Raw genomic sequence first — 1,153,433 nt, 5'->3', positions numbered from 1 at the left:
ACTTGCTATGTGTTCCCAGCCCAGCTGGTCTCGAACACCTGGGCTCAAACAATCCTCTCAAAGTGCTGAGATTACAGGCGTGAGCCACCATGCCGAGTCCCAGTTCCCCCTTTCCATCTGGTGAACATGAACAAATTACTTAACCTCTCCTTGCCTCACTTGACTCATGTATAAGATAGGAATACTGTTTAGTAGTGTTTGACTCATTGGGTCATTGTGAGTTTTAAAGGTGATTACACATAAAAAGGTCTTAGTACAGTGTCTGGCACATAATACACATTAAATGTTTGCAGTTATTAATACAGTGACATTATTTTTTCCTGGAAAACATGGTCTGTGAATTCACAACTAAAAACCAATCCTCTGGCTCTTTTTATTTGACCCTAAGTGGAGCTTGGTGGACTTGGGATCCAGCCTCCCTAGACATAGCAACTACCCAGCTGTCTGCTCAATCAGTAGGTTGTGGGAAGTATTTTACATGGGGGAGGAGAAGGGTTAGGGAAGGGGATGGATGTTGGCCACTGCGTGGTTGAGGGCTTGAACACTTTAATGCAGGCCATAAAGTAAGTGTGATCTCATTTTAGAGTCACAGGTAGTAAGACCAGAATAATTCAGACAGGCAGGTTTTTTGTAGAGGTGCAGATGTTGATAACACCTATGTATTTAGATTATGTAAGAAGGTATCCCATAAGGGGGAACTTAACATTTTTCTCTCTCTTTAAAAGAATATGTTGCCGGGCGCGGTGGCTCACGCCTGTAATCCCAGCACTTTGGAAGGCCGAGGCGGGCGGATCACAAGGTCAGGAGATCGAGACCACGGTGAAACCCCGTCTCTACTAAAAATACAAAAATTAGCCGGGTAGTAGTGGTGCACACCTGTAATCCCAACTATTCAGGAGGCTGAGGCAGGAGAATCACTTGATCCTGGGAGGCAGAGGTTGTGGTAAGCTGAGATCACACCAGTGTACTTCAGTCTGGGTGACAGAGTGAGACCCTGTTAAAAAAAAAAAAAAAAGAAGAAGAAGAATGAAACAGCAACTGGGTGACAAGGACAGAGGTAGGAAGTGACTCTAGTTTTTGTTTGTTTGTTTGTTTTGTTTTGTTTTGTCATTTGTTTGTTTTTCCAGACAGGTTCATTCTCCGTCGCCCAGGCTGGAGTAGAGTGGCATGATGACCTCGGGTCACTGCGACCTCTTCACCTCCCAGGCTCAAGCAGTCCTTCCCACCTCAGCCTCCAGAGCAGGTAGGACTACAGGCACATTGCCCAGCTAATTTTTCTTTCTTTTTTTTTTTTTTGTAGTGATGGGATTTCACCATGTTGCCCAGGCTTCACTCTGTTCTGTTGTACCTTTCTAATTTTGTGCCTTCTGAAGGTCTTGCCAATTTTTTTTTTTTTTTAAATCAATACCTGGGCAACATGGCAAAACCCCATCTCTACAAAAAATAAAAAAATTAGCTGGGCGTCATGGCACACATCTGTGGTCCCAGCTACTCAGGAGGCTGACGTGGGAGGAACACTTGAGCCCAGAAGGTTGAGGATGCAGTGAATCAAGATCACACCACTGCATTCCAGCCTGGGCAACAGAGTGAGACCCTGTCTCAAAAAAATAAATCAACAGCTGATGGTAAAGAAATCCAGTCACCTTGGAGCAAACCCTGTCCCGGAAAGTACTTGAGTGTTCTGAAGGTAGTTGAGTGGTCCCTTCCAGTGATAGCGAGGTAAAGCTGGTAGGCACTAGTCACCAGTTAGGACAAGGTGACCAAAAAATGCAAGTCGACAAGCCTTAAATACATAGGATTTTCTTTTCTGACATAAAAAGTCCACAGTAGGCATTCCAAGGCTGATAGAACAGTTCACCAAGTTGTCGGGGAGGGACCCAGGCCCCTCCCAGCCTTCCACTACACCACCCCTCCACCATTCCTCATGGTTCAATGTGGCTGCTGAGGTTCCAGGCATTCCAGCCAGGAGAAGGGGAAAGAGACATAGCACTTCCCTTTAAGGAAAGTTCCCAAAAGTTACTTGACACTTCTGTTTACATCCCATGAGCCAGAACTTACATAGCCAAACCCAGCTCCAGAGAGGCTGGAAAATGTTTGGACTCTGGGTGGCCATGTGCCTAGCTAAAAATAGATTCCTCTGTTAGCAAAGAAAGAGGGGGAGGGCCACAGGAAGTGGAGAATGATCGTGTCTCTGCCTCTAATGGGCAGGACCTTTCTTTTTTCCTTTTTTGGCTTGACAAAGGTCAGAATATCCCCCTAATCCCTCAGAAAAAAGGGACTGAGACCCTGATCCCTTCATTCTCCCTTTTAGTTTCCCCTTCTTGCAAATTTCATGCTTGAGTTATGGTGGGGTTTTTTTGTGTTTTTTTTTTTTTTTAATATATAAACTGACATTTAAATTAGATCACATTCCCTTCACAGGCTGTTTAAAATGTTTCAGGGCTGATGGAAAATGTGACTGTCAAACATTCATTCAACAAATAACACTTTTTTGACCCCCTACTATATCCTGGCCCCAATACCAGGTCCTGGGTTTAGAGTGATGAACAGTATTGCTATGGCTCTTTTCCTTGTGGAATTAATCTAGTCACAGCACTGTCCAGCAGTACTGTAGTATATAGTAATATAGATGACAATAATTATGTAAGTCATATGTAATTTTTTTTTTTTTTTTTTTTTTTTTTGAGATGGAGTCTTGCTCTGTTGCCCATGCTGGAGTGCAGTGGCACAATCTCAGCTCACTGCAACCTCTACCTCCTGGGTTCAAGCAATTTTCCCGTCTCAGCCTCCCGAGTAGCTGGCAGTACACGCACACGCCACTACACCCAGCTAATTTTTTTGTATTTTTAGTGGAGATAGGGTTTCACCATATTGGCTAGGCTGGTCTTGAACTCCTGACCTCACGTAATCCACCCCCCTCAGCCTCCCAAAGTGCCGGGATTACAGGTGTGAGCCACCATTCCCGGCCCATATGTAATTTTAAATCTAGTATTGCCCAGGCATGGTAGCTCACGTCTGTAATCCCAGCACTTTGGGAGGGTGAGGCAGGAGTACTGCTTGAATCCAGGCATTTGAGACCATCCTGAGCAACATGTAAAAACCCTGTCTCTACAAAGAATACAAAACATCATCCAGGCATGGGGGCACGCACTTGTAATCCCAGCTACTTGGGAGGCCGAGGTGGGAGGATCACCTGAGCCTAGGGAGAAGAAACGAGAAATTAATTTTAACAATACATTTTATTTAACCCAACATGCCCAAAATGTCATTTCAACGTGTAATCAATATAAAAATGACTGAGATATTTTACACTTATTTTCATACTAAGTTTTCCAAATCCAGTGTCTATTTTGCGCTTAGCACATAGCAAGTTTCACGTGCTCAGTAGCCACATAGCCCAAGGGTTGGCCATTCAGCTCCCCCACTCACTCTCCAAGAACTTTCCAGTAAATGCTTCCTAGGGCTTACATTAACCAGAAATGATTTTCTGTTGCCTGCTAGCCTGGCCCCAAACCTGAGACCTGTATGAAGGTGGATAGTCCACACTCAGAAAAGAGAACCAGAATAGTAGTCATGGAAGTTGGAATCTGCCAAGGAGTATGGAACAACTCACCAGCCAGATGAACTCATCCTAAAAATACAGATCTAATTTTTTTAAAAAAGAAAAGGCCAAGTGCAGTGGCTCACACCTGTAATCCCAGCATCCCAGCACTTTGGGAAGCCAAGACGGGTGGATCACTTGAGGTCTGGAGTTCAAGATCAGCCTGGCCAACATGGTGAAACTCCATCTCTACTAAAGATACAAAAATTAGCCAGGCATGGTGGCGTGTGCCTGTAGTCCCAGCTACTCAGGAGGCATGAGAATCGCTTGAACCCAGGAGGCAGAGGCTGCAGTGAGCCAAAACCGCGTCACTGTACTCCAGCCTGAGCGACAGAGCAAGACCCTGTCTCGGGGGAAAAAAAGGAAGGGAAAAATGGTGAAGAGAGCCCTGTGTAGACAGACCCGAGTCTCATCATCTTCTCAGGAAGCTTTTTGGGTTGCCCAGGCCTTAAGTAGGCCTGTGCTTCCAAATTTCATTTGCTGGAGGAGTGCCAGTGTGCTGGGGAAGTCAGAGGCTAGAAGAAGCATGTTCTTGCACCTTGCAGTCTGTTCCACCACCGAGGAGCGGGCCTGACCCGAGTGGCCTGCAGTAAAGCTCCGAGTCAGGGAGCATGGTAAAATCACCTAACGCTGGTGTTTCAGGTAAATCACAATCTCTCCCCATAGACAACTTGATCTTCCTCATGTACAAGATAAGCTACTTATTCAGTAAGACAGCACTCAGGGAAGTATGAATTTTCAGACCTCGTGATAAATCCACTGGTCTGGCACAAATGGACCTGGACTGGGATAGCCATGACTCCAGTTCTAGCCACCTTTCTGCCTGCCATTAGTAGCATTGCCTGCGGCAGGCTGCCTCCCTTCTGTGTCTGTTTCCCAGTCTGTATAATGGAGATTAAACTCTCAGCCATGCATGTCTGCTTCCAAGCATCCGTGAGGCATCTAGAAGCCAGAAAGCTTTGTACATCGGTTAGGCAGAACATGCAGAAGGAGCTGGTCACTGCTGATGGAGTCTCAAGTCTTGGCTAGCTCCTTCCATACCTCACCCTCTTGCCTTTCAGGAATTGTCCTGAGACCTGAAGCTGAGCCCTGAGAGGGTGCCTGGGACCGCCCCCGGCCCTGGTGTCAGTGTGTGCCACAGCTTACCCTGATGTTCTCTAGGCCCCTTCACTAACACTGAAACTACTCTCTAACCTGGGTGGGTTTTTTTTTCTTTCTTGGGGGGGTAGGGAGAGGGGGGACAGTTTTGCTCTTGTTGCCCAGGCTGGAGTGCAATGGCATGATCTCAGCTCACTGCAACCTCTGCCTCCTGGATTCAAATGATTCTCCTGCCTCAGCCTCCCAAGTAGCTGAGATTACAGGCATGCACGACCATGCCCGGCTAATTTTTGTATTTTTAGTAGAAATAGGGTTTCACCATGTTGGCCAGGCTGGTCTCGAACTCCTGACCTCAGGTGATCCACCCGCCTTGGCATCCCAAAGTGCTAGAATTACAGGCGTGAGCCACTGCGCCCAGCCATGGATGTTTTGTTTTGCTAATTGTCTGCCTTTCCCTGGTCAAATGTAAGCTCCATGAGGACAGGGGTTTTGTTTTTTAATTCACTGCTGTATCCCCAGTGCTTAGCACACAGTGCCTGGCACGTAGTAGCCACTTTAAACACATCAGTCAAATGAATATATGAAGGAGTGGATTCCATCTTAAATTCACTTTTAGAATTTGACGTCAAGGAGGAGTGAGGGCCTTGGAGCCCAGCAGGCCTGGAGTGGAATCTGTGCTTGGTTACTGCATAGCTCCAAGTTGCCCCCATCCTGATCAGGGTTAAGATGTCCTCCTGGCTGCAGGGTCTCCCTATTTAAGGACTGCACAAGCGTAACTGCCTCTTGTCCTCTCACCCCTTCACAAAAGGCTCAATTCCAATTTTGCCCAAAGAGGGCCCCTCACAGGGCCAGACCAAGGGCATCAGGCTCTGACCACCATCTCCCGCCTCCCCACATTTTCTGCCTTCAGGCCTGGGCCCCAACCCTGGCCCCAAACACAAGAGCCAGAGCCAAATGCTTCTAGCATATACCACCACGGGTGATTTATTTAAGGGTCTCCGAATAATCGCTTAAGTGTCACCATGACAACCTGAAGAGTTGCCATGGAGATTGGAGCAGGAAACGTCCCCATGGAGACCCCTGGGAGACGCTCTAGGAAATCATTACCAGGTGGAGGGGGCTTGGGAAGGGGGAGCTGGACAAATAAGGGAGCCCCACGGTTTGTGTGCTGCCACAAGAAGGGGGGTTGAAGGAGCAAAGTGGGAAAGACCAGCCTAGAAAAGCAGGCAAGTTAATGATCTCCAACTCTAGGGTCCCTTGTGATAAATAACTTCCATTATGTCCATAGAAGAGATCTGACAGAAAAGACAGAATCTGGTGGTAATGGTGGCCCCCAGGACGGGGTTGGAGGAAGGAGGTTTCTTTTTCACTTTATACTCCTTTGTACTATTTGACTTTCTGTTATCGTAGGCATGTAAATAGTAATTATTCCAAAATTAAGTAAGTTATTTACTATGTTAAATATTTTATATGCTCAAAACAACCCCATAGGGTAGGTATCATCTCCATTATATGGATGAGGAAACTGCCGTTCAGAAAGGTTCAGAAAGTGGCCCACAAGGCCAGGAGTGGCGGCTCATGCCTGTAATCCCAGCACTTTGGAAGGCCAAGGTGGAAGGATCACTTGAACCCAAGAGTTCAAGATGAGCCTGAGCAACAGAGTGAAACCCTGTCTCTACAAAAATATTTTAAAATTATCTGGAGGTGGTGCACACCTATAATCCCGGCTACTCAGGAAGCTGAGCTGGGAAGATTGCTTGAGCCCAGGAGGTCAAGGCTGCAGTGAACCATAATCTCAACACTGCACTTCAGCCTGGGCGACAGAGTGTGACCCTGTCTCGAAAGAAGAAAGGGAGGAAAGGCAAGAAAGGGAAGAGAGGGAGGGCGGGAAGAGAGGGAGGGCAGGGAGAGAGGGAGGGCAGGCAGGGAGGGAGGGCGGGCACAGTCATGATGACAGTCGAGAATCAAACCCAGAGCTCCTCGTCCCCTATGCAAGCCTGGATTCTCTGATCTCAACCCAGCTCTGCCACTAACATGTCAGGCACCTTTAGGTAACCCGCATCCCTCTGGGCCTCAGTTTCCTTACCTGTCAGATAGTTTAGCAGTCAGGACTGGATGAAGACGAAGGACTCTCTAGCTTGACATCCTAAGTTCACGAAGAGTTCCCCTCAGCACCATGGAGAATCACAGCTGTGGGTGGGGGGTGGGGAGTAGGGAGTGTGGTGACAGGGAGGAAAGGGGCATAACAACAACCCTCAGGGACCTTGAGAAACCTCTGGATTCTCCCTTTGCAGAGAGTGTAAGAGAAGCAGGGAAGGTGAGCCACCAGGAAAGTGTGCATCAAAACCGCAGTGGAGCCAGACGAGGTGGCTCCTGCCTGTTATCCCAGCACTTTCGGAGGCTGAGGCAGGAGGATCCCTTGAGCCCAGGAGTTTGAGGTTACAGTGAGCTAAGATTGTGCCACTGCACTCCAGCCTGGGCAACAGAGAGCCAGTCTCAAAAAACAGAATAGAAAAAAAAAAAAAAGTTTTTGAAAAGCACATGGCTGATGCCAGGAGCGGTGACTCACACCTGTAATCCCAGCACTTTGGGAGGCTGAGGCGGGTGGATCAGTTGAGGTCAGGAGTTCGAGATCAACCTGGCCAACATGATGAAACCCTGTCTCTACTAAAAATACAAAAATTAGCCGGACATGCTTGCTTGAGCCCAGGAGACAGAGGTTGCAGTGAGCTGAGATCGCATCACTGTACATCAGCCTGGGTGACAAAGTGAGACTTTATCTCAAAACAAAAAACAAAACAAAACAAAAAAACACAGCTGGGTGCAGTGGCTCTCACACCTGTAATTCCAGCACTTCAGGAGGCTGAAGTGGGCAGATCACTTAAACCCAGGAGTTTGAGACCAGCTTGTGTGACAGAGGGAGACCCTGTCTCAGGAAAAAAAAAAAAAAAAAAAAAAAAAAGGCCGGTCTTGGTGGCACGCCTGTAACCCCAGCAGTTTGGGATGCTGACACGGGTGTATCACCTGACATCAGGAGTTCAAGACCAGCCTGGCTAACATGGAGAAACCCTGTCTCTACTAAAAATATAGAAGTTAGCTGGGTGTGATGGTGGACGCCTGTAATCCCAGCTATTCAGGAGGCTGAACCGGGAGAATCACTTGAACCCAGGAAGCAGAGGTTGCAGTGAGTCGAGATTGCATCATTGCACTCCATCCTGGGTGACAAGAGTGAAACTCCGTCTCAACAACAACCACCAAAAAAAAAAAAAAAAAAAAAAAAACCACCCACACACAATGAGACACCTCCTCACGGCCACTGGGATGGCTGGAATAAAACATATAAACAATTACAAGTATTTGCAAGGACGTGGAGAAATCAGAACCCTCCTACGCTGCTGGTGGGAATGTCAAATGGGGCAGCCACTTTGAGGCACAGTTTGGCAGTTCGTCAAAAAATTAAACATATGGACATCACATGACCCGGCCATTCCTCTCTTGGGTAGTAGACACCCAAGACAAATGAAAATACACCTCCACATGAAAACTGGCATGAAATGTCCAGAGCAGCATTATCCGTGGTACCCAAAAGCGGAATCTCCCCAAAAGTCTATCAACTGATGAATGGATAAACAAAATGTGATATGTCCATACAATGAAATATTATTCAATCATAGAAAGGAATGAAGTTCTGATACACACTACAACATGGGTGAACCCTGAAAACATGCTATGTGAAAGAAGCCAGTCACAGAAGACCACACAGGATCACATAGTAAATGATTCCATTTATATGGAATGTCCAGAATAGGAAAATCAAAAGCAACAGAGAGTAGATTATTGGTTGCCTAGGGTTGGGGGAGAGGAGAAATGGGGGTGAGAGAACAGCTAAGGCAGTGGTCTCCAACCTTTTTGGCACCAGGGACTGGTTTCATGGAAGACAGTTTTTCCACAGACTGCTGGAGGGTGGGAGATAGTTTCGGGATGATTCAAGTGCATAACATTTTATTGTGCAGTTTGTTTCTATTATTATTACATTGTAATATTTAATGAAATAATTATACAACTCACCATAATGTAGAATCAGTGGGAGCCCTGAGCTTGTTTTCCTGCAACTAGACGGTCCCATCTAGGGGGTTTGGGAAACAGGGATACCCTAAGTGTGTTGCTTATGCCCAGTCTACTCCATAATCTCATTTTGGTTCACTGCGGAAAACCCTGCTTCACAAGGATAGGATGTTGGAAACAGAAGCAGGCTTTTCATTGCTTTTCTGGCAATCTCAGGACATTCTGCCTTGACTTTAATCAGAACATACAGAGACCTGAAGTTGTCTCAAACATACGTTCAAGGCAGCTGTGCAACTGAAGTATATCGACTCACTTGCCACCATAAAGCCTGCCACTAGATGCAGCTTAATTTTCCCTTGCCACTCACTGATGGGGTTTTGATATGAGTCTGCAAGCAATTGATTTATGATGGTCTCTGTGCAGGCAACCCTCTCTGCTAACATTCATCTGTATTTGCAGCCACTCCCCAGGGCAAGCATCACCACCTCAGCTTCACCTCAGATCATCAGGCATTAGATTTTCATAAGGGGCACAACCTAGATCCCTCACATGTGCAGTTCACAATAGGATTCACGCTTCTGTGAGACTCGAATGCCGCTGCTGACCTGACAGAAGGTGGAGCTCAGGTGGTAATGTGAGCAATGGGGAGTGGCTGTAAACACAGATGAAGCTTCACTTGCTTGCCCACTGCTCACCTTCTGCTGTGCGGCAGGTTCCTAACAGGCTGGGCTGTGGACCATTACTCTTACCAGTCTGTGGCCCAGGGGTTGGGGACCCCTGAGCTAAGGAGTTTCTTTTTAGGGTGATTAAAATGTTCTAAATTGACTGTGGTGATAGGGATACAATTATGCAAATATACTAAAAGCCAGTGAATTGTACAATTTAAATGGGTGAATTGTATACTATGTGAATTATGTCTCAATAAAGATGTTTAAAAAGGAGAGAGGGACGGCACTGACCCAAGGTCACATAACCACTGAGTGGCCACCCCAAGTGCCCTGCCCCTGCCTATCCTTTTACTTTTCTGCTCTTGTTAAGGAGGACCAGAAGACTCTCCATGGGGCAGCCTTGAAGACTGATTCTAAAATGAACAAGGGCTGGGCGTAGGGTGGCTCACACCTGTAATCCCAACACTTTGGGAAGCTGAGGCAGGCAGATCATGGGCCAGGAGCTCAAGATCAGTCTAGCCAATATGGTTGAAACTGCGTCTCTACTAAAAATACACAAAAATTAGCCAGGTGTGATGGCGCGCACCTGTAGTCCGAGCTACTCGGGAGGCTGAGGCAGGAGAATCACTTGAACCCGGGAGGCAGAGGTTGCAGTGAGCTGAGATCGCACCACTGCACTCCAGCCTGGGTGACAGAGCAAGACTCCACCTCAAAAAATAAAAATAAAATAAAATAAAATAAAATAAATAAAATAAAATGAACGGGTAGTCAGGCATGGTGGTGTGCACATGTAATCCCAGCTACTCGAGAGGCTGGGGCGGGAGCATTGTTCAAGCCCAGGAGTTCAAGGCCGCAGAGAGCCACGATCACACCACTGCACTTTAGCCTGGGCAACAGAGTGAGACCCTGTCTCTCAAAAAAAAAATTAAAAATAAAAATGAACAGGTGCCAGGTGGTAGGGGCCCTCCCATGACTCCCCTCTGCCAGAGCAGAGTTCTTTTAACAGACGGGGCTGCCTTAAGATTTAACTTAGGGAAAGGGTTGCCCTGCCAGAGGAAAAGAAAAGCAAAGGTTTGAAAGCCACTGACAGAGAAAAGGTTAAAAAATGATGGCAAAGGGATTCAGAACCTGGGCTTTGTCTTTGTATTAAGCATGTCTTTATTCTGATGCTTTGACATCTTGGGGTTTTGCTGACCCTGGAGAAACTGCCCCTCCCATGGCTAGAGATGGTGAGGGACTCACTTGTGAGGGTGCCTTTTGTATACAAACCAACCAATCCAGAGTCCATTTCCCAACTATTCCCTTTACAGGGCCCTTCCAGGGTTCTCACACTCCAGGCCACTATTCCCCAGCCCCTACACCCCACTGACAAGCCCGCTGAAATTATTCACAGTAGCCAATTCTAGGCCTGCCTCCTACTCTGCCTCGACCGTTCCTTCCCTCAGAAACACAGCGAATGCTCCTGCCTACATTTCCCCCTCCCTGACTCCGCCTTCTGACCACCTTGGGGCCTCTGCTCCTGGACCTGCCTGATATGGCCTGCCCTCCCTGCTTGGGAACTGTGAGTAACAACTATTCTTTCTTTCTTTTTTTTTTTTTTTTTTGAGACGGAGTCTCGCTCTCTCGCCCAGGCTGGAGTGCAGTGGCCGGATCTCAGCTCACTGCAAGCTCCGCCTCCCGGGTTCACGCCATTCTCCGGCCTCAGCCTCCCGAGTAGCTGGGACTACAGGCGCCCGCCACCTCGCCCGGCTAGTTTTTTGTATTTCTTAATAGAGACGGGGTTTCACCGTGTTAGCCCGGGATGGTCTCGATCTCCTGACCTCGTGATCCGCCCGTCTCGGCCTCCCAAAGTGCTGGGATTACAGGCTTGAGCCACCGCACCCGGCCAACAACTATTCTTTCAATAGCAATCAGATCCTGAACTCTTGGCCTCACCACATGTGAATATAAATAAGATCTACTTTTGAAAGCTGGCTTCATGCTCCCTGGGCATCAAACTTGCAAACTCTAGGCCTAGAGCAGCAGCTCATGCCTGTCATCCTGGCAGTTTGGCAGGCCCAGGTGGGAGGATAACTTGAGCCTAGGAGTTTGAGACCAGCCTGGGCAACCCAAGAAGACCTCATCTCTACAGAAAAATTTCTTAAAAAATTAACAGGGTGTGAGACCAGGTGCGATGGCTCACACCTGTAATCCCAGCACTTTGGAAGGCTGAGGCAGATGGATCATTTGAGGTCAGGAGTTCAAGACCAGCCTGGCCAATATGGTGAAACCCTGTCTCTACTAAAAATACAAAAAAAAATAGCTGGGCGTGGTGGCACGTGCCTGTAATCCCAGCCGCTCAGGAGGCTGAGGCAGGAGAATTGCTTGAACCTGGGAAACAGAAGCTGCAGTGAGCCGAGATCATACCACTGCACTCCAGCCTGAACAACAGAGTGAGACTCTGCCTCAAAAAAAAGAAAAACAATTAACAGGTTGTGGTGGTGCGTGCCTATGGTCCCAGCTACTTAGAAGGCTGAGGTGGGAGGATGTCTTAAGTCTGGGAGGCCGAGGCTGCAGCAATTCATGATGGTGCCACCGTACTCCAGCCTGAGCAACAGGCAAGAAGACCCTGTCTCAAAAAAAAAAAAAAAAAAAATGCAAACTCCTCACCTCTGTGCTTCGCTTTTCTCACCAGTAAGCCTAGGTTGCCAGCCATGCCTGCCTCAGGGCTGTCATGTATAATAGTGTAGGCTGTACCTTGTGCAAGGGAGCCATGCCAAGGAGCTGAGTGGAGCCTCTAGTGTGCTCCCTGCTCTGCTCTCCAAGCTGGAGTTTTCCCAGGGAGAACAGGTGTCTTTTCCTCATTTGTAAAGAGGCCCAAATGGGCCAGCAGTGGCCTTGCCCACCTTGTGAGGCTGCTGTCAGGACAAAAGCAGTAGAGTCCTGGTGCAGCACTTGGCACTCCAGAAATGGTGTTATCAGGGTCTCCATGGGGAGCAGGGAGCACCTTGAGATACTGCAACAACTTCTAGGAAGGCTTCCATTCTCTTTTCTTTGGGGTAGTGGGCGGCTGTATGTATATTTCAAGTCAATTTTATTGAAATCTCAAAAGAAGGTGACCCGAGCTGGTACCCAGGCTACAAATGTATAGATAGTTGCACACTCATGTCCATAGCCACATTGTTCACAATAGCCAAAAAGCAGAAGCAGCGCAAGTGTCCACTGAAACGAAATGTAGCCTATACACATAGTGGAATATGATTCAGCCCTGAAAAGGAAGGAAATTCTGACACATGCTACATCATGGATGGGCCTTGAAGACATTATGCTAAGTGAAATAAGCCAATCAAAAAAGGACACCTACTGTGTGATTCCACTTATATGACATACCTAGGGCAGTCATATTTGTAAAAACAAAATAGAATGGTGGTTGCCGTGGGTAGCAGGTGGGGGAAAAGGGGAGTTAGTGTTTAAAGGTGCGCAGTTTCAGTTTCGTAAGATGAAAACAGTTCTGGAGATTGTTTGTATAACAATGTGAATGTACTTAATTTCACTGAAATATACACTTAAAAACAGTGAAGATAGTACATTTTATTTTACATATATTTTACCACACTTTTTTGTAAAGGCACAGCCAAGTCATACTTCCCAGAAAAACCACCCATATGGGAGTAATTACTGTCCCTGCTCTTGTCCTACAGAAAAACGGCTCAGAGACCGAGCACGGTGGCTCACTCCTGTAATCCGGGAGGCTGGGAGGCTGAGGCTGGTGGATCACTTGAGGTCAGGAGTTCAAGACCAGCCTGGCCAACATGGTGAAACCCTGTCTCTACTAAAAATACAAAAATTAGCAGGTGTGGTGGTGAGTGCCTGTAATCCCAGCTACTCCGGAGCCTGAGGCAGGAAAATCAGTTGAACCCAGGAGGCAGAGGTTGCAGTCAGTTGAGATTGTGCCACTGCACGCCACCCTGGGCGACATAGAGAGACTCCATCTCCAAAAAAGAAAAACGGCTCAGACAACAGTAAGCCATCTTTAAAGTGTCTCTCAATTAGTAAGTTTCCATCACTCCGCTAGACTTCCTTGGGACTGGCCCAGGCTGTGCACTCTCTCTGTCGCCTTGTGGGACACTTGCTCCCTTGCCAACAGCAGCTATTATCACTTTGTTATATGCACGCATATATATCTATGTATGGGCATTTATCGATTTGACAAGAGAAAATGTTATCTATTTTATTTTCTTTATTTATTAATTTACTTTGAGAGAGGGCCTTGCTCTGTCACCCAGGCTGAAGTGCAGTGATGCAATCTCAACTCACTGCCATCCTCCACCTCTGGGGCTCAAGCCATCCTCCCACTTCAGCCTCCCGAGTAGCTGGTACTACAGGCACGTGCCACCATGCCTGGCTAATTTTCGAATTTTTAGCAGAGGTGGGTTTTGCCATGTTGCCCAGGCTGGTGTTGAATTCTTGGGCTCAAGTGATCTACCCACCTCAACCTCCCAAAGTGCTGGGATTACAGACTTGAGCCACTGTGTCTGGCCCTATCTATTTTAATTTTTACTTCTTTGTTTACATCTGAGGTTTCAAATTTTGTTGGCTATTTTTCTTTTTTCATGAGTTGCCTGTCTTTAAGGCTAAGAGAGCAACCAGGAGAACAAGTGTGTTCACTTGGCGTTCTCAGTCCCACAGGTGTGTCAGACCTCATTGCCCTGTTTTTAATGACTTGCATTGTTTTTGGCACAAAGTGTATTAATCAGAGTTCCTGGTAACAAGAAATAGAAACCAAATCTGGTTAATGAAGTGGAAAAGCTTTGTTTTGTCATGTTTTTGGAAACATATCAGGCAGCTCACAGAATCTTCGTGAAGGCTGGAAACCCAGGATGAGAAAATGAACAAAAACCAAGGGTTACTGGCAGCAGAGTCCAGCTGGATCCCACCCAAGCCTTGGTCTGGTTAGAACACTGGGTTCCATGCCAAGGGACCCAGTGCTGCCTCTGCCCCCACTGCCCAAAGAACATTCTCCCGTTTTCCTTAGCAGGAGCATCCAGTGAGCCACACTGGCCACCACAGAGAGGGAACGGGGAAAGTGAATATCTATCATTCCTGTCCTGGGGAACAAGAAGCAAGGGGAGGCCTTCACACAGTGGAGTAAGGGGGATATAGATGCTGGGCTGTCCCAAAGATGCTGACCACCAAGTTTATGAACTACTTAACAGGGTACAAAGCATCTTCCTGTCCATAAATAGAGCTATCAGTGGCCACCACATGCTGGTGTTGCTACGTAGAAGGCACTAAGCTGAGCATATGACATGCTACATCATTAGCTCTTCTTTTTTTTTTTTTGAGACAGAGTCTCGCTCTGTTGCCCAGGCTGGAGTGCAGTGGCGCGATGATCTCCGCTCACTGCAAGCTCTGCCTCCTGGATTCACGCCATTCTCCTGCCTCAGACTCCCGAGCAGCTGGGACTACAGGCACCCACCCCAACGCCCGGCTAATTTTTTTTTTTTTTTTTTTTTTTTTTTTAAGTAGAGACGGGGTTTCACCGTGTTAGCCAGGATGGTCTCAATCTCCTGACCTCGTGATCCGCCCGCCTTGGCCTCCCAAAGGAGCGTGTAATTTCACGCTGAGATTACAGGCGTGAGCCATGGCGCCTGGCCTACATCATTAGCTCTTCTAATGATCCTCCAAGGTTGGTATTACTCTCTCTGTTTTGTAAGTAAGAAAACCAAGCTTGGAGTGATTCTATCACTTTCCCCAGGCACACAGTAAATGTCAGAGCCAAAATGCAAACCCTGCTCCATCTGACTCTAAAATCACACCACAGCCAGGCGCAGTGGCTCACGCCTGTAATCCCAGCACTTTGGGAGGCCAAGGCAGGTGGATCACAAGGTCAGGAGTTTGAGACCAGCCTGGCCAACATGGTGAACCCCGTCTCTACTAAAACTACAAAAATTAGCCAGGCGCGGTGGCGGGCGCCTGCAATCCCAGCTACTTGGGAGACTGAGGCAGGAGAATCGCTTGAACTTGGGAAGTGGAGGTTGCAGTGAACTGAGATCGCACCAGTGCACTCTAGCCTGGGTGACAGAGCAAGACTTCATCTCAAAAAATAAATAAATAAATAAATAAATAAATAAATAAATAAATAAAATAAAATCATATGCCACAGGGCCTCCCAGGTGGTTGGTTTGACAATCACAATACCCCACCACCACCCACCCCCAGGAGGGGCCAGAGGCTTCCCAGTGAGTGAGTGGCAGAATACAGCCCCGCTAGATTCATTCTCTTTGGATTATCTTCAAGATGCCAGGAGAGCTCCAAATATAAGGGCTCTCCTGATTGCCATAAGGAAGAGACTTCGGTGATGTGTTTTCCGCATGTTCCCCGTTTTAGCCAGCATGTCAAGAAAATGCATAACATGTGTATTTAAAAATATATTTTAGGGCCGGGCGCGGTGGCTCAAGCCTGTAATCCCAGCACTTTGGGAGGCCGAGACGGGTGGATCACGAGGTCAGGAGATCGAGACCATCCTGGCTAACACCGTGAAACCCCGTCTCTACTAAAAATACAAAAAACTAGCCGGGCGAGGTGGCGGGCGCCTGTAGTCCCAGCTACTCCGGAGGCTGAGGCAGGAGAATGGCGTGAACCCAGGAGGCGGAGCTTGCAGTGAGCTGAGATCCGGCCACTGCACTCCAGCCTGGGCAGCAGAGCGAGACTCCGTCTCAAAAAAAAAAAAATATATATATATATATATATTTTTTAGGCCAGGAGAGGTGGCTGATGCCTGTAATCCCAGCACTTTGGGTAGATCACTTGAGGTCAGGAGTTTGAAACCAGCCTGGTCAACATGGTGAAACCCCGTCTCTACTGAAAAAATACAAAAATTAGCTGGGCGTGGTGGCATACACCTATAGTCCTAGCTACTCGGGAGGCTGAGGCAGGAGGATAGCTTGAACCTGGGAGGTGGCAGTTTCAGTGAGTCAAGATTGCACCACTGCATTCCAGTGTGATCGACAGAGCAAAACTCCCTTTCAAAAAAAAAAAAAAAAAAAAGGCTGGGCGCGGTGGCTCACACCTGTAATCCCAGCACTTTGGGAGGCCAAGGCAGGCGGATCACGAGGTCAGGAGATCGAGACCGTCCTGGCTAACATGGTGGAACCCTGTCTCTACTAAAAATACAAAAGAATTAGCTGGGCATGGTGGCAGGCACCTATAGTCCCAGCTACTTGGGAGGCTGAGGCAGGAGAATGGCGTGAACACAGGAGGCAGAGCTTGCAGTGAGCCGAGATCTAGCCACTGCACTCCAGCCTGGGCAACAGAGTGGACCCTGTCTCAATTTAAAAAAAAAAAAAAAGAAGTATTTTAAAGCCTCTGGTTCTAGGTCTGATGGAGGTGGCTGACGGAGTAGCGGGTATCATATTTATCTTTCCCTGGCCTCTGCTGTGAATGAATATAAAGCCCGGACAAAATATAGTAAACAACTCTTTGCAGATATGCTACATCAACCGGTACAGGGATATGGTCACTAAGAGAGTTCACCCCTGCTTTCACGCTGAAGACATTTTCTTGACGACGGGAAACAGTGTCCAAGGAGAGACTAGCAGTGTTACTAGTTGGGGAAAACAGATGGGAGTGCAAGGCTGCTGAGGCAATGGGGATTTCGGGGAGAGGAAGGAGACACAGAGCAGAAACCCAAAAATTCTGCTTAAAAATTCTTGAGGACACAAGGAAGTTTTTGAGGGATAAAAATATTCTATATTTTGATTGTGGTAATGGTTACACATGTGTTTACAGTCATCAAAAGCCATTAAACTGTGCTCCTAAAATGAGTGAGTTTTATTGTAAGTATATCAATATATTAATTGCATTTTGTATTTATTTATTTTGAAACAGGGTCTCGCTCTGTCACCCAGGCTGGAGCACAGTGGAGTGATCACAGCTCACTGCAGCCTTGTCCCCTGGGGCTCAAGTGATCCTCCCACCTCAACCTTCCAAGGAGCTGGGACTACAGGTGCACACCACCATGCCCGGCTATGGGGCCTCCCAATGTTGCCCAGATTGGCCTCAAATTCCTGGGCTCAAGTGATCCTCCCACCTCAGCCTCCCAAAGTGCTGAGATTATAGGTGTGAGCCACCACACCTGGCTAGTTTTTATTTTTGAAGAATGCCTTTGTCAAGCTCACCCATCCTCACTAACACTGTGAATGAACATTAAAAAAATATTGTCCTAGACTGTTTCCTAATAATTTTACTAAGGCAGTGAGAGTTATAATAAGCTAAAATACGATGAGATTAGCATCGCCCATCCTAAATCCCAACGTACTGTATTTTAAATCAATAAAATTATTGTATTTTATTTTGTTTACTGAGTTGGGGTCTCCCTCTATTGCCCAGGCTGGAAAATAGTGGTGCGATCACATCTCACTGCAACCTCGACCTCCTAGACTCATGCAATCCTCCCATCTCTGCATCCCAAGTAGCTGGGACCACAGGTATGCATCACCAAGCCCCGCTAATTTGTTAATTTTTTAACAGAAATCCAGTCTCACTATGTTGCCCAGGCTGGTCTCAAACTCCTGGGCTCAAGTGATCCTCCCTCCTCGGCCTCCCAAAGTGCTGGGATTACAAACATGAGCTCCCACACCTAGCCAAAGTTGATTATTTTATTTTTTTTGAGTCAGAATCTCGCTCTGTCGCCCAGGCTGGAGTGCAGTGGCATGCTATCGACTCACTGCAACCTCTGCCTCCCGGGTTCAAGTGATTCTCCTGCCTCAACCTCCCAAATAACTGGGATTACAGGAGCAGACCAATATGCCCAGCTAATTTTTGTATTTTTGTGGAGACAGGGTTTTCACCGTGTTGGTCAGGCTGGTCTCGAACTCCTGGCCTCAAGTGATCCACCCGCTTCAGTCTTCCAAAGTGCTGGCATTATAGGTGTGGGCCACCACGCCCAGCCAGAAGTTGATTATTTTAAAATTCTCCTTCTTGAGGCTTCACTGACTCCTAAACTCCCACACACAGGGCAAGACTCCGGCAGATGGAGTAGAGAATAGCCTCTGCAGCTAGATCGCTGAGTTGAAGTTTCAGAGGCTTTTCAGGGCTGGGACAGTTGGAGTTTGGCCCCAGCCAGAGTAGAGAGACTTTGGCGAAGACCTGAGGTTTTCACTTGAGATCCTAGAAAGATCATACACACGCAGAGTGGGCCATGAGTTAGCAATGAGAATGGAGACAACTATGCCCTCTTGGAGGCTGGAAAACAAATGAATGAGTGGCAACTACTTTAGCCCATCCAAGAGAGCTGAGTCCTAAACTGAATAGGAGAAGAAGCTAAAAGCAACCAGATTTACTCTGTGGAATTTCCAAAAGGCTCAGGAATTGGCACCAGAATTAGACGTGAAAGTGGGGCTTAAGAACAATAGAGGCCGGGCGCAGTGGCTCACGCCTGTAATCCCAGCACTTTGGGAGGCCGAGGCGGGCGGATCACAAGGTCAGGAGATCGAGACCACGGTGAAACCCCGTCTCTACTAAAAATACAAAAAATTAGCCGGGCGCGGTGGCGGGCACCTGTAGTCCCAGCTACTCAGGAGGCTGAGGCAGGAGAATGGCGTAAACCCAGGAGGCGGAGCTTGCAGTGAGCCGAGATCGCGCCACTGCACTCCAGCCTGGGCGACAGAGCGAGACTCCGTCTCAAAAAACAAAACAAAAAAACAACAAAAAAAAAAAAAAAAAAAAAGAACAAGAGAACTGTTTGAAAATTAAAAAAAAAAATTATATACCCCAAATGCCCTCCTCATATCCTGCCATCCAGAAAATTGGTGGGAGACTAAAGTTTATTCCCAGGAGATGGCTGGGCACGGTGGCTCACACCTGTAATCCCAGCACTTTGGGAGGCCAGGAGTTCGAGACCAACCTGGCCAACACGAAGAAGCCACCTCTAAAAAAATACAAAAATTAGCATGGTATGGTGGCATGTGCCTGTAGTCCCAGCTACTCAGGGAGCTGAAGCACAAGAATCTCTTGAACCTGGGAGGTGGAAGTTGCAGTGAGCCAAGATCATTCCCCTGTACTCCAGCCTGGGTGATAGAGCGAGACTCCATCTCTAAATAAATAAATAAAGTTTATTCCCAGAAGAAAGTAAATTGCATGGTCTCTAGATTAGAGGACTCTGGACTCAGCTAGTAAGAGGGATCTGTACTTACAGCAGGGGATTAAGCAAACATTTACAGCTGTAGTGTGAAACCCCGGCCTGCTTCATTCACTGAGCTCCTGGGGCTTCATGACTCCAGGTGATCAGTTGAAGAATGTATTTTGGAGAATCTGACTACCTAAAAAAAAAAAGATCTAAAGATACTCATAACAATGAATGGCTCAGCCAGATCACCCTGCAATGAAGTTCATAGTCAAAAAGTTCTCCCCATGTGCTCAGACTTTTCAATCAGCTTTTTAGTGCCCCTACTCAGATAACCAACAGTCATCAGACATCTGACCAAAGTCTCTAACATGAAAGGCAGAGATGAAAATAAATGGAAAAACCTACTTGGAGAAAATTATTTTATGCAAGGAAAAGAGAACTTTTAAAAATACAACAAAAAACCTATCATTATTATTTCTTAGCGAGATCTTAAAAACATGTGTCAGGCTGAGCATGGTGGTTCACATCTATGATCTCAGCACTTTGGAAGGCCGAGGTGGGTGGATCCTTTGAGGTCAGGAGTTCGAGACCAGCCTGGCCAACATGGTGAAACCCCGCCTCTACTAAAAATACAAAAATTAGCTGGGCGTGGTGGCGGGTGCCTGTTGTCCCAGCACATGGGAGGCTGAGGCAGGAGAATCTCTCGAACCCAGGAGGCAGAGGTTGCAATGAGCAGAGATTGTACAACTGCACTCCAGCCTGGGTGACAGAGCAAGACTCCGTCTCAAAAAAAAAAAAAAAAAAAAAAAAAAAACAAATCATGCATTTCTGAAACAAGAACACAATACTATCAAAAATAGACATAATACTTATATGGATATTTTTCCCCCTTTCTGATATAGAGTCTTGCTGTGTTGCCCAGACTAGAGTGCAATGGTTATTGATAGGCATAATCCCACTACTGATCAACTGATCAGCATGGGAGTTTTGACCTGCTCCATCTCTCTCTCTTTTTTTTTTTAGTTTGGGATATTACCTTTATTAAGCTTATGCACCAGAGTGGAAATAATGCCTGTACAAAACCAAATGTTTGTTACTATAATTTCTGCATCACTGTTAAAATCCACTTTTTAAAAAACTCTATCAAAACCCACTACTTTGGAATCAATAGCTTCTTTGAAGCCATAGTAACACTTAAACATGGTTAAGACCAGAATGCAGAAATTGGTCGGTTGGAAAGCTAATTAAACTTCCAGCTTGCTCAGATACAATTACAAAAAGACAAACTTGGGCTGGGAGCGGTGGCCCACGCCTATAATCCCAGCACTTTGGGAGGCCAAGGCAGGTGGATCACCTGATGTCAGGAGTTCGAGGCCAGCCTGGCCAACATGATGAAACCCCATCTCTACTAAAAATACAAAAGCTGGCCGGGCGTGGTGGCGTGCACCTGTAATCCCAGCTACTTAGGAGGCTGAGCCAGGAGAATTGCTTGAACCTGGGAGGTGGAGGTTGCAGTGAGCTGAGATCACACCATTGCACTCTAGCCTGGGCAACAAGAGCAAAACTCCATCTACAAAAAAAAAAGATGAAATTGTGTTTTTCACAGAGATACAGTCCACTGGAATCACCATGCTGGACAGTTGGTAGAGTACTTAGAGTCCCGGGATAATAAGGAATCCAGGCAGCCTTTAGACAGTCTACTGTTGTCCTTTCTTCCCCATCAGAGATCTGTGAGTGTGTGGAACGACACTGCCACTAGCAATTGTAGCCTTGATGAGAGAAGATGAAGATGAAGAGAATTCTTCATCTTCACAAACAGCAAGTTCCAAGTGACAAGGGGTAATACGCTTTACCTTGAAGTCTTTTGATGCTTTTGCTGCCAGTTCAGGTAGCTCTGCGGTGAGTTACTCTAGGATGGCTATGCTATGCACTGCGGCAGTTGCACCCACATGCCCATGACTGGTTGTCCTAGATCTCAGGTGTCGATGAATATGTCCCACTGGGAACTGCAGGTCGGCTCTCTACGAGCCTTTGTCTTGGTTTTTCCAGAGTCCTTCCCAGCCTTATTGCCAGTTGTTTCGAATTCTGCTGAAGCTCAAACAAGCAAGACAGAGAAAGGGCTAATCAAACACCCAGCAAGATCCCACCACCTATTTCTTCAGTGCAATGCAATTTAAACTACCAACCTGCTCCTTTTCTGATCTGGGCCAGTTCACCCCTCCTTAGGCAACCTGATGGTCCTCCGCTCCCAGGAGGTCATCATATTGATGCCAAACTTAGTACGGATACCCGATCGGCATAGCATGCTACAGCCCAGAACTCCTGGGCTCAAGCGATCTTCCTGCCCCTGCCTCCCCAGGAACTAGCACTAAAGGTGCAAACCACTATGCCCAGCAAGAGTATAATGTATATAGACATTCAATTTGCAAATATATAAACCTGAGACAAAAACACAATACTGTTGGGGTTTTGGTGGTTTTTGAGACCATGTCTCACTCTGTCACCTAGACTAGAGTACAGTGGTGCGAACATGGCTTACTGCAGTCTTGACCTCCTGGAATCAAGCAGCCCTCCTGCTTCAGCCTCCCACGTAGCTGGGACTACAGGCACATGCCATCACACTCAACTAATCTTTTTATTTTTTTGTAGAGATGGGGTCTCACTTTGCTGCCAGGCGGGTTTTGAACTCCTGATCTCTGTCCTCCACCTCAGCCTCCCAAAGTGCTGGGATTACAGGTATGGGCCACCATGCCTGGCCACTTTTTTTTTTTTTTTTTTTTTTTAGGGGAACATTCAAAGGACAAAAAGGAGCTCTTTAAACTTAAAAATATAATGTGAGAAATCAAAAACTCAGTAGAAGGATTGGAATATAAAATTGAGGAAAGCTTACAAAAACATAGTCACAGAAAATAGGAGAGAAGAGATAAGAAAATTAGAGGCCTAATACAGGAATTCCACTTTCTGAATAATAGGAATTCCAGAAAAATAAATAAATAAACAAATAAATAAATAAACAAAAAACAACAGAGAAGAAGGAGTGGAGGAAATGCTCAAAGAAACACCCGGGCTGGGCATGATGCCTCACACCTGTAATTCCAGCACTTTGGGAGGCCAAGGCGGGTGGATCATGAGGTCAGGAGTTTGAGACCAGCCTGGCCAACATATGAAACCTCATCTGTACTAAAAATACAAAAAATTAGCCAGGTGTGGTGATAGGCGCCTGCAATTCCAGCTACTCAGGAAGCTGAGGCAGGAGAATCACTTGAACTCGGGAGGGGGAGGTTCCAGTGAGCTGAGATTGCGCCACTGCACTCTAGCTGGGTGACAGAGCAAGCCTCCATCTCAAAAAAAAAAAAAAAAAAAAAAAATACCCAAAGAAAATTTTCAGGCTGGGCGCGGTGGCTCAAGCCTGTAATCCCAGCACTTTGGGAGGCCGAGACGGGCGGATCACGAGGTCAGGAGATCGAGACCATCCTGGGTAACACAGTGAAACCCCGTCTCTACTAAAAATACAAAAACTTAGCCGGGCGAGGTGGCAGGCGCCTGTAGTCCCAGCTACTCGGGAGGCTGAGGCAGGAGAATGGCGTGAACCCGGGAGGCGGAGCTTGCAGTGAGCTGAGATCCGGCCACTGCACTCCAGCCTGGGTGACAGAGCGAGACTCCGTCTCAAAAAAAAAAAAAAAAAAAAAGAAAATTTTCAAAAACGGAGACATATATTTCCCATTTAAAAGGGCCCAAGATGTTCTTTGCCCAGTGGATGAAAAGAGACCAACATCAAGACAAATCATTGTAATTTAGAACACTGAAGACAAAGAGAAGATCCTGCAAGTTTCTGAAGGGAAAGGGGAGCAGGTCAGGAATTAAGAATGGCTTGAATGTCTCAATAGATGCACTGGAAGTTAGAAGACAAGCAATGCTTTCAAATTTCCAAAGGAAAATCATCTCCAACGTAATTCTTTTTTTTTTTTTTTTTTGAGACAAAGTCTCACTCTCACCCAGGCTGAAGTGTAGTGGTGCAATCTCAGCTTGCTGCAACCTCTGTCTTCTGACTTCAAGCAATTCTCCTGCCTCAGTCTCCCATGTAGCTGGGATTATAGGCATTGGCCACCAGACCTGACTAATTTTTTGTATTTTTAGTAGAGACAGGGTTTCACCAAGTTGGCCAGGCTGGTCTCAAACTCCTGACCTCAAGTGATCTGCCTACCTCGTATTCCCATAGTGCTGGGATTACAGGTGTGAGCCATGGTAACCAGCCATACAACTTAAAATTTTATACCCAACCAAACTATCAATCAAGGTTGAAGATAGAAAAAGACATTTGAGTCATTTAAGGTTCAGTAAAAAATGTTTATATACTCAGGAGGCTCCTGAAGGATGTGTTTCATCAAAATAAGGTAGTAAACCAAGAAAAAGACAAGGGGAAACAGGAATCTGACATGTGATAGACAAAGAGAATCCCCCAGGATGTTGGTAAAAAGAGACTGCAAGATGACAACAATGCAACAGTCCTGTAGGACAACCAGCCTAGACCAGATAAGGTCAGAAATGTCTAAGAGAGATTTCTTCTTTTCTTTCTTTTGAGACGGAGTTTTGCTCTTGTCACCCAGGCTGGAATACAATGGTGTGATCTCGGCTCACTGCAACCTCTGCCTCCCGGGTTGAAGCAATTCTCCTGCCACAGCCTCCCGAGTAGCCGGGATTACAGGCACCTGCCACAATGCCCGGCTAATTTTTTGTATTTTTAGTAGAGACAGGGTTTTATCATGCTGGCCAGGCTGGTCTCAAACTCCTGACCTCAGGCGATCCACCCATGTTGTCCTCCCAAAGTCCTGGGATTACAGGTGTGAGCCACTGTGCCCAGCCATGTCTAAGAGAGGTTTCTTCAAGAAAATAAAATTGGTAGAATATCATCTGAAAGTATTGAGGGAAGATTTCAACAACTGAAAGAGCTTAGCATTAAATACATAGGAAACTAAGTAAATGAAGTGGGGGTGGAGATAATTATTAGCTCCAGGGAAAATAAAAAATTGTGCATAGTCCATCACATGGTAATAGTGTTTACATAGTGGTAATAATGTAAACACTGGCTATTGCTCTAACCAAATTATTGTATGACTATAGTGGAAAGATGGAGGCCAGGAAGGGCGCATGAGTTGTTCGAGTACGGAAGACAATAAATAGTGCCTAAAACTGAAAAAAGTATGATGTAGTAATAAAGTAATATTATTGAGGGAAATGGAGATAAATGCCAAAAGAATGAGCTATAAAAATTGAAGATGGCCAGGTGTACTGGCTCATGCCTGTATTCCCAGCACTTTGAGAGGCCAAGGCGGGTGGATCACTTGAAGTCAGGAGCTCAAGACCAGCCTGGCCAACATGGTGAAACCCCGTCTCTACTAAAAATACAAAAATTAGCCAGGTATGGTGGCATACACCTATAGTCCCAGCTACTCAGGAGGCTGGGGCAAGAGGAGAATCGCTTGAATCTGGGAGGTGGAGGTTGCAGTGAGCTGAGATCACGTCACTGCACCCCAGCCTGGGTGACAGAGCGACACCCTGTCTCAAAAAAAAGAAGAAAAAATGGGCTGGACGCGGTGGCTCACGCCTGTAATCCCAGCACTTTGGGAGGCCGAGGCGGGTGGATCACGAGGTCAGGAGATCGAGACCATCCTGGCTAACACGGTGAAACCCCATCTCTACTAAAAATACAAAAAAATTAGCCGGGCGTGGTGGCAGGCGCCTGTAGTCACAGCTACTCAGGAGGCTGAGGCAGGAGAATGGCGTGAACGTGGGAGGCAGAGCTTGCAGTAAGCCGAGATCACACCACTGCACTCCAGCCTGGGTGACAGAGCGAGACTCCGCCTGAAAAAAAAAAAAAAAAAAAAAATGAAGGTGATTATCTCTGCTAAGGGGAAGGGAGAGGGCTCTTTTTCATAAGTCTTGCACCATCCTTTGACTTTTTAAGCTATGTAAATGAATAACTTAAATAAAAATTAAAACTTTGACCCAATTTCTATATCCGAACTTACAGCCTGAGGCAGGCAAACACACAAAGCAATGTAAAGACAAAGCATCCAAAACCTGAAAAGGAAAGTTAAGTTGTACCCAGGGAAGGACAGCATACACGTAGGTAAGAGGAACAGCAGGACTTCCGGAAATAGGCTGAAAATATTAATGATGCCTCCTTAGACTCATCCAGGAAACCATCATATTTAACATGACCTGGAACTTGACCTTTCAGGATGCAGTCTGTTCTCCCAGGGATGGGAGGTGGGAGCTTCCCTAGGGAAAGTAACGTGGGATGGAAGTTTCTAAAAGCCAAAGCAGCCATCACTGTCCCCACTACTTCCTGTTCCTCTTCATCCATCCTCTCCTCCATCCTCCACCAGCCCCTCAGGATCCCTGCTTAGAGATATTGACCTGTGCTCATGTTTGCAAAGATCAAACTGACTGAGGGGATTAGGACGCGCTTAAGAGCCAGCAGACAAATCTGGCTTTACTTTTACCCCTGCATCCTCTCTCCCCAGCCATGTTTGTGGTATCTGGGCAGACAGCTCAGCCAACCCACCTGCACAGCTTCCCCAGACATTCCACACCCAGACAGTGGTGCCAGGAGTAAAGCGGTAGAGAAAGGGAAGGTATTAGGGGAGAATTAAGGTGAGGAAGTGACTCAGCCCCGCATAAGCCTGCAGGCATCCGGAGGAGTTCTCAGGAGGCAGTGGCGGCTGGGCCGCATTTCAAGCTGGCCTGTGAGTGAGGCTGAAATGTGACTCGCTCTGCCCCACCAGGCACTCGGTGTTGCAGGGGAGGGCTGGCTGTGCTCCTGTCCCCAGCCCAGACTCCCAGAACATCCCTGGTGGTCTGGTTGGGTTTGGGGTCACTGGATTTTGCATGGCAATGGGTTTCTTTCTTCTGGGTTTGTTTGCCTTGCATAGGGTGGAACCAGGTAGAGAGGTGACTACGGCAGGAGCGGCCTCTCCTGTGAAAGAAGCCGCTCCCCTCGAGGACAGAGGGCGGTGGGCTTTGGGGGCCTGGCAAGGGAAAGCAAGCCCGTAGGCAGGACCACTGCTTCATACAGAATATGCTGCCTTTCAGTTAGACAATTCAAATTCAGGCTCTTGACACTTGGACAAGATACCAGCCTCTCAGAGACTGTTTATTCATGGAACAAACCCTGGAAAACAAAATTACCTCGATTGTCAGATGCGTTCACTCTGTAACCACCTCTGATATGCCAGGGTCTGGGTTCAGTTTAGAAATAATTTTTAAAAGTAAGCCATCTCACTCCATTAAGATGGCTACTATCCGGCTGGGTGCGGTGGCTCACTTCTGGAATCCCAGCACTTTGGGAGGCCAAGGCAGGAGGATCGCTTGAGCTCAGGGGTTCAAGACCAGCCTGGGCAACACAGCTAAACCCTGCTTCTACAAAAAAATATTTAAAATTAGGCAGGTGGTGCCATGCACCTGTAGTCCCAGCTACTTGGGGGTGCTAAGGCAAGAGGGTTGCTTGAACTCAGGAGGTAGAGGCTGTAGTGAGCCAAGATTGTGCCATTGCACTCCAACCTATGGGACAAAATGACACCCTGTCTCAAAAAAAAAAAAAAAAAAAAGGATGGTTACAATGAAAAAATTTAAAATATGTTTAAAAACAGGCTGGGCACAGTGGCTCGCACCTATAATCTTAGCACTTTGGGAGACCAAACTGGGAGGATCATCTGAGGCCAGGAGTTGGAGACCAGCCTGGTCAACACAGCCAGACCCTGTCTCTACACAAAATTTAAAAATTAGCCAGGCATGGTCACACATGCCTATAGTCCCAGCTACTGGGGAGGCTGAGATAGTAGGATCCTTGAGCCCAGGAGTCCAATCCTATAGTAAGCTATGATCATGCCACTGCACTGCACTCCAGCCTGGGCAACAGAACAAGACTCTGTGTCTGTAAATAAGTAAGTAAGTAAATAAATAAATAAGTAAATATTTTAAACATAAATAAAAACCAGAAAATAACAAGCCTTAGCAAGGATATGGAGAAACTGAAATTCTTGTGCACTATGGGTGGAAATATACAATCATGCAGCTGCTGTGGAAAAGAGTATGGCAGTCCCTCAGAAAATTAAACGTAGACCAGGCATGGTGGCTCACACCTATAGTCTCAGCCCTTTGGAAGGCCAAAGCAAGAGGATCACAAGAGATCAGGAGTTTAAGACCAGCTTGGGCAACACAGAGAGGCCCCCATCTCTACAAAAAAAAAATTAATTAGCTGGGCATGGTGGTGTGCACCTGCGGGGCCAGCTACTTGGGAAACTGAGGCGGGAGGATCACTTGAGCCAGGTGAAGGCTGCAGTGAGCACTGATCACACCACTGCACTCCAGTCTGGGTGACAGAGCGAGACCCTGTCTCAAAAAAAAAACAAAATAATGATAATAATAATAATAAATAAATAAACATAGGCTGAGTGTGGTGGCTCATGCCTGTAATCTCAGCACTTTGGGAGGCAGAGGTAGAAGGATACCTTGAGCCCAGGAGTTCAAGGTTGCAGTGAACTGTGATCACATCACTGCACTACAGCCTGGGTGACAGAGTGAGACCTTGTCTCGTAGATAAATAAAACATAGAATTACCATATAATCCAGGTCGGGCACAGTGGCTCACACCGCTCAGGTGGATCACCTGAGGTCAGGAGTTCAAGACCAGTCTGGCCAACATAGTGAAACCCCGTCTCTACTAAAAATACAAAAATTAGCCAAGTGTGGTGGTGCGTGCCTGTAGTCCCAACTACTCGGGAGGCTGATGCAGAATTGCTTGAACCCAGGAGGCGGAGGTTGCAGTGAACTGAGATGGCACCACTTCACTCCACCCTGGGTGACAGAGTGAGACTCTGTCTCAAAAAAAAAAATTGCCATATGATTCAGCAGAGTATTTGCCTAAAATAACTAACTATTTTGATAATAAAATCCATCAGCCTCAGCCTCTCAAAGTACTGGGATTACAGACGTGAGCCACCACGCCCGGCCTGGTGTCTTTTTAAAAGAAATTTAGGTCGGGTGTGGTGGCTCACGCCTGTAATCCCAGCACTTTGGGAGGCTGGGACGGGTGGATCACAAGGTTAGGAGCTTGAGACCAGCGTGGCCAAGATGGTGAATCCCCGTCTCTACTAAAAATACAAAAAAATTAAGCACTCGCAGTGACAGATGCCTGTAATCCCAGCTACTCGGGAGGCTGAGGCAGGAAAATTGCTTGAACCCGGGAGACGGAGGTTGCAGTGAGCTGAGATCACGCCACCATTGCACTCTAGCCTGGGTGACAGAGCAAGACTCCTTCTCAAACAAAAAAAAAAAAAAAAAAAGAAGTTTACAAAGTATTATTATTTTAATTATGGTAAAATAGACATAACATGAAATTAACCATCTTAATCATTTCAAGGGCACAGTTCACTAGTATTAATTACATTCACATTGCTGTGCAACCAATTTCCAGAACTCTTTTCATCTTGCAAAACTGAAACTCTGTACCCTGCCTGTTAAGCAACAATTCCCCGTTCTCCCCTCTCCCAGCCCCTGGCAGCCCCTCTTCTATTTTCTCTCTCTGGGACTTGGACTATTCTAGGTACCACAAGTAAATGGAATCGCATAGTATTTGTCTTTTTGTGACTGGCATATTCCACTTAGCATGATGTCCTCAAGGTTTATCCATTGTAGGATGTAAGAATTTCCTTTCTTCTTAAGGCTGAATATCTTACTGCATGTACAGATCACATTTTGCTGCTCCCTTCATCTGTCGACGGACATTTGGGTTGCTTCCACCTTTTGACTTTTGTGAACAATCCTGCTATGAAGGTGGGTGTCCAAATAACTCTATGATACCCTGCTTTTAATTCCTTTTTTTTTTTTTTTTTTTTTTTTGAGACAGAGTTTTGCTCTTGTTGCCCGGGCTGGAGTGCAATGGCCCGATCTCAGCTCGCTGCAACCTCTGCCTCCAGGCTTCAGGTGATTCTCCTGCCTCAGCCTCCCGAGTAGCTGGAATTAGACGCATGTGCCACATGAGCACAGTGGCTCACGTCTGTAATCTCAGCACTTTGGGAGACCTAGGCAGGTGGGTCGCTTGAGGTCAGGAGTTCAAGACCAGCCTGGCCCACATGGTAAAACCCCATCTCTACTAAAAATACAAACATTAGCCGGGTGTAATGGTGGGCACCTGTAATCTCAGTTACTCAGGAGGCTGAGGCAGAATAGCTTGAACCCAGGAGGTGGAGTTTGCAGTGAGCCAAGATTGTGCCCTTGCACTCCAGCCTGGGTGACAGAGAGAGACTCCATCTCAAAAAATAAAATAAAAATTAAAAAACTAAAATAAAGTAAATGGGTTTCCTCACAGTTCAGTTTACATATATACTGGGCTTGACATGTGGTTCCCAGGTCATCTCGCCTGGGTTTCAGGGCAGTGTTTAGGTATCAAAGGGGATGTAAGTACCAGTTCCTTAGGAAAGGCCCAGGAGAAAGGCTGTAGCCTTAACAAATGAGAAGTAGGGGACTCAGAGAAGAAGATGACAAGCCTACAACAAGAGGGGAAGAAACTTACTGTTTTGTTGGTGATGGTGGGTTTTTTTATCTTCTTTTTTTTTTTTGAGACGGAGTCTTGCTCTGTTGCCAGGCTGGAGTGCAGTGGTGTGATCTCAGCTCACTTCAACCTCTGCCTCCTGGGTTCAAGCGATTCCCCTGCCTCAGCCTCCCAAATAGCTGGGACTATAGGTGTGTGCCACCACGCCCAGCTAATTTTTTGTATTTTAAAAGACGGGGTTTCACCATGTTGGCCAGGGTGGTCTCAATCTCCTGACCTCATGATCCACCTGCCTCGGCCTCCCAAAGTGCTAGGATTACAGGCATGAGCCACTGCGCCCCGCTGAAACTTACTTTACTACTCACCATTTGGGCACCATAGTTTCCTAGATGAACAGAGAGTATATCTTGTAATATTTAAAGACATGGCATTGCCAGGTGTGGTGGCTCACGCCTGTAATTCTAGCACTTTGGGAGGCTGAGGCGGGTGGATCACCTGAGGTCAGAAGTTTGAGACCAGCCTGGCCAACCTGGTGAAACCCCGTCTCTACCAGTAATACAAAATTATCTGGGCATGGTGACACATGCCTGTAATTCCAGCTACTTGGGAGGCTGAAGCAGGAGAATTGCTTGAACCGGGAAGCAGAGGTTGCAATGAGCCGAGATCGTGCCATTACACTCCAGCCTGGGCAACAAGAGCAAAACTCTGTTCAAAAAATAAAATAAAATAAAGACGTGACATTGCTAAATACCTATTTTACTCTCCATTTTGACTTGTGAGATGTGTATCTGTAAGTGTGTGTAGTAAGGGCATTAGGCAGACCTACCCAGAAGTGCTTTCCTGAGCAAGGACATCCATAGCAGAGATTGTTCGTTGTCCTGCAAATCCATTCTCCCTCCTTCCTTAATCATGAAACTCCCAGCTTTTAGCTGGGCACACAGCCACCAAGAACGAGGACTACATTTCCCAGTATCACTTGCAGTTCGTTCTTTCTGAGAGATTAAGCTCTGGCCACTGGAATATATGCAGTGCCTGTATGACTTTCTGAAAGTGTATTCAAAGGAAAGGGACAAAAAATTCTTTTTGTCTTTCCTCCTTCTTGTTGGCTAGGATATAGACGTGATGGCTGGAGCTCAAGCAGCTCAAGCCATTTGCAGAGACAGTGGAACAAGAGCAATGGAACCTACCTCATGGAGCCCTGTATCAGTCTGGATAGCTGACTTCAGACCTTCATTGATGTGGGACAGAAATGTATTTCTGTTTTGCTTAATTTGCTGTTATTTGGGGATTTCTGTTACTCACAGAAAAAAATAAATTTTTTGTTTTGGGGTTTTGTTTTGTTTGTTTGTTTTTGTTTTTTTGAGATGGAGTCTTGCTCTGTCACCCAGGCTGAAGTGCAGTGGTGTGACCTTGGCTCACTGCAACCTCCGCCTCCTGGGTTCAAGTGATTCTCCTGCCTCAGTCTCCCTAGTAGCTGGGATTACAGGCGCCTGCCACCACACCTAGCTAATTTTTGTATTTTTGTAGAGACAGGATTTTGCAATGTTGGTCAGGCTTGTCTCGAACTCCTGACCTCAGGTGATCTGCCCACCTTGGGATTACAGGCAGGATTACAGGCATGAGCCACTGCAGCCAGCCAGAAAAAAATAATTTTAACTGACTTTCACAGTAGCCAATAAACCTTGGGCTTACTCCCATCGGGGGTCTATGCACCATTTTTCTTTTCTTTTCTTTTTTTTTTTTTTTTTTGAGATAGGGACTCACTCTGTTGCCCACAGGCTGGCATACAGGGGTATGATCATAGCTCACTACAGCCTCTAATTCCTGGACTCAAGTGATCCTCCTTCCTTAGCCTCCCAAAGTGCTAGTGTGTGAGCCACCACACCTGACTTTTTTTTTTTCCTTTTTTTTTTTTTTTTTGAGATGGAGTCTCGCTCTGTCACCCAGGCTGGAGTGCAGTGCAGTGGTGTGATCTCGGCTCACTGTAAGCTCTGCCTCGTGGGTTCACGCCATTCTCCTGCCTCAACCTCCTGAGTAGCTGGGACTACAGGTGCCCACCACCACATCTGGCTAATTTTTTTGTAGTTTTAGTAGAGACGGGGTTTCACCATGTTAGCCAGGATGGTCTCAATCTCCTGACCTTGTGATCTACCTGCCTTGGCCTCCCAAAGTGCTGGGATTACAGGCGTGAGCTACCGCACCCAGCCACACCTGACTGTTTTTTTCCTCCCCTTTCCCCAAACTCTTACCCTGATGAAACCAAGAGAGCTCAATTGGTGTTACCTGTGAGGAGAGAGGACCCTAGTGCTACTGAGTAAGTTGAACTGCAGATGAGACAGTCTAGAAGCAGATGCATTTCAGAAAACAGTTAGGCATTACCTGGGAAAGTTGAAAATCACATACCCCATGACCCAGCACTTCCTCTTAAATGTATTAAATAGATGTGTGCATTAGGAGTCACATACAGCAGCATTGTTAGTAATTGCCAAAGACTGGACACAATCCAAATGACCATCAACAGAAGAATGGCTAAGTAAATTGTGGTATGTTTATACAATAGAATCAGCCATGCAGCAGTGAGAATGTATAGCTATAGCCACAAGCATCGACCCAGGCAAAAGTCCAAAAAATGTTGCATAAAGAAGCAAGCCACAGAAGAAAACGTGTGGTCATAAATTCAAAACAAGGCAACGTCTTGTCTTGTGACATAGACATTCACAGTCAAACCATAAAGAAAGGTAAGAAAATGGCCAGATGCAGTGGTAACGCCTGTAATGCCAACACTTTGGGAGGCCAAGGTAGGCAGATCACTTGAGGTCAGGAGTTCGAGACCAGAGGCAGTCTGGCCAACATGGTGAAACTCCATCTCTACAAAAAAGACAAAAATTAGCTGGGTGTGGTGGTGGATGCCTGTAATCCCAGCTACTCAGGAGGCTGAAGCAGGAGGATCGCTTGAGCCCAGGAGGTGGAGGTTGCAGTGAGCCGAGATTATGCCACTGCACTCCAGCCTGGGCAACAGAGTGAGACTCTGTCTCAAAAAAAAAAAAAAAAAAAAATTAAGAAAAGTAAAAAAGTGAGCCAGGCACGGTGGCTCACTCCTGTAATCCCAGCACTTTGGGAGGCCGAGGCAGGTGGATCACCTGAGGTCGAGAGTTCAAGACCAGTCTGACCAACATGGAGAAACCCAATCTCTACTAAAAATACAAAATTAGCCGAGTGTGGTGGCACATGCCTGTAATCCCAGCTACTCGGGAGGCTGAGGCAGGAGAATCCCTTGAACCCGGGAGGCAGAGGTTGCGGGGAGCCGAGATGGTGCCACTGCACTCCAGCCTGGGCGACACAGTGAGAGACTCTGTCTCAAAAAAAAAAAAAAAGTAAGAAAATGATTCCCCTCAGAATCAGATTAGAAGTTAGATGAAGGCAAGAGGCAGGGAATAATAATGTCATGGAGGGGTCCAGGAAAGGAGGAAAGCCTTCTGAGGTTCTGGTAAGGTTCTATTTCTTATCCTGGGGGCCAGCACATGGGGGTGACTATATGGGTGTTTGCTTTGGAACTGTTTTGAAACTATACACATACATTTTCTGCTGTCTTGTGCCTGTAAGAGAGAAGGAGGGAGGAAGAGTGAAGACACTGTTTTGACAGTGGAGGGGGAAAGAATGAATGCCTTTTTCCCTCTTCCTTCCCTGTCAGCATTCATGACTCATTCCACCACTATTTAGCACTTACTCCATTCTGCTTGAATTACTGTTAGCTGTTAACACGTCTGTCTCCCTCTGTCATTAATTTATTCATTCAGCTGACAATTACTGAAAGTCCCCAAGGTGTCTGCAGGAAAAAGGGGCGACTGAAGAGAGTTAACCAATAAAAGGGAAAAAACCTAGGCCCTCTCCTCCAGCAGCTCAGTCTTGGGGTGGGGGATGGGAGAGACAGATTCCTCTGGAGCTCTGTGGCAATTTGGCCCTGTGCCCTCGGGGCTTGGGTTCTAACAGAGGTGCAAGTTCGAGATCCACCTGAGAACCGGGACTGGTTTCCTGCTGCCCTGTATCCTTTACCACCTGGCACAACCATGGAGACAGCTGGTGTGTGTTAGGGCCTGGGTAAGTCAGTGTGAGTCTCTTCAAGCTTCAAATGCAAGTTTAAATCGAAAGCCTAGTTGACTATCCCGGGAAAGGGATTTCAGAGAGTCCTGGTTCACTGTCCTGATAAAATTCACGTAGGGTGCTAGTTAAAAATTCAGGTTTTGCCGGGCACGGTGGCTCATGCCTGTAATCCCAGCACTTTGGGAGGCCGAGGTCGGTGGATCACCTGAGGTCAGGAGTTCAAGACCAGCCTGGCCAACATGGTGAAACCCTGTTTCTACTAAAAACACAAAAATTATGGCCGGGCACGGTGTGAGCCACTGCACCAGGCCAAACCTAAACCTAATTTTTTTTTTTTTGGAGACAGAGTTTGACTTCATGCCTATAATCCCAGCACTTTGGGAGGCCGAGGCAAGCGGATCACAAGGTTAGGAGTTCCAGACCAGTCTGGCCAACATGGCGAAACCCCATCTCTACTAAAAATATAAAAATTAGCCAGTGTGGTGGCGTGCGCCTGTAATCCCAGCTACTTGGAAGGCCAAAGCAGAAGAATTGCTTGAACTTGAGAGACAGAGGTTGCAGTGAGCCAAGTTTGCACCACTGCAGTCCAGCCTGGGCAACATAGCAAGACTCCATCTCAAAAAACTGAAAATAAATTTAAAAATACAAAAATTAGCGGGGCGTGGTGGCAGCTGCCTGTAATCCCAGCTACTCAGGAGGCTGAGGCAGAATTGCTTGAACCTGGGGTGGGGATGGGTGGGGCAGAGGTTGCAGTGAGCCGAGATCTTGCCATTGCGCTCCAGCCTGGACAAGAACGAATCTCTGTTTCAAAAAAAAAAAGAAAAAAAAGAAAATTAGATTTGGCGTGGTGCAGTGGCTCACACCTGTAATCCCAGCATTTTGGGAGGCCGAGGCAAGAGGATCACTTGAGCCCAGGGGTTTGAGACCAACCTGGAAAACAAAGCGAGATCCTGCCTCTACAAACATTTCTTAAAATGAGCCCTATTTGGTGGTGCGTGCCTGTAATCCTAGCTACTCAGGAGGGTAAGGTGGGAGGATTCCTTGAACCCAGGCATTTGAGGCTGCAGTGAGCCATTACTGCACCACTGCACTCCAGCCTGAGTGACAGAAAAAAAAAAAAAAAAAAAAGTGTCTCAGACTCTTGTCCTACGTTGAAGCCCAGGAATTTGGATGTAAAACTAGCCCTTACAGTGTTATGTGTGTTGTCTGGTGATATGTGTGTCCTGCTCTTTTCTGAGTGTAAACTCTATTTCACCATCTGGGAAGCCCTGAAGTGACTGGGTTGGGGGTTAGCAGAGTGGCCTCCTTATTCCCAGGAAAGTGCTAGGTCTGAGGTGGAGAAGGCTTTATTCATATCTCTCAATATCTCTCTTGGGGGTCAGTGAATGTTTGTGGAAGTCAAATGAACTAAGAATAAATGAGAAATAACCCAACATTTCTCTGAAATGGAAATGAATCCTGCTGCCAACTCTGGAACATGCAAAATACTGTTCTATTAGTATTTGATTTTTTCATATTGTTTAGAGACAGGACCTGGCTGTGTCACCCAGGCTGGAGTGCAGTGGCACAATCACAGCACACTGCAGCCTCAAACTCCCAGGCTCAAGTGATCCTTGCGCCTCAGCCTCTCTGTAGGATTACAGGTGTGTGCCGCCATGCCTAGCTAATTTTATTCTATTTTATTTTTTTGAAGAGACAGGGTCTAACTATGTTGCCCAGCCTTGTCTCCAACTCCTGGCTTCAAGTGATCCTCCTACCTCGGCCTCCCAAAGTGCTGGGATTATAAGCATGAGCCACTACGCTTGACCATGTCCTATTACTCATATTTGTGTTCATTTGAAAACATTCTGAAGTGGTACCATAAGGTGTTTGAGAGTTCATCTCTGGACGTGGGTTTTAATCCCTGTTCTTCGACTTGCTATTTGTGTGACTTTGGGCACATCATCTGATGCTCCCTTGACTCAGTTTCCCCATTGTTAAATGGACACGCTAATAATGGTACCTATATGTATCAGAGGGCTGTTCTGAAGACTGAAAGAGTCTATATATGAAAAGTAGTTAATATCGTGTATGGCACACTACTACTAGAATGGTGAGTACTGTGATTTGTGATCCCCTTTGCTTTTGTCTTGCAGCGAGAAGGTGGAGCCAGGCTTGGGTGGAGACAACCTCAGGAAGGGAGAAGGGACTCTTCTAGAGCCAGTCAGCCTCCCTGAATAAAAGAGGCTCAGAAAACCTGGGTGGGGCTTATGCTCCCTGAAACCAAGGAAGAAAAACCTCCCTATGGAGGGCAGAGCTCTGTATGCAGGCCACAACTGGCCTTTCCTGGTTGGGAAGCTTCTGTGGTGCCTAGTAACTCACTCCTGTGTGCATTTTTCCTCCTTTAGCCTCTTCAGTTTTACCATAGATTGAAGTCAGACCCTGCGGAGTTGCTGAAAAGGCTCATGTGCTTGCTTTCCTGGGCAGTCAGGAGGGAGGAAACCAGGGAGCAAGACTGGGTCATTAAAAACCTCTGGAGGAGAAGACCTCGGGTAAGTCAGCATTTTCCTGCTTGGATTCAGGGTCCTCCCCTGAAAAAATGAAGGAACTGGACATGTAGATGTGCCCAGTTATGCTCAGAAAAAGAGGGAGGTGGGTTATGTGGCAGCTGAACTGAGATCAGAAGTGACCCAGGGAGTGGGGATGTATCGGGGGCTCCCCTGCAATTCAAGGCATTTTCCTCCCAAAAGACTTATGTCCAGAATTATCATCCCATTTCACAGATAAGAAAATCAAGTCATAAAACAGGCAACGGGGAGGTATGGAAACAAACGAAGCCCACTCAAATGAAAATGAGCAAAGGCTATTTATTCAGAGCTTGCTATAGCAAGGGAGTCAGCTACCATCACTTGCCTTTGTCAGAGGACTCAAAGGCGGGCAGGGGAGTGAGGAAGCTTTATGGTGGGAAAAGGGGAGGCTTTGGGTGTGCCGTGATTGGAGGCTGTTGACATCGGGGAGCTGTAGGTGGGCTTATTAGAAGCAGGACATCCTATGTAACTGGTTAGGGGAGCATATCTGGCTTCCTTCAGTTGGTCCTATGTTGCACACTGGGGCAAAAATTAGGATGTTGTTGGTCAAGTTCTGGCCATTTTGGGCTGATTGCTGCAGGGGTTGTTTGGCTTCCTGGACTTGGTTGCCAGTGGTGGGTTGGCTTTCTGAATTGGTTGCTACAGGTTGTGGGTTGGAGTCTATTTTTAAATATAGTCTGGCCATTGCCTATTTGTATGTTCAGTCTCAGAGGTCTTCATGGCCCTGCACCCAAGCAACTATCTCTGCGGTGGCCTGCTGCTGCTGCAACACCTCGTGTGACCATGTTTGCTTAAACGAGGCCTCCCATGGAGGAGCTTTTCCTCCAAGGAACTCCTCCAGTAAAGCTGCATAGAGCTGGATGGCTCCCAGCTGGAAACTGAAGACCAGTGTTCCATCTGGCAGTTGTTTCTCCAGCTGCTGCTTCGACACAAAGGAGGTTTGCTTAAAGGGGCTCAGCCTTACCCACACCTGTGGGGAGTTGTTTTAAGGTGGTTGATTTCATCACTTTCCAGCTTCATGATCCTGAGCAGGCTGACTTGCTTCTCTGAGCCTCAGTGTGGAATGGTGGTACTGCTATGGCTACACAGAGAAGAGGAGGAACAATAGAGAAGGTGTGGGTGAAAGGAACTCTGAATGCTGTGGAATGCTTCAGGGCATTCTCGTCACGTCCAAGAGTCTGATTGGGCCCATGGGCCCCCTTTGCATCTGGTTTCCACGTGCCTGCACCCACCAGCAGGGCAGGCAGGGCCACTGTTGATTTCTGGCTTATTCCCCAGGAGCTGGTTTTCCTTTCTTGGAAGGTAGGGGCAGTTTTTGTTTGTTGGTTTTGTTTTGAGGTGGAGTTTCACTCTTGTTGCCCAGGCTGGAGTACAATGGCACGATCTCGGCTCACTGCAACCTCCGCCTCCTGGGTTCAAGTGATTATCCTGTCTCAGCCTCCCGAGTGGCTGGGATTACAGGCATGCACCACCACACCTGGCTAATTTTGTATTTTTAGTGGGGACGGGGTTTTACCATGTTGGTCAGGCTGGTCTGGAACTCCTGACCTCAGGTGATCTGCCCCCCTCCCAAAGTGCTGGGATTACAGGCGTGAGCCACTGCACCCAGCCTGGCAGGGGCAGTTTTGATGCATGTACAAAAAGTTCTTCTGGGACTTCTCAGCCACTCCTGAGATTTTCTTCCCCTGCAAGATGGGAACCACACACAACTAGAAAGGCTGGGAGGGGTGGCAATGCACAGCTTCAGATCCCTCATCTGTATGATGGAGCTAATGCTTACTGCCTATGGATGTGATGAAGATTAACTGGGGCCTGTGGGCAAAGCACTCAGTACAGTGCCTGGAACATACTTAGTGCTCAGGAAAGGGGGACTGCTTCGATTTGCTTTGTGGCTGGGGTTGTATTTACTCTAGATATACTGGTCCTCTCAGATCTGACTCCCTGGTCTAGACTGAAAAATGGAAGTGTTCTTATGGAGAGTTCCTGAGGACAATTACAAGTACCCAAAACAAGTAATCTCCTCTCCCTCCCTAATTCATTCTTCCAACAAGTAGGTGAGGTTTTTGTTTGTTTGTTTTTATTTTTTGAGACAGGGTCTTGCTCTGTCACCCAGGCTGGAGTGCAGTGGCACAATCATAGCTCACTGCAACCTCGACCTCCTGGGCTCAAGTGATTCTCCGATCTCGGCCTCCCAAGTAGCTGGGACCACGCCCAGCATAATTTCTTTTTACTTTTTGTAGAGACAGGGTCTCTCTATGTTGCCCAGGCTGGTCTCAAACTCCTGGGGTCAAGTGATCGTCGCTCCTTGGCCTCCCAAAGTGTTGCGATTACAGGCATGAGCCACCACGCCCTGCCTCTACCAATAGTTTTGAGCCCCTATTGTGTATCAAGCTAGATACTGGGGATATAGAGGTGAACTGAACAAGTGTTCTGTGGAGCTTAGAGTCTAGCAGGAAGCAGTCAGCAAACACAGAGTAACATAAAAGTAGTATAAAATGTGGCCAGGCGCCGTGGCTCATGCCTCTAATCCCAGCACTTCAGGAGGCTGAGGCAGGCAGATCACTTGAGGTCAGGAGTTTGAGACCAGACTGGCCAATGTGGTGAAACCCCATCTCTACTAAAAAAAATACAAAAAAATTAGCTGGGTGCACCTGTAATCCCAGCTACTCAGGAGGCTGAGGCAGGAGAATCACTTGAACCCAGGAGGCGGAGGTTGCAGTGAGTCAAGATCGTGCCATTGCACTCCAGCCTGGGCAACAAGAGCGAAACTCCGTCTCGGAAAAAAAAAAAAAAAAAAAAGTATAAAACGTGATGAATGCCGGGAAGAAAAATGACTGCTCATAGAATCCAATTTTGGTCATTTGTAGGGGAGGTGGGAACAAAGTGGGGATATGCAGAAATAACCTTTAAACTGAGACCTAAAGGACAGAAAGATGTGAGCTCCCCTTGGCACACTTTCCCTTGCCTTGGGTTTTTCAATTTTCAGGTATTTCTGAAGCATCTACTCCAGGCCTTCCTCTGTCATATGCACTGTGAAGGATATGAGAAAAATAACAGCATAAGGTCCCTGTCCCTAGTATGTTTGTGAGGCAAAGACATCCCAGGCCAAACTTATGAATGATGCAAGGCAATAGATAATGGCAAAAGAGGAAGAGGCATCAGGACTTCGGGGAGGGAAAGGCAAGGTCAGCAGGAGATTCCTGCCCTAGAGAATGAGAGGAGTTTGGACAGGCAAAGAGGAGGCAGAAGTGGGCCCTGGGGGAGAAGGTGCACATTGTATTGGTGGAGGACGGAGAGGGTCAGTAGCTGGAGTATTGGGCGAAGCGATAGGAGATGAGTTAGAAGACAGCAAGTTTTGGATGCCCTGCAGGCAATGGGGAGCTAGTGGAGACTTTTGAGGAGTTGAGGGAGTGGTATGTTGTTCTGAAGAGGTGACTCCCACAATGCATGAGGCATTGTGCACTGGAAGACTAGGCTGACCGGGAGATAATCTGCTTGGCCCACTGGGGTTCACCGAGACGGCTGTTCAGGCCTCAGGTTAAATTGTCAATCCTTTGGGAGAAGTAACCAGGATGATGTTATCACAGAGTGTCAGATCCTTTCCAGCTGTGACTTCAAACTGGTTCCTGTAAAAGAGACACACCATAGGAGTGTTTTAACAGGGAAGGAGGATGACGGGTGAGGAGCTAGGGCATAGGCCTTGCAGGGTTTCTGCAAAGAATTTAGGCGATAAACTTGAATTCCCACTCTAGTTTTGACAATAAATGATGTGTGGTTTTGGGCAAGCAACTTCTTAGCTCTTCATTTGCAAAGTGAGGTTAGTTAGCCCTAGGGCTTAGCCAAGAACTTGGCACACAGTACGCACTTAATAAATAGTATTTTTATTTATTTCATCATTAATAATTCATTAGTCCTTTCTAAGGATTAATCTGAGGTTCTCAAATGCTTTGAATCTCTCATCTCAGAATCTTGCCTTGTCCTCGGTATCTGGGCAAGATTCATGACTAGGTCTGGGCCTCACTCAGATTCCCTGTCTTGCTCTGTCCCCAGGCTAGAGTGCTGTGGCCCGATCTTGGCTCACTGCAACCTCCAACTTCCTGATTCAAATGATTCTCCTGCCTCAGCCTCCCGAGTAGCTGGTGGGATTATAGGCATGCGCCACCACGCCCGGCTAATTTTTGTATTTTTGGTAGAAATGGGGTTTCACTATGTTGGCCAGGGTGGTCTCGATCTCCTGACCTCGTGATCCGACCGCCTCGGACTCCCAAAGTGCTGGGATTACAGGCGTGAGCCACCACGCCTGGTCAGATTCCCTGTTTTAAAATCCTAGGATATTTGCCTCTGGGCCATTACTGAACTAAGAACAAAAGCAGTCTGGAAGAAAAATGTCTTCCTGATTTGAGAAGCTACCAAGAGCCAAGTTGGAGGTAATTTTTAACAAACAGGCATAGTTCATTTCATAGATATAGCATTCCTAAAAAGGTGTGTACAATATGGCATTTTCCTAAATAGAATTCCATTTTCAGCATCCTGGGGGAGTTAATTCTTTTAAGAAACTCTGCAAGGAAATCCTTTTAAATGTTGCATCTCGGATGTTGGGCCACGTGCAATTTCCCATGTGGGACAGGAAACCCGTCCTAGAAAGTACTGCTCCTCTGCTCACACACATCCATGTGTTCAGACTCATACTTGTGCAGTTTGCACTCACAGACACCCACAGGCACCTGGAAATGGTTCCTCCCCTGCTCACAGTGCCCTCACACTCTTGTCAATGTGAGTGCATGGACACTCAGGTGTGCACATGCATGCACTAACAGGCACACACAAGTACACATGCTCTTGTTGGCAGCCTTGTGTACTTCCAAAGGAGCTGCACACTCAGAGCAGAGCGCCAGGATCTGTTTCTCCAGGGAACAGCTGTCGCTTATCCATTAGAACATAAAATCCAAGGCCAGAGGCCCCTGGGGCCTCTGCTCACTTAGCCTGCAGAGAAAGCCCTGTATCCAGTGTCTTTATTTGAAAATGTTCCTGTTCCCTCCAGTCACTGGTGGAATAATGGATTCTGCCATAGATAACTTCTCCAAAAGCAAAGCCTGGTGGAAGGGTAGATTTCCATTCTTCCTATCACAGGGTGTTTTTGAGTGCCTAGGGCAGTGTCCTAGGCAGTATCTAGGCAGGTAGGTACAGAGGGTACAATAATAAGTCGATGTCCCTTCTGCTCCCACAGAGCTCTTAGCTCACTGGGGATTGTTAGTCTTCTAATGCCATAACAAAATCCCACCAACTTAGAGCCTTAGAACAGCACCCATTTAAGGCCAGGTGTGGTGGCTCACGCCTGTAATCCCAGCACTTTGGGAGGCCGAGGCCAGTGGATCAGGAGGTCAGGAGATCAAGACCATCCTGGCTAACACGGTGAAACCCTGTCTCTACTAAAAATACAAAAAATTAGCCAGGCATGGTAGTGGCCGCCTATACTCCTAGCTACTTGGAAGCCTGAGGCAGGAGAATGGCATGAACCCGGGAGGCAGAGCTTGCAGTGAGCCTAGATCAGGCCACTGCACTCCAGCCTGGGCGACAGAGTGAGACTCCGTCTCAAAACACAAACAAACAAAAAACCAGAACATTTAGTATTTCACAGCTCTGTAGATCACAGGTCCAGGTCAGCTTGGCAGGTTTCTCTGCTCAGGCTTTCATAGGGCTGATATCAAGGTAGTAGCTGCTGGGATCTTACCCAGGGCTCTGGGAAGAATCCACTTCCAAGCTCATTCAGTTGTTGCCAGAATCCAGTTCCTTGTGATTGTAAGAGTGAGGTTCCTGGCTCCTTGCTGGCTGTCAGCTGGGGACCACTCTTAGCTCCTTGCACGTGGGCCCCTCCATCTCAGAGCCAAGAGTGACCAGTCAGATCCTTCTCATGCTTGGAATCTCTCACTTCCCTTTCTACTGCCTCCAGGTGGAGGAAATTCTCTGCTTTTAAGAGCTCACATGATCAGATTAGATTGTGCCTGCCTGGATACTTGAGGATACTCTCCCTATTTTATTTTATTTATTTTTTCTTTTTTTTTCTTTCTTTTTTTGAGATGGAGTTTCACTCTTATTGCCCAGGCTGGAGAACAATGGCGTGATCTTGGCTCACTGCAACCTCCACCTCCCAGGTTCAAGTGATTCTCCTGCCTCAGCCTCCCAAGTAGCTGGGATTACAGGCATGCACCACCATACTCGGATAATTTTGTAATTTTAGTAGAGACGGGGGTTTCTCCATGTTGCCCAGGCTGGTCTCAAACTCCTGACCTCAGGTGATCCACCCACCTCGGCCTCCCAAAGTGCTGGGATTACAGGTGTGAGCCACCATGCCCAGCCTACTTGCCCTTTTTTATTTTATTTTATTTTATTTTATTTTATTTTATTTTATTTTATTTTATTTTTATTTTTATTTTTATTTTCTTGGAGACAGAGTCTCGCTCTGTCACCCAGGCTGGAGTGCAGTGGTACGATCTCAGCTCACTGCAACCTCTGCCTCCCAGGTTCAAGCAATTCTCCTGCGTCAGCCTCCCAAGTAGCTGGGATTACAGGCACGTGCCACCACGCCCAGCTAATTTTTGTGTTTTTAGTAGAGATGGGGTTTCACCACGTTGGCCAGGCTGGTCTTGAACTCCTGACCTCAGGTGATCCACCTACTTCAGCCTCCCAAAGTGCTAGGATTACAGGCGTGAGCCACCGAGCCCGACCTACTCTCCCTATTTTAAAGTCCAGAACTTTAATAACATCTGTTAAGTCCCTGTAGCCATATAACAAAACATCTTCACAGGTTCCAGGGACTGGAGCATGGTTGCCTTTTGGGAGCTTGGAAGGGGAGATATTCTGTTTATCACAGGAATATAGAAAACAAACATAATTTTTTTTTTTCTTTTAAGACAGAGTCTCACTTTGTCGCCCGGGCTGGAGTGCAGTGACATAATTTCTCCTCACTGCAACCTCCTCCCCTCAGGTTCAAGCAATTCTCCTGCCTCAGCCTCCCAAGTAGCTGGGATTACGCTGATAAACCGGGCACAGTGGCTCACACCTGTAATCCCAGCACTTTTGGGAGGCTGAGGTGGGTGGATCACCTGAAGTCAGGAGTTTGAGACTAGCTGGCCAACAGGGTGAAACCCCACCTGTACTAAAAAAACAAAAATTAGCTGAGTGTGGTGGTGGGCACCTGTAATCCCAGGTACTTGGAAGGCTGAGGTAGGAAGCAGGAGAATCGCTTGAACCCAGGAGGCGGAGGTTGCAGTGAGCTGAGATGGCGCCATTGCACTCCAGCCTGTGGAACAAGAGCGAGACTCCATTTCAAAAAAAACCAAAAAACCAAAAATTAAAAAAAAAAAAAAACCCGCTGATAAACCTTAATAAATGGAGTAAAAAGTTGCAATGAGAGCATGTAGCAGAGATACCAAACCCTTTTCAAGGAGATTGGTAAGGCATGTATGGCTTCCTAAAGCAGGTTAACGTCTAAGCTGAAATGTGAAGAATGGGCTCAAAGAGTTAATGCTCCCAGACAGCACTGTGCTTGCAGAAGGCTTGAGGGGCTGTGCCCTCAGGGCTATATTTGCCTCGGTGCCATCAGTTTAGATCTGAATTTCTGAGCAAGGGTATCTTTTTTCTTTTTCATTACCCAAAGAAAATATTTTAGAGGCAGAGCCTCACTGTGTTACCCCATTTGGCCTCGAACTTGGGTTCAAGTAATCCTCCTTAGTCACCTGAGCAGCTGGGAAGAGCAGTGTGGCCTGGTAGGCCAAGTTTGTCAGCAGGTCAAAGCAAGACAGGGTGGAGCTCCTGGTGCTTAGCATCCCAGCAGTGGCCACTCCACAGTGGGCAGAGTTCATGGTCCATGCATGAAGTTCCCAACCTGCCACCCCTTTCCTGCGGCACCAGGGAGAATTTGTGACCTTCTCTCATTTGGCTTCTGATGCTTCTCTTTTTTAATTTTTTATAGACACTGGTCTCACTATGTTGCTCAGGCTGGTCTCAAACTTCTGGGCTCAAGCAATCCCGCCTCAGCCTTCCAAAGTGCTGGGATTACAGGTGTGAGCCATGGCGCCCAGCCACTTCTCCTTTTTGAGGCGCTTTCCTTCCCCATCTTCCCATTTTTAGTTGATATTATTTTGAAGTAGGGCCTCAATGCAAAGCTCTTTAGTTTATTCATTCATTCATACGTTCACCTGTTAATTAAAAAGACTATCTATTGAGCACCTACCACATGCCTGGTACAGTGCTATGGAGATACGGCAGAGAACAAGGTCCTGGGGGCCCCTGCCCTCGCTATCTGAAGACATGCTAAATGGAAATCTTTCAGCTAGAGTCCACAACCATTCATTCATGAAACTAAAAACATCTGTTCAAAACCTGTTGCTACATGCTGTGGAGCCTTTCTTCTCAGAGGGAAGCCAAAAGAACAGTGGTACTTACCATGGATTGAGCACTAGTTCCTTTGATACTATTATTGACATCCCTATTTCACACAGGTGGAAAGTGAGGCAATTGGAGGTTTACCCAACATTACTCAGCTCGTAAGTTGCCAAGCCGGCATTTCAATCAGGCATTCTGACCTACAGGAGTTGCCTGCTCTAACATTAGGGAGTTTATATGCCTGCCAGACACCAGGCATTGTGGAGGGCTTTGCATAAGTCCTAGCATTTAATTCTCCTAATAACCCTACCAAAGGGTGATATTTATTGCCACTTTAGAGATGCAGAAATTGATGCTCCAGGAAGTATAGTACCTAGCCCCAGGACACAGAGCCAGTGAGTGTCCGAGCTGGGCACTGAGCTCATTTCCGTCCAGCTCCCCTGCAGGAGGGAAGGAGCATGGGGACAGAAGAGGACTGAAGAGTCAACCCTAGAGAGAAAGGAGCCAGGCGGGAGGGAGAGGAAGGTAGGGCAACAAGATGTCCCCAGTGGATGAAGCCCAGCAGAGTTGACAGTAGAGGAGGTATGAAGGAAAGGCCTGGAGGTGGCATCAGGATGGGAGACAACAGTTTTCTATGGGGAGTTGTGCTCAAAAGCCTGATTATAGGCGGGGCATGGTGGCTCATGTCTGTAATCCCAGCACTTTGGGAGGCCAAGGCAGGAGGATAGCTTGAGGCCAGGAGTTTGAGCCTAGCCTGGGCAATATAACAAGACTGTCTCTACAAAAATAAAAATAGGCCAAGTGCGGTGGCTCACGCCTATATTCCAGCACTATGGGAGGCCGAGGCGGGTGGATCATGAGGTCAGGAGATTGAGACCATCCTGGCTAACATGGTGAAACCCCGTCTCTACTAAAAATACAAAAAATTAGCCAGGCGTGGTGGCAGGCGCCTGTTGTCCTAGCTACTTGGGAGACTGAGGCAGGAGAATGGTGTGAACCTGGGAGATGGAACTTGCAATGAGCTGAGATTGTGCAACTGCACTCCAGCCTGGGTGACAGAGCAAGACTCCGTCTCAAAATAAATAAATAAATAAAAATTAAAATTAAAAAATACCTAGGTATGATGATGGTGTCTGCAGTCTCAGCTACTTGGGAGGCTGAGGTGGGAGGATCACTTGAGGAGTTGGAGGCTGTAGTGAGGTATGATGGTGCCACTGCACTCCAGCCTGGGAGACAGAGTAAGAATCTATCTCTAAAAATAAATAAATAGGGCGGGGCACAGTGGCTTATGCCTGTAATCCAGCACTGTGGGAGGCCCAAGAGGTGGATCTCTTGAGGCTAGGAGTTCAAGACCAGCTTGGCCAACATGGTGAAACCACGTTTCTACTAAAAATACAAAAATTAAGGCCGGGAGTGGTGGCTCACACCTATAATCCCAGCACTTTGGGAGGCTAAGGAGGGCAGATCACCTGAGGTCGGGAGTTCAAGACCAGCCTGACCAACATGGAGAAACCCTATCTCTACTAAAATTACAAAATTAGCCGGGTATGGTGGCACATGCCTGTAATCCCAGCTACTGAGGAGGCTGAAGCAGGAGAATCGCTTGAACCTGGGAGGTGGAGGTTGCAGTGAGCCAAGATCATGCCATTGCACTCCAACCTGGGCAACAAGAGTGAAACTCCGTCTCAAAAAAAAAAAAAAAAAAAAAAAATGTAGCCAGGTGTGGTCATACACACCTGTAATCCCAGCTACTCAGGAGGCTGAGGCAGGAGAATCACTTGAGCCTGGGAGGCAGAGGTTGCAGTGAGCCCACTGCACTCCAGCCTGGGTGACAGAGCAAGACCCTGTCTCCAATAAATAAATAGGCTGGGTACAGTGGCTCATGCCTGTAATCCCAGTACTTTGGGAGGCCAAGGTGGGTGGATCACCTGAGGTCAGGAGTTCGAGACCAGCTTGGCCAACATGGCGAAACCCCGTCTCTACTAAAAATACAAAAATTAGCTGGGCACAGTGGCGTGCACCTGTAGTTCCAGCTACTCGGGAGGCTGAGGCAGGAGAATCGCTTGAACCCGGGAGGTGGAGGTTGCAGTGAGCTGAAATCACGCCACTGCACTCCAGCCTGGGTGACAAAGTGAGACTCTGTCTCCAGAAAAACAAATAAAATAAATTTAAAAAAGAGCAAACAAATGCAAGAATTAAAAAAAAAAAAATTAAAAAAAAAAGAAGCTGATTGTAAAGCACCAACCAAGCAGTAAGCAGTCTATGAGATGTGGAGGTCCCAATGTCAAGCAATGATTGTTTCTGCAGGAGACGTGAGAGGAAAGGGAGGACCCTTGAGAATGAGGAGACTCAAACCTGTTTTTGACAAATGAGAAGGGGCCCAAGCCAAAGCAGAAGCCGACTGTATGTGAGCGCATGTGTCGGGGGGAGGAGAGGGATACACAGATTATATCCAGAGCATGGAAGGGCTCTCCTCAAAGACGAGCAGCTCTCTTTTTCTAAGACTGGAAGAAAGTAGGAAAGGTGGGTAAATCTACAGAGATGTCCTTAGGCAGCAGCAGAGTGAAGTGATAGGGTGATTTGTAAAATAAAGAACCCAGTCTTTGTCCTTCTCACCTCCCCACTGTGATGATTCGAGTTTGAGTTTCTTAGGACTGCCATAACCAATGACCACAAACTGGGTGGCTTAAAACAAGAACCACTGACTCCACTGCAGTTGTTTTATTGGCTCACACTTCTGAAGGTCAGAAGTCTGAAATCCAGGTGTTGCAGGGTTGGTTTCTTCTGGAGGCTCTCAGGGAGAATCTGTGCCGGCGTCTCCCCTAGCTTCTGGTGGTGGCCACCCATTCTTCACATTCCTCGGCTTGTGGCCACATCATTTCAGTCTCTGATCCATCTTCACGTGGCATTTTCTCTGTGTCTCTGCATCCAAATTTCCCTATTCTAATAAGAACACCAGTCACCGGATGAGGACCTGCCCTAATCCAGTATGACCTCATGTGAACTTGATTACATCTGCAAAGACCCTATTCTAAATAAGTCACATTCACAGGTACTGGGAGTTAGGACCTGAACATATCTTTTAGGGGAACACAATTCAAGCCACTACAAGGGTGTGCCCCAGAAGGTATAAAATGCTGCAGAAGTACAAGGTCACACCAAGGTCACTGGCTAAAGGAATCCTAAAATTGGTCCAGGTGGTGACTAACATCTGTAATCCCAGAACTTTGGGGGACCAAGGTGGGAGGATAACTTGAGCCCAGGAGTTCAAGACCAGCCTGGACAATGTGGCAAGACCCTGTGTCTACAAAATATTAGAAAAATTAGCCAGGTGTGGTGTCAAGCACCTATGGTCCCAGCTACTTGGGAGGCTGAGGCAGGATAGTTGCCCGAGCCCAAGAAATTGAGGCTGCAGTGAGCTGTGTTTGCCTCATTGCAATCCAGCCTGGGTGAAAGAGAGAGACTCTGTCTTAAAAAATATGTTTTTTTTTTTGTTTGTTTGTTTTTTGAGATGGAGTCTTGCTCTGTCACCCAGGCTGGAGTGCAGTGGTGCAGTCTCAGCTCACTGCAACCTCCACCTCCCGAGTTCAAGCAATTCTCATGCCTCAGCCTCCCGAATAGCTGGGATTACAGGCATGCACCATCATGCCTGGTTAAATTTTTATATTTTTGGTAGAGACGGGGTTTTACCATGTTGGCCAGGCTGGTCTCCAACTCCTGAGCACAGGCAATCCGCCTACCTCAGCCTCCCAAAGTGCTGGGATTACAGGTGTGAGCCACTTCACCTGGCTAAAAAATATGCTTCTAATCATAAGCCAAATTAGTCCCCAACTTTTCCTCTTTTCCCCTTCCTCTACTTTCACCTTCCTTCCTTCACCTAGCTTTCTAGTTCATCCAGCTAAGAATACAAGTGCCAGGTGAAAGGTGCCTGAAAGGTGACTGCCTTGCAGATGATTTAAGCTCTGGAGTTGCCCAAAGGGAACTGGCAGCCAGAAAGAAGAACTGTATCTCAGGAGCAGGAGTGGGAGGGAAGAGTCAGGGAGCCTGTCTGGAACCCTGATACTGTGCAATGGCCAGCCTTCCACTCCCTTAAAACCTTGCTTAGCCATAGAGGGTCAGACTACCGGAGCAGGAAGGTATCTTTAAATAGTTCAGTTCTGCCATATTGGGGTCCATCTGGAGGCTTTAAAGAACTTGATAACTCTATGGACCTCTTCCCAGTAAAATACATAAATGTTCACAAAAAAGTTGAGATCATGTCAAAAGCTTCATTGACATCCTTAAGCTTATTCATGAAGCCAAGGCTAAGAACCCCTCATCTAATACATTCTCCCTCCACCATTTCTCCTGAGGACAAAACACATCGGCAAGGGTTATTGCTTTGTTCCACCTTGTGCAGCTGCTCAGAGGGGAGTCCAAATCCAAAGTGCAAATTCTGATACTCTTGTTCTTTCTACCATATAATGAGTTCGTTTCCATAAATAAAAACGACTTCTCCCCTTGAAGAAGCAGACTAAGAAGACGTTGCTTTTTGAGGGAAGAGGGGAGGCATGTGGCTGGGACTGGCAGTGTGGGTAGACAAAGTGGCCCCCACCCCCAGCGAGATCCACTCATTCCATCGCAGATGTTTGAAATGGACAGAGGAGCACTGCGGGGTCACTGAGCGCAGTCAGGGTTCTAGCTTTGAAGGACCTTGTCCTGCAGTCAGGGAGGTAAGCAGTATGTGTCCACAAACGGCTGGGCTGTCGTGGAACAGGAGACATTCTTGGGCTTTAAGGGGGACTGCAGACCCTTTCCAGGTCATCAAAGGAAGCAAGGTAGTCCGCTGATTTGTCTCCCTCTGAGACATTTAGGGGGAGAGCGCCCCACTTGCCAGAAAGACCAAGGACTGCACCGCAGATGCCCACCTTTCTCTTCCTCATCCAGCGACACACCCTCCTGCCAACATCCCAACTCCTTTAGACTCTGGGAGCAGCTCTTCTCAAATGCTGGCGCGGGGAACAGCCTATTTACCGCAGTTGAGGCGATTTTATTGGGAAATTCTCCACTTAGGTGCTCCTTGGAGAGGAAAAGCCTCATGGATTCGGCGGAGGTGGTAATCTGGAGATGTCCAAATTTAGGGGAAACCTTCCCCACCATTCGTCTCCAGGCTTTAATTTGGAGTTCTCAGTTTAGGACCCACTGGATTGGGGGCAAGATTTGTATGAGGGGGTCTCCAGCAGCTTGTGGGCTGGCCGCGTGCCCGGCCTGACTCCGCGTCCCCCACCTCCGGCTGCGCCTGGGCCTCGGGGGACCGGGAACCAGCCGGCGCCGCGTCCCCGCCTAGCGGGCGGGCCGGGGGCGGGGACCCCTCCCCTCCGCCCGTCCCCCCCTCCGCCCGTCCCCTCCTCCGCTGCTGCCACCTCCCGGAGGGACGGCCTGGGGAGGGGAGAGAGGAGGGACCGGCCGGCGGCGGCGGGGCTGGGGCTATGGCGGAGCGGACGGCGGCTGCGGGGCCCCGGTGAGCCGGACCGGGGTGCACGGGGGCCGAGGCAGCCTCCGAGCCGGGTCGGAGCCGTCGGGGGCCCGGGGAACACTGCCCAGGCGACTTTCTCCCGGGAGTTGTAGTCTCGCTCCGGGGGCGGCGCGCGGCCCGGCTTTCGGGGCGAGTTTTCTCGCGGGGCGGGCGGCGCGCGCGGAGGCTGAGGGGGAGGGGGAGCATGCCCGGCTGGAGCCCGGCCTCGGGGCGCGCCCCGGCCGCCGTCCCCACCTCCGCCTCCTCCTTCTCCTCCTGCGTCTCCTCCTCCTCCTCTTCCAGTCCCGCCGCCGCGGCAGCCAACATGGCTGCGCTCCGGAGCCCGGGAGGCGGCCGCTGCTGAGCGCCGCCCGCCGCCCCGGGCCCCCAGCCCGCCCAGGCCCCGGCCCCAGCCCATGGCTCCCGCCGCCTCGCGGCTCCCGGCGCGCTAGGGCTGCTGCCGAGGCGCTCGCCCGCCCGCCCGCCGGCCTCGGGGGGCCCGGGAGGCGTCCGGCGGGGCGGGGCGGCGCAGCCCGCCACCATGGAGCCCCAGCGCCGGGAGCTGCTCGCCCAGTGTCAGCAGAGCCTGGCCCAGGCCATGACGGAGGTGGAAGCCGTGCTCGGGCTGCTCGAGGCCGCGGGAGCGCTCAGTCCCGGCGAGCGGCGGCAGCTGGACGAGGAGGCGGGAGGCGCCAAGGCGGAGCTGCTGCTCAAGCTGCTCCTGGCCAAGGAGCGGGACCACTTCCAGGACCTGCGGGCGGCGCTGGAGAAGACGCAGCCTCACCTGCTGCCCATTCTCTACCTGAACGGCGTCGTCGGGCCGCCGCAGCCCGCGGAAGGAGCGGGTGAGTGGCAGACCCTCGGCCCCCGCCTCTGGGACGCGCCCTCCGCTTCTCCCTCCTGCTGGCGGAGGGGGACCTCGCCGGGGCCGCCGCTCCACCTGGCGATGGCCTTGGTGGACTCGTTCCTCTAGCCCAGCTGGGGAGGTGGCGGTGCGCGGACCCCAAAGTCCCGCCGCCTCCCCAAGTCCCGCCGTTCGCTGTGAACAATGCCCCCAGCTGAAGGCCTTCACCCTCAGGTGCCTCGGCGGCAGGGTCCCCGGGGGCCACCAGGTCCAGTAGCGGGTAGGGGGTACCTCGAAAGATGTTCATCAGTCCCTTTTGTGAGGCTCCTAACCACCCGCTAGTCTTTTGGGACCCTGTGCTAGCCTTTAACCAAGGATAACGTCTAAAAGAATGGGACCTGGGCCAGGACCCATACTCTTAAATTTTGGTGCCTGCCATCCTGTGCCGGGGCCACCGCTGCCTTTTCATTTTCTGGCTGTCCCAGCTCCCTTTCCTCTGCTCAGAGCCCAGTCTCGCCCGGACTTGTGGCTGATTGTGCACAATGCCTGCCTGGGTTTCTTTGGAAACTGTGGGCCCTGAAAAGTTGGGGAAGTTGCATTGCACCATGGGAAAATCCTAGTAGTGGCTGTTGGGGCTAAGTTCCCTCCCTGAGAGCACCGAGCTGCTTAAGGAGGAAGGCTGGTGACTGGTTCCCTTGGGGGTGCCTTTTGGAACCCCTGTGTCCTTGGTCTTGGGGATGACTGATTTGTAAGTGTGTGTTTCGGGGCAAGAACGGATACTGGCGGGAGTTTCTGACAAGTGGTAGGCTTGTCCTGGTCTGGTCGCGGAGTGTGGAGCCAGCCTTTCAGACAAGGCAGCTGGAGGAAGAAGGCATGGCACTGAGGGAGGAAGAGAACAAGCATTTATTGGGCATCTATTATTGTGGCAGGCACTCTGCCTTGTCACGTTCAGTTGTCGTTGCCACTATGTGAGCTTTCTGTTATTCTTTGCCAGAGAGACAACTCTGACTTGGAGTGGTTAAAATGCCCAGAAAGTATTGGGGACCAGGAATTTTGAATTATAACCTATTGTTTGAACTTGTTCAGAGCCAGGAAACAAAGTGCCATCTTTCTAGGTCTTGTCCTTGTTTTAACAGTGAATCGATAGGTACAGTAAAAATAAATAAAGATATATGTATAAAAGAAAAACAAGTGAACCGAGAGGGCTGAGAAATTGCCCTTAGCAACTTGAAGGTCAAAGGCTGATGGGACCCGTTTATTTGGCTGTTAAAAGCTCCACTTATTAAGGGAATGATTTTATAAGCCGTTCCTGGTAACAGCTCTCTTATATTGGCCATCTTAACCTCACTTTTTATAGCTGCAGGAAACTGGCAGAGAGCTAAACTGCTGGCCACACAGCAGGTCATTTCATTGGTGGTCCTCCTGTCTCCACTTTGAGCTTCTGACTTGCATCTCTGTCCGTCAAACCTCCGTTCTTTCCCCCCAGTTGTGGTCATGTCAGAGTTGCTGGGCAAACCTAATCCTTTCCTGGGATAGTGCTTTGGGAGATGCTAGGAAGGGACTGTCAGATGTGGCCATGAGGACAAGGACAGAGGGGATCCCAACAAAGTAATTTTTTTTTAAAAATTGTATCTGTGTATCTAATCTATCTCTGAAGGAAGAAGTTAAGATCTGTTTCTGGAAGTCTTTCCTAGGAAGCACAGAAGTTAAGAGTACAGGCTAGAAGTCTGCGTTTGGAAGCATGTGAATCAATGCTCACCTTAATCTCTGAGAATAGATTGATTGATGGATCAATTGCCATTAATTAGGTCTCATCCTTTCCGTGCCTGGTGGAGAATGTGGGGCCTCATGGGGCTGAAGTTCCAGGAGCTAGTTGTGACCTCTAAGGAAGGCAGAGATTAGGGTTTGGATTTTATCCCCTTAGGCATTGATTTCAGACCCCAGTTTTACCACAATGCAGAGTTCTGTGACTTTGGAGAGGGTCATGAAATCCTTAGAAAAATAATTTTCAAGGAGAAGTTAAGTTCATTTTATTTAATACATTAAAAAAAAGTTGGCTGGATGTGGTGGCTCATGCCTGTAATCCCAGCACTTTGGGAGGCTGAGGCAGGCAGATCACTTAAGGCCAGGAGTTCGAGACCAGCCTGGCCAACATGGTGAAACCCCGTTTGTACTAAAAATACAAAAATTAGCTGGGCGTGGTGGCGGGCGCCTGTAGTCCCAGCTACTTGGGAGGCTGAAGCAGGAGAATCACTTGACTCTGGGAAGTGGAGGTTGCAGTGAGCCGACATGGTGCCACTGTATTCCAGCCTGGGTGACAGAGCAAGACTCCGTCTCAAGAAAAAGAAAGAAAAAAGTTAGGACAGCATTTGGTATGGCAAGATGCCACCTGAAGCCCCTGGGGGAGAGGGTGACATGGTGTGTCAGCAAACAGTGGCGTGTTGGGGGCTTTTTTTTTTTTTTTTTTTGAGACAGGGTCTCACTGTGGCACCCAGGCTGGAGTGCAGTGGCACAGTCTCGGCTCACTGCAGCCTCCACCTCCCAGTCTCAAGCCATCCTCCTGCCTCAGCCCCCCCAAGTAGCTGGGACCACAGGAACATGCCACCACACCAGCTAATTTTTGTATATTTTGCAGAGATGGGGTTTCTCCATGTTGTCCAGGATGGTCTTGAACTCCTGAGTTCAAGCGATCTGCTTGCCTCTGCCTCCCAAAAGTGTTGGGACTACAGGAGTGAGCCACTGCCCCTGGGGTGGGGGTGGGGGGGGCTCCTTTGTGAAGGGTGAATTGCTGTGTTACAGGTCTCCAGTTTTTCGCTTTTTTTTCTTTTAGCTAGGAAGTGTTTCTTATGGTCAAAGCTCAGTGCATGAGAGTGGCTCTGGCTGAAGGAATGGAAGTCTTCTTCCTTGAGGAGTCATAGTCAGGAAAATCCAGCACTTGGTCCTGCCTCCTTCCACTCCTGAGTGATTTCCACTCTGTGCTCTGGGCGGCAGCTCTGGGTGTGAATTGGCCTCAGTTTGAGGCCATTGCGGAGCCTGAGAGAGGAACCAGCTGGCTCCCTAGGATCCTTAGCATCAATGGGTGCTGCTTTGGCACCGTCTCTCTGGAGCTTCCTTGATGGACACCTTGTGTGGGCTCCTGGTCCAGAGTGCCCATCCCCCACTGGCACTTGGGTGCTGAGGGAGTCTGCATTGGCAGCAGCCTACCACGTGGGGCCTGGAACTGGAAGGAAACTGGGGAGGACACATGCCTGGGTGCTGGTGGGCAGGTGAGCAAACCCAACCCATCGGGGCAACTCTTGCTGAGTTAGATCCCCAAACATTCATAACCCACCATGCTCAGGTCTGGGGGTGTGGAGCAACTAGGAGGCACACAGTGTTGTGGTCAGGATTTTGTGTCCTATCTTCATATCTCATTGACTCCGTGGCAGCCCCAGGGAGATGAGTGGTGTCTTATGATCTTCATGTCATTTAGTTCCAGGGCCCTGTCTGTAAGGAAGAAGTCACAGTGCAGAAAAGTGCCGGAGTCAAGGCCAAGCCCAGTGCTCCTGATTCCTTGTCTAGGGGTGGTTTTTCCTGTTCCCTGGTTAGGCCTTCCCACTACAACTTCAGGACATTTCCAGTCACTGGGGGACTCTGAAATTACGTAGCTTTGTCTTGTCCTGGATTTGATATGTAGATCTGTAGGGAACAAGTGAACACCTTTGCCCCAGCTGGTGGTAGGGGGAGGACAGAATTGTTTACTTCTGAGTGGCTCAATTGGGTCTCTTGTTTTTCCCAGTAACCGAGTCTGGCGTGGTCACTTGGAGCCCCATGCAGTCCGTTGTTTTTTCTCTTTGATTCAGGGAAACACCTGGGTTTTTTCCCTTGAGGATTCTCAACTCCATGCCCCTGGAGTGAGCCTCAGTATCTTCATCTGTAAGATGGGCTAATGGTGCTACACTGCCTGCCTCTGTCACCAGGTGGGGCTGGGGTATAGATAGGGGCCGGGGTACACAGGATGTAATTCTAGCCCGTAGCTTGCCACCTTGTTGGGGGAATGGGACACTCATGAGAGTGACATTATGAGACAGATCAACTGATACAGATGCACAAATAGGCTTTTTCTTGTATTAAAAACTCAATATGCTACATACTTTCCCCAGATACTCTCATTCACCTCTAGTGGCTTTCATTACCATCTAAATGTGGGACTCCTCAAGTCATTCCCACCAGGCCTCTCTTGGGAGGCAGAAATGGCAGAACTCGGTGAGTGCCCGCTGGACCTCTCCCGTGCTCAGTGCCTAATGTTTCCTTATCGTTCCCACTCCCCACACCTCCCGTGCCTCCTCTTTACTTTCTTAGTGAACTGACTCACTTGCTTCATCAAACTTAAGAGAGTGGAGCCCGCAGCATCTGCTGCAGAAGCTGAGGAGAGCTTCGCGAATGTGCTGGGACTTGGTGTTGAAGCGAAGCTCTGAATGCCTGGAGGGATGGAGGGAGGACGTGTGGGCAGCAGAGGCTGAGCTGTAGAGAGGAGCCGTGTGTTTACCCAGCCTGAGCAGAGCAGGGCATTGGCCTTGGCTCTGGGTGGAACGGAGATGGGGATGCAGAGGTAATCTGGAGGACCTTGATGGCTAGGCTGAGGGGGGGTTTGAATTTAGGCATTGTACACTGTCAGAAGTTAGAGCTGGAAGTTTTTTTTTTTTTTTTTTTCTCCCAAGGAAATAACCCTGCCAGGCTTTTCCAGTGGGACTAGTGCAGTTGGGTGCTGATTGTCAGGTGTAGGTTATTTATTATTCAGTAGAGGTTGCCTGGGCCTTTTGTTCTCTCTCTACTTCCTTCAGGTACCAGCCACCTTTTCTTCATCCCCTCTACCCTGGGGGGTCAGCAGGGCAAGGGATATAAGTAAAAGCTCCAGCTGTTGTAGCTTTTCTTTTGGTTCTTTTGTTTGTTTATTTACTTATTTTTTTAGACACAGTGGAGTGCAGTGGTGCAATCATAGCTCACTGCAGCCTCAAACTCCTGAGCTCAAGCCATCCTCCTGCCTCAGCCTCCTTAGCAGCTGAGATTACAGGTACACGCCACCCTGCATGGCTAATTTAGGTTGTTTTGTGTTACTTGAGAGGAAGTGGCAGAGGCATTTGAAATTAATGGGTGAGAAGAGATTTCTAAGTGAAGGGCAGATTTTATCTGTATCATTTCAGGGTACCTTTATTGCAAAATGATAGAAACTTAGCTCAGACCATCTTAGGTAGAAAAAGAGAAATGTATTGACTTAGAATATTCCACAACCTTTGGATGGATGGTGGAAACTGGCCTTTGGGACATTTGACCTCTTGGATCGATGCTGTGGGCTTTTCCCACGGGTCTGAACATGACTTCAGGCCCCTCTGTTCGTGTTCACAGCCCCTGACCAGGGAAGAAAGGGAGCTGTATCCAGTCAGCCCAGGAAAACCTCATGGGAGGATTCTGATTGGTCTGGCCAGCGTTATGTGTCTGTGTGAGTCCCGGTGACTGTGGCCAGGGCTAGAGGACTAAGACTGGCTCAGCTTTGGCCCTGTGCCCAGCAGTGGAACCACAGGGTGAGATGATGGGCTACTATGATTGGCAGCCCATTCCAATACTATGTGGGTTTTTTAGTGAGGCAGAGCAGTTGTGTAAAGGAAGACAAGCAGGAGCGATGTCGCGCAGGTAAAAGAGCAGATGAATGTCCACTCCAAGCATTGCCACCTTTGTGCGATAATACAGTTAGCACACGCCGTCATTGCTGGAGTGGGACGGTGGGTCTAGGTAGTGATGATCAGACTTTACAAGGTTTTAGACCTTGAGCAAGGTTTTTAATCCTTGTGAGCTTATCTCCTCTACAGAGTAATGAAAACACTAACCACTTCACTGTGCTGTTTGACAATCCATGGTAAGAAAAGTGGAAGAGCATTTTGTTACCCTGAGCAATATAGCACAACAGTGACAGTAGTAGACAGCAACTAACCTTAGAGCCAGAAAACTGGGAATCTCCTGGTGTTTCTGAGGTTCTGTGGGAGCTCCTTGTATACTATGCCAAGCAGGTGTCAGAGCTGTCCTCCCTGAACCAAATTTGCTATTATAGTCCTCATTCCCAGAATAGAGCCTGGTACAAGATGGGTGTGCAATAACTTTTTGTTGAACGAATGAATAGTCAGCTGTGTGTAAAGTGAATGATGTATCCTTGTCCAGATCCTCTTCAAATATACATGCAGATTCCTAAGTGGTGACCTCATGGTGGCAGAGGCTGTGGGAGAGGAGGAAGGCTTGAGCAAGCCCCAGATGTACACATGGATATCACCGCCCACGGTATGTCTGTGATGGAAGGAGGTGGTGTGACATTGATGTCTGAAGTCCCCAAGGTTGCCCATCAGGTACTGGCGGTGTGGGGCTGGCTGCCAGGAGCCATGTGGAGCACCCACACTGGCTGTTGTAAGAGTAGAGAGTCATTCCCTTTCTACACATAGAGTTTGAATGTCAACTTGATGCCCTCAAAAGAATACTGAGGAACTTTTCTTTAAAAAAAAAAAAAAAAAAAAAAGCCCTGAACTGGAGATCTGCTCGTAGCTGCAAAATCTTGACCTTGGCAGAGCCTTTTAGCTTCCTGGTGCTTGCTTTTTTTTTTTTTTTCCCCCAGTTCAACAGTCGAAACAGAAGAGGTTGAGCATTGACGGGGGACTTGCTCATTCCTGTGGGGTTTTGAACACTTCCCAGGTGCCATTTGGTCCAAGGAGGTTGGGTGATTGGGTTGGACTCGATTTTGGGGGCCCTTCCAGCTCTACATCAGGATTGCTGTTAATCTGATTTAATGTTAGTGTTGAGTGGTTTTTGATACTCTGGCTTTCCATTTCCTGGAAAAGTAAGCAGAGTAGGATAAATATTTTGTCTCAGTTTTTTTTTTTTTTTTTTTTTTTTTTGAGATGGAGCCTTACTCTGTCACCCAGGCTGGAGTGCAGTGATGCAATCTCAGCTCACTGAAACCTCTGCCTCCCAGGTTCAAGTGATTCTCTTGTCTCAGCTTCCTGAGTAGCTGGGATTACAGGTACGCACCACCACCCCCAGCTAATTTTTGTATTTTTAGTAGAGGCGGGGTTTTGCCATCTTGGCCAGGCTGGTCCGGAACTCCTGACCTCAGGTGATCCGCCTGCCTCAGCCTCCCAGAATGCTGAGATTATAGGCATGAGCCACCGCTGCTGGCCATTGTCTCAGTTTTTTTTGTCCCACCTCATTTCAACCACCTGTATGTTCTGCCTTGTGTGAGGGGGCTCTACAGTCATTTCCTGAAACCCTGGGAAGGTGTGAGCCACAGAAGTAGCAGACGTAGAGAAAGAGGGCTGAGCTGCGTGTTGGCCTGGGCAGTAGGGATGCTATGTGTGTTCAGCAGGGAAGAATCTTAAATGGGATTGTGCTGGGGGGAAATTGGATTTTTTTTCGCCTTTTACCTGGGATAGATTGCATACCTCTGAACTGTATATCTCTATTGATCTTTTTGAGACTGCATTCCACAAAAGAGCTACAGAAGCATTTTAAACCAAACAGAGATGGTTGGAGTGTCCCATGTTGGCAGTCTATCCCTCTAAACCCTTGGTGGATAATTCCTAGTTGACTGTTGACCTTGACGTTCATTTCACACTTCAAAAAGGCTCATAACCCATTTACTTTGAGGATTTAAACAAAATTGTGATAATAATTTACATAACATGAAATTTACCATTTAAACCTTTTTTTTTTTTTTTTGATACGGAGTCTCACTCTGGCGCCCAGGCTGGAGTACAGTAGCGTGATCTCGGCTCACTGCAAGCTCTGCCTCCCCAGTTTCAGCAATTCTCCTGCCTCAGCCTCCCGAGTGGCTGGGACTATGGGCATGTGCCACCACGCCTGGCTAATTTTTTTGTATTTTTAGTAGAGACAAGGTTTCCCCATGTTGGCCGGGCTGATCTTGAACTCCTCTCTTCAAATGATCTGCCCGCCTTGGCCTCCCAAAGTGCTGGGATTACAGGCATGAGCCACTGCACCGGCCAGCATTAAGTATTTTTACACTGTTGTGCAAACATCAACACCATCCATCCCTAGAAGTTTTTCATCTTGCAAAATCGAAACTCTACCTTTTGAATAATAACTCTACATGGCCTCCTAGGCCTTGACAGTCACCATTATATGAATACTTTCTGTCTGTTCGTTCGTTTCCTTCCTTCCTTCCTTCCTTCCTTCCTTCCTTCCTTCCTTCCTTCCTTCCTTCCTTCCTTCCTTCTTTCTTTCTCTCTCTCTCTCTCTTCTTTTTTTTTTTTTTTTTTTGGAGATGGGGTCTCACTCTGTTGCTCAGGCTGGAGTGCATGGAGTGCAGTGGTACAGTCATGGTTCACTGCAGCCTCGACCTCCCATGCTCAATCAATCTTCCCACCTCAGCCTCCTGAGTAGCAGGGACTACAGGCACATGCCACCACACCCAGCTCCTTTTTGTATTTATTTTTTATTTTTTGAGATGGAGTCTCGTTCTGTGGTCCAGGCTGCAGTGCAGTGGAGCGATCTCGGCTCACTGCAAGCTCTGCCTCCCAGGTTCATGCCATTCTCCAGTCTCAGCCTCCCGAGTAGCTGGGACTACAGGCACCCACCACCATGCCCAGCTAATTTTTTGTTTTTGTATTTTTTGCATTTTTTTTTTTCAGAGATGGGGCTTTGCCATGTTGCCCAGGCTAGTCTTGAACTCCTGGGTTCAAGCCATCTGGCCGCCTTGGCCTCACAAGTTGTCTGTTTCTAAGAATTTGACTACTTTAGATATCTTTTATGAGTGAAGTCAATACAGATTTGTCTTTTTGTGACTGGCTTACTTCTCTAAGCATAAAGTCCTCAAGGTTCATCCATGTTGTAGTATGTGTCAAAATTCCTTTTTTAGGCCAAATAATATTCCTATATATATTATATTCTATATTTTATTTCTTTCTTTACCTGTTGATGGATATACTTGAGTTGTCTTCATCTTTTGGCCATTGTGAATAATGCTGCTATGACACCATGGGTGTACAAATATCTCTTTGAGTTCCTGCTTTCTCTTTTGGGTTTATACTCAGAAGTGAACTTGCTGGGTCATATGGTAATTCTATGTTCAATTTTTTGAGAAGGTACCATACTGCTTACTTTGAGTTTTAATTAAGAAAATCCACACTGTTCACAGCACCCTGACATGGGGGTGGATAGCATTTTCTTTCCTTTTTTTCTTCTGAAAATTGTTTTTGACCAGGCGCAGTGGCTCATGCCTGTAATCCCAGCACTTTGGGAGGCCGAGGCGGGTGGATCACCTGAGGCCAGGAGTTTGAGACCAGCCTGGCCAACATGATGAAACCCCATCTCTACTAAAAATACAAAAAATAGCTGGGTGTGGTGGTGTGTGCCTGCAATCCCAGCTACTTGGGAGGCTGAGGCAGGAGAATTGCTTGAATCCATGAGGCAGAGGCTGCAGTTAGCTGAGATTGCGCCATTGCACTCTAGCCTGGGCAGCAAGAGCGAAACTCTCTCACAAAAAAAAAAAAATTTTTTTTTCTTCCTTCAGATATGGTTTGGAAAGTCTTAGGACAGTTCAGTAGTTATCTGTGACTCTCTTACTTTTTGAGACAGGGTCTTGCTTTGTTGTTTGGGCTGAGTGCAGTGGCGTGATCATGGCTTACTGCAGCCTCAACCTCCTGGGCTCAAGCAATCCTCCTACCTCAGCCTCCTGAGTAGTTGGTACTACAGGCATGTGCCACCATGCCCAGCTAATTTCTTTTTATTTTTAGTAGAGACAAGGTCTCACTATATTGCCCAGGCTGGTCTCGAACTCCTGGCCTCAAACAATCCATTATTGACATGAGCTACCGCACCCATCCTACATGTGACTCTTTGAAGGCCAGACGTTAACCAAACAATCCTAGTGGTATTCATATCTGGCAGCCAAGGAATGTTCACACATTTTCTTTGTGTTTTCAGTACTTACATCTTCATCCCTAAAGGCCTTGAAGTATGTTCGTTATTTCTGCTCTGTGGATACTTCCTCCTTTTCCCGTTCAGAATTGGTTTGGTTTTTCAGTCTCAAATCCGGGATAACAAGGCTATTGAGACTTTCTTTCAAAAGGCCTAGATCAGCATTTCCCAAAGAAACATCTTCTAACTGCTAGTTTGCTGGGATGTTGGTGCTGCTATGCCCTAAAAGGGTTCTGTGGTCAAATGCATCCAGGCAGTGCTAGGTTCTTTTCTGCAGGCCCCTTGAGAGGGCTAAGCCAGTGTGCTTTGGGGCTCTACTAGAGTGGCTTTATTAGGCAGTGTTTCCCAAACTGATTTAACCACAGAGTCCTTTATCACGGAGCATCTTGTGACATCAGTGTTCTGAGGAATACATTTTTGGGAAATTAAAACATTAATGTATGAAACTGGAACATCAACATATACCATCATTTTTTTACGTTTCCCCTAGCCCTCTCATTCAGAGCACCAAAACCCTAAACTTTCCTTTTTTTTTTTTTTGAGACGGCATCTCACTCTGTTGCTCAGGCTGGAGTGCAGTGGTGTAATCTCAGTTCAGTGCAACCTTCGTTCCCCGGGTTCAAGCAATTCTCCTGCCTCAGCCTCCCGAGTAACTGGGATTACAGGTGCCTGCCACTGCACCTGGCTAATTTTTGTATTTTTAGGAGAGATGGGGTTTCACTATCTTGGCCAGGCTGGTCTTGAACTCCTGACCTCGTGATCCACCTGCTTCAGCCTCCCAAAGTGCTGCGTTTACAGGTGTGAGTCACTGTGCTCAGCCCCTAGCCTTTTGAATTCTGATACCAGCTGAAATAGTCACATGTGATTCTGGGGCCAGTAGTCATTGTTTTATAGATGTGTGTCTTCTCTGGTCCCGTTTCCCCTATGGGGTTTGCCAATAGTGAAGTCTGGTTTTGTGCTTATTGTTCTTTTAGTTGCTCTAGAGACTAGAAATGAGTGAAGAGAACTGGGCTTTGGGCCACAGTTGGGGTTTCTGGGAGAGCCTTGGAAGGATGTGTGGAGAGCCATCCTGGTGGTTTGGCGGCTGCAGATCTGGGACTGGTTAAGTTTTGGGCAAGTCTTTGCTGAGCCCCTGAAAGGTGCTGGGCTGGGAGGCGGGGAAGGTGACCTCTGCTTTCAGAGTGTTACGTTACTCCTGGGAGGAGAAGGACATGGATGAGTGACCCAGGGGGCATTCTTGGTGGGTTTGGAGCCAGGGAGCAAGGCTGCAGGACTAGAGACATCTGAATGTCATGAGTCTATTCTTGGGGACCCCCACAGACTGGGATTTAAATCTTTGCTCTTTACTCCTAAGCTCTGTGACTTTAAGTTGCTTAACCTCCTGGGCCTGATTTCTCTTCCCCATCTGTAGAAGAGTGGCTAATAGTATTCTACCAGGGCTTTGGTGAGGATGGAGATGATTTAGGTGAGACAGGAGCAAGCTGCTGCTGCCGCCTCTGGAGCAATTGGGGGTAGCTTGTCCCTGAGTAGAGAACAAACTCACAGCCTGTGCATGGAATCAGGAGGCATCCCAGGGCATAGGCCATACTTGGAGTTCAAGTGAGAGATGCCCAAGGCAGAGGCCTGCAGCGGACGAGGAGGCCCATGCTTCTCTGGGCTGCTCAAAACACACCTTCACAATCCTTTTGTCCTGGAGCCCACATTTTTAAGGAGGGCATTGCTGTGACCTGTGAGGAGTTCAGTTCCAAAAGGACCTTGAAGAGTTGTTTTTTTTTTTTTTTTTTTTTTTTTTTTGAGACGGAGTCTCACTTTGTCGCCCAGGCTGGAGTGCAGTGACACTATCTTGGCTCACTGCAAGCCCCGCCTCCCGGGTTCACACCATTCTCCTGCCTCAGCCTCCAAGTAGCTGGGACTACAGGCACGCACCACCACGCCCGGCTCATTTTTTGTATTTTTAGTAGAGACGGGGTTTCACCGTGTTAGCCAGGATGGTCTCGATCTCCTGACCTCGTGATCCGCCCGCCTCGGCCTCCCAAAGTGCTGGGATTACAGGCGTGAGCCACCGCGCCCGGTGGAAGAGTTTGTTTTTGAGGAAAGGAGACTTAGAGGGACTTAGGTGCTGCCCATTTTCAGATGGTGCAGGGCATGTGATAAGACCTGATTCTTTTTGATCCCAGAAAGCTGAACATGGGCTGATTGCCAGAAGTTACTTGGAGGTGGAATTGAGTTCATTTTAAGGAAGAACCATTCTGCCTCCCTGTCTTTCTTCCTTTTAAAATTCTATTAAAGACTTTCAAGAGCTAGGCATGGTGGCTTATACCTGTAATCCCAGCTCTTTAGGAGGTCGAGGCAGGAGGATCCCTTGAGCCCAGGAGTTCGAGACCAGCCTGGGCAACACGGCAAAACCACGTGTCTACAAAAATTAAAAAAAAAAATTAGCTGGGCAAAGGGACACTACCTGTAGCCCCAGCTATTCGGGAGGCTGAGGCGGGAGGATTGGTTGAGCCCAAGAGTTTGAGGTTGCAGTGAGCTATGAGTGTACCACTGTGCTCCAGCCTGGGAGACAGAACCAGACCCAGCTCTAAAAAAGTGAAAAATGAAAAAGGCTTTCACACATGTGGAAGAACAGGGAGGATAATGTAATGATCATCCATCTCTCCCAACAAAATCCCAGGCAGCATGTCATTTTTCTTATAAATACTTAAAAATGTGTCTCTAAGAGATGAGGCATTAATAATAATTTCTTAATGTTTTTTTTTTTTTTTGAGACGGAGTCTCGCTCTGTCGCCCAGGCTGGAGTGCAGTGGCCAGATCTCAGCTCACTACAAGCTCCGCCTCCCGGGTTTACGCCATTCTCCTGCCTCAGCCTCCCGAGTAGCTGGGACTACAGGCGCCCGCCACCTCGCCCGGCTGGTTTTTTTTTGTACTTTTTAGTAGAGACGGGGTTTCACCGGGTTAGCCAGGATGGTCTCGATCTCCTGACCTCGTGATCCGCCCATCTCGGCCTCCCAAAGTGCTGGGATTACAGGCTTGAGCCACCGCGCCCGGCCAATAATTTCTTAATGTTATCAAGTTGCCCGGGCGATGCTCAGTTTTGCTTGTCTCAAAGACTCATTTTATTGGTGGCTTGTTAAAATCAGGGTTTTAGCAAAAGGGCCTCACACTGCATATAGTTCATGTTGATGTTGTCTTTGAAGTCTGTTTTAAAATCCCTGGCTGCTCCCCTTGCCCAGGCCGGTTGTTTCAGGAAGAACTTTGAAAAATGATTGGTGCTATCCAGCTCTGGAATGGACTGTTCTAGGTAGCCACTTGCAATCCTAAAACTGTTTAGCCATGGTTTCCTCACAGGGCTGTTGCAAACAATTAAATGAAATAGCACGTACAAAGTGTAAATGTCCTTTATGACCTAAGTTTTTATTTTATTTTTTTTAGCCATGAGATCTTTTTTGTTAATTGGACTCTTAGGTGAAAGCCAGATCTGTAAAATAGATGAGAGAGGCACTGATGGGGAGGGAGTATAGGCTTGGAGCTTGTCCCTTGAGCTTGTGGCCTTCTTGAGACTCCTCCACAGGGTTCCCTCGGGTTCTTCACAGTTCCAAGAACACAGTTTGAAAACCACTGGTCTGCTTGCTTTTGATTTAAGATACTCCCCACGTGGGAGAGGGAAGCACCACCTGAAAGCCTCACCTTGCTTTGTGTGAGCTGAGCTGAGGTGGTGAGCCACCGCTGGAGCCAGAGGCTGCCAATGGTGTTTTCGCTGGGTACTCTTGTCTTCACCTGCTTCCTTTGTAAGTTTCCTCTTGGGATGAACTGTGCTTTTAAAAAAGACAAATAGCCACTTTGTGGCGAGCAAAAACCACTCTCTGTTACTCTGGACAGTGACGTGGGGAGGAATAGAATGAAAATCCCATCAGAAAGTCAATTGCAGTGAGAAGTGGTTACTTTTTTTTTTGAAAAATTATTCTTGTGGGCGTGCTGGCATGTTCCTGTAGTCCTAGCTACTTGGGAGGCTGAGGCGGGAGGATCGCTTGAGCCCAGGAGTTCTGGGCTGTAGTGCACTATGCTGCTATGCTAATCAGGTGGCCGGTTCGGCATCAGTATGGTGACCTCCTGGGAGCAGGGGACCACCAGGTTGCCTAAGGAAGTCAGAAATGGAGCAGGTCAGAAATGGAGCATGTCAAAAACTCTCATGCTGATCAGTGGTGGGATCATGCCTTTGAATAGCTACTGTACTCTAGCGTGGGCAACGTAGTGAGACCCCACCCCATCTCTATAAATAAATTGATAGATAGATAGATATAAATAGATAGAAAAAGTATCCTTTTTTTTTTTTTTTTTTTTTTTTAAGAGACAGGGTCTTACTCTGTTGCCCATGCTGTCATGATCGATGGCATGATCCTAGCTCATTGTAATCTCGAACTCCTGGGCTCAGGTGATCCTCCTGCCTCAGCCTCTCTGAGTAGCTAGGACAACAGGTACCCACCATCATGATTAGCTAATTAAAAAAATTTTTTCATGGAGATGGGGTCTTGCTGTGTTGCCCAGGCTGGTCTTGAACTCCTGGCCTTAAGTGATCCTCCCTCCTCAGCCTCCTAAAGTGTTGGGATCACAGACGTGAGCTGCCACACCCAACCTGTTTATTTATGTATTTTTTTAAAGAAAATGTTATCACTAGTTTGCCTTACCCCTCTATTGCATAAGAGAACTATTCGTTTTTATGCGTAAACAAGCTCCTGCTAACATGCAGCCTACCGTGGGGGCTGCAAGGCTGCCCAGGTGGAAAGCAGTGCCATTTGAGATGGCCCCCTCTGACTCAGAGCTGCTGCCCTGGTGGCTGCCTCAAGCCAGGGTGTGTTTTCCCCACCCACAGGATTTTTATAGATGTGGCATGCCTCTCAGACAGTTCCCAGACCTCTTCCTCAGAGTCCACGCCAGTTTGCTTGTCTGAATGGTCCCTCCCGGGCTCTAAGATGGCCCCTGAGTCCCCAGATTAAATCCGTACATCATTTGACCATTGCCAATCTGCTATGTAGTAAAGATCTTTCCAGCCAATACTGAGGAAGGTGATAGCAAAACAAAGGAAACAAAATCTAATTCTATTTACATATTTTAACGTAAGAAGTAATATTTAATTCTGGCTGGGCATGGTAGCTCACACCTATAATCCCAGCACTTTGGGAGGCAGGCGAATTGCTTGAGCCCAGGAGTTCGAGACCTGCCTGAGCCACATAGGGAGACCCCATCTCTACAAAAAATTCAAAAATTAGCTGGGCGTAGTGGTGCATGCCTGTGGTCCCAGTTACTTGGGAGGCTGAGGTGGGAGGATCCCTTGAACCTGGGAGGTATAGCTTGCATGAGCTGAGATCAGGCCACTGCCCTCCAACCTGGGTGGACAGTAAGACCCTGTCTCAATCAATCGATCACTCAATAAAATCAATTCTTAAAAAAATATATATATAGTGGCCTTTTCAGTATTCATGGTAACCTCTATTCTCACTCCAACTAACCTTTCTTCTCATCTGGCCAGAACTTCTTTTCCTGTTTATGTTTTTTTTTTTTTTTTTTTTTCCTTCAGACAGAATCTCGCTCTGTCACCCAGGCTGCACTCCAGGGTGGAGTGCAGCGGCGCAGTCTCAGCTCACTTCAACCTCTGCCTTCCGGGTTCAAGAGATTCTTGTGTCTCAGCCGCCTCAGGAGCTGGGATTACAGGCGTGCGCCATCACACTCAGGTCATTTTTGGTATTTTTAGTAGAGACGGGGTTTCATCATGTTGGTCAGGCTGATCTCAAACTCCTGACTTCAGGTGATCCACCCACCTTGGCCCCCCAAAGTGCTGGGATTACAGGCCTGAGCCACCACGCCCGGCCTACATTTCTTAAGCAGCCTATGATTGTTGGGTGCCATGGCTGGAAGGGATCTTAGAAACCACTTCGCCCAAACTCCTTCTTTTACGAATGAGAAACAGCAGTCTTGAGACGCAGTGACTTGACCTTGATTTCATGGCATGCCACTGGCAGAGCTGGATCCAGGATCCAGGTCTCTTCCCAGGCTGGGGTTCCTTCTAAGACTTCTTTGCCAGGAGCAGGCTGGGTGGGAAGTCTCAGATCCGTGGCTGGTTTTTCCTGACCTTTTCCTGGCTTTGTGGGCACCAGCCTTTACAGTGAGGGTGAGCAAGTGACACAGCATCCCAGTTTCTGGACTTGGGCTACAGCCTTTCATTCCTAACAATGAAAAAAATCTTTTTCAGCCTCTGCAATTGATATTTATCTTTTACAGATGGGCACACTTGGCCAGTAGAGTTTGGCAGCCTGCTCAGGGCCATCCGCTGCTGAGAGGCTAGGCAAGCCCTGGAGTCCTTGTCAGGTTCTTGATAATGACTGCATTTACTCAGTACTGCAGGCCACCCTGTGATCATTTCTGTGGTCTGAGCCTTGCCTACCTCTCCTCTCATCATCACAGCATTCGTCCATTCATTCGGCAGATGTATTCTGAGCATCCGTCACACTGGGGGCTTTCTGGATGCAGACGTAGGATGTGATATCTAAATTGAGTGCTGAGTCAGGGAATGGGTCTGATGCTGGCAGGAGACCCACGTCTCCTTTTTATGACACAGTGGAAACTCTGGGTGCTGACTGCTGTGGCTTCTTCTTGCTTAGTCACAGGGCAGAGTTCAGGCAGGAAAATGAGGCCACCAGGCCTCTTGTCCCAGGGAGAAAAGCCTTTTATAAAGATAAGACAATAAAGCCCCATGGACACTGAGTTGGGACCCACCCTGATAGCCAACCTCAGTAGGAGCTGGATCCAAGAAAAAACAGGAAAGTAAACAAAACGAAAATGTGCTCGTTTTGAGTCCTCCTCCTGAATAAAACAGAGCTAAACCCGCAGCGATTTAGAGTTTAGGGGCTGTGGGTGTGAGTATATATATGCCTATGTATTCCCCCACTCATTTTCTCTAGAAAATGGCAAACCACCTTTCTGTATCTTGTCATGTTCCCCCCAATTTTGTGAGCCCAGGGAGAGAGAACAAAACAGTGACCAGCTGTCCTTGTTTCTGTGGGAAGTTGTGAAATTTCATGTAATCTTGATCTTTTGTCCTCAGCCTCCCTCATTTTTTTTTTTTTAAATACTTTAAGTTCTGGGGTACATGTGCAGAACACGCAGGCTTGTTACATAGGTATACACGTGCCATGGTGGTTTGCTGCACCCATCAACCCGTCATCTACATTAGGTATTTTTCCTATTGCTATTCCCCTCCTAGACCCCCACCCCTGACCGGCCCTGGTGTGCGATGTTCCCCTCCCTGTGTCCATGTGCTCTCATTGTTCAACTCCCACTTAGGAGTGAGAACATGCGGTATTTGGTTTTCTGTGACCTCCTTCATCTTAAGTTTTCTCATGAGAACTCAGTGGAACTGGTCACAGTGTCTTCTCCTTGCATGAGATAACACAAGCTTTAGGGTGGAGCCCAGATTCTGACAAGAGTTTATCTGTTCATCTCTCCAGCAAGTACCCGGTCACTGCTCTTTACCAGGCTTGGCTAAGTGCCGAGCATGCAAAGATGAAAAGATATCTACCATGAACAATATCCCAGCCTGGATTTGTTCTTTTAGCTGGAACATATATATCCTGCTGTTGTGTTTCAGAAGTTTTCCTTTTCAATTGCTCTATTGTGGAGCTTTTAGAAAATATCAGTCTAGCTTACTGACTTCCTCCTTCTCACCTTCCATTTTGTGCTTTATAGCACATGGCTAGTGTTTTTGTGTCTAAAAATCAGCAGATTCTCAGAAGGGCAACAAAGAAGGTGCCTTCTGCCCCCCTTACCCCCAGGAGTTTATTGTCTCTTTGGAAAACTTGTGTCTAGCGGTACAGATTGTGCCGGACAGATGAGGCTGCTTGAAGTTTCGGTGCCTAAGGAAGGAGGGTGTACGGTGAGCTGGGCATAGGCAGGCGGCTGGAAGGAGGGAGGCAGGACTTGGGAGAGAATCCATTCTATAACTGGCGGGTCTGTCGGTAATTCAGGCATTCTGATTGGAGCCTTCGCTCAGCAGGTGCTGGAACAGTGAAGCCAGGCCAACCAGCTTCTGCTGTCCTTCCAGTCATTCTCTCTGGGCTGGTTGTCTTGTGAGGCTTCTGGGGCTGGAGACAGGAATGGGTTGGGTTGGCATGGGGTGGGAGGCTGATGGGTGGTCTGTGATGTGTGAAGGAGGACCCGCTGGCAGCAGGTGGGTAGGTGAGGATGTAGACCGGCTGGCCTTCCCAGGATCCCCTGAGGTGTCTGACTGGCTTTCTATGAGTTGCTAGGAGGATTGGAAAGCCAACGTTCTTCCCAGTTTCAAGTCTGAGCGTTACAGTGGGGATGTTTGGAAATCGAGTTCATGTGTCCTCTGGGGAGTGTGGGACATGCTCCTGTGTTGTGGCTGTCTCTTTGGGGAGGAGAAGAGTATGGCTAAGGAGAGAGGGGGCTGAGGGTACCGCTGCTTTCCAGGCCTCATGTCCTCACCTCTCCGATGAGATCCGTGACTGCCCCGCCCTCATGTGGCTGGTGTGAAAGGTAGGTGGCTGCTGCAGGTTCATGGCCACACATGGGTGGTTGTATGCTGTGTAGGTGGTAGGCGTTGTGTTGCATAGGATACTTTATTATTTTTGTATTTATTTTCTCATTTGATCTCACCAGCAACCCTTTAGGGGTCCTTACTTGACCTTACAAGTGAGGAAGCAGGTGGGGAAGCCTGGGTTACTCGGGAGTCAGTTTAGGAGAGTAATTAAGAATCTGTACCTGAGCCAAGATACTGGGTTTGAATCCTGAATCTGCCACTTACTATGACCCTGGCCAAATTGCTTTCTCTCTCTGTGCCTTAGTTTCCTCATCTATGGAATGGGGATAATAATAGGACCTTGTATTGTGAGGATTAAAGAAGTTACTAAGTGTTGAGAGCAGTGCGTGGCACATGGTAAGTACTGTGTAAGCATAAGCTCCTATATTTGTGTGTGTATTTGAGACAGGGTATCACTCTGTTGCCCAGGCTGGAGTGCAGTGGCATGATCTCAGCTCATTGCCACCTCCACCTCACAGGCTCAATTGATTATCCTACCTTAGCCTCCTGAGCAGCTGCAACTATAGGTGCATGCCACTATGCCTGGCTACTTTTTATATTTTTTATAGAGACGAGGTTTCACCCTGTTTCCCAGGCTGGTCTTGAACTTCTGGGCTCAAGTGATCTGCCTGCCTTGGCCTCCCAAAGTGCTGAGATTACAGGCATGAGTCACCACACTGGCCCGGTTATTTTTATTCTTATGATTGTCCCAGTCCCATGGCTGTTTAAGTGGCATGGGAGGCAGGAGCCCAGCCATAACATCCAGGGCGGGTTGGTTGGTTTGTCCCTACTCTACCCCCAACTCAGGGTGTGGTCTGCAGACCAGTGCTGGTGTGCAATCTCCTGGTTCCTGGTCTGTGATGAAGTAAGCACAGAGATTGAGTGTTTAGCAACCTTTAGAGCAGCTTGACCTTGTTGGTACCCATTGAACAGGTATAGACTGCTTCAGTGTTGTCAGATCACTTGGTGAGTGGTGTGTAGTGTGAGCTGCAGGTAAGTCATCAATAGAAGGATGATGTGATTGCAAATAAAACAGTGGAGCTCTGGGTCAAGTGTTGTGGCTCATGCCTGTAATCCCAGCACTCTAGGAGCCCGAGTCGGGTGGATCACCTGAGGTCAGGAGTTCAGGGCCAACCAGGCCAACGTAGTGAAACCCTATGTCTGCTAAAAAATATAAAAATTAGCTGGGCATGGTGGTACGTGCCTGTACTCCCAGCTACTCAGGAGGCTGAGACAGGAGAGTTGCTTGAACTGGGGCGGTGGATGTTGGAGTGAGCCAAGATTGTGCCGCTGCACTCCAGCCTGGGCAACCGAGGGAGACTCCATCTCAGACAAAAAAAAACAAAAAAACAAAAAACAAAGTGGAGTGCAGCACTGTTGCTGCCCACCCCTAACAGTCGACTTCCTTGGGAGGAACCTCAGCCAGTGGGAGAAGGTGGGATTGATGGCATTTTGCAGGCCAGTGCATGACATTTGTGTTCCAGCAGTCCCTGACGATTCAAGAAAGTGAGGCCTCACAGTGGAGACTTATCAATGAGCAGTTGTTTCCATTTCACACCAGTGACGCTTACTGTGCAAATGCTTTTCCTACGATTCCCTTAGCAGGTATGGTTCAGCCAGGTTTGGTAAGAATCCATACTGGAACACAACCTTGAACTCATCCTGTTTCACCTCTTAGACTGGTGAGAACTAGAAAGCTGGATGCTGTCTATCAGCAGTGGGTGTGGGGATGCAGAAACTCTTGCCTTTGCAGGTGCAGCTGTCCTGGAGCCTCTGGCAGGGTACCAGCAAAGCCCCGACCCAGAAGCCCCTCTTGTGGGTGTCAGTCCCCCAGGTTCTCATGCAGGTCCTAAGGGGAAGGTCCAGGGTGTTCACTGCAGTGTTGCTTGTGGTGGTGAGGTAGAGCTGGATGTCCATTCCTGCAGAGCTAATGGGTATAATGGGTGGGTATGAGTCCATAGTCCCTCGCAGCAATTCCCAGTGACTGGTGAGAAGCACACGTGGCAGGCAGTGTGATGGATTTAAATGCACAGTGCTCAGTGAAAATGTAAGAAATAAAGCATGGATGGTGCAGTGCTATTATGTAGATTGCTGATATAGAACAATACCCATCTTGCAAGAACACGAAAAGATAAACACACGAGAATGGTTGACTGTGGGTGAGGGAAGGGAAATGGGAATAAAAGGAAATAAATAAGACGAGAGAGGGAAGAGGAAAGAAATGCATCTCTTTCCCATCCTAGAGCTGTCTTTGAGGGGAGGGCCTCGGCTGTGCTCCATCACTCAGTTCTGTGGCACCTTGTGCCTTGGCTGAGCTGGCAACCTCAGGCAGGTCATTCACCCAGAAATGGTCTTGGTAAAGAGTTAACCATGCCGTTACGTAGCTGTTAAAGTCACCAGGTGGGGAGGGACAACTTCGGGTCATGTGACAGTTGACACAGTAGGGACAAGGTGTTTTTAATGTAGGGACAAGGATGATTAGGTGATTGTGGAAGGAAGAGGTGCGCAAACACTTGATTTAAAGATGGCATTGGAAATATGCATCAGCAGTGCTTGCAGAAACCCATGTTCTCATCTTGGCCATAGTGAAAAAAGTATGAATGGTCTAGAAAAACAACCACTCCATTCCTTGTGTTTATTGAGCTTATGATACCACATAAGACAGGAAGATGGGCTGGGTGAGGTGGCTCATGCCTGTAATCCTAGCACTTTGGGAGGCCGAGGTGGGAGGATCGATTGAGCCCAGGAGTTTGAGACCAGCCTGGGCAACACAGTGAGAACTCATCTCTATGAAAATATTTTATTTTTTTTTATTTTTATTTTTTTTGAGACGGAGTCTCGCTCTGTCGCCCAGGCTGGAGTGCAGTGGCGCGATCTCGGCTCACTGCAAGCTCCGCCCCCCTGGGTTCACGCCATTCTCCCGCCTCAGCCTCCCGAGTAGCTGGGACTACAGGCGCCCGCCACCTTGCCCGGCTAATTTTTCTTGTATTTTTAGTAGAGACGGGGTTTCACCGTGTTAGCCAGGATGGTCTCGATCTCCTGACCTCGTGATCCGCCCGCCTCGGCCTCCCAAAGTGCTGGGATTACAGGCTTGAGCCACCGCGCCTGGCCGAAAATATTTTAAAAAATGACAAGGAGCCAGCAGAATTTTTTTTTTTTTTTGAGACAAAGTCTTGGCTCTTGTCGCCCAGGCTGCTGGAGTGCAATGGTGCGATCTCGGCTCACTGCAACCTGTGCCTCCCGGGTTCAAGCGATTCTCCTTCCTCAGCCTCCTGAGTAGCTGGGATTACAGGCATCTGCCACCACACCCAGCTAAATTTTCGTATTTTTAGTAGAGATGGGGTTTCACCATGTTGGTCAGGCTGGTCTCGAACTCTGACCTCAGGCAATCTACCCGCCTCGGCCTCCCAGAATGCCGGGATTATAGGCGTGAGCCGCTGCGCCTTGCTGCTTAATGGTGATTTTATACAATATTTTAAAGAACTGTGTGTATGAAACAAAGTGTATGTACATTGAGCCATCAGAATGCAAAGGTATTACTATCCCATGTTGATGCTGTAAAAGTTTTGGATTCTGGAGCGTTTTGGATTTTTGAATGAGGGATGCTCAATGGCTCATTTTTAATGGGAGCACAGTCTTGCCCTATGGGATTTATGTCACCAGTTCCCCTTGATTGGAGATGCAGAGATTTCCCGTTTTTTTCTGTACTCACAATGCTGCGGTGTATCTCCTCATGCCGTAGATCTTTGTGTGCTTCTTTATTTTCTCAGGATGAATTCCTGGAAGTGGTGCTGTTGGGTCAAAGGGTGTGGACTTCGAATGGCTATCGATACAAAGTGCTAGGCTGAAACAGCAGTCCTGGGTTCACGCTTGGGGTTCCCCAGGTGCAGTCTTTGGATTGGCTTTTTCAGGGTCACGGGGGAAACTTCTGAAAGATTAAACCTCTCGGCCTCACCCTAGGTCTGTGAATCAGAACCTGGGCGTGGGTTGGTCCCCAGGGGGTCCTTTTACTCAGTGGTGTTTGGGAAATAGGCATGGCATCTCCTCAGTGTCCAAGCCTGCCCTGGGAGGGAGACAGAGAGACCACACCTGTCTGTTCCCTCTAAGGGAGAGCTGTGGTGTGAGTGCAGCTCGGCGGCAGCGAGTGAGAGGAGCTCAGTTTAGGGACTTGGCTCTGGGTGTCACTTTGCTCCTCTGTAGAGTGAGAGTTGCCTTGGGGAGTCTAATGTGCTAATACCAGCATACGAGTGAGTATTTCTCTTACTAATGTCATAAGAGGAGAAGGATCTCATGGTTGGCTTTCTGGCTGGGCCAGGCCAGATCTGGGAAGAGTGTGCAGGGAGAAGTGGGTCAGGACAGAGAGCTCGTCTTTCCAGCCCTTCCCCAGGGGGACCTTGGGTTGCTCCACCTTTGGAGCAGGGTGCTGTTGGCTCAGGCCCGCGGTGGGCCCTGGTGTCCTTATGTCCAGGTCAGCAAAGAGGAGCTGCTTCTGCCCTTGGTTGCTGCATCCTGTGCCTAGAAGTGAGAGTGCCAGGAAGCTGGGGTGTGGGCTTCCCAGCCAATGTCCGCAGTGCGGAGAGGAGGCCCCAAGGTGCCTCCCCACCCATAAGCGTGGGCCACAGAAGTCGCGCATGCTGCCTTTCTGATGCGATGCAGCAGTCTTCCCTCGGAGGGCCACAGCTGCACTGTGTGGATGTGCTACTTCCTGACACCGGAGTTAGTCCGGATGGGTTTGCTCAGGTGCACCCAGCCAAGGGGTAACTCTTTGCCAGGTGTAACCTCCAGGATGCTACTGTAAATGGGCTGTTTACTAGTTGTCCCTGTGAAGGTCAAGTCTGCTCTGATGGCCCTGCTTCTTGGTCTGTAAGTCAGAAGGAACATCATTCATTCACTTCTTCAAGTAAACGTACTGTGCTGTGGTGGAGTCAGGATGAATGATCCATATTAGGGAGCAGACAGCAGCACAGCTGACTTGGGGACTGGTAAGTTGTGCCCTGTTATGGGCACTTTGGAAACACATCCAAGGAAGGGGATTGTTTTTCTTTCCTTTTTTTTTTTTTTTTTTTTTGAGATGGAGTCTTGCTCTGTCACCCAGGCTGGAGTGCAATAACCTCTGCCTCCCAGGTTCAAGCCATTCTCCTGCCTCAGCCTCCCAAGCAGCTGGGATTACAGGTGTGCACCACCACGCCCGGCTTGCTTATTTATTTATTTGAGATGAAGTTTCACTCTGTCACCCAGGCTGGAGTGTAGTGGCATGATCTTGGCTCACTGCAACCTCTGCCTCCCAGGTTCAAGCGATCCTCCTATCTCAGCCTCCTGAGTAGCTGGGATTACAGGCACGTGCCACCACGCCTGGCTAATTTTCATATTTTTAGTAGAGATGGGGTTTCACCATGTTGGTCAGGCTGGTCTCAAACTCCTGACCTTGTGATCTGCCTGCCTTGGCGTCCCAAAGTGCTGGGATTACAGGTGTGAGCCACTGCGCCTGGGCTTTATTCTTGTATTTTTAGTAGAGACGGGGTTTCACCATGTTGGCCAGGCTGGTCTTGAACTCCTGACCTCAAGTCATCTGCCTGCCTTGGCCTCCCAAACTGTTAGGATTACAGGCGTGAGCCACCATGCCCAGCAAAGGGGATTGTTTTTCTCTTGTGGAAGGGGGCCCTGGGGTGAAGGTCCGTCTCCTGAAGGAGATAACTTGAGAATGGAGCTTTCTGGGCTTAGTAGAAGTCCATTAGGGGACGGGTAGGTGCATTCCAGGCAGGAGGAGCAGAAGCGTGAGGATATGCAGTAATGTAGGACACAGCCAGGTGTGCCAGGTGACCATGGGCACCGTGGTGACTGGAAGTGGCTGGATCAGGGAGGAGTTGCAGGAGATGAGCTGGAGAGGAGGTGGAGGCTGTGCCAAGGACCCAGCCTTGTGGCCTCCCGGATCTGGCCTCCAAATCTGCTTCTGCTTTTGAGCTGTGAGGCTTAGGTAAGTTGCCTAGTCTCTTGGAGCCTCAGCTTCCTCACTTGTAAGATGCAAGTAATAAGACAAACTTAAGAGGGAGTTATTAAATGATATAATACATATACAGTGTAGAGCAGAGAACTCAACACATAGTCAGATGTTCACAAAGTGTTTATCTCCTCCCTTTAAAGGCTGGGGCAAGGCTTTTTGACTTTAGGCCAGAGGGAGCCAGAGAAGGTTGTGGAGCACGAAATTGATAAGATTATATTTATTTGCTGTTATGCTTGGGTGCTGGTGTTGTGTGGAGGATACTAGGCCAAGATGAGGATGAGTGAGGAGTGAGAAGAGCCTTCCTCTTTCATGGTCTGTTGCTGGATTTCTCCTCAGCCATCTCCGGTGGGCTGCGGGAATGGCTTGCCAGGGCTCTGAGCTGAAGTTTTGGAGGAAGAGGCCAGGGTTTAAAATGTGTCCCTGGTGAGCCAGCTACCCCTGAGCGAACCTATGGGATTGGACGCTTGCTGAGCACAAGTCTGGTCATGAGAAAGTGGGATGAGTGTTAGTAGAGGGGCAGAAAGCTGAGCCTGAGCCTGTGGAACTGTGTGTTGTAGAGTAGCCATAGAAAGCATTTGTTGACCACTTGTGTGTGCCTGGGAGGTTGCAAGGATCATCTCATCCCACCCTCATCCCAGCAACTCTAAGATGAAATCCACTACTCTCCCCATTTTACAGACGAGGGAAATGAGGCACAGAGAGAGTAAGTCACTTGCCCAGAGTCCCAAGCCAGTGAGTCGGGATTTTGCCCTTGGCTGTTGGAATCCTGAGAGCACGCCCACTGTGCTGGGGTGGGGAATTGGAGCAGGCTTTGGGGAGTTTTCTGCTACCAGTTCCTGCTGGCAGATTTCCATTGCCCACAAGGAAGAACGCTACAGCAAGGAGTGTTGGTCTGTGGTGAGGTGGCTGCCTCTGGAGGTGCTGAGCTCCCCAGTCTGGGAGGGCCTGGATGGCTGCCTGGCCTGGGTGCTGCCATAGTAGAGTCAGTGCCATCCTTGCTAGGGACACAGGTTACATGCTATCCTAACCCTTGCCAACCTCAAGGGTGATGGGACCTCAGAAACCAAGCCTTGCAGGAGGGCACAGATCTGGGAGAATTCAGAGGAAAGCTGTCTTCAGATTGGGCTATGAGTTGTCCAAGTACGTGGAGAGTGGCAGGTCTGGGGTGCTACCTGCTGTTTTCCAGCACTGGCTAGTTGATGACAGCTGTCCTGGGCTGCAAGCCTCTTTGCCACATCTGGTTAGGAGGAAAATCCTGGGATTGCTGCCCCATCCCGGCGTGGCTGACTTCGGGTGAGTGCCCTCCCTTTCTGGTCTTTGCATCTAGCATTTGATGACCTTGCACAGCACGGAGCTTCCTCCACTTCCTCACCACCCGCCTGCCCCTCTCAGGCATGCACAGGCCTGTCAGGAGCCAGGCCGTGGAGGAGGCAGGGGCCCACTTCCTCAGGAGCACTCAGGGCAAGCCCTGACCTGAAGGGATAGACGCGGGGCCCAGCCGCGTGACTTGTGTGCCCTCAGGAGCTGCTCCTGCACTGGTGCCAGGTGGTGTCATCCGGGGTTCGGATTAAAAGATAACTCTATTGGCAGGAGGAGGCAGGCCTTTTCTGGCTTTAATAGCCAAGCCCACAGCCTGCGCCAGGCAGCATCTCCCAGCCCCTGCTTCCATGTGCCTCTGCTTCTCCTTTTGCTCCCCGCGTGCCCGGAAGGCTGGCAGGGGACCCATCCTCAGCTTGTGCTGCCACCGCTGTCTCCCCTACCTTGTCCCCAGCTCCCGTCTGTGGAGAGGTTTTTAAATCCTAACGAGCAATTCAGGATTTGCTTCCCTTTTTCTCTCTTCTTCTCCAAGAAAAGCAAAGTCCCAGGGAACTGCAGAGTCCATGTGTGGTAGAGGGTGGAGATGTGGAAACAGGATCTAGGTCTTTGGGGAGGCCAGGTTGATGGGGGACATGCAGGGCTGCTTTGGCCTAAGCATGGTGGCCGGGTGAGCCGTGTGCCACTTGGTCACCTGCGCTGATGGAGAAGGCTCTTCTGGCTCCTGGGAGGAAGGTGCTTGTGGTAGCAGGAGCTACCCTGAGGCCAAAGCTTCCTTGAAGCCATGTTGGTCTTGAGTAGTCTTTGGTGGTCCTACACTCCTGAATGGGCAATCACAGGACTTTGGAGGGTCTCTGGGGAGCCTCAGGGGCTGTACTGTCTATGGGAAAGGAGATAGACCCTGCCTGGAAATTCCACCACTCTCCAGTGACACAGAGGCAAAGGGACCAGAATATTTGGATAGAATATTTTTAAACTTCTTCACCATGTCTCCTATGTTTGCATAGGCCCTCATTTGGGAATCACATCCTTTTTTTTTTTTTTTTCTTCTACCACTAAGAAATGATACAGTAGATTTTTTTTTCTTTTTCCTCTCTTTCTTTTGTCTCTTTTCTCTCTCCCCCTCTCCCCTTCTCCGCCTTTCCCCCTCTCCCCATCTCCCTGTCTTTCTCTCTTTGTAGAAACAGGATCTCACTATGTTGCCCAGGCTGGTCTCGAACTCCTGGGCTTAGGTGATCGACCCACCTCAGGCTCCCAAAGTGCTGGGATTACAGGCATGAGCCAATCAGATTTTTTCTTGAAGTACTGTTTTTATCTGTTTGCCTAAATATTAGTTTATTAAGAGAAAAGATTCTCTTAGGATATTTTCCCCTTTGGGGTATATAAAACATGGCAGCAGTAGCACAACATTACTCACTTGTTTTTAAATCAATTGTTAAATTGCAAAAATGTTTTAATTTTTTTTTTTTGGAGATGGGGTCTCTCTCTGTTGCCCAGGCTGGAGTGCAGCGGCACAATCTCCACTCACTGCGACCTTCGCCTCCCAGGTTCAAGCTATTCTCCTGCCTCAGCCTCCCAAGTAGCTGGGATTACAGGCGTGCACCACCGCGTTCAGCTAATTTTTGTATTTTTAGTAGAGATGGGGTTTCGCCATGTTGGCCAGGCTTGTCTTGAACTCCTGACCTCAGGTGATCTACCTGCCTTGGCCTCCCAAAGTGTTGGGTTTACAGGTGTAAGCCACCTTGCCTGGCTTTTTAAGTGTTCGATGCCTATTTTTTTTTTCCCTGCAGTAAGCAACAAATATTTTATAGAATTAATTGGGCAGTGGGATTATTTTTCTTCAAATTTTGTTTTGAACATTTTAATGATACTCTCTTTTCTTCTCTGACATTTTGTTTTGAAAATGTTCAGATCCACCAAAGAATGGAAGGGAAAGTACAATAAACACTTGTTTAGTGTTCACCTAGACTCACCAGTGGTTAACAGCTTACCATATTTGCTTTTTTTTGTTTTGTTTTTTTTGGAGAGGGAATTTCGCTCTTGTTGCCCAAACCGGAGTGCAATGGTGTGATCTGGGCTTACTGCAACCTCTGCCTCCCGGGTTCAAGCAATTCTCCTGCCTCAGCCTCCCGAGTAGCTGGGATTACAGGCGTGCGCCACCATGCCCGGCTAATTTTTTTGTATTTTTAGTAGAAATGGGGTTTCACCATATTACCCAGGCTGGTCTCTAACTCCTGACCTCGGTGATCCACCTGCCTTGGCTTCCCAAAGTGCTGGGATTACAGGCGTGAGCTACCGTGCCCTCCCATATTTCCTTTTTTACTTTCTCACTCTGCAGATGTATCCACATAAAACTTGTTTTCTGGATCCATTTGGAAAAAAGTTGTGGACATCAGGACAGTTTACCCCTAAACCTTGAAGCATGCACAAACCAGGACATATTCATACATGACATACCACCATTATTAGAACCAAGAACCTCAACACTGATGCAATTATATCCTCTAGTCTATATTTCTTCATAAATCTCTCTAATTGTCCTATTCCTGCCTTTTACAGATTTTTTAAAAATCTAGGCTCTGAAGAAACATGTTGCAGCTGGTTGTTAGGCTAACGTTATACTAGCCAAATATAATCTGGATTATCCATGGTTGACAGATCTTTGTTAGAACACATTGTTATGATATAGACATTTACACTCACTACCTTTTTTTTTTTTTTTTTTTTTTGAGACAGAGTCTCCTTCGCCCAGGCTAGAGTGCTGTGGTGGGATCTTGGCTCACTGCAAATTTCGCCTCTCGGGTTCGAGCGATTCTTGTGCCTCAGCCTCCTGAGTAGCTGGGATTACAGGTGTGCATCACCACGCCTGGCTAATTTTTGAATTTTTAGTAGAGACGGGGTTTCACTGTGTTGGCCAGGCTGGTCTTGAACTCCTGACCTCAGGTGATCCTCCTGCCATGGCCTCCCAAAGTGTTGGAATTATAGGTGTGAGCCACTGCGCCCGGCCTACACTGACTACTGATATCCCCAGGATAACCTTAGAATTCTTGAAACTTGAGAGGGGACTGGGAGATCTGGGGAGATCTGCTATCCTCTTTTTACAGAATCCGTGGTCTGAACAGCTGAGGGACTTTTCTAGTGTCCCTGAATTGAGGTTTGCTTCTGTGTTCTGAATTTCTTCACTTATGAAATCTGACACCTTCAAGTCTGGACATTTTAAACTGTCCTGCCAAATTCTTTTCTATACCCAGGGCTCAAATGTACCATTGCCAGGAGTGTTACAGGTTATTTGACATAAAACAGAGAAAACCCAGTAGCATCTTTTACAAAGCTCAGAAACTTTTTCTCTCCTTTCCCCTTTTGGTGTGGGGTCACTGGCCTCCTTAGCTCTGGACACCTTCAGAACATCAGCCAGGGCCACTGCAGACCAAAGCACAGCCAGGGGAGAAGGGAAATCCTGGGGAGGAAGGAAAAGGCATGAGTAGTGAAACGGCGTTGGTGGGGACAGGGTAGAAGAAGAGATGGTTGACGGGCCAGGGCAGTGCTGCCCTGTGGGTGAGGGTCTGTCAGCTGAGTGCCTGCTGTGGACCTCCCATGGGAAGTAGCCTGGGGCTGCAGAGTGAGCACTGATGGACTTGGTCAGACTGGGGTTAAGTCCAGTGGTGTGACCTGCTCATCACTTTTCTTCCTTGAACCCATGTCCAGCTCTCAAAGGTTGTATCGAAGTTCCAAGAAGAAAAGCAGAGCAAGTGCTTTGAAAGGACATAGGAAGGAAAGTGGCCCTGCCCTTAAGACCGCTGTGCTGGGGTCTTGGCAAACCCCTTGCCCCTGGAACAGTCAGAGACTGGTGCAAGACCTCTGGAGTGGATAGTGCCAGCTAGGGGAGGGCAGGGTGAGGAAAGGCCTTGTTCCCCAGGAGGAAGAGAGGTGCTGAGCTAGCAGCGAGGGCTTCTTGGAGGAGGTGAGATTTGAGTTTTTCTGGATGGGCAGAGGTGGAGAAGGGGTACATTGGCAATCAGGGAGTAGAAAAGGTTGGGCTGCTTTGGGCAGTAGAACTCCTTGCCCATCCAGAAGATCCTAAAATAGACCAGCAGAAAGAGGGCTGCTTCCGTCCTCTGTGTTTAAAGGAAAGGGTTACTTGGGATTCCGAGCTGTTCTTCCTACCCCATTAAAAAAAAAAAAAAAGCTTTATTCTTTGCTGACAATAAAGCATGCACATTCATGTAGAAAATTTAATTAAGAAGAAAAAGAAAAGCACACAAAATCCCAGAGGCAACCCTGTTAACATTGTGCTGGGGAACAATAGAACTTCTCTTGTCTGGCAAGTGTGCTAGGTGTTCTCTCATTTTAGCCTCACAAAAATCCTGGGAGGTGGGTACCTTGCTTATCCCTGTTTTAGGGGCAAGGAGAGTGAGGCGCAGACAGAGGCACAGAGTGGTTAAGGAACTTGCCCTGAGTCATACAGCTAGTCAGTGGGTGAGCTGGGATCCCCAGGCAGGCAGCTGGGCTCCAGAGCTCACACAGGTAGCCCCTCTGCAATCCTGACCCCCCTTGTAGATTCCTTGCTGTTTTTGTATGTGCACACGCAGCCTTTCACACACACAGGCTAGGATTCAGATTCTGAGTAGGCGATAGAGATCCAAAACCACCGGGCAGTAGACATGCACCATCTTCTGCCCACAGCTTCCTACATGAGGCCTTCCATTGGTGGCTTAGAGTTTGGGAATGGAGGTTTTGTCCACTGGCTCTGGTTGCCTGAGGGACAGAAAGATCAGCCCATCGGTGGGACAGCCCCACACGGGCTGCACGCAGGGCAGGGAGACAATAGGGAGTGGAGAAGAGGACTCAGCTCTGGGAAGGGTTCAGGTACAGGGAGTAGGGGGTCAAAAACTGCTGTCCCTTCCCCCATCCCCCATTGATGCAGTTTCCTCCAGGGAGAATTAGAAAACCAGGTAATGGTGTCTGCAATGACTTCTAGTCCGCAGGCTGTGGCTATGTTTTGGTTACTTTTTGCTGGTCCATTTGAACTACTTTGGGCTTCTGTCATTCTGCCCCCAAGCACGGGACAGTCCACAGCAGAGATGCTTCCCTGTGGCATTCAGGGACTGACTGCGGACTTGGCAAGTCACAGCCTAGCACTGCTGCCCATTGAGACACAAGATTGGTGAGTCTATCTGTGGGGGGCAGGGACTCCTGGAGCCCTTTTCCATGCCCCCAGCCCCTTGGCCTGGCAGGGCCACTGGAGGACAGACACTGCCAATGGCCTCCTTCGACCTTGTTTTCTCTTCAAGAAAGTGGGACTGAGATGTCTGTTCTCATTAACTAACAGGGTTATGGAGGAATAAATGGGCTAGTGGATAAGGAAAATGCAGTGGCATTACTTCCGGTTCCCCAGTGAATACCTTTGTCCCCTGACAGTCCCGCTTAAGTATGCATTGTGTGTTAGGTCTTCAGTGCACTTTCACCTCTTCCTCTCTCTCCTTCCTTGCTGAGACACTGGCGGGTAGGCAAGGTGAGGTTTATTTATCCTGCAATCAAGAATGGAGGAAACTGAGTTTCAGAGAGGGGCTGCTCTGGTGGTCACATGGTTAGCACGCCAACGCCAGTGCCAGAGGCAGGGCTGGGACCAGGCTTGGCCCCCAGCCTGGGGGTGCCCTGTCCCTGCGCACACAGCATGCTGGCCTTGCCATTCTCCCAGTGACTCAGTACCTACTGCATTTAGTCTAAGGGGACAGCAGGAAGCCAGTGTTCCAGATTCAGTTTTGTTTGTCCTTGGCTGCGTGGCCGCCTCTCTGGTTGTTCATTTATTTAGCAATCCTTTATTTTCATTTTAAAAACTTGATTATCCTTTAAAATGGACAAATACTGTATATATTTATCACGTGCATGTATTGTTTTGAAATTCAGCAATCCTTTATTGGGTGCCTCCTGGCTGCCTGGCCCTGTGAGACAGGCTAGGTCAGCAGAGATGAAGGTACCACCGTGGCCTCCAGGAACTCACCGTCTGGTGTGCGATGTGGCTTGTAAACAGTCAGTGGCAATGTGTGTACAGGTGCAGTGTCCAAGGGGAGCAGGCTGGGGCTCTGGGAACACAGAGGCCTCAGTTTCCCCGTCTGTCAAATGGGGCACTGGACTACTTTATCTTTGGGGTCCCTTCTGTTGACATTCTGTGACTCTGCCTGATAGCAGTGCTCTCTTACAAGTAAGAACACATCTAGTGTCAGCCAAAATTTTATGATGAAAGTGCTCCCAAGTCAGATGCAGAGGGAGGAGCCTGTTGCATTCCATACATTTCCCTTTTCACAAACAAGTCCTCACTTTCCCATGGGCCACCTACATTTGTTTTGCACGGCCAGGCAGTGTTTTTCTCACAGGTTGCTTGGCTAATGGCCGTGTGCCCATGCCAGCGGGCTGCTTATGGCTCACGAGGTAGGGAGGGATTGAGGGCACGTGTCAGATGTGCTACTGCAATCAGAGCCAGGACTGGCTGCGATTCCATTAGCTGGGGTATCCCAGGAAGCTGTGCCATCCCTGGTTCCTAATGCCTTGTTTGGCCTGTAGGTGTGTCCATCCTCCCGAGTCTGGGACTTGTGGGGACCATAAATGCAGATGATGAGGGCAGGTGTCTCCGAGCCAACCTGCAGAAAGAGGCAGGGTTGAGTCTGAGAGAGGGGCAGGGCTGGGGACAGCCAGATCCCTTAGGGTTCCCCCTTTCTGGGCCTCGTGCTAAGGGACTCATTCAAGGTTATACAGCCAGCAAGCGCAGAGCTGGATGGCTCCGGAGTCAGTGTTCTCGCGTGCAGAACGTGAGCTTTTCAGCACACCAGCCCTCAGCCACCTGCCCTGGGAGAAAGTGTTTGAGATGAAGTGCTGAGGGGCTGCATTTTCAGTAGGATCCAGGGACCTTTTTTGTGATGTCCTGTGGGAATGATGTGTAGCGGGGTGGGAAGGAATGTGGCTTTTGGGAATGAGCTGAGCTGAATTGTTGCTTTCTTCACGTGCGTGTGTGTGTGTGTGTGTGTGTGTGTGTGTGTGTGTGTGTTGGGGGACAGAGGTGAGCTCACCAGCCTATGAATAACGAGCCTGTGTGAGGTGACAGCTGCTCACAGAACAAAGAGACGTGGAGACTCACCACCTTCCCTCCTTTGTTAAGTCCTTACTGTGCCCCAATCACTGCTGCAGGCTGTGAGATGCAGAGATAAACCAAAGCCTCATCCTTGAGAAGTCCCCAGCAGGACCGCATCTGCAGTTTGCAGGCCCAGTGCAAAATGAAAATCGGGAGCTCCTTTCTCCACATAAATCATTGAGGATTTCACCATGGCAGCAGCAGAGTGTGAAGCCAATTGTGGGCCTTGTGAGACTGCACAAGGTCACACATCCATGAAACCACCCTGGTCCCAGCCTCATAGGTGAAGCCAGACCTAGTAGACATCAGTTAGAGAGGCATGCATAGGGAGATAGGGGAGCAGGTCATTCCTGAGTAGGGGGATCTGGGAAACTCCTCGGAGAGGTCTCATTTGAGCTGGGCTTGAAGGGTCGGCTGGGATGTTGGTAGAGGCAGTAGTGATGGTGGAATCAGAAAACCGAATGGGAACACCAGGGAATGGGCTGGGTGTGATGAGCACATGGCACTATAGTCTGGCCAGAGGTATGGGTGGTAGAAGGGGGAGCCCTGGGAGGGTATGGACAGGTTAGGCTGGGCCCATGGAGACCCTCCAGTGCCAGCTTCTGGGCAGGTTTTATTCTGAGGCTACAGAGAAGAGCTGGGGACTCCTGGAAGCTCAGAGATTGTGCAGGATGGGCTCTGGGAAGCTCTCTTTGGAGGTGGCACTTGCTGATATTCCAGTAGCTCAGAATAACTACTCCAGAGCTACCTTGAGATGCCCAAGTGTAAAGCATAATTATTTACAGGTATGTGCCACTATGCCTGGCTAATTTTGTCTTTTTAGTGGAGACGGGGGTGTCTCCATGTTGGTCAGGCTGGTCTCGAACTCCCGACCTCAGGTGGTCCACATGCCTCGTCCTCCCAAAGTATTGGGATTACAGGCGTGAACTACCGCGCCTGGCCGTAAAGTGTAATTATTGACCTCATCCTCTGTGTGCCATTATAGAGGAGGAAGCAGAGGTGCAGAGAGGTATCATGTACCTTGCCCGTGGTGCTAAATGGCACAGCTGGGACCCTAGAAACCCAAGGTGAATCGTGGGGTGGATGAGATAGTTGAGCTGTGAGAGATGTGGCCACATCATGGCAGTGGAGAGGAAGTGACCAGCACAAGAGGCTTGGCGGTAGGACAGGTAGACCTTGGCTGCTGATGGGCTCAAGAGCTCCCTCCAGCTGAAGACTCCTGCTGCAGCTCAGCATCAGTGCTGGCAGGGACATCCCTCTTTGAGAAGCTGCTTGCCGTTCTCATTGGTAAATCCTGTTAGCTGTTGTCTATAGGTTTTTGCCCCAATCTGCCTCTAAGTTCCCCCTTTTCCTCATCACCACCCTTTGGGCATGTTGTATTTTTTTTCTTCTTGCAACTCTGGGTATCCAGCCCTCACCCATGCTGACAGCTCACTCTGTCCATCAGCTCCCCACAAAGGCCACTTTTGGCAACAGACTCCATTGGTTCTGCTTGGCACAGGCCTGGGAAGTTACCTGTGGGCTTCATGGCCAGGTGTTCATCTTATCCACTGAAATGCAAACACCTAAGGGGAATGGAGATATTTGGAGATTTGAATGTTTCAGTTTGGGCAGTTCTTCTTCAGTTATCTTGATGGGGGTGTCCTCCCTGCCTTCCACATTTGTAGTGGCTTTGTGCTGAGTACAGTGGTTCAGGTATGGTCAGAGCAGCTGGGATAGATGGAACTGACTTCAGTATATCTCAGTGGATGCTCTTGGCTTTGGGATCTTCTGCACTTTGGGGATGCTCACCATCTCTGGCTCCCACCCATAGTGCCCCTGTCTATCATTGTGTCCACTGTACCGTGTCTCCACACATTTCCAAAAACTCCCTAGGATGGTTGTCAACCACTGGCTGAATTCTCAGGTTACTCCTGGGACAGGTTCTAGCCTCCTCCTTGTAACTCCTTTTCTTGTCCTCCATTGTCAGAGGGTGCAGTGCTTAGCATAAAGATACAGAGGCAGATGAAGTAGCCTGTGACCCCTGCTTAACCCCTTTTTGGGTCTAGAACCCGCATTCTGTCCATTCTCCCAGCCTAGCAGGTGACCTGCTGGCACTCAGTAACTCGACACCGCCTTGGTAATTGTCTGCTGAGCTCACAGTGAGCTCTTGTCACCGCCCATCCAGCAGGACCACAGTCCCCGACTGGGCTGACTGGTTCAGCCACTGTTCTGGACACTCATGGGAAACAAGTGGCCTTTGTGGTGAGCTGGTGGACAGAGTGCGCTGTCAGCATGGGTGAGGGCTGGATACCCAGAGTTTCTGGGGTAGGCTGCACCCAGGCCAGCCAGCTCAGAGCTGGGAGGCCCAGAACAGACCTCATTTTCTCTGATAATGGGGAGCACAGAGTTGCAGAGACTTTTTTTTTTAGTGACTTGTGTCAACAGACTCCACTGGTTCTGCTTGGCACAGGCCTGGGAGGTCTTCGTCACTCCCCCTCAAACACACACACACCCCACATATGAAAGACCACACATCTTAAGAGAGCTTGGAAAATATTAGTTGACTTGGTTTAATGAGGTTTAACGTATAAAGCTTGAGAGGAACATGTACTTATTAACAGGGGCTGGGATGGTCCTTACGGGTGTCCTTGCCTGAGAATTCCATTTGCTTGGCACACGGTGTTGGTGCACAGGTGGATTTGGGCGCATTCCTATCTGTCTTTTGAGACTATCTTCAGAGGCTCCAGTGAATGGACTTAGAATGAAAAAGCGAGTGGCCCTTTAAAATGATGCCAGAAGAGTCAGTACCATTACCTAAAACTATGTCGCAAAGCTCTGACTGATGAATACTAATACATTTAACCCCTTCTTACCTAATCCTATTCATATGGGAATTCTGCTGTCCTCTGTCGTCATGGTTTTTTGCATGTTCTTTGCTACCATTTTCCTCCCCAGGACCTTGCAGGTCACCCAAGGGAAGAGGTGCTGACACAGACTGGGCTGTCCACGCGGGGGCTGCAGGAGAGGTGCGGAGTGGAGCCTGCCAAAGTCTTTCTTCTGAGGTTGCTGCCCAAGGAGGAGGCGAGGCACATAGGTTCCGGCTGTACTTTGCCTCCTAGTAATTCATTCTGCTCTTCCTGCACTTTGCATTTGCTCTGTTCTCTGGTGCTCCCTGACAGCCCTCCCCGCCCGCCTCTCTCATCTTTGATGTAGTCACCATGGACAAAAAGCTCTCAAAATGAAAGAACAAGTTGTAGGCTCAGAATGTTTGCCCCCGAGGAAAACGCATGTTTGCACAAAATCCTGTCTGACAGTTTCCATTTAAACTAAGAAGTTGGGAGCCCAGCAGGCCCTAGGAAATATGAAAATTGCCGCTTTGTTGGGCTGCGTGATGATGGCAGCTTGGGGTGGAACTCTGTCTGCCATGAGGGATCTGAGTTTTTCAGATGAAAATCACCGGCTGGCTGTAGGCATGGCTGCTGCTGCCGTGAGCACACTCAAAGACGTGTGGCTCTGAAGCCTGTTTGTCTGTCCCTCAAGGTCTCCTCTTTGTTTTTCTGAAATGTGATGAAATGGAACGTGACTTTAAAAATAGATATTTTCTGGAGATGGCCTGGCTGGGATCTCTGGCCTCAGCAGCCTTACTTCTGCCCCATGAGTCTCTTATCTCATCTCAGCTGATGGGACATTGGCAAGGGCAGCTTGTATTTTTTTTCCTTTTTATTCTTAGTAGTCTTTTCAAATACATTCCTTTTGATCACTTCTTTCTTTCCACACAGGCTACAGATTCAATAGAATCTCTTAACCATGTTAGCTTTTTTCTCCTTAATATTAATTTTATTTTCTGACTACCCAAGCAATAGTGCTTATTTAAAAAATAAAAGAAAGAAAAAGTTTCAAAAACTACAGATGATAGCAAGCCAGTGTTCCCCTGAAGTGTCTGCTGGGGGCTTGAGGCTGGGAAAGAAGGCACAGTGGGCTCAGACAGTGTTCATCCGGAGGGGGAGGCCTGCAGCTGCTAAGTGGACCCAGGACAGATGGCAGAGAGGACTGAGGACTCAGGCAGCTCAGGAGCAGTTACAGGCACAGGGCTGGGAGGTGGGCGCATCTGGTCATTTACTTCCTAGCTGAATGATCTTAGGTTAGTTCCTTGATCTTGGAGAGCCTCAGGGTTCTCGTCTGTAAAATGGGGCTAACAGCAATACGTTTGTCCAGGGTGCTGACGTTTTAAGTGAGATAGCATATGTGGGTGATGTCTGTATTGGAAGGGGCTGCACAGAGCATGGGTAAATGGTTGCAACTGTCTTAGTTTGCTAAGGCTGCCATACAGAGTATCACAGACCAGGAGGCTTAAACCACAGACATGGATTGTCTCACAGTTCTAGAGGCTGGAAGTCCAAGGTCAAGGCATCAGATGGGCAGGTTTCTTCTGAAGCTTCTTTCCTTAGCTTGCAGATGGCCATGTTCTCCATGCAGTTCTTCATGCAGTTGTCCTTCTGTGCATGTCTGTGTCCTGATCTCTTGTTATAAGGATGCCAATCATTTTGGATTAGCCCACCCTCATGGCCTCATTTTAACTTCTTTACATCTTTAAAGACTTTATCTTCCAATACAGTCATATGTTGAGGAACTGCAGAAGGGGTTAGGGCTTCAACATATGGATTTTGGGGGAATACACTTCAGCCCATAAGAGCAACATTACTGGCAGGGTGCGGTGGCTCATGCCTGTAATCCCAGCACTTTGGGAGGCCGAAGCAAGCAGATCACTTGAAGTCACTTGAGAGAGTTCAAGACCAGACTGACCAACATAGTGAAACCCCGTCTCTACTAAAATTACAAAAAGTTATCCAGGCCTGGTGGCGTGTGCCTGTAATCCCAGCTACTCGGGAGGTTGAGGCGAACCTGGGAGGTGGAGGTTGCAGTGAGCTGAGATCTAGCCTGGGTGACAGAGCGAGACTCCGTCTCAAAAAAAAAAAAAAGGCAACATTACTACTCTTACACTGTTCTCTAGTGACGACGGTGCCCATTTCTGGCTGAGGGTCAGTGGCAGTGTTCAGGAAGCTCAGAGGGCAGGATGCCCAGGGTGCGTGTGCAGACCCTGGTGGTATTCCCCAACTGAGCCACTCATCAGAGACTCTGAGCAGCGTCTTAAAAGCCTGGAATGCTGGAGGTGCTGATTCTTGGGGGTAGGAAGGGGTCCTGAGACATTTTTAGTTTTTATTTTTATTTTTTCCAGCATTTTTAAAGAGCAGCTTGGATGATTCTGATGAACAGCCAGACTGGGAGCCATTGGCCAGAAGCCCTGTTGACCAACTGCCCCTCCCTGTGGCTCTCACAGCCCGCACAGGGTGTCCAGGTGCTTGTTTTGGGGGGACCTTTCTTTACCTGGGGATTCCAGTGCTCTTGCCTTCACTGAAGGTCACTTCCTTCATCTGCTTCCTCCTCTCATTGTGCTCATCAGAGTTGTCGGCTTGTTTCACTCCTGGCACTGGCATCAGCTTGCTGTGTGACCTGGCTCAGTCAGGCCCCCTCTGAACACCTGTAGGATGTCAGGGCTGGACGGTAGAGGGGATGCCTCTTAAACTATGAGAGGGCTGAAGTCTGCCTAGAAAATGCAGATTCAACTCTTACTCTTCACACTTTCACTAAGCATTTGCCTTGCTCAGCGGGTAGGGAGAGCAGAGCAGGCATAGTGGTGCAGGCTGGAGGGTCCCAGTCCATTGAGATGAGACTGCCTGCAGAGCTCGCTGCAAATGGCCAGAGGGTCAGGAGCTGCAGGAGGCTGAAATCTTTGGGGGCTGGCACACTTTGATTCCATTTGCTGTACTCCGGAGTCATGGATATGGATTTTGGTTTTTTTCTCTTTGCACAAGATAGCGAATGAAATATTTTCCCTTGTTACTCAAGATCAACTTTTCTGAGGGTTACCCATGTGTGAAAGATAATCTACATCCTTTTGTGCATTTGAAATGCTTCTGTGATCTCCTCTTCCATTTTCTGTGGTTGACTTGGGGCAATTTGAAGGCGTTGTGTGTCCAGATTTTGCTTGGAGTGTTTTAGGGGGAGCTCTTGTTTCTGCATTTAAACAAAGAGTAGCATGGGCCTGTTTTCTGAGCACAGGTAGCTAAGAATGGGCTTGTGCTCAACTGAAGGCCCATGTGAGCACTTGAATGTACTGAGATGACAGGTGTGGAATGGGTCATGATGAAAGCTTTGCTGTGGGGTTTTAGGGTGAAGAATGCTTGTGCTGTTTTATCTTTATTTGCGGGGGGATAGGAGGTGACAGCCTGAGTGTATTAGTACCCAAAGTCTTATTTAAAAGCCCCTCATTCCTGCTCTGGGTATGACAAAGGTGAACGTTGGATACCTCAGTGGATGTCTGCAGGTGAGTGTGTGCAGCGTCCTTTCTGTAAAACATTGTAAAGAGTCCTAGCAGTTTCAGGAATGGACTTCTGAAGGCCACTGTTTCCAAAATCCACACCAAGTACTGTGAAAATGAGGGTGGACCCTCCTGGACGGTGTTTCTTTATCGGAGAGGAAGCATGTTTGGAACATCTGAGGGCCCATCTTGGATTGGAGGATCATCTGCTTCAGGCAGGGCCTCCCAGAGAGCCTCTGATAGCCAAACTCTAAGGCTTTCTCTTTCTCGGGGCCTCAAAAGAAGTCGATGGAAAAAAGATAATTGCCCTTTTATTTTTCCCCGAGCGCTCTTTGAATCACAGTCATTTAAAAGATGTCAGAGACACAGATTAGATTGCAGAGTTTAATTCCAACCAGTAATTAATTACAGGAAGCCTGCTAAGCGCCGACCACTGTGAACCATGTCTCTGGAGGTGGACCGGCCTGTAGAAACCATGCGCTCCAGGGATGAGGTACTCTTGCCTGACTTGCCCAAGGCAGAAGTTGCTAATCCATTGTGGGTCCTTTCCCAGTGAGCTGAGGTATGGCTTTAGGCACAGTACTCAGGCAGGGGGTGCGATGCATGGCTGCTCTTTCAAGATGCACCTTATGCCTTTTCTGGTCTTATCCAAGTCCTTCAATTCTCAGATGGAGAAACAGGGCCAATCAGTTGCTTACTTAGTTGACTCCATGCATAGCATCTTTGACCTCCAAATGACCAGATCAGATGTTTCTTTGCTTCCGAGTCCTCCCTGGCATTTGGTGTGGCAGACCAGCCCCTCCAGGCTCCCTCCACCCCATTGCCTTCTAGGATGCATCATTCTCTTGCTCCTCCTACCCCTGCTCCGAGTGATCTTTCTGTGTCTCTTCCAGAAACTCATTTTTTTCTCCTGTCTTCACAGGAATTATTTCCCCAGATTCTGAACTGTATACACTTAGAACAATGTTACTTCAGGCTGGGTGTGGTGGCTTGTGCCTGTAATCCCTGAACTTTGGGAGGCTGAGGTGGGTGGATCCCCTGAGGTCAGGAGTTTGAGACCAGCCTGGCCTACATGACAAAACACTGTCTCTCCTAAAAATACAAAAAATTAGCTGCTCCTGGTGGCAGGCACCTGTAATCTCAGTTACTTGAGAGGCTGAGTCAGGAGAATAGCTTGAACCCAGAAGGCAGAGGTTGCAGTGAGCTGAGATTGCACCACTGCATTCAAGCCTGGGCAACAGAGGGAAACTCCTTCTCAAAGGAAAAAAAAAGAACAATGTTACTTCATAGTCACTGTTTAGGAGGTCCATAGATCCAGGCCTCTCCTCTGTTTTTTCTTTTTCTTTCCCAGTGACATTGTTCAAATTGTGTCTTATGTTTTTTTCTAACCCAAGGGCTTCCCATTACCAATGAGTGACTCTGGGCTTGTCACTCACATCCTGCAGGCTCAATGGTGTGACTCTGGAGTGGACTGTGTTAGCCTGAAACTTTCTCCGTGGTGCCACATTCCAGTTTCTGAGTGTCAGCAGGCTGTCTTCACAAGGATTTTCTTTCGTGCATTTCACCTGATGGATTTCAATGATCTCATTCCTCTTTCTTCAATCCTCTGCCTTTGTTAACTGTGTTACCTTCTAGGATGCCCCAACCACAAACCTCAGCACCATCCTCCATTCTTCCCTACCCGTGATCTTGGGCCCTCTCCCCACCCATACCCCATGACCAGTAGTTAAGGACGGCTCTTGTGGGAACATCCTAACTGTTCTCTCTACTTCCAGGCTCTCCCTGCTTCCATCCTTCCAGTTCCCAGTTGCTGGAGACAGGTTCCCGAAGCTCATACCTGCTTGCTGATTCCTGTGTTCAAAAACCCTGGGCATTCTTGAACTCCAAGGCGCAGAAGCTGGAGCTTTCACCCATAGTAATGAAAGTCAGAGTAGAAATTGTGTGAAACTAGGTGAGATGTGGTCCACCCTGAGGGCCCAGAGATTTTGGACACCTCTAATGGAGAGAAATGGAGGTGAAGCTCTTGGGTGTTTTTTTTTTTTTTTGACACCTTGTTTCACTGGAATGCACCCAGGCTGGAGTGTAGTGGCGTGATCTGATCTTGGCTCACTGCAATCTGCATCCCAGGTTCTTGTGCCTCACCCTCCTGAGTAGCTGGGATTACAGGTGTGTACCACCACACCTGGCTGATTTTTTTTTTTTTTTTTTTTTAAATAGGAGGTTTCACCATGTTGGCCAGGCTGGTCTCCAACTCCAGGCCTCAAGTGATCCACCTGCCTCAGCCTCCCAGAATGCTGGGGTTACAGGCGTGAGCCACTGCACCTGGACTTCTCGCTTTTTAATTCCTTTTCCTTTTGTATGCATGTTTGTTGTTTTTGTTGTTTGTGTTTTGAATAAGAGTAGAAGGAAGAAGGAGTTTCTGGAAGAGAAGAGGTTGACAGTAGAGAGAAGCATGAAGGAAGACTGGGAAAGATTTGCAGTGGAGTTGGGGACGGAGATAGACCTGAGCCTCCTGAGGAGGCGAAAAATGGATCATTTATTAGCACTTCCTTTATAGTTACGAAGCACTTTCAGCATCCAGTACTTCATTTGCTCTGCAGAACAGCCTGTGAAATACTGACTATATAAAGACTTTTAGCCTCAGTGTACAAATGACACAAGGCTCAGAAAAAGTATTTGCTCCTGGTCACTGATCAGGAGGTGGCCAAAGCAGAGGGAGCCCATGTCCATCCAGCTCCTGATCCTGTGTCCTTTCCACAGTATGGGGTCGCTTTGTGCCTCCCACCCTATGCCAGGGGTCTTGACGAGTTGAAACTCAGCAGGAACATTGTGGTGGGCAAGGGGTTCTCCATGACCTCAGAGCCCTAGTTGCTGCTACTAGAGACCCAGGCTGAGTTGCCTTGGTGGTCAGTGATTCTCAAGGCAGCCCACAAAGTAGATGAGGAGGGAAGTGTAGATGGCATTGAAGAAAGAGGGGGCAGAAACAGCACCCGTTTGCTGATGTCTTAGATAAGACCTTTCCTTTGTAGTTGCCCTCTTTGGCCTCTGTGGACAGAGTGTCCCTGACCTGTGAAGCCTGGGATGCCATGTCCTTGCCTAATGCCCAGTTCATGCCATGAGACTTGGGCAGTTCCCAGAGCCATCATTTTCTCTGGCTGATGACTCAGCTTACGTTGAACTGAGATTAATGGAACATGCCATTGTGGGATGGTGTGGCACTAAGGGACAGTGGGGGAGGGACACCTTTACAGTTCTTTTGCGTTTAGTCTAAGCATCAGAATCATAAACAGCTTTCTGAAACTCCATTGGCCCACTCCGTTTCCTGCTGCCTTCTAAAGACCCAGGATGGAGATACTTATCTAGCTTATTTCAGAGGCAGTACTTGTCTCTTCTGAGGGGATCAGAGAAGTCCATAGCCAGAGGAGTGACAAGACCAGAGAGGTTGAAGCCAGGACCAGAGGACAAGGCTGGCAGCTGAGCTGTGACAGAGGTGACTGGAATCCTTCTTTCTCATGCTTCCCTTTTTTCCTTCTGTTGGAAAGATGGCCTTGGCCACAGTGCTGAATGCTGGCCATGAGATAGCACGCCTGCTTGGAGAAGAGCTACTGACCTGCCAGTAGTGATTACTAGGTACCTCCTAGTAATCACTAGTTGTTGATTACTGAGTGTTGACACTGGGCGAGGGGTGCCTGCTTGCATCTTTTCTATCCAGTGGGACAAGGAACTAGTGAGTATCACTTTTTCTGATCTTGTCAGAAAGGAGGAGGTCTGGTCAGGAGTTCAAGACTAGCCTGACCAACATGGTGAAATCCCATCTCTACTAAAATACAAAAATTAGCCAGGCGCAGAGGCACATGCCTGTAACTCCAGCTACTCAGGAGGCTGAGGCAGAGGAATCACTTGAACCCGGGAGATGAAGGTTGCAGTGAGCCGAAATCATGCACTCCAGCCTGGGTGACAGAGCGAGACCCTGTCTCAAAAAACAAAAAACAACAACAAAAAAGGAGGTCTAGGGTTAGTGGATGAGAGTCCTGCTTGAGTTGGGACCCTCTGCTTACTAGCTTTGTGGCCTTGGGCAAGTTACTTGGCTTCTCTGAGCCTACATTTCATCTAGAAGGTGAGTTGATAGTGGCCCATCTTGTAGGATTGCTAGGAGAATTAAATGAAATAATCCATACAAATAGTGCCTCTCCTGTAACAAGTGCTCAATAAACGTTACCTGATGTGAGTAGAGTGTACTGGTACATTCAACAAAAACATGAGCTGTGACATGTAGGATGCCTAGTAGACATTGAAGGCTCTCCCTAATGCTTTGCCTCATTTCCGTCAGCCTCCTTGATAACTGGGGAAGTTCAGGGGGTAGGTGGAGTGCAGATTCAGCTTGATCAGGAGTCGGGAGGATTGTGTCTCTCTCTTACTTTCACCATTAAGCAACATGGACATATCTGAGCATCTCTCTGAGCCCTGACCACATGCAGTTGTGTTCAGTTTGTTTGTTTGTTTGTTTATTTTTATTTATTTTTTGAGATGGAGTCTCGTTCTGTTGCCCACGTTGGAGTGCAGTGGTGCAATCTCGGCTCACTGCAACCTCCACCTCCTGGGTTCAAGCAGTTCTCCTGCCCCAGCCTCCCAAGTAGCTGGGATTACAGGCATGCACCACCATGCCCGGCTAATTTTTGTATTTTTAGTAGAGGTGGAGTTTTACCATGTTGACCAGGCTGGTCCTGAAACCCTGACCTCAGGTGATCCGCCCGCCTTGGCCTCCCAGAGTGCTAGGATTACAGGCGTGAGCCACTGCACCCGGCTGTGTTCAGTTTCTTTACTTGTGTGGTCGACTCTCCCACCTCACTACTACCCACTTCTCCTCTGTCTTCTTGGTTGATTTCTCTTCCCATCCTTTAGCCCCTGGATGCTCAGATTCATTCCTTGGACCTCTCCACTGCCCTTCCTGTCCGTACTTCTTCCTTGGGTGATTTTATCAAGACCCATCACTTGAAATACTAAGCATATGCTGACAATTCTCAGATTATATCTCTAGTCATGACCTTGTCACTGAACTTGAGGCCTGTACATCCATCTGCCTTCCTGACGCCTCCCTTGTGTGTCTGTAGGCACCTCACGTGTAACCAGGCCCGGCGGGAACTTGTGATTCCCCAACTCCCTCCCCATCCGTTCCTCTTGCAGGCTTCCCCCTTTCAGCAAGGACCAACTTCATTCTTCCAGTTTCCAGGCCAAGAATCCTGGAGTCATCCTTGACTTTTCTTTCTTACCGATTCCACATTGGGCCTGTGAGCAGATCCTTTCAGCTCTGCTCCAAGCCAAATGTGGAGTAGGAAAGAAAGAAAAGCTCCACAATATCCCTCAAATCCAGCTACTTGTCACCAACACCATTCTTGTCACCCTGGTCCAAGCCCCCAGCATTGCTCCCCTGGACTTGTGAGTTTGCTGTCTGAGTTGTTTCTATGCTTCCCTGCTTATGGACAACATTCAACAAAGCATCTAATGAGCCTAGGTAGATGTAAGTCAGATCATGGCTGTCCTCTACTCAGAATCTTCCAGAGGTTTCCCATCTCACTCTGAGTAAAGCCCTGCTTCCTCTCTGTGGCCCATAAGGTCCTGCCTGGAGCTGTCCCGTTGCCCCTCTGACCTCATCTGTATCTTCCTGCAGGTCCCTCCATCCGCAGCAGACAGGTCTCCCCGCATGGGGTGGCCCCAGGGCCTTTGCACTTGCTATTCCTTCCTCTAGCACTCCACACTTTCTCTAGGTCTCTGGGGAAAGATGACCTGCCCAGAGAGACCCCTGCCACCACTGTAGAGTAGCCACATCTCCTCTCCACCCCCACCACCTACCATTTAACTCTTGCCACATTTTTCTTCATAGCACTTACTACCCAATACAGTTTATGTTTGTTTATTTCTCCCCCACCCCTGTCACCCTGTTCATGTGAGCTCCATGAGGGCAGGGATTTGTCCATCTTGCTTCCTGCTGCATCCCAGTACTTCACCCAGCATTCACCCAGCGTTTGGCGAATGAATGGGCCTTGTGTTTCCGGGGACAGACATGCCTACCAATGAGTAGCATCTTTTACAGGGCACTGACTGATGTCTGTGTGTGGGTGGTGGGAGCCAGGACTGGATGAGTGAAGGTGCAAGCCTGGTGTGATTCCAGGCACACCGTGAGCATTCTGGTTTGTTCTTTGTGAACCAGAGAACCGGAAATCACAAGGCATACTGGGGATGGCTTGAAATTGCCATGGCCACGTGGAATGGTGGGAGGGGAGAGGAAGCCTCCTTATCCACAGGCATAGATAGGGCTGTATTCAGGTATTGAGAGGCGACACTCATGGCTGGCATGAGGGGGAGGCATTAGCTCTTGAGGGAGATGGTTATGGGAGGTACACAGAGTACTCAGTGCAGAGCTTCTATGAGCAAAACATTCCAGAAGTCAAGGGAAGGCTGGGTGACTGTCCTCCAGGTCCCGTCCATAGCATCTGCCGTCTGTGTACACTGCAGAGGCCACCCTATGCCCTGCCTTCCTTAAGAGCCTGCGAGAGGATAACAGTAACGAGAGCTGGTGTTTGTGGATTGCTTGCTGTGTGCCTGGCTCTGTTCTAAGGGCTTTCCCTCTCTTTGCTCATTCTGTTCTCATCACCTATTATTCTTCCTATGTTTATAAATGAGGAGATGCACAGAAAGTAGAAGCAACTTATTTGAGGTCACACAACTGGCGAGTGGCAGGCCTGAGCCAGCTGGTCCGACTCAGAGCCTGCCTTGGTACAGTTGCCCTGAGAGGGTGGAGGGCAGTGTACTCTGCAAGGTATGCGCTCCATCCAGTGTGGGAGGGAGGCAGCCTCTTCTCCATTTACTGACTGGTGGAAACTGAGTGCTGGGCCAGAGCAGGAGGGAGCCGGGGGTGCCTGGTGCATTTCAGAGAGCTGCTTCCTGCCTGTCTGACTTCTGGGGCTTATTGGAAGTTTATTCCAGGGCAGACATGGCCCCCGGGGGATGTCCGGCTAGAGCATAATGGAGGCTTGGCTGCCCCTTGGGTGCCTGTGCTGCTCAGATTTCGTGTCTGGGTTTGGTGTGGCATGTGCTGTCAGGGTGGTGGGGCAGAGGTGCTGCGACCGGCCCTGCTCCGCTCCTTCAGCTGTGCTCCTTGCCTTGCGGGTGCTGTCAGGCTTGGCATTGTCCCCCCTCCACCCACACCTTCCAGGGCATAGCACGATGGCCCTGTCATCCTCCTGCCGAGTTCATCAGACCCTCTTTGGGCCTCCTCCTGTGCCTTTTTGGTGCAGAACTGTCTCAGCCTGGCTAGGAGTGACAGCAGGGAGCAGGGCTTGGTTTTGGTGATGGAAAGCAAGAACTGAGAGGTGTTCCCACCTGGTGTCAGGTTTGATGGTCTTAGGTCTCCCCACTGCTTTCCCTCCCTACCTGCTTCCATCCCCAGCCTGCAGCCAGGCAGCTCTGAAGGGAGGCAGAACAAAGAGGGTGGCTTTCATCAGACACAGGCTTTGTGCTCATCCCAAAGCCTCCAGGAGCCTTTGCTTTGCTGATGAGGACAAGCAGGCTATCCGACTGTGGACTCTTTTCATCCCTCGAAATTTAACAAACTTCCATCTTTCCTTCATGTGCCAGTTTTTTTTTTTTTTTAAATCCCTGTCACTTGTCACTTAAAAGAGGAAAAAAAAAAGTACAGAAAAAGACCAAAACCAGTCCAGTAGTTAGCGAGTGAGGGGTCTTGCATGGTACTGAATGATTAATTCTGGGTGCACATGTTTTGTTTTCCCTCTTTTCATATTTTTGCCTTGGGGCATTTTGGGTGGGGAAGGGAGGGGAGTCACAGATGGCAAAATTGATGTGAGAGTTTTCTCAGGTTCAGGCAATTTAGTTCATTATTTTATAAATGGCCTCAAAAGTCCAGTGGGAAGGGATTAGGGAATGTGTTAAGGAATAGACACAAAAGCCAGGTGCAGTGGCGCAAACCTTAATCCCAGCACTTTGGGAGGCTGAGGTGAGCAGATTGCTTGAGCCCAGAAGTTCAAGACCAGCCTGGGCAACAAAGAGATACCCTGTCTCTATTTATTTTAAAATATAGAATTGAAGAAAAAAAAAAAAGAATGGACAGAGAGCTCAGCAAGCATCATCTTCCTTCCTGCCACTCCACACAGATCTCACTGCATACCTGAGGTTAAATCTCCAATTGTCTGGGCAATGCCCCCTTCCCTTTACCTTTTTTTCCCTCTATTTTCCTTCCTTCCTTCCCTCCCTCCCTCCCTCCCTCTTTCTGAAAAAAAATATGGGGTCAGCTGCTGTGGTGGCTCATGCCTATAATTCCAACATTTTGGGGTGGATCAGTTGAGGGAGGGAGTTCGAGACCAGCCTGGCCAACATGGTGAAACCCCGTCTCTACTAAAAAATACAAAATAGCCAGGCATGGTGGTGCGTGCCTGTAGTCCCAGCTACTCAGGAGGCTGAGGCTCGAGAATAGCTTGAACCTGGGAGGTAGAGGTTACAGTGAGCTGAGATTGCGCCACTCCACTCCAGCCTGGGCGACACAGCGAGACTCTGTTTAAAAAAAAAAAAAAAAAAAGATGGGTTCTTGCTATATTGCCCAGGGTGGTCTTGAACTCCTGACCTAAGTGATCCTTCTGCTTCAGCCTCCCACAGTGCTGGGATTACAGGCAGAGAGCCACCTCACCTGGCCACCTTTCCCTTTTAAAGATGGATGAGCAGTTCTTATAATGACCAGAAACGGGGAATCCACATCATTACTCTAATTTTTTTTTTTTGTAGTACAGTGATGCTGCTTGTTCTAAAACTTGGTGGAGAATACTGTAGCATTATCTCAGTTGAGGAAACCAAATATTAAATCTTAACTTACAAACCGAGAGTGGGGTTTTCCCACCCTTGGGTGGCGTATAAGGCACATGAGCAGGACTTCCTTGATGACATGCCAGTGTCTGTGGCTGCTCCATTCCAGGGCCATGGTCACCCTATACCTCCCTGAAATACTGGGCCTTGTCTGCTTCCAAGTTTGGGTTTCAGTGTCTGCAGCCTTGGGCCATGCTTTTAAAGGGTAGGAGGCTGAGCCCCTAGGGAGGGCTAGGGCTGCCCTGAATGTAGTTTTTGTTTTTTGTTTTTTGTTTTTCTGCCACCTTTCTTCCCACCTGAGAACTGAGCATGGTTCCGTAAGCGGGCTTCCTAGTAGCCCACTAGTAGGATCTGAGCCCTCTGTTTCCCCAGCATCCCAGGAGGTCTTTAAAACAGAGAGGGTGGGCTCTGCCAAAGGTGACAGCACTCCGCAACTTTCACGCTGTCACCTCCTTCCTCATCTCTGCAGTTCACAGAATTGAGTGGCTCTCAAGTGCAGGCTTGCCCATACCCTGCGACTTCCCTCTGCAGCCAGCACAGGCATGGGTATGGAATGGGGTCTATGAAGCCACAGCTCCTTCTTCTCTTTCTTCCCACTTGGGTGGAAGTGGCTTAGCTCAGAATGCCTGTTGAGTGCTGTCTTGGTATGGGGAGGTAGGCAGGGAGGAGATGAGCCCATTCCCAGGGAATAGAGGCTGGGAAGCCTTGGCCCAAGCCAGCCCTGCTCTGAGACTTCTTACCCTTCCAGAGAAATGGGTTCTGCCTCTTGTCTCCTGCAAGCCAATCTGGCTTCTCATGTGCTTATCCAAGGCCACCACCTTCCAGGGCCAGCTCCAGGCCCCTGCCTCCATGAAGTCCTCTCTGACTGCTCTTCCCTGTGGAGCCAGGCAGCAGTATTGTGTGTAGGATTTGAGAGCACAGGCGCTGGGGTAGACTGCCTGGGTTTCTATCCTGTTTGCACTCTTAGTAGCCCTAGCACGACCTTAAGCAAATTAATTTTTCTAACTCTTAGTTTCTTCCTCTGTGAAATGGCACTAATGACAACCTCTGGGTTGTTATGGAAATTAATGGAGGCAATACATGCAAAGTACTTAGCACAGTCACAGCACTTAGTAGTGCTTAGTACCTATTAGCTGCTATTATTTTTCTTGAGAGTGCCATATACAGTGCAGCGGTTTGCTTGTAGATTGTGTGACTTGTCACTCTAGTACAGCTTTCTATGTAGGTAATTGAGGAATTGAACAGCAGAATTGGAAGGGCCCTCTGCAGGTCTGGACTGACCATAATAACAGCAGCGAACACTTAAGAGTACCAGCTATTTGAGGTGCTGTTTCAATCACTTTTCACAAACAGGCAGAATATCCCTTATCTGAAATCCTTGGAACCAGAAGTGTTTTTGGGTCTTGGATTTCTCCAGATTTTGGAATATTTTCATATACATAATGAGATATCTTGGGAGTGGGACCCAAGTCTAGATGGGAAATGTATTCGCATTTCATATACACCTTATATACACATAGCGTGAAGATAATTTTGTTTTTCCTTTGAGGAAGCAGAATAAACTGTATCGTGTGCCTGCATTTTGACTGGCCCATCACATGAGGTCAGGTGTGGAATTTTCTGCAGTGGTGTCATGTTAGTACTCAAAAAGTTTCAGATTTTGGAGATTTTTGGATTTCAGATTTTTGGATTAGGGATACTCAGCCTGCATTAAATCAGTTTATCCTCAAACAGCTCTAAGAGATAAGCACTTCTATCATCCCATTTTACTGATAAGTATGTGGAAGCACAGAGAGGCAGAGTGACTTCCCTAATGGCACACAGCTAATAAGGGGCTGGGCTGGGAGCTGACTCCAGGCAGGTTGGCCCCAGCCGTGTTGCAGTCATTACTGTTTGGCTCAGAGAGAAGGGCCTTCTTCTGAAGGTTACTCACAGCAGATGAGTAGCCTCCAGGCTCTTGAGCCCCTGGCTTGCCATTCTTTCTCCTGAACCTGGCTCAGTGCCATGCTAGGCTGGGGGCACGTGTTAGAAACCTGGCTGACACGTGCGAGTCCGGGAGCGATTGGGCACCTTTGGTCATTCTGCTGTAGGCTGTGGTTCCTCAGTGTGAACTGGAGGAGGGTGGCAGGATGTGGCAGGTGCCCTGAAAGTGACTGTCCTCCTGGGGCCCAGGCAGCACTTCCTGCTCTGTCTTCAGGGACCCCAGAGTCCAGAGAGTAGCAGCTTGCTTTCTCCCTCCCCTTTCCCTGGGGATTGAGGTAGGGGGTGCTGGCCTCCCCGTGACCATGAGCTGTCAGCTCTCTGCCTTTCTGCCTGGGCCCTTCTGGAGAACAGGGAGAACTCTGTGTGCTGGTTCAAGGCTGGAACAAGTTCCTTCAGCCACTGTGGGCTTCACGAAGAGGAAGCGTGAGTCACCAGGGCCTTTACAAGCTCCAGGTGAATGGAAGGGGTGTGTTGGGGGTGCGCTTCCATCTCTCTTGGGCCCCATGGGCTGTGGGAGGGGGCCTGGGAGGGCTGGCGCATTCCATTATTGTTCGGGTGATTTTTACTGGAAGTTCTTTTGAAGTGGTCTTTGTGACCCAATGGCGCTGAGTCACAGGGTAAACAGAATTAGCAGGGGCCGGGCTCTTGGAAAGGACACAGACAGTGCCTGTGGGCCAATCCCAGAGGGTCACCAGGCTGGCTTCCTCCCAGTGGCTTTCTTCCACCTCTCCCAGGGTTTTGGCTGCAGCTTCCATGTGCATCCCACCTGTGGACTCCAGCTCTGGGCCAGTGTGTAGAGCATGTGCCCTAGGGGCTTGTGAGAAATGCGTTCTGAAACCCCACCCTTGTCTGCTGAATAAGCGCTTACGTTGCCCAGGTAGTTCCTTTGATAGTAAAGAATCTCCTTATATCATGCTCTGGTCCACATGTCCACATCTAAACTTGGCCTCAAGCTCCGCTTTTCTGGAAATGTTTCCACATCATCCAACTCTCCCTGGGTCTCATCAGCACCTCTGCACGGTACTTGGTAGCTTGCATGAGTTTGTGGTGGGTGCCCTCCTCTCGTGTGTGTGTGTGCGCGCATGTGCGCACGTGCGTGTGTACACACACACACACAACAGGAGGCTGATCCTACAGTTCCCCTTAGCCCTGGGCACTCTGCGAGGTAGAGAATGTCCCTCCACACTGTTTCTCCTTCCACAGCAGCCCATCCTAGGTTTCAGAGCAGGTTGGGTGGAGGTGCCTTCAGGAGAACCTGGGGAAATTGTCTCCTCCTGGATTGGGCTGTGGCAGAAGATGAGGAGCACCAAAGTGTGCTTGGCCTAGATGGGACTCCTGTTGACTCCAAATTTGATGGCGAAACCCCAGAGGTAGATGACGCCGACACCTGCCCCTCAGCCCCATGGAAGCAACTGGCCTTGAAAGGATACTGTGTGACTTTGGAGGATAGTGGCTTCTTTTGCCTTTTCCTGACAGTTCTGATCACACAGGACTTTAGGACAACAATAACCGCAGAGACAAAGCATGACTGAGACAATGTCGTCTTTGGGCCTTTTTTCCCCCTTAATGACGTCCAAGGCTCTGGGAACATTGTAAAAACTGGGTCCTGTCCAATTTTAACCACTCCCCCCACCAGCTCCTAGGAGCCCTGCCAGCTCCCTGGGATGGGGGTGGGAGTGATGCCCAGAGATGCACATAAAGATGTCACGCTGCCCTGGTTAGGCCCCAGAGGCCAGTCAGGGCTGCAGGGACAGGGAAGAGGAACAGAACGGGTCGCTTGGCCCGCAGACTCCCCTAGCCAGGGAGGTAGGTGGGCGGAGAGAAGGAAGGGTGTCTGCCAAGCTTAATTAACAGTGGAAACTCGCCACGGGGGAGGAGAGAGACGATTTGAAGAGGAGGGGCAGTTTACTGGAAGATGGGGCGCTGCCGATGCCAACAGTAAGAAAGAGGGGAGCATTCCAGCAGCGGCATCCGGAGTGCAGGCTGCCAGTGTCGTAAGCCGGGATGGGTTGAGCATAGAGATTTCTGGAGGTGAGAGTGGGGGAATTTATTTATGCCTGCTTTCCTGAGTAGACGTCTTCCAGAAACAATCTACCAACCTGCCAGTGGTTAGCCTTCCTTGCCCCCATAAAGAAAAATTACTGTTTAAAAAATGGCAGTTGAGTTTAGAAAATAGACATTGTGTTGGGTTCTTTTTCTTTGAAGATATCAATGCATTGCCCAAATTGCATTTGACTTTATTTCACAGATAATGAAGCAATGTGTAAAGTGTGTGATACAGAAAGAGAGATGGGTTAAACAAATGTGTGATGCAGGCCAGATGTGGTGGCTCATTCCTGTAACTCCTAGCACTTTGGGAGGCTGAGGCCTGGTGGATCCCGAGATCAGGAGTTCGAGACCAGTCTGGCCAACATAGCAAAACCCCATCTCTACTAAAAATAGAAGAAATTAGGCGGGCGTGGTGGTGGGCACCTGTGATCCCAGCTACTCAGGAGGCTGGGGCAGGAGAATTGCTTGAACCCAGGAGGTGGAGGTTGCAGTGAGCCGAGATCACGCCATTGTACTCCAAACCGGGCGACAATGCAAGACTCCGTCTCAAAAAAAAAAAAAAAAAAAGGGGTGTGATGCTTATTGTTTTGTTGAGACAAAAATGCAGAGATATTGATTGTACAGCAAAACTAATAGTGTGGGTTGGACTTCAAATATGGGAGGTGGAGCATGGGTTATTCATTTTTTAGCAGGATCGTAGAATTTCAAGACTGAACTGGGTTTTCTGGTTTCATCTCCCTTCAGATGTGCAGACTTCCCCATGACATCCATGCCACTTGAGTGCTGGGCCTCCCTCACTCCCTCACCCCCTCATCCCCAGGCTTTTCATACCTGGCAGTGCTGACTGTGGCCATCCAGACCTGTGTGGAGGTGCAGCTTTCTCCAGCATATACCTGCTGCTCCTGGTTTGGCTGCAGGAGGCCATCAAGAACAAATTTAATCCCTTCTGACAGTCGTGTTGAGGGACAAGACATCTACCCACTCCCTAGTCATCCTCTTCAGCCCATGCTCAACGCCTTCAGATTCTTCAGAGAGTCTCTGAAAATGTGATAATGAGGCTACTGGTCATTGCCAGTCACGCCTGTCCTAGTGCTTGCCATTACCAAAGTTGCTTTTTGCTTGCTTGTCTCTTTTTTCTCTCCCACTTCATCTCTTTTTCTGATGGACACACCTGCTAGCTCACCTGCCTGCAGTCTGTCTCTCTGCCCTCCTGCATGGTCCTCACCTCCCCAGCAAAGTCTCCCTGCTTTCCCCTCAAGGTCTCTTCTGTCCCCAGGGGCCTCCCACCTACCGTGCATCTCCCTCCCCCTGCTCCCGTTTACCCCCATTTCTTCATTTCTCCTCTTTTCCGTTCAAAGATGCGTGTAGGGTGGCTAGTCAAGAATTGCAGTGGAAGAGTGGTTTTTTTTTTTTTTTTTTTTTTGAGATGGGATCTCACTTCGTTGCCCAGGCTGAAGTGAGTGGCCCACTGCAGCCTTGACCTCCCCGGGCTCAGGTGATCCTCCCACCTCAGACTCCCAGGTAGCTGGGACTAGAGGTGACTGCCACCACGCCCAGCTAATTTTTTGTATTTTTTGTAGAGATGGAGTTTCACCATGTTGCCCAGGCTGGTCTCAAACTCCTGAGCTGAAGCAATCTGCCCATCTCTGCCTCCCAAAGCCCTGGGATTATAGATGTGAGCCACTGCGCCCGACTGGGAGCTCCTTAAATTTGGTCCCCACATTTCTGGTTGTGGAGCCCAGGATCTCATTAGTTCTTGGCAGCTTTCTGACACTAGAGCCCTAAGGCTTGTTCAAAGCCCTTATTGCAAAAATTCCGTCTCCAACTCACCCACTTGGCCTGGTACATACTGCTCTTCATTGTATAGTTATTTTGGCTCCAAGAACAAAACACTGGATTCGTCCTTGTTTTATTTGACCTGCCATCTCTGTGTGTTATGCTTTGTCCACTCCCAATTTAGTCTCTGAGTCAGTTTGCCCTCCCTTTTAATTTTATGTCATCCATAGTCTTGAGCAAAGCATACCTTCTGTTTCTGTTAATCATGGAAACGTAATTGCTGAAATGGGATGGGAGAGGGACCTTATAAGCCATCTGGTTGAACTCCTTCATTTTGCAGACCAGGAAACAGAGTTCCAGAAAACAAAAGCTACTTGCTCAGCACGACCCAGCTATGGGCACCTACATAGAGCTAGGTTCAGAAACTGGGCTTCCTGGTGCTGGGAGGGTAACATCTGGTTTTGAAAATATTTGAATTCAAACCAAACCACAGTGGTTGTGTGTCCACTACCAGGAATTAACATTAAGTGTGAACAAAAAAAAAAGTGCTACCCTCTGACTTTGCTGATGGTATAATTGCTTATCATTTTAGGAGTAACTTTTAATATGGGGGAGATACTAACTAAATTGTTAAGAACTGAGCTTGAATACAGTTAGAACCTAAGAGCAGAGCAGTCAGAGAAAGAACAGATAGTTCAGTTGTTTAATTTCTGCTCTGTTACCCCCTGCATGGAAGCCAGAATCATATTGATAGAGATCTGTAGGAAACCCTCACATCCCATGTTTACCTGGGGCGTGTCACTGCCTTGCTAAACCTTTCCCCAGATGTCCCAACAAGAAGCCAGCTGACTGACTCCAAGTTCCCCTCTGCGCGCCTGCCCAGAGCAGGAGGGGTGTATAAAGTGAGGTGGGAGGCCTGGCAGAAACACCGAAGTCCAGATCTGCTGAGCGTGCCTCCTCTGCTTGGCCCCTGGATGTGTATTTCTAGTGCCTGGTGCATGTGGCTCTCATGGCCTGGCATTGACTGATGATCAACTGGTCTGACAGTGGCTTGGGGTGAAGATGAGTGACCCCTTGGGATTAGTAACACGGTCTCCCCTCTTTCCCCAGGTTCTACCTACAGCGTCCTGTCCACCATGCCTTCAGACTCAGAAAGCAGCAGCTCCCTCAGCAGTGTGGGTGAGTACTGCCTTCTAGGGAGGACACCCGGTAGGCCAGGGGTCTGGGTGGAAGCTGAGACAGCCGGGGTTCGTGGGAGAGGAAGCTGGTTCTCCCTTGTCAGATTACTCACAGGATCATCTTCTGTTGATTTCATTTACATTGTCTCCATCAGCAAAAACCCATTTCTGATGTTAGAAGGGAGGTGGGGAGGTGAGTGCTGGGAGGCACATGTTTTGCCATTGTTCACTTTGTCCAGGCACAGGGCTTCTAGGGGAGCCTGTTGTCCCACTATCCCCACCTCCACTCTACAGGCCTCGTAGTAACTCAGTGGCCACTGCCCAGGAGACTCACCCCTTTTGGAGTTTCCTTGGGGATAGGCATTGCCAGTCCACGCTGAATTGGATATGTTTCTCTGAACATGGGTTTCAGAAAGCCCATAAAATGAGGCCAGCCCTTCTCTGAGTTCACTGAAGTCCAGCAGGAAGGCCGCAGTAGTCTCAGCCTTCCCACACCTCTGTGACCCATTCCCTCTGTTTTAGCACCTCTAGTGGGGTTTCTCATTGCCTGATCTGACCGTGATGGATGCAGACACCTTCAGTGGTGAGTTCCAGCGTATTTGAGTCTGAAGGACTCACGGAAGTCATCTACTCCGACTATTTTCTTTTCACCCTGCAGAGAGATGGGGAAACTGACATTCTGGGAGGGGAAGTCACATGCCTGAGATTCTAGGACTAGTCAGGACGGCTCTTTCGTATGTCAGTTCAAATCCTGAACACCTCCAGTGTGCCAGAGGTGGGCTTGGGCTGTAGTGGCGAATTAGGCAGATGTGGGCCCCACACTCCTGGATGTTAGGGTCTTTTGGTGGGAAACAGTTAAATAAGTAGCCGCAGTAAGGGAAGGCAGTGTGAAGGGAGGGAAGACAGTGACCAGCGGGGGAGTTCCATCTTAGTTTTCTGGGACTGCTATAATGAAGTGCCACAGACCAGGTGGCTTACACAGCAGAAATTGATTGTCTCACAGTTTTGGAGGACAGAAGCCCAAGATCAAAGTGTTAGTGAGGCCACGCGGGCTGAAGGTGCTAGGGAGGGATCTGTCCTGGGCCTCTCTCCTCGCTTCTGGTGGCTTGCTGGTAATCCTTGGTGCTCCTTGGTTTGCCAACATCACACTGATCTCTGCCTTTGTGTTCACATGATACTCTCCCTCCGTGTGTGTCTGTCTCCAAATTTCCCCTTTTAATAAGGATACTGGGCCGGGCGCGGTGTCTCAAGCCTGTAATCCCAGCACTTTGGGAGGCCGAGATGGGTGGATCATGAGGTCAGGAGATTGAGACCATCCTGGCTAACATGGTGAAACCCCGTCTCTACTAAAAAATACAAAAAACTAGCCGGGCGAGGTGGCGGGCGCCTGTAGTCCCAGCTACTCGGGAGGCTGAGGCAGGAGAATGGCGTGAACCTGGGAGGCGGAGCTTGCAGTGAGCTGAGATCCGGCCACTGCACTCCAGCCCGGGCGACAGAGCGAGACTCCGTCTCAAAAAAAAAAAAAAAAAATAAGGATACTGGTCAGATTGGCCTAGGAGCCTGCCTTACAGGTAGCAAGACCTCATCTTAAATTGATAATCTGTAAAGACTGTTTCACCATCAGCAATAACTGCTGTGCGCCTCTCAGGACTCCCCTTTTAGAATGCAGATGTGCCTCGGAAAGGTAATGCTTTGACCTTTCCAAATAAGGTTCACGTTCACATTTACTGGATTGGGACTTTAGCATCTTTTGGGGGGCCACAATTCCACCCATAAAAACACAGTTCCCCCTATAACCCTCATCCTGTTTAGGACTCAGGGCGGGCCCTTCTGGGACCGCAATTCAAAGCTCCTAACGGTATCCTATTACTTTGTTCTGCCTGCTTTTGGTGCCCGGAGACACATCAATGGAATGATGGGATTGTTGGAATTTGGAAGATAGGACTCACCCTTCAGGAAGTGCATGGAGTGGGACAGTCAGGATCTGTAGATGGGGAAGGTGAGGCTTTTTAAGGTGGACTGGGTAAGCCCTGAGCATACTCCTCTGACCTGTCTGGTTTTTCACCCTTCACCAGTATCTGTCTGACAGATCGCGATCAGCAAACTCATTCCCATCGGCATTTCAAGGGTTAAATCGTTACCTTTCCTAGGCACATGTGCATTCTAAAAGGGAATTCTAGAGATGGGTATTGCCTAACCCATAGCAATTACTGCTGATGGCGGAATTCCTAGCCTGAGTAGGAAGATATTTCTTGGGCAGCTGGACCCCAGCCTACTCTGGAAGAAGCGTCGTGGCTGTGACCCACCAGTTGGTTCTGCACTCACCTGAAGCTGGCTCAGTCCTTGCGATGGAGCCGTCAACAGTATCCCCATGCTCTTCCTGGGCATCACAGGCAGGCAGAGGGCAGGGCTCTGATGTGTTTCTTGGAGCAGGCTGGGTCTGTACCGTGTCTGGATATTTAATGCTGAAATAAGTGGTTGCATCCCTTCTGGGCAGAGCCTCTTGAGTTCACAGGGAACCGATTTTTGCTTCTCTTGCTTTTCTTCTTGAGGTTGCCATTGTCCTTTGGGTGCAGGCATCAGGGAACACCCACTCATACCAGCTTAACCAATCAGGAAATGTATGAGCTCCCATATGAGGCTGTGCTGAGGTCAGCCAGTACAGGGGGATGCAACTCTGTCCTCCTCTGTGCATTGTCTTCCCACGGTCTCATGGCGGGGTGTCTGTAGCGGCAGCTCCAGCCATCACATCCAGACCTGACAGTGTCCGGGTCTGCAGTGTCCAGTATGGGCGCCACTAACCACAAGTGGCTACTTAAATTTAAATGAATTAAAATGAAATTTAAATGTCTAGTTTCTCAGGCAGATCCACCACATTCCAAGTGCTCTGTAGCCATCTGCGGTGAGTGGCAGAAGAAGGTGGGGTTTTTATGAGCAAAGGAACCTGTTCCAGAGTCCCTCAGTATGGCCTCCTCTCAGTGACCACAGTTGGCTGCTTGTTCATGCCGAAACCAGTGGCTCACAAAGCCTGGTCCCTGGACCACGGGGACACTCATTAGAGATGCAGGTTTGAGCTTCGTCCCATTCCTGCTGCATCAGAAACTCTGAGGGTTTCTACAGCTTACTAGCCCTCCAGTTTGAGATGGACTGGCCCAACCTCATCTCTGGGAAGAGAACCGGAATGTCTGTACCAGGCTTGCACCAGTCCCTCGGGGCGGAATGCCTGGTGGGGCTGGCCCTGGGAGCACTCCAGCACCTGCCAGGGAGTTCCTGCTGGCTCAGCCACACCTGATGAGACGCAGAATTCTACAAGCACACACTGACTGCCCTGGCAGGAGGGGCCACTGGTAAGGTCACATGGTGATCTTAGGAACCTGAGGAAAGGCAAGAGCAAGATCCTTCTAAAAAAAATATCACCTCCACTTTCCCATTTACATCTCCCTAAATGGAAATGGCTGGGAAAAGAATGGCAGGTTGTATTCGGCATGAGAGGAAATCGGAGGCTGAAGCCTTGGGCGTGTAGACAGCATTCTTGCAGGCGGTCTGTCCGGTCTCAGATCTCCAGCCTGGCCCTACTCACAACTCACCTTTGCCAACAGCCTTGAGGGCGGCAGGTCTTTGTGCCAAGGCCTCCTCGGGCAGTTTTCATGGGTTTTCATCAGCTAAGCACACACAGCTTCCCTGAGGCCCTCCTCCCCCGCCTCCTGCGCCTGTTGTTGTGACCTGCCCCCGACCCTACCCTGTGGATCTGCCCGGGACTGCGCACTAGTTTCAGGCAATCAATACTGTTTTCCTCCCCATTCATCCTGACCTAATTTCTCAGTAGCCTTTTATTTCTCATCTTGGAAAACTGGGGAGGTTTTAAGGAGGAGAAGAGACATTCTTGGGCATCTCTTGTAAAGCGAGCCTTAAATTCCATGAAGATTGAAATAGCAGGAGATGTCTTACTAAATGGAGAGGTCTCCAGGCTTATTGGCAGGAGAAAGAGCTGGAGGGCTTCTCTCGTATCCCAGGGAAGATTCCTTGAAAGTGCTTCTGCTGGTTGACAGGGGAAGGTGGGGTGAGCCATCAGGGAAGTGGGGGCTGCCCACTGACGCCCTGTGACCTCTGATCCTTCATTCCTGGCCCAGACTTTTGGATCAGGGATAACTGTTTGCAAAGCCAATTTATCAGAGATGGGAATGCCTCCTCCTCGTGGGGCAGGTGTTTGGTACTTATAAGGATCGTGGTGAGCATGGCCCCTCATGTTATCACACTGCCAGGGAGACAGGTACTGTCTGGCACGACTGGCTGTTCTGCTGAAAGAAAGAAGTAACCCGGGAAGAAGCAGTTAGTTCTGATGAGGTGAATCAGAGAAAGTTTCCTGGAGGAAGTGGCCCTTGAGTTGGGCCTTCTAGGAAAGGTGCTCTGGACTCAGACGCAGCTGGGAAGTAGCTGGCCATGGCTGCTTATGGTGGTTTGGGTTCTGAAAAGCAGACCCTGAGTCAAGGGTTCGAAAGCAAGTCTTTGATCTGGCTGGAGATCTGGGGCCTGGACTTGCAGCATTGGAATCTAACCTCCTTTCACTCCAAGCTGGGGAAACACTGATCTGGAGTCACGTACTCATTGACTAAGGAGGAGTGTCCCCCTTTGGCCTTCATTGTTGATGACATCAATGGGGGATTCCTTTAAAGGCAGTGGCTGCTGGATAGCCAGTAAAACAAGGGAGAAATAAGTCCATTCTGGCCAGCAAATGCAACTTTGGTCGGGAACAGAGGTTCTCAAACTGTACCAGGCATCAGAATCACCCGGAGGGCTTTTACAACACGGAGTGCTGCAGGGACTTACTGCCAGGGTTTCTGATTCAGTGGGTCCAGGTGGGACCTGAAATTTTGCCTAGCAGGTTCTCTAGTGAAACTTAGGTGCTTTAAGAAGCACTCGTTCACCCCAGGCAAGGCCTGGGTCTTTCCTGGACGGCTGTGGGTGTCCTGAGTTGTAGATGAGGATGACTTGGTGCTCTGATGACTGTGCTCTGCCACTGCTTTGCCTCTCCCTGGTAGCCAGGGCCTGGAAGTGGCTAGGAATTTTACCTGGACATCTCTCTGGCTCCTGGAAGCACAGGCCTACAGGGCCTAGAAGCAAAGATGAGACCTGCCCAGCTGTAAGACCAAGGAGGCGCCTCCAGGGTCAGTGGGAGCATGACAGTGAGGGAGCCCAGGACAAAGGGTGGCAGCTGAGAAATCCACCTACCCGCCAGTCCATTTGCTGAGCCTCGGTGGTAGTGACAGTAGCAGCCAGGGCAACTGACACAAGGAGCTGAGGATTCCTGTGATGGGGACACTCCCTTCTGTCCTCCTTCTTACACCCAGGTCAGAAGGAGGCTGGCTGCCCCGAGGTCTTCATGGCTGGAGACTGTGATGGGTTGTGTTGGCATGGCTCTGAGCCCCTTCCTTCTGTCCTGTTTCCTTCTCTCCTTTCTCCAGCTTCCTCCTAAGCCAGGCTGCGTCTTGCTGTTGCCTCCTTTATAAAATGGGGATGAAAAGAGCAGCCACCAGCTGCTCTTTGTCCACCATCCAGAGCCTGTTCCCGGTCTGGTGTCTTCCTCTTTTGGGCCATTTTAGTCCAAACCAAATCCTTTACCTCTGAAATCTGATCCTGAACACAAAAGGAAAAGGAAAATCTGCCTCCTTCTCCAGGGGTTGCCAGACTTGGGTAAGGAAAGCCTGAGGTCATGGGAGAGTTGACAGCTTTGCTTTTGAGTCCAGAAGAACAACTGCACAAGGTTAGAACTGCATTGGAAGCTTTTGTTGACAGCTACTTTGGAGGCTTTTGTTGACAACCCAGCTTGATGTTAGTTTTTGTTTTGCTACTGTAAATAACCACAGTGACAGCAGAGGAGGTTAGTCCTCATCTCTTTACCTGTCAACATCACTCGTAGGATGATGGCTGCATTCAGGGCATCACAGTTTGGTTTTCTTAAAAAAAAAATGTTGTGAGGCTGGGTGTGGTTGCTCACACCTATAATCCCAGCACTTCAGGAGGCCAAGGTAGGAGGATGGCTTGAGCCCAGGAGTTTGGGACCAGCCTGGGCAACATAGTGGGGCCCTGTTGCTACAAAAAGTAAAAAAAATAATAATAATTAGCCAGGCATGGTAGCACACCCCTGTAGTCCCAGCTGCTTGGGAGGCTGAGGTGGGAGGATTGCTTGAGCCCAGGAGGTCGAGGTTGCAGTGAGTCATGATTGTGCCACTGCACTCCAACCTGGGTGACAGAGCAAGACCCTGTCTCAAAAAAAATTTTGTTTTGTTAAGGTTATGTTCATTGAGATATAATTTACATACACTAAAGTGTATTTTTTTAAAGTATACAGTTCAAGTTGTGACAAATAGTCATGCAACCATTGTTACTTTTAAGATGCAGAACACTTCCTTCTGTATCTTAAAAATTCCCTCTGCACCTTTGCAGTCTGCCCTTTTCCCCACCCTCAGTCCCTGGCAGCCACTCATCTCTTTTCTGTTCCTGTAGTGTTGCCCTTCCCAGAATGTCATATCAGTGGTCGTGTGGTCTGTACCTTTTAGAGTTGGGCTTCTTTTGCTTAACGCAGGGCACTCCAGCTTCCCCCACACCCTGCGTGCATCCACAGTTGTATCATTCATCCCTTTTCATTGCTGAGTAATACTCCATCATAAGGACATAACACCGTTGTTTATTCATTCCCTAGCTGCTCTGAACAGCTGTGTGCTGGTTTTTGTATGCACATAAATTCTCATTTCTCCTGGGTAAAATACCTAAGCATGGGATTGCTGGGTGGTATGGCAATTGCATGTTTAGCTTTATAAGAAACTGTCAAACTGTTTTCTGAAGTGGCTGCATGACTTTGTATTCCCATCAGCAGTGTTTGAGAATTCCAGTTTTGAGAATCCAGCTGTATCCTTGCCAGCATTTGGTGGCACTGCTTTTTATTTTGGCCATTCTGATGGGCATATGGTGGTAAAGGAACTTCATGGTTGTCTTCAAATGCTTACAGGTCTATTGCATACAAGAAATCCAGTTGTTCCTTGTGGGCTTTAGGGGTTAGATCAAGGGTCAGTGGAGGGAATATCCAGAGACAGATTAATTCAGTAGAGGGCATCATTTTAGGGGGAGAGATAAGATGGGTGCTGCTGGGAAGTAGTGAGCTCCTTCACTGTGGAGTTTGGTCTTAGTGGCCATTTGAGGGATCCTGACAACCATTTGTATGGTAGGGCTGCATCATTTTCAGAATATCTGTCAACCTCTAGATGCAAGTAAAAAGACAAAAACTTCAGTTGAATGGGGATCGAGAGGATTTTCTGCAACCCTTGCTGTTCTTTTGGAACTTCTGGGTGTAGCACATCTTGAGATTGGTCATGAGGTCCCCTGTGGCCCTCCTTGGCCCTCCTCAGCCCGCAACTACAAAAGGCCAGAGGCATGGGCTGCACTTTCTGCTGGGTCAGAGAGCCTGCTGTGTGATGGATCTCGGGTCTGGTTGACCTTACTTTCTGTATATGTCCTGTATGCTCAAGCCTTTGGGCCAGGAGAAATGGAACAGGAATCCTTCCCTATTAGGAGGCAGTATTGTGGGGGTGGTTGAGGTGCTGGCTCTGATGTCAGATCTGAGTCTGCATGGGAATCCCATTTTCCTAGCCATGTAGTCTTTCTGGACGTGATTCTTGAGGAGCGATCCTAGCACAACACCCGTAGGGAGCTGCGGAGATTAATGAGTTGAAGGTGGAGTGTCTTTAGCACAGAACCCAGTGCTTGGGCAGTGCTTGGCACATGTCATTGCTACTTTATCTGTGTGGCCAGCCACCCCCAGGTCCTCATGGCTGTAGACTGAGACGTCTGGAGACAGAGATGGGAAGCGTTGGGATGGTTCTGAGCTCTTCCTTCTGTCCTGCCGCCTCTTCTCCTCTCTCCAGCTTCCTCGAAAGTCAGGGCTGCATCTTTCTGTTGCCTCATTTACAAAATGGGGATGAAATTCAAAATTTCTTATCTTCCCAAAGGCAGGTTACTGGGCCTGATGATGCTTTTCTGTTGTGAAACTGAACATTTGATGTTTCTCTACTATTTCTTGAACTTGATTATAGCATATAATAGCCATTCTGAAAGTGTGGCCTAATGTCCCTGAGGTCCTTTCAGAGGGCTCGTGAGGTGAGACTGTTTTCATAATGATACTAGGATGCCACTGGTCTTTTATGTTCTCATCCTCACATGGGTGTAGAGTCCAGTTTTCTAAAGGTTCCATCCTGGGTGTGTGACATTACACAGAGATGAGACTCTAGCTGTCTCTGTGAAGCTGGATGTTAAACAGCCTGTGTAACAAAATGCAAAGCAATGACACTCTTCCTGCCGCATTGTTTTGTTTTGTAATGGAAAGGGTGGTTAATGTCCCATAAAAAATCTTATGTGAATATACAATGGAGTTTTGACTTTTTAAAAAATAAGTAAATATTTAAAAATTCTTCTTGGTTTTGATTTCTAATCTTGTAAATTTTATTAGACATAACGTCTATGAACAAAAGCTCTTTAGAGTGTCAGATAAATATAGCGGTCCTAAGATCCAAAAATGTGCAAGCTTTGAGGTTAATACCTTGGTTTCTAGGATCATTTAGAGGTCCATATTCCATACCTCTGTGACCTGGACACACTATTTAACCTTGGTAAGCTTGTGTTTCCCGATGTGCAAAATGAGGATAACAGTGATATCTGCCTTATGAGGATTGAACGGGATAATGTATGAAAAGCATTTCAAAAACTGCCAGGCATGGCCGGGTGTGGTGCCTCACTGTAATCCCAGCACTTTGGAAGGCTGAGGTGGGCGGATCACCTGAGGTCAGGAGTTTGAGACCAGCCTGGCCAACATGGTGAAACTCCATCTCTACTAAATACAAAAAATCAGCTGGGCATGGTGGCACATGCCTGTAATCCCAACTACTCTGGAGGCTGAGGCAGGAGAATCGCTTGAACCCAGGAGGTGGAGGTTGCAGTGAGTCGAGATTGCACCACTGCACTCCAGCCTGGGCAACAAGAGTGAAACTCTGTCTCAAAAAAACAAAAACAGAACAACAACAAAAAACAAAACCTGCCAGGCTTGAAGTGCATGTTACTGATGGTTGTTATTTGGGAGGCAGCAAGGCATGAGGGTGAAGCACATGTGCTTCAAATCCAGACTGCCTGGGCACTTGAGTCAACGACCTAACCTTGCTGGGCCTCAGTTTCTCACCTGTGAAATGGGGATGATGTTATCAGTACACACCTGTGAGGTTGTTGCGACGGTGAAATCAATGCTTGGAACATAACCTCCCCCTGGGCTTGGTTAGAGGTTGAGTAGCAGGCACATTCAAAGGAAGCCCCACTTGTTGGAGAGTCAGGTAGGTTATAGTCAGTCAGATGACTCAGCACCATCACCCACCTGACCCGCAAAACTGCTGGGGGCAGCAGTGAAGCTGAGGGTCTCTTGGCGGAAAGGTGTAGGAAGGCTTCTGAAGCTGTAGAGGAGACCCCTTTGGGGAGGGGAGATGATGACCCCTGGCCTCACCTCCAAAGAATATTTTGACCACAAAGGTGTGGCCTGGAGCACAGAAATCCTGGTTGTCATGGTACTGGTGGCTTTTAAACACAATCTGTGTTGCTTAATGACAGGGACACATTCTGAGAAATGCGTTGTCATTTGGTAATTTAGTCATTGTGTAAACATGAGTGTGCTTACACAAACTTAGATGGTATCTACCCCATACCTAGGTTACATGATATGGCCTGTTGTTCCTAGGCTGCAAACCTGTGCAGCATGGTACTGTACTGGCTACGGTAGGCAGTTGTAACACAATGGTAAGTATTTGTGTGTCTATACATAGAAAACAAAAGGTGCAGCAAAAGTACAGAATAAAAGATAAAAAATGGTCCAGCTGTACAGGGCACTTACGTGAATGGAGCTTGCAGGACCTGAAGTTGTTCTGGGTGAGTCAGTGAGTGAGTGAGGAGAGAATGTGAGGGCATAGGACATGACTGTACACTGCTGTAAGCTTTGTAAACACTGTACACTTAGGCTGTATTCAACTTATAGAAAATAATTTTCCTTCTTCAATAGTAAACTATAGCGTGCTGTAACTTTTTTTTTTTTTTTTTTTTTTTTTTTTTGAGACGGAGTCTCGCTCTGTCACCCAGGCTGGAGTGCAGTGGCTGGATCTCAGCTCACTGCAAGCTCCGCCTCCCGGGTTCACGCCATTCTCCTGCCTCAGCCTCCCGAGTAGCTGGGACTACAGGCGCCCGCCACCTCGCCCGGCTAGTTTTTTGTATTTTTTAGTAGAGACGGGGTTTCACCGTGTTAACCAGGATGGTCTCGATCTCCCGACCTCGTGATCCGCCCGTCTCGGCCTCCCAAAGTGGCGTGCTGTAACTTTTTTACTTTATAAACTTTATATATATTTTTTTAACTTTTTGACTGTTTTGTAATAGCACTTAGCTTAAAACACAAACACATTGGGCCAGGTGTGGTGGCTCATGCCTGTAATCCGAGCACTTTGGAAACCCAAGGCAGGTGGATCCCTTGAGCTCAGAAGTTTGAGACTAGCCTGGGCGACATGGCAAAACCCTGTCTGTACAAAAAAATTAGCTGGGCGTGGTGGCACATGCCTGTAGTCCCGGCTACTTGGGAGGCTGAGGTGGGAGGATCGCTTGAGCCCAGGAGGCAGAGGTTGCAGTGAGCCGAGATTGTGCCACTGTATTCCAGCCTGGGTTACGACAAGACCCTGTCTCAAAAAAAAAAGAATACACACAAATACATTGTACAGCTGAATATTTTCTTTCTTTATATCCTTATTTTATAGGCTTTTTCTATTTAAAAAATTTTAAATTATTTTTGTACTTTTAAAACTTTTTTTGTTAAAAACTAAGACACAAATACATTAATATATTAGCCTAGGGCTACAGAGGGTCAGAATCAGCAAGACGTCATTAGGTGACAGGAATTTTTCACCTCTATCGTAATCTTTTAATTTATTTTTTTAGAGACAAATTCTTGCTCTGTCACCCAGGCTGGAATGCAGTAGAGTGATCTCGGCTCACTGCAGCCTTGACCTCCTGGGCTCAGCCTCCCAAGTAGCTGTGACTCTAGGCACGTGCCACCACACCCAGCTAATTTTTTTGTATTTTTTGTTAGAGACTGGGTTTCGCCATGTTGGCCAGGCTGGTCTCAAACTCCTGAGCCCAAGGGATCTGCCTGCCTTGGCCTCCCAAAGTGCTTGGATTACAGGCATGAGCCACCACTCTTGGCTAAGATTTTTGTATTTTTTTGTAGAGATGTGGTTTAATCTTTTTTTTTTTTTTTTTTTTTTTTTTTTTTAAAACACTTATTTCTTTTGTTTCTAACTCTATTATAATCTTATGGGACCACTGTCCTACATGTGGTCCATCATTGACTGAAACATCTTTTGGCACATGACTGTCCTGCATTTCAGGGGATGCTGGAGTCAGGTGGTTGGGGTTCCACAACCAAAAAACACTGAAAAGTGCAGCGCTGGGAGTTGAGGCTCCCCCTCCCACAGTGGTCTGGCTTGTCATGCCTGGCGCTGAGCTCCCTATCCTCCCTGGCCCTTCTGGAAGGCCCCAAGCCACAGCTTTTGTCTTGGGGGACTCTTGGTTTGCATGAACATTTGGCCAACAAGGATCAGTGGGACATGGGTGGTCAGGACGGCACAGAGAGTCAGAAGACCTGTCATGTCCTATGCCCTTTGTGCGTTGTGGGTCCACTGCAGAACAAACACTGTGTCCCCCTGACATGAGTCAGCCTGCCAGATCCCATCCACAAATTGGATGTTTGCTGTGAGCTCCTCTGACCTCACCAAGGGTCTCTAGGGTTGGTTGAGGTATCAGGTAGACATATTGACAGGGTTCAATATAAAAGCACCATGGATTAGTCTCTTCTCCTGGGATGAGGTGCTTTCTTCCTAGAAATGGATTTGGATCTTGTCAGAGGTGGTGGTGGCAGCGGTGGCTGTTGCCTGCTAGGAGCATAAGGTGTGGGGCTCCCTGCAGGACACTCAGTCCTAGGGTGGGTGATGAGGGCTAGTGAGGGTTAAGTAGCCTGGAGGCATCAAGACCAACTTGAATGGCGTCACACTGACCTAAGCTGGGAGCCAGCAGCCCTCCTTTTAGCCTGCACGCCTGGGCTGGTTGGGCAGGTCTGTCAGGTGGGTGGATGGCTTGCAAAAAGGGAGCCGTGCAGTGTCCAGCCCTGGTCAAGGAGGGTGGGGACATGACCCTTGGGCCCCAGCTGCCCTGGTCCTTAATAGCGTCACTGGATTTCAGGTGTGCCTTCCTCCTCGAGCCGTGCCTTCCACTCTCCTCAGGGCACAGTTTGGTCTGTCCTGCTCCATGTGCCTTGCTGGGGTGGTTACTGGGGTTGTTGAGTGCTTGGATGCTGGAGCCAGATGCCCTGCACTCACTTTCAGTTCTACCTGCTACCCTCTCCGGCTCAGTGTTCTCATCTATGAAAGGGGAATGGTAAGAGGACCCACTTGTTGGGGTGTCACGAACAGCTAACACAAGACAACAGCTCCGAACAGCACCGGACGCCTCGTGAATGCCAGATGAATGCAAGTTCACTTTATTATTCCTCTTCTACAGGCACTACCGGGAAGGCACCGTCCCCACCACCCCTCCTCACTGACCGGCAGGTGAACGAGAAGGTGGAGAACCTCTCCATCCAGCTGCGGCTGATGACCAGGGAGAGGAACGAGCTCCGCAAGCGCCTGGCCTTTGCCACACATGGCACGGCCTTCGACAAGAGGTAGTAATCACGCCGTCTCCCCTGCCCAGGCCCCATGGTTGGGGTTACTACCCCGATGCTGGTGCTGTCACCCCCAGACACCCCTAGCTCCTGGGGGTCCAGGCTGCACTGCCTGAGTGTCCCCTTTTCCCCACTTCACGTCCAGAAATGCTTCCCAGGGGCAGGACCCGCAGGCTTCTGGGGCAGGTCCCCATCCCACATGTGGCGAGGCCCCTTAGTAGTGGTGTGCTTGTGTGCAAAGTCGGCTCGTGTGTGTGTGTGTGAGAGTGTGTGAGTGTGTGTTCCTACCAATGTCTCCTAGACCTGCCTAAGTTGAGTGAAGCTTTATGTGCTTGGTAAACATATTAATTGCTCCCTGCCACATACGTGTTTTATTTGTTTTCTGAGACGGGGTCTTGCTTTGTTGCCTGGGCTAGAATGCAGTGGCACAATCATGGTTCAATGCTGTTTTGACCTCCCCAGCTCAAGTGAACCTCCCACCTTAGCCTTCCGAGTAGCTGGGACTATAGGTGTGTGCCACCACGCCCAACTATTTTTTTTTTTATTTAATTGTTTTTGCTGCATCAGGGTCTTTTGTTGTTGCCCAGGCTGGTTTTGAGCTTCTAGGCTCCAGTGATCCTCCTGCCTTGGCCTCCCAGAGTGCTGGAATTACAGGCGTGAACCACAGCGTCTGGCCCCACATGATGTGTTTTAAACAGACCACATTCTACCTGGTGTCTCTGTTGCTTTGAAGAAAATGTTTGCTTCTTTTGTTGTGAGTTAGAGGTAGATACCAGGGAAGCGTGGCCCGTAGGGTGGGGCAGAGAGAGAGTCTTTATCTACCTGCATGATCTAAGAGGACGTTCTGGGAAGGAGGAGGGCCACAGAGTGGTTTCTCCTTTAGCTCCCATGCTGGTAGAGGTCTGGAGGGAAGAGGGCTTGGTGTAAACACTTCAGTTTCACCTCTTTCCTTCAGGAGCAAGGGCCTATGCCTCTGCACTCTGTGCCTCTGGGATTATGCCAGGGCTGCAGAGCCTGATCCTTGAGCTTATATTCGTGAGGATCTGCCCCTCAGTCATTTGGCCCAAAGGCAGGACGAGTGAAGACGTGAATGTGCTAGCACATGAGAGTTGGCACACTGTGGCCCACGGGCCCACTGCCTGTTTTATAAATGAAGTTTTATTGGAACACAGCCATGCTCATTGGTTACAAAGTGTCTATGACTGCTTTCCTGCTACAAAGGCAGAGTTGAGTGGTTGCAACAGAAACCATGTAGTGTGCAAAGCCTTAAGTATTTACTATGTGGCCTTTCGCAAAAAAAGTCTGCTGACCTCTGCTCTAGAAAAAGGGTCCTCAAACTTGAGCATGCACCAGAATCACCCACAGAGCTTGTTAATAATGCACAGATCATTGCCTCTCTTTCCCTCCCTTCAGAACACCTGACTCAGGAGGACTGGGGCTGGGGCTAGGCCTGAGAATGTCTATTTGTGACAAGTTCCCAGATGATACTGTGTTGCAAGTCTGGGAACCCTACTCTGAGATCACTGCTCATGGCCAGTATTCTTAACCTTGGTTGCACATTGGAATCCCTGGGGAGTTTTTAAAAATTCTCATGTTTGGGTCTTATCCTTAGAGATGCTAATGTAATTGATCTGGGCATTGGTATTTTAATGTGTACCCAAGATTGACAGTCACTGTTCTAAACAGAGGAGAGATTTCTTTTATTTAATATTTTATTTTATTTTATTTTATTTTATTTTATTTTATTTATTATTTTTGAGACAGGATCCTCTCTGTTGCCCAGGCTGGAATGCAGTGGTGTGATCTTGACTCACTGCATCCTCAACCTTCTGGGCTCAAGTGTTCCTCCCACCTTAGCCTCCTGAGTAGCTGGGACTACCGGCGCATGCCACCACACCAGGCTAATTTTTTAATTTTTTTGTAGAGGCGGGGTTTCACCATGTTGCTCAGGCTGGTCTCAAACCCCTGGCTTCAAGCGATCCACCCGCCTCGGCCTCCCAAAGTGCTGGGATTACAGGTGTGAGCCACCATGCCCAGCCTACAGAGAAGAGACATTTCATCACAGGTTTCTGGTGGACTCAGAGCTGTTGTAGAGACTCCTGGGAGCTCCTACAGAACAAGTTGGCACCATCTCAGCTCTCCAGGCCCATGCAGGGAGCTCAGGCAACCATGGCTCCCTCCATCCTGGGGATTCTGATTCTGTGGATCTGAGTGAGGCCAGGATACCTGAGTTTAACAAACACTTAGGTGTGTGTGGTGCATAGGGGACCAGTATTTGGGAACCACTGGGCTGGCCTAATCCAGGACCTGGCTCCCCTGTCCGTGTGAATCCTGGGGCATGTGTTCATGGGGCCGTTTGCTCTCTGGGCCAGGCCCTACCACAGGCTGAATCCTGACTACGAGAGGCTAAAGATCCAGTGCGTGCGAGCCATGTCGGACCTGCAGAGCCTGCAGAACCAGCACACCAACGCCTTGAAGAGGTGTGAGGAGGTGGCCAAGGAGACTGATTTCTACCAGTGAGTGAGGCCTGCTTGGCCAGGGCCCCCAACATCCACAGACAGCTGCTTTTGCCCTTCTTTTCTCTGGACTTGGTAGCCAGGGGTTCTGGTTCTAGTCCTGTCCCTGTGCAAGCAGCAAGCAGTCTGCCTACAGCAGTTGTATTTGTGCCTTTGGGCCCCAGTTTTCCTAAGTGTAAAACAAGGCTGTTAATCCCTCACATCTTATTGCCAGCTTCAGAGACCTGGCGGGCAGGAAAGTGATTCAGAACATGCAGCAGGAGTCAGGCAGGTCTCTGGGTCTCTGTCCAGGGGCCGTACTGCAGCTTCTTCCTGGAGGATAGGCCCAAGGGGTGTTTCCCTTTGGTCTCCCAGTACCCCTCTGAGGGTCTTTGCCCACCTGCTGATACCTGCCCAGGCCCCAGTATTTGGAGGCACTAGGTCTGTACCAGAGGGGCCTGTCTCCCTTCCCTGGAGACACATGTGCCCTTTTTGGTGTCAGGTTTGTAAGTGGTGATTTGGATGTTTCTGGAATTGGGCTGTTAGCAGGTTTTGGCTTGCCTCTGAGTGCTACAGACCTAGCTGCCATTGGCTCCTGTCCGCTGTATCTACGGGAAGTGTTGGGACCTGAGGCTGGTGATGCCCTGGGGTGGGGCAGGGTGTGAGGGGCTGGCTGGGGCTCATTGAGCATGTACCGGGTGTTTCAGCACACTCCACAGCCGGCTCCTGAGTGACCAGACTCGGCTGAAGGATGACGTGGACATGCTGAGGCGGGAGAATGGGCAGCTGCTGCGGGAGCGAAACCTGCTGCAGCAGTCGTGGGAGGACATGAAGCGGCTCCACGAGGAAGACCAGAAGGAGATCGGTGACCTCCGTGCCCAGCAGCAGCAGGTAGGCCCAGCTCCTGCAGACTGGCCATTTCTCCCAAGTAGTCCTCATTCCTTTTAATGGAGAATAATATTGAGAAGTAAATGCCAGGTCAGGCACGTTGGCCCACATCTGTGATCCCGGCGCTTTGGGAGACCAAAGTGAGAGATTGCTTGAGATGAGCCTGGGCAACATGGCAAGACTCCATCTCTACAAAAAAAAGAAAAATTAGCTGCACATGGTGGTGCACCTGTAGTCCTAGCTACTCAGGAGGTTGAGGCAGGAGGATCGTTGGAACCTAGGAGTCTGAGGTTATAGTGAGCTATGATCATGCCACTGTACCCTAGTCTGGGCGATGGAGTGAGACCCTGTCTCTAAAAAAAAAACACAGCCAACCAAGTGCTGGATGTGCTTGTAGCTTGGGTTAGCACTGTTTCCCGGCCCTCTCAGTGGAAAGAAATAGGAAGTAGCTAAGTGTACATGTACACAAGGCCATACACATACATACATACACATATGTATATCTGTATTTCTGTATCAGACATGTAGATTGAAAGCCATGAGTTCACATTGACACTTTCAATTCTAATCCAAGACCACAGGTTCATTGTGGTTTCCACCCTTTTTGTTTGTGTAACTTCCTTTAAAAACATCAGTGACAAGGCCGGGTGCAGCGGCTCACACCTGTAATCCCAGCCCTTTGGGAGGCTGAAGTGGGCGGAACATGAGGTCAGGAGATCGAGACCATCCTGACTAACACGGTGAAACCCCTTCTCTACTAAAAATACAAAAAATTAGCCGGGCATGGTGGCGGGCGCCTGTAGTCCCAGCTACTCGGGAGGCTGAGGCAGGAGAATGGCGTGAACCCGGGAAGCAGAGCATGCAGTGAGCCAGGATTGCACCACTGCATTCCAGTCTGGGTGACAGAGCGAGACTCTGCCTCAAAAAAAAAAAAAAAATCCAATCAAACAACAAACAAACAGTGACAAACGTAATTCCTGTGTTTTTGTTTTTGTTTTTTTGTTTTTGAGATGGAGTCTTGCTCTGTCGCCCAGGCTGGAGTGCAGTGGTATGATTTTGGCTCACTGCAACCTCTGCCTCCTGGGTTCAAGCGATTCTTCTGCCTCAGTCTCCTGAGTAGCTGGGACTACAGGCGCCCGCCACCACACCCAGCTAATTTTTGTGTTTTTAGTAGAGACGGGGTTCACCACGTTGGCCAGGATGGTCTTGATCTCCTGACCTCATGATCCACCCACGTTGGCCTCCCAAAGTGCTGAGATTGCAGGCGTGAGCCACTGTGCCCTGCCGATTCCTGTTATTCTTAATTTGTTTACTTGGTCAATCCCCCATGTGTAGCTGCCTCCCATGCCCTCTGCAGTCCCCCATCCCGTTCCCATCCCCTCCTGACCCTTTGTGGGCTCTCCCACCCCATGCCTTCTCTCTGCTAGGCCTGGTCTCCTCATGTGATGCCAGGACCCCCTCCTCATTCCATGCCAGCCGTGATATCCCCTCTGGGGTGACCTGCCCCAGTGTAGGTCCCTGTCTTGCTCTACTTTGCCTAATGGCTTTAAGGTTTAATTGTTTAGAAAAAAGGAATATTCCATATTCCAATGAAACTTTATTCCATTGAAAAACTTGCTTCTCTTGAAAAACTTGCTGTTAATTTTCTTTTCTCCGGTATTGATTGAGGTTTTATGTGGAGTAACCAGGGCAGGCTCAGCAAGGGACCCTAAGATGGATATACTTGGAGCTATTAGAGTATTTTTTGTGTGCCCTCTGATTAGGGGAATTGGTTGTGTGAGGTGGCTGGGGCAGAGGTTGGTGTTTAGCCCATAGGTGTTGACTGAGCCTTGGTAATGGAAAGCCGGCAACAGGAAGATTGTCCTTCTCGCACCTGCTGCATGGCTCAGAGAAGCTGCGACGGCACCCTTTCCACCCTTTATAGGTTCAGGAGGTGGGGGTGGTGCTCTTGGAGCATTTCTCTAAGGATGAAATGAGAATAGAAGGTGCCTTGCTAGCTCTGGTTAGTACTGCCCACAACCCGTTCCCCCTGCAGGGACCCTTCCTTGTGCATGTCAGTGGAGCTTCCTAGAGCAAACAGATTTAAAGACTGTAGGTTTTCAGTTTCTAAAAAGGCAAAAATATTTTTAACCTCAAAAGAAATCCTTTGGAGAAATCTTGCGTGTGAAGCAGGTAAGGATGGCGGTGCTGTGTCGAAACAAAGCTCCCGGAAAGCTGCCCGAGGGGATGGGCCTCTAAGGGTTCGAGCCCCTTCTCTGCCCTGGGGTGTGTGGTAACTTCCCCGACCTGTGGGCAGGCGGCCCCTCCCAGCCTTCACCTGCACCCTGCTGTGTGCTTTGTTTTCTTGCTCTTTTGCCAGCAGTTTGTTCTTCTTGGTCTACACTTGGCTCAGGTAACCTTTTGCCTTGGGGTTTAGTTTGGATTCTATTCTTCCTTGAGAGAGTCATCATTTCAGAAGTGTATATGACTCCACCTCGGTCCACGGGAAGCCCCACAGCCTTGCTAGAAAGTGTGAGATTGGAGCATCTCAGTGTAGCAGAATTGTCTTATATGACTGTCACGAAGACACTGCGTGGAAGGCGCTGGCGCCGTGTGCCCGTGTGTATGAGGCGCTCAGTCAGTGTTGTGGTCATTAATGATACTGTTCTAATCCTGTCAAGTCTGGGTTTAAATCTGCCTCATCCAGGATGTGTAGAAATTGGAACCTGCATACATTGTGGGTGGGAAGAAATGATACAGCCACTGTGAAAGGCAGCCTAGTGATTCCTCAAAAAACTAAACAGAGCTAACAGCTGACCTCCCAGCGACACGCGTAGGTGTGCACCCAGGAGAACTGAAAATATATGTCCGCACAGAAACTTGAGGTGTGAATATTCATAGCAGCCCAAAACCGGTAACCCAAAGGTCCACTGACTGATGAATGGATAAATAAAATGTGATCTATCCATACAATGGAATATTATTCAGCATAACAAGGAATGCAATACTGATCCATGCTATAATGTGAATGAACTTCAAAAACATGACAGCCAATGAAAGAAACCAGCCACAAAAGACCACAAACTATGATTCCAGGTACATGAAATGTCCACAACAGGAAAATCTATGTGGACACAAAGCAGATTTGTGGTTGTCTTGGGCTTGGGGTTTGGGAAGTGACTGCTGATGGGTACTGGTTTATTTTGGGGGTGATAAAAATGTTCTGGAATTAGATAGTGGTAGTGGCTTCACAACTTTGTGGATTCATAACCTCGTGAATATATTAAACTGAATTGTACACTTTGTGTGGTATGTAAATTATAACTCAGAGAGGAAAAAAAAAAGACTCAGAAGTTCACCTTGTCATAAGTAGAGAAATCCAGGCTGGGTACAGTGGCTCACGCCTGTAATCCCAGCACTTTGGAAAGACCAGGAGGATCCCTTGGGTCGAGGAGTCCAAGATCAGCCTGGGCAACATAGAGAGACTCTATCTGTACAAAACATTGTTTAATTAAAAAAATTATTTTTTAGGAAGAGCACTCTGCCCTCAAGAACTGTAAAGTTTCCTTGTCTCCTGTTCTCTGACTTTCTTGAGCACCTGCTCAGCTTTACAGACATTCAGACTGAGACGTCCCTCCCACCCTCATCCTCTCTCCCTTTCCTGTCTGCCTAACAGGGGAGGGTCTTCCTCTCCAACCCCGCAGCCCATTCCCTGCTCTCCTTTTCCTACCGCTGTGGTCCTTGGCAGCAGGGGTGGGGGTGGGGATGCATCCTGGTCATTGGGGTCCCCCAGGTCAGTTCAGCTGGACCAGTGCCTCCCAGCAAACACCACCTCCAGACCCCACCAGGAGAAGAGGCCTGGCTGCCACAGGGAGCAGGGCTGGGAGCATCTCAGAGCTGCTGGGCGGCCAGCCCCCTATCCCGGCATCCCGGGCCCTCTTGCCTTCGTCAGGCGTGGGGTGGATGCCCAGGTGGCAGTAGGCCAGCAGCAGAGGAAGCGAGGACACGGGGATGGCCACAGGCTTGCTCCCCGCTGGGCCCGAGGGCAAAGGTCGACCTTGCTGGACAAGGGCATTTTTGTTGCCGGGTTCCTCCCACGCCTTGTAAACTTGAAGAGGCCCTTGCAGGGTAAATGGTGCTGTTTGACTTGCGTGTTTGCTTGAGGGATTTGTGGGGCTTCCCGGCCCTCTGCATGATTTATCTCAGAGGAAATGAGGCACCCTGGGGGAGGGGGCGCCGTGGTTGAGAGCAGCAAACAGGTGTTTTGTCCGTATGTGTGTTTTGCTGGGGAGGGCCTCTGCCTGGCATCCCCGTCTCTGGGTTTGGGCATTCTTCTAGGCTGTGTCAAGAAAGCCCAGGAGACCCTGACAAGGCTTGGTTGGGGAATCTAAGTAGAGGGTGTTTTTGCATCTTTTTTCTTTACTAAAGTAGTGCGTATTCTCTGGTTAAAATAGAAAAAAGTCTTCAACCAATGTGGAAGGCAGCCACCCACCTCCTCAGACCCAGCCTAGCTTTGTGGAAATGACCATCCTCTGGGTAAACCATTGGGATGGATGTGGATCCTTGTAGATTTTTTTTTTAAATGTCACATTTAATACTCATGTAGTTTTGTTTTTTGTTCCCTGAAACCTGCTTTCAAAACAAATATCCTACAATATATCATGGGTTTCCTTACATTTTCTGTGAATTTGCACATCCAAAAAGGTCCGTGCTTGTTTTGTTGTCTGTCAGGTGTTAATCAAATTCTGTGTGGAGCGTCTTGGTGGTCAACATCTTCCCATGTTACAAACCATGTTTCAGTGGACACACATGTCTTTGTGCTCTTTTGCACACACGTTTTGAAGTTTGAGCCTTACAGGTAGAATTCCTGAGACCAGGGCAGTGCACATGTTCTCCTAGGTCCTGCCAATCTATCTGGGAAACCTCTCAGGCCCCAAGAGTCTTCTGTCTCCTCCTCCTTGCCCTTTCCCCTGTCTTTAAAATATACTTTCTTGGCCGGGCGCGGTGGCTCACGCCTGTAATCCCAGCACTTTGGGAGGCCGAGGCAGGCAGATCACAAGGTCAGGAGATCGAGACCATCCTGCATAACATGGTGAAACCCTGTCTGTACTAGAAATACAAAAAATTAGCCGGGCGTGGTAGCGGGCGCCTGTAGTCCCAGCTACTCGGGAGGCTGAGGCAGGAGAATGGCATGAACCCGGGAGGCGGAGCTTGCAGTGAGCCAAGATCTCACCACTGCACTCCAGCCTGGGCGACAGAGCGAGACTCCATCTCAAAAATAAAATAAAATAAAATAAAATATACTTTCTCTTGTAATTCATGAAAGTCGATTTTCTTGTCCCAGGTATCCTGAATGAATGCCCTTTGATGGGCCTGAAAGAAGGGAGGAGAGGGGTTTCCTGGTTGCTGAAGGGCATCCCTTACAGAGAAGCCCACAGAGGAGTGTTCTGACCAGTGTGGGGTACAGGTAGGAGGGTTGGTCTCTTCCTGGCCTCCCTGCAGGGAGCAGCCCAGACTATGGCTGTCTTTGTGCCTCCCCAGTGTAACTTCCGCCCCCTTCTCCTTAAACTCACAGGCCAACTGTCCTGTGCTCAGGCCGGCAGGGCATCATCTCTAAAGACTGCTGCCTGCCTGAGGGGAGAAGTTGACTCTCAGGCCAGGCTCAGGGGCTCACACCTGTAATCTTAGCACTTTGGGAGGCCGAAGCCGGTGCATCACTTGAGTCTAGGAGCTCAAGACCAGCCTGGGCAACATAGTGAGACCCTGCTGCCCCATCTCTACACAAAATAAAAAATTAGCCAGGTGTGGTGGGGCATGCCTGTGATCCCAGCTACTTGGGAGGCTGAGGCAGGAGGCTCACTTGAGCCTGGGAGGTTGAGGTTGCAGTGAACTGTGATCACTTTAATTTTAGAATTCTGGGCCAAATTTAAATGTTCTCTCTTTCATTAGCCTTTGCTGGGAAGCTAAACATTTGACTGTAGTTAGATGTGTGTGTGTGTGCGTGCGCGCGTGTGTGTGTGCATGTACATGTGGAAATACCTACCAAGAACATAATCCTCTAATGGTGACAGGGAAATGTTCTAGACCAATAGATTTAGTTTTTCGGATTCTCCGGAGTTAACCGTGACCTGGTTGCCCAGCTTTGTTCAGAGGCTGTTGGTTAGGTGGCACAGGCCTGGCACTGAGTCCTGCTTGTAGAGAAAGGGTGAGAAGTGTTTGGAGGCCTGCGAGCCTCTTTGAGTATCTAGTTGCTGCCCTGTGGGAACAGGTTATTCTGTTTGACTCCAAGGCTAGAGTGAGAACCGGAGGTTAGGAGTTGCAGGGAGGTGGAGTAGCTCGTGGTGAGCACGACCCTTTCCCAAGGAGCTTTCACCTGTGGAACAGGCCGAGGGTGGCGGTTATTGTGGTGGAAGCAGTATGGGGCCTGATCTCTCTCTCTCGGTCTTCTGACCTGAGTATCCCATCATGTTATGAAGGCTGGGGGGAGCAGCAGAAAGGACCTCGAGGTCTGCGCTGGGATTTCCCTGACCCACCCTGTCGCACTGGGAATTCGTGGCCCACTCTCATGGCCCTTTCTGGCAGCCTGATTCCCACGGCCCTGAATCATCCTTGGATTGTCACACAGGCCTGGATCCAGGCCCCTCAAGGTTAGCTGTTCAGGGGACTGCAAAGAGGCCGAACCATGGTATAGACTCCTGATTCTGCCATGCACTGGTGGAGGTGGGCTCTGCTGGGCTACTGCCCAGAACCCGGCTTTGTATCATTTCAAGGTTGCCTTTAGAACGAGATTGTTTCTGAGCTGGGAAGGCGGGAAGCCACTACAGGAGAGCATTGGCTCGTCTCCGCGCGGCTGCCACCTTGTGGGGAACTCAGGCAATGGCAGCCGCCTTTGTTCCCCAGCAAACCAGACTCATTTGGAGCCAATGGGGTTCTCACTTGGCTTAGGGGATATTTAGAGAGTAAAACATTTGAGGTAATTTTTTTTTTTTTTTTTTTTTTTGAGACAGAGTATCGCTCTGTCACCCAGGCTGGGGTACAGTGGCACAATCTTGGCTCACTGCAACCTACGCCTCCTGGGTTCAAGCAATTCTCCTGTCTCAGCCTCCTGAGTAGCAGGGATTCCAGGTGCCCACCACCACGCCTGGCTAATTTTTGTATTTTTCGTAGAGACAGGGTTTCACCATGTTAGCCAGGCTGGTCTTGAACTCCCAACCTTGTGATCTGCCCACCTCGGCCTCCCAAAGTGCTAGGATTACAGGCGTGAGCCACTGTGCCCGGCCTGAAGTAATTTTTAATTGGCATTTTTGAGGTATTGCTCACCAATCAGGGCAATCCAGTTTAGATGCTGGACCTTTCCAGACATGGGTGGAAGGCATTGGTTGACCAGATTTCAGGAGTTTATTGACCAGATTATGGTCATGGGTAAGCCCCATTCCTTTTTTTTTTTTTTTTTTTTTTTTTTGAGATGAAGTCTCACGCTTGTCACCCAGGCTGGAGTGCAGTGGTGCGATCTTGACTCACTGCAACCTCCGCCTCCTGGGTTCAAGCGATTCTCCTGCCTCAGCCTCCCGAGTAGCTAGGATTGCAGGTGCCTGCCACCATGTGCAGCTAATTTTTGTATGTTTAGTAGAGACAAGGTTTCACCATGTTGGTCAGGCTGGTCTGAATCTCCTGATCTCAGGTGATCCGCCCACCTCGGCCTCTCAAAGTTCCGGGATTACAGGCATGAGCCACTGTGCCTGGCCAGGCTTTTTTTTTTTTTTTTTTTTTTTTTTTTAAGATTTTAGATGTAGAGTAGGCACTGTCAGTGAGGCTCTGGTTCTCAGTGTGCATTCCTGTTTTGCAACAGTGATGCCATTTTACAAAACAGTGAAGATTTTGACCACCTGAAACACCTGTGTACTACTTTTTCAAATAAATTCTATATTTTGGTGTCCTAGTAAGATTTCCCTTGAGAGAAAATGTTCCACTTTGAAAATAAATGAAGGAAAAAGAATGAACCTGAAACGAACCAATCCTCCCTCCCTCCCTCCCTCCCTTCCTTCCTTCCTTTCTTCCTCCTTCCTTCCCTCTGTTTCTCTCTTTCTCCTCCCCTTCCTTCCTTCCCCTCTTCCTTCCCTCCCTCCCTCCATCCTTCCGTTTCTCCCTCTTCCTTGACTTCCTCTTTAAGAGTCTACAGTCCTAGGATCTAATGCTTAGGCCTTAGAGGAAGGAGCTTACTTTCTTGTTGCTATGATTCTGACTTTTAAATTAAGCCCTCTTTTGCTTTTTGTGTTTTTCATGTTTATTGAGGGCTGACCCTAACTCCAAAGAGAATATTCCATTGTCCCAGGTTCTGGATCTCTAGGCTGCAAACATTTGATAACCCAGGCCCCCACTGAATGAGCCAGGGAATTCCTCGGCTGTTGGAGCTGGAAGGGCCAGACAAGCTTACCTGGTCTAGCCTTGGCATTTGAGGAATCCGGAAGCTGAAACCCAGAGAGGTGGAGTGACTCACCCCAGGGCTCAGATCCCATGAGGTGCTTAGCTGAAGCCAGCAGCCCCCCTGGCAACCTCTTAACTCATCTTCTTGGTTTGGTTTTTTCTCTATAACAGCACCCCAAATGAACTTTAGTGCCTGTCATTCAGAGTAGAATGCTGTCTAACTTAAAACCCTCCACAGCTTCCTGTCTCACTCAGGAGACCGTCTTCACTGTGAGCCCTGCAGCCATGGCCACCCCCATGCCCACGCCCACTTCTCCAGGTCCCCTTTGAATCCACCTCCCGCTGTGCACTGGGCTCCTGCTACTCCGCCCTGCCCCTCCCCTCTCTTTATCTCTAGAACACGCCTGCAGGCCCTGCCTCTGGGCCTTTGCCCCTGCCCTCCCCTCTGCCCGGTGTGCTCTTCTTCATTTGCCTCTGAATTCTGAAGCACCTTCTTCAAGAAGCCTCTTCAGCCTTAGTCTCCCTCACAGTCCTCCCCTCTGCTACTCAGATGGCTCTCTCCAGCCCATTATACTGTTTTATTTTTTCTTTTCTTGATAGTTCTTACCTTGCTCTGAAGTTACTTTATTTGGCTTGTATGTCCACACCCTCCAAATTAGGATAAAAGGCCCACAGGTCACAACCTCTTTCTTTCCCGTCTGGCATCACCAGCACCTAGAACAGTGCTAGACATACTAGGTATTTGCATGGGATGCGAGGGTACCCTACACCATGGAGGGTCACCCTAGGGCTTTTGAGAGTCCTTAGGTCCGATTTACAAAACCTGATTCTGGGCTATGTGACTTTCTGGGAGGACTCACAAGATTCAGTATGTAATTATACTCAATGGCTGACATTTATTACAACAAACGTACACAGAGCAAAGTCGGCAAAGGGGAAAGACGCGTGAGGCAAAGTCCAGAGGAAACTGGGCCCGAGTTTCCAAGAGTCCTCTCCTGGTGGAGTTTCACCAGATGCACTGAATTCCTCCAGAATGGAATCCCAACAATACACGAGAAGTGCTGGCCTCTACGGAGGCCTGTTAGACACTCAGTGCCCAAGTGTCTTACTGAGGGCTGGTCATGTGGGTACCTCTGCCGAGCATGTACCCAGATTCTGTACTCCCAGAAGAAAGCAGGTGTTCAGCATAAGCCACTTTGTTTGTACGGGCTCAGTACCAGAGCTGCTTATATCACCGGAAGAAAGTTTTACATCAGCCTAGAGAACTGTTTACTGTTTGGGTTCCTAGACACCATTCAGTAGAGTCAACCTTGCAAGCAGGTCTTTCTAAGGATATAGAAATCTCAGGTCAGCTGTGTTAACTGTTCTGCACAATACTTAGTAAATACTTGTGACTGAGTGAATCTAAATGAATCAGCCCAGTGTGACTGCAAGGCCTGGAGAATTGGACCTCAAGACTCTCAAAAGCCCTAGGGTGACCCCCCACCTTGTCATCAGTCCCACCCTCAGACAGACAAAAGTGAGAGTGGGAGGTCTCCTCCACCACCTCCCCCAGACCCTTGGTAAGTGGGACTGTCTGGTCTCCAGGTGTTGAAGCACAACGGGTCATCCGAGATTCTCAACAAGCTATACGACACGGCCATGGACAAGTTGGAGGTGGTCAAGAAGGACTATGACGCCCTGCGGAAGAGGTACAGTGAGAAAGTCGCCATCCACAATGCAGACCTGAGCCGCCTGGAGCAGCTTGGGGAGGAGAACCAGCGGCTGCTGAAGCAGACGGAGATGCTGACCCAGCAGAGGGACACGGCCATCCAGCTACAGCACCAGTGTGCCCTCTCCCTGAGGAGGTAGGGCTAGGGCCACGGGGGGCTGGGGGCAAATGGGTCCTGTAAGGTTCCCAACCACCCCCAGGTGATGAGAAGAGCATGAGTTACGATGCTTTTTCAATCAAAAAATGCTTCTGACCAGGAAACCTTTTTTTTTTTTTTTTGACACCGAATCTGTCTTGGGAATCATGGCTCCCTCCTCCCATCTGAACATCCCTGTTTACCTTCAGGTTCACAGACACCATTCAGTGGTTAGCCTTGCAAGCGGGCCTTTCTGAGGATGTAGAAATTTCAGGTCTGCTGTATTAACTGCGCTACACAATGCTTAATAAATACTGGTGTGTTCTGAGCATCCTGTTTCTTTGGTCCCTGCCATGTGCTTCTCCCCTCTGTGGCAGTCACCCACCTAGCAAATAGGAAAGTTAATTCTCTGGGGCGTGTGTCTTCTGTTATCTTTAGAGATGTGATATATGCCCTCAAACAGTGTTTTGTAGAGTATGTGCCTGTGAATCACCAGTTCTCTGGAGCATTTATCAGTTTCACATGAAAAGTGCTCTCTGGCGATAAATAGGTTTGAGCATTGCCAGGTTGAACCCAGACAGATGTCTCTGCTGCAGGACTTCTCAGAGCCTTCGGTGTGGTGGTGTGCAGTAGGTAGACTCTCCAGGAGGCAGCCAAGATGCAGAGTTTCCCAAACAGAAATAATCAGATAATATACTTTTTTTTGGGTCATGGAGCTCCATGTAGAACCAGTGTCTATGGACCATACTGAGAATTGCTGGTCTGGAGCCATGGGCTGTGATTTGCAGGCTGCCTGTGTGGAAGATGCCCCCCGGCCTGGAAGGACCGAGCTGTGCTCTTTGAGCGAACTTGATGACCTTGTCACAGGGCTGTACTGTTCGTATCTGTGAAATGAGGCGGTTTGACTAAATGATCGTTAAGGCCTCTTTATGCTGTTATCCTGGCATTGTTTTGTTTTTATTGTTTTTTAAAATTAATGTGGCTTGACTGTGGGAGAAATACGCTGTTGTTTCTAGTGGAGCGGAGGGCGTAATGTCCTCAGTTCAACTCCTGGCATTTGTAAAGGGCTGAGAAAAATTCCAGGTCTGGGGGCACTGGTACTCCGTGAGTTTTCTCTTGGGGGTGGAGAGAGTGACTTCACTTGAAATTTCATGCTTGACTGTCCAGCACCGCAGAGCTGGCGGGAGGCAGCAGCGCAGCCGGCCACTGACCGGGCAGCGCCCCTGCCCCTCCCACGTCTCGCCGCCTCTCTCCCCAGGTTTGAGGCGATCCACCATGAGCTGAACAAGGCCACAGCGCAGAACAAGGACCTGCAGTGGGAGATGGAGCTGCTGCAGTCAGAGCTGACCGAGCTGAGAACCACGCAGGTGAAGACAGCGAAGGAGTCGGAGAAGTACAGGGAGGAGCGGGACGCTGTGTACAGCGAGTACAAGCTCATCATGAGTGAGCGCGACCAGGTCATCTCTGAGCTGGACAAGCTGCAGACCGAGGTGGAACTGGCCGAGTCCAAGCTCAAGAGCAGCACATCTGAGAAGAAGGCGGCCAGTGAGGAGATGGAGGCGCTGCGGCAGGTAGGTGGGTGGGCTGGTGGCTGGCTTTCGGCCTCTCCTACAGCGTCCCGGGAAGAGGGGCTGCAGAGTGCATGGTGTCTGGATTAGAAGCCTCCTTCCCATTGGAGTAAAGGGCTTCTGATAGAAGGCCTAAGTGCAAGCTGGGTTATCAGACACCACCAAGGTAACTCCTGAGCTCATGCTCAATGCCCAGCTGTAGTCTGGATTACAGGGGACAAGTGGGGAGGGAGGCCCAGACATAGTCGTGGATACCTGGAGCTTACACACCAGGAAGAGTCAGATGACGCGCACCGATACTCTCACACCGAAACCCATTGCTACGTAATTGCAGATCAGTCTCATGCTGAAAGTCAGTGATATCTCAAGGACTTGCTTATTATGAAGCAAGATACCAAGGCCAAGTTCCCAAAGCCATAGATACGTTAGGCCTCTTGCGTCTGGAAGAGTACCCTCAGGGGCCCTTCTCCACCAGCAGTGTGCATCTGATCGAGTCTGCTCTTGAAAAAGTGTTTCAGGCTCCTGCTGGGAAGATGTGCTAGTAGGCTGAGCCTACTAGTTCTTCTCCTGAAGCTTTGCTGCCTGGGGGCCACACCTCCAGGGTTGGGGAGCTGGGATGTTTGATAGCATTGGATTGGGCCACCTAGCTCAACTCCTGGGTGGCCAATGTGGATTTTCTGCCTCCTTCCTACCTGTCAACCTCTCCTCATCGTGGAGCTCCTTGCCCTAGGTCTAGCTGAGCCCTGCTGGGGCTTGGATGGGCCCATGGAGATTCCCTTCAGTCTGTGTTGTGTGTGGCTCTGATTAGAGCTTCTAGACTTGATCACAGCAGATTTTTTCCCCTATCAGAATAGTTCTCGGATATTCACGTCCCTCTATTCTCCTGCCTTTCTGTGCAGGTCAGTTGGAATGCAGCTTTCAAAGGTGGTTTATGAGAAGCAAAAAGCAAGGCGTTAAAGGTCAGGCAGTTTGGCAGGGGTGGTATGCATTGGATCATTACTACCAGGTCCTGCCATACCAAGTGTGAGGCAGGTGATGCCTGATGGGTGACCAGCATGTCTTTCAACTGATACAACTTCTCTTCACGCCCGGGCAGTGATAGGGGATGTGGGGAATGCATGAGACACAGGCCCCTTGCTGAGAGATGGCCCTCCTCAGTCATGTGGTCTCAAACCTCTCTAGGCCTCTGTTTCTTTTTTTTTTTATGAGACCGAGTCTTGTTCTGTTGCCCAAGCTGAAGTACAGTGGCACAATCTTGGCTCACTGCAACCTCTACCTCCCGGGTTCAAGCAATTCTCATGCCTCAGCTTCCCAAGTAGCTGGGGTTACAGGCGTGCGCCGCCACGCCTGGTTAATTTTTTGTATTTTTAGTAGAGATGTGGCTTTGCCATGTTGGCCAGGCTGGTCTCGAACCCCTGGACTCAAGCAATCCTTCCGCCTCAGCCTCCCAAAGTATCGGGATTACAAGCATAATTTCACCGCCCGGTGAGCCACTGTGCCTGGCCTCTGGGCCTCAGTTTCTATTTTTAATTTACTTTTTTGTTGAGACAGCCTGTCTGTTCCCCAGGCTGGAGTGCAGTGGCACAATCATAGCTCACTGTAATCTCGACCTCTTGGGTTCAAGTGATCCTCCCACCTCAGCCCCCCAAGTAGCTAGGACTATATGCAAGCACCACCACACCCAGCTAATTCTGAATTGTTTTGTAGTGACGCGGTCTCACTATGTTGCCCAGGCTGGTCTCAAACTCCTGGGCTCAAGTGATCCTCCTGCTTCGGCCTCCCAAAGTGCTGGGATTTCAGGCGTGAGCCCCTGCACCCAGCCAGCCTCAGTTTCTTCATCTGCACAATGGAATGGTGGTTGTAATGAACAAATGATTCAATATAGAAAATACATCATCGTGCCTGCACAAAGCAACAGTGAGTTGAGATGGGCATTCATTATTATGCCCATCTGAATCTTACTACTCTGTTAGGATTAGGGTGAACCTCATTAAACTGTTTCTTTGGGTAAAAATGGGCCAACCAAGTAATGGGAATTTCGTACAAGGAACCACCAAGACTTCTGGAGACCCTTGAGGCAAAAGCCAGTGTGAAGATGAATATTTACTGCAATGAAATTTTTGAAAAGTCTATTAGAATAAATTTTTAGTAAGTGAAGATAATGCATTAGAACTTGGTAATCATCCTAGAAAAACCATGAACTCATGTTCACATCCTGGGATCTGAGCACATAATTGTTGGGGGAAAATGTCAATATCAAATCAGGAAAACAAAATGATAAAGATGGAAACTTGGAAAATGACCAAGTCAGTAACTGCTGTGAAATGTCACAGAATATCAGACACATGCCTGGGGAATGACAGCGAGCCCGTGCGGATGGAGTTTTGAGATTTTCTTTTTTCTTTCTTTCTTTCTTTTTTTTTTTTTTTGAAACGTACCTTCCCTCTTTTTCCCAGGCTGGAGTGAAGTGGCACGATCTCAACTCACTATAACCTCCACCTGTTGGGTTCCAGTGATCCTCCTGTCTCAGCCTCCTGAGTAGCTGGGATTATAGACACCTGCCAGTACGCCCAGCTAATTTTTGTATTTTTAGTAGAGATGGGGTTTCGCCATGTTGGCCAGGCTGGTCTTGAACTCCTGACCTCAGGTGATCCACCCACCTTGGCCTCCCAACATGCTAGGATTACGGGCCTGAGCCACTGCGCCTGGCCATATTTTGAGATCTTTGAAGTTAATGGTGAAGACTCTTTGTAGAAATGTAGAAAGTACAGAGATGTACAGAGAACACCTGAGTTCCCCGCGGTGCTGGCATCCAGCAATGAGACCCCCAGGCCTGACGTCCTTGGGGCAGCCGTCGCCTTCCCAGCACTCAGGCGAGCCCTTCAGCCTGGAGCCCGCCTCCAGCCTCCACAGGGGGTATTGGCTGGGCACCAAGTGCAGCTGTCAGCTGAGACAGGGATCTTTTCCAGGCCCCGTTCCGAGTCAGCAGGCAGGAGATAGCCCCCGCTGCTGCCCGTCAGCTCTAAGAGCTGAAATCCTCAGCTCCTTCTCAAGTTGGTCTGGCTTCATGAATAAGAGCACTCTCCACCGGCAAGAGCAGGCCAGGAGGGCTGGGCAGTGAGGCACCCTGGGGATTGGCCCCGCCACCCCACTGGCTGCTGCCTGTCAGGGGTCAGCTGTGGGGGGCCTTCTGGCAGGTCTAGCTCCCTCACCACAGAGCTGTCTTCATCCTGCTCAGCCCGAGGGCTGGGCTTCAGTTTCTGGTGTCGTGCTTGCATGCCCCTGTCGTCTATCTGCACCTCTTGCTCCATTTTCCCTTTTCCTTCTCCATGCCCTCTCTCCCTTCTGTGTTCTGAGTGGGCTGAGGCAAAGAGCACCGGGAGGCCAGGGGCCTGTCAGGGTCTTTGACAGGTTGGCTGTGCCCTCACCTCCTTACCAGCTCCCAGAGGGGAGATATCCTCAGGAGCTCCCCCAAGGCCACCCTCCTGCCTCAGGCCAGGAGCTGACCTTGTCCAGCGAAGGCTCATTGCTCCCAGGAGGAGGGAGGAACTGCCTGGGGAGTTGAGGTTGGCACCACTGGAAGCCATAGGTCACTGCTGCCTATTGCAGAGATCTCCCAGGTTCCAAAGCACTTTCCCAGAAGGGCCCTGCTCACCGAACCCTGTCTGTAGAAGGGCAGCCCCCCACGCTCCTGCCGTCTGCCGCCCTGAATGCAGTTTCACGTCCAGCTACAGGTCCTGGTTGAGGAGCTGAGCTCAGCTGTGGTGGACAGACTGGACAGTGCCAGGGGACAAGGTGAGGCAGCACTGGCCTTTCCAGAACTTAGATGCAGAGGGCTGTTGTAGCAAGAGAAGCTGCCCAGGAAGCAGAGGGAGGTGCCCTCACCTGAGAGCCGTCTGCTCAGGGGCACCACTCCACACTTGGGCCCCATCCTCCCCTGGGACCCTCGAGTGGGCTCTGGCCCTCTGGGGCTGGGTTGCAGCCCATGGGCCTTTCTCACCGGCCTCATGGCTGGGTCTGGCAAGTGTCTTGTGAAGACCGGCCCATCTCTTCCCACGCCTTTGCTCACCCAGCACTGGAAGAAAGAGACTGCAGGTGGCGCTTTTAGAGCAGACTCAGACTGACATCTGATGCCTGGGGTAGAGTCTGCCTGGGGTAGAGGAGCCGGTACTGATCATGAGTCAGCTCTGCAGGATGGGGGAGCCCTGGTGAGTCACTTCTAGATCCTGCGGTTCCTCACCAGTGTGATCAGAATCAATCAGTCGGTCACTTGGGTCTGCTGGGCTTCCAAATTTTACCATTTTTTTAAAGGTACCTCTTTCCCCTCTTCCCCCTTCACTAAACCTAAGTATAGTACTTCTTGTATTCCTTATAAGGAAGCAGTATTTGGGGATGAATTCATTTTGGAGACCAGCAATGGCGTGGGGCCCAGGGGAAGGAAGGGAGCTGTGGGCTGGGGGAGCTGCCCACCTCCTACGCTGCCTCTCCTCCTGTCTGCACCTGGGGCCTCCCTAGATGCTCATCCAGAGCACCATGGAGAAACCTTTCAGGGAATCCACGTGGTAACATGTGTCAGCTCTAAAACTATCCATAAATATATTGTAAAACAGTGAGTATAATGTAAATTTTGAAAAGTATTTTTTATCATAAATTCTTGACTAAATTAATACACTTTTGTTTTTTTTTTTGTTTTTTTTTTTTGAGACCGAGTCTCACTCTGTTGTCCAGGCTGGAGTGAGTTGGCGCCATCTGGGCTCACTGCGACCTCTGTCTCCCAAGTTCAAGTGATTCTCTTGCCTCAGTCTCCTGTGGAGCTGGGACCACAGGCACATGCCACCATGTCTGGCTAATTTTCGTAGTTTTAGTAGAAATGGGGTTTCACCATGTTGGCCAGGCTGGTCTCGAACTCCTGATCTCATGTGATCTGCCTGCCTTGGCCTCCCAAAGTGCTGGGATTACAGGTCTGAGCCACTGTACCCTGCCCCCAAATAATTCTTTTTAAAATGAAAATTTAGGGATTTTTTTTGGAAAATAGCAAACTAAACAAACACGGCATACCATGTAAAGCTGAAAAAATAATCAAAACTGAAATGATTTGAATGACTCCCAGGAACCGTGAGGTCCGAGCAAAGCCAGCCACTGCACTGGCACCCTCGAGCTTTGATGGTCCTTTTTGTGCAAATTGTTTTTCAGCTCCTCTGCCTCTGTTTTGAGAGATGGGGGGATTTATCAACTGACTGTAGGTGTTTTCTTGTCAGCTTCATTCTCTTCTCTTGTTTTCTATGTCTGAGATCTTTCTGAACATGTTTTTGCAGAGGCTGCCATCTCCTGTTCTCTGGAGAATGATCGTTAGAGGGAACGGAAGCTTTCTTCCTGTGCGTGTGTGTCTTCCTGTGTCCTAGCACTTGAGGGTGGAGAGTCTCGGGGCGGGGACACCAGTGTCATCACTGCCTCTGTTGTCATGCTTCTGTTTTGCGTGTTTGGAAAGCCTTTGAGCCAGGGGAGGAGTTATTCTTGCAGTAAACACTCACTTTGTCATCCATTATTTCTCCGTGTTTTCTAAGGATTATAGAGGTGTGGGGGGGCTTTTCATATGAGTGCTTCTAAGAGTTTGACTTGAAATTTTAGTGGAGCATATAACTCTCTAGGGATGTGCCAAGATACAAATGCTTCAGATTTCAGCTTTTTAAACGAACTGAGATACACAGCACTTCACCAGCAGGAACACTGATGTATTTTTGTCTTTAAAAATAACTCGGCTTGCCAGATTATAAAAACCAGGATCACAGACACGGTGGGGGCTGTGGGGGGGGCGCTGGTTAATAGGACAGTGGCTGTGGGGTGTAGTCACTGGGGGTATGGGTGGCGGGGGTGTGCTGCGATGGGCTCCGTGTTTCCATCCAGCTCCCTAGAGCCTCAGCCTTGACCCCTGCACTGGTGGGAGGCGCTCCTGGTCCATGAGGCTCAGCAGCCTCTCCCTCTCCCTGCCCCTTACTCCCACCAGATCAAAGACACGGTGACAATGGATGCTGGGAGAGCCAACAAGGAGGTTGAAATCCTTCGAAAGCAGTGCAAGGCTCTGTGCCAGGAGCTGAAGGAAGCCCTTCAGGAGGCGGATGTGGCCAAGTGCCGGCGGGACTGGGCCTTCCAGGAGCGAGACAAGATCGTAGCAGAGCGTGACAGCATCCGGTACGGGGTGCCTTCGAGCTGGCGTGGGCTCGCATCTCCCCAGGATGCGGGGACCTGCTAGGGTCTGTTGGGAGGGTCCAAATCGTTTGCTGTGTGTCCAGGTAAGGTGGGAGGGACCTGGGCTCCTCCTTTCTCACCCCTAGTTGATGCCCCAGCCTTGCCTCTTAGTTTTAGAATTTTCCATTGTTTCTCCCTCCCATGTCACTCAGCCCTATATGTCCTCAGTATGTACTATGTCCACATGAGACGCCTGTGAAGGGGCATGAGGCCAACCTCTTTTATTTGAGGGCTTCTGATGAGAAGAGCACATCCGAAATGCGTCCTTTTAGCAGTATTCCCCAGGCGCCTACTGTGTGCCAGGGTCTCAAATCCCTGGAGCAAAGAGACCTCGGGAGAGGCTTGGGTGGGCAGGGCAGTGAGGGAGGAAGATGCGTGACTGAGCTCCAGGGCTGTGGGGGGCATGCAGGGCTCCCTGGGGTGTGGGGAGGTCTCCCCAGAGAGCATGGCATTCGAGCTAGAACTGGAAGCACGAGTGGGGTTTTTCCAGGTGGAAAAGGGGGAAGGGCATTGCAGACGGAGGGGACCTGTGGCGTGTGCTCAGGGCAGGAACATGGATGAGTCATGGGGAGGGCAGGCTGGCGAGATTCCCAGGGGCAGGTGTAGAGGCCTTGAAATGGAAGCCAAGCAGTGTGGACTTGATCCTGGCTGGGGAGGATCCAGGAGAGGCTGTGGTCGTGATGATGTTTGGGGTGGGGAGAGAGAATGTCTTGGTATTTGGGAGGTTTCCAGAAGATTCCTTGTGGTTGGTCAGGGGAGAGACCAATGTCTCTAGGGGCTGATCAGGAGATGAGGATGGCTAGGTGGTGAGGCCCTGCCAATGGAGAGCACAGCTAGGTGCCCAGTGCAAGGGGAGGGAGGCCCAGGGGCTGCTCCCTGTCTGCTTCTGCCCGGACCCCTTCCACGGGTGTCTCTAGGGGGCAGTCCTTAGCCAGGCTCTGACTGAGGTTGGGGGAGATGTGAGGCTGTGGAGAGGTAGGAACCACAGTCCTCAGGGTATATCCATTTATGGAGGTGGCACAGAGCCCAGGCCCCTCCACAGCCAGGTCATCTGTCTCCACTTCCTTAGGGTCCTCTTTCGTAGAGTCTCGCCAAGCTTGTACTTTGCACCCTCACAGAGCTAAGAGAGACAGAGATACATGAGGACCGGCTGCTATCTGAAGGGGCTCCCATCCCAGTTGCAGGGTACAGGGATAGCTCTAGAAAGCTCTGCCTGTGGGTAGATGTGAGACATGGGGTAGTGCTGGAGCACAGGCCTGCCAAGCAGGTGGGGGTGCTTCATATAGAGGAGAGCCACCCCCGGGCCCTCAAGTTGACCTTAGAACAGTGAGTGTGTGCAGAGGGTGGTCCTTAACCCCAGGCACATTGAGGGTGAAACGGGGCATTGGGAACCTGACACTTGTTGCGGGGTGACTGTGGGGGTATATCTTCCCTGCACAGGTCCTCCACGTTCCCTCTGTCATGCACTGGGGCTGGCCTAGGTGGTCTTACCCCCAGATTCGCAAGCGCTCCTGTGCATCTGGGGATGGGGCACGTGCCGGCAGGTATTTGGAGTGAGGCAGCCAGGCCATCTGCTGCAGACCGGGAGCCCTCTTCCCCGTGCCCCTTCAGGTGACCTTGTCTGCTGCTCCTTCCACCAGGACACTGTGTGACAACCTGAGGCGGGAGCGGGACCGTGCGGTGAGTGAGCTGGCCGAGGCCCTGCGCAGCCTGGATGACACCCGCAAGCAGAAGAATGACGTCAGCCGTGAGCTGAAGGAGCTCAAGTAGGCTGGGATGGGCTCACATCTGGGAGCCCGGGGCCCCTCTCCCTTCTGGGCAAGGCAATGCTGAGTGCATTGGCCAGGGCCTCATCCTTCTGTGTCGAGCTGGCTGTTGGTCCCTTCACTTCACTCTGTCTTGCTCTGTCAGTCTGTAGAATGGGTTTGAATGTTATTTCCATGTTGGGTTAATTAGAAATTCTTAGGCCAGAAATTCTTAGACACAGGGCAGGCACTGTGTGCCAAGGCACTAGGAAGGGAGGGCCCTGTTCCCAAGCAGTCCATTCGGGGCAGGCATGCATGTGTTACCCATTCATTCATTCCCCTACTCACTCACTCGCTGAGATTTTTCAAGTACCTGCTCTGTATGGGCCAGCCTCCATTAGAGGCACTGGAGAAATGGCACTGACAAGCATATCAAGACCCTTTCCTCATGGGCTCACAGTGCACACAGACCAAGGTTGGGTCCATCTAAGAGACAAGTAAATCAATGAGTAAAATGATGACAGATTGTGATTTAGAGTTTTAAAGGCAATTGCAACCCCCATCCAGCAGTCTGTTCTGCCTGTGTTATTTGGATGCCCATTTGGAAGACTGTTTGGGGTGTCAGACATCCTCCCCTTGGTTACAGCAGCCTCCCAGGGTGTCATTTAAACACTCAGTGGCCTTTAGTAGTGCATTGAAATACAAAGATCAGGGTTTAAGCATAGAAATTGGCAGAGCCCAATAGGCCATGGTCTAAAACCCAAATCTAGTTGGAAAGCAGTGGCTCTCCATCCATTATGTGACATTTCCCTAGCTGTTAGTGTGGTGAGGGGGCAGTGAGAAGCTCGTGTGTGCATGCAAGTGTGCAAGCCTTGCACACTCAAGTGATGCCCTTCAGAGGGGAGTGACAGCTTCTCTTCTTTTCCATTCAGTAAAACTCCTAATGAGACAAAGAGCTCCGTTTATTCTGTAAAAATCCAGACTCTCTGGAGCTTGGGTGCTCTCAGGAATATTTTAGGAGTTAAGAGGCAAGGCAGGACTCTTCACAGGGACCATCTTGGGTCTAGCAATGTGATGGAATCAAGGAGTTCTCTTTGAAGGGAAAGTCTAGAACCTCTGGGGCGTGAACATGGGATGTTTTGCCTCTTGTTTGGGCCAGAGTTGCCTGAAGCTTGTGCATTCAGCTTGTGTGTTCATTCAGTATGTTTGCGTTTGTGCCTCCTGTCTGCTAAGTTCTCTAACTGGCAGGATGCGGGTGAAGGGGTCTGTGTTGCTGCCTGGGAAGCCTCAGGCACTCCCTGGTAATTCTAGATGAGACAGGTATAGGGAGCATTGAATGCTGAGCTCGGCTGCATTGGCCTGGGGAGGGGTTGGGGCAGCTTGGAAGGCATTGGAGCTCTGCCCTGGAGGCTGAGTGGTATTCTAGAGCCGGCTGGTGAGAGCACAGCCTAGGCAGAGGTGCGGCCCTGGAGCTTGTCTGCTGGAGCAAGAAACACAAGTAGGTCAGGAGCCCAGTGGGCAGCTTTCATGAGCTGGCAAGGCAGCCTGGACCCAGATTTCAGGGAGGGTGTCACAGGCCAGTCACCTGAGGATATAATGAGGCTTCTGAGTCTCTCTTTCCCATCCTTGTTACTGGGTCTTTCTCAGAACTAGTATTTTTAATTTTGATGAAGTCAAACCTATCTTTTTTTTTTTTTAAGATGCAGTTTCACTCTATTGCCCAGGCTGGAGGGCAGTGGTATAGTCTTTGCTCACTGCCACCTCTGCTTCCTGGGTTCAAGTGATTCTTGTGCCTCAGTCTCCCAAGTAGCTGGGATTACAGGTGCATGTCACCACACCTGCCTAACTTCTGTGTTTTTAGTTGAGACGGGATTTCACCATGTTGGCCAGGCTGGTCTTGAACTCCTGGCCTCAAGTGATCCACCCACCTCGGCCTCCTGAAGTGTTGGGATTACAGGCATGAGCCACCACGCCTGGCCATCAGTGAACATTTTTTAAAAGTGTAACAATGGCATTAAAGGAAATGTTAAGAACTACGTCTTCATCCTAATATAACTATTTAAGTGGCATTTCTGTTGCTGCTTCTGTCAGTTTGCATTTCAATTTGTGATATATTGGTGTTAACTTTTATCCGAGGTTAAGGGATTTAGGTTGAGATTCATTTCTTTGGCCATGGATGTGTAGTCGCTCCAGCATCATTAATTGGAGGCTGTCCTTCCTCTGTTAATGTATGCACCTTTGGTAGCTTGGGGCATTCCTGGGTTCCTTATTCTGTTCTACAGACCTGTGTGTATGTCTCCCTGACAGCAGCACCGTCTTGATTGGTGTAGCTGTATACTACATCTTAAATTGGATAGAGAGTTTCCTCCCACTTAGTCATTTTCAAAATTGTTTTAGCGATTCTGATGCCTTTATGTATACATTTTAGAATAGCCATCTGTATCTACAAAAAATCTTGTTGGCATTTTGATTTTATTTTTTAAATTAAATTTTATTCTTTTGAGATGGAGTCTCACTCTGTCGCCAGGTTGGAGTGCCGTGGTGTGACCTCTACTCCCTGCAACCTCTACCTCCCTGATTCAAGTAATTCTCCTGCCTCCCGAGTAGCTGAGATTACAGGCACATGCCACCACGCCCAGCTAATTTTTGCATTTTTAGTGGAGACGAGGTTTCACCATGTCAGTCAGGCTGGTCTCGAACTCCTGACTTCAGGTGATCTGCCCATCTCGGCCTCCCAAAGTGCTGGGATTACAGGTATGGACCACCGTGCCCAGCTGGCATTTTGATTTTAATTGTGTTAAACCTCTAGATAAATTTGGGGAGAATTTGTCTTTTTTAAAAAAACCACTGTGAAAAGTCACAGATACCCCAGAAGCCTTGACCTGACTCTCCGAGTTATTGGGAAACAGCGGGGAAAGGAACCTGTTTTAGCTCTCACGAACTGCCTGCCTCATGAGGTTCAGAGCTGTTACGCGGTGGGATGTTTCACCTCCCAAGGGGCTTTCACCATGGCTCTCTCTCTTCACAGGGAACAGATGGAATCCCAGTTGGAAAAGGAGGCCCGGTTCCGGCAGCTGATGGCCCACAGCTCCCACGACTCGGCCATTGACACGGATTCCATGGAGTGGGAAACGGAAGTTGTAGAGTTTGAGAGGGAGACGGTAAGCTGCCTCTGATGGTTCTTCTCTCCTTCTCTGATGGATGAGGGAGGAGAAGGTGACCCTCTTGCAGTATCTCCCAGTTTCAACAAGTTTGGAGGTTCTCCTTTTCCTCCCAGGAGTGTGACGGCATCCTTTCCCGGCAGCTGTCCAGGCTGGGTTGCAGCCGGGGAAGGGCAGGGTCCTGGGGGGACGCTGACAGGGATGTCTGTCTGCAGTGGCCAGAAGGGGCAGGTTGCAGGTACTCATAGGTTTCCATCCTGGGGATGGAGTGTCTCATCAGATGAGGTGAAGGGACAGTCCCCCACATTGGAGTGAGCAGCTCAGGGGCTTAAGAGCCAAATGTTTCTGTCACTGCTTTGTGAAATGTGTTGCTGTTGCTGCTGTTTTTGCAGGAGGATATTGACTTGAAGGCACTGGGGTTTGATATGGCAGAAGGTGTGAATGAGCCTTGTTTCCCGGGGGACTGTGGCATATTTGTCACTAAAGTGGATAAAGGAAGCATTGCTGATGGGCGCTTAAGGTAAGAGTTGAGGCCCAGGCCCTGGAGGTAAGGTGGGGCCCTTCTCCCCAGTGCGGAGGACCCGAAGAGAGCCAGGTAGCACTTAGGTGAACATTTCCCAGCCTGAGATCTGTCCAAGGCCTGCAGTCTCAGCAGCTAATACTGCTCCAAAAAGAAACAGTGCTTCTCAGTTGCCTCTGAATCTGATTATTCTTTAGTTACCAAGTGCTGTCTTTTGCTCCTTTGGGTGGGAAAGTGCTCAGGGGGTATGTGTGAGAGCCCAGGACGTACATGGCATGCTCATTCAGGGAAATAGTCATGATGATAAAATAGCTAACACTATTACAGTGCTGGCTGACTGCTGAGTACTGGTTTAAATACTTTATAGAAATTAATTGATTAGTCTTTACAACCCTACAAGGTAGGCGTGATTATTGCCCCCATTTTACATATGAGGACATTGAGGCCTGGAGGGGCTGGATCATACAACTAGTAAGTGGTAGGGCCAGGATTTAAACCCAGGCTGTCTAACCTCAGCATCTGCAAATTTTACCAATGTGCACTCCTGCAAGAGGAAATTTTCTGAACGTGTATGTGAGGCACCCACTCCTTGGCAGTCAGCCCCCTGAATGGTAGTGGTGGGCAGCTAACCGCTGGTCCCACAGCCTGTGTGGGTGCTGAACTGGCTGTGCCCCTTCTCAGGGTCAATGACTGGCTGCTGAGAATCAACGATGTGGACCTCATCAACAAGGACAAGAAGCAGGCCATCAAGGCGCTCCTCAACGGGGAGGGGGCCATCAACATGGTCGTGCGGCGGAGGAAGTCCCTGGGTGGGAAGGTGGTTACGCCGCTGCACATCAACCTCAGTGGACAGAAAGGTAGTGGGCCTGTGGACATGGCAGAGTGCCTCAGGTGGCTGGGGCCCTTTTTTGTGGACAGGTGCCAGGGGTGCCCCTTAGAGTACCTCATTCACAGGGATGAGGGGCCGATGCCATTTAAATGTAGCCCATGTGCTTTCCTGGCAGGAGGTCGTCTGGGCCCTGAGTCTTGCTTTCTGAGTGTTTGATTTACCTGGGCAGATGTAAGGGCAGATGTAAGTGAGCCCCCAATTGGTGGGACTGGGGCAGGGTGCAGGGGTAGAGAGGGTGCAGCCTGCTGACATCCTCTTTTGTGGGAAGATGGTAACAAAGATGAGGTAGGGTGACCGGGGCTGGGCAGCGAGGCCAGGGGCTACCCAGTGACCTCCTGTGGCTTGCAGACAGCGGCATCAGTCTGGAGAATGGAGTGTATGCTGCCGCCGTGCTGCCCGGAAGCCCTGCCGCCAAAGAAGGGTCCCTTGCTGTGGGAGACAGGATTGTTGCGGTAAGTCTCAAGGCTGGAGCCAGGGTCATCTGCTGTGCATAGACAGATTACATTTGGGAGGTTTGAGCAAGAAGTAATGAGCAAAGATTTTATATTTTCCTTGTTCTGGGCATTGTACTATGTGAACATTTAAACATAGGTTTCTTGATGGTATATTTCTATTTACTGTAGAAAATTAGGAAATAAAAGGTCTAGGAGGGAAATAAGAATCAATTGCGTTGCTACCATGTGTAGATAACCTTTCTCCATCTCTCTCTGTCGCTCAGGCTGGAGTACAGTGATGCAATCCCAGCTCACTGCAACCTCCAAAGGCCTAAGAGGGAAATAAGAACCACTTGCTTTCGTACCACCTGTAGATAACCTTTATTAACTTTTTTTCTTTTCTTTTCTTTTTTTTTTTTTTTGATATGGAGTTTTGCTCTGTCGCCCAGGTTGGAGTGCAGTGGCGCAATCCTGGCTCACTGCAACCTCCGACTCTTGTGTTCAGGTGATTCTTCTGCCTCAGCCTCCTGAGTAGCTGGGATTACAGGCGTGTGCCACCACGCCTGGCTAATTTTTGTACTTTTATAGAGATGGGGTTTCACCATGATGGCCAGGCTGGTCTCGAATTCCTTACCTCAGGTGATCTGCCCGCCTTGGCTTCCCAAAGTGCTGGGATTACAGGTATGGGCCACAGCGCCCAGCTTTATTAATATTTTAAATGTAGTTCTCTACATTTAACATTCTCATGAATGTTTATCAAGGACAGTTTAAAAAATTGACATCATTGGTGTTGTGACTTTTAAACACGACCCTTTTTTAAAAAAACTAAATGTAATACCTATTTTTAAATTTTTTTGTTACCAAAGTAAGTCCTATTTGTTGTAAAATAGCCAAGCAATACAAAAATATGTAAAATGAAAAGTGGCAGTCCCTTCCCCCTTTAATCCTGCTCCTAGAGATTGTCCCTGCCCCCATTTGGAAGATAAGTACCCAGCCCACATAAGTGCCCCTACAAATCTATATATACCTAGATAGATTTCTTGGTTTTGTTTTGCTATTTATGTACAATAATGGGATCTGCAATTTGCATCCTACCTTGGATATCTTTCCAAGTCTAGCCTGGCTAATGTTACCCACCTTATGGTATTCTGTTGTTTGATTATATGTAGTATAAATTATCCCCTCCCCCGATGGACATAGAAGTTGTTTGCAGGGTCTGCAATTGCAAACAGTCCTGCATTTAACTTTACCTGTGTGCATAGACCCTCTGGAGACACCTAATGGTATCTCTGAGACTGAGCTACAAATGCCATGAGATTGCTGAGTCATAGGACATGCAAATTTAATACTTCTAACTAACCTTTTAAAATTGAAAATGCCAGCAGGGCGCAGTGGCTCACTCCTGTAATCCCAGCACTTTGGAAGGCTGAGGTGGGTGGATCACCTGAGGTCGGGAGTTCGGGACCAGCCTGGGCAACATGGTGAAACCCTGTCTTTACTAAAAATACAAAAATTAGCCGGGCTTGGTGGTGGGTGCCTGTCATCCCAGCTACTCGGGAGGCTGAGGCAGGAGAATCACTTGAACCTGGGAGGCAGAGGTTGCAGTGAGCTGAGATCACACCACTGCCCTCTAGCCTGGGTGACAGAGCAAGACTCCTGTCTCTAATAAATAAAAACTAAAAACTGAAAATGCCATACACTTTTTCATGGCATACATACAAAATTCCAATAGTACAAAAGGCAAATAGTGACAACAACTCTTCCTCTGGCTAGACCTCTTGTGTACTACTTCCCACCCCGATGGCAATCACTGTTAACAATTTATTATATTATGTCCCAGAAACTTTCAAAACATGTACATCTCACACATTTTTGGGGGGTTGGGGTAACCTCTATGGGATTATAATATACTCAATTGCTCATCTTGCTTTTTGTTTTATTTTTATTATTTTTATTATTTTTTAAGATGGAGTGTCACTCTGTTGCCCAGGCTGGAGTCCAATGGTGTGATCTTGGCTGACTGTAGCCTCCGCCTCTCAGGTTCAAGTGATTATCCTGCTTCAGCCTCCCAAGTAGCTGGGATTACAGGCACATGCCACCACACCCAGCTAATTTTTGTATTTTTAGTAGAGATGGGGTTTCGCCATGTTGGCCAGGCTGGTCTCAAACTCCTGACCTCAAGTGATCCACCTGCCTTGGCCTTTCCAAGTGCTGGGATTACAGATGTGAGCCACCACACCCAGCCAGATTTTAGCAGCATGTCTTGGAGGTCCCTCCGTATTCATATCTTTTTATTTTTATTTTTGTTTGAGATAGTCTCACTCTATTGCCCAGACTGGAGTGCAGTGGCATGATCTTGGCTCACTGCAACCTCTGCCTCCCAGGTCCAAGTGATTCTCCTGCCTCAGCCACCTGAGCAGCTGGGATTACAGACCTGTGCCACCAAGCCCTGCTAGTTTTTTTGTATTTTTGGTAGAGATGGGGGTTTCACCATGTTGCCCAGGCTGGTCTTGAACTCCTGACCTCAAATGATCTGCCCTTAGCCTCCCAAAGTGCTGGGATTTCAGGTGTGAACCACCATGCCTAGCCTATATTCACGTCTTTAGATCTACCTTGGTTATTTCCATAAATGCGTGTCATTCCTTAGTGACAGCAGCCTAAGCTGTTGATCAGTCCCTCCCGAGGGATAGTCTGGGCATCTCTGCCTTTACTTACATCTGTGTCGTGCTGCATGGCCACTTCATAGGGACCCAGGAGTGTGCCCTGGGGTACATTCCTGGGGTGAGGGTTTGCTGGGTCAGAGGGCATGAATGTTTAACATCCAGTGAGATCTATCCCCTTTGCTCCAAAAAGGTCATGGCTTTTTCAGTCCTCCCTGCAATGTGTAGGGGAACTCATTGCCTCACATCTTTGCCAATGTTTTTTCAAATTTTTGGGGGAGCCAGAGTATCAAAGCTATATGGCCATTATGAAAAATTTTTAAATGTGGATATGTTATAAGGAAAAAAACCACAAATTAATTTACTACTTCAAGATAATCACTCTGCAGATATTTTAAAAAGAAAACTTGACTTTGGCCAGGCGTGGTGGTTCACGCCTGTAATCCTAGCACTTTGGGAGACTGAGGTGGGTGGATTGCCTGAGTTCAGGAGTTCAAGACCAACCTGGGCAACACAGTGAAACCCTGTCTCTACTAAAATACAAAAAAATTAGCCGGGCATGGAGGCATGCGTTTGCAATCCCAGTTACTTGGGAGGCTGAGATAGGAGAATTACTTGAACCTGGGAGGCGGAGGTTGCAGTGAGCCGAGATCATGCCTCTGCACTTCAGCCTGAGGGACAGAGCGAGACTCCATCTCAAAAAAAAAAAAAAAAAAAGAAAACTTGACTTTGAAATGATTATAGATTCATAGGAAGCTGCAGAGATAGTACAGGGGAGTCCTATGTACTCTTCTCCCTGCTTCCCCTCATGGTTGCACATTGCATGAGTATAATATCAAAGCTAGCATATTGACATTGGTACTGTGTGGTTGTTTGTGGTTTAACACATGTTGTTCTGTGTAACCACCACCATAATGAAGATGCGTAGCTGTTCCATCAGCACTGAGGTCTCCCTCCCTCTGCCCATTTGTAGTAACACCCCCTGCTCCCTCCCATCCCTGCCCTTGGCAGCTGATTTGTTCTCCATCTCTGTGATGTTGTCCTTTTGAGAATGTTACAGACATGGAATCATATAGTATGTGATCTTTGGAGCTGGGCTGTTTTCATTCCGCACCATGCCACCAAGATCCACCCAAGAGGCTGCGTGTGCCGGCCGCTCGTTCCTTATCATTGCTGAGCAGTGCTCTGCAATGTGGGTGTATCACAGTTTAGTCATTCACCTGTTGCACCTACACTTCTTAAGAAGGTCTGCACATAGCTGTGAGGGATGTGGGCAGAGATTCCGGGAGCAGGGTTGAGAGGTTCTTTGTGAACACTCACAGGGCCCCACTTCATGTGCTACTTTCTCTACAAGGCCTTTCCTATCCATGGTCTTGTTTTTAGTCCCCCTGCTTTCCCGAGCCACATGCATGCATTTATCTTCCATTTCCTCTGTGGAGGCAAGAGGCTGGGAAGTTCTGAGCTGAGGTCCCGTGCCACGTGGCAGGGCACAGCCAGGCCAAGATGTTCCCTCCAGGTCCTCGGTGTTCTGATCCCAGAAGGACACGTTCCTCCCCCAGCCTGCTGTGAAGGCTTTTGTGTTCCTCTACCTCAGAAACCCCTTAGCTGGACTCCTTGTGCCTCATCAGGAGGAACTCTATCCTTTGCCAACTCCTGATGTTGGCACCTTGCATTTGGTGACTGTCTAGCACAGGAGGTTAGGTGGGCAGAGACCCCAACCTGGTAGGCCTGAGGCCGCTCTGCCTGTGGCCTGACGTGCTGTCTGTCCTGCTCTAGATCAATGGCATTGCACTGGACAACAAGTCTCTGAATGAATGTGAATCTCTGCTGCGGAGCTGCCAGGACTCCCTGACCCTGTCCCTCCTGAAGGTAAGGGCTGGACGTGGCTCCGCTCTCATAGTCAGGAGTATGGGCAAAGCCCTGACTCCACACAGCCACGCTACTCCTCAGGGTCACAGGATCCTTGAGAACAGGGTGGGGATTTACCGAGTGCAGTGGGGGCAGGAACCCTGACTGGACGCTGGCCTGCAATCAAAAAACCGCAATCAAGGCCATGTTGGGCACAGTTGGGTACATTTGAATCTGGACCTGATAATTAGATGGCCTTAAGGAATTGTTGCCAATTTTCCTAGGTATGATGATGGTACTGGGGTTGTTATACAGGAGAATGGCCTTATTTGGGGGAGGTACAAACTAAAGTTGTTAGAAGTGATGTGTCATGGCCGGGCATGGTGGCTCATGTCTGTAATCCCAACACTTTGGGAGGCCAAGGCAGTCGAATCACTTGAGCCCAGCAACACAGCAAGACCTTGCCTCTACAGAAAATACAAAAAGCCCAGGAGGTCGAGGTGGCAGTGAGCCGTGATCGTGCCACTGCACTCCAGCCTGGGTGACAAAGTGCGACCCTGTCTCAAAAATGAAAGGAAGGGGCTGGGCGCGATGGCTCATGCCTGTAATCCCAGCGCTTTGGGAGGCAGGTGGATCACCTGAGGTCGGGAGTTCAAGACCAGCCTGACCAACATGGAGAAACCCCATCTCTACTAAAAATACAAAAATAGCCGGATGTGGTGGCGCATTCCTGTAATCTCAGCTACTCAGGAGCCTGAGGCAAGAGAATCGCTTGAACCCAGGAGGTAGAGGTTGCAGTGAGCTGAGATCATGCATTTGTACTCCAGCCTGGGTAACAAGAGCGAAACTCCGTCTCAAAAAAAAAAAAAAGAGAAAAAGGAAGGGAAGTGACATGTCATGATCTTCGTAACTTGCTTTCCAATGTTCTGTAGTATCATTATAGATACAGACAAAAAGACAATTTAGTGAAATATTGTTGAATCTACATGGTACATTTATGGACATTTATTATACTTTTCTACATATTTGAAAAGTTTAATAATAGAAAGTTAGAAAAAATAGGCCCAATTTAGAAAACATCTCTTAATGAAATGGCTGGGCCTATTTTTTCTAACTTTCTATTAAGAGATATTTTCTAAATTAACTATTTTCAAATTAATTGACTTTTTTTTGGGAACAGTTTTATGTTTATGGAAAAGTTGGGCTGATACAGAATTCTTAGTACTCTCTCAACCACCCCACCACCACCATCCCCACTCCTGTCCCTAAGTTTCCCCAATTTTGGCATTTTGCATTAGTGTAGTTAGTACATGCGTTACAATTAGCGAGCCAATGTGGATGCATTAGTATTAACTATAATGCATAGTTTACATTAAGGTTCAGTCTTGGTGGTGTATTTTCTGTGAGTTTTGATGCAGGTAATGACATGTACCACCATTATAATATCATACACAGTAGTTTCACTGCTCTAAACATTCCCTATGCTCCCCATATTTATCCAAGCCCCTGGCAACAACTGATCCTTTTACTGCCTCCAGGCTTGTGTGTTTTCCAGAATGCCATAGAGTTGGAATCACAGAGTATATAGAGTGGCTTCTTCACTTGCTAATATACACTTAAGGTTCCTCCACATCATTTCAGTTCTTTTTAGTGCTAATTAATATTCCGTTGTCTGGGTGTACCACAAGAGATATATTTTTAACAATGAATTTTTACTTTTATGTTTAATATTTTAAAAAATACTCAAGACATTATGCAGGTGATTTCCTTTTTTTTTTTTTTTTTTGAGACAGAGCCTTGCTCTGTCACCCAGGCTAGAGTGCAGTGGTGTGATCTCACTTCACTGCAATCTCCATCTCCCGGGTTCAAGTGATTCTCTTGCCTCAGCCTCCCAAGTAGCTGGGACTACTGGTGCATGCCACCGTGCCTGGCTTATTTTTATAACTTCAGTAGAGACGGGGTTTCACCATATTGGTCAGGCTGGTCTTGAACTCCTGACCTCATGACCTGCCTGCCTCGGCCTCCCAAAGTGCTGGGATTACAGGCATGAACCACCGTGCCCGGCCCAGGTGATTTCAGAAAGTGTTCAAAGTTAATAAAACTTTGACTCTTCTTTGAGTTCAGAGTGACCAGGGCCATGAGAAAACTTCTCCATTAGGAAGAAGCACATGTGTTTGTGTGTATGTGCGTCTCTGTCTGCCTGTCTCTTTTTTAAGGGGCAGGTGGCCCATTCCTGACCATTGCTTTACCTGTGGGGACGGTTTTCAGTGGCAGCTCCAAGTCCTGCCATCTCACTTTCTCTCTCACTCCTCTGCAATCCCTGCCTAGGTGTTCCCTCAGAGCTCCTCGTGGAGTGGCCAGAACATTTTTGAAAATATCAAAGACTCTGATAAGATGCTGAGTTTTCGAGCCCATGGCCCTGAAGTCCAGGCTCATAACAAACGGAATTTGATACAGCACAATAACTCCACGCAGACAGACATCTTCTACACAGACAGGCTGGAAGACAGGAAGGAGCCAGGCCCCCCAGGAGGCAGCAGCTCCTTTCTGCACAAGCCATTCCCTGGGGGACCCTTGCAGGTCTGCCCCCAGGCCTGTCCCAGTGCCTCTGAGCGTAGCCTGAGCTCCTTCCGCTCAGATGCCTCTGGGGACCGTGGCTTTGGGCTGGTGGATGTGCGTAGCCGGCGGCCACTGCTGCCCTTTGAGACAGAGGTGGGCCCCTGTGGGGTTGGGGAGGCCCCCCTGGACAAGGTGGACTCTGAAGGCTCCAACAGCGGCGGGACCTGGCCCAAGGCTGTGCTCAGCTCCACAGCAGCGCCTGAGAAGCTCTCCGTTTATAAGAAGCCAAAGCAAAGAAAGTCTATCTTTGACCCTAACACTTTCAAACGCCCCCAGACACCCCCCAAAATAGATTACCTGCTGCCAGGTCCTGGGCCTGCTCTCTCTCCCCAGCCCTCCAAGAGGGCAGGGCCTCTGACACCCCCAAAACCTCCCAGAAGGAGCGACTCCATTAAGTTCCAGCACAGGCTGGAGACTAGCTCCGAGTCAGAGGCTACTCTGGTGGGCAGCTCCCCATCCACTAGTCCCCCAAGTGCCCTGCCCCCCGATGTGGACTCCGGGGAGCCCATGCACGCATCACCCCCTCGCAAGGCCAGGGTCCGCATCGCTTCCAGCTACTACCCAGAAGGAGATGGGGACTCCTCCTACCTGCCGGCCAAGAAATCCTGTGATGAGGACCTCACCTCCCAGAAGGTGGACGAGCTGGGGCAGAAGCGTCGCCGGCCAAAATCTGCTCCCAGTTTTCGGCCTAAGCTTGCTCCAGTAGTGATTCCTGCTCAGTTCCTGGAGGTAGTGCTGAGCCCCAGGGTGCAGGGAGGGGGAGGCCTGGGGGGACAGTTGGCCAAAGGAGGGCTGCTGAGTGGCCCTGCACCAGTGTTCCAGGCTCCTGTTTAGCCTGGTACCTTTGCCTTTGCTGTTGGACTCAAGTGGGAAGTGGCCCAGCTAGGAGGTAGGTAAGTGGAGTGGAAATGCATGGTAGTGGGAGTGTGACACAAGAGGGGAACATCTTCTTGGGCATAGCATTTGGTTTGCTTTTTTAATAAGAAGCTTTTGAACTTAAACAATAAAACCTAGGGCATGGACTTGCCTTGAAGGGCTAGGGAGATGAGGTGGCACATGTGAGGCTGAGTGGGCAGCAGGACGGCCTGATTGTGTGTGCTGTCATAGTTTCCAGAAGAGTGAGATTGCTGGGGACTGTGGAAAGCATCTCAGGCACCAGTCCACGCTGCTCACTGGGGACAGAGAGCTTCCCACAGGCCTGCACATCAGACAGAGTTGTATGTGCCTGATACATGTGTGCATTCTCACCTTTTACATGATCTCTATGTGAAAGATTCATTCTCTGTGGTTTTCTTCTGAAGTAAAGCTGCTCCCTTGCAGATGTGTAAGGCAACATGAATGGGCAACACTTCTCTCCAGCTGTCCCCTCCTGTGCCCCAGTGGGAGGAGCTGGTTCCTGGGACAGAAACTGGCTTGCAGAGCTGCCCAAGCGCTCTACTGTTTTCGTGTTTGTTTTTTCTTTTTTTCTCCAAAACGGAGTCTCGCTCTGTTACCCAGGCCTGAGTGCAGTGGTGCAGTCCTGGCTCACTGCAACTTCTGCCCCCCGAGTTCAAGCGATTCTCCTGCCTCAGCCTCCCAAGTAGCTGGGATTACAGGCACCCACTACCATGCCCAGGTAATTTTTGTATTTTTAGTAAAGATGGGGTTTCGCCATGTTGGCCAGGATGGTCTCAAACTCCTGACCTCAGGTGATCCGCCTGCCTCGGCCTCCCAAAATGCTGGGATTACAGGTGTGAGCCACAGTGCCCAGCCATACTCCACTCTTTCTAGCAGACACTCTTGCCCTTGAATCTGCAGGAACAGAAGTGTGTCCCAGCCAGTGGAGAACTCTCCCCGGAGCTCCAGGAGTGGGCACCTTACTCACCTGGGCATTCCAGCCGGCATAGCAACCCCCCGCTATACCCTAGCAGGCCGTCTGTGGGTGAGTCAGCCAGCCAGGGCTGAGGGTCGGTGTAAACGCGGGATGCCTAGTCTCCAGGGAGAGGGGAGGCAGCATTTCAGAGAGCTGCCATGACTTTTCAGCCCTGAGGTCCAGGGAACTGGGAAATGCTGCCCTGTCTGGGATGGTTTGTCTTGTAGACATGAGATGTCTAAGCTTGTCAAAATGCTTTCTCCCCTGGGAAATAGGAAGCATGAAAGAGACTTCCCCACTTTTTACAGATGGAGACAGGCCAGGAGCCACAGACACATTGTGAATTGATGGTTAAAACTCATCTCCCAAGTCCTTTTCCCAAAAGACTGGGGCTGCGTCCTGGGATACAGGGAAAAGGCTTGTTTAAGTCTAGGGCTGGCTGGGTCCTTTGGGGCGACTCTTCTCACCAAGCGCATTTCTAGGCACTGTTCCCCGGAGTTTGACCCCCAGCACCACCGTGAGCTCCATCCTGCGGAACCCCATCTACACTGTGCGTAGCCACAGGGTTGGCCCCTGCAGCTCTCCACCTGCGGCCCGAGATGCTGGCCCCCAGGGTTTGCATCCCAGGTATGTGAAGGCACCCTACGCTTCTCTGTACCCCAGCTGCCCAAGCCCGCCTGGACATGGAACCACTGATGCATAAAGAGGCTCACTGGTGGAGAAGCTTCCTTGCCTGACTGGGAGGGGCTGGCTAGAGCAGCACAGGAAAGGGATCCTTAGGGCTGCTTTCTGAATTAATCAGCACAAGGTTTCAAAAGGTACTGAAGGACACGATAGTGATAGCAACTGATATTTGAGTGCTTATGTCCCAGCCACTGTGCCCAGACCTTTATGAATATCATTTCACCGAATCAACAGCAACCTCATGGGCTAAGTCCTGTTACCGTCTCTGTCTTCAAGATGAGGAAACTTCATAAGAGGGTGGGCTGGCTCCAGGCCACTGTTACTCATTCATTTGACAGATTTTTTTTGAGCACCTACTGCATGCCTTGGTCTATCCTAATTATAAGAGAATACAATGCTGAACTAAACAGATTAGCTTCCAGCTCATGTGGTGTGGTTTTACAAATGTGGGAGGCAGACAGAAAAAAAATGAACGAAGTGATATCAGATGGTGACGAGAGGCTATGAAGGTGGTCAAACAGGGTGACAGGCTGGGCTGTGACTTGGAAGAGAGTGGCAAGTTAGAGTGGGTGGTCAGAAAGGGCCCTGTGGCAGAGGGGATGCTGCTGTGACCAGAAGGAGGAAAGAGGCCAGCCGCACAAGACCTGGACTGGAGCCTCCAGGGAGAAGGGCCATCAGTGCCAAGGCCAGGGTACCCGCGCACAGTGGTGGGAGCTTGGCAAAGGGACAGCGAGTCAGGAAGAGGTTTGAGGTCACAGGGACCTGCAGCCGTGATAAAAAGTTTGGATTTTATTCTAAGGACAGTGGAGACCACTGGAGAGTTTAAGCAGGGAAGAGATGTCATCTCATTGCATAGCCAGAAAAAGATGCTGTTGAGGCCTGGCCTCAGGGCAGCCTGACGTGGGCGATCCCTGCTCTGCCGTCCAGTTTCCTAGGCACACTGTCCTGAGTGAGGCACATAGGTCCCCTCCCCAAAGTCCTCTGCGCCCATCTTGTCCCTCCTTACCCACTTCCTGGGAGAATAGGTTCCCCCTCCCCGGGCCCACCCAGGTTCCAGAGCCTCTGTTTTTTATCGCTTCCTCCTAGTGAGCCTAATCCTGACCCCATGGCTGAAGTGGGTATGACACTGGCCACCCCATGTGTGTGGCCTTTTCTACTGCTTGAAGGCTATCCTTGGCCGATCATCAGTGGCTCCTGGGCCTCCCTTCTGCCTGCTTGGGAAGCCTTGGCTGGTCTGTGTGTTTCTTCCCAGTGGCCACATCTGTTTCTGTTTCTCTTCCGGAACTCCTCACCTCTTGTTTTTACGCAGTGTCCAGCACCAGGGACGCCTGAGCCTGGACCTGAGCCACAGGGCCTGCAGCGACTACTCTGAGATGAGAGCCACCCATGGGTCCAACTCACTGCCCTCCAGCGCCCGCCTCGGTAACTGCACCATTTGGACTTTGTGCTGCCGCGGGTGCCAAGCTTTTCTTCTCTGCCTGCATCCTAATGTCCAGATCTGTGGGTGGGCTCCCCACACGAGCTCCTGTCACCTCCTGGGACTGAGCTCATTTCCCTACTGGGAAGGGCTGCTTCCTTCACGGGCCAGCGATGCCCATGCTGCTGTCAGAGCCATTGTTTTCGCCTTCTGCTTTCTGTGGGGCCCTTATGGTCATTCAGGTGATCGCTCAGCTAGGAGCCTTGCTCCCTGTCCCTGAGGTTGTTGGCCTCATTCTGGACTGTTTTATATGGCTCTTCATACATTTTTGTATGGAAAGTGAACCCCAGAGGAGAGTCAGACAGAGGTAGCCCTTGGCGATCTTGCGGGAGCAGATGGAGCCGCCGCTGTGTCACTTAGGCTGCTGTTCCGTGGCTGGAAGTGAGACTTGTGTGCCTCTGTTCTGGAGCAGTCTGTGCCTGCACAGTTTATTGAGATAAATGTTAAACGTCTGCTTTTCCTGACTGTTCCACATCAAGGCTCCCTTGGGAGTAAACAGCAGGGCCCAGCTTTGCGTTTATCATCCTGACTGGTAGCCTGGTGGAGAGGGAGGACAGGGTGGTGTTTAACCACAAGGCCTGAAGTTTTGTTCCCATATGGAACAATAGGTTCTTCGAGTAACTTGCAATTCAAGGCGGAACGCATTAAAATCCCATCAACACCAAGATATCCGCGGTCTGTCGTGGGCTCTGACAGAGGTAAGGACTTCTGGACACTCCCATCTGTCCTGCTTTTCCTGCAGTCTGATTCCTCATGGTGGAGTCTCTGGGCTTAGCTGAGAACTTCATAGTCATCTCAGTCAGTCAGTAAAAATTCACTGAACCCAGCAGTAGGCCTGGTGATGTGGGAGGTAGGGGGCAACGCAGAGCCCAGCATCGAACTCCAGACTATGCAATGCAGTGGGGATAGGCTGCCTCTTGATCTTGGCTGTTGGGGAAGTGAGATGGGGGTTCACAACGGCATTACCTGCTCCTCTCTGCAGGTTCAGTGTCACATTCTGAATGCAGCACTCCTCCGCAGTCACCCCTGAACATCGACACCCTGTCCTCTTGTAGCCAGTCCCAGACCTCAGCCTCCACATTGCCCAGAATCGCTGTCAACCCCGCCTCCCTCGGGGAGCGGAGAAAGGACAGGTGAGTGTGGTGTCATCGGTGGCGTGGGTAAACCAGTGGACAGTGTGCACCCTGGCGGCGGGCCCGGGCTCTGCAGGGAAGGGGCTTAGTAGAAGCAGCAGGAGTAGCTTGGGTGTCCCAGCTTTTGCCGGTATCACCAGTAAGTGCCATAGGGCACTGGATGCAGGGAGGTGGGGCACGTGTGGATGGCAAGGCAGGGAGCCCAGTGGGCTCACAGTAGATGATGCTGGAAACGACCTGACGGTGATTGTGCCATCATGGCACCGTTTACACCGTCCTGGGCCCTTGTTCAAGCACTTTACATGTGGCTAAGTCACGAGATTCTTCCAGGGACCTTGTCAGTGTCGTTATTATTGTTATCCCTGTTTCACAGTTGAGGAAACTGGATCCAGACGTTGGAGTGACAGACCTGTGGCCACGTGGTTAGCGGCTGGCACCGGGACTCATTCTTACCCTTTGCTTTTCCCTCTCACTCGAAGCTTTCTGTTATGAAATAAAATATACACAGGAAGAAAGTGTATAAAGCATAAATGTACAGCCTAGCTTTTTACTGGTTCATTTTAGAATGCAGGTCCATCTTAGGTTTCAGGTTGACTGTAGGCTTGCTGTCTGTCCAGAGGCACCTCCTCTGTGGAGTCCGTCCCCCCTGCGCACTATGCACACACATCCCTCTGTGTTGTTCCCCTAGACGAAACTTACTAGATTGTGTTTATATTTAATAGCTTCTGTCCAGATTGTAGATCTTAAAGAGCTCTGATTAAAATTAAACTTTATTTAATCACCAAAAGAAACACAGCTACTCTCGTTCATTTGAATCCAGAAAGCTGAGGCCTCTGTAGCTAGGAGCCTCAGCATGGGTGGGCCCTATATTAAGAAAATCTTTTTTTTTTTTTTTGTTGAGACAGTTTTGCTCTTGTCCCCCAGGCTGGAGTGCAGTGGTGCAATCTTGGCTCACTGCAATCTCCGCCTCCCCAGTTCAAGTGATTCTCTTGCCTCAGCCTCCCGAGTGGCTGGGATTACAGGCGCCCACCACCACGCCTGGCTAATTCGCGTATTTTTGGTGGAGACGGGGTTTCACCATGTTGGTCAAGCTGGTCTTGAACTCCTGACCTCAGGTGATCCGTGGGCCTTGGCCTCCCAAAATGTTGGGATTACAGACGTGAGCCACCGCACCCAGCCAGAGAAAATCTTATATTTGACTTGAAAATCTGAACTTAAAAGGCAACAAACCAGAGAACCTGAGGGGTAACAGAAAGACACCAAAACTCAGCGGCCTGGCCCCAATAGGGGAATTGGGTGTAACTCATAGGAAGTGCTGACGGAGCTTTTACCATGTGGCACGTGCAGGAGCATGCTGGCCTGTTTTACTCAGCCCCGGCCCTGGCCACGGAGAGGACGGGACTTTCCCCAAGTGAAGTGGGTTCTTCAGTTGTGGAAAGGGCCTTGCCACCCACCGTCAGGCATTCCCTTAGCTCCTTGCAGGGCATGGAGAGCCAGGACCTGCTCCAGAAGGGAGAAAAATGTGAGTGACTCCTGCCCTCATGGTAGTTAGGATCCGATTGGAGATGAAATTTGACATGTGTGACCTGACTGAGCAACAGCTTTCTTTTTAAAAATAGCCCTGTTTCCCAGATTCTGAAGTATAGTATTTTATATTTGTTACGGAAAATCGGGGACATAGAAAAGTAGGAAGAAGGCTGAGTGCGGTGGTTCATGCCTATAATCCCAGCACTTTGGGAGGCTGAGGCAGGTGGATCACCTGAGGTCAGGAATTCGAGACCAGCCTGGCCAACATGGTGAAACCCCATCTCTACTAAAAATACAAAAATTAGCCAGGCATGGTGGCGGGCGCCTGTAGTCCCTGTTACTCGGGAGGCTGAGGCAGGAGAATTGCTTGAACCCGGGAGGCGGAGGTTGTAGTGAGCTGAGATCGCAGCACTGCACTCCAGCGTGGGTGACAGAGTAAGACTCCGTCTCAAAAAATAAAAAGCAGACAAGTAGAGAGAAGAAAAAAGTCACAGATAATCTCTTCAACAAGAGATTCAATTGCCTTTACCCTTTGGAAATATATATGTATATATATTACATGCTTTATTATTTATGTACATAATTACATCTCCCTTAATGTTATGTTTTTAGCTATTTGTGATAGTTTAAGTATACTTTATAAACCTCTTTTGAGAAGCAGCTATTGTTTAGAGAAAACTTTGCATATTATAAACAATTCAAATAATTCAGAAGACTAAAAAGTAAAGATTATCTCTGGCTAGGTGAGATAGCTTATGCCTGTAATCCCAACACTTTGGGTGGTTGAGATGGGCGGATCACCTGAGGTCAGAAGTTTGAAACCAGCCTGGCCAACATGGTGAAACCCCGTCTCTACTAAAAACAAAAATTAGCTGGGCATGATGGTGCACACCTGTAATCCCAGCTACTTGGGAGGCTGAGGCAGGAGAATTGTTGGAATCTGGGAGGTGGAGGTTGCAGTGAGCTGAGATCATGCCACTGCACTCCAGCCTGGGTGACAGAGCGAGAATCCGTCTCCAAAAAAAAAAGAAAAAAAGATTATCTCAGATCCCCTCACCTGGAGACACCATTGCTAACACTTGGTAATGTCCTGCGTAAGAAGCCTCCTTGTGCATAAATCCACGCATACTTGTGTATGCAGATGCAGATAAATATAAGTAAAATGATGCCGATCGGGCCTCCCCACCCCGTGGTGCGTCCCTTACATCTTTGCATGTCGCTGGAACCTGAGAACCTGCTTCAGATCGTCATTCTGTCGTGTGGCTATTGCTGTGACTTAGTCGCTTGCTCCTTTATTGTGATAACACCTGTTGTATGGAGGTGGACCTCTTTCTGCTCTGGGTCTCTGTTTCATCATCTAAGGCTGGAGCAGGAGGGTGATCTGGGGGTGGCTGTGTGCGAAGGGCTCTGCAGCTGTCCACAGCACGGGGCTCTAATCCGTGTTGCATCAAAAGGGACTGTGGGTGTAGGCTGGGGTGGATCTGTCTGAGCTGGAGGGTCAAGGGAGGACTTCTAGAGTGGGCAAGTTTGGGAAGTGGGAACACTTTGGAGGGTGGGATAAAGCAGGGACAACTCAAGAATAATTTTAATCTCCTCTTCCCAAGAGGGCTGGGCCACAGGGCCGCAGGCTGAGAGTGCCAATCGGGAAGCTGCTCTGCCTCCAGGTGGCTGGGGTGGGGTGGTTTAGGTGCCTCCCTGCTGGAATCTATCCCGACCATGTGCTGTAGAGGGGACCTGGACTGGCCCCCTCAGCCTTTGGCTATATGGTTTTATCCTGTGAGGAAAAGCTCAGGTGTCCACACCCTGGAGGAATGAGGCCCTGGGCGGCGTGAAGTCCCGACGGGAGGCTCCGCATCACTCGACTGTCTTTTCCGTTATGTTCCAGGTGTCTCTGATTGTCTTTCTCCTCTGAGCGTCCCTTCTTTCTAACCTTTGTCACCTTCCAGATGTCTCTGCCACCACAGATCTCTTCTGAGGCTGCCTGTGGCCACCAGGCCCAGGCCTTCCACCATGCGGTTGGCTTGCCCAGAGGCTCCCCACCGAGACCCTGCCCCAGTGCCCTTGGGTACACTGGACAGCCCCAGGGCAGCAAGTGCATGACTGCAACCTTGCTCCTAGCTGCCTCCTCCCTTTACAAAGGCTTGGGTCTGCAGCGGCTTAATTTCCATGACCAGTTTGCATCACTCTGTGTAGCCAGTAAACATAAAAATGGATTATTTTCTGTTGCCCCCTCAGGATGGAATGTCATCCCAAGAGCCATCTCTTTTCCTCGGAGGGCATCTCGAGCCCCCCGGAGTTTGTAATTGCATATTGTGGGGCAGCTTCTCTCCCATAATGAAAATCTGCGTGTATCAGTGTTGATAGTTCACACAGATCGTTCTCTGTGTCTTTGGCCTGGGTGGTTGCGTGTCTGGGTGTGCTGGCTCGTGTTGCGTGAGGCTGTGGGAATGTGGTCCTTTGTCACACAGGGTTAGGCCCACCGTGTCCCCATGTAGCTGTGTCACAATGGGAGCATCCAGGCTTGGGGCCCTTTCTGCACTGCCTGATTGGAGAACTCAGGCTCTCCCCAACCCTTTTGTTTGACCCTGAGTCCCCGAAACTTTTGACTTTTCCTTAGGCCTTATGTGGAGGAGCCACGCCACGTGAAGGTGCAGAAGGGCTCAGAGCCACTGGGCATCTCCATCGTGAGTGGAGAGAAGGGTGGCATCTATGTCTCCAAGGTGACCGTGGGGAGCATCGCTCACCAGGCTGGCCTGGAGTACGGGGATCAGTTACTGGAGGTGAGAGGGAGCTGCCCTCCTGCATGGCGCCCATGGAAACCTGCCCTTCTTCCCCCCTCCTCCTCCTAGGGAACCGCAGTGCTCCCAAGTCCCTAGGGCCTCCTCCCTGTCCACAGCCCCGACTCCATCACTGAGCCCCGACTCCATCACTGAGCCCCGACTCCATCACTGAGCCCCTCCTGATGTTTCCCCAGTTCAATGGCATAAACCTGCGGAGCGCCACGGAGCAGCAGGCGCGGCTCATCATCGGGCAGCAGTGTGATACCATCACCATCCTGGCCCAGTACAACCCCCACGTGCACCAGCTCAGCAGCCACTCTCGGTCCAGGTGAGCGCGGGCCTCCCCGGGCCGTCTGGGCTGGGGGTGGAGAGGTGGGTGTGGCAGCACTCCACTCATTGCAGGGGGACTCAGGGTGACAGCTGCAAGTTCTGAGGATCCTACTGCTGCTAAAGAGAGAATTGACCAGCCCTGGATTTTGGAAAAGGGGCATATAGAGAGAGGCTGTCTTCTCCTGAAATGGGGTGTGAAAACAGATGGCTGTGGTCCCCCTGAACAGCAGCGGCCTGTGGTAGCCAGGAGCTGTGGCCCAGGGGGTGGATTCTCACTCAAAGTGTTTGGCTCCCTGTCCAGGAGCAGATGCTGTACACCTGTCTGTATCTGCCCCTGAGTTGTGGGTGGAAGGGCAGAAAAGAAGGGGAGGCACGCCCGGCAGTGCTGCGTCACAAGCTCAGCAGGAGAGATGGGATGCACAGGCAGAGGAAAAGGGACAGGACGCGCACAGCTCCCCGAGGCCAGATGCCTTTGGAGGGGGCCCCTGAGCTGAGGACAGGTGGAGGGGAGAGGACAGGTGGATGCTTTGGGGTGGATGTCATGGGTCCAGGCTTCTAATGTGTCTGTTCTGCTCAGGGCACAGGGTGCAGGGCTGTGTGACCCGGTCCCCATTTATAGCTCAGACCTAGTTGCCACAGGAGCGGGGGTGGCTCTGGGTATCTTTATACTGCTCCTTATCCCTCCTGTCCTCCGTCTCCAGCTCACACCTGGACCCTGCCGGTACCCACTCCACTCTCCAGGGCAGCGGCACCACCACCCCGGAGCATCCCTCTGTCGTTGACCCACTGATGGAGCAGGACGAGGGGCCTAGCACCCCCCCAGCCAAGCAGAGCAGCTCCAGGTCAGCAGATGTGTGCTGTGAGCCTTCCCTGTGTCCACTTCGGCTGGGTGGGGCTGAGCACATTCTCCAAGTGGCGTGGGCACTGGGCAGCTGGCCTCATATGCTGCAGGCCACACACCAGGTCTTCAGGAATTGGGCTGGGAGCACAGCATTCCTTTTTTCCCTCCCTGCTCTCTTTTCCTTTCTCTCTTTCTCCTGTTTTCTAATTGACTTGTTCTTTCCCCTGCATCTTCTCTTTCTCTTCTCCTTTTCTCATTCACTCGCTTTCTGAGTCTGTCTTTGGACACATTCCCACAGTCGTCACCCCGCCAGGCCCTGGGCTCTGGCCACCCACAGCAGTGCTTCCCTCAACGAGGTGGCAGACCAGTGCTGGGCACAGTGTGCAGCACAGTCAAAACTGCTGGCCGCCACGCAGGAAGATCACTGGAGTGTGGCAGGGGAGGTGGCAGCTGGATTAAAATGTTCAGGACAGGCAAGAGCCAGGGGTGGGCAAGTCCAGGCCAAGGGAGCAGCAGAGTTCAGGAGGAGGAAGAGCTGTGTCTCCAGCACTGAGAGGCCTTCACTAAGCCCTGGGCAGCATCTCACAGAATGAGGCCAGCTCTGCATTCTCTATACCAGAGTTTGTCACTGGGAACTTACCTGCTGCAAGGTTTTCCTCCCAGGCTGGCATCTCCCCTGAAGCCCTCTTTATCTGTTTCCATCGCTGTCCCATCTCTCTCCCTCCATGTGTTCAGCAGCTTACTTTCAGCTTCCCTCCCTTGATTGTAAGTGCCTTGATGGCAAGGGGTTCCTCTTCACGAGTTAGCAGTTCCTTGGTCTATAGAAGTTGCTTGGTAGACATTTGCTGAATGCATTGCTGTGCTCTGGACAGTGAGGCCAACTTTACCTTTCCTTAGGAAGAACTAAGGAAAATGGGTGTGATCCCCATGGGAGAGAGGCCATCCTGATCTCTAAGGCATGAGATTGATAGCCGGGCCTGGGAGCCTGGGTTTTGACTCCCCATTCAACTGACTTTGGACCTGGGGTCTTGCCTTCATCTCCAGTGCACCTCAGCATCCTGCCCTGAACGCCGAGCCAGTAGAACTGGCGGCCACCTCTCAGCTCCCTGTGGTTCTGAGAACCCAGGAAGCAGGCAGAAAGCGATTAAGACCCTGGCCACTGCTTTGTCTTTTTGTGCCTCCTCCCTCCTTGTGCACAGTTGAGGAACTTTGTTTTGTTTCCTGAAAGGATTGCGGGAGATACCAACAAGAAGACCCTGGAGCCACGCATTGTCTTCATCAAAAAGTCCCAGCTGGAGCTTGGGGTGCACTTGTGTGGTGGGAACCTGCATGGGGTGTTTGTGGCTGAGGTGGAGGATGACAGTCCTGCCAAGGGTCCTGACGGCCTCGTGCCAGGGGACCTCATCCTGGAGGTGAGTTCTTAGCTGCTGAGTAGGCCAGGCCTCCATCTACCTGCCCCAGGTGGCTTGCTGCCATCTCAGGTGGCACCAAAGACAGAGGAGTACAGCCTCTCATCTGGTGAGCCAGTCAGGGCTGACTTTTGTTGTTGAGGCAGAGTCTTGCTCTGTTGCTCAGACTGGATTGCACTGGCACAATCTCGGCTCACTGCAACCTTCACTTCCCAGGTTCAAGCGGTTCTTCTGCCTCAGCCTTCCGAGTAGCTGGGACTACAGGCGTGTGCCACAATACCAAGCTAATTTTTATATTTTTAGTAGAGACCAGATTTCACCATGTTGCCCAGGCTGGTCTCAAACTCCTGACCTCAAGTGATCTGCCCGCCTTGGCCTTCCAAAGTGCTATGATGACAGGCATGAGCTACCGTGCCCAGCCTCAGGGTTGATTTTTTTTTTGAGACGGAGTTTTGCTCTTGTTGCCCACACTGGAGTACAGTGGCACAATCTTGGTTCACTGCAACTTCTGCCTCCCAGGTTCAAGCGATTCTCCTGCCTCAGCCACCTGAGTAGCTGAGATTACAGGTGCGCACCAACACGCCCAGCTAATTTTGTTTTGTATTTTTAGTAGAGACGGGGTTTTATCACATTGGACAGGCTGGTCTCAAACTCCTGACCTCAGGTGATCCACCTGCCTTGGCCTCCCAAAGTACAGGGATTACAGGCGTGAGCCACTGTGCCTGGCCAGGGTTGATTTTTAATCCCTGTAAACCCAGAATTCTGCCAAGCCCCTTTGAGCAGGTCCCTGTGAAGCCAGGTAGGCCATCGAGGGAACCTGAGGGCAGAGCCTTGGCTCAGGCCCTGGGCACCAGGAGGTGCTTGCCCTCAGGTGGTGTAGCTGCAGGACTGTTCTGATGAGAGAGGATGGTTTTTCTCTGTGGTCTCCTGCCTCATGGGGGAGATGGTTTGTGAGAATATAAAGGCACAAGTTGGGCTGGGCTTGGTGGCTCACACCTGTAATCCCAGAACTTTAGGAGGCCAAGGTGGGAGAATTGCTTGAGCCCAGGAGTTCAAGACCAGCCTGGGCAACATAGTGAGACCCTATCTTTACAAAAAACAAAACAAAATTTAGCCAGGCATGGTGGAGTGTGCCTGTAGTCCCAGCTACTCTGGAGGCTGAGGTGGGAGGATCACTTGAGCTTAGGAGGTCTGGGCTACAGTGAGCTGTGATTGCACTACTGCACTCAGTCTGTGTGACAGAGGGGAGACCCTGTTTCAAAAAATAAATAAATAAAAGCACAGGTAGCATCAGCAAGAGGAAGGGCCCTATTCTGAAAAGCCCAGACTTGCTGGTCACCAGAACAGGGTTTTTCCTGGATAAGCTGTCAAGGGCAGAGCAGCCACTTGGCAGAGGACCTGATGTCCAGGGAGCATGCACGGGAGCTGGAGGCTGGGGAGACCGTGAAGACTCAGCCCTTTCTGCAGAGGGGAGGCAGGCAGAGTCTCAGTTAAGGAGGGATGTGGAATTTCTGCCATATGGTCAGCACTGGCCCCTCTCGAATGCCCATGCTGTCCCCTGGCTTCTGCCTTCTGACACGTCCACCCCCATCCCTGGCAGTATGGCAGCCTGGACATGCGGAATAAGACAGTGGAGGAGGTCTACGTGGAAATGCTGAAGCCCAGGGATGGCGTCCGCCTGAAGGTGCAGTACCGCCCCGAGGAGTTCACGAAGGCCAAGGGCCTGCCTGGCGACAGCTTCTACATCAGGTACCAGTGGCTGGGGAATCAGTGGGAGATTTGGGGACAGAGGACAGGCTTTCATTGGAGATTCTCTTCCTGGTAAATGGCTGTCTGTTTCTTGCCCCACAAGGCTGGGGCCATGATCATCATTCCTTGACACTCAAATCTGCACACTTATTTATGGTGAGATGACTGTGACTTAGAACAACCTTTAGGGCTTAAAGAAACAGGTGGGCTCCTTTAGGGCTTAAGGCCTGGAGAATTTGGAGGCAGTCAAGCCCCATTTTCCTGTGTGCTGTGCTCCTTTTTTTCTGGTGTCCCCCAAGCCAGGTTTGCAGATCCCTCTGCAGTGTGTGTGGACTTCCAGGCATCTTCAGTGCCCTTACTACTGTATGAAATGCTGTGGGCATTTAGGGATGGCAGCAGGCTTTCTAGGAGGAGCTCAGAGCTTTCTTTTCATTTCCTAAGATCCGAGATCACAGAAAGCATGAGAACACTGATGCGGTACCACTCCCTGTCTCTAGGGTAGGAGATGACATGTTTCCATCCTAGGGAGATTCCAGTCTGTGGGAACCAGGGGCCTGGGCTTCGAGGAGGGAGGCAACTGGGAAAGGCCACCTGGAAAGGGAAGTTATGGCCTCAGATCCTGGCGAGTTCTTTCTGATGGGGATGTGCCCTCAGTGTTAGGGGAGCAAAGGCAGTCTTTGTCCCTTTATGTAAAACACAGGGCTCCCCACTTTGAGATTCACCACCTCGGCGGTTCCTGATCAAGTTTGGAGATAGCTCAAAGCAGAATATCAGCCTTAGGGGCCTGGCCACAGAAGGCACCTTGTTTGTCCTCGGTGGCCAGAGCCACCTGATCATGTTCCCTCTGTGCTGTGGTCCAGGGCCCTGTACGACCGGCTGGCAGATGTGGAGCATGAGCTGAGCTTTAAGAAGGATGACATTCTCTACGTGGATGACACCTTGCCCCAGGGCACGTTTGGGTCCTGGATGGCTTGGCAGCTGGACGAGAATGCCCAGAAGATCCAGCGTGGGCAGATTCCCAGCAAATATGTGTAAGTGTTCTCTGGGTCTGGGGCCGGGTGGGGCAGGGGTCGCTGAGGGCCACCAGCCGTGGAGCTGTCCCATGGGAGGGGGCTGGGGCCAGGGCTGCCGGAGGAGGGATTCTGCTTCTCATCCTAGCTTCTGCTCTCTACGTTTTGACAAAAGTGCTGGTCTAAAAAGCTGCTCCTAGTGTGAGTCAGTGCTGCATGGAGCACAGTGGTGGGTCAGGAGGCGTTACTTGTTTTAGAAAAATGGATTTATGGAGATACTTACGCCTTGCTGCTCCCTCACAGTGTACCATTCAGTGGTTTTCAGCATATTCATAGGTGTGTGCAGCCGCCACCACAGTTAATTTTAGAGCATTTCCATCACCTCAAACAAACCCCAGACCCATTAGCTGTCAGCCGCTTATCCTACTGTCCTCCCACCCAGCCCTCAGCCCTAGGCAGCCACTACTTCACTTCTGATACCCACGGGTTTCCCTGTCTGGACTCCTGTGTGGATGGGATTGCATAGTGTAGCCTTTTGTCTGGCTCGTCACTGAGCATGTTTTCGAGGCAGCCTGCATCCCTGCATCATTTCCCTTCTATGGCAGGAAGTGTAACTCGTCACCAAGTGAAGGCTGTGCTAGCAGTTCTTTTTGACACTGAGCTGAATATGCTGTAGTAGAAAAAATCACCTGCTCTGAGAGCTTGCCCTGGTGCTGGTGTTCGTGTCGCCCCACAGGATGTACCGAGGGGTCCCAGGGGCATGGGAGGAGATGTAGCCTTGAGACCTGCCAAGGAGTGTAGGGGGAGCCTGGTGCCTGGCCCACCCTTGCTTTTCTCACCAGGTAGGTCGGGTAGGGTAAGGCAGCAGGGTCTCGATGGCCCTGCCCAGCATTGTCCCCTGTGCCACAGGATGGACCAAGAATTCTCCAGGAGGCTCAGCATGTCTGAAGTCAAAGATGATAATAGTGCCACAAAGACACTGTCGGCGGCTGCACGCCGGTCCTTTTTTCGGAGGAAACACAAGCACAAACGCAGCGGATCCAAGGATGGGAAAGACCTACTCTCCTTGGATCCCTTTTCCAATGACTCCATTCCACTCTTTGAAGGCAAGTGGCCGAGCTCATTTTCCAGTGGGCTCTCCAGATGGGGTTTGCTGTGGATCCAGGAGCTCCACAACTGGGACTTAAAGAAAAGAGAGGCTTACTTTGCATTGTGCACAAGTCTGAAGGTGTGTGTCCGGCTTGGTTGGGGGTGCTGCCATCTTCAGAGCCACATCTATGGGGTGTGGCTTCTATCCTCCCGGTCACTGCCTGTCAGTGCAACCAGCACATCCCTGTTTCAGGCAGCAGGAGGAAGGAAGGGGTAAGGCAGAAGTGTGCCTCAGCTGAGCGTGCCTCTTTCAGCAGCTGTCTGGAAGCCCTAACCTGTGACTTCGACTTACATCTCATTGTCCACTCGCATGTGCAAGAGAGGTCAAAAAGGCATGTTTTGGCCAGGCACAGTAGCTCACACCTTTAATCCCAGCACTTCGGGAGGCCGAGGTGGGTGGATCACCTGAAGTCGGGAGTTCGAGACCAGCCTGGCCAACGTGGTGAAACCCTGTCTCTACTAAAAATACAAAAATTAGCCAGGTGTGGTGGCATGCGCCTGTAATCCCAGCTACTTGGGAGACTGAGGCAGGAAAATCGCCTGAACCCAGGAGGCGGAGGTTGCAGTGACCCAAGATCGTTCCATTGTACTCCAGCCTGGGTGACAGAGCAAGATCCTGTCTCAAAAAATAATAATTAAAACAAGAAGAAAAGGCATGTTTCAGCTGGGTGTATTGCTGGCCTCAGTACGAGGTTCAGTTACTAAGGAAGAATGGAGGGATGGCTATTGGGTAGGCAGAAAGCAATCTCTGCTGAGTGCCTTGCTTGCCATTTGTTTTTAGGTTATTACAGGCTGCTTGGTAGTGACCAAGAGCCATCGGTTTCTGCAGAACGTCTGCATTTCTGGCCTCAGTCCTCTGTTCATTAACAACTCTTATATGATACTTCTGGGGCAAGATGCTAATCCTGGGCTGGAGTTGAGTAATAGGAGATGTCAGACATCCCCTAGTAAACAGTCCTTGTGGAAAGGATGCATTTATCCTTTAAAGCAAGAGGTCCTTAGGAACGTGGCACCCAGGGCCCTGGTGTGTGTCTACTGTCCTAGAACATACCCTCCCTGGCAATCAGGTATGGGGGTGGCAGTGAGCAGCAGAGTGTAGGGCAGCTGGCTGCCTCCCTCCCTCCCTTCCCTTTTCACAATGAAGACCTTAGGCCTAGGGAGTTGAGTGGATCACACTGTAGTTCATGGCCCCCTGTCACTATCAGCTGGGACAAGGGTTGGCAAACTATTGGCCATGGACTGAGTCTGGACCACTGCCTATTTTTAGATGGTCTGTGAGCTAAACATGGGTTTTTACACTTTTTAAAATGTAAGATGTAAAAAATCTGTTAGCCCTTTGCTGCTAACAGTTGCTTAATTTTGCCGTTTTGCCTTCAAAGCCTGAAGTATTTACTATCTTGCCCCTTATAGAAAAAGTTTAGGCCAGGCATGGTGGCACACACCTGTAATCCCAGCACTTTGGGAGGCTGAGGTGGGTGGATCACTTGAGGCAGGGAGTTCAAGACCAGCCTAGCCAACATGGTGAAACCCTATCTCTACTAAAAAAAATACAAAAATTAGCCTGGTGTGGTGGCTCATGCCTGTAGTTCCAGCTACTGAAGAGGCTGAGGCAGGAAGATTGCTTCAGCCTGGGGGATCAAAGCTGCAGTGAGCTGTGATCATGCTACTGCACTCTAGCCCCGGCAACAGAGTGAGACCCTGTCTCAAAAAAATAAAATAAAATAAATAAATAAATAAATAAATAAAAATTGCCAACCTGTTATTCAAGGCAAGGTTTCTCTCTTATTTTGCTTTTTGGTTTTCCTTCACTCTCTTTGGTCTCCACTCTTGTGCCCTCTGCTCCTTTCTCTGCAGGTGCCATTTCCGGTATATTTGGCATTTGTCCAGTGGTGTTAGCGTCTTTGAAAAATAGCCCTTTGTCTATTCTTCCTTTTAGCTCTTCAGGTCTTTTTCAGTACATATCTTGAAGTTGTCATGAGGTACATACACCTTTTGCATTGTTATACCTTCCTGGTAAATTGACCTTTTTATCATTATAAAATGTCCTTCTTGATCTCCAGGAGTGTTTCTTGCTGAAAGTCTATTTTATGTGATATTTTTATTGACATTACCAGTTTTCTTTTGGTTATCTTTGGCACAGTTTATCTTTTTCTTTTACTTCAAATTTTTCTGTCACTTTATATTTAAATATCCCTTGTAAGCAGCATGTGGGACTTTTTAAATCCACTGTGGCAATGTGTCTTTTTAAAAACTTTATCCAAGTGTAACATACATACAGCAGTGCGCACATTCATTTACAGAAAAGTGAGCAGCGTGAGGAATTTCCACAATCTGAACACCCTTGTGACAGTCTTGATTGTTTCATCAGGAGTATTTACCCTATTACATAAAGTAGACATTTGCCATCTTACTATTTGTTTTCTATTCATTCTACCTCATCTATGTTTGTCCCTTCCTTCTTGCTTTTTAAAAATTAATCATGTGTTTGTTTTATTCTGCCCCTATACCATCTACTATTATCCTTTCACATCTACTAGTGTTGTTTCTATTTTATTCTTTTGGGGGTTAAACTAGATGTCACAGCGTGCACCTTTGACTTACTGCTAGGAGAAATCATTGCTTTGACTACTTCCCTGATAATTGTAAAACAGGAAACCACTAACTCCATTTGTCTCTTTTCTAGCTTTGATACTATTCTCATTTTATTTTATTATTATTTTAGTTTTTGAGGCAGAATCTCGCTCTGTCACCCAGGCTGGAGTGCAGTGGTGAGATCTCGGCTCACTGCAACCTCCGCCTCCCAGGCTCAAGCAATTTTCCTGCCTCAGCCTGCCAAGTGGCTGGGATTACAGGCACCTGTCACCACATGTGGTTAATTTTTGTATTTTTAGTAAAGATGGGGTTTCACCATGTTGGCCAGGCTGGTCTTGAAACTCCTGACCTCAGTGAGCCGCCCACCTCAGCCTCCCAAAGTGCTGGGATTACAGGCACAAGGCATTGTGCCCGGCCATACTTTTCTCATTTTAATTCTACAGCTACTTTAACTCCGACTCAGTCTATCCATTTGCACATCAGTTATTCATCAGTTTTTGCCTTTTACATTTCCATTGCTCCTCATTCCTTCCTGCAGTTTTGTGCTTCTTTCTTACTTTGTTTTCTTTCTGCTAAACAACTCGCAGAAATGTTTTTCTTATAATGCAGGTTTGTTGGTGACACATCCTGTCAGTGTTTGTGTCTGAAAATGTCCATTTTAATATCGTTTTTGGAGATTTTCACTGGATGTAGAATTTTAGATTGGTGGATGTTTTACTTGGGTGCTTTAAAGATACCATTCCTGGTCCATGGCTCTCTTTGTGTAGTAGTTTCCCGTGGCTGCTGTACCCAATTACCACAGACTGTGTGTGGCTTCAAACACACGGGTTTATCCTCCCAGTTCCGGAGGCCAGAAGTCCACACTCAGGACCACTGGGTCAGTCAAATTGTTGGCCAGCCTTCGCTCCCTCGGGGCTTGAGGAGAGAGCCTGTTCCTTGCCCCTGCCAGCTTCTAGTGGCTGCCACCAAGCCTTTGCTGTGGCCACATCACTGTCACCTTCAAATTTCATCCGCTCCGTCTTCACGTCACCTCCTGTTCCACGTGGGTCTGTCTGTCAACTCCCTCTGCCTCTCAGAGGACCCATGGGGTTTTATTTAGGACCCACCTACCCAGATACTCCAGGAAAAGCCCCTCCTCCCAAGGCCTTTAACTGAATCATTGCTTCTTTTGTTGCATAAGGTAATGCTCATGGGATCTGGGGCTTAGGACGTGAATCAGTCTTTGGGGGACACTTGTCAGCCTGCCATGCTCATTGCAGGTGAGAAGTCATCCTTGCAGGCTCAGTGCCGAAGGCAGTGCCACCACCCGTCCACCACCATGGGTGGGTAGGGTTTTCTCTGCCTTTCTTTCTCAGAAAGAAATTTCTTAATTTCTTACCATACCATGCTTCCACTGTGTGGTTTTCTTTGTGTTTATCCTGCTCAGAAGGTTCTTAGCGCTTTTTACATCTATAGCTTGGTGGTGTGGTCGGTTTTGGAGATTCCTGGCTGCAGTTTCTTTCATACTGCTTCTGTGCTGACCTTGCCTCTCCTCGGGGTTTTCAGTCTTCGACCATACCATGTCTGTGTCCTATCTTCTGGGCTCTTTTTCTCCTGTATTTTCCACTTCTTTCTTTCTCTCCATGATTCAGCCAGCCTGGTTGTTTTTTAGTCACCTTTTTTCATGTTTATTATTCCACTCTTCTGTTGCATCCATTATGTTCTTACTTTCAGAAATTGTATTTTATTTATCACTCTAGAGTTTCTACTTGGTTCTTTTTTACCAGGCTTTAATTCTCTGCTGAGACTTTCCCTCTTGTCATCTGTCCTCTTAAATACTTTAGTCATATGTTTTTAAAGACCGCGTTTGGTAACTGTCATGTGTGGTCATCCCTGAGTCTCTTTCTGTGGTCTTTGTTTTTCTTGGTCCTGCCCCATGATATGCCTGGTTATTGTTTATTGAGATGTCAGAAGTTATGTTTAGGGGATTTTCGGGGCTCTGAGTGATGTTGCTGGCCTCCAGAGAGGGTCTGCCCTCTGCTCTGGAGATAGCCGCTGCTCGCAGATCACCTCGATCCAGCCACAGGCTCAGCTGACCTCAGGATGGGTTGCAGCTTTTGTGCAGCTGGTGGTTCACCCTGACCCTAGGGGGCGGCCCACCAGTGGTCCCAGCCTGGGGTGTTCCTTAGTGCCGCTCCTCACTAGGGAGCCTTGACTTCCAGTTTCTCACTCTTCAGCACTGGGAGGCCATGGAACACTCTACTCTGCTCAGTGTCTCAGTGACTTTCTTAGATGCTTAGCTTCTTGCTTTTCACAGCTTAAGAATTTGGCAAATAGTTTTAAGGGAAAACCTCTGATATCAGACTTAGTTCTTTGCCCTTCCCTTCCTCTGGAATCATGACCCATCAGGTCGTGGCAGCCCTGAACTCCGTTTCGATCTCACCTGCTTTGGAGATTTTCAGAAACTTTTTGTGGGTTCTCAGTCCTTAGCGGCCCTCTGCCCGGGTTCTCAGCCCTCAGCAGCGGCCCTCTGCCTGTGTTCTCAGCCCTCAGCAGCGGCCCTCTGCCTGGGTTCTCTGCCCCTCACTCTCACTTTAGAAGTCTCTACTTGCTCTGAAGGGGGAAAGGCCTGCAGAATGTCAGCTTCTACTACTCCAATTTCCTTCTCTCCAGGATCTTGGCATCTCAAATCCTGTTTGTCTCTGCCACTCTACGATGCCTTCAAAAAGATATTTCTCATTTTTTACCCAGATTTTCTAGTTGTTCTCCAAGGGATGATGCAAGCTGTTCCATTATACCTGGGAGTAGTAATACCTATGTAGTAGTTTAAAAGTTACCCCAGGTAATTCTAATGCACAGTGGGTTTTGAATTCCTGCTTTAGTTTATTGCTTCCAGCTGCCACATAGCATCCCTGGTACATCCCATAACCCTGCTGATTGTGCACCCACCCACAATGGTCTCCTAAGTGGACTCAACTCTCCACCGCCCAGAGGACACTGCATGTCTTTATGCTTGCCCCTTTAGGAGCTTGTGCGGGAGTGTCTCAGGAATATATGGAGGACTGGTTTTCCTTTTATCTTAGTCTGCTAGGGCTGCCATAACCAAATACCACAGGCCAGGCACGATGGCTCACACCTGTAATCCCAGCACTTTGGGAGGCTGAGGCGAGAGGATTGTTTGAGCCCAGGAGTTCGAGACCAGCCTGGGCAACATGGCAAGACTCCCATCTCTACAAAAACTTTAAAAAACTAATCAAGCGTGGTGGCGTGTGCCTGTAGTCCCAGCTGCTTAGGAGGCTGGGGCTGGAGGATGACCTAAGCCCAGGAGTTCAGTGCTGCAATGAGCTATGATTGTGCCACCCACTTCAGCAAGAGCATATCTCAAAAACAAACAAACAAAAAAACCCAAAAAATCAATACCACAGACTAGGTGACTTAAATCACAAGAATTCATTTTCTCCCAGTTCTTGAGGTTGGAAATCCGAGACCTGGGTGCCAGTGTGGTTGGTTCTGGTGAGGGTTCTCATCCTGCCTTGTATGCGGCTGCCTCTTTGCTGTGTCCTCACATGTTGGAGACAGAGAGATTGATCTCTGGTGTCTCTTCCTCTTAAAAAGCCACAGTTCCATCAGATTAGGGCCCTACTCTTCTGACCTCATTTAACTTACCTCCTGAAGACTCCGCCTCCAAATGTAGTCACTTTGGGACTTAGGGCTTCAGCATATAAATGTTGAGGGGACACAGTTCAGTCCACAGCACCTTTTAAAGAAAGCCATTGCAGTATGGTCTAAGGTTGGAACCCCCAAGACCATGCGTTTGCTGTGCCCTGATCAGCTGTAACCTTGGATAGGCTGGTTTTCTTCTCCAGTTGGAGTCAGTGACTCATAAGATGCTGTCTAGTCTTACGATTCTGTAATTGTGAGGACCTCTGACAAACAAGATTGTCAGGGAGGAACGGGAATCTCCTAAATTGGTACCCCACAATGTGGAATGTTAATAGTCAGTAAGGGAGAATATGATTTTTTTAACCATTAACATTTTAATGTATTTCTTTCCAGTTTTTTACTTAATACAACAAAACTGACATTACACTGCATTATGCCATTTTCATCCAGATAATTCCACTATCATATTGTTAGCATCTCCCATATCAGTAATATTCTTCCAAACCATTCTTTTAAGCACTATATTGAATTCCACCCTACAGCGACTGTGCCATAATTTGAGAATATGATTCTTATACCAGTAAATGGAGGGAACGGTGACATAGTGTACATCAGCAAGGAAGTGGATAAGTCGATGCAGAGGAAGTGTTCATGGCATGCCCAAAAGGAGTAGAGAGGCCCACCAGGAATCACCAGGGATGCCTCCCAGAAACACAGCCCCAGACAAGGAGCGAGTTACAAAATATCCACAGACACACTTAAACAATGTATATTTCAGGTTTCCTTTAGCATATAAAAGTCAGTTTATGAGAAGTAGGGTACACTTCCAGCTCATAATAGTGGTTACCTTCAAGTGGGCCGGTGGGGACTGGGGTTGGGGAAGGGATATCAGAGAGGAGTTGCTGGCCTTATCCATGAGGTTCGGATTTGTTACAGAAAGGATTTGTTTGTGTAAACTCCTCTCGGAGGAAGTTCTTTGTCCCCTGACTCCTCCTGGGAACCTTCACTCAGAACCACATGGGGTTCCAAGGTGGTGAATGTGACCACCAAACCCTCCAGTTTTAAACAACAGAGCTGCTGGTCACCAGGTTAGGCAATGCTGTGTAAAAGACTGTATGGATGTATGTGGATAATGATCAGTTTTATTATTTATTTATTATTTATTTATTTATTTTTATTGAGCTCTAGTCTTGCTCTGTTGCCCAGGCTGGAGTACAGTGGTGCAGTCTCAGCTCACTGCAACCTCCGCCTCCTGGGTTCAAGTGATTGTTGTGCTTCAGCCTCCCAAGTGGCTGGGACTACAGGCGCACGCCACCATACCCAGCTAATTTTTGTATTTTTAGTAGAGATGGGGTCTTGCCATATTGGCCAGGCTGGTCTCAAACTCCTGACCTCAAGCGATCCACGTGCCTCAGCCTCCCAAAGTACTGGGATTACCGACGTGAGCCACCACTCCCAGCAGAGATCACTTCTAAAAACACACGTGGGGACAGGGCAAGGGAAGAGGAGAGACTTGACTTATTCCCCCTGAGTTTGCCCACAGGTTGGTCTTCATGGAGCCTGCTGCTGCAGCTGGCACTGTGCTTGTGTTCTCCTGAGACCTCTGCCTCCTGGTCCCTGTGCCTACTCTGCAGTCACTCCTTGCTCTGCATATGCGTACAGATCCCTCCAGGCCGAGCCTCTCATGGACCGTTCCTCCCAAGCCTGCTGCCATCTTGTGCTCTGCCCTCCCTGTCACCTCCATACTTACCCTCTTGCCCTGCTCTTTCTGGAGACACCGCTCTCATCCCACTTGCCTCCTGGGCCTGCTCAAGTGGTCTCTTCACCCTGTCATCCAGCCACAGTGTCTACTGAAGCCTGTCACTCCTGGAATTGCCAGGCAGCTCTTGCGTGCTGTCTTGCTATTCATGTGTTGCTCTGTTGTGACTCTAGTTAAAGCGTGCCCTTTTTAATGGCAGGAACTCTGTGTTCTATTCTTTATTATGTTTCTGACATGCCAGCACGGTGACTTATACCAGGGAGATGCCAGGAAGATGCTTGCTGGGTTTTAGACCGTGTTCTCCCTGCAAGGACTTTATTCATTTGGTGCAAGGGGAGGTTTACTGCATGTATCAACTAGGATATTGGTTTGACTGCTTTAACTGAAACCAAGTAACAGTGGCTTAAGCATGATGGGCAGTTTATTTCTCTGTCATTTATAAGCCTGAGCTGTGGGTGATGTGGGAGAGGCAGTTGTGTTCTGAGGATCATCCAGGACCCAGGTCCCATCTTGTGACTCTTCTATTTCTTAAGGGTTATCCTCAACTGCATGGCCAGAGCTGGCTCACAGCACTCATGCGTTCTAGCCGTGCAGATGGGGGAGGCCTCACCTCTCTCACTGGGCAGGTCTGGGTTACACTGACCACACCTTCCTGGGGAGTGGGAGCTCTCCTGCCAAACCCCAGAGGTTGCCTTGCCAGAGAGCACAGGAGAATGGAGATGGGGCAGGGGAAGCAGGTGTGGACCCACGAGGAAAAATCAGAGCCGAAGGAAGCTCTGGGATGAGTGGTTGAGACCAGCTGCCTCTGGTGTTCACAGAGGGCGTGGGGGGTGCTCATGCTGGACTCCAGGGGTGACGATGCCCAGGTGTACCTGGGACATGAGATTTTCAGTGCTGAAGCTGGGGGAGTCCCAGGTAAACCAGAGTGGGCAAGGTCGGGGAGCGGGGTACCCCAGCCCCACTCAGGTCCTCCACTCCACGCTGGGTCTGTGACGCTGCTGCTCTCTCTCCCTCAGATTCGGTGAGCCTGGCCTATCAGCGGGTCCAGAAGGTGGACTGTGCCGCTCTGAGGCCTGTCCTGATTCTGGGGCCTTTGCTGGACGTGGTGAAAGAGATGCTGGTGAATGAGGCGCCTGGCAAGTTCTGCAGATGTCCCCTTGGTAAGGGGCATGGGGCACCCTCTATGCCTACTGGGTTCTTTGTCTCTATGTCCCTGTGCGCCTGCCTGCCCAGCTGTGCACAATGGGCGGCAGCACTGGGGGGCGGATTTCGCAGTATTTCAGAGCCTCCTGACGTGGGTCAGATTCATGCATGGCAGGACTGGGTAGTGACAGCTGCTGAGCAGTATTCTTCCCCTGCTCCCTCTGCTGGGGCTCAGCAGGGCCTGGGGCTCCCTGATTCCTGTGTCTGTGCTTTGCAGAGGTGATGAAGGCCTCCCAGCAGGCCATTGAGCGGGGTGTCAAAGATTGCCTGTTTGTCGACTATAAGCGGAGAAGCGGCCATTTCGATGTGACCACTGTGGCGTCAATAAAGGAGATCACAGAAAAGGTACCCAGGGCTTCAGTCTGAGGGTTAGGCATCCAGTATTAGACCCCCTGTGCACAGGTCTGGGCCCCTGGTCCGTGATCCTCTGCCCCAGCGGCTCTCAGACCTTAAGCCCACCGTGTTGTGTTAGTCTGAGTTCATCTGCGCCTGGGTTTGCCCTCATGGCTGCTGTGTGTTTCTGCAAGCACATCCCTTGGCGGGGGTGGAGGAGCTGCAGGCACGTCCCTTGGCGGGGGTGGAGGAGTTGCCCTGTGTGCATGCCGCCCGTCTCCCTCTCTGGCAGGTGGTGGGGAGTCTCATCTCTGATGAGAGTATTGAGCTCTGTAGAAAGGCCTCTTGCAGAGCATTCCAGAACGGGGTCCCCAAATGCATGTGCCGAACAATTTCACATGCACATTCTGGGGACAGGAACGTACCTTCCCTCAGGGTCCCTGCCCCTAAAAGGGCTATGTCTCTTGGTGCCTTCGAACATCCTAGGCAACATGAGGGCGGGGACATCTGTGGGGAGTGCTGGCGGAGCAAACACTCAGAGTCGGAGGACATGGCCGCTCCTTGGGCTGCATTTCTCCAGGCTGCTCAGCTTGCTCGCTGGGCTTTGCTTTCCTTCTCTGTGAGATGAAGGTGTTGGCTTCTCACTGCTGAAAGTGGGCGAGCTCTAGTGGGGGGAATGCCCTGGAGGAGCATCTGGGGGTGGGGAGTGCACGGGCCTGCACTCCGCCTGGAGGCCTGGGACGACAGACGTACTTCAGTCCCAGCCACATAAAGGCTCACCAGACTCTGGCTCTTCATTCGCTCAGTCTGGCAAAAATAATGCTTCAGAGGCCAGGGTGGGGCAGGGCTTTCAGAAAGTCCCTGTATCTGGGCAAAGGCGGGAAAGGAAGTTTGGAGTTGGGCTGGCCACCCCCCACCGGGCCCCACCAGCCCTGGCTGCCATCCTTGGCCTTCATCACAGCGAGTGGGGTTTGTTGGGAGTTTCCTGGGTACGGTTTCCCCACGGTGCACCGTGTGGCTTTACTGCCTTGTTTGTGGGTAGAGCTCTTTGAGGTGAGGTGGGTCCTGCTGGTGGCAGGAGAGGGCGCTGGCTGCCCCTCCCTGCCCCCCAGGGCTCACTCTGCACCCCCTACCCCCAGAACCGACACTGCCTCCTGGACATCGCTCCCCACGCCATCGAGCGGCTGCACCACATGCACATCTACCCCATTGTCATCTTCATCCACTACAAGAGCGCCAAGCATGTCAAGTAAGTGACTGGCCCCCTGGGCTCCGCCGGGGCCTTGTCACAGCTATGGCTGGGAGCCCAAGTGGGGAGCAGGGTGTGTTGGGGTGGGGGGTTGAGGAATGAGAGATGGGCCGAGGGTCTTGAAATAGGTAGCACATGTAGAAAATGACCCTTACCTCTCGGCCCTGTCCCCCACTCAGAGGTGGTGTCAGCCAAGCGCAGCCCCTTCCCCACGCCCGTCTGCCATTTGGGTGCTGCCACTGTTCCTTGGGCATGGCCAGCTTGGTCTGCGCAGCTCCCCTCCTGCCCCAGCCCCCTTTCCTCTCTACGTGCTGCTTAGGAGCAGGGGAGCCGGTGGCCTGGGCAGAGTCCCACTCAGCCCCGAGCCGGCTCATGACTCAGGAGCTGTTGCCTTCGCTGAGCTTCGGCTCCTGTGCTGGTTGGGCCAATGGCTCACCAAGACCATGCTCCATTTTGGCTTTCTGTGCTGCTGACCTTCTGGGACTTGTGCTGGGGCTGCTGGTGCGTCTGCTCCAAGTGCATGCACTGGGGTGCCCTCCCTCCGCCCTCTGCCCAGAGCTCCCCCACAGCCTGCAGACTGTGGCTGCACTTTATGTGGGGAGCACGTGGGGCCTCCCCCTACAGCCTACCCCTGCCTCGATGGGGCCCCTGTTAGCCTGGACAGAGGAAGGAAAGAGGGCCTGGAGGAGGCTCAGTGCTCAGCCTGGTGTCGGGCTGTTCCCACAGGGAGCAGAGAGACCCCATCTACCTGAGGGACAAGGTGACTCAGAGGCATTCCAAAGAGCAGTTTGAGGCGGCGCAGAAGGTTGAGCAGGAGTACAGCAGGTACTTCACAGGTAGGTGTGCGTGGGCCTGGAGCGGGGAGCAGGCAGCAGGGAAGGAAGCAGAGGCTTCCTAAGACAGTTTTCATAGCTGTGGAGAAGCCCGTGCTGCCTACATGCTCCCAAGTGCCGTCATGATCACGTTGCTGACAAGTCAGGTGTTCAGATTGCAGCCCCTGGCCAGTGTCAGGATTCTCACGGGTTGAATGTTAAGCTCACTGATCTTGGCCTCAGGTCCTGCCTGGCTTGCCCACTCGTTTCCACATGTGCAGTGGTGGGTCTGTCTCGCAGCACAGGTGCCGTTTAGTGCAGCCACAGTGTCCTCAGGCATGGCAGGGACTGCAGCAGCCCCCAGTGTGCCAGCAGTGGCTAGGGGCCCATCTGTCCCTAGCACCCTCCAGGGCAGGCCAGTTTTGCAGTGGGATTTGGCAAAAAAAAAAAAAAAAAATTGCTGCCCCCTTACCATCTCTGGTCTTCAAAGTGAAACTCAATGAAGTGTGGTTCTATTTCACCCTCCGGCCTTCATTCAGCCTCTTGAGGAAAGTCTGTCATTTGCAGGGTATTAGCATTTGCAGTCACAGAGGATGGGACAGGGATTCTAATTGCATTGTGGAGAGTGTTATGATCTAGTCCGGGGACCTGGACTTGGTGCCCGTGTGTGTGTAGGTATGTGCATGTGCAGGTGTGCATGCCTGTGTGTGTGCGCGCATATGTGTACTTTCATTTCCAATTCCTCACAGACTGGTATTTAGCCAAATACACTGACAATTCCTAGAGAGATGAAAATTTTAAAACTCTAAAACTTGGAAAAGGTAAGCTCCATTTTTTTCTTGTTAGATTCAACAGACATAAAATTACGACGTCCCGTTTCCATAGCACTCCGTTAGAAACGTCCCATTTCTAAACACTCACTGTCAGTTTCTGAGCGTGGCTTGTTGCAGTGGGGGCTTGGTTTGTGTCCAGGTGCTGTTCTGTGGAGCACACTGGAGTTCCCCTGGCCTGCTGTCTATAGACCCCAGCGTCAAACTCCTATAGTACAGAGCTGGCCCGAGTTGGAGTCATCATCGTGCTGTGACTCTCCTCTTGGCCATGAGCTGTCTGGCTCCTTAAACTGGTCGTTTCCTGCAGAATCCTGCTAACGATTAGACCACCGCTACATGTCCTCCAAACTTCTTTCTGATGCCCTGGGATTCCCCCAACCATCGCAAACCCAACCCAGGGTATTATTGCAGTGGGGTGGGCAGTTTATATGTGAGTGATCAATTCACGAGGGGCAATTTTCTTTCCCAGTTTCTTGTTGGTGAAGGTGAGTCAGGTGGGGATGGAGCAGAGTGCCAAGTAGCTCAAAGCAGACAGCCACACAGTAGAAAGAGTACAAACTGTACTGCCTTGCCTCAAACCTGGGGTCTTAACTCTGAGCTGAATGACATGTGTCTGGGGGTCTCTTTTGCAGGGGTCATCCAGGGAGGAGCCCTGTCAAGCATTTGCACTCAGATCTTGGCAATGGTCAATCAAGAACAAAATAAAGTCCTGTGGATTCCAGCCTGCCCGCTCTAGGAGAATGCTGTGCTGTGGATGACTGCAGCTGGCCGCCTGAGGGGACGCCAGGCTCAGCTCTTTTCTAGCGACTCAAAGTAGAAGTCTGTCCGTCTATGAACATGCAGGGGAAGGATCCGGAACCAGGACCCAGAAGCACCTCCTTTGTAGACAGAGGGCCACAGCTGTGTGCGGTCCAGGCCCAGGCCCGCGCCCTCTGCCCCTGTCACACGTGTTCTTTAACACAAAACAGATAACACTAAAGACGGGTTCAGCACCCACCTTTCTTTAGCCAGCTGATCAGAGATGCTGCAAAGAGAACCTTTTGGATCACTCGTTTACAAACCTTTTCTAAGTATTTGGTGGTTTATGTTTACTTGAACGGCTCCATGTTGCTGGTGCCCAGCCCCTGCCCCCTCTGTCAACCCCTGTCGCTTTGGTGTTGGTTTCATTCCCGTCTTCAGCAAAACGACCTTGGAACCTCAATGGGGGCTGCTTTGCTTTGGGAGGTTCTTGTTGGTGGGACCAGAGCTTTGACAAAGCTCCTGCTCCTCGGTGGCACCTCTCCTGGAAGGACGTCACAACTGCAGGTGCTCAGACTGCCTGTGGCAGCAGAACCAGTGCCTTTGGCATTTTCCTCCCACACTGGGGAAGGTGACTTTGGTGTTCTTACAAACTCGTCTCTCGGCCTTTCTCTCCTGCCTTCCACAGCCTCTCGTTTCTCCTCCATCTGTGCTTATTACTTGAGCACTGTGTCTGCTCTGTGAGAGCTGCGTGGGCAGGGCCGCGGTGGGGTCCAGGTGGTGTCAGCTGTGCTGATGCCTGCCATTGGGTCCTCCTTAGGCTCTGTAAGTCGTGACAGCCTTCATCAGTGCAATGTTTGCAGGGTAATTCTTAAACCTTTTAGAGGGTGGCAGGTACATCAGTTCCTTTTAATATGAAAACATTCATGTTTCAGACATTGAATTGAGAGCTTTTAGGGGAAGCATAATGGTTATTGTCACTATCAACAGTCTAAAAAGAAAAACTAAGGTCTTTTTAATCTTGGTTACAGCACTCACGGCATGCACCTTACTCAATGTGGGTGTCTTCGTTTGGGCTTTTTTTTTTTTTTTTGCACTTCTGAGGCTGGATATGTCTGGCTGAAGATTTGATGTGGTTCCTCCTTAAGCTGTGCGTCCTGTTAATAATAGGTACTGTATTGGGCTCTGTGTAAGTGTCATTGGGGTAGGACCTATATTTTAATACTGTTCCTAACATTTCATTTTACTAGCGAGAAATCTTTGATTTCATTTTATTCTTTGTAATTCTAGACACTAGATTGTAGTTTAGCCATACTGATGTTTTTTAAAAAGGGATATATTTTCTTGCACAGTTGTTCAAAAAAGAGACAAGTTTCAGTCCTCAATGCTGTCCTTTGTTTTACAGGTACAAGTTTTCTAGCTCAGACAAACTATGAAAAACTGTAGACTATTCTCAAGGTATTAACTCGCAGACCCTCTGGGGGTAGGGGCTGTTTTCTAAGTTGCAGGCAGAGTGGGACTGAGATGGTACAGTGTGCACACACAGGTACTGAGCTGACAGACTGGGATTTTCTGTACTAAAATGTTACTTTGTATCAAAAGTTAAACAGGCTTTAGTACAACAAATAAAGGTCAATTTCTGTAAGGTTGTGTTTGAAGATGCGAGTTTTTAATCTCTTCCTAGTCGGTCAGCTTTCCTGTATTTCTAAACTTGAGACAGCTGCTCTTCTCTGCAGCACGTAGCTGGAGTTGGCTGCTGTGTAGTTTCTTTTTGGCTCACATGACAATTCACGTCCCTGCTACCTGCTGCGTCAGCCTCTCTCTCACTTCTTCCTCCCCTTCCCTGCCGCCCATCTGTCCAGTGTGGCATGAGCTGGTGACTGTAGCCAGGCTGCCCATCTGTGTGAGACCCAGAGCCTGCCCTCTGGCCCTCACATTCAATTCTGCAGGCTTGGGAAAAGCAAAAGGGAGTGAGCTGAGTGCTCTGGGCAGCATTCTCAGTCAGGGCCCTGTCTGGGGCCCCCGGCTGGGAACGGCCCCACCTGAATGGGGGCTGCTTTGTGGCACCTGACAGCATCACATTGGGAGATCACCCAGCATTGCTGGACTCCCAGAACAGGCCACGTGGGCCTGAACTCCATGTTGCAGGCTGGGCCTTTAGCTGCAGGAAGCCAGGTCTGAGGCCTGGGGCAGAGCAGAGCCCTCCTTCTCCAATCCTTTTTCTTGGAGGGACTTGGGGGCAGAATGTTCTCCAGAAGCCTCACTCAAACTGCATTGGTGGCCAGGCTGGTGGGGGCAGACTGGTGTGGATGCCTCCCTCATCATTTCCTGCTGGGTAAAGTTCCACCATGGCCCTGCAGTCTTGATCTCACCTATGGGTACGGGGTGTCACAGAGCTGTGCAGGGCTCTGGTAGTTGGAGTGGGCCCTTGTGTCTGTAGGGACAAGGCCTGCCTGTGCCTCCTTGACAGCCCACACCCAGCGCCATCCTCAGAGTGGGCAACAGCGCCATCAATCTTTTTTTTAATTTTTTTTGAGACGGAGTTTCGCTCTTGTTGCCCAGGCTGGAGTGCAATGGCGTGCTCTCGGCTCACCGCAGCCTCTGCCTCCCGGGTTCAAGTGATTCTCCTGCCTCAGCCTCCCGAGTAGCTGGGATCACAGGCATGCGCCACCACGCCTGGCTAATTTTGTATCTTTAGTAGAGACGGGGTTTCTCCATGTTGGTCAGGCTGGTCTCGAACTTCTGACCTCAGGTGATCCACCCATCTCGGCCTCCCAAAGTGCTGGGATTACAGGTGTGAGCCACTGCTCCCGGTCTAACACCATCAATTTTAAGTCACTGGCTGGGCAGATGGGGGTGTGGGGGTTGGGGCAGTGGCTAGTGGTTTTAGGGCTGGTTTCTAGCTCAGATGTGATGCCAAACTTTCACAGTTGCACTTCTGCCATTGTAATTTTATTTTCTTCTTTAGATTTTTCTGTAATTTCCAGATTTTCTACAGCCACCTTGGTTTTCTTTTATAATTAGAAGGGGGGGGAAATCCTATGTCTTTTTCAAATGGAAGGCAGTTAAGTCACTCTTAAGATTAACTCTTAACTCTTAAGCAACAGTTAAGATTGCTCTTTCTGGACACATGGGCCTTGCAGGGCAGCCCCAAGACATGCTGTCAAGCAGCCCTGAGAGGATTTGTACCCTGGTGGGTTAGAGGCTTATTTACACCACATGGAGACCATGCTGGGCGGCGGGATTGTGGGCACAGCCAAATGGGCCTCCTGGAGATGGTGTCTGTCTCACACTGGCTCATATCATTCTGGAAAAGCAGATTTTCAACTCCAGCCATGAGGCCAAGAAATTGAATACGAGATGACCTCTGCGGCCCCTTCCCATGCTAACAGCTATGATTCTGTGATACGGGTGGGCAACAGGAATCAAATGGAGCTTGACTTTGCTCCTGGCCTAGCAGAGGTTACGGGAAACCCCAGCTTCAAGGCAGGAGACCTCATGCTTATGCGCGGACCCTGAGCGGCTCTGGAGGAGAAGCCGAGCACCAGCCAGAAGCCTCAGGCCTTTCTTTCCAGCAGAGACAAAGCTTTGAGGCTCAACAGCAGTGGACTAACCAGAGGCTTGCTCCAGGAAGCTGAGCTGCCGCCTCCTGTGGGGTTGATGAGACACAGGGCCACAAGAGTCATGATGTCAAGGATGAAGAGAAACATGAAGTACAGGAAGGGATGCAGAGTGAACATAAACTGCAGACAAGGGCGCACGTGCTCGTGTGTGAATGGTGGACCTCAGCGGATGGGGGCTCTATGGCGGGCGGACCTTCTGTACTGCCCCTTCTGCTACTTTTCTGGCCTGTGGCTTCCCTCAGCCTTCTCTTGTCCGTCCATACTATTTCATTTGCTCTCCCTTTATAGAATATAGTCTCTGGAGTCCTGATGGTTCCCCTTTAGTTTTCCCTATTACTGTGTGTTTTTATCTTTTTTTTCCCCCAACTGTGAAAGATGTCATACCTAGAGAAGAGCATATCCAATATAAATGTATAGTTTTGCTTTTAAGTAGAGATGGGATCTTGCTATGTTGCCCAGGCTGGTCTTGAACTCCTGGGCTCAAGCAATCCTCCCACCTTAGCCTCCCCAAGTGCTGGGATTACAGGCATGAGCCACTGTGCCTGGCCATAAATGTATAGTTTAAAGAGAAAAATGGATAGCGTTTCCATCTTTAAGGAGCAGAACACTACCACTACCTTAGAAGCACTCGTATGCCTTCACCCAGTTGAATGCCCCACGCCCTCCACCAAAGTAAGCGCTAGCCTGACCTGTAGTTCATAATTTCCTTGCTCTTCACATATTGTTCGGTTTTAAAAACATTGAGCATGAAGCACAGATTAGCTGTGTGGGGAAAGCACCATGTTCCCAAAGTTGAATGAAGTCCTCTGGAGAACGTAATGTGATCTCAAGGTCAGAGTGGACCTTGGCTTCCCCCAGAATTTACGAGGGGCCCTTCTGGGGAAGCCAGGGAGCGGCAAGGCTTGAATGAGTCCTGGGTGTAGCAGGGCTGCCACCATCAGGGCCGCCCTATCCATGGACGAGACCCTGATCATCTGGCAAGAATGTGGATGGAGGGTGCCGGCTGCCGAGTTCTGTTTTTGCAGTCCCCACAGCTGACCTTTCGATTTCAGGAGGAAGTCAAAGCCGAGCACTGCTGTGGGATGGATTGAGGACTGCAGCTGATCTGGAGGGCGGGAAGCTTTTCCATCATGTCCAGATAAGCCGAGTAGAAGGAATGTGGATGGGATCACCTGGGCAACCTGTCTTCAGCTGAGCTGCAGGAAGCCCGCAGAGATCTTGGTGCCAGTGGCTCCTGACGTGTCTGTCCTGAATCCTTGCTCCAAACCAGAATCACTGCCTTCGGGGTCTGGTGCCAGCTGTCATCTTGACACCTCTTCTCTATTTTTCTGGGAATGTTGACTTCTTTTGATTTTCCTGTCTTCCTCTCCTTCGATGAACCTGTTTCCTGTGAGGAAACACTTGAGGAGAAAAGCTTAGCCACGGATCTGAATTCTTTCTCCACAGGAGGGTCCCTGGGCTTATCTTCTCCTATGCATCTTCTTCTTGAACAGGGCTGGACGAAGTAAAAACTAGCGAAGTGTGGCTGGGCGCGGTGGCTCACGCCTGTAATCCCAGCACTTTGAGGGGCCGAGGCAGGCAGATCACAAGGTCAGGAGATCGAGACTGTCCTGGCTAACACGATGAAACCCCGTCTCTACTAAAAATACAAAAAATTAGCCGGGTGTGGTGGCAGGCGCCTGTAGTCCCAGCTACTCGGGAGGCTGACGCAGGAGAATGGAGTAAACCCAGGAGGCAGAGCTTGCAGTGAGCTGAGATCGTGCTACTGCACTCCAGCCTGGGTGACAGAGCAAGACTCCATCTCAAAAAAGCAAACAAACAAAAAACTAGCAAAGTCTGTTCATCCTGGTGTGTGGATTTTTATGTCTGGGTTGGGAGTCCGGAGGCTGGGGTGGCCACGCAGACCCTGAGAGCCAAAACAGCAAGGGCTGTGGGCATCTGCTGCAGACCGCTTCCCTCTTGTTTCTGGAGCTTCAGTTATTTATGTGCTGGGGATCCGGGACAGTTCCCTCGTTTTCTTTTCTTTTCTTTTTTTTTAAGACAGGATCTTATTCTGTCACCCAGGCTGGAGTGCAGTGGTGCAATCATAGCTCACTGTAGCCTGCAACTCCTGGGCTCAAGCGGGTCTCCCACCTCAGCCTCCCAAGGAACTAGGACTACAGGTACACGCTACCACGCCCAGCCAGTTTTTAAATGTTTTGTAGAAACGGGTCTCACTATGTTGTCCAGGCTGGTCTCAAAGTCCTGGCCTCATGATTCTCCCACCTTGGCCTCCCAAAGTGTTAGGATTACAGGTGTGAGCCCCTGGGTCTAGCCAGCTCCCTCATTTTTTGGTTGCTCCAGTGTCGTTTTGTCATTTTACTCTTATTTTGTGGAGATGCAGTCAACTTTCATCCTTCAGTCCCTTCTATTGAGTTTTTCAGTTTTGCTAACATGTTTTTAATTTCCAAGAACTCTTTTATATCTTCCTGTACTTGTTTCATGAATACAATATCTTATCTGAGGATAGTATATTTTTTCTTCATCCCACATAATTCCAATTCCTCTAAGTTTTTGTTTTGTTTTGTTTTGTTTGTTGTCTTGGTTTTGCACATGAGAGGCTTTAACCTCAGGTGTCAGGTAATCACTGGGTGTTGACTAATGATGAAGCCTGGGAAATGTAAAAGTCTAGATCAAATGGGTGAGAGTGCGGTCTTTTGAGTCTTTTGAGTTTCACTGTAGGATGGTCTAGCTGGGCTATTCACTGGGGAAGCGCAGCAGTGGTCTCTTTAGGTCTTCAGAGATTTGCCAGATTACCCAAGGGGCCCCTTCCTATGTGACGGGAAGGATTGGCCTGGCCGCATCTTTGAGCCCAGTAGGGGAAGAAGGCTGGGACTCCTCGCACTCAGCATTCAGCATGACAGCATGTGGTCACTTCATCCTTTTGTTTTCAGTGTGGCGCCCATTCTCTGGATCCGTGCTGGCATCCCCTAGTTCCAGACCCCTCTTACACTCTCTAGAGAATAAACCTCCTAGCTTCGGCCATGTCGAGGAAAAGGCTGTAGCTCTGTGGCTTGGAAACTAGGAATCGGTTTCTCGCCCAGCTTTTACCCATTCTGTACTTAAGCGTCCCCTCCACCCCAACTTCTGTGGGGTAACAATGCCACAGTTCTGTGTATTTAAAGATTCTTAACATTTTCTTCTGCTGTTTTTGGATGTGGTATTATCAGGTCTGTTAAGGAATTTGCCACTGGTCTCTGCTTTTCAACTTCCAAAATGATTTTGTGGTTGTTGCCTCTCTGCTTTCTCTGTATTTCTTAAATTAGTGTCCTTTTAAAAGAAATTCTTTTACTATGTTTACTGTTTTATAATAGGATTTTAATAGGGGAGCAAAATTAAGTTTATGTATCAATTTGTGATTTCTTAACCCCAAAGTAAGTTTTGTCTTTGCTATTATTTTACTATCATTTATTGGAGTCTTGAAAGGCCTAAAATGTATACCTTATTCCTTCTAACAGCAGCATCCCCTTCTAATTTTGGGGTGTGTTGGCCAGGCTTTAATTAGAGAGGAAGAACCAGTATTTTTCATATATATATACAAATTTGTTAAAGGAATTGGATTGTGGGTGCTAGCTAAGCAAGTCCAGAATCAGGGAGGTCATGGGCACAGACCACAGCTATTGTCTATGGGCAGTCAGGAGGGAAGAGAATGAGCAGAATGGAACTCCGCAGGCACAAGTACGGCAGACGCCACTGCGCATGGGTGGAATTTCTTTTCTTTTTCAGGGAAGCTTCAGCTTTTAAGGCCTTTGTAGGCTTCTGCTTTTAAAACTTTTCAACTGATTATGTCGGGGTCAGCCAGATCTTTCAGGATACTCTTTTTTTTTTTTTTTTTTGAGACCTAGTCTCGCTGTGTCCTCCAGGCTGGAGTGCAAAGGTGTGGTCTCGGCTCACTGCAAGCTCCGCCTCCTGGGTTCATGCCATTCTCCTGCGTCAGCCTCCCAAGTAGCTGGGACTACAGGTGCCCACCACCACGCCCGGCTAAATTTTTGTATTTTTCAGTAAAGACAGGATTTTACCGTGTTAGCCAGGATAGTCTTGATCTCCTGACCTCGTGATCCACCCGCCTTGGTCTCCCAAAGTGCTGGGATTACAGGCGTGAGCCACCTGACCTCGTGATCCACCTGCCTCGGTCCCCCAAAGTGCTGGAATTACAGGTGTGAGCCACCGTGCCCAGCCTAGGATACTCTCTTAATATCCATCACATCTGCAAAATACCTTCACAGCAGCACCTAGCTTAAATAACTAAGGACTGTCACTGAGCCAAGCTGACACGTACACACACACACACACACACACACACATCATCATCATCACAGTGGGTTTACCAGTAACTTTCTTCACCAGTTTCCCATAACTGAGCACTTGGATTGCATTCTTGTTATTTGTGTTTACAGACTTACTTAACATTATACTTACAGAAGCTTCTGTGGGGAGTTTTTAGTTTATAGATAAGGACATCAGGACCATCAGTTACAGTAAACTGCCTAAGCTGTTCTCTTATGCTGTGTACTATTAAGAATAAAATAAAATTTGTTCTTTTTCTGAATTGCTGTCACAGATGCGACGTGCTCTGCGGAAGCTTAGGAACATCTAAGCTACTTTAATGTACTCTCACTTAAGTCATTTAAAGATGGATAGAGGTGCTGATAAATAAGTAAATATGACAATAAGAAGTGGGAATGATAGGGCCTTAGGTGCCCACCTGCAGACTAGAGTGCTGTGTGGGGCCAGGCTGTGCCCCGAGCACATCTAGGGTGTGTGGCTGGTGTCTGATACACATCTCAGAACGCAGAGTGGAACAGAACAGAATCAGAAAACTGTTTCACTTTCAGCAACAATGCATGCTGGTGTTGCTTTTCCATAGAAATAGAAAGTGATAAATCTAAAATTACATGATATTTTGCTTTAAATAACAGCTCATTTTTATTAAGATTATCTGCTAATAATAGAATGAAGATAAAATACATTTAAATGCATTTTACAAGTTTAAGTTTTTCTTGATGTTTGGTAACCGGTTTTTACATTTTTGTGTTTGAGATATATTAAATATTTACTTTTGTTAATATATTGTATAATTTCTAAATAGTTCCTCTTGTTCTTAAAAACCAATGTACTTTTTCGAATTGCATTTTTCATAGCACCCTAAATACTTATTACTTTGTAAAAATAGTATTTTTAAGGGCTACAAGATTTGGACTCAGCAGGTGATTCCAGGAGGCTGCTGCTTGAGGGACTCTTCATTTGTGATGAACACAATTGTTTGTTTAAAACCAAAAATCTCAGAGTTGAATCTGAAAGCTGTGTGTCCATGTACATATTCTTGAAGATCAGAAGGCAGGTTCCTTATTTCACGTTAAAGCACAGATAATTGGCTCTTAGAAATGGAACCAATCAAAATGTCTACAAATGCAGAAGACCATGGCGGGGAATCCTACCAGGAGAACATCTTTGGGTCCCCTCAGGCTCCTCACTCCGGTTACCCCAACAATTGGAGAAGAAAGGCCCAGGTATTGGAGAACAATGCCAAAGCAATGCTTGATCCTGGCTGGAGTCAGTTCTTCTGTCCTGTACTGCTGGGCTTGATTTTCCTGTGTGGTGTAATAGATGGATTATATGGTACTGTCAATGTTGCTAGTATTAAGAGGTTAGAGTTACCGCTTATAACCCAACTCCCTGGTCAGCAAAATCCAGTGCAATATCCACGCTGCCTGGGAAGGGAGCTCAGGATGACAAGCCGACTGCGGATGAAGTTGTGTCAATATCCAAATGTATTCCTGATGATATGTTCTTCTGTGCTGTTGTTGGATCTGCAGAAGGTCATTGCCAATGCTGATCAGGTTCAGAGAGGTTTAAAGCCTTCATGCTGTCTATTCACAAGTGGGAATTGACTGACTCAGTTTCTTAATCACAGCTCTGCCCCACCTGTTTATTGATTAGGTCAGCGTGCGGCCTTGGGCTGATCTGTCATAATGGGCATCATTATGACATCATTCTAGAACCCAGGGATGGAACTAGCTGAGCAGGCAAGATGGTGGCCGTACATGCCCAGGTGACAAAAGCCAGCACAGACCCGTGTATGGATGGGACAGTCCCTGCAAGCAGCAGCAGAGATCCAGCCATTCCTGGCTGCAGCGAAAGAGGTTAAAAAGACTCTCAGAAAGTTTGACCTGTGCCCAGATGCCACCCTCATCCAAGAGGTTTCCTAGTCATTCCACAGCAGCCAGTTGGTGGAACAAGAAACACACAACATCATGTGCTGGGCTCAAAGCCCTGGAAAGGAGAGCAGGAACTATAATCACGATATTTCGTGCTTGTCACTGCATCAGCCTGCATGGTCAAGCATGTGGGCTCTGACATGGGGACATCCCGCAGGGGACACAGTGCCCTCAAGCTTATTAGATAGCTAGATATGACAACTGAACCATTCTGTGGGGGGTGAATTCAGGGATGAAAAACAGGCCCACAGTGGGCATGGTACATGTCCCCACAGTGGGGAGCCAGTTCCTCTTCCAAAACTGCGGGCCTCAGATGACCCCCAGGACCAGGTGGAGGCCTGACTTCTTGATTGCATGAAGGATCTCGCAGGTCACACCTCCGAGCTGGGTCGACATAGGTGAATGAAGGACTGGATGATGTCAGTGGGTGGGACTGAAAACCGCCTTGGCTTGAAAGACCACTCTCTGGAAGGATTTGGTGATCAGACCTTCCTGGGGCATTTTTTTTTCCCAAAAATAGAAGGGATATAAAAAATATATACATGAGAGCCCCTGCCCCTGGCCCGCCTGGCCTGCCTGGCCTGTGGCGGCAGTGTGGCTGTGCAGGTGGCCACTCAGTTGTTTATGTCCGTTGCAGGTCTCGCAGCAGCCTTGCAGACTGCCTGATCAGCAGCGGCACCGGCTACGTGCCCGAGGACAGGCTCACTGCGCAGCAGCTCTTCACCAGCGCCAACGGCCTCACCTACAACGACTTCCTGATTCTCCTAGGATTCATAGACTTCATAGCTGATGAGGTGGACCTGACCTCAGCCCTGACCCGCAAGGGCTGAAGACGCCGCTGATCTCCTTCCCTGTGGACACTGACAGAGGCTGACATGGCAATCGGGATGGCTCTGATGGAAGGTATTGGTATCATTCACCACAACTGCACCCCAGAGTTCCAGGCCAACGAGGTGCGGAAGGTCAAGAAGTTTGAACAGGGCTTCATCACAGACCCCGTGATGCTGAGCCCCTTGCACACCGTGGGTGATGTGCTGGAGGCCAAGATGCAGCATGGCTTCTCTGGTATCCTCCTCACTGAGACGGGCACCATGGGCAGCAAGCTGGTGGGCATCGTCACCTCCCGAGATGTCAAGGGACATCTTGCTGAGAGGGACCACACCACCTTCCTCAGTGAGATAATGACGCCAAGGATGAAACTGGTGGTGGCTCCAACAGGCATGACGTTGAAAGAGGCAAATGAGGTCCTGCAGTGTAGCAAGAAAGGGAAGCTGCCTATTGTCAGTGATCGTGATGAGCTGGTGGCCATCATTGCCCACACCGACCTGAAGAAGAATCGAGACTACCCTCTGACCTCCAAGGATTGCCACAAGCTGCTGCTGTGGGGGGCAGCTGTGGGCACCCGTGAGGATGACAAATACTGCCTGGACCTGCTCACCCAGGCGGGCGTCAATGTCATAGTCTTGGACTCGTCCCAAGGGAACCCAGTGTATCAGATCACCATGGTGCATTACATCAAACAGAAGTAGCCCCACTTCCAGGTGATTAGGGGGAACGTGGTGACAGCAGCCCAGGCCAAGAACCTGATTGATGCTGGTGTGGATGGGCTGTGCCTGGGCATGGGCTGCGGCTCCATCTGCATCACCCAGGAAGTGAAGGCCTGCAGTTGGCCCCAGGGCACTGCTGTGTACAAGGTGGCCGAGTATGCCCAGTGCTTTGATGTGCCCATCATAGCCGATCTTGACCATGGGGCATGTGGTCAAAGCCCTGGCCCTTGGAGCCTCCACAGTGATGATGGGCTCCCTGCTGGCCACCACCGTGGAGGCACCTGGCGAGTACTTCTCAGACGGGGTGCAGCTCAAGAAGTACCAGGGCATGGGCTCACTGGATGCCATGGAGAAGAGCAGAAGCAGCCAGAAATCCCCCCTCAGCGAGGGGGATAAGGTAAAGATCGCACAGTGTGTCTTGGGCTCCATCAAGGACAAAGGGTCCATTCAGAAGTTCGAGCCCTGTCTCATAGTGGGCATCCAGCATGGCTGCCAGGATATCGGGACCCACAGCCTGTCTGTCCTTCGATCCATGATGTACTCAGGAGACCTCAAGTTTGAGAAGCGGACCATGTCGGTCCAGATTGAGGGTGGTGTCCATGGCCTGCACTCTTACGAGAAGCGGCTATACCGAGGACAGCAGTGGAAGCTGAGGTGGTGGAGGGGGTGCACCCCAGTGTCCACCTTCGGGCACAGTCTCCCTCCATCACTGAGTGATCCACAGATTTGCACTACAGGTTCCCCAGCTCCTTTCTAGGGAGAGAGGAGGGGAGGTCCTGAGGGGTCTGTGGCCTCTTGCTCAGCATCCCCTGCAGAGTCAGGACTGCTCCCTGGGCCAGGCTGCCCTGGGAGCGCCCCCAGCCCGGCCAGCTGGACTCTCAGGCCCTGCACCTGCCCTAGGTCTTTCTTGCTCCTCCAGCCTGGCCCCCACCCCAGGGGCAGGCAGCCCCTCCTGGCTTCTCCTGTAGGACGCCTCCGTGCCCCCAGCCCCCCAGGAAATGGTGCTCTCCTGGCCCTGCCTCTGGCCCTTCCAGGGCCGCTGCCCCCTCAGCCATGTGGCACTTCTGAGCTCTTGACCTAGGCCAAGGGGAGGTCTCTGCCCCCTTCCCCAGCCCTGGGCTACCCTTGGGTCCTGCTCCTCAGGCCACTCCCCTGTCACTGGCCCTGGGGAGGAGGCTGCCCTGGTCATGGCCACCTGCCTGTCATTCCTGACTCACCACCGTCCCCAGGTGTACAATTCCTGCTCTCTCCTCAGCTGCAGTTGAAGGCTTTAACTTTGCACACTTTGGGATCACAGTTACATCAGTGTGTATTAAATAATCAGAATAAATCAAGTAGGTTTCAACGCCTCCAAGTATCTATATCTATGTACAGATATATAGATACATATATATAGATATCAGTCTCATGCCACTCTTCATCCCAAAAAGTAACACTATTTTTATCCATTTCTTAATCCCTACTGCTGCTTTCTGCAGATACCAGCTAAATCAAATGTGAATTCCTGCTCCCTTCTTCACACCCAGAAGGTAGCATACATAAATGTTCAGTATCTTAATTTTTCTTCCACATAACACAGAAAACAGGTGTCGTGACCCCATTGCAGTTACTGCTGTGGTGGCAAATGGACTCGTCAGAGGAGGGGAGTCCGAAAATGCAGAACTGCCAGGCAAGGAGCCTAGAGGTAAGAGAACGCAAGTCCATGTCAGTAGGGTAAGGTTCAAAGTGCATCCCGGAGAGCCTGCTTCCCTGGCAAAGGTACTACCAAAACACTAACGAGTCCTCAAGAAAGACAGAGAAGACTGGGGTGTGTGTGTGTATGGGGTGGGGGTGGGGGAGCCCTGGGGCTCTGTGGGCTCTTAGCAGAAGAGTTGCAGCCCCTGCCCTGGGAATCACATGTAGTGATTGCTGAGTGTAGAACAGCCATTGTATATCCTGGGGTCACAGGGAATAGAGATCTTCTCCCGAAATTGGACAAGGAAGAGTGCCTGTCTGGGCTCACCCCCTTGATGCTTATGTAATATTTTGAGCTTGAAGTGTTGGATGAGACCTTGAGACCTGAAGGGAAGGGAGGAGCTTGGAGGGAGGGACACCAAGTACTTCAAACGTCCTGGGAAGTGAAGAAAGAAATGTATATTGGCCGCCACCAAGAAGAAGATGGCAGGGAGGTTTCCCCTGAGAACTAGGAGGAGTCGGTGGTCCTCTAGCACTGTGGGTGGAGATGCTGCCTTCGGGATTCACTATGGGTGATGACTGGATGGGACCAGAAAGATAAAAGGTCTGGACTTCTCTGGTCTTGTGCAGTGTGCACCACCATGGGAAAGGGCTCTAATATTTGCAAAACACCTACTACGTGTCAGACATTATACTGGGTGACTTTCATATGCTTTTATATGTTTGCCCAGGGTTAAGGTCCTTTATTTTTTTTTTTTAATGGTCAGTATTTCATTGTGGCATTCTTTTATTCAAATTAAAATTAAACTTATTTTTATGAGATCAATGTAATTAACTACATGTCTAATATAAAGAGCAACAAACCTTGTTATTTTAAAACTACAGAACATTATTTTGATATATTGAGCCAAATATGCAAAACTTGACTTAAAATTGCATATTTGACACCTTTGTTTAAGATAAATTCTAAATGAAAATCTAAATCATGCTTTTATTGTAAATATTAATATAGGCACATGGAAAACATCCAAGCAGTATAAGCAAGGCATGAAGTAAAAAGTCTGAAGTTCATCGACAGTGTAAACGGTCTCTTACCACCTTAACTGTGATCACGCTTCACTTCTGTAATAATTGTAGACCACCCAAATGAGAATGAGCAACAGCTACTTGTTCTCAGCTTGGTACATCCCCAGAGAGTCAGCCATGGTCGTTTGCCACTGCAGACACTCAAAGGCAATCAGGGGAGTGAGAAAGCTTTATGGTGGGAAAAGGGGAGGCTTTTCGGGTGAGCCCTGATCAAAGGCTGTTGGCATCTGGAGGCTGTGGGTGAGCTAACTAGAAGCAGGGTATCCTATGTGATTGGTTAGGGAAGCATATTTGGCCTTCTCTGGTTGGTCCTACTAAAGGATTTTCAAAGCAGAGGCAAGAATTAGGGAAGCTGGCAGGTATTGATCAAGTCCTGGCCATTTGGGACCAAAGGCTACAGGAGTTGTTTGGCTTCCTGGACTGGTTGCTGCAGACTGTGGGTCAGAGTTCTGTTTTTGTATATGATCTTCCCATTGTCTGTATATTCTAGTAGATCCCATAATGAAACCACCAGATGAGAGTTACAGCATGAAGTAAGTACACAGTGTCAACTGGAATGTGTTCTTGCCAAAAATCCTCCACCTGGGCCTTATCAAGGCTTTAAATCCAACTACTGGTTTATAGGAAGCTTAGGGAATGAAGACACAATCAGGCAAATCTAAAATGAAGGATATTCTATAAGACAATGACCTGGTCTCTTCAGTGCTATGGGTTTAAAAAGGGCTGGGGAAGGAGGGCTGGTGGGAGGACTGTTTTCGATTAAAAGAATGTTAAGAGACTTGAATAACCAAATAAAATAAACATTGAAACTGGCCGAATTTTCTCATAAAACTGAAGCTTGGGCTGGGAGCAGTGGCTCACACCTGTAATTCTAGCACTTTAGGAGGCCAAGGTGGGTGGATCACCTGAGGTCAGGAGTTCGAGACCAGCCTGGCCCACATGGCAAAACCCCATCTCTACTAAAAATACAAAAATTACCCTGGCGTGGTGGCATATGCCTGTAATCCCAGCTGCTTGGAAGGCTGAGGCAGGAGAATCACTTGAACCTGGGAGGTGAAGTGTGCAGTGAGCCAAGATGGCGCCACTTCACCTCAGCCTGGGTTAAAGAGTGAAACTCTTGTCTAAAAAAAAAAAAAAAAAAAGAAAAGTGCTCACTTCAGCAGCACATATACTAAAATTGGAACGATACAGAGAAGATTAGCATGGCCCCTGTAAGGATGACATGCAAATTGGTGAAGGGTTCCATATTAAAAACAAACAAACAAACAAAAACCTTGAAGCTTGGAAAACTTACATTTGTCTTATCTCAGTTCCTTTCTTGGGAAACCAACCATCAGGCCTCCTGAATGATACCAGGAACTGATTTTCCAGATCACTGCCACTGGACAATGAGGGGCACCTGCTGCTTCTCGACCAACTTCTTATCCCTGCCTCATTCCTGTTTTCCCACCTGTGGTTACAATGAGATGCTGGACCTCCTTATACTACCGCCTGCTGCCTTATTGACCAACTCCTCGTCCCTGCCCCTCTTGTTTTCCCTCCCCACTATATAAACCCTTAATTTTAGTTGGTGGGAAGGGACATATTTGAGGCTGGTCTCCCTTTTCTTCAGCTGACATCACTCAAATAAAATCTTCTTCCCTGGCAATACTTGTTGCCACAGTGATTGGCTTTCTATGTGGTGAGCAACAGGACCTGGACCAAGCCCCTGGTGATCAGCAACAACATTTGGGAAACAACTGAGATTTTTATATGCACTCAATTATATAGTATTGGGGAATCACTTACTGTGTTAGGGTGTTAATGGCATCTTGTAGGGGAATATGTTGAGGCAATGCAAACTCAACAGTTTAAAGATGCAACATCTGAAGTAATTTCCTCTGAAATGGTTCAGTAAAAAAAAAATTATAATGCAGTATGGCAAAATGTAGTTTTAGATGTAAGTGGTGAGTACATGGGTTTTCATGACAGAAAAACAGACTAGTCTATGTTTGTACTTTTTATAATCATGTTTAGAGAGGAGACTTTTGTGCTCTATTTTAAATTCTACTTATTAACTACTGTTGCAGTTTAATGTCTGTATGAGCAAAAAATAAGTCTCGTATTCCCCTTTCATATTTTTTCCTAAACATAATTATAATCCACCTACTAGATTTTTTCCCCACCCAATGCCATGGAAATTTTCCTATATCAGACTGTGTGGATCTGCCACATTCTTTTTTATGGCAACACATATAATATTTATTTGGGAGAATGTACTCACTTATTGAGTATTGATAACTTCATTTTTTATAGTCTTTCTACTGTTAAAAGCATTATATTACTCTAGCCTCAAAGAAACAGTGAAGGAGGCATTCAAGGAAATAGGCTGGTTGCTTGCTGTAAGAGATAGAACCTAGGATGCTGACCAGGATGGTTGAGAAGGTGGTCAGCCCACCCCAGAGCTGGTAATGGGAGGGGACTAGTGTCTGGAGAAGCAGCCAGGTGTGCTCATCCCCCAAGGGACATAGCATGACCAAGGGAGGTGAAACAGTTTTATTAAACTGTTTCAGTATAGTAAAGAAAATAGAGGGGAGACTGACCATGACTAAGAGCCTCTGCTTAAACTCAGCCAGTTTCAGTGAAGGTCATGGTTTCCTAAGGTTTAGCTGTGAGACATCTTCATTAGGTTTTTTCAAGGGAAGGCGAGGGTTAAAGAAAGAGAGGGAGTTGGCGGCTCTACAGCAATGCAGGTTCTACGTTCAGCACAAGACTTGCTGAGGTGGGGGACCCGCTTAATGCCAGTGCTCACCGCTGCTTACAGGCTGGGGCAATTATAGCCCTGGGTGGGAGGGATCTTGGGGGGCATGTAACCTGGGAAAATGTAGATAACATGTTCCCACGATGAGGTGGTTTGGCCCTTGTTCTGGCTGAATGTGATGTTCTTTATACTTTTTTACGGCAGAATGTAAGAAAGTCAGGTGGTTGGTCAGGCTGTTTCTCATGGCCCAACCCCCCATGGAATGTTTTACTTTAACCAAGATCTGTGAAATGCAGGGGTATGGTGGGTGCGTTTACAGAATGGTGCAGTTTGGACTAACAGTTCTCAGGGCAGGGGCAGCTGCCTTTCCAGCCACGTTATGTCTGCCTGGACATGTGGACCTTTGGGGTTGTGTCTGTGCTGACTGGCTAATGCCATGGCTAGAGGCCTGAGATAGCCAGCCTGGCCAATGCCACCTCCAGCAGGCTGGCAGGGTTGCTGCAGCCATTAGGGAAGGGCCAGACAGGGTGTGTGCATGAACCATACTGTGAATGCATGCATGAGTGACTATGGCCCAGTAAGTGTCCTGCAGACAGAGAGGCATCTGTTCTGTTAGGACAATGACACAGATATTTCAAACATCATCTCACAAGGGGCCCTATCATCCCTTACCCTCATCCCCCAGGGCAGTCAGGAAGGGGAGATGATCCATTTCCAAAGTGGGTACTGTTGACTGTGAGAGAGGTAGACTTCTTAAACATCGTTTTAAGGGCTTATTTTCAAGAATTTTTTTTTTTTTTTTTTTTTTTAAAGAATTCAACCAGAAGTGATTACTAGAAACAGGCAGGTGGCCTGGTGGCATGGGTGCATTTTTCAAATGTTTTGTCAACAAAGCTGCAGGGTCCTGCTACTTCTGTGTGTAGATCGGAGCCCAAACCAGGATCTTTGCTTAGAGGAGAACCTCCAGAGAAGCCCCCTCGTAGCTGTGTCCCTCTGCAAGATGAGTGGGCAGCCTTGCCCTGCGAGCTTGGACAAAACGAAAACTCCAAGCTCCCAGGATACAGGGTGGTTCCATGTGCATTCCTCCTGGGAGGCCAGCTTCCTCTGGATTTGTTCTTAGGCTTTTGCAGCCGAGGGCCACTGCAAAGAAAGGTTATCCAGGGAGATGACATGACCGCGAGGGCTCTGGCTGGCCCCATAGATGAGCCTAAAAGATGAGATTAGAGCAGCTCGGTGTGTGTCCATGACCTTAGTGGGGATCTGAACCATCAAGAACACCACCCTATTTGTGGGCAAGAATGTCTGTTCTTGTTTGGGATCAGTGGGTTGGCAGCAACACCCTATGGAAGCAGCAGAAGCAATGGCAGCTTACAATTGTGGCTGGTTCTTAACTCTCACCAAGAGAATGGAGAGGTTTGGACTTTCCCCAGGGGAAACAGGACTGAGCCACTTCTAGCGATTCTTGGGACAACCCAAGGGGACTAGGGTGTTCCCAGGAGAGACACTGGGCCTGCTACTAATCTGGAAAGAAGGCCGAGAGTCCATTTAAATGAAATAGAAAATGCATTATCACTCTGACCACAAAAAGCAGCTCCTCTGCTCACACAGAGGTAGGATACAGGCGATCAGATTCCCCACGTTCCTGAGGCTGTCCTTTGGAGGACAGATCACAGGTTAAGTTTCAAAACTCAGACTACAGCAAACCCTGACGGCAAATCCAGAGACATTTTAGGGGGACAGTGTCACTGGCTTCAAATATCTGTGTGGGCGGAGGATTACCTAGGTGCCGAGGCAAGAGACTGAAGGCACAAACTGTTTCAGTATAATAAAGAAAATTGTTAGAATAAGAATAGTTATAATACAAATTAGATATAGAGATGATCATGAACAATTATCAATCACTATTATAAACATTATTAATAATTAGCTTTTAATATTACTCTTTGTTGCATTACTAATATAACCTAGGAATAACCGGTGGGTATAGGGTCAGGTGCTGAAGGGACATTGTGAAAAGTGACCTAGAAGGCAAGAGGGGTGAGCCTTCTGTCACACCCGCATAAGGGCCGCTTGAGGGCTTCTTGGTCAAGCGATAATGCCAGTGTCTGGGAGGGCACCCGTTACTTAGCAGACCGCGAAAGACAGTCTCCTTTCCTTGGAGGAGTCAGGGAACGCTCTGCTCCACCAGCTTATATTATCCAGGCCTGTCCGCAGTCATCCGGAGGCCTAAACCCTTCCCTGTGGTGCTGTGCTTCAATGGTCACACTCCTTGTCCACTTTAATGCTCCTCCCGTACTACTCCTGGTTCCTCTTTGAAGTTTGTAGTAGATAGCAGTGGAAGAAATAGTGAAAGTCTTAAAGTCTTTGATCTTCCTTGTAAGTGCGGAGAAGAAAACGCTGTTGTGTGCTGACTTTTCTGCTTCAGCTACTTAAAAGGGAAGGGCGGACTATCCTGTAATCACATGACTTGCATCACCTTGTCAATCACTTAGAAGATTCACCCTCCTTACCCTGCCCCCTTGTCTTGTATGCAGTAAATATCAGCGAGCCCAGATGTTCCGGGCCACTACCATCTCTGCGTCTTGATGGTAGTGGTCCCCCAGGCCCAGCTGCTTTCTCTTTATCTCTTTGTCATGTGCCTTTTATTTATTACAATCTCTCATCTCCGCACATGGGGAGAATATCCGCTAAGCCCTGTAGGGCTGGACCCTACATATCTGGACGGCCTTCAGAAGCAGGCCCAAGGAAAGACATTCCAGGAGGCAGACTTCTGATCAGTATGGAGAACAGCTTCCCTGCCACTGCACACATTCCGTGGTGCAAGCAGACCCCGGGCCAGGTAAGGCTGGTCCATGAATTGGCTGGTCCACAGTTTCCTGCCACTGCCTCCCTGACCCCAGTCCAATTCCTTGCTGGGTTTTCAGGTTGGAGCTCCACCTACACACAGAAATAATCTGGGAGAGTCACAAAGGGCCTCTGCTCTCCTTCCCCAGATGTTCCTTGCTGGCTCTTTCGAGGTAGATAGCCCCTCACCCTGGATGTGAGGTCCTTCCCCTACTCTTTTTGCCTTGCAGTCCTGCTGCCCCCACCCCTGCCCCACCCCAGGGCAAGATTGCTTCCTGGGAAGGGAACCCAGGAGAAGGCAGATTTCAAGTTCTCTTCATTGCTGCTGGGAATGTATGTTTGGGTCCATGAAGACAAGTTCTTCTGGGGGGAGGCTGAGGACTCCACCTAGGATAGCTGATGAGCACCTTCTTCTTAACCACGACAACTAAAAGGACTTCTCAATAAGGTCCTAATTAATTTTCATTTCTTAATGAGGCTACTGAAAAGCAGGAGAAACATCAGTGAAAAGGATTGTGGTATTTCTACCTGAGGCTGCCTTCTTGAGAGCCTCAGAATGACAGCTGGTGGCCTGGCTTCCTTAATAAACTACTGGTATGAAATCGGGGAATTCTGACCTCACTTCGGGTGCATGTCCTGAGTAAACTGAAATTTCTTTCTTGTATGAAGAGTGAAGTTATGGCTCTGAGCACAGAAATCCCTTCTAGGTGCCAGAAATGTCTTTTCAAAGGGGTTGGTGTTGAAAGGGTTCTGGCTGTGCCTCTGTGACCTGGACAGAGCCAGCCCGGTTCTTTGGGTCTCAATGTTCCCTTCTGTAAAGACAAGGCTTGGAGACTTTCCCTTGGGATGGGGGAAGGGAACACATGGAGACCCCCTAGGAGGGCAGTGAGCCTCACATGGAGTCTGTTTCTAGAGGAGCAAAGCTGCTTCTGGTTACCTCCTGGGTCGGGGCTGCTTGTTCTGTGATGGGGCAGCTGGCCCTCAGTGTGATGATGATGACACCTCTTGGGCCGGACTGGGATGGGTTGAGTTGGGCTCATAGGGAAAGTTGTGCAGAGGTTGAGCTGTGTCTCAGAGTGTGGTCTGACCATGAAGAGTAGGGTCTGTCTGCAGCAGCTTCACCCCGACTGGGGCTGGGCCTTCCTCCTGGGTCCTGCATTCAGCTGGCGAGCATGGCAGCAGCACCAGTGCTCCCTTGCCTCTCCCCAGCACCTCATGGCATGAGGGCTGGGACCCCTGCTCAACTGGCTAGGTCCATGGATGGGGCCGAAGGAGGGTCTAGTTTCGACTCCTGGCCTTTTTTTTTTTTTTTTAATGACATGGAAAGTATTTTTAAGAAACAAAAACCTTTCTCTGCCTAGGTTATACTGCCCGGCAAAAAATTCTTCCTGCGCCTTGATATGCTTTGAGTCAAACATATCTCACTAAAAAACGCACAGCAGTGTGGCCTGAGCTTCAACTTTTAATTCTCATTGAAATTTGAATTTAAATCGCAGAGATGGTATATAGTTGTTTTGTTCAAACAACGCAGAAGAATATAGAGACTCTGGAAGGAAGTTCTGCTATCACCTCCACCCCTCTCCTCCCCACTCTCCTCCCTTCTCTTTCTGGCCTGAGTATCAGGAGACATTGCTTTGAGAGGCCACAGTATGCGGTCTGGGTTGGAGGGCCAAGCCAACGACAGGAGGTGCATCACCTCAGAGAGACTCAGCGGCAGGCGAAGCACGATAACCACAGAAGAGACGGGTCTGTGGTGACCCCCCAGGCCCAGCAGGTACCAGCCAGGACTGTGCCTCTGCCATCCGCACATTGACAGGGAAGAGCCAGCGCTGCCCATCTGCACGCCAGCTCCCGTGGGCTCTTTCTGGCCTCAAAGGGAAGAAGGCATCCGCAGCTCGGTCATAGCAAAGCCCATGACTACGCATGTGGAAACCTCAGTGGATCAGGCTCAGGAGGAAAGCTGCATGACCCTGACCCTGTGGCTGGCGGCATTCAGCAGGGGCCACTTTAGCAGGAAAGAGCAGGGAGGCAACATAAGCTGAAGGGTAGGGATGTGTGAGCCATGAGATAGGTGGCTGCTGTCAGCGAGTCCATTCCAGGGTCTCCTAGGGGGCTGTGTGGGGATCATTCAGAGGTGCCCCGTCTCAGGTGTCTCTCGTCTCCTCCCCACCACTGCATGAGTTGAACATGGACATTCAGAGCTGTGGTGTACGGGATATACTGCGTCGGGGAGCAGGTGTCACTCCCTTATCTCTGGACCGACGCTGCTGGGCTGCCCTGATTATGCAGCATCCATTTAACTTCTTTAGGGAGCACTGACAGTGTGCCAAGCTCTCTTCTGAGTGCTCAGAATACAGGTTATTGAATCAGACATGGGCCTTGCCCTCGAGATGCTGACAGCAATCTGGTGGTGCTAATGCTAGCAGGATGGGCTGTCACCTTCACGCACACAGCAGACGGCAACACAGCCTCTGCAGGGAGTGTGGAGTATGCACTTTGTTAGGTGATGAGCTCCTAGAGTCCTAAAACACAGTCCTTTATTTATGTCATTGGCCCCACTGCCCCAACCTTTCACCGTGCCCGCACTCTCTGGGCTTTTCAGCTTCCTGGTGATTCAAGAGACTCTCATTGGTTGTTTTTGAGCACAGGTAGCTTTTCCCCTCTGAATGACCCTTTGAAAGGTAATCCCGACACCTGCCCTCACCAGTCTCATACAAGAGCCATGGCTCTAATAAACAATCAAGTGGCAATTATCCATTCAAGGATCATCTGTCTTGGCAATTAGTTTTTGTTGTGGTGGTTGTTTCAACTGACTTCTCAGATACTTTCTCTCCAACGTGGTTGGTGAGTTATCGGAGAAGTGAGACTCATTTTACTATTGCCAATACTGGCTGCAAGAGAGAAGCAAAATAGTGAAGTGGAAAGAGCAGGAGCCAGGAGCCCGAGGACTTGTACCCTCGTCTTGATTCTGACGTGAGCTGGCTCACAGGCTTTCATCGTGGGCATTATTCCCATCACCTGTGAGCTTGAGGTTGCAAACCAGCGTGTATTATTTGTGGGAGCACGCGGTGTATTTTAAGTATAAACAATGCAGGGGAGCTATAAGGAACTTAGGAACTGCTGTCAAGGAGGCAAGGAATAGGATACAGGAAGGGAAAACAGTACTTTGGGTCTAATTCTGCTGCATGAGAGGAACAGTTTGTATCACAGGGTAGGGTAACTTGTAACCGGAAAGAGTGGGGAGAAAATGTAGGCCAAGGGGTAGATTGTTTAAATGGATTAATTCTTGGACTGTGCACTCAAGCTTTAGCAAGGCTGTATCTGTGGGACTCCTCTGAGGCCTGGCTTGTGGATGGGTCCTGTAGACATTTGTGATTTGCTTGTGCAAGGTCACCTAGGGATAGTATAGGCTTAGAGACAATTTTTTGAGTTCCCAAAATAGAAGGGTAGTGTATATTTAAACTTCAAAACCCTGTGAGTCCTAGACATTGGTTAATCCTCCCAGCTCAGCCTCTTGAGTAACTGGAACTACTCAAGTATCATGTGACACCATGCCTGGCTAATTTTTTAAAAAAACTTTTGTAGAGATAGGGTTTTGCTATGTTGCCCAGGCTGGTCTTAAGCTCCTGGCCTCAAGCAGTCCTCCCACCTCAATCTCCCAAGGTGCTGTGTTGCTCCTAGATAATCCCCAATTTATGTGTCTGTGTGAGGGGTTTCTTAGTTCCAACAACCCGCAGGCAAGGCCAAAGGTTTCTGCCACTTTTCCCTGTGTGGGCATTCAAAGCCATGTTTCCTAAAACAGCCCCGTCCTACCATACCCTTCCACCTTCAAGGCAGCTACGGCAGTCACTTATGCTTCATTCTCCAGAGTTCTGTCCCCTTGGCGTTCTGACTCCTGGGGGTTTCCATTACCTTCCTGCGAGCTCAGCTACGCATTAAAATTATGTTTTGTAAATTGTACCCAACATTTTCTTGGCATTTTGTTGCAGATAAGCCCTTCAGGTTATCTTGTCTACTCTGGTGCCAGAGGAGAAGCCTCATGAACATCAGCAGCATCTGACTTTTTACAAAGGAATCTGAGCTAGGAGAGTAAAATAGTAGGATTTGCTAGAGCTACATACACAGTGTATGGGTGCTCAGTCTCCAGATTGTTCAGTTTGTGGAAATAGTTTCTAATAAACAAAAGGATCCTACTTTGTATCTATGGTCCTCTTTTTTGTTTCTCATTGAGAATAGCTTTAAGTGTTTGAGCAAGTTTCCATCTTGCATCGGGGAAGGTAGGATTCTTTGGGGTGAGAACTTTTCAGCAGTCAGGACAAGAAGCTTACCTTGGTTGATCTTGGGTAATTGCAAGTGACAGACAAAGCCTCCCGGACTTCCCCGCCTCATCTCGGGCTGGATGCTGGTGAGCTTATTCAGCACTGGGCACAGCAAGTCCTGTTCCATTAACCAACCAGCTCTCTTGCCACATGGGCCATCTGTCCATTAATATGGGGTGTGACCATTTATGGAAATGATTACAAACCCTCATCCTACTCATAGCCTCAACATCTATTGTATCTTGGTGGCCAAGTAGGAATAAGTAGCAAAATTAATTTGATTGTGACTGCTTTCTTTATTCTGGTCCTCCCTGTCTTCACTTTATTCAGGTAAGTAAAGAAAACTCCATTAAAGGCAAAACAAGCAAACAAAAAAAGGCAGCCAAGGAGTTTGAGAGTAATGTAGTTTCAGAAACAGCAACTTTGGAACACGTATGATCTCCCATGGTTTGCAGGTATACCACAAACGTTTTTTCTTAAAAGTATGGGACATACTGTTTGATGTCAAAGTATTGAGAGGAAGATCAAACCCTGCAGATTTCAGATTTCCCTTGATAGTGACTGTTTTACTCTGATATGCCTAAAATTAACATATGTCACATTTGAAAATGTATTACACATATTCACATAAGCTTAAGAAAGGGTATCATGAAACAAAGAAATTGAAACACACTTCAGTGATTGAAGTCAAACAAACATGCCTGAGGTCAACTCTAAGATTCTGCAAAAAACAGCTCTAGGCAGTTCACTGCTACGTAAACAAGAAGTTGGAAGTTGGGGGTTCAGCTTCACTTGAAAATCGTGGAGTTGTCACCCATTCCTCTCTCAATACTGTACCCTTATCCTCCACCTCGCCTCTTGTTGTTTCCCTTTCTTTAGTTTCTGACGCTGGCTTCTCGGCTTCAGCCATTCTCAACAGAGGGAACAGCATGAGAAAAGTCAGTTGAGTTTCCCATGGGATTACATCTCCTCCACCTCCTAGGAAACATCCTCCCTATTTTTCTGTAGCTGCCGTTTTTGGAAGGCAGCTTCCTCTACCCCCCTCCACTTACTCATGCGAACTGCTCAGTCATCTCGGCTTCACATCCAGTTCTCCCTCCTCCAGGATCTAGGAGTTTTCCTCCAACTGTCTCTCCATTTCATGAACGGCATCATATTTATTGTCTGTACAACTAATTTTACTCAGGGAGCAGAGGACAGTTGTAACCTCTATGGACATTGTTCTCTTCAGACAAGCCTGCCATTTGGGGAGGGACACAGTGGATGGGGGATACCACATGGTGAGTCAGCTGAGTCTAATACTCTTTGGAAACCAGTAGGTGATGGATGCCACAGTCAACTCTTTCCCCACATTTAGGTCGCTCATTCTTGTACACAACAGACCCTGCCTTGCTTCACTCATCTCACCTCCATCTCTGCTCTCTTGAGATCCTAAATTTAATTCACTGAAGGGAGGGACCACTTCATCTTTTACATCCCTTTTGACATGCAGCACAGGGCTGGTTTTTCCAGAGGTTACCAGCCAAATTCTTATGGCATGAATGAATAAATGGGTACTTCTGATTACCAAATCAGTCTCCAGCCTTCAATTCCCTATGACCATCTCAAAATTCATAGTTCTCCTATCATCTCTAGTCTGAAATATCTAAAATCCTCCACGTCTATTTTCTGCTTCAAATCTGACCCTCTCAACCTTCTCATATCTCTTAATGATACAGTTATTATTCTCTAATACTCAGCAGAAACCTCAATCATCTTGGAATCCTTCTCTTCTTGGTCCCATTGAGTTAGGTATTCCCTTTTCATTCGCATAGCTACAACCTGGGTTTCATCAACTGCCTAAGTTTAGGCCCTTATCACCCAAGCCTGGACTTTTCTAAGTGCCTCCTGCTTCATTGCCTTGAACAATACAATAAAACCAGGCTAATCTTCCCAAAACATTGTTTTCTTCAAGTAAATGAACTGCATCTAAAAAATAAACATCCATGGCTCCTATAACTAGTGAAATATAACTCAGATGTCAGCCTACACTCAAGGCCCACCGCCACCACCCCACAACTGACTTCAGCTGACTTTCCAGCCTTCCTCTTTCCACCTGGACTTTGCAACATTTCTGTCCAGTTGGACTGGTTTGCTCACGGGCTCCCCAAGCAGGCCTCTGGCAATATTAAATGTCCTTGTTCATCCTGCCACATGGCCCTTTTTATTTGGTCTTTCCAAATTCTGCCCAGTCTTCAAGGCTCAGTCAAGGGCGAGTTCCTTCTCTTTGACACCTTCACCAGCCACTTACAAAGACCACAACCTATTTATCCTTGAAGTTCTTGAAGTTTCAACTTCAGGGCCTCACACCCCCGTCCCGCCCAAGCCTTGGACCTTATTTTATATTTGTAACTATATATATATATATATAGTTTTTTTTTTAAAAATAAGTTCTTTCACTATTATAAACTTCAACCCCACATAAACTTGTACCCACCCTTCTGATCATCTGCAACTCTCAGCTGCACTTTAACTGATCTGCAGGGTTAGAGCTATTTGCAGTGTCTTATTGAGTAAGCCTGAAAACATGCTCAGAGCTCACACTGAGTCTCCTATTTATTTGATTTCCATTTGGATCAAATCCCCAAGGGTATGTTAAATACGTATTTTGAATATATATTTCCATTCGTGTAGACTTCAGAGCTCCTGGATGCAGAGGCGGGGAAGATCTTGCCCTTGGTATCAGGGCACATGTTTTTGGAAGGATTAAATGCAAGCATTTATAAAGGGAGATAGGCAACATGAGTACCCTAAGAAAAGTACAAACAAAGTACTGTAGGGGGTTAAAGAAGAGATGATGCTAGGTTTGGCATTTTACCCATGGTATCCCAACATCCCAGCAAGGTGTGCCGGGTATGCGAGAGAACGGCAGCTGTCTTTTCCTGGTGCCTGGCTTATTCTCCATACCCTTGGCCCCCCAGCGCAGCTAATGAGGCATTCCTTGTGCTCCTAGTTTTGCCACCCCAGCTCCTTTCTGGCTTCCCCAGAAATCTGTGGTCTAAAAAGGTGTCAAAGTGCCTCCTCGTCTAATTTTCCAACATGCAATGCTTTTAGAAGAGCACTTACAGCTTTCACTTTGTGTGTGTTTGAACATTCTTTAACAACAAAGTCTTGCTCTGTCACCCTAGACTAGACTGCAGTGGCACAATCATAGCACACTGCAACATCAACCTCTTTGGCTCAAACCCTCCTCCTGCCTCAGCCTCCTGAGTAGGGACTACAGGCATGTGCCACCACGCCTGGTTATTATTATTTTTTACATTTTTGTAGAGATGAAATTTTACTATGTTGCCCAGGCTGGTCTCGAACTCCTGGCCTCCAGTCATCCTCCTGCCTCAGCTCCCAAAGTACTGATAGGCATATGAGCCACTGCTCTAGGTCCTTGTTTTTGTTTTTAAATCCCCATCTGTACCCATGAATTGAGTTTGTAAAGTCAACAAAAGCGAAAACCAGTTTGCCCTGGTGGATGGAGAAAGGGGAGGGAATGTGAGGGAAGGACCTGCAACTGTGCGATCCTGAAGCCAAGCGTCATTAACTTTGCAGTCTTGTTCTTCCTTCTGACCGAAATAGACTCTTGTCTTCTTTGATTTGGTGTCCCTCGCTAGCCTCCCTCTGGGGTAAGACTTCCCTTTGCTGCGAATGCTGAATCCTCTGTTTTGGCTGCCCAGCTCAGAGCTACATTTTGTATACAGTTACTCCAGCGTTTGGAGGCAATTTCTTTGGGATTGTATTTCTCTATTCCCTCTCCACTACTTTTCGGTTTCCCTGTTTTATTCTGTGTTAACAAGCTTTGGTCCGACTATATCTTGATATATTTACACAGGTCAGTGCAAATCCCCATTTCGTCATTGCCCTGGTCATTTCTACCCGCTTGCTGAGAATCCTGGCCCACCCCCCAGCGGGAGACCTATGGTAACATGGCTTTCTCTCCTCAAGGACTTTCTACCTAGCAGCGGCCTCTGTTGGCAGCTCTCCCAGGCCTGGCAACAGCTGTGAGGCTTCTTCAGACCCAGTTTCTGAAAGACAGCTTCAGGTCTTCAAAAAGACCTGCATTTACTGGACTTCTGTTAGGTAGATCTTTTTCCAGGTTTCCTCTCTTCACTGGATCCAGTCACACTGGCCACTGAGTCTGAGAGTCTGGTCTCCCCTCAGGAGGTCTGGTTTCCCTGGCAACATGGGTGGGGCTGAGCCTCCCAACTGCCCATGACAGTTATTCAGGAACTTTCAGTTGGTGCTCACCTGCTTGTTGAGGTTGACGGGGCAGTGACTGTTTAACTGTATTTTACAGAAGCAAGGCAAGGCTTGGTCAGAGTCTTCTAGGCTGGGACTAAAACCCAAGTATCTTTTCTCTGATCCATTTGTGATCTCCCACATCACACTCTGTGGTCATCAATGGCTCCAATGTCACCTCCAGCCCTATATTGGAAATGCTAGGCTTGGGGACATCTCAGGATCCCTACCAGATGGTCAAACATGGCCTGATTCTGATCCAGGGAAGAAATCTAATGCCAAACTTCACCCAGGGCAAGTTTTCCAAAGTGTGGTCACAGGACACCTGAATCAGAATCATTTAGGATATTTGGTTTTTTTTTTTTTTTTTTTTTTTTTTTTGAGACGGAGTCTCGCTCTGTCGCCCAGGCTGGAGTGCAGTGGCGCAATCTCGGCTCACTGCAAGCTCCGCCTCCCGGGTTCACGCCATTCTCCGGCCTCAGCCTCCCGAGTAGCTGGGACTACAGGCGCCCGCCACTGCGCCCGGCTAATTTTTTTCTATTTTTAGTAGAGACGGGGTTTCACCATGGTCTCGATCTCCTGACCTTGTGATCCGCCCGCCTCGGCCTTCCAAAGTGCTGGGATTACAGGCGTGAGCCACCGCGCCCGGCCAGGATATTTGTTTTAAATGCTGAGTCCCAGGCCCCAGTTCTTACCAAATCTCCTGAGGATGGGCCTGGAAAGAATGAAACTAGGCCCCTGTCTCTCACCATACACAAAAATCAAATCAAAATAGATTAGAGACTTAAATCCAAGACCTGAAACTACAAAGCTACTAGAAGAAAACATTGGGAAAATGCTCCAGGACATTGGCCTGAGCAAAGATATTTTTTTCTGTAAGACATAAAAAGCAGAGGCAACCAAAGCAAAAATGATTTTTTTTTTTTCAGTGGAGTTTCGCTCTTGTTGCCCAGGCTGGAGTGCAATGGCATGATCTTGGCTCACTGCAACCTTCGCCTCTTGGGTTCAAACGATTCTCCTGCCTGTCTCCAAAGTGGCTGGGATTACAAGCATCTGTCATTACACCTGGCTAATTTTTGTATTTTTAGTAGAGATGGGGTTTCACCATGTTGGCCAGGCTGGTCTCAAACTCCTGACCTCAGGTGATCTGCCTACTTCAGCCTCTCAAAGTGCTGGGATTACAGGTGTGAACCACAGTACCTGGCTTGTTTTTGTTTTTGTTTTTGTTTTAGAGACACAGTCTCACTGTGCCACCCAGGGCCGAGTGTAGTGGTGCAATCTGAGGTTACTGCAACCTCTGCCTCCCCAGTTCAAGCGATTCTCATGCCTCAACCTTCCAAGTAGCTGGGATGACAGGTGCGTACCACCGCAGCCGGCTAATTTTTGTATTTTTAGTAGAGATGGGGTTTCGCCATATTGGCCAGGCTGGTCTCGAACTCCTGGCCTCATGTGATCTGCCTGCCTCAGCCTCCCAAAATGCTGGGATTACAGGTGTGAGCCACCATGCCTGGCCCCCAAAATGATACTTTGGATTACATCAAACTAAAAATCTTCTGCACAGCAAGGAAAACAATCAACAAAGTGAAGAGAGAACCTGTAGAATGGAAGAAAACATGTGCAAACTATCTTATACCTTTCCTCTTCACCTCATAGACAGTAGATTGGTGGTTACCAGAGGCTGGGAAGGGGAGGAAGGAGGGGGAATAAATAAATAAATGTCTTCATTTCCACTAAACTGTACATTTAAAAGTGGTACAGATGGTAAATTATATATGTATATTTTATCTCAATTAAAAATACACAAATAAAAGGTAATTTTAAAAAAAGTTACAGCCTTCTATACCACTGTAGGAAGATTATAGTTAATAACAATATATAGTTTCAAATAGCTAGAGGGAGGATAGTGAATATCCCCAATACAAAGAAATGATAAGTGTTTGAGATGATGGATATGGTAATCACCCTGATCTAATTATGATAACATATCTATTAAAACATCACTATGTACCCCAATGAATATGTATGATTATGATTTATACATATATTTATACATATCTTTGTACTAGTCAAAGAGTCTAATGTCACTCATCTGCTCCCTTCTCTGCTTTGGCTGTACAACACAGAGCTACATTTTGTGTACAGTTACTCTAGCGTTTGGAGGCAATTTTTTTTTTTTTCAATGGAGTTTCGCTCCTGTCACCCAGGCTAGAGTGCAATGGCGCGATCTCAGCTCACTGCAACCTCTGCCTCCTGGGTTCAAGTGATTCTCCTGCCTCAGCCTCCAAAGAGGCTGGGATTGCAGGCATCCACTCACCGCACCTGAATATTTTTTGATAGTCAATCAAAAAATGAAATGAATAAAGCTTCTATGACCATTCAAAATAATGCAAATTAAAAGAAAGGAAATGATCACCCTGGAAAAAATTTTTAAAAATTAAAAGGCTTAGGTTGGGCGCGGTGGCTCATGCCTGTAATCCCAGCAATTTGGGAGGCCGAGGCGGGTGGATCATTTGAGGTCAGGAGTTCAAGACCAGCCTGGCCAACATGATGAAACCTTGTCTCTATTAAAAATACAAAAATTAGCTGAGTGTGGTGGCGCATGCCTGTAATCCCATCTACTCGGAGGCTGAGGCAGGGAGGCAGAGACTGCAGTGAGTGGAGATGGCGCCACTGCACTCTAGCCTGAGTGAGAGAGCAAGACTCCGTCTCAATTTAAAAGAAAATTAAAAGGCCTTGCTCTGTAAAAGCCTTTTTTGCTCTTTACAAAGATGAAAAGGCGAGCTACAGACTAGAAGAAACTAAGTAGAAATTACTGACAAAGGACTCATCTCTCGAATACATAAAGAATTCTCAAGCTCAATGTCATTAGCCATTAGAACAATAAAAATTAAGAACAAAACAAGGTAGCACTACATGGGGAGTCTAAGGCAGTTAGAATTTGCAAGGCAGAGTACTATAGAGAAGAAAGTTATACAAAGAAAGAGCTCAAGAAATCTGCATATGGGTATGCTTGAATCTTTGGCTGAATATGAATCTGTGCAATTGTAGAGTAAAACTCAAGAAGGCTGGAAAAGAACTACCAACGAAAGAAAAATTTCCAGGGAACTCTAACCCAAACAGTTCTCAGAACTCACACAAAACTGGGAATCGTTTTAATTCCTACAAGCCGGAATGGAGAGACATTGTTGAATACATGGAGGGCTTAGCAGAAACTCCAGAAGGGTAATCATAGTATGGCTGAAATAGCCCTAGAGTACAGGAGAATCTAAGCCTGCCCTAAACAGGTTTAAAAATGTCTTAAATACCTGCTAGAACAAATTCAAACACTCTTTAAAGCAATGCAATGCAATACGGTACTGCCAAATATAATATACAAATGCTATGCCTCCAATTAAAAATTACTAGGCATATGAGGCAGCAAGAAAGCATTACCCCATACGAGGAGAAAACTTCATTAGAAAAAAAATTACATAGATGATGGGTGTCATGACAAGAGCCAACTTGAAGGAATACTCAGTGACCAAGTTCAGGACAATTTAAACAAGAAAATATGATGATAATAGTGAATTATAATACATAGAATAAAATAAATATCCACAAGTCCACACTGATATAAATAAATAGAGGAGAAAGGATTCCTCTTCCTCTCATTAAAAGTCCAATGAACAAAGGTAGAATAAATTATGGAACCAAAAAATTGCCATTTGGGCAACACCATGGTAATAATTATTGCTGGCAACAATCTTTAACCCTTTCCCATTTGCTCAAGAATATTCACCAGTAGCACTTCCGGCTGCAGTGTTTACCTTGAGATAACTTTACCATGAAATATCTCACTTTCATTCTTTTCTTTTTTTTTTTTTTGAGACGGAGTCTTCGCTCTGTTGCCCAGGCTGCAGTGCAATGGTGTGACCTCGGCTCACTGCAACCCCTGCCTCCCGGGTTCAAGTGATTCTCCTGCCTCAGCCTCGCAAGTATCTGGGATTACAGGCATGCACCAACACTCCTGGCTAATATTTCATATTTTTAGTAGAGACAGGGTTTCACCATGTTGGGCAGGCTGGTCTTGAACTCCTGACCTCAAGTGATCAGCCCGCGTCGGCCTCCCAAATTGCTGGGATTACAGGCATGAGCCACGGCTTCTGACCACAATTTTATTATTTTCACATCGCTCTAGTATATCGACTTTGGAAACAGAGACATCATCCTGGGCGCGGTGGCTCACGCCTGTAATCCAGCACTTTGGGAGGCTGAGGCGGATGGATCACGAGGTCAGGAGATCGAGACCATTCTGGCTAACACGGTAAAACCCCGTCTCTACTAAAAATACAAAACAGATTAGCCTGGCATGGTGGCGGGCGCCTGTAGTCCCAGCTGCTTGGGAGGCTGAGACAGGAGAATGGTGTTAACTCAGGAGGCAGAGCTTGCGGTGAGCTGAGACCCGTGTCACTGCACTCTAGCCTGGGCTACAGAGCGAGACTCCATCTCAAAAAAGAAAAAAAAAAGACATCATCCTATTTATAGCATTCTGCTTTTAGCAGTGATATTTCCATTGACAAAATATAGTAATTCTCAATTGCTAAAACTGTCAAATCCTAGAAAATGCAGGTTTTTTTTTTTTTTTTTCTTTTTCAGATGGAGTTTTGCTCTTGTTGCCCATGCGGGAGTGCAATGGCGTGATCTCTGCTCACTTCAACCTCTGCCTCCAGGGTTCAAGTGATTCTCCTGCCTCAACCTCCCAAGTAGCTGAGATTACAGGCACCCACCACCATGCCCAGCTAATTTTTGTATTTTTAATAGAGATGGGGTTTCACTATGTTGGCCAGGCTGGTCTCGAACTCCTGACCTCAGGCGATCTGCCCGCCTCGGCCTCCCAAAGTGCTGGGATTACAGGTATGAGCCACTGCACCCGGCAAATGTAGCATTTCTTTCTTTTTCTTTTTTTTTTTTTTTTAAATTATACTTTTAAGTTCTAGGGTACATGTGCACAACGTGCATGTTTGTTACATAGGTATACATGTGCAATATTGGTTTGCTGCACCAATTAACTCATCATTTACATTAGGTATTTCTCCTAATGCCATCCCTTCCCCTGCCTGCCCCCCACCCCCCAACGTCTATGAGTGATATTAACATTGTTCTCAAACAGTTGTTGGCCAAAGATTCATTTGGTGAATTTGATTTGTCTGAAATAGATGATTCTGATGATTCAGATGATTCTGATGTTAGTTCTGTTTAGAATTAACTCCAAGAACAATTTTTCTATTTTCTTTTTCTTTTTTTTTTGAGATATGGAGTCTCACTCTGTCACTCAGGCTGGAGTGCAGTGGAGCCATCTTGGCTCACTGCAACCTTTGCCTCCCAGGTTCAAGAGATTCTCCTGCCTCAGCCTCTCGAGTAGCTGGGATTACAGGTGCCCGCCACCATGCCCGGCTAATTTTTGTATTTTTAGTAGAGACTGGGTTTCACCATGTTGGCCAGGCTGGTCTTGAACTCCTGACCTCAGGTGATCCACCTGCCTCAGCCTCTCAAAGTGCTGGGATTACAGGCGTGAGCTACGGCACCCAGCTGTATTTTATTTTTACATTGAAAATCAGTCAGATTTGCTCCAAACTCAAAGAGTGTGTTTAGGTAAAATTAAATGAGCGCTGGCAACAAGTTGCACTTTTTAATTTTCTAAACAGAAAAAGGGTTAATAGATGCTAAAATTAGTGGGCAAAAATAGAATGTAAAAGAAGAGATTTGACTGGTCTCAAAATATGTCTCCAGAAGATACTAATTATAAAGGGGAAATAGTAACTTTACAGTTAATCATTGTGACAAGCATCACCTTAACCAAATGCTAAAAATTAACATAATGAGTCATAAGACATATTGGCATCTTGTACCTTTTGATAAGATGCACTGAGAAGGGCACAACATGGTTTCTGTAGTGTTCATGCCAAATTGTATAACTACAACCTAATGATGAGAAAATACCAGACATAAGCAAATTGACAAACATTGTGCAAAATAATGTTTTGCAAAAAAGTGTCAAAATTATGAGCTGTCTCAAATTGGAAGAGACTAGGGACATGTGACAACTAAATGCAATGTGGGGGCCTTGATTGGATCCTGGGCCATTAAATAATAAAGAGGCATTGGTGAAATTTGAATAAGGCCTATAGATTCATTATAGTATTGAATCTATGTTAACTTCCTGATTTAATGTGTTGGTGTACAGTTTTTCATGATAGCCTCTAATGATTCTTTGCATTTCTGAGATTTCAGTTGTTATGTCTCTTTTTTCATTTCTGGTTTTATTTATTTGGGTCTTTTTTTCTTAGTCTATCTAAAGGCTTGTCAATTTTGTTTATCTTTTCAGAAAAACAACTTTTTCATTTTGTTGATGTGCATTTTTTAGTCTCAATTTCATTTATTTCTGCTCTGATCCTAGTTACGTCTTTCCTTCTACTTATTTTGGGTGTGGTTCTTGCCTTTCTTGTTCCTTGAGGTGCATTGTTAGGTTGTTTATTTGAAGTCTTTCTGCTTTTTTGACATAGAGACTTATTGCTAAATACTTTCCTCTTAGTACTGCATTTACCGTATCCCATAGATTTTGGTATGTTGTATTTCCATTTTCCTTTGTTTAAAACATTCTTTAATTTTCTTTTTAATATTCCTTCACTGACCCAATGGTCACTCAGGAGCATGTTGTTTAATTTTCATGGATTTGTGTGTTCTCTGAGGTTCCTCTTGTTACTGATTTCTAGTTTTGTTCCATTGTGATCAGGAAAGATACTTGATATGATTTCTATTTTTAGAGTTTGTTCAGACTTGGTTTTTGGCCTGAGATATGATCTGAAGAATATTCCACGTGCTGATCAAAAGAATGTGTATCCTGCAACAGCTGATGAAATGTTCTATAAATGTCAGCTAGGCCCTAGTATGTGGTTTCACTTATTTGTTTGTCTGTCTTTATTTATTTTTGAGATGGAGTTTTGCTCTTGTCACCCAGGCTGGAGTGCAATGGCACAATCTCGGTTCACTGCAACCTCTGCTTCCCAGGTTCAAGTGATTCTCCTGCCTCAACCTCCCAAGTAGCTAGGATTACCGACACCCACAACAATGCCTGGCTAATTTTTGTATTTATAGTAGAGATTGGGTTTCGCCATGTTGGTCAGGCTGGCTAGTATGTAGTTTCACTCCACTGTTTCCAATTTTTTTCTTTTTCTTTCTTTTTTTTTTTTTTGAGATAGAGTCTTGCTCTGTCACCCAGCCTGGAGTGTAGTGGCCGGATCTCGGCTCATTGCAACCTCTGCCTCCCAGATTCAAGCAATTCTTCTGCCTCAGCCTCCCAAGTAACTGGGATTACAGGCACGTGCCACCACACCTGGCTAAGTTTTTTTTGTATTTTTAGTAGAGATGGGATTTCACCATGTTGGCCAGGTTGGTCTCGAACTCCTGACCTCAGGTGATCCACCCACCTGGGCCTCCCAGAGTGCTGGGATTACAGGTGTGAGCCACCATGCCCAACCTAACTTCACTACTTTTTTTTTGTTGATTTTCTGTCTGGATAACCTATCTGTTACTGAGAGTGGGATGTTGAAGTATCTTACTATTATTTTATTGCAGTCTATCTCTCCCTTTAGATTTATTAACATTTACTTTACTTGGGAGTTCCAATGTTAGATGCATAGCTTTTTATAATTGTGATATGCTCCTGAAGAATTCACCCCTTTATTATTATATAGTAACCTTCTTTGTCTTTTTTTTTAGTCTTTGATTTGTAGTCTATTTTATCTGATATAATTATAGCTACTCCTAGCGTGTTCTGGTTTCCACTTGCATGTTATATATTTTTCCACCCCTTCCCTGTCAGTCTGTGTGTGTCTTTGTAGGTGCAATGGGTTTCTTGAAGGTAGCATATAGTTGGGTCATGTTTCTTGATCCTTTTAGCCACTGTGTTAGTCTGTTTTGCATTGTTATAAAGCGTGCATCCCAGGACAGCTTTGAATGCAGCCCAACACAAATTCATAAACTTTCTTGAAACACTATGAGATTTTTCTGCTATTTAAAAAGTTCATCAGCTATCATTAGTGTTAGTATATTTTATTTGTGACTGAAGACGGTTCTTCTTCCAGTGTGGCCTAGGGAAGTCAAAAGATTGGACACCCCTGTAATATAAAGAAACACCTGAGACTGGGTAATTTGTAAAGGAGTTTATTTGGCTGACAGTTCTACAGACTATACAAGAAGGACAGCACTAGCCTCTGCTTCTGGTGAAGGCCTCAGACTGCTTCCATTCACGGCAGAAGGCAAAGAGGGAGCAGACATGTCCCATGGCAAGAGAGGGAGAAAGAGGAAGTGCTAGATTCTTTTTAAACAACCAGCTCTTGCATGAACTAATATAGTGAGAATTCACTCATCACTAAGGGGTTGACACCAAGCCATTCATGAGGGACCCACCCCTGTGATCTGAACACTTCTCATTATGCTCCACATCAAGTGTTAGAGATCAAATTCCAACATGAGATTTGGAGGGGACAAATATTCAATTATATCAGCCACTCTATGCCTTTTAATTAGAGAATTGAGATCATTTACTTCCAGTGCTGTTATTGATAAGTAAGAACTTATCTGTCTCATGACCTCCTTTTGGGGAGGTCATGGTTCCCTGTTTGTTTTTGTTTCTTGTGAGTATCCATCTACGTCTTTGCATCGAAGGATTATTTATTCCAATTTTCTCCATTCACTTGTGTTTTTTATTGAATATATCAGCTTAGCAAATACTTGCTAGTAGGTCGCTGCTTCCTTTTCGGCTGTAGATGGCGCCTAAAGCCCAAGTTCGCGTTGGCACTAGTAAATGGTCAGAGTCAAATGAGGGAGGTCCCAAAGGAATTGTCCAGTGTGGGACGGCTGGCTGGGGGTTTGTGCTGGGGAGTCGGGGGTGCTGTGGAATGTACCTCTTACAGTGTGGTGCTACTGAACAGCCACTCTTTGATTTGGTACCTCCTTTGGCTAAGTTACAAAGCACAGTTTCCAAGGCTGAGGATGGTACTTCCACAATCCTCGTTTGTCTCTGCCTGTCCTCAGGGATATTTCTCCTTTCAGGCAGTCACGATGTTTCCCGTGAATTAGGCAAGGACAGGCCTCTACTAGAGAACCCAATAAGGTAGGGAACCTGCTCGACCACCTCAATTTTACTTTTTTCAGTGTTGAAACTGTGAGTTAGGGGAGATTTTTTTTTTATGTGGTCGGTGCTGGGCAGAATGAGAGGAGGGACGTCGCAGATGGGGAAGTTTTTAATTCTCCTCCTGTCTGGTTGGAGTATTTTCAATTCTCTGTGGCCCTGGAAACTCATCTGTGTACCTGAATTCGGGGTTGCTGCTGCTGAAAATCTCTGTGCTGTGTATTTGTTCCTGGTTTTCTGTCAGGTAGAGTGAAGTCAGCTTGCCTCTGTGCTGCCATTTTGGAACCAGAAGTCTCTTTCTAGAACACTAGAACTTACTTCTCCTAACTGGCTGTAATTTTGTGTCTTTTAGCAAATCTCTTCTTAACTCTTTCTTTCCCTTGCTTTTCCCAGCCTCTAGTATCCTGTGTTCTACTTTTTACCCCTATGAAATCTTTTTAAAAAATATTATTTTAGCTTCCACATATGTGTGAAAACTTAGTATCTAACTTTCTGTTCCTGGCTTATTTCATTCACCATAATGTCCTCCATTTCCATCCATGTTGCCATGAATGACAGGATTTCATTCTTTTTTATGGGTGAATAGTATTCCATGGTGTATACATACCACATTTTCATTCATCCATTATTGTTGAACACCTAGGTTGATTCTGTATCTTAGCTGTTGTGAATAGGGCTGCGATGAAGATGTACGTATGATGTCTGTCTAAAATAATGATTTCCCTTTGTTTGGATAAATTCTCAGCAGTGGGATTGCTGGGTCCTATGGTAGTTCTAGTTGTAGTTTTTTGAGGAACCTCTATACTGTTCTTCCCAGTGGCTGTACCAATTTACATCTCCATCAGTAGTGTGTAAGTGTTCCCTTTTCTCTGCATCCCTGCCAGCATTTGTTATTTATTTATTTATTGATAATAGCCATGTTAACTGGGGTGAGATGATACCTCACTGGGGTTTTGATTTGCATTTCCATGATAATTAGTGATGTTGAGAATTTTTAATGTATTTATTGGCCATTTGTATGTCTTCTTTTGAGAAATATCTGTTGAGATCATTTGCCCATTTTTTAAATGGATTATTATTATTATTATTTTGCTGTTGAGATGTTTGGGTTCCTTGTATATTCTGGATATTAATCCCCTATCAGATGAGTAGTTTGCAAATATTTTCTCCCATTCTGTAGGTTGTCTTTTCACTTTGTCGATTGTTTCCTTTGCAGAAGATTTGTAGTTCCATATACTCCTGTTTATTTTTACTTTACCATGTACTATTTGTTTATACCATATACCATTTGCTATTTGTTTATACCATATACTATTTGTAAACTTATTTATTTTTACTTTACGATATACTCTTATTTCTTTATTTTTACTTTTGTTTCCTGTGCTTTTGCAGCCTTATTCATAGAATATTTTCCCAGACCAATGCCTTGAAGTGTTTCCCCTGTTTTCTTCTAGAAGTTTTATTGCTTTTGGTCTTATATTTAGGATTTTGATCCCTTTTGAACTGATTTTTGTATAGGATGAGAGGTAGCTGGGCACAGTGGCTCATGCCTGTAATCCCAGCACTTTGGGAGGCCAAGGCGGGCAGATCACAAAGTCAGGAGTTCGAGACCAGCCTGGCCAACATAGTGAAACCTTGTCTCTACTAAAAATACAAAAATTAGCCAGGCGTGGTGGCGCGAGCCTGTAGTCCCAGCTACTCAGGAGGCTGAGGCAGGAGAATTGCTTGAACCTGGGAGGCAGAGGTTGCATGGGTGACAGAGTAAGATGTTGTCAAAAAAAAAAAAAAAAAAAAAAGGGGTGAGAGGTGAGGATCTAGTTTCATTCTTTTTCATATGGATATCCAATTTTCCTAGCACCATTTATGGAAGAGACTGTCCTTTTCCCAAAAAGTGTTATTAGCACCTTTGTTGAAAATCAGTTGGCTGTACACTATTCACAACAGTAAAGACATGGAATCAACCCGAATGCCCATCAGTAATAGGATAAAGAAAATATGGTACCTATACACCATCAACTACTATGCAGCCATAAAAAGGAATGAGATCATGTCCTCTGCAGGGACATGGATGGAGCTAGAAACCAGCAAACTGATGTAGGAACAGAAAACTAAACACCATGTTCTCACTTATAAGTGGGAGCTGAATAATGAGAACACATAGACACAGGGAGGGGAACAATACACACTGGGGCCTGTTATGGGGTGGGCAGAAGGAGGGAGAGCATCAGTAATGCATGCTGGGCTTAATACTTGGGTAATGGGTTGATAGGTACAGCAAACTTCCATGCCACACGTTTACGTATTCAACAAGCCTGCACTGCACGTGTATACTGGAACCTAAAATAAAAAACTAAAAAAAAAAAAATCAGTTGACTGTAGATATGTGGATTCATTTCTGTGTTCTCAATTCTGTTGCATTGGTCTACATGTTTTTATTCCAGTACCATGCTGTTTTGGTTATTAGAGGTTTGTTGTATATTTTGAGGTCTGGTAGTATGATACTTCCAGCTTTTTTCTTCATTCTTTGTGCTCAGTATTGCTTTGGCTATTTGGAGTCTTTGTAGTTTCATACAACTTTTAGGTTTCTTTTCCCTATTTCTGTGAAGAATGTCATTGGTATTTTGATAGGGATTGCATTGAATCTACAGATTGCTTTGGTTAGTATTGTCATTTTAACAATATTAATTCTTCCGATCCATGAGCATAGAATGTCTTTCCATTTGCATCTTTTTCAATTTTTTTCATCACTGTTTTGGAGATTTCCTTGTTGAGGTTTTTCACCTCCTTAGTTAAATTTATTTTACATGTTTTATTTATTTGGTAGCTATTGTAAACAAAATTGCCCTCTTGATTACTTTTTAGCTAGTTCATTGTTCATATATCAAAACACTTACAAATTTTATATATTAATTTTGTATCCTGTGACTTTAGTGCTGTAGTGAAATCGTTTAAGAGGTTTTTTTTCTTTTTTTGGGTAGTTAGGTTTTTCTATACACAAGATCATGTTATTTGCAAACAGGGACAATTTTACTTCCTTTCCCATTTGGATGTCCTTTATTTCTTTGTCTTGTCCAATTGCTCTGGTTAGTACTTCCAGTATTACCTTGAATAGGAGCAGTAAGAGTGGGCATCCTTGTCTTGTTCCAGTTCTTAGAATAAAAGCTTTCAGCTATTCCCCATTTTGTTAAATGTTATCTGTGTGTTTGTTATACATGGCCATTATTATATTGAGGTACTTTCCTTCTATACCTAATTAAGAGTTTTGTTTTTTTTTTTTAAATCGTGAATGGATGTTGAATTCTATCAAAAGCTGTTTCTGTGTCTATTGAGATGATCATATGGTTTTTGTCCTTTGTTCTATTGATGTGATGTATGAAGTTTATTGATTTGGGTATGTTGAAACATCCTTGCATTCTTGGAATAAATCCCACTTACTCTTGGTGTATTTTCTTTTTGATATGTTTTGAATTAAGTTTGCTAGTATTTTGTTGAGAGATTTTGCATTAATGTTCTTTGGTAATATTGGCCTGTAAGTTTTCTTTTTTCATTATGTTCTTGTCTGGTTTTGCTATCAGGGTTATGTTGGCCTTGTAGAATGAGTTAGCAAGAATACACTCTGCTTCAATTTTGGGGAATAGTTTAAGAAGGACTAGTACTAATTCTTCTTTAAAAGTTCAGTATAATTCAATGATGAAGCCCTGTGGTCTTGGGCTTTTCTTTGTTGGAAGACTTTTAATTACTGATTCAATCTCATTACTTGTTATTGTTCTGTTTAGGATTTTTTTTTTTTTAATTCCTTCTTGGTTCAGTCTTGGTAGGTTGTACATGTTCAGGAATTTGTCTATTTCATCTAGATTTTCAAATTTATTGGCATATAGGTTTTCATAATAGTCTCTAATGATCCTTTGTATTTCTGTGCTATCCTTTGTGATGTCTCATTTTTTTGTTGTTCAGTTCATTTACTAGGGCCTTCTTTCTTTTAAAGTTTTAAATTTTGATGATGTACTATTTAACCATTTTTTTTTTCTTTTACAAATTGTGTTTTTAATGCCATGACCAGGAACTCTTCACCAAGCCCTAGATCCTAAAGATTTTCTCCTATGTTTTCTTCTAGAAGTTTCATAGTTTTACATTTAAATTTATAACCCATTTTAATTGGATTGTTCATTTGTTTGTTTTTTTGTTGTTGAGATGTTTGAGTTCCTTGTATATTTTGGATATTAATCCTCTATCAGATGAGTAGTTTGCAAATATTTTGAGTTGATTTTCATATAAGTTGTGAGGTTTAGGTCGAGGTTCATTTTTTTTTGCCTATGGACGTCTACTTGGTCAAATACCATTTGTTGAAAAGTCCATTCTTCCTGCATTTGATAACTTTTGCACCTTGAAAAAATCGGTAGATGGTACCTGTACAGGGCTATTTTGAGGTCCTCTAGTCCATTGATCTATGCGTCTATTACTCCACCAATATCACAAAGTCTTGATCACTGTAGCTATGCAATGTCTTAAAACTGGGTTGAATTATCCCTCCTACGTTAGTCTTCATTTTCAAAATTGTTTTAGCTTTTTAGGTTCCTTTGCCTTCCCAAATACATTTTCAAATAATCTTGTTTGTCTCTGTAAAAAACTTACTGGGATTTTTATAGAAATTGTAGCAAAAGTATATATTAACAGTATGGTGGGTGTTGTAACCCATGAACATGCTATGTCTCTATTTATTTCTCTTTATTTATTTTAAGCTTTTAATTTTTTTGATCAGCATTTTGTCATTTTTCGCATTCAGTCCTGTATAGGTTTTGCTATATTCATGCCTCAGTATTAGAAATTTTTATTACAGTCATAAATGGTATTTTAAATTTTAGTTTCCATGGATATATAGTAATACAAGTGTTTTTTGTATGTTGAACTTGTATCTTTCAGTCTTACCATAGTTCCTAGGAGTTGGATGATTTTGTTTGTTTGTTTGTTTTGTTTAGGTATATTGCCTGAGGATTTCTATAGATGATCATATGATCTGCTAATAGGACAACTTTTTCTTTCTGATTTTTATGTATTTTATTTCCTTTTATTTTTTTTTGACAGAGTCTTGCTCTCTCACCCAGGCTGGAGTGCAAAGGTGCAATCTCAGCTCACTGCAACCTCTGCCTCCTGGGTTCAAGCAATTCTCCTGCCTCAGCCTCCTGAGTAGCTTGGACTACAGGTGTGAGCCACCACACCTGACTAATTTTTGATTTTTAGTAGAGACAGGGTTTCACCATGTTGGTCAGGCTGGTCTTGAACTCCTGACTTCACAATCTACCTGCCTCAACCTCCCAAAGTGCTGGGATTACAGGTGTGAGTCACCGTGCCTGGCCTTTATTTCCTTTTTTTTTTATTTTTTGTTTGTTATACTGCCTAGCCCTTCCAGTACTAGAAGTGATAAAAGATATCCTTGTCTTGTATCTAATCTTAGGGAGAAAGTATTCCATCTTTTGCCCTTATGTATGATGTTATCTGTAGATTTATTTTGTAGCTGTTCATTATTAATTTGAGAAAGTTTCCCTCTTAAGTATTTTGAGAATTTTTCTTATAAATGAGTGTCAAATTTTGTAAAATTCTTCTTTTGCATCAATTGACATAATCATGTGATTTTTTTTCCTGTAGCATGTCAATATGGTAGATTACCTTGATTGATTTTCAAATATTGAACCAGCTTTGCATTCCTGAAATAACCCTTACTTGATGGTGGTGTATAATTCTTTTTGGATATTATTGAATTCTTTGCTATATTTTAATAAGGATTATATCTATATTCATCAGGACTGTTGATCTGTCATTTTCTCTTTTTTTATAATGTATTTTTCTGGTTTTAGCATCAGGGTCACATTAACTTTACAAAATAAATTGGGATGTGTTTATTTTCTATATTCTGGAAGAGATTGTGTAGCACTGGAGTTAATTCTTCTTTAAAAGTTTGGCATAATTCAGTGGTGAAGGCATCTGTTCCTGGAGATTTGGTTGAGGGAGGAGTTTTAAAATTAGGGGTTTAATTTTCTCAATAGTTATATGGCTATTCAAACTTTTTATGCCATATTAGTTGACTTGTGGTCATGTGTGGGTTTGGTTCATTTTATCAAAATTGTCAAGATTTATGTGTGTAAAGTTGTAGTATTCCTTTATTATCCTTTTGATGTCTGTAGAGTCTGTAATAATGTCTCTAGTTTCACTTCTGATACTGTATTTTCTCTCTTTTCCTTTGTCAGTCTTTTTTTTTTTTTTTTTTTTTTCCTGACGAACTCTCACTCTGTTGCCCAGGCTGGAGTGCAGTGGTGTGATCTCAGCTCACTGCAACCTCCGCCTCCTGGGTTCAAGCAATTATTGTGCTTCAGCCTCACGAGTAGCTGGGACCACAGTCGTGCACCACCATGCCTGGCTAATCTTTGTATTTTTAGTAGAGATGGGGTTTCACCACGTTGGCCAGGCTGATCTCGAACTCCAGGCCCCAAGTGATCCACTCGCCTCGATAGAAGTTTGTCAATTTCACAAATCTTTTGAAATAACCAGTTTTTGCTTCATTACTTTACTATGTATTTTTTTTCCATTTCATTTATTTCTGCTATTGTCATTTTTTCTTCTTTCTGTTTGCTTTTTGTTTCTTTTTTTTTTTTGGGATAGAATCTTGCTTTGTGGCCCAGGCTAGAGTGCATGTGTGGATTTCAAGGATTTAGTGCAATCTTGGCTCACTGCAACCTCTACCTCCCAGGCTCAAGCAATTCTTGTGCTTCAGCCTTCCAAGTAGCTGGGGTTACAGAGATGGGGTTTCACCATGTTGGCCAGGCTGGTCTTGAACTCCTGGCCTCAAGTGATCCACCCACCTTGGCTTACCAAAGTGCTGGGAAACAAGTGTGAGCCACCATGCCCAGCCCCTGTTTAGTTTGTTCTTATTTTTCTAGTTTCCTGATATAGGACCTTATAATATTAATTTGTGGCTTCTTCTTTTCTAATATAACCATTTCACTCAGTGCTATAAATTTCCCTATCAGCACTGTTTTGGCTGCACCACACAAATTTGAATATGTTGTATTTTCATTGTCATTGAATCTTCACGTACGTATTGGTCAGTATAGGGATAGATAGTAAATACTTTAGGCTTTGTGGGGCACATAAGGTCTGTGTCACTCCTCCTCCTTTTTTTTCTTTTTCCTTATAACGTTTTCTAAGTGTAAAAATTATTCTTAGCTTGCAACTTGTACCAAAACTGGCTCGTGGGGCTATAGTTTGCCTATCTCTGCTTTAGACCTATTTCTTACCTTTCACAGTCAGAGTATGTGTCTCTAGCCTAGCATAGTGTATGTCTTGGTTGAACTTTTCAGCTTAAAATGCACACACACACACACACGCACACACACACACACACGATTGCCTTCCTTCTTGCAATTTTTTTACAACCTTCTTTTTTTCTAAGACCCATTTCAGTTCTTACCACTACTTCTATGAAATTTGTTCTACCTGATTCACTCTACATCTGACTCTCAGAAAACTTACTGAATGTGGGTTTGATAATACTATTTTGTGCTGAGCACAGATTGCCATTATTTGCTACTTATGTATTTTAATTTCATGTATTTTGTTTCTACAACTGGATTGTAGGTTCCTGGAGAGCTGGAATTTATCTTAACTTCAACTATAATAATGATGCTTTGTTTTAAAACAACCCCTTCTGGTTTATAAAGCTTTATAAAATGTTGTGTGTGTTGTGTGTGTGTGTGTGTGTCTGTGTGTCTGTGTGTTTTAGTTCATCATGAGAATCCTGTGAAGCAGTTGGGGCAAGGAATTTTATCTATAGTTGACAAATGAAGAAACCGAGGCTCAGACAGTTTACATGGACCGAGGCTCCATGGCTAGTAAAGGACAAAATCAGATCTCAATCTCAGTGCTGGCCCATTGCTCCCTACAGCTCCCTGAAACCCAGCAGTGGGATGGGCACATCAAACATCCTTGACTTAGCCTGTTGAGTATTAATGTCCATTTCCCTGGCCGTGTCACCCAGTCCTTAAGTCCATACCTCTACTTCTTCCCCTCCCTCTGTACTGTCTTTCTGCTGTCTACTATTGTTGTTTCAATGTGAACTTGGACTGTCATCCTTTGAGAAGACATGGTCAAAATAGGAACCTTGATTCTTTCATATTTGGAAAATCCCTCTCTAGAGAAAGAGGACTCAATCTGACACTATATTCATTTCCTGGAGCTGTTCTTTTTTATTTTTTTGAGACAGAGTTTCGCTCTTGTTGCCCAGGCTGGAGGGCAAAGGCATGATCTCGGATCACTGCAACCTCTGCCTCCTGGATTCAAGCGATTCTCCTGCTTCAGCCTCCCAAGTAGCTGGGATTACAGGTGCCTGCCACCATGCCTGGCTGATTTTGTATTGTTAGTAAAGGTGGGATTTTACCATGTTGGTCAGGCTGGTCTTGAACTCCTAACCTCAAATGATCCACCTGCCTCGGCCTCCCAAAGTGCTGGGATTACAGGTGTTAGCCACTGCGCCTGGCATCCTGGAGCTATTCTTGACATGAAGGGCCACGTTCCAGTGGAGGGGGCTTATCACTCAGGGGCTTTACAACAGTCCCCAAAGAAAGACCATTTCCTTGCCATTGCCTTGTCTTCCATGATAGCACACTGAGGATGGGAGCCCAGGCCTGTTGGGCTCTGGCACACGAAATTGGCTCCTTTGGGGCTTCTGCATTCATGCTGAAGAAGTTAGTGGAGAATCTAGGGATGGGATTTTCACACCCCAACAAGTGACTTGAAAAACACAGAAGCAAATGAAGACCTGCTCACTGCTGCTGTGAAACAAATACTCTATACTTGTCCCCACCGTGAGCCGGATGTCCTGAGGCTTTGAGGAAGGTCTTCAGCTTAGACTTGGGGTGTCAGAATAGCCACTCCCCTTCTGGACACCCTAAGCTCGAGCCTGAACCCTGCCTGGTGTGTGCTTGCCAGTGTCCTTGCTGTCTCCACACAGGCACTGGCCACACAGGCTCTGCCTTACCCGGGAAGGGCTTGCCCACCACCACCCCCATCCCAGAGCTGGAAGGCAGCCTGCACACAGACCTTGTCCATGAGTCAAACTCCCCCAAATCTGACTTTCAAAGGAGAAGATAAACGGAACCCAGGCAAGGAGGTTCCCTTGAGCACATGATGGGAATACTCAAACGCTGGAGGGCTCTTTCTTCAGTGCTCAGCACCCATTAATTCAAAAATAATACATCTAAATTAGCTGGGTGGGCATGGTTCTGTGTGCCTATAGTCCTAGCTACTTGGGAAGCTGAGGTGGGAGGATCGCTTGAGCCCCAGATTTCGAGGCTGCAGTGAGCTATGATCACACCATTGCACTCCAGCCTGGGTGACGGAGTAAGACCCTGTCTCTAAAATAAACAAACAAACAAACTCTAAAAACCCAAAACAAAGATAGCACATCTATCATGCCTGGAGAAGCTCATTTTCCTATAAGGCCCCTTCTTCTGCCCAGTCCTCTACAATCATTCAAATCTTTGTGAGTAACTCCTCCAGGAAGCCTCTGAAGGCTGGATACCTTGAGAGGATAAATAATGGATACCATTTACTGAGCATTTACTGCAGGCCAGCTGTGCTAGGCACTTTCCTTGCATTAATTTACTCCATCCCCACAACAACTTCATCAGGCAGATGCTATTATTCTCTGCACTTTATGGAAGATGAGGCCTGGTCACTTGCCAAAAGTGTGAAGTTTAGTAAAGCAAGAGCCTGGAGTTTGAGTGCAGGTATGTGCTCCTGCACAGTACATCCTACTGGACCTCCCATCTTTCTATCAGTCAAGGACATTAGTTGCAGATAATAGAAACCAATCTTGGCTGGGGTCATCAGAAAATGAACCTCTGAAAGGATAAGAGGTGGCTCATAAAATCTCTAAGACAGTGCTCACATATACCACATACAAAAATTGGGAGAATAAAATTTCTTGGAGGGTTAACCCAGGCTGGATCCTCCCCAGTCCCATTTCTGCTTCCTAAGCACATAGGAAGATGAGATTTCTCAGCCTGCCTTTCATTTAGGCCAATGGAGCATAAGGGGAAATTAATGCATAGTGTTTCCAGGCCTGTCCCTAAAATTTCTTGCCATATCCTTGACTTTCATGGCCCTGTGAAAGAGAAGGAACTGCGATGCTGGAACCACACTATTAGTAGCCCAGGGCACGAGTCACCGCCTGGAGATGCATTGCCCAGACAAGCTGTCCAACCCGCATCCACCTGTGTATGATTGGAAAGCAAAACTGCTGAAATGTTGGGATTTATTTGTTTCATGGGATGACCTAGCCTATTCTGACCATTAAGACTGGAAAATTAAGCTTGGTGGCTTCATGCTCAAGCCCAGCATCTCAAATCACAGGCTAGAACTGCTTCGGTGAAGACATTAATGCCATCGCTGCTGGCATAGATGCTGCAACTTGCACCACTATCACCGCTGGCCCTGGACAATGGACCCTGGACAGAGCCTGTGCTGGCTGCTTCTGGAGAGTAGGAGCTGTCACCATGCTTGCTCGAATACATTCTGTGCAGCTGGATCATTAAGATATGGATTCTACCTTCAAAGGGCCAACTGTCCAGTCCGAGGAGTGAAAGTCCACAAAAAGCCATTGTAATAGAAGAGAAAGTGCTGAGTCTGTTGGCAGAGGACAGTTACTGGACTCTGATTCCTGGAAGAAGAGAGGACTTTCGGTCAGGATAAGTTGCCTATGTGGTTTTGGGCTCTTGTGATATTGTCTAAGTGTATGTCGAATTAAGTTACCATCTTTTGAAATTCAAGAACCTAAGGAAAAATATTGAGGATAAAAGTGATACAGAATTAATTTTTACTAACCAAAAGAGGCCTACAATCCCCAAACACATATTCTCAGTGTATATATAGGTATGTATATGTACATTTCTACTCCAGTCTTTACTCTTAGGTCAATAGTTACCTCTTTCTCTTCCAGAATGGCCTTATTTGGCAGATTGAAGTAAAAGGTAACTTTATGTGTTGTTGTTTTAATTATAAGACATTATGGTTTTTTAAAGATCTTTTATTAATGAACCCGAAGTCCTATCCTTTTCCTGTCAGTACTTTCATTAATGGCACAATAATAACACCACCATCAATTATTTTACTAGTACTCTTAATTGTCATTTGGGTTTCGTGTCTGGAATAGTTTTCCAAAAAAAAAGAAGAAAAATAAAAAATCTCATTGTATTCAAAGGCTTTTCCAGGAAGGTTTATTTAATAGTTAATACAGAGTGCTGTTAACATTGACATCCCCACACACATTCTTGGTTTTTCTTTTTCTTCTTCTTCTTTTTTTTTTTTTTTTTGAGACAGTCTCGCCCTGTCGCCAGGCTGAAGTGTAGTAGCACGATCTCGGCTCACTGCAACCTCTGCCTCCCGGGTTCAAGCGATTCTCCTGCCTCAGCCTCCCAAGTAGCTGGGACTACAGGCACACGCCACCATGCCCAGCTAATTTTTGTATTTTTGTAGAGACAGGGTTTTACCACGTTGGCCAAGATGGTCTCGATCTCTTGACCTCGTGATCCACCCGCCTCAGCCTCCCAAAGTGCTGGGATTACAGGCACATTCTTGGTTTATCATACTCATCAATCATTCCTTCACACATCTAGTTTCCTGACTGATAACATAAAACATTGCATTTCTTAGTAGCCATTTAAAATGTAATTCCTAATGAAATTATTAATGACATATTAATGTCATACTTTTACTATATGTTTATGTTCCTAATCTTCCTGGGTCCCTTGGCGTTTGCTATTCTACAGGTCTTAATAAGGGATAGCAAAAGATTGGAAACAAGCTGAATATCCATAGAATGGGGACTGCTTCAATTATGGTACATCTCACAGTGGAACACTAGGCAGTGGTAAAAAATAATGAGGAGGCACTTCACGTTCTGATGTGGATTGATCTTCAAGATTACAGTGATGCCCTGCCTAACAAATGTTTTTGTCAGTGATGGACCACATATATAATGGTGATCCCATAAGATTATAATAGAGCTGTCCTGTACAGGTATACCATTTTTAATCTTTTCTACCATATTGTTACTGTACTTTTTCTATGTTTAGGTATGTTTAGATGCATAAATACTTTCCATTTTGTTACAATTGCCTACCGTGTTCTGTAAACATGTTGTTTAGGTTTGTAGCGTAGGAGCAATAGGCATTACCACATAGCCTAGGTGAATAGTAAGCTGTTCCATCTAGGTTTGTGTAAGTACTCTAAGATGTTCACAGAACAACAGACAAAATTGCCTAAGGCCATATCCCTGTCATTAAGTGATGCATGACTGTATTAAGAAAGACAGCCAGGCTGGGCGTGGTGGCTCACGCCTGTAATCCCAGCACTTTGGGAGGCCAAGGCGGGTGGATCATGAGGTCAGGAGATCGAGACCATCCTGGCCAACACAGTCAAACCCCATCTCTACTAAAAATACAAAAAATCAGCTGGATGTGGTGGCATGTGCTTATAGTCCCAGCTACTCGGGAGGCTGAGGCAGGAGAATCGCTTGAACTCGGGAGGTGGAGGTTGCAGTGAGCTGAGACCCGCACCACTGCACTCCAGCCAGAGCAAGACTTTGCCTAAAAAAAAAAAAAAAAGACAGATAGCCAAATGCAGAATAGACTACAGAGAATGATTTCTCTTTTGTTATAAAAGAGATGTTAGGACATGTATTGGTTGTAAAAGCATGAAATGCCTCTGTGAGGATATATCCAAGAAGGAGATAACATCTGTTGGCTGTTGGGAAGGAAATTGTGTGGCTGAAAGACTGTGTTGAGGGGGAGAATTTTCAGTGGTAATTTATACATCTAAATACATCAATGTGTATTTCCTAAGTGTGAGGACATTCGCTTATATAACCACTATGCAATGATCCAAATTTGGAAATTTAACATGAATATACTATAATCTACAGCCCATATTGAAATTTCAGTTATCTCAATCATGACTTTATAGCCATTTTCCCCCAGTTTAAGACTGTTTTAGTTCATCCAGGCTGCTCTAACAAAATACCATAGACTAGGTAGCTTATGAACAACAGAGATTTATTTCTCACAGTTCTGGACACTGGCAAGTCCAAGAGCAAGGTGCTGGCAGATTCAGTGTCTGGCGAGGGCCTTGCTTTCTGGCTCAGAGATGGTGCCTTCTTGCTGTGTCCTCACATGGTAAAGGGGTGAGGGGGTCTCTCAGCCTCTTTTATAAGGGCACTGATCTCGTTCATGAGAACTTACCTCCATGACCTAATAACTTCCTAAAAGCCCTACCTTCTAATATCATCACTTTAGGGGTTAGGATTTCAACATTTGATGGTAAGGATGGGAGTTGCAGGGGCACAAATATTTCAGTCATAGCAAGAACCCAACTCAGGATTGCACATTGCACTTAGCTGTCTTGTATCTCAGTGTCTTTTAATTTGGAATGGTTTCTAGGACTTTCTTTGTCTTTCTTTTTGTCAACAGCAGCAATGATTAAGCCTCTTTAAGTGACTTCTCAGGCAGTAGATGTAGACAAGTGGGAGCTGGGTTAAGAGAGTCAGAGGACAGAAAATGATAGGGATGGCTGTCAGCTTCTGCCTAGTTTGTGGTCTAATATGCAGAACCCCTTTGTGGGCTTCTTGGAATAACGGAGTTTGGAGAGGGTGAGAATATGCCCCTGCTTGGGGAGGCGGCAGATGGGGGTAAAGCTTACAGTCATTCTAAACTGGGTCTAAATAGAAATAGGACCGTATTTTGAGATCATAAGCCGATGAGGCCAGGTAACATTTAGAATGCATTCTTAGGTAGATTTATTTTTATTTATTTATTTTTATTATTATTATTTTTTGAGGCGGAGCCTTGCTCTGTCACCAGGCTGGTGTGCAGTGGCACGATCTCAGCTCACTACAACCTCTGCCTCCCGGGTTCAAGCGATTCTCCTGCTTCAGTCTCCTGAGTAGCTGGGACTACAGGCACGCACCAATACGTCCAGCTAATTTTTGTATTTTTAGTAGAGTTGGGGTTTCACCATGTTGGCCAGGATGGTCTTGATCTCTTGACCTCGTGATGCACCCACCTCAGCCTCCCAAAGTGTTGGGATTACAGGCGTGAACCACTGTGCCGGCCTCTTAGGTAGATTTATAAAAGGATATTGCCTATAGCTTTCATCAGTTTTTTAAAAGACTTTTTATTATGTGAAATTTTTAAAAGATACAAAAATAGACAAAATAGTTTAATGAACTTGCATGTACCCATCTCCCAGCTTCAACAATTATTATCATTCTTCCATTCTTGCTTAATCTATTCCCTGACTTTCCCCTGCCTGAAAGAATGTTAAAGAAAATCCCCATATATCATATCTTTTTACCCTCAAATACTTCAGAATATCTTTCTAACAAATCAGGATTAAACATACATGACCACAACTTTATTATCACATCCAACAAATTAATAATGTTGTCTTAATAAGATCTAATATCAATACACATTCCATTTGCAATCTCTCATCAATGTCTTTTTTTTTTTTTTTTTTTTTGAGACAGAGTCTCGCTCTGTCGCCCAGGCTGGAGTGCAGTGGTATGATCTTGGCTCACTGCAAGCTCTGCCTCCCAGGTTCATGCCATTCTCCTGCCTCAGTCTCCCAAGTAGCTGGGACTATAGGCACCCACCACCATGCCCAGCTAATTTTTTTTTTTTTTTTTTTGAGGCAGAGTTTCACTCTGTCACCCAGGCTAGAGTGCGGTGGTGCAATCTGGGCTCACTGCAACTCTGCCTCTCAGTTCATGCCATTCTAACTGCCTCAGCCTCCCGAGTAGCTGGGACTATAGGCGCCCACCACTACTGCACCTGGCTAATTTTTAGTATTTGTAGTAGAGACGAGGTTTCACCGTGTTAGCCAGGATGGTCTCGATCTCCTGACCTCGTGATCCGCCCATCTCGGCCTCCCAAAATGCTGGGATTACAGGCATGAGCCACCACGCCCGGCCTCATCAATGTCTTTTTATGGTTGGTTGGTGTTGAGATTTAAACAGGAGGACTTTCTGGTGTGGCCCTGAAGGACAGTAGTGAAGGAAAATACTCCTACTGGGCATAACTTCAAGCAATACCCCTGATTGTTTATTTCCCTGAAAAAAGAGGTTACCAGAGATATGGATCTACACTGATTTAGGGGCAATGGCTAATGGTTTAGCTGGCTGGGCTTGGAAGGGAACAATTGGAAAACTGGTCACAAGGCATTCTGAGGAAGAGGTGGATGGACAGACCTCTCAGATTGGCCACAAAAGCGAAGATTTCTGTGTCCCATGTGAATGCTCACCTAGAGTAATTACAGCAGCAGAAGATTTTAATAATCAAGTGGGCAAGATAATCTGTCCTCTGGATCAGCTGGCCTCTTTCCTCGGCTACCTAAAGTGTTCATGCTCAAAGTGGCCAAGGCAAGAGTGATGTGAACTGTCCACTTACTAAAGTCTAATGCCTACCACCACTGCTGAGTGGCCAACCTTCGAACAGCAGAGACCAACTGAGCCCTCAATGGTACCTTTCCCTGGAAGAACCAGCCAGTCTTTGCTTTTTCTGCCTGCAACACTCCTGCCAGAACTATTATCCATATATGAAAATAGTGCCTTGTTCACCATGGTAGTATGACAGTCTGCCTTGCTTCTGATCAAGAAATTCATTTTACAGCAAATAAAGTACAGCAGTGGGTTCATGCTCATGGAAATCCTGGGTCTACCTTACTGTCTTGATTACTATAGCTTTATAGAAAGTCTTAAAATCAGATAGTATAAGTCTTCTTTGTTCTTTTTAAAAATTGTTCTGGCTATTGTAGATTCTTTGTATTTTCATATAGCTTTTAGAATAAGCTTGTGAATTTCTACCAAAAAAAAAAAATCCTGTTGAAATTTGAATGGGATTGCATTGAATCTGTAGATCAATTTGGAGAAAATTGGTGTCTTAACAATACTGAGTCTTTCAATCCATGAACATGGCATATCCCTCTATTTATTTAAGTCTTCTTTATTTTATTTCAGCAATATTTTACAGGATTTTATTTTGTTTTTTTTGTGTGTGTGTTAAAAATTTTTAAATAGAGATGGGGTCTTTCTATGTTGGCCAGGCTGGCCTCAAACTCTGCTCAAGCAATCCTTCTGCATCAGGCTTCCAAGTAGCTGGGACTATAGGCTCATATCACCATGCCTGGCTTACAGCTTTTTGTATATGGGTCTTTTGTTCACATTTTGTTAAATACAGTCCTAATTATTTTAACGTTTGTGAGGCTATTGTATAAATGGTATATTTCACATTTTCATTTCCCAATAGTTTATTGTCAATATGTAAGAATACAATTGATTTTTGTATATTGACTTTGTAATTTATGATTTTTATAAGTTTTCTTATTTTAGTAGTTTTGTGTATTTCTTAGGATTACACACAAATATAATTACGTCCTCTGCAAAAATAGTTTTACTTCCCTCTTTCCAATCTGTTTGTTTCTCCTTCCCTTTCTTTTGTTTCCTTTCTTCTTTCTTTCTTCCTTGCTCTCTTTCTTTTTTTTTCCTTTCTTATTAAATCTTTTTATTTCCATAGGTTATTGGGGAACAGGTGGTGTTTGGTTACATGAGTAAGTTCTTTAGTGGTGATCTGTGAGATTTTGGTGCACCCATCACCCAAGCAGTATTCACTGTACCCAATTTGTGGTCTTTTATCCCTTACCCCCTTCCCACCCTTTCCTGTTGGAGTCCCCAAAGTACATTGTATCTTTCTTATGTCTTTGCATCCTCATAGCTTAACTTCCACATATGAGTGAGAACATATACATTTGGTTTTCCATTCCTGAGTTACTTCACTTAGAATAACAGTCTCCAGTCTCATCCAGGTCACTGTGAATGCCATTAATTCTTTCCTTTTTATGGCCAAGTAGTATTCCATTGTATATATATACCATGGTTTCTTTATCCACCCATTGATTGATGGGCATTTGGGTTGGTTCCATGTTTTTACAATTGCAAATTGTGCTGTTATATCTTTTGTACGTGTACAAGTATCTTTTTCATATAATGACTTCTTTTCCTCTGGGTAGATAGCCAGTAGTGGGATTGCTGAATTAAATGGTAGTTCTACTTTTAGCTCCTTAAGGAATCTTCACAGTGTTTTCCATAGTGGTTGTACTAGTTTACATTCCCACCTGCCTCAGAGGTCTCTGAAATGTCTTGGAGGCTTTTTCCCCATTGCCTTGGATATTGGCACTTGTCTCCCTTTTGGTTATGTAAGTATCTCTAGCAAGTGGTTGCTCCATAGAGACTGGTTAAATACTTGTTACCAAAAGAAAATATCTCTAGTAAGTGGTTGCTCCATAGTCTGCTTGGATTCTTCCCTTGAAAAAGCTTTTCCTTTCTTTGGCACATGGCTAGGCTGAAAAATTTCCAAACTATTATGCTCTGCTTCCTCTTTAAATATAAGTTCCAGCTTTGAGTCATTCCTTTGCTCCCACATCTGAGCATATGTTGTTAGAGGCAGCCATGCCACATCTTAAACACTTTGGTGCTCGGAAATTTCTTCTGCCAGATAACGTAGATTATCACTTTGAAATTTGAACTTCCATAGATCCCTAGGGCATGGACACAATATTGCTAAGTTCTTTGCTAAGGCATAACAAAGGTGACATTTGTTCCATTTCCCAATAAGTTTGTCATGTCCATCTGAGGTATCAGCCTGGACTTCACTGTTCATATCACTATCATCATTTTGGTCACAATATTTAACCAGTCTCTAAAAAGTTCCAAATTTTCTCTCATCTTTCTCTCTTCTTCTAAGCTCTCCAAACTTTTCGAACCTCTGCCCATTACCTAGCTCCAAAGCTGCTTCTACATTTCCAGTTATCTTCATAGCAATGTCCCACTCCTTGATACCAATTTTCTGTATTAAGCCATTCTTGTATTTCTATAAAAATACCTGAGACTGGTCAATTTATAAAGAAAAGCAGTTTAATTGGCTCATAGTTCTTCAGACTGTACAGGAAACATAGCACTGGCATCTGCTTCTGGGGAGGTCTCAGGAAGCTTACAATCATGGTGAAAGGTGAAGCTGGAGCAGGTGTCTCACATGGTGGGAGTAGAAGCAAGAGAGAGTAGGGGAGGTGCCACACACTTTAAACAACTAGATTTTGCAGGGAAAGCACCAAGCTATGAGGGATCCACCTCCATGACCCAGACACCTCCCACCAGGCCTGACTTCCAACACTGGGGATTTTATTTCAACATGAGATTAGGGTGGGGACAAACTATATCAACCTCTGATATAAAAATCCAATAATCAAGCAGCAATATTTTAAGTGCAGCACGGAATCTTCCATGTCATTATTTACAAGACCTGAATCTCTTTACATAATAACAAAATTGAATACAGATGACTTAGCCATTAAGTCCATTTAAAAAATCTGTCCTTTTACATGGTGACAGATTTTACTTTTTGTTATCTTTCTCCTTCTCTTTATCTTTTGCTCTTCCTTGACTTCCTTTTCTTATGTCTGTGTTTTTTGGCTTTTTATCGATTCCCCTGCAGTACCTGCATGTATGGGTTTTTTTTTTTTTTTTTTTTTAAATGTTTCTTGTGCTTTTTCTTTTTCTACTTTTTCTTCTTCTTCCTGCTATTCTAACTTTCTGCGGAACTGGGCCTACTACTGTGGCCTCAGGTTTCGCTCCCAGAAGGGCTCTGACTTCTGCTTGGACTCTGGCTCCTCCTATGCCTACCTGTCCAACTGGTGCTGTGTCCAGGCTTTCTTTTGCTTTCTCCATTATCTTTCAGGACCTTAGAAGTGTTTCCTGAAGTTTCCTCATCTTTTACAGATACATTACTTCCACTGTCACTTTCATTATAATCTGGCTCAAAAGCAGCTTCATCAGTGTCTCTAGTTCAGTCAGGGGACAGTCGAGAGGAGTGACTTAACTGGGGTTTAGGGTTGGTAGCATTCTTCTCAACTTGCCCAGTAATTTGCTCTTTCTCAATCTGTGTGTCTGGTGGATTAAGAGTATCAAGTAACTTATTGCCACTTGACTCTTTGTCATTCTTTGCTTGTAATATATGTGTCTCATGATCTTTACGAAGACTTCTACCTATAAATTTTGCCTCTTACCTTGAGTGTTTAGTATCATAAGTGGCTTTGTGATCATGAGGTTTTTTGATCTCTTGAGTGACTACAATTAACTTTTTTGGAATCTCCTCTGCCATTTTTAAGAAACTCTCTTTCCTCCATCAGCTTAATTTTCTGTTCAGATGCAGAAGCTATAGTTTGTTGTTTTTTTTAACTTTTTAAAAATTTTTTCATGTTTTGTACATACTTTTTATTTGTTGAGTAAATGAATATTTGTCAATATGTACATAACCACGTAGAGCGAGCATCAGATTTAGAGAGCAACATATTTGGGTTCTAATATGCAAAGCCACTTACCAGCTATGAGGGCTTCGGCAAAGGACTCAATCTGAGCTCAGCTTCCTCAACTGTAAAACCAGGTTATTTGGACCCATGCGGCCTACCACATAGGCTTATTGCAAGGTTCAAATGCAGAAACATGAAAGTACTATGAAGACAACTTAGAGCCATACAAACATAACAAGTAACAGCAATGAAATTTCAAGCTGAAATTCACACCCTCGGATCGTACTGATGTACTGATGGAGTCAACGAGAAAGTGACAGAATAGCTGATTACTAAAGAGAACGAATATGCCATTTTTCTGAGTGGGAAGAATTCTGCAACATCCTGTAGCTTGTCCCTGCAATGAATCACTTCCCAAACTTCACAAAGATGTGAGAGACTCACCGTCAATAACTCTCTCACAGAAGCACAAGGGCCAAATGTCCTGCGTTTATTTACATATGAAATGTGTTCCATACGGTTATGATGGATGGAGTGCATAACACCTGACAGCAGCAAGGCCTCTCGAAGAACCGAACGTTGACTACAGTATGTCATGCAAGTATCTATATATACACAAAAGAATTCCTTTTCTTAAAAAAAAATAGTACAAAACATGTTCAGGGATAAATACAAAATATAAAATGCAAAAGAAAACACAAAACGAAACCAAAAAATAGACCTCTCTCAGATAACTATACACGGAAGGGACAGAAGAGTACCTCTGCTGCATTTTAATAAAGCAGACGTTAAATGTGCTTCTTGAAATGGCTGAACTAAACCCGGGTGGCCCAGTGCTTAAGGTAACGGCCAATTGCAATACACAGGCGGCTGCACTGATAAGTCGGTGGTTGAACTTGTGCATCCCGACTCTAAGTACCAGAACGTTTGGCAGTAGCACCCAGAGCAGGAAACACCAACTCTTTTGACAGCAAAGGGTTAAGTCAACTGATTTTTTTCTGTCAAGAGCCAGAGAAATAATTGATATTCTTAGTTGTGTTTCTGTAATAGTTAACAAATTACACAACAAAAACCTGACTACATAAATCTATTGGTCTAACTACGTATTTGTAACTTTTATAGTAGTCCAGCCCTTTCGTTACTTTCCCTCCTTGTGCTTTCAAAGCCAGCCTTGCAGATCTGCCCAGAAAACCAGTACCATTTTTTTCTTTAGAATAGCCTTCCCCATTCCTCAAAATGGAATTGGGGAAATCAGCATTTCTTATTAGATTCCTGGCTTCAGTTTTTATCCATGCTGGGAAAGGAGCGACCTGCAAGGCTGCTTTAAACACCCTTTGGCGTGACCTGAAGACAAAGGCACGCCAACACTGGAGCGCAGTTGTCTCAAATGTGAAGTCACTCCCTCAGGGCAGGCACACCGAGGAAGTGCTAAGACACTTAAACGTTCCTAGTGTTTTCGAGACCCACAATTACTTACAATTTATGTAGTGAATTCCAAAAATTAAAAACACTAAAAAAGCCATTATTTTAGCAACATACAAAATAGTTTATTTGAATTTAGGAACGGCCCCTGTCACTAAGAACTTTGTTTTAAAGAAACAGTACAAAAAGAAAAATTCTAACCCAAAACAACTCAAATCGTTTTCCACTAAATACTGATACAAACGTGTAACAAAGAGTATAAAAAGTTATTCATTTAAATATATACAAACTCTTTTAAACTCAAATACTGTTTTAATACTTATCAAGGATATATACGACGAGGTAAAGGAAGGTACGTTGAAAGAGAATATATTGCAACAGCCTAGACAGTACTGTTAACTCTATTATACTGCAAACTCTTTGCAACAAAAATGTCTTTTATTCCAATGTGGACAGAGATTTTCCTCATGGACCATCTGTGGCTATTTCTCGGCTGAGCTCATCCTTTTGGATTTGATGAAGGCCATGCTGTGTGTCCACATGTGAGTATTTAAGGCTGCTTCAGTTTCAAAAGTTTTTGCGCATACTTTGCACTTTCTGTCTGACATGGCGCCATCGGGGGATTCATCCTTGTGGCTGGGTTTGTTCTCCTGTTGGTTATCTTCCCCAGCCCCATTTTGCTTGGAAACTGGCTGAGGTTCCTTTAACTTGTGTACGATGAAGAGGTGCCTGGACAGAGAAACGTGAGACGTGTAGCAGAGGCCACACTCCCGGCGCTGGTAGGAAGAACCATCCGATTTGTGCTGAGGGATGTGTTCGTGGAACTGCAGCAGGTTTTTGGTGGTGAAGCCACACATGGCACACTTGTGAACCTTAAAAACATTGATTTTCAGCTCTTTCAGTGGTTGAGTGATTGCTCCTCGGGGAGACCTGAACTCCAGAACTGGTTCTTCCAACTTCTGCTTGGGACTGGGGACCTTGGTGTCTTCTTTTATTTCTGTTTCCTCCTCATTGGTGGTATCTGTCATTTCTTTCAGGTCAGGGTCCTTGATGCCATGCATCAGCTGGACGTGCTTCTCCAGCATCAGTTGTTTGGTAAAGGTACGTCTGGAGTCTGGGCAGTGCGAGCAGGCCTACGCTTTCCTGATGCCTTTATGCTTGATCCGGTTGTGCCAGCACAGGCTGTGGGACGAGCTGAAAGACTTGTCACACTGGCAGCAGGGGTGTTTCTTCATTTGCTTCCCATGCTCCTTCCTCATGTGGGATATGTACACATCTCTCTGCATGAACAGGTGGTTACACTCCCAACACGTCCACCCAGGACTGGCCACTTTCTTGATTTTTTCACAGGAAATGGAGATTTCTTTTCCAATTTCTCTTTCCCATTCAGGGATTTGGTGTCCTCTTTGTTCTGATCTGCTGAATTTTGAGTTACAGACTTAATGCTCAAAGGCAAGTTTATACTCAAGTTTGGAGGCCCTTCAATACTTTTCAGTGTTCCATGCATAGACTTGATATGGTCCATCATAAGTTGCTTCTCTGCATATAAAAGAGAACGGTCAGGACACTTGAAAACAGACACCTTCTGGTTTTCAATGTGTTGGTCAAAGTGGCGATACAGCAAGGTTTGCAGGGTGAACACAGTGTCGCACATGAAACACTTTTGTATGATTTTTGGTTCTCCTATCTTGATGCCAGGATGCTGTGTGTAGGCATGGGAATATGTGCTTGGGGCAGACTTAAATGCCATTGGACAAATAGGACACCTGTAGAAGACTTCACAGTGAGAACCTTGAATGAGACTTCAGAGCAGCCACATCAGAGTACACAACATTGCAATGCACACATCGAAAACCAACTCTCCTCGTGTAGTGCAGACAGTTCTTGGTGACATGGGTCTGGAAGTCCACCGACCTGCAGATGGCCCTGCACTCAGGGCAGGTGTAGGGAGATTTATGCTGATGGATTCTTTGGTATGATGCATAACTGTACTGGTTAGGAAGCAGCATCTGGCAGACAGTGCAAGTCTTTTGTCCACTCATATCTGCAGCCTGCTGGAAATGTGTAGCCAGTGACGTCTCGTCCTGGAAGACTTCATTACACTCCAAACCTTTTAGACTATGTTTATGCAGTTTGGAGGGGTCTTCATCTAGGGGCATGGCTGGGGTGATGGGAGTGCTTGAAGGAGCCGATACGACTGTCCCAGTTATGCCAGACTGAATTTTTGTGACAATGTGTGTGCTGGCTCCCACAGGGCTCTGAAGAGTGGAAGTTGAAGTGGAAGTATTGCTTGATGGAGAAACTATCATTTGACCTGCTGGGACTGGTTTTAAAATTAAGTGGGAGCATTGCATTACCACCCCTTTCTCCTTATGCCCACGGGCATGGGAAAGGAGGCTGCATTTGTTGTAAAAAAACGAGGTTCTTTGTACAATGGTTGCACGTTACTTTGATGCACACGCTCCATCTGCCACAGTGCTGGGTCAGACTCTTTTCAAGTGCAAAGGAGTCCCCACACTCCAAGCACTTGTATCCACACGTTGGTAACATGATCCCTGCATTGGCGGGAGGACTGAGGTTTGGGATGTAAACAGGGACTGGATTGACACTGCTCAGCACCTTGTTGAAAGCTTCTACCACAGAACTCTGCAAGGACAACACTACCTGGACTCGAGACACCTTTTTGGGAGGTTGCGAGGCTGCTGCATTGATTATCGCCTGCTTTATTTGTTGCTGAGGTTTGGTTAGCACTTGGCGGAATACAGAGGTGGCCTGGGCACCCTGAGGCAAAAGGTTAAGGTTGGCAAGGTGCACAGTCTTTGGCACAAGTTTGGCGTTGGTCAGGCTGGATGCCGGCACCATGATAGTTTGCTGCTGGATGGCATTGGCGGCTTTAATGATGGTGCTGCTGGCGCTCTGGACAGAGGCAGCAGATATGACCGTGGCTTTCACCGTGGTGTTGTTAGTGAGCTTCAAATTAATGACTTGGGATCCTGTTGTCTTCACAGCAGACACTGGGCGGAAAGCAGTAGCCACAGGCTTGATTGTGACCTGTTTGGTGGTAAGCTCTGCGGGGGAAACTGCATTGGTCATGACCGCGGACTGGAGAGGCGCCCTGAGGGGAGAGGAAAGGACGGCGGCTGATGCTGGAGATGACAGAAGGGATGTCACAGAGGCCATCACGGACACCGTCTGCTTGGAAGATTTCTTCCCAGAGTCAAGATCCATTTCTGGCAATACCCTAATCACTGTTCTCTTGATTTCCCCAGAAGACATCTTATTGGTTTTTATGAGGACTTTGAGGATTGCTGGCGTGGACTCTGTGGGAGGCCTGCTATGCTGAGGCCTACGACTGGGGGTGTGGGCCCAGGCGGCGGCCTGTTGTTGTTTTTAATAGATAACCTTTATTAGGTTGAAAAATCTTAGTTTTCTAATACTTTAATGAGAGTTTTTATTGTTGTTGTTTTGCAGTAGGGTTTCCCTCTGTCGCCCAGCTGGAGTGCAGTGGTACAATCTTGGCTCACTGCAACCTCCACCTCCTAGTTTCAAGTGATCCTCCTGTTACCGGGGGTCCTTGCTCCCAGAGCTCCCAAGATGGTGGTGGCCCACTTCCAAGATGGCAGCCCGCCACTTCCAAGATGGTGGCAGGCCTCGCGTTTTATGACCTGGGGTTCTCGGCCTCACTGATTCTAAGGAATGGAATCTTGGGCCATGCGGGGAGTGTTATAGCTCTATTAGAAGCCATGGGTCACGGAAGAGAACCGTGGAACCCAGTGACTAGTGTTCAGCTCGATTAGGATGAACCCAGGCACTTAGCCATGCAGGAACAATGGCAAGCCTTTAGCCTGATTGGGAGTGGCGATGGGAACCTTGCTGGATCAGGAGCACAGTGGACACCCTGCTGGATCTGGAGGGATGGAAGTCAGCGGTGGGTCTGTGAGGCGAGTCTGCGACCGTGGCCAACGCAGGGGTGGATGGCAAGTGAAAGCTCAGCTCGAGCCATAACAAACATGGACCAGAAGAGTGCAGTTGCAAGATATAATAGAGTGAAAACAGAGCTCCCATACAAAGGGAGGGGACCCAAAGAGGGTAGCCATTGCTGGCTCCAGTGCCTGGGTTTATATCCCGACCATTGTCCCTCCCACTGTGCTCTCAGGCAACAGATGATTGGCTATTTCTTTACCTCCTGTTTTTGCCTAATTAGCATTTTAGTGAGCTGTCTTTACTATCTGATTGGTCGGGTGTAAGCTAAGTTGCAAGCCCTGTGTTTAAAGGTGGAAGCAGTTCCACCTTCCCAGCTAGGCTTACGGATTCTTAGTCGGCCTAGGAAATCCAGCTAGTCCTGTCTCTCACTCCCACCTCAGCATCCCAAGTAGCTGGGACTACAGGCATGTGCCACCACATCCAGCTAATTTTTTTATTTTTTATAGAGATGGGGTTTCACTATGTTACCTGGGCTGGTCTTAAATTTCTGGGCTTAAGTGATCCTCCCACCGTGGCCTCCCAAAGTGCTGGGATTAGAGGTGTGAGCCACCACACCTGATGAGAGGTTTTTTTTGTTTTTTTGTGTGTGTTTTTTTAATGTCATAAATGCCTGTTTCTGTTTTTTCACATCTCTGAAGATTATGATTTTTCTCTTTTATCCTATTAATGTCATGAGTTACACTAATTTTTTGAAATATTAGACCAACTCTGCATTCTGGGATAAGCGCCTCTCCCCCACGCCCTGCCAAGTCACATGTATTATCCTTTTTCTGTTTTACTATATTTGATTTGCTAATATTTTGTTAAGGATTTATATTAATAAGAAATACTATTAGCCTGTATTTTTCTTATAATGACTTTGTTTTTCTTATCAGGATAATACTGGCATCATAAAATGATATGGCAAATATTCTCTCCATCTCTTGTTCTGAAAGTGTTAGTGTGATATTGGTGTTATTTTCTCCTTAAATATTTTATAAACTTCACCAGTGAAGTGATCTGTGTTGGTGTGTTCTTTGTGAAAAAACATTTTAAAACTATGATGATTTCTTTCATAGATATAGTGTAACTTAGATTATGTCTTCTGTCATTTTTGTAATTTGCCTCTTTGAAAAAAGGGGTAATTTCATTATATCCATAAATGTATTTGCATATGTTTGTTTACATTATTCCTTTTTTTATTTTAATGTTCATAGGACTTGCAGTTATGTCTCCTTTTAAACTTCTGATATTGGTAATTTTTGTTTTTTCTTGAGCAGTCTAAAGGTTTATTGATTGTATTATACTTTTAAAAGATACAGCTTTTGCTTTAATTGGGTTATCTCTACTGTTATCCATTTTCTATTTCATTATTCTTATTCTCACCTTGATTTTATTCTTTTCTTCTGTTTATTTTCAGTTTAATCTATCCTTTCTAGTCCTCAATGAGGAAGCTTAGTGATTGCTTTTAGACCTTCCTTCTAAGCACCACTTCACCTGTTCTACAAATGCCTTTTTGTTCCCCTTTTGCAATCCTAATTGTTCTATTTGTCCCTGGAGGACACTGGGAGTTTCAAGTGTTCTGCAACTGAAGCTACTTCCATTAGACTCTTCATCAGATTTTAAAAAGGGTTTGTGACCAGAAAATTTCAGACTATTTGACACCAATTAAGTATAGATTTTTAGGTTCAATTTCTTACATAAACTATCAATTGTACACTTCTATGTAGTAAGGCCTAGAGCAGTTGACTGAACATTGTGGGGGAAGAAGATGTGTGTTTCATCTTTTTAATTCTTTCTCTCCCACTTCAGGAGAATTGTTGCTGCATAAGGCCTCTCAGGTCAGTGCCATTTCCCTCCTAGTTTTCTTTATGTGAAATAGCATAAATTCTGGCTATGCCCAAGCTTGTTGGTGAGCAGAAAGTTAAACTCTCCCTTCAGACTCAGTAAGTTTGTTAGAAAAACTGATATCTGGGCCAGGCGCGGTGGCTCACGCCTGTAATCCCAGCACTTTGGAAAGCCGAGGTGGGCGGATCATGAGGTCAGGAGATGGAGACCATCCTGGCTAACACGGTGAAACCCCGTCTCTACTGAAAATACAAAAAGCTAGCTGGGCGTGGTGGCGGGCGCCTGTAGACCCAGCTACTCGGGAGGCTGAGGCAGGAGAATGGCGTGAACCCTAGAGGCGGAGCTTGCGGTGAACCGAGATGGCGCCACCGCACTCCAGCCTGGGCGACAAAGCAAGACTCCGTCTCAAAAAAAAAGAAAAACTGGTATCTGGATTTGGTTCTAGTCTAGCATAGATTAAGAAGTAGAAATATGTTGAAATGAGGATAAAGAGCATTTTAAATGAAAACAGAGATCCAATATGATGAAATAGGAGTAAATTCTTTTTTGTTTCATTTTCCTCCAATTTCATTTTAAAACAGGTGATTTTTTAAAAGAAGATGGTTTTGTTCCAGTAGGCATTTGACGCATTAGCCTTCCTTGGCTTTCCCAGCAGGGATATAGACCTAGCTAAATGACCTGGTAGTGTTTTCTCTGAGTCAAGTTAGCATTAAATGTGGTCTCTGGATATGGGAAGAGATGCATAATCTAATAGTCTACAGATGTCAGAAACTTTATTCTCACCTTTTCTCTCCATATTTTAAATTTATATGTCTTTTTGAAAAACATTTAGACTGCCACCTCCAATTAGGATATAGAAAGTTCCAAGAGATCATTGCTCTCACTGAAATAATGTGAGTAAGCTGGACAAGCTACAGAAGCATAGTTGTTAAAAACCCAAGCTGAGGATAAAGAAGTGAAAATAAACTAAATTCCAGAGTGCAGAGAGCCCTTGCTAGGAAAGTGAGACCCGAGGCTGCTTTCCTCATAGGGGTATGGTGGATGGAAGATTGAACCCACTATAGATGGGAAGTTTTGCAGATGCAAGGAGAAACTAGCTGAACTTTTAACAAATTTGCATGAGCTGGCAAAATGTATTAAAATCCCCCAGAGTCCCATTCTTCACTGAGAACCTGGCAGCAGCAAGAACAGGGAAGGAGAATTAAGAGAGACTTGCTCAGGGCACACCTGCCTACTAATTCTTCTTAAATGTGCACATAATTAAATAGAGTAGACATGTTTATAAAAAACAAGAAGGGCTGGGTGCAGTGGTTCATGCCTGTAATCCCAGCAATTTGGGAGGCTGAGGTGGGTGGGTCACCTGAGGTCAGGGGTTCAAGACCAGCCTGGCCAACATGGTGAAACCCCGTCTCTACTAAAAATACAAAAAGTAGCCGGGCGTGGTGTTGCCCACCTGTAATCCCAGCTACTTGGGAGGCTGAGGCACAAGAATTGCTAACCTGGGAGGCGAAGGTTGCAGTAAGCTGAAATCGCACCACTGCACTACAGCCTGGGCAACAGAGTGAGACTCTGTCTCAAAAAAAAAAAAAAAAAAAAAGAAGCAGGAAGATGTAATGAATAATCAAGAGAAAACAAAAACAGAATGAGGAATGACCCAGATGTTGAAATCAGCAGACAAAAACTTTAAAATAAGTATTACAACACTGTTAACATGTTCACTGGAAAAGCCAAGCAAAAGCAAAATGTGTGAACAGATTGTAAATTTCGGCAGGAAATCTGAAACTCTACGAAAGAATAAAATGGAAATTCTAGTCCTGAAATGAGAAATTCATTTGAAGGACTTATCAGCAGATTGAATAGAGCACAAGAAAAGATATGTAAACTTGAAAATAGGTTAATTAAATTAATCCAAACCGACGCATAAAGAGAAAAATTAAAACTCAAGCAGCATAAATACAAAGAAAACCATACTAAAGCACATAATGGTCAAATTGCTGAAAACCAATACTAAAGAGAATATCTTAAGTGCTATCAGAGAAAAAGGGCAAATACATTTAAGAAGGTAACAATAAGAAAGAATGATGGCTGAATTCTTATTAAAAATGCCCACGACAATGTAATGGCTTCTTTAAAGAATTAAAAAAAGCATTCAAAATACATACTTCAAAAATAAAGGCAAAATAAAGACATTTGTAGACAGGGAAAAGTTGAGGAACTTAGTCCAGTAAGTAGACTTGCACTACATAAGTCTGCAAATTATAAAAATTTTAGGTTAAAAGGAAATGATACCTGATGATATGGTTTGCATCTACATCCCTACCCAAATCTCATGTTGTATTGTAATCCCTATTCTTGGAGGTGAGGCCGCCTGGTGGGAGGCGATTGTGGGCCGATTCATCATAAATAGTTTAGCACCATTCCCTTGGTGCTGTTCTTGTGATTATGAGTGAGTTCTCATGTGATCTGGTTGTTTGGAAGTGTGTAGCACTTCCTCCCTTGGTTCTCTCTCTTGCTCCTGCTCCCTCCTTATAAGATAGCCAGCTCTGACTTTGCCTTCCACCATAAGTATAAGCTCCCTGAGGCCTCCCCAGAAACAGAAGCTGCCATGCTTCCTGTACAGCCTGCAGAACCATGAACCAATTAAACCTCTTTTCTTATAAATTACTCAGTCTCAGGTATGTCTTTATAGCAATGGAAGAATGGCCTAATACACCAGATTAATCCTGGATCTGTAGGAAAGAAGAGTGTTGGAAAGGGTAAATATGTAGAAATGTGTGTATGTGTATTTGTGTAGATGCATGTGGATGCTCACATACATCAAGATACTATTATTATTTTATTTGCTTAATATGTATGTCTTTATATATTATATAAATATGTATATATTATGTATGTGTTTAATACATATTAATATGTAATTAATATATTAACATGTATGTATTTATTAAACAAATAATGTCTTGATGGATGTGAGTATGTACATGCAGGCACATACATACATATATACACACATATACATACATATATATACTCATATATAAGTAATATATATGTATACATACACACACACACATATTACTTTCTTGGCTCCAAGCTGAAGAATGAATACTGGTATACTGGTGGTGAACTTGCTCAGATTTTATCTGTTGAATATATCTTTAGTTTGTACTTATTGTCGGTGAGTTTTTTTTCCTGGGTAAAGGAAATTGTAAATTTCTATGTTAACAGGTAGGTGTATTAGGCCATTCTGGCACTGCTATGAAGAAATACCTGAGACTGAGTAATTTATAAGGAAAGAAGTGCAGTTGCCTCACTGTTCCGGTGTCTGTATAGGAAGCATAGAGGCATCTGCTTCTGGGGAGGTCTCAGGAAGGTTTTACTCATGGTAGAAGGTGAAGCAGCAGCAGGCACTTCATATGGTGAAAGCAGGAGCAAGAGATGGGGAGTGAGCAGAGGTGCCACACACTTTGTTTTTTTTTTTTTTAGACAGTTTCGCTCTTTTTGCCCAGGCTGGAGTGCAATGGTGCAATCTCAGCTCACTGCAACCTCTGCCTCCCGGGTTGAAGTTATTCTCCTGCCTCAGCCTCCTTAGTAGCTGGGATTAGAGGTGTGCACCACCATGCCTGGCTACTTTTGTATTTTTAGTAGAGACGGGGTTTCACCATGTTGGCCAGGCTGGTCTCAAACTCCTGACCTCAGGTGATCTGCCCACTTTGGTCTCCCAAAGTGTTGGGATTACAGGCGTGAGCCACTGTGCCTGGCCAGGTGCCACACACTTTTAAATGACCAGATTTTGTGAGAATTCACTACCACAAAGACAGCACCAAGCCATGAGGGAAACACCCCCATAATCCAAGCATCCTCCACCAGCCCTGCCTCCAGCACTGGGGGTCATAATCCAACATGATTTGGGAAGGGACAAATATCCAAACTATATCATTCCACCCCTGACTCCTCCTAAACTCATGTCCTTTTCACATTGCAAAATGGAATCATGCCTTCCCAACAGTCCCCCAAAGTCTTAACTTATTCCAGCATTAACTCAAAAGTCCAAAGTCTCATTTGAAACAAAACAAATCCCTTCCACCTATGACCCTGTAAAATAAAAAACAAGTTACTTGCTTCCAAGGTACCATAGGGAGAAACTGGCCAAAAGAAAAGGGCTACAGGCTCCCTGCATGTTTGAAACCCAGCAGGGCAGTCATTCAATCTTTTTTTTTTTTAATTTTTTTTTTTTAATTATTATACTTTAAGTTCTAGGGTACATGTGCACAATGTGCAGGTTTGTTACACATGTATACATGTGCCATGTTGGTGTGCTGCACCCATTAGCTCATCATTTACATTAGGTATATCTCCTAATGCTATCCCTCCCCTCTCCCCCATCCCCACAATAGGCCCCAGTGTGTGATGTTCCCCTTCCTGTGTTCAAGTGTTCTCATTGTTCAATTCCCACCTATGAGTGAGAACATGCGGTGTTTGGTTTTCTGTTCTTGTGATAGTTTGCTGAGAATGATGGTTTCCAGCTGCATCCATGTCCCTACAAAGGACACAAACTCATCCTTTTTTATGGTTGCATAGTATTCCATGGTGTATATGTGTCACATTTTCTTAATCCAATCTGTCACTGATGGACATTTGGGTTGATTCCAAGTCTTTGCTATTGTGAATAGTGCCGCAATAAACATACGTGTGCATGTGTCTTTATAGCAGCATGATTTATAATCCTTTGGATATATACCCAGTAATGGGATGGCTGGGTCAAATGGTATTTCTAGTTCTAGATCCTTGAGGAATCACCACACTGTCTTCCACAATGGTTGAACTAGTTTACAGTCCCACCAACAGTGTAAAATTATTCCTATTTCTCCACATCCTCTCCAGCACCTGTTGTTTCTTGATCTTTTAATGATTGCCATTCTAACTGGTGTGAGATGGTTTTGATTTGAATTCTCATTGTGGTTTTTATTTGAATCTTAAAGCTCCGAAATAACCTTTTTTTGACTCTATGTCCTACAACAAGGGGACACTGGTGCAAGGGGTGGGCTCCCTAGTCCTCGGGCAGCTCCACCTCTGTGGCTTTGCAGGGTACATCCCCTGTGGCTGCTCTCACAGTTGAGTGTTTGTGACTTTTCCAGGTGCAGGGTACAAGCTGCCAGTGGATCTGCCATTCTGGGGTCTGGAGAAAGGTGGTCTCCTTCTCACAGCTCCACTAGGCAGTGGCCCAGTGGGGACTCTGTGTGGGGGCTCTAACCTCACATTTCCCCTTGGTACTTTCCTAGTGGAGGGTTTCTATAAGGAAAACCTGTCCCTGAATCAGGTTTTGCATGGGCTCCTGGGCATTCTCATACAGCCTCTGAAATCTAGGCAGAGGTTGCCTAGCATTCTTCACTCTTGCATTCTGCACATCTACAGTTTTAACATCACATGAAAGCCACCAAGGCTTATGGCTTGCATTCTCCAGAGTGGCAACCTGAGCTGTACCTGGGCCCTTTTGAGCCAGAGATGGAGCTGGAGTAGCTGGGATGTGGGGAGCAGTGTCCTGAAGCTGTGCAGGGCCACTGGGCCCTGGGCCTGGCCCATGAAACCATTCTTTCCTTCTAAGCCTCTGGACCTGGGATGGGAGGGACAGGCACAAAGGTTGTCTTCAAATGTCTTCATGGCCTTTTCCTCATGTCTTAGATAAAGGTACTTGGCTCCATTTAGTTATACAAATATCTTATACAAGTGGTTATTCCACGGCCTGCTTGAATTCCTCTCCCAAAAAAGCTTTTTCTTTCTCTGTCACATGGTCCAGCTGCAAATTTTCCAAACATTTAAGTTCTGCTTCTTGTTTATATATAAATTCCAACTTTAAGTCATTTCTTTGCTCCTGCGTCTGAATGTGGACTGTTAGAAGCAGTCAGGGCACATCTTGAACACTGCTGCTTAGAAATTTCTTCTGCCAGATGCTGTAAATCATCACTTCAAACTTCCACAGATCTCTAGTGCAAGAGCAGAATGCAGCCAAGATCTTTGCTAAAGTTTAACAAGGGTGACCTTTGCTCCAGTTCCCAGTAAGTTTCTGATTTCCATCTGAGACCTCATCAGCCTGGACTTTGTTGTCCATATCACTATCAGCATTTTGGTTACAACTATTTAACCATTCTCTAAGAAGTTCCAAACTTCCCCTCATCTTCCTGTCTTCTTCTGAGCTCTCCAAACTCTTCAAACCTCTGCTCATTACCCAACTGCAAAGCTGCTTTCATATTTCTAGGTATCTTTATAGCAATGCCCCATGCTAGGTACCAATTTTCTATATTAGACTGTTTTTGCACTTATAAAGAAACTCCTGAGACTAGGTATTTATAAGAAAAGAGGTTTAATTGGCTCACGATTCTTCAGGCTGTGCAGGAAGCATAGTGCTGGCATCTGCTTCTGGGGAGGCCTCAGGGAGCTTTTACTGATGGTGGAAGGTGAAGCAGGAGCAGGCACTACACATGATAAAATCAGGTGCAAGAGAGATGGGGAGAAGTGACACACACTTTTAAATGACTAGATCTTGTGAGAACTCATTATCATGAAGACAATGCCAAGCCATGAGGGACCTGCCTCCATGACCCAAACACCTCCCACCAGGCCCCACCTCCATCATTGGAGATCACAATTCAATATGAGATCTGGGTGGGACAAATATCCAAACAATATCAGCAGTTATTTTCTGTTGGGAAAAGCTGAGTGTTGGGAGAAGCTGAGGCAGGGCTTGCATGTATGATATAATGTAAAAAAGTCTTGGAACATGTCCGGGGTCCAGGGTCTAAAACCCTTTGTGGTCTTTGGAACACCAAGCTCTGTGCTAAAGGGTGGGAGGCTACTCTGATGCACCATAATCTAAGCCCAGGGCATAAAATCCCTCGTGGCTTGAATAGAATCCAGGGCTTGTGGCTCTGGAATGTGTCTAGACTTGCTGGCTCCTTGCTCCTTGCTCTCCCAGGATCGGTTGTATCTTGAGTTAAAAGAACCTGCTCTCCATTATCTCAAGTAGCAGAGCAAATGCTAAACCATCACAACTGTAAATCATGTGCTTAATGCAATGTGCCATTTTGACCTCCACATTCTCACCCCCTGATTCTTTGTTGGATTACCAATAAATAGTGTGGGCTTCCGGAGCTCAGGGCCTTCGCAGCCTCCATACACTAGCGACGGCCCCTGGTCCCAGCTTTTTCTCTCTCAAACTGTCTTTTTCTCAATCCTTTCACTCTGCTGGACTTTGTCACCCCCACGACCTGGTGTTGGGTCTGATCACCCAACAATTTTCTTTCATTGCATTGAAATGGTCAGTCTACTGTCTTCTAGCTTCCATTGTTTCTTTTGAGAATTTAGCTGTTACTCTAACTGCTGCCTCTCTAAAGACATCTTTTAAGGTTTCTCTTTGTCTTTGGTTTTTTGCAGTTTCACTATAATGTATTTACATGTTGATTTATTTTTAAAATTTTCTGCCTTGAGATTTATTCTGCTTCTTAAACACATGGTTTGATGTCTTTAATTAGTGGGGTTTTTTTCGTTGTTGTTTTTTGTTTTTTTTTCTGAGACAGGGTCTTGCACTGTTGCCCAGGCTGGAGTGCAATGGTATGATCTTGGCTCACTGCAACCTCCGCCTCCCAGGTTCAAGCAATTCTCCTGCCTCAGCCTCCCAAATAGCTGGGGTTACAGTTGCGTGTCAACATGCCCAGCTCATTTTTGTATTTTTAGTAGAGATGGGGTGTCACCATATTGGCCAGGCTGGTCTCAAACTCCTGACCTCATGATCCGCCCACCTCAACCTCCCTCCCAAAATGCTGGAATTACAGGCATGAGCCACTGTGCCTGGCCTTTTATTAGTTTTGGACAATCTCTAGTAATGATTTATTCACATTTGCCTCTGTTCCCATTATTTTTTCTTTAGGGATACCAATAAAACATACGTGTTAGACTGTCTTACCATATCCTCTGCATCTCGATCTGTCATGAAGCAATTATTTTCATGTCTCTTCACAATTGGGACTTTCTGAGCAAATGTTATTGATATTTGAGTTAAAGAAAGTTAGAGGGTGTTAGGACTAAAGCCATCTGCTCCCATTCAAAGGGCAATAAGATTTATCTTCTTCTAACTCCCACCCACCCAACTTCAGGCCAAATGTTTGCATTCTGTAGTAGAGATGTTCCCGTTTTTCTTTCTGAGACTATTAATTTACATTTCAAAGGGGAATAAAACCTGGAACCATGGAGCCAGTTGCTTCCATTCTGAAGGACTGTAAATGACTGGAGAGCAAAGGTGTTTCTCTCTGAAAGAGAGGATTGTAGCTGGGAATGGTGTAGTCTATATGAATTACGTTCTTAATTTAAACTGTTAGATTCATAATTTCAGAATTTCTCTTCTATACTGCAAAAACTCCTCTGCATAGGCAGGCTTATCAAACTATGCACTTTAAATAGGTGGATTTTATTGTATGTAAACTGTACCTCAATAAAGCTGTTAAAAAGATAAAATCAGACAGAAAAAAGGTTATTGAATTTTTAATTTTCATAATGTATTTTTCAATTCTAAAAAATCTATTTGGTTTTGTGAAAGGAATATAAATCTTGGGGCCCCCAAATCACTAAGTTAAAGGCAAAAGTTAAGTTAAGCTGGGAACTGCTTAGAGTCAACCTGCCTCCCATTCTACCCAAAGTCACCCCTCTGCTCACTGAGATAAATGTATATCTGATTGCCTCCTTTGGAGAGACTAATCAGAAACTCAGTGCAACCGTTTGTCTCTTATTTACTTATAACCTGGAAACCTTGCCCTGCTTGGAGTCTTCCCATCTTTGCTTTGAGTTGTCCCATCTTTCCAGTGCAAACCTGTGTTCATCTTGCATATGATGTCTCATGTCTCCCTAGAATGTATAAAACCAAACTGGGCTCTGACCACCTTGGGCACATGTTGTTAGGACCTCCTGAGGGTGTGTCACAGGCACGTGTCCTCAATCTTGGCAAAATAAACTTTCTAAATTAATTGAGACTCATCTCAGATGATCAGGGTTCACAGTTTCCTTACACATCTGCTATGTCACTTTTTATGATTTCTAGTTTTCTGCCAAAATGGTTTAAATAAACTTTTATCTCCTTGAACATAGTAGACCTATTTATTTTATGGCATCTACTGATGATTCCATTATTTGCAGTTCCTGTGGGTGGGTCTATTTGTTGTTTCTGTTCATTCTCATCCATAGCATTTTTAAATTTTTTTTTTTTTTTTCAGATGGAGTTTCACTCTATCACCCAGGCTGGAGTGCAGTGGCACGATCTCAAGTGATTCTCTTGCCTCAGCTTTCTGAGTAGCTGGAATTATAGGGGCCCCCCACCATGCCCGGCTAATTTTTGTATTTTTAGTAGAGATGGGGTTTCACCGTGTTGGCCAGGCTGGTCTCAAACTCCTGACCTTGTGATCCACCTGCCCCAGCCTCCCAAAGTGAGCCATGGCAGCCATGGCAGCCGGCCCCATCCATAGCATTTTATCTTCACGTGTACTTGGTTATCCTTGACTCTGTGTTAGACATTGTGCTTGGAAAACATAATTTAAGGCCTATGCTGTGCCCTTGTCGTCTAAAAATAGTTTTTTATTCCTTTTGCCAGGTGACTGGGAGCACTACCAACACAGAATTACCTTAATTCAAGTTCAGGCCTTGTTGTTTTCTCCACCACTCAGATTTTTGAACCACATTTTCATCTATGCGAGGATTGGTTTGTTTTTTGTTGTTCTTACTTCAAGTGTGCAGCATTTTGGGGTCACATCCCAAAGCCAGATCATATATTGGGTCTGACACTTGGTGGGCCCTGGATGCCAACTTTTTTCCCATAGTACCTTGAGGCCACCAAAGCCCAGAAGCACAGCTAAACTTGGAACAATAGAGGCCAAGTTGTTTTACTAATCTCTCTAGATTCTGGGCCTCTTTTGGAACTTGGCCAGATAATTTTTCACTATCTTCCAAGCTCTGTGATGCTTGTAAGGCCAAGGAGGGAGGATCGCTTGAGCCTAGGAGTTCAAGACCAGCCTTGGCAACATGGGGAAACCCTGTTTCCACTAAAAATACAAAAAATTAGTCGGGCGTGCTGGTGCGTGCCTATAATCCCAGCTACTTGGGAGACTGAGGCAGGAGAATTGCTTGAACCTGGGAGGTGGAGGTTGCAGTGAGCAGAGATTGCACCGCTGCACTTCACCCTGGGCAACTGAGCAAGACTCCGTCTCAAAAAAAAAAAAAAAAAAAAAAAAGGGAAATGAAGTCTCAGAGCCTCTGCTTGGGAGCTTGAACAGGAACCAGAACCAGCAAGAACATCCCATCAACAGACCACCAGAGCCAACCGTGCAGGATACGCCTTCAATAGCGACAACGTGTGGCAGCATCCAGCAATGGCAGCATAGGGCTGGAGTTGTTCTTTGTCCATCTGGTGCCAGGGAGCCGGACTGAAGAAGCAGAATTCCTGGACAATACAGGGGAGGAGGGAGGGCCCAGGGAGGAGGCGCTGGACTTCCTTTGCATCACAGTAGGCGAGTGCTCAGGCAATTATGAGAGAAGGCGAGCTCACATCTTTGCTCTGCCACAGCCTGAGGAGTTGGCAAGTCACTGCATCTCTTTCTGCCTCAGTTTCTTTATTTGCAGAATGGTGACAATAATAGAACCTATCTCCTAAGGTGGTTGTGAGGATCAAATGAATTAGTGCATGTTGAATAGTGCCTGGTACATATTAGGTGCCTAGTAAATGTTGGAGGTTGCTGCTGTTGTTATCATTATTATTAGAAAAGATGAAAAGGGATGAGACAATGTTGGCACCCAAATTAGCTTATGCCATAAGATGCAGAAGTAGATATCATAATTCTGACTTTACAAATGATGAGACTGAGTTTCAGAAAATGCAAATAATTTACTCAAAAGCAAACAGAACTGATCACACCAAATCTTTCCCAGAAACTGAATTTATTGCTGGTAGAGATCATATCTGCACTGAAACTCTGGTCTTCCCATCTGACTTGTGTTTCCCAGAAGTTTGAACTTAACCTAAAAACCAGATCTCCACGATGCTTCAGCCAGGATGAGAGTCAGATGCAAAGTTTTGTGGCAAATGAATCTGAAGTTCAAGTGAATCACACAGGGGGGAAAAACCTCATTTTTATTACCTCTGATTTCTTTTTCTTGAATCCATTTTCTCTTCCCATCTTCAGTGCTTCTGCCTGAGTTAACCCTCATCTCCTGCCTGAACTCTTCTTCTTCTTCTCCTTCTCCTTCTTCTTTTGAGATGGAGTTTCGCTCTTGTTGCCCAGGTTGGAGTGCAGGCGAACAATCTTGGCTCACTCCGCCTCCCAGGTTCAAATGATTGTCCCCACTTCAGCCTCCAGAGCAGCTGAGATTACAGGCACCTGCCACCATGCCCGGCTAGTTTTTTGTATTTTTAGTAGAGACGGGTTTCACCATGTTGGCCAGGCTGGTCTCGAACTCCTGACCTTGGCCTCCCAAGGTGCTGGGATTACAGGCGTGAGCCACCATGCCTAGCCCCGTCATCTTCTACTTAGTTTCCTTTCTCCTAGCACTGTTGCCTTCTAGCCTGCCCTCCATGCATGTAGAAGGGTGGGGTGGTTTTCCTAACTAAAATATCCTCCTACCTAGATCCTTTCAGAGACCTCCCCGCCCCCACATCTCCTGTAACACTGCACAGCCTCCTTAGCTGTGTTCAATCTGACCCTGTCTCCCTGCTGAACTTCTTTTCCTGCTGCTATCTCAAGAGCTGGGTTCTCTTTCTTTTTGTTCCTGAAGCATTTGGGAACACTCCTACAGTAGCACTCACCATGTTTTATTTCAACTATCGTTTGCACTGAATCTTCCCAGGAGACTGAATTCATTGCCAATAGAGATCATATCTGCTCCCCTGGTGTCCCCTTAGTCACTAACATGGTGCAAACTAGAAAGTGTTGATGAATGGGGCAGATTATCCTTGGGGCTCATTTAGGACACAGAGGTGGCCACTTGAGTTTAGGATCAAATGCAGCTCTTCCTTATATTATGGGGAAGTAAAAAAAATGGGAATGAAAAATAAATGACCATTACATGCTATATCAATGTGTCAATTTTATGTATGCTAAGAAACCTCAAATAATGCAGTTTGGCTATACACCAGAGCTCTGTAATCAACAAGTGAAAGAAAAGATATTATCATGGCCAGAATTTACAGAGGTACTTTCTTGTGATATCAGAGAAAAACAGCTCAAATTGGAAAGCTTAGGCAGGTCCCAAATGGCAGGTTAGAAGACCAGAGTACTAGAGTAGTCTGCAGATTTATGGGGGCATGCTGGGAGCATCAGCAGCAACTCCTTATTCTTCTGGCTGTTGGTGGGACAACAGAGAAGTCAGGCATTCCTAACTGAGCTACTTGGATCCAATCCTAACTTAGCTGTACTACTAGCTGTGTGACCTTGGACAAGCTCCTCAGCCTCTCTGTGACAAAGTTGACTCATATGTAAAATGGGGTAGTCATAGCACACCCAGCGTTACTGTGAGGAGTTAATACTTACAAAGTGCTTGGCGCAGTGTCTTAGTCCATTTCTGTTGCTATAAAGGAAAGCCCAAGGCTGGATAACTTATAAAGAAAAGAGGTTTATTTGGCTCACGGTTTGGCAGGCTGTGCAGGAAGCATGGCACCAGCATCTGCTCCTGCTGAGAGCTCCAGGCTATGGTGGAAGGTGAAAGGGAGCCTATATGTGCAGAGATCGCTGGTGAGAGGAAGAGAAAGAGGAGGGAGGGGGTGCCACATGCCTCTAAACAAAAAGCTCTTGCGAGAACAGAGTGAGAACTCATTTATCCCTCCACCATCCCGCAGGGAGGGCATTAATCTATTCATGAGGGATCCACTCCCAAGATCCAAACACCTCCCATCAGGCCCCACCACCAGCCCTGGGGATCGAATTTCAACATGTGATTTGGAGCACAAACATCCCAACTACAGCAAACTGTGTCTGGCAAATAGTAAGCAGCACACGTGTTAGCTCATGATGTCACCCATCCAGGAATCAGTCCTATTCCAATGAAGGCTAACCCACAACATCAAGGTGTCTGGGAGAGAAGGGTCTGGTTTCCTTCCTCTCACTCTGATGCTCCTCACTCATGCATGTCTAGTTCTTGTGTCACATCAAGTAGCTCTGGTTTTGAAAACTAGTCCTCATTTCCCTTTTCCTGGAGAGCTGTGGTCAACAGCTAGGCTCGTTAACCAGCCATCGTTCCTCTGAGAATAACTGAATCTGGACTGTCTGATCAGTATATCACCTGAATGCATTTGGCTCCCCTCCCTGAGAATTGGCTCCCTTGTCTTACCTCCTTGGCATTGCAAGTTTAAAAACAAAAGCTTTCTGGGCTTTGACTTATGGCCGCCTGCTGTTTCTGTTGCCCAGCTGACACTGAAGAATGTTCTGTCTTAGGCGCTTCCATTATTGGCAACAAAGATTTTTTCCCCCTCATATATTGCTTAAGTTGCATCAATTGATTAATGATCTGTAGAGTGCATTTTCTAGCACTTTTCCATCGGTGTCTCCTGAGTGGGCTCGTTCATGAGCAAAATGTGTCTGCTTTTCTCTCTCTCCCTTGCCTCACTCACGGCTGCATCTGGGTGGTGTGGTGGGCAGGGAATGGGGTTTTATGGCAAGAGAGGAGCTGGATCCCAGGATTCATCATGAACAAGTCCCCTCAGAAGACACCAGTGGAAAAATGCTAGAAGATGCAGTCTATAGATCATTAAACTCATGCTCTTAAGGTCCCTGGAGCCTGTCCTATTAGGACACAGATCTTAAGCTTTTTAAAAAATGTTCTAATGCATTGAGCTTCTTCTTTTACTTTAAATCAACTCTGAGTCTTTTTTTTTTTTTTTTTTTTTTTTTTTTTGCTTCAGTTAGCTAGAGTTGATGTCTGTGGCTTAGAGTCAAAGAGCCCAGTGAACACCAGATGGGAAGGGTTTGGCCAGATGAGCCCTAAGGCCCCTTCCAGCCTCGCCACTTTGAATAGATGAGGGAATGAATGAATGGTTGATGGAACTGAACCAGATCCCTTCTAGTTTGAGCTCTGAGAGAAAGTCAAGTGAAGGTGGTGGGAGGCAGGGGGAAGGTGAGGAATGTGACCACTGCAGATGCTGATCCCGGAATGACCAGAGTTCTGCATGGACCAGGATTAGGACACGCTCAGGGAGCCTGCCCCTGCTGAGAGCTTCTTTGCTGACTGGCTGGGTGACCTGAGGGAAGCCATGCAAGCTCCCAAGGTCCCATTTTCCTCTCTAAGGAGAGGATTATTCTGTGCTCTTTGCTCCTTCCTCTTCTGTAGCTAAATTAAAATGCACGCGTGACTAACAACAGTGCTGGGGTGGTCTGCGTGGAGTGCCGCCTGTTGGGCTGTGAGCAATTTGCCGAAGAAGTCTTCATCCTGGTAATTTGGGCCAGATGCTTCAGTGCAGACCCCGCTGACTCATCAACAGCCCTGCCTTCCTGAAGACTGAGCTGGGGGTCAGCTCTCCGCTCATGCCATCTGCCTTTCCAGAAGCACCCTGCTGGGGGGGTGCGGGGGAGTGGGGGCCAGGAAGAACATACCCTTAGGGAGACTACTTGGTGTGGGGGGATCCGAAGGATGGGGAGTTATTCTAGCTGGCATGAAGATTTATCGGAAGGAGGAATTGGTATAAGTGAGTGTCTATGTGTGGGACTCAGGGGGCTGTGAAACTTGCATGCATTTGGAAGAGGAAATGTTCAAAAGCACCAGTTCATGATATTTTCACAGCTGTTTGGGAAGCAGTCTGTGGGCAGAAGCAGCAAGCTCAGGGACGAGAGGGAGCTGGTAGTTTGGCAGGATGGGCAAAAGGCTCTTTATAGCTTTGTACCCTTTTTCTGCTGCTCTCAGCTTCTCTTTCCTTTCTTTTTTCCAGATCCTCTGGCCTTCTAGGTTTCCGCCTCTTGTTTCCATAGGTCACCTTCTGTGGCAGAGCCCATTTTAGTTGCAAGTGACTATTCCCCAACTTGTAACAACTTGGGGACCGAGTGGGGCTTTATTGGCTCCTGGAGTCAAACCCTGAATTTGAACAACCAAGTCTTAGAAAGGGAAGGCTGCAGCTGGATTTCAGGAATGGCCGGAACCGGGACTTGAACTCTGCTGGCAGAGCTTCATCTTTGCTTCTCTCTATGTAGTGGTTTTATTGTCTCTTACCATAGACCAGCTTCTGCAACACGGTCGGGAATGTGGTTGCCAACAGGACCCTGGTTCACCTGTTGTAATTCTGACTGCTGGAGAGGGACTGGCTTTTACTTTCTCTATCCCAAGTTGAATTAGGGAGAAAGCTCAAGACTAAAAATCACAGCTCTGCCAATGACTACCTGTGTGACGCTGCAAGAGTTCATCGCTCTGAACAGCAGTTTTCTCTCCTGAGAAGTGGGAATGAATATGGCTCCCAGATCAGAGAGGCAGGTATTGCCTGGTGGTTGGGAGCAGAGGCTCTGGAGCCAGAACACCTGGCTACAGTTTCAGTTTTGCTGCTTAGATGCAGTGTGACTTTGGTCTGGGTCCCCAATCTGTGAATGTCCCAGCTTTCTCATCTCTAAAATAATGGGGATGATAATGACACCTACTTGTAGAAGTAGTGTGAGAAGTAAATAAGTCAGTGCTCATAAAGAATGTAGTTCACTGAATGGCATTTGGCAAGCAATCAGTGCTAGCATTTACTCCTTGCCGTCTCCACAGTTCTTGGTAACATTTCTCTAGGGCCTCCCCATGGCTGCCGCTTAACCAGGACAGGCTGTGAGCTCTGGGCCATTCCCTCTGCAGCCAGTGGCCCCTCTGCTTCTTTCTCGGCTACTCCAGAATGGAAGTAAGAACTGAGAGTGCCGTTCTTATATTGAATCTGTTCTGATTTATAGTTTTAAAAAGTAACCATTCTAGAGCCTTTGTTTCCTATTATGAATGGATTGGTTTTAAGAATAGCTTCTATTCTGAGCACTGTGTCAAATGCTCCACATTGATGATTTAATTGTAAGAACAACACAGCCAGGCAAGAGTTCCTAACTCCCCCACCTTTTTTTGTTAATAGGTTAAGGAAATGCACCTGTAGTTAACTAGTCAGAGATCATGCTTACCAAAGCGGCATGATTAAAACCCAGCTCTGTCTGGCTGGAGGCATCTTCTGGGGATGGCTGAGCCGAGATTGAGCATGGAGACCACGTTTCCTGGAGCCCCAAGGCCTGGGCATCCTGGTGGCCTCGGCGGGGGCTTCTCATCTGCCTCGGTCTCCCCTGCTCCCTGAGTCAGGCAGGCCTGTTTGCATAGAAGCTTAACTTCTGCTGGCTGGTATTTTGTTTGCTCACACACTGACTTTCACTCTGTGCGCCTTTGCCTTGACTTGTTTCCCAACTAGAGAATAGGTTCTATGTGGTGGGTGTTGTGCCCAAAGTCTTTGTCCCCCTCACACCCCTCGCCCAGGGCAGGAGATGCAGCTGCGCGCCTCCGTGATCTGGGCTGGAGGAGAGGGAGGAGAGGAGTGCGTCAGTCCCGCTCTCCGCCAGGCGGTGGCGCCAGGGTGCAGGCCAGGCCGGGCTCAGCGTGGCTGTCGCGGCTCCGCAGCTGCAGCCCACCAGGCTCCTCAGGACCCCACCTGGAGAAGCACGCGTTCTGGGCGTTACCTGTGGGGAGAGGCCCAGGGGAGTGGCGAGGCTGTAGCAGAGAATGTAGTGGGCGTTCGTGAGCCCCGCGGTTCGGGCTCCTGCTTTCTGGGGGCAGCCATCATGGCCCTGAAGTCCGCAGCCCTTCAGGGCGCGCCCCTCAGAGCCCAGGGGTGCCCGCGCCCGCTCCAGCCCCTCCGCCTTCTGCAGAAGGAAAACCAGGCCCTGGCTCGCTGGGACTGGTCCTTTCAGGGACTGCGGCTGCTTCCCTGTTCGTAGACTCAGCAGCCAGTGATGTGACTTCAAGGCCCCCTCGAGCTTTACCTTCTTAAAAAATAAAACGTAGACCTCTCCTCAGCCATGTGGGTTATGTGAGAGCAGCCTGATTTGGGGCTACTATTCATTCATTCATTAGTTCACTCATTTGGGATCGAGACCATGGTATGCCAGGCACCTTAGCAGGGCTGAAGACAGAGCGAGAACCCGGCAGACACCGCCACTGCTCCTGTGGGATCTGAGGTTTAGTGGGGAACACAAGGAATTGAGCACATGGACGGAAAGTGCCCTTAAACCAGCCCAGGAAGATCAAGGCGAGCTTCCTGGAGGAAGAGGCACCTAAGCTGATGACTGAAGGCGAAAAAGAGTTGGCGGGGCTTAAAAAGGGGGATGGGGGTGGGATTGGACATGAGCCTCAGAGACTCCTTGTTTTTTCGGGGGGTGTGGGAGCTGGCTCTGTGCTCTCCCATTTTTGTCACTCAGAGTGCAGAGACCCATGACCTGGGTAGGGAAGAAGCCTATTTCCATCTGTCCCTGTGCAAGGCGATGTCCTGTATAGGATTAGGACTCTGATGAAATCAAATTTTCTTTCTCCCCAGGAAAACGATGTCTGCATGGGTCTCCCCGGTTTTGCCCACAACTGCAGGGTCCTATGGACGCCCAGTGGAGCCCACGGTGAGAACCTGAGGGTCAGGCTGAAGAGACCATGCTCCCCTGTGGTAAGTACCTGCCTTCCTGAACCGCCTGTCCCACCCGCTGCCCCGGTGACTCTGCCAGTCTGTGTGTCTACAGAGGCTGTGGGGAGGGAGGTGCGGGGGTGGGCTCTGCCCTGGCTTCTTGCTTTGCTTCCATCTAGTGTGGCTCTGCGGGGTGAGCCTACTCCCCTTAGAATACCCTTCTGGTTTTGGTGGCGAGAGACAAGTGTCATTCTTGGCCCACAACAGCACCCCAGGATACCTGGTGAAACACAATGGGTTTTCCCAGCAGGGCGGGGTGAGCTGCGCCTGGCTGGGCTGGCCTCCCTGCTTTCTTCATTTGGGGTCTCTGAATGACGGGTTCCCGGCACCCATATCTTGGGGCCACTGGGGGATGGGGCTTTGTTGCTTTTCCCCTGCTGTTTGGTGAAGGACTGAGACTGCCAGTGTTCCCTGCCAGGCCAGTATTCCTCCTCTGGGGGGCTCCCCTGACCAGAGAGGGTGGGAGGCAGTACCCTGGAGGAGAAAGGGCTTGGGGGTTGGGAGCAAGAGGCTGAGGGGGTTGGCCTTTTTGGGCTCTTCACCCACAGCAGAGCTTTTACAAAGTCCTGCAAACTAAGGTGTGAACCTTGGTTTCACAAAGATGCCCACGCCCATGGTGACCCGGGCATAGTATGAAGCTATGAGATACAAGGACAGTGACAATAATGATTACCAGGGCTGCAACTTATCAATTTTTGCTAAGCCAGCTCCTGTGCGTGGTCTTTACATTTGTGAATCATGCACAGGACATAGATGTGAGCTGTCTGCATACTGAAGAGCACAGTGTTACTGAGAGTGGGGTGGTGATGAATGCTCTCCTGGGCTCCCTAGACTTGGGTGAGCCCAATAGCAACCCCAGGCTTCCTGTGCAACCTAGACAAGTCCTCCTCCTCTCTGGTGCTCATGTTTTATCATGGAGGAGGTTGGCCCAGATGACCCATGAGGGTCCATCCCATGAAGTGGCCTTGGGAGTGTCACCATCAGGAATCTGCCAGGGTTGCTGAAGGCAAGGGACAAGGAGACCAAGGGGCTGGTTATTGATGACAGGCAAAGATGGGGACCTGGTGGAACGAAGATCTGACCCTCGAAGGACCCCGAAATCCATGGTTCCCCACTGGTAGTTACTCTCAGCCCTATGAAGAGGGTGTCCCTTACTGGAGGTGATTCAGAATCATCGAGACGGCGGGGCATGGAGGCTTTGTCATCCCAGCACTTTGGGAGACCAAGGTGGGAGGATCGCTTGAACCTAGGAGTCAGAGACCAGCCTGGGCAACATCATGAGACTCTATTTCCACAAAACATTTAAAAATTAGCCAGATGTGGTGGTGTGTACCGGTACTCTGAGCTACTCAGGAGGCTGAGACAGGAGGATCCTTTGAGCCCAGGGGTTTAAGGTTGCAGTGAGCTATGATCATGCCACTGTACTCCAGCTTGGGCAACAGAATGAGATCTTGTCTCTAAAAAAATAAAAATAAAAGCAAAAAAGACAGGGAAAACAGAATCACTGAGACTTTTTGGTAAATGAGACTTCCCTGTTGGGAGTCAAGCTGCACTAGGGAGTAGCCTTGGGCATCAGAAGCAATAAAGGTAGAAATCAGGCCCAAGCTCCATGAAAGGCCCGGAAGGACCCATAAATCCAATCGACAAGCCTTATTAAACACATTGCCTGTTCAAACTTAGGTCTGGTGACCATTTACTGGGTTTGCAATGTTATTAATGTTCAAAAAAATGCCAGTGCAATCCCCATTGCCCCCACAATTTATACTTTTCTTCTCTTTGCAATGTTTTCCATCTGCCTCCGTTCTCTCTGACCCAAGGCAAGTAAAAATATGAGCCACCATTTAATGAAAATGCATAATATCGTTTGGCCGTGTCCCTACCCAAATGTCTTCTTGAATTGTAATCCCCATAATCCCCACATATCTAGGGAGAGACCTGGTGAGAGGTGATTAGATCATGGGGGCGGTTTCCCCTATGCTGTTGTAGTGATAGTGAGTGAGTTCTCATGAGATCTGATGGTTTTATAAGGGACTCTTCCCACTTCACTCCTCACTCTTCTCTCTCCTGCCGCCATGTGAAGAAGGACCTTGCTTCCCCTTGCCTTGATTCTAAGTTTCTTGAGGCCTCCCCAGCCATGTGAAACTGTGAGTCAGTTAAGCCTCTTTATAAATTACTCAGTCTCCAGTATTTCTTTATAGCAGTGTGAAAATGGACTAATACAATGTATTGTGTGCCAGGCCCTGTAATAAGTGCTTTATGTGCATTATTTCATTTAAGATTTCTGTGAGGTAGTGTCATTAGAATCACTTCCTTTTTATTTTTTTAATGAATTTTTGATTTTTGATTTTTGTGGGTATATAGCAAGTCTATATATTTATGGGTTGTATGAGATATTTTGATACAGGCATGAAATGAATACTAAGCACAGCATGGAGAATGAGGTATTTATTACCTCAAGCATTTATCTTTTGTGTTCTAATCCATATAATCTTTTAGTTATTTTTAAATGTGTTAAATTATTTTTGACTATAGCCACCGTGTTGTGCTAGCAAATACTATGTCTTATTCATTCTAATAATATTTTTGGGTCTATTAACCATCCCCACTTCCCCCACTGCCCCACTACACTTCCCAGTCTCTGGTAACTGTCCTTCCACTCTCTATGTCCATGAATTTAATTATTTTAATTTTAGCTCCCACACATAAGTGAGAACATATGTTTGTCTTTCTGTGCCTGGCTTATTTCACTTAACATAATGACCTTCAGTTCCATCTATGTTGTTACAAATAATAGGATCTCATTCTATTTTTGTAGCTGAATGGTACTCCATTGCGTGTCTGTACATTTTCTTTATCCATTCATCTGTTGATGGATGACAGATGAATTTTGACTATTTCCAAATTTTGACTATTATAAACAGTGCTACAATAAACATGAGAGTGCAGATATACTGATCTTTGATATACTGACACCCTTTCTTTTGGGTAAATACCTAGGAGTGGGATTGCTGGATCATATGGTAGCTCTATTTTTAGTTGTTTGAGAAACCTCCAGACTGCTCTCCATAGTGGTTGTACTAATTTACATTCCTATCAACAGTGGACAAGGGTTCTCTTTTCTCTACATCCTTGCCAGCATTTGTTATTGCCTGTCTTTTGGATAAAAGCCATTTTAACCGGTGTGAGATGATATTTCATTATAGTTTTGATTTGCATTTCTCTGATGATCAATGATGTTGAGCGCCTTTTCATATGCCTGTTTGCCATTTGTATGTCTTCTTTTGAAAAATATCTATTCAGATCTTTTGCCTATTTTTGAATTGGATTATTTTATTTTATTTTTTCCTATAAAGTTGTTTGAGCTCCTTATGTATTCTCGTTACTAATCTCTTACCAGATGGGTAGTTTGAAAATATTTTCTCCCATTTTGTGGGTTGTCTCTTCACTTTGTTGATTGTTTCCTTTGCTGCTCAGAATCTTTTTAACTTGATGTGATCCCATTTGTCTGTTTTTGCTTTGGTTGCCTGTGCTTGTGGGGTATTGCTCAAGAAATCTTTGCCCATTACAATGTCCAGGAGAGTTTCCCCAATGTTTTCCTTTAGTAGTTTCATAGTTTGAGGTCTTAGATTTAAGTCTTTAATCCATTTTTATTTGGTTTTGTATATGATGAGACTTAGAGGTCTAGTTTCATTTTTCTGCATATGGATACCCACCTTTCCCAGCACTATTTATTGAAGAGACTGCCCTTTCCCCAATGTATATTCTTGGCACTTCTGTCAAAAATGAGTTCACTGTAGATATGTGAATTTATTTCTGGGTTCTCTATTCTGTTCCACTGGTTTATGTGTCTGCTTTGATGCTAGTACCATGCCGTTTTGGTTACTATAACTCTGTAGTAAAATTTGAAGTCAGGTAATGTGATTCCTCCAGTTTTGTTCTTTTTGCTTAGGGAAAGCTTTGATTGTTCTGGGTCTTTTGTGGTTCTATATAAGTTTTAAGATTGTTTTTATATTTCTGTGAAGAATGTCATTGGTATTTTGATAGGGATTGCATTGAATCTGTAGACTGCTTTGGTTAGTATGAACATTTTAGTAATATTGACTCTTCCAATCCATGAACATGGAATATTTTTTCATTTTTTGTGTCCTCTTTAATTTCTTTAATCAGTGTTTTATAGTTTTCACTGCACAGATCTTTTATTTCTTTGGTTAATTATTTGTAGCTATTGTAAATGGGATGATTTTCTTAACTTCCTTTTCAGATTGTTTGCTGTTGGCATATAGAAATGCTATTGATTTTTCTATGTTGATTTTGTATGCTGCAACTTTACTGAATTTGCTTATCAGTTGTAACCGTATTTTGGTGGAGTCTTTAGATTTTTCTGACTATAAGATCATGTCATCTGCAGACAATGATGATTTGCCTTCTTCTTTTCCAATTTGGATGCCCATTTTTTCTTTCTCTTGTCTGATTGCTCTACCTAAGACGTCCAGTACTATGTTGAATAACAATGGTGAAAGTGGGCATCCTCATCTTGTTCCAGATCTTGGAGGAAAGGCTTTCAGTTTCTCCCCATTTGGTATCATCACCTCCTCTTTAGAGATGAGGAATCTGGTATACGGAAAACATGAGTAGCTTGTCTGAGGTTACATTGTTAGGTTACATCCAGAGCCTGATTCAAAACCAGGTCTGTTAGAGTCCACTGAATTGTGCTCCACAAAGAAAGGAGATATTTTTTTGGTTTTTTATTGTCCCTTGTATTGATCTGATGTGGCTAGGATTGTTCACCTCACTTTAGGTTGACCATACCGTTCTCCCCAAAAGTCTGGCCAGTTTGTGTTTTGTTCCTCCTGTCCTTCTGCCTAATAAACTTTGGGAAACCTAAGTGTCCCCAAGAAACCTACAGGCAAGTCAACTGCTGTGGCCTCCACTTTTGGTCAGCCCCTCTCAGTCATAGCAGGACTCATCCCACCTATAGACAGTGTCATCAAAACATTGGGGTGGAAGAGGCTCTGAGGTCAATAGATGGAAATGGAAATGTTTCTTCCTTTTGGCATTTATTTTCTGGGTAGCAGGCCTTAGGGAGGAATGGTGGGAGGTGAAGGATTCATTCCTTCTAGCATCAGACTGGTTTAGTGGGCTTCTTTGCCACTTCTTTGGTCCAGTGGTGATTTCCCTGTGCCAGGTCAGACAAGAGGGAAGCCCAAGGACATCCAGGGAGCAGCTGTTCCCAATGTCATGGTGACAACACCCTTTCTTTTTTTATTTTATTTTATTTTTTTATTTTATTATGTTTTGGAGATGAAGTCTTGCTCTTGTTCCCCAGGCTGGAGTGCAATGGCGCGATCTCAGCTCACTGCAACCTCGCCTCCCGGGTTCAAGCAATTCTCCTGCCTCAGCCTCCTAAGTAGCTGGGATTACAGGCGCCTGCCACCACGCCTGGCTAGTTTTTGTATTTTTAATAGAGACGGGGTTTCACCGTGTGGCCAGGCTGGTCTTGAACTCAGGTGATCCACCCACCTTGGCCTCCCAAAGTGCTAGGATTACAGGTGTGAACCACTGTGCCTGGCTGACAACACTCTTTCTTTTGGGGATCCTTCCTGGCTTGCCCACTGCACTCCTGCCAACAATAATCTCACTTCCCTGTCTTCCAGGAAAGGAGCAATAACTCAGTAACAATAAAGAGTAAGTGACTATCAATGTTGAGTAGCTCCCTGCTACCCAGGGGTGGTGAGGGGTGAGATGGGAGCTGCATCTCAATTGTAAAGTTGAAGGAATTACTATTACTTCTGGAACTTCAAATGTCAGTGAGTGGCTTAGAGAAAGGATATCCTAGGTTGGTTGCTGATGCTGCTGGTAGTCACAAAATAGTCTCGACTTTTTTTTTTTTTTAAGCTTTTAGGTTTAATTTACAAATGCCAACCTTCAGGCCCATATTCAATGGGTTCTCACCAGACTCACTCCCAGACTCACTCCTTGGTCTATGCACTCTGAAAACACCTCGTTGGGTTCCTCCAGGTGTCTCCCTGTTAGCAAGTGGAATCCTCATAAAAATCCGACTGTTGGGTGCTCGGTTTTGAGTGCCACTAGCCTGATATGCCCAAGATCCCGTGGTATGATTTCGGGAGGCCATGGGCACTACCCTCTTTAATGTCATCCCCAAAGCTTTGACTATATCGCAGGGTGGCTTTAGACTGATGTAACAAAATACCATAGACTGAGTGGCTTATAAACAACATAAATTTATTCCTCACAGTTCTGGAGGTTGGGAAGTCTAAGATCAAGGCACTGGCAGATCTGGTGTCTGGTGAGGACCTGCTTCCTGGTTCATAGATGGCACCTTCTGGCTGTGTCCTCATAGTGGAAGGGGCATGAGGTCTTTCTGGGGTCTCTTTTATAAGGACACTAATCCCATTTGGAAAGGCTCCACCTTCATGACCTAACTACCTATCAAAGGCCTCATTGCTGCATACCACAACATTAGGGATTATTTTCAGCATATGCATTTGGGGAGGATACAAACATTCAGACCATGGTGCATCTGTAGTGTGGACAACTCCTCTTCAGTCATGAGAACATCTTCTGCTTGCCTATCCTTGCAGGCATTATGGCCTAATGAGAAGGAAACTGAACTCAGACCAAGGAAACCTGGGTTTGAGTCCCATCCTTGTCACCATTTTTCTATCACGTGATGTTGAGCAAGTCACTTTATATTCCTGGCTCTCAATTTCCTCAGCTATTATAACTCTTGACCATGTTGAGAAGTTTTTGTCAGGCTCAAATAAGATAATATAAATAAAAGTAATTTTAAATAATTTTAAGCTGAAGAGTGATTAGGATGCTTGCAGCAAACAGGCAAAATAAAACAAAACAAGATTGGCTATCTTAGTCTGTTTTACACTGCTATAACAGAACACCTGAGACTGGATAATTTATAATGAACAGAAATTTATTGGCTCATAGTTCTGAAGGCCAGGGAGTCCAAGATCAGGGTACTGGCATCTGACGAGGACCTTCTTGCTGTGTAACCACATGGCAGAAGGTGGGAGGACAAAGAGAGGGCAAGAGAGAAACACAAAGGAGACCAAATATACCCTGTCATAATGACATTAATTTCACCCATGAGGGCAGAGCCTTCATGGCCTAATCACCTCTCAAAGGCCTCCCCTCTTAATACTGTTACAATTAAATTTCAACATGCATTTTGGAGGAGACAAACATTCAAACCATAGCACTGGTTTAAATAATAAAGGAGATTTATTGGGTCCTATAAGTGAAAAGTCCACAGACTGGACACATTGACACCATGGTTTCTCTGTGTGTCTCTCAGCTCTGTCCTCCTCCTGTTGCTGGCTTCATTGTGAGGCTTGAGCTGTGATAGCTTCAGGATTCACAGGTTCTCACAACAACCCCAGTAAGAGAGACTCTTGAGAAGAAGGAACAGTTTCCCCAAAGCATCCACCAAACCTGCCCTTGTATCTCATGGGTCCGAATTGGGTCATATATCTGTGGTGCTCTCTGAAGAGACTTCCAGTATGTGGAACTTCTAAATTTTGATATATAAAACAGAAGAAGAAAATATGACCTCTACTTCTAATACTGTTGGAGGCTATAACCTAGTTATACAATGGAAATTAAGGTCCATAGAGATTAGGATATATGCCTAAATTATATTGCAGAGTGGAATTTAAACTCAGGTTGTTGACTGTGAAGTCTCTAATTTTTCTTTCTTTTTCCCAGTTTGCCAATTTTTAACATATGAGAGTATCTGTAATATTTTTGTAAGAATGACCATGTTCAAACCCATGTTGTTTAAGGGTAAAGAAAAACAGGATGACCATATCTATCAAAAAATTCAGTGTAGAAAAGTTCAGAGAAGTAAGTAAAGGTAAATTGAGATCTTCTATCCAATGATAAACCACAAATACATTCGTAAACATTCTTCCAAATGTAACACTGCATAAAAACACATGTATGTGTACAACTTAATAAAAATGGAGTCATACTCTATGTGACTAAGACTGCGAATTGCCTGGCAAGTGTATATTCTCATCTTCTCCTGTGGTAACAGGACTCTTGGCCACATGCCCAGTAGAAAAGTTCTTTTCTAGGCTCCCTGACAGATAGGAGTGGGACGTGGCTTGATAGGAGTCCTGGTAAAAGCTTTTGTGTCCCTTCTCTGGGATCCCCAGACATGACATGATGGCTGAAGCTCCAGTAGCCATAATGTAGCCTTGAGGGTAGAAGCCACCTTAGGATGGCAGAATAGAAGGACTGAAAGATACTGAGCCTCTGATAGTTTCAAGGAGCTGCCACACGAGCATAACCTGTCTATCTCCAACTTCTTTTATGTCAGAGAATAGACCATTAGTCTGTTTCAGCCATTAGGCTTTAAAAACTATGTATCTTATGCACATTTTAAAGTTGAAATCTAAAATTCTTAGTAAGTTTAAATAGTTGCAAATAATATAATTCTGACTTACTGAAACTGTTAACATTCTAAAACATTCTTTAAAGTGCATTCACAGTAGGCCGAGCACAGTGGTTCGTGCCTGTAATCCCAGCATTTTGGGAGGCCGAGGCAGGAGGATTGCTTGAGCTCAGGAGTTTGAGACTAGCCTGGAGAACATGGGCAACTCTGTCTCTACCAAAAAATACAAAAATTAGCTGAGTGTGGTGGCTCACGCCTATAGTCCCAGCTACTCGGGAGGCTGAGATGGGAGGATTGCTTGAACCCAGGAACTTGAGGCTGCAGTGAGCCCTGATTGCACCACTGCACTTCAGCCTGGGTGACAGAGCGAGACCCTGTCTCAAAAAACGAAGTGTATTCAAAGAAATATAAATTTTATAATAATCTGATATTCACTATCATCTACTTAAAAATACATGAATAAAGCTGGGTGTGGTTGCTCACGCCCGTAATCCCAGCACTTTGGGAGGCCAAGGCGGGCAGATCACGAGGTCAAGAGATCGAGACCATCCTGGCTAACATGGTGAAACCTCGTCTTTACTAAAAATACAAAAATTAGCTGGGCATGGTGGCATACACCTGTAGTCCCAGCTACTCGGGAGGCTGAGGCAAGAGAATCGCTTGAACCCGGGAGGCAGAGGTTACAGTGAGCCAAGATTGCGCCACTGCACTCCAGCCCGGGTGACAGAGCAAGACTCTGTCTCAAAAAATAAATAAATGAATAACCAAAAACCAAAAAAACAAAAAAACAAACAAACAAAAAAACCAACAAAAAAACACCTAAAACAAAACCATGAACAAAATCTCCTTTAACAGTTTAATTTTAGATCGTTTATTTTTCTGCTTGAACTCTTATTTTCATTTTGTATGTCTTATAGGAATTCAACCTAACATACTTTTATGCTAGAAAGTCTTTTATAGATTACATTAGCCAATGTTTCTACAATAAAATTACATACACAGGAACGCATACATTAAAATCCTTTTTTATTTCTTGTGACCATACATCTCTGAGGCTTAAAATTTTGTCCTGAATTAAGCTACATTATAATTTTTAATGAATGTACAATTGAGAAAAAAGTAAGTGTATTTTAAAATTTTATAAATAATAAACATGAAAGTAAATAAATTGAGAAATGTATTTCTTAATAAGATGAATGGAGTTTTTTTTTTTCAACTAATTGGTTTGCTCATTCATGGTTGAATATTACATACTGCTAGAATGAAACAGGATTCAGCTAGTCTTCCTATTGTTTTTGTAGATGTTAGCACTCAGAAACCTTGTTCATGTAAATAAGTAAATAAAAATGGAATGTGTTTTATTATAGCACTGTCATAATTCTTTGAACTTTTTATGAATTGCATGCTAAAATTGCATAATGATATATCATCAAAACCATTATTAATATTCTATCAGCTAATAGCTTGATTAAGCCTTCCTTTAATTTTCTTGAAAGCAAGGAATTAGAAATCACTGACTTCATAGGATTTACAACCCAATCATTAGAGTAATTCACATTCTCAGTTTCTGGGAATTGTATCAAAAAGGCTATGCACCAAAACCTATCAAATAACTATTAATTACCTTCTCATTCCTTTACACAGGGGCACTTGTTTAAACTGCTATTCACAAAATGTGTTGGGAGATATCCAAACATAAATTTCAATTTACCTTTATCAGCATAATATTTTTGATGGAATGCTTTTGTCTGAGTGCCAGCTTTAAACATATTTTCATCCAAACCTTGGAAAATGTCCACCAAATATCCTAGATGGCAAAGCTAGTTCTTATTGCCAAACCAATTAGTCAAGTCAAGATTATTTATTTTGAGATATGACACACGTTCAGAAAATTGCACTAAGCAAACTTTTACAAGTCAATAAATAATCAAAACCCAACATCCCTGTAACTGTCACTCTTTTCTGGCATCCTAGAAACCCCAGCTCCTCTCCTTTCCCACTCATACCTCCCTCCCTTCCTGCTAGAGGATACCACGATCCTGACTTTATGGTAAGCATACTTTTCTTCTTTGTAATTTTACCATGCATGTACTTATCCCTAACCAATACAGTTAGTTTTTGCTTAATTTTGAATTTTTTATAAATGGAAATTTTACTGTGTGTTTCCTTTTGTGTTGCAACGTTGTGTTTGAGAAATTCATACATATACTTATACGTGTTCATTTTCATTTTGCTATAGTTGTCCACTGTATAAAATTAGTACAATATATTTACCCATTCTGCTATTAATGGGCATTTAGGTTATTTCCAGTTTGGTACTACAGTGAATCATGTTGCTATGAATATGCATTTCTATTCTACCTAGAAGTAGAATTGTTGAATTCTAGAACATGTCTGTCTTCAATTACAGTATATAGTGCCAATGTTTTTCAAGTGGTTGTACCCAAATTACACTCCTACTCATAAGAGAGTGCTTGTTGCTTCACGTCCTCACCCACACTCAGGTTCATCAGCTCAAAGACCACACATTTGTACCTTCTTTGTAACTCCTGCATATACCTTTGCACTTTATGTAGCTTCTGGAGGGCACATGGTGGTAGCTCACCATGGTTTTAATTTGCATTTCTCTGATAATGAAGGAGACTTAGTTCTTTCTGTGAGTTGCTTGTTAAGACTTTGCCATTTTTCTATTGCAATCTTTATTTCTTGCTGTTTTGTAGGAGTTCTTTTTTATATTTTGGATATGATCCCATTAATACTTACATGTATTACAGTGTTTTCTCCCACTCTGTGATTTGTCTTTTTACTTTTAAATGGTTGTTTTTGATGAATAAGAACTGTTTTTAATGCGGTCTGAATAACAAGCTTTTCCTCATTGGTAGTTCTTCTTGTGTCCTGATGAGGAAATTTTTCCCTACACTGGGGCTATGAATATAGTTTCTCATATTATCTTCTGGAAGCTCAATGAACACAATTTCAATTTTTACTTGCTGTGTTTTTCAGTTCTAGAATTCTCTCTCTCTCTCTCTTTTTTCCCCCCCCAAATCTGGTGTGTCTTTTTGTATAGTTTCTGGATTTTTGCTGACATTGTTTTTTTCCTTTTATCTGCTTATACATAGGATTTTAAAAACTTTTAAATTATAAACATTTGTGTATGGATCTGTGTATTAAATATGCACAGGTGGAAAAAATAGTATAATGATTTTCTATGTATTCACTCTGCTTCAATAATGATCAATATTATTTAATTCCTTTACAAAATGTATTCCCCACTCCCTCCCCGATTGCTGCTGCTTCTGCTCCCCTCCTTCTCATCTCCTTTTCTTCCTTTTCTTCTTCCTCTTTCAATTTTGCTTCCTTCTTCACTTTAAAGCAATTTAAAGCTTTTTAAATCGAATTTAAAGCAAATTCAACGAGCCAGGCATGGTGGTGTGGGCTTGTAGTTCTAGCTACTTGGGAGGCTGAGATGGGAAGATCACTTGAGTTCTGGAGTTTGAGTCCAGCCTGGGCAACATAGTGAGACCCCCGTCTCTAAAAATATATATGATTAAAAAAAAGCAAACCCAAGATGTTAGCTTATTTCTTTAACCAATATGAACTTTAGAAAATATATAACTGGCTGGGTACAGTGACTCACGCCTGTAATCCCAGAACTTTAGGAGGCTGAGGTAGGTGGATCATTTGAGGTCAGGGGTTCAAGACCAGCCTGGCCAACATGGTAAAACCCCATCTCTACTAAAAACATAAAAATGAGCCAGCTGTGATGGCATGTGCCTGTAATCCCAGCTACTTGGGAGGCTGAGACAGGAGAATCACTTGAACTCAGGAGGTGCAGGTTGCAGTGAGCCGAGATTACCCCACTGCACTCCAGCCTGGGCAACAGAGCAAGACTCCATCTCACACACACAAACACACAATGTATATACATATATACATACATATATATTTATATATATATAAAACCACAAAATCACACTAAGCAATATTAATACTGATTCCTTAATGTCATCTACTACCTTGTTCACCTTCAACTTTCAGTATTCCCAAATTAGCTTTACAACTCTTTAACAATTTAATTTTTTTTCAAACCAGGCTCCAGACAAGGTCTACACATTGTATGTGGTCATTGTGGCACAATTCTCCTTCAACAGTACAGTTGTTTTAAAGTCTGTATGTGATAATGCCAGTATCTGGAGCCCCTGTGCATCTGTTTCTAGTGTTTATTGTTTCTGCTGCTGCTTTTTTTGTTGTTACTGTTGTTGAAACAGAGTCTTGCTCTGTCACCCAGGCTGAAGTGCAGTGGCATGATCTCGGCTCACTGCTACTTCTGTCTCCTGGGTTCAAGCTATTCTCCTGCCTCATCCTCCTGAGTAACTGGGATTGCAGGTGCCCACCACCAAGTCTGGCTAATTTTTGTATTTTTAGTAGAGATAGGCTTTCACCATGTTGACCAGGCTGGTCTCGAACTCCTGACCTCAGGTGATCTGTCTGCCTCGGCCTCCCAAAGTGCTGGGATTACAGGCTAAGCCACTGGGCTTGGCCTGTTTCTGCTTCTTTTCTTTCATATTGTCTTGTATTACTAGGTTGGTTATCTTTTATTGTGTGCTTCAGTTGTATTTGAAAAGTTGTTTTTAAAAATATAATGTTTAATCTAGGGGAATGTTTTCTTTTTCCAGAGGGATTTGTTTTTGCTTCTGCCAGATGTTTGTGGGCACTAGCTATCCTGCATCACCTTATTCCAGATGTAAAGACTGAAATTAGTTGAGGCTGGTTTAGATTGGGTGTGGTGGCTCAAGGCTGTAATCCCAGCACTTTGGGAGACCAAGGCGGCCGGATCATTTGAGGCCAGGAATTCGAGACCAGCCTAGCCAACACAGTGAAACCCTGTTTCTACTAATAATACAAAAATTAGCTGGGCGTGATGGCACACACCGTCCCAGCCTCTTGGGAGGCTGAGGCATGAGAGTTGCTTGAATCTGGCTGGCAGAGGTTGCAGTGAGCCACAGTCATGCCACTGCCCTCCTGCCTGGGTGATAGAGTGAGACTCTGTCTCAAAGAAAAAGCTTTATGTTGCTTCAGGAACTATTTTATTTCTCTTTTACTCCTAGGTACCACTGCTGTGGTGGGCCTTGGTATCCAACTTCCGTCCCCTTTGTCCTTTGAAGTAATAGAAGCACTCTTCAGGTCGGGCACGGTGGCTCATGGCTGTAATCCCAGCACTTTGGGAGGCTGAGGTGGGCAAATTACAAGGTCAGGAGTTCGAGACCAGTCTGGCCAACATGGTGAAACTGAAAATATAAAAAATATGTATATATTTTATATTTTTATATAAATATGTAAAATAATTTTTCTACTAAAAACATAAAAAAATTAGTCAGGCATGGTGGCGCACGCCTGTAATCCCAGCTACTCGGGAGGCTGAGGCAGGAGAATTTCTTGAACCCAGGAGGCAGAGGTCGCAGCGAGCCGAGATCACGCCACTGCACTCCAGCCTGGGTGACAGAGCGAGACTCCGTCTCAAAAAAAAAAAAAAAAAGAAGCACTCTTCGCCTCTCATTCTTGCAGCTGGCTCTTCTAGGCAGAATTATCAAACATCCCCAGGAAAGAAGCAGACCGATCTCTATGGCACCAGTTGCATCTCTGAATTTCTGTTTTGTTCTAGATCTTGGCCAGCTTTTTTGTTTACTTGTTTTTTGTTTCTTACTATTTTAGTAGTCCTCCTACGGCTTAAAGAGGTTTTTAAAAATACTATGTCCCCATTTTCTATTTCAATTAAGCCATCCTTAAGAGATTGGCTAAATATTCTCAATTTGCCATTAGCATCAGATTTAGTTTATATTCTAAAATTGAAGTCTAATTTATATATGTAAAATACAAAAATCCTAAGTGTATAACTCAATAAATTTCTCCATATTTATACATACAAGTAATCAGTTATTATTATCTCAAGTAGATGTATTAATATAAAATCCCATGCAAACCTCACTTCTGAATTTTAGTTCTAAGGAAAAAAGATAAGGTGCCATGAATGTGTCACCAAATGAAATAAGATGCTGCTTCATTCGATGTTTTTCACTGACAGGTTTTTTTGCCCCTTTACTCATGGAGCTTTCCTTCAGAAACAATGTATTCTTTGACAATACTTAGAGTTTGGAAGAGGTGAGATATCATTAAATAAAAATTGTCATCACTCCTAAATATCACTCTACAATATATCTGAACTCAAAACATCCCAGTATAGTCCAAAATGCCCCATTTCTAACAGCATGTTTCACCCTTAACTGAAATGTGTTTAAGGTATGGAAAAATAATGAGCTATTGGGTAGCAGTGAGAGCACTGACTTATGGTACCTTGATTAAGGGAGGCTTTGTGACACCAAGATTTTGAATGGTTCCTTTGTTTGACACCCATGAGCAATGCACCATACTACAATTCAAGACAGGTGAGAGATACACCTTTCTTTTGTAAAGTAGGAGAAGGACAATTGCTAAAGGAGGCATAGGAAAGGAGACATTGGGAAAGAGTAAATGTGGAAGTTTAGTTCTGGAAACGGATTATCTTAGATCCATTTTGTCTGAATTATTTTGGAGAGTGCTCACAGACCCAAGGACACACATACCCTAATAAAACTATTGTTTGAAGCCACTGGAGTCTACTTCATATACCATCAGCTGAACAGGATTCTTAAATGATAAACTATAATCTCCATGTTATAGGATTGTTGTGTAGGTTTAATGAGATAAGGTATGTAAGTTCCTTAGCAGCCATTACTTGGCATGTAATAAAAATGCAATAATAAGCTACTTATTGATCATCACCAGCTGAATGAATACTTTCATTCATTCATTCATTCATTCATTCAACTATTTATTGCATAAAAGCAATTCTCAAGGTGTTTTATGGTATATTCTGATGGCCTTTATCACTGAACAAGTGTTCAAGAGCGGACTTCTTAGTTTGGAACAAAGAACAGAAGGTGGTGAAACCTGGATTCTTGCCTCAGCTCAACCTTTGGGAGCTGTGACATCTTGGGTTTTGGTTTCATCATCATCTGCCCAAATTTTTCATTGGGTTGGTCAAGAACTTAATAAGAAAGTGAACATGTAATCTTTCTGAAATACTGCAGAATGTGCAAGGAACCCCCCTACCTCCCACTTTTTTTTTTTTTTTTTTCCAAAGTCCAGGTTCCAGGCTTGAAACAAACCCTTAAGATGCCATCTCGATCCCTATGGGCCAAAGTTCCTCTTCATACACTGGTCTCAAGCCCTTTTTGCCTCTAGACTCTTCATGTGAGAACACTCTCCCATGAATAACGGCTTTTGTTAGACACTATAATTCCCACACAGGGAAGACAGACACAGCAAAATGAGGGAGAGGTAGGTAGGGAAGGAGCTGGGACAGCTAGTTTGTAAAAGCCCCTCGTGGAATCAACAACCTTCCTCAAGAGATGGGTCTTCCTCCATCTCCCATGAAACTACTGCTTGGCCCAGCATTCCCCAGAGTATGGACCAAGGGGCACAAATGCCATGAAAGGTGGATCTAGATGGAAGGCAGGAAGGACAGTGAATATAAGTGTATCATGAGGCAAGATCGCTGTTCCCCTTTCAATTCTCCTCACCACTGATGATGACTTCTCTAGTCTTGGTTCATCTCGAACTTTAACAAGGAGAAAACTTGTCTTTAGGCAGGTAGTCTTTAGTTAATTTTTTAACTAATAGTTTGGTTTTCATTGTGGGTTTTTTTTTTTCAGTTATCTCCTACTTATGACAAGGGATATGCCATAAGTAGTAGCTAACACTTACCAAGTACTAAGCAGTGTTGTGAATTATTTCGTTCTTTTTTAGTAGAGATGTTGCTGAGGCTGGTCTCGAACTCTTGGGCTCAAGTGATCCTCCCACCTCAGCCTCCCAAGTAGCTGCGATTACAAGTATGAGCCACTATGCCCAGCTAATTTTTTTTTTTTTTAATTTTTCTAGAGACAGAGTCTTGCTGTGTTACCCAGGTTGGTCTCAAACTCCTGGTCTCAAGTGATCCTCCTGCCTAGGCCTCCCTAAGTGTTGGGATTATAGGCATGAACCACTGCACCCAGCCTAAAGCTAGTTCTGAAGAATAGAAAGTAAAGGTACTATCTGGATGCATAAAAATTGAGACAGAGGTCCTCAAAAGATTCAACTTTGGGAAATATCAGTTTAGCCCAGGCTTCACTGTCCTATCCCAAGGGCTGAGAGTCTGGCAGAAAGTCAGTGCAGAGCTGGCTGGACTGAAGGAATAAAGGAGAAGCCCCTTTGGGTCTCCATTTAAAGCCATGGCAGAATGGCCCACCTGGATATGGGCTGACTTATATTCTTTTATCCCTTTTGTATTTTTCACCATGCAATTGTATTACCAATTCAAACAATGTGATGTGATATAATCTTAAACCAGAGCTTTTTCCAGTAAACCTAGCACAGCTGGTAAGGATCATTAGGATTAATGGATTAACACATGTCAAGCATTTAGGATAGGGCCTAGCACCATGTAAGTGCAGTTACATTAGGGGGTGAAGGTGGTTAACAGAAGATGAGATGGGCTCTCACAGTCCTGGAAGAGGCAAGTCCTCAATGAGCTTCGTCCATGGTAACTCAACAATGGGCCTGTCTGATGTGGTTCAGGACTCACTTCATTCTGGGCAGTTGCATGGATTTGCCAGGGTGAGCTGGGGATGCAGAAACATTCTGCCTGGGTGCCTGGACAGCCGCCAATGATCTGAGCCTCTGTGCATCGCCAGCTGCAGGACCCCACCTCCACAGGAGTGGAACATTGATAAGTTCCTGAATGAACATTCATCACATCCCTGCCCTGTGTTGAAGGCTGCATGCAGCTGGCTGATGAATCAGGAAAGTATGTGTTTCTAGACACCACCACCATCAGGCAGAAGTGAGCTGTTAAAGCCAGAGGAGATGGATCCTTCTATACTTCTTTAAAAAATTATTTTTAAATTCATTTTTTAAATCTTTCTTTTGGAGGGGGTACATGAGATAATTTAATACATTCATATAATTTTTAAAGACCAAATCTGTGTATGTGGGATATGCATCACCTTAAATATTTGTCTTTTCTTTTTGCTAGAAACATTCAAATTATTTACTTCTGGCTGTGTTGAAGTGCACAATAGATTATTGTAAAATGTAGTCACCCTCCTGATCTATTGAACACCAGCTCTTATTTCTTCTATACTTATTAGATGGTTAGACCAATAGACCAAGAGAACAGGATTAGGCAGGAACCCAGGCAGCTCAGTGAGCTCGAGTGCTTGGAGCTGGGACTTGCTTACACTCCGATCGGCCGTTACCTTCTGCAGAGTTCCTCCATTTGTAGAATATCCAGAGGCATGTTGGGAGTTCAAGGACAGAGCTTGTATAGAATGAACACGGCCACATCACTGACTAACCATGTAACCCTGGACAAAACATTTTTCCCTTTGGGCCTGATATGGTTTGGCTGTGTCCCCACCCAAATCTCATCTTGAATTGTAGTCCCCATAATCCCCACATGTCCTGGGAAGGACCATTCAATTGCCTCCCATGTGTGTGGGAGGTAATTGAATCATAGGGACAGTTTCCCCCATGCTATTCCCATGATAGTGAGTAAGTTCTCAAGAGATCTGATGGTTTTATAAGGGGCTTCCCCCTTCACTCTGCTCTCATTCTTCTCCCTCCTGCTGTCATGTGAAGAAGGATGTGTTTGCTTCCCATTCTGCCATGATTTTAAGTTTCTTGAGACTTCTTCAGCCCTGTAGAACTGTGCATCTTTTCTTTGTAATTTACCCAGTTTCACGCAGTTCTTTATAGCAGCGTGAGAATGGGCTAATACATAGCCTCTGCATCCTCATCTGTAAAATGTGCAAGTTGTAATTAGTACCTACCTTAAATGGTTGTTGCTCAGGTCAAATTAGATAAGGCAAGACAGGTGCCTGGCACACTGTGGATGATGCTGCTCTGGGCAGGCAGGACCAGGGGACTGGGCTGCAGGAGGTGAAGCTACTACCCTTGGACATATGTCTGCTAAAAGGACAGAGCCCTTTATTCAAGCCCAGTGGCCTAGTCTACCTTAGGAAATATGTCCCCACCGTGGTGTGATGTCCAGCCTCTGAAGTGCCACAAAATGAAACAGTGAAGTTCAAGACTCAGAAGTCAGCCTGTGATTTCTATAAGCTCAGATAGACGAGAATTTGGTTTATTTGATTTACATCAATGTTATGGACAGAAATGTGATCAAAGTCTTCAGAGTCTTCAGTTGGAGGTGATCAAGGGCATACTAAACTAAAGAGAAGCTTTATTTGCACCTCTGTGGCTAAAATGAGTCATGTATGTTTTAAATGAGATGTTCCACTTGTTATGCAGTGCCTCAGAAAATGCATATAAATTTCAACATATATGTTAGATGTACCCAGGCTCAGAAAAGGGTCTTTTGTGGTGTGAGACTTACACTGACAGTTCAGCATGAGGCTCTGGAAACCACTTGGGTTCAAATTCTGGCTACAGCTCTACACCAGGAGCTGGGTAGCCTTTTGGCACGCTTCGGCTTCCTCATGGGCAAAATGGTGCTGAGAGTGGTGTCTATTTCACAGGGGATCTATCAATGGAAATGGGGCTCAACAGAGTCTAAGCTAGATGAGGCACTTAGCACAGGGCCTGGCAAACAAGAGGAGCTCCGTGATCATAGCTATTATCATAATTAAGATGCAAAGTCTCAGTTAAACTTACAAAGCTCTATCCTTGACAGCCAAAGTATGAACACATTGTTCTTCCCAGCTGTGGACTTGAATGCTGGCTGAGACTGAGCCCTGGTATCTGAGCTCACAGATGCCTCCTACCTTCACAAAGCCAGCCTCTGCATTTTGTGAGGCTCTGAATTCTCCCTGCTCCTGCCCTCCCCGGCCTGCTGCCATCCTGCCTCAGGCTCAGTGCTCGGCACAGTGGGTTCTACCTAATGGTCTGCCCGCCAGCATTGAATATGCCGTGCATCAACTCGGGGAGGTTGTTCTAGAAGGGATGGCATATTGGCAATGCCTGAGGATGGGACCAAGGAAAATGAGGCCAGTGGGACCCTGTTGAACAGATGCCTGGCTGTGACTTTAGCAATGACCTTCCTGATCAAAGGTGGTGCTTTCTTTCCAAGGAACATTTCAGACATCTTGTAATTGATGCGATGATGCTAACTCACAACGAGTTTTAATACAGCTGCTTCTGGGTAGGTTGGTTACCTCTCTCCGACTCAATTCTTTATCTCAAAAAATAGGAAGACAAAATATCTGCCCTTCTAGGCATTTATAAGGATCAACTTAGCTTGTAAGTATAATGCTCTGCAAATGTAAATTCTCTCTCTCTCTCTCTCCGCCCCCCCCCACACACGCGCGCGCGCACACACACACACACACACACACATACACACACAGTTTCAGTTTTTCCATCTCTCAATCAAATAGGCTAGTGGAAGATAGGAGGCCAGACGTCATTTTTTCTGACATTAATTTGATCCTGTGCATCTCCCCTCTGTCTTCGGCTGCAGCCTCTAAAGAGAAGAGGCCATCATGGGGCTTGCTGGGCAACAGGAGATGGATCATGAAAGATAATGATGATCCTACTGATTCATCTCCCAGTTGGCTCAGGAAACAGACCTTTTGCAGGTGAGAGATTTGTGAGCAAAAGGTAATCCCTCTTTGAGGGCAAACAGTTTGGAGCTGAGGTGCTTGCTCTGGCTGCGGGGAGAGTGTGTTGGCAACCCCCCTCTCTTAGTGTGGAGTCTCGGCCACCCCAGCTCAGTTCAGTTCATCAGGACTCTGCCCTCCTGTGGGCTTCTGAACTTGCCCCTGGCTTCAGCTCCTGCTCCAACTTTGCCATGTACATAGCTCAATAAATAAGTTGATGATGATGATAATGATGATGGGGGTTTGGTGTAGATTGTTTTATTTAATTGTCTTGCCATCCCAGCAAGGCAAATACTATTATTATTCCTGTTTTACACATTGACGAACAGAGGCACAGAAAGGTTAAAATGCACCATTTTATAAAGTCATATGCTTGGGAAATCAGAAATCAAGCCCTGGAAGTCCAACTACAAAGCCTAAACGTTTTACCCTTAGTCGTTACTTGTTGCCCACCACTTGGAAGAAAGGAGGGAGGGAGGGAGGGAGGAAAGGAGGAAGGGAGGATCTCTTCCAGGCTGTGAGGATGAAGTGAGAGACTGGGTGTGTGAAAGAGCTTTCTAAAATATAAAGTATAAAAACGGACTAGAGTATCATTGTTAGACCAAAGCTGTCCTCTTTCAGGAAGGGAAGTGTGCCCTCTCTGAGCCGAGAGTTCGGGATCTCTAGCATCTGCCTGAGGCTCTTGGGCTTTTCTACCCCTCAGTGAGCGCTCCTTACTCCAGTTCTAAGGCGTCTCTCCCTGGGAGGTGAGGGGAATAAGCTCTCTCCTGAGAACTGGGAGGTTCAGAGACTTCCACCTTTGGCCACCTTGCTGCTGTGTGTGACTTTGGTTGAGTCCCTTAACCACTGTGTGCCCAAGAATGCCCCTTTGTATTTATGAGAAATCACCATGGCCCTGCCCAAGCCATAGGGTGAGAGTCTGTGTGTAATAGTGCCGAATTCAGTTGCCAGATTTCCAGTGCTCCATGGCCACAGGTGGCTAGTGGCTAGCCTTTGGACAATGCAGACATAGAACATTTTCATTGCTGCAGAGCATTCTATTAGACTGCACTGCTCCAGAGTTTAATATTTGTTTACAGCTTTGTTTTCTTTTGAGATAAAACTTACAATGCAACACACAAAATCAAGGTACAGAATCTTGCCATCACCCTGGAAAGTTCTCTCATGTCCCATTCTAATTCAATCTCCACCCCCATTTCCAGAGGCAACTGCTGTTTTGATCATTCTTTTAGCCATAAGTTAGCTTTCCCTGTATATGAAAAACTTTGATTGGCATTTCTAAGGGTCCTCTGAAAGCTCACACCATTTTTCACCAGAGAGTCTTGGGACTAACAGTGTCTTCCACCCTCTCTCCTCAGTTCAGTGGGTGTTCCTACATCTAAAAGGCAACTCAGACTTCAGCAAGTCTTTGGGGCTAGAAGATGGCCTGCCTTTTGGAAGCCACTTTCCTTTACACTATTCTACTTTCTGTTTAGATCTGATCCCTTGGGAAAGGGCTGGACATATTTCTCTCTGTCTTAGTCTGTTCCTGCTGCTATAACAAAATAACAGAATGTCTGAGACTGGGTAATTTATAAAACATAGAAATTTATTCCTCATAGTTCTAAGCGGCTGCAAAGTCCAAGATCAGGGCCCCAGCAGATTAGGTGTCTGGCAAGGGCTGCTCCCTGTGTCCCTCTTGCTGTGTCTGCACAAGGCAGAAGGCAAAGGGGTGAACAACCTCGAACCTCTTTTATAAGGTAATTAATCCCATTCATGAAGGTGATGCCCTCAGGACCTAGTCACCTCCCCCAAGCCCTATGTTTGAATACTAATTCCATCACCTTGGTGATTAGGTTTCAACATGGGAATTTTACAGGGACACAGACATTCAGGCCATAGCCCCCACTGTGTCCCTTTCTAGGAGTGTCTGACGGGCATTCTCAATGCAGGCTGTCTGCCACTGTTTGCAGGGTAGCCAGGTGGATGGCAGGGGGCAGGAGAGAGAGGCTGCCACCTTCTAAGGACTGTTCTTAGAGCTGGGGTTGGTCCTGAGGATACAGTCTAAGGCCATATCCACCCAGGCTGCTTGGTGACTGGTGGCCCTGGTCCTGGAGTGGGGATTGCATGATTTGAATCAAATGTAAGCTGCAAAGTGGGAGCTCTGAGCTTTTGGCTTAAAATTCTGGAAAGGGGTAAAGAATCACACTTTACCTTTATGCTTCAGTGGGGATGCAAAAAGTTTCTAGAAGGAAAAACCCAACCCACCTGTTTGCAGAGATGCTGCACCAAAGCTTGGAAAATCCTAAATGCTCCCAGCCTGCCCCCAGGCCAGCCCCTCCCAGTCCTGCCATCCTTGGGGGTGACCAGAGAAGGCATCTGTGTACTGAGAGCCAACCAGGAGGAAAGGAACTGCAGTTCTAGGGACTGAATCTGAATGATTCTGAACTGGCAGGGAAGGACCTGAACTGACTTTTCCTGGGTGAAGAAAGGGGCCCCACTGGGGTGAGGTGGGAGGAAGCAGCAGAGAGGGATAAATGTCACAGTGCAGTGCTGGAGTCTGCCTGAGCCATCAAAGGGGTCGGGGATGGCTCCAGTGCCCAGCAGGAGAGGACTTGTCTGCACAGCCTGGGAACTATCACTCCCCGGTGCCCGCTGGTTATGCTCACTTCAGTGTGGACTGATAGGCAGCTAAACCCAGATGAAAGCAAAGGGCCTTGTGACCTGGATCCCAGGAAGCGGGAGAGTGGGCAGCTGAGAACACTGCAGGTGGGAGGATAGGACTCAGGAAGGATGCAAGTGGGAGCCGATCCCCGGTTGCTGGAGGGAGCAGGATCCCTGAAGCTGACGGGGAGGAAGCAGGCTCAGGATGGGAAGGGTCCAGGGACACTTCTGGCAGCAGGAGGAACACAGGGATCCATTAAAATGCACCTTGGCAAGGCCAGAAAGTGATGGGCAGGGAATCTCCTCATAGAACAGATGTGGAAGGGAAACCTTTTTGATTCACTGGGTAAAGGCCCCTTGAGTGTGTGTGTATGTGTGTGTGTTTCAAAAGAGGAATGGATTGGCGATTCACACCGTTAGCATAGGTTTCGACTAGATTAGTGTTTCTCACTCTTTCAGATTTTTGACCTGTCTGTGGCCATGTTTTGGACACAAATAAATATATGATTAAGGAAAACTTGAAATCAATATCATAAGGGAAAGAAAGAGTAATCATGTGTCATAAATAGAGGATAACCCTTACAATCACCACACCCACCACAGCAAACCGAACCAGTGTTTGTCCTAGCTTGGAACTACTGCCGGTGTCGTGGTCCACGTCAAAATTGAGATAGCGAATGTTCAATGCTAAAGAGAGACCACCTCCAAATAAGGCTTTTTCTTTAAGACAATCAGAAGGCTTGGGGATGAACTGAGAGGTGAACAGCCTCGCACTGTGTGTTTCCCTCTGATGGCCCTTGTGGGCCCCACTACAGATTCCCACAGGTGGCTTAGCTCTTGATTGTTTCTTTCCCTGCCGTCTCCTGTGCCCTGGGGGAAAGACTCTCCCTTTTCCTCACCCCAAATGCAGTTCCCCCATTTGTAAAACAAGTTTTTTAGTTGGAGAACAATTGCTAGGCTGCTTGGTGCTGTAGCATTCCTTCCATTCAATCCATTGGCCCCTACAGGATTTTTCTATTCCTGGAGGATTTGTCAGGGGTTGCCTTTCACCAGCCATCGTCCAGGGAAGGGAAGGGGTTCATGTTGGCATCAGCTCCTTCCATGGGAAGCACCTGGCAGGCAGAGCACACTCCACTATTGAGCTTCTGCCTCCAAACCATCCTCCAGGCCTTGCTCTTCTCCCCATCACCCTGCATCCGGGTCTTGCCCCGTTGAGAGCTTCAGGCAGGCTAAATGTCGGTTTGAAAAATCGGATTCTGATGAAAGATTGTTGCCTGCCTCTTTACTTGGACTTTTGAGATGGAGCCTGTTATTATTTGATTTTGTTCAGGGACACCTTCAAAAGAAGGTGTGGTGGGGTGGGGGAAGCCAATTTATCACTGAGAGTGAGACAGTCAGAGAGGCAGGTTTCATTTGGGGCTTTGTGTAAAACTTGGCAGAGTGCTTTGAAACGTTTTCACCAGCAGGCGGTCAGCAGCATGATGCCCACTCATACTAAGCACAGCACCTATGCCAGAATACAGCAACAGCTGGCTTGAAGCAAATTCATGATGGGAAAATTAGGCCGGAGGAGTGAGAGGTAAATTAGTAGGTAATTATGCTCTTAACACAGCAAGAGTTTCTATAACAAATCCTTTAACCAGGCAATCCCTGGTGACTTTTAAATAAAATTCTACTTTTTTTTTTCCAGGCTATGGGAAGAACTTAATAAGATGACCATGTTTAAACCAGATGCATTTCAGGGGTGGCTTTCCTCCTGGAAACCACTAATCTTCTTTCTGTCTCTGTGGATTGGCTATTCTGGGCATCTCATAGAAATGGAATCACATGTGGCCTTTTGTGTCTGGCTTCTTTCACTTAGCATAATATTTTCAAGGTCAATCCATGTATCAGAACTTCATTCCTTTTTATGGATGAATGATCATCTTCTATTGTATGGATATATCAAGTTTTAATTATACATTCTTCAATTGATAGATATTTGGATTGTTTCCACTTTTTGGCTATTATGAATAATACTGCTATGAACATTTGTGTATACATTTCTGCGTGGAAGTACATGTTCTCATTTCTCTTGGGTATATATCTAGGAGTGGTATGTACCTGGGTCCTATGGTAACTTCATGTTTAACTTTTTGAGAAACCGTCAGACTGGTTTCCATGCAGCTGTAGCATTGTACATTCCCACAAACAATGTCTGAGGGTTCCAGCTTCTCCACATCCTTGCGAACGCTCCTCATCATCTTTTTGTTTCAGTCATCCTAGAGACTGTGAAATGGTATCTCCTTGTGGTTTAGATTTTTATTTCCTTAATGCACACCTGGAATTTAAACTCAAGTCTCAATTCCCAAGTCCCTGCTTTGCCCACAATACCAAAAAACAAAGAGAAGTGATGATGTGGGGAAAGGGAATCTTCTACCATTCCCTCCTACTGTGTCTAGGGAGAGAGGGATTTGTTCAGATTCGCTGTATGAAAACTCTGTCGGACATAATGCGAGTGTGGGACAGTCTGTTATAGATGATACAAAAAGCTCAGGCCAAAATAGACTTTAAAAGGTGAGGGCAGAGAGGATGACATGGAAATGTGGAACCAGTTCGTTTAAGGCACAATAGTAAAAAGCAAAACAAAACCCATCATAGTACCAGACAGATAATAGACATTCATATTGCCAACAGAGCTAACAAGACAGTGATTTTCAGGGCATGTGCCTACCACTCCCTCCCTCCAGCCCTTGCGGGGAAGGCTCCCTGATGTAGGGCCACGATCCCTGCTTGAGTTGTGTCTAGTCCCTCAGGGTTGTGGGGGCAAAATCAGCACTGAGTACCACCACTCTCATGGCTGATAATTCCAGAATAAGGCATTTCATCATTATAGAAGTGAATTACCAGTCAATTCAAGTCTTTTTCAAAGGGCAAGTACCATGGTTTTTAACCTTCAAATCCTCAGTGCCTGGCATATAATAGGCTTTCGATAAATGTTTGTTGAATTCATCCACCCATCTATCTATCCATCTAGTCAACAAATATTTATTGAGCAACTACTTTGTGCCAGGCACTGTCATGGCCTTCAAGGACACAGTAGTGAATAAAACAACTAAAAATTCCCTACCTGCATAACACTTACAATCTAGTGGATGAATGAACAAAGTCAACAAGTTTGTGTTTCAAACAATGAATTTGGAGAGAATTTGTAAGCTTTATGTGCTACATAAAATAAGGGATGATTGTCACAAACAAGTAGCAACACCACTTATGTGGTGGCGTTGACTATGTGCTATTCACTGTTCTAATACAATATAATAGCAATTTGAATCTCACCATAAACCTATTCAGTGGGAGTTATTATTATCATCTCTATTTTGTAGATGAGAAAACTGAGGCACAGAGAGGTTAAGTAACTTGTCCAGAATCACATAGCTAGCAAGTGGTAAAGCCAGAATCTGAACCCAGGCAAGTGGCTGCAGTGCTTTTGATCTTGACTGCGATGCTATGGTCCTTCTCAATGCACAGTGGATATGAATTTGGCATGAGTTGGATTTTTGTGCTCTGAGGCCTGGCTGCCACAGCTTTTATTCATTGGGTCCATTCTTTTTGGCACATGCCTGTGAAATTTGGGTTGGCCACAAGCTAGCCAGCCCATTAGAGTGGATACAAGAACAGTTTTTCAGGACCCACTCTGTCATCTGTCTGTCCCCATAGGGCTGTCCTCAGCGTGGGTGGCTCATGACCTCATGCCCTTGAAGCTGACCTTCCCAGAGTATACTCCTTCTAGCCCTCTTGATGCCCTTCTCCTAGGTGACTTTGTGGGAATCTGCACCCACCCCTGGCAGCCCCTGAGCAACCTCTTGGTTGTGGCAAGGGCTTGAGAGTCAGGAACCTGGCTCCCCAAGCTCAGAGCCACTGCTTCCCATGTGTTTTAATTTTGGGTCTTTATAATAGAGGTTGCCCCTTCAACGATTAGGAGAGACACAAGATGGAAATAAAGGTTTTATTACTTACAGGTCTTGGGAAGTTCACGGCATGCCTAGAGCCCCTCCCCCTAACAGAGAGGGCATGATCAGGGGGCACATGAAGAAAGAGAAAGTGGGGGGCCACCTATGGGTCAGGGCCTTTATTGAGGCCCAGGGTGTTATCCATGCACATTTCCCATAGGGAATTTTAATTGGTGGGTTTAAATGCAAAAGAGCAAGCAGACACAAGTTCCAGGAGGTCACGCTGTGACTGAGAGGGGGTCACTGTGGCATATCTGCAGTCTACGGTGGGGGTGAGAGTTTGCGGGCTGAATAGGTTGTCTTTCGCTGTCCCGTGGGGAGGTGAGCACCAGGGAGCAGCTGTGTATGGCATTGAAGGATGGAGGGAAGTGTAGCAGGAGAGACTGTGTCAAGGATAACTGAGCCCTGCTTCTGGTGTGAGAAAGGTAAGCTTATATTTAAAACAGATGCCAAGGGTGGGTCACTTGAGGTCAGGAGTTCAAGACCAGCCTGGGCAACATGGTGAAACCCCGTGTCTACTAAAAATACAAAAATTAGCCAGGCATGGTGATGGGCACCTGTAATCCCAGTTACTCAGGAGGCTGAGGCAGGAGAATCGCTTGAATCCAGGAAGTGGAGGTTGCAGTGAGCCCAGATTACACCACTGCACTCTAGCCTGGGCAACAGAGCAAGACTCCATATAAAAAAACAAACAAACAAACAAAAACAAAACCAACAACAAAAACCAAAATGGATCCTGAGGCAGCATAAATGATAACAATTCACTACATTGTGCCCAGCCCCGTCAGCATCCCCACTGTGGGGCAGAGAGGGAGGTAGGCAGTGAGTGACTAGGGTTTGGTCACATTTACTCCCTGGCCCTGGTGAGTTGTGAATGTCCTTTGAGTTTCTTTGCAAAAGGCAAAGCGGCCCACCCAAGGCTGGTCTCAGCATCTTTGGCTCAGAAGCTGGTAGTGCCCCCAAGCAGGAGCCAGGGGCGAGGCCTCAGGAGCTGGAGAAATTCACCAAGAACTCTCAGAATCTAAGAATCTAGGCCACTAGAATGTTCTGCTAATCAGAAAGCCAATAAGACTTGGTGTGCTTCGCTCACGGCTCTACCCAACCTACTGCTTATACCGGGGCCTTGCACACAACAGGCCCTCACAAAATACCTGCTGAATGAAAAGGCTAACAAGTAGATCCTATCTAGTCCAATCTTCTTCTTTTCTAGGAAGGAGAAACTGAAACCTAGCAAGGGGAAGTGACTCAGCTAAGCTAGTATTTGTAGACAATAAATAGGAGAACCAGACAACCAGGCCAGGCCACCACTGTGTGCTTTAAAAGCATGGTTCTTTCCAGGGCACCAGGTGGTGGCCCCAGGCGGTGGAGGTTGGCGGGATGCCTCTCCTGCTGGCATCCACGTTCAAAGTCCCTGTCCCTACCCTTGCTCTCCAGGAACACCTGCTAATTCGCAGCCCAAATGAGTAGTGGGGAGGCAGAGAGGAGCCAGTTCACCTTTACAGTTAGAAGGGCTTTCATGAGTGGAGGGGAAAGAAGAAGAGTGGAAAAGGGGGAATAATAGCAGTAATAGTAATGGCTATGATATTTTTGAGGACCTACTTCTAGCCAAGTGCTGCACTTGTATTATGTTTGGTTCTTCATCATTTCTAAGATATATGATTGTCTGTGGTTAGATGGTACTGGGTGCTGCTTTAAACAAAGCAAATAAGGGGAGCTCTTTTCTTTTCTTTTCCTTTGCCTTGCTTTGCTTTGCTTACTCTTGCTTTCTCTTGCTCTGTTGCCCAGGCTGCTGTGCAGTGGTGCGATCTCAGCTCACTGCAACATCCACCTCCAGGGTTCAAGCGATTATCCTGCCTCAGCCTCCCAAATAGCTGAGATAACAGGCACCTGCCACTATGCATGGCTAATTTTTTTTTGTAGTTTTAGTAGAGATGGGGTTTCACCATGTTGGCCAGGATGGTCTTGATCTCCTGACCTCAAGTGATCCACCCACCTCGGCCTCCCAAAGTACTAGGATTACAGGCGTGAGCCACCGTGCCTGGCCTGGAAACTTTCTAAATAGAATTTAAAAAAATATATGGGTAGGTCCAGGAACCCCAGACATGACCTCAGCTGTCTAGTGCACAGCATAGCAGCGGCTAGCAAAGCTCCCATTGCCTGAATCATGGGCTGTCCATGGTCCTGGGGCACACAGCCACAGCACAAGCTTTTGGCCCTGGAGAGCCTCCTATGAAAGGGAGCACCTGACCTGTACAACCATACCACATGCAACTGAGTAGCTTTCTCTCATACTCCAAACCAGGTGGATAAGCGAGAGCTACCTTCCAGCACTGTAAACTGCCCATGGGAACCTCCCACCAACTTGCCTCCATGACACCCAGGGTTAAAGCTGATAAGGTCTCTGTCAGCCTGGTCTTTGATTTAGAGGAGAAGAGTGCCCTGGTCTATAGTTCATTGAAATGTGATGAAAGGGTCTCCTTAGCATGGAACACAGCAGACATTCAGCACATGTGAGTTCCTTTTCTACCCCTAATCCTCAAACCAATGTCTACTTCCAAGAAAGATGATAGCCTTGCATCTTCTTCTCCCAGGGAATTAGCAATTTAATTGATGAGTCTTAGAAATCATAGCCTAAAGCCTCAAAGAAATGCATTTCAAAGATAATTAGGGAATATAATAAAAATCACTGAATGGTACACTTAAGAAAAATTGAAATGTCCCGACATTTTTCTGCTGATACATGAGAGAATCTGAATAAAAGTCTTCCCCAATTTGCTAACAATTCTTGTTACTGGAAAGGGGTCTTGATCCAGACTCCAAAAGCGGGTTCTTAGATATTGCACAAGAAAGAACTTCGGGCGAGTCCATAGAGTAAAATGAAAGCAAATTTATTAAGTAAGTAAAGAAGCAAAAGGGTGGCTACTCCATAGACAGAGCAGCCCCAAGGGCTGCCGGTTGGCTATTTTTATGGTTATTTCTTGGTTATATGCTAAACAGGGGTGGATTATTCATGAGTTTTCCAGGAAAGGGGCAGGCAATTCATGGACTGGAAGGTCCTTTTTTAGATCATATAGGCTAACTTCCTGATGTAGCCAAGGCATTTGGATATTGTCATGGCACTGGTGGGAGTGTCTTTTGGCATGTTAATGCATTATAATTAGCATATAACGAGCAGTAAGGACAACCAGAGGTCATTTTCATAACCATCTTGGAGATGGTTTTGGGTGACCTCTTTACTGCATCCTGTTTTGTCAGCAGAGTGTTAATGACCTATCTTGTGCTGACCTCCTATGTCATCCTGTGGCTAAGAATGCCTAATCTCTGGTGATTGCAACCCAGCAGGTCTCAGCCTCATTTTAGCAGCCCCTGTTCAAGATGGAGTCACTCTGGTTCACATGCTTCTGACATTCTGAAGGTGTGGATGATATTACTGATAATAAATTGTGAAGCTGCAAGGAACTTCTCTAAAGTATCAATGATTTAAAAAACCATCAAAATTTGACTAAAAAAAGTAATTAGGAGAGACGCTTAGGGACAGACAAGCTTTCAGAAGGGAGGGCCTTCAAGACTCCAGAAATGGAAGAGCTTTACTTACTTCAAAGTGATAAGAGCTTTCTGAATTAGCCACCTTTTCTGGAGAAAGGCAAACTTGGGATGAGGCAGGTGTATTAGTCCATTCTCATGCTGCTATAAAGAACTATCTGAGACTGGGCAATTTAAAAAGAAAAGAGGTTTAGTTGGCTCACAGTTCCATAGGCTGTACAGGAGGCATGGCTGGGGAGGCCTCAGGAAATGTACACTCACGGCAGAAGGGCAAAGGGGAAGCAAGCACGTATTCACATGGCAGTAGGAGAGAGAAATTGAAGAGGGATGTGCTACACACTTTTAAACAACCAGATCTTGTGAGAACTCACTCACTATCATGAGAACAGCAAGGAAGAAATCCAATCCCATGATCCAATCACCTCCCACCGGGTCCCTCCTCCAACATGTACGGATTGCAATTTGACATGAGATTTGTGTGGGGACACAGAGCTAAACCATATCAGCAGGGTGTTGGAGAAGGTGTACCATCCAGCCGGATGGATGTAAAGGCAAGTTCAATTGGTGCATCTTTTTTCAGAAGAGGTTGGGTTGTCCTCTGCTTCTGTCTGTGGCAGGGCAGGGCTGGCCTCTTGTACAGGGAGATTGAGGTCCAGGGAGATGCCTGAGCAGTGCCTGGACAGAATACCCTGACCTGCCTTTGTCAGCCTCATGGAGTTCAGTTACACCCCTGCATGTGCCCTATGTGAAGGCTGGGGACAGAGAGAAGGGAGCAGGGAGGCAGTTATTTGGGAGCTTGAGTTGTGGAAGGGCAGTGGTGACTTTTGGCACCAGGATAAAGGAATGGGGTCTGTTTCTATGGCGGAGTTTTGTTGTTTTGTTACTATCTGGACCAGGAAGAGGAGGAGGAGGAAGAGGAGGAGAGCACTGATAATTTCCTGTAGTGAATGTCCACTAGATGGGGTGAGAAGAAACCCTGGAATGCTTGAGATGAACACTTTTATCACTGGTGGGGTGGGGACTCGGAGTAGATTAAATTTGATTTTAGAAAAGTACTGTCATGTTTTCTTGGTTGGGGTAAAACTGAAATCACTTCAGATACATCTACCAGCATATTTAAGTATAATATAATCATATCTATCTATATCCTTTAAAAAAAAAGATATAGCCAAAACCCTTTTATCTGATGCTGTCACTGCTGGTTAATTTTAAAGAGCAGGTTAAGAGAGTAGTTATAAAAATTATATAGTCATACTTTAAACATTTTATTCTAATTTATAATATATAAACACATATTAATCTGACTTTTTCCCTACTTTTTATTGTGGAAAATCTTAAACATATACAAAAATTAGGCAGAATAGTATAATAAATCCCCATGGGCCCCTCATTTAGCTTCAAAAATTACCAAATCACAGCCAAGCTTGTTTCATCTGTATCTGCCCTCCCACCATTATCACTTTTTTTTTTTTTCGAGACAGACTTCCACTCTTGTCACCCAGCCTGGAGTGCAGTGGTGTGATCTTGGCTCACTGCAACCTCCACTTTGCAGGTTCAAGCAATTCTCCTGCCTCAGCCTCCCAAATAGCTGGGATTACAGGTGTGCACCACCATGCCTCGCTAATTTTGTTTTTTTTTTTTCCAGTAGAGATGGGGTTTCACCATGTTGGTTGGGCTGGTCTTGAACTCCTGACCTCAAGTGATCCCATCTTCACCTCCCAAAGTGCTGGGATTACAGATGTGAGCCACCTCACCCGGCCTCCATTATTACTTTGAAGCCAATCTCAGATGTAATTTTACTCATTCCCTAATATTTCACCTGCATCTCTAAAAGGTAAAAATTCAAACAAATGAATGTAATAACATTATTATTGCATCACAAAATGCATCATTGAATCTTTAAGCTCATAGGTAACGGTGGATGAACTTTTAATGTGGTACTAAGGCTCTTGTTTTATGAGGATGCATCAGCTAATTGGAGTCCCGTATTACTTTCAGTCAAAACCATACCTGTAATGAGTAGTCTACAATTTGCAGTTTACATTTCTTTCCCGAAGTTGGACTGATAAATACTTTGCAAGATATCTGAGAGTAGAAACCTCCCCAGATCACTCCTGCCTGCCATCTTTCACAGTCACCTCATTTATTTTGACACCATTTTGGTTTTTGGTAAAGACTCACTTATATTGAGTATTTCCAAAGCATTTCCCTCAGCTTGCAGAGAACTGACTCTTATTTTGTATTCATACTCAGTAAGTTCTTTCGTAGGATTTAGTTATGAATAAAAAATAACAAATGCAACTTGGGTAACCAGGCTTGGCGACAAATACAATTGCCTCCTGCTAAGCCCCCTACTCAACTTGTAGGAGAAGGGTCTTGGAATGCCAGAGAGTGGGCCATGCTCATCACATGGTGTATTTTCTGGAGGGACTAAGCAGCACACGATGTGGTAAGTCTGTTAAGTGAAGACCCATTAAGTGAGCGTCTTCTGGGTATTTTGGAGATCTTTCTATTAGGACAAATGGATCCACATTATTCTCTTAACAGACTGCACCACATCCATTATATAGACATATCATATGTCACTTAACCCATATGTTTCTTACTGGTAGATATACAAATTGTTCCTAGTTTTTGTCTGTTCACTTTGCTTTTTTGCTAATACATACAATGCATCAATGAGCTTCCTTATTCATATCCCTTAGTGTATTTTAACCAGTATAGGACACATTTATTAGTGTGGAATTGTTGGGTTAAACAAAAGATACGTGTATTTAAAATTATTATTGCTATTACCAAATTGTTCTCCAAAAGTGTTGCACTAATGTGTACTCCCACCAACAGTATTTGAAGGTATGTATGGTACACACACTTGTCAACTCTTACCAAACATTTTAATCAGTACCAGTCTGATAAATAAAAAGTGGCATCTTCCTGTTGCTTTTATTTTAATGTGCTTAATTATGACAAACTTTAGGATTTTTCATTTGCTTAATGAGTATCTGCATTTCCTGTTCTATGAACTGTGAGTTCATAGCTCTGCTTGTCTTTTTGAATAGATTTCTGGAACTCCGTTTAATTTAGCAATATTTTCCCTCTGCCTTTTTACGTGTGACATGCATGAACGATGGGGCTGAGATGGCTAACTGCTCATCAGAAATGTGCGCTCTGCATTCTGGTGTGTAGAATTGTCCCTGGGAAGAAGCATCTAGAGAGGGACTACATTTCTCAGCCCTGTTTAGGACAGATACGGCCATGTGAATGAGTTCTAGCCAAGGGACTGTGCGCACAGATGACATACACTACTGCCAAGCCTAGCCCATGGGAACTTCCAACGAATTGCCTTCATGACACCTGGGGTTAGAGCTGGTAAGACCTCTGTCAGCTTGGTCTTTGAATGATTTAGAGGATAGGGTTACTTGTTCTGTTGTTAACAGAAAGCACTGGACTTGAACCATCATACATTTTAGGTCTTTTTTTTTTTTTTTTAAATGTAATAGTAGTTCCCCTATCCTAACTAGTACACAAAATACCCATGTAGTAGCCTATTTAACTTACATGCTAAATATGTTTAGTATTCATTTTTTGACCTTTCACATGGGATTTTTCTAAATGTACAGACTTACAAAACTTTACAAGGTCAATATTTTTAATGACTTTTGGGTTTTGTGTTATGCATATAGAGACTCTCTCTAGCCTAAGATTATTTTTAAAGATACATCTGTGTATCTTTCTGGAACTTTTAAGGTTTACATTTTACATTTAAATTTTTGCTTTATCTGTAATTTTTTTTAGTGTAAGGTGTGAAATGGGTTTCCAGCTTAGTTCTTTTGCAGCCCCAATGGTTAAGCAGTTCTTCCCATTTTGTGTATTGAATAATTTATTTTTTTATTACTGATTCGAATTATACCTTTATGGTATACCCAATTCCAATATGCATTTGGGTTTATATCTGGACTCTCTCTAGTGAATCTGTCTGTGCCAAATTGCACTTTACCAAATTGTTTTAGTTATTGTAGATTTACAATAAATACATTTAAATATCTGATGAGGAAGTCCATCTGCCCACTTTCATTTTTCTCCATCATTTTTCCTAGATATTCTCGTATATTTGCTTTTCCAGAGAAACTTTAGAATAAGTTTGCATAGCCAAAATAAATTATGCTGATACTTTAACAAGGATTGCTTTGAATGAGGAAAACCAAAATTTCTACAACACTGAAATTTTGTATTCAAGAATGTGTCTTTTATTCAAGTATGATTAAAATTCCTAAGTGGCAGTTTAAAGTTTTTTTTTTATAGAGATCCTGCACAGTTCTTGTGAAATTTATTCTTGGATGTTTTTTCTTTTTCTCGTATTATAAATTGTACTTTTTCTTCCAGTATATTCTCTTAACTGGTGGTTGTTTATATAAGAAGAAGCCACCCAAGTCAATTCTCTTTTTGTTTCTAAAGTTTTTTAGTTGATTTAGATATGTAATCATATAATCTGCAAATTATATTAAATTTGCTTCCTCCTTTCTAATACATTTACCTCTTATTTTTCTCCTTATCTAATTGCATTGGCTTGCACTTCCAGAACAATGCTGCATGATAATGTTGGTGGTGCCTTCCTGTTCCTAAAGACCATTAGAGGAGTCCTAAGTCATCTGTTGCCTGCCATCAAACCCTCTCAGAGGAAGGAGGGGGGAGTTTGCTATGAGAGGCCTCTTAGGAGAGGCAGTGATCCTCTTTAGAAGGTTCCTCCCTGACCCTTCTCTTTACAATAGTGGCCCTGGCCGCCCCACACTTCCTGAACCTCACCTGCTTATCTCCTGCCCATAACACTATGCTATGTTGTGCGATTCATTCACTGTCTGTTTCCCCCACTAGAAAGTAAGCTCTTCCAGGGCAGGGATGTGGCCTTTTGTTCACTGCAGCTTCCCTCTAGCTTAGGGACCTGCCTATCACACAGGAAACAAACACAGGAATCAAGATGTGTTCTAGGTGACACAATCACAGATAGCCTTAGGTGACCTCGCACAACGCATGTTCTTTCTGATAACTGCCTCATATTTTCACAGTACTTCCTGTTAACAAAGCCTTTTCATATACACTGTCTTGCTTTCCCTTCTTAACAAAAGCCCTGCAGAGATTTCCTTTTTCATTGTCATTTCACATATATGGAAAAGGAGGTTCAAAGAGATTCAGCAACTGCCTCAAGATTGCCCAGCTAATAAATGCAAAGCAGGATGATATCAGAGTCTTCTGGTTCTTTCTGTTGGGCTATGCTGCTTTTCACTGACCACCCTTAAGATCTCCCATCTTAATAATAAAACGTGACTTTTTTGGCTGCTAGCTGAAGGGGAAGAAGAGAGTGAATGGGAGAATTTCATCCCCCGGAAAGTGCGATTGATTTTGCCCCTGTCAGCAAAGAGTAGGACAGTGGGAAGGTGGGGCAGGGTTTGGGGTAGGGAGGGTAGCAGTGTGGGAGGAGCAGAATGTGCAGCAGCCGGGGTGTTTCTCAGCTCTTTATCCAGATCCACAGGCCTTGGCTGTTGCTTCTTGGAACTGCTGGGAACAGTCACTCAACTTTGGTCTAGAGGTGGAGACTAGACCTCTTTGTTGGTGACCATGTGGAGGGTGACTCAGAGCCCTGGGGCCTCGGCCACTGGCTGCTTGGTAGCCCTGCCTGAACACACCACTCCTTTCTAGCCACTTCGGGATGTCCAAAGCACAGAACAAGAGCACCCAGTCCTTATCCTCAGGGGTTCAGTTCTGAAGGGAGAGAAATAATTTAGTACCTACTGTGGTGCCAGGCCTGTTGCTTGGCCCCCTCACATGCATTCATTATTTCCTTTAATCTGAACTAGGACTCAAGAGTTAGCTATAATGACATCCATGAATTGACTCTCAGCCAGGTGGAGGGTCACAAGGTCCAACCTTCACCAGTGTCACAACTGGAATTCCAGCCCTGGGGACCCCCAGGCTCAAGTTTCTTCCATAGTGCCTTAAAGGTGACTTGGAGGAGGTGCTGTGAATGGCCCCTAGGGAAGGCAAGGAGGCCAGAGACCTCAGGCTCCAAGAGGGATGGGTGAACAGTTTGGCCTGGCGGTAAGGAGAGATGAGAGGGATTAAGTGTAGGCTTTGCATTAAAGGGTAACTTCTGAGTCAGCAACACCGAAGGCCCCTGAAGGCTGACCTTGGCGAAATAGTGATGTCAGTAACATTTAGCTACTGTTTCACCCCCTCCCAGAGCCCAGACTGAATTCTGATCCTATGAAGCTCTGTAGTCAGCTGCAGGTCCACTCTTTGTCCCCATCACTTCTCTTATTCTCCCCTCACACCATGTCAGGTTCCCCCTCCTCTGCCTCCGTGATTATTGATGCTATGTAAGGCATTCTCAGAGACCCCCAAAGCCTTCCTGGCTATCTGCAGAGGAGGAGTCATTAATGGGGAAATTCTGGTAGGAGGATCTCCCAGCACCCCTCATTGTCTCTATCTACTGAGCCTACACTGGTGGTCCATAGGTTCAGGAAGACAGAGAGGCCTGTGGTGGCTTTTCCCATCCCTGGCCCCGGTACAAGGCCTTTCAGTGTCATTGACTCCCCTCTAAACAAGCAAAGTAGAGCAGCAGCCCCATATGACAGCCTGCACTGGGCGACTCGATTTCACTATCGGAATGGAAAATCTTCAGGGACTGGCCCCCACCCACCCACATCTCCATTAGTAGCTCCTTAAAACGCAATCCAATATCCTGGTGAATATCACTTTGAAACCAAATCTGGTGTCCCTTGCTTTGCCTTAATCCCTGTAAACCTCCTGCCATGGCTCAAAGCTGACCCAGCACTGGCCTCCTGCGGCTAGATCCTAAAACGACTTGGCTTGAGTGGCAGGGTGAAAATGAACATGGTAGCTCATACTTACAGAGTGGACAAAAATGGACTAAATCTGAGGCCACTGCCCTTTAGGAATCTGACTTCCCTTCAACTGCAGGTGACAAGCAATCTGCAAATAGGTACACCCTCAGCAAGCAAGAACAATTCTTAGTCAAGAATAATACTGACATGGAAGGAGGGGCTTCCGAGTTGGAAGACGGGGTTATAAATTGCATAACAAGGTTGAGGAAGCCAGGTCCCCTCAAACTTTCCTGAGGCCAAGCACATCATTAACTCTCTAATCCCAGTTGGTTTCATCCCAGCTCTTTCATCTGTCCCCAAAGAACAAGAGTGCCAGGTTGCCAAGACAGGGACCTATCAGATGGTCTCATCAAGGCAGCATGTAGTGCACTTGCACACACACGCACGCACACACACGCACACACTCCCTGCCTCTCACTTCCCCAGTCAACAGTCTTTTACTTCTAAGAGAAATTGACAACCTGAGAGGCTCAACGAGCTCAGCTAGCTCCATGAAATTCCTCCAAAAGAACAGGGTTCCAAAGATCTGGACACAGCGTCCCCAGTGACCTTCACAAATACTTGGCTCACTTCTGTTACCACTTTACACTCTGCCTAAAAACTTGAAATAGTGCTCCCTTCGGTCACCCCAACCTTCTGTCTGCTATTCAAGATCACTCTCCGGGTCACCATTGCTTTGCAATTTCCCTCCTCTCCTTTATGTGTTTGTGTGTCGTCTCTCCCTCCCTCTCCCATTCCCTCATGCCCTCATTCTCTCTCTCTCCCTGCCCGCCTTCCTCCCTCCCCCTCTCAGTCTGTCTCTCTCTCTACCTCTCTTTCTCCCCCTCCCTCATTCTCTCTCCCTGTCCTCCCCTTCCCACCTCTCCTCCCTCCCCCTCTCATGTTTCTCCCCCACTTTCCCTCCCCCCAGTCTGTTTGTCTCTCTCTTTTCTCTGTCTCTCCCTTCTCTCTTTCTGTCTCTCCCTCTCTCTTTCTCTCTCCCTGTCCCTCTCTCTCCCTGTTGCTCTCTCCCCTCTCTTTCTGTTTCTCCCTGTGTCTCTCTCTTTCTCTGTCTCCCTGTCACTCTCTTTCTCCCTGTCTCTGCCAGTCTCTCTATCTCCCCCTCATTCTCTCTGTCTCTCTGTTCCCCCTCTATCCCCACTGCTCCTCATATTTCTCCCCCTTTTTCTTTTTCTCCACTAGTCTGTCTCTCTTTTCTCTCTCTCCCTTTCTCTCTCCCTGCTGTCATTCTGTCTTCCCCTTCCTCTCTCATTCTTTCCCTCCCTCTCTCCCCCTCCCTCTCTTCCCTCTCTCATTCTCTCCCTCCCTCTCTTCCCCTCCCTCTCTCATTCTCTCTCTCCTCTTTCCTCTCTCATTCTCTCCCTCCCTCTCTCCCCTTCCTCTCTAATTTTCTCCCTCCCTCTCTTCCCTTCCATCTCTCATTCTCTTCCTCCCTTATCCTCTCCGTCCCTCATTCTCTCCCTCCCTCTCCCCCCTCCCTCTCTCATTTTCTCTTTCTCTCTCTCCTCTGCCTCTCTCTCTCTCTCTCTCTCTCTCTCTGTCACTGTCTCCCATCTTCTATCCCCTCACTTTCCCTCTTCTCGAGAAAGACCATTCTATATGTTTGTCCTGTGCCTGTGCAATATGACTCATCCCTCCAGCCTAAGCCCAGTTTGGTTTTAACTTTTTCCTGAGATCTTTTATGCCCAGACCTTTCTCTCAGAGTGCCAGAGGCTTTTAAAAAATGACAATACCCTCCTTTTTTCCTGTTGTCATTTCTTTCTTTCTTTTATTTTTATTTTTTATTTTTTTTTGAGACGGAGTCTCGCTCTGTTGCCCAGGCTGGAGTGCAATGGCGCGATCTTGGCTCACTGCAAGCTCCTCCTCCCAGGTTTACACCATTCTCCTGCCTCAGCCTCCCAAGTAGCTGGGACTACAGGTGCCCGCCACCATGCCCAGCTAGTTTTTTGTATTTTTTTTTGGTAGAGATGGGGTTTCACCTTGTTAGCCAGGATGGTCTCGATCTCCTGACCTTGTGATCTGCCCGTCTCGGCCTCCCAAAGTGCTGGGATTACAGGCTTGAGCCACCGCACCTGGCCTTATTTTTTGTTTTATTTTTTTGAGACAGAGTCTCGCTCTGTTGCCAGACTGGAGCACGGTGGCACAATCTTGGCTCACTGCAACCTCTGCCTCCTGGGTTCAAGCGATTCTTGAGCCTCAGCCTCCCGAGTAGCTGGGATTACAGGTGCACCACCACGCCTGGCTAATTTTTGTATTTTTAGTAGAGAGAGGGTTTCATCATGTTGGCAAGGCTGGTCTCGAACTCTTGACCTCAAGTCATCTGCCTGCCTTGGCTTCCCAGATTGCTAGGATTACAGGCATGAGCCACTGCGCTAGGCCTATTGTTTCTTTAGTGCCTTGTTCTGTGGGCACTGATTCTTTCTCCCTAATGAGATTATAAACTCCGTGAGGACATGTGTTTTTCTCTGTTATCCCCTGGGGTATCCACGCCAGACTTGGCCATATGTAGGGCCTCAAGAAATAATGAATACTTAATTGAGGATTTTGGTTTCCTATTTCAAAAAATAACTCCTCGTTGCTTAAAAAAAGCTAAAGAAAGTGAAGCAGAAGCAATGTAATCAGGAAGCATTTGGATGGTTCGCAAGATGTTCTAAGAGTGCTGCGTGTGTGTGTGTGTGTGTGTGTGTGTGTGTGTGTTGTGTGCATGGATATGCTTGCTCTCATAGGTATACATGTGTTACTTTGAATCCAAGACAAGATTAGGCTTATTAAGATGTTAGCTGACCACCTGCATATGGGTGCATCCACAGAGTCCTTAAATTGTCCTCATTTGAGATGCTTTTCTTCCTTTGCACATTGTAACAAACCCACAGTCATGTCGGGGAGCTGAGGCTGGAATGCCTAATGAGCTGTGGATGAAGAAATGATGTGATAGTATCTTCCAGATTATAATTAACATGAGGCCCCTATAATGCCCTATTAGAGCTGCATCTTCTTGCTGACAAGTAATTCCCCAAAATAATCACTTGTCTTTCAACAACTTGATGAAAGAACTAATTGTGCAGAGCTTCTGCCTGGAAAGGCCACCCGGAGCAATTTGGGGCCAATTACATGGGAACTGGTAGCTGCTGGGCACAATTACCTGGACTTGAATACATGGTGAGTGAGATGGAGTGTGGGGAATGAGGCTTTGGCCAGGCATTCAGACAGCACCTGCCCAGGGCTGCCAGCTTCCTGGTGGAGTTTTTGCAGAACTAACATGTTGCTCTGGAGAAGAAGAATAAAGTGCTTATCAGGAACACTTGAAAGACTGGCTGGGCGCGGTGGTTCACACATGTAAGTTCAACACTTTGGGAAGCCAAAGTGGGCGGATCACTTGAGGTCAGGAGTTTGAGACAAGCCTGGCCAACATGGTGAAACCCTGTTTCTAGTAAAAGTACAAAAAAAATTAGCCGGGTGTGGTGGCGCACAGCTGTAATCCCAGCTACTTGGATGGCTGAGACATGAGAATCCCTTGGAGATGGAGGTTGCAATGAGCCAAGATCATGCCACCGAACTCCAGTCTGGGTGAGACTCTGTCTCCCAAAAAAAAAAAAAAAAAAAAAAAAAGACTTGAACCATTTTTTCATAAATCATGCTAGTCAGGATTAACTACAGAAAAGATAGAAAAGTATAGGTAAACAATAAAACCACTACTTACATCTTGGTTAGTACAGTCACTATCACCACCACCACCACCACCACCACCACTATCATCATCATCATCATTGTGAATCATCAAAATTGCTACCATTTAGCTTATACCCTATTCCATGTACTTTGCTAGGTACCTTAAATATGTTACCTCTAGATCTAACAACGTTTTGCAAGGTAGGTAACTGTGGGCCCATTTTAGAGATGAGAAAACAGACTCAGAACTGTCCCAGCTCACACAAAGCAATAGACATCAGAGGTGGGGTTTCCATGCAGGTCTGTGTGTCTAAAGTTGGTGTACCTACTACCATTCTTGTCTCTCTTCGTCTTTAAGATGGAACCTTACTCTCCTGGCTACCATGTAAGGCTGTTGTGAGAGTTGGATAAGATGCTGGATGCAAAGGCGTGTTGCAGACTGCAAAGTCCTGTACAGATGGAAGGCTTGTAGGCAGTCCCTGGCATCCAGCCAGATACCATACCCAGCTGCCACATAAGTGAGCAATATGGTATTTAATTGGGTCTCATTGAGACATGGAGCCTGGGAAGGTCTGTGCAGAGTCTGGGTAAAGGGAAGGAAGTGAAATGAGCACAACTAGGCACATGAGCCTAGACAACATGAGTTGAGGGGCAAGAGAATAACTGGACTACATGGCAGGATTGATGGAACAGAAATTGTGCTGGGCATTGGAAACCCCCTGACAGTTCCTGTTGGCCACACCAAGTGAGCATTTAGTCAAAACCAAAAGTGTGCCCAGTATGCAAATGCAGTCTCAAAGCTAGTTCCTTAGTCCCTCTTCCAACTAGATGGTCAACTTCTTAACATAAAAATTCTAGCTGGGCGCAGTGGCTCATGCCTGTAATCCCAGCACTTTGGGAGGCCGAGGCGGATGGATCATGAGGTCAGGAGATCGAGACCATCCTGGCTAACACTGTGAAACCCTGTCTCTACTAAAAATACAAAAAATTAGCTGGGTGTGATGGTGTGTGCCTGTAGTCCAAGCTACTCGGAGGCTGAGGCAGGAGAATGGTGTGAACCCGGGAGGCGGAGTTTGCAGTGAGCCAAGATCGTGCCACTGCACTCCAGCCTGGGCAACAAAGTGAGACTCTGTCTCAAAAAAAAAAAAAAAAAAATTCTAGAACCACTGCAGGTGCTGGGGAACAAGAGGGGCATGAGTTTGAAGATGAGGGGTGAGCACAGTTAAGTGTCTGAGTGTGAGAAATGGGCTGGGCAACTTGGAAAGAGGCTCCCTCTGTTCCTGCAGTCTGCCTCTCTGCCTCTGTCAGCTTTCTCTCTGCTTCTGTGTCTTCGTTGGTATCGCTATCTTTCTCCACCTCGCCTTTATTCTGATTTTTGAATTTAGAAAATATGTGGAATTCAAATATTTGGCCCCATTGTGTTTGGGAGACCGTTGGAGTCAGGAACTGGTCCTCATATTGAAAGACATAAGTAAGGAGGTCCCAACATCCTAAATGTCTTCCCCAAATGCCAGCCAAGTTCCCTGCCAGGCTTGGGCGCTGAGCTCCACTCCCATGTCGGAGGTCCTGATGGCGACCTGGGAAATTAATTGAAGTTCTGTTGGGCAACTCTCTGCCAGGGCAACTCTCCAGCCCCCTGTGGCTTCTGCATTTGTCTTGGAAGAGGACCAAGCCAAGAGTGGAGTTTGACCAAAAGTAGGTGGAATTGACTCATAAAAGCTAACTCAGGCAGTCACTATCATCCAAAAAAGAAAAGAGATGGTGGGTGGGGAGCGAAATTGGAGAGCATCAATGATGATGGACTTTGCCAGGAAGAATTTGTAGCCACAACCTGGGAGGTGGTAGTGGTGGCTACGTGCTGCTGCACATATCTTCTCACTGGGGCCAAGGCGGGAACAGAGCCTGAACTTGAGCTTCACATCCATGCACTGTGAAGGTGAATCCGAGAATGAAGGTGGCCCCCAGGCTCCCCATTGTGGGCCACCTGGATCAGTTCTGGCATGCAGAAATAACCAGACCTGGTGATATAATTGGGAACTCTTTATACCAACCAGGCATCTTGTACTTGGCTACATGGCCCTGAGTCCAGTGAGCTGGGAGAAGTAGGGAGTCAGTAATTGCTGACCTGCTCACTGTTGTGGTGGTGGCTTCCTTAAGAGAGGACACCAGTTGGGCATGAACTTTCTTTCTCAGTGCTTTATTCTCTGTATGAAAGACTACATCTACCTTCCTTTTTAGAATGCTTCTGGGCTTAATAGAAAAAGGGGGTGTTGACGCATGTTCTCACTCATAAGTGGGAGTTGAACAATGAGAACACATGGACACAGGGAGGGGAACATCACATACTGGGGCCTGTCAGGGGGTGGGAGGCTAGGGGAGGGATAGCATTAGGAGAAATAACTAATGTAGATGATGGGCTGATGGGTGCAGCAAACCACCATGGCATGTGTATACTTATGTAACAAACCTGCACATTCTGTACATGTATCTCAGAATGTAAAGTATAATAAAAAATTAATTAATTAAAAAAACAGAAAAGAAAAAGGGAGTGTTGATGTGGTATTTGCACTGGGGAGGTTTTTAGAAGTAAAGAATGATGTAAGGAGGAGGAATAATGGATGGAGATTTTCTCAATGGAAAGTGATGAATGAATGTTTAGGAAAATAAGGCTTTGAGTTGCAACAGTGGACAAATACTTGGATAATTTGAGATAAAAAAAATCACCTAGGACTAAAAAAATGTACAAATGCGTGCAATCTAATTGAAGTAAACACCAGGGATCTGCCAACCTATTAACTAGGTTAATAGATTAATCGGATTATCACTATTAATCACTATCAATTAGTAGATCTTGGTGATAATGCCACTGCTCTGGTATAGTCTTTGGGGTCCCCAGGGATTTCCAGGGAGGGGAACAAAGCCACTCAGTATCCCCTGCCTGTTTTACTATACATTGCCCCTCTACTCTGTCCTGCAGTGCCACCAAGTTATCACAGGGAAATGAGGGAGACCTTTTCTGTTCAAGGGTGGGACTTAGCCCCTGGAACGTGGAGGTCAAAGTCTTCATAGCATAACTTTCCACCTAAAGATGGAGAGGGTGACTTTAGGAGGGTGTTAAGAAACCTTAATACTCTACGTAGATGACCTCACATGGAGGTGAACCTCAGAGATTTAGTAATTGAATAGCAGAATTCCCAGGCTCTCAGCCATTGAGCCCTATCAAATCCTGGCATTCTTTGGTCCAGGGCTAACCCGGCTGATAGTCCAGTATTGGTGCTCTCACGGATCACTGCTCTGAACTAAGGTCTGAAGAATCACTTCTTTGGGCCTCTGACCCAAGGAGTCACTCCTTTCTCACCCTGTTTCCTCAGTCCCTGGGTCTCAAATTCTACTTGCCCCTCATCTGTGGCCCATCTCATTTCATGGAATGGAGCTCCTCTCCCCATGTCTCCCTTGCTTCAGTCTGTCAAAATGCTTCATGAGGGCCTAAAAACCAAGTTTTCTGAAGGGTGTTTGAAGAATGATGAGATATTCAGATTGAAGAAGAAGAGACACCAGGAGGAACCATTACTGTCTTTAACCCACTGACATGTGTGTATTGGGAAGTGTAATCAGATTGTTGGTGGCCCAATGTAGCATTCAGACCCATTGGAAGTTGGAGGGATTGGATTTCAGATCAGTATAAGGAGATCAGCTGCTCCCATATTTAGGAGCTGAGCCACCACTCAGCTGATTCTTGAGGAATTTATCATCATTATCATCATCATCTTCAGTCATCTGCATCATCATCACCATTCACTGAACAGTCGCTGGACACAGGCCCTCTGCTAAACACTTTACATACATCATCTTGTCCACATACCTTGTTACTTTATGTGCAGCGTCCCTTCTACTTACTGTTACTTCCTTTTCTCTCTTAGACTCATCCTCCCTATCCCTCAATGCCCCTGGCATGTGGCCCTCAGGTGGCTTGGAGCTTGGGAAGAGTAATATTGACATGGCTGGGAAATCTGGGGAGAGGGTGATGGCATCAGGGACGCACCCACAGAACTGCAGGTCTTAGAAAACCAAGTACTTGCTGGGTGCAAAACTAAATTCACTCTCCTCTGTCTGACAACTAGGCAACTTAGTCCTTAGACTAAAAAGCAGATAAAATATAGCATTCTTTTTCTGAGTTCTCTGACCCCACACACCGTGGGATATACCATCCCCACCGCCCTTTCCAGCATCCTCTACCTGACCCACACAGAGAGCTGCATATAGAAAGGAGCCATTCACAAGTTTATGTGAAATTTAAAGATTTTGGTTTCTTCCAGGAGAATTTTTTCTACAAGGTTAATCTCTCATCATACAATGAAAGCCTTTGTTCCCCTATTATTAAACGAGTACGATGGTTCAGAGAGCAAGTGGGAGTGTTTTGGGGGATTTGTCAGGAAGCTCAATTCCCCTCCAACTATGCTATATAGGGAAGTGCCAGCATAAACAAGAATGGATTAGGGAATGGGGGTTATTGTTAATGGGTACAGAGTTTCAGTTTGGGATGAATGTTCTGGTGACACTTAAACATTATGCACTGACTGCCATTGAATTGTATGCTTAAATATGGTTAAGATGGTTAAAAAAAGAGAAGAAAAGAAACTGGCTGAGCATAGCATTTGGAGACATGGGGGCAGCTAGCAGAAGAAACAGTGAAAAGAGTTGAAAGGATTGCTTCCTCTTGTACGTTGCTTGGGGAGGTGTAAAATGGCACAATTCCAATGGGGAGCTGGCAGCAATAACCAGCCACAGTCACAGATGCCCTTTGACCAGTGATCTCACTGGGATTCATTCTAAGGATGTGCCTGCACTTGTACAAGATGACGATGAACAAGGGGCCTCACTGTGGCAGTGTCAAGAGCAACACACCATTGGAATTGGAAACAGCCCAGGTGTCTATTCAGAGGGAGCTGGTTAAATAAACTGTGATAGAGCTACGTAAAGGAATACAATGTAGCTCTGTGTGTGTGTGTGTGTGTGTATGAGAGAGAGAGAGAGAGATTCAGCAAGCTTCCTATATACTAATATGGAAAGTAGGATCTCTCCATAGTAAGATTTATTAATATAAAGTAAAAATAGCAAATAGCAGAATAGTGTGAAGAGAATACTACTTTTGTGTGAAAAATTGGGGGAAGCCGAATATATGTATTTGTAGAAAGATACACTGGTGCATGTGTAGGCTAAGGAAAGTGTTACCTTCAAGGGCAGCTGTGGAGGAGGGGAGAAGGTGGATAGAGATGGGATGGGAGCTAGGCTTTCATCATATACTTGTATATCATTTTTATTTTTAATTATATGAATGAATACATTACCTAGTCAGATTTTTCTCAAACAAAAACAGGAATGAATAGAGCAGCCTGTTGCAAATTCTAAAGCACTATGCAGCTATAAGGAGTTAATAATGAGAAAATGATAATACTCTTAATAATAATGATAATTACCACTGAGAGTAATAATACTCTCAATACTCTCATTTCTGAAATATGTACTATTTGCCAGGTGCAATGCTGAATACTTTATGTCTGTTATCTTCTTTGATCCTTACACAACCTATGGACGCAATGATTTTGAGTGCCATAGATGTGGAATCTGGCAATCAGAGTAGTTAACCAAATTGTTTAAAGTCATATTTCTAGAAAGGTGCAGAGCTGCCATTTGAACCTAGATCCCTCCACTGCCAAGATGTGGCTGTTGACTCTCTGCCATACATCCCCTTGTGCTAGATGGCTTATGTGGGGAGCTTTCTTTATTTCCTACGCTGCCAGTGCTTTCCCTAGCATGACACACCCATTTTCCAAGAAGCTTAGCTCTTCTGTGGTCTTCTTCTCTGTGCCATTCTTGGAAAAAGCTGAACACCTTGACACCGCCAGTCTGCCGCAGGCCATGTGGTCATTCTGTCTTCAGGAGGTATTTTCGGTCATAATTTTCCTACGATATCCGGACGAGTGCCATGATTATGCACAACGCTTCCTTGCGGTCGCTCGCAGCCTCCCTGAAATATCCATCCAGGGCCATGCTGGCTCCACCGCCTTGGATGGAGCCCAGAAGAAGGTTTTTATGGGACACGTCTTTAAACTGGTGAACGATTTAGGAATAGCTTGGCTATGAAGGCAATATGCGTGCAGATGCACAGCAAAGCCTTTTCCTGTGTTCAGATGACCGCAGAGCCACGCACTTAAACTTGCAAATAGGGCTGGGTAATTACATGGTCCCAGAGGAGGCCTAACAGTCAAAAGAAAATTTGGTCATAAAAATAATTACATTGCAGGATATTTACAAAAGTAGGGTCCAGAAGTAGAGGCACAGACTCCATAGTCCTTTGACTTTAGTGAAGGGACCGCAAGTTGAGAAACAGAAGTGCTGGCATCTGGGGGACTGAAATTCCAGGCTACCTGACCCAGGGGACAGGTCTGCTGCTGACGGGATCACCAGACAGAAGGAGAAGGTTTTTCAAAAGATTCTGTTGGAGAAGTCTGTGGCCTGCAAGTGCCCAGTGCTTTTCCTTAAATGGAGCCCAAACCACCCTGTTCCCAGCACCATGCTTGATGACTTGTCTCTCACACAACCGTTGATGTATTTTTAAAGTTAATGGTGCTCTGTGCCCAGAGAATGAGGCAACTGACGTGCAAGTTCTTCCTGGAGGGCTGAGTTATGGGTGTCTCTCGGAAACTGAAGGGCCAGTTTGTTTCAGGATAAATGGCCTTATTGTGTTCTGTTTGCCTTATCTCAGCCGATTTTCCACAGCCAGCCTAGCATGTTTGGTTGTAACATTTAGGGTTTGTTTTTGTTGTGACCAGCAGCTGAGGTATACCTGTATATCATCCTTCCCCCAGGATCTGAGTACTAGTTACAGTGAATTAAGTTCCCTCTCAGGCTGTCTAGACCTTTTCCTGGTGAGGTTTGCTGGTGGGGAGCTGCCTTTTCCTTTCAGTGATGGTTATGTTGAAAATCAATGATGCTTTCTACAACGATGTTAAGGATGACTGTATAATAGGAAAAAAAGAACAATTTTCCCTTCTATATTCACACTCAACACAGAATACTTCGCCTCTGGTCAACAAAATGTGTGTGGGTTATTTTTTCTCATGCTGACCAGATCTTTGATACCAGTTGGGTGTCCTCTAACTCAATTCAATCCTGACACTATCCACCTGAAGTTAGAGTCAGATCTCACAGGGTTAAAGGTTCAGTCCCACAAGACTGCAAGACTGCCCCCATTCAGAAGCCAATCACAAATCCCAGGCTGTGACCTGTGCTTCTGACCAAGTGGCTGTAAATTGGAGGTGTCCATGACCCCCTCCTCTTGGTTGATTATGAGGTAGGATTGCTCCAAGACCTCACGGGAATACTTGACTTACTTTTACCCATTCATTATAAAATGATACAACTCAGGTCCAGCTTGATGAAGAGACTGATAGGGCAAGGTGTAAAGGAAGGGGTGCAGAGCTTCCCTCTAGGGGCATGCAACCCTTCCAGTTCCTCCATGTGTTCAGCATTCCAGAAGCTTCCTGGGTCTCAGCCTTTTGGGTTTTTATGGAGTCTTCTTTATGTAGGCACAATTGATTATATCATTGGCTATTGCTGATCACCTCAACCTTCAGTCCCTCCCCCTCCCTGGCGGTCAGGGGTTAGAGTTGAATATCCCAATCCTTCAATCACAAGGTTGGTTCCACTGGCAACCAGCCCCCATCCTGAGGCTATCCAGGGGCCCCCCAGCCAACAGTCAACCCATTAGCATACAAAAGGACAAATCACTTCAGCTACTCTAAGGGTTTTAGGAGGTGTGTGCTAGGAAACCTCCTAGTTTCCTAGCACTTGTGCTTGGATGAAGACCAAATATATGTTTCTTATTAAAAAATCACAATATCTACTGAGTGTGGTGTTCACGCTTGTAATCCCAGCACTTTGGAAGGCCAAGGTGGGCAGATCACTTGAGAGCAGGTTTTGCTGGCCTGCCCAACATTGCGAAACCCCATCTCTGCTGAAAATACAAAAAATTAATGGGGGTGGTGTTGCATGCCTGTAGTCTCAGCTACTCGGAGGCTGAGGTATGAGAATCACTTGAACCCAGGAGGCAGAGATTACAGCAAGATCGCCCCACTGCATTCCAGCCTTGGCAACAGAGTAAGACTCTGCCTGAAAAACAAACAAAAAAACAAACAAACCAAAACAATATCCAGTAACACATGCCAACATGGGGAGAGAGCACTCTGATAAATAAGTTCCTGGAACTAGACCCTCTCTCTGACCATCTCAATGGGAGTTTTCATCATAAGCTTTGGAAGCCCTGGATCCTGTTCAGGTGTTGATTGCTGTTCCAGCCACTGGCTGTCAGCAGGACTCAGAGGCTCCCATGGCTATTGACCCACTTGGTGGCGGTTGCTCCTGTTGCCCCTCTGCTATGGGTGGTTTCTCTTTCCTGTGGTAACCCTCTGCAAACCCCTCAGCAAGATGCTGCTACTGTGACTGTATGGATTCTTGACCCTGCTTACAGAGTTCCCAGGCTATTTCCCGAATGCTCTCTTAAGGAACTTGTTCTGATGTTCCTAGAGTCAGGAAGTCATTGCAGAGTCACAGTTACATCTGCTTGCGGGGAGAATTCTCCAGAACTTGGTGACTGTGTGTGATCTCAGGTAGCACTTGTTAACCACTCTGAATTCTCTTTCCTGTGTCCCACTGTGGGCTAACCAGGCAAACCAAATCCCGTTAATAACCTGGGTTAGCTGCTACTCCGAAGATGGGTACGCAAGTGTGAAAGGAAAATATCTTGGGCTCCCGAAATCACTAAGCTAAAGGGAAAATTCAAACTGGGAACTGCTCAGGGCAAATCTGCCTCCAATTCTGTTCAAAGTCATCCCTCTGCTCACTGAGATTGTAGAAAGTAGAAAAGTTCCTCTTCAAAGCTTGTCTTGATTTAAAAATAAAATAATAGACACTAGGAATAATAGTTCCTTACTCTAAACCCTCCTATCAACTATTAGTTCTTACACTTTAGCCCAGTTAGTTGCTTTGGCTTACTCAGGCATGTCTGGACAGGACCAGGCAAGTCTTAGCTTATAGCTTATGCCCCTTCCTTATTTGGAAATGTTACTGCTTCCTTAAACCTTTCGTAAGCAACTTCCTCTCCTTCTTTGTTCTTCCCTGCACTTACTTATTTAGGAAAGTTTTCAGTTATTAGCAAATCGGATATCAGTTTAAGACTGTGAGGGCCCGCTCCAGCCAATGGATGCAGGACACAACAGTGAGGATGACCCAGATGCGTAAGAGATAAATATGTCTGCTTTTCCTTTGTTCAGGTGTATTCTCACCATTGTTCCATCTGTGATCGAGCACCCTTTCTGCAGAAAAGATTGCCTTGCTGAGAGATCTTTTGTCTCCGTGCTGACTTTTCTTCATGGCATCGATTATCTATTTCTAACAATTTGGCATTTCTAACATAGATGCATATTCTGATTGCCTCCTTTGGAAAGGCTTATCAGAAACTCAAAAGAATGCAACCATTTGTCTCTCACCTACCTGTGACCAGGAAGTCCCCTCCCTGCTTCATGTTGTCCCCGTTTTTCTGGGTGGAATCAACGTACTTCTTACATATATTGATTGATGTCTCATGTCTCCCTAAGATGTATAAACCCAAGCTGTGCCCCAACCACCTTGGGCACATGTCATCAGGACTTCCTGAGGCTGTCTCAGGGGTGCGCATTCTCAACCTTGGCACAATAAACTTTCTAAATTAGCTGAGACCTGTCTCAAATGTTTGGGGTTCACACAAGTCATCCACAGCTTACTTTCAGGTGGGGCCATGTCTTAGTTTGATTAGGGTTCTTTGACAAAATACCAGACTGGGTGACTTATAGACCACAGAACTTTTTTTTTTTTTCTCACAGATATGGAGGCTGGGAAAGCCCAAGGCCAAGGTGCCAGCAGATTCAGTGTCTGGTGAGGACCTGCTTCCTGGTTCATCGATGTTCCTTCTTGCTGTGTCCTCACGTGGTAGAAGGGGTGAGGAGTCTCTCTCAGGACTGTTTTCTAATGGCAAACTGTTTTCTAATCAGCCTGGCGTGGTGGCTCATGCCTGTAATCCCAGCACTTTGGGAGGCCGAGGCGGGCAGATCACGAGGTCAGGAGATTGAGACCATTCTGGCTAACATGGTGAAACCCCGTCTCTACTAAAAATACAAAAAATTAGCTGGGCATGGTGGCGTGCACTTGTAGTCCCAGCTACTTGGGAGGCTGAGGCAGAGCTTGCAGTGAGCTGAGATCGCGCCACTGCACTCCAGCCTGGGTGACAGAGCAAGACTCTGTCTCAAAATAAATAAATAAATAAATAAAAAATAAAAAATATAGGGGCACTAATCTCATTCACCTCCCAAAGGCCCTACTTTCTAAAACTATCACATTGGGGATGAGGACTAAGCTCTGATTTTTTTTTTATCTTGCCCAAATTCCTAAGGGGTCTGGGGAGTCATGCCCTACAAACCATAAATTCTCATCAGACGGGTTTTATTTAACCCTATATATCGTGACTTACTTTCCAACCTGACTCTGGCATAACAAGGAAGAAAATCGAATTGTTTTACCCCAAAATATATTTCCTTGCCATACCTTGAAATTGCCCTGCAAAGTCTCTTGTGGGAAAAAGCCACATTCTACAGAGAATCCCTTCTCCCCTTTGTTTTCCTTCCTTCCTTCCCAGATCCAGGAGATAATCAACTATGAACCAGGGACCCTTTTAAGTCTGATAAGAAACAATTTACAACCTGCTCTCTTCGAAGTCTGCTATCGAAGAGCTTCCTCTGCACAATAAAACTCGGTCTCCACAATGCTTTACCTTAACCTGCACATTCCTTTCCATTGATTTCAGGTCTTCAGACAAACTCAACCAATTATCTGCCAGAAAATGTTTAAATTTACCTGTAGCCTGGAAGCCCCTGCTTTAAGTTGTCTCGCCTTTCTGAACCAAACCAATGTATTTCTTAAATGTATTTGACTGATGTCTCATGCCTCCCTAAAATATATGAAATCAAGCTGTACCCCGATCACCTTGGGCACATGTTCTCAGGACCTCCTGAGGGCTGTGTCATGGGCCATGGTCACTCATATTTGGCTCAGAATAAATCTCTTAAAATATTTTACAGAGTTTGACTCTTTTTGTCAATAGGGATTAAGTTTCAACATATAAATTTCAGGGGTGGGGGACACAAATATCTAGACCATAGCAGGCTGAGTGCAGCCAAGCCTTCTTCTATAATCACAACTGACACATGAGTGCAGAAGTCAAGCTGGCTTCAGGAACTGACCTATGTTTTCACTGTAGAGAGACAAACCACTCCCATTCTTTCCTCCTGCTGATGAGGTGCAGAGCTGGTATCATTGCTTTAGGGAAGAGAGCGTCTGATGGCAGCAGCCCCAAAGCTACAGGAATGTTAGTTTCTCCATTTAGGCAACAACTCCCTGTTTGGGTGAGGGAGAAAGGACAAGATGGAGGAAGGTGAACAAGAAGGCACAATCCATGTTGCTTCCGGGTTCTTCCTCACCAACTTTCCCGCACGTGGGAAAATGCAGCCCCCACCCAGGAAGATGCAGATCAACTGAGCATGTGCCAGGTGACGTCAATCCGAAGAGATCTAAACTTACCCGGCCACGCCTATGGAGACGCCCCTATCATGCCCTTATCCTGCCCACTGCCCTCCCCCTTCCAGTACCAATGCGTAAAAGTCCGCTGCCGGCAGGAGCCGGCATGACTTCTTCTGCCCCTCCTACTTGTGGACCGGAGAACCTCACCCGAGAGTGCCGGTGCGACTTCCCTGGCCCCATACCTGAGGACTGGAGGACCTCGCCCAAGAGTGTGTGCATATTTGCAATAAAAGACTGCCGCTTTCTTATGTACTTTGGCCTCATGTTTAATTATTTAGCTCTCCTAAATTAAGTATTAAATTAAGACAATTATTAAATTAAATTAAGACACTCCCCATCCACACTTGATCCTCTGATGCAGGCTTTCTCAACACTATTGGTATTTTGGACCAGAAAATTCTTCGTTATCAGGGGCTTTTTGTGCATTGAAGGATATTTAGCAGCAGACCTGGCTTCTACCTACTTGATACCCATAAGCAACTCCATTCACTCCTGAGATAGGACAACCAAAGCTATCCTCGTGAGATGGAGCAGGGACCCTTCTCAGGGAGCTGAATGCACCCTTAAACATGGAAATAAAGGTAAATCTTGAGTTCCTTCAAGGGAAATTCCAGGCACCTAGCTGACTCTGAGAAGAAAATGAGCAACTGGATAACTTAGAAGGTAATGGTAGCTTAAAACAATGGCCAAGGATGTTAGAGCCATGAGATGTTTGGTTCCCGATAGAAACTAAAGATAACACTTTAACACATGTCCCTGAGTGGTTCTTCAGAAACCCAGACCCCTACCAGATGGATCTACTGGCACATAGACCTCAGATAAGGGGGAACTGAGGACTGAACTCTGACTGCTGTTGCTGGTCTTTGTTCTAAAGTTCTTCCTGAGGGGCCTGGAGGAAGTTATACCCATGAGTTAGCTAACGTTTTCTACTTCTTTTTTAAACAAAGCTTCTCTTCCTTAACCAATTGCAAATCAGAAAATCTTTGAACCCACATGTGACCTCTAAGGCCCTGCTTCCAGATATCCCACCTTTTCAAGCGAACCCACTATGTAACCTCTATGTATTGATTTAGGATTTTGCCTGTAACTTCTGCTTTCATGAAATTTACCCATGCCTTTGAAAACCCTTACCTGCCAGCCACTGGGGAGGCCGGGTCTTAAGTGTGAGCTGCTCAGTTCTCCTTACTTGGTGCCCTGCAAATAAATGCCATTCTTTCTCTTGTCGAAAACTGAGATGTGGATGTTTGGTCTTACTGTGCTGGGCAAGTGGGCCTCAGTTCTGTTGGATAACACTCAGACGTTGTCAAATGTCCTTAATGGGACGTCGCAAGTGGGGTGGAAATCCCCCTCATTGACAACCACTGCCCTAGTGATACCAGTATGCTTGATGTTCCCATACATGTCACTCTACGTGCATGTGTGTCTCATGTTTCTACCACCAGCAGTGCTCCCCTACTCCCTCAGTTCTTTGCCAGAAAACACCTGATCCTCCTTCCAGTGATACTTTCTCTCCTGGAATCTTCCCTTACTTTCCACCTCCTGCCAGTGTTCTCATAGGATTTTAGCATAGCTCTCTACCTTAGCACTCACCTCATTGAAGTGACATTGTTGCTTATGCATCTGTCTTGAGCTCCTAGGGATTCTTACTCCTAGGGACAGGGTCTTACTCTAGTTTGTATCCAGCAGAGTACCTGGCACATAGTGGCACTCAGCTGGTATTTTAAAATTGGAGCTGAATGGGATCCACACAGGCAGCAGCTAACTATGAAATGTGCTCCCTTTTATGGGTTAGCACTTCTTGACCATTTAAGATAGTCACACATGAATTGGCCCCAATCTTTTTGAGTTGATTGAATAGCCTCCCAATGCTATCTCTTGGGGGTACTAAGTTCTATTCCCTTCTTGCTGAGGAAGTTCTTAACTCCCAGGCGTTCCTGGAAAGTTTCAGGGACCTGCAGAGTTGATGAAAGTGTGTGTATATGTGCAAATAGGCATTGATTCTCCCTTTTCCTGGGGGTGGAAGCCCATAGATTTCATCAGTTTTCCAGATGGGTTCATGAGTTAAAGTGTTGGAGCCAATCATTTAAACATCTACTAGTGGCTCATTTGGGTGTTGTGGAGGAGAAAGGGAGGTGCTAGACCTGGACAAGCTATTAGGGCTGAACTGCACAGTATAAACTATCAATGCAAACGAGTTCTAAGCAGGGGGATCTATGATGCCAAGTCTATTGGGGTGTCTGTGGAGGGTCCTTGGGAGGGCCCATATGCTTTAGAGTTGTAGGCTTTAGAAACAAGTTCCTTGTTCCAAATCTTTTAATGATTATAAAGAAAATGATCAATTGTCAATTGTCTTTGTATTCTATAAGTCCTTTAAAATAATGAATTAGCATATATCTTGAGAACTTAATTCTGTGCAAAGTTCTGTGTTCAAGCTTGGAGAAAAAGTTCAGCGTTTTAGAGGAAAAAGCCTGGTTTCCCATCAGCTCTGCCATGTAGGTGCTTGGGGCTTTGGACAAGTGCCTTGGCCTCTCAGTCTGAGACCTCATTTATAAAATGAGGATAATACAGTCTACTCTTGTGGAACTGATTGTTTTTGTCAGTCCCCTACTTTAGGAGAAGCACTACGTCCCTACATCAATCGTGGGTTTTTTTTTTTTCTTTAATTGTAACACCCCACACTTCAGGCTGGGCAGGCACTTGACCCAAGCTTGGCCTGTCCTCCTGAACTCAGCGATGAGCTGGAGAGTGGGCATGGGATGGGATGAGAGTGGGCATGGGATCCAAACTTTGCCCAAGCGGTGTCCTTCCTTCTATGGGTTTTTTCTAGTGGGAGACCCATCTATTCTTATTTTTAACTCAGACTGATTCAAACTGGGTTTCAGTTTTCTATAACCAAAATTGTACTGAATAATAAACATCTGCATTGTGAGATTTTTTTGAGGAGTAGAAATAATTTCTAGAATAGTTAGCATGGTGTCTGGTGCCTACATGCTCAAAAATATACATTAAAAAATAACAAAGCATAATGTCACAATGAAGAAGTTTCTCTATTTTGACCCATATTTGAACTTGATCTGGTAAAATTTGTTAGGGATCGTTCTCCCTTGATGTCTTTGCTCATGCAGTTCTCTCTGCTTTCAAAGATTCTCCTTCTCTACCTGCCATTGTACTTAGGTTACTTCTAGTTATTTCTGAAGTCTCTTTTGTCTTGTATTAAAACAATTACACTGCTTTCTTTTGGTTACAATTTGTCTGCTACATCTTTTCCCCATCCTTTTCAGAGTCTTTAATGTACAGGTATGTTTCTGTGAAATAGCACATTGCTAAACAATTAAGTTCTTCATTTGATTGGTGAATTGAATCTATTTACAGTTACTGCAGCTTCAGATATGTTTGAATATATTGTATTTATTTATTGTATAGCATTTTATTTTATTCAGTTCTGTTTACTTTGCTTTATACTGCTTTCCCTGACTTTTCTTTTCTTTTTTGAGACAGGGTTTTGCTCTTGCTGCCCAGGCTGGAGTGCAATATGATCTCAGCTCACCACAACCTCCGCCTCCCAGGTTCGAGCAATGCTCCTGCCTCAGTCTCCTGAGTAGCTGGGATTACAGGCATGTGCCACCACACTTGGCTAATTTTTTATTTTTAGTAGAGGCAGGTTTCTCCATGTTGGTCAGGCTGGTCTCAAACTCCCAACCTCAGGTGATCTGCCTGCCTCAGTCTCCCAAAGTGTTGGGATTACAGACATGAGCCACCGCGCCCGGCTGACTCTTCTTTTCTGTCTTTATTTCCCTTTCTATCCCTACCTGGTTTGGAAGCTATATATTTCTTTTTTTTTTCTTTTTGAGACAAAGTTTTGCTCTTTTGCCCAGGCTGGAGTACAGTGGTACAATCTTGGCTCACTGCAAACTCCACCTCCCGGGGTCATGCCATTCTCCTGCCTCAGCCTCCCGAGTAGCTGGGACTACAGGTGCCCGCCATCACGCCCGGCGAATTTTTTTGTATTTTTAGTAGAGACGGGGTTTCACCGTGTTAGCCAGAATGGTCTCAATCTCCTGATCTCGTGATCTGGCCACCTCGGCCTCCCAAAGTGCTGGGATTACAGGTGTGAGCCACCACGCCCGGCTGGAAGCTATATATTTCATTTTTATGCTTTCAGTGGCTACCCCTAAACTTTTAATGTTTACTTAACAATATCAAGTTAATTCATACCTCTATTGCCTTACAAACAATCTAGGAATCTTGATATGCCTTAACTCTGATGTAACAGTCTCTGTCTAGCATGTTACTGCTGTCCGATATTTTAGTTCCATCTTGTTTTGGTACTGATCAAAATTATCGTCATTAATATTTTTGCTGTTTGAGAAATCAGTGCTTGTTTAGTATTATCTAGATGGTAATCATCATCTTTGCTCTTCAGTGCTTCTGTATTACTCTTCTGGGTTCAGTTTCTTTTCTCCTGAAGTTTATCCTTTAGAAATTCTTTCAGGGAGAGTCTGTTGGTAACAGATTCTGTTAGCTTTTATTGGTCTAAAAACACTTTATTTTGTGTTCAGCCTACTGTTCTAGGTTGACAGTAATTTTCACTTAGTTCTTTGAAGATCTTGTTTCATTGTTTCTTGTTTCAGTTGTTTCTGTTGAGAAGTTGACTGTCTAATTGTCATTCCTCTGTAGGTAGTCTCTCCTTTCTCTCTTGTTACTTTAAATATTTTATTCTTAGGCTTTGGTGAATTATGATTTCTTTATAAGGCAGTAAAAGTGGGTTTTTATTTATTTTACTTAAAACTTTTGGCATCATCAATCTATGAATTCTTGTTTTTTACTTCCCAGCCATTATCTCTGATTCTTGCTTCTCCCCATTCTCCATCACCTTCGTCTGGAACTCTCCTTAGGTGTATGGTAGATTTTCTCATTCTATTTTCATTCTTTTTTTTGTTTTTGAGACAAAGGTGTGCTCCGTCACCCAGGCTGGAGTGCAGTGGGCACGATCTCAGCTCACTGCAACCTCTGCCTCCCAGGTTCAAGGAATACTCCTGCCTCAGCCTCCTAAGTAGCTGGGATTACAGGCACCCACCACCATGCATGGCTAATTTTTGTATTTTTAGTAGAGACAGGGTTTCACCATGTTGGCCAGGCTGGTCTCAAACTCCTGACCTCAGGTGATCTGCCTGCCTTGGCCTCCCAAAGTGCTGGGATTGCAGGTGTGAGCCACTGTGCCTGGCCCTATTTTCATTCTATTCTCTGATAGAAATAAGAGCCATGCCTGTGTTCTTATTTCCATCATTTTCTTTCTGTATACTACATTCTGATTATGTTTCTAGATCTATTTTTATTGGCCTAATTGTTATAGGCCAAGTGAGTCTAATCTGCTATTTATCCTACTTGTGAGTTTTAAAATTTCTGTGGTCGTAAAAGGATTTCCATAAGTTCTGTTTGGTTCTTTTCCAAATCTGTTTATTTTCTGTTGTGTTGTTTACATTTCATATTCATTCCTTTATGTCTAATAATTTTACACTTACTAGTTTTGTGGTCTCTATCATATTATTCATTTACTTCAAGTTCTTGGCAGTCTTATCTGATTTTGCTTTTTTCTATTTATTGACATTTGCTCATAATGTGATTATTTCTTCATGGGTTTTGAAATTTTGAATTGTGAATTCATATTCAATGAGCCTTTATCTTTAGGAATCTTTTTCATCTTGAGTTGAGGTTTTGTATCTTCTCCCTTTTTAAATCATGGTAATTAATATATTTGTGTGTGTGTGTGTGACAGATGCCTAACAAACACTTGTATTTGTTGATGGTATGAAAGACCCACAGAAAGACACCAAATATCCTCATTCCCATTACTGGAAAGGTACCTCATTTCTCTAAGATGTCCTCTCCAAGATGTTTTGCTTATGAGTCTGTGAGGATTTTCATTGTTGTTAAGATATACATTCTTTTTTTTTTTTTTGAGACGGAGTCTCGCTCTGTCGCCCAGGCTGGAGTGCAGTGGCCGGATCTCAGCTCACTGCAAGCTCCGCCTCCCGGGTTTACGCCATTCTCCTGCCTCAGCCTCCCTAGTAGCTGGGACTACAGGCGCCCGCCACAGCGCCCGGCTAGTTTTTTTAGTAGAGATGGGGTTTCACTATGTTAGCCAGGATGGTCTCGATCTCCTGACCTCGTGATCTGCCCGTCTTGGCCTCCCAAAGTGCTGGGATTACAGGCTTGAGCCACCGTGCCCGGCCAAGATATACATTCTTGAGACAAGAGGCTGTAGCTGGCCTTGGGAGAAGGGAAATGAGAACAGGTTCTGGAAGGGGGAAAAGGACAGAACAGTCCTTCCATCACAGGAAGGAGAGACAGCACTGAACACCAAACAAAGGTCAGTATCACCATTCCTGGTTTGAGATAGGGGAGCAAAGACAAGAATAGCACAGCTTCAAACTAAAGGGGTTGGAGGGAGTACCTCGTGGTATACATCAGACGATGGAGACTCAGAGAAAGTGGGTACAGGTTTATATAATCACACTTCTGCCTTCATTAATAGTAGCAAAGGCCAACGAAAGGATACCATGTGCTAGGCACTGTGCTAAGAGCTTTACCTGGATTATTCCATTCAATCCTCACACCAACTCACTGAGAAGGCACTGTTATTCTCCTTACTATATAGATGGGAAAACTCAAATTCAAGAGGCTAAGAAACCTAACCCACAGCCTGCAGCCCGAGAGAGGAGGAGAGCTGAAATTGGAACCCAGCTCCGTGGAACTCCAGAGTGGAATCATGCAGCAACTTGAGGGTTGAGCTCGCACTTCCATTGACCCATGGTGTGAAATATTTAATCCATGTGGTTGCTCCTCCAGGGACCCTCCCATGTGGTGGGGAGAACTGCTGTGGATGGGCAAACCCTGTTTATAGGAATCACCAATAGCACAAAGCACATGGTAGGTGCTTAATAAATACTTACCTAATAAACAGCTAATATTTTTTCTTTTGTAGAATTGAGGAACTGAGCCCTGGAGGTTAGAATAGAATGTGTTACACTGAGACCCTCTTCTCCTCTGCCTCATCCTTGGCTTTAAAGCCCTGTGCAGTCAGCTGGAGAGACCAGTGTCCTGGACCCTTGTCCTGCAAGGAGGCTGGGCTGGGTGGGATTCCCATAGAAAGTGCCTCCCGCAGGCCACTAATGGGGATGAGAGGCACTGGCTGGCCATGTGCAGCTTCTTCTCGTTTGTTTCTGCTGAGTCCTAATATGATTAATACTCTTCTTGGTGATGAGAAGAGAATATACAATGAAGGGGATTCTGCCCTTGTCCCCACCTCCTACACACAAGTCTAGGCTCTCTTCCAATGGGCACAAACCCTGAAATTTATAAGACAGGACCGTCTGTGTTGGAGGGGCTTCCCAGGCCTGTGCTTTGCAGGTACACCCAGCATCTCAAGCATGTATCCTCCTGGGAAAGGAGACAGTCCTCTGTGTGTGTGTGTGTGTGTGTGTGTATGTTGGGGCTGGGGAACTCACTTGTCAGAAATTTGCCACCAGGATCCTGTGCCTTTCCTTTAATGGGAGTTTACTTGTTTCTTACTGTTGGCACTTTGGAACCCGTTATATTACAGGCATAATATCTCTGTGCTTTGCTAGGGAGTGGAGCAACCCAGAAGAGGCCACTGGCTTGGGCAGGTGATGTCCCTTTCTCTGCCTTGTTTCTTAGGTCTCCCTATGTCTGTCCCTCCCTCCCTCGCTCCCTCCCTCCCTCCCTCCCTCCCTCCCTCCCTCCCTCCCTCCCTCCCTTCCTCCCTCCCTCCCTCCCTCCCTTCCTTCTTTCCTTCCTTCCTTCCTTGTCTTTTTTTTCTTTCTCTCTTTCCTTTTATTTTTTACTTCTTTTCTTCCTTCTCTTTCTTTGTCCTCCCACTTCTTCTCTCATGCCCCCTCTTTTGTATCTGTGAGTTTTCTCATAACTTGACCCGCCCACCCCACCACCTTTGCTTTTCCCAAAGGTGCAGTATGGCACCTGCACTTGCCATTCTCCCTTACCCCTGCCAGCCTCCTGGGGCCTCCAAAAGTCCTGGTTTGCCTGCTTCCCAGGGCTCACCCAATAGAGCTTCTTCACAGCTTCTGTCTTGGCCTCAGGCTGTGTCTGAGACTGAGGAGCTGTGAGTTGCACCTGCTGAGTTTAAAGCCTCCTGCCGGGGCATCTCCTGGGCTAATGGGGTGCCCTGGCCCCTTAGGGTGTGCAAAGGTGCAGATGCCATGGGGCACACTCCCTGCATGCCCCCCATCAGTGAGGGGCTTCTGAAGCTCTCTGTGCTGATTCACAGCCATGGGCTCACTTGGCAGTGGGGCTCCCAACGGGGGAAAGGGCCCCGTGAGCCTCAGAGGCCCAGATTAGCATTTGAAAGAAAGGTCAGCAAGAAAGGATTTCCTATGCCTGCTGGGAGCAGAAAGGAGGATGGTGAGGAGACTTTACCACCTGCCTGGTTCCCAACAGGCTCTTCTGCTGGCCAGGTGGCCTTTGAGAGGACAGAAAGCACACCAGATAAGGATTCTAACCTCAACTCAGTCGCTGGAGAGCAAAGAGGCTTTGGGCAGGTAATTAAACACCTGTAGGCTGCACCTTCCTCACTCTAAAAAGAGAAAGTCAGACAAAGTCTGTAATATGTTTTTCCTTCTAGAATTACAATGGCCCAGATGGCAGTGGGGTCAGAGGTCTGGGTGACCTTTGATAATGCTGTGCACTGACCTTGAGTCACTCTGTGTGTGACTTTGGACAAGTTGCTTACTTAACATCTGTGTAGTGGGGGTGATACTTTATGAGATGGTGTAAGTTTTTTTTTTTTCTTTTCTTTTTTTTTTTTTTTTTTTTTTTTGAGACAGAGTCTTACTCTGTCACCCAGGCTGGAGTGCAGTGGTGTGATCTCGGCTCACTGTAACCTTCATCTCCCGGGTTCAAGCAATTCTCCTGCTTCAGCCTCCCGAGTAGCTGGGATTACAGGTGCCTGCCACCACACCCAGCTAATTTTTGTAGTTTTTTAGTAGAGACGGGGTTTCACCATGTTGGCCAGACTGGTCACGAACTCCTGACCTCAGGTGATCCACCCGCCTGGACCTCCCAAAGTGCTGGGATTATAGGCGTGAGCCACTGCGCCCAGCCTCATGTAAGAATTAAAATGAGTAGGAAAGTAGTGCTTCCCAAAAGGCAGGCTGCTTGACCTCACACAGTACAAAGGATGATTTGAGCTTATACTTCGGTCTTGGCACTCAGTGGGAAAGTCATGCCCTGTCCATTTCCCTCTCTAACCTTATTGCCACGGAGATGGTCAGTGTGCCTGGAACATCTCTACAACACGTACCAATTTCTCCTGTTACCAAAGGGAGTCTAGGCTTCAGATGGAGGGCTTTCATCTGAAAACAGCAAGCTCTGATTTTATAGCATTATTTCCATTTATTATGTTTACATTTACACTTGCCTTCTATTTATTTCTAATGTATTTATGTTTTGATTTACTTATTTTTATTTTATTTATTATTACTGTAGTCCCCCTCTTATCTGAGGTTTTGCTTTCTGCAGTTTCAGTTACCTGTGGTCAACCACGGTCCAAAAATATTCAATGGAAAGTTCCAGAAATAAACAATTCATAAGTTTTAAACTGCTGTCATTCTGAGTAGTGTGATGAAATCTCTCACCAACTGCTCTGTCCTGGCTGGGACATAAATCATTCCTTTGTCCAGTGTATGCACCACCCACTACCTGCCTGTTAGTCCCTTAGCAGTGTTCTCGGTTATCAGATGGAAAAACTAGTATATACTGTGTGTAGAGTTTGGTGCCATTCGTGGCTTCAGGCATCCACGGGGATTCTGGGAATGTATGCCCTGCAGATAAGGGAGAGACTACTGTATTTATTTACCTGCTACTTACAGCGATGCAGGTTTTCCATGAAGATAGTGGTATAGAATTTCCTTTTGAAATAAATTTAGGTAAATAAAGGTAGTCTATTGAAGACAAATATTAGTAAGTAATTGAAAAGGCAGTATGGCGATATGGTCAAAATTGTGAAGGTGGTCTAAGTATTAGGGAAATGTGTGCATTGAATTTTGGGACATGTAAAGTGCCCAAGATGGTCTCTGGCCTCAACTATTATTCCACTAGAAGGAAGCGCATGCCCTGCCTACATGCTTTTTCTTTGCCTACCACCTGAGCTCCCAGGCAGTGCTGATCTCACCAGTCTTCATGGAAGAGCCAGGGAAGACAGAGCCGAATGAGCCCTCTGGGCAGTGCGATGTGTGCCTGCATTCTATTTAGTCTGTAGATTGGTTCTGACTCAAATAATATCCCCCACTGAATTTAATGGAATGTCATTTCAATGGGCCACCACAATATGAACCATTGAAGTTAATGAAAAGTCATTTCAATGAGCTACCAGATTATGAACCATTGAATTTCTACACTAATGATAAAGGGGCTGGAATTCCCTTCTGGGCCATTGTACTTTAAATAGAATATGTATTACCTTCTGAAATAAAAGCCACTTATGCATACCAACCCATCTATCTCAGTAGAGTGTCACCAAGACAGATCTTGATAGAAGAGCCAAGAGCAAGTCAAATGAAAAGCTTCAAGCCCATGACCATATATCACCAGGGAGTTCCCAGGGCTGCTAGAGCAGTTTGTGGGTTGCTTTGTTCAACTTACAGCTTTCAATTTTGTTATTAGGAGAGAAGAACAAAATGAGATTTATAGATAACCAAAAGGATGTTTTTGCATGCTTTCAATCCAGTGTAGCATCTTGCAGAAAATGCATTTTGCACAGTGTCCTGGTGCTCACAGAGGCTTTCTCTGAAGGGAGGTTTGAGCCACATGCTGGACAGTGTCTGCCTCTAATAGTCTCCCTGTTCCAGCTGCATAGTGCTGTAGGCAAGCCATCTTTCTGGAAGCATCTAAAGTTTGTGCTTAAATAAGCCCATGTCAGAGGTCCTCAGGGAGAAAGAGCTGATGAGGCACTCTGTGGATGCTACCAAATCGTAGTGGCTGCAGTGCCCAGAGAAACTGGAGGTAATTTCTCTTTGTTTGGACTTTCTAGAATGGCCAGGCAGATGGCAGGGTCTCTCCCACCTTCAGCTCTCTTTCTGGATTAGTCAGATGGCCATGCAAAATCCACCGGGGAAATCGCCCTGGTGGGAGACTCAATAACTCAGGTTCTAGCCAAAGGTGAGGATCTACCTCTTCTTCCTGGCTCCAGGCAGCATTCTTAGAATGATGTTTCTTACATTCTGGAACTCTAACAGCATTCTGCTGAAACATGGCAAGCACCTTCTACTAGGACTTTTACTGAACTTCCCTCTTGAACCCAGAAACCAGTTTATTGGTCTGTATTTATGGCTTATTTTTTTTACAAGACATTGCTAGATTGGGTGTTTGTTCTGGAAGGACCCGTTCACTGTTTTATTATCTACCCCCACAGCCATTAAAGTACCAGAGATTGCCAGCTGGATGCAACACACCCAAGTGAAGCCGTGAAAAGGTTTCAGGACAGCAGAGCTGGAAGCAACGCCCTTAGCTCCTGAATACACTTGCAAGACCCTGAAAGACCTGAGGTTCCTCTTTAAGGGGAAGACCCATCAAGCTCCAGATGATCCTCAGTGAGGGATATTGTCCTCTCAATATTCAAGAGTCACCTTCCCACAGGGGACCTCTAGATTGTCCATCAGTGGGACACGTCAGAGGCACAATCCTGCCCCTGTCTCCCTTGGACCTGGCTGGATACCACTTTCACCAATTCATGAAGCCAAGTCAGCCCTGACAGCTAGCAAGAGGCTAAGACCCATAGAACCACCACCGCCCCTCTGTCAGCAGGAAGAAGTTGGAGAAGACTGACCTTCATCCATTTTCCCCCAAAAGATTTAGGATCTTGGACTCTTGAGGGGGGAAGTGTTACAGTAGGTAGCCAGTCAGGTATGAGCAAGGCAGGAGAGGGCTCCCCGCAACACACCCGGAGTGTTGGGGGACCATCAGGTGATGGTCAGGGGGTTAACTGTTTCTCTAAAGTAATAATTTGTCACAGCCAGTGCCAGGGAACAGCAGTCTCGTAACAGATATAAAACAGCTGAAACTGATCAGTAGCTTCCCAATAAGATCTCAGGAGTGGGGAAGGGTAAGGCAAGATCTTGGAAGTAGGCCAACGTATAAAACCCTGTATTTAGTTTGTTCTCACGCAGCTAATAAAGACATACCTGAGACTGTGTAATTTATAAAGGAAAGAGGTTTAATGAACTCACAGTTCACATGGCTGAGGAGGCCTCACAATCATGGCGGAAGGCAAATGAGGAGCAACATCATGTCTTACATGGCAATAGGCAAGAGGGCTTGTGTAGGGGAACTCCCCTTTATAAAACCATCAGGTCTCATAAGACTTATTCACTGTCATGAGAACAGCATGGGAAAGACCCGCCCTCATGATTCAATTCCCTCCCACTGGGTCCTTCCCATGACATGTGGGAATTATGGGAGGGAGTTACAATTCAAAAGGAGATTTGGGTGGGGACGCAGCCAAACCATATGAAACCCCAAGTCAAGAGGTCAAGCTGTGTACTTGGTTTCTCAAGCTGCCCACTTGACCCTCTTCCAAGTTGTACTCTCCTTCTTTTCTTTCCTTTCCTTCCTTTCCTTACTGTTCTATAACTTTTAAATAAACTTTCACTCCTGCTCTGAAAAAAAAATGTTTGTCTTTGCAAAAATATAGCAAAAGCAGAATTTCCTGGTTTCACAGAAAGAGCCTTACCTCTCCTAAAAGCATCACGGTTTATAATTTTTTAAACCATCAAATGATTGTCTCATCTTTGGGAAGCAGGGTGCTTGGCAGCTGTGGGATACCAAGGCTGAAGAAGGGATGCATCTTCCAGGGAGGCCATTGTGAAACAAAGGGCTTTAAAAAAAATTCCATTTTTATTTTTGATTTGAGGGTGCATGTACAGGTTTGTTACAAGGGTATATCGTGTGATGCTGAGGTTAGCGCTTCTATTCATCCTGCCATCCAGCTAGTGAACACAGTGTCCAATAGGCAGCTTTTCAGCCCTTGCTCCCCTTCCTCCCTCCCTCCTTTTGGAGTCCCCAGTGTGAGTCTATTGTTCTCATCTTTATGTCTGTGTGAACCCAAGAGTTGGTTCCCACTTATAAGTGAGAACATGGGATATTTGGTTTTCTCTTTCTGTGTTAATTCACTTAGGATAATAGCCTCCAGCTGCAACCATGTTGCTGCAAAGAACATGATTTTCTTTCCTGGTTGCATAGTATTCCACGGTGTACACATACCACATTTCCTTTATCCAATGTACTATTGACAGACATTCAGGTTGATTCCATGTCTTTGCCATTGTGAATAGGGCTGTGATGAACATAGAAGTGCATGCGTTTTTTTTTTTGGTAGAATGACTTATTTTCCTGAAACAAAGGGACCTTGTTTTGGAGAACATTATGACAAAAGCAGACACCAGGAAAGCAAGTCAGAAATGGAAGTAAATGAAACTCTTAGAGATGTTGTACTTCCTGACTTCTCTCCTATTCCCAAGAGTGTTTGTAAGTGGGAAGGATGATCTCAGCATTTTTCTTACTTGCAAATGTTGCAAAAGCTACCAAAAAGAGGCAGGAGTAAGTCCCTTGATTCATCTGCACAGACCCTTAGGTTGTGGTCATTGGATTATTTTGGAGCACTAGGAGTAAGAAGTCAAGTCCTGGATTGCTCAGGCATTGAACTAGAGCTTTTGCAAAGATTAAATCAGGAATACTCTAAGAAAAGGATTAGAAAGCTTTTTGGTCTGTCAGTCAGGAAGCCAAGTTGTGTAGCACTGAGGAAAATCTTTTCCCTTTTGGTGCCTTCTTCTCCCACCAGCAAAAATGGGTGGACTAATTTTTGCCCTGCCTACCTCCCAGAGGCAAGGCCCACAGTAGTGGTGTTCTGCTGGGGGAATGGTGACACTGATCACAGAGAGGAAAGGGAGACAGGAATCTGCAGAATCGTTATTCTGGAAGTCCTGCAGAATGGTGGTGAAAGGTGAATTCTAGGCAGGGCATTGTCCATGAGCTGTGCCTTCTTTGACCTAGCCATGGATGTCCTTTGGGGAATGATGATGTTCTTGCAAGTTCGTATCTTGGCAGGCAGGTGGCGCAGTGATTGAGGAGGATGCGATGAGACCACAGCATTATTTTCTCAAAACACACTGGCTTTGATGTGTTAGAAAAGAAGAGAATTACTTTGCAGGTAACATGCCCTGGCTCAAAACTTCTTCATCACAATTGGCTGATCTGAGGCCAGTGACCTGGGGCAGGGCTGGGAAGTATCCCATGGCCAGACTGACTGCCACAGGCACCTCTTTCCTACACACACCTGCTCTCCCGAGGTGCTGGAGCCAGGATAGAAGCATGTCAGTGGAAATCTTCTGGACACCTTTTAGACAACTAGAAGTCATTTGCACACAGTTTTATAACTTATTTTAAAACATATTAAACTTTAGAATCATCTAAATGCAGGAGTGTGCCATCTACTGAAATGTGATTCAACTATCATTTTTTAAAATAGTGTTTTCCATGATATTTAATGACATAGAGAAAATGCTAACAATTTCATGTTAAGGGAAAATAGGATAAAAGTTAGATGTTTAATCTAATCCTAATTTTGCAGAAATACACACCCAAGAAAAAGTTATGAGAAAAATATATAAAAATATTAATAATGGTTATTTTAGGGTGGTAAGATTCTAGGTGACATATTCTTTTTTCTTGTCACTGACTTGAAGCTTATATGAAACTTTTATATTCCAAAGTTTATAATACATATGAATTATTCTTACAAGCAGAAGTAAATATAAAATAGCTATAAAAATACAAGCACCTGAAAGCTTGTTCTCTAAGTCCCACTCTCCAGCATTATAAATTACAAAGAGATAAATCACTTGAGAGGTAACAGACTTTCCTTGTCATGCCAAGTAACCTGACAGATCTGTCTCAGTTTTCTCACCTGTAAAGTGGGAAAATAGCTAAAGACCCCCTTTTTTATTTTGAGACAGAGTCTCATCCTGTTGCCAGTTGGAGTACAGTGGTGCGATCTTGACTCACTGCAACCTACATCTCCCTGGTTCAAGCAGTTCTCCTGTCTCAGCCTCCTGAGTAGCTGGGATTACAGGCATGCGCCACCTCACCCAGATAATTTTTGTATTTTTAGTGGAGATGGGGTTTCGCCATGTTGGCTATGCTGGTCTCTAACTCCTGACATCAGGTGATCCGCCCTCCTCAGCCTCCCAAAGTGTTGGGATTACAGGCGTAAGCCACTGCGCCCGGACACTACTGCCCTTTTTTACTTCATAAACAGACTGTGAAGACCAAGGGTGGTTAGAAAGAGGGATACTGCTGACTTTAAAAGAAAACACAGTGGTGATTCAAGGAAGGGCAGGGTTACCGGTGGCAGTAATAGTTGAGATCTGACATCAAGTCATAGTAATAATGTGAACTTTGTTAGCTGCCTTCATCCACAACAGTTTATATGCTGGTAGGAGTGGTAATTAGATAATTCATACTGTTGAAGCTGTAGGGTTTTGTTGATGTTGTTTATCATTTTTTTATGTCTATGGTGTACATGATGTTTCAAAATACATAGACATTGTGGCATGGCTAACTTAATTAACATATGTAATACCTCACATACTTATCATTTATCTGTGATGAGAAGACTTAAAATCTCTCAGAGGTTTTCAAGTATACAAAACATTGCTATCCACAGTAATCACCATGTTGCACAATTAGATCTCTTGAAATCATTCCTCCTGTCTAACTGAATTTTTGTATCCTTGGACCAACATCATCCTGATCCATGCCTCCTTCCTATTCCCTGTAGTTTTTTTCCAGCAGGGTTTTCCTCTTTGGAATTTTCGTATCTCAAATTTCAGACTGTTAAATTAAGCCCCTTTTTTGAACATTCATGAAATAATGTCATGTGCCAGGAAAATCCACCAGATGGCGCTAGATCATTTAAAGAGTCACCGCTTGGCCTCTCCATCGCAAAATCACCAAGATTGATTGTATTGGAACTAGGTCCTAGTATTGGAACTAGGTATTGGAACTAGGTCCTAGTATTGGAACTAGGTCCAGGTTGGAGGAAAAGAAAATCCATCGCACATTAATTGCGATGCTGGGCCAATATTTCAGTAAATAACCTTTTTTGTCCTCCTTGGCTTTTACTTTAGTCCCTCTGCTTTTTTAGTATGTGTGTTTATGCACTTCCTTTTATTTCTTTTAAATCAGTTAGGGTTGTTCAGATCAGAATACTTAAGAAGCTTGAAACCGCTGACTTGCTTTTAGAGCTGCCATAGACACACATGCATGTGGTACACAGGCTGCCCTTCTCTCTGGAAAGCTTTTGAATGAATTTAGAAATAAAAATAAGGCTCGTGGTGTTTTCAGAACAGAGGGTAAAGTTTCTACTTTTGTTGAAGCTTTCAGTTCTTGTGCCATTGAAGCTTAATTTCCAGCCTGCAGACACACCTACATTAGGGGAAGACGTGCTGGGCTTATAGTGCTTCTCTATACCTTTCCCATTTCCAAGGCTGTCCAGGGACTGGCAAGAAAAGGAGTGGGCATGAGTGTTGGGTAGTCAGAGAGCTCATTTAGGCTGGAGGGGCTCTGCTGTGCCCTGGACTCTGGCCACAGCCTGGCTGTGGACATGCTGTGGACAGCATGGCATGGGGGTATGTGCACATGCAATTATGAGCTCAGGGGTCAGAAGATCTGGTTAGACTTTGGGTGTCCATTTTTGGGGTCATAGCAATTGCAGTTAAGATCTGTATAATATTTCCTTCCTACCTTTCCTCCCTCCCTCCCTCCCTCCCTCCCTCCCTCCCTTCCTTCCTTCCTTCCTTCCTTCCTTCCTTCCTTCCTTCCTTCCTTCCTTCCTTCCTTCCTCCCTCCCTCCCTCCCTTCCTCCCTCCCTCCTTTCCCTCCCCATCCCCCTCCCCTCCCTCCCTCCCTTCTTCCCTTCCTCCCTTCCTTCTTTTCTTTCCCCTTCCTTCCTTCCTTCCTTCCTTCCTTCCTTCCTTCCTTCCTTCCTTCCCTCCCTCCCTCCCTCCCTCCCTCCCTCCCTCCCTCCCTCCCTCCCTCCCTTCCTTCCTTCCTTCCTTCCTTCCTTCCTTCCTTCCTTCCTTCCTTCCTTCCTTCCTTCTTTCTTTCTTTCAACACAGCTTCACTCTGTCATCCAGGCTGGAGTGCAGTGGTGCAATCTCAGCTCACTGCAACCTCCACCTCCTGGGTTCAAGCAATTCTTGTGCCTCAGCCTCCCGAGTAGCTGGGATTACAGGCATGTGCCACCATGCCCAGTAATTTTGTATTATTAGTAGAAATGGGGTTTCACCATGTTTGCCAGGCTGGTCTTGAACTCCTGACCTCGGGTGATCCGACGGCCTCAGCCTCCCAAAGTGTTGGGATTACAGGCATGAGCCACCATGCCCAACCTTCTTTTTCATCCTCACATATAACCCTTCGAAGTAGGCAGGGAAATTTCTGGCTTTATTTTGATTGTATAAATGAAGAAACACATCAAATCAAAGATACCTAAGTTCCTTTTAAGTTTGAGGTTCCATCTGTGCAGAGCCTTTTCCTAAATTTGTAATGCCAGGTGCCAAGTTTTCTGTAAGTGGTGCAAAAGTTTGTGAACAATGTGGAAATGGCCAGAGAGAACTGGGCAAAGGCCTGGGAATGTCTATTTCTGATGGATGGTGGCACTCTCTCAGTGCTTACCAGCCAGGCCATTTAGGGAGGTGGTGAGACTGGGGATTGTAGGAAGGGAAGGATATTGACTTCAACACTGAGGGTCTCTGATGAATCCTGACTAAGCCAAAGCTTTGGATAGCACAGAACTTGCTAAAAGCTTCAATCAGCAGAGGCAGGGGTGATGGAGAGAGCAGGAGATGGCATCTGAGGGGCCTCCCAGCACCCTCTCCAAAGATGCTGAAGTGATGAAGGTGATGATGGAGGAGAAAAAGCTATGGATCCTGCAGTTGGGGTGACGGAAGTCACAGCCATCGTCTGCTTACCACTAGTCCCCAAGACTGGCATTTCAGGGGAATCCAGGCTGTAGGTGACATCTAAGAAGGCCCCAGAGGGGATTTGCTGGTTTGCAAAATTTCAGTTTTGTGGGTGAGGGAATCCATTCTGGAGGTTTCATATCCCACTGGGGAGACAGTCCTATCCTTTGCTGTTCTTTTTATGTTCTGGGTGTTTTATTTTTAAGTTTCAAATCTTGGCCTTGAGTTAAGGAATGTCCTTAACTTTCTTGGCATGTGCTGAGGCACAAAAGCAGCAAAGTACAGCCATTGAGAAGGCTAATAAATAAAGGAACCTCAATGCCACAGTCACCTTCCTGTGCATCCCCACAGCACTTCTGGGTCCCGCTCCCCCAGCCCCCTACCAGAAAAGGCCCAGGGCCTTTGCATGCTTGGGTCTGGTGTGGCAGGGATGCATTCAGAGTAGCTGAAAACAGAGGCTGAGGTTAGAGATACCATGGGATAGTATGGAGAGGAGGCTCAGACAATTCCATTTTCTGGAGCACACTCTCTGCAGCTCCCTTTTACATACACTGCTTTTTAAGAACCAAATACTCAATAACACTCACCTCACTCCATTTTCTCCTTTGACTTTGGCCTTGATTCTTTCTTAGTGGATGTGTACCCTAAATCCAACGAATGTATTCTGAATCAAGCAAGAGAGAAACTTCAAATATCCTCTGCAGCCTCTCTGCCCAGCTCAGCCTCCCTTGCTCGCTCTTCCTTCCAGAGACCTCCAAGGACAAGGGCAGGGCTGATCTGACTCCCACGGAGACAGCCTCAGGTGTAAAGCTAAGGATGCTAACTTGGGCCTTTTCCATGGCTGAAAGGAACCCGAGAATTCCAATTAGGCTTAAACTAATGAGCTGGAAACTTTGGGGAAACCACTGCAGCAATGAGGGAAGAGCGTGATCATCTTCGATTTATTTAGCCCTGGAAAAACTTGTGGTCCAGCTGATAGCACGAGGAGGGACAGTGTCCAGGGGTCGCAAAGTTTCCGGAAGTGTCAGAAGGGGGATTCCCCTGGTGGTGTACGGAGACAGGCTACGGAAAAACACGGACTCCTTCTTCATCTTAAGCGCGGAGAAGGGAAGACCCTAAATGGGGAACGGTGAGCCGGAATGAAGTCTGGAGCCCCTCTTCCCCCGTCTGTTCTCCTCACAGGATGGATGGAATCTGAGACTATATGAAAGGAAAGCAACCTTTTAGGGAACTCTGTTGTCTGTTGGGGCCTGCACTATCCCCAGGTCAGGTCGTCCTGATCATCTCTGCCTACTCTCTCTTGGGCAGCCTCTGTTGCTAATAAGGAAAAAGGAGAGAAACCACCTGCTGCTGTCAGAGGCCACAGACTACCCACCGGCCTTCCTGACCCTGCCCTCCAGCCACACACGGAACATTGGGCACATAGGAAGCAGGGAGAAGAGCGAAGTAGAGGGTGGGTCGCTGTGTATATCCTGGCGTAGGGTCCTCCTCAGTTCCGAAGCCCGAGGGTCCTGGGGCGCTCAGTCTGTGGAATCCAGTTGACAGCTGGCACTCCTCCCCTACCCACTGGGGGCTCTTTTGGGAAAAAATCGGCCTGACCGGGGCGCCCCGCCATCCTCCCCGGGTACCCCACCGCTCTCGGCTGGGGGCGCAGCACCTTGGAGAGAGGCGCCTGGCCCTGCGCCTGGGCTGGGGGCGCTCTACCTGGCGCCCTGGGGGTCAGGGGCGCGTGCCGGACCGCCGCCGAGGGGCCCTGCTCGCCCCTGCCCAGCCTGGAGCCCAGGCGAGCCAGCGCGGCGAGCCTCCTCCCCTCCCGCCTCGGGCGTCCTGAGCCCGCGCCCGCTCCAGTTGCTGCAGCTGCTGCTGCTGGCGGCTGCGGGGAGCGCGGGGCGCGCGCCGAAGAGGCTCGGGCGGCGAGGACGGGGACGAGGAGGAGTCGGAGGCGGCGAGGAGGAAGAGCGAGCGGAGGCCGAGGGGCTCAGCGGCGTGGCGACAGGACTCGGGGTCCGGGGAGCATGGGCTAGCAGGCGGCCACGGCCCGGTGGCCGGACGCGGTGAACCTGCTGCGGCCGGGCGCGCACTGGGGCGGGGAGCCTGAGCAGAGCGCAGCCGGGAGAGGAGGGCTGGCGCGGGGGCGCCAGGGCGGAGGGGGCCGATTATCCATTATTAACGAGTTGTCGCCTAATAAGCAGAGAGCGGCTCGTTAGCCGCGCAGGAGGCGCGCGGGGAAGGGGGGTCCCCGGCCGAGCGCAGCGCACACCCGTGGCGCACGGCGGGCGGCGCGGCGCCGAGGACACCCGGGCCCGCGCGCGGAGCCGGGGCGGGCCCGGGGGCGGCACAGACCCCGGGCGCGGGAGGCCCGCGGCGCCCCCTGGGTCTTGGAGCTCGGGGCCAGCGCAGCCCGGGGCTAGAGGGGCGCGGGCCGGGGAGGGGGAGCTGCCAGCGCTCTCCATCCCCCTCCCCCCCGGGCGGGCCGGCGGCCGGGGGGAGGGCTGGCGGCGGCGGCTCGCTGTATATATCTCGGCGCACCCCGCCAGGTCGCGCACAGCGCCCCGAGCCCAGGCGCCTCCCCGCCCCCCTCCCGCGCTCCGCGGCGGCGGCGGCGGCAGCAGTAGCAGCAATATGGCTGTTGATGGGTGTTTGGGGTGGCGCTGGCGGCGGGAGGAGCTCCCCCGAGCCCCTGCGCCGGCTGCCCGTTGCTAGCTATGGCAAATGGTGGCGGCGGCGGCGGCGGCAGCAGCGGCGGCGGCGGCGGCGGCGGAGGCAGCAGTCTTAGAATGAGTAGCAATATCCACGCGAACCATCTCAGCCTAGACGCGTCCTCCTCCTCCTCTTCCTCTTCTTCTTCTTCCTCCTCCTCTTCCTCCTCGTCCTCGGTCCACGAGCCCAAGATGGATGCGCTCATCATCCCGGTGACCATGGAGGTGCCGTGCGACAGCCGGGGCCAACGCATGTGGTGGGCTTTCCTGGCCTCCTCCATGGTTACTTTCTTCGGGGGCCTCTTCATCATCTTGCTCTGGCGGACGCTCAAGTACCTGTGGACCGTGTGCTGCCACTGCGGGGGCAAGACCAAGGTAACGCGCGCCCCGGGCGCCCGCCCTCTGCGCCAGCCCCGCCGCTTCTCAGCGTCCCCTGCAGCCCACCTCCTCGCTCCGCGTCGCGCAGTGCCTCCCTCCATCCCCGCCTGCCTTCCCCTCGCCGCCTTCCCTTCCCTCGGCTCTCCCGGTGCTCTCGGATCGGGGCAGCGGGCGGCGCGCCGGGGGTGAGGAGTTGCCCCCAGCCGATGCGCTCCGGGACACGGACGCCCAATCCTGCCCTCTTGTTTATTGTAGGGTTGTTGGCGGCTGCGGCTGGGGCCGGGGTGGGGAACGCACAGTCTTGGGTGCCGTGGTGCGGGGTGGGGAGAGCCTACACCTCGGGGACAGAGGGAGGTGGGGGCAGCTGGGTGCGTGTTCTACACCGCTCACCTGCCGGGGCTCGGCTCCTGGCGGTGGGCGAGAGGGAGGACATCCGCCCATACTTTAGGAACCTGTTGGGGAGATGAGTTCGTGGGGTCAGAAAGAAGGGAAAATCCTTTGGGCAAGGGAGAGAATAATTTTGCACAAGGGAATCCCAGGGGAGGAGCATGGCCCGAGATAGCAGGGGGACTTCGAGGGGCGAGAGAAGTTGGGGAGATCCATCCCAGTATTGGGGGCAGCCCATGGGGCTGCCACTTTCAGAATGTGTTGAGGTCACATATCTGATGTAACCTCCCACTCCGTCCCTTAGGTGCTCTATTGGAACATACCCCAAGTTCTTCGGCCTCTGTTCCTTTGCCCCCAGGCCACCCACTTTGGGTCCCCGGAAATGCCACCAGCAGCGCGGAGCTGGAGCGGGGGTCCACCTGAGGCCGCGGTTTTACGCGGAGCTTCTTCCCTGGCGCTCAAGGTGGCTAGATGTCGTCGGCTTTAGCTATTCCTGGCGCAGACGCCCACCAGCACTGAGGCTGGCGACACCTTCGATGTATGGTTGCTAGGCTCACTGCCTGGTCTGTAGTCGTGTCCCTAGAGATGTCCTCCCTTCCCCACAGCTACTAGCTGGATTGGGGGGCCCGACACTGTTTAATAGAAAACTGCAGAGTAAAAAAGAAAGAACTGGAAAAAAAGAGAGTGACCCAGCTGCCTTCTTTCTGAGTAATTCCCATCCTAGGAGACTTCACAGCACGAACCGTTTTGGAGGGAAGGGACATCCAAGGGAATAGTGCAGGGTAGATACACATTGCAGCCTCCACATGTTCACATATTTTCTAGTAAAGTTAAACTGAGGACCCCTCAAAGTTCCACAGGGCACAACAACTTGTAGCAGCCTCCTTAGCGGCTGAGAGAAGTAGGGAAGCCAGGGGCTATGGGTGAAGGCTGACTATGAAAACACCAGGGCGAATGGAGGCTCTCTCTCCTGATCATTAATTATACATCCTGTTGGGTGCTGGAGCTCAGCTGTGTTTTGTGGCAGCACATTTGTGTTTTGGAAAATACTGGTGTATCGGAACAAAGGGAGAAATACGAAAACCGTCATTCTCTTCGTCATTCTCTGACTTCTCCGGAGGCCTGCAGGTGTTGGCCGGAGAGTTTTCTTTGGAATTACCTTCTCAGTCGTAGAGGTTCTTTCTTATTTGTTAAGGGGGAAAACCTCTCACCTGCCAGAGAAGCCCTCAGGTTAAGCAAAGCCCTATACACCAGATCCCTGCCTAGCCTTCCTGCTGAGAACAGCTTATTCCTGGAGCCTTCAGATTCCCACATTCCCTCTCTCCATCCTTCTCCTCCACCTCCCCCAACAGTCTTGGGAATTTTGTTCCCCGGTTTACTGCGATTCAGCGACTGTCTTTAGAGGAAAGATAGCTCACAGTTGTGTGTGTCTGAAATGTTCCCTAGATGGAGTGATCTGGGTGAACTTTTTAACAGCTTGCTTTCTTTCAGGCAGTGGGCAATTTTGATCATAATGAAAACTTTTTCAATGATTCAAAATAAGTTGTGGTGTTTTTGTGATCCTGGGGTCCTAAACACAGCTTCCAAAATATTTTTACGCGAGCGAGTACATAAATGCAATTGCTGTGTCTGTAATGAAATGCTAATCCCATTGCACACACAAAGGATCTCCTAAATGATGAGCAAGCATAACTTCTGTCAGTTTACTCCAGAAAATAGGTTTTTGGCAACGATTAGAAAAAACAATTCATAAATATTTGGCTGTATTTTGTAGCTCCAAGACCTGCTGAGTGGACATAAATGGAAGTTAGTTGCTATAAGAAGTCCGCCAGGGATGAGAGGTGATGGTTGTTGGTTTGGAAGATGTGAGGACAGTATAGAATGAGTGCAGGTTCCTTTTGATACCATGAGTCCATTTTAAAGCATGCCCAGAATCTCTTGATATCTGCCCCTAGATTCGCTCACTTAAGACATAGGTAGCCAGCTCATTATAAGCAATAATGGTAAGTTAAACCTTTTAAAAGCTTTTCTTTCTATGCTTGAGGTCTGTAATTTTATTGCAATTGTGTGTGTGTTTTTGTCTTTTGTTCTTTTTGCTTTCCAAGTATTTGGTTTGTCAAGACTCAATACATAGGCATGTATTGGCTTAAGTTTAGAATAATAATTTTTGTGCTAGATTTCCCAAGAAAACATAGGCTGCCTTTCCAGAAAATTCTACCAGCCCTCAGATGGGTTCACCCTCACCATCCTTCAGCCCCAAGATGGCTTGATCAAGAGCTGGATTCCAGAGGAAAGCAGGTCTTTTGTAGCATCTAAAATTCTATGGGAGATAAAATTCAGCAAGAACCTCCAATTTCATGAGTGTTTGGTCTCTGGGATTGCACCATCCTTTTGGATCAAAGGAATCCAAGACTGTGGACATGCATCGTGGGACATCTCTTCATTAGTACCTCTGGTCTCTGAATCTCAAATAGTGAATGACTTTAGTCTTTTGAAAAGAGTGGCATGTGAACTTTTTCAGAAAGTGAAGAAGAAAACATTACAATTTCCTCCTGTTGGGAACTTGGTCACAGTTATTCCAGTACTGTGTTCTTTGCTGTACTTTTTCACATTGTTTTTTTCTTTGTGGGATTTCATCAGAGCTCTCTATTCACTTGGGTGTGACATTGTGAAGTTCAATCCTGTCGTAGACTATATTGAATAGGGAGCTGCTCTGATAGCCTGAATAAAGCCATGACTTTGAAGAAGTTATTTAACCTCTCTGGTGTCTCTCTTTCCTTATGTATAAAATGTGGGGATTGAATTCTGTGAGTTCTAATGTCTCTTCCTGCTCTGTGATTTGATTTAGGAGAGAGGGAGAGTTGAGGAATGAGGGTTAAAGTTTCTAGCTCAGAATGTGTTTTGCAATCCCTCAGCAATTCTTCTAGGAATTCAGCCTTGGGACAGTTACATATCTTTATTTCCATCTTCTGCTCGTCTTTCAGCATATGGTCCACTTCTCTTTAAATATCTGGGGAAACTGAGGCCAACTTCCGATGGAGCTGTGGTTTGCTGAGGGGCCTGAGTGTGGCTGGGCATAGAGTTATTTCTATTCTCAGTTTGAGCTGCTGTCCTTGCAGAAGCTTGGGCTTGATCAAGGATGGTCTGCGTGTAATGAATTATCGAGATGTTGTCTCCATGGCTGTGCCTGAGAAAACAACACGTTTTCTCTGTCAGGCTCATGACTAATATAAATATCAGATCCCATTACAGCTTGGTAATTACCCAGGGTCTGGCCTGACGCATTCAATCAGGGCTGGAGCTTCGGTGCCGTGGAGCTCTTGATTCCAGATTGGCCCTGGTGCCTCATCTCATCGTGTCCTGGGGATTGGCTGCACCAGATGACCTTCAGATACTCCTTTTTGAGCAGATTACTTGGGGTGGCCTTGGAGGAGTTCTCGGGTTCCAGTCATGGGGGAGCTCCAGCTGGCCGCCCTTGTCCAGAGAGCTTGTGCTCCTCATTCCTGGCTCTCTCTTTCTCCTTTTTTCTTTATTTTCTTGAGACGGAGTCTTGCTCTGTTGCCCAGGCTGGAGTGCGGTGGCGTGATCTCAGCTCAGTGCAGCCTCCGCCTCCTGGGTTCAAGCAATTCTCCTGCCTCAGCCTCCCAAGTAACTGGGACTACAGGCACATGCTGCCACACCCGGCTAAGTTTTGTATTTTTAGTAGAGATGGGGTTTTACCACATTGGCCAGGATGGTCTTGATCTCCTGACCTTGTGATTTGCTCACCTTGGCCTCCCAAAGTGCTGGGATTACAGGCGTGAGGCACTGCGTCCAGCCCCTGGCCCTCTTTATGGAAATGCACATTTTAGTACAAGACTCTGCAATCGGACAAACCCAAGTTCAAATCGTGGATCCCACATTTATTAGCAGGGCATCTTTGACTGCCAACCGTGTTGAGCTTTGATTACTTCACCCATACCAAGAGCATACTGATGCTTACTTTGTAGGGTTCTTATAGGGAGCAGGAATAATGGTCATATAGCACCCTGCAAATGCCAGGCACTTAGCAGGGCTCTTGTAAGTGGTAACTATCATAGCTTCACGAAGTGCTGAATTTATTTTCCCTTTGATTCATTGAACTTTTAGCCCCTGAAGGGCTCAGACTATAACAAATACAATTTTTGAGCCAAAAGGAGCCTTCAGATCCTGAAGTATACTGTCATAGGTCCAAAAACCAGTTAGAGTAAGACTGAGACATGGGCTTATCGCTCTTGGCTGTTGCAAGGCTAGAAGGTTAAGGCAGGGCAGCAGAGGTAGGCTCCATCGATGAGGTCCTGGCAGGATGGTTACAGTTTTGATGGTGGGGTATCAGTGGACGAACATTGACAGTATGGGGGACCAGGAGCTGCCGGGCTGGCAGAAGGGAAACACTGTGGCGTTTGGTGGGCAGTTGTGGTTGTCCAGCATTGTACCCTTGAGGAGGGACAAATTCCACCCCTGTTATCCCAAGTCCAGAACGCATAGACCTGTCTCCCAAGTGATGTCACAGTCTCTTGGCCAGGACACTCACTGTCTACCCAGACCAGCTTTTCCAAGACACCCCCTCGGCCAGTGTTTCCCAAAGTGTGTTCTGTGACACACCTGCCTTTTAAATTACATTGTGAAAAAAAATCAGCAGGCATGGCATGGCTGAGCTTCCCCCTTTGGAGGGTCACATCACAGGCTTGGCAGCATCCTGCTGGTAGAGAAATTGGTTAAAATGCCCTCAAATGTGCTACCTGTGAGCAGTCTTCCTCTGGTGTCAAGGCTGCTGTGCAGTGCCCAAGGTTCAGCCTGTGATCCTGGGCAAAGACATCATGCCTTTGTGCCTCCGTTTCCTCACCTGCAGATTGAGGTCTATGATAGAGCACAGTCTCATGGGGGTGGTTTTTTTCACCAACCCCAATTTATAGCATTTCCTAGGAGGACACTAGGAACCTATGGCCTCCTTTTGGGAGCCTTGGTCTAGCCCTGCTTCCAGGTGCCCAGGAGACTTGACCAAACATACATCAGGAGGAAAAGAAGAGATGCTTGCCCCCTGCTGTTTGGCCTGGAGGATAAAGCATTCCAATGGGAAGGCCAAATGGACCTTCTCTTTGCCTCACGGCTATTTTGTTCCCTGGATGGGGACATTCACTGGGTGGCTGATAGCTAGGAGTAAGTGCTTGCTTTGGGGCTGTCTCTCTCTGTCTCTCATCAGGGCATGAGAGACCTGGTGCAGAAACAGTTACATTGGCATTAGATTGCAGTGCCAGGACCTCCTTCCCAAAGTGGGTGTCCCGGCTCACACTGGCAGTGACCATGCTAATCTGTGAATCACAGCAGCCAGCACCACCTTGCCGAGCTGCAGATCCCTTGGAGGGTTGCCTCTGTGGTTCCAGTGAAAGGGCTGTTTGTGCTGTGATGCTGGCCCTGGGCCCTGTGGGGAACACTGGGTCCCTTGGAGACATCCCTGGGGATCAGGCAAGGCCACGCCTTTCTGTGCACAGTCAGGGAGCAGACCAAGGGTGTCTCTTTTAGAACTGCTTCTTGGGTGGGTGGAACCCCATGCATCAGGCACCTAGAAAAGGAAACTCAGGGACCCTCGGAGGCAGGGGTGTCCTAGTACTGTGGACAGAAGGCCCGGGGAATGTTCAGTGGGGATATCAGATCTTTATCTTCAAGGACTGGAGAGTGTCTCTAGGCCTGGGCTTCTCAAACATTTTTTTGTTTTTGGACAGGGTCTTACTCTGTTGCCCAGGCTGGAGTGCAGTGGCATGATCACTGCTCACTGCAGCTTCAACCTCCCAGGCTCAAGTGATCCTCTCGCCTCAGCTCCCCGAGTAGCCAAGACTATGGATGTGTGCCACCACGCCTGGCTAGTTTTTCAATTTTTTATAGAGACGGGGTCTCCCTATGTTGCCCAGGCTGGTCTTGAACTCCTGGGTTCAAGTGATCTTCCCATCTTGGCCTCCCAAAGTGTTGGGATTACAGGTGTGAGCCACTGTGCCTGGCTAACTCAGACTTTAATATGCTCAGGAATCACCAGGAGCTGGTAAAATGCAGGCTGTGATGAAGAAGATCCAGTGTGGGACCTGAGATTCTGCTGGTCTGGTGAGACACAGGCTATGCTGATGCTGTGCAGACCACACTTTGAGTATCAAGGATCTGGTCCATCCCTCAGCCTCCGGGCAGTCCATCCCTGAAGATCAGCTTATTTTTAAATATGGAAATTCCCAGCTCTTAAAGGGGGAAGGGATGAGAAGCAGAAGGTTTGCTGTGCCAGACCATTGGGTGGAGAAAACTCCGTTCAGGCCAGGGTAGCTGTGGTACAGGCTGGGCTCTTATTTGTGAAAGCTGATGGTCCAGGTGCCTGCTCCTAAGGAACCCATCAGCACTGTGGATTTAGGGTTGGGTTGTGGCAGCCAGAACAGTGTTTATAGGGTGTGGTCTGCGTATTACCCACCAATGTGTGGGCTCTTCCTCGTGCCAGTTGGTCATTCTGCAAAGGGTGTGACTTCCCGAAGTCCAGGAGGGCAACCCAGCCAAACCACCTCCTTGCAAAATTAAAGGCTGTGGTGTTACCAGGGATGCACTGCGGTGATGCTCCAGGCTGGCTGGGGACCACTCCCTCTGGAGTGTTTGAAGTCAGTGGGCATCAAGACTGCCAGCCTGATTTTCCGTAGGGGCCTGGGTGGGCCTTCCCAAATGGAGGGTTCAACCTCAAAGAATTGGCTGAAGAGCTGCCCGTGGAGTGACTGGGGGACACAGGTGGAACCGTGCTATGCGGCCCTCCAATGCACTTCTTAAGAATTCCAGCAGACGAAAGTGAAAGTAGCTCCTTTTCTCACCATACCAGGGTTTTTCACAGCTCACACTGTCAGGGACTTTTTCCATGAGATGTACTTTTAATGTTGTTTCATCGTCAGAGGGGAGAACCATGAATGTCTGCAGCAGGCAGAATGAAGAAGGACTTGGCATTGTGGCCTGCACACAGTAGGCCCTTAAAGAAGTCTTCTGGTTATAATTATTGTTGTTGTTCTGGCTTGTGTTGCATATTAAGTGCATACGATGTGCCAGAAACCAAGCTAGGTGCTGGGGGAAAAATAAGTAAGATCCAGTTCTGACTCCCTGCTCATTAGGACTTTTATTAGTACTTGACAGGCTGAGCAGAGGAAAAAACAGTTATCTTCTCATGGAATATGAACATCTGATCTCTGAATTGCCTGCAAACTCCTTGAGGGCAGGAACTGAGTCATACAAATGTAAACACACATACATGTTGGAAGGCTCTTTCCAGTGGTTAGCTGGGGCCTGAATGAGAATGCATTGGTTGGGGGTGGCAAATATATTTTGCTGCTTTTTTGGGTAATTTGTTAGACACTATGGAGAAACTCCTGGTGAAAGGGATGGACTTGGTTTGTTGACAACATGGTGCTTGAATCATTGGTGGATTTTAATTATTCATGCCACCTGGTCTCTCTTGATCAGTAGCTAACAAGGATTTAGTTCATAAGGGGCAGCTGTTTGTGAGGTGGATGAGTCAGGCAGAGGAGGGAAGGGCAGTTTCAAAAGAATGGCTGCTTTAAGATGTAACTTGCCTTGTTTTTGGCATTATTTGGTGATTGTCTTGGGACATTATGTCTAATTGCCAATCTGGAAATGTAATTGGCACTCCAGGCCCAGAATGGGTATACTTAACGTTGTCAAGCTGAGCCTTGGAATCACCTCCCTGTAAGATCTCGTTACCTGTATGACTAATACTTCTTCACGTGGCCGAAATCAAAATTATTTAACACATCTCATGTGTTTTCTATTCTTTATGCTGTTTCACTGGCCTCTCTACCAGATTTTCTTGGGGACTCAGATCCGGTGGACTCTGGGCATTTCAAAGCGAATTCACAGGAAAGCCTGAATTCCAGCCTTCTCCCCCACCTCCTCTTGCTACAGTCTTTCTTTTACATCCTCTTTCCTTAGTGGCTCGCATTCCTGAGGGTTTCTGTGGAAACTTGGTGCTATTTAATTTTGGTTTCTAGCACAATAGGGAGGAATACTTCAATTTGGGGAAGAAGTAATTAAGGTAAACATGTAGATCTCCCCATTATCAGAGTTGACTTTTACTTGGGGGAGGGGTGTTTTTTTAAAAGGAAAAATAGGATTTTAGACTTTTTTTTTTTTTTTTTTGAGACAGAGTCTTGCTGTGTTGCCCAGGCTGGCAGGCTGGAGTGCAGTGGCATGATCTCGGCTCACTGTAACCTCCTCCTCCTCCAGGGTTCTCGTGCCTCAGCCTCCCGGGTACCTGGGATTACAGGTGCATGCCCCCATGCGTGGCTAATTTTTGTATTTTTAGTGGAGATGGGGTTTCACCATGTCGGTCAGGCTGGTCTTGAACTCTGACCTCAAATGATCCACCCGCCTTGGCCTCCCAAAGTGCTGGGATTACAGGCGTGAGCCACCGCACCCAGCCGGATTTTAGGTTTTTGATTTGAAGTGAAATTAATTTCCATCTGTTAGCTGCTGAAGTCTGGGTCCGTGATGTCTTTTGCAAAAGAGTTTTTAAGGCAAGATTGTCAGTAATATTCTTTCCAGGGTCAATTCTAACTGTACAAAACTGTTCAGCCACGATGGGTCTGCATCTTTGCACATCATTGTAAGCCAAATTATCTACAGGCTGTTGGGCTGCCTGTATGTGCATTTCAAGTTGGGAGTATAAGATGAGTATTTATTTTATTTTCCTGTTCCATGTCTTATTATAGATCCTTCATCCCGTTTAGAGACTGGACAGTCCTCTCTGTCTTCATCTTTGGGAGTGAACTGGGGCTGGGGGGTGGGATCGAGAGTGGCCTCTGCTGGTTGGGGGCTTCAAGTTTGTAGTTTAGTAGACAACAAATAGCGACCTGATTTAACAAGTGCAGAAACGCATGGAACTATAAACTCACAGAGGTGGAAGGAAGCTTTGGGGCCTCAGGCTCTATGTGCTTCCTTCCCAGTGCTGGAAGCCCACCCTACCAGTGTGTTTATGATCTCCTGAGGCCACCATTCTACTGGGGACAAACCCACCTTACGATGAACTTGGAAAGATCTTTCTGTTTGCACTAGTCCCTCTTTGCTTCCAGTCTGTGTCTGGGACATGCAGAACAAGCCTTGGTGGACGGTAGATTTCAAATTCTAAATCCAGTCCAGGAAGGGACAGAGCTGGGTAGTGTTTCCATGTCCGCAGTGTTGTTGACCTTAACCTTAACTTGTGTTTCCTCCTTGAAGGCCACTTTCTTTTTCTCCCTGGCTTCCCTGGGTTCCTCCTCCTCCTGAGACTGTGTGGTTTCCCTTTGCCCTTTGCCCAGAGTTCAGAAAACGACCCATTCTGGTTGTTTCTTAAAGTTTGCCTCCTGAGGTCTTTTTGGTCTTGTCAGCAGCTGTGGCTGGTGGCTTTTGGCTGTCTCTGGGCCATAAATTCACCTCCTTATCAAAGTCACGTGCCCTGTATCTCCCAGGTTTAGCCCCCTTCTCAGTTTCATGGGAGGGTTGTAATTTTGGGGCCCTGCCAAGAATCTGGATGTAGGGTGCGGAACCTTTGTTAGGAAACTCGAGCTGGATTCCATTTTCTAGGTGTTGACTCTTTTCCACCTAGGGAGACAGACAGTGCTCTTGAACCTCTTTTTGCATCACTTGAATACAGCCACTCCTTAGAATAGGAGGCTGTTTCTTCCCCACCTGATTATTGGGTCTCCTTTCCTCTGTGGCTCCTGTATACGTCTGCTGTCATCTCCCCTATTTTGTTGAACTGAAAGAAACCAGAAAAGAGAGCAAAGCACACAAGAGAAGAAAGTGAGGGAAGGCAGGAGGTAGAGGCAGAGGTTCACACCAAGGAAAAAAGAATTTCTCCTCTGAGAGTTAGGGGTTGGATAAATAGCTGATTGGATGGATTTTGGTTTTAGTTCCTTTACCTTTGTCTTAATGAATAAATCATATCGAATGACCTCACTTCCAAGGAGTAGAGCATATATAAAGACCAGTGAGTAGAATGAGTTCACTTTTGGAAAATTTTAGCTCTTCAACGAGACATTCTGTCTAATGAACTGATAGCACGCGGCCTGTGTGGCTCAGAGGTGAAGCGTTGGAAGGCTTTGTGGGGAATCTTCTTTGTGTGCTTGTTAACCGAGAGCAGAATTCTGCTCCTCTTCAGGAGAAGTTGCCACATTCACATTCTTTTCTCTTTATGTGGTTTTGGAAAGTGGACCCTTTGTGACTCTGGAAGGGGAAAAAGTGGGCCTTGAGTTATTCAAACGGAGAACTCAGAGATAAGCATTCTAAGGCTTGGAGGAAAGATTTGGAAGATGAAAGACCTTACCCAAGTGCTAGGGATTTTTATGACCAACATTAGCTGGCAACAGCTTAATATACATTGTTGTTCTCCTTCCTGCATCTGGGAACACTTTCCTCCCAGAGTTTAGAGGAATTATTTCAGCTGCCCATGAATTATGGCCATTTCTCCTGTGGATTGTGGCAGCCACAGCCAATCACGTGATAGATTATTGAAGAGTATAGGAATGATGTCTCTAGCTGAGCCCACAAGAAGGCTCAACAGTTTGTCTCAGTCTAAAAAAATCCCAATCATTTCTTAAGTTCTTTCACAACCCTGTTTTCTCCATAGGATTTACTTTTTAACTTCAGCGTTTTATATTCTGTCCTTAATCCTAAATGCACTACATGTTCATTGTAGAAAATGGGGGATGTCCAGGGGCATTAAACAAAAAGGACACAGTCACACCTGTTAGGACGGCTATTGTCAAAAAAATAGAAAATCACCAGTGTTGGTGAGGATGTGGAGAAATTGGAACCCTTGTGCAGTGTTTGTGGGAATGCAAAATGGTGCAGACGTGGCGGAAAGCAGTATGGCAGTTTCCCAAAACAAATTAATCATTGAATTATCATATGATCCAGCAATTCCACTTCTGAGTAGATATCCAAGAAACTTAAAAGCAGGGTCTTATGGAGATATTTGTACATCCATGTTCACAGCAGCATTATTTACAATGGCCAAAGGTGGAAGCAATTCAAGGGTTCATTCACGGATGAATAGATTAGCAAATTGTGATAGGTACATGCAGCAGAGTATTATTCAAGTCTGACACATGCTACCACATGGATGAACATTGAGGACAGCAGCCAAATGAAATAAGCCAGTCACGAAAGGATAAGGTCCACTTATATGAGGTACATAGACTTGCCAAACTCACAGAAACAGAAAGTAGAAGGGTAGTTTCCAGGGGCCAGAGGGAGGGAAGTGTTTAATGGGTATGGAGTTTCAGTTTTGTAAGATGAAAAATTTCTGGAGATGGGTTGCACAACAGTGTGAAATATGCACTTTTTAAAGTGTAAAGTACTACACACTTAAAAATGGTTAAGATGGTACATTTTTATCGTCTGTGTATTTCACCACAATTATAAATAAACATTTGAGAAAAGGGAAAAACATTCCTCCAACCCCCCCCCCCCCACACACCAGTGACCACCATTATCTCTGGGCACATTTCCTTCCCTGACATGTTCTTTACCGTGGCGTTCTTGTTTTGTTAGTGGGCAGCTAATATTCTTCCTCTGAAGATTGCAACCCCTCTAGAAGTACCCAGGCTGACTTTGAGTTAGGCGCTGCCCACATTGAGAGCAGACAAATGAAGAGAACAACCCTCTTTCTGCCTGTAGGGTCTGGTTTAATGGTGTCTACTCTTAGAGTGAAGTTAAGGGAGTGCTGGATTTTTGATTTTGACATATGACAAGTGACCAGCTATAGTGTCTTAGACAAGTCGTTGGCTCTGAGCCTTAGTTTTCTCAGGCATATAACACATTCTCTGATTTCATGATTTCAATATAAAGCCATTTCTTAAGTCAGATTTTAAAACTGTCATTTTTACCTGGTAAAGAACCAAAGATTAAGTTATTGAGGGCAGTGGATCCAGGGAGAAGTTCTTGTTCTACTATAAAACACAAGAGTGAAATTTGATTGACATGTCCCCAGAACTTCAATATTGACTTTGATGACATATTTAAGAATTACAATCTGGGGACACAGGCCCCATTGGAAATACCATCAAGCCTGTCATTTAAAAAAAAAAAGTCTCAGAAATAGGTTTTTGTGACTCTGCTATTACTTCTAATGATATAGCCACACCACTATTGAGGTTTTAATTTTAATTTTTGGTGTGGGGGAGTGGTTCAGAACATCTTAGATTATAGACTATAAATAGTGTGCTATGATAGGCTGGCTTTGTTGAGGTTGAACATAAAAAGAAACATCTGATTAAAGAGAAGGTCATGCGAATCAACTTTGATCCTTTTCCTTAACTTGCCCCCAAAGGCAGCCCTGGAGCCAGAATTGCTCATCTCAGCCCTGTTCCACAGCATTCCAGCTGCCAGAAGCAGGGATAAGATTACCGCGGCTTCTGTGGCAAAAGAGCAAGTGTCTGAAGGGATGATTCCCAAATACTCAATAACCTCCGAAAAAAACTCCCCCGAACCGTAAGCAGCCGGCACATCAAAACTTACTGGAATAGTTCTCTTAGGTTACATAACATCGATTCGATTATGCTACCGGAGCCATGCATTAAATTTTAACTTGTCACAGATACATTACATTAACACTTCACAGATCCACAGAGTACCAGGTAGCTTTGGGGTGTTGGTAATTGTGTGGGACTTGCTGCAATCCAGGCAAAAATACTTAGTTGTACATTTTGTTTCTTCTGTACTACAGTTTAACTCTTATCAGGGGTGCAAACATCCTCCAAGTATTCTTTTCTTTTTTTTTTTTTTGAGATGGAGTCTTAGTCTCGTCCAGGCTAGGGTGCAGTGGCATGATCTCAGCTCACCTCAACCTTTGCCTCCTGGGTTCAAGCAATTCTCTTGCCTCAGCCTCCCACATAACTGGGATTAAAGGCACGCACCACCATGAATGGCTAATTTTTTTTTGTATTTTTAGTAGAGACAGGGTTTTACCATGTTGACCAGGCTGGTCTCGAATGCCTGATCTCAAGTGATCCACCAGCTTCGGCCTCCCAAAGTGCTGGGATTACAGGTGTGAGCCACTGCACCCTGCTGCTCCAAGTACTTCTTACAAAATAAACTAAACATTCAGACAATAGTGATTGCCACTGTAGTACTGAATGCTTGATTTATGACCATGAACCAGATATGACAGAGGTTTTTAAAACTCTGTGAACCTTTTCATTTTCCAGTGACAGGCAATGCAAGTGCTGTATTTTTAATTGGTCCCTTTTTAAAGTCTGGAGCTGAAATGTTATCATGCAAATCTCTCCTAAGTTGCATGGAAACTAATAAAATCACGAAGGTTTCTATTTGTACTCTATGAACACAGACTGTAATGAAACTGAAACAGCTATCTCCAGGGATGATGCTATTTAAATTCTAGGCAGGGCTTTAAAATGATTTTCATGGTGAAAACAGAAATTAGCAACTGAGATGTTCCTGTTCTTTCTTCCCCATTTCACCAGTGCCTGTTCACCCATGATCCTTTTTACTTTCTGACCTCAGAAAGAATGAATGTAAAGCAAGAACCTCCAGTCTCTAAGAGACCCTGTCTATCACTGGTTTTAGAAAACAGCAATGATTCCTTCTCAGGTCTTGCGTTTATTTCCAGACCTACTGGCACTTTTGTTTGGGGAAGTCTTTCTGTGGGAATTAGAGTTACTGTTTTCTTAGGGGAAAGAAATTAGAACAAACTTGTTTGAGTGGCTTCTATGCATTAAGCATTGTTTGAAGCTCCTTATGTTTATTCTGTTATTTAATCCTCAAAACAATCCTGTGATGTAGGCCCTTTTCAAATTCCCATTTTACAGATTAGAAAATGGATGCATAGAGAATAAAAATGTTTTTCTTTTTTTGGATAACAAACTTTGAGTGATTACCGTGTGTCTGGTTGTTTTTAAACTATAAGTATTATATAATCCTCACAACAACCCAGTGAATTTGGTGGTGTTATTATCCTCACTTATGGATTTGCAAACTGAGGCACAGAGAGGTTGAGTAACTGCTCAGGGTCACACACAGGTGAGGGACAGAGCCAGTTTAAATCCAGGCAGGTGGGCTGTTGTCCCATGCACCTAATCCCACACTGTACACCTCATTTGTACCTCCTTGGCTCTTCCTGGCCACAGTGTGAGGGAAACTCTGATGACATAGACAGGACTGAAAAGAGGAGTGGTGTATTATTGTTTCTGGATGAGATGTGAGGTCTCTTGACAAGTTCAGAGAGTTTCATACTACTGAATTCTCAGGTATGTCAATTCCCAGGATGAGAAGGAACCTTAAATGCTGTCTAGTCCTATTACATTCCCTGAGTCTTAGTTTTTCTTGCTGGAAAATGGGATAATCACCTTTTCTCTACCCGACAGGCAGCGGGCTGTGTACAGTCATGCAGGTTACTCAAGGTACAACTCCAGGACTGCTATGAGATTCACATCAGATGACATCGAATTGTACTTTATGAACCACAGCGCATGTGCCACATCTCTGTGCTGAGGGGTATGTGGGGGCACAGAATCAATATTGGGTCATTTTTCTGAGTGTCAGCAGTCTTCCATGAAGTTTTGGAGAAAAATAGTGTTTTTTTTCTCCACCTCCTGGGCTCAAGCTATCTCCCACCTCTGCCTCCCGAGTAGCTGGGACTGCAGGCTTGTGACTACAGGCATGCACCATCGTGCCTGGCTAATTTTTTGTATTTTTGGTGGAGATGGAGTTTTGCCATATTGCCCAGGCTGATCTCTAACTCTTGGGCTCAAGTGATTCACCTCTCTCGGCCTCCAAAGTGCTGGAATTACAGGCGCGAGCTGCTGTGCTCAGCAGAAAAACACTATTTTTGATATTAACATTTACACTGTACACAGAATTTACTGGAGGTAGGATGCAGAATTTAAGTAGATTTTTAAAAACTTGAGAGAGAGGTGTGTGTGTGTGTGTACATATGTGTGAGATGCACACAGATCCAAGAGAGCATGGGGGATCAGCAAAGTTTGCACCCACCAGCAAAGTCTCATCATTAAACCATGGGCCTGTGCATCCTGGTGTGGAATGATGCCTTATTATCCCCACACACTGCCTGCTCATATCTCAAACTCTGAAACTGTGTTAGTAAAAGAATGGGAATTCTGTGAAAGGGAAATAAATATATCCAAATTCCAGATCTGTTAAAATTTAGCGCATTTGGATGTTGCTGCGACAGAGAATTTAATCTGCACACTCAGAAGAAGGTAGTGGTTAACTCATTCAGTGGTTATGAATCTTCCTTGACTTAGAAAGATCAATTCCTTGTGCCTCTCCACCTCCATGGCCTGGAAATACATTATTGTATATCAATATGTCTCTCTTTCTAGACCATTGGGCATTGTGGCCGTGTGCCTGCCAAACCCCATGCGTGAGAATATTTTGGAAGCAGGAGACAAATTGGTTAGTTAGCAAATCTTTATTAGCGTGGCTGTCCTTTTCCTGGGGATATGGGGTCATGTAAGACATCATTTCCTCTCTGGCAATACCAGTAACCACATTGCATGATTCCAGGGCGCCACTCACATCCTGGTCATGAATGATGCCCTATGGAGTTGTGCAGTGCACAGCCTGCATGCCCGTATGTGTTGTCTTTTCTAGGCATCTAGCTGTGTTTGTATAAAACCCTTACACAACAAATTAAAAACACAGTGCAAGGCCCATAATTCTTAATGGCAATGTGAATAACAGAAACACCAAGAATTTGGGATTCAGAAAAGGGGGAGAAAACAGAACTGGCCATAGAGGGAGTGGCCAGAGAGAACCCACTGGGGATGTGGGGTTATGACAGCAGCGCCATCCTATCCTCCAAGTCCAGCCTCTGCAACAGGTGATCTCCCTAACTTCTGATCACTGTGTAGCTCCTGACATGATACAAGAGACCTCCCAGGCCTCTGTGCCTGTTCTAAGCATGAGCCTTGGAGAAGAGAGAATGCTCGGTGCCAGCTCATGTGTATCCCATGGACAAGGAATAATAGGACCCTGAGGACTTAGAAAAGCCTTCTCTGTTGCCAACTGTGCTATTTTTACCTCCCTCCCACAGCTCTTGCTGTCCCCAGGTGTTTGTCAGCAGAGTGTCTTGCACCTGCATGGAAAGTGGCATTTAGGGCCCAGCACTGCCTTGTGCTGTGCAGGCCACAGCAGTCTCCTTACCAGGCCTGGCGGCCAGGCCTGGCCTCTGAGGCTGGCAGGCTATGGTGAGGATGGTTGCATAACTGGCCTTTCTGCTGCTGGTTCTGGGTGAGGTCGAGCCAGAGAAAACAGGTCCACAGTCCACAGCCCCTCCCGGGCACTAGTACAACAGACAGGCTTGTGGGCCTGGCAATGACCCCTCACAGTCAGGAGCCGCCCTTGCTCTTGAGCTGCTGAGCATCGCTGCAGAGTGCCCGGGTCTGATCAACATCCCTGCTGGGAAATGTGGAGATGACCTGGCATGGTCCATGGTGATCCAAATGCGATAGAAGGCTGAGGGTGGCCCCAGGGATGGCCTATTCCTTCCCTTCCAATCCTCCACCTCCTCCATCCTTCAAGTCTTAGCTCACCTTGCTGGGAATGCCACTGTCCTGGGAAGCCTTCTCTACCTAACCTGGTCAGCTTTCTCTGCCTCCCCCTTCCCTGATGCTTCCTCTCTGTTTGTCCTTCCATCCTGGGTGGGGAGCGGCCCTCTGATGCTGCACCCCTATTTTCTATGTAGGCATCCTGTCTCCTCTGCAGATAGCTACTTGTGGACAGGGCTGGTCCTGGTTTCTTTATGGATCTGTGCCTGGCAGGGCAGTGATCGCGGGTCACTCAATGCGGTGGCTGGTCTTCAAAGCAGGCCCTCAGTGAACCACGAGTCCTCGTGTTCATTCTCTTGGGTTGTCCCCTTGGGGTCAGAGCTAGCCACTGTAATCCATGGGTTGCTTATAACCCATGGATTGTGGTGGAAGTGATGCTATGTGACTTCTGAGGCTATGTTGGAAGAACCCTGGCAGTTCATTTGTTATCTGGAAGTGCTGCTTCTTAGGGAAGTTGGCCACTATAAGGGGGAGAGTGAGAGTGAGAGCAAGTGTGCAGGTGGGCACATGAGAAAGAGAGAGAGAGAAAGAGAGAGAGAGAGAGAGAGAGAGAGAGAGAGAGAGAGAGAGAGAGACTCTCCAAAGAGTACCGAGGCACCATGCATATGTGTGAAGATGCCATCATGGGAGTGGGTCCTCCAACCCCAGCTGACATAGATTGGAGATGAACCCACCAGCTGATCCCTCTATGAATTCCTGGCTTAAAAGTCATGAACAAAATGAAATGATTGTTTTAAGCCACTACACTTTGGGGTAATTTTTTACACAGCCATGGATGACTGGAACAAATAATTACTATTTAGTGAGGTCCTTTCACAAGGTCCAGCTCCTGCCCTCTCTCTAGGTTCCTCTTAACATCTTCCCAGGCCCTCCACACCCAGCTGCTTAGGACTTCTTTCATTTCATTAAAGGGCCTTTTGGTTTTTACCTCTGGGCCTTCACACATGCTGTCTACACTGCTGGACTTCTCTTTCCTTGTCCTCCTTCTCCCCTTTCACTTAGCTGACTCCTGTTTATCCAGGGATGCGCTGGTAAGTTATTAACAACTGAATTTCTAGAGAAGAAAGCTCCTATGTACAGTGTTCGTCAATTCCTATGGTATAAATATTCCTGCCCTGGCTGGTTTGAAGATACCAGTGTGATGTCACAGAACACAGAGGTGGGTATTGTTATCCATGATTGGTAGGTGTGGAAACTGAAGCTCAGAGGAGTTCAGTCACTTTTCTGGGTAAATCCCAGGCAGATATGGCCTCTGATGTGCTTGGCCTCTGAGACCATGCTCTTTCCACTGAACCACACTGTTCTGAAGAACCAGTAGCTATGAGCACAGGTAATATTGCTGCTGGGCCATCCTGTTTCTTCTAGACGAGTGGTCTTCCCTCTGCATTTCTTGAGTTGCTGCAGGCTTTACCTTATGCTTACCATACCTGGCCAGTTGTCAGTTACCACACCACGCTGTTGGTTTCTCTCCTGGACCGTATTTATGGTATCTAGACTCTGGTGTGTGCAGTGGTGATGGAATCACCGAGGCAACAGGGACCTGTGAGTCCATCTTGAGGTTTGATTAACTGTGTATTAGTCAGCTAGGCCACCTCTGTAACAATAGATCAACATGTCAATGACTTAATACAGCAGAAGTTTACATATTGCTCATATAACGTACCATCAATGGTGTGTGTGGAGGGTGCAGTGAGGACACACATCAGACAGTCATTAGTAACCCTGGCTCCTTTCACTTGTGGACCTGAAATCTTCTAGGGGCCCCTGAAGGTCTCTGCTGGACCCTCTGCATCTGTCTGGATGATAGGGGATGAGAAGTAAGGATCATGAGGGGTAGTTTTGTGGGGGTAGTTATGGAAGTAATTCACATCACGTCTACCCGCACAGTTCATTGGCCAGAACTTGGTCACATGGTGTTTTAACTGCAAGGGATCCTGGGAAATGTAGCACTGCACCCAGGAGATTGAAATAGATTTGGAGGACACCTGGACGGCTGAAGGGGCTCCCAAGTCCCACACTGAGGGCTTCTGCTGTCCATAGCTGGCTCTGCCAGAATCATTATCATGACCCAATAAGAAAACTGAATGTTTACTGGGTGTTTGCTAGGTGTCAGACATGGTGTCAAGCACTTTATATGCATTATCTCAATCCTCTAAATCAGCCTGTGATGTAGATACTATCTGTATTATTCCCATTTTACAGATGTACAAAAACTGGGGCTTGCAATGGCTATGTGATGTCACTTGCCTAAGAGGCATCCTTAATAAGTGGCATTACTGGCATTAGAAGCCAGGGTTTTCTGTCTTCAGATTGTTAACTCTTAGCCTCTTCCTATGCTGCTCTGGAGTTCCTTCAGCTCTGCCTCTTCTTATCCCTGTCTGCAACTTGAAAGCTACTCAGTTTCTTAAACATCTTCAGGATAAAGGTACTAACGGGCATAACTGTCTCCCTGCTTCATCTTTCAAAGAGACTGTCACTGGGTAACGTTGGCCCTAATTCAAGGGTGGTGAATTGACAGTAGTTGCCTGAGCCTGCCCTCATGATTTGAATGCATCATCTCCCAGTCTACCTTCTCCCACTTTGAATCTTACCTGGTGTGGCTCTTTGCCTGGAGCATTGAGAGAGGAAGGCTCATGGATGACAGAGGCTCCTTCCTGGGTTTCTTGTCTTACTCATGCGGTGATGTGCTTCACCTTGGAAATGCACTTCATTTGGGTAAACCCTTCTACCCAGGTCCAATTTTATGTCTCAGTAAAGTAAGTTCAACAGTTCACTGCTGAGAAAACAGGGGCTCAAACATGGGTAATAACATGAGTAATAAGGTTGCCTTTCTAAAATCCAATGGACCAGAATTCTAATGTCTCAATGAGCACCATCTCTCTTTCTAGATAGTTCAGTGTGGTCATCAGGAACATGCCCTCTGGAGCCAGCCTACTCAGGCTTAAATCATAGTTGTGTTGCTTGCTGACCTTTGGACCTTGGGCAAGCCACTTCACCTCTCCATGTCTCAGTTCAGTCACTTGGAAAGTATGACTAAAATAATACTGAAAATGCCCTCAAACAGTTTCCTAATATCAAATTGACTTTTTTTTTTTTTTTTTTTTTGAGATGGAGCCTCACTCTGGTGCCCAGACTGGAGTGCAGTGGCGCAATCCTGGCTCACTGCAACCTCTACCCCTCAGGTTCAAGTGATTCTCTTGTCTCAGCCTCCCAAGTAGCTAGGATTACAGGTGCGCACCACCATGCCCGGCTAATTTCTGTATTTTTAGTAGAGATGAGGTTTCACCATATTGGCCAGGCTGGTCTCGAACTCCTGATCTCAAGTGACCCACCCACCTCAGCCTCTCAAAGTGCTGGGATTACAGGCATGTGCCACTGTGCCCGGTCTTCAAATTGACTTTTAAATGCTGGGAGATGTCACCCCACATTATCCTCCTACTGCTTGTGTTTGTTGGGAGGATCATGTGTTAAATGCTGAGAGTAGCACTTGCTATATACCAAGGGCTAGGAAAGTGTTAGTTATTATTGTTACTTTCATTTGGTCACCTTTGGGAGACTGTGACATTTTCCCCTAATGTGGACATTGACAATAATCCCCTAGGTCATTGGTCTCTCTGTTTCTGGTAAGTCTCCACTCTAGTCCATCCAGGTTGGATTGCACACCTGTGGAATGTCCACCCCTGCTGGAATGTAGCATCTCTGAAGCCTAGGACTGTATGCCTTTCATCTTTGCATCCACAGTGCCTACTGCAGTGCTTGGGGGCATTTGGGGTCCCCTACCAGGGTTGCCTGAAATGTTATCCCCATATTGAGGGTGCCTTAAAGAAAAGAAACTTTTATGTTCATTTCTGTTTCCTGAGTAACTTACAGCAGTGTCTATCATCACTAAATGCTTTCAAATAAATGCAGGACCAAAAGAGTGGTTTTATCTTTTCCTGAAAAATGAGGGTCTTTTTCTGGGAGCACCCTTGCTAGCATTGATGCTGTCTTTCGCATGTTGTCTGGGGTGACATCTCTCAGCATTTGAAAGTCAATTTAATATTGGGAGACTGTCCGAGGTAGTTTGTGGGCAAGTATAATGAATAGGAGAAGAAGCCAACATGGGTAAGCTATTCCTGGTCCCTCAAATGCCTAATGATGAAGTATTGAATCTGAAGGCTCTGGGTGGCTTGTAAATGAGCTCTGTTGGCTATTTCCAAAGCAAAGTTCCAGAGATTCTTTGAGTTCTGGCGGCATTGGAATTGGCATGTAATCTCCACCCACCCCCAAGTACAAAAGGGCAGCACCCATTTTGAATGTTCATTTTGGTCTCTTATATTCAATCTTGTGAGCCTCTTAGCCTATTTTGGAGTTGGGCAAAGGCGGGTTTGAGTCCCAGCTCTACCTTGCACTAGCTCGGCGGTTGTGGCCAATTTAGTTAACCTTGCAAAGCTCACTTTCTTCATTGTTAAACTGTGAATACTAAAAATACCAGCCATGTAGAGGTTTTGTGAATGTAAAAGTGAGCATTTAGCGCCTTGTAAGTGCTCAATAAATGGCCCTGTTATGATGAAGTTGGCCGTTATTTTAGATCCCTCTCCTTTGTCAATACAACCAGGATGGCACTGAACTGAGGGAGACGAGGCCACTGGAGGGGGCAGGGTAGCCAGGGGCCAACAGCATCAAGGCGGACAGTGAGGTGGTGCTAAAGATGGAGGCAGAACATAAGGTGGGAGGAAAATGGGGTGAAAAATGCTCCCTTCCCTCTGCCTCTCATCACCCATGGCACACCCCCATACCACTATAGGAAGGACGAGGGAGAGGGGAATGGAGAGAGAAGAAAGGAAGAATTTTGGAGTACGAGGCGTCAGGCATTAAAAGGGTTAACTCAGGGGCGGGGCCTCAGTTTGCCACCGGTAAAACTGAGGATTGGATGAGGCCATTCTGAGCGTCCCTGATGGCTCCAGCAGTCCTTTGCATTTTTGTAAGAATTGCGATTGTGCTCCTGCCTGTTCTGTCCCCACACCACCCACCTTCTGCAGCCTCAGGCAGATGGAGATGATGTCAAAAGGAACAGAAGGGGTGGAAAGTGCTGGAGGACACAGAATGGCTTCTTCCAGAAGGCTGAGGGTCTGTAAAGAGGCTTAGAGGCCTGGTAGCCAGAGCAGGACGGACCTGGTGGACCCATCTGTTGATCCTGGGGCTGCTTTGGGGCCTGGTGAGTGGTGAATGGACCAGAGGCACCTTTTGGGCTCTGAGCAAAGAAGAAAGGCCAGACTCCAGCCCCAGCCTTCCTGCCTGGTGGGGTTTTTAGTTGGCACTTTCCCCTATTTAAGAACCCGTGCTACTCTGATAGGCTGAGGCAGGCCAGGCGCCTGTGTTAAGGTTGCTTAACATCTGGTATTCATCTCCAGACTCTTTCCTCTATCAGGGATTTTGTGTTCTGTGGCACCCAGAACGTCTTTCTGTACACCGAGTTCCTTCAGGAAGACTTCCGGGTCTTCTTTCCACTTCACACTCCCTCTTATCTCAAGTTTATTCTGCCACAGGCATTTGGTTAAGCAAATATTTTGCTCATTGGCAACTTGTCCCATACCTGGGCCAGGTTATGAAGAGGGTTCTAAGAGTGTCAGTCATGCGGTGCTTGCTTGGGGAGCCCAAGCTGAGCTGGGGCTTGGTGAGGGACGGATATGGGGGCTCCTTCCTCTGCTCATACAGTGAGGTGGAAAGGGCATGGGGTTGGGGTGCAAGGACCTGGGTTCCTCTTTTGCCTCCCCTGTGTGGTCTTGGGCAAGTTGTCTACCCTCATCATGCCTCAGTTTCTATTACATGTAGGGTGAAGACCACAGAGAAAGTTCCACCTAGCACATGAAAAATACTCAGTAGGTAATGGCTCCCATTTTTGTGATGTATCCAGGTAGAATAATGGCATTTAGCAGAAGTTAGTTTATTCAAGCTCACCTTTGAGTCCATCTTACACAAAGCACTGGTTAGGTGAGGGATGGAGATGAGCCCCGGAGAATTCCACATAGCTTCCCTTCTTCAGCTCTCCAGCTAGATTGTAAGCTCCTAACTGTGGATCCTTCAGGATTTGGCACACTCTGGGCTGTGGGCCACTGAGGCAGGACATACATCTTCTTCATTTATCTCTGTATTCCCAGCACCAAACATGTGGCATGTCTCTGGTGGGCATTTGGTAGATGGTGGGCGAATGAATGAACAAAGGGGCATTCAGTAACCTCTTGCTGATGAATTGACTAACACTCCACACTGGTTACATTTATATTTTGGGCACTGAATCTCTTTGTTGTCTGGCACTCTGTGGGTATTTAGTTATTTCTGGAAGCTGAGGTTGAGCCTTTCAGGCCACCTTCACCAGGTCCCAGGCTCCAAGTAGATGAGACACCCGCCCAGGCCTGGGCAGTGGTACGGAGGGTGTGACCCAGGCGTTGGCCTGCAAATTTGCCCATACTCCTTAATGCCAGTGACTTGTCACAGGGCTCCTGAAGCCTCTCATGCCTGACTGCGCCAGAAGAAAGGGTATTTTGTGAGCTCCGTGGGGTGCAAGTGTTGAAAAGCAGTTCCCACCAGGAGACAGCCTTCACCTGTGTTTGATAAAATGACAAATGCATTTTTTTTTTCTTCTCTACCCCACCCATCTCTTCTTTCCTTTCCTGTCTGAAGGGGCCTCTGTCAGGCCAGCCACCAGCTATCATGAGAGGAGCCAAGTTCCTCATTGCCCTGTGCTGAACCGAATTGCAGCAAATAGGATAGAGGAGGCAGTTTTAGCTTGAACGCAAACATCCTGTCAGAGAACAGAGTGATTATAGTTTTCGCTGCACACAGGGAAATAAGCACAGAGGTGAATCGTGGCATCTGTTTACTGTTAATTAACCCCTCCGTGTACACCGGTGTTGCGTGTGAGCTGGCCTGTAGTCTGAACCGCCTCCTATAAGGAGGGCTCCCTTGGCAGCCAAAACCAGTTGGCCCAAATGCCTCGATAGGCTTCCTGCTTCACTTGTTGCCCATGCAGTCTGATTTTAGATAAAAGCATTGCTTTTGGGCCAGATAAGCTTTGAGTTCTTTAATGAGGCACTGTGTGTATTGGAGAGAGGCGCAGAGCACCCAGAGCTGAAGCTGGTCAGTCCTGATTGGCCAGAGTTTATGGGGCTCCTGGGAGGTATTAAACTCTGTGCTGCAACTGGGGGAAGGTTGTGGGGGAAGGTTGGGGCCAGGGAGCTACTGTTTACTGAGGGCTTACAATATATCACATTCTGAGCTGGCCACTTTGCATCTTAGCTGCTAAAATTCTCACAGTGATCCTGAAGGACAAGTGTGGTTCAGGAGCTGAGACTTATAGAGGTTAAGAAATCAACTGGTAGTGGGGGTTGGGGGAGGGCCACACAGGCATCCCAGGAGGTAGAAGACAAGCTCAGACATCCAGGAACTTACAGACTTATTGTGTGTGAGACAGTTCTATGCCATTTGTAATTTATTCCCAAAATAAACAGTTATTGAGCATCTATTGCATGCCTGTGCTCGTGGGGGTCGGGGGAGTAGGGGGAGAGAATCCAGAAAGGAGTCAGCTCCAGCTTTGTCTTCCGTAAGCAAATGGCTTAGAGGGGATTGTTCATTTTCATTGTTTTGTTTTGGGGCAAGGAGCTATGTCAGGGAGGTGAGGAGGTAGAGTAGAGAATCATCCTCCACCAAAGTGAAGAGAGGAAGGTACCCCCACATTTGAAATATGCCTTGAGGACCAGAAGGGAATTGACCAGTTTTTGACTGCCATTTTTTAAAACTGAAGTCTAACATACATATAGGGCATGCACGGACATTAGCTGTACAGGTTGGTACAATGTATGCACCTGCGCAGCCACCTGTTCTTGGAGGCAAGAGCCCCGGGTTGCATGCGGTGTTCAGGCAGAATGAGGAGATGCCGACCACAAGTGCTCCTAGGAATTCAGAGGAAATGGAGCTCAATGAACCCCCTCCAAATCTGGTTTCCACCAGAAGGGAGAGGAAGATGAATATTCATGGATCTTGATCTCTTTTTGCATCGTTTACATTTTGCTTTCTCTGGATTTGAGGCTCCCCACCTGCCCGAGTTCTGAAGAATAATTGTTTCATGCCTCACATTTTTACTGCATTGGGAGAAAAAGAGGGAAGAAGAAAATAAATTGGGAGAAGAAAAGATGATAGGACTTCCTGACTAGTTCAACCAGTTTTGTGACCATGACCTAGAATGCGCCTGGGTCTTCGGCCATGTCCATGAAATGTGCACATTATCTTTGGGGTTTGCAGGAGCAAGGCCTGGTGCTGAGCTCTGATGTCCTGCAGCCTCCATATGTTCTTGAGGGGATGTTTCTGGATCTGGATAGGTCCATGTGTTGGGAGCACTAGGAGCCAGGAGAAACCAGAATGCCACCAGGATTCCCATCTCCTTCTTCTCTGGACTCCTTTAGCTTGCACTGTTGCATTTCTTAAATCATGTCACTATTCAAATATATACTTTACTGTTTTGTGGACCTTGACCTTGCCTTGCTGATTGGATTATAAATTCCTCTTTGGGCTTATGATCACAGTGCCTTGTCCTTCTCTGATGTGCTGTCCCCTGCGTACCTAGTCTCATCTGAGCACGCAGTACCTCACCCCATGAACGCTTGCTGTGTGCACTGATTTTGCACACAGCAAGGGTCTTTGGTAAAGTTGTCTGTGGCTTGCTATTACAGGGACATGGGATTGGATCTAGTTATAAGCCAGTAGAAGAGTTTCTGTGTCTAGACATCTGGGTGAACACTGGCCTTGGGGAACAGCAGATAAGCTTGGAAAAAAATCATAATAACTCACACTTAATGGAGAACTCGCTATGTGCCAGGCTGGGTATGAGGGACTTTACGTAGTGGAATCAGTGATAATGCTTTTGATTGCATGTAGCAGAAATGCTCACTTCAATGGGTTTAATTTTAAAGGGACTCCATTGACTCATATAATTGGAAAGGTGGATAACTTCAGATGAGCCTTGATCCAGTGGCTCAATGATGTCTCCATGGACCCAGTTTCTTTCTGTCACTCTAATCTGCTTTCCTTACAGTTGGCCTTGTCCTGAGGCCGGTTTGCCTCTGGGTTCACACATGGCTGCTGCAGCTCTGGAGGGCACGTGCTGATCTGCTTAACCTTGTCAGGAAATAAAGCACCTTTGCACCAGCGTTCCTAGCACAGGGTCTGAAACTTGCTCTGAATGAATGGGCTGAAACCGGGGATTATTGTCAGTATCCTCAGAACCTTATGGATCTCAAATGGAAAATGGTCTGTGAGGAATGGGGAAGGTGGAAGTTTGGAAAGGAGTCAGCCAAAGTCCCCTGCACATGGGTGGTTGCATTTAATCCTCATAGCATCCCTGTGAAATTGGCATGATTATCACCCCCATTTACAGACAAGGAAGCAGAGGCACAGAGAGGCCAAGTAATTTGGCTCAGTTCACAAAGCTCATGGCTTGAGCCAGGAATTGAGCCTGGACAGTTGGACCCCAGAGCTTTGCTCTCCTAACCACTCCATGGCATTTTTCAAAAAGTAATTTTTTAAAAAATTGAGATAAAATTCCTTCTTTTAAAGTGTACATACAGTTTGGTAGTTTTTAAGCTCATTCACAAAGTTGCATAACCATCACTATTATCCACATTTTCATCACCCCAAAAGGAAGTTCTGTACCATTAAGCAGTCACTCCCTATTCCCTCTGCTCCCAGTCCCTGGCTGGTCTGCTCTGTGTGGGCTCTGTGGATGTGCCTGATCTGGACACTTCATATAAGTAGAATCACACAATATGTGGCCTTTTGTGTCTGGCTTCTCTCACTTAGCCAGTGGGAATTTCTGACTAGGATCTACTGTGTCTGACCTCAAGGAATCTCCATTCCTATCTTTCCCAGCAGGAAGGAGACAGCACCACTGGTCGACTCTGGAAGACAGAGTTTCTGTACTAGAGAGAGAGAGAGAGAGAGAGAGAGAAAGAGAGAGAGAGAAAGAGAGAGAGAGATAGAGAGAGAGAGAAAGAGAGAGAGAAAGAGTGCCCCCACCCATGTGCTCCCTGCTTACCATTTGTGGCAGCCAGAGGCTGTGGCTCAGTGAGGGCAGCTATGGATATGCACAGTGAGGGTCATTCTGGATTTTCAAGCACCCTCTATGTGCCAGGGACTGTCTGAAGCCCTGGGAAACTGCAACAGAAAAGGCTGGGTTGGGGTTGAGTGTGTGTGGTGGGAGGTGCAGATAATCAGCACATCAGTAAATCAATGAATGAGGTAATTTACAGTGGCACAGTGAGACCGCTGAACAGGGGATGGGATTGTGTGTGTCAGAGGGGCTGCTTCCATGGGTAGCCAGAGAAGCCTCTTTCTAGGAGGAGATGGTCACCTGGCAGAGGCGGGACTGAGGAGGAAGTGGGGGCCACACAGGATTTGGGCCAGAAAGCCGCAGGCAGAGGAGCAGCTGGTGCAGGGTGGGAACAGGGTGGCCCGGCCTTTGGGCGAATTGGGGATGGTGGGTGACTGGCTGTCTTGTTTCTGTTTTCATCGCCTTGTTACTGCTTTTTCTAAATTGTTCCTCCCACGCAGATGCCTTTTGCTTGCGGCCTCTGCTGTGGAAGGTTTTGTCCACTACTGACAGGTTCTGGGGAGTTCCATCCTTGAGTCTGTTTGGGGCTTTATTTTCAGTCTGTGTTTTTGAAACTTGAGCCCTGACTTCCTCTTGTTACTGACGCAGGCCTAAGGGTGCCAATTGGCTGTATTTTTTTTTTTAAATGAACACTTGTTATTAAATTTTTCTCTCGATAAATACAAACTGTACTTGTTTATTATATACAACATGTTGTTTTGAAATATGTATACATTGTGGAATGGCTAAATTGAGTTAATTATCGTATGCATTACCTCATATACCTATTTTTTATGGTGAGAACACTGAAAATCTATTTTCTTAGCAATTTTCAAGACTACAATTCATTGTTATGAATTGTTGCCACCATGATGTACAATAATAGATGTCTTGAATTTATTTCTCCTGTTTAACTAAAAGTTTGTACTCTTTGACCAGCATCCCCCTCCCATCCCAGCCCCTGGTAACCACTGTTCTGCTCTCTGCTCCTATGAGCTCAACTTTTTAAGAGTCCACATATAAATGAGATCATGTGGTATTTGTCTTCCTATCCCTGGCTTATTTCGCTTAACATACTGTCCTCTAGGTTCATCCGTGTTGTTGGAAATGCCAGGATTTCCTTCTTTTTTAAAGGCTGAGTAGTGTACCATTGTGTACATGTACCACAATTTCTTTATCCATCATCTGTTGATGGGCACTTGGGTAGATTCCATTTCTTGGCTATTGTGAATAATGCTGCAGTGAACATTGGAATGCAGACATCTCTTTGACGTACTAATTTCATTTCCCTTGGATATATACCCAGTAGTGAGATTGCTGGATCATATGGTGGTTCTATTTTTGATTTTTTTGAGGAACCTCCATACTGTTTTCCATAATGACTGTATCAATTTACAGTCCCACCAACAGTGCAACAGGGTTCCCTTTTCTTTATGCTCACACCAACACTTGCTCGCTCTCTCTCGTTTTTTGATAATAGCCATTTTAACAGGTGTGAGGTTGTAACTCATCATGGCTTTGATTGTGTAGCCCTGATGATTAGTGATGTTGAGCACCTTTTTATATACCTGTGGGCCATTTGTATGCCTTCCTTGGAAAAATGTCTATGCAATGGTTCTTTTTGATAGAGATGTTAAATACAGCAGTTCTGGCCAGAGGGAGATCAATGCAAGTGTCTACCACAGGCTGAGAATGGATGCATTGGTGAACAGGACAACCAAGTTCCCTGCCCTCAGAGGTCTGAGCAATTCCATCATCAGTGACTAGATTGAACAGATAATCCCCTCTTATACACATATATGCACACTTCAGTCTGGAGTGTGATGAGAGATTATGGACTATGATGTGTGTAGGGGGGTGCATCCTCTCCTTGGCTGGGGCTCAGGGAAGGCTTCCCTGCAGAAGTGAGACCTACAGGCCAGGCATGGTGACTCATGACTGTGCCCTCAGCACTTTCGGAGGTCAAGGTGGGTGGATCGCTTGAGCCCAGGAGTTTGAGAGCAGCCTGGGCAACATGGCAAAACTCCATCTCTATGAAAAATACAAAAAATTAGCTGGGCGTGGTGGCACATGCCTGTAGTTCCAGCTACTCTTGAGGCTGAGGTGGGATGATCGCTTGAGCCTGGGAGGTGGAGGTTGCAGTGAGCCAAGATCGTATCATTGCACTCCAGCCTGGGCAACAGAGCGAGACCCTGTCTCCAAAAAAAGAAGTGAGATCTACAGGACGAAGAGGCATTAGCCAGGGGTGGGTGCAGGGGAACGTGCAGAGGAATGGTGTCTTTGAAGATTCTAAGGCCAGAACAAAGCTTCATGGAGGGAATGAGAGCTGGAAGGACGGGGAGGACTTAGGCAGAAAGCAGCATCGTCCAGGCCACAGGGACCCTAGGAAAGAAGACGGAGGAAAGAGGATGGCAATATGTTACAGGAAGCCAGGGATGGATCTCTTTTGTGAATCTCTTAACGCTTAATGGCTAGCAGTGTTAAGCAGGAGAAGGGACCGCTTGAGTGGCTGAGTGTGGGTGTCAGTTTTCCTTTGCTTCTGTAACGACCACAAACTTAGTGCCTTAAGATGACACAAATATACTCCTACAGTTCTGAAGGTGAGAAGTCAGAAATCAGTTTCCCTGGGCTAAAGTCAAAGCATCTGCAGGGCTGGTTCCTTCTGGAGGCTCTGAAGGGCGAGTCATTTTTCTTGCTGTTTGCAGCTTCCGGTAGCTACCTGCATCCCCAGTCTTGTGGCTTCTTCCTCCGTTTCCAAAGCACATAGTTCCATCTCAGCTTCCATCATCACATCTCTTAGTTCCTCTTCTGTGTCAAATCTCCCTCTGCCTCCCTCTTTGAAGGAGCTTTGTGATTGCATTTAGGGCCCACCTGGATGATCCAGGATAATCTCTTCATCTCAAGGTCCTTAATTCAATTACATCTGTAGAGTCCCTTGGGCCAGTTAAGGTCACAGTCACAGGTTCCAGGCATGAGGACGTGGACATCTTCTAGGGCCATGATTTGGCCTGCCTCAGCATGTGGATGAATGCCATTTTTATGGGAATCAGTGAGGCATGCTAAGCAGGAAGCGATACCTTTTGCAAGCAGAGGTAGGAAGATCAGTCCAGTCCGTCAGCTGGCACTGGTCCGGCTCCATTGTCCATTATCTTCCTCACCTGCCCTTATCTTTCCTTTCTTGATCCTAAGTGATACCACGTAGCTTCTTTAGTTTCAAAGCATTCTACTCAGACCCTTTTCTGACATTCAGAGCCTTTCTTATCCCACAGTTCTTTCTGTCCTTTTCCCTTCCTAAATCCTTGTAAGTAGTTGGCAAAAGGGTGCCTAAAGATGTCAGGGCAGAGGCTCACTTCTGACCTGTCTGGTTGGGTGAGTCTGAACTTGAGGCCCTGGGGCTTATTGGAGGCAAACTGAGTCATGGAGAGGGAAAATTCAGTAAGGCCACTGCCAAGGGCTGGCTGCAGAGGGTGCAAGAGTTGCAAGGGTTTTGGGGTTGTCAGCTTCCCTATAGGTCTTTGTATGGTGTCAAGGTGCCTGTGGGCATCAGGTGACTAAAAGGACTGAACACGATAAACTCTTGGTGGCTGTTCCTGCTGCAGGAAGGGAGGACTCCAGGTTCCCAGAGGAGACCACCCAGTGATGAAGTGACGCTGTGTGCTCAGCTCCCCTCAGCTCAGGACCCTCAGAAAGGACTTAGGAAGAAGGGCACTGCCAGACACAGGCGTCTTCTGGACTCTAGGAAGGGGTGCCTTTTTTCTTTTCTTTAAGAGATAGTCTCACTCTGTTGCCCAGGCTGGAGGGCAGTGGCATGGTCATAACTTACTGCAGCCTTGAACTCCTGGGATCAAGTGATCTTCCCACATCAGCCTCCCAAGTAGCCAGGACTACAGGTGCGCACTACTGTGCTCAGCTAATTTTTTACTTATTTTGTAGAGATTGGGTCTTGAACTCTCAGCCTCGAGCGATCCTCCCCTCTCTCTTGGCCTCCCAAAGCACTGGGATTACAGGTGTGAGCCCCTGCTCCTGGCCAAGGATGCCTTTTTGAGGGCCATTAGGGGTTGCTGCTCTAGGTCTGGGCATTTCTCTGGAGGAGCTGCTTGTACAGCAATGACTGTCCCATCCCTCCTTTTAGTCCCACAAGTCAGAGTGGAACTTAGGACAGTGGGACAGTGGGACCCCAAACTTACAGTTAGCTGGCTGTTCAGCAGTATTATCTGTTACCTAGAGAGAGGCTGAGGCAGGGGAGTCTGGGAGACCGGAGGGCTGCACCAAGGGTGGATGGCAGAGCCTGAGCCATGGGTCCAGGCCGTAGCACTGCCACACGGCTGGGAAGATGGCAGCGTGTGGGTATAGTCATGGGTGTGGCAGCTTATCTGCACCCACTTGCTTTCAGGCAGAAGCAGGGTAGTGTGGCATGGTGAGGACCATGGATTCAGTTCCAGCTCGACTGTTGATAGCTGCATGACCTTGGGCAAGTTGCACATCCTCCATAAGTCCCAGTTTTCTATAACATGGGCACCCCGTGGTAGAGCGTTTGTGCAGTTGCGTGTAAAGGATGTAGCAGTTAGGAAGCACCTACCAAGCGTGAGCCATTTCTATGTCATTGCCATGTGTCAGCCAGCCTGAGGGCCTGCAGGGCCTGGCCTGGGATGTGGGAAAGCTTTCCAGGAAGGTAGTAGGAGATGGCGCCCTGCCACCTCCCCCAACCGGGCTGGAGTGTGGGGAGGCTGCTCGGGGCTTGTTCCCTCTGAGACACCCTTGACGACTGTCCCAGCAGAGGAGGGGGGCTGCCTTGGAAGCCTGGCTGCACTGTGTAGGGAGGGTAACCGGCAGAGGGCTGGGAGGTCTCTAGGCCCCTTTGAGCACCGACAGCCCGTCACCCGACCTCTCCAGGAACCCTCGAGAAAGCATGAGATGAACCGACAGACCTGGCTTGAAGCTCACTTCCTAGTTGTATAACTCCTCAGAGCCTCAGTTTTGTCGCCTAAAAGATGAGAAACACGTCCCACTTGCCGGGTGCTTTGAGGCTCAGGAGAGACGAAGGATCTCTTTTAGAGGCCCTGGGGGCTGCAGGCACGGTGCCAGCTCTTTCCTGCATTACCTCCTTGACCCTCTTCAAGGAGGGCATCTGGGACAGTCCCTGGCAGCTAGCAAGCACCCAACGCAGGGCCCTTCTTACCAGGTGGCCTCTGAGGACCTTTCAGCCCATGTGCCCCTGGGCTGCGGCTGGGCGGGGTCCTTGGGAGGGATGTCCCTCTGTGGTTCCTAGAAAGCTTGGCAGCTGGCTGCTTTGTTCTGGCCACTGGGTGTCTGCTGTTAGGACTGCGGGTTTTATGGCTGTTTCCTTGTGCTCAACCTTTTATAGTGACCCTGTGTTTTTGGAGCCACACCTCAGATAGGGACCAAGGCTTTTGAGATGTTCCAGAGTCTTTAGGGCTGCAGCGGCATATGGAGGGTGGCCTGAGCTGCCTGACAAGGAAGGGGTGGGGGAGGGCGGAGGCAGGGAGGCCAGGACCTACATTTCCAGGTGAGCCTGAGACCTCAGAGGGCTGTGTTGTTTTTCTAGTTGCCTACTTAGGTCTGCTAATCTTTAGGAAGGAATGACAGCCTGGTTTATGGGATATGACATAAGTTTTTCTCAAAGGGAACTGAGATGAAGAATTAGGCAGCTCTTTTTTTTTTTTTTTTTTGAGATGGGGTTTTGCTCTGTTGTCCAGGCTGGAGTGCAGTGGTGCAATCATAGCTCACTGCAGCCTCCACCTCCTGAGTTCAAGCGACAGGTGCACACCACCATGCCTAGCTAATTTTTTTTAATTAAATAAACTTTTTGTGGGGGTAGAAATGAGGTCTCATTCTGTTGCCCAAGCTGGTCTTGAACTGCTGGCCTCAAGTGATCCTCCTGCCTCAGCCTCCCAAAGTACTGGGATTATAGAAGTGAGCCACTATGCCTGGCCAACAACTTTTAAAAACTAAAATAAATATCATGCCTGCTGATCGTTTTTTCTTAAGAGACTTCTTTTTTTCTTCTCTTTCAATTTCTGTTACTGTGTCCCTCACTGTCCTTGATAAAAGAGGCTTTTTGTACCCACTGTGGGTTTTGCAGGCAATAGTTTAGTGTAGAATGTTAGTGAAAGCCATGGGCTTAGGGTCAGACAAATCTTGGTTTGAATCCTGTCCCCACCACTGAACTGATTTGATTGTCACCTAGACTAGAGGAGCAGCTCCTAGCATTCACTTCCTCGGGGCCAGAACAAGTTGGCATCCCGCTGCGCACAGGGCAGCCTGGGGAATCAAGAGATGGCTGCTGGCCTTAGATGCCAGTGGCTTTCTGGAAGAGACAGTGTTAGTTGGTTCCCAGTAATATCTGGCCTCTATCGCACACCTTTATGTGTCAGGCACCGTTGTGAGCAATTCACATTAGTCCTGGAGGTAGGAAATGTCACTAACCTCATGTTGCAGGTAGGGGAACTGAGATTAAGTAACTTGTCTAGGCCACACATGTAGCAAGTGGCAGAGGTGGGATTTGAACCAGGCAGCCCAATGCCAGTGTCTGCACTTAGACTCACCAAGAGCCATATGGCCTTCCTGAGGGCTGTTCTTGATCCGAGAGACTAGAGTCCTCTGTCAAGAGCTAGTACTGGGCAGCCCTGGGGGCTGGGTTGCGGGGTGTGGGCTGTGGAAGGAGTGAGGGAGGTGCTTTCTGCTGTGTAATGGGGCAGGTGGTTGGGTGTGAGCTCGCCTGACTTATGGCCCCAGCTGTTTCCTCTTCTGACTTCTCCTAGACGCCTGCCAGGATGCCAGAGGGTAGAGGGAGGCGTGTCCAATCATGGACTGGATTTGAAGTCCCTCTCCCTCCCTGCTTATGACACAAATGCTGAGACCCTGTTCTCCTGAAGGGACACAGAACCTGTCTCCCTGTTTGGATTGCAAGCCCCAGACCGCATCCTTGAAGTGGGACAACAGAGGGAAATCTATCCCAGCCTCATGATCCATGGACGCGTCTCATTCAGTCCTGAGCTCCTTGCTGGCCCCTGGTGCTGCAGAAATCCATGGCTGAGGGGGTAGAGATGGGTGGGGGGACTGAAGGAAGCTGTGCAAGCCTGACTCTGCAGGGAGTCCTGAGAACGCTGGCATTATAAACACCATTGCCTGTTGCTTTATTTTTAGTGGCATGAGGGGCCCTGAGGGCACCAGGGGTACGTGGGAATCCTATTTTTTGCTCTGTCTTGCTAATGGAACCTCTAGCAGTTTTTATGCCTGGTTTGTTTCCCTCTGAAGTCTGTCGTGCCTGCAGCCCCAGACTGTACTCTTCCTTGCACACAGCTCGGAGGAATGCAGACGATGGTGTCAGCTGTTGGACTTGCAGCCCCGCTTCCTGCCAACCCGGCTTCCCTGAGAAGGAAAGGGGCCGCCTCTCTTGTTTCATACCCTTCCCCATCCTTGGCTTTGTTACATTGTGCTTGTCAAATAAGCACTCAGCTCCCCTCTGAGATGAATGCATATTCCTGGAGGTGTCCCCTGGGCATGTTCTGAGAATGTTCCCATGCCTGCTTTGGTTACTCAGAACCCTGAAATCCACGGGAGGGATGAGGGCGGTCGGCTGGCAGGAGGGGCTGCTGGAGGGCTGAACAAATGCCCATGTGGGGTGCTGGTCCCCCATGGTAGGATTGTGAGGGCTGCTAGGTAGGACTGATATGTGCCCAGTGCCCAGGTGACAAATGACAGACAGGTTGTGGGGCAGGGAATCACTTCCTAGTGTGCTACCTCCATATTCTTCTACACCGTCAAATTTTAAAAGCCGAGCTTTATTGAGGTATCACTCACATGCTATAAAATTTACTCCTTTGAAGTGGTTTTTAGTATATACAGAGAGTTGTGTAATCATTGCTATTATTTAATTCCAGAACATTTTCATCACCCTAAAACAAACCCTGTACCCACGAGCAGTCACTCCCCACAGCCCTTCCTGCCCCAGGCTCAGACGCTAGTAAACCGCTGTCTGTCTGTACGGATTTGCCCCTTGTGGCCATTCTGTCTAAATGTGCTCATATAATAGGTGGCCTTTCTGAGACCGTGTCATGCTACAATAGTGAACCCCTATCCTGTTCTTTGACAGACATGAGAGTGCTCAGAACCTGAAGAGTTGGCATTATCACAAGTGCATCCCCGTCTCCCCCAAACCGGGCTTCAGTGCCTGGGCAGAGATGGGAGACCTGGGAAGCCTGCCCCCAGATTTTGCTGTCAGGCATTGGTGAGTTTTATGTTCCTCACAAGTGGGAATACATTCAAAAGACCCCTCCCACCAACTGGGATGGTGAAAAGTATAAAGGACAGTCTCATCCTCAATGCCATTTAGAATAGGGCAGTTTTCATGAGGAGCAAGGCGAGTTTCTTAGGTGGTGTGGCTCTTCTCAGAATCAAGGGAGTGGGGCCTGGACTCCTGCTATATCCCTTGCTTAGAACTCCGCGCTGCCTGGATCTGATCATTAGCAGAGTCTGCACCACCTGCTTTGGCTCTTGGTCCAAATAATTTGCTGTATCCTTTGCTTAGCTACTCTGTGTCCTTGAGGGCCAGGAGGTTGCCTTGAAGTCCATGTGGTTCCTGGTTGAGTCACTGACAAATAAAGTGGCCTTGGTGCTTACCAGGGCCTGTGGGGAGTGGAGACACCATGGTGATGACCTCAGGCAATAAACAGACCACTGGGATTGGACTGTGGCCTCCAGTGTCCTGCTGACTCCTGTCTTGGAACCAAGTGCAGAAGCTACTTTGTCCTGCGGCTGATAGGAATAAGCTGCCAGTAGATATTTTGGTGCCTAGATTATGAAAGGAGAGTCAATGTGTAATCCACGGGTATCAAGGTCATCACATGGTCTGAGTCTAAGGCGATGGTGTTATTTGTGCTTGATTGGCGGAATCTTATGCTGACTGCTTCTTCACTTCACCAAACATTTAGAGAGTGGGCATCACACACTAGTCAATGGCACACATTTGGATTTGAAGATAGGTTCAATTGTATCTCTGCGTTTTCATGACATCTTAGAGATTGTCCTTTCTTTTCACTCATGAGGCTTTGGGGTGGGGATAGTGAAGGTGGCTGATGTCCCTGGATGTGAGTGTGTTGGTTCAGCATGGGACCTCAGGCAGAACCCTCACACGCGAGCCCCAGTGACCTTCTCTGCCAAGACCCTGCCTCTTAGAGGTTTGAAACTCAAATGAGATCATGTTTCTGAATACATTTTGAAGAGGTGGCGAGGGCTGACCGTAAAAGCCAGGCAGTCAGACCTTCCTGCCTGTGAGGGGCCAAGATGAGGTCTCTCGTTTGCTTTGCAGATGGGAGAACTGCCTTTGCTCAGCGGGAGGGATGCCTGACCATCTGAATCTGGGGAGAATCATTAAGTGCCCATTATGTGGCTGTCACTGGGTTAGGCAGTTTGACAAGGAGTTTTATACCCTGTAGACCGGGATGGGGAGCAGTGGAGTGGAGTGAGCTTAAGGACTGGAACAGAGGCCCTTGGTGCATGCCTGGGCGCTGTCACCTACTCACTATGTGACCTTGAACAAGGTGTGTGTGTGTGTATGTGTGTGTGTGCATGCGTGTGTGTGTGTGTGTGTGTGTGTGTGTGTGTGTGTTTGAGATGGAGTTTCGCTCTTGTTGCCCAGGCTGGAGTGCAATGGTACGATCTCAGCTCACTGCAACCTCCGCCTCCCGGGTTCAAGTGATTCTTCTGCCTCAGCCTCCCAAGTAGCAGGGATTACAGGCATGTGCCATCACCCTCGGCTAGTTTTGTATTTTTAGTAGAGATGGGGTTTCTCCATGTTGGTCAGGCTGGTCTCGAACTCCCAACCTTAGGTGATCCACCCGCCTTGGCCTTCCGAAGTGCTGGAATTACAGGCATGAGCCACCGTGCCCGGCCTCTGCGTGTGTGTCTTGTAGCAACTTCTCTGTGTCCTGATGGCTACAGGGGCTGCTGTGAGGACTAAGTAAGGAGGTGTATGTCAGGTGCTTGGAATGTCAGTCCATCCCACCTCCTGCTCTCCCCACTAGGCTGCCACATCCTCTTCCTCCTCCTCCTCCATCGCCTTTTGATGGGTCTCATTACCTTCATTTTACAGATGAGGAGACGCTGGGTCACTCTCTGTCTTTTGTAGAACTACCTCTGTAACAAATGTCATGGGGACATTCCCACCTCTGGTAGCGGGGAGCTCACGTCTCCCAGGTATCGTGTTCCATTTTGGAATAGCTTCATGTGAATCTTAGCATATGCCAAGGTGGATGTGAAGTCTTTGCATCAAAATCCTGAACTGCTCATCCTGAGAAAATGATGTGATCAGCCTGCTTCCCATAGCGCATGCTCAGGGTGACTACTCATGACATGGAGTTGGTTGGCAATGAGCTTTCTGTTGTGACTTCATACAGAGGAAAGTCTGTGGCATTTTGGGGACTAGTGAGAGTTTGGGATGAAGGTGAAGGAGATTGGCTCAGAAAGCTACAGAGTTGAGGAGAGGAGGGGCAGCACACAGAAGGACAGACCATCAAGGGCTCAGGCTGGTGGCTGAGATGGGAGTGGCGTCCTTATCTTCAGGGTCCCAGGCCTTGTTCCTCCTGACCCTGAAAGGCAGTATTGGGTAGAGACATCCCCTTGTTTTGCAGACCTCTATTAAAACAAAGGAGAACAATCATGTAATGATCTCTCTAATTGATGAAATGACATTCAATATGATCCAGTAGGTGCTTCATGATCACACATCGCTAACTCTGTGCTGGGTGAACTTACTTAATCTGATGACAGATAGCTACTGAAATCTCTAGCAAACCTTATTCCTGATAGATAGACATGAGATGCAATCCCTTCAGGTTAAGAAGAAGACAAGAACGCCCACTATCACCTCTCTTATTCAACCTTGCACCCTAGGTCAGAGCCAGTGCAATACCACAAGAGAAAACCAGTAGACACATAAGTCCTGGAAAGGAAGTGATGAAGGTGTCATTATTTTCTGGTGTGGTGATCATCTGGCTCGAGGAAATCCTAGACTCCGATTCTACAAATTATTAGAAGCAACAGAGTTGAGCCAGGTGGCCAAAGGGCAGATATTAAAATGCATGGCTTTTTGATAGACCAACAGCAAGTAATTGGAAAACACAATAGAGGAAACCAAGGCTCTGTGTGGGGCGGGGTTTTGCATTATTCAGTGAGGCATCCACGTCGCTGATTCTCTTTCTAATGATATTTGTAGAGCGTGATAAAGCAGTATCGCATACATCCAGCCCATTGGAGCAAGGCCGATACCTTTATTTTGACTTTTAGGGAGGAAGAACCAGAGGCTCAGAGGTTAGAGCACCCTTGCCCAGGTGACTCAGTGACTAGGAGGCTGAGCTGGGGCCTGGCCCCCTGGACCAACCCTCCTTCCTATTTGCTGCTTTCTACCCACCCCACCTTCTTCAGACCTTACTGTCTCCACCATTTGTCTTGTTCTGCCAGCTTTTTGTTGTCTGCCTCCAGTACCAGCTGAGCTGGGTGGGAGGGAGAGTCTGGGAGTGTTGGGATTTGGATTAGCATCTACTCTGTGGTGTCTTTCATGAGCCACAGCCTGACCTTCCCAGGACGTTTGCTGCACCGGATGGATGCAGGGCAGAGATGGGTTCTTCTGAGGGAGGAGAGAGCCAGGCAGCTGTTGGGCGTGGCCTGGGTCCCTCTCTCTTCATGTTGTCTCCCCTCCCCTCCACACTGCTCCTCTGAGTCTGACTTACATCTTTGCTTTTTTATTTTATTTAATGCCTCTTCAAAAGTTATAAAAATAGCATATGTTCACAGCAACTGGTGGAATCATAATATGGAGAAAAAGAAAGTCTTTCTTATTTCCTCTTTGATGGCTCTCGGATGCCATGCCCTCCTCTCCTGCAGCTTTCCCGGCCAAGTGCTGAGAGCCTAGGGTGGACCTTTCCACTTATTTCCCCAGGCCTGGGTCAAGATGTGCAAACAGGTTTTCCATTCATTCAGTGAGAATTTGCTGGATGTTTACTGTGCTGGGGATGCCACAGGGAACAAGACAGACAAAAACCCTTGCCCTCTTGGAACTGATGGTCCGGGGGATTAAAATATCTTACAGTGGGCCGGGTGAGGTGGCTCACACCTGTAATCCCAGCACTTTGGTAGGCCAAGGTGGGCAGATCACTTGAGGTCATGAATTTGAGACCAGCCTGGCCAACATGGTGAAACCCCATCTCTACTAAAAACACAAAAATTAGCCAGGTGTGGTGGTATGTTCCTGTAATCCAGCTGCTCGGGAGGCTGAGGCAGGAGAATCGCTCCAACCTGGAAGGCGGAGTTTGCAGTGAGCCGAGATCGCACCATTGCACTCCAGCCTGGGCGACAAAGTGAGACTCAGTCTCAATAACAATGAAAACAAAATAAACAAAAATATCTTACAGTGAAGTGAATGCAGCCGATGATAAGTGCTATGGAGAAAAGTAAAACAGGAAAAAGCCCCTCCCTGTTTTGTAATTTTAAAGGAGGGATCAGGGTAGAATTCACTGAGAAGGTGAGTTTTGCACAGAGACCAAAAGGACCTTGGGAGAAAGCCATGTGGCTTTCTGGGGAAGGAGCACCGAGGCTGAGGGTAAGTGCAAAGGCCCTGGGGCAGGATGTGCCTGGAAATGTGTCCTGTCAATGGGACAGAGCAGAGCATGTGACAGGAAAAAAGGCAGGAAATGAAGTCACAGAAGGAGGGGAAGGAATTGGAGGAGGGCAGATTGGGTAGGGCCTTGTGGGCCTTGTCTGGGGTTTTTCAGTTGTTTAATGAAAATGGTATTTTATTATATTCTTGTCCCCTGCCACTTGCTTTTCTTATTTTTAAATTTCAATTTATTATTATTTATTGATAGATAATATTTTACCTATTTATGAGGTATGTGTATATTTGTTACATGTGTGGAATGTATAATGATCAAGTCAGGGAATTTGGGATATCCATCACCTTGAGAATTTATTATTTCCATGTGTTGAGGACATCTGAAATTCTCTCTTCTAGCTACTTTGAAATATACAATACATTTGAAATATACAATACATTGTTGATAACTACGCTTTTCATCCTGAACATCTCTCCTGAGGCAGGAGAGGTGAGATCTGTATCTTCCTGTAGATATAGATCTCATGTTAAAATATAATTACAGAATTTTCATGGTATAGAGGTACCATAATTTATTCAATCATTCTCTTTTGATGAACTTTCGGGTTGTTTTCAGGGTACGGTTTCTTTCTCCCCTACATCTCATATATGTTGCCTGCCATGCTGATGTTGAGAGAGTGGGATTCCTAAGTCAAAAGGTGTGTGTCTATATATAATATTAATAGACACTGTTAGATTTCACTCCAGAAAGGTTGTTGCCAATTTCTCTGATATAATTCTGTTCCTAAGTCTCAGTTGCCTGGCTTTGCCCCCTAGTTGCTAAATAGCTGCTCTGCAAAGAGGGGAAGTAACACCTACAAAAAGAGATGTCCCTGGAATCCTTCATCCCGTGGGAAGGTGTGTGGCCTTTTGGCATGTGCTGCTGGGAACAATATCGTTCGCTCTTTTTTGGAGCTTGTATTTGATGGTTGTGACGTCAAAATAGCCAAGAAGATGAAAACACAGCTGTTGCTGTGTTATTTGCATTATGGCTAATTTTCCATATGTTTAAAATAAGCACAACACCAAGGAACTGCATGGAAACAGATTCACACCTTGTCGAACATTGAATCGTGCTTCTGTAGCATCTGAAGGATAATGCTTCTCCATAACATCCCTTCTTGCGTGCATGTAAATGCTGGTACAACCTCCGTGGGTGTGCACTTGCTTGCCAGTTCCCCCGTCCCCCGACCTCTGGATGTTATGGAGCAGGATCTTCTAAACTTTGAAGTAGACTTTTCATCTGTTTAGTAGCCAAATGTATTTGTGTGATTTGTACTGTTGGACATTTAGGCTATGTCCCATCTCTTGCACTTCAAACAATGAATAATCTTGTGTATGAGTCTTTTTGTGCATATATGAGGATTTCTGTTCGGTACATTTCTAAAATTGGAATTGCTGAATTGAAAGGGACTTGCCTTTTACAAGTTGATAGATATTATGAAATGGATCTCTGGGAGGAACCAGTGTCCCTGTCCACAGATAGTACAAGTGAGTGCCTTTTCCCCCGTTCTTCTGCAATTCGAGGTCTTGCCGACCTTTTTGATTTTTGCCAGCCTAATGGGTGAGAGGTGATTTATTTTGTATGAGTAAGGGTGAACATTACATGTTCAGGGGCTATTTGTTTTATGTTTGTGAATTGTCTTTCAGGTCTTTTGTCCCCCACTTTTTTCTGATGGTTTATTAGTCTCTTATGTGGCCTAGCATGGCCTGTCCACATTAGGAAGGCATTTGATATTGTGATTGGATAAACTAACCTGTCTGGGCCAGGCGTGGTGGCTCACGCCTATGATCCCAGCACTTTAGGGGGTCGAGGCAGGCAGATCATGAGGTCAGGAGTGTGAGGCCAGCCTGGCCAATATGGTGAAACCCAGTCTCTACTAAAAATACAAAAATGAGCCAGGCATGGTGGCACGCACCTGTAGTCCCAGTTACTTGGGAGGCTGAGGCAGAAGAATCACTTAAACCTGGGAGGCAGAGATTGCAGTGAGCTGAGATTGTGCCACTGCACTCCAGCCTGGGCAACAGAGTGAGATTCTGTCTCAAAAAACAAAACAAAACAAAAACTAGCCTGTCTGACTAGTTAGAGGTTGATCCACACTTCTTTATTGTCAGGATTATGCATTAATAGGTGTTTGAGAAAAGGAAGAGCACCTCAGCAACAAACTAGATGGGTGCTGCATTTTGGTGTGTGCTGTACTGACTGTTCCTCAAACAGGTTGAACACAGACATCACAGAACTGTGGGGCCCCGGAGTCCATCTGCTGGGGTATATCTTTTATCTTTTATATGGTCTCAATTTTTTTTTTTTTTTTGAGACAGAGTCTTGCTCTGTCGCCCAGGCTGGAGTGCAGTGGCATAATCTCGGCTCACTGCAACCTCTACCTCCCAGGTTCAAGCAATTCTCCTGCCTCAGTCTCCCGAGTAGCTGGGACTACAGGCGCCCACCACCATGCCCCGCTAATTTTTGTATTTTTAGTAGAGATGGGGTTTCACTATGTTGGCCAGGCTGGTCTCAAACTTTTCACCTCAGGTGATCTGCCCACCTTGGCCTCCCACAGTGCTGGGATTACAGGCGTGAGCCACCGTGTCTGGCCACTAAAACCTTTTTCTCTACTCACTTGAATTTACAACCTCATTGTGGGATTTTCTAGGCAGCTATTCCACTGGGACATTTTGCTAGTCCAGGTGGCCTAGCTGCTGTAGCAAGCAACCGCCAACTCCAGCCATGTAACACAATCAAAGGGTGTGTCTATGGCTCTGTCCTTTCTAGCTCTGCGTCTTCAGCTGGCAGAGGAGAAAAAGAGAGAACAGGATCGTGTGTGGGAAGGCTTTACGGACTAGATACTCTGGTCACATTCTGCTGGCCAGAACTTGATCTTCCAATCCATCTAACCGGAGGGAGGCTGGGAAAGGCCAGCCATACACCATTGCCATCAGTGCTGACCAGGTGCTTGATGAGCCATGGTCTCTTAGTGCCCTGTGGGACATGTAAATTTTTGAAGTGTTTTCTCAAGTGTGATCTCACTCCAGCCTCATAGCACTGACAACCCTATGAGGAAGTAAGATGAGTGCTTCTAACTCCCAGTTCAGAACTGTGGAGACTGAGGTCTAGGGAGATAAGTGTCATGGGCAAATGTAGGCACTTAGGTAGGGACACAAAGGATATGGAGATGGCGCTTGAGCAAAGAGCTCTCATGCTGGCCGGCCCTGTCTGACAGGACACAAGAGCACTCACTCTGGGTGTGCCTGGGTCACCCTCTGCATGTAGTGGGCATGGGAGAACAGGGCTGCTTAGCGAGAGGAAATTGGTGGCTGACTGGAGTGCTTCTTCTATCCTGGAGTGTGGCAAGAGAGGAAGTTGTCTCTTGCCTTTTGTAAGTTGCAGCCGAATGGTGAGGGGTGACAGTATTGCTACTGGTAGGAAGACTTGGACAGCGGGGACAGAATGGCTATAAACCTGGCACTTTGTGGGAGCTGCCCCCTCACCTTGACTTTGATCATTGTCCCTTTCTTATCACGTCCATGGGACACTAGCATTGAAAAATTGGGGCTTTTTTTCTTCACATTTCCATTTCTCATTTAATTATTTTAAAACATCTGATGTTGCAGTGAGATCAGCTGTGATACCTCATCTGTTCTATTTTGAGCTGCAAGGAGACAAATGGAGAATGCTGCCACCTCCCCTCCTGGAAAGGACTGTGCTCCCAGGAGCCCAATGGATGGACCGAGCCAAGGCAGCTCTGGGCACACTTTCGATGCTTTCCCCTCCAGGGGAATGCCTGGGTTTCCTTATCATGCAGATGCCTTGAACTAACCTGGTCAAAACCTAGAGACACAAAATCACAGATGGTTGCACAGGTTGTTGGAGTAGCAAAGACAGCACTAAGCAGCAGAAAGAAGATAAGGCATTGAGTCCTGTGCTCCGGGCTGAGTACTGTCACTCCTAATTGAACAGCCACTGAACTTTGTTTCCTCATCTATGCAAAAGAAATAACATTTTTCCTACCACTCTCACTGGGTTCTTATGAGGATTACATAAGATAATGTGTATAAAAATGCTTTGTAAATGGAAAAGCACTCTGCAATTTAAGACATTATTATATTAATAGTAACAATCACCATTTGCAATTCTGGTGATTCACTTGGGGGAGGAGCCCATAGATCTCATCACTGCTACCATTACTACCTCACATTGTACTTCACAGCTGCAATTACCTTGCACGATTTCATTTGATACATTACTGATCATTCAGTGTTAGAACTGGAAAACATCTTGGGGATTAACTAATCCAACTGTATCACTTTATAGATGGTGACCTGGCACCTGGAAGGGAGAGTCTTATTTGAGGTCATTAGAACTCAGGACTGTGGGCTGTCATTCCTAGGGAGTGGGTTGTTTTGCTTTGGATTATGGTTCCCTGTCGTTTCTGAAGGGCTAGACATGGGAACGTCGGGTGGGACGTTGATCCTTAGTCATTAGGTGGAGTCTCAGCCTGACTCATGTCTGCTTACTCGCGTCGACCCCGCTCTGAGCTCCAATGCTCAAGGTTCTGGGCATGTGGACAGTGCTTAGGGGAGAAGCTCACATGCTAAGAAGCTTGGACACCGGGTCAAAGACAGGAGGAAGTAGGAACTCAAGTGGTTTGCTGTCAAGAAAAGGAGACCAGGGCAATTTCAGAACAAAGAAGGTGGAGGTGCTTCTGGTCTCAACCTTGGTCTTTATCAGACCCCACTGCCTTTGTGTGCTCTCTCTCACTGTCCACTCCAGGGGCTCAGGCTGCCAGGGCACACTCAGTGGGCACAGCTGCAGGACTGTGAGACCTCCTCCAAAGAGAAGACTGAGGGGCCTCCAGCATTGTCATAAGTGTTCAAAGTGTGGTCAGAATTCATCTGGATAGAAGAACAAGCACAAGCAGGTAAACATCCTGGCAAGACTGAGTTTGGCCCCATGTCATTCACAGTGCCACTGGTTGGCCCCTTTCCTGCCTTTGGGTCTTGCCCAAATGTAATCTTGCCCACATGTCACCCCTCTATTTAAGGATGCCAAATGCACCTCACCTCTTATTTGGACCATCGTTCCCAACTGGATTTGCCGTCAAAATATTATACAGAAAATTTGCAAATTAGTACAGAGAATTCCTGTCTACCTGTTAGCCTGCTTCCCATAATTGTTCACATCTTATATCACTATAGAAGAGAACAAGTTTCATGTTGGTCTAAAACTGCATGTCAAACTGTAAGCCTTCCTCAAATGTCATCACTTTTCCCACTGATGCTGTTTGTCTTTTCCAGGATCCAGTCCAGGGTCCCACATTTCATGTACCCACCATGTCTCCTTAGTGTGCTCTAATTTGTGACTCATCTTTCCTTATCTTTCATGACTTTGACATTGGTGAAGAGTGCTGTTGAGTTATTTTCATAGGAAGTCCCTATATTTTGGTGTGTCTGATGTTTTCTAATGGTTAATGCATATGGGTTTTTTGTTTTATTTATTTATTGCTATTTATTGGGTCTCTCCTGCCACTGGAATATCTGCTTCCTCCGAGCAAGGATCCTCGTTGCTGGTTCACTTATATGCAGGAACATCTGTGTGTGCCTGGCACCCATGCTCAGTCAATATTTTGTGGGTGAAGGAATGAGACTGTGAACTCCCAGGCATTAGCGGAGCATCTGACCTGACCTGAGAGAAACACGGAGAAGTTGGGTCCTGGCAGAGCCTTGATGGGTAGTTGGGCTGGTTGGGCACTAAGGCCTCTTTCAGCATTCAGGTTCCATGATTTTGTAACCTGATGGTGGTATCTGAACTCAAGCTAATTAAATTCCACAGGTGTTAGCCGAGGAAGTACTTGCTGTGGCATCCTGGGCTGGGCAAGGTGGGGGATTATGGGCATGTGAGATCCAGGCTCTGAAATGCAACCACATTCCCAGGGAAGCCAGGAGCACAGGGATTGCATGTAAAACACAGGTGTCCAGTTAGTGGTTTAGAATCTAGACTTTGTATTAGTGGCGCCCAAACCACAGCCTGGTTTAGAATCACTAGGAGGACATCGTTAAAACACCAATTGCTGGGTCCCACCCTCAGAGTTTCTAAGTTGCTTGGCCTGGGTGGGGCCTGAGAACTTCCAACAACAGTTCCAGCAACTTCCCAGGTGATGCTGATTGATGATGCTGATCCCATAACCCTATGTTAGGAAGCATTGCTTTAGATGTTCAGAGAACACACAAGTTGCTGCTAATTAGCAAGAGCCAGGAGGGCTTCCTGGAGGAGGTGGTCAGGCTTGAGTAGGGTAGGATTTTCACAGGTGGGTCTGAGGCTTGAATCCATACACAGCTGGCTTGCTGCCACCACATGCGATCTGTGGTGCCTTTTGCCTGCCTTCGCCCTGCTGGCACCTGGCCTCACTCGTGGCCTTGTCCAATCCTCTTGGTACATGAGTGATCTTGACCAGGGAAGTCTGAGCCCACAGAAGAGGAGGCTGACTAAACCTTAGACTGGAGTTGACCTTGGCTGGCTGGGATGAAGTCACTGAGGCCTGGACGTGTCCTGCACTGCACAGCCTGCCTTAATGTGTTTATCTGCCTGGGCCTTGCTCACTGCCTGCTGGCACCATGTGAGATGTTGCTGTTGGGCTCCATGGCTCTATTTCTGTTTTCTTGCCTGGCACCAGCACAGCAGGGCAGATGAGGTGTGTGGCCACCCTTGGTTTCTTCCTGGCTCCGGGTTCTTCTTGAGGTGGGCATTTGGTCAGGAAGAACATTTGAGTCTTGCTAAAGTGTCTGGGATAGAAGCAGCAGGACCTTTTTCAGGAGGGAGAGGTTCTGGGAAGGAGGGAGAAAATCTTTAGAAATGTAAATAAATTTAGACTTAGCATCTGGCAGCGGTAGGACGTACACACACTTTGTGCGTGTGTGTGCGTGCATGTGCGTGCGTGCGTGTGTGTGTATTTAGCCTTCCAGGATCATCGAGGAATTTTTATTCCTTAAGTAACATTCAAAACTTGATGGTAGAGGTGAGGAGAGGCCCAGGAAGCTTGGGAGAGGCCACGTTGTTTGTGCAGTTAGAAGACTGGGCAGGAAAGCAGCACTACCATCCAAGTCAGAGAATGCTGGAACAAGAAGGGCCGTCCATGTGCTTCTGATTCAGCCCCATCGTTTTAACCGAGACCTAGAAAACTAAGTGACTTGTCCCACTCCAGTGCTACCTCTCCAGTCATCCATGGCCAGACTAAATTACTCTATCTTTCCTTTGGGCTGTGAAGTCGTTTTATTTATAACACACCTCTCTTGTTTTATAAGTAGCCATGCAGGGGTTTGTTTTACCCACTAGATCAGGGATTGGCACATTACAGGTCGAATCCGGCCCGCTGCCTGTTTTGTAAATAAAGTTTTATTGGAACACAGATATGCTCATTTGTTCATGTATTGTGCATGGCCACTTTTTTGCTATAATGTCAGAGGTGAGCATTTGCTACAGAGACTGGCCTGCACAGTCTGAAGTATTCACTATCCGGTTCTTTACAGAACGTGTTTGCCAGCTCCTCCACTGGGAGGTGAGCTCCCTGAGGGCAGGAACGGCACTCCATTTATCTTGCTGCTGCTTGTTTCTTGCTGGTAGTAAGCACTCTATAAATGTATGTTGAATAGGCTTGAAATGCAGTGGATTGATTTGTCAAAGATGAGTGCAAGCCACATGGCTGTTCTGGCTTCCCCAGCTTTCCTCTTGCTGTGTGGCCACTTTGTGCCCCAGTTTTCTCTCTACAGAAAGAAGATAATATTATCTATCTTGCTCAGTTCATTGATCTGCGGTGAGGGTAGAACAGGATATTAAACTATCTTACTAGAACTTTGGGCCCAGCTTCTGGTCTTCCTGATGGTTTCAACCCAGCACCGGACTTCTGTGTCTGAAATTCTCTGCTCTCGTGGCCCTGCCATTCCTGAGGCACCCTTTGCCTCCAGGCTAAAGTAAACACCTGTCATTCATGATCCTCCTTACTTTGATATGATAAAATATAAGGGCCCAGACTCCAGTCCCATGGCCCCAGACTCCAGACCTACCTGTCTGTCTTGATCTCTCAATCCTCTAGGGCAGCCTTCTACATTCAGAATTTTCTGCATTCTTTCCCCCTACATGAATATTGCACTTTTTCTTAGGACCCTATCCCCCTCTCCCTGCCAACTCCCTGCCTTTCTCCTTTCTGCCTTTCTGCTCTCAGCCTCCTGTCTGCCCTTGCAGGTCTCTTTTATGTCTGACCTTGCTGGAGTCCTTTGACCTTGGCCAGCATGAGTGACTGTCTCATTTGCCACGTATGCACTGCCTTATGTTTTAAATTTTTGATCTTTGTGGCTGCTTGTTAAAAATACAGGGACCCAGGCTTCCTTCCCATGGAATTAGATTCTCCAAAGATGTGATCCAGGCCCCTTTGATTTTTAATAAGCTCCTAATGTGGTTGTGATTATAATCAAAGTTTAAGGAAGGCTAACTTAGAGTGCTTTGCAGTATTATTTCTCTTTCTACGGACTCTTTGCTTGTGTCTCCAAATAAACTATAAACATCTTGAAGGCAGATCTGGGCCTTATTTTCTTTTCAGAGTGGCACATATGTCTGAAGAGTGGGGCCATGAGATATCTGTCGGTGAGATGATCTCCACCTGGGGCCCTGCATCTGATAGGCGCTCAGTAAGTGTTTGCTTGTTGATCAATACAAGACATGAAAGCGCCTGGGAAAGCAAAACAGCCTCTGCAAAGCAGAGCATTATTACTGGGAGCAGATCTGATGTGTACCTTCTACAGATTCTGGTGAAGGTGTCCTCAGAGCACCGGACACTCAGGGGCCTGCAGCCCAGACACAGAAAGTCCACTCTGCTGAGAAACGCTCACCAAGCAGAATCCCTCACACTCTCCAACTTTGTTCTCTTTGCTTTGATCTCTCTGAGCTTAGGAGGAAAGTCTTCTCTTCCCTTCCCCTTGGTTTATCGCAAAATCCATAGAAGTGCAGGCTACTGGGGAAAAGTTTGTTTGGACACTTAAGAATGTAGAAGAGTGTTTAGCTTGTTTAATGAGTTTTGCTTTCTCATTTAAAATGCTTGGAGAGAAGTGCAAATGTTTCATCTCTGCCTACTGAGTTATACTGCCTGTTTACATAAGCCTGTACTCAGTGGCCCAAGGAAAGGCTTCTTGCCTTCTTCAGGGCATGATGGTGCAACCTTGGTGTGGAGTTTCCAAGAGAGATGATGTTAAGGCCTCACGTGGTGGGAAGGCTGTGTGGCAGGAAGAATAAGTTCAGACTGTGCTTTGTTTAGAACTGTTGCGCAAAGTTATTTCTTCCATCCAAGTATTAACCGGGCCCCACCCTGCTTAGCTCCCAAGATCAGACAAGATCAGGTGTGTCCAGGGTGGTATGGCTGTAGACACCAAGCTATTTCTACCACAAGGATGCTCTCCTTTTATTGAGCAGGGAGAAAATAGCACGTACAGACCAACCATCCTGGTTGTGAACTTGCGTCTTAGTCAGAGCTCTCTAACTGGAGTAGAAAATTCTTAGGCTGTATGTAATGGAAAGAGAGTGGAGTCCGGCAATAAAAACAGATCAGGTAAAAATAGAGCTAGGAGTCAATAGTGAGGGCTGAGTTAGGAGAGGTCTCTGTACTTCCCTAGAGATTTCCAGCCTTCTAAGCATATGTGTGAGTTCTTGCTTTGACAAATGAGTACTCCACTGGTATGCACATAGAAACTTCTTTCACCCATGGGATCATTATCAACATGTTTTATGTGGAGGGAAAAATAAAGATTTTAGAACTTTCTTCCCTCTTGTTTTTGCTCCATGAATATTAGGCTTAATTATTCAAATTTATTATATTACAGTCATTGCCTAATTTAAAAAATTGAATGGATTATTAGCTTTTTAATAAAATATGACATTTACTGTCTACTAATGAGGGCTCAAATCATGTAATTTATTGCTGTATCTCTATTTTGTTCATGAAATGGAACAGAAAGTACTACCTACTTGTGAATGGACTAGTTTTCTGTGCTCCTATGAAACTGGACAGTGGAGGGTTGCCCATGAAGGATCTGGGACATGTTTCATATGGAGCACAAGAAAAGGATGTCGAACATGCAACGGTCTGCATCCAGGTGCTAGAACCATTTTTTTCCCCTTCATCATCCCCAGAACCAACAGCGCGGGTGGGAATAGCTCAGTAGAGTGACCATGTGATCCTATGTTACAATTGGAGACAAAATCTGGCACAGAGTCTCTCCAGTGATGACTGTGAAACTGACTGGTGCCCCATCAGATTCAGAAGTAGAGAGTGCTACATACTGATTTCAGAAAAATGTTAGATGAACATTGGGACCCTTTATTATATAGAGGGAATAGAAAATGCGTGTTGATAAAAGTTTGGGATGTTCCATTTCACTGTGTTATAAAGTGTGTGTGGTCAGATTGGCTTCTATTTTTAATAAAAATGAGGTTCTGGAAAGCCATTCTGGCTCATGCGCTTATGAGAAAGAGGTTTCGGAATGGAGTTTTGGAGTGCTCCCCTACAGAAATAGCACTGCTTTTTAATTGTTCTGTCACTAGAGCCTTGGCCCCAAAGAACAAAGCATGAGTCTCAGTCTTTGTCTTTAAGGAGCTGTGGTCTGATAGGGGCATATAATATACCTATATGGATGGGTATAACTAAAGGTGGTGAGGACCTCTTTTTAGATGCCTGAGAAATCCAAAAGCAGGACAGGGAAGCTGTTCATCTGGGAATCATGAAGCATGTAAACCTAATTATGGGAGGTGGCATCTGATCTCATCCTTGAGGAATATATGATTTTTATACAAACAGTGTTGAAGAGATGACGAGAACAGAAAAGCTGGGTAAAGTGCAGAGCATGTTCAAGGAAGGGTAATGAACATTTCTTGAGGGCCTGCCATGTGCACAGTGCACCAATCTAGCGAAAGCAATCTGATAAGAACTTGGTACAAAACCAAGTAATATACCTTGTGCATTACCTTCACTCCTCTTCCTCCAGTAATTTTTAAGTACAATAAATGTTGTCTTTAATTATATTAATTCATACAACTGTGACAATAGCCTGATGAAATCAATACCACACTTGTCCTCATATTATAGAAGAGGAAACAGACATTTTAAGTTAAGCGACTTGCTTCAAGTCACCCGGCTAGTGTGTCGTGGAGCTGAGACTCACCCCAGCCAGTCTGACTGTGCAGCGAGTTGCAGCCATTTGTTCCTCTGCTCACCTCCCCGAATAGTCTGAGTGACCTGAGAGCAGGCATGTGTTTTCATCCTCTTGGTACTCCTGTCATCCAGCAAACTGCCCAGCATGTGGTCAGAGTTCAGTGTGCCAAGTACAAAAGATCTGCTATGGAGATTCTTAAGTGATCGATCTGGGTTTTGAGGGACAGCTTGGAGAAGGCTAGGGAGGTTGTTCTGGGGTAAGAGAAGAACATGAGCAAAGGGCCAGAGTGGCTGAGAGGACTGTGCAGGGAGTGCATGCTCCAATGTCCCTTGGCCAGGTGTGTGGGCTGCCTGTAGGGAGCTGGAGGTGATGCTGGAACAACGTGCTGTGGAAGCCTTAAGTGTAGCTGAGTGCTGGGTTCTCTGCGAGACTTCTTAGGATCTGGAGGAGTGGGTCAGACCTCAGCCTCCTAGGTGATGTCAGATGGCCAGGCCTTCTCCCAACTCACTCTTGAGTGTCTCTGTCGGAGACAGAGTTAGAGACTGAATGGCCCAAGGGCTGTATTTCAGGGAGCATGTCCTTCTTTAAAACATTTATGGAACAAGGCTGGGCACGGTGGCTTATGCCTGTAATCCCAGCATTTTGGGAGGCTGAGGTGGGCGGATCATGAGGTCAAGAGATTGAGACCACCCTGGCTAACATGGTGAAACCCTGTCTCTACTGAAAATACAAAAATTAGCTGGGCGTGGTGGCATGCACCTGTAGTCCCAGCTACTCAGGAGGCTGAAGCAGGAGAATTGCTTGAACCTGGGAGGCAGAGGTTGCAGTGAGCCAAGATTGCGCCACTGCACTCCAGCCTGGCAACAGAGTGAAACTTAGTCTCAAAACAAAAACAAAAACATTTATGGAACAACTTAAATGTACCACATTCTGTGGCTATAAAGACAAATAAGGGCTTCCCACTGGTCTTATGTATATGTTGGATTGTTGGTGCTTGTTGCTAGGGGAGGACTAGTGGGTAGTGAGTACCAAGGCCCCATCCAGGGTGGTTGGGTGGTTATAATATAATATATGTGGACTGATGGTGTTTCTCTGACTCTAAGAAGCTGACGGGCAGGGTACCCAAGTCCTGCTCACTGGGTTTTTGTAACTGAGCTAACAACTGAAGAAATCAACAAACTGCCACCAAATGAGATCCTTAGTAATGCATGAGAAAGCATGACATACGAAAGAGGACACAGAATTTAATCATCTTACCCCATAAATCCAGCCCCCTGCAATCTGTGTCTTGTGTGGATAAGACTTCAATTTACAGAAATGGAAGGTTCCTTTTTTTTTAATCTACTTATGGTTATACCTCCTTTCCTACCTGGAAGGCAGTTCCTTGTATTTCCTACCTGAGTAGTGATCAGGACTTAGGGTTGGGCACCAAAGCCTTTAGGAAGTGGAGTTGGGTGTGGCCTCTTCTGTTGAGTCAGGACTGAGGCTAGGCCTGAAAGGTAGGTGACAGGGTTGAAGCCCCAAAACCATCAAGAATCAACACCCACTTCCTCTTCATCTGCTCTGCCCCAGGCCAGGGAGGCAACCCTGAGACCCAGGAGTAAGCTCAATCCTGCTCTGCTTGCCTGGAAAGTCAAGTCACTCATCAGAGGAGGATGAGTCAATTTCCCTCGAGGATGGGCTCTTGGTCATGAAGCTGACTGCTGTTGTATTACTCAGATTTCAGATCTTAGAAAATTATAGTAGCATGGGCTCTGAAGGCCAAACACATGATCATCACCTCCTCTTGAGATGAGACTCTCCTGGTATGACATCCAGTACTCAGAGATGCCACATGCCTTCTGAACTTGTGTCTCTATATCAGAAATATTCAGCCACGCTCCATCAAGTCTCTATTTGTCAGAACCTGGATTCTAGCAGCCATTTGTGCCCCCATCAATCTTTCTGTGAAACTGGGCCAGTGATGCATTGACCTCATTTCTAATGGGCTTCATAGTGGGACCAGCTGTGGTCAGACCAGCATAAGGCTGACCAGGAAGAAGCCCAGCCTGAGAGTCCAAGGAGCAGAAGCAAGGTTCAGGACCAGGGAAGAGCAGGCAGAACTACAAGGGCCAGGCTTTGAGCAGTAAGAGATTGGCAAGAGCAGCCCTGCTGACGAGCCTGTCAGAGAGGTACCATGATAATCCTGGACCTGTGAGTGATCTTTGTAGCAGAAAGAAGGTTGGAGGCACAGGTTGCTGTGGACTAAAGCAGGAGGGGAGGGAGATGCTTGCATAATCTCATGTTGCCTGAGTCAGCTTTGCCTTGCTATTGGCAGATGGGGCTGGTGGCCCGTTATGGGTGCAGATGAATCAGAGGAAGTGGAGCTTCCCTGTCTGGTGACTTGCCCCATGCTTTGGGGCATAGCTAAGCAGTTGCATGTCTATTAAAAAGTCTCATCTCGGCCGGGCGCGGTGGCTCAAGCCTGTAATCCCAGCACTTTGGGAGGCCGAGACGGGCGGATCACGAGGTCAGGAGATCGAGACCATCCTGGCTGACACAGTGAAACCCCGTCTCTACTAAAAAATACAAAAAAACTAGCCGGGCGAGGTGGCGGGCGCCTGTAGTCCCAGCTACTCGGGAGGCTGAGGCAGGAGAATGGCGTGAACCCGGGAGGCGGAGCTTGCAGTGAGCCAAGATCACGCCACTGCACTCCAGCCTGGGCAGCAGAGCGAGACTCTGTCTCAAAAAAAAAAAAAAAAAAAAAAAAAAAAAAAAAAAAAGTCTCATCTGGAAGCAAATATGGAACCAAACACCTGAGTGTCTGCCAAGGCCTCCACCACCAAGGTTAAGAAGTCCCCTGAGGGGCATGACTCTGTGAGCTGCCCTTGTAGGTATCCTGGAGAAGCAGGCACTTCCTTGTAGTTGGTCAAGAAGAAGCAAGACTTCTTGCTTGTCTTAGGGATTCTAGAGCAGTGGATTTAGGGCATGGCAAGGTGGGGGTTGCTTCCTGGAGAATGAACATTTTCTTTTTAATTTTACTTTAAGTTCTGGGATACATGTGCAGAACATGCAGGTTTGTTACATAGGTATACACGTGCCATTGTGGTTTGCTGCACCCATCAACCCATCATCTAGGTTTTAAGCCCCGCATGCATTAGGTAGGGAATGAGCATTTCTTCAGGTCCCTAAGCAGAACTTGAAAATGATGATATCGATATTAATCACTTGCAATTATTAAGCTCCTCTTCCACGTATATTAAGTTGTTTATGCCTCATGATAACGCTGATGCAGACATCATTATTTCTGTTTTACAGAGGAGGAAACAAAGGTACAAAGAGGTTAAATAACTTGCCAAGGCCAATCAGCTAGTGAGCATCAGAGCTAGGATTCAAGCCCAGGCAGACCAGCTCCCGAGCCTGAGCTAGACTCAATGTCAGTGATGACGTCATTGACCTTGGGGGATGGACTCTGCTTTTGCCCTGGTGGGTCTAGGTTGAGATGCATTGCATTTGATCTTGTTGGAGAAATTTCCAGTCTTCTCAGCCCTTGGAAAATATGTACATTGGAACCTCAGAGCTACACCCTGAGGGTATGTCTCCGGGTTTGCTGAATTTTTAAAAAGCAGTTTTACTCTATGGCAGGCTTTCTTGCCAGGAGATCAGAGACCGATGATGGCTGGCAGAATCGGCCTGTGTTCCAGCTCTTTCCTACCATTCCTAAAACTCAGATGCTCTTTGAAACTGTCTTCCTCTGTTGAGGAGCGTATGCTTCTGCACTGAGAGCCAGAGAGTGGGGCTGGGCTGGGCAGGTGTCCTTCTAAGGCCACCCACCAGCAGCACTTTTAGTCACCCATTCCAAGATCACTGTGGAGGAAACAGTAGTGGCTGGGAGAGGAAGCATGCTTCTCAAAGAGGCAGAGAGTGGAGGGAGGAAGGGAGCTGAGTACGGCAGTTGGATGGGCCCAGGCCACCAACTCTTTGTCCTGCCTGAGTTAAGAGTCCAGAATTGGGGCTGTACGTAGTGGCTCACGCCTGTAATCCCAGCACTTGGGAGGCTGAGGCGGGCGGATCATGAGGCCAGGAGATCAAGACTATCCTGGCTAACACGTCTCTACTAAAAATACAAAAAATTAGCCAGGCTTGGTGGTGGGTGCCTGTAGTCCCAGCTACTCGGGAGGCTGAGGCAGGAGAATGGTGTGAACCCGGGAGGCGGAGCTTGCAGTGAGCTGAGATCGCGCCATTGCACTCCGCCTGGGTGACAGAACAAGACTCCGTCTCAAAACAAAACAAAACAAAACAAAAAAAGAGTCCAGAATTGGGTGTCAAACAGAGCCTGGTGTCTGTCCTGGCTTTGGCTTTTAGCAGGCTGGAATCAAATAGCCACTTACATGAAATTTCAAACCCTGTCATGGATGGCAGGCAAGTGCTGGAGTCCTATTGCCTGCATTACCCCTGATGCCACCACCAGTGAGCAGTGTGACCTGAGTGAGATTGGCTATGTAACTTGCAGGGTCCTGCACAGAGTGCAAATGTAGGGTTCCTATAAAATGTATGAAGAATTTTATGATGGTGATAGCAGAGCATTAAGCCAAGCATGGATACTTCCCAGGTGTGGGGATCTGTATGATGGCACAGGTTGTACTCTAAGCTGCAGTTTCCTCATCTGCAAAGTGGAGAAAATAGTAGCATATCTCTCACAGGCTTGTTGTGAAGTTTAGGAAAGATAATAATGCATATAAAGTATTGGGCCACATGGTAAGGGCTTGATGGACACTAGCATTCATGAGTGCAGGGACAGAAATGCACAACTTCTTTTTTGGGTCATTGGCAAAAGATCATGGAGAGCAAAGGTACGTGCAGCAGTGGTTCAGCTTCAGGAACAGGTCTGGACTTTGGTCTCTGCCCTTGGCTGCTATGGCTTGGGACTCTGACCTCTTTTGCAAAGCACAGATGGCTCTTCTGGAGGAGCAAGAGGCCCCTCATCACATGCACAGGCCACATGGATCCAGAGACATCTACCTCCCAGAAGTGTGTGTGGGATCCTAGGGCAGGCTGACCCTGCCCTGCATTTCCCAGGTCATGGATCAGGAGAAGGGCAGTAGAGACTGGAGTTGTTTTTGCTGCATTCATTTTTTTATTTGCTGAAATATGTTAAAAGTCAGTTACTGATATCACAGGATTTCATCCCTAGAGATTTTAGTATGCATTTCTGAAAATAAGGAATTTTTTTTTTTCTTTTGAGACAGAGTCTCGCTCTGTTGCCCAGGCTGGAGTGCAGTGGCGCGATCTCAGCTCACTTCAAGCCCCGCCTCCCAGGTTTACACCATTCTTCTGCCTCAGCCTCCTGAGTAGCTGGGACTACAGGCGCCTGCAACCACGCATGGCTAATTTTTTGTGTTTTTAGTAGAGGGATTACAGGTGTGAGCCACTGCGCCCAACCGGACACTTCTTATATATGCACTACAATCTTATTGTAGGCATTGAGGGTTTTTGTTTGTTTTCTGGTTTTATTAAGGATAGCACTTTATGGAAAGTTTGGCTGGGTATGTGTGGGGAAGGAAAGTGATTAGTGTTAATTTGGTTTGCTAGGATGAGAGGCTGTTATCCAAATTCAAACTTGGCATTCAATTCAATTGCTGTTCATGGAAGAAACATCTGGGGACACCTGCCTCACTGCCCCGATGGGTCAGATGGAAATCACTTTCTGGGGGAGCCTCTGTGACTCATTTCCTTTGCTGGGATCTCTTCTGTCTTCCACCTAAACTATCACAAGGGCTTTCTGAGATCTCCCAGCCTCTGGAATAACACCTTCACTGGTCCATTCTTTACGGGCCACCAGAGAGGCCTCTTGAAAACATAACCTGGACCTTGTCTTTCTTTTTCTTAAAACCTCCCAAAACTTCCCCATTGCCCACAGCAGGAGTCTACCAGCCACTTCTTTTTGTATGGTCCATGAGCTAAGGATGGGTTCTATATCTTTAAATGATTGAAAAAAAAAACAATAGAAACATTGTATTTTTGACATATGTACATGATAAGATATTCAGATTCCAATATCTATAAATAAAGTTTTACTGGGACAGAGCCATCTGCATTCATTGATGCATCTTTTATGGCTGCTTTCAAGCTTACCGCGGCAGAGTTGAGTAATTGTGACAGATTGACAGCTTGTTAGAGAGAAGTTTGCCCACACCTGAGCTCAGGCTTCTTGGCACGCACCTGTGGCCATTTGTCACTGACACCCCTGCCTCTCTGATCCCTCCTGCTTTGATTACCTTCCATGCTCTTAGCAACTCCTAGCTGCCAGCAGATGCCCTGCATGGGCCATTTCCACCTCTGTGCTTTGCCCCTTCTCTTCTCTCCATCCTTGCTGCTTCCTTGCCTAGACATCACTGACTCATCCCTGAAGAAATCACCTTCTCCAAGAAGCCTTCCTGACCGCCCCTCTTTCCCTTTCGTCATGTTTGGTTTAGTGGCTCCCTCCCTGTTTGGACAGGAAAAGCAGAGAGAAGCCCAACGACTCCGGGAGGTTGGCAGCTGGGCGCTCAGCACAGAGGAAGGAGGCCTGGGGCCAAAATGGCTCACTGAGTCAGCAGACCCAGTGCCTGGTATATGCCAGGTGCTCTAGATGTGAAGAGCACAGATGCAGGCTCTGCCTCTGTGGGGCTCACATCCCAGTGGGGGATACAGACAGTTAATGCACGTTTTAACAAATATATAGGGGATGACAGTCCATGTCTTGGGAGTGTGCTGGCCAGTGGCTAGGAAGTGGTGGCGGGTGGGTTTTCCCAGGAAGGCCTCTGAGGAAGGCCTCTGAGGAGGTGACATCCAAGTCCTGAGTGAGGCAGAGCCCTAGGCGGCCGGATATTCTGGAGCGAAAGGCAAGATGAGATCTCTTTCTGTGTCCTCTTCAGGCTCCAGGAGGTGGTGGGAGCTTGTCACGTCTCTTCTCCCAGGCTCACAGCACCAGCAGCCTGAGAGGTTACACCCAACTTTCAAGTGAGAGTCCTCCTCCCTTGCTGGGGGGCTGCAGGCTTCCCTCGGACCCTTCTCTAGAGGGCGTTTGATCCCTACCACAGGACTTAACTGGAAGCCCCTTTTTGTGATCTGTGAGATGGCCGGGATTTTCTAGCCAAGAAGGACTTCGGCGATAGGCCTGTCTTCATCTCAAGAGGCAAAGCTGAAACCCAGAGCCGCTGAGTCCCTTGGCCACTGGGCTGACCAGCGGCACAGCCGGGACCAGAGTTCTGGTCTTCTGACCCTCACAGCATGGGATCATTCATCTTCTGATTTAATTGGGGGATCTCAGGAGAGATCAGCCACTAGAATTGGGAGGAGGCCACTAAAGGAAGTCCTTGGGTCCACACACCACCACCACACCACCACACCCTTGGGCCCACTCGTGAGGCCGAACTACTTCTTTGAAGAGGCTCCTCTCAGTATCACCAGTGCCGTGTTGCTGGAGGTGTCCAGAGGCACTGTCCGAAGCTGCTGGCCTCTAATCCCACCAGTTTAATTTAGCTCCAGTCCTGGGGGAGGTTTGCTAATTATAGCTAACTGGCCATGCTGGGAGCTATAAATAGGGCAGGAGGCACCTGTTTGGTCCTTAATGGGCGTTTATCAAGGTACCTGCAAAGGATTTAGCCACTAGGCTGGGCGCCATGTGGGCACAGAAAGCACCTTGAACTGTGCTCTTTATTCAGTTTAGGCACCAAAGCCAATGGGAACTGTGAAGGGGGCAGGGGGATGTCACCAGCATGACCTGGAAACCAGACTGTTGGAGTTCAAATTCTGGCTTCACCACCAACTAGCTGGGAGACCCTAGTTACCCAAGCACTTTGTCTTTTAGTTATCCCATCTGCACAATGGAGATCTAGATATTTACAAAGAAGGCTGTTGTGAGGATGGAATGAGCGTATGTTTTATCTATACATAAGTTACGTATGTGTGTGTATATATGTGTATACACACGTAATTTAGAGTTGCCTGGTGTATTAAGTGTAATGATATTGCTTGATGTTATTTATTACCATATGAAATAGCCTGAGGATGGCACCATCTTGCATAGAAACCTGTATCTTGGAAGGAGGCTGAGTCTCGTTCTCTCCCAGTCCTGGATGAGGCAAGTTAAGTGCCTCATCTTTAGGCAGTTAAGACAAGTTAACTGCTTTAACTACATGGCAGTTAAGAAAGTGTGTAGGCTCATCCACCTGGGGTCAGTTACTGCTGTTACCTCCTGTTTGGCCTGCTACTTCTCATCTGTAATTCTCCATTCTTCTCCTTTAAACTATGGTGCCTTAGCAATGAGCATTTCCTGGGATTTCGGTGAGAATTGAATGAAATAATACCTGCAGAGAACTTCGCACAGTGCCTAACACATGGTGCATAGGAAACAGTGTAAGCCATTATCGTCCTTCCTCCTTCTGTTAAATGACTTGGACAGGTCACCAGCATCTCGAGGCCTGATATCCTATAGTTCTCTAACCTAGAGAATGGGACCAGTGGCTTAGAAGGCAGAAGGCTAGCAGTCCGAGACCCCTGGCCTGCAGATGGGAACTGGGTCTTCTTCCTTTGCAGTCTTCTTTGTCCGGAGCTGCACGCCCCGGCCATAGCGAGTAGTAGCTGACGATTGAAGACGCCTGAGCTATGTTCGTTTCCACCCCACACCTTCTCCCTAGATTTACCTTTTTCCCTGTATTAATACCTCATAAAAGATGGCGCTCTTCCTGCTTCTTCTTCACCCATTTTTCCCGCGCCCGCAAAAATTACTACCTGACAGCGCAGGTGCAACATGACGTTCGACCAGAGAAACCAATACCTATCTGGCCACGCCTCCACTATGAGATCATTTTCGCCTTGGCCCAACCCCTTTCCCTCCAAGTGTATATAAGGCACTGCATTACCGCCATTAAAGAAGACTTGATCAGAGCACTGTCTTGTCTCCATTTCTCGTATCTCTTGTTCCCCAAATTCCCACCCCCTCCTCCAGGGCCTGCTTCGACTATCCCGCGGGCCGGGAGACTTCTTGTTCCGGCTGTTAGCGTCACTCCTCTTAGGATCCCATGGTGAGCTTTCTTACACGGCTGTGTGCTTCCTGTGTTTATGTCATTGTGCCCCAGCTGGGTCCCAAGCCCCGAGGACCATATGCAGCATGTGGTGGACACTTAGGAAGCACGTCTGCAGTGGAGGGGACTTAACTGTCACGTAGTACTGCCCCATCAAGCGCTGGGAGAGGCCAAGACTCCGCCTGCTTCCAAGATCCCTGAGGTTTTGTTTGTTGTGACAGCAAGAGGAGTTAAAGGATGGAGGATTGTTTGTTTCATAGGGAGAAAGAGAGGCCAAGAGGTAGAGGTGGGGACAGGATACCTGGGTGCTTTCCTGGGAGAGGAAGGCATTTTCTTTGTCCTGTGGCCCAGAGCAAGTCTCTCAGAGTGGAGGTTTCAAGAGGCAGATCTCTGTTAGGGAAGGGTGAGTTGCCTGATCCTAGACCTGCTTGAAGTGGGAAGAATGTAGATTTGGCAGTCAGGCCTGCTAGTCTAGGGCCTTGTTCCTCAGAGTGTGGTTAGAGGATCAGCAGCACAGGTTCCACCCAAACCTACTGAGCATGAATCTAGATGCGTCCGGATGTGCACACAGAAAACTGAGGAGTGCTATTCCAGACCAGAGCTTCTCAAGCCAGGAGCCATTCACCCAAGCCATGGCTGAGAAACCTAAGGCTAGAAACATGGGCCTTGAGCACTGGTTCTCAAAGCTCTGGTTTTCTCCCTGGACCAGCAGCATCAGCCTCACCTGGGAGCTTGTTGGAAATGGAAATTCATTTAGGGGTGGGACCCAGGGCTCTATTTTAACTGGCCTTCCAGTGGCTCTGAGGCAGCAGTGAGATCAATAACCAAGAGCCAGAGCACCTGCACGTTGGAAACTCCTGGGGAGATAAAGCAAATGCCTGGAACAAATCCAAACAGCATCTGGGTGTGGAGGGACTCTGGGAACTTCAGATGCTCCCCGGGTGATCCTAATATGCAGCCAAGATTGCGAACCAGCACTTTAGGCACCTGAACTAAATCTCAGTGTTCTCAGCTATCAGTTGAGTAGACTAACCTCTGCCTGCCAGTGATGAGAAAGTGCTTTGGGGAGCATTAACACTTAGCTCCCTGGGTTCTGGAAGGCACACCAGAAAGTGGGCTTCCATCTGTCCAGAAAGGTGCAGCCGAGATTCCCGTTTTGGAGGAGGCAGGATTGGATGCCCACCATGGCCTCAGATGGAATTGCAATGTGGTGGCTGGTTGGTCCAAGTACTAAGTGCTGTAAAGGCGATAACCTGCTCTGGAAAAGGAAATTGCTAGTACCTTGAGAGCCCAGTTCATGCATTCTCCTCCTCTTGTGCTTCCCAGCCTCTGCCACCACTGCTTAATTCTGGGGCTTACCTTTGGTGAGGCCATTTGCCCTGTATTCAGGGAGCTGATGCTGTCAGCACTGTCCCAGCAGTGGAATGGTGGGGCTGTTCGGGAGCTGGCCGGCTTGTTTTGGGCATTGGTGGTGGCAAGAATGAGGTTTAGAGAAATATTTACCCAAAGTAATCCCTTTGCTATGCCACTGCCCATCTCCCAGGAGGCTGGGCAACAAACACAGGGTTCTGGTCATCATTTACTGAGGGGACAAGCTTCGCCTCCCAAGGGCTAGGAGGAGGCAGGAACAAAGGGTGGTGGTATGATCTGCAGTCCCAGCCCCTGCAGTGGCCAGGCCCTGGGGCCTCCTGAAAGCCATCAGCTCCCACTCCAAGTAGACTGCATGTGCATCATGAATACTGGATTCAAAAGCATCATGAAGCACCAGACATGGAAAGCATTCATAGTCTTGTCTTAGAGATGAAATTATATGGCACTTACAGTGTGTTGGGTGCACCATTCAAAGTATGACCTTGTGTGATCCTCACGACCACTCTATGAGCTACGAGTCGTCATTTCTCCAATTTTATGTGAGCAGTTGCTCTTCAGAGGTCTGTGATGGTCAGCCGCTGCATTTCAGAAATAAGAAACTAAAGGCTCGGAGATTATCTAGATGCCCTAGTGGTCATAATGAGTGAGTGGCAGAGACCTTAGAAGGCAGGTCCCAGGGGCTAAAGTACATCCTGAAAAACAGAGAATTCAGCAAGACTTCTTTTTGATTTTCAGTCTGGGATGATTTTAATACAGAATACCTGGATTCAGTAACACCAGAAAAAACAATCCACAGGTCGTTTGTGCTAAAAAGATTCAGAGGTAGTCAGTCATCTAGCACAGTAAATCCTAAAGTCTTTAGACCACATCCCACAGTTAAAGCGCCATTGTGTGTGCAAAGCATACATTGTGTATATACGTGTGTATTATATCTATGTATTATATATACATGTGAATACATTCTGCTAGATCATATATACACACACGTAGGTATTTATATATATATGTCTTATAGAAACAAAAGTTCCTGAAACAATGGCTGTCCTTATCACGTGAGATGCAGCCTGACATAATCTTTTCATTATGAAGAATGTTATAAAGGATAGGTCTGGGTGCGTTGGCTCACGCCTGTAATCCCAGCACTTTCGGAGGCCGAGATGGGTGGATCACTTCAGGCCAGGAGTTCCAGACCAGCCTGGCCAACATGGTGAAACCCTGTCTCTACTAAAAATACAAAAATTAGCCTGGCATGGTGGCACGCGCCTGTGGTCCTAACTACTCGGGTGGCTGAGGTGGGAGAATCACTTGAGCCTGGGAGGCGGAAGTTGCAGTGAGCCGAGATTGCGCCACTGCACTCCAGCCTGGGCGACAGAGCGAGACCCTGTCTCAGAAAAAAAAAAAAAAGAGTGTTATAAAGGATATGCATGAACAGGCAGGTGGACGGGTATATAGGGTGAGTCTGGAAGGGTCCTGAGTACAGGAGCTTCTGTCCCTGTTGAGCAAGGTACGGACCATTCCATTCCATTCCATTCCATTCCATTCCATTCCATTGTCTTACAAAATATTGCTCATAACCTGTCACATAGATTTCCTGGTCGACCAGGGGGCTGAGGCCTGCCATCTGAAATTGCTGCTGTGGTCCAGCTCTCCTGCTGTAGAGGAGGACACTGAGGTTTTGCCTCATATTATGCATCTCTTGGTCACAAATCTGAGGCCAAATGCAACTGTCCTGAGGGCTACTGCTGCCCAGCCTGCCACTGCTATTACACCTGAGGCTTTGCTAAGAGTCTTCCTGGGCCATGTCTGACCTGTCTTGTGGTTTTATGCCAATGCCTCCCTTCCGCCCATGCACACACTGCACACCATGGCTCCCAGGGAGGCCCACTGGGCTCTCTCTGGCCATCACCTGTTTCACGTTCCTCTCCTCTTCTGGTCGCTGTTCTTTTCTGCCCCTTCTGAGAATCAGAGTGAAGATTTTGAGACTCAGTGCCAAGGACTTTTAAGCTGATGGATTTAAATATAAGATAGTTTGAGAGATGACTTATGTATCCAGTTCTACACCACCTCATTCCCAATCTGAAGTCCCCCAAACTCTGAAAAGTGAGTGTTTTTACCTAATTCATGGAGGGGCTGGTGGTGATGGAAGCTGCTCTGAACTGCAAGGCAGCTTATGGTCTTCATTCATTCAGCTTAATCTGAATTGTCATATGTCATTGAAGAAATGTTAGTGTGTGTGATTATGATGTGCTGCCCAAACCTCAGAGATTCACCTTAATAATTTCCTAAAACCCGAAACAGTTGGAATTCTAAAACACATCTGGTTTTGAAGATTTTGAGTGAGGAATCATAGACCTGGAGATGTATTTGCAGCATGTGCATGTTATTGATTTTTTTTTTTGAGACAAGATCTCACTCTGTTGCCCAGGCTGGAGCACAGTGGCATGATCATGGCTCACTGCAACCTTGACCTCTCGAGCTCAAGCGATTCTCCTGCATCAGCCTCCTGAGTAGCTGACTATAGGCACATGCCATCATGCCCAGCTAATTTTTGTTTGTTTGTTTGTTTGTTTGTTTTTTGGAGCTACGGAGTTTTACCATGTTGCCCAGACTGCCTCGAACTTCTGGGCTCAAGTGATCCAGCCATCTCAGCCTCCCAACATATTATTGATTAATCAATGAATTTTTGTTTTGATAAGAAGTGGTGCCAGATGTGAGAAAGTACAGTAGACTGGTTATCAGAAGGTTGGCCATTAATGGTTATAAAATGCACCTCTGAGGGCTTTTGTGAGGACGAAATGAGTGATGACTATGAAGCCTGCTGGAAACTGTACCTGGATAAGGTGTTGGGTGTTGCCTGGTTTCTTTTTAAAATTCTGAATTGTAGTTTCTAATCCTATACTAATTTTCAACTTTTGGCCCACATCATGTGTGTATGGGATGAAATATACCTCTTATGTTGACATCCTGCAGATGAAGAATGGCCCAGAAAGATACGGAGACAGAGAAAAATGTCTCTGCAGTCTTTGTAGATTCTTTCCCCATCCACTCTGCTCTGTTCTAATATTTCCCACTTTGTTCTTCCTTCTTACAGCATTTCAGATGCTCCTTAATCGGAATTGCTGACTACACAGGCATGTGCGTTTTTTCCTCCCTTCCATTAGCCTTATAGGTTATTAAAACCTTGTTGCTGCTGCTTTCTTTCCCTATAAACACATCTACATTTCAAAGTTTTGAAAGCTTATGCCTTAGAAGGCCCTGGGACTCTGGGCTCCAAAGACCAGAGAAAGGTGTATCTAGCTTTAAATTAGGTTGGGGAAAAAGCACAGATCTAGGCTCTAAGAAAGACTTTGCTGTGTTTACAATAAATCAGATCGAGGGCATGTCGGGCTTTAAGCCAGGATTGAAAGCGTGGCCTTTAGAATACCCAGGGAACCAGACCTGGGACCCTTGCCAGGTGGGGAGTTCAAAATGAGATTGTTGTCTGAAGCTTTCCCCTATAGGAGGAGTATATCCCTAGGGCACAGGTGGTCCAGCAGACATCTGCAGGGGGGCAAAGGGAGAAGACAGGGGTCCTTATCTGTTTTGGCTTTGGCTTGTGAGTAGAAGGATGGAACAGTGTTTCCTGTGAGAATTTGTAATCGTCAGTCTGCCTTCATGCAGTTTGGGATTTGAATTTATACTGCCTGGGTGACCCAGGAAACGCCACACTGCAAAATTAACTGGAGGTAGTTTGGGGTTGGTCACACCAGAGTGCCTGTCGGAATCAAATGCACACTCTCTCTGGAGGGACATACTTGTAGCCCAAGCCTTGATGGATTCCTGTAGGTAAAACCCAGCCATTCAAACATGAGCTTTCACTCTCAAAATCCAAAACAGGTGAGGAAACCAGTCACCATGAGTGAAAGTCAGCAGAAACAACAGACAGAAGAATGGGATTCCAGAGGGGTTCAGATATAGTTCCAATGGAATAGGTAGTGTATTTTAAATGTTTGAAACAAATGAGGAAGAAACAATAGACTAATTTTTAAAATCCCTGGAGATTTGAAGAAATACAAATAGGACTTCCAGAAACAAAAAATAGAATAACCAAAATTGAAGATAAGATCTTCAGCAATTGGCACACATTTTTGTAAGTTATTTTTATGAGCAACATTAAGATAGCAATTCTTATAAGGATATATCAAAGACAGTATTTTTTTTTTTTTGAGACAGAGTCTGACTCTGTTGCCCAGGCTGTAGTGCAGTGGCGCAATCCTGTCTCACTGCAGCCTCCACTTCCCGGGTTCAAGTGATTCTCCTGCCTCAGCTTCCAGAGTAGCTGGTATCACAGCCATGTACCATCATGCCTGGCTAATTTTTGTACTTTTTGTAGAGAAGGGTTTCACCAAGTTGGCCAGGCTAGTCTTAGACTCCTGAGTTCAAGCAATCCACTTGCCTTGGCCTCCCGAAGTGCTGGGATTATAGGTGTGAGCCACAGCACCTGACCCAAGACAGTTTTTAAAAAAATAATTTATGTAGTTTTATGGATTAAATGTGTCATAATGCACTGGAAAGGGTGCCCTACCTCAGACCTGAGTGTTTCACTTAATGGCTGTGTCACATTGGGTTACACTGCAGCCCCTTGGATCCTCTTGTGTAATCTGACTGCATGGTTTTGCTCCCAAAGTTCAATTAGATAGTTTTTGAAAGGATCTGGATTTCCCTTTTCCCTTTACTTTCCTTGGTTCTGGAGACTAAATAGTTTCTCCCTTAGGAAGGGTCCACAGTTTCTCGTTTAATTAAATCAGCTCCTGAGATGAACAAAGGGACTGTGTTCATAACTGCCGGTAGTTCCTCCAGGGACTAGGATTTGCTCAAGAGTTACACACACTTATCTGGAAGCCCATGGAGGAGGCTGGCGGCTGAAAGGTAGGCTGCCAGCCAGAAGGTCAGTCTTGGACTGCGAGGCTCTGGCCGTGCCTCTCCACCGGGGTGGTGATGGATGGCGGCGTTCTGATTTTAAGAGGGGCCTGAATGTGGTTAACATGGTGACAGATACGGATCTTCGTTGGGCACAGCCTGCAAATTCCAATTAATCTAATCCCCCGCCTTGGGAAATCTGAACATTGCATTGAGCTTGAACTCTACTGTAGGGCTCAGGGCCCAATCTGTTACATCGCTCTTCAGGCATCCGTGCCCTGTCTCCTTGGTCAGCTCTTCTAGAGGACAGTATCTGCCAGGGCTGCCCCAGGGCCTGAGCTCTCTGAGCAAGGGAGAGGAGGAGAGAGGAAGTGGGAAGGTCTTGAGTAGGGAGGTTCAAGGTAAAACTAGCCATAGGCCAAAAACTTCTTCCCTCCTTTTCTCCCTCCTTCTTTCCCTTCCCCTCTCTCTTTTTCCTCTTTTCATTTCCTTCCCACCTTTTGCTTCTTTTGCTTTTTCTCTGTTTCTCTCTTTCCCTTTTTACCTTTCTTCTTGTCTCCCTATAGCCAAAGAATGCAAGACCATTTTTTTTTTCATGCTGCGAAGTGAGTACATGAACATTTGGAAAGTAGGTCTCACCTGGGCTTGCGTCCACCCGGAACAACTCTGGACACATAGTAAGTTTTCAGAAGCAGTCAGATGGAATCATCCTGGACATTGGTGCAGCTTCTGAACCTTTCCCGGTGTGAGTCCAAGTTATGGCAATGCAATTCTACCCAGGAAGGGAAGCAACAAACCCGAGTAGTGCCCACCTTTGCGGGGGGGGAAATAGCAGGTTCCTCCCTCTCCAGTGATGGGGGCTCAGCCTGCAGGGAACCTTTCTGCCCAGCCCAGCTTTGGAACTCAATGCAGTCAGGCTTGCTGATGACATCATTGGCCTTCCGTGGGACAGCTGCAGCCAGTATCAGGACACTCCAGAAATGCCAGCAGTAATTGGAAACTTCATGTTCAGATGCTTTCCATGGCATTCACGCATGGTGAGCAGTGCTTCTGCCGAGGGACTTTTCAGGTGGTGCCCTGAGCAGGATCTCTGGGAGACCAGGGAGATCAGAAGCCAACTTCCATCTTTCCTGGACCAGGGATCCTGGGGGATGGGATGGGGAGATGTTCCCCAGAGGACTGCAGCTTTCTGTCAATGGGATTTCATTTGGGTTGGTCTCCAGAGAACCCACGGGGTACATTTCTAGACATTAATTTCCAAAGCCTATTTTTGTAATTCCATTTAAAGAATATTTCCATCTTTTCTTGCCTATCACTGCTGCCTAATCTTGTTTGTGTAGTGGGTGAATAGAAGAGAAATAAGAGGAGAGAAAAACATGAAGATTTTGGGGGAGAGAATATTCTGTGGAGGTACAGCAACTGCCTTCGCATGTCTGACGGTCTGTAAAGTGAAGAGACATCGGCTTGTTCTGTGTGTCCCTGGTGAGAGTGTTAGGGCTGTGGGGAGGTGCGTTCATCTGGGGATTTCAGGGGGGTGGGGTGGAAGGCTCATATTTGACACCTCCTGTGGGACAGCCACAGTGCTAGACTTTGCGCCTCCAGATGTTAGAGGCAGTAACCGCTAGCCTGGTGCCCATCACAGATACCAGTTACTAACCCCTTATCTTGTGCTAGGGACTAAGCGCTGCACCAGATCAATTCATTTCATTCTTACAACTACCCTCTTGGGTGGGAACTATCACTGACATCATTTTGCATGTGGAAGAGAGTGACTGGGAAGAGCACAGCTGCTTAAGGTCACACAGTGTGTTGGTGGCAGGGCCTGCCATGGAACCAAGGCTACCCACACCAGGCTTCTGTCCTCAGCTCTTCAGCACCAGGATCTGTTTCTGAACCATGTCTGAGCTGTGGGGTTGAATGCACTGGTCCTGTCTTCCACATTTTTTCCCTCTACCTTCTTTTTATCATAACTGTCATATTAACATATTACCTTATAAAAATGCTGAAAGATAGCAATTTGGGAAAATGTGCTCAGAAGTAAAAGCTCTCTCCCTGTTTCCCCACCCGCTGCTGCATCACTGTGCTTCCTTAAAGGGAGTGCTTACCATCCGCGTTGTCCTCTAAAACGGGAATGGGAGGGAATCCCTGGAATCCCTGAGCCTGGAGGGATTCACAAGAGGAAGGTAACCACTTGCAGGAGGTCAGTGCTGGGTGCAGGGCAGGAGGCCTAGAGGACACTTAAGGTCCAGCCTAAGGAGGACAGTCGCTGAGAGTGACCCTTGATGGGGCTTCCGCTGGGACAGAGATGGGTGCTCCCAGAGGGCAATTTGGCGGAGAGGCAGTGGCTTCCCTTCTCACTGTCTGCCTGACTCACCACCCTTGCCTCCTGGCCGCTCTGCCAGCTTTCCTTCACCCCCTGCTGCAGGCTGTCCTGCATGCAGCTGCCCAATTAAGCTCCCCAAATACTGATTTCATGATGTCACTCACTCCTCTGAACTCCCTTTACCTCCCTCTGTGATCAGAAGGCTGAACTTCTGAACTCCTCTACTCCTAAGCCAAAGCATCCGCCCTCTGACCCCAGCTTGTCTTCCCTCTGCTATCTGGGAGTCTCTCCTCCTCTCCACTTAGTTGAGTTCCTGGTTAGTTCAAGGCTCCATTCATTCTTTCATTCACCTGGATGCTAGGAGGAGGAAGCTGCAAAGGCTGAGACATAAAGACATGTCACCTGCCCTCAGAAAGCTCTTGGTCTTGGGAAGGGGCATGCATGAAATCACCTTTTTAAAATTGATATTCAATGTTTTTTTTTTTGAGACAGAGTCTTGCTCTGTTGCCCAGGCTGGAGTGCAGTGCTGTGATCTTGGCTCACTGCAATCTCTGCCTCCTGGGTTCAAGTGATTCTTCTGTTTCAGCCTCCCTAGTAGTTGGGATTACAGGCGTGTGCCACCTGTAAAAAAAAATACCTGGCTAATTTTTGTATTTTTAGTAGAGACGGGGTTTCACTATGTTGCCCAGGCTGGTCTTGAACTCCTGACCTCAAGTGATCTGCCCACCTCAGCCTCCCAAAGTGCTGGTGTTACAGGCGTGAGCCACCATGCCTGGCCATGAAATCACATTTGATCAGCGTGGTGAGAGCCACTTCAGCTGCATACAAAGCCTTCCTCTTGCAGGAAGCCTTTATTGATTGCTTTGTCACTGTGGATTCACTCTTCTCTGGAGCCTGGTGGATCCTCATCTCTGTTCTTCTCTTTTTGTTCCTTGTTTTCTGCCTGGTATAATTCACTTTCTTTTATTGCCAATATCACTTGGACTTTAGCCCCAAGGAACATACCACACTACCTGGCACTGTGCCATATGCCTAATAATAAGGAGGTACATTTATATTGAGCTCTGATTCTGAAGCCTGTTCACATCTGTGATTCCCCTTACTTTGCATAACAGCTCTCTGGGACAGGTGGGACAAATGTGATGAGCCCCAGTCTGCAGAGCAGGAGACGACTTGCTTATGGGCACACAGTTCATAAGTGGCAGAGCCGGCATCAGGGACTGGAGTCTTGCCGTGGGTATGCCACACAGCCCCACAGAAGGATGGATGCATGCAGTCCTGTTGTGTGGACTCCTCCCTGGGCCTGCAATGTGTAGGGATGTGTTAGGGGAGGATGAGAGGGCAAGAGGGGGATCTGTGGCTAGAATTCTGGAGGTTCATTGGAACCAGGGAGGTACATGGGGTGACTTGAACCCCAACTCTTTTCATCTAGGCATGACACTCCCTTTTTCCTCTATGGAGACTGGGAATAGCAGGATGGAGGGAGGGTAGAAGGAGTAGAGGGGTGAGTTTTGGGGCTAGGGCTGAGGGATGGGGGAGAAGAGAGTAGTCAGGCGACCTGTCAATTCTCCCTGTATAGCCTGGACTCTTGAGAAGACTGAAGTGCGTCAAAGGATGCGTAATGAAAAAATGGTGATGAGGACGGGTTGCCTTATCACCCGGAAGGGAGGAAAAGCTTCAGGTCCAACCATCCTGCTTAAACATTTGAGAATTCTATGCAGTTCTTTTAAGTATTTAGAGGTATTAGGGACAATGTGTCCAGAAAGTGGAATCCCAGCTCCTTCTCACCCTGGCTATTGATTTTTGGCCTTGCAATTACTGCAGAGGTGCTGCCTCTGTGAACACTATTAGTGCTAGTTAGAAAGCTTGGGCTTTTGAAGCTCAACTGTTTGAGCTACCTATGGGTTTGGGGAAAAAAAGGATCTTACCATGTGTTTCTTTAGCCCGGCTATGAATCAAAAATAGTCGAACTTTTTTTTTTTTTTTTTTTTTTTTTTTTTTTTTTTTTGCTCAAGTCTCAAGCTTAAAAATAAAAAAGTCACCTTTGGGCTGAGATCAAGAATGGAAAATTTCAGGGCATAGTGTAATTTTTTCCCCATCTGTTCTGGGCAAGGGACGATAAAGCGTTTTGACGGAAGATTGTGTGTAAGCATCAACCATGAGTCTCACTACTTTATTGCGTTGCAAAGTCTACTTTGTTAAGATGTCTTGAAAGAAAGACTCCCTCCATTCTCCTGGCACAACTGAATGTGCTTGGTATGGGGAGACATGTGTAACTGAATCTAAGAAACTAACTGGAATAGGCAAAGGAGGAAGTGATGAAAGTGAAGCTGCAGCTTCTGCAAAGGTGGCTTTGTTGTATAAGGTGCAGGTTAGTACCACGAATGATCAATTACTAAAGTTCTGGATTGGGCAGTGACAAGTGTCTAGAAGGAATGCTGGGCCAAGGGAATTGCATTGTCATGTGAGAATAAGGATGGGGACACCTTTACATTTTCATTTAAAAAGATCTGGACATTACTTGACTGTGGTAGTAAACTTTGTAAAGGGTATTATGGTTACAGCTTTGTTTGCTTGAGATCCTGTATTTTATAGTTCAATATCACTAAGGTATGAAGAAACTGTTTTATGGATGTCAATTTTACTGTTTCTGACAACAGCTTGCGAGGAAGTATACATTTGTGCAACAGACTGCTTTGGATGTTAATTCTAAATTTAGAAGCCGCCTTCAATGGGTGTGGAAATCAGTTACACAAAATTCAGGTGCTTACTAAAAAAAAAAATCTGAATATCCATGAGGCTGATATGGTCCCTGGTGGAAATTTGTGCAGCTGAGCTTCTCTCAGGATCCTGGGGTTGTCAGGGTGTGGCACAGCAGCTGGGGGCTGGGCCCCAGGCATGCACATCAGCATCAGTGTATTGAATATAATCAGCACAGATAGGGAAGAAACAAACCACCACCAACAAACACCCTAAGCACCAATCTGGGCGTCTGGGCACCCTGGGTTTTCATTTTGACTCTGTTATTTACTAGCTCTCTGACCTTGGGCACCATGCTTTGCATAGCAGCCTTGGTTTCCTCATTGGTAAAATAAGGCTGTTGAATTCTATATGGCTCAAGAGTTCTTTCTAGCCCCGAAACATGGAAAAATTCAGTTTCGACTAAGAGCTTTAACATTCTTTTATCTGGGCTGTTTGTAGTGGCCAAAACTGATAACATAATGAAAAACTTCCCTACTAATTAAAGTAGACATTGCCCTAAGTGCTGTGAGTGTCTCTGTTACCTTATCCCTTCTCTGAAAGCTTCTGGGTCTCCCCTTGAAGCAGCCCATAAAATGGCTCAGTCTCCAGCGTAGCAGGAGGTCTCCAGCCTAGTCAATGGTGCCCCTTCTGAAGGTCATGGACCCGCCTTACCCATTGTTAAATATGTTTTCCATCCCTCTGGTGTACGTGGAGAGCTTCTGGGTGGAGTGGACACAAATGATTTAACTTTCCCGAGTCTCTGCTTCTGCACCAGAAAGTGGAAGGAATCATAACCAGTGTAGTAGAGGTAATTAGGAGGGTCCAAAGCTTGGACCATCTGGGTTCAAGCCCTGGCCCCACCACTTAGTAGCTGTGCGAGTGTGGGCATGTCATGTAGCCTTTCTTACCTCAATTCATAATCCACAAAGTGGGGATGAGAATAGCACCAACTGTATCGAGTTGATAATGAGATCAAATAACATACAAAATTCTTAGAATAGAATAAGCACTGTAGAAGTGATCGCTCTGTGTATGTCATTAATACATTCACCTGTATCACTGAACTTTATTTTATATCAAGTGAGATAACTACTCTACCATCCAGGGAGGTCATGTGTGTGAAGCCCCTAGCACAATGCTTGACAAATAGTTTTCAGGGAATGTTAGCTTCTATCTAAGCAGTTCCCATTGGGAAAAAAAATAGTTGTATTTTTATATAGTTCCAGTTAGTTTCTCATCTGTGATCTATGCTATTTTTAATTGAAAAAAAAAAAAAAGAGTTTCCATACATCGTCAAGAGGAGCCATTCCCCTGTCCCAGCCTCTCACAGAGCACACCCTCACTCCCTCATTTTCCAATAGTCCCGGGCCTAGACCACCTGTAGAGAACGGAAGGCTGGCTACAGAGTGGAAGCATCTGCTCAGAAAGATCTAGTTGTTTGCCGGAGCCTCAGCTTGAGGAAGACTCCAAGTTTATAAAGTCCCAGTCATGCAGTTTGCTTGAGACTTTATAAAGAGAGAATGAGATGTGGAGGCTGGGCCCAAACCCACTACCAGGCTGTGGGAATGGGGGGCCTTGGCTGGCATCTCTTCCCAGGGCCTCCTGGTCAGCCTCAGGAGATCTAGTGCTAAGGGTTACTCTGCTGGGGAAAATCTCAATGGCACTAGAGACCACTTGAGTGCAGCTCTTAGGAACTGAGGAGCCAGCTACTTAGCATCCCAGAATCCCAATGCCTATAGCCAGAGCCAGAGCTGCTTAGAAGAAAAGCAAAGTCCGCAGGCTGCGTGAACTGAGAACCGCCTCACCTGGCTGCACATTCTCTGAGCGGCCTGACCATGCTGTTCTCTGAGCCTCGGTTTCCTCATCAATGATAGGGTGGAGTTAGCTAGATCAATCGGGGGCTTTTAAAAGCTTTTCCCCCTGAAACCCACAATAAGAAATACCTTTTCTTTCTCAACCCAATACGTATGTCCATGTATGTGATTAAACAAAAGTTCCATGCAGCAACCCTTTCAGTACGCAGTACTCTATTTCCTATGCTGTTGTTTCAGTTGAAAGATGCTGATTGTGAATGATGGTGAATGATTCAGTTGATTCTGTGACCTGCTGATGGGTCATAACCCGCACTTTTCTTTTTGTTTTTGTTTTTGTTGATGGAGTCTCGCACTGTTGCCCAGGCTGGAGTGTAGTGGCGTGATCTTGGTTCACTGCACCCTCCGCCTCCAGGGTTCAAGTAATTCTCCTGCCTCAGCCTCCCGAGTAGCTGAGATTATAGGCACCCACCACCACGCCTGGCTGATTTTTTTGTGTGTGTGTATTTTTAGTAGGGACGGGGTTTCATCACGTTCGTCAGGCTGATCTCGAACTCCTGACCTCGTGATCCACCTGTCTCAACCTCCCAAAGTGCTGGGATTACAGGTGTGAGCCACCGTGCCCGGCCATAACCTACAGTTTTAAACACATTGGGCTGAATACGGTTGAGGGCGCTTGAATGCTATTATGCTGTGATTCAGCTGGGCCAGGAATATAGAGAACAGCAGCTCCCTACTCTGTGTTGGGCCAGAGATGGCTGAAATGTCTAGCATATTAGATCAACCAGATTTTTAGTTCTAAAGGTGAAGCCAGAAGCTGGTTTTTGTTTTTGTTTTTTTTCGTCTCAAAAACAAGTGAGTAAAATTTGCATAAACACATAGACTCAGAGGTATGGATACAATACCTGAAGGGCTATAGCTCCTTTTCCAGGATTGTCCCTCTCAGCAGGAATGGAGGATACCTAGCTAGAGAGGAGAGTTGGGGGTAACCCCTTCTTGCCCAATGGAAGGCATCTGGTGGTGTGGCCTCAACAGGCTCTTAGCAAGGTGAGTTCCTTAGCCTTTCTACTAGTGAGGTGTTTGGGTTGAGGTGCAGTGCCATTGACTGGGCCCATGTGGGGAGGGTATTCAAAGCATTTCACAATTACACAGCTGCCTGGGCACTGACAGAGTCCTAGAGCAGTGTCAGCTGTGCCAGGTCCAACCCTTCAGTCGCTGGATCATGGGGAGGCCTGGAGTCCCATTGTAGAGGCTGGGTGGTGGCAGTAGGCTTGCAGGGATTCAGGGAAGCTGTTACTTACTAACATGTAAAAATGATTTCAATATTTTCACCCTGGTAGGGATGCACCAGTGTGTGCTTCTCAGCCTCAGTCTTGGACATACGCCCCATTGCCCTAAGGTTGTCCCAAATAGGCCACAATTAGCTCTCACCTCTTATGGACAGGTGGGAGATGTCTGAATGCAACCACATGTTGCCCAGTGACAGGGGCTGGGCTGACCAGGACATGGAGAGTGACTTGCCTTCTGGGGCTGAGCCAGTCACTCATACTCTCAGTGTAACCCTGGAGCTTCAGTGCACCTGCTGTGTTACAGGAAGTTGTATCAGCAGCTCTACACCAAGGCGTATAGTCTGTGACCACTTTAAAGAAAGACTCATTAGAAAAAGGCATTGTTTGGGGAGGCCAACAGGCCAGCTGATGGGGGCCATGCCAGAGGTTCTGTGTCAAGGTACCTGGCTTGATGCTTATTTCCCATTGTCTGTTTCTTGAGTTTATTTTGTGCCATCTGCCTTTTTCCACCTGCTTTGGAATTCCAGGACTGCTGTGTAGGCTTCTCTTGAGATGAGATGCAGCAGTGTTCTCAACTGGCAGAGGCAGCCTTCCTGGGGGCAGGGACTGGGCATCTGTGTTATCTATCCTGGGCCCGTCTGTTTCTTTCCCCTTGACACCCACCACAGAGGTCTGTGCACAAGAGGGTCAGTTGATACCAGTTTTAATGAGGGAATCTATCTTCTTGGAACCATCCAGAAGCCATGGTCTTTTTCTCTGGAACACCCCACCCCTGACATCCCAGTGCTGGATTCAAGCTGGTGAACCACAGGTCAAAGTTTTCAGTTGCTGTCTTCCAGGGCCTTGGTTGTTCCACTGTCCCCCTCCCTGTACCAGGATCATCGTGATCCAGTGGATCTGATGGAGTTGCTACACCCAGCTTGGCGTGCAGGGGTGTTTGGCACATCCCTGCCTCTGGAATTCTACGCTGTAAGGGAGATGCTGCCAGGGTACTACCTGATTCACGAGGCATGTCCTACCATCTGTGCTATTTTTTTTTAAGATCAGAATTACGAACATTTCAGGAGTCATCTGGGATCTGGAGAAGGAATAACCCACTTTCTGAGTCTTTTCTTTAACCATTCATGGGGGGTAAGAAACGTCACAGGTTCGTTGTGAAGGTCAAATGAAAGAGAACTTGAGAAAATTTGCAAATCCTTCAGTTCCAGGTGAAAGAAAGTAATTTATTATTAATTCATATTGTTATTATGTAGCATTTCTTAGAATATGTATACCAAGTGCCTTTTTTTGACTGGTGCAATCTTTCTACAATTCCAGTCTGGGATGTTATCTTATTTGCTTAGAGAATGGTGTAAAGAGGAGAGCCCGAGGCCGGCAGATCACCTGAGGTCAGGAGTTCAAGACTAGCCTGGCCAATGTGGTGAAACCCTGTCTCTACTAAAAATACAAAAATTAGCCAGGCATGGTGTCAGGCACCTGTAATCCTGGCTACTTGGGAGACTGAGGCAGAATTGCTTGAGCCCAGGAGGTGGAGGTTGCAGTGATCTGAGATCATGCCCTTGCACTCCACTCTAGCCTGGGCGACAAGAACGAAATTCCATCTAAAAAAAAAATCACCTCCTGGGCAGTCTGAATTTCTTAACCTGCCCCAGAGAATTTAAAACTTTAGAAAACGTGGAGGATTCACATTTTTAAAAAAATATATCCTGTGTTCATTTCTGGAAACCCTAAGGAGGATGAGAGTTATATTCTCTGTCCCTGCCCAAGATCCTCTCATGAACTGTATAAACAGTATTGAACTGCATGCTTGTCTCATAAACCCAGTTGGGCAAATATTATAGGCCTATTTCTATCACCTCTGGCTGGCAGAGTGTTTGTATTTGTCCACACATCCTTTATGGCCAGGGCACGCCCTGGATAGGAGAAGCTTGTGCCCTCCCAGCTGAAAAATGCCCATAATTCATCAGACCAACATTGGACTGCTAATTGTAGGCCTGGATTCATAGTGTTCTTGAACGCTTCAGGGTGAGATTAAACTGCCTTTTGACAGTGATTGACAGCTTTCAAGATTGAAATAATGAGCCTGGAGCCCCCATTCCCTGCAAACCACTCTGAAGTTAATTTTCTTGCGTTCTTCCTACCTTCCAGAGACCTGACTCCCGTGTAGCTCTTCGTTCAATGGATGTCACATCCATCTTTTGCTCTTTTGCCAAAATTAATTGCCAGCATTATCCAAGAGAGTTATCTATATTAGTCTCAAACCAACCAGGTCTTGCAGCTAGAGGATCATCAATATAATACATGTTCTATTGCCTCGGTGACTTTCGGTCTCAGCCCTGGCAGGGGCCCTAGGAGATTGGTTTGAGGCATTGCAGTTTGATTGTGCCTGCGATTGATGGGCCAGAGGCTGGAGCTGGGGAAATACCCCAGGGATTACATTTTCTTAGGGTGTTTTTGGCTCACAGGTGTGCACCACCATGGCATGACTGTTGGTTATGGAGGGAAGCTGGTTCCCTGGAGTTGGGCCTCAGGCACTTGGTTGGGATGCTGATGACCCAGGGATCCATGCTCATCTTGATCTTCAGTTCTGGGTGGGTCTGGGCCATATTTCCAGGGTCTTGGCTTCCACCAGATGTAGCATGATCATGGCTTTGAGAGCATCAAGAGTCCTTATTGTACTGTATCCTGGTCTTCATCGTCATCACTTCCATAGACTGCACTTTAGAGGGGATAGAATTTACCTTTTTTTTTTTCTTTTTTGAGACAGAGTCCTGCTCTGTCGTCCAGACTGGAGTGCAGTAGTGTGACCTCGGCTTACTACAACCTACCAGGCTCAAGCGATTCTCCTGCCTCAGCCTCCCGAGTAGCTAGGATTACAGGCGCATGCTACTATGCCCGGCTAATTTTTGTATTTTTAGTGGAGATGGGATTTCACCATGTTGGCCAGGCTGGTCTCAAACTCCTGACCTCAAATGATCCACCTGCCTCGGCCTCCCAAAGTGCTGGGATTACAGGTATGAGCCACTGCGCCTGACCCTGAATTGACTTTTATTTCCTTTCAATTACTTTGAGGACTATAATTCCATTTTTAAAGGTGAAGACACAGGCTCAGAGAGATTGGGTAATTTGCCCACAGTTCCTCTGATGGTAACTGGCAGAAACGGGAACTGACCGGAAATCAAAGCCCAAGCTATTTCTCTCCGTCCACACCATATGTCAGCTGTGTCGATTCTTATGCCATCCTCTTTGAAAAGAACTCAGAGTGCTTTTGAAAACCCACATTTTGCAATTGCTGCTTTATAGAGTGTCAATGTTTGTCTAAGTTAATTCTCAGGTAGTGACGATCAAAGATGTAACAGTTCATCCAGGGTTTACCTAGTTAATTCCAGCACAGAACCAGAGGCCCCCCAACACAAACAAGATTTCTGGCCTCTCTAGCACTAACCTCCTCTTCGGATGCCTTCCATGAGGCATATGTGTGTGCTAGAGGCGTGGAGGAGCTAAGTTTGGGTCTCTGTACTGTTCCCTTCTCATCTGTTTAGTTTAACCTCCAAAGTATTGTACCATGTTCTCTGTGTCCAATGGAAAATAATGTTTTTACATTGCATCATGCGTCATTCTTAATCCCAGAGTGGGGCTGGAGTGTTGGAACACTTCAGCACAGGACTCTGTTTAAAGCTGTGAGAAGCTCTTTTTGTTTTTCTAAGTCGGCTGAACTAGTAAAACAGTTTTACAACTGTTTTTTTTTAAGTTCTGTTCAGAAAGACAAGCTTGAAAAAATAGGTGATGCTGAAGTGTCATTTTAGTAAATTTTTTTTTTCCTGTTAAAAGAGAGGTTGGCTCTTCTTTGATTCTGATCTTTAGGTTATTTCTCCAAGAGCTACCTTTCTGGTTTTTTTTCTTTATGCCCCATGAGGTCTTCGGTCCTGGATACCCTCATCCTATAATAACCAGAAATGACCCTTGATCCATGGAGTTTGACTTGGGCTGAAATCAAGTTTCAAGAAATACCATAGGGCCTTGTGACTTTGTCACATGTCACCCTGGCCTGTGAAGGGGCTGTCTGACTCCTGCCCCGAAGTTATCAGTCACATGCCCTTGTTTGTCTGCCTCCTCCCCAGCTCCCCAGCCCACCTCCCTAGTGTCAGTGTCCTCTTTCTTAAATCTGCACTGGACTGGGGGAGTTCTTCATCTGATGCATTTTCCTGTGGTGTGCACGTGTGTGTGTGTGTGTGTGTGTGTGTGTGTGTGGTGAGAGTGAAGAGATGATCAAGGAAGAGTGGGGCAGCACATGTTTCATTATGAACGGTTCTTCTGAGAAGAGAAGTCACTTTCATATTATGAGAAAAGTTAGGAAGAGGTCAGTGCTAACCCGTACCCTTCTGTGATTGGCTATCCCCTTCACCTGCCTTGTGTAATGTTGCCCCCTTTCCCTAAGACCCCAAGGAAGGACCTAGTTCAAGAAAATGGGCAGTAATGGTTGAGTGTTTGTGCCCGAGAGGTCAGGCTCTTCCATGTGCGGAGGAGTCTTTGGAGATGGCACCGTTTCCACGAACAGGAAGGCCTTGGAGAGTGTGTGGGTTCCTTGGGCAGAGGCAAAGTTTCTTTTGGATTTTTCCTTAGTCTTCCTCATTTCCAAATTTCAAAAGTGATTTCTCTTTCTCTTTATTTCTTTTCTTTTTTTTTTTTTTTTTGTTTTTGAGATGGAATATTACTCTTGTCACCTAGACTGGAATGCAGTGGTACGATCTCGGCTCAGTGCAACCTCTGCCTCCCGGGTTCAAGTGATTCTCCTGCCTCAGCCTCCTGAGTAGCTGGGATTATAGGTGCACACTAGCATCCTCAGCTAATTTTTGTACTTTAGTAGAGATGGGGTTTTACCATGTTGGCCAGGCTGGTCTCGAACTCCACCTGCCTTGGTCTCCCAAAGTGCTGGGATTATAGGTGTGAGCCACCACACCCGGCCCAAAAGTGATTTATTTGGAATCTTCCTTACCTCATCAGAGAGGAGCTGCTACTTTGTTGCCAGACACTGTCCTCAGGGAGCCTTTGATCCTGTCTGTGCCGTTCCCTGTGCCGCAACCTGGGCTTTCAGCAGGCAAAAGACACAGCAGACCTGCCCACAGCCGTGGGCAGTCGGCTTGGCTTGTTACCAAGGGATTTGCTCAGCCTGCTTGGAAGAGCTTGTGTTGCCCGGTGAGGAACCCTGTGGGCTTCTCCTTCTACTCTTCCACTCTCTGTTGCCAGTGGCCTAGATCTGAGCTGCCCATCACGGCCACAATATCATCTGTTGGAACCAAAAAAAAAAAAAAAAAAAAAAAAAAGTTAATCCCTGCTAAGACCTACAAAACTGGAATATCCAGGAGTAGAATATCAAATCTCTGTTATGGAACCGAGATCCACAGGGAGTTCTGATGCTCTTCTAGCTTTTAGAACCATGTCTGTTTATTCATTTACTAGCCAGTGGGGAAGGTGGGAGGTGGGGCAAGATGACACTTGGGTGGGGTCTTCTGTTCTTTTGGTTACTTTGAGCATAGCTCCTGGCCTTCCTGGTGAAACAGCCTGCTGCTGACCTTGAACCCTGGGGTGGGTTCAGCAGGACCTTCTAGTCTCTGATGGGGCATCCCTTGGGAGTAGGCTTGAAGTAGAAGTGGCTTTCTGGGTGCGGGATGCCCCTGAGACACAGCAGGTGGGCTCACTGCTGAGTAACTAGAGGTGCCCAGGCCCTGGCCGGGTTTGCATTATGGAGGAACAGCTTGGTGCACCGCCTGCAGGGTTGCCTGGTGACTGCCCAGCGGGAGGGAGGTGGGGCACTTCTTGGGCTGGTGCTCACTTCTGGCGCAGTGGAGGGAGCATTCATCTCACTAGCGGAGTGTCAACAGCGCCTAGTTCCTGCCCTCTCAGCTCCCAAGTGCCCCTTTCCTTGCTGCAGCAGAAGAAGAGACTTGGCCAATGGGGGAAGAGTCATTTTTCCATGAGCTCCAATTCAGGAACATTTGAAATATTGACAGGCTGCCTTTTAAAACATTTACAACAAAAATAGTTTTATGGAGTCCCAAGGGGGGCAAAAAAAGAAAAAAAAGTTATATTTCTGATTTCACTCAATAAAGGAATGATACTGAGAAAATCAGCTTTGTCATTTCATCACTAAAATGTTAATGTTCGTGTTGTTGGGGAAGTTGCAATGCAGAGGCAGCTTTCTCCCCGCCCCTGCCACCACCGCCTTTTTTTTTTTTTTTTTTTTTTGAGACAGGGTCTCGCTCTGTCGTCCAGGCTGGGGTACAGTGGTGCAATCTCGGCTCACTGTAACCTCCGCCTCCTGGGTTCAAGCGATTCTCATGCCCCAGCCTCCCGAGTAGCTGGGACTACAGGTGTGCACCACCATGCCCAGCTAATTTTTGTATTTTTAGTAGAGACAGGTTTTCACCATGTTGGCCAGGCTGGTCTTGAACTCCTGGCCTCAGTGATTGGCCTGCCTCAGTCTCCCAAAGCGCTGGGATTACAGGCGTGAGCCACTGCACCTGGCTAACCTTTTTGGATTCTTAAATGTGTTCATGGGCTGCATCAGGAAGCCAGGCCACCGCTGGTCCCTAGGTCTGGGGTGTTCACAACAAGAGAAGATCATAAACATCATGTCAAAGGCAGGAAAAGCAAAACTCTGCCCTCTGTGGTATTAAGCCCCAGTACTTGACATTCCAAACGTCCAAAGGAGAGCAGAGAGCAGCACACACGGGTATTGGTTGCTTGTCCACCTGGTAGTTGAGTGCCTTCACTGGTAGCTACAGCCTAGATAGTGCTGCTTTGTGCTGGGTACCATGCTAAGTGCTTGCCCTATACTAACCCTTTTAGTACTCCCTACATCCCTGACATGTGTTTATGCAGTTCTTGTTCCTGTTTTCATATGAGGAAGCAGACCCAGAGGATGAAATAATCTTACTGAGGTCACACAGCTGGGAAATGGAGAAATTAGGATTCAAACCAGACAGGCATCCTCCAGAGCTAATGGTTTAACCCAGGCACTGAGTTGCCTTTTCCCAAAGTAGAGGATAAGTCGGTCAGGCAGCCACAGCCTTCAGGATACCTCCAGCACACTTCATGCTGGGCCCCTTTGTAGTGGCTGGGCTCTCCCCTTGAAGACTTTTCTCCATCTCCTGGTCTACAATCTAGCTTCCCAGCCTTCTGCAACCAAATCCTTTCCTTACTGGTCAGAAATGCCTGGAAATTTCAGATTTGTTCAGGGAGATTTTTCCCACCATGGCTCAGAGAGGTCTGAGCCTCTGTCACTGACATTTGACCTCATCTTCGTCACTTCTGGCCTTCCAGTGGGGCTGGTCTGTTCAAACCATCTATAAGCTTAGAACTGTACGGTCCCCTTTGTGGAAATCTGCTTCCAAGAGTGGTCCCTGGAAGGAGAAAGTGACTTCTACATCTGTCGTCTGGTTGATGGCTTGAGTAGATGTGCTGGCCAGGTTAGACTGGAAGGTCTCAGTCCTCCCGGAATGCTCCACACACATCATACTTAGGGGAAAGAGGCTCTTCCTTGATGGCTCCAGGCTGCAGCATCAGTTGAACTCTCGCTAGAATCTTGAAGCATCATTGTGCTCATCAGAAATATTTAATTAAGGCTGCATATTAATGGTGTGTTTTTCCTGGCCCTAGGCAGAACCAGTTTAGTTGGAAACAGTTCCTGGCCACTTGGAGAGGGGTACCTCAGATTGGATGTGGAAAGAGCATCAATTGTGAGGCACAGGGGTTTGGGATCCAGTCTGTTTCTGCTCTTCTATCTATGGGTCTGAGTTTTCTTATCTGTAAAATGAAGCCATTAGAAAGTTGGAGCTTTTGAGATTTTTGCTGGGTATACATTTGTCCAGAAGTATCTGCCCACCATGACTCAGGGGGGTCTGTGCCTCTGTCTGTGACATATGATGAATTTTTAAATTTGGGTACACAGAATTCTTTAGGGAGAGAGAAGAATGAAGGTGAATGAGCCCTTCCTCCATCCTTCCCCTGTACATATAAGAGCATAATTTAAAGTCACCCACTCTAAGCACAATATTTACTTAAACTTGCACAGGTTTTTCCTGTCACTCCATGATATATGTTTTATTTAATATAAAAATAGTGGTAGCTGGGTGTGGTGGCGTGTTCCTGTAGTCCCAGCTACTTAGGAGGATGAGGTGGGAGGATCACTTGAGCCCAGGAGTTTGAGAGCAACCTGATATATGTTTTATTTAATATAAAAATAGTGGTAGCTGGGTGTGGTGGCGTGTTCCTGTAGTCCCAGCTACTTGGGAGGATGAGGTGGGAGGATCACTTGAGCCCAGGAGTTTGACAGCAACATAGCAAGACCCTGTCTCTACAAAAAAATAAAATAAATAGGAATAGTGTTCTTCCCACATCTTTGAATCAGTTGAATACTCTATGAGTGCGTCCCCTGAGTGGGTTTTGTATGCCCCTAACACCAAAATCTTGGTTGGAGTCTTACATCTGGGAGGTGAAGTTTGAGGGGTAGGGCCCATGTACTGCTTGGGTTGTGTATGTGTGGAGGGAAATGTATAAATATAGTCCCCCACCTGGACAACCTCAGAGTCTTGTTTTCACACTGCTTCTAGCATCTGCCTTCATGGACCTAACAATTATGTCAACATCTTACCTTGAAAATGCTCCACTTCTGAAGATGTGCTTCGAGGGAGTACACACAATCCTTGCCACTCCCCCAAGCCTTGCTTCTGCCCAGATGCAGCCTGGCTCCCTGGGGAGAGGCATGCCTGAGTCTGCCCAGATGCCTGCTCCAGAATGTTTCCAGGGCCCTTTCCAGCTCTTAGGTTCTGTGGATCTACGTGCGGTCACAAAGCTGAGACAGGCATGCTGACAACTGGGTACATGGCACAACAGTATGTTAATCCAGGAGATAAGAGAGAAAGCAAGACAGGAAAGAACAGGGTGAAATCCCAGAGGGAGCAACAGGGCCCCTGGGACTTCCAGTTGTTTCCAGCGGCAGGAGGACAGCTCCAGCTGCTACAGCACCTCCCAGGACCTAACATGGAGAAGTCTACCCAGTCGGTGCTGGGAGGGAGGCAGTCCCAACCAGAGCTAATATCAGATGGGAGTTCCTAGGGGAAGATGATCCCACTGGACTTGGGAGTAGGCTGGGACCCCTCTCTTCTCCTACCCTTCACTCTCCCATCCAATGCGCTTCTGTCTCTTCCTTCTCTTCTTTTCTCCTTTGCTCTGACTTGGTCCTGGTGGTGAAGGACCAGATATGAGCATCACTGCCCGGCTTGGGAGAATCTCTTGGGTGGTGGGCTGGGGGCTCGTGCACAATGCTGAATCTTACTCCATTTGTTTTCACCGTATCCTTGCTCCCTTCTTGGCATCCTGCTCTTCTGAAAAGGAAACTGCAATTTCCCTGAACAAACTCGTGCTTTCATTGTCCAGCATTGGCAATGGAGGAAAATGCTCTAGGAGGCCAAAAAGTAGTTGGACGACCCTGACTCTCTCCAGCTTTACCTTCCTTTTAGGGAATTTCTCACATATTTAGTACAAACACCCGCATACTAGTTTTAAGGTAGTGCCATTTTCCTCTAACCGTGGTGGACCAAGCTTGGGTGCATGACTTTCTAACCTTTCGCTAATTGAGAGTCTGGTGGGATGTTTAGACAGGACTTTACTGAAAATATGGAGACAGCAGAAAGGAAATGAAAGGAGACTGACAGAGCTAGATAACTGCCCTGTAGGGCATAGCTCATCTTAGCTCACAGACCCTGCCAGAGTCCTCATTTTTTTGACCTTCTTCATAGTTTGGGTTTGCCCTTCTCACTGCAGCCCACAACTAGTTATCTGCCCTCCTAAAAATCCCCACCTAGTAGAGTTCAGCCCAAAGAGGCAGATGGGAGGATCACCTCTTCCAAGGAGTTTAAGGCCTCTCTTCTGGGTGCTACTTTGCTGTTAGATGCCTTCCTCATCTGTGATGATTGAACTAGGGAAAGAGAACTTCCCTTCCCTATCTGGGGAGAGAGACTTCCTCTCCATCTGAAGGGTCGTGGCCTTACTCCTCAAGATAATGAAGAAGAATTTAATACAGTAAATTCAACACCTCCAGCCAGTATGGGAGATACCATGAGGCATAGGACACATATTTCCTTTTAGCTCCAGTGCTCCAGGCCTCAGCTTCCTTTTTTGTGGAGTATGCATATTTAGAGTGCCTACTTACAGTATTGAGGGCTCTCTGTGATGATGAGGTTAATACATATAAGGCATTTAGAATAGTTCCCAATGAATGACTTTTATCAGTGATGTATTCCCAGCAGGTCTGCTTGGTGTGTGAGTCTAGTCCATGAATGGCCCAGAGTGGGAAGATAGCATCACCATCTATGACTCAAGTGAAGCACATCACGATTTTTCAAAGTATTCATCTATGCATCCCTTATTAGTTTCCATACCAACCCCAAAGTGTAAGCTCCACAAGGCAGGAAATTTGTCCATCTTGATTGCCACTATATCCCAAGTGCTTAGCACAATGTCTGACTCATAGTAGATGCCCAGTAATTACTTGTTGCATGACTGAGCTCTGTGAGTTAGATAGAGTGGGTAGTATTAATTCCATTTGGCAGAAGAAGAAGGTGAGTCCCAGAGACATGATACGACTCTTCTAAGGTTGCATCAGGAGTTAGCCACAGAGCTGGGGCAAGACCCTGAATCTCCTCGGTCCTGGTGCAGTACTCCTTCCCCAGGGTGCTGTTGGATCTAGCAAGAGTTGTGCCTGCCATATAGGCTGGAAGCAGGGACTAAACCCTGAGCTGCCACCAGGTCAGCTTCATGGATTCCATTGACCCTACTGCTCTGGGCCTCTGTGCACACCTACATGTGTGCATGCTAGGAGTCAGAGGCTCTAGAGACTGTAGACTAGTGGCATCTGCTACACGAAATCCTGCCAAGGGACAGCTTTGGAGAAGGTTTCTGTCTGCCCCTGAGCTAAGTGGGGGTGGAACATCTGACCACATGCCCTCTTGCACCAGGTGTTGTCCACGTTAGACTTCCAAGTGTTGAGCGTGGCTGCAGGGTAAGGCTGCATGATTGCACCAGGCATGTTGGTTTGGCCTCCCTGAGGTGGTGCACAGATTGCCTTTCTGTAAATAGGATGTCTGTCACCTGAGGCATTTGCACCAGGCACCTCATTCCTTTTTTGGCTTCCTGTGGATTTGGAAGGAAACTCAGGGGCCATTTTTTTTCATCCTTTTCCCTCCATATAAGACTATACCAAATATATTCCAGAGATATTATTTGCTCTTAAAAAGGCTCAAGAAATTGGCCTAACTACATCTGAAAGTTTTTCTAAATCAAGGGTGGGCAATTTTTTTTTAATTTGTAAAAGGCCAGATAATAGAGATTTTAGGCTTTGTGGGCCATGCTGTTGTAGCCACTCAACCATGCCTTTGTAACGTGAAATTAGCCACAGACACCCCAGAACAGATGAGCATGGCTGCATGCCAATAAAACTTTATTTACAAAAATAGGCATCAGGCTGGATTCGGCCCTTAGGCTGTTGGTTGCTGACTCCTGTTCTAAATGGTTATCTTTGGGGTCAGCCCATCTTTGGTCTTGCTAGTCTTGGGTGCTGCTTGAGTCAGATAATCCAAGAGAAATAAAATTCCATGTTGACTCCTCTCCTTAGCCTCTGCTTTAAAACCTTTTTAAGAGAATATTTACTCAAGAGCGAGCTTGGAAGGTCCTGGAAACATGTGCCTTTCATGCAGATGCCTTGCTGCGTGGAGAAAGGCAGGCTTTCACCCCAAATTTCTGTTGATCTGGAGAAGCCAGACAGAGGTGGGCCTAGATGGGCAGCTTGTCTTGGGTGAGTTTGGGTTACTGTAAAAGCTCAGACACTTGGGTTCTTGGCTCTGTATGCCCTCCCTGTCTTCCTAAAGCCAAGCAAAATGAAAGGCGAGGGCTGTCTGAACTAGGGTGTGATATTTAAGTCTTAGCGGGTAGGGTGAAATATAACGGAGCCGTTCTGTTCGTTGAGCCAAGCCTGTGGGCTCCTTAATAATCCATGGTCAGGATTGCAGCCCTGTGGGGAGGCAGTAGGAGCCTTCAGCAGCTTGAAAGTAAATGTCTGGATTCCAGGAGGTACAAGCTTCCAAGAAGGAAATTTTCGTAGCTCATCTTTGCACAAGGAGGTTTTAATGGAAATTTGAACACTCCTAGTAAACACCCTTGCTATTAGCATCTTTCATTTTGACAGAGGAGTTTTCTTCCTCTGTTCTGATGGATTATCCAGGCTGGGCTGGGTTCCTGTGTGGAGTTATGGGCTCTCTTTAGGGAAACATTTGGTGTGGTAGAAAGATCCTGGTTTCTGGAATAAGACTTGTGTCTTGACCATGTGATATTAATTGTAGGTAAGATCCTTAGGCAAGGTCTTTGACTTCTCTGAGCTTTGGGCCTCACTGTTGCTGGGGGATGGTATGAGAGTGGGTTTACAAAGCACCGAGCACAGAGCCTGACACATAGTAGGTGGCCTAGAAGGGAAAACAGAACTCCAGTTGCTAATACGCAGGTCTGCCCCGCCATCTTTGGGGCTAGGTTGTTTGTGTGCTCCCCTGACAAGGAACCACCCAGGATTCACGTTTGAAGATGGGAAAGGAGACCTGAAGGGTACATGCTACCACACAGTGAGCAGGCATTCCTGAGAGTCGGTCTGTCCCTTCCTCTCCCACTGGAGACACTCAGCCAGTGTGGGGGTCACGCAGCACCAGGGAAGGGACACATGTCTGGGAATATTGGGGATAACCTTCTTGTGTGACGTTTTTCAAAACAGGCTGGCAGTGGCCTGGGACCTGGATAGCTCAGGCTGCCTGCTTTGCTTCTATGCTTGTCCTCGAGACTTAGATTCTTCAAGGCAGAGAGGCTCCCTGGCTGGTCCCCTACACAAGCCCTCTCTATCTGTTCTGGGTGGTGGTTCTGATCCCTTTCTTCCTGTGGGGTGGACCAGAGCTTCCTGTGGCTTCTCAGAGGGGCTGGGGGGCCCTAGCACACTGTGAACTAGTAGGAGGCAGTGAACTGGGAATTCAGTGGAGGAGGGAGAGGGAATAGGAGGAGGATGAGGAGGAAGAGGAGGAGGCAGTTGAGACAGTTCTCTCACTTTTGCAGAAAGTGTGTGATCACAGCCAGCCCCACACAGATTTTCCTCCAAATGAGAAGGGAGTGAGAAAATGTAATTTTAGTGTCTGGCTTTTGACTGACTCCCTGTGGAGGTTCCTTCTGGGCTGTAGTGTTGGGTGTCTCTCCTTCCCTCCAAGGGATGGCCGGGCCTGGGCCTGGAATAAGTGAGTGAAGATGGTAACTGGGTAATGGTCATGGGTAGGGAGGGCGTGAAGAGCCATGCCTGTGCCCCAGGGGACTGGGAGGCCTGGATTTCAGGACATCAAGGAGGTGACATCAAGGACAGTGCAGGGGGATTTAGGGACAGGGTAGTGGGGTCAGTGCCTGAGTCAGTCCAAGCTGAGCTATATTGGGTCTCTTCCTATGCTGAGGCGTGCTCTCCCAGGCATGAGGCCATGTTTTCCAGGCCACAGTCCATGGCCTTGCTGCCAACACAGGTGTGCATTTTGGTGGAGGCTTGCTACCCTCTGTGTGAAACCAAGGCAGCAGAATATTTCCCTGGAATCGGGGCTCCTGGAACATGACCCTGCCAGGAAGCTCAAAGTCCTGGGAGAATATGTTCCGGGCAGGGCCCAGGGGGTACCTCCATGCCCCACTGCCTTGTGGCTCCCAGCATGGGAGATGCCGGACAGTATATACTCTGCCGGCTGGACAGGCTGTCATGTCTGCATGTGAAAACCAGGTTCTGGGGAGATTATAAACCAAAGAGAACCCCTCCACCCAGCCCACAGAGTGCCAGCGATTCCCTCAGTGATTCGTGTGTGGAGGATTCACTCTTGGTGGAAAATCTATTTAACATTTTTATCCTATTTTCCCTCCACTCACTGTCAGTCCTCATGTGTTAGGGGAGTGGAAACTCATTTAAATATGAGGCTGTGAAAAAATATAATTAGGAGGACAAATTGAAAAATGCATATAATACATTTCCATGTCAGACATAAATTACTTTATCCACACCACTGCACCCCTCCATTAACCTGGGGAGTTGGGAGTTGTCTGTGGGATGAAACCCTCTTAGGAGATTTTCTGGAGGAACCCAACTATTAGGAACTCCTTAAAAGCAGAACTTAAATGATAGCATAGAGTTAAGTGCATATTAGAAACTTCACGATTCCATTTAAACTAATCATTCAGTGACTTCATCACAGGTCAGAAAAAATACACTCTCTTCTCGGTACATTTTGCACCTGCAGAAGGATCACTTCAGGGAGGAAGAAGATGGGGTAGATGAGGGCCACATGATTTTTGCCTTCCTGTGTTGGAAGACAATGCTTATGGAAGGGGATTAAACTTTTTGCTGTGTCTCCAGGGAGCAGAATAGGTGCCATCGGTTAGAAGTTATAGAAAGGTGGATTTGGGGTCAATATGATGCAATACTTTCTAGCAAAGAACTTTGGTTAAAAACACAGGCTTTGGATTCAACCACAATGAAGGTGAAGCCCAGCTCTTCCACCTACTAGCTGGGGGACCTCGGGAAAATTTACTTCTCTGGGCTTCAGTCTCTTCAAGAGGAAGATGGGCAAAACTATAGTGAAACCTCATACCTTCATAGAGTTGCTCCGAGGATACAAAGAATACGCTTAGCTCATGGTTAGGGAAATTCAGTGAAAAGTGGATATTACTACTAGAAGATAGGGTAGCAGTAGAAAGAAAATATGTGGTCCTGTAAAATTGAAGTTGCCCTGCAGTAGGATGGGGCATATGAGGATAATGAGTGCTTCATCATCACTGGAGATTTTGACAGCAGCTTGGTATGTGGCTTCTTCTCAGGAGTGATTTATGGAGATTCAGGAATCAGATTCCTGGGCTAGATTTCGTGCTCTTCAAGTTTAGCTGTGATCATCTCAACCACTTGAGAATTTTTTCCTTTAAACAATTATAACAATTGTTTTTCAAATTATCAAAGTTCAGAGAAGAAATTAAATCTCACTTCCTAGACATAACCATCATGAACATTAGAGGAAACTCACTTAATCTCTCTATCAACACACACACACACACACACACACACACACACACACACACACACACACAGCTGCAAAGATATGTAGATCACACATTGACAGGAATAATTTTAGCATAATGGGATCACACTCTACATCCCAATTTTAACAAAGAGTATTAAAGTACATGGCTTAAATTACTAAGAGGAAACAAGTACATCTAAAGGAAGTTCTGACTTCTGGATAAATATGTCTTCGTTGAAATGGATATATTTTAGAAGAGCTCATCAAGGTTATGAAAAGTTTTAAGAAGATGGAGTCATTGCTTTCTGTTAATACCTAGTTTCAATTTTAGACTTTTGAGCCCATGTTATAAATGTTGAAAAAATTAGCAATCACCTGCTTCTTCCTACCTCCTACCCCTTTTCTTATTTTAATTATAGCATTATTTTTACATTGTTAAGGCTGATGATATCTAACAAGTCCCTGAGTTGTTTAGTCTCAAGCATGTCCCCTACGTAGGGATTCAATTTCCAGTTGTATTCTCTCTGTTCCAGTTTACTCGACAATCTAAAAGGGGATTATTTTGGTCTTTGATTTGTTTTCTTTGACCTGCTTTCTAACTCTTCTGGATTCATTGAATATATGTTCTTGTTAATTTCTTCTATAGCATTAAACATTTGCAGGGAATTTTCTTTGTTTCTTTGGTTATGTTTTCTTCTAGAGTGGTTCTTCATCATCATAATAGCACAATATGCTCTTATGTTCCTTATTTTCCTCCTGTAGTGTGTGTTCACAAGTGCCATATTTTTTTTCATCTTGCATATGTTTAACTTGGGTAGCTGTGTCCACTTCTTCTAATCACTCTGATATTGAGGGCAAATACTTTAGGACTCCTTTTGTGACTTATCTGAAACCTCTGCCATGGTGTCTGAGCTCCAGTTTGTGATGCTTTTTCATGCCTGGGAGCATTGTAGGGGAACATGGGAGATGAGGGTGGTCAGACTCAGAGTTGTGTGTTCCTTTGCGTAGGACCACATTTAACTCTTGTATGACCTTGTTAAATGTCCTGTTCCAGGGTTCATTCCACTAATGGGGGATATAGGAGGGGATGTCCTTGTCATTTAGATGATCCCCTCAATTAAGCATTGAGCCCTGGAACCTATTTTTCTATGAGAGAGAGAGAGAGAGAGAGAGAGAGAGAGAGAGAGAGAGAGAAAGACTTGATTGTTCATGCTGCTGTTTTATAGCTCCTTTTCTAATAGTTCTCAATTTGTCCCCCCAACTCTCTCCCTATCAAGGCAGAAAAGGGGAAGAAATGATGTCACACCCACAGTCTGCTTCTCTCTAAATATACAGTAATTAGTGAGAAGTCTAAAGATTTTGGCCTCAGCAATAATACTTCTGAAGCATGGGGTGGGGTTAGGAACCTGACAGCTTCTGCCAAATCCTGTTCCTGTCCCCCACCCTCACCCCAGGTCTTTTAGATGTTGATGGCATGAGTGTGTGCCAGTTCCTTGTTTGATTGCTGCTCACTTTCCTCCTTCATTTATTGGTTTTTGTTTTTTGTTTTGTTTTGTCTGATTAGGTATTGGGACACTCTGCCATCTTTCTCCAAAAGCCTCCCTGCATATCTTTTAAAAAAATACAATTTCCTAGGCTCAACACAGAGCTATAGAATTAGATTCCCTTAGGGAAGGGCCACAGAAATCTACATTTTTATACAACTTCCAAGGCATTCTAACAATTGGCCAAGTCTGGGATCCATTTTAAGTTTCCCCTAAGATTCTTTCCAGCGCTGAGATTCTGTGGTTCACTGTGTTCTCTTTAAGAAGCAGGGAGGGGGTGTTAGCACAGGGATTCTGTCATATTCTCAGGCATGGCATCCTCTCACTATGCAGAAGAAGGGCTTTTGTCTCTCTTTATGCCAATTCTTCCTTTTGTCTTGGTCCATTTGGGTTGATATAATAAAAATGCCTTGAACTGGGTGATTTGCAAACAGTGCAAATTTATTTCTCACAATTATGGAGGATGGGAAGTCCAAGATCAAGGTGCTTGTGGTGTTTGGTAAGAGCCCATTTCCTGGTTCACACATGGAGCCTTCTGTGTCCTCACATGATGGAAGGGACCAGGCAGCTCTCTGGGACCTCTTTTATAGGGCAATAATCCCACTTATAAGGGTTAAGATGGCCACATATAAATTTTGGTGGAGGGACACAAATATTCAAACCATTGCAAAGGGATAAGGTTGGAGGATCTTCTCATTTCTCTTTGTCACAATGACCTAAAGATACCCTCCATGTTTTAGCAAACTTGCCCTTGAGTTAATGAATGGATAAGTTGTTCTCAACTCTGGCTGCACATTAAAATCACTTTGGAAGCTTTTAAAATATTGATGCTTGGGCCTCACCCCTAGGCATATGGAGTTAATTGGTCTGGGGTAGGGCCAAATCACTGGTCTTTTCTTTGAGATTCCTAGGTGTTCTATCTAGTGTGCTTCCAAGACTGAGAACCCATAGATTGTTCTGTCTTATTTTTTTAGTGACTCATGATCCATTCTCCATTTTCCTTACTCCTATCCCAAGCCTTGTTTTTGGAACATGTACTTTCTACCCACTGAATATTTTCTAAGGTAATGTTACTTAGAACAATAGAGTCATGTGGTTGCAAGAATGGGCTTTGGAGTAAATAGAAACCCGAGTGTGGGTCCTTTTTCTGCCCCTGCTGCTTGTGTGAGCTTGAGCAAGTAACCTAACTTCTCTGTTTCACAGTCTCATGCAAAAATAGGGATTTTAATTCTACCTTGCATTGTTTTGAGGACCAAAATTAGTTTCATATGATATTAATTACATGTTACACTAGTTTTCTTGTGGGTAGTGTTTTCCTGGCATATTATTTTTTGTCTCTTTGTTGTCAATCTTTTAATAAGGCTTTTCTATATGTTTCTTACAATCATCAAATAATTGAATTTTGTTTAATGTTTTCATCTGGTTGACAATCTCTGGCTTTTAATAGGTACATTTAATTCATCTATATTTAATATACTCACTGATACAATATGTGAGTTTTTTCTGCCATTTTATTTTGGGTTTCTTTGCTCCTCTTTTCCCCTTTCCTATCTTATGTTACAGGAATAGTTCCATATTTCTTCTTTTTTAAATTTTGTTGGTTCATAAACTATAGATCATATTCTGTTCTCCTAGTGATTACTCCTTTTTTTTTTTGAGAAGAAGTCTTGCTCTGTCGCCCAGGCTGGAGTGTAGCGGTGTGATCTCGGCTCACTGTGATCTCTGCCTCCTGGGTTCAAGCGATTCTCCTGCCTCAGTCTCCTGAGTAGTTGGGATTACAGGTGTGCACCACCACACTCAGCTACTTTTTATTTTTATTTTTTATTTTTAGTAGAGTTGGGGTTTCGCCCTGTTGACCAGGCTGGTCTCAAACTCCTGACCTCAGAAGATCAGCCCACCTTGGCCTCCCGAAGTGCTAGGATTACAGACGTGAGCCACCATGCCCAGCCTTCTCCTAGTGATTACTCTTAAATTTTTTGACATACATACTCATTCTAGGAACATTGAAAGTGATAACAGTATTTTTACTCCAATAATGTATTCAAAATATTCAGCAGAATGCCTGACAACTGTCATTAGAATGCATAATAAATTCCAGTTGCTAGTGCTAGTCTTACTACTGCCAACACTACAATTAATATTACCATTTTTACCCAAAGATCCACTAAGTATTATTTTTATCTATAAGTATGGTATCAAGAAGATGAACATTATGAAAGTTATCTGAACAAATTGTAGTCTGAACAGTGCCAGTTTTTCCCAAAGGAGTTTGCTCATTTGTAAAATGTTATACTGACTATTCAGTGAGATAAGTTCTGCAGAGTGCTTAGCCCACAGTAGGTGCTCAATCACTGTTAGCCTTTATATGGATACCAACCCGGACTTCCCTTTTAAAATGCTCCAGACTTGCCTTATTGCTCTGAAAGCCAGTTCTAGGCATGTGTCTCTTTGGCTGTGACCCTTGATCCAAAGCTTTCAGGGACTGAGTGTGGAAGTGACTGCTCTGCTCCACCTGGCTGGGACACAGCAGGACAGGCAGCAACCCAGGTCTGTGAAATCAATCATGATGATTCTGGGAGGAATTATTGGTGAATTAGGGGGATGCTCCAAGGGATGCTCCAGATGGAGGTAGGTGTAAAGTGGTGTTTTGCTGGAAGGAGTTGTTTTTGCACAACATATTGATCTCCTTGGGGTGGGAGAAAAAAGAAACAGCAGCTCCTCGCTGCTCTCCCAGAGTGGTGGGTAGGAGAGGACAGGTGGGAGTCTGTGGGCCCCTTTAGCTGGCTATTTTTTTAGATGTACCATCAGGTACTGCAACTGTATTCCCACTGCTTCCCCAGCAATGCAAAGGGCAGATTACGAAGCAGAGTTGGGCTGGCAGCGAGTTTTGCTTTGCTTTCTCCCAGCGGCCACAGCATTTGCATTGGTGGGTGGTGTGCACAGTCTGCAGAGAGAGGGCGATACCCATGCCCAGGGCCCACAGACTGAGCACAGAACAGAAAATTGGGGCTGGGAATTCACCCATGGCTCCTCAGTGTCTGGGTTGCCCATCTCTGATAGACTCCCAAAATAGCAGGGGCCAGGAATAGGGTGAGGACACCTGGGGATGAGGGGTCCTGCCAGAGCTGGGTTCATTCTTGAGGGAAAGTCTCCCAAATCTGCCATTTGAGAGGATAGAGTTTCAGTCCCCAAGCTCAGTTGTGCCTCACCTCCATGCTCCATTGTCTGGGTGTCCCCAGGCCACTCACTTATCCCACTCATGTCTATTCTCTTACCTGTAAAACTAGAATTGCAGGTATATTAGTGGAAACATTGTTGGGAGATGAGACATAGGTTTTGATCCCATCTCCATCTCTGAATTATCTTGGACAAGCAACCTGACTTAGGTGCTTGCTTGTCTGTAAAATGCAGAATGATGGTACCTGCCATGCTAGCTCATGGCGAAGTTGGGAGCAGCAAATAAGAGAATGACCTTGCAGGCTCTCAAGGGGACAGAAAAGAGAAAAGAGGGTTCTTCAGAGATGTATGCTCTTACCTAGGGTTGGGGAGCTGGTTTATGGATGGCGTAAATCTCAGAGTCCCCAGCTTCTTCCCTAGGGTCCTCCCGGACCAACCAGCCCATAATGGAGTGTGTTCAGCCTCTTGGGTAGATGTAGGAGCGTGGGTGGTGGCATGAAGGAGACAGGTTACTGCTCAGCAGGAGAGGGGGACCTATGTACGGAGCCTCCCAGCCTCAGAGGCAGTTGTTACTACACAGAGCCTTCATGCTGAGCCCTGTGCTAACCACTCCACACACACTGTCCCCTGAATCAGTCTTGACAACCAGCCCCTCACAGGCAGGGAGCAATGGGATTAGATGCCTTTTGTGGCATGAGAACAGGTTCCTAAAGGCCCTCTGTTGGGTCACATTTTAACCCTGTATCCTTGGGTTTTAAGGAGATCCATGGAGTCTGTGGCAGAGGGACCAAGGTAGGGGGGCCCTTGATGGATCATTGATGGGACTCACCATCTAGCTGGGTTGTTGAGGACTCCATACTAGCCCAGGAGTTTAGTACTGGCATTCTCTAAGACGCACCTGAAGAAACTGAGGTTTAGAGAGGTGACCTTGCCAAGGCCACATAGCTAGTAAGCTGTGGAGCTGGGATTCTAACTCAGATCTGGTTGACTCAGAAGTCCAGCTGGGGGTAATGATGGCAACGAAGGCTCTGGAGTTGGAAGAGACCCAGACAAAGTGGGTTTGGGGCTGCTTCAGTGGCCAAGGATCTTGGGGAGAATCCTGGCCCATGAGACCACAGTAGATTCTCCTGGATGCTGCTGGCCAAGAGTTTGAGTGTGAGTGTATATGGGTATGTGTAGGGTGTAGGGTATAGCACATGTATGCATTGTGAGTGTAGAGTATGTGAGTGTGACAGTATGTGTGTGTGAGTGTGTGATGTGAATATGAGAGTATGTGTGTGTGTGTAGAGTATGTGTGTGTGTTTAGAGTATGTGTAGAGTGTGTGTGAATGTAGAGTATGTGGGTGTGTGTGAGTGTGTGTAGAGTATGTGAATGTGAGTAGAGTATGTGAATGTGAGAGTATGTGGGTGTGTGTGAGTGTGTGTAGAGTATGAGAATGTGAGAGTATGTGGATGTATATGAGTATGTGTGTAGAGTATATGAATATGAGAGTGTGTGTGAGAGTATGTGTAGAGTATATGGATGTGAGAGAATGTGAGTGTGTGTGTATGTGTGTGTGTATATAGTGCCTCCCCAAAGGCCCCACTCTGCCAGCAGCCTGCCCATCCATCATCATAATGGGCGTGGAAGCCCATTCCATTCCTGCTGAGCCCTGCCAAAAAATCAGTGAGGGAGAGCCAGGAAGAATGTGCGCCGGGAGGAGCAGGCAGTGTGTTGCAGTCCGAATGGCCCACTGTGATGATTTGGGTGACGGTGGGGCCAGCGGTGCCACTGAGACTCTGATGGCTCCTTAGGAGTTGTTATCGTCATAATAATAGATCGTTCTCTGTTTCACAGTGCTAGGTCCATTCTTAATTTTTTTTTTCTTCCTTTAGAGGCAGAGGAGGAGATGGAGATTTGGTGAGACTGAGATTTTAGGTATCCTCAAGTCAATTCTGAAACTCTAAGTCGGAAGAAATAGAGAATTCTGAGTGATTTTAATTTTTCTGCAGTCACGGGGGGAATTTCCATAGGGAAGATGCTTTCCAAGAAAGCTCATGTGTCTTGGACTCTGACAGAGCCCTTCTGAGGCCTGGTTCTGGCATTTGTCCATGGTTTGGGGAAGGCGGGCCCTGGGTGGTGGCGAGGATGCAACTTCTGGAGCAAGGCGTGGGCACTGCAGACTCAACGTGATTCTGCTGGGGTGGCGTTCTTGTGGCTGAAGAATGTGTCCCCTGAGTTGGCACGGTGAGGCATGGCATGGAGTGGACCAAACGGAAGGTATTTCCTGTCACTGAAATTAAAGGAGCCTGGAGGTGGAGGGGAAGCAATGGAGCAGAAGAGGAGTTCGGTTCTAGGAGCATTCGGAGGTCTCGGGAGTGTTGGGTTAGGTGACATGGTCCCTGTCTGCCCTGGGGCTCTGTGTATTCCCCCTGGAGATTTCACTGGAATTGGTGATGTCCAGTGTTTAGGGCTATCTCTGGAAAATAAACATGAACCTAAAATAATAAGAGGCTGGACCTACGAAGGAAATGAACTAGAGTCAATACACATTTTTCCCAGGCACCATACGAGGTCCTGCAAATCACTGGGAAATGAGTGGGACACAGGACGTCACACTCCATTTAGTGAGCTTTGTGTTTGGTTTTTCCCAGTCATTGGCTGTGGTGAATCATGTGTTCTCCCTGTGTTCAAACGGCTGTTGAGAGAAAGGTGTGGATGTTGGCAACTCTGGGGAGGAGACTAGTGATGGCATCAATTGAAGGCCCACTATGGTGTTTAGATCATTGGCTTTTAAAATTTAGACAATGACCTCTGAAGTGGACCTTTTTGCCTCCAGCTGATAGACATATCAGAGCGTGGGAGACAGAGTACCCAGTTCCAACTCCAACGTCCTGCCCACGAACTGTAGGACCCTGAGTAAGTTCTCACCTCTTTGTGCCTCTACTTCCTCATCTCTACCTGGGGGAGATAGTCATAAGTACCTAGTGTTATTCCGACAGTAAGGCTGTTGCACAGCATAGATGAATTCGTCGGTATGAAGCCCTTAGCTTCGTATCTAGCACATTCTAAATGATAAAAATATTGGCATTACTGTCATTAATGAGGATAGTGAAGATCAGTGAGGTGAGGGAATTCTCCCAACACTGGGAAGAAAGACCACAGCAGGAAGTAAGCTCTGGGAAAGCCCATGCTCTCTGATTCCAACAAGAAGGATGCTGGTGTCCTCCTGCTCCGAGATGCCAGGAACTGTGGCCTCACCTGAGGGACAATTCTAAACTCCATCTCTAGATGAAGAGTAGTTGCCAAACCAAATCATTCCACAAAAGACACATGCCAGTGTATTTTCCTTTCTTTGTTTTAACAATTTTTATGGGTACATAATAGTTTTACGTATTTATGAGGCCCCTGTGATAGTCTGCTGCGAGCACAGAATGTGTAATGATCAAATCTGGGCACCTGGGTTACCATCACCTCAAATTTATCATTTCTTTGTATTGGGAGCATCCCAGATATTCTCTTCTAGCTATTTTGAAATGTAGCATAAATTTTTGTTAACTACGGTCGCCCTGTTGTGCTATTGAACACTAGGTCTTATTCCTTCTATCTACCTGTATGTTTGCACCTATCAACCAATCCCTCTTAACATCCCCTCCCCACTACCCTTCCCAGCTTCTGGTAACTACCATTCTACTCTCTTGCTCCATGAGATAGTTTTTTAGCTTCCACATGAGTGAGGACATGTCATATTCGTCTTTCTGTGCCTGGCTTATTTCACTTAACATAATGTCCTCCTGTTCCATCCATGTTACTGCAAAGGACAGAATTCCATTCTTTTGTATGACTGAATGACATTCCATTGTGTATATGTACCACATTTTCTTTATCCATTTGTTCATTGATGGACACTCAGGTTGATTCCATATCTTGGCTGTTGTGAAGAGTGTTGCAATAAATACAGGAGTGAAGAGATCTCTTCCGTGTGCTTTTCTTTTGGGCACATACCCAGCAGCAGAACTGCTGGATCATATGGTAATTCTGTTTTTAGTTTTTTGAGGAAACTTCATACTGTTTTCCATAGTGGCTGTACCAATTTACATTCCCACCAACAGTGTGTGAATGTTCCCTGTTCTCCACTTCCTTGCCAGCATTTGTTATTTTCAGACTTTTTGATAATAGCTTTTAAAAAACTGAATTAAAGCTACTTCCATCCGTATTTTTTGGAAGGAGGGGAATAAACTTCTTGGACCAAATCTGAGGAGTCCTGAGATACATGGGGTAGATGAACAGGAGTCCATGGTGGGACCTTTTGGCTTTTGAGCCCTGGTTGGAGTGTTTTGGGATGTTAGCGCTTCCTTCTGGAATTAAGATGTGCTTAGTAACTGATGTGTGGTTGCTACTGGAGTGTGTGCATGTGTGTAGAATTTGAGAAATTATAATTTCATGCCTCACCTTCATATAACATATTCATGTAAATATTGGCACTTGGTGTTCTCCATGACCCTTATAGCATCCCTGTAGTTTGTAGGTGTGGTTGTAGATTGTGGGTTATAGGTTATAGGTATATGGTATAGATTACAGTTGTAGGTTGCAGAGTATAAGTTGGAGGCACAGGGTGTAGGTTTTAGTTTGTAGGTATATGCTGTAGGTTACAGCTGTAAATGGTAGGTATGGGTTGTAGGCTGTGGGTTGTAGGTATAGACTGTAGACAGGAAACAGAAAGAACACTGATCAAATGTTTGTGACTTCTTTGTTTTGGGAACATCTCAAATATTCTCTTTTAGCTATTTTGAAATGTAGAGTAAATTATTATTAACTGTAGTCATTCTGTTGTGCTGCTGAACACTAGATCTTATTCCTTCTATCTACCTGTATTTTTGTGCCCATTGTGTCGATAGACCTGGACCTTGAACCCAGAACTTTTGATGCCCAAATCCCTGATCTTCCTGAGTATATTAGGTTCCTTCAGGGAAAATGAGATGCGTTTCAGCGGTAATGTTTACGCTTTGCTATAATAAATACACCTAAACGTGGATAGAGAAAGGAGCTCATGTCTAGTTTCTTCCTAGGGACACCAGTTGGTTATCTTTTGATGCATTTTCTTTAAGCCTCCTTGTACCAATTTTTAAATTATTTCAATTTCTTTAGCTCTGACTGTACCCTCTGTCCAATTTTGTATGCCACCTTCTGCCTCCCAGTTACTATAACAAACATCTCCTATGTAAACTTTTTTTATGACTGCATTCTACTTGGTATGGCTGTACCATGATTTCTCTAGTGTAGGATATTTAGGCTGTTTATGCTGTTTGACTATTATAAATAACATAACAATAATAATCTCCAAGCTAGTTTTCCTAATGATTTTATCTTTAGGCTTCTGGGGTGAGCCTAGGGCTGGATGTTTGCCAGGCGAGGAAGAAACTGGGAAGGAGCCTGGTAACTCCCTGAGGGGGAAGGCTGGCCTGGAGTTACCTAGCTGCCTGGCTCAAGTGTGCCCTTGGCAGGGGTTGCTAGCCCAGAGGCCAGCACCAAGCAGCATAGTGGGCCAGCTTTGGCATAGGTGGAGCAAGAGAGGGAAGGGTTCTGCCTCTGTAATCAGGAGTAGAACATTCAGGCATGGAGCTAAGACAAATGAGTACCTTTTAGAGCTTTGGCTCTATAGAGACAGCCGAGGTGGCCATGAGGTGGTAAGGAACAGTCACACATTTATAGCCTACCCACAGTTCATCCCTCTGACATTTCTGCCCTGAGTTACCAGTGAGCAACAGGCAATTCTCTCCCACAAAGCCTAATCAAATCCTCCTTTGTTAGGATTTGATTTTATCAGAGGGATATTTGGAGGTCAGTGGCTGGAAGAATGATGCCATCATAGAGTTTGGTGACTCTTGTCGGGCAGTGATGGAGGTGGGGAAGGGGCAAAGCCTGGCACACACGGTCGGGGAAGAGTGGTAGGATATGGGAAGAAAGACTGGTCCCTGTGCTCAAGGAGATTAGGATCCTTAGGGTTTTTACTTCCAACATTTATTGCCCCTCCTCCTGGGATACCTGCCTTCCTCTTGTTTGGCTTGTGTTTGCAAATGAAGCAGACAAGTTCTGGAGAAGTTAAATGATTTGTCTTAAGTCATGTAATCATTGACTAGGGATGGGAAACTAGACCCAGAGCTCCAGCTTCACGGGTGCCCTTTCTCCCATGTCATGAAGCCGCTTCTGTATGTTGGCCTGTCTGCCCAGTAGACTCTGCTCCTTGGGGCTCTGGTTGTGTCTGACCCTGTTGAATCCCCCACATGTGTGTTATGACCTTGTTGAGACACCATGGGTGTCTCAATACTGGGCATGTTAGCAACATTGAGGGATGAAAGCAGTGTCGTGCCGTGGATGGTCAGCCCTGGTTTGTTGAATGCAGGAGTGTTCATATGTCAAAAATACATATGCATTCACTCTACAAATATTTCAAACATTTATTATGTTCCTAGCATAATAGTACAGCTTCTAGTATTGCAGGGGAGAAAGTCTTCAATAAAAGTTATAGAATTATTAATTACAGATGGCAGAAGAGCTAAGGAAGAGAGTGATTTCAGGTTGCCAAGAGAACATACTCACAGAGGCATGATAGCTTTGGGAGACCCTTTCAGTATCATCAGGACAGCCTGGGCTCAGAAGTTAGGCTCTCATACAGCCAATAGGAAGGTTTTGGCAAATCTGGATTTTTTTCACTTGCACTCTGGTTTTGGTTCTGCTATTGACTATCAGGGTTACTTTGAAAAAATCATTTGCTTCTTTATGTCTTGCTTGCTTTATCTGTAAAATGAAGAGTTTGTAAAATTCTCCTGTAAATCATTTAATTACCACCCCCTTCCCCCATGGAAACAAACCTGGAAAATCTTAACTTTGCCTTAAAAATATTCAGTACATGGAGTATTTTAATGTTCGTGTTTTCTCTTTTGAGTGGGGTTTGGCCATTGGCTGGTTCTTGGATAAAATTTGGAGGAAGGTATTCTCCAGGCTTAAATGAGTGAAAAAGTCTGGGAAAAAATAAACCAACCCTACCTCCTTCCCACCCAAGGAGTGTCCTTTGCATCTGGGCATCGCTGTGTTTTCATTTGCTGGCCAGTCCCTCATCTGCTGCCAGCCTCTTCCTTTCCTAGCTTTGTCAGAAGGTCCAGAGAGCCCACTGTGCTGGAGGGGAGAATCTGTCCCTTTTGCACACATCATTGGGAACTCAAAGTCATCTCGTGTTGGAGTCAAATGACATGTTAGCACACGCCTGGTGTGGGGATCCTCCTGCAGTTGGCATATTGTGTGACACATGGGGGGATTCTCATCCTGCTGAAATGCATGACTAGCCCCTTCTCTCTCCATGCACAGTTCAGTGCATTTCCCCCCCTGAGTTGTTGCTTCTCATAGGAGATTATTTCTGATGCATATTGACTTGTTACTGGAAAACACTTCAGCGGGATAATGAGCTGGATAGTTTTCCTCTTCATTTTTCTTTGTTGTTGTTGAATTCATATGGGTAACTGGGCTTTCCACTTACACTTTATTGATTCCTGAATTTAGGGTATAGCTCTGTAACTGGCAATTTCCTCAGTGCCACGTGGGCAGAGAGAAGTACTGTGCCTGGGGCTGCTGACTCTGTGGGAAGCTGTAGGGGCACTTCCTTTCAGCCCTGGACTGACACAGCTAAGTGCCCGTGGGCAAGTCCCTCGTTGCCTCTTTCTTGGCTCTGGTTTTTCCTTGCTGTCTTGTGAGGGGTCGGATCAGATGACCTTGAGCACCAGCCCTTCCAGTTCTTGAATTTTCCAGGCTAGGTTGGAAGCCCTTTTCTTTGGTGGCTTTATGCATGAAGGGCCGGGTGTTCCTGTGTTCACGGATGACACTGCTGACCCCATGTGCTCTTGTCATTGTTTTCCTTGGAGGGCTGAGCGATCTGTGCTGAGTCACGCACATGCACAGCCAGAGTCCCCTGTGACTAAGCTGTGCATTTTCAGGAGGGCTGGCAGGGTCGGTGGTGCAGCCTCTGAACTGGGACAGCTTGAACCCAGCGTTGCCTGGAGGGTGAATAAACCTTGACCTTGCTGGCGTGGGTGAGGGGCACCTGCCCATGGAACTAACTGGTCTGGACTCATACAGTGCTCTCCTTCTGTCCATTTCAGTATGCTGGCTGTCAGCTTTGCTTATGCATAGATGAATTACTCTCATTTCAGATTATCGTGGAAAATCTTGCTGTCAAGTTCTTAGGACAGGATTAAGTAGAATAGGTGATAAAGGTCATTGGCATTATTTACAATCTCTTGACTTTCATTCACCCCCATCTGCTGTAGACAAGCTGGATGCTTGCAAGAGCGGCAAATACTTGGGACTTGGAATCAGGCACACCCAAGTTTGAAGCCCCATGTGGTGCTTTCTGGCTGCGTCACCTTAAACGCTAGCTTCCCCGAGTCTCGGTTTTTCTAAAATGGTAGGAAACAGCTTTGTTTGGCCTGAGAGGTTTGCTGGTGGAGACTAAGTGAGCTACTGCTGTGTTTTGCCACACCTCAACGCTGGTGGGATGCAAGATGCTTTGAGGAGGGACACAGACGAATTTCTTATTATAGTTGTGTATTTGAGTACACTTGTGAAAAAATAGAACTAGCACATCAGAGCTCGTGATTTCACAGATATTATTGCCCAGGACAATGCTAATTTGAAAAAATCGAGACAATTTCAAGTTGATTTCAAGGATACTGTGCACTGAATATTAGCGCAGGGCATGCAGGCAGGGCAGAAATCAGGAAGATGGGAGAGAATGACAGAATTTAGAGTACCACTGAGCTACCCTATACTACAGGTCTCCTATAGAACATGTGGTGGGAGCAGAATCAATGTGTCTTTCTCTTTGTGTCTGTCCTAGTACAGGGAATGTTTAGGGCACTGGTGTAAGAAGCTCCCAGAAAAAAGGTGACGGTGACTTAGCTTTGTGCACTGCATCACCCTCACAGGCAACGGTGTCTGCTCCCGGCGTGACTTCTGCTAAGTGAATGTGGACAAGATGGCCACTTTTTCTAGATCCTTCTGGGGAAGATGTTAGTCATAATAGCATTAGAACCTTAGAGCTAGAAGAGACTTTGGAGATGATCTACTGCATTTTATGTTAGACTTAGATGATTTTTTTTACAAAAGAGAAAAATTAAAAAGCCCCAGAGAGACCTGGACTTACTCAAAGCCACACAAATAGTTGAGCACAGTGGCTAAGATGAATTGTTTTGTGCCTTTCCCCAAGTATCTCTCTTTCCTTGTCCCTCTGTCTATCCTGGTCAACAGTGTCATTATTTGAAGTGAGTTTTTGGAACAGGACCCACCTGTATTCGGTGGGTTAGTCTAGCACCGCGAGGTCTGTCCTTCAGCATTGCCTGTGTCTCTGGCCTTCTCGTGTTGGTTAGAAGATTGAGGAGGCAGCCATGTAGACACTGCTGGAGGAAGAGGAAACAAATTTAAAAGTCACAAGTTTTGGCTTTAGTTGCCTGTGGTGTTAACATTAGCTTTGTCTTCAGGGCATGCTCCGGACCTCCCAGGGTCTCAATTTCCTCCTATATAACGTGGCTTATACTAACTCTGCAGGTTTGAACGAGGTAACAGGTGGGGAGGGCCTAGTACTTGGCTCCCTTGAAGAAAATAGTGGAGACTGAATCTGAGGCCAGGCTGTCCACTCCAAACTGGGATTAGGACCTCATGGTTCTTCAGCCCCTGACTTTCCTGATAGAGGCCCATGTGGGGGCTCTGGGTTGGCCTGGTCACTGTCTGCTTGGGGTGTCCTCATACTTTTCCCTGGAGAGGTTCTGGGATCAGGGGTGGGAATGGGGTTAGGTTATCTAGGAATTGAGAGTCCCTTCTTCATAACTAATATTTCTTTCCTGTCTCATGACTTCTAGATAATAGTCTATAATTTTAACTCATTTGTTATTTATATCATTTCTCTGTGCTCAGCTCTAAGGGTATAAGAGTAAATTAGATCTGGCCCTTGCATGGAAGAAGCTTACAGCTGAGGCGGGGAGCTCTGTCTAGCATGCACAGAACATGGTGCTTTGACAAAGGGTAGGTGCCAGGGAGTGAAGTGGGAGCCCTGAGGAGGAGGTCTTAACAAGGGAAAGCCTTCCACAGCAGGCAGGGGCTGAGCTGGGTCTGGAGGGCTGAGAGGAGCTAGGCTGGCCAAGGTGGGAGGGTGCTGGGGTGGCAGGGGTGCACTCCTGGTGGAGGCAATAGCACAGGAAAGGCCCAGAGGTGGCAGACAGCATGGCATAGCTGGGAAACCGCAGGTAGAGTGGTGCAGGGAACAAGAGGGGAGGGCAGGAGCACTGGGATGGAACGTAGTGCATAACAGCAAAGCCCTCAACCCTTGTGCCTGGCCCCTGCAGCCTCCTGACTCTTCACTATGTGAGAGGTCTGAGGAGAGAAGAGTCTAAGTGCTGTATCCTTTCTGAGTTTTTTTTTTAAATTATTATGGTAAAATATACACACTATAAAATTGACCATTGTGACTATCTTAAGCATACAATCAGAATTCTGTTCAGCCATCTGTGCTACTTACTTCCAGAACCATCCAGAACTCCAGATGGAAACCTTGGACCTATGGGGAGTCACTCCCGTTCTCTCCTCCACCTACCCTGAGAACCTGTGATCTGCTTGCTGCTTCTTGAGGCCTATTTGGATATTTCCTATGAGTAGAATGATAGGATATGTGGCCTTTTGTGTCTGGCTTCTTCCACTTAGCATAATGTTTTTGAAGTTCACCTGTGTTGTGGCATGCGGCAGTACTCCATTCCATTAGTCCCTTGCATGGCCACACCACATTTTTCTTATTCATACATCAGTTGGTGGACATCTGCGTTGCTTCCACCTTTGGCTATTGTGAATAGTGCTGCTATGAACACTTGTGTACAAGCTTTTGTTGGTTATCTTTATTTATTTATTTATTTTTAAGATGGAGTCTCACTCTGTCACCCAGGCTGGAGTGCAGTGACACAATCTCAGCTCACTGTAACCTCTGCCTCCCGGTTCAAGTGATTCTCCTGCCTCAGCCTCCTGAGTTGCTGGGATTACAGACACCCGCCATCATGCCCAGCTAATTTTTTGTATTTTTAATGGAGACGGGGTTTCACCATGTTGGCCAGGCTAGTCTCGAACTCCTGACCTCAGATGATCTGCCTACCTCAGCCTCCCAAAGTTCTGGGATTATAGGCATGAACCACTGTGCCAGGCCCATTTTTGATTTGGGATATATGCCTAGGAGTGGGGTTGCTAGATCCTATGGTAATGTTGTGTTTAACTTACTGAGGAAATTGCTGGATTCTTGAGGATGTGTTTCGGGTCTATCTACTCTCTGTTCAGAACCCAGACCTTGTTACTTGCTCTGTTGGGTGCAAGCTCTGAGGCATGGGCTAGACACCATGTGCCAGGTCCTGTTTTCCATCCTCACAAGCAACCCTGCATGCTGGGCACTCTTCTTCATCCTGGTTTTCAGATAAGGAGATGGAGGCACAGAGTGGTTAAGCATCATACCCAAGGTCACACAGCTTGTGAGTAGAGGGTCTGGGAATTGAACCCAGACAGGCTGTCCAGAGCTCAGTCTCTCCCCAACACACCCCATGGTGCCTCAGAGACAGGAGTCCCACAGACAATATCCTGGATGGAGCCTGTAGCCTCCTGATGGTGGTGGGAGGCTGTGCGAGCAGCATGGAGCCCGAGCCGGCCCTTGGGGATGAGGGCTGCACCAGGGCCCACTCAGCCACCCTCCACCCTGTGTTCTTTCCTTGCCTTGCCTTGCCTCGCCTCCCCTCTGCATTCCTTCCTTGTGCCTCCTCCTCACTCCCCACTAGCCTCACCTGTCTCTCTCTCTCTCTTTCAATAAATGAAAATGGTTTATGGGCTCTTCTAGAAATTGTACCTGCCTTCTGGTTATAACTGGGGAAAGAGAGAGAAAGAGACACAGAGCAGAGAGAGGTAGGCTTCCTTCAGCAGATCTGGGTACACCCATGGGACCTCCTGGCCTGGACATCCTGGTGGTGCTTCCAGGCCTGCCACAGAAGTGACTCTGAGTTGGCTTTGGCTCTGATGTCTGAGGGCGCCTTCTTCCCCTCTCCCCCTGTGACTTCCTGCGGGACAGCGCAATTCCTCTGCCATTGTGTAAGCAGCACCCACAGATGATACGCCATGCTAGGGCATTAACTACTTGTTGAAAAGCACTTGTGTGTTCCCCTGGCTGAGGCTGAAAGTGGGGGATCCCTGGGGAAGGGGGTAGCCTGGCTATGGATAGGGAGAAGGCCCTCCAGGGAAATGAAGAGGGGAACCCCAAGCCAGTTCGTCCTGTGGGAGCTGGCCCAGATTATGGTTCACAGTGTAAATTTGGGAGCATGCCAGGGCCGTATTAATACTGCATGAGGCAGTAAGGGGACCTCAGGCTTGAAACCCGAGCTGTGGCCTAGAATGGAACTGAACAGTGGGCCTTGTCTTAAAGGGACATGACGAGCTCCCAGAAGTATGTGTCGGCATTATTTCCCTCTAATGCTGTTTACTATATTTGTACACAATGCCCCCGAAGGATTTGAAAAGGAAATGGCAATGTAATAAGAGAGGTATTTTTTATTGCACATGGGAGCATGCTCGTTGACTTAATTATTGTTTCTTTTGTTACCTTGGTGAATTAGAGAGGGGGAGAGATGGAGAGGGAGGTTGGGAAGTTGGAGGGGGGAAGAGAGAGAGAGAGAGAGAGGAGAAGGAAACCCATGTCTACTGTTATTTTGCTGAAATCTATCTCAGCGAGTAGGCAGATTGAGAAATCAAGGATTCCTTCACAGGTAGAACAAAATGAATAACACTTTGAAAGCTCAGAATCATCAACACAACATAGAATTCAGTTTCAAGGTGCCACTTTTGACTCTTCTCCTGCTCTTTGAATTGAGTTCATGGCTGTGCTCATCGTCTCCATGGAGAAGGGCAAGTCAGTGCCGTTTCTTGTAGGAGTGATCGAGCCACTAACATTTGTCTAGAAACCAAGCAACCGAAAAGTGCAAATATCTGGATGCTATTGGCTTCTGAGAAAGAAAGGATGTCAGGCATTTCTTTGAAAGGGCAACCTCCATTCAGATGGTGTTGTAGAGCATTTTCTTAGACATTAGAAAGATTCAACTGTGTACAGCAGTTTTAGTGTTAAGAGTATTTCAGAATACTTTTATTCTTTCCATATTGGAGGTCCACTACATTAGTTAGATGCTTTTGATTACAAATGATCAAGAATACTGACTCAAATTGGGTTAGACAGTAGGGAAATGTATCTCCCATAAGAGAGCAGAGTTGGGGGAGGAAAGGCTGCTCTGTGGATAGATCAGTGGTTCAGTGATGTGGTTGAGGCCCTGCGCCCTTTCTTTTCTCTACTCTGCTGTCCTTAGTGACAGCTTTATCCCAAGTCTGATTTATTTCATGGCTGCAAGATAGCTACAGTGGTTCCGGACATCACATCTGGGCATGGCAATGTCCAGAGTCAAGGCAGGGACCATCTCTTCTGGTGAGGACTTTATGAGAAAATCTTTCTCCAAAGCCCCCGATACTTCTCCCATCTTTCTCATTGACCAAAACCAGGCCACTTGCCTGGCTCCAAATCAGTCAGTGTCAATAGAATGGGAATGCCCTGATGGTTGTAAACTAGACAGGACCCACCAGCTGGTGAGGGAATGAGATCAGTTTATCTGAGCTGCAAGACAGTGTGGAGAAGGAGTGGGAACCTGGACAAGATGGGGCCATGCTCGTGAAGAGTAGGAGGGTGACATCTTCTGCCTCCATGATTAGCAAAGGGCAGTTATCACTTAACCGGGGTGCACATGGCATCACAGAATGCTAGAACTTGGAAGGGAAATTAGAGATAATCTTCTTCAATTCTTTCATTTTACACATGAAGAAACTGAGCCCCAGGGATGAGAGAGACTTGCGCAAACTCACGGATCCACCCTGGACCTCAGGTGCCAGCTGTGGGGGCCAGTGGGCCATTGGGGCGCTCTAGCCAATGCCACACAGCCTGGGAGCAGTACCAGAACCTACGGCGGGAGAATGTTGGCAGGGCTTCAGGAAGCTATTTGTAGGGCCTGTCATTTTCATTCAATAAATATTGATCAACCATTGAGTCTCCAACCCTGCACTTTCTGGGTGGTTATGAGAAAGAGTAAAATTAAGGAAGCCTCAAGGCATGTAGAAGAGAACGGGTTCCAACCTGTAAGGACATATTCTAGTCTGGGTGTGCTTTCTCTTCTGGAGAGAATTCTCATTTTGGTCTCATTTTTCATATTCTCACTGCCTGATTCCAAGGACTTATAACAGTGTGTACAACACAACTGGTATCCATAAATCCATGTAGAATTATATTAATTAGAACTGCATGAGGTCCAGAAAGTATTGTTTTCATCTTATTTTAATGTGTATACATTGGCTACAAAATTAAGTCAGGGTAGATATTGTCTAGACAAAATTGTCCAAAGAAAAATAGAACATGGTGCCTTCCTGAAAGTGAGCTCATTTGAGGACTGTGATCTTGATGGTTGGGTATTGACCTGGTTAGGGAGTCAGGCAGTGACAGCAGCTCAGCCTGCTGGTGCTGAGGGAGGCTGGGGATCATATCCGTGCAGGTGATCCATGACAGCCCTCCACCCCAGTGTTTAAAGGAAGTGGGTGGGCTCATATTATCTTCTCCTCTTCCCTCCCGCATAACCCTCTGAGTAGTCTTTAGAGCCTTCTCTTACCAGCTAGGTGGCTCTGGTTGTGCATGTCAATTGCAGAAAATGTGAGTGGGGCGGTAGCTGATAGATAATGAGACCCGGGTCCGTCAGTCCCTAGGTGCCACCCTAAAGAAAGCAATAAATCAACCCACAGGCTGCATCAGTGTGCCTGGTATTTTCATTTCTCCTCTAGAAACAGGTTTCTAGGGCTGTCAAGATTGGAACTCATACCACACATACCACCATGCTGAGGTTTCTAAATTCAGGCCGCGGTTTCTGCATGTTTTTGAGAGTGTCAGAAACTTCAAAACATTGAAAGTCCCAGAGGAGAAGGGAATATTCTTCTTATTATTATTCTGAGAGATCATAGTTTGCACATTCTTGGCTTCCTCAACATTTGGATGCTGGAGCTCCGTTGGTCTGAGGCTGAAGAGCAAACTCCGCCAAAGCTTCTCTTATGTGGATGGAAAGTTTTCTGTGTCTGTTTTATTACTTAGGCATTCCACGTTCTCCTTCGACATCTCACATACTCCTGCTGCTTTCCTTTGTGAGTGGAGACCTCACTTTCTTTCTAGGTGGTAACAGCTGTGTTCTCTGGACAGTGAATTTTTGCACCACAAACCCTAGTCTCACAATGACTTCATTTGCACATGGAGGATAAGTTCCCATGTAAGAAATATGGTTTAGTCATTTATGTAAAAAAAGCTTTTAAATTGTTAAAACAATTTGTGGGTTACATAGCAGGTGTATATATTTATGGAGCCCATGAGATGTTTTGATACAGGAATACAATGTGAAATAAGCACATTATGGAGAGTGAATATTCATCTCCTCAAGCATTTATCCTTTGAGTTACAAACAATCCAGTTACATTCTTTAAGTTATTTAAAAATATACAATTAAGTTATTATTGACTATAGTCACCCTATTGTGTTATCAAATAGTAGGTGTTATTCATTCTTTCTATTTTTTTGTACCCATTAAGCATCCCGCCTCCCCTTCAACCCCCTACTCCCCTTCCCAGCCTCTGGTAACCCTCCTTCTACTCTAATTTGATTTTTTAGATCCCACAAATTTTTTTTCTTTTCGAGTTGAACTATATAGTATGATATTAAAACTTGAACACACCACAATGTGTATGCATCTTCAAAACTGAACACACCCATGGAACCAACACCCAAATCAAGAAACATAGCTGCTTTACACTTCCGTGAAATAAGCAGTTACCTGGACATGCAAAGGCACTTGAGTGTTCTTTCAGCAGCATTTCTCCTCTCCAGCATCTTCCCTTGACATCAGTCTTGCCTGCACATTGCCCAGTTGGGCAAATTTCTCTTTCAGGTAGAGGTTACCTGGCTTGCATTCTCTATGTTTTAGCTTCTCTCTTGATCTTTCTGTGTGTTTGTATACCTCCATTTCAAGCAAACCCAACACATGAAAAGCCATATTTACCAATGGGACCAACTGGGGGCAGTGTCTATTTAATATATATTTTTTTTATTTTTAAAATATTGTTCGTTTAAATTGGTGAGCTCCAAGGTGACCAATGTTAATAATTTATAAGCATTTATTAAGCACCTACTATGCAGTTCTGTGGTGTGAGTGCAAGATGGAGAGGGGCACGTCCAAGGTTGAGTAAGACAGCTTCTGTTCTCAAGGATGTCCCAGTCTAGAAGGGGAGATGAGCTATGCACGAGCTTGACCAAGATCTTGCTACAATAAAAGATAGCTGGGAAGAGCATGAGAGAGTTCAAGGGAGGAGAAGACCACTCCCACCTGTCGGGGGGAGGGGCATTCAGGAGGACTACATAGAGGAGGGGGCACTTTACATTGGCACTTAGAGAAATCTGCTCCTTGATGGGACCCGAACTTACATTTATGATGTGAAAAATGGAAAGGAGATTTGTTATGCTTTAATAGTAGGTGCTGCTATTTAATGTATATAGCTTACTCAAATGGAAGAATTTGGGTTTATTAAAGGAAATTAGAGGTCTCTATGTTAGCAGTTCTGTATGTTCAAAATGTGATACAATGGGTTTACTTAAACCGTTGGTTGCCCCAAGACCCCTTTCTTGAGGAATTGGCAGCTTGGCAGTTTGCACCTTTGAAGGCTGCCCTTCAAGGAGAATAGACCTCCCTCCCAGGGGAAAGGCTGGAAGCAGGCTCAGAGCTAGGTCCCACAACTCTGCTTCCCTGTATCCGGCCCCCATGCCAGCTCACTCAAGCAAGCCCTGTTTCTGGGCGGCAACAGCTGTGAGGTGTGGGTGAGGGGCTGTTGCTAGGAGCAGGGATCCAGCTTGCCTTTTCTGACGCGTGTGTTTAAATTAGCATCTTTATATGCTGTTCCCGACAGTTATTCAATTTTGAAACTACTGGGGATTTTGGGGCAGGTGGAGAGTGTTAAGGAGGAGGAGAGGCGAATGAAAAGGCAAAACATTTGGGGGTGTTTTTGAAAAAGTTAAATAAGGAAAAGAGTGTCAGCTGGGGGAAAGCACATCTTAGGCCCCATTGCAGGACCCCTCCCCCAGTGGAATCATAGAGTCCCCCACTCTGCCCCAAGGTGTTGGAAATGGCTCATGGCTCATGGGAATGTGCAGGAAGCCCCCTGAGTCTTCCTTCCTTCTTTATTTATTTGTGTATTTATTTATTTGTTTGTTTGTTTGTTTATTTATTTATTTATTTATTTATTTTGAGATGGAGTCTTTCTCTGTCACCCAGGCTCGAGTAGTGCAGTGACGTGATCCCAGCTCACTGCAACCTCCGCCTCCTGGGTTCAAGTGATTCTCCTGCCTCAGCCTCCTGAGTAGCTGGGATTACAGGCACCTGCCACCATGCCCGGCTAATTGTTGTATTTTTAGTAGAGACGGGTTTTGCCATCTTGGCCAGGCTGGTCTCAAACTCCTGACCTCAGGTGATCTGCCCGCCTCGACCTCCCAAAGTGCTGGGATTACAGGCATGAGCCACTGTGCCTGGCCCCCGAGTCCTCTTAGGGTCTCCAGAAATCACTGTATGAAGTGAGGTTTGGGGATGGGCACATCTAAGTGATAACCACCCACTAGGCAAGAAGATCCTTGTGTTTGGGAGATGGGGTGAGAAACTGGGGTGGGTGTCATTCATTCCACCGAGTCATCACTCCCAAGGGACCAGATGGAGAAGGGGAATATAATAAGAAAAATCATGATGCTTAAAATAAATATTGATAATGCTCACATTTTCAGGCACCTTCTGTGTGCCTTAGATATTTATTTATCCAAGAGCCTCACTTCTTTTTACTTGTCTGATCCTTACAGCAGATCTCAGAAGAGGTTCTCTGTTATCCATGGTTTACAGATGAGGAAACTGAGGCACAGAGAGGAGGTTAAATCACTTGCCCCAAACCACTGAAGCCATAATTGGCAGATCTGGGATTGAAGCCCAGGCATCCGGGCACTAGCGTGTGGGCCTCTAATCTTGCACTTTGCTGCCACCAGAAATTAGGCACCAGGATAGAAACTGAGGAAATCAGACCAGAGTGAGACTGTAGGGGTGGAGGATGGAAGATGGGTCTCAGGGAGGTTTCTTGAATTGAAGACAGTCTGTCCTGTGGCTTCTTAAAGGTTGCTTTCAGATGAGGGTGACACAAAGGTGTCCCCCTGATGATTTAGAACCCTGATTTTTAGAACCCATGATGATTTAGAACCCATGATTTAGAACCCTGTCCACAGAGAACATGCCAAGATTTTGTGCATCTCAGGGCCTTTGCACATGCTGTTCTCTTTGGTGGAATCACTGTTCCCCCTGCTTTGTGTGTTATGGTTCCTTCTCATCTGTCACATCTTAGTTTAAAGCTGCCTCCTGCAGAGTCTGACACGTGGTAGCAGTTGCTCTGTGAAAGTGTGTTGAGTAAATGGATGAAGAGTAAAGCTCTTGGCCTTTCAGGGAATAACTATAATGAGAAGTTTAGAAGATCTTTCTGCAGCTGAGCCTTTGGAATTTTGATGTCTTCCAAAGACTGGGGTTGTTAGGAGAAGAGGTGCCAATGTGGGGGTTCATCTGTAAAGACTCAGCTGGAGCTCTTGTCCACGCCTTTCCCTGAGGCTGGAAGGTCTCTTGGATGTCACAGGCTGCCTCTTTAAAATGGAGACAGTGGTGGACTTTCGTCTCGGTTGAGGATGGGAATGAGGATGAGGGAGCAGGCTTGGGGTGAGCCTGCCATCCAGGGGCAGTGAACTGTATATGGCGTGGGATGACCAGTGGCTTCCCCTGGGGTGGCTGCTGGATATTGGCTGATGGATGATAGAGGAAATGCTATTCACATCAATTCCCAGATTGGTGTGGGGGCCAAATGAGATCCCATCGTTCCTAATTAAGATGTAGTTACATTAATGATAAAGACAACAATGGCAGCTAATACTTAGTGCTGATATCTGCTGGGCACTGTGCCAAGCCCTTTAGTGCACCTTGTCCTTGAGTCCTCCCCAGCCCCTATGTGCAGGAGCCTGCTGAGATGAAGTGACTCGCCTGGGCCATACACCTGGTGAAGCTGGAAACCAACTGGAGCCAGCCCCAGACTTCACACTGCATACCCCAGACCTCACACTGGATACCCTCACACTGGATACCCTCACACCACATACTCCAGACCTCACACTGCATACCCTCACACTGCATACCCTCACACCACACACTCCAGACCTCACACTCCACACCCTCACACTACACACACTCACACTGCACACCCCAGACCTCACACTGCACACCCTCACACCGCACACCCCAGACCTCACACCGCACACCCTCACACTGCACACCCTAGACCTCACACTGCATACCCTCACACTGCACACCCCAGACCTCACACTGCACACCCTTGCACTGCATACCCTCACACTGCATACTCCAGACCTCACACTGCACACCCTCACACTGCACACCCACACACTGCATATCCTCACACTGCACACCCTCACACTGCATACTCCAGGCCTCACACTGCACACCCTCACACTGCACACTCTCACACCGCATACCCTCAAACAAGGCCCTTTTCTGACTGTCACTTGCACCAAACAGAAGGCAGAAGTTTTCTAGCTTGAACCTTTGAAAATTTTTTCTGTTCTGTGTTTCACGAAGGGTTGTGTTAATTGTTGAGGTAATTGCAGAATTCCCTTGCTTTATAATCACTCATGTTATTTTTTGTTCTTGTTATTATTAATAAAAGCCATAGTAATTCAGCCTTTGGGTTAGAATGGCAACAGGAGCCAGCCCAGTGACCTTGGCCGTGATATTAATACTCTTTACAGTCTTCCCTCGATTATCCAGGCTAACGGAAAGAGAACCAGTGCCTACAAATAATCATAAAACAAAAAAATATCAATTATCTGCTCAGCAGAGTGTTGACTGACACGTAGGTCCTAAGCCTTTTATGAGGCTGGCCTTCAAACACGACTGCATCTCTGGTGATATTTCAGAAAGCGTGAGGTGGGAAATAATCCCTGTTTTGCAAGTCAAGGGTGGAGAAGCAACCTTTCATCTCTGGATAGAGATGGTGTGTGGATATCACCAGCTGCCAACGGAGGGGTCAGTGCTGTTATTCCCTTTCCTAAAGCAACTCGGGGGTGATGGAGAAAGTTGCCTTAATCCCCTCTGAGCATTGCACTGGCTGGTGTGGACTCATGGAAAATGTCAGCGTGCTGGCCCAGGCCAGGCGGGCTGAAGCCAGTGTGTCTTACAGTTCTGTGGAGCAGACACGGCTTGAATGGAATGGAAAGGTCATAAAGGCCTGGGACAAGGGAGTGGACGGAGCCAATGGCACTGTCTGGTAACACTATATGGAAGATGAAATTGTAGTGTGGAGCTGAGAGGTGCAGGGCTGAGGAAAGAGACCTCAGCATTTTCCATGATTAACTTTCTAATAGTAACCGTGCGTGGACAGTGGGTGCTGGGCAGCGGGGAGACAGTCTTCTCCAAGTGTGCGTTTATACAGTGCAAGCGGCTTCCCACTATCGTTGGGTTTTCTCCATTTTGTCTGAGGCAGGGAACAGAACACAGACCTATTGTCTTTGATGGCAAAGTGAGGAGGCAGCCAAGTTCGTGTCCTCCTAATTGACTCATTTCCTCCCTGCTGGAGTCCCCAAAGCGTAGGTGACCACAGAGCTCCTCTCAGGTCTAAGTCATGAAGAAACGGATGCTTAGAGAGGTTACCCAGAAGCTGGGGACAGAGCTGGCACCACACCCAGGCCTCCTCCCTTCCAGTCCTGTGCTTGGGCAGGCAGTCTGCGGGCTTCCTCCTTCGGCTCCATCCCCTTCCCTCAGTACTAACACGTGGTCCTAGATTTCTCAGCAGCCCCTAGAGAGAATTGACGGATTCACACTAGAGTGTTCATGACTTCATGTGTCACTTGCCTGAGAGTATTTTTAAAAGGACGAGGGCATTGCTTAACCCAAAGGAACAAGAAGTAGACTATGAAATTTCAGTCCCGGGGCCTGCCGTGTGTTGGCCTGTTCTGGGTGCTGAAGATATAGTGGTCAGCAAGACACAAATCCTGTCTCCTTTGAGACCTCATATTTCACTGGGGGAGGCAGAAACATAGTAAATAAACAACATAAACTTAACTTCAGATCCTGAGAACTGGTTTTAGAATATGAAACAGGCTAAGGGGATAGTGATGTGAGTGCAATGGGGAACCTGTTTTATGTGGTTGGCCAGGGAGGGTCTTTCTAAGCAAGTGACCAACGAGTGGAACAAGATCAACCTGCCTGGGAAAGGAAACTATGGGGGATGTTTGAGGGAACAGCATTTCAGGTGTGTGGAACAGCAGCTGTAAAGCCTCTGGGGAGGGAACGAGGCTGGCTGCTGGAGAGTTTCCTTGGCTACCCTGATTAATGGCCCCTTGTCCTGCCTCCCTTCCCTGTTTTATTTTCTCTGGGGCATTTGTCACCATCTTATATTTGTCTTAACACACCTTATATTTGTCTTATCAGTTTGGCTTATTTCCTGTTTCCTCAACTACAATGTCTGTTGCATGGAGGCAATACTTTACCTGTGTTGTTCAGTTCTACACCCCAGGAATGTGCCTGAGAAATAGTGGTGCTTGATACCTCTTTGTTGAATGGGAAAATGAACAAATGCATGGACTCAGCTAGCAAGGCAGATGGTGGGAGGAGATGTGACCAGGAAGGTGGACAGGAGTCAGAGGGGGAGAGGCTGAGAACATGGGCCCTTCAATGTCTGTGTCCTTGTCTCACTGCTGCTGGGAGGGGCCAGCAGGAAATTGGCCTTCTTGCCCCATAAGCCCCAACTCAGCAGAACCACCCAGCAGGTCTTAGCATCCCCAGCCCGGCTGCTCCCAGTGGATGCGATGCTTGTTAACCATGGAGCTGGTAACAATGCGCCCATGTCCTGCACTGCACTGGTGCCTTAAATCTATGTGTTCAGCCCTGGTGTGAAATCACTAGGAGCCAGGGACAGAGGGATTCCAGGGACCCCACGCCCAGGGGGCCTGAGAGGCTCATCCTTGGTGTCGGCTTGTATTTTCCAGGGGTGGTTTTGCCTGCCCGGTTACTGCTGTGAAATTGCCTCTGGCCCATTAATGGTGGAGGCCTGGGTTCTGGTGACACTGCTTCCTTTCTGTACACCTTGAATGAGGTCAGGCAGCTCTCCATAGAAGGAGGAACTCTTCCTGGAGCGCCAAGGGCAGGGTCTGCCTAGTTCCAGTCTCTCCAGCCTGAGTTTGCATCAGGCAGAAAAAGCACCAGCACCTTCTCCACCAATGCACCCTTCCCCACATTCACACACACATGTTCACATGCATGCACATGTATGCAGGCCGGCTTCCCCTCACCTTTTTTTTTTTTTTTAAAGAAAAAAACAAAACACACATCCCCATGTCCACAAGCACCCTCCCCCTCACTTCCTCCCTCATCCGCAGACACCTGTTCCCCAGTGATGCACATTTGCTCACACACCTGCAGCTGCTCACACATGCCTGCATGGGCGGCCCTCTCAACCCTTCAGTCTCCCGTACACAGGCAGGTGCCCACCCCACACCAGCTGCTCACACAGGCACCCCTGTTTTAGCCTCTTACACTTGCACAGGGTGTCCTTCACCTGCTTTGCAGCACCGGAGCCCAGACACGTGATGAGGCATGAGAAGTGGAAAGTTCTGCAGGTGTTCTGCCCACTGTGCAAAGGAGGAGGAGGCGGCAGAGGTCCAGTTGCCTCTCAGCATATAGAGGTTCAGAAGCCTTTGCAGCATGCAGACCTTTTTGAACCTACCTTGCTTTCTCATTCTTAAATTCTTTCAGGTACCCACCATGGGTCAGGTGCTGTCCTCTGCACCGGGCATACTGCAGAAAACGAAGCAGACGCAGGCCGTGCCCTCATGGGATTTGGTCTAGTAGTGGAGACAGACCACAGACAGGACAAATCAGGAAACAGGAGAAACCAGGTGGCATAAGTGCACGAGCACAAATGAAACAGGGAATGGGAAAAAATAGTGCTGTGGACGGTGCAAGGTGAGAAAGCTCTTTGTTAATGGGAGTTTGGAGCAGATTTCAGGAAAGAGCCATGTTGCAGGCAGAAGGAAGAGCAAGTGTGCCCAAGACCCAGGAGGGTCGGGAGGAGTGTGGCTGTGGTGGGGCGGAGTAGGGGGGTGGACTGTGGGTACTCTCCATGATGGGGATTTCTTAAACATCTGTCACTGGTAAGAGACTGTGATCCCCTGAAGCCCCTGGATATGTCCAACTCATCTCAGTGGCCTTATGCACCCTTCGCATGCACCTGGTATAGGCCATTGCTCAGAAAACATATGCTCCTCGAGAAGTTGCTGGTTCAATTCTGTGTGGAACTGCTTCTGTGTTCTGAGATCTGCGCTGGCTGTGGGAATAACAGGGATGGAAGAGAACCAGCTCTTCCCTTGAAGAGCTCCCTGCTAGTGAGGGTCAGCCAAATGCCTGTAAGTTGTGTGTGGGCATACAGAGTGCAATATATGCCAGGTGCCAGGAATCCTCCCAGCCCAGGGTCTGGCGGGAGGGAACTGCTTAGTGGGCAGCTCTTTGGAGGAACTGATGCTTGAACAGAGTCTGCAGGAAGGAGAGGAGTTAGCCCCGGGTGGGGAGGCAGAGAAGGAAAGAGACACGGCAAGCTGAGGGGTGAACCACAAATATTTGGGAAATGGCACCAGCAAGGTGTATGGCAGGGGATTCCAAACAGTTCCTGATTCCCTCCTCAAAGTGATGGGAGCCACACTTCCTGGCTTATCAGTTGGTACTTGCCCTCTGGCTGGTGCTGTGTGTCTGAGAGGCAGCCAAGGAAGACCTCTCTGGGGAGAAGCAGAGAAGAATAGCAACCTCTGAACGTGCTCGCCGGAATCCAGTCACCCCACCCTATCAGAGGGGACAAACTGGCAGTCTACAAGTGTGTTTGGTTTAGCTCGCGTGGCTTCATTGTTTTTTAATTTTGTTTTTCATCAATTGTCTATATTTACAAAGGAGGAGATTTTGGATAAAAATCTGGATGGCTAGCTGTTTTTGAAAAAATGCAAGATTGAAATTGTACCTTTGTGTGCCTGTGTCCCCTCATGGTGACGACTGGTTTGGGCGGAGCCATAGCACACTCTTTTTCTCCCCCTCTGTACGCAGCACCCCTCACTCGCCGTAACAGGCTGGCTCCTGTGGACTCATGATCTTGGATCCCTTTTTTGGATTAAGGAAGCAAACACGTAGGATTGTGCTTCTGCGAATTCTCAAAGATGGCTTTTGAGCCCTTAAGCTCTTCTGGGTCATTCTCATTTCTCAACTAGAAGCCGGCGGGTGGGAGCCCTCTCTCTGTTTTCATTTGCTGCAGGACAGCTGGACTTCACTGCATCTCACGAAGAAAAGGAGGTGGGGTGGACAGGTCTCTAGGCTGTATTACTGAAAAACAGACAAACAAACAAACAAAAACAGGCAGTAGCTCCTGATTTCTGTAAAAATGGTGTCTAGACATGAGTGGAGAGGCAGAAGGTCAGAGGTGGTTTGGAAATCTCAAAGGCTGAGCACAGCGCGCCCACAGGTGCAAGGAGAAAGTACAGGGCCAGTGCCAGAGATTTCCTTTCTCTTGCTCCTCAGCTTATTCTTACCCTGCCACTGCCAGGTGCTCAGTGAGTCTTTATTGAGAGAAATTATTAATATGGTGAAATGTCTGAGATGGTTCTCTCTCCGCATACCCAGTAACACAAGGTCCCTTTGGCTTGTGGGAGTCACATGTGGCCATTTTCAGTAGGTGGGAAGCCTGGGGCCAGCTGGAAGTTGTCACTGCATTGGGAATCTGCCTCCTGGGCCTTTTTATTAAGGTGCGGAGTTGTGTGCTGTTCTCTTACCTTTGGTCCCTGCTTGGAGGAAGAGGCTCAACTTGCACCACCTGGGCAAGCCAGTTTGCTGTGACCACACATGGATTAGGTGCCAGATGACCACCTGGGGAATGTGCCAGTCAGGCAGCCAGGATGCAAAGTGATTTGCTTCCCCCTTGCCAGTATTTTCTAGGGTTTGGTGTGTGCCCGCAGCTGCTGGTGAGGCCTGGCTATCTCTGAGAGGCAGACCACCACACCTGTGGGTGCAGCAGCTCACAGGAGTCTGTTGGGCAGCACTGCCAGGCCCTCAGGACCCTGAGTAAGGTCTGACGCATCAGGGCAGGCAGAGGGGAGGCCACATGCCGCCTGCCACCGGTGTTAGTGGGGAGGCCCGAGACCCAGGTGCCAGGAGGGCAAATTGATTTTTCAGCCTGCGGATCTTCTAAAGATAGGCACGGGTGGTGCTCTGTGCTGGCACCGGGAGTGACGGGCCATCTGTGAGTCACAGGCCCGCCCGCTGGGGAAGTGCAGGTCCTGGGCAGGCAGCACTGCAGTGAGAGGGGCCCAGATGCAGGAGGGGAGGGCTAATGCAATGAGCATGAGTCAGCCCTGCTTGCCAGACCAGGATCCCCCTCCCAGGCCAGCCCCAAGGAGGCTGTTCTGCTGCCTGGCTCCAGGAAAACTGCTGCTGCCTATAATTTATACAGTTTCTATGGCTGAGTGGAGCAGACATGGCCTGAATGGATCATTGGAGTGGTTCGTGCTTCCCTCGCCCTGCGGCCTCACATATTTAACAAAATTGGTTGCTTGGTTTATTTCTTGAATCATCACTTGAAATCTCTCAACTTCATTCTGAATTCCTCATCTCTCTTCCTCCCCTTTTTTTCCTATTTTCTTTGAATGATTTGGCTAGCTCTTTTGGGTATTTGTGACATTATCTTACATTTATACAGCACTTTACAGTTTGCAAAGCTCTTTCACATACATTATCCAGGCAACACATATTTACTAAGCTCCAAGGCCTTGGACTGAGTGCTAGGCTCCTGGGAGGCAGCAGTGCATTCGACAGCTACAGTGGCTGCTCTCAGGGAGACAGTGATAAGCTGCTGCCAACTTGTAGGAAGACAATAGCGTGAGATGATGCTGAGGGTTTCTTTATGATGGATGGGAAAAGCCTCTCCGAGGAGAAGACATCTGAACTCAGAGGAAGCCAGCCAGGAGGAAATCTGGGGAAAGAGCGTTCCACGCAGTAGCACCAGCTAGTGCAAAGGCCTGGTGGCAAGGATGAGCTTGCTTGTTTCTGAAACAGCAGAAACGCCACTCTGAGTGGAGTTTAGGGCATGAGGTGGTGATGGTGGGGGTGGTGATGGTGGGGGAAGTGCTGTGTGGGAGGAGGCTGGCAGGGGCCATTTTTCAGGGCTTTGTTGGCCATGGTGAGGAGCTTGGATTTCCTTCTCAGTATTAGGTGACATATTGGAGGAATTTCAGCAGCCATGCGTGTGATCTGGTTAACACTGGTGAAGTTCACTCTTGTAACAGTGAGGCCGGGGAGTAAGGGCAGGAGTGGAAGCAGAAGAGCCCCTTAGGCCACTGCACTTGTCCTGGTGGGAGTTAATAGTGGAACGGTGGCTTGGACTTAAGGCTCAAGTCGGATATACCATCTCAGTCCTTACTATCTCAATCCTTATAGCAGCCCCATTAGAGGGAGAAAGAAACAGAGGTTCAGAGGTTCATGGCCAGGAAGCAGCTAAAAATTGTAACCTGGGTCTCAATTTAAGGATGTGCACACTCTCCTGGCCTCAGTTGTCTTGTCTCAGGAGGCAGTCCTGCCTCTGTCTTGTAAGACATGGTGCTAGGTTGTTAGCTGAGAACAATCACTGTGAACCCTTGTATGAGTTTGCTAGGGTTGCCAGGGCTCCTATAGCAAAGTAACACAGACTGGGTGGCTTCAACAACAGACTTTTATTTTCTCATAATCCTAGAGGCTGGACGTCCAAGATCATGGTGGTGGCAGGGTTGGTTTCATCACAGGCCTCTCTGCCTAGCTTGTAGATGACTGTCTTCTCCCCATGTCTTCACACTGTGTTCTTTATATAAGTCTGTGCCCTAATCTCCTTTTCTTGTAAGGGCTCCAGTTATATTGGATTAGGGCCCACCCTAGTGACCTCATTTTAACTTAATTACTTCTTTAAAGACCCTGTCTCCAAATAGAGTAGATGCCCTTATCTTTAGGGGTTATATTCCAAGACCCCAGTGAATGCCTGGAACTGCAGATGGATAGTACTGATACCTGTATATACTGTGTTTTCTCCTACACAGGCATACCTGCGATAAAGTTTAATTTATAAATTAGGTACAGTGACCGATGAACAACAGTAACGAATAATAAAATAGAACAATTATAACAATATAGTGTAATAAAAGTCATGTGACTGTGCTCTGTCTTTCATAATTCCTTATTGTACTCTACTGTGGGTAACTGAAAAAATGGAAAGTGAAACTATTGAGCTGTGGACTGTGGAGTCCTAATTAGGGAAAAGGAGTCAGGCTGGTGGGACCAGGGGAAAGCAAGAGATAAAGCAGATAAACTATAAATCTGCCTTTCTTCACGTCCAGAGAATTTAAACAAAAGAGAAAGCAGAGAAGTTACAGGTCTGCCTTTCTTTGTGGCCTAGGGCATATGGCCCAGGATATATGACCCAAGACATTTGGCCTTCATGTCCAGATAACATACATAACTCCCCGGCTTCCTGCTCACCATCAAACACCTCAGTTTATCAAACATCCAGGCTGACAGAGGAATGCAAGTTAAGCTCTCTGCCACCTCGGCATTATCAATCAGCCCAAGTTCCCTTCTCTAAGATCTGCAGCAAGCTTTTGTCTTCTGGCAGTTAGCTTCTCAGGCTAACTTGCCTATTTTCTCTCGGGCAATGTATTTCCCCACTTTCTCTAATAAATCTGCCTTTCTTGACCTCTGATTGTCTTGGTAAATTCTTTTACCCCTGCACCATCAGCCTGCATTTGCCAATGACAGGGATGACTGTATAGTCACGTCCTGAGGTCAGCTGACAGTACACAGATGAGCTGTTTACCAGATAAGATGATTAAAGAACAACGTCATTAAAAAGAATAACCAGTCTTTATTGAGCACTTACTAGATGCCAGGCATTCCCCAAGCATCCTGCTTGCTTTATTTCTACATCACAGAAATTCTATGAACTAGGCATTACCGTGATTTTCTCTCCCTTAGAGATGAAGAGGCTGTGGCTTGGAAAGTTTTAATAACTGCTGTGTTCACGCGGCCAGGCACTGGGAGATCTGGGACTTGCAAACGTGCTCTTTTCTGACTCCAGAGTCCATTTTCCTAACTACTATGAAATGCTTCCTTTAAGAACTTGTCCCAGAAGAGAATGAATGTTTCAAGTTTTGAATTATACTTGATTTCTTTGGCTTTGCAGAAAGTAGACAGATTTCCTGTACGGTCCTGTGTTAAACTTGTATGTGAGGGGTTTTTGACTATCTGCATCAGTGGTTCTCAAAAGGGGGTCCCTGGTCGACATCAGCATCACCTGGGAATTTGCTAGAAATGCACTTGCTTGGGTCCCAGCCCAGAACTGCTGAATCAGAAACGGAGGCTGGGGCCCAGGACGCTGGTCTCACAGCCTTCCTGGTGATTCTCATGCTCTGTGAATTTTGAGACCGCTGATCTGGAGCAGCCTCAACATACTCACAGGTGTTTGCCTGTGGAAATTCAGGGCTTGATGTTCTGGAGGAATCAGACTTCCAGGTTTCAGGCGGGATGAGGAGTGGAGCAGCACTGCTCAAAGTCATCTCCATGTGTTGTTAATCGGCGTTATGCCAAAAAGGTGTTCAGTGGTCAATATGTGTCAGAAACATAGGTTTCTCATTTTTCATTTTTTATTTTTCGGACGAAACAGGGCCTTGCTCTGTTGCTCAGGCTGGAGTGCAGTGGCACTGTCATAGCTCACTGCAGCCTTGAACTCCTGAGTTCCAGTGATCCTCCTGCCTCAGGCTCCCAAGTAGCTGGGACTACAGGCGTGCACCCCCATGCCCAGCTAATTTTTTTCTTTTTCTTTTCTTTTCTTTTTTTTTTTTTTTTTTTTTGTAGAGACGGGGTCTTGCCAGAGAAACATAGGTTTCTTGGTTATAAACTTTTCATATGTTAATTATTATTCTTTTGCTGTTTTTGAAGATAGCAATCTTTGTGTTTCCCAGGCTTATTTGATCATGAGATCGTTTGTTTGAGGAGAAGAGAACAGGACTATGTTTGAGAAACCTGCACTCCATAGAGGCTTCCAGGAGAGGACATAAATAATTGAATTGGGATCCTCACAGGGATGGGTTTCTTTCAATCAGTCAATTAAGTGGTATTTACTAGTAGGCATGCTATATTTCTTCCTGTGGCAGAAGCTATGGACAATTCCAGAAATGAATCAGGATCCTTATTTGTCAAACACTGACTCTACGGCAAGTGGAGTGCAAGACCCTACAACCTTAAGAAGCCGATATCATCACCCAATTAGCAGATGAGCAAACTGAGGTGCAGGAAAGGGACAGTGCTTGTCTTATCACTGAGCACCTGTGGAGCTGCGATTGTACCTGAGGACTGTGTGAGTCTCTAAATCTCTTTTCTTTCCTTTCTATACTCCTATCACCGCTTGGAGCTTGAAGTGGGGGGTAGGAGTGGGGAGAAAGGAGCAACACTCATGGAAGGAGAACCAGGCCTCCAAGCCGCAGCGGTGAGATCCTGCTAATTGGGTGATGATATTAGCCCCATAAGGTTGTAGGGTCTTGCACTCCATTTGCCATAGAGTTGGTGTTTGACAACTAATGATCCCTACAATTTAGCTGTGCCTTGCTGAGGGTGGAAGGAAGACTGTTAGCCCAGCAGCATTGAGGAGTGAAGTGAGCCATTCCTTAGAACAGTTTTAAAACATAACATTAATTTTTGTTTTTCTTATTATAAACATACCACATGCTTCCTGAAGGAAATTCTGAAAATACATAAAAGTATAAAAATGCCTACCCATTAGGATGGCTATTATCAAAAAAGTTGGAAAACAACAAGTGTTGACAGGATGTGGAGAAATTGGAACCCTTGTCCATTACTGGTGGGCTTGTAAAATGATGCATTCACCGTGGAAAACAGTATGGCAGTTCCTCAAAATACGACACATAGAATTACCATGATCCAGCAGTTCCACTTTGGGGTATATAACAAAAAGATACGAATGCAGGGACTCAAAATGATATTTGCAAACCCATCTTCATAACAGCATTATTCACAATAACCAAGAGGTAGGGCCGGGCGCATTGGCTCACGCCTGCAATCCCAGCACTTTGAGAGGCTGAGTCAGGCAGATCACTGAGGTCACAAGTTTTAGACCAGCCTGGCCAACATGGTCAAACCCCGTCTCTACTAAAAAGACAAAAATTAGCCAGGCATGGTGACGTGCACCTGTAATCCCAGCTACTTGGGAGGCTGAGGCAGGAGAATCACTGGAACCTGGGAGGCAGAGGTTGCAGTGAGCCGAGATTGCGCCACTGCACTTCAGCCTAGGTGACAGAGTGCGACTCTGTCTAAAAACAAAACAAAACAAAAACAAAACAACAACAACAACAAAACAGTAACCAAGAGGTAGAACCAACTGAAATGTCCATTCAATGTGGTATAGACATACAGTGATTATTCCACCTTGAAAAGGAAGGTAATCCTGCCACATGCTACAAAATGGAGGAACACACCTTGAGGACATTATGCTGAGTGAAATAAGCTAGTTGCAAAAAGACAAAACACAATACTGTGTGATTCCACTTATATGAGATACGTAGAGTAGGCAAATTCACAGAGACAAAAAGTGAATGGTGGTGGCCAGAGGCTGGAGGCAGAGGGAATAGGGAGATGTTTTTAGTTACAGGATTTCACCATGGGTTGATGAAAAAATTCTGGACATGGATGGTGATGATAGTTGTGCCACAATGCGAATGTACTTCATGCTATAGAACTAGACACTTAGTTCAACACCAGCCTAGGCAACAGAGTGAGATCATGCCTTTCCAAAAAAAAAAAAAAAAAAAAAAAGAAAAAAGAAAAAAAAGAAGACAGAAAAAATGGTTCCAATGGTAAATTTTATTTTATATTTATTTTGCCACAATAAAAAGAACACAAAAGTCAAAGCAGACTGGGTGTGCGGACTCGCACCTCTAATCCTGTAACTTTGGGAGGCTGAGGCAGGCGGATTGCTTGAGCCTAAGAGTTTGAAACCACCCTGGATAACATGATGAAACCCCATCTCTACAAAAATTGCAAAACAAAAAAGCAAAACAAAACAAAACAAAACAAAACCATAGCCAGGCATGGTGATGCGTATCTGTAGGCCCAACTACTTACAAGGCTGAGGTGGGAGGATTGCATGAGCCCAGGAGGTGGAGGTTGCAGTGCGCTGAGATCGTGCCACTGCATTCCAGGCTGGGTGACACAGTGATACCCTGTCTCAAAATAAAATAAAATCAAATAAAAATGAAAGCAACAATTAAATCCTAGAGATGATTGCTGTTCATATTCGAATGTTTCATGTCACTCTTTTCTCTATGCATTTAGATGGATACATAAATATCTTCCTGTTTTGAAGCTATGCTTCAAAAAACTAATGATTCTTATTAGTTTCCCAAGTGGATGCACTGCAGTTTACTTAACCATCTCCCTATTGTTGGTCCTTTAAGTTATTTTCAGTTTTTCAGCGTTTCAGGTTGCACTGCAGTCAAGAACTGAATATGTCTATTTTTATTCTCATCAAAGACTTGTTTCTTTAGGACAGATTCCTAGAAGCAGAATTGCTGGGCCAAAGGATGCACATGTTTTTTAAGATTTTATACATTGCCAAGTTGCTTTCCATAAAGGTCATGCGGCTTTCATGAAATCTCACCAAAAGTGTGTGAGAAAGTGTCTTTTCTGTTAGCTTTCCACCCCTTTTCAAGCGGGAGCTCAGGGGATGCAGAGAAAGACAGGAAGGCAATCTGGTCCCTTCAGATCTCGGAGCTGGGTCGTAGCTTGGGCATATTGTCTCTTGGGCAGTGAGTGGGCACCTTGTTAGAGCACTGGGACAGGGCTGATTGGCGCTCTGGCCACCCAGGAGCGTGGAGCCTGCCTGCAGGAAAGAACAGTCAGTTCAGGGATAATCCCTTGATATTGGTGCTCTGGTTCTAGTCCAGAGATTTTTATCAGGGCTGATTGCAAGTTCAGCTCTGGGATGGGGCAGTGGGGGTAGTCTGCTGAGCTGGTCAGGCTGAGCTTCCTCATTTGGTCCTCAGGTCATTTCAGGGGAACACATTGGAAAGGCATCTCCACATTGCTTTTCTCCATTGTACGCAATACAACATTTTAAGGAACAAACAAACAGTGCCTGCTTCCTCATGAACATTCTTCTGTTTAATAGGGAGCCAAACCAAGCTGCAAGAGTCGTCATTTTCCCATGGTGTTACATATAGCCGTTTGTATTTTTAATAAAAAAAAAATTCAGAGGCTGCAAAGCATTTTGTTTTTAAATTAAAAAATGTTTTATAGACTATGGAAACAAAAGTTTGTTTCCCCTGCCCATTTGGGAAACAGAGCATTGCTCTCATTCTTAGCTGACAGCATACACATGGGTCTGGGATGCATGGCCTGCTCCTCTGGAAAGAAGTTTTGCCACGGGCAGCAGGAGGGGCTTCAAACACTGAGCCAGAGAGAGCGTTAGGAGCTGAGGGCTTCATAGGAACATCTCTCTTTCTCTCTCTCTCTTCATATTTCAAAGCTCTCTCTCTCTGTCTAACACATACACACACTCTCTCTCTTTCGGTTAGATACATACAGATTTGGTACTTAAAAACATCAATTCTGATTGTGTTCTTGGTTTCTCTCTAAGTGTAAGAAGCCAACAAGTCTCCTTGAAGATTCCCTCTTTTGATTTTAGAATGATCTTGAAAGGAGCACTAACCATACCCAGAGTAGGGGGGCTCCCTTAAGCTGAACCCCTAGATGTGCTGCAGTCAGTGGGGAGATGGTGGAAGAAACAGGTTGAATCATGGACCTGCCCATCAGGGTCATCTGAGGAGTCTCACTGTTGGTGGTTTCAGATCTTCCAGAAGAAGCTCTAATTAGCTCTACACAAGAGCCAGAGGGGTTAAAGTCACCAGAGTGTTGGGGTGAATCACTCTTTGGTGAATTTAACCAAATTTAAATGGTGATAGGGAATTCCTCTTATAATTCCCTAAGAGGAAGTGAGAGAAAGAGTTGGTCTTTCCCAAGCAGCATGGTTTTCAGGGACTGGCTTCTCCTGGCGCCTTCTCTAGTCAGTTGCCGAATCCTTGTGGCTCAACTCTTCTCCACTGCTGCTGTCTTTTTTCTAGTTCAGGCTTCCATTGCTGCTTGCTTGGACTGTTGCACTGCTCTTCCAGCTGGTCTCGTGACTCTGTCATTTCTGATTAGTCATGCAACTTACTACCCACTTAAACTTTCTAAATGTTAACTAATTACTCCACTTTCCTCAACAAATACTCTTTCATGGCTCCTCATTAATCAAAGGAAAACAAAAAGTCCAAACTTCTCTTCCTGGTGTTCAAAGATCTCCATCATTCCTCCCTGTGTTCTTGGGCTGCAGCCAATATAACTAGTCACCCCTATTTCCTGCCTTAGGTGGGAGTTCATTTTATCTTTTCTGCTTTCTTGTCTGTGTATCCTGAAATTCCACTCATTCTTCATGGCCTGGGGCTAAAGCCAGGAAGCTTCTGGTTTGGATGTTCTAAGTTAGAAGTAAGATCTGTCTCCTCTAACTAATGAGCTTCCCCCCAACAAAAGCTTCTACCCCATTTCCTCTCGAACGGCACTAATCTTTTGTATCTTCTGTTAGAGTTTTTGGAATACTAGTCACATCTTCTAGAGCCTTGTAAAGCTCTTATTTGCCTTCAAATACCCCCATTGCCAGGGAATGGAGCCTTGCTCAGGGCAAATACTCAGCAATGTTGGATGAATAAATGAAGAGTAACCAAGGGTGACCAGTGGTAGTCAGTCTTTATTTTCACCCCACACTGCTATTTGCCCTGTACTCACTTGGACTGGTTCCTGCTGATGAGAAACTTGCTGTCCAGGTACCGCTTATTTGAAGCACGTTTATGCATTTCTAGGCACGTAGCAAGGGGGCAGCAGGTTAGTGATTCATGAGTGGGTGGAAAGGGTGACTGCCTTGAGAGCTGCTGACTCAGCCGCCAGCCGTTAACCCTGGTGCTCCTCTGGGCCCTGAATCAATGAGTGGATGGCATGAATGAACAGATGGCCAAGGAATCTCAAGAGACCCGAGTCTCCTGGATTTGGACTTTCCAGCATTAGAGGTGCACAGCCCAGAGCCTCACAAGGAATGCTAGAAGCTGCAGTATAAACATGGCACATTTTCCTGGAGAACCAATTCTTCTTGAAGGTTTGGGAATGAATATTATTTCGTATTCCATCACATTTGTCATGAGGAGGAATAAAATATGCATACATATTTTAAAAGATAAAATGCTACAATTTAAAGAAGCTTCCTGGCTGGACATGGTGACTCATGCCTGTAATACCCAGTGATTTGAGAGGCTGAGGCAGGAGAATTGCTTGAGCCCAGGAGTTCATTGCATCATAGTGCAATGAACTATGATTGCACTACTGCAGTCCAGCATGGGCAATGGAGTGAGACCCTGTCTCTAAAAAAATAATAAAAACAAAAGGATAAAAATTAAAATATATATATAAAGAAACTGTCTGCTTGTGGAAGGCTTGCTTCAAATTCTAATCCAGACTCCCTGAGGTTGGAGGTAAGAGTTTCTTCTTTTCTGCCTTCAGGGCTGTCATGGGAAAGTTTGCAAGGATCTGGGCTAGTCTGGCACCCGCCTTGGTTGCTTGGTTCCCCATCACTGCCTCCCTACTCCATGGCTGCTCCTCTGCAGGGTGTAGACTGTGATGAAGGTTACACTTGAAGAATAGTGGACAGAACTAGGTTCCAATCCTGCCAGCTGCACAGACACCATATCTGGAGGGTTATGGAGCAAGGGATGTGCTCACTCTGCCTTTCCAGAAGAGATAAAGCCATGTGGGCAACCTGCTATCACTGTGAAGAGTGCATGGAATAAATTATATAGTGAGTGAAGTGTAAGCCCACGGCAGCAGTGTAAGAAACCCATTCTTGCCAGGTAGGCAAATAACCAAGAAAGGACAATTGGGAGCACTTCAGCTGATGATGCTACCTAATTGTATCCTCATGTGGCCAGATCCTCCAGCACCATATCCCAGCCACCTGTGCTCTGCCCCCCACTGGACCCCCTCTTCACCTCTTCACTGAGCTGAACATTGGACACGTCACATGTTCCCTCCCTCAGTGCCTGACTTACTGAACAGAAAATGCCCAGTGAAAACTTAGGTAAGATGTCGCACAGTGTTTGGCACTTGATACCATGTAGCTAATACGGTGGGGACCCCTGCCAGCACTGAAAAATCCCACAGCACTTGCGGCAGCTCAAACAGAGAATGCACCAGTCATTGGCTCCCCTGAGTTTCTTCAGAAATTGTTTAAGGAATGCCGGATCCATGAGGGCAGAAGCTTGCCCCAGTCACTATACTGTCTCTACCTGCTGAAACAGGTGCTTAGTATGCACACCTGCTCTGTGCTGGGCCCATGACTGCACAAGGACAGCTGACTTCAGAGGATTTGCTCAGGATCACTGAGAAATTCATTGGCAAAACATTGTGAATTTAATGACCTCTTCAATTGGAAATAAAGCCACTCGGCTTTTCAAAATAGAGCTTCCTTTGGGAGCTTAGAACTAAACTCTTGGCCTTCTAGAATGCCCTAGCTGGGTGGATGGAGAATCCTCACATATAGATGTGTCTAGAGTGTCAGAAGTGAAGTGATCTGTCTCTCCAAATCATTGGTACTAGGGAGAAAGAGGTGAGCGTGCTGTCTTTTTAAAGGATCCAACTAACTCTCAGAGCTTTGGAAGAAAGAAAACAAATCCAAAATGTGTATTAGGTCAGTTTTTATTTGGAGGATGGATTTTATTGTTATATTTTCAAACTAGGAAGTCTCTTACCACTCCCATTCTCCTTCCCTGGCCTAAAGGGGTGGGAGTTCAGATCCCTGCAACATTTTAACCAAAAAGGCTCTTACCTGTTTACCTTTCTTTGATAGAGTTGCCAAGCGGTGTTTGTTTTGTTTTGTTTTTCTTTTAAAAGAGAGGATCTAGCTATATTGCCTACGCTGGTCTCAAACTCCTGGGGTCAAGCAATGCTCCAGCTTCAGCCTCTCAAGTAGCGAGGATTACAGGCATGTGCCACCACACTCAGCTCACCGAGTGGTCTTGAACAAAAAACCCAAATTGGTCCAAGTATGGATTATACACTAATGATATTTATCACCATCATTATCATTATCAGTTTTATTATAGTGACTTCCAGTTCAGTATCTATCGTGGGTGCTTGGAGCTTTTACACATTTAATCTCATTTAATCCTCACACCAACCTGGGAGGAAAGTACTATTATTGCCTTTTTCCAGGTGGGAAAATTGAGGCTTGGAGAGTTGTAAGTGGCTTGCCCAAAGACAAAGTGTGGGTGAGTGGTAGAAGCAAAATTTGAACTGAGTGAAGAAAGAGTTCAGGCTTTGCTGTCAGATGGACTGAAGTTCTTCTCTTGGTGCCCATGGGGGTGCCAGAGATGTGGGGGTTCTTCTTTCTCCTTCCAAATCAGATGCAGCTGAAAGTCTGAGGACTCAGCTTCAATCTGAGCTCTGATTTCTCTGGAGTATCCAGGATGGAAAAGGGGATGATAAGATGAAGTTTGCAGGGAGGGCTTCCTGGAGGAGAGGGCTCTGAAACATGAGAGCATTCGGGCAAATAGGAGGGGCAGGCATTTCGGTGGATTCAGAGGCAGGTGGATTCAGAGGCGGGTGGCTCAAGAGTATGGGCCTCCGTCTCCTCGTCTTCCTAAGCACATTTAACTGTGAATGAAGCAATACAAGAGGTGTATTTCTCCATGTAAGGGAAGTGCTATGAAGAAAAGGCATTTCTGGTGTCAGAATCACGATTGTCTGTGGGAGTGTCAGGAGGAAACTTCGTGACTTTTTCTCTCTTCCCAGGCGCCCCCAGCTGTTAGGTTTCATGGCAACGCGATCTAGTAGAAGGCAGTTTCTTTTCCGTTCTTGCTGTTAGATTTTTATGTTGTGCGACCTTGGGGCTGCCTTGGGGCCTCTCTGTCCTTCATGGGTCTTACCTGGCAGAGGAGGGGGATACACAGTGATTTCTGTAGGAACTTACAGCTCTAAAATGCTGGAGTGTATGATCTAATCATGATGACACACAGTCAGCCACAGTGAAATCCCTGACACATCTCAAATTTGAACTGCATCTTTATGAGTGGAAAAATTGTTTCCTGCCCCACAGGACATTTTGATTTAACTAGGACACACCTGACCCTGGTCTGCTCACAGACACAGAGAATTTGCTCTGTGGCCCAAGGCCTCTGCCTGCCCCTGCTCCCACCCCAGCATGGGTAGCAGTGGCCACGTGGTACTTGAGGACAGCATCCTGGAACTTGCCCAGGAGTCCGCTGCATGCTGGCTTTCTCTCTTCTGCAGAGACGGGGGGCCCGGGTCGGGTCAGCCTCTGCTCAGCTCTGCAGTCTTGCCAGGGGGAGGAGGAATCGGGCTGGGGGGCAGGGATGAAGGGCCTTGTGCATCAGGGAAGGAGGCCCTGAGATGACAAGCTCCATGAGTCACTCAGCCAGCCGCTCCAGCCAGAGAGCATGAGGGAGGGGTTTATGGCACTGCCGCATGCAGCAGTGATCAGCCATGAGGTGGCATCCATCCATTGTCAGGGGGCAGTCCGTTCTCCTCAGGCACATGCATAGAGGATTGGGCGCAGAGGAGTTCACTGTGTTGGGAGGCAGGAGAACAGTGGGGCTGGAGGCACAGCTCTGCCAAGCATTCCTGAACCAGAGCGAGCCATCAGTGAGTGCTCGCACTGTGCAGGCACTGTGAGCCTGTGTCCACGTGATCTCGTCTTGTCCACAGGGCCATACCAAGGGAAGGCGCTATTCTTCTTCTTCTCAGTTTATGGATGGTGATAATGGAGGCATAGAGAGGTTAAGCAACTTGTTTGATGTCACCCAGCAATGTTGAAATGGAGCAGGATTTGGCCCTGGCCCTCCAAAGCCTATGGGCTTAATCGTTGCCTTGGTGGGTCTCAGCCTTGAGCCTGCATTAGAACAACCTGGAGGGCTGGGCCCCACCCGAGTTTCTGATTTCGGTCAGGTCTGCGATAGGTCTGAGAATGTGTGTTTTTAATAAGTTTTCATTTGATGGTAATGCTGAAGCCCAGGGACCACACTAGTCTGTGCTGTACTGACTCATCATCCCATCTCAGTTTCCAACCTCTGAAACCAGAGGGTTGAGCCTTCTACCAGTTCTCGCCAGTTGATCAGTTAACCCAGAAATTCCATCCTTCTAATCACCCATAATTATGTTTAGTTTTGGCCAACTTAATATATGAGAGAGCAATAGTACTTCGGTAAACTCCCCTACTGCTACTGGGTTTCTGTCACTTGTCTCCTCTTATTTTTGACAACTTGATGTTACGTGTTGTGAGGCTTCCTTTGTGCATAAAAGTCATTGACTTTTAGATACTCACTTTAGATTATCTTCATCAATGTGAAACCTCCTGTGTTGCCTTATTTAATGTCTTTTGCCTTGAATTTCACTTGCTTGGATACCACTGCCTTTAACTTGGCATTGCTCCTTAGCTTGCTTTTTATGGTTTTGTAGAGATGGGGTCTTGCTATATTGCCCTGGCTGGTTTCAAACTCCTAGCCTCAAGTGATCCTCCCACCTCAGCCTCCCAAAGCAGTGGGATTACAGGTGTGAGCCTTGCTTGATTTTCGCCTGGCACATTCTGGTTTATTTTTTCACTTTTAACGTTATTTTATCCCTTGATTTAGGGTATATTTCTTATAAACAGTGTATAATTTTATGTATTTATTTATCATATGTTGTTGCATATAATTTATACTATACATAATATGTACCATACATTTTGGTTGTAATAACTAATATGTTTTGACCCTTCTGTTTTTTAAAAAATGCTTTTTGTAGTCTTTTTTGTCTATCTGTAATAGATCGTTTAAATTTTTTATTTTATAATTTTCTTTATTAAATTGGAATATTAGTCTACCCGTGCTGCCTCTCAAGTATTTAAAAATATTCTTCAACCATATTTTGCCAATGGTTAATGTATAGAGCGAAATAGCTTCTTACTCCTTGCCACGTCAGATAAGTAATTTTTCTTCTTTTCATTCCCCCGTGTTCCATAATATTACATTCATGCTTTATGGTATAATCTGATATTTAAAACTTCTACTCATTATTATTATTATATTTTTTACATTTTTATCTTCTCTTCCAATAAATTTTAGTTTTCATTTTCATTTTGATTTGTAATCACAGTTGTAACAATTATTTAAACCTAATCTTTATTACCACGGACATCTCCTGTTGTTGAATTCCTTGTTTTGATTAATGTCTTAATTACAAATATGAAAAATTTAACACCTGTTTAACCTTCTTGAACAGTGTATTCTGCTTTATTGCACTTTGCACTTTGTTTCCTTTAATATGAATGACAACTTGGCCCTGCTGTTGGGTTTTGCAGAGGAAACATCAGATACCAGCTTGATTTTTCTTTTTCTTCATAGATAATCTGATATCTTCTGTTTGGATGCTGATAACTCTTCACCATGAAATTCAAAAATATATATAAAATATAATATATATGCCTACTGAGCATTTTGACCTTCAAACTTGGGTCTGTCCTCTGTGTTAAGAAGCTTTTTTTTTTGTTTTTGTCTTTTCAGTTAGGTTTATCCTGAATTGGCTGCCTGTCCTCTATATCTGCCATCTTTTTGTGTAATCTGTCTTAGACCTCACAGTATTTCTGCTTCTGTATTTTTTTCCTTTTCATTTTGAGAGTGCTTTCTAAATGTGCCTTTACAACACATCTTATTTCAGAGATAAGTTCTCTTGACTTTTACTGCAGACATAGAATAGATGGTTTCTCCATGTTCAATTATCACAATATCACACGAGTTGTTTACTGAGCACAGACTGTCCTCTGTGGACTGTGCTAAGCACTTTGTATGCATTACCTTTTATAATCTTCAGAACAACCCCGAGGGGCACGTGCTTTGATTGTCCTCATTATATAGATTGGGGAAACGTGTGCCCAGAGGGTTGAACCCTACTCAGCCTCATCTGGGTACTGAGTGGGGGCCAGGATTCAGGTCCAGCCAGTTTCACGGCAGAGCCTGTGCTCTTGGCCATGATGATAATGGCACTTTCCCATCCAGTCCTTTTTTTTTACAAATTTCTTTATTTTGGGTGCTGCATTCTCTGCCTTTTATAGTTAAGAGTGTTTTCACAGGTCTGGTGGGAGGTTTTCGTGTTTTGCATTCATGAATGCAGTCAGTGTTTGCCTGTAAATAGGGAGGGTCAATTCTCCTGGGCCCCTCTGCGGTGTACCTCATTGCCCATAGAATGCTCCTCTTGGATCTTGCACCAGAGCACTGGATGATGAAGCAAAGGCTTGCAGAAACCTGTGAGTCTGGGTGAGTGAGCTGGAACCATGAATAGTTCCAGAAGGGGAACTTAATCCTGTGATATTTCTTCTCTGTGTTTGGTAAAGCCACTGCACCTTGTGCCAACTGTTTGCATCTGGCTTGCTGTTTAACCTGGCCAACATGCCAGGTACAAACTGTGCTTGGACTTGTCCTCCTTCCTGGAGCTGCCACCTGCTGTGTCAGGGACAAGCCCCTGCCCTGGCCAGTTTTCTTCTGGATGTATCTGCCATGTGATTCCCAGGGCTTCTCAGAGCTGCTGCTGCTGAACACTGCTGTGATCCGTAGTGACCAGGGAGTCCCGGTGCCTGATGCTTGGCTCACCTTCCTGTTCAGCCCTACTGATGTAGGCAGCTCTGATGTGAGGTTCTTCAAGGGCCTCACTCCTTGTTTCACAACCATCCTGCCACTTCTCAGGGAGCAAAGCTGCCTAAGGGGCCTCCCTGCCTTCTCTTTTTCTGCATCACTGATTTTTTTTTTTCAGATTCCTTTAGGTTTTTGGCACATGGATGGCACCTGTTCCTAGTTTCCTGAGCTGTGGCATGCTGGATTTGTTTGGTTTTGAAGCAGGAATCTGGGCAGGAGGGCATTGCATGCCTGTGCTCATGTTGCCATGGTATTTGTAAATGGACAAATGTAAATGAAGCCAGTGGCAGCATCCTTCTCCCTCCACTGCCCATGATCCTGAGTGTGGGAATTGGGGGACAAGTCACTGCTTCTTCCTGACTTCTCCTCAACATACCTACTAGTTAGTCACATTTTCCGCTTTCTCCCTTATTCCCCACCTCAAATACGAAGTCCTGGGAGAAGAGGACTGGGGGCACTGGATTTGATATTGAATTGGAGAGGACCATTGCAGCCTCGATTCTAAGTTTCTGTGATAGCATCCGTCCTGGTGATCTAAGTCGGGTTAAACTCAGCTCTCTTTTAGGAGATCAAGAGGTTTTATAATATAGGTTGGGTCCCCTGCCAGTTCTTCTTACATATCACACAGTCTTAGTTTGGGGACACAGTTTTTGGAAGCCTATCTGCGGGGGTTCTGGAACTCAGGGGTGGATGCAAGAAAGCAGCATTGGTTCTTTGTCACGAGGTGAGAGCATCAGTGTCAGGAATAGACTCTGTGAGCTCACCCACCCTCAAGGGGCATCGACTTCCAGCACAGTCACCTTCAAGTGCATCTGTGTCTGGCCATAGGCTTGGTCACATCCTGAGGTTTAGTGCATGGACCATCATGTCTACCGAGGTACCTGATACTCCAGAGGCATTCAATATGTTATGCAAATGGCCTTCATGCCCTGGCTAATTAGGGAGTCCCCACTGGACTTTGATTATTCATAAAAGACGATTGATAATAAAGTCCTGACTGCTTTTGAAAATTCATCAAGCAAGAATGCAGGGTTTTTCCAGTGGGAGCTCAGACAAGAAAACCAGCGGAAGGACACAATAGGATCAGTGCTGAACTCCCACGGTTCGTTTGCTCTCTGAGATGCATGCACAGGCCTCTGCAGAGGTCTTGGGTGACTCTGGTCCTTTTGTTCGCCTGGGTCCTTTTGTTTGCCTGGCCGGCAGAGTAGAGGATGGTGTCCTAGTGAGGACAAAGGATACAGGAAGAGCAAGGTAGGGTGCGTGGGGGCTGGTGAGGATGAGGAGCGGGAAGACAATGAGCAGCGCTTTGGAGAGCAGAGTTTGAAGTACTTGCAGGACACCAGGTGAAGACAGCCAGGTGACAGCAGGAGCCAAGTGTCCTCAGGCTCTTGCTAGCACTGTGTCCTGGGCAACACACTTAACCTAATTGAACTTCAGTTACCTTACCTGTAAAGTGAGGATGTTCATAGCTCCCTCACAGTGATAGTGGGAAATCAAGTAGGTAAACAAACATGGTATATAACTTTGGGGGCCCACTGGTCTGACAGGGCGCTCAACCTGTCCTCTCTCTTTTTTTTTTTTTTTTTGAGACGGAGTCTCGCTCTGTCACCCAGGCTGGAGTGCAGTGGCGCAATCTCGGTTCACCGCAAGCTCCGTCTCTCGGGTTCACACCATTCTCCTGCCTCAGCCTCCCGAGTAGCTGGGACTACAGGTACCCACCACTATGCCTGGCTAATTTTTTTGTATTTTTAATAGAGACGGGGTTTCACCGTGTTAGCCAGGATGGTCTCGATCCCCTGACCTCATGATCTGCCCATCTCGGCCTCCCAAAGTGCTGGGATTATAGGCGTGAGCCACTGTGCCTGGCCCTGTCCTCTCTTTCTTGAATGGTGCTCCTTCTAGAGCATTCCTTGTAACACGCAAGAGGCGGTATCTTATCTTGAAGACCCGCCCCTGGCAAAGAGGGTGACAGACGGGATTTTGTTGTCAAGGAGGTGGTAGGAATGGAGTCCAGGGTGCTGCTAAGGGAGGGCCAGGCTGTATGGTCAGGTGGGCACAGTTGCATGGAGGATGCTTCAGGGGCTCTGGGGAAGAAATGAGTGAGAGAGTTTTCAAGGATCACCTTCTAGGGTTGGGGCTTCCAGGCCTGCAAGGAGGGCTCTGGGTCTTTATCAGACCGATGGCTGCCCAGAATCTTTGGCAGAGGGGCTCAGCCTGCCTTGGTGCCAGTGAGCTTCCAGGCAGGAATACTTCCAGAGGCTGGAGGCTTTCCATGAGCAACCACAGGGAGGAACTGCGGGGGCAGTGGTGGCTCAGTAGCCTCTGCTTCCTCTGAGGGAATCGAGGGGTCTGTCCCTGGTGTGGGGGTCTCTTCCCCGTCCTCTGCTCAGTGTGAGGCTGGCTTTCCTCTTTTGCCCATCCCTTGGTCTGGGGCCAGAGTACAGCCAGTCACCAGGATGGTGGCCCAGCATGGCAGGCTGTGCCTGTCTGGGTACACGCCAGCCCCATGAGGTGGTAGCCTTGGCGATGGGCTCCCAGGGAGCTTCCCCGCAGCTTTCTCAGGGGAATGTGTTGGGAGTAGATACTTGGAGAGTTCGTTTTTTCTCCCTTTCATGAATGAGAAAATGGGCAGAGAAATCATGGCACGCGTTGGCTGATGTTCTTGTTGGTACAGATCACCAAGGGTGCTGAAGTCAAGAGGAGCAAGCCACAGTCAGCCCTCTGGGTGGTTGACGGCCACTGGGGGATTTAGACCAGGACAGTGGCGTGACGGAGGTGGACCTGGTGGTAAGATGCAAGGTGTGGCAGCCTGATGCGGAGGTAGCAGAAGGGAGACAGGCCAAGTCAGGGCGGCCGGCAAGCGGCCCGTCACAGAGCAGCGCAGGTGGGAGGCCACAAAGGCCTGGGCTGGGGTAACACGGGGGCCGGAACCAGGAAGCTCTTTCACACATTGAGTCTACGTCTTGGGACTCTGTTCCACTATATTAGTAATGTTAGGAATTTCAGTTTGGCTTTTGTAAAAGCTGTTTTTCCTTTGAGGAACCCAAATATTGTTGGTTGAATTGTGTCTTCCCAACAGATAATGAAGTCCTAGCCCTCAGTACCTGTGAAGGTGACCTTATTTGGAAACAAGGTCTTTGCAGATGATCAAGTTAAGATGAGATCATTAGCGTGGGCTCTAACCCAAAATGACTGGTGTCATATTTATAAAAAGGGGAACTTTGGACCCAGAGACAGACATGCACACAGCGAGTATGCCTGTAAAGATGAAGGCAGAGATTGGGGTGATGAATCCGTAAGCCAAGGAAGGACAAGAAAACTAGGAGAGAGGCCTGGAACACATGCACCCTCACAGCCCTTGGAAGGAGCTGACCCCAACGACATCTCCATGTCGGACTTCTGGCCTCCAGACCTGTGAGACAATACATTTCTATTATTTAATCCAACTCAGTTTGTGATACTTTATGATGGCAGCCCCAGCAAATGAATTCACCAAGCTTCCTGGATCCCATTTCTTCAATCTCTGGAAAACTGCTCCCACTGGTGTCTGAGGATCATGCGTATGACCTCCCTGAGGGACTCAGGGATGACAAGGCCTCCCCATCTGGGTGGTGAAAGGTGCTCTCTGTGCTGCAAAGAATCCAGGCAGCTCTGTGAGCAGAAGCTGCCAATTTATTGACGTTGACTGACTCTGGGGACTCTACCCTTTTCATCCTCATGTGCCCGTCTGTCCAGCCCCTGCAGAAACCCCTGTGAGGTCTGGCAGCAAGCAAGGCTGCTGTGCCAGGGAATGTGTGTGCTGAGGCCAGCCAGGCAGCTGGGCTAGCCTCCTCCTGCACAGCCCTTCTTAGGAATGTCCTAAGTACCTATCCAGCCCTGGCCTGAAACTAAGGAGGCACCGGGTAATGTGAACTGGGACCCCATTGCTCATGGTCCAGTTGGCGAAATACCAGACTGAGCACAGGTCACTTTTCAAAGTCAAGGGCAATGTGGTGAGTTTCTTTGGCATTGAAAGTCCTCTCCCATGGTTATCCCTTTCTGAGTAACCAGTCGTGTATTTATTCACCCAGCCCTGTGTTGCAGTTATTGTCGTTTGAATGTTTGATTCTATCCCCTTTATATGACTCATCAGCCCCCAGAAAGAAAAGGCCCTGTCTTGTTCAGCCTGGCACAGGGGCAGCCGAAATTCCCACAGGGCTCACCGCCTTCAGCTTCTGCGTGGGATGGTGCATCGGCATCACTCCCCTTGTGCAGGGGAGGAAACCAAGACTGCACGGTGGAGTGATTGGCTGTATGTTTCACCTGCAGCCGAGTGAGATGCAGAAGTCCTCCAGTGCTTTGGAGGTTCACAAGAAATATGGTAACTTGACTGGCACCACATTAGAGGTCAGCGTTTGACAGTCCCCTCAGTGTTCCCACAGGTGCCAGTCTTGTGTCCTTGGCTACAACCATGAGCCACTGGGGACAGAGATGCTCTCTTCCCTGCAGCCCCAGGGCTCCCTGTGCTGGGTTGGCCACACACTCCCCACCCCGTGCACCCGCGTTGATTGATTGACGTGGTGTTAAACATGTGGCCTTTTGCAGGCAACTCTAGGAGGGTGATGAGCTTTGCAAATCTGCCCAGTGCCTAAAACTGAACCACACACATAATTCACTCACATGTACTCGCTCAGTTGGGCTTGCATTCTCGCTGCCATCCTGCCTCCAGCTCACGCTTGACGCCTCACAATTCTGGACTTCTCCTCTACCACACAGCAGTGCCTACCCTGGCTGGCCAGTACTACATTCCTGACCTTTGGGTTTTGGGTCTCTGGGGGCAGCTTGCTGCCATCCGAACCACCAGGCCCTGGCCTGCAGCGAGGCTTCTCCGAGTGTTCTGCTGCTTTACTTCTGCTTTCGAAGCACCGTGCCTGTCCTGGGGTGGAATCAAGAAGAGGCCGATTAGCCAGGGTGCCCTGGGAGGGGCCAGGGGCTCCTGATCTGCAGCCAGGGCTCTGCATTTATGAAGCCTTGCCAGAAGCCTACAGTTGGCATGGAATCTGTTTAAAGCGCTCAACCTAGTGCCAAGAACTATGGGAAATCTGAAAACATGATCAGTTTCCAGAGAGTCAAGACAACCAGCAGAGGATTCAGGTTAATACACTTAGACTTGTGTTCAACTACCTGGTTCAAATCCCCATTTACTAGCCTTGACCACAGGGGAATGATTTCACTTCTCTAAGCTTAATTTCTTTGTAAATTTTCACAAGGTTTTGTGAGCATTAAACAAGATAATACACGCAGAATGCTTTAGTACATTGCATGACACATTGTAGGCACTAATACATCTTGCCTTACAATGCTCTGGTCTCTCCTCTCCACTCCCATGACAAGAGAGTACTCCTAGACAGTGCCTATCTTGTGCCAGACATCTGTAAAGGGATCATTTAAGCATTAACTCATTTAATCTTTGCAGGAACCCAGGGAAAGACTGAGGCACAGACTGAGGAACTGGTCCATGGTTCCAAGGTGCAGAACCAGGGTTTGACCTAGACCGTCAGGCTCTTGCATCTGTGGTCTTGCTTAGAGCACTACTTGCAAAGAAGCTTTGGATAACTTCCCTATATCTCCATTTCATCATCTCTAAAATCTAGATGATGAGGAGACCAGCTAGGACCCTCAGGAAAGTTCCCTGAACTTCATTAAGGGCTTAGAATGATACCTGGTGCATCCTCAGTACACAGTAAATGCAGTGGTTTTAATAAGAAATACGAGTACCCAGGTGACCAACAATTCAAGCTACTAGATGCGGAAGGCCAAGAAGGTGATCCAGCTCTTTCATTATGGGGAGTCAGAGCATGCACATCAGCAGGGGCTGGGTTACACAAGATGAGGAGTGGGCTGATCCAAGTGAGGGGTCAGCTTGAGCAGAGGGGAGGAGGTGGGAAGGCAGAGAGTGTGGAGGCCGTGTGTTGGGAGCAGGGTCTGAGAACATCAGGTTGGAGACAGCCCACGAGGGACCTTCATTAGCAGTGTGGATTTTCACCTGCACTCTATCAGCAAGCACTGAAGGTTGTCATTAGCACACTGGCTGTCACAGACCAGAGGGGCAGAATTCTCTTTCAGTCAAATCCTGCTGCCCATCCCCAGTGAACGGAGCAGCAGGCAGTGAGGAGGGACCGGCAGGGCATACGAGATGTTCGCCCATTCCCTTCATTTGAATTGGGCTTGGGACATCCCAAGGGGCTGCTGCCTGGGCCCTGAACACATCTAAGGGCTGTGGGTTTATGGTCTTTCAGCTGCTGTTTATGTCACAAATGCCTGTCACACAAGGGGCATTAAAAATAACCCAATGGTTAATACCATTTCTCAAAATAACTACTTGCAAAGTGCTTTGCTGGGGCGAATGGCTACTAAAATTAGACTCCCTGGTGGTGTATGTAGGGGGTGTGTGTGTGTGTGTGTGTGTGTGTGTGTGTGTGTGTGTGTGTATGACTCTTAAGCCCATTTCCCCCCAGGGTGAGGCCCACAGTTTGCACCCTTTTGTTCTGTGGTCCCTTCTGTCACTGCTGGGTGTCCCAGAGCAGTGTTCACCCGGTCACCCCAAGATGCCCTCATTCATCCTCCAGTCCTCAGCAAATTGGAGCCACTGCCCTACATTGCCCTGTTGTCCTGCTGTAAGGAGCAGAATTTTGAAGAATCTTGGAGGGCGGGGTGGCCTCATTGTAGCAGTGGCCTCATTCCTTGGTGTGCCAGGTAATAATAGCACGCCGTGGGGGGAAATCTCACTCAGCGTGCTGTCCAAGGGGAAACTGGGCCACAGAACAATGTGGCAGCCCCACTCAAGGTGACCTAGTAACTGAGGGCATGGACACACGATTTTCCAGGCCCCAGTTCCAGACCCAGGCTCTGAAACTCTTCAGTGGTCTCCTGGGCCAGTCCTTTGGGCCACCAGGCAACCAGGTCACTCAAATCCAATCAACTCTCCATCCACTAATAATACAAAAGGAAATGAGGGATCTTAAGAGCAAGTTAAAAAAACAAAGTGAATCAGCACTGTGGGGAATTTTGGATGCAGGACAGAGAAAACCTGAGAGCCAGTGTTGGTTTTCTTTTAGACAATGACTTGCACAGAAGGAGGTTGGCCTCAGTGTCTCTATCTTTGAAATGGGGGAACATTGAGTTATTTAGCAACCATTTATTGAGGGAGTGCCTGATGTGGGCCTGTCTCTACAGTAGACACTGGAGTTACTAAGAGTGGTTCAAGGTAAAAGCAAGGTCAAGATACATTTACAAGCCAGTGTGTTGTCTGTATGTGGCAGCCCCATAAGGACTGGGGTTCTGTGTGGTCCTAGAGGTTTGGGTCCTGGAGATGAAACACTGTGAGTGTTTAGCTGGAATGGAGGCCCAGAGAGGAGTGAATTTCCCTACTCCTGTGAGAGCTGTATGTAAATGGACTGTTTCTGTGTTGGAAAGAGCACAGGCAGACTCTGTGACTTTAGGCAAATTGCCTAACTTCTCTGAACCTGTTTTTTCAACTGCTAAATGTGAATAAGCACAGCACCAACCTCTTAGGTCTATTGTGAAGATTAAATGACATTACCCAGTATGGTCATAACGTGTTGTAGGCGCTCTACACACTCTAACTATCATTAGTAGTAGTCATATTAATATTAAACTAGCCAAAACTATTTGCCCAAGAAGTTCCAGTAAATCATTCCCTTCAATCAGAATGATGATAATTTTATTTTTTAGTGTTAAGTCATTCCTGTCTGTAAGGCCATCAAAGAGCTGGAGCCACTTATTGGAATCAGGCTAGGTCAATTTCTGAGTGCTGGAATGAGGTTGAAGGGAGTGAGGTAGAGGATACATTTTTAAAAAGTTTTCATGTAATCAAACCCTGGTCATTCACATCTATTAGACTCATTATGGGAGTTGGATATTTAAGAGGAATCTTTGCCACAAATTCATGTGTAAACCCAATAATTCTTGACTGTTAAAAGTGGTGGGAGCCCTAGACATTAGGATATAGTGTCATTTAACCCCGTGGCTCTCAACCAGGTGTGAGTTTGCCTCCCATGAGACATTGGCAAGTCAGGGTGGGTGCTGCTGGCATCTGGTGGGTAGCGGCCAGGGACGCTGCTCAACATCTTATAATACACAGGATAACCCTCCTCAATAAAGAGTAATCTGGACCAAAATGTCAACAGTGCCGGGGCTGAGAAACCCTGTCCTAACCTGAAGATGAGAGAACCGACCACCAGGAAGTGGGAGTGATTTGCTGAGGTTAGGCAGCACATCTGCACCAGAGCTGGGATCCAAAGTTTGAATCAACTGACCAGAAGCCAGAGGCCAGACGGAACCTTGGTACCATCATCTCATGTGTGAAATAAATTATCAGCCTCACCCATGTGAATGAGACCTTACTCTATGTTATTTTCAAGGCTCCTTCTCTTGTGATATTAAGCTCTACTTTGGGAAAACCAGGTTTCCCTATTCTGGGCTTGCTGATAGAGTAAGGATGGTAGATTCAGCAAATGAAAATAAGGTTTCCAGGCTGGGCGTGGTGGCTCATACCTGTAATCCCAGCACTTTGGGAGGCCGAGGCAGGCAGATCACCTGAGGTCAGGAATTCGAGGCCAACCTGGCCAACATGGTGAAACCCTGTCTCTGCTAAAAATACAAACCAAATTAGCCAGGGGTGGTAGTGAGTGCCTGCAATCCCAGCTACTTGGGAGGCTGAGGCAGGAGAATCGCTTGAACCTGGGATGCAGAGGTTGCAGTGAGCCAAAATCATGCCACTGTACTCCAACCTGGGTGACAAGGAGTGAGACTCCATCTAAAAATAATAATAATAATAAAATAAATAAATAAATAAAAAGAAAATAAGTTTGTCCAGTTACATTTGAATTTCAGGTAAGCAAGATAGGTTTTTGTTTTTTAGTTTTTAGTTTAAGTATGCCCTATGCAATATTTGGGACACACTTATGCTAAAAAATTGTTTCTTGTTTATTCTAAATTTCAAATGTAACTGGCACCCTATCTTTTGTGTCAGCCAGCCCTGTGAGCTCTACCCATTACCCTGAGATCACAGGTAGGCCCTGGGGTCATTTACCCATGCGTGAGGCTCCTGCATCACTCATGAACCCCTCTGCCTAGAGGGGGAAGATGGGAAGGGGCAGGTGGGCCCTGAGGGGAGCAGGCATTCCTAGCTCCTGGCCTGTGGATGCCTGGGAAGAGCTGGCTAGCCACACTGGGCTAAAGGGCCTGTAAGTTGAGAGGCTGGCCAAACTGTCCTTTTTTATAACAGGAGAATAGTTTAAGTGAAGTGCCAGCGGGTGACCTGTGGCCCTGGAAAACCAAGTCTGGAGAAATTGTGGCAACTTTGCCCCTGAACGGGGAACAGAGTGTCCTCTCCACTTCCACTGGTTTCCAGAGAACACAGCTGTCCTGGCAGAGGAGCGCTTGGACATGGCACCTTCCAGGGCTGAGGTGCTGTCTCCTCGTCAACCCTGGGCTCTGGGCTACCCCAGGGGCCAGAGTTGGGCAGCTGCTCCTAATACAGGGGGAAATGATGGGGCAGGGCTGTGTACCCACAGAGCTGCTGCTGAGCCAGCAGCTCAGACTTTTCATTTAGAAGAGGCCTAGATGTGGAGGCTATCAACAGATCAGAAGGGGATGCTGGCTTAGCTGCTCCCTCCCCTTGCCCTATCCCGCACCGCTTTCACTGTTGCTTCCTTACCAGCCCAGACACCATGCTCCAAACCAGTCAGTGCTCAGGGTCCAACAGCCAATGGCACAAGGTGGATGACCCACTGCCCTGCCCCATTCCCTCCGCCTCCTAACACCTGTTGCTCCCAGGTGTCAGGATGCCATATCCGCTCCCCAGAGCAGCTTCCTGTTAGGAAATCTCATCCTCACAGCCCCTCCTAAAGGACAGTCAGCTGGCCATGGCCACAGCTTGGTGACCTTTCTTCCTGTTGACTCAGAAGAGTCTTTGAGTGTCTTTGGGAGTAACTGCTTGGGGACTCACCACGTTGTCTGCCATCTTGTCGATGTCCATGGGCCACCTAATGACCAGGGCCGACTCCACCTGGCATTTGCTGCATGGGTGCTTATTAATAGGCATATATTGAGTGAATACATGGAGTTGAGGAGAGTTAACCCATATTGCAGAAGGTGTCTGATGATAAAGACTGAAGTCATTGGTTCTCAGACTTGAGAGGGCATCGGCATCACCTAGACGGCCTTGTTAAAACACACAGTACCAACTCAACCTGGGGACGCCTGACTTTGTAGGTCTGGGGTGGGGATGACTTTGCATTTCTTACACGTTCTCAGGTGATGTTGCATGTCTAGGGCCATCTTTGAGGACCACTGGCTTAAGCTGGTTCCCTTTTCATAACGTCTTGCATTTCCATTTTACTTTTATTAAAATATGCCTTAATTAACAATTTTTAAAAATCTTCATTGACTACTTGCTCTGTCCCATGCACCAAATTTTGAGGATAAAAAGATAAAAATTGCCTCAAGATACAGTACAGTGAGAGCATTGCCCGTGACAAACAATGGCCATTTAGTCTAGTTACTTTTACTGGGGATATTGTGTTGAAGGTGCAGTGGGGGTGTGGTAAGGGGAGTGTGCAGTGTTGTTGGGGTATCCCTTTGAAGGCAAGTGTGATAGTGTCTCTCTCTCTCTTTTGTATTGCACTTCTTTCTCTTTCTGTGTATTGCATCAAAAGTATATATACTTTTTGAAGAAATATACACTTCTTTTAGTGTATTACACTTCTGTGTGGCTTGTTTCCCCAGTTGACTTGTGAGATTTCTAAGGGGAGAGGCTGAGGTGAATCTTGGTCTTCTTCATTTAAATGTGTTCTGATTGACATACCAGGCAACCAAAAAAAAAAAAATGTATGGCCTACAGAAAAGAAGTTCATATCAAAGAAGTGAATGTCTAATGGTGGAATTTCAGGGCCATGTCTGTGTGGGGGTTTACTCATCTAGATTCTACTATCTGTGTTTAGTTCTAGGGCTAAGCTGGATGGAGGCAGAGTTAAGCAGGAGGGTACCTTTCCTGGTTCCTATCATCAACATTGCTGCCTGAGTTTATGGGGAGCACTACTGGTATTTCATCCTGCAGGGATTCTTGAAACCTGCCATGAGCTAAGACAGCTCATTTTCAAGAGCTTTAAGTGGTCCTGAGCTGATGCTTCGCTGGGGACTTGTCATGGCCTGAGGTGACATACCCTCTCTGCAGAGGGAGGAGGCCTCTGAACCTTTCTTTCTTCAGAACCTGGGGGACTAGGGAGGAAGGGAAACCCCTCCATGACTTCATTGCTTGGGGCCATGAGCTGGAAATGGAGACAGAGGAAGCTGCTTCTTGTTCTGCACAGGGCCAGGAGAAACCCTTGGGCTTTGCCGGGGGCCAGGGCTGGCTTTCCTGTAACTTTCTCTCTACACACCCTCTCATCTTCCCTGGCTTCAGGAGTGACAGACAGAAGCAGAACTAAGCCGGCTGTACCATCATTATTAACAGAAATATTCAGGATAGTTCATTCTCATGGAGAGCTCACTGTTCTTTGAAAATACCTTAGATTCACGAACAGATTGAAAAGGGTCAAGAGAGATTAAGAACAGCCAATATTTATAGAGCTTGTGCTCTCAGCCACAATTTCAAAGTGTTCTGCATGCATTACTTCATTGAATCTTTAGAACAACCCTGGGAAGTGGGGTGTAATTGGCTCCATTTTAAAGAAAACAATACCTCAGCTATGCAGTTTGAGTAGCGGTCCCAAGATTACTCCAAAAGGAGGAGGGTAGCACAAGATTTGGAATCAAACAGGAAGACTCCAGAGCCTAAGTTCATTCTCTGTGGTCCTGCTCTACTTGGTGGTGGGGAAGGGAGGGAGGAGGATGAGGTGAGGTTGAGGAAAGAACACTTCAGTGTGTGCTTAATCTGCCTCCTCCTGCACCCTGCCATCCTCCTGAAGGTCTGTCCCGGCCACTGTAGCCTACATTATGTCCTCTTTCCAGCTTCTGTTTTGACCTGGTATTGACATTTGACTTGGCATGGCTCATCATTATCTCTATCTTGGTAGGATTGCAACACCCTAGTGAGCAGGGAATGGCCTCCAGCTCCCTCCGGCTCTCCTAGGATACCTGAACAGCAGAGGTCAGGGTAGGGCTGATAAACACTGAGAGTTGCCCAGAGCCTGGTACCTGGTCCACTAGGGTGACCAAACATTCTAGTGTGTTTCAGTTTTAGCACTAAACTCTGGCATCCTGGGAGGCCTCGCAATACTGGTTGGTCACCCTATACTTCATTTGACAAGTAAGGACATTGGTCCTTGGGGGACACAGTGTGGTCCCATTCTCACCCATGGTTATTGGTGGAGGCTGATCCCAGGGCCTGCTCTCTGACCCTGATCCAGTACCCTCTCCTCCTGCTGCTTTAGAAGTGAGGGCTCAGTCTCCTGTTCTTGCTTGTTAGGTCAAAGCTTTTAGAGAGCCACTGTCTTCTCTATGGGCTCCGGTTCTTCTCATTCTCTTTTGGAGAAAAGACCCCCACAATCAAGATGCTTTGACTGAGCCATGCTTACTTACAGAGCTTGTGCTGGGCAAGTCTTGGAGGGGCAGCATTTGCCCTCTAGGGGCTTGTTAACAGAAAGGAAATGGCTTTTCCTGGAACCACAGAGCACAGCGACTCTTCAGACACGCTCGGTCAGCCTGCAGGGGCAGGGGGCAGTCGCCAGATTCTAATGATGGGAAATTAGAAATGGGAACAGTGAATTCTAGACCAGCAGCCTCCAAAGTGGGATGCACAAAACTATCCTTTGGAATAGGGGAAGAAAATGTGAACACATCTATTTCTATTTACATCGATCACTCTTTAAAATGATTACATCTGTGTGCACTTTATCGTGTATGTGACATGAGCACAGTATGGCCTGTGGTGGGCATACAAATGCACATGTGGGAGTGTACACGAATGGGGGTTGCTCATTTGGAAGTGCTCCCTATGTCTCCGCAGCGGTGTTTTAATGATCATGAGGTGGGCTGGCTGGAAGATGGTCACTTTCAGCAGGGGAGGTTCAGAAGAAGGAGACAGTGAGTCTTAGAGTAAATTGGCTTAAAACATCCCTTAGTTGATGGTTAATGCAGATGATGCTTAAGTGTCTGTGGATGGTGTGTGATTTCTTGGAACGATTTTGTGCATCAAGAAGTGAACTTCCTGCAGCCACATTTTGCACATCTTGTTCCATTACTTGTCTAACAGGATGCTCACATTAGCTGGTGGGTGACAAGAGACAGGCTAGACAGAGCAGAGGTTCTCAAAGTGGAGTTCTCATACCCGCAGCAAGAGCCTCACTTGGGAACTTGTTGGTGATGCAGATGCTTAGGCTTGCTTTCAGCCCCACTGACTCAGCAACTCTTTGGGAGGGGCCCAGCATGCCTTGTTTGGACCATTTGTCCAGGTGATGCAATGATAGGCAAGATTGAGAACCACTGAGATACACAGGCAAGGGGCACACAGTTTGAATCCTGGTTCTGCTCCTGCTGCTTCTATGGCCTGGGACAAGTGACTGATGGCCCAGAGCCTTGATTTCCCCGTCTGACAAATGAGAATGATAACACCTGTCTCCCAGCATTAGTATGAGGATTAAAATAGGAGACAACTGATGTAAAGTGCTTAGCACTCTGCAGAGCACATAGGAGGTACTGCATTTCTAGCCTCAGTTGTGATTTTTACCATTAATCATATTATGATGGGGGACAGCAGCTTCTATAAGGAGGTGGCACAGAAATGTCTGATTTCTTCTTCCCTTTTTCAGTAGCTCCATGACCTTGGGCACATCAGTTTCCTTGCCTATAAGATATAGATAACGACACCCACATAACAGGATAAGTGAGTGGAGGTGCCCACAGTGCTTTGTACTTTGTAAAACACCAACCAAATAGGAGAAGTTTCTAGAAAACTCTTTACTGAGGCTGCTCCTACTTTGTCCTTTCTGGAAAATACTTCCCCTCTGCCCAAATAGTAAATGAGAGAGGAGAAAAAAGCCAGAAATCCCATGGTGCCAGACCTGCAGGCACAAAGAGCCTTTGCACCGTAGGTGACTTTGTTTCCTTTGAGTGCCATTTTTGACCCTCCCACCCTGGTCCTCCTAGATCCCAGCCTCAGTTTACTTCCCCTGTGGTTCCATGTTGATCCCTTATTAAAATGTCACCTGCAAGTCATGAAAACTTGGTGTGGTTTCCTGAAAGATGAGGGACAGTGATTGTCCAGAGTGTTCTTTGTCATGATGAGAATTGCTTGGGTGACGGTCTCAAGACAGCAAATAAATTGCCTCCTCCCTTTCAATGTCTCAGTGCTGTTTTTGCAACATGAATGGTTCCAGTGTGGAGATAATCCTTGCTCATATTTTCATCAGGTTCTTGAATGTGGAAAATGGGCAAGCAGTTCTCCCCCACCCACACACACCCATTATTTCCAGTGTCCAGTGGCCACATACCCGTCACCAGAGAGGCCTGGGGCAGCCAACAGGGGCAGCTGGAAGTCTGCTGTCTTCCCATGAGAGGGCCCAGTGAGGTGTCTGTAGAGCAGAGATAGAGCTAGGTGATCAGGGAAGAAAGCCCTCCACCCTGGTTTTCCCAGGAGGCGACAGCCCCTATCTCTGAGGGGAGTGGCACACGCCTTCCTCCTCGTCACCTGCCCCAATGAGCCCCACATGGATGAAGTGAGAGCTTGTATCACCACGCTGGCTCCTCAGGAGGCTGGTGATGAATAAGGATGGCAGGAAAAAGGAGTTGGGTTCTGCTGTGACACGTCTCTACTTTTCCAGAAAACTGCCGGATGTCCTTCCCTTGTAAAAGTTGAAGGGAACAGAGGAGGGGAGAAGGGTCAGAGCAGAGAGATTTCTGATATTCTGTTAGTGGCGCTGCCAATTAAAAAGAAATTAAAACAGAAATCTCCGTGGGCTGCTGGAGTGAAAAAGTCTCCTCTCCTGGCCCGTCTAAACACTTGAACAAATTAATTGGTTGGATGTTGACTGGGTACCAGTGAAATTCTTAGATATTAGGTCTTCTTCCATGGTAGGCACAGAAGAACAAGGGGTATGTGTGTGTGTGTGTGTGTGTGTGTGTGTGTGAGAGAGAGAGAGAGAGAGAAAGACAGAGACAGAGACAGAGACAGAGACAGAGACAGAGAGGAGAGAGAGGAAGGAGAGGAAGGATGGAGGAGAGAAGAAGGGAAGGAGGGAGAAACGGAAGGAGGAAAGGAGGGAAGGAGAGCAAGAGAGAGACTTGGGGACATGGGGGTGGGTTGGAGCAGTTCAGGGATTGAAATCATGCTGCATGACATTTGTGCATTTTGGGGTAGCAGAGACAAAAACTGCTGGAATTTCATTTTGAAGATAAGAAAAAGATTAGGAAAGAGAGCTTCTCTAGGCCAGAGGAGAACAGATTGAGGCTGTGAAGGACTCTTGGCCCCCAACTCTTCTTGTTCTCTGTGGACTCCCAAGCTTCTGCAGGGAGACAGTGAACTGGGAGGAATACATAGTGACTGCGAGGGATACATGTTGCTGGAAGGGGCAGGCAAAAGGTCCCGAATGGCCCTGTGGTGCTTTAGTTGGCAGAGAGATGGACAAGATGATCTTGCCCTTATGCCATCTCATACATTGGTCCAGAAGCTCTGTTTCTGCTGCATGGTCAGAGACAGAAGGAGGAGGCTGCCTCCTCTTCCTGGGACCTGGATATTTTGGTTCATCTGGGTTCCCTTCTGATTCTGTGATGCCCTAAGCCTGCTGTCCCCACAGCCCTTCTTTCCTTTTTGTGAATTCTCTTATAAACTTACAAAGCATCTGTAACCTTTGGCCCTGGGACCCAGCATGAGCAACTTACTGAAGTCAGGACAGATGCACGTGGGTGCTGAGCAGAGCCTTGTGGAGCCTCAGCCTCTGGCCTCCTTAGCCAGCTGCTGCCCTGTCCCAGGGACAGTGTGGCCTCCTGGGGAGCACTTCACTCCAATCTCTGAGCCATAAAAAATTAAACTATAGGGCTATCAAACATTTAATCTGCCTGAATAATGAACGTGTGCAGATTCTTATGAATTCTTTGCTTTGATTAAATAAAATTGAAGGATGGGAACTGTCTGCTCGGCGCGTTAGCTAAAGGCAATGCAGGGTAGTCACTTTGTACCAGGGATCTGGCCCTGAGTCTGGAAGAACCACTTGGTCCATGTTTCCTCACCCACTGTCTATACTCCAGTTGTGGATAGCCCTCTGGTCTTTATTCTTCTTACATGTAAAATGGGGATGATAATGATAATACTACCTCACTTACAAGATTAATGTATGAGATTTATATCAAAAGCCTAGTACCTGGCACCTGTTAGTTTCTAAACAATTGTTAATATCATTCATTACTTTATTTCTAAATCAGCATGATTGAATTGAACATTTCCTTGGACTTGGAATGATATGATTTCAGAGGAGGGTGAACCTGTGTAGGCCGTTGCAGGGAGTTCCTTGACATTTTCAACTGACCAATCCATCAAAACATTTATTTGTTCATTTATTTATTAATTCAAGGATGTTGGGTCCATTTCTCACTTAGATGCAGGAAAGATAAGTGATTGATCCTATCCCTTAAGGGAAATATGCTTTCGTTGGAGAAATAACATGTACATGCTGTGTGTGTGTGTGTGTGGGTGTGTGTGTGTGGGGGTGTGTGGGGGTGTGTGTGCATACACGTGTCTTTTTTTTTTTTCTTTTTTTGAGATGGAGTCTCACTGTGTCACCCAGGCTACAGTGTAGTGGCACGATCTCGGCTCACTGGAACCTCCGCCTCCCAGGTTCAAGAGATTCTCCTGCCTCAGCCTCCCAAGTTGCTGGGATTACAGGTGCCCAGCACTCCCCCTGGCTATTTTTTTTTTTTGTATTTTTAGTAGAGACGGGGTTTCACCATGTTGGCCAGGCTGGTCTCGACCTCCTCCTGACCTCAGGTGATCCACCCTCCTTGCCTCCCAAAGTACTGGGATTACAGGTGTGAGCCACTGTGCCCGGCCGCATATGTGTGTCTTTATGTGTTCACCCTATGGGGAGAGAAAAGGTTCATGAAAGTTGGGATCACTGTGGGTAGGGTTGTCAGGGAGGGCTTTGCTGGGAGGGTGAACCTGTGCAAGCTGTGCCTCCAGTCTTGGAGGAGCCTGTAGCAGTCCCTGCGGTTTCAAAAGAATTCAGAGAGGGGAGCCATAGCCTGGTCTCCAAATGTGCAGCACCTTCTGGGCAAGCTTAGACTTAAAGGATATCATTGGAAATAATGATTTGCTTATTTCTTGCTCTAGGATATGGGGATTGTTCCTTTTTTTCTGGGATGCTTTAATAGGACAGTAAAAGTAAACATGTCCCTGTCTGATGGCCCTTGGCTCAGCTGGAAGAAGATCAGCTCTGCTGCAATTTAGGAAGCGATAACTGGGGTCCATCATGTGGCTGGTTCAGACCAGGGTTTTATGACTGGGATTTGCCTGCCGGAGCCCTGGGTCACTGTGCCAGACTCAACCGCAGGTCACAATCTGGAACTGGATCCTTGCTGCCAGATGGGAGGCGGGCAGGGCCAGCCTATGCTGTCATTGGCCTGTAGCCAGCTCAGGTCTGGTGGCAAGTGAGGGACACATCCTGATGTCTGAGTGCCTTGCAATTTATTGGCTGGTGGCTTAGGGGTGTGGAGTACAAACACCAATGCCACAGTTGACATACATGGGCTTCCTAGTTGGCAGGGTCATGAGTCCTGAGGCAGGCGCATCCAGCTTCTGTCTTGGTTGCAGGCCAGGTCTGCCCATGAAACAGTTCTCCTCCTTAACCTATTCAATCTAACAATCGATGAACAGGTATTTTCTGAGATCTGAAGTGTCAAGTACTGAAGACATCACCAGGCTTGGCTGTGTGGGACATACAAGGAATTATAAGGCAGGACCCCCTCATCTCCCTCAGGAGCTAACAGTCCAATTGAGGGAAGCAAGAGAGACAGATGCACGTGAAAGGTTAAACAACTTGTCCTAGCCTGAAAGACAAGACCCATGGGAAACAATTCAGGAAATGTCACCAAGCAGCAGCATCTTAGTGCTGCAAAGATCTGGAGGAATGAATGACCAGCCAGGGCACAGGGGCGAGGGCTTAGGCTTCTGGGGTCCAGTTACAAACTATGACACCTTGGCCTCCTGGGTTTACCTGTGTAAGTCCTGGTCTCTATATCTCTCAAATGGGCACAGTAAGAACTACCTCAGAGACATGGGGAGGATTTAATGGGACAATGTGTATAGCACATTGCTCGATGAAGGGGAAAAACCTCACTGTGATAGTTAATTTATTGTTGTTGGCCGCAGGGGCCAGAGAGTCTTTGGGGAGGCTCCGGGGGTAAAGGCTGAGTCTAGCCTTGTATTGCTCATCTTTTGGATAAGGTAAGGATGGGACCTTTGTGAAGAGGAAGACTGTACAGCTCCTGCCCCCTCCCACTGTGGTTTGAGCAGATCTTATCCCACATCTGTTGTTTGCCTGGCATTGGATGGCCCCCCAACACCAGAGAGCTGATGCCTGCCTTCATCACCAGTGTCTCTGTCTCTTTGTTTCATCAGCTTCTTTATGTGAAAAGAGATAAATGATCTCTGTCTCTTTCCAAATCCCAGCAAGGCTGAATAATATCTGTGGATATTCTTTTCTATTTCTTAATACCCTCCCACTGCTTATGAAAATCCTATGGGCACATTGTAAATTATCTGCAAAAAACAGCAGAGTACAAAGAAGCAGAAATAAAACCTCCCATAATCACAACAGAAACATCTACTACTGTTCATGATTTGTTTTATTTTCTCCCAAATATATTACTGTGCATTTTTCTTTATAATGCCGAGATCCTAGAATATGTGCAATTTAGTGCTGCTTTTCTTCTTAACATTATGTTATCAGCATTTCCAAGTGACACTGGGACTCTATAAACATATTTTAAATGACTGTATCTTATATGGATGCTCACTCCTTTTCCTTATATTTACTCTTTACTTTTTCCACTTTTTTGCTATTATAAATAGCATTGTACTGAAATCCTTCTTCAGAGTTACGTACATTACCTCATTGGTTTATTTATTTAACGAACTTTGAGTATCTGCAATGTGCAATACAGTGTGCTTTTAGTTCTGAGAGGAAACCATCTGAAATAGCAAAAAGAGACATAAATGAAATACTTCACATGTAGACTTTTGTGATAGTCTTTTTTATAGTAAGTATCCCGGCTTGGAGTAACACTGTGGGCCGGTTAATTGTTCTGGGACTGAATTTCTGCATCTTTAGTCACTAGATGGTTTCTAAGCTGCCTCTTGTCTCCAGCACTCTGTGGTCCTGACTGCAAATGTAAGAATCACCATAGCATTCATCTATCCTTGTGACTCACTAGGGTTGTTTGTGTTTGGAGCATTCCTGGTGCACAGATGATGTGTCGATGGGCTTGGACACAGTCTGTTCTCTTCCCCTGTCAGTCATGAGCACAGCGTTCATCTGCTCAGTGCTTCTTTTTAATAAGTAGTTCAGGGGTTGACTGCAGCTCAGCTCTGTTGGGAATTAGCACAGACTTAATAGACTTTTATAGAAGTGTGAGCAGAGCAACTAAGCCAGTACAGACTCTGCCACATCCTGACATGCTAAGAGAGAGGTCCCCTTTAAAACTCAAGCAAAGTAAATCTTAGAAAAATGGGAAGAATTCATACAGCCTAAAGCTCATGATAAACTCAGAGAACACATTGTCCTGAGAAGTGGTAAAGGAAGAAAGTGGAATAGACTTAAACAAAATGGCATAGGATTAACGGCAGAGGGTATTGTGTACCTGCAGGGTATTTGAACTGGGTGATTTTTTGTGGCAGTGCCCGGGATCCACAGACCCTAATGACACCCAAATTTGTGAGGCATTGTTCTCAGCTTATAAATAACATGATTGAGACCACCTAGCACATTTAACTGGGGTCTGAAGGTTTAGCTAATTTCCTAAAAATAGCAGTATCTTGCTGGGGATATGTCTTAGGCTAGCTCTAAGAACTTAATATTAGAACTTAATATTGCTAGCTCTAAGAACTTAATATTAACAATTCACACGGAAAGAATTGTGCTCAGGGCATTGACCAATACTCAGCTCACCTTTGAATGGCCAGAAGACACAGCTGTAAAGAAAGGTGTACAACAAGGAGTGTGGTTGGGTGGGCATGTCATCTTCCTAGGTCACAAGTGACAAAGTGCCACTCCCTAACTCCTTATTGATAACAGCCATCTGTAATCTATCAGGATGTTCTTTCTAGCCAAGCGAAGATGCAACTTCAGGATCTTTTTTAACACAGTGCTCCAGGCAGCCACTAGCACACAGATGGGGTTCACTTGCTCCTGGAATAAAACCTTCTTGTCATCCCTAGACATAGTGGTAGTCTTTCCCCTGTGAGCCACACCATATGAGAAAATGTCACCATCTAGAAGTTTCCTTGGTAAGCACAGACATATGGTGGCTTGATAAATTGCCTTTCTCTACCCTGGGGATCTTTGTCCAAGGAACTAGGTGCCATCTTGAGTCAGACTGGTGAGTGTGTGAAAACAGAATTCTTATTCCTATCAGCCAAGAGAATCTTCAGTGGTTCGTGTTATGCTAAGGAGTTACACTGCAGATGTTTCCCAGAGGGTCTGTTCCTGTGTTTTATCATGTTTTCCATGGCAACCCCTGTGGGATCCACGAGGTTGGTATTATCTCCATGGCACAGATGATGGAGGCCCAAGGAAGACAAATGACCGGCAGGAGGCAAGTCATGCAGCGAAGAGCTTTTCCTGGAATCCAGGTGTCCTGCCTCCAGATGCCAGTTCTCTTGCTGGGTTTTGTTTTCGTTTTTCTAAAAATGTTTTCACCTGTCAGGTATGTGCTACTGTGAATTCTGGGGGGGTAGGGTCGTGTCTTATTTATTTCAGTGTCTTTGGCTGCTTCTCCTCTCCAATCTCAAGTGCTGTGACTAACACATAGGAAGTACTCAAGAAAGTATTTATGGCATAGAATTCAGTAGAAGATTCATTCATTCATTCATTCATTCATTCATTCATTCATTCATTCATGGAAGAAACAAGGAGGTGCCCCAACCTCTTCTGCATGCTGGCCTTTCCCAGTCTGCATTGGGATTGTGCCCTGAGCTTTCATCATAAGAGCAGGGTTCTGGCTGTGAGGCTGCCCTGGGCACATGCACCTGAGTAGCAGATGATGACATTATCAGTCCACTGGAGACATTTTCTTGCTCATAAAAAGGCTAGTCATTAAATCCTTATTTGCAGCCTGTGACAACAGGAGCCAAAAGTCTCTGACCAGCTCAGGACCTGGGGTTAGAGCTGCATGGACCCTGAAGAGAGGGATCCCTGTGCTGAGGCGTTCCAGGACAGTGGCCCTGACCGAGCAGCACAGGGAGGAGGGCTTAGGGACCGGGAAGCACCAATGCTGGGCTTGCAAAGGGCAGAGCAGCAGGAGAGAGGCTGGCACAGGAGGGAGGGAGGCTCACAGGAGTGGGAGGTGGATTGGATTTAGGGCCATGAGGAGGGGTGGGAGGCTAAACAGCTCAGCTTCCCAGTCCCTTTCTGGGGCCATCTTCGTTTTCTGATTTATAATGTGTCCCCTTTGGGAATGGCCTTTTGACATGTGCTAATTATAAATTGTCCTTTGGTGCATTCCGAGAGTTCTAATAATTAGAATTTCTAATTCCAGTCCTCTGAGCTGCTCCCAGCAGCCTCATCCTGTGAGAGGAGCTTGACTCATTTGCTCTCCTGCTCAAAGTCGCTGCAGGAGGCCAGCAGCGTCAGGCCTGGAGGAAGGATCCAGGTTTGGGGTGGGGGTGGAACTTCTTTCTGCAACCCAGTACAGACATCCCAGAAGACCTTTCTCTGTGGTTGTGGTTTGTGTTGCAGAGGAAGATTTTGAAGTCAAATTGACAGGGTCGGTGGGCTATGGAAAAGAACCCTGGACTCTGGTTTTAGTCCAGCCAGAGCCTCACTGTGAGACCCTGAGCAAGGAGCTCTTTAGACCTCAGTTTCCTTGGCATAAACCCGAAGGAATCAGATCTGTGATTGCCAAGGGCCTTTCCAGTTCTGAGATTATTTGAATCTGTGAAATGTATGTATGGCATGTTCTGGGTTGAAGTCCTCAGGTCTTGCTTTGACCCTGCCTGTACTGGCTACAGGGGTTTGTTTGCAGGCAATGTGATAACAAGATATTAAGTGACTGTTAAAGGTCAAAGTAATAACCCAAGCCTTGGGCTTTTTTTTTTTTTTTTTTTTTTTTTGAGACGGAGTCATGCTCTGTCGCCCAGGCTGGAGTGCAGTGGCCGGATCTCAGCTCACTGCAAGCTCCGCCTCCCGGGTTCACGCCATTCTCCTGCCTCAGCCTCCCAAGTAGCTGGGACTACAGGCGCCCGCCACTTCGCCCGGCTAGTTTTTTGTATTTTTTTAGTAGAGACGGGGTTTCACCGTGTTAGCCAGGATGGTCTCGATCTCCTGACCTCGTGATCCGCCCGTCTCAGCCTCCCAAAGTGCTGGGATTACAGGCTTGAGCCACCGCGCCCGGCCTTTTTTTTTTTTTTACACTGCCATATTTTCTTCATTAATCTCCCCTTGCCTTGGTTTCTCCAACTGTAAAATGGGAATAATAATACCTGGGAGATTGTATTGGTGAAAGCTCTATGTAAAATGCAGTCCACTAAGGGTGCATAAGGATCTTAATTTTACTTCTAGCCTTTGGGAGAGGCATGTTACAATTTCTCCCCTACCTCCTTCAGCACAAAACCACAATCCTAAAGCATCTTTAGGTCTGTGTAATAATGTGGCACCTAGATTTGTGGTGGGGAGAAGACAGGCACTCCAGCCCCAACTCTGAAGACCCACCTTGCCTTGCCCAGGGAGTTGCCCCTTGGGGAATCTGATAGATGTAGATGTCAGTCCTGAGAAGCCACTGGGCACCCACCTGTCCTTCTTGTCCTCTTTCGTAATGGTGAGCATGGTTGGCATAGTGTAGGCTGTTTACTGGTACACAACATGCATTCATATTATCTCATTTACAGATGCCGGGGAGGGGTCAAGGCCAGGCACTTAGCAAGTAGAGCAGCTGGGACAGGAACGAAAGCTCCTAGCTCCGGGAAAGTCAAACACCCTCCTGACATCACCCACACCTCTGAGTGCTCCTCCTGCGGCAACCCAGTCTGTCCTCCAGGGCTTCTCCCTTCTACGCTCATGCTCCGAGGCGGCCCTTTGCTACCCAGGAGCAAAAATATTAGTCCTGGAAGGCTCCTTAAAGGTCATTGTGGGCCAGGTATTTCAGTTAACTGATGATAGGACGGGGGCCAACATAACTGAATATTTCCCAAGACTGAGCAGCTTGCTAAGGTAGCCTGGGTAAACCCACCAGCTCTCCTGGCCAGGCCAGTGTCCTTTCTCTGACACCCTATTGCTCTTCTTTCCTTACATTCTCTCAGGGAGTCATATACAGGGATAGAGAAGTCCAGGGCTCTGTGTTGTTTGGCTGTCCAGTCTTTGGGAGAGAGAGTGAGAGAAAAAAAAAGAATGTGGAACCTCCGGACAGGGCACAACCTACCATGCCCTGTGTGAGTTTGCTCAGGTGCTGTAACAAAGGACCACCGCCTGGGGGGCTCACACAACAGACAGCTACCTTCTTACCCTGCCAAAGGCTGTTAAGTCCGAGGTCAAGGTGCCAGCAGGATTGGTTTCCTCTGAGGCCTCTCTCCTTGGCTTTTAGATAGCCACCTTGTTTTCCCTGTATCTTCTCTGGTCTTTTCTCTGTTCATGTCATAATCTCCTATTCTTTTTTTTTGTCTTTTTTTTTTTTTTCTTCCTTTTTGTGGAGAACGGGGTCTCGCTATATTACCCAGGCAGGTCTCGAACTCCTGGGCTCAAGCTATCCTCCCACCTCTGCCTCCCTGAGAGCTGGGATTATAGGCGTGAGCCACCGTGCCCGGCCCTAATCTCCTGTTCTTATAAGGACGTGAGTCCTGTTGGATGAAGGCCCACCCTAATGACTTCATTTAACCATAATCACCTCTTCAAAGAGCCTGTCACCAAATACAGCCACATTCTGAGGTCCTGGGGATTAGGACCTGAACATGAGGATTTGCGGGGAACCCAGTTCAGTCCGTAACACTCCCTGTCACATCATGCCACATGTGGTTTACATGTCTTTGCTGTCTGTCTGGCTCTTGTAGACTTTGCGTTTTCACCCCTATCTTCCTGTTGGAAGTCTTGGTGAATGATCAAGGGAGAATGTAGGCCCCAGAATGGAAGGAGTGTCTCAGGGACATTAGAGAGAGGGAAGCAGAGAGACTGCCCACCCACCCATCATCCTCGTGACTGTTCCAAGGACCGGGCCTGGGTGAGGCCGAGGAGGAGTGCACCTGTTCAGAACGCAGTGAGGCTGAGTGGGAAGCTAGTTGGCAGTCCTTCTAGGGAGCATAGCTGATTAAAATAATTATATTAACTGACCCTCAAAGACACTTATTTATAGCCACGGCGACACGTTATTAAGGATCTAATTTGGATCAGGACTCTGGGAATCTTATTTTTAGGCCCAGAAGAGAGCCCTGCAGGCAGGTGACCAGGAGGTCTCAGATGGCTATGTATTCACTCTGTCGAGTCAGGGATTCTCAAGGTGGGAGGCAACTGGAAAGGTCGCGCCAGCCCACCCTTCCCCACAGTGATGTCTGTTGCCCTCCTCCAATGTCCCTCTTCTTAAATGCCTCCTGTGCCAGGGAGCCTGTTTCCATCCACGGAGGCCCCTCCTATCCTGTGAAAGTCAGGCTCTACTGAAAAGCAAGAGAGAGCTTTCTCTCGAAATCTTCTGTCTGCTGGTTCTGGTCTCCCCTTGGGGATGGACAGAATACATCTGACAACTGGGCCGCTCTCTTCAGGCCCTCGAAGACAGGGCTAAAGCTCTTCTTGGCCTCCGCTGCTCCAAGCTGGGGCCCCCAGTTCATCATCCCCTCTCAGGAGATAATTGCAAGAGCCTTCGCTGCCCCGTTTCTCGGAGGATGTGAATGTTCAGTTCTGCGGTCCAGCAACTCCTCCAATGCCTGCCTCCTGGGGATAGCTGTAATTCTGGGTTGAGATGAAAGTTGGCCAGTTGAAGTCAACTGGCCTTTGGTTGAGGGCCTATGGTGAAAACAGACTTCGTCTAAAAAGAACTCAGTCAGCAGGCACCTGCACTTTGGAATCAAGGAGGAGAAAGATGGAGGCTAGGTACTGACAGAGGGGTTTTCCTCGTGTGAAGGGCAGCACCAGGCCATGAGATGACCCAGGGCAGGCCACAGCCATGGAGGGTTAGGGCACAACACCCTGGTGGGTGGTCTTGCTGGGAAGTGTACATTTGGGTTTTGGTTTGCCAAACCCACCCTGCCCAATCCTAGTATGAGCACACCATGAATGTCAGATGGCATAGAGTAAGTACACCTGGAGCCCATCCTGAGACCCTGAGCTAATGTCTTCACTCCTCTGATCTCTGGGTTCCACCTGCCTCCTTCGTTGTTTGAAGAGTGGAACAGACCGATGCCTATGAATAAACAGAAGCTCCAGCACTCTCCACAGATGTCACAGATGAAAGATTAAAAGCTGCTTCTGCACGCACAGATATTTATATTGTAGTGCCAAACAACATCAGAATAAAAAGAAATAATTTTTAGATGTGGGAAAATCAGACTCTAGACGATGTTTTATAGGAGCTATCATGGTAGGATGGGGCTAATTGTCCAAATGCCTATTTTCCTCTGCTTCCTTTTAAAGTTCTCTCTCTCTTTTTTTTTTTAATTAAAGCAAGGAAATAAGCAGTATATGTGTGTGGTGTGTGTATGTGTATGTGTGATGTGTGTTTAGTATGTACGCTCTGTGTGTGGTGTGTGTGTGACATGTGCATAGTGTGCCTAAGTATGCTGTGTGTGTGTCTGCGTATGTGATGTATAGTGTGTGTGTGTGCTGTATGTGTGTAGTGTGTATGTGGGTAGTGTATATATGTGTGATATGTGTGGGATGTGGCGTGTTTGTGTAGAGTGCATGGTGTGTGGGTATGTATGTGATACGTGTGTATGGTGTGTTTGTATATGGTACATGTGTGTATGTGGCATATATATGTGAATATGTGTGTGTCATGTGTGTGGTGTGTGTATGGTGTATGTGTGTGTGGTATGTGTATGTGGCATTGTGTGTGTGACGTGTAGTGTGTGGTGTATGTATGGTGTATGTGGTGTGTGTATATGTGTGTGTGTGTGTATATATATATGGTGTGTGTGTAGTGCGTTTATACCACTTGTGTATGTGTGTGTAGCATATATATGTGTGATGTGTGTATAGTGTGTACGTGTGTTGTGTATAATGTGTGTATAGTATGTGTGTGCTGTGTGTATATTTGCTGAGTGTGTGTATATGTGTGGTATGTACATGGATGGTGTGTGGACATTGCGTGTATGTGTGTTATGTATATGTGTGATATGTGTATATAATGTATCTGTATGTGTGTGAAGTGTGTGTGGTGTGTGTGAGTAGTGTGTGATGTGTGTATATGTGTTGGGTGTGTATTATGTATGTCTATGTATAGTGTGTGTGCTGTCTATGTGTGACATGTGGTATTTGGTGTGGGTGTGTGCAGTGTATGGTGTGTGTGTAGTGTGTGCTGTGTGTATGTGTATGGTGTGTGGTGTATGGTGTGAAGTGTGTGTGTAACATGTATTGTGTTATCTGTGTGGTGCATGGTGTGTGTAGTGTGAGTTGTGTTGTGTGTGGTGCTTGGTGTGTGTATGTGTGGTGTGTGTTATGTGATGTGTATGTGGTATGTAGTGTGTGTTGTGTTACGTGTGTGGTGTGTATTGTGTGTTGTGTGTAGTGTGAGTTGTGTTACATGTGGTGTGTATTGTGTGTTGTATGTGCATTGTGTGTGTAGTGTGAGTTGTCTTATGTGTGTAATGTGTGTTGTGTAGTGTGTTGTGTTACATGTGTGGTAGGTATTGCATGTTGTGTGTAGTGTGTTTAGTGTGAGTTGTGTTATGTGTGTGGTGTGTAGTGGGAGTTGTGTTATGTGTGTAATGTGTGTTGTGTAGTGTGTTGTGTTACATGTGTGGTAGGTATTGCGTGTTGTGTGTAGTGTGTTTAGTGTAAGTTGTGTTATGTGTGTGGTGTGTAGTGGGAGTTGTGTAATGTGTGTATTGTGTGGTGTGTGTAGAATGAGTTGTGTTATGTGTGCAGTGCACGGTGTGTAGTGTGTAGTATGTGTTGTGTTACATGTGTGTTGTGTGCTGCATGTGTGGTGTGTGTCTATCCGTTGGATGAGTCAGGCTACCTCTCCAAGGGCAGGAGGCCGTCTTGCTTGCTTCATTGCCCACCCCGGTTTTCTCCTCCACTGCCTCAGCTGGCATAGTTGTGCTTGATTTAGCTCAAGGAGCAAAGTAAGAGAATCCAAGTTTTTGGACCAAACAAATGGCTAGAAATTGTGCTTCTAAAGTAGTTTTTGGTGGCTCCTGTAGAGAAATCCTGGTTGCTTGAAATGAGATGAGAGTTTCCCAAGTTAGACCCCAGTAAGATGGCAGATCCTGTGTACAGGCTTTAAAAATGATTAAATTACTCATTCAGTATGATCAGGATTATGGTTGAGTGCCTTCTTTCTGCTCTTCTGTCTGACTTGCAGCTAAAAATAAAATTCAGGAATTAGATTCTTCTTTTTCTTCTCCACTGAAGAGCGCCCTCTGTGGTAGCTGGCACTGGTTAGGAGGGGATTCCCTGCCCAGAGCCCTCGTGTGGGGACAGGATCTTCCAGCAGCACTGAGTGTTTGAGGTAGGGTGCCAGGGCTTTGGTTTACATTTCTGGGGTGAAGCTCTTCTGCTACCCTGCTGTTCCTCCATCTGAGGCCACCTGAGTCTTCCCTTTGTGGCACACAGTGAGCAGCTTTAGTGACACGATTCTGGGCATCACCTCCTCAGTTTGCTGAGTCTCCATTACATCTGTGGCACCATTTAAGCAGCCCATAATCATTTGTGGAGTAAATTAATACAGTACATGTCTCAGGCCCTCCCCAGGATTGGCATAGGGAACTGAGAATTCCACCTGTTTCCCTTTCCTGGATCCCTGCAGTTGGTGACCAGTGGAGAAGATGGCCCTGGGGTTTCTTCCTCAGCCCCCAATTCCTACATGCCTCCAAAAGAACCTCAGAGAGCAAAGGGAGCCGGAGGCATCTGACCCTGGCCTCCTTCTCACCACAGCTGACAGAAGGAGCAGAATCTTGGCAGCATTGTTAGGTCTTCATCTGCTATTAGCTGATTAAAAAGTTAAAAAAAACATCTGTATCCCTCGGTAGCCCAGCCTGTTCCTTGCTGCAGCTGAAGAGTGACTGAGGAGCTCTCAGCGGCTTCCCGGCCACCGTGGTGCTGTTTTTGGCCTCAAACCCGTTGTGAATTGCTATCTTTCCCCCCAGCCATCAGCCGGAAGATCCATTAACAAATTAGAATTCCCTCTAGAGTCAGAATGGCTTTGGTTTCTGGGTTCTAAATGACCTTGATTTTAATTACCGTGCCATACGGGTTTGGACGAAGACAGCATCACTGAATCCCTGCTGAGGCAGCAAAGAGCTGGGGTGTTCAGTTTGGCCACACTTCTGGGCTCGTGGGTGATACCTCGGAAGTCCTTATTGGTTTCTAAAGGTCTATGTGGCAATCCCAGTTTCTCAGTCAGCTGCTAGTGCATTCACACACCTCTGAGAACTTTTCCAGCACCCCCGGTAAGCTTGCTCTAGGCCCTAAGGAGTCCCCTCTGGCAACTGTTATATTCAGGGACCCTTCTCAAGACAATTTTCTTGAGGAGACACAGTTCTGGTGCTGCCACCAAAAAGCTGTGTTTTTCTTAGGTGGCTAGGCAAACTGTGCAGAGTGGTGCCTGCTCTTCACCTCATCTCGAAGGAGGACGTCTTGACCAGAAATCCTCCTTCTCCAATAAACTGAAAGGAAAGGGTTGTGATTTCTGTAATGTGGGGACTTGGTGGTGTGTGGATCTCTAACTGCATCCTAAGTTGTCTAATATTGATAAACCAAGGAGAAGCGGGGTTCCTGTTTAGGCCTTTGAAGGTATTGGGTGGAGAGAACACAGGATGGGCAGGCAGGTCCTACAACAGTCAGCAAAGTATACGGCTAGAGCAAAAGAAACTTGGTGTAAGTGCAGATTTAGGACTCAAACCACTCGACCTTAAGGTGCTTGGGGTGAAGGGGTCGGGGAGGGTGGTGGGGATTGTGAAGTGTGTGGCTTGCCTGCAGAATTTACTGTTCTCTGCTTTCATTATACACAGAAGAGTAAGAAAAACCAGCACGCGGAGACCAGGTTGGGTTAAGACTCTGTACTAATGACAAGTAGTGCAAGAAACATTTGCTGGACACCTACTGAGTGCTGGGAACTGGATACTCAACACGTCTCCGTGAGGAAGGGACTGTTATTTCTCTTTTCTCATTGAGGAAAGGGAGGCACTGTATTAGTTTGCTAGGCCTGCGATGACGAAGTACTACAGGCCAGGTGGCTTACACAACAGAAATTAATTTTCTTACAGTTCTAGAGGCCAGAACTCTGAGATCAAGGTGTTGGCAGGGTTGGTTCCTTCTCTGGGCTGTGAAGGAAGGATCGGTTCCAGGCCTCTCTCATTGCCTTGTGGAAGACTGCCTTCTTCTCCCTGTGTATATATCATCTCCCTCCTGGATATGTCTGTGTCCTAATTTCCTCTTCTTCTAAGAGCACCAGTCATATTGCATTAGGACCCACCCTAATGACCTCATTTTAATAACATCTTTGAATATGCTGTCTCTGAATACATCCCATTCCGAAGTAGTAGGCATTAGGACTTCAATGTGAATTTTTGGTGGGGAACAAAAATTGGCCCTTAATAGGCACAGAGGGGCTAAGTAACTTGTGTGTAGACACAGAGCTATAGGAAATGATGGCAGGCATTCTGACTCCAGAATCCCCTGACAGTTCTGACAGTTTGAGACCAGCCTGGCCCACGTGGTGAAACCCCGTCTCTACCCAAAATACAAAAATTAGCCGGGCATGGTTGTGCGCATCTGTAGTCCCAGCTACTTGGGAGGCTGAGGCTCGAGAATCACTGGAACCCGGGAGGCGTAGTCTGCAGTAAGCTGAGATCGCACCACTGCACTCCAGCCTGGGTGACAGAGTGAGACTCTGTGTCAAAAAATTAAAAATAAATAAAAATAAAAACAATGAAACAATATGATTGTACTATTCAAAGGATAATACTTAATTTGCAAACTTAATATTAATTCCTAGTGTACTACCAGAATGAGATCTGCTAACAGGATAAAAGTTTAAATCAGATGGTCAATGCCATATTTTTTCCTTCCATGAATACATCTCCAGGAATGTGTACATAACCTCATCAGGAATAGCTTCAAGGTCAAAATTCCTGGTCCCTGTAAATGTAGAACTTGGTGAATGGCCAAGTGTCCCTGCTGTGCCTCCGTGCCCTTTTGGAGCAGCCTTTCAGAAGCTTCTGGACTCTCTGACCACTGTCTTCTCTCAAGTCTGGAAACTTGGGAACTTGCCTTGACCTTGAGTTGGCTTTCCCTAGGGGCAAATGCAGGCATTGGCGGATAAGGCTTTGGCCTTTAGTCTCTGGCGGCTCTGTGTGTCCACGCACCTCTGATGCTGTGACATAGAGTTCTGTCACTGGATTCTATGACTGAGGATGAAGTCCAACTAAATTGCCATGTCTGGAACCCTGTTGGATCATCGCACTGGCACCCTGGAGTCCCTTGAGATCCCCTATTTGCTCAGCATTACATCTGCTGAGCACTGCTCAGTTAACATTAGTGAAGACAACTGCTTTGGAGCCGGACTTGCCATCATCAAAAAATGCAACCAACAGAGAACTTGATTAAAGTGTAGTTATTTGGGGTGAAGTGTGTCCTGCCAACAATGTGGCAATACAGGCATGAATTAGGATGAAAACTGACACACTCACTGAGTCTCAGCCTCTGAGAAGCAGCTGCAATGTAAGAGTTTTTTAAAAACTGGTGAATCTGTAAGGCCAAGAGCCAGGAGAGGTGATGGTGCTTGTCAAATGGAGGTGGCAATGGCTTTATGACATGGTGCCCTTCACAGTCTGGCCTAGAAGTCACCTCAAGATCACAGGATAGGCTCTGCGTTCCTCTAGCTGGATTTTTTCTAGCACAGAGGTCTAGCTTTCTTTTTTCTTTTCTCTACTTTTTCTTTTTTTCCTTCTCCTCTTTCTTTTCCTCTCCTCCCCTTTCTCCCCCTCCCTCCCTTTTTCCTTTCTTTCAGGTCCTGTGTGTGTGATTGCAACTTCACTTCTGCTAGGGCTGTCCAATCAAAGGGGATAACCTACGTCCCTCATGGGCATCAGCATCCCACGTGACAGAAAAGGCAAGCCCTCAGTTCTGTGAATGGGCATCACAGCAGACAGAAATGTCCTGCATGGGAGGCTTCTTTGCTCATATTCTCCCCTCCTTACCTTTCTGGTTCCTTACTCTCTCGCTAGAGCTACATTCAGCCTGTCTCTTGCATCAGTCTTTCTGTGACTATTGAAGCCTTCAATGGTTGATTATATGACGCAGTGAACTTGTTTCTTGTAGTTGATTGTAATTTAACATATATGTATATGTTGATTATAATTAACATATATGTAATATGTAGTATTTGTTTGTGTACTTCATTGGCCTTTGTCTCTCACTAGAGAATAAGCTCTTTGAGGACAGGAATCCCTTCTGCCTATTTCACTATTGCACTCCAGAACTCATGCAGTATGTTCTCAATGCGTGTTTGTTGAATGACTGAGTGAGCATCATTTGGGCTCTCTAACCACCCTCTGAGATACATGGGTGGCTGTGTCAATTGGGCTTTGGAGATGAAGAAGCAGCTAGCTAGCAGATGACGCTGGCCTGGGCCTTCTTAGCACAGTGTGTTTGGCTTAAGAGGACCACAGTGATATCAGTCACTCCCCTGCCCACAGGGAGCTTGCTGTCTAGTTAGGGAGACCAGGTGAAGTGAGGGAGAGTAGGTATAGGGAGTCCCTGCTAAGGCACTGAGGATGGAGGAGTGAGGGCAGCCAGGCTTCAGAGGGGCAGAGAGGTGTGGGCCAGGAAGAGGTGGATGCAGCCCTGGGCCTCACAGTCTGTCTTTGCCTTAGCTCCTGATGCTCCTGCCAAGGGTGTGCCCTTGCTGGGCATCCTACTTCCTGTCAAGCAGCCCCAGGAGGTGCCATCCTGGAGCCAGAAGGAGGGTCCAGCAAATTTGCCTTACCATTTGCATTAAAACGCCCTCCACAGCTGTAGCCTGACTGGTGCCCCTGGGTCTGCAGGTATCAGCTTTGCACTTAGTTGAATCTCCAGCCTAAAGGGTCCTTCCCAAAGCCCAGGGAAGGCAACGCAGTTTCCTGTCAGCTGTCTTGGGAACCAGCTGTGGGCAGGGATCCTGGCCTATGCAAAGGCCTCACTGCCATGCTCAGCGTCATCAGAGACTGTGTGTTTGGTCTCTGGGTGGAGACCGAGAGGGACTCAGGCCTGGCCATCTCAGAACTTAATATTTGAGTTACCAAGTGTGTGTGTGTTTTATTTTGGGGTGTGCTGAGGTGTCTCATCTATTTTTGTTTTAGAATTTTTGCTATTCCTTTGTTACCTACCCAAGTTGATTTACACACAGCCACCATCCTGTGTAGAAGGCAGGTAATTGGCCACATCAGCCATGGGCTAATGGAGGGAAGCAATGCATTTGATGAAACAAGTTAAGCAATAATTTAGAAACTTTCTATCTAAACCCTTGTGTTAGCATATCCTCCCAGATTTATCCTCTTAACCTGTCCAACTCAGACAATAGTCAGAATGTCTTTTCCCTTCTTGTCCTCACACCAGTCTGGGTCAGCTGTCAAGGACGTGGGCACCCTGAGGTACTTAAAAGAGTTTCTCTTAGAAGGCTGGGAGCCTGGCTTCCCGTCCTGGCCTTGCTTCTCACTGGCTGTGTGACTCTGACCCACTCACTTAACCTCTCTGAGCCCCAGAAGCCGCATTTCTCAAGTGCAGTAGTGATATTGAATGGCCCAAAGGCAATGGGTAACACCAGACCAGGGATTTCTAGATGAAATGCTCTGGCTTACTTAGCATGACTCAGATCTGCTGCTTCCCAATTAACAACTGGGAAGCTTCTTTAGAATTTTTTTTTTTTTTAATGGAGAGATATCAAGATTTAAAATGACATTAAGAAGGCTTCTTCCTGACTGCAGTGTGTCCTTCAAGGATCATCTCCCCATCTGCCTCTCTGTGTACTAATGAGTCCAAGAAAGGGGAAAGGGGCAGCCTGGTAGAAAATGGAACAATTTATCTGTAAAGGGCCTCCCACGCTTCCGAGGGTAGCAGATGAAGGGTCTGACTTGAGCCTCTCAGAACCCAGGAGAAAGAAACAAGACTTACTCATCCTGTAGCCCAGAGGAAGAAATTCTAGCACCCAGAGAGGTCGAGCAAGTCCCACAAAACCACACAGCAATTTGATGGCAATGGCTGGACCAGGAACTCGGGGATTTTGACTCCTGATCTCGTGCTTCTCAAACTTTAGTGTGCACAGGAAATCTGAGGGTCTTGTGGCAATGTAGCTTTGGGAGGTCTACGGTGGGGTCTGAGATTCTGGTTTTCTGATGAGAGCCGTGGAGATGCAGATGCCGCTGGTCTCTGGAACTTACTTGGAATAGCAAGGGGCTCCATAAAGCTGGGAGGGTGGGGTCTTTGCAGCCCAATCTAGGAGGGAAGTAGCCCTTCCAGCTCCTGTCACCTGTCCCACTTCCTGTTACTAATTTGCATGTTACCTCCTTTCTTTCCCTCGTGCTCCTAAGACCTGCGCACTCCCTTCTCCGCCACCCCCTGTGCTTCCCCAGCCCATTTTCTGTGATTCCCTCTTGCTCAGCCTTTAAGTAAACAGCACTTCTCAGCTGGGTTCCATGAGGCCTCCTGGCCCAGGAGCCTACTGCTCTGGGCTCGCAGTCCCTGTTCCATGGAGATTCGAGTGCCTGAATTAACTCCCTCGTGGAGCAATAAACCACCCTGAGTGCTAACCTAGTTTGTATTTTTAGCATATACTCCATCAATTACTTAACTTGCAGAGCGGCTCCTCTCTGCTCATGGGGGAGGTGCCGCCCAACAATGTTCTTCCTCAGGCTTTTGTGAGTTGCCCCTCTCCTTGGTCCCACCTCCTGTGAGGTCAGAGTCCTTTCTCCTTGATGCTGTATCCTTGGTATTTAGGAGGCAAAGGTTATTCACCCCATTTTATAGAAACAGAGGAAACACTGAGGTCCAGATAGGGTGGCAACACAGTACAGTGTGATGGTGCCAAGAAGCAGGTCTCCTAAGCCCTTCATCTTCCCATTGCGGGGAGGTAACAAAGGGTGGTAGGTGGTACCTTCCCAGGCCACACAGGGCCGAAGACTCTCTCTGAGCCAGTTTTGCAAGATAGTGGTATGAAGGGAAGCTGGTAGGGACCATGCACTGTGTTACCTCGGGTAGAAGTGATCTCCTAGCTGTGGATTTTACTTGTAAAGTCCAGCCAGAAAACCTACATGCTGGGAGAATGGGGCCAGGACCACTTTAGTCAGTGGTTTCTTCCACCCTCTCCCCACCCCAGGAGGACCTTCAGCCATCCCCAGATAAGTCAAGACTTGGTCTGAGTTTCATCAGAGTTTCTCTCACCTCTGGCAGAGGCATGGATCAGCAACACTCCACCAAGAGGCCAGCAAGATGCTGGCTGTTTCCCAAGCTGGGATGGGGTGAGAGAGTGTGGCTTGGAAACTCAGAGGTGATAGAGACGGCACCGGCTCCCTGCGCCAAGCTTTGCCCATGGACCCAAGGCCCGGGCATGGGACAACTTCATTCATCCCTCCACTGAGGAAACGTAAGCACTAGCTGTGTTCTAGACACCAGGCAGATGCTGTGGGTGGACGGGACTCTCTCCCAGGGGAAAGCACAGGACACAGTCCCTTTCCCAGGGGCCTTACATCTTCCAGGGAAAGCTCCCATGTCTATCTGTAAAGGTAAAAGCTAAAAACACCACGCAGTGTGTAAGCGCATGTGTGAGAGTGTGTGTTTGTCCCTGTGTGCATAGTTATGTATATAAGGGTCCCTGTGAGCATGTGAGCATCTATAGGTGTGTGTGTTTACGTGTGTGTATACATTTACATGTCTGTGTGTATGCATGTGTATTTATATGTCTATTTGAGTGCATACATTTGTGTTTATGTTTGCAAATCTGTGTTTTTATGTCTAAGTGTGTGCGCACATGTGTGCGTTTATTTCTCCATGCATATATGTATTTAAGTGTATATTGTTTCTGTGTATGTCTGTGTGTATGTGTGCTCATGTGTATGTGTTAGCATCAGTATGGGTATACCTGTGTATATTTGTGTTTAAGTGTATGCATCTGTCTGAGTATGTGTGCTGTGTGTGTTTCCTTTAGTGTGTGCATGTGTCTGTGTGCCTGTTTTGTTGTGTGCATGCGCATATGTGTGTGCATGCTTCTGTGTGCATGTGTGTATATGTATGTGTATGTGTGTGTATGTTTATGTTAGTGTGTGCATGTGTGTGCTTGTGTGTATGTGTGCATGTGTGTGTCTGTGAGCATGGTACTTTGGGCTGTGCCTCTGTGAAGCCCTATAGTCAGGGGGGAGTCCCCACACAGTCCTGGCTACAGGCTGCCTTGGAATTTGCCTTTGATGACTTAGACAGGCATGTCCCCTGGGGAAGATCTGTGAGTCCATCCTGGTATTCCCTAGGCAATGGGCAGACTCACGGGGAAGGAAGAGGAAGACAAAGCACACAGGGCCAACACTCTTGCATCTGAAGCATGCCTGGGCCCATGCTGGATATGTGACAGACTCAGAAGTGAGCCAGACCTGTCTGGTTGGGGCAACAAGCCCCATAAGAGCTCTGCCTGGAGGGGGGCTGAGGCAGGAAGTGAAGAACCTCTGTGGAGGGGTGACCTAGTCCAGCCCTAAATCCAGGGTAGAAGGCTGGATGATCCGTGCCCCCACTCTCCTCAGTATTGAAATCTCGTTAAGTCCAAGACTGTACTGAATCATGAATCAAGACATAGCCATGTCTGGTCCTGACTCTGCCCTCACTGTGTGACCTTGAATAAGTCGCTTGGCTTCTCTGGGTCTTGCTTCCCTCCCTATAAAATGAAGACATTGGATCATCTCTTCATTTAACAGGAACAATGAAATTCTACAGCGAAACATGTTGCCCCACAAATAGCAGGGTGGGACAAGGGTCACCACAGAAGAGCAACTTGGAAGTGGTCTAAGGATGTGGCTAAGAAAAGAGGGACAGTTCAGGGAGGCCTCTTTTGTGAAAAAAAAAAAAAAAAGATTAGGGAGTACAAGTGCAGTTTTGTTACATGGATGTACTGTATAGTGGTAAAGTCTGGGCTTTTAGTGCACCCATCACCCAAATAGTGTACATTGTACCCAATAGGTAATGTTTTTTTTTTTTTGAGACAGAGTTTCACTCTTGTCTGGAGTGCAATGATGTGATCTTGGCTCACTGCAACCTCTGCCTCCCAGGTTCAAGCGATTCTCCTGCCTCAGCCTCCCAAGGAGCTGGGATCACAGGGGCCTGCCACCATGCCCAGCTAATTTTTGTATTTTTAGTAGAGACGGGGTTTTACCATGTTGGCGAGGCTTGTCTCAAACTCCTGACCTCAGGTAATCTGCCCACCTCGGCCTCCCAGAGTGCTGGGGTTACAGGCTTGAGCCACCACACCTGGCCCAACAGGTAATTTTTTTATCCCACACCCCCTCACCGTCCCACTTTTTGGAGTCTCCAGTATTATTATTCCTTTCTGTATGTCCATGTGTACCCAGTTTTGCTCCCACTCATAAGTGAGAACGTGGGCTTTTAGTGTACCCATCACTTTCTCTCTGACTTTGTTTCTGAGTTAGTTCACTTAGGATAACGGCCTCCAGTTCCCTCTGTGTTGCTGCAAAACACATGATTTCAGTTTTTTTCTAAGGCTAATATTCCTCAGTGTGCATGTGGTGTGTGTGTGTGTGTACCACATTTTCTTTATCCAGCCATCCATTGATGGACACTTAGGTTGATTCCACGACTTTGCTATTGTGAATAGTGCTGCAATAAACATATGAGTGCAGGTGTTTTTTTGGTCTAATGATTTCTTTTCCTTTGGGTAGATACTCATTAGCGGGATTGCTAGATTGAATGGTAGTTCTATTTTGAGCCCTTTGAGAAATCTCCACACTGTTTCAGGAAGGCTTCTTGAGCTTGGCTTTGAAGGATGAGTGGAGAGGGAGGCAGAGAGAATAATACAAGAAGAATCTGAGAGGTGGGAGAGCACAGCAGACTTTATCAACAAACATTCATATAGCACTCACTATACAGCAGAAATCATTCTAAGATAGGGGTTAGTAAACTATGGCCTGCAGGGCAAACCTGGCTCACTACCTGATTTTATAAATAAAGTTTTATTGGAACATCCATTTGTTTACATATTGCCTATGGCTGGTTTGGAGCTACAAGGACCGAAGTGAGAGATCATGGGAGTCTGTGTGAGCTGCAATGCCATAGAATATTTACTATCTGGCTCTTTATGGAAAAAGTTTGCATCCCTGTTATAAGACTTTTAAAAGCATGGACTCATTTAATTTTCTTGGCAACCATATTGGAAAGTTATTGTTATTGTGTCCACTTTATAGATGAGGAAATTCAGGCTCAGAGAGATCAAATAGTGCACCTAAGGCCACGCAGTGAGGAAGGAGGAGATGAGACATGAACTCAGGCAGTGGACTCCAGAGAGTCTGTGTTCTGGCCACTGTGCTGTGCCAAGAGCAAGCCCCTGGGAGGAAGGCTAAGCTGAGAAGGGTCTTCAGAGCACCTCCTTGGCCTTGCCAGGTTTGTGACCAGCGCAGTGATGTCTCAAAGCTGTGTTTTGGTTACCGCAATAATGTGAATATTCAGGGACCAGCCTGCTTAATGGGGACGCTCAGTCTCCAACTGTGTCTCTCAAATGCTAGACAGTTCTTGGAGGCAACACCTACATGCTGTTAGCCAGGCACTGCTCACAAGGGTTTCTCCATAAAGACTTCCTATTTTAGCTTATTAGTCAGTGTTTGTATAGTTGCCGCGTGCTGTGGTCTGTGTCCTAGCTGCCTGCATAGATCACAAATGCTTGGAAGGCCTGGATTGTGTCTCTCTCTGTATGTTGTCCCCAGGGAGAATGGCTTCTCATCAGGTCAGAGGATTCTGGGGCCACATTCCCACTGTGAAGAAGCTGTCAAAATGCCTGTGTCCAGAGGTGCTTCAACGAGAGCAGAGGTGATGTGCAGGAGGGGCTAGTGATTGTGGCAGAGGCTGTGAGTGCCTTGCCCATGCCCCCAGCCCACTCTATTCCTGTCCCACTCAAATGCCCCTACTGTCAGTGCCTTCCCTCCCTTTGCCAGTGTGAGCCAAGATATCTGGAAGTGCCTGGAGCAAACACCCCCAGGTGCAGCCCTTGCCAATGATAGACCCTAATGGGAGTATAAATACCCCATATTCCACCCCTCAGATGGCACAGCTCTGAGGCATGTTCTATCCCGGTGCTGCCCCTATGATTTTCTGTAATGATGGAAATGTTCTCTATGTGTGCTGTCCAACATGATAGCCACCAGCCATCTGTGGTTATTGAGCTTTTGGAATTTGGTTAGTGGGACTGAGGAACTAAGTTTTTCAATTCAAGTAATTTAAATGTAGATAGCTCAATGTGGCTGGTGCCTTCCATGTTGGACAAGGTGGTTCTGCCCCATCTCCTAGAGGTCCCCAGTGGCATTGAGCCTTGGTTGTCTGCAGCAGTGTCCTGACCATTAACAAACCCTGCCCTCTCACTTTCCCATTTTATTTCTCCACTCCCCAACTGGTTCTCCCCTGGGATCACTACTCAAATACACTATTCATGTAAGCCATACGAAATTGCCATTTTTGAGGTTAAAAAATGGTTGAATGTCAGTATTTTCAAATGGTTAAATTTGCACTGAAATCTCCACCATACATCTGTTTCTGGGGAACCCCACCATAACGGGATGTTGAGATTTGTGCTTGTTCGTGTGTGTAAGTTGAAGTCATTCCCTGTCCAGGCTGGGTTCTAATCCCAGCTCTGCTTCCAAGTGGCTGTGTGGCCTTGGAACCTCAGTGTGCCTTGGTCCTCAGGGAGGACCTGCCCATACCCCTGGGCGTGGTGCCTGCCCTATCTTTAGAATGGTTGGAAGGAAGAAGGGAGCTCGTAGATAGGGCTGTTTGTTAAAGACGTCAGCACAGTGAAGAGGTAAGGTGTCCTCCTGCATGGGGCCATTCTGGGGCACAGTGCCCTGGCCGCATTCTCCCTGGGTGGAGGATACCTGCTTGTGGCTGACGGAATTCAGACAGTGTGTTTCTTTGATGCTACGAGACTGGCTTTCCTGCTGCCCCACTTTGTGTAATCGGGTCTTTTTGGCAGGAAGGACTTAGTAGCTAGCGTGAGCTCCCAAGTAGGAACTCTAGGAACATGCACTCGGGCTGCCGTTTAATCTGAGCGAGAGCACGATTTGATGGGAGGCTGCTCAGGGCCTTACATTTGCTTCCCTCATTTACAAAAAGGCAGTAAACAGTTGAACAACATTGTGATTGTGAGGCTTTTCATATGTGGCTTTTTTTTTTTCCTGGAATGGAACCAGACAGGATGGGGGCACTGCACTTGCAGGCAACGTGGGTTTTTCCAGCCCCTCCATCTTATTGACCTTCCCAGGGATTTGTTAATGCAGCTCAGCTACCAGGCTCCCAGCATGCCTGTGTTGCCGGGAGGCTGATCCCACCAGGGACTCCAGAGGAAACCCAGAGTTCATGCCAAAATATCTAGTAGAAGGAGTTTATATGGGGAACTAATTATAAAGGTGTCCAAGGAGATAAAAAGTCAAGCAAAAAATGGAGAGGCAGCCCAGAGAATAGCAATGGCAGGAAGCTGCTAGCATCCCTAGGGCTAGATGGGGAAGGGAGGAGCTGGTTTTCTAGAACTCAGGATCCAGCAGCACCTGGTGGATGCTGGAACTATAGAAGGTCTGCTGGACCAGGCAGGACCACAGAGGAAAGGACTCTGGGGAGGGCAGGACACCCAGAGGTGATACATGTAATGACAGAAATGTTCTCTATCTGGAGCTGCCACCAAATGCAGAGAGAGGGAAAAATGTCCTGGTTTCTGGCCTGCACCCACCCTGCAGACTTCTGCCTGCATTCCTGCTGAATCGAACAAACTTCCCTAGAAGGAAGAGTGAGGGAGCCTGGGGAGTGTAGTCCACAGTCCACAGAGGAGGGGTAAAGATTGGGTTTCAGAGCAAGCAGGCCAATGACCAACAGGGTGGCCCAAGAGCCTTTAAATGAAAGGCTGTCATCCTGGGGCTGTGAATGAGCTTCAGGGGGTCCTTGCCCTTCTAGGAAGTACAGGCATATTTTGTCTCTATGTAAGCACATGCATTTCTCCAGAAAGAAAGTTGGTATCTTCAGATTCTCAAGTTGGTTTGTGCTACCAAAAGATTCAGCATAATCAATAAATAATAATCCAACCACCTTATCTTCAACATGCGAAGTCGGAGGGCTCAGAGAAACACCCATAGCAAGAGTGTCTATACTCTTGGTCCAGGGTCCTACTGGCTGTTGTCCTTCAACTGTCCTGGAAGAGCCAGCCTGTTAGGAGAGTCCCCCATCTGTTCCCTGCCTCTCCAGAATCAACTGTCCCATCTTCCCAGTCAGCTTTTCCCTGATCTCAAGCACACAGACCTGCTCGCACAGTGCACTTCTGCAGTCCGGGGAAGCCATACCATGGATGTGGATCCTGGTGTAGATGCGCCACATAGTGCTCGACACAGGCAGAGCTGGCACTGGAAAGAGAGCCCAGTCTCCTCCATGCAGCCTCCCTCCTTCAGCAAACATTTGCCTTGCACCTGCCATATGCCAGACGTTTTGCTAACTGCCAGGGATACGGCACTGATCAAGATAGATGATGTCCCTGCTGTCACGGAGGTAGAAGTGGAAACAGAAAACAAACAAGAGAACAAATGCAGCAACAAGATCATTTCTGATTATGATAAGTGTGGAGATGATAATAGAGCAGGGTGCTGGCAGACAGTGATGCGGGAGTCTGGGGCTACTTTTGGTGGGGAAGGTTTCTCTCCGGAGGTCTTGTGTAAACTGACATGAGAAGGATGAGAAGGAGCCAGCTTTCCAAGGTCTCCAGAGAAAGTATGCCAGATGGGGACAACAGCCAGTGCAAAGTCCCTGGGGCGGGAATGAGCAGAAGAAGAAGAATCCGTACTTGTGTGGCCAAAGACGAATCCTGCCTCACAGTCTTTGACTCTTTTGACTTGCCTGCAGACTCTTCTTGCCTCCTGCAGACTCTTCTTGCTTCCCTGGGTGAATGGGTGGCAAAGAAGGCTTTCCTTAGCCATGCTCCCTTGTCAGCACAGTGCCTGGCAGGTGGCTGGAAGCCACAGCTGAATTTTTGCAGTGTCTTTGAGATGCCAGGAGGATGGCAGATCATTTCTGTACAATTCATCAGCCACACAAAAGCCCTGAGATCAAAGAGCATGGACTTAATTTATTTTGTTTGTTTTGCAGAGGAAATAGTGCTTCCTTGGACTGAAAGCTCTGAGGACTAAGAACTGAATGGAAAGGGGGCGTTTGGATTAAATGAATGGGCTGGCCAGCTCTGACCCAGTTTTCACCCAGTGCAGCAGCGATGGGGGAGGGAATTGCCTTCTGGCTCTCTGCTCTGGCCCAGGGGCTGGTCATTTCATGGGGCTGGGCCTTCTGTGTGAGTCACGCTTGATGGAAGTGTCCTTGAAGTTGATTCATGGGGAGGAGAGGAGGGCAACCAGGAGTTGTGGCCTCAAGCCCTGCCTGAGTTCATCCTTGGATCCCTCAGGCTTGCTTGACACTAGCTCATCACCTTAGCAATGAGGACAAGTGCAGATTCGGGTGAAGCTCACCTACATTTCATAGGAACCTATCAAATGTGAACAAACTAGGAGAAGGAAATCACTGAGCCTCACATGGCAAAGGAGCACTCAAAGTAGGGAATTCTGAGGAAGCCTAGAATGGGCTGGGCAGGGAGGGCAGGGGACAGTCCCACTCATCATCGTGACCAGGCTGGACCTGTGATTGCAGTGAGTGAGACTTGGCCAGGAGAGGCTTGGGTCTAGGAGTCCTGGGTTCGAGTTCCATTAACTATTTGACCCTGAGCTGGTGACTTTGTCTTTTTTAGAAGCCTCAGCCTCTTCACCTTTTGAGTAGGGGTGAGGATACCTGCCTGTGCTACCTCTCAGGCTTGGTGTGAGAGCCCAGTTCTGAAGGTTGGAAAGTATTGCCAAGCACATGGTAGGTACTCAGTAAATATCTGTTTGCTTAAATGAAAGAATGCATGAATAACTGAAAGAGATCAAAGCTGATATATTATTCTAGAACTTTATGACTATAGGGAATGAAGATTAATATGGCAAGGATAAGGAGGAAGTTAAAGCCAACTGCTACAAGGTACCTGTGGTGGGGGGTCCAGTGTCTTAGTGGCTTGGCCAACTCTTTCAGGTGCCCTCATCTCAGAAAGATCAATGGTGCAGACAGACTGCAGTTTATCCAGTTCACATTGGATGTATGCCTTGGATCCGTATCCCTAGGATACTTGGGCCCATTTTTTGATTTCTTGCTCTTCTAGATTGTTTTAGACAGCAATCCATATGAAGATCTGAAAAGAGAATATAGCCCGAGAGTGATGGAAGGCTGCAACCATGACATTTTGAGTATGCTCCACTAATTAAAAATTAAGTTGTTAATTCCCAAGTAAAGAAGGAAAATGTGAGGGCATCTGAAGAAGAGAACATGTTCATGTATCGTGATTGCTGACCAACTCTCGGTGTAACAGACAGAACTTTATGAATGAGGAATGAGGAGTCATCTAACTTAGGGTAGAGTGAAGGGTTCAGGAAGGCTGAAACACAAAACTGGTAAAAACTGCTAAAGATAGCCACAGACATTTGTAAAATTATAGGCAGAGAATTAGAAGATGAACGAGATAGGAGAGTATCACTGCTTAGGAAGTGTGACACTGTTAGCAAACAGAAACAAACTAGAAAGTGAGCATTTCTGTATTTTTTTCTCTTGTCTCTATCTAGGATTACTGTCTTTAGAACAAAAAAGAGAAAATCTCTTGCATGGAACTAGAGAGGCACTTCGAAATGCATTTCTAGGACCAGAGGGGCTCTATGGCTGGGTCCTGAAGTACACTGTAGATGTGGTTGCAGAACTGGGGAGTCTTTTGATGGACTTTTTTTTCATTATGGGTTCAATTTTTCTGCCTCTTTGAATGCCTGGTAGTTTTTGATTGGATACCAGACATTATGAATCTTACCTTGGTTGCTGGATATCTTAGTACTCCTATAAAACATTCTTGAGCTTATTTTCTGGGACATGATCAAGTTGTATGGAAACAGGTTGATCTTTTTTGGGTCTTGCCTTTGAGTTTTATTAGGTGGGACCAGAGCTCCCTTAATCTAGGGCTAATTTTTTCCCACTGCAGAGATGGTGCTATTCTGAGTACTCTACCAGGTGCTCTGTGAACTTGAGGTTTCCACTCCGGCTGGTGGGAACGTTAACTGTTCCCAGCCCTGTATAAACTTTGAGAAATGTTCTATCTGCTCCTTTAGGGTGTTTCTCTCCCCCACCTTGGATAGCTTTCACACATGCCTGTGTCGACCAATACTTAGCTAAAGACTCAAGGGGGTCCCTCTGCTGATCTCAAGTATTCACTGGGCAGCTCTTTCTTTTCTGCTGCCCTGGCCTGTGAATTCCAGCCTCCTTGGCCTCCCTGGAATCCAGCCTTCATCTCCTCAACTCAGGGAGACATCTGGGCCCTGCTGGGGTCCCCCTTCTTTCTGCTGTGGCTTGGACACTCTCTCCAGACAGGAAGTTGGGGCAACTATAGGGCTCACTTCGTTTCTCCTCTCTCAGGAATTGCTATTCTTCCCTGACTGAGCTCCAGTGTCTGAAAATCATTGTCTCAAATGTCTTGTCCGAATTTTTAGTTGTTTCAGGTGGGAGGAGAGATCTAGTCCATGCTACTTCCTTTGTAGAATCTTTGAATGGTGAGATAAGTTTTTTTTTTTTTTTTTTTTTTTTTTTTTTTTTTTTTTTTTTTTACCTCTAGCATTCTAGAACTTTTTGTACTTGTTAGAATTTCTCAGTGGGTGTTAGAAGATGGATTCTGGAGCCTGTAGTCTAATGATGTCATGGCTTATCTCTGGAAATAATCTTGATTGGATTGTTAAACTGAGTGCTTAGGAGCCCTTAGAGAGGCAAATGCTAGTCACAGAGGCCAAGCTAGACTCTCTGCAAACAGGTCAGGCTGGAATCCCCAGTTATCAAGGGACTGAAGTTAACCTGAAAGGTTTCCTTTACCATGACTTAAACTAAGGTGCATGATAATGAGTGTTAACTGGGTACCAGGCTTGCCTTTATGCCAGGTTCTGTCCTTATAGCAACCCTGTCAGCTAGTTACCCCCATCCCTGTTTTCCAGATGAGATAAAGGAACTTTCCCAAATTTAGGGTCCAAATTCACATCTGCCCACCCTTAAATGAGATGCTGCATTGTGCAGCATCTTTCTTAGCATCTTGATTAGGGAGAATCCAAGAGCTGGAACTTGAATATGAATCAGTAAAACAGAAACAAAGAATCAGACACAAGATAAAGGATCCCTCTTTGTCCCTGAATTGAGATAAGAAAACATCATCAGAAGCAGATGGAGGCTAAGTACTTATTCCCAGAAAAGGCCTCATTTTTAGAAGGTTATTTAGAGATTATTTAGTCCCCAACTTATAGCTGTGGTTGACAGAAGCCAAGTGGCCAACAGCTCTTGATGTGGTGTCATACTCATGGGCAGACAGAAACTTCCCTGACAGGATTTTCCCTTAAACCTCTGTCACATGAAGGGACATTTTTTACGCATTTATAAAGTATATAATTACTATCCCAGTAGCTAGATACAACCTTGTCAATTATAAATAAATCATCACCTCGCCTCCTCATCACCACCCAAATGTCTTTCACGCTCCAATTTAATTAACCCACTTACTTTACTCTCTAATAAACTTTTGCAAAAGTTACCCCCACTTTCCAGCTCCATCTAGCAAAGAATGCTGGCTGGATGTCAGCCATGTTTTGGGCCCCCACCTGAATCTCCGCCTCAAATGTAACTCAAATGTGATCATCTACCCTACCTAGCGTCTCACATGAAGACATGAGGTCTGGGACATGACCAGGAGGCATGGCCCATTTTACTGCCTGGATTGCCCTGGGGGTTGTGGCAGGTGAAAAGATCAGAGAATGAGAAATTCCTTCCTCCTTCCAGAGGCCAGGTGGGACGGTGGGGGAAAGGGCAGGGGCTTGTTGAATTTTGTTGAAAAGCACTTTTCTCTCTTGGAACACCATCTCATGTCTAAAGCAGCCAAGATCATTAAGTAAATATAGGCTCTGTGCTTTTATTTTCACTGCTATTAGCAAAGTTTGTAGGAGGAAAGATACATTGAGTGGGGAGTTTAATCAAAGCCAGGGGTGTTCCACGGGAAAATACTTGTTAGGCCCAGTTTCCTGTGGTGAAAGTCTTATAAATTTCAAATATGTTTTGTGACTCTCCACAAACTTTTGTTTCCTGCAGGTTTGTAATTGAGATATACGCACTGGGGAGAAAAAACATCCAGACACCCAGGTCCTTAGAAATACAGGTGCCCTGATATGACTGTAGCTTGCAGCCTTGCCCATAAAACAGGTGGGGCAGGTGCTTGAACATGTGGTTCACATGTTGCATAGAATGCTGACTCCTGGGCAGGGGCACACTTGGCCTGTATTTTAATACACCTAGACTTCAAACCCAGTTTGTGAATCACCTCCTTTGGAAGCTGTCCTTGCACCCTAGGCTGGAAGTGAGCTCTCATCCTCTGAACTTCAATTGCCCTATATCCATACCTCTGTAGTTAGGGCTCTGGTCACTTTCCACCTGGGATTTGAGTTGGTACTTGCCTTCTCACCTACTCACCTGGACTGGACTCTCCTTTGAAGACAGGGTCAAGGTTGAAGTCATCTTTGTGACCCCTGCAGGGCATTGCACGTAGCAGATGTGACCTCTCGCTGGTGGTCAGATCAACTTCAAGGGCACAGGGTTCCTCTTTTCATCTGTCTGATGACCTCTGTTTAGTGTATTGCTCAAGATGACAATAAGAGGAAGATTCTCCCCCTGTTTAATTCTGGGATGCCACTGGTCAGGCTCCCCTTGTATCTTAGGGGTCCAGGGCTGAGAGCTGTGGCTTCAGCTGAGGCTCTAGGCTAAGCCAGTAGGACTTGTGTCTTGTATTAGTCTGTTCTCATGCTGCTAGTAAAGACATACCTGAGACTGGGTAGTTTACAAAGGAGAGAGTTTTAATGGACTCACAGTTCCACGTGGCTGGGGAAGCCTCACAATCATGGCAGAAGGTAAATGAGGAGCAAAGTCACATCTTACATGGCAGCAGGTAAGAAGGCATGTGCAGGGGAACTGTCAGATCTCATGAGACCTTTTCACTATCATGAGAGCAGCATGGGAAAAACATGCCCCCATCATTCAGTTACCTCCCACTGGGTCCCTCCTACAACACATGGGAATTAGTACAATTCAAGGTGATATTTGAGTGGAGACACAGAGCCAAACCATATCAGGTCTACTACTTTGGTAACCTCTTGGAATGAGTCTCATAGGGCCCTTCTATCCCCTGTACTCATGACAGTATGACTCTTTGGGTGGGTCCGAGGCAGGATATGACTGGTGGTCAAACCCAAACTCTTATTAGAGAAAGTATATCCTCTTACTAGTGAGATACCTTAAAGTTTTGAAAAGGAGGATTTTTATGATAATAAAATTTTGCATTTATGGTAGAAAACTTGGCAAACACAGAAAAATTATAAAGAGAAAGCAATGTCTGTAATTCTACAATGCAGAAATCATGTTTGGGTGTATTTTATTATTATATAATGAAATGTTATTCTGAAAACATAGATTGGTTAATATACATAAATGTTAATGTGTATATTGGTTAATATACATAATATACATAAAGCTTTAATATATACTTATTTAAAAAAATAAGTCTGGGCACAGTGGCTCATGCCTGTAATCCCAGCACTTGGGGAGACTAAGGCAGGCAGATCACCTCAGGGCAGGAGTTCGAGACCAGCCTGGCCAACATGGCAAAACCCCATCTTTACTAAAAATGCAAAAATTAGCCAGGCGTGGTAGCGGGCACCTGTAATCCCAGCTACTTGGGAGACTGAATTAGGAGAATCACTTGAACCTGGGAGACAAAGGTTGCAGCAAGCCAAGATCACACCACTGCACTCTGTCTCAAATAAATAAATAAATAAGTAGGCCGGGCGCGGTGGCTCACGCCTGTAATCCCAGCACTTTGGGAGGCCAAGATGGGCAGATCACGAGGTCAGGAGATCGAGACCATCCTGGCTAACATGGTGAAACCCCGTCTCTACTAAAAATACAAAAAATTAGCCGGGTGTGGTGGCGGGTGCCTGTAGTCCCAGCTACTCAGGAGGCTGAGGCAGGAGAATGGCATGAACCTGGGAGGCGGAGCTTGCAGTGAGCTGAGATCGCACCACTGCACTCCAGCCTGGGCGACAGAGCGACACTCTGCCTCAAAAAAAAAAAAAGTAAAATAAAATAAAATTAAAAAATAATAAAGCCAGGCATGGTGGAGGACCACTTGAGCCCAGGAGGTGGTGGCTACAGTGAGCTATGATTGCACCACTGTACTCCAGCCTGGGTGACAGAGTGAGACACATTCTCTATTTTAAATTAAAAATAAATAAATAATTGAAAAAGTGAAATAAAAGTAACACACATGGTAAACATTGAAATAACTTATAAAAATATAAAATGAAAAGTAAAATTTTTCTGCCCACCCCACCCCACCCACCCTAATCCCTGAAACCTCTCTCCAAATACACCTACTATTTCTAAATTCTTTTGCATGCTTGTGGGTCCTGTGGAGGGATGCATATACCAGCATTTACATCCATGAATACTTAGGCTTATTTATTGTTTCTTAAACCTAGAAACATGTAATGAGCATTTCCTCTTGTGGTTGCTGACATTTCAAAACTATTTTTAATAGCATCACACCAGTTTATCATGAGGATATCCAGTCTTTATTTTCTGTTGTTGGGCATTGAGTTTCTTGCCAGTTTATTTCTTATTAAAGGTAATACTTCAAAATAAAGACAGCTTTTTTAAAAATATAATTTGATATCTCTGCTTATTTTTTTCAGGATAGGTTTCCAGAAATGGAATTATTGTAGCAAAGAACAGACTTTTTTTTTTTTTTAATGGCTGTTAGTAATTTTTTTTTTTTTTTGGAGTCTTGCTCTGTCACCCAGGCTGGAGGGTGGGGACGTGATCTCTGCTCACTGCAACCTCCATCTCCTGGGTTCAAGCAATTCTCCTGCCTCAACCTCCTGAGTAGCTGGGATTACAGGCATGCACCACTAAGCTCGGCTAATTTTTGTATTTTTAGTAGAGATGGTGTTTCACCCTGTTGGTCTGGCTGGTCTCGATCTCTTGACCTTGTCATCTGCCCGCCTTGGCCTCCCAAAGTGCTGGGATTACAGGCGTGAGCACTGCACCCGATCTGTTATAGTATTTTGTTGCATCAAATTAAAATACATTTTCAATAGAAATAGGACCATTTCTCTTGCCCATAAATTCTTTTTGGTGATTTGAAGATTTAAAAAGTAATACAAGAAAACATATTCTTGATAAAAATTTTAAACAACACAGAAGTACACAGAGGGAGAAGAAAAAGGGGCCCTTCCTGAATCTCCCTTCTCACATCTGAAAGAACCCTGGAATTGGACAGACCTGAATTCAAATTTAGATGTCGCTGCTGATCAGTTTTGTGATGTTGCAAGTTTTGGTTTTCTCATATGTAAAGTGACTATGTCAACAACGGGCCCGTAAGATTGTGGTGAGGATAAAGTGAATGTGTGCCGAGGCCTGGCCGGCGGCAGGCACTGTGACAATGATCATCCTTGTTGGTAGGTTGATTGCCTCTTCTCTGTGTCATGTGTACCCAGCAGACTCCAGCTGATATCACCCTAGAAAACAATTTCCTCATTCTGATAAATGCTGGCCCTTTTCTGCGAGATTGCTTTAAATTCGGAGCTGATGGAATCATGATGCTGTGACCTCTCCACGCAGAAGACAGTGTTTCTAGCAGCTTGAGGGGCTGCAGCTGCCCTGCTGAGCTTCAGCGGGTGTCTTAGTGCAAGGTTGCCCTACTCTTTGAGTAGCAAGGTCTTTACACTCCTATGTGAGGTTGGGCACACTCTGGATATCTATTTCTGAGAACTCTGACACTGGGGAGAAAACAATCAGTTGAGAGAAATCCCAGCTTGGATGGACATTTACTGAACATCCCCTTGGAACATCAGCCTGCTCAAAATTATAGGCATGGCACCATAAACCCTGCTATTTATATTGCACCAAATTCTGCAAATATCTTTAGTAACACTAAGCCCTTGGTTGTTTTAACTGCATCTCTAATTATAACCTTTTTAATATTTACAGTGGTGTCATGCCATCCTGATTAAAATGCCATGGTGAGCGATGCTGTTGGCACCTAGCGGCAGCATTGCTGATGAGAAGGCGTCACTAAAGCTGACCTTCCATCACTTCTTAAGTGAGCCATCACTTAGGATGGACACAGAGGTACCAATGAGCCACTGTTCTTGATCCCAGGATCCAAAATCTCTCAGGTGAGGCATCTCCTTATGTGGTCTTCAGGAGCCAGCATGCTGTGTGATTCCTAGGGAGCCAGAGGAAGCCGTGCTCTTGTGATGGCATATTTATTTCATTGACCTCATGTCATTTGGTCTACCTGATCAGCAGCTGCTATGAGTATGCCTGAAAGAGTGGCAGGCTCTGCAAGAGCTCCATCAGCAAGTAGAAATGGTAAATTATCTCACGTGTTTATCGAGCGCCTTTTGTGGCAGAAACATGGGCTATGATAATAATGACCATTGATTGAATTTCTAGAGGGAGATGGGCACTGGTGGAGACCAGTTTGAGCTCACGATGTTTATTAGGAATCCACACCTGAGAAGGAAGAGGCAGAGGCCAGAGTGACAAGAAGGACAAGTCGAGAGGTGATGCAGCTTCCACAAAACCTCAGCCAATCCAACAGACAGCTCTGGAGTGGATTTATCCAACAGAGGTGATCCCTTTGGGCCCAAATTGCTGTGCTTCTGTACTCCACCTCACTCTGTTGCCAGATGCAGGCTCTCCCAGGAAGGGTGACCTTGGCTGAGGCTGTAGCTGAGGCTGACCCTGAAGCAACTGATAGCTGGGGGCTGTTTGCTAAGCCATCTCCCTGAAGCTGGGCCTCAAGTCCTTCTTCGAAGTGAGGTTGGGGGCAGCATATCTCCATGACATGCATAGCTTGGTGAGGAGCTTGAGTTTGACCTGACCCTGAAGGGCAAGTGGGGCTTTAATAGGCAAAGAGGAACAGGAAGAACTTGCCAGCTAAGCAAAATAGTGTGAATGAAGGTATGGAGATAGCAACAGAGGATGTTGTGAGGAAGTGCCAATATGGAAAACACTGCAGTGTGGACGCCTGGGCAGAGAAGCTGTCACCTTGAGAAATGGCCAGGGGCCACCTCTAGGGTGACCTTCTTAGTGTTACTTTCTAGCTACTCTCTGAAGCCTGTTTTTCCTGCCCACTCTAAGGAGGTCAGGCCAACTTGGGAATATGTCTTCCCAAGTGACCCCCATTGGCCTTTGTTGGTTGTCCTCCAAGTTACTGCCTTGGGCAACTGGCAGATTATCTGCTTCTTCTTGCACAGAGTATGGATTTTCAAGGCTCAGCTCATCCTTCACTAAGATTGAGGTGACTTCTAGGGCAGCTGACCAGGGCTTTGAGAATCTCCCTGGGCCCTCTCATTCATTTCTCTTCATAGGCTCTTTTGAGGTGGGTATCAAGGATCTGGGTACAGCTTCCCTAACTCCCAAGCTTGGAGAGACCACTCTAGCTCTTGGATTGGCATCTGGGCCAGAAGCTACCAGCCAGGCAACCCATATTTGCTGGGCATCTAATAGCCCCTCAGTTGGTGAAAGGCTGGTCTTTGGCCTGGAAGGCTTACCTGTTTCCTCAGACAGCTCCAGAGCTGAAGGGACTTCATAGGCAGTGACTCTGTTCAGCTTCAGTGGTGGTCCAAGGGCCTCCTTAGCTAGGCCCTGGGGGAATCAGGGGCTGTAAGTGCGGGATACAGAACAGAAGTTTCGTCTCATGGAGGCAAGATTGAGAAAATGTAGATATCTTTGGAGAGAGGTTTCAGGGAGAGAGGTTTCAAGGATTAGGGCCCAGTCAGCTCCCTCCCTATGCCAGCCTCACCTGCTAAGTGCCTTGAAAGCATTCCCACTCATCTTGTCTATGTCTCCAGTCCTTGTGTTTATCTCTCTCTCCAGCCCACACTGTCTTTTGGCCAAAAAGGGCCATACCTTGAGTTCCTGTTGTGTGAAGTTGGATTTCCTCTTATGTGTCCTCAGAGGTCCTGGCTTGGGTGTTGTCGTGGTATTTTGGGATTTGATGAAAGAGGAGAGATAGAGTGGCCGCATCTCCTGTTTGTGCTAGCCTCTCTCAGCTTGACCGATGACTGTGATGACATCTGTGAACAGTAAGCAGGTCCCTGGTGTGATTGAGTTTCCTGAGCTATTCCTTATCAGCATTCGAGAAGCCAGTACTCTGGCTGCTAGTTGTGCTATCTTGTACCTGGGGCTGGGTTTGGGTTTCAGGTCCCTCCCTTCCTCCCTTTCTCCTAATGCTTGGTCTTATTAGGAAATATTGCATAGCTAGAATAACAATTACTCTACAGGTAGAGCAATAGAAGTGTTCAAAGGTAGAATTCATTAGAAACTTTCATTAAAGGACCTTGTTGCAATTGGTCCATTCATTGATATTTTTCTGATCAACAAATCAACCATAGTTTCTTTTGAATAATTGCAAGATCTTTTTTTATTTCTTCATATGTGTGTGTGTGTGTGTGTGTGTGTGTGTGTGTGTCTGTGTGTGTGAGAGAGAGAGAGACAAAGGAGAGAGAGAGAATATGGACAATGCAGAGGTGGATGGAGGATTATTTTCTGTTAAAACCCCCAGTGTGGCTCAGCTCACCTGTGGGGCCTGCCTCAGCTCTGCACACCAGCTTTGGGCTGCCAGATAGTCTCGGAGGCTGCCTTATAGAAAGCAGGGATCCTAGTGCCATTTTTTTCCGGTGGCTTCCCTGAGTTTTTCTGAACATGAACAAAGCTTGCTTTCCATCTCTAAATACTGCTGGGTGGTCCTTGCTGTTGGGATTCCGGAATTCTGGCCCTGTCTGGCTTGAGCCTTGGGCATCTATCTCATAGGTGCTCATGCAACCTCAGTTGGGTTGCTATGGAAACTAAATCTCATGGCCTGCTGGGGGCCTGTTTAGTTCTTTATGTCCTGCCTCTGTCTGGGGAGATAATGTGGATGGTGACACTGTTGTTCACTGCTCAAGTGGGGAATTCCCTCTATCACCCAACAAGGCTTTTCAAGGACTCAATCACAGAAGGGACTCTGTGACTCTTGGGTGTGTTTTTCCCCTTTGTTTGGGGGAAGGGAACCTCCACCTTCAGAGAGGCTGCCCAGCTGCTCCCCAGGACTCAGCAGAGCTCACTGGGGCTAGTGGTCTTCAAGTCTTTTTGGATGCCGGGGAAGTTCCCAGGACAACCTTCAGAGTGGTTAGGAGCCCTGGAATTGATAACCACCCTGAGGACAGCCCCCGTCTCAACACGGGAGACAAGAGAGGCATATGGCATGGCATTATAGCATTTTACAGCTCACGGACCAGCTGATAGGATAGTGAATATAATTGCCATGTGACAAATTAAAGTGGCTCCAAGTGAGCTAACAGGTGTCGTTTCATTATTAATTTCAATCAAAGTCATTAGTTGCTATTTAAGGATCTGGCTGCTTGGCCATCTACGCCATACTTCATCTGGCTGCTACAGCTTTTGAAGAAGAGAGAGAAAAGTGCTCTTTCTCTCCTCCTGCTTTCTTCATCCTTGGAGAATTTACTGTGGCAAAACACTGGGTAAGTCTCTGGACTAAGTCTTTTCCCAGCGCAGGAGTCTGAACAAGTCACTGCAGTAATTTGGTATGCTGGCAAGCCCCAGCCCTATTAAGTAAGGTCCTGCTATGTGCTTGTCACCTTTCTAAATTAGAGCCTCATAGTCTCAAAACGGTCCTTTGTAGAAGGTTTTCTTTTTTTAATGACTTAGCTTACAGGTCAGTATCCCGTGTGTACTTAGAAAGGATTTGTAATCTCTATTTCATAGGCAGGAAGTCTCTCTCCCTTTTATAATTTTAATTTTATTTTTATTGATAAATACTAAATGTACACATGTACATGTGATATTTAATATAGTCATATAATTTGTAAAGGTCAAATCAGTGTTATTGGGATATCTATCACATTAAATATTTATCTTTATGCTAGAAACATTTGAATTATACTCTTCTAGCTACTTTGAAATATATGATAGATTATTTTCTAAACTATAGTCACCCTACTGATCTATCAAACACTAGGTCTTATTTCTGCAGAAGATATTTTTATTTTCGTTTCTCACATAAGAAAATTGAGGCTCAGAAAGGTTAAAGGAAACAGCAGAGTTGACCTAGTTAGGAAGTAGCACAGCTAGAAATGGATCCCTGGCCTCTGATTCCCAAGCCCACTCCCTCCATGTTCCATAAGATCCAATGCAGTGCCAGGCAGGGTGGATTCCCCGTGTGCTGGGGTCTCTAAACTTCATGAGGGGCTGCCATTCTCTCCAGCTGGCAGCATCTCACCCTGCCCTCCGTGTTCTCTGTGAAGCCTAGCCCAGCCATACTTCCGGCCTAAGAAGAATTTTCCAAGTCATGACCACAACCCATGAATAGCTCTGCAGATGCCCATGGTGGGAGCATAGTGATGGATCTGAAGGAGGTTGGTGGCTATGGTAGACCATGAACGCAGGGCTTCGAGATAAACAGAAACCAATCCCTGGCCTACGGGAGTGTCCTGGAAGCCTGCTGGGACCACTGAGAAAAACTTTCCTTTGGGAAAACATATGTAGGCCCCTGGGAGGGAAAGCCTTTCCTCCTCTTTTGGGAGCCAGTCTGGCATCTTGTGGGAGGATGGTGGCCCCCATGGACTTTTTCTTTCACTTGATTTCCCTGTCTATGTGTGTGCACCCAGCCACCCCAGATCCCGGGTGTCACCATGGTATCCTGTCTCTGAGCAAACACATGAGCGAAAAAACAAATAAGCATTAGGAAAGAGGGCTCTCCTCTATACCTTGGCCACCTATGCGGAGTGAGGGACCCTGAGCCAGGTAGGAGGAGGGAAGGTGACGGATATTAAACAGCAGGTGTCAGACAGTCAGAGAAATGCGTTCGGATTCACACTAGACGGTCAGGAGCCCCAGGTACCAAAGTCAAACATGCTGACTCCTGTGGCCACCTGGTCATTCCTCTTGGGTGTGAAGGAGAAGGAGGGGAGCGTGGAAAAACCAGCAACTTAGCAAACGTGTGCTGAGTCCTGTGCATATAGGCGATGGGAGTTGGACTCAGAGAAAAGCTGCCAGTAACACCCCTTAGCAAGCCCTTGCTGTGTGCCAGGCTCTAGATGACAACCTTTACCTGCTCTCTCGATAGGGCCTCAGAAGCAGTCCCTGGAGGTCAGTATCGTTATTGTGCCCATTGTGCAGCTGGGGAAGCTGAGGCAGTAAGCAATGAAACCTCTTGCCCATGATCTTACAACTAGTAAAGTAGCAGACCCAAGAGGCCAAGCCAGGCTCATCTGACTTCCATAGCCAGGTCCATGCTAAGATTAGAGGTAGGGAGAACAGCTTAGGAGCTGGGGCAGGAGGGTGCTTATGTGTGGAGTACAGAAAGCCCATCATGGATGGGGAGGTGGTGGGGGTCTAGATGGCAAGGGGAACCCTGGGTGCCCGGCTTCCTCCTGCAGGCCCTGGGAACATTCGCTCTGCTCACCTCCTGGCTCTGGATCCAGAGGAGTCCATTCCTCCAGGTGGCTGCTCTCGCCTGAGAGTGGGGTAGGGGTGAGAGTGAAGGCTGAACATGGGTGCAGTGAGTGGTAAGGTAGGAAAAGCTGTGGGTGGCTAGAGCGAGGTCTTGGCCCCAGAGGCAAGGACATGCCTAAGGCAAATGGACATTTTGAGTCTCCTGGGTGAGTCTCCTGGGTGAAACCCACCCCCACTCTAAGAACTATGAGTGACCCCAGCACATCTCCTTGCTGGCTCAGTTGGGACAGGGCTGTCCCTAGCTGATCCAGGACAGTTCTGAAGCTGCCCTGAGTTTGTGGTGGCTCAGGTGGAGGACAATGGCCTGGAGGGAGTGAAATCCTACTCTCCAATCCTGCCAACTAGGGACCCTCTCTTTGTTTGCAAGACCAAAAAAAGAAAAAAAAAAAAAAACCCTCAGGCTATTGTCCAATGCTTCTATTTATAGCTGCCAAATAATTAAGCAGATCAGCCCATCCAGGATCAGAAGGGGCCACCTAGCTTGTGGACCATATGGTGAGTCTGCAGGATCACAGAGTGGTTAATAGGAGGGAAGAGAGGGGAGAGAGTTTGTAGAGCCTCTTGTTGATGTTCATGCTTCATTTCTTCTCAGTGTGTTTTTGGTCAACAGAAAGATTAAAAATAGCATTAAAAAATTCTGTTCTCTGGGGGTGCGGGGGGGACTTTGGATCATATTAACTTGCTTCCCTGATGACGCAGAGTACCAAATTCTAAAGTCCTTAGGAAGAAACCCAACTGAAGACTTCCAGCTGAAGTATCTCCCTTCTCCCTTCTTTGGTCAGTCTCTGAGGAGTATCATGACCTTAACTTCTCGCTTTCCTTTGTCAAGACCCAAAGACTCCTTAGCCAATACTTTGGGGAACTTTTTAATTTTCTCCCTTGCATCCCTAGTATATCCAGTATATCATCAGCAGACATTTTGGTCATGGTGCTCCTCTACTCTACTGAAATTCCTCTATGACTCCCTATTACTTACAGGGCAAAGTTCAGACCCGGCCTCAGCTCACCCTTCCTGCTCCCCTGAGCCATCTTCAGTCATTCAGGGCCCTTCACCTTTCCAAACATGAGAGCTGCCCCTTTGAATTTTGATTCTTGGCCAGGCACGGTGGCTCACGCCTGTAATCCCAGCACTTTGGGGCCGAGGAGGGTGGATCACGAGGTCAGGAGATCGAGACCATCTTGGCCAACATGGTGAAACCCCATCTCTACTAAAAATAATACAAAAAATTAGCTGGGCGTGGTGGCGGGCGCCTGTAGTCCCAGCTACTCGGGAGGCTGAGGCAGGAGAATGGCGTGAACCCGGGAGGCAGAGCTTGCAGTGAGCCAAGATCACGCCACTGCACTCCAGCCTGGGCGACAGAACGAGACTCTGTCTCAAAAAAGAATTTTGATGCTTTCTCCCTACTCTTTCCTGTTCAAATCCTGCTCACCCTGCAAAAGCCAGTCACATTTAACCTCTCAGGCTTCCTCCAATTCAGAATGAGCTCACAGTAGAGGGTTCCCCCCAGCCCCCCAGCTTTCTGGACCGTTAGAGCAATTCTGTCTGAACACTTTCACTGAACAATTAATCATGTTCTCCCTGGCAACATCTTTCCCACTATTATCTCAAAGAGTTATTTAAATATTTTATCAGCATTTAAGTATTCACATTTGTCTTGCTCCTTCCCCTGGACCGAGTCTTCCTGGAGGGCAGAGAGGGGGTCTTGGGCTTCTCTAGCAAGCAGCGTTTCGTGGTGGTCACCTGTGCAGGCTTCTGAAACTGTTGACCGTGTTTCACCCTTGCTCTGCCTCTTACTTAACCCTGTGGCCTTAGGAAAGTTTTAACTTCTCATCTCCTGAGTTTTCTCACCTATAGGGTGTGGATAAAAGTCACATCCACCTTGTAGAGTTGATGTCAGTATTAAAAACGTACAAAGGGCTTAGACCAGGGCTCTGAGGTATCTGCTGAGCTCCCTCGTATGCCTCTTTCCCCTCCGCCCAGCATCTGGCCCACTGCCTTGAACATAGGAGACGGCCAGAATTTGCTTGTTTTTTTCCTCTGGTGTGGCGTCATTTGTAAAGCTCTGACCCGGAGAGGATAGGAGGGTTTCTTAAGGTCACATAGCAAGAAGTGGCGGATAAGCTATGGTGTCAGGATTGAGAGGCCAGCACTCCCAGTCCCCGACCCTGGCTCCAATGCCTTTCATAGGCAGCCCCATTGCAGAGTCTTTACTGTGCATGGGGCACTGGAGAAAGCTGCTGTTTATGGTCGAACAACTTTTGCATGAATCAGATGGACTTGAAGATTGCCACCACTCTGCAGGACTCCAAGAGGACCAATCCCATTACATTCTGGGGGCATGGTATCCCTTGAGGTGTACGAAGAGGTGTATGAAGAGGCCCCAGGTGGGAAACTTGAGGTGTACGAAGAGGCCCCAGGTGGGAAACTTCCCTGACAACCCTCCCATTCCACGAATGCAGCTAAAAGACACAGGAGATATCAGGGCCACGGAGTGTGAATAAAATCCCACTGGAGCAGGTGGAAGGGCTCTGAAGACAGGTACCGCTGCCCTTTACTGCCTCTCCTGCTGTCCTCTGGCCACTTTCAGAGAGCCCATGGGCTGACTTAGCCTTCAGGGTTTAGGGAGATACTTTGGGGTGGTGAGCTTTTCCCAAATACGCATCTCTCCCTGCTTTGTGCCACGGGAGAAATCAGAGCTGGTTGGGCTGTGTGTTGTGATGATGTGTGGAGATGTTCCTGAATCAACATTCCCCTTCCTGCTGCCCCCTCCCCGCCCCCACACTCCCCAGCCACAAAGGGAATGGGGTGAATGGGTTTCAGAAGAGGACAAATAATTTTTAATGCAGAAATGGCAACATCCAAGCTCCGCCTCTAAAGTGCTTTCTTTTTTTTTTTTTTTTGAGACGGAGTCTCGCTCTGTCGCCCAGGCTGGAGTGCAGTGGCGCGATCTCGGCTCACTGCAAGCTCCGCCTCCCGGGTTCACGCCATTCTCCTGCCTCAGCCTCCCGAGCAGCTGGGACTACAGGCGCCCACAACCGCGCCCGGCTAATTTTTTGTATTTTTAGTAGAGACGGGGTTTCACCGTGGTCTCGATCTCCTGACCTTGTGATCCGCCCGCCTCGGCCTCCCAAAGTGCTGGGATTACAGGCGTGAGCCACCGCGCCCGGCCTCTAAAGTGCTTTCTACGTTGCTCTTCAAATGGAACCAAAGGAGACAATCTTTGGATAGATCTGTGATAAAGCAATACAGTAAAATTTAATACAGGTGTTGTTGTCTGTGAAATTCTTTCAACCTTGTTGTATATTTGAAATTTTCTTTTCTTTTCTTTTTTCTTTTTCTTTCTTTTTTTTTATTTTTATTTTTTGAGACAGAGTCTTGCTCTGTTACCCAGGCTGGAGTGCAGTGGCGTGATCTGGGCTCACTGCAACCTCTGCCTCCCGGGTTCAAGTCATTCTCCTGTCTCAGCCGCCCGAGTAGCTGGGACCACAGGTGCGCACCACCACCCTGGCTCATTTTTGTATTTTTAGTAGAGATTGGGGTTTCACCATGTTGGTCAGGCTGGTCTTGAACTCCTGACCTCAGGTGATCCACGTGCCTTGGCCTCCCAAAGTGCTGGGATTACAGGCGTGAGCCACCTGGGCCACCGCATCCGGCCTTGTTTGAAATTTTCTTAATAAAATGTTGTGGAGAGAAGGAGTAAGGACTTTGTAGTAGCTAATCCTGGCTCTGCGCCTTTTTAGCTGTGTTAGTTTGGGCAAATTACTTAATCTCTCCGAGCCTCAGTTTCCTCATTCGTAAAAATGGGGCCAATCATACAACATATCATAGAGTAGTAAGAGAATACATTTGAAGTACTTCTTAGTTAAAGACTTGAGACAGAGTCTGGTGCATTTAATATCCAACTGGTAGACATCAGCCATTATTATGGTTATTATCAAACAGAGAGCTTTGTTTGGATAGGATCTCAGAAGAGGCCATTGCTTTAGGCAATTAGAAGGTGATTAGCAGCCTGAAGGAATAATTCTAGGAGCATGGTGGAGTATAGAGTAGAAGCCAGATGATGAAGTTGAACAGAGAGGAGGATGGGTGGAGACGTGAAGGCAGCAGGCATAGACTGTACTTTGTTTTGTTAGAAGTTCTGTTAGAAATAGGAAAGAACTAGGATGAGAGCATGAGAGGGAGGGGGCTTCGGGGGATAAAGAAAACTTGTCTGTGGGCCGCAGGGAGAGAGAGAAAAGGAGGAAGGGAGGGCGCATTGTGGATGTGCTGCCTTGCTCCTCAAAGTGTGGTTCATGGTCCAGCAGCAGCCCCATCACCTGCTGAACCAGAACCCTTGTGCATGTCAAAGTTAGAGAAGCTTTGTGCTGGGATCCACAGTGGATTCCAGGACTGTAAGGGTCTCAGATGCCCAGTCTCAAAGTCTGAGTCAGGAGGCACTGAGTCAAATGCTTCTGCCAAGCACTTTGTCATCTTTTGCTGGGCTCCAGGAATCTCAGATGGGGCCCCACCTGGTCTCCTCCCTACTCTAGGAACAGATCTGATTAGTTCCACCCAGAAGCTGTGCTTGCCCTTTTTCTTGCCACTTTCTTGCCAGTCTCCTCTGACCAAAGTGGTGTCTTGGAGGAGCCGCAGGTTCAGGGATACCTACCCCATGCACTAATAAAGCAGTGCAGTCAGCAGCTGACATGACGCAGCATGCTTAGGAAATTTCTGGAACATTTAACTCAGAGAACATATCCATGTTTGATGTTGCCTTTAGGGTATTTAAATTTAAAAAAACTTTTAAAATTTTAATTAATTAATTTTTTAGAGACAGGGTCTCGCTCTGCTGCCCAGGCTGGAGTGCAGTACAGTGTGATCATAGTTCACTGCAGCTTTGAACTCCTGGGCTCAAGGGATCCTCCTGCTTCAGCTTCCCAAAGAGCTAGGACTATAGGCATGCACCACCATGCCCAGCTATTTTTTTTTTTTGTAGAGATAGGGTCTTGCTATGTTGTCCCAAGTGGTCTTAAACTCCTGGGTTTAAATGATCATCCTGCCTTGGCCTCCCAAAGTGTTGGAATTACAGGCTCAGGCACTGTGCTTGGTCCTACGTTTTTTAGAAACTACATGCCAACAGCAAAATTAGAGCCCACATGAAAGTCTAGTTTTCTCCTGGTGTGGCGGCCCGTGCTTCTAGTCCTAGCAGTTTGGGAGGCTGAGGCAGGAGGATCACTTTGAGCCCACGGGTCTAAAGCTGTAGTGAACTATGATTGCACCACTTCACTCTAGGCAACAGAGTGGGATCCCATCTCTATAAACAACAGCAACAAAAAACCCTAAAATTAAAATTAAACCAAACATTAAAAAAAGTATAGATTTCCAGCCTCTCTACACTGGCAGCATGGAACCCAGCATTTACCTGGGTCTGGGTAGCAGCTGCACCCTTGGCCCCCGGGTGTGTGATTTCCAGGCCACCATAGTCCCTGATGGCCCATTCAGTTTTGTGTTCCAAGCCTAACTCTTTAAAGCATTTGAATTTGTCACTCCTGATCACATGCAGCCTCTTACTTTAAGGAAGAGGACCTGAGTCAGCCAGGTAAGGGATTTGCCTGAAGTCACCTACTTTGTCCACAGAACATGGTCCTGGCCCCGGTGCAGGCCTCCTGCCTCTGTATGCTGTGGCCTCTCTTTGTGGATGACTAGCCCCTGCCATCAGAAGCCCCATTAAACTCTGTGAAATCCAGAAGCTCGGTCCAATGGGTCTTGATTGTGGCTCTCAGGGGGACTGGGGGATAGGTTAGGAATGTATGCAACACTGCTTTATAAAATTACACAAACCAAGTTCCCCTTGGTGACTTGTTCTGAATTTTCTATCCATGAATGTTTTTATGTCTTTCTGCTCCAAAATTTTACCTGCTGTAAAACTATATAAGAACATTAAAAGACATTTACAAAAACAGTCATAATCCCACCACCATAGCACAGCAGCTGTTCCTATCTTTGATATTTAGAAGTGCTTTCAATCACAGAAAAGGCTATTATTTTTGTCCAGTGCCACTGGCAGTATATTTTAACTGAACTTCCTGCCTCCCATCCTCCAACTCTCCCCTTCCTTTTTCTCCCTGTCTTGTGCTTTTCTTTTCCCTCCATCCTTTCCCACCTGCTGTCCACCAGGTACCACAATCCTTCCATCCTACATCCAGAGTTTCTGGAAGGTACAGTCACACAATGCTGCTCCATGGCATCCCTCGCCCACCCTAGATAATGGAGTTCTGTGCTCTGTCTGGTGGTCAAGATAAATCCCAGATCCTGGGAGGCAGATTGGGGAACGCCAGGCACTGGCAATAAGCTAGACATATGCCTCCAGGCTTTCCTTTCCATTCACTCAAGTGGAACATTTTGGCTGAAGGATTTTGTGTGTGTGTGTGTGTGTGTGTGTGTGTGTGTGTGTGTGTGTGTAAAGAAAGAAGACTGGAATAGCAGGGCTTTAGGCACCAGGAATCCCCTCCCTTGCTAGCCTGGCATATTCAGATAATTTTCTTTTGATGCCTCTGAATGGTAATAATTTTTAAGCTCCATATGGTCATCTTTACTGTGTATGGCATTCTTAGCATTTATGTATATTCATGTCAATAAACAGTTATTGCACTGTGTGCCAGAGGGGTATGTTTTAGTGATGGTGATAACAAAATGCAAACGGCACCTCCTTAGGAAGGCCATGTCATGTGCTGCTGGAAACAGCCCCTGCTTCTAGTGCTGTAGTAGCTGTGTGACCTTGGTCAAGTTACTTCACTTCTCTCTGCTCAGTTTCCTTTTCTGTATAACGGAGATTCTTAACCCTGCTGGGAGGATTAGTTAAATGAGATATTGTAAGTGAAGCATGTAGCACAAAGTTTGGTGAACCAATGGCGCAGAGATTCCAGTTCCCTCCCCTTCCTTTCTCTACAAATGTTCTTTAGTGCTTGCGCTCCTGCCAAATGGTTAGTAATCTGTTAACAAACACTTAAGTATTTAGGGGCGCTCAGACTACAAAGGGTTGCTTTTGGAGAGTGAAGAATCTTCTTGTAATATAAATAGTCAACTCCAATTTCAGTTTTAAAGTTTGGTATGCCTTGAGTTCAACCTGTTAAGTTAGCCTAGCTCTATCTGGGGTTCTGGAAAAATATATCCAAGCTGGATGTTGCTTGAGAGCAGGGCCTGGGTATGCAACCTGTGAAGGCCAGCTTTGCTGTGGTCTTCACCGATTTCCTTATAAACGGATTTTGGACCAGACTTGTGCAAGCTTCCCCCAGCAGGTCTTAGGAATGTCTACGGGATCCAATTCAGTCTTTCACAATTCTAACGTTCTCTACCTGCAGGGCCTCCACCAAGTCATTGCCTTCATTTCTTAAGGGCTATTTGGCTGAACTTCATGAAGTGGTGGAAACACATATTGCATACACAGGTCGGGAATAAAAGGATTTTACAAGCCCTCCTCTTTCATAGGTGTCTCGGTCCCATGGTTCATCCAAAATGAAGACCTCTGAGCTCTGTCACTGCCAGGTGGATAGGTTGGGTACATTCCCTCCTCTCTCTCTGCTTTTCTGTCCTCATTTGTAACCCGAAGACCGTAGGATATTCTGAACCTGGGAGGGCCGGAAACTTTGGAAATCCAATTCAGTCAACAGACCTGTGTTGTTTAGGTGCTGTCTTTCTTCCATGTGCTTGATTTCTTTGACATTAAATAATCTACTTATGGTGTTATAGGACCTGGATGTTGAAAGAAATGTTAAAGCTCATTTCGGCTTTATGGTTTCCCCACATCACAGGTGGTGTGGCAGATACCTTCTAGTGATATGTGGACAGGACCCTGAGTCACCAAGGAGGGATTTAGTTCATTTCCAGTTCTATTCCAGTCCTTCTAGTTATCTCAGGGAGAAAGTCTCAGTTTGCTGTTTGAACATCTCTTAACCCTTACCTGTCTCCCTTTTGAACAAAGGCACAGAAGAGCCCCCATTGAGACTGCATACAAATGGAGGCATCTACCTAGAATTTCATAACCTGGTTTTGCTTTGCATTTCTTTTGAAAGTTTTTTTCTACTTTGTTTATTTTGAAGGCTATCTTCTATTTCTTCACTGGTGATACCAGTTTTTCACATATGGTAATGTTACAGAGTACCCTTAAGATATATTTATTTAAGCTGGGTGTAGTGGCTCATTGCTATAATCTCAGCACTTTGGGAGGCTGAGGCGGGAAAATCACTTGAGCCTAGGAGTTTGAGGTCAGATTGAGCAACAGAGAGAGACCCCATCCCTACAAAAAATTAAAAAAAAATAGTCAGGTGTGGTGGCACATGCCTGTAGTCCCACCTTCTCGGGAGGCTGAGGTGGGAGGTTGAGCCTGCAGTGAGCTATGATCACACCACTGCTATCCTTCCTGGAGACAGAGTGAGACTCTTCCCCACCAAAAGATATCTTTATTTAGTTAGAAAATTTGACTCAATTGAAAGAAAAAAGTTTAGTGAATAGCATAGAGGTCATGCAGCTAGGGCAGAAGTTGTGATAGGAATATGTGAATAACACATTTAAGAAGCACTGATCCGGTCCTCCTAGATTAGTCCAAAACCTGCTGACCTTGTCTCTATTTCTGACCCCACCAGTGACAAATAACAAGGGGAAACTTCCACTAGCCAGAAAGCTCCTTGGAGGGAAGGGTGGTGTCTTTTTCGTCCTTGTCTTTCTAGTGCTCAACACTGCAGAGTGTCCAGTGCACCTGGACATATTGTTATTCATCTATTTCACCCATATTGATGGAGCATCTGCTCCTCAGAAGCCGTATTCTGGGCTCGGGGGTCCAGTAGTGAGAGATGCCACGTGCAGCATTGAATGTCTTCATACAAAAGAATGTACTCTCAGTCCGTAATGGTCCAAGACCTGCATCATGCAAATAGGGCAGCCTCTCGCTTAGGAGGGAGTTGAGCTGGTGCGGGCTGGCCTCGAGATGTGTGTGGGGAGAATGGTTCTCAGAGATGGTGTTCCTCCTGAACATGATGCTTCCCTGTTCTGACCGCCAGCAGCTCCGCCCCACACTGTCCAGAACCAGACACCTCCTTTCCACAGGAGCGAGACACACATCCACAGCAGCAGGAAAAATGCCTGTTCTGGTGCAGTCTGATTTTCAAGCAGTTTTGTTCTTCTACAGGGAAAATAGCCTAGAAGGTGAGAGGCAGGCCTGGCTGCAGATGTCTGGATGTGCCAAGGCCCCTTGCCAGTGGTCAGCGGGCTGTAACGCTGGCCTGAGCGTGTAGTTAGTGGGGGTTGTGGTTGGGAAAGCCGAAGGAAGCTTGAAGCTAGGTGGTGACGTTGAAGATAAACGTCCCATGTGTTGAGTGAGGAAGGGACAACTCTGAGGCTGGGGGGCGTGTTGGTGACATAAAAAGTTTAACTGAGCTTCCTAAAGAGGAGGCATTCTGTAGCTGGCTGTGGCTCGATGGAATTGCAGTTACCCTTGTGGCCTGGGAATCAGCCTCGGGACCATCAGGATATTGTACTACAATCCCTTGGTGCCACTGATTGGATTGGTGGTGTCAAACTCATCTGTCAAAAAATGAAATCAATCAGCCAGGAAGGATGCTGGTGTTGAGGCTGACATACCTTTTGAGCATAGTAACTACCATGACTTCTGGTGCTTGGACAAAAACTGAGATATGTGACCTTCTAGCTGAGCATCTGTGATTTCATACTGTTGGTGCATTTGTTATTTCCCTGGGAGTTGCAACCCTCTGTAAGTTTGCTGTGGCTGAACTAAAAAAGAAGATTCTACAGAATCACAGATTCTACAAAAATTATGATTCTTTGAAAGATTTTGAGGAGATGAGGTATCTTTCAGAGTGCAAAGTGATTTTGGAATATAAAGTATTCCTTTGGGTCGAATTACCTAGAGATTTGTCACTGACCTGTATTCTTGAACTATAAAACATGAATATGTGGCTTAAGAAATAGTTTCTCTTAAGGTTGGGTACAGTGGCTCATGCCTGTAATCCCAGAACTTTGGGAGGCCAAGGCGGGCAGATCACTTGAGGCCAGAAGTTCAAGACCAGCCTGACCAACGTGGTGAAGCCTCGTCTCTACTAAAAATACAAAAATTAGACAGATGTGGTGGTGCACACCTTTAATCCCAGCTACTCAGGAGACTGAGGCACGAGAATTGCTTGAAGCCAGGAGGCAGGTGTTGCAGTGAGCGGAGATCATGGCATTGCACTCTAGCCTGGGCAACTGAGTGAGACTCTGTCTCAAAAGAAAAAGAAAAAGAAATAGTTTCTCTTGACAAATAAACAATTAACAAATTTTTAAAAATGAAATCATCTTTTTTTGAAAAATTAAAACTTACCTCATGACCATTGCCTGATTCCTGAGTCCTACTCCTCTCTGAATATGAAGTCATGGAGTCTTTAAATTCGTGAACAGATATCCGTGATCTTTCCTCACCTCCAGGGAGGTTCATGGCTCCCTAATCTCTACTCCAACCCAATCAAGAACAATCCCACTCTTACTCAGTCCCTTCCCCCTCACCATTCATGACCCTCCCCTTCTTCCCTCCCTGCCCCTTCCCCCTCTGTAAGTCTCTCTCACCCAGGTAGAGAACAAGAAAGTCTGTTTTGCAACCTGTTTGATAATTTTTTAAAAGTTGAAAGTTTAATGACTTGTGGCTGGTTTTTTTTGGTGTGTGTGTGTTTTTTTTTTTTTTTTTTTGAGTGGGACCGGAATGTCCCAGCCTTAAAAGACTCTGTTGAAATGACAGTATGGGGGAAACACAACACTGAAAATGGGGACCTTTGAGATCTCTGCTGTCTGGGCCTGGCTCTGCCACTGCTTCCTTGTGTGAGGGTGTATCTGGCCTTTCCCTTTCATGGGTCTGTTTCTCATTGACCATAGAAGGGATTTGGGTCCCTCATTTGAGTGAGTCTCTTCATTTCTGCATGCCAGTTGGCTTGTTGCTGTGACAGTGACTCCAAAGCTTATCTTCAGGCTTCTTCTGCTTCGGAAGTTCATGAGTCTGACACTGGATGGCTGTACTTGGATTCCACAGTTGTGAAATGGGGAAATAAGAAAAGCAGGATGACTGCTTGTTTTTGATGAATTTTACGAAGCACATAATAGAGTAAGAGCAACAGGTGAGCGGGGCCTTCCCAGTCTCACACAGTGCCTAGAACAGTGCCTGTAAGTGACTGATTCACTGAAAGAACATAAGGTGATTGTGTGAGTTTTGTGCAAAGCAATCAAAAAGACTCAAGGAGGCAAAGTCCCTTTGGCCTCTCGTTAAGCACTATTTTATCCCAGTAACCCGAAGGTGCTCAGAACGGGAAAGGAAAGGAGAGAGGTAGAGTGAAACTGGCTCTCGGAGCCTGAAGTCCCGCAGGTGTGAGAGGCTTGCTGCGTGCTTCTCCTGCCGCGCAGCTGAGCATCCCAACCTCCACACCCTTTGCTGTGAGCACTTTTTTTTTTTTTTTGAGATGGAATCTTGCTCTGTGGCCAGGCTGGAGTGCAGTGGCACAATCTTGGCTCACTGCAACCTCCGCCTCCCGGGTCCAAGTGATTCCCCTGCCTCAACCTCCCGAGTAGCTGGGACTACAGGTGCACACCACCACACCTGGCTAATATTTTGTATTTTAGTAGAGATGGGGTTTCACCCTGTTGGCCAGAATAGTCTCAATCTCCTGACCTCGTGATCTCTCTGCCTCGGCCTCCTAAAGTGCTGGGATTACAGGTATGAGCCACCACTCTTGGTCTTTTTTTTTTTTTTTTAAACAGAACAGACTTCAGGGGAAAGCTGGAAATATCTAGCAGTTGCTGCTACATTTGTGTTGCAGCTGCCCTAGGACTGAGCCCTTAGTCTCAAATCAGTGGCCTGCAAGCTGTCTGTGTATTCTTTGGACTGGCTGGAGCCGAGGTAAACCAAGAGGGGGCCCCAGGTCTGCCCTCTGGCTGAGACCCTTGGCTGTTCCTGCATCCACACACTCAGCTTAGAATATCACAAAAGGATTAGAGAAATCTCTAGGACTCTGTTCTGTTCCCAGGGCTGAAAGAGGATCCCTGGGACACCAGAAGCCTCAAAGTATAATTACATTTCAATCCCCATGCAAAATTGTAGGATGTCATACCATCCGGTTTCTCTGTCAATATTAGTTCTATTGTTTGCAGGCTGAGAATGGGAGCCAATCTATGGCCTCTCCAGTGCCTGGTTTTGGCAACAGAGACCATCAAGAGACTGAACGACCACTCACTGCATGTTTTCTACCTAGAGTAACAGGAAACTGATCCCTTGATGTGCTGTCTTCAGGAGGGACATTGGGCTGGCTGATCTGAACTGGAAATTGATCGTTTATCTTTTTAAACAGGTGCAAGTGAAGAGATGACAGTAGATTTGTCAGGGGAGTGGGGAGCTGCCATCCTAAAAAGAGTAGTTCTCCACCATTTGGAGAGGCCAGGGTAGAATATGACCCAAGAAAATTGTGAAGAGGACAGAGAGGAGTGGGGAGGCTTTATTGTGTTAGTGATGATCTGTGAATTATAATCAAGGCATGTTGATGGACAGGTCCTTAGCATGTGTTGCCTGACAGTTTATTCCTTCCACCTAACTTAATGGAGGCCCACTCTGTATTTGCCACAATACAAAGATGTATTGCATTGATACAAAGATGAATCAGGTTTAGTGATTCTCATGGGACTTGTACTTATAATAGATTGGCAGGTGCATGGACGTGGTGTAAGCGAATGGCGCCTCCTTGCACCCTCCCTTGTTGTGAGCATTGTGAGGTCCTTCTCAACTATGTCTGCAAAAAGTGCCTGCTTTGTCTGTTCTCCTGGGGAACAGAAATGCTGATGTTTCACTAGGCGTTGTTCCCAGGCAAGTATTCTGGATGGTGGTAGTGGAGCCTATAAACCAAACTCTGAAAGAGTTCTCTATCAATTTAGAGGTTCATTTTGCCAAGGTTGAGGATGCACCCAGGAAAAAGAGATAAAGGCTATAGTAGACTCTGTGGCCTGTGCTTTTTCCAAAGAGGGTTTTGAGAACTTCAGTATTTAAAGGTGGGAGAGTGGGAAGGAGCAAAAAGAGGGACAGCCAATAGTGCATTCAACTCCTGCTCAGTAAATCTTGTATTTTACATAAAGTAAAACATAGAGTAGAGGAACAAGTCAGATCTGCATTTGTCTTGGGACGGGCAGAGGGATGATTTCTAGTCTTGTCTTTGTCCCTTACCTGTGAAGATACATTGTCAGGATGAGAGAGGCTACCTGGGGAGATAGGTGGCCTTCTCTCTTGCAGCAATCTGTTTAGGAACAAGGAGAAAGCAGCCTTTGCATGACAAAGTTCACTCTTCCTTTGGGCATAGTGAGTTGGAGGTCTCAATATTTTACTTTCCTTTCACAAACCAAATTGTGACGTGGCTGTAAGAGGGTTTCTTGTATCTTGTATCTTCTTAAGGATTACATCTAAATCTTTTGTGTAAGAGGAGGAGGTAGACTGGGAATCAGGACTTCAACTTCTTACATGGCTCTGACACTCATCTGTTAGTAGGATTTTGAACCCTGACTTGCTTATTGCTTCAGTTCCTCTGTTCAATGGGGAGGTTGGGTTGCCTGATATATCATATATATACATACATGATAGATATGTTTTAACATATACATAAATCACAATAGTCTTTGGAAAATGAACTCTGAAAGATGCAAATATAGGAATAATTGGGTTTTGTTTGAGAAAACTTGCAAAATGCTAGGTCAAACAAAGTAATTAAACACTGTTCTTCTTATTACAGAACTTTTTAAAAAGGGCCTTTAATATACTGTTATGGGGAATTTCCAAAAGAAGGTGCAATATGCAATGATTCTCAAACTTAGTTGAGCATGGAATACTTGTGTTAGGGAGAAGCTTATGAAATTAATATTCCTTGGAATTCTACTTTGGGAATTGTAAGGCTAGACCAGCGATGTTCAGATGGTGGCTATTTTGCCCTCTAGGGGACATTTGGCCATGTTGGGAGACATTTTAGTTGTCACAACTAGGGATGGGGGTGGAATGGAGGAGGATAGCTATTGGTTAGATGCCGGGGATGCTGCTAAATCTCCTACGATATACAGGACAGCCTCCCACAACAAAAAGTTTATCCATCTAGCCGAAGTGACAATTGTGCTGAGGCTGAGAAACCCTGAAGTAATAGTCCTTAAAACCCCCTTCTGTTCCTGGCTCTAACATTTGGAGGATTAGGTGGTTCGGTGACCCTTCCCAACTTGGTATACCAGTTCACCCTCAGGCATCTTTGGCTCTTGAACTGTATATTATTCTCTAGAAGGCAGGAGAGGTGAGGCCATTTGTACTCATCCTTGCAGACCTGCACATTTCTGGTGCCAGACCAATCTATCTATATATCTATATATCTACATATTCATTTACCACAGCCCAACATGCCTGGCAGCCTGAGAGCTGGTGGCTAGGTGAGAAGAACATTTAGTCTCCCTTTCCTGGGTCTTGTTTCCACCCCTAGTGGCCAAGCTGGGGGAGCTTGCTTTGCTCTGTGGTCTGACAAACTTGGATTTCAAAACCCACTGCCTGCCAGGAGCAGTTCCCGCAGACAGAGCTGAGATTCCAAGAAGACTCCCTGGCTCTCAGAGATTCATCATCTTTATGAAGTTTTAAAATCACAGATGGTTTTTATGGATATTCAAGGTATTCCAGCCTTTCATGTTTTCTCTTCACCCCTCTTTCTTCCCCAATCATACATTTTTCTCCAGTAACTAAAACACAATAGGTAATGGAAATTCCATTACAGGCTGACCCACAGAGACTGAATGGGACCAGTGCAATTGTGTCTGGAGCAAAGCACTGTCATGACTAATTAGCCTCTCTCAGAAATGAATTTTCCTGTGCATAACTTCAGAAAAATCCGCCTGCAAAACACACTCCTTATTAGTTTTCCTTCCTTCTCTGGGCTTCGGAGTTAGGTTTTCCCTAAGATTCTCTCCACCACTGGGCCACGTGAACAGTCTAGCCTATGGTGGAAATCCATTTTCTGCTTGCTCTTCACCCCCTCAGTCCTGTGCTTCATCTCATCAGAGGGACCCTCGTTATCTTTAGGACGATGAGCCTTTTATTGAGCAACTTGCTTCTCTCTTGGAAGGCAACATAGGCAGTGATGAGCAGGGGCTCTGTCACCCCAGCTCTGCACTGACAGTAACTTGGGGGAACATTGGAGAAGCCACATTGGGACCTCCTGGTTCTGTCTTCCCACCTGTAGAAAGGGGCATTATCCTGGATCTAGAGATATCAGCTGTGATTGAATGAGTGTAATTCATGGAGCAGACTTTATTGACCACTGAACTTGGATGGGATTATAAAACACATCTTCCTTCAAAAGGATGCTCAGGGCTGGGCATAGTGGCTCACACCTGTAATCCCAGCACTTTGGGAGGCCAAGGTGGGCGGATCATGAGGTCAGGAGATCGAGACCATCCTGGCCAACATGGTGAAACTGCATCTCTACTAAAAATACAAAAATTAGCCAGGCATGGTGGCATGTGCCTGTAGTACCAGCTACTCAGGAGGCTGAGGCAGAAGAATGGCATGAACCCGGGAGGCAGAGGTTGCAGCAGTGAGCTGAGAATGCACCACTGCACTCCAGCCTAGGCGACAGAGTGAGACTCTGTCTCAAAATAAATAAATAAATAAAAGAAATAAATAAGTAAATGGATGCTCAGGATTGGATAACTTATTGGGCAAAATCCTGGGCCCTTGCTTAATTGGTTCAGACATTTGTTGAGTATTGACTACGTGCTAGGAAGTACTCCTATTTCTTCTGAAGGTTGTAGAATCTTTAAATATGGAGACAAAAAGAGAGGGGAGGGAAGGCCCCTGTGAGGTTTTAGGTTAGGCTAAGAGGGCCCAGCAAAGACCTCCCACCACCACTGACTGGTACCGATTCAGTGTCCTGCATCTGGGTGCTGTGCCGAGTCATCTCCGCATCTCAGCTAACACCCTCTGTGGTGCATATTAATAGTGCCCCCTTCCAGGGGAGGGCACTGAGGCTCAGAGAGGTTAAGAACTCATCCAATAACACCTGAGTTAGTAACTAGAAGAGGTGAGATTTGAGCTCAGTTCCATCAGACTCTAAAGCAAGGCTCTTCACTCTGTGACTGCTGTGAGCACTGCTTTAAATGGATCCTTGACTCCCAGCCTGTACTGACTTTCTACTGCCTGGGTGCTCCAGCCAGGCTCGGGGTTCTGGGGAGGATATAAGTGACCATCTGGGCTGGGATAGCACCATGATGCTGATGTGCACCAGGCAGGGCTGCCTGTGGGAAGAATTGCTGTGCACTGCACTCAGGAATTTCATGTGCTGGATGTTGGAGCTGAACTCCCCTAAGAAGAATTTTCTAAGTGGATTATAAAATCAATTTAGTGAGTTGCAATCAGTGTTAAAAAAATACAAGGTATCAAAGTACATCCCTTGTAATAGTGTAGGTATTGTTTCATGAATCCAGTGTTGCAATTACTTATATAGTAGATATGTATGGCTCACAATATAAAACATATTTCTTACTTTGGGTCCAGGTCAGAAGTTGGAAAGTGCCCTGGAGGGAGGTGGGGCATGCAGCAGTGCTGCAGAGGGAGGTTTGCAGGCTTTGCCCTTTAAGGCTCTGCTGGGGATGCCTTGAAGAAGGCAGAGGACGCAGCAAGTCCTGGCAGATGGGTCAGCAAGCTCACTCTGACTGGCTCTATGAAGTGCTGCAGGGGCTTCAGAGATGTTATAGGGGAGGCCCCTGCCATTCATCAAGAAAGTGGGAGAGAGACTAGCTCTGCGCCATAAGACAGGAGACTATAACAGCCAACATCTACACGAATAATAACAGCAGCACACCGTATCCGCCTTTAACTAACATGGACTCTAGTGCAGACTGTCTGGATTTATATACCAGCTCAACCTCTTATAGTTGTGTTGACCTGGGGTCGTTCACCTAACCCCTCATGCCTATTTCCCTCATCTGTAAAATGGGCATAATAATAGTACATATTACATGAAGTTGTTATGAGGATTCAGTGAGTTACTGTTTAGGGAGTGCTCAGAACAATACCCAGTAGACAGTCATCATAGATCCATGTTTGTTATATATAGAAAAAGTCACATAAGCTTTATTTGAGTGCCCAACAGAAAGCTTTACCAAGGCAAGACTTGAAGCAGGCCTTGAACATTACTCCATTGGATCTTCTTCTTTTCATCACTGTCATCAATAACTATTCATTTCATGGGCCATAAATATGTTCCAGACACTGCAGAGTCCTTCACATATGTCCTACAGTCCAGTGAAGTGGGAATCATATGCCTATTTTACAGATGAAGAATGAATATTTAAAGAGAGTCCAAGCCAGGCCCCGGTTAGCCTGACTGTGTAGCCTGTACTCTTGAATCAGACGACGCAGTCCATCTTTGGCCTGCCATCTGTGTTGTTCTGGGGTCTGGAGACGGTCAGCGGCCTGTTCTGCCCCGTGCTTAGCTTATCCTCTCTCAGCCTCAGAAACCAAAGCCTGTGTGGACAGAAAGCACCATGATGAACACAGGCCTCTATTTGAAGTGCTCTGTTGTCCCAGACTGGAAGCCAGCAGACTCCCAAGCAGGATGTGTCACCTAGCAGAGACCCATGCATTTTTAAATGTCCTCCTGCCTTTGGAGACAGGTCTTGAAAAATACCAGAATCATTAGGGCTCTTAGTCATTCAGTTCAGCCCTGGGGAGCTGAATATCACAGCCCTGTTCTCAGCAGCAGAAGTCCTGCCGCCTGGGCAAGACTGGGAGGGCAGCCCACATTGCCTCACCAGGGAGACCCCAGGACCAATGTCTCTGGGGTGGGTGTGGGATGATTGGCAGTTGACCAATGGGAATAAATGAGGACAAGGAGAAGGCAGGGCTCCTCAGCTGCATGCCATGGGCATGTTTCAACCGAGTGTGGGCTCCGTGTCCAGATCTCACCCAAGCACTGTGGACAAACATGAAGCAGAAGGCAGGGCTGCTGTCCACATGGGGAATCTCATCTATTTGGGGAGATACCAGTGCTCAGGAGCCTAAATCCAAGTGTTGCAGGAATCCAGGGAGGGCGCATTTAGGGAAACTGGGGTGGTTGTGTTAAACTTCCTCCAAAAGAGAAAATTCGGGTGAGGGTAACCAAGATTTGGAGTGACTACAATGTTAAATAAATCTGGGTAGTGTGTTTATAGATAATATGCTCTCCTCCTGCAAGCTGCCACCAGCCTGCCAATACTTATATCCCCATCCATCCATCATCCATCCATCCATCCAACCATCCATCCATCCATCCATCCATCCACCTACCCATCCATCCATCCATCCATCCATCCATCCATCCATCCATCCATCCACCTACCCATCCATCCATCCATCCATCCATCCATCCATCCATCCATCCATGCATCCATCCATCCATCCATCCATCCATCCATCCATCCATCCATCCACCCACCCATCCACCCATCCATCCATTCATCCATTCATTTATTCAGCACATACCTCCCAGGCGCCTGCCCTGGCCCAGGCCCAGTGGTAGGCCCTGTGTAGACAACGAGCACAGTTGCATGCTGCCTCTCCTTCTGGGCTCATGGTCTAGTGAGGGACACCAGCATTGAACAAATAAATCAGCAAATAGCTGTGAAATTAAAATCACAGTGAGTCCAACAAAGGGTATGAATGGGTTGCGATGAGAAAGAACAAGAGGGCCCTAATTTGGACTGAACCAGGCTGCGTGCATCTCTCAAAATCATGCCCATCCTTCAAGGCTCGTCAGAAATACCACCACCTTCATGAAATCAGTCCGTTCCTGCCATTTAACAGGTCCTCCACCACACTGTCTTCCTCCCTGGTGTCATAGTCTACCTTGATTTAGTTTTGGGTACTTGTCTATTTCCCCTGATAGATCTTCAACTCCCGGAAGGAGAGACTGTATTTTTTTTTTGTCTGAGAACCTATTGTGAGTAATCCTGTCTCAGAGATGCCCAGGTGAATTGTTGAATGAATGAACGAATGAATGAACACAGATCTTCATTCCTAGCCTCAGGCATCCGCTATGGGTATGTAGCAGTCCCTGTGGTGAGAGCACCAGCTCCAGAATCAGCTGCTTACTGACTGTGTGACGGTGGGCAGGTGCCTTGGCCTCTCTGAGCCTTCATTTGCCATATGGGGGCAATGCTATAAATAGTTGAAAGGATGGAAAGGATTAGGGCATATGCATTACTTAAATTCATACTTGGCATATAGTGCTTTATAAGTTAGAAGGAATGTGCCAGACACATCCAACAACTCTCAGAATCCTCACAAATCTGCTGCAAAGCATTTATAATTATTCCTGTATTATAGCTCAGAAACCTGAGGTTTCAAAGGATTTACTAACCTGCTGTAGTTTGCATAATAAATTAGATTTTAATACAAAGCAAAACAAACCAACAAAACAAGGCAATCTGCAAACCTGGGATTGTCTGACTCCAAAAGCTTGTCTTCCTCGACAGTGTCCTATTCCTCTGCCAAGCTGAATTCTCAACTCTGCAGACAGAGGCTGAGATGTTTGTGTTTTGGAAGCCCACCTCCTGGCCAAAGACTAACATATTGTTCGTGGATGGACTGGACATTTGAAATTACATGCTGGCCTTAGGAGGGATGAGAGAAGGAATACTTGACTTCCACGGGGTGCCTCTGCCTTACGCATCTCAAAGAATCAGACCCCTCTCTCATTTTGCAAGGGCCTTGGGGTGAGCATCCTAAAAGTCTCATGATCTGTTGCAGCAGAAAGCAATGCTTTGTCCCCCTTATAAAACATCTGGAGATTTTCAGGTTTTTGCAGACCCCATGTGAGCAGCCAGCCGTGGGTTGGCATGGGTTGGAGAGGCAGAGAAGGCATTCACTTGGCTCTGATTTTTCATCCTGTGGCCTCAGAGCTTGATAATACAGAGTCCCCACCCCTGGTGTCTCCCTCCTCTCCATCCACCATGACAAGCTGTGTCCACATTCTCTTTTTGGCTCCTTCCTAAGGTATCGGGCACAGGACTATGTCTGCCCAAGAATAAAAATTATACCCCTTATATTTCCAAAAGGAGAGGAGTATAATTTATGACTAAAACTGGGGTGCTCTGACTGAAAATATCTACTGCTTAGCCGTTTCTATGTCGATTAGAGAAGGTGTTTATAGCTCAGAACTAGAGGAGAAGAAACCATTTCTTTGTCACTGAGAAACTCCTTGCCAGGGTCTCTCAGTGAGAACCGGGACCTGTGGAGCCCAAGATAGGGCAAAGCCAAGTCTTCTTATCTTATTTACTGACTTTTTTTAGGGTAAAAAATAACCACACGCTTTTTGCCAAATCCAGCCCTAAGGCATGGATCCAACAAAACATCACATTAATTAGATAATCTAATTTCCAAAAACAGAGCCCAGCGCAGACACCCACTGTCTAGCAGTGATGACAAAGGGATCAGATAGCTGACACCGTGGCTTCCTCCTTCAAAGTTCATATGGACACCTACCAAGAATAAGGCCTTGGCCAGAGCTTTGTCTGTCCTTGGACTAGAATGTTTCTTAGTGATGCCATAACAAAGGGGGGTGGCTTAAAACAACATGAATTTCTTGTCTCACAGTTCAGAAGGCTGGAAGCCTTAAATCAAGGTGTCAGCAGGGCCAGCCTCTGTCTAAAGCCTATAGGATTTCTCCTTCCTTGCATCTTCCGTGTTTCTGCTGGTGGCTGGCATTCCTTGACTTGCGGCCACTGCTCCAGTCTCTGCTTCTTTGGTGATGGGGCGTTCTCCCTATGTGTGTCTCTTTCTCCTCTCCAGTCATATTGGATTAGGAACTCACCCTACTCTAGTATGACTTCATTTTAACTTGATTACATCTGCAAAGACCTTCTTTCCAAATAAGGTTTACCTTCACAGGAACTGGGGATTACTACTGAAACAAATCTTTTGGAAAAAAACACTGCAACCCATTACAGGTGACTAAGGCTAGAAAGATGCGTCAAGGCTGCCACTGCCAGTGTGAGAAAGTGGACAAGTTGGGGTTCTCCTGGGAATAAGATCCTTGGATGGAGGAGCAAACTCCAGCTAGAGGACTGAAGCCTTGAAATCATTTATTCTGCAGATCAGTGCTTCTCAAAATGGGGTTCCCCTAGCCATCAGCATTAGCGTCAGCTGGGAAACATGTAAGGCATGTAAATTCTTATGCTCCAACCTAGGCCTACTGAATCGGAAACTCCGGGCTGGGGCAGATTCTTATTTTAATAAGCCTTCCTGGTCATTTTGATGCACACTAAAGTTTGAGAACCATTCCTCTAAGTTCTGCCATCTCTCCTCACTGCATCACTTTTCAGTGGGGCTGCCCTTGGACACTGGCAGTTGTTTTGGGTTAAAGAAGAAAGTTCTTTGGTCAAAATGAGTGTAGGCAGCATTGTAGTGGTCTATGTTGAACAAGTTCCTTGACTGAGGGCTAGCTCTGAGCTTTTGCTATGCTGTATGCAGTGAGCATTGAACACTTGTTAGAAGAGGAATGATGGCATTTCCAGATTTCACTGAAAAGAGAAGTGGCCCTTTTGTGTGGAGTATCCCATGAGACTGGTGTTGCATGAACTCACATTGGGAAACATGGCTCTAGCCCACATATCAAGGCATTCAGTGAATTTTTATGAATCACCTTGTGAGAACCAGGCACTGTGCTGGAGAGAGGCATCCGTGAACAAGACGTGGCTTCTGTGTCTAGGAAACTGATGGTCTAGTACAGGGGCTGGCATACCACAGGCTGTGGGCCAGGTCTGGCCTGCCGTCTGTCTTCGTATGGCCCATTAGCTAAGAATGGTTTTCACATTTTTAAATAGTTGAACAACAATTTAAATGAAGGATATTTCATGAAACATGAAATGGTATGAAATTCTGATTTCAATGTCTCTAAATAAAATTCCATTGGAATACAACCATACTCCTTTGTTTATATATTGTCTGTGGCCACTTCTGCCCCCCAACAACAGAGCTGAATAGTTACAACAGAGACCATATGCTGCACAAAGCCTAAAATATTTCCTATCTGGCCCTTTACAGAAACAATTTGCCCACCTCTAGTCTAGTGAAGCAAAGAGGCCCTAAACAAGTACTAGTAAATGCCTTGAGTGTTATGAAGGAGCAGTACAAAGACCACATGATTAGAAGGTTTTATTGACTGATAGCAACGGCAGTGGTGGAGTGGAGGTGGAGGGTGAGTTAGGAAAGGCTTTCTGGGGAGAGATCTTAAATATGGGTAGGACATCTGGAATATGGCTATGTGAAGAAGGTTGTTACAGGCAAAGGAAACCTAGTACATGCAGATCCCTGAATTAGAAAAGAGGACTGCTCATTGAAGGAATGCAAGAATGTCCAGTATTGCTGTGGACTAAGGGAGGTGAGGCCAAGAGTACTTCAGTATGTGGCCAGATGCCTGGCAAAGGCCAGATGTGCCACAGCATCTTTAAAGACCATGCTGAGGGCCTTAACTTTTGCTTAAGAGCAATGGGGAGTCCTTGAAGAGTTTAAGCACAGGCATGATGTGACTGATAGAAACCTTGTGGTATCTCTCTGGCTTCAGTGGGGAGAATGAGCCAGGTAACTGAGTGGGAATTGTACCACTGCAGGGTACAATGCAAATGATTATGAAGCTTAGGAGTCAACCAGGGCAGAGAAGCTGAGATGGAGAGAAGTGGGTGGATTTGAAAGGTGAAGGTTCTCTGTGATGCTTGGCCTCCCTCCTGCCAGGTCCTTTGTGTTCTCTGACAACCTAAAGAACCTTCCTTCCTGGTTGCTGGGTCTGTGCTCTTGGACCCTGATCTATTAATAAACATTGATTGCTTGTTGCAAACCTGGTGCAAATCCACCAGGCCCAGTGCTAGACACTATGAAATATAAGAATTAATAAGCCCTGGCTCCTGAACTGAGGCTCTTAGCTGGGAGACTGATGGATGTAGCTACTGGACTAGAATGTAATGAGGACTGATAAGCAGAGAAATAAGTGATATCTGAGGGGACTGACACCTGAAAGGAAATATTGAGCAAACAGCCCTGGAGATGTTAACTCTACTGAAGAGGTCTGGAGAGGCTTCATGGCAGAGGCAGCATTTAGGCTTTCTCTTGAAGTATGTGTAGGATTTGGGAAGGAGGACAGTGGTCATTAATCCAATGTGAGCAAAATGACAAGTCTGTTAGAGCCTCTGGTGGGTGCACAGGAGGCTAGGGGAGCCATGTGGCTGGCATGAGCCATCAGTGGAGGCTTACAGAGAGCAAAGAGGTGCTCCTGTTTTGGAAACTCAATCTAGACTCCTGATTGCTTCATGTTCCTGACAGTTCAGTGAAGGCTGTGCTGGGACCGTGAGTTACCCTCAGCAATGGATCAGCAGGGCAGCGGAAAATTCACTCTTTCTCTGATGGCCAGGGCCCTGCATACCTCAATTCACTTCATGCCCTTCCAAGGCAGGTACAAATCATGAATCACATTCCCCTCTCTATGACTTTGTTTATAGGCAGAGCTCTAAAGCTGGGATAACAGCAAACTGTGCATCAACAAGTCCTCTGGGGCTTCTAGCCCATTGATCCTACGACTAGCCGTGATTGCCTCTGACCTCTTCACTTTCTCCTTCAGTTTGGTGCTTTGGCCACTGGGACCAATGACTTTCACTGAAGTTTTCTGATTCTCGGTCCTGCTGTCCAGGGCTATGACACAGGGTGATTTGCAGACTGATCCTCTGTCGTATGTCAGAAGATACTTAATAAATGCTGGCAATGGTGATGGGTCCGTGAAGAGCAGTTTGCCCAATTTATTTTTTAAAGACTTTAAAAAAATAGTAAAATGAAGCAGATACGCAGCAAAGTCTATAAAATGAAAAGTTACAAAATAGCTAATGATTATAGAAAATCTGTGGCCGGGCGCAGTGGCTCACACCTGTAATCCTAGCACTTTGGGAGGCCGAGGTGGGCAGATCACGAGGTCCGGAGATCGAGACCATCTTGGCTAACACAGTGAAACCCCGTCTATACTAAAAATACAAACAATTAGCCAGGAGTGGTGACAGGCACCTGTAGTCCCAGCTACTCAGGAGGCTGAGGCAGGAGGATGGCGTGAACCCGGGAGGCGGAGCTTGCAGTGAGCCGAGATGGCGCCACTGCACTCCAGCCTGGGCGACAGTGCGAGACTCCATCTCAAAAAAAAAAAAAAAAAAAAAAAAAAAAAAAAAGAAGAAGAAGAAGAAAATTTGTGTCACTACCACTGAGTTCAAAAAGTAAAATACTGATGGTATCCCCAGAAACTCCCCCGACCGTCCCTTCTCCTTGGCTGACGTCTCACCTCTGATATCTCAAGTTCAAGAAATCTAAGTAACAACTCTTTCTGCCTAGCTTCTAGTAAGAAAAACAGCTGCAAATGGAGAAAAACAAAATAAAACAAAACAAAGACTTGGCATTCAGGTAACCACCTGACCTTTCTTCCGGAGCTGCCCCTACAAAAAAGGTCCCCATCCCTGTCAGTGCTGAGGGCTGGTTGGATAGTTGTTATGGAGACGATGGAGACGTGAGGCGTCTTTCCAAGACGCCAGCAAAGGTGGTGCCCACAGCGCTCTGGCAGCGCCCCCTGCTCTGCGGGGCTCTTCTCTCCTTGCAGTTGGCAGATCCTTATAATAAGAGACTTCTGAGATGTGAAAGGAACTTCCTCCTCATGTGACCTTCATGCCAGCCCCCCTAGTGCCACCCCACCTCAGTGCAGTAGCCGAGCAGTAACAGAGGGGCAGCCTATTTCCCTCTGTCCAGGGGAGATTGTGGGTCCTCAGGTGAGAGTGTGGCGGCACTAACAACAGCCTAGTCACAATTCATTAGTAAGCTTGGCATTCAGGTTACTGACGTTTTTGCAAACTGCACTTTCTAACAATTACCCGCTGGTTAAAATCTGTATTTGTAGAAGGAGGCCAGTCTGAAAAGGAATGAGGGGAGGAACGACTTCCCCTGGAGAAGTCTGAATGGGGTGGCCCTCTCTTCTAAAAGAAAGGTGTGTGCCTTTTGAGATTTCAATTACTGAGCCACTTTTATCGGGAGCTCTTCAATTATTTATACTGGGTGTGTTGCAAGTAGATTCACCAATTTAGAAAGTTGGGGGGAAGAGGGGACATAGTAGGAAGGAGGCCCCCGTGTATGTAAGTGTGTGGGCAAGTCCTTTTGGCTTCCTCTTGGCTCTTTTTCTGGATCAGACTTAATCGTAGGGCTGGACCAGCCACTTTGTCAAGGGTATCCTCCTCACTGAGGTCTGGAGATGGGGACAGGGTGTGGATGCCCCTGGGTGTAGGGAACCGACGCTTCCAGACACTCGGTGAGCTCTGTCTGGGTGGAAAACCTCATCAGAAGCCAGATTGAATCGCACCAGTTTCTAAGACATTCCTCAACCATGTTAGGCAAAAGAGTCCCCCACTGACAAGCTGGGGTAGAAGGAAACCTGATATAATTTTGGAAAAAACCTTACTTGAGAAAGAAGGTTCTCACAGCTGCCGAGCCTCTCTCGACATCCAGCGTTGGAGGGGTCCCAGGCCATGGAGAGAAGATTGATGGGTCGAGGAGAGCCAAGTAGAGAGTTGAGGCTTTGCAGGGCCAGGCGCTTGCCATCCTTAACTCCCACTAGGGATCGAGAAGGAAAAGGAGAAGGAGTTCTCTGAATCCATTGGAAAAAGAAGTCCTGTCTCCTTTCCCTGGGCTGTTGAATTGTTGTTTTCATTTCACATTAGCAACTGCTCTGGACTCTCTTGTGTTTGGCTGCTGTGTTGGAGACCTAGATCCAAACTAGGGTGTGTGGGAACCCAGGGACATAGAGGCTGAAGTTTTGGAACGCAGCCAGTTCTTCCAAGGGGTGAGGTCAGAGGCAGAGTCCAGGGAGCAGGGCAGCTCCGGGAGCCTGGTCCCTCAGACTGGGCTGTGTTCGGAGCAGTAGGTCCTGACCGCCACTGTATGCCTGGTAACCTGGCCTTCTTTCTGCCTCCCAAAGTCTGTCTGTCTTGCTAGCCCTTGGTTTCCTGAATGGGGGTCATCTTACTTGTGGGGAAAGGCTGTGTGATGACCTAATTGCAACAGCTCTTTTGACCCGAAGCCAAACCCCATCCAAGTTCAGCAAATGGAAGAAGCAGGAACATGTTCAGTTGGTGAGGTCTATAGGCACAGACTGGATTAGGTCCTAAATCACGGTGGAAATTTTCCTGGCATGGGACAAATCCTTTTGTAAACAAGAACATTCATCTTTCTTTTGACTGACATGCCTGGTGGGGCATGTGCCTCTCAGAAGCTCCATGTCATCTGATCTCATTTGGGATTTGGTGTTTGTATTTGAAAATGTAGCTGCCCTAAGGAACAGCAGTTAGGAGCCAACCCCCAGTTTAAGCTTCAAGTCATGGAAACTGGCCTGGTTTACCCGGATGTCAGTGATGCCTGGGAAAGCTCTTGCTTTTACAATGCCCACTGACCACAGATTTAATTTACTCAATTGGTACGTGTCTGTTAAGCACTTTGCTGTATGCCAAATACTTTGGGTATAAAAAGTATATAGGCCTTGCCTTCAAGGATTGTCCAGGCTAATTGGGGCAATGCAACATGCATGGATCAAAAGACAGCTAAGTACCTGTTCCATGTGGAATTAGGGGAGCAGATGTGGGCACTGGAGACAGGACAGGGAGAGTTTCAGGGAGATCTAGCCAGGAAGGAGAACTTCACTGCACCTCTGGGATTTGATCAGGGAGGATGAAGATGGGTGGGGAGCAATGGGGAGAGCATCCCAGGAGTGGGGACAGCCAGCACAGAGGTGTGGCAGTCAAGAGGACCGAGTCATAGCTGAGAAGTCAAGTGGGAGAGCAGGTCAGTGATGAGTGGGGAGGGCAGCCAGCAGCCTCAGCTCCAGGCCTTGAAGATCAGGCCTTGAGGAGTTTGACTTCTGTGCTTTGGGCAGTGTGGACTTGGCAGGATTTTGAGATTCCAGAAGATATGAGCGAAGCGTAAAAAAAAGCAGGACAGAACAAAAAACAGGATTTGTTCATTTATTCTTTCAGTGCCCTGTGAAATGCTCACTGTGTGCTAGGTGCTATTCAGGCTCTGAGGATGTGGAGTGGGCAAATGCGGCAGACTCTGCCCTGACTGCTAGAGAATAAGCACAGGTGTGTGATGAAGACAGTAGTGGTGGGAAGCAAAGAACAGCCGCGAAGGGGATGACCATGTTCCCTTCCATGTGGGGCACTGGGCTGTGACTTTGCTCTCAGGTTACTCATCTTTTTACTCCAAATTGCTTGGAGTCCTCTGTTGACTCCAAAGGGAGTATTCAACCATAAACAATGCATCCTATCTGCTATCTGCGGGTGAATTCTTTCTTCCCAGTTGCCCCTTGGGTGGTGGCTTGGGGCCACAGTAATACTTGTAGTGTTTCCAGGAAGGTTGTTATAGTTCTGTGCATTTCCTACAGTAGTGGTAGTGAGGACATCAGATGCCAGGAGCTTGGGCGGTTGGTATGGCCCCGAGCTCTGAAAATACTTGCCTTCCCCTTTCCCCTGTTGTGTGGGCCAGCGGCTTGCAGAGCTCCTCCATCCCTAAGAGACCGTGCCTCCATCCCTCAGACCCTACCTTTCCTGGCCCCAAGGCTGTCTCTGGCTAGCATGACAGACATACCCTGGGTCCCTGAAGTCTGAAAGCCGTATTTTTGGAGGGGGACCTGGCCACTATGAGTGTGGAATATTGGGGCCTTAAATTTCCTGCCTGTAGAATGAGGCATTTGGACTAGGGGAGGGGTTCCCAGACTTTTTGTGGGATAATCAATGAATTTTTACAAAACAGAATATCACAAGGCCACCAGCTTTTTATTTTGACAAGCAAAAACATGAAAAAGAAACTGTCAGATGCCAGCTCTGCCACCATTGTCATTTCATTAAAAGGACGTGTTAATACCCAACAAAGGAGTGACGACATAATGTCAAAGGAAAGGACAGTTCTTCCCGGGAGAGGCCCGTCATCAGTCGTCTTCCACTGACACACACAGTGCGCCGTACTGAGGCTTTTCATTCCATACTGCATCAAGGGCAGCACTGCCCTGTGGCCATGCAGGACCCATGGGAACAGAGCACCTGTGAGCCACCTGTAGGAGCCTTTGTTGTGAAGCATGAGGCTCTTTGGGGGCTGGATCCTCCTCTTGGTCTACAGAATGGCAATGGGCTCCCTCTGGTAAAAGTTAACTTGGCATGAAGATTTCTGCCTTTTTTGATGAATATGAGAGTTTGGGATTTCCTGCGTGTCTTGGTTATCCATATCCCAGTCTGCACTGAGGAGAAATAAATGTAATTTTTGCCTTCCTGCTGGGCCCCTGCCACAGTTTTCTTGTCTGGGCAGGTCTTGAGCTGAGCTTCTGGGGCAGGATGGGCTGCCCTGCAGACTGGCAGCTGTCTCCGAGTCTCTGATGGACAGCAGGCTGTCTTGGACCTGGCCAGGGTCGTCCTGGCTGAGGACTCTACTAATCCAGTTCAAAGTCTCTATGGCTCTGATAGTGGATTCTGGACTGTCATATATATTTTCCCATTTTATTAAGCTATTTGAAGGAGGAGATTGTTATTTTACAAATATGGCATATTGGCTAGGATATATGTATTAGCCCTGAAAGTTTGGAGGCTGCCTTACTAATTTTAGGCAGCATATGTGGCCATTTGAGAACATATCTAATGTCTAATGGGCCATTGTATTCCCAGGTGGGATCCCCCTCCCCTAGCCCATTTCTCCAACTCTCTGTCCATACATAGCGGATTATAAGTGAATTTAGATGTCTGTACTACAGGATTTTCTTATTTAGGAGCCATAGGTTGTGAGATGGTTGTTTCAGTAGTAGTAGTAAACAGAATTTTATATGGAGATTCCATCTCCGTTCTTGTACATTGGACCTATCCCAAGACAGTGTGGAATAGAAAGAAAAATATGGCCTTCAGACTTCGAATGGACTAGATTGAAATTTCAGCTCTGCCACTTACAAGATGGGCAATCTTGGAAAATTATCCAACCTCTCTGAGCCTCATGACATTCCTACCTTGTGGCCAGGCATGGTGGCTTACACCTGCCATCCCAGCACCTTGGGAGGCTGAGGTGGGCAGATCACTTGAGGTCAGGAGTTCCAGACCAGCCTATCCAACGTGTTGAAACCCCGTCTTACTAGAAAATACAACAACAACAAAAAATTAGCTGAGCATGTTGGTGGGTGCCTGTAATCCCAGCTACTTAGGAGGCTGAGGAGGAGAATCTCTTGAACACGGGAGGCAGAGGCTGCAGTGAGCCGAGATCGCATCACTGCACCCCAGCACCTCATCCTGGGTGACAGAGCGAGACTCTGTCTCAAAAAAAAAAAAAAAAGAAAAAAAAAAAAAAAGAAAAAACATTCCTATCTTGCAGGCTTGTTGTGAAGATTAAGTTGGTGTAAAATCACCAAGGACAGAACACAGTAGATGCAAGAGGGGATCAGTGATCTCCTGAGGGCCAGTTGACCCCCTTGGTCCTCAGGTGATGGGAGAGCAGCTTTGAACCTGGCTCTGAGAAGGGCTGAAAAGGAACCTGTCCTCCTGCAGCAATTCCCAGGGGAGGGAAATGATGCCCCATTGACTTGCCCAGGGTTACAGAGTTGAGACAGTGCGTGCAAAGCAAAGGACTTAATGATCCAGGCCTCCAGGTCGGGCAGTTTAGAGCTGGACAGACCTTAGGGAGCATTTACATGGCCGTCTGCATTTGAGACAAGGAAACTTGAGGTATAAGATGGTAAGGACTTGTTAAAGATTTCCTGGCCTTTTTCTGCCATGAAGACTTGCAAAGATTGTTCAAGTAATTGTTCACGCCCAGCGCAGGGGTGCTTCTAAGAGCGAGAATCTGGACAGTGCACCCAGAAAGCAATGGCTAAAAATGCCTTGATGGTGGAGCACTGTATATAGGTCCAGCCAAGACACCCAGTAGACTCACCGGGCTTTCTGACAGCTCAGAGCAGTCGGTTAGTTCCAGCTTCTTTTTAAGTTCCTGTTGCCTGAACCTGTGGACAGTGTGTGCCTTCCCTAAAGGTGCAGCCCACAGTTAGCAAACACAGTAGCTGCTAGGTGAATTCATCAGTGCAAATGTCTTAAGCCCTGCTGGTGCAGGGTCTCCGGGGCGCAGAGGGGGAGAAGTGATGGCAGCCAGGGAGAGCTTGGACTATGGAACTTCCCAGGGGCAGAAGTGAACTCTACCACTCCTGACACCAGCTCCAGGAAAGACCTGGGTCCCCTGCTGCCCTATTTCTCTGGCTTTTGAGTCTCAGAGTAACCACCTCCTCCATCCTCTCCCTTTGCAGAACTCTTGCCATGAAAACCCCAGCTGGTGGTGCCCAGGCTATGCTTGATTTGCTTGAGCTGCTTTGGGTAATCTGCCTAATACCCTAATATGCGGGCTTATTGGTACCTGGGAGGATGCCCGTGGCTGGGACACCCACCCAGGAGGTTAAAGAGGTTGCTGGGTGGATTTCCTTTGTGTTTGGTGTGGGAGGGGGGACATGGAAGACCCAGCCCCAGCACTGGGGGCTGGTGAAAACCTGAGGCGAAGGAGAGGACAGCAGCCTGCAGGGAGGGACCAGCAGCCCTAGGGCTTCCTAAGGTATTGAGGTTCAGACACTTCTGGATCTTAGGCCACACTGTGTCACAGGATGTCATAGTTATTGTCATGAAATAAAGCATTTTTAAAAAACCTAACATGGGGCTGGGCGAGGTGGCTCACTCCTGTAAATCCTAGCACTTTGGGAGGCCGAGGTGGGTTTGATCACTTGAGGTGAGAAGTTTGAGACCAGCCTGGACAACATGGTGAAACCCTGTCTGCACTGAAAATACAAAAATTAGTCAGGCATGATGACACATGCCTGTAATCCCAGCTACTAGGGAGGCTGAGGCACAAGAAACACTTGAACCTGGGAGGCAGAAATTGCAGTAAGCTGAGATCACGCTACTGTACTCCAACCTGGGCAACAGAGTGAGACTCCTTTTCAAAAAAAAAAAAAAAAAAAAAAAAGCTAACATGAGCCTGTGGATTTTTACTCAGGGGATTTCTAAAGTTTCCCCCCAGAAAATCCCTTCACTCAGATGCTGTCTAGCACAGAACCATAATAGGTGAAACTGCTCAATACAGAGACACTTTTATTTCCATGGGGTCCAGGGCCCTGCCTCCTCTGCCTTCCCTTGGTAACCAGCCCCCCGCCGGGGCACCTCACAATGCTGGGCTTCAAGGTACAGAAAACTGTGGATTTAACTCACCACCCCCCCTCATCTCCCAGATAGGGAATCTTCTCAGAGAGGTTCGGTGGCTGGCCCAGGCCACACAGCCTGTTCCTGGCTTCATAGCTTCTGGTCCAGAAGGCTTCCTCCTGCCCCCATCCTCTGGCAGGAGAGAAGGAGCCCTTCTGCATTGTGCCCAGCTGAGGACAGCTGCATGTGGGGCTGCCGGGTCAGTTTCAACAGACGAGACGGGACCGGGCAATGGAGCGGCCAGGGAGAGGGTGGGGTGGGGCTCCCGGCAGATGGAATGAGTAACTCAGAGCACAGTCCATCAATGCAGGCTCAGGGGAAAAGGCCTTCTGATGTTGACCAGGAAAATTTGAGGACAAAGGGGCTGTGAGGCATGAGGCCCTTCCTTCTCCCATAGCCCTCTGGGGGTCAAGCATCCTGGGACTATCCCATGGTACCAGGGAGCTGGGCAGAACATCCAGCTTCCAGGGATGAGAGGGGCTTCCCGACCCCTACTCTGGTCCCAAAAGGGCTAGGGGAGATGGTTTTGTGCTAACCTGATCTCCCCTGTTCCCTGTCAGAATGCTACCTCCCACTCAGGTGCGTCAGGCCCTGCAGAGCTCGGCCTCTTAGCGCTGGAGACCGCTGGGCAGACTCCAAGGATACGCCTGGCGAGGGAGGAAGCCAAATCTTCCTTCAGCAGCATCTGCATAGAGAACCATGGCTCTTAGCAGGAGGGCTTCACAGCCCGTCAGTTTGGCCACGCTCATTTCCGATGTGATGCTCTGCTCCATGAAGGGTGATTTATGGTTCTGGGCAGGTTCTTGGCAGAGAAAGGAACTGTGTTTCTCTGTCCTTGATGGAACTGCCCTCCATAGGCACAGGGCCCTGGGAGAAGGGTTGCGATGGTACAAGCAGTACCCAGAAGTGGGATGAATCGAGTGCTCTTCGTGTTAATAAACCTTTCGTGGGCACTATGCAGCAGCCGATAATCCTTGTATATGCATTCTCCCATCTGCTTCTCACACTGTTCCCGGGAGGACAGCAGGACGGGTACACATCCCTTTTTGGCATCAGACAGCTGGATTTAAATTCGCACTGTGTCTTCCTGGGCCAGCTACTTAACCTCTCATCTGTCAATGGAGGACATTAATTCCAACCTCATAGAGTTACTATGATCATGCTAAAAAACATTAGTCAATCGTATAATTGTTATTAGTAGTACTATTTATTAGTAATATTGTCTATTCCAGATTGCGCATGGTAAGAACTGACTTTCCATTTGCTGTAGCTGTCCTCCCTCCTCTCCTCCTTCCCACCCTCCCTTCCCTCCCACCCACCAAGATGTGTCAGGTGCTTACTCTGAGCTCACAGGGATTCACTGTTGAAGATACAGCCATAAATGAAACAGACATGGTGAAACCCCATCTCTACTAAAAATGCAAAAACTAAACGGGTGTGGTGGCACATGCCTGTGATCCTAGCTACTCAGGAGGCTGAGGCAGGAGAATTGCTTGAACCCAGGAGGCAGAGGTTGCAGTGAGCTGAGATCACGCCATTACACTCCAGCCTGGGTGACAGAGCAAGACTCTGTCTAAAACAAAACAAAACAAAACAAAAAGAAACAGACAAAAACTCTTTCCCTCATGCAGCTTGCAGACAGTACACAATGATGAAGTAAAGGAAGCAGGTGGCTTACTCTGGAGAAGAGAGCACAGACAGGGAGAGGTTGGGATGCGGTGAAGTGTCATTTCCAGTAGGGTGGTCAGGGAAGAGCTCACGGACAAGGTGAGGATGCAAACCAAAACTCGACAGAAATGAGGGTGCAGCCACGGGGATCTCTAGAGCAGAGGCAGAGGCCAGCACAGACGGCCCTGAGACAGGACTGGGTCTGGAATGTCCTGGCAGCACGAGGAGGCCATTGCGTCTGGAATGGAGCTAGTAAGCGGCAGACTCGCAGGACATGAGTGGGGCTGATTGGGTGTGAAGACTGTCGCTTGTCCTCTGAATGGGCCAAGAAGCCATAGGAGGGTGTCGAGTACAACAATGACATGATTTCAGTTACATTTTTGAAGAAGTATTTTTCTTCCCAGATGGTCTTTGCCTAAACGATTTCCCAGATCCTGGGTGAGGAACCAGTGTCCAAAGAACTGACATGTAGTTAAACCCGAGGCAGACTTGGAACTTCAGGGCTCGGACCTTCGCAGGCAGCAGGGAGGGGCCTGGGATCCCCTCAAGGCAGGCCCAGCCAGCTTCTCACGCCTGACGCAGTCGTCCAGCAGGTGTGGTGCCTGCAGTGACCTTGGTGCCTGGTTCAGCTTGACAGCTTGACGGGTGTCAGGAGTGTGCCTTGGGGTGAGAGAGTCCAATCGGGTGAGAGCAGGTGTGGCAGCAGCTCACACTGTCAGGGAGGGTGTGCCCAGCATGGCAGGTCACCTGTTGAGACTTGGCAATTTGACATCCTGTTGGGGTGCAGAGTGACAACGGGGGCCCTGCCTTGCAAGTTGCAGCTTGGTAGGAATCTGAGTGTTGAGCCCTGCGTTCTGCGAGGCCTCTGGCTTTGTGGCACAGGGACTTCTTTCTCCAGAGCAGCCCTGCTTCCTGCCCAGAACCAGAGGACAGTGACTCCACTTGCCTGCCCTTTGTAAAGCATTGCTTTCAGAAAGGCCGTGCTCTATTACCAGATTAGGGCTCCTGCAAGAATCAGGCAGAGTGACAAGGCAGGACTCATCCCTGTTCATAGAAGAGAATATGGAGGGTTTGAGGAATGACATAATGTGCTGGAGGCCACCCAGAAAAGCTGGACTTGGTCTAGAGTATCTTTTGATTTTCATAGCTCTTCTTGCCACACCACAGACCTGAAAGTCCCAGTATACTGGGTCTAATTCAGCAAGGACGAGAGACAGAGACAGCCAAATCTGAGGGTCGGGGCTGTGGGGTCCTAGGATTAGCACAAGCTTGCTCTCCTGTGCTAGACCAGAGCAGCTGTCATGGCTGGGGAAGGCTGGGCCCTTTGAAGGCAAGCAGGATTGGTCCTTGTCGTGACCCTCATACCTGAACTCAGTACCAGGCCAGGTGGAGCCTTCTGCCAGTCCTAGGAACACCCTGAACTCCAGGTTCCAGGATGGAGCAGCAGAGTGACTGTGTCACTTGGGCTAGATTTGGAGCAATTGTCTTATCCAGGAGACAACAAGAGATAAGATAAACAGAGCAGCTGGGGCTTGCTTCCTGGCCCGGTGGCCACCTGGCTGGGCTGGGTGGCCCTGAGCTTGTGGCTTTCCCTCCAGGCCTCAGTTTTCTCATCTGTACACTGCATGCGTGGTAGTTGGGTGGCGGTGGGGATCCTCAGGAATTGCTAAGGTCCCTTCTCAAGCTTTGGTCTTTGATCTTGTGATTCAGCGGGAAATGCCCAGACCCAACAGATGAGGTTTGTATCTTGAGCACTAGGTGATGGGGTCTAGTCGGGCCCTTGGCCCCAGGTGACATAGGAAGGGTGAGGCCCTCTGTGGCCATGTCAACAGAAAGTCATCATAGGGAACACCACTAAAGGGAATGGGGAGAAGGCATAGAAAGGGGTGAGGGTGTAAGGCTGGGCACAGCCCTGTGAGAGGTTGCCTGGTAGGGTGGATGTCGGGAGGGGACTGCGGCCACTCTGCTTTCTGGCATTCCCTGCCTCCTGTGCCTGCACTCTTGCTCTGAATCCCTCCCCACCCTCTGATGTGGGCATTGAGATTAGATGTCACCGTTGCCACTGAGAGGCAGCTGTGGCCTGCTTTACACAAGGCTCTGGTGGGGAGACAGGGCAGGGTTGGAGGCAGATCAACAGAGTGGCCTCCAGTGCAAGGCCAAACACCTTTCTCAGGGAGTGGCCAAGGGCAGGGGGAGGGCTCCTGCAGGACCTCCTCTTTTCGAGATGGCCTTCCCACCCGATGGCCCCACCTCTCATTTTTCTCCCTGTCCTTCCCTCAATGTTCTTCTCTTTTCCCAAGGCATCTTTTCTTCCATTTCAGAAGATCTGGTGGCCTGTCCTCCTGAAGCTGGGGTAGCTGGAGGCTGCAGCCAGTGGGGTTTCTCTCCCTTAAACACACACACACATGCACACACGCATATGTGAGCACACGCACATGCTCACACACACATGCACACACACATGTGTGAGCACACACACACACACATATGCACACACGCATGCATGTGTGAGCACAAGCACACACTCACACATATGCATACACACACATGTACACACACGGGTGTGAGCACACACACATGCGCACACACACATGCACACACACGCATGCACACACACGTGCATGTGTGAGCACACACACAGTGATTTCCTGACTGACATCAGGCTGCCCCTACTCAGAACTGCTTCCTGCATAAGGACTGGGTCCTCTGCAGTGAGAGGTGGAAGGTTTGGGTGTGGCTGGATATCCCCTTTACCATTTGGAACAAACCATTTTTTCCCCTGTGAGGCAATGTCCTGTGGGGACAGGAGCAAGAGCAGAATGCTGGGACTCAGGAGGCAGCCTCTCCCTGGTCCTCAGCCTCCTCATCTTAAAAATGGGAGGTTGATCTAATGGGGCTTCAAGTCAGAAGGGATCTGAGATGTCACTCGGTCTAGGGTCCACCCTGTGTGGGAACCCCTGCCCCAGCTGTCCTGGGTGATGGTCACACAGCACCTACTAGAAGCTCTGCAGGAGTCACAGCACCTTACCTTCTAGGGGCTGCTTACTCATTGGAGGATAACAGTGTTAGAACCTGCACTCCCTTATCCTCAATTCTGTGATTATTTATTAAAGGTTCACTCTGGCCAGTGTGCCTCCCAGGGCCACTGGTTGATGAAAGCAGTGCAGCTTCAACGGATTACCCTTAGAGGCCCCAGCCCCATCAGTGGGTGCTTCATCAGGGCAGCCATAACCGCTGTGTGCCCAGGACTGTGCCAAGCTTCAGCTTCCCCACCACCTTAATGAGGTGGCACGTTTGTCCCCATCTTACACGGAGGAGGCTGAGGCTCAAGGGTTGATGGGCCACAGTCATCAGCTTGGAAGTTCTGGAGCAGGTACAAGCCCAGGTGGGCTCTCTGCTTCCAGCCTGAGCTCTCAGGCTCTGCGCCTTTTTCTGAGAAATACCAGCTCTTAGTCACCCTGTCTGTAAAATGGAAATAATTTCACTTGCCTGTTGGATGTATTATAAGGTTTAAGCAAGATAATGCATAGAGAACACTTAATTCTTAGGTGCTGGCACCTAGTTCTGGCTTGTTCAATGGTGACCAACACTCTTATAGTGGACTCTGCCCCTGCATGTTCCCAGCAAGGCTACTGAACCTTCTCTGCTCCTTTTTCTTTGGAACATGGAGTTATAATGCCTGCTCCCCATAAGGGGTGCTTTGGCCACAGTGAAGTCAGTGGTGGAGAGAGGGGCCTCTTCCTCCAGGCACAAGATCTGTGGCTAGGCTGGTGGCTAGCCTGGCCAGCAGGCATCAGGCTTTAAATAGCTCCCCCATCACTCCTCCCAGTCCTGCTTCCCACACATGGTAATTAAGCTCACAACATCTAGTGTAAGCAAATAATAACAAGGGCATTATCTCCCTTTAGTCTGTGTTTTTCCTTGCCTATCATAAAGTAATTAAAATAATGAATGCCTTGTAAAACAATAGGTAAGAGGGCTGGCGAAATAGCATTATCTGCCACATACCTCTTGTGCTGTGAATTACTGATGCAGTTAACCACTGTGACTGGAGGGCCCCCTGCCTCCCAGCCTTTTTCACGTTGATTTCTCCTCTCCAGGGTCTACCAAGGGGCTCTGGAACTTGGGCCCCCAGGACTGAGAAGCAGGGAACTAGCCTTCCAGGTCCCCACGTGGTGGCCAGGGATCAGTTCAGAAACATCCTGGGAGGCATGACTCAAAAGGAAACACTAGAGCCTCAGATGTGAGGACCATCTCCCTGTCCTCCTCTTTTCCCCACCCCTCCACCAATGTCCAGTATTGAAACAAGCAGGTGGTTCTGTCCTTGGGTGAAGGAGGAGGCCAGGAGAGAGCTGGGGGTGAAGATCCGTGTCTCATTTCAGCAGTCACTGAGCCATACCAGGGTGGTCAGGAGCTGTGGTCCCAAAAGTGGGCTCCCAAGGCCAGCAGCATCAGCAGTGCCTGACATCTTGTTTCAAATGTAGATTCTGGGATGGGCCCGGCACACTGTGTTTCAACAAGCCCTCTGGTGTGCTTACGATGCCTGCTCATTTGTGAGAACCATTGCTTTATGGTGTCAGTGGCATGAGATGAAGCAAGGGGTGCTGGGATCATTGCTTGAACCTGTATTTTGTGCTGTTGGGCACTGTTTAATCCTGATAATGCCTGAGGGGCTGGCAGTACTGTCCCCATCTTATGGAGGAGGTTCCACAGCGGTGGGAGAGCTGGATTTTTTCCCTGAATCTACACCTTCAGTTGCCATGGCTGCTCCTATATCAGGGCCTCCCCCTCCTCCTAAATACCCTCCTGTTCAGAGTCTCACAGGACAGAGGCTCAAGGACCAGGGCAAGACCTAACAGATCCTATCTGAGGCTGGCCTGGGAGGCTTGGGCAGCAGGTCCCACACATGTCAGTGGGCAGCCCCCAAATACATCTGCCCTGTGGCCTCCCCCTCCCAGGTCTTATCTTGGATCATTCTATCTCCGTGGAGCTTAACACATTTGGAAAGAAAATATTAGCATCCAGGGCTGCAGGTCTGGCTTCTCTCTTCCCCAGCTTCCCTGAGCCACAGGCAGCCAGAGGGAGAAAAGGGGGAATTGGGAGCAGCTCCCTGCCTGCCATGGCCAAGTCCCCAAGAGGATGGCTCACCAGTGTGCCCTCCCCACCTGCCTCCCATGTGCCTGACCTCCCTCTGGCTCGCCCCCTTTGTCACTGCAGACAAAGCTTTTCACCTTTCACCTCTGTCTTTGGTTCTTCCCCTTATTCCAAATCACAATGATCCCCAGTGTGACTTTGCCTTGGGAATTAATTCCAGAGTTTTAAATGATGAACATAATTTGCTGGCATCTTTTTAAACATCTTCATCTGCAGTAATAATTGCAGTGGGTGTTTGTGTTGGGGTCCAGTTAAATGTACATTGTTAGATAAATAATGAGTAAGGTTTTAGTATAAGTATGTCTCAGTTAGTATTTGGAATATACTTACACTAAAAAGTTATTTGTTGTTTATCTGAAATTTAAATTTTACTGGGTATCCCGTATTTTATCTGGCAACACTAAACCTAGCCTCTGTAGCCAATGAGGGGCTGATACTCATAGCCCTTTCTAGTCATTCATTCATGGTTATTGAGCCAACTCTGTGCAAGACACTGTATTGGGCACCAAGGATGCAGCAGTGGGGGAGGCAGACAGTAAGTGAAAGAAGTAAATGAATTATTAAGTATATTAGAGGTTTTAAGTGCTATGGAGAAAAATAAAGCAGAAAAGTGCTATTGGAAAGAAAGTGTTGCAAATTTAAACAGGTGGCCAGGGAAGACTTCCTTGAAAAGGAGATATTTGAGCAAAGACTTAAGGGAGCAGGCCATAAGTCTCTGTGGGAGAAGAGTATTCTAGGCAGAACACTCACTGTGTGCAAAGGTTTACAATTTAGGTCACTATGTGGGGCTCAGTTATCTGATGAGATCAGCCTTGTTTCCTCAAGCACATTTTAAGCCACTGAAAGGCTCTGGTGTGGATTTCAGGCACAGCTGGATCCGGGTGTTCAAATGATGACATCAATAGTCTATTACTTTTGCTTTTCTCTGTGGTGGCTTCATTCTCAGAGAAGGATGACTTTTCCTATTCTTTCCTGCAAATGCTCCATGCTTGAGTCTTATTGGCTTGACATGGATCATGTGATTATTCATGGCCCAATTGCTGTTGTCAGGGGGTAGAAAGGACTCTACTGTTGGAGCCAATGGCAGGCCATCTGTCCCCTTTGAACCACATAGACTGACAGGAAGAGATAATAATTTTCCTAAAGGAAAGTGGGGGTGCTGCTGTGAAAAGGCGCAGAGAGGTTAGGTAGGCAAAGACCACAGGACATCTCCCACACTTTTCTCCTCCCTCCTCAGCATGCCCAAATCTTAGACAGGTTGCCTTTCCTCTTGCTTTGGTATTTTTTTTTTCCCTTTAAAATGGCAGGAGACCAGAACTTTGGGAAGCTGAGGTGGGCAGATCACTTGAGGTCAGGAGTTCAAGAACAGCCTGGCCAACATGGTGAAACCCCGTCTCTACTAAAAATACAACAATTAGCTGAGCGTGGTGGCGCTTGCCTGTAATCCCAGCTACTCAGGAGGCTGAGGCATGAGAATTGCTTGCACGTGGTGGGTGGAGGTTGCAGAGAGCTGAGATCGTGCCACTGCACTCCAGCTTGGGTGACAGAGTGAGACTTCATCTCAAAAAACAAAATAAAATAAAATAATACCATCCTTCTTTGTTTCACTAAGATATTTTAAGAGGAAATAAAGAAAATATTCTTTTTAAAATAAAGACTTTAAAAAAATTCAAAGGCATAATTTATCCCTTTTGCTATACTCCTGTACCTTTAAGCCAGTTTCCACCTCAGCTGGGGACCCCTTGGGGCTCTGGCTCTTTATGGGCAGGGCATGTTATTTAAATTCTGTTCTTCCCTGTGTCTCAACTCTTGCTCTCTTTGTTGCCAGGAGGCCCAGAAGATTAACAATGGCTCAAGCCAGGTGGATGGCACTCTGAAACCAGTGGATGAAAAAGAGGAGGCAGTGGCCGCCGAGGTCGGCTGGATGACCTCCGTGAAGGACTGGGCGGGGGTGATGATATCCGCCCAGACACTGACTGGCAGAGTCCTGGTGAGTTTCCACCCACTTCACACACTAGAAGGCCTTTCTCTCTGGGCCAAGATGGCTTTGCTTATGAGACATGATGTTCCCCAGGGTCTTCTGCAGGAGGCTGGCTATTGGGAGGTGGGGGTGAGCAGCAAGTGCTCCCGCGTGGTCATAGAGGAGAGGCTGGGTTCCTCCTCGTGTACAGTGGTTTGTGGGGGGATTTGCAGGGAGTGAGATTTGCAGAGGAGAAGGGTTGTTGGGAGGATGTAGCACATTTCCTCTGCTAATAAGCACACACACACACACACACACACACACACCCTCCATCATCTTGGAGAGGAGAAGAGGGTTAAGAAGACATACCAGAAACTTATGGAAGGGTTACAAATGCGGGGATCCCAAGGAGTGCTGAGTGAGTGTGTGTGTGTGTTTGGTGGCCTTCAGGGGATGTTCTTCTTGTCCTGTGGTAGCCCGTAGGGACCCCCTCTTGGAGCAGTTTCCTAATTTTCTGCAATGTGTGAGCTGGGCCCTGTGCATGGTGGAAATCGGTCATCCTGATGGTGGATGCATCAGCAGCCCACCTGAGGCTGCCTGGCCCTTGTACCCGGAGCTCACTTGTGTGCCCTTTTCTGATGAAGTTGTCTCCTAGGCCCACCTGCAACCAGGGCTGATTCTGCCCCTTCTCTGTGCATTTCCAGTGTCTCTCTGATCTGCTTACATGAAGCTTGGTTTCACTGGCTGACCTCATGAGCCCTTGGTTTTTGTCAAGGATCATTACTGGGACAGGCTTACAGTGACCAACCATCCCAGTTTGCCTGAGACTGAGGGGTACATGAGACATGAGTCTTTCAGTGCAAAAACTGGGAAAGTCCTGGGCAAACAGGGATGAATTGGTCACCATAGCCAGGCCCATGCTCTGGGAAAGCCCTGCCCTGTGGCTTTCTTTCTTGGGTCTGCTCTGGGTCAGGAGTTTCCGTGAGAAGAATGTTGCATTTGGAGTGATTTCTCATTGTGATTCTGGAAGCTGCTTTGTTTGGGGCATCTGTCCTGGCTTGAAGCTAGGGCTCAGTCAAGAGTCATTTTGCTCATAGATGGAAGGAGTAGGGACATCCTGAGACCTGGGTGGCTCAAAGACCAGGCAGGGGCACTGGAAAACAGTCATTATCTCTGAGTCTCACGGCAAAAACTCAGCGAGGAGGTGATTGTAGATGGAGGGAGGTGGTGAGAATTTCACTTCTCAGAATGCTTCTTGGGGAGAACTCAGTGTTATGTGTGGGATCAATATCACACACACTTTTGCGGGAAGGAGTGAGAGAATGAACGTGGTGCTTGAGTAAGGAAAGGTGCTGGCCACACAGCCTTCAAGAAGGACAGGTTCTGTTCACTGAGGGATCTGCTGTGAGCTGTGTGCTGAAGAGTCTGGATATGAAACCATGGCTGATGTCAATTGGTGGCAAAATGGAAAGAGGCGACATTTAAAGTTGGAGTTTTGGAGGAGGAGAGAGAAACTGGTGAGGTCAGTGGCTGCTTGGAGGAAGGCAGAGAAGGAGACAATTCGTCTGGTGTGACCCAGGAGGGACAGTGTCTAGTGGGGACTTGGAGGTGCCTTGCTGTTGGCTGCGCTGTGTAACAGCACCTCTATCTCTCCTCCTGCCTCTTCAATGAAGTCTCCATTGCTCTTTCATGCTTAAAGAGGAGTGGATTCTGCATTGGAAACTTAGAGAGGTTGAATTCTGAGTCTGGGTATTCATGGGGACAAAATGGAGGTAGTGTATTCTATATGTATGGTGGTGATAGTGAATGGGGAGCAGTAGACAGTTTGGTTGCACAAATGTGACACTTGTTCCTTCCATGTGGCCATTATAGACAGGTCTAATTTTCTTCATCATCATTGCCAAGAGTTACTGAACACTAATTCTGGGCCAAGCATATTTGTTTCAGCTCTGGAGAAAACAAGGAAGGATTCTGACTCTATTGCACCCTGTATGGACGTTATCGAAGGGATGCATGGAGGATAAGTGCTATGAGTACAAACACGGTGTGCACATGTGGGGTGTGGGGAGGGGCTGTAGGGGAAAGTAGGGCTGATCAGAAAAGCCTTCATAGGGAGGAAAGCCTTTGAACTAAAACTCCCATTTCAAGATGAACTGCTTTATGGTGGGAAGATATAAAAAATAAAAACATATCCAAACTTAAACACAAGAAAATGACCCCTAGGTGGGCTGGAATTTGTGAAGAATGCCTAATAAGACAGAATGCATTTGCAGTGAGCTTTTAAGTGTGAGTTAGGATCTTGAGAATCAAAGGAGAGGAAAGCCCTCAAAGTGAGGAGCAGGAAAAGCAGAGAAGGAGCCTGGTGCTCTGGGGAATAGGGGGTGCAGACCCCAAAGTCTGGGGAAGTGTCCTGGAGACAGCCTGGTGGGGCTTTAAAGGCCATGCTACAGAATTTTTGGGCTGGGCGCAGTGGCTCACGGCTGTAATCCCAGCACTTTGAGAGGCCGAGGTGGGTGGATCACGAGGTCGGGAGATCGAGACCATCCTGGCTAACACGGTGAACCCCCATCTTTACTAAAAACATAAAAAATTAGCTGGGCATGGTGGCGGGTGCCTGTAGTCCCAGCTACTCCGGAGACTGAGGCAGGAGAATGGTGCGGACCCAGGAGGAGGAGCTTGCAGTGAGCCAAGATCACACCACTGTACTCCAGCCTAGGCGACAGAGCAAGACTTCATCTCAAAAAAAAAAAAAAAAAAAAAAAAAAAGAATTTTTGAGGCAGGGGTGTTGTGCAGAGAGAGCTGGGAGACAAATAGAGACTGAATGGGTGAGGCTGGAGCTTGGAGGCTATAGGACAAGTTAGGGCAGCGAGCTACTGTTTTAGTGATGGCAAGGGAGCAGATTCCTGCTGTGGTCCTGGTGAGGCACGGTCTGCACTGACACCAAGCAGAAGATGCAGGTAGTCCATGCAGGTGATATTGTGGAATTGGAACTCAGAGGGCCAAGCACACCCAGTGGCCACCTTGATACTCTCCTGGCAATCACACTGTTGAACGCCTCTTGTGAGCCAGGCACTGTCCTAGCCTTATATGTTATGATCAGTTTGTAGGGGAAGGACGATGTCGTATTTTTTCCATATCTCCTTATTGCTGTTGTATGGCAGGGGTTCATTACAAGAAAACAGGCCAATCTCATTGGTGAATTCATTTCTGTTTTACAGTTGAGAAAATCAAGATAGAGCAAGGGCAATTATTTGTCTAAAAACATTCAGCTTTGAGTGACAGAGCCAGGCTAGTACCTGCCAGCTCCCTGTCTCCCAGGCTGGTGCTCCTTTTGTGTCATTCCTTCCCAGTCGAAGATAATGCCTTTTCTTTTCTAAGCCACTGCCAGCTGTCACTTTGGCTGTGACATTTTGACATTACCGTCTTTTAGCCAATTTGGTCCTGAGGATGCTTGGCCTGCTTGTTTTAACATTTGCATGTAGAAGCATGGTCCACTCAGGCCTCTCTGCCTGAGCCTGCCCAAGGTGCCAGCTGCTCTCTGAAGGTCTCCTTGAGAAAATCCTGCCCAGGCTGCCGGGGCCATGCCGAGCAAGTGGGACCCGCTGCACAGAGAGCAGGCATCTCAGAGCTCCAGGCGGTATCCTGAGAATAGGACTGCCCTTTAGGAGGAGGCAGGTCCCTGCATTGAACAAAGAACAGATTTCACAATTAAGTAATGGCGGGCAAGAGAAAGCAGTACTGCCTGTTCAGAACCCAAAGCTGTGTTTGCCTTGAGCCGTCCAAATGTTTATCTCTGCAACAATGGGACCAAAGCAAGACCAGACAGCTGGCTATTCAGTTTCCCTTTTCAATTTTTAATTTGTTTTCCTTGATGCACGCTCAGGAGCTTGGCCTCCTCATCTGGGCCACTATCTCACCTGTCTAATTGTCACAGGTGAGAATCTCGAAGCTGGGACATCATGAATAAGGTCCAGCTGGGGAAGAATTTGCCAATACAACCTCAGAATATCTGTAGGATCTCCCAGACGAGCACATCCGTTATTCGCTAAGTGTTTACTGCTCATCTGTACCTGGCACTGTTCGAGGCACTGGGCATAAAGCAGTGAGCAACAGAGATCCAGGTGTGAATTATGTATATTAATAAACTAGATTTAAGGATGCAGAGCTCAGTTTGAGAAATGACAAATGATAATTGCCATTCACCAGTGCTTTTTATAGTCAACGCCTGGAGCCTGATTATCCACATGATAAAAATTCCTTGACCCCAAGGCTCCAGATCTCAGAATAGCCTGTCTTTGCCTCCTCTCTCACCCTGGCACCTAGGCTCAACTGGCCAAAAACAGCAGGACTCGACAGAGCCTTCTTTTGGAGCACATGGCTGAGGGCTTCTACATTAAAGTCAATGCCAGGCTGTCAAGGGTACTGCTTCCTTTAGTTTTTTTCTTAATTAAACAAATGTTTATTTTCTGATTATAAAAGTCATATATGTTTGCTTTTTTAAAAAAAAAAATTTGAAACTTACTGGAAGAAGTGCTGATAAATTCCACTGTGGGATTTGGAATTGGCTCACGTGGAGGGAAATTTGGATATAGCAGTCAATGTCGTTAGGATTTCTCTCAACCATTTGGGTGTCGTTGAGGACTTTGTTCACTGCATCTCACGTTACCCGCTTTATGCACAGACTCATGGGATAAATAGTGTTTTGCTCCAGAGATGGTTGTGGTTTTCCTGGTGAACATCCAATGAACATGCTAAATCGAGAAAGGGATCATGTCTCTCAGTGGTGGCTGCTCAGAGCCAAGTCGGTGGCTTATGGAAAATACAGAGCGGCTCAGGTTTGCGCTCTGTGTCTTTGCACCCCTGCCCTGGCTTGTCTTTGTCATCTCTCCTCTCATTTTCCCTTTGCCCTACTTTTCTTACTCCTATTTGAAATTTACATGTATGCAGTTATGTCAGGTACATACATTTTTGTCAGGTAAATTAAATCCTTCTAAGAATAAGGTGGTTTCTGAATAAAGAGGGCAAGAAACATGGAGTAGGCTTTAGTATAGTTTGGTTGTACTGTATAGAATCATAAGCCAAAATCAATAGGGATAGTCAAGTTCAGGGTTGGTAAGTTTTTCTGTAAAAGGCCAAATAGTAAATATTCTAGGCTTGCAGACCATGTGGCCTCCATGACTCAACCCTGCCTCAGTAGTTTGAAAGCAGCCACAAACAGCCTTGGTGTGACTTTGTTCCAATAAAACTTTATAGAATGGGAGAAAATATTTGTAAACAATGCATTCAACAAGGGCCTGATGTCCAGAATTCACGAGGAACTTAAAAAACTCAACAACAAAAATCACCAAATGACATTTAAAAGTGGGCAAAAGATATGAATAGTCATTTTTCAAAAGAAGACATACGAACGGCCAACAAGCATATGAAAAAAATACTCAACATCTCTAATCATCAGAGACATGCAAATTAAAACCACAATTAGATATCATCTCACCCTGGCCAGAATGGCTATTATTGAAAAGACAAAAAATAACGGATGTTGGTGAGGATGTGGAGAAAAGGGATCACTTATGTGGAAATGTAAATTAATACAACCTGTATGAAAAAGAGTACAGAAATTTCTCAAAGAACTAAAAACAGAACTTCCATTTGATCCAGCATTTCCACTAATTGGTACCTACCTACAGGAAAATAAATCATTATATAAAAAAGATACCTGAACTCCTGTGTTTATCACAACACTACTCGCAATAGCAAAGCTATGGAATCAACCTAAGGGTCTATCAATGGATGATTAAATAAAGAAAACATTTGTGTGTGTGTATATATATATACACACACACACATATATACACACACACATGTATATATCACATTATATATGTGTATATATATAACATTTATATATACATAAACTTACACAATAAAATACTATTCGGCCATAAAAAAAGATTGAAATCATGTCTTTTGCAGCAACATGGATGGAACTAGAGACCATTATCTTAAGTGGAACAACTCAGAAACAAAGTCAAATACCACATGTTCTCATGAATAAGTGGGAGCTAAACAGTGTGTACACATAGACAGAGAGTGGAATAGTAGTCAATGGAGACTCAGAATGATGGAAGGGTGGCAGGTGGTGGTGAGTGATGAGAAATTATTTAATGGATGCAATGCACACTGTTTGGATGATGGTTACACTAAAGCCCAGACTTCACCACTGTGCAAAATATCCATGTAACAAAACTGCACTTGTACCCCTTACATATATACAAATAAACTGTATTTATAGAAATAGAGGGTAGAAAAAACAGTTGACTAGAAGGAATAAGTTCCAGCATGTGATAGTACAATAGGGAGATTATAGTTAACAGTAATTTACTGTACATCTCAAAATAGTAAGAAAAGAATTAGAATGTTTCCAACACAAAGATAAATGTTTGAGGTGATGGTTGTCTGTTACCCTGATCTAATCGTTATACAAAATATTACATGCGCCCCCCCTAAAATATGTACACTATTATATGTCAATACAACGTTTTAAAAAAAGAAACAGGTGGTGAGCCAGATTTGTTTCACACACCATAGTTTGCTGACTCAGTCTAATTTATCCCCTTGTTTTAAACATAAAGAAATTGAAAGGCTGGGGCTGGAGGCGAAGAGATTCTCTAAGGTCGAGTAGCAAGAGTGTCACACTCTTTGTAAGGGGGAGCGTTACAGACTCAGTGATAAACACATAAATGTAAATACAGGCACATGTACATACTCTCACTATCCACATCATCACTTGGTTTCTGCATGTTCATATTCATTTCCATGTTGATCTCACAGCAACTGTCTCCCTAGGGAAACTATGTCCTGTGGCCAAGGACAGCCTCATCTCAACGTGGGAGCGACATCTACACTGCCTGAACTTTACCTCAACCCCCTGACAGATTCAATGTTTTGTATGTCTCTTCAAAGACTGGTCTTGCCAAAATAGCTACCAGCTCCTGAGCAAAGCTAGAGAGAGCCCTTAGAATCACTCTTTGTAGTTACTTTCCCCATAGTCCTATGCTGTTACATTTGTGTATTGCTCCAGGAAGCTTACACAGCTAATTCTATGAACTGAAAGTATATGCTACTTGCTTGAATGTATACAGGATGATTTATCGATGTAAGAAGAAAGAAAAATATTTATCCCCCTAAATATGTTGCATGTGTGGCATTTTACATTAACGTTATATACATAGCCTGAACCATTTCATCTTTGTCTCCAAAGGCCTGAAAGAAAATATGTGTCAAATATGCCTTTCAAATAGGAATAATCCTATTGGTTTAATAGAGTTAAATAGATGTACGTTCACTGGGGTGCTGTTTGCACATGAAATTAGACTGGTTGAACCCAGTGGGAGTACACATGGGCACACACATAATCAAATATATCACATTCATTGCATTCACTACTATTAGGTGCCCTATGGAGCTTGTGACATTTCCCATCAGTATCCTCTACTTTTCTTTCTCAGTGGTGCCTGGTGGCAAATTCACACTCTCTCTCTCTCTCTCTCTCCCTCCCTCCCTCTCTCCCCTCTCATCTATGCCCCAGCTTTTATTATATTTTTGGCAAGTCTATGTAAAATTCTTACATCATTGGCCAATTCCTTGTGTAACAAAAAGACTAGAGGTTTCACAGGGCTGTACTTTTAGTAAGAATGCCCCATAGTGGATAGATATGTCCTTCTCTCTGCTATTGGGAATCAGTTGGAGTTTTATTTGCATTGTTTTAACACTCCTAAGGGAGGCTTCTGTTTAAAGGAATCATATGATAATTTCCTTCCAGGACTTAATAATGGTTCTGTGTTTCATCCCATGCTTAGATACCGAAATCACATTATGGGTATCAGTCAAAAAGTCAAAGAAGATACCTTCTCTTTTTATTATTAAATATGAAATTTTGTCTTTATCCAATGAAAGATACACTAGATTTGCACTAGATTTGTTATTTGTGACTCAACATCATTTATCCAGATGGGAAAACATAAGTCAGAGAAGTAATTGAATTGAGCAGTCTCCCCTGACAGGTAGTGAGCTGCCTGTTACTAGAAATATTCAAAGAGCAGCAGGATTGCATTTCATGGTGCTGTTGCTGACAGTTGGTTAGACTTTATCCTCATTGCTTTAATTAGGTTCCACAGAACACTAGACCGACGAATTGTTCCCGGATAAAAATGGTTCCCTGGGAACTTGGACAGACTTCATTTCTCATCCCCCTCCTTGAGATTGCCAGTGCATATCAGCATATAAATACTTACAGAAGTCCTGTAGTCAGAAAGCGGAAAGGCTCTGTTTTGCCCAGCATTTCCCATTTTCATTTCGCTGCGGAATCCTTTCCCCATGTAATACCTGTGGGCATCACATAGCACTCACTTTGGGAAACATTTAATTAGCCCAGGGATCAGTTAGTTATAGCCTGTGGGACAGTCTGGCTCACTGCCTCTTTTGTGTGGTTCATAAGCTAAGAATGGTTTTTACATTTTTTAATTTTTTTTTTAGAGACAAGGTTTCACTTGATTGCTCAGGCTGGAGTGTATTGGTGCAGTCATAGCTCCCTGCAGCCTCAAACTCTTGGGCTCAAGTGATCCTTCTGCCTCAGCCTCCCTGAGTAGCTGGGATTACAGATGCATGCCACCATGACCTGCTATGTTTTTTGAAAATTGTTTGTACTGATGGGGTTCTGTTGTGTTGCCTAGGCTGGTCTTGAACCCCTGGGCCCAGGCGATCCTCTCACCTTGACCTCCCAAAGTGCTGGGATTTACAGATGTGAGCCACCGTACCTGGCCTTAATGGTTATTTTTTAAAAATCAAAATAAGTATATTTTGTGACATGTGAAACTATATGAAATTCAAATTTCAGTGTCCATAAACAAAGTTTCATTGGAATACAGCCATGCTCACTCATTTACGTATCGTCTGTGGCTGCTTCCGTAACAAGCTACAAAGGCAGAGTTGAGTAGTATCCGGAGTCCAGAACACCCACCAGCCTAAAATAATTACCATCTGTCCCTGTAAAGAAACAATTGCCACTCCCTGTATGCCTGTCAATATTCCTCTTTAAGTGGCCTACAGGACATGCTCCATAAGTTACCTATGACATAGGTAATAGATAAGATGTAACATCTGTCCCCTTCTCATGGGGACATGTCTACATTAACTTCCCCAAGCTCAACTAAGTACTGCATTAGAGATGGAGAGGCCAGAGCCAGGTAGATCCCCAAGTTCCATAGCAGATTCCTAGCTGGGGTGAACATAGGGATTTCCAGTTTGCAAGGCAGGAGAATGTGTCAGAGAATTTTGTAGCAGCATCATTCCTTGAGTCTCTCCATCCACCTGCCCACTGCTTCAGCAGCCCCCACACCCCAGGCCCTGCCGGCAGCTCCGAGTCTAAGCCTTACCCCCAAGAGGACCCCTGATCAGGGTCTGCAGGCCAGGCACCTCAGCTCGCAGCAGCTGCTGGTCTGCAGGCCTCGCGCCATGTGCTGGGCTCTCCGGCACGCCCTGTAAAGAGCAGCTGTTAATTTTACTAGCTGGTGTGTTGGCTCCTCTGCCCTCCCCAGGGCTGCTGTGAAAATGAAGGAGAGTTTCAGAAATCAACCCTCAGCTGGCTCCGGAGTGAGGAAGAGCCTCCTGGTCCAGGGACAGCCCACTTGATCCTGGCCACTCATCTCTGGCTCCCAGGCCCTCTGGGCTCTGATGGCAAGTGCTGGCATGCCTTTTTTCCTTCTCCTCTTGTTTCTAGGTGCATGTGGGTGCCTGCTTTGGCCTTCCATCCCATTGTCTGTCTGTCCATCCGTCTATGTCCATTCATCCACCTGTGTGATCCACCGACATTGATTGGTGTTCCCTAGTATACAGAACTGAGCGTAGCACAGGTCAGTGGGGGCCTGGTAAGCAAGCAGAGCACTTGCAGCCTCTGTGCAGTCAGCAGCCAGGATGGCCTCCCTCTGCCGGTCCTGCCTTGTCTCTGTCCTCTCTGCTTCGGTCTCTCTTTTGGGGCCTGGGAGTGAGGAGCCCTGCCCCTTTGTCAGTGCATCGTGATCTGAACTAGAGCTCCTACTCCTTTTTGATCTCCGTCTGGCTGCTTGTGTCTCATTCTCACTTGATTGGAACCAACAAGGAGGATAGGTGGAGCCCACAGCAGCCTCAAAACTCACTCCAGCTCTTGCATTGCCTCTCTCCCTGGGACACCCATCTTGGGAAGGAGCTTCTGTGTGTGGTGCAGCTGGGCAGTTGGGAGCCCAGCCTCTGCAGACTCCTGACTCCCAGCTCCGTCTATCTCAGGGGCTTGGCTTTTACTCTGGGCGAGTTGCTTCACCGTCTCATACCTCAGTTTCCTCATCTGCAAAACGGGGACAATAGTAGTCCCTGCCTCTTAATGAGTTAATGCATGTACAATGTTTAGAACAGTGCCTCTGACATGGTTAGTGCTTGATAAGCATGGTTATTATTATTTTTGTTATTGTGTGTATGAGCCCGGTCACCATGTCATGGAGGAAATGGGCTCGTATGGAGGCAGACGGGTCAGGGGGTGGAGAACAAATCCTTTTCTGGAGCATGGGTAGAGCAGCCCTCAAGCCTCCCCAAACCCAGACACCTTCCAAGAGTGCTGAGCAGCTCTGGGCAGGGCCATCTGAAAGGGTCTGAATGCTCCAGGCAAGCCCTGGTTTGGGTCCATCCAGATGATGATGTTTGCTCCATGCACACAATTAATTCAGGCTTGTCCAGGCTGCGTCCTCTTCGCAGCTAGCTTATGCCAGCCTGACTCACCATTGTCAAGTTGGCCAGGAAAGTCTCACTTCATATAGCCTCCCTGAGCTGACTGGAGACTGGAGAACAGGCTGGGCTCTCCCTGGAGCTGTACGTTGTGCCGCGTGTGTAACAGGAAGTCCCTTGGCAGGACGAGAGATGAGTCTGATGGAAAAAGGGTCAAGTGCACTTACTGTGGACTCTGTGTCCACTTCTCTCTGGGGTGGGGCGAGGCTGACAGGGCAGGGACAGGCTGGTTTTGGAGGGCACATCCGCACCAGTATTCGGGGAGGTGTGTTTGATGTACATTTTGGCATGTAGTGACCACACATTCATTGAAAGGAGATGGGAAAGTGTGTGAGGTCACCAGAAGATAAAGACCCAGATTCTACTGCACATGTGAGGCAGCTCCTCTGAGCTGTTCCTCCATGTCTTCATCCATTCCTTCAAACATTCTGGAGCACCTGCTCGGGGTCAGATACTGTTCAATGTGCTGGACACATGTTGGTTCATTCAGCAAAAGCTGCAAAGTGCAGTCATCCAAAGTGTCGAAGGTGAAAATGTTACGCTTGCATTTTCTAGAATGATTTGGGGTGGGAAGGTTTCTGAACTAGGGTTTAGTGATAAGTCAGTGCCTGTGACCCATCTGTCAGTCCCTAGGACAGGCCTGGGAGCTCAAACATTCTAGTCCTGATTGCACATCCTGTGCAGTTCTGTAGCTGAATCCCAGGGGCCTGGGTGAATATATGAGTAGTGGTTTCCCTCCCTCCCCTCCTCCCCCCTCTCCCCCTTCCTTCCTTCTTTCCTCCCCACTGCCCCTCTCCCACCTACCCCACTCCCCTCTCCTCCCTCCATCCTTCCCTCCCTGCCTTCCTCACTTCCTTCCTTCCTTCCTTCCTTGCCTCATTCCATTCCTTCCTCCCTCCCAATCCATAAAAGCTGGCGCCCCCTGGAGGCTACTGAGTTGGGCTGGGAGACTTTTCTTACCCAGCTTTTCCCCCAAAGCCTTCAGAGGGTGCTGATGGCTTAGCAGTTCGTTTTTGTCAGAAAAATATCCTTAGATCCTCCATTTCAGCTGCGAGAAAGTTTGTTTAGCAGGGAGACTCAAAAATAGAGATGATGATGACAAAGTCATCAGCCTTTGTTGTTGCAGGGGAGCGCATGCTTGGAAAGTCACACTCGGGACCACACGCAAGCTGATGCTTCCAAGTTTAGTTTACGAGGCTATGTTTAGGAGGAGGCAGACTGACTCGTGCCTACGGGCCCCAAACAGTCCAATTTGGTGCACTAGAAGCCTCATTTTTAGACTCTGGGTCCAGAGTGAGACTTTTTCCAGAGGGGGGGAAAAAAAAAAACTACTTCGGGGAAATGACAACAACAGAAAGCCATCATTTGCCCTAAAATTTTTATTGTAAAAACTATTCCCTCCTGTTTGAGTAGTGAGGGATCTAGGACACAACAGTGGCTTTTCTGCCTTTCTTAAGGAATTAGGGCACATGGAAACTCAATTAAATGTACCCAAGCCTCTTAAACACCAAAGCTATCTTTTTGCTCATCCAGTTAATTTTAGTTCATGAAATTGGCCTTGTGCTGACATGATGGAGACAGAGTGAAGGTGGGAAGCCAGGGGCCTCTGTGGGTACAAGCTTGCTTCTCTATTCACAAGCCTTCAAGGGCACACATTCTTCCCTGGGGCATCAAGGGGGACCATTAAACCTGTTTGCGCCACAGTGCCTGGGAGAGCAAACTTCTTGGCCTTCCTTGTTTCCTGGAGGTTGGTTTATTCGGAAGGTAGATGGACTGGGCATATTGGTTACCCTGGCAGGAGCACCCCAGGATTCAGTAGGTTAATGAGAAGGATCGAGAAACCATCACCTTCCTAGAACTGTTCCCAGACTTTTAGCAAACAGGCTGAATTTTGACGTTTTTCCCATTTTTCTTTTTAATCCTCTCTCCCCGTACCTTTTGTGGCTTTTGGTAAAATGGCTGACCTAAGGGAAACGGGACAGTTCATTGAAAAGGAGAGTGAAAGTAAAGACCCCTTTCCCACACCACCTTTCCTCAGATGCAGCCTTTGCTTACACTAAAAATAGCTTGAAACAGAGGCTGAATCACAAAAAAGGTCGCATTTCAGGGGACAGAGGCTGCCAGCTCCCTGGCTGTTGCAGAACTCTGTTGGGTTTGTTAGTGTCTGAGCCCCAACTTGCCCAGGAAGGCGTGGGGTTTGGAAGTGTACTGGGAGAGGTTCAGAACATTCTTTTTGTTTCTAGAGCAAGAGCCTGGTTGTGTCTGCCTTGGTTGGAGAGTCTGTCCAGAGCTAATTATATCAGCAGGCACTCATAGAGCACTCTGCCTGGTGTTACGCCTCAGGGGTGGAAAATAACTTCCGGCACAGGGAAGGAGTTGTTTTCAGGAGCTGCTTAATCCCAGAGGCACCTGCGTGGGCTCCCGGGGAAGCTGCCATGAGGTTATTGTTTGCCTCTGAACCATGAGGTGGGCAACTTGATTTCTTGGCCACCTCAGATCTCTCCAGGAAAAAGCTCAGATAATCACAAAGAGAGAAAAGAGTTTACTCACCTTGGTCTATGCTGTGTGTCTCTCTGGCCCTTGGGGATTCATGACAGTGTTTGAGATCAATTCTGGATATGAGAGAAGAGAGGCAAGTCACTTACTTTTATCTGAGGAGCTGCAATCTGCAGAAACCTGGATACTAACCCTGGCTCTGGTTGACTTTGGACAAGTCAATTCCCTCTCCTAGGCCTCAGCATCTCCATGGATAAAGAGAGGGGGTCACAGTAGTTTTTCAGTAGTTTGCTCCCTTGTAGCCCAAAATGTCTTCATGTTTTCTTATCCCCTTCACTGTCCTTCATCAGCAAAGGCCACAAGGGCTAGCCTCACATCTACCATGCACTTGGCCCTGTGCTAGGCACCAGGAGAACTGCAAAAGGAGAGAGAATGTACTTTTCTTAGCTACCAGAGTGATTGGAGTGAAGCAGAGTTCATCAAGGGGTGTCTCTGCGTGGCTCTCCCCTGGTTTTGCCTCCGTTTGAAGTAAAATCTCAAACTCTGTCCCTGGCTTACAAGGCCCCGTAAGATATGGTGACTGCTTCTGACACACCTCCAGTGATTCTTTTCTTTCTTCACTCCTTGCTAGAGAAGAAGCAAAGCCTGTAGATAGAAGCATGTAGATGGGCCTGAGGCGCTGGATGGGGGGAAGGATGCCATGGGAGTAGGGGTCCATATTCCAAAGGGCTAGCTCAGTGAGAAGGAGTTGGCTTCTTTTGAATCATTTCAGCTGTGGAGCTCTCTTTTGGAATCCTCCTCAGTTGGAAGCCTCTAAGGGGATCTTGTTCCTAGTTGGTATCAAACATGATAACCCCACTAGCCCCAAATTTGACTGGAAGAGCCTCCTTTCCAATGGCATATCCTCTGCTTGAGGAGCTCTTGGGTGAGATAACAGCCCCTGTCCTTTGCTCTTTGTATTGCTTTTGACTGAACTGCTGCAAATCATGGGGTCCCTGAAAGTCCATCCCTCCTCCAGAGGTAGTAGCGCCTCCATCTCTGTGCACCTGAAAACAATAAAAGGCATGTTTATTTAAAATAATGACTGCCAGAGGCACCCAGGAAGGGCTGGGGATCGAGGAAACATTACTGTGGCTAAAGTCATTTTTTATTTCTGGAGCAAGGTAGCAGACTCAGGGTGGTGGCAGGAGCTGCCAGGCTAGCCCCCAAATTTATAGCAAGGGTGTTAGACACTGTGGGTGATCAGTGGAGTTGACATTGCAGAAATTCCCCAAATGAGAATTCCTTATAAGTCAGCTTTTAGATGAACTTTAAAAACCAGGGACAACAGACCCTCTATGGGCTATTTCAAGTGTTTCCAATTTTATTAACATGATTTAAGCAAAGACATTCCCTCCCTGGGTGCTAAATGAGAAAACATCACTATTTCTCTGCCCTTGTGCCTAGTCTGCAAACCAGTGGGTTTACCTGGTTGTTTTCTCCAGAGCTGGAGCACCGCAGTCGTTTCCATAGCACTTCGGCCCAGAGGGAGTTGTGTGTTGGGGGCTCAGTGTTGTCTTACAGAACAAACCTTGTAAAGGCAATTTGGCAAGCCACCCTTCCAGCACCAAGAGATACAATTCCTCTTCCCGGGGCTGAGATGGAGAGATACAGATAGAGAGAACAGAAATAAGTAACCAGTTTCTCGTTCATTTAACTCTCAGAAACAGCCTCTGGTGCTAATTATTTCTGCTGTGGATTTTGTCAGACTCTGAATCCCAATCCTTTTGCCATAGGTGGTATATTTTAGAGATGCAAAATGATATAAAAGAAATCCACTTTCCTGAAAGATAATTTTGTGTACATTAAACAGACACATTAAGCCATTTACAAGAGAGCTGTTTGTTCTCAGGGATCTGGAGGAAATCTGAATTTCTAATTCTGGGCTCTTTAATAATTTTCAAAAGAACTGAGGCTAATGATTAAACGTCTTTGAACTTCCCCAGGCTGTCTTCTATCTCATGATCTCAAAGCATTTGAAAAGGAATAGAATTCTTTACCTTGATGAAATCCATAGGAGAGTGGAGGAGACACCAGCCCCACCAGGAGCTTTGTGGCAGAATGGGGGAACTTAAGGTAAAGAGGCTCAAGAAAAGTGCACAAGGTCACTTTCAGAGCTTCAGAAGTGGAGTTGAGTGAAGAGCCTTCATACCAGTTTTTATTTCACAGCCTTGGCTGCTAAGACTTGGAAAGAAGGCCAAAGAGAAAAGAAAACCTAGGTAGGACTTAGTTAAGGATGTCTACAATGAGATTACACATGACATGCAACCTTATCTGGCTCTAGTGTTTAAGGATTAGAAGAGATGGAGTCTAGCAATGGTGAACTTTCATCATCTTTCATCAGCTTTCATCTTCTGGGTTCATTCTGATTGATCTGTAGCAGCTACAGAGAATATTTTGCCAAAGATTCAAGGTTCAGCAGCAAAGAGTCATCATGGCTGTGCTCTGAAGAATTCCGAGGGCTGGGTGCGGTGGCTCACGTCTGTAATTCCGGCACTTTGGGAGGCCAAGGCAGGTGGATCACTTGAGGTCAGGAGTTTAAGACCAGCCTGGCCAACATGCTAAAACCCTGTCTCTACTAAAAATACAAAAATTAGCTGGGCATGCTGGCAGGCACCTGTAGTCCCAGCTACTTGGGAGGCTGAGGCAGGAGAATCGCTTGAACCTGGGAGTCAGAGGTTGCAGTGAGCCGAGATTGTGCTACTGGACTCCAACCTGGGTGACAGAGCAAGATTTCATCTAAAAATAAAATAAAATAAAGAATTCCATCATTTATTAATGATGCCTGCCATGAATGGCAGCTTGGAGGGTGGTAGTACTAGTGTTATTTGTGCCTTAGCTACCTGTTCTAAGTCACATTCCCTAAAGTTTACATTATGTGTGATTAAAGTGGGGCTTGTCCAAGGTCATTTGGTCAGTTTCAGGCATGTCTCCTGACTCTGTCTAGTATTTGATATCCCAGCTTCATAGGTTAGACCTCAGAGAAACAGCAAATTTGTCAGCTTCCTGTAGCAGCCTTCTTTTTCTTTTCTTTTTTCATGTGGCAGCCTGACTTCAGATTTTTCCATCTGGAGACTTTCTTTAGTGTTTGGAGAGCAGAGGGGGTGGATTTCAGAGCCACAGTGATTCTACAGACAAACAGAAATGCAAGCACAATTTTCCTGTTTGTTATGTCCACTCTCAAAATTCTCTCTGCATGAAGCACACACTGATCACAGCCCTCCCACTGCAAAGCCTTCCCCTCAGCCCACTCCTGGGTTCTTTCTCCCAATCTTTGCAGATGCCTTTCCCTGTGCCCCACTCCCCCGGCACTGTAAAAAGCTTTTGGTGGGGGTTGATGCGTCATCATTTCCTTCCATCATAGCCTCACCTCCTATTTCTTCCTGTTTCTCCCTTAATGTTCTTTCTCTTAGCTATTCATGCTCACATCTTAATGGCTGTGCTTCCAGAGATAAATACATTTTGCCTCTGACCAAAAGCAGTTTCTGCCCTGACTTGAATTTAAAAGTCTGCCAGAATTGCAGTGGGGAGCAGAGGCAGAGTCCTCAGTTTCGTCCTGGGAGCCATAAAAATTTTGTAAGAGTTTATCATCTCCATCAAGATGAAAATGGGATTTCGAGGCTTCAAATAAGAAAGATAAATAACAAGGAAAACTCCAGCTTTTGTCAAAGCAAAGTTCTCTTTACCAGTTTTGTGAGTCTACCTGTTGTGGCATCTGTTTCACTGTGGTATCAGACAGAGCCTTCTTCAGGAATTTATGCAAACCTACAACTGGATAGAGAATTTCAGGCAATTGGTAGAGCCTGGAAGATGGCTGACAAGTCATATTCTTGGGCTATAACTCACTTTCAGACTCCTCATTCGTTCCTCAATTCTTGCTCCTCCCCTTCCAGCATAACGGGAATTGGAATAGAAAGCTCCATTAACTGTAAGGCCTAGGCTGTGATTTATATGGCATTATAACAAATGGGACTACGGTTTGTTGTACTTGGCTATCTTTCACATTTGAGGTGGCTAGGATTCTTTGTCAGGATTGGATTTCACCCCCTTGACTTCAGTAAACAGCTGCATGCAACTGGGAAAGGCTCAGCCGGTGTTTCCAGCTGCTCAAGATGGCATCATGTTTCCTTTGAGGAAACCAGTGCTATAGAGCACCCATGTGCCACTCTGGATGGTCAGGAAAGTGCCCAGTGAGTGCTCCCTGGAACTTGTTTCTGATGTGAATGGTTTGGTGGGAAACTCAGGAAGACATATTACATCTCAGTAGGAGGCACGTCCTGTGGATTTGCCCTTGATGCTTCTTTTTCCATTGTCCTGGCTTAAGCCCTGTGACCCCTTCCTTCACTCATTATAGCAGCTACACATCACTCTCCTCATTTGTCCCATCTCCCCGCTTCAGTCCATATTTCATGCTATTGCCAGATGAATTTTCCCCAAAGCCAGCTTTACTTAGGTTTCCCCATGGCTCACAGACCTTCAGTGGCTTTCCAAGGTCTAAAGCCCAAATGCTTCATGCAAATGGTCAGGGCCCCTATCCTCTTTCTAACCTGTCCTTCTTCTGCTCTCCTCCATGCACTCCATGTGTTCAAATCCTACCTCATCTTTAAGATGCAGTGCATGGTGTTCCCTCCTCTGAATCCATCAGTCTTGCACAATATTCACATACACTTGTGTGTGTGACTTATCCACTCTAAAGGCAATGTGGCTGAGAGGTTGAGAGCACAGGCTGTAGAGCCAGATTGGCTGAATTTGACCTTTGTTCTGCCATGTACCAGTGTGACCCTGAGCCAGTGACAGAAGACAATCATAGTACTTATCTCATAGGGTTATTATGCAGTTTACATGACCTAATATTTATAAAGTACTTAGAACAGTAGCAGGGACAGACTAAGTATTGTATACATTGTTCATCAAACACGGTAAACTATAAGTTCATTGAGAGAAACATGTGGTTTAATTGTATAATCCCCCTTTGTCCTGTGCTGGGCTGAAATAACCTTGAACCAGATTGCTGTGAAAATGAAATTTGAAGAGAGAGAGAGGAGATATATGTGAAAGCACGTTGTCATATCTTTATTCAACTAATCTTATTGAGTATCTGGAGTTACCAGGCTCTCTGTTTGGCAATTGTTGATCAAAATGGAATGAGATATAAGTCATGTCTAAACATTTTGAATATGACTGTGTAGAAGACAAGTGGCAAACATTATTCTTCTCTTGTACCCGTGTTACAGATGAGAAAACAAAGCCTCAGAGAATTGTTAATAGCTTAGATGAGATCACACATCCAATAAGCATCTGAACTGGGATTTAAATCTGGGATCTCATGACTCGATGACCCAGGCTCTTTCCATATTACCATGGTGGTTCTCATTCAAGAGTGAGTGAAGGAATGAATGAGCATAGGAAAGAATGAATGAATGGGAAGATCTCAAACATGCATGACTCCAGAAAGAGAGCAAACCAGAGGCTTGCCATAGAAGATGAGTTATAAGGAAGCTTGGGCAAGTAGCAAAACCCTGAAGCCATAATCATTTGTCCAGTCGAGCACTTACTATGGTGGTGAGATGGGGCAGTTTCACTGCCTGCCTTTTGGGGACCACCTTACTACCCCTACTGTCATACCTCAGTACTCTCCATTTATTTACCTCTGTGGCAAGAGTGTCTTTATTTTCTTCTCTTTTGGGTATTACCCAGGACAAGCAGTGGATGTGACGATGGATGGTAAAAGTACGTCATCATTCCCTCTTTGATATGCTTTCATCATAATGGGCCTATTTGGAAGGTTTCCATAGGTACAGGAACAATGCCTCTCCACTGGGCTTCGTCAGCCACCAAATGATCCGGGCACCAGGGAAAAAGTCTGGAGTGAGGCTGGCTGGTTTCCATGGCAACTACGGCTTGCCTCAACCCTGCACACATGCTGCCCTCTTTCCAAGTAGGAATGTGTTTATTTATTATTGGTCCAACCTGGGAGTGCCTGTGTGGCTACGTAGGTATTGTCCCTACCTCTGCCGTTGAGGTCATATTCTCATTTGGGAGATGAAATCACAGCTGGATGATGGAGGCACGATATTTGCTCCACCAGGAAAAGCTCTCATTTAGGCTCCAGATCTTGTGTTGTCCGTCAGCATGATGACAGTGATCTCTGGTGGGGTTAGAGAGGCTGATCTGGAACCATTAGAGTCAGACACCATCTAGGGTCCTGCAGTGAATCGCAAACTGCCCCAGAGAGCTGATGGTGACGCAGGAATCTTTCATAAACATGCAGCGTGCTGCTGTCCCCTGGGGATACCCGTGAGCTGGCTGAGCACGCACAAGCCTGAGAAACTCTAAACCTGGGCCGTCCAACACCGGTGGTCAGTGAGCATCTGAAATATGAATTGAGATGTGCTGTAAAGCTGGGTGTGGTAGTGCACACCTGTAGTCCCAACTACTTTGGAGGCTGAGGCAGGAGAATTGCTTGAGTCCAGGATTTCAAGGACTGTGCAGTGAGCTATGATCATGCCACTGCATTCCCTGTCTCTACAAAACAAAAATGCTGTAAGTAGAAATTTAGTACAAAGAAAAGACTAGAAAATATCTTATTTGTAATTTTTATATTGATTACTTCTTGATAATATTTTGGATAGATTAAATAAACTCCATTCTTAAAATTAATTTCACCTTTTTCTTTTTACTTTTAAAAAATATGCCTCCTAGATGGATAATAGTGATGGCTATGCGACTATGTGAATGTACTTAGTACCACTGAGCCGTATACTTAAAAATTATTTAAATGGTAAATTTTACTTTATGTATATTTTACCACACTAAAAGGAAAGAAAGAAAGAAACAAACAAACAAACAAAAACAAAACCTTGTCCAGAGGATAAGGAACCAGCTCTCCAGACCTCTTCCTCAGGAGTCTGGCCCACATTTCTAGAAGCCCCCAGCACACCTGCATATTTATTTCACAAGTCAAGAACCAGTCACAGATTGGCCCCAAGCCAATTGTTGGCATAAGAATGAGAGCACTGGGGCTTGCTCAGACTAACTGAGGTCTGCCCAGGAGTGGGGCCAGGGTCAGTTTTGGTGAGGTACCTGCACCCCTGAACAAAATCAGTGTTTTCTGAACAAGGGAGGGGAATGGAAATGACTGTTAGGTGGCAATCAACATTATAATCTTAAAGAAAATTGTACAAGAAAATTAATGTATGGGAGTTTCAGGTGAGAGCAATCTGAAAACTTCTTTCCTCCACTTGGAATATATATATATATATAAATAAATCATTTATATATATGAAAAATATATATAATATATATTATATATGTATATATATATTTGAGACAGAGCTTTGCTCTTGTCTCCCAGGTTGGAGTACAATCGTGCGATCTCAGCTCACTGCAATCTCCACCTTCTGGGTTCAACTGATTCTCCTGCCTCAGACTCCTGAGTAGCTGGGATTACAGGCACCCACCACCACACCCAGCTAATTTTTGTATTTTTGGTAGAGACAGGGTTTTTACCATGTTGGCCAAACTGGTCTCGAACTCCTGACCTCAGGTGATCCCACCTGCCTTGGCCTCCCCAAGTGCTAGGATTACAGGTATGAACCACCATGCCTGGCCCCACTTGGAATATTATTTGTCTTTAAATTTGCATAGAGTTGTAAATAAAATAAGTGTCAAAGAAATGTGCCTTCTAGAAAATTTAGAATGATTTATGTGGTTTGTCTTATATTTCTTCTGGATGGAGCTGCTCTGTAGCATCACTGGTTAAACACAGGGTCGGGGCTATTCTCCTCCAATTACAAACTGATCTTGGACAGGCTGCTTCACTGTGTCTCACTTGCTCCATCTGTAAAATGGGAATAATGGTAACACCTGTTTCATAGACTTGTTAGTTAATACATGTGCTTGGAATGTGTCTAGCACGTAGTAGGAGCTGAACAAGGATCACCTCTCATTAGGGGCTGCAGGGGGACTGGTGGCTGCTGCTGAAGCCTTCAGAACCTCCCTTCACATGCTCACCACAGCTCCTCCAGCAGGCAGAAGGCTGACTCTGCGATACAGAGAAATTACCCCAAAGGGAGCTTTTCATCAGAGGTGGCTGATGGGTGCCTGATGGATACTTTTTCCTCCCTGGGTGGTCCCAAGATGACTCTTCCTAGATGAAGGGCCTCCTCCTGAGCCTTGTTGTAGCTCAGTGGAAAATAAATAAAGAGGTAACAAAAAGTCCATGAAGAAGAAACAGTTTGTTGGTTGCCACCTCTCAGGGCCGGTCTGATTTAATTGACCTCAAGCCTGCTATGAGTACTCATGTGGCTAGGATAAGTGGCACTGAAAGCTGGGTTGCCCAGCATCTTTGCTCTCAGAGCCCTACTTTATGACCCTCTTAGGGGTTAGTGCCTATCAGGAGGGTGTTTTCAGAGTATCTGTGGGGAAGAAGGGCTCGGATTTAAAATTGATTCTAAGTCAATAATTCAAAAATATAAACAAGGGAATTTGTGGTTGCTCACACAATTAATTTGGATCAGCAGCACCTATGGAGACGTTGCTGGGAATCCCAAGGAATGTAGGGATTTTTTAAAAAGTGTCATTGAAACTTAGACCATAATCACTGGGTCCCAACAGGCTCTAGTGTTAATTCAAATTGCTATCTATTTGGTAGAGAAAGAGAATTTCAGCGCCAGAAGGTACCATAGAGAGACCTTATAGTTCCACCTTATACTGCCGAGAAGGAAACCGTGGCCTGGAAAGAGCCCGTGATGTGTCCATGTTTACACTGCAAGTTAGTGTCAAATATTCCATTTTTTGGAAGGAATTTTACTTACATGCATATTTTCCATTATGTTTATAAATTTCCCCCTATTTTAAATTATCCCCATTCCCTATTTGTATCTTTCATTTTTTCTTTATAAACCTTATGATTCTCTAATATACTATGTATACTTTATTTATTTTACTTATCATCTATCTTCCCCTATCTCCACTAAAATCCAAACTAACTCCATAAAAGCAGGGCTTTTTGTCTGGGTCACTCCTGTATGGTGGACACTTATTTCCTGGAACACAGTAGGGACTGAATGAATGAATGTGTTGAATGAATGGATGAGAGCCTGAAGGGTCTCATAGATCCATCTTGGTAGTTCTCCTTTGGTCATCTAATTCAGAGAACCTTGGGGAGAAACAGAAACGCCATTTCTACTCCAAATGGGAATCTAAGGTCATAAAAGCTAGCGTTACCCAGGGCTAAGCTGTAAGTATTGGCATTCTGAGAACGAGGTCATAAGTTTGGAGACTGCGCTTTCTCTTTGAAATGGAAAAGTCACTTCATTTCACCACATCCACTAGGGTGCATGAGGTAAACATCAGACATGCTGGATGCTTGAGGCGTCATTCCTTCAAAAGGGGACAACAGCTTTCATGAGGGTTCTACTAGGCTAAGGAGAGAGGAGCAGATTTTCCAGGGGGAAGGGATGGCAGAAGCAAGACTGGGAAGGCAGGCGTAATCATTCATCTGAGCTCCTACTATGTGCTGGGCTCAGAACCAGATGTGGGTCTACAGCTTATTTATGGGTGCATTTGAAGGAGTAAGCGTTTATGAGTAGGACAATGAGGGAAAAAAGGATGAACATTTTCTGCCTATTTCCTGAAATGTGTCTTAATTCCTTCCTAAGGAAGGCTGAGCAAGAGAGTAATGCAAGAAGAGAAAGTCTCTTCAAAGGAGCCCAGCTAGGGGCTGTAGATGAAAGGATTCCTTTGTGAATAAAATGAAGGAAGGAAACTGAAATGGTTCAGTGGTTGAACCACTGGCTGAATGAAGACCTGAAATAAGGGAAATGCTTCTCAAAATTAGAGACGAGGCTGGGCTTCCTAAAGATGACTCATGGGGAGGGAGGCCCCTTGAGCTGGAGGGCTCAGTGGAAACCTAGACAGAAATGAAATGTAGCAGTCAAGTCTTTGGCAGAAATTGAAGAATGTTCTTTATGTCGATACCCACCATGTGAAGAGGGTGACAGTGAGTATGATGCCTTTAGATGCATATGAAAGAACTTTCAGACAACAACATAAAATTTCCAAAATATTTTGTTTAACCTGTTGGCACACTTTCATTCATTTTTCCCCCTCTGAGAGTGACTATTTGTAACCCCAACTAATAATGAACTCTAGTGTTTATGAAGGATTTACTAAATGCCACTTACAATACCAGGTGCTTTTTCTACATCACTTTCATTAATCCTCATATCCCTACTGAGAGTAGGTAGCCCATTCATCCCCATTCAGTGGAGCCCATAGGGGAGGAAGCTGACGTGGGAGGCTGGCTCATTTCCCTTAGTGATGGCAGTCTGATGGAGGTGCTGACCCAAGTGGACACCAAATGTTTGGTATTGAAAAATAACACAGTGCAGCATTATGGGGCAGGCATAGGGCGCTGCTGGCCAATGAGCTGGATATAGTCTTGATGTGATTTTATGTCATTAAAGAAACATTAAGTTGCTAAGAGTAACACACCTTTTACCCCTGTAATCATAAATCTGTAATCTACTTTTAAAATCTACTGATAAGCTTCCAAAATTATGGGTTCCTTTAAGAAAGTTTCTCTTTAGTTCTCATTTTATTGTTGTTGTTGTTTGTTTGATTGATTGTTTTCTTTCCTGCCTATCTACGTCTGATTTTCTCTTTACAACTGCATCCTAGATGCCTTCCTTAGTCTCTTCTGCTTCTCTTCTATCACTCTTGTTTGTTTTCTGCTTCTTTATATATTATCTGCTGTTTTCTTTTCTGAACTTTTCCCTCTTCTGTCTGTGCCCATTAGTATCCCTTAAATGCCCATGAAAAGAAATTCAAGTGAGTTCTTATTGCTTATTGGGTAGAAGAGGGTTTTATGCTTTAATTTAAAAATGGTAGAGGATTTAATAATATTTCTGTCTTTAAAAGATAATAACATTACATTGCTTTTTTACTTTATTTGTATTAGAAAAATATTCTGATTCTCCATTAGGCAGTTGTCCTTGATGGAGTGAGAAAAAGGCTCAGAATTCCATCAAGCAGGTGTATCACGAAGTTGATATTTGGTCTGTTGCCTTTGCTGTTTATTCATTATTCAATTTAATACAGAAATCATTAAACATACACTGTTTTCTATGGTGCCAAACATCAAATGAAACACATGCTTATGCTTGTGAACCAAGAACTTGTAGAAACCAGACAATTACCAAGGGCGTCAAAACGTCTCATCTTGGTGCTTGTAATTGAACAGTGAAAATGAATGTACGTGTAGGGGCCATGGAATGAGGATTTTAATTAGAATCAGAGGATGGGGTGAAGAGCAGTCATTTACAATATTACACAAGTCATCTTACAATGAATAATAATCCTGTCTTGAAATTCCACCCCTCCTGCCATGTGATTATAAATTTGTTGGTTTATAATTGGGTAAGTCCCACCAGTCCCGTGAAATTGCACCATGCTTTATGTTTGCATATAGTGCTTTATGCTTGTCAAGGTGCTCTGCCTTCTGCTGTCTTATTTGGCATCTAAACGTCCTAAATACCCTGAAAGTAATGAGACCTGGAGCTAAGAGCTCTCTTTACAATGAGGAAGCTGAGGATCAGAGAGCTATATCATTTGCCTTGACTACAGCAAGTTGCTAGTGGCTGTAGACCCAATGCAGACCCCACCCAAACCAGAGCCCCACCCAAACCAGGGTTTTTTCCTGAATGCATATGGCTAGAGAGAGACATCCCAGTATCCACTGTGTTGAAGGTAGAAAATGCAGAAGGTGGTAGAGTGAGCTAACCAGCTTGGTGGCCCTCAACCCAGCAAGAGACAGATTTTCCTTCCTCTCCCTGAAGGGTTAAGACAAAAGAAATATCTGAAACTTTTCCTAGCTAAGCCTTTGCTCCAGAACTCAGGCACTTTTGTGATGGAAGTGGGACAATGAGGAGGCAGAAAAAGTCACCACCTCACCTGGGTCCCTGTGAAACCATTCCACCCAGATGAGTGAGTCAGTGGGTATTCTTTTCCTGGCCTGTCAGCTCGGTGGCACCTGAGGCTGCAGTGACCCCCAGTGCTACTTCAGGTGAATGAGCACACAGAGCATTTTCAGAGCTGTGGCTTACTCTCTCAGTTTATAGCGGTTTAAATGCTTGGGACTTCTCTGAACTCGTTGAAGGAAATAAAGCCCCTCTGTCTTTGGATCCCTAGAATTGGAAGCTCATGTATTCGTGATGCTGGAAAGGACAAATATTCATTGAAAGAAAATAGCTCACATTTATCGAGGACTCACTATGAGCCAGGCATGGAGTGAAGCACCTGGTTGGCCTCACCTTGAACTCTCACACCCAGACTAGGAGGTAGGCACTGTGATAATTGCTGTTTTACACAGGATGGGGGCTCAAAGTGGTTGAATGACTTGCTGAGGGTTGCACAGCTGCTAAGTAGTCTGCCTCGATGGCCTCTACTTCCCAGAACCTCCAACAAGGGATATCTTCTGAGGCAGTGGCTTTCACACTCTTAGAGGCCTGGAACTCTGTGTACACTAACTAAAACCTAGCTGCTTTGATTAAAGGATTGGGGTCAGGAGGAGACTGTACCCTCATGGCCCAGCAAGAGTTCTGCAAAACCCTTGGAATTCGCAGTAGAGCAGATCAGGATGCTAATGCCAGCCTTCTCTGGAAGTCTGTTTCTTTGAAGTGGAGATCATTTCCACCACACCCCAGAGGGACCCATCTAGTCAACACCCGCCTGCCCAGCCACAAGTTCCCTACTGGAAAATAATCATTTCCCATGTTCTAGTTGGGGAAGGACCCAGCAGCTCTTTCTCTTTGGCCTGTCTCTCTTCCTTTTATGGGCCAGCTAAAAGGAATCCCCCAGAGGTCATCTTTGTCCTTGGCATGGGAAAGAGCAGAGGCCTTGTCAGCAGGTGGGGGAGGTAGGAAATGCTGTTCTCCTGTGGGCTGAAGGTCAGTGAAAGGTGAGCTGGGGCTCCTGAGGCCAGCAGGTTCTGGCACAGAAGCAGCCCCGGAGGAAGCTGCCCTGGAATGTGCTGTGGACAGAACTGCGTAGATCCCTTCTTCCTCATGTCCAGGCTGTCCCAGCGTCTCTGACCTGGCCAAGGTCACCTAGGCACAGGCTCTCCTCCTTACCTCACAGTCAAAAAGAACTTATTAGCACGTGTAATCTAAGTGTTCCCACTCCTCATTTGAAAAGGAACACATTTATTTATTTATTTATTTATTTAATTTATTTTGAGAGGGAGTCTTGCTCTATCACCTAGGCTGGAGTGCAGTGGCGCGATCTCAGCTTACTACAACCTGCGCCTCTTGGGTTCAAGTGGTTCTCCCACTTTAGCCTCCTGAGTACCTGGGATTACAGGCATGCGCCAGGACTCTTGGCTAATTTTTGTATTTTTAGTAAAGATGGGTTTTTGCCATGTTGGCCAAGCTGGTCTTGAATACCTGACCTCGGGTGATCCACCCACCTCAGCTGGGGTTACAGGCATGAGCCACCGCGCCCAGCCTCATTTTTTTTTTTTGAATGAATTAAAAAAAAAAAGACTTATATGGCAGTCGATAGAATAATTATCTTGAAATTAGCCACTTATCTTCTAGAAAAAAAAAATGTTTGTTGTTCTTCTGATATTGGTAGGAGCTTCTTCCTCTTCCAAGGTGACTTTTTGGATAACACCCTGAGGGGACTGCCCTTCATCCTTTATCTCCATTTCAGCCATTCCATTCCTTCTGTGACTCCTGGGATAAAATAAACGTTAGTGGGCATTGTTCCATTACAGGGTTCCCTCTTGGTGTGTTCCATTGTTATCTGCCCCTCTCTCCCCAGGACCTATTCTCCCAGGAAATGATAAACCTGGGGGATTTAGTGGTGGAGAAGGTCTACAGAGCCCAACCTCAACTTGAAATTCCCCCAGCCTCTGTTGGAAGCCAACTAGGTACCTGATTTTCCTGAGTGGGACACGGCAGCCCTTGGGTGGTCATAGCACCACAGTGTGCTGTTTTACTTACCTGCATCTTTTGGCCATGCCAGCAGCAAGAGCCTCTTGGACCTAGAATGACCAAGGACCATGGCCTGTCTGAGTTTTAACTCTGGATTTAGAAGATCGGGGATCTTGTTTCAGGCATTTACTCATCAACAAATACCACGTTCATTGCAGGTAGGGTTCTTGGAAAGTAAGCTCTGACACAAAGTTGAGTGTGCTGGAGGCTCATGCCCACAGGAGTGCGGGAAGGCAGTAGGACTGTGCAGAGGTTGAGTCGTGATGCAGGCTGGATGCAGCCACAGCCAGCCCCAAGAGCACCAAGATGGCCTGCCAGCATTGTGCCAGAATGAGTGCCAGGATGGGCTGACATGGGCCTTTATTCCCTCACTCCCATCACTCAGAGGAGGTGGGCTGCCCCTGAAGGGCATGACCTCGGGCCAGATAGCTCTCTGCAACTGAGCAAGCCCTGAAGAAGCTGCTGACAACCCTCTCAGCAGCTGAGCAGCAAGTCCTTCTTGAAGGGGGTCTGTGCCTGTCACAGGATTTTCTCAATGGCTGAGGCACTGTGTTGAAGCATGGCAGATCAAGTTGGAAAGGCTTGGTCTCTGTCTATGAAGTGCTTGCAGTACTGTTGCCCTGACTGCAGTGTGGTGGCTGCTTGGTAGTCCCAGGCAGGCACCGGGTCATTAACAGCCGCATGAATCCCCTTGTCACTCCTAGGAGATATATACCAGCATCTCTGTTTTGCTGAATAACAAAGTGAGGCTCTGAGGTGTTGAGTAGCTCCTAGAGGTCATACAGCCAGCTGGGAAAGATGCCAGATTTCAAACTTAGGTCAGATTCTGAAGGCAGTGTGCTTTCCTTTATTCATAATCGCCTTTGAGGTTGAAGGCAGAGCCAACAGGAGCATCACCATTGTGGGTGTTCGGCAGTGTCCTGTCTCCTACGCTTGCTCATACCCAGTGTTAGCACTGGACCTGGACTCTAGCTGTCCCCTGCCAATGGTGCCACAGCTCCATGCCTCTTCCGTGACCTTCACTACTTTCTCAGCCCGTGGGGCTTCCTCTTCCTCTTGACTTTTCTCAGCACTTAGGTGTTGGCCATAACTATGTTTTTGGATGACTGCATTGGGTAAGTCCCACCAGTCCTGTGAGATTGCACCTTCCCAAAAGGCAAGGAAGTTGTATGGAAACTGATATAGGCCTTCTGTGAGATTCCTTTGCTCACAGTCCAGGAAGCTGTGTCTGGGGCAGCTTCCTTCCCCTAAATATAGATACTTCTGGCTTCCTGTCTGGAATCAGGGTGTTGTGAAATGTGGGCACTCACTCAGCCCTAGGGATCATGGGGAACACTACCAGCTTTCCCATTAAACCCAGCTGGTAAAATGGACTCATGTCTGTTTGTTCTTGGGGTTTGTATTCCCTCCTACCTCAAGGAACTGCAAGAGAAGGGACAGAGAAGACGAAGGCATCAGCAAGTCTGTGCCCAGGAGTGCAATAATCCTTGTGTTTACTGGAAGGGAAGGCTGGCATTGAACCCATGTCAAGATAGGTTTGGAGAAAACCCAAAGATGCCAAGGCCTTGCCTTCCATCCCCTGTGATCTACTACTTAATCAAATGGCCAAGGATGTGTTAAGAGGGAGAAATGTGTAAATGTTTAGAGAGCAGTGAGTTGTGAGCTGTAAATGGCCCTGGCATGTTTATAAGAAATGAGCAGGCCAGAAATGAAACCCCAATAGTTTTATCGTGTGGATAGAATTACCAAACTGATGGATGGAGGGAGTGTTCTGGTTGTTAAATATTTGGGCCTTGGGAGTCTTTTGATGTAGCGCCTTGTGACAACTGCTTGCAAAGTGAGCTCAGACTAGCTTAAATTAGCTTAGGCCCACATGTTTGGGAAGGGATGCTGGAGTAGATTCCCTCCATGGTGGTTTGCAACTCTACCTTCTAAGAGTTCAGAACTCTGGTAGTCAGATCGCCTAGGCTTGGCCAGATCAGGGCACCTGGGGAAGGGTTTGTCTCTGCCTCTTACCACCACATGAAGTACTCAAAGTCTGGGTGATTGTGGACAGGGCTTCAGATAAGGAAACTTAAGATTCTCAATCAGCCATTGACATATGCCAAGACCACGTAATCTTTTTCATCTCATCTCCCATTATCTACCCTTCCCACAGCCATGACCACCCACTGGTCACTGTGCGTGTCTCCCTCCTTTGCCTCCTGGTATCCCTGCCGTGGTTCCTTCAGGCAAAGATGCAAGGCCTTGGCATCTTTGGGTTTTCTCCAAATCCCTAAATAATTCTGCTTGAACCTTCAGGGTCAAGCTCAAAGTGGTAACTTTTTCACAGTCTTCCTGCACCCATCAACTGGAAGCAATCACTGCCTCTACTAAAGGCCACATCAATTAGATAATCAATTAGATAGATCTAGAGTGAAAATGGAAACCACCTTCTTTTTGCATCAGTGGGATGGATGGCTGGAAACATGGATGGCCAGACAAGTGAAAGAGGAATAGAAGGAAACATGAGTGGAAGGACAAATGTAGTGTCTCCTGCTTAAAAAAAATACCATTTCAACTTTCTTAACCTCACCTGTAATAGAGCTAGGAACAATAGCCCCATCTCGTTATGTGAGAATTAAAATACCTAGCCGTAGGTATGAAGCACTATCCCATTATTGTTGTTATTTTGGAAAATAACTTTGTAAAATGTTCAACCCTATAAGGAAATTATTCTTTTTAAGATTCAAGCTTAAAATCAAATATTCCTAGGGCTTGTAATTTGCCATGCAGACCTACACCCTCATGTTACTGTTGAAGAAACTGAGTCCAGAAGAGGGGAGGGAGGGACTTGCTCACACTCCCAGAGTTGGTGGCAGCTGGGTGGCAAAGTATGATTTTCAAAAAGTTAAAATTGTGACTCATACAAATCTAGAATGTGGACATGTCAAAAATGCATTTAGCTCATTAATGAGGCACCAACAAGATGGCAGCATGAGTTTACACAGGCACTGGAGGAAGAGTGTTGGAATGAGATTGCTAGATTAGAAACAAAACTGGTTAATGTCCTACACGGGAGTCAATTCATAAACTTTGAGATTATCTTTTCTCCTGGACAGAAAACATTTGCATTTCTACTAGGCAAATTCCTACACATTGATGTGTAACTTCACAGAATCTGGCTATTTATTTGGTAGCAAATATCAAGTCAACAAAGTTAATTTCCCCTAGGTAACTAAATATTTCTTGGGCAGGTTGTTAAATATTGCTCCAAAGGGGACCTTGAAAGGACATCACACATTTCCATTCCATTGCCTGACCCCTGCTAATAGAACCAAGTCTTCTCACCCAAGCCGTTTCTCTCTTCCTCTTCCATCTCTCTGCTGCATGCAGAGAGCCTGGTGCCTTGCTTCCATTTTCTCATTGGAAAAATGAGGGCCATAATACCTGCCTTCTCCACAGGACTGATTCTGTCCAGTTATGACTTGGGGAACCAGGCTAGCCCATGGGAGAAGGTCACACAATCCTGGATCCGGAAGAGCTTGGCATCCAAGGGAAAAACAGGTGTGGGCAAACAATTGCACCACCATTTGGTAATGGCTGTGGCAGCCAAGAGCAAAGTACTGTGGCAGCCTAGAGAGAGGAGTGACTTGGCTGAGTAAAGGAAGAGAAAAAGATTGAGAGAGGAACACTGAACTGGGATTCCCAAGACCCGTAGATCTGTTCGTGAAAAGAGAGAAAGGCATGGTCAGCCCGGTGAGCTGCAGATGTTAAGATATAGGGACTAAAAAGTAAGACACTTTCCATTTAATTTGCATATGCTGAGCTTTTGTTATGTGGCAGGTTCTGTGTTTAGTCCTGGGGAGTGGCAGGGATGGGAACAATCTTCAGCAAAACAAGAAACAAATTCTAGTCCTTGTGGAGTGATTCCAGGAAGCTGGGGGTTTGGGTGGATTTGAGAGGGGAACAAGGGAGTGGAGAGGAGTGGAGGCAAAAGAGGCTGGAGAGACTGGTCTTGCACTGAATGATGATATGGTTGATAGCTCCTGACCAAACAATTAATCTTTGTTCAGAACTTTCTCTTTGGAATGTCTGTGACTGCCTTCTGGGGAAGGCAAACAAACGTGAACTCAAGAAGTTTACAATTTAGCTAGGGAAACAGGATGTGCAAGCAGGAACAGCCAACTATGAGAAGGTGGGTAAGATAACTGTTGACTCCATGCTTTAAGGGAAGGAGAACTCTTTGTGGCTTGGGTGGTCAGCAAGAATTTCTTGAGAAGAGATACTCTTGATTGGGCTGTGTAAATAAAAGAGCAAGGAGTACATTGTAGGAGGGGAATTGCTCCCAGCAGAGCCTAGAAGCAGAGAAATTTTCCAGGGTTTCCAGAAGAGATTGAATAGGTGCAGTGGGCCATGTGGTGACGCATCTTGAGTGTCCAGCTGGAGAACTGGAAGTGCACATTGTAACAGGGGTGGAAAACTCAGAGGCTGATAGGGAATGGGGAGGTTGCAATGAGGGCACCAGTGGGGACTTTGACCAGAGGAGTAAGAGTCTTCCCAGATGAAGGGAGCAGCTGCCTCACAGCTCTGGCCAACTGTGGACATTTGGCCAGTTTGTAATTTGTCAAAAGAAGTCAGAAATCTGCATTTTTGTGAAATCTCCAGATTTTGTACCTGTTGTCAATTTAATTAAAATATTAAAATCAGTCCATGGGTCAAGACTGCTGACCTATGCATGGGGCCTGGGGGGAAACTTGTGGCGCTCCAGCTTGCGGCTTCTCTGTAGGTAGTGCAACTGTTGAAGATTCCTACACACGGGTGCCACAGGGGAAGATGGCACAGGAAAGGAGTGTGGACCTGGAGAAACACGTAAGGAGCAGGCAGCAACAGAGGTAGGGCCATATGCAACTGTGGCCAGGGGTCACATATCATACTGAGCAGAGTTCACCTTGCCCAAGAACCACAAACCCAGGACAAATAGAAGGGAAATAAAATAAAGGAAAGGGAGGCAGCATGTCTCGTTCAGGGTTGGGTAAGTAGTATGTATTTGGTTTCTTTTCCTAGCTGTCTTTAAAGAAGGCTGGGCAGTGCTGGCCTGTATTTCTGAGGAGAGGGTTCAAGTGCACTATTGGATGGCTCAGAGTCTTCATATGGTGTTATTGTACAAAGAGCACTGGACTAGAAGTTGGGAGATCTGTATTACAGAAATGACTGGTGTTAGCTGAGTGCACCACTGTGTATCAGCTATTTTGTGCATATTTTTAGTGATTCACTGTGACTCTACTTTTCAAGGTCAAGGTCACAGAGCTGGTCAATGCAAGGCTGGGATTGGAATGAGACTTCAAAGGCCAAGTCTTTTCCAGTAGACCCCACTACTGCACAGGCCTATGCTGAGTCCCTCCACATGCTCCATGTTACCTGTTGTGTGAACTTGGATAGGTCATTTTCCACAGAGGAGAAGAGAGGAAACTACCGCAGGGTTTGCTGGTCCAGTCTCAACATGCTGTGGTTCTGCAGTTGAGATGCATCTCATTTGTATGTTGACATTTTGTGCTTCTAAAGGTCTTTGGATGTTTAGCTTCAAACAAAGAGCTAGGGATTGGAGATGCATCAATCTCAACAGGCAGCGGCAGGGGTTGAGACTAGAATGAACTTGGCAGCCCTGCAAGAAAAGATGTGTTCTTATCGTATGTGGAAGGGCTTTTTTTGGTAGGAAATAGGTACTTGGACTTGTAAAAATCAGGCATTCCAGCATGGCTGTCCCCAAGGCCCACACCTGGAGGCTTAGACTGCAGCTTTTGCTATTTTCATATCTTTCTCCGCTTCTGTCCTCTCTGAATGTTTCCAAACCTCCAAAGGACCTGCAACTTTAAAGAGAAATATTATTGATGTGGTTGAATCTATTTTTAACCTGCTGGGGTTGGTGCACATCCAAAGCGGAAGAATTTGGTTTCATATCTATTTTATCTACATCAGGACCTCTTTACCTAAAATCCATTAAAAGATAACAGAAACAGAGCTGACTTCAGACAACATTCAATTGGTTCATATTTTGGGGGGCAATATGTCATGCCCCACCTTGCTGTAGCTGAGACATGCATTTAACATTTCCAAGGAGCCACAGAAAAAGACACAGAAAACCTTTTATTGCATTTAGAGATTAGAGGAGGGTTTTTCTCCTAAATATGGAGCCGTTTCCTTGACTCAGCAGGTATGCAAGATGGATATGAAAGCAAAAGATGTTCCCTTGCCATGAAGCAAGTATTTTTGGGTCATAGATCTTATTGATCAGACTTACTCAATTGGACATTTCTCTTGTATGCACACATGTTCTCTCTCTCCTCTGTCTCCTGTTGCCTCAGTAACTTCCAGAGAGACTTCCAAAAAGACAGTGGGTTTTTAGAGTTGAGAGTTAAAACTTCTGGAATGTTGTTCTAGCTCCTGGGGTTGGGCAGGGAAAGGCAATCCTCAAATATAGGTGGGGCCTCAGAGGAAGTTTGGTGAATCTGTCAACTAGAATTGTTTCTTGAAAATTCTCATTGAGGTAACCTCTATCCTAAAAGGATTCCAATATACATCTAGGGTTGAAAAGGAATGAACTAATGGCCTTACTCAGACTGATTTAATGAGCATAGGGCCAGAGCCACAAGAGTCCAGACTGGGTTTAGAGTAGAGGTTCACACATGGCTGCCAGTTAGAATCACCTACAGGACTTAGAAAAAATTCCAGCACCTAGGCCCCCCCTTCAGAGATCCTTATTCAGTTGGTCTGAGTGAGGTCTAGGCTTCTATATTTTGTAAATCCTCCCAGACGACTTCATTGTCATTTCTACTCTAGAGCTATGCTTCCCAGACTCTAATGTACAGGGAAATTACCTGGGGTTCTTGTTAAGATGCAGATTCTGAGGACCTAGAGAAATGGCAAGACATACCATGTTCATGGACTGGAAGACTCATCCTAGTAATGGTGCCAGCTTACCCCCAAATTTCTCTATAGATTTAACATAATTCCAACCAAAATCTAAGCAGGACTTTTTGTAGATATAAACAAACCAATTTCTAAAATTTATGTGGAAAGGCAAAGTAACTAGAATAGGTAAAATAATTTGAAAAAGAAGTGTATATTAGAAGGAATCACCAATCACCCTACCTGATTTTAACACTTATTACAAAGCTATAGTAATCAAGACAATGTTGTATTGGCAAAGGGATAGACACATAGATCAATAGAGCAGACTAGAGTCTAAAAATAGACCTACAACAAATATGGTCAATTGCTTTGATAGAGGTACAAAGACAATTCAATGGAGAAGGAAAGTCTTTTCTACAATGGTGTTGAAACAATTGGACATCCAAAGGCAAATGAAACAAAACAAAACAAAAAGCTCACCCTAAACTTCATGCCTTATACAAAAATTGACTCAAAGTGGATCACAGATATAAGCATAAAACTATAAAACTTTGATAAAAACACATAGGAGAAAATCTTTCTGACCTCAAGTTAGGTAAGTTAGACATGACCCCAAAAAGATGATTCACAAAAGAAAAATGGATCACTTGGACACCAACAAAATTAAAAGCTATTATTCTGTGAAAGATACTATTATGAGAACGAAAAATAAGCTACATAATAGGAGAGAATACTTAAAAATCACATATATCACAGAAGACTTTATATAGCCAGGATATATAAAAAACTCTCAAAATTCAACAGGAAAAGAACAAGCTACCCAACTGGAAAATGGGCAAAAGACTTGAACAGACACATGATCAAAGAGGATATTTGGATGGCAAATAAGCACAGAAAAAGAACATCAGCATCTTTAGCCATTAGGGAAATGCAAATATAAGCAATGATGAGATATGAATACACCTATTATAATGGCTGAAATAAAAATACTAACAATACCAAGTAGTGGTGAAGATGGAGAGCAACTGGAACTCCCAGACATTACTAGTGGGAATGCAAAATGATGTAGCTATTCAGGAAAACAGTTTAGAAGTTTTCTTATAAAATTAAACATACACTTAGCATATTACCAGAAATTCAATGTCTAGGTATTTACCCTAGGGAAATGAAAACTTAAGTTTATACAAAAACATTCATATACATGTTTATAGCATCTCTATTCATAATTACCCAAAACTGGGAAGAACCTCAGTGGGTGAATGGTTAAAACATCTGTGGTACATCTTTACAATGAATGCTGTGCAGTAGCAAAAAGAATGAACTATTGATGAAAGCCACAACTTGGATGAATCTCAAAAACATTTTGCTCAATTATAAAAGCCAGTGTTAATAGGTTACATATTATATGAATTTCATTTATGTGACTTCCTTGGAAAGGTAAAACTGTAGTGACAGAGGACAGATCAGTGGTTATCACTGGGTAGGGGTGGTATGTGTGATCATAAAGGATAATGCAAGATAGTTTTTGGGGCAGAGTTGTTCTGTATCTTGATTATGGTGGTGGCTATACAAATTGACACATATACTAACATTCATAGAACTTTACACCAAAAATAAAAAGTTAAATTTACTGTATAGTAATTTAGAAAATGAAACCTTTGAAAAGTGCAGATTCTTATTCAAGAGGTCTAGCAATGGGGCCTGGGACGCTGCATTTCTTATAAGCTCCTGGATGATGCTGGGGCTCTTGGGAACATAAGTGGAGGGGGTTAGGCTATAGAGGAAACATCGTAACACCCAGCTTCAGCTCATTTCATTCCTATGCTGAGAGACCTTTAATGGATCCATAGTTCTTTCAAGATAAAATTCAAATATTTTATCACTTCAAAAACTTAAGCTATTTTCCCTGAAATCTCCCATATCTCTCAGATCATACCCTAGAGTAGTGTATATTCTCTGCTTTGCTTGTGGCCTAGAGTGCTCTCTATCCACCCATTCCCTGGAGGATGAGTGGCCCCTTAGTCACTGGCCAGCTTGAAAGGCACCTTCCCAGGGAAATCATCCCTGACCCTGCCAGTCCCTGACACACCCGTGCCGAATGAGGGTGCACCTTCTAGTGCAGTGTGCATGCTATTTTGCTCTCATGTTCTTTCACTTTTCAGATGTTTCTCTCCCTAGGAACACAGGCTGTTCAAGGACAGGATCTATGTCTTGTAGGCCCAGTGCCCAGCATCATGGCAAATAGTGAGAGTTACTAGGGAGCTTACAGAATGAAGACAAACTGACTCTATAGAAATAGGAACTATGGGGAAAAGAATGAAGGATATTCATTGATTTCCAAGAACAGAAGATGCCAGGGAAGGAAAAGAGCTTCCTCCACAATCTGTGCTGCCCACTCCATGTAGGAGATAAGGTCCATCCACGTTTATAAAGAACATGTGTGTGTAGATTGGACCTGTAATATATGCATCACTTCCATCACCACCACCATCATATCTCCCCAGTATCACCACCATCTTCACCATTACTACTATGTGCCATCAACAACATTGCCATCATCATCACTGTCATCACTACCACCATCCTCATACCATCATCATCTCAATCTCTTAATGTTATTGCAATTTGTGTGATGTAACAGAAATAATAATGACTCCAAAAATGAAATAATAAAAACGTTAAAAAGCACATGTGGCTGGGTGTGGTGGCTCACACCTGCAATCCCAGCACTTTGGGAGGCTGAGGTGGGCGGATCACCTAAGGTCAGGAGTTTGAGACCAACATGTGAAACCCTGTCTCTAATAAAAATCCAAAAATTAGCTGGGCATGGTGGCGGGCACCTGTAATCTCAACTACTCGGGGGACTGAGATAGGAGAATTGCTTGAATCCAAGAGGTAGAGGTAGCAGTGAGCTGAGATCTCGCATTTGCACTCCAGCCTGGGCGACAAGAGAGAAACGCCATCTCAATAATAAATAAATAAAAAATAAAACACATGCATAGTACCTGAGAATTTGCAAAGTGATTCCTTGGAATTAACTCCAGCTGCATAATGAGGATGCACTGAATTATTCACCTTACTGCAGTCTCAGTTTTATTCTTTTCTCCAAGCTCTTATATATTATCATCTTTGGATTTCCTACACTTAAGTGGGGCTCTAGGCAGGAATTCTTCTGCCCATCTTGCAGGTAGTATAACTGAGCCCCTGGGAGGTTAAGATTATAGAACTTGTTAGCGAAGGATTGAGGAGGAAGATGGTTTCTAAGTAGGACCACCAAAGTGCCAGAGATCCCCACGAGAGGTGTGATGAGTGGCCTGAACCATCACAGAGCACAAAGCACAGGAAATCAGTTCTCAGAACTCATTTGGGAAGTCAGCAGCAAGTTCACATACCAGGGTGAAAGCGGCACTATAGAAGGATGGATGGAGGTACAGTAAAGAGGAAGAGGAAGAAAAGAGGAAACAAAACGTGGCCATAAAGTGTAGGTTCTGATACATAGTGAAGGGACAGAAGGTGAATCCTTGTCAAGTGGCTAGCCTGTGGGGAGCCACACATGCTCCAAGTTACCCCTCCTCTGCCCCCAACCAAAGAAGATTGTGCATGAGAGTTCTACCATTGATTGAGAGACTTTCTAGGATCATAACATCTGGAATTCAGCCCTGCTTTAGTCATCATCTACGGTGGTAAGTGATCTTGAATAAGTCGACTAAAGCCTCCTCTTCAGAAGGTCCCTAGAAAAGGTATCAGGGTTGCTAAAGGCTTGGGAGTGGAGGATGCACATGGATTGCCATTGCCTGCCTTGGGTTGGGTTATGGTACTTTTGAAGGAGGCAGTGACAAGGTGGCTTTGTTTCCTAGGATGGGTTGCTAGGGAGTGAGATTGTGATGCTTGTCATTTGGTCCAATTGCTACTGCCTTCAGTTGAGCACTGGTGAGGAACCTTAGTTGATTCTTCTATGTTAATGGCTCTTGCACCTCAATTTTCTTGGCAATTACTCCCCAGCTGTGCCCTTCTTGCTGCATAAAACCTCAATCAATCCTTCATTAAAATGCTACAGAAACTGAAAGATTTTTCCCCCTTGTTCCCTAATTTTTCCCTGAGTGGATTGGATATGTTATGGCTCAAATGGAAAAGGACTAGCTTTGTAAGCAGGTTCAGATTCTAGCTCAGTTCCTATTTATTTATAGCCCAAATTATTTCAACTGCTATCAAGTAAAAACTCTGTTTAATCACAGGCAGGTAAACGTGCCAATTTCATTTCATTGCCTAAGTAGTCTCCTCTGCTGTGGAGGAGGAGGATGCCACTCTGGATCTTGTCCCAGGTGCTGTGGGGCTGGGGACCAACACAGTTCAAGACTTGCTACCCACTCAGGCCTGGCCACTCAGGTTGTAGCCACTTGTGTCATTTGGTAGGAAAAGTGAGAAGTTATGAGCCAGAGTTTTCAATTCTGGTTTTGCCACTTACTGATTCTATGACTTACAAGGTTACTTAGCTTCTTGGGGTCAGGATTCACTCATTTAAAAATGGTATGTTACTAACTGCAAATATAAATGAGTTAATGTAAGCCTCCAGTCATGGCATGGCAGACCGTGGTTTCTTTTTCTTTTCCTTTTTCTTTTTTTTCTTTTTTTTTTTTTGAGATGGAGTCTTGCTCTGTTACCCAAGCTGGAGTGCAGCGGCACGATCTTGGCTCACTGCAGCCTCCGCCTCTGGGGTTCAAGAGATTCTCCTGCCTCAGCCTCCCAACTAGCTGAGATTACAGGCACGCACCACCATCCCTGGCTTATTTTTGTATTTTTAGTAGAGACAGGGTTTTGCCATGTTGGCCAGGCTCGTCTTGAACTCCTGATCTCAGGCAATCTGCCCACATTGGCCTCCCAAAGTGCTGGGATTACAGGTGTGAGCCACTGTGCCTGGCCACACAGTGATTTTTTAATTTATAGTTCATGGAAATTATAAAAATTGGCATTTTAATTATAAGTAATTGAATGAAGTCAGACATTGGAGAACTAAATGAATAAATGGACACACTTGTTCAACAAAGATTGTTGAGGATCTGCTAGGTGTCAGGCATTGAGCAAACGGATAGAGAGAATAAGCTATTCTCTCTATGAAGCTCTGGCTTCATAGAGTTTACATGGTCAGAAAGCGAGGACAATAAACATACAATTATATAATCATGCATATTGACAAGTCCTTTTTGAAAAGAACGGGGAACTATAGGAGAGAAGGGGGCAGGGGTGGCAATAAATTGTACTGGGAAGCAGTCAGGGGAGTTTTTCTTGAGAAGGCAACTTTTGAGCTGACACCAGAAAGGGGAGCAGGAATTAACTGGACAAAGAGGAGGAAGAGTATGTGTCTCACTATGAAGCAAGAAAGAGCTATGCACAGTCAAGCAAGGAGAAGTGAAGCCAGGGAGGCTGAATTGGATGGCCAAGCCAGTGCCTGGCAGGAAGGAGGCTGGAGAGGAGAGCAAGAGCATGTGGGCTTTGTGTGCCAGAGAAAGTATTTTACATTTTCACATAGACACCGTGGAAGGGTTTTAAGCAAGGAAGTAATATAATTCTATTTATTAGGACTAGATGAAGTTGAATTGAATAAAAGATTACTAAGGGTGCAAATGCCATTTTTATGGGAAGAGCTTATGCACTCACCCTGAGGGCTGGCATAAGGCAGGAGTGGCATTGAGTGTCCTTGGCTCTTCCTGGCTTTGGTCTCTGCTGTGGAACTGGGGACAGGCTTATAGATGCTGTAGCCTCAGTGGCTGCAGATTCTGCCCATCTAAAGCCATAGACTTTCCCACGACCAGGATCCATTTTGCCTTTGGGTCTGAGAATCCTCAGGAGTAGGAATTCAGAAGATGTCAGCTATGTGGCCTGAACTGGAGTTCCAACCGGATCATTTCATTCCACTATCGATTGGAAGAGGAACAGTGAAGCTGTAGTGTTAGCTGGAATAAACTGGAGTTAAGAAAGCTCACTGTGTGTTTTTCAAAAAAAAAAAAATTCTTAACAATCAGACTACTCTCAATATTGTGAGTCACCTTGACAGCACAAGGACTTGAATGGTTTGCCTGGAGGACTAATGATCTTGGCTCTCCCAGGTGCCGGTCCCCATAGGGAGATGGCGCAAACTAAGCCAGCTGTGCATCTCTCCTATTATATCATGGACCAGGGGACCATAGACACTTTGAAAGGGAATGTATCTGCCTCTCTCACACTTCAGCCTGCTTGTGGGATGGCTTGGCCCAGACAGCAGCAGGCACTATGTCTTTTCTCGATGTTCTGCCTCTTGACGTAAGCAAGCGGTCCATGGAGAGAGTTATCAGAGGCCCTTGTGTTGGATGCATGTCTTCTTATAAGCTGATAGTCCAGGGGAGAGTCCCTTCTAAACAAGAAAGGGAACTGAAGGCAGACTGGCAGCAGTTCTAATGTCCTACAAGGCTGTGGCTAGTCCTGTGAGCTGGACGGCTGGGTGTGAGGCAGGACGTCAGGCAGGGCTATGGTGAGAGCATCTCACATTTATTGAGAGCCTGCTGTCCTCTGGGCACTGTGTTTTCCTCTCACCATCCCATTTATCACTCCCAGTCATGCTCCGCTTTATGGTTGGAGCAGTTGAGGCTCAGAGGGGTTACATAAAGCACCCGAAGACATATGGGCAGGAAGTGGCAGAACCTGGATTCGAATGCAAATCTTTCTGGCTGTTTCCATATTGTCTCACAGCCTATCCCAGCATTGTGTGTGTGTGTGGGGGGGGGCGGGGGTGGGGGTGGTGGTACTTAGGGATGCCCTCTTCCTAAGGATGTGTCCTGGGGCTAAGTCATTATTGTTGGGGGTGCAGGGAAGGGACAGTGGATCAGGAGGGTCTCAGTTTGCCTCTGGCCTGTCAGTGGGCCGCCCTTCTCTCCTCTGTGATGCAGGCTGGCCTTACCAGCCTGCCCTCCTCCAGCCTGCTGAGATCCTCCCGTGAGATAACCGATCTGAAATCTTCTTAGGGAGGACGCAGGGCAGGAGAGGGAGCTGAGGCTCTAAGGGCAGCTGTGACCAACTGCCAGCAGCCACTGAGGGAGACCCCAGGCCTGGCATGGCTACAAATGGGCTCAGCTTCAAGGGAATGTAGAATTGGGCCACATTTGCCTGGGCTGGGTCAGAAATGGCAATTCCTGAGCCCATGTGACCAGCTCCCATTTGCATGGCTGAGGAGGTGCCTGGGCTTGCTGTGCACTGCCTGGCTTTCATCCCTGCTTTTTGAGGCACACATCAGCCTGGGCAGCTCTTGACCCACAAGGTGGACTCCTCTGGGCCAGCCACGGGCAGTGGCCACCCTGTCCTGCCAGGCTGCAGAAAGGCCCTGGGCCACTCCCAACTGGAGCCAGTGCTCCTGGAGAGAGCAGTGACCTGGACCAGCAGCCCTGCGGATCCCCGCTTGCTCCTGCACGCGCCTCCTCCTTGCAGTGACTCTGCAATGGGAGTGGGAGGTGTCAGAGCAATTAGGTGGAAACTCCTTTCACGCACCTGTAATTTTCGAGCTCTCTGAATCTCATTAGTTCCCGGGCTTTCCTGCTCTGCCTTCCTATTCTTTGCTCGCAGCAAATCCAGGGGGCAGCCAGTCATCCTGTTGCTGGCGGTGATGATGAGACCCCAGGCCGGTGGCACAGAGGCCTCCCTGGGAGGAAGTCCCCTGTTGGGCACCCAGCACTGTTCAGGGCCTCCTCTAGTCCTGTTCTACTTTAGGTCTTACCTTCTCATTTCTGTCTGCTGGAGCAAAAGGCTCTGAATTCAGAGTTGGGAATTCTCAGACCTGGTCTGAGATTTGTCTGCCCCTGATGATGATGGTGATGACGATCATGATAATACTACACTAATAGTAGTTAAAAAAGCTACGATTTACCAATTGCCTGTTCTGTACTAGGAGCAATTTAGACCTCATCACATCTAATTCTAACAACATCCCCGCAAGACAAGCATTATAGTCCTTTCATTGAGAACACAAATGCTTAGAGAGATTGACTTTCTCAGACTCAAACAGCTGGAAGGTGACTGAGCTGAGGTTTGTACCCATGTCTTGATGACTAAGGCCAGCTGTGTCCACCAGGGCATCTTGACCCAGTACTTCTCAGAGCCCCAGAGTTACTTATTCAGAGGCTTCCAGAGCTGCCAGAACCCCAGATCATTGCAGCTCCCTCATCCTGGCAGTGAGGAGGCTCAGGCCTCCGTGCTAGTGCCCCACTCCTTGGTTCTACCCCTCCCTCCCTCGCTGTGGCCTGCAGAGATTCCAACTGCTGCTTCCTTTCATCCAGAGCACGTCTTCTGGGCTGAGTGCTGTGGAAAGGGCCAGGTAGGAAAGGAGACTCAAAGTAGCTTGACTCAGTTTCTCCCCAAGTTTCCCTTTGGAGACCCGAGAAACACATCTGGGAAGTGGATGGGAAGGTGAGAATAAGTAAGCAAAATTGGGAAGCGTGAAGGCCTTGGAAGTGCGGAGGATGCCGGTCGCCCCAGGTGGTTCAGGGAGTATTTCTGTTTAGAGTGGCCTATGGAGGGAGTGCTCTCCTGGCATGCAGGCAGAGTGAGACTCTGCTAGACTCGACTCTTTCTTCTTCTCTGAAGGAATCAGAGACTGAAATAAGGATGGCTTCATCAGTTTGGCCATAGCCTGGAAAGACTGGGAAACCCAGCAGCTCTCTGGCCCCTGGGCTTACAGAAGACACAGTTCTTGGAAGCAGTCATCCCTGTCTGTGATGACTGACCTGCCTCTTGCGAGTCTTCCATCCTTGCTTCAAGGCTTGCTAATCATCAGCTCCACTGGGAGATCTTTGCAGGCTGCCCTGGAATCATAGCTCCAGGCCTTTGTTCTAGAACATCTATTGCATTGTATTACACCTATTGCTTCATATATTTTTCTTCCTTTTCTTCAAGACAGGAATGTGCACTCATTTAAGCCTGGGATGGCCTCTTCTAATGTGCATATTCAGTTCCAAGAAATATTTAAACTGTCACTAGCATAATTCAGCATCCATAATGAGTTTATACTCTTGTGTATTGAGATCAGATGACTTTTCTGTCTTGTAGTTCATATTATTAATATTCTTCTTATCATTTTGCTCTGCTTAGTTCTTTTTTTATACATCTTTGCCTCTCACTCCCTTTTTCTGCCTTGGCATTCATTTGTTGTTCAGCAAATGTCCACTGGGCATCTACTGTGTGCCAGGCACTGTTCTAGGTGCTGGGGATACGGAAATGAACAAGAAGATTGATTGGCTCATTTATTTGAAAAGCACAGAATTAGGGTTGACTCAGGGTGAAGCTTGATCTACTGACTCAACAGTGTCACCCCCAGAGCTGCTATCTCCATGGGCACTCACCCTGTGGGTTAACTGAGTCTTTGGGGTGCTGTTTCCTGGACATGCCTCAAGACTTTCCTGAATGAACGGTTCATCTGGTAGTGAATGAGGCCACACAGGCTCCCGCACACTTGTCCCTGGCGTGGGAGCTGCCTTCTAAGGTTTCATAATGAGAACATGCTTTTTTAGGGGAGCAGGTGTGTGGTAGACTCTGGACTCCTACGCTGCCGTCTTCTGATGATTCCCAGAGACTGCACCTCTCCGCTCTGGTTGGGCTGAGGCTGTTTTTGTCACCCCACAGGGCAGTGTTGTTTGTTCCTAAAGCAGAGAGACATCTGTCATCCTCACTGAGCCCTGACAGATGCCACATTCAAAGACCCAGCACATGCAGTAGCAGCGGCGGCAGCTCACACACACACACACTGACACACTCATTTCTTCTTCCTGGTGGGCAAACCTTCCTGCCCCTCCCCGCCAACCCATGCTTCCACGCCTACGAGATTCAAAAGAGGGTAACAGTGCAACTGCGGGCCTGAAGCACTTGCTGGACAGTGAGGACGTCTCTGGGTTGGGGGGACAGAGGTGTAAATGGGGTAGAACCGGAAGAATATTCCTCCTTCTGGGTGTGAACGAGTCTCCTTTGGTCTCTGCAGGAAGTGCCTTGCCCAACCCCTGTTACCTTTAGGAGCAAGAACTTGAGGAAATGGTGTGGGCACATGCACAAAACTTTTTAGCATGAAGGGGAAACTGAGGATGCCCAGCTCGTTGTATAAGAGAGTGAAGGTTTGACCGAGGGTGGCTTCTAAAGCAAAACTTAGACAGATGACGACAAGGATGACGTGGCAGGATCAGAAGACAAAGAAGAACCAGGCACGGATTCACTCGTACTCGTAGGAGGACCTTGGACATATTTTATGTAATACAGAACATTTCCTCTTTTAGGATTGTAAGTAACATCATGGTAGATGTTACTGGAAATTTTATCACTCCCACCCTGTGGGTCTTAGCAGGAATCATCCTGAATGGTGTTTGTGGACTTGTTTTGGAGAAGTCTGTGTTGAGGGCAGAGGTGGTAGGACTTTGTGTTCAACTTGGCAGGCTCCTGGAGGGAGAGAGTGGCCTGGGACAGGCATTAGAGGGTCAGGCCCTCTGGGCTTAAAAGAGAAAAAGGAAGAGGGGAATGTCTTGGAGAAGGAGGGGCCAATCACTTGTTAGGTCCTAGGCAGTGTCTTGGTGCCATGTATTAGAAGGCAGGTGGAGGGAGTAGGGAGGTATCAGCCTGTAGATAACATCCTGTTCTAATGGGTGGGTGTGAGAAGGTGGGGGAGATGCTTTGAGACATATTTAATCATATCTCCTACAGACAAGTCAGTGAATCCCACTTTTTACCATGTAGGCTTATCAAAGACCACTAGCAGAGAAAGACTGGTCTAATCCTGAGGGTTTCCTTGGAGGATTTCCTCTTAGTGTAGCTCCTCCTAAGGCTCTGGGATGTTGGAGAACAGCCCGAGAGAGAGGACCAGTTCGATGGCTCTCAGCTAGGTTACGGGAGTCGTGGGAGTCGGGTGGGGGATTATCAGCTGATTTTCCCTGCTTTTCCTGAACATCCCTCACTGCTTGAAGGAGCTGTTCCACTTGTATCTTTTTCTTATATTGTGCTTTGGCTCAAATATTTATTTAGAAAAAGTCCTCAAGAACTAAAACCTTTCTTTGTATCTTGAATCAGATCATTTGCAAGTTCCCTCTGACCGTAAGCTGATTTTGTGACTTGGTGTTCCCGAGACCCCCAGTCCACTTCATCTCATCTTGCTTTTGATTTTTAAACCCTTCTGTCTTTCTTAAGCTGACATTTGAATTCCTAGGTGTTTCTTTCTGCATTTCATCAGCTTACAGTTGTGACTCATCCTCCTCATGTGTTTTAAGTCATGAAGAGAATCTGAATCCAGCAGGAAAACTGAGAGCCGTCTTTGTAACAGTGAAAGCTTCTGGAATCTATAAAACATCAATTTGTATATAGAAACTGAAGTTTAAGAAAGACAAGCTTTTCTCTTAATTTAAATTATTGCATCTCATGGGAAATTTAATTTTTTAAATAAATCACATATTCCAATAAAGCAGAAAGCTTTGCTAGCTACACAGTGAAGATGTTTGCTTTAAAAATTGTTCTTTATTCAGCTAGAGAGGAACCAGGGAATACAGGAAGATAAAAAGTGCTGAATGGAATATACAAGACAAGGATTTGAAATCAAGGCTAAATTAATCATCTCTCCTTTTCAGTGGGCTATATCTAAGCAGAGGCTGGCAGATCCTTTCTGTCAAATTTGAGTCTGTTATTTTCTACCAGAGAATGCTACCAGAATGACTATCCCAGGGTCCATGGGTGTCAGGATCTGTTTAACTGATGGAAATCTTCACCTGAGGGAGTGCATGCATCTTCTGGGATCTCTTGCGTGCAAGTGAGACAACTATGGCTCAAGCTGCTTAAGAACCAAAAAAATGGGGATGGGAATTTGATGACTTGGGTAACTGAAAAGCTTAGGGTTAGGCTTCTCTTCAGGCTTAGCTGATTCCAGGCACTCAAATGATGTCCTTCAGTCTCTTGCTGTCACTGGTTCACTCCATTCCTTCTTCCATATCTTACCTCTGCTTTCTTTTGTGTTGGTTTTATACTTGGGCAGCCTTCTTTTATGTGGATTTCCATAACAGAATCAAATGCATATCATATTGGCTTCTTATCCTTGGCTTCCAATAGAAAGATAGATTCTCTTTTACATATCGACATACAGTAGTTCCAGCAAAAGTCCTAGAACTCACTCTCATTGGATCAGGTTGGTTGGCATGTTGCTTCTGAACCAATCACCGTGGCCAGAAAGATAGGTCTCATAGTCTTACTGAGCAAACCTGGGTGGATATCACTCCTGGAGATGGAAGGTGGAGGTGGGGCCATTCTTGAAACAGAGGGATTGAGAGTGGGGGATAGGGCATACCAGAAGGGGCAATGAATGCTAGTCAGGTAAAGATAATAGCTATCCACTATGATATGGTTTGGTTGGGTAGATTTGAGGGACCAGTCCTGGGGTGACCCATGTTTGCCCAGCTGATCCCATTGGGTGATTTCTTCCTGTTTGATTTCCTGCAAGGTACCTCAGTTGTTGGCATGATCCTCCTGCCATCTTACTCCTGGTTGTTGAAAGGCCATGCAGTGTCTAATTTACCAACACAGATATGATCCAGAAGGCAAAGACAAGTTCTATGCCCACACTTTTCCAACTGTAGAGTTAAAAAGTTATTTCTATCCTCCAGGCTTAATTTTTGGCTATCAATATTGAGCTAAAGACTATTGAAGATTTAGAACATTATTTATCAATTTAATTTTACTATAATTAAACACATTTTAATGAAATTCCTGTAGGTTGATATTTTTCACAACAATCCTCTGAGATATACAATTAGTCCTATTTTATAGGAGAGAAAACAGGGTCAGAATGCTAGAGAACTTGTTAAAGGCCATGCAACCTGGAGAATCCAACATCTATATGCTTGTGCTAGGTTTGATGCATATACGGATGAATAAGACATTCTCTGCCCTTGAGCTGTATGTAATTGCTCTGTGTTTATAGTTACATAAAAGAATGAGTAATATGCCTCTATGGGAATAAAACAGAAGGAAGTGATTAATTTTACGTAAATGTAGTCTAGGTGACAGAAAGGGACATTAGAGATGGGTCTTGATGAGTGAGTAGGAGTTTCCCACATGGATATTGTGTACAGGGAATCTGTTTTTTCACTGAGTAATGCATGAGTTTTCTATGAGATGGAGCTGCCAATTTCAGGAAATGTAATGTCACCCTTGACTCTGCCTTCTCCTTTTACCAGAGGGATAGCCACAGAGATCTACATTCATATTAGTTTAGATTCTTTCGTTTTCTAAGACTAGAACTCTTAACACAAATAGGCTTAAATAATAAAGGGGATGTATTTTCTTATCTAATTGAAAAGCACAGAATTAGGACTGACTTAAGGCCAAGCTTGATCAGTTGGCTCAACAATATCACCAAGGATCTGGCTTCTTTCCATCTCTCCATTTTGTCTTATGCTATCTTTCATATCCTTTGGTGTCTTTATTAAAAGCTGGCACCTTTTAGGCCCTAATATGACCAAAAGAGCTCCTGGGGCTAGATGCTTCCTTCATCATGCCCAACAGAAAGGAAATGGCATCATTTCCAGGCACTCTCAGCAAGACCTAAGAGTCACTCTGATTGGACTGGCTTAGGTCACATGCTCATCCCTGAACCCATCACTGCTGCCACGGGACAGAGAACATTGATGAAGTTGATTTCCCTGAAGCCACATGGATCCCCAAATGGAATTTTGCAGACTGATGGAAGGAGGAAGTGGACAATGGATGCTGTGTTAGTCCATTTTCACACTGCTGATAAAGACATACCTGAGACTGGGAAGAAAAAGAGGTTTAACTGGACTTACAGTTCCACATGGCTGGGGAAGCCTCAGAATCATGGTGGGAGGTGAAAGGGACTTTTTTACATGACAGCAGCAAGATAAAAATGAGAAAGATGCAAAAGTGGAAACCCCTGATAAAACCATCAGATCTCATGAGACTTATTCACTACCACGAGACCAGTATGGGGGAAACCACCCCGTGATTCAAATTATCTCTCGCTGGATCCCTCCCACAATACATGGGAATTATGGGAGTACAATTCAAGATGAGATTCGGGTGGGGACACAGAGCCAAACCATATCAAATGCTCAGAAGGCATTTGTTGTGGTAAGGCATCAAAGAAATGTTTACCAGAGCACTGAAGTTTGCATAGTCTCTTTTTTGGGCAGTAAAGGTTCTACATAGCTCCAAGACATAATCTTTGATGCTCAGTCTGTGACAACTCAAATTCTAGGCTTTTCCTTGGATAATTCAGCCACTGAACTACCTTTTGCTTCCCTCTGTAGTCTCTTCTTAGTTAGTATTCTGGACAAACTTGCTTTGACTTTGTCCAAAGACAACCATTCTTTATTAGTATATGATGAATTTTGTGGACAGATAAGAGTGTTATGGGCATGATGGCATACTTACCACACAGAATGATCTAAAACTTTGTAGCAACTAATTCCCTAGGCCTTTTTCAGAGCTGCTTTCTTCAAAGGGGGCAGCAGACTTGATGCCACATTTTCTAAAGCTCTTCCCAACCTCCAAAACAGCCTCTTTTCTTTCTGCTGAGGAAGCTAAATTTACTTTCAGTCCTGAAATGGTGAAATAAAGGGGAGCCTCCCCAGATGTCTCACACCAATAGGAGGAAGAAATATCCAAAGCCATTAGCCAGTGGTGACAAACAGTGTGTGGATTATAACGGAGGCAGGGTGGCTGGAGAAAAGATTGAGTGGTTGGAGACAGGCAGGGAGGCCTGAGTTTCAAGTCCTTACCCTGTCACTTTCAGTACTTTTGGATGCTGAGACAGGCAGATCACGAGGTCAAGAGATTGAGACTATCATGGCCAACATGGTGAAACCCTGTCTGTACTAAAAATACAAAAATTAACTGGGCATGGTGGCATGCACCCATAGTCCCAGCTATTTGGGAGGCTGAGGCAGGAGAATTGCTTGAACCCGGGGGGCCGAGGTTGCAGTGAGTGGAGATCACACCACCGCACTCCAGCCTGGGTGACAGAGGGAGACTCCATTCCCACCCCTCCCCCCCACAAAATATAAAGAGACAGGATGCCATGGGGTTGAAGAAAACAGGCCCTGTAGCCAGGCTGCCTGAGTCTGAATCCTGGCTCTACTGTTCACCAACTCTGCCTGGGTTCATGTCCCAGCTCTTCCACTGACTAAGCCTGAATCAAGAAATGGTCATTGAGTTCTAATCTGTCATTCAGGTAATTGCATTCTTATGTTTCCTTTTGTCATTTGGCCTTCCAACTTACTTGGGATGATGGTGGCTGTCGCTTTACCTCTTTGGCCTCAATTGTTTCATCTGTAAAATATTGATACAAGTAATGTCCACATTATAGGTTGTTGTAAGGATTAATCCTCATTTAACTCATTTACAAGTTGTATGCATTTCATATATATATTATATAACATATATATTATATATAATATTATATAACATATATTATATATATAATATTATATATATATACTTTCATATTTGTGGAAAATACTTGTAACAGCATCTAGTAAGCACTAACGACGTGGATAGATAGATATATCTTGTAGGGTTGCTGTAAGCCCTAGAGACTTTGCATATATATTGTCTGGCAATAGCAGACACTGGATAAATCTTAGCCATTATTAATAATTATTATGTTGATTGAACTGTTTAATAATAATGTGATTCATCTAAATAGAGCTTTATAGTTTCTGGAGTGCTTGCTGCCAATATGATCCTTCTTGAGCCCTACAACCACTCAGTGATGGGGCTCCTATTCCTGTGTCCAGTGGCTCTCGGGGAAGGGTTGGATGCCTTTCCAGGGTCTCCTGGCCAGGTGGTCATTAGCAGGACCAGGGTGTGAACCATAGTGAGGAGCTTCCCAGTCCAGGGTTTGTTCCACATCCTCTCTTCCCCCATTCTAAAGGCCTCCCAGTCATTTGTCACAGCCTCATTTGAAATGCCTGTGCTTCTCATCTGTAATATCCTGATTGTCCCATTAATCTCCTTTAAGCTTCATGAAAAATACAAAGGGCTGGATCAGGAAATAGTCACCCAAGTTCTAATTTTGCATTCAGGGGATTGTTTTCCATGGACGTGAAGAGACTGATGTTTTCCATTTGGCCTTTGGCTTTCCAACTAAGTTGAGGAGAGATGTCACTTTCTAAATTATCAGCCAGTTTACAAGGTGGCATCTATATTTTGCCTCTAATGTGTCTGTACTTTTGTTGCTTCTCTATCTTAGTATCCTCCTCTCCCTAGTAGGTGTTCTACAGTACTGCCCAGAGGGAGTGGTAAGAAATTTCTTTTGATAAGTCCTTAAAAGCCTAGAACTTCCAGTCACTTCCTTTTGCATATTCCTTAGACCCCGACCATAGGCCAGTGCTCACTACAGAAGAAGCAGTGTTTGTTTTGTTAACATACACACACACACACACACACACTCCCTACCCCCATACTCCAAGGTCCTATATTTTAGACTTAGTTCACTCTTTAATATGGTAGCCACTAGACACAAGTGATTGTTTAAATTTAAATGAAATTACAGGTTCAGTTTCTCTTTGCATTAGCCACATTTTGAGTACTCAGTAGCCATGTGTGGTTAGTGGCTACTGTATTGGGCAGCACAGATAGAGAACACTTCCATCAATCAGAAAGTCATATGGGACAACATTTAGCATAAAGGGGAAAGGGAGTAGGAATGGGCACATGAGTGCAGTGTTCAGTTAAGTAGGATCGCGGGCCAACAGATGTGAAGTAGTCCTCTTAACTCTCTGCATGTATTTCCTCTGTGATTTACAAAGGACCACTAACCAGGAGAAATAAGAGACTATTGTTTTCTGATCCAACACCAGCATGCAATGAAAATAGGATATTTTTCATTGTGTAGGGAACCGTCAATGCATATTTTGTTATCTAATTTGAACCCTGCATGTGGACACCACATTTCATGTGTTTTAGCCCATTGGTGGCTGGCACAGGTGTGGCCAGAAAACGAGCATAGGATCTTGTTTGTGTTTAAGAGAGGAGTTCAGGAAGACTATTCAGGCACATTGTCTGACAAGTCTAGTGCTGATCAAACACTCATAAATATTCCTATCCAATCTGAACTTGAAATGTTCTTGTTGTGGACAACTTTGGTGAGCCAGTCTACTTGAGGAAAATCCAATCTACTAGTTTAGCTTTAAAAAGCATGCACTAGAAACAATTAGAAGAAGAGGGTTGCTTTTAAAGCTATCAGGATGGTGTTTGCTGCTGTTTTGTTGTTAAATATCAATGGGTTACTCAATGGTAATAGATCTAAAGAGATGAACGTTGTTACATGAATATTGCAAGAAATCCGTGGATCTCTTGGGGACCCTCCAGACCTAGTTTTGAGAATGACTCATATAAACAATTGGCAGAGTCTAATTCATATACTCAGACTAGGTTCTGAATTCTTTTCCCCCTGGGAGGAAGGAAAAACAGGATAACATTGGTTATCTGGGGTAATAAGAAAGCAAGGGGCAGACTATAGCTGCCCTAAAATCTGAGATCTGAGTCATAGAGCCTAGTTCAGGGAAGGGCTGACATGCCTGCTGAAATGGGCTTATCCAGCTGCACTCAGAGCTCTAGTGAGTATCAGGGTCATTATGTTCTAAATCATCTGTGGCCAGCTTACCAAACAGGCTGGAGTCTGGCAGAGAATATCTATAGAATTTTCCACAGATCAGAACTTCTGGTCTTCCAGAAGGATAAACTTCCCCAAATATCCTGGTAGTCTTGAGTTACTTTTGGCTTCCTGGGAGTTTCTGTCCTTGGTAAGGGTCATATTTTCATTGTCCCTTGACCTTTAGTCTTCTCAGAGTTGACTGGTAACATTAAAATGAGCATGTCTTCACTATTGTCACTTATGAAGTTCTTTAAAAAATTTATAATACCCTAAACTTATCACAGTAATAAAAGCAATAATATCTCTTTACATTGTTGCAGTCTTTTGGATAAAGTCCCCTGAAAGCATTGTCCCGGTGGTTTTCAAACTTTTTTCTTTGATCTTTCAGAATCTTTGTTCAAATGACATCTTGACTAGACTCCAACATATAGCACAGATAAAAATGGAGTTGTGACTGCAGGGAGAGAAAGGGTGGAGCCCAGCTCACTGGACCTCTGCCTCCACCCCCAAACCACCCCCTAGCCTTTGAGTCAACCACTGAGTCACTGGTGAGCAATCCCTGTGGTTGCCCAGTGCATCATCCCACTAAGTCTTCATAATCACCAGACATGATTGTGAGGTCATCACAGTGACTTGGTGCTGCCCCTAGAGGTAGGAAGGCAGCTGAAGAGGGGAGAGAGACCCCCCTCCCCCATACAAGGATGGTCTGTGATAATGTGCATGCATTGGAAAGGACTGTCCAAGGTCCCTGGTAGGTAGGGACTGGAATTTTAGCAGTGTCTTTTCTAGAGTAGAACGAATTTCTCAATTGAATTTGCTGTAGTTCTCTGAAGGTTTCTTTGGCCACATTAGAATTTTTGAGCACTGGTGTCCATGTAGACCAACTTCAAAATGGCTGTGTGCTCCACTCAGAGATTCTGCTCTGAAGACACGCTGGAGATTTTTTAGCCTATTCTGAACTCCAAGCTGTTCCAGTTTCTCTTGCTTTTCAGAGGTGTGAGCACCTGAAAGCCCCTGCTCTGGTCTATACCCCAGGCTCAAGAGTCATCCTGCTCACTCAGCCACTCATGCTGTCACCAGAGATAAAACGAAGTGTAAGCAGGTGCATTTGATTCTTGCACAAGAAATAGTTATCCTCCAAAGACTTGTTCATTCTTGTGCCTGTAAAGTGTGGTGTGCCCTATGCATCAGTATTCTTGCCTATGAAATGGGCATATAGGCTGGACACAGTGGATCATGCTTGTAATCCCAGCACTTTGGGAGGCTGTGGCCAGTGGGTCACCTGAGGTCAGGAGTTTGAGACCAGCCTGGCCAACATGGTGAAACCCCATCTCTATTAAAAATACAAAAATTAGCCAGATGTGGTGGCGAGTGCCTGTAGTCCCAGCTACTTGGGAGGCTGAGGCAGGAGTATCACTTGAGCCCGGGAGGCAGAGGTTGTGGTGAGCTGAGCTGAGATTGCACCACTATACTCCAGCCTGGGTGACAGAGTGAGACTCCATCTCAAAAAAAAAAAAGAAAAAAAAGAAATGGGCGTATAAATAGATCTACATGAGACTCACTGGAATTTTAGAGCTCTTTAAAAACATGGACAGCAACAAGTTTTTCCAAATAAATGTTGATTCTGGGCCTGGACAGTTTGAGTGACTGGCTTCTCAGAGACAGTTACTGCCATCCATGCTCTTTAAAGTTCCATTGCTCTTATTCTAGGCTTGAAATCAAAGAAACCAAAGCTGTGGTTTCTTGTCTGACCTTGGCTAATGATTTTCTGATTTCTGAGATGCAAAAGAACTGCTGATAAGTTTCTTATAGGGGAAAAAAGATGGAGAGATAAGGAACCGAGTTCATTTCCTAACCTCAGTTTCCCTGCTTACTCACCCAGTGGGTTGGGAACCACTTGCTGGGTCCGAGTTTCCATAATCACCATAGAAATGGAAATGATATTATCCTTTTGCCCAGTCAAGGGGAGGATGGATGAATGTCTTAGTCTGTTCAGCCTGCTATAACAAGATACCATAAACTCGGGGGGCTTATAAGCACATTTATTTCTCACAGTTCTGGAGGCTGGAAAGTTTAAGGTCAAGACACCAGCAGTTTTGGTGTCTGGTGAGGGCCTGCTGTCTGGTTCATAGATGGCACTTTCTTGCTGTGTCCTCACATGGTGGAAGGGGCAAGGCAACTCTCTGGAGCCTCTTTTATGGCCTCTTTTATAAGGGCATGAATCTCATTCATGAGCGCTCTGTCTCCATGACGTTATCACCTCCCAAAGGCTCCATCTCCTAATATAATTACATTGGTGGTTAGGTTTCAACATATGAATTGGGGGTGGGCAGGCATAAACATTCAGACCATAGCAAGGAGAATTCAAGGATTGCATTAAGAAAGTAAGTTGCCGAGCAAAGGGACTCATCTTCAAAGGCCAATACAATCTTTATAATCTTATGAAAAGCTTTCCTGGTTTTAGAATTAGCTCCAAGGAATTTGGCACTAGATTTTAGATTTGCTCAGAGAAAGAGTGTGAGAGGGAGAGGGATGTGGCTTTGTGTGGAATTCCAACACTTTCGTTTGCAAAGATATGCCCTAAAGAACAGTGGCAGCCTATCCTCAGGACAGAAGCACTTAATTTTGTCTAATTGTGTCAATTTCTAGGAGTCATTGGGAAATTCAGCAGCTAATGAACATGGCCCTGTTCTGTCAGGTCCCTGCTGGAATATTTAAAATTCTGTTTTTCATACTTATCAGCTAAGAGAATTACAGAAATATATTTCTGGAGCCTGTTGGGAATAAGAGCAGAAATATACAAACCTTCTTTCAAGACGGATCCCAGCAGCCCAAGTGAATGTCACAGTTATGTTCAAGACTGTTGATTCCAGCAGGTTCTGGCTGGGCCTCAGCTTCCCAGGACTGTTCCAGGCTGACCTCCTTTCCCTGGTTCCATCTTTTTTGGGACTTCCGTGGGCCTTCATTCAGCATGTGGCTTGTGGGTGTCCAGGTCTGCAGGCAGACACACCTCTCCTGATCTGAATCAGAGGACAAAAGATATAGGATGGAAGACAATGGGCTGTTCGCTTTTCCTTTCTCTCTTCTTTTGGTTTTTGCTTTGTGTTTCCAATAGCCAATGGGAGGCTGTTCTATTTAGAGTAAATGATTCAGACTTGGTACCTCTCGAATCGTATGTCAGAGCACACTGTTGCCCCTCAAAACTCAGGGAAGGCTCCATACTCTGTCGCCCTCTTGATGGTTTCCTTGTATTTACATATTAAATACCATGGAAATCCTGTAGTAAAGGGGTTAGCTTGCCGCTGTTTATCCCAGTGATTCTAGTGAAACTAAAATGCTTGTTTCTGTGGGGCACAGTCCAGATGTGTTGTTCATTTGGATTGACCAATCCTTTCAATAAAGTTTTGATGCAACCACGTGAATAGCAAGTTTTCAGCATTTAGTTTTGTGACCTTGAGCAAGTCACCTAATCATTACATGCCTCAGTTTCCTCATATGTAAAAGGGGATAATAAAAAACATCCACTTCATAGAGTTGCATTGAGGATTAAGTGCTTTAATTAAAGTTTTAGTACAGTTTCTGAAATATAATGTATTCTATATATGGTAGCTATCATTATGTTAGTATCCGTTATTATTTGCTGAAAGCTTTTAACACTGTGCTGAGTGTTGGTGCTGTCTTCTCCTCATGTCATAGAGCAAGGGATAGTATAAGAATTCTACCTTAGGTCAAAGGTCACAAGGCCCTATTGTTTTATTTAATCTTCCCAATAGTCTTACAAGGAAGATGCAGTTGTCCTTGTCTTATGGAGGAAGGAGGCTAAGCACACTCGAGCGGTAAAGAGGCCCCGGGTCACACAGCACATACGGGAGTCAAACCCTGGCCTCTGGCTCCAAACCCAAGCATCTCTCTAAAGCTGCTTGTCAACCAGCCCCAGACAGGGACCCACAGACACGAACCTCATCTCAGCATTGGTAGGAGGCACCTTCCACTTGGATTCTCTTCATGTGGTTAAGAGAGTCCTGAGTTCCAATCCTAATTTCACTCATCTCTACCTCCTTGCCTTTGTGCAGATTACTTAACTTTTCCAACCATCAGTCTTCTCTGTTGTAACATGAGGATGGTAACACCCATTTCTTATGCATGCAGTGACACTTAATGACATAATGTAGGTGGGGTTCATGCACAAGGCCTGGTATATGATGAGTGCTGGTAAATCTTAGCTCCCAATGACACTGTATCAGGCTTTCTGCTAGGGTGTTTTACGCAAATGATCTCATGTAATACTCACAACACACCAGGACATTGGTACTCTTCATTTTACAGATGGGGAAACTGAGGCTCTGTGGGATTAAGTGACTCACCCAAGATCGTAAAGCCGGATTGTGACATTGAGATTCAAACCTTGGCAACCTTACTTTCTGGAAACACATTCCCCCTTCTTCTTCTTTAGACCCACATGCATGATGCTTGCAGACTCTGTACTTGGCCATGTTTCTTGGTCAGCAGGGCAGTCAGGCAATGGGCATTTCAATCATATTTATGCTGGACAGGGCTGTACCTTGGGCTTGAGGACAATATTCTTGAACCAGAAGAATATGGCAGAAGTATAATGCCATTTCACGAGGATAGATGCATCAAATTCAGTCTTGGGTCCAGTAATTCTGCCACAGATGGTGGCCCATTGATATGTGCATGCTTGGCTGGGGTCAGAGTCTGTGCCAATAACACAGGACACAGCAACCCCAATGAGTCTGTTTATTTATTTAACAGTGAAGGTGACCAGAAAGACACTTTCCTACAGGGCACAATGAGGAGGTACCCAGCAAGTCTTCCAGTTGATTGGGGGAAGAAACCGAGTGTATTACAGGAAAATGAGAGAGTGCATTTGAATTTGTTTCTAATCTGAATTTTCCATATAAACTCTAGTTAGCAGTTTCAAAACTGTGCACGCCCTTCAACCTAAGGGACAAAAACAAAACAAATGACCAGAGGTACCAGCTGCAAGATACTGGAATAGCGGGGAGGGAGGGAAGGCCAGTGAGAGGGCAAGATTATTAATGTGCTTTTCTTACTAAATTGGCTTTCAGAATCAAGGGGAAGAACCAAGGTGGGTTGTTAAGGGAGTACTGATTTGGATGTGCTGAGAAGTTGAAACGTTTTTGTTTCTCAAACATGAGAGCACTTGGCTTTGCATGATTGGGTTTTAAATTGCTCAGCAGAGCATCACTTGGGGCTAACCTGAGTCTGTGAAGTTCCACAATTCAGGAAGGATGGTTACTGCAGCACTCTTGTGTTTCAAGGTTCGTCATGAAGACTAGCATAGATTCCACTGTTCAATTAAAGCAACGTTTCCCGTGATATTCCTATTTTCCATGATGCAGGGTCCCGGGAAGCATCCCTTTCAGGGAGGGAGTATGTATTCAAGGTCAGTCAGTACATGAATGTGTCTGAGACTTGGATGGTTCAAGGGGATAGAGCTAGGTGTTACCTGGCAGTCGAGAAAGTGAGAGATGAAGACAAGGCCAAGGTAGGTAGGAGAATGGGGATCCCTCATTCATTTATCCCATCATTATTTATTGAGAACCAACTGTGTTCCAGGCATTGTTCAAGGTTCAAGCACAAAGCTGTGTTCAATGGGTTCAAGTAGAAACATGCACAGTCACATCACAACAGAGTGAACCATGGGAACTGCATGGTGAAAGTACGGGGTATTTGCATGGCAGTCAAAGACCTGTGTTGGGTGTTGATGCTTTTATAATAACCCAACTTGGTTCTTTTCCACTTTTAGAGCCAATTAATTAGGAAAAATACTTCCTTCCTTCCCTCTCTGCCATTCTATTTTGGCATTTGTCCCTTGGGTTGATGGGTGAACACAAGTACGAAACCCGTAACTTCCTCTCTGGGATTCATTTTCTGGGCAGAGTGGGCGAGGGAGGCCAGGTTCTTCTAGACCCACTAAGGAAGAAGTATCTCCTCCTGATCTTTGGTTTGATTTTTCTTTTGAAGGTACTCAGTCCATGATTCCAGATTAGGGAGGCACCACCTGGCAAAGAGGGGAGCCTGAAAATGTGGGGCAGTTCTAAGTACCAGGCTTGGGACCGATGCCATGGAGAGATGGTAGATGGGACTACCCTCAACTGAATAATGTGTGAAGAGAATTTCAGACCATGTCTGACACATAGAGGGTCCAGTGAAAGTTGAAAGCAAATAACCCTGGGAAAGAAGGCAGGAAACCCAAGGGGGCCATTCATTTATTTATTGTTCATTCAATCAACAAATGTTTCTTAAGTATTTATATCAAAAAAACATGGAACCTCTAGCCAAACTCCCTGGGTTCAAATCCTGGCTGTTTTACAATATCTGTATAACCTTGAGCAAGTTACTTAATTATTCTCTCTGCCTCCATTTCTTCATTTGTAACATGGCAATAATCAAAAAGAATAAATGGAGATTGTTATGAAGACTAACATGTGATTGTTATTAGTATCTTTTTGTTCATTTATTTAGCTATGTCCTTAGTCTGTTGCTTGATTGGTGTGGTGTCGGGGATATGGCCAATGGAGACAGGCAAGGTCCCTGTCTTTACCCACCTTATATTCCAGTGGAAGAGTCAGATTATAAAAAAATAATAAATCAATAAATAATACTTTAAGGTAGTGATGAGTGCTATGCAGGAAACAAGAGAAGATGATTGTGGAGTAAGTGATTACTACGGGTGAGGTCCAGTGATAGAGAGGACCAGCGAAGAGGGAAGACAGTCAGTCTTCACAAAGATCATTCTGTTGAAAAATATGAAATATGCAAGTCTTTGGAATTTACAAAAAAAAAAAAAATAGAGAAAGCATTTCTTCAGTTTCCAAGAGAGGCAAGCAGGATGAGCCGCCAAAAATAAGTACGGTTAAATAAAGATTGATTCTGGGACCAAATAAGCTTCAAGATAATTATTTCTCATGGTAGTGAATCATTATGGCTCACAAATGAATTCATCTTTTCATGTTTTCAGTACCCAAGGTCTTTGATGGATGGATTAATCCTCCTTTTCACCTCGCTTCCTTCACCTGATCCCTCACCTCTCAATGAATTGAAATTAAGGGCCATTCATTTGGAAAAACCTATTAACTTCCTGCTTGTCCACGGCTTACTTTCTACTCAGCCTGGCTGGGTTCCACCTCTTAGCTTGTGAGCTCTCACTCAACTCTGCTGTCTCCATTAGTGTCCCTTGTGGGCCGGTGGCCGAGGCAGTTAGGCTTACGAATATTCCAATTGCTCCTGTAAATTTCCAGCTTCCACTGTTAGCAGGACATGAGGTGCTAAGAGATGTACATCACTTCTGGGCAGGGGATACCCAAGTGTGGCAGTGCAGTCGCTGTCTTTCCTGATGGCACTGAAGAGACTGTAGCTTCCAGGGTTGCAGTGCAAGATGGCGGAGTTTCTGATGGCTAGGCCCACGAGTGGGCAGGTGGAGCAGAGCCCAGGCTGCCTTTGTCTTCATAGGTCTCTAACTTCTTGGCTTCTCAAGAGCCTCAATGACTGGTTCCTTCCTGTATTTTGTAGGTGATTGAAAACCTCATAACACATTAATTATTCAGTCTTGGCTAGGCCTTCTTCTCAACAGTTGTCTCTGGGTCTTAAAGTTACCTTTACCTCCTCTCTAAAATAACTTCCTTACCTTTTTCTGCCATGATCACTATGACCTCCTGGTTTTATTTTCTTGATTGTATTTGCCAGTCTCTGAAATTGTCTTATTTGTACATTTATATGGGATTTGTGTCTCCTTGCTAGAATATAACTCTTATCTATTTATACTCCACTGTATCCTCAGTGCCTACAGCAGTATCTGCTAGAAAGAGGTGCCTGATAAAAATGTGAATGAAATGAATGCCAATAGCCAGGAAGGCACCTCATCCCCCTCCCCGCTGCCACCCCCTTTATCAGGGCTGGGCTGTGTCAGCTCATTGAGGCAGTAGGGAGTATGGTTAGGATGATGGACTGTCTGGGCTCAAACACAACTTCCCACCTGTGTGATCTTAGATAAATTCACCTCTCTGTGCCTCAATTTCTTTATCTATACAATCAGGACAATGGCAATACCTATCACATAGGATTGTTTTTCAGATTAAATGAGTTAATGTACATAAAGTCCTCAGAAAATTATCTGATTCATGGTAGGGGCCATGGCGGTATTACCATTGTCAGCAGTTACTGGGGAAGCAAAGGACCTGTCCTCTATCTGGTAACGCCCCAACCCCCTTCAGTCTCTTGAGAACCTGGCTTCGATGCTCACCTGGGGTCCCCTGGGATCCATTCAGCAAGAAGGTTAAGCCACACCAAGCCCTGTTCCTCAAGCCCAGGAGACATAAATCCACAAAGCCTACAGGAGAGATCCCTGAGGAAAGTGGCTATTCGGGATGGGGCCCGAAGGTTCTTTCTCAAGGTCGAAGCTCTCAGAGACCTGGTGAGGCCCTGCCCCTCAAGTTTCTGTCCTTTCCACAGCCCTGCAGTGTTATTTCCATAATGTTATTAAAAACCAATATGTGCTGGCCAGATGAGTGACACTTCGCAGTGATGGGGCTCGGCTCTGCTCCTCCAGGCATGGAGAACTTGTTCAATTATGTGCCACCCCATGATGGGCCCAATCACAGCACACACATTAGCTTCTGATTATACCCTTGTTGAGTTTCTCTTGACAGGAAGTAAATGAATTTACCTCGTGTCACCTCTGTAGTTTGCAAGCAGGCTTGGCTTCTGATAATAGCACCTTTCATATTTTGTAAGACCAAGAAGCATTCGTGTGGTGGCCACTCCTTAGTGATCCTTTGTCTCAGCCTGGAGGTGAGCTTGAGCTGATTCTTCATGGGAGTGCTTCTTACTCCTGGGGCTTGTAGGAATCTAGCTGGGGGTTGGGTGGTCAGCTCTCCCATAAGGTCACAGACCTTAGCCACTGCAGCATGCACATCCCTGAATCCACACCCTTATGGTCTCAGGGCCTTGGGCAAATGACTGAATTTCCCTCGACCTTCCCTTCTACCTGTAAAATAGGGACAATGAATGATAGTAGTTACCTCACAGGGTAGGTGTCAGATTTAATGAGCTAATAAATCCAAAGCAGTTGTCTGTGCCTGGCATATAATAAATGATACATCATGTTTTTATCATTAAAATATCTTAATATTATTTTGCTGTTGCTGTTATTATTGCTGTTGTTATTGCTTAGATTGGAACATGTCTTTGCCATTTCTAACTGTGTGACCTTGACCATATCGCTTAACTCCCATATGCCGTGACGTTTGTAAAATGGGGAAAGAGGAGTCTGTCCCTCGGTGCAGCTGCAAGGATGTCAGTGGGTTGACACAGGAGAGTCGTCTGAAGCAGCATCAGTGCAGGGCAGGTGTTGTGGGTTATTGTTGGTGACTTGCCTCCCTCAGCAAAGGGGTCAGTTGGGTGCCGTGGAGGCAGAGGGGTCTGTCCATGGTGGGTTAGGATTATGCACATAGGTCTTGCTCTGCATTTGGGACAGTAAGCATCTTGAGAGAAGAGTTTGTCCCTGCTATGCCAAATTCCAAGTTCTGCCAAGGAATCCTGGGGCAGACCAGAAAGGGAGGCAGGAACGGAGCTGGTGGTGGACCCAGCATTTCCTTCCAAAGCTTTTAGACCCAGCTGATAAAGCCAGTCATGAAGTGGACATGATTCCTGAGGCAGACCCCTCTCTCACTACCCCCGTCACCAGCCCCAACCTTCAGCAACTTTTCCTGGCAGGAGATCATGTCACCCTCCCCTCCCCTTCCCATCACAGGCATTTCAGAACACAAAGGGATCCGGCAGACTCACATCCAAGGAACTGTGACTGAGAGCCTGGGAAGGGCTTTCTCTTGACCTGGGAGAGGACAGGATTCCATCAGCACCTTTTCTGAAAACAAGCCAACCAACCTTTCCTTAACCATTTCCTTGGAGTTATTTGTTGTTTCATTTTTAGAGTTGACACATTTCTTGTCCCCAGTTAATTCCCAATGGTAAAGTCAGTTTGCTTGAGAGACCCCTGTACCGATGGGGCAATGGGGTAGTGAGGTTCCAGAAAGCCCTGGTCTTTTGATCTGATCTGAGGAGACGCAGAGACTGAGCAGGGCACAACCTCTGGACCCTTTCCCGCCCTTCCTGGCCGCCCTTGCTGGGCCTTCTGGGACACGGGACACATCTAGGAACCTCCATCCTCAAAGGAGTCCACTCCAGCCTTGTTGAGGTTTGAAGACCAAGATTAAAGGGTCCCACTTGGACCCCTGAGCCCACAGCCTCAGCCTAACCCAGTGGCTACTGTAAGAGCCTGTGTTTCCAAAAGAGCCTGACCCTGCCCTGTGCTGAACCTGGTGCTGTGCCTGCCAGAGATGTGGTCTTCAGAAACGTGGGAAAATTAGGCAAATTGCTGTGTTTCTCCACCGTAAACATGAATGGGAATGAGGGAGGAGGGAGAAAAAGCCAGACAAAAATGGAGACACATGCAGAGAGATGGAGAAACAGAGAAAGGAGAAGGAAAGAGCTGGAGAGACAAGGAAATGAGAAAACCCTGAGAAATAATTGGGAAATGAGACAGACAAGCTCACAGAAGGACTTAGACCCAGAAAGGGAAAGTGGAAAATTGTCTTGACAGCTAACACATATTGAGAAGGTAGTATGTGCCAGGCACTGAGATGAACATGTGACATATCTCATTTAATCTTTGCAACAATTCTATGAGATAAGTGCTGTTGTCAACTTCATTTTACAGTGAAAACAACAGACATACAGAATGGTGAAGTATCCAAGATCACATAGCTTTTGTGGAGGAGTTAGGACTAGAATCCAGGTCAATTTGACTGCAAAGCCCATGTGCTTAACCTCCTGCAGAGAGGCCATGATTCTGGGACCTAAAGCATGGCAGAGCATCTCTGAGTCTCCCTGCACCCTGGACATTGAGAAGCACTAGTCATTCTGTTTTGTAGTACAGATGTGTTTATAAACAGACTCCAGGGAAGTCAGATGGGTAAGGATTATACCTGTCTCTCTTGACTTCTGTGTTAGTTAGAATTCCTTGGGCTGCATGTAACAGAGAGAAAAGCGTTTTTCCCACAACTAGAAGTCTAGATGTAGGGGTTTCTGGCACTAGTGCTGCTGCTACATCATGTCAAGGTTAGCGTCTGTAGGATGTCAGGATTTCCTTGGCTTTTCACTCATGGCTGCAAGACAGATGGGCAGCTTCAGACTTTGGGTCCATTTCAAGGTAGAAAGAAAAGGGGGAAGGGCAATATCAGGTTAAGCTGTTCCCTCCTGCTTTTTATCAGACACCTTCCCCTGCAGAATATGTGGCGCGGACACCCATAGCTGCATGGGAGACTGGAAGGTGATTATTCAGCTTTCCGTCTTCGAGGACAGGCAAGGTTGGACTCCACTTTGAGTGAGCCAGACTGCAGTGTCTGCCACCTTCCAACAAACCAGCCTAAACCCAAACCCACCAGTAACCCTCCCCTAGTGGAGGGAAACATTTAGTTCTCTTGGGAGTTGCAGGCAGGTCTTCGACTTGAGGCACCATTCTGAGTCAAGCTGGGTGGTGGGGAGGTAGAGTGAGGCAGGAGTGCCTAGCTCTGCTTCACCGTGGTGTTGCTGGGGGTAGGTATAAACACAGTCACGTCTGTTGTGTCTGGAAAACCAAGACTGGAGTCTCTCAGCTCTCCAATGCCTGCTTTCCCTGTAGCCGATTGCAAGGCTCACATCCCAGGAAAGGCAGCAGATTAGATGAGCACAGGAGCAGAGAGGCTGGGAAGGTGGTGGAGGAGGGAGGAATGTGGGTTTGGCAGAATTTTCTAAAATATCACTTTATTGATTTGGAAGAGACACAAGAGAGGAAATATAAGAGACAAGTGATAAGAGGCTCAGCTGAGATGGGCATGGAAGAACCTGCCTTTTTCCCCCCCTTTATTGCACACCTATGGAGCTTTTCTAAGCATTAAAAAATATCACTTCCTTACCCCCTCTCCATGAGATTTTAATACCACAGGTACATTGTATATCTGTGTGTGTACTGTATATGTATCTGTGTTTATACATAAAGGGAGTAAGAGGTTTTTCCACTTTTCAATGTCTGCTATCCCGGAGGAGACTTTGCCCCCACTGAGAATACGTGCATGAGACACATCTCCAGAGACACATCTGGGCTTACTGGGGGAGGAGAAGAGCTGGTCCCACTTTGTCAAACTGTCTTGTAGACAAAGGGAATTGAGAAGAGTCTCATATTTCTTGAGCACCTGTTATGTACTCAGCACCAAGATAGGGGCTTTAGGTCTGACAACTCACCTGATGCCCAATTGCAGCTCTGTGTGGTCAGAGCAAGGGCCTCATTTCACAAATGACATCGTCAAGATTTAGGGGTTACCCACTCCTTTGAAGAGATCCAGCCTGCCCAGATGAATGAGCTAGCACTATTCTAATGACAGGGCATGGTTGAATGTCAGATGGGTTCAGAGCTTGCAGGATGAGCGCAGAATAGGCTGGAGTCTGTAGTGGTCCTCCCTGGAGGAGATGGGGTGTGAACTGAGCTCTGCAGGATAGACAGACGCAGAGATGAGAAGGGGAGGCAGCACCTGCCAGAGAAGAGCAGGAGCAGAGGCTTAGGGTCTGTAAGGGCCTCTGGCTGCAGGGGAGGATTTTCCCTGAGAGCTGAGAGAGATGGAGGCAGAGCCCTCCTGGGCAAAGAGAAAAAGCCCCACCCTGGCATGTTTATTCCCCAGGCTCTGGTTGTGATGCAGTATTGAGCCAGGGATCCAGCCCAGCTATACTTAGCACCATTTCCAGAAGGCACGAGGGCGGGAGATAGGGATATAAAAGGCAGGAGTCTGGGGCTCCTCACTCAGAGGCTTCTGAAACCTGAGTGGCATTTTCAGCGTATCCCTGTGGAGGAAGTCTCTGAAAGAAGGTAGCTGAGTCTGTGACCAAAGAGAGGCTCGAGTCCTGTTTCCTTTTCACTCTCAAGAGCCTTCAGGCTCACTCACCCCTTCCTTTACAGATACTTTGCTGGAGCTCCTCCTGACGTGATTGTATTAGTAAAGAGAGGCACCAATAACAAATGGCCCCCAAATCTCAGTCGGATTCTGCAGCAAAGGTGTATTTCTTGCTCGTGCTTTATGTTCTGTATAGGTTGTACTGAAGCCCCTGCTTCTGGAGCCATTTTCCCCCCAAGATTCTTCATTTTAACATGTCCTTCCATTTGCCATACTGCGGGAAGGAAACATGGAGAATTGTGCACAACTCTTAAAGTTTCTGCCAAAAAGGGACATATGCCACTTCTGCTGATGTTTCATTGGCCAGTGTAAGGACCCATGGCTCAGCCTAACTTCAGAGGGTGCAGGAAAATGTAATCCTGCTGCATGCCTAGGATGTGAAGAGCAGGAAATATTTGTCAACAGCATAAAACATGACCACAGTGATTATAATAAATGATTTTTCAATATCCAGTTGAAATGATTTTTCTGTTTCTTTTTGTTTTTTCTTTTTCTTTTCTTTTCTTTTCTTTTTTTTTTCTGACACAGAGTCTCACTCTGTCACCCAGGCTGGAGTGCAGTGGTGTGATCTCAGCTTACTGCAACCTCTGTTTCTCGGGCTCAAACGATTCTCCTGCCTCAACCTCCTGAGTAGCTGGAATTTCAGGTGTGCAGCACCATACCCAGCTAATTTTTGTATTTTTTTAGTAGAGAATGGGTTTCACCATGTTGCCCATGCTGGTCTGGAACTCGACCTCAAATGACCCACCTGCCTTGGCCTTGGCATTGGACCTCTCAAAGTGCTGGGATTACAGGCATGAGCCACCATGCCCAGCCTAGTGTTTCTTCTTTCTCTGTAATGTTCTGATGATCTCTCCGTCACTCATATTATGCTTGTCACTCATATTATGCTAAATATTTGTCATCCCAATTAAAGTCAAAACATTAGGGACAAGAGTCTGTTGAATGAGGGAACCACAAATGCTTATTGAGGATCCACTCACTGTATACCAGGCACAGTGCTAGGTATATAGAGCAAACTCCCAGTCCTACAAGGTGGTGGGTCTAATGAAGTGACAGATGACTTGTCTCCGAGTTCTGGAACATCCTGAGTATGTTCTCATCCCAGCACTGACTAGTCCACCTACTTGTTGATTCTCTAAGCTAGAATTGGCAGGTGTGGGAAACTTCCAGAAAGAGATGACCGGTGACCTAGCACGGGCTCTACCCATAGCAGGAGCACAATGCATTCTTGACCTTCACAATGCTTTTGACAATGGTTTATTCATCTTCATCACACTTGTTCCTTTCAGTAGGGCAGATATTGTTAGTCCCATTTTACAGATGGGAAGACAGATTCTAAGAGGTCCATTATCCTGGTCTGCTTAGTTCTTTGAGGATGAATGTTCTTCTCTCTGGCTGTGTCAGCTGAGCTGGACCTGCCGAATTCAATCTTCCCATCACTCAGCTCCCAATGCCATCAGTCAAGTGTTCTCAAATTGGCAGAGCTTAAAAATGACAGCCATTTGAAATTGAGTAGAATTTGGTATTATTAAAATAGCATTCTAAATTTTAATCTTGTGCATCGACTTGTTAATAGCTTCTACTTTCACTAAAAATTGTGGGCCATGCTCACAGACATTCAATTTAAATACTGTCAGGCAAGACTGATTTCTCTTCCAACATTGCCAGATATTCTTTTTTTCCTTTCTTTGCATTCATCTTCCTCTTTTTTTTAAAGCAGTGAGTTAATTTTTCACTACTTGGAGATTTCACAGGGTATGAAACCTAGGGAAAAGAACATATCTTTGCATACAGCTCTTTTATTCTTTGTCTTCGGTTCTGTAGCCTTCTTTCTAGCCTATCTGTTGGTTAGGGCAGGATCCTCTGTGGAAGCTAGGTAATGGTTAATTTTCTGGGACAACTTTTCTTATCACTTCCTCCTTGTCATGATGCCAAACAAGTCTCGTAGTCAATATCAGCACCCTCCCCTGGATGTGTCCTTCCAATACTTAATCTCTCTAGTACTTAAAAAAAATATCTGGAAGATGCTAGCCATCTCTGAAGGATGCTTCTGCCTTGCTGCTGGGTCCATTACTATTTTTTTCCCAACTTCCCCCTGCATCTGCTGTATCCATTACTGTTTTCCCCCTGCATCTGCTGTATCCATACTGCTGTATCCATTACTGCATCTCACCTAGCTTTCTTCATCCTCTCATTCCCATCCCAGTTTCTCACCTTGAACCAAGATTGCTGGAGTGGAAATGGAGGGCAAAGTTGATGAAGTGGAGGGTCGAGGTGTGATACGAAGCGAGGAGCGTGGGTCTTGGAGTCAGACCTGACCGGGCTTGAATTTCTTGCTTTGCCAATTGCTAACTGTGTGACCCTGGAAAAGTTACTTAACCTCTTAGAGCCTTGGTTTTCTCACCTGTAAAATGAGGTTAGTGGTACCTGTCACACAGGGTTATTGTATGGATCCAATGAGAAAGGGTACATAAAGTGTGATGCTGAGTGCTGTGGTTAATGGCATCATAGCCAACTGGCCACTCTTTCCTCTCCTCCACCCTGCAATTTCTGCACCCCAGCAGTTCTCAGGCCTGGATACACATTAGAATCACCTAGGAGCGTTTTAAAAAGGTGCAAACGTCCCTAGGCCTCACTCTAAACCAGTTAAATCAGAATCTGGGAGTGTATGCTTGTGGCATCTTTACTTTTTAAATTTTCTCTAGGTGAGTCTGATGCATGCAAGGGTTGAGAACAACTTCAAGTCCCCAGGGTTGCCTGAAGCCCAAATTCACTTTTCTTTTAAGATCAGAGGAATCTTATTTTAGTGCTTGTGGGCAAAGACCCAGATCTCTCATTAGCGATGGAATGGGATTTAACCTTCCCTGGCTGTGCCTAGGAGAAAGAGAAGAGGCTGTGGGGAACAGGGACTCTCAGTGGGTAAGCCCAGGGTTTTCTTGGAACACCTATGTATCCCTGCAACTATACCACTTGTGCTTCCGTAAGGATGAAGACGGGAGGAGGAGGAAGGTGGGGAAGGAAAGAGGAGGAAAAGGAGGGAAGGGGAGAGGCTTCTCTCATGGGACCTTCTCCACGTTCCTTTGACCGCTGAGATATTCCCCTCCCTAGTACTCTGAAAATCCTTTAGTCTAACCCTGAAGGTCCAATGTGTGACCAGTAGCCACATATAGCTGTTAGACACTTGAATATGGCTAGCCTGAATTGAGATGTGCCGTGTCACACACATTCCAAAACTAAGAAAAATATCTCATTAACGAAACTTTTAAAATATTGGATACATGTTGAAATTATATTAGATATATTGGGTTATACAAAATAGTATCAAAATTACCTTTACTTGTTTATTTTTCATTTCTTAATATGAGTAATAGACAAATTTAAATTAGCTATATAGCTCTCATTATTGTATTTCTGTCAGACAGCACTGGTTCAACCTGTTGTTTGACACTGAGTGTATGTTTCATGTGTAAATGTCTCAATGCTTGTATTAGATGGGCAGTTTGAGAACAGAGACCTCAGCATCCCATTCATTTTCTGTCCCCCAAACACCTATTTTCAAATGCCTTGTACTTAGCAGGCAGTTGGTAAATGTTTTCTGTAATTGTGGATGATAACGGTGATGGTAGTGATGATTGTGGTAATGAAGAAGATGATGATGTAATAAAGCTCAAATGGTATATTGGGGCCAAATTACAAAGATTTTTGTAAGAAAACAATGCAAGGTGGAATGGTTACATTTTTTAAGAAAAAATGTCTTCAAATACACCTTAATTTTTGATTAATTTACATATATAAAGACCCTTGATAGGCCGGGCATGGTGGCTCAAGCCTGTAATCCCAGCACTTTGGGAGGCCGAGACGGGCGGATCACAAGGTCAGGAGATCGAGACCATCCTGGCTAACACGGTGAAACCCCGTCTCTACTAAAAAATACAAAAACCTAGCCGGGCGAGGTGGCGGGCGCCTGTAGTCCCAGCTACTCGGGAGGCTGAGGCAGGAGAATGGCGTGAACCCGGGAGGCGGAGCTTGCAGTGAGCTGAGATCCGGCCACTGCCCTCCAGTCTGGGCGACAAAGCGAGACTCTGTCTCAACAAAAAAAAAAAAAAAAAAAAAAAAAAAAAGACCCTTGATACACAGATCAAAACCATCTTCCATCATTTATATTTAGAGACAGGGTGATTCTTAAAGAGTCTTACAGTGAACTCCCCCACAAAATGCTCAGTGAACTCCTGCTAGGGACCAGTTCTAGGTGGTGGGAATAGAGTGGTAAGCAAATGAGATAAAAATCCATGCCCTTTGGACCTTACACAGCCTGTGAAAATAAACACATTTCCAAGTAAAGTGCTTATATGTCTGATAGTATAATAAGCAGCCTGGTGGAAAATCAAACAAGGCAAAGGAGAGGAGGTGTGGTTGGGGCAGGCAGGGGGCATGTGAAGAAGGTGAACAAATCTATGTGGGCTTGCTTGATCTTATTATTTCAGTAATTCACCTCATATGTTTCTTTATTCATTTATTCACTCAACAAATGCATCTACTGAAATCCTATTATGTGCTTCAAGCCATAGTGAGACAAGGAAGTGGGTTTCACCTCCCAAGGAGCGCACAGCTTACTCTCAGAAGCAGGAAAACGTGCCAATTACCCATCACACTCACATCCTCTCTAAAGTAGATCCTCAATTAGGCAACACTTCAGTAGCTGCGGAGTCTCTCCGTAGTAGTCTGAGGCAACACAAGTGCATCTCATCTGAAATAGCCTCTAATGCAGGATATACTGGAGCTGTTGCCTAGGGAGATACCACTCAAGGAATATGGGTTCCACGAGCAAATGCTATGAAGTTCTAGTTATTATTTTGAGCCCAGAATGAGTTGAGGCCTAAAAATGTTGCCATTCCATTAAAATGTGTTAGTTTGAATTTAGGCACCAAAGTTATTTTTGATTTATAAGTGTGTGACTCGTTTATAGTGATGTAGCTTTGAGAGGACTGTGGGTTATTTGCCAGGCCATTCTTTTTCTTTTCTTTCTTTCTTTCTTTTTTTTTGGTAAACATGGGTCTCTCTATGTTGCGCAGGCTGATCTCAAACCCCTGGGTTCAAGCCTCCCAAAGTGCTGGACTTACAGGCATGTGCAAGACCATTCTTGATACAAGCTGTTTCTCACGCATTTGGTCCATAAAGAGAGACGACGACAGGCCCTCTGTCCAGGGCAATCCAAGGTATAGGACTCACATCCTACTCTGTGCCATCTATACCATTGCTATTTGCCTTCTGGAATGGGCTGGCAGAACCAGACCTTCCCTGACCAGATGAGGCCGTTCTGGAGCTCCAGGCGGGAAGCAGAATGAAAACATGTGTTTATTTTACTAAGTAGCTGTTGCATGTGTTGGATGTAAGGGTCCCCTTTCTTAAAGAGAAAAGAACCTAAGAACTTGCTCTTCATGCATTTCACCTTTAGAACACGAAAAGTTGTCTAAGTAGATTAACACACAGGTGCGTGAGTATGTGTGTTATAGTATAGATACTGCTAAAGAAGTCCAGTATTTCTCTGTATTAGTCTGAATTTTGGAAAATGGGATGAGGCTGATTAAGTGGCTTTCATCTGAGACCTGTGTACTTCCGTGGTTTTGTTTTTCTCCTTTGAATCCCTATCCTATCTCCTCTGGCCTCCTTGCTGTGATCCCATGGATGTGTTCAAGTGTACTGCTAGTTCCCGCCACTGCAAAACTCTCCTAGCTCTGCCTGGTGACCCCACAAATCCCCAGTGTTCCATGCCTGGTGCTCTGGGGAGGGAAGCAGATGGCAGGGCTGTCCATTCTGCCACCCAGGGAGGCAGGAGGTCAACTAGGGTAACAGCAGCAGGTGGGGAGGTGGGGTTTCTGGGCTGTGTGTGCAGGGGACAATGGATCATCAATGATCCCTGGGCAGAACAGCCCTCCTGGAACTAACACTGCTGGCAGAAGGTGGCAGCAGCTGGAGGCTGCTTCAGCTCTTGATCAAGCACAGAATAATGTTGGGTGGGTGGCTGAGAGTTGCTGCATTTATGAATTGTCACTCAGTGGCAGCACTGAGGTCCCCAAGCTCTGTTTACAAATGGGTTTTTGCTCAAGTGTTTCCTTAACTCAGAGCAAATCTCTCTTCTTCTTTTCCCTCTTATCCCCCAGCCAACTCCTGTGCACCGTTTAGGTCTCAGCTTTGGGCCCCAAAGTCAGGAAACGTGTTCCTCCTCTATGTTTCCTTACCCCTGAGTACTCAGCCTGTCGTACTGTAAATGCTCTGTAATCTGTCTCTCACAATGGGCTGTGCCCTCCTAACAACAGGGACTGTAACTTGTTCCTCATTGCATTTTCAGGACCTCAAAATGTGTATCTAGTGCTGTCAATATTTGTAGACTTGAGTGGATCCCATCTATGTGCATGGCCTTAATTATAGACAAAAAGGAAGTAGCAGCTTGGGTAATCAAACAAGCAGATAATCCCCAATTTATTTCTTTAAGGCTTTGTAGTGCTCCCCAGGGCAATTTGGGACACGGGACAGGTTACCTATTTTGTATATATACATATATTAGAGACGAATTCTGGCTGTGTTGCCCAGGCTGGAGTATAGAGGTGCAATCATAGCTCCCTGCAGCCTCAACCTCCTGGACTCAAGGGATCTTCGCATCTCAGCCTCCCAAGTAGCTGGGACCACAAGCATGCGCCACCACACCCAGCTGATTTTTTTTTTTAAAGATTTTATAGAGATAGGCCCATGCTTGTCTTGAACTCCTGGGCTCAAGTGATCTTCCTGCCTTGGCCTTCCAAAGTTCTGGGATTACAGGTGTGAGCCACTGTGCCTGGCCCATTGTCATATTTATTAAGTAAATATGAGGACTTAAGTGGTATTTGAATATCGATATTTATAAAATACCCTTCACTGCCTTCCTCTTCAGCATCATTTCATCCATACTGGCTCTACCTAGTCAAGACAGGAATGGTTCTTTATGGAAATGGCTATGTTTAATGGAAATTTGTATGTTTCACTGACCCATTGTTGCCATGATGCCATATATCATAAAGCACTTTTGTATAAATTAAATATAAGGATAAGAAAGTTATTGCTCAGATTAGATATTGTATTCCTCATGCTCAGACCTGCTGCCAATGTCAGAGGCCTGAGAGTATGCCAGCTGGGGTGAGCCAGGCCAGTGTGGGATTTAAAAGTTCTCTAGATAAGCCACATGTGATGATTGAGCTCTCTGCTGTTCAGGCATGTGATTGGCAGGTAAATGGGGGGTGGGGAGAAAGGCACTGGAGTTTGGTTGGAGCCAAACTCCATGTGTTTTACGGCCTCCCTAGTTTAGATTCCATGTGGCTCTGTACATTGGAGAGGGAATGGGGCTCCCCTAACAATAGTAATAATAACAATAGCACCCTCCTATTTAATCCCATCTCTGTGCCAAACACTTGGTTCAGTGCTCTCTCACATTATTGCATGCTCCAGCATCCTGAATGGAAAATAGTATTTTCATTTTACATGTGAGGAAACTGAGTCCTCATAGGTTAAGTGACTTTACTGAGGTCATATAGGTAGTAAGTGGTAAGATTCAAGTAGAGTTCTCCCTGGCTGCTTTTCCCACTAAAGCTTGCTGCCTGGAGAGCCAACCTGGGCTGTTCTGATTTTGCCATTCACTGATAGCTGTGTGACTTTTAGCAAGTCATGTCACTCTCTGGGCCTCAGCTACCTTTCTGTATAATGGGGAGGTCACTAACTGCCTGCTTTGGAGGGATGTTAAGAGGATTGAAGGAACCAAGGTGCATAGCAGTATTTATGAAACTACTGTGAGTTCCAGATAAGGAGGGGTCATTGCCATTGTTTGTATTTCATCCTGACTCCTGGAGGCTTTAGGCTGTGGGCTGGGAACACTGAGCTAATATTGAACATTCTTTCAAGGAGCAAGGCAATGGAGATAGTGACCTTGGTGATCTGCACAGCTTGTGTGAGCCCCGTGGGCTCCTCTAAAAGCTGACAGAATGATGAGGAAGTGAGTAGGGCTGGCCCCAAGCATGGCTGGGTAAGGGAGTGGAGAGTGGCTCTGTTGTGATGTGGACTGGGGGTATGTAAGCTCTCTGAAGCTTTTGTGGGAATTGTGGCCATTATGTTTTTACTGTCTCCCATTTTAAGAAATTTCTGAATTCTTTTTGTGGTAAACTCAGTGGGTGGGTGGGTGAGTGAACAAACTTTCCTCAGCTCTTACGTGATATGTCCAGTTTTCTCAGGTAGGGGACAGAAGGGGTTAGATATTAGAAACAGTACAAAGAAAGGGCACCTGTGCAAACCAATATGTGGTTACGTCTAATTCAGAACAACAATAATAATAACAAAACTAATCATAATATTAATAATAACATTTATCCTTACTGGGGTTGTACAATGTGGCAAGCACTTTCTAAGCTATTCAGGTGCATTATCCTATTTAATTTTTATAATAACTTTATGAACTAAGTATTATTTTTATTATCATTTTTATAGATGAATAAACTGAGGGACAAAGAGGTGAAGCAATTTGCCCAAGGTCTTATCCTGATTAGTGACGGATTTAGGATTGGAATCAGAGGTTAGGATTGAAATCTCAGAGCCTTGCTCCTACTAAATATTTTCTGCCAAATCTTCGCAATAAATGAGAGAATAGAAGAATTAAATTCATTTCAGGATAGGAGACTCATGTTCAATTTCTTATTATCCAAACCGACAGAGGGGAGGTATTTTAGTTCATTTGAGCTGCTATAACGAAAATACCTAGACTGTGTGGTTGAAGCAAAAACATTTTTTACAGTTCTGAAAACTGGGCAGTCCAAGATCAAGGTGCTAACTGATGCCATGCCTGGTGATGGCCTACTTTCTGGTTCATAGATGGCAGTCCTCTGGCTGTGTCCTCACATGGCAGAAGAAACAAGAGGGCCCTCTGAAGTCTCTTTTTTAAAGACACTAGTCGCATTCATGAGAGATCCTTCTCATGACCTAGTTACCTTCCAAAGGGTTTGCCTCCTAATATCACATTGGATGACAGGATTTCAACATAGGAATTTTGAGGGGACAAAACATCCAGACCATAGCAGTAGCCAAAGATCACACAAGTGATTTGTGTTATTTCTGGTATGCATCATGAAGGGTTTTTTGATGATTTTAGAGTCAGGGGCATAAGAGGTGGGGAAGCCCAATTACTAAAAATATAGATATATATTGGCCGGGCGCGGTGGCTCACGCCTGTAATCCCAGCACTTTGGGAGGCCGAGGTGGGGGGATCACGAGGTCTAGAGATTGAGACCATTCTGGATAACATGGTGAAACCCCGTCTCAACTAAAAATATAAAAAATTAGCCAGGCGTGGTGATTGGCGCCTGTAGTCCCAGCTACTCTGGAGGCTGAGGCAGGAGAATGGCATGAACATGGGAGGTGGAGCTTGCGATGAGCCAAGATCCTGCTACTGCACTCCAGCCTGGGCGATGGTGCAAGACTCCATCTTAAAAATCAAAAACAAAAACAAAAAATATGGATATATATTTATTCTCAATAATTTTGTTTATTTGAACTTGATGCCAAAGAGTCTTTCTGTTTTCTCCTTGGAAATGTCTCAGAAGTCATGACCTCCCATATGTGTTTTCTTCTGTTATCTTTTGTTGATACCATTTGCATCAGAAAAGGTCTTCAACTATTTGCAAAAGGGAAAAAGAAAAGTCATGGCCACCGTCAGTCTATGTCCACTTGTCTCTTTCAGGACCATGGACAGGGGCTACGGTGTCTGAGTAGACAAACATTTTAGTTAAGCTACACCTGTGTTCTTGGCTCAGTTTATCTTCTTTGAGGCATTTTTTTTTCTGACTTTTATAGGATGTCACACTAGCACTGCCTGAGCATACACCTGCTGACATCAGAGTGGATGACGTTTCAAACATTTTCCAAGGATGATCTGCGAATGGATAACTGGTCCTGTGGCCTTGTTGGGACTTAACAGTACTGGCCCTCTGCCTTGCAGTATGACCTGACTGCCTGAGATTTTAGTGTGGTTGGTGCCAAGATTTAAAGGAAGTGATAAGCACTTACTTGTTCTTCAGCATCATTAAATGATGATGATAACATGGGTGATGACAATTACATATCTACTGAGTGCTTACTGTGTGCCAAGTACTGTTTTGCATGCACTGTTTTGTTTAATTCTCACAACAATCCTTGGGGATATGAATAGTTTTAGATGAAGAAAATGAGACACAGAGAGATATTTAAAAATGTGCAAGAAAACCCAGTTATGTCATAAACAGTGGAGCAGAGTCCCACTTTACCTTGAGGTCATGCTATGTGCACTCCCACAAGGTCCTCAGGCTAGAAAGGGAGGGGCTGACCTCTTCAGAGTGCCTATTTGTGTGCTTCATGAATGTCAATATACTCAATGCCTATTTCCTGGGGTTGTGTTGAGACGAGAATCCCCACTTTATAGTAGAAGAAACTGAGAGAGCATTTAAGTGGCTTACCTAAGATGGCACACACTATATATAGAGAAGCCAGGTTTGTCTGTCTTGAAACTTTTTCTTTTTTTGCAGTGGGCTATTTATTATTTATTTCCCAGATGGCTCTTTACACCATTGTGGACAGTCCTACCTTACAGTGGGGTCTGGTTTCTCACCTTATAGGAGGATGTGGTTGATACTTGACAAGATTTGATGCTGGCCAGGCACAGTGGCTCACGCCTGTAATCCTATCACTTTGGGAGGCTGAGGCGGGCAGATCACCTGAGGTCTGGAGTTCGAGACCAGCCTGGCTAATATGGTGAAACCCCGTCTCTACTAAAAATATAAAACATTAGCAGGACATGATGGTGGGCACCTGTAATCCCAGCTATGCAGGAGGCTGAGGTAGGAGAATTGCTTGAACCTAGGAGGCAGAGGTTGCAGTGAGCTAAGATCGCACCACAGCATTCCAGCCTGGATGTGACAGAGCAAGACTCCATCTCAAACAACAACAACAACAACAAAGATATGATGCTCAGTCTCTTCTTCTGCTTGGGATTCAAGCTTGTCTAGACAAGAAGGTGGTGATGCTCTCGATGACAGGGATGGCAGGTGAACTTGTCTTATGTGTGAAAGTGTGGGCCCAGAAGCAAAAATGGGTACGCCATGCGGAAGGGTTAATAAGCACCTCCAGTCTGGATCATTTTGCTGCAACATCTGCTGCTAACCCACTGCTGGGAGAGGGAATGCCAATTGTAGTGCTGCTGGAGTAGACTTTAAAACAAAACATTTATGTGTTGAAGTGAGGACTGGCATTCTGTTGTTTGGATGACATAAGTCCCAATTTCTGCCATTTCCCCATTGGTGTGCTTGCATTTTGGGACCCGGGTATGCTGGGAAGGGATGACCCATATGGATGGAGTGTAGGCTCACTTTGGTGTGGACTAGTCTCACTGATAACCACACAATTGTCATTGCTAGAAAAGACTACAGATCATTCTGGAAAACTCACTTATTTATAGCTAAGGAAACTGAGGCCCAGACTGGAAAAACAGGAATGAAAGTCCACATTTGACTTTGAATCCAATGCTCTTTCCCTGGTAACATGATTAATACCAATAACATGAAAATATTATCAATAGCATTAATATGATCAGTAAAGCTTCCACCAGAAGTACAGCATTGGGCCATACGTTTTAAAGTTTGTCAAGACCACTATAAGCAGTGGCCCTTTTCCTCAAAGAGGGAATTGACATTCTGGGTCTTGCAATATAAAACAGAGAGATATCACCATCATCATCACTGTCACCACCACTACCACCACCCTTGTCCTCATCATCAGACAAATCTATTTTCAGCACCTACTGTGTGCGAGGCTCTGTGTTATGAGCTTTATTTATATTGCATCATATTTTAAAATTTATGACAAATCTGTTATGAACCATCCTTGCAGATGAGGTCCAGAGGTATAACTATTACAAAGCCTTCCGTTATGAATTTCCACATGGGGGATGCAGTTAGAGAAGACAGAACAGTGTAGAGGCTTCATGGTGGTGAGACTTGTCGGGGAACCTAAGCTAAGCTCCAAAGAGTGATTAGGACAGAGAAAACAGATGAGATGAGGAAGACAGTCCTGTCATGAGCAAACTGAAGGATTTTTGCAGTGAGGGAGGTTGTGGGTTAGACTCAAGGACAATTTGTAGAGAGGTCTGAGTAAGGAATGAATGGCTTCCAATCACTACTGAGCACATTTCCTGTTCCAGACTCCATGTAAGGCACTGGGCGTGCAGAGGTAAGAGGCATAGTTCCTGTTCTTAGGAATGGGCGAGAAGACACCAAAGCAGTCAACCCCCATCCTGGATAATAAGGGTTGGGCAAAGGGTAAACTCAAAGGACCATGTGAGTTCAGAGGAATGGGGTCAAACTCATTCCTCGGTGGCTTGGTAAGGGTTTGGCTTTACATTAAAAGCCAGAGGGAGCTACAGAAGGATTCTAAGTTAAGGAGTGACCTGGCTAGATCATCTAACTGGGGAGACTCTGCAGATACTATGGAGAATGGTGTGGAGACAAGGAGACCTGTTGGGGCAACAGAGGCAAGCACAGCAAAGCCCCCCAGCAACAACACCATCAGTGACAATGCAGAGATAAGGCAGAAAGGAGCGATCATGAGAAGTTAATATGGATAGGGACTTGGTGGTGGAAGGAGTGGGGATGGGCCAGTGGGCATCCATGGGAAATGCATTTGGAGCGTGTTCTGTTGGTAACTGGCCTTGAAGGTCATCCTCCCTCTTTGCCTACCTGTTCTTGGCTTGTGAGTAAGTACACGGAGAACATCTGTTAGTGCCATCCCCTGGCTTAATCAGCTGCCCAAGCTGTAGCCCAAAGCCCAGAGCTCCCCCAAAGTCAGAGCTTGAGGCTGTCCCGGGATATCACTACATGCAAAGGCTGATTCCCCTCTGTGGTTGGACTGGTTGTGTTTGCATTTACTCTGCCAGTCACACCTGCTCTCCTCAACTCCCAGTGCTGAGCCTGGGTAGCTGGTGAAGGGCAGACTTCCGGGAGCCTGAACTCACTGTAGCAGGGAAGGAGGGGAGAGGCACAGCTAGTGCCAAGAGAATATTAACTTGACATTTAGCAAAAGGGTGAATCCGTTTATTGTGATGTAACAATGAGGCATTTGCATCCTGAGTCACCTTCTGTTTTCCTATTGTCTTTGCTCCTCAGTGGTCAGGCCAGGCTGCAGTCTTGACAGTTTAAATCAGCATGGTAATGAAAGGGTGGCACCTAGTCAGTTCGAAATAAAAAATCAATCTCTCTCTCTCTCTCTCTCTCTCTCTCTCTCTCTCTCTCTCTCTGACACACACACACACGCACACGCACGCGCGCGCATGCACACACATACACACACACATACACACACACAGAGTCTCTAGAGCTATACTGAGTGTTCAGAAGTTCCTCTCTCCAGCTCCTTCCTTGATACTCTTAAAATTGTAGTATCACAACCCAGATAACTTGGAGGTCTGGAATGGGGCCTCCTGTATTCCTTCTGTTGCCTCCACCATAGCCTGGCTTTCCAACTACCAAAAAAACCCACTTGTAGGCAGGAAGAAGCATGAATTGAACTCCTGATGCATACATCTAGGAATGCTGAGAATGTGACAAAAAAACTCTTACCCAAGCTGGTCATAGTAGCACCAAGCTACTCTGGAGGCTAAGGTAGGAGGATCACGGGAGTTTGAGTCCAGTCTGGGCAGCATAGTGAGACCCTGTTTCTATACAAAAGAAACAAAAAGTAGACATTCAGGATGAAAATTTAAAAAATCTCGATAGTTTCATAAGTATTTTAGCATTGACAGGGCTTGTGCGCTTTTATCATCTCACAGTGGTATAGTGAGCTGGTGGGAGAGGTGTCATGCTAGGAGAAAAAGCTAAGACCTAGGCTCTTGGATGTTTATGATGTGCCAGGCTTGGTACTGGGTACTTTAATGGCATGATATCATGTAATACTCACTAGGATACAATGGAACAGGTCTGGTTTTTCCATTTTACAGGACACTGGAAAAGTTTAAGAATGTTTTCAGCTGGGAATTGGCAGAGCTGGGAAGGAAGCCATATCTACCTGACCCTGGAGTGGCCACTCCACTACTGTGGGTGGCATGGACAGGTCTGGAGAGTGGGCACAGTGTCCAGTTGGTGCCATGCTCTCTGCTCTCCCTCTACTCCAGTAGCCTGCAGTGGCTTGTGATGAAGCAAGATGTTCTGGAGAAGAAGGAAACACTCTTTTGCTTCTGTGCCCATCCCTACCACCAGAATCCCCACAGAAGATATTACTTCTTACCCTCTTCTTTTTCCCAAATTGGATCTGGTAGATCAACATCTGAATACCGACCTCAGGATCATTTAGAAGCTCACAGAATGTTCTCTCTAGAAAATGCCTCCAGGCAGGATTTACCTATGACAGTCTTGGCCAGTGGATGGCTCTATATATTTACACCCAGTTCAAACTCTGGAACACTCCTATCCCTGAACCCCTCCCCATCTCCCAGGTCCCTCCCTCTATGGCAGGAGAAAGATCCAACAAGCCTGACATGGAACTTGACTGCTAAGGTTTATAGTGATACAGGAGGCAGGAGAGAGAAGTAGAAAACACATATAAATACATCTCATATACAGTGTAACTTATCTTCAGTTACTAAATTAGCACTCCTTGCTCTCCCTACCTATACGCACATTGATATCACTCCTCTTGCAGCTCAATAGGTATGTGGTGAACCTCTTGCCATAAAATTATACTCCTGTAAAGTGGTGGACCTGAGCACAGTTGGGATGGGGACAGAGGAAATCTCACAGATCCAAAGCTAAGTCCTGCTCCTCTAGACTCTCAACTGGGTTCCCAAGCTGGCGTGGATAGAAGGGGCACAGCTTACAACTGGCAAAGGCTTTGCTCTTTAGAATTTGTCCCTCACCTCAAACTCACTTTTCTATGCCTATAAATATTCTTCCATGGAGTTCTACTTGTCACTAAAGGAAAGATTCAACTCCTGAGAGTCTTGGTGCCCAAATGAGGGGACCTATTGCTGCTTTAATGTACCAGTCTGTCCTCAACATGGAGACCAGTTTCAGCTCCTTTGCCTACCATCAGATGTGGATGCGAGCCCTGTATTCTGCTAAGCTAATAGAATGCCTGTGTCCCTACTGGGAGGTGATGAGGAAGTATGCATCCAGCAATCTATGGGAATGTCAAGGCCACATCCCCTTTTTTAGAGAGAGGATGCAGTGTGTTAAAATAGAAATAGTCGACATGACGAACAGCTGTGAGGTTATGAATTCTGATCTTGGTTTGGTCCCAATCAATTACATGGTCTCAGTTCTCATTTAAATGCTGAATAAGTCAATCTTCAGGGGTAAATTCTTTCAAAATGTTCATAAATTGTGAAATCCTAGTGTTGGTGGGGACCTTGGATATTCCTCTAGGGCAATGACTGCAAAATATGACTGTGCATCGGATTGCCCGGGGATGCTTGCTAATATGTCAATGCCCAGGCTCTAGCATAGAGTATTTAGGCTCTAGCATGGGTATTTTTTTTAAAACAGTCGGTCCTCCTTCCAGTGATTGGGAACAATGACCTGGTTTATCTGCCAGCTCACAGGTAGAGGAAAATTTGCCATGAAAGCTTCCCAGCATGGCTACTCTTGGCCAGTCCTCACTCCTTTCCCCTCATTGACAATTTTCATTCTGTTCCTAAGGAGAAGGGCTCTTACCAAAAGGTCAAAGTGACCCACCTCTGGTCCACTCTTTCCTTCGCAGAGCATAAGAAGTAGTTCTGCCTGGCACTCCTGGAATAGTCATAGGACAGAGAAAAGAGAGGGAACTTTTGAGTTCTGATAAACACATCTGTAGCACACACCTTGTGAGCTGCTCAGTGTTCTGTATCCTCTTGTCTCTTCGGGTGATTTGATGATGAAGTTGGAGCATGGTCTTCAAGGGCTGGAATCCAAGAGTTTCTAAATGGAGTAACGACATCATGAAGTCTCTTAAAATCACTATGTGGTAACTAGTGTAAAGAGATATTTAATAACCGTCAGATACTTGTGGACTCTCCCATGCTTCCAAGGCCCCTTGTTGTTGAGTGGACTGTGCACAGAAATAATATGTGTCTCTCCTAGTCCAAGTTAGTAAAATACTTCTGCCTGCTTCTCCATGCTCTCCTTTGGCCTTTCATGGTGATTGCAGAGGCCATGCATTGAGATCGCAGACCACAAGATACAATCAGCTTGAATCCCTGAGTCATCTCTTTAAAAGAAGCTGTGTTGGAGAGTCACCAGACCCAAAGTGACTTTTCCTGAGTGAGAAGTAAGTGTTTAAGTGTTATGACTTTGAAATTTTAGGTTTTAGTTGTTACTGCAGCATAACCTTATCTATCCTGATTAATGCAGTTGGTATCATCCTGAAACATACTCCCTTGTGGATGAAGCTTCTAGTTCTTGGCATGTTTAGGTTGCTTTTCCTGCTAAAAACTGAATGGAACTAGAACTTTCTAGGAACCCTTTCAAGTTACAGTAATGATTTACTGAAGCAGAAAGAACGTGGTTATTTTGAGTATCAGAAGAAAAACACAAAACAAAACAAATTTAGGACTGTTGTATTCCCCTAAGAAAGGAATTAAAAATAGACTCATATGGACAGGGGAAAGAAAACCAACAACACTGCCTGATCTGGTGTGGACATGTTCTTCGAAAGTATTAATTGCACATTCATGCCATTTAAAAATATTAATTTAAATGCACACAGCTTGTAAATCTCTTCTTATTCTGTCTGCTGGATGACTTGGGACAAAGCGAGCTGAGAATTAATTGATTAATAACAAGCTGTGACCTGTGTGTGTGGTTTTACTGACAATATCCTCAGGACTTGGGCTTCTTGGAGCCATGCTTCTGTCAGTGGGAAAAGTGCTTTCCTCTTTAGAGAATGTTACCACTAAGCAGAGTTATCTAATCTGATGCTTTCTCCTCTGGGTATGACAGAAGTCACTTACTTGAGAATGGATACTGATGCGTTATTTTTGGAGCTGTGTTTAGGAGATTTATTTGGCACATATGGTATATATTATAGAATGGCATGTAGGGTGAAGCCAGGGATTCCACAAAGAGCCTTCTGTCCATTATGATCTATTGCATACTGAAAATTTCCACTCTGAGTAATGCATATCTTTATACTAAACATATATCATTCTCAGAAGTTGTTAGATTAAATATAAACATCTTGCCTATGGAAGGCAAAATATTAAGCTGTTAGAGACATGCATTTGGAATTTTCTTAGAAAGGCCCTGAAAGAATAGGACGCAAGTCAGACACATTTTGATGGGGGACGTGAATGAGGGAGATGAACCACTGAGGACAGAGTCTTGCACGAGCAGAACATTGTAGTGGAGGAACTGTCAGCTCAACAGCACAGATTCCTGGAGGCGGACAATGACGTGGGTTCCAGGGATAAAAGATTTGTATTTGTTCAGGACAGGCCATGAGTGCCTGCCTTGGTGTGTTATAAAGATTCTTTGTGGCTGGTTTATTTCACATTCAACACAGGATTCTTGAATGTTTCAGAAATGTGCTTGGGTTTTTTTTTCTGTAATTCCTAGGCTAGAGTTACATCATATCATATTTAGTTCAATGTGTCTGCTGTTCTCAAGTGTGGTGGTGCTGGCAGGTAAGAAGGAAGAAGTGAGGCAGGGGAACACATACCTGTGTGCATCCTGGCCCAGGGAGTGGGCTGAAAGGAGGGCAGGAGTGGGCTGGCCTGCTCAGGCTCCCACTACTGTATGGCAAGAAGGGTTTGACCCAGAGAAGCAGAGCACTGAGAGCCACAGAAGCTCCCTCTTCCTTCTTCGAGTGTGCCTGGGGTCTCAGCCTCAGCTTTGGCACTCAGAGCCACATTCCAATCAGGTTCTTAGGGGAGTAGCCCTGTCTTTCCTTGTAGAGAAACCTGCATGAAAGTTTAGGGGATTTCACTTTCTTCTTGAAGGCATCTTATGTCCAAATTAATCCTACTGTTTCCTGTGTCCCCAGTTTTGACACTTACATTTTTCATGCACTTCCCAGAGCATATTTCTTTTGTGCCAGACACTCTTTCCCCAGAATTCTTCTTGAGGTCTCCACCATTTTGTTTAGAAAAAGTATGTTGATGAGTGTCATGGCATAAGGGGTAAGACCTCAAGGAAAATGCTCCACCATCAAAAGATGCCATAACTTTCCATTCACAGAGTGTAGATTGTGTTACCTGGAGACTCTTTTGTTTGGTGAATGCCCACCTTGGTTTAGTGTGAAAGTCTGACTGTAGGTCAGAGCAGAGCAGAATTGTTCTGCATCGAAGAGGGCAATATCTGTCAAGTGAGGCCATGCTCTGCTGCAGTAACAGACAACCCCCACAGTGGCATAAAACGAGAAAGGTTTATTTTTTGCTCAATAGAGTATATATCAGTCATGAAGGTAGGGGGCCAGTAGGAGGGTGGAGGCTCTTCATCAGAGTCACTCAGCAGACCAGACTGATAGAAACTTCCTCTTGGTGTTTGCTTCCAGCACCATCCCAGTAGGAGGCAGTGGTGAATAGCTCTGGCTAAGAGCTTCCATCCAGAAGTGTCACACATCATGTGGCTCACGTTACATTGGCTAGAGCAAACCACTCAGCACTCAGCCACACTTAACTTCAGGAGACTAGAAAGTGCAATCCTATGATTGCCCAGAAAGAGGAAGCAATAGGAATATTTGTGAATATCCTTAATGATGTCTACAGAGGGTGAAGACTGCTCTAGTGAAAAGGTGAGGCTTTTGGAGGGCAAGTGAAGGACTTGGGCTCCTTGGAGCCACCTTTCTACCTCAAGGAACTCTGTGGGGAAAGGTCAGGGAAGGAAATCCTTGGTTGTGCTTTGTCCTGGAAGGAACTAAGGCAAACTCAAAATCTGTTGGAGCCATTTGCCATGAGATGTGTGATTTAAATTCCTTTTCTGCCTTACCTGTGAAATCTTCAACAGTCAGTGTTGTTCCTTTTTGCTTGTATCTGGAGCAATGGGGTGAGGTGGTGATGGGGTGGGATAAGGGACAAGAGGGAGAAGCTGAAAAAAGTGTAACCTTCAGGATACAAGTTATTCAGGGCAAAACAAGAGGCTCTATACATGGGCCTAGGCACTGGAGAAGCCAGAGACAGCTGACACCTGAGTTAATGTACCTGTTATTTTTCCTCCTAGCTCATAAATTCCTCAAGGTCAAGGATGGTTTCTTATTTATATGTATGTTCTCTGCAGAGCCCAAAACTACTCTGGCCTCAGTAGGTGCTCAATTGCTTGAGGCATGTTTGTGGGTGAATGAATAAACGAGCAAATGCGCTTCTGCCTCTTTCTCTTGTGTGCCAAGGCTTGCAGCGGGCCAGCAGCCAGGGGAGGAGGTGGGGTGGGCCAGCACTCTCTTTGCTCAGAAATCAACTTGCCTAGTTGTGCATCCAATCTTGACTTCTAAGCCAAGGAACGAAGTCTCCAACTGCTCTCAGAGTAGGATACAAAAACCTTCCTCAGCTCTTCTCACCTGTGCTTAGGGACATTTGGCCCTTGGTGAATAGGTCCACCAAGATACCAAGAGTTGGACAGCAGCATAGGAGACTAATTTCAACTGTTCTGAAGGAGGGTGAAAAGAAACACTTTCACAAATCTTCTAGGACGTGAGTACAGACTGACCATCAATTCATTTGTTTATCAAACATTGAAAGGGTGCCTACCAGCTGCCTGGTTCTATGTCAAGAGCTGGGGCTCCACCCTTCTGTAAGATGTGGCCTAGGAGTGCAAGCTGCTTTCATACTGGAAGGTAGGATGATAGGTGAGCCACCTTCTACAAGTGGAGAGCCATGGGATCCTGTGGTTTTGCCTCCACAGTACAGTCCATGGTGGCGTGAGCTGTAACAAGCACAGTCCATGGCAGCATAAGCTGCAGAATCCAACACACGTGGATTTCAGCACTGGCTATGCGTCTTGCATCTGATCTTGAGCCTCATGTTTAACCTCTCTAAGCCTCTATTTTCAACTCTGTAAAATGGCAATCACAGTGCTTAATTGATAGCTTGTTGTGCAAATGAAAAGTGAAAATGCAGGTAAAATCCTAAGCTCAGTCACAGAGAAAGCACTTAGTGTCAGTCAGTATTGCAATATGATGATGCCAATATTATTAATGATAACCTGTCTAAGTTGGAGTGTCCTCACCTAAAAATAGTACCTCCGTCACTGAGTCTATGGTAATTACATGAGATAGTATGAGATACTTAGCACTTTCTGGGTACAGAACAATAGCGAGTAACATTTACCCAAGACTTCTTTTGTAAATGCCTCTCTTCCATCACTACTGTCTCACCTGGGGCACCTGGGAGCATCCAGGTTGGAGATGTGGGCTCAACCCAGGAGTCAAGCAAATAATTTCTAGTTTTTGGGATGCCTTAAATAAAACTGAATTTCTAAGCTCCTCAGGCTGGAAATGGCTCACTGCTGGTGGGATCATTAAGAGTGCCAGCCAGATCTGATTGCTGCATTCAGAGGTTTATTAATATCACCTCAAATTTATCTTCTCCGATGAGGAAATTTTGCCAGCATCTGACAAAAATGAAATGTACAGCGGCCTTGTGCCAACAAGCGTCCTCTTCCTGCCATCGGCTGTTAGCAGAAAGCCAGTGCAGTGGGCTGCTATGGGGCTAATAAAAATATTAGATGAAAATGGGCTTCGCATCTTCAATTAGGAATTCGGGCTTCCAACCCTTCTCTTGAGACTCCCTTCCCCACAACCAGGCTATGATAATAAATTTCAGAACCTCATCTCCCTCTGAGAGTGTGGATTCTCTCCCCAATGAATCCTCCAATACTTATCTGAGCATAACACTCCCGATGAAACCACACTTGTCCCTTCTAAACACTTCAATGAATTCCGCTTATCTTCCAGTCTAGAATGCAATCACAAAAGAATATCAATGAGAGGCATGAGTGGAGCTGGCTACAAATGAAACATGACAAAATCTTGGTGGAGTGCAATAGGGTTTCAGCAAGAAGGATCCCAGGTTGCGCTTCCCAGGTAGAAGTGGGTTCCTTAGACTACATTTGCTGAGTCAGGTGGGCACCTGTGGCCAAGTGGAGAGACCCTTCAGGGCAAAGGAACCAGACAATGTCTCCAAGGCAGTCTTGAGTTATCCTGCTGGGGCCTGGCAGTTGGCGGTCTGAGTGGTAGGGGGTGATTGGGAAGGCTTTACTGATATGTGATGCTATGTGATAGAGTCAGGAGCAAGGAGCTTTGGAAGCTTCTAGCTCCAAGGCACCTTCAGTCCTTTATAGAATGTCCAGTGTCCCCATTTTACGAATAAGGGCATGACCCAGAAAGAAGTCACTTGCCCAGGGTCACACAGCAAGTCAGTGTGGCAGGGCTAGAGCTAGAATGCATATCTGGCTTCTCTGACCAGCAGTCTTTCTCCCAGACCATATCCCTACCTTCCTTTATGTGGTTAGCTTTATTCAAGCTCTTTCTACCTACCAAGCACCTGCTTTCTCTCCACCAAGCAGTGGATGTCCTCCTTTGACCTTCATAACAATCTCATGAGAAAGATCCTCTTGGTGCTTTGGTTTGACACTTGCATCATGGAGATGGGAAAGTTTAAACGACTTGCCTAAAATTATTGGCTGAGGTGGTGGATTCAGGGTTCCAGCATAGACAGACAGCTCTAGAGTCTTCCTTGTAATTAGCAGGCTAAACCAATGCTTCTCAAAGTGGGGTGCCTGGAGGAGCAGCATTACTTGGATCTTAGAGGTGCAAATTCCTGAATCAGAAACTCTGAGGGTGAAGCCAACCCTCTGTACTTGAACAAGCCCTCCAGGAGAGTCCCATGCAGGCTCAAGCTCAAGTTTGAGTTGGCCTAAACTACTTAAACTGGTAAATCTTCCATATTTTCCGTGAGTCTTCTTTTTCATGCTTTGTAAACCAAATTGCTGACTTCCCAAACCTGAGGACATTTCCAAGGTCATCGTTACTTTTCAGCAGCCCATTTTCTGGTGGCCTGTTTTAACCATGGGATTATTTAGAAAGACTGAGATTGGCACAGGTTCCCTGCCACCTAGCGGGGCTCCTGAGCTTGAAGACAGCAAAACTGGTGTTGTTGAACCTTCTGTTGGCCAGAGGGGATTTTGAGAGTACTGTCTGCTGTCATGTGGACTTGGAAAAGTTGGTCCAGTCAAGTGGAAAATTAACAAACCAGAAAGGAAAGGGACACAGTATTCAAGACACCAAATGCTCATTGCAACCAGGGAGCCTCCAGACTTCTAAGCATTGCTCTTCTGAAACCATGAGGAATCCCACACTGGAGATATTTTCCTCTTAATTCAACAGATATTTATCTTGCACCCACCAAATACCGAGTACTTTGCTTAGCACTGGGAATATAAAGATGAAGGGATGTGGTCCCTGCCCACAGAGAACCCGCAGTCTAAAATGATTATCTGGTGATGGGATCCTCCACTGGGGAAAATGCAGTGGCTTTCACTTGATGCAGTTTATGATGTCTGGCTAATAGACTGTCACATAAAAACAAATCCCCTGATTATCCCATTGCCAATGGGTGGCACTGCATTCTAATAAAGGCAGCACTTCTTTGGTGGTGTGGGGGAAAACAATTGCAGCCCAGTGCAGGAGAGCCTGATGAAGTCTTCATTATTTAATGAACCATGTCGTATGAACAGCTGTGGTGTAAACCAGCCAGGACAATTATGCAAGTTGGATTATGTCTCCAGTAAATTGATTCTACTTTATTTGATTAGGTTGGTTCTCCAAAGACAAATTCTTCCAAGTTGGGTTGGGGGAAAAAATCACCGTTCTAACTTTGCTGCTGACTTTTAATCTCAAATTGCTTTTGCTTTCTAATCCTAAGAGGAAACAAACACAAGATGGCAGCTACGTTGTTATCAGCAAGAGAACTGAGAATAATCATGTATCTGTAATAGCTATCAGCGTGCTCTGTACAAGACTCACACTGTCTTTTCTCAATGAGCTTGCCTAGGGGGGCAATAAGAGACAGGCAGGAAACTGTGACCATTCCTTTGTGAGTCCCCAAAACAGCCTGGCTGCAGCTCACGAAGCCATTATCTTCCTTTACACACAACCAAACGCAGGCACACAGCTAAATAAACATAATGAAAAGAAATGGGCTCGGTGTGAAATTCTTCCTAGATGCCCTTCCCTGCCTTTTCAGATTATTAGGCACTATCTAGTTCAGTGTCACTGTGGGTCATGGTCCATCAGCAGCTTGTGAAATCTATTTAATGGGTCATCACCAACATCATAAGAAATGAAGCAGAATAGAATAAAACATCATAGTACATCCCATTATATATAGTAAAGGTAAACATTGCTTCATTTGTGTGTGTGTGTGTGTGTTGGGGGTATGGTGGTGTGTTCTGAACCATGTTGTAAAATACATTCCTTCCTGAGGGTTGTGGTCAAAAACAGTTGAAAAATCTTTTTAGTTCAAGCTGTTTATTCACAGACAAGAGGGCAGGAATGAGGAAATTACCCTGCTGGGTGGACGCAAGCTTTTGAACAGATGATGTGAGAGCTTTTAGGAAGAGAGTTGATGAGCACCAGGAGCCAACATGGGTTCACCACAGCCATCGCCCAGACAAGCTTCAGACCAGACGCGAATGTGATAGTCTTCACGTCACATGCCAGGGGTCATCAATGGGCTGGAACTTACATAAACACAACCAAGATGGATAACGAGCAGTTGCAAAGCAATCTCTTAGGAGCGATTGTTAGGAGAACTAGAACTATTCCTGCTCTCCTCCAAGACATTCAGCAGGGGCACAATTGACATTCTAAAATCTTTGAATGTTTGTCATGTGGAAAATGGAATCGATCTCATCTCTATGGCCCCAGCACTTAGATGTTTGTTTTGAACTAGGAAATATTTTCTTGTTCTTTGTATAACATCTCTGATTTGCCCTAATTCCTGCAGCCAGACAGTCTGTAAGTGAAACGGACTGCTTCTGGATGAAATTCATTTCCTGCAACAAGAGGGGATCAAAAAGGAAAGTTATTTGTCCCTGATGTGGCCTCTGAGGGCAGTGAAAATCACTGGATGAATGGTTAGATTCATCAGTGGCTTTTGGCCTTAAGACACTGTACACACAATAGACACACACTCATGCCCTACAAGTATAAGCCTTATTTTCCTGTACTCACCTTTACTACATGTGATGCATTTTAATAGTTTCTATTCTGGAATATTCTATTCTGTCCTGCTAGTTCCATCTCATTCCATCCCGCTCCACTCCATTTCATTCCATTCCCATTTCATTTATAAAATGATGGTCAGGACTCATGAAACTGATCTCATGGTCCACTAATGGGTTGCAAACTGTGATTTTAAAAATACCAGATTGGGTTATATTCAAATTCCCTTTAACCCCCAAATCCTGTGAGTCCAATGTAAATTGCTACTACAGTATTAGGGTACAAAATTCTGTGCACAGCAGGCTCCCAGATAAAGTTTTTTATGAACTGAAAACCATGCGTTATTAATTCACTTACTCATTGATTCACTTCCTCATCCATTCCATTCATTACTTACCATGTGCCAGGTACTGTGCTAGGCCACACTGATGTAAGGTAAATAAGATACAGTCCCTGTTCTCAAAGAGCTCTTGGTTACAAAGACACTGATTAGGTTTCCTGGGGCTGCCAAGATCCTAGCATCTGCTTTCCCTGAGTTCTCTTGGAAGGAAGGCCCCATGTATGACACGTCCTCCTTGCTGTTCTTGGGTGACGTATGTAGCCCTAAAGTCTTGGCCCAGTAGCAGAGAATTTCACATCTTTCAGTAAATAAAAACCAAAGTCAAAATGAACATATGCTAGAAAACAGAGACTGCTAGTGCTATGAAGGCTCTGTGCCCTCATGGACCCTGTTGCGAGTGGCTTAAAGGGAAGAGAAGTGGTCCTCTCACCGGCATCAGGAGCCCTAATTACTATTATATATTGATTTGTTTCTTCCACAGACCACTAATCCTGCAGACCAACTTGCAGGGCGTAATAACTGGGATTGCCCAATGCTGGGAGCTAATCAGATTTCTTATGTGTAGACCAGCTTTATGCTAGGGTTTAAGGAAGCTCCTGATTCAAGCACAGAAATGATCTGTTTAACCATTTCCCAACCAGAGATGAGCCATCACAGACCAGCAAGGAGTCTGATGGGTTAGGGGTGAATTGCACTAGAGTGGCTGACATTTCTTAAGGTCCACTGGCAACAGGAAGTCCTCAGAAGTCCAATTTGATGTTGCTCCTCCCTGAACTTCTGGATTTCTGAGGATGGTTGTGAGAGTGGCCATGTGTCAGTTTTTAAATCATGTGGTAATTTGTCCGTGAGTGTTTATTTTGTCCCCCAGCAAGATTGTGTCCTCGAGGAAAGGGGTAACTGAACTACTAGGTGAAATCATGCTGTAGTTCTGAGTTGCTGCTTCTTCATGCATACAATGGAAACAAGTATACCCCCAGCAGGCTCATGCGGAGGGTTCAGTGACTAACCTGGCCCTCAGCCGTCCCCTGCTACTCCCATAAAAGCTAGTGGACATGTGGCTTATACTTCCAACAATGAGTACTCCCTTTTCTCCCCTAAATCCAGCCCTGGAAGCATTGCCATGTTTTTATGCCTCCTGGCATTCTTTATTTTTTGAGACAGAATCTCGCTCTGTTGCCCAGGCTGGAGTGCAGTGGCAGGATCTCAGCTCACTGCAATCTCCGCCTCCCAGGTTCAAACAGTCCTCCTCTCTCAGCCTCCCAAGTAGCTGGGATTACAAATGTGCATCACCATGTCCAGTTAATTTTTGTATCTTTAGTAGAGATGGGGTTTCACAATGTCGGCCAGGCTGGTCTCAAACTCCTGACCTCAGGTGATCCGCCTGCCTTGGCCTCCCAAAATGCTGGGATTACAGGTGTGAGCCACCACGGCCGGCCGCCTCCTGGAATTCTTTGTTCACTTTTCTGTCCTTTCTCTCTTTCCTTCTCTCATGCTACACTCCTCTTTCCACTTTTAGTCAATCAGCCAAAATTACAAGTACTTTTCCAAACCCTGGGGAGTATTGGAGTCCATGGCTCCTGGCTGCTGTACATGGTTTCCCCTTTTCCTGGGAAGCTTCCGTCTCATTCCCTTCCCCTCATCTCACCCTAGCACTTTTCATACCAAACAAAATGACCTTTCTGGGTGTTCTCCCTGGAGTTGCTTCACTTGTGCAGTCATGGCAGGCTAGCACCTAGTGGGCTATGTGCATCTGAATTGCAGATTGAATCCAGCAACATCAGTGAGGTGGGAGGCAAGTGGCTGGGTGGGGTGCCATGATATTCCGGCTTACCTGTCATGTTGGATGGCTTGTGTGAGCACCAGGAAACCCATGCACCCTCAGGAATGTGTGGGATAGATCTCCTGAGATGATCTCAGAGAAATGAGAGCAGACCATTGTGAAGGAGACGGCAATACTGGGGGAATGGATAAAGCTTGGGTCCCTGAGAGGCAGATCCACTCCAGCCTTGCAGAATGTCATGCTCTTGCAGAGGGCTGCAAGAAAAGGTGAACCCATTCCCAGTCACTGGCCAGGTTAGATAAATCACTGGATTCTGGGACATCAGAGCTGAAATAACTTCACTGGATCATCTCTGGCCCAGTGCTCGCGCTCTCTCTCTCTCTCTCAATCTTTTTTATTTATTTTTTTAACTGATAAAAACAAAATTCAGAGCTGGGGCATAACTTGTCCAACATCACTGAGATCTGTAACCATCAACATGTGGGGCAGCAGCTGCCTGAGTTTCAAAGAAAGGGGGCCTGCTTCCATTCCTCCTCCCTCTAATTGCCACTGTCTTCTTGTGGGTTTCCTTCTCCTTCCCTGGAACTGAGAAGCAGGGAGGAGGGACCATCTGTTGCTGTGGAAACCAGCCTATAGTACGAGTTCACTCTCCCCCACTGGCTGTGGTTTCTCTGACAGGGGCTGCTGCTGGTCCTGCTGTTGGGCCCTAATGGGGACTTAGGGACCACCACTGTATTTGCCAGGGGAGAAAGGTGGAGGAGCAGCAGACATCCCCTAACATGAGTTACGCAGGCTTGGTAATGTGGAGTGGGCATGCATTGTGGTGATTCTTCTTGCTTTTTTAAACTAATTTCTCCTCTGCTGGAGACTCTTAACAGAATTTAAGAGTCTTTCTCAGAAGATGATCAGCCTTGGACAGACTTTGGTCTTCAGACCCCAGAACCAAACTTTTGAACTGACAGTAGCTGTGGCTGAAAATGGTGTTTGTCAGACCTGCAGGAAGAAAATCTGCAATGAAGAGTTGGAGTGGTAGGAAAAGAAGAAAAAGAGGGAACTTGCTTTGCCTTCAGACATATTTGAGTCTCCTGTGTCCTTCAGGAGTTAAAATGGGGCTTTGAAAATAAATAGACTATTTTGTTCATGTGGGGCTAGAGTGTTCCAGGGTTGGAAAGCGTTTTATTAGGTCATTTCATCTATCCCTCTGTCTCTGGGCCTATTCTAATCCCTCTTACTTATAAAAATCACAAAAGAAGGTGATTTCATAAGCTCCCACGACAACTTGTTCCACTAACAATTCATGATCTTAAAACAATCTCCATAGCAGGGAGAAATTCCTCCTATTTCTTCCAAAGCTGGTCTGTCTGCGGGCCAAGGCTGCTCAGAGGCAGCTGGGGTTTTATGAAGTGAGCTCTGGACTTGGATTTAATGGTCTTTGTTCAAATACTGTTATTTTATCCTTGAACAAGTCACATAACTGCTCCAAGCCTCAGTTCCTTAATCTGAAGAGGTTAGTGTGAAGGGGAGAGGAAGTAACATATGTAAATGTGCCTAAGATGGTATCTGGCACAAAGAGATGCTTGAGAGATGTGTGGTGTGGCTTTGGGCTGACCTAGGATCCCCATGGTATGGGCACCTTTTGGATCGACATCTCAGAATTAACCCTTCGGTTGTTGGATCGTGGGGTTGGGACCGGGGATAGGCACTGCAGCAGCAGGGGCAGCTGAGGGGGCAGTCCTGAGTCAAGGCCATTGGCTGTTTACCAGCCAGTACAAAAGGTTTCAATATTTGAGAGACTGGTTTAGTTGTACTAGTGCACACTGTCTAAATTACCATCCCTAGTGGTTCCTTCAAAGACGCTAAGCACATTCCTGACTCCACTTCTTTGTTTATGCCACTCATGTCCTCCCATGCCTTCAATACCTTTACAAATCCTCCCAACCCATGAAAATCCAACACAAATTCTGCCTCATACATGATGCAATTCAGCACCAAACTCATAAATCTCATGCCCCACAAGCTTTATCCAGGCTGGAAGAAAGAAGAGGAAAGGTTGTTTTTGTGTGGCTGATTGAGCTGTTGGCTGACTCAAGCAATTACAGAGCCTCAGGTATCATTCAACCTGCAAATTATAGGTGAAGACCTGAGACCAGAGAGGCTGTGGGACTCTTCCTAGGCTGTCTTAGTCATCAACAACGGATCTAGAGCCTTGGTCTCCTGACTTTCTGCCTATACTTCTTGTCCATGACTGAGGCTGTTCGTTGAGCCTGGAATGAGAACAGAGTCCTCCCCCACCCTACCAGCACTCCTCCTACCCAGCACTTGCTTGCTGAGTCACACGGAGGGAGGTGGGTAGGGGGAAAATATACATTTGTCTGGAGAACACACCAGTCTGGAAAAATGAAGCCAGCCAGGTTCAGTGTGGGTGGAGTCTCCCACCAGGGATCCCACCCTAGCACTCACCAGGGTTGAGGTGCTAGGGAAAATGAAAAGCACTGGTGTCTTTCTGACCCACCTAGGTGAGTGACCAACTTTAAGCCACGTGTCACGACAGTGGCAGTTTTACTGTTTGTTAGAATCTTGCTTGGCTTAGCTTTTGTAGAACTTGGCTTTTAAATAGAAATTCTTTATATACCAACTTGTTCTGTTGTCAGGGAGATGCTGGCCAGCCTTGAAGCACCTGGTGTATAGAGACATCTGGAGAGCATGCTTCAGGCTGGGAGGCTTTGAAGTAGATGGTTGTGGGTTTGCGTGTACATGTATGTCTATGATCCCCTTTGCTGGCTGCAAATTCTGTCATCACATCATGGAAAAATTCTTCTTAAGGAAAGTTGCAGGTGCAAAGATGCTGAAAGATGCTGATGTTGGATCAACCGAGGAGACAGTTTTGGTCACAAAAATGGTATTTATGCACTCTGCCAGCACGTGGTTGGCCCAGATGGGGAAAATACTGTTGAGATGGCCAGGCTTCTTTGGGTAAGGGAAATACAGGGCTTTAAGAGCAGTAGGGAACACTGAAGGACAGAGAAGCTTGATGCTTTGGAGCTCACAGGATCAGAGTTCAAATCCTGACTTGGCTGCCATTTTAGCTGTGGCTAAACTGACACAGCAGGAATATGGCCTTAAGCAATTCTCCCGCACCTTGAGCATACTTTGTGGGTAGGGGCTCAGTGTTAATTTGGGATTCTTTCTCATGAGGATCTCAAAGATAACTGTAGCTGGGTATCTCAGGGGAATATGGCCCACAGTTTTGAGTCCTGCAGCCTCAGACATCAGAGTAGACTCAGGGCAGGTAATGTATGTGTGATGGTGGACACACATTATCTGTATGACGGTGGAGAAACCTGCACATGAGTGATCCCTCATGCTGCCATTTTGGTCATATCTCAGTGTTAGGAAACTTACAGCTGCTTTACTTCATTTCCTGACAAGGCAGCAGCTGGAATTGTCGACTTTGCTGTTATCTGGAACAGCTGCTGGGATTTAATAGTGCACTTAGAGGAATTACCTGGAATCACAGCAGGCATTATGAAAGGAGAATGCATTTCTGTAAGCCCATCTAATGTTTGAGGGCAAGAGAGCAGGGGCTTTCCCTCCATAGTGAGTGAGACATAAAAGAGACTGGTTTGTCTGGGATGTTGCCCTCAAGATGAGCAATCATTTCATCTGGGCTGTGCTCAGCATGGCACTCAGCTTGGGCAGTGTGTGAACTTCAGTGACAAAATCAACTTAGGGGACCTATTTTCAGATCAATTGCTCAAGAAAGCCACCATCTCTGGGCACCTGGGGAGTGACAGCCATCTTGGCTAGGACTTGAGGGCAACTCTGGATAGTTCAGTGCTGAGCCTATCCTCCCACGCACTCCTCTCTGTTGGTCTGGCATCACCAGACTGGCGTCTTCCTCTCTTCTGGGCCCAGTCAATTGACTTCATTCTCTGATACTTAGTAGGTACTCATCTACAGCACGTTGTTGCTGGGCATGCTGTGCTTATCTTAAGGTGGCTTAAAGTCTTTTTGGAAAACAAGTTAATGAACATGCACTTATTAGACAACAATGACAGCCTAGGTTGTGATTCTAAATTGAATCTAAGCAAGGTAGAATGAGATGCTCCTCAACGTACAATGGGGTTACATCCTGATAGCCCATCATAAGTTGAAAATATCATAAGTTAAAAATGCGTTTAATATATTGAACCTACTGAACATCATGGCTTAGCCTAGCCTTAAACCTTAAATGTGCTCAGAACACTTACATTAGCTCATAGTTGGGCAAAATTATCTAACCCAACACCTATTTTGTGATAACCGTTGAACATTGCATGTGATTTATTGAATATTGCACTTAAAGTAGGAAACAAAATGGTTGTATGGGTACTTGAAGTACAACTTCTTCTGAATACCCATTGCTTTTGGAGTATTATAAAGTCAAAAAATCATACGTTGAGCCATTGTAAGTTGGGGACTGTGTCTGCATGTACAAGGCTGATACAAATGCCCTTGGAGCTTGGAAGAGGGAGAAATTTCTGAAGGCCAGAAGAGACTGACTTTGGACAAGTTATGTAAAACCAAAACCCTTGTAACCTTGTTGGGATTCAGGGAGCCATGCCCCTTCTGCTGACCTTGCAATTGATGACCTTTGATCTGAGGCAGTAGTAGAGCTTGGGTTAAATAGAAGGAAAGGGATTCTGCCTCACGTGTTCTTTTGCAAGCTGAGAGTGTCAACTGGCCTGGGGATGACTTGAGATGCATGTGCCAGGTTGTGCTGGTGAGGTGGTCACTTGACCTAGTACCAATACTGGCTTCTGAGTGGCTTCCAGGTATTAACCTTGGCTAATGAGATGGGATTCAAAGCATTTGCAAGGGCCAGTAAGTCAGTGATCACCATTATCTACTGTGCACTTCCTAAATGCCCTGCCCTTTTTGCATAAGCTGGGTCTGACAGCCCTAATCAGTCCTACCTCGTAGATAGCACTGTGGCCCGTTTATTCTAACCTACTTCAGGCCATCATCACTTCTTGTGTACACTAGTGCAATAGTGTCCTACAAATCTGCTGACATTCCCTCCTAAACACCCCCTCTCCATCAAATCCATTCTTCTAACTGTGGCTGGCAGAATCTTTCTAAAATGGTTTTCTGATCATGTTAATTCTTTTCTTAAAACTCTTCATTTATTCCCATTGCACTTGGAAGAAAACCCAATCTTATTATGTCCTGTACGGGTTGTCTGACCCTGAATTTTTGTCATTCTTTATTCAATACTCATGTGGCTCCACTGCAACAGCAGCAAACAGCTGGGCTCTACCCATGTGGATCCCTCTACTTGGAATGTCTCTCCTCTTCTCCCTGTCCTCACCTTTTGCTTAGCCTCCACTTACTCATCCTTGGGCGTCACCCCTACCAGACCAGGTTGGCTGCTCCTGTTCCACAGCTCATAGCTTGCTGTACTTTCCCTTTGTATTCCCTAATGAACCCCCATGTGTTATCCATGTAGTTTTCTGTTTAGTGTCTGTCTCCTCTTTCCCTTTCAGGGACCCTTGCAAGGTCCCTGAGCGCAGAGACCACCCCCATTTTGTTGGCTGCTGCTCAAGACCTAGCACAGAAGCCTGCAGCTCAGCAGGCTCTCAGGACATGTTTGAAGAGGCAGTGGCTGTTTTGGGGTTTCCAGAGCTTCCTTGGGAAGTTTCTTCTGTGCGTCCCAGTGACCAGAGAACCATTGGAGGTGAAGTGAGCCCCAGCCAACTCAGCGAGATGTTTCCATCTTTAGGTGAGCTTTATGCCCAGGCGTGTAGCAGAAGAAACTGTTTTACTCATAAACCGAGCAAATTTATAGTGGAAATCAGTGGGAGAGAATAAATATGAATCCCCATGATGTCATTTTATGGGCTGCTTTATAGATTGTAATCACCCATTTAGAGTTTGCAGGCTATTAATTTTGTTTGTGCAGAGCCCCAGGACTCTTGGGGACAGAATTTACAGGGCTGTGGTGTGAGACACGTAGTTCTAGGCCTTAAACCCCTGAAAGGTTTTGGAAGGAGAATGACAAGCAGCCTTTGGAGCAGTTGGGGCCTTGGGGTCTTTCCTCTTGCTTTCCTCCTGTACATAATTTTAAAATATTTGTTTACTGTTTTATCATCTTAATTTTACCCTTGTCTTTAGGCCTGTCCTTTCTGTAAGCTAGGTGACTATGTGGGTTTTGCATTCAACCCTTGATAGAGAGAACTCCCCTCTGAGAACTTGAAGAGATGTAAGGAGGAACAGCACAAGGTCAGACAGAATTGGGTGGAATCCAGCTCCACTCGTTGGCTTGTGATCTAGAGCCAATTTTTATTGTTGTTACTTTTTTGAACCTTCATTTCTTTCTCTATAAGTTGAGACCCATGTCCCCAACCTCAAAGGGTGATTATAAAGATAAAGGAGAGGAAATAGGAAAAGCACTTGGTACTCAAAATGAGTTATAGTTCATAAAATGACTATGATGATTGCTGTTTTAGGGTAAGCTGGTAGAGTGGGAACACGGTGGAAACTAGGAGTCAGGACACCTGGTCCCAGCCCTGTCACTGATGTGCTGGGTGATTTTGGACATACTAGTTAGCCTCTCTGGTCCCAAATTCTGCATTGGTGAAGTAAAATGTTTGGCTCAAAAGATTTTCAGACGTGGTGCTTCTCAGTGTGGTCCATGGACCACCATCCCCTGGAGACTTGTTAGAAATGTAGATTCTCAGGTTCGGCCCCAGCTCTCTTGGCCCAGCAGTGAACATTTTAACAAGCTCTCCAGGTGTCTGGTGGGCACAGTGAAGTCTGGGAAGCATTACCTTGGTTCTAGCACTCTGTCCGATGTTGACTTCCCAAGTAGCAGTCACCTCTGGAGCCTTCCTCTTTGGGGCCTTGGACCACAGTGGCCTTTGACAAGGAGTCTCTGCTGGATCTGTGCTGCACGCGGGGTATGGGAATCTCTGGACAACCAGAAAAGCAGTAGTAACATCTTTAGATAACTGAAGTCAATCCTGCCCATTGGGCAAATGTTAACTGGTTACTCAGGGCTGCACTGAGTTCAAATACTGAGCCACTCAGGGGCTTCGAATGGCCAAGATCAGGCAGCTTTCAACCTGTGATCCACTTCTGGTAGATTTAAGGCAAAAGCAAATATTTTTGCCGTTCCTTCCAAAATGCTTTTCCCAAATTATTTTACCATCATGGCACATGTTGACCCTGCCTAGGAGATGTATTCCCCAGAACAAAGCAAACAAGAAGAGGGTCCTCCTCCAGTGGGCTGTCATTTATTGTTCCCCATTCCATGGCCTCAGGACTGACTGCTGATGAAACCTAAAAGACCAGCTTGCAGAAGGCGTGGAAACCTGGGGATAGGGACCCCTCTGCTATGGACGTGAAGACAGGAGGTGTGACTCACAGTGGGTCGGGGAACCTGAGTGGAATCATCCCTGGAACTCAGAGTCTCTAAGACACACTTATTGGCTCTCCATAGCAATAACAGATGGCAAGATAATATTATTTTTCTAATCTTTTGCTAAAAACATTCAGTCATTTCTCAGGGACATCTCTAGTAGAGGAAGACACCTGCATTCTTTCTTGTTCTCATTTTCCCTTCTACCATTTTCCCCGTAGTGTATTTCCAGCCCCATGTGCAGGAAATCGGGTAGCTGAGGTGTGGTTTAAGGGACCCATTGTGGTCCTCATGGCCCATCAACACAATTCCTTAGTGTTGGCCTGCAATATCCATGTTTGTTGTTCTTTTGGGTCAAGGCATGAAAACATCTGTCCACAATGTCAGTCTTATCTCTGATATCAAAGATAGTATCTGAGAAGGGTGATAAACAAATTTAATGTGAAAAGCTGATCATGTTTTGAAGTCAGTAGAGGACTGGATCTGGCAATGAGTATCTTGCAATGAGTCTGTTCTGAATTTCATTGCTGATAAAGAGAAACAGTGGAGTGGTGGTGAAGAGCACAGACCCCGAAACAAGAATCCATGGGCTCAAATTCTGAGTCTTTAAGTCTATGGCCCAAGACTTCACATTTCTAACTGGCTTCCTGGGTATCCTGATGCTGCTGGTCTGCAGGTCACACTCAGGGTGGCAAGGTCAGGCAAGGTCAGAGCACAGCATGGGAGGGACTGTACTGCCTGTGGTCCACAGTGGAAGGTGGAGGAAGCCCACGGGTGACATGACTTACTTATATCATCTACGAGTTTTTTGTGTTTTGTTTCCTTTAGGAAAATTTACTGAAACATTCTTCATTGCAAAGTATAAAAACAAATATAAAATACTCTATAGGTATTAGAAAACCAGGTATACTCTGTTTACTTATGGATTTTTCTAGAATGGGGGTTAAGGATGGGAAAGTGATGGAAGACTTAAGTAGTAGAAGTCTATCAGAGGCCCCTTAAGATTAGGAAATGCCCTCAGTGGGCTTCAGTATCCTTTATGAGATAATGCATAAGTGAGTGGACCATGAGGAGAGGAGAGGAGAGAAGAACAAGACCCTCCCCTAAGGACTATACAAGACACATACCCATGGAAAGACGGATGCTGTGATACAGTGACCCTGTGAGACAGTGCTGGTGGAGTCAATATGAATAATGGGAGAAGGAACAGTCACTTCTGTCCACCCTTCTAAATGCCCTCGGAAATGAGCTCATTTAGTGTTCAGAGCAGAGTAGGTATTATTACCTCCACCTCAAACATGGAGAAACTGAGGCCAGAGAGATTGGTAATTTTCCCAAGGCTACACAGCTTGCAAGTGGTAGAAAGGGGATTTGAACTCAGTGATACAGCAGTAGGTAGACAAATCCCTAGGCAAACACAGGTAGGTCCCCACTGAAACTCCACCTGCATACCAAAGCCAGTTTAAAGCCTGAAAGCCAAGCTACAAGTCTTGGGTAAATCCACAGACTGGACTGAGAACCTCTCTTCCCATTTGGCATGCTTTCCTCTGATTAACCCCCACTCCTTCACCTATACCCACCCTTCCCCAGTTGGTTTTTACACTGTTGCCTTTTTTTGCATACTCACAGACCAATCAGTATGCACCCCCCATTCTGAGCCCATAAAAACCCTGGACTCAGTCACACTGGGACACAGAGACCACCCAATTTTGGGTGGTGGACCATTCTCACGTCCCCTCTCTGCTGAGAGCTGTTTCAGCACTCAATAAAAATTTTCACCTTGCTCACCCACTGGCTGGCAGCATAACCTCATTCTTTTTGAATGTGGGACAAGAAATTGGGACCCTGGAAAATGCAGGGGCTGAGCACACAGACATGGTAGCTGTGGGATCTGCACCAGAGTAGTCAGGGTGTCTCCTACAGTGGGCCTGGACCTGAGAAATGCTTGTGGGGGGAATCGCCAGCTGGAAGTCTCTGACCCACAGAGTGACCAAGAAAAACCCTGCATCATCAGAACTGGCCACAGGACAGCATTAATTAAGTGCTTAAGGAACAGTATGGGGGCTGGCAGCAACCCAGGTATGCACAAAAGACAGGATTCTCAACCAAGAGCTCCTAAAGCTCAGAGAAGTAGCCCCTTTCCCAGGTCTGGATCCATGGATTGGGAGCAAGTTGCTCCACCATTTGGTGGAAGGAGGCTTGGAAATCAGAGGGGCCAGGACTGAGTCCTAGGTCTGCTGTTTATTATCTTTGTGACCTTATGAGAGCCTGACTCTAATCACTGCCTCCCCACTTACTGTGAGAAGGAAGTTAAAGGAGATGGCATGTGTAAAGGGCCCATCCAACACCTAGGACATGGTGCACCCCTAATATTTGGCAGCTTGTCTCCACTTTGCCCATTCCTGCTCCCAAGCCTTGGAGTCTGAGATGAGAGGTCACTCCACCTGGCTTTAATTGGGTTTGTTTTGAGTCCCCATAGGCTCACTGGGACTCTGCTTTCTGATGGGTTGAAAACATTAAGCTGTTGTGAGATGCTCCCATTACTGTGATTTAAAAGCATCTAGGATGCCTAGCGTAGCTTTCACACTGGATTGCCAATTTCTCAGAGAATTAAACATTTAGTGCCCAATCAGATATTTTTCTATCTGCATACTTGTGGAAGTGTATGCTCGCCCACCTCTAGGGAGTCAATTGAAGTGCAGTTGAAGCCAACTCACTAATTTTCCAGTGTGTGGTAGGATCTTCGTGGTTGGTGAAATGAGTTGTGTATAATTTGTTGGACTGTATCTATGAAAGTAGAAGATGGAGAGGAAACGAGGTCTGCCATAAAGGGAAGATTTTGGTATGGATGCAAGAAGAGAAAGAAGGGGGAAATAAAATCCTTCAAAAGTCCATTAAGTTTACCTAGAAACAGATTTACTTAAAAGTTTTGAGAAATTTGTTTCTGATGATGATCCTTATGAGTCACTATTTCTTATGGAATCAAGCCAGCATTAAAGTTATCTTGCATTCTCAGCATGGCTGGTTTAGAGAATTAGGTCATTTGTAAGTCAAAAGATTGCTACAAAATTCAAAATAAATAAATTCCAGGTATCTGAGCTTAAGCTCGCTGGGAAGAAGGACTCAATTTGAGGCAGGTTTTCTCATTTCCCAGCTTAGAATTGCCTTCAAGGTATTTTCCCTATCTCAGAACAACAAAGACACTGCCTGAGGAAGAATCTCTCCTTTATCATGGTGTTCTGCAACCTGAGTCAGTGAAGTTTTGATTCTCCTGGAAGAGGCTGGCCAGCTACTCATTAACTGCAGGGATTGAGGGGTTTCAGGCATCAGATGGAGGTGGGGACAGACTGGAGCCAGAGTTCTCGATTCCACTGCATGTTACAACCATCTGGGGAGCTTTTAAAAATGCTGATGCCCGGGCCTCACTTCCACGAATGGAATCAGAACCTGTGGGGCCAGCGAGTGCCCTAGGATTTCTGTGAGCAGCTAGGGCTCAGAACCACTGGGTCGGATGCTCCCTAAGGATCTGGCAAGGATTTTATGAATTTAGGTTTAAGAGCACCTGAAGGAGTCTAGAGGGGCTGGAGAAGAAAGGAGATGGTGGCTTGGTAGGCACCTAAATCCCCAGGGGTGCTGGTAGAGACTATGCTGCAAAATTACCCAGGAAGAAGTGAGTCTTTAACATTGCAGCCATTACTATGCATGAAATGGTAATTAAAATATCATATTTTCTTAACTCAAATACGTTGATTAGAAGGATGCACCATTGACTTAATACCTGCTTTTATGGAGGATGGGTGGGAGAAAACTCTATTAAGTATGTATTAACATATGCACTAATTGTAAGGTAGATCTCAGGTTCACAAATCATTTTATGTTGGAAAATGTGCTTCTTGAAATTGATCTAACAACATAATGATAGAGTGCCTTACATGGATTACTCTGCCTAATCCTCAAACAACTCTACCTATGAGATAGATGCTAACATCCTCCCCATTGTATGGGGGAGGGAGTTGAGGCACAGAGAATAGTTGAATAGCTTATTCCAAGTCACAGGTAGTCCAGAGCTGGTCAGTGATGGACTGGAATTCAAAGTGTGTTTTTCAGAGGTAGCCCAGAAAATGTAGTGAGATCCAAGGCTGTTGCTTTCTCAGGTCTCTTACCTTCCCCAGAGCCAGGGAGGTGGCTTTCCCTTAATCAGGGTCCCTAATCTCCCAAGTGCAGAGGCATCCTGCACTGGCTCTCATGCCCTGCACAGGGTACCTGGCTTAGGAAGTGAGTGGGAATGAAATCTGGCTTGAGGTCCCTTAGCAGGCCCTGAGCCCAAGGGTTTATTTTTTCTAATGCCACAGAGGCTCAGCATGAGCTGATGGACCCCAGCCCAGGGAGAGAAGCCATACTGACTGAGCTGAACAGTGGCCATGGCCTCCCTACCACGCCTGGTGGTTCTTTCACCTTTCTGCGCACAGCATCTTAAAGAATCACTCTAGTGGGTTTGTCTGATGACAGGGGACCAGGGAGAAGGAATTGGAGATCCTTGTAACTCTGGGAACCTTGATGCTATGCCTTTAGGACAAAAGCCCCCACTTTCCATGCCAGTTTGCCCCAACCGTGTGGCGAAATGGCAAAGGGGAGTGCAGGCTGAACAGGACCTTTGGAAAACACCAGCTTCTGAATTCCCGTCCCTCGGTCTTCTTGTGCAGGCTTTCCCCCTCTTTGTTTTTCCCTTTTCTTAAACTCCTTGACGTGATGGCAAGCTGAACCTCTTAGAGCTGCATTCCAGAACAACCTGGGTAATGGAAAGTACAAAAACAACTTAAACTTGTTTCCAAAACTTGATGGGTTACACCGACTTCTCAGAAAGTGTCCATTTGGACCCAAAATGTGAAATAACATTTTGAGGCTCGTTGGAGGGGGGCCAGAGGGTTACGCAGCTGCAGGCATGGGCCAGATGGGAAATCCAGATGCTGGCCTAGGGAGCAAGGTACTTTCTGCTGCTCATGCAGGCTGTCAAAGCAGCAGCCTTCTTAGGACCCTCACTGCAAGCTTTAAAATGTTATTCCTTAGGGAGAATTTCAGATAGGAGGGAAGGCTTAATCAATACATGCAACGTTTCACTGGCATTAGAGTGATGTTTTGTTATGTTTTTTTAATGGGAGATGATTGGTGGTAATAGTAAGTCAGGGAAGGCGTTGCAGGGTGTGGTCTTCAACTTTCTCCGTCTTTATCACATGCCAAAAGTTGCTCCATTTCAGCATGCAATCTAAATTTAAATAGTCTTCTGGCTTTTATGAAAGCCCCCTAGCTCATCCATGCAGTAAGACTGAGCTACTATGAAACCAGCACTGATGAACATATATGTGTGGAAATACAATGACAACAAAATCAGTTCTTCAAAAGACATGTTTATTATTCCTTCAGCAGGAAGGCCCATCTGATGCTCTGGGGCGCAGGTTTCATGAGTGTTCAGGGCAGTCTCTGCCCAGGCCAGCTCCTTCCCTGATTGTCCACAGTGCTGATCTCTTACAGACTGTCCTGCCTGCCCTACACACAATGAGAGCCAGTCTGGAGGAAGGTTTGGTGGCCATCGCTCTGGGGTACACTGGAAAGAACTCTGCTGAATGCCGAGGGCCATTTCCCCCTAGACTTGCTGGTATTCAGTGTGGAAGTGGGAGGGAACTCAAATGAGGGGAGCTGTAGGAGGTCACATGATGTGGTAGGACCTAAACTCAGCTGGGTATTAGAATCATCTGGAGATTTGATTTTTTTTTCAGCTCGGGTGCCCTCTCCTGCCTTGTTGCCATAGATCTGCAGTGCAGCCCAGACCTCCATTTAAAATAAGCTGCCAGGTCAGGTGCGGTGGCTCACACCTGTAATCCCAGCACTTTGGGAGGCTGAGGTGGGCGGATCACCTGAGGTCAGGAGTTCAAGACCAGCCTGGCCAATGTGATGAAACCCTGTCTCTATTAAAAGTATAAAGATTAGCCGAGCATGGTGGTGCAAGCCTGTAGCCCAGCTACTCGGGAGGCTGAGGCAGGAGAATCGCTTGAGCCCGGGAGGCGGAGGTTGCAGTGAGCCAAGATCACGCCACTGCACTCAGCCTGGGCATCAAGAGTAAAACTCTATCTCAAAATAAATAAATAAATAAATAAGCAAGCGAGCTCCACAGGTATTTATGAAGGTTCAGGTGGCCTTTCTCATCAGCCCATTCCCCAGGATCCTTCTCTCAGTCCTTTTTGTTGACAAGCTATCTCTGGTTTAGCAGCAGACACAAGGTTCAATTATTGTTCCATCCTTGTGACACAATGATTGGATCTGGTTTGGATACAAATGCATAGGTTGCCAGTTTCTTGACAACTTCAAGGGCCTGACTGGTGAGGAAAAGGCAAAGTAAAGGCCTGAGAGATGGATACAAATTGTTGTCCCCAGGTTTAGTCAGCAACTTTTGATGTTGCTCCTGGGTCTACTGTGTGTACTCATTTGAGGGCCGGTTATCACACAGGTCTCCCTTTGGGTCTCCCTCTTGGAATCCAGGCATGATAAATTAACCAGGAAATTAAAGACATCTTCCCTTCTCCACTCCTATCATGTTCAGGTCTTGGGAGTGAGGAGAGGAATGGGGGAGCAAACATAGCTTGGCTGGAGAAGGAGGCGGTTTTGATCTTTTCTTCTGCCCTTCTTTTCAAAGGTAGAGGCCGTCTTCTTTATAGCATCTGTCTTGGGGAGCAGTCACATTAATTACGTGTGTATTTAGAGCTTTACAAGCCTTGTCACCAGACGTGTGTAGTGCCTCACAGTTTACAAAATAGGTTCACATACTAATCTCTTTTGACTTAATGAGATGATGACTCAGCTGGTTATAAATCATCAAAGCAGCACCATGGACCATGCATGACAACCACGGAACTAGGGCGAAGCTGTCGCTTGAATGAAAGAAAATGATAAAGGCTTATGTTCCCCAAGCCACAAAAGAAAATAGCTGTAAAATTTCCACTGAGGCTTTTTCTGTTACATCTTTAGCTCTTTAAAAATCTGATATTGAAGATACCTAAGAAGTTTGGCAACCATGTCCTGTAGATGAAATGTGGGTGGAGCCAATTGATTGGGCTTCAAATTGCATAATGTTGGGTGTGGTGAGGTCACTTGCTTTGGCTCTACGCTTGGGACAAGAGACAGTGGGAATGTGTCCTTGTTTTGTAGTTCTCTGGAAGCCAGAGGAAGGTTATGATTATAAACCTAATCTCTCAGTTTTCTCTGCATCTCAGCCTTCTTCACAGGGGGTAGGACCTCCGTCCTCACAAGTCAGGGGGTGGTCTCAGCTTCTGGAGCAATGAGGCAAGTCTGCACCCTGTTGGATGTCTTGGGTACAACCAGGTTATTGATTCAAAGGCAGGGGAAGTCCAGGCTCACAAAAGACTTTCCCAAAGCTCCAGAAGGAACTTTGTTCTTCTCTACATTCCCCCACCCCACACACACATCCAGGCATTCCTCTTAGATTTCATAATTTCTTTGGAGCAGATTGGCAGGTAGGACCTCTCGTCTGTTTTCTTCATACCGCCATGTCATCAGCTTGACAAATGAGACAGACACGTGCTAGAGTGGAGATAGCATTCTGTGAAGAGCGTAGTGATGAGGCCAGATGGCTGCCAAGCTCACCCCAGTGTGGGGCTGGTATAGCAGCTCTATCCACGAGTCTGCTACCATCAGACCAACTAAGGGAGATGTTTCTCATGCATCACCTTTCATTGGAACTGGTAGTGTTATGGAAAATATGTCCTGTCCCCAGCAGAATGATCAATCAGGGATGATGAGCTTCCACTTGGGGCAAGCATGGCTGATGGTCCCCCTTCTGACACATGAATTAGTTGGTTTTAAAAGGTGTACCTCGTTATTGGTTCCCTCTTGCTGCTGTAACAAATTACCACAAACTTAGTGACTGCAACAATATAAATTTATTGTCTTACAGTTTTGGGGGGTCAAAGTCCCAAATCATCTCACTGGGTTAAAGTCAAGGTGTCAGCAGGACTGGAGGCTGGCTCTGGGGAAACTCTGCTTCCTTTCTTTTTCTAGCCTCTAGGGGCTGCCTATGCTTCTTGGTCCATGGCCCCTTCCTCACATCACTTCTTACTTCTGCTTCTGTTGGCAGATCTTCTTCTCTGATTCTGACCCTCTACCTCCCTTTTATAAAGACCCCTGTGATTACAGCGGGCCCACCTGGATAATCAAGGACAATCTCCCCATTTCAAGATCCTTAACTTAATCACACCAGCAAAGCCCCTTTTGCCATGTAAGGTCACATATTCATGGGTTCTTGGGATTAAGATACTGGCATCTTTGGGGGTCACTATTTTATCTATCACAATTTCCAGTCAGTGATTTCTTGATTTATTTACCGGAGCCTCAGGGAGCATTGCATTTGCCCTTTTACAAAATTACTTTTAAAGAGATTAGGTATGTACTTACAAAAATGAAAAAAGTTAATTTGTTTGAAATCATATGCTTTACAATATCTCTTCATCCCCAGTTTCTAATGCCCCATTTCCCCTTCCCAGAGCTGAAAACTATGTTTATTAATAATCTCTAGTGTACGCTTTCAGTGAGAATCTATGCAGATACAAGCATGTATGCACACATATATGCATGTCTATGAATAACTTTCCCATTTGAAAAATGATAGTGCACTTTCACACTACTGTCTTTGTTTTTTGGTTTTGGTTTTTTTTTTTTTTTTGGACAGAGTTTCACTCTTGTTGTCCAGGCTGGAGTGCAGCGGTGTGATCTCGGCTCACTGCAACCTCCGCCTCCAGGATTCAAGTGATTTTCCTGCTTCAGCCTCCTAGCTGGGATTATAGGCACGCACCATCTTGCTGGCTATTTTTGTATTTTTACTAGAGGCAGGGTTTCACCATGTTGGCCAGTCTGGTCTTGAACTTCTGGCCTCAGGTGATCTGCCCACCCTGGCTTCCCAAAGTGCTGGGATTACAGGTGTGAGCCACCACACCCAGCCTCACACTATTTCTTAATGATCTATTCACACCAGACCTACATACCTGCTTTTTAAAATAGCTACATAGTTTTACATTGCATTAGTGTATCCAAATATATGTAACTGGGAGCCCCTTATCAATAGATTGTTTATTTTCTTTTCTTTTTTTGACACAGAGTCTCACTCTGTTGTCCATGCTGGAGTGGGCACAATCTTGGCTGACTGCAACCTTCGCCTCCTGGGTCCAAGAGATTCTCCTGCTTCAGCCTCCTGAGTAGCTAGGATTACAGGCGTGTGGCACCAGTCCTGGCTAGTTTTTGTATTTTTAGTAGAGATGAGGTTTCACCATGTTGGCCAGTCTGGTCTGGAACTCCTGACCTCAGATGATCCTCCCACTTCAGCCTCCCAAAGTGCTGGGATTACAGGCGTGAGTCACTGTGCCTGGCCCTGATTGTAACATTATTTCTAATCTTGTGCTGTAATAAACAATGTAACAGCAAATGCCTTCTTACATTGGTGTTTGCACACATGTGCCAGTGTATCTATGGGGTAAACTCCTATGAGTGGCATTTTGGGTCCCAGGTTATGTGCACCTTAAATAATGATAGTTGTTGCTGCATTGCCTTCCAAGATGTGTATATAAACATATGCTTAGAGACCATGGCACCTGGGCCTGGTCAAACACCATGCTCAGCAGGGCTCTGCCATGTTACTCACCAATAGCTCTGGGGACATCTCATTATAGTTCCACCTCTGACAATGTCCACCCTCCGGGGAGTAGCTCACTAGTTGGGGGTTAAGTCAAGGATGACAAGTACACCCATTGGGCAAGCCACTGCAAACCTAGGCCCAGAGTTGAAACCAGGACAAACATGTTCACTCTTAAGGCTATTCATTAAACATCATATTCCAAGCTATTCTGTCAAATTCTAGGGACACAGCACTACGTCTCCTTGAAAACCTCTGATTCCTTTTGTCTGTCCACATTGGTGGAGCTAGACAGTGTCGAGACTTTGATTTGAGTACCGCAGTGGCGGGCTATTCTGGGAGGAACAGACCTGAAAGAGGCAGCACATTTAGCAGAGATTGCAGCCACACCGGCTGGGGCCAGAGGGCTTGGATGTGACACAGCTATTGTTTGTGAAAGAGATTTGATGCTTCATTAGAGAAAAACTGTGTACAGAAACCTGGCAGAGACTTCTTAATGGCATTCTGATTAAAGGAGCAAACAACCTAAATGCCAGATTAGTAGCATTTCGGGAAAGAATGCATGATGGGGACTGCATTTCTATTTTCTTCTTTCCCTCAGCCTTGCTCTGCAGCATACGTTTGTCACTTTGAGGACATGAGAAAGGGGCTCTCTGATGTAGCAGAGAAAGAGCTGGAAAGCAGAGAGGCATGGAAACTTTCAGCTTTCTGGCAGTCCAAGGGGAAGTTTGGAGGTTCTGATACAGTGTATGCAACTCCCAGGGTCCAGAGATAAAAGTCTAGACGGTCCAGTGGATCACCTTGGAATGCAAGGCTATGTGGATGTGCACCAGTCCTTCCACCAGGAACTTTCCAGAATGGTTAAGAAAGGAACCCACAATGCCCCCGAGAGTCAGGGCTGTCATGCACATGAATGGTTACCTCTTTTCTGCCATGGCCTCAGAACATGGTAGAGCTGATATCAAGGGAACCAACGTTTCTCCCTCAGAACCATGCTTTAGGAGCTATGGTTTTCCCCCCATTCTTCTTTGGGCAAACTCATTAGGAGGGGTAGTTCTCTCTTAGACCTTCAAGATGGGGATATGCCTGGACAGGGTGAGGCACTAAGGGTCTCTCTCTCTATAGACAATGAGGAAAATTCCCTATACTTTGGCCAAAGTGATCTTTTAAATGTAAATGAAATCAATTGTAAGTTCAAAACTCCTTGCCATGGCATTGGCCCCTGACACATGTCCCATTGCTCAGATGCATTGGCCACATTGGCTTCTGGAGGCTCTTGAAGCACACCAAGGTAGTTCTTACTGGGGGGCCTTTGACTACTGTTCCCTCTGCCTGCCACGCCCTTCTCCTGGCCTTTCAAAGCTAGAACTATTGCATTCTTCAGATCTCAGCAGAGATGTTCCCTTATCAGCTGATATAACCCCCGACCCACCACTCCTGCCACCTCGATGCTAATTTCCTTCATAATCCTAACACAATCAGGAACTCTTCTTATTCATGTGTTTGATTGCTTATTTGCTTATTGTATTCCTGCCCAATGGAATGTAAGTTCTAAGAGGACAGGGATCTGGGTAGTCAGATTCAATGCTTGTAGAGGTCAGAGCCCAGCCATAAAAACAAGGTGGTTCAAGAGAGTATATTTAATGTAGGGAATTAGTACCCTAGCATCAGAAGAGTGGAGTGGCTAAGTAGGTCACTGTAGGGCAACCCAGAGGTTGACAAGAGAAAGGAACTGGGGTCTGGAAGGACAAAAAGAGGAGGTGGTATCATGGAGGAGACCTAATCATGGCTGAAGAACAGAGAGGAGAGGGACAGCTTCCAACTTCTCCCTTCCTTCCACCCTCTGGGCTTTGCCCAGTGCTTCCATTGGCCAAATCCAGTATGATCCAGTTGGCAAAGGTGCCAGAAAACATAGTGGGGGTCGCCCCTGTAATTAAGAACAGGGCAGGCAATAGGTGGGAATTCATCTGAAAACACTGAAATGACTGGTGCCTTGCTCTGTCTCCAGCTGTCTTGACACATAATAGGTCCTCAGCAAGCAATTGTTGGATGGATGAATGAATGGAACACACCACTCCAAAGGAGTCAGCTTTCAGGTCAACTCTAACAGAGTGGATCTTGACATTAAAATGCCACAGCCTAAGAGGGAAGGGCTCTGCAGGCTGGGCTTAACAGTTGGAGACTTCCTGAGGCAGGATCTCAGTTGGCTGCCTCTTCTATCTCTGCTGCCCTGCCCAGAGGAGGGTGAAGGATTCTTATCTCTGGAAATAACACTCTTTCATGAGCTCTTTAATCTGAGCCCGCTGACACTTTTATATATGCAGGGTTATGTTACTTGAGGAATTCCTTTGAAGACAATTTTAAACTTTCATCCCTTAGTTCAGTTTTAAAGTTTGTAACATTTGGTGCCCTTCTCAGAGCCCTGGATTTACTCCTGGCATAAGGATGTTCAGGGCAGGGCTGAGCTGGAGGTGAACTCCGCATTCCTAGTGATCCTTAACTGGTGGCCCTGGGGAATTTATCTAACATACTGGAGCCTCTACTGATCCGTAAGGCAGAATTAAGAACACCTTGAAGGGAACATGAAAAAATGAAATAAACAACCCAAGTAAAGCACCAGCGCATATGAGGCACTTGAAAATGTTCATTCCTTTTCCCCCAGACACTGGGAAATAGTTTAGGTGACTCCTATCCCAGGACCCAGGAAGCAGCTCACCCCAGCCTCTCTATGTTGAGTTTTAGATTTCCTTCTGCTGATTATTCTCCATGGAAGACAGTTGGAGCAAAAGAGGTAGTTGGCCACCCATTAATACATATCCTTCTCATTGGGACATTTCGCCCTGCTAAGGGAGTAATCGTGGATTTTCTGTGAATTTTCCTTTAAGCGTTTTCTGTGTTAAAAAAATTGTAGTCTGCCTAAACTGATTAATGTAGGTAATTTATGGAATGCATGTTTTTCTTTTTTCTCTCTTCCTTTTTCTTCTTGCTGAGGTGGTACCTTTGCTGCCTTGTCCCTGGAGTTTTGCATGAGAGCTGAATTTTGAGCTGCAACAGTTTTTCCATTTGAATGTTAGAGTTGACTGGTACTTTATCAAAGTTCTGTAAGCACATTTCATACAGGAAATCTCAGCAGGTTAGAATTCAGGGACTTTTTATTTTAACCTCTAATGACAATGATACTGACCTGTAATTAAGTCATTTCTGGAAGTTACTTCAATTGACTTGCAGAAAGGAAGGCAGAAACCCTTGGAAGCTAGTGCTGAATTCATGGGGAAGAGAGGCAAGGGAAGCTGTGGTTTGGGAGGAGGGCTCATATGTAGTGTGGGGCATATATGTGTGCTAACTTTCCTGGGTTTCTGTCTGAATTGCTAATATAACATTAGGTGAAAGGCATCTTGTCAAGAATGCTGCATGTCTGGTGGACTTCCTGAATATCGAATCTCCGAGCCTTCTTTCCACTGCCCCTCCTGGCCAGCCTCATGACACACTGATGAGAAAGATGCCGTGGCTTTCAAAACAGTTAACCTCTCCTCTGGCAATTCACAGCACTGGGTTTATTCAAGCTTACGATGACACAGAATTTTCCTTGCTTTGAAAAGTACTGGTTAAGTCTTTCTGTCTCCTGCCCTTCAAAAGCAGAGTCATTGTGTTTGTTTTTTTCAGAGGTACCATCAGGGTTGTCAGAAAGTGGAATTTCCTGCGAGATCAGAATTTCTTCAGCCTTCATTCATGACCTTAGTACTTTCAGTTTTGAAAGACACACTTGCTCTATTTTGAGCACTGGAGGAAAACATCTAACTCCCAGTTATGGGTCTGCGTACGTAAATAATTGGGTAATGGGATTAAAGTGCTTGAAGATACAACTCTTCCTCGGGTGCCCCTTTTCTTTTTTTTTCTTTTTTCTTTTTCTTTTTTTATTTTTTTATTATTATACTTTAAGTTCTAGTGTACATGTGCACAATGTGCAGGTTTGTTACATATGTATACTTGTGCCATGTTGGTATGCTGCACCCATCAACTCATCAGCACCCATCAACTCGTCCTTTACATCAGGTATAACTCCCAATGCCATCCCTCCCCCCTCCCCCCTCCCCATAATAGGCCTGGTGTGTGATGTTCCCCTTCCCGAGTCCAAGTGATCTCATTGTTCAATTCCCACCTATGAGCGATCAGGTGCCCCTTTTCACACGTAAGGAAAGTGGAGTGCGAAGGGCACTGGCTTAAGGGCAGGAGTGGTGGGGACCCCAGGCCTTCAGTCCCTCATTTAGTGGGAGGTTGTAAAGCCTGATTTGACTTCTTACTACAAGCACCGCTGCTTCTATTACATCCTCCATGCCCTTTTTATTTCAAAATCACTTTAATATGTTATTTCATTTAATCTCCACCACAACTATTTCTATTTAAAAATTTTGTTAGATAATCAGTAGTGCTCAAAATATGATCCAATTTGGAAAAAATATGAAAAAAAATTATCTTTTAGAGACAACCTAATTCATGGGACTTTTCAACATTTTTATTCTTTAGATAATTATACAATAAAATGGACTTTTAAAAAAAATTCGGTATACAGGTCTATGAATTTTCACACATGTAACCACCACCATAATCAGCGAAACTGTGCCTTTTCCCCATCAAACTGCCTCCCTCCATCTCTAACCCCTGGCAGCCAGGGATCTGTTTTTCATCACAATAGTTCTATCTTTTCAAGAATCTCAAATAAGGAGAATCCACAGTATGTAGCCTTTTGAGACTGGTTTCTCTTACGGACTTTTTTTTTTTTTTCTCAGTTAGAACTTTTATTTAAAATAAACAATCCATTGAACTTGCCTATTTGCTGAACGATATCCACAGGTAGAAATTTGCAAGGATAACTCTGGATAAGCATAGTAGGCCATCTATTTCATTACGAAGGAAAATTTTGATGTACTGTCTTGAAGGCTCTATTTATAGTCCCTTGTATTTAAACGATATCTATTAAATTAGTGTTATATTGAAATAGCCATTAAAACAAAACAAAACAAAACAAAAGTCTTATATGGACCAGGCACTTGTTAAGTACTCTATAATTTCATTTAAGCAAATATACATCCTTTGTGGGTCATCTGTGTCATTTCGTTATTTACTCCTCTTGTACAAGCTTGGCAGGGTTTGAGTGGTTCTTTAAAAGAGAAGTTGATGATAGGGAGGGACCTTAATTTCTGTCCCAGGTGCTGACACCTCGTGGGCCCTTGGTAACTTCCGCTGCTGTCCATTTCCCTTGTGTAAGTGCAGATGGCAGTTGTGTGCCTGGAGGGAGGCCGGCTGGAGTTCCAGATGCCTGCTGATGATTGGAATGTTAGGGACTTAGTGACATGTGCTGGAGTCATGGGGTCCTCTCAGACACTTAGAGCACGCAAGCCGTAGGGGAGCCCTGTGCCTTTGGGGCTGGCTGAGGCCGGGGAGTGGAATGTTTGCTTGGTTCAAGGTGGAAAGGAAACTGCTCCTGTATGTGGTTGGCCTGCCAAGGAGCTAATTAGGAGAATGGGTTTGGCGATCTTGATCTGACAGCCAGCAGGAGACTTCCCAGGGAGCCGGAGGAGATAAACCTGTCAAGAGGTTCCCAGCTGTGTTAGGGCCAGGATTGTCATTGCTGCTAGGCAGGGCTTTGGTCCTCCCAAAACGAGAGTGAGCAGGTTGCAGCATTCTTTCTCACAGCACCAAGGAATCATAGACTCGATGGCTAAGTGAGGCAGAACGAACCACACAGTGTGGTCAGCCAGCGCCAGCCTTTCTTCTTGCCTGGCCTTGTGGATGGTGTTCACTTTTGAGACACAAACTCTGGGTTATGCTGTGAAACTCCACTTCTTTGTCTCTCAAAAAAAAAAAAAAAAAAAAAAAAAAAAAAGGCCTGTTAAAATGCGAGTATGAGTAGCCTTTTATTTCAAGCCTCAGATCTCCTTTAATCAGGCCATCAATTGGCCATACTGATAGCTGTTATTAACCATTATTGAGAGGCACTACATTATTAAGAGTTGAGTAGTTAAGAGCAGTGTTTCTGGAGACAGACCACATGGTTCCCAGTCTCACCTCTGCACCTGGCTGGCTGGGTGACCCTTGCATGTTGTCAGCCTTTCTGAGCCTTGGTTACCCCGCTGGTAAAATAGGGATGATAATAGTACCTCCTTCACAGGTTTATTGTGAAGATTAAATTAGTCAATACGTGTAAAGCTACTGACAGACACCAGCGTTTGGTTGTGAGTTAATTTTGAGGATTCTATATTCGGCCACCTCTGCTACTCTGTCATCACGTTCAGATTGAGAACTGCTGATCAGTCTAATAGGCTCACAGGGAAAAAAGCTGAGGTCTACAAAGGCTTAGTGATGTACCTGGACAGAACCAGAACTAGAGGTGTCCCTGAACTCTTAATCTCTTCACACTGCAAAGCAGAAAACTGGTGATCTGAGTAAACTGTTTGCTCTTGGGGACTTTGCTAACTAGAAATCTTTATTAACTTGGCCTCTGATTTTATTGTCAAGGCAATAATAAGCAATTTTTAGATCAACAACTCCAAGTCACTGGAGTCACTTCAGCAGAGTGTCAGTGTTTGGTGTGATTTGCTATGCTCACTTCTCTGCATAATGGCCTTCCATGCATATATGAGGGGAAGTCCATAGTTAACTGGAATGCATGCTTAGGCAGAGCTTTTTGTTTGCCAACCAGGAGTGATAACGGAGTTTATTGCCGCTTGATCCCCTCTGCCAGCCCATCTGGGTCAACTTGTTTTTCTCTGGTGTTTGCCCTTTCCATCAAATTGTTCCAGAGACTAACAACCTGGCTTAGTGATGACAAGTTTGTTAATAGTGGAGTTCAAGATAAGGCAGCAGTAACTCCGTTTGCCCTGAGAGTTTGCTGCCTGCCCGCTGAGTGATCCGGGGACTTGTCAGCCCTTTGAGTTAATGCGTGTGAGGTGCTGGATGCAGAGAAGAGCACTTGGTGTGCTTTCAGCTTGCACATGTGTCTTGGTGCTCAGCACTCCCCACCCCATGCCAGGAAACCTCTCTCTCTCTCTTTTTGCAGGAGATCCTCATGCCAACTCCCATCTAAAAAATGAGTGCTTGTGATTTGGAAATACTTTTTCATAGATGCTCAGAAGGTATTTAGAGTTTTGCCTTTGGCTCAGTTCAAAAATCAGGTAATTCCCAGTTGTCTATATGAATGCTCTATAGTCAAATTTAGGATCCCAAATTGGCTTCTCTCATCACTGAGCAAGCTTCTGAACTAGACAGTATCTTCTATAATAAAATTGCTAAAGTGAATGCGACAGGAAGGAGAGGAGGAATTTGCAATGATGAGTGCCTGCCTCTCTGTGTAGGTAGATAGTCTGTGCTTTCCCGATACAGGCTCCCTTAACATGAGGATTGTGTATGGGGCAGTGACTTCCTGCTTCTGAATTATCCAGGCAAAATGTTTGCCTCTTTGAGTGTGAAGCAGCAGCAGTTGCTTGTATTTTCAGGGAAGGGTCTGAGTGCCCAGAGAGGACTCCCTCCAAGTGTCGTCTTTGCATTTCTATTCATCTTATTAGAGCAGCGCAAACCCTGATGCATGAATGAACTGGGTTTGTGGCTGAATGAGTTCAGATTTGCTGAGCAGGCTGATTCAGGAAATTGTCCTCGATTCTCCTGCTGTTTCCCATGTATACACACCCTTCCTAAGTGAATGTGGCATTTGTATTGGATGAAGGCCATAGCTCAGTATGAAACGTGATTACATGTCTACTCTAATCCTCAACAGGCAATGCTTTCCACTTAGGGTGTTTTAGAGGACATGTGTACCATTGGACTTGCACGATATTTGGGTCAAAGGCATTTATAGACAGAGATGGAAGGTATGATCTATCAGCTTAGAAACTCAACCTCAAGAGAGAGGGGATGTATAAGTGAGGAGGCATAAAGTGAGAATGGAACACCCCCTCACCCCCAGCAACACACACACATACCCAGTCCCTAGTCAAATTGCGAAGACTTACGGATATGCTAATAAGATTGCTGCTTGCTAGGGGAATTCACAGGTCTGCAAATTCTATGAATTCTAATGCCTCACTCTGCAATTTTAAAATGAATTTTAAAATTCATTTAAAAATGAATGGACTAGAATTAATTGGGAGCCTCCTTCCAAGGGAATTTTGGAAGTATTCTTAGGAAGTATCACAGAGCACTGTTTGTTTATGCATAAAACTCCATAAACTGCAATGGAAATCACTCTAGATATATCGTGAGAGATGGGTATTATCAGGGGCATATGGTGTAATTTTAGGTGGTGCCCTGACCCAGCATCGGATGACACAGACTCCAATGAGGAGAGGGTTATATTTTCTTTTACATTCTCTTTAACACGGGGAGAATGTCTTCCCTAGGTTCTACCAGGTCTTTAACACTTCTCTACACTTTGGCAATCAGCCTCCACTGTCAGGCTCTGAGTCTTTGTTGGGGTGACAATATCAAGGTGGAATTTAAACGATCTGGGTTTTCTTTTTTGGTGTATGTTTAGAATTACCTTCTAGTTATAGCAAGTGAGATGGGCTTTCCATTTGTGGTAGTAAAATAAAGTTCAATTTGAAAATTAAACTTTAAAAAATGCGATTTACAGAAAAAAAATTACACAATTAATTGTGTAGGTAGAGTCCCATTATAAATATGTTATCAGGACAGGACATGAGTGATAGTGATAAGGAAACCCTGGCAACAGGAGATAATGACTACTTTGATTACACAGGGAGGCGGTAAGGGCTGGTTTCTCCTTCGTCTTGTAAACATGGCCACTATTTCCACCAGGGGAATACTGATCGCTGGCCTTTACAGAGGCACTGTGCTAAGTAAGTTCTTTTCACACATCTCATTTAAGCATCCGAACAACCCCATGAGGTATGCGTTATAACAAACCTCTTCCTTTAAAGATGAAGAGGCTGGAACTTAGAGATAGTAATTGTCTTTTCCAAAAATACATGGCCAGTAAGGGGCAGAGGCAGCATTTGAGCACAGGCAATGTGACTCCAGAGCCTGGCACCTCACCCCTGTGCCATGTTGGTAGCACCTAATACCAGCCCCAGAGAAATCTAATCGGAGAAAATTCTAGTCATTTCAGTTTACTACCTGTGGGCAAATTGAGTTTATGATGGGAGAAAGGAAAAACACATTTTAAAGAAGGGCAAAACACCATCCTAAACTTAGTGAGTGCCATATGCCATCCCTATATAACATCTTAATTTTCACCTGTTTCAGTGTGTGTTCTATTTCTCTCATACCACTGCCTGTTGAAAATAGATGCATGTTCTTGAAATTCCTACTTTTCTCATTAAAGGTTCGATTTTATTATTCTTTCTCTCAAAATCTGGATTGCCAAAGCTTTTGGATTCGGAATATATTCGGCTTGCAGAGATGCCAATATTTATACATTGATAGGAAGATTTAAAAAAAATTTTTTTAAGGAGAGATCCTTTTACAACTAGACTTGATTTAAAGTCTATCAGCAATTTTCTTACATATTTAGCATAAGTATTGTGAGATAATATATGTTTTCTGAAAATATACATGATGTCTCCTCAGTTGAATGCATTCTTTCTTTAAAGTTTTCTGGTAAATTTCAAGAGCATCAGGATATTACTTAAGTTGGTAGATTTTACTAAACCTCCAAGAACATAATTAACTCATTTTACAAATTATTAATGCTTACAGAAATTCATGATAAATGAGATCACTTAAGACTGTTTCGTGAGAACAGGAAAAGGCAGTTTGTTAATGCTGGTCCTCTTCTCTATTACAATATCGTGAGAAATGAATGAATGTTTATCACTAACTGTTATAACCTTAATTTGAGAATTCTTTAAAAGGCAATTACGTATATTTACAGAAGAATAACCCTGGCATTTAGTTCAATGTTTTCAGCTTAACAGAGTCTCGTTGGGCGTGGTGGTTCACACATGTAATCCTAGCACTTTGGGAGGCCGAGGTGGGAGGATCACCTGAGGTCAAGAGTTCACGACCAGCCTCACCAACATGATGAAACCCCGTCTCTCCTAAAAATACAAAAATTAGCCGGGTATGGTGGTGCATGCCTGTAATCCTGGCCACTTGGGAGGCTGAGACAAGAGAATCGCTTGAACCCTGGAGGCGGAGTTTGCAGTGAGCCGAGATTGTGCCACCACACTCCAGCCTGGGCAACATAGAGAGACAGTATCTCAAATAATGATGATAATAATAATAATAATAACAACAACAACAACAACAACAACAACAGAGTCTCCCCTGAAAGAGGATTATAAAACCAGGGCAAACCTGTCAAGAGAAATTTGATTTGGTTCTGCTGTAAGTTTTACATTTTAATATACCTGTATGACGACCTAGCCCGTTAACATTTTTTTCTTTAAATTATTAATAGTCTGTCTCAACCTCTGTTCAATTGCATTTTACACTACTCTCCCAGGGAACAAAATGACAGAGCATTTTGTTCCAGGTACCTTAGTTCTTGTTGCTTATTGTGGTGGCTGTATTTCTAGTACAGAGTTTTACAGGAAACCTCTCTTCTTCTGGTCATGCCTATAACCCAGTCACCTTTCCTGAACAATTAGGAATTGACTTCCTTTTCCCCAATCTTGCATTTCACTCTCACCCTCAGTGTCCAGCCTTGGTCATGTTGTCTTTAGCCCAATTTTTCACCATGCCATAGTCTTTCTTGCCACTGGGCTTTGCACGTGCTATTCCATCTGTTTGCACATGCGGTTCCCTCTTTCTCCTCTTCTTCCCATCCCTTCCCCTGCAGCACACACCTTTCACCCAATAGCACCTACTCATTCTTCAGATGCCAGCTCCAGTGAGACTTTCTTGAGAAACTTCCTTTCACTTTTTTCCTTCGTGAGCAGCTCTCCTAGAATTGTGTTCTGTTCTTCCACGCCCTTATTTCATTTTGGGTTAACATTCATTTGGGATGATAATTGAATGGATACCTGTCTCCCTCATTAAGTTAGTTACATTGTTAAGTTCCCTGAAAGCAGCTACTATCTGGTTTTTGTCTCAGTTCTGTCCCAGCACAGGATGAGCACTCCGTTAAGTGTCTGCAGTATATATAAGTGGACAGAAGTGTTTGTAAACACCCACGTTCTGCCATTCTTCTCTCAATGCCAAAGGATCCAACTCTACCACCTCGTCAAATTCAGAGAGACAGGTTCTGATTTTGAGCCATAGGGGTGTCAACAGCACAAGTGCCTGAAGGGCCCACAGAATTCCTGGCATGTGCTGGACTTTATCAAGAATCTGACAGGGAATGCGGCTGTCCCTATCAAGCCATTGTGCCTGACAGGCACCATCTTGGTTAGCTGTGGGACCACTGGAGTTTCTCCCGGAGCTGCAGGACAGCCAGCTGCAATGGGCTGACTGGTCTGGAAGTGAAACCCTGCCTCCTTCTCCCTCCTCCTCGAGCCAGAGTGAGGTGGTTTTAACTTCTATCTAGACAGTTCTGAGATTGGTAGAGGAGAAAATAGAAAGTTCTTACTTAAATTATTGGTGCAGAAAGAAGAAGGTGTAGGTGAAGAAAGAAAATGGACATTTACTGACTGTTCTGCAACACAGCCTGTGCAATGTGTTAGGATACACACTCAGCATCTCCTTTAACTCATCTGTTGCCACAGACTAGTCAATGGGAGCACCAGAAACTAGGTAAAGGGCTGGTAGTTAAACTAGGTCTGTTTGGCTCCACAGCTTATGCTGGCGCCACAACTTCTTCCTAAAACGAAGGTTGGCCCTCACTAGTCTGACTCAAAAGTATAGAATGTTTACTCTGCCAGAGGCAGGAACGTATTCAGCTAGCGTCAGGGATCCTGGTGCTACAATCACTTGTGTTTCTTTCTTTTGTTTTTTTATGTCAAAAGTAATTAGCAAAAAATTTCTGCTTTGATTGTTTGTTTTAGAGATGGGGTCTTGCTATGTTGCCCCAGCTGAATTTGAACTCCTGGGCTCAAGGGGATCCTTGTGAGTAGCTGGGACTACAGAGCACACCACCCACTCAGCCACTTGTGCTTCTTATCAAATCTTCTATCTCTTTGTTGTTGTAGATTGGAGCCTGGGAGGCTGGGGGCTGGGGAGATAGTCAGGGCCCCTAGAAGGACAGGAAAGATGTACAATTATTCCACAGAAGAAGCCTGCCCTCTCTTTCCCTTGATATCACCTAGTCAACAAAGTCCCACAGTTTATGAGTTTAACCTACAGAAATTCTAATATACCTAATATTAGGTATAATATACCTGCCCTGCACACATGCGAGATAAATATCTAATTCTAATATACCTGCCCTGCACACATGCGAGATAAATATCTAATTCTAATATACCTGCCCTGCACACATGTGAGATATTCTTCTATGAGAGCCAAGGGATTAAAGATCAGCAAAGGCTTCCCAGCAGAATGCTTGGCTTGAGATTGGGAAGAGTCATCCTTCATCCACGATGAAAGAAGACTGGCGGGAGAAGAATGGGAGAGAATGTTCCAGATAGGAGATACAGCATTCGCAAAGTCCACGTGGCAGCACAGAGGAAGGTCCACCTGAGTCACGGGGGAAAGTGCAGCCCGGCTGGGGTGTTTAGGGAGAGGAAGCCTGATACCAGAGGTCAAGGCCATGACAGGGACCAAATCTGCCCCCACACATTGTTCTCTTTCCATCCTGTTGGGTAAAACATACAGATGTGAGAGATGGGATCTGAGGGATGCGAGGAAAGTGGGAAAAAGCTGGGGAGAAAGACTAAGTGATAGTTATTAAAAATAAAATTTGCTAAGAGCATGTTTTAAGGATAGTGGCAGGACCGTCAGTAATAAGGGTTAGAAAATAAAGCATGAAAATGAGGTTAACCTCCCTGTTAACCAAACTGAGGTCTCCCTGGCTTTTATTGCCATTGTTATCATAACACCCAGACACATGGATTGGAGTGTCTGGGGAAATCCCTTCAGTCCCCTCCCCGACCACCCCAGCCCTAGGAAACCACTAATCTACTTTATATGAACCTATTTTTAGATTTCTATAGATTTTCCTATTCTGAGCATTTAATACAAATTAACTCATACAGTATGTAATCCTTTATGTCTGGCTTTTTTGTATGCAGCGTAATGATTGGAAGGTTCCTCCATGTTGTATCAGGCATCAGTAGTTCATTCCTTTTTATTACCAGTCAGGCACTTCTTGACTCCCTGAAAAGGGCATCCCATCATGAGTCCGTCACCAGTTTCCAGGCATGGCTGGAGCAGGGTGCCATAGAGTTAGTGATTTTCCTCAATCATATTGGATCTCGGTGGTCTAGATAAAGTCAGCCTGGACACAGCCCTCTCAGTTTCTCTCATGCCCTGCTTAGCAACAGCTGTTCTCTAGCTATGTATCCCTGTTATGGTTTTGGGTCCTGGGTTATAAGTGGTCCTTCCATTCACGGCCAGCATGTACAGTTGTATAGGTTGAGTACTGCACAAAGGTGCCCAGCTGAAGAAGATACAAGAAAGCACTCAAATGCAACCTGTACCCCTTTTGCCAAGCCAGGGGCTCCAGAATGGTCCTCTGTCAGCCAGAGGGGAGAGTACTTTTTTCTAACGCATTCAAGGTTTCCTAAGGGTTTCCTAAGGGCAGTCCTTTGGATAGCATGCTGTTGTCTGCGGCATTTGCCATGGCTCAGGTCCTGGATCCAGTTAATGTGTCTTATATTTGAGTTAACAAGATTGAAGTGGTAGGAAGATAGAGGGTAAAATCACAGATATTTTCTGATTTATGGATTTATTCTCATAAGAAAATCTTTTCTACTTTGTGTTCAGAGATCTACACCCCTATTTTCTCCATCAGTTCTCTTGTGAGTTCTAACATCTCTTGCTGTTCCCATCTGTGTTTCTAACTTTGAGGCTGAGCATTTCTGAGATTGAACTGGTATTAAAAATTAATTTTCACAAAAGAAGAAAATCATGACTTTCAGATATCAAAATGAATATGTGTTAAAGATTTTATTCTACTCCTATTCAATGAGGGGACCAGGCAGATGTTATCACCAGTTGAGAAGAACAGGCAGGACATGGTGGCTCACACCTATAATCCCAGCACTTTGGGAGGCCAAGGTGAAAGGATCACTTGGGCCCAGGAGTTTGAGGCCGGCCTGGGCAACATAGTAAGACTCTGTCTGTACCTGGGAAAAAAAAAAAAAAAAAAAAAAAGCCAGGCATGGTGATGCCTTTCTGTAGTCCCAGTGACTCAGGAGGCTGAGGTGGGAGGATCCCTTGAGCCTAGGAGGTAGAGGCTGCAGTGAGCCATGATTGTGCCACTGCACTCCAGTCTGGGCAACAAAGCAAGACCCTGCCTTGAAGAAACAAAGACACAAACATAAGCAAAAAAGAAAAGAACAGACACTTACAGGTCAGTAATATTTAAATGAATGTGCAAACAGAGGCAAAACTTTTTTTCCACAAAGGGAGGGGAGAAGTCATTGGAACCTCTCTTGGACAGGACAGAATTTTCATGTCCATGGACAGGAATTATTTGCATTGCTGTCACTTATGTACATTTTACAGAATTATAAAATAACTTCTATAGAGTCTGAATCAGCTTACCAAGAGTGGCATTCTCTGGAGTCTGTAAATGCATCCCTTATAGCAGCATACCTCGTTTTCCTCTACATTGGTAATTTGTGGTGTTTCTAGCACATTGATGAACCTAGGTACGTTTTTATCATTCCACTTGAGATTTCAAGGTAAGCACATCATTTCGTTCATGTCCCAAGTAGTCTTTGGTATGTTGGTGTTCTCTATTAGAGGAGGAAGGATCTGGAAGTTTTCAAAGGCAACTGGTTTATGGAAAGAGCAAATGGTGGGGATGTACTGTGGGCTCGAAGGGAGGCATGTATTAGTCTGTTTCCATGCTGCTGATAAAGATATACCTGAGACTGAGTAATTTATAAAGAAAAAGAGGTTTAACAGACTCACAGTTCCACGTGACTGAGGAGGCCTCACAGTCATAGCAGAAAGCAAAAGGCAAGTCTTACATAGCAGCAGGTAAGAGAGAACTTGTGCAGGGAACCTCCCCCCCTCTGCTTATAAAACCATCAGATCTCATGAGACTTATTCACTATCGTCGGAACAGCACAGGAAAGACCCAGCCCCATGATTCAATTACCTCCCACTGGGTTCCTCCCACGACATGTGGAAATTGAAGGAGCTGCAATTCAAGATGAGATCTGGGTGGGGACGCAGCCAAACCATATCAAGACACCTGGTAGGCCACCAACTGGTAAATAAGATCTGGATTTTATTCTTAAAATTGTCACACACTTTCTGTGTGACCTTTGGGCTTGCCATTTATTTTCCTGCCCCTGTAAGACAGGAAAATAAGTGTTATTTGTAAAGTGCTTTGAGGTTCCCTGATGAAAGGTACCAGTTAACTGCAAAGTGGTGTTATGAATCTGCCCTTTCTCCTCTTGCTGGAATTTGGATGCCCTGGGTACATTTGTCTTCCACATCTTCATCTCTTCTCACCATTCACTTCCACTGCAGAAAGTGGGCACCCCGCCATGGGCTTATATGTTTTCAGTGGCTACATTTGGATTTTTCTATTTACCCTTGAAACAATCTGTTATAAAAAGCCTTAAATGTCTCCCAGTTTCTTTCTTTTCCTCTAAAATGTTTAAGTAAATAGTTGACGGAATAATTATTCTAAATGTAGTAGAGTTCACATTGTCTTAAAAGACTGGCTAAAAATAAAAAATTGGTCTTGTTGAAGCTTAATGAGATTCTTCAGCTTTGCTGTCCCAGTGCTGCAGGTGGTGAAAAGGAAAATGCTGGGGCTTCCAACAAAAACAAAACCCCCAAAAACCTAAACACAAAAAAAGTGTGGAAACACTTCTAAAATCTACTCATCTAAAATGGACTGTTCCTATTCATCATGAGGGGATCTTCAGGTGTATTTTCAGTCTATGAGGAAAAAGCCACTTTTACAGGAATGTCTGTAACAGATTTGTGATGTAATACAGTGTCTACTCCAGTAGCTTCACTTCATGAAACTGAATAGCAGAGGGATGGATAATAGTAGCTGAAAGATTTATTTTTCCTTTTAGCTATGATGCTTTAATGACTTTGCTATCCCTCAGATGTCCCTTCTGGGTGGAGGTTATATTCTTCAACAAATCGTCATGTGATTCTTCACTTTTACCAAACCAAATCCTATATACTTTGCTTTAATTTTTGCTTTGCTTTGGGTGACCTCATATAGTAGAGAAAATATTTTTTGTCTTCACTGCCATTACAGATTTCCATAGTCCTGGGTTGAGGTTGGATTTCAGAGATCGTCTTGTTCTTTTCCAAATGCAGGAGAGAGGAAAGTAGTAGTACCTGCAGTTCAATCCAGTGCACGAATTATTTGTTGCCTTTTTGGGATGCAATACTACAACTCATTTACACTTCACACATTTGTCGCTTTACTTACTTTTGATAGATTATCTTCCCAGCTGTTCTAGCCAAACCGATCATCTGCTTCTCAACTCCTAAGGTGTTTAATATCTTTCCTACTCATATTTCCATTTAACCATACACAGTCTGATATGGTTCTTTGTCTATCTGTTGGGTATTTATTTTGTCTCCCCATCAGAAAACATGCATTCCTTAAAGGAGAGAATCATATTTTATATTTCTGTTTTGTCCTCTATAGCACCTATCAGGTGGCCAGAGTCACAGTAGCATCTGAGAAAATTCTTTTCCATTTGCTTAAATGCAAATGACATTGGATAAACTTGTACTAAGTGACATAGATTGTCACAAAGGTCTACAACAGAGCATGCTGATTATATACATATCATCAGAGGACAGACTTGAGAAGCTCAGCATGCTCGTTTTTGGGTTTGAGCTGCATAAACAGCTCTTGGTATTGATTAATGGAAAGATACAAGCCTTTAATTGTTTGGATGGAAAGAAAACATCTCTAGCATTCTTTTTTCTTTGAACTCTTAGAAACTGAAAAGTCTCAACAGCCCATGTCCAAAGGCATAACTGCAGACTTCCCAGGCAGCTTTGAAGATCAGCCCTCTCCAACTGTGGTACTTGGGGTCAAGTGTAGAAGCAGGGAGACCACTTAGGAGGGTATTGTAATGATCTGGTGAGAGACCGTGGCACCTTGCATCCAGTTTGGGGCTGCAGGGGTGGTGAGAAGTGTGATCTGTTGCATCGACTTTTATGGTAGAGCCAGTTACATGGAGAAATGATTGGTGATTCCAGAAGTCCAGAAAATGAGTCCCCCGGGGAAGGTCATTCTCAGTGTGGAGGTCATTCATGTCCCTGAAAGTCAGTTGTCTGTGGCAGAGCTTGGGTGCTGGTGCGTTTGCTGTGGTCCATCCCAGCTTCTCTGGCAGGTTGGCATGTGGACTGGGTGTTGGAGAAACTGCTGAGGTCTTCCTCTCCCTGGGGAGGTGGTATCAATGATTCAGAAGTTTTAAAAATGCATCAGCTTGCTGGACAGTGCCCTCTATCCTGGCCCAGCTGCATCATGGAAAAGCTATCATGGTGCGGCCTCTGCATTGTGCATTAGTTGACCTCTTTATGTTGAGGGACCAAGTCTGAACCCTGGGGAGCTGAGGTCCAGGAATGCTCCTTCTCATTAGAATTTGGCCTGGAGGCATGGTCCTGAAAACTTTGCAAATGGGCCCTGTTAGTGGCTCCTCACCCCTTCTTCTCCTACCCTAAAGGAGGGAGGGCTTCTCCCAACCTTGCAGGGAAGGCAAAGCTCTCTTAAGGCAAGAACTACTTACTGAGCACATCTCAGCAGACCCAGGACAGAGACAACGAAGAGAAAGCGTGAACCACGCAGCCAGCTGACATCTCAGGAAGGTGTGGGAGTTTGAAGAATCCCTGCTGTGTGTCATTTACCGGCTGCAGGACATTGGGAGAATTACCTCACAGCCCTGGACCTCAGTTTCCTCTGCTGTAAAGTGGAGATAATAATAATAGAATGATCTTCTGAATTTTTTGTCGGCATTAAATGAGGAAATATAAGTAAAATATTTAGAATAGTACCTGGCACCATATTTTGCTTGCTATTAATATTTTATTATATTCATTTATAATGTGGTAGGTAACATAGTGTATTTAGCTATTATAAATGTATTGTATGATTAGTATATTCTCAACCCAGGCCCAGTCCCCAGCCTTTTGAAACCCACTCCCTGGGGATCTGGTTCAGGGTAGTTACTGGGTCAATCTGTGTATGAACAAACCTCACACATAATACAGACCTCTCAAATTGAGTACCTACTGAGCCTGGATCTGTGTTGGAAACTTCACATCCATAATCCACAAATGTCTGACATTTATTTTAGAGGTGAAGAAATTGAATACCAGAGGGTTAAGTGACTTCCGCAGGGCCACACAGCAAGGTTAAAATCAGGTCCCCTGATGCCAAGCCCAGAACCCTCTCTGTGATCAGTGAATGTTTCCTGATGTCTGCTGCATGCCCTTTGCTGTGGGAGGCACTCTACGCAGGTTATTCCTGAGCCGGCTCAAGATTCTGAGTTTGCAAGTCAGGGATTAGGCCTAGGCATCTGCATGTTAGCAGGCCCCTGCAGGAACTTTCAGAGCAGATGGCCTCAATGGCCCAGTACCTTCTACAACGGTAGAAGGTAGATGAAGGATGGTCTCAGCTCCTGAGGAGTCTTATTACAGAGGTGATCATCAAATTACATGAAAATGCCCAGCAGGTGCTGATTCTGTGCAAGTCTGTGAGGCTCACACTGAGATGCAGCAGCCTGGTTAACCAGAGAGGACTGTGGTACTCATGTTGACTCAGCTTAGGGAATTAAGATGCCCTGTGAATATGGAGAGGTGAGGCGAGAGCAAGGAAGTGGGGACACCATCTGAGGAAGGTTCAGAGGCATAAAGAACTTGACATGGGATAGGGCTGGTGAGGATTCCCTCTGGGACATTTCCCCACTCTTCCTAGTGAAGACCCATTCTGCAAAATCAGTGGATGGAAAGCAGTGGGCATAACCTCCCAGGGTGGATTGCATAACTTGGGCTGGGCCTTGGCTGGGGCTGGGCCTCCCTCGACATTTTTTTCTCCTGGTGCTCAAGTCCTGTGCTTCTCTCATCTACCTCTTTAGCTCCTGCTGAGTGATGGTGGTGGAGCAGGGCAACCTGCTCACAAGTTCCTGCAGGAGTGGATGATATGCATGTGTTTTGTGGGGTTTGTTGTAGTCTTATGTCTTTTGCCTGTGAGTGGTTGGGCCAGCTGTGCCCTTACTAGGGGAGCAACCAGTGGGACTATGGCAATGGAAGGCAGGTGCTGTAGGCTTTTGGAACTCCCTTCTTTTTCACCCATCCTCCTAATTTTGCTTCTGTCCATAACACACAATAGGGCCTTGGACAAGTCAGTTCCTCACTGGGTCCCAGTTTTCTCCCCTAAAATACAAGCTTATGACTAGGTGATCTTGCTTCCTTCTCAAAGTAACAGTCAATGACTTTTCTGAACCCAATCTTTGGAACCACTCTTGGTGTTCTGTTCCTGTGGCTTTGAGAAGACTTCCTCCTCCTATATTAGACAGATACTGGAGTAAGAGCCCAGGTTTTCTGGGTACATTCTCCTTTGAACCTCCAGGCAAACTGGAGCTAGTTAAGACATCAAAAAGAGAATCCTGAAGCTCAGGGTTTTGCTTTCAGATCCTAGCTCACAATGCTTTCAGATCCTAGCTCACAAATGTTAAGTTGGTATAGGCTCTCTGAGGTCTAAGCTGTCCAAATAAGAAGGATCTGCCTTCTGTGTGGTTGATCCAGTTGCCCATGAAGGAGACTCTGAGATGAAAAGCCCCTCCACACTCAAGATAATGATTGCCAAGGTTTTGCACTGAAAGCACACATCTGCCTGGGACTTTATGAGTGACCGCTGTGTGTTAGCTGCAGGAGGCAACAGGAGGCAATCCGCCTGAATGGTGGACACCACGGCCAGCCAAGGCTGCCCCAGTCTCAGTCTTCATCACTTCCCTTCTTGGTTTCTCTCCCCTCAAAGTTCACGGTGAGATGGCTTCTGTGGCAGTGAGGTTTACCATGCAATAGAAAGAAACCCCATGGCAGTTGGCTAACCAACCAAACTTACTCCATTTCCTCTGACAATCGATAATTATTAATCACCTACATTCTCCAGAAGGCTGTAAACCCCCCTCCCTTCCATGTCTCTGGGACGACAAATAGAGTCGGGGTTAGCCAGCCCGGCTTTGTGGCATCCAATGCGCTTGTGTTTGTGCTTTGGGCTTGTCAGTTGCCTTTGCTGAGATGAAATAGTGGGGCTTCCACTAGGCATGGTTCATCAGCTCTGCTAGTGTCTGTGCTTTATTGGGCAATAAATTAACACCGAGCACTGCCAAGGAAATAGATAAATGGATAGGGTGGCAAGCACATTTTTAACAAGGAAAATGGCTTTGTTTCTCAGTAGCATCATTTAAATGATTAGCTCAGTTGTGTAGTTTCCTTGATTAGGGGATGGGGAGGAGATCCTAAATAAACATGTCTGTAGGAAGAACAGTGTGGGGCATCCTCACTGCCCTTCTTTGGAAGGTTTAGGAAAGGAGAGGGGATTTGTTTAGGACCCTAGGTCTTGGAGAGGCTTGCATTTTAGTCATGTATGATACATGACTAATTCTGCCTGTGGGGTAAGCCTATAAATAGTGTGTTATTCTGGCTGGCCATACCTGGAGGCTGTAATCAGGATAGTCATACTTGATGGAGTTAGGAGAAATCTTTTATGGTTTGTCATGGTCCTTAACTGCATCCGCATGTTAAACAGTGACAAGAGGGAAGAGAAGGAACTCCTTGTTTGCAAGGCAAATCTCCACAAAGCTAAGAGGAATGCTAGCCATCAGTACAAAGGAAAACCTTCCAGGCTCAAGAGAAGGGCAGTAGAAAACAAAAACGTGAATTCCTCCTTTCCATGTATGTACATGTAAACATATGAAAAAACATGCCTGCTTTTTCATAACTAATTTCTAGAAGTGGTGCCTTCCCCACTAGAATATCAGCTGAATAAGGGGTCTTTGTCATGTGTTCTCTGTAGTAGCCCCTGTGCTGGAAATGGTGCCCAGTATATAGTAAGAAATCAACAAATATGTGTGGAATAAATGAAATTACAGGTGGACTGCTTTCCACCCTCCAAATTCTATCCATGATTCCTTTACAGCTTAATTACACTTCCACGAGCTCCTTCCCCAGCCACTCCCGCCTGAAGGACTGTCCTCTCCTCTGCTCACCAATTATCTCTTCTTTTCCTTTTTATTGGAAATTGAGACCTTGTTTTGGACCATATTTTCTATTGTTTCAATTTGACATTAAAATCTTATAGTATTGATTTCTTTTATATCCATTCCACAAACCTTTTCAGGTTGCTATAAAATTTTTATCTGTGTTTCTCTAGGAATAGATGAGTTGCCTGAATGTGAATTCAATTCGTCTTGCAGGCATAATAGCTTATCATAATAAGCTCTTCATGTAATGTAATAAGTACTTCAGAAAATAATTTAGCCTTTACTGGATTTTTTTTTTCCCTTCAAATGATTGATCTGTATGCTTAATCGCTCAAGAACTCAGCTTTCTGGTAGAAATTGAACTTGTATTTGCCTGTGACCAACCTACTGATTTTTGTTTTAGAAAAACAGAAACAAAGGGAGAATAAGAGAGAGACAGGAGGAAAGAGAATGAGAGAGAGAAAAAAGATGAATGTATATTTACATCTATAGCTTACTTCACAACAGGTTTTGAGGACTTATTTACAACTACCTTGTAGAAGATATTTACAAAAAGTAAGTGCTATAGGTTTTGAAATCAGAGAAAAGGATAGATGAATAGATGATTCTGCTTTAGGGAATGTATCTTGGTAACTTCCGATAAAGGAAGATTTTTAAGATTTCTCTTCTCTGGTGCTTATAATAGGTCCATGTCTTGGTAGGGGGTTTAGAAGAAATGGCAGCTCTTTGCCAAGGGATTGCTTATTGGAAAAAATCATTTGTAATAGAAATGTGTTTACTAAGATAAGTGCCATTTTAAATGTGGTGTGCTGTACCCCTGGCAAGGAATCTTAAATATGACTCAAAGCCTTTTTGAAATACTGCCATATAATTAAAGAAAACCAACTTAATGATCTAACATTTAGCATTATTCTTTACAGTTTTACTCTTGGACTGGAAAACAGTTGTAAAAAATAGCTTCATTTAATTAGGATGAGAAACATAACACACATATATAGATGCATATATATAAATTTTTTTTTCTTTTTGCTTCATTTTAAAAATTATTATTTGTAGAAATAGTCTACTATGTGTGACCAAGAAAATTAATTTAGGATTTGTGCTTTATTCTTTCCAGTCATTCATCAACAAGCATTCATTGAGGATGCAAAAGGACCTCAGGAGGGATGTACATTCAAGACACACCATCAAGGGGCTTATTGTCTAGTTGGGGAGATAAGACTTATACACAAAAATAGTTAAGTGTATGTATCAAGAATTATGGAATTGACTGCCTTCAAAATATGAAAGATGGAAAGTGCTTTGGAATATCAAGCAAGGGGAAATAGGAACTATACTTTAAGGAGGGTCTTCATTCATTCATTCATTCATTCAACAATTGTATATAAAGCATGTACTGTGTTCTAGGTACTTACATGTGGGTGCTATAGATACAGCAAGGACCGAACAGACCAGGTCTCTGTCCTTACAGAATTTATCTTCTTTTGAGGTTAGGCAAGCAATAGACAAGTAAAAAGTAAGTCAACAATGTGATTTCGGGGAATGATAAGCCAGTGAAGGAAACGAAACAGTGTGAGGGGACAGGCCAGTGCTGTGTGCGCCTAAGTGCACATACTTGCTTGCTCACATCTCAGTCGTGGCTTTAGAAAGGATAGTCAGGAAAGGCCTTGTAGGAGGAGCTGGCCTGGACTCAGACCTGAATAAGGAGAAAGAACCTGGAGAAGGGGTAGCATTCTGTCCTCACCTTGGAGGACCAGGAACATGTGGTTTGGAGGACAGGAAAGGGACAGACATTCTAGAACATTTCAGAGTATCTGAGCTCTTTTTTTCCACCAGGGTGTGGGGTTGTGGTGTTTTGCATCAGGTAAGGCTCAGGTGAATCAATGCATAATTGTGGCAGCCAGAAGTCTGGTAGCTGTTCACGGTGAGAGATGTTTTTTTGCATCTTCCAGTAGGGCCATTCTGGGATGAAAGATATCAGAGTGTCTAGCACCCAACTGGCAGCCATTGAGCTGGGGATTTATTTAGCACTTACTTCTAGAGTGCTTGCTATGTGCCAGGCACTGTTTTGAGTGCTTTACAAACATATTAACTTGCTTAATCCTTACAACTCTTTGTCGTAGATGCTCATCTTTGGCTCCTCTGTCGTAGGCAGGAACTGAGCCTTAGAGAGTGATCTGCTCTAGGCCACATCTCAGGGAAGTGTTCTGGTTATGCCGTCTTAGCTCTTAACTCTTGTGCATCCTTTTCGTGAGACGAGAGAGCATCTGTGTCACTCAGGACACTTCTGAGCATCCCTAGCCTGGAGCAGAATGAGAATTGGGGCCTTTTTTTTTTTGAGACAGAGTCTTACTTACTCTTACTCAGGCTGGAGTGCAGTGGCACGATCTCGGCTCACTGCAAGCTCCGCCTCCCGGGTTCACGCCATTCTCCTGCCTCAGCCTCCCGACTAGCTGGGACTACAGGTACCCACCACTAGGCCCGACTAATTTTTTTGTCTTTTTAGTAGAGACAGGGTTTCACCGTGTTCGCCAAGATGGTCTTGATCTCCTGACCTCATGATCTGCCCATCTCAGCCTCCCAAAGTGCTGGGATTACAGGCGTGAGCCACTGCACTTGGCTGAACTGGGGTCTTTTCTAATTGCTTAAGGGGTCTAAGGACGTTCCACCCTGATGGAAACATTCTCGGTCTGCCCAGTATGGTACCCACTTGCAACATGTGCCCATTGAGCACTTCAGTGTAGCCAGTGCAACCAAGGAACTGAGCTTTTAATTTGTGTTTAACTAATTAACATAAATATAAAACTAAAAACTGAAGGAATATAAACTATTTGTCTGTTAAATAATACTTGTTGTTTTGGTAGGACCAATTTTCACAAGCTGCAACAATTGTTGCAACACACGAAACATTGTTATATGTTAGTGGGGGTGTCAGGTGCATGAATTATTTCTGGTATCTCTTTAGGAATTTTTAATATTAATGATATGTTGAAGTAAAAATATTCTGGATATATTGGGTTAAATATGAAACATTTTACACATGAATATTACATGTTTCTTTTTTTGAAATGTGGCTAACTGGGACATTTAAAATTATAAATATGGCTTGAATCTTTGAATATTTCTATTAGAGGGTGCTGGGATGAAGTTTACCCTCAAGCCTCTAAAAAGAGGGTCAGGCACGGTGCCTCAATGCCTGTAATCCCACCACTTTGGGAGGCCGAGGCAGGCAGATCGTTTAGTGAAACCCCAACTCTACTAAAAAAAAAATTATCTAGGCGTGGTGGTGTGCGCCTATAGTCCCAGCTACTCGAGTGGCTGAGGCATGAGAATTGCTTGAACCCAGGAGGCAGAGGTTGCAGTGAGCTGAGATCGCACTACTGCACTCCAGCCTGGGCAGCAGAGTAAGATTCTGTCAAAAAAAAAAAAAAAAAAAAGAGAGAGAGAGAAAGAGAGAGAGAGAAGAAAGAAGGAGTGCTTGAACAAAGAGGAAGTAACTGCTGTGTTTTGGGTGGATATTGAGCCATCATCCTAAGCACCAGTTCTCCTGGACTTCTGGGCTCTTGCTGAGCTCACTCCAGTTTCCAGTTCCCAGGACTAACATGCACCACTGTTACTTGGGTTTTGCAGATGGAATTGCCACATGGATAGAGGTTGGTGGGAACTCATACATGAACATGACCCCCATTTTGCTCAAAATGGTGTGGATTTGGCTGGAGTTGGGGAGTCTCTCAACCATATGCGACTTCTGCCTTCTGCCCTTGCCTGTTTCCTGCAAGGAACGAGGCCTGCATTGCCACTGGCAGGAAGCAGCTGTCTACCCAGCACGATGCTTGAGGGGTCAAATCCTGCACCTGGTCCCAGAGGTGCCCAAAAGAAGGAGGTGAGAGGGCTGTGCTTGCTTGAGGGAGCCTGCAGAGCCAGGGAACAGTCTGCCAAAGTGATTCGGGCTACTGAAATCCAAGTGGCAGCAAATGGCCAACCATTGTCTGGCTCCAGCTCTGTCCCAGCCTCCACTTGTCTGTGTCTCCTCAGAGGTACAGCTTGGGGCAGCCTCCCTGTCACCGTGGTTTCAAGGAGGGGTGTGGGTTCGTATAAAGGAGATGGGGCTCCTCCATAACTAAGTCAACTGAAGACTCCTCCAGGGTCACTCAAGTGGAGACATTGAAGACCAGGTAGCTGACCACTTTGCCAGTGCAGAGACCTGAGTCCCAGGCAGCCCAGGCCCCTGGAGATAGTCACATGTTCCACTTTGCTCTGCTGTGTTAGCATTAAGATCTCACCCATTGGCTGTTCAGGTGACCCCAGCCCTGACTGCACACTGGAATTACTTGGAGAGCTTTATTTTTCTAATACATCAGAAAAATACTGATGCCTGGTCTTCCCCACAGAGATGCTGATGCAATCGCTCTGGGGTGTAACCTTACAACCAAGGTTTTAAAAACTCTGAAGCTATCTTTCCCTGAGAGGATATGATGCATTGAAATGAACTTTCCCAAAGTGCTTCAGAATTACAGTGGATGAGGGTGCAGGATGCCTGTTGAAAATGCAGAGTTCTAAGCTGTTCATCAGACCTTTGGAATCAGAATGTTTGGAAATGCACTTGTAACCTACAGCCCAAGTAGATATTCAGTAGGCTGCCATTTCAACATCACCCTGTGAAATCATTAGCAACTCAGTATGGATTTGCTTCTTATTTCTTGTGCTTTTTAAGAAGGCCAAGAGAGTTAAGGTAAAATTGAAAGGAAGTAATCTCTAATGGTGAAATTTCAGGCTCTTAGATAGGGAACGCTTTTAGGGGAAAGGAGGTCTTCTAGAAGCCCCTGAAGTGATGACAAGGAGTGACCACCAACTCCTCAAGCCAGAACTGGGGTAGTGTTTCACTTAGTCATCCGGGATGGGGACTCTGCCCTTGTGCAGTGGGAAAACAGCTTATATCAAGGCTTGGCCAGGCCTCCTTTGGTCCCAGGCTGGAGACTGCTGGGCCTTCAGCCATGAGATGGTTGGATTGTGTTTCTTTGCATTGGTGCAGTGTCTCCTGGAGACTGCTTTTGTTCAGTCACTACTGAGGCATGTATTCATTAAATCACTGTGCGTACTCAGGTAGCAGTGCAGAGCCACCCTCTCTGCCAAAATTGAGCCAGCCCATCCTGCATGGTCTAAGGTTTTCCTTAGAAAAGTAGCCATAAGCGATGGGCTCCCACTACTCCCTGCTTTATTATTTGAGGTACAGAGAGCATATGACACACTCGAATCCCACGTGAGTTAGAGTTCAGTGTGGGATCAGAGGCTGGTTTACTCTTTTCACCAGGAAGCGATCTTGAGAAGCCTGCGGATGCCACTTCCCGTGGCTGGGTTTTATGGACTGCTTTTGATCTGAAATCTAGAGATCCCCGTTTTCGTCCTTGTCAGCCTTCAGTAACTCAGTCACAGTAGATCAGTCCTCATCATCTCCAGCAATTTATTAATCATGTTCAGTTCCAGACAAGGCCTTAAAAAAACAACACTCATTCATCAGCATGGAAAGGCTACCGGCTTCTCTCGGAGAATCTCCTATACTATGTGAACAGCGTGAGTGTCTGTGTGTGTCTGTGTGTGTCTGTGTGTGTGTGTGTCTGTGTGTGTGTGTGTCTGTGTGTGTTTTAGTATGTATGTGCCTGTGTATAGGCATGGAACTATGGAGGTTTTAGACATTGTCATTCACCTGCTGGTATATAGATATATCAGGTTATTAAACAGAGAACTAGAAACTCTCCTAGAGAGGCTACAGGAGCACTGCAGATTCTCAACTGTGCTTCCCCATCTTCGCCTGGATGTTGGCAGCCAGTGTGTCAGGATGTATTAGCCTCTCTCCAAGGGTCCAAGTGCAACTTAAATTGGATGACCATATTCTTTGGCATCTACTCAGAGCACTTTTGAGAATGAAAAGGAGGTGCTCTTAATAATTATTCCAGGACATCAAGCAAACTGGGAAGTAGAGTCTCCTTAGGCATATTCACTTGGCACGGTCTACTGTCAAGAAGTGTCTATTCTTGGCTTATTAAAATGCCATCAGAAATCAGTGAGCATTCTGATATAACAGGGAATTCCTTTTATGGTATTCTTGGCAGGTGATCTCCTGTGTCAACTTAAATGTCCCCAGGGACTGAAAGCTCAGTGCCACATGCAGCAGCCGTTCTATTGTTGGATGATTGTCACATTAGATTGGGACTCATTAGAAAACTTTCTGATATGAGATTGGAAAATATGCTAATAATATGTACAGTGATGCAGGCAACTTAAAATTTTCTTGGAGAGAAAGAGAGGGTTGCTATGGTTTGGGAAAATGAGTGGGGCCAATGCTTACCCTTTCTGAACCCATTTTTGGAGGGCACAGCCATCACAGCGATCCATGAAAAATCTTCCTGTCTTGGATGCTCTTTCACCAAATAACTCGGGAAAGCTGATGACATGAAACAGAGTTTCACAAGGGAAAGTGGAGAAGAAGTTTCTGAGAGACAGGAGGCCTTATACCCACCAATTCAGGAAGGAGCTTTGGGGTCATGGATTAAAAGAACAAAGGCAGGGGGTCAGACTTGGATTTGAGACTAAGCTCTGCCTCTTATAGAGGGCATTTAAGCTCTCTGGGCCTCAGTTGCTCCACCTTTAGAATGGAGATGCCTCTTCCTTTTTGAAGACAGTGGGTCCTCCCTCAGTTGAATTTAGTGGGACTTCATCGATTGCTCCACACAGAGCTCCTCCCCAGTCTGTCACGTTGAGTGCAAAACACTGCCTAGGTCCATCCAGTCACTCAACAAGCATCCATGGGGGAAGCATTAAGGAGCTTTAAATGCACTGGGTTCTCTGGGAGCAATGTTAGTCTTCATGTTCTTCACTCCTTCTCATCCTCCTTCCATGGAACACCCCTAGACTCCACCGCCTGCAAAGCTCATTGCTCCTTCTCTGCAGAGTCCTCCTGTTCATGTATAATTTTTACTCACTAGTGGGGTCATTTGTTGAGTGTCTGTCCCTGCTTCAGACTGTAAGATTCATGAGGGCAAGAGCTGTGGTTCTTTGGTCCTCTGCTATATATTCAGGTCTAGTACAAAGCTTGGTATACAGCAGTCATTTAATAAATATACATTGATTGAATAAATGAACGAGTGAATGGTGGGGCCACAGCCATGATTGATACCCTTTCCATCCTCAAGAAAGAGATCACAGACAAGAGACTCGGAAGAAAACTTATGACTACAATAAAGAGTAAGAAGTGCTTTGTTTAAAGCATCCTCAGGGTCTTTCAAGAGGTCCCTTGCATGGAGTAGCAGATTCAGGGTAATTAGGGAAGGCTAAGAGTTGACCTTTCTGGGCCTGAATGGATTGATTATTCAATAGAAGAGAAGAAAAGAAAAGAAAAGAAAAGAAAAAAGAAACAACCAAGACTTAAACCTACTCAACCACCCTATGCACTTGAAATGTCATTTAAAATAAAGTCTAGCATGGTAACTTCAAGTGACAAACATAGGTGATGCTGGAGAGGACGCGCCAAGCTGACCAGCATTCTTATGAAGTTTGACTGGCACAGAGCACACAAGAGATGTCATATTATTGCCAAACAGTTCTTGCAGTGGGCAGAACCTGGACAAAGGGAACTGTTCTCTCCTCCCTAAGTCTTAGATATGGCTGGGAAAAACAGACAGAGTCGTGACCCTTGGTTCCTTTGTTTTTGGAAGTCGTGGACATTCTTCTTTTTTAGCACTGTTTCTTTCTAATGATAAAGGAAACAGTATATTGATGAACTCCTATTTTTCATTTGTGGTGATTTCTGAATGCTTTCTTTGGAATCAAAAACCTCCTCACCACACCTTTACAAGTTTTATGGTTCTGGGTGAAAGCATGTTTTCAGAAATCTAAGCCTATGAGTTGTTTGTTTGTTTGTTTGTTTGTTTACAGAGTTTCACTTCCATTGCCCAGGCTGGAGTGCAGTGGTGCCCTCTCAGCTAACTGCAACTCCCGCCTCCCAGGTTCGAGCAATTCTCTTGCTTCAGCCTCCTGAATAGCAGGGATTACAGGCACACACCACTGCACCTGGCTAATTTTTGTATTTTTTGTAGAAACGGGATTTCACCATGTTGCCCAGTTCACTTGAACTCCTGAGCTCAAGTGAACTGCCCATCTCGGCCTCCCAAAGTGCTGGGATTACAGGCATGAACCACAGTGCCCAGCCTAAGCCTATGTATTTGAAGTAAGGGTTTTAAGTGGTTTTTTGTTTTTGTGTTTTTGTTTTCGTTTTTTTTTTTTTCCAGCCATGGCATCATGGTTAGATTCATGAGGTACCTTTCAATGGAGACGATATTTCAACTTTAATTACAAACCAAACACCTTGCTGGCATTGTCCAGCCCATCGAACCAGCCAGTTTTCTCCCCTTTGGAAGCCTTCAAAGTATATTTTTAAAGATATATTAAAGAGATTTTGTCCAAATGGCACATGCCTAAGCCTAAACAGTTTAAAATGTTTTTACAGCCATGTTCAAAGAAAAAGAATATCTTGAAAGAATAAACTTTTTACCTTTTATAAACAAGGTTAAAAGCAGTGATTCTCAAAATGTGGTCTCTGAACCAGCAGCATCGGCATCACCTGGAACTTGTTAGAAACGCACATTCTGGCAGGGTGCAGTGGCTCATGCCTGTAATCCCAGCACTTTGGGAGGCTGAGGCAGGTGCATCATTTGAGGTCAGGAGTTTGAGACCAGCCTGGCCAACATAGTGAAACCCTGTCTCTACTTAAAATACAAAACTTAGCTTGGCATGGTGGTGCACATCTGTAATCCCAGGTACTTGAAGACTGAGACAGGAGAATCACTTGAACCTGGGAGGCAGAAGTTGCAGTGAGATGAGATTGTGCCACTGCACTCCAGCCTGGGCCACAGAGCGAGACTCTGTCTCAAAAAAAAAAAAAAAAAAAAAAAAAAAAGAGTCTTTTGATGCTATGAACATCATCTGGCTTCTGGCATTCTTCTTTGCCCAAGAATGAAAATTCCAGTTCAAGTTCCATAAAACAAGGCATTCTTCTTCAGTTTCGTGTCCCCTGCCAGGTCAACTCTGAACCTATAGTGGATACTCAGCAACTGTGTGCACTGAATGAATGAATGAATGAATGAATGAATGAATGACTTGTAGGCTGGTGTGGGAAGTTCAGATAAATTTATTCTAGCACATAAAGATCTTCTAATGGAGTGGATGAGGGATGGAATTTGGTGATCAGGCTGGGGATACACTGAAATAGGCAGGCAGGTTATGACAACAAGAGTCCCTAAGCCCTGAAAGGATGAAGGTTCTCCTCACAGATAAATTTGACACATGGAAAAACCATGCAATAAGCTTAAGGAAGCCCACCTCAATTCTGATTTCTTCCTGATAACTATGTCAAAGCTCTTAAAACTGTGCAATAAGATCTTCATGCATTTTCTGCCCTTGTCTTGCCAGTTCTTTCACCGTGTAGCTGGTGTGCCTGGTCTGCTGAAGTATGAAGCATACTCAAACATCATACACATGCTCTTCCTTTTAAAAAATGACCTTGAGAAGATAACAAGTGAATTCCGCAGGCAGACTCCATTTCTTCTCTTTTGTTTGCAAAAGTGTGAGGCTGAAGGAGGAAGGAAAGCTTGGGTTAACTGACCACATTCACATCCCCCCACCCTCAAACAAATGCCCCACACATGTGGAGTACATGGTTTTCTGACTGTTTATCTCCAGTGACCCAGAGTTCCAGGTCCCCTGTGCTGGAGAGGGCACAGAGGCATTATTATCACCCAGTCCTCACTGGGTGAGAAGGAGAATGGTGAGACCATTGTAGGAAGCAAGGTGAAATCAGGGGCTGTGGGCCAGGCTTCCAAAACTCGCATGAATACACGTGCTGAGGTTTATGCTACTGACACTGCCTTCCAATTTTCCAGACCGTAGGAGTGGCAATTTACTGAGCATGAGGGATGCTATCTTGTGAAACTTTCTACTTCATTCAGGAAGGGTAGTTTGTAAGAATTCAATTGTAAATACAAAAATACCATTTTTTTCTGAGGCGAGGGCAGGAAGGGGAGATGTCAGAAGTAGACGGGTTAGGGCTTTCTCTCTGGAGACCTGGATTTCAGCCCACTGCAAGTCTTAACAAAGAGGCATGCTGGTATCATTCTTAGCAAGCCCAGTCCATTGTTATGGTCAGATTCGACTCTGCAGTGGAGAAAATGGAGTGTGACATGTTTGGTGCCAGGAATGTGAGCATGCACCTGCGCAGCCGATGTTGGTGTCATATGGTCAGCTGAATGGTTATTTAGTAATTTTGGCCAACTCCCTTGACACTATGGGGCTTAGATGGCATTACTTTCTGGGATGCACTGATAAGCCTTTTACAAAGCAAGACCTTGGTCCAAAATCCTTGCTGTAGGAGATGAAAATTTTATGTTATTTCTAGGGGTGCTTTCAATGTTCCATTAACCCACTGAGGAGCTATGACCAAGCTTGGCCTTGAGATTTAGACTTAGAGACCAGATGCCCTCTATCTATTTCATTATCTTCCAGAGGAAGTTGTTGAGTGTTTGTAAAGTGGTTATAGGATCAAGGGAATACTCTTTTAAAGTTCCTAATTATATCTTGGACTTTAGCTACAGTTCCCGAAAGACAAAATGAGGTATCTAAGAAATTCATAGCCAGCTTTGGGCATCGTTTGTAGGCTAGAGTGCAGTGCAAGGGAAAGGCGGGCCACACATAACATCTCTGTGGCTACGTGGGGATAGATTCTGGAAATGAAAGGAGAAATTCCAGCTTCCTAGCGGGTAAGATCAATGCTCTAGAGAGGCAAGGGTCACTTGCATGTAACACAAATTTCTTGGAGATACCCACTGCCATTGAATTGAGAGATGTCGGTATTCCTGTGGGAGGGTTATGATGTTTGAGTTTTTAAATGTATATATGCTTCTGAATTCTACTTGTGGGTTCTCAGAATTTTTCTTCCGTTTTGTAAATTGCAGTAAAATATACTTAAGATTTACCATTTCAGCCATTTGTAAGGGTACAATTCAGTGGCATTTACTACATTCACGTTGTTGTGCAATCATCATCACTGTCTGTGCTAGTTATTTGCATTGTCATAAAGGAATATCTGAAGATGGGTAATTTATACAGAAAAGAGGTTTATCTTGGCTCATGGTTCTGCAGACTGTACAAGCATGGCACCCACATCTGCTTGGCTTCTGGTGAGGACTTCAGGAAGCTTACAATCATGGTGAAAGGCAAAGGGGGAGCTGGTGTTTCACATGGCAAGAGAGGGAGTAGGAGCAAGGGGACAAGAAAGAAGTGGGGAGGTCCCAGACTCTTTTAAACAATTGTATCTCTCACTAACTCATTACCACTGGAAGGACACCAAGCCATTCATGAGGGAACCACCTCTATGACCCAAACACCTCCTACCAGGCCTCACCTCCAACACTGGGGGTCATGTTTCAACAGGATATTTGGAAAAGGATAAACATCCAAACCATATCACCATCCATATCCAGAACTCTTTCATCTTACAACACAGAGACTCTGTACCCATTAAACAATAATTCCCCACTTCTCCCTCTCCCCCACTTCCAAGGAACAATCATTCTACTTCCTGTCTCAATGAATGTGACTACTCTAGGTACCTCCTATAGGTAGATTCACACAATATTTGTCCTTTTGTGTATAGCTTATTTCACTTAGCATAATGTCAAGGTTCATTCATGTTGTAGCATGGACCAGAATTTCCTTCTTTATTAACACTGAATAACATTCCATTGTATGGAGAGACCACATTTTGTTTATCCATTCATTTGTCCGTGGACACTTTGGGTTGCTTCTACCTTTTGGCTGCTACAGACATGGGCATATAAGTATTTGTTTGAGTCCCAGCTTTAAATTCCAGTTTTGCCTTTAATATAATTTCAGAACTGGCAGGGTTTGAGAAGTAGGGCAAAGATAGCCACAAATTTAGACCTTAGTGACAGTGAGTGGCAACTTCTGACCTGACTATGCTACAAAATATTTCTCATCTCATAAACCTAATTAAATTAAAAATCCAGTTGGCCAAACTCACATGCACTTAAGCCAGACAATTTCTTAAAAAGCTCATTAGCTGCAAACTTGAGCGCTCCACCAGCAGATGGAACTTCTTCCCCTAGGTTTTCAGTAATTGGACAGGAAAGGTCTTTCAAACTTTAGACCTCAAATGGAAGATTTTTATCATGCTTGCCAGTGCATTGCTTTTAATGTCAGTGGTAAAGTTATGCAAAAAGCAATCTTTTAATTTTATGATGCAATGATGTAAGACCTCAGTGTCATTAAACCTCGACTTGCAGGAAGGACACGGTTTTAGGGAAAGTTTTCTGACTTCCTGTTACAATTGCTTTCCCTCATTTCAGTTATAATAAATTAAACCCTACAAGGAACATATTGAACTTTTCTGTATTTTCAATATGGGCAAAATGAGATGAGCATCATCAACAAAATCCAGGATGCAGGAAAACACTCCTTCAATGTTTGGGGAACACAAAACTGCAGAAGTTCACATGACTCTGGCCCTATAGTTATGTCACAGGAAGCCCTCAGAAGGGAAGAGATTGGGCAATTGGCTTGTAGTTATCGTGTCGCAGATTCTTCTTTGGGGAGCATTAAAAAATGAGAATTCAGACACTCTGTGTCTATCTGCGTGAGTCAAATTTTCTTCTGCCCTCTCGAAAAAAGTCCATGACTGCAGATAACTTTATCTATATACTGATGGATGCATGATTTATAGCAAACTTATAGTAAGAGGGAGCCCTCTTTTTTTCCAGGGCTTCGTATGTATTTATAGTCATTTTGAAGTGACCTGATTTGAAAATGGACAGAGACAAACTGCTGGGGGGCATGCAGGTGGTGAATAAATACTGATAGAGACCCGCAGGTGGTTAATAAATACTGATAGAGACCCGGTCTTTGTGATGAGAGGAATCACAGTTTGTCTCTGTGCCCCTTGCAGCATGTTTGTCTGTGTGCATACAAATACACACAAATATATTCACTTATTATTGGTACATTGGCATTTCCATTATTTTATGCTTCTCCATCTCACTTTCTCATGATATCTGTTTTCACAAATTCCTAGTCCTGATTCAAATCTGAATTCTCTACTTCTTCACGTAATGCTCCCCACATCTGCCACCTCAGTTGAATCTGTTTTTCCTAGAGACATAGTTGTTTCCCTCACCTCTCTCTCGATGTTGCTGTTTGTGTTTTGTTTGTTTGTTTGTTTTGTTTTGTTTTGTTTTGTTTTGAGACGGAGTCTTACTGTTGCCCAGGCTGGAGTGCAGTGGTACGATCTCAGCTCACTGCAACCTCCACCACCAGGATTCAAGCGATTCTCATGCCTCAGCCTCCCCAGTAGCTGGGAATAGAGGTGCACAGCACCACGCCCAGCTAATTTTTGTACTTTTAGTAGAGATAGGTTTTCACCATGTTGCCCAGGCTGGTCTTGAACTCCTGACCTCAGGTGAGCCACCTGCCTCCACCTCCCAAAGTGCTGGGATTACAGACGTGAGCCACCGTGCCCGGCCATCTTTATAACCCAGGAGTGCTGGACACTCTGGCCCTCCATTGCCCTTCTGTTCTTGTAGAAATGTGTTTTCTCCAGGCTTCTGCTGTCTGACCAAATCCTTCCTCTGTCTGTCCTTCTGATGCTGTCACCCACCTAGGTCCAGGTCCCTCCCCCTATACAGCGATGGCTCTGTCCTCTTCTGTTCTCAACCTCAGCTCCCGCCATCCCCTTCAAGTCTGCGTGTAGAACTGTCCTTGCTATCCATGTGTGTGTCTCAGACCCTCGACCTTGACCACCACGGTGCTCTTCTTCCTGCTCCACTTTCACCAGGGATCCTGGAGATCCTGCCATCACCTGGAACTGCATCTCGCCTTTATTCCAGCTTATAAACTTCAGAGTCTTACTCAATGAGGGTAATCCACGTTCTCCCACCTCTCTTTTGCTTCCACTATACTCAGTCTTCAAACTAATTCTCCAGCCTTTTCTCCACATATTTATTTATTTAACAAATACTGAGACACTTTGCTAGTTTCTTGGAATGTAGTGATAACTAAAAATGGACACACACCCGGCCTTCACAGAACTTGCCATCCAGCAAAGGAAAGAGCAGAGCAATTGATCAAAATGATTGCACAAAGACATGTAAAATTGCTGCTTTGCTAACTGCTACACAAAACAGACTATACCTATAGGCAGGGAAGTGACAGCAGAGCTGATTTCTGAAGGATGGGCATCTCATGCGAGCAGGTGAGGCTTCTAGGAGGAGGGAAGTGCTTGTGCAAAGACTCTGTGGTAGTTGGGGTGGGAGGCGTCAAATGGTGAATGAGAAAGAACTGCAAGTTAGGTTCCTGGAGTCTAGATGTGGAAGCATGTGAAATAAAGTCAGAGAGGAGGAAAAGATCAGAGTTTGCAAGGCCTTGTGGACTCTGTCAGTGATTTTTTTTTTTCTTCATACCAAAAGCTATGGAAGACATTTGAGGTGATTTAAGGAGGGATTCTCTCCAATTTACATGTGTGTCCTAAGAATTCAGTCCATTGCACACTGAATATGGCTTCATAGTATTGCATTTTTGAAAGCACCAGATCCTAATGCCTGTAAAATCATAGAGATTTTTGCTAGGCTTCCTTACATGTGAACAAAGCAGTTTAACTCTTATCTGGCAATCCCATGCATTTTATTTTAATGCTATAATCCCAAATACCAACTACGAAGCCCCTCTTCTTCCTTTCTTTCATCTTGAATACATCTCTACTTAATCTGTTGTTTGGAGTCTTGGTTTCCAGAGAATCAATTTATAGCATTTTTGTGCATGTTCTTCCATAAGTCAAATGTGATGTTTCAGAATGCTAGCTTGGGAATTTAGGGGACCTATGGATGATTAAATGGCTCTGCAGAAATATTCCAGATATTTTTTGATGTATAATAACAAAAATCCTTTTATGGTGGCAAGATTTTATATATATATATATATATATTTTTTTTTTGAGACCAAGTCTTGCTCTGTTGCCCAGACTGGAGTGCAGTGGCATTATCTCGGCTTGCTGAAACCTCTGCTTCCTAGGTTCAAGCAATTCTCCTGCCTCAGTCTCCTGAGTAGCTGGAATTACAGGCACATTGCCACCACACTCAGCTAATTTTTGTATTTTTAGTAGAGATGGGGTTTCACCATATTGGCCAGGCTGGTCTTGAACTCCTGACCTCAAGTGATCCACCCACCTCAGCCTTCCAAAGTGTTGGGATTACAGGCATGAGCCACCGTACCTTGCCTATATCTTCTTCTAAAGAGAACCATTCATGACTGAAGAATGACAAGAACATATAAACTATACTTGCTAAACTGTAAAGAGAAAAAAATCCTTTTCTTTTTCCCTTAGGAAAACACTGATACTCAGTCTGAGCTTCTGGAGGGGTAAAGCCTGCAAAAGCATGGGCTTTTCAAAGCTCACAGAGGCAAGGAGAGGGAGGGGATGGGTCAGACCACCACTCAGTTTTCTGTAGTGATGGCAGAGCTAAGACCCAGACTCAGGAGAGAGCTGATCCATGGCCCTTCTATGTCTTGTGTTAGTTTTGTGGGATGACATTCTGCATGAGCAATTGATTGTGCTTCTGGAAACACAAACTATGAATCTGAGTGTCCATGGAGTTTACTCTTGTGATCTTATGAAACAAGCCTCTTGCATACAGATTTAGGGACAGGCATATTGTCAGCATGTTGAATCAGACTTAAGCATACATGGTTTACAGTTAGCATAAGTGAGGGCTACCTTTTCAAGCCAAAAGTTTTTAGTTTCTACCAAGGTCCCATGTCATAATCATCTGTTTCGATCTCCTTATTTCACAGATTGGGAAACTGAGTCCCAGAGAGATTAAGCGATGTGTTTAAGAGCATGTTGCTTATAGGGGCAGAGTGGAGATTCACACCCAGGTCTTCTGTGTCCTGTGCTCTTCCTTCCTCACATCACTCATCCTGTGTGCCTGGTTGTATTAGTCCGTTTTCACACTGCTGATAAAGACATACCCAATACTGTATAATTTATAAAGAAAAAGAGGTTTAATGAACTCACAGTTCCACGTGGCTGGGGAGGCCTAACAATCATGGTGGAAGGCAAGGAGGAGTAACTCACATCTTACATGGCGGTAGGGAAGAGAGAGAGCTTGTGCAGGGAAACACCCCTTTATAAAACCATCTGATCTTGTTAGACTTATTCACTATCACAAGAACAGCAGGGGAAAGACCCGCCCCCGTGATTCAATTACCTCCCACCGGGTCCCTGACACAACACATGGGAATTGTGAGAGCTACAATTCACGATGAGATTTGGGTGGGGACACAGTCAAACCATATCACTGGTGTCTATCCTTCCCTAGGACAGCCAGGTGGACTTGGAATGTCAAAAATTCTTCTTCCTTCTTCCTTGGTTTTCCAATTCTCCCTTTCTCTCCCCCTTCCACTTTGGGAGTCTGCAATGAGGGTGGTGCTGCTTCTCTGCCTAATCTGATCCTTTCTTGACATCCTAGAGATGACTATTGATATGTGTAGTACTTCTTACATTCAGAAGGGACTCCTGAGTAATTTAAACTTCTAGATCCCATGCTCCAGGAGGGCAAAGGCCAGGCCTGACTTAACTGTTTTAGTTTTGCATTTCTCTGTCTCTCACTCTGGCCCTTGTGCATAGATGTTCAATAAATGTTTGTTGGCATTGTTATTAATAAATTCACCAGGCCAAAAACATTATAATTTAGATGTTGGAATGATATTATCTCTCAAAAAAAAAATGTCTCCAGATTGTTTTGCCATGGGAGTTCTCATGTCTGTTTTTTTCTTTTTTGTGCATGTGAGATAGGGTCTTCCTTGTCACCCAGGTTGGAGGGCAGTGGTTTGATCACAGCTCAACTGCAGCTTCAACCTCCCAGGCTCAAGCGATCCTCCTGACTCACCCTCTGGAGGAGCTGGGATTATAGGCATGTGCTACCATGCCTGGATAATTTTTTTAAAGTTTTTTTTGTAGAGATAGGGTCTCTCTATGTTGCCCAGACTGGTCTTGAACTCTTGGGCTCAAGCTATCTTTTAGCCTTGGCCTCCCAAATTGTATTTTTTAATATAGTGGATTTTATTATATGTAAATTATATACTTCAATTTAAAAAGTCCTATGCTTTTGGGATCATATATAGAGAATTGTCCATTTTCTGAGAAGGGTCTCTGCTGTCAGTAGGCAGCTAAACCCTGATCAAACATGCAGAATCATTAATTAGGGTCATTTGTTCTGCTGTGAGCTGAGAAGAATGTGTAAAACGTGCTCAGGAGAGAATTAATTCATCCTCCTCTCTGTACTTTTTCTAGTACTCCTAGCACGATTCTCTAAGCCTGCAGGCCTCATACATATGTTCTAATGGGCTAATTGTTAAGGCGACATTTGTAAATTAATCTCTGACTTGAGCTAAGTGGTTTCTCCTAATGGCTTTAATTCAGTGACTCCCATTCTTGGTCACATGTCAGATTCACTGGAGGAGCTTGTTAAAAAGAGGTGCCCAGACTTCCCCTCCCCCAGCTCATGATTTGCTGGTCCTCGGGTGGGATGAGGGCATCTCTGCTTTGGAAGGAAACTCCTCAGGTGACTGGATTCTGGTGGTAGCCACCTTTGTGAGCCTCGGCTCTGAATCTGCCTCCCAAGGCCATGATGCCTCACACACCCGCTGAAAGCATATGGACCTAATCGCAGCAACTCCAGCCCAGGTTCTAGAACAGGAAACGTCTCTAAGAGCCAGCTTTCCTGACTCAATCACCTCTATACTCACATCACTGAATCTGCCTTTTTCCTGAAGTACTCCATCACCTGAGGGGGAATAGTCTATGCTTGGCTTTACTATTTTCCATTTTCATGAATTTTCATAAACTTTGTCAGTCATTTGAAAGATCTTCATGGCCCGCAGAGATTTTCATCTAGTGAGATGGCTGTGGCCTTCCCCTCTCTCCTCCCCATTTTGCACTAGGCTTCTTCTTTGCATCAGGTGTTAGGGACAGACTTTTTTTTTTTGGAGAGAGTCTCGCTCTGTTGCCCAGGCTGGAGTGCAGTGGCACAATCTCGGCTAACTGCAACCTCTGCCTCCCAGGTTCAAGAGATTCTTCTGCCTCAGGCTCCTGAGTAGCTGGGAATACAGGCAAGCACCACCATGCCTGGCTAACTTTTTATACTTTTAGTAGAGACGGGGTTTCACCATGTTGGCCAGGCTGGTCTCAAACTCCTGACCTCGTGATCTCCCCACCTCGGCCTCCCAAAGTGCTGCGATTACAGGTGTGAGCCACCCCGCCCGGCCCACTTTTTTTTTTTTTTTGGAGACAGAGTCTCACTCTGTTGTCCAGGCTGGAGTGCAGTGGCACACTCCTGGCTCACTGCAACCTCTGCCTCCAGGGTTCAGGTGATTCTCTCCTGCTTCAACTTCCCAAGTAGCTGGAACTACAGGTGAGCACCACCACAAATGCTAATTTTTTGTATTTTTTGGTAAAGCCAGGGTTTCACTGTGTTGGCTAGGCTGGTCTAGAACTCCTGGCCTCAAGTGATCCACTTGCCATGACCTCCCAAAGTGCTGGAATTACAAGCATGAGCCACTGCACCCTGCCCTTAAAAAAAAAAAAAAAAAAAAAAAAATACACTGTGTATGTGTGTTCCTGGCATTCTTTTGTGCAAACACATGTCTTGTTTGATATTGGAGTTTTGAAAATAGATGACTCAAAGCACCATTGTTTCAGTGACATTTATCAAGTTGCTTTTGTTTTTAGGAATCTGGCACACTAAGGACTCAACATCACCACACAGCATATGGGTGTTTTCAGTAAGTCTGAGAAGGTGACAATTCATACTGTCCAAGGTGGCTGAGGTGATTTGTTGAGCTCAGACTATGGCACGTTTAGCAAGCAGGACAGGCTGTCAAGCAAGTTAGCAGAAGTACCCTGAGAGGCAATGCTCAAATTATCTGTGTATCAGACTGCTGCCCCCAAGCCCTTCTGTGGGACAATGCTTTGTTATATGTTTGGTTATTTCTTATTCTATGACTTAGCTGCTGGAGGGCAGGGATGCTTTGCTTTCTGGGGGTACTGTGCTTTCCTTGGCCTCATTTTACCATGTCCCTTGGGCTTCTGTCCTCCTTGTCCCTGAAACTCTAGAAGCTCGCAGAAGGATTCCCAATGGCCCCACTCCTTCATGAAGAGAGATTAGAGTAGTGTTACTATGTAGAAAGAAGGACATTTTGGGAGAGGATATTGAGATAAGAGCCCTACTTTTCCTATCCTTACCCAGTTACTAATGATCCATCTAGACAATAGTTCATTTTGTATTGGCTAAACCTGTATTATGTGATTTATCACTAATTACATCATAGCATGGGATTAATCTATGTAAGAACGACTCTATAAAAAAGAGTATATTTTGACAGGTGCAGTGGCTCATGCCTGTAATCCCAGCACTTGGGGAAGCCGAGGCAGGTGGCTCACTTGAGGTCAGGAGTTTGAGACCAGCCTGGCCAACATGGTGAAACCCCCTCTCTACTAAAAATACAAAAAAATTAGCTGGGTATGGTGGCAGGCGCCTGTAGTCCCAGCTGCTCGGGAGGTGCTGAGGCAAGATAATTGCTTGAACCTGGGAGGCAGAGGTTGCGGTGAATTGAGATTGCGCCACTGCACTCCAGCCTGGGCGACAGAACGAGACTCTGTCTAAAAAGGAAAGAGTATATTTCATGACTCCAAGTGGCCTTCCATCTTCTGTTATTCTTGGGCCTTATGTATAGCATATCTTAAATACTTAGATGACTGTTTGGGGTGCTTTATAATATTACCATTACCATGTACACTAAAATGTAATCATTTTGTGTTTTCAAACTTGGAGTTCTCAGACAATGGGGATTTGTTAGACAGATAGAGAAAGAGAGACTAAACTGACACTTCTAAGGTGGCTTTGCTAGGGGCCTAGAGAAGACAAGTCTCTGATGGGGATTCTATTTTCATGGCCACATCCAAAGTGTTGATGTGTTTTCTGCAGCACCTGGATCTGGGCTGACAATGTGATCGAGCCTGACATGATAAAGAGGCATTTAGCAAGTTTCAAGACTACATGCACAGTTACCTTAATACTGGGAAGCACAGCATCTCCCCAGGGAGCATTTTATGGTACATCTTGGGGCATTTTGCCTATCCTGTATCTCACTGCGAGGAGGCTTTCCAGCTGAACACGTGGACCCAAGCGCATATCCATTCAACAGAATCTTCAGGGCCAGGGAGCTGTGGAGTTCATTTCCCTCCTGGATTTCTTCCCCCTCTGACTCTATCAGAGAGATGCTGATATTTGAGTTTTCATCTTCAGAGGGCAGCAAGATCCCTGCCTTCCTCCTGTCACTGGCTTGTTTGCTTAAATAAGGAACGCATTAGTCCCCATCACCGACTGCAAGTGGAGGCAGCTGGAGCAAGTTAGTATCAGCTATGTTGGACATCTGGATGCTGTGACAACATTGCCATTGCAGGGGTCTTAGATTTCGAGTTCCTTACAGAATGATGTAGAGGCCATTTGCAAGGACTTGTTTCCTATCCTTTTCTGCAACAGTGGCTTTGGGTGGCCTAGGCCTATATAGCCAGCTCTGACAGATGCTCAGCATTCACAGATACACACACAGGGAGCCAAATGGACAGGGATTAGTCTTAAATCAGCTGTTTATGAATGGAGAAGAGGCCCTTCTCCTGGGTTCTGGCCACACCCCTTCTCTTTGCAGCTTTTTGAGAATGAGGTCAGGGCCAGGATCTAACTGCTTATGCCTCAGAAATAGCAGCACAGATCAAAATTAATCTTAAGCTCTTTGTTTTGCTGCCTCCTTTAGATAATAGAGGAAAAATCGGAGGCCTGCTCATGTTTTTGTTTGCTTGTTTTTGTGTGTACCTTTGAAAGGAACATATGAATGAATGTGTGTGAAGGGAGGGGCTGAGGTGAGGCAGCTAAGAGGGATTAGTGCTGGGCAGATGATAATTACTGATAGACTGCAGCATTCAATTGGAGCATGTTTTAGTTTTTTTAAAAAAATGGCCGAATGAAATAAACCTCAGTGGTGTATTGTTTTAGCACCTCCCTTTATATGGAGATTTTATCAGTTGCTATGAAACTGCATATTCATTTTACAGTGTCCATTTGTTTTTAATGGTCATTTTCTGGACTGTGCAAGCCACCATTCTGCCCCAGGAGCTCCATGGAGTTTTGCAATGCTTTAAATGAGTGTCTCATGCAGACTTCATTTTCTGTCAGCCGCTCTGGCACACATACAAAATACAGGTGTGTGTGTGTGCGTGTGTGTGTGTGTAAGAGAGATAGATTCTGTCTCTCATACACAGGCACAAACACACACACACAGCTTGATCATACTTAGTCTTTGCATAAATTGGGATTCCTCTCTACCCACCAGCCAAGGCCTGAGAGATGTCAATAGGTGGACACTGAGGAGACTGACTTCCAATGCTCTTCAACCTGCAGTCTCTTCAGAGTATTAGCATACCTGAAAGGTTGACCTAGCAGCCAGGCATTGTGTGTAATGGTGGTGCTTACTTTTTGTTCTCAGGCTTAATTGTTGGCTGAAAGCATCTTCTTTATTTCTCACTATGCTTTATTTGCATTAATAGTCTCCTCTGTGAAAGATTAAAGAAAGTAGGATGTGTAGTGAGGACAGAAGTGTCGGTGTCAGCCTAATCTGCTACATATTCATTCGATGGACCTTAGCATGACACGTATCCACTGAAGGAGATGCCAAAACTGTCTTCCATCCATGGAGATTAATTTTGAGTGAAAAGTGTAAAGTAGGACAAGAATTGTCACATAACTGGCCTAATGGATGGCCTAATTGACTTCCTGAACCTAAACTGTTTTCCTAAGTATTTCAGAAGTGTTATAATCATATAGATCATACATGCAGTGAATATATCTTTATGTATGTACACACATACACACGTGGACATTTGTACGAGCAAATTTGTGCTCTTCAAATTGGTATCTCTTGTGTAGAGACAGAAAGTAGATTAATGTGGTCTGGGGCTCGGCGATGGGAAAGGGGATTGATTTAACAGGCATGAGGGATCTTCCTGGGATAATGAAAGTGTTCTGAAACTGGATTACAGTGATGGTTGCATAACTTAGTAGATTTACTAAAGTCATTGATGAATTGTACTTTTTAAATGGGCGAATATTGTGGTATGTAAATTATGCCTCAATGAAGCTGTTAAAGTTGACATTCCTCTATTGGAGTTCCTGCAGATCCTAGACTACATGTAATATGAAAAATTGTGTCACCTTAAATTTTCACCTGCTCTTTTCCCACTGAAGTTTATCAACTTCAATTGCATAGGAGCTGAACTTTGAGATAACAGGGCCAGATAAAAACCCAGTGCCCTGAGATATAAAAGGCTACCCTGACCCCTATTGGCAAGGAGCGAGGTTGCTGCTCATTGCCATATGAGGAGCCAACCGTGAGGCAGTAATGGGGGGCTGGGGATGGGGGTGAGATTTCCAAGCAGGTCACCGAGAGCAATGGGCACCATATTTCAAAGCTGCTTCTGCATGTGTCAAAAAACCCAAACATCCTGAGGTCCAACTCTGAAGTGATGGCATTTTCCTCTTCTTTTGCAGGTTGTCTTAGTCTTTGCTCTCAGCATCGGTGCACTTGTAATATACTTCATAGATTCGTCAAAGTGAGTATTCAAATATACTTTCTTGCCCTTGTTTCATAAAAAATCATAAGCCTTTATGTTGATCCATTTATTTACCTTAACACCAACCTTTGCCAGACCTTCTAAGTGCAGAAGATTTTGGAGGAAGCTAGGGCTACACTGTGCTGATTTTCTAAACGGGAAAGAAAGTTCTGAGAAGGAAGGCTACTTTAAGTATGCTGGCATAGGAGGGTGAGGTATCTGAGGTCGAGTCTTCTTGCTGGGTATTACTTATTTTTAAAGAGCTGTTTCTTGATGATGTGTTTGCATTGAAGATGTCAAGTGGGTAAGATGACTTGATGGGAATTTGCAACTTCTGGGAGGGTGACAGTTTCCCACAGATGAGGGTCTGAGCCATTTTTGCCATGGTTGTAGGATCCTTTTCTCAGTTGGGTTTCCAATGCTTTGATCTTACTGGAGGTCAGCTTAGAAATCATGGTGCTATCCTTTCACCTGCCAACCGGGTATTCAGCTGAAGCATTGCATGCTGGTGCTTCTTGACTTGTGAAGGTAAGGAGATGGATGGAGGAGTTCATGATGACCCCCAGAGGTGGAGGCCCGTGACCATTTGAGGACGTCTAGAGTAGACACTCATGCAGACTCCTTGGGTGCCAGCTGAATGGACTGGTGCTCCAGGGTGAGCCTGGGTGACAGACGATAAAGACCTTGCAGAAGGATGAAGAGGGCACAGACTAGAACTGCAACGTTGCAGCCAGTTCTGCCCTGATTCCTGCAGGTGCCAATCCTGAGGAAATAATTTGTTCCACCTATACCATTGCAATCATGAAGTTGACAGCATCAGGGAAACGAGCTGGAGTCTAACTCATTTTCTGTTGTGGCGTGAACTTGGCCACTCTGGTGACAGTGGCCTTGAGCTTGTTGCCCTTATTGTCCACTGTGTGAGTGTTTTGAACTTTAACTCTATCTCTGGTATGGTTGGCTACTAGACTTTGATACTTGGAAACCTCCCTGGTGTGCCTGTTGGCTCAGACTCTGATGTGCCTGAATTCTGAGCTTAGTGCTCCTTTCCTGTGGCTTGGGATGGTGGTAATTTCATGCACAGCTAAACTCAGAATTTCTCAGAGCCATCTGGTCGCCGGCCAAGGATTTTGTGCATTTGGGTGCAGAGGCCAAAATGTCAGTCAGGGAAAATAAAGAAAATATCTCCTTTAATAACCTGTCTCTGGGAATCAGCCAAGTCTAAGCCTATCAGAGGGCCTTCAGCCCATCCCCATGTGCGAGGCTGGGCTGCCCTCACCCATCTCAGATGGAGAGTCCTTTCAATGCTGTCGGGAGACAAGATTCCACATGCTCCCTCCATCAACTCTCCCGAGCCAAGAAAGAGAAGAGCTTGTTTAAGTTTGGAAGACTCCCATTGGCATGTCATTGAAGGTAAGCCCCCTTTTTAATATTTACTCTTAATGATTCTGGACCCTATTTGTATTGAACTGAAGATCCTCTAAAGCCCCTGGTCTTATTTCTCCAATCTCTCTCCAGGGGTGTTCTCACGTGTCGTGGGGTGTAGACCCTGCCAACTTCCATGCTGAGACTCAGGAAAGAGGTTTGGGCTTGTAGCTTGTGTGCCCCAGAGAGAGAAAACCCTAATGTGGAGGTGAGTGTGTTGATGGGTTAGAGGCCCAGATGCCTCAGCCAGCACCTTCCTTCCCTTTTCGTTTTTTTTTTTTTTAACCTTTTGTCCCTCTGTATTTTTCAGAAATAAAATGCTCTTTAGATGGATTTGGATTGTGTCTTTTTTTACAGTCTACTGTGAGGCAGTCTTTTGTTCTGTGGATCCTGGTGTTCTCCATTTCCATGTGAGAAGATGAAGAGGAATGAAATTCCCCAATGCATACCCTCTTCCCCTAATGTCCTACACCATCTCAATGTCCTTTGGCTTTAATTATGATCCTTCTAGGCCTTGGGGAAGACAGTACTGGGAGGCCTGTCTGATTCCGGTTTCTTTTATGAACTTGCAAATAGTCTGTCCCAAGGATGGAACTTCAGTCCTGTCCTCACCTTTTCCTGGCAAAAATGCCGATAAGGTTAGAAACAAGGCTATTCCCATTCTGCCTGAGGACTGTCCTAGCCTCATCCCGGCATCTCTGTTGCTAAACTATGTGGTTTGGCATAGCAAGGCTTTGTTTATAAGAAGACTTTCTGGTTATTTATATAGAAACTTTTCATTTTCATGACTTCATTTGGTTCTGAGACCATATTTGAAGATTCTGTCCGGTGGCAGGCCGAATCAGTGGATTCAGCACAAGGGAGTTTTCCATCTTCCTTGGGAAAGACAGCAAGCAAGCTCAGTTTAAGTTTGGGGGAGAATTAGTGTAGAATCTCTAAAGCCATCTCTATGATAAGTCCATAGATTTCCAAGAATAAAACACAGTGAAACCTATTAAAAAACTATAATCGAGCTTAGTGAATGAGAAAAAAAATGAAATTCTATCCACATATAGGATGCAAATGGAAATAAAGTGAGAAAGTAGAATGTACATTCTTAAAATCCATGCCTTTCATTCAAAACTGTTACCAGTTTTACACATTCGTGGTTTGGCTGGCCATCTGGATATTTTGGAAAGACAGCTTTAAACTTCTCGTGGAAGTTATATTAAATCTTCACCCTGGAAAAAAAGCACCCAGAATTCTCCAGATGAATTGTAGTTAGTATTTACACCCTTCAGATAAATAAACTAGGGGATGGCCTATAGGCTTTCCCACAAGTGAATCTAAACCAACAGACATGAGTGAAATGGCTTGTCTCAGTGAATTTTAGCCAGAGCTGCCCCTCTCCTACAGAATGCTGAGGACTGTCCTGTAGCACAAGTTTGAGATTCCAGGCTCTCTAAGATTCCAGGCTCTCTGCACCCAGCCCTTTGAAAAGTGCGAGGAATGCCGATTAATGTATAAAACAGGCTCCCGTGGTCTGCTGGACCAGCTATGTCTCAAGGCAGGTCAGCTCCAGTTGTGCAAGTGGACAAGCAGGCTAGGTGGTTATTTTACTTCTGTGCATTAGCAGATGAGTAATACAGCTCAGAGAAATGTCATCATTGGTGGGTTTATGATCTTTTTAACCTTTCAAAGCTCTTTTTACTATCCAGAGGTGATGGATAAGTCACTTCCAAAGACAGCTGCACAACTTTCATTTTTGGCCATTAGGCAAAGACAGATGCCAGCATAGGGCGTTTTCTTTGGGTCTGGTCTTAATGATCCTAGAGTGATTGTGAGGGAAGACTCATTTGTGTAGCCTCAAGTGATTACTATCTAGCTAAGACAGATTGTCCTCAGAGCTCCTGGAATTGAAAACAAAGATAATTACATTAAACCTTATTAAAATTGTGCTTTATAATCCCAGCAGTAGACTCTCTAGAAACACCCAAGCAGACGAAGATGTCTCTGGACCAAGTCTTTGGTCAGACATCACGTTAGTGCCTTAACAAGCACAGACAAGCATTGAGCCCTCCACACACCATCTCCCCAAAGCTCCAATTAGCCATACAAGGTGGATTGTGTACAAAAAGCTCCCTTTCTTTTTCATTCTTTTTAAAAGGACTCCTGCCCAATTTATGTCACATGTCACTTTAGCTCCTAATTCTGATGTCTCCTGCCACCTACGCCGACCCTGTCCTCCCACACATTCTGATCCTTGTGAAGCAAAGATTTTTTAGAAATTGTACAACCAAGTCAAGAGTGCCTGCAGACATCCTGTGGGTGCTAATGTCACCGTTGCTGCTTCCGTCCTTGTCTATTTCCTCCCTTTGACACAAGAACAGCAATTCTTATCTAACAGATAAGGGAAAAAAAACAAAGACCCACCAGTGTCAGCATGAGAGCGAGATTCATGGATTGCATAATGCAGCAGTCTCTGTTGCTTTCAGAATTTCAAAAGAAAGTTGGAAGAGACAGAGGCCCAGAGCTCTGGGTATTTGCATTTTTACCAGGGGCATTCTGGGAAAGGATGACTCACATGTGTGAAGATATTTATTCCTTTGATTCATGTTTAAACGCTGCTACTTCTTATGCTACGGTTACGTGGATTATGAATATTTAATGCTGCGTATACTGAAAATGAAGGTCAAGTCCTGCTCACTGGTGACTTCAATGCAGGCTCTTGTCTCTGAAAGGGAAGCTACCTGCTGTTCACGGAGTAAAGCTGAAAGGTTATACGTTGTGAAATTTTTCCTTAATGACTTTATCTGCTCCAAAATGGCCGGCACACAATGGGGGCGCTTGCTGATTTTGCCAGTCTTTGCTCTTGGCTTCTGGTATCAGCACTGCTGTTTTGGGGATATAGACGTTAGGAAAGAGGAGGGAACAGCAGCACAAATTTTGTAGAGCATCTCACCCAAGGGCCCAATTGCCAAGGCAACAGTGGGGTTACATTTGGAAAATGGCTTCTCCCCAGTCTTTTAAAATTTTACTTTTGCATCCACTCACCCATTTATTCATTTTGTCTTCATTTATTAGTTTGAAACACCTTCAAATGTGACAATGCTGTATATTTTCCAGGCAGTAAAATTGCTTATGGTTAAGGAAAACTATCTTTAAGATTGTGATAGAAATTGACCAGATTGTTTTCATAGTCTCTGAAAATAAAACTGGCACCGTTGATGTATTGGGGATGCCCAGAGCTTTAGCAGAACTGGTTAGTCGCCCAGTAGTTTCTCTCACTCCAGTCTTCACATAGCCTGGCCTCTCATCCCTTGGCCTAGAAATTCTCTTTCAAAAGGGAAGCGAGGGCAAGTTGTTGGAGGGAACTAACGTTCACTGATTATGTGCTGTCTGTGAGCTACAGAGCAAGGGACTTTACCAAAAATAGCACATACAACCTCATTGAATTCCCCTAACAACTTCTTAGGGTAGGTATCACTATTCCCACTTTACAGATGAGGAGGCTGAAGCTGCAGACATAGCCCAAGCCATGTAGCTAGTAAGCAGTAGAACCAGGATTAGATTCCAGCACGGCTCATTCTAAAGCCATCTCTCTTCTAAGTGTTAAGAAGTAAATTTCCAGATTGTGGAAGTAACTGATGGGGTTTAATGAGATGTTGCAAGAAAGGGAAGTTGCCTCACCTCATCCTGCCAATGCATTGGTCTTGTTTTCTCTTTTGTTCTCCCTTTCTCCATTTCTCACCCTGAGAACCAAGTGTGCACTTGTGGGTACGTAGGAGGCTCCTATCGCAGGTCTTCCACGTAAGACACTGCCCTGGATCAGGTGCTGTCTGATGTCTGTTTGGGCCTTGATTCAGTCCTTCCTAATAATGGCGTAATGCGACCGACTTCTCTGTTATCTCAGTGGAGTGGCAGCATTTTGCAATGGAATAGGATCAAATGAACAAAGAACAAGGAGAGTTGATTGTTCCTCATGAGTTTCTACCACCTAGGAGTGTCTTTCCGAGTAGAAAGACTCTTTGGCCTTCCTAGCCTTACCTAGTCTGTCCCTGTGATTTGGCATAGTGAAATAGATATGAGAAATGCTGTTTCCCCATGAGATACATTTTTGTCTCTTTTAAAGAGTTACAGAATTAGTTGATTGGTTATAGTTTTGCATTATGTTGTGCTATATCTATATGCCTAGAGAGTTGGCATTATCAAACTAATGGACTTCAGGAAAATTTGGCCCCAAAGAACAGAAGCCACATAGGATGGAGTTCTTTGAAATGACATAAAGTATCTGGCTTCCTTCTCCAGCCTTGTTCAAACTGACTAGGCACAGGTGCAGACCCACTGCCTCTCCTGTGCTCAGCCCCAAGACAGGTGCCTGCAAGAGCTGTGAGGCCAGCACAGATCCCATCCCATTCATGACAGTGCATTTTAAACTGTAAAGGACTATGCATTCCAGCTTTCACTATCCCCTTTAGTGCACCTCATCCTGCAGCGTGACCAGGTGGGCAGCCCATGACATAGAGAAAGAAGCTCACCAGCTTACTCTGTAACCAGTTCCTTTATGGAGCACAGCCTTTCTAGGTAGTGTTCTGGAAAATTAGATCCAGCTCTCTGCCTTCGTGCCCTTTTTGAGAAGTCACGGCATACATTTAACCTTTGTTGAAGAAGTCAACACAAATCACTGTGTGTGCAAAGCGTCTCCCTGTTTTTTTTTCCCTTTTAAAATACTCCCCCCAATTTTCTCCATCCCTCACTGACATTTTTATTGCTAGGCTTTGGTTTGGAAAATTATGGGTAGGGAAAGTTCAAGGGCAGGATGTTCAGAACGGCACTGCACATCTGTGAAGGGAACACAACAGGAGAGCCAGCAGCTGTTGAAAGAATGGAATGTCAGATGGTGGAGGAGACGAGCCCACTGAGGGATGGTAGAAGACAAGATGCCTTCAGGGCAAAGAGGCTGTAAATAACTCCAATGGGAAGTCCTTGTCCCCCTTCAGAATTTAGCCTTTAATAGCAACACTTGGTGCTCTGATACGAGAGTAACTCTAACTCAGTCTTCCTAGCTCATCTAACCTTCCACATTGCCATTTGTTCATGAACCGAGTGAATGCCTGGTAGAGAAGACAGGTAGAGAGTATGCCAAGGAACAGTCAACTTCTATATATGTCCTTGTCTCCATATGGGCAGATTCGGGGGACAGGATCTGTTCTTTGGTTGTCAAACAGATTGGTTTTATTTACGTCAAAGTTGAAAGCATTAGCACCCTCCCTCCTTCTCCCTTCCACATTGGTGAGGAAATCTTGTCTTCCTTGCTTATTGCTCGTTGCACAAGTAGAACCTAGGCATCGTAGGCAATGGCATCTAGAAGCATTAAGGGAACTGCTTATCTTTGACATTTCACTGGGCAAATCAGGGACTATGCTAGGAAAGGGCGGGAGGACTGAGCTGAACCTTTCAGGTCTGCCACAAAAGACAACTGTAGAATATAGTATTAGAGTGAAAGAGGCATTGGATCCCAACTGGTGCCACCGTTCCCTGTGCCTCAGCATCCTTTCCTGAGGAATGAGGGTGAGGGACCTCCTCAAGGTCATCTGACCAGCCAGGGGCAGAGCTGGAGCTGGAAGACAGAGTTCTTCTCTGTCCTTTTCTACTTGATCTCCTGGGTTATTTCTACTAAATACAAAAATGAACAAAGACATGATAACCTACTCATTGAATAGCAAAGCATATATTGTCTTTTTATGCGAATTCTGGACCTCCAGGCCCTTGTCATGGGGGAAACTTCAGGGCCATGGGAAAGAACAAAGATAATCCCAGGTGGAAAATATAAAATCCAGTCAGGTGGCTGCATGGGATTAGTTTATTTCATCCTCATTGGTAAGATGCCTTGAATTCCTTGATTTTATGACCCTCCTACTAATCTCTCTCTCTCCCTCCCCACTATCTCCCTCTTTTTCTGTACTATTTCAGCATGGAGGTGGGGATGGGTAAGAGTTAAGAGTTCAGCTCCACTGTGGAAGGGTAACACAGGGCTGAACACATTGAAGAGCTGAACACATTGTTTTGGCCTGTTTGGAATTTGTTATGCATAACTTTTGAGGACATTTTGTCTAGTTGCTCATTTGTTTCCCCTGTGGAAACACTATCTAATATCTATGTCTATACGTCCCTATCTACTTTGCCTTCCAAAATTAGAATGAATTATTTCTTCCCTTCTCGCCATTCTCCAGAACTTAAAAAGAATGCTTTGGACAATCTGGCACTTTCTTAGCCCTCCCTTATTCTTTTTAAAAGAATAATTGTTTCAGGGCAAATGAAGAAATGCATTCCCTTTCAGACCCACTAGTTACTTCTGACCTCTACAACAAGCCTGAGTGTATACCACAAGAGGGCTGCATCTCCTCCCGGTCACATGGCACCGGGCCTCTCCCTATAGTCACAGGTTGACACGCATTCAGAGACTGCTGAGAGATCAGGATAGGAGCCAGCTGGAGCAAAATGTTATAGCTCAGAACAGTTTAATCCAAACACAAGGGCAGTGCTGTGCCTAACACAACTGTGGCAGGGGTGGGGTGTGGTGTGTGGAGTGGTGGCAGCTTTTACAGCTTTATCATGGGGTTCATGGGCTGGAGGAGATGTGACCTCTTTCTTGTCTTTTACCCCTTGTCTTGACCTGACAGCCTGACACAGGTAGTTTTGGGTAGACCCTGGTTGGTGATGAGTCATTTGTGGCTTAAAAATAGAACTCTCAAAGCAACAATGCCCTTGGGACTTTTTGATGCATGTGTCTTTGTTCATAGAATTTGGGAGAGGAGAGAGAGAGAAAGAGTGTGTTTGTGTGTGTGTGTGCGTGTGTGTGTAGGAAACAATCATGTCCTGCCTAAAAATTAAGTGGAGAAGCAGAGCATGGGGGAATTGGCTACCAGGCTCATCACAGTAGCAGAGATGAGACTGAGAGCTGTCTGTGTACCTGTGGCCTTAAAGGTACCAATCAGATAATAGCTCTCCACTGAGTACAAACTGTGTATAAGGCATTTTGCTAGGCACTGGGGAATTTTGAGTACTTATGTATAATGCTATATCTTTTAAATTATACATATTTTTAAAAGGGGCAGGAAGTCCAGCCATATACACAGGAAAAATAAGATAGCAAAACAGGAACAAGTAAGGCATCACTAAGCAATATATCAATGACTAATACGAGCATTGCACACAGTAAGTACTGAAGGTTGAGGGGTTGAAAAGATAGCTGGATGCTATAACATGTTTTGGCTCTAGGGGAGATTTTGAGTTGAATAGACAGAAAACTCAGTCTGCCCCCAACTCTAGGAGTCCACAGAAGGAGACTCTCATTATGGCCTGTACTCGGGCTTTGTGATTTTTGGTGTACGCTAAGTCAAGCAAAACCTTGCCTTAAAATCAGCCACTGAGATTAGGGATTGAGAATGCTTCAGGGATGGCATAAAATAATCAGAGAAGCAGACTCTATCCAGTGGCAGTAATACCGGTTGTCCAATGGTAGGTGATTAAAACTCTCGGAAATTTTTATTTGGAAATTTCCAGAAGTGTCTGAATGGCATCCACTCCATCTTTTTGAAACTGAGGTCAGTGTGCGATGTGCTTTACAGGGGCCTTGTTATGAACTTGCCACATACAGAGCATCACAGGGGTATGATGGGGAGGAGAGTCGGCAGTAAAATGAGCTTGTGCTACTCGCAAACAGGCCGCAGCGTGGACATGGATGTTGGTCTGAAGACCAGCATTTGCCACTCCATGCTGTGATTTCCATGGGCTCTAGGCACGTTGGCCTTATTGAGCCAATTCTTCCATAAGAATATTAAATATTATATTTTGCAGCGGCATTGATATAAGAATGAATATAATCCAGGCTGGATTTATTATTGTTATTATTATTTTTAGAGACACAGTCTTACTCTGTCACCTAGGCTGAAATGTACTGACATGATCATAGCTCACTGTAACCTTGACTTCTTTGGCTCAAGTGATCCTTCAGTCTCAGCCTCCTGAGTAGTTGGGATTACAGGAATGCACCACCATGGCTGGCTAATTTGTTTTTTTTTTTTTTGAGACAGGGTCTCACTCTTGCCCAGACTGGAGTGCAATGGCGTAATCATGGCTCACAACAACCTCTGCCTCCAGGGCTCAAGTAATCTTCTTGCTTCAGCTTTCAGAGTAGCTGGGACTACAGGTGGGCACCATCATGCCCAGCTAATTAAAAAAATATTATTGTAGAGATGGGGTCTCACTGTGTTGCCCAGACTGATTTCAAGCTCCTGTGCTCAAGTAATCCTCCCACCTCAGCCTCCCAAAGTGTTGGGATTGCAGGCATAAGCCACTGTGCCCAGCCTGGGTTCGTTATTATTATTTGTCATTTATGATTATTATATTTATTTTTTTCTGATTTTAAAGAAGTTAAAATTTAGACTTTTTTGTATCCCATAAGTACAGTGGCCTCAGGCACTGTGTCTGCACTCCCTGCTGGAGAAATTGACTCTATTTCTCCCTTTCTGACAGCTCGATCCTTCTGGAAATTTTCATAGATAAGAAAACGTACTCAGAGACAGTCGCCTTACACTACACCCCTTCCATGTGGTCTAATTGTTTCGAATGAGAAAATAAAAATAAGCATTTTATTTTAAGCCCTGTCTGATAACTTGGCTTTGGGGAATATGAACTTTGGCAACCCAGCATTCAAAACAATGCATACAACAAAAATATTAAGACAACTTAATAATCTTGCTTCTCTCCCATGTTTTGGAAAACCATGTGCCTTTTTCATTCTTTTATCTGACAATGAGTCTTACTGGCTTAAGAGATCTGTTCGCTGAGAGCGCGACAGTACAAAATAACATTTTCTTCATCAGAAGTTTGTAAATTCAGCTGGACAGGGAAGGGCAGACATTGGAAATGAGTGAGGCGGATCTGGTGAGGACTGCGATGAGAGCTGAAGCCTCACCTAAAGGGGCTTCCCAGGTCCAGCTGATTGTTCCTATGAAGAAATGCACGCTCTTGCGGCCAGATCTTCCTGTATTTCAAAGAGGAGGGAGAATACTGGATTTTATGTTGAATCTCCAATTTTAAAATATTGGCCTCAAATCCAAAACTCTTAAAGTACTTGCAGTCCAAGCAAAACACCTCTGCAGGCCCGATTTGGGCGTCCTGTTTTCAGCCTCTATTCTAAACTGTCTGTCTTTCTGGTCTTGAATTGGCTGTGCTCCCTGAGTGCCAGAAAGCGTTCTTAACCCTTGCTCCTCCATCTCCCAGAAAGGACCCCCTCTCTGTCTAAGATGGGAAGCCTTTGGTCTCAGGGTGCCCCGGGTTTTTTGCCATCTAACACATTTTCAAACACTGCTTAGTTAAATTTCCACTTTTCTCGAGGCAAATACTGTATGCCACACCAATAAATCATCCACAACTTACTGTAAGCCCCAGAGCTACATATCACTAGCTCTACATCATCTCTGAAAATAACGTCGTTAGAACCTCATAAACATACACTCTGTTTGTTTAAGAACTGCAAGAGCTTTTAAAACACGGTTGCTAAGTCACAGGGCGTATTTTCCAGGACATAAATGGAAGTGAACATATGCCCCTTAAATTGTCAGATTCTTTTTTTTATAAGAAGAGAGGCCCAAATCTGTCTGTTCTGCCAGGATATTAACTTGACCAAAGAAGAGTTGATTATACTAAGTGTATAAGTGTTAGTAATTATTGGAAACTATCCTCTGACTCACTTAGCTAAATGGGCACGTTATAAGAAACTTGATTTAGTTTCTAGCATATGTGGGTATAAGATACAGGTTGACATGGATAAATCCTGGCTTTAGTTTTCACGAACCCTAAAGTTCACAATTTGCTGAGCATTGTATTTAATATTTACTGATGAAATTCTTACGGTACGGTCCCTTCCAAAACAAAATCGGAGGCATACCTAGACTGTTTCCCCGAGACATGGTCCCAAGTCTAGGCTACAACTTCATCACTGTCCTTACCCTTTTTCATGCCTTACCCTTTTAAATGGCAGTTAGTGATAGGTAGCATCTGAGCCTACAGCTCAGATATTTTCAAAGTAGGAAACAGATGGCCCCATTAATATCAACTGCCATTTCAGTAGAGCTGCCTCATCAGTCTGTTTTCCTCATGGAAGATACTCACACTACCTTTCACCTGTCAGGACACTCTCAGGAAGAAACTGTAGGTAGGGCTCCAGGACCTCCGCTGTTGGAATCTACTGAAGGCAGTTGTCCTTAACAAGGATACCTATTTCATGTTGCTAATCACACCCGTACAGAGACCTGCCATCTTGTAATTTGAGAACTGGCATTTCCACACACCCCCTACCCTCACTCCATGCCAGAAAATGCAGAAAATGAACCCATGGCCCAGTTTGAGATACAATTGATCTTGAGGCCCTAGAGAGAACTGCAGGGACAGTGTACAGAGGTGAAAATAACGTGGATGCTATTAGATGACTCTACCTAGCATGTGCTTTTCCTCTAGCAGCGGGAGGAAGTGGCAGAGGAGTGCATTAAGGAGTTTGCCCTCTTCATAATAGCATGAATAGAAATAATAAGGCAAGGCTTCTAAAGAGCAGCGTTAATAATTGAAACGTGCTCCAGGCAGCCATGTGGTCTTCCAGTGCCTTTGAGCACAATCTGTTATCAGGTACAAGGTGAGGCTGAGGAGTAGACGAGGAGGGTGCATTTGGCGGCTGTGTTTCTGTGTGCACACATGTGCTTATGCTTGGAGTAAGCATGAATGAGTAAGATTTGGCAGCTACACCAAGTAAAATTATAGAAGGCAATATATGTATATTACCATGTAGACTGGTGCTGGTTCTTTTATAGGTCAAATACCCATTTGGGAATTGGATGAAAGCTACAAAAATTTTGCCTACCAAGTACCCGAAAGTTGGTCCATAAAACCCAAACTAAGGATTTCTGTTCTTTTAAGATGGATTCATCTGCTCATTCATTGCTGTTTCTTCTGCCATGAAGATCACATGACTGACAGAGGGCCATCTTCAAACCCAAAGGTTAAGCCGAGGTTGACTGGGAACTTTTCCCCTCATGACATACAAAACATGTCTAAGTGAACGTCTCTGCAGTGTTTTCCCTTCTTGATCAAGTGTCCCTTAACCTGCAATGCATTCGAAATCTCAACAATGTCAGGTGATGCTAAGGAAACTCTGGGAGGGAGGCCCTAGGCTTCCTACCTCTTCCTCCAATACCAGGCCACACTAAAAGGGGTAGGTAAGACAAGATGTGTCTATTAGGCCAAGCCTAATAGCTCTTTGATTTGCTTCTCTTATGTATTGTGGGTTAGCACTTGTTTGTAGAGGGCAAATTCCTCCTTAGGCAGTGATTCCAGAATGCAAACAATCTCCAGCCAAAATCATTCCACCTGAGACCCACTGCTGTTGCACCAGGAACTAAGGACCACTGGGAGCCCAAACAGATGCAAACAGCTGCCACTTCTGTACAAGGGGTGAGTGTAGAGAGTCGCCAGGGATCTCTATGGGCTCATCCAATCAGTCTTCAGACCAGTTTAACAGAAAACAGAAGAGGAGCTTCAGCACAAGGAGAATTCATCTCATCTGAATTCCCAGCTTCCTTTAGATTTCTTCCTGACCTCACCTGCCTCCAAGCCAGCCGACTGTGACAGTTTAATTGGTGCAGGGAGGGCGAGGCAGTGGGAAGGCAGGCAGGGGTGCCTGGCATTCTGGACGGAGACTCTCCTGAGATGAGTGAGGGGAACCGTAACAGACAGGCCTGAGAGCGCTGCCTTCGGGCAGAAGGTCACAGAGCTCTGCTTGAAAAGAGTGCTGGCCGAAGAGGAAACATTGCCAACTCCCTCCTCTTTGAACCCATTGGGCCAGAATTGTATATTCATATTTGTCATCTGCGCCCTTTCCACTCTGGGGCAAAGAGGTCTGCTGGGCAGCTCTGGCGGGGAATTAAAATGGGTGGGAAGGTAGCTGGGCATGGTGGCTCACATGAGGTAAGAGGATCACTTGAGCCCAGGAGTTCAAGACCAGCCTGGGCAACATAGTGAGGCCCTGTCTCTAAAGAAAATATTTTAAAAATTAGCTGGTCATGGTGGTATATGCCTATAGTCTCAGCTACTCAAGAGACTGAGGTAGGAGGATGGCTTCAGTACAGGAGTTTCAGGCAGAAGTGAGCCCTGATTGCACCACTGTGTTCCAGCCTGAGTGAGAGTGAGACCCTGTCTTTAAAAAGTAATTTTGGAAAAAGAAAGTAGAGAGGAAAGAGCCTAGTGGTGAACACCAGGGTTTGGAATCAGACCAGACCTTCTTGGCTTAGTTGGCTCTACTATTTTGTAGCTGTCTTGGGCAAGCCTTCTAACCTTTCCAAACTATTAAGTCTTTCCTTTGTCACATGGGGTGAAAGTGGTGGTGAGAGATGTCATGGTGGATAATACCTACCTGACAGTAGTGTGTGGAAACAATTAGACACTGCATGGAACGGCTCTTAGAACAGTGCCCAGCTTGAACATGACCAAAAAAGGTATTAGATGTTATTGGTATTGTTCTTTTTGAGGTTTATTTTGAAACTTTTAATCAGGTCTTGAGAGAGACAAGATATAAACACAGTGAAGTTAAGAAACAAAATATGATGTATTGTAAGGCAGTAAAGATATCAATTATCAGGATAATGGACAAGACCCGTGCTTCTGAAAACTGCAATCTCAACTCATTAATGGTTTGTGAAAGGAAAAACAAACATTTAAAAAAGATGACATAGCTGGGCATGGTGGCTTGTACCTATAATCCCAGCTACTCAGGAAGCTGAGTCAAGAGTATGGCTTGAGGCCAAGAGTTTGAGATCAGTCTAGGAAACAGAGTGGGACCTTGTCTCTAACAGTACATGCATAAATAAATAAAACACGAGGTTGATCAGCCCAAGATGGAAATATAGCTAGAGAAGTTCAGTTTGATTTTATGAAACTTTTATTTCCATTACATATATAGATCCATATATGTACTGTATAAATGTATGTGTGTACTGATTTGTGATGTCAACTCTGTTTCTTACTGTGGAATTTGCTAAAAAGTGTTTGAGAAACACTAGCTTTTAGTGTAGAAGCCAGCATATTCGCTGGTTGCAGTAATCCAGGGAACTGTAAGGGAGGACAGCAGGCTAGAGTTGGGTCCCAAGGCATAGGTAGAAGTTGGATGCTGCAGAAGAGGGACATGGGGTGAGCAGTCCCCAAGACCATCCTCCCTCCGACATCAACTGCAGGTTTGGCACGTTCCCCAAGTCACCTTCAGGTTTGATAATGCATAGGACTGCAGACCTCACTGAAGGCTATTATACTCACGGTTACGATTTATTACAGGGAAAAGATATAGATTAAAATCAGCCAAAGGACAAAGTATATAGGCCAGAGTCTGGGAAAGATCCAAATTCGGTGCTTTCATTATCTCCTCCATGTGGAGTCATGGATCATGTTACCTCCCAGCATCAGTGTGTGACTACATGCAAGGAGTATTGTCAATCAAGAAAGCTCACCTAGGACCAGGCGTGGTGGCTCACGTCTGTAATCCCAGCACTTTGGGAGTCCGAGGTGGGTGGATCATGAGGTCATGAGATCGAGACCATCCTGGCTAACATGGTGAAACCCCGTCTCTACTAAAAATACAAAAAAATTTTTAAAAAAATTAACCAGGCGCAGTGGCGAGTGCCTGTAGTCCTGGCTACTCGGGAGGCTGAGGAAGGAGAATGGCATGAACCCAGGAGGTGGAGCTTGCAGCGAGCTGAGATTGCACCGCTGCACACCAGCCTGGGCAACTGAGCAAGACTCCGTCTCAAAAAAAAAAAAAAAAGAAAGAAAGAAAGCTCACCTGGGCCTCAGAGTTCAAAGTTTTTACTGGGACTGGATCATGTAAACTTGAATGATTGACCTCATGGCCAGCCTCAGTCCCCTGCTCCCCTGGAGGTGGATGGATACCATGTGACCCAAAGCCTGCACCATAAATGACATTGTTAGACTTTCTGGCGTGGTCAGCCCCTACCCAAAATAACACTGTTACTGTCTGACCAGCCCAAGACCCCAGGAAAAGACACTTTTATCAGGCATGACACTCCAAGGGCTTAGAGATTGCCTTCCAGAAGCTGAGGGCAAAGGCCAGACCTCTCTTTGGGCAAAGTGAATGTCTTTACAAAAATAGTCAGTGAAGAGATTTTGTTGGCTAGAGGCGAGGCCTTGCTTGAGGAAGGCTGGAAGCGGGTCCGTTGATCACTTGCATGAATAGCAGAGGAGAGGAAAATGCTACTCCATGAACTGGGTGCTTCCAGATTCTGTTAATGTCAACAAAATCCCTGTTGAAAACGATACGATTTATTCCTTCCCTTGGCTCCTCTGCATATCCAGGCTGAATAACCTGTTAGCCAGTAAGGGGGAAATGGGGCACAGAAAAGAGGAAGGGGGTCAACCTGGATGTGTGCTTCCCATGTGGGTGAGGGACCTTGGGCATAATGGACCTTTGGTTAGATCCCATTTGCTGCCACCTCCGGGTGACCATAACTTTTCCTGTGCCTTGTTTCTTTGCAGACCTGATGAATGGTCCTCTGCGTGCCCTTGACAGCTTTAGTAAGGAGAATATCTGTCTCCCTGCTCCAATTTAACTTCCTTTCTGTAAAACTTGATGAGGTCAAAGCCAGAAAGCACTGAAACTTCAAGCTGGGGATCAAAAGCATGTCATCCAGCCATGCTGCCCCCTTGCAACCTGGCAAATGAGACAACCTCCAGCCAGGGACAGTTTATAATTGTGTAATCAAATTAACTTGGATTTCAGCCTAATGAAGTCCTTAATGCCCTGAATGAGGCCGAGCCCTAATATTTAGAGAAGCAGACTAGACCCCAGGAAAGAAAAGAACAGGCTTCAGTTAATGCCTGCTAGTATTAATTATGCTTGCAGAGTAAATCTTTTCCAAAATTCTTCTTCTCGTAGAAGGCAACCTGTTAGCACCCAGTTCTGCTAAGTGGTTTTCCTGCTGTGGCTCATAAAGAGAACAATGGAAAGAACATTTTATTGGAAATCTCTACTGAACTCTGCGTTCTGGGCCACATTTCTTAACTTCACAGGATCTTAGCTTTCTCAATTGAATGGGAAGAAAATTCCTCCTCTCTTAGAAGTGTTTTATTGTAGTTAAAAATCGATACTCTGAAGGCAGGTAGGCTTGGTTGCAAATCCCAACTCTGTCATTTGTTAGCTATGTGACCTTGAGTAAGAAATTAACCTCTCTGAGGCTTAGTTCCCTCAACTGTAAATATGGATAATAATATTCTTGGTCGTTAGTGTGGAGAGCAATGAATAAGATACTGTGCATCAAGCACTTAATACAGCACATAGGATATGCTGGCATTTATTAAATCTAATGATGATGATGGCATAAATGTAAAATAATTTTCAGTATGGATTATGTGTCACTAATTTGGTATCAGTAGTCTTTATTTTCATTAAGCCAATGATTTAGCTGTTGTTTAGAAAATTGCTGATGATTCCGTAATTAACTCAATAAATATTTATTGAATGGCTGTTATGTGCCTGACACTATTTTAAGCCCTAAACACTTACATTCCAGTATCAGAAAGAGACAGATCATAAACAAGTTGACTAGTTAATAAGATAATTTCAGTTGATGCCACGTGCTGAGAAGAAAATAAAACTGGTAATGGAAAAAGCAGGGTTTCTTAATGTTTTGTGCTGAGGACTTCTTTGGCAGTCCAGTGAAGACTATGATCCCTTTCTCAGAAAAATATTATTTATAAAGGCATAATATAAAAACATTGGATTATAAGAAAACAGATTATATTAAAATCAGTTATCAGATTATAAAGAACAAATTATGACAAAGTCTGCTTGCTTCTTGATTAGGGCATTTTTATGAAGATCCAACAACAATTCTAATATACCACCATCATTTTAAAGCAGGATTAATATAAATAATACTTTGAGATACCTGTAACAATTGTAATCTTTTATGTAAATATCTGAGCTTTCTGTTGCCAAAAAATTGACAAGTATCATTAATACTATTCTAATTTATTGTAGAGTACCTGATTCTGTCACTGTTTTGGGGCGCCACTTGTAACCTGCCATGATCCCTGGTGGACTGAACAAAGGGGGCTAATGCGGGAATAAAAGTAAAAGACAAGAGAGTATATTTGGAAGAAGGGGTTAGGGGGCACCTTGCCTCTAGTGGACAAGGGCCCTGAGCTTTTTCAGCTCTCTGAATTTGTTAGGTAAAAGAGATAACGAGAAAGGGGCGAATGATTGTAGGCCAGCGGTTTGATTCACAGCAGGCTTCCAAGACTGCATTCTTTGAACAACAGGCGCTAGATTTCCCAGTAGATAACTTTAAGGAGCCTGGAGCCATGGCCCTCAGCAAACCTCCTGGAGATAGGCACAGTCCTGAGTTTGCTCACATTCTGCTTTCATGATAAACAGTTTGCTGTTTGATCATATAGCCTCCAGTGGAATGCTGAGTTGGTCACATCCCATGGGTCTTCAGCTCCCTACAATTTATTGCCCATATTCATAATTAAAGGAAATGCCAAATTTGAATTAGAGGTTAATAAAAATAAAGATGTAATTTTTTGGGTCCAAATCGTGGACTCCCTGAGTACTACTCAAGGACCTCTTGGAAGTATGTGGCCCCGGGTGAAGAATCCTTGGGATAGAGAATGACTTGTACTGGGAATTAGGCTATTACTTTGGAAAGAGTAATAATGCAATTTCCGCTTTTAAACAGTCATTCTGGACATATAGATCAGTGGAATGTAATTGAGAGTCCAGAAATAAATCCAGTTTTTATAGTCAACTAATTTTTGAGAATAATACCAAGATCATTTAATGAGGAAAGAATAGTCTGTCCAATTAATGGTACTGTCAGCTGGGCACAGTGGCTCACACCTGTAATCCCAGCACTTTGGGAGGCCGAGGCAGGCAGATCACGAGATCAGGAGATCGAGACTATTCTGGCTAACCCGGTGAAACCCCGTCTCTACCAAAAACACAAAAAATTAGCCGGGCATTGTGGCAGGCGCCTCTAGTCCCAGCTACTTGGCAGCAGAATGGAGTGAACCCAGTAGCGGAGGTTGCAGTGAGTCGAGATCACACCACTGCACTCCAGCCTGGGCGACAGATAGAGGCTCCGTCTCAAAAAAAAAAAAAAAAAAATTATGGTACTGTCCAGTGTGGGTAACATAGTGAGATCTGTCTCTACAAATTGTTTTTTTTAAAACATTAGCCAGGTGTGGTGGTGCATGTTTGTGACCCCAGCTACTTGGGAGGCTGAGATGAGAGGATCACTTGAGCCAGGGAGGTGGAGGCCGCAGTGAGTTGTGATTCTGCCACTGCACTCCAGTCTGGGTGACAGAGTGAGACCCTGTCTCAAAAAGAAGATAGAGCTGGGGTAACTAGATAGCCACATGCAAAAGAATAAAATTGGACTCTTCACATCGATTAACTGAAAATAGATCAAAGATTTACATATGAGAGCAAAAACTTTTAAACTTTTAGGAGAGAAGACAGGGGTAAACCTTTGTGACACTGGATTTAGCTGTGAATTCTCAAATATGATACCAAACACACAAGCAACAAAAGAAAAAGTAGATAAATTGGACCTCATCAAAATTAAAAACATTTGTGTTTTAATGGAAGGACATTATTAAGAAAGTGAAATGACAGCCCAATTTAAAAATAGTCAAAGTTTATGAATACATCTCTCTCTAAAGAAGATATACAAATAGTCAAGAAGCACATGAAAAGATGTTCAACACCTTAGTCATCAGAGAAATGCAAATCAAAACCACAGTGAGATACCACTTTACACCCATTTGGATGGCTATACTTGAAAAGACAGATCATAACAAGGATTGACAAGGATGTGGATAAATTGCAACCCTTGTGGCTGCTGGTGCGGATGATGTAGAATGGTGCTGTAGCTTTGGAAAACAGCCTGGCAATTCCTGAAAAACTGAAACACAGAGCTACCATGACATGCCCATTCCACTCCTAGGTATTTACCCAACAGAAATGAAAATACATGTCCACACAAAACTTACACTTGAATGTTCATAACAGCAAAACAATCTAAATGACCATCAACAGATGATTGGATTAACAAAATGTGATGGATCTATGCAGTAGAATATCATTTGGCTATAAAAAGGAATGGAGAACTGAAACATGCCACAACATATATGTACCTTGAAAGCATTATGCTAAGTGAAAGAAACCAGTCACAAATGATCACACAGTATATGACTTCACTTGTGTAAAATGTCAAGAATAGGCAAATGTATAGAGTCAGGGAATAGATTACTGACTGCTTGCTTGTGGGGAGATTGGGGGTTGATAGCTGAAGGCTACAGGGCTTCTTTTTGAGGTGATTAAAGTGTTCTAAAATTGATTGTACCATTGAATTTTAAACCTCAAATGGGTGAATTGTATGGTATAGAAACTAGAACTCAATAAAGCCATTAACAAATAAAGTCATTCTGACTGTGATGTGGAGAATAGAGTTTAGGGAAAGATAAAAGCAAGGAAAATGTTTGAGAGGCAGTTTTCTTAGGTCTCAACTGAGAGGCTGCTGCCTTGGGAGAGGATGGAGGCAGTTAGGGTGTGAGCACGTGCAGGAGGCATCACAGACAGAACAGCTGTTTAGTTGAAAATGGAGAGGAATCAAGAGTGATTCTTAGGTTGTTGACCTTAATAACAGGTATTTTCTTCCTAGAAAAGCTGAGCTTCAGTTACAATCTGCAGAAATGCTGGGGGATTAGTGGCAAACCTAAAAAAACCAAAAAACCAAAAAAAAAAAACAAAAAAAAACTAGAAGCTTATTGGAGAGTTGGTTTGCAAAGAGTCACTATCAATTTCATAGTACCTTTTAGCAGGGAAAAATATTCATCATACATGCACACAAATTTACATACATGTTCACATCTTGCAAAACAACAATATTAAAGTCACACACTTTAGAAAGCCAAGCCAGGGGAGAAAGATTGAATCCCCTGCCTTGTGACTTCTCATGCTGATGCTCAATTTGTTCTGTGGAAATGGATCAGTGAGTAGAGCAAGTAGGAAAGAATCTCTTCAAGAACTTATGTATCTTTGACATGTCCATCACATATAATTTTCTCCGAGTCACAGGTACAAATGATAAAGGAGAGGAAAATGTCATTTCAGGGCCTTGAGTATCATAGGATTTTGATAACGTTAGCAAAATAATGGGTAAAATAACTGATTTCTCAATTAAAGCCCAAGCTAAGTAACTTGTCATCCCAGGTATGTTAAAATCTGAGTTACTCAAGGTCCTTCTCTAGAGACAGTGTGGCTTCGGTAATGAGCAAGCTCTGGAAATTAAAGAAGTAATCAGATGTTGATTGAGGTTATCTGCTTCACTTCAAACAGAAGCAAATCAAATGGACTTCGCTTGAAGACAGAAATTTCTCTGTTGATAGAGTTAAGGGTGTTTCCTGATGCTGAATTCTTCGTGGCTCCTTTTCACATAAAAGTAGGAAGCCATTTTCCCTGGAGTGGAATGGAGGATGACTTCCCAGGAATCTGAGCTTTGAGCCAAAGAGGCAGGACCTGGGAGGCTCTCAGTTACACTTGAGAAAGAATTATTTCTCTCAATATTGTTCTTCTTTTCCTCCAGTGCCCCAGTGCGAGCCTGGGTGCAAGCTCTGATGAATTAATTGACAGAGGGTTGATTTCTAACCCCAACTTCACTGGTAAACTTTAGCTATATAATTCCACACTGGACAGACTGACAGGGCTCATTTTCCTCATCCACAAAGAATGCAGAGCAATAAAGAACTTGTGAAATGTCTTCTAACTTTACCACTCTTTGGTTTTCTAATCCTGGCAAAATTCAGAGCATAAAAGTAACTATTAGCCATTTTAATATGTACAATTCAGTGGTGATTCGTACCTTCATAGTGTTATGCAACCATCACCTCTATTTAGTTCCAAGGCATTTTTGTTACCCCAATAGGAAACTCCATACTCAGCAAAGAGTCATTCCCCATTCCTCTGTCCTCCTAGCCCCTGGCAACCACTGATCTGCTTTCTGTCTGTATGGATTTACCTCTTCTAGATGTTTCATCTAAATGGAATCCTATGTATGTGACCTTTGTGTCTGGTTTCCTTCATTGACATAATGCTTTCAAGGTTCATCCATGTTGTAGCATGTATCAGTGCTTGATTCCCTTTGATGGCTGAATAATATTCCATTGTATGACTGCCACACATTTTGTTTATCCATTCATTTGTCAATGAACATGTAGATTGTTTCTAGCTTTTGGCTATTGTGAATAATGCTCCAATGAACATTTGTCCACAAGTATCTGTTTGAATTCCTGTTTTCAATTCTTGTATGCATAGGAGTGGAATTGCAGGGTCATTTAGGAATTCAATGTTTAGCTTTTTGATGAGTCACTAAACTATTTTCCACAATGGCTGTACAATTTTACATTTCTACCAACAACATGTGGGGGTTACAATTTGTCCACATCCTCGCCAACTAATTTCGTTTTTGTTTGTTTGCTTTGTGTGTGTGTGTGTGTGTGTGTGTATATATATATACATATATATATAGCCACTACTCCCTTGGTTCATCTCAGGGGGTTTGCTCCACCTACAGTGGCAACTTCAGGGATGGCCAGCGGCACAATGTGGGAAGAGCACAGGCTTTGGACTCAGACCGAGGTGAGGTTCAAATCCAGGTCTCCCTCTTCCCAGGAAGGTAGCCTTGGGCAGGGGATAATCTCTGGAAATCTTGGTCTCTCCATCTGTACAACAGCAATGATATACTGGGGTGAAGAGATGACTGAAGCTCCTAGCACAAGCTTGGCAGACAGCAGGCTGAACAAATGCTCTTCCTCCTCAATTATGGATAGAAACAGAGAGAAAGAGATGGATTTTAAACAATCTGCTTTTAAATTATCCCTTGTTTTTATACTTTATGTTCTAGGGTACATGTGCATAACGTGCAGGTTTGTTACATATGTATACATGTGCCATGTTGGTGTGCTGCACCCATTAACTTGTCATTTACATTAGGTATATCTCCTAATGCTATCCCTCCCCCCTCCCCCCACCCCCCAACAGGCCCCGGTGTGTGATGTTCCCCTTCCTGTGTCCAAGTGATCTCATTATTCAATTCCCACTTATAAGTGAGAACATGCGGTGTTTGGTTTTTTAAATTATTCTTATTACTATTTTTGGTATTGGACCTTATTATAAAAAGTATAGAAAGTTGTTTTTGTTTGTTTGTTTTTTGCCATGGGCTTCTCTGCAAAATCATGCCTGATTAAATTAATACTAAAATTGTAATATGTTTATTCTCTAGACCAGTTCATGGGGGTGAGGGAGATGGATCTGCATGGTAAATTGGGAAGATTTACTGAGCTAACCATTGAACTAGAGATTCCTAGGTGGATGATCCACCTTTGTTTGCTTTTCCATCATGTCCGTATATCAGGGTGAATTTGAAGTAGTCATTGTTTCTCAAGTTACTTCAAGAACACGGCCTTCTTATTCATCCTAGAAAACAAAAACCTCTTGGCCACAAACTGCTTTGTTAGCTTTGTAGCAGTTAACACTGTGTTACTTGTGATGGAAGTATACATCCTTCTGTAAAACTTTCAGCCACATCTTCCAAATAACACTCACTAACAAGTCCCAGTGATATCATATTCACGCTGAATTATTCTTTTCTTGGTCCCAAGCAAAGTAGATTCTTACGTAGTGAGTGCTGAGGATACCCTAAGGGGAGGTATTAGGGTTGGCGCCCATGGTAGTGAGGACTTTGGACCGATGCCACATGACTGCAGGTGACTCAAGCTGGAGTTTCTGATCATTGAATGTGGTGAATAAGGAGGGAGGGAAAGAGCAAAGCAGTAGCAGGGAAAGTGTTTACACTCAGTGCCCCAGTTAGCTCAGAGCATGGTAGGCCAAGAGGACGCTTAGGCAGGCTCATAATTTTATGTGCCTTCAAATTGATATTTGTTACATAAGTATTCAGTATTTATTTAGCAGAGAAACCAAGCTTTGTGTTGCGGAAGGGAAGGAGGAGAAGGAAGAAAACTGTTGTAGGGGTGCCTCAGGGATCCTGGTAAGCCTCTTTAGCAGTTCAGAGACTCTTTGTTTATCTCTGATGTTGTCCTTACGGGAGGCTTACCTCCTCACACATGGTTTTTTACAGTGCTCTTCTCGATCATGTGTAGTGAGTGCTTGCCCTGAAAATCCCATTTTTCCATCTTGTTACTTTTCCAGTGATCTCCTGGGGACTTTGTAGATTGGCTGCCAGAAAACCGAGTGGTTGGCTTACCCCCTAATTCATCTCTGGCTGAGAGTTTTCTAAAAAAATATTTTAAATTAGGCTGGGCGTGGTGGCTCATGCCTGTAATCCCAGCACTTTGGGAGGCCGAGGCAGGTGGATCACCTGAGGTCAGGAGTTTGAGACCAGCCTGGCCAACATGGTGAAACCTCGTCTCTACGAAAAATATAAAAATTAGCCGGGTGTGGTGGCGCGTGCCTGGAATCCCAGCTACTCAGGAGGCTGAGGCAGGAGAATCGCTTGAACCCTGGAGGCAGAGGTTCCAGTGAGCCGAGATCACACCACTGCACTCCAGCTGGGATGACAAGAGCAAAACTCCGTCTCAAAAAAAAAAAAAAAAAAAAAATTTAAATTAAATGCTTGCTTTTTGGCAGGCACTATGGCCTTTGCAAGTATCACATCATTTAATCCTCATAACATCTTACAAGGTAGGTAGCAGTATTACCCCCTTTTTACAGATGAGGAGACCAAGGCACAGAGAGGCTAAAGTATCTTGCTTAAAGTGACAGCTGAGAAGTGGCAGAAGTACTCCCAAATGGCTAATAAAAATCAGCCATTTTAACATGAACAATTCAGTTCAAATGGAGCATTTTATCCCAGAACTTTACCGCTAATGCCTGCATTTGGCTTGGGCAAAATAGCATAACACTTCTTTCCAAAAAAGTCAGGATTTCTGACCCCTAATAATGACAGAGAAATGAGAGCAGTTTGAGGACAATTTTATCTTAAAGCATCATATGTGCTAAACCTGGTGATTTATTTCTGAATTAAGATTGGTATAATAATGAACTACTAATATCCATAATATAAATATTTCTGGGAACTGGTGGGAGCTACCCATCTACAAAGGTGGTTCTGTTTTATTTGGTTCCCAGAAGTATAGCACTGATGTCATAATTTGCATCTGGCAGTACCTTCTGAGTCACTGGTTAATGCCAAAACATTAGAATGATGGAGCTCTGAAATTCATTAGCTTCTTCTGGGGCTTGGTGAACCTCAAAACAAGAACCTAGGTTTAATCAGACATTCAGTAAGGAAAGTGATCAATCGCTTTTCCTACCTGTAACTAATTGTATTTTTAAAAAAGAGGAAACTTAATGGGGAAACATTTTCCCTCTTCTGCTTTTCTCCATGAACCTCAAATTGCTAGATATTCTGACTGTTTCCAGGGTGTTGACGTCAGTGGAAATGGCATGCCCAGAATCATTATCTACTATGCCACAAACTCCATGCCATGATCTGGCAAAGAAAAGACTGCCCCAGGCAAAGGGGAAGTCAGCTTATATAAAAAAGCAGTAAGTTTTTCCTTAATTGCTCCCTAAGAAGGAGGATTCTGGCATTTAAGATGAGCTAAAAGTACAAAAAGAACATATTTTGTCATGAAGGAGGCACACCTTCCTCAAAGACCCCTGCAACTGCTCTTCTGGATTTTGGCTATTAGTAAAATGGAGACTATGAAAAATCTCCCATTGTACACTCAGGAGTATGTGACTGTCCCGGTAGCCCCCTCCTCTTTTAGCTGAAGCCCCTCAGAGCAGTTATGATTGATTTCACTTCTCTTCTGAAAGTGTCAGGTCCTGGGCTGGGCAGAGGAAAGATGAATGACTCCCAGTGGCTCTGTTGTAGATTACTTAGTGCCAGTTGTCAGTTCTTTTCTCCCTGGGAAGGGTTTGAAATGAGATTGTTTTCGACAGGCTGTCCATGATAAATGATTTTCCGAGTAAGAAATTGCTTTCAGTGCTGAACTTCACCAAATCACTCTGACAAATGTTTGTGGCTGCAGGGGGCCTACTCCTGGCTGTCTCATGCTTCGCGGGTGGGAGGCTGGGATCTCAAACCAGGATGGCTCAAATAGGACGTCTCCTGGTGAAGAGAGAAAGAGACAGGAGCCGGGCGCGGTGGCTCACGCCTGTAATCCCAGCACTTTGGGAGGCCGAGGCGGGCGGATTACAAGGTCAGGAGATCGAGACCACGGTGAAACCCCGTCTCTACTAAAAATACAAAAAATTAGCCGGGCCCGGTTGTGGGCGCCTGTAGTCCCAGCTACTCGGGAGGCTGAGGCAGGAGAATGGCGTGAACCCGGGAGGCGGAGCTTGCAGTGAGCCGAGATCGCGCCACTGCACTCCAGCCTGGGCGACAGAGTGAGACTCCGTCTCAAAAAAAAAAAAAAAAAAAAAAAAAAAGAGACAGGAATGTCTTCTCGTTAATGTGCATTTGGTCAGCTCCTTTCAACTGCTGCTAAAAATCAACAACTGAGGCCCAGAATATTCCAGATCCAAGAAAAATAGGTAGGCTAAAGGGATGTATACATCTCTTAGTTTTGATTATTACATTGTTTTCATGTTGGTTATAAATAGAACAGCAATATGTACCTACAGCAGGGGCAAGAACCCTCCCGGCAATGTTCCAATGTTCGCAACCTGTTATTAGTCCATGACCCTTCCTGAAAAATCATAAAAACAGCATGCCCTCTTTTAATATTATTTGGCATTTCAAAAGAGATTAAATACCATGTCTAAAATCACAAAGGACTGTTAGAATTTGCCTTTTCCAGCTGTGTAGAGTCCCCCTTCCTCCCCTAGATTCTGGGAGAATAGGGCCTTCTGCAATCACAGGCACATGTCACTTGGCAACAGGGGCCCCCAGGGCGTTGACGGGAAGATGCCTCCTAAGCTTGGATCTGCGGCCTTTGTGGGTGGCATCACTGGGTTGTTTACTCAGAGCCCAGGGTCCAGGTGAGACAACTGGCCTGCAAGAGGGGCCCACAGCACTGTCTGAGCTATAGACAGACCTCAGCAGTTCTGGTTTCAAAGACAGTTGCCACGCTCCTCCATTTGGCCTGTGGCCTCCATAGCCCCGTGGTGCCTGCCAGCTCCCAGTTCCCGTCTCCTCCTGGGGCCACAGGAAGAAGGCCACAAAAGCCTCTTCAGTGGTGGTGGCACAGTGGCCGGCAGCCCTGTGGGCACCCGCGGCAGCTACAGGAAGTTCTCATGCTTCCTGCTGTGTGGTTCAAAGAGAGGCGAAGTGTTTCCACTGCACTCCACAGGCCTGTGTGGGGAGGAGGAGGCTCTCAGGTGGGAGAATGCTAGAGAATTACTGGGGACACTAGACATGGTTTTTGCTGTGACTTCAGAAGCAGGGCCTGTTTAGAGCTTCTGTTTTTCCTGGCCGTGGGGGAGTCCCCTGGGGCAGGTGGAGAAAGATGGGTCATGTTTCACCTTTCCACCTATTCTTGCTGAAATGATACCCCATCTTTCTAGTAGTTCCTGCCTTTGTTTAGACATACAGATGGCCAGACTGAAGCCCAAGAGGAAATGGATGTGCCCAAGACAGCCCAGTTTGTCAGCTTCAATGCCAGTCTTTTTGCTGCATTGCCTATTCTCCCCTGGCCATTCTCACATTGCTCAGTTTCTCTCTGGCCAGTGTGCCTGCCCGTTGACATTCTCCCCTCTTTCAGGACGTTGCAGGGGAGGACTCTGTAAGGCAACCATCACCAAGTCAAACTGAATATATATAGTCCAGCATTGCCAACTGGATTCACTTTATTCATTCACTCATTAAATATTTTGAGCCTTTTGTGCACCATGCTCTGTGCTGGGTGCTAGGACCATAGAAGTAAACAGAAAAAGTTTCCCACCTTCAAAGGGCTCCTCGTCTCACATGGTATCTGACAAGTGGGAGCAGCGGTGCCAACAACAGCACAGGAAGTATGTTGAGTGCTTACTATTCTAGTCCGTGTTCTAAGCATTTTCTTTTTATTAACTCTCCTGAGCCTTACCCAAGTCTGTGAGATGGGTGCTGTCATCATTGACATTTGATAGATGAGGACATTAGGGTGCAGATTAACTAAGTAGCTCCCACAGAGTCGCATAAGGAATGGGTGACACCTCCAAGATCTGAATCCCAGGAACTCTGGCTTTGGGGATAGGTGTTCTGAGTTGGCACTGCAATGGGAGTGAGTCAAGGGGAGGGGTGGTCAGCACTTCAGGAGGGTGAGGAAGAGCTCCTGGGAGGAGCTGGTGCCTGAGTGGGGTCCTAAGTGTTCCCACGGTGTCCTAGTTTTCAGTTTTGGTGAGAAGCAGCCTGGCTTTCCTGAGCTCTGGGCTGGGTCTTTGGGAGCTGGGCTTGTCCTGCAGCCCCTGTCTTGTGGTGTAAAGACCGTCATAGAAAAGGCAAGTTCATCAGGGTCCTGCCTTTGCATCTAGGGGCTTGAAAGCTGTACTGAAAAGAGGAGATGTGAAATCCACATGCTCAGCTCCATCCTCAAAACTCTACTTCTAATCACTCATTTGGGACTGTAAGTTTTTTAGAAACTGTTCAGAAGGAATGTGGCTCCTCTCCCAGTCTGGGGCTATGGGCCACGGGCCTAGGTCACACCTTGCTGGTCAGGACAGCAACTGGAATAAATGACTCCCTATTTTGGGAGCAAATACATGTAAGGCTAATTAGGTCTGCTGAACCCCAGGTGTATCTCGGTCTGTGGAACTGTACCATCCCAGATATGGAGCAAATATGGCAAAGTGAGAGGCAGAAACAGCGGTTGAGAATGGCTGGCTCAAGGGCAGCACCTCTTCCCTGGGCCTGACTTCAGCAGCGGGCAGATGGCAGAGGCATGGCAGAGCAAGCAATCTGAGCCCTTCTGTAGCTGCTGGGTCCGTGCTGGAAGAGGCTTCTCTGTTCTGGAACTTCTCTCATGGCAGTTGGATATTTGAAGTCTTGAAGGCTTCCACATACTTTCCAGATCTCTGACTCACTGGGCTGTTTGATTCTTTGCATGAACCAGTACCACCAAGACTTCACTTTCCTCTTCTCTTTGTCCATGACCTCTACCAGATCCAAGCACACCCTCCTTGGAACTATGCTATCTGCCACTGTGCGGCGTAAAGAAGTCATCTGTGGTTAGAAGACGGTGCCTCACCATTGAGGAAGGAAAGGAGGCATGCAAATCAGAGAGGGCAAAACACTCACATTTGAGAAAATGAACTTGTATTCTAGCAAGCTCCATCGCTCTGACCCTCCTGGCTTCTGAGTTTTCTGTCACCACGTCTGTCTGTATGGCCGATCAAGACTATATCCCATCTTGGATGTCATGGGATTCTCATATTTTATTCATTCTAGACACACTCTGATTATTCTGCACTTTCTTTTAAACTTGTTTGGGGGACAAACAGCTTTTATAGCTGGGAAGTGAGGTTGATAATAAAGACTTTAAAGACAAAAAATACAGATGGGCAGGGGTTAACTGAGCAGTACCAAGATGAACATGGGGCTGGGTTAATGTCATCTGAAAAGCCAATACACTATGTGTCACAACATGGTTTGAGAAAAAACTACAACTTCTATGAGGAGCCTTCCAAATTAAAATTCTGGGTTTTTTTTGTTTTTTGTTTTTTGTTTTCTGAGACGGAGACTTGCTCTGTCACCCAGAGCTGGAGTGCAATGATGCGATCTCAGCTCACTGCAACCTCTGCTTCCTAGGTTCAAACAATTCTCCTGCCTCAGCCTCCCGGGCAGCTCGGACTACAGGTGCGAGCCACCACGCCCGGCTAATTTTTTGTATTTTTAGTAGAGACATGGTTTCACCATGTTGGCCAGGCTGGTCTGGAACTCCTGACCTCATGATTCGCCTGCCTCAGCCTCCCAAAGTGCTGAGATTACAGGTGTGAATCACCACACCCAGCCCCAAATTAAAATTCTTTATAGCCAAAGAGAAATAATAAAATGATTTTAGTGCATTTAAACTCTCCAGTAGCATGCCCACAATCCAATCAATATAAAATCAGATACATAGAGAATGGCAGTCAGCTTCAATCCTCTGCCTGTCTCAGAAAATAAAACTGAAGTTCTCTTTTTCTGGGAGTGAGGCAACCTTGCCATGAGAAATGGAAATGCAAAGGTGGGGTCCTCTTGGCCTGCGTTTTGTTGGCCTGTTCTCTGGAGTCAGGAATCTAGCCCATGCAACAGGAGCAGATTAATCAACTTCAGGATGTTTTTGAAGTCATTGATGCTGTTCTGGAAGTCCCAACAGCCAAAAGATCTAGAAGCATCTAATTGATATTTACCCCAGAGCAGCCAACTGACCCAGGTAGAACCTGAAAATATTTGGATCTTGCAGAAGGACTGCTGGCATCTGGCTGTGCAGACTCCCTGGGGTCATTTCAGTGCCCTGACTGTGATGCAGCTTCACATTGTACATGATTGAAATGTTTAGACTTTTCTTATCACATTATGTTGGGAGTAGTGGGTAGAGACAGTAGAAGAATAGAGGGTTAGAGGCTTAGTTTAAATCAGATTGGGCATGCCACTATAAGATCTATAAAAAGGTTTATAATCTAATATGATGCTCATAAAGAGTGCTCTTCCAATCTGATTCTTATGGATTTCCCACGGGTGATCCCAATCTGATTGTCTTTGTAGTACAGTGACCTTCATCTTTAGCAAAGCCAGAAATGCAGCTCCCAAAGACAGAACAGCGTCTCTGCTCCTGAGCCTAGATCTGCCTTTTTTCTCTCTCTTGTAGAGAGGATTTTCATTTTGCCCTTTCTATATACAAATGCTATGTGCTTTCTCATATTATTTTGTATAGACACCCAGTAATCCTGTGATGAAGGAGTTATGATGATCACCATTTTACAGATGATGAAACAGGCTCAGAGAATTTGACACTTGTCTAAATTCATGGAGCTCATAAGTGACAGAGCTGGGATTTGAACCTGCATCTCTCTGGCTCCTAAGCCTGGTCTCTGTCACTCTGCATCATAAATGTTCCTTGTGATGCAGTGTTTAGGTGGGTACAGTCTAGTCTTTTAATGCTTAATGCTGTTTTGGGTGATTGGGGAGAACATAGACTTTCTTGAGAATTTGATGAAAATTGGACCTCTGGATGGGCAGGGAGTCAGGAAGTACCCTACCCCCACAATTTTTTGTTCGTTTTTAATTTTTAATTTTTGTGGGTATATCACAAGTGTATATATTTATGGAGTACATGACCTGTTTTGATACAAGCACTCAATATGTAATAATCACATCATGGAGAATGGGGTATCCATCCCCTAGAGCATTTATCCTTTGTGTTACAAACAATCCAATTACACTCCTGCAGTTATTTTAAAATGTACAATTAGGTTACTATTGACTATAATCACCCTCTTGCGCTATCAAATAGTAGGTCTTACTCATTTTTTCTGATTTGTTTTTGCACCCACCCCCGCAATTTTGCATATAATTTCAGCTAGCTCATGCGGTCCCTGAAGCCCATCTATGGATTATTTAGGCTTAGGGCAGGCCTGGCTCCCAGGCTAAGCTAATTAGGGTCTTGGGAAGATTCATTAAATTTTTTTAAAGAAAAAGCTTGAGTGATTAGAAGGTCATTTCCAGAAATTTCCTTTTGGCTTTTCAGGAATAAAGAGACTGGGTGAGGAGAGAGGAGGATGGTAAGGAGAAGAGGAACTGGATGGAAGGCGTGAAGAAATTATCTAGCAAGCAGTAAAAGCAATTTGCATTTGTGAATAATTAAGGTTGTTCAGACCCTACGGACTTGGCTAAAGCACCATTTGCTAGCAGTTTCTTTTCAGGTTAAAATTAATTGGAGTGTTGGTTTATTTATCTTTTCCCTTGGTGAATCAAATGACTCATCCTGATTGATAAACCTTCCACCTATCCACTCTCTATTAAGACCTGTGGGGGCTAGTGATTGATAATTTTATTGAGTTCCCCAGGGGCATTATTTGTAGAACCCAGTTGCTAGTGGTAGGTCAGTGACTGTTAGAGACGTCTCAGAACCCCAGAAGCTCTGGTTTCTATGAAAAGAGAAAACAGGTACCCAAGAGTTGGGTGTCACTTATGTCTTGAGGCAGACTTTTTAGCAGAAACTGGAATGTATGGCTAAGGGGGTAAAAAGGACCAGATCCAAGAGCTTGGGGATTTTTAGATTTCAAAACTAGGTAGAGTTTCAAACTCCCCAGGAAGGGAAGAGAGGGCTACTAACACAACCTTCTCCTCTTGTGTCTAGAAAAGACCCCTTGAGACCACTATTAGAATGGCCCCTTCGTATGCACAAAAACGACCCAGATTTTCTTCTTATCACTTATCTCCTCTCCTAGAAGTTTTAAAATCTCCTGACATTTCAAAAATAAATGACAAGGAGACATTTTTCCCAGCCTAGCTCTGAGAAAGGCAGTACATCCATCCCAGACCCTGCTGCCAGGGGTTGGAGCCACTGCAGAGGAAATCTGACCCCATGGACATCTAAGCAGGCCACAGAGCACATGGCTGCCCCTGTGGCTCTAGATTCTGACCACATGGAGTAGACTCAAACTCCAGCCTTAACCAGTGGTGTGACTTTGAGCAAATCAGCCTAGCAGTAAAAGCACAGCTTTGGTGTCAAGCTGCCCGAGTTCAAGTTCTCCTTAATTACTCACCAACTAAGTGACCTTATTTCACCTCTTTCCTGTGCCTCAGCTTCTTCATTTGTAATATGAAGACAACATAAATAGTAACACAAAAAAGGTGTTATGAGGATTAATTGAGTTAACATATAAAAGCACTCAGAACAGTGCCTGATATGTGTAGAGGGCTGGAAGGGCACCCTTCACGAATTTTAGTTATTATTATTTAAGCTCCCTAAGTTTCAAGGTCTCCACTTGTAGAATGGAGCTGATAATGGGGATTTTATGAGCATAATGAGAAGATACACCTAAGTGCTTAGAAAACAATGCTGCCAGACAGAGCATGGCTGCTCAGCCAGTGTTCAGCAATCACGAGTTACCACGTTAGTGATGCGAAACAGACCGGGATCTTCTTACAGTTCCCATATGGATTAAGACTTGAGGTTGCTAAATTAGCCAGGTGTGGTAGTGGGCACCTGTAGTCCCAGCTACTTGGGAGACTGAGGCAGGAGAATTGCTTGAACCAGGGGGGCAGAGCTTGCAGCGAGCCAAGATTGCGCCACTGCACTCCAACCTGGGCGACAGAGCAAAACTCCGTCTCAAAAGCAAAACAAAACAACAACAAAAAAAAACAGTTGAGGTTGCTGAGAAATCATATGGTGGGTGGAGACTTTAAAACACTGATCTTTTTTTACTTTCTTTGCCCTTATAAGCTTTGGCACTAACTGCAGCTGCTGGGTTTAGGGCTCAGGCCAAAGCCACCACACCTAAGAACTCTTAGAACCCAAGACCCCAGGCTGGTATGGATATGGAATGTACACCTCTCTCTTCTGCCCCTACTCCACTAGTTTAAGCAGAGTGAGAGCCTGAGTGCGCCTGAGTCCTATGTCTATTAACTTTTTATTGTCAGTTCACTGGTAATAGTCCTTCAAAGAAATGAATGTCTTAGGGTCCTTCTTAGAAGCATGTCGTCACGATTGTATTAAGCTGATGGAAAGCAGAACAACAACAAAAACAAAAACAACATTCCTTTCTAAACCTTGTGGTCCAAAGGGTAAAGGGAATTTATTAAGCGTATCTCTGAAGCAGAAGCTCTGGAGGCATGGCTGCTGTGCTGATTCTCTGGGAAAGTGGTGATATGGAGTCATATTTGTCACTAGACGAAATGAACCAGGAGGGCACTTCAAGAACAGAGGATCTGAAAGAATTTGGGCTAGCTCTAAAAAATTTATTAAATTAAATAAAAAAATAAGGTCGGGCACGGTAGCTTATGCCTGTAATCCCAGCACTTTGGGAGGCCAAGGCGGGCAGATCACTTGAGGCCAAGAGTTTGAGACCAGCCTGGCCAATACAATGAAATCCCATCTCTACCCAAAATACAAAAATTAGCCGGATATAGTGGCGTGCACGTGTGATCCCAGCTACTTGTGAGGCTGAGGCATGAGAATCACTTGAACCCAGGAAGCAGAGGTTGCAGTGAGTCAAAATTGCACCACTCTACTCCAGCCTGGTCGATGGAGTGAGACTCTGTCTCAATAAATAAATAAATAAATCCAACAGTCTCATATATTTTGAAATGAGACCACATTAAAGAAAGGACGTTTTTGGGATCATGAATATTTGCGGGCTCTACATGGGATTGGTTGAGTCAAGTGGTGGTGACGCTTAGGTCAGATGAGACTCTTACTGGGGTGCAAGTGAAAATGCCTGCAGGAGCCAGACTGGATGCAAGGCTTAAGAAGTAGTGGGGACCAGGAGGCATGTCTTCAGGAGCATCTACTCAACTCCAGTGACTTATTCCCCAGTGGGAACATGGAGTATGTCTTGCAGATCTTTTATTCATTCAAGTAGTTCTGCAAATCCATTTTAAGAAATGTAACACTTTTGATTTTTGAAACCTGTATGGGTGGCCATTTTGTAACCTTTGACTGTAGAAGACCAGGGAACTAGTGACATTGTAATTTGCAAGGAGGCCATGGGGTGTCATTTGGGAATGGAGTACTGGACTCCTTCAACTTCTCCCTCCCTCTCAACTGTCAGGAGAGAAGGGTTCAGGGCTTTTGGTTATCCAAGGGAGATACTTTTCTCCTCTGAACTTCCCCACCCACTCAAATAATCTCCTTCAATAGTGATCCTAGAATTCCATACCTGAGAAGCATCCTCTCAACCGTCCCATTGTGTTGAGATATATATTTAAAGTATTATGGAAATGGCTATTATAAGTGGCATAGATAGTTTATATTGTTAAGCCTTTATAAAGCATTTTGGTCTTATGACATTCCTGTACATCAAGAATCCCAGGGGGTTATTGAACTTTTATGTGCAAGTAGGCTCCTCTTGAGAAGAATAACAAGTAAATTCAAAAGAGAGGCTGAGAATCAACTATTCTCAACAAAAATAAATTTTTCTCATTACAAAAGTTTCCATCACAATGTTCTTGTTGAATTTACAATAGGGTTTAGTTCGTAAATCAATTTGATCTACACATAATTTTCAAGAAAGCATCTGCAGCATAAATTGAGGTGCACCTGCACTTCATACCACTTTTTTCTTCTTTTGTTTCTCATTTTCCACTTTGTTCTGTCTGTGTCATCTGTAAGTATCTCTATGTTTTCATTCGGCAGCTCCTGGAGACTTCATGGCAAACCAACATATTGAACTCAGGAAATTCAAGGGTGGCCAAGAATATTCTCCAGAAATGTACTGTAATTCATATCCCTTTATACATACCAGTTGATGTTGGGAGAAGGTGGCCATGTGAGAAGTAAGGCCTGAGATGATGGCACTGATGGGCATCTACATCTCTAAAGCTGACAGAGGAAAAATTGGGCTTAGAAAAAAATTTAGTTTTCTTCTTTGTTTAGTTTTTTTGTTAGTTTGTTTTTTGTTGTTTTTTTTTTTTTTTTTTTTGAGACAGAGTCGCCCAGGTTGGAGTGCAGTGGCATGATCTCAGCTCACTGCAGTCTCCACCTTCCTGGTTCAAGTGATTCTCCTGCCTCAGCCTCCCGAGTAGCTGGGACCACAGGCACACACCACCACACCTGGCTAATTTTTGTATTTTTAGTAGAGACAGGGTTTTGTCATGTTGGCCAAGCTGGTCTCAATCTCCTGACCTCAGGTGATCCGCCCACCTTGGCCTCCCAAAGTGCTGGAATTATAGGCGTGAGCCACCATGCCTGGCCAAAAATTCAGTTTTTGCTTACAAGGTTTCTGCATCTGAACTGTTCATTCATAACACAGGGACAGAGCAGAGACCTGGAGACATGGCTTAGGATCCTGGCTCTGCCACTTAAGAACTGTGGGAACTTTCTGTAGCCCATGCCCTTGTCTATAAAATGAGGAATATAATGCTTATCTTGAAGGGTAGTTGTTGAGGATTAAATGAATGATGTGATGATGTGCACAGAGTCAATACCATATATAAAGCCAATATCCAGCTTATAATACTCATTTGATACAATTTTTTTTCTTATGAATGAATAAGTTCATGGTTAGTACATTCTCTTTAAAGAAATAATTCTAATTTAGAAAGCTTCAGAAGTTGCTACCTAGATCTGACAACAGCTACATGTACTATATTTTACTAATTCTAAGATACAATTTTTTCATAGTTTAAAATCTCCAAAATCAGGAAGTGCCTCATCATTCATGACTTCTTATGGCTATAATTGGTAAACATTTTCTTTCTTGGTAGCATATAAAACAGTGGCTTACTTTTTTGTTGGTGGCAACTTAGATTCCATAGACTAACTCAGCGACGTTAACTAACTTGAGCTGCTGCTGTTCGCCTTCTCTTTCTCCCCCTTCTCTCACCCTTCCTTCCCACTTCCCCTCCTCCCCTCTTCTTCTTCATAGTTGTATTGAAATACATTTCATCTACTATATAATTCACTCATTTAAAGTGATTTCTAGTATAGTCACAGAGTTGTGCAACTATCACCGCAATCTAATTCCAGAACATTTTCAACACCCCAGAAAGAAACCCTGTATCAATTGGTAATCATTCCACATTTCCCAGTCCCCCAATCTTCTCAGCCCTAGGCAACTATTCATCTACTTTCTGTCTCTATAGAGTTGCCTGTTCTAGACATTTCATACAAATGGAGTTTTGTAATACGTGGCTTTTTGTGACTTCCTTCTTTCAATTAGCATGATGTTTTCAAGATAGAAATGGAGGCTAAGAAGTCTAAGATCAAGGCAACAGCATGGTCAATTTCTGGTGAGGGCTCTCTTCAGGCTTGCAGATGGCCAACTTCTTGCTGTGTCCTCACATGGCAGAGAGAGAGAGAGAGAGAGGGAGAGGGAGAGGTGTTGGGGGAGGGACAAGCTCACTGCTCACTAGTTTCTGTTCTTACAAGGACATTAATCCCATCATAAGGCCCCACTCTTATGACCTGATTAGACCTAATTATCTCCCAAAGGCCCCAGCTCCAAATACCATAACACTGGGGATTGAAGCTTCAACATATGAATTTGGGGGAATGCAATCCAGTTCATAGCATATCAAGATATGGTATCTCGATGTTTAACTTTTTGAGTAGCTTTTAGCTAATTTTATTATCTCTGCTCTGGCCCTGGCTTTCATCATGGCCCTTATAAGTTTACCATGAGGCTCATAGTCTGCATATTATAGATGCCAACACCATAGTCATTTATTTATTTATCTGATGAAAGTTAATTACCTGATCTATACTAGATACTGTAAATAAGTAAAACAGTAAATGTAATCAGGGAACATTTACAGTCTAGAGAAGGAGACAGGCCAAAAAAAAAAAAAAGCAAAAGTAAAAGACAGACAAAACAAAACAGGTGCAATCTGTAATCATGCTCAGAAGATAAAAGAGAAGACCATCCCAACAGAAGAGGACACTGGCTTGATCTAGTGGGATGGTGAAGTAGGGAAATTAAAGAGGAGAAAGACATTTTGGACATGACATCCTGATGGATTGGATGTGGAGCGAATGGAGGGAGGAATCAGGGTCCTTCTAGCCTTCTAGTGTTTGGCTTCAATGACAGGTCGCTGGTGGTAGCATTTACTGGGAAGGGAGGGGCTACACTGGGGAATAAGGGCTGCACTGGGGAGAAATCAGGATTTCCATCTTGGATACGTTCAGTTTAAGAAGTTTGTGACACCCAAAAGAGAAGATGTCAAACAGCAAGGTGGATAATTGAGTCCAGAACTCAGAAGAGAGGAATCATATTACATTTGGAAATTACAAAGATGACTTTGAATGCCTGTGAGTTGATGGTGCCATCTTGGGAAAGAATGTAGAGAGAGGAGAGAAGGTGCCCAGGGTGAAGGCAAGAGGATGCCCAACATTTAGAGGGTGAGTAAAGCAGGAGGAGGCTGGATGGGAAACTGAGGAAGGTCACATGCAGGGCGAGGAGATGTCAGAAGCCTGAGGAGGAGAGGGTTTCGAGCAGAGGGAGTAGCCAATTGCTAAACTGTTGAGACAGAGGGAAGGTAAGGGTCCAGGGTCATCTGTGGAGTTTGTGACAGGGATGTTGCTGGTTTCTTTGATATTGAAGATCTAGTGAGTAGAGGGAGGGCCTGATCGAAACAGGCTAAAGGTTGGAGCCTGCAACAGTCTCTGGAAATGTGGTTGGCTATGGAGGACAGTTGAGCAAGCTTATATTTTGGCAGCAGAGCTCCAGCAGCAAGGGAGAGCTTGCTATAGCAACACAGTACAGTTAGACAGTATAGGGCGGAAAGAGTGTCTGTGGAGGGCATGGTGTGTTATGAATGAAGAAGCAGAGGATGTGCTGGGCGCCTGTGAGTGCAGTGTTGGAGAGCTGCTGGTAGGAAAAAAAGTGTAACCAGCCTGATTCTTTTATGTGACTTTTAATGACATGATGAGGTGAGGCCATCCACTGAGCGTGATGGTGCAGAAAAGAACATGGGAGGTTGGAGGAGAGAAGAAAAACAGTGAAATAGTGGCCTTGGAAAATTGGAAAGCAAACCAATTCAAGAAAAATAGCAGTTTGCCAGTCAGTATGGAGTGTCAATTTGCAGTTTGAGATCATGAATTTAAAGCGAAACCAGTCATTTCCCTTGTGTGGTTTTATTCAGGAACTTTCAGCTTTCCAAGGCTGGTGTGAAGCAGGGCTGAGAGCTTCTGTTATGGAAGGAGGGTGCTGCCCAGGGATGATGACAATGGTGGACTATGGGAATTAGGCTGGACAAGGAGGGTTGCGAGGTAAGGCAGGGAGCAGATGGCTGGCCAGGGGAGCGATGTTGGGGGAGGTGTCCAGAATTTGGAGATTTCTCTGAGGTTGGGGAAGGGTCCCAGTGGGGAGCACGTGAACAGGTGAGCACAAGGATGAGAGGTTGCTGTTGATGAATGGGGTGTTTGAGGCCGAGATATCAGAAACACTACAGTTGCTGCTTTCATCATGTGGTACATACACATTTCATGATGAAATAATGTGGTCCAGAGCAAGATCATGGAGGTGGGTGGGTGGCGTGGAGGAAAGGAAAGGGTCACCGACAATCAGCAGAGCAAGGACCTGGGAGGCCAGCACATCTGGTGGTTGATCTATGTCCCGGTGATTAAGATGACTGGAGTTGGGGTGGAGAGGGCAGACTGAGAGCTGGGAGTTATGTCCCAGGCCATAATCACTAGGCCCACTTGTAATTGTGTGTGTGATCACCAGACATTTTCCAACCCTATCTTTTTGCGTCCTGATTACAATTTCAGATTTAAACCTGTCATGCAGGAATGACTGTTTCAGATATGTGAGTCCATCTCTTGCTGCTCCTTTCTGTCTAAGGGCTGGTTGTATTGGTGATTTGGTTCTTGAAGATGTGGGTGCTCCTGCCCTCATGAGGACCTTCCTTAGGCCTCCCCTGCTGCCTTTGATTCCCGTGGAGTATGAAAGTTGAAGGCTATATTAGGGGGATAAATATGATGAGCAAGTCCAAGTATAGGTGCTAAAGGCTACTTTCCAGGTCTCCAACTTTAGCTGTGCTCCATTCAGGCAGGGTTAGAGCCATGTTTGCTCTTTGCAGAGTACCCTGTGAATGTTATACATCATAATTGTATCATTACACGTCATAACAATAGGATTTCAACTGTTATTATTGCACATTCTAATTATGTGATTACTCAGTCTTTCACCAATTATGTAATTAGATTTAATTACACCAATTGCACAAATAAACGATAGTCAACTACAAATTACTTAAAATAAAATCCAGAACTATGCATACGTCGGCAATTGCCCCGAAAACAAGAATAGAAAATACAAGGAAAGGAAGAAGACTTATGAAACCAATTAGCAAGTGAAAGGAATGACGTGATTTGGATAGATCTTTAAGGATAATGGCAGGGAATCATCTCATCTAGAAGTTTCCTGTCATTTTTTGTTTTTTTTTCCTCTGACGAAGTGTGGTAGAAGGAATTGGAGATGTCAAAGTCAAGAGTGCTGATTCCTTTTGGCTGTGCCTTGAAGCAGAGATTGCTTTCATTTCCTTAACCATACAGCTTAATGAGGAAGGGGGAAAAGAAGACAGCAAGAGAGAGAAAAGAGCAAGAGACACTGAGCAGGGGAGGGAGAGGAGGAGAGAGAGAGGATATTAACAAGTTGGCATTTCATAATTAAAAATAGTACACATATAGTACTTTTAAAAATATATGTTTTTAATTTCAGCTTTTATTTTAGATACAGGGGGTACATATGCAGGTTTGTTATGTGAGTATATTGCACCCAGGTAGTGAGCATAGTACCCAATAGGTAGTTTTTCAACCCACAGTCCCCTCCCTCCCCTCTCTAGTAGTCCATAGTATATAGTATTCCCATGTTTATGTCCATGTGTGCTCAGTGCTCAGCTCCCACTTATAAGTGAGAACATGCAGTATTTGGTTTTCTGTTTCTGTGTTAATTTGTTTAGGATTATGGCCTCCAAATCCATTCATGTTACCACAAAAGACATGATTTCAGTCTTTTTTATGGCTGTGTAGTATTCCATGATGTGTATGTACCACATTTTCTTTATTTAGTCCACCATTGATGGGCACCTAGGTTGATTCAATGTATTTGCTACTGTGAAATTGCATGGCAATGAGCATGTAGGTGCATGTGTCATTTTGGTATAATGATCTAGTTTCCTTCAGGTATATACTCAGTAGTGAGATTGTTGGGCTGAATGGTAGCTCTGATTTAAATGTTTTGAGAAATTTCCAAACTGCTTTCCACGTTGGCTGAACAAATTCACATTCCTACCAACAGTGTGTAAGCATTCCCTTTTCTCCGCAGCCTTGCCAGCATCTGTTGTTTTTTGACTTTTTAGTAATAGCCATTCTAACTGGTGGGAGATGGTATCTCGTTGTGGTTTAAATTTGTATTTCTCTGATGATTAGTGATGATAGGCAATTTTTCATGTTTGTTAGCCACTTGTATGTCTTCTTTTGAGAAGTGTCAGTTCATGTCTTTGTCCATTTTTTTAGTGGGATTATTTGCTTGTCAATTTTTTTAAGTTCCTTATAGATCCTGGTTATTAGACCTTTTTCAGATGCATAGTTTGTGCATATTTTCTCTCATTCTATCAGTTGTCTTTTTACTTTGTTGGTAGTTTCTTTTGCTGTGCAGAAGCTCTTTAATTTAATTAGGTCCCACTTGTCAATTTTCGTTTTTGTTACAGTTGCTTTTAGGGACTTAGTAAAAAATTATTTGCCAAGGGTGGTGTTGCGATGGGTATTTCCCAGGCTTTCTTCAAGGATTTTATAGTTTGAGGTCTTATATTTAAATCTTTAATCCATTTTGAGTTAATTTTTGTATGTGGTGAAATGTAAGAGTCCAGTTTCATTCTTCTACATATGGTTAGCAGTTATACCTACACTATTTATTTAATAGAGAGTCCCTTCCCCACTGCTTGTTTTTGTCAGCCTTGTTGAAAATCAGATGGCTCTAGATGTGTGCCTTTATTTCTGTGTTCTCTGTTCTGTTACACTGATCTATAGGTCTGTTTTTTTTTACCAGTACCATGCTGTTTTGGTTACTGTAGCCTTATAGTATATTTGAAGTCAGGTAGTTTGATGCCTCCAGCTTTGTTTGTTTGTTTTGTTGTTGTCATTGTTTATAATTGCTTTGGCTACTCAGGCTCTTTTATGGAGTCATATGAACTTTAGAATAGTGTTTTCTAATTCTGTGAAGAATGACATTGGTAGTTTGATAGGAATAGTGTTGAATCTGTAAATTGCTTTAGGTAGTATGGCCATTGTAACAATACTCAGTCTTCCTATCCATGAGCATGAAATGTTTTTCCATTTATTTGTGTTGTCTCTGACTTCTTTCAGCAGTGTTTCGTAGTTCTCCACATAGAGATCTTTCGCTTCCTTTTTTAGCTGTGTTCCTAGGTATTTTATTTTCTTTGTGGCTATTGTCAATGGGACTGTGTTCTTGATTTGACTCTCAGCATGGATGTTGTTGGTGTGTAGAAATGCTACCGATTTTTGTACATTGATTTTGTATCCTGAAACCTTGCTAAAATCATTGATGAGTTATAGTAGTCTTTTGTAAGAGTCTTTGGGGTTTTCTAAGTAAAGAATAATATTATCAGTCAAGAAAGATAATTTAACTTCTTCTTTTCCTATTGGGTTGCCTTTTATTTCTTTCTCTTGCCTGATTGCTCTGGCTAGGGCTTGCAATGCCATATTGAATAGGAGTAATGAGAGCGGGAGTCTTTGTTTTGTTCCTGTTCTCAGGGGATATGCTTGTAGCTTTGCCCATTCAGTATGATGTTGGTTGTGGGTTTGTCATAGATGGTTTTTATTATTTTGAGGTATGTTTGATGCTTACTCTTTTCAAAGTTTCTATAATGAAGGGATGTTAGATTTAATCAAAATCTTTTTCTGAGGCTATTGAGATCATCATGTGTTTTGCTTTAAATTCTGTTTATAATATAAATCACATTTATTGATTTGCACATACTGAACCAACCTTGCATCCCAGGGATAAAACATACTTGGTTGTGGTTAATTAACTTTTTGATGTGTCGCTGGATTTGATTTGCCAGTATTTTGTTGAGGATTTTTGCATCTATGTTCATCAGGGATATTGGCCTAATAATTTTCTTTTTTTGTTGTGTCTCTGCCATCTTTTGGTATAAAGATGATGCTGGCTTCATATAATGCATCAGGGAAGAGCCCTTCCTCCTCAATGTTTTGGCATAGTTGCAGTAGGATTGGTACCAGTTCCTTGCACATCTGGTAGAATGTGGCTGTGAACCCATCTGATCCGGGACTTTTTCTTTTTTGGTTGGTAGGTTTTTTTAAATTACTGATTCCATTTCAGAGCTTGTTATTGGTCTGTTCAGGTTTTCACTTTCTTCCTAGTTCAATCTTGAGAGGTTGTATGTTTCCAGGAATTTATCCATTTCCTCTAGATTTTCTAATTTGTGTGCATAGAGGTATTCATAATAGTCTTTGAGAATCTTTTGTAATTCTGTGGGATCAGTTGTGATGTCATCTGTGTCATTTCTGATTGCACTTATTTGAATCTTCTCTCTTTTTTTGTTAATGTGGCCAGCTGTCTAGCATTCTTGTATATTCTTTCGAAGAGCCAACTCTTGGTTTCTTTGATCATTTGTATGAAAAATGGTAGTACAATATATTTTAATGTGGAGAACAAGAGTCCATGTTAAGGTTCAAATTTATGATTCTCCCTTGGATTAGTTTCCTAAACCCCTTTTGAGTTTATTATCTGAACCTAGAACTTTAGAGCCAGTACTCTATCATGTTCTGTTCCAGCAAAATTTGCGAGATCAAAAATTAATAGGTGAGAAACCAAGAATTTGGTACATGAATAAATGTCATACTCTGTTGTTTTTCTTTTCCATTACCGCAGGTTACTGAGTAGTTTTGATCCAAGGTGCCTATAAGAATTCAAAAACTTGGGGCTGTGTCACAGGTGTGACCATTTTTTTTTTTTTCCTATGAAGACATTGTAGAGGGTGGTCTTTTTCTGGAGAATAGGTTTTCTCTGTTGTAACTCCCAGAGGTGAGAAAAGAACAGTGACAGCTGCCCTAGGCACAGAGTTCACTCAGCTGCTTCTGTGCCTAGAGAAAGGACTAACCCAGAGCTTCTAGAGAGAAGAGGCAATGGGACAGTTCTGTGGAGGCGGTAGTGTGCACACATCTGGGAGAGTGGGCATGCTACACTTGCACTCTTCCAAAGAGAGATAATTGTTAGGTGCCATTTAAGCATATATATACTTAGGAGAAATTACCCACTGAGCTTGGCCAAGTACTGCATAACCATAGAACACCAGCATTGCTCAGCAACTTCCCCAGGATATTACAGCAGTTGACAGGATGACGATTACTTCATAAGAACACATAATAGTTGGTGCGTGTACTTACACTACTATAAAAATAGGTCTTGATGCTATAGAGGGTCACATTGGGGAATCAGTGTATTTGGTTAGCTCTTGCCTGTGCATGAAAAACTAATAGTCTACGTAACTGCAATAACACAAATAAGGACAAAATATAGTTTTAAATATAGAATTAAGCCATTTTATTTTGGGCTTTTCTACTGTATGTTTGTCTATGGAATCCCATAAGATGGACAGTAGATGCTAAAGAGCTTTAATCTAGACATATTCATCTGTCCTTAGGTTTCCACATAGCTCCAGGATTGCATTTGATTTTTTTGCTCTTCTATCATGGACTTTCATTTCTATATGCAGGTTTTTAAAATGTTTTATTTACTTATCATTTATTTTTACAGACAAGGTCTTGCTATGTTGCCCAGGCCGGAGTTCTGTGATCATAACTTACTGCAGTCTCGAGCCAGGATTATAAGCATGTGCCACCATACCTGGCTCTGCATGCAGGTTTAATGCCTGTTGAGGTCAACCCATAGCAGTGGAAGGTGGCCCCTAGAATAGAGTAGTGCTGTTACATTGGGCATTTGAGCAAACAAACCCTGGGAAATTGGAACCAAGAGAAGGGAATCAAGCTGGAATTTTGCAGCCTAAATATTCATTCTCATCTACAAAAATCCACCAGAACAAATAAGGTTAAACTGATGCGTATCTGCAGATTTGCAACAGTGTGGCATTCCTCTCTACTTTTCTTGTCAGAAACTGAGAATGTGTAAAATGGAAGATGTGGCGATATCAAGCAGCCAAAGCTATTTTCCAAATGAGGACAAAAGAAGTGCAGCCAGTTTACATAAAGCAAGCGAACTTGCCGAGCAGTTATAATCTGCATTCCAGATTCTCAGCCCAGAGTCATCATTCCTGGTTTGCTCTTCTAAACAGAAATGCCAATGCAAAGACTAAAGTGGATTGTAGTGAGTTAGAAAAGTGTGAGCAGGAACTAACATCAGAGTCTTACAAAGGCATTTTACGTAATTCAGCATTTATGGTAGGCATGCAATTTTGGCTATCACAGGCTCAAGGAAAGGGATTCTACAAAGTACATCACATCAGTGTAGGAAGGGCCACAAAACCTGAACAGAGGTGCTAGTAATAAGAGGTGCTAGTAATTAGCGAGGAAGAAAGGGAAAGGCTGTCACACAGTCGGTCACCACTAGCAGCCATTCATTCAGCGAATCTCTACCAGATGTTCATTAGGTCAGGTACTGGCTTGCCTACCTATCATTAGGGGATTCTGACCTCAGTTCTAGTTTGCTCTCTCTCAGTCTACAAGCAGCTTCTGTATTTATTGAGTACTCACTATGTGCAAAGTGCCATGATAAGCCTTTTACAAACTTATTATTCTACTTAGTAGCACTACTATGATTTTCTTTATTTGCTTGATGAAAAAAGAGCACCTCAGAAGGTTTCAATGTCCACATGGTTAGTAATAGGAACTAGAGTTTGAACCCCTCGTCTGAATCCGGAGTCCATTTTCTTAACCTGTAAATTATGCAATGTGTTATATTCCAATATGTATAGAATGCAGAACAATTTTGTCATTGTAAGCATACTTTAAGTGTGGAATTAAAGTTTGTTTAGGGACAGTCCTCTCTTAAATTTATGTAATCAGAAGAGCTTTGGATTAACATGGAACAAGACTATCAATTTCTTCTTCACATAATCTGGAAAGAAAATTGACAAGGAAATGTTCCATTTTGCCTTCAAGTGAAAGCGGTCATATGTGGTTAAGTGTAAGTCAAAAATTAGTCAAACATCTTTCCAGGTGCATATATTATACAATATTAAATTGTCAAGGGACTCCTTGTGTTAGAATGCAAGAGAGGAAAATCCTTTTTGTGAGTACAAAAAAATCATATAGACATAGGAAGTGAGGTGGGAGCAGCCTGGTGCTAGTAATAAGAATGGTTTGATAAAGGAAACACTAGCAAACTAGTATTGACCATAGACTTAATCGTAGTGAGATTGAACTAAGACCTCCCTCCCTCCCTCCCTCCCTCCCTTTATTCCTTCCTTTGGCTCTCCATTTTTTAATTTACTTGTTTAGCAAAGTTTATTGAATACTTACTCTGTGTTAGGCACTAGTGTAGGTTTTGGTGAAACAATGAACAAAACACATGTGTTTTCTGCCTTTATGGGCCTTGCATTCCAGTGGAGATGGCCAAAAACTTGGAGAGTTGAAGAAACAGAAAGAAGATGAGTATGGTTAGAGCTCAGAGGCAAAGGGAGAGAGATACGGGTGGTAAGAAACTTACGTAGAGGCAAAAGAGGTCCAGTTTGCAGTTAGACGAAAAACCAAGAGCAGATAGAAGCTTGGCTCATGGCTTTACATTTAACAACAACAACAGGTAACAGTTAATGGGCCCTTAATCGGGGCCAGTGACTGTCTAAGTCCTTGTCCTGTTTTAACTCATTTAAACTCTACAACACTACTCAGTGAATTCTTAAACATCTCTACTAAATAGAAAAACAATGAATACGATGTCAGTTTGACAAATTTTCAAACTCTTTTATTGATTTAACAGTGAATTAGAACACAATGAGATTAATTAAACCTTTTTTTCGGTTTCAAACAATGGTGATGCTGTATTAATTTAATTGTCTTAGCACTTATAGTTTTTTAATGAGAAAAAGTATTTTCTATGCAAAGAGATTGTTTTTGAGCTTTAAATTAAATGAATGTTCTCCTGCCTTATGAGGAAATGGGCTTATTTGCAAATGGACCCACTCAATGGTTTTATTTTGTTCTGTTCACACCATACTGTCATGTTGTCCATAGATTCATTTGAGCAAGAGTGGTGCCTTGATTCATTCCATTTTTCTGTTGCTCATAATAAACAAATATTACAGTTTTACATCATTGCTTCTATACTATTAGCTCACATAGTTACAAATAGTCTTTTTAGAATTGCCTACACAGAGCATGTCACTTCAGAAGCTAGTGATAACTCTACAAATTTTTACAATTTCATAGACTTTTAAAAAATCATCCTGATTTTTTAAAAATTGATTTTATATTTAGGGAGAGTGATGACTAGAAGGAGCAGGTTATCAAAATCTATGCTGATTTGAAAGGACAAATTCAAAGGAAAGTTAATGTTAAGTGATTTAAATGCTTGATTCAGATGGACTCCCTAATGGAATCTTCATCATATGTGCAGCATGAAGTAAAAACTGTAAGAACCACCTTCATCAATCTAAGACTGCATTAAAAATTACTATGTTTTTTGAAGGTTTAAATATATTCAGACTTACTTGAAAAATTAGAGCATGTTGGTTTATATCCAGTAAGATGAATTACTCTCCAGGGAGACCTTCTGGGTTAAAATCCTCACCCACACTCCTCTTCATCCATGTATTATTATGTGGACATTTTAATTCATCTTTTCCCATTGTTGCTTGAAGACTTGATTCCTTGGGTTGGCTTCCTGGAGAAGTGGATCAGCAAAAGAAACCTGAGCTGACTTCCTCCCATCTGATATGCACACATCTCTAGATTTTTAGCTTTGTTCCTAGTATGCTTCGTGTCAAGTTTGGGTCCAGCTTCCTGAGCTAGAGCACAAAAAAATATATCATTTGAAGCAAAGGGAGAAGAACAAATTGGGGCTCTGTGTATTATTTCTGATATAGAACCAACAAGTTTGTGTGCCCCCTGCATAGTAACAGATCCATTACCCTGAGACGGCAGGATTGCAGCAGAGAAGGAGTTTAACTATCTCAGGGCACCAAGTGAGGAGAAGGGAGGAGAGCCTCAAATTCATCTTTCTGAGGAGTTCTGGGCTGTGGTTTTTAAGATCATGGAGGGTGATGGGCTGGAAAATTGGGGTTGTTGACTGATCAGGGGAAGGGGTATTAAATAATCAAGATGTGGAAATTGTGTTCTTTGGTGAGTCAGCTTCTTGTGGTGTTCCTCAGACCTTCCTAGGGTCACCAGTGGGGTCCTTCATTCAAATCAGCCGATGTAATAGTTTCACTGGTATGCAGGACCTGAAAGACTATCTCACAGGGAAAACACAATATTTCATAATTTCAAATTGTTATCTATAGAGTGCTTAAGGGGAGCTGTCATCTTATGACAGGGTCTAGGACAATAGGCACCAAACCATGTTGAGGAAGCAGGTCAGAGAGTAAGCTGACCTCATGCTTAATGCTGAATGTGCTACAAGCTTGGTTTATTTTTGTTTTGTTTTTTCCCCTTTCTTCTTCCCTGATTAATTTTATGATGTTTATGGGGGCAACTCCATTTCGATCTTGGCTTCCCAGTTATAGAAGATAACCCTCATAGAAGGAGAAAAGTGCATACTCATTAGTTTTAGAGGAATAACTTTTGATTTAGTTTTAAGCATTTAGATTTTGTGATGCCTAATGACCGAGAAATCGAATGCCCTCAGGGAGACTCTCCTATGACATTTTAACTCTCCCATAGCCTTCCCAGGGCTTGGACCTCTCATGGCTAGTAAGGTCAAATGGCTTTGCTGAGTGGTGAATCTTGCTACCTCCAAGGTCATTCCCATTCTTCTTCTTGCACACATGAGGTGAGATAACCTGAAACTCTCCTGGAACATGGGAGGAGTCCACAAATCAGTCCTTTGAATGCACCTCATCCTCTAGGGATTGTAGGAATATTGTAACTTACGTAATTGTCATATAATTTAAGTTCTTTCTTTCTTTCTTTCTTTCTTTCTTTCTTTCTTTCTTTCTTTCTTTCTTTCTTTCTTTCTTTCCTTTCTTTTCCTTCCTTCCTTCCTACCTTCCTTCCTTCCTTCCTTCCTTCCTTCCTTCCTTCCTTCCTTCCTTCCTTCCTCTCTTTCTCTCTTTCTTGTCTTTCTTGTCTTTCTTTCTTTCTTTCTTTCTTTCTTTCTTTTTTTTTTTCCTGAGAGGGAGTCTTGCTGTGTCCCCCAGGCTGGAGTGCAGTGACACGATCTTGGCTTGCTGCAACCTCCGCCTCAGCCTCAGCCTCAGCCTGATTCTTCTGCCCCAGCCTCCCAAGTAGCTGGGATTATAGGCACCCGCCACTATGTCCAGCTAATTTTTGTATTTTAGTAGAGATGAGGTTTCACTGTGTTGGCCAGGCTGGGCTTGGATTCCTGACCTCAAGTGATTCACCCGCCTCAGCCTCCCAAAGTGCTGGGATTACAGGTGTGAACCATCATGCCCAGCCTAATTTAAGTTCTGAATTGGCCATTTGAAACCATGCTGGGAGATGGGACTTCACTAATATCTTGGTACTGTTGAATTATAATTAGTTTCCTCCAGGTTTTTCTGTTTTCTCCCTCAATTCATTTATTTTTCTCCTCTTCTTTAAACATGTATTGAGGGCCTATTTTGCAGGTACCATGATGATGGGAACCCAGACACAAAACACCAAGGCTCTCCCCTCAGGAGCTCACAGTCTAGCAGGGAAGGAAGACAGATAACGCAAACGAATAAGTTACCACTTCATGAGTGATGAGCACCACAACAAAAGCACCCAGGAAGAAAAGCCTAGAAAAAGGCTCAGTTACCTCTGGGCAGGAGGAGGATCAGGGCAGGCTTTCTGGAGGAGGCAGCCACTGAGTTGAGTGTTCAAAGGTGGATGAGGAAGAACTTGCAAGGGAATAGCATGGGTGCTGAAATAGAGGAGTGAATTCAGCAGCCCATCCATTCTTAGCTGCTGTTCATTCTTACAGATGTCAAATATTTCTGGGAGTCTTCCGTCTTCCACTGTTACAAAACTTCTTTAAAAATTATTGTAATTTGGATAGGACCCTTCTTCATAGCAGGAGTTTCCCAGCTCTTTGGGGAATGCTTTGAAAAATTCATTCATTCCCAGATTGAGCTGTTCTAGTTGTTTATCCTTTAAACAGCAAGAAAAAGGTGGGACTTCCAGACTTCTTAAAAGCCCGAGCCACTTGCGGGTAATAACGGTGTCAGGTTAACAGCAGTGACACATCTTCTATTTCAGGAAGGATTGAATTGGCTCTTCCTGGGTATTCATTTGCTGAGGCTTGAATTCCAGGAGATTTTATTCTTTGCACACTTCTCCGTTTTCCTTTTGTTACTGTTAGAGGCAGCTTCTCAGAATGATAAAAACTGTTGACATGTTCCCTGCAAAGTCTTTGGCATTCTAAGGATCCATCCTTACTGCCTCATTTGGCCTTGACTTTACTTCCAATATAATTGCTCATGACAACTTGTTTTAGTAGAGAGAGTGGTAGATGGCCATCCTTGGGTAAGTTTGAGAGGGCTGTAAATACACCTATACTCCAAAACATCTCCTCTTCTAACTTGCAGTGTACCTGAAATTCCACCAGTTAGACATTCATTCTTGAAGCCTTTTCAGTTGTTTCTTAAAATCTAAGTAGTTCTTAGTGTCACCCTGCACCTTCATTAAGCAGGTATCAGTTATCGGCCTCTCAGTGCGGTGGGCACTGAGTTCTGGGAAGGACAACACAGGGACTGAAAAACTAAGGAAAAGGATGGCTTAGCCTGCACCAGCTGTATCTGAAGGAAGACAGTCATCATCATATCAGTTGCATTATTCAGCACAGCTTGTTACCTGACATCTGCTTACCTGAAGAGATTACTGTGGGTTAATTCTAGAAGCTTGCTTATTACATTAATGACCTACATTTATTGATAGCTGATTATCTTGGGGGATTGTCTCTGAGAATTTGTGCAGTAGGTAAATGATGTGTTTGCCTCAATTAGCACTCCTTTGAGAAAGGAATTAAGATAGTTAATATTGATTTGTATCACTGTGGTTTCTTATCCCTCTTTTATATCTTTTGGAATTGAACACAGTATTATACCTATAATAGGTGCTGAGTAAATGTTTGTTAAAGAAATCAGTCTGTAGACATTCAGAGGCTCATATCACCAGAAATAGACCACTAGCCTGACATCTGGCTACAGTAAAACCAAACAGGAGAATAACTGTTTTTTTTTAAATTTGAACTTCATTTTGAAATAGTTTAAGATTCACAAGAAGTTGCAAAAACAGGACAGAGTTTCTGTGTCCTTTCCAAGCTTTCCCCATGATAGTGCTCTATGCTACATGTCATGCGCGTCCGTGTGAAGAGACCACCAAACAGGCTTTGTGTGAGCAACATGGCTGTTTATTTCACCTGGGTGGAGGCGGGCTGAGTCCAAAAAAGGAGTCAGCGAAGGGAGATAAGGGTGGGGCCATTTTATAGGATTTGGGTAGGTAAAGGAAAATTACAGTCAAAGGGAGTTGTTCTCTGGTGGGTAGGAGTGGGGTTCACAAGGTGCTCAGTGGTGGGCTTTTTGAGCCAGGATGAGCCAAGAAAAGGAATTTCACAAGATAATATCATCGCTTAAGGCAAGGACCGGCCATTTTCACTTCTTTTGTGGTGGAATGTCATCAGTTAAGGCCAGGCAGGGCATTTGCACTTCTTTTGTGATTCTTCAGTTACTTCAGGCCATCTGGGCATATACGTGCGAGTCACAGGGGATGCAATGGCTTGGCTTGGGCTCAGAGGCCTGACACTACATAGGCATGCATGGTATGTTGTCAAAACCAGGAAATTGACATTGGCGCATTGCTGTAAACTCAAGTACAGATGTTTTGCCAGTTTTTACAAGCACTTTTTTTTTTTTATGTATAGATCCAAGACATTTTATCCCATGTAGATTTGTTTTATTACCTCCCCAGTCAATATGCAGAACTCTTCCATCAGCACAATGAAACTCTCTGGTGAGAAACTGAATTTTAAAAAGAAAAAGAAATAACTTAAAAATAAGCACCAACGTTTTTATAAGGTCACACGTGTGAACTTTAAAATAATACTAATTTCAGGCTGGGCACGGTGCATCACGCCTGTAATCCCAGCACTTAGGCCTGTTCTACTCTCCTTTGAAATGAGGTCCTTCCCCAGCATGCCTTCCTGCTGAGTGATCGCTGCCTGGAGCATCTCCCTGAGTGTCTGCTGAGCAGCAAGGTGGCTGCCACTTTAGGGAATCTCTGCCTGTGTATCCTTTTCTGAGTTCAGTGTATTGTCTTCTCCGTAAGTCCATGTGTAGAGCGTTCGTTTTCCCCGTGTTAGCATTTGTACACTTGGCCTGGCTTCATGGAAACTCCAAACTAGAATGGACTTGAAACAAATGGAAATCCACCAAACAAGTATGACCGCGTGGTCACAGCAGCACACAGGCAGAACTTTCCTGTTTCTGATTTATCAGCGTAAGGTACAGAGCTCCCACCATGGTTAAAATTGAGCTAAGTGAGCATCAAACACACTTGGTCACTTTTTAAAGAGAAAGCACATTACCTGAAAATGGCATCTTTCCTCTTGTCAACTCCTGCCAAAAGAAAGCCGCACCCCCCCATCCCCTGCACACCCCAGGATTCATACTTTCAGGCAGCCCTCTGGAAACTAAGGACATCTAAATCTAAAGGTCAGGATTCTGGGAGAGAACACCATTCCAACATGCTCACGAAATCCTAACTGTGCACAGGGTTGGATGGACACTTAAAAGGCAGCTAAGTATGATGGCTTGATGGTATGACTAACCAAGTTCTTTAGGTAATTAATAGTGGATGCAGCAGAACTGTTCACTGTAATTTTTCTATGTGCCTAGGTGTGATCATATGTATACAATTTGTCTGTAATCTGTTGTCTATAATTGTTGGCATGTGTCTACTATGTCCAGGTATCACTATTTGAGGTACTGAAATATGTTCATTTTATGTCAATTCTGACTATAATTTAGAGACTGCTCTCCAAATAGCAGAAAGAACAGCTTCTTACTAGCGTGGGTTTGTTTTTTTTTTTTTTCCAGAAGATTAAGAGACATGTGCTGTCATTTCTCCGTGACACAGATTCCTGCAATAGACATGGGGGCCGTGGTAGGACAGAGAACCATGTGGTTTAGGAAATTGCTTCAGTGATACTGTGAGCTTAATCTCCTCTGCCTAAAGAACCCTGACAGCAGCAGGCTGAAGAAGGAGTATTTCCCAGGATATTAAGATACTGTAATTATATGGCAACAATGATGCTCATCTTAGTATGTGGATAGGTTACTTTTTTCCTTGGGGATTTAATTAGACTAATTGACCTCTATCTTCACAACCTTCTGCTTCGAATTCCTTCTCTATATTGTCCCCAGAATTAACTTGCTACAAGACAGGATAATCGTACCACTCTCCAGCATTTAAATTTCTATCAGGTCAGGTGTAGTGGCTCATGCTTGTAATCCCAGCACTTTGGGAGGCCAAGACAGGCGGATCACCTGAGGTCAGGAGTTCGAGACCAGCCTGGTCAACATGGTGAAACCCCATTCCTACCAAAAATACGAAAATTAGCCAGGCATGGTGGCAGACGCCTGTAGTCCCAGCTACTCGGGAGGCTGAGGCAGGAGAATCGCTTTAACCTGGGAGGCAGAGGTTGCAGAGAGCCAAGATTGCACCACTGCACTCCAGCCTGGGTGACAGAGCGAGATTCTGTCTCGAAAACTAAATAAATAAAAATAAAAAATAAATAAACTTCTATCAACTCCCTATTTCCTATAGGATAAAGAGCAGACATGCTTCCAGGGCACACAGATGCTTCATGGTCTCCTGTCTGGCCTTGTTTCTTGCCAACCTTACAATCTACTTAGGCTCTATATGAGGTGTCCTTCTACTCCCAGAATGCACTGTGTTCTCTGTGCTTTCATCTCTCTGCCCAAGCTTAGCCCTCTGCTTCCATCCCTTCCCCTGCCTTCTCACCCTGATGAGTTTCTAATCCTCACTCAAGGCCTACTGCAAAAGTTAGACAGAGGCGATCTTCTGCTTCCAGAGTCCCTTGCTTCTTACTTGTATCTGAGTACTACTGATCATAGCTACCACTGACATAGTATCCACCATGTGCTGGCCACTAACAAAGCAGTTCACGTTTGCTAACTCATTTATTTCTCTCAACAACTCCAGGAGGTAGGTATTATTTACATTTTATAAATGAGGACACTGAGGCACAGCACGATTAAATATCCAAGGTCGTACAAGATAATCAGTAGAATTTTTAAACAAGCTGCTCTTGCATATCTGCTGCCAGAAATTAAAATCTGGGAAGACTTCTCTGCTAAATGGAAAACTACTCCCAAGCAAGAATCATGTTTTATTGAATTATACGTCTCCAAAACCAGCATAGTGCCTGTCACCAAAGAAAAAATCTCAGAGACATTTGTTGAATGAATATACAGACTATTATGTTTTTGTTCAAAAAGATAATCCTGTTGAAAAGATGTCATTCAACTAAGCCTTTGAGTTTTTAATCTATAAGAGAGAATAAATTGTGATCAAGTGGAAACAGCTGCATCTGAAAGAATGAGGAAGGTAGTGTCAGGAGGAATCCTGTGTTTCCCTTCTCCTGCATTCATCCGTGTGATCTGGCTGGTGCTCAAGTTTCAGTGGGTCTGTTAAGGTCTCACTGAGCGTGGAAGGTGGAGGTAGTGCACTGCTCATTCACACTGGACCTAAGTTCCCTATCAAGGCTTCAGTCATATACACACAGGGAATCAGAAGGCTGAGCTCCTGGAGAACATTTTAGAAGCAGTAATTTATAAGCACGGGGCTTGCTCTTCCCCTCTCAGAACTAGGAGGCAGGAACTGTGAGTTAGGACTAGAATGTACCATTTTTTGAGTTGTGTTCAATGTACCAGAGATCACAAAAGGCAGAAGAGGCAAGAAAAATGATAACAGGCCTTATATTAAGCAGGGAGTTTACAGGAAACTAGTTTTTAGACATCCAGTGTAGCCTTGACAGTAGAGTGAAGCTTGATGAATTTAACACAGTATTAATACTCCTTTAAGAAAAATGTTAAGATATATATATATCTCTCTCTCTCTCTCACATATATATGCTTTTTGCTGATGAATTGATTTTGATAAGAAATACCTTTCAGACTCTTACCTGTAACTAGGGTTCTGCTAAATGGTCAATATGTATGGGGTGAGCTCACTATTCACCTGCCATTCGTGCTGAGATGAAGAAAAGATGGCTCCACTTGACAGTGTGGTTAACTTCAGGGTTATAAATGGCTTTCAGGGGTATAGATGCATAGAGTCCCTACCCTTGCACCACCCGAGCTTTCATGACTGTTGAGTTCCTTCAACACTATGTTACGCCTTGAGAGTCATCATGAGCTCTGTAACCAAAGTATTAAGGATGTTGGCACTTAACTGTCTCTTATTTATCTGACCAGCTTCAGCTCTGCTTCTATAATGAACTGTAACTACAGGAAGCCATGGTGTGTATTGTTATGTAACTGATGCCTTGTTTCTCCTGAATTTTCATAACATCTTAACAATTATGGTTGACGTTAAAAACTCTCATGAGGTTATTTGTTGAAGTGAAATACATTATAAAAATACATACATATGAAAGGATGGCCAGGGAAGCCATTTCACTGAGTAACGACCAGTTCTGTCCTCACCTTCCCTCTGTCTCGCCCCTCCCTGTCCCCAAAGCTGCCTCTTCTCGCGTGTAATGCCAGCGCTCTGTACAGTGTTCTGTTTAGAGTGGTTTGAACATTTTTCTGCCTGTGTTTCTCATTGCTGAAGTAACTCACCTCTCTCATATCGACTCTTACCCAGGAGCCGCACTGCAGACTCTTTGATGTAGGTCCTTTCTGCATGGCAGCTAAGGCCAAGCTGTGGTTTTTCATTGCATGATGCAACCTCCCCCTTTCGGTTGTCGCCTCCAGGTTAACCAGATTCTTTTCCTGCACTGCCCATGCATGTTGACGTGCTTTCCCTGATGGCCCTGAATGTGGTGAGCACTGGACGCATGCATGAATTAAAGCAGCGAGCATTCTAATACACTGAAGCACTGGGCCTGAGGCTTCTCCTGGATCATCCCTTTGTGCCCTCAGTTTGCTGTGATATCACAGAGGCCACCCTGTCCCTTGAAAATTCAAGACTAGGACATTGGAAAAGAGAGAAATAAATCTCTCGTTTTTAGGTTTATGCTGAGCAAAGACTAATGACAAAGAATTAGAAGCTAGGGCCAGTTTCCCAAGTAACAACCTACCTGATCATCAGTCCTACATGTTCCTGACTTCACACGGGTGTGCACCAAGTGACCAGGATGATGATACCCTTTCATGTCTTTCTGAATAATGTTACCTGATTTGATTTTGCTTAGATCTAACAAATATGTAAATAAATACATATACCTTTTAAAAGCACCTCTTGGGCTAAATGCCTCAGGAAATGCAATTATTGATATTTCTCATAGTGTATCGTGTTTAGGAAAACCATTAATTCAACTTTAAAAGAAGTAAAATGGTACTACTAGAAAGAAATAGCGCGTTTATTAAAGCATGTTGGCACTGCATTCAACATCATTGATTTGTAAATTGTGATCATTTTCTCTTCTTGAAATATATATTTTTTGCCTTAGGGCTGTCTAATGACTTACTTTGAAAGTGCTTTCTTTTCCTTATTTTTTTTAAACTTGTGTACTTCTTTGTTGTATTCTCAGAATGGACTTTTATAAAACACAACTGTCAGGATCTGTTTTCTCACTTGATTTTTTTTTTTTTTTGTCATTTCAAATAGATACTTTACATTTTAGACATGCCTTGGTTGTAAACTGAGAAAAATGAAAGGCGAGGCATCCCAAGCTGTGATAATCCTAGGGTAGGAATAACAGTTCCTAGAGAATTCTGGATGATACTAGCTTGTCAGCATCCCTTAGCCCAAGACTAGGCACTAAGCAGTCTGAATGAAACAAAGCTGAATGCTTCTTATCTTATTTTTATGTTTTCTTCATGAAATCTGATCTTCTGCTATCTGGGGGTCTAGTATACTGAAGCTTTCCCACATTCCTTTTATCCTTCTATTCTGTTAAACATATCCTATCTATATATTCTATTAAAATGGACTTTGCTTAGAATTTCATAGCGTGTTCTTTTGGTAACCAGTTAAAAGATCCTTTGAATGGGAGCATTTCCCTTTTTGAAAGGAGCTTAGATGGAATTACAGTACAGACCTGTGCAGGCAGACAATCCTGCCCAGCACGTTAACATATTCTTATTTTATGAACACTTTCATCTGGGGGCTTGGCAAAGGAAACATCTGATTCTCTTTTGTGAGATTCTTCAGTACAGAGACCCATTACTCTTTTCCAGAAAAACACAGTGATTCCTCATAAAATGAAAAGATTTCTGAAGCCCAACAGAAAGTGGGGATACAGAGATCCATTCACAGAGACAGAAGAGAAAATCCTAAGAAATCAGCTTCCTGGGGCCATCCTAGGCCTCTCACAGAGATGTTTTTACAATGATAGGAGAAACATCTCCAGAGAAGTTCAACGATAGGACAATAAAATTAAAAGAAGGACCTGCAGGAGGAAGCAAGGAGAAAGACACTTCACCCCACTGGGCATGTAATTCATCATATTTCTTTCCAAATTTATATCCAAAAGTCTAGTGGATGTCATTGATATGGTGGAAATAGCTATTTATTATTTCTTTTCTTTTTTGAGACAGAGTCTCACCCCATTGCCCAGGCTGGAGTGCAGTGGTGCGATCTTGGCTGACTGCAACCTCTTCAAAATCTTCAAACGATTCTCCTGCCTCAGGCTCCTGGGTAGCTGGGACTACGGGTGTTCACCACCACTCCCAGCTAATTTTTGTATTTTCAGTATAAATGGGGTGTCACCATGTTGGCCAGGTGGCTCTCGAACTCCTGACATCAGGTGATCCGCCTACCTTGGCCTCCCAAAGTGCTGGGATTATAGGCATGAGTCACCACACTCGGCCAGCTATTTATTATTTCTGAAACATGGGCAGGGGAAACCGAATTTTGATACATAAATGATTTTCAATGTTAATTAGAAGCAAAAGGGAAAGAAAAAAAAAAAAAGGGAAAGAAACGTTCCAGGAGATGAGACATTACTTTCATGAAGTTGTCAAGAAGGAAATGAAAAGTGTGCATACTTGAAGATATGATTGTGTAATCATAGGGGCTAATAAGTCATTGCCATTTGCCCTGTTAATGATGACAGTTTGTTTTAAAGGTAACTCATCGTGTCTGATTTTCCATGGTGATGTTGGTTTCTACTGCCCAGGTCACTTATGACATTCCTAAGGAGTGACTCCAGCCTTGTACTCAGCAGACCCATGACTTCTAATCAGCAGCATCTCAGACACTCCGTTTTGGCCGTGAGGCTGCTAGGCTCTCAACAAAACTCCTAAATAGGAAAACTTACAAAACTTCCAGGCCTTAGCTGTCAGCCAAAGACGGAGCTAAGACACAGCTATTTTATTTCCTTGTGCAATAAAGGTATCATTGTTTTCTATGCCAGATATCAGAAAGACTTGTACGAGGTCTCTCTCTGCGTCTTCTTAAAAAAAAAAAAAATTCCTGAACAGCAACAACAACAACAAAACTTCAAGATGTTAGAAACTAAGCTATTATAATTATCCTTCAGCATCACATATAAATTCATGTGTAACTTTAAATAAGCTGGTGTCCTTGTGGTGACTAAATATTTTATGGGACATTGTTGTCTGTTTGTCAAAGTGAAGCAGCAGATAAATGGAACAACTATATTTTACATAATTATTTTTTTCCCAGATGTTCTCAGGCTTCCTACATTCAGTATCAGCAGGTTGTCAGCATTGGTACTCTTTGTTAGTGTGGACCTTGAGTGCCCTACTGAGGTGCTTGTGTGCCATTCTGCTTGAGTGCAGATGTGGCCGAGAGGTACAAGAGTTGGAACTGTAATAGACCTCTTAGGCTACTGGCTGAAATACTAAGGTTCAGAATAAGAGAGAGATACATCTTAGGCATCTCATTATCTCCAACTGCCAGTCTGGAACCCAGAACAGGCTGGTTCTAGCTGTGGATTCAATAGTTTTAGCTTCTTTACTCCAAATCCTTGCAGGGAGACCCACAGCAAGGTGCCATTGCTAGGGTCATGCCATCCAGGTATGACAGGGCTATGTCAAAGCCAGGAAGGATGGCAAGAAAAGGGAGTATAAGGCATAAGCTAAGTAGGGGACTGGTGAGATGACCAGGGGAGGCCCAGAGAGTCCAAGGCAAATATCAGGAGAAGGCTCAGACAGAATTTTGAAGTCTGCATCTAGTAACAGCCTAAAGAAGTATTACAATGATTTGAAAGTCTGTTAATGCTATGGGAGTACCAACCTACCTGCCCAACCGTGCCCTGATTGGCCAGCCTTTGGCAAATAGAGAGCTCTTATTTTCTCTTAGGAGCCTCTGCCATCCCCTATATGAATATGAGGGCTTCTTATTTGGGAAGTCTTGATATGAAGTGCTTTGAAACTGTACCCTGAGCTACTTTCTCTAGGATGCCCTCTCTTTCAGAAATGTGAGCTCCAGGTCCTTGCTCCCCAATGGCTTGGGGTTGTTGGCTATCCCTGGTTATAGATGATTGCTTATCAGTCTCCTAGCACATAGGTGGCAATATTTAATATCCCAAAAAAAGGCATAGGAAGCAGAAGGTGGTGGTCACATGAATAGTCTATTCTTGCTTCCCTAGGACTAAATTCCTATAGATGTGACAGGAGTATGGATCCAGGGGTCAGAGGTTCCATTCCCCATGCCAGGCTTTGTGTCTAGATTCTCAGCTCTCCATTCAGACCTGGGACTTCTCTTCTCCTTCCTTTCCCCCATTTCTAATCACCTCATCTAGGCTGTCCTGTTTTGTGGGTGGTCCCAGGGTGGGGGTGGGGTTGGGGTTGGGCCGACAGCATATATTTGTGCAGGGAGGCTGTGGATATTTGTGTTTATACATGTTGTGTGGGTGCCCGCCCACATGAACCACTCCATACCTATACATGGCTCGTTGACCCTGCCCTCGAAGAACTTTCACTCTGTCTTCTGGTATATGTGCATGAATGCATATGCATTTAGTGCTATTTGGATAATCTACTCCATCCCATTCCTCTTCTAGATAGATAAGAGTTTCCTAAAAACAAAAGGTTGAGGGGATGGCTAGACAATGGAGGAAGGGGAATGAGTGAGTAGAACTGGTCGGTCATGATTCCTCAGACAGTTTAGTGAAAACTAAAATCAAGCAATACTTGTTTGGAAAGACTCTGTTTTATATAGTAGCTTAACTCTGATTTATTACATAAAAGTTGCTGGCAAATATGAACACTAATTCTACTGTGGTAACAACTGTGATTGAAATAATTGTAGTCTGCAGATAAGCTGGAGAAAACAAGCATTAGTGGATAGGTTGTCTTGGACATCATTCCAAGAGTGTAACAGTGAAAAAGTACTTGCTCTTACAGAAGAAAACTTAGAAGAGATACTTATAAGACATATGACTGGTTCAGATCTCTGCCTTTTATGTAGATCTGTGCTAAGCCAACCAGGCAAGGAAAGCTCTCATCTCTTAAAAAAAAAAAAAAAAAGAAAAAAGAAAAAAAAAACAGGAAAAAAGAATACACAAACTCCTGTGGCCACTCATTAAAGTGACTAATGGTTTTCTCTGTCAAGAAATCTTGGTTAATTATTTAGCATTGATGAGACTGTGTGGCTACCTTCATGGAAATATAATTTTCACTTTTTCTTCTTTAATACTCTACAGAGTTATACTAGGCATTTGTGAAATCTCACAATAGCTCAGTGGACAGCCTGTTGGGCATTTGGATTACAATGCAACACCAGATAAAGAGGCAGTAAAGCAGATACAAATGAAAAAATAAATGAAAAAAATAGAAACAATTGATCCTATCAGTTATTGTTCAGTTGAATGATTGCCTTTTGGCGGGCCTTTTCTACAAACAGTTACTATTATCACTATGATTATTACCTTAGTTTTAGAAATTACTATCACTTTTGAGTGCTGAGTCATCTGATTCATTCTTAGAACAACCTTGGGAATTCATAACCTTATCCCCAGTTTACAGAAGAGAAAACAAAGGCTTAAAGAGGTCAAATTATTTGCTCAAGATCCTATGGCTAATAAGTGACAGGGCTGGAACTTTAACTCTTCCATTGAATTCTAAAACTACCTAGCTGCCAAACACTTTTGAGGTCAACTTGTAATGCCCATATTTTGCTTTTGCTAGACCTATCTAGCTCCATTGTGGATAAAAAATACGGAATGAAGATGGGAAAGGAGACTCTTAGTTCAGATATAATATTGAAATCTTATTAGATAAAATTTAAAAGAGCTTCATAACAAACAAGAGGTTCTCACCATCTGAGTTTCATGAAAACAAATGATCTGTGTGTGTTTTATTGAGAAATTTGTAAGGAATTGACATATTCCATTCTCTCCATTAGCAATCTATGTCATTTTATTTGTCTCCTAGAAGAATGTTTTATTCTTAGGAATAATTATTTGGGTAGACATCCTGAGCCTTACAACTGCTCTGAAGTCAACTGCTATCATTGTTTCAGGATTCTCCATATTACTCAAAGCTCAAAAATGCAGAGCATATACGGATTCTAAAGAGTTGTGAGGGTTTTTATACTACTTTCCGGTATGCTCCAATTCATTTCAACATGGGATACATATATTTGTGGCTATTGGATCACATCTGTTCAACTGAGCAGAGCTATAATTAGGAACCTGCTGCCATCAAAAGGATTAATAGTTCTGTTGATACAAACCTATAACTGATGACTTCCCAATAAAGCCAGTTAAATGACCAGCTGGCATGGGATCATAATTGATCAATACTGCAGAGTAACAAAGACTGTTTTCTATTTACATTAGAGCCATTTCAAGGTCTAAGAAAAATGTTTTAAGATAAAAAAGGGGGAGCCCATTTTGGTGTTATCATCGTTACTATTGATTAATGATTGCCCACAAACTGACGCATGAAAGATAACCACATCTTAGAAGGTAACCACTCCATGATGTTCTGGGATAAACTGGAGATGCTTTATTCTGTTTGGTAGAACTAAAAACTACACAACTTATTGAACACATGCCCCGTCCAGTGTAAACCTGAGAAGAATCGATATTAGAAAGATAAACTCTTAGGTATACAGCTCTGATAAGATAATTAAAATGGTAGCATGAAGGAAAACAAAAGAATACAAAGCTTTCAGCTTGGATCCAGTCAGGTTCAGGGCAGTCCTGGGGTGTTGTCCAGTTCAGGAGAAAATGTTCTATATAAATATTATTGCTTTTTCGATGATGAATTAGTATCATGTCATTTACACTAAATCCATTATTGTTATTAGCTCACAAAATATTTTTCTGTGATCTTAAATTTTATGAATAATAATATCAGTTTCTAATTTGAAGTACATTACAAAGACTTGCCTCCCTTTTAAAATTAGTCTGTCTCACAATATTCTGGCTGGCTAAATGCTTTTATTCCAGTTCTGTAGGCAGGAAAACTGAGGCACTTAGTTTATCCAGTATGTCCAGACATAGCCAGGAAAACTTCAAATCACTTAGACCTACTCCCTCTTGGTTATAGATAGGTTCCATAAAAATCCATCTCTATATGATGTCTTTTTAAAATTTATTTTGATTGGATCGAATGGGATGCAAAGCTTATTAATCATTTAGTTCATAATTAAGAGTCTTCAGGGTATCTAAGTATTATCAGCTTTCATTATCTTCATCCTTGTTCTCCTAGAATAGGAGAGGGTGAGGGAAGATTGGGCCACTTGAAGGGTCATTCATCTTTAATCAGATGGATAACTAGGAGTTATTTCTCTATAAGCAGAAGAACTTCCTCTCAGCTGATGGGATCAGTCTTTGTGATGCCACCGCCCCACACAGGGTCCCAGAGAGGTCTTCTGGGGATTATTAGTGTCCCTATGACAGTCTCTACTGAGCAGGGTCAGGGTTAGGTACAGGTTAAATACATCTGCTTCCTATGCATTTTCCTAGACCACCCAACAGACACATGAATTTTTTTCTAGGGCAGTTTGTCCTCCTCTATGAAGGATTTATGAGTCAGGCAACCACTCCCATCATTTTTGCATGAGCTCCAGGTGAGGCTCTGTAGATAGCAGACACTATGTCTTATGCTTCCTCTTCCTCTCCAAGAAGGCTCTACTCCATCTGGAGAGGAAGTGGTATAGCACAAGGCTAGTGCGTCTCTATCCTAACTCTACCACATAACTGCAGGGTCTTGGTTGGATATCTAAGCCTCTGCTTCTCTGTCTGTAAAATGGGGATTATAGCACAATATCTACGTCATTCTGCCATTTTGTGAGGACCAAATGCAATAGCATATGTAAATTTTATACAATTGTCAGGTATTATTACATTGAATTGAAGAATAATTGAATATGAACATAATGAGACAGTTTAGAATTTTTTGCTCCCAGTAGCATGGGAATTCAGAGATGGGAGAGGTCAATGAGGGCACAAGTAGTTTGCTGAATCAAGTCTTGAGGTTGGCCTCAAAGACTGCCCAAGGTTTGAACACAAAGAGTAAAGAGCAGTTGAAGAGGCCACAGAGAAGGCATAGATTTAAAATTAGGTAATACATGGGTCACATTCATGAAATAATGAAGGCAAAAGTTTGGACTGAAACATAGTAGAAAATAAAGTAGGAGATGTAGGATGAGTTTAGGTTTTAAAAGTTCTTCCTAGCCGGGCTTAGAGTTCATGTATGAAACAGGAGGGGACCATGATGGTGGACGAATGACATCTTTTAATTAAATTAATTTGGCAGCATTGCAGAGGTGAGACTTGGAGAAGAGTCTAGAATCATTAGGCTTATTGCGTTGACTCATGTCTGTGGTGCTGTGGGCCTGAACTCTGCCTGTTCATAATCCAGGTGGGAATTGAGAGGGCCCCATTCAGTTTAAAAAGGGACTAGCCACAAGAGTGAGGAGAATTTGAATGTTGGAAATTATTTCACAAAATGCTATCTTGTTCTTCAGCCAGTCCCTTCCCTATTAAATCATCTTGGATGTGTGTTATTGTTGTTGTTATTCTCAAGCTACTTACCATTTCTTTATCCCCTATAAATGATGGTCTCCGTAACCCCTCCCCATCTGTACTTCATCATTTTTCCTTTTAATCTTAATCAAAAATGTGCTCAGCAGGTACTCTCTGATTGTTAATTGGAATGTCCACTGGTGAAGCTTGCACAGTGGCATTGCAATTGCTTCCCTGTATCTTTTTAATTTTTTCACCCCCTCGTTTGCCTCTAAAACAGAAAATGTCTGTTCAACTCCTTGATCTCAGCAATTAGCTAAGTGGTATGCAACTGGTTATCTGGAGGCAGGCTCAAACACTGAATCATCTCTGTTCAGGTCTGAATGGGAAGTTTCTTGAGCAGTGACACCTATAATTAGTGTGCAGTTGCAAGAAAGGTTTTTGGGAGTGGCAGGTCTCAAAGTGGTGTTCCCAGAGAAGCAGCATCCCCATGATCTGGGAAATTGTGAGAAATGCAACATCTAAGGCCCCCACCCCCAAATCTACTAAATCAGAGACTGGGGATGGAGCCCAGCAAGATTTTAACAAGCCCTCCAACTGCATGCCAAAGTTTGAGAACGACTACCCTGGAGAAGTAGCTTCACAGGGTTCGGCAGCCAGACTCAGGAAGGTGGGAAAAGAGACTGCAGCAAACCCAGGGAAGTTTAGAGGCTGTGAAGAGGGGGTTATCCTTCCCTCTTGGAGATGAGGAAGGTGCCCAGAGGAAGCACTGCTAGCAGTGAGATTTTGTGCTTAGAGCTCCTGCCCTCTGAAAGAAAACCTGTGTAGCCCTCACTTGCCTGGTGCTCTGAAAAGACAAGTTCTTAAGTCAGTCTTCGGGAAGGTCTGTTGCATCTTCCTGCTCAAGAGTCTTTTTGAAAATTTGATTACTAAGTAGATGAGGAAAAAGAAACACTTCCTACTTTGGGTGAGTCTTATTTTCCTCTGTAGAGGCATCTAAATGCTGATGATATACTCACTTGATGGCCAAGAGGAAACAGGAGTTTGTATTTCAACCTCTACCCTACAACTGAACCTTTACTCCATAAGAATCATCTCTTTACTGAGGCTCTTTTGAAGGTGCCCAGTCATGGAGTCCTGGTCCAAATGCTAAATTTGCCTATGGTTTTAGTATCACACTTGTTTCATGGATTATGGGAGCCTAGAAATGAATAGTCTGTCACTTACCAAGTATCTTGTATCCTCTAATTATAAAGAGGATGTAAGTTAAGTTAGTTAACCTGTAGCAATTTAGGGTAAGTCAGTTTTTTACCACCGGAGGCAGAACTGTGTTATTTCAGTTCGTAAAACTCCGCCTTTTTTTTCCTATGGCGACATATACTGTGTAAATCCTTCTGAGGTGGATATGCCTCATCAGACTGGAAATCTAAGTCTGTGTGTGATCCAGAGTCACTTTCCTTTGTAATTTTTTTTTTTCCTTTAAAGCATAATTTCTTTGCTAGCTTTTGAAGTTTCTGTGTATCTAGACAAGGAAACTCCTCCTACTTTACACAAGAAGGGAGAGGTGTTTGTATTTCATTCTCCATCCTGTAATGTGCATTAATCATTAAGATAAAGTCTCTTTGGGAGGAAAATAAATCCTGGTTGATATGGCCAACTCTTTTGTTGTTGAATTATGTATTCTCTTTTTAAAGGATCAGTGAATGTCTCCATGGGTTGTTTCCGTCTGAGGAATGAAATAATGGGGCTTTGGAAGCTCCACTCTGTGGTCTGTGATTGTTCGAGTCTGTGAACTATAGGCACTCAGAGGACTTATCTCAGAGGGGATCTGATAAACAGTTCTGTTGCCACTTGAAAAAAATCAGGCAGGACATTTCTGCTGGGGCTGTAGTGGCAAGCAGGAAATAGCTAAAAGGGATCGAAAGTACATTGCCCACTCATCCTACCTGGGTCTTTTGTCCCAGAGTTTCCTGCTTCTCTGCCTGCCCCCTGCCCCCTCATATCATTGGGGTTTGCTCATATTACCTTCCAGCTTCAGTCAGAGGAAAAGCCACCTGTGCCAGCAGCATCATTTACTTCCTCTAGTATTTCAGCTCCAAGTCTAGTACTCAAGGAATGATAATGAAACATGATGAAATCAGTTCTAAATTGTTTGAAAGGATTAGAGAAAAGGTCTTGTATGGCTTCAACATGTTTCCTGTAAACCAGGGGTGTTGTTAAGGTGCGTTTTTCAACACCATGTCCTCTAGCTTCAAGCCCTTTCATTGTGGCCATTGAACATAAGCATTATGAGAAGAGATGACAGAAAGGACCAGGAAGGTAAGAAACAGTGGAGAAGTTGCTGCAGCCAATTCCTTATGCTCTTCTCAATACCTGTTTCCATTTATGTTGAATCCAAATGTCCTCTGTGGCATTCAGCTCACATCTCTCCCCAAGCTATTCCATTTTCTACCACAGCCTAGCAAATACTTTTCCAATTAGCTGTATTTCTAGGTTACCACCAAATTAACCACAGAGGCCATAGAATTAATAGGAGCTAGGGAACTCACGACGGCCCCAAATATGCCACCAGTAACTCCACCAATAACAACTGTGAGGGCAACAGTCAGGTTTTGGCCTTGGTGAAACAATAGTCAGTTTTCCATGATAGTCTTGGGAACCAATACTTTTTTTCTCTCCCCTTGACTGCGTATACATCAATCTTGATGACTATGAGTTTATAATGCATAGCTACGTGAGTCCCCGCTGGCACAAGTGAGCACTTGAGTACAGTAGTTACCTACAGATCTCCCCATCCTTGTTTGCTTATTCTCTCTCTCTCTCTCTCTCTCTCTCTCTCTCTCTCTCACACACACACACACACACACACACACACACACACACCATTTACTCTTTAGTAACGTATCCTGCCAGTGGCTTCCATAGCATAGAGATGCATTGTCTCTTCAACCCTGGAATCTATAGGATTTCTGGTCAACCCAGTTCATGCACATTTTTCACTGCAACTAGAGTGACTGGGAACTCTGACACCCATGGACTTTTGGGTCTTGTTTTTGAAACAAAACAAGCACCCCCATGGCCTGAGAATTGCAAAAGTGTCACCGATTCACTGTAGCCTGGATTTTCCTTTTTTCATCAAAATTAGTACCTGTGTAGGAGAGCAGGCCTAGAGCCATGGCAGGCTGTGATGTTTGGCTTCCTTGCTTGTGTCTCCTTTCAGCATTGAACTAACCAAATTCCATGCTGTCTTTATACCCACTTCCCTATCTTAGTGAAAACCTGGCAATTGTCGTTTTTTGTTTTGTTTTGTTGTTTTTGTTTTTTTTTAAAGAACTGTTTTTCAGTGTTGTTTTCCGTTCAGTCTGCCTAGTTTGTGACTGCAAATATAGGTTACTCTTAATGCTTGTCTGGAGATTTTTCCACGTGATTTGGGAGATGACGTAGGGCATGTTTGACTTGTAGCAGAGATGAAGAATGGATAAATTCAGTGCATGGAACATGATCGGAGATTCCCACAGACTAACTCACCCTGCCTCTAAGTGGGCCCTGAGTTCCTCTACTGCACAGATTCCTGCCTGTTGAACAGCCAAGCGTTGTCCTTACAGAAGTGCAACTATACTAACTGGTATTGCACACAGTGATTTCCAAACTGGCACTGCTAGAAAATCCTTCATCTTCCATTTCTCAAGCTGGCCCTCTCCTGGAGGGAGGAGGTCTATGTCGCTTCCCTTTAGGGAAAGTGTTTTGCTTCTGTTGGTATTCTGTCTCCTTTCCCTCACCTCACTTCACCTTCACGTTCCTGGCCTGGGTGTTACTATTTACCTACTGATCACAGAATACTATATGAATTTCCATTCACAGCTTTGAGTGTTTATGTGGCTTTCCTGCTTCCCACCTAGCCCAAACCTTGGGAGTTTCCACACACTGATCCTCTGATCAGTTTGACACAGGAAAGCACACAGGTCTTGTACCAGTTTGTATAGTAGTACCCTTTTGAACTGGCGACTCTTGAAGTAGAGTGTGCTGGGGGTTCGCATTGGCTGCTCGACACACACACCAAGTCAATTAGCATGCATGCCAAAAAAAAAAAAAGAAAATTAACCCTTAGAGTACTGCTTCAACATTTTGGTTTAATGGTCTGAATTTGGCCGGTTGGACAATACTTCTTTCCCCAGATGTGAGTCCTGCACAGAAAGTCCGTGCTTAGTCTAGCCAGAACCTTACCCAGGATCCTCTCCTCTCTAGCTTTCTTGAGATGCTCCTGGGTCCTATATTTGTTAATCAACTAATGTTTTTTAAAAGGTCCAAAACACAACCACTGTGTTTAATTGAAAACGGGCCCCACTGCCAATGTGTTGGAGAGCATGAAGAACTGTGTTTTAGCTTTGGCATGTGTCCTCTCAAAGAAAGAAAGAAGTTCTTTAAGGGTTAATATGAAATTAAGGAATTTGGAGGCCTCTCCTGCTTGTCCTTCCTCCAAGGTATCTGCATGTTCCTCTTTAGATTCTTCGTTCAACTGCTGAATGATGATAAAAAATGATAGATATATAATAATTTCAAAAGCAACAAATAAATGAACAGTAGTTTCCGAATGGTTGAATGGAAAGACCCCTTGGCAATGCTTGCTTGATGATCCCAGGAGGCAGAAAGACCAAATGTTTTCTTTTATGAATATTCATTTCATCGTCTATCCTAAGCACTGCCACTTCTCAGCATCATGGGAGACTGGATGATACTACCTGTCATTTACCTCTTGCTTTTTCTTCTTCCTGTCTAATAGCCCAATAGAATCCTGCCAGAATTTCTACAAAGATTTCACATTACAGATCGACATGGCTTTCAACGTGTTCTTCCTTCTCTACTTTGGCTTGCGGGTAAGTTTGTGCAACATTACTCAGTATCACAATGGGGTGTTTCAGTCTGGGACCCAGGGATCATCCCCATCAGCATCTGCTCTCACAGTCAAGATAAAACCCAGTGTTTCCAGGAGAGACAGCACACCTGCATTCTGCTTTTCAGTCTGGGAGAGAGCCCGCTCCTTAGCTAAGCATTTTCTGGAATTCACTTAAGTTTTGTTTCAAGGGGGAGAAATATAGATTGAGGAAAATTGATGATGTATCCACGGGTGGATTGTTTCTCATCTCTCTTCACACAATGCCATGTTCCCTTAAAAACTAAATAGAAATAGGCCGGATGTGGTGACTCACGCCTGTAATCCCAGCACTTTGGGAGACTGAGGCAGGTGGATCACCTGAGGTCAGGAGTTCGAGACCAGCCTGGCCAACATGGTGAAATCCCATCTCTACTAAAAATACAAAAGTTAGCCAGGCATGGTGGCGGGCATCTGTAATCCCAGCTACTCGGGAGGCTGAGACAGGAGAATTGCTTGAACCTGGGAGGCAGAGGTTGCACTAAGCCCGAGATCATGCCACTGTACTCCAGCCTGAGTGACAGAGTGAGACTCCATCTCAAAAAATAAAATAAAACAAAAGTAAATAGAAATAAACCTCTTCAGCTCTTAAAATTATGTTTAGCAGTGTTCATTTAGCTGAGCCCTGAGAGAGAAGTTGTGAGTATGAATGAAAGGAGGGTGAGGAGAGTAGATGGACAGAATTGTGTGTGTGTGTGTACGTGTGTGTGTGAATGTATACATACGTGCTTTATTTATAGTTATATTTACATGAATGAGTCTAATAAAAGTAAAATCACCCAATCTTCCCTATGAAGCTGTTGAAAACCACAGAAAAATACACTGCCTGATCTTTCCGTTAAGACTAACATATCATATAGTTCATCTATTTAGGGCCCTGTATGGGGCACTAGAAAACGTGTGTGTCCAACCATAAAAGCATGTGCTTTGTGTAGATATGAGAAGGACATAACCTCTCCCTCCAGACCTTAAAAACTAAATAGAAATAGGCCGGGTATGGTGGCTCATGCCTGTAATCCCAGCACTTTGGGAGGCTGAGCGGGGTGGATCCCTTGTGGTCAGGAGCTTGAGACCAGCCTGGCCAACATGGTGAAATCCCATCTTTACTAAAAATACCAAATTTAGCCGGGCATGGTGGCCCTATGGAAATTCAAAACTTACCCCTATGAAAACTCAAAACTTACCCTTTGACAAAAGAGTGTACATTGGATGCCGGCACCATGCTTCTCATGTTTTTTCTCTTTCTTTTTTCTTCTTTCCTCCAGTTTATTGCAGCCAATGATAAGCTGTGGTTCTGGCTGGAAGTGAACTCTGTAGTGGATTTCTTCACGGTGCCTCCCGTGTTTGTGTCTGTGTACTTAAACAGAAGTTGGCTTGGTAAGTCAACCTCTCTTTCCTTCTCCTTGCTGGTTCCCAAGTCCTGGCTGAAGAACAGAATTTGCAGTGGACCAGGGGGCTGTCTCCCTACAAAGAACATTGTATGTATTAATGTGAACAATGCTCTTGGAGTTTTAGAAGTTGATGGTGGCAGCTCTCTTTGGAGCACTAGCCCCGAAGGGTTTGCACAGTTCGTGCTTCAGGTAATGCAGTTTTATAATTGTCAAAGCCTAGTGGTCATCACTGTCACAGCCAGGGCCTTTATGTTCATGGTTCTGTCACTTTTCATTCAGGAACTTAGAGTCAGGACTGGATTAAGAAGCCCATGGTGGTAAAGCCAGCTTTTCAAGTGGCTGGCTCAGGCACCCTAGAGGCCTGCCTGCCAAAGTTAGCTTCGGTCTGCTTCCAAAAAGTGGGTTCTTCATGGTCTATTTATAGGTACAAGGTTCTTTGGAGGGCAGGGAGAGATGAAGTTTCTTGAGTCATCTCTCACCTTACTGAGGTCCCTTTCTGGGTTAACGGGAGAGTGCTGCTGGGCTGTACTGTACAGGGCACATCCTGGACCAGGACTAGAACACTTTAGTGGGGAAAGTAACTTGACCAGAGAATAGTCCTGGAAGTCCAGGGCTTAGAGAGACAGCTTCAGTTTCTCATTGCTGCGTTGATTTCATTTTTTCCCTGAATTCAGAGTATTCCTGCTGTCCTGGGGTCTACTAGGGAAGAAGGAAGGCTGAAACAGAACCTGGAGGACTCTCTGTGGGTTCCTTCTGTCCTTATTTTTTAGGAATTTTGGCTTAAGTTAATTATTTAAAAAGCAATACGCATGCGTTGTAATCAGTGAAAACAAAAATGTGTGAAGAACACATTCATCATCTTTCCCCCTTGCATCCATCACTGCCTCCTCCTTTAAACACCCAGGGTTCCCAGGCCTTCACATGTGAAGTGTTTTAGAGATGGTGGTGTTTGTATGAGAAATTGTATCAAATAATTGCATTGCACCACAATTTGGCTTCCTCACTAATCGTGATGGACATCCCTTCAGCTCTGTGATAACTCATTTTATAACAGTTGTATAAGACTCCATAATTTGTTTGTATCACAGTATATTCAGCCATAACCCTAATGATAGACCACCTGAATGTTTTTCTTTTCCTCCTATTGCTGCTAGAAACGATGGTTTAATAAACACCGTTATTCATATATTTGTATAATTCTATTTCTGTCAATAGTTCCAGGTTCCTGGAAGAGGAATTGCTGGTTCAAAGAATATGTGTATTTTCTTTTGTGCAGACATTGATGGATAACTTAAAAAAATGTTGTGTCAAGATAGGCTTGCACTAGCAATCCATTTTGTTGCCATTGTTAGCACTGTTAATTTATTATATACCTAGTGTCAAGTATTTTTTAAAAATAAGCATCTTCTTAATATAGTATGTGTGGTACTCTATATTATATGCACATACATATGTGTGCATGCATACACGTATGTATGTGTCCCTATCCTAAAAAGATTTCTTTTGCTACTAGTTTCCTTATTAGAATTATATTCTCTTGCTCTAAGGAAAAGTTTTCGTTTTGGACCTGAGATATGCTTGGTTAGACTGGATTTTTTGCTTATCGTATCCCAATTCCTTCTTATTTTCTCCTTATCCTGATGAGGCTAGCAGAGTCACACACTAATCTGAGAAGTGTCCTCAGTTTAACTTACGTGTTCCTGGGTGTCAGCTGTCCCAGCTGCTGTAGCTTCACTGTTAACTGGCTTTGTGACCTGGGAGCTCACTTTTCTTAGCCCATCGTTTTTCTTCTGTGATATAAAGATTTGGCTAGATGATCTTGAAGAATCTTTTAGCTCAGGAAGTCTTTAAGGCTCTTGAGTCATTAATGGGCAATGTAGGATCTAGGTCATTGGGGTGGATAGGGAATCTAGTAGAATTCTATCAGCAGCATCCCTGAGTCAAAATTATGGATGAGCTGTTAACAGGGAGTCCTTTTAAAACATCTTGTTGCTAAGAGTTCAAACACACACCCATGCACACACAGGGAAATCGACGGGGAAGGGGACAGGCGGGATCCGCCTTCTTCACCTGGCTGTGCTTAATTACCGTGTGCATTCGAACAACCACTTTGCTCTTCTGGATCCTCATTTTTCCCATCTGAAGAATGGGGGTTTAAATGAAATTACCTTCTAGTCCTCATACTTCCTGAATCTGCACTTTCTGCCAGTGTCTTCTCTCTTGGTCCCCTGTGGGCCTGGGTGATGGAAGGGCTCCCTGGTGACTGTGGTGGAGACATCCTCCTCTGCAGTGAGCAGAACATGCCCCCAGTAAAGGTGTGGAGCTGAGCCTCCTTGTGGTGAGTGACACGTTCTCTGAAGCATTTTAGCGCCAGGAGTTCTGGTATGCTTTGAAATCCATAGCCTTCTTGTGGATGATTTAATTCTGATTTTTGGAGATATGTTCTGATCTCATAAAAAATCTATTGGCACGAACACAGAATGGGGGCAAAAAATAATTGAATAGGAAATAAAAGAGGTTGAAATGAATTCTAATGAGATACATCTTTGCATCAACTGTGGTCGCTTTCCAAAAGAAATGTGCTCTAAATGTGCTCGCTTCCATTTGTATATTAATATTTATTGAGCATCTACTATATGTCAGGTACCGTCCCAGATGATTGAGAAACAACAGTGTAGAAATAGAGTCCCTTCCCCCTACCCTCCTATACTGCAGTGTGGGGAAAGCAGGAAACACTGAACCTAATAAGGAAGTAAATGACACGGTATGATTAGGAAGCATCAGTGCTGTTGAAATTGAACCCACAGAACAATAACCTTTTGGTCTATGAAATAATAATAACAAAAATAAAAAGTAATATCTCTCCTCTTGTAGGAGAAAGCACCTGTAATGAAATGCTTTGGGTTCTTTGGTAACGAAATCTCCTTGGGTGAGATCTAAAACTTATCTCCCTGTTATGGAAGAGGATTCAGGATAATAATATTTCAAGGAGGTTCTCATCTGACTTAATACATGGGTTATTACATTGTGAAACAATTATTGTACTGATGAGCTGCCAGAGAGAAAATGAACATTCCCATGAGATATGACTTATAAAGGAGAAGAAATAATCCCATTAAATAGGGGCATTTCAGGCTTGGCTGCCCTTCTCCTGGAAAGTGGAAGGGTGCTGCCTTTTCTGGCTGAGGTTTGGGATAAGATGCAGGAAACCGAAGTCTATGCCAATTCTCCTGCACAGACTTTCCCAGCCCTGCTGAGGGTAGGACTGTGCAGTAGCTGGCTCTGTGGGAGATAAAAACCAGAGTGAATGCAGGGCCCCTGCCCGTACCTTTTCCAGAACGCTGTCCGCACCATGTTTAGTTTTCAATTGTTGGCATATGATTGTGTGTTGTATAGTACAGAATACATTCATTGCACAGATCATCCTAGCGCATGTAACGGTGTATTCATAGAGACACTAATATGTAGTCAGCTTCTACTGTGTGATGGGCACTCTGGAAAGCCCCTCACCTACATGGACTCAATCCTCAGAGCAAACCTATGAGGCAGGACTTGTCATTGCCCCATTTACAGATGAAGAAACTGAGGCTCAGAGAGATATCTCGTCCAAGGTCACACCTCCTGGGAGTGGTGGGAGGGTTGCATTCCCCAAGATGTGGTCTGACTTTATGTCCACACTCTTCCTCTGCTCCTCTTTCTGTGTCCTTACCCTTGAATGATTTGCAGTTGGGAGCCCTGGGTTGGGAATGACAGGGCTGGTTTTGCTGCGTTGTGTTGGCATCCCTCCATTGGTGCTTACTCATAAAGGGCTTCACTCCAGGCAGGAAGAGAGGGGAGAGATCTTATTTAAGACTCTGTGTTCTCCTGGCTCCTCTTTCCCCTCCTCCTTGCCCACCTCCAGTTTCTAGAAATGCCAGGAGGACTAGAAGAACGCAGAGCTAGTCTGGTATCTCCCGAGTCCTAGTGCCCCTCAGCAGCTTGGAGATCCGACCTGCTCCATCTGGGACAGAGACACTGGAGCTTAAGCACATCCCCAGATATTAGTGCAGAGTAGATTAAAGCTCAGCTCTGAGCTCCACCAACTCAGTCTACATTTTGGCTCACCCATTTGCTGATGGGACACTTAGCATGAGCATTTTATCTTCCTCAGGCTCAGTTGTCTCACCTGTACAATGGGGTTAATTATAGCACCCACCTCATAGGGATTCACTGAGGTAATGTGAGTAGAACAACACGTACTTCATATGAGCTTAATGAACAGAAGCTGGGATTACCTCGGCCTCTCTTTCTAATCTACCTATCATATTTTAAAGCACCACAAGAGAAAACAAACCAGAACAGAATAAAAAATAAGGCAGCGGATGTGAGGATACTCATGTCGACAAGCAGCAAGATACTGCTTATTTTAATTCCTGTTCCCACCCACCAACTTATTCATTTTGTTTCCCTTACAAATCCCGACCTCACTAAAATAAATGCACCTTGAAATGAGAGCTGTATCTTATTTTGAGATTTGAATAACATGCTCCAAGGAGAACTCATTTGTCCATCTGTCTCATTCTCTTTGGGGAATGTATCCCCAAGGTAGGTCGATGAACTGTGCTGCCTCTGTTTGTGTGTTTGTTTTTTTCTTTTTGTTTTTGATTTTATTTTATGGAGTTTGGCTCTTGTTGCCCAGGCTGGAGTGTAGTGGTGCGATAATGGCTCTCTGCAACCTCCGCCTCCCAGATTCAAGCAATTCTCCTGCCTCAGCCTCCCCGATAGCTCAGATTACAGGCACTCGCCACCACGCCGAGCTAATTTTTGTATTTTTAGTAGAGACGAGGTTGCCATGTTGGCCAGGCTGGTCTCAAACTCCTGACCTCAGGTGATCTACCCGCCTCAGCCTCCCAAAGTGCTGGGATTACAGGTGTGAGCCACTGCACCTTGCCTGTGTGTATGTTTTTGTTGAGGGTGATCCTGTGGGATTTAAAGAAGGGAGTAGGGGCAAAGTAATGATGCACTCACCAGCCAGTTTTCTAGCCCATTTTTATTACTTACTATGCGCTCAGCACTGGGATGAGAGGAACACATGCCGGACCACCCTGTATCCTACTGGTACTGTGATTCCCAACACCATCGCCTGTTCTTTGATGAAATTGGGGTATGATAAGGGACCATGGTCATTGGAACTATGATTGGAAAACCATAAACTTGATTCTATTGTCTGCATCAGAACTGGCCTTAGACTTTAAACCTTAAAACCTTCAGTAAACTGTGCTAGAAAATAGAAAACTCTGCTAGGAAATAGAAAAATGAGTTAATGCCCAATCACAGGGCAATTGCAATGATGTAGGGTATCTGCTTATAAATATATGCCCAAGCAGTCCTTTTTTGTGTGTCAGAAGGCAGTAAAAACAGGATTATATAAAAAAGCACAGGCGCTTAAAAACAACAACAGTGAAAGAACAAAACATTGTTCCCGTTTGAGACTAAGGTTGCAATCTCATTTTGGAACCAAAATAAACACACATGCAGTGACAGCAGGTAACACTACCCACTATATAATTAAGCCCGTAATTGTGAGGTTCAGGCTGTAAAGGCTGTGGGAGTTCAGAGGAGCAAGAGCTCACGTGGGTGGGAGAATGAGGATAGGCTTCTGTGAGAGGCCAGGGCTCAGTGGAGGCTGCAATAATGGGCTAAGACAGGGAGAATGAAGCCTAGTATGTGTGGAGCATGGTATGTACCTACAGAAGCGAATACCAGCCTAGAGAAGAAAGTGGCCTTGCTACTTGGGAGGCAGAGGCAAGAGGACCCCTGAGCTCAGGTGTTTGAGACCAACCTGGGCAACATAGTAAGACCCTATGAAAGAAAGAAAAGAAAGAAAGAAGGAAAGAAAGAAAGAAAGAAAGAAAGAAAGAAAGAAAGAAAGAAAGAAAGAAAGAAAGAAAGAAAGAAAGAAGAGAGAGAGAAAGAGAAAAAGCGGAAGGAAGGAAGGAAAGAAAAGAGGAAAGAAGGAAGGAAGAAAGGAAAGAAGGAAGGAAGAGAGAGAGAAAGAGGAAGGAAGGAAGGAAAAGAAAAGGAAGGAAAGAAGGAAGGAAGGAAGAAAGGAAAAAGGAAGGAAAGAAGAAAGAGAGCAAAAGAAGGAAGGAAGGAGGTAAGGAAAAGAAAGGAAAGGAAGAAGGAAGGAAGGAAGGAAAGAAGGAAGGAAAGAAGGAAGGAAGGAAGGAAGGAAGGAAGAGAGAGGCCTTGCTGAGTGCCAAACATCAGTCTCACAACCCTGCAAAATGGTATAGTAGTTTTCCATTTCCAAGCAGTTCTGTGGGTGAGAAGTCCAATATGGGTCTCTCCAGAGGCTCTAGGGAAGATTCCATGTCCTTGCCTTTTCCAGCTTCTAGAGGCCGCCTACACCCCTTGGCTCATGGCCCCTTTCTCCACCTTCACAGCCAGCAACTGAGGGTTCATTTCTGCCTTGCATCACTCTGATCTTGCTTCCTGCTATCTCTTCTTTGCCTCCCTCTTCTACTTTTAAGGACTCTTGTGATTACATTGGGCCCACCTGGATACTCCAGGATACTCTTCCCATCTCCAGGTCAGTCCATCAGCAACCTTAATTTGCCTGCTGCCTTCATTTCCTTCTGGCATGTAAATGACCATATTCACAGGTTCCAAGGTTAACATGGGCATATTTGGGGGTCATCGTTCTGCCTACCAAAAGGGGCATATTATTATTCCTTTTATTATTTCCAAAGAGGAATCTGAGACTCTGAGGGGTTGAGTGACTTGCCAAAGTCAGAGCCCAGAAGAGGGAGTGCTGGGATCTGGGCCCCTGTTCAGATATGCCAAAAGCTCTGCATAGCCTTTTGGAGTGCTTTGCATCAGGGGTCATTCACGACCCTTCGGGGCCCTGCTTCATGGTATTTTCCAGCCTGTTAGGGAGGAGACCCTTGGGGAGAGCCTTATGGAAGCCCAAGACCTTCCCACACCCCTCACTTCCATGGAGTGACATGTTTTTTTCTTTTCATGGGAACAGGTGAGTTACTAGACAGACTTGCCTGTTACCTGTTGTTCTTACGTAACTTACCCTGAGGTTTGGGTGCCCCTTCCTTTGCAGCTGCAGTGACTAAGGGGAACATATTAGGTCTGCATGACCTCCATCTAGAAGCCCTCTTTTTTAGGAATCATGCTTTATTGCTTTCTGGAGTTTACAGAGAAACCCAAATGAGACAAAGAGTTGTGGTGGTAGGCCACCATTTTCCTAAAGGAAGCGGTGGATGGGGTCAGCACACCACTCTTCCTTTTAATGGTCACCCCACCCAGGGCTCAGTTGAAGTCTCAAGCATCTCTCTGTTGTTCCTCTGCTTCAATGGAGCATCTAGCCCCAAAGCCACCTGCTTGGCTGAAGAACCCCACCTTCAGGCAGGGTCAGGATGATTCTGTGAATCCCTGGACCTTCTGTTGACTGGCCTCTGCATTTGGTAAGAATAATCAAGAATGAAAGCTGTGGCCTGGTTTCAGTTTCCTGACATCAGTGATTTTCAGTGTTTGGGATTTAAACAAACACAATTAGTATGGTTTGGCCAGAGAGCGGAGGCAGACCCTGGTCAGCATCCCCATATGCACAGCCCTGCCTCCTGCCTCCCCTTTATCTGTACTTCCTGCCCCAGCTCCACTAGGCTGCTAGCTGTATCCACTTGCTGCCTCTGCCCCATGCCTGGTCATGAGGAAGTTCCTGCCCGCACTCTGCAGGTTGTAATCCTTCTCCCCATTAAGGCACAGCTCTGACTCACCTCCTGTGAGCAGCTTTCCATTCTCATCCATTGGAATGAATTCCTCTCTGACCTTTTTTTTTTTTTTTTTTTTTGAGATGGAGCCTCGCTCTGTTGTCCAGGCTCAAGTGCAGTGGCGCGATCTCGGCTCACTGCAAGCTCCGCCTCCCAGGTTCATGCCACTCTCCTGTCTCAGCCTCCCGAGTAGCTGGGACTACAGGCACCCGCCACCACACCCAGCTAATTTTTTGTATTTTTAGTAAAGATGGGGTTTCACCATGTTAACCGGGATGGTCTCGATCTCCTGACTTTATGATCCGCCCGCCTCAGCCTCCTAAAGTGCTGAGATTACAGGCGTGAGCCACCACGCCCGGCCTCTCTGACCTTTTTATTGTGCTCTTAGGATTTGTGTTATAGGAGCACCATACACAGCCTGCTTTGTACTGACAGGTAGGAATGCAGGTTCCATGACAGCCATGTGGCAGGGACTGTGGCCCCCTTGTTTTTGGCTATGTCCCTAGTACCTGGAACAGTGCCTGACACATAGTTCACATTTGTTGAATGAGTGAGTCTTCTTAGGATCATGATAGTAATGAACAGTTATTGATTGCTTATTAAAAGTAGGCACTGTGCCAGCATCTCATAGTCATTCTCTGAGTTAATATTCACAATAACACGATGAGTAAATATTCATAGCCCAAATTTACAGTGTGGGAAGCTGAGGTTCAGGGTCTAAGTAAGTGGCAGGTCAAGACTCAGGTTAGTCCAATTCTGGAGCCCATCTTTTAAAATGATTAGACCAGTGGTTCTCAAAGTGTGGTTCCTGGACCAGCAGCATCAGCGTTACTGGGGACTTGTTACATGTGAGGATTCTTAGAGCTCAACCGAGACCCATGGGTCAGAAACCGCGAGTTGGAGCCAGCAATCTGTGTTTTAACAAACACCCCTGGTGATCTCCAGTTTTGGAGCCACTGTACCCACTTATGCTGGGATGGTTCTCAAATTTTTATTAGAATCCCCCAGAGTGCTTTTAAAACTCTTCATGTTCAGGCCAAGCCTTGAAACCATTAACCTAAGAATCTCTGGGTGGAGGGTGTGACGTAGGCTCAGCATCTTTTAATGTTCCTTAGTTGTGTCTGAAGTGCAGTCAGGATGAGAACCACTTGTATACATCTCTTAACTTTCTAAACTTTACTGTGCATGAGAAACACCAGGAGATCTTGTTAGAATGCAGCTTCTGATTTAGGAAGCCTATGCTAAGGTCAGAGATCTACATTTCCACCAGCTCTCAGGTGTAGTGATGCTTCTGCTCTGTGGACCACACTTTAAGTAGCCAGGCTTTCCAATCCACTTAAAAATGGCCAAAACCACAATTACTTTTGCACCAAACTAATACATTGTGCTATCCAGTATGGTAGCTCCTAGCCACATTTGCCTATTTAACATTAAAAGCTCAGCTTCTCCATCCTACCAGCTGTTTTTCAGGTACTCAAGAGCCCCATGTGGCTCATTGGCTGCGGAGCTGGACAGCACAAATGTGGAACATTCCGTCATCATAGACAGTTCTGTGGGGCCACCCTGCTCTAGAGTGAGTCCGTGACAGCACATACCATGGCTTTTTACTTTTTGTATGCCCAGGACACTCTTGCACATAGTGGAAGCTTAGCAAATGTTTTCTGAAGTGATTTTGAGTAAATGGACCAATGGTAAAAATTCTATATCTAAAAGAAATAACTTTCCTGAGGAATTGCTAGAGAAATCATGAATACACTGTTAAAAAGGAACCCTCTACCACCCTACCCAAATTAAATTAAATATACTTAAGGTATCAGTAGGCAAAAAAACACAAGAGGCACTGGACCATACTCCAGCTCCAGGACACCCTGTTCTCTGCTACTACTGAAATGGCAGTTTGAGCTCTGAAAGGAAAGGTCTCTGGTGCCCCCTAGAGGCTAATCCTGCAATTTGCTGGATTTGTGAGCAATTAAGTAGCCAGGGGAGAGGAGAGGGGGACCAATTGGCTCATGGCTCAGATGGGCAGTTAGTGGTTAGCAGTGGTGGAGATAGGCTCACTTTGAACTCCCATAAGCTATTTGGCGTATGATAACGTGCTCAACCGCTATGACCAAAAGCCCCCCCCCCCAAGGGAGCTTCTCAGTGACAGTGCCTGAAGCCTGGAAGGAAGGGCCCCTGAGTACCCCCAGAGGTCACCCACTCCATGTTTCAGGCAGCTGACTTTCAACTTGGACATCTAGATTCCCTGAAGCCCAGAGCCTTCTAAGTAAACTGCTGTCTGTAGTCTGTGGGTTTCTTTAGAATAATAATAGTGAAATAAAGAAAAGTAAAAGTGGGATTTCCCTTTTTAGGCCAGGTGTCCTTAGGAGAGTGGGGGCTGGGGGGCTTGAGAGAAAGAGAAATCCAAAAGAAAAGTGCTTCTATAACCAGAATAAAGTTAGATGTGTTCATAGTACACGTATTACATATGTATGTATATATATGTATATATGTGTATGTACATATAGTATATAATTGTTTCACGTGCTCTTCCAAACAGTACTATGAAATAGGTGTCATTTGGAGGCCCATGTTACAGATGGGGAAACTGAGCCTTTGGAAGGTTAAATAAATTGCTGAGAGTCACCTAGTGAGTAAATGGTAGAGCTCGGCTTTGATCCCAGGCAATCTACCTCCGAAGTCCGTATTCCTCGATATGATACTATGCTGTCTCTCAAGCTATAAACTTACCTAGCCATTATATTTACACTTAAGAAGATAATTCTAATAGTGTTGTCTGATCAGATAAAATGCTAAATGCAGTTTCTTCTTGTGAAGTCCCCTGACAAAAGGCCAAGAGACTCCTTGACAGAATTTCCCTGGTACTCCCAGATGAGAAAAGAAATTCAGAAAATAAACTCAATTCATTAAAAAAAAAAAAAAAGTTAATACTTTTTTATAACTTACCAGCCTCCAAACTACTTTTTTTCCCCATATTCACCAGTCCCCTCTTCTGAGCTTCTTGACCCTTTCTATACAAGTAGCCAAATAAATAAAAACAATCCATGTATTTAACATTAGTCCATGTCGCAATAGTATCATGCTAGATATTATGGGCTGCTGTGGTCTGAATGTTTGTATCTGCCCCAAATGTATGTGTTGAAATGAAATCCCAGTGCCGTGTGTTGGAGGTGGGGCCTCTGGGAGAGGATTAGATCGTGAGGGTGGAGCCCTTAGGAATGGTATTGGTGCCCTTATGAAAGAAACCCTTGGGAGGCTGTTCGTCCCTCCCCCATGCAGGGAAACAAGAAAGTGCCATCCGTAGAGCAGAGAAAAAACCCTCCCCAGGTGCTGAATCTGTTGGCATCTTGATCTGGGACATCCCAGCCTCTAGAACTGGGAGCAATGAATTGCTGTTGTTTATAAATTACCCAGTTTAAGGTATTTTGTTAGCCCGTATAGACTGACATGGGGCTCTACTCTTGGCTGGAGCTTTTTTTTTTTTTTTTTTTTTTTTTTTTTTTTTTTTTTAAAGGAGAAAGAATTCAATGCCACCATACACCTTAGGAATAGCATTCCAATGGAGTTGCTCTAGTGTGGCAAGAAAAATGAACTCATTATTAAGTTCTGTCCCTATGATTGGTCTCTGAAGAAGGCAGCCCAGCCAAGTGGAATACTAAAAATTTGGATGTATTTCAGGGAGTTCATTGCCGTTCCGGTTGCTGCTATAGCTAAAACTGCTTCTAGAGAAATTACTCCTCTCCAAGAGATTTCCAATTGTGTTCCCTTGATATTGCTTTGTCAGGGACATGCTTTAAATAAGATGCCCTCCATAAGTAGCAGAGATTCTAAATCCTCATTGACTTGCATGGCTCTGTTATATGCCAAATTGGAAATACCATCCTAAAATGAATGTCTTCAAGGAACGAATTCAGCAGTAGGTTTGCATGGATGCCAAAACCTCTCCAGATGGCTGTACTTCATCTGGGGTATTATTGGAACAGCCTCCTCAGCAACCTAAATCTCTAGGACTGGACGTATATTTACCTTCACATCATCTTCAAAAAATAGATGCCTCGATTCTTTTCCATGAGATCAGGGCCATATGACCTGGCTAGCAGATCAGATAGGGAGAAAATGAACACCTGAAACCAGCTCAGGGATTCTACTGCATTATTCAGCTGAACACCTACTGTGTGTAAATCCCTAGGTGCTAGGAGTGACCCAAAAAGGGGGAAACATAGATCTTGCCTCTATAAGATGTTAATAACTTAATTGGAGGGTCCTCTAGAAAGAACAGTAAGTTTATAGGAATTTAGAGGAGGAACAGATGGAGGAAAGTTGGCCATCCCAGCCCAAAGTAGATTTCAGGTACCTAAAATATAAACATGTTTCTCCTGGAGCAGGACTACTCGACGTGCGGTCTGCAAGCCAGCACATGGCCTGGGAGCTTAATAGAAACAAAAATGTTGGAGTTCAACCCTAAACCTGGAGAATCTCTGGAAGGTGGGGCTGAGGGATCTGTTTTAACAAGTTCTCCTAGTGATTCTTCTATGGGCTAAATGATCTTGGCAGTATATATTAGAATCACCCAGGAACTCTGACACGTCCTCCTGGCCAGATTGTATTTCTAACCAAGCATGAGAATTGGGGGTGAACTCAGCCACCAGAATGTTTTAAAGTTCTCTGAATAATTTCACTTGTGTAGCCAGTGTTGAGGGGCCTGGCACAGTCATGGTTCTTAAACCAGAGGAACATACCTGAATACCCGAGAAACTTCAACACACACACACACACACACACACACACACACACACACACACACACGCACACACACTTAAGCACTTTCCCAAATCTATTGAGCGAGGCTCTTTGGTTTGTGGTAAGGACAATTGCTTTGGAACGAGCACACTATGTATTCTAGATAGACCGGTGGTTCTCAAACTTTGAGTGCACCAGAATCACATAGAGCTGTGGTTAAATTACAGATTTGGGGGATTCCATCCCCAGAGTTTCAGATTCAGTATGTCTGGGGTGGGGCCTGAGGATTTGCATGGTTAACACATTCCCAAGTGATGCTGCTGCTGCTGCTGATCTGGGGGCCACACTTTGAGGTCTGCTGGTCCAGCCCAGGGTGAGGCTGAACTTGAATTCTAGTTATAGCTGCTATGCACGTTTCCAGGATTCTGGTATTCCAGTAAACCTTGCTATTTTATGCTCCTAAATATCAGTATTCTTATTAATATAATCCTTTATTTCATATGTTTTTGAGATTAAAATCTGAGTCATTTACATCTTGAGATGTACTCATCATATGATATTCCATATTATAATTTCAACTTGAACAACAGAACCCTTTTTTGATAGCTTTTGGACCTTCCACTTGTAATCCCCTTCCAAGGTATTCCAAGTCCTTGGTTACTTACTAGTAAGAATGAACACCTTTGCTTGACTTTGTTAGTCACTAATATTTTCTCTAGAGCCAATTTGGTTGATATCGCTTCCTAAACTCTCTGAAATTGGGATAGGGTCAGCTCATTGAGGAAAATAGATAGAGGATATGTTGGAAATCAGGGATAGAGAGTGGAGGAGGGAGGTCCCAGGCCAAATTTCTAACCTGTCCTGAGAGCCTCACTTCCTACCTTCTCCCAGGGGTTGAGCCTTACCTCCGACCTTCTCCCAGGGATAGAGTCTCTCAGCCCGCTTCTCAAGGGAAGGGCTCTCTTAGGGTCCAGCCTCTCTCCATCAGCAGAGTAACTTCTTTTAACAAATCTTCTTTCCCAGTCTTGGACTTGCAGACACTGAGATGCCCAGCCTGCTCATGAGAGTAAGAACAGATGCTGGGTGGTGAGCAGATCTCCATTTTTCTTTTTTTAAATTTATTTTTATTATTATTTTTTTAGATGGGGTCTTGCACTATTGCGCAGTGGCACAATCTTGGCTCACTGCAACCTCTGCCTCATGGGTTCAAGCGATTCTCCTGCCTCAGCCTCCTGAGTAGCTGGGATTACAGGAGCCCACCACCATGCCCAGCTAACTTTTGTATTTTTAGTAGAGACGGGATTTCATCATGTTGGCCAGGCTGGTCTTGAACTCCTGACCTCAAGTGATCTGCCCGCCTTGACCTTCCAAAGTGTTGGGATTACAGGTGTGAGCCACCGCGCCTGGCCCCATTTTTCATAAGACACACTATATCACTCGGAATAAATACCAAACACTAGTGTGGTGCCACTTTGCTCCCATATCACAATCACTAAATTCAACTTCCCTCTTTAAGGCCAGGTAGGGATTTAGCAACCCAGCTCATAAAGTGTACAATTAGCTTATTATTTCCTAGGTGGATTGCAAACCTCACGGGCCAGATTAGGAGCACAGCGGATACTTCCTTTTTGTAAAAACTTAGCTGTGTGGTGGCTCACTCCTATAATCCCAGCACTTTGAGAGGCCAAGGCAGGAGGATGGTTTGAGCCCAGGAGTTTAAGGTCAGCCTAGGCAACATAGTGAGACCCTGTCTCTACAAAAAAACAATTTTTTAAAAAATTAGCCCAGCATGGTGGCACATGCCTGTGGTCCCAGCTACTCAGGAGGCTGAGGTGGGAGGATTGCTTGAGCCTTGGAGGTTGAGGCTACAGTGAGCTGTGATTGTGCCACTGCACTCCAGCTTGGGCAATGCAGTGAAATCCCATCTTAAAAAAAAAAAAATTAAGCAAACAAACAAAAAACTCAGTCTCATGGTCTTCCTCCTTTATATTCTCACCTAGCCTTCCTCTCCAGCTCTGTTGTCTGCATTTTCGTGAATTTGTCCCATTTTCACTCTAGTCAGCCTACTTACCAACCACTCCTACCCAATCTCAGATACGTTCCATCTCCACGGTTTTGGTAGTTTCTTGTCTAGCAGTTGCTTGCCTGTCTTCTCTGCTTACCTGCACTCAACCAGTTATTATTCTGTTACCTTGCCTCTTCTAAAACCACTGTAGTCTGAGTCACTCTTTTGATCATGGGTGGTCTTCTGATGTGGCTGTGTTTTTATAAGTAACACGTACATGTCTGACTCATCAACTGGATCAGGAGTTGGCCAGTCTGGCCTACGGACTGTTTTTGTAAATAAAGTTTTATTGGAACATAGCTATGTTCCTTCATTCACATAATGTTTATGGCAATGACATGAAGAAGATAGGGCCCACAAAGCCTTAAAAATTATTATCTTGCTCTTTAGAGAAAGTTTGCTGATTCCTGGTCTAGATTTGCAACTATGTTATATATTCTTTTATATTCCTCTAAATGTCTGGCACTATGTTTTGCATACAATTGCTACTAATCAATCTGGATGACCTGAACATGAACTCTCCTCTGAAATCCTTATAAATGTAATAGGAATAAAATAAGTTATTTTTACTGTTGTTATTGTTATTATTATTATAGCTGCTGCATACAGTCCTGCTATATAATGTTTCTGTCAACAACAATTCCCCTGTGCAATGGTGGTGCCGTAAGATTATAATATGTATATTTACTGTATCTTTTATTTGTTTAGATGCACAAACCTTACCACTGTGTTACAGTTGCTTACAGTATTCAGTACAGTAATGCTGTACAGGTTGGTAGTTTAGGAGCCATAGCTACACCATATAGCCTAGGTGGGCAGTAGACTATACCATCTAGGTTTGTCTAAGTGTACTTTATGATGTTTGCTCAATGACAAAATTGCCTAATGACACATCCCTGTCATTAATCAATGCATGACTATATTTTGTGGCAGGTATTGGACAAAGCTCTTTACCGGCCTATCTCATTTAATCCTAACACACAGGTAGAACTTGGAACTTGGAGAGGTGACCTGTCTTACTAGCTGTATGACTTCAGCAAGTGATACAGCAAGAATTCGAACTCACGTCTTTGTGATCTCAGCGCCTGAGCTTTCAATTACTACTATATACTCACTGTTTAGTAGTAACTCATACATGTGATGAGAGACAGAAATGTTTAAAAGCCCTACCAATGAGATAAATCATGTAAACAAGACTGGCCTGTGTTATAAATAGGCTAGGACCAAGATGAAGCAAGTGACCCTGAAAGTAAGGGCCTTGGCTGGGCACAGCAGCTCATGTCTGTAATCCCAGCACTTTGGGAAGCTGAGGTGGGAGGATCGCTTGAGTCCTGGAGTTCGAGACCAGCCTGGGCAACATGGTGAGACCCCATCTCTACAAAAAAATACAAAAATTAGCCAGACATGATGGTGCATGTTTGAAGTTCCTGCTGTTCGGGGACTGAGGTGGAAGGATTGCTCAAGGAAGTTGAGGCTGCAGTGAGCCAAGACCGTGCCATTGCACTCCAGCCTGGGGACAGAGTGAGCCCCTGTCTCAAAATTAAAAAAAGAAAGAAAGAAAGAAAAGAAAATCAGGGTGCCTTTCAGTTTTGTTCCCTGGATGCATCACTGTCTTACCCTAGTCTCTGCCCTAGTTGAGAAACTTCATGAACATTGCCAGTTTCATTATTATCATCATCTTCATTATTATCATCATTCACTCAACAAACCTTAAAACAAGTGTAATGTGCCAGTTGTTGTGCTAGGCTTGGAGTTTAAACTGAATACGATATTTTAGCCCTACTGTAGGAAAGATGAATCTATAAACCCCAGACTACAAACACAAATGCTTACAGGGAGAAGAAGATAACACATAGGTGAAGCAGGCCAGGTGGAGGCTGTCTCTAGTAGGAGAGTGAATGTCTCTCTTCGAAGGAAGGCTGTTCCATGTAAAAGAATGAAACCCTGTCATTTGTGGCACCGTGGATGGAACTGGAGGTCATTGTGTTAAGTGAAATAAGCCAAGCACAGAAAGACAAATATTGCGTGTTCTCATTCACATGTGGGAGCCAAAAAAAAGTGGATCTCATGAAGACAGAGAGTAGATTGGTGGTTATCAGAGGCCAGGAAGGGTAGGAGGGAGGGGAGGATGAAGAGAGGTTGATTAATGGGAATAAATATACACTTAGATAGAAGAAATAAGACTTGGTGTTTGATACATCAGTAGAGTGACCAGTTAACATTAGGATGACAAGTTAACATTAATCAATTGTACATTTCAAAATAGCTACAAAAGTTATTTCCATGTTCCTAGCATGTAGAAAAGATAAATAAGGTGATGGATGTCCCAGGTACCCTAATTTGACAATATGGATGTATCAGATTATCACATGGACACTGAAAATACGTCCATCTACTATGTATCAATTTTAAAAAGAGAGGCTGTTGATCATCCTTTGGCAGGGTCTTACCGTATTGACAGCTTCTCAATGTCCACTAGCAGTTACCTCCTTCTCCCCTTCATCTTTCCTACATTAAGGCAAAAATACAGTATTAAGTTAAAACTACTCCTCCCCTCCTTCTTTTCTTCTTCCTCTTCCTCCTTCTCCCCTTCCTCTCCCTCCTTCTCCTTTTCTTTCCCCTCCTCCATGTCCTTCCCCTTCTCTTCCTCTCTTTCTTCTTCCTTCCCTTCCTCTTCTTCTGAATCAATCATTTTTGGCCACAGTGACTTGCCTTTTGCAAACTAGTATGTGTTGCAGTGTTATTATTTCTCCACTTGAGACAGGAAACTCTGCTGTTTCTCTGTAGGAAATGATCATCTTGGGCTGCTCCCCTTCTTACCACATCTATTGCCCAGTATCCATCACAAAGCTTATATCACCAAACAGGTTGCATTGGATAGACAAACAACAATTCTTACTATGGGTAGGTGAATATTTTAGCAAACTTCAAACACTATAACTCGAATTTACAAACTGGGTCGGAAATGCTTTCTCATGTTTTGGTGTCTGGAGCAAAGTGCACATGGTCAGAGGACTTCTTATTTCTATTTTCTTGTTTGTTTGCATTTATTTTATGCAGTAAATAGCCTCCCTTCCATTAGTACAAGTACTTCTGGTGTGATAGAGACGAAGGGCCCCAGCTCCACTGGGAACAAAGGGGACCTATAGGAAACACAGGTGTCCCCAGCTTTTCCATGCACTGACCTGCCCTAATGCATATCCTCCTCCCGTAGCCCGCAGAGACTCCCCAACCTCACTTCAGATCAACCGCATTTTCCCCAGGACTGTTCTGAAAAATGTGTTGTGACGTGCTGCCACCTAGTGAAAGAAAGTGGGAATGGACATTATAGTGTCTGTCGCCCTCAGAATTCTCTTTGAAGCCTGGTTTAGTTAACCTCTGCTGAAATAAGGTCCTAAGTTTTTAACTTTCAGAAAGTAACTCTTATAAGACTCCCAGATGGTCCAAAGACTATTTAGTGAAGCCTGAAAAAGACAAGTGTCAAGTGAATAGCTAAGAGTTTGAAAAGTAGGTATACGTATTTGGGCTAAGTGTAAGTGGAAAACAACTCCCCATAAAAAACCATTCTAATTGGTCTTGCAGGGCAGGTTAAGAGGAGGAAGTCAGCCCGACTTCAGAGTATAGATATTACCTGTTTTTACTAAAATAAAGGACTTTCTTCAACTGCACTATTGCACTATCATTTTATCTCCGTAGAATATTTTCCTTCAGTCTTTTGACTGAATTGGTTTTGAATTTAAAAGAAATATTGAAATGATCTGTCACTTTACTTTTTGCCTATCAAGCTGTCAGCTTCAAAAAATGAACAAATGCATGAATTCTGAATAGATATGTTTCTCAGACCTAAAAAGAAATAGAAAACGTATTAATAAACTTGAGTCTAGTCATCATATGTGTACTTCAATATATCATAACTGATTTATGAACCAGAAGTACAGTGTTTAAGTGAAGACTTCTCTGCATTCGTATTTTAAGTATTATTATTTCATTCTTTCCTCCTGGGGGGCAAGTTAGTATAATATTACCATTGACAACCACTGGGTGGGTCCCAAAGGTCATTTCTGTGGAAGATAATAGAGCTTTTCACATGAGATGGTTTCAGCCGCCTAGCAGAGGCAGCACACTGTGACAAGTGACCAAAAAAAGTAGAGAATATTTTTATCCTGAGTTTTCATGGCATGAATCAACTCATTCTTCAGAAGTCTGTATTTTTTTCTATCTATTATGGCATGTCTGGCATTTCCTTTGACTCTCTGGCTGGTCTTCATCTCAGCAAAGTGGAAAAAACGTATTTTCGATGGGAAAAAAATGGGAAGAAACTGAAAGAGGGAAAAGATCCCTAATACAAGGAGAAACGCAACTCCAGATTCCCTATTGCCATATGGAACGTTTAGGATTTCCCAGGAGGAAACACGTTCAAGCGGTTGCTTCTGTTCCCTCCGGACTAAGAGGGATCCTGACAGTAGCTGTGGCTGGTGAAGGAACACTCTATTATCTGGCTCTGGGTGCTGCAGAACCAGGCAGTTAACAGGGCAAGAAAACCAAATGATCCATGGATGCAAATGTGCTTTTGCCAAAGCCACTTCACTGGGGTCTAGATAGCAAAGAGAAATGGCGGCTTCTAGAGGAAGAAGAGTTAGGAAGTAATCCTGGAGTCAAGTTGTCTTTTCTTAAAGATCATGTTTCAGGATTAAAAAAAAAAAAAATCAATGGCAGGTGGGAGGGTGGGGGACAAAGAGGGTGGGTGAATTATGAGTTTGTGTCTGTGTTTTAAAATAGCCACCCACCTTGAAACTGCCATTTAGAAATGTGCATGGAGGGAGAATCTTCCTGATTCTTAGTTCTAATTTATGGCCAATTTATGAAGTCAGTGTCATCTGTCTTCCTGCTGGTGTGTGTTCAACCTGGCCACCCTTTATGCCAAGGACCTTGAGCAGACCTTGGCTAAAACCCCCAGGTGTTTTACTGTCAGCAGTGATCCGTGGAATGGATTGGGGCGGGCTGCCTTGCCTTGGGCAGAGTTCATGTGTCACTCAGGGGAAGATGCATCAGGCTGCTGAGTCAGAGGGAGTCTGCCTTATGTCCACAGAGAGGAGTGAATCAGAAAGCCAGATGGGTCCAGCTCTCAGGACATGACAAACTGCAGAAGGGCGAGCTGGGGGGCTTGAGTACGTCATACCCTTCTTAGTCTACTGATGAGAAAACTGGGGCCTGGGAATGCCCAGGGATTTGCTTACATTTCTTCTCCTAATGAATTAATTCTTTCATTTGTTCAACAGTGATGCCCTGAGTGTCTCCCATGTGTCAGGCTTTGTTCTAGGTGCTGGGGTTAGAAAGAGGAAGAGTGTCACATGAGGAGAAGACACATGTCACAGGTCATTCTAAAAGGGAAACCCAGCTGAGAATGAAGAGTGTCTCAGGGCAGAAAAAGGAAGGAGCAAAGACATCCAACTTGGCACTAGACAATTTGGGTCCTGATTTGACAGTCTTTAGTAATTAGCATAACCATCAGTGCATCATGGAAGCTTACCCTATGTAACATTTCTTAGCTCTCATCACTGTTGTGATTGCAAAAGTGCTTGAAAGATTTCTTGATGAGTCTCTTTCTGCTGCTCCAGACCCAGACTGTGAGTTCCATTAAGGCAGGGATCTTTCTCAGCTCTCTGTTTTATCCCCAGAACTGGACAGAGCACTGCACGCATGGGAGATACTCAGTAAATAGCCACTGAGTGAACAATGGAATGAGTGACAAATGATAAGGGTTCCCAAGTTCCATTCTATAGAATAAGGGTCAGCAAAATTCTTCCATAAAGGGCCTGATAGTCAATGTTTTTGGCTTCAGGGGCTGTATGATCTCCACCATCACCATTCAACTCTGCCTCTGTGGCATGAAAGCAGCCATAGGCAATATGTGAAAGAGTGGACATAGCTGTATCCAATAAAAGTTTATTTGGGACACTGAAATTTGAATTTCATACAATTTTCATATTCCATAAAATATTCTAATTTTTTTAGCTATTTTAAAATGTGAGGGAAAAACATTTTTAGCTGGTGCCCTGTGCAAGAACTGGTGGTGGCCAGATTTGTCTCACAGGCTATAGTTTACCAACCCCTGCTATAGGAGGAAGATGAATAGGGTAAAGATTTTATGAGGTTTTAATTGATTCATTTATCCGTCTGTTTGAGCATTTACTTGCTCGCTGTCAGGCTCTGTAACAGGCGCTGGACATACAAACAGAAATATGATTAGTCACCAATATCAAGATGAAATCATTATCCTTGACAGGTCAGATCTTCAAGGATGAGTCACGACTGTGTAGGAAATATGAACCCCACAGTCTGTTTAATTGATGTATGCTGTGCACTCTAAAATTAATTGGAGATTTCTAGATAAAACTTTCCAAATGTCACAAGTATCCTTCCAGCATTTCATATTTACAGACTGGAAAATCAATGGAGATGGAATCTTTCTCCCACTATCTCTAAGGTAATTTGCCTGTCTAATGCTTAAACACTTTCTGCTAGTTCTGTCTCATTCTTTACCCATTGGAGAGTACCAGTGGGTTTTCAGATAACTTCCTTGAAGACCAGAAAGATAAAAAAAGAAAAATTTCCAGCTCCTTCTTTTTGGCTTGGGTCTTCCAGGTCTTTATCTTGATGAAAACTAGAGGCAAAGCTATTTTCTCTGGACTGTAGTCATAGAACAACAAAATCCCCCATCTTTTTTATTTCCTGAAGACAGAAAGCTGTCCAGGAAAATATTAATAAAATAGAAATAAGGGGAGATTCGAACTTTAGAAGGTTTTGCAAAATACTTTTCTTGTTTGACTATTTCTGGCCTGTCTTTTTTTTTTTTTTTTTTTTTGAGACGGAGTCTTGCTCTGTCACCCAGGCTGGAGTGCAGTGGCGGGATCCCAGCTCACTGCAAGCTCCACCTCCCTGGTTTATGCCATTCTCCTGCCTCAGCCTCCCGAGTAGCTGGGACTACAGGCACCTGCCACCTCGCCCAGCTAGTTTTTTGTATTTTTTTTTAGTAGAGACGGAGTTTCACCGTGTTAGCCAGGATGATCTCGATCTCCTGACCTCGTGATCCGCCCGTCTCAGCCTCCCGAAGTGCTGGGATTACAGGCTTGAGCCACCGCGCCCGGCCTCTGGCCTGTCTTAATCCAATAATCTATTAAACTCCAGCTAGTAGTTTCTTTCTCCATCCCCAGCAAATTTGCAATCCTCTGGAATCCTTTTGGGAATTCCTAGGCAAACGGCCTTAAACAAGAACTTAATTGTCTGAGAGATTTTGTTTGCTTATTAGAACTGTTTGGTCCACAGCATTATCTGCATGGGGGAATAACTCCCTTAGCTGCCATCAGTTTTACAGGTCTTTGCTCATAGGATTACAGTTCTTTTACATAAAAGGATGCTTGGAAATTGGCACCACCAAGAGTGCCAATTTTGAGTATCTTTAACTGAGCTTAAAGTAATAACTATTTTACTAGAATCAGTGTGCTTCTTGATATCTAGGAAAAAAAGGCGAAAGGAGGAAAGAACAGGATTTGGGACTGTAATTTGAGATTAATAAATGATTCATTCAATAGATACATATTGATCATAGCCCAGTGCTTGTTGTGAATGGTGTACTGTGAAATGTAAGATACAATTTCAGCCTAGAGTAGCTTAATCTAGTTACAGATATGGGAATTCCAAACACCTTATCTACAACGAGAGTTCAAAGTCTTTGACAAGTCAATATAACAAAAGATGAATAAACAATTAAGTAATACCACAGAAGAGTAAACATGAGAAGATATGCATTTAAATGTATGCAAAGCACTTATTGCTTTGGATAGAATTCACATGTTATCCAAGCGTTGATTACACGATACATGCACATCTTTAAACACACTCATAACTGAATTTGGCTTAATAGGAAATAAATTGAATGATGGAACCTAGTGTGCCTGACTTTTCTCAGATGAGATATCTGGCTTGTACAGTGCAGTAACTACTATTAAAACTCTATCAGGCACGGTGGCTCACACCTGTAATCCCAGCAGCTTGGGAGGCCAGGGCAGGAAGATTGCTTGAGCCCAGGGGTTCAAGACCAGCCTGGGCAACACAGTGAGACCCTGTTCCTACAAAGAAAAAAAAAGCAGTAGGGCGTGGTGGCTCATGCCTGTAGTCCTAGCTACTCCAGAAGTTGAGGCAGGAGGATCACTTGAGACAAAGAGGTTGAGGCTGCCATGAGCCATAATCATGCCTCTGTACCCCAGCCTGGGTGACAAACACAGAGAGCCCATCTCTTAAACAAAACTCACTAGGATATACCAGTGAGTCCATATGAAGAACCATACCTGTCCTTCTCACCTTGACATGAATTAATGAGTACAAGTATCAGTAAAACAGCTGTTACTTATTTCCTTATCCCACATCTGTCCTTGAAGGCTGTCACGTGGCCAAGGACCATGGAGCTGACAGACAATGTGTCCATCAACAAGCAGTTCAAACCAAGCCTGTGGCCGACCATATTGAGTGAATGAAAGAGCCTTGGAGGGACTGGGACTTTTAGAAAAATCGGCTCGTAAGTCAAGAGCATGGTGTCAGCTGCCTGTGTGTATTTCATGGTGAGAGTGAAAGCAGATCTAAATTATGAGTTGTTGAGTCACCTGCATGAATCAAGTCAATTCTTAATTTGAAAGGAAGCTCAGTGCCAAGAGAACATAACATATGGAAGGAGTGGCCTCAATGACTAACAAAATCAGGGCCTATCAGGACTGCCTGAGTTTACTTAGGTGCATTTATAAGACACGACATTTCCACAGCTGTTCAACTATGTGAAAACCTTTTGTAAGCTTTACTGTATTTGATAAACTCTGTGAGATGGATGTTACTGTTATCTCTGAATTGGCAGATATGGGCAAGGATGTTCCAAGAGGTCTGCAGTGTCACATAAGTAGTAAATAGCGTAGCCAGGGCTAGACTTAGCGGTCTTTTAACCAGTCACATTCCCCCTCGGCAGTGAGAGCTATGGTCTGCCCCTGCTCCCTCAGTGTGCGTCAATTAGTTTAGGCCTGAATTCAGACGGGATGAGTTATGTTCTGATTAGGAACCACATGCAGTGTATGCTATAAGTTAAAAGCAGGCAGATGTGCTGGGGGAGCTGGACTTGAGCCTTAAAACATGGAAAAGCCTTAACTAAATGGACTGGAGGGCCAAGAGCATTCCAGACAAGAGAAAAAGGTGAGCAGGGGGAGGAAATTTCATCCTTCTTTGGGGAGCCAGGAAGTGGACTGGTGTGACTATTTCAGGGTGATCGTATAGGGAGGCAGCTGAGGGATCCTCGGCTGGTGGTTATAGTAACTGGAGTGGATTTACTCTGGGGCAGGACTTACTCCATTGACAGCCTTGGAGAAGAGCAGGGGAACTGGAGGAGAGCCTTCCCAGTTACCCTGTTAGGGACCTTCTCTTTGACTCTGTCCTACAGGTGCACAGTAGGTGGGATTCATCCACCTCCATCCACCCATTTCTTCTTTTTAGCTCATTTTGTTTCATTCAACAGACATTCCCATTCCCACATTCTAGGCACTGTGTCAAGTCTTACTGAAGTTACTAAAAGGAACCCTCAACGAATGTTTTGTGAATTCAGACATGAATGAATGAACGAAAGAAAAGGGACAAGGGCTGGTGAGCTCATTCATGGGGGAGAAGGAAGTAACGAAAGAATTCCAGTGCATTGCATTGAATATGGCAGGACAGTGCTGGGGGATCAGGCAGAAAAGAGACAGCCTGACGTGTCCCAGGGAAGGCTTTCCAAAAGCAGGTGGTGTTCTGGCTGGTTTCTGGAGTCTGAAGTAGAAATTTGTTAGCTAGAGGAAGGGGGAATACACAGGTCAAACTGAGGGCAAATGCTGCAAATGAACAAAAGCCGGAAAATTAGGGGAAAAGCAAGGATGTAGGTGTAACTTAAGTTGAAGTGAGGAAAAAGGTAAGGACAGAAGACCAGGGAGAACATTCCCACCTGAGACCAAACAGAGCCACCTGGTCCAAGGTCACTTCTTTATGTCTTTAGGCAAGCGCTGGGCCAAAATGGTGCGGCTCTGGGATCTTTTCTCACTCAAAGCCCTACACTAAGCCCATCTTTCTCATAAGAAGGCTGAGGGAACATCTATCTAAGATAGATGCCTAGTAGTTTAACAAAAAAAGAAAAGGCAATGATACTATAGGGAAGAAAAGAAAGAAAGGAGTGGATGATGTTACTGGGCTATTATTTTCCTAAAACAAAAGCAAGAAATGAAGTATCTTTTAAGAGCTGGCCTATAATGCCATTCTGGGAGCTTAGGAAAAAAATCAAAATGTATTAGCGCTCTCTCAGACTTTGGATGGTTTATGGCAGCATCTAAAATTGCTGGTAAAATTATGACCTTGTAATTCACAGCCGTGTCATATATTCTCTAGCACACAGTGTAATTTATGTACCAAGCCAGTTGCTTCAAAAAAGAATGGGGAAAAACTCACACAACACAAAGTTTATAAAATGCTGTTATTTTTAATGTGTAATGTCTTTAGTCTAAACTTGTGTTATTAGGAGGAAGGGTGTGCTGTTGCTCAAGGTTATTACCACAGTTCTTGTGGTATGGGGCGAGAGTATGAGGATTACTTATTACACTTACTCATTGGCTGGCCAGGCTGCCATATCCACAATACACAGTTCTCCCTTCCTCCCTCCCCCAGAGAGGGCTGCCACCTTGAACTCTTTCTTCCCTTGAGATAAAACCTGGGCAACTACCAAAGCTTGACCTTGACTCATGCCTTAAACCTGAGCACAAAACTTAACCTCTGCTGGGAAACCTTCCTCCCTACGAAACAAAGGGGTCTCAGGACAACTTCTTAGCAAGCCAAAGATGAGATTTCCACTCAGCTTCTCAAGTTAGCCTGGCTTTGACCCCAGTTATGGAGCTAGAGAGGAAATGAGCTGGGAGCAAACTAGGAATTGCGGAGGGGGCACTACGGGCAACATCAGATTCATACAACTCTCACTTCCATGAGAAGGGGGAAGGGGAGAGAGAGGAGACTCCCATGGCTGAGTGATCAGGTCCAGAGACCTCCTTGTGATCCAGGCTGCACCTGCGCCAGTCTGCTTGACCTTGAGCAACAAGCTATGGCCTCTGAATCCTGTCACCCTCGCCTATAATAAAGAGATGAGCTCCTGCCTTCACTACCTAAGGGAGTTACTGTGAGGATCAAAGGGTCTATTACTGCTTTTAATCTTTAGCCAGTGACTGGGTCATTATTTTTCTCTTGCTCTGCCTGTTCCATTTTCTCCTCATGGCATACAGCTCTTTTGCCTCAAAGAAGATTCTTGAGGATGATGACATGCCTCAGACTTCCTTCTCCCTAAAAGTGTTTTCTTTTGTTCAGTTTCATTTCTGTCTTTCCAATTATTCCTGATTATTTTCCCTGAGCCTCTTAGAGATCTGATCACCTCATTGTATAAGAGCTATTTACACTCCTTTTTTGATATGATCACATGCTCCTCTGGATCTGATTCTCAATTCTTTGCTCCTTCCCTGCCTGCCCCCTACCCATGGGGGCACCAGAAGCCATGGGAAAGGAGGCAGCCCATCGCTAAGGAGGAGGAGGACCTTGTCAGGGTGTTCGTGGTGCAGGTGACCAGAGGACAGAGCTCACTGCTGTGATCCTGGAGAGGGTGCCAGGATGCTGTTCCCATTAAAGGCAGTGGAGCTTGGAGACACTGCAGACTCGTGCTCAGGCATCCTAGACTTTGGTCCTTGCTGTGGGGCTCACCTTGCTGAAGGCAGGATGAGGGGCTTATTTTTTTGGCTGAAACATTGAATCCCAGAAACCACAGAAATACTTCCAAAACCCCCAAGATAAGAGTGCTCTTATTTTGTTCCAATGTGAAGAGGGGTTTATTTCATAGGATCAAGTAAAGCAAGTCTGGATATCTTTATTACATATTTTCAAAATAATTATTTTTTTATTTAAAAAACTCAACATACTCATTTAAGAGAAATGGAAGCAACACAGAAAATGCCAAGAAGAATGTGTCCAATGAACCAAAGCAAATATCGTAAAACATTTGATCACATTGGATAAAGAGCATTCTAGATATTTTTCTGTGCAGTAGATAAATAAATAAGTTAGACAAACAGACATTTATATAAAATGAACTTGTATTAGCCTCCTGAGTAGCTGGGACTGCAGGCACTCGCCACCACGCCCGGCTAATTTTTTGTGATTTTTTAGTAGAGACAGGGTTTCACCATGCTGGCCAGGACGGTCTTGAACTCCTGACCTCATGACCCACCTGTTTCAGCCTCCCAAAGTGCTGGGGTTATAGGTGTGAGCCACCGCACCTGGCCTACATGCTTTTTTAAAAAATAAAACTGTTAAATTTAAGCTTATTTGTGTAGTCACCCAGTAGGTTTGCCCTGTCTGCTGCACAGACAAAAGTAATTAAGTGAGATGGCAGTATTGCTGTAAAGAAAGAGTTTAATTAATGTGAGCCTGGCCACTCACGAGGACTAGGGTTATCATTCAAATCAGTCTCCCCAAAGGCTAGGAAGTCAGGATTTTTTAAGGATAGTTTGGTGGGCTGGGGGCTAGGGAACAGGGAATGTTGATTGCTTGGGGGTAAAACCACAAGGGTGTGGAAAACGGTCCTCTTGTGTTGAGTCCTTTGGGTGGGGACCACAGGACCGGCTGAGTCATGAGTCTCGGGTCCAGGTGGGGTCAGTTTCACTCGCCAGAAATGCCAGAAGTCTGAAAAACATCTCCCAGGACCAGTCTTAAGGTCTACAGTGGTGATGTTATTTACAAGAGTAATTGGGGAAGTTACAAATCTGTGACCTCCAGAACAATGGCTGGTTATCATTTAACTGTGCTTTTGTGTTAGCAGAATTCAGGCCCCTCTTATAACCCGAACCTTATGGCCTTTCGTTAGTTTTACAAGGACAGTTTAGTTTTGGGAAGGGCTATTACCGTCCTTACTTAAAGGTTAAACTATAAATTCCTCCCAAAGTTAGCTTGGCCTATGCCCAGGAATGATTAAGGACAGCTTGGAAGTTAGAAGCAAGATGGAGTCAGCTCTGTCCGATTTCTCTTGTTGTCATAATTTTGCAAAGGTGATTTCACTTGAATGTAGAAAAATTGGAGAAAAATGAAGGAATCGCTAAAGTTTGTAACGTTTAGTTCCTAAGACATGCTGATATGAGTATGAGAAACCTATTAGGAGAAAAGATGAAGGTAGAGTCATGTTTTCATTTACTTTTTTTTTTTTTTGAGACAGAGTTTTGCTCTGTTGCCTAGGCTAGAGTTCAGTGGCGCGATCTCGGCTCACTGCAAGCTCCGCCTCCTAGGTTCACGCCATTCTTCTGCCTCAGCCTCCTGAGTAGCTGGGACTACAGGCGCCTGCCACCGCGCCCGGCTAATTTTTTGTCTTTTTAGTAGTGACGGCGTTTCACCATGTTAGCCAGGATGGTCTTGTGGCCTTGTGATCCACTCGCCTGGGCCTCCCAAAGTGCTGGAATTACAGGCGTGAGCCACCGCGCCCGGCCAACTTTATTTTTTAATTTGATGTAAAACAGATGAACTTTCTGCTGTGAAAGAAGAGAAAATGACAACATTTCGTTTTCTCCCCCATCCTTTCCCCTCACTTCTTAGTTATGTAATTGTTTCACTGTGTCAGGGTTTTGTGACATTCTCTTGTGAGGTTATAGCTTTCAAGTCTATTTAGCCTTAGTAAAGTCTTGCATTTTTAAGTGTTCAGTACTCACTCAGGTTCATTTTTTGCATAGCATCTTCTTACTGTTTTAGTTCAGATCGTAATGGTGATGGAACCATCTCCACGGCACTGAGAATAAAGACACTTGTGTTGAGGTTCAGGCATAGAGGGAATAAAATCTTGGGGGCAACATGGGAGAGGCAGCCAGAGCCATGACTGAGCATGCTTCCAGGGAGGCAGAACAGGGCAGGGTGAGCACACATCTGGAGTTCCACTGCCTAACTTTCAACCCCGGCTCTGTCATCTCATTGCTAGGTGAGCTTGGGCAAACTGTTTAAGCTCTCTGTGCTTCAACTGCCACATCTGTAAAATGGGGACAACCATGGCCACCGCATGTAAGGTGTTGTGGGAATAAAATGAGTGATTTAAAAATGATTGCAGAGGTACCTGACTGTCAGTGTTTGCTCTTGTTATACAATCACACTTTTTGGAGATCAATAGCAGGCAGGAAAGAATTATCTGAGAATCTCACACTCATATATCCTTTCTTTAGTTGTTTGCAGGGATCTTTTAAAATGTCAACCCTTTTTCAATCTGCTTGTGTGGCCTGCCTCTTTAAACTTTTTCCTTCTTCTTAGACGGAAACCAAGACCTCCTTATGGTCCATAAAACCTGCCATGGCCTTAGGGCTTCTGCCTTCTCCTGCAACCCCCAGGCTGCTTCTCCCTGCCTCAGCAATGGCAGGCAGCAATCCACTCCATTGGATGGCACTTGCCCCTGCGTCCCCTGGATGGCCCACTCTCACCCTTCAGTTCTCCACTGGTCTGTCAGCTCATTAGAAAGGCCTCTGTGGCCATACAGTCTAAAGTGTCCCTCACTGGAATTTGTGTGTTTTGTAGCAATTTATACAAGCGTTTGCTTGAAGCAATTCTGTAATTATTTGTTTGTTTGCTTAGTTGTTTAGTTGTTTCTCGATGTGGCTTGTCTGTACTACTACTAGGTCATAATCTACCTGTGGCGAGGGATCATGTCTGTCTTATTCAGCATTTTCTTCCAGCACGGAGCAATGCCAGGCACCAGTAGGTGATTAATAAATATTTATTGCATGAAATATCTCTGCCTCTATATATCTGTATCTCTATATAGATACAGATGGACATTACATATTAAGATACCTACCTGTAGAGAGGTAGCTACACAGCTATCTATACAGATATAGATACTCACTAAGTGGCCTGAATTATTCAGGCAACAGTCTTTCCCTTTTATCATTCCGTTTTTTCTTTATATGACAATTATCTAAGTAATGAAGAATTGGAATCAGGGCTAGGGGTGGTTAGAGGAAGAAATTTGAAAAGCAAGTGACATTCATTGAGCATTAGTTGGTGGCTGCACAGTGCTAAATTTTTTATGCTGTAATTCATTCAATTTCTATAGTAACCTGTGGTATTAGTCCATTCTCACACTACTATGAAGAAATCCTCGAGACTGGGTGATTTATAAAGGAAAGAGGTTTAATTGACTCACAGTTCCGCATGCCTGAGGAAGCCTCAGGAAACTTACAATCACGGTGGAAGGCAAAGGAGAAGAAGGCACCTCCTTCACAGGGTGGCAGGACAGAATGAGTTCAAGCAGGGGAAATGCCAGATGCTTATAAAACCATCAGCTTTCCTGAGACTTACTTACTATCACGAGAACAGCATGAGGGAAACCACCCCCATGATCCAATTACCTCCACCTGGTCCCACCCTTGACATGTGGAGATTATGGGGATTACAGTTCAAGATGAGATTTTGGATGGGGACACAGAGCCTAACTATATCACCTGTGAACAAGAGACATTTTCTCATTTTACAAATGACATTGGGAAAGTTAGTAAGCGACAGAGCTGGGCCTGGAGACTCCTGTTCGTTAGGTAATGCTGCCTCTGAGAGAAGCAGGACTTGGTGAGCACTCGCAACTTTGGGCAGATTGCAATACCTGTAACTCCAGGATGTAAGTTGCTCATGCAGCTCCCATAAATAATTTCAAATCACATGTGAAAACCAGTATGAATCCGAGAAATGAAGAATAAAAAAATCATCAGGGTGGGTTTGGGTTCATCAAAAAAAGGGGTGAGGCAGGGCATGGTGGCTCACGCCTGTAATCCAGCACTTCGGGAGGCCGAGGTGCTTGAGCTTGTGAGTTTGAGACCAGCCTGGGCAACATGGTGAAACCCATCTCTAGAAAAAATACAAAAATTTAGCTGGAGGTAGTGGTGCATGCCTGTAGTCCCAGCTACGCAGGAGGCTGAAGTGAAAGGATCCCTTGAGCCCGGGAGACTGAGGTTGCAGTGAGCCAAGATGGTGCCACTGCACTACAGCCTGGGCAAAGGGCCAGACCTTGTCTCAAAAAGCAAAAACGAAAAGAAACAAAGAAGATGAAATCAGAAAATTTGGGTATAGTTGAGGAAACGTATTTGTCAGCAGAATTTTGGGGGTGAGCTGGAAATTATGGAATGCTTTTCTGGGTAAAAATCACCAGTCTCAGGCCTTCTTTTCCCAAAATGTTCTTCATGGAGTGTTGGATTACACTGAAAGTTGGTACGCATTATTTGGAAAGAGAACTCTGTGCTCAAGTAAGTTTGGGAAACCTTCATTTAATTAAAGAGTTTCTTAACCATGAGAATCCTCAGAGCCTTTCATATGCTGGTGTGCATTGTCAGTTTCCAAGGCTTGGAAGTGGCATTTCTCTGGATCTATAAGACCTCAAGATGCCCTTGAAACTGTATTCTACCTGATGTGTGGCTCCAGGGGCCTTAGTCGGGGAGCTCCACATTTTCCATGTTCTCATGACAGCAGGAGCCCTCAGTGAATGGAGGAACGGTGTGAGGCTCGTAATCAGTCCTTTCCATCCACTGCTTCATTTAAGCCCCACATGAACCTAAGACGTAGGTTTTATTATTCCTGGGAGGCTGGCCCTGTTGGTGCCTGTCCCCGCAACCCAGACCCCCTTGCCCTTACCTATAGTGCAGGTAGCTGGATTTTGAATTGCCAGCATCTGTATTTCTTTGCCAGAGGACTTTCTCCAGTCACTGAAGCTTGCTTGTAGGCCTGCATACAGGTCATAAGTGCTAGGGAGTTAATGCACCCTCAACCAATGACCAACAGGAGATGATGGATCAATGCCCCAGCCCCCTCACTCCTCAGTGGGAAGGCTCTTCCGTTTACACACAAAGCCATGTGTAGACCCTGGCTGCCAGAGTACACCAGTGGGATTTTCCTTTAGTTGCCCACAGTGATAAATCCTTGATAACAAACTCTTTATGGATGCTTTCCCATCTCCTCCCCACTTCCCTGTTCCTTTACTGCTGTTTCCTGAGATCACTTCCCAAGTAAACTATTTGTAATCAAATCCTTTTCTCAGGTTCTGCTGCAGAGGAACCCCAATGGAGACATCCCATTTTACAAAATAATGACAACAGCAATGACATACACACACACATACACACATACACACACACAAACAAAACAACAAAAAGAGTCTCCAAGAGGTTATGGAAGGTACTCTAGGAAATAGCTTATGCATGGTAGAACCAGGACTTAAATTTCACAACACATTTATTTAGCACCTGCTCTGTTCTCATTGCTATCCTAAATGCAGAGGTGACAAGATGAAAAAGACAATCTTGGACCCTCTGTCCTGAACAACAGGCAAAAATAAATTAGTCCGGGCTTGTCTTCAAAGCCTCTGCCCTTAACCACAATACTCTGCTAATTCTCTCAGGATGGACATTTGACCCCCTTTTGAACTAGGAGTCCATTTCCATACCAGACTTATGAAGAGAAACTGTGGTATTCAGCTCCTATTCTGCCCTCTAGGCCGTGAAAAAACTGCATCAGATCAAGGCTTTTGATTCATGAAATATGCTGGAGAAAATTGCAAGATTTCCTGACTCAATGATTTTCCTGCCCAGTGTAACATATCTCTTAATTAGTGAGTTGCAATTAGCATTTACAAAAAGAAACCATTCTACAAGGTGAGTCCACTGAGATGTAACATCTTGCTCCAAACACTGTCCTCCTGGTGTGAGTGGGATCATTCAGAAATTAGGTATCTTAATCAGCTGAGTGCTCCGGCATTCAAATGTATCTGGCCCAGCTGGGCAGCCAGAGTCTGTGGCAGGCATAGGAAGCTTACAGGAGGGAGGGAGTCTTCTGTGTACACTAGCATTTGTTCATAGTTGCAAAGTAGCTATAGAAACTGCAGATTTATGGCCAGGTGCAGTGGCTCACGCCTATAATCCTAGTACTTTGGAAGGGCGAGGTGGGCAGATCACGAGGTCAAGAGATCGAGACCATCCTAACCAACATGGTGAAACTCCATCTCTACTAAAAATACAAAAATTAGCTGGGCCTGCTGTCTCTGACCTGTGATCCAGGAGAATCGCTTGAACCCAGGAGGTGGAGGTTACAGTGAGCTGATCTCGCACTGCTGCACTCCCGCCTGGTGACAGAGCAAGACTCCATCTCAAAAAAAGAAAAGAAAAGAAAAGAAAAAAGAAAGAAGCTGCAGATTTATGAGAATTATTGTTATTTTTCCTACTTTGGCTATTTTTAAAGTTATACTTCTTTGTTGATGAGTGAACTCCAGTGACATTTCTTTGTTGATGAGTGACATTATAATTATAGAAATTTGATCTGAAAGGGATATTAGCTATTGGTTGGTTATCTGTTACCAACACTCCCAGTCCCTTCTTCCTCCCTTCCTTCTTTCCTTCCTTTTGATGAGAAACCTAATCACAAAGAGAGAACATGACTTGTCTAAGGTATGTTGGAATACTCCTGAAACTAGAACCTACTTAGAACCACCAGAAACCTGAAGTTCTTTTGTTGTTATTATCTTCTTTATCTCTCTCAGCGGTTCTGACAGAAGAATGATCATGAAAGGAAGTTTAAATTGTCAACCAATGTAAGGTTTAGCATTATTTATGCACTTCTGCCATTTGGGCTATGCTCTCAGCACTTTTAAACTATCCATAGTCCATAGTTGGTTCTAATAAGTGATTATTATTATTTATTTGCTGTTTTTCAGTTTTGCTTTCATTTTTGGTGATAGTTTGTACTTCTTTAAAGCAGGGACTGTGTCTTACAGTCCCTTTCTGGCCCTAACAGCTCCCAGAAAAGAATTTACCATGTAATAGGGATGTGATGACTTACTGACGATTAATTCATTTTATATATCTGGATTCTTTCCCTTTGCTCACATAAATTTCCTGGGTTTGAAATTTATGCCTGTTTATTTCTTCTGTTGGCCCCTCATGTTGTCAGTGAAATGGCTACAAGAACAGCATTTGATGGAAGAAGGAGGAAGACAGGGCTGGCCTATTTCATCCTCTAATTGGATAATCAATCCAGAATAATGATGGTTTGATTTTATTTGCAAACCTACACCTCAGGCAGTGGGTGAAGAAAACAGCATAAGCAACAATGCGAGTGTGGTGTTCATTTACATCCTCAGTTTGTCTGTGGCAGGAAGAAAGAATCCACTTATTGCTAATGATAAAGTAGTAGACCCACTTTATTTATTTTCACATAAATCATGTTGTGGCAGACATTTTCATAGTCCGAGACCAACTTGCTGGAGTTTTTCTTATCTGTGAGATTGTTCCTGTTGTGTATGAGCTGTTTTGCAGAGATCAAGAATCCCTGCTCAAGTGTGATCCATCTTCATCAGTGAAGTCATATGCTGTGAGGACTTCTGAGATACTGCCTGCTGCCACATGACCACTAAGCAGATGGTTTTATGCCTCTTGCATGGGTTCTATGAAAAGATGGAGATTTCAGTGTCCATCCTCTGTCACTCACCAGTAGTATGCAGAAATGGGTGAGCCTAACAGAGTTGGTAGGTCAACAAAACCTGCCATTCAAATTCAGATCGGTGACCTTGCAGTCAGGGACAAATTGGGGTTAGGATGCTGGCTGAGACTGGAGACGGATTATTTCACTAGGCATGGGTTTGACCAGGCAGCCCAACAGCGCAAGGTCTTGCCCAACAGAATATTGTAAATGCTTAAAAGAGTTGGCAAAGGCCTCTAACAAAACAAAGAATTTATGAGTTAAGCCCATCTTGCATTCATTTCCTCATTCCTTCTACACGTATTTAGTGAAGGCTACTCTACACTGGACATTGGGATATGAACACAAAGAAGGAGACAAATCACACAGCCATTTATTTATAGGAAAAAAAATGTTGAAATAAACACATGAGCTGAAGACTTTGGAATTATAAAATGAGAATTGCTAACTTGTTTTGGGTTGGAAGAAATTAGTTTATGCTCATGACATTGCTTTATTCTGGACTGATTAGAAGCATAATGCACATGGCAGGGGCAGGGAGAAGGGGATGACAATCCATCCTTTGAAAGAGACTCTTTCTCCCCTTAGGTTAAATAGATCATCAAGTCCTTGCATGTCAAAAGCAGAGATGTGAATCACTCTCCTTCAGAAAGGGAAGAAAACATTTTAAGCAAGTGCAGAGTTCCCAGCTGTGCTAGGCACGATGGATTATACACAAAGAAGTTGGACAGAAACCTTGACCTCAAGGATTTTATAGTCTATTTGAATAGAAATGATTTCTATATAACTGAATTAAGCCAGAGGGGAAAAAAAATAGCATGATATTAAGTTCTAACATGAGTGTTGCAGGAAACAGAAGGAACTTCCAAATGTTGTTATTTATAGATTTCTACCTTGTGAAAGGTAGAAGTACCTGTTATCAAATTAAACATTCCTTCCTCGTTTCAAGATGTCAGTTACATCAGAGGATGACAAACTATGGCCTACAGGCTACATCTGGTCCATCACCTATTTTTGGAAGGAAAGTTTTATTGGAACGAGGCCAAGCTCATTCATTTTTGTATCATCTATGGCTAGTTTTCTCACTCCAATGGCCTCATTGAACACTTGCAATAGAGATTGTGCAGCTCACAAATCCCAAAATATTTATGATCTGGCCCTTTAAAGAAAAAAATTGCCAACCCCTGATTTAGATTATCCAGGTTGATCCTGGTGCTAATTTAGAGCTTCAAAATAAAACGCAGCTGAGGTGTGCCTAGTAGCAAATTAACACCCCCCAAAACAAGCACTTCATTTTCCTTAATGTTGAGCATCAGAATTAAACAGAGCTAAATCCCAAGATACCTGAGGCCCTTGTGAAAATGTTTTTGCTGACCCAAGATTCAGTGTTATGCTTTCTGCCCTTATAGAGAGCTAAATCAAGAGTCCCCTTTTGGAAGGAGTACTTCTGTTCTTTGTAAACTGTAATTGAAGATATAACTCACCGTGTTCTTCAGTCTTTATTCAAAGCCGCTGGCACAAAAATTCTGCTTGAATTTAATTTCAGGATAAAGTTGATCTCTGAATTGGCTTTATAGGTTTTCTCAGTTCACAAAAATCATAACCTAGTTGTTTCTCTCTTGCCATAGGTGACAGGAAATGCAAAGCCAATTTCAGAGGTGAGCTCAGTAGTAAACCCATGGCAGGTACAGGATGAGGCAAGAGAGAGGCCTGGGTGCAAATGTGAGGGTGGCTCACTCCCATGGCTATGCAAAGGCAGGGTCAGTCCTAAAAGGAACACCTCCTTACATGTTGTGCCTGAAGTGTCCCTTTCTCAGTCTTTTCCTGGTGGTGGCAGGTGCTGACTGGCAGTCTCCATCCCTTCTACTTTTAGATGGTGGGGGCTCTGTCCTGCTTTATACTTGTATATGGTGCTTTTATTTTGACCATGTAAACAGATTCAGGTCCTCCCTGTAGTCAACAGAGATAAAAATCTCAAAAATCAAACCTGTGGGTACTTCAGTGACCAGGGACCACCATCTGTCCCCTGTGGGTGCAGACATCAGGCAGGACAAAACGTTGGGGCCATGTGTCAGCATCCCAGCTGGGGCTCACCATGGGAAGTGGGATTAGGGAGGATTATTCCAGTCCTCTTCTTTGAGTTCAGGTTTTTATCTTGGGGAAGAAGAGGGAGATTGGACAAGGTTAGATTCACTTGTCTCCAACGTCCTGCATGGGGTTCTGGGACAGACAGTGCCTCAGAAATGGAAGGTCCAAGAGGATAGAGACTTTCACTGCTAGCTGATGATGAAGGGGAAGGGGATGAGGAAGAATCGGCTGAATTAGAGACTACTCCACCCCTCTGATGAAGAGACTAGCTTTCAGGGGGAATGGAAGGAGGGAGGGAGGCCGGTGGGGTGGGAGAGGAAGATTGATTGGAGATTAGGAAAGATTCTTTGGAATAGTCAAACCAGAGACCAAAGCAAAACATCTTTTTCCCTTGTAACTTGAGACCTGTGCAAATGACACAGGCTTCTAATTCCCAAACTTAATAAGAGTAAGTGTGTGAAGAGGTGACCTGGAGACACTTAATTCAAACAGTCTAGAATTCTGGGAATAAGTTATAGTACAAGTTATATGTGCCTGGTCACAGATTCAGCCTCAACGTTTGTGTTCCCTGTTTCAAGTCACACACATCAGATGACTCACTTGTCAGCTAAAAATAGGGCCATCACTGGCTTGCAAGTAGAGTTAGGTTTTATTTCTCTATTTGCTTCATTGTTGGTTCTTTTGTGCTCCCTCCTCTGTGTCTGCCCCCCTCTGCCATGCCCAGGTGGCTTCACAGTCCCCCTTCCCCACGGTTAATACTTCTTTCTAACTGAGTGATAAATGACTCCCAAAAGGAAATGTATTTCAATGGGGATCAATCTGTTACACCCAAGAGAGAGGGGCCAAGTGCAGGGACTTCTGGAGGACACCAGGAATGAGTGATTATGTAGCGTATTTTGCGTGAAAGGCATTTTAAAACACATGTAGATCAATTTATTGTCACAGCCCTTTAGAGGCATAATTCTCCTTTCTTTCTCTCTTTCTCTCTCTCTCTTTCTTTCTTTCTTTCTTTCTTTCTTTCTTTCTTTCTTTCTTTCTTTTCTTTCTTTCTCTCTGTCTCTCTCCTTCCCTCCCTCCCTCCCTCCCCCTCTCTCTTTCTCTTTTCTTTCTTTCCTTTCTTTCTTTCTTTCTTTCTTTCTTTCTTTCTTTCTTTCTTTCTTTCTTTCTTTCTTTCTTTCCTTCCTTCCTTCCTTCCTTCCTTCCTTCCTTCCTTCCTTCCTTCCTTCCTTCCTTCCTTCCTTCCTTCCTTCCTTCCTTCCTTCCTTCCTTCCTTCCTTCCTTCTTTCTTTCTTTCATGAAGTCTTGCTCTGTCATCCAGGTTGGAGTGTAGTAGCACCATCTCCGCTCACTGCAACCTCCACCTCCCGGGTTCAAGTGATTCTCCTGCTTCAGCCTCCCCGGTAGCTGGGACTACAGGTGCGGGCCACCACACCTGGCTAATTTTTGTGTTTTTTAGTAGAGATGAAGTTTCACTGTGTTGGTTAGGCTGGTCTCAAACTCCTGGCCTCAACCTATCTGCCCACCTTGGCCTCCCAAAGTGCTGGGATTACAGGCATGAGCCACTGCGCCCAGCTTCTCATCTTTTAGTTTTACATGCAGTCATAGGTTTTCAGGTTTCATATAAGCAGCCAGGTTCTCTCAGTGCATCAGGAGCAGAGCCAGGGTCCAAACTTACATCCATTTGACCCCAAAGCACAGTTTTTTCTTACTGGGTAACGCTGCTGTCTTATGGGGGAATTTTAGGCATCGATAAACAAGGAAGAGAAGAGGGCTAATTTCTTTTGGGGGCTGGTGGATCTTCCCCTAAAATTATGTAGATAGTCATCTTTCCTATCTTAGCTAAATACAAATGTAGATTGTAAACAGCTCTTCAAGACTGTAAATTTTTTGAGGATGGATTTAGAGCAAATCTCATTTGTATCCCCAATATAGTTAGCCTAGTATCTGGCTCCTAGTAATAATCATAGCAAGCCCTGATTGAACATTTGCTATGTGCCAAGGACAATTTTAACTGTTATAGATATTAATTCATTCCTCACAATAACCCCATGAGGTAGGTTACTATTACTATTCCCATTTTATAGGTGGGGAAACTGAGACACTTTGAGTTGAAGGAACTTGCTAATGCTCACTCCCAATTAATGGCAGAGCTGGGATTTGAATCCTATAACTCTGGGCCCAGATCCCGTCTCTTCTAAATAGGTAATCAATGAAAATCTGTTGTTGAATACGTGTACTGTTACTTTGTACAGGGTTGAGGGAATTAGATATGACTTCACTGAAGAGGTCAATTTCGTCTGAGTTCATTTCTTGGTCAATATTTTGAAATGAATGAATGGATTCAAGTGTCCTTTTTCTCTGACCACTTCTGTCTCAGAAAAACAAGCCTAATGCAGAGGACGAGGAGCAAGGGAGTTTTCCCAGTGACGGTAGATGAAGGTCTATGACTTCAGAGACAAATGAAGCCCTCCTAGAATTCTTTGAGGCAAACAATACTGGGTGACACCATGGGTGGGAGGAGTGCAAAATAAGGATACAGTTTATGACAGTTTTTATGGAATAGACACATGTCCAGAGAAATGGGCCCACATTCACTTGTGTGTGTGCATACATTTGCATAGAATTCTCTTTTAGATTTTTTAAATTTATAAGAAATCCTTTCTTGTGATGAACGGATTTATCTTGAAAAGTATTTCCCATTTTAAGAGTCAGAGACTTGAGGCAGGGTTGGAATAACTTCTAAGAGCATGTGGCTCATATGTGGAGATACCGGGCTCCAAATCCCCTGCTGCTGGTTCCAGGGACCACATTTATTGCCACACCTATAGGGTCCTAGGAAGAGGCTGGCTGATGTGCCTCATGCAGACGGGCGGGGTTTTCATTTACAATGGGAGACCAGATTGCCCAGTGATGAAGGGGCATTCGATGGCAGAATATAGACCAGTTTGACTTGGGCGCTAGTGCTTTGGCAGATTTTTGGAGGAGAATTTGCTGAGTGTCAGACCCTGTGCAGAGATTTGCAAACATCATTTTCTTTAATCTGGATAGTTCATCTGTTAAGTAGATGTCATAATCCCTATTTCAGAGATGAGGAAATGAGGCTAGAAGTTACATAACTTACTCAGCTGTGCAGCTGCTGATGGCAGAGCGTGAATACAAATCCTTCACTTCTCCAATTGAACCAGCCATCTCTGAGTGGCTGGGGTTTCATGCCATACTGCCCACTGGAAGTTGGGAGGGAATTTATAGGGTTGCAGCAGATGATCTCTGTTTAGGCACCAGGTGAAACTTTAGTGTTCTCTAAATTGGTACGAGCAGCCTCTGTTTAAGTATCTCTGTTGATGGGGAGATATCATCTAACATGGCAGCCCATCTCAATGTTTTTAATAAGTATATTATACATGCAATAAAATACATAGATCCTGAGGGTGTATTCAGTGAGTTCTGACAGAGATATGCATCACTGTAAAATGGTCTGTCATCTATATCAACATAGAAAACATTTTCATTATCCTGGAATGTTTCTTTATGCCCATTTCTGTCAATATCTGCTCTCCTCCCTTGAACATAAAAAATCACTGTCCTGGTTTCAGTCACTATAGATTAGTCTTGTCTGCTCTCAATTTTTATATGAATGGAATCATGCAGGATATTCTCTTTTCTAACTAGCTCCTTTCATTCAAAATAAGGTTTTTGATATTTGTATATATTGTTGTATATATTAACAACTTCTTCGTTTTTATTGCTGCTAATATTCCATTATGGGATATATGACAATTTGTTTATCAAACCACCTGTTGATGGTCATTAGGTTGTTTCCAACTTTGGCTTATTTTGAATAAAGCTGTTATGAATATCCTTGTACAAATAATTTTGTGGACATATATTTTTATTTTTATTTTTATTGGGTAAATACTTAGAAATTGAGTCTCTGGGTCATAGGATAGATGCATGTTTAACATTACAAGAAACTGCCAGTTTTGCAAAGAAGATATCCCATTTTACACTTCTACTAGCAATGTGTGAGGGTGCCAGCTGCTTTGTTTCTTCACCAACACTTGGTAATGTCAACTTTTAAATTTTAGCCATTCTAGTGGATTTGTGGTGGTATCTTCTTGTAGTTTTAATTTTTATTTCTGTGAGTTCTTCGTCATATGAAGGTACCGCAAGTATTTCCTTTTAATCTGTGGCTTATCTTTTAATTTTATTAATTGTCTTTTGATGAGAAGTTTTTTATTTTACTGATATTTAATTTATCAGTCTTTTTAAATACATGAATGCCTTTTGTGTCCTATCTAAGAAATCTTTGCTTATCCAAGTGTCGTCAAGACACTTTGCTGTGTTTCTTTATGGAGGCTTAAGATTTAGCTTTTACATTGAAGTCAGTGATCCATCTCAAACTAATTTTGCATATTGTGTTAGGTAAGAGTTGAGACTCATTTCTTTCCCTTTGTAGATACCCATTTTTCCTTCCATTTGTGGAGATGACTTTCTTTTTCTCATTGAGTTGCATTGGTACTTTTGTTATAAATCAATTGACTGTATATATATGGGTCTATTTCTGGATCTGATTCATTAATCAACTTGTCTTTTGGGGGGCCCAACACATTATCTCAACACAACATAGTTTCATCATTTTTTTGATGCCTATTAAAATGATCATATGATTTTTCTTTTAATTTTTTCAATGTGGTGAATTATATTAATTAACTTTCATTTTTTAAACCAATCTCTTGCTCTTGGGATAAACTCTATTTACTTGGTTATGAGGTATTATTCTTTTTATATACTGCTGGATTCATTTGACTAGTATTTATTTAAGGATTGTTATGTCTATGTTGATGACATATTTGTCTGTAATTTTTTTCTTTTTGTAATACTCTTATTAGATTTTTAATGTCATGATTATTCTGGCATTATAAAACAAGTTGGGTTCTCTTTTCCTCTAGTCTCTGTAAGAGTTTGTGTAAGATTGGTATTATTTCCACCATAAATATTTGGTAGAATTCTCGAGTAGAAACTGCCTGAACCTTAAATTTTCTTTGTGGTAATGTTTTTAATTGAAATTTCAATTTTTTTAACAGATATATAGCTGTTTACATTTTCTATTTTTTCTTGTGTCAGTTTGAGAAAATTGTATTTTTAAATGAATTTTTTCATTTCATTAGGATTTCAAGTTTTGGAGACATAATATTATTCCTAATACTTTACAATTATCCTCTTAGTGTCTGTAGGACCTGTAGTTATGTCTGTCATTTCCAGACAACTTTAGGTATTGAAGAGTTTCCCAGCAATTTCTTTTTAAACACATTGAGTTTCCTTCAAGTCAGGACCAGACCATATACTTCCTTCTTCAATATATTTGTCCTGCTGTTCCCTTGGCCTAAAAAAATTGCCCTCACCACCATCTTTTCACCTGGCTGTCTGCTACTATACCATTAGGATACAGAATTATTGTGAAGCCCTTTTTCATATGCATGTCACATTTTCCATACACATTCACTCAGATACACATTTATGTAACATACACATACTCAGATAACTACTTAGGGTTTTTCTTTATAGCACTTTACCCAAATTGTTAATTATAGTTATGATATATTGTTTCACTCTCTGATTATACTATAAATGCCACCGAGGCTGGACTTGTGCATTGTTCTTGTTAATCAGCAAATATCCAGTACCCAGCAAAATGCTTGGCACATAATAGATACTCAGTACATCATGGTCGGGTGAATGAACCAATCCACAATGAGAAGAAATGTTATTCTCTGAAAATTCCACCAATAATTTTAGGCTTGCTAGAGGTCTGAAAAAAATAGGTGGGGATTAAATTATGGGGAGCTTCAACTAACAACTTATGGAATGTGGATATTTTCCTGTTTATATTTTTAATGTTTCCACTCTCTCTGTGTCATATTTTTGTTTACACTCAGTACCCTGGGAATGGAGACTATCATAGTAACTCTGGGCTGCCTTAACAAGATATCAAAAACTGGGTGACTGAAATAACAGAGATTTATTTTCTCACAGTTTTGAAGGCTGGACATCTGAGATCAGGATGCCAGCATGATCAGGTTCTGGTGAGGGCTTTCTTTCTGGCTTGCAGGCAGCTGCCCTCTCACTGTGTCCTGACATGGAAGAAAGGGAGAAAGAGCAAACTCTCTGGTCTCTCTTCTTATAATGGCACTAATCTCATCACGAGCGCTCTATCCTCATGACCTTGTCTAAACCTAATTACTCCCTAAAGTCCCTCATCTCCAAATACCATTACATTGGGGTTTGGGCCTCAACCTATGAATTTGGTAGGGGTAAGGGGTCCATAATGTAGCCTGTAACAGAGACCTAAGAAGGGGCTGGGGTTGGTAATGAGAGACAATGCTGAAAACAATGGGACAAAGAAGTAGGGGGTGGGCCAAGGAGCTCTGATGAGTGTCTCCTCCCATCTTCCTCTGGAAAGCCCAGCATCCCTCTTCTTCCTCAGTCCTGTATGTAGGATTAGCAGAGGATTTGCGTATTTGCGTTATGTTAGTGCTGGGAGGTGGCCACGACAGTAGGAGTGGGACAGTTCAGTTTTTCTCTCTTGTTGGTCATCACGTCCTCTGAGGGAGTCCTCCTTATGAGTCCTCAGTTGTCAAGCAGGATTAGTAAAATAAAAGAAATGACTTAGTGGGCCCCAAACTGCGGCGTCTCTCACACTCTATTCTGTACCACTCGATTTGAGGAATTATAGCCTTTTCTTTTTCTATCCCCCTAAACCATGTTCAAAGGAGCTTACATGGTTATTTCCAGCGTGAAGCTGATTGATCAGCTCACAGGACATCGTGGATCAGAGCGCTTCCCCCGCCCTTCTTAACTGCCTTTCTGATGTGGCTGCGTGTACCCAGTGCCCAGAGCATGCCGGGGTTCTTGCAAGAGGGACTAGAGGGTGAGGGAGGAGAGAGTGTCTATTGGCTCCACCAGGACATAGATGCTGGTGACCTACACTGCGCTGGACAGGAGGACCTGTTTGCAGCACGGGTCAGAGGAACACAGGCTCCTCCAGGTCTTTCCAGAGCATTGGGGCCTGCAAGAAGTGAATGGAAGGGAGCTGAAAGCCTAGCCCATCTCCCTCCTTCTACCATGATCCCCAGTAAGATGCTGGTGTACCACCACCCATCCAGCAGAACCGGCACAGAGGTTTACAGACCCGGCAGGCACCGCAAGAAGTCCCTGGGGGACCTGTTCCATAATGGCTACAGGGTGAAGTCTGGGCTTGCTGCTCCCGAGAAGGAGGAACCGCCGAACTTCCGGCAGTCATTTGTGTCTTGCTGTAGGGTTTGTGCATCCTGGGGTAAGGACTCCGCGCTCCATGGCTCTTCTCCTCCCAACAGTATTCTGTATTCCTGGAGGCTGCCTGGGAAAAAAAGTGCTTTCCCTGTGGGCTGGATTTGGGGAAATGTCCAGTGGAGAGGTAATAGCCACCTTGATTCCTGTTTTCTTGGCATACCCACCCAATGCAGATGTGCTGGATGAGGCAGAAATCTTTTCCTTCCTTTCTAGATGAATTTAACTGGCCTCTAGCGCTCCTGAATGTTATTGAGCTATTAAAGAATATAGTTCAGAAATGTGGGAGAAAGTTTGGCAAACGATGTAGTAGCTTGTTTCCTATTTATTAAATGGCAATAATTTTCAGTGAGTCAGTGTTTTCAAAAGAGGCGTTTGGACCTTTCGATAATTTTTTTTTCAGGGGCTACACTGCGAGCTGCGGCTCATTTTCTGTCCTTACATTTGACTATGGGAGTGTGGTCTTGCCTGTCTTGGGTGGTACTTTTTTATTCTTACCCAGCAGAGATCATAAGAATAGTTTTCTAGGCAGATTTTCTTTCCTCAACTGCTTTCTGATAGGCATTTGGCTTTATTTAGGCATCTATAATATATTGGAGTTTAAAACAAATAGATTAAATCTACATTTCTTTCCATAAAAATGTCAGTCTTAAGGAGGGATAGCTTTTATTTCCAGGAAAGTTAGCAGTACTAGGAATTTCTTTAAAATGGAATGTAGTCCCTTTGAAACCTAGTTTAGGATTCTAATGCAGGTAGGCACAGCTCAAATACTTCTGCATTATGTAATGATGCCTAACAAAATTCCAATTAGCAAGCAATAGGTGAAACCTAGTCAATCCTTTTCATTAGAACTGACATAAAATGTTTCTGTCAGCTGAAATGTCTGGAATCTAAATATTCATGCCTCTGTGTCTATAACCCTAGAATCAGCCAGCCAGATTGTTATGTTTCCTCTCCCTTCATCACAGAGAAGAGCTGCTCTGTGCTGTAACATCTGGCCTTGGAGAGAATCAGGATTAAAGCCACTCGAGAGAAGAGACCAAATGATGGAATTATTAAGCTAAGAGGAAATACACTATTTCCTGAGAAAACATTGAATAATTGAGTAAAACCATGGGTTTAACTTAGTATCCAATACACTTCTTACTTTTCCTGTGAAAGGATTAATGCATGTATTCATTTACAGTAGTGAGTACTCACTATGTGCCAATCACCACCGTTCTAGAAGAGGGTGGACTCGGTGGTGAGCCAGTGATTGAGACACCTGTCCCAATAGAGCAGATAGTCTGCTGAGGAATGGGCAGGGGCAGGCACCTGAACAAGCAAACGAGATCATTTTAGATTGTGGTAAACCCTATAAAGAGGAATGCGTAATGGCGGCGAAGGACTGGGCTACAGATCGGGTGGTCAGAGAAGACTTCCATGAGCCAACCTTGCAATGATCTGGGAGAAGAACATTCCCGAGAAAAGAAACAGAAGGGAAGACCCAGAGCTGAGGACGATCTGGGAAATGTTTGTGGAGCAGAGACACTGTGTGCAGGGTGTGAGGACATGGAGTGTGGTGATGAGCAGAGACCATGGAAAGCCTTCCAGAGTGAGATAAGGAATCTGAAATGTAATTTTAGTAAGATGGATGCCATATAATGGCTTTTAGCAGGGAGCAATGTAATCTGATGGATATTTGAAAAGACGATGCTGGCTGCTTTTTGGAGAATGCTGGTGGGGCCCGGGGGCGCTGGGGTAGAGAAGTAAAGCAGGAAGACCTGTGTAGGGCTCTTGGTCCAGATGGAGGTAACAGTAGTGTGAACCATGGTTCTGGCAGTGAAGAGGGAAAAGATAAGTTATTTCACATATATTTAAGATGTAAAGTCAGACCAGGCAAAATGGTTCATGCCTGTAATCCCAGCATGTTGGGAGGCTGAGCTGAGAGGATTATTTGAGTCCAGGAGGTCAAGACTTCAGTGAGCTATGATCATGCACTCCAGCATGGGTGACAGTGAGACTCTGTCTCTTAAAAAAATTAAATAATTTTAAAACAAAATAAAGTTTTGTTTTAGGTAAAGTCAATAAGTCCTATTTGTTTACTTTTTAAAAATGTGTTTCTCTACTTACTGGCTCTTCTATTCAAATAGAAGACCTGGAAGCAGGAGCCTCATCCCTGTGCTGCAGCATCTGGAACCACAAGGGGTGGTGGAAGCAGGCACTCCCTGTATGTGTGTGGATGAACGAATGAATGAATGGGTGACAATCTCAGTCTGAATATCAACTGATGTTAAGCATCTGTCAGAACAGGAACCAAGACTGGGTTAAGGTAGGGAGCCAGGACTGGCAACGTGACAAAACTCTGTCACTACAAAAAAATAGAAAAAATTAGCCAGGCATGGTGGCTGGCTACTTGGGGGGCTGAGGTAGGAGGATCACCAGCCCAGGAGGTCGAGGCTGCAGTGAGCTATGACTGTGCCACTACACTCCAGCATGGCTGACAAAGTGAGACCCTGTCTCAAAAAAATTAAAAAAAAAAAAAAAGTAGGGAGCAAAACAGCCTGAACAATTACCAAAGGAAAGGATGGTGAAAAGGTCAGACAAGTAAGAACTGTTTATAGAACACACGTTCTGACTGCAGGAACAAAAGCCCAGGGGCATTTGAGAGGAAGCGAGACAGTCCTCTTTCTCCAGCTGGGAAGGAGAGGCTCAGATTCACTCCGTGCTGGGGCTAAGAAGCAGGTGGTCCTCACAGTGACCAAGCTGGGGATGGGAGGTGGGACCTGTGATGGCAGCAGGGTGCAGGGGACCACCCTGAAGAAGCCTCCCCATACTCCTATGCATCCTCCGTTTACCCTGATATGCCTGCCCTCGGTGTGATCCCTCTGAGCTGCAAGGCCAGATAACAATGACCTTGTCAGACACCGCAAAAATAATTGCTCTTCAGGATTTGCGTGAGGCTGCAGGGATTGGAAACGACAGAGGTTTATTGGAACCTTTCAGCTTTTTGGATTTAAAGATTAAGGAGTGAAAGGCAATGGAAAATAGCAAATTGGAAATCCCTGGCAGGCTTTCTGGTACAGGCTTGGATGTGTTTGCTGTTGTGTTTTCTATCTTGGCTTCTCCCGGGGCCTCACATTCGTGAATCTCCAGAGTCTTTTATCTCTGGGGATCACAGGAACCCTGAACAGTGAGTGAGTTATCATTTACCTGTTTATCCCTCAATTTCTGTCAGTACAGTAACTCTGCTTTTATCTGAGAAAGGAGCTCAAGATCCCTTAATCTGTCATTGCTAAAATTCCACAGCACTAGTTCTCAGGAGGAGCCCCACCTGGTTGTTCAGGCCCTGGGCACCAAGTTTGACCCTCTGAAAGGACAGCCCTGGCAGGGGGTCCTCCTCATCTGGAGCCAATGGTCTCACGTGACTGAATCTTGCACGTGAGTACAGGGCTCGGAGCCAGGAAAACCTGTATTCCAGTCCTGACTTGCCACTGACTTTATGACTATAGCAATAAGTAATTATGCATAAAAATAGAAATTTTGATATAAATATTACAAAAAATTAAAAGCTCAAGAATATTAAAGAAATCCAAAATGTCTGCCTTTGTCACATGACCACTGTCATCATGTTATGCTTTTCTTCTACTTTTACATTTTACATATACCTATAGTTTTCATGGTTTTATCATAGGGAACATGCACTTCATCTTTTCCTTCCTTTTTTTCCCAGCATTTCCAGTTTGCTATTTTTAAAAAAATTGTGGTGAAAAACACATAACATAAAATTTACCATTTTAACCATTTTTTAAGTGTACAGTTCAGTAATGTTAAGGATGTTCTATTGTTGCAAAACAGGGCTCCAAAACTTTTTCATCTTGCAAACCTGAAACTCTACAGCCATTAAACAATTACTTTTTCCTCTCTCCCCAGTTCCTGGTAATCGCTATTTTAATTTCTACATTCTACTTCTTTAACTTAACATTATATCAAAAATTTTTCTTGTTACAATTTTTGAGCATGTATAATATCCTATAAAGAAGATGTACCAGACTTAAGACCTATTTTTGGATTTTAAGCTGCTTTCTATTTTTCTTGCTTAATGAACAATTCTGCAATAAGCATCTTTGTTTCTGTAGCATATTTCCATATTTTGTTATATTTTCTTAGACTATATTCCCAGAAATGGAATTAGTTTGATTAATAATGCTGAATTACTTTCTGAAAAGGTTTTATCAGTTTATAATTCCACAGTCGAATTATGAGACTAGGTCATTGTAGAGTCATCTCCACTAGGTGAAACTCCAATATATTGCTATTAAGTAGAATAAATACAATGCTTACTTATTTTTGTTTAATTTGCATTTCTTTTATTTTTACATTTTTAAAGCATTTTTCAAGAATACTATATGGTTATTAACTATAGTCACCATGTTATACAGTAGATATCTTGAATTTATTTCTCTTATTTAACTGACATTTTGTATCCTTTGACCAACATCTACCCAACCACCCTTCCCTCCAACCACCCCAGCCCGTTTCTATGAAATCAGCTTTTTTATATGAGTGAGGTCATGTGATATTTGTCATTCTGTGCATGGCTTATTTAACTTAATATAAACTCTAGGTTCATCCACATTGTTGCAAATGAAAGGATTGATTCTTTTTATGGCTTAATAGTATGCCATTCTGTACATATATCACATTTTCTGTATTCATTCATCTGTTGATGGACACTGAGGTTGATTTTGTACCTTGGCTATTAGGGATAGTGCTGCAAAGAACGTGGGAGTGCAGACATCTCTTCAGCACGTTGATTTCATTTCCTCTGAATATATACCCAGTAGTGGGGTTGCTTGATTGTATGGTAGTTCTAGTTTTGGGTTTTTGTGGAACCTTTATACCATTTTCCATAAAGGAAAATAGTACTAATTTACCTTCCCATCAACAGTGTGCAAGCGTTCCTTTTTCCCACATCCTTACCAACACTTACCTTTTGTCTTTTTGATAATAACCCTTCTAACAGGTGTGAAGTGATAGTTCATTGTAGTTTTAATTTGCACTTCCCTGATAAATAGTGATGTCAAACATTTTAAACATTTACTGTTGGCTATTTGCATTTCTCCTTTTGAGAAATATATTCAGAAATATCCTTTGCCCATTTCTTAATTGGGCTGTTTGCTTTCTTGCTATTGAGTTGCGTTCTCTATATATTTTGAATATTAAACCCTTATCAGATGTATAGTTTTCAAATATTTTTCTCCCATTCTGTAGGCTGTCTCTTCACTCCATTGATTCTTTCTTTTGTTGGGCCAAGCTTTTTAGTTTGATGTAATCCTCTTTGTCCATTTTTGCTTTTATTGTCTGAGTTTTAGGGGCCATTTCCAAAAAATTATTGCCCAGACCATTGTCATGGGGCTCTTTCTCAATGTTTTCTTCTAGTAGTTTCACAGTTTTGAATCTTAAGTCATTAATTCATTATGATTTGGTTTTTGCATATGGTGTGCATTTTTTTAATTTGAACCAAGTTAGCATAAATGGTTTCATTTAATTAATTTATTTAATGATTATTTACTATTCATATTTTCTACTTCATAAGGTACCTGTTCGTGATTTTTGCCTACTTATCAAATAATGATATAGTATTTTACATACATGCTTTTCACATTACAAAGAATTTATCCTTTTTGTATCATATTTGATTATGTTTTCATTGGGTATTGTCTTCATTATGATTTTTAACATGCAGAATTTTGATGTTTATATGGTGGTGGCAGAGCCTATATTTCAAAGATTGTATGACTACTTTTACATCTGAAATTAGAAATTCTTCTTTTCAGAGGGCTAAAAATATATACCTACATTTTCCTCAACTTTTCTGTCCTGTGTTATCCATATTTACTTTTTAATTCATCTCAAACTTATTTCCATTATGGTATGAGGTCCATCATTGAATGATGCCTGTCTTCCTTTTGATTTGTGATGACCTCTTTATTGTCTATAAAATTCTTCTGATATAATAGAGTCTATTTCTCTACTGCTTAGTCATTGTTGCCATTCTTTTATTATTTTCTTATTCTATTGTTTTGTGGTAAATGTGACTTAGATGATTTTTGCATTTTAGATTTTGATGAAATTTCTTTGTGGCCTAATATGTGGTCAGTTTTTGAGACTGCTCATGGCTGTTATTAAAGAATGTGTGTTCCTGGTTTACTAATATATGTGTGTCTTTCTGCCCATCCATTCAGACACATATAGATATGAATATATCCCAAGGGATTAAATGCTACTTAAATATCCGATATTTGTGCATTCTTGTCATATTTGCTTTATCTATCTCAAAGTAATACTTTTAGGTGTATAAAGTTTATTTTTTAGTTACATATTCTTGGTGGATTGTTCCTTTTATCAATATGAGCTATTACTTTTAATTCTTTTTTAATATAATTTTTATATATAATTTTATATAATTTTTTTGCAGTAGCTTCCGCTTTATTTGATATAATCATTGCTCTATTTGTTCCTCTGTTGTCAGCATTTGCCAGGCACATAATTTCCATTCTTTCGTTTCTAACTTTTCTGTGTGTCGTGTTTACAATGTATGTGTTTTAAATAGCATGCATCTGGAATTTGTTATTGTTGTTGTTTTCACATCACGTGAATCTCTGTCTTTCCATAGGTGAAAGTAATTATAATTTTATTTTATTATGATTGCAAATATATTTGGGCTCTTTTACTATTGTAACTGTGTTTTCTGATTAATATAGCTTTTCTTTTTTTCCCCTTTTTGTTGGATGGGTTAAAGTTTTTGTTCTTTTTTACTTTTCTCCATTTGATTAAATTCCTTTGTTCTCTTTTTTTTCCTCTGGGCTATGGAATTTATATCCTTAAGGTTTTGATACATATACTTAAACTAATTTTTTTCTGTGAATATATATGATTGATTGTATCCTATCAAGACAAGAACTTCTGCACACCTTTCTTTTTCCTATTGCCCTCTCTCCTTCACACCTCCGTCTTCTGTGTATTTCCAGAGATTTTAATTTTAGATCATTGTTATTATTTATTCATTTAAAACATACTCAGTCAACACATAAACAAATCCATTACTTTTATCTTTTCCATGTTGCTTCTTGTATCTCACTTCTTTTGGATTTATTTTTCTTTCAGCTGGCTAAGTATATGTTACTTGCTTCAAATTAATCTGTCCTGAGAATTGTAAAGATATCCTTCTTTTGTTTTCTTGCAACCAGTGAAGCCAGGAGAATTGTGACAATAATTTGGCTCTTGTTGCTTTGAAGGGATTTATTTCTTCACATTGATGTTATAAAATTTCTCCACGATATACTTGGACTTAGGTCTTTTAAAATTTAACCTGCTGGAACGTTAAAAGACCTTTCCAATCTGAGGATACAAGTCATTCTTTTGGTCTAGGAAACTTTAATGTTATTTAAAATGTTTCCTGCTATTTCCTCCATTTTTTCCTTCTGGCAACTCAATTACATGGATATTGAAAACTTTATTCCTGTTTTCTGGATCTCTTAGTTTTACTTTTGCACTTTTCGTTCCTGTGCCCCTTTGCATGAAGATGGCTATGTGACAGTCCAACCCTTTACTTTGCTGTGTGGCTATGGCCATTCTTCTATTAAGTTGGCCTTTTAAGATTTCGATGTTCAAAATTTTAATTGCTAAGATATTTAGTTGATTTTTTGAGTTGAGATATTTTTTCACAACTCTTTATATTTTTCAAAAAAATTTTTTAAAGCAATTTTTGTTTAATGCTTTGTTAATGTTGTATCCTTAAGGGTCAGTTGGCCTGAGGTATAATACATGCGTTTCTTGAAGGAAAGTTGCCTTTCCTCAAATGTTTGGCAATTCTTTATTCTGTGCTTATCTTTTCTTTTCTTTCTTACTTTCTTTTCTTTTCTTTTCTTTTTTTTTTTTTTTTGAGACTGAGTCTCGCTCTGTTGCCCAGGTTGGAGTGCAGTGGCATGATCTCAGCTCACTGCAACCGGATTCAAGCGATTCTCCTGCCTCAGCCTCCCAAGTAGCTGGGATTACAGGCGCCTGCCACCACGCCACGCCCAGCTAATTTTTGTATTTTTAGTAGAGATAGGGTTTCATCATGTTGACCAGGCTGGTCTCAAACTCCTGACCTCAAGTGATCCGCCTACCTCAGCATCCCAAAGTGCTGGGATTACAGGCGTGAGCCACTGAGCCTGGCAATAGCTGGATGAATTTTCATGAAGAGAATGCATTTGCGAAGCCAACGTTCAGCTCAAGAAACAGACATTATTTCCCGCTCCCCCACCCTCCATCCCTTCTCCTGGCAACCTTCCAGTCACCACACCCCACAAAGGTAACCACTCTCCTGACCGTATATCAGTTTTGCTCTGTTCTAAACTTCATATAACTGGGTTGTACAGAGTGACTCTGTGTCGGGCCTCATTCTCTCGATGTTATGCCTGTGTGATTCATCCGTGTGGTTATATGTTTTGTCTTTTTTTGTTGAGACAGAGTCTTGCTCAGCCTCCCAAAGTTCTGAGATTACAGGCGTGAGCCACCGTGCCTGGCCTGTTTTGTGCTTATCTTTGCATTTGAGATTTTCTATTAGCCTATATGTGAATGCTGTCTTTGTGTGTTGCAGTTTATCTGGGGGGTACTGAGATATGCTATGGTGTATTTGGTGTATTTCTATTCGGTAACTGGTCTTACAGCTGTGGAGACAGTGTGTTTCTTCTAGGAGTTACAGTTTACTCAGGATATTGCTCTATTTTAACACCTCAATTGTAGGCACTTGCTGCCATGTGCTGGCTACTCCTGTTTGGCACCCCAGTCAATCAGTGTCGTTGTCACAGCCTCCCTCTTCCCAGGGTCAGCCACTTCATTTCACCTTTTGGATGGTTGTTTTCTTCTTCATTGTGATCTCTGCATCCCCCACCCCCTCCACCAACCTCAGTCTCTATGTATTGACCAAAGACATTCTTAATATTCTGTTTATCATTGTGGAGACATATACATGTGTATGTATATGTCTTTCTTTCTCATTATGGAAATATATACATGGAAAATATATGTATATATTTATGTAAATATAAATAAATAAATATATATGTACGCCAAGTCAGTTTCTAACAGAATATCTACCAACATTTTGTCTTTGTCTCTTATGTGTTGTAATCTCCTCTTCCATTCTTTTTGTTCTTGTGGGATTTTGCTGTTTCCTACCCCCCCAACATTTGTATTACTTTAGTGAAGTTTTGAGAGGAGGCAGAGATAAACCGTTGTGATCCATCTGCTATGTTTAACTAGAATGCTCTGGATTATCATTTTAATTCATTGATGAATTATTTATATTGGTCTTTTATATAGAATTTTGGCATCTATGATCTTAGTGATACAGATGCTTTTCAACTTAACCATGGGGTTACATCCTCACAAACCCATCATAAACTGAAAATATTTTAAGTTTGAGAATGCATTTAATACCCATCACTTACTAAACATCATAACTGAGGCTACCCTATCTTAAACATGCTCAGAACACTTACATTACCTACAGTTGGGCAAAGTCATCTAACACAAAGCCTATTTTATAATAAAGTGCTGAAAATGTAGTGTAATTTATTGAATACTGTACTGAAAGTGAAAAACAGAATGGTTGTGTGAGTACTTAAAGTATGGTTTCTGATGAATGGGTATCACTTTTGCACCACTGAAAAGTCAGAAAATCATAAGCTGAACCATTGTAAGTTGGGGGCCATTTCTATTTTATTTTTGTGCTTTGAGAGTCAGTTTTTGGTCCCCAGTTTATGTTTATTTTATAACATAAGTTAGTAGCTTTCCGTCTCGTATTGTATTATGAAACAGTTTAGAATTTTAATGAAATGGATGTACAATAATTTAATCATAAATTATATATGGGTACAGATTCTTCAAGGGAAGCTGTTAATATATATTTCAATTTATATCTCAATTGTTATCCTATAATGGATTTCTTTTTTGTGTATATCAAGTTTCAAAGTTTATCTTTTGCAGAAAGCCATCCCCCTCACTGAGGTTTTTCACAGATTTATTAGTATATCATTGTGGATAAATTTTTTTCTTTTTTTATTGTATCAGCCAGGACTTTATTTTATGTTATTTGTTTTCTTGTTGCTATTGTTTCCTCCCATAAAGTTCTACAGATTTAAAAAATTTTTTTCATATTTGTTGGTTTTCTGGTTATTTAGTCATAAACGCTAAACTAAAAAATCAACTTTCTCCTATTGTCAGGACTACTTTTCCTCCAAAATCTTAAGCTGAATGCTTTATTTTATAAGTAATCTCTTATTGTATTATTGATTTAACTTCCAGTTAGCCAGTACGTTCCTTAAAATTGATTTAAATAGACTGGTAGTGTGCTTAGTGGATAGATTACTGGTTTTAAATTACTCAAGTGATTACTCGGGTTAAGGGAAATTTGCTATTTGGAGAAAAAATAAGGCATTCTCCTTTTGGCATACTACTAGCTAAAATAAATAAATACATCAAGATGGATTTACAAGTTAGAGGTTACAAAAAGAAAATAAAAGATACTCTAAAGCAGTGATTCCCAAACTTGGCTGTACTCTGGACCCATCATCATCCATCATCTGGCTGTACATTAGAATCTTCTTGATTAGAAAAAGAAAGCTTGGTCCTTTTGCCACACTGTTAACCAAAATAAATAAATAAATACATCAAAATGGATTAACAAGTTAAAAGTTAAAGAAAATATATTCGGAACCACTGGTTCCCAAACTTGGCTGCATATTCAAATCAGAATTTATAAAAATTCTGATGCCCAGCTTGTATCCCAGACCCGCTGAATCTGGTGGGAGGCAGGCCCCAGTGTTGCTTTAAAATCCTCTGGGGATTGCAATGGCAGAGAAATCTGGGGACCACTGCCCTGCAGCCTTGTTTTCCCAAAGTGTGGTCTTCTGACCAACAGCATCGACAACAGCTTAGAACTTATTAGAAATGCGGAGTATCAGACCCCATCTGAGACCCACTGAGTCAGAATCCGGATGTGTACACATGCCAGGTGATTCATGTGCACAATGGATTTGAATCCCATTCCTCCAAAGCAAGCATAGCAAGTTAGTGCCCATGGCCTATTTATATGAGTAACATTTTACTGGAATATGGTCACACCTATTTGTTTTCCTATTATTTACAGCAAAGTTGAGTCATTGTGACAGAATCTAAAATATTTATTAATATTTACTGTATGTTGATTTAAGTTTGCAATGCTGCTCACCCTGGATGGCTCATGGGAATCACTCCGGAGCCTTAAAACTCCTTCTGCCTGACTGTACCCGAGGCCCATTAAATCAGAATGTGGGTAGGGGGTGCTGAGACCCAGGTGTCAACAATTCTGAAAGTTTCCCAGGTGATTTAAATGTACAGTTAAAGTTCAGAACCAGTGCCCTAAAAGTACAAAGAAAAAATATATAGATGCAGTAAATATACATATATATATATCTGTATGATGGGGACAGCCTCTTTTTGGATATTAAAAAAAGGGAACATGATGGAAAGAGGGAACTTGATGGAAAGATCGATATATTTTAGAATTCAGGGGGAAAGAAACCCACCTTAAGTAAAATTTGACAGTAAGAAAAACATTTTTAGCCAAATTGAGAAGAATGAAGAACGGTGGGAAATACTATATGGTATACAAAATCTTCTTTATATAAGAACACAAGTATATTACTACAAATAAGATAAATACACCGGCAGACTGGCAAGGCCATTCTAAAGCACTTTAGAGAAGAAAATAAAATGACTAATAATTATATGAAAAAATCTTTAGTTTCATTTGTTAAGATAGAAAAGCAAAATAAAACAGCCATGAGCTCTTATTTGGGGTCTATCAAATTGGAATTATTTAACTTTTTTTTTTAAATTTTTTATTTTTTTTGAGATGGACTGTCACTCTGTTGCCTGGGGTGGAGTGCAGTGGTGAGATCTCGGCTCACTGCAACCTCACCTCCGAGGTTCAAGCGATTCTCCTACCTCAGCCTCCTGAGTAGCTGGGAGTACAGGCACGTACCACCACACCTGATTAATTTTTTGTATTTTTGGTAGAGACAGGGTTTTACCATGTTGGCCAGGCTGGTCTTGAACTCCTGACCTCAAGTGATCAGTCCACTTCAGCCTCCCAAAGTGCTGGGATTACAGGCATGAGCCACTATGCCTGGCCTCAAATTGGGATTCTTGACCTGCCTCCCTCCCTCCCTCCCTCCCTCCCTCCTTTCTTTCCTTCCTTCCTTCTTTCCTTCCTTCCTTCCTTCGTATTTTCTCTATCACAGTACTCAATACAGTGGGAATGCAGGCAAAAGAGCATTTGCATACTGAAGGGAATGCTAATTGTGAGGACAAGTTGGCAAGATGTATCACAAGTCTTGAAAGTGCTTGCTTGAGGCCGGGCGCGGTGGCTCACGCCTGTAATCCCAGCACTTTGGGAGGCTGAGGTGGGCGGATCATGAGGTCAGGAGATCGAGACCATCCTGGCTAACACGGTGAAACTCCGTCTCTACTAAAAATACAAAAAAATTAGCCAGGAGTGATGACGGGCACCTATAGTCCCAGCTACTCCGGAGGATGAGGCAGGAGAATGTTGTGAACCCGGGAGGCGGAGCTTGCAGTGAGCCGAGATCACCCCACTGCACTCCAGCCTGGGCGACAGAGTGAGACTGTCTCAAAAAAAAAAAAAAAAAAAAAAAAAAAAAAGGGGTGGGGGGAAGTGCGTGCTTGAGTCCTAATGTCTGAATTGGAGCTGACTGGCTGAAGTCTGTACGGGGCAGTGACTACAAGCTTGGAGTTTGTCACATTTTGGGGTGAAGCCTGGCTCTGTTGCTTTCAAACTGTGCTGAATACACTGTCTCGCTTGTTTCTCCTTAGCTATTTTCTTCTGTTGTATGTATATTTTTTAAAAAAAGATACAGTTAGAAGTTTTAGTGTTTGTAAGTAATTTAATATACTAGATCATCAATAATAATAATAGATTGATGTCATTGTCAACATCATCATTTCACCAGTAATTTAAAATAACAGTAACACTATATATACTCTGCGTGTATGTGTATGTGGTGTGTTTCTGGGCTTTCTAGTCCATTTTGATGACTTTTCTGTGGCGTGTGTACACTTCTATGCTATTGTAATTCTCCACCTTCATATGATGAAATCACCATTTACTGAGTGCCTCTAGTATGCACACATGCACTCTTAGAATGCTTGGTCTTCCGCTATGCAGATCACCAGGGTAGGATTTAATGCCCATGCCTGTGAGGGAATAGGGGTGGAGAACTCAGGCTGGGTGCAACTGCCTGGGAAGCCTCAGCCCATCCCACAGGGAGCAGTGCCACTAGATGGCCCTTCAGAGTTATCCCAAATCAAGGCAAGGCAGCCGACCTTTGTTCCTATATCAGCCAGCCTTTGTGTGTGTGTTGGGGTGGTGGGGGGCACCACCACTGACAGGGGATGTAGCCCCAGGTGAGGCAGCTCCTTGTAGCAGAGGGCAATTCTCATGAAGGGACTAGCTGTGAGCCTTTAGCAGGTCACTCTTCAACAGCCCGGGACAAATAAGATCCCTGAAGAGGGGATCTGGGCTGTACCCTACAGCATCCGCTATAGCTCATGTCTTTTATTCATTTAATCATTAATATGATACCCTAGTATTTTATTTAGGATTATTGTTATCAGTCATTAGTGTGATAAGCTTGCCATTAAAAAAAAAATGCATGGGGAACCTGTGTTCAGGTAATGCCAACTTTCTAAACCAATACAGATCATGGGAAAACATAGATAAGTCCATTTTTAAGACTTGATCATATAATAGTGAATAGATAGAGAAGTTTACCATTTTTTGAAAGTGTAAAAACCTCACTTGTAAAACTCTCTGAACCTGAAAACTTTTGTGGAGGGCATATAATTCCTGGCTTTTGGTACATACACATTTTCTTCTTCACAACTCTATTTATAGCTATTTTGTGTTGCCTTAGAAAATCATTTATTTCAGGTATTTTATAGAATAAAAATAATAAAAGGTATTATAAAACAGAGGAGATGAATCCTTGTCACCAAAGAGTTCCCCCTCTCACCTCGCTTTTCTTGGTCTCCTCTCTTAGCCTGAAGTCGCTGTCTATAGTCTTCTGGGCTCTTTCTGGGTATAGCCAGAGCGGTCATTGGTTAAGGCTTTTCCCTGATGAGGCTACTTTCTACTTCCTAAGAGTGCAGCCCTGACCTCTCTCAGGGGACCCTGCAGGGCTTGTGGCTTTTCCCTTTAGTAGGTGACGTATAGTCTCAGAATTCTGAATGTGGATTATCTAACCTTTAACTCTGCCATCTAATTCTTCCTCAAAACTTTGATTCACTCATTCAGTTCAAACAAGGATTTATTGAACCTTCACCGTATGCCAGATACTATGTTCGATGTTGGAAATATAGCCCTGAACAAAACAGACATCAGCTCCTCCCCTCATAGAGCTGATGCTACAGAGAGGGAGACAGAAAGTAACCACATAATGGAGATGCCAGTGCTTCATACTGAGGAGAAAAGTAAAGCAGGCAAGAGGATAGGGAGTTGTATGGGTGGTGTGGAAGGATTTACATGTTTAGGTCAGGTAGCCAGGGAAAGTCACGCTGATCAAAGGACATTGAGTAAGAACCTGAAGGAGGTGAGGGAGTGTGCCATGTGGGCATCTGGTGAACAGCGTTCCAGGCAGAGAGGCTGCATGTGCAGAGGTCCTGGGTCAGTAGCATGCCTGTGTGTTCAAGGCTCACTGAAGACATCTGCCAGATCAGCGGACAGTAGTAGGAGTGGCAGTAGGAAGCCATCAGATCCAAAAGGAGATAGTGCTGGTGGTGGGGTAGTGTCGCTTTAAGCTGTTGGAGGACTTTGACTTTTACTCTGTGTGAAATGGGGGGCATTGAAGGCTCCTGAGTAGAGACCACAAGGGGTCCAGGGCAGAAAGCGGTTAGGAAGCTGATATGGTTTGGCTGTGTCCCCACCCAAATCTCATCTTGAATTGTAGTTCCCATAATACCCACATGTTGTAGGAGGGACCCTGTGGAAGGTAATTGAATCATGGGGGCAGTTACCCCTATGCTGCTGTTCCTGTGATAGTGAGTGAGTTCTCACAAGATCTGATGGTTTCATAATGGGCTTTTCCCTTTTTGCTGGATACTTCTCCTTCCTGCCACCATGTGAAGTAGGATGTGTTTTCTTCCCCTTCTGCCATGACTGTAAGTTTCCTGAGGCTTCTCCAGCCGTGTGGAACTGTGAGTCAATTAAACCTCTTTCTTTTATAAATTACCCAGTCTTGAGTATGTCTTTATTAGCAGAGTAAGAAAATACAGAAGCTATTGTGAATGATTCCTGAAAGACCAACCATTTCCCCAGATAGTCTGGCTTGATCTGAGGATAAAATGTAGATGGACTTTTTTAACCTATGGAGAACTTCACTGACTCATTTGCATTAATGAAACTCAGTGCCATAAAAATGCCCAGTATGAGACAGTCAAATAAGTAAAGGCCACCCTTGTTCAGCCCACAGGGGTCTTGTTCCTGCATCACCCTGGATCCCTTTTGCAAGGAGACATTTCCCTCTGGTCTCCATGTTGGGAAAAATAAATGATTCTCCTGCAAGCCAGTTTGTTTTCTCTCTTATGTATACACTATTAATCTTATCCTGTCTCCCTGCTTGCTTTTGTTAAGAAGGTGCTCAGAGCTAGATCTGCAGTTTGTCTCTAGCAAGAGTATAGGACCCTGTGGGCTCTGCATTCATTTCTTTCCTCCCTTTTACTTTCATGCACCTTAATTAAAAGAAAAGCTTTTATTCTACTATATTTGCATGACTCACTCAAATGTGGCAAGCTGCCTATCACCAACGGATATACGATACAAACACCATCGTTTAAAGATAAAAAGAAGAAATCCAGTTTGAAGTTTAGGTTGTTTGTATTCTATTTTTAGTTTCATAAATAAAAGTATATCTATGCACACACAGAATTTTCAGGATTAAACCCTAAGCAGCTAATACATTGCTAGCGTGTATTTCTACAGGAGTGCCTCTTACCTATGGTTTTGCTTCTTGAGGTTTCAGTTACCCCCAGACAACTTTAGTCTGAAAATATTAAATAGAAAATTCCAGAAATAAACAATTCATATGTTTTAAGTTGCATGCTGTCCCGCTTGGCCCCATCTGGGACAAGAATCCTCCCTTTGTCCGACACATCCGTGCCATCTGCACCCCCTGGCCATTAGTCTCTCAGTGTCCTTCAGTGGGCAGACCCATGTCTTGCTGTAACCCATGGTACCTGTGTTCAGGTAACCCTTATTTTACTTAATAATGGCCCCAAAGCACAAGTATAGTGATGCTGGTACATATTGTCATAATTGTTCTGTTTTATTATTGTCATTATTAATCCCTTCCTGTGTCTAATTTATACGTTAAACTTTACCATAGGTGTGTATATACGATACATATAGGATTTGGCACTGTCTGAGGTTTCAGGCATCCACTGGGAGGTCTTGGAATGTATCCCTTGATGAACATGGAAGAGCGTTGTTATCTTTGATAGTTTCAGTGCTAACTGCCAGTTGCCTTCTACTCCACGTTTCTAAATGTGTCGTTTTAGCTCAGCAATACGACAGTGATACTGGTATGAGATAACAGTGTAGGTTGGGCTGGAAGGTTAGGACCAGCAGTAGAGTCTGTTATAAATTTAAGTTCCAGCCCTTGCCCCCTCCCATTCTAATTTAGCAAGCCTTGTGAATCTCTTTGGAAACTTTATGCGCACACTGAGCAAACAATGTATTTTTTGAGACCTTAGAATTTTAAATGGTTTTTTTGTTACTTTTATTCTTGAACAACCACTTGACTGGGTATAAAAATCTTGGGTTAGATTCTGTTTGTCTAAAAATTCTGAGAATTGCCCAATTGCCATTTAACACTTATTGTTAAATATAATGATCTTAGTTACATTAACGGTAAATAACCCCATCAACACTGATGGTTTATTTTTATTGCTTGATTTTAATACTTGAAATGTGAAAATGAAAAGCCAGATGCTTCTCGGCATTGGTATCTAAAAGCTGATCCTTCATTTCACCTTTTAGTCTCCATTTTTTTGTATCTCAAAAGTTCTTTTCTGTTATGTCCTGGCCTTTGCTTATGATCAATGTGCTGTTTGGACTTCCCTTTGAAACACATTTTATCCATGGTTGGATCTCTATGATCTACACTGTTCCTATTTTCTGAAGTTTCATCTTTTTTTCTTCTCCCTTTCCCTTATTTTCTCTGCTTTCTGAGATGACTTCTTAGTTTTGTACTCCTCGCCGTGATCGGTTTTCAGCAGTGCAAAGTCAGCCTTTCATCAGCTCAGTTACGACTGTGCTTTTGGCCGTGAGCCTTTTTATTTCATCAACATCCCGTCTCATCTCTGCAATTATTTAATAAAAGTTATATAAGTATTATTTGGCATAGAAGGAGAATGTTTTAAAAAAAAAAGTCTTCTGTTCATGATGGTTAATCCTTTTCAGATGAGAAATTATTTTTTTTGAGCCAATCCTTTTCTTCCTCTTTCCTTGTACAGTCAGATTTCCCCCCACCCCATGAGCTTTCAGTTAATTTTCCCTTATTACCTAAACAGCTCCACGGTGGCGCCATTAGCGTACTCCTTGTTCAAGTAGAAGGTAGTAAGGATTCCTTCCCACTGCTGTGCCCTAGGCTGCCTTTTACTGGCTCACAGGTATGGGAGAACAAAGCCCCACCCACGGGTGTGGAGTTGTCTGTCAACTCCATGCGCTGGAAGGCTTCGCACTGCCTTTGGCACGTGGTGGTGCTTCATAAAATGCTTCTAGAAAGTCCGCAAAAGAAAATCCCCTTGGGAGTGGGTGTGACATTCAATGTGTCTCAAAGCGATGATAAACCAGCATGTTGTAAGTAATTTCTTTGCATGATAGCCAGATTGTTATAGCCCAGGACTGACTCTGAATGTTTTGACTCATGAATTTCACCTGAGCAGAAATATAATTCACTCTTAGCTATTAAAACATAATAATTTACATTTTTAAAATGTGCTTGATGTGTTTTCCTTCTCCATCTCTCTTCTGCCACCTAAACACTGATGCTTCTTTTCCATTCAAGAGAGGTCGTTGATTTAGAAAGGACAAACCATTTATCTTAACACTTAATAAACGGGGAACTATATAAATTTTGAATCCAGAAGTTGTGGGATGTGATATCTTACCAATCTTTTTTTTTATTGGGAGGAAAATATAGAAGTTTATAGAAAACAGATAACACTGTGGGCTGTACTCTTCATTTTATCAGGGCTGAAGATAAAGATAAAAAATAAAATCCATCAAAGACATAAGGTTATCCGATTTATTCTCAATCTGCTCTTAGCGCAAGGGTTACCCTGAGCAATAACAATTCCTAGGATTTTTCAGAGACAAAATCCTGCCAGACAACTAGGTGACTTAGAAACAGTGCTTTCAATCAGAGATCGCTAAATGAAAAGTCTCATTAACCTGGCTTCTCCCCACGAGCCCTTCCTCTAAAGAGGTTTTGAACAGGCCACCTTTATAAAGAGAAAGTCCATTTACCATTCGAGATTAAACCAGTCAAGAATCAGAATGAAGGAATATGTCCGAGGTACCAGCTGGTTTATCTTCTGCAAGAACTTCCCATGCCTTCGACCCTTGGGAACTGTAAATCAAATGGCAGACTGTGAACATTAAAACCACGCATTGAAAATAATGCATCTCTATTTCATTCTTTTTTCCAGGTTTGAGATTTTTAAGAGCTCTGAGACTGATACAGTTTTCAGAAATTTTGCAGTTTCTGAATATTCTTAAAACAAGGTAAGATGTTCTTTGTCATATTTTTTTCCTTCCAGTCCCCTATGCCAAGTTGCAAATATCAGGTGTGCTTGCTTTCATCACAATGACGTTATTAATAGTTATATTATTCACAAAAAGAGTGATCTAACACGGAGAGGGAGAGAAAACCCAGAGTAGGGTTTGGGTTGCTCTCTTCTGCAGGGCCAGGGAATTATGTGGTGAAAAGAGAGCAACAGCTGTGCATGCAGGGAAGTGGGGACGAATGTAGGGACATAGCTGATATCTGGGTGCCCAGTGGGGTTGCCCAGATAAGAGTCACGGTGTCACGGGGAGAGGCGCGCAGTGAATGAGGGATAGATTTGCTCATTGATTGGGAAGTCCTTGCTGCCAGATTCTAAATCGCCCCTTTATTACATCACTAAATAAGAAATTGAACCCAGTCGTAAAGGCAATGGAAGCAATGCTGTGAGAGGCAATCACAAACCTCATACGGCAAACAGAAAATCATTTCATTTCAAAGCACATTTTAGATGTTCACTTTATATCCATATAGCCCTTGGGGCTTGCTCCGTGAATTGCCTTTTGGGGGAAAACCTACAAACCTCCTGCCGAATGCACCATGAATACTTCTGTTAACTGCGTTATGATCTGGAAAACACAACTGGACCAGGAGGAAAAGCCCCCAGAGGATCCCTTTCCTGATGACCTGCTGGCTTGCAGAGCTGGCCTGAAACCAGGGCTGTCTTGATGAATAAACTAATAAAAGAGGTTAGACGTGCTCTAATGGAGAATAAGTACAGGCCATAAATTTCTCTTCTAGGAAATTACACTCTAAGAAGCTCACTTCTAATGTTCCATTTCCTCTTTGGTTGCCCTTCACGCATTTGATAAATGATTAAAAACAGGACACCTCCATATTTTGTGATTTGTAATTAATATATCTGCAGTTTGGAGGATTAGATTCAGCATCATTTTCCTGGTAACACAGGCTGGGACCCAGCTTCCTGAATGAACCTGACACAGCCAACAAATTCAACCTATGATTGGCTTTACTCCTTGGGTGTTGGTGGTTTTTTCCCCCTGCTTGTTTATTTTGTTTTGCTTTAATTCCAAATTGGTTTCCTCTCTCTGACTGCTCATCTATGTGACTGTGAGGTCAAATTCACTTTCTATTAGCCAAGTTGAAAAGAAAAAGAGAATCCAATGGCACTGAAGTCTTTAAAAGTATGTCCTCCTGCCTTTTACTGTTCATTATCCTGAGATAAGAATGTGTCAGTCCTCTATTTATTAGCAATAATGTAATATTATTCATATACAGTGAATATTATATTTCTTCATATTTTCTGAGTGCCAATAACCTTGATTTCTGCCTTTTAATTATTACTTTTGAAATGTAAATGATCAATGAAGCTAGCATCTCTTCAATATTTACCTATGTCAGATTCACTCCACTAGACTGTGTTTTGAAGGTGGAATGGGTGAGTACCCGGCACCAAGCATAGAGCCTTGTCCTTAAGAGACACTTATTTTTCTGGTAGGGGTGGTGTTTTGTGACACTCTCTAATGTCAGGTAGTGTCTGTCTCTCCCTGTTTCACAATCACATCATATGTTAAGGGAATTTTTATTCTCTGATGCCAGCTTTGAGAAGTTTCCATTGCTCTGAGGAATACTGTCTACTCCCTGGACTGTTTTAGGACTTGAGAGAATGATGGACCATCTGAATGTTTTTTTCTGACCTTCTGCTAGTACACTCACTTTTCTTTCCTTTGGATGTGAGAAGTGGCTGTGGCATCCCCGGTGGTTAACTCACCTGCCTACTGCACAGTATGGTTGCTTCCTCCTTTCAGTGTAGAGGGGGAAAGCTGAAGCAGCCAGCCAGGGCACGAGGGAGAGAATGGCCCTAGGGAAGAGTCACGGGGTGGAAGGCTGGCTGGGCATCTGCCATCCAGGCCCCAAGACAGCCTTTCTCCAGTGTCCCACTTCACACTATATGAAACTCTTGCTGTTAGAGGGTGCTTTTTGCCCCAAAGCCACAACCTGGGTTTTCAGAGTTCCCTTCACTTATGGTCATAACCAGATGGTTGAGGTAATTCAGCAAGCCTGGAGTGAGCACCCATTGGTGTCAGCAGCAAGGTGGGTGCTAGGAGTCCTGCTGTCAGAGAACTTGCTGGGTAGGGGGTCAGGCCGCCTGATGGTGTGGTTAATGTTGATGTCAGTATGTCCATGGGTTGAGAGGGGAGTAACTAAGCTGGGCTTGGCATGAGTTGTGGGGCAGTCAAGGATCTTTTCAAGGAGAAGGTTACCTTTAGGTAAGCCTTGTAGAAAACTAAGTATCATCCTCTTGGGGCTGGGCATGTGAGGGGTAGGGTGGGGGTTGACTTCTAATCAAGGAAGCTGCTAACAGCACACTGGTCTGAGAGCATGGCACTTGGGGAAACTCTGGGTAATTCTGCACTCCTGGACATTAAGAGTTCTGTGATAAGAAAGAGGGGGATGAGGTTAAGAGGGTAGGAAAGGCCAGGTCGCCAGGCACAGAAGCACATATTATGTAACTGTAAGAAGTCTAGAAGCTCTAGGACAACTCTCTGAGGCCATTTTCTCTCCAGGTGCCGGCCCGGCTAATCTTGGCTCCTTCCTTTTGGGCATCCCCAAGTGTGGATCCCAAAGTTCTGTCCCAGAGAAAGTGCAGCCTTGGCTTTTGTAGGGCTTTGGACTTTCAGCAATTCTCCTATGACTCTTCCATACTCTGCTGCTTTCACAGCGGTCCTTCCAGGAGGGTGGGTTGGGGAACCCATGTAATCGTCTTTAGGGAGATTTTGTCTGGCTCTTTGGTGGTGAATTCCTGCCAATCTGTGGCATTATGTAGGGATGGAGGCTTTGCAATGTGATTTGAAATAATGACTTGGAGTTGCTGTTTCATTTCCAGTACTTTGGCTGCCTCACTGGGCCAAGAGCTGAAAGAAACAAGGCAGAGAAGCATACGGTGGGCAGAAAGATTGATAAAGAATTAAGAAGGCAGCAGAAGGAAAATTAAAGTGCACGGGATGAAACGGGCAGATCACAGTTATGTGACCAGCATCAGGGCCCTCTCCCAAGCTGCAAGCCCACAGCGGGCCTAGAATACTCCATAGCCTGAAACGGGCCAATTAAAGGGGAGACAAGGAGACTCCCCCTCACTATCTGAGGTTTTGGCAGTTCCTCAGTTATTCTGCAAACTGGAGATCTAACGTACAGGTGCTAGAACACTTATTCAACTGTCAGAGGAAAGTCAGCAGCTGTGTTTAAAGGCTATAATTCCACATCTTATTGACTGTGGTAAATATTGATGACTAAAACATGGATCACTCAGCAATGTTTTTCAAAATGGGAATTTCCTTATTGTTTCGTGTAGTTTTTCTTTCTTCCCTTTTTTTTTTTTTTTTTTTTTTTTTTGAGATAGACTTTCACTCTGTTGCCCAGGCTGGGCATGATCTCAGTTCACTGCAACCTCCGTCTCCCGGGTTCAAGCCATTCTCCTGCCTCAGCCTCCCAAGTAGCTGGGATTACAGGTGCCCGCCACCATGCCTGGCTACTTTTTGTATTTTTAGTAGGGACGGGGTTTCACCATGTTGGCCAGGCTGGTCTTGAACTCCTGACCTCAGGTGATCCACCTGCCTAGGCCTCCCAAAGTGCTGGGATTACAGGTGTGAGCCACCGTGCCCAGCCTGTTTCCTCTAATTTTTAAAATATGTTCATTGTAAACATTGCAATAACACACAAAATCATAAAGGATAGAGTAAGATTGCCTCCACATCATACTACTTTGAGATAACTATTATATCTACTACGTCACCTTTGGTTTCCCACATAGCATTCCATGATATGCATGAGTCATCATATGCCTAACCAATATGTTTTTGGGAGGCGTTTTTGAAATTAAAACATTACTACTCACATGACCTTAGAAATGGCTCCAAGGTAAAGTTTGTAAAGAAGAGTATTCTATATGGAGAGTGCAAGAGATGTGCAGGGAGAGGCCAAATCATGCAGGTTCTTAGATTCATAGACTTTACATGAACAAAGGAGAGCTGTTGAAGGATTTTAATCAAGAGAGGAAATGCGGTTAGATTAACATTTTAGAAAGATCCACTATTCCAACAGTTGTATAGGGAATGGGGCTGAAGCGTCAAAGACCTCATAGACCATAAGACCAATTAGCAGGCAGTAGTCCAGGGAAAAGCTATTAGGGCATGGCTTTAGGCAGTGAAAATTGGGGCAGAGAGAGGAGAAGGGATCTAGAGATAATTAAGAGATTGGATTGGCAGAATTTCACTTTGCTCCACTCATGTTATAGTTCAGACCATTTATGTTAGTGTGGTGCAGTCCAGTTAACTTTTCAGGGGGTGGGTATTTTATATCTGTCCAGCAAATACAGCAGTAAAACAAAGCAAGGCCAGCAGCACCTGGCAGTATCAGAAACAAAGAGAAAAATTAGAGACAAGCAGAGCAGGGACAAATGTGCACTTTGTACAAAGTGCATGACATTTTCTGTGTTAACTGAAACATGTCTTGTTAAACATATAGAGAACAAAGAAGGCCCCAGAAACTCTGGGTTTACAGCTGTAATCTTTGGAGCCAGACCTTCTCTTGCAGCATCCACTGTTTCTTGAAAGAGGTCTCTAATCTACAAGAATCGTGTGCCTCTCCTATCATGTTTCACCGTGTCCATCGATGTGAATTAGAACTCATGGGATGGGGACTCAGGAATTGTATTGGAAAAATGAGAATGATTTACTTTAGATGGGTGAGGTTTTCATGATAAAATCATAATCTCACTCAAAGCTTAGGAAGCAGGCTAGAATCTGAATGATTCAAATCATTCTAACCATTGCTAGCTTCACGTTTGGCCCAGATCCCTAGGCTTGACCAGGAAGGCTATGACTATCTCCATGCAGAGATACACAACCTTTGCCATGCAGAGCACACAGCCCTGCTCCTGGCATGCCCCACTCTTTCTTCCCAAAGAGCCTTACTTAACCTGGCAAGGTTCACATTTCAGAGTATGGAGAATGCCCACCAGGGGTTAACCTTGCATCTTTTGCTCGTAGCTTTCAGATGCGTGGTGATAGTGTTTCATTTAGAAAGCAAATTCCTAAACCTAGGGATCTGTGATAATACTGATGTCATAAAAATAATCAGATTTCAGAGCTAAACACGGACTGTTTTAGCAACAATGGTTAAATGTTCTGCATATGGCAAGAGCTCCCTAACGCACTACCAATATCACTGTAACCATCATTTAGAGTTTAATAATCACCATATTTAGGTCATTTTCCCAAAGCACCAAGAGGCTCGGACTCCCAATAGGTTAAATATCTCAAGAGGACCCCACATGGTTGTTGGTGGGACACTGCTGTGTTCAGGTCCCAAGAATCCAGGAGTATGTAAGTGAAGCCACTTGGTATTTAATGATCCCCTGAGAAAATGGACAACACGCACCTCCCTAAGAGCCCTCCCTTTGCCACTGGCTATCTGTTCTTCATCTACTTCTTACCCTCCAATGCTGGAGCACACCTTAGAGGACTTACAAGGTAGAGGTAGGAGGGAATTCTGCTCAACACAACATCTAACACATAATAAGCGCTCCATAAATATTGGCAGTTATTATAATCTGGAAACTCTAGAAATGACCAAGAGAGACAGAATGGACATTTTCGTTGTTTTCCCAAGTTTTCGAACGAGAAGAAAGTTGTTCCACACACCTCGAAAGATCAGTCTCACCCACAAAGTTGAAAGTATCTGTTTATCCTTTCCATGAACTGTCAGAATCAACTCTGGAAAACCTAAGACCGTGGATTCCTCTGTGCTGTTCCATAGAAGAAGAAAGAGTGTTGTTATGAGCATTAAATGGCTTAGTACACATAAAGCACAGGTGATCCTAAAGCATTTAGGATGGTGGCCATGTGGTGAGCACTGGGAAAGAACTGTAAACAAGCTAGCTGATACTATTACTGTGATCTTAAATGCCTAGAATTTAAATCATTGGTTCTCCAAAAGAGAGGTAAGAGAGGGAAGTCGTAACAGAGATGAATTGACCAAAACTAATGGATTGGGCAACACTGTAGGCTACATTAAGCCACTACTGGGAAAATGCAAGAGCTAGAAAAGAGAGTTCTTTTCTGCAAGATGCAGCAAGGAACACAAGAGTCAAATAGCAACCTAAAACTTTACACAGGACATCTTAAGTCAGTAGGATCAATTACCGATGAATGGCTGGAGGTGAGAGCCGGGGAAAGTCACTTTGTCTTGTAGGTGGGTGGAACAACTTTAAGGAAGCAGTAGGGATTGAACTGGGCTTTGAAGAATGGGGAATATTTGGCTAGATGGGAAAGGCTTTCGAGTTGAGTAAATAGTGTAGACAATAGCTATAGTAAATAGGTTTAACTGGGATGGCAGTTTCAAGAGCTTATGTGAAAGGGTGGTGGTGGGAGAGACTGGGACTTCACAAGGTATTGACAATGGAAGGAGAGAGTTTGAATGTCATCTTTTAGTCAACAAGAAGCCTTTGGACAGTGAAGTGACCTGCTGACAGCAGCCTTCAGGTATACTCCAGTGGGAGTGAACAGGATGCACTTTAGGAAGAGAGCAGAGGCAGAGACCAGTGCACTCAGTGCAGAGTCACGGGGCCTGCTATGCTCCAGGGACTCAGGGCTCCTGGAATCCAGACAGACAAGTCCCCAGCTCTCAGGGAGCTCAAAATGTCATAAGGTCCAGTTGATCCACTCAAGGAACACCAGTGGATACTAAAGCTGTTAGGTATAAGGTTGTTGGGGAGCAGGATATTCCTGCAGTCTCGGGGCCTCACTCAAGGTGGCATATTCATTACAAAGTGAAATGGGCACCTCTCAGTGGAGACATTAGCATCTCCACCTCAGCCACATGAATGGGCCTAGTCATTGGGCTGGGATATCCTGATGTGATGCCATCCCCGCAGAGATGCTTAACAGAAATACTCAAGTAGGGAGCTATGTAGGATGATCAAGTCTAGAGGTCTAATGTACAACATGAAGACTATTGTTAATAAAATTGTATGGTATTTGGGATTTTTGTTAAATATGTAGATTTTAGCTACTCTTGTCACACACGAAAACGTAGCTATGTGAGATGGTAGATAATATCATGTTGTAAACCTCAAACATACACGATAACATTTATTTTAAAAATAAACTGGGCTGGGCACAGTGGATCACGCCTCTAATCCCAGCACTTTGGGAGGCCGAGGTGGGCAGATCACCTGAGGTCAGGAGTTCGAGATCAGCCTGGCCAACGTGGTGAAACCCTGTCTCTACTAAAAATACAAAAATTAGCTGGGTGTGGTGGCGTGTGCCTGTAATCTCAGCTACTTGGGAGGCTGAGGCAGGAGAATTGCTTGAACCTGGGAGGCGAAGGTTGCAGTGAGCCGAGATCACACCATTGTACTCCAACCTGGGTGACAGAGTGAGACTTCACCTCAAAATATAAAATAAAAATAAATAAGTAAATAAGCAGGATCCAGAATATAGGACATTATAGAAGACAACCTAGATTCACACAAAATCTAATGTCATTACAAAGGAGTGGTGTCATTTATACATTAAAAGAGACTGAAGCTGGGATTGGAAAACTATAACCCATTCCTGCTGCCTGTTTTTGTAAATAAAGTTTTATTGGAACAAAGCCATATCTATTCCTGTACATGTTGTCCGAAAGCTGCTCTGAAGCCACAGTGACAGAGTTAAGTATTTGTGACAATGTCTATATGGCCTGTAAAGCCTAAATATTTACTCTCTGTCCTTGTTTCCTGACAGTTGGATTTAAGCCACCTAACAGCCAAATGCAGTGCATGAAACTTGGGTCTAGGGGAAAATAAAAAAAAAATCAATAAACATAATTTTGGGGCAACTGGAGACATTTAAATAAGGTCTGCATATTAAATAGCATTACTGAATTTTTATGTTTTAATTTTCTCAGGCGTGCAATGGTATTGTGATTATGCTGTGCAATGCTTTTCTTCTTAGGAATTGAGTGCTAAAGTATTTAAGGCTTGTGCCATGATGTCTCTGATTTATTGGTAAATGGTTTAGCAAAAGAAAAAAAAAAGAGGGAGAGAGAAAAATACATATATACATGGCAAGAAGAAGAGAAGGAAAAAGAGCGGCGGGGGTGTGGGGAATAAGAGAAAAAGCATGTAGGGAGATAAAGCACCTGTGGTAAAATGTTAATAATTGGTCAGTCTAAATGAAGAGCGTACAAGTGTTCATTATACTGTTCTTTCCACTTTTCTGTAGATTTGAAGAGTTTTTAAAATAAAAGTCAATTTTTACCAAAGTTAAATTCGTTCCTCTAGGCTCTGTCCTGACCTTCATCCCAGCAGCTCCTCCAGCTTCCAGAATTCCCTTATAATGGAGAAACGGTTGGAAGTTAGGTGTGGCAGCCTCTACCTCTAAGCGGGTGCTGTTACCCTGTAAGATAGCCCCTGCAGGGCCTTCCCTTGGTAACGTGGGGATTTTGCTTGTTGTCTCTTGCACAGTAATTCCATCAAGCTGGTGAATCTGCTCTCCATATTTATCAGCACGTGGCTGACTGCAGCCGGGTTCATCCATTTGGTGAGTAACCTTGAAGACCCTTGTGCTCTCGCTTGCCAGCAACAAGACCCTCTCTGAGTCATTTTATTACCTAAAATTTTTCTTGCTGGAAAGAAATTTCACCTCAGTTGTAGACAGGAAGATGGGAAGCAACCACACAATTGTCTGGGTTTCCAACCTTTTTACCCCAAACTAGTTCCAAATGGTGAGTAATGTTTGCACTATTAACCTGCATTTTTCCGTTCATTGCTCATTGGTATTGTGTGGGGGCTTTGGTAAATTTTCCTTCTGTCTGCAAGAACTATAGTAAGCCACAAGATGGCAGTGCTTCCTAAGCAAACACCTGGAAAAGGTCTGGGGACAAGATTGGAAGTTTGACCCACACCTCCTAGTAAACAACAAATTCAGATCCCTCAATTTCTCTCTACTTCCCCCTTACAAAAAGCCATCTTTGATTATTTTGTCTGATTTGTACCTCAACAATGTTAATTCTTTTTTATTAGTGACTCTTTTAAAGCCTTATATTGAGTCAAGCCCCTCACACCACCCGAAGGCAGACTTTCCTCCTGCTTTTAAAGAGCACAGCCATTGTAGGAAGTGTGTTTCATGCAAACATAGACTGTTACAACTGGAAGGAGCCTCGTCTAGCTATGAGACTTTGGATAAAGTTGACCACCGGTGGCTGAGCCTCTGTTTGCATAAGGGATAGAAGGACACGCTTACCTACCCACACGTGGGATTTACGTAATTATCACCCAAAGGAAGACAGGCCTGGGATGACAGAAGGTGGGGCACAGGGGCTCACGTAGTCACCAGATTTGGGGTCTCCTGCCTAGCCCTTAATACCGATGGGATTCTTGGCCAAAATCAACCTTAATCACCCTAATTCTTGCTGTAACCAAATACCAAGCACTCAAATCACAAATGTGGAGGAGATAGTAGTCTTTAATAAGATGATGACCCCACCTTACTATTGGTATTAGTGAAGTCCCTTCAGGTTCACCAGGAAACTTTTGTGAAAATGGCACATTGAGGACAAACTGATGTGTGAAAGAGGCCAGGCCCTGGAAACATTTTGCAGAGGCACCCGTCCACAGGCCCTGCGGGTGGATCACAGGCGTATTTGAGTAAAATTGGACCTGCAGCTCCCTCTCTCCTGAGAGTATCTAAAGTACCTTTCCTGCCCATCTCCTAGCCTTGTTGGCAGATCAAATATGATGGAAGGACAGGAAAGTGGGGAAACTGCAGTCCTGGGCCAAAGCTCTCCAAATCCAGCCACACCCATTTGTTGAAGTTTTGCCTCTGCAAAGTTGACCAGGACCTGTGTGGCCCACAAAACTGAACAAGTTTGCCAGCCCTTGGTCTAACAGACTGTGCCAGTGCAAGCTGTTCTCATGAGCTCACTTTCCAAGCCCCTGGGAAGATTCTGGCAGCCTCAAGGCTAAGACCACCATTGGCAATTTGCAAAGGAGGGAGAGCAGGGCCAGATCCCAGAGATGCTATTTGAATCAGAACAAGCAGGGCCCATATATACTCTTTGGATAAACTGATGGAAGGAGGCAGCCCCCTGTGGAAGCGTTTATAATTTCTGCGGGAGAGGCAGAGCCAGGCCATCTGGGCCTTAGAAACCCATTGAGGAAGGTCAGGGAAGGGCTCTCTGGCTCTTTCCTTGAAGAGAGTGCTCTAAAACCTGGCCAGAGGCAATGCCCTGAATTTTAGCTGGCTTCCGACATTTTACCAGAAGAAGAAAAAAGGCCTAGAGATATTTTCCTTCTTGCTTTCCCTCTCTGTCCCAATCAGCCAGGAAGACATTTCCTGCAGCTGCTTCTCCACTTTCTTTGTGTCCTGCTCAGGAGCTCTGCATCCTGACTCACAGAGCTCAGCCCAGGAACCACACAACTCCTGTGGAGAGTGTGTGCATTAGCAAGTGGCCTTCGGGAGTGCTGAGCTTCCGGGTTTATTGTATGTATACACTTCAATAGCATGTTTTACTTTTTTCTCCCCTGTCCCGTTTGCTTTAGGTGGAGAATTCAGGGGACCCATGGGAAAATTTCCAAAACAACCAGGCTCTCACCTACTGGGAATGTGTCTATTTACTCATGGTCACAATGTCCACCGTTGGTTATGGGGATGTTTATGCAAAAACCACGCTTGGGCGCCTCTTCATGGTCTTCTTCATCCTCGGGGGACTGGTAAAAAAAATCTTTATTACGATTTGATTTTGATGGTTGTTAGTACTTTCCATGATACAGTTCCTTAAAGCTTTGTATTGTAGACTGTGTTCTGCACTAGAAGCAAGCCTTAATGTTAGAATCAGGCTAAGTAAATCCAAACAGGATGGTGACTTTTCTGCATAATTCTTGGTGTATTACACTTGTCCCATAGATCCAGGCACATTGCCCTTGTGAGGGACAGTCATTTAGCCAGGAGCACACCTAATTGTCTTAAGAAAGTGATGCAGTTAAGAAGGGAGAGTGTCTACCCCTTAGCAATGTAATTCAGCATCTGGTATGCTACAACGACAATGGCTGTCACCTGCCTCTGGTAGAAGCTATGGATACTTTGTAGAGACAGTTTGCGGTTTCAAGAGCTCCCCCTTCCCCTTTATGTTCCTCCCCAAACTTCCAACAAACACTGTGGCTGGGGCCTGCCCTAAAGAGAAGGGTCCCTACATCAAAGGACAGAGAGCACCTTAGTCTTGTCCAGGCAGACATCCCCATGTGAGCAGAGTGCAGTTTTGCAAACAGCTCACTCCATTCTGCAGTGGACACATGGGATATTTTTGCTCCTTTCTTCTAGGAAAGTTTCACTGTTTGGTTTTTGAAGGTCTGTGCAGCTCTTTAGGTTGCACTAAACCATCCCTTATAATGTAAATCAAGGGGATTTCTGGCCACACATTGGCAGTTGCTGCATTTTGTCTTTCAAAGTAGCTCACTTTAAGTTTAGATTTTTTTGCCATTTATGAAGTGAGTGATTAAAATCCTAATCCACACACAGCTTTCATGTACGTACACTGCACGCACATTTATATATAGTGATGCATACACATCTCTCTGTTTTGTATGCATAGGGCATATACATTTTAAAAATGTATATAAATGTGCACGTGCATGTGTACATTCACGCAAGCATTTCTGCAGCATCCGTGAGGTGCCCATAGATAACAAGACCCATCCAGCCAGCCACAGGCCAGATGTTTGTTGGACAAAACATGGCAGATTTGTGTTTCTCCTTGCTATCTTCTCCTCCCAGGTGATTTCCTAAATTTCCCTTTTGTGCTTTTTAGTGGTTTTTTTTTTAATAGAAAAATTTAGTTTTTAATCTTTTGGTGTTTATTTTCTTTTGTCACTCTTAAAAACGTTGATTCTCCTCTGAATTTAATGACAAAGATCTTCTCTTGCGAAATTGTGTGTGCACGCACACGTGTGCCTGTGTGTGTTTAATTTCACTAGCATGCCCCCCTTTTGCCTATTTTTCTTCAACAAGAACTAGATATCACCTTATTTATTCCTGTCTCCTTTGTATTTTTCTTGACTGTGATTTTTTTTGTTCTTTAGTTGTCAAGGTTAGCTAATGTTTGTTTGTCTTGTGTATTTCCAGGAGCTTGCTCTTTTCATGCTTTTAGTTTTTTATGACCCAACGTATCAATATATACCTTTGCAGGCCTAATCCTTTTGTGTTTTCAGATCTTAATGCCCCCCACCCCGTCTGAACAGGTCCCCCCTTTTCTTTGGCCTGTCTTTTTAGTCTCTCTTCTGTCTCCTGTCTTCTCAGGCCATGTTTGCCAGCTACGTCCCTGAAATCATAGAGTTAATAGGAAACCGCAAGAAATACGGGGGCTCCTATAGTGCGGTTAGTGGAAGAAAGTAAGTATGCCAAGAGGTTTTGCTGCCTCCGCTGCGGTAGAATCCTCTCTGCATGCCATTTTTTTTTTGGCTCTTGTTTCTTTGTTTCATGCATGTAGGCAATGTTTGCCCGCTACGTGCCCGAAATTGCTGCTCTCATCCTGAATCGGAATAAATTCGGCGGGACTTTTAACAAACATGGAGGCAGAAAGTAAGTCAGTTGCATCAGAAAAGACGTGGTTGAGTGACTTTCAGGAGTCCCTGTGGAGGTGCCGTCTGAATTCTGCCCCTCCTCCACCCCACCGGGTGCTTCTATGAGGGAAGGCCCAGCTTCTGCATGGGGTGTGATGTCCGAGGTGACCCGAGGACGTTGCCACACTTGGACCAGCTCCCATTCACAAATTCCAAGAGATGTAATGAATTTGTCCTGAAAGGCGTCCATTTATAACTGGGCCCATATTTTCTCTTCTGACCCCTAACAAGTAGACAAAACTCATTCATTCTTCACATCATCTGGCTATGTGATAAAATTCTGGTCCCTCAAACTAGTATGATGCCCTCCTATGGTGGTTTGTATGTAGCAAGAATGCAGGATAAGACTCTGGCAGGGAACTCCTTGGGTGGCAGATCCAGGTCATCTGGCCTACTGCAAAGGCACTGTGGCCACTGGGAACCCAGTTCTCCTCTTCATCCAGGAGGCACCAATCTTATCCTTGGAGGGACTCATTACTCAACTGAAATTCCTTCTGGGCAAGAAATAGTATATTTCTGGTAGTTTAGGGTACTACATGCTATTCCTGATGAATCTTTTGTTTGGCTTCCCAAACATGAGTGTTTTCTTCCCGGGAACTATTTCAATGTGTGCTTGGATCACCTTATCACTCTCAATATCAATGTGCAGGTTCAATATAGACCCCAAGGTTTTCTCCTAAGTAGGGGGCAGTGCCTTACCACCTCAAGAGAGGAATGCTGTGGGGGAGAGGGGGCTGGCAGCAGGCACCCTTTATTTATTTTTTTAAAGCTTTTTCTGGGGCAGTGACCTTTGTCTTTGGTTTTGAGGTATAACTTACATAGAGTTAAATGTACACATCTTTAACATATAGAGTGAGGAACTTGGACCTATGTACACACCCAGTAACTACCATCCTGTCATCCGGATCAGGACACAGAACACTTTTCATCACTCCCGCCTCTTCCCAGTCATGGAAGTTCCCATCATGGAACTGTTTTGTTTTGTTTTGTTTTGTTTTGCTTTCCCTTCTCGTTCAGTTTCAAATGAACTCTTAAAGAGCTTCTTTGGTTTTTTTTAAGAGGAAATAAAATCAGACCGGGAGCATTGTATTTCCCTCCACTGCTGCCTTCTCCTCGTTTTGACAGTCAGCCATGTCGGGCAGAGTGGAACCTCCCCTTTGGTCAGTGAGTCCAATGCTTCCTGAGCTCAGGTGTCCAGGCCTCTGCACAGGAAATGAGGAGGTGGACAAAAGGGCTCATTTTCTTGAACTACCCACAGGACACCAGTTTCTTTTCAAAGGCACAAAGGACAGTGGGCCAGAGGAGGCCAGTTGGCGTCTTTTCAGAGAGGCAGCACATCCCTCCATCTTCCCTCTAATGGAGCCCTCCCCTCACTATTATCTTAACAGCCCTGGATGAGGTTAGAACCAAGCTGTTCTGATTTCTGGGCCATTGGTTGGATCCAAAAGGCCAAATAAGTCCAGAGATTCCCATTGGTCATGTATCCCATGCCAAGAGGGAAACAGCATCTCGATTCATTTTGCCTTGAAGGTATGGACAGGTCTCCATAAAGCAGAAGGCATTCTGAGGGCCTGGGGCTCTCTTTATGGCCTCTCTATCTCCCAATGTCACTGCCAGCATTTCCCAATCACTGCCCCTGAAGAAGTCAATAAAATCAATTGCCCTGAAGGCTAGGTTGAAAATATTTCTTGACTCTCATTCCAGGTAATTTTTTTTTAATGAAATAATTTTCCTAGTCAAATGTGGGTGAGCTGGTGGGTGGGCTGGAGGCCGGTAGCTTTTGGTGCCGGCTGACCCAGATGGGGCCCTCAGCGCGGCACTCACTCACTGCCCCAGGTCCGATCTGGTCATGTTTCACCCTGGCAGTTACACTCAAACTTTCAGGTGCTGATGACTTCAGATCACAGACTTCCTGCCATTCTGTTCTGGCTCTGTAATCTTTTATCACCGCTTTTAGCCTGATTTTCTCTCTCTCTCTCTCTCTGTTTTTTTCTTCTCCCTTTATGAAATGCACTTTGCTTTTAATGTTCTTTTTGGGTCCCCACTGTTCCTGACCCTGCAGACACAGAGTCCATCCTGTCATCAGCACCGGGCCTGTTCACTTTACTTTACGCATTGTTTCCTGGTTCAAAAGCTAATTACTAAGTAGTTTAAAGAAGCCCTTTGGTCACTTAGATCTTTCATCAGAAAATATAAGCTTGGGAAAGGCACGGTAATAAAGGGCCATTAGCACCCTTTGTTTGATGTTGTTTTTCCAGTCAGTAAAACAAGATTGATGAAATGTTATGTTTGGCCAAATTTTGAGTTTTCATTTGGAATTCAGTGTTGAGAGAATGAGCTGTCAGAATCAATAAGTTTTCTTTCGCTTGGGATATGGGCATGTGGTAGTAATTAGCAATATAAGGTCTTTAGTTGAGCAACCAAGCATGGATTCTGGCAGCAAACATAATGAGAAACTACAGTTGTTCTATTTCTAACGTCAGAAAGTTTCCAGATAAAATTAAATGCATTTGCAAAAGGAAAGCAGCTAAACTTTGTTGAAAGATAAAGTTCAGACTCTTAAAACAGTGTGCTGTGCTCTGAGTTTTTGTGTATGCATAAATCCATGTGCTCTGCCCCTGGACACACACGTATGTGTTCTCTGCTCCCCAGGACCCAATCAAATGAATGCCCAGAAAGAAATTAGAATGTATACATAGTTAAGGGATTTGTTTACTTGTGCATATTTTATTCAGAAATGATTTCTCTAACAATATATTAACTTGTCAGAGAACTCAAGGTAACTCATGATCTAAAGCTACAGAGACACAAAACTTTGAAATTCAAAGATTATTTAAAGTAAAAAATTTAGGCAGAGAAGATCAGGGTTTTGTTTGTACAACACCCAAATTCAGGATATTTGAGAATATGAAGATTTCATTGGCATTTCATTTTCAGTTTTAATCAATGTGTTTGGCATAATATAAACACTTCAAGTAGCATTCTCAAAACCCCTTCACCATCAACACTATTTCAAGGGCCTAGAGTGCCTTACCCAACATTTTCATCACCTCCTGCAGGATAGCCAGTCCCTGCAGTAGTTATGGGTGCTCATGCGCATGTGCGTGTGTGTTGGCTATTTCATATATGTTATGATGGATTGGGGCATCTAAGAATAGGGGTTTGGGTGTCCACAACCAACAGTTCAGTGAGTAGCTGAGGCAGGTAATCTCTCTGAGTTGGAGGGATTACTGGGCTCTTGGACTGATACCCTGAATCTTATTCAGAAGAGTAGGCCTCCTGCAGCCCAGGCTGTCTCCCAAGGCCATTGCCTCCTCCTCGTTCCCTTTGTGGAAGGTCGAAACTGCTTAGAGACAGGGAAGGCCGGAGGGGTGGTGAGGCTCCCATGGCCTTTGGGATCCCCAGCTCTCTCCTCCCTCTCATAGCCTCTTGCAGTTTCCCCCAGAGGTCTCCTCTCTGAGTGTGATTCATTCCACTCCTGGTTAGTTTATGAGAACTGACAAGATCATGGTCCAAGGTCACATGGCCAAGGGCCATGGAAAATAATCAGTCACAGAGAGGAATCCATCTGCTGTAACCCCGTTGTTAGAGGGAGTCCAGCCGGAGAGCCACCCAGACCTTGTGTTTCTCATGTTGGGACTTGAATGACTCAAGTTTGAGGCAATCCTAGGCCCAGGTGTTTGGGACAGAGAGAATGGGATGGGTTTGGATTATTCTACTGATTCCTGGTAGCCAAATGCTGAGAGGACACACAAGAGGGGAATGAGTCATGAAAGACTAGAAGTAGCCAAGGTGGGAGAGGAAAGTGAGTGTAATTATCTTGGAAGAAGGTCCCCAGGATGAAGCTACTGAGCCGCCATTCTGGTTTGGGGAATAGTTGTCACAGACTAACCCATCTCTTGCTCCAATTCAAAAAAGCTGTCTGTGAAACTTAAATGCTGTGGCTTCCCTTGGAACATTTCCCTATAAAGACAGGAGTGCTACACACTTCCTGAAATGAGAATGTGGATCAGTGCAGCCTAAAGCCCCAGGACTGCCTTCTCTGGCAATAGTAATACTATAAATATTTGCATATATCAGAATCCTCACAGTGATCCTGTGAGAAAGGTATTACCATCATCTCCATTTGGAATGAGTGAAGAAACTGAGGAACAGGGAGGTTGAGTGACTTGCCTGACATCACCCAGCTAGTAAAGAGTAGGGCTGGGGTTTGAACCTGGACAGTCTGCTTCCCTGTGTCCTGCTGCCTCTCCATGTCGTCTCTTGAGATGCCATCCTGCTCTAAACTCAGTGATCTCCTATTGTTTGTATCTTCCTCCACCTTTCCCTGTAAGTGGAGCCAGAACACCGTGCCATGATGGAGAGGAAGAGAAAGGCATGAGCTTCACTTTGGGGTTGTCTCCTCTCTCCTCCTGCCCACTCACTACCCCTAAGGGTCCTGGCCCCAGGATTGAGGGGAAAAAGAGGGAGAGCGGACAAAACCATTTCTTCCTTTATTTTTCTCATTTGGTTAGACTAGAATTCTAATTCCTTCTTGAACACTTCTAGCAATGAGAGGCTCTCAAGGACAGATAGATGAACAACATCCAAAGTGAGATTTGTTCCTTTTTTGTGGATTTCAACATTTTCTTCCCCTTTCTGGCTCCATCCTTTAAAGGTAGTTTCATGGAGAATTGTAGTGATCTGCTAAACTTGGACTTCCCCGCTGGGCAGATCTCACCTGCAGAGCCTTCTATACCTTTGCAGATGGAACCACCTGTTCCCTTTCACTCCTTAGCTGGTATGCCACACAGCACAGAGCAGTTCTCTGGTGTGGTTTCTTACTCATCAGTGAGAGGTGCAGTAGTGCATTCTGTGTGTTTGTTTCATAGCTTTGATTTGGAATATTCACCCTCAGGAACCTGTATCCCACTGAAGGGAGTTAGGGCTATCTGCGTTCAACCTCGGATGTGGTCTCCACATTGGAAAGAGTCTTACATTCAGAGAGATTGGGACAGTTTGTCATGCTTTTCTATTTAAATATGAAAATAGAGTACTTCATTATCTTCTTTATTGTAAATGCTCATATTTTAAAGAGGACTCCATACTTTAGAAGAAATGATTGAGTATTCAATAGTTGAGAACAAAATTTCAAGAACTAAAAACAGCCCAGCACAGTTAGTGACCTGCCTCACTGTCCATTCCTGTGGCCCGTCTCCATCGTTTCATTCACTCACTCGGCAGGCAGGCATTCTCTGTGTTATGCATCAGGCATGATGCTGGGTTGTGTTGGGTGCTCAGGGTTCACTGGTGAACAGGCTACCCTCGGAACCTGTCCTCATAGAGTTTACAGTCTCAAGGAGGTTGCAAGCACTGAGCAAGGGTACAACTAAAGCAAATGCCAATTACACATTTTTAATATGTGCTGCAAAACCAAGAAAGACTAAGATTTGCAACTGAGAAAAACAGGGATTAGTTACACTGGATAAAGTAATCCAAAGAAGCGACACCTCAGAGGAGGAGATGCTAACGTTTGTTCAATGAACTTGACCCAGCTTGTGTTACCCACTAAACTGGGGGAGCTGACGCTCTTGCTTTTAAAATCCAGGTTATGCAAGCCCCACTTGCAAACATAGGTCTTCATTTCTACCTCCAACAGAGGAAGTCTTAAAAACGGATTGCTCGCTCAGACCCTAACCTGCCTGAGAGGTGCTTTCTTGACTTATCGAGAGAGGGCATCCTGCGTATCCTCCCTGCTTCCTGATTATTGGGTTCTTTTTAAGCTCCGTGTCTTTCCTTATATCAGAATTAGGCTCTCCTTCTCACTCAGACCCTTTGTTCCTTCCTGAGACCACACACTATTCCCTCCTGCCTGGCTGTCTTGTATCAACATGGAATTCCATTCCATTTCCTCCATCACACTCAGGTCTTGTCCAGCAGGATTCTAGACTGATTTCTAAAGGATTTGGAATTTTAAATTGTCTACTGTGCCAGAGCATGGATTATTTCTTTACAAAGACTCATTAAATCTGCAGCCCCGTAGCCCAACCTAACTTAAAGGAATTAACGTGAGTCACACCTTCATGTCCATCCATTCCACTTGTGTTTACTGAGGGCTTGCTACACACCAGGCACTGGGGACAGATGCATTTCTACACATCCATAAAAATCTCCAAATATACCACAGCTGTTCTGAGCTACACGTCGTACTATTTGGCCACGTGAGTGGTTGGGGAGTCCAATCTCAGAGCTTATTGAAACCTCTTCTCTTGGTTCTGAGAGAGTCTTGCTACCACACCATTTCCCTCTCGACTCTTTCGGGGAAGGCATGGCTTCTAGCACTTGAGAATCGGATTTGAGATGATTTCATGTGATACTGACTTGGCCCGATCCATAGGCCTTTCCTTTCCTGTTTACTTGTGTCTTGGGCAACAGTCATTCTCACTTTTCCTCATGCTCTCATGAGGGGTGTTTCCTATAAAATGTCATTTATGATTTCTCTATTGCAGACATGGCTCTGGTCGAAATGTGATCGAAGCTTTGCATCCTACGCAGACTTAGATCCCTCATCAAGTAGCCATTCAGCCCTCATTGCATGAGCCACATGACTGCCCCAGCCTGAACCCCTCAGCAATGTCTTCGGATTCCTAGATTTTAAAAGCCATAAATTAGCAAATCATCAACATATCACCAGGAAGGATCATCTGGTAGCGATTCTAGTCAGAAGGAAACACAGGCCCCAATAACCGATCTTCACAAAGATATGAAGAACTGTAGACAGACAGATACAGTAAATAAGAAGACAAATAGATAATTCAAGTTGACAGAACATCTTGAACTGATTAGGCATTCTGCTCTGATTAGCATTAAACTTCTTGGGAACAGGGAAAACAAAAAATGAGCTTGCCCTAATACTTTGGAAAAATGACCTCTTGACTACTTCTGAAACGCAGTGCTGAGGGGTAGATACCCAAAGTGCTTGTCATTAGATGCCGTATCTTCTGATGTGTTGTGCTAGGTATCCCTTCCTGATGAGAGGGGTCTTGGTGGGCATGGGACGTGGGCACTTCTTTCTTGGCATCTGTTTTGGATTCCTCTAAGCTGTATCTTCAGTCCCTTTCAAACTTGAAGCTCTATTTAAAGAGACTTGGAAGCATATTAAATCAATTTCCTGATAATACTGATAGAATGAAGCTCCCCTCCTTTCCTGCTGTCACTCTTCCCTTCCACACACTTAGCAAAATGTTCCAGCTATTGTTCTGAAAACAAGAATAGAAATGTAGGTGGGAGATGAACTGTGTACCTTAAAAAAAAAAAAAAAAGTCATATTCAAGCCTAGATTTTCACTCTCAAATATTCTTTCTTCCATTAAAAATAATTTGAATATGATTTCTCAAATTATAATTGCTGAAAATTCTGATCAGTGGCTCCTTTGATTGGGTGAATCCTCGCCGGGTAGATTCAGAATCTCAGGAACAAGTGCAGCCATCCCAGACTAGGTTGCCCCGTGTTTTCTGTCTTCATGCCAGGTCATTCACTCTGCTGAACTTCTTTCCAGAGCTGTGCAAAATGGTTCCTGGTAGATTTGGGGTTCCTTCCATGCTGCGGTCATCATACTATGAAAATAAACCAGGAAACTTCCTAACTGGCCAAGTCCAGTGTCTCTTTTTATTAAAACATTATGGGGGCTGATACAGTGTGAAAGTTGTGGAAATCTGATTCTATTGTCCCAAGGGTTCCAGTCTCCACAGCCAGTACTGGTGTTGCATCACAATGGCCTGCTCTCACCCACAGAACCACAGGGACTGCTCCGAATGTGGGTACCAGTTGCTGTAAAAGTAATCTCTATCTCCCCTCCTTGTACATTTCTAATAAGAGGACATGGGAGTAGTTCAGAGATAGATATGTGCCCAACTCACTGAGAGCTTATATGACCTTAGCCATTGACTCCAAAGGCAAATGTCAGCTAGTGTACAGAACAGCCTTAGGAAAACTCCCATTCTAACATATTGGATCAACAAACAATAATTTGAATCCCCACCATGTGCCAAGCTCTGTGCTGGGTACCGTAAGTAAAATGTAATTCTTGCTCTCCTGGAGCTTATCTGAGATTCTGACCAATCAGTACCATCCGAGGAAGCAGTGGCAGTGAAACAGAAGCTTGAGTATGCAGGAGCATCTTCCCAGTGAAATACTCTTTTTTCAGGAATTTTATTCATTGAAATCATGGAAGTGTAAAATAATCATGAAAACAAGAGACATTAGAGGGAAGCCTCCCAAAAGCGTTTGATAATTCACATTGTTGAACATACCCACTGGAACAGGGGAGGGCATAGGTAACAGCAGAGTGCCTTGTTCACCTAAAAGCTTACAGACCCAGTAAAAGAGGAGTGCAGAAAGATTTGGGAGGGTTGGGAATCTGCTGATGTGATCCCGAGGTCCACTCCTTTCCAGACTCCACAAAGGTCCTGCTGTGGCCTGTCATGCCTCGTATCATGCCTTCTTTTTTCTTTTCTTTTCTTTTTTTTTTTTTTTTTTTTTTGAGATGGAGTTTTGCTCCTGTTGCCCAGGCTGGAGTGCAGTGGTGCAATCTTGGCTCACCACAACCTCCACCTCCCGGATTCAAGTGATTCTCCTGCCTCAGCCTCCTGAGTAGCTGGGATTACAGGCGTACGCCACCATGCCTGGCTAATTTTGTATTTTTTAGTAGAGACAGGGTTTCTCCATGTTGGTCAGGCTGGTCTTGAACTCCCGACCTCAGGTGATTCACCCACCTTCTAACCTGTAGCTCCTTCCAGTCCCTGTGTGACTAACAGATGCTGGAGGTCTGCTGGGGCCTATGCAAGTATGTTGGGTCTACAGAGTGAATGGCTACCAGCTTATGCTGGCTGTGGCAACACCCTTGGTGTGGCTAGAGAACAAGGCAAAGATATGTCAAGTTTATTGTCATTATGGGAGGGTCAGTCCCAACAGCATGTGCTCAAGGACCATGATACATGATTCACCAGGGGAGTTAGGGAGGCAGGTGGGTCTCTCTTTGCAAATCAAAACCCTCTCTGGGCCAAATTCAGAGCCATTTCTTTGCTTGGACTCATTCTCCCTCTATTCCACCTTCATCCCTGAAGAGTTAGGCTGACCTTTGCCTGCCTTAGTCTTCTCCCAGTCTCTGCTTGTATACAAGCAGCATTATCAAGTGAAGACAGGCAAATCTGCTTTGATTTGAAAAAAAGAAAGTGCCATTCAGCTCCCTGGTTTCTCTGTAAGAGCAGAGAACCATCTAGCATTGGGAGAGTCAGGTCAAGGGAAGACCTGACTTATTTTAAAATGGCCAAAGCCCACCAAGTCCAAAGTAATGGGATGAATAAGATGCAGAGGGGTGGGAGTGTTGGGGAGGGAGACATAGGAAGAACCTGTGCAGTTTGTGAGGGTTCAGCAACTGTGGAATTGCTTACTGAATATATCTGCAGAATTCTCCTTCCAGGGAGGAAGGAAGGAAAGAAAGGAAAGGAGAGAAAGAAACCTAAATGGTGGTGATAATCCTTGCATACTAGGTAATAATGAGAATTAGGTGAGAAACCACAGTGAAGGTAAACAAGTCTACCAGTTAGGATTCTCTGGTTGCAGGCAACAGAAACTTATTTTTTTTGCTGACTTGATTTTTTTTGGCAGAAAACTTTTTTTTTTTTTTTTTAAAGGTTAGTGTACCTTAGAGATTCCAATGAAAAACTGAAGAGCAAGATCCCAGAAAGGACGGAAAAGAGCCAGAGGCGTAGCTCTGACATTGAGGAAGCGGAAACTCAGGAGTAGTCATTACAGGGTTTTGTCATCAGGTTGAATCAACTACCACTGTGATTAGTGTCAGTTCATCCAAGATTTAAAAGTACTGATTGGCCTCACTTGGGCAGGAAACCGTGACTAAAGGTCCCAAGACTGTATGTAATTGGGAGACTGTGTTTAATTTGGGGAGGAGCAATTCCCCAAATTAAAATGAGGTGCTGTCCACAGAAGGGAGGGTGTATGTAGGACAGGCAAAATCCACCAATGTCCCCCACACTGAGTTTCTCAGAATTTAAAGACTTGGACTGAGGCTCCATGTAGGCTACAAGCTACAAAATATGTGTGATCATTTCTCACCCACAGTCTAATTATGGAGGTCTAACTGTGATTTGGGATGGTGGAGGTGTAGACACGGATTCCTCTAGGGTAGCTGAGGTTCTGACTGTCTGTGTGCAATAAGATGCAAAGTTCTGGCCCAGGTAGGACATCCTGGTATTCCCCACTGGGGCTGCCAGTTGTCTGTCCTCTGGCCTTGGGGCTCTGCTTTAGAGGTGCCTTTGCTGCACTGTTGGGATCTATTTGCTCAGACTTCTGCTCCATTTAGGCAAACAGCAACACAGCCTGCCACATCCAGAAGAGCTCCATTGACAGCTGGAGAAGATGATTACTTTATTCACTTCCTCACTAGGAGGGATAATGCATTTCCTTCCTTTGTGATTAGCAAAGTAATAGATGTGTCCGTGGGTTGGAAATTATCTTATTGCTGAACCTCCTTTTTTTAAAAAAATTATTTTAACATGAAATAGTGATAGTCAGGGTTTGGCATTGTGGGACTCATACACACTCTCATTTGCTTTGTTTTTATTTTTCTCTTTATGTATACAGTTCCCTTACAAACTTGAAATATGCTGGTAGATTCAGTGTGGTGGAATAGCCTATGGTCTAACAGGCTTGCCGTGAACTACCTGTTAATTTTCTTCCTCACTTACCATGGGATAGAGTCTCCAAGATGCATACTTTGTCAACCAATCCATCGGTTAACAAATAATTCTTGAAAGCCCAGCAAGTTTCAGGGGTTCCAAGCCAGGTCCTGGGGTAGGATGGAGGGATGAAGCAGCACAGCCTGGAGTTAGGCTTCATTTGCCCATGATGTCTCCCCTATCTTTACTGAAGTCAGTCCCTTTGAGACATTGAGTAAAGGAGGAAGTGGGAAGGTGGGAGTTGGATTAGTCTTATTTTTTGGCAGGGGGGTATTGAGCCTCAAAAGAAAAGCTGGGAAACAGTAGCCCTAAAGGACATGTCCCAAATCAGGGAAACAAGCATTAAGACGAAGTAGCCAAGAAAAGCACTACCAAGTGAGAAGGAAAGGAAAGCCCAGCTTGCAGGAGTGTCACAGAGAGGTGGTGATGTAGACACAGAGGGTTCAAGGTCAACTGAGGGTCAACAAAGTGAGCACAATGTATTCAGGGCAAATGTGAAGCTTTGGTGCTGACCACCATATAGTTTGGGTCACTGGGTCTCTAACCCCCCACACCCTGCTTCCTGTATGATACGGTGCTGCTGGTTCCCTTGAGAAGTACTTCTTAAAATTCATTCCCATCATGTCAGGGGCTACCAATGGTAAGATGCATTTTGGGAGGAGCAGGACGAGGAAAGCATGATTAGAAGGCTCAGCAGAAAGACAGAGAGAGTCTAGCATATGTATTTGATATAAATATTATAGTTTTACAGAGACATCTAGATCAATATGTGCCACATTTCATCTACCTCTTTGACAAAGTGAGCACAATGTATTCAGGGAAAGCTGTATAGGATTTTCAATTTACTCTGTCTGATTTATTGTGACAGGATAGCTCTGGGTTTTTTAAGTTCTTTATACTTGTTCCAGTAAAAATGAATATAGTATCTTTAAAAATAAACAGCCCAGAGCTGTGCATTTTACATTGTCTTCCTAGAGCGAGGCTCCACTAAAGAAAGACCTGAGGCCTCCCCACCCTTGCAGAACCTGATTGCAGCAGGATATGCTGCTGTCCCTTCTCTTTGGCTTTTTTGAGGGAATGTGGGAATGGTTGGGGGAAGTGGGGAGAATAAATAGGGAAATCAATTAGGAAGCGATTGCAGATGTCTAGACAAGGTATGATGATGGTGCGAACTAAGGTCGGACAGAGAACTGGAGCCCGGTGCGAGGATTCATCAGTGTCTGGTGGGTGCAGCCCAGTCAGCCTGGGCCTCTTCATTTTAGTGAGTGGCCCCAAGTCACTGAGGACTCACCCCCCCAATCTCCCAATTCCCAGCTGAGGGTGTCCTCCCTGGCACCAGCTGCTTTCTTTAATCAGAAGGCGTGAAACTGAGGGAGGTGTTGTGCTCTGGATCTGGCACTCATCTTACAACCTGTTTCCACATCAAAGAGAAGAAAGATGCTAGATTGAACAATTGCCAAGGGCTATTCATTCAGATGCTGAGATAAACATAAGAACATGGGAGGGGGCCCATTGGTGACTATCCCATGGTCACAGTTTCCCTTTTCAAAGGCTACTGGCTGTAAGAACCAGTATCCGAGGCTTGTGAAAAGCATGTAGATATTCTTTGTCATAGACCTAAAAGTCATCTTCAGTGGCTCTCTGGATGCCTCATTCAGTGTCCTCCTGTCCTCTTCTGCCTTCTGCCTTACGCCACTCCCCCTAGGTTGTCCTGTATACCTGTGAAATTGAGCTCTGAAACTGAAGTTCTGGCTCAACTTGGGCATGCAGGCTTTCCTGGCCCATCACCAAGAAAAGAGTAGAGGGATTGAGGAGAATGTGTGAGATTTCATTCTGGAGGCGGCAATGTTTAAATGGCAGGAGAAGCACACCCGTGTATATTTAGTGAAGATATGCGCATGAAATAAACAACTGGTAAATTTATGGTGACCCTCAATAGTGTTCATAATCATCAGTCTTCTCATGAAGTCATCCTTACCCCTCCAATGCCGTGACCCACCAGCACTGCCCTTTTCAGTTAACCCCACCCATATTTATGGAGCCCTGACCCAGCACCAGGCACTACTTGCTCACACTGGATGAGTAATTCCTCTCCAGAAAGTGCCATTGGATACTATTTTGCCATCGAAGATGCTTCCTTGTGCGTCTGAGGTGGATCTTTTATTCTAAGCCATGACCTGTTAGCTTATGTTTAGTTTATGTTACCTTTGTCCAATAAGTATTTGTTTGCAGATCCAGACCTAGCATTTAAAACCAAAATCTCATCAGATCAAAAATGGTTATTGATTGAGGTCTATTGGTCTTCTTCACAAACTGAGCAGTCAGGCCCTGTAGAAACTGGTCAGGACAATTGCTGGTGGTCTTAAAAAGTTCAGATCCACATCCACAGATGGGGAGAGATTTAGCTACTCTCATAACTGAACTTTCCTAAATATTCCCCATTGTAAATGGATCATTAAGATTCTTGTTATCTTCTAGACTCCGGGCTGGTAAGGAAGTCCTGAGCTGTACATGACATGTCTAAAATAGACATTTGAGGTAGGGCACGGTGGCTCGTGCCTGTAATCTCAGCACTTTGGGGGCCGAGGTGAGCAGATCACTTGAGGTTGGGAGTTTATGACCAGCCTGGGCAACAGAGCAAGACCCTATCTTTACAAAAGCCAACAGAAAATTAGCTAGCTGTGGTGGCATGCCTATAATCCCAGCTATTCAGGAAGTTAAGACAGGAGAATCACTTGAGCCTGGGAGTTCAAGACAGATTGGAACAATATGGGTTCTCCAAGGTTACCATGATAATGTACCTATGATTGAGCCATTGTACTTCAGCCTGGGCAACAGGGCAATACCCTGTCTCTAAAAAATAAATAAAATAAAATATAAAATAGAATGGACATTTGCATTACTTTGCAGCCCCTTGGCTTGCCCCAATCATATGGCTTCAGTTAAGTTTGGCTTAGAGTTCCTGACCAGTGGGACTTGTGATTTCTGCCTGTAATCAGACTTTCCTAAGACTATCATGATACCGCCTATCCAGTCAGACTCTAGTGATCTTGCAAAACTGTGATGGTTTATCCACTCCAGTCCCCAGACTAAACCTCTTCCTTGGCCAGTGGAGGATCCCTCCAACATCCACTCCACCACATATCCAGGAGGACCTCTGTGGGTCCATCTCTGCTTGCCCTGAAGGAGCAGAAGCTGAGATACAAGCCTCTGCCCTTTCCACCACCACCTTCGTCTTAGTGGGAACTGAAGTGGGAGACCAAGATTGCATCCTGGGCAAGTCACTTTTACTTGCTGTGGGATGCCAGGCATATGACTTAAGGAAAGAGTTTCAGAGAGATTATCTGAAGAGACTCAGGTAGCGAGAACAAGGGGTTGTTGAAGGATTAGGTGGGATTACATAGGCCACAGAATACTTTATATTGGTTACATCCTAATTTACAGATATCATATGGCACTTACCCTTTTATAGTGCTTACCATGGGTCAGATTACTTGGCCCTTCCATGTATCATCTCCTTAGATATCAGGATAACTTCATGAATCGGGCACTAGCTCTGGCCCCTCAAAGGCTCTGGATTTTTAATTGTAAATGCAAAATTGCTACATTGTCCATGACTATTTAGTTATTTAGTGTCTGAGCTGAGTTAACACAGGGCTATCAGAGTATGAATCTCACATGGTAGATATGTAGGTGTTATGGAACCCAACAGAGATAACTTTGGATGGGGGTCTTTTTGGGCATTCTTCAAATCATGCCCTGTGAACAACCATTACTCTGCCTCCAATGAGGTCACACCCTGCTCTCTATCTTAGCATATTTTTGATGATATCTCTAATAATTGAGGATGCAATAAATTCTAGTTCTCTTCTTCCTGCAATAATATCCTTCCCCAAACTATGGCCCTAGAATCTTCAAAATTCTCGAAACTATTTCTGGTAAATAAATGTTTCCCATTCACCATCCATCCCTCATGCTCTTGCAGGGCCCTCCCCAGACACAGGCTGGCAGAAGCAAATCTCCTAATACTGACTGCTGAGTTAGAGGCAGCTTCTCCCCATCTATCAATTCTAACTGCATTCAAACATTTTCAATATGTGGGCTCCTTGATAACCTTCACTGTATGGAAAACAAAATGGAGGGAAATGATTATTGGCACAAAAAGGGGAGACCATAAATCTTCAAATCAGATATAGGACAGATTGGAACAATATGGGTTCTCCAAGGTTGCCATGATAATGTACCTAATAACTCTCCTTGGGCAAAAAGGCAATCTGCTTTCAATCAATCTCGCTTTTTTCTGAGCAAAAATACCAATTACGTTGAAGGAAGATTTTTTTCTTCCTTTTTTGATAAAGACAGCTCTCCACCCCAGAAATCACGCTGTGGCTAAAAGATATATATTTTCAATTGTCTACAATGGTATTGGATAGCTAGCACCAAATGAAAAAAGTCAATCCTTTTTTTCTCCTCGCTCTTGCCAACATTTGTCTACTTCTTAAGAGCAGTGAAAGTTAATTAAAGGCTTAAGGGATAATATTGATTGCATTGGAATATATTTTATATGTACCCAGCACATTTTCAAGGAAGAGAACCCTGACTTTTTCTAAGGCTGAATAAATCAGCCAGCTGAGCTTTTGATTCAAGGGTGAGAGGGGGGAACTCATCTTTTCCCCTTGCGCTTCTCACACATCTTTCCCAGGGATGAATGATTTCAGGAGAGGAGGAGGGATGCTGGCTGATGTTCATTCAGTTCTTTGCATCCTGGGTAGGAAGAATGAATGTTCAGGCATTTCCCCAGACCTATCATTGATTTGAGTCTAGCTTTGAGTAATAACCAGGCTTATGCTGGTACAGAACTTCGAACTTTACAATGCCTGGCACAGGAGGCTGTCTAGGTGATATTAACCTCTCAGTTTCCTCCTGCATTGAATGGGAATAAGTACCTTGCCCACACTCTTGGTCGCAGAGCAGGAAATCACATCTGGCTTACTTTCACATCCAAGTGATGAGAACAACCTCAACCACCTATCTGTCCTGTGGAGATACCCACGCATTGGATTCACGTTGGCTTTGCTCCTAATCTTGGAAGTCTATGCACAGAAGACGTTAGAATGGCAAAGTAGCCCTATTGTCAGTTGCAAGGAAGTTAGGTCAGTAGGGGAATTCTGTTTCTCATTCACTTCAAACATATTTGGCAAATTCAGAGTCTGAAATCTTATTCCGAACATGCAAATTTGTTTGAAGTATTTTGTCCATGTAAATGTACATGTGCCACAAGAAACATTTAAAAATATATGATAAAATGCATATCATCCAAGTGTTCAATCTATATTGTGTATTCTGATATACTGTGTGTTACACTATGTTAGCCTCATACTACTCACCATATACTAATGAGGGGGTTAGTCATATGGGCTTTGGGCATAACATTTGGATGGGTGGCTAAGGGACCTTCATCAACCTAGCAGGAGAGCAAAGTGATCATGTTAAGATGTCTCTTCTGAAGTAGCTCATTGACACTCTTCCCTCCTCTTGGTGGCTGCTGCGTGCCTGATTGCTAAGCACACCACCGTAACAATAACAGTCTATAATGGTGATATTATTAACTGCATCATGCATATTATTGATTTACTCTTTGTTCTGCATCATTATCCTTTCACCAGTGAGTTTACTGCATTATTCTCACATACTTAGTCAAGCACCAAATTACAACGAAAGGGCAGGCTCTTATAATGGCATCTAATGGAACATTGCATAAGCCATCATCACTGCCTCCTATTATGAGCCACCTCCAGCCAATGAGCTTTCTGCCTTATTGGAATGTGCACAGAGCAATTATGAAGTGCAAGGGACATGGCCATTCTAAATTTTACCCAGGAAATTACCATGCTGCATGTTCACCACCTGCCCAAGTCTCAGTGTGCAGCTAGAGATTCAGCTTCTGTCACTATCAGCCTGGGGGGCACAGGGACAGGAGTCGAGCCTCTTGCTACATACAGTCTCTTCACTAGAAGCCAGTGGTTTTTATCTCCACAGTCAGTCCCCGGGTTTTTGTCTTGCGGCTGACTCCTGCATCAAATGCTTACTCCTGACTGGGCATTATGTGGCACATATAAGTGGCCAACAAAGTCACATTGGTCCAGGAGCCCGGAGCGGTTGGAGGGACTGTCAGTCTCAACAATTGTGGAAGAGGGTCTCATGTCTTCCTTGTGAGCCACTACTTCCGGAAACGGAAGTCCAAACCACCCTCAAACAAGGCGAGCAATTCCAGCCTCATCCCTTCCCGGCATCTCCCCATCTTGAGGTAAATTCCTTTGGCTCTCCTGGAAATCCCAGGCACCCTAAGGAAGCAGCCCTCTGGGGACTCACAGCCAGCCGGCATGATCTTCCGTTCTATAGGCATCCCAGCCCCATTTAGCCCTGAGTAATGCTCACTTACTGTAAAGTGTTACATGCCCCCATTGTCGGAGGAGTTATAGTGGAAAAATGCAAAATTTCCTTTTTACTGCTTATGGCCAGCAGAGCCTATAACGTGTCAGGCCGCACATTAGCCACCCTGATAAAAGTCTGCTTTCTTACACACAAAATCATCGTTTCAGCAAGATTTGTTATCTCATTACCTGATAAGCTCTATGTCATAAACCAAGACTCATATAGTAAATCTCCCCGGAGGACGCTTTGTGGGCAGAAAGGGAGAGATATGAATCTGCAAGGGACTTGATAATGCAGCATTTAAGCGCAAGCATAATGTCACTTATTGTTAAATGCATAAAACCACTTGGCCAAACGGTTGGGCTTTTAATAGGATTTTGTGCAGCATCAGGTGAGGAGCCATATGCCTTTTCTGTCTAGGAGTCTCTGAGCACCTGCTAGCACCGCTGCTTTGCCTCACTGCCCTCCGGGGATGGGAGCTGGGCTTTTATGGAGGCGGAGGGAGGAGATGAATGTTTCCCCTGCAGCTGCCTCGCTTCTGCTGTCTTGCCAGGGGGTGGGATGTGGGGTCCTGTCGCGGCACCTGGCCTGATCTAACTGGCCTCTCCTGTTCAGGCACATTGTGGTCTGCGGACACATCACTCTGGAGAGTGTTTCCAACTTCCTGAAGGACTTTCTGCATAAGGACCGGGATGACGTCAATGTGGAGATCGTTTTTCTTCACAAGTAAGAGCCTCCTACTGCTGTCAGACCCTCTGCCCAACCACACACCCTGTGAGGGACTCCCTGAATGTCTATATGAGTGGAGGTCTCGGGGAGATGGCACTGGGGATGGGACCAGAGTTGGATAAGCCATGATCCCTGCTGGCCTCATTGGAGAAGATATTGCAGAACCAATGGAAAGGGAAGCAACACACTGGTTCAATGATGAGAGCAGAGCCTGCCTCTGTGGAGGCACTTCTGGGACCACATCCGAGTTTATCTCTGGAAGAAATAATAGGGGAGCTCATTGTGGGTCCAAGTCATCCTCATTGTCCCCTTAATCTGGCGTGTCCACAGTATCGGCAGTGGGATGATGAGCTGTATGGTGTGGATACGTTAGGAGTGCAGAAGTGAGTTGGTGACCAAGTAAGACACCAACTTAAGAGGAAGCAGGACAGAAGGTAATAGGAATAACAACTGCTGCTCCTAGGAACCCCCAGCGTGGGACCCTAGCCAGTCACTGTACATACAGGCTCCCATTTACTCCACAGAGTAAAAATACATACTCTGGACTCAGATTCCCTGATCTGAATCCTGACTCAACCAACTACTGGCTGAGCAAGTTACTTAACCTCCCTGTGCCTCAGCTTCCTCATCCATAAATCATGGAGATGATAGTAGTTCCTACCTAGTTGGGCTGTGATGAGAATGAAATGAATTAATCCATATCAAATGTGCAGAGCAGAGTCAGGCATGCAGTAAGTCTTCAATAAGTGTTAGCTATCAGCCTGAAAAATAACATATATTTGGTTGTATAATCCACTTAGGAGGTAGGTCTTATCTTGTGTGTTTTACAGGGGAGGAAACCAAGGTAGGTCCCTTCTACCCAATGTTGAGGTTTTCAACTTTGCCTAATCCTCTTTTTAGGTAAAAGGTAGTCTGCCCCAGGAATGGAGAGAATTAGGGGGCTCCACTATGGTGACATATGTGGTACTGTAGTTGTCTTATGGAGATGGGGCTATCATGGGGCCAGTCCCGGTACCACATTGCAAAAGTTCAGGACAAAGCTAACATGTTTGTGTTGGCTCGACATGCTGGCTACCCAGCACTCGGTCCTACTCTGAGATTCCACTGAGGTCGGCTTCCCTACAAACTCCCTGCTTTGTGGATCGCCGTCCTCTGGCATTTGCTCACAGAATACTAGACTTCTGACTTGTCATCATGTTGGGGCACTAACATTTTTCTTTTCTGCACTGATTTTTCCAAACTTTGAAAAAACAGACCAGGGTATGTTAGCACAGGAGCAGGTACCCACAGTTTCCGTTCAGTGCTTAGCCACTGCTGTGTGGCCCATCCTCTGCTGAGCGTTTTTGGAAAGTTCACTAGAGGTGTCGGGTGTAGGTTGTGCCCCCATATGGGTTAGGCATTTCAAGATGAACACACATGCAACCATTAGAGACAACATCGACCCTGTGTTATCCAAGGGATGCTGAAGTCATTTTGATCAGGTGGCAGAAGTGACTGGGGACATCTCTTTCAAGGAGCATCAGTCTATGGTATTATCCGGACAGGCTTCTGAATAAGGTATGACTTGTCATAGGTCTGAAAGACTGGTCAGATTCGCATAGGCAGCCACTTTCTCTCATCCACTGCTTTAGTTTGAATAAACAAGCTGGTAAGGTGTGGTTGCTCATGCTTATAATCCCAGTACTTTGGGAGGCCATGGTGGGCGGATCACTTGAGCTCAGGAGTTTGAGACCAGCTTGGGCAACACAGTGAGACTGCATCTGTACGAAAAATAGAAAGACTAGCCAGGCATAGTGGTACATGGCACGTGCCTGTAGCCCTTGCTACTCTGAAGGCTGTGGTGGGAGGATGGCTTGAGCCTGAGAGGCAGAGGTTGCCGTGAGTCAAGATTGCACCACTGCACCCCAGTCCCTGTCTCAAAAAAAGAAAAGCTGGCTGCTAATGCTTCCATTGCAAGATTCACCTTTGTATTCCTAACGTCTATCAATGTCTAGTAGATAGCCCAGTTAATTAACCTCTTGAAGCTCTGGGTTAATAACATACCTTCCTATAGGATTGTTTTGAGATTTAAATGAATACTCATCAAGGCCAGGCATGGTGGCTCTGCCTGTAATCCCAGCACTTTGGGAGGCCTAGGTGGGTGGATCACTTGAGGCCAAGAGTTCAAGACCAGCCTGGTCAAGGTGGTACAGCCCTGTCTCTACTAAAAATACAAAAATTAGCCAGGCATGGTGGCACATGCCTATAATCCCAGCTACTCTGGAGGATGAGGCACAAAAATTGCTTGAATCTGGGAAGTTGCAGTGAGCCAGGATCCTGCCACTGCACTCCAGTCTGTGTGACAGAGATAGACTCTAAGTAAAATAAAATAAAATAAATAAATAGTATTTATTTTACTTATTTATTTATTTATAATACTGTTTTACTATTATTTATTTAAAATGTTGTCTGCCATATAGTAAATGTTAGAAAACATTAACTATTATTATTATTATCATTATGGACTTCACAAATGTTAGGCAAGTGTTGTCTTAGCACAGTCCCTGGCATATAGTAGGTTCTAACTAAATATCATCTCCCAGTACCTCGCACAGTATCTTATGGACAGTCTTTTTCATCTCTGCAGAATTAACAAATGAATAAATAGGTCACTTGTTTAATCCTCGTCCTCCAAAGAGAAAGGTATCAGTACAGCCCAGCACCAAGAAGTGTGATGAGTCGCATACATGTGTGTGAATCAAGAACAATAATGAGAGTAAATTAAGTCTGTCTGTGGCTGCTCAGAGTGACATTTTTTGATACAGACCTTGGGGGATGAGAAGTCCATGAGACACAGAAGCAGAGATAAGGTTCATGATGGAGGGAACAGCAGGATGGCTCTCCCAGGGGAACCTTCGGCTAATCCTTGATTGTATTAGTCAGGGCTCTCCAATGAAACAGAGTCAATAGGAAACATATATATCAATATATCTAATACAGATATACATAGGTATCTATATGTTGATGCATCTATCTATCTATCTATCTATCTATCTATCTATCTATCTATCTATCCGTCTATCTATCTATCTCTAGAGAGATTTATTAGGAAGAATTGGCTTATTTGATTACAGAGGCTGGGAAGTCCCACTGTCTGCCACCAGCAAGCTGGAGACCCAGGAAAGCTGGTGGTGTAATTCAGTTTGAGTCTGAAAGCCAGAGAGTCAAAGAGACAATGTCAACCCCAGTCCAAGGATAGGAGAATGACAAGAGATGCCCAGTTCAAGCTGTCAGGCAAGAAGCAAAAGGGACAAACACCTCTGTCCTCCGCTTTATTGTTCTCTTCAGACCCTCAAAGGACTGGATGATGCCCACTCCCACAAAGGAGGGCAATCTACTGAATTCACTGATTCAAATGCCATTCTCATCCAGAGACTCTCCCAGACACACCCAGAAATCACACTGGATCTGGGCACCCTGTGGCACAGTCCACATAGAATGAGCCATCCCACTAGTGGCGCGGCCCAGCTTCCCTATTTATAAGATAGGAATTCCATTCATACCGAAGATAAGACATTTGCCCTGAGGTCTTGGCCTTCCTAAAGCCCATGAACCTCTTCCTTTTACCGTGGTACTGGTTTGGTTTTCAGTTGGGCCGGGGTTTTACTTCTCTTAAGTGTGAGTCTTTTATTTATGGCAAGCAAAAGGGCGACTGTAGGTCACAGCCTCTCCCCTGGGCTCCCTGTGGAAATTAGAGAGGAAGGAGCCCATGGAGGCTGAAACCCCCAAGTCCATTAAATTAATAGTGATTTCTTCTCTCCCTGTGTAGCATCTCCCCCAACCTGGAGCTTGAAGCTCTGTTCAAACGACATTTTACTCAGGTGGAATTTTATCAGGGTTCAGTCCTCAATCCACATGATCTTGCAAGAGTCAAGGTAAGGAGGAATAGGTGACTTCTGCTTTTATTCCATTTGGTGGAGGGCTGGGGGAATTCCTGACTCTGTGGTGAGGGGACACACCTCCTACGTTGGCCATGAGTCATCTCCTAAACACCTAATGAGATCAATCACATACCAGCAACTTTGATATCACCCTTCCACTGGTCCCAGGACCTCCTTCTGGTGGCATATGCAAGACTACCTATAACCATCCCACACTTGGACTGGTCATAACATGAAACTTACTTTGCTGGTTTCCTCAAAATCAGCTACTCATCAAGGAAGTAGACCAGTTGTATGGACCCAGTAGTCTTTATTCAACATAATAATCGAGTAATTCCCATATTGAACACTTAAGTTGGACTCAATATAGCTCTGACATCTCTTATTTACATCTGAAAGAAACATTAGGCTAAAATATAAAATAAAATTTTACTAAGCTATAAAACATTTCAACTTTCTTTTTTCCCCATCTAAGACTCAGAGTGTAAAACTAAACATACAGTTATCTGATATCATTGATAATGGGCGAATCTTTTTTTCTGGAACCTGGTAAGTTAGAACCTTCTCATAAAGCACACCTGAGGCTTAGAAGGGAAAGGTACGAGGCAAAATGGCATCTGCTACTTTACCTATGTAATATAGATTTTATAAGTATGTTCAATATTTGCATGCCAGGGGGTGTACATTAATATAATGAATTCACTGAAGTCTAAATGCTAACCGTGGTCACCGCATAATTCTGTAAATAATATAATTGGCCAAGATGAATAATCCAAAAGGATTTGGATAAATTCTTTCTTTGCATTATTAGAGAAATCAGAGACGATTTGTGACATACCACAGAGGATATTATGGCCTCCCTCAAAATCCAGGAATGATCTATTAAGTACAGCATACCAAGTAGGACAGATTGCAGACCTGAACTAGCATAAGAATTCTTATGCTTATAGAGTCCAGTTAATCTTAATATCATCCAGACATAACCCAAGTCATTGCTTATGTAAAATCTTATGAGAATGTAGGGACAATTATTATTGTTCGTAGACCTAATTTAAATGCAAGCAATCATTAGCACATCAAACTCATGGTCCCCTCTAAGGAATAAACCCCTGTGGGCTCATGTTTGGATAAGTCAGTAGGTGTATTTTGAATTCAACTGTAACACATCATTTCATACATAGATTTGTTGTCTTTTAAATATCTGAATACTAATTGAATACTAAGCAATATGGTGATGTTATCTGATTTAGAGCTCTGATCTCTTCCTAGCCTATAGAAAATGAAGATGTGAAAAAGGTCAGATGAAAGACTTCGGAGTGTACATTTCTGAATCCCCAATACTCAGTTAACTTGCTAACTGGAGAGAAGAGATTTAACCCACCCACCTCCAACTCCTGATAGGAAGAATTAGGATGATGGTGCAGATGGTTGAGAAAGAAGTTGGGGAGGAGACTGAAAGGCTTAATTAATTGTTATTTAAAGAAATGTGGAAATCCTACAAGTAAGCAACGATGCCAGATGAAAAGCATAATTACCAAGGTACATGTTGTACCCTCCAACAGCAACAAGATGAAATGTTTATACCATAACAAGAACTTGTAACCTACACTTTTGACAAAAACTATAATTTCTCAGGCTCTCAGGATTGGGTTTTTTTTTTTTTTTTTTCCTTTGCAAAGCACCAGCTTCCCCAAGAGCTGTCAACAGAGAGAGACTACAGTTGAGCGTGGCTATTTATATGTTTGTGTTCTGTGATTTTTCCTTTCGGTGTCTTAGATAGAGTCAGCAGATGCCTGCCTGATCCTTGCCAACAAGTACTGCGCTGACCCGGATGCGGAGGATGCCTCGAACATCATGAGGTAACTCTTGGGGCGCTGGGGAAGGGCCTGGGCTTAGTCTGTGGCCGTTCATGGCCCTTTTGGGTCTTCTGCAGAGGACTATCTCTGTGAGGCCTTTTTGCCCCACAAGCCACCCTACAACTCACCACCTGCATAGGCCTGGGGGAACCAAGGCTGTCTGTGTGGGTTGGGGCAGTGGCACACAGGGTGTCACCAACAGGAAGCTCACCCTCAGCAAGTGGCAGCTCTGGGGCTTACAGCTGGCCTTGGGTTTGAGATTCCTTGAGACAGAACTAGAAAATAGATAGAGATGGGTGCTGGCCTGAATTAAAGTACCATGTTCCCTAAGGGAAATGGGCCTGAGATATCTTAACTAAAGGCAGATGCCCCCAGGGGACATTTTGCAATGTCTGGAGATGTTTTTGGTTGTCATAACTAAGGGACCGTGCTGCTGGCATCTGATAGGTAGAGCTCAGGGATACAATGCACAGGCAGTCCCCACAACAGAGAATTGTCTGGCCCAGAATGTTAATGGTGTCGAGGCTGAGAAAACCCTTATGAGGGCTTTCCAAGTATGTCTACAGCATATTGATTCCTATCACCCCAGAGGGGAGTTTAGCGACCAGTTAGGCTGTTTCTTCCAGTTTCCCAAAATTAATGTTCTTTCTTGAAAGCCTTTTCAGTGCTTTTAATACTAATATGCATCTCTGAGATAACGTACTATAGAACACTTTCCAAACCTATTGGACTATAAGGCTCTGCTCCTTTCCCACCTCCCCCCACCCCTTTTTTTTTTTTTTTTTTTTTTTTTTTTGTAGAGACAGAGTCTCACACTATCACCCGGGCTGGAGTGCAGGGACACAATCAGAGCTCACTGTAACCTTGAACTCCTGAGCCCAAAGGATCCTCTCACCTCAGCATCCCAAGTAGCTGAGGCTATAGGAATGTGCCACCACACACGGCCAATTTTTAGATTTTTTTTTGTTTTTTTTTTTTTAAGCAGGGACAGGGTCTTGCGATGTTGCCCAGGCTGATCTCGATCTCGATGTACTCCTAACCTCAAGTGATCCTCCCACCTGGGCATCCCAAAACTCTGGGATTATAGGAGTGTGCCACCGTGGCCCTGCCCTGCCCTCCTTTTTTTTCTTTCTTTTTTTTTTTTTTGCAGAACATCTTCTAGAGGAGGTCACACTGGGAAACACTGCCCAGTGCTTTTTCTGCACATGGGTTAGACCTGTCAACTGCTAATCTCGGCCCCAACTCCAATACCTTATTCTTTTCCTAATTCAGAAAAAAGCAATTGTTCAGTTTTTGTTCCTTGCATAAACCCAATAGTCACAAGGCATTTTGCTCCAGGTAGTTAGAGGCCCTTTGGAATTTGTCTTTTCTCTAGAATAAATTGCAGAAGAGTTAAGAGGGCTGAGAGGAAATGATAAAGGGAAGCTTCTGGAGAGATGAGCTAAATTCAGTGGGATTTCGGTCCCACTGCACTCCCAGGAACTTTTACCTAACTACGAACAGCCATCTTTTGGGCCAAAGGTGTCCCCTCTCCCTGCGGCTTGGTTTACTGCCTCCTGGGAACTTACCTGAGGTTGAAGGTCAGGAAGTTACCTTTATGTCCTGACAATGTTTGCATCCCCTTTGTCTTTGCTTTCCATCAGTGGCCCCAAGTGACAGGAGCTTCCCCCTCAGTGAGGTGGGGGAATTCCTCCAGTGCATCTCAGAGGAGCCAGTCCCCCCCTAAGCATCTGGTCCTTGTGTCTGGCAGGCAACATTTGGCACCATCTTCTCTTGCCACTCACTTTTCTTTGGCAATATGCTTAGTGAGGTCATTTTAAGGAAGTTGATGCGTGAACTCTTCTAAGCATTGGGCTTGCCAGGTTGCGGAGAGAGGGTGAACAGATTCTGGCATCGCACCTGGGCCCATTCCCAAATCAGTTACAGCTGCAGAGTGGCTACACCAGAATCAGGCTTGGATGTGTCACTTGTTCCTTTCTTTAAAGTAAGAAGGATTTTCAACTTTTTTTTTTTTTTTTTTTTTTTTTTGAGACGGAGTCTCGCTCTGCCGCCCAGGCTGGAGTGCAGTGGCCGGATCTCAGCTCACTGCAGGCTCCGCCTCCCGGGTTCACGCAATTCTCCTGCCTCAGCCTCCCCAGTAGCTGGGACTACAGGCACCCGCCACCTCGCCCGGCTAGTTTTTTGTATTTTTTAGTAGAGACGGGGTTTCACCGTGTCAGCCAGGATGGTCTCGATCTCCTGACCTCGTGATCCGCCCGCCTCGGCCTCCCAAAGTGCTGGGATTACAGGCTTGAGCCACCGCGCCCGGCCTGGATTTTCAACTTTTGACACCTTTTTCTGTCATTGGAAATGATTAAAAAAAAAAAAAAATGTAACCCTTTAAGGAACCTGGCTTCACTATCTTCAAAATTCCAAATGGAAAACCAAAAGAAGATGAAGCTTAACGTTTTGACTCCACAGAGATGTTTGGGGCTACCTGAGTAATAGCTTTGAAATGGGTGTTTCTCTTAATTGTAGTATTTTATTTAAACCCTAACTGTGGTAGGGTTAATATGAAGACACATGGGTACTAGGGTGACTGGCAGGATGAGGAGGCATAGAAATTACTGGTTAAGGGCCGGGCACAGTGGCTCACGCCTGTAATCCCAGCACTTTGAGAGGCCAAGATGGGCAGATCACAAGGTCAGGAGTTCAAGATCAGCCTAACCAACACGGTGAAACCCCTTATCTACTAAAAATACAAAATTTAGCTGGGTGTGGTAGCGTGTGCCTGTAATCCCAGTTACTCAGGAGGTTGAGGCAGGGGAGTCGCTTGAACCTGGGAGGCGGAGGTTGCAGTGAGCTGAGATTGTGCCATTGCACTACAGCCTGGGCAACAGAGCAAGTGAGGCTCCGTCTCAAAAAAAAAAAAAAGAAAGAAAAAACAGAAATTACTGGTCAAAGGTAGTATCAGAAACATAATTAAGTAGAGCCAGAACTGAGGCCCTGTCAGCAAAAAGAAGTGGGAAGTTCAGGGTTAAAAATGAGCTTTGTCTTTCTCTTATTTGTATAATCCTCCTTCCTCCTCAGTTTAATGAGACCAATCTGCCTCCTTTGAAATTAAAATGTCAAAGATCCATTTGAAATGAGCTAATGCAGAAAACTGGCTGAAGCTGTGAACTGCAAGGCAGGGCTGACAGAGGCTCAGAGTCCTTGAGTTATAAGCATGGGCCAACACAACACTTTTTCAAAAATAAAATGAAATCCTTCAAGTGCAAAAACCCAGGGTGAATTTGTGCTGGGAGAGGCTTTAGCGTGATCCATTTCCTAAATTCATAAGTTGCAGCTTTTCAGCTAAAGCTGCTCCCTGGCTGCCTTCTATCCATTTCTGCACTAAAGGGGGTGAAGTGGGGAGCACTGCTGGGTGGGAATTTTGTGGGGGCGTCATAATAAATGCACTTGCATTTCTGATTAGGCTTAGGAGGTGGGCCTTTCTGTGGAATTCCATTCTTTAGCCTTCCTTGTCACAGAAGGAAATGTACAATGTCACTTCTGACAGACTCGGTAATGACAAAAACCATAACTTACACGTGGAGAGAACTTTTAATGATTTCAAAGCATTTTCACATCTGGTCTCCCATTTGCTGCTCATACCAAGCCTGTGAAGTAAATAAAGCAGGTACTGTTGCTCCCAGTGTCCAGATGAGGAAACAGGAACAGAGAGCCCAGGGTTTTCCTAAAAGTCGCGCAGTTCATTAGTACAATAGCTGTGACTGGAACCCAGGTGTTTCCATTCATCTGCCCTCTGCCACTCCCTTTAGCACCATGATTGATGTGGGGAGGACATGTGAGGGCTGGGGTGGCTGCAGGCCATGCTTAACATTGAGTTTGGACTGCGGGCAGGTAGGAGACAATTTTCCACCGGCTCATGACCCCCACAACGCCTTGGCACTTATTTTCAACCAGCGTTTAAGTCATCATTTTCTCTATTAGCTATGGAAGGCTGAGTCCTTGATCTCATCCTAAGAGCCCTGCTTAGAAATCATTTTTTTGTGACAGTGGCCAAGTGTGTGTCACAATTAGAACCATTTGTCATCCTGCTTGTTTGATTTGTCATTGTTGTCTCGAGTTGTTAACTTGGAGAATTGGACTCAGCAGATTATTCTGGGCTAGTCCCTAGGGTGTGGGAGATTGCAAACCTCTGAGGCCCCATGATTTGGGCTTGCTTTCGATGTCTGCATAGGCAATAAGCTGACATCCCCTGCTCCAGGCCCCCCAGTCCCCAGCACACACGTGCATACATCCTATCCCCAATGTATTCCAGGGGGCCGTCAAATTTTTCATGCCCTGGACACAGACTGCAGTTGTTTTGTGATTTTGTTTTCATGCTAGCAAGAGGTATGGTGGTGGGAACACTGTTTCACCTGGCTCAGTGTCTGCAACCCCTCAGGATAGCCCTGGCTGCTGGTCCTGATGCAGGATAGTTGAGCCCCAAATTGGGGCTTAGCCCATGAAGGTTTTTAGCTTCCCCCATGAAAGAATTCAAAGGCAAGCTGGTGGTAGGGCAGAAGGAAATAGCTTTATTAAAGCAGCAGTATTACAGCTCCATGACTGCTCCTGCAGAGGGGGCTACACGATAGAGTAGCAGCTCTGGGCAGTTCTGCTGTCATATATATATATCTACTTTTAATTGCATGCAGATTAAGGGGCAGCTTATGCAAAAATTTCTAGGGAAGGGGTAGTAACTTCTGGGTCATTCGGTCATTGCCATGAAAGGCAAGTCCCATGAGCCCAGTGCAGATAGAAGCAAGTTCTTTGAGCTGTCTTTCTCTGTCCACCCTGACACTTAGGCAGTCGTATTAAAGGGTTTCCTCTTTCACGGCCTTCTTTGTTCCTCATGGTGGCTTCCCAAAATTGTATGTAGTGAGAGATGGAACTGGGACTGGAATTCATCCATGCATTGCAACTTGTTTTCAGGAAAGGACCTGGTATATGCCTGTAAAGTTATATCTATCACTATGAACATATTCCAAGAGATAGTTGATTTCATAATTGGACAACGGGCTTGAAATATGAAGCATTTCAATCCCCTATGATCTAGTAATAGTAATGTTCTAAGGCCTAGAGGATATAGGGAAGCTCCTGGGTGTTGCCATGGCAATGGTAAACTGACAGGGCACATTGCTGGGCATGTCCAGTGGAAAGTTGCTTCTGCCCCATCCCTGTTTCAGCTAGTCCTCAATTTTGTCTGGTATCTGAGCCCTGCCTCTGGAATCAAGTCCTGCCTCCTACCTCAGTCCCATGGGTACCCCATTTGGAGATAATAAAATTGATGTTTTGGTCAGACACCATGCATAAGGCAGACCTGTCTCAGCGTTGGTTCTTTCTTTTTCAGAGTAATCTCCATAAAGAACTACCATCCGAAGATAAGAATCATCACTCAAATGCTGCAGTATCACAACAAGGTAGGAGTACAAGAGCCCGGTCCAGGCCTGAAGACACATCCACAGGTCCAGCCTCTTATTCCTCATTATACAGCCTCACACACACACATACACACACACACACACACTCACATGCTCACATGTGCACAACTCAAAGACCTGGGTAAAGAGGTGTGATTGTTAAAAATCTTCCTGGGACATTTCTTTCCCTCCCTCCCTCCCTCCCTCCCTTCTCTCTTTCTTTCTTTCTCTCTTTCTCTCTCTTTCTTTTCTTTTCTTTCTTTCTTTCTTTCTTTCTTTCTTTCTTTCTTTCTTTCTTTCTTTCTTTCTTTCTTTCTTTCTTTCTTTCTTTCTCTCTCTCTCTCTCTCTCTCTCTCTCTCTCTCTCTCTCTCTCTTTCTTTCTTTCTTTCTTTCTTTCTTTCTTTCTTTCTTTCTTTCTTTCTTTCTTTCTTTCTTTCTTTCTTTCTTTCTTTTCTTTCTTTCTTTCTTTCGATGGAGTCTCACTCTTGTTGCCCAGGCTGGAGTGCAATGGCATGATCTCGGCTCACCACAACCTTCACCTCCCAGGTTCAAGTGATTCTCCTGCCTCTGCCTCCCATATAGCTGGGATTACAGGCATGCACTGCCATGCCCGGCTAATTTTGTACTTTTAGTAGAGATGGAGTGTCTCCATGTTGGTCAGGATGGTCTCGAACTCCCGACCTCAGGTGATCCGCCCGCCTCGGTCTCCCAAACTGCTGGGATTACAGGCATGAGCCACTGTGCCTGGCTCATTTCTTTAGTCCAAACAACGTGTTTGCATTTGGTCACTGAAAGGATGCTCCTTCACGTACTGATTCATTCATTCGGGAAGTGTCTATTGGAACCCGAGTTTCAGAACTATTGATGTACTCTTAGATCCCATCCATACTTAAGTTACAACAACTTTCATTTGTATGTGATACAGTCATTTATTTATTCAGTAAATATTTACTGAACACCTACTGTGTGATTAGCACTCTCCCTGACACCAGCAGGAATATCAGTGAAGGAGAAGCCCTATTTTGTGTCCTTGGGGATTTAGCAGTCCAGGTGTAGAATGCTCCAGGCAAGTGAGCGATAGGATTTCTCTGTCTGAGACCAGGTGAACTAGTGAGTGCGTAATGTGCTCTGTAAGAGTATAATGTGGAACACATTTCCAGAGTCCAGATGAGAATTTGCAGAGTTGAATCAGAAAAATAGGAAGCTATCCAGAGATTAAACAGAAAGGAATTTTCTTTGTGTTATAGCTGACAATGGGGGATTGATTAGAAAGAAAACAAACGTCAGAGTCTATGCTGTTTCCCTGTGATTACTTCTCAGTAAACCAGAGTCCAGTGTCTCATTCAAAGGCAGTGCTCCTTCTCTCGTCCAGTCAGTGAACTTCCAAAAAAACAGCTTTAGGGGAGGGAAGGTGGCACCTTTCTCCATTTGATGCGGTACCAGTTGTGTCCTTAATGAAGCCTAGAAACCAGAGGCTGCACAGTACCTGGAGCCAGGTGTCCTGTCTGCACAGAATAACTCCCTGCTGGGTTATGAGTGACAGCGTACCCCCTCTTATGGGCCATATTCTCTACAAAATAGGCAGTCAGGTGATTCAGAGAAAATCCCATTCTGCCAAATGCACCAGCGCCATGCCGTTATTTCTTAATTGCTGGCAAATGCTGGCCCATTTTGCTGTGTGGAGGCCCATCAGAGGCTGTCACTGAGTGGAGCCTGCTGTCGGTGACTGGCCCACCACCCAGAACGGCTGACTGCTGCCAGCCACTGCCCAGCCCTCAGCAGGTGGCTGCCTTGCAGAAGGTGTTGTTCTCCAGCCAGCAGATTTGGTGGTGGGCACCCAAGGTCACATTTGCCTATTCGTCTCTGCAAAACAGTGTCCCAAGGACACTGAAGAGATAAAGTGAGGATATTGGTAATGCACGGGCATCAAGCTGGAAAAGTTTTTGATGGAAGCCCCTGTAGGTGGAGGTGAATTTTATTAGCAAGGCTGTGACTGGTGACAGCTCCTGCAGCAACGAGCTCTCCTTTCATTTGTGATCTGAAATTTCATTTAGTGTGGGAGTGCTTTAAGCTGTTGTTTAGATTTTTGACTGAATTTAGATTGAATAGGAAAATTAATGTTGTATGTTTAGAAGGGGTTGTCAGTTCCTTTTTTTCTCTTTCCAATGAGTGCTGATGCAGCATCTTCAAGAAATTAAGGAGGATTTTAGCTCTGTGGTTCTTGTCCAACTCAAAGTAGCTCAACTGGCCTAGGATCCAGACAGTCCCTGGTCAGTAATCACATGATCATAGCAACCTGAATGTCTTTGGCAAACCTCTGTGTTGTGATTATTCAGAAACAATGAGGAAGATATCAACCAATTCATGATTATTTGCTTAAAACACATTTTGTTTATTACCATCCCAAACTATTTGAGTTTTGGGGTTGGGCAGAATCACTTACAGATCCTTGGATGATTAATAAGGACACAAGGAATAGAGTGACTTTGACACAGGACATTTTGTTGTTGTTTTTCTTTCATACCTCTCTTCTAGAGAAAGAACAAAACGTCCACTCATCATTGTTTGTCTTTCGTTCCTTGAAGAATTGCAAATGGACATTCTTTACCCTGCTTCACAGTTTTGCTCTGTTTCCTGAGATGCTTCCTACTCTTTCAATACATTTTCTTCCTCTTCCCTTTTAGCATTTTTTTTTTCTGCCTTTCTTGGCACTTTTTGCTGCACTCATCCTAGATGCTTAGAGATCTCCATGCATTACAACTTGCTTTCAGGAAAGGACCTGGTATGTGCCTGTAAAGTTATGTCACTATGAACATATTCCAAGAGATAGCTGATTTCAGAATTGGACAGTCTTGATATATGAAGCATTTCAATCCCCTATGATCTAGTAATAGTAATGTTCTAGGGCCTAGAGGGATGTAGGGAAGCTGCCTACTTTCTCTTCATGTAAAACTGGCCCTGAGTTTGTCATCATCATAATTGTAGACATTTGGGTCATATTTTATGGTTTTAAAAGAGCTTTGACATCCATTATCTTCTTTAGTACTCATTGGACCATCTGTGCATTTTAGCATCCCAGGGTAACTTCAGAGCAGGGCATCTAAGCTCTGTGCAGACAGCGTAACTCTCCTGGGCACAAATCATGGCCACCATTCTGCAGCCAGTGAGCGGAGAGACAGAACAGCTTACTGCCACTGACTCTTTAAATGGAGCCACAGCCCGTTGAGCCAAACTGTGGTTCCTGAGAGTAGGCATTACAGAAGGGCTGATGCTCTCCAAACTGTATCTTTTAATATCACTAGAATTCTTGGAGAGAAACGCTTTCATGCTGGCCATCTTTTTCATGCTGGCCCGGCATCTTCTGATTTGAGTGTAAATGGCTCAAAGCTCTTCAAGGAAAGATTGGTTTATAACTTCTTGGAAAAGTGTCACTCCTGATGACTTACCTGTCATTGGATTTTTTATTTTTCTGAAAGACTCTAGTGAAAGAGGCCTGTATCTCTGGAAACCAAGTCCCATGAGCCCAGTACGATAGAGGCAAGTTCTTTGAGCTTTCTTTCTCACTGTCCACCTGACACTTGGGCAATCATATTAAATCGTTTCCTCTTTCATGGACTTCTTTCTTCCTCATGGTGGCTTTCCCAAATTGTATGTAGTGAGAGATGGAACTGGGACTGAAATTAATCTCTCCTGGTTGTCCAGGACAGCCTGTTTCCAGTTCCTTCTCCATGGAATGAAGGAGGGGTGGTGAAGTAGCAGAAATGAAGAGCAGCCAGATCTGCCAGATCTGCTCTTTATATTATCCAAGTTAGGGAGAGAGGATTTGCCTCCAGACTTCTGGGCACTAACACTGGCATTTTTCATCAGACTCAAATTACTTTAAATGGAAAAGGACGAAGTTTCCAGAAACAAAGGATTTACGTTCCTGGGTCAGTCTCCTCTCTTTGTTTCATGCACAGAGATTTCCCTCCAAGCGTTCAGCAGGTCACCCTCACTCCTTCCCTGCATTGGAGAAAATATAATGCCCAAAAAAAGAGGGCAAAGAACCCTGATATAAGGAACGAACTCAACTTTTCTATGTAATCACATGGCCAAGTGTCAAGGTGGACAGTGAGAAAGAAAGCTCAAAATATGCCTACAGAGTTCAAACCAGACAGCGCCATGGGGGACCCAAGGATGAAATGCCTGAGCCTCATACCCTAGGTAGCACATGCGGATAGGAGAGACTTTCTTTGAAAGGTTTGGCTTGTTTGTTTGAAGTTGCCATGAAGGTTCGGAGGTGTCTCTTTAGGGCTTCGACCAAAAAAATCTCCTTTCACACACAATGCTTGACTTGTTCATTACTTAAACTTAATTTCTCCTCATTCTTCTCAGGTTCTCAGATGATGTTACTGCAAATCAGTATTTCTCAAGTTATACCAATGTGTTCTCTACAATGCCCAGGAAGTAAAAGGGAAAGTGGCCATCTGAAGCCAGTGGAGAGTAGAGAAAGGAAGGGATAAAGGGTAGGGCTAGTTGTTGGAATTGAGTCTGCAGTGTGGGGAAGGTCCTTTGAGAGCTTGATAGCTTGACAGCAATTACCATTTGCTGTGTCCCCTCTGTGAGACTATTTTAGCCATTCTCTCATCAGGGAGGGCACAGTCATCTCTCCCTGGAATAACCACTTTTGGCTTAGGATGCACAAGATTGTCACAGAAGTGGATTTTGCAAGAAGGAATTTCACAAGAGTGGCATTTTTGAAAGCAGAGTGTGGAACCCTTGGACTTACTCTTTGTTTCCACAATGAAATCTTTCATCTTTCTAGTTCAACTATTGTATATTGTTCTGAAAGTGAAGGGAAGACTCCCTTGGTGCTCCTTGTGTTTGCTGAGATGTGCAGAGAAATAACAACTCCAAAGCCATAGAATCTTGGCATTAGCAGAGACTTAGAAGGGCTGTCTGATTCAACCTCCTAGTGCAGAGCAAACGTTCTTTCCATAGTAACTTGGAGAAATACTTACTGAGTCTTAGGGACAAAGACCTTTCATTTTTTAAGGTAACCTTCTTCGTTTGGTAGACAAATTACATTCTTAGGAAGTTCATTTATAAAACAAGACAAAAATCTGCTTTCTTGGAATATATACCAGTCAGTCTTAATTCTGGCTTCTAGAACAAAGCAGTACAAACCTAATCTTGGACACAGCAGCACCTGAAGTATTCAGATGTAATTATCCTGTCTCTGTGAGGACGAGAGCCTTCTTCAGGCCAAATATTACTGGCTCTCTTAACTGTTCCTCAAAAGATCTTTTCCAGACACTACCTCCTCTTGTCTTTGTCACTTTTCTCTGGAAGTTATTCAGTTGATCATTTTCCCTCTTTAAATCTGACTGAAAACTGGATCAAGTACTCTGGAACTAGTATGACCAGTTCGCAGCAGAATGAAATGTTCATTTCCCTTGATCTGGAGAGCATTTCTGACAAGTAGATGCTGGTTTTCTCTGTAATGTCACATGGCTGGCCTAAAATTTGAGGTTTTAGTTACCCACACACTTACATTTAGCTTTGTGTGTTTTGTTTTCTTTTATTTCTCTCCTGCCTGCTGCCAAGCTAGGTCTTCTCATTTTATATAGTTGATTTTTTTTAACCTAAATGCTGTACTGGACATGAAAGCCTTGTAAATCTTTTTAATTTGGTCTTTTGCCGATTTTTCCAACTCTGGAGAACCTTACTTTGATTCTTTCATCCAATGTCTATGACTCTCTGCTTCATGCCACTTAAAAATAATTGGATGAGCATGCCGCTGGGTCCTTGTCTCAGGGCCTGACATAAGGGTTGAATAGGACCAGTCTATTTGCAAAAGATTGGAAACATCAACAATGTGATTCACCTGATGTTTTAGGCCAGTGGTTCTCAAAGTGTGGCCCCTAGATCAACAGCATCAGCACCACCTCCAACTTGTGAGAAATGCCAAATTCTCCAGCCTTACCCTAGATCTACTGAATCAGAAATGCCGGCGGTGGGAGCGGGGGGTCAACAATCTGTGTTTTCACAAACTGTGCAGGTGATTCTGATGCCCGCTCCTGATGCCTGGGAGTCACCGATCTGGAGTATTGGAAAGGCAGGTAAAAAAGAAACTGAAAATATACAGGCATTTGGCACTCTTACAGTCTATTTGAGGACTCAACCTAACCATTTAGCTAGACATCTTAGTAACCCCAGCTGATGTGTCTGTCACAAGAGGAAATTCCCTCTGGGCTCTATTTGGCTAAATGGCCAACCCAGGGGAGGAATTGGGCTTGGTACGTGCAGAAGCAACGGTCCAGAGAGACTGAAGTGTGATGAGCAGAAGAGTTGCGTAAAACAGCAAACATCAGACCCCAGCAAGGGAAAAGAAGGGCAAGACTGAATGGCCCTGAGTGGTCGGGCAATGCTGCATTTCCCAGAAGAAATGTTGAACAATCGAACATTTAACAGAGCGAGGTCTCATACCTGCTTTTCTTTCCCCAGGCCCATCTGCTAAACATCCCGAGCTGGAATTGGAAAGAAGGTGATGACGCAATCTGCCTCGCAGAGCTGAAGTTGGGCTTCATAGCCCAGAGCTGCCTGGCTCAAGGCCTCTCCACCATGCTTGCCAACCTCTTCTCCATGAGGTCATTCATAAAGGTAACGTCTCGTCTTATTAGAGCACATTAGCTCAGGATTCCATTTGTCGTGGGGTTGAGTAGAGAGCACAGCTTAAACTCAAAACAGATCGACGGGCTCTAACCACTTGGGTTAAGGAGAAATTCCTTGTTATGGATTTGGGCATGAAGCCAACTTCTTTCAAAATTATGTTTTTATTTTTATTTGGCACATCCATGGCCATTAAATGATTGTTCAAAGCACAATCCCCTCTTTTTTTAGATAAACCACATGTTTATCTATCAACAAAGCCTCCGCTGTTAAAACAAAAATATGATTTATATACATTCCATATGGCAAAAGAGCGCCTAAAGAAAAGCATTATCATTTTGCTCTTTTATATCAAGTGGCTGGTGGACCTCTCACTGTGTGGATAAATGCAGACCATGTGTTTGTGCTGAAGCCCAAACCCCAACAACATAATTCATTTATTTATTTCTGCACAATCAAGGAGGCCAGCAGGACTGACATGCCGCGGTTGTTTGAATGGAGAGCGAAACAATGTACTGAGTCCTCGGCAGCAGTGCCCTTTGCATGGAGAGAGAGGCAGTCTGGATGTGTTCATGTCCTTGTCGGGGCTGGCTGGGCAGCCACTCCAAAGTCCCCAAGGTGGCCATACCTGCTGCACCAGTGTAGGCAAAGAGAAAAAAAACCAACTCTGTCCTCCCAGGGTGGGCCAGGTTAGGATTGTGATTTCAGGGCCTTGCACTGAGCATCCATCCCCTACCAAAGAGGCTTCTGGAGCCTCTTTGGATGAGGACTGGAGGACAGTCACTCCAGTCCTCATCCTTAGACTGTTCTTAGATTAGGCAGTCAAGGTGACAAACCAGGGTGTAAGACAGGTCTAGCTTGGGCCTTTCTGATACGGCATGGGAGGCAGTTAGCTATGGATCTGGGCTAATATCCTTCCTCTTATTATGTAAGGAGCAGAATTAATAGCTGGCAAGGTGGAAAATTACATCCTTAGGAAGTCCATGAGTCAGCACGAGGTCCATAAAGGAGGCCAGAAGCTCTGCAATCAAAGGTGTGAGACCTCCTGCCTTTTGCTGTCATGTGGATGCCTAATCCACTGCCACGTTCCTTGATGGTGTTGAGGAAATGGCCTAGGTTGCAATAAGAGGGATGTGTGGGAAGCATGAGGACACAGATATGTTAGTGCTCACCACGGGCACCTGTGAGTGATAGTATTTAGAGCAGGAGTTTTTCTAGGTCCTTACCTGCCAAATCGGCTTTATGTAGCCAACTGATAGTTAGCATTGCTCTACATAAAAGAACGAATTGCTTTGGAGTTCCTTCAATCACTTTAGCAACACTAATAGCAAGGGATACCTTGATTTAAAAAATCCTTCTCTGCTCATTATGCAGCCAAAGGTCTCAGCTCAACAGAACTCCGAGCTCAGATCCAGCTTACAAATAAAGACATTGCATTCCTTTAAGTGTCTTCTTTAATCCAGGCTGCTCTTGTCCTGCATGGGTGAAACTGAATGGAGGTGGCAGGGAGGTCTGTATAGCTGTGTTTAGAGACAAGACCCTGAAGCCAGATGTAGCCATGTGTCTCCCAGGGATCTTATGTTCAACGTGAGAAGCCCAGACTCAGGATAGAGGACTGTCACCAAGAGAACTTCTCTGGCTCTTTCAATCAAACTCTGGTGGTTTTCTTCCAGGGCATGGCCCATGGGACCAAGCACGTGGTGTGTGGAGCTGTGCTCTGCTTCCTCGTGTTGATGTAACATGGGCCTTGGCAGGGCCCCACCACAGATGGGGCCCCTTGACATGTGTATGTTTTGATTTTGTGGTGCCTGCATGGTAACTAGAGCTGTCTGTCAAGGAAATTAATAAAATGGATGTGATGCTGATTCTTCAGTGCTATTAGCAGCGGGGAAAACCTCTGCCCAACTTTCCTCTGGACCCTGATGGGCCTCACCTCTAAAGCCAAGGACGTCCCCTCCAGCTCAGCTAATCCCATTGCCAAGTTCCTATTTAGGAAGAGCTTGTGGGAAAGGTTGAGCCCGGCCCTGGTGTAACTGAAAACACATTTTCTTCCAGGGGTTATGTTACCACATTATTTCTGCATAGGACCAACTCCTGCCTGTTTGGAAGTAGCTCTCTGAATATGGCCTTTTGACACTGAGATGGTCTTTGTGTTAGAATTTGCTAAGGTACATGACCTGGAAATCACAAGACTTCCCTTCATCTGTTTTTCTCACTTAAAATAGAAACGCCTTATTCACGTGCTCCCCATTCTACATTGCTATCTTTGTGTACTTACCTCCAAATCCCAGATCTTTGTCTCCTTTAGGTCATGGTGAACACCATAATGGTACTCTCCTTGGCATGTCTTATGTATTGTCTCCCATTCCAGGGATCACAAAGCCTTCACTTATTTTTGTTGGGATGGAAAAGTAAATCTACAAATGGATTATTGTTTACAGAAATTGCTTCCTTCTCCAATGACCTCCGTATCCTATGACGGAGAATTCGTCAATATTTCCATGGGGACAAGCAGGCCTATTAGGATGGACAGGGAAGGGATGAGGCTTTGGCAGCACTTGATCCTTTGGGAACACTTAGCATTTCTGGAAGCCAAAGGTAAAGTGTTAGCTCACCCTCTCCCTTGCCCTAGGCTAGTTGTGTCTATTTTTTGGTGCTGCAGAACCCCTGCTAAAATAAGAGAAACAAGACTATAACAGCAAAGATGCAGCACAGGCAGAAGCACAATGACTATCCACTGGGCTTTTTAATTTAATATTTTTTTTTGTAGAGAGAGGTGTCCCTATGTAGTCCAGGTTGGTCTCAAACTCCTGGGTTCAAGCAATCCCCTGCCTCAGCTTCCCAAAGTGCTGGGATTATATAGGCATGAGCCACTTCCACTGGGTTTTTTATCATGCATGAGACCAAAATGCCAAGACTGAAAGTGGGGGTGATACGTTTAATAAAAGGAAGAGGGACTACTGGCCAGGCATGTTGGCTCAAGCCTGTAATCTCAGCACTTTGGGAGGCTGAGGCAGGTGGATCACCTAAGGTCAGGAGTTCAAGACCAGCCTGGCCAACATGGTGAAACCCCTTCTTTGCTAAAAATACAAAAATTAGCTGGGCATGGTTGTGCATGCCTGTAGTCCCAGCTACTCAGGAGGCTGAAGCAGGGAAATCACTTGAACCGAGAAGGTGGAGGTTGCAGTGAACCGAGATTGTGCCACTGCACTCCAGCCTGGGCGACAGAGCAAGAAGACTCCATCTCAAAACAAACAAACAAACAAACGAACAAACAAACAAACAAAAAAGAAAAAAAGAAAAAGAAAGAGGGACTACTGGTATACAGGAATTACAAAAGAGGCCCAGCCTGGAGGTACCAAGAAATATGGGGCAATGCTTCTTTATCTCCCCATCAATGTCACACTCAAAGATACCTACCCTAGCACCCCAAGTCATTGTCCCTGAAAACCTCACTCCTGTGCGGATATATCTCTGAATTGATCTAAAGTTTTTAGGAATCTTTTTATATTTTTACCCTATATCTTTGGGAGTAATGAATTTCTTAAGTTTGCTAACTACTGTTAAAATTTTTTTTTTCTGGCTCTTTGTCCTTAATTTACTCCACTTAAACTTCAAGGCATGCCCTCTACAGCTTCTGGTGTGCTAGGATTTAACAAATCTATGCCGATTTTATATCTAATACATTTAGGAAAGAGATTCAAGCTGGCAATCCAGGGGTCCTCCAGCTCAGCAGCTGCTGTTAAGGACAGGTTAAGCATTTTGTGCAGTAGGATCTTGTTTGAACCCCTGATTTCCTTTAAGGAGTTCACACGAACGTCCTGATGCCTGTGAATTATCTGCATTGACATTATCAGCCAGCCCTGGAACATCCTGTTCATTTGCCACTGTCTGATCTCTTACTCCTAGCCTGTCAGGAATCTCCCTGCTGTCCTCTGTAAAGACCCAGGCAATGAACTTACTTAACCTATCTGCCTCAGCACTGAATAAGTGGCCACACTTACTCTCTACTTGGCTTCCTCACTTGGATGTAATTTAAGATCCACTGATTTTTTTTGTTTGTTTGTTTTTGTTTTTGAGTCTTACTATGCATACTGAGCTTCTCTTCAGCATATGAGGTTTCAAGTTGGGGCTTGGCCTGCCATCTTTATGAATTGTGCTATTATTCTTACTAGGATTAGCTGTCTTTGCACATGACAAATTGTGCGTCTGTATGTGTGTGAGTGTGTGTGTGTTTAGAGGGTGATTAACTCTTAAAATTGTTTTTCCATCTACATTGAGACTTCCAATTTAGCACATTTAAATTATTCTCACAATTGCCAACTATTTTAACTCTGTTAATCTATCATTTTATACACACACACACACACACACACACACAAAACCTAGAGCACGGTATGCTCTCCATGATTATTTCTTTGTTGAATAAATCAGTTTTGAGAATGAAGAAAATATGTTATGTATTTCTTGTGTTTTTTTTTTCCCCTACGCCACAAGATTTGGAATTTGAGGGTGAAATGTTACTTAATATCGATAACAACACATGCTCCTCTATCATGTTTTCTGTTTTTGAATGAGAAAGCACTAGAGAAATCAGACGCATGCTATTCAGATTGTATCTTGGCTGAAGTGGATATGGCTGGACACACAAAGTTTTTGTCCTAGCACTAACCATAGCCAAGGGAATCATTTAAATATTTTTAGTCTGGGTTATGTTTATGTGTATATGTGTGCTTGTACATATGTATGTATAGAATTAGTCTGGTTTAGGAGCTAAAAATATAAATCAAGGACTTTTAATAATAGCTAAAAAATACTGATTCCCATGTGCTAAATCCCGTATTAAGTGCTTTAGCTGCAATGTCACATTTAATTCTCACAATGGCCCTACCCAAACTTGTCACTATTATTATCCTTCTTTTACAGTGGCAGGCACTATAGGTTAAAAGAAGTTCAACAACCTGCACGAGGACGTATAGTTTGGAATTGACAAACTCAGGTGTTCAACCCCAAGCAAACTGGTTCCAGGTTTGCCCTTGAGTATACTGAAAGGAAATGTGAGAAACAATAAGAGAAAATTTTAGCTAGTGCCATTATCTTAGCACAAATCTTAGCTTTCTATAGTTCCTTGTATGTGAACTATTGATGCAATAGAAATGCCCTGTGCACCTACCCTATTCCAGACAATGCGCTAATCCCATCAGCATCCTTATGGCTAGGAGGCTCTGGTATGCTTCAGAAAGCTTCTGTTCTGACTTGGATGTGTGGGCACATGTTTGCATAGCTCCATTCTGTGCATCTTCTTTACCTTTCTCTCTGCCCAGCTCTATAAAGGCAGAGGCCACTGCATCATAACAGGTACCCTAGGCTGGGCTGAGTCAGGGTAGTGAATGAACTAGGCTCCCAAGAAGGGATTGGCATTACACACTGCTGTATTGAGGAGGTGAGACTAATTGGAGTCTAAACTAAGTGGGTCTGAAGAGCTGGGGATGACTTAGGTAGGTCCTTCTGGGAGAAAGTAAGTATATTAGGGTTCCCTACAGAAACAGCAACAGTGTGTGTGTGTGTGTGTGTGTGTGTGTGTGTGCGCGCGCGCGCGCACGTGCATGCACTCGCATGCACATGTGTGAGAGAAAGAGAGAGATGTTGATTATAAGGAATTGGCCCACATGGTTATGGTGGCTGGGAAATCCCAAGCTCTATAAACTGGAGACCCAGGAAAGATAATGGTGTAGTCTCTGTCTGAGTCTGAAAATCTGAGAACCAGTAAAGTCAATGGCATAAGTTTCAGTCTAGATCTGAAGGCAGGAGGAGACTGATGTCCCAGCTTAAGACTGACCATCCGGCAGAGGGAGCAAATTCTCCCTTACTCCTCCTTTTTATTCTATTCAGGCCTTCAGTGGGTTAGATACCCACATGGGGTGGGTTGAGGGTGTGGGGGTGCCAATTTGCTTTACTCAGTCCACAAATTCAAATGTTAATCTCATGCAGAAACACCCTCCACCCTAACAGACACACCCAGAATAATGTTCAACCAAATATCTAGGTACATCATGACCCAGTCAAATTAACATTAATCATCACAGCAAGCAATTCTTATTGTCTAGTGGGTGTAAGCTCTGCTAACCAGGTTGAAGGAGGCATACCAGAAGCAGAACTCAACCTTGCGTGGCAGGGTTGGACTTGACAAGGTCTCTGAAATGGGGCCAGGATTGCAACGGATAAGGATGAGATTGAGGTGACTCTCTGCTTAGGAAAGAACAACTGGTGGTACCAGAGTAGAGAGTTTGTCTTGTAAAGTAAACTCACATGGTGGAAATTAGATAGGGAGATGCAAGATGTTGCTTACTCCATTACCCATGGACAATGTCACCCTAACCACAGATGGCACTGTGACAGCAGACTTCTGCACATATTCCTCACTAGTGAAGAGTAGCTCCCAATACAATTATACTCACTTCCTTGGTAATCTCAATTATTCTCATTGCTTTTAGATACATAGATGACTTCCATATTTGTATTTCCATAAAGAACCTCTCCCCTGAACCTGGCATCACTGATTCGACTGCTGCTCAACATCTATATTTGAATACCCCATCTCCTCTCAGACTTACCATATCCACAATCGAATTCCTTTTCTTTGTCCACAAACCTGTTCTTCGCTCATTTTACTATTGGCGATGCCATCCCTCCCATGGCTGAAACTAAAAATTCTGGTGTCACCCTTGACTAATTTTTAAAAATTTATTTATTTGCCCTCAAACACCACATTCAATACAGCAGGAAATCCTCTTGGTTCAAGTTTCAAAATATTCCCAGAATTGGAGCACTTCTCACCACCTTACTACTAGCTCCAAACCACCATCATGTCTCTCCTAGAATATTACACCAGCCTCCTAACTGGTCTATCTGCTCTGCCCTTACCACCCCACCTCCAATCTATTTTCAACAAAGCATCGAGAACAACCTTCTCAAGCATGAATCAGATCCTGTCACTCTTCTGCCTAAGTCTCTCCATAGGGTCCCATCTCATCTGAATAAAGTCCTTACAATGGCCTGCAGGTCCTAAGCAGTCAGGTACCTGGGACCTCACTGGCCTAAGTCCTAAGTGTTCTCCGGCTTCTCATGTTAGCCACACTCCCTTGAGCTGGTCTAGGGATTTTTACTTGTTTTTCCCTCTGGCTGGATATTCCTCCCCTGAGCAACTGCTTGGCTCCCCTCTGTCCAACTCTTCTTGTCTTTGCTTAATATTAATTTCTCAGTTGAGTCTTTCATCTAAGACATTAGAACTGCATTTTTAAAAGGGATTAAAATTGAATTTTTAATTGAAGTATAATAAAAGTGGCATATAATAAATGTACAACCTGTTAAATACTTATACCCTCAGTGCTCATGTAACAAGGACCTGGATTAGAAACAGTACATTATAAATATCCCAGAACCCCCTGTTTTTTTTAAAATAAGTCTGGTGATACTACATGATGGGGTCTGTTTCTGGATTCTCGTGGGAGAAATGACACCACCACAATACTGAGTTATCCAATCTATGAATATGGTGTATCTCTTATAGAGGGATACTTTATGATTCAACAACTTCCCCGGCAAATACAGGAAAATCAAGAAGAAAGTAACTAAGCTCATACAAGTTCTCTGGGGCTTGTGAGGGTCTCTAGCCCTACTTCATATTCTCTAGGAAGTATATAGCTATTCTCAGCTTCATGGGTAGATAAAGTTTCCATGTGGAAAAAACAGAATTGCATTTTAGGAATTTGCACACCCTCCCCCTCCACACGCCATACATCCACATCCTTATTTACTCCCTTGTCTTTGTTTTTTCCTGTGGCACTATTTGGTGTTTATTGCCTCTTTTCCCTGGGACAATGTGAGCACTGTGAAGATGGGGCTACTTGCTGAATCCTTAGTGCCTAGAACAGCGCCTGACTCATAATAGGTACTCAATACATGTTTGTGGAGTAAATGAATGCATCAGTTGGCCTCAGCCTAGCCTGGCCAGCCTGTATTACAGACAGCCGGGTGGGACCAGGACCAGCAGGGACTTGTAATTTGGTGTGATTTTGGTGCGGAAAACTTCTTTCTTTGCTACTGTATGTGATTCCCTTGCCAAATTAAAGAGCTTGGATTCAACGTAGAAACGTGAAATGCAAAGCTCCATAATCCTTGGCGAGGATTGTGCGGAGGCTGGTTAGATTTGGTTATAAACCACTTTGACTGCCAGAAAATCCAGTCAGTGTGTTGTTTAAGTTCACAAATCAAAATAAACACCCATGGATTGAAACGAATTTGCTAAACCCTAGTATCCCGTTTGGGTCAACGTCATTGTGTACCCGTTTTTCACCCTACTTAGATCCCATTATATCAGAGGCTTCCATGTGGGAGGATGCTGGCTCCCACAATGCCACTCAGTCTGACCAAGCCCACTAATGCCCACCTGAAAGTAGAGTAATTTCTGTGAAAACCATTTCCAATAAAGAGAGAAGTAATCCATGAGCTATTAACAGGGATTCATTTCCCCTATGGCCCTGGTAATTTCTAGAACATTGAATTAAAGAGTTCTCAGACCTTTACAAATTCTCAAGGCAAACATTATTAGCAAAAAGAAGCCCATACAGCAAGTTAGAAGATTGCCAGAAAATGTCAATGGAACTTCTGAATAAAATAAAAGAAGTTGAAACTCCTTTCCCCATCTTCTCCCCTTCTCCCGCCTTCCACCTAACATGATTAGAAAGTCATTTCATGTGTCTTATATGTTTGGTGAATCAAAGGCAAACGTACATGATTGATGGTGACAGGGAACACATTTAACTCATTATTCTTTACTTTGCAGCAAAATGATTTGTGTAAACTGTCTGCCTAGCATTAAAGGTAAAGCAAACTTAGAAACCCCAAAATGTTATATTTTCATCTAATATTTTCCTTTTGGTTTTATAGCTGTAATCACATATGGATTCTTTTATTTGGGTCTTGGCATGGACTGAACAAAGAGAAAGGCAGCACAGAAAGATTACATAACATACACGCAAAGCCCGGTGCCCAGCGAGGATGGAGCCCAAGAAGCAGCAATGGTCAGGACTTAATGCGAAAATCCAGTAGAAGCTGACACTCACCCTGGCCCTTCTCAGCTGGCAGGATATTGTCACTGATGTGAAATAAGGGCCATCTTCTTGAACAAGCTTCTGGCCAAGCATCAGTCTGAGCTCTTTCAGAGATAATTGGCCTTTAATTAATTGCACGCATTCCTGAGTCCACATGGGCATCCACCGGCTGGGTCTACTCTACCTCCCCACTCTTTCAACTTTTTCACTTTGGTTTTTTGAGTGCCATCTACTGTTAGTGATTGTTACATGAAAATCGCAAAATCCTATGTAAGCCATAAGGAATAAAATCTCAGATTTCCTTAAGTCTGTTGGTTATCGTTGTCCTAAGGTGATACTAAGTATGAATCTATGTCCAGAACAATGATGAAGAATTTGGAACTTTGAGGCAACTATTCTACACATCTAGGGGCTGCAAAACAAGGAACCACCATCAATTTGATGCAGTGGGTGTTCTGTTAAGAGCTTTGGAATTATAGTAGTACTTTATGTTTGCACAGCACTTTTTGGTTTACATGATATACTTTTTTTTCTTTTTTTTTTTTTTTTTTGAGACAGAGATTTCGCTCTCTCACCCAGGCTGGAGTGCGGTGGTGTAGTCTCGGCTCACTGCAACCTCCGCCCACCTCTCCCCCTGCAACGCAGCCCCCGCAGACCCCAGGTTCAAGTGATTCTCCTGCCTCAGCCCCTCAAGTAGTTGGGACTGCAGGCACGAGCCCCCACGCCCAGCTAATTTTTGTATTTTTAGTAGAAGCAGGGTTTCACCATATTACCCAGGCTGGTCTCAAACTCCTGACCTCAAGTGATATGCCCGCCTCAGCCTCCCAAAGTGCTGGGATTACAGGCATAAGCCACTGTGCCTGGCCGAGAGACACATTTTCACTTAAATTCTTTATTTGACCAGATACACAAGGATTTTGTTGAATATCATATGGAAAACATGCCAAATGCAAAGAACCTAGTGCCTCTGACCTTTCTTCAGCTGTAGAATAGTAAGTCACAGGACCCATTACCATAGCTCTTTGGGAAGAGGAAATCAGAAGATGACTTCTGGTTGCACGGCTGGTTGGGGAGTGGTAGAGCTAGGGCCAGAACTCTACAACATCATTGGCTTCTCAGCTCAGCGCTTTCCCCACTGTTACACATTGCTTCTCCAAGAGAAATGTCTTGCATGTAAACACTGCTTTGTTTTATATTCAAATCAATAGCGTCTAAGAATAGAAACTACTTTGCAACATTCGTAAAACGAGCTTATCCTAGGTTTCCCCTCAATCATGAAAAACTATAAAAATTAAGCTATTTTCCAAGGTAGGATATACATATGTCTGCCCCATTCCCTTAGTGGTGGCTTAGTCTGGAAAAGACCCAGGCAAGTGCTGTCTTGCCTAGACCATAATGCCTTGTAGTGGGAGGATGTATTGCTCAAGTGAAGGGACGTAACTGAATACGGAAGGGAGATGATGACTGATTTGTTGAGGGAGATGTAAGAAAGCTATAAAGTTTAGTCTCAACCATTTGAAAGAAGGAAGCAGTAGGTTAGAGTGCAGTACGATAGACTTCCCATGTGTGAAATGTGTCTGTAAAGTGGTAGTGAGATCCGGACAGGTTAGGTAGTGCTAATAAAAGGAGGAAAGAAAAATATCTGGAGAAAAAAATATAGTTAAGCCTAATATTTACAGACGCCTTCTGATCATAACCAAAATATTCAAGTAACTCAAGCAATTCGAGTGGAGGTATTGGGGCTTTGGATTGATGTCCTCAAGGTTATTAGCAGAGTAATCCATTTGCATTATGGGAAAATGCTGAAGTACATGGTCCCAATAAGATTCAGAAACGATTATAGTTTTCCAGACATCTCTTTCATTTTATTTTTTAAAGTAACATAGAGTAAAGTTGATTTTGTGTATGTGTAGTCATGCAACCACCACCACAATCAGGATACAGGATAGTTTCCATACCCCCAAATTCCCTCATGCTGTCATGTTGTAGAGTCACACCCTCCTGTCACTCCTATGCCCTGGCAACCACTGATCTATTCTCTGTCATTACAGTTTTGTGTTTTCAAGTCTGTCATGTGAAGGCATCATGGAGCATGTAACCTTTTGAGACTGGCTTTTTTCATTTAGCGTAGTCCCTGTGACATCCATCCAGGTTGTTGCATGTATCAGTATTTAGTCCTTTCTGTTGCTGAATAGTATGGCATCTTATATGGAGGTACCAGTTTGTTTATCCATTCATCCATTGGACACCATTTAGGTTTCCTCCAGTTGGGGCAATCATGAATACAGTTGATATAAACATTTACATGGAAGTCTGTGTGGATATAAGTTTTAATTTCTCTAGGGTAAGTATCTCGAATTAGGATTGCTGGATTATAGGGTAAGTTTATATTTAGTTTTAAAAGAAACTGCCAAAGTGTTTTCCAGAAGGGCTGTACCATTTATCATTCCCATTAGCAGGCAATGCAGGAGTTTCTGTAGTTCTGCATCCTTACCACCACTTGGCATTTTCAGTACTTTTTATTTTAAACAGTCTAGTAGGTGGGCAGTGGTATCTCATTGTGGTTTTCACAAGTATTTCCCTACCAATGTTGAACACCTTCCCAGTGGTTATTTGTCATCTGTATATGCTTTTTGGTGAAGTGCTGGGTCCACTTTAATGGAGTCGTTTCTTTGTTTTCGTTTTTTACTGTTTAAGAATTCCTTATATATTTTGGATATCTTGTTGGATATACAATTTGTAAATATTTGCCCCGATCTGTAGCTTCTGTTTTCATTCTCTTAACTTAAACTTTCTTTCCTGGAAAGAAGTTTTGAAGTTGAAATATTTGGAGTTTTTCTTAAAAGGTTAAACATTGGGTTATCATATGACTCAGAAATGCCACTCCTAGATATCTACCCAAGATAAATGAAACTCTATATATTAGTTTCATATGGCTACTGCATAAATTACTACAAACCTAGTTGCTGTAAATATCACAAGCTTTTTTTCCTTCCTTTTCTGGAGGCCAAAACTTGGAAACTGAGTTTCAGTGGAGTTAGAGTCAACATGGTGGCGGGGCTGGTTTCTTCTGGGGGCTCTAGAGGAGAATCTGTGTCCTTACATTTTCTAGCTTCTGGAGGCTGACCACATTCCTTGGCTCATATCCCTGTCATTGCATCACTCCAACATTGTGCTTCCAATGTCACATCTCCTATTTCTTGTTCTTTAACCAAACCTCCTTTAAAAAGACAGTAGAGATTACATTTAGAGCCCACTCAGATAACCTTCCTATCACAAGATCATCAATCACTTCTGCAAAAATCTACATTCATCCCACATGCAAAATACATCCACCTCATTCTCCCATCTCCAAAAGTCTCAACCCTGCAAAACAATTCAAGTTCAAAATCAGTTATAGGTGAGACTTTGGGTGTGATCAATCCTGGGACAAAATTCTTCTCCATTTTTGGATCTGTGAAACTAGAAAACAAGTACTCTGCACACCAAATGCAATGGCAGGACAGCCATAGGATAACGGCTATAGACAGTACCATTCCAAAAGGGAGAATATGGAAGGACGAAAGGAGATACCAGTACCAAACAACTTCAGTTTCGAATATGGCAAACTCCATTGAGCTTCAAGGTCTACATACAATCTTCTGTTGCTTGAAATGGGCATTACAAAGTTTGAATCCTGCAAATGTATTCTTTCTCAAAATTGCTTTGGCTATTCTAGCGTCCTTGTCTTTCCATATATACTTTAAAATCAGCTTGCCTATATCTAAAAAAAATTCCTCCTGGTGTTTTGATTGGAATTGTATTAAACCTATAGACCAATTTGGGGGAGCACTGACATTTTTACTATGTCGTATCTTCCAATCCATCAATATGGTCTCTTCATCTATTTAGGTCAACTTTAACTTGCTTTACCCAGTGTTTTATAGTTTTCAGCATCAGGATCCTGTACATGTTTTTTTAGATTTATATGTAAGTTTTACATTTTTGGAGCTATTATAAATGACATCTTAAAAAAATTGGGTTCCAATTGTTCATTGGTGGTATGTAGAAGTATACATTATTTTTCTGTATTGACCTTGCATCTGGCAATCATATTGTACTGGCTAGCACTTCTTGCAGAATATTGAATAGAGGGAGTGGGAGTAGACATCTTTTCTTTGTCACCAGTCTTCAAGGGAAAACATTCATTTCTTTCACCATTAAATATGATATGAGCTATAGATGTTTTGTAGATACCCTTCTTTAGAGCTTGAGGAAGTTCCTTCCTATTTCTATTTTGGTGAGAGTTTTATTTTTTTCAATCATGAATGGATGTTGAATTTTGCTAAATGCTTTTCCTGTATCAATGTATAGGATCATGTAGTTTTTCTTCTTTAAACTGTTAATATGGTAAATTACATTGATTGATTGTACACTATTGAACCAGCCACCATACATTCCTGGGAGAAACCCTAGTTAGTGTGATTATTTTTTATATATAGGTAGATTTGATTTGTTAATACTTTTATGAAGAATTTGTGTGTATGTGTTTATGTTTTTTGGTGTATATTAGTTTATAGATTTCTTAGACTGTCTTTGATTTTAGTGTCAGGTAACGCTGGTTTTATAAAATGAGTTGGGAAATCTTTCCCTTCCTTCTATTTTCTGGGAGAATTCGTGTAGAATTGGTGATTTTTTTTTCTTTAAATATTTAGTAGTATTTGCCAGTGAAACAATACTAGGTTTAGGCCTAGATTTTTTTTTTTTTCTGAAAGTTTTTAAATATAGATTCAATGTCTTCAGTGGTTACAGGACTATTCAGGTTACATAGTTAATCTTGGGTGAGTTGTAACAGTTCAAAAGTTTTGAAAAATTGGTCTAATGTATCTGAGTTTTTCAATTTCTGTGTGTAGAGCTATTCATAGTATCCCATTATTGTCCTTTTAATGTGGGCAGTGATAACCACTCTTTCATTCTTGATTTTGTAATTTATGTCTTCTCTCTTATTTGTTGCTCTTACTAGATATAAAGTTTGCTGATCTTTGTTAAAGAATTGGCTTTGGTTTTATTATTTCCTGTATTTTTTGTTTGTTTGTTTCCTTTCTGCTTGCTTTAGATTTACTTTGCTCCTCTTCTCTAGTTTCTTCTTAAGATGAAGCTTAGATTTTGGATTTGAGACTCTTCTTTTTTGGTGTAAACATTTCATACTATATATTTCTTTCTGGGCCCTGCTTTAGCTGCATTCCACAAATTTTGATATGTTGTGTTTTCATTTTTGTTCAGTTAGCAATATTTTCTAATTTCACATGAAACTTCTTTGATCCATGAATTATTTAGAAGTGTGTTGCCTAATTTCCAAGTATTTGGATACTCCTCTTATCTTTCTATTATTGATTTGTAGTCTGATTCCATTATGGTTAAGAACCTACTTGGCATGATTTCAATTCTTTTAAATTTGTTAAGGTGCATTTTATGGCTCAGAATGTAATCTGTCTTGGTGAATGTTCCAGGTGAGCTTAAAAAGAATGTATATTCTGCTGGTGTTGGGCAGAATGTTCTATAAATGTCAATTAGTACCAGTCGGCTAATGGTGTTGTTCATTTCTTCTATACCCTTGCTGATTTCCTGTCTACTAGTTCTGCCTCTTACTACGAGAAGGATGCTGAAGTCTCCAGTTATAACTGTGGATTTGTCTGTTTTAGTTCCTTCAGGTTTTGCTTGGTGTGTGTTTGAAAGTCTGTTAAGTGCATATACTTTAGATTGTTATGTTTTCTTGGTGAATTGACCTTTTTATCATTATATATTATCCCTATATCCTTGTAATTTTCTTTGTTCTGAAGTCTACTTTATCTGATATTAATATAATCACTCAAGCTTTCTTTTTTGATTGGTGTTTTCATGCAAAACAGTATATCTTTTCTCATTCTCTTTTGTTTGAACCAAACCTATCTTTAAAACTTAAGTGATCTTCTTATAGACAGTTTATAGTTGGGTGATTTTTAAAAAATCGATTCTTTGAATGTCTCTTTCTTGATTGGTTGTATTAGATAATTTATCTATAATATTATTATTTATATGTTTGGATTTAGGCCTAATATTTTATTTGCTTTCTGTTTGTTTCCTCTGTTTTAGTTTTGAAAATTAGACTAATTTTTCAAAACCTTTAACTCTCTTCTTTCTTCTTTTGAATTATTTTGAACATTTTCAGAATTTTATTTTGTCTGTGGTGTTTCTTATTATACTTCTTTACATAGTTTTTTTAAAAATTGATTTCTCATGGGATTGTAATGTACATACTTAACTTTTTAAGTCTACTTGGATTCAATGATTTGCCTCTTTAAGTGAAATGTAGAACCCTTACCAAGCTATAGGTTTCTTTACCCTCCCCATTTTATGTTATAGTTGTATTATGTATTATAGCTGTTGTAAACTATATCAACGTTATAATTTTTTTGCTTTTATCTATCTATTTTAAAGAGTTCAAGAGAAGTATAGTCTCTTATATTATTCTAATATTATTAATGTTGTTGTTTTCTCTTTGTTTCCTTCATTTTGTTATAATTCCTGTTCTGTTTGTCCAACTTATGTTAGCAGTTCCTTCAGAGACATGATCTGGCAACAAACACTGTTTTCTGTCATCTGAAAATATCTTTATTTCACTTTCATTACTTAGGGACATTTTGGTGGATATAGAATTCGGGGTTCAACATTTTAAAAGCGTTGTTCTATTTTCTTCTTGCCTCCATTGTTTCTGATGAGAAATCCATAGTCATTTGAATTGTTGTTACCTATAAGTAATGAGTCATTTTTCTCCCATTGCTTTCTAGATTTTCTGTTTGTCTTTAGTTTTCTGTTGTTTGATTACAGTGTGTCTAGGCATTATCCTTTTGGGTTTATCCTGTTGGAGTTCATTGAAATTCTTCAACTGCTAGGTTTGTCTCTGGGGAAGTTTGAGAAGTTTTCACTTATTGTTTCCTCAAAAAATTTTTTTTTTTTCTGCACCATATTCTTTCTGCTTTCCTTCTAGGATTCCTATGACACAGATGCTAAATCTTTTTCTAATGTATCAGAGGACCCTAAGGCTCTGTGTGAAACTTCTCAATACTTTTTCCTCTCTGTTGTTGAAATTACACAATTTATATTGATCTAGCTTCAAGTTCATTGACTCTTCCCTCCATCATCTTTGCTCTGTTGTTGAGCCCATTCAGTGAGTGTTTCAGTTATTGTATTTTTTGTTATTGTATTTTTTAATTGTAGTATTTCCATTTGATTTTTAAAATTTTGAATTTTAAATTATGCATCCTGTCTTTTACTTCTTTACAAATGTGTTCTTTCTTAGTTATCAGGAAATAGTGGTTGCTTTAAGGTTTTTGTCAGATATTCCAACATCTGTGTCATCTAGGCGTTGGCATCTACTGATTGTCTTTTTCCATGCAAGTTGAGATTTTCCTGGGTTACTCCTATGGCAAGTAATTTTTTATTGTGTCTTGGATATTTTAATTTTTTTATTATGAAACTCTGATTCTTATTTAAATTTTATGAGAATGTTGATAATTTTATTTTGGAAGGTAATGACCTGCTTTATTTTATTTTACTTCATTATTATTATTATTATTATTATTTTGAGATGGAGTCTCACTCTGTCAACCAAGCTGGAGTGTGGTGGTGCAATCTCGGCTCACTGCAAATTCCGCCTTCTGGGTTCAAGTAATTCTCCTGCCTCAGCCTCCCAAGTAGCTGGGATTACAGGTGTCCACCACCACGCCTGGCTAATTTCTGTATTTTTAGTAGAAACGGGATTTCCATGTTGGCCAGGCTGGTCTTGAACTCTTGGCTTCAGGTGATCCACTCGCCTTGGCTTCCCAAAGTGCTGGGATTACAGACATGAGCCACTGTGCCCGGCCTGATCTGCTTGATTTTAGGCTGCAGGTTCTTATGAAGCTTCTATGGGTTGTGATTTCAGTGTTAGTTGAGTTTTCAAAGCGTTGGCAGTGCTATTTGGATCTGTGCAATATTGCCCTCAGACTGGGTGGTGGTCTATATTGTAGTTTAGTTCTCATAATCTAAATATGCTGTGTAGGGTCAGTTTCATCCATACACAATTTAGCATGAGCCCCAGAGTTTATAAACAATTTAGTGACTACTTCCCCATGTCCTCTTTCTATGTGATCTCTGCAATATTTTCAGGTTCCCTGGGGCCTTCCTTTTTGATCTTTTGATGGAAGGGCTGCTGAGGCTTTAGTTATCCGGCTTTCTGTATACTTTCTGTGATTGTGTTCACATCTGGGGCCAACTGGTGGAAGGACAGAGAGAGACAAAAAGCAATAGGCTTTTGTTTTCATTCTCTCAGGACCATAGGTTTTTTGGCCAGAGAGGAAAATTCTCCTATCTCCTTTAATCTTTTTCTGGCTTGCATTGTCACCACTGCTACTGCCACTATTAGATGGCTTGTTGTTGGGGCACAGGAGGAGAGAAAAAGAAAGGAAAGAAGGAAAGAAGGAAGAGAGGAAGGAAAGGAGGGAGGAGGGAGGGAGGGAGGGAGAAAGAGTGATTTCCTCCATTTTTTCTAAGAGTTACCTCTCATTAGTTAGTTCTACTATGAGGCTACTCCTGGAGGTTTTTTGTCCACATCCTGATGATCCCTTCCAGGTTCTGGCCACCTTGAGGTCAGGCTAGAGGATACCAGAAGAGAACAATGGCAAATTCACTGCTGATTTGGTGGTATTTCTAATTCGGGTCTTCTTCCTCAGTCTACCTGCCATTGTTTATTCTCAGTGTCTTCAAATAGCTGCTCCATGCATTCTGTCCAGGTCTTGGAACAGCATTCAGTGGGAGAGACAGGATGAACTGTGATTACTCCAACTCACCCAGAACCAGAAACTCCGATATCTCTTTAGCCGCCATATTCTATGTTTGCCCTTTACAGCCAGAATGGGGAGAATATTGCCTTTAAGTCAGGGTCATTAGCATCATAGCTTTTTAGCATATTCAATAATCATTCTCTGTGGGGCAAGTTTCAGGTAGTTCACCTGTTTTTTTTTTTTTTTTTTTTAAATCAGAGCCTATGAATACTATAATTCAGCAAACTGCATTACAATGGCATCCGGTGCGTCTCCTGGTAGAACAATGTGAAGTGGCCGTTTCAACTTCAAACTCATTTGACTGATTTAGAGAAACTTAGGGGCACCTGTAACATGGCACTGAGATCAATTTAGGCAGCCATCTGCCATCTTGAAAAATGGCATGCAATAAAACGTTTGAACTGAGTATAATATTTATAGTTTTTATCATTAACTGCCACACGTATTTCATGGTAATAAGAGTGATGCAGTCCCAGTGATTAGGGTTTCATGTTCAGATAAATACAGGGGTCCTGTCTTGATGGCTGTACTCTGTATGCACTGGCGGATGGGAAGTGGATGGAACTAATTGATGTCTATGAGCGAGAGTCATCACTTCCTCTCTTTTTTCCCTACCCTGTAAGTAGATAGGGTACCTCTGCTCACAGAGAAGTAACATATATCTCTGTGCCCACTGATGCTGGTGTGCCGAAGCTCTTTGTTGTCAGTCTGGCTGTGGAAGTCTGTTTATTCCTAGCATACCTATGGCATTGCTTTTTAGGGTGATGGATTCTATCCATTTCTCCTTTTTCTAGACTGGGACAAAATAGGTATAATTTCTTAAGAAGCTTCTGTTGATTTCTTGTTTTGGCTAAAATTTGGCAATGAGAAGGACATTTGTATCTGTGGTTGAGTATTTTTTTTCCTTCTCCTTGAATAGACTAGAGAGGCGAAACAAGTGAAAGAAGAATATTTGATGCCCCATCAGAATGGGATTGGGTATCCCAGTCTAACTGGGATTAAATTTGATCATCTGAAGATCTCGGATTGTATTTCCCTGCCATATGTACCCAAGGACCCCTATATTATCCAAAGTTGCTACCACAGCCCTCACTCTTCCTGTTATCCCTGGCTTGTGAAGTGTGATGGTGGTTGTGTGGCTGTGCAGTGGGCAGGAGGATGGGACAGGGCGAGGATTATGAGACTCTGATTAGGACATGATTTGCTGTAAGACCTGGGGAAGGTCTTACAGCCTCTCTGAGTTCCCTATTTGCCTGCTGTAAAAAATGGAAGAACTTGTGGCATTTTTGAAAGATTATCCATATATGAAAGCACCTACCCCTCAGCCTATAAATTCTCTCCTTCCACTTTCTTAGGAGATGGAGGTAGATACTGTTTGGCTTTCTATTTGCGATGAGATTTGAGACTGGGTCGGAAGTGGATCACTGATGGGAGAAGATAGAGGAATAAGCCTGATATAAAACCACCCTCTATGGTGGCATAAAGGCATCCCTACCTACAGTGCTTACAGTTTTGTGTTGCCAACACTTTTGTAAATGACTGATGTCGGGGAAGGTCCCTGGAGCTCTTTGTGGTGAGATACGGAGTCAGCAGAATTTTCTGACTGAATACATTTTTTAGGGTGGCAGCATTGTTCATCAACCTAAATGACACTGGTTTTCCCAACCCCCTCAGCCTCTCTGGAAATTCACCCTCCACTCCCTAAGGCTAGATGATTTTGTCTGCATGGATAGGTGAGAACTAGGTGCATCTGTCTAGTTTTTCCCAGTCCTCTGCAACAGTGAAGATTTGCTGACTATTCTTTCCCATATGTTAATGAAAACCCATCCAGCAAGTGCAGCTTTGCCCAGGGAGAGCCCTGCAGTGGCGTTGACTGGAAGGAGAACAGCTGTGTGCTGGAATGAGTTACCTCAGTGGATAGAAATGTATTTGACTTGAACTTGCTTATGGGACAAGTGAGCATAGGGACAGGGAGGGGTCTCTTTACCCAAACAGGATCATAGCAAGTCCTCTCCCTCTTCCCATCTTATACCAACTGCAGGGTGATGGCCTGCCTGGCAGTTTTCTGGGGATGCTGAACTACAATGAGTGGTAAAACATTCTAGAAATGCAACGAGAAATAGAAAAGTGTGCTTCCCAGAACTCTTATCAGGAGGCAGAAAGTTTGAGATCACTTTGAATACTTTAATAAGGTACTTGAGGGAATACTTTGATAAGGCCTTTGGGCTAGGAGGGTTAAGTCCCCTCCTCCCAAGTGGCATGTTCAAGTAATGACAGATGTTTTATAACTTGCTTTCTAAAAAGCATGGGTCTGCTTGACTGCAAAACTTTTCTTTTGCTAAATATGCAAAATTGGGCTCAAGATTGAATTACTAGGGTCAGTAGAGACTGAGGATTCTAACCAGGGATCATTCCTCTCTCTATCACCCCACCTAGTGCTCTGCCTCTCCTCCAAATACAAACTGAACAAGTATTTTTAAAAATAACATTTTGAACAAGTTCTTTTATTTTTTAATTTTTTTTTAAGCACACTCATCCTGTGAACCAAGGATATGCCAGGTATCCATTCAAAATCAGTCTTGGAGGCAGGGCTGGAAGTGAGTAGCAAAGCCATTTGATAGGAAGGAGAATGAGAGATAAGAATAGTGTGTAGGGAGTACTAACTGAGAGATGTGGGCAAATGTCTAGTGCAGGAACTACCAGGAGCTAATTCATTCTGATTATCAGAGTGCTGCTTGCCCAGGGCTCCATTCAGAAAGCCAGGCTGGGTGATCCTACATCACGTTAATGGTGCTACCCACACATGATCCATTTTCTGTTTTGGGAGATCATCATGTCTCCTCCAAATATCAACTTCTCCCTTATCATCATATCTACCCAGAGTTCACTTGCTGGCCATTAGGAAAGTCCATGGGTGGTAGGGAGGACCTCCAGAGAACACTGCTATCTTTTGGGGACAAACTCAGGCTGCTTAATGTTTCTCTTCAATTCAGAGAACCACTGGATGATCACTGATGTTCCAGCCTTTTCTGGCAGCAGCTAAGCAATAGGAAGCCATGAATCACAGGCCCCACATCTAATTGGCATAGTTTCTTTGTCTGAACAGTAGAGCTATCTTGCCTATCATCACCATCATCAGCATCATCAGCATCATCACTATTACTCATTACTTATAATGACAGCTGACATTTATAGACTGTCGACAAGGTACACACTCAATAAATGCCAGCTTTTAGTATGATGAGAATACATGCTCACCTGTGCATAGCAAGTACTCCACAAATGTTAGCTATTTGCCAGGCACCCTGCTAAGCACTTTACATGCACCACCTCATTTCGGCTGCCTTCCTAGGAGGTAGGTACTAGTGTTGCTCTCATTTTGCAGGTGAAGGGAATTAAGGCTTGGCGAGGTTATGCTCCTTGGCTCAGGAGCACATGATGAGGCTGGGATTTTTTGATGCCAGAGGCTGCATGAACTTAGGCACTTCCCTACTGTACTCAGTGAGCACTCAGGATCACGGTTTCCTCCTCAAAGGAAAACTGCTAAGCCCAGCTAAATACCTCAGCAATTTATAGGCTGCCCACTTTCAATCTCTGAACCAAATGTCTTTTTGATGAGGCCTAAAATCCACTCTAGGAAACCGCAGAAGGGAATTTCTGAAATCGCTTCTAACTTCCTGTGAAAATATTCTCTAACTGGCAAGAGATTGTCCAGATAACAATGAATACACAATAAAGCTTGTGCTTCTGCCTTTGCTACCTGGCTCACAAATAACCCATTTGGCTTCCCAATCACTCTGATACCTAAAACTAGCAGAATTTATGCTCGCGGCTGGAATGGCTCTGCTCAGCCAGAAAGCAAAAGTTTATGACCGAACCCTTTGCTCTGAAATGAAATCTAGTCTCTTTGGCGCGACTTTATTAGGCCATATTGTACAGCGATAGGAGACATAAGTACCCAGAATCTGCTGTCACTAAAACGGGACTGGGTTGGCAAGCATTTTCGTCCTCACACTCAATACTGTGTCCTAAAATGGGAAAGTTGAATAGAAATTAGGGATGCAAATCAGGGCTGTTTTCTGAAACTTTATTTTTAATTGAATTCAATATAGTCATGTCATTGCTTCTGTATCTACACAACCCACATTCCAATGGAGATTAAGCTATTATTGGGGTCACTGCATCAATGGAGAGAAACTAAGTAGGTAAATCTGGACCCCTGAAATATTATTTAGGCTAATTATCACAACAGCCCAAATACTTGGATACACATCTTGTGCTTAATTATCTAAAAGCTTTCTCTGTAACTGGCTCCAATATCTAGCAATAGTTCATGGAAAGCATTCTTTTTCATCTCCGGTTCAAATCCTTTAGGCTGTAATCTATTCTTCTGAATCTCTGATCCTCAAGGCATCAGGAGAATACTTGCCCCTTATTCTTCAATGTCTTTGGGAACAGCTGCTTGCTTCTCAAAGTGTAGTCGTTCTACGGGAAGCATCGGTATCATCTGCGAGCTTGGTAGAAATGCAGACTCATAGACTTGACCCCACCCCAGGACTAACGCATGAGAAACTGGATTTTACCAAGACCCTTGGGTGATACACATGCATATCAAAATATAGAAAGTACTGGACTCCAAGTTTCAAAGGACTTATTATTAAGTAAGCCCTCAGACAAATCCACAGGTGAGACCTTGTCATTTGTTAACAGCAGTGGATGGTGGGATTCTCACCAAACTGTCTAAAATAGTAAAGATCCTTCAAGGGCATAGGCAACTCTCTAGTTTTTTGTGTTATCAAAAGCAAGCTCCTCATTCCTATGTGGATTCAAATGTTCTTTCTAACTCCCTTCCTCTTCTCCCAGTTTTTTTTTTTTTTTTTTTTGTAAAGATTGTTTTGGCCTCAATTTTAGAATTTAGGAGTAATGAACTTGCTAAATATCACCTTCCCTGGGCTCAGTCTACTTCCTGTTGAATTGTTGTTTGACTTTACTTTGGAATCCAAAAAATGAAGACAAGGAGAAGACAAGGAGGGCTGAGTCACAAGGGGAAGATAGAATAGGCATGAGATGGGGAGGGACGGGGCTTCCTCTCCCAGAGGAATGCAGGCAGGACTTCTAGCTAGTAGGAATAACTCCAGTTAGATTGGTGGCAATATACCAGTTCTTGAGAGTTTTGTCTTTCAAATTCAAGCCTCCAAGTTATTGGATTTAGAATTTAGAAAACCATAAGCCACTTGCTAAGAAGCCCAAGATGTTCTGTAATGAAAAATTTCCCAGAAAATATTGTTCATAGTAAGAAGTTTTTTTGGAAGTGTAAAAATGACCCAGTTATACATACTCCCTGGTAGATCCTAAGAGTGCAGAATTTTTTTCCACGCTCAGAAGCAGAATTGGTTGACTTCATGTCCCACTAAATGCTATGAAGTTATTCATGCTTACTTATGATTAGGTGCCTGGAAAAATTGTTCTTGTTTGTTTAGGTCTCTTTCTCCAGTTTTATCTTGCTTAGTTCAACTCAGCAGATATTAACTCAGCACCTCTTATTTGCAAAGTACTGTGCTGCTTGTTCTAGAAGATACAGAGCTGAGTAAGACAGCCCTTCCTTTAAGGAGCTTTCAGTCGATACGGAAACGGAATTCTACTTCATTGTAGTTCTCTTCAGATGTCAGGGGAATCAAATGCTGTGATGGTACTTAACGCTAATCACCACACATGGAGCACTTACTAAGTGCCAGGTACTGTTCTAAGCATTCTGTACTGATCATCTCATTCAGCCCTCACTGCCTCCTGAGAGATGTGTGCAGTTACTATTCCCATTAAAGCAGGGACAGCACAGCATATTGGTGAAATGAGGAAAGGCCTCAGAGAGGAGGTAGTTTATGACTTGAAAATTACAGGAAGCATTGGATTTTGACAACTGAAAAAGGTCATAGAGAGACATATTTGTGATAGAAGGGTCAAGGGAAACAGAGATTTCAGGGTGGGAAGTCAGGAGAGGAAGTTTTTAGATTAACATATCCCATCTTCTTGAGCTGCTTCTTGAAATAAAGGATTCTGTGATGAAATATCATGTTCTGGCTGGGCTCAGTGGCTCACGCCTGTAATCCCAGCACTTTGGGAGGCTGAGGCGGGCGGATCATGAGGTCAGGAGATCGAGACCATCCTGGCTAACAGGGTGAAACCTCGTCTCTACTAAAAATACAAAAAACTAGCTGGGCGAGGTGGCGGGCGCCTGTAGTCCCAGCTACTCGGGAGGCTGAGGCAGGAGAATGGCGTAAACCCAGGAGGCGGAGCTTGCAGTGAGCTGAGATCCGGCCACTGCACTCCAGCCCGGGTGACACAGCAAGACTCCATCTCAAAAAAAAAAAAAAAAAAAAAAAAAAAAAAAAAAAAAAAAAACCACACAGAAACAAAATTAACCGGGCATGGTGAAGGGCGCTTGTAGTCCCAGCTAGTCGGGAGGCTGAGGCAGGAGAATGGCGTGAACCCAGGAGGTGGAGCTTGCAGTGAGCCAAGATCGCGCCACTGCACTCCGGCCTGGGTGACAGAGCCAGACTCCATCTCAAAAAAAAGGAAAAAAAAAAAAACATTCATGTTCCCCCCTTGGAGATTTACAATTCCTCTTATCATGTTAAATACTCTAAGGAGCATTGTACTAAAAGTAAAATAATAAAATTAAATAAAACAAGTTGGCTTTGTTAAATTCTGTGCTTCCCAAGTTTATTTCATTCATTCAGAAACTATTATTGAGCTATGACTATGTTCCACGCATGGTTCCAGGCAGTGGAGATTCAGGTAAAAGTCTGTGCCTTTGACATTTCCCACATTCTAGTAGGGGCCACTACAGAATCCCCTCCCCATTCTCCTTTGTTTCAGATAACACCTGCTATTAAGTTTTGTCAAGTTCATTCTGTGAAGTATTAGTTGAGAATAATTCTGCCTTTCTGGAGCAGGGGAAATTGTGGGAAGTTAGATTTTTAAGACAGAGTGGTGCCATGTTGTGAACCAGCACAGTTCCAAGTGTGGTCCATGGTCCATGGATGGGGACTGTGAGCTGTTTGATACTCATCCATGATGAGTTAGGTACAGAAGATGAGAGTAAGTGCTTAGAAACTTTCAGAGCAATTGGATGGATTAATTTTATATGGGTTGTGAATCTATGATAAAAATTTTGAATTTGTACCTCACGTATTATCTTTTCATTTTATTTTTTTGTAATTCTTATTGATTGATTGATTGTCTCATCATGTTGCCCAGACAGGTCTCAAACTCCTTGGCTCAAACGATCCTCCTGCCTTGGCCTTCCAAAGTGCTGGGATTACAGGCGTGAGCCAGTGCCTGGCCTGTAATTCATTTTTATTAGACTTTGCAAAAAAATGGATATTAGAAATAAAAGCTAAACCCTGGTCCCTCACCTCAGATGGGGTGAGAAGGGCTGCCCTGGAAAACCCTGCATACGAAGCTGAACTACCCTGAGGTTGCTTTGGCAGACACCTGCCTGAAAACATTTACTTCCTGCTCAATTTACCCAAGTAATTATTTTCAGTGGTATTTTTAAGAAACCTTATTATTTGAAGGACATGTAAAGATGTTCTTTACTATTAGCAAGGTTGCAAAACGAAATTCCTATTTGGACAGACAGTGAATAGACCCATCTTTAAAAAGGTCTCTTAACTGTAAACATAGAGAGAAACAAAACATTTCTCTATATTGGAGAGAAAATTAAGGAGAGGGTGGCAAAACCTTCTATGCGTTAAAAAGAAAGGACCAGTTTTCTGCCACATGTGTAACGCTTTAAAAAAATTTCTCAATAATTATTATTTTAAAAAGTTCTCATATCACTCTTGCTGTTAACCCCTCCTTTACCTTCATTTCCTTGGGCACTCTGTCTTTCCAGAAATAATCCTGGTTGGGATAATGGAGTGAGGGAAAATGCCATGTATTCTGGCACTGTCTTTTAATCTCTCTCTGAACACTTCATGTGGGCTGATTCTTTTTTCATAGTGTCTGATGGAAGAAATCTCATTTGATAGTCTGCAGCCTACTTGTCTGGGAGTAAGAGATTTGGCCCAAGTCCACTCCAAAATTAATATTTGGAGTTGCTTATTTATTTGTTCATGGCTTAAGCAACCAGTTTTCTGGCATTCCATCAAATCCCCCCAAAATTGTTTTAACTGACATTGTCCTGAAGCCTTTGGAAAAATCTGAGATCTTTTTGTCCTATTCACACATTCTGAAAAATGCTCTCTGAAATAGGCCATAATTGTGGAATGCCAAATTGTTATGGAGTCCCTGAAATCCAAGCAACTTTCAGAAAGGCAGCTGAACTGAGTCCACATCCAAGAAGTTCAGCGTTGAGATGCAGTTTGGCACAGAGAAGAAATACATTCTGAAAAGGTGCAAATCACTATTCTCTTCTGCTTTCTTCCTTTGGCTTCAGCTTGATCACTAGTTCGCTCCACCCCAGAAAGCTGTGCAGCGAGGCATTCTCTGTGCTGGCACCATTTGGACCTCAGCTAGCAAGACTCAAACATTTCATTTTGTTTATTCTATGAATTGCTTTTAGGATTTGCAATTATATTGAAGAACGAAGAGGCTAAGAGGTGGAGAAGGAGATAACCTCATGCCCTTTGATAAAAACTGGGGCAAGTTTGTTGACATTGGAACATAGAGGGAAATAGAGGAGGAGAGAATCTGACAAGTCCCATGATGAAGTCTTCTTAATGCCTTGCTGGCCTTAACATCGTACTTTTCAGCAAGAAATGAGAAAATGCAAGATTCAATTAAACTTTTCCCCTTGACAGAGCATGCTGTTGAGGAATGGATACAAATTTCCCCCCATCCATTTTAGTAACCAGCCCAAACATTCATCAACTAGAGCCCATCAATTTTATTTTCATGTTTAGTATTGTAGGCAAAGACTTGACACATTTTGTGGGGTTTTCTTGGGGGGTGGGGTCAAGATAAATATGTTTTAATGGCATCTGAGATATGCCAGTCAGTTCATATGACTGCATTCTGTTTCAGACAATCTTATTATAAAGGACAGTGACAATGTGTTGTGTAATTTATATATATATAAATATTCCTTCAAATGTGGCTAATTCTTATTAAGCACTTCTAAGATTTAAAACTGTGGATCCTTTACAAGAACAATATTCACTGAAAATTCAGATAGACTTTTTAAAAACAGTAAATGTAATAAGTTCTTGTGAATACACTAACCTTCTACTAACCGTTTTGGGCAGTGTTAGTGTGTATATGTTACGACTCATCTCTTCTTATTGCAGCTATTAACATAATGGTCATTGGTTTTTTATAATTTCCTTTTAGTTCTTTACTTTTGATATGCATACTATAATATATATTTGGATTAAAAGAGTATGCCTGTTTTCAATTAAATAAGGACTGGTATATGACAGTCTTTGGAATTATTTGTATGACTTCACGGGTAGAGATGGACTTTTGCAAGGTTATTTGGCTGTAATCAACACAGTTATTCAGACTCTTTCCTGGGTACAGAAATCATGACGGCTGTAACACCCTCCCAGCCAGGAGAGTTGAATTTTTCACATTCACCGGGCTGTTAGCATTAGAGAAACACAGTTTCACTCTAATCAGAGGAAGCATAAAAAATAAAAGGCATCATTACCAACCCACCATTAGTGACACATGCGGAACCTGGGATCAGGAAGGTGTGACTTCCCACGGAGCCAAGGCTGAGGTTTCCAGTTGGAGGGTATATTTGATGGGGGAGCTGTCTGCCCACGGATTGGTGTGAAACCATTTGCTTGGGAGGTTCAACTAGACTGGTTGAAAAATTAGATAATGAAGAGTAGATAAATAAGACAGTAAGAGGTGTAGGCAAGCTAGTTCATTGGCTCAATCCCCTGTTCTCACTGATGATCCCGTGTGTATTTGATGAATAAGGACCCACAGAGCATCACCTGCTCATCTTTGCTAGGCACTCTTCTAAAACAGCTGGGGTTTGATGTGACAGCCAAAGGATAAATTGCTGCCTCAGGAAATGCTCTGCCTTTGACTGATTGCTGAATGGCTGGCAAATTAATTCTGGCACCTTTCCCTAAGTCATTTTGGTCCCATTCCTTCATTTTTTTCTGCTGAGAAGTGTGTCTTCACATTACAGTTAAAAATACATTGACAACACAAATGTGGGGAACAGCATGCACTATTTTAGGAAAGAAGTTGTAGGCTAGGAAGGTTCCATTTTGTGTGACAGAAACCACACTTTTATGCTCTGAGAGGAGGCTTGAACCACCCTTTCAGCTAGAGCCAAAATGGATTATTACTCCTTGCTAGACGTCTCTTAAAGTCATGGGCTACAGAGTTTGGGGTTTTGAGTGCTTGACGGGCTTTGGTTTTGAAATTTGATATTTGCCTCTTAGGTACTTGTATACAGCAAATCCTCCCCGTCTGCCCAAATCCTAACCCCTCTATCTTTGTGTTGGATGGTTAAGAGTGTGAACTCTGAATCCTGTTTGTACCGCGGATTCACTTTGTGACTGTCAGCAGGTTTCTTAACCTCTCTGTGCCTCAGTTTTATCATCTATAAAAGGGGAGTTCATAATGACAATAACTCCCTTCACCTGGTCCAGATTTCTTTGTTCACTTTCATTTTCTTAGTATTAAACACAAGGTTTTATTTATTTATTTTAGAGACAGGATCTCTCTCTGTTGCCCATGCTGGAGTGCAGTGGTGCAATCATAGCTCCCTGCAGCCTTGAACTCCTGGGCTCAAGCTATCCTCCTGCCTCAGCCTCTTGAGTAGCTGGGACTACAGGGGTGTGCTATCACACTTGGCAAATTTTTTAATTTTTTGTAGAGATGGGGTCTTGCTGTGTTGCCTAGGCTGGTCTCAAACGTCTAGCCTCAAACTTCCTGCCTCAGCCTTCCAAAGTGCTGGGATTACGGGTGTGGCCAAGGATTTAAATTCAATATATTTTGCACTGACTTTTTTTTCTGTCTAAGAATGCATTGTATGAGAAATGTACACTTTTGTTTTTGCTTTTCAAAAATAAGTCGAAGATATCACACTCGAGACTTAGAATAGTAACCTTGATAGAAGGTGACAATTTCAGCCCTTGGGTCGGTATAAAGACTGAGGTTCTGTTGCTGAGTTTGCGATGCACTATGATGTCATGACTCTGGGTTCTCACTCCTGACTCGTCTGATATGATCGGCCTATTCCTGTCCTTTCTCTGGCATGACTTAAGGATTAAATGGTCTCAGTATTAATTATAATTACTGATTCTCCTGCTCTTATGTTTTACATAAGGGTTTTAAAAATCTTCTTAATTGTGATAAAATACTCATATAAAATTGGCTCTTAATCATTTTTAAGCATGTAGTTCAGTGGTACATTCACATGGTTGTGTGACCATCACTACCATCCACCTCCGGAACTCTTTTTATCTTGTAAAATGGACACTCTGTCTCAGTTAAACAATGATTCCCCATTCCCTCTCCCTCCAACCCTTGGCAACCACCATCCTACTTTCTGTTTCTATGCATTTGAGGACTCTAGGTACCTCATATAAGTGGAATCATAACATAATTGCCCTTTTTGTGATTGGGTTATTTCAATTAGCATAATGCCTTCAAGGGTCATCCATGCTGTAGCATGTGACAGAATTTTCTTCTTTTTTAAGACTGAATAATATTCCATTGTAAATTATCAGACTTTGTTTATCTAGTCATCTGGCCATGGACACTTGGGATGCTTCCACCTCTTGGATATTATGACTAATGGTGCTGTGAGTGTACAAATGTCTCTTAGAGATCCTTCTTCCATTTCCTTTGAATATATGCCTAGAAGTGGAATTATGAATCCAGTGGTAATTCTATGTTTAATTTTTTGAGGAACCACCATACTGTTTTCCACAGTGGCTGTGCCACTTTACATTCCCACCAACTACATACAGTGCTTGAGAAGATGACAGTGTAATTCAATTAGCAATTTTAGCCTCTTTTAAAAGTGAAATTCCTTTACCAGAAACCTCAAAAACATATTGACTATCCATATGGAAATAGTGTTAAAGATGTGGAAATCTTAAACAGATGGCGATGACAACGGATTTAAATGCCCCAGCATTTATTCAGTTGATTCGATGCTACTAGGTCTAGTGTGTAGAGGTTATCTGCAGGTCTACACAAGGATGTGGAAGAGGCATTTTGTTTTCTAGAACATTCTGTACTTTTTTCTACTTATTTGACTTTTAGTCCTCAAGCATTTCTGATTAGCCACAAAGGCAAACTTGCAGGAAAAATGATATGGAAAAATCATTAAAAGTCAGATATATGTGGTCAGGTATATCATAATCAGATATATCTGGTGCTTTCTCCAGCAAAGATAAAAATATGGGGAAGTAAATACCAGTTTTGATTTAATCAGAAACTAGAACAGATCCTAAGATGAAAAATATATGCAATCAATAATTGCTGAATGAATGACTCAATAGAACAATTTTTGCTAAATTCAAAACAAACATGAATGATATTGTTACCCTACAAAGAATGTGTTCCTTCTTATTTAAAAAGTTTAGTGATTCACCTACAATAAAATTTGGTATAAAGAATAGCTTCATTAGGACACAAAGGCATGAAATTCTGACCAAAACTAAAAGAACCTTGTTAAAACCACATTAATTGAGGAATACCACCAATGATCGATAATAAAGGTTTATATTTTCATTATTTTTGATAATCAGTTGTTGTATTTAAATTAGACCATAAACAACACATTATAAAAGAACATATATGAAAAGAATAGGCTGAATTCTTTTACTTCAGGAATACTATTTGCCCATAAGGCTCTAGTATAGGGATTTATAATTAGTGAGACCTCATATAGTATCCCATTCATTAATAAAACAAATATGCTAATACTGTTTCCCAAATATTCTATATTCCAACATTTTTTACTAAGGCAGATTAGGCTTTCTTCAAATTAGTTAGAGTTAGTGACCTTTGCTTATAAGTCAAGCATATCTTTTATTAAAAAAAAATTATTGAGATCCAATGGTTTGGAGAAATTAAAAAGTTCATGCTTAGCTAAACACATTGCAGTTAATTTTTAAAATCATACCATTTAGCAATAGAATTGGTTGAGTGACTTTTTTTTTTTAAAGACCCCACTCTAGGGAAGGTCAATTTGTAGATAAACAGCTCATACCTAGCAGCACTGCCTAGCTAATGTCTCACCTGTGGGAGTAGGTTGGAAGCAGCTCAAACAAATGAGGTTAACCTACATATTCTAATCACCCAGATTGAGCAAAAAAACAGACAGAAAGCACAGAGTCAGGGGGCCTTCAGTTTATTTCTAAATTTTTTCCGGCTTTTGTATGCTGGAGTGTCACCAAGTAGATGGTAGGTGTGTCCTTGCCCACTGTTCCTAGGTCCCCTTCTGATCCACTTGTTGCATTTCTCCCAGTTAACTGACTGGCCACAGGCAAGATGCCTTTGAATACAAGATCAGCACAAGACATTCTAAAGAGCCACTTCCTGTTGGCGGGGTGGCTTCCTCTCATCTTCCTCTTACCCAAGCCCCCACTGGAAGGGAAGCCTGAGAGGTTGCAGCCAAAGACACACAGCTTGCCCTCCTTCCCTCAGGGAGGCCTGTGAGATCCCTAAGCTCCCAAAGTGGCTCAACATTCTCCTTGTGATTCACCAGTTTCTAAAGACTGACTCCATTGTAAGCCCGCAGTGGTGGTGCATGCCTGTAATCCCTGCATTTTGGGAGGCCGAGGCCAGCAGATCACTTGAGGTCAGGAGTTTGAGATCAGTCTGGCAAACATGGTGAAACCCTGTCTCTACCAAAAATACAAGAATTAGCCGGGCATGGTGGTACACACCTGCAATTCCAGCTACTCAGGAGGCTGAGGCAAAAGAATCTCTTGAACCCAGGGGGCAGAGATTGCAGTGAGCAGAGATCCCACCACACTGCACTCCAGCCTAGGTGACAGAGCAAGACCGTCTCAAAAAAAAAGAACATTTACTACACTGTGAAATCCTTCCAGAGATACTTAGCGTGAAAAGGGTTGCTGGGAAAACCAACTAAACTTGACTACTTAGAGAAAATGCATATTTTAATGAAATTTGGAGCAAGACCTCTCTGAAACTACATTTTACTTTTGTGATACTCCTTTTGAAATTTGGAGCAAGACCTCTCTGAAACTAACATTTTACCTTTTGTGATATTCCTTGTGAGGTCAGAAAAATCTGTCATTTTGTGCAAAGTGGAGATATGCTGTTTCATTATAATATGTACATGCTCATTATAAAAGCCTTCGACAATACAGGAATCTATAGAGAAGAAAGTATCATTCTACCACTCAGAGGTAACAACTCTTAGTGTTTTGATATAAAGCTTCCTAGATTTTTTTTTACAGCTTTACAAACACTCAGATAACTATAGGGCATCTAAAAAATAGGATCAGATTATATACACTATTTTACAATGTGCCTTTTTACAGAATTTATACATGAACAGGTATACATTTTCATTATAATTTTTAATTGCTTCTTAGTATTCCATTGTATGTGTGCCATTTATGGTTATTTCCCATTTTTCATTAATAGAAAGGACGTTCTTGTATGTTTTTTTTAACCTGTGTTTTCCTGTGTCTTTGCTATGAATACTTAAAACAGATTGTTGTGTAAAATACTATGTACTTTTACAAATTTTGATAATAATTGCAAAATTGCTCTTCAAAACAGTTGTATCAATTTCCTTGCCCACTAATGTTGTGGGTGAGTGCCCATGTCTCCACACCATTAGAAGTCATACAGATTAAAGACCGGGTACAGTGGCTCACACCTGTAATCCCAGGACTTTGAGAGGCAGTGGCAGGAGAATCACATGAGGCTGGGAGTTTGAGACAAGCCTGGGCAACATAGCAAGACCCTGTATCTAAAAAAAAAAAAAAGAAAGAAAAAGAATTGCCAGGCGTGGTGATGCACACCTATAGTCCCAGCTACTCCAGAGGCTGAGGCAGGAGGATTGCTTCAGTCCAGGAGTTCAAGGCTGCAGTGAGCTATGATCCACTGCACTCCAGCCCAGGCAACAGTAAGACCCTGTATAAAAAAAAAAAAAAAAGGGAAAGAAATCACACAGGTTAAAAAAGAAGTGGTATTTTAGAGGGCACACATTTTATGAATTTAGGGTCATTGAGGGCTTTATATGGGTGCAGAGGCTGTGTTCCTGATTGCCGAAAAGGTCACCATTATCTAACCAGCACATTCATTTGTTTGCCTGAGAGTATAACTCAGGTTTCCCTTTTACAGCCCACCGTCATATTTTAAACTCTCCGCATGTGTTCCTTTCCTTCAGATTGAGGAAGACACGTGGCAGAAATACTACTTGGAAGGAGTCTCAAATGAAATGTACACAGAATATCTCTCCAGTGCCTTCGTGGGTCTGTCCTTCCCTACTGTTTGTGAGTAAGTGACCATTAACTGGATGCTCTTTGGCTCTCAGGGATATCGAACGTGCCCCTTGCAAGAAAGCCTCCCACCTCTGCTGGGTACAGCCGGAGCACTTGACAATTGCTAAGGGTATCCTGTGTGCTCGGCCCCATGTGAGGAACAGAAGGGTGGGTCATCACATGGTCCCCGCCTCGAGAATTTCCACTGGCCCCACTTTTCTTGACAGGCCTGAGAGTCTTGGACTTGGATTCATCATTTATGCTAACTTATGAACTACAGTTATCCTGCATGCCTCCTGTGATGTAGACACATTCATGAACAGTGGCATAAACCCCTGCCTGTCTGATTCTAATAGGGCAAAACAAATCTTGCCAGCCCCTCAATGAAAGGAATTTTAATCTGTCTTCCAATCAAGTCTGATCATAGAGACAACAGAAGCTAATGCAATAAAGCCATTCAAAGTACTTTCACCCTTTGCTGAGGAAATGTGGAACCAAATATACAGAAGGAGGCCTTGAGCCCCCACAGAGGCAACTGCCATGTTATAATAATAACAAGTCTTAGCTTCTCTTTCTACTGGCTCAGCAGGATGGATCAAAGCCACCTGCCATGGCCACTGCAGGTAGAATAGATGGTCACCTATGGGGGATGACCTCAAGAGCTCTAGGTGTCTGCCGTGAGGCATGACAGTGCCTCAGATTCCTCACTTAGAATCCTCATGTCTGTAATCACAGCACTTTTGGAAGCTGGGGTGGGAGGATCACTTGAGGCTAGGAGTTCAAGACTAGCCTGGTGTCTTGAACCAGGTGTGTGGTGGCACACACATATGGTCCTAGCTACTCTAGAGACTGGGATAGGAGGATTGCTTGAGCCCAGGAGGCTGAGGCTGCAGTGGGCTATGATTGCGCCACTGTACTCCAGCCTGGATAACAGTGAGATTATATCTCTAAAATAATAAAAAAATAATAATCTCAGATGTTGAGTTTAAGATGAACAGGGTCTTTGTGCCCATTGAAAACACAAACTCCCTGAGGTTGGTGAAACATTAAGCCTGATCTCCTGACACCTTAGCAAAGGATTTGACAAGTATTCTTCTCACTGGGGAAAAACAGGGGGATCTGGGAGCTCACTGGGCTGAGGAAGAAAAGCCATTTGCTTGGGCTTCCTGCCTACTTACAAACCAAATCACCCTCCCGAAAGAGAGGTCTGAAGACATCCAGACAAAACCGATTGGGCTTTACCACAAAGGAGAGGACAATCCTGGGTGCCCTTGGCCTCCTCTGTATCGCGGTTTTCTTTCTGTATGCAGGAGGGAGGGAGGCGGAGCGCTTGGTGTTTACCTGGAGCCTCCTGTCACTGAACACAGCAGGTGCACTCTGTCAGTCCCTGGGCCCAGACCCTAAGCAATCCAAAATGGTTTGGCTGTTTACTGAAATTTCTCACCCTGTCTCTAAGCGAAAGTTTAAATGCTAAATGGACTGGAAAAATGAATAGGTAATTGATTCGGAAGGAGTTATTTTCTGAAAATGGATGCCCTATTGTGACTCCCATGTGTGCCTTTCTTTGAGAGCTATTTCTCTTCCTGCCACTGAGAGGAGTTAACCATTCAGAGGCATTGGGTCCTGGAACACTGAGGCTGTCCCAGGGGATCTCCCCCTCCTTGGAGCTTGGCCTGCCTAGGATAGAAAGCCCCGGGGGAAAGCAGGCTTTTTAACGGAAGCTAGTTTTATAAAAAGGCAATTGAAGCCTTGTCTTTCTAATGTGGTGGTGGTCTGAGCACAGAGACGAGCTGCCAGCGCCTGCAGGGAGTCTTAGGCTGGTGAGGGCGTCAGCAGGGGCTCCGTCAAGCCCCCTTCCTTGGCTGTGGAGTTTCCCTGGCCTAACTGGTGTTTGTGTCTAACAAGAGTGCTCCCTCCCCAACCCCCAGGCCCTTCTTGCTTTTCCGCCCTTCTCTTACTCTGCTCCTGGTAACTGAGAGGGTTCCTCTCACGGGTAACTTGAAGGGTTAGGACTGCTCCCCCTACAGGCTCTAAATGAGATACTTACAAGGTACATTTGACTATATTAGTGTTTAATTTCATAAAAACTAATTGCTGATATTTCAAAATAGTGGTATTTCACGTAAAAACTAGATTTCTGGCTTCTTTAGAAAATCTAATGTGACAGTGCAAGACCTACATTTCCTCTGAATCCTAACTGGCTCCAGTTTGATGCAGCAAAGGGGTTAGTGTAGTCATGTAGTCACTCCTCCCTGATACCTTAAACCAGGCCAGATTCACACATAAATCCCAGGCCTGGCCCTGTGGATGTGTGAGTTTGCCAACCCTGACCCACTGGGTGGTATGGAACTTCACTGGCCTTCAGCCAGCTCAAGAGCTGGCACCAGTGGCTCTGTGAATATTCCCTTTGATTGATTTTAGTATTTAGAACATGTCCCAAGGAGGAGACAAATTGTTGTCAGATAATTTAGTATTTGCTCAGTAAAGCTTCTGGAATATATATATATATATATATCCCACTTCTGGGGGGATATATATATCCCAAAATATATATATATATATATCCCACTTCTGATGTGAGTGAGAATGTGTACAACTTAGTGCTTTTATTCGTTTAATACAATGATACAGCAGAGGTAGAAATGATCAATAAAGGAAGGACATTTAATGAGATTTAGGAACATCCCAAAACATTGAAGCTCTCCTCAAGCATTTGATTATCTGGAGGCTTAATTATCTGTGTTTTCTACTTTAAATTAAAGAAAAGCCATAACTCAAAGTTACCAGCAGTTTAATGATAACACTCTTCAATTCAGGTTAATTAAAGCACAGCCGTAATTAGAGTGTAGTGTTGTACATCACTGGGCTGGCACGTAAGTATTTTCATTACAGTAAGAATTGGCTATTCAATTTCAAAATGACATAAAGGATGCCAAAATATATTTTAAGCTGGTTCACGGAGAAGAAAAAGAATTGGGGAATATTCTGAGTATCATAAAGCACAGATAAAATATACAGATTTTCCGAGCAGTTTCTGTAATTATACGCTGCACTAAAACAATATGCAGCCAATAACATCTTAAAGCATGGAAAGAAATAAATGTGCTTTTTCTCTGGGCTGGCAAAATGCTCCCTTGCAGGGTGGGATTGGGAGAGCTTGGAGTTTTCTCAGAAGCTAGGAGATTCATTCTATGAAAAGATATGGGAGCAGGATGTAGGGGTGAAATTTGAGGTTGTTTCCCAAGAGAACAGGAAGGGGAACAAAAGAGGCAGTGGGGTCAGAAGGTCCTGCCACCCCGAAAGCTATCTCTGTGAAAATTTCAAGCCAAGAGATTCTCAGTGTAGCCTTCAGTCTGTGGCTGAAGGCCCAAGAGCCCCTGGCAAATCACTGGTGTAAGTCCAAGGGTCCAAAAGCTGAAGAACTTGGAGTGTGATGTTCAAGGGCAGGAAGCATCCAGCACAGGAGAAAGATGAAGGCTGGAAGACTCCACAAGTCTAGTTCTTCCACATTCTTCTGCCTGCATTATCCTAGCCATGCTGGCAGCTGATTAAATGGTGCCCGTCCAGAGTGAGGATGGATCTACCTCTCCCAGTCCACAGACTCCAATGTTAATCTCCTTTGGTAGCACCTTCACAGATATGCCCAGGAACAATACTTTGCATCCCTCAGTTCAATCAAGTTGACAATATTTAACCATTACAGGTGCTTACCCCAATTTCCTTCTCTGAAATAGGAGTGCTATGACTTATCTGTCAGTACTGGTTAATGTCTTTTCTCCCTCTCCCTCCTCTCCTTTTCCCTCTACCATTTATCTTTCTCGTTGAATATAATAGAAGCACTTAGAAAGAAAGAAACACATTGCGAGCTATATGTGTATCCAATTTATATTTACTTTTAACCTTTAGGAAATTCTCTTATCAGTTAGTCACCAATTAACCAGATATTTAATGAATTGGGATATGTGCATCATTGTGCCAAGCTTGGTGCCACTTCTAGAGGAAACTGCCTACTAGATTTGATCAAATATGTGCATGAAAAGATTAATAGCAGTACTTACAAATGCCAACAAATGCCAAGTAAAATATTCAGTTTGCCTGGGTTGGCTGCCTCCAGAGTTTACGGTCTGGCTAAGGAACATCTGGCTAAGGTACCCATCCTCAGAAGACCTAGGCACCCACTGATAAGTGCTTTGGTAGATGCACACAGCTGGGATAGAGATGCTGAGAGTTATAGGGACATCTCCCTGTAGGCTGGGGGGACATGGGGGTGCTTCCTGGAAGAGATGACATTTGAGCTGTGTCTTGTCAGGAGTTTTGATTCAGATGGGGGATAAAGAAGGAAGAGGATATTCTAAGTGGAGGCTGCGCCACATAGTACCATAGGGAACTCTCTCAACACGTAGGTCTCCGAGATTTTCCAGTTAGAGCAAATTGATTTCCTCTTTAGATGAGAGAAAGAGATGCATCAGATTTATTTTGACTTGTGATTTTTTTTTTTGGAAACTGATAACAGTGTTTTTTTATGCACACTTGCAAAAGTGAGGGTGCACTCCCCTACCCCAGGGAGGGCAGAGGGGAGGGGAGGGGCTGGACAAGGAGGAACTGCAGGAAACCCCAGGTTCAGCAGTTGGGCTGCCTCAAGAACACTGCGTTCTAGGTTCTGAATTTCACGGTGAGCTTGTGAGTCGGTCATTCATCATTTGCAAAATATAAAAGCTGAATTGTATCTGGTTTTACAGCTCAGAGGGGATTAGGACAAAAGATGTATTTAAAATATGGTGTGTGTCTCTCTCTGTCCCTCTGCAGCTGATGGAGCAGTTAAAATTCAGATTTGATGTGGAGTATTTAATGCCTGGGTAACTTGGCGAACTCCGATCAGATCTTCCCCAGCTGTGCTGAAGGGCAGGAGTTCTGTCCCCAAGCCCACGGGCTAGTATGGATGCTACTGTGCTGGTTTAAGAGTGCAGGGGGGATTCTCTATTCCCTCCTCTACTCCCTGCATTCAGTGTTCCCCTCCCAAATTCAGAAAATCATGCTCTCAACCTATGTTGTTTTGCACAGACAGATCTTTAAAAAGCAGCAGCTTGGGGAAATTTAAAATTTAAGACCGCCCGGAGAAAGCTGGGCCTCTTGCCCAATGAAAACTGTAGCTAGTTTAACTTGAGTTCTGTGAAATCATTAGTTTTTAGAGAAAGACATCCAAATTTGAACATGGAGCAGAAAGAAACCAGGCAGACCCAATTGTTATATGGTAGATTTCTTTAGCCTGACTGCAAAAATGAGCATTTTAAGTGCATTTATGGAGAGACTCAGATCTCGCTCTCTCTTTCTCTCTCTCTTTTTTTTTTTTTTTTGAGACGGAGTCTCACTCTGTAGCCCAACCTGGAGTGCAGTAGCGTGATCTTGGCTCACTGCAACCTTGTCCTCTGGGGCTCAAGAGATTCTCCTGCCTCAGCCTCCCAAGTAGCCTCTAGTCCCAAGGTACTAGAGGCATGCACCACCACACCTGGTTAATTTTTTTTGGAGTTTTAGTAGATATAAGGTTTCACCATGTTGCCCTGGGTAGTCTCGAACTCCTGAGCTCAGGCGTTCCACCCACCTTGGCCTCCCAGAGTGCTGGGATTACAGGCATGAGCCACTGCACCTGGCAGATCTCATTTTTTAAAAAATATTTTCCCCTCACAGAACTGGCTCTATTCATCCACTGGTTTGGGGAGTACTGTAATTAGGGTTGAACTTATATGAATAGAGATGTGAATACAGTATTGGTGGTTATTTCTACTACAGAGACCCAAGAGGTGACCTTCTATGAGCTAGTGAATAAACCGTTGACCCTAAAGTCTATTGAAATCCTCAGTAACAGGCTACTGAGGCAGTAGTGGGTCCAGAATTCTCTACAGAGGGGTCGGGGAGGGAGTCCTGTTGGAAATGGGGTGGATGCTTGGGCTTTGACTCAACATTGGGTTCTCATAGCAAACACACGGTTTTTTCTTTCATTTTATGTTTCTCATTAATAATAATAGCAAGGCTCTCTAAAAATGCAGTTTCTTCACACTTTAGGCAAAAGTTAATTGTCTATATTAAGTAATGTATTTTTAAACTCTAGAGTCTTAGGTGTGCTAGTGGAGATGGTGTGTCTGTGAGAGTGTGTGTGTGTGTGTGTGTGTGTGAAAGAGAGAGAGAAAGAGAATAAGAAAGTGGGGGAGAGGGTGGGGATATTCTGAAACCTTCCCACTCCACTCCTATCAAAGCTTCATAGAGAAATAGAGTCTTAACATTTCCATGAACATTTTAAATCACTTCTATTTTCTTGGTGCTGAGTCTTAGAAATCCTGATGTTTCAAAGTTTCTTTACCTAGATATTTTGATTTCTAGGACCTGTCATTTTAAATTAAAGCTCCTGAATGTGAATCTTTTCCATTTCAACCCGTTGATCCAGAAGACCTGGTTTCCCAACGTGCAGTGTTTGTATCCGTATCTACTTCAATTGCTTGTGCCAACCTGACATTCCCAGGGGCCCTCTGGATAGCTGAAGAGGGGCTGGTGCTTCAGGTGGGGCTGGGTTCAGGAGGAATGATGACTGTTGCTTCTTTCGTCCTCCCTCATCTGACTTGTGGGGTGAGTCCTCTTCAACAGCCCCAGACCTCCTCTTTGTATGTTCTTCCTGAAGGTGCAAACTCTATGACAGGTTTCCATGTTTAATTCACACCAGCAAGTAATCTTTCCAGTCAAGGGGGCTGATTTAATGGCAAGAACAATTTATTTCCCTCTGGGTAGGCAGAAACAGTTGGACTCTAATTCTTAAGAGCTTTTGTTCAGGAACATCTGGGTTGAAACTACTGTAGTTAACAGATGATGTTGGCAGTAAAAAAAAAAAAAAAAAAAAAAAAGGCTTTGTATAATGTCGTTGTCAAATTTGGTAGACCTCTACCTAATAATTATCAAGAAAGCAATCTAACTTGTTATTACAACAGTTTTATTGCCGATTGCGGGCTTAAGACCTTTTTGTGACAAGTGGCATTTTTTCTTGAAGAAAGAAGTCATTTCTATTCCCCTGTAATTATTTTTGCAACCAGCAACAGCTTCCTGCATTGGACATATTGGGGCATTTTATTTTAGAAACCAAGAATTAAATTATTGCTAGCTTATGGCTGATTTTATCCCATTTATCACATAGTGAAGGCTTTCTTGCTTCCTTTTTTCCCCTTACCTCACCTCACCCTGCTTCCTGATTTCACACCAATCCTGTAAATGTTGAAACACTGTAAGTTGAGTAAAGGCAGAATTAGAATAAGGATTAGACGGCTAATGCCCATTCTTCTTTACCAAAAAATGGTGCTGAGTGATGCGAGTAAATGTTTAACCAGAGAACATCAGTTCTGGGTAGACTGAAAGTATATATGTTCTTGAAAATGTAAGGGGTACATAAGGGCATAAGAGGGTCTCTAGAAGGTCCCAAGGACAAATTGTTGTATTTTAGAATTGGACTTGCATCTTGGCATTGTGGACTGAAGGCAAAAATTAGATTCCCAGAGCATATCACTACTTTTATTTCCTTCTGTATCCTTCCTTTCCCATCTGTCCACTTCTAACAAATAAGACAAGCTAAGAAGCAGCTTGTTTCATGATTCTGTACTGACTTCCAAGCTTTCTCTGCATAGAGTTTCCTAGTTTGCCACTTTATCTTTTCTCCATCACTCCAGCCACTCATGAGGTTTACTCCCCATTCATACATGCATTTATTTATCCAGCCTTTACTGAAGGCTTACACTTTGAACTTTGCAAAATGCTAGTGAGGGAAAGCATGCATCCTGTACAGGAAAAACTCAGTCTAGAGGGAAGAGATAAGTAAACAAGTCATTACCACACCAGCTCCCCTGTTCACTCAGCTTGCTCTGCTCTTCCCCACTGGACACCTCCAATAGAGGCTACATCTCTACAACAGGATGTAGTCTTTAAGCCCAGGATTGTGACATTGGCCAACTCTCTGTGGCAGGATCTAACAAAAAAGTGTGATTTGAACACTCACAGAGGGAGCCATAGCTCTGCTTCCAGTGTAAATCATGGTTTATTATACTTGATTTGTATTCTGCAATATCCAGAGGATACGTATTATAGTAGGGATTAAAAACTTAGCTACCTGTAAGTTTCAGGCAGTTAGCAACAAAGAATGAAGAGTGAGGCCATCTGAGACAATAGAGAGTGGTGGGGACTGTGGCACATTGGAGAATAAACATCCCATCCAGAGGGATAAGTGCTTCACACCCTTTTCACCATGTGGAATGTGGTGCCAATGTAGCCATATCTGATTTTTCAAGGAAAGCTGAAAAGCCAGTTTTTATGTGAATTCACTTGTTGGCATCTATTTACAGTTTTTTAAAAAACACTGTACTTACCAAACAGAATGTGTCTGCCTGTTGGGCTTGTGACTGCCACTACATTTCCTCTCTTCTGATGAGAAGCATCTGTGCAGCACATTGCATCAAAGACTTGATTTCTACTTTTGGCGTTTTACATAAAAGTCAATTGACCTTGACCTAGTTGCTCTCCTCTGTTTGGACCTCAGTTTGTCGTCTGCCTAGGAAGGGCAGGATCGGCCAATCTTGAAGGGCTTGAATCTGAAAATCTGTGTTGTGGCACGGCTTGCCTATGTTCTCTCTGTTCAAATCATTCTATCCCTCTCCTTTCCTTTGGCCAGTGGGCAACAGCTTGTTTTGGGTCAAAGGACTTCTTAAAAAGGGACTTCTATAAGGCATTGTAGAATCATCTTAGGTATGGATTTGAATGTTTTGACATTATGGATTTAAAACTGGAAGAGGACTCAGATCTGCAGGACCACCCTGTATAAGGTTAAGGAATGAATACAAGGCCAGATAGATTTTAGGACTTTCTTGTAGTAGGAAACTCTTTTCTTTTTATATCCAGTTGGTAAATGGTACTGTAGTAACTAGGAAGACATAATTCACCATTACTATGAACTGTTACTTCCCTTCTTACCAGTGGGATTAGGTTTACAAAAGCAATGAAGATATTTGATCCCATGAACTACCAGAGTCCCAAATTGGACTGGTCATTGCTCATAGGATATTAGCAAATTAACCTTTGCACGATCCATACTAAGTTTAAGATCAGCCTTCTCCCTGATGTTTTGGTATTTAACTACTATTTACATTAGAAAGTGGTTACTTAATTTGGTAATGTGGTTCAATAAACATTGCATAAGCTATATATATATTTTAAAAACAATTTAAGTTCCAGAAGTAACAGTCCCATAAAGGGTGCACGTTAGCAGTGCTCTTTGGGACATAAATTAAGGAAGGCATTTTCCAACTGTAGTTGGATATGTGTGTTGGTGTTTCAGCAAGCTGCCCAATCAGCACAAAGCCCAGGTCATTGGAATCTTCTGGCAGGAATCAGAAAACCTGCAAATCACAGAAGATCCCAGATATGCCGGTATAGAAATGGTCCTTTGACATCTGACTGTCTGCTGAAGGCACTGCTGGGGACCACAACCTCACATGTAGGAATGAGCAATTGATCTCACTCCCTGGAGAGCATGAAGCCTTCAGCAGTACTTTCCTTGAAAGCAACACATCCCCATATCCAGCACATCTGATTATGTCACTTTTCTATTTTAAACCAACTAAAATCCCCCAATTCCACTTATAATAAGCTGCAGACTCCTTGCTCTGGAAAGCAAAGACCTCATGATCTTGTTCCCACCTCTTTTCCTGACCTAATCACTGTCACACTTGACTTTGCTCACTCAGCTGCAGTCTTACTGGATTTATTGCTGATCCTCAAACACCCAGAGCTCTTCGCTGCCTCAGGGCCTTTATGCTTGCTGTTTCTGCTTCCTAGAAAGCTCTTTCCCCATATCTTCTCATCGTGCTGTTGTGCTCCCTGCATCCTCAGAATGGTCCTCCTGAACCATCACAGATGATATACCTCTTGTGAGTTACTCTTTATATTCTTAGGTTATTTTATTTTCAACATAGAACTTGTCATCATCTAGGAATTTATTATTTATTCACTTGTATATTTGCTTATTGTCTGTCTCTCCCAATACAAAATAGGCTTCACTGGAGATCGAGATGTAGTGTATCCTGCCAGGTATCAACTAGACACCTTAGGCAAGTTACATGGACTTTCTGATCCTTGGTTTCATCACGTGTAAAATGGAGCTATCAATAGAAGTCTGAATAATTGGGGTAATAGCTTTCTCTTAGGGATATTGAGGGGATTAAATTGAACCACCAGGAAGCCCTCCCCACATTGTGACCCAGTACCTTATCCCCCTTACAATGCTGGAGCTGAATAAATAAGCATCAACTCATTGTTCAATCTGTCAGTTAATCAATGTTCTGTTATTCAAAATGGTAATGCTCATTGTAGAAACTTGTCGTACATCATGTATAATTATTTTGTTTATGTGAGCTTTTATTCCATAAGTATGTAAGTGTATAGTTTCATCTAATTGTATTGTGTCATTTACACGTTCATGTCTTTTTATATATTTGTTCTATTTACATGTTCATGTCTTTTTGTATAATATTATTTGTTGATCTTATATCTTGCAATATTCTGTGAAAAGCCATTTAGAATGCTAATACCATATTGCATCGTACTTTATTGCCTTATTATTGGACATTTAGGTTGTTTTCTATTTTTCTACTCTATATAAATAATACTTACTCTGAACATCTTTAAGCATAAACATTTTACTGCACCTTTTGTTATTTTCTTAGATTTGAAACCCAGTAAATGGAAACCATTTGTTTGTTTAGCTTCTCTGTATCAGTGTGTCTATTCACTATGCACTGTGGAGAATTCCAAACAAGTTCAGGACTCTTAAGGAAGTTGCTCTGGTTAAGGAGACAAAGTTCAGACACGTGAAACAATAGGGAGCGACCATAGCCAGTATAAAATTAACTAAAGGCTCAGTGATTTGGTTACAGACAAGGTGCTGGGAGAGTTTTGAGAATAGAAAATCACAGGGTAGCAGAAACTGGAGAAGACCTACTACTTGGAAGATTAGAGTTGATGTGGCCTGGGAGGATGGGTTGGGAAGAGAGAAGAAGGGATGGGGAGCGGGGGATGCACAAGGGAAGGGATGGAAACAGGAACAAGCCAGCCTTAAAGCAGTCTGCTCTGCAGTCAAGAGCACCAGGCAGATGAGGTGAGACAGCTTGGATGGAGCCAGGAGTGACGATGCCATCGTCATGTGCTGGGCACCTACACAGAGGCCAAGTATTATTACCATCATTCCAAGCACACAGGGGTCTGTTCAGAACAACAATATGAGCCATTTTTACAAAAGACTGAAATGGAATCCAAATAACAGGTCCAGCTGGTCCAAATCTTTCCCTCCCCCTGTAGTTAACATTTTACTACCCGACCGAGTAACTAATGAATCTGGCCCCGTGTAAATCCCCAGGCACAAATCCCTGCTTGGGCTCTGTGTCTAGACAGCCAGACCTGAGTGCAATTTGCACTTTGAGCATCCAGCACCTTATCACTTGCAAGAAATCAGGTTTAACAAGGAAGATGGGGAGGTGTTGCTTGCACCCCTCCCTTTGGCACAGTGCCGGTGGAATGAGGATCCCCCTCCGATAATGACTGCATTAGGAGACTGAAAGATCGTAATAGTGTTTGTTATGTGGCTCTGGTCATTCAGAAGCACTGATTGGGAGGCTTCTCCATCTCATTGCAGGCTGTGTTTTGTGAAGCTCAAGCTCCTAATGATAGCCATTGAGTACAAGTCTGCCAACCGAGAGAGCCGGTAAGTTTGCGGTGACCCAGCGGCCGGCTGACACTTTTGGTGGTGAGAGTGCATTCTGAGAACGGTCGGTTTACTTCTGCTTTCTTGTGAATTATTTATCTGCATGGAACCAGATGTAACACCTCTCTGACCCTAGAGCACATTTCGAGGGTCCCCCGGACACTGCAGCTTCTATGCCAGACCAGCCTGGCATCCAAAGCCCTGCTGGGCATTCAGAGAGTGTTTCTCCAGGGAAGAGGGATGAGTCCTACAAAATATCTGCAGCTGATCATGCCGACCTGGACTTTTCACCTTCTAAGTGTTAAACCAGACCTTAAAACCCTTTTTTACTGCTGTGAGCAAAAAAGCAGGTGGACTCTGGCCTCCTTTACAGCAGCCTTGGGGTAGAGCTGTGAGGGGAGACACCAGCTCTCTTGATAGCCAAATTACAAGCAGCCTATTGTGTACCATATGTGCTTCTCCCGGTGCAACCAAAATCCAGGTGGCAGAATATCAGCTTCATGTAAATGAGCCAGGAGAGTGGGGCTCAGAGGCAGGAGCTCTCTTTATTTATTTATTTTACACTTAATTGTGTGCAAATCAGACTGATGAGGGACTGTGTCTGGTTGAAATAGATAACATCCCAGTCAATATATGAGTTCACGCTGGAGGTGGGAAGCATCATGCTAACAAGAAATTTTGCTGATGGAGTACTGTATGCCTTACAGATAAAATAGAGATGATTTTTTTGCTTCCCAATTCTTGTCAATAGTTTTGGAAGAGAGCTCATTGATAAATGCTCAAGCTTTTGTTCTGTGAAATGACACCCATAGTCTATTCCTTATAGTTCATTTTTTTGATCCTGCAGATGCCCAAATGTAGAGTGCAGATCCCTCCAACAAATACCTTAATACCTGAGCAGAGTGCAGGGGAAGACTGATCCCTCCAACAAATACCTTAATACCTGAGCAGAGTACAGGGGAAGACTAGAAGTTTCCTTTTATCATCATTTAAGGAGTTTTCCTTATCTGGGTGAATAACCCAATATAGCCAGACTTTCAAATGTACAGTCTGTGTCTATGACAAGGCAAAACAGAAGAAAAGAAAATACTGGATTGTAAACAGATCAATCCAATGTTTTCTGTTACGTTAACTACCAGATCAGATTGCTCACAAAGTCAATCTGATTAAATGTTAAGCTATTTTGAAAACCCAAATCAACCAAAAGGAAGAAAAAATGGTAGATTTGGTGGCCATATGTAGAACATGGCTGTAGCAGTTAACAAGTATGTAGGTAGATAAATATTTTCTTTTTCATGTTGGCAAAGTGAAGAATATTGTTTGCAAAAACTGAGAGTCCTGGTTATTTGTTGTTCAGCAGATGAGGTGGAATTTTCTGGGATTACTGTTTACCCATGTTTTTGCCAATATTCACTTGTACCTGTGTAGGGGAACTGTGTGTATCCTGGATTTTTGCAAATGATATTCTCCGTGTTGCCAAGTCAGCAAATCTTGGTGTAACTCGATGTTCTCTATTTACTTTTGTGCATCTTTCAAAAAAAAAAAAGGTCGTGATGTGGGTGACGTTGATGCTGAATAGTGTTTTTACCATTCTGGAATAATCTGACTGCAGAGATTGCACCCTGAACCTTGAGCAGTTGTCTCTCATTCATTGCCTTTTGGTCCCAAGGAGAGAAAAAGAGCGAAAGGCTGTTAATGGTTCATCGTGAACTCAATGTCACTCTTCTAAGAAAACTAACTCAGAGCACTCCCTGAAGACGAAGCTTTTCTTGGATAGGCCCTTCAATTGAGTCACAATTCTGAGATGTTTTCAACAAAGCCATATTTATAGATATAATTTTTAGTATATATATATATTTTTTTAATTTTTTTTTTTTCAGAAAAGGGCAAAAAGGACTTGTTTGGCTTTGTTTGGGCTTTCTTTGCGCAGTTACCAGCTTTAATTCTCAAATGTGGCTTGGTCTCAGTGTGGAAGCACATTGGTTCTTGTGGAAAAAGGTGTGTTTGAGGGAATGTGGATCATGCCTCTGAGAAAACACAGGACTTATCAAACACAATATCCATGTTAAAGATAAACATTTTTTTAAATCTTCCCTGAGATAATAATTTTAATGTTCTTCTTCATTTAAAATGTCCCACTTCTTTTCCTCTCACATTTTCTAACCGACTGGGTGTGAAAATTCGAAGGACCTGCTTCTCCTTCCCACCTTCTTTAACCTGTGTTTAACTACCTTCTTTGTTGTTGGTTTCACCCCATGATACTGTTTTCATGCTTTGCCGAAAAACCTTGTTTTCACATGCATCCTTCAAGTGATTTGAAACAAAGGTTTTATTCCTTCTTTCCTTTTGGTGTCAGTCAATTTATTATCAAATTGTTTGATTTTAAATTCTTTTCTTGTCGTTTTGCAGAAGCCGAAAGCGGTATGCACTCTTCGTTAACTTTTCTTCCAACCTCCACCCTCTATCTTCACTCCTAACCACAGGACTAACCATTTGCCAAGAATTCAAGAAGAGAGAGATTATATATATGTATATATAATCTCATTCCCTTGTCTAGTGTATATATATTATATATATGTGTGTGTATATATATACATATATATACACCCCTCTCCAACTAAAGTACATACATTGGAAGTAGCCTATTTCTGTTCCTGTTTGATTTGTTGGTTCTTTTGGATGACGCACTAACTTCTTTGCAGGAAACCTAAAAAAGGAAAGGCACACTCCTGTTTTCAGTCATGGCACCAATAATGGGAACAAATACTATGAAAGTTGAACAGGAGGATGCTTCTCTCCAGCCCTTTGTGTCTGTTTCTGTATTGTCCTGATGTGTCTTGGTGTCCATTGGACTCTGGCGCCATTTTGTCTACATACCACATCCACATTCCCAGTGACCTCCTCCTCCCTGTGTTGAGTTTCTTGTCTGTAGAGCAGAGTTCATGTCCTTTTATCCACAAAGCAGAGACCAAGCCCTTACACTTTGATTTTTCCTTACATTTATTTTGGTGATAACATTTTGAATATTTTATTTCTCAGGCAGTGCTCAGTATAGACTTAGAACACTGCTATTAAATTGCCAGATTATCACACTTGATTTACAGAGTTAGTACTGTTTATTAAGACAAACTCGTGGCTCTTTTTTTCCTAGTGTGTTTGGGCATATTTCTTAATACGAAGCTTCTCAATTTCACCATGTGATTTCACCCTGTTTTGCTGCTGTTTTACATTGCATGAAGCATGACTAAATCATCATCAAGGGCATTTAAAAAAAAAACTTTGGGGTTAATAGTTCCAGGACAGCTTTTCAATAATGTGTTCTCTAAGACAATATTGTTGAAAACATACTCTTGAGATGCCTACTTGTTCATCTTTTCAAGTTACTTTTGTCCGTGATTGTAATCACTATCATGTGTTTGTTTGTAATTGTGTGTGTGTGTGTGTATTTGTCTGTATCTCTTTCCAAAATCTGATTCTTCTGTGATTTTTGGAGTACATGTGTATAGAGGTGGCTTCCTGTCAGTTTGGCATTATTGATATGATCCAACTGCGAGAAGTTACTGCAACACTTTGCATCTTAAAGGTCCACAGTGGTTGCACCTCTGCTGTTGGCTTTTGGCCTTTGAGTCCTTTTTTCTTGTGGTGAAGGCATGTTGTGATGTAGGCATGACTTGTCCTAAGTATACCAGAAAATGATTTGGCTTGCTCCCAGAACCAAATATCCAGCATTATCCTTTCTAGATCACCTCTTTCTTCCCCATCCCATATGGCTAATATTTTTTGTATATGCAAAATATATTTGAAAATGCCATTTCTAAAGTTATCGAGATAGATGCAGGCTGAGTAAGTCCTCACCAGTATCTCTGGTGGACCACAGTGGCAGTCATTTGAGTCTGACCAACTGGGAGCAATCTTTATCATGCTGTCTGTGTGTGAGTGAACTGGGCTTAAGTATATTGACACATGAAATACACAACTGTGTCTCCAATGGTATCCGAAAGTAAAAGTGCGTGTGTCTAGTTGTGTGGGACTCCAGCAGCACATATTTTAAAGCCCAGAAAAAATGAAAAGTTCCAGAAAGGTGATAAGATTTGAGATGTGGGGTTTCTCCAAACTGTGCCTGCACATGGCCTATAAACTACAAATGCAGTCATACTCCCTGAGAGGGGACACAATTGGTTCAAACAAAGTTCCAACTGAGAGTCATTGTATATGAACTTGTGTGATCAAAGAAGCCTCTTCTCAATGGCGTGATTCATCTGGGCATAGCATGAACGAAAACCCTAGATGGTTCTTATTTGCTTGTTTTAGTTAATGAAGTCCCATTATCTTGCTAGACACAAATATAATTACTACGTTATCAAGTACAAACTATGTTCTCATATGAGTCATGCTATTTTTTTTTAAATTGCCTGAGGAATGGTACATTACACCTACCAAAAATGAAAGGGAGAGGAGAGAAATATATATCTATCATATTTACCTGTAATGGATAGACATTTCCTTAAACAATATCTGTTTCAGTTGAATTACCAATCATTGGCTGTCTCCAGAAACAGGAAACAAGTAAAGTTTACAATGATTGAAGACAAAACTAGATGTCTCCCAGTTATGCACAAGTGGTGGAGAAAGGAATACGTTTCTTTCCTCCATCAAGCTGCAGTCTTCCAACTTGACCCAGTGTTTAGCAAGAAATACCCGATGAAGTGTGATACAACTTGAGACATGGTGCTGTTCTCATGGAGGGACCTGATAGAGACATTTCCCCATGGGACTGAGCTCCGTTAGCCAATTGCATGTAGATGTGTTTTATGTGTAGGAACTCATATTTCTCTTTGAAGGTTTGCTTTCAATGTTGAAATCAATTGCTCCAACTTCCCAAGGGGCACACTGTTTACATATTGGGATATTTACATATTCATACTTAATGCCTCTGAGAGATTGCTAGTTCATTGGCCAATCCCCTAGCCCTAGCAGAGGTGTGGTCACTCCTTTAATCAGCCTGACTGATGAGAATTGTAGCTTGTTCTTTGAAAGAAAACTGTGACCTCCTTTCCACTTATTTGTGAAGAAGGAAAACTTCTGGGACTGAGGTTTTAAAAACTTATTTTTTTAATTCATTCAACCAATAGTTGAAATGTGCCTGTTGCATACAATGCTCTAAGCCTGCTACTCCAAAAAACTCAAAGGTAAACAGAATGTGATCATGTTTTGTACCCTTCTACTCAACTGTGGGTTCCTTACAGAAAATACGTATTTGCTCCATGTAGGAGGTGAGTAAACACACAATAAGTTGAGACTAAAAACTAGTCTGAGAGCAAAAGAAACAGAGACAGCAAGTATCCTTGAAGAAGGGACCACACTAGCCCTGTGCTTCCAGCTGTCACTGGATGTTTTCTGTTGAAACCAGTAAGGTCAAAGAAGAAAGGATAATTTATATATTCCTTGAAATGAGGGAAAGTCCACCTCTGCCAAGATGTCCTTGTTGGAATTCTGTTAATGGATATATGGGCTTTTTCTCTTAGAGATTTTCATGATTCTTCACATGACACATGTTGAAGTTTATCTCTGATAAACTAGTGAATTACATAAAGTTGGAGCCAGAGAACTGATTTAGAGTGGTGCACAGGGAGAGAGACTGTTGGCAGTCATTAAAACAAAACAAACTTAACATTGGATACTCTCCTAAAGAGATCAGAGATCCTTGGAAAAATTTATGTATTCCTATTAGAAGGTCAATAACAAATTCTAAAGATAGTAGGCAAAAGGGGGAGAAAGTCACTACTATCCAAAATCCTTGTCTTTTTATATTTTGAAGAAGAGGGGGATTCGCATTTTATTTAAACTTTCTAGATTTGGAATGTGTATAGAAGACTTAATGTCTAAAATAAGTGTATATATATATATATATATATATAAAACCAGTAATGTAGTTCCTGGTGCTTCAGCACCAAGAGCATCTTTGTGTATCTAGATTTCTTTCTTTCATTGTTTCAAGGGCTGGGTCCATTCTTTAGATTCCCACCCAGAAGGCTGCCTAAGCCTTAGCTGAGTATCTGCAAACGGTTCTGCCTCACATCTCACATGGGGATGGTTTAACCCCCCTCACCCCTGTTCACAGGGAATAAGAGGGCATCCTGGAATCCACATGACCTGTGGGGCAATTAGAGATGCTTTTGGTTCCTTACACAATCAGCCATAGATTTAAGGAACAGAGGATACTTCTCTATGCAGACAAAAGTCAGTCTAAATTAGCTGACCACTAGATATTGTGCAGGGATAAAATGTTTTGGATTTCCTTGCAGTCAGTGGAAGAGTCTTCCAATGACAGTAGGGCACCTCCTGGGTCATTTATTAGCAGCAAGGACAAAGTGGAGAGTAATGGTGCTGTGAGCATTTATTTACCTCTCAGTTTTATAATCACCTAACTCACTGAGAGTAGCAACTATGAATTTAAGACCTTCTTTGTGTCAGTCATGTTGCACATAGTACATTCTTTAACTCTCTTAGAGACATTGTAAGCTAGGGATTATTCACCCATTTTATAGACAAGAAGTGTGAGGCTTACCTGCGTTTATAAAGCCAGGACCCAAAGAGGTGAGACCTGAGTCATGTGCCTGAACCCTTAACCAACATCAGCAGCAAACCTGAAACACAAATGTTCTTTACATCAGAGCCCCAAATCTTTCTTCTCCACTGCACTAACTGGACTAAAGCAAACTCAAAGGCTATAATAAATTATCTCAACCTGCACTCTCTACAATGCCAATTCTAAATGTTCACTGTAGGCTAATTATTGTTCATTGTTGATAAAGAATAATGAAACACATAATATGAAAAAAGGAAACAGCATTCTATGTGATGCTTATTTGGTTCATATATGTCACCAAGACTTTGATGTGGGTCAGATTTTTCCTTTTGAATTCTGTTGTTCAAATCATGATAGGATTTTTTTTTCCATTCAGAATTTTTTCTTGCATTTTTTATATGAATAATGTCAAAATGTAGGCTTTTATAACTCTAAGGAACTAGCTCCTTTAGGCTCCAGAAGTGCATGGAATATTTTGTGTAAGTCCTTATACATTATTCTGTAGTGTACAGTTCTTTACCCTATAATTTAATCTCATTAATGGGCAAGGCATTTTGATAAGAAGCCTGTATTATATTCCATGGGGTCAGCTAGAGAAAATCTCTGATAACTTTGTTGAAAATGAAATACACTTTGGCTTTTCTTTACAAGAATTAAGAAAAGGAACAATAACTCACATGCATTGAGCCTTCTATACATCATCTCACTTAATTCTCTAAAGACTATTATTACCATTATCCACCTCTTGTAGGTTAAAAAAGTTGAGTTCTAGGGAGATTTAGTAACTGGCCCAAAGTCAAACAGCTATTAAGGGGTAGCGTTGGAATTTGGACCCAAATTCTGATTGCAGAGCCAAGGCATGTAAAAACTGCCTTGCAGGAAAGGAGGTAAAAAAAAAAAATGTGCGAAATTTAGAATCCTGCCCTTCTAAAACATCATACTGAATTGGCTTTGAAAGATAAATTCATCTAAACTGTATGAGCTCTGACACTTCGCCCTCGTGATTGCATGAAGTCAGAGGGCTCATTATACCCATGTGAAGAGTTGGCGGAGGGGTCATTAGGAGGTGCTTATGGAGAGCCGCTGCTCAGTGCAGGCCGTGCTATTAGTGTGGACTGCTGCTCTCTGATTTGGGAGGAATCTCATTGCTGCCTGTGGTTGTAGGGCTGAACAGTTAAATCTTCATAGCCTTTTGATATTATTGAGTGTTAATGATAGCCATGACACAAGTACAGTTTCCTCCTGTCAGGTCTTGTTATAAGTAATGGTAGATGTTCTTGTGACCACAGACAATTATTTTGCAATAATGGTCTGCTCAGAGGTCTCCCAACCAGGTGAACAAAGGTTCACCTGTGTCCTTCCTGTATGACTACAGACATATCACTTCACTGACCACAACACTTTTCTGAAATGGTTTACCAGTAGAAAAAAAGATTATGTGTTAATTACCATCCTCTATATTTTGATTGTTTGGGGCACCTGAGAACTTCCTTTAGACTGATTCCAAATATCTATTATTACCTTATTAAGCAACATCTTTTCAGAACAAGGAGTACCTCTGCTGTTTCTGTTGCTTCATTCGGAGTCCCTAAATTCAGTATCCATTAAGCCTGAAGTCTCTTCTCAGTCTGTGCATCAGACAATCTTGTATTCTGCTTTTGATCTGCAGAAAATTAAACTTGTTTGTTTCATCCATTTATTAGGTTAGGATACATTTATCTCTTCTGTCAGTCCAAACACATCTTGGCCAGCTAATCTATTTACTCCACTTTGAAATAGGACAATGTATATTTAGGTTCCCACTTCTCTGCAGGGCAAGTTTTTTTAAGGGGTGGTTTGCATTTGTTTTCTCAATTTGCCTCAATTAGGACATGCTAGACACACATCTTATTCAAACACCCTGTAAGTTTTTATAAACAGCAGACTGGAATCGTTAAGTATATCCAACTGCTAACTTAAAAAAAAAACTGTTTGGGTAAATCCAATTCTTCCTATAAAGGCTGTACATAGAATCAATTTCCATGTCCTTATCAATGTCATGAAGACGTTCAGTTTCCTTCTGCATTGGTTACAGGTGTCTTGTACCATTCCCCGTGGTAATATGTGGTGTGTGTACATGTATGTTTATGTATACATATAGGGGTCCCATTAATGCTCTGTCATTTAATGGAAAATTGTTGTAGCAATAGTTTCATCAGGCCAATAATGCTTCTGTGTTGACCACCAATAGCAGTTTCAAAAGGAATGTATTCTGATGGACTTTGCTTCAAATCATATGCCCATGATGGCAGCTAGACTGCCCCATTATATAAACCCAGGCCCTAAAACTTTGATTTGCTTTGATTTCCTCAACTGGGAGCATGCCAACCTGGGAAGTAAGCAGTAGTGCTTAATGATGGCATTATCCAACTAAATGTATGGGGCAGTGGGCATTGGGCTCTGGACAAAATCTTTGGGGAAAGCTCTAGACTAGTGGGCCCCCTATAAACACAACAGTATGGTGTAGCCCTCGAGGTTTTATTCAGAACATGACCTCACAAATGTATCTTCTCTGTTTGTTTTTGTTCACTGAGCAGTATATTAATTAATCCTGGAAACCATCTTAAGATCCAAGAAGGTACTTTAGGATTTTTCATCGCAAGTGATGCCAAAGAAGTTAAAAGGTAAGAGTTTATTTTCAACTGGCTTTCTTTCTGGCCCAGCCATAGACACCTTGACCCACGGAAGTAGGCAGGCTTCCATAACCCCAAAACTCCTTAACATATCTATGGCCATCAATTGGTGTAAGAAAAACTTCCACAGACTCCTGTTCATGTAGTCAATTCCACATCTCTAAATGAGAATAATAAAATTTTAGAACTAAGAAGCCTAGTTACCTGCTCATTCATTTTATGAGGGAGAAAATGGGGGCTCAGAGAGCTGAATGACTGCTCAAGGTCATCCTGATTCCTGATGACCCAGAACAACATAACAAGACAACTGACTCTTTGTCTAGTGCTCTTTACTTAATATTATCTGGGAAATTTACTTGAGAATTATCAGTTTTCTACTGTCCCTGCCAAATAGAATTTCAAAAGGTTGGGATTAATTTCAGATAGAATATGAAACTGGCTCTATTTCTGTTTGTGGCCTACTAGGTAAGTGGCTGAAGTTGTCAGTTTCAGTTGTTAAGCCACTCGAAGTACAGCACAGGATTTCATTGGCCTGCATGTTTCATGACATTTTTATTCGTATCCTTAAACCTGTTTAAGCAGCCTAGGAATTCACCAGGTCCCTTCCAGCACAACATGGAATATTGTTGTATTTGATTCTAGCCTATGAACTTGGATAAATTTACTAGCAGAAAATGCGATGCAAATGTTCAGACAGGTCATTCAGCTCAAGAGTAATATTCCATAAAATATTTTAAGTACATTATTAATTGTGAAGGTCTATCATTATTTATATAAGCCTATGGTCTTCATTGAATGAGTTCCTCATCAGAGCCAGGCCTGTACTAGGTGTGCTACATTCTTTATTGCTGCTCTTCAAAATAACCCTGGAAGGTAAGTCTTCTTAAACACTCAGAGCTTTGGTTTCCTCATCTGTAAAACTGAGATAAGTGATTTGTCCGAGGCTATGAGGCACATAAGTAAGTGGCAGAGCCCAGAATGGAACTGGTCTTTCCTTTTCTAAAACCCACTCTCTTTCTACCAAATTTAATAATACTACCACATTCTTACAAAGGAGGGTTTATTACACCCCAGCACTATTTTAGGTACTAGGTTCTCTGTATCTAAAACTTGTTAAAATCTCACAGCAACCCCATGAGATAGGTAGCATTACTCTTTCCCACTTTACATATGAGGAAACTGAGGCACAACTTGGCTAACTAACTTGCCTAAAGCCATACTGCTAGTGAGGAATAAAGCCAGGAAGTTCGGTTCCAGAGCTTGCACTCTTAATTATTTGCCTGGGTTGAGCCTGACACCCTGAGCACAGAACAATGACATGTGAGCGTGGATACTTAGGGTCCTCTTCCTCCCCACCCACTCTAGCAAACTAAGCCATACTGGCTACAGAAGCTTTCAGGAAAAAGAAAATATGGGCTGGTGGAAGAAAAAAGAATTCTTAAACTGAGCTCTCTAATAACTTAAATTTATTTCTGCAAATTGGGGAAAGATTGCCATGATTCAATTGTAGGGGAAAAATACCTCCCTACTCAGTTCATGGAATCTCCCTGTTGTTCAAGAGTATCCTGAGAACTGGGTACACCTGAGAAGGGAAATTAGGATGAATGGGACTGAACATTCCCTCTCCCTGTACTCCAATCAGGTCTCCTGGAGAAGAAGCTTGTGCCCTTGCCCAGACTGTGAGACACAAAAGCTTGAAACAGCATCTCAGCACCAAGTACAGGAGGCTGGGGAGCACAGGAGCACCATATATCACGTATACCTCCCAGATAGCAAATATAACATGAAACTCCCATTTGTGTAATTCTATTTCCTATTGCATCTCTCACTAATGAATGTCACAAATACCAGGCCGTCCAAAAAACAAATTACCTCCTATATTAGGGAGTGCAATATGTCTCATTTCAGTGCTTTATGGTATTCACAAATACATGCTGACACAATCAGCTACAACACCAGCCTGTAATTTTCCATGGTGTGTGATGTGTCAAAGCAAATGCTGTCAGTTAGGGGATTTCAAATAGATGAAGACTGCAGAAAACCACAGAAAGGACATCGGAGATTTGAATGAAACTAAACAAGTTTTGTAAAAATGGAAAAGTAGATTATGATGATCTAGTATCGAGTTTGCACCCTCCACTGCAAAAAAGCAGCAAAAGAAGTTAATGAATTCTGGCTCGTAGAAAGCTTCAGATGCAGTGCTTTAGAAAATGAGGAGTGAAACCATCCCACTGCAGTCTTAAGAAGGTCACTTGAGGATGGACATTTGGGTACTTGCTCTTTCCTCCTTGCCACCAAATATTTTCCTTTTAAAATAACATTGGAACATAGACTTTAGTATAAGAGTCACAAAACGGTGGCTCAGTGACTCAATTTGGCTTGCACATATGATTCTTTTGAGTCACAATTATTAAAAATAAGTGAGTTGCCAAGGTGAAAAAAGTTACAAGCTTTTATATAAAAATCCTTATTACTCGTTTCTCCTGAAAAATTGGCAGACCTAACAATACTGGGAAGCAGTCTCAAACTCACTCATTCATTCACCCTTCAAGTATGGGTAAGTCATTTACATTTAGAAGGCTCTACACAAGGCACCAGGGAAACAGTGGTGAACAATGGGAGAAGTCCCAACTCTCACAGGGCTCATATTCTAGGCAGGAAAGAATGACAGTTTTTTTTTTTTTTTTAAATTAGTGGTAAAAGAATTAATGCAACTGAGTCACTGATTTGGGTTGGGTATAAGTGAAAGCTTCTCAGAGGGGATGGTATTTGAGCAGAGATTGAGATGAAGCTAAATAATCCATCAGGCAGGGATCAGATAGGAAGAGGAGATGGGCTGCGAAGAAGTTCATTGTGGGTAGGAACCCCAAGAAGGAAAGTGTGGCTAGGGAATAGATTTGGAGAGAGTGGTATGAGATGAGGTTAGAGAGAGGCAGAGGCTGGCTCCTAAAGCACTTTATAAAAAGGTTGGATCTGTTATAAAATGGAAATCATTGACAGCTTTAAGCTGATCTGATGTATATTTTGAAAAGGTCATTCTTCCTGCATTGTAGAGAATGAGAGGAATGGGGCAGGAGAAGAGGTGAGAGACTCAGCTCCTATTACACAGTTTAGGTGAGAGATGATGGCAGCTTGGACTGACCACTGAGTGGAGGTGGAGAGAAGTGGGTCCCATTCAGACTATATTTTGGAGAGTGTGCAGAACCCCCCAGTGAATTGGGTAGAAGTGAGGGAAAAAAGAGGAATGAAGGATGAAGGCTAGAGTCAGGGCTTAAATTGTGTTGATCTTAACCAAGATGAGGGATACTAGAGAAGGAGCAAGTTTTGGGTAGTAGGAAGTTAAGCATTCTATCTGGGCTATGTTAGGTAGGAGATGTGTACTAAACATATACACAGTGATATCATAAAGGCAGTTGGATCTTAGAGTCTGGAGTTCTGGGGATAAGTGTGAATTGGAGATGAATATGTAAATGTGGGTGCTGTTTCTTGTCCTGGCAAGAAACAGATGACACACTTAAATGGGAAAAAGGAGGAGAGTTTTATGAAGAGAGTGTGTAAAGTTATGGGCAGATAGTTAAGGAAAACCAATAAGGGATGGCCAAACACTCCAGAGCTAGCAAGAAAGGGGAGCCACCTTCACCCTAGATCTGTAGGGTAAAGGGGAAGGAGGGCTATCAGGAGCTGGAGAGAGAGGCTGTCATGTGCCATTTCATGGATCTGGCCAGGAGGGCACCCAGGGGGTCAAGGTGGTGACCTCATCCCCCCTCACCCTACAGTCTCCTGTTGACTCCTCCCACTGGACATGCAGACCAGGAAACTGGAGGACAAGGCCACAGTGAGAAGAAAACCATCATTTAGTGCATGTTCTCAGGGCTGGATAGCATGGGAATTGGTCCAGTCAGCATTGGAGTAAAATAAGCTATGAAACTCCAGAGGGGGTTTGACAGAGGAACCCACTGACTCGTGGCTTTCGTTTTTCCTTCTCTGCAGACCTCCTCAACTCTGTCTCACTTTGGCTGACCAGAAAAGGTGCTTTCAGAGTGACAAGGTTGATATTTTCATTTGACTGAGAAACGACATACTTCTGCCCCCTCAAGTATATATTTGACCAGACTGTGGGACTTTTGGTGTTGTATTTAACTTCCCCACCAAGGGCCCAGGGCTCATTGCCCACGTGTCCCCACGAGTAGCATCAAAGGCTGTTCTCAAAAATGAAAGACGAGTGAGCAGACGCAGTGTGTCACATCAGCAACTTTTTTCCCAGTTCCTTTGCAAATGGAAGTTTATGAAAAGGAGCACTAACTCAAATCACAGAATCCTGTGTTTGAAATAAACGGTCTTGCAACAAACATTTCCGACTGCAAATGTCTAAACCTTTCAAAAGATTAAAGGAAATTAATGCTGGCGTGTTTCATTAATTTGGCACCACCGTGGAGGAAATGTGGTACTCATTTCATTTGGGTGGATTATGAAATGTGTCAGTTTTTCCATTCTCTTTTTCCAGGGCATTTTTTTACTGCAAGGCCTGTCATGATGACATCACAGATCCCAAAAGAATAAAAAAATGTGGCTGCAAACGGCGTAAGTAGTGTTTCTCTCCCCGTCCCCTCCCTCTCTCATTCCTATTCCCCAAATTCCTTTTCCTTTCCTTTTCTTATTAGAGAAACACTAAACATCAAGAGTTTTCTTGAATATGTTTATGTTTCACCCACCAGTTTAAAGAAATATGAAATCAATACCTGTCCTTGCTTTGTTAGAGCAGAGGATGAAAAATCACCACCGTCAACACCTAGGAATGAACCCTGTGCCTAGTCCGTGCTTCTTTACTCTAGAGACGCCTCAGTAGATGTGTCCAGTCTAACAGAGACAAGTATGATATATAAAAAGGAGGAGAACTAAAGCCATAGAGAATGAAGTGTTTTTGTATCATGATTTCCAGTGGATTGGGTGCCCCTGGGTATATGGGGTTGAGAGAGAAACTAAATCTGAGGACTTGGTCTCCAAAATGGAAGTTGTCTCTTTCCATTTGGAATTCCTGCCAGTTTTAATACCACAGGCCAGAATTTGCAACTGTGATGCCTTCAGACTGCCCCCAAGAAAAAACTTTCCATTGTCAAAGGGCTTCAATTGCTATCATCCCAAAGGTCGAGCTCAAGCACCGTTGCTCTTTGGGGCAGACTAGACTGGGCTCAGTTGTTTCTGGCATATTCTGTCTCAAGACCCTTCTAAAGCTGTTTGCCACTGGGGCCTCTTGAGAAAGATATAGTGAGTCTAGAACGTGGAATTGTGAGCTCCTGAGACACCATGACTTAAGTGGCCTTTGCTTTGAGAAGGTTGTGCCTTTTGCAGTAATTATGCTGTATTGCCTAATAGAAATTGTTCTCAACCCTCGAAAAACAACAACAACAACAACAAAAAAGATGCCATCCTTCCTATGGTGAGTTAGTGTTTTAAAAGCTCCTCACAATCATTGCTTTGATTCTCACCCTAACCCCATGTAATTGGCAGGGGTGTTACTAATCCCATTTTACAAAAAGAGGAAACTAAGCTTCCAAGTTTGAGAGGATGAGATTGCTGACAGTCACACAGCCAACATACAGGGATTTGGGCACACCTGAAGGCCTCTATTGATTCTCTGGGTGCTCTAACAGTTTTTTGCAGAAGGGAAAGGAAAGATGGGCAGTCTTGGGTCTGATGAGTAAGAACAATTATGAAAGATGACCCCATAAAAATCCTGGTTCACAAGCAGAAGCCAGACAGAAGAGCACCATTTCTGAGGTATGCCACTGAAGGAAGGACGTTTTTCATTGTACTCCTAGAGGGGGTACAGAAAATGTAGAACCAGTCATCTATAAATATTGCTCTGCTGGAGCATAGAGAAGTTCCTCAATCCATGGGGAAAATTCCCTTGGGGTGCACTCTTGGTCTAGAGAAGTTTCTGCAGAAATCCCCTCAGGATGGGGCAGCTTAGGCCCATGGGTTTCCTCCCCCTGTTTCCACTGACTTAATACAGCTGGTCCCCTTCCCCCAGACTCTTACAAAGATGAGTATTTATTGATATCTCAAAACAAGAGCCTCTAATTTCTTGGGACCTAAGAATTCCCTGATTCTGACAACCTACCAAGAAGAGCATGTAAGAGAGAACAAGGCCTAGAACGAACCTCACTGCCCATTCAACCCCCACAGACCCCATGAATCCAAAGGCTGTCTTTACCAGGCAGTCCATCCTAGTCATGCTCAGTTGGTTGTGGACACAGCAGCATGGCTGAGTTGACCAGACATCTCCTGAATCATTTCAATCAGAAGGAGCACAACTGTCTGAGGGTTGAAGCAAATAAGAGAGAACAACAAATACAAGAGGTGAACAATTCTGTAAGGAACGCTTGTAGTGAGGAGTTGAGAAAGGGAGGAAAGTGAGGCCAATAATCCCTGACAGGATATTTGCCAGACCCTCGTCCCACAGAGTATCAAGGAAATAGCAAGACTGTGATTCAAGTATTGATTAGCCATTCACCTATTTTTTGAGTATCTTCTTTGAATGAGGTGCTATTTTTGGTTCCAGGGATGGAGTGGTGAAAAAGGTAAATTCCCTGCCCTCCTGCATCTTTTACTCTGGTGAATGGAGACAAACCATGATCTTGCAAATAAATAAATTCAGAGATAGGCAGTGCTAAGAGGAGAGAAGAGACTGTCTGAGGGTTGAGGAATACTGTAGTGGCGCTACTTTATAGCTTGGAAGGTCAGGAAGGCCTCAGTCAGGGCTGATGTTGAGGTCAAGACCCAATCCAGATAAAGAGAAGAGCAAAGGTCAAGGTCAGGAGGCAGGAATGAGTTTGTGGTGTTTGAAGGATAGAAGAAAGACCAATGGCACTGGGGAGATAATAGTATGAGATGAGATTAGAGAGGGAGGGAGGGGCCGTGGTAAGAAGTGGGGGTTTTAGTCTTTTATTAGGAAGTCATTGGAAGATTTTAAGTGAGGAAATGTCATCATTAGTTCTTAGTTTAAAAGACGTCCCTGGTGTCCAGATGGAGAGCATTCTCTGGAGGAAGGAGTGGAAGTGGAAGGATGAAGTGAGAACTTCCCTGACTCTTGCTCCGACATTGGAATGTCCCTCATAGGATGCCATAGTGGAACACAGCAGACTAAACTGTCCCTAGAAATAAGAAATAAGGATTTGGCCTCTAAGTTATTTTTCCACCTTGGTTCCAGACAAATAAACAGCAGCAGGCTTTAGCTTCATCCTGGAGAGAGAGGCACATAATTGTTTGAAATAATTTTATTCTCTTCATTTCCTTTAAAGTTGGTGGAGCCAGTGAGGTATATAATCTCCCATTACACACTGCACCAATTGCTGCAAAAGGCCTGCCTCTACAAAGCCAAGCCAGTGCAACAAGGGCCTCACTTCCTTCTCTGTACATCTGCGTGCCTCCTCCCCCAACCTCAGCTTCTTCATTTCACAAAGGCCTTTGGCTATGTAACAATCAGAATTGTCCGAATATTGTTCCTACTAATTGAAAGGCCATAGAACAGAGGGCAGGATGCAGATGTGTGTATGAGGTGAGGGGGTGGTTAGAATAAAATGAATTATTAAAAATAAACCTCCCCATGTAGGTCAGGCAAGTGAGGAAATTGGAGAAGATGTTTTAGTTGCAAAGAACTTTAATTAGAAGAAACTAGGATTATTAATAACACACTGCGGGGACCCCCATGCCTTTGAACAGACATTGCTTGGTTCCCAGTCTAAGTTGGAGAAGACAGCTGACCCACATACTCATCTGTCCAAACGTGTTAGTCCGGGTATTAATAATTCACCCTGGAATGGTAGATCCCTTGAGGGCAGAGCCCATGACAGTCGCTGGCCCTTACCCATAGCTTCCTAACCCTCCTTCCCCAACCCAGTCTTCCCCTTTCACCTCCACCCCTACCTCCTCATTCACTTTCATTCAGTAACCTTCAACATTTCACGTCATCTCATCTGGAGAAATATCAGGTGCGGACATTCCATTTCTGGAAATCCTGTGATAGTATAGTTTAACGTTTGCATTTCTTTCCATTTCTTCATAGCTCTCTATCAAGGAAAAGAGTCAAATTCAGCTGTCTGGCCGAGGAGCAAGTTCTCAGGGTCTACTATTTACCCATTTTCTTTTTCTGTGTAACAAACATTGTCTAATGATTTATATTTCTTCCCCCAGCCTCTAAAAGTTTGCCAAAGTGTGGACTCCTAGGGGACAAGTAATGTCTAGTTTGATGTGTTTGAAGGAATTTTCTTTGACTGCAAATCATTGACATATCTTTGATTTATTTTTTTTCTCTTTGCTGCCTTGGAATACGGCCCCTACTCTATTTTAACTGCACACTGGTAGTGATATATTGTGAGTAAAACGGGTTCCCAGCAGCCCGGAGTCCAGTTCCCCCTGTCTTTCTCTAGAAGAGATACTCTTTTAATTTTCTGTACAGTTGTAGTTTCCTTTTTACTTTTGGTATTTATGTTGCATGTAGCAGTGACATCATGCCCCAACTCCTTCATCCCCCAACGCAGTCTACAGAGTAGTCTGGAGCCGGAGAGTCCACAGGGAACCTGCTCTCCATCCACCCACCGCAGTCCCCAGGCTCTGGCCAGCTTCGGGCACTGTCTTATTTTTCCATTTGAAAATAAGACCTTGACAACAGTGTGTTTCTCTTGAAGACCTTGTCTCAGGACTTTTAAGGGACTCTGATTAGGCTGAAATAATTACCACTATAGCTGTAGATGCTTCATCAGCTGGGGTAATTGTCATGCTTGCTTTTGATAAATTATACTTGGTCTCCTTTGCTATTGAGCTTCAATTCCTCTCCTAAAGGAAACACATATGCCACATATATATTCCCATGTTGTGATATATATATATATATACACACATGCACACAATATGTACCATGATGTATCAGAATATATGTACATTCTTATATGTAAAAATTCATATTTTTACATATAAGAGTAGAGATATTCCATAGTGTGATGTATTTATTGCAGTATATGCCTCTCCGTACGAGAAGTGCTCACTAGATAATTAATTGGTTACTCAACTTTGGGACTGTAAGTATCCCAATTGTTTTACTGGAGACAAGTATTTGCACAGTGGTAATTATTTTCTGCAGTCTACGAAGTTTCCTAGCTTTACAATGAAGTTTTTCTTTTAGTCAGTACTCAGTGGGACACACCCAGTTGCTTTATGAGTGTTAGTCAGACATCTTGGAAGATCTGTTTACCTGTTTAAGGCAGAAAAACTGACTGGAGGAGAACATTCCATTTCAGCAATGAGCTATGCATAAGTCTGAACAAGTCAATGCAAGTGTCTGAACCTCTAGCTTACTCAAGGAATAGGATGTCCTTTTACTCAACAAGATGTGGCCATTGAGGAGGAGCTTTTAAGGCCAGCATTGAGCTTTGGGTCTTTACTCGTGTTTGTAAGGCTCTACTGAAAAGGAGATCCAATCTGTGGAACAGTTCAGCCCAATGGCTCTGGAATTTGGAGAAGATGTTTCAAATTCGGTCCTCTCATTCCTTTGCAGCAAAAGAGGCAAGTTGATCATCTGATTTTTGTTAGTCATCAGTGTTTGGAGGGTATAGATTGCTCACTTTAAAAACAAAACACAACAATGACCTTCTTCAATTCAATGCACAATCTTGCCAAAATCGACTCTGTGGCTTTTTTCATCGACAGAACCCTTTAACCATGGCTTGAGGGCATGGCCCTCTTTCATACCTGCAGAGTTGCATACTAAATTGAAAGCTCCTTCAGAATTGGAGAGAAAATGTGATGTCAATCAACCAACAACTCTAGTGCCAAATACTTCTGCCTTCCTCAGCCACAATATGGTCGTTAGGGGCAGAATCAACTAGCTTGGTGTGCTCTGTGCTGCCAACATTAACTAGCTTTTTCTTTCTCCTCTTTCTGTTTTTGGAAAACCACCTGGAAGACCCTTCTTCTTACTCCAGAAGGTAATGGGAGGAATTTTGCTAAGTGAAGATATCATTTCTCATTTATAGGACTTGAAAGAATATTCTCTGATTCCCAGTGCCACATCAAAGGCCTCACCTTAAATCCTGGTGGACTTTTTCTTCTGTGGATATTTTTATTAGTAATGTTAGTTGCTGCAGAGCCCATGAAGAGTAGCTCCAGGGTTTATGCTTGGAAATAATTCCTCCTTCATTTGACTGATTTTAAAAGTGAGGTTGTGACCTGAGAAGTATCTATTGATTGAATGGCAGATGTTTTTTTCTTCCATCCCAGTCTTCCCTTGAATTTGCTTCACTTGAAATCTAAAATATTTTTCCCCAGCAGTTGGAAAACTCCACTTGGGCCCCTCAGTCCAGTACTGCTTTTTTCTGCCCCTTCCAATCCACCCTGGAAATTAAGATTCTGCAATTGGAAATTGACTGACAATTTGGTCGCTGATGCAGGAGGCAGATGGTGCTGAGGATAGGATGGAATCCAATTCTTCCTTCCATTCCAGGCTTGGCTCAGAAAGGCCAGCCAGCAGAGAACCTGAGTTTGACAGCTGATTATCCATTTGACTTAAGGAAAGAGCAGTAACTGAGCTGCGTCTTCACCAGCCACTTTCCAACAGGTTTCTGATCTCATGATCACGGCCTTTCAGAATAGAGGAAAAGTTGTCCAAGAACACTTCTGAGAAGCCTTTTTGTTTTAAACCCTCAAGAGTAAACAGATAGTTTTGATGATGTCCATTAGGGAAATACTTTTTATTTTGTCTCTAAATAGTACTAGGAAGTTATAATGGAAATATTGGTTGAATATCCACTTCACCGTGGTGAAGAAAAGCACATAAAAACTTTTTCTCAAATTGTGAAACTGCTAGGACCTAGGTCTTCGGAGGAAGATGAGACCCAGGGTCAAATTCTTAGCAACCACATAACCTCATAGAATCCATGGCCCTGGCCCAATAACAAGAACTTTATGAAGTGGACCACACAGTAAACTGAGTCCCTAGAGCCTTGTATTTCTGCTTTCCTAGAGTGAAGTTGGCCTATCGGGGCAATTAATTGAGCATGAAGTTTCAAGAGCCCTAAGATGGGATGACAAGTAGCTTCGGTGTTCACACTTGCCAGAGACACACTCTTGTCTGCTCCCAGTCTCAGGAAGCTGCAGCAGGGATTTAAAAAGGAGACCCAGTCAGCGGCCACCGAAATAGTCCTACTGTGCCAGCTGTGGCTGCAGACCCTAGGCTCATCTCCTAGGACCTCTCACCCTTTCATTCCCCCTACCCCTAATCATCTGCTGTGGATCGTGAGAAGCCATTGAATTGAAATGACACTGCACATATTTCAATTCTCAGAGACAGCAGGGTCCTCTTTCTGCTCCTTTTGGAGAAAGGCTAGTTCCAATTGCCCATGAACTAGCTGCTCTTCCACATCGATCCACTAGATGTCCTCATAGATCTATTTTGCATTACCATTGACATCCCGGGGAAAACGTCTGAGAATTGGGATTTGGTAAGGGAACAATGGGTGACTATGTAAGAAAGAAAATTAGCAAACACCAAAGGAGAGAGGACGCTTTGTGTGGCCAGGGAGTAGATAAGAAATTTACTTCTGTTTTAATAAATCTGAAACTTTCAAAGTTGCACTTTGAGACCTAACCTTGGGAATTTAAAGTGGAACTCTTCGTATCTAAAATTAACGTTCTAACCTAAATTAGGTCTAGAAAAGGAAACAACCACTGAGAAATGGAAACAAAACACCAGTGGTTCTGAATATCCTGATTCACTAAAACAAAATTGAAGGATCAGGAAGCCAGAGAGAGTTGAGAGAGATGAGGGGTGGTAATTTCCAAATTAGGAGGTCCACGACTTAACTTTGATATAATTTAATTTTACAACTTGAGAGTATAATTTTACACAGACAGTGTTCAATTCTTCTGGAACATCTACCACCAGGGAGTCAACTCCTCATCAGCTTTTAGTTAAAGAGCTTGTTCATGATTTGAATAATGGCCCAGAGGAGAGTTCTTCCTGGCCAGTACTCATATCCTTCAAGCCTGATGAATTGCTCCATCAGGTCTTACCTTTAAGAAAGTGCACCCAGAAGTCTCTAGGTGAAGACACCTGACAGGGAGTCAATGGAAATGGACTATGCCAGCAGTAGCGAAAAAGAGCCACCTTCCCAGTTGGTGGCACCTTGATCTAGACATTCTGATTCCTGAAGGTTTGTCAACATGTGGGGCTCAATAGTTTTTAACTGTTTCTGTCTTGTCTTTGAGCCTCTCATTGATCGTTCCTGCTGATTTTTTTTTTCTTTGTGTGTGTGTGTGGTGGTGGTGGTGGTGGTATTTGTTTGTCTTTTGAGATTTCTATTTTGCATTTGGTGTGAGTGTAAAAATGATTGGGAAGGAATGACAAGTAATAGCATGTTTTCTTTTTTATGCATATGCTGCTTCGGAATGTGACTGCTTATAATTAACAGTTAATCTTCTTATAGCAAATGGTTTTTTGCTGCTTCGATTACCAGTTTCAGCCTGTTCCTGCATGCTAACAATAAGAAATTTTAGAACAATGCATGGTCACCAGAACGGCTAACAATAACAGTTGCAAACAGTCCCTGAGAGCCACTGGTTTGTCGCTGTGTTTCCTCCTGAACTCATATCAAGTAGGAGGTTTACATCACCCATTCTGATCCATTTGCCTCTGAACAAATAGTTTCAAAAGTTATTTCATCTCCATCATCCTTCCCCTTATCCTTAAAGATGGTATATTTATAAGAACTTTCTTTCCCCATAAATGTGTCAGATTCTATTATTGTATATAAACCCAAAATGGCAGTATGGAAATGAAAACCAGGGACTGTTGCTAATGAGAAGCATAGCATTCCAGAGTTTGATGGGCTTCTCTTCTGCTACAGCATTTGATTAAAAAAATTGTTTTTCAAAACGATTTATCTATGATGAAACAAAAAATCATCCTTGTTTTCCTCTTCTGTGTAAATAACAAATCAATATTTCCAGTAAAAGAAATAAGAAGGAGAAAACAAGGGAATGTCTGCAGATTGTATGCCAGATCCGGATGCATTTAAGATAAATTTATGTTCATGTCTTTAATTGAAGACTTTTTTCCCTTTCTTGACTTCAGCCATTGCTGTTTGTTTGGGATGTCTGGGCATTCACACCATGCCTTCTAAATTCCTCTGATTCAAATGCTATAGTGGAAATTTTTTTTTTTTTTTTTTTTTTTTTGGTAAAAGCTAAAGCTCAAAGGAATGATATACCACCATTGAACAGGGCTGGGGCTGCATGATGATCTGAACAACAGACTAGCGAGGACACTAAAAGAACATGTCACTAAAAATGTGAGCCAAGTTTATAAGAATGGAGTTGCTGCTGAAGAGATCTCTCATTCATCTCCCCCAGTGCCTGTTCTTCACAATCATAACGTTACCCTTGCTTGACAAATATACTGTATGGCAAGTCATAAAGGTCTTAGAACAGGACTTGACCCATTTGAGAGATTTAAACCCCTCTTCCTGGTGACTGTAACATTCAAAGAGGGCAAAACCACAAGCCATATTTTAAAATAAGAGTGCAACCATTCTCTACAAAGAAAAAGAAAGAGGGGGGGAAATGACTTTCAAAGTGGAAGGTGTGGATGCAGGGAATAACACCTCCTCAGTTTAGGTTTACTATTTGGCAGTAATGCTTAGAATAAATGTGAATTCTTCTCCTACCTTGTGAGAGAAGCAGGCCAGTTCATGCTAAGTGATAAGCAAACATGTTTGCCTGTTGTAGCATCAAAGTGAGGTACAAAAACCTTCTCTTGTACTGAAATATAAATTGGCTTGAAAGGCAAAGGTGAAGCGCATTGGAAACTACGATGCTGACTTCCAACAACTTTTATAGGTTACCACTCAGTTTGGATCCCCAGGCAGTGCAGAACCTACCATACCAGCTTGAGAAGAGCTATCAATGCTGCATGCAAATTGCATTAAGATATTTCACACGGAACCTATTCTTTTATTTCATGTTTTGTCAGTTTTAATCGATTTTGGCAAATATTTTCTGTACAAGGAAAAAAAAAAAGAATATGATTAACCAATAGCCTGATTGCTTCCTGAATTTCTATTTGGTGGGGAGAGAAAGGCAGATGCGATTTTCAGATCCTCTCAGCTTTAAGCAGAAAATACACCCATGAGTAGCTAAATGCATTCCAATAGAGCAACATCTCGTATGCTTTTGGTGATTTCTTATTTGTGAACTGCCTTTAATGTCAAATCTGCAGCATTAGTCTTGAGTAGCTGCATTTCTTATATGGACAGATTTGGATATTTGTTCTGTCAAGAGCAAATTTAAATTCCTGTAGCCATCATGTAAACTCACTCTCGGGAAGTTCAGCAAAGGCGTCCTCAGATTCTATATTAACACGTAATCGTTTCACATCTAATTTGATGAAAGCTTATCCCAGCCTCTGCCTAATGCCCAGAAATGGATGGAAATTAGAAAGCCTACATATTAGATATTTTTGCCTCTTGCAAAAACCATTTATTATACCAAATAAGCAACTAATTTAATTGATTGGCAGTGTGTGTATTTTGTCCTCCTGTATTAATCGTACCGGGGAAAAGTGTTGGTTACATTTTTTGCTGTCGATAATTTGCTCTTCTTCCCATCTGAGAACCTGAGTGTATTCAGCCATGCCCTTTTCCTGTGGTCACCGCTTTACCTAGGGGAGAAAAATCATGTGCAACAGCCTTGGGGGACGATAAAGGCAATTTATATTTTCGCTGCTTTTTTGATGTACAACCAAACTGTTACCAACAATCACTCTGCATTTTTTTCTGGGTCAAGACTGTTAAAGTGAACTAAGACCTGTGTTAAATCCCTTCAGCTTCCTTCCAGCTGCCTTGCTGTGTGTGACCTTGCCATTAATTGCCGCTCTTCCTCTCCTCCCATCCAACCACACGGTTATAGCCAAGATGTCCATCTACAAGAGAATGAGACGAGCATGTTGTTTTGATTGCGGACGTTCTGAGCGTGACTGCTCGTGCATGTCAGGCCGTGTGCGTGGTAACGTGGACACCCTTGAGAGAGCCTTCCCACTTTCTTCTGTCTCTGTTAATGATTGCTCCACCAGTTTCCGTGCCTGTAAGTTTAACCTCAACACATGTAGTTCCATGTTTGTGCTGTCTGTGGTATCATCCCTGTCTTGTGCTGTGCCCTGTGGTTCTGAGTCAGTCGGGCTGATGTCTTCTTCCCAGTGTGAACTCCTGTGTGGTGACATGTTGCCCCAGCTGCCTGTGTCTCTCTGTACGTGCTGAGGAAGGCCTCCCTTCTGATTTTCTTAACTTGTGCTTCTCGTAATAGCATGCAGGACTGTGATATTACAGTCTGGCGATATCTTTCCTCTCTCTCCTTTAAATAAAGGTAAATGGAAATTAAAGTGACAGCATATCACCTACTGTATTAATACAGAGATATGCGGAAGTGTACATCTTAATATTTTTGAAATGGCTGTAAATTGAATTGTATCAAAGGGAGGAAGGAAAGGGTGTAGCGAGAACAAGCCAGCTCTAGAATTAAATTGCTTTTAGTGAGCTTAGATAGTTTCTTAGATAGCTTCCAAAATATAACAGTTTTGATGCAGATGGAGATATATATATATATGTATGTATGTATTTTTTTTTCTTTTTACGGTGTCTCTCTAACCTGTGCCTCATTCCTCCCGTGCCAGATTTTGTCTTTTGTTCTGGAAAAGAGTATTGTATGTCTGTCAGCCTGCATTGGGCTAGTGGATTCCAGAGCTTTTTCTCAGAAAGATGACTATTTTGAAGGACTATTCCATTAATATATTTTATTTTTCCAATAGTATAGCCCCTGTTTAACTAAGGTATCTTGTAGCAATTGTGATTCCAAATGCCACCAAAAAATTTAAGTCAGAAACCTCTGTGATTTCCCCGAGTCCATAGCACAGGCCTCTGATGTCAGTCTTCTTTGTCATCCACAAGCTCAGAGATGTTAAAGAACCTCTCAAGGTTATGCAGCTGGTAGCTGGCAAGGTTGAGATGTGTCAGTTTCCTGAGACCTCCCTTATCCTTGCCTTCACCATGGACTTTGCTGTTTTTCTGATATGGTTCATAAGTGAAGTTCCTGAAAGCTCCAGTTTGAGACCCTGGGACCGTGGGTCTTGGTCCAAGTGCCAAAGGGGCTGTGGTTCCACTGGAGGACTTTACTTGAAGTATAACTAACTTTGTTTTCATGTTTTGGTAGCATAGAAGGTAGGAGATGCTTCTCGTTTCTGCATTTCCTCCTTTCCTCTTTAAAGCACCCAACACATTTATTGCTAACCTCTTGCTCCCTGTCCTCTCGCCTTCCAAGTGCTCAGAGCTCGTTGAGCTATACTTTCCCCAGCAGGGGTAAGTGTACACTGACAACAAGAGGAAGAAGATCACTGAACTCTTAAGCATTTATTCCCATGGAAAATGAACTGGCTTGACTCCTCTGTGCCAGTGTTGAGGCTGGTCCCAGCGGAGTGCGGCTGTGTTGCAGGGATCCATGAGGCCTCTGGGGCTCAAGGAACCGGGACTTCACTGTGTGCCATGCCAGGTGCTTATATTTGGGCCCGAAGTTCAAGTGCAAAGCATGATCTGTGTATCGAGCCGTATTGGAGGCATTTGGAAAACTTTCATCTAGGACCAGAGAGTCATCCTCTCTGATTCACAATTTCCTGCTGCTCCAGAGCAGTGCCAAGGGACAGGATTCACTTCAAAGTGATACCTAATGGAGGTTGCATTGAGAGGGAGTGTGGACTGCCCCATGGGCCTAAAATCTTGGAAAGATTTCTGTTAAAATCCTTAGATGCTGCCATATGAATCCTTATCACTTTATTTCCCCCTGAAGAGTTCTCTGTAGTTCCTATGCCAGTACAGAGATAAGCTAGGGCACAGCTGCACAGAGAACTTGTCTGTCTACGATGTGCGGCAAGATACCACGTTCAAAGATAGGTGCTGGGGAGGAAGAGCAGAGGAGGGCCTGAGGTGGCATGAATTGGTCACATCTCTTTGACTGATGGTGGTGAAAGTAACCACAAGCCCCGCTGGCTTACCCTTCTGCCTAATGCACGACTTCTGTTCTCAAATAATCATAAGGCTCTAAAACCTTAGCCTAGATTCAGTGGAGAAGAGAAAGGAGCCACTGTGGCTCTGAGCTAGGGCCTCTTGGTCATGTCCTGGCGCTGGCCAACAATGCCAATCACAGCAAACTCTGTGTCCCCCACGTAGACCCCATGGTGCCCAGTGTGTATAATTTCCATTATATCCAAGAGAAATCTTAATTAGAGGGATTTCTCAGCTGTGCAATTTAATCCAACCATTGATGGAGACCAGGGAGAAGAAAATCTTGGGGTGGGATTGTCCCATTCTCTAAGAAACATTCTGTGAGTGGCATGTTGTCCCTCCTGTGCCTCCAAAATCAGCCCCCACCAGGGAACACGTGGAGCTTTGGGCTGCATGTTGGAGCCTTAACTGGTACTGACAGCTCAGGGGGCGGTTTGCCTTCTCCGTTTCATCAGTCATCCTGCCGTCATCACTCCATCAAACAAAAGCAGATTTCATCCATCCCTGTGTGAGACCACTCACCTTTGACCATTAATAATAAGTTAGAAAAATCCATTCCAATTTGAGCCCCTTCTTGGGCCTGCATAAGCCCTTCTTCTCCAATTAAAAAAATGTCTGTCTCTACGTGAAATTCCACTGGCAGTGCTCCAATAGCAATCCCCAGGCATCCCTCGCTGGTGGTGGAGTTGGGTGGTGCCCATTTGACAGAGCAAGTTGACTCAAGAGCAGCGGTGAGAGTGGGCTTTTCATTAAATATGAACAGATGTGAAATGTAGAGGGTTTGACAGTTAGAAATGGCAGGAGAAGGGCCCTTGAATCAAAGTGAGGTCAGATGGGCGGATCAGATTACTTCTCTTACATTCTTTAGTTGTTCTGAAAATCATTTTGAATTAGTGTCAGCAGAGCCATGATGAGTTTTGCCCTTTGTCTTTTATGCTAGGGCTGTATTGTTTCCCAAGACACTCATTAAAGGTCATTATGCTATTATGGAGCTTGCTTTGGTCGCAGTTTCCCAGTTGAGCCAGTGTGCTTTGGAGACTGCCTAATTCATTTCTCTCTTGCCTTTCGTCTCCCTCTTTACTCTATTTTTTTTCTTATAAGGGGAAAAATTTCCGTTTTCAGGGGATGTTAAATTGAAACACAAAGTCCCATTATGTGTTTTCTGAAGTGGGAAGAGAAGTAGCTGGTTCCCAGAGGAATAGTAATATATTAAAAGTGTTCACACAGTTCTGAAAACCTGCCTTCTAACAGCAGGGGCTGCCTGCTCGGTGTACCCCTCTATGGAGGTGTGGCCCATTACCGTGGATCGGTTAAGTCACGTGCTATTATGATAGTTGTCTTCTGTGGAACTCAGGAGCAGATGGAAGGCCAGACTGTATTGACCAAAAGACCTTCAGAGGGGAAGGACTAGTTAAGGAAAGACAAAAATCAAAATAAAAGGTGTCAGAAAAGTAAGGTAAATTGTGACCGATAAGGATTCATCACAAAAGGATTTTATTTCTGGCAAGACTGAAATGTTCAATATGGTAGGCTAGAATCAATGCATAGAGTGTCATTTTATGATCATCTTGGTTTTGTTCCCACTTCAGATGGTCCTGGGCAAGAGTCCCAGCTCTCTCAAAAGACATCAGGATGGTGTGGGCCTTGGCTTTTTCATAAGTGGCTGTGTTCTGGTACTATTAAATGTAAAAAATGAATGTCTAGCAACATACACATGCACATAAATACAGAAGTAGATTCCAATCAGTATGATTTCTTCCCACTATAATTTTGTAAAATGGACCTTTCTCTCTCTTTAGAAGTTTATTCTTGTTATTTCAGTCTTGCCTGCTATCTGATTGCTAAGTGTAATAGAAAGGGACAATTAAAATTATGATGCAGTGGCAACGCAGGACCATATTGATTCAGACCTGCTGAGACCTGCCTGACATGATTCTGGTCACAAAGCATCAGTAACTCTGGCACAAACAAATTAATCATATGGTAGAAGAGAAGCAGACCTTTAGACTTGCACTTGGAACCAGCTTTAGCTAAAGTACGTGTGTGATCACTGACACCAACCTTTCAATTTACTAATAGTTTAAACCTGCACAATTACATGCATCCTTTTGCAAACTACTGTAGCTAATTTTAAATTATACATGACTTTTATTTCGGGTATAAATATAATACAAGAAGGCATTCAACTCTGATGGTTAAGCTGAGAGAAGTCCAATATGGTCAGGTTGAAGGGAGACACACCAAAATCCGTTTAGTGTAATCTCGAGTCTTGTCAGATAATAAACAAAAATCAGCTTATCCCGAGTAGCCTTTGGTTTGTACAGGCAGAGAATTAACATTGTCAACAGAACTAAAGTCACTGGAGTGAACTAATGGCATTTTGAAGTACATAAAATCAGATACAAGGGCAAGGGGTGGAAACAGCTCTAGGAAAATGTCTACAATAGGACACACCCTATCCTGACAGTCTCCAACGCCTGTTAAAGGAGAGTCAATTTAATAAGCTACATTTAAAAATCAGCAGCCTATAATTATCTCATTCATTTTATGTGCAGTTTTGGGCGACTTCCTCAAATTCCCCAATCCTAAATTCTATTTGCTTATTTTACTTCTGGGCCCTAAAAGCAATGACTCCCCTCTTTGCACTACCACTACCAGTGAGAAAAAGACAAAAAAAGGAGAGCCAAGGATAATAAGCACAAATCAATGTGATCATAGTTTTTCATGTATTCTTTTTAAAGCCCGTTCGTCTGAGTCTCCATTTTCTTCCATCTTCCCGTGCTTGCCATGCTCATGTGAGCGCGCTCCCTCTCTCTGTCAATATCCATCACACCTGTGCACACCAAGCACTACCAGAGCCTTTGGGTTCTGCCCTGGCTCTTTAGTTACCCTGGCCCATGCATCCTGATTCGACCCTTTGTACTTCACTGCAGGAAGTAAAAACAAAGTGGCAGATCGGCCTAGGCAGCCATTGGGTTGTCGCCTGTGACTAAGACCTAGTGATGGACCTGGAAGGGGCTTCTTAGGATACTCTTGTTGGTAGCAGGCGAGGCTACCGAAGCCACTGCCTCTTGCTTGATTTTGTGATAGCCACACTGAGCCATAGGTTGACTGGACGTATACCTTACTCTGGGCCTTAGCTCACTCTGTGCAGTGGGCAGCTTCTTAAATCAGCATTGTAAGGCAGAAATCCTGCTCGGGTAAAATTGCCTTTGAGAAGGATCCTTTACATCGCTCGTCTGTCAGAAGCTCTCAACGCACTGGGTTCTCCACCAGAATAAATAGCTGGTTGTTTCAGTTGAGTGTCAGGTAAAGTCACTGGCTTGTATTTGGGGACCTTATTGTGCTTCCACCACCTTCAAAACAAGAGTGTGATTGAATTCCTGAAGATGAATACACTATGAAGATGTACTGCAGGTAGATGAAAGGAGACAGGAACAGTAGGCAAAAGGCAGCCAACTTCTCAAAAGAAATTCTTTGAAACAGGATTGGGAAACAAGAAGTAGAAAGGTCAGAATGAGGGAAGCTGACAGGGTCCTTTGTGTATACCCCATCATGGGACACCTCTCTTCCCAGGGACACTGCTCTATAATAAATGACTCGGCTCTTTAAGGACAAACTAGAAAAGACATTGGCATGCCTCACATAAGCCCAGAAGAGGCCCTTATGCAAGGTGACATAGAAATTATGTTTGCTTTTTTATTTCAGGACAGTGGCCGGTTGTCAGGATACTCATCCTGACAGCTTCTACCACCAGGCAGTGGCTGCTTCCTCTTACCTCCATGGTGGAGGGCAGATGTGGCCAGTTAGCTCCTCATCTTCCATCCTCCTCCACTATCTCAGGCGACAGATGCCAGGGCCAGCCCGCCTTCCACTTGAGCTTTCTTGTCAAGGCTCTGCCTTGAGCCCAAATCCTGACCTTTACTGTATGAAATAAAGTACTGATGAACAAGCAGAGGTTTGAATTAGAGCAGGCTTGGAGCAAATGTCAAGTCCATCTCTGCCTCCTTCCTCCACCTGCACCAGGAGCCTCGGTTAGACCCAGTCTGGAGTTTGCAGCGCCTTAGGCTTTATGGGTCTGGGGAGACATAACTTATTAACAAAGAGTTATTAAATTTTTATCAATTTTACAACACAATGTAAATGCCTTCTATGAATCTACATTGTATTCATTATCATTTAAAACGTTAATTAAGTCGAAGTTGCATTTAATTTCTCTCTAAATGGGCCTCTGGGAAGAGGCTTTTAGAAACATCTGTGGGAGCGTGCGGCTCACGGAGCTGGGGAATCCCCCAGCCCGCATTCAGGCTCGCCCCCTGAGTTGATTGCTATCACGTGTCTGTGGCTAATTTGTTGTGATGTGATTGGGCATTGTCTCAGATTAGTATCAGACCAATAATGGTGTGAAGTCACTCGAGAGAGGCTTGTGGGGCAGTGGCACAGGCTTCACTGCATCCTGCCTTCCTTCCCAATCCGGGCAGAAATGGACAGTGGGTCTGCAGCACCTCTGGTCTCCGTCATGCCTTGGGATTCTCCTTCTCATATGGTGCCCATCATTTCAGTTGGATACTTCCTTCATTGGAGATGGATGCTTGTCATCTGGCCCAGCACATTTAGGACATTTGCCAGCATGCTCTTCGGAATGATCTTAACATTTGGGATCTTTGACTCCCAGTGAAGCCTAGAAGCCGCAAGCACAGAGCAGCCAAAAATGGAAACCAGAATGGAGTGGAGGTAGAAATTATAAGCAGGTCATGCTCATTGGTGAGGAGAGACAGAAGGAGGCATACTACCAACATTTGCTGAAAAATTGTGTTTCTCTTTTGAGGCTAGGATCATGTTTTAGTCTTATCTGAGCATAGGGTCACTCCCCAAAGAGATCTATATTCTATGTATACTGCATCACCAAGGGAGTGAGGTTTGTTGACACAGCAGTACTAAGAAATGGCTAGTTGGTTAACTTGGATTCATGTTACAACTAGACTTAGTGTAGTCTCTACTCTTACTGTGTGCAAGCAACTCTGAGAACACAGGGAGGATGTGTGTATGTGTTGTTATTGTTGTTACATGTAACACTTATATAGCATTTGCTGAGTTACTGGCACTACTCTGCCTATTACTACAAATATTAATTAATTTAACCCTTATTATGAGGTAACTGTCGTTTGCAGTTGAGGTAACTGTAACCTGAGACATCTGCAATGTGCCCCATTTACAGACTAAGGCACAAGGGTCTCATAGCCAGTGAGTCTGGCCACGGGTCTCATAGCCTTATGTCACAGTCTCATGACTTGCCAAGGGTCTCGTAGCCAGTGACTGGTGGAGCTGGGATTTCAACACAGGCCATGTGGCTCCACAGTGTGTGGAGTTGGTTGAGTTGCTCAGTTACTCTTGCAGTTGAATGTGATGGATAAGTCACTTAATCTCCAAGGGAGGAGATAAAAGTGAGGATTCCGGTAACGAAAACTCGAGATAACGTAGGGAGTCCTGGGGGGCCTCCTGCACAGCAGCTGGTCACCCAATTTGGCTGAAGTTTAAGACTTAGCATGCAGGGAGTGGACCCCCCTGAAGGGTAAAATGGGGCTCCATTCCTGGCAGGGTCCAGGTCAAGGTTTTTGTTCTTAGTCTGTAATATGATAGAAAGTCTTTAGACAATGCGACACTATCATATTGGTGTTTGATCAGGGAAGTGACCTAACAGAGGCTTTGTTTTGGGAGGGCTGCTGTGGCTGCAGGGGAGGAAGGGACTGGCTAGGGGGCAGCTGGAGGCCCCCCTCTCAGGAGACAAACAGAGGGGAGCCTCTGGTGGGAGGGCCAGGGCCCAGCTGCTCTGAGAAGCCTTCGGAAGGAAGACTTGATCTATAGTGTACAGGACCCTGCAGCTGAAGCACATTATCCAGATACAAATCCAAGAAGTTAGAGTCTTTAAAAGACAGTTTAATTAGTGGCTCTGGAGCAGTTGAATTCCATGAGCCTAATTCTCCCCAGCTGACCCGGCAGCCATTGTGATTCCCAGCTGGGTTCACTAGAGTTTCCTTCTTATTGGAGGAAGATTTCCTGACCTCTGACCCAGGACTGGGAGACCCACCCGTCTGCATCCACTACCACTGGCCTTGGGGATCTACTTCTGTTTCCTTTTCCTAACCAATATTTCTTCTTTCTTCCTCACTGTCCTCCCCAGTTCAAGTATGTCTCACATCTTGAGTGTGTTGAAGGTGACAGGCAGGCAGCTCTCACCTGCTGGTGTGAAGTATTGGCTCAGGCTGAACAGCAGACACAAAGCAAGTGGGAGCCACCAGTGGGGACACCTGGCCAGCGCTGAGGCTCTTGCTTCCAGCTGCAAGTGGTAGTTTCGGTGAGAGCTCATGGGAATTCTTCTTTAAATCCCAGTGTATGGCAAGGAGACTTTTCTCCTTTCTCAGGAAGTCAGCATGTCTCCTTACATCGATGGGGGAAAAAATAATAAAGTGCTTCACATCCCATTCACTGAAAATGCACTGTAGTTTTCAACCACTTAACCTTCTTGAGTGGAAATACGAAACACATTTCCTGTGAAGTACTGCCACACAGAGTCCTAAAGAAGTCAAGTGGCATTTCGAAGTACCATGGACAACTTTCTTTTCGGTTTTACTGCTTTGTGCGTAAGACCTTTGTCTGTGTCCTTTCTTATGTCAGCATCTGTGGTTGTGGCATTTGTGCACACCATTGACCTCAGAGGGTCATTAAAACTGCATGGAAAAGCACTTGAGTCCTGGGTTCCCTCATGGTGGTAGGCTGTGCATGCTGAGAATGCCAACTTCTGGAAGTGCAATGTGGCAAAATGCACCAAGCCAACCAACTGTGTATTGTCTTTCTCTCTCTGGGGCTTTCTCCCAAACCAGCGTGTTGAATTACCTGGATAGTCAGGGGACCCTCCATCGCCACATCTGCTTACAGGGGTTCTGCTTCCCCAGCTGACCTTTTTCCCAAAGGGAATCTAAATGGACAGAGCTAAATCCAGCATTATCAAACCCTTGCATTTGAAATCTCAGAGGGAATTGCAGAGGCCTTTCTGTAAATAGCTAGGTAGTGCTTGCTTTGGAGGGTGATTGCTACACATGCCCATAGATTTTTATTCTGAGGAGACATTCTTTTGATGTCTAGCTTAGATGAGCAGAACTAACCATAGTGGCCTTTCTTCTCTGACCCTCTCATTTGGTCATCCTCAGGAGGAGCTAGTCTCTTATATTCAAGAGAAACAGCAAGAAAAACTCCCCCAGCCTTTTCTAGTAAATCTGAAAGCTTTCATTCTAGCCCCTTCAATACAGCAAGAGGAGTCCCACCAAATGTTCCTAGAGCTGCAGAGAAAACCCTATGCAAACTGAAAGTGGAATCTTTTGAGGCAGATCTGCATTAGGGATGATCTACTGCACTGAGAGACTTATAAATGAAGTGAGAAACACTCCAACCCCAGAGCTGGCAGTGCACCAGCTGTATTGACAGTGCATAGATGGGCATCTGCACACCATAGAGCATGGGCTATCTTCTGGGAAGGGAGCTGACTGCTTGCATTAAAATGATCTTCATTTTGGCCAATGTCAGCTTTCTGGGCTGGAGCCTGTTGGATCACACTCAGTCAAAAAGGACCCAGGGGCTGCCTTCCTTCCCTCCAAGGTCAAAAATGTAGCATGCTGACATCCTTGGCTGGGCTTCCCATATTGGCAAGAATACTTGAGTAGGAAATGGCCTGGAGGATTCCAGTTCAGTAAATATTTGATGAGTAAAAGAATGAATAAATGAAGGGGTTCCCAACCCTTAAAGGAATTGGTGATGTGCTAGAAGCCAGATTGCCCCAGATCCATGAAGTTTCCCAAAACTTGCTAAGTAGCAGCTTACTGTATAGTATATGTATGTAAACATAAAAAAACTGGGATGCACAAGAAGATTAAGAGGGAAAAAATGTAGTAAGAAAAAACAAGGACATGACTGAAGGAACTAGAAAATGATCAACTGGTAGTTGCAATTGATATTCTTTGTGAAGGATACATTATGGGAAAGAAGATCTGGAAACAAAGTACCGGAAAATAACCACATAGGCAAAAATCCACCAATGCTTCAAATGAGGAGAGGCAGGGATACCACTATATGTAGAGAATTTGCTCTAGAAAATCAAGGACTTGCGACATTCACATTGAGTTTTATTAATGTCAGCAAACCTGATTATTTTGCTGTGAGTCAGGGCGGCATAAAACCAATGCATTGGGCAGGGCTTATGTGAGGAAAGGGGCCTGTTGTAGATAGAGAGGTGTCAGCATCTGCAGGTGGGCGCATCAGCCTGCCCAAATGTAGAGAAACATTCAAGGGCTTTTATGGTGGTCAGGGTAATTGACTCTGACTCAAAGTAGGCAGCTTGAATCCAACAGCAGCACCCAAATGATGACTCCTTCCACATGGAGGTATCCAAAAGCTGAATGTCTCATAGCTATTTCCCATTAAGAGCCATTATTCTGTTGGTTTTGCTCAAGCCAAGAAAGAGTTTTCTTGATTGTTCTCAAAGCTCTCTCAGGCTGCACCAAGCATTCCCTTACCTTTGAATGGTTCTGAAATGCTCTCTGCATTTTGTCAAGGTTGATCTGGCCATTTCTTCAGTGCAGATGAGTAAATTTCCACATATGGTCTGTAACATATCCAACGGAGAGAACACATCCAGCAGGGATGCTTCAAAACCAAAGCCCTAAACAGGTGTTACTAAGAAGGCAGGCACAGTGACCTGCAGAGAAGAGAGATGCTAGGTGAAAATAAAAGCTGCAACTATGCTAGGAATGAAGACAGGGAGGAAGGGGCTCAGGTCATGTCACAGGGTCTGGAAGTTAGGGCATGAATGTGACATTTGCAAGGGGCTGGTTGCTGGAAATGCTGCTCCTTCATAAATATCTTCTATTAAGATGAAGATGGGAAACAGACAGACATCTCCTGTCTTTCCTCCTCTGCATGTTAGGGGATTCTGAAGCCATCCCCTCACTGTGCAGTGAACTGAGAGATCTTGTTGGCAATTATAGCCTGAAATTCTAGGAAACGTCAGAGCAGGCAGATACAAGGATGAGATCTGTGAGTTTTCTGGAAACTTTGGAAGTCCTGGTGAAGTCATGCTTTGACATGTTCACTGAGTGGATGCTCATGGCTATAATAAGAGTAATGTCTTATGTGTGTTTGAGTCTTTGCACTTCTCAAGGCACCAACATCATCTCATTTCATCTAGGCATCCCCAGCATAGACATCATGTCCTACTACCATGTGACTTTGAGTAAGTCCCAGAACTTCAATATTTTTTAGCTTCCCCATCTACAAACTGGAGATAATAAGGACCTATCTCACAGAGTGGTTGCATGAATTCAGTGAGTGAATATATATAAAGATTGCCTGGCATATGTTGAATTATTGCTATCATCCTTCATTAATATATGAAATTAACAAAGAAACAGAGATGAACTTGACCAAGATTACATAGTGGATGAGTAGATTGCTAGATCAGAAGCCTGCCATCTCCCATAGTATTGATGGAAATAATAATGATAAGCCACTTTAACCATAACTAGTGTGTTTTTTTTTTCAAATAACTGACTGTCATCAAGCTAGCCTTATGATAGGCCATATCAGCTACAGGCAGAGAAGCCCACAGATAGTGACTGAGAGTTGAACAGCTTAGTATAACAGACTATAAAATTTAAATGGAGTCAATTTGTTTAATTTCTAGATCATGGAATAATTGTCCCAACAGAAATAAGCGAACAAAAATACCAGTAGATAGCTGTTATCTCCCCAGAACATTGGTTTCCATCTTGACTACCCAGCAGGCCTTGCAAAATTTGCGTGTAAAATGAAGAAATTGGAAGATCATATTTCTAAGTTTCCTTTAAACTCTGAGACTCTGATTATCTTCCTTCTTCTGATTGAAAAAGGCTAAAAGTCCTTTTTGTTTCAACCCTTACTGTTATAAATCCTTCTAAAATGCTGACATCTATTACCCAACGCTGTGGTAGGTCCTGTGAGGAAGAATGATGTGTATAGAAACCTCGTAGTATATAAGTGCTATTGTTCTGTGAGTTTGCAGCTTCTAGGGCAGGAACTGGGCACACAGGAACACACAGAAAGAGCCCAGAAGACTCTTACAGGTCTCTACTTTATTGTCAGCTTGTTTTCTTCCAAGGTGTCTTTTATTTTTCCTCAAGGAAAGCACAGAAAAAGGCCCTCTCCCCAACCCGGGGTCCTAGTATAATCTATGCTGCAGTGATTTGGAGTTTATCAATAATCAGAACATTGTCAGCCACTGAAGCTCTCCCAGACCAGTTCATATGCAGTGTCTCTACAAATGGCCCCAGCCCTCCCGTAATGAATGCTAACTGTCTCCCCAAAGAGCCTCCTCGTCATGTTTGTTACACCTTGTTTTGTTATTGCCAGGTCTCCAGGAATGAACTTGTGTAGCAGGAAGCATATAGGGCCAAACCGGGACACCATCTTCAGGCAAAAGAGGCTTCCTAGTTAGAATAGTACAGATTTGATGGATGAAAACAAATGTGTGTCTTAGATTTCAGCCCAGCTGTTAGAATCCCTAGGTCCTGGGATCTTTAGAAAACTGTGACTTCAGGTCTCATCATTCCTCATCCCCCTGAAACCCCTTCTTTATGGCTTGTCCATCCCTAAAATAGGTCTGGAGATCATCAGCAAATTCAGTGTGTTTTTGGGAGAGGGAGGGAAGTTGGAACACAAAAAGAGGAGAACAGATGGGGAAAGAAGACATTCCTGTCCTTTCAAATTCTATCAAAATTTATTTTTTAGATGATGATCTTGATCTCAACTCATCTTTTTCTGTTGTTATTGTTGTTTTTTGAGATGGGACCTCCTTCTGTCACCCAGGCTGGAGTGCAGTGGTGTGATCAGAGCTCACTGCAGCCTTGCACTTTTAGGTTCAAGCAATCCTCTCACCTCAGCCTCCCGAGTAGCCAGGACTACAGGTGTGCACCACCATGTCTGACTCTTAACCTGTCTTTGAGGTCTGGTTGGTGTTGAGACCTCACATCATCACCTTTCCTACCTTGCTTTATAGTAGTTGGACTCTGCGTCTTGTTGATTTTGTCATTAATTAGATGAGTGCTTGGAGCAAGGCCAAGACTGGGCCCAAGTGTTTCACCCATGTCTTACCACTATCCCTTTCTTTGAGCAGACCTGATGTGTGGACAGGTCTAGGGACGGCTGGAATGAGTATCAAAACGAACATTGAACATTCTGGGTTTTACACTGTGCCACTCTCTTCCCTCCTACCGATGGCCGAGTCCTCTGATTTGGCCTCCATATTACATTTCGAACTTTTTCTCACCATTGCCAGTGGCACTGCCAAGCACACATGCTCGTTTCTTCTTCAGCTAGTCTGCCATTGTTGCCTTTCAACCTTTCAGTTAGTTCCCCTTGCCACCAAACCACCACCAACTTTAGTATTCTAAAGCACAGACTTTATCATGTTATCCCATTTTAAAGAGAGAGGAGACCTTTTGATGGTTCCTTGTTTTTTAAGAGGATAATTTCCAACTTTCTGCTATTAAAATGGCATTCAAAGCCCTTTGCAATTTGGCCTCAACCAGTTTCCCTAGTTCTGTTCTCCACGTAAGCATCCATCATCTAACAATTCTCTAGAAGTGTCTTATTTGTGTTACTTAACACATTTCTGGAACCTTTTCCTGAGACTGTGATTATTTTCCTCTCCTCTTCTAGCAGATTGAAACTTACCCATCCTTCAAAGCAGGGGTCAGCACACTGTCCCATGGGCCCAGTCTGGCCTACCACCCATTGTAGTAAGTAAAGTTTCCTTGTAACATAGTAACATCCATTCATTTGCTCAGTGTCCCTGGCTGCTTTCAGGCTACAACTGCAAAGTCGAGTAATTGTAACAAAGAGGGTATGGCCCAGAAAGCTCAAAATATTTATTATCTGGCCTTCTAGGGAAAAAGTTGGCCAACCTCTGCTGTGAAGGTACTGCCGTCTCTGTGAAGCCTTCTTGACTAGCTCACCCTGACCCCGAATTAGAAAAAGTGAATCTCTTTTCTGTAAGCCTGTAACATTTCATGTAAACCCCATTTAGAGCAGTTTTTATGTTGAGGTTTTTGTAGAAGTCTACAACAGCAACAAACACCACATCTCATTGGTCTTTGAATTCTTAGTATATTGCACACAGTAACCAAGGCACACAGTGAGAATTCAACAAATTGCTGATTAACATGTAAACTCTGTTGAGAATATGTTTCCAGAGTTTATTAAGCATGTATCGCAAAAGAAAAGGTCTTTCATGAGAACTTGAACCAGAGGCCAAAAAAAAAAAAAAAAGTCTCAAGGCTAGAGATCTTCCTTTCTTCCTTCTTGTTCCTTTATACCTTCTTGAACAGAATCTTTGTTTCTGAACAGCCTACAGCCAATTCCTTTGACTGCTGGACAACTCTTGAGTAGTTTGATCTTGAATTGATCACTGCTTCTTCTGAAGGTAACACATTTCTTCCATTGTTTCTGCTGACAGCACATGGTGGGCTCCGTAGTGGATCTGGGGGTGCTGATGTTTTCTCCTTCCATATGTCATTGGGTATTTGAGTCGGGGTAGGAAGCCATGGCAAACCCATTGCTTCTGTTCATCCATGTTTGATTCCTCATTGATTTGAATTTATCCCAAATAAATTTGGATATTTAAGGTTCTTAAGGCAGGGCGTGCACCTTTAATTGTTCAGACCCTAGCCAGTGGCCTAGACCTCATCTCACTGGACTAATACACAAGCTAACACTAGGAGTTATATCTAGGCAGGATAAGCCCCCAGTTCAAATCTTGACAGCCCTGAACCCCACCAGATTCCCCTTCACCCTTCGCATCTGTCCAGAATTGCTCCTGGAAACCCTGTCTCTCCAGAGCACGTGGTAGCCAGCTGAGGTGGGAGATGGGATGCCCCTGGCCTGTGCCTGAGACCCTCCTAGTCCAGTTCCCTGTCTGCATAACTGGAGACACTTCAGGCTCAAAGCAAGCATTGTGACATTTGGTTCTCTTCACACATGTGCCTCAGACAGATGGAAGAACTGAATGTAAAGAGATTCTACAGAGTGTATTGGAAATAACAAAATTGTGTATGTGTGTTTTTAAAGGATACCCTTTTGGTTGCCGCATAAGTTATTTTTGTTGTTGTTGTTGTTAGAGATTAAATCTCGATAACTTTTTGGAGTTAGAATGGGCTTCCCATCAGCTGAATGGGCTACACACTCGTCTTCTTTTTATAGCCATCCAAGAATGCCACTGCCTTCCTCACATCCCCTGCTATGTTATCAGCATGGTAGTTTTGCTTGAGATCAAATCAGGGCAACACAGGAACTGTCATTTTTCATTTACTGGGGTCCTTTGATCCCATTTGAGGTTTACTTGTTTCAAGTGAAAAATACAATCCCTATTGCATGCATCTATTCTTTAGAGTACTTTTTTATTTTTATTTTTTTATGTTAGAGATCAAATCAGAGTTGTAAGTAGTATGGTCATTAGTTATCACCACTAGATTTCATAGGCTACACTTTATTTCTGTTCTTACAAAATCACCAACCTTCTCTGTTGCATAATGATCACTTCCAGTGAAGACACAATATGCCTTTCTTGGGTACTTGGGTGTTAATTTATTTCACAGTTTCCTTTGTAGATACAATCAGAGTCACCTATCACATTCCTGTTTCTGCTTTTTATTGTGTTCCTTTGCTATCGCGTTTGTGTGATCTTTTTCTGAAAAATGACAGGTAGTGTTTCTCTGCTCACTGTATCAGTGACATATTTTCCACAACTTCTCTATTGCTATTTTAAAAATATAACATTTTATAGATGTAATCTTAGTTGTTTGTAACTTAGGTTTTGTTATATGAGCAAATTTCCTAAATGACATGTTGGTTTAGGTACATTTTTTAAAGAAAGGGAAAAATATTTTCTGCAAAATAGTTTCTTCTAAATTGTAAGTGAAGGAAAAGCTCTGTTAGTAAGATTATAATGCATTTTCCTGATTTCTTAGTACATTGAAATGCATGAACATTATTTTTATGTAAGTGATTAAGTTGCGGTTTTTAATAACACGTTGTTAGAGCAAAAAGAGCTATCCCTTTTGATTTATTTGTATATTTACTGGGTGACTTACAGTGCTTTACGTATTAGAATTGGTTTGTCAACAATTAACATTCTAGGTTTTTATATAACCCATACTTCAGGTAATAGAGGATTATTAAACTGCAACCAGTGTGTTAGAAATCTGCCTACTGGTAATAAAATTCTTATGTATAACAGCAGCTGAGAAATACTGCTGTATATTTATGCATAGATTGCAAGATAGATGGCCTGCAAACCGCAGAGGGGCCTGACATGCAGGTCCACCAGCAGGTGGCGCTGCTTTTCTAGAAATAAACCCTCTACCTGGCTTCTAGGTACTCTCCTCCTCCTCACTTTCTGCCTTTTCTCTTGCAGATTGTCTCCTTTATTTCTCTAAAATAAATATCTAAAACTGTTGTTGCTGTTGTTTGAAGAGATATACTGCCAGTAGGACAATGCCCCTCAATTACTAAGGTTTATTTGAAATCCAGCTTGCCTGATGCAGTGCTTACTTGAAACAAGTCCCGGTTAAATACATGTTACTGTTTGTAAAAGGTAACTACACAATGCTGGATTCAGCACTGAGATCGGATTACCTGTGCTGTCTGATTATTGTTATGTGGCAAGTCCTCATTTTAATCTAATATCTATTTACACAAATTAATCCCATAGGCTTCTATTCACCTCAGGATAATGAGGGGCATTTTTATTAAAGTGACTGATTGATATACTGAATTAATGTTTTATATAAAAAAAAATCACCTTAGTATGATGTTCTTTCATCACGGTTACTCTAGAATCCAGGTTGGGTACAGTGGCTCATGTCTGTAACCCCAGAACTTTGGGAAGCTGAGGCAGGTGGATCACTTGAGGTCAGGAGTTTGAGACCAGCCTTGCCAACATGGTGAAACCCCATCTCTACTAAAATACAAACACTGGCCAGGCGCCTGTAATCCCAGCTACTTTGGAGGCTGAGACAGTAGAGTTGCTTGAACTCAGGAGGCGGACCTTGCAGTGAGCCAAGATTGTGCCACTGCATTCTAGACGGGGTGACAGAGCGAGACTCCGTCTCAAAACAAACAAGCAAACAAACATAAAACTAAATAATGATACTAATAAAAGAGTTACTCTAGAATCCAAGTCATCCAAAGCATGTTGCTTTTCTCTCGGGGCCAGAACTACATTTTGACAAACAGGATCAGAGTTTTTATTATGTTTTGTTATGTTTTTTAAGAATACTTTTCACAGAAAAGCTGATCAGCTCATCAACTTGGGTATCATAAATGAGGACAAAAATCAAATATGCAAGCAAAACTATTTTTAAACATTATTTTGTCCACACATACCCGATTTTTCAACCATTTTTTTCAAGACACAGCTATATTTTTTTACTGTTTTTTTCACAGTCTGCGGTATTCCTTTGTACAGGATATTTGAGTGTAAACATTAGCTTATGTAGGAGAAAATGAATTTATTGAGGTTACAGAAGGGGAGAATTGAAATATGTCTCAGGATGACTCACTTATTTGTTTATTTTCTTCATTATTAAATTTTCTTCCTTTTTTTTTTTTTTTTTTAAGAAAACATTGTCATACTGTGTCATCCAGGCTGGAGTGTAGTTGTACAATCTCGGCTCACAGAAACTTCTGCCTCCCGGGTTCAAGTGATTCTCCTGCCTCAGCCTACCAAGTAGCTGGGAATACAGGCATATGCCACCATGCCCAGCTAATTTTTGTATTTTTAGAGTCGGGGTTTCGCCATATTGGCCAGGCTGATCTTGAACTGACCTCAAGATATCCACCTGCCTCAGCCTCCCAAAGTGCTGGAATTACAGATGTGAGCCACCATGCCCGGCCCTTCGTTATTAAATTTTCTACCTATCAGGCCATAAAGAACTTTGGAAGCATAGGCAGTATTTTACTCTTTTAATAGGATTTCTCTCTTTTGAGTTTTTAAAGTTTTCTCAGGCATACTGCACTAAGGGCTGCAAGTTGATCTAGATAATATAATGTACATTCTTATTTAATTCACCCATGTGATTTTCACAGAGAACATCTTGAAGTGTTATTGATTCAACAAAACCAAGGAGGAGAGGATTGGGGAAACATTTTCTTCTCAGTGAATCTACTTTAAAGCATTGGTTTTGTTGAAAATGATTTTTTGAAAATATGGATTGCAGTCAGTTTTCGTGTAAAAGTCAAACCCTGATGGGTTTCCTTCCAGTTCTCTGTAGAGTGGATGGTATTAGCTGGAGTAGCTGAAGACAGGAAATAGCCATCCTGAAATCAGGGTAAATTTACCTGGCTGGGCTATGAGGAATAGGCCTTGTGAGTTTCACGGGACCCCTTTCCGAGGCATTAGATAACCTTATTTTCCTGTTGAGTAAGTTCTCCAGAAAAAAAAGAGAAAAGAGACCTTCAATGGAACTGGACCATTGCCAAGGGCCTCCCTGCTTTAGTTCCATGCACGAATGTGTGTTTCTTACCTTTGAAAGGAAAGTGGGCTGAGCGAGCTAGGCAGTTTCTGATAGACTTTTCCAAGCTGCAAAGCCCACCCACTATCCTCTTTGAACTTCAGTATTTAAATCGAAGGAAAAATAACTTTCCCAGAGGATTCAGATTATTACCAAATATTGTCCAAATTCTATCATTTGGAAGGTAAACCTTTACACTATCTGCCCTTTATACTTCCAACTGTGCCCTCAAATACATCTTCCTGCACTAGCCAAACTGACTTTCTTACAGTTTCATATTTTCCAACCACCTTGACTTGGTTCAAGCTGTGTCCCCCGCCTGGCATGCCCTTCCCGCCCTCGATTGCCACTCCTTAGTCTGTTCAGCATCACGGGTCAAGTGCTCCCTGAGTGCCAGGCCCTGTGCTCCATCTGGGGATATACAGTAAATAAGGCTGACCTCTCTATTCATCCTATTCTTGTTTCAAGTCTTCTTCTTTTTCTTTCTTTCTTTCTTTCTTTCTTTCTTTCTTTCTTTCTTTCTTTCTTTCTTTCTTTCTTTCTTTCTTTCTTTCTTTCTTTCTTTTCTTTTTTTCCTAAACAATTCTCTCTTTAGGACTTACTTATTCGCTAACACATTTCATGTAGCCATCCCTTGACATTCTCGTGCAACATCTTTTGTACTGTTGCTTTTACGTAACTTACGAGTTCGTATATTCGTATTTGATGCGGTTATCTAATTTCTCTGGCTAGGGTTGTGGTTCTCTCTTATTGTGCATCTTTAAAAAGATTTTAAAGAAAAGAACAAGAAAAAGTGATGCCCAGCATTAAGCTCAGAGTCATTACAAATCAGAGCCAGAAAGGTCTCATACTTAACTAATGCTCATCCCCCCAGGAAAGGGAAATGTCTTACCAAGGCCACATGGTTGATCCAAAGCAGGCCTAGAACCCGGGGCTCCTGAACACTAAGCTGTGCTTCTCCCCTTTGCAACATCGCCTCTGTAGCTGCTAGGAGCTATTTATTGGGAACTTTGCAGGGCTCAGCATTGTGAGAGACTCAGTGATATGTAAACTCCAACAGAGCAGCTTATAAGCCTAGTAGGGGGAGTAGAACACATTCGAATTGAAAACAAGTTATAATAATGTAAGGCATGAGATCAGAAGTGCCAGGGGATTTTTTAAAGAAAGGAGAGAATTGATCTTGTCATAATCATCTGGGAAGGCCCCCTGGAGGAGGCAGCCTAGCCTGTCCCTTCAAGGGTGGTCAAGTAGTCAGGTGAAAGGAAGACATGGTGGGAGGGCCTGGTAAAGGAGTCACTGCCTCTCTACCCCGCCATGCCCCTGCCCCTTCTTCTGTCTCCCACGTGTCTGAATACGCCGATCAACCCATGACCTCCCAGCAGAAATTCAAGGGAAAGAGGCCCTCACAATCAGGCGGTGTGAATTTCCTGTAATTTAGAGGAAACAGTGGGGTTCCTCTGTCGCCATGTGTCTTTCATTTGTTCTTGCCGTGCATGGTTCCAGCCTTCTCCAATTGAGGTCCGTTTAAACGTTTTCTGGCTTTTCTTGTTTTTATGACATTTGGCAAAACCTAATTATTTGACTTGAGCACTTCATTGGGGCCATATGAAACAAGGGACAAAGGTGACAGTCGAATGAGATGCAAGGGTAGGGGTCAGGTTGGGGTTGGGAAGGCTCACCCCATTCTAAGGGTTGGTTACTGGATCAATTGCTTGGGGCAGGAGAGAGAGTATGGACCCATGTGAATTACACCATGTCCAAGGGTGGCAGACTGGTGTGGAGAAGGACCCAGAAGCAGAGAACTCTCATTGTTCTGACTCTTCAAAGCCCAGGCAATAATCATGGGTAGCGTTTAGAAAGAGCTCACCAGGACTTCTTTTAAGTGCTTTTCACATTTTCCGTCCATTCTCACAACCCTATTAGATAGGTATTCCAATTCTCATTTTATTGGTGAGAAAACTGAAGTTAGATAATTTGCCAAATACCTAGGTTCAGACCCAACAGTGTGACTTCAAGGCCTGTGTGCTTAACTCTTACTCCTCTACCCACTCAATATGAGTTGGCATTTGTGGAAGGATATCCCATGCCTTAAAATTTTTATCTCAGGGATGGTACACTTGAGTGTCACTGGTTCCAGGGCCAGAAATGCAAACATGGGGTGCCTGCTGTATATCTGGGGGTACAATAGGCAGCAGTGGGGCATTTGAGCAGCTGACAAGCTCCTGCCCCAGGAGAAAGGCACCCTTTTGGAATGAAGACTCAGTCCTCTATGAGATTTTTAATTAGAAGTTAGAAATCCGGCCGGGCGCGGTGGCTCAAGCCTGTAATCCCAGCACTTTGGGAGGCTGAGACGGGCGGATCACGAGGTCAGGAGATCGAGACCATCCTGGCTAACACAATGAAACCCCGTCTCTACTAAAAATACAAAAAAATTAGCCGGGCGAGGTGGCGGGCGCCTGTAGTCCCAGCTACTCGGGAGGCTGAGGCAGGAGAATGGCGTAAACCCGGGAGGCGGAGCTTGCAGTGAGCCGAGATAGCGCCACCGCACTCCAGCCTGGGCGACTCCGTCTCAAAAAAAAAAAAAAAAAAAAGAAGTTAGAAATCCATATTCGTATGGACAATCTTCAGACTTAAAGATTGGTCCTCAGACTGTCAGCCTGCAGCTCCTGGTTATGTCCTGTAATCCCAAAGCATCTCCCAAATTTGGTGTCCTCCTTGGTCCAATAGGGATCACAGTAGATCGTAGGACATCGAGGTATGGAGTAACTGATTTGACCTACAGTAAATCCAAATCTATTTGATTATAAACTATCTTAGAAAAAGAGCTCTAAAGAGGGTCAGAGTTGGGACTTGGGCAGGTGGACTGACTCAAGAAGCTCATATCCTCACGCTGGTCTCACAGGCAGAATTCTGGCAGCAAATGATCTGAATTAGAAGTCAGCCGACCTGGGTCCTGGTTCAGGGTCTGCATATGAGTGCAGCTTTGAGGCAAAAGAGGGTGAAGCCAGAGCATCTCCAAGCACCTCCCAGTCCTTCTGTTGCACTCTACACCTTTTTCTCTAATGCGTTGACCAGAAAGGGCCTGCCATACACTAGCATTATAAAATATTGCACAGGATGTGTCCAAGGATAAATTATAATAGCATACAGATAATGATTTTATAGTTCAAGAACATCTACAGAAGGTGATTATGCCCTTAAGAAATATACTAAATGCTGTGTTTAGTGTAAAGTCATAATCCACACTGGTCCTTACCTCCCAAGGTTAAAAGCATACTGTATTTCTAAAGTGTTCTGGCAGAACATTCTTCATCAGGCACCTGGGTTGCACTAAAAACCCATGCATTTTACCTTTATCTGAGTTTCAAAGAAAGTATCAGTGCACCCATCTGGAATATATATTAGAATTCTAGGGGGCTCTTGACACCATTGGCTCAATGGAAGATATGGTATTTCTGGATGAGCCAATAATAATAATGTTAATAATAATAGTGGTTCATATTTATATAACATCTTATGGTTTAGAAAACAGTTTCACATATACACAATTAGATTTTAGGCTGGTCTTTAAATATAAGAATCATTGGGGCAAGCATTAATTTAAAGAATATAAACAGCAAAGTGGAAATGGAAATGTATGATTGACGACTTCTGCCAGTCATGGCTATTTGAAGCTGTTTGGCAGCAGGGAGGTGGGGGGCAAAAAAAGAAAAAGAAAGAAAGAAAGTAATGTTGGTGTCAAAATGTGTAAGCAAATAAAAACTTTCACCCCAAAACGGAAATGTAAATCAACATTGTGTTAACCAGGAGAATTTGATGTGGGATGTGAAATAAAGTCCACGAGAGACCTGACCCCAGCTCTCTTTTCTGTTTCTCACTCTGGGCAGGTGGCAAATCTCAGATTCCTGAGGCAGTGTGATCTTTTCTCCACTCCTTTGGATGCCTGGCAGTTTGTAAATCCACAAGGAAACATTTGTTTCAAGGGCCTTCCTTAACAATCTCATGCAAACAGCATGAAGTGATCAAAAGAAATAACTCTTGTCTTAGATTTGCCTTGTCCAGTTCTGTGGGGTGGCAGAACCAGTACCTCGAATACCTTTGAGAAATGGTGTTCAGGGCTGGAAATTGGGTGAGGTGAGAGAAGCTTTTGCCTTGGGCACCAAATTTAAGAGGAGACCCAAAACCTCAGGAATCAAGATAAATGATAGTTTCATGCAATATTTTCAAGCTATCAAAATAAAATATTTTCAAAATATCAAAATTTTAAAAATCCAGGATGAACAGAATGTCATAATTTTAAGTAAAGACAGGATAAATATTGATTCCAAAGCTGGCATTTAAGTACTGAATTCACTAGGGCTGGAAACAATAAGGACACCAGGAAACTAGCAGCTGCAGCCATAGGTGTGAGCCCTTCCAGGGTGCCAGGAGCAGTGTTTGGTATCTTACAGGCACTTTCTCTTGATACACTTTGGGGGACCTGATATGACCTACAGTAAATCCAAATCTATTTGATTGTAAACCATCTTAGCAAAAGAGTTCCTTTACAGGCTCCATAAATTCCATTACAGTCCATTTTGTCTTTGTTAAATGTATGGGTTGGAAATTACAATTCTTTTATTCACAATGATGATTTTAGACACACAGCTCAGAAAGATCAGCATTCACTTAAAAAATATATTAGCATACTTGTATCTATTAAGCACTATTGCTTTGTAGGCTCCAGCTGATGATTTTATTAAGTAGACTGCAAAAGGGGAAGAAAAATCAAGGATAATTATAAATTCATAAATGCATAATTCATTGGCATAAAATGATTTAAATGGATTGGATGTGGAATTATCTATTTCCTCAAGAAAATAACAGAGATGTTCTGATTAAGCCCATAATCTAGTGTATGTGAAATTCTAGCCAAACTGATGGGGCACATTTTCTTTTCTGAAACTACCTTTGATAAGAAATGCATTACAAACTCATCAGTTTGGCTTCCTGTTAACAAAGAGACAGCAGCCGTCTGGATCATTCTGGATTCACAGTGAAACTGCCACACCATGTATCCTCCAACTAAAGCTGTGCAAGTTTGACAAGGGGCAGATGAATCCAGGAGTTATTGTGCAGGGGTTTAAATCTATGCGGCAGCTGACGGTTGAAATAATCATCTATATATCGCTCTGAGCTAGCTGGGGAAAGGTTGAAGCTGTATATTTTCAACATATCTAGTCTAATGGTTAATCTGTTGTCTTGTACGGGGCTCTCGCAGGGTGGACTGGCAGCACACGCTGACAGCTTCGAGGAATTGCTCACGGTAGATGTGGTTCGCCTTGCTTTCCAAAGTACTGGATGGATGAATCTAACTTAGCTTGAGTTGGAAAATGTGAAACTCACCTGACTCATGACCTCAAACATGAATGGACCAGCAGGGCTAATAGTGGGTTGGGTGGTAGGGACAGTAGAGTCACTAAACTACCTCCATTCCTCTCGACGTCCCCAGATCTGTGTACTTCAGGTGTGCTCCATGGGTATTTCTTTTGTTATTTGGCTGTCTTGACAGGTTGGGAAGAACATTGTTCTTTGTGGAGACTGGAAAGCAAGGGAAATATGAGAAGATTAAACTACTGCAGGGGTCAGCAAACTTTCTCTGTCAAAGGTCAGTGAGTTAATATCTTAGTCTTTGCAACACATATGGCAAAGTCCTCAACTTTGTCATTAGAGATGGAAGCAGCCAGGGATGGCAGGTAAACCAACAACTGTGGCTATGGTCTGAAAAAATTTTATTTATAGCCACCAAAATTTGAATTTCATGTCATTTTAGTGGATTACAAAATATTATTATTCTTAGATTTTTTTCCCCAATGACTTAAAAATGTAAACACATGTTTAGCTCATGGGATGTACAAAAACAGGTGGCAGGCTACAGTTTGCTGACCCCTGAACATGAGAAAGATGAGAAGGAAGCAGCTGTTGGTGCCCAGGATGTGGCAGGTTTCATCCCTACTCTAGAAGTTGTCCCCCACAAACATGGACTGCACGTGCTACGGCAAGCTAAAGGAGTCAGTTTTAACTTTTGGCCACAAAGCCAAAAGTTGGCTTTTCGTGTCAGGAGTAGGGAGTAGGGAGAGAAGGAAAGAAAAGCTGCGAAGGGGCTGTTTGTATTTGACTTTTATACATTCCCCACCCCTCCCAGATGGATGCAAAATAAAAATTATCTCCCATCTCCTAGTACCTTCCCATTCTCCAAACCCCACAGCAAAAATTTAGGGATGTTCTTGAATTTCTCTTTTCAATTGTGCATTTCCTGTTGGAATTCCATTGTTCATCTCCATGTCTCATCTCTAAGAAACTAATACCTAGTGATTTTTGCTTGAGACTTTTCTTTGCCCTTGAGGTAATAGAGAGTCTATTCCAGGGAAAAAGAAAATGGCTAAAGGCATCCAGAAAATTCCAAAAGGATTTTCTACTGAATACTGAGCAGGGCAGAGCGTTGGGCAATGATTCTAACAGGTCAAGTCTACAGTGAAGACATATGAGCTGCGATTCTAGATATGGGGGGCTTTGGTAGATGCTTGGTTCCTCTCAGGATGCATACAGAACATAGTTTGAGATTGGGGTTGGGGACCTACGGCATGGGTACCATGGGTACATCTAATTTACCCAATTGGATTCTAGAGGATCCATTAGGCCCACAGTATTTTGTAGAGAACAGTGCATTCCAAGTCATGTGGATTCTGTTAATATATTTATATAGTATTTTTTTCTCTCTCCCATGTAGGAGCTGAATTCTTTCATTACTCTGTGTTGATGGACTCAAACTTACACAATTCAGGTTTCCTAGGCAGTGAATAGAGCCAGAAATATACCCTGTGATTAACTTCTATGTAACCTATTGTTCCTTAAAGTCTCCCTCCCCATTTTCCTATTAGCTCCACAAAAGCCAGAAATGCAAAAGCTCCAACAAGCCTCCCTTCCCTGCCCTGGCAGCCTACCATAGGGTGGGCACTCCCTATGCCTGTCCTAGGGCAGTACAGGTCACTTAGACATTTTAAAAAATTCTTATTCTGCATAACCACAGATTTTTAAAAAACTGACACCCATTAGGTTTTCCAAGTAAGTGTATTTCCTATTTCCTAGCTAGAAGTTGTGAAATTATCCCGCTGGAATAATGTATATGATAATGTGGTTGTTCAATTTTAGAGAGGTGTATATGTTTGAGATATTACGATTGTTGGGGTTGCTTTTAAGGGGCAGCGTCTTTCATCTTTTCCTCATCTGTGGGTTAATATTAGCCGTGATGTCAGAGGTTGCAGTGAACCAAGATGCATCACTGCATACCAGCCTGAGCAACAAAGACCTTGTCTCAGGAAAAAAAAAATATTAGCCATGCTCTTTCAAAAGATAGATTTATAGTTGATTTTTATGAAGAATACTACAGTGCTCATCAAACTTCTTGGTGATATGTGCTATTCCAAGGTTGTCAGGCAAGAAATTCTCATTCCAAGGCTATCACCCACACCCACTTTAACTCCCCTGCACTTTGGTACTGCCCACTACTCTGGGTGTAGAACGTGGCTCCATTGCCTGGCTTACCTGATCCTAGCTGTGCTTAACAGCTCAGCCTCGTTGATGGACGCATGGCATTCCCCACTGTGGGAATTATCCCGAAACAGCAGTCAAGTGCTCCTTTACAGCAATTATACTACCAAATTCACAGTATGGGTTGTTCATCTGGCATATATTGTTATTTTTGTGGTTGTTTACCCATCATTGCTTAAGGAAATAACCACACCCTCTCACCAGTCTGGTTTGTGTGAGAAAGAGCCAGGCACCATTCCATCCTCCAATCCCAAGATTGCACTCTTGTGGCCACATCCTAAGACTTTGAGAGTTAACTTGCGCAAACTTTCTGGTGAAAGTCTTAAACCGTCATATCAGAGAGAGCTTAGGTCAGCTTGGGAGTTTTGTCCATGATGAATTACATTTTGCAACACGACTGTTATAAAATTCCAGGAATTTTACCATCACTCCCTACCCTTCATTTTAGTAAAACAACATTTGAAACACCCACTTTTCATTGGTGTTGCTGACGGCCAAAGGAAGTGCCGTGGATCCCTTTTTCTGAGGAATGGCAAACTCACGGCGTTTAATGTTAGGCACTGATATCACAACTAAGGGGACTGACCAAGCCAGCAGTTTGAGACAGACAGCAAAAGTTTATCACCAAGGACTGATTTTTCAGTAGAATTTCTTTTAGCAGACTTCAGGAGAGAATGGGTCTGATCTTGCTGCTAAACTGAGTGTTTGGTGTCTGTGCATGTTGTGGGGTGACGGGGAAGTCTGTATATTTTGGAAGTTATACTAAGAAGATTGTCTTCTGAATTTCCAGAAGTATTATCCCTCCTGACATGGATGACAATAAAACAGCAAAGGAATTGCAGGAAGTCATCAGGGTAAAAGAAAGGGGGGAAAAAAGGCAATTCAGCTGTGAGGGAGAAACTTCCAGTTTGATTCAAAGCTATTCAATGTTAAAATTGGTTTGGAACTTTTCTAAAAAACATTTCACTAAGGATTAATTTCCGTTTTCTTTTCTCCTTATTGTTTGGCAGTCAAGGTTGCAGCTAGATCACGCTATTTCAAAGACCCATTTGAGTTCAAGAAGGAAACTCCCAGTTCTCGGCTTGTGACCGAGCCAGGTGAAGGAGGACTGTGACCCATCCCCATTTTTAATAACTGCCCTGCATCCCTCAACGTTCTACTTTACCATGCTGAGCTCAGTTGAAGAAGAGCGATGCACTACTGTGAATTTTAGCTTGCACTTAGCTTGCTGGGCAGCAAAATACCAAAAGGGAAAACCGTAAAAAAAAATTAATAATAATTAAAACAACCTCACCCCCAAACTGGCAGCTTGCGCAAGACTTTAGTCGGAAGCCCTGTTAGCTAGATGCCTTTGTGTTCAAACCACTTTGCATGACTCTTACTCTGAGTGACTCCAGTGTGAATATGACATTACTAATGACCTGCTAAGTGTGTACAGATGTGGGTTTCTCCAGATGTGGTGATTAATAACATAATGGAGATAGCGGTTGACTCATGTTTATGAGTTGTTTGCCTTTTATTACGTTTCCGAGCTTATTTGCTTTGAACTGGTTTTGTAACTCCAGCCAACAAACTCACCTTTAAATCTTAAAGGGCATCATCCCCGTAAATCTCCCTGGGGAAACAGGGCAGAGGGAATGTGCCCCAGGCTAGAGCTGAGCATCAGGTCCGTTCTATGCAGGCATTAGACTGAATTAGGGAAGGCTGGGAGTTGCAATCATTGCCCCATTTCACTCCAAGGACCATAAAGAGGCTTGGTAAACCCTGACACAGTGTTTGCAATCTGGCAAGGCTGATAAAGGAAGATATTTCTTTTTAAAGAAATCTAGTGAAATATGTAATCATTTTGAAGTAAGCCCAGAGTTCTGGCCAGTGTTTCTGGAAGACGTTGCTTGCTTTTGCTTGAAAACAGAATGCTGATGAAAAGTCGAGTAAAATGTTGTTACAGATGTTCAACTCTGCATTAAGGCTGTTGGAATTACCACCACATCTTAAATCAATTCCCAGAACATTGTCTGGAGGTTATGTCATTGAAATAACGAATCCTCTTTAGTCAAGTATAAGCAAACATGTTAAAACATCATTGTAACTTTAAATTAAACTCTAGCGCAAACCAGGGGATCTGAAGCCTCATTAGACTTGCCTGACATTTTCCTAGCACCGAGTCTTCCCAAACTGTAAAACTGTTAGATTCAGTGCCTATTAGACAAGGGAGCGCTGGGAAGTTACAACAGCACATTAAGTGTTATACTTAGGGATGTGCAAAAACAAGCCCTTGAATTTTATGAGTACTTGGAGACTGGATGGAGTTCAGCTCCTATAAAAATTCCACGTTAGATTCCTGAACTTGTTTGTGTTCTAAAGAAGTCAGGTTTCTTTAAAGGATCATATCTTCATGTGGCTTCCGCAGCATGAAGGTAAGTGAAAATGCCAGAGATGGAGGTGTATTGTAATTAGCCGAAATGTAAGTTAAATAAGAGCTTGTAAATGTGCATCGTCATGAGGTAGTGGCCCATTACTTCAACACATTTGTCTTTCGTGAAAGTGAGTAAATTTAAGCCTCCCTTTTAATTCCATTTTTATTCCTCTCATGTAGTCACAGAAGCCATGAAATGAAAATTATATTTTATAGCTTAACTAAAAGTTTTCCTAGATCTGCTTTCTTTAAATATGCAGAAATTGATAGGATCCATATAAAGCTAATAATTAAATATGGTTATACCCTACTTATGAGAAAGAAGTTATCACTGCTTCTCTTGAGGGACCTAAGCCATATGTAATGGTCTCCATTACACAGCGTTCATATATTTAAGCTGGAGACGTTTTCCCCCATCTCTTCAGGGAACAGATCTGCATTTCCAAGGCTGTGAGTGCAGGAGGAAACCTTTAAACCCAAGTTTCATTTAGGAGAACAAATCCCACTTTAAATGCAGTATGATTATGATAGATGATCTTTCTGAGTTGCAATGAAAATAAATAGTTTCTTTGCGTAGAAGAGGCACAACTTTACTACCAGAATGAGGTGTCTCCCTGGAGCTGGCTAACAGGTTATTAACTTGCATCTCTTCCATCTGAAGATCAGTGTGGGCCAACAGCTAGCAACAAGATGTAAAGATAATGGCCACTTAACCAAAGAGAATTATTTGTTATAGGCCCAATGCAAACAGGGAAGCAAATGCTAAGCAAAAGAATCCCACAGGCATGCTAGGGAGGATGACTTCTGTTCAGGTCTTAACTCATCTAGATTCATTGTGTAACTGGACACAACCGTGGTAACATCTGGTGACCTTGAAAAACGCTAGCCGTGGTAGACTAGGTTAGATAAAAGACCTTTGGATGTGGGATTACAACCTTAAGAAGGCCAACTGAACTATAACCTTAAGATGAGAAAAACAGAACTTGCACCCTGACTAGAGTGACTCACATGCACGCACACAAACACACACATGTTATTTGCTCCAGCATGCTACGCAACCAATCTAGGTCACCCTGAACACAATATACCAATTGCAAGCGGCCCATATTAAAAGATGACCTTGTCTTATAGGTCTAGTCAGTGCAAGACTTTCTACTTCATTCTAAGATGGGGAAAGTGCGAAAGTATACTTATACACACTCTCACACACACACACACACACACACACGCACACACACCCTCACTGCCTTTCTACCGCATTATTGCCTCGGATGCCTGGTCCCCTATCCTGTGAAAGGAAGATTAATTCAGGTCAAGCTCAGAGTGCCTGTTTGCTTGCCGAGAGATGCATATCAACTCTAAGTGATTTTTTTCAATACCATTTATGTGGCTTGTATTTATTTCCTTTAATCTTTTAAGTGCTGTTTAGTCTCTGTGTGATTTGCTTTGGATACTCATTTCTGATAAGATGCGATATTATCCCAGCCACATAGTCTCTGCCTGGAGCTCTAAATGACTGATACGGTCGCAGCCTGAGCATGGGCCCTGGTGGGTGTCAGAGGAAGCAGCTGGTACCGGGGGTGGGCTATGGGTGTTCGCAGGTGCTTTCTTGCCTTCATTTCTTCTGGTCTCACTCTCACCTTACACCAGAGTCATTCCCTTTTTCTGCATCAGCCAGGATTTAGACAAGCCCAAACTGACAGCAGAATAGGAGAGTGTAAAATGTGTAATACTTTGAAGCAGGTTTGGAGGGTAGTTGGATTATTAAAATTGCCTTGGAACCATGTATCATAACCTACTAAATTTACTTAGCATTTTCAGGGAAGTACCATATAATGCATGCTCTAATATGGGTCTTCCTGAATAATACCAAGTAGCTGACATGGCACTTTCTCCCCCATCTAAGACTCCTACACCATTAACATATATCAAAGCTTCTTTTGATGTCATCACTGCTAATATTTCTCTTCTTAGCTTTAAGGTGACTGCCGTGCATTCTGAGTTTCAGGGGTACTTTCCTCCTAGTCTGTGTTGCAGTCAACTATAAGAATCTGAAGATACTATTTTTCCTTCTTGACATTACAGCTTTAGCCTGAATTGTGGGGGTGGGGAGAGGAGGACTAGAATTTTGCCGCTGATGCCCTTGGGTGACAGGCTGGGTTTGCATCTGCTAATTATCAAGCAGTTCTCTTAAAAAGAAGCATGATGCAGGCTAATACATCTGCAAAGCTTATTAGTGGGTGTCTTTGGGCAAGAGCAGTAGAGTGTGCTGTGGTGTTTCTAAGTGAAGCTTCACATTGCTTAGCGATCTGTGTGGTTTAGATATTTGGAAAACAGCTTTTGGTTTCCAATCCCCTGTGCTGCCCTCCATCCCTGCCCCGCTGCCTCATCATCAGAGATTTCATTCAATGGCAACCTCCTCCTTCATTCTGGGGCTCTCCTCCAACCTCACCAGTCCCGGTGCTCCTGTCTTCATGGGTTAAGAAAGGACCCCATTGGCACAGCCCCACAAGCCCTCCCTCCTGGCAGTTGGAGGGATAAAAGCTGAGTTGGGCTTGGGATTCTTGAGCCAGCATGCGCCAATGTGCCCCGACGTGATTGAAACATTGGCTGTCAAGACCTTGAATCCTTGCCTCTTTTCAATGCTCTTTCTCTGGCATGCAGGGATTAGGAACCAGCTAAGTTGGTTCATCTGGAGAAGCAGCAGGCTGGCAGTTATGCCGACATTTCAAATACAACTTTATTTCTGATTTTGGTTACAAAAAAATGCACTCGATTACTGGGCAAAGCAAAGTAACCAAAATTAACTCTAGGAATAATGATTGTTCATAAGTTTTTTTTTTTTTTGGTATACAGATAAATCATGATTTCTTTTTTCTTTTTTCTTTTTCTTACGGCAGGGTGTTTACAAACTATTTCAGTCTGTTTAAAGTGCATGTTCAAAGGCTGGAGTGTAAAGAGGTGATGCCTTCACCTTCTCTAAGCCAGCCTGTTTGACTAACACATTTGGTCTTTGTCATTGGGTCCTAAAAGACAGCCATGAATTCCTAGTGAGTGACTGAGCCTTGAGTGTGTGTCCTTTGATATTTTGCCTGTATTTCACAGTCTGCCCTCAAACTGTTCATAATCTCATGAGCTGCCTGTATTTCCAGTTGAAGATGAGCAGCCGTCAACGCTATCACCAAAAAAAAAGCAACGGAATGGAGGCATGCGGAACTCACCCAACTCCTCGCCTAAGCTGATGAGGTAAGGAGAGGGGCTGGTTGCCCACGGTTTCCCTCTTAGCCCTTCTCTTCCTCCCCTAGTCCCCTCCTCACCCTGCCAGGCCCAGAGTCTCCCCTCCCCAGCAAGCCCAGGGTGGGGGAGGGGAGCGAGATCGTTAGATGGCTTCTTAAAGGCTGGAGTATTTATTCTGTCAGCTTGTCAGCAGTTAATGATAGAGCTGAAAAAATTCTGTCATGAAAAACAGTTTGAAAAGCTGTTTGAAAAATACATAGGCTTTAAAGTCTTAGCTGTCACCATGTCCTGTCTGTGTGTAGTTCCTAAACAGCAGTGGCACTAATGACGGCGGTAACCAATCAGAGGAACTCGTGTGGTTAGTTTGCCTGCGGCAGTCTCTTTCTGCTGGAGTCCCTCCGAGGACTGTTTTCTGTACTTAAGGCCATATGTGAGATGTATCATCACAATCAAAAATGAACCTGAAGATTACCTTCCTTTTATCCTGTCGATTGAAATCAAATTTCTGTTAATTGATTTTGACTGATAAAAAAAGTCTAATAATCTGTGGACTTGCCAAAGCAAAGTTCAAAAGTAATACAGTTCTGCTCAGGCTAAAAGCAATATTAATTATGAAATAGAGCATGCATGTACATGTTCCCTTCCTTCCTTCCTTCCTTCCTTCCTTCCTTCCTTCCTTCCTTCGTTCCCTCCCTTCCTCCGCTCCCTCCCTTCCTCCTTCTCCCCTCCCTCCTTCACTTCTTCCCCCCTCCCTCCCTCCCTTCTTCTTCCTTCTCTCTCTTTCTCCCTCACTTCTTTCTTGACTATGGCTTCCTCTGGTAAATAGCAAGTGAAGTCAAATTTCGACAGCATTCTACAGTTTCCTCTTCTTGGCCTCTCCATCTTTTATCTCCCCTTTTTGTCTTCAATTCATCTGCCAATCCCAGCATTTTTTTCCTCTGACATCCTGACTCTCTACCACCCAAATGAAATAGGAGTGATTTCAGATTTGCACTGCTCACCCTATGTGGTTGCTGCTCTGGAAATGCCTGCCATCTTGACATTACTTTTCTCTTGTCATGACAACTGGCTTTGATTTTTGAAATACAATAGTGGTGATTTCCATTCCCCATCTTCAGTAACATTTGCATGTCCCTGGCCCTCCACGTCTACCTTTCTGGAAAATAGGCAAGGGCAGTCTTTCTTCATATGGTTGAGGACACAGGTTCTCTGTGGAAGACCCACTCCACCCAACTCCTTTTCCATATCCCCGTCTATTCCTGTTAAATGTTTCCTTAAAAGTTCTCTGCCTTCCCATTCACCCAGCCTTCCTTGGGTGTTGCTGATTTACATGCTTGTTTACAGTTTATGAGGAGGAATAAAATGTGCCAACTGCCGAGCTTTTCGTTTTTATGACGCCAGTTGTCATGCTAGCATTCATTTCCTATTTACTCACCTTTAGGTAATCGCCTTATCTAATTCTAATAGTTATTCCGATTTAAAGTGGAGAAAAGCCCAGCCACTTTCCTTTGCCTAAATTTAGAGAAGCAAATAAATAAATAAAGAGAAGTCTGAAAAATCTGAAACCGTTGGAGCCAAATTCCCTGTCCCTGTTTGCTATGTAAAGTATGGCTCATTTCTTTGATCTTGAGTAATAATAATTCTGAGGAGTTATACTGTTTTCATATGCTTCAAAGCTGTGTCAAAGTTTTGCTGCTTAAGGCTACTTCTTTATTCTGTTGGCTCTTGGGTACTAAGATGACAGGTCTTCTGTATGAGGTGGAGGCTTTTTTAAGTCGTAGCCTTCAGCAAAACATCAAATTACCAAATCCAGGGTAACATACTTCTACACAAATGCCTTTCCTGTAGATATATTATACCATATATATTAAATACTTTAGTGTTACACGCTACATTTTATGTGCAATAGAAAGTGATGGTTTGAGGTAGCCTTGGGGGGACTTTTTTTCCACAAGCAGAAAAAGCTAGTGTATATCGTATCAAGTATGGTTTTTACAGGACTTTCTGCCCGAAGGCCTTTGTAAATAAGTAATGATCAACAGATTGGCTGTGGGTTTTTGAAAAGCATGCCTATGTCAGTTTGCATGATGGGGGAGAATTTTCAAAGTGGATCTTGCTTTCATTCCTTGCCGGAGAGGGGCTGAGGGAGGCAGTCATCCTGGGCTGGAGCTGTCTGCTTCATGGTACATCAGAATTGCTAAACGTGGGTCAGGTGGTGAGCGGAAACTTGCCAAGCTACAGAACTCGGGCTTCTTGTGTTGGTTGCCTTTGGGCTGCTGCTAAGGCCTCAGTTCCTGTCGCTGGGATGCCTTATCCCACCAGCCCACCATGGTCTCCCTCATAGCCCAGCTGGAATGGACCATCCCATGACAAGTGAGAAAGTCTTAGACACTCCTCCCTTACCATGTCTTTCTATGTCCCATGTGCTCCATATCCTCCATCTGACCTGGGAGCAAAGATGGGCCCCTGCTGAGCCCTCTCTCCGTTTCCCTTGACTTCCAGTGTACAGAAAGACCCCAGGGCCCTTTGGTTTGCATTTGAATATCTGGCACTGGCAATGAAGTCATGGGTAAATTTTTGCTAAATCCCCTTTGTTGATTGGTAGAAAACAAGGGCTCCCCCAGCTCCCTGTGGCTTTTCCAGTTGCCCCCGCCTCTTCCGACACCTGCTTTCTACTCTCCAGTAAATGGGACTTTCAGGTCCTATTCCTCATGACCTGAAAAATCCATAAAGGAAGCTAATGACTGATTTGAAGTGGATTTTTCAACATGAGTTTGTGGCTTGCAGTTTGAGCAGAATCAATCATTCTGAATGTGGGCAGGTTTTAGTGGCCTATGGGCAGCGATAGGAATAGCTCCAAGAGGAACTGGAGAGCCTGGAACGGGCTAGGATGGGCTTTAATTTACCACTGTGGCTTCTGCAAATAAAACAGGCTCCTGCGTGAAGGCTCCTTCCAAATCATCTGCCAGCAGGAGATGCAACGGGGACTCTGCACTAATGGTCTTTTCCTCCCCTTTGTTCTGGTATCAGGTTTACCCTAGTGTTTAAGTGCCGCTTAACTCTGCATGATCATTAGGTGAACAGCCTTGTTTTGTATGTCTCAATCCTGAGGTAGTATGTTTTTGAGTCACCTCGACAGAAAACAACCCTCACGTCCAGGCAGAGCTGAATGGCGAGTGTCTGGGCCCTAGGTCGAGGACACACGTGTAATGATGGATAAATTTTGGCTCCACACCCGCCGAGGAGGAGTGAGCTGTGGAGGCTTCCAAGTCCCCGGCTCCCTCTGCCTATTATTTCCCTTCCTTGCTGGTCTCTTAACATGGAATTATTAAAGGAGCCTTCCCTAAAATCATGAAGCACCTGTTGCCCAATTCTCCCTACTTAGTGGGGTGGTGCCTTGTAAGGATAGCTACATCTTTCCTCATTTGTAAAGCCCTAGAGGGGCACAAACTTTGTCTCTGAATAGCTAAGTCAAGAGGTCTTAATTTGGGGGCCTTACCAACCCTATGAATCTTCAATGAAAACTCTCTAGGAAGTCTCTCTAGGAAAAAATAAAAAGTACATTGGATCCCCTTTTGACCACAGTTGAAGTAAATTCGTGGATTCCTGAAATCTCCATTCAGGATCCCTGGTTACAATCACATACAGTTTATTCCAGAGCCGCCTCCACATAGTTGCATTCACACATGCTTTTTGGGGTGATGAGATTTCTCCAGTGGGTAGTTGGTATGGAGTAAACACCTGGGTTCTCACACTGAATCCTCACATGGAATCCAAAAAGTCGGTGCACTTTGACTGCCTGCTTTTAATCTTTTTCTCAGATTAATTCACATCCAGCAAATATTCAGCGAGAGCCTACTACGTACAAGTGCTAAACTTTAGATTCCTTAAAGAACTTCCGCACAGTCTAATGGATTAGACTAGATCCCTGTCTTCAAAATGCTTATAGTTTAACAGAGGAGAAGACAAGCACATAAAAGCACAGAATTGGGTAAGAACAAGTTGGGGGTTCCACTAGCATGGGCTGTGAGAACAGAAAGAGCTGTCATTACCTCTGGTTTGGGAGGCTGAGCCTGGTTTAGGAGGAGGTCTTATTAAACCTAGTTCCATACCATAAGGAGAATGCTCAACTAATAATACTATCTGTCTAGGTTTACCAGATGCCAGGCATCATTCTGAGACTGGATGCCTGTGACTCACTGAGTCCTAACTACAACTCTATAAGTAGGTATTACTCTTGCCCCCATTTTACAGGTGAGGATGTTGACACACAGAGATGTAAAGTCTGGTAAATCTAGGCAAGTTTTCCCTAATTAGGATGATGGAGGAAACAGGGACATGCTGAGACCACAGTAAATGCCTGGGTGTGGCTATAGCCAGGGGTCTTTGGAGTGACCTAGATGGAGTGGAGAATGTAAGTATTCTGGCACCCAGTCATGAAGGCTTTGCTTGTCATAGGCACTGGGGAACCCCTGAAGGTTTTTGAGGAAGCAGTAACCTAACTTGTGTTTTGGGAGAGTCACTGGTGGCAGCAGAGGGAAGAGTTTGGAGTCCTCCATCAGGATATTTCTGAGACACACACTACGTAAGCACAGAGGTGTGAAATAGAAGGCCCACCCAACCCCAGCCTCTGCCAAGGCCATTTGGGTGCTAAGCCATTCAGGGTTTGCTGCAGAATAGTAGACCAGGACTGGGATACATAGTTTTCCCAAGGACACACATAATTCCTGACATCAGTCCTGAGACCTGGAGTAAGATAGAGTAGCACAGACCATGAGGATTTATGTAGGATGTATCAGGTGGACAGTTTACACAGATAGCACCCAGCTGGGCTTGCAAGGATAATTGACAACACCCAGAACAGAAAAATTGAACATTTTGAGGAGAGTTTCTTGTCAGGAGACCCAGAAAATATTAGACATTAGTTTCCTGAATGGGAGGCAAAATATGATTTGAGGAAAACAGATTATTCTCTTGGGCATCTCCTGGTCATTAAGTGAAATAAACTCATCTACTTGTTAAGTCTTATTGCCTCTCTTTTGAGTCAAACCTTTCATGGGGTCATTTTGTTAGGACTTCCCACATCAGAGCCTGCTAACATGAAAGATTTTAGTAATAGAAAATGGCAAAATGGCCTGAGCCAAGTCACCCTCACAATTCCTTCCACTGGGCAAAAGAAAGAAGGAAGGCAGGGACAGCTTAGCTGAGTAAATTGGCCTCTTAATGCACAAACTGATAGCATATGACAGGCCTCCCCCAGGACTGGAAAAGAAAGAAATAGTTGGTGTCATGGTACCAAGGCTTGGGTGGACCACACAGGTCCCTGGACAAGTTCATGCTCAGCAGATGGTCGTGACCTTGCCCTCTTGTTTCAAGAGCATCTTGTACAACCTCCTCTAGGACTGATGAACATATTGGTTCTCCCAGGCTGTCTCCCAAACATAAAGGCAAAAATTTCCTTTTTCTGAGAATGCTGACTGCCTAACATGAGATGACATCTTAGGTGGCAGCAGGGAAAATAATGCAAGTAGATAGATGCAGAGAAATTGAAAAGGACCCTAGTTCTGCCAGGGTCTGGCTAGAGCCTGGCCTCAGAGTTTTGTCAGTGTGGCCCCAGGGATGACCATCAAGTGGGAGATGGGGGGAGGGTGGTGGGCAGTGGTGTCTCAGGGGTGACGATCGTTATCAGGAGAGTGGAAGCCCTGTTGAAGGATGAGTTAAGGCAGGAGCCAGGATTTGCTCTGCAAATCCTCAGGAAGTATCAGGAAATAGTAATCACCCAGGAGCCAAGGCACCCAAGAATGAGGCAGATCCAGTTGGAACCATTTGTGGTGCTGAACACCCAACTATGAGCCCTTTTGAGGAGACCACCTAAGACCTAATCCAGCCTCCTGTGTCTGATACAGGCTGAGATACACCTATGTGGCCTGATACTCTTGAACATTGTGCTCAAGGTCTTAGCGACTAGATACCATGTTGTTAAAAAAGGGTAGAACACTGAATTGTAAGTATTGCAATTTGCAAGGACTAGTATTTAATTTGCTTGTTTAAATTTATTTGCTGATTAGCTCATGGGAAGAGAAGTCAGCAAGAGAGAGTCATTTGTGCAGCATCTAGTCAGTAAATCCCCATCAAGAATCAAGTGTGGACACAATGCCTCGAGTTCCACAGAGTCACAGAGAATCAGAGTAGGCACCCAGAATGTGAGGCACCTCCTTCCATTTTGCAATTTTGCCTAGTGACTTCCCTTGCCTCCCTGTAGTCCTGGCTTTGCTGAATAGAACTACAGCTTCATAATCTGTGTGTTGTTGACAATTGCTAACGGGTAGGATTTACTCAAGCCATATAGATTCTCCATCTGGGCAAAACTTTATAGCGGTGGTTCTCATACTTTAGCAGGTGTCAGAATAACCTGGAGGGCTTTGTTAAAATACAGCTTGCTGGGCCACAGCCCTACACAGTCTAATTCAGCAGATCTGGCCTGGGGATTGGAAATTTGCATTTCTGTCAAACTTCCAGGTGATGCTGATGCGGCTGGTCTGGGCCACAGTTTGAGAACCACTCTTTTTAAGAATGAGAACAATGAGAGGAGCTTGAAATGATAGAGGCCCATCTCTCAGAAGTGTTCAGATTTTGCACTGGAGAACCAAATAGTTGCTTAATTAAGAACATCTGTCTCGACCACTGTTGCCATCACACGGGTCCTCCCTGCTGATTAGTTACAGCAGCTGGCTTCTGGTGAACTTCAGGCAGCTTTGACTGGTTAGAGACATAATTTAGGGTTGTCCTTCACATCACAATGCCCTTTTTATAGAAAATGCTCTGTGTCCTAATTCATACACCCTCCCTGTGAATGAAAAATGTTGCAAGAACCCTGATTGTCCAAAAGCAAATTGTGACAAGATATCAAAGGTAAATGGGTTCTCACTGCACACGTTTTTGATCTCCACAAAAGGTTTGCTGAGTCTCTGTTGACTGCTTGAAGAGTGTTGGGGGACTAGAGGTGATTCATTAATTCCTCTTGTTAGTTTGGTTGCATCCTCTACTGGATTCTGGAAATACATGGAAGAGCAAAATAGATCCCTGCCCCTAAATAGTTCACCATCTAATGGATAAAACAGACATGGAAATTATTATCGCTGAAGGAGCATCTCTAGAAGTTCCTAGGAAGGGAAAATAACTTCAGTCTCTCTGGCTGTTCGGGATGATGGCTTTATGAGGGACACTTGAGCCAAACAGTGAAGCCTGAGAAAAGTCCTGTTAGCCCCGTCATGGTGCCTTACATAATAGATGCTCAATAAAGTCAGTATTTGCAGCTTGGATAAAAGGCCCACGGAGGGATGAGAAATTCACCTCCTTTTAATCAAGTCTCTCATCTCCCAGGGAGACCACTGTAGGGTGCCCTTAATTTGGATGGGATGCTCATAATGACAGAGAAGTCCTCATCGTGTGATAAGACACAAGGTCTTGAAAATCAAGCGAGAAAAGAATGCAATTTTCCAGCCATTTTGTAACTTTCCTTTTTCATAACATTTTCGTGTGTTTGGTTGGTTATTTGTACTTTAATGTAAATTTCTGAAGTCCAGCGTTGAACCCAGTGCCACAGAAGGAACAGGGATTGGCTGTCTTTGCCTGTAAGGGAAATTGTGCACTTTAAAATATGATATCAGCTTCCTCACAGTGGGTTTGCTAGAAAAGGGATTTGTGGTTTTGCTTTAGGCTGTTGTCTTCAAGGCGAGTTTTTTGTGTTTCTGTTGTAGCAAGGCATTTAGTTCACTTCCTGAGATTAATTGATACCAAGTGGCATTTCTTGCTCTGCAAATCCTCAAAACAAAGATCTTTTGCAGGCATACCTCAGAGATATTGCAGGCTCAGTTCCAGGCCTCCACAACAAAGTGAATATCGCAATAAAGCAAGCAACATACATTTTTTGTTTGTTTTCTAATACATATAAAAGTTAGGTTTACACTCTTCTGTAGTCTATTAAGTGTGTACATACCTTCATTAAAATACTCCTAAAAACTGCTAGTAATCATCTGAGTCATCAGTGAGTTTTAATTTTCTTGCTGCTAGAGGGTCTTGCCTCAGTGTTGATGGCTGCTGTCTGATCAGGGGGTGGTAGCTGAAGATTGTGGTGGCTGTGGCAATTTCTTAAAATAAGACAACAATGAAGATTGCTGCATCGACTGACTCTTCCTTTGACAAAAGATTTCTCTGTAGCATGTGATGCTGTTGGATAGCATTTTACCCAGAGTAGAACTTCTTTCAAAATTGGAGTCAATCCTTTCATACTCTGCCACTGCTTCATCAACTATGTTTATGTACTATTCTAAATCCTGTGTTGTCATTTCAACAGTAATCACAGAATCTTCACTAGGAGTAGCTTCCATCTCAAGAGACCACTTTCTTTTCTAACCCATAAGAAACAACTCCTCATCCGTTCAAGTTTGATCATGAGATTACAGCAATTCAGTCACATGTTCAGGGTCCACCTCTAATTCTAGTTCTCTCACTATTTCTACCACAGCTGCTGTTACTTCCTTCACTGAAGTCTTAAAACCCTCAAAGTCATCCATGAGGGTTGGAATCTACTTCTTCCAAACTCCTGTTGATATTTTGACCTCCTCCCATGAATCACGAATGTTCTTATTAGCATCTAGAATGGCGATTCTTTTTCAGAAACTCTTCAATTTATTTTGCCCAGATTCATCAAAGGAATCACTATGGCAGTGATAGCCTTATTAAATATATTTCTTAAGTAATAAGTCTTGAAAGTCAAAATTACTTCTTGATCCATGGGCTGCAGAATGGTTGTTCCAGCAGGTATGGAAACAGCATTCATCTTATACATCTCCATCAGAGCTCTTGAATAATTGGGTGCATTATCAGTGCACAGTAACATCTCAAAAGAAATCTTTTTCTCTGAGCAGTAGGTCTCAACAGCAGGATTAAAATATTCAGTATGTCATTCTGTAAACAGTTGTAAATGCCTGACTTCAAAGCTTCAAAGGACAGGCTGATTCTTGTTTGGAACTAATGCAGCTGGTGACTTTAAGTTGAAGTAAAAGCTCATTTACCATTCTGAAAATCCTAGAGGCCTTAAGAATTATGTGAAATCTACTCTGCCTGTGCTCTAGCAATGAAAAAATAAACCTTCAATTCAATATATATATATATATACATATATATATAATATCTGCAAAGTACAATACAGCCAAGTGGAATAAAATGAGGTATGCCTATGTTCTTTTTTTTTAAGACAGGGTCTGGCTCTGTTGCCAGGCTGGAGCGCAGTAGTAGTGTGATCTCGGCTCACTGGCAGCCTCAACCTCCTGGGTTCAAGTGATTCTCATGCCTCAGCCTCCTGAGTGCCTGGGACTACAGGCGTGCACCATCTGCCTGGCTAATTTTTGTATTTTTTGTAGAGATGGAGTTTTGCCATGTTGCCTAGGCTGGTCTCAAACTCCTGAGCTCCAGTGATCTGCCCACCTCAGCCGTCCAAAACGCTGAGATTAGAGGCATGAGCCACCGTACCTGGCCATGCCTGTATTCCTTATTTGACTTTGGGCACGCTGAATTTCTAGCTGTGGACATTGGAGGGTGAGCCGAGATGCAAGGGTTATGGGGTGAATTTCCACTAATCATTCATATAAGTGGTGCATTTATAAGTGCCTGCGATGCTGATTTCCCTTTCTTGGCTGCTTAGGGCACTGCCACTTTGGGTGTTTTGATGGAGAATGAACAAGATATGGCTGCCTCCTGAAAGTGGGAGGGTCTGATGTGGGCACCCAGCAGCACTGGCCTTCAGCTAAGTAGACCTTTGTGTTGAGGCTTTGCCTCTTCTCTCACTGGCTCTGCCACCTGAACATATTACTTATCTATTCTGTTACCCATGTATACACAGAGCTCGATAATAACATAAATTACCTACAGCTTTTCTTGTGATTAGCAAATCATGAAATGTAGGTAAAAGTTTTAGTGCATCAACATTTGGAAGGGTTCGACTCATGGCAGCTATTCATCATAGTAACAACAGTGGTAATAGTACTAGTAGCAGCAATAGTAGTAGTAACAGTAGTAGCAGTAGTAGAAATAATAATAGTAGCTCTATATCTTTGTTTTTGAAATGCTCTCCCTCTCCTACCTCCTTTCACTATAATCAGAGCTACTAATACATGAGTGGGTCCTAAGCAAAGTGTGAAGGATGATAATCATAAGACTCGTTAACACTTCTTGAGGACATGCTCTAGGTCAGATGGTATATTCAGGGCATGAAATGTCTTTACTTGTGTAATCCTCAAATGGAATCCATTGAATAATGCTAATGATTAACATTCCCATTTTACAGATGAAGAAACTTAGGCAATGTACAACATAGCAAGTAATAGATGAGCCAAGCCTTGAAGACAGATATTTTGACTCTGGAGCCAGGCCGCTTAAACACTATGGTATATTGTCACTAAGGACATAGGTGGTTTCCTGCCCTTAGTGGTATCAACCCCTGAACACTCCATTTGGAGACGGACTGTATAAGTCAGACTGCTCAAATTAGCTGGCTAGTGTTCAGGCTTCCTCTTTGCTTTAAGCTGGGCTGTCATTGGCATTGATCCTCAAATGCATGTCTAAGTTAAAGACGGAGAGAAGTTACCACTCTGGCAGAGCAGATCTAACATGCCTGTATATTGGTGGTGGATAGAGAAGGTGGTTGGAGAGGGGAGGGATATTGACCCAAAACCTTTAGAGGAGATACTGGGTATTACATATGTATGTCTATGTATTCCTGAAATAATGGCAGGATGCTTCCCCCGCCCCTCCTTAAGTCAACAAGAAAAACTTAAGATTCAAGAAGGGCAGCCAGGGGCCTTCAGCTGAGGGATATCTGATACATTGTGCCTGTTTTTCTTCAAGGTGGGCTATTGTGTTAATTTTCTAGGAATGCTGTAATCAAGGATCACAGACCCAGTGTCTTAAACAACAGAGCTTCTCACAGTTCTAGTGGCTAGAAGTCTGAGACAAAAGTCTGGGAGTGTTGGTTCCTCCCAAGGCTCCTGAGGGAAGGATCTGTTCTAGACCTCTCTTCTTGGATTGCAGACCTCTGTCTTTTCCCTCTGTCTTCACATAATCTTCCCTCCTATGGAAAAGCTGGCCCAAATTTCCTCTTCTTGTAAGGACACCAGTCCTATTGGATCATAACTCACCCCAATGACCTAATTTTAACTTAATTACTTTTTTAAAGACCATATTTCAAAATACAGTCATATTCTGAGGTACTGGGGGTTAAGACTTCACATAAAAATTTGGGGGAGAACACAGTTCAGTCCATAAAGATGAAACAGCAGATATACCTCACGTCATAGAGTTTCTATTACCCTAAAATAAGGCATGTACATTGGCTAAGTCGCAAGTGACAAGTGAGCCTTGAATTAATTATGGCACCTTTTAGGGAAATTGAAAATTACTTTGTGAGTGGAAGACTTAGGTAATGTCATTGTGATGTGAAAGACAGTATCTAATCCTGGTCCTTGGTTTCAACTAACTGGCCTTTGAGGAGTTGTGGGAGAGGCTTTGGAAGTGGGTCTCTATCATTTTGCAAACTGAAGATGTTGGGATCACTTATTCAGGAAGATTTCTCATGATCCTCTTTTCCATATAACAAACTGTCCAATTCCTTTGGGTTTCCCTGGGTCGTAGCAGTGTTGGTTGGTGTGCTCAACGGCAAATGCTTGGACTTTCTTCTAGTAATAGAAGCTTTAGAAACTTTGATTTAGTCCCTGTGGCCAACTGACTGTCCACTCTCCACCTGTTCCAGAGATCTCTCTGCAGCATAAGCCAGCCTAAAGTACCTTAAATTACTACAGGAACAGACATGGTAAAGAAATTTATACTGTCTGGCCAGAAACAGTTACAGACTCTGTTGTTGCTGGAATGAATTGTGTTCCCAGCTTACTCCCAGACTGTGAAATCCAGTGAGTGTGTAACAGTGCTGGCCCTTACTGGAGCCATAAATTAATCCCTCTCCCATGCTGCTTAGCTCTCATCTTCACTCTAGCAACCTTTCTTTGCCTACTCAGGGCTCTCCAGCTTTCTGATATCCAGCAATGGTCCAGTACTTTCAAAATTCTTTTAGCTGTGTCTTTCCCCAATGACAGCACAGTGTTTCAAACCTTCAGGATCTTCTAGGCTAATCCACCTTTATATGCATATCCTCACTGCATCCCTGGCTCTTCTGGAAGGTCTCAATGATAGAAAACCCACTGTCTTGGGCAACAACTCATTTCATTTTCGAATTACTTTCAGTTTTTATAACACTCTTCCTTTTTTGGAAACATGATTTTTGTTCTCTCTAAATCGCATGCATCATTCTTAGTCTGCTGTCAATCAGTCATACTCAATCAGTTTAATCCATCTTCTACTTGACTGTCATTGCACATCTGGAGACAGCTGGAAGGCCTGGTCTGAGTCTTCTGTGCCTTAGGTTGGGCACTATAGTATCCGACATCTTCAACCATGGTTTTAGGTGCCATTATTTGGCCTTTTTCATTTGGGCCTCAATTCTCTGAGTGGGTCCTACTGGCTATTAGTGGATCAACACTGCAACATGCTGAGATTCCTCTTCACTTTTCATGGTTCAGATCAAATGCTACTTTCTTTGCAAAGCCTTCCTTAATGCTACCCAAATATGAGGATATGAACAGCTTTTTTCTTGGTATTCTCATATCACCTTGTACTTTCCTGTAACACTTGCCACAAGGTACCATAACTATTGAACTATTGGTTTATATGTATTTTTTCTCCTGCTATCTTGTGGACCTCTCTTTGACTAGAGACTTTATCTTAATCATTACTGTATCCTGCATTCCATGCTCAGAATAGGGGATTCTTATTGGTTGCTTTACTGTTTCAATAAACTGAAGTTAGAATTCCAAGTACCAAGCTGGTCAGAGAGGGTAATGTCTCTGTTCTGGGAGGTTTTTGATGTTCCTCAGGTCAGTCTCTTTGGGGGAAATCCTGGATTGTTTATATTTAAATGGTCCAAGCCAGGCTGAGAGATGTGTGGGGAGTAGAGTGTAGCATGGCATACCTCTAAGACTTCCTGGATGCCTCTGGATGTTCCAGTGCAAATCATGGCTTGTAGCTCCAGTGTCAAATTATGCTTGGTTTCTGGAACCCTCTACCCCAGTTAATGAAGCTTGACATTAGCTGTCTTTTTTTTCTTTTTATTAAAGGGCGATTGATCATCAGGCTTGCTTATTTGCTTTTCTGGATGAAAGTTGCAGGCCACTGTTACCGATGTCTGACTCCTTCCAAGAAAGAATCAAATATACTAAACCAAAATGTATCTCCTCTTCCCCAAGGCACATATTTTCTAAAAGTGTTTGTTTGTTTGTTTTTTTGCCAGCTTGCTGTTTGATTTGCTTGCTTGCTGATATTATGGGAACATAATTCTGAGTATCTTTTAAATCCTAAATGCATTGGGGGCAGGTCTCAGGTCATCCTGAGATAACACTTTCTCTCCAACCAGTAAACAGGGCAAGGGAATTTGAACCTGACTCTATATCTTCAGGGCAAGTCTACTAAAATCTTCTTGCAACTGAAATACGTTCTTCAAGGGCTAGAAAGAGTTCATTTTGTTCATTTTCTCAAACCTCCTCTCCATGATGGCTTTTGTTTACCTACCTATTCCAGATCATATTAATAGATATCTATGCAGCTGTTAAAGACTCTTCAAGGACAAAAACATCCCTCAAAATTTGCTCTCACCCTGATCTGTAAATAGTTCTTATCAGCAACTGCCTTTTTATCTTAACATCATTGACTAAGTTCAGTATTTGGAAGATGACCTGGTGGTTTACATACCTCAAGACCTCTCAACAATCCAGACACTGAGATACTACTCAGAGTGGGATTGTTCTTTTTCTTTTAAGATCAGATGTGACAGTTCCTGTAATAGTCTAGCATGTTCATTGAAGATAACTTTGCAAGTTTGCTTCACATGGTATTTGTCATTTGGTGTAGTCTAAAAGCAAATTCTCAGGCATAAATAAATGCAGTGAGAGAGTTTTTCTCACCTTATGTGGGAGTGGGGAGCATATTGGAGGATCATGGTAGATATTCAAAAGCTTAATCCTAGGTTTTTGGGTCATGGAAGGGAGATTGCTGTCTCGCTCTGTACCCTTGACATGTAAGTGGGAAGTATCAGAGACATTTCAGAGGGACAAACAGTAAAAACTAAATAAAAGTCACCCTCTGATGTTGAAATATAGAATTTCAAAAGGTAAAATCACTTTACAATAAATGTATGGAATTTGACCCTATGTATATTTTCTGTCTTGTGTTGGCAATATTAATCAGAAAAGATAGCTCCATTGCAAGAATGGTTAAGTATAGCTGGGACAATGTCCTAATTATATGGCCAGTTTTGCAGGAAGGAACAATGACTTCCCAAACCTGAGGTGCTGAATCACTATCAGAGATAAAAGCATGGACATTGATTATGATTCAAGGTGCAGGAGCTTATTTATTGTGCTGTAAGCTTGTTAGACCTGCCTGATTCCATTGCAATTCTTAAGGTTGTCAGTGAGGCTCTGCCAACCCACTAGACGGGAGGCCTTTATGGAAGCATCTTCCTTTTTCACCAATAAACAAGGCGATAGAGGGTGAATGTTGCCCTGAGAATTGGAAACAAGTTAATTAAGATGCATCTGAGCTTGAGACTGTCGTCTAAGGAATGCAGCAGTTGGGAGGTGAAGGTGGCGGGGAGCGTCATTGGATGGTTAGTGCATATACAGTTGTCAAGGCAAGGAGAGAGGGTGTTGTTTAGTATTGAAATCATGTATTCCAGATGTGGGCATTTGGTAGTCAATCTGCTCTGAAGTGACATGCTACTGAATCTTTAAAGGGCTTCAGCCAGGGAGAGCAAAATCTGATTGGGCAAATTGCTAAAATATTTAAAGTGCAGCCTGTTAAAGCTTTTACTGCGAAGAGCATCACGTTAGAAGTTGTAGTCAGAAGGAGCGAGTAATTGGCTTTCCATCCTCATGCCAGTCAGTCAGCATGAGGCTCTATTCCTATTCCTTCCTCTTCATTGCCGAGGCTAATAGCAACCCTTTGGGGTGTGTGTGTGTGTGTGTGTGTGTGTGCGTGCGCGCACACGCGTGTGCGAGTGCTGGGGAGATCGAAAAGCTGGTAATATGAGAGGAAGAGGAGTGAGGTAGCCTTTAAAAGGGAGGCTAAATCCACAAAATGTTAGGAAGACCATTTAGGAAAAGAGGAGCTGGGGAAAGGCAGAAATGCTCCCTGACAAAGGTCAGCTGCACTTCCAGATGCGGGGTGGTGGTTTGGGGGCAGTTGTCTCTCAAAGGATGGATTCTGTAAGCAGAAGAATGGCTTTCAGTGACAACCACTTCCTCTGCATCTTTCATATCCTCTGAGATGTAATTCAGGGGGCACTTTCCATTTATAATTTATCACATTTTCCACTTAGGTTTTCCTGTCCTTTTCTCCCCAGGCATGACCCCTTGTTAATTCCTGGCAATGACCAGATTGACAACATGGACTCCAATGTGAAGAAGTACGACTCTACTGGGATGTTTCACTGGTGCGCGCCCAAGGAGATAGAGAAGGTCATCCTGGTGAGTGAGGGATTGTTCATCTGATGTTGCCCGTTTCTGCCCTGAACCACATTTGCTGGGAATGGGGTTTCCCTAGTGGGACAGTGGGATAATACTGTCCCTAGTCCTAATTATTTTTGATGATTGAAATTCTGAGCATAGATTGAAGCAGCTAGACCTCTGATCAGAGCATGAGCAATATTCAGAATTTTCAATCTCTGCATATATTGGCTCCTCATAAGACTGGGTGATCACATGCTGTGGGAAAGGCATGGTGGGAGGTGGTATGAACGTAATTCCTGTGGCCATGGCGCTGGTGTCAGAGTCTGCCTGTACCAATGATTAGCTGCATGGCTTGGGTAATTCACTTGACTTTTTGCACTTCGGTTTTCTTATCTGTAAAAAGATGAGATGAGAGTGACCCTAACTCATAGGGCTGTAGTGAAGATTAAAATCCAACATATGACTCAATAAAGTTACCTCTTATTCTTACTATTATTAAATGTTGTGAGGAAAGCTGAATGCTGCCTGTATTGTTATTGGTTTATAGCAATGTTTTGTATTCTTATAGATAATAGCCTTGCACATCTGCGAGCTTTCTTAGTGCATGTCATAGACAGGCAAATGCATGATGATGCATGACATAATGATGACAATAATGAACTATAGTCCCCTTGGGGAGGCTGGGGCTCAGAGCCCTATTTCGTGTAAGGCTTGTGAACATCTTCATAGCAGCAGTGGGCTCACCCAGTCTCTCCCAGGAATGTCAGCGTAGATAACAATCCATTCTATTCTTTGCCCTTGTTCCATTAGCAGCTTTGGGTCTTAATGCCTACATTGGTTTTCCTACAGTTTATTGTCTTGCTAATCCATGAAAAATGGATTAATAATCAGGAAAGTCAGATGGAAGGGTTCTTTCTCCCTTGGGCCTCTAATCCCCAGATTGGGATTGGTCTGTTCCTTTCTGTCAGCCAGGAAAATCCTATCATTTCTGATGTCGGGACCACCCTTCCTAAACAAGGACTCTTCTGGGTCCTCAGAATGGCTGTGTATGCTAACACACTGGACTTTCCCCTGTGCTTTATCTATGTGTATGTGTGTTCTCAACTTAATTATAAATCAGCATTAACAGCCAATACAGTATCAAGCTGGAGGCTGTCTCAGAGGTGGAAAAGTTGCAGGCAAGAGCACAGAAAGTCAGAATTCTTAGCAAACAGCCATTGTCCAACTGACCAGGAGTGCAAATGGTTCTACTTGCAAAGCTGCTTCACGTATGTACATTCTTTTTGTTTTGTTTTGTTTTTCTTGAGACAGAGTCTCGCTCTGTTGCCAGGCTGGAGTGCAGAGCCATCTTGGCTCACTGCAACCTCTGCCTCTCGGGTTCAAGTGATCCTCCTGCCACAGCCTCCTGAGTAGCTGGGACTACAGGTGCACGCCACCACACCCAGCTAATTTTTTTATATTTTTAGTAGAGACAGGGTTTCACCATGTTGACCAGGATGGTCTCGATCTCTTGACCTCATGATCGCCAGCCTTGGCCTCCCAAAGTGCTGGGATTACAGGCATGAGCCACCACACCTGGCCATGTATGTACATTCTGATGTATTCATGGCACTTTTGCTCTGGTGGCCTAAACTTAGCCTGATGTTACCGCTTGTGGCAGGTCATAGGCTGGATGCCCTATCTGGGACGTAAGGTTTTAATGACTTGCCTGGATATTGGTGTAGTATGCATGCCAACTGATATTCAATCAACATCTGCCAGCATGAAAACGTTTAGGAGGTGAGTTACTACTTCTATGAAAAATAACATCATTTAACAAAACATCTCCAGGAGGCCTACTATGTGCCACACACTGTTCTAGTTACTGGAGATGCAATCCCTGACAACGACTGCTCTCACAGAGCTTATATTCTAGCAGAGCGGGGCCGGGAGAAAAGGCGTTATCTCTAGGTAGACAAATGAGTACATCACAACATTTCAGATATTTATAGGATGCTTTGAAAAAAGTAAAGCAGCATTGTAGGCTAGAAAGAGACTGGGAGGTGCTGTTTGGAAAGTATGATCCAAGAAACCCTCTCTAAAGTAACACTGGGCTGGAGATGAGAATGACAGGTAGGGCCAGCTACATGAGGATGCTTTGAGGCTGTGTACTCACTGGGTACAGGAAACTAACTACTTTGGGGATTCGAAGATATAAGAGATAGTCCCAATTGTAATTTCCTGGATTAACTAGAGAGAAGTTATAAAATGTAACCCATGAAACAGTGTATTTAAAGCTAAGTGGTAAGAGGCACAAAATGCTATTGAAATGTAGGGGAGAAGGACTAGGGTGTGTTGAAGTGGCCAGGCAAGTCCCATCAGATACACACAGGTTGTGCTTGGGTTGGGCCTGGAAGGATGCATGGGAATTCCAGATACATAGAGAAACAAATGATCAGTTTCTCTAGTGTGCCTCAAACCCAGCAGAATCAGACACACCAGGGCTGAAGCTCTAGAATTAGGACATTCATAAGGTTCTCTGGGTGATGTAGCTGTGGCCAGTCTGACGATGGGTGTTTTGATCCCAGATCGAAGTTCCTGGGGTCAGCATCTGTGCCTCGGCCACTCGGCTAACTGTGCCTTCCCCACCTCCCTAGTCTAGAATTCACTTCCACCCTGGGCCCAGTTGATACTCCTCTGGCTTGTTGAAGGGAGCTAGCCTCCCAGGTGACCTGGCCAATTAAAAATAATTAGGAGCCCCGTCACATAACAGTGCATTATAGACTGGTTGGCTCTCTGCTGTTGGCACCCAGGCATTTGCACTTCCATGCAGCCCAGATAACTAACTCCAGGTCTTCTGCAGGAAGTGGGGATATGTGATGTGAGCTCCCCAGTGGGTCTTCCTTGGTCACAGTTTCTAAGGCATTTCTTACAGCTTGTGTCTTCGGTTTCCGTGGACTGTTGCAGAGGGAAACCAATAATGGTGACAGCCCCTGCTTTATTCTAACGATCAGGTAGTGAAAGCTAGCTTCCTCCTCTCCTTGGGGGTTACTGTAATAACCCTGACATTGTCGTGAATTGCAATATTGGCATTTATACAATCAATGCAGCCATCAATTCTAGAGATTAAATCAAGCAGAGTTTGATATGTACAGTGGACATTAATATGCCTCCCCCAAAGCATTGTAAGCCACATGGGGCCAGCCAGGCATGCAGTGGGTGGACAGGGATGGGAGGCATTGGACAAAGGTTCACAGCTAGCCTCCTGGCCTCACTAGCTCAGTGAATCAAAGGACCAGCAGTGACTGAACAGTTGTATTTCCTGGGAAGTTGGGGTTCTCCTCTAATAGAGTGACTGTGTTCTTTCATTTGTCTGCTTTGTAGATAGAGGTTTGGAGTTGGAGGAAGACACTGCTCTGTTGCTCTTACTAATCTCTCTCTAGCCCCTTGTAATGATTATTTGGGGAGATCTTTTCTCCGAATGATGTAAGCAAAGCAGGCCCCTCCAGAAATGTCCCTGGAAACTCCAAGGCAGCATTGGACAGGGGTCAGCAAACTTTTTCTGTAATAAGTCATGTAATGAATAATTTAGGTTTTTCAGGGTATAAGATCTCTGTTGCTACTGATCAGCTCTGCTGTTGTAGCATAAAAGCAGCCATAGGCAATACCTAAATGTATGAGCATGGCTGCATTCCAGTACAACTTGGTGGGAATTTGAACTTTATGTAATTTTCACAGATTATAACATAGTCTTCTTTTGATTTTTTTTCAACCATTTTGAAGCACAGAAACCATTTTTAGTTCACTGAACATACAAAAGAACGTGGTGGGCCAGATTTGGCCTGTGGGTCATAGTTTTCTACTCCTGGCTTTAGGTAGCATATTCCACCTGCTGATGCATGGACATCTCACTGATAAGTCTAGAATTCCAAACTCAAATTTCTCCAACTGAGCCCAGTGCAGGCATCTGACCATTTTATCATCATCTCAGCAAGCAGGCCAGAAAAGGCAGCTCATTTAATCAATAGTTTCATGGAAATGAAGACTTCTCTTTCCAAATAGCATAAATATTCCTTTTCCTTTTTATTTTACCTCCTGAAAATTATTATGAAGATCTTCTCACACGTATTTATGGCATCTCTTTCTTAAATCTTTTGTCAAAGAAGGCAGCAATGTGCATGGGTATACATTTGGATACATTTATTACATAAATATAATACATATACACATGCTCAAATTATAGCTTTGTATGGCACATATATAACATTGATGAAATAAACATAATAGCACATAGTAAGCTCTCAGCAAATATTTGCTTCATTCTTTGCACAAATGATTTTTCCACTCCTTACGACAGCCCTACGCAGTCTTCTCTCTGACGCTTACACACTTCTCCCTGTTGCAGACTCGAAGTGAAGCCGCCATGACCGTCCTGAGTGGCCATGTCGTGGTCTGCATCTTTGGCGATGTCAGCTCAGCCCTGATCGGCCTTCGGAACCTGGTGATGCCGCTCCGTGCCAGCAACTTTCATTACCATGAGCTCAAGCACATTGTGTTTGTGGGCTCTATTGAGTACCTCAAGCGGGAATGGGAGACGCTTCATAACTTCCCCAAAGTGTCCATATTGCCTGTAAGTCCAAGGTCACATTATTGATGCCTTTTCTTCTTTTCATTCACAAAAGAAAATCCCAGATGGATATAATAGTTGTAGCTTTGATCATGCCTGTGCTTCTTCATCTGGATATGGGCCTGAGGACTCAGCACTTCCCCTATGCTCTGTCAAGGAAAATCCAAACCCTGGGAGACCTTATTAAAAGGAATTTGCAGCCAAGTTCAGTCCGTCATCAGGGATGAAGTTTAGCTTGTATCAAGTATATTAACCATATCAGTGTCTAAACACTCTCTCATTCCTGCCTATACAAAACCTAGAGCATTGTTATATTATGATGTTTATAGTAAGGATTTGCTTACAGAACTATTTATAGCGTTATACTTAGGGCATTTTTAATGCTTGAAGAAACCTTGATCTGTGCCACCTTCTGTGTTTAACTAAATAAATGCAAAGAACAGAGTTCTTTATTTCTGCTGTACAGAAGGCCAACTCCTTCTGCAGCTCAGCCCCTAACCCCTGTTCGTTTAGAAGTCCCGCAATGTGTTCATGGTTGTGTTTGTGTGTGTGTGTGTCCGTGTGTGAATGTGTGCATGATACTCTTGACCGCAAAACATTAGGACTTCAGTCTGAAAAAACAGTCTGGGACTCCACAATTTAGTGTGAGGATATGGGATTTAGGAGTCATGTGATTAACTACTTCTTAATCATAGTGAATGCATAGTCCACAAACTCTCAAAACATTGTAGAGAATTATGCATTTCAGTGTTTGATGTAATTCTCTACATCACAAATTCATGCAAATCTCACCTCTCTTCCAAATATTTTTCTTGTAAGTTCACATCCCTAAAACTAAGAAATAGGGGCCGGGTGCAGTGGCTAATCCCTGTAATCCCTGCACTTTGGAATGCTGAGGCGGGAGGACCACTTAAGCTCAGGAGTTCATGAGCAGCCTGGGCAACATGGTGAGACCTCTTCTCTACAAAAAGTTTAAAAAATTAGCTCAATGTAGTGGTGCATGCTTTTAGTTCCAGCTACTTGAGACTGAGTTGGGAGGATCACTTGAGCCTGGGAGGTCGAGGCTGCAGGGGGCTATGAAAGCACCACTTTACTCCAGCCTGGGCAACAGAACAAGACCCTGCCTCAAACAAAAACAAAAACAAAAACAAAAACAAAAACTGAGGAACATGGATCTCTCTACATGTCAAGAGGTCTGGGTTTGTCCCACTTACAAAGCTAAAATCTATTATTTCTGTTATCAGCTTCCGAAACCTCAGAAATGGGGGGAAAAAGAGCCAAGTAATATAATTCATTAAAGAACACGTAAGAATCTATCCACAAGTAGTACTCGTTACTCATTAGATGCCACCATGTGTCTTTACATAATGCTGGCACAATAGGGACTCAATAAATATTTAAAGGAGTATGAAAAAGATCAGACAGTTATCTTTTGGATGCTGGGGCAAAAACCCACTGCCTTAGTGAGCACAGACAATTGAAAATAATCACCTATAGACAAACAGTCATACACAGAGGAGAGCATAAGCATATATATACTTCGCTAATTCCAGAAATATGGTCAATTTGATTATATGATTCCATGGTTATCTTTCTTTCATGTGCTCCTTCACATAGTCCCCTGACCTCTAAAAGTGTCTTTGTAAAGAGTTTATTATTTTACCAGGATACATGAGTCTGCGTGTGTTTGTGTGTGTAGAGAGATGGTTATATGTGTGATATTTGGTATTTGTGTGTGTGTGTTGTGTGTTTGTGTGTGTTTCCTCCTGTGTGACCTTGTTTTCTTTTTTTTTAAATTTTGAGATGGAGTTTCACTCTTGTTGCCCAGGCTAGAGTGCACTGGCACGATCTCAGCTCACTGCAACCTCCACCTCTTGAGTTCAAGTGATTCTCCTGCCTCAGCCTCCTGAGTAGCTGGGATTACAGGCGTACACCACCATACCCAGCTAATTTTTTGTATTTTTAGTAGAGACAGGGTTTCACCATGTTGGCCAGGATGGTCACAAACTGCTGACCTCAGGTGATTCACCCGCCTTGGCCTCCCAAAGTGCTGGGATTACAGGCCTGAGCCACCGCACCTGGCTCTGTGCGCCCTTGTACATGTTCACTCATCTGTCTTCATATATGTGAATGAGCTGTCATCTTTGCAGGTCTTTTTCAAACCCTCCAAAATTTAACATACTCAGGCACAATAGATTTTCACGAAATGGGCCTTCACCTATGTCTTCACAGAGTTTATTGGTTAAACAGTACCCTGCCTATAGGGCCAGCCCAGAGAAACATAAGCGATTTCTGTGTATGTCATTTGTATTTCTTGTGGTTTGAAATCATGTGTGTACAACTGCACAGGGATCATCTTATATCACAATTATGGCTGGCTTCCCTACAAAGTGAAAATTAAAAGAATATGGATGCAGGCAATTGAGGCTTATGTACTGGCAAAATGATTCAGGAAGTCGATCAGACTTGTTTTGTACCAAGAGATCACAGGAAAAGAGGGCATTCTCCTTCTCTCAAAAAGATGCTGCTCTAGAGCCTGGAACTAGTTGTGTCTCAGCAGCACCCACAGTGCTAAATGCCCCTTCCTCCATAGTTGCACAATATTTTAGGGGCTGAGAATAGAATCATGACTACCACTGACTCATAAAAGAGGGTAGATAGGCTCCATCTCTGCAGCCAAGTCTCTTCTTCTCAAAGCCAGTTCTCCAGAAAGGCAGATTACAGGAGGACATTCACAGATAGGTGGTAGTTGGCGAACCCTTGGTCTACACAATCGGTGAGTTGAAGGTAACTCAGGTCACCACATAGGCAAAGAGGAAGCTAGATTCAGGCTAGAGGGCCAGTGAAGCTGGTGGCCAGACGGGAGCCCCAAAATGATGCTGCATGTCCACTGGGGAGCTATGACATGGGGTGGCCTGATGATTTTGCTGTGGCTCCGCCTGAAGACACAGAGCATGTGGAGGCCATGGCCCTGTCCTTCAACTCTAACCCTTCTATTTTATCCTGCGCTTGCATTCCTGGACTCTGTTGTTACCTCCTGGATCCGGGATTTTTCCACTGTCTTTTGTTGTTATTTTTTATGTTAAAAAATCTGTTTACTGGCTTATTTATTTTTTAATAAGTATATATTTGTATATTTGTAATATACTAATATATTCTTGTTATAAAATATTCAAACAATATAGAAATATATAAAGTCAAAAGCAAACTTTCCCCTCACCCCCACCAATCCTATTTCCCTTCCCAGAGGGAATTACCGTTATTAGTGTAATGGGTATTTTTCCTGTGCTTTCCTTCCAAATTTACATACATTTATATATATGTAATTTTATTTTGTGGGATTTTTTTACATAAATGAAACTATACTTTTTTAACTGCTCTAGAACTTTTTTTTCACTTCCCCCTCTATCTTAGAGAGGCTTCTAAACTGATGCCTGCATGGGCAGCCAGCTCTGCCTCTTTACCTCCTGCATACATTTTCATTGTGTGCAAGTCCAAAAGTATATTTCACCATTCCTATGTTGTTGGACAATTAGGCCATTTCCTTGTGTACTTTTTCTTGCTGAAAATATGCAATAAAATTATATGACCTGAAGCTTAACTCCTTTCCATATCTCTTTTGCATTACACACATTAATTCCACTCCATCCATAGCCTCCACATTGAGCCACATGTCCAGGCCCACCTCATCACTCCATGCTCACTGGCCATTTCCCCTTGGCTGCGTTGAAACTGCTGTCTTTTGCCTGAGACAGAAGTGACCTGCTATTAAATAAACAGGCACTTGAAACCCACCCCCTCGTTACGTTCTGAAAGCCAGAGGTTGCCACAGGACAGTTACTTAAATCAAGACAATTTCCAGGCAGGAAGAAGATGTAGAACCCTGGCATTATTCCTCTCCCGCGTTTGTTGTAATAGCTTGATTGAGTATTGAGAGCAAGCTTAAAATGCTGCCATCAGCACCGGCTACCCTTTAGATTAGCACACAGCTCCTATTCCCTTGAATGTAGTTAGGCCAGCTTAATGTCAAGGCATAAAAAAGATACTTGTTAAATAATTTCCCAAAGCTCCGACTCCATCTTTAATTTGTTTTTATTTTTTTCCTCTTTTCCTCTCCTCTCACTTTTGCTCCTTTCTCTCTCTCTCTCTCTCTTCCCCACCTCTGTTTTTTTTTTTTTTCCTTTCCTCTATGCCAAAGGGTACACCATTAAGTCGGGCTGATTTAAGGGCTGTCAACATCAACCTCTGTGACATGTGCGTTATCCTGTCAGCCAATCAGAATAATATTGATGATACTTCGCTGCAGGACAAGGAATGCATCTTGGCGTCACTCAACATCAAATCTATGCAGTTTGATGACAGCATCGGGGTCTTGCAGGCTAATTCCCAAGGTAAGGACAGCCTGTAATACTTCTTTGCTGTGCCTACGGGGGACAGGGGCTGGCAAGAGGGATATCCTTCACTCAGTAATTCAAAGAGGCTCACATCAGCCTGCCTGGCAGTGAAACCTGCGGTAGCTATGATGGCTTTCCAAGGGGCATCTGCTGCCTCTTCTTTCCATTCCCGTGCAGGCTTGAGACCTGGTCACCCACACACAGACTAGGTTGCCTTTCCAGAGGATAAACAAGCCTTTAAATGGCCACCCCCTCAGCTTTCCCAAAGAGTGGCTTCATGACCAGTGTCATCATCTAAATGTCAGATCACTGAAAAGATGCTGGCTGCACAATTCTGACTGTTTCCTTCCAATATATGTTTTTGCCATTGGGCTGGGATGGGAGGGAAACTTTGCTATTGTTAGAACTGCCTCTAGGACTCTGCTGACCGAGGGATGGTAATCTCTGGAGAGCAGCAACTCTATGGACACTAAAAGTCATTTAGCAAGTGGTGACACTTGTCAGACCACACATTTTCCTATCGGAGGCAAAGCAGCCTTAAGTGACACACGTCTGCCTTCCTACTCTGCCCCTAGTCTTTTCTGTCATTTGCTTTGGGACCCTGGGCAGGTGGTTACAAGTAAAGATGTCTAGGGGTCTCAGAAAGGCAACACAGCAAAACCTTCATAACAAATGACCTCCGTAATCAGGATCTGGCAGGATAGGATGCAAAGCATTTTCCTTTGAGTGACACCTCCGTGTCGGCTTGCCATGAATTGGAGGATCATTGTTACAGACGAGCTACGAGACAGTGGCATTGGCTGCCTGATGGGGACCTGAATCCCATCAGCCCAGGATGGAAGGCTGTAGGAGCACAGCCCATGAGAGCTATGGCTACTGGGATATGAAGCATCATCTCATTGATAGCTGGGCAAGCGTCTGACCTCCTTCCCGTCATGCTAGGCTTTCTAGAAACTCAGCTGAATCATGCATCCTGGATCTGTGAGCTACATTATCTTTTGTCAACTTGACATCACCACCACTGCCTTCTAACATTTGCTTAGCATTGCAGAAAAGCCAGGAACAATAGTTCCTAGAATCCTCTTCCCTGCATGGCTCTGGGCTAGAGTCAACTGGTGGAGATGGGCACTGGGGTGAGATTTGGAAAGTGGAGGAGAAAGATAGGCTTTGATTCTTTGGAGGCAACGGCAGCCAGACCCTGGCCGACCTGGGTTCAAATCATCTCTCAGATGAGCTTTCTAGGAGCCAGTGTCTTCACTGCTAGGGACTGAGAGAGGGGCTGGGGCTTCCCTGAGGATCTTGAGATTCACAGCAGCTTCTGGTCAAGCTTAAGAGAACCTTCCCCTTTGGTGTTGCATGTGAAATGACTTCTGTCCTTCTGATATCACCTTGATACAGCCTGAAGCCTAATTTTTGACCTCTCCACACAACCATCCTCCCTGCCACACCCAAATCTAAATATTGGTATCCACCTGCTCAGCTGTGCCCGCAGGACAGCACAACGTGTGAAGGCCTAGGAGAGGCTCTGAGCTTACTCCCAGCTGCATCCTGAAGAGTCAGAGCCTGCCTCCTGTGCGGCCTGCCTAGGTAGCACAGGCAAGAGAGGATGTGAGAAGACAGCAAGCTAACGTTCTAGAAGGCAAAAGAGGCAAGCTGGCATTTGGTTCCTGCCTTTAAGCCCTTGACCTTCAATATGTGTCCTCTCTGCCCTGCCACAGTATGGGTGTCTGTTGGGGGAGGCTGTTAGAGTTACAGAATCTCATGGCACATCCCAGACCTGCCGGGTCAGAGTCTGTATTCCAACAAGATCCCCAGGCAACTCAAATGTACCCCTTTAAAGCACGGTAAACCTTCACATGAACAGGACGTGACCAACCCTTGGTAGATGATCCTCCTCTCCTGGGGAGGAGTGAACCATCAAGGGGAGTGGAAAAAAGTGGAAGCTGTGATTCTCCCTTTAAGTAGAGACAGAAGCCAGCAGGAGGGGGCAGGAAAACACTCCCTTTCCCCAACATGACTGTTTCTTCCAAACTCAATCATCATGATTTTCCAGGGCCGTAGATTAGAATCTCAGAGTATAATTTAGTTAAATACACATCTGATATAGATGTTCCTTCCAGTTCTCCTAAACTTTATCCCAGCCTCTTAGATCCTATATAAAGGCCAAACTGGTAACAATTTTTCCACTCCCCGGTGCCCAAAAGCCTTCTTTATTCTTTTTTAGGACAGGATAAGCAAGAAAAATAGGTTTTGACAGGAGATACGGAGGAAAGAGAAAGGGAGCTTATTTTTCCTCCAAAGGAAAAAAGAAGGGCACTCTTTCTTTTGTATACACACATGCACACAGTTATGGTCTGAATGTTTTTGTCCCCTCTACCTACTCCCTGCCAAATACATACAGTGAAATCCTAACCCTCAAGGTGATATATTAGGTGGTGAGGCCTTTGGGAGGTGTTTAGGTCGTGAGGTGGAGCCCTCATGAATGGGGCTGGTGTCCTTATAAAAGAAGCCTGAGGCTGGGCACGGTGGCTCACGCCTTGGGAGGCTGAGGCGGGCAGATCACCTGAGGTTAGGAGTTTGAGACCACCTGGCCAACATGGCAAAACCCCATCTCTACTAAAAACACAAAAAAATTACCCGGCTGTGGTGGCGGGCACCTGTAATCCCAGCTACTCAGGAGGCTGAGGCAGGAGAATCGCTTGAACCCAGGAGGTGGAGGTTACAGTGAGCCGAGGTGGCGCTACTGCATTCCAGCCTGGGCAACAGAGCAAGACTCTGTCTAAAATAAAATAAAATAAAATAAAATAAACAAACAAATAAATAAATAAAGTAAAATAAGCCTGAGAAAGACCCCGTGCCCCTTCTGTCATGTGAGGACACTGCAAGAAAGTCCTCACCAGAGACTGAATGTGCCAGCGCCTTGACCTTGAACTTTCCGTTCTCCAGAATTGTGGGAAATAAATGTCTGTTGTCTATCAGTCACCCAGGTTATGGTGTTTGTTACAGTGGCCCAAATGGACTAAGACCGCACACGTGACAGAAGGCGGCAGAGGATGTGTCTCTATGCTCAGCAGTGATTCTTGTAGACCCCTGGTCAGCAGTGGAGAGGAGCATTTGTCTCTCACTAGCCAGCAGTCTGTTCTCTCCCTAAGAGAGAGTGTCAAAGCTCTAGGCCCACCAAGGCTTTATGTCCCATTGTTTTCTTGTCTGTCTGCTCCTCTCTTGTTTTTGAATATTGTTCTCTGGTGACAATCTAACCTTGTAAAGGCAGTGGTCCAGTGGGAGCCATCAACACAGAGAAATCGCTCCTTCCCCAGTGCTCACTTCTGGCTGCAGACCCAGCACCCCACTCCTTGGGCTCCTGTCAGCCTGTGAGCGGACTTTCCCTGCCTCTCTATATCTGAGACCCTTTTGACTAACTGCAGTGCCCACTGGCCTAAGATACTTTTGCCATCCTTCATCTGGGTGTTTGGCATGATCAAGCTCCAAGGGAATAGGAATTATGGGGAATGAAAAGGATTTCATGTTACTCTCCTTTTTTTTTTTTGTCTTTTCTTTCTTTTTCTTTTCTTCTTCTGTTTTTTTTTTTTTTTTTGTTTGTTTCTTTTTTGAGGTAGAGTCTCTCTCTGTTGCCCAGGCTGGAGGGCAGTGGTATGATTTCAGCTCACTGCAACCTCCACCTCCTGGGTTCAAGTGACTCTCCTGCCTCAGCCTCGCAAGTAGCTGGGATTACAGGTGTGTACTGCCACACCTGACTAATTTTTGTATTTTTAGTAGAGACAGAGTCTCACTATGTTGGCCAGGCTGGTCTCAAACTCCCGACCTCAGGTGATCCACCCACCTTGGTCTCCCAAAGTACTGGGGATTTCTTGTTACTCTTATCATTTTGGGAAACAAATCTAACTTCCTCTGAGTGATAACTGCATAGATTTCTGGCCACTGACACCCTTGCTTTCATTCTTATGTATTCTGTGGTCCTTTATGGAACCTTGTGCTCTGCTTTGTCTGGTGAACTGTTTCCATGTCTCTAGAACCTCACTGGGTAGAGATGTGGACTCCGAACAAATGCCATGCTCTGGGGCCAGAATATGCATGCAACCTTATGGAAAGCTTTCCTAACATGATATAATTTAGCATGAAAAATGTGCCTTCACATTGAGAAAGTAGAACCTTCATTGGACAACTGCCACTGCATGTTATTAGGGCTCCTAGACTAACAAAGCCTCTCTTTTCTCTTCTGTTCTCTTTTCATGTTCCCTTTTGATGTCACTTTTCTAGCCCACATGGTGTCAGAACTGACCCAGCCTAGGGATTCTGGACCAGACACTTTCTGAAAAGACCCAAGATGTGATGGCTTGTTGTCAAAAACAATTACAGAAAAAGGTGGCATACCCCAAGCCAGATGGTATATCCAATGTGACAGTCGGGTCTATGAGATGCAGTTTTAATATACAGCAGGCAAAACTGCAGTGACAATTATATAAAGCAGATGAAGCTCTTCTTGCTGGTCAGCAAACATCAGCTCAGAACCACTTTACAGCTCTTTACCAGCAACTAAGTGCCTTTATTTACAGAGTGCCTGTCACTTCCCTTTGGCTGGAGAGCTGGTGTATTATTTAGCACACATTTATCCAGGGAAAACATTTCAATTTAAATCAGCTGGTACAACAGTGGCTCTTGCCAGACTATTTCCCTGCGGTTCGAAAAGATGAGAACTGAGTCTGATCTTGGAAGAAAGGGTGAGCAGAGGGAGGCAGGGTCTGCTCTCTGAGCTGCTTCAGTTCATACCTGAAAAGAGGGAGCATGCCATGGCGTTTCCCATTCTGCTTTCATAGTGTTTTGAAATGAGGATCTTGTAGTTTCTTCCTGCTTACCCTTCCAGGAAGGGTAACTCCTAAGGAAAACAAAAAGGAATAAATGGCTGTTCTCCATGCATCAGGCACTCTAAAGGCCCAGAACACAAAGGTGACCAAAGGTTGCTTGGATTCAGCCACTCACTATGCTTGCAGGACTCAGGTGAGTGGAGGGGGTATCCCCATAAACAATGACAGTGCAAGGAGACAAGGACGAGGCTAGAAACAGCGGAACACAAAGGGATCCTTGGTTTATGTATTTTGAGGAATTGAGAAGGCTTTCAAGAAGAGGTGGCATCAGCCAGGCATGGTGGCTAACGTCTGTAATCCCAGTGCTCTGGGAGGCCAAGGCAGGTGGATCACAAGGTCAGGAGATCGAGACCATCCTAGCTAACACAGTGAAACCCCGTCTCTACTAAAAATACAAAAAATTAGCCAGGCCTGGTGGCACACCCCTGTAGTCCCAGCTACTCGGGAGGCTAAGGCAGGAGAATCGTTTGAGAGGCAGAGGCTGCAGTGAGCTGAGATTACACCACTGCACTCCAGCCTGGGTGGCAGAGCAAGACTCTGTCTCAAAAAAAAAAAAAAAAAAAAAAAGGTGGCATCTGTGGATGATTTGAATACATGTGGCTATGGAGCACTTGAAATGTGTTTAGGAATTAAATTTTTCCTTTTATTTAATTTTAACAAATATAAAAATTTAAAGTGACCCATAGCCAGTGGCTACCACATTGGATGGTGCAGTCCTAAAGTATAGACTTGTCTTGCTAAAGGTTTGGATTTGGGGGAGTCATTAAAGATTTATAGGAAGAGGGTAATTAATTCCATGCTTGAAAAAGATAACAGGTGGGGACAAAGCGAGCTGGCTTGAGACAGAGAGAATGGAAGTAAGGGCGGAGGTCCCTGGGGATGTGTTAGAGGGACAGGGACAAGTACCATTTGGCCCCAAAATGGTACATGTAAGGCAGCAGGGAGAGATGAGGCTGAAATGTGGGTTGGGCATTAAAGAATTTCTTTTCTTTCTTGAGTTAGGAAGCTGTAAATAATTTTTATGTGTCTATGAGTTAGGAAGCTGTAAATAATTTAGTAGGCACTGGGGAGTTACAGAAGGTTTCAAAGCAAGAGAGTGATGGGATTGGACCTGAGCTTTAGGGAGACGGATCTGGCAGCCCTGTGAAGCATTGTTTGGAGTGGAAAGGAAGACGATGCAAGGACTCTGGTTATGAACTGTGGCTATCCAGATGGAAGCCTGAAACCTTGGACTGGAAAAAGAATGGGAGGTTCTAGCAGGAGTCACTGTAGATACATATCAGTCTGCATGGATGTGTACTTCCTTCTGGGGGTCAGAGGATGGAAGAGTGGAGGGACAGGCTTCAGTAGAAAGCAGTATTGGGAGGATTGGGTTTTAGTCATGGTTTATTTCCACGAGGACTTAGTGGAAAGTCCAGATGGGCATGAAAAGCTGAAGGGTGGAAATGAAGTCCTTAATCCAGGAAAAAGTTGCTTCTAGTGATCTGACCCATTGCTCATGCTCTAGGAGCAAAGGAAAGCCTCAGGGAGAGGGAGAGAGGCAAGAGAATTGCAGGACCGAAGACAAGGACCATCTTAGAAAGAGAGGGTAGAGGGAACCTTTGGTAGAAGCCAGAGAACCAAAAGCTGAGCCTGTCCCGAACGTCCCAGGGGAGGGAGGAGCCATGATCTCAAACCCAAGACGTATGTCCACTGCCTAGTTCCTCTTGCCTTTTTTCCATATTCTGTGTCTCTTTATAGACACACACACACACACACACACACACACACACACACACACACACACACAGCTTTCCTCCCACCCTCACTGACCTGAAGCTATAGTTACACTAAATGAACATCCGCATATAAGCAGACACTCTCCTTTCTCTGCATTTCAACAAAAGTTAAGAGCCTCAAGTAGGGAATGACATTTTTCTTTGGAAGTATGGCAGCAGTTCTTGGAGCGATAGCATTAATTGGGGGCATAGGGTACACCTTTCCTATCCTAAAGTCTGAGATGTCTTTTACTGTTCCAAAGAAGAAAATGTGATTTCTCTTTTATCTTTGTGTGAGACAATGTGGATTAGGATCTCTAAATTACTGGATGACAAAAAGCAGAACTAAATGGGCCTTCCTAAAGTGGAACTCTGGGATCAAATCCACAGAATAGAATGCATTGAGGACCTCTGCATGTTAATTTTCAAATGATCAGTAAAGACAGGCTAGATAAACCTTGGTGATAAAAGCATCATTTCTTTTGAGCAGTGATTGTTTCATCTTTGTTGGGATAGGAGGGAATGTGTCAAGAGCTATGAAGATTTGAAGAAGAAATTTGACAAACAAACGAAAAAAATGTTGTGAAGAGGACAGCCAGAATGGGGCAGTGCCTGGACAACATGTCACTTGCCAAGTGGTTAAGAGAACAAGGCCAGCAGACTTAAAGGGCCATTTAATCTTCTGCTCCATTGGACAAAAACCAAGGCCAATGGTTAATAATTAAGGAGAACAGGATTTTAAGGAAGATATTTCCAGAATAGCATGGACAGCCTGCAATGCAGCGAGTCTCCTATCCCTGTCTCTTTGCCAAAGGAGAGTTACTGACATGCTCTTTGTGATGGGAGGGAGATTGGTAGAGAGATGAGTTCTGTGGTCCTTTATAACTAAGGATATCCAGCATGTTCCTGATTTTTATTACACAGGGATCTGTGTTTTATATGATCTGCATTGTAACTCCAGAGGGAGAGCTATGGTGTTTGTCAGGATTGGGGTCATGAGTCTTTTAGTGGAAGCGTTCATGTCCTTCCTGAACGGCACTGTCTTTGTGTTTAAAGATGAGGAGCAGACGGCATTGGGGTGAGCAGCTGCACATCTGGCTTTTCCATTAATTGGACAGACCACCCCATCTTCAACTTCCACACCACCCTTCCACACCTGCCTTTTTCCCAGGGTTCTGCCTTCTCCCACTTCTACAAGCTTGGCTTTCCTGACCCCCAGGCTGCTCGCTGTTTCTTGCAGACACACCTATACATGTATCCTCACACACATTCCCCCTCCTTGAAATCAGAGAAGCATTTTTTCAGCTGCTCCCATATAACATTTCATTACCACAATATTCTCTCTCAATTCTGAAATGGCAGTGGGGGAGAATCCATTTCTCTTTATACCCACTGAACGAACAAAGCTCAGCGCTAAAATATTTTTCTTCCGTTGTAACTGAAACGGCTGTTGGCTTCTGTCCCAAAAACCAGAAAGACAATTATACTTAACTGTTTAGAGATTTATAAATACCACACTGGAGTAGCCTCTAGGTAGTAACTTTAGATACCCAGCCCAATAATTTTCTTTTATTGGTTTGTGATTTAGATCTTATTTTGAGTCCTCTATAATAAGAGTAGTACATTTCATTAAAAGAGCTTACTAAACAATAAAGAAAATCTGGCTTAGGGCTCTGAGCAGGTCTCAAGTACAGAAAGGGGACTGCCCTGTTACATTTCTTCTGTGGACATCACAAGATGAATCTCATCACAAGAATCTCAGGTGCAGACGTATTTCAGCAAAGCAGCAATTGCAGCTGTTTTCTAAATGACTTCAACTTAGGAGAATTTTTCCTATATAGCGTATTTCATCACATGAGAGATCCTCTTTAACCCTGCCATTTACTATTCTGGTAATGTATTCCTAGCAAAAGAAACAAGGAAAAACAACAGCAGCAGCTGTAATAAGAGACTGAGAAACTTGGGCTACTTTCTGAACTCATGGAGGGTTTTATGCCCTCCATACATAAAAGACTTTCTTGGAGAGTGGATTGCAGAAGAAAAAGTAAAAACAGACAAAATAATCTTTTCCTTCCAATTGCGTGCATGGAGGGCATCCCCACTCAGGCCCGGCTTGGGACAACTGTTGTGAAGGGAAATCTTAGCTTCAGAGACAGAAAGCAGATGTGGGGTGGTGTTGGGGTTGGACTGAACTTAGGGTTTTAGCATCTGGCTCTCATGTGCCAGTTTACTCCTCAAAACTTGTGTGCCTGGTTAATGCCTCTTTAAAAAAAATGTAATTTTTTTTTCAGGTGAACTATACACCAGGCACATTCCTGTGTAATATCTTTTTTAATCTCCCTGACAATCTGCTGAGGGAGAGTTACCCCCTTCATTTTACAGATGAGAAAACAGAGGCTCGGGGAAATTAGGGACCTTTCCCATAGCCTCATAGCTAGTCAAGGGCACGTGGAGTTGATCTCCAAACATCTGATTTCCAAGTCCATGCTTTTCTCAGCACATCAGCCTGTCTCATAAAAGGCAAGTGTTATCCTGATGAGAATGGGCCTGAAGATATACATGTACTTTCAGGGGTCACGGGGGCACCACCAGGACAAACATTCAGGGGGATGAAAGTGCTCAAGGTGTGCCAGCCTCACTTCTAAACTGGTCCTTGCACCCAAGGGGCTGAAGTTTGATTTCAACGGTTCTTGTCTCCATGAATCCCCGTTTTTTGAGCCATTGACCCTAGCTGTTCCAACAATGAGAGGTACTAAGATTCTGTTGGTTTGAATCTTTCTTGCTACTACCGCTGGACAAACGAGTAAATCTGGGTGCAATGTGAAGCATTGTGCTTAGCCTGTCTCTGTGAACAGTATGACTGTTGGAGCCTTTCTTTTCTATTTTCCTTGTGAATACAGATTGGACTTTGGAGCTTTCAGGAAAAGGGTGGAATATTTGAGACCCAGCTGTTACTTTCTTTGTGAAGAAACTTAAAGAATATTTTCAGTTTTTATTTACTCCTTCCATGCTGAAGTGGAAGTTTCCATGACAGGCGGCAGATGAGAATGAAAAGACCACTGTAGTGCCCAAAGCCTAGGCTCAGAAAATGATCCAGAGATATTGTCTTATGGGGGGAAGCACAGCTGTAAATTCAGAAAAAAGTAAAGGAAGTCTTGTAATCCCATGGACCCTCTAAGACACCTCATGAAATTCTGGATAAGGATAGGTCAACTACCGTATCCTGAGTGTCAGTTTGGTTTGCATCCTATGCCTGAGGTTAGTGCTCCTGTTCTCTCCATAGTCTATGCTGTCGTAGAGGTAATGGGATCTATAGGCAAAAGGAACAGAAACAAAATAAGTTGTATGGAACAACTTTGACACACATACTTAATGATACAGGGCTTGGAACATTCCAGCGTATTCCTCATTCAGAGTGTGAGTCATTTCATTCAATACACCTGCTGTGAAGATAGCACAGATGCCTCAAGCTGGCAGATAAATCTAGCCAGTCATTCAGTGCATTTTTATCTTCACCCATTCTCTTATAGGCAGAAACTCATGAGCAGTCTTTAAAACTTTACTTCTTTTCTTAAAAGTGACAAGAGTGAAACTCCATATCAAGAAAAAAAAAATAAAATAAAAAAGTGGCTCTGAGGCCAGACACAGTGGCTCACGCCTGTAATTCCAGCACATTGGGAGGCTGAAGTGGATCACCTGAGGTTGGGAGTTTGAAACCAGCCTGGCCAACATGGTGAAACCCCATCTCTATTAAAAGTACAAAAATAAGCCAGGTGTGGTGGCTCACATCTGTAGTCCCCGCTACTCTGGAAGCTGAGGCAGGAGAATCACTTGAACCCAGGAGGTGGAGGTTGCAGTGAGCCGAGATTGCGCCTTTGCACTCCAGCCTGGGCGACAGAGTGAGACTCTATCACAAAAACAAAACAAAACAAACAAACAACAAAAACAAAAAAAGTGACCCTGCAAAGAATCCAACTGATTTATAAATGACTGTAGTTCTGGATTTATTGAACATTTAAGGATAGGGCTAGTCCTTAAATGCTTCAATTATACTTCATGGAATGGTCTGGAGGAAAATTATTTTCTGAATTCTAGAAAAGCAGGATAGTCCTTGAGCATCTTGTTACAGATCTCCAGGAGAGATGTTCTACCAGATGTTTTCAGTGCCCCATGGTTGCTGCCACGCAATGTGTTATAGGAAGGCAGAGGTGGCTTTGGGCTGTGGTAGTCAGGAAGGAATGCAGAGTAAAGGGACTGGGATTTGAAAATAAGTGTGATTAACATAAATAAAGGCATGTGGAAAAGGCTGAAGCTGAGTAATAGAAGGCATAGAAACAGGAAAGGCCAAGTGTATTTCGCAGAGGGTCACCTGGCTATTTGTGTACTAATGGTATAACCGAGGGACTTAAAGGGCTCACTATGTCAAAGGAAATGCTTGTCGGTGGGTCCACTGTTAACCTGAATAGATCCTCCAAAGAAGAGCCTGTTCTATTGTTTTGCTGACCTCTTCACTCTCACCAACTGCCAGAAATCTTTTTAAATGCTTAGCACAGCACCTCACACCTAGTAGACACTTAGTAGAGGTTTGTGGAGGGGATGAATACATGAATAAATGATTTAATCCTGCTGTTGTTTGCAGCCTGTTCTCTCTTAGCGTGCCCTCAAATGAGATAAAGCAGCCAAATACCTTTATTAAAAACCGACACTTTCCCTCCAGGCTTTAGTCTCCCTTCATTTGACAACTGGGCACTGGACAGGGGTTACAGAGATCAAGGATGTTGCACTTGTGTGTAGGACCCTTTGTCAGATGGCCAGGTTGTCTCTAGTATAAACTGTCCTATTCCCTTAACCTTTACTAATAGCTCCTGGTCCTCAACCTTTGACTGCCCTCGCTGGATGTACTATTACACAGTAACAACCCACGGCCCAAGGCTGTAGGACTGAGACCTCCAAAGTTCAACAAAGGGCAGAAAATATCTCTGCTTTCTCCTCGAGGGAGCTGTGAATGCTTCCTGAGAGCTTCCCTGGCCATGTAGAAATGAACATTCCTCTTAGCGGTAGACTGGAGCAGGAGGAACTTGGAAGATGGGTTTTGTTGCTCTGATTCACGATGGTGAATCACAAGCGTGGCTGTCAGAGTAATGATGCAGTCATGGAGGGTTAAAGAACAGGTTTTAAACCCTGGTTCTGTCCATCATATGCAATTTGACATAATCAAGATTCCAGATTTCATTTCCTCATCTATAAGATGGGGTTTATTAAAATGACCCCACCTCAAAACACCGAGGGATCAGTGTGTGAATACAAAGACATGATGACTACAGAAAAGTTATTAAACATCAAGGACTGTAGAAATAGCACTTTGCAGTCAAGTTCAGTCATGGCACATGTGGGGTCTGGAATGACAGCTTGGGTTTGAATCCCAGATCTGCCACTTACTAGGCCTGGGAAAATTACTTAACCTCTTTGTATCTCAATTTTCTCACTAAGAATACCAAATGCACCTGGCTCATCAAATGACTATGAGAATTCAGTGAGATACAGGGCTTTCTATTGTCCACACAGTACCTTTAAGTAAGTCAGAAAAAGTCACTCTTGTCTCAAGACACCTTATTTTTATCTGCTGAAAAAATGGTGATAATGTACTAATATGTTTGGACACTACACTTTTCTATTGTCATAAATATGCAAATATACAATGACCATTGATATGAGTGGTACCCACTTAGATTAGCTACTGTGCAGTGCCCAACCTTCACAACCATACCTGGCAACCCTGAGTGAATGGCTGTTAAAGCACTTCCTACCTAGGATGGGAGAAATAAAGCAATGTTAGCTATTTTTGTTATTATTATTACAATTTTACTATTTTATTTAATCCCCTCCTGCTCCCAGATTAACAAATCATAAGTTAGGGTTATCCACTTGTACCTAGCAGCCAGAATTACTGTTGATCGGTTTGTCTATAAATATGCATAGAAAATAGATGATGATAGAAACCAACACACCTTTGGAAGATGAGCAGCCCAGGTGAGGTAGACTAACAAAAACCTACAGAGGAGTTGAGGAAGAACTAGGGCAGATGAACAGCGAGCATGGGGCTCTTCCCCTCTGCAGACAGGCTAGCATGGCGCCGCACAACCCGGCTGCTCTGTAAAGCAGAAGTTGGGACAGCTCGCTGACAAAAAACCTCATACACTTCCAACCTCTGGAATTTGGTTGTGGCAGGAGCCCTGATGCTGGTGAAGTGACGTCCTTCCAGAGCAGGACCCGTGCTACTCCACCTAGTCGACAGATGGCACGTGGCCTCCCTCCTTTGCCTCTTTTTTTTTTTTTTTTTCTTAAAACAGTAATTTTGGCTCTCAGCCAGAAAATCTATTATAGCATATTAATTCTCAATTGGGAAAGGGGTCTTGTACCCCTTTAAATAGCTAATAATGAATCTTCTCTGTGACCCTCCTCCTACCTCCTCATAGACACATAAATATATACAAATTTAAGAGGTTTACCTACCCTAATGATTTTCTTCCCCTCCAGGTTTATTGAGATACAACTGACAAATGAAAATTGTATGTATTTAAGGTTTACAACATGATGATTTGATATACATATACATTGTGAAATGACTACCAAAATCAAGTTAATGAACACATCCATCATCTCCCATAGTTACTATTGTGTGTGTGTGTGTGTGTGCGCGCGCGCGCACACCCAGGTGTGTATCATGAGGACACTTAAGATCTATTGTTTTTGCAAACTTCAAGTGTACTACACAGTACTATCAACTGTAGTCACCATACTGTACATTACAGCCCATAATTTATGCATCTTATAATGGTAAGTTTGTATTCTTTGACCAACATCTCCCCATTTCCCCTGACCCTCACCACAGTCCCTGGCCACCACTGTTCTACTCTCGGCTTCTATGAGTTCAACTTTTTAGATTCCATGTATAAGTGAGATCATACAGTATTTGTCTTTCTACACCTGGCTTATTTCACTTAGCATAATGTTCTCCAGTTCATCTATGTTGTTGAATGACAGGATTTCTTTCTTTTTTAATGGCTGAATAATATTCCGTTATATATATGTGTAGGTACATACACACACAGACCATATTTTCATCTACTCATCTATCAATGGGCACCAGTGGTTTCTATACCTTGGCTATTGTGAATAGTGCTGCAATAAACATGGAGGTACAGATGTCTCTTTGAGATACTGATTTCATTTCCGTTGGATATATACCCAGAAGTGGGATTGCTAAATCGTGTGGTGGTTCTATTTTTAATTTTTTATAGAAACTTCATACTGTCTTCTATAGGGCTGTACCAATTTACATTCCCAGCAGCAGTGTGCAAGGGTTCACTTTTCTCCACACCCTCACCAACACTTTTTATCACTTGTCTTTTCAGTAATAGCAATTTTAATGGGTATGAGGTGATGTCTTATTGTGATTTGCATTTTTCTGATGATGAGTGATATTGAGTACCTTTTCATATCTACTTGTTGGCCATTTGTATATCTTCTTTATAAAGATATCTATTAGGTTCCTTTGCCCATTTCTTAATCAGGTTATTTATTTTCTTGCTATTTAGTATATGAATTCTTTATATAGGTGGGATATTAACCCTTTATTGGATAGGTGGTTTTAAAATATTTTCTCCCATTAGGTAGGTTGGCTTCTCACTTTGTTGATTGTTTCCCTTGCTGTGCAGATTTTTAGTTTGATGTAGTCCCACTTTTTTATTTTTGCTTTTGTTGCCTGTGCTTTTGGTGTCATATCCAAGAAATCATTGCTCAGACCAATGTCAAAGAGCTTTTCCCCTATTTTTTCTCCTAGGAGTTTTACGGTTTCAGATTTTACATTCAAGTCTTTGATCCATTTGATTTTTGTATATGCCGTAAGAGAAGTGTTGAGGTTTACTCTTTTGTATGTAAATGTTGTTTTCTGAACATTATTCATTGAATAGACTGTCCTTTCCCTATTGTGTGTTCTTGACACCCTTGTCAAAGATTAGTTGACCATAAAGGGGTGGATTTACTTCTGAACTAGCCCACTGGTTTTCAACCTTAGCTGCACGTTGTACTCACCTGGGGAACTTTTAACCTTCTTGAAATGCTCAGGCCATACTCCAGAGCAATTAAATTAGACACTGGTGCAGGCATGCATCGGTGATTCCAATGTGCAGCCCAAGTCAAGAAACCCTGGCCTAGCCCCTTACTTACTCAAGGAAACCATCTCTGATCCTTGTATAAGGGCAGCTGATTTACTAAAGCTTACATTTCCATAGAAATTTATCTTAGAAATTTATTTATAGAATAAATCATTCTCCTAGGCATGATCGCTAGGAGGTTTGGAAAGCATATAACAGACATTGTGCAAATGCAGGATATATGAGAAATTCACAAACTTCCACATGGTTCCCAGCAGGGAGCTAGTGGAGCTGGGAAAATAAACCAGGAGGTGTCCATTTGAGAGGTCAAGGCAGGTGGGCAATTCTTTGAATACCTAATCGGCAGAGGAAATGGAAGAATTTTGAAAATCAATCAGGCCATGGGCCTACAGGCAAGCAAGGAAGGTAAATAATAAGAACATCAGGGTGAGGTTTCACACTTAATCTATAAAACTACTTTTAATAGGCCCCTAGGTGATTATAAATTCATGGTGGCTTTCTCTTTATTGGGATTATATGGGTCTATTCCATATTTCCAAAGGAATCCCTTCCTATTATGTAGGTGTGTCTCCTTATTTATTTATTTGCATTTAAGATATTGAAACTTTTTTTTAAAAAAAACTCATTTCTATGACCATTAAGTATATACCATGCAAGGAAGCAATTGTCTCTATGTTGTGAAATATTAAATGAAAATGCTTCCTGTTCCCACATGTCCCAGAGATAAATACAGCAGTATTTTGAAGCCCCTCTTGGAGCTGTTTTGCCTGCAAATTTATTGTTTTGTCTCCATTTTCAGAAAGGCCTGTTTTCTATGAAGTATAGCACTCTAGGTAGTTTTTAAGGCGCAGACTCCTCTGGAGTTGCCTGTGTCGGCAACAACTCTTATGTAGATGGCACACGAGGGATGGCGCGTTGATCGGCTCCTTTAAGATGACAAATGGGCAGAGAGTGTTATTGTCTTTGATTGCATGCCTTACATCATCTGTATGTAGGAATAAGAGGGCCATACTTTATCTTTAGCCATTTTATAAATATTTAAGTCCTTATAGTTGCCTAAAGATATTAAAGCATATTTTACCGTAGTCGGAATATAAATATTATATATAGCACAAGATACCAAAGTAGTTTAATGAATTCATAATTTTCTGCTCACATTTATTGGAATGTGTTTTATGTTCCAAAAGTTCCATTTAAAGAATAAGGTACTGGCCGGGCCCGGTGGTCAAGCCTGTAATCCCAGCACTTTGGGAGGCTGAGACGGGCGGATCACGAGGTCAGGAGATCGAGACCATCCTGGCTAACACGGTGAAACCCCGTCTCTACTAAAAAATACAAAAAACTAGCCGGGCGAGGTGGCGGGCGCCTGTAGTCCCAGCTACTCGGGAGGCTGAGGCAGGAGAATGGCGGGAACCCGGGAGGCGGAGCTTGCAGTGAGCCGAGATCGCGCCACTGCACTCCAGCCTGGGTGACAGAGCCAGACTCCGTCTCAAAAAAAAAAAAAAAAAGAATAAGGTACCATTCTACTCCCTGACAACACACCAAGCATTGGCCAGTGTTGGGGGTGGGCTCTGAGTTCCAATGTGGGGAAGATTCCATTAGGAAGCAAGGAGGCAGGAAGTCTCATCCCTGGAATATATTTCCTCTATCTTTAGGTCTAAATGTGTGTGTCTGTGTGTGTGTGTGTGTGTGTGTATTTTTCTGAATAAACAATTCTGGTGCTTATTTAAGTCCTGCAGCGTTTCAAAAAGAAAACTTTTATTGCCCCTTTCTTCTATTTCAAGGAGATTAATTCAAAAAACATAAGTAAGAGCAATAAAGATGAAATTTGCAATTTCCCCATCCCCCCGTCTCCAACTCGCTTTTGTAAACAGGGACACAGATTCTATTTGCCAGTATACAATGGTGATCCAGGGGCTTCATGTGGATAGTGACTTCCCAATGCATTTTGAATATTTCTCCTGAAATTAAAGAGTTCCAAGTTGCGTTTTCCTTTTCCTAAATGCAAAAAGACGACAGGTAGAATATTACTGCACCTCTTTTCAATTTTCCGGTGAAATATAAAGGCTTTCTTCTTTAATATTTCACAAAGTTCCTCTAGTTCCCAGTGGGAGTCTATGCTGGGTAATGTTTGCTAATTACCAACAACAAAACTAGACATACAACGTTGGTAAATTACCTGACCCTTTCCTTTTTAATGAGACAACAAGGATTTTGCGAAGTGATGTTGTTTCACTGGTTAATGGTGTCAGCAATGTTGTAATTGTGGGTTGAGACACATTAGCTGAACAACCACATGTAGAAAGGGCCTTCTCTTGACAAGCCGTTTGGAGACTAGAACCATATTATCATTAAACCTCTGTCATTTGCATGCTGCTAATCACTTACTTTATTATCCTGTGTATCCATTGTCTTTCTTTAATTGCTCTTTAAATTAAAATTAGAAATAGTTCTAAAGCCCACAATGGCTGGGATAGCATCTTGATTATGAAGATAACTTCAAGAAAATGGAGTAACTGGTTATATATTACCTGGATTATGAGAGTCCCATTGTTATGTACTGTGCCTGCAGGCCTCAGGGGCCTAATTGTGGTGGTTTCTCTTCCTTCAACCCATAGTGTTTGTTTAATAAATGGTTATTTATGGTCTTCTCAGCCATTAGAGCAACTTTGGAGACAGTACATCCTTCTCCTTGGTTTGGGAAGTAAAGTTTCGTCCTCTGGGCAAAGGTATAAAACTGAATAAAAAAATCTGGATCTACACTAGAGCTTGTGAGGGAGTCTGAAAGGAGATCCTCTGGATTCCCTTTGCTAGCTTATTTTGTTGGAAATCACTTTTAAAATTTGGGGTCATGAAAGAGACATAAATCTCAAAGCTGAGAGGGCCTTAGAGTCATTCTTATTTTACAGATGAAGACACCAAGGGCCACAGCCATTGCCATGACTGTGATTGCATGGCAGCAAATGAATGATTTGACTGTTAGCAAATGGAAAGGATGCAGGGCTCCTGGAGGGAGAATCATGCCTTAGGGGCTACTCCTGAGAGAGGATATGATGTCGTGCCTGGAGTTGTGATGTGCAAGCTACATGGTTGTTGTGGTTTAATGTATTTGGTGTGCATCTCTTGTATGAAATGTTGATATGTTTGTTGATACAGACAATGTGATAGGATCCTGGAAGAGAGGGCTCCTGTGTTCCACTTCCTTAAAATAACAGCCCCATGAATGACTCTACAGACATTCCTGAATATTGAGTAGCTAAACACAGAATTATCATGATTTCAATATTATGTATGATGCACAGTAATCTAAAGGGATTGGGAACATTGCTACTACCTCATTTTACAGATAGGAGAACTGAGTTTGGATAAGACGTTGAATCCTTCTACATTCTTACAGAGAGGTAGGAGTTGACCTGGGACTAAAACCCATGTGTTTTGTTTTCTCTGTCAGCTTACAACCCTGTTGTTGATAAATAATAATTAGTACTGATGAAGTACATGCTCTGTGCCAGGTGCTGTTGTAAGCACTTTCCCTGTATTATTATTATTAACTCATTCAATCTTCATGACATCTTCCTCTTTCATTTTGCAGATGAGGAAACTGAGACACAAAATTTAAATAAATTGCCCCAAATCACAAACTAGAAACAGAAAGAGGAAGGACCCAAACTCATTCAATGTAGCCACAGTGTTCAAGTTCTAGACCGCAAATGGTATGACTTATTTCAGGTAGTGGTCAAAAGTTATTGACCATGCTGTGCAGAGAGATGCTCAGAGTCAAACCAGCACCAAACCCTCGTCTAGTGAAGATTTATGTGTGTATGTATGTGGGAATGCCTGACCCCAAGATCCAAGATCCCAGTTACATATTCATCTGCCAGCATAAACATATATACAGGAAACACTTTAACACTTAAGAAAAAAAAAAATCTTTCTTTCAAAGAACTATCAAATGTTTGGAACCTTGGCACTATCTTGGGCCAGGCGTCTTGTCTCTAGAACCATTCAGAGACAGCTGGCTGAAAGTCGTTGGTGATGCGATTCTGCTTTCCTGAATTTCATGGCAAGGCCTTGGATCACTTGGCAAACCCATCTTTTACAGCGACTTAATTTTCTGTGTGCTTAAGAGATGGATGTTATACTTTGCTTGTGATTTTGTAGTTCTGGTTTCTGCTGCGCTGGCCATCGTTTTATACTAAATCAAACAACTAGGGCCCATTTGGCATTGGGTGTTTAAATGTAAAAGGACATTTGAACTACATGACAAATGCTAAAAAACAAAGTCCATAGCACCAAGAACATAAAGAAACTGTTTATAATGAAAAGGTGGTTACATTTTCAGTCAATCTATCACTTTAATGAGCTCTTTGCATTTCTTTGATTAATGCTCACAAAAGGGGAGAAAAAAATGGATGTAATGGAAAGAAAATGGTATATAGTCTTGGCAGCATGAGGGGGGATGTCTGTGCGTTTTATTAGTATCCGCTTGTTATCACTGTCTTGTAATGTATATATCTGCCTTTTCCATGGCATAGTAAGCCTCTAGTTTACTGGAAATGTGATCCATCATGAAAGAGGAGATCCCATGTCAGTGGCAAAACAGCCTTTGTCCTCTTGTGGTGGCAGCAAACAGGGAAGGTCCCGAAACAGGAATTAAGAATAAATAAGAACAGGCCGGGCGCGGTGGCTCAAGCCTGTAATCCCAGCACTTTGGGAGGCCGAGACGGGCGGATCACGAGGTCAGGAGATCGAGACCATCCTGGCTAACACGGTGAAACCCCGTCTCTATTAAGAAATACAAAAAAAAAAAAAAAAAAAAACTAGCCGGGCGAGGTGGCGGGCGCCTGTAGTCCCAGCTACTTGGGAGGCTGAGGCCGGAGAATGGCGTGAACCCGGGAGGCGGAGCTTGCAGTGAGCTGAGATCCGGCCACAATAAAGAAAGACTAATATAAGCTATGCCATATTGAAATTGGGGAGTGCAATGAGTATGTGAAGATAAAACATAGAGAATTAAAGATACTTAAAAATATTTAAATATTAATATGTAGTAATTCATACATATTTAGTAGTAATTCATACATTTTAAAATAATAAAGGGGATGGGAAAAAAAAGCAGAGAAAAACATCTTTGTAAAGTAATGAAATGTGGGAAGTTATTCAAGGCAGACTTCCTGGAAGAGGTAAAGAAGCGGCAGGAGGTGGGTTGGGAGGGAAGAGGGGGAACAGCCTTTCTGAAACGGGTAAGGCTGGTGGGAGCAGGGATGGGAATCAGCAGGTGCCACATTCCATCTGTGTTGGAAACTAGCTCTGACTGCTCCTCCCTTCCCCTGTGTGCATTGTGGGTTTCTTCAGCTCTTCACTGCCCACGTGTGCTTTACCTAAGTGACCTCTGCTTTGAGATTCAGTAGCTCTTACAAGATGGTGGGAGACTGAAATAACAGAGAACTTGGAAGCCTGAAAACTTTCTCTGGGCCCTGTTCTTTTAAAGCCCCTTTGCTCTGTAACCTTGGCCTGATCACTTCCATCTCAGAACTTCAGTCTCCTTAACTGCCAAATCAAGTGAATGTTCAAAGAGTTGTCAGACCCTTACAGATGAACCAGCTGTGTCCATCCATCATGTTCATCAGCTGCTCTCAACCCATAGGGATCACATGAGGTTTCGAGATTTCAGGGACTTTGAAATCAATTTATAATTTTTGAAATTTTTTTTCATTGCATAAATAAAATGTGTTTATTTTAGAAAATTTAGCAATTATAGAAACCAAAAAGAAAATGCACATTCCCTGTAATTTTACTGCTCAGGCATAAGAAAGTTGACATATTAGTCTGATTTCCATAGATATACTTTTACCCTCAAAAAATGGATCGTACATGTTAGTATGTTACCTGTGGTTTTCCACAAAGATTTTATCATGACCATTTTTCTGTCATGAAATGTTTTCCTGCATTATTTTTAGTGGATGCATACTTAACCAATTTCCCTAAAATTTGACATTCATGTTGTTTTCAATGGAATGTTGTTACTTAATACCTATGAATGAAGATCCTGGCAGCCAAATTTTTAATATAAGGAAATTATGGGTATACACACACACATATATATATTTTGTACTATACTTTAAGTTCTAGGGTACATGTGCACAACGTGCAGGTTTGTTACATATGTGTACATGTGCCATGTTGGTGTGCTGCACCCATTAACTCGTCATTTACATTAGGTCTATCTCCTAATGCTATCCCTCCACTCTCCCCCCACCCCATGACAGGCCCCAGTATGTGATGTTCCCCTTCCTGTGTCCAAGTGTTCTCATTGTTCAATTCCCACCTATGAGTGAGAACATGTGGTGTTTGGTTTTTTTGTCCTTGCGATAGTTTGCTGAGAATGATGGTTTCCAGCTTCATCCATGTCCCTACAAAGGACACGAACTCATCCTTTTTTGTGGCTGCATAGTATCCCATGGTTTATATGTGCCACATTTTCTTAATCCAGTCTATCATTGATGGACATTTGGGTTGGTGCCAAGTCTTTGCCGCTGTGAATAGTGCCACAGACTGTAAACTAGTTCAACCATTGTGGAAGACGATGTGGCAATTCCTCAAGGATCTAGAACTAGAAATACCATTTGACCCAGCCATCCCATTACTGGGTATATACCCAAAGGATTATAAATCATGCTGGTATAAAGACACATGCACACGTATGTTTATTATACACATATTTTTAGAAGTACAATTGCTTAGGCCAAAGTGGAGGTAAAATTGTAAGTCGTTTGATCCATACTGACCAAGCAAGTATGTCTTATTTTATTTTATTTTTTGAGACAGGGTCCCACTGTTTCATCCAGGCTGGAGTACAATGACATGATCTTGGCTTGCTGCAACCTCTGCCTGCCTGGCTCAAGCAATCCTCCAATCTCAGCCTCCCAAGTAGCTGGGACTACAGGCACACTCTACCACGCACAGCTAATTTTTGTATTTTTTTTTCTTAGTAGAGATGAGGTTTCACCATGTTGCTCAGGCTGGTTTTGAACTCCTGAGTTCAAGCAATCCACTCACGCTGGCCCCCAAAGTGCTGGGATTACAGGCGTGAACCACTGCACCTGACCTGTCTTATTTTTAAATTGTAAGATGAATTAGGAGAAGGCAAAACTGAGAAGTTGAGATGTTGTGGAAAATGCACTGATACCATGCGCTCTTGAGTAAATGGAGACATTAGACCAGGTGAATATTAGGTTTCTCTCGAAATCTGTAGTTTTAGGTGTGTTTGAGTTGTTACTAGCTTTGTCTTTTTCTTCCTTTTTTTCTTCCTTCCTCCCCTTAACCAACCGTTCTGAGAAACATCTTACACAGTAAGCTCTTTAAGCTAATTCTAAGGAAAGAGACTGTCAGCTTGGAGAGACAAGTACTGTAAATGTATTTGTTTCATGTGTGTGAGACTTGTCTAAGAGCTGAATATATTTTACGAAGCTTAATGGGCAAATAACTACAGAGAAGTTTTGTTTGGTTGGTTGGTTTAACTTTCTTTGGTTTGGGTTGGACCCAAAATGTAAACTCTAAAAAGGATGAGGCACTTTATTCAGTGGGTGGAGTCAACTTCCAAAGGTGCTAATCAAAGACAAAAAAAAAAAAAAAAAGTACTCTTAAAAAAATGTACTGCTAAAAAAGTCAATGTTACTTACTGTAAATGGAAAGAGATGAGGAGAGTATTAAGCCAGGTCTTGTCCCTGGTCACTGGAAACAAGCAGGAAACCTTAAATGAAGATGTGGTCATTGGTTTCAGTAGAAAATCAGGCCTGCATGCATCATTTCACCATGAAGAGAATGGAGATTTTTCTCAGTTGTTGTACTAGCTAGGACATTTTGGCGCAAGTGAAATCCAATGCAAAAAGGCTTAAGTAAAAACAGAGACATGTAACTGGGATGCCTCTGGTTTTAGGCACATTTGGGTGCAGGAAGTTGAACAACGATAGAGCTCTCTCTCATTCTCTCCACCTCTTGGTTCATTTGCCCTGTTTTCATGCACCCCAAGGTGGGCTAACTGCTCGCCAGCAACCCCACACCTGCAGGCTCCTGACTGCAACCACAGCACCTTTACCATCTTTTAAATAAGGTCCTGGGGAGAACATGGACAGGCCCTAGATTGAGGGGGACAGATCCATCTATAAACCGATGATGTGACCCGGATTATGCAAGATCATCAGTGGCCCTGTGAAGTCAGGATGCCTGGCTTCACGCTGCCACTCCTGTTTCCAGGGTGGGGGCAGAGTTTCTTCCCTGCACCCCCAACAAACACTGTGGATTTGGTTTCTTATGCATGGAAGGGGTTAAAAAGGAACAGAAAACAGCAGATATCAACTATCATGGTTCTGCTGCTAACTGGTTCTGTGACCTTGGATATAATAACTTCTCCACTTTAAGCCTCAGTTTCTTCATTTGAAGAATGGAGGAATTGATGAGAGGATTTTGAAAGCTCTCGTATCTCTAGCATAGAATGATTGCTGAAGAGGCAAAAGACACCTTACGTTGTGGCTCAGGAGTCACAGAATTGTCTGTTTATACAGTTTCCAAGCACTGTCATTAGGCTTTGTGTGGGGGAGTCACAAATTGGCAGGGGCATTTCCCCACTTCCCTCCTTGACATTGACCTCCCAGCACCGTGCTGAGGGCTACCTCTACCCTGTTGGGGTAGACTTTGGGGAGTTTCAGGAGAAGCTGCTGCCGTGGTAAATAATCTTTTTTTAAATTTAGTAAACATGGTCAGCTGCCTGGCCTTCCTGACTCTGGATTCTAGCTTCATGGGAAGCCACTGAAAACTACTGTGAAAAAATATTACAAGGTTTAACTGAGGTTTTTCCTTTGGCTAGATTTTTCTTGCAGTCATTTCCGAAAACCTATTTCCCAAATCAACCCTGTGTGCATGGACTTTCCTCCCCTACAAGTTAGAGAGCAATTGTACTTCTATACATGGAATTTTCTTTACTTCAGCTGCTGAAGCATTTGTTGGAATACGTACTGCAGAAATGACTGCTGTGGCTATTACCGTAGTTGCTCAGGGGAGCTATTCAGATGCCTCATTTATTGGAGCTTAATAGATTAAAAGTCCAAATTGAGTCTCATGATATAAGCCTAATCAAGTTCTAATCTGCATAATTTTCCCATAAGCAGCAATGGGAAATTTGGATAATTTATGTTTCAGCAGTTGCCAATCATGTGTTAAATAGCATTGTTGCATTTACTTATCAAAATATTTTTATTGATCTGCACTTCATCTGACATTTGCCTTTGAGATTTTTTTTCCTGGCATTAACAGGAAATTTAATTCATCTCATAGATGATGTAATATGAGATGTTTCTCTTGATTTTAACATGTCTTTATAGATCATTTTTAAAGGTGATCTTTCCCTTTTACAACTTCATATTGAATACCTGTCTCAGCAAACCTAGATGACTCGGCCTAATTTATTTCCCTAGTTTAACGTAGCATATGGATTTCTAACCATCATTTATATGCACACAATAAAAGATAATTTGGCCCACCATTTGAACCAATTCCTTTAAGTTAAGTCTATGGGGGTGGGGGAAGCACTTACCTTCATTTCTCCATCTATTCTAGGGGAGATGATTGATAAGAATTTCCATCTCCCTCTCTCCCTGGAAAGGCTCGGGGATTTAACTAGGGAAGATTTAGAAAGTACTTTGTGTTTCCCCCATGGAAAAGTACTGTAATAAAGCATTTATTATAGGTACTGAGTTGTGCATGCTGCCATACCACAGCAAGTTAAGCATAACTACAATGGGTCCCAGTTGTTATCTGCTATTGTTTAAAAGTGAAAACAATAAGAAGTAAGACTGGCTCAGGCCTCAGACTTGCCTGCCAGGGACCATACCTAGAAGGAGAAGGCCAGCACCCAAGTCAGGGATGCGGCACAGCCTGCAGGTGTCAGGAGTCTGAGGTCAGACTGCCTGGCTGCGGCTCCCGGAGCCACTTACCAATTGGGTATGCTTGAGCCAGTTACGCCACTGCTCCGAATCTTATTTTCCTCTTCTACAAAATGCAAATATTAACAATCCCTAAACACACAGGGATTGTTATGAGGAATAAACAAGGTGGCCTGTGAAAAAACCCTTAGCCCAACCTGGCACATAAGAAGCAATATGGCGTGGCAGCTTAGAGGGGACTCTGGGACTTGTTTACCTGGGTTCCGCTCTGAGATCTGCTAATTCCTAGATGTATGTCCTGGTGCAAGTAGGTTACCTTCTCTGTGCTTCAGTTTCCTCCTCTGAAAAATAGTAGTATATAAATAGAATGGTTCTCAGAACCAAAGTTATTGCATGAGCAACATTTAGTACATAGTAAGCGCTCAATAAATGTTGGCTATTTTTTTCTTGGGGTTCTATTTCAGCCTTCCCTCTCTCTTCTTCATTCTCAATTATTAGCCAGTTTAGATCTAGAGCATTCTTGCCTTTGCTTTGAGTCTCATAAAAACAATGCCATTGAGCCTTTCTTATTTTCTAATGCACTTGGGTTTACATTGTCCTGGAACCCTTTTCCAGCCATTACTTGTGTATATCTTGTCTGAGCCATAGTCCTTCTTTCCTTATAATCACATAAGGAATATTGTGTCTGTGTGTATATATATACACACATATGATCACATATATATACATATACACACAATATTGTGTGTGTGTATATACACATATACACATATGATCACATAAGGAATATTGTGTGTGTGTGTATATATGTATACATATGTATACATATACTGTATAAGAACTTTAGGAATATTTGTGTGTGTATATATGTATACATATATACATATATATGTATACATATAGAACTTTAGGAATATTGTGTGTGTGTATATATGTATACACATATATATATGTATATACATATATACATATATAAGAAGATGTATATACATCTTCTTATAGATGTATATACATATATATACATATACATATATATGTATATATATGTATATACATATATACATATATACACACACACAATATTCCTAAAGTTCTTATACAGTATATAGAATATATATATATACACACACACACACACACACACACAATGCTCATTGCCTTCTCATTAATATTCTAGGATTTTCTCTGTGTAAAAATTCTTTTTTAAGAATCTACTAAATACTTCTTCAGTTCTTTGTCCATATGGAAGGGGAAGTGATCCACAATACTTAATGTATGTCTAATAAAATATTAATATTGGTAGCCAGCATTTTTGAGTACTTGCTTCATACCAGGTATTGTACTAAATGTTTTCAATACATTATTTTATTTTATTTTATTTTAGCCTTACAATTGTCCCGTGTGGAGGTATTTCTGGTTTATCGATGGAGAAGCAGACTTGGAGAGAGTCTGCACAATGTTTATAGTGCCATGGCTCATAAGTGGAGGTGCCAGAATTTGAATCCATGACACCTGACTTTACAGCCCATGCTGTTAACAATTTCATTCTATTTCTTTTCTATGTGCTGGGCATTTTGTAGATAATCTGGGAAGTTCGAAGAAATGAAAATCCAGTCTCTGACCTAAAGTTCTTATACAGTATATGGAATGAGAATACTTGTCATGAGATAAAGTTGGTCAAGGCATTTATGCCTCATGCTGAATGAATAAAATAGATAACGAAAGCCTGCCACACTGGCCACTGAAGATTGGAGTGGGGAGAAAACTTCAGTGTAAGGAGGTCAGGTGGTCTTTGGAAGTTATTATTTTATTTTTATTGTTTCCATAAGTTATTGGGGTATTGGGGTACAGGTGGTGTTTGGTTGCATGAGTAAGTTTTTTAGTGGTGATTTGTGAGATTTTGGTGCACCATTTCACCCAAGCAGTATACACTGCACATTTGTAGTCTTTTATCCCTCGTTCCCCTCCCACTCTTAACCCCTAAGACCCCAAAGTCCATTGTATCATTCTTATGCCTTTGCATTTTCATAGCTTAGTTCTCACATACCAGTGAGAACATACAATGTCTGTTTTTCCATTCCCGAGTTACATCACTTAGAATAATAGTCTCCAATCTCTTCCAGGTCACTGCAGGTGTTGTTAATTCATTCCTTTGTATGACTGTATGTATATATTCAATATATATATATATCATGTTACAGTTTCTTTATTCACTCATTGATTAATGGGCATTTGGGTTGGTTCCATGATTTTGCAATTGTGAATTGTGCTGCTGTAAACATGCATGTGCAAGTATCTTTTTTGAATAATGACTTCTTTTCCTCTGGGTAGATACCAGTAGTGGGATTGCTGGATCAAATGGTAGATGTACTTTTAGTTCTTTGAGGAATCTCCACACTCCACACTGAGTTCTTTGAGTTTTCCATAGTGGCTGTAGGAGTTTACATTGCCGCCAGCAGTGTAGAAGTGTTCCCTGTTCACTGCATCCATGCCAACATCTACTGTTTCTTGAAATTTTGATTATGGCCATTCTTGCAGGAATAAGGTGGTATCACATTGTGGTTTTGATATGCATTTTCCTGATCATTAGTGATGTTATATACAAATGGCCAACAAACATGGAAGTCATTTTTAGCACAAAACTTGCCTCCCGTGGCCATGATCAACAAAGTGCTATGGGGACATAGCTAAAGAATCAGGAGCCCATCTGATGATAGCTTTGACTGTGGATGATTTAAACTTCAGTCTTTTCCTGATTGAGGACTTCTCATTCCACGTCTCTGATGGTGATATTCTTAGTCATCTTTTCTGGCAAAATATATGGTTGTTTCTAAAATTAATTTCCCAAGTGTTAGTTTAACTAATGAAGGGAGTGTTTCCCAGTTTCACTGTTCTCTAGCTGTAGATCCCTGGAGTATATTCCACGTGCCAGTGCTTTCACATGCAGAACTAGGGTGTTGTTTAATGTAGAGAGACTTCAGGTGCTACCCATGATATAACCATGGCTGCAAGCAATAATGAGAAGGGGAGCAAGACGGTCAGAGACTGGGCCACAGTTTAGACCTGCCCCTTTATCAAATGCAGCTATGAGGAATGGGGTGGACACCATCCTGTGGCATCAAAGGCTGAATTGCCTCATCCCTGTATGGAAGGTGCCTGAATTTCTCTTCTCTCCAAAGCCATTTAAGGAATCTGGGGCATCCTGCCATTTCTGACTATCATCTTCCCATATCAGAACCCCTAAGAAAGAAACAATGCTAATAAATTGTGTTCACTTTTAACATAACTCTATACCAGGGAAAAAGAGGAAACCAATTTTGCTGTTGTTGTTGACTTTTTCTTTTAAAAATTTGTGACTAGAAAAGTAGGGAAGCAAAAAGAGGCATGAAGTTTTCTTGCCAATAAAAGCACACTTTTTTGGGGAGTCACGCATGGGGGAGAGTCAGGCCTTCAACGGAGAGATGTCTTTGGACACCCACCATAGTTTGTCAGTTGCAGATGCTAATGGAACCAGGCCTGGTGACTGAAGGGGAAAATGGAATATGAAAGCAAAATGAAAGAAGCCTATGAAGCAAGCATGTCATTTCTAAATGAAGGTTTCATGCAAAGGAATTGAGTCTTTTCACAGCTGAAAATGGAATCTTTAAATAAGATGAAATAAAAGGATGCTGTGGCTTGTTGCGAGTTCTGTAATGAAATACAGTTTTCCTAATATCGTGTGACCTGCATTTCTCCCTGCTTTATGGGTGCTATTCCTTGACGTACAAACCCATATTTTCTCAAGTCAGCATTTGATGATGGATGTCAAAATACAGGCCATGTATTATGCATCTAGCATTACCGATTTAAGGTGTTTACTTGTCAAGTTGAAGAAATTCAAAAACGTCACATCCACTGAATCTGCACAGCTGTCACTTCCAGTTTTTCATGCTTTTGAATGAAACTTCTGATGAAAACAGTTTAGTTTCCCCTTCACCATCCTAGAGGAAGAAAATAGCTAGCATTTAAAAATGCATGTTTTTGGTTATGTGGTTGGCTGAAAAACACATATTCCAAAGTTTGAAAAGATGGACACTACAATGTCAATCAAATGACTTACCCTTTTCATAGTATATCAACGTAAAGAGTCAATTTAAGTGCAGTCAGGGAATGGATATTAAGTAAAACTTTGTTTTTCTTTTTGAAAGTATGGCACTCAGTGATAAGAAATGTATACACAGGAGAGCAGAAAGTAAGAAAACCCTTTTATATTTCTCTGGCATTTTATGCATTATGCACCTCCAAAACAATAGGCAATTATTGAGCTCCCTTATTTCATTCCTGACTCACACCTAGCCAAAATGCCAGACTCAACACAATCTTGTCACATTGCTGGAAAGTGAGTCAGGGATCTGGACACATAATAATCTATTTGGAGTTTTGTCCTTGGAAATTTAGCGAGTGACTTTGTTCCTAAAATTCATCCCTAATTCATTGATAAGCCCATGTAGCATTCTGCTGAGGGCAAAAATGAGAAACCGAAGTGAATGTGAATGCTTGCCTGTCACCTAAATGTAAGTGCACTGGGTCTTGCCACTTGCGTGGAGATGCCATATGCTTCATTAGAAAAAATAATTTTCACCAGATGAATGCAGGAGGTAAATGGATTTCTAATATTGATATGTGTCCATGCAAAACCTTAACGAGGCAGCCATTCTGCCTAGCCAGGATATTTCTCACTCTCACTAAACTAAAAGTTACAGTTGTTCCAACCTCATCCAGGTATGTACTTGGGACTTGGACCTAAGACCCAAAGAAGCCCAAACTGCAAAATTGGAGACCCAGCAGGCTGCTTTCCAATTTTCCCGTGTCCACATATACCTTATGTGGTCTGTGTTGGGCACGCTCAGAAGTTCAAGGGATCAGCCGTAAGCAGGTGGCATATACATCAGTCAGGAGGATTTAGGTGCAAATAAACTCCTTCTCCATTTAGCTTAAACAGATAAAATATGTACATCGTATTATATTGTGTGTATGTATATGTATAAATACATGTGTGTGTGTGTGTGTGTGTGTGTGTGTTTATGTGTATAAAATCTCACATAGGGAGAAATCCTGAGGTGAGATGGCTCCAGGGTGCTTGCCCCAGGAACTACAGGACAGCTTTTCCTGTCATTCACTTGAGCCAATATCACTAAGTTAGTTATGCCCTTAGCTGGTGCCTCAGTTCCTGACACTACAGGCACATAAAACAGTGCTCAGTAAATTAAAAGAGAATCTCTTCCTATGTGTTTCTTTTTAAGAGCAAAGAAACACTTCCTGAAAGCCCCGGGAAGATTTCCTTACACCTCCCATTGGCCAGAACTCTGTGAAAACTGAGGCCTAAGTCACTCGCCAGCAAGAGGATAAGAAATTGATTGGTTTACGGTAACAGGCCAGGTTAGGTTATGTTGTGGTAACAACAAACAAACAAACAAACAAATCTCAGAGGATTAAAGCAACACAGCTTTATTTTTCACTCACTCAGAATGCTTTGTGGGTCTGGACAACTGTCCAGTGATGCTGTCTAGCTTTCATCTCCATGGTAACCTGTGTCCTCACAGTTGCCATGGCCTGGGAAGAGAGAGATGGCCATCCAATACCTGAACCAGCAGTGATATGCATTGCTCTGTTCACTTTTCATGGGCCAGAGCATTTCATGTGTCACATAGCCATATCTAACTGCAAGGGGGAACAGGGGATAATTCTCCTGTGTCCCTGGAAAGAGATGGGAGCCAAAATTTATGAGCAGAATAAATAATTGGTGTGGAGTCCGGACTTTTTAGAGAACTATGAAGTGAGTTACGATTATAATGGTTTCCTACCTTGTCCTTCTAAAGAATAAAAAACTCATCAGAGTTTATCCTGGGAATACTAATTGTTGACCTGTGAATAATGCATAAGCTACATTTTTGGGTTGTGTGTATATAGTGTACTCTCTTTCCAAATTTTCTACTTCTCTGATTTTTCTTCCTCCTCTGTTTCCCTCCAGGGTTCACACCTCCAGGAATGGATAGATCCTCTCCAGATAACAGCCCAGTGCACGGGATGTTACGTCAACCATCCATCACAACTGGGGTCAACATCCCCATCATCACTGAACTAGGTAGGGGTCAATGTCAGCTTTGGGGGGGATTTTTGTTCTCTCTTTCAAACCACAAAGGATATGAGGAGGTTGGTTTGTTTCTTAGCCCTTTCAACTTTGTAGCTGCTATGGGGTTTGTTTTGAGGGAGCTGGGAGAAAGGTATGGGTAGAAATATGGCAGATTACTGGAAGGGAAAACTGATCTATCTTTCTTCTGAGATGAATAGACAGTTTCCTTCATGCTGGTCACTGTTTGCAAAGGAGCATGAGATGATGGATTTGCAATTGGGGCATACAATTGGGAATGGAGAGGAAAGGAGGAAAGGCTTAGTTTATGGATTCTTTCTGGTGATTTTTACTGTAAGAACCTCTTTTGAGCATTCTGTCTGGACAGCTCCTACAATCTGAGCCCTCCACTGATATGCAAAGCCTCGGATCTAAGCCAAACCCATTTTGGAAACAAGGTAGAAGCCCTGGGCTAATGTGTAGTAACTCCACATTTAACGTATTATAGTTGAATATCTCAGCCAAAAGCCATTTTCAGCAAATGCCATTCTGGCCCCCAAAATGATGGGGTTTTGAGGGCCATGTTGGTCGGAAAATAGAATCTAACTTCTAACCTGGCCATGGCACTCCCTATGACCATTATTAAGTGTGCAAAACTGTAGAGTGGCCTCTTCCCCCAAGACAAATACAAACTACCTGTGGTCCGGGGTCCCTTTACTTGAGAATGTTTCCTCTGTTATTCCCTCACTCTCTTCTTTTTCTGTACTTTCCTCCACTCCCTTTCCCCAACCCTTAAATGCTGTATCCAATTAGCTAAACCGGGCAAGTTGCCTTTGGTATCAGTCAATCAGGAAAAAAACAGTGGGACGCACATTCTAATGATAACTGAACTGGGTAAGAAGCACTGTTTTCCTTCACATCAGTATCTCCTTTTGTTCTGTTGTTGGTGTTTCCAACTATCATCAGCTTGTTTTTATTTCGCCGGCTGTAACAGAAAGGCTACCCCATGGCACTGCTTTGAATGTGTTTTATTTGTGGCTCTGGTTGGAATCGACTGTCTTGTTCTGGCCTTTCTTAATGATTTTTTTCCCCACACAGCATCAGTAAACCTTTGATCATACCCATCTGACCTGGCAGTTGTTTCCAAAGCATCTTTGCTCTAATTCATTTTCTCTGGCCTGAGCCTTTTTCCCCCACTTTTTTTTTGTCACCCCGCTCTCCCGCCTTCTCCCTTCTACTCCTCTTCCAATACACTGTCAGTTTGAGTGACATGTCTTCACAGCTCTCAGAGGAAGTCAAAGGAGAATATCAAAATTTTAAGATAAGAAACCTAAGATGGCACCTTCCCTCCAGCTGTTTATTTTTCTTTATTCTGACTTTATTTGCCTTTTTCTCCCCCCCCCCCCGACTAGGGCATTTCTCAGAAGCTCTGGTTCTGAAGCCATAAAAACCCCTGGTCCCTCGGGGTACCTTTTTTACTAAAGGCAGATTTCAAGAAGGGTGCAGAGGATAAGGTTAGCAGCCACCCAGGTGCAGCCTTGCACTCTGGCCCCCACTCCCAGCCCAGAACCCTCTCTAGGAGATTCACAATGGACTCAGGTGGAAGATAAAGGCCTCCAGTCATGACCGCATTTATCAGGCTCTTTCCCACTTCCCCATGACTTGGTTAATAACTCCATGAAGGGCACCCATCAGCAGCTGGTTTCAGAACTGGGGATTGATCTTCTAAATAGAGACAGCAAAAGTGCTGCTCAGCAGAGGAGTGGATAGAGAGGTGGGAGCACCTGCCTTCACATGACTCACAAATGAAATGAATTTTCCATTTTCTTGGCCCAAAAATATATTTCAAAATAAGGGAGCAGACTTTCGACACAGGAATCTTGCTTGCAAGGTGTCTAGAAACTAAGGAATAAATTGTCCACCACTCAACACCGCATTATTGTAGGTATAGCTATTTATCAGGACAAATTCACTCAGGTCAGGGAGTATCACACTATTTTCTGTTTCCAACCATAGGATGGGTGGTTTTTTCATGTTTAGTGTAGTTGTTTAAAAGCCCTAGGTTTCTGGATTCCTCTCCTCAGAACTAGAGGGCCACAAGAGACCTAGGGCTTGTGTGGTCCACACCTCTGGTTGGAAAATTAATCCAAACATCTCCATCTCACAAACCTACAGCAGCATTTCAGAATCCTCACTGCCAGGAATTTCATTTTCTATTTGAAATTCACGTGCTGCTGACTAACTAGGATATCTTGTCATTAGTAGAAGAGAAAAGGAAAAGCTTGGTGCCCCAAACCTAAGGCAACAATTCTGGTATTTGATTAGCATCATTGACTCTCTAGAAGCCTTTGTCCTACACCAGATTTCTTCCTTGTGTTCAGAGAATCTTTGAGGTGCTTGCACCACCCTTATCTTCTGCCTTGAAACCTATTTCTCTAGCCGCTATAGCACCCTCCTCAGACCACTTCACCTCCCACATCCCCCACGAATACTTCTTATTTATCTACATGTTCTGAGATGTGTTCTGCCTTGTGCCAGGCCAGTATAATGAATTTTAAGAGACACAGAGGGCACCAAGGCCACACAGGCTTTCAAAGCTATGTAGCACATTCCACTCTTCATCTACTTGGAGACTCTCAATTGATGTCAGCATGGCAAAGGCTCTTCAGAGTCTCACAAGAAAGGACTGTGTTAAAGCTCTTTCACCTGACTATTCCAATTGTGTTTGACCACATATGCTTTGGGGTGATTATGTGAGTACCTCTTAGCACCCACATAATTACTGTTCTGTGAAATAGGCCTTGGGTAGCATTGCTTGCTCTCCTTCTGAGACTAGGTATTTCAGAACAATATACATGGTATTCACTGGATCCTGGCTAGTCTCTTGGAGTGCTTTTCCCATGACCCCAAATGCCTAGCTCACTGACAATCTGGAGTCCCCTCCCACTACTTGGAGTCACTTCACCTCCATATCTGGTACCAACCCTTTCCCGTCTTCCTGATAAGAGGTAACAGATGCTGTGCTTTTTGGAGCATTGCCACGCATACTATTGGTGGCTATTACAAGTAACTAAAACCACATTCTTCCATATGTGGTCTCCGGTTTACATTTTCTGATTCACAAATCAGAAAGACTAAACAGTGACTTTCAACATCGCTTTGGACAAGTGAAGGGAGGTGAAGAAAAGCTACCTCTTGAAAGACCCCTGAGCAAGACCTTCAGTGTTTCCAAGAGAGGCAGAGGGAAGCTGGGCATTTTCATGCTGTAATGGGTAGACAGGTATTTAATGTCAGAAGGGAGATCATGATAGCAGCTGGCATTTATCAAGTCATGGCATGATCCAGATGCTGGACCAGGCTTTCTGGGCACAATCCCATTTGTATGAGCCTCCTGATAGCCTCATGAGAGAGTTGCTATAACTCCCCCATTTTACAGTGACAGAAACTAAGGTGTAGAATGATGAAATACTTTGCCCAAGGAAGTTGGCAGCACAGGCTGGACTGAAGCCCAGTTGTCAGAGCCTGGATTTTGGACTTTCACCACTAGCCTGCAATTCAATTGCTGCTGAAACAATGGGGACCCAAATGTGACCAAGTTTGGAAGAACAGAGCCAAGATTTTTCCCCCATTAGAATCTTTCTCTAGGGAAACAAGATGGTGTCATTTAAAAATACTAATTCCATGCCTAGCCTTTCATGCTAGTATCATTTATTCTGCTTCGTACAATAAACAAAAGTTTTTATTTTTTTTTTAAAGAAGAGTCACCAAGAAAGTTGCTTAAAAAATTAAAACAATAACTCTAGAAAACAGAATTAGCTGTTGATACATTTAGAAAGGAATCAGGGAAAGGAAACCTCATCTGTTCTCTTCCTAAAAGCACAATAATTATTCCAGAAATTGTGAGTGCCCCTTTCTTCCATCACCCCACCGACTTTTCTCCTATTACTTGCTCTGCAAAACTGATAATTTCCGAAGCCAAGATGGGAATGGAAATTAATTTGTCATTTAATTTTTAATAAGTTAAAGACATCTGAGTGACACAACTAATCAGTCTGCACGTGCGTGCGGGAGGAGTCCTTGAGGAATCCTCAGATGGAAATGAAATACAGCATCCAATGCTGCAACTGCTTGAACGCAAGCACATAAAAGATTGAGCTGTTTAGGAGGGGAAAGGGAGAACATGGGACGTCCCCATGCAACTCAAAATTCAGAGCAAGTCCTTGTCAGCAAGCAGCAAGAGACAGCCAGGCATTCGTCCCACCTGGGGTTTCCTGTGTATTAAACAGGGCCTGTTGGGTGTGGACCTAGATTTAGGGCCTGGGACCCCGGGGAACTACCCAGGCCAATCCCAGTGGGTAGGCTGTGGGATAGGCCTGCGGGTGCATTCCTTGCTATCTGCCTTGCTGTGCTCCCCTTCCAGCGCTCCTTACTCCCAATAAGCTGCTTTCTTTTCTTTGTGGCTAAAATGACTATCCCAGCATGGCTGCTCATCATTGAAATATGTCCATCTCTCAAAGGACTTCATTACCAAAAAGCACTGGAAGGTGTTTTTAGGTCATGATCCTAAAACTATGCCAAAGGACTGGCCAGCACAGTCTATTGGTGCTCCAGCGGCCTGCCGTGGAGCAAGCCTGCTCGAACTCATTGCTCTCCAGGTCTCAGACACTTAAACAGTGACACAGGAACAGTCCATTGAGTCCCACTGCCCCCTCACCCAAAGATCCATCTACAGCTTCTTCCATGCTTTTGTTTCCTTCTCAATGACTTCAGTGTTTCTAAACCAGTAGCCTGGTCTCCCTCTGGCTTCACTACCTGTGTGTGGTCTTCAGAACTAATTCTTATTTTATGCTTTTTCTAGTGAATGATACTAATGTTCAGTTTTTGGACCAAGACGATGATGATGACCCCGATACAGAACTGTACCTCACGCAGCCCTTTGCCTGCGGGACAGCGTTTGCCGTCAGTGTCCTGGACTCGCTCATGAGCGCGGTGAGTTATTCTGTTCCCTCCTCCTCACTCAAGGGTGGAGGATGTGCCAATGGAGCACCTCCAACCTTTGAGGCCCTGGGCTGCACTGGGGCCACAGTGGAGAGCAAGACTTCTGGAAGCTCACACTCTAGAAGGGGAGACCCACATTATAAAACCATCACAGAAGTAAATGTTTGATTATAAATTCCTCAAGTGCAAGGAAGGCAAGGCAGGCTAGGAGGAAATATAGGTGAGGACTTGACCTTGTCTTGGGGATCCCAGAAAGATTCCCCAAGGAAGTTGTACATTTTATGCTAAAATTTGAGCCATAAAGAGGGGAGATCTTGGGGGAAGAGTATTCTCTGAAGAAGAAAGAGAGCAAATGCAAAACCTGGTGATGGTGGAGGGAGGAACCTGAGGCTCTCAAAGAAGGCAAAGAAACCCTGTGAGGCTGGGCCATGGTGAGACAAGGGTGCAGGAGGATGGCCAAGGTTAGACCTGCAGGACCTTGAAACCCATTTTCATGGTTTTGGACTTTTTCTTAATAATAAGGCATTGAAGGATTTTGGTTGGAGAGTGACATAATCAGGTTCATGTTTTAAGGGGATTGCCTTGGCTGTTGTGGGTAGAGATTGAACATCAGCAGGAGGTGGAGAGAACAGTGGGTCAAAGGTGACTACCAGACCTGTCACTGAGACTGAAGTCCTTGGAGAGAACCAGGCATGGAGGCAAGGCCTGGCAGGGTATCTGCTGCAGGGAGGAGTTAGTGGCAGAGAGAGGAGGGTGGGCTGGCCGAGGGATCAAACACAGCTTTGGTTTCTTTTATAACTTGACATACATCTAGCAATCAGGCATTTTTTTTTTTTCACTTTTGCGACCAAAAAACAAATAACAATTAAAAAATAGGTCCCAACTTAATGGAGCCATCTTTCACTGCAAAAGGCAGAAGGAGACATTTAGAATGAGTCATAGCCTGGGTATTATGAAGTCTTCCCACTGAGCATCTTTATTTGTTATATAGAAAAGCTTTTTATTTTGGAGTTCTCAAATTCTCAGTTTGTGAAAACGCAGACATAGGCTGAACAACAACTGACCTTTGGAGAATCCATGAAAAAGAGCTTTTCTGAACACATTAAAACCATAAACAGAACTCAGAGTTTTTACACACATATATTTCTTAAAGTGCTGAAGGTTATTCTCCTGAATATGCTAAACAACTGATATGCTAATTATGCACCAGTCTCATCTATTCATTAAATAATGCTAGTCCCAGAAGGACCTCTATTTGAGGAAAGAAAACATACAGCTTTTTAAGACTAATTTGGGTTATTCTGTATGCCTGAACATTGTCCAGCTGCAAGCATATCTTAGTTAAAAATCAGAACTTTGGATTTAAAAGTGATTGTGAAATGACATTCATCTGAATTAAGGTTGACTGGGCTTCATGCCATGCCATGGCTTTCCAAGCCAATAGGGAGATAAAATGGTCCTTGGAAAAGGGCCCCCGTGGTTTCCTGGGGCTCATGATCTTTCTTATGGCCTGCTGACACCAAGGCTAACCTTTCTACCAGCCAGTGATGTTGGGCTCAGTTTGGGCAAACTCCTTGAGCAAGCCAGAAGGAATGATAGAAGCTGTAAGATGTATTCCTAAGAACACCGTATTCTCAGTCATAGGTCTCATACTCTTCAAATCCAGTTTCAAATGGATTTTGGTAATTCAGCTCATTAGAAATTTTTATTTTAGTTCTGATCCTAATTACAGAGATCTCAGAAAGACTATTCTAAGAGCTGGTTAAACTATTTTTTTTTTTTTTTTTTTTTTGAGGTGGAGTCTCACTCTGTCGCCCAGGCTGGAGTGCAGTGGCGCGATCTCGGCTCACTGCAAGCTCCGCCTCCCGGGTTCACGCAATTCTCCTGCCTCAGCCTCCTGAGTAGCTGGGACTACAGGCGCCACCACCACGCCCGGCTAATTTTTTTGTATTTTTAGTGGAGACGGGGTTTCATTGTGTTAGCCAGGATGGTCTCGATCTCCTGACCTCGTGATCCGCCCGTCTCGGCCTCCCAAAGTGCTGGGATTACAGGCTTGAGCCACCGCGCCCGGCCAAGAGCTGGTTAAACTATTTACAGTAGAATTTTTTTTTTCAGAACTACAAAATACTCTGATAACATTTTTTAAATTCCAAATTTATAAAATTGTTTATGTTTCTACATATCAGATATTCAGTATGTTTCTAGCAGGACTGGCTACGTAATTTGCAAGGTCACTTTTCATGGGTTATTAAGAATTTCAAAATGGTGACAGCAGAGTATTAAAACAAAAGAGACTTGGGGCTGGGCGCGGTGGCTAACACTTGTAATCCCAGCAGTTTAGAAAGCTGAGATGGGCAGATCACTTGAGCCCAGGAGTTTGAGACCAGTCTGAGCAACATGACGAAACCCTGTCTCTACTAAAAATATTTTAAAAATTAGCTGGGTGTGGTGGTGCGCAACTGTAATCCCAGCTCTTGGGAGGCTGAGGCATGAGAACCACTTGAGCCTGAGAGGTGGAGGTTGCTGTGAGATGATATAGAGCCACTGAACTCCAGCCTGGGTGGCAGAGTGAGACCCTGTCTCAAAAAATCAAACAAAACAAAACAAAACAACAAAGATGCATCTGAGAACAGACCCTGTGCAACCACATAGGCTGAACACCCATGAAACCAGCCCTGGTTCCAAGGAATAAAACCGATTTGAGCACCAGAGAACTTCTTCTCAACACAGACAAAGGGGCATATGGTAGCCACGGGGTGGAGGTGGGGGCCCATCTGGATTTGAGTAGCACAAGCATCTATATCATTAGTAGGTAGTCAGTTCTTGGAAATTCAAATGAGAATTCAAAGTGAATTGATTTGAAAATTTTAAACAAGCCATCTCCCATCTCCTTTGAAATGCAAACAAAAATGTTTGGGAGAGTGTGGTAAGGCATGTTTGGATGCAATAGCGTGAGAGCAGCTTGTCTTCTGCATTCTAGCCTGGGATAAAAGGGTGTTAGAAATCTGGTAACTGTCATTGTATTTATCATCAGCAGCATCATTTACTAAGTGCCCAGAACTGTGCGAGGCACTTTAGCTACACTATCGGATCTTTTGGACAATAATGTGAATACTCTTGGTTTAAGTGTTGAAGCAAGACATATTTAAGTAACTCATTGATGATAACTTTTCAAATCATTAATCAAAATGCCTATCAAATTATTCCAGGTCTTATTTTCATTGTCTAGGATGAACAAACTTCGTAATGAGGTCTTGAGTAGGGTCTGAGTCCACAAATCCAGTTGGATCTAGACGTTTTGATAAAATGTTACCTGTGATTTCTTTGCATTCTACTCCAACCCTAATGTATGAAAAAGCAGATTAGTCAAGTGCCAAGGCAGTAACTAGAAGGAACAAAAAGGGCTGTCAGGAATATAAATTGAGAAAGTGAGACTCCTCCAAACAGCAGGAGACAGAGGTAAACTTCCATTGCAGGCATTCACTCATAAGCAACTTCACAACACACACAAAGCTCTTCAGGTGTCGACAGTCTCCTTTTTCTAGCACTCCTCCCCAAATTGTCATTTAATCATGTGTCTAAACATTCTCTGAATATTGTCCTTCGTAACCCAACTCCTGCTGCTTACTGCTTCATTTGTTAAAAGAATAATATTTTGATTCATCACAGGCATTCCTGGAACAGATCAGAATGTTACAGACATGGCCCTGTGGCTTTATCTCGCAAATCAACTGCAGAAACACAGGATGAGAGGGAATAATTAGGCTTTTGGATATATGTCTCTAAGAAGATCACAACTTAGAAATGTATTTTTCAGAATGATACCATCTTGATGCACACAGTCACACTAGATGAAAGGAACCCTCTCTGTTTTTAGGGATCAAACTCACTTATGAGTATTCAGATTTCGTTTTCACCCAACTATCACTTTCTCCCAACCCTAGCCCCAATTTAAGCTCCACTAGGACCCTGGAAAGTGAATACTGGACATGGACTCAAGAGCCAGATGGCTTAGGTCTGGATTCCGGAACTGCTGTTTACTGGCTATGTAACTTTAACCTCTCTGTGCCTCAGTTTTCTCATCTTTAAAATGAAGATAATAATAGTACCTGTCACAGGGTTGCAGAGATGAGTAAATGGGTAAAGGTTGTAAAGCAATTAGAGCAGTGCTTAGCACATGACAAGCTCTGTATGTATTTATTGTTGCTAGTGTTTATAATCAATACATTTATTGGGCACTTACTGGACAGCAGGTATGATTCCCCATGCTGGGGATTCAGTTGTGGAAAAGAAAGATGAAGACCTTGCCCTCATGTTATTTAAACTTTCATTCTAGTGGGTTAAGAGTAAATAGGTAAGTGAATAAATGAATAGTGTCACATAAGGATAATTGATTTGAAAAAACATGAAATAGCTTGAATGGATGTGGAGACCTGTTTTACCCTCAGTGGTCAGAGTAAAATTATCCTAAGAGGTAACGTTGAAGCTGACACTGAAAAAGCCAGAAGGAGAGAACACTGCAAAGGCCAAAGCTGCAAAGTGGTGACAAGCTGGGTTTGGTTTGTTGGAGGAAGCAGCTGGAGGCCATTGTGGTTGGAATGTGGTAGACAGGAGAGCAATCAAGAAGGCAAGGCCGCTGGCCACACTGAATATTCCAAGTACAATAGACCACATCCGGCCAAGTTCTAAGTCTGGGATGAGACACCTCAGACTTGGTGAGAGGATCCACCTTCTTCTGAAAGCCACCAGCATCCTCCTAATGCCACTGTTTCTGGATACACTGGCTAGGACAGCGAGCCCATCACTGAGTTGATTCCTGAAGTGTAACCCCTGATTATTTTTTTTGTGTGACACTCCATCCTCATACACTCATTTTAGAAGAAGAAATAGCACAATATATTGGCACCGTACTTGGCTTGATATCTTGTTTCTAATAAAAGATCTGTAATAGAAGTCTCGAAATGTCATGTTGCAATCTATATCCACCCTACAGACAACTTCTGCATTTCTCAAGTTTTTATTTTTAAATTGAATTTGTTGCCAATATTTTTAAATGATAAGGTTTTATATAAAATCTGGGTTCCTGCCTTCTTTAAATTAGAGTCAGAAAGCGGAGTCCCAGATTCTCATAAAGCAGCTATTGACTTGAGCTGAGCAGCTGCTCCCTTTAGCCATAGTCCACACTACTCTCTATTGCATCCCACCAGGCCTGCTTCATTCATGTCCCTTCCCTGTTTGGTTCATTCCACTTTCCTGTCCTTACCAGCCTCCTGCCTTTTGCCTCTAATCTTACGTGTCTGCATTTCCATGTCTGTGGTCAGACAGCATCCTTGGCCAGAAGGCCATTTGCTTGTCCTCTGAGTTAGGTGGTTGTGCACATGATGTCCATTTCCCTTGAGCCTTGGACCTTTCCTAAACAGATACCAACCACGCTGAACCATCATTATTGAAGAAGCAGTGAGGAGCCACCTCCTTCTGAGGAGAAAAAGAGGAAACCTACTACAAGAGCTAATGAGTTCCAATGCACACGAGTTGGGAGTGTTGTCTTTTTTTTAGAAAATAAGATTTCATGAAGCTTTAGGTTTGCAGCACCTACCTAATCTAGAAAATAAAGAAAAAGCATATCATAACAGTATTAAGAGCAGAGAAAAGCAGAGGCCCCCATTACTAGTGTACAATACATTGAGAAGTGTGAATGCCAGCCTGTAGAGAGACCCCCGCTGCAGGATCCCCCCGGAGCCAGAGAAAAATTTCAATGTGAGCCAGTTATGCCAGGTATGTCTTTGCTCTGCCCACTGCACCACAATGCCCAGGGCAGGAGTTTGCATGTCCAGTGCATTCATATTTTCAGAACAAAGGCAGTGACTTGGAGGAGGGAAACTGGGTCATGAATTAGGACTTGTAGCTTCTGATCCTGGCTCACTGGCAGCCCTTGCACATCTTTTCTACTGTCTGGGGCCCAGCTGGGCCCAGTCGTTAAATGGGAATGGTGTTACCCCTTATTAGACTTTCTGCTAATCGGAGAATGGCAAAAGCATATGGAAATCTTTCACAAAGCAGATACGTATTTCTTAAGATCACATGTAATTACAAAGAAGCAGTTTTTTGGGTATATATGCATGTATATATATGTATATATATTTATGTGTTTGTGTGCACTTATCCTCTCTCTTTCTCTCTTTCATGAACACACATCTTAGATAATATTTGGGAGTTTAGTGGGTAGATGAGTCAGGGGTACCCAGAAGATATGGTTCCATGTTCTCATCTTTAATATCAGAAAGCTGGCCTCTGTTTGCCAGAAATGAACTTATGTCAGTAAGACTGGAGGGTGTGACCATCTGGAATGTGGATTCACATGATTTACTGTCTTTTCTGTACTTTCATTAAGGGCCAAACCCTTGAACCTGGTATTATGGAGAGGCCTGAGTTCTCTATCAGTCCAAGCTAACCTAGTGCCATGTGATTTTAGTTATATAAACAATTTATTGCTCCATGACCCTATTTCTTATACTCCACTCAAGAGCCTCCATTTCGACTGCTCACATGGAGACAGAGGGCCCATGGCCGTCCCAAGGCAGAAGAGCTAGCAGTGGTGTCAATCAGGCACATGGAGGTATGTCCTGCTAGATTCAGGACAGACCACTGCTGTCACATCAGGCCAGGCAGCCCTGGGATAGGGAAAAAAATCCAATCATTTTCATCCCTCACGAAAGAAAAATACTAAAAATAAAAATCTACACCATGAAAACTAGCAAATATAAAAAATGGCAGCTATGACATGGAAAATGACAATTTTAGAGCAATTATAAACGAGAGGCAGAGAGCCATTAAAGTTAAGGCAATGTTATTAAAAGATGTGTTAATTTTCAGTTAAATTTTCTATAAAAGACCAATTAGTTTAAAAGGCTTGACAGCATTAACTGTGAAACATAAGCTCCGGTAATTATACTTTAAAAAAATAAAAAGAGGAGGATGCTCGGGCGGGTTGCACTAGCAGGCACAGCGGGGCGTGGGCCAAGCGGGCTAGATGGCGCTGTGGGCTCAGGTTTCCCTGCGACAGTGCCTCGGTCCCTCCCCTGGCATTTCATGGTTTCCTCAGTGTCCTTTTACAGGACCTGAGAATCATCAAACTTTAGAGGCCAAGCGGGCCACCCTTGTGTTCTGAGCCAGCTCTCAGAGATTAGAATCAGAACGCAGAGACACCGGGAGAGGGAATTGTCTAAATTGGTTGCATTGCTAGTTGATGGTTCTTCTGATGAACTCCCATGTTTTAAGTATGCTTTGTCTATCAGAAGTTTCACACATACTGTCATTTAACTCTAATCTATAAATTTTTGTTTTGTTTTGTTTTTTCATCCCTGTTATACGGATGAGGAATTCGAGGCAGAGAAAAGTTAGGCAACTTTTTCATTGTTGTGGCTATTGGATAGCAAAGTAGGTATTTAAAAGCCACACTAATTGGATTTGGAAGTCCGTACTCATAACCAGGGAGCCATGTTGCCTTAATCAGAAGAAGGGCTTCACTAGTCAGGTTTGGAACCTTGTCCTTGGCAGTGGGAAGAGGGACTCCTGTATTCCTTAGACTATACAGGTCGCCTGATCCTAGGCTCTGAACAGGACCCTAACTCAGCTGTCTTATGCTCCCCAATGCCCATGTGACGCAAGGATAGCCATTGAGAAGGTCTCTGCCTGAAGCATCCCTGAAGACTAACCCTGCCATATATAAGAGCTTCCCAGAAGACTTCTAGCACAGGTTTCATGGTAAGGCACAGAAAAGACTGGCAGGACAAAAGCTTAGGAGGCAAAGGATCTCACCTACATGTTACAATCCTGCCTTTAGAATTTTGTATTTCTTCAATTCTAGCATTTATGTTAACCCAGAAAAAAATGTGTGCCTTCCGGGTCAGGTGAGTTGTAGAGAAGTTTCCTCCACAGGAAGCGCCTTTGGTAATTGGCATTTGAAGTTCTAGCACCTGGTTTGCTCCATGATGCAGAAACAACCATCACCTATGCAGAAAGCTCCGGAGTGATGTTTAATTGCAGACTGCTGAATGCTCTGTGAAGTGCCTCCCCCAACCCTCATTCCCATCACATAAATAAATTTCCACCCTCCAATATGACTGACTTGACACCGTTTTCCAGGGAAGGCATTGTCTTTCCACCAAATTATTCAGATCCCGAAGAGATAGGCGTGCAGAGCACACCCGTCAGCAATGCTCAGAGTCCTTCTCTGCATCCAAATATTGGGGTATCAAAACAGAAGCAAGAGCATCTGCTGGCAAAAATACATCATCATTCTCTGTCATCACAGATTCTGCTGCCCCACAGCTCTGCTCCTGGATGCCTGCATGGAAAAATCAAGGAGAGCCATCTGGGATGCAGTGCCAGCTCAGAGAGCAGACAATTACGCTCAGAGATATGAGTGGTCCCAGAGTCATTCAGACACCTGTAAAACCCTGGGACTGACTTTGAAATTGTACCTGTTGATGAGCAATTCTAAAAGTCATGCACTCTTTGACTTTCACACAATTTCAGGCTAAACCAAGGCCCAACGATTAGTAGGTGCTCAATAAATGTCAGTGACTGATCAAAAAGATTTGGGTATAACTGATTTCAACACAGAATTGGGACTATGTTAGGGTCAAATCCCAAAGATTTGACAAAACAATAACCTCCCTGGCTGATCTTCTAGACTTATCATTGCAATGGATAACCTATAGTGCCCTTCGTTTAAAAAAAAATGTGTTTTTATTAGAACAGTTATTCATACTTCTTGATGAAAATTTGGAAAGCACAGAAACATATAAAAGAAGACATATAAAGAAGAAACATATAAAAAGAAAAAGAAAACATATAAAGAAGAAAATATAAATGACCTATGTTTCCAACACCAAGGACAAGCATGGTTAATATTTTGGTGTCTTTCCTTCTAAATGGATAGATAAATACAGAAATATCTCATGTTATAGGTTCGTTATTTTTTCCCTTTTCAGTTAATATTTTATCCAGAGTATTTTATTATTTTCTTTGGTGTCATGATTTGCAGAGCCTCCATAGGACTTTATGAGACTCCATTCTGTGGATGCTCCAGAATCTATTTATCACTAAATTGTTGGCTATTTAGCTTTTTAAAATTTTTGTTATAGTAATGATTAATCCTATAATAAAAATTATGGTACTTAAATCTTTGAACAAGTAGCAACTTATTACATTGAGGCAAATGTACTGGTTTTTTTAAACATATATGGACATTTTAAAATTTCTTGATACATATTGTCGTGATATCTCCAAGAAACAATTTTACCAGTCTACACTCTCATCATACTGAGCCATCTCATGCATTATGGCAAGTGCTGATTGTTATTTTTCCTAGGAGGCCCTTTAATTGTGTTTATGATAGTTTTGAAGCATATCAGTTTTTAATTTGTATGTAATGAGGTAAATACATATTTTATATAGTGAATTCATAGTTTTTATGCGTAAAAAGTGCATGCTGAACATGAGAACTATCAAGCATCTTGAGATTAAACAGTTTGCTATATTTTTGTTTGTGGCTACATGTTTTGCCTTTAACTATTTTGTAACATTTACTTTCCTTTTTATGGAAATTTAAATTAAATATATTTTCACAGCAGAAAATATATAAAATAAAATTATAGGAAAAAAACAAAATTATATCACTAAGAGTTAACTACTAAGTAGAACTTTTATGTACTACTTACAGTTACATTCACATAAATATGTCTATCTGTTCAGTTATGCGTTATTTTTCCCTCTGGAAATCCCCAAATCAGAGCATTGTGTACTTTTTGTAACACTTTATGGTAGAAATAAAAATGAGTGACCATAATAATAAACAGGATATCATTTTTCTGGTAGTTTTCCATTAAACATTGAAGTTTTATATTAAAAAATAACAATTTAAAAAGTAATAAGTGCATGATTTGTTATATTATGAAACAGTGTATATTATAAAGTTTAATAATAAAAATGATCTCTACATTTTATCAACATTTGATAATTGAAAACATTAAAAGGAATCAGTACGAAAAAGCCAGTTAAAAATCATATTAAAACTTAAAACCCAGTACCATAAAGATTCAATATTTAAAAGTGGGTACTCTTAAAATTAAATTTTAAATACAGAAAGAGTTAATTTCACTAGCCAATAGTTTTGCAGGTATGCATTTTTAACACGAATTGTGATTCATGGTGTTTTGGGGATCCTACTTTTAAAAAACATTTTAGTGTTATATAATTATTACCATGCCATTAAATATTATCTGAAAGCATAACATTCATGTCTGTACAATGTGAGTCATGCCAAGGAACCATTGTTTCATCATTACCATATTGTCAAAAACTTTTTATCAGAGAGCCAGTTTCCCCCAAATCATTCATTGAGTAAAATCCCTTCCCCATGGTATGCAGTGCTTTTCGTATTATACTAAGGAATGGATCAGCAAACTTTCTTGTAAAGAGCCAGATGGTAAATATTTTCAGCCTTTGAGGGCCACATAGTCTCTGTTACAACTATTTAACTCTGAGTTTGTTAGCACCAAAGCAGCCCTAGACAATACATAAACAAATGGACATGCCTGGGCCCCAACAAAACCTTATTTAAAAAAAAATAATGGATGACAGAGAAAAATTGGCCCAAGAGCCAGATTTGCCAACCTTTGTATTAAGGTCTTATAAGTACTAAGCTATGGTTCTCATAAATCCATTCTGGTTGACCTTCTAATTTTTCACTTTGTCTACAATATTTGGTTAGGAAGTCTTTAAAATTTACTATACTACATGAGAGGACAATTTTGTACGACTCTTTCCAGGGGAAATTTAGCATAATTTTATCAAGTTTTAAAAAGTCCAATTCAAATCTGTAATTAGGCATATATCAAACAACAATTTTACTAGAAAAAAAATGACATTAAATGGCCCATTTACATGTTAAGGAACATGGAATTTTACTTTTTTCCTAATACTCTCCTCTGTCTCCTCATAGATGATTACTACTTTGCTTTTTGCCTAAAAACAATAGCGATTCTTATTCATGTCCAGTGATTGGTATTAAAGAGAGTATCTGGAATAATAGTGTTAATTATCTTATGTATCTGACATTTTATTCTCCTTATTTCTAATTCTATTTGTGTTTTTTCAGTTATATTGTCATACATTTCCTTATTTTTTCAAGGATTATTTCTTGAATTTAACAATTCACTAAATATCCTCTTGCTATTTAATTAACTGGCGCTTTTCATCCTGCTTTTATTTAAAAAAAGAATTATTTTAATACTTAATTTTACTTACTATAATTCTGTTGTATTTAATAATAGCATTAAAGGCTCTGAATTTGTCTCTATAGCATTGGCCTCAAGACATATTTTTATATGTCATTCTCAAATATTCTTTAATTTTAAAATATTCTGTATCCTAAGTTTGATTTCCATCTTGACCTAGTAGTTACAGGATACTTAACAAAATTTTTTTTGAAGTTCTGGAATATTTACTTTTGCTTCTATTACATTGTATTTAATTTTTAAATGTAGATTATACAGCTTATACTCTGTTATATGTATTTAGATATGATGGTTTTGGCCACTGATCTTTTTTTTTTTTTGTAATTGTTGTTTAAAAGTTTAGCAAAAATAGACTAAATCAAGCTGATTATATCCTCAATTTTCTTATCTTTTGACCTATTTGACCTGTAAAAGTTAAAATCAGTGATAGTGGGAATGTTTCACATATTACCCTTAGTTCAAAATTTATTCTAGTGTAATTCTAATTAGTTTTGCTTTCTATATTTCAGTTATAATATTTGTCCATAAAAAGTTAGAGCTTTATTGTGAGTGTTAACTATGAATATAAAGTTAACTCATCTAACAGAATAGTTTAAAATTTTTCTTTGAAGTATACTTTTTTTCTTCCCTTTGTCTCTTTTAAAGATATCAGAGTTTGATTTTGATTTTGGCATTTGAACAAGTCTGAGAATCTTTGCCATTTTATAGGATCATTTAGCTCATTTATGTTTAGTTATATAACATAAGATGCTATAGTCTTGCATTATGTTTTTTACATGCTTCTATCATAATTATGTGTTTTATGATCTATCTTTTGGTATGTGGACTATATTTTGTATGCTTATTTTCTTTAGTGTAAACTTTCCCTTCTATTTTTAACTCTAGTTAGTTGTTACCAGCCATTCTATAGATGTATTTTCTAAGTATTATTGTCTGGAAAAATTTAATGGTTCTTGATTCCTCCTTGTATAAGATCAGGCAATTTTCATGCCTTTACTTCCATCATCATCTCTATTTCATCTCATTTTTCTGAATTTAAAATATAATTTTAGCAATACTATATTAATAGCTAATTTTTGTCTTTTTTAAATAATTAGTTTTGACATTTGCATTCCTTTTTGTAATAATATGTACAACAATCTTTTACAAGTCTGTTTTCAATATATTTTACCAGTAAACTAAATTTGCTCATATTTTAGTTATTAAGAGTTTAAAATTATCTTTAAGGAAGCTAATTTTTGTTCTGAGTATTTAAAAAAATGAAATCAATAAGTGCTTATGTATGCAAAGAGTCAAAAAATATTTCATTTGCCTTCACAAATTATTGGCAATTTAGCTATGTCTAGAAATTTTGGAAAAATGTGTCCTGCTAAAATTCCTTTGACATTCCTCTTACATTTTCTAGAGAAGCTTCATGCTAGCCTCATTTTATACTTGTATTTCTTAGAGCATTGTTTTAGGTCATTTTTATTCTCCATTTAATATTTTAAATTCAAATACTTACCGAGTACAGGTCTAGGAATTGGTCACATTAAGTTGGTAAATGCTTTTGATCTGCATCCTAGATTCATTTCTCAGCTCAGGACAGGTTATTGCTATTTGTTTGTTTGCTTGTTTTACATGCTTGCATTTTGTTTATAATTTTGATTTGTAAATACTTACTGTTTATCACTTGACCTCTGTTGTCTTTTTCTCATTATCAATCAGCACTCTTATTTTAAAAAATCCCTATATCTTTCTCTTTTAGCTTAGAACTTCCTAGTTTTACTTCCATATCACTAATTGTGTGTGTGTGTGTGTGTAATTTTCAGCTCTAATACTTATGGCTTCTTAGATTAAAAAGTTGGCCATTGCAAATTTAGTTATCTTTTAACTATTTCTTTTTAAAAAATGAAACACAACATACCATACAACTCATCCATTTAAAGTGTATGATTCAGTGTTTTTTTTTTAGTATATTCACAGACATGTACAGCCAACACTACAGTCAATTTTAGAACATGTTCGTGGCATCAAAAGAAACTTTGTATTTTAGTTATCCTCCCCTCCCCTACAACTCTACCACCACCCCACCAGCCCTAAGCCACCACTAATCTACTCATTATTTCTGTAGATATGCCTATTCTGGATATTTTATATAAATGGACTCTCAGTACAATGTTTTCAAGGTTCACACATATGTTGTAGCATGTATCATTACATCACTTCTTTTTGTGGCCAAATAATACTCATTGCATGAATATAATACATTTTGTGTATGCATTCATTAGTTGATGGAAATTTGGGTTATTTTCACCTTTTGGGTATTATGAATAATGCTGCTGTAGACATCCATGTACACATTTTCATGTGGACATATATTTTTATTTATCTTGGGTATATACTATAAGAGTGGAATTTCTGGGTCATATAGCAACACAATGTTCAAACACATGAGGAACTGCCTAGCTGTTTTCCAAAGTGACTGTACCACTTTACATTCCCACCAGCAGTGTGAGAGTTCCAGTTTCTCCTTATTCTCACCAATTCTTGTTATTATCATCTGTCTTTTTTATTACAGCTATTCTAGTAGGTGTAAAATGATATCTCATTGTGGTTTTGATTTGCATTTCTCTGATGACTAGAGCTATTGAGCCTCTTTGCATAAGTTTATTAACCATTTTTATATCTTTTTGGAGAAATGTTTACGTCTTCTGCACATTTAAAAAATTGGGTTATCTTTTTTTGTTGAGTTATAAAAAGCTTTTTAATACTGAATATTAGACCCTTATCAGATATATGATTTGCAAACATGTTCTCTCATTTTGTAGGTTGTTTTTTTCACCTTTTGGATAGTGTCCTTCAAAGCACAAACATTTTTTAAATTTTTATGAAGTCCAATTTATTGTAGTTTATGCTTTTTGTGTCATGTCTAAGAAACTATTGCCAAATCAAAGGTCATAAAGATTTACTCCTATATTTTCTTCTAAGCATTTTGCAGTTTTGGCTTTTTACTTTTAGATATTTGACCCCTTTTCATTTAATTTTTGCATATAGTGTGAGGTATAGGTCCCACTTTATTCTTCTGCATGTGGATACCCAGTTGTTGCTGTGCCATTTGTTTAAAAGACTATATTAATTTTTCCATTGAATGGTCTTGGCACCCACACTGAAAATTAATTGATCATAACTGAATGAGTTTATTTCTGGATTTTCAATGATTTTCCATTGGTCTATAGGTCTATCCTATGCCACTACTATGTTATCTTGATTACTGTAGTCTTGTAGTATGTTTTGAAACCAGGAAGTATGAATCTTCCAACTTTGTCTTTCTTTTACAATACTGTAAGATTGCTTTGGCTATTTTGGATCTGTTGCCATTTTAGAGTCAATTTTTCCATTTTTACAAAAAAATGGACTTTGTGATTTTGATAGGTATTACATAAAATCTGGAAATTGGGGTAGTATTCCATCTTAATAAATCAAATCTTCCAATCCATGAACATGGGATGTCTTTCCATTTATTTAGGTCTTCTTTAATTTCTTTCAGTAATTTTTTTGTAGTTTTCAGTATACCAGTCTTGTTCCTCCTTGGGTATATTTATTTCTAAGTATTTTATTCATTATTTTTCTGAGACACAATCTCACTCTGTCACCCAGGCTGGGGTGCAGTGGCATGATCTCAGCTTACTGCAACCACTGCCGCCCAGTTTCAAGCAATTCTCTGGCCTCAGCCTCCTGAGGATCTGGGATTATAGGTGCCCACCACCATGCCTAGCTATTTTTTTTTTTTTTTAAGTAGAGACTAGGTTTCACCACGTTGGCCAACCGGGTCCCAGCTCCTGACCTCAAGTGATCCTCCCACCTTGGCCTCCCAAAGTTCTGGGATTACAGGTGTGCACCACCATACTTGGCTGACCTCCCATTTTCTACCACATTGAGTTTAAAATCCCTTGTTTGGCTTTTAAAGCCCTGAGTTCCCCACCCCTCAAAGAAAAAAAAAAAACGATTAAAAAGTCAAAGGAAGGTTGGGAATGGGTCTGACTGTTCCTGTCGTTGGCAAAGGCCTCATGTCTCTGATATGAGGCCAAAATGTTTATCATTGCTTCCTGTGCACCAAACCTGTTTCTAAGTGCTTCATGGGTAGGTCATAGAGCTGTGCAGCACTCTATTATTACATTTTACAGATCACGAAAGTAGGCACAAAAATGTTAAATAACTTTCAAGGTCACACAGCTTCTGAAAGATGAAGTTAGCATAAAACCCTCAGCCCAACTCTGGATCCCTGGTTCCCATAACCTCTCCAGCAACATATCCTACTTTAAGTATCCTTTTCCTGCATCTGTGCCTATGGGCATCTCTTAACCCTGAGCATAAATTTCCTTTAGGGTCTGGCAGGCTATGAGTAACATTCCTAGTTTCTTTTGCAGTTGGAATTTTGTATCACATTGGGGTGTTTTTGTAAGTATTTCAGTAAGGAATGTGAATCCAGCCCCACTAGCAACTATCATCTTAATTCAGAAGTCCTCATGGAATTCTGTGAATATAAATTTGGTTTTAGTGACTGCACTTATTTTACAGATGAGAAAAATCAGAGCCCAGAATGACTAGGCAACCTCTAAGACATAGAACTAGTTAGCAAACCTGGGATGGGAACTTGAGCTCACCCTTACTTGGTTTGTTCCCTGCTATGCCTTGCCAGGTAAACTCTCTAATAAGTTGCTGAGGTACAATTGCATCTTTCCTTACCTCTTTCCAAAGTACATCCTCAAAAGCCACAGGCAAACTTTGATTTGAGTTTTTAGGCTGCTTGATTTCTACTTACATAGGAAAATGGAATGCACACCCTTACCTGAGAATTTCTCAAATTAGGCTGGTGACAAATACCTTTTAAAGCTCCTTTACTTGACATCCTATTAATTTTTTTTAAACTCCCATTGTTTTGTTCCTGACAGATCTGTTATGTTTCAGATGTGACACAAATGTACACTTAGGGGGAAACTTCTTTAATAAGTGATATTTGCCTCAGACTACTGAGGTTATTTTAGAAAACAAAAGCCAAAGTACACTTACCAGGACATTCACCTTGTCATAAATTTATCTGGCATATTTAATTGATCGAGATTTCTGGGTTAGACAGTTATCAACGCATGTGATAAACTGTTGAGCATGCGGCATTAATGAAAGGTTTTGCCATTGTCATGGGGAGGAAGCTTCCTGGCACATGGGTGACAGGACCTCAGAGACAATGCCGCTTGGGTTAGCAGCTGGGGCAGGCTGCATTTTATTACATGTGTCCAGAGTCTCATAGTAGACATGTAGACTTGAGGAGGGGGAGGCAATATTTGTATCCCTACTAAAACCAATTATGGTAAACACTAATTATTCAGATTTGAGCTCTTTACTAAAAATCCCCTGAACTGGGTTTTTTAAGTCAGGCTGTCATGGCAGAGCCAAGCAGGAGAGAAAATAATGGAATAATTGGAGGCTGCTGTCTTTTCACTTCCCACATAAAATTATTTGAAGAGACAGGCCAGAACTTTAAACAGGAGATACCAAGAAAAGTTGTAATTTGGATGTCGGCTGTCATGATTTTAGGGTGTTTGCTTAAAGGACTTTCCCCCCACTTTCTCTTCTTCCCCAGACATACTTCAATGACAATATCCTCACCCTGATACGGACCCTGGTGACCGGAGGAGCCACACCGGAGCTGGAAGCTCTGATTGCTGAGGAGAACGCCCTTAGAGGTGGCTACAGCACCCCGCAGACACTGGCCAATAGGGACCGCTGCCGCGTGGCCCAGTTAGCTCTGCTCGATGGGCCATTTGCAGACTTAGGGGTGAGTCCGCAGCACCATGGTCACCTGAACTTGCTGTTTGGGAAAAGCTTGATCCTGAAGAACGTGGTGTCAGATGTGACAAGCAAGGCATCTGTCTTTTCTCCTTCCTATTGTAGATAACTGTAAGAGGTGATATTTATGGTTTACTCTGTATCAGGCACTTTGTTCTATGCATAAGTCATTCATTTTAATCTTCATAGCAACCCTTTGATGTAAGTTCTAGTATCACACCTTCTAAGTCAACTGAGGCTCAGAGAGAATGAGCACTGGACCTATTGGGAATTTGCACCAAGGCATCCTGGCTTCAGAGCCTGTGGGCTTTCTCACTCCTTGGTATTCTCTTCACGTATCCTCTGCACGAGGTGGAAGGCAGCAGGTGATTCCAGCATGCAGCCAAGGTTGGGAAATATTTCCACAGGCTCTTAGCATAGCTTAGGGATACTCAACCCAACTATACATTAGTAGCACATGGAGGTGGCCAGCCTCATCCTTCAGGTTTCTTAGATTTTATATGTGAGTATGACCCAGGCACTGGTGGTTTTCAAAGCACCAGGGTAGTCAGTAGTCAGATGTATCCAGAACCACCAGCCAAACAAACAGAATCTCATGTGGATCCTTTAATGCCTGTAATTCAAAACCTAGACCTTGTAATTTCTGAGACTGGACCCAGTCACGTTCCCTCGGGTCCTCCCTGTGACAGAAGTGGCCAGCATCTCCCTTCTGATTCCATGCGCCTGCCTAGCGTAGGCACTGTGACAGAAGTGTAGTGTCTTTGCCCTTATTCCCAGCTCAACCCCACAGATGCATTTAAGAGATGCAGCCATATTCATAGAAACTGATAAACCTGTTACGCAAACAATAGTGTTGCCCAGAAAGACTAAATAATGGAAAAGGAGCCAAGGAAAGGGTCTGTCTCTGTTTTTTCTGAAACAATTCTGTATACTTGCCCCATATTTTAGTTTGATCATGGGCTGGGACTTATGTGAGACTAGGCTTTTTTTGAAAGGGAAGTTTCATAGCTAGTGGCTCTTTATACGTATCATTTACTTACTGATGCACTTGATTAGGATAAAGACTTTAGATAATGGTAAGCTTTGGTCCCATCTGTGTTCTTTAGTATGAGACCAATATGAGAATTCCAGTGATTGGAAGGACGAAGACAGTCATTTTATTCCCAGTGAAGCCAACCCGCAGTGCCCAGTGCCCTTCATGTAATACTGTTAACATCTACCTGAAGCCACCTGGCTGCTGAAGCCAGCATTTCCAAGTGGATGCATTTGCTTTCACTTTCTGCATCAGGCCCCAGACCCTGGGAAGGTGGCTGTGAATTGATCAGAACTGCGAATCCCAGTTATTCAGCCTGCAGGCCCCTGGCTCCTGGGGAAACACATTCTCTTCCACCCTTGCCATCTCTGAGGTCTGTAAATTGTGCTTTTCACAGGGTCCTTACCTGAAAGAGTCTGTCACCATAGGACCTGGTGGGGTCCTCCTCCTCGCTGTGGTTTTCATTATCACTCAGGCGGTTTTGACAACACGATCCTATCACAGTGGTTACAGCTGAGCTGGGGCTGAACATAATCACCATTTTGCAGAGAAGGGTTCATCTCCTCAGCTGAGCATGCATCTGAGACCGTCAAGCTTTACACTTTCACTTAAAGTGAGGGAGAAGCATAATCTCCTTAGAGCTTTCAAACCCCATTGCTACAGGTGGAAAACTGGAGAGACACCAGAGGAAAGCCCCATTGTTACCTGATCCCTAAAAATCACACATATTGTCTGTAGTCTGTTAACCATGTTGACTTCTTCCACTGCCGTCCCTTGGCACATGGACCCTCCAACTTGGGAGACACCAAAACAAGCTTTGATGAAAAGACCCTTTTCCCTCCTGGCCCTTGATTTTCAGGCAAATAAAAAGGATGTTTCTCTCTGTTCTGTTGCTGTCTCCCAGGATGGTGGTTGTTATGGTGATCTGTTCTGCAAAGCTCTGAAAACATATAATATGCTTTGTTTTGGAATTTACCGGTTGAGAGATGCCCACCTCAGCACCCCCAGTCAGTGCACAAAGAGGTGAGTATTGGTTTCAACTCTGCCCTCCCACCTAATCACAGAAACAATAATCCCCTACTGTAAAGGCAAAGGTCTGTATACATCTCCCCAACATGCAAATTACCCTGCCCATATTAAATCCAGCACTGAGTTTGGAGGTGATGGGAAGTATTTTTCTATAATTACTAATAGTGGATGTAAAGACATTTTGGTAAGAATTCAAGTTTTGTATTAATAGAATAATTCCATCACCCAATTACAAAAGTCTGAATACAAACATCTCTCCCAAACTCCAGCTACTAGGATAACATCTGTTGGTATCTAATATAGAGATATATCATTTCACATTGCTAGTGTTTATGATAATTTTTTTTTTTTTTGAGATGGAGTCTTGCTCTGTTGCCCAGGCTGGAGTGCAGTGGCGCAATCTTGGCTCACTGCAACCTCTGCCTCCTGGGTTCAAGCGATTCTCCTGCCTTAGCCTCCTGAGTAGCTGGGATTACAGGCACACACCACCACACCCAGCTAATTTTTGTGTTTTTAGTAGAGACAAGGCTTCACCATGTTGGCCAGGCTGGTCTCGAACTCCTCACCTCAAGTGATCCACCCACCTCGGCCTCCCAAAGTGCTGGGCTTACAGGTGTGAGTCACCACACCCGGCCCTAAGACAAGTGGTTCTTCTGCCATATCTTAGAATCCTGTATTTTTACTTCATATATTTTAAATTGATTCACTTTTTAACTTTTATATATTTATTTTTGAGACAATTGTATATTATCACCTTAAGCAGAAAAAATAACAGTTTAGATGTGCTAATTATATTTTTCTCATATGCATTAAAATAAATTCATAGCAGGCAAAAATTAAAAGTACATCCTAGAATTACCAAGATCAGTGAGTTTGCATAATATACCCTAGGCAATAGTGCTGCAGAGACAGGCGTTTCTCATCCCTGCTTGCATAGTAGAATCACCTGGGGAGCTTTTAAAAAATATTCTGATTACTCTAATTTAACTGGTCTGGAAGGAAGAAAAAATCATATATATATTTTAAAATATATAACAATTTTATATATAATACCCAGGGATTATTGTGTATAGCCAGAATTGAGAACAATTGCTATAGACCAGTGGGTTCTCAAAATTTAGCCAGCATGAGACTCACCTGCAGAGCTTGTTCAACCACAGAACCCATCCTCAGCACTTCCAATTCAGTAGGTCTGGGTGGGGTTGCTTAAGAACTTGCATTTCCTAGTTCGCAGGTGATGCCGAGCTGTGTGGCCTGAGGACCACACTTTGTGATCCACTGCTCTAAGTGAAACAGGGTGATCATCTTAGTCACATCTGCTGTTGACCAAAGAAAGCTCCAACTCATTGTGAAGAACAACAAAGTAGTGCTGATAAGTAGGCAGGGTTCTTAGATTCTTCCACGTGGTGAATTCCAAATTCCAAATTCTCCCACCAAAACAGATTTCAAAAGGTAAAGAGCGAGAATATAGTCTAAGGAGACACTCTGTAATAGTAAGCAAAGATCTTGTGATGTATATCTGGGATTGTCCAAAAATTCTGGAATGAAAGTTGCATCACACTTCATGAAACCTCCTGCGGCTGGGCTACTTGGAAGTGACTTTGACCTTGTATAGAAAGGTACCTGTAGACCACGAGAAGCAAAGTTTGGTCCTTCCATTACTGGCCCTAATTCCACATCTCTGCCTGGGCTCCTGGCTGGCCTCCTTTGTTGAGTTAAACAGAGGAAGTTTCCATTTAACAAGGAAAAGAATGTTTAAGGCCTCGGACCAGCTAGAAGTGCATCTTCCAGATCCTCTGAAAGTCCTGAGTAACCAGGCCATTGCTTTTGGTTCAGGGAGGGTTGAATTCTCTACTCAGTTATTCTCGGGCGGTGACATCTCTGCTTTTCCTGTCCAGGTATGTCATCACCAACCCCCCCTACGAGTTTGAGCTCGTGCCGACGGACCTGATCTTCTGCTTAATGCAGTTTGACCACAACGCCGGCCAGTCCCGGGCCAGCCTGTCCCATTCCTCCCACTCGTCGCAGTCCTCCAGCAAGAAGAGCTCCTCTGTTCACTCCATCCCATCCACGGCAAACCGACAGAACCGGCCCAAGTCCAGGGAGTCCCGGGACAAACAGAAGTACGTGCAGGAAGAGCGGCTTTGATATGTGTATCCACCGCCACTGTGTGAAACTGTATCTGCCACTCATTTCCCCAGTTGGTGTTTCCAACAAAGTAACTTTCCCTGTTTTCCCCTGTAGTCCCCCCCTCTTTTTTTTACACATATTTGCATATGTATGATAGTGTGCATGTGGTTGTCATTTTTATTTCACCACCATAAAACCCTTGAGCACAACAGCAAATAAGCAGACGGACCAAAAGTTATTTATGATTCTAGGGGAAAAATAACCCAAAGGCATGCTCCAGACATAAATAGCTCACTGCAGGAACGAGTTCACAGATTAGAAGGGAGCCCTTGTGATCAATGTCAGTTAGGCAGAGCAAGTTTATTTAATGTAAAAGAAAAGCTGATTCTGATTTATCAGGATTATCAGGGTGCTTTGGGTTTTGATTTTGTTGTTGTTGTTGTTGTTTTCCTTTCTTTCTTTTTTTATACACACAATAAGTTAGTACATGTTTATTTGAAACAAGCAACCAGACAGCAATGAAAACATATCGATTGTTTCCAGTCTCTGGGCCGAAGTATTGCGAAGCCTTTGAAAAGCTTTCACAATTTGTGTAGATGATTTTGAAGGACTTGCTTGTTGCAAGAGAACATCAGAGATTTTTTTAGTTACTCACCAACGCCTTTTGTCCCAGAGCCAGTTCCCTCTGGGAGTTCTTACGAACATTTCTCACCTTAATGTGGAGGAAAGAATAGTATTCCAATCATGGATGTATCAAATTCTAGTCATTTAGTTTAAGTGAAAAGAGGTTTGATTGCATATTAAATTGTTATTCTGTCTCCTTATGTTGCCATATGAATAGCTAGTTTTTTTCTTTCACTTTTGACATTTGGGATGAAAAGCCATATGTATCATAAATATCAGATGTAAGTCATTAAAAACTGCCTTCCTGGGACTTTCACATCTTTTAAAAGGTGAATTACTTACCTTATGTACAGAATAAATAATGCTCAGGAAAGAGCAAGTATTTTTCCATGTATCCTCAGGGGATCCTTTTACTCCCCTTTGTTTGATTAGTTAGGGCCCCAATGCCAGGTAGGAGGAAGGGCTGGGGCAGAGTGAGAGGAAGACAAACCCAGCTGCAGATCATGTTTTTCTAGGAGCTGACATGCTAAATAAATTAGAATGTAGGAGGATCAGCCACAGTTGACTCAACAAAGACAAAAGACAGCCACCACCTTCAACTGTTGGTGCAGCTGCACGGTGCTGGCTGTCCCAATGAAGGAAGCTGGTGGGAAAGAATTCCTCATCATCACTTTAGTTAATGTAGCCAATTTAGGCAGGGTAATGACGACAATAGAGAGCTGCTCCTTGTCATTATGAGACGTGGGATGAGAAGAGTGCAACAGTGAGCCAAACACGTTTTGGTATAGTTATTTTTTCTTTTGTTTTTGTTCTTTCTTTTTTAACACTTAGTAAGCATGGGAAGAGAGGTAGAAAAATACCCTTTTTTCAACATATAGTTGTCAGATGCTTTGCGCATGCAAATCATGCTTTAGGCAGTGCGGTAGTTCTTAAAAATTGGCCAATTCACCATAACCAATTTCTCTTATGGATGGACTAGGCTGGTATACACATATTTGAACAGTTTACTTTAAAGAATTCCATCAAATAGAATAGGGGTAAAAGGGAGGAGGAAAACATGTCACAGCTGTACCATCTCTAAAAAGGTGTTTTTATGGTGAATGTTTTGGATTTAGGTTTTGGATCCCTCGTCCCCTCAAGCATGATAGTTTTGGAGATTTGCTTGCTGTGTGAATTGACAAGCACTTTTACTGACAAATGGTGAGGCTCTGTCAGAACCTCCACCCTCCCCCGCACCAAAGACAGGGGCAGCATAGTATTCAAACCAGTATTGTGATGGGGAATAATTGTATACATGTAAATTAACAAGCCCTATGAGTGGAAGAATTTTTTCAAATTATTTTTGTCTTTCTATATATTGATTTATATTATGTATAACTATCTCTTTATATAAAACTATATATATAACTATATATATATAACTATATATATATATAACTATATATATGTATCCCCTAGTATTGGATCATGAAGAGCTCTTCATGCATTCTTTGCAAAGGAGGTTATAAAGTTACGCCCTCAGAACATTTATAACTATAAGAATGTGCCAGTTAAAGTGCTCAACAGGAAATATGACAGTTTAAAAGCATTGTAAAACTCACATAGCTTACTTCTCTCTCTAAAGTGCAACAAGGATGAATAGAATGGGCCAAGGTATGACAATTAATGGTTCTGCATGACCTAGCCACTGCTGGGGGTTTTCTTCTATAACGTTGTCCTTGTGAAAACTTTTGTGAAATTAAAAAAAAAGGAGTTACAAATTTTATTCTGTTATTGGTTTGTTTATTTTTATTTATATTGTTCTGTTTGTGGTTTTATTTATTTTGTTTTGCTTCCCCCCCCTTCCCCTTTCCCTCTCCTTTTCCCTTCCTTCTTCTCTTCCTTCCTTCTTCCACTTTCTAAATTGCTCAGCGCAATGAGGCTGTGCTGCTGCTATTGCTAGATTCCTTAGAATTTGTTTTGGTGTTCTTGGGTGTGGGGTTGGGTGATTTGGGGGGAACTTCTCTCCATCTGGCTTGCCTTTTAATCTGCACGTGGCCTCCCTGCCCACCCTGGTACCTTGCTCCAAGTCCGAAAGCATTTTCCCATCAAGAAACCCAGCTTCCTTCACTTCCCCCATTGCCACCCCCCAACCCCAGTCCCCACATCGGTCTGTTCACATCTCTGTGTTCATCTTGGCAAGACCTACTCAGTCAAGTGATGATGCCAGTTGATAAACTTTTCTGGAAAACATTTACAGCTATTCCATTTGGCGAACCTGCTTCTCTGTCAATATTTCATCCTCCTTTTATTTAAACCAGGAGGTTTATTAATGGCAAAAGCATTGGTCTTCTTTATGCTTGATCAGTATGACTCAAAAGCGTTCTGCTGTGTATATCAACTCAACAGCCCACACCCAGTTATCTGGGAGCTGATGGTTCAGTCACTGTATTACCCAAATCTCTCCTGCCACCTGCCTTTCAGACATTTGTTAAATCCCAACCAGAGATCGGGCAGATAGAGAGAAGTAAATCCAAAGTGCATTTTATACACAATCTGTTAGCAACTCCAATGAGATGATATTGTGATGGGAATGGAATGGGAACAGACTATGATATGAGATGGAATTTTGAGGTTTTCCTGGACTTTGGGCACACAGTCATGCCCCAGTGTAGATAATTGAGAATTGACCATATTTGACTAATGTTACATTTGATGATGGAGAAGGATCATTATTACTTCAATTTTTTTTGCCAAAATTACTATATTATACTTTCCTTAATAGAGTGAAGAGTCTCCTCCATTGTTTTCTATTTGACTCCAAACTTCCCCTTCTTCTTTCAGTAGAACATCCGCTTACCTAGGAAGTGGGCATGCAAGTTTCTTATTATTATATCTCTTTCTGTTCACTGCCCCCTGCCCCTCACCACAAAAAAAAAAAAAAAAAAAAAAAAAAAAAAAAAAAAGAGAGAGAGAGAGAAAGAAAAGAAATAAGGAGGTAAGGGTAGAAAGTGAAAGAGTTCTTTGAAAAGAAAGTACATACATTTAAAAAGTTAGGAACTCTGTTATCCGCATCATTCTAGAAGAGAAGAAATTTGTAAGCCATTTAGTCCAACTTGCTTTGGGCTTTGAAAGGCGTGAACAGTAAGTAGGCTGGTAAACGAGAGGGCACGGTGAAGCCTTCTCAGTCTCAACACTCGGGTGATCATGGCATCATCAGTGTCCCTAAAGTCTGCTACTCAGGGTTCTTTCCAAGGCCAGTTCAAATGGATAGAGAAAGCTAGACCCTTATACATACAGTTAAACTTCTGCCACAATTGGGAGAGGTTGCAAATTCTGTTCTGAATATTAAAGATTATGACCCAGATCCTTACCGTAGGTGCTCAATAAATATTTGATATAAATTGACTTTACATATTTTATACCTTTAACCATTTTCTATATTACCCTTGTCCCCTTGTTTATTTTTTAAAAAAATATGAGTGCCTCTACATGCCTCACGATGCTGCTGTGCTGGTGCCACTTTCTCAAGCTGGTCACACGGCTTCTGAGAATGGGGAATAGCCCTGTAAGCCCAATGAGTAGAGAGACCGACTATGCCTCTTGGCAGCATTGTCAAGATCCCAGATGACCAGAAAAACCTTTTGCCTGGCTGTTCTGCAGCATGAGAAAAGCCTAAAGGTGTCTGCATCCCGATAGAGACAATTAAATCAACCTGCCAGGTTCCTATAGCAACAGGCTCCTTGAAGGAGAAAGAGGAGAGTACAGAAACTCCAGGGCCTGTGGAAGTCAAGACAGGGTAAAAATCAATTTCTCAATCAGCTTCTTTCAGCCCATCCCTGCTTTGTCACAATATGATAAAGAAGTAGCTGTGGGCACCTGTCACTACACTGGCTGACTGTCTCCCATGCAAGATTGCATGCCCATTGCAACCACTGGAGGTGAGAGGGATTATCCCCTGCCACCCGAAAGGGATTAGTGAAGAATCTGTCCTCAAGGTGTTGGCTGGACCAAGAGCCACAGAGGGCTGGAAGAGCTGTTTGCTCAAAGAATGGCAGAATCAGACTTTCAGTTAAAAGAGACAGAGTCATGGTAGCCAATTGCAAAGAAGTGAGAAGGTTTTTCATAAACGGTAACTGCTTTTGTTCTGGTATAAATAATTTGTATCTCTATGAAATAGGCATACTTTGCTCACAGACAGGAGAGGAGATAGTATGTGTGGGTGGGGACGGTGGAGGCATCAGGGTTTGCTGGGCAGAGGAAATGTGCCAGGCTGCCTATCACAAATGCAGGACAGGAAACCACACAGCATTACCCTTGAAGGTCGAAGCTTCTTGTTAGCCCTTACTATTCTCCATAGTTGTCTCTCTCCAAACAGAATCTTTTCTTTTTGAGCCTTTTCTCTCTCAACCTCAGCTTGTGGTGTAGTGAGAAGAGGGCCAATTATTCCAAATGCTTTTGCTGTATCATTGTCTCCCCTTTTCTGCAATCTTCTCTAGGGAGTAGTTCTGTGAAAAGGCTAAAGCCCATGGCACTGACAACCCACAGAGCCAACAGAGAAGCTCAGTTCTCACAGTGCAGCCTGTTTCTTCCTCTGCTGGTGGCAGCTCAGTCAGCCCAGCTCTGGGGCCCTTCCCTGCAAGAGCCCAGTCCTCCAGGGTGACCTGCAGCCCTGTGGCAGGAGGAGGTTTTGACCCTTACTTTAAACCCTGTGATCTCAGTGATGAAACTAGAAATGCAAGAAACCGATGGCTCTCAGGTGGGATAGGAGGCCTGGTGAGTCAAATCCAGTATTTCAAAGACATAGAGGCACCCTGGGAGGGGAGAAACCCTAAGCTCCCCAGAAATAACACCAGGTTACCTCTTCCTCTCCTTTACCTTCAAAACGAAGATGATCAACCAAATCCCCCTCTGTCACCTCTGCTGCCACAATCCGTATTCTTCAGGATACACCCCGATATACATACCCCTACTCAACATCTCTGCTGAAGGGCATCATTTGTCATCACATTCAAGAGGTGCCACCCATCCTTTAGTACCGATAGTACTCAGGCTAGTATTAAACTTACTGTAAAAGCTAACGCTTCACAACTGCCTTGGGCCAGGTACTCCCCTGAGCACTCTTCAGTTACCTATATAAACTCAATCCTCACAACAGCTTCAGATGGAGATGCTGTGTCTCCCTTTGAAAGATGCAGAATCTGAGAGACACTAGAGTATGTGAAGTTAGCCACTGCGATATAATGCCCGCTGATATTATTAATAATACTCATAACCTTAACAACTCACATTTACTTACCATGTATCTGGACCTGTATAAGTGCTTCAAGGGTGCTAGCTCCATTTATCTTAACAACACTATTAGGAAATTTGTATCATCAGCCCTATTTTACAGAAAAGGAATGAAGCTAAGATAAATTTGCTAATAACTTGTTCAGAGTCACGCAACCGGTATGTTAGCCAGATCTGCTTAACTTTCACCTCCTGCCCTGTGCTGTCTCCTTAGCCCACATCTCCTTGCTTCTTCACGGTGGACAGCTCGTAGCATGGCTGGTCCTAATAGGTGACATGTCCCAGTGGCAGTGGCAATTGCTCTACCAGCATCTCTCTGCAGTTGTTTTCCAGATTTTTATCTTGTCCCACTAGCCCCCTCCCAGCCACAAACTGAAATGCCTCTTCTTTCCTAACTCCACGAACTCCTGGAATGTCACACATTGTACTCAGAGCACTGACAACAGGCATCTCATCCTTAAGAAGCTTATTAAGAAATGAAGCTATTTTTCTCTGGCGGTGAGGAAGCCCTCCCACCCCGATCAATTGCCCTTCTCATCTTAGAGATGAAAATAAAGCCCCTGGAAATCTTTCCGGTGTGTGAGATGAAACAGGGAGCAGAGATAAACTCAGGGATTTGGATTTATCCTTGACCATGGCAGCATTCATTAGAGCTGCTTCCCTGAGTCCTCTTCCCCGTGGTCAATTTTGTAGCCACCCATTGGCGTTGTTTTTTCTTCGGAAGGCAAGACTCAATACATCAAATTGTCATTGTCCTACTTGCACTCTCCATGGATGCCGAATGGCTGGCGATCATTGAAATGTGTGTTCCTTGCAAGCGTGTTGGGAGAATCTCTTTGTAAAATACTGTTGCCACCAGACATTTTAGTAAAACACCCAGAGCATTCATATAGTTCCATTTCCTGAACATCCTATGTAACCAAGTCTCCAAGAACACACACATTTATATCTTAGGAGGCACCCAAATTAAACAGCAGTTTCTCAGGCATAAGGAAGACCTCAACTCGTCACCACAATGTGTTTTAACACAACTCATTCCTTGTGTTGAGACAGCATGTCCAAAACAAGGTCTACTCTGCTTAGATTCTGTTTAATGGCAAGAAATGTAAAAGGAAAGAGAGAAGCTTAAATGAGGAAATAATGCTCTCTTTCTTTCAGACAGCAGAAGGAAATTGATATTCTCTCTGCCGTGAAAGGTCAAAATGCCAACTTTGAATTGAACTGCAAAGACTAAATTCCGAACAATTATTCTCCGCAGCAGTTGTAAAAATTTCAGCAAATCGCAGCTGTCTTAGGTCTTTCACCCAAAAGACCTACTCATTTCCATCAGCTGAGTTCACTCTTCCAACCTGGCATGTCCAACCTAGCACTAAATCCCTTTGCAAAATCAGTCTGCATAACAGCATGGCCAAAAACCAAGGGCAGCTCAGGCAACCTGAGCACAAACACCAGGCTCAACCTCTCTGAAAATCATCTTTACACATAAACCGCTGGAAAAAGTCGTAGTTTGAAATTGTTTCAGCGGCCTGGCAATGCTTTTAAAACATGATAACCATCACACTTTACTCCTCTCTGAAAGGTTAGTTTAATCGTAGATCACAAAAAATTGGTTTCCACAAATGCATAATGGTTCATCTATGTCACACTTGAACTAAATGGTTTTTTAAATGGAGCTGAAATTATTTTGATGTGTACACAGTCTTGGATTTCTATACAACCTTTTTTAACCAGCCCATCAGGAACCTTGCCTCTAAAGCCTCATTAATAATTCAGATGTGCTGATGACTTTAAAAGATCTATGGAATTGAAGCTTAGGGAAAAAAAAAAAACTCTGCTTGACAAAAAGATAAATGAATGTAGAAAGAAGCTGTAGGAGTCTGGCAAGCTGTAGATCATCTCAGAACAGATTGTAACTTTATCATTCTGTCAGGGGGAATAATTTAAAGCACTTAATCAGTTAGCTTCACTGTGAGGATGTAGCATTATGAATTCCTATCGTCCAATCTGTTCAAATCAAAGTGAACTTAATTATAATAGGTGAGCGAGCCAGAGCAGGAGGGGGATGGGGAGAATGAGGCAAGAGGTAGAAAGTTTCCTGTGCGGTAAACTGAGCTGCCGCATAAAAGTGGGGCGAGGCTTTGACTCAGGCACATCCCTGCTCCAGTGACAGCCCTCCTTGACATTGACAGCTCAGGGCACTTGAAATAGCAGAAGCAAGAACTGAAGAGAAACAAGCAGAGTGGTCATGAGCTGATCATAGATACTTAATTTATAAATCATTAGCCAAACATGCACATACCCACCCACCCCCAACATCCCCTATCAAACCAGGTGAGCAGTTTTCACTATAGTGTCCATCCAGGACCACTGACAAGGCAGTTACGAGTTGTTCTGGTAAGCAGAAAAGGCAGCTAGAGAGACCATTGTCTCTATAGCAGTGGACGTGCTTGATAGCTTTTACCCTTTTGCTTTTCTTTCCCTAAGCCACTAAAGTGAGGCGTATGATTCCCAAGTTAGAATGTCCTATTTGCCCAGTCCTTTCCTATCTATACACATGGCCAATTTCCCAGAAAATTTCAATCCTAGAAAGAGGCGGGGATGAGGGTTGAGTCTTGTAAAATAGCTTTGCACTATGAAGAGGATGCTAGACCATTTTCATTCTCACCCCAGCCCCCGAACACCCTGACTCAGCATTCTCTCTCAGCCATTTCTGTATTTAGGGTGGAAATGAAATGCCAAGACTTCAATGAGCTCCCTTGTCGACAGCTTGGGTTATTATAGTCAGTTAAGATATTGCCACTTGGAACTCTATTCATAACTTTATACCAACACAGAGTTTTCTTTCTTGATATAAAAGCCACCTCAAAATCATCTTTAAAACATTGGTCACTATTCTGACTTGCATAGATTTTTGGCCAGCAAAATCGATGGGTTTAGTTTAGACCCCCCAAAGTGGCTACAAATGAAACAGGAGAGTGGTAAAGTTGAGACATGACTTTATGTGTATGTGTTATAAGCAAAGCCAAGGAAAGGCTGGGAGGTGGAGATTCTGTATAAGATTCTAGATCACTCGCTCTGCAGCAAGTGTGGTGGTGCCCTTCTGTTCCACTCGAATCAATGGATGCACACATCTCTTCTCAGGCACAATGTCTGTACCCAATGGCTGATATATGCAACATCCCTTCCCCACCAAACCTTTTCTGGCCACGAAATTAACTCCAAGGAATATTGCCAGGGTCCATTCTGCAACCCCTCCTTAGCCTCTGAGGTCCACTCATGGGGCCTCTGAGTCCCAGTGACACATTTTATTCATCACTTGCTACAGGAAGCAGAGGTATGTATCAGGTTCTGGGGTCCTCCCTACACTGCACTGTCTCTCTTAGCAATTAACTCACTGTTGGCTTCTATTGATTACCTTTTTGCGTTTTTCAATGAACTTTCCAAAGGCTTTGCCTTAGGACTAATTAAACTTCTAATTTCTCCTTCTTGTTCTCTATCCATTTTGCCCTTTAGCAGAAAAGAAATGGTTTACAGATGAACCGGATAATGCCTATCCCAGAAACATTCAAATCAAGCCCATGAGTACCCACATGGCTAACCAGATCAACCAATATAAATCCACAAGCAGCTTGATTCCACCAATCAGAGAAGTTGAAGATGAATGTTGACTCCCAGGAGACCAGAACTATTTTTTTAAAGCCTGACAAACTTCATCAATGGTGATGTGACTTTTCTTCTTACATGCTGAATCACTGGTGGAAACGTTAGGATAAGCAAGAATTGCCAGAAAATAAAGTAGACAGATCTTTCTCTTTGTCTGCCTTGAATATTGCTTCCATGTATTTTGGAAAAGAAAATGATTTCATTTATAAATGAACATACTAAAATAGTCATGTATAGCCTCTAGCATTTTAAATTATTTTTGTTTATTAGAAAGAAAATATATTTTTTCTTTTCTTTCCATTGTCAAATATCTTCCCTATATCTAAACAATGCAAACTCTAAATGATTAAGTGGCCAGACTCCTTAATGCGTTTTTCTCTTCTTTCTCTCTTTTTCTTTTGAGGAGAATGATGGTCACCACCACAATTAATTGTAATTAATTTTAATGAATTATTAAAACAATTTTAAAATGGCCAACGATGTATACATGTATTTTAGTAAGTCCAAGAAAGACGACGAAGGGGACAGGTGAATACCTGCTCCTCGCCTGGATGGGTGTGTGTTTTGATCTGCATTGACACCAGCTCTTAATAAATGGAAACTTATTTATTTTCACAGTTGAAAGTCATATTTTTGTAGTTTTAGTTTTCATTCTGTAGTTCTCACCCCTTTGTTCATATTTTTAAAGGGAAGACCTTCTTGCTGCTTTTCTACAATTGGCAGATCAGGTTTGTCTGGCCAACTAAGGATACCAGGAGGGTTGTGGGCAAGCCTGGGATGTGGAAGCTGAGGACCAGATGCGCACAAGGCATTGCTCTGTTTGCTGTTCTAGTGGTGGGGACTCCTACATGCTGTATGCTTCTCATTTTGTATTTCCAAACCACCTGAGCGAGTAATGTCAACTTCGGGAGGGTCTGGTGGACTTCCTCCCCACTCCCCAAGTCTCAGAGCTTTTAGCCTGGAAGTTTGTAAAACTGATCAATAGTTTTACTTTACCATAGGCTATGAGAGGGCATTCATTCTTCTCACTGAGTTTTTGTTTAAAAACCAGGAAATTTCTACAATCATGGAGACGGGATTTTAATTTGCATGCTCTCCTTTATTTAGTTGCTGGGGCCAAACACGTGAACTTGTTACAACAATTTAAAAAATAATAATAACAAAAGGAAAGCAATGAATGCACTTCATATAGACTGTTAGAAAAGGCCTTTGAAAATTACCAGCAGTGAAATCAAATATATCAGCCACTTTAAACTGCGGTCAAAAGATTTTTCTAGCCATCAGATGCAATTACAATGTCTCAGAGCTCTGCTGTCGCTTGCATGCTAGGTGTACAGTCTCCCGGCAACTGTTTTGTTCCAATCAACTTAGCAAGTCTTTCAACTTTAAAATTATCAGTCTTTGATATGATCATCAAGGTCTCTGGAGAAGCATGGATGTGATAGTGATTTCTATTTTCTTAAAAAAATGTAAACTGTGGACACTTAAAGGAACCAAGCTAACCAAAGTATCTCCCCAAAATTTCATGATATCTAGTCCATTAACTCTTTGGACCATGACCTGTGGTACTTAGTTATGGTAGTGCAAATCAGATCAGAGCAAAGCAATGAGATCATCATGAAGACATATGTCCACTAAGTACTCCAATTACCAATGTAGGCAAAATGAGCTTCCACCTCTGTCCACTCCCTGCAGAGCCAATATAGTCGTGCTTCCACCTCGTAGGCATTGTCCTGCAGTGACTTGTCGGACTGTGGTTACTCTGTCGTCACATTTTGTAGAATTAGTTCTATAAAAGTATTGTGAATATAATGTATGTCCAATTGGATTGTTTAAAAACTACTTATAATTAATCACTAGCCTACTCAGCAGACTAAAATGACGTCAACAGTCTATATTCAGGCTTATAAACATTTCTTGGTTTCCAACAGAAGTCAAATGTGTTTGTGGGGAGAACCTTTTGCCAGGATTTTGACAACTTTCCTGAAAGCTAGGCCTTCTTTTACATAATGATTTTGCACTGGGGTCACCTTAGTACATTCACGTCAATCCACGCTCTTCTTTCCTTCGTGAACCATAGTGGGCTCTTCACTCCTGCTCCTAATAACCACCTCCGAATTTGTCAGAGCGATTTGGTCTCCTCTGGCAGGCTGTGGTGGCCACATAAAGGATCTTCCATGAGAGGGACACAGGACACAAAGCTCCATTCCCACTACCCTCTCTTCCCTGTGTCTCCCCTACCAAGGCAATCTGGAAGCAGAAATGCAAACTCCAACCCCACGACACATCCATTGATGCATTTGTGGCTAGAGATTTGAATCTAAACTTAAAAAAAAAATCATAATAGTTAGGATCATCTCCTACAGCAAAGGGCTCCTTGATTCATAAGTACCACCCCCCCAGAAAAAACAAAACAAATTAGTAGAAATTCATTTTCTTAAGTAGAGCAATAAGTTCATACTATGTTGCCTTTGTAATAATGAATTGTTCTGGCCTAGAAAACAAAATGAGGCATTTTGTTAAGGAGGTAGGAAAATGGCTGGCTGTTGGGCCCTTTGGCAAAAGCTGGTGCCTGGTAAGTAGAAAGCGAAAGGGAAGCAAGTAAGATTTGTGAAATCACTGGAGGGCTCAAGCAAATGCCAGAGCTTCTCCCTGGCTTGTTCCTACTCGTTGAGCTCTTTGGCCCTGAGTCCCATCCATCTCCGCTGAGACAGTCTGTCTTTCTGCCTACATCCACCTGAGACCAAGGAGGGTCTTCGTTAGTACAGTCCACATTATGAGGCTCTGATTTCCATCCCAGTTTAGGGCTCCAGAAAAGCCATTCTCCCAAACTAATGATTCTTGGGTGCTGTGGGAATCAAAGACTCACCAACAGGCTGTTTACCGAGCAGAAAATATCATCACCATCATCACCTTTCTCCTTGAAAAAACTTATTTTTTTCTCATCAATTTTATATTTTAGAATATCATCTTGAACCGTTACAAAACACCTTAAATAAAAGTGACTGTGACTAAGGCATGTTGGAGAACATTCCAAAACTCTTTCTTCCCAAGGGTTCTGGCACCTTATGATGTACTTTGTAAAAAATTGATTGAAGATTTTAAATAAACAGGAAATTGGAAGTGTTTTTTAGAGTTGGATAAAGGAAAAGTGAAAAAGCATAAGAAATCTGGGATATTTTCATGTTGAAAGGAGAAAAAGCACAAATTCCCTAGTTACCATTTAATATGAGGGTGCAAGAGCCGCATTTACAACCAGCTATGATCTTTGAAAATGTTTTTAAAACTCTCTGCGTCTCAGTGACTTCATTTGTAAATGAGAGTGATTCCTCTAGATGACTCTAAGGTCCCTTCAGGTCCCAGGGCACATGATCTAAGTTAGGAGTGGGAACATGGGAGCGGCTGCCTCTTCTTGGCTAAACGTTTGGAGACTATTGTGTCCAGGGCTGGAATAATCATCCTTTATGCTGCATCACCCAGGCAACACTCTCAGCCTTACTCACGAGTGGTGAACATTTTCTGCTCTGGACGTAGAATAGGTAGGTTCATTCCTGTGCTTTTCACCTTAGAGTCTTTTTAGGTTCAAGATGCAAATTTCTCATTTCGGAGAAATGATAGTCACCATCACAATTAATTGTAATTAAGGGAAATGAATTATTATAACGATTTAAAAATGGCCAGCACCTGAATCACGTTGGTCAAATTTCACCACCTGTTCTAGGGTTTTCTTCTCAATTTCATCCCTCCTTTCCCCCCCGCTTTTTTTTTTTTTTTTTTTTTTTTGGTTCAAGGCCCAGCTTCAGTTAATCCCTTCATCTCTATTCCATGTCTCCAATTCCTAGTATGTAACTAGAGGTTCAAGAGACCCCAAATTCCTGCCATTTTCCCCATTTATGTTTCCCCATGTGGATCTTCAGGAAGTAACCAGTCTTCCTTCTCACTTCATTTCCTGTCCTCTGTTTATTTGGTTGTTTTCTTTCATTAATAAACTAACCATCTCTTAGCTACTTACATTCATAAATGTAATTTTAATCTATTGTTTTATTGTCAAAGGGAACCTCATTGAAGGAAGGAAAGGCGAAATTGAGGAATAAAGGTAGGAAGGGAGAGAAACAAAGACTATTCAACCATTTGACTGAGATGTGAGCCTTCTTGACTCCTAGGAGACTAAGTAGATCCATTCAGCTTGAACACTGAGCTCCAGGGCAGAATCTGTCCATTTTCTGTTTTATTCTTACTTGCTGCTTTTGGAATGGTGGTAAAGCCACCAATTGCCATGACCCTTGAAAGGATCTTCACTAATTAGGACTGACTCACCCTCTTTAAAAAGCAAAAGAAACAGAATTTACTTACAATCTTCTGGCAAATTACCTTTCTGCCCCTCTCCTCATTCCCAAAAGGCATTTTATTTTAATCCAGCAGAGATGATTTAGCATATAAATCCCATGGTCATTTGAGGAGGTGATGATGCTATTTGGATTTATTTATGAGAGAGTAGTAATGAGAAATGATTCCTAGACAGTTTGTACTAGTTCGGTCATATTGGTTGTTTAAGTGCAGTCTCTTCCAATTGGTTGTTTCCAATAAAGTATCAGTTGTTAATAATTTCAAGAATTCCATAAAAATAAGGAAACTTGGAAAACATTTTGAATTTTATTTCTTAAGAGACCACAGAGCCTAATTTTCAATTTTTATGGTAAGCTTGCTTAAAACATGTATAGAAAGAAGCCTATGTGCTCAAAGACAAAGGCACCTTTAGCCCTACAACTGTTGGAAGCTCCATGATATCATAGCCCCACATGGATAGATTGGAGAAAGAATTCTGACTTAGACCACCTGTAGCAGACTTTCCTCTTTTGACCTTTTTTTTTTTTTTATCACAGAAAGGACCTGAGACTCCTTATCTAAAGATAAGACAAACTTGGGGTATACATTAAGAATCCAGGAAGACAGAAAAAAAGAAAAAGATATAATAAGCAGTATTTTAAAATACCATCAGTTATGGGCATGCATCTGGTACAAAGAGTAGTTCTTTAGGTTGGAAGAAAGAAGAGTTTGCATTGAACTGCATGGGCTGGTAAGAATGCAGAGGCATATAATGCTTGATGGGCTTTGGAGGCATTTCAATAGTAATTGGGTGACAGGACTGGAAAGATGTGTAATATGAGGGTTTTCCAGGGAGATGGGACTTAATGGGCCATGATGTATTTGTAGGAATGTGATTTCAATAGATTGACTATTTTGTCTACTGTGTTAAGTTTGTGTAGGGGAACTAGGGAAAACTGAGATGCGACTTCATGGAAGGGGCTACAAAGTACAGTCTAAAGGCCTAGATAAAAGCTTGAAACTTGATTTAGAAAGTTATGAAAAGCCACTAAGAGTTTTAAGCAAAGAGTGATGGGGCAGCAATGGCTGTGCATTTTTCAGGCTGAAAGTAGTGAGATGTCAGTTCTTCCTGGAAAATATCATGAGAATGCACACAAAACTGAACATATTCTCAGCAGCAAGGAGTGCTAAAGGGTGCCCACTCCAAGTCAACAATTCACCATGTGCAACACCCCCCTTCCTCACACATTTGGCTTTGCTTTCTGTCACAGGACCATCAGACGTAGAACGTCCTGACTCTCCTGAATTACTAGAATGTCAGCAACAAACTCACAAAGTAGATTAGAGGGTAGGAATGGATACATAAATTTTTAAAAATTGGCCAATCATACTATTTTCTAGACAGTAATATAATAAGAACATGAGGCAGGACATCCACAAATTGTAGAGAATAATTAATAGTCCAGAACTGCCAAATAGGAATTTCCATTATGAAAACATCCTTGCAGCTAATCAGGGAGCCCTTGCTTAGAAACCTGTTAGCACCCGTTAAATATTTGTAAAAGGAGCGGATGGGAGAGAAATGAGCACAATATAGGTACTGCCATCAATCAGCTTATAATACAACTAAAGAAAGAAAACATGCTCAAAGCGCCATTAGAGAAAGGGTGAGCCCTAACGATATAGTTTCACATTCAATATGGTAGGAGATGAAACAAGGGAGAAATGCTGTGGTTTGAAGTGGTTCAGCAAGGTAGGATTTCTAGAGAAAGGGGGGTTTAGGAGTTAGATTAGTAGAGGGTCAGCATTCCAGGTATGAAGGCAGGATTATCTGGCATGTGGCAGGGTGGGTGATGTTCATCAGTAACTGCTAATTGATATTTACTGAGCAGCTGTTGTGTCCTCACGACTGTAAGGCTATTAGAGAAAGATAGCCCGCCTGCCTAACTGGGAACACAAGGCACACATATATTGGAAAGGTCACGTTGCACAAAACGGGTGTTCAATAAATAATTTTTTTAATAAATGTGAACACTCAATAACAAATAAATGTTACAGATTGTAATAGTTGTAGAAGATTGGTTGGGATTGTAGTGACTGGATATGGGGCAATGGCTGTGGGTCTAGAGTATATTCATTGTGCAGTGAACACACACCTAATCTGTCCTCAAGGACAGAACCATGTGGAGGAATAGGAAAACAAGAGAAGCAGGCAGGAAGGGGAGGCCGTGAGTATGACAGCTAAGAAATGTTATATTGGGTTCATCCAGAGCAGGAAAAGCTGAGAGCTGTCCATGAGAGAAGGCCCCATAGGCAAGACGAGTGGGACAGGGGTGTGAAGAAGTGGGCTACAACAGGCCCTGCAGATGTGGAAGCCAGATCCACAGAGGCACTTAGAAAGTGAGGATCCTGGATGAATTATTTTAGGGAGAAAGTATAGGTTTAGATCAGCTGGCAGAGATGTGTTTGTAAGCTAAAGTCATGTTTTTCAGGACTAAAAAGGAGCAAAATAAGTAGACCTTCTTGGGACAGGAGATCTAGGGTACTCTGGAACCAGGAAAATGAGAAATAAGAGGGGAATTTTAAGAAAGAGAGGACAGATCATCTATGAGGTTGGAGATGAAAGGTGTTGGAGATGGTGATGTAGAAGTCAAAGGACTCACTCGAAGGACTCACTCTGCTTATTTGTCCATATTTCCAGAGCTTGTCATGAGATCTGGCCCAGGTGGGCAGTCACTCAGCCACTATGTGTCACTGTGGCTGCCATGGTGGATGGAGGCTGGACAGGTAGTGTGGCGATTGGCAGTCTTTCTGGAGGACTCAGGAGGGAGGGGTTTCAAGGTGGGCATCACCTTTCACGTTCCTGTCCATGTCTGTACTGTTCTTCTTCCCTCCCTGAACAGCACACACCCTGCACCCTTAGTTTCAGGGGTCTGAAAACAAATGCTACAACCACACTGCTTTGGTGGCTTTTCTGAACAGGCAGTGTGAGAAGAGATGTTCTGGCCAGGTGAAAGTGGACTTTATCTTTAGGTAGGTTTTTCAGTTTAGAAAGGTTTCCTTTGCTTATCCCTTGAGGACTTCTGTGCTGCTGCTTCTCCTCCGTCTTGCTAGTTAACAGAACAGGGGCAGAAGTGACACCAGTGCTCTTGGCCTTGCCTGCTTTGGGAAGCACTACTGGGCCCCACTGTTTAGAATGTTAGATGGAAATGTACACAAGGCACTGGCACACGCCTGCCAGAGTGACCCAGTGCTTCTCTCCCATGGGACTCAGGGTCAGCATGGGAAGGCTGCTGGCAGGGACAGGAGCCCCACCCACAAGGTGGACCGAGCCTCACTTCCACACAAAACCAGAATCCCATCTGCCCCAGAGCACTCGCTCTCCTCCCCTTCCTTCCGCTCAATACGGTCTGACATGCCTTTGACCAGAACTGCAAAATTTCAAACATAAACCCAGATCTGTTGGGAAATCCTAATTAAAAACGTTCCATTCCCAGGTGGCACAATCACATCCTGCCTAAAACTTCTGGCCCACATCCCACCACCCAGATGTTGAAAAGAAACCTTCCTCTGCGTAACACCAAAACTTGCACTTCAAGGTTTCTTTAGGGGACAAAGAAAAAAAAAAGTACACACATGCAGAGTGCAGCCTACATGTTCATTAAGGAAAAAGAGCGTGGCTTATTCATCTTTCGATCTTTGTTGGCATTATGATTATGATTATGATTATGATTAATTACTCTGACCTGACAGGAATTGAAGAAGAGAATATATGCTGGTGCTCTGAAATGATCTACCCAACTCTGTCATCTGTAACAACCAGTGATAACTCTCTTGTCTTGTAAAAAGGGTTTGTACATAACTTGTACATGGTTTCATTTTGTATTTTTCGCAGATTAAAAATTTATGTATTTGTGTTCTAAAATAAGGAGTGTTTCTTGTGTCTTTGTAGCAGTCACATGCCATGGGGGTGAGAGGTGGGCTGGGGGTGGTGAGGTCCCTGAATTCTAATCAGTCTGCTTTTGTCTCCTCCCTCCATGTTCCTCCATGAAGGCAAAGTTGTGGATTGATTGAAATCATGAGCTTCCCTTTGCAGCTTCAAGTGCAAATAGACCTCCCCACCTCCATGGTCTTCAAGGAGCCAGTCAGTGGGTGCTGCTTAAGACTGCAATAGGCATGGAGAGAAAGTGCTGCTGTCATTCAACGTAGTGCCTGAGAGCCCTACATAGCCACACTGGGGCCAATGGGACAGGTGCTCCTGCAGAAGGCTCCAGCAAGCAGGGCACTAAAAAAATGCACATCTTTCAATAAGTCCCTGAAAAGCTAAAGCATTTCTGCCCTCAGCCACCCACTCTCAAGCTAGTTACCATTTCCTGCCATTTGCATAGACAAATGGTGTTCTTTCCCCTGCATTTAGCTTATCAAAACTCAGGACAATCTGCTAAAGGTTTGACTCATCCTACTCCACACTCATCCCCAACAGGGCAACAGATGGACATTTTAAAAGCAGAAAAAAAAAAGAAGAAAAGAAAAAGCCCTTAAAAACTAATCCTGCCATGTTGGGCCATGCTCTAAACCTTCTTCAGAACCTTCAGAGTTTGCACTCTTTTCAGGGACCTGGACTCCCAAGGGCAAAGCTGGTCCAGCCTACAGAAAGGGAAGGACCTGGAGAATGGGAAAAAGCCATCCAAGGTATATAGATGTGATGTGTAGAATGTGTTGGGATTTAATGCATTCTAGAGATTGTTTCATTTGCTCATTAGCCAAATATTTACTGAATAGCTATTATGTTAACAGTCCTCTGCTGGGAGCTGGGAAAACAACAGTGAGGAATTCTATGATTCCAGTTCTCCAGTCTTGGGGAGGGTTGGGATCAACAAATAAACAGGTGATAGCCATGTATTAAAAATCGATCTCTAGGGGAAAGCACAGTTTGCCATTGGGAACACATCAGAGGGGCACTTAGCTATTTGAAGAGGAGTATACCAATTGATAGATATTTTAAAAAATAAATCCCCCTTCTACCTAAGTCAATAAAAGCCCCAACTGGAACTTATTCCCAGTGGTCAGCAAATGCAGGTTTACCTGTCAGAATGTGCCAGTTCCTGATAGTCCTTTGCGCTCCAGTTTCTCAACTTGCCTTCTCCAATATTTGCTAACAAATCTGAATGTTGTTGGGGAATGTAATTGCAGAGCATATGGTCCCCATTAGTTAGGCAAACTCCACTGCCAAATTCAGCTCCAAGGAAGGAGTCTGCATAAAGGATGAAGTATTAGGAAAACATTGACAGTGACAGAGAAGGCAAATAAAAGAGATGAGACAGTGAGTTACAAAATAGCAGGCTCGGCAAACCCAGCACAATGAATGTGGAACATAATTTTCCATTTGTTGAGAAAACAATATATGTGAATTTGTACTAAAATCTCCCTGTAGCAAAAATCAAAGTAGACCATTCACCAGAATCAATGTTAACTGCTTTGCAATGTCAGCTAAGATAGATTCTGCTTGGGAGAAAAACATGAGTGGAACAGAATAGACAGTCTGCTAAGGAAATAAAGCATGAGTGACATCAAAATGTAAATATAGACTTAACGCTATTTTAAATGTTACTGGACCAGCCTTTGAGAGGGGAAACAGAATCTTATGCTTAATAACCTCTCACATTCAGAGAGTATAAAAACATAGGCTAAATATAGTCAGACATGAGGTCCCCTAAGATCCAGGAAAGAAGATCGGACAAGATGAGAGCCTGGGGCTTCATCAGGCAGAAGGCAGATTCCCCAGACCAGTCAAGCTTCTGAAAATCAAAGAGGGACCAGGGCTGAACCTGAACCCAGACTCAGCCTGGCTGCTTGGCCTCCTCTCCCAAGCAGCTGATGCTATGGGTCCTTCACCCCAAAGCCTATCACATGCTCGCTGGTTTTTAGTCTATTGTAATTAACTCACCCTAATTCAACAATTTTTTTTTTGAAAAAGCACTTTAATTAGGTGTTTCCAAAAATAATCAACTTCATTTTTCTGGAGTCAACAATGTCTTTCCTTCACTTCCATTTCTCTGGTTAACATACTGTTTAATTCAATTGCATACTACAATAACAAGTTCAGATGTTTAAACAAGCTCGAGACTGCTGGTCAGCTCACCTGGTGAAATCCAAAGGACACAGATGAAGTAAGGAGTTCTGTGCAAGGCACACAATTTCAGTACACCACGGAAAGCCGTTAACTTGTTCACAGGAGAAAGGAGACAGACATCAGCTAATCCAACTAGTGGATAACTGGTGCTTATTTAAGAGCGCTTCTGAGGGAAATGACTTTTAATATCTATATGTGGGTGACTATTGAAGTGAATTTGTTCACCCATTCCATGGAGTGCCAGTAAAAAAGATGAGTTAGACTTAATTATTATATATTAGGGGTTGGTGAACTGTGTCTTGAAGGAAAATGCAGCCTGCCACTTGCTTGTTTCCTAAATAAAGTTTTATTGAAACACAGCTATGCCCATTCATTTACATATCATCTATAGCTGAGTTTCTGATACAACAGCAGAGTTCAGTATCTGGGATAAAGGATAAGGTTCATAAAGCCTAAATATTTACCATCTTACTTTTCACAAAAAAAATTATGCTGATTCTTGGTCTATATTGCTTACAGGGAGAAAATAAAATGTATAGTAGAATACCATTTGTGTTAAACAATTAGGTTTATTTGTTCATCACTAAAACTGGGGAGGAAATAAGGTCAAGTCATAAGCAGTGATTATCAGAGTAGTAGGAAGCAAAGGGGAAAAATTAAGAGACAGGAAGGAGTTTTGCTTTTCACTTTATACATTTCCATTTTATTTAGGTTTATGTAGATCAAACATGCATAATTTTTACTATTGGAAAAATGTTAAAGATAATTCTTTTAGGAAAATTAATAAGTAAGTTTAACTAGCTAACAAAATAAATTTATAATAAATAAGAGCCTATGGTTACCCTGCATTTAAGTGGCATTACCAGGATGTAGTTCTTTTGACTCCAAAGACCATCCCAGAGCTCTACATCTCGTAGCTGCCAGTTTCCAAGTGGCGTGTATAAAGCAGGAAAGTGTGAGACATAGTGACAGTTTATCCAGTACTCTGAGTTTGCTGCTTTGCCACATTTGTTGAGCTCTGGACCTGCCAGGCTAGCAAGCAGGAGTCTCATCCCCCAACAAACTGTTCTTCCTGTAATTGCATCCCCAGCACCAATGCAGCAGCAGGAGAACTCTACCTGCCCACAGAAGGAGGCTGCAGGCCTGAGCTACCTAATTGTGAGGCTCTGCCTACATTCATCCTCAGCGCTCAACTCAATAGCACCGCACTGGGTCCTGACCTCATTCTATTTTGTGCAGTCCTTTTTACATCAAGGCATCTTCCCAAAAACTGATACGCACTCCAAGAATCTTTTATCTATTAATTAATTAAAATAAAATTAAAATTGAGCACAATAGATTATGCATACAATTGGCACACATTTTAAAGATACAGAATAAACACTGAAAATAAGTCTCCCTCCCATTTCTGTCTTAGACATCCAGCTCCCCTCCCTAAGACAACCATGGTTAATAGTTTCTTCTTCATCCTTCCAGAAAGTCTTTGTATATACAATCATAATCCAAACATATTATGCTATATACTTTATAACACTTTAAATACACTCTATATACCTTTTTAAAACAATATAATGTGTAGATTTTTTGGTCCATCCATCAATCTTCCTAAGGGCTGCATAGTATTCCATATAAAAATCATCTATTTAACCTTTCCCCTATTGATGATTATTAGGTTGTGTTTATTCTTTGGCTATTTCACCCACAAATGTAAGCATAGCAGTAGGTTAAATTCCCAGAAACGGAATTGCCTTGTCATTAAAAAAAAAAAGTTTTAAGTGCAGTTGTAGTTGATTTGCCAAACTATCCCCCATAGAAGATGTTTTAAATCATAATTCTACCCTCTACCCCTGCATTCTGGCTTTCTGCACCCTCTTCTACATGGGTTATTATATTAACCAGGACGCTTTTCACTGTAAGTAATAGAATGTCCAACTAAAAATTAGTTCTGGAAATGGAAAGTCCACAGGTGTGTTAGTTATAGAGTTGGTTGATTCAGCAGCTCAACCTTGTTACCAAGAACCTAGGAGCTTTCCATTTTTATGTTCTATTGTCTTCTTCAACACACTGACAATGGCTGCGCTCTTTGCCAAAGGAGAGCTACGACTACTGTAGTGGTCACATACAAACAAAACAAAGTTCTATAAATGAAGAAGAGGTTAGTTTTTCTCATGGGACTTTTTTATAAATTGAAGAAGAAACATTTTCTCGAGTCACCTAGTACACTTTCTTTTGGATCCCATTGACCAGAATGAGGTCCCATGACCACACTCAAAATAATAAAAGATTTGATATGAAAAGGGTATAATAATTACACGTTTGACTTAGACTTTGAGCCTCCCATGTTAGATTGGGAGTGAGACCACCTCTTCTACTGCTTAAGTGGGGAATCCAGCAAACAAAAAAGAAGGAGGAGTGGTCATAGAGCAGGCCACCAAATAGTGGCCAATCTGAGATTTGAAAGTAAATTTTCATTTCAACTACATTTAAATTTTTAAATTATGAGCAAAGTTAAACATCTTTTGACATTTTGTTGCCAATTTTTCCATTTATATTTCTCTAACTGAACTTCCTATGTGATTTACTTTAAAGTTACCTAGTTTTTTAATTTCTTAAATAAATTTCTTTTTAAAATTTCAAAACTAGCATATGCTCACCATAAACAATGAAAATATATTTATATTTAAAGTAATCTCCTCAAACCTCCTTTATATTTTCCACTCCTCCATTGTGAAACCAATGCAAATGTATAAAATAGGTGGGGAAATGTTTAATAATTTTTTGGCAAATAAAAAGCTCATATTACAAACAAGATTTTACAAATTGCCTTTCTTAATTAGAAATATATAAGTATATTCCCTCCAGATTAATAGATATAATTAACATCCTTTTAATTAATGTATCCTTTAATTAACTTATCTATTGAAAGTAGTAAAATAACAAAATTAAATTTTAAGAATAAAAAGCGATAGAAAATTAATATTCTAATTTATGTATAGATCTAAGTTAAAAGTCTACCCACTTTTTAGGACATTCAGGTGTTTCCTATTCTTTTCCACCCTCTGGAGTTCCTTTCTCTCTGATAGTCAGGGCCACTGCTTCCCTGAAGAGACACAAATGAGCAGGTAAGTGGAATCTAGGATGAGGCCAAGGCTAAAAGTTTTAAGGATTGTCATCTGTAGGTCAGAGTCTCCCTGCCCTGCCAAACTCAAATAACTCTTGAATGCATCAGAGGAAAAGCTGCTGTTAAAAGAGTGGTGCTAGGGGCATTAAAAATGAAATATAGAGGAAATTTCTGAAGTTTTGGAACTATCACACCTACACAAAGCAAACATAGGTATGTAGTTTACTAAATCATAGATGAACCATCAAAAGGGGCAACAAAAAATAGAAAAGATAGAAAATATGATGGCAAATCTGAGACAAACATATAAGTAAATAAAAATGGGCTAACTTTATTTTTTTAAAGACCTATGGTAGAAAACTAAACCCAAAAATTATGCTGCATAAAAATGTTATCAAAAAATAAACTTTATTGCAGCACTACTCACAATAGCAAAGACATAGAATCAACCCAAATGCTCATCAATGATAGACTGAATAGATAAAATGTGGTACACATACACCATGGAATACTATGCAGCCATAAAAAGGAATGAGATCATGTCCTTCATGGGGACATGGTTGGAACTGGAAGCCATTATCCTCAGCAAACTTACTCAAGCACAGAAAACCAAACATCACATGTTCTCACTATAAGTGGGAGCTGAACAATGAGAACACATGGACGTAGGGAGGGTTACTGGGGCCTGTTGGGGGGGTGTAGTGGGGAGAGAGAGAGCATTAGAAAAAATAGCTAATGCATGCTGGGCTTAATACATAGGTGATGGGTTAATAGGTGCAGTAAACGACCATGGCACACATGTTGACATATGTAAGAAACCTGCACATGTACCTTGGAGCTTAAAATAAAAATTAAAAATTAAAAAAAGGAGCTTAGAACAGTTGAAAGTAAAAGCATATGCAAAGGTATTTGGATCAATTAGAATTTTTGGTTTAAGCAGAGAATAGCAGATTAATAATATCAGATAATGTTAACATGAAGACAAAAATTAGCGAACAAGAAAAAGCATGGTATTTTTTATGATAAAAGTGCAGTGTAATCACACAATCACAGATACTAGACTGAAATTATCATGGCATCTAATTCTATAAAGCAAAAATAGGAGGGAACTTCAAAATATTAGTGGAAAAACTGAATTAAAAAATTAAAATTAAAATCATAAATTTTATTTATCAACATAAACTCCATCAAGGTCAAGACACTTTATAAGTGATGATACCAGCTCTTAATCCATCCCTAAAGAACTGAGGGTGTTGGGAATTTAACCATATTAATGCGGTCTATGTTACATTATTAACTGAAGGAAAATGGGTGCCCTTTACAGGCTTTTTAAGATTAGAAAACAAAAAGAAGTCAAAAGGAGCCAAATCAGGGCTGTAAGGTGATGCCTAATGATTTCCCATTGAAATCCTTACCAAATTTACCTTGTTAATGAGAGGAATAGGAGCATTGTCGTGCTGGAGAAGAACTCTCTGGTGAAGTTTTCCTCGATATTTTTCTGCTAAAACTTTGACTACCTTTCTCAGAATACTTTCATAATGAGAAGATGTTGTTGTTCTTTGGCCCTCCAGAAAGTCAACAAACAAAATGCCTTGAGCATCCCAAAAAACTGTTGCCATGAACTTTGCCTTTGACCAGTCCACTTTTGGTTTGACTGGACCACTTTCACCTCTTCGTAGCCGTTGCTTTGATTGTGCCTTGCTTCAGCATGATACTGGGAAAGCCATGCTTCATCTCCTTTTGCAACTCTTCAGAAAAATGCTTCAGGATCTTGATCCTGCTTGTTTAAAATTTCCATTGAAAGCTCTATTCTTGTTTGCAGCCAATCTGGGAGCAACAGTTTTGGCACCGATCAAATGGAAAGTTTGCTCAGCTTTAATTTTTCAGTCAAAATTGTGTAAGCTGAATCAATTGAGATGTGGTGTTGATTATTGTTTCTGCTGTTAATCGTTGGTCCTCTTCAGTTATTGCACAAACGGTATTAATTTTTTCCATGCAAATTGATGTAGCTGGTCTGCCACTGTGGGCTTTACCTGCAACATCATCTCATCCCTTCTTTTTTTTTTATTTATTTATTATTATTATACTTTAAGTTGTAGGGTACATGTGCATAACGTGCAGGTTTGTTACATATGTATACTTGTGCCATGTTGCTGTGCTGCACCCATCAACTCGTCATTTACATCAGGTATAACTCCCAATGCAATCCCTCCCCTCTCCCCCCTCCCCATGATAGGCCCCGGTGTGTGATGTTCCCCTTCCTGAGTCCAAGTGATCTCATTGTTCAGTTCCCACCTATGAGTGAGAACATGCGGTGTTTGGTTTTCTGTTCTTGTGACAGTTTGCTAAGAATGATGGTTTCCAGCTGCATCCATGTCCCTACAAAGGACACAAACTCATCCTTTTTGATGGCTGCATAGTATTCCATGGTGTATATGTGCCACATTTTCTTTTTTTTTTTTTTTTTCCCTTCTTAAAACAAGTTAACCATTTTTAAACTGCTGATTTCCATGGGGCATTCTCCCCATAAACTTTTTGTAAAGCTTCAATCATTTCACCTTTCTTCCACCCAAGCTTCACCACAAATTTGCTGTTTGTTCTTACTTCAATTTTAGCAGAATTCATGTTGCTCTGACAAGGGCTCTTTTCAAATTGATGTCTTACCCTTCTTAGTGCCTCAAACTAGATCTGTTCAGACATGTTATAAGAAGTTAGTACTAATTTATTTTTGTGCCAAAAATGTTTTGAAATCCATGCATAGTTTTTTCATAGTATGCATTTTCATAAACTTTTTCAAGACTGCTCATATATAAAATGTGGGGAGGAATACTTAGAAGCAATTAATAGTAGGAGATGTTTGCTAATCTCTCTTATTCCATGAAAGATTGAGTGAATAAAAATAAGCAAGACTATGAAAGATTCAACATTGTTAATAAGATAGATTCTCTATGTAAGTTTTATAATTATGTATATATGTTATGTGGACATATGTGTGTGTCTGTATATATGTGTGTATTTATATATACATGTATAATTATATAATGAAAACAGAATATATTCCCTTTTCATGAAGCATTCTTAAAACTCTACCACCTACTATTCTGCAAAATAACAATATATCCTAAAAATAGAAATTGTACACATTATTTACTGCAAGAAAATTGATAACCAACAATAAAATCAGAAAGAAAAATAAGCTTACCAGCTGGAAATTAGCTATTTTAAAGCAAAAATCAAAGCCAAAATTGGAGATTATGCAGAAAATGACAATAATAAAATACTTTATATTACAATCTATAGAATGCTGCTAAAACACATCAAAAAGGAAAATTTATGTCTTTAAATACATATATTTAAGCAAGAAATAATAAAATAAGTTCAGCATACAACACAAGAAGTCAGAAAGAAAGTGAATGAAATCAACTTTAGACAAGAAAATAAACTGAAAAATATTAAAGCAGGCATTAGTGAACCAGACAACAAAAAGTTATAGAGCTAATGCATATACAAGAGCAATTCTATGAGAACAAAAAACAATGATATTATAAAGGAGAAAGTACAAATTCACAAAAATATAAATGGTAAATAACTATAAAAACAAATAATATGAATCTCGAGTGTGTTTAACTCTGTAAAAGTAAATTTGAAAATTTGGATGAAATGAAAATCTTAGGAAAATATAAACTGGTACTTAGAAAAGAGATAAGCAGAAATTAACCTATTGCCCTGGGGAAAATAGAGGCCATTGTTGAAGCATATGCTCCCGTAATAAAAAATGTGTTAGGCCTAGTAATTTGTGGGTGAGTTCCACCCAAAATTTAAAAACAGGTATTTTCAATGCTATTCCAGAGCATATAAAAATAATGCTTTCAATTCTTTTATGAAATGTTCAAAACATTGTTTACAAAATCTGACAATTACAGCAAAAAAAATTAGAGACCAATTTCACTTACAAATATTAATTCAAATATAGTAAATATGAAAATAAAGCTTGCAACATATGTATAAAATACATGTTTCAATATTAAGAATTATTACAGTGTAATTCTCCATACTAATAGGTCTGAGGTGAAAAGAATATTGTAATTTCTATATATGGTGAAAGAGATTTGATAAAAATCTAACACCTTGGGCCGGGCACGGTGGCTCAAGCCTGTAATCCCAGCACTTTGGGAGGCCGAGACGGGCGGATCACGAGGTCAGGAGATCGAGACCATCCTGGCTAACACGGTGAAACCCCGTCTCTACTGAAAAATACAAAAAAAAAACCTAGCCGGGCGCGGTGGCGGGCGCCTGTAGTCCCAGCTACTCGGGAGGCTGAGGCAGGAGAATGGCGTGAACCCAGGAGGCGGAGCTTGCAGTGAGCCGAGATCCGGTCACTGCACTCCAGCCTGGGCCACAGCGCAAGACTCCGTCTCAAAAAAAAAAAAAAAAAAAAAAAAAAAAAAAATCTAACACCTTGATCAAAAATCATAATAAAGTAGGTAATTTTCTTAACATTATAAACAATATGTATTTTAAAAATCAACATTAGATATAATGAAGCAACTACAGAACTCTTCCCATTCCAATAATGATTCCAGAAAGAAAGTTTAAGAAACTCAGCTTTGCTTATTACATCTAGCTTATTCTATTAGATAATTTAAAAAGTGAGATGCCTTTAAAAATTGGAATGGAAACAAACTTTTATTATTTGCAGATTATATCTATGAAAAATCTAAGAAAATCAACTGGAAATCACTAACAAATTATAAAAGAATCAAATAAGTTGGGTAAAAAAAAACTAAACTACAAAAGAGAATAGTCTTCCTAAGTACAATTATGAAATATAAAAATATAAAACTATTAAGAAGTAAAAAAAAGTATAAAACAAAAATAAAATACTAATTAGCTTAAAATAAATATTCAATGAAAAAATACTCAATATTATTAGTCATCATGGAAACATAAATTAAAACTACAATGAGAAACAACTTCATGTACACTACGATGACTATTATAAAAGACTGATGATACCAAGGGCCGTGAGGATGTGGAGCAACTAAACCTTCCGTACATTGCTGGTGGTAAGGCCACTTTGGAAAACAGTTTAGTAGTGCCTAGTAAAATTACAGACGTACTTTTTAATAAAAAGAGACAATTCCACTCATAGTAAAAAACCAGATATTCACAGCAGCTTTATTCACAATAACCCTAAACTGGAAACAATTCAAAGCTTATTGACAGGTGAATGTATAAACAAATTATAATGTGTTTATGCTATGAACTACTATACAGCAAAGAAAAGAAATGAACTACTGATGCATATAAGAATATGGATAAATTTCAAAAAATATTATATTGACCAAATAAGCACAACGAAAAAGATACACACTGTATGATTTCATTTATATAAAACTCTAGAAAAACCTCTATAGTGATAGAAAGCAGACATGTGGTTGCTTGGGGAAAGGCAAGAAAGGAGAAGATTGATTAGGATATGATACGATTGAAATTTGGGGGTCATAGAAATTTTCTATACCTTTATTGTGGTGGTTGTTATATGGCTGTATAAATGTGTCATAATTAATGAAATGCACAGTTAAAATCAGCACATTTCATTGCGTGTAAACTATACCTCAATATAGTTGACTGAAAAAAAAGACAAATTATAAAATGACAATAATCAAAATTGTGTAGTACTGATGCTTCACTTGACAGATTAGAGAGACAGAATAGACAGACAAGAAATACTTCCCAAATATCTAATCATTTAGCATATGAGAAAGATGGTATTACTTACTAGTGAAGGAAAGGTGGGTAATTCAAATGATACCAAGATAGAGTAGTCATGTATGAAAGATAAAGCTTTATGACTATTATGGGTTGAATTCTGTCACCCAAAAGGATATGTTGAGGTTTTAACTCACAGTACCTCAGAATGTGGCCTTATTTGGGAATAGCGTCACTGCAAATGTAATTAGTAAAGATAAGGTCACACTTTACTCAGTGGGCCCATAATCCAATATGACTGGTATCCTTCTGAGAAGACACAGGCATAGATTGAAGTTGGCTATGTGATGATAGAGGCAGAGATTGGAGAGATGCATTTATAAGCATAAGAACACCAAGGACTGCTGGCCACCACCAGAAGCCGGGAAGAGGCAAGAAGGATTCATCCTAGGGTCTCAGAGACAGCATGGCCCTGCTGATAACTAGATTTAGAACTTCTCACCTTCAGAACTGTGAGAGAATACATTTATGTTGTTTTAAGTCCTTCAGACCAGTTGTAGTACTTTGTTATGGCCCTAGGAAATTAATATAAGGCCTATATAACTCCTTTTGCAAAAAATAAGTAATTGAAAAGATTAGAAAGAAAAAGCGATAAAAGAAAACACGCTAGACATGAAAAGTAAATCTCAGATTGGGAAAGGTATTATGATAACGACGAAATATTCAAGAGCCAAAAACTGGAACATTGTTGTAAACAACTAAATCATTTAAAAAGTATTCATACAAAAATAATAAAATATGTATAGCTCTTGATTTGATTTGTTAAGTTTTGAGAGAATTTTTCTATCTATTCCTAGAGAGAGAGCTTGTTATTTTTCAGTATATGGAAAACTTTTTCATTCATTGTCAAATGTTGGCATCAAGATTATACTCGCCTGATACAATGAGCTAAAAAGTGTTTCCACTTTTTCAATTCCCTGAGAGAGTTTATACAGAATTAGTGCTATTTTTCCCCAATAGTCTTTGGAAAAAAATCACTGATGAAGTTGTCTGTACTTGGAAATTACTTTGGGAGAAATATTTTAATTACAGATTCAAAATACTTAATAGACGTAGAACTATTTAGATTTTCTTTCTCCTTTTCTGTTGGTTTTTGTGAATTGTGGTGGTTTAGGATTTGTCTATTTCATGTAAATTTTCAGAAGTTTTAGTATAATATTGTTTATAAAATCTTTTTGTTATCTTTGTAATATTGGAAACATCTGTCCTTTTTTATGTTATTGGTAATTTATACCTTTCATTTTTCTGATGTAAATCTCCTTTTAATTTCCTTCAGGCAGAGTACATTTGTAATGAACTCTTAGGGTTTTTTTGCTTGTCTGGATTATCTTTGTTACCTCTCTTAAATGATAATTTAGTAAGAAAATATCATTCTAGTTTAGTTTAGGCAGTGTCAATATAGTAATCTTTCCTTTTGAGTTTTCTCTCTCCTTTCTGGCTACACACAAGTTACTATCTTGATCTTTGCTGTTTTGCAGCTTCATTTAATAGAAGTTGTCTATTTCATGTAAATTTTCAAAACTTTTAGAATAAAGTTGTTCATAACATCATCTATATTGGGAGAATCTGCAGATATGTCCTCTTTATTATTCTTGTTATTGGTAATTTGTGACTTTCTTTTTCCTTTTTTTAAATCAATCTTATTAGTCTATTAGTTTTTCAGAGAAGCAACTTTTAGAATGAAATAAGGAAAATGATTCTAGAAGTGTGAAATCCAGAATGAAGAGTGAGCAAATAAATTAGTAAACACGTGGGTAAATAAGAAAACAATGCCTGTAAAATGAAAAGCAATAAATATGAGCCAAGAAAAAACAGTTTAACAACAGAAGAGGGGTGGATATAAAGTGATGGTCAGAGTTAAACATTCTACATTCTATGAATTGCTCAGAAGATCAGCTCACTGCAACCTCTGCCTCCTGGGTTCAAGCAATGATCCTGTCTCAGTTTACCCAGTAGCTGGGATTACAGGCGCCTGCCACCACGCCAGGCTAATTTTTGTATTCTTAGTAGAGATGGGGTTTCTCCATGTTGGCCAGGCTAGTCTTGAACTCCTGACCTCAGGGGATCCACCTGCCTCAGCCTCCCGAAGTGCTGGGATTACAGGCATGAGCCACCGTGCCTAGCCACTGTTTTTTTTTTTTTTTTTTTTTTTTTTTGAGACGGAGTCTCGCTCTGTGGCCCAGGCTGGAGTGCAGTGGCGCGATCTCGGCTCACTGCAAGCTCCGCCTCCCAGGTTCACGCCATTCTCCTGCCTCAGCCTCCCGAGTAGCTGGGACTACAGGCGCCCACAACCGCGCCCGGCTAATTTTTTGTATTTTTTTTTTTTTTTAATTTATTTATTTATTTATTTATTTATTATTTTTTTCTTTTTTTTTTTTAATTTATTTATTATTATTATACTTTAAGTTGTAGGGTACATGTGCATAACGTGCAGGTTTGTTACATATGTATACTTGTGCCATGTTGCTGTGCTGCACCCATCAACTCGTCATTTACATCAGGTATAACTCCCAATGCAATCCCTCCCCCCTCCCCCCTCCCCATGATAGGCCCCTGTGTGTGATGTTCCCCTTCCTGAGTCCGAGTGATCTCATTGTTCAGTTCCCACCTATGAGTGAGAACATGCGGTGTTTGGTTTTCTGTTCTTGTGATAGTTTGCTAAGAATGATGGATTCCAGCTGCATCCAAGTCCCTACAAAGGACTCAAACTCATCCTTTTTTATGGCTGCATAGTATTCCATGGTGTATATGTGCCACATTTTCTTAATCCAATCTGTCACTGATGGACATTTGGGTTGATTCCAAGTCTTTGCTATTGTGAATAGTGCCGCAATAAACATACGTGTGCATGTGTCTCTATAGCAGCATAATTTATAATCCTTTGGGTATATACCCAGTGAGACGGGGTTTCACCGTGGTCTCGATCTCCTGACCTTGTGATCCGCCCGCCTCGGCCTCCCAAAGTGCTGGGATTACAGGCGTGAGCCACCGCGCCCGGCCGCCAGTTTTTTAAAAATATCATTAAGTTTAGTGTGCAACGTTAAAATTTAAGAGTAACTATTGACTGGGGGCGGTGGCTCACGTCTGTAATCCCAGCACTTTGAGAGGCAGAGGTGGGAGGATCACGAGGTCAAGAGATCGAGACCATCCTGGCCAACATGGTGAAACCTCATCTCTACTAAAAATACAAAAATTAGCTGGGCGGGGTGGTGCACGCCTGTAGTCCCAGCTACTCGGGAGGCTGAGGCAGGACAATCACTTGAACCCTGGAGGCAGAGGTTGCAGTGAGCCAAGATCGTGCCACTGCACTGCAGCCTGGTGACAGAGCAAGACTCCATCTTAAAACAAAACAAAACAAAACAAACAAACAAAAACAATCAAAAGGGAGAAATAGAGTTTATAACTTCCAAATCAGTACTGGAGAATATGCAACCAAAAAATCTACCCAAAATAAACCACAAAATGTTAAAAAGAAGCATCAAACAAGCAGTGCAATTAAGGTGGTAGAAGTAAATATAAACAGATCTATAAATGGACATAAGTGTACCAAATGCTTTAATTAAAAATTAGTTGGAACATTGTTTATGAAACTTCCATCGCTTCTTGGCCTTATGGCTAAGATCAAGTGTGGAACTTCCAGAGACAGCCAAGGGGAAGTTGGACAACTATAGCTGGACAACTATAGTTGGACAACTATAGACAATTTTCTGACTGATTAGAGATTACTTAATTATTGATACTGATTTCCAAAACGTTTCATCTGAGTACTAAAAGCAAATACTTACGGACCCTGAAGAAGTCTGAAATGTAAACAATAATAATATCGTGGTGGTTCACGCCTGTAATCCCAGCACTATGGGATGCCAAGGCGGGTGGATCACTCGAGGCCAGCAGACCAGCCTGGGCAACATGGTGAAACTACGTCTCCACCAAAAAATACAAAACTTAGTCAGGCGTGGTGGCATGCACCAGTAGTCCCCAGCTACTCAGGAGGCTGAGACAGGATAATTGCTTGAACTTGGGAGGCAGAGGTTGCAGTGAGCTGTGATTGTGCTGCTGAACTCCAGGCTGGGGGACAGAGTAAGACTCTATCTCAATAAATAAATAAGTAAATAAATAAATAAATAAAATAACTAGACGAATATGAGACAAAATATGAGAATGACAAAAAACAGCTTTACAACAGACATATTGAATGCGGATGTGGATAATTTGCCCAAAGTATATATAATTCTAAACTCATAGGCACCCAATAACTTAACATCTGGCCTCAAAATATGTTTTAAAATAGTAACTCTTACAACTAGGAAATATTAAACACGACCAAAATGAATGAAATATTCTATTTCAATGTAAGATAAATCATAAGACAAAACTTAGATAAAATTAGAGACCGTTTCAAATCAGTATGTATTTAAAAACTAAGAAGTCTAGTGAACTGGCATATATATAATACTATGTCCAACATTTCAAGAACTCATTATTCTTAAGTACACAGGAAATAGGAAAAAACAACCATGTAACTAATCAGTAAAGCAAACCTCAATAAACTTTAAAGAAATAGCTTTAAATAAAAGAACAAATCATTTGGGAAATTAGAAAATCTTTGTATCTGAACATTAATGAATATTCTACATGTGAAAATTTATGAGGTGAAGATAAAGCGGTACTTAAAGGGAAATTTAAAGCCATACATATCTAAATTAGACATGAAGAATGGCTCCAATGGATGAGTTCAGCATTTCTTTTAAAAACTAGAAAAAGAGAAACCCAACCGAATAAACATTAAGAAAATAAAAGGAAGGAAATAATTAAAGATAACCATAGAAATTTATGAAAACGAAGATATAATAGAATGCATAAGCTTTAAAGCTAAGAATTGTTTCTTTGAAAAGTCAAAGAATAGTAAAAAGGAAAACAATAATGACAAAGAGGAAACAAATAAATTATATTAGATATGTAAAATGGGTATAGCTAGAGATATATCTGAGAATCATAAGAAGAATATAAACCATTTATGCTAATACATTTATAAATAAATATGAAGTTATTTTTTAGTTAAAAAATGTTTAAACTTTCTTTGATACATATTAAGTAGATATATTTATGGGTTACATGAGGTATCTCGGTACAGGCAGGCAAAGTATACATCAGGATAAATGGGTATCCATTACCTCAAGCATTCATCCTTTCTGTTTCAAACAATCTGATTATATTATTTTAATTATTTAAAATATACAATTAAATTATTTTTTACTATAGTCACCCTGTTGTGCTAGCAAATATTAGGTCTTTTACATTCTAACTATTTTTTTCCCCATTTAATGATCCATACTTCCCCCTATCCATCCGCTATACTTCCTAGCCTCTGGTAAACATCCTTTTACTCTCTATTTCCGTGAGTTCAATTATTTTAATGTTTAGCTCACAGATAGGCAAGAAAACACAACGTTCATTTTTTATGCCTGGTTTATTTCACTTAGCATGATGATCTCCAGTTCCATCCATGTTGCAAACGACAGGATCTCCTTCTTTTTTATGGCTGAATAGTACGCCACTGTGTATACGTATGACATTTTCTGTATCCATTTATCTGTTGATGGATGCTTAGGCTGCTTCCACGTCTTGGCTATCGTGAACAGTGCAGCATTAAACATGGGAGTGCAGATGTCTTTTCAATATGCTGATTTATTTTCTTTTGCATATATACTTAAGAGTGGGGTTGCTGGATCATATGATAGCTGTATTTTTAGTTTTTTGAGGAACCTCCAAACTGTTCTCCATAGTAGTTGTACTAATTCACATGCCAAAAAAAGTGTAGAAGAGTTCCTTTTTCTCCACATCCTTGCCAGCATTTGTTTTGCTTGCCTGTTGAATAGAAGTCATTTTAACTGGGGTCGAATGATATCTCATTGTAGTTTTGATTTGTATTTTCCTGATAATCAATTATGTTAAGCATCTTTTAATATATCTGCCATTTGTATGTCTTCTTTTGAAAAATAACTATTCAAATTATCTGCCCATTTTTAATGGGATTATCGGATTTTTTCCTATAGAGTTGTTTGAGTCCCTTATATATTCTGGTTATTAATCCTTTGTCAGGTGGGTAGTTTGCAAATATTTTCTCCCATTCTGTGGGCTGTATCTTCACTTTGTTGGTTGTTTCCTTTGCTGTGCAGACTTTTTTTAACTTCATGTGATTCCATTTGTCCATTTTTGCTTTGGTTGCCTGTGCTTGTGGGGTATTACTCAAGAAGTTTTTGCCCAGTACAATGTCTTGGAGAGTTTCCCTAATGTTTTCTTCTAGTAGTTTCATTGCTTGAGGTCTTAGATTTAACTCTTTAATCCATGTTGATTTGATTTTCTATATGGTGAGATACAGGGACCTAGTTTCATTCTCTTGCATATGAATATCTAGTTTTCCCAGCACCATTTATTGAAGAGACTTTCCTTTCCTCAATGTACATTCTTGGAACCTTTGTAAACAACGAGTTCACTACGGATGTATGGAAATATTTCTCCGTTATTCTCAACTGGTCTATGTGGCTGATTTTTTTTATGACAATACCATGCTGTTTTGGTTACTATAAATCTATAGCATAATTTGAAGTCAGGTAATGTGATTCCTCTAGTTTTGTTGTTTCTGTTTAGAAAAGCTTTGGCTATTCTGGGTCTTTTGTAAGTCCATATAAATTTTAGGTTGTTTTTTCTACTTCTGTGGAGAATGTCATTGATATTTTGGTAGGAATTGCATTAAATCTGTAGATTGCTTTGGGTAGTATGAACATTTTAACAATATTGATTCTTTCAATCTATGAACATTTAATGTCTTTTAATTTTTTTGTATATCCTTTTAAATTTATTGCACCAATGTTTTATACTTTTCGTTGTAGAAATCTTTCACTTTTTTGGTGAATTCCTAGATATTTTATTTTATTTGTAACTGTTGTAAATGTGATTACTTTCTTGATTTATTTTCCAGGTTGTTTGTTGTTGGCGTCTAGAAATGCTACCGATTTTTGTATGTCGATTTTGTATTCTACAACGTTAATGAACTTGTTTATCAGTTATAATTGTTTTTTTGGAAAGGTCTTTAGTTTTTTTCAACATATAACATTATATCATCTGCAAACAAGGATAATGTGACTTCTCCGTTTAGAATTTGGATGCCTTTTATTTTTTTTCTCCTGTCTGATTGGTCTAGCTAGGGCTTCCAGTACCGTGTTGAGTAACAGTGGTGGCAGTGGGCATCCTTGTGGTTTGCCAAATCTTAGAGAAAAGGCTCTCCGTTTTTCCCCATTCAGTATAATACCAACTGTGGGTCTGTTACATAGGGCTTTTGCTATGTTGAGGTATGTTCCTTGTATACTCAGCTTTTTGATAATTTTTATCATGAAATGATGTTGCATTTTATCAAATACTTTTTCATCATCAATTGGAATGATCATATGGTTTTAGTCCTTCATTCTATTGATATATATCACATTGATTGATTTGCATATGTTGAACCATTCTTGCATTCCTGGGATAAATCCCACTTGGTAATGATGAATGATCTTTTTAATGTGTTCTTGAATTTGGTTTGCTAATATTTTGTGGGAGAATTTTGCATCCATATTCACCAGTGATAGTGGCCTATAGTTTTCTTTCTTGATATGTCTTTGTTTGGTTTTGGTATCAGTATAATACTGGCCTCTTAGAATGAGTTTGAAAGCTCCTCCTCTAATTTTCAGAATAGTTTGAGTAGCATTGGTATTAGTTCTTTAAATGTCTGGTAGAATTCAGCAGTGAAGACACTGAGTCCTTGGCTTTTCTTCACTGGGAGACTTTTCATTACAGCTTCAATTTTGTTACTTGTTATTGGTCTGTACAGGTTTTGAACAACCATTCTTCATGGTTCAATTTTGGTAGGTTTTATGTGTGTAGGAATTTATCCATTTCTTCTAGATTTTCCAACTTATCAGCATGCAGTTGATCATAGTATCCACTAATGATACTTTGAATTTCTGCAGTATCAGTAGTAATGTCTCATTTTTTCTCTCTGATTTTATTTATTTGGCTCTTCTCTCTGTTTGTTTTTTTTTTTTCTATTTTTTTCTAGTCTGGCTAAAAGTTTGTCAATTTTGTTTAACTTTTAGAAAAATCGACTTTTTCTGTCATTGATCTTTTGTATCATTTTCTTCATTTCAATTTCATTTATTTCTGCTCTGATCCTTATTATTTCTTTTCTTCTACTAATTTTTGGTTTGGTTTACTCTTACTTGTTAGTTCTTTAAGATGCATTGCTAGAATGTTTATTTGAAGTTTTTCTTCTTTTTTGATGTAGGCACTTATAGTTATAAATGTCCCTCTTAGTATTGTTTTCACCATATCTGTATGAGTCTGTTTTACACTACTCTAAGGAACTACCTGAGACTGGGCAATTTATAAACAAAAAAGATTTAATTGACTCACAGTTCCGCATGGCTGGGGAGGTCTCATGAAACTTACAATCATGGTAGAAGGTTATAGGGAAGCAAGGCATATCTTACATGGCAGCAGAAGAGAAGAGGCAGGTGGTGGGGGAAGTGCCACACTTTTAAACCATCAGATCTCGTGAGAACTCACTCACTATTACAATAACAGCATGGGGGAAATCCGCCCCCACGATTCAGTCACCTCCCACCAGGTTCCACCCCTGACACATAGGTATTACAATTCAGCATGAGATTTGGGTGGGGAAACCAAGCCAAACTATATATATCAGTATCCCATAAGTTTTGGTATGTTGTGCTTCCATTATCATTTGTCTCAAGAAATTTTTCAATTTCTTTCTTAATTTGTTTATTGATCCAATGGTCATTTAGGAGCATATTGTTTAATTTCCATATATTTGTAGAGTTTCCAAAATTCCCATGTAACTGATTTCTAATTTTATTCCATTGTGGTCAGAGAAGAAGCCTGATATTATTTCAATTTTTGAGTGTTTTAAGACTTATTTTGTGACCTAACATATGGTCTACCTTTGATAACGATCTATGTGCTGAGGAGAATAATGTGTATTCTGTAGCCATTGAATGAAATGTTCTGTAAATATCTATTAGGTCCATTCGGTCTAAAATACCGATTAAGTCAGATGTTTCTTTGTTGATTGTATGTCTGGAAGTTCTGTCCAATGCTGAAAGTGGGATGTTGAGGTCTCCAACTATTATTGTATTCAGGTCTGTCTCTCTCTTTAGCTCTAATAATACTTGCTTTATATGAGTGCTCCAGTGTTGGGTGCACATATATTTACAATTATTATATCCCCTTTATAATAAACCATCTTAATAACCACTCTATAATAACCCTTATTTACCCTTTTATCATTATATAGTGGCCTTTTTAAATCTCTTTATACTTTTTGTCTTGAAATCTATTTAGTCTTATATAAGTATAGCTACTCCTTCTCTTTATTGGTTTCCATGAGTATGGAATATCTTTTTCTATCCCTTTATTTTCAGTCTATGTGTGTCTTTGTAGGTGAAGTGTCTTTCTTATAGGCAACATATCATTTGGTCTTAAATCCATTCAGCTATTCTATTTCTTGTGACTGGAGAGTTTAGTTTATCTATATTCAATGCTATTATTGATAAGTAAGGACTTAGTCCTGCCCTATTGTTATTTGTTTTCTGGCTGTTTTGTTGTCATCTCTTCCTTCTTTCCTTCCTTCCTATCTTTGTTTTAGTGAAGGTGATTTTCTCTGATGGTATGATTGAATTTCCTGCGTTTTATTATTTGTGTATCAGTTGCATGTGTTTTGATTTTATGTTACCATGAACCTAACAAATACTATCCTATAATCATTATTTTAAGCTGATAATAACATTGTTTGCATAAACAAATCACAAGAAAACTAATAAAAACTCTACACCTTAATTTCATCCCCCACTTTTTAAATTTCTTTGTTCAATATATACTTCATACTGTCTATGTCTCAGAAAGTTGTAGCTATTATTTTTTATTGGTTCTTTTATTCTTTATACTTAATAGTAGTTTACATACCAGTTACGATGTTATAATATTCTGTGTTTTTCTATTTACCTACTATTACCAGCGAGTTTTGTACCTTCAGACGATTTCTTATTGTTCATTAATGTCCTTTTCTTTCTGATTAAAATATTCCCTTTAGCAGTTTTTGTAGGATAGGTCTGGTGTTGGTGATGTTTTTCAGTTTTTGCTTGTCTGGAAAAGTCTTTATTTCTCCTTCATGTTTGAAGGATATTTTCACTGGGTATACTATCCTAGGGTAAAAGTTTTTCCCCCTTTCAGCACATATAAGGTTTACACTGAAAACCTTGTATATCTATTGCCAGACATATTGGAGTTCTATTGTATACCATTTGTTTCTTTTCTCTTGCTGCTTTTAGAATCCTTTCTTTATCCTTGATTTTTGGGAGTTAGATTATTAAATGCCTTGAGGTAGTCTTCTTTAGGTTAAATCTACTTGGTGTTCTATAACCTTCTTGTACTTAGATATTGATATCTTTCTCTAGGTTTGGAAAATTCTCTGTTCTTATCCCTTTGAATAACTTTCTACCCCAACCTCTTTCTCCACCTCCTCTTTAAGGCTAATAACTCATATTTGCCCTTTTGAGGCTATTCTGTAGATCTTGCAGGTGAACTTCAGGCTATTCAATTCTTTTTTCTTCTGTCTCCTCTGTGTATTTTCAAAAAAACCTGCTTCAAGCTCACTAATTCTTTCCTCTGCATGATTAATTATGGTATTAAAAGACTCTGATGCATTCTTAAGTATGTCAATTGTATTTTTCAACTCCAGAATTGCTGCTGGATTCTTTTAAATTTTTTCAACCTCTTTGTTAAATTTATGTGATAGAATTCTGAATTCCTTCTTGGTATTATCCTGAATTTCTTTGAGTTTCCTCAGAGTGGTTATTTTGAATTCTCTGCCTGAAAGGTCACCTATCTTCGTCTCTCCAGAATTGGGCCCTGGTGCCTTATTCACTGTGATAAGGTCAAGTTTTCCTGGACGGTGTTGGTGCTTGTAGATATTCACTGGTGTCTGGATATTGAAGAGTTAGGTATTTATTTTAATCTTCGCATCCTGGGCTTATTTGTACCCATCCTGCTTGGGAAGGATTTCCAGGAATCCAAAGAACTTGGGTGTTATGATCTAAGCTATATCTGCATTAGGGGGGACCCATGGTCCAATAATGCTGTGGTTCTTGCCGATTCATGGAGGTACCACCTTAGTGGTCTTGGATAAGATCCAGAAGAATTCTCCGGAATACCAAGTAGAGATGCTCATTTTCTTCCCTTATTTTCTCCCAAACAAACAGAGTCTCTCTCTCTCTGTGCTGAGCCACCTGGAGCTTGAGTAGGGTGACACAAGCACCTCTGTGACCACCACCACTGCGACTGCACTGGGTCAGACCTGAAACCTGCAGACCACTGGGTCTTGCCCAAGGCTTGTTGTAACCTCTGTCTATCTACTATCTATGTTTGCTCAAGACCCTAGGACTGGACAATCAGCAGATGGTGAAGCGAGACAGGCTTGTGTTTTTTCCTTTAGGGTATCAAGTTTCCCAGGCCCGGTGTGGGTCTAGAGATGCCATACAGAAACCACGGATGGGAGTTAAAAACCTACCAGTGTTCAGTTGTACTGCTGCTGAGCTGTCTCTCAAACCATGAAACAAAGTCTTTCTTACTCTTCCTTCCCTTTTCCACAGGCAGAGAGCCTCAACACATGGCCACCACAACCACAGTCCCACGAGGAGTACTGTCAGGCTTCCACCAATGTTCACTTAAAGCCCAAGGGCTCTTCAGTCAGCTTGTGGTGAAAGATGCTAGGCCTGGGAGTCACCGTTCAGGGTGGTGGGCTTCTCTCTGGCTCAGAGCAGGTTCAGAAATGCAATCCAAAAGCCAATGCCTAGAATCGGGGACCCTAAGAGCCTGCCTGGTGCTCTAAATCTCTGTGGGCCAAGCTGGTACCTGAGGTGCAAGACGAAGTCTCCTTTACTTTTCCATCTGCTTTTCTCAAACCATAGCCACCACAGCTGGGAACATGCTGCTGTTTCACCTGAAACCAATTACATCTCAGAATCTCACCCAAGACCCACAGCATACCTCCTGGGTATCACTGCAGGTGATGGGGACTGCTATAACTGAGTCCTTCCCTTTGAGGCAGCAGGTTCTCTTCTGGCCCAGGATATGTCTAAATGTCATCTGGGATTCAGGTACGGGACTGGGGACCTCAAGACTCTGACCAGTGCTCTATCCCGCTGTGACTGAGCTGCTATCCCAGATGTAAAACAAAAGTCCTCATTACTCTTTCGTCTCCTCTCCTCAAGCAGGAGGAAGTAGTCTCTTTTGGAGTCATGAGCTGTGCAGCCTGGGTTCAGGGATGGGTGGCACAAGGACTATTTTAGCCACTCTGGCTGGTGTCTTAGTAGGTCACACGTCTCTCAAGGCCACTGGTTCTGAGCCCAGCTCAGCACTAGGGCTTTCCTAGAAGTTGCAGTACTTGTGACCTAAACTGCCTTTCAAGTTTATTTAGGGTCCCAGAGCACACCAGCCTGCAGTGGTGAGGCTTGCTGGAACTCAAGTTCCAACTGCTGGGATGGGGAATTCTCCTCTGGCTAGGGCCAGTCCAGATGCTTCCTCCATAGGTAGGCATCAGTTAAGTACAGACCAGTTCTGCTTTCTGCTGTGGCAGGGCAGCACTGAGTTCAATGCAATCATTGAACGCAATTGCATTCTCCCTTGCTAAATGCACAGATTCTCTGTGTCACACAGCAGCTGCCAGGAGGAGGGGGTGACATCGGCAATTCAAGACTGTTTTTCGTGCCCTTTCCAGTACTTCTTTCAGCAATATGAAGTTAAAAGCAGGGAGTGCTCATCTGATTTTTGGTTCTTATAAAGGTGCTTTTTTTGTGTGTGTAAATATTTGTTAAGTTTGGTGTTCCTCTTGGGGGGATGAAAGATGCAGCCTGCTCTTCCACCTTCTTGCTCCACCCTACTTCTGTGGCTCTTAAGTTAAAATTGTAATAAAAAATAAAACATGAAAATAGGTTTAAGAAGTAAGAGGAAAGTCAAATACAGATCAAAGAATTAATTGGTAGACTGTCTGGTGATCCTATCCAAGTTTAGAGTTTTCTTTGTGGGAGTATCTACATTTGAGGAATAAATTATTTCAGTATAATGCAAGTTATTCCAGAGTGTAGAAAAAGGAGAATGACCTTGGAAAATGAGAGAAAAAAATTACATGCTGTTAATATTCACTAACATACAACATGCAAAAGCCCTAAACAGAATACAAGCAGACTAAATTTCGTAATGTATTATTTAAAAAGATACATGAAAACCAAGTTGGATTTAACACAAGCATGCAAGTTTGGTTTTCATTTAAAAAATTATTGTAAAATTTAATAAATTATTTTTTCAAAAGAAAAAGCTTACATATGATAATGGCAACAGATGCAAAGTCTGTTAAAAAGTCATCATTCCATTACATTAACAAAATCTTAGCAAACTAAGAAAAGTAAGAAATTTCCATAAACTGACTAAGGGCATCTAAAAAAATTGGCAGCAAACAGGTTACTTCATTGTTGAAATTTGACATTATTTACTTTTAGAATGGGAATAAAAGAAGAGTTTGCACTGTTACTATCTCTACTTTATATTAATCCGGAAGTCTTAACCAATACAGTAAAGATACAGAAGCAGGAAAAAAGGGAAAAGGAGAGGTGCAGAAAAAGAAGGAAGGAAGGGAGGGGGGGAAGGAAGGAAGGAAAGAGGAAGAGAGGAAGGAAGGAGGGAAGGAAAGAGGAAGGGAGAAGGTAAGGAAAGAGAGAGGGAAGGAAGGAAGGAGGAAGGGAGGAAGGAAGGAGGGAAGGAAGGAGGGAAAGAAGGAAGGAGGGAGGGAAGGAAGGAAGGAGGAAGGGAGAAAGGAAGGAGGAAGGGAGGAAGGAAGGAGGAAGGGAGGAAGGAAGGAGGGAAGGAAGGAGGAAGGAAGAAGGGAGGTGAGAGAGGGAAGAAGGAAAGAAGGAAGGAGGGAGGGAGGGAGGAAGGAACCAGGGAGGGAAGGAGGAAGGAAGGAAGGATGAAGGAAGGAGGGAGGGAGGGAGGAAGGAAGGAAGGAGAAAGGAGGGAGTGAGGGAGGAAGGAAGGAAGGAGGAAGGAAGGAGTGAGAGAAAAGGAAGGAAGGAGGGAGGAAGGAAGGAAGAAATGAAGGAAGGAAGGAGGGAGGGAGGAAGGAAGGAAGGAGAAAGGAAGGAGGAAGGAGGGAGGGAGGAAGGAAGGAATGAAGGAAGGCAGGAGGAAGGAGGGAGGAAGGAAGGAAGGAGGAATGAAGGAGGGAGGGAGGAAGGAAGGAAGGAGGGAGTGAGGGAGGAAGGAAGGAGGGAAAGGAGGAAGAAGGAAGGAAGGAGGGAAAGAGGGAGGGAAGGAAGGTGGGAGGGAGGAAGGAAGGAGTGTAGGAAGGAAGGAAGGAGGAAGGAAGGAGGAAGGAAGGAAGGATGGAAGGAAGGAGGGAGGGAGAAAGGAAGGAAGGAAGGAGGGAGGGAAGGAAGGAGGGAGGGAGGAGGGAAGGAGGGAGAGAGGGAATGAAGGAAGCCTATGGCTTAGGAAAAGACAAACCATATCTTTTTCTTTTCTTTTTCCTTTTCCGTTTTTTTTTTTTTTTTTTTTTTTTTTTTTTTGAGATAGAGTTTTGCTCTTGTTGCCCAAGCTGGAGTGCAATGATGCCATCTTGGCTCCCTGCAACCTCTGCCTCTTGGGTTAAAGTGATTCTCCTGCTTCAGCCTCCAGAGTAGCTGGGATTACAAGTGCACACCACCACACCTGGCTAATTTTTTGTATTTTTAGTAGAAACTGATTTCGCCATGTTAGCCAGGCTGTTCTTGAATTCCTGACCTCAGGGGATCTGCCTGCCTTGGCCTCCCAAAGTGCTGGGATTACAGGCATGAGCCACCATGCCCAGACTTCATATCTTGGATTATTTCATTTTTTAATTGTTGAATTGTGAGAGTTCTTTATGTGTTCCGATTACTAACTCCTTATCAGATACATATAATTTGAGAATATTTTCTTTGATTCCATAGCTTGCCTTTTCACTCTGTTGATTGTGTCAATTTTTTTTTTTTTGAAGTTTCACCCATGTTGTAGCAAAGATCAATAAGTCATTCCTTTTCATAGTTAAATAGTATTCCATTATGTGGATGTACCACATTCATTAATCATCTACAAATTTTGATTGTTTTATACTTTTTGGCAATTACAAATAGTACCACTGTGAACATTCATGTGAAAGTTCTTTGTGGGCAATTATCTTCATTTCTCCAGGGGAAATGTCTAGTAGTGGAATTTCTAGGTCATATGATAACTCTATATTAACCGTTTGAGTAGCTACCAATTTGTTTTCCAAAGGGGCTGCACCATTTTACATTTCTACAGGCAATGCATGAGGGTTTCAAATTCTCCACATACTCATCAGCACTTGTTACTATTTTTGTTTTAATGTATATGTGGCCATCCTACTGGATGTGAAGTGATGTCACCTTGTGGTTTTTATTTGTGTTTCCGTGATAATTAATGATGTGGAGCATCTTTTCATGTGCTTATTGGCCATTTGTTTATCTTCTTTGGAGTAATGTATATTGAGATTCCTTGACTATTTTTAACTGGATTTTTATTATTGAGTGGTAATAGTTTTTTATACATTATAGTTGTAAGTTCATAATTAATAACTGATTTGCAATTTTTTTCTCATATTATGAATTGTCTTTTCACTCTCTAAATAATATTTTTTGATGTAAATGTTTTTAAAATTGATAAACTCAATTTATCTATTATTTATTTGCTTCCTTGTGATTTTGGTTTCATTCCTAAGAAGACTGACCAATTCAGAGCCATGAAGACTTACTTAGTCCTGTAGTTTCTTCTACAGATTTAATAGTTTTAGCTCTTACTTTGAATCCTTGATCTATTTGAATTAATTTTTGAATGTTTCATTTTCTACCTTTTACTTTTCATTTCATATATGTCTCATGTCTTTTTTGTTTCTCTAGAGCTCCTTTATGCTTTCCTTTGCATTCATTGAACATATAACATATTAATTTTCCAGTATTTTTACTGTATTTTTTAAAGTTATTTTCTTAGTGGTTGTTCTTTGGCTTGTAATACATATCTCACCAGAATCTGCTTCTAACTTAATCCCAATGAGATATAGAAATGTTACTGATACATAGTTATATTCTCTCTTTATCTTTTTGTTATTACTTTTCATCTTATATCTATATATGATAGAAACCCAATAATACATTGTTATAATTACTACTTAATATATTGTATGTTTCTTAAAAAAGCAGGAAGATGAAAGAAGAACAAGTATATATTTATATGGTTTTAAAACAGTAGCCTTCACATTTATCATTTCTGGTTTCTTCATTTGCTTTTGTGGATTTTAGGTATTATCTATTGTAATTTCTCTATTCCAATATAGCTTTGTTCCAGATTGCCTTTTTTGTGCTATTCTCAAATATATTCTATTTCTGTGTTATGTGCTCACAAATACAATGATATGCATACATATTTGTATAGTCATTTTTAAAATCAGGAGAAAATATAATAAATATTTATACTATATTTTATAAATGCATAATTACTTTTACTGGAATCAATTTTTCATTTGGATTTGAATGACTGTCTTGGATCACTTGCCCTCAGCCCAAAGGTATTTCTTAAGTATGTCTTGTAAGGTGGGTCTGATCTGACAGCAACAAATTTTCTAAATTTTGTCTATCTGGTAATATCTTCATTTTTTCTTTATTTTTTGAAAGAGAGTGTTGCTGGATGAACGATTCTTGTTTGCCTTTTTTTTTTTTCTTTCAATATACAATTCTATTGCCCTCTGGCCTCCATCATTTCTGATATGAAGTAAGTTGTTTATCTTAATAAGGATCACTGTATGTGAAGAACTGTTTTTTCTCTTGCTGCTTTCTCTTTGTCTTACATCATTTCTACTGTGACGTGTATGAGAGTGAATCTTTTTGTTTATTTTGCTTGAAGTCCATTAAGCTTCCTGAATGTGTAGAGTAAGGATTTTCATCAAATTTGGAAAATCCCAGGCCATTATTTCTTTAAATATTTTTTCCTGTTCCACTCCCTCCTCTCTCTTGTATCCTTAATGGTGTCCCACATCTGTTTATTTATTCTGCTTTCTGTTTAGACTCTGATTATTTTTATTTATTCTGCTTTTCTCTCCTTTGTACCTTTGTATTGTATTGCATTTTTTTTTTTGACAGAGTCTTGCTTTGTCGCCAGACTGGAGTGCAGTGGTGTGATCTTGGCTCACTGTAACCTCTACCTCCCGGGTTCAAGTGATTTTCTTGCCTCAGCCTCCCAAGTAGCTGGGACTACAGGTGTGCACCATCATGCATATTCTTTATCAATCTGTCTTCATGTTAGCTGTTTCTTCTGACAACTGAAATCTACTACTGAGTCTTTCTAGTGCACTTTTTATTTCTGTATTGTGCTATTTCACTAAACATTTCCATTTTGTTCTTCTTTAAAAAAATAAAAGTTCTTTATACTTATTGACACATTCTCTATTTGTTATGACATTGTCATCATATCTTCCTTAACTTCTTTAAGCATGGTATTTTTAGCTCTTAGAACTTATTTATAGTAACTGTTTTGAAAGCTTTGTCTGCTAAGTCCTACATCTCAGCCCTCTTTCAGTAGTTCCTGTTGCCATCTAATGATCTTGTGTGTAGTTTACTCTTTCCCCTCCCTTTGCATGTCTCATATTTTTTGTAAAAAACTGGATATTTAAAATACTATATTGTAGCAACTCTGGATACTGATTTTTCTTCCCAATTATACTTTGTTGTGATTATTACTTTATATAACTTTATGTCTTATGAAGAAGCCAAGAGAATAAAGGAGAACAGCTATACATTATGGAGTTTTTTTAAATATAAACTTTATTAGTATAGTTTCTTAGGTACTTTTTCATTGTTGGTTTGCTTGTTGATTTGTTTACTCACTTACTTGAACTCATTTAATAAATTATGTTTCTCCCTGCAGCGTGACACCTTTGATGTTGCTCCTGAGAAGGTACAGCCTAGGGATGGAAAGAGTCACCCTGGGATTTACAGTGGTTTTGGTGGGGCTTTCTGGCAGTCTCTTTATGGGTTTCCAAGTTAAGCTGCTTGCCTCTCTTGGTATCACACCCAGCCTGTTGGAGTACGCTAAATTGTAGGCTGATTGCTCTATTGTTTTTGACAATGCCATGGTGCATAAATAGCTTCACAGTCTCATCTAATAATGTAAGAGTCCCTCCTAGGGGTAGTTTTTGAAGCAAGTCACTGAAATTTGTTTTGACTCCAGGAGGGCTCTTCTTGGCTTTTTTCCTTTTTTTTTTTTTTTTTCCTAGTAACTAGCTGGCCTACAGTTTAACTGATGCTTTCTTGGATCTACCAACATCCTTTTAATTGCTTACATCTGCAATCTCCATTGTTTTTGAGAGTGCACTTAGGCTTGAATTTTCTACAGTTTGTCCCAAATGAAGTCAGTTCCCCTGGGGAGAGCGTTGGCTCTTGCTCTTCTTCTGGGCTGATTTTTCTCCTGAGCAAAAATTTTAGGCCACTTCTCCAGAGGTAGGGGTGGGGACAGTGGCATGCTACTCTTGAGTGACATCCTTGATTTATGGGCAGAGTGCTGGGTGGGGGCAGCAGCCTCTGGTCTTTTCTTGCCTCCTCAGGCATGAAAACTTCACCTTACAAGGGTAATCAGGACTCCAGTATTCTTAGCCTTCTACACCTGAGCTAGAGCCTTTACAAGAAGCAGGTGGGTAAAGGGAGGGAGCTCCTGACCTCTTACCCACATTCACCTGGAATTCAGCCTCTGCTACATGGAAGTAAACAGGTATAAGAAATGCTGGTAGCCTGCCTCAGCAAGAGAGATACAGTAGCACGTACATGAGAACTGGATGGAGAGACCATCTTATTGACCAAGCTCAATCAGAAAGGCACTTCCACCACACTGAGCTGGAAAAGGGGAGAGAGGGATTAGGTCATGGCTCAAGTGCCACAGATACTCACTGTTCTTACCCAGCTTTAATAGATTTTGTTAAATATTCCCAGAGACTTTAAATGGCTGTTCATTTTGTAATTTTTACCAATTATAATTATTTCACTCAGGAGAAGATTTGCATGGCTCCTCCTGATACCATTCATGATGTTGTCTTCTTTGGGAAATTATTTTGCAAGATAGGAAAAAGCACAACCCACAAAACAAAAGTACATTTAACTGCATTCAACTTAAGAAAATATCTCATTAAAAAATAGTGTAGCAGCAGTAAAAAAAAAGGGCATAGGTTGGGAGCAATTTTTTGAAACAAATATAGCCAATAAAGAACAAGTATATAAAATATCTAAAGAACCCTCCACACTCAATAAAAAAGACAATCAAATGGAATAAAATTAATGATAGATGTGAATTGACAACTTGGAACATAAACTGACATGATCAGAATACTCCTACAAACTCAACCTAGGTGATTATCTAAGCAATGTAAATTAAAACCACAGTGAGCTACTATTACATACCTATCAGATTAACAAGCATTAAATTATTTCATCAACATCTTGCAGTGCCCAGATTGTAAATGCCAAATGCCATTCCCACGGAAACATACAGACACACACACACACACACACGCACACACACATACCAAGGATCCTTGGAGAACTGGATAATTTCAGACCTGGGCCAGGATAAATATAAATGAGCATGCAATATCCTATTATAGAAAACAACAAGAAGGGTATCAAAACTGTCCAAGTGACTCAAGGTCCAACTCAAGGAGGCTCCATCAGACAAAGTTGAAAAATCTGAGTATCAGAAAGAACAAGAACTGAGATGGATTGAACCCCATCAATTATATTTAAATTCATGAGCTTTTATACTTTATTATTTTGAATTTGAAATAATACAAAAAAAATTTATTAGTCATCATTGAAGAGTGGTTGTAAACCAACTCATTTTTTTCAAGAACAGATAAATATTATAAAACAGATCATTTTTGTTTCATCTTTACTGTATGAACTCTACTACTAAGTAACTCAGCAGTAGAAGGCAAAGTTTCTCTTTATAGAAGTATTGCAGCTATTCAGTTAAGAAGGGGTGAGAAAATCAGAATTAAACGCTTTGCAGCACCAAACAAATTACGACTATAGAGATTGAGTACCAACTGCTAAAATCACAAGGAATCAGATAACCAGGCATTACAATGGAAACATACAATACCAACCCTGTAGCCTATAGTCCTAACTAGCAACTTACTGGTCATATCAAACAACATCATGGAGATGCAATCAGCAAAATCCAGTCAGTGGGAAATTCTACAAGACAAAACATTTAATTTCTTTAACAAGTAAAGGAAGTGGGGAAACAGAAAATAGGAAAAGGAATCTGCAGGCCAAAAAAATACATGAGACATTAATCATTTCCAATATGTGAATTTTATTTGATACTGATTAAAACTGTTAAAAATGCTTATGATGATACTGACACTACTGGATATTTGTTGGTAACAATTTTTTTTGGAGATGTGGTAATGGCATTGTGGTCATTCTTAATAAAAAATCTTAAAGTTGTAATACAATACAATATTTACAGATTAAATGATAATGATATTTATTTATTTATTTGAAACAGAGTTTTGCTCTTGTTGCCCAGGCTGGAGTGCAATGGCGTGATCTCAGCTCACTGCAACCTCCTCTTCTTGGGTTCAAGTGATTCTCCTGCCTCAGCCTCCTGAGTAGCTGGGATTACAGGCATGTGCCACCACGCCTGGCTAATTTTGTACTTTTAGTACAGACGGGGTTTCTCTATGTTGGTCAGACTGGTCTTGAACATTACAGGTGTGAACCACCGCACCCAGCCAATAATGATTTTTTATGCCTGTGGTTTGCTAAAAAATGACATGTGATAAGGGAAGTGGATATCAGCACACATGAAACAATGTTGACTATGAGATGATAATTCTTGAAACTGGGTAACGGATACTTAGGATCCATTATGTTTGTCTATTTTTTTATGTTTGAAAATCTCCATTAAAAGCTTAAAAGTTTTTAACAATAGCATATTTTAGTAGCGGTTTGGAGCAATGAATACTCTTATACACTGCAGAGAAGAAGGGGAATGGGTTCACTTAGGGGGCAGAAGTAAAATAATCATTAGCATACTTTAAGATGTACAACGGGGGCCGGGTGCGGTGGCTCACGCCTGTAATCCCAGCACTTTGGAAGGCCGAGGGGGGGCGGATCACTGGGTCAGGAGATCGAGACCATCCTGGCTAACATGGTGAAACCCTGTCTCTACTAAAAAATCCAAAAAAAAAAAAAAAAAAAAAAAAATTAGCCAGGCGTGGCGGCAGGCGCCTGTAGTCCCAGTTACTTAGGAGGCTGAGGCAGGAGAATGGCGCAAACCCAGGAGGCGCAGCTTGCAGTGAGCTGAGATCACTCCACTGCACTCCTGCCTGAACAAGACTCCGTCTCAAAACAAAACAAAACAAAACAAAAAAAAGATGTACATCACCCACAGCCAAGCAATTCTGCCCCTGCATATGTGATGACTACAGAGGTGTTCTCCCAGATGTGCACAAGGTGGCAGGCAAAATACTTTCAGTGCAGCACATATATATGTGTGCCAAAAATTGGAAGCAGCCTTGATGTTCATCAACAGAATACACAGAGTGTGGTGTATTCATCAAATGCGTTTCAATAGCGCAGTAAGAATTAATGAATTGTAGCTACATAAATAAACTTTGATGACTCTCACACAGATGCAATGCTAAGGTGAAAAAAAAGAAAAAGCAAAAGAAAGTAAATTTTAGGGAAATTCACATATTTTTTAAAGCTTTAAACATATAACAGTGTTATGCTCACACATATAGGAATAACTGGAGATGCTATACAATTATAATGATATGAAAAGAAGGATAGGTACCAAATCATGGGTGGAGAGTACCTGTCTAACAGAGAGAAAAATGTGTTTCAGGGAAGGTACAAAATAGGATTCAAATGTATGGGTCATCTATTAACTGTCATGCTCAGTTGTACACATATTACACGTGTTTACTTTAGTGTTTTATAGCATTTTATATGCCTGAAGTTTCACAATTTTAAAATGTCAAAATGAGTGAAGGAACTGAGTAAAGCTTATGAGTCTAGAAATGTAAAGCATGGAAGAGAGGACATAGGACCCAACCTATGCAGTCTCAGGAACAGCCATTGTAAGGAGATATTTGTGCTGATTCTTGAAGGATAACAATGAAATGAGCAAACACTTTCTTCTAAGACACAGAAAAAGAAAGAATGCTCAAAGTAAGATAAGCCATTTTTTTTGTAGGGCCTGCAGGTCAAATACATGAGGCTGATATTTTTTTTAATAGCAAGGGAGCTAAGAATGTTTTTTACCTTTCAAAATTGTTGCATTTAAAATAGTGTGTTGTGTTAGTCTGTTTGTGCTGCTTTAACAGCATACATGTGATTGGGTAATTTATAAACAATACACATTTATTTCTCACATTTCTGAAGGTTGAGAAGTCCAAGGTCAAGGCATTGGCAGGACTGGCAACTGGTGAGGGCTGCTGTCTGCTTCCAAGATGGCGCCTTTTTGCTGAATCCTCCAGAGTGGAGGAATGGTGTGTCCTCACATGATGGAAAGTGTGGAAGGACAAGAGAGCTCTCCCTTCAGCCTCGAGCTCTTTCATAAGGGTGTTAATTCCATTTGTGAGGCCAGAACCTTCAGGACTTAATCACCTCCCAAAAGCAACACCTCTTAATACTGTTGCATTAGGAATAAGATTCAACATGAATTTTGGAGGGGACACTAACATTCAAACTATTGCAGATGGCTATATAAGTATCTGTATAGTATCCTGAGTTTTGCCTCTTGGTCCACAAAGTCTAAAATTTTACTATTTGGCACTTCAAGGAAAAGTTTGCCTAGCCCTAGAGCTTTAAATATTTGTTTCCCAGTACTTATGTATGTATCTTCCTGGTGCTGATACAGAAACAAAAAAAAATACCCTTAGTTATAAAACGTCTTATGAGCTTAAGGGAGTAAGTGCAGTTTTATATTAGTCAGTGGCAAAGGATGGAAATATAATTAAAACTGCCTTAAACAAAAAAGGTGGATTATTTGCTTATGCGTCTAAAAGTCCAGTATCATGACTTTAGGCCAGCATGGCGAGCTCAGTGTGCTCAGTGACATCATGTGTTGCCTTTTTGTTTCTAGAGTTTGCCTTCTTCTGCACTGAGTTCATTCTCAAGCAAGCTCTCCTGTTTTGTTTTTATTTTTTTTTTGAGAACAATATTACTTTAATACCAAAAACAAGATAAAGGCATTACAACAAAGTAAAATAGAGACCAGTATCCTCCAGTGTCTTCAACAAAATATTAGCAAAAAATATTCCCCAAAAAATTAGCTAATAAAATTCAACCGTGTATAAATTACACACAATGGTCAAGTAGGATTTATTCAAGGTATGCAAGGCTGTTTCAACATTCTAAATTCAATCAACGTAATACACCACATCTATAGATGAAAGAAGAAAAATTATATGGTTATATCAATTGCTGATAAAAATCTTCAGCAAAATAGAACTGGGGGCACTTCCTCAATTAGATAAAGAACACCTACAAAACAAACAAACCTCCAGATAACATCATCCTCAGTGGGGAAAAATGGGTGCTTTCTCCTTAAGACTGAGAACAAAGCAAGAATGGCCCTTCTCCCCACTCTTTTTCACACCATACTTGAAGCCCCTAGTGTAATAGAATAAAAAGCTAAAATAAAAGGCATATAGTTGGGTAAGAAAGAAACCAAATTGTCTGTAGACAATGTGATTTTCTATGTAGAAAATGCCAAATAATTTTTTAAACCCTTCTGTAACAAATAAGTGAGTATAACAAGGTTGCAGGATAAAAAGCTAATATACAAAGGTCGACTGTTTTCGTTTTTGTTTTTGTTTTTTCTTGAGACAGAGTCTCACTCTGTTGCCCAGGCTGGAGTGCAGTGGCTCATTGCAAGCTCCACCTCCCAGGTTCATGCCATTCTGCTGCCTTAGCCTCTCAAGTAGCTGGGACTACAGGCACCCACCACCACCCCCGACTAATTTTTTATATTTTTTTAGTAGAGATGGAGTTACGTCGTGTTACCCAGCATGGTTTTGATCTCCTGACCTCATGATCTGCCTGCCTCGGCCTCCCAAAGTGCCAGGATTACAGGCATGAGCCACTGCACCCAGGCAGTTGACTGTTTTTCTTTTTTTCTTTTCTTTTTTTAAAATATAGTTTAAGTTCTAGGGTACACGTGCACAACATGCAGGTTTGTTACATAGGTATACCTGTCTCATGTTGGTTTGCTGCATCCATTAAGTCGTCATTTACATTAGGTATTTCTCCTAATGCTATCCCTCCTCCTGCCTCCTACCCCATGACAGGCCCTGGGGTGTGATGTTTCCCGCCCTGTGTCCAGGTGTTCTCATTGTTCAATTCCCACCTATGAGTGAGAACATGTGGTGTTTGGTTTTCTGTCCTTGTGATAGCTTGCTGAGAATGGTGGTTTACAGCTTCCTCCATGTCACTGCAAAGGACATGAACTCATCCTTTTTTATGGCTGCATAGTATTCCATGGTGTATATGTGCCACATTTTCTTAATCCAGTCTATCATTGATGGACATTTGGGTTGGTTCCAAGTCTTCACTATTGTGAATAATGCCGCAATAAACATACATGTGCGTGTGTCTTTATAGCAGCATGATTTATAACCCTTTGGGTATATCCCCAGTAATGGGATCACTGGGTCAAATGGTGTTTCTAGTTCTAAGTCCTTGAGGAATCGCCACACTGTCTTCCACAATGGTTGAACTAGTTTACAATCCCACCAACAGTGTAAAAACGTTCCTGTTTCTCCACATCCTCGCCAGCATCTGTTGTTTCCTGACTTTTCAATGATCGCCATTTTAACTGGTGTGAGATGGTATCTCACTGTGGTTTTGATTTGCATTTCTCTGATGACCAGTGATGATGAGCATTTTTCATATGTCTGTTGGCTGCATAAATCTCTTCTTTTGAGAAGTGTCTGTGTGTATCTTTTGCCCACTTTTTGATGGGGTTGTTTTTTTTTTTCTTGTAAATTTGTTTAAGTTCTTTGTAGATTCTGGCTATTAGCCCTTTGTCAGATGGGTAGATTGTAACAATTTTCTCCCATCTGTAGGTTGCCTGTTCACTCTGATGGTAGTTTCTTTGGCTGTGCAGAAGCCCTTTAGTTTAATGAGATCCTAACTGTCTATTTTGGCTTTTGTTGCCATTGCTTTTGGTGTTTTAGTCATGAAGTCCTTGCCCATGCCTATGTCCTGAATGGTATTGCCTAGGTTTTCTTCTAGGGTTTTTATGGTTTTAGGTCTAATATTTAAGTCTTTAATCCATCTTGCATTAATTTTTGTAGAAGGTGTAAGGAAGGGATACAGTTTCAGCTTTCTACCTGTGGCTAGCCAGTTTTCCCAGCACCATTTGTTAAATAGGGAATCCTTGCCCCATTTCTTGTTTTTGTCAGGTTTGTCAAAGATCAAATGGTTTTGTTTCTAGAGTCTGCTTTGTTCTGCACTGACTTCATTCTCAAGAAAGCTCTCCTGGTTTTGTTTGTTTGTTTGAGAAATGTTGTATTTAATGGTAAAACTTAGCACACCCCAGCACCAGGAATGACAGGGAGTTGCAGCAGCAGGGACAAGCAGGTGACCGTCAGGGAGGGCAAAGAGGATGAGGAAGGCAGCCATCAAACAGAAGAGCCCCAAGGCCACAGGCAAAGCCCAGAATGACATAGGAGAAGAACTGCCACTTGGGAGACGGGTTTCTGGCATAGCCAATGAACAAGCTGTCAAACACTGTTCCAATGCCAGCCCCTGAACCAGCAACACTTACTGTGGCTGCCCCAGCACCAATCGACTTGGCTGCTGTGTCAATGTCCTGTGAGACAGCACCGGTCTAGAACTCCCATCTGGCCACCTGGAGTAGGGAGCTGCTACAGGAAGGCTGTTTAGATGAATTCTCTGGGCTATTCAAGAAGAAGGCAGACGCAGGCCTGATTAGACCCCTGGTACAGCAGCACATCAGAGCTGGAGAAATGAGTAGTGCTCCGGTCTGCATTTTTTCAGTCTGCACTCCCACTGCCATGCAACCCCTGCTCAGCACACAGCACTCACCTGGCTCAACATGACTGACTCACCTCCCAGCTTTAGCCCTTGGCAATGGCAGCTCCAGGCTTATAACATCCTATTAATTATTAGTCCAGGAAATTTCCAAGGGTACATATTCCTTATCCTGACTTGGATTAAGTGCCCATCCCTGGATTTGGGGGTGGGTGTTATACCTCCTTGAACACACAGCCAGAAAATATAGCAGATAATTTTCTAGAGGAAAATGACAGAACTGTTCCATAAGAAGAGAGAGTAGATATAGGATAGGCAAAAACCTTCACACGTTCCCTTTAAACTCTGTGCAGACAATATTTTTTGTTTACTGTAAAGTTATTTCCCCTCTACTCCCACCCCTGCCAAAACTGATGATAAACTGACTCTCCCCAACTCTTTGGGTAATATAAAGTTTTCTATAGTTCCTAGGATGCTCACTTTTTGGTGGACCAATGTATGGATTTGTCTGCTCTGGTTTCAGTGTGTAGTTTTTGTTTGTTTGTTTGTTTTGTTTTTTTGTTTTTTTTGAGACAGAGTCCCACTCCAGCCCAGGCTGGAGTATAGTGGCACGATCTCGGCTCACTGCAAGCTCCACCTCCCAGGTTCGCACCATTCTCTTGCCTCAGCCTCCCAAGCAGCTGGGACTACAGGAACCCGCCACCATACTTGGCTAATTTTTTGTATTTTTAGTAGAGACAGAGTTTCACCATGTTAGCCAGGATGGTCTCGATCTCCTGACCTCGTGATCTGCCCACCTTGGCCTCCCAAAGTGCTAGGATTATAGGCATGAGCCACCATGCCTGGCCTGCAGTATGTAGCTTTAATTTACATTTGCTACATTCTTGTAACTTAATGTCTTTTTTTTTTTTTTTTTTTTTTTTGGGTTTGGTTTCTCAATAATGCTTGTGAAAATTAAATTCTCTAGTCCGCATTATAAATTGATGGGAATGCATCTATTTGACACATGAAACAGTTACTGCCTGCTGCTATGGTTTCCACTACAGATGCAAGAAAAGAGTATCTTCATGCTTTCATGGGATTGCTGCTGCCATGATTGAATGAGGAATACAGGGGGAATATAGGAATACAGGGAAAAACAGAGATAGATCTTTTGCAACTCAGAAATAACCTTGCAAACAGTGAAAAGCCTGAACCAGTTTTACTCCAAAGAAGGATCTAAAATTTAAGTTTACATGAGAGTTGTTCAAAAAATATTTCCCATGTACCCTAACCTTCTGGTTGACTTCACCTTTAAAAGCTTGAAAGTTAAAACTAAAAAAATAAAATAAAATAAAAAATAAAAAATAAAAAAGGGACTCCTGGGAATTATGGCACATGTATAAATCCAACAATTAACCAATATTTGGGAACACCTACAAGGCACACCTTTGCTTTACTATATTTTCAACACAATTCAAATGTTTTCGGTGATAATCTACCTCTTTAGTCAGTTTTAGCCAAAGTACAATTCCTAAGCGTAGGAATGGGGAAAGGAGAAAAGGAGGTGAAGAGGTAACAATATTCTGCCATATGTATGGTGAAAAGCCATCTAAGACGAACTTTCTCAGTCCTGCTCTGAATAGGAGAACGAAGCTCTCAGCCTTAGTAATTGCCACCAATGTGCCATCTGATTAAACCATACCCTCTTTAAGTCACTCCAGGAAATCAAGCATGGACAGAACTTTCAGGCCCTGATAGTCTGCTTAAAGCTGAAAGTCTACCCAAATAATGTTTTATGGGGGGAAAAACAAGAAAAATGCACACATATATGGACTACCCAGACAAGTAGTTCCTCTGACATTATATTTGGAGACAGAGAGGTAAGGATTTCAGAAAACGTTCTCGTTTGGCTGAGCTACATTCAAGCTGTGGCTACGGAATCAACAATTAGACAGCCAACCCCTAAGAATATCTGCCAGTAACTCTCTCTTGCCAGCTTCTGTCTTGGGTCCCAAACCCACTGTATGCCATCCTGACCCTCACTCCGTATCCCCCACATCCATGAGCATCTCTTAGTGAATTGGCTGGTTTAGATGTAGGCCCTTACTCCATCCCTGGCACAGGAACTAACTCTGTATCAATGGATACATCTAGCCTCTCCCTTGTTGCAATTTTCTAACCAGAAACTAGTTATCCCACTTCCAACTCCCAGTGCTGATGCCTGACCACATAAGCACACACAGCCAGGAAGGCAGTCAGGTAATCTCTGTAGCCAAATTGCCTGTTTGAATCCTGTTGTGTTAAACATTAGCTGTGCAGCCTCTGTTTCACCCCTGTTCCTCAGTTTCCCTGTTTGAAAAATAATGGGGCTGATAATAATGGCACCTACCATCATTATTATGAAGATTGGGTGAGTTAATAGTGGTTGCTATGCTTAAGACAATACCTTGCACATAGTGCTGGGTGTGTTGATCAAAACAAGAGTCCATCCGACGCTGTCTTCTTGAGACATGGCTGTTCAGTTTCTAATCTGCATTCCCAAAACCAGAAAAGGAAAACTGTCAAGGATAATGACAGGCTGGGGAGGAACTGAGCAAAAGGGAAACCCGGAAAGGACGAATGAAAAGGCTACTACATAGCTCATCCCAGGAAGCAGTCAGCATCAAACCCATGCAAGGTCCCATAAAGCCAGCATCTAAAACCTCGACTCTACTTACAACAATGGAGACAATGGAGGGGGAGGCAGAAGCTTCCAGTGAGAGAAATAACAAGCTTCTGTCCATTTAAGAAAAAGAAACCAGACAGAAGTCTGGTTGTAGCTACCAAGACGCTTCCTGGAGGAAGGTGGCTGACTTTTTGTCTGATGTGTCACTTGGTGAAATAATTGCCGGCAATAATGGTGCAATAGCAGCCGCTCGGGGTACTATTTATCCACATCTGTTCTTTCTTTCAACTTCAAAGTACCCACTGCCTCACGGAGCACATCAAAATGACACCACTGTTGTTAATGACAGTGGCCTAATGCAACACACAGAAGTCAAGTGATTTCTCTAGATAGGCAAAATTAAACACACACACACACACAACTCATGGAAAAGTGAGGTTTGTGTGCAGATCCTGACACTCCACTTTAATTCACAAGTTGGGAGATGGACGTGGATTGTAGATTTAGTCACCTTCAGCAAATAGTAGAATCTGAGATGGGCACGGGTGCAGGAGGTGGGATACAGAAGTATAAAGCCAATAAAGAGATTACAGAAATGGAATTCTCTTTCTGGTTTCCTGTAATTTGTTCCCATATTGGGAGTGACCAGGTCTCTTTATGAAATCAGAAAAAAATATGAATTCCATTGTGATTAAGAAGGCAAGAGACTTCTACTGTCTCGCACCCTCATCCCACTTCAGGAAATGACTTGTACTATCACATCTTTACCTGACCCTCTCAACCTCCACCTCTCCTGTTATTTGCTGCAGGAAATTGACACTTAGATATCAGCGTATCCTTAAGTCTCTTAGCCTCGGATAAGGCTCCTCATCACCTCCCTCCATTCTGGGATCATTTCCATCCTATGCCTGTGTGGTTAATGTGGTTTAATCAAATCAAGGACACTCTCTTAGTAGTTGCTTCTTAAACTCCTCATTTTCATCTTCTTCTTGACCTTTTGCTCACGTGTCCTGCTGATTTCATGAATCTTAGATCAATGCACCCCTCACTTCTCTTAGCATCCATCCCCAAGCTTGTTACCAAGAGCTCACATTGAGAATCCTATGGCCACGATGATGAGCTATTTTGCATGCTTATAATTTCCAACTTCACCTGGACCCATAATTCTCCATAATCCATTTCCTCATCTCTGGTCAATTGCTTTTCATATCTCTATAGCATCGCTTCAGCAAGTTTAACGTGCATAATAGCCAATTGAGGAGCTTATTAAAACACATATTTCTGGGCCCCATTTCAAGAGATTCTGATTCTGTAAGTCTGGAATGGAGCCTAAGAATTCATAGACAAGAATTTGTAACAAGTTTCTAAGTGATATTAACCACATTGTTCCATGGGCCACACTTTCAGTAGTACTAATATTAAGCTTCCGGCATATAGTAAATTTTTATTAAATAATTAGTTTTAAAATACCTCAATCCTTTCCTTTCCCCACTTCAACAGACCTCTTTTACTTGGCAATGAGAAAAAAATGCTTTAAAATATAAACTTTTAAAATATACTTTCTTTCCTCCTTCAACTTATGTTTTTATCCATCCCTAAATTTTCTCTTCATATGTCAGAAGAAGTAGTGACTGGATTGCTACTTCTTAAAAGAATAGATGTGTATTATTTTGTTCTGCTTTGCTATAAAGAAACACTTAAGGCTGGGTAATTTCTTTAAAATAGGGATTTATTTGGTTTATGCTTCTGCAAGATGTACAGGCATGGCACCAACATCTGCTCAGCTTCCAGTGAGGCCTCAGGAAACTTACAGTCATGGCAGAAGGTGAAGGGGGGCTCGACATATCACACAGCAAGAGAAGAAGCAAGAGAGAGAAAGGAGAGGTCCTAGACTCTTTCAAACAAACAGATCTCACATGAACGAGTGGAGCAAGAACTCACTCATCAACAAGGAGATGGCACTAAGCCATTCATGAGAGATCCACGCCTATGATCCAATACCTCTCACTAGACCCCATCTCCATTATTGAAGATTGCATTTCAACATGAGATTTGGAGGTGACACACATCCAAACCACATCAAGATGGGAGCCATGTGGAGTTTCTAGAGGAAGGCTTGGGTCAGGTCTTCGCGTGATTTACTCTGTCATCTGCCCTTAGCACTGCAGAGAAACAGAAGCAGGAAAGATTAGGAACACCGTCCTGGCCAGACCCATCAGCCTGACACAGCTGACCACTTTCCCCTTGACTCTAGAAAATAGGAATGTGCAATCCAAATGGAATGGCAACATGAGCAAAGATTCTTGACCCAGGAAGACCTAAGCTTATATACAAGCTCCATCACTGCTCAGCTGCATGGCCTTTGGAAATCCACTTAACTGCCTCCCCTAGATGCAGTTTTACTGATGATTGCAAGCACAAATCTTTGACTGTAAATTTAGCAGTGCAAAAAATAGAATTTCCCTTTTTTTTTCAGTATTTTAAGCTCCCATTCTATTGGCAGGCAGATACACAATCTTAATCTTTTCAGGGTTTCCCCACCGCCCCACCAAGGCTCTTCCTTTGTTCTCAGGACTCAAATAGTTCAGTTTTGGGTTGAGGATTTCTCATCTGGGGTTAGTCAGGATCCCCCTACACTGACATCTGCTGAGATGCCTATTCCCATCTGGTCTTTTGTTGTGAGTCCATGAAGGTTGCTTCAGAGCCATCTCTCATTCCTGAAACCAAGGCCTTCTCAGGCTTATCCCTATCTGAGCTAGCTCATGCCTTTCTTGAGTGTATAAGAGGCAGTCCGCTGCTACACAGCTTTATAGGGCAGTAAGAAGCTCAGCGAGGTTTTAAAGACCTTCCTTACTCCCACGCCACTTTTGCCTTGAATCCTTCTCCTCCTGTACCTTGCTGGGACATGAGGAGTCCTGTGAGGCTGCCTGTGACCCATCAGCCTGGGACACACCATGGTCCCAGGCCTTTCTGTTTCCCAGAACACTGAGAACCAGAGACACAAATCTCCCTCCTTTCAAATTTTCTAGAGCTATTTATTTTTGAACATTAAAAATCTAGGCTCTTTAAATCAAGTCTGTTTCTCCTACTTTCTCTTGTAACATCTGTTCTATGAGCCAATGGATGCCACACGGGAAAAGGCCTATGGGTACAAAGAAATTGCAGGGAAATGTCAGTTAATATTTTGAAACCTTCCAATCATATGTATAAAGTGGAATAAAATCATTTTTAAGCTCACTGTGGGGATTAAATGGCATAACCCAGGTTAAGTTCTTTGTAGCATTTGATTTAAAATAAATACTAGGTAAATATAATTTCCCGTCCTTTAGTTTCTCCTACCTTTCTGACCATTTTGTCTTTTACTCAATGACTTTTCTTTCCTTACCCTTTCCCTCCCTTCTCTTTAAATCTAGTGGTTCCTTAAGTGTGAAGCAGTTGTGTCTGAAAACATTTTTACAATCCTCCTGAACACCTCACAGACATCTCACACTTATCATGTCAAGAACTGCATCCAGCCGGTCATAGTGGCTCACGCCTGTAATCCCAGCACTCTGGGAGGCCGAGGCAGGTGGATCACAAGGTCAAGAGATAGAGACCATCCTGGTTAATACGGTGAAACCCCGTCTCTACTAAAAATACAAAAAATTAGCTGGGCATGGTGGCATGCCCCTGTAGTCCCAGTTACTAGGGAGACTGAGGCAGCAGAATGGTGTGAATCCAGGAGGTGGAGCTTGCAGTGAGCCAAGATCGCACCACTGCATTCCAGCCTGGGCGACAGCGTGAGACTCCATCTCAAAAGAAAAAAAAAAAAGAAGTGCATCCATGCAATTCCCCAAACCTATCCCTCTTTCGGGATTTTCTATGTCAGAAATAACACAACATTCACAACTCTGCTTAAGAGAGAAGCATCAACATCACTCTTGATATCCTACTTCCACACCATCACCTTCCACAGTGAATGAGTCCTCAGTGAATATTTCTCCAATCTGACCCCTCCTGTTTATTTTCACAACCACTGGTGTAGCTGTTTCTCAGCACATCATACTTCCTACCTTATCCTCCTAACTAATCCCTCTTCTTTCTATTTCTGGCCATTCTCTAGTCACCTACTAACAGTATTCTTTTTCTAAAACTTAGACATGGTTATATTGCCCTCCCAAATTAAGTATTTACCATGTTTCTTCATTCCCTACAGGTAATAGCATTCAAAGACCTTGACTTTCTAGTGCAAATCTTCCCATCCATCCCTATTTCTTTATTCCTTTCCTCCTTCTTTATTCCTCTCCTCCTCCTCTGTCCTTCACTCACATCCCAAGGCAGTGCACAGCAGTAGTATTATAAAAATAAACTTGAGGTCATGGCCAACTGTGATATGATACAAGAACTTTGTTGCTACTACAAAATTAGAGGTTTGGACATGTGTATGCTTATAAAGTAAGCTCCTTTAATAATGTCACTTTCATAGGAGAAAGAAAACACAAGAAAAGGAGAGAGGAAATAAAGAAAAGTGAAATTTCAATACCCTAACCACATCATCATAAGGTTTATTGCGTAGTCCAGTGCTTTGGACATAGAAGATTCCTAAAAACAGCCTCTGAGTAAATGAATGTACCCTTGGAGGTTTTACTACTGTATCCTCTCCACCTTCCTGGGACACTCCTGTTGGGTGATGAATACATGCTGCCATGCTCTTAGACACAACACTGTTGGGAAGACCCTTTTGACACACAAGCCCCTATGTTTTCCACCTGGCACGACTACACTCACTTTTCAAGCTCAGCTTAAATATCAGCTCGTATGTTAAGCTTTCATTGACACTGTAGATCATTTCTAATTTCCCAGAGATATTAATCATTTTCTTCTTTGTACTTCCACCACACTTGGGGAATATAGTTTCCAAGTGCTTCAGTGCTATGCATCATTATTTGGGGTATGTATTACATCTTATCATTCTGATACAAAGGGAGCTCCTTGAAGAGCCTATCTTGTACTTTTGTTTCCCGTATCACACTCAGAGTGGCACTCTCTGAATTTTTGTTTGGTTAAGTTGGGTAACAAGTTGAAGACAAGAAAGCTAAGAAGTGTTAGTCCAGCCATATACATTGAAACAAATATGCCTGGGTCTTATTTTTAAGCAGAAACATGAGGATTGGCCTTTCCAGGATGGTAGAATCGTCTTTGCCTAATAAATAGTTTATTTCTTCTATTTGTTAATTTGTCCTAATCCCAGGGAAAATCCAGGTCCTTGTTGTTCAGGGGTTTCTCAGGGGACAGAAGACCATAAATCCATGGATTTCTTGCCTCCCAAACTTCCAACACTCCAGTGAACAAGCACGCATAGAAGACCCTCTGTCCAAACGAGAGCCATGATGTAGAGCAAGTAGCAGAAGTGTGGGAGATGAGCCATGGAAGGCCAAGGAAACCTTGTCCTCCTGGCACACACAGTTTCATTCAGAACACAGTAGGATGTCCATTCTGTAGCTCTTTTCAGGTGTACCCATTTGGTTACAGTACACTGCAGTTCTTGAAAGACAATGCCTGCTCTTTCTCCCAATGAAAGTTGAAACATATGATTCAGTTTTTGAAGGTAAATATATGTCCCCACCTGTATTCTGCAAAGGCAAAACCAAACACTTCTCACTGGAAAATTTCCTACCTCTAGCTAGAGGTCACCCATTGCTTCACTGTAAACCTCTGGTTTCAATTATGTCCCTCCGGGGAAAAAAAAATGACACTGGAAATTTTAGAAACCACTTTCTCAAGTTATTTGTTCTGAGGGACTAATCTGAAAAGTTGTACTATCCCCAAGGTGCCTCAGTCCCCAAAAGGGCACCATTCACAGTCCAGCTGATCTCAGCCCCCATATATGGAAGCTAATTATTAAAGCCATATCCTTCTTGATTGAAGATCTTCTAATGGACAGCTAGAAGCTTGGCCATTACTTTCCACCTGCCATAGTGTCAATCATTTGAGGGAGAAAACCATTTTTATGTCAATCAAGAAATCCATGGGGATGTTGTAACCTGTTATGATGCATTACCCTTTGACCACTGTAATGTGAAGACTCTGGCATTAAAGAGCATGTGCCAGAAATAATTAGAAGTTACTCTTAATTGTATTCACATATAAATGAAGCATTTAGCACTGGAGCATTTATACTGTCTGGAGAAGAAGCCTGGGAAGTCCATCTTCCTTGGTGCCACCATTAACATCACTATTAATCAAATGTAGTAGGTTGAGATTCAAAGCTATTGCCCTAACACTGTAAATATTTAGCACCAATGTGATTACTATTATCCTGTATTAATGTCCTGCCACAAGTATTAACAAGACCAGTATAGCAAACTGACTAATTTTCAATGCCCCTAACACCCTTGGTGAAAGAGATGGATTTTCCAGGAAACAGCCATTGTGGAAAACAGCAATATATAGGGCTGAGACTGGCCTTACACATTTTAGTGGTTACAAAAATGTCTCCCCCCACCCCTGGTGAGTTACAGCTCTCGGAGGTATGACACTGAATCACCTTATCTCTCCCAGTAACTGCTCTGTTGTGCCTGGCTCGGGGCATTCATCTGAATGACACCGACCTCAAAATCGGAATTTGGGCTCTAAATCTTGAGCATGGGATATTTTTCTTTATGGGCCAGATTTCAGAGAGTCCAAAAGAAGAGCGAGAGAGAGAGAGAGAGAGAATCACCAACACACACCTGGCTTGCACTTGTTCACAATTCATCTCGGCCATGGCAACATCCTGTCCTTAGAATGACCTTACAGAAAAGGAGAGCTAAAGGAAATAGCTACAAAAATGAGAATGGCTGAGGAGTAAATAAAACAACAGGAAGGCAGATGGGAGCCACAATGCCCAGACTGAACCAGAATAAAACAAATTCATTATACTGTAAATTGCTCACACTATATGGGAGTCTATTATGGGGAGTTCGTGAGAACTGGGAAGAGGGGCGATAGATTCTTACTATAGCCAGAGCCCATCAATCACTCCAAAATCCCCAGGGCCAAAGAAATCTAAGTCGTGATGGATTGCTCATGGTTGTAGAGGGTGAGTGGAGAGTAGGTAAATTAAACCCCCAGATTGCCCTGTCCATGGTGTGAAGTATATTACAGGTCTTTCTTCTGTATTTCTGTTATGAATGCTTGAGTGTAATTCGCCATCCTGAGGGCCCAATACAGGGCCAGCCAGAGGGTCTAGTACTCAGTATATTTCTGTTGACTTCAAGAGGATTGTCCCGAAATGTTAAAGCACTTAGCATATAGCCTAGCAAAGATAAACATCAATAATTCTGTAGCTACATAATCACTTCCTCCATTTAAGCTTCCCCCCTCCACCATGGATGTATAATCCACAAGATATATAAGCCCTCTCATTCTCAAATTACTGCTTCATTCATTCTTTCATTCATTCATTTTAGCAAATATTGATCAAGCAGTTGCTGTGTGCTAGGCACTACATCAATCGGTGGCTTGGAGTCTGGTGAAAGCTTTGGCATCGAATGGGTCTGAGTCCAAATTCTGGCTCTGTAATATTGATGTTATTAAGTTCCTTAATGTCTTTGAGCTGCAGTTCCTGCTCTGCAAAATGAACATAATTGTAATGCCTACCTTGAGTTAATGTGAAGACTAAGAGGGCTTGAATAGTGCATACTTAGCACAGAACTCTGCATGTGGTGAGCTTCATAAGTGTGGTGGCTTCAAGACACTGCCTAAATCCAGGGATCACCGTGAAGCCTACCTTGGCTTCCACAGCCCTTGTGAATTGTTTTCCCCTGAGCCCAACGAGTACTTGTTATTTGTTCTTTAGGTTTAGTTCCTGACTTTTTGCTTCATTTGGTAGGCTTTCTTTCCTGGCCTATTATTCCACGAATAAACCTTTGGACAAATCTTTGGTTTTTCCCATGGAAAAACACAATTGCTAAGAAGCCCAGGTTAGGAGCAAGTTAGGAGCAGGGTACTGAGTCAAGATGAGGATCAAGGCAGGAAAAAGTTCACCTTCTCAGAGGTGGAGTGAGGCTTAAGGGAGGATGGATAGAGTCTCTGTAGGGAAAAGTTGGATAGGGCTAATAAAGGGGAACAATGGGTAAGTACCTAATGGTCATCCCAAAGAGAGTGGGGCATATTCTGTCACGTGAAAAGTCCACTAGAGCACAGGGGGAAGTTGTTGAGGTTTGGATGTCGAGTGCTCCAAAATCCACATGGGAAATCTTCTGTTCTTCATCCAGGTTCACAGCACCTGGATGAAGGAACAGATTTCCCAGGTGGATTTTGGAACACTCAACATCATTCAGGGACCAACAACAGCTGTGTTTACCCTAATTCTTTATCTCTACTCTTTAATTATTCTTGCCTGTAAGCAACTTTAGAAGAGAGTTTCCCATAGTGACTTTACCTCTGTGTCTCCTGAGCCCCTTCGGATATCTGGATGTCCAGTCACAGGCTGAGATTCAAGAAGAAAATTCTGAAGAATGAAATGAAAAGTAGCAGAGAAGTGAGAAAGAGCCAGTTATGGCCCCTGGATTTCAATGTTCTTGTTCATAAAGTGGAGTTCTTAACACTCTGAAACTTTGAGTAAAGTTTTATGTATGTGTGCACATGAAATTTTTTCCTAAGGTAATTAGTAGATTTCATCATATTCTGAAAGAGAGCTGAAAATTGTCCCTGTCGTGCTTTGCTGAGAGGACTGTCGTGGGATGGTCTATGGTCCCTAGATAACTACTGAACATTTTTAGGGGCTTCCACAGTGGGTAGTAGAGCAGGAAGCCAAAGAATATAGGGTCAGGAACTCCATCTCACTTAAGTGACAGCAATTATTTTTTTAAAAAATTATTTATTTATTTATTTATTATTATTATTTATTATACTTTAAGTACTGGAATACATATGCAGAACTTGCAGGTTTGTTACATAGCTATACACGTGCCACGGTGGTTTGCTGCACCCATCATGCATCATCTAGGTATTAGGTATTTATCTAATCAGGTATTTATCCTAAGGCTATCCCTCCCCTAGCCCCCTAGCCCCTGACAGGCCCTGTTGTGTGATGTTCCCCCTCCCTGTGTCCATGTGTTCTCATTGTTCAGTTCCCACTTATGAGTGAGAACATGCAGTGTTTGGTTTTCTACTCCTGTGTTAGTTTGCTGAGAATGATGGTTTCCAGCTTCATCCATGTCACTGCAAAGGACATGAACTCATCCTTTCTTATGGCTGCATAGTATTCCATGGTGTATATGTGCCACATTTTCTTTGTCCAGTCTAACACTGATGGGCATTTGG

At 44.5% G+C, this 1,153,433-nt stretch overlaps 2 protein-coding genes, 6 long non-coding RNA genes, 1 other non-coding gene and 4 pseudogenes across 39 annotated transcripts; 5 read left to right on the top strand and 8 right to left on the bottom strand.

Annotated features, from left to right (window-relative positions):
* Nucleotides 1-21,237: 21,237 nt before the first annotated feature.
* Nucleotides 21,238-50,227, bottom strand: LOC105466219 (histone H2A.Z pseudogene; annotated as a pseudogene).
* LOC105465968 (discs large MAGUK scaffold protein 5) lies at nucleotides 36,480-185,546 on the top strand. Of its 3 annotated transcripts, none has more exons than XM_071068791.1 (32): nucleotides 36,480-36,727; nucleotides 106,625-106,693; nucleotides 119,317-119,479; nucleotides 121,852-121,995; nucleotides 122,682-122,865; nucleotides 132,853-133,112; nucleotides 134,371-134,683; nucleotides 140,685-140,869; nucleotides 142,567-142,692; nucleotides 145,700-145,832; nucleotides 146,225-146,352; nucleotides 147,034-147,209; nucleotides 147,590-147,693; nucleotides 152,112-152,204; nucleotides 154,512-155,531; nucleotides 156,600-156,723; nucleotides 157,137-157,281; nucleotides 158,648-158,760; nucleotides 159,424-159,513; nucleotides 159,798-159,948; nucleotides 164,093-164,255; nucleotides 164,450-164,583; nucleotides 165,287-165,427; nucleotides 166,655-166,838; nucleotides 168,436-168,584; nucleotides 169,445-169,615; nucleotides 170,504-170,700; nucleotides 179,753-179,896; nucleotides 180,157-180,284; nucleotides 181,412-181,521; nucleotides 182,248-182,357; nucleotides 183,796-185,546. In XM_071068791.1, exons 2-32 carry the CDS (start codon nucleotides 106,651-106,653, stop codon nucleotides 183,897-183,899), a joined length of 5,430 nt encoding a protein of 1,809 aa, XP_070924892.1. In that variant the 5' UTR covers nucleotides 36,480-36,727; nucleotides 106,625-106,650; the 3' UTR covers nucleotides 183,900-185,546. The 3 variants fall into 3 exon arrangements, with proteins under 3 accessions (XP_070924892.1, XP_011712945.2, XP_011712946.2); XM_011714643.2 differs by lacking the exon at nucleotides 36,480-36,727 and adding an exon at nucleotides 50,943-51,487; XM_011714644.3 differs by lacking the exon at nucleotides 36,480-36,727 and adding an exon at nucleotides 51,140-51,487 and having other exon boundaries at nucleotides 121,864-121,995.
* A 145-nt stretch (nucleotides 185,547-185,691) lies between these two features.
* Nucleotides 185,692-207,238, top strand: LOC105465969 (inosine-5'-monophosphate dehydrogenase 1 pseudogene; annotated as a pseudogene).
* LOC112423909 (U6 spliceosomal RNA) lies at nucleotides 199,236-199,340 on the top strand. The gene has a single exon (XR_003014515.1). It is a non-coding gene; the product is annotated as a U6 spliceosomal RNA (small nuclear RNA).
* A 35,502-nt stretch (nucleotides 207,239-242,740) lies between the features above and the next one.
* Nucleotides 242,741-245,648, bottom strand: LOC105466220 (zinc finger protein 532 pseudogene; annotated as a pseudogene).
* Nucleotides 245,649-338,886: 93,238 nt separating this feature from the next.
* LOC105465975 (potassium calcium-activated channel subfamily M alpha 1) lies at nucleotides 338,887-1,102,290 on the top strand. Of its 26 annotated transcripts, none has more exons than XM_011714649.3 (32): nucleotides 338,887-339,419; nucleotides 570,081-570,242; nucleotides 722,558-722,619; nucleotides 790,788-790,881; nucleotides 792,203-792,314; nucleotides 854,684-854,759; nucleotides 863,288-863,363; nucleotides 865,364-865,534; nucleotides 867,117-867,208; nucleotides 885,226-885,336; nucleotides 889,148-889,253; nucleotides 891,036-891,118; nucleotides 896,490-896,559; nucleotides 903,047-903,202; nucleotides 936,514-936,623; nucleotides 948,321-948,389; nucleotides 950,799-950,810; nucleotides 957,555-957,641; nucleotides 962,155-962,231; nucleotides 972,609-972,782; nucleotides 1,004,503-1,004,596; nucleotides 1,020,096-1,020,219; nucleotides 1,024,586-1,024,810; nucleotides 1,029,006-1,029,198; nucleotides 1,059,967-1,060,080; nucleotides 1,060,879-1,060,959; nucleotides 1,064,924-1,065,054; nucleotides 1,081,990-1,082,184; nucleotides 1,084,133-1,084,251; nucleotides 1,086,156-1,086,380; nucleotides 1,088,636-1,088,664; nucleotides 1,095,796-1,102,290. In XM_011714649.3, the coding sequence occupies exons 1-32, from the start codon at nucleotides 339,051-339,053 to the stop codon at nucleotides 1,095,948-1,095,950; spliced, it is 3,954 nt and encodes a 1,317-aa protein (XP_011712951.2). In that variant the 5' UTR covers nucleotides 338,887-339,050; the 3' UTR covers nucleotides 1,095,951-1,102,290. The 26 variants fall into 26 exon arrangements, 24 of the variants coding, with proteins under 24 accessions (XP_011712951.2, XP_070924893.1, XP_011712964.2 ...); XM_071068794.1 differs by lacking the exon at nucleotides 338,887-339,419 and adding an exon at nucleotides 348,646-357,752; XM_071068793.1 differs by lacking the exon at nucleotides 338,887-339,419 and adding an exon at nucleotides 517,273-517,290.
* On the bottom strand, nucleotides 547,258-555,875 carry LOC105465974 (uncharacterized). The gene is made up of 3 exons (XR_977888.3): nucleotides 555,634-555,875; nucleotides 548,643-548,778; nucleotides 547,258-547,646 (listed from the first exon to the last, which is right to left on the bottom strand). It is a non-coding gene; the product is annotated as an uncharacterized lncRNA (long non-coding RNA).
* On the bottom strand, nucleotides 573,315-584,436 carry LOC105465973 (uncharacterized). Of its 3 annotated transcripts, none has more exons than XR_011607381.1 (5): nucleotides 584,117-584,436; nucleotides 583,576-583,637; nucleotides 579,648-579,750; nucleotides 578,508-578,598; nucleotides 573,315-573,892 (listed from the first exon to the last, which is right to left on the bottom strand). It is a non-coding gene; the product is annotated as an uncharacterized lncRNA (long non-coding RNA). The 3 variants fall into 3 exon arrangements; XR_011607380.1 differs by lacking the exon at nucleotides 584,117-584,436 and adding an exon at nucleotides 583,714-583,805; XR_011607382.1 differs by lacking the exons at nucleotides 573,315-573,892; nucleotides 578,508-578,598; nucleotides 579,648-579,750 and adding an exon at nucleotides 581,079-581,163.
* LOC139356019 (uncharacterized) lies at nucleotides 584,449-589,290 on the bottom strand. Its single transcript, XR_011607379.1, has 3 exons — nucleotides 589,209-589,290; nucleotides 584,989-585,155; nucleotides 584,449-584,567 (listed from the first exon to the last, which is right to left on the bottom strand). It is a non-coding gene; the product is annotated as an uncharacterized lncRNA (long non-coding RNA).
* LOC139356021 (uncharacterized) lies at nucleotides 603,083-610,178 on the bottom strand. Its single transcript, XR_011607384.1, has 3 exons — nucleotides 610,104-610,178; nucleotides 603,316-603,406; nucleotides 603,083-603,201 (listed from the first exon to the last, which is right to left on the bottom strand). It is a non-coding gene; the product is annotated as an uncharacterized lncRNA (long non-coding RNA).
* On the top strand, nucleotides 722,627-746,774 carry LOC139356020 (uncharacterized). The gene is made up of 2 exons (XR_011607383.1): nucleotides 722,627-724,029; nucleotides 724,135-746,774. It is a non-coding gene; the product is annotated as an uncharacterized lncRNA (long non-coding RNA).
* On the bottom strand, nucleotides 1,045,897-1,085,527 carry LOC139356018 (uncharacterized). Of its 2 annotated transcripts, XR_011607377.1 has the most exons (5): nucleotides 1,085,395-1,085,527; nucleotides 1,057,798-1,057,936; nucleotides 1,054,213-1,054,297; nucleotides 1,051,698-1,051,768; nucleotides 1,045,897-1,046,016 (listed from the first exon to the last, which is right to left on the bottom strand). It is a non-coding gene; the product is annotated as an uncharacterized lncRNA (long non-coding RNA). The 2 variants fall into 2 exon arrangements; XR_011607378.1 differs by lacking the exon at nucleotides 1,057,798-1,057,936 and having other exon boundaries at nucleotides 1,085,395-1,085,519.
* A 38,644-nt stretch (nucleotides 1,102,291-1,140,934) lies between the features above and the next one.
* LOC105466221 (ATP synthase F(0) complex subunit C1, mitochondrial pseudogene) lies at nucleotides 1,140,935-1,141,496 on the bottom strand (annotated as a pseudogene).
* Nucleotides 1,141,497-1,153,433: the final 11,937 nt, after the last annotated feature.

The sequence above is a fragment of the Macaca nemestrina genome, chromosome 9 (genome assembly GCF_043159975.1).
Source record: "Macaca nemestrina isolate mMacNem1 chromosome 9, mMacNem.hap1, whole genome shotgun sequence".
NCBI lineage: Eukaryota > Metazoa > Chordata > Mammalia > Primates > Cercopithecidae > Macaca > Macaca nemestrina.
Note: the sequence above shows the minus strand (reverse complement) of the source record. Positions and strands in the feature narration are given on the sequence as shown.

Excerpts from the sequence above, each read along its gene's own strand:
- LOC105465968 (XM_011714643.2), top strand. The coding sequence starts at position 51,184 with ATGGAGCCCCAGCGCCGGGAGCTGCTCGCCCAGTGTCAGCAGAGCCTG. Across the intron at positions 165,428-166,654 it reads GCCAAGCAGAGCAGCTCCAG|GATTGCGGGAGATACCAACA; the intron begins GTCAGCAGATGT and ends GTTTCCTGAAAG. Across the intron at positions 180,285-181,411 it reads TAAAGGAGATCACAGAAAAG|AACCGACACTGCCTCCTGGA; the intron begins GTACCCAGGGCT and ends CCCTACCCCCAG.
- LOC105465975 (XM_011714649.3), top strand. The coding sequence starts at position 339,051 with ATGGCAAATGGTGGCGGCGGCGGCGGCGGCAGCAGCGGCGGCGGCGGC. Across the intron at positions 865,535-867,116 it reads TCTTCATCCTCGGGGGACTG|GCCATGTTTGCCAGCTACGT; the intron begins GTAAAAAAAATC and ends CTGTCTTCTCAG. Across the intron at positions 962,232-972,608 it reads AAAATGTGGCTGCAAACGGC|CCAAGATGTCCATCTACAAG; the intron begins GTAAGTAGTGTT and ends ACACGGTTATAG.